The sequence below is a fragment of the Dendrobates tinctorius genome, unplaced genomic scaffold, assembly GCF_039654945.1.
Source record: "Dendrobates tinctorius isolate UK_male_01 unplaced genomic scaffold, ASM3965494v1 ptg000011l, whole genome shotgun sequence".
Taxonomy (NCBI): Eukaryota; Metazoa; Chordata; class Amphibia; order Anura; family Dendrobatidae; genus Dendrobates; species Dendrobates tinctorius.
In genome coordinates this window covers 13,186,159-14,339,591 of record NW_027361679.1, presented here as the reverse complement: position 1 = coordinate 14,339,591, position 1,153,433 = coordinate 13,186,159, and the positions used below count along the sequence as shown (strand labels likewise).

The following is a 1,153,433-nucleotide window of genomic DNA, read 5'->3' as shown; positions in this document are numbered from 1 at the left end:
CAATAGGCAAGCAGCTTGATGAGAAAGCAACAACTGTTGCCATGTAAGATCTTGCTTCATGGGGTAAGGATAATTCTGAGAAAGGTCAGGAATCAGCCCAGAACTACTTGGGAGGGTCTGAAGAGAGCTGGGACTATAGTCTCAAACATTACCATTAGTAACACACTATGCCATCATGGATTAAAATCCTGCAGGGCACACAAGGTCCACCTGCTCAACATGCACATGTCCAGTCCTGTTTAAAGTTCAGCAATGACCATCTGGATGATGGGACAAGGTCATGTGGTCAGATGAGCCAAAAATAGAACTTTATGGTATCCATGCCACTCACCATGTTTGGATGAAGAAGAAGGATGAGCACAATCCCAAGAACACCATTCCAACTGAGAGGCATGTTGGGGGAAACATCATACTTTAGGGTTGTTTTTCTGCAAAGGGAACAAGATGACTGCACTGTATTGAAGTGAGGATGGATGGGGTCATGTAGCGAGAGATATTGGCCAACAACCTCCTTGCCTCAGGAAGTACATTAAAGATGGGTCATGGCTGGGTCTTCCAGCATGGCAATGACCTGAGACACACAGCCAGGGCTCCTTAAGAAGCATTTCAAGGTCCTGGAGTGGCCTAGCCAATTTCCAGTTCTGACCCCAACAGAAAATCTTTGGAGGGAGCTGAAACTCAATGTTGCCCAGTGACATTTCCAAAACCTGAAAGATCTGAAGAAGATCTGTATGGAGGAGTGGGCCAAAATCCCTGCTGCACTATGCGCAAAGTTGGCCAAGAACTACAAGAAACGTCTGACCTCTGTAATTGCAAAAAAAGGTTTCAATACCAAATATTGATTTGTTTTTACATTTTATCAAATACTTATTTCATAAAAATGCTAATTTATTATGTAAAAACCATATAATGTGATTTTCTGATTTTTTTTTAAGATTCTGTGTCTCACAGTTGCAGGGTACTTACGATAAAAATTGCAGATGTTTCCATTTTTTGTAGGTGGGAAAACTTGCAAAATCGTCAGTGTATCAAATACTTATTTTAGGCACTATATTCAATCCTTCCATGTGTCCATGCATATAGATAAATATGATGAGATCCAAATGTGTGAATAATGTTAAATTTGAAGAATCTAGTAAAAAAGACTGGTGTCAGCAGTTTTAAATACTACAGTATACATTTTATATATAAGAACAACTCATACATAAGTTTCAAAAATTGGTCCCTGTCTCAGAATGTAAAGTCTGTGGTAGTTTTCTTTAGCTCATGTTCTTCAATTCTAAGAAATATTTTAGTTTTCCTTGCATATATATCATCAACATGTCTTCCAATAGAGTACACATCATAAATACACACTTCAGGCTTCTAAACCCAATTTCCCATATCACACACACTAAGGCCTCATTCAGACTTTTTTTTGCAATCGAGAGAAAACTGACCACTTTTCTTCATTGCGCTGTATTCAATTTTCGTCCATTTTCAGTTTGTGAGTCCACTTTGACCATAAGTATGGCATCTGATTTTCTTGTTTGCGAATAGAAAGAAAAAATTGTCATCTGAAAAAGGTCTAATGTTAATGCTTTGGAAATATAAGTGAAACCAGAGAACCCAGCAAAAATGTATGCGTAGAAAGGACAGATAAACAATGGTGGACAAAATTATTTAGAAAAAACACTATTCACCTGCAGATGTGGGGTTAATATGCAGGGTAATAGCTGTGATGAACCGGTACCACACCACTCCGCCTGATGTCACTATTATGTCAGAAGGATCACATAATGCGGTCTCCCCACTTTCACCAACATGACGTTCTGCACTCCCTCGGAACACATAAGGTCAGCTTGGTACAGTTTTGCACAGACAACCCCTGTACACATGGGCGTAGTCAGGCACAGAGAGTGAGAGGATGTAGCAAACACACAGTCACTGATGTGGCACCACACTCGCCCACAACCCTGACAGGCTGAAAGGCCCCTTTCACTGCCACCAGTTGCTCATTAGATATAAGCCTGGTCCATTAATGGGATTATACCAGGCCAGAAACCAGCCCTGGTAGTAAGCCGAGAAATGGACGTGTGGATTTGTGCATTGAGATAAAAAAGCAGCCCAAAGTTAAATTATATGTTTAATCGCATTAAGGGCACATTAGACAATACACTATATACACACAATGGTTAAACATATTCAATGGTTACATATGCAAGTACAATAGTGGTAGGACAAAAGATATAAGCAGATGAATCATGTCAATGGTTTGATGTTAGACCATGTGTGCGCTGGGCCACAGTGGGCATGGGCTGCCGTCCGGCATCTCGTTTCTTCACAGCATGTTACTCGATGTGGTCCCCACTTTCGAAGTGAACTACAAGCATAACAGAGAGACCACGTGGCCTTACACTAGCCTTTATCCCCTTTGGGTCACTTTCCTCCTGCCCTCTTAGCTGAAGCTAAATCCTCTCCCCCTTCCTCTAGCAGCTAAAAACTCCAAAACTGAAGATGAGTCATAACTCTTTAATGAACAGTCCTCGGGAGGCAGTTTTGGTGCCAAAGGATCCAACTGGGCCCCTGCTACACGTTGGCACAAAACTCGGTTTTGCCACCTGGCTCATACTAGCCATTCTATGTATCTCACCACTTTGTGGTGCTAGAGCGGATTGAAACCCCGGAAGACGTTCAGTCTGATTCAGAGATCTCGAAAATTTAACAGATATGTGACCAGGATGAATGTTAAGGCCAAATTCTCCTTATGAAATCATAGCTGACTCAACAAAGCAGTTAAACTGCATGTACAGTTAGGTCCATATATATTTGGACAGAGACAACATTTTTATAATTTTGGTTCTAGGCATTACAACAATGAATTTTAAACAAAACAATTCAGATGCAGTTGAAGTTCAGACTTTCAGCTTTCATTTGAGAGTATCCACATAAAAATCGGATGAAGGGTTTAGGAGTTTCAGCTCCTTAACATGTGCCACCCTGTTTTTAAAGGGACCAAAAGTAATTGGACAGATTAAATAATTGTAAATAAAATGTTCATTTCTAGTACTTGGTTGAAAACCCTTTGTTGGCAATGACTGCCTGAAGTCTGGAACTCATGGACATCACCAGACGCTGTGTTTCCTCCTTTTTGATGCGGTTTTTAGTTGCTGTTTGTGGACCTTTCTGTCTGAAGTTTAGTCTTTAACATGTGAAATGCATGCTCGATTGGGTTGAGATCAGGTGACTGACTTGGCCATTCAAGAATATTCCACTTCTTTGCTTTAATAAACTCCTAAACCCTTCATCCAATTTTAATGTGGATACCCTCAAATGAAAGCTGAAAGTCTGTACTTCAACTGCATCTGAATTGTTTTGTTTAAATTCATTGTGGTAATGTCTAGAACCAAAATTAGAAAAATGTTGTCTCTGTCCAAATATATATGGACCTAACTGTATGTATTTTGCAAACAAGCCTTTTGTTCTGGGCTTAGCTGACTCAAGGTGTGAGCTTTCACTTACAACCTTTTGATGCTTGACCTCCCTGTTAATCTAGATGTCCTATTACATCAGCACATGGTAAGGGAGTTTTATAATCCCATGCCAAATAGGATACAAATGATTGACATGAAATTATATCTCCAATATTCTTGACAATAACGTTATTTATTCCCCCTGGCAGCATTCTGGTTTCAGTCATGGAGGCGTCACCGCTCTGAGACTACAGGTTGGTGGCTGTAATCACACCCCTGGCCTTGACTGACAGCCAACTCCAATGCAGAGTTAATGTCAGTCAAGGTCAGGGGTGTGATTAAAGCTGACGCTTTGTTGTCTCAGAGCATTGCTTGAACCCTCACCGATGCTGCCCCCGTGACTGGAACCCAAAAGCAGCTGGGGAGAATAAAGTTCATTTTCTCCCCACAGCATTCAGCTAAGTTTGGCCATTGGGAAGGTAGATAAAGCTATTAACCTGCTTATCTGCAGGTTATAGTGTTTTTTCTGGTGACAGGTTCCCTTTAAGAGTAGAAATTAGAGTTGAGAACAATTTTGCAGACCCTGGTCTATCCCTCATATTGGTAATCTGTGGCCATCAGACTAGAGCTATTTAAACCTCCTCCTGCATCGCATTACGGACCTACTAATCAGGAATGCCCAGATATGCCAGCAGGTGTTAGGAGTTTCACAGGGTTCTAGTTTGGTGGCCACAGGTTATAGATGTGGATGTTTGAACAGGATCTGGCAAATCTTTTTGCTCATCTATAGTAGAAATACCTGATTTTGGCAATTTTTTTGTAGTTGAACCCCTTAACTTCCAATGACAGACACAGTCCGTCATTAGACATCTCCCCTGCTTTGATGTAGGCTCCGGTGGTGAGCCTGCATCAAAGCCGGGACATGTCAGCTGTTTTGAACAGCTGACATGTGCCCGCAATAGGTGCAGGTGGAATCGCGATCCACCCGCGCCTATTAACTAGTTAAACACCGCTGTCAAACGATGACAGCGGCATTTAACCAGCGCTTCCGTGTTATGAATGAGTCACCGTAGAAGGCAAAAACAGAAATACTAGCTAAGTCCAGAAAACCAGAGAAGTTGGCAGCTATCGGATTGCAGACCCCTGAACCTATCAACAACAACTAGCAGTAGCCGTGGGGGGTTCCTACGGTGCCCTAGACCCCTCGATCACAGCCGGAGAACTAAATAGCCTAAAGACAGAAATGGAAATCTAAACTGCCCCAGAGCAGACCCCAAAGCAATAGGCAGCCCCCAACATATAATGACGGTGAAGCAAGATGAAAAAACACTCACACAAATAGAAAGATAAACTGAGCAAATGATGGGACCCAAGCTAACTAAATAGGACAGGATAGAAAAGCTGCTGTCTGCAATCCGCCAAAACCCTATCAAAATAAGAGCCAACAGACTGATAGGGAAAAAAGCCCTGAAGATGCTAGGCTTCAAAAAGACTATATCAGTACTCAGGTATTTTCTGAAGACAGAGCAAAAAGAAATTCAGCTCACCCCAGCAGGGAATGGCAGAAATCCAGAAAAACAAGGCAAAACAAAACCAAAACTCAAATGCTAAAAGCAGAGCAGAAAACTTAGCTTTTGAGGAGCAGGAATCAGACTGGTCTCCTAGAATCCCTCTGAGAAATCACCAGCAAGGCAGAAGGGCGTTGGCTGCCTTATATCCAGTCAGCAATTCCAGTCACCCAGTCATCATCATCCTGCTCAGGTGCTTGGTAATCAGCCTCACTACCTTCCTTCACCAGAAGAGGGAGTTCATCAGACCTCAATGGTGAAGGGGAAAATGAACTCACAACACTTCCGGCTACGTGGACAGAAATACGCGAATCGGGGGTCAGCGTTGCATTGGCATAACAACCAGAAGTTTCCTGGAGACCTCTATAGTTGTTGATGCCAGATTGCTATGAGCGCCACCCGTTGGTCGGCGCTCACAGCAATGCTTTGTGTCTGCTATATGTAGGCGATCTGCTCATCGCCTATATGTAGCAGAGCCGATCGGGTTGTGGAAGTTTCTAGCCTCCCATGGAGACTATTGAAGCATGCCAAAAGTAAAATAAAAATGTTTTTATAAATATGAAAAAAAATTAAAGAAATATAAAAGTTCAAATCAACCCCCTTTCGCCCCATTCAAAATAAAATAAATCAATGAAAAAAATCAAACATACACATATTTGGTATTGCCGCATTCAGAATCGCCCGATCTATCAATAGAAAAAAAGGATTAAAGGATTAACCCGATCGCTAAAAGGCGTAGCGAGAAAAAAAATCAAAATGCCAGAATTACTTTTTTTGGTCGCTGTAACATTGCATTAAAATGCAATAATGGGTGATCAAAAGATTGTACCTGCACAAAGTTGGTATCATTAAAAATGTCAGCTTGGCACCCAAAACATAAATCCTCACCCAAACCAAGATCACAAAAAATGGAGACGCTACGGGTCTCGGAAGATGGCACAATTTTTTTTAAACAAAATTTGGAATTTTTTTTCACCACTTAGATAAAAAAAAAACTAGACATGTTTGGTGTCTATGAACTAGTAATGACCTGGAGAAACATAATGGCAGGTCAGTTTTAGCATTCAGTGAACCTATCAAAAAAGCCAAGCAAAAATTAAGTGTGGGATTGCACTTTTTTTGTAATTTCACCGCACTTGAATTTTTTTTCCTATTTTGTAGTACACAACTTGGTAAAACCAGTGGTGTCGTTAAAAAGTACAACTCGTCCCGCAAAAAACAAGCCCTCACATGGCCATATTGATGGAAAAATAAAAAAGTTATGGCTCTGGGAATAAGGGGAGGGAAAAATGAAAATGCAAAACCAACAATACCCCTGGTCGATAAAGGGTTAAGGTTGCATAAGGCTTTACTTACATCTGCTTTGAAAGCTCCTAATTATTCTAATCAGAAAGAACCTACCTATGTATGGGAGAGCTGGAGAAGATAGTTGTTGACCAAATGATCTGCCAAAACATAATTTGGCCAACAACTATTTAAAGTGTATGGGGGCTTTATTAGGGCATCTTCTATGGGTCCCTAAGTATTAAGGGGGTCATGTTGATCAAGAGGTTAATTAAATATGATGGAATAACATACAAGATCTGCTGGGATTTAATTTAACTTCTGGTAAACAACTGATGAGAGGGAATGTGGCCGTAAACAGGTGACCCCATTGTGGGTGGACCTGCCAACCATCTAAGGGCGGTCTCACACATCCATATAATTCTGGTACCGGAAAAAATGGTACCGGAGCTATCCGTGTCCATGTGGATACATCAGGACAACAAGGACGGCCGCAGGGGAAGCAGCGCTACAGTAAGCTCTGTTCCCTGGCGGCTGGTGCTGAACGTGGCTGTCATTCTTCTCTCCTGCTCTGCCGGCAACACTGAGCAGGAGTGAAGAATGAATGAAAACCCAATGTGGGGTCCCCCTCAGTTTGTGAACCAACCTGGCAAAACTAAGCTGGGGTTGCTATTTTCAGGCTGGTAAGAGGCCATTGATCTTGGCCCCCCCAGCCTAAAAAAGCAGCCCCCAGCTGCCCAGAAAAGGTGCATCTTTTAGATATGCCTATTCTGTAGCTTTGTCGGGTACTTCCCACTGCCCTGTAGCTGTGGCAAGTGGGGTCATAAGGGGTTAATGTCACTTTTCTATTGTAAGGTGACATTAAGCCTGGAGTAGTAATGAAGAGGTGTCAATAAGACACCTATCCATTACTAATCCTAGAGTTATTCAAGGGTTAAATAAACACGCACACAATAAGAACAAAGTATTTAATGAAAGAATACACTACACACATTGTTTAAAGCTTTATTATACTCCTAATTCCAAAATGAAGCCATAGTTCTCCTGTCAAAAAGTATAAAATAAGAAACCAACAATATCCATACCTATAGCGGAGCCACTGATGTGTGAAACCGGCCTCATGTGTATGAGTTGTTTGGATGATTTTCATTTAGCAGACATTAGCTTTTTGGAGAGTGAGTGTTGTAGGGAAGGGCTTCAAAAACGCTGCACAGTACCATGGACATGATTCATGTGACATGCAGACCAAGAAGTTTTATAGGATTTTTGTCAGTATTAGTAGTCATGCACAAGACTTTTTTTTCTCAGACCAGTGCTATGTGTGGTTTTCATGCATAAGGCTGGAGTCACACACAACCATTAAAAAATCGGTCCGATTTTAACGGTACGAAATCGCACAAAGATTTCTTGTCCAGGGATCCGTCTGTCATCCGATTTTCCGGCGATGAACCGATTTTATTCGCATCTAAGCATCAAATTGACATCCAATGCCAATGCCTGATGCTCTTTCCTGTTGACCTGGAGAAGTCTTGCGATTTAATCGCAAGTCACACATGTGGTGCGTTTTCAATGCGATTTTTAATCGCATCCATAGACTTGCATTGACGATTCCGATCCGAAAATCGCATGCTGCGATTGTCTCGGTCCGAGGAACGGATCCGATAAAAAAACCGATGATGGGAGCAGCAACATAGAATAACATTGGGATGAATGCAATGCGATTTTTTTTTATCGCATTGCATTCATCCGATTTTATCGCTAGTGTGACTCCGGCCTAGCACTTGTAATCATGATATTCTATGGGGCTGTCACATGTCTGACCAAGTGATCTGTGGAAAAAATCAGAGTTATGTCCAATTTTGATTTAAATGTTGGATTAAAATGGTCAATTCAAGTCTAGGACTGTAAAAAAAATTGGACTGCACTTGGATGACATCGAAATGCAGTCCAATTTACTGGGACTGACAGAATGGAGAAGGTGGAGAAACTTTTTTTTTCTCCACATCCAAGAAAAACTGATGACATTTGGAGCACACTCTGATCACTGTCTGATCAGAATAATCGGCATGTCTTTCTCTGATGTGGAGAAATTGGTTGTGTCAACCTACATTATGGGTTAATTTAGAAGAGAATGTTATACGTTGGTGTGCTGTGAATATGCAAAAAGGATAGCATACTGACCGCACAAGGACCAGTCGAGTCAATGGTAGTTCACATGGTCCATGGTGTAATTAATCTCAGCATACACTACTCTGATCAAACTCTCCCAATAAACAAATTTTATGTGGGCACACATCCGTTTAAATTATTAACCTCATCACAACATAGGTTTTTCCATTTTTGCTTTTTCTTTTTTGCTCCCCTTCTTCGAAGAGCCATAGCTTTCATATTCAGTCAGTATGGCAATGTGAGGGATTGTTTTTTGCGGGACAAGTTGTACTTTTGAACGGCACCATTGGTTTTAACATATCATTTACTGTAAAACACGATGTTCACTAAATGCTAAAACTGACCCGCCATTATGATTCTTCATTACGAGTTCATTGACACCAAACATGTCTAGGCTCTTTTTTGTTTGAGTGGTGAAAAAAAAAAAAGTTAGTTAAAAACATAAAAAAAAGGCACCAGTTTCCAAGATTTGCAGTATCTCCATTTTTCGTGATCTGGGGCTGGGCAGGGCTTATTTTTTGCGTGCTGAGCTGATGTTTTTAATGATACCATTTTGGTGTAGATATGATCTTTTGCTCGCCCGTTCTTGCATTTTATTGCAATGTAGAGGCGACCAAAAAAAACTTAATTCTGACATTATGAATTTTTTTTCTTGTTTCGCCTTTTAGCGATCGGGTTAATTCTTTTTTTTATATTGATAGATCGAGCGATTCTGAACTTGGCAACACCAAATATGTGTATTTTTTATTTTTTTTAATTGTTTTATTTTGAATGGGGCGAAAGAGAGGTGATTAGAACTTTTTACTTTTTTTATGTTTTTAAAAACTTTTTTTTTTTTTACTTTTTTCATGCTTCAATAGTCTCCATGAGAGACTAGAAGCTGCAGTACTTTGATCTGCTATGCTACATACAGGCCATCAGATCACCTGTGTGTAGCGGAAATGTTCACTTGCTATGAGCGACGACCACCGGGCGGCGCTCATAGCAATCCGGCAATAACAACCATAGAGATCTGCTGCAGAACTCCGGTTGTCAAGCTGACCCATCGGTGACCCGCGATCATGTGAAGGGAGCACCGATGGGAGGGATTTATGACGCGCTTCCGGTAAGCGCAAGTTAAATGCTGCTGTCAGAAACTGACAGCAGCATTTAACTAGTTAACACTTGCGGGTGGATCGCAATTCTACCCGTGGCTGTTGTGGGCGCATGTCAGCTGTCTATATCAGCTGACATGTGCCCGGAAAGGTGCGGGCTCATCTCCGGAACCTGCACTAAAACAGGAGGAGTCCGACTTCAGCGTACTATTACGCCCGATGTCAGAAAGGGTTTAAGATAAAAAAAACTGTATTTGGACTATTATTATATTTTAAATTGTTAATATAAAACGGATGCCAGATGTAATAAATGGACATACAGATGTTACAGAACAGCTTACAGCCTTATTTTTGTATGAAATATGGATGATTTTTCATACACTTGTCTAAACACAGCCATATAGCTAATAAATATTTTTTGAGAAATGTCTAAACTGATGTCACTGTCATTACATCACCACTGCTGTTTAATAGGAATGTAAATAATAATAATATAAGGCATTCACTTAGCAGCATAATAACAATTGGTGGCATACAACCATTCAGCACATAGATAATACAATCATACACTACATCCTAAATAGAAAGTTTTAGGAGAGCATTAAGTACATAATAACAGAAGTTTAGATGCAATTTTCTGCATCATTAGGAAATATTTCCGCCTGTTGTAATGCTATTCATTAACTCATGTTAGTAAATAATAAAAGGAAATAAGTTAATTAGAAGAGTGTAATACTATTTAATTGTCCTAATCCCATTTGCCGGCTGCCTTTAAGAAAGAATAAATCTGATAGCTCCATATAATCATTGACTCTCATTACAACATTTGCCATCATTTGTTACTAATAGAGCCCTGTCTGTTTTTACATTTCCTTGTTTACTAAGATGAGAGAGGTTATTTAAGGTGAACTCCTTCAGATAGTTTCAGTTTCCAGATATTTTCATTCCGTGGTTTAATATTGCCAATATACTGGTTCCCAATTCAGGGGAATTACTCCATTTGAAGCACACGAATATTACTTAAAGGGGTCATCAGGGACTTTGCTTACCTCTGGCTATGGTAAAGGCAGGTAGTTGTTAACAATGTACTTGCTCGGTTCTGTGCCTATCTGAGCTGCTCCTGCCAGCAATTCTACTGCCTCCTTACATCAACAGAACAGCTCTTCCTCTTCCGTTCTCTTCTGTTTAAATGTGTCTCTGCTGATGCAATGCTGATTGACAGGCGGCTCCCCGCAGTTAGGCATCAGGAAGCTGGCTACGAATTAACATGATATTGGCAGAGACACCCCGTCAACAGAGCAGACTGGAAAAGAGGAAACTGCTCTGTCCACATGACATTACCGGAATCTGCAGAACCACTGGCAGGAATAGTCCGTTACCACTCTGAGCCGGCAAAGATATGTATGCAGGATATGTACTCTGTTATTATCCAATTTAAGTGGGTTGACAATGATAAGAAAATATTGATGGGTTTTATCTGGTATTATGGTCTAGTCACATTTGCTTACGCAAACCTTAGCTGCAGTACCAGACATGGCCAAAGGTGCCGCTGTTTGTGGATAAAAAGCAAAGCCCTAAATTTCATCGTGTGCAACCTTTTAAAAATTGAAAGATACTGAATTCAGCTGTAAATATACTGTATATAACTGTGCTATGCTTCTCTAAATTAGTGGTCCCCATTGAAAACTGACATAAAGGGGAATAGTTTAAGGCCTGGGGTCACACTTGCGAGTGCAATGCGAGAAACTCGCGCAAGTCTCTCGCATCAATACCCAGAACTGCCGCCGGCACTCGGACCGGAGAGTGCCACTGCAAGTATTTCTATGCAGCTGCACACTCCGGTCCGAGTGCCGGTGGCAGTGCCCGGTATTGATGTGAGAAACTCGTGTGAGTTTCTCGCAATTCTGACCCCTGCTTAAGTCAGAGATTAAGTAAAATACACACTCTTTTTAGGGGTAATTCTTTTTCTAGAAATAATGTCTTCCCTGTTGACCGATTAAGTTACTATTGGCCTCTTTGATATCATTACATGGGTACTTTAAGGCCCTATGTACAAGACCATAATACAGACTTCACTCTGTACAATTGTTAGACATATGCATGACGGTTTAAGGTCCATATGTCCTCATTAGGGCAGTTTTTCTATCTTGACTACATGCATATCATATTTATTTTTGTCACCTGTTGTATATGTATAAACAATGCTTTTTTCTGTCGTCCCAATTCACTGGTCATTGTAAAATTGGATCCTCTAAATGGATCAGGAATGGCTGCTGTTGGATAACCCATGTAACGGATCTCTTTATTTCTGCATTGACTTATATGGGCCATTTGCATCCTGAAATTGGTATACTTTTGCACATGTTGCGGCTTTTAAAAATCAGTTTCTGTCCAGTGTTCAAATTGTTCGTCTGAACTGGGCCAATGACTTTGGTAGGGCCAATGTGAAGTCTGATCCGCGGAGTTTTGTTTGTATGGCTCAGAAATGGATGCGAAAATTGTGCATATGAATTAGTCGTAAATCTTTTCCAGTGAACCCTGATAAAACAGGCTGTTTCTGCCCCGCTATAGCAGTGCCAGCTATCGTGCCCTAATAGCTTTGCCAAGCCCCTACCGTTCCCGTGAGCGCTGGCGGGCATTTCAGCGCTGCTGAAGATCTGTTTGCTCTATTGTCACACATAGAGGCTGACTTTGTTTTCTCTGCGCTGTGTCACTCACTCCTAAGATTTGCTCTGCTTTCTTTGTATAAAGATATTTGTTTAAACAACCAATCCACATGACACCCTTGGAGACGGAGGAAATCCTGTGTGAATAAAGAGTGTTCGGAAGGATTTCACAAGATTATCATAAACAGCTTCTTCACGTAGAAATAATAGCATGGAACAGCTGTGTCATGTAACTCCGGACAGGTGGACAGGACGGGTGGAACAGAAAAGGAAATATTTTCATTTACCTGTTATTCTGGATCCAACAATCTGTCTGATAGGAATTGGCCAAATGCAATGAACTGTTTCTGCCATATAATGGCGGGCGTCCTAATTTTACCTTGATATTTTGTAAGAGAGCTGATGTCATTCTGGTCATAGAAGAAACATAAAGGTTAGGCTAGTTTCACACTTGCTTTTTTTTTGCAGCGCGTTTTTCCCGCAAAAAAACGCATTGAAAAAACGCATACAAAAGCATACAACTGCTGCGTTTTTCTCAAGCATTTTTATGAGCATGCATGAAAAAAACGCAGCGTTTTTATGCGTTTGTATGCGTTTTTAGTGCGTTTTTACCGCGTTTGCATTTTTTTCCAACATTAGGTGGCCCCTCACACTAACCCAAACCATGACTTTACTAACCCTGACCCTAACCCTAACCCTGACCCTGACCCTAACCCTAACCCTAACCCTGACCCTAACCCTTAACCAAACCATACTTAACCCTGACCCTAACCCTAACCCTGACCCTAACCCTGACCCTAACCCTTAACCAAACCATACTTAACCCTAACCCTGACCCTAACCCTTAACCAAACCATACTTAACCCTAACCCTGACCCTAACCCTAACCTTAACCCTTAACCAAACCATACCCTGACCCTAACCCTAACCCTTAACCAAACCATACCCTGATCCTAACCCTGACCCTAACCTTAACCCTTAACCAAACCATACCCTGACCCTAACCTTAACCCTTAACCAAACCATACCCTGACCCTAACCCTAACCCTGACCCTAACCCTAACCCTTAACCAAACCATACCCTGATCCTAACCCTAACCCTGACCCTAACCCTAACCCTTAACCAAACCATACCCTGATCCTAACCCTGACCCTAACCCTAACCCTAAACCCCCTTAACTAACCCTAACTCTAACCAAAACCCCTAAATTCCATTGTCTAAACTAATGGTAAAAAAAAAACGCATGTGCAAAATAACGCATACATAAGCATGCCAATGCGCACATATGCTCACCATAGACTTATAATGGGTGTCTTGCTGTAAAAAAACGCATTGCGCGCGCATGCGTTTTTTTGAGGCAAGTCGGACGCTCAAAAAATGCAACAGGTTGCATTTTGTGTGCCCGAGCGCATACCGCAAAAAAACGCATGATCGGTAAAACGTGTACAAACGCTTGTGTATGCGCACATAAGCGCATCCCATGCAAAGTATAGGGAAAAAAAGCATGCGCTATTTAGCGCTAAAATACCGCGAAAAAAAACGCAAATGTGAAACCAGCCTTACATTGGGAATCCTGCAACTGCTCATTTTTTATCACTTTTAGGCCACATTCAGTATTTGGTCAGTATTTTACCTCAGTATCTGTAAGCCTTAACCAGGAGTGGGAGAAAAATACAGAAGTGGTGACGGGTTTCTATTATACTTTTCCTCTGATTGTTTCACTGCTGGTTTTGGCTTCCAAACACTGATGTAAAATACTGACCAAATACGGACCGTAACCTTAGTTGAACACGTTTGGCGTATTTGGTGGGACAACTCCTGGCACATACTCCGAAGGTAGCCAGGTGCCCTATTCTCCGGCTGAAGGCCAAAAAAATGTGCTTTTAACCAAGGGTGCCATACCATTGATGAAATCTGTGCTGTCACACAGGGGGCCAAGGGGTAATGGGGCCCCTTCCACCTCTAAAGCAGCAAGCAGCTTCCCTGACACATAAAGACATGCATTAAGATGAACTATTTGGACTGCAGAGGGCCAATAGACTGTTGCACAGGGACCCCTTCTGTCTGCTTTAGTCTCAGTTGGGCTAATGAGTCAGCTGCTCTTTCATAGCGTGTAAGCTATCACAACAAAAAATATGCCTTTTTTTTAATTGTGGCCCTGCATCATGGAATATGTTAGAGCCATTAGTCATGTAATGGAAACCTTAGGGTACCGTTACACGTAGCGATGCACCAGCGATCCCGACAACGATATGGATCGCTGGTGCATCGCTAAGTGGTCGCTAGTGAGCTGCCACACAGGCAGATCTCACCAGCGACATAGCAGGGGTCGGGGGTCGCTACTTACCTGTCAGACGAGGCGATCCTGACGTCCTCCCGCCCGGCTCCACGCGTCGCTCGTCGGCGCCACAGGAAGTCCAGCAGGAAATGGCCGATGAGAAATGGCCCAGGCCGTTATCACGCGATCAGCGATAACCAGCGGGGGAGCTGGTCGGAGGTAAGTGTCACATGTAGCGATATCGCTAGCACTATCGCTGCTGCGTCACAAAAACAGTGACGTTACAGTGATATTGCTAGCGATATCGCAGTGTGTAACGGGCCCTTTAGAGTGTGATGTAATGTGACTAAGACTTAGTGGCATTTTTTTTATCCATTTTTGATACCTTGAAGAGGATCCTTCAGGACTTTTCAGTGAAAGCTGAGTCAAACAAGCATCTGGCACATTTAAAGAGGTTCTTCCCTTTCCAAAAATGTACAGGCCCACATAGCTATAGTTCATTAAATAATAACACTTCCACAGGTCCACCAGCAAGTCTCTACCGCAGCTCCCGGTGTTTGGCATTGGCTGTGGTGCTAATTTACAGCACAGCAGCCAATCCTGATTTGAGTGGCACTGCCATTGTAGACAGATCATCCACCTCAGAGCTGCTGAGCCAGAGCCAGACGACAGGAGCAGTGACGGAGACTCACCAGTAGACACTGTTTTTTTTAATTTAAATGTTATGTGAGAAGGAACAACCCCTTTGGGGCATATTATTACATTATCTACAGGATATGCTCAGAAATTTTGGCGCTTCCATAGAACAAATAAAGAGAACCACGCTTGCGCAGCCACCTCTCGATTCCTGACAGCACATGCTGGGGCCTAGTTCTCAAGGTCCCAGCATCTATCATACTTTATAGCATATCCCATTGATATGCTATAAATGTTCTATATAGGGAAATGCAGAAATGGGAATTTAACAAACAACTCCTAAAAGATTGTAAATAATTGTCAAAAATAGCTTTGCTAGTTTTTTCTGTTTTTTGACCCCTTCACCACTCGCTCCTGGAGTAAATGCCCTGACAGTCCTGCCCTAGTACAAAAATTCCAAAACAAACTGAATGTCATCCCCATGTGTCCGAATAATGGCATACAGAATACTGCAGTTATGATTTTTTTTTTTAATTATTGTTTTTGCCAAAACCTTCATGTTTTAAACATTTCAATATGTATTCTTCTACATGTAGGGCATAGCATATTATGACTCTTCTTTCATCTCCTGATACAACCTTTTGGTGATACTGAAACCACTAATTTTTACATCTAGTTCCTCTCCAACTCCACACATACATTAACATGCATGCATGGAGTACATACATATAAAATTGTGCATACATAGAACACATACATACAGAGACATGCATGCACATACAGTGGGTTAAATAAGTATTAAACACGTCACCAATTTTCTAAGTAAATATACTGGTAAACATGCTATTGACATGAAATTCTCACCAGATGTCAGTAACAACCCATCCAATCTACACAGGCAAAGAAATCAAACCGTAGCTGTCCATAAATTATTTGTATTAATAAGAAATGACTCAGGAAGCAAGTATTGCACACACCTACTGAAAATTAATTAATACTTTGTACAAAAGTCTTTGTTGATGATGACAACTTCACGATGCCTCTTATAAGGAGAAACTAGTCGCATGCATTGCTCAGGTGTGGTTTTGGTCCATTCTTTCACACAAACACTCTTCATATTCTGAAGGTTACATGGGCTCCTGCTATGAACTCTGGGCCTTTGTTCAATCCACTAATTTTCTATTGCATTTAGGTCAGGTAACTTTTCTATTTACTTAGAAAATTGGTGATGTTTTCATTGCTTATTTCACTTCCTGTACATACATAGAGACATGCATGCACAGGCAAATGCATACAGAATTGTGTATGCACATACATACAGAGACATGCACATACATGCAGATAAAAGCATGCACAGGCTTATATATATATATATATATACACTCACTGGCCACTTTATTAGGTACACCTGTCCAACTGTGTGTTAAGACTTAATTTCTAATCAGCCAATCACATGGCGGCAACTCAGTGCATTTAGGCATGTAGACATGGTCAAGACAATCTCCTGCAGTTCAAACCGAGCATCAGTATGGGGAAGAAAGGTGATTTGAGTGCCTTTGAACGTGGCATGATTGTTGGTGCCAGAAGGGCTGGTCTGAGTATTTCAGAAACTGCTGATCTACTGGGATTTTCACGCACAACCATCTCTAGGGTTTACAGAGAATGGTCCGAAAAAGAAAAAAAATCCAGTGAGCGGCAGTTCTGTGGCCGGAAATGCCTTGTTGATGCCAGAGGTCAGAGGAGAATGGGCATACTGGTTCGAGCTGATAGAAAGGCAACAGTGACTCAAATTGCCACCCGTTACAACCAAGGTAGGCAGAAGAGCATCTCTGAACGCACAGTGCGTCGAACTTTGAGGCAGATGGGCTACAGCAGCAGAAGACCACACTGGGTACCACTCCTCTCAGCTAAGAACAGGAAACTGAGGCTACAATTTGCACAAGCTCATCGAAATTGGACAGTAGAAGATTGGAAAAACGTTGCCTGGTCTGATGAGTCTCGATTTCTGCTGCGACATTCGGATGGTAGGGTCAGAATTTGGCGTAAACAACATGAAAGCATGGATCCATCCAGCCTTGTATCAACGGTTCAGGCTGGTGGTGGTGGTGTCATGGTGTGGGGAATTTTTTCTTGGCACTCTTTGGGCCCCTTGGTACCAATTGAGCATCGTTGCAACGCCACAGCCTACCTGAGTATTGTTGCTGACCATGTCCATCCCTTTATGACCACAATGTACCCAACATCTGATGGCTACTTTCAGCAGGATAATGCGCCATGTCATAAAGCTCGAATCATCTCAGATTGGTTTCTTGAACATGACAATGAGTTCACTGTACTCAAATGGCCTCCTCAGTCACCAGATCTCAATCCAATAGAGCATCTTTGGGATGTGGTGGAACGGGAGATTCGCATCAGGGATGTGCAGCCGACAAATCTGCGCCAACTGTGTGATGCCATCATGTCAATATGGTCCAAAATCTCTGAGGAATGCTTCCAGCACCTTGTTGAATCTCTGCCACGAAGAATTGAGGCAGTTCTGAAGGCAAAAGGGGGTCCAACCCGTTACTAGCATGGTGTACCTAATAAAGTGGCCAGTGAGTGTGTATATATATATATATATATATATATATATATACACATATACGCACACACACACTAGAATACTTACCAGTCTACACTTCTTGAGTACTTGTAAACTCCCGCACAGTACAGGCCTTATGGTGACATCGCGATCACATAACTGATGACATGATCATCATGATACCAAAGGCCCTGAAGTCCCTCAGAGTACAAGACTTTTGGTGACATCACGGTCACATGACTGTGAAGTCACTGTAGGTCCTTAAGCAGTCTCAACATTGGGAATTAGATTGCACAGTCTGTCACCGACTCTTAATGCCGACCCTGCCCTTAACCAGCTCCTCTGACAATGCGGTGATTATCTTATGAGTAATAACATTTAGGCTATGTTCACACGTTGCATTTTTGCTGCATTTTTTCTTCTGCAGGCAAAACCTGCTCAAAGCTGCTACAAAAAGCAGGTTTTACATCTTGTTTCCCGCCTTTTTGTTTTCTCTTGCCTATTCTGATAAATTTTAACCCCTTTCTGACATCAGACGTACTATCCCATCCATGGGACCCGGGCCCCTATGCCCATGGACGGGATAGTACGTATAGCGCAATCAGCGGCGCCCACGTGGTGAGCGCCGCTGATCGCGGCCGGGTGTCAGCTGATTATCACAGCTGACACCCGGCACAATGTGTGTCAGGGGCGGTCACGGACCACCGCCAACACGTTAACCCCTTGCACACCGCGATCAAACACGATCGCAGTGTACCGGGGGTTAAAGGGAAGCATCGGCAGGGAGGGGGCTCCCTCCGTGCTTCCCTGAGCCCCCCACAGCAGCGCAATGTGCAGCGCTGCTGCAGGGGGCTCTTTCCCTGCAGGTCCCTGGATCCAAGATGGCGACGGGGACCTTTGGGGGCCTGCAGGGAGCTGGCTTCCTCAGTGCCTGCAAAGCGCAGGCACGAGGAAGCCTTGTGCAGTGCCTGTGACAGATCGCTGATCTGTCACAGTGATCTGTGATGTGACAGATCAGTGATGTCCGCCCTGGGACAACCTAATAAAGTTAAAAAAAAAAAAAGTGTAAAAATAATTTTAAAAAAATCGCTAAATAAATTTAAAAAAAAAAAAAAATTCCCTAATAAATTCATTTTTTGGAAATAAATTAAAAAAACAATAAAAGTACACATATTTGGTATCGCCGCGTCCGTAACGACCTTCCCTATAAAACTGTCTCATTAGTTAACCCCTTTAGTGAACCCCTTAAAAAATAAAAATAAAAAACGAAGCAAAAAATAGTGATTTATTATCATACCGCCGAACAAAAAGTGCAATAACGCGCGATCAAAAAGACGCATATAAATATCCATGGTACCGCTGAAAACGTCATCATGTCCCGCAAAAAATCGAGCCACCACACAGCATCATCAGAGAAAAAATTAAAAAGTTATAGCTCGCAGAATAAAGCGATGCAAAAATAATTATTTTTTATATAAAATAGTTTTTATTGCATAAAAGCGCCAAAACATAAAAAATGACATAAATGAGGTATCGCTGTAACCATACTGACCCGAAGAATAAAACCGCTTTATCAATCTTACCGCACGCGGAACGGTGTAAACGCACCCCCCAAAAGAAATTCATGAAACGCTGGTTTTTGTTCATTCTCCGTCCCAAAAATCGGAATAAAAAGCGATCAAAACATGTCACGTGCCCGAACATGATACCAATAAAAACGTCAACTCGTCCCGCAAAAAATAAGACCTCACGTGACTCAGTGGGTCAAAATACGGAAAAATTATAGCTCTCAATATGTGGTGATGCAAAAACTATTTTTACAATAAAAAGCGTCTTTTAGCGTGTGACAGCTGTCAAAAATAAAAACCGCCATAAATAGTAAATCAAACCCCCGTTATCACCCCCTTAGTTAGGGAAAAATAATAAAATTAAAAAATGTATTTATTTCCATTTTCCCATTAGGGTTAAGGCTAGGGTTAGGGCTAGGGTTAGGGGTGTGTTGGGGTTAGGGTTGGAGTTAGAATTGGGGGGTTTCCACTGTTTGGGCACATCAGGTGCTCTCCAAACGCAACATGGCGTCTGATCTCAATTCCAGCCAATTCTGCGTTGAAAAAGTCAAATGGTGCTCCTTCCCTTCCAAGCTCTGCCATGCACCCAAACAGTGTTTTACACCCACATATGGGGTATCAGCCTACTCAGGAGAAATTGCAAAACAGCTTTTGGGGTCTTATTTCTCCTGTTGCCCTTAGGAAAATAAAATATTGGAGGCAAAAATATCATTTTTGTGGGAAAAAAATATGATTTTTTTATTTTCACGCCCGGGCGTTATAAACTTCTGTGAAGCCCTTGGGGGTTCAAAGTGCGCACCACACATCTAGATAAGTTCCTTAGGGGGTCTAGTTTCCAAAATGGAGTCATTTGTGGGGGGTTTCCACTGTTTAGGTACATCAGGGGCTCTCCAAAGGCAACATGACACCCGCAGATCATTCCATCAAAGTCTGCATTCCAAAACGTCACTACCTCCCTTCCGAGCCCCGACATGGGCCCATACAGTAATTTTCTCCCACATATGGGGTATCACGGTACTCAGGACAAATTGGACAACAACTCTTGGGGTCCATTTTCTCCTGGTACCCTTGGGAAAATAAAAAAAAATTGGGGACTAAATGATCATGTTTGTGGAAAAAATACGATTTTTTTACTTTTACGCCCGGGCGTTATAAACTTCTGTGAAGCACTGGGGGAGTTCAAAGTGCTCACCACACATCTAGATAAGTTCCTTAGGGGGTCTAGTTTCCAAAATGGGGTCACTTGTGAGGGGATTCCACTGTTTAGGTACATCAGGGGCTTTCCAAACGCTACATGGTGTCCAATCTCAATTCCAGCCAAAAAAGTTAAATGGCGCTGCTTCCCTTCCGAGCTCTGCCATGTGCCCAAATAGTCGTTTACACCCACATATGGGGTATCAGCATACTCAGGACAAATTGCACAATAACTTTTAGGGTCCTGTTACCCTTGGGAAAATAAAAATTGGGGGTGAAAATATCATTTTTTTGGAAAAAAAAAGATTTTTTAATTGTACCGCTGTACGTTATAGACTTCTGTGAAGCCCTTGTGGGTTCAAAGTTCTCACCACATATCTAGATAAGCTCCTTGGGGGGTCTAGTTTCCAAAATGGGGTCACTTGTGGGGGGTTTCCACTGTTTAGGTACATCAGGGGCTCTCCAAACGTGACATGGCGTGCGATCAGAATTCCAGCCAATTTTGCATTGAAAAAGTCAAACGGCGCTCCTTCCCTTCTGAGCTCTGCCATGTGCCGAAACAGTGGTTCCCCCCACATATCAGGTATCAGCGTACTCAGGACAAATTGCACAATAACTTTTCCAGTCCAATTTCTCCTGTTCATTTTTTTTTTAATATTCAAAAAATTCCTGTGAAGCACCTGAAGGGTTAATAAACTTCTTGAAGGTGGTTTTGAGCACCTTGAGGGGTGCAGTTTTTAGAATGGTGTCACTTTTGGTTATTTTCTATCATATAGACCCCTCAAAGTGTCTTCAAATGTGATGTGGTTCGTAAAAATAAAATGGTGTTGTAAAAATGAGAAATCGCTGGTCAAATTTTAACCCTTATAACTTCCTAACAAAAAAAATTTTGGTTCCAAAATTGTGCTGATGTAAAGTAAACATGTGGTAAATGTTACTTATTAAGTTTTTTGTGTGCCGTATCTCTGTAATTTAAGGGCATAAAAATTCAAAGTTTGAAAATTGCGAAATTTTCAAAATTTTTGCCAAATTTCCATTTTTTTCACAAATAAACACAAGTTATATGATTGAAATTTTACCACTAACATGAAGTACAATATGTCACGAGAATAGAATGTCAGAATCACCGGGATCCATGGAAGCGTTTCAGAGTTATTACCTCATAAAGGGACAGTGGTCAGATTTGTAAAAATTGGCCCGGTCATGAACGTGCAAACCACCCTTGGGGGTGAAGGGGTTAATGTCCCCCAAAACATGATGCAACTTCCTTAAGGTTTTTGCACCAAAAACGCAGCAAAAACTGATACCTCCGCTTTTCGCTGCATTTTTACAAGTACCCATTATTTCTTATTGGTCAAAAAATACTGAAAGAAGTGACATGCTGCAGTTTTCAAGAACAGCGCAGTTTTCCAAATCAGTCAGGAAAATAAAACCAATGTGAGTGCAGCTGAAAATTTGCATTGAAACACAGAAAAAAAAAAGTTTGAGTACAGTCTTAGTGTTTCTATTGCAGTCATTACACAATCCCTTTACCCTAAAGCAAAAAAAACAGGTCAGTGGGAGGAAGAAGAAATGTGCAGCTTCACTAAATGGCACCGATTTACTGTAACTGCTGCTCATTCCAGCTGTCTGCATGTATGCTCAGCAATGTAACACAGCTTCATTAGTGTTTAATATTTAATATAATTGCTTATACAGCTCCAACATATTCCACAGAACTTCACTGATATCACTCATCGTCCCAAGTAAAAAACTCCCACAGACACCGAGAGAGCATTAAAAAAAATCAATGCACATGGAGCCATGGTTAGGATATGTTCAAATTTGTCAGAATTGCGTCAGAAATGTTGTAACCTTGTTCCATGCATGTAATTGAGGTTGTTTCTGCAGCATAAGCATGAATTTCTGCAGCCTTAGGCCACGTTCACACATTCAGTATTCGGTCAGTATTTTACTTCAGTATTTTTAATCCTAAACCAGGAGTGGGACAATCAAAGTCTAATAGAAACACGTCAGCACTTCTGTATTTATCACCCACTCCTGGTTTTGGTTCATAAATACTGATATAAAATACTGACCAAATACTGAATGTGTGCCTGGGGCCTTAGATGAATGGAACAGATGCTAAAATTTATTGCATCAGTATTTGCACACGTGTCAGGTACTGTACACTTTTGTAGTCATTATAAATCTGTACATTCTGTATTTAATATATACCTCACTATTGCTTTATTTTAAAAACTATTCTTTGTCTTATTATTACTGATGTAGCATAGGTTCAATTGACACACAACATAATCTAAAGAAAAACTGAAATATTACATGGTCATAAGTATTCAGACCCTTTTCTCAGATACTCATGTTTATGTCACATGCTGTCCATTTCCTTGTGATCTTCCTTGAGATGGTTCTACTCCTTCATTGGAGTCCAGCTGGATTTAATTAAACTGATAGGACTTGATTTGTAAAGGCACACACCTGTCTATATAAGACCTCACAGCTCACAGTGCATGTCAGGCAAAATGAGCATCATGAGGTCAAAGGAACTGGCCAAGGAGCCCAGAGACAAAATTGTGGCAAGGCACACATCTTGCCAAGGTTACAAAAAGTCAAGTGGTGCTCCTTCCATTCTGAGCTCTGACGTGCGCCCAAACAATAGTTTTACCCCACATATGGGGTATTGACGTGCTCAGCAGAAATTGCACAAAAAATGTTGGTGTCCTTTTTCTCCTGTTACCATTGTGAAAATAAAAAAATTTGCGTCTAAAGTAAAATTTTTGTGAAAAAAAGTTTCTTCCACATTTGATTAATTCCTGTGAAGCACCTGACTGGTTAATAAACTTCTTGAATGTGGTTTTGAGAACTTTGATGGGTGCAGTTTTTAGAATGGTGTCATTTTTGGGTAGTTCTCTTCTGTCATATATACAGTAGACCTCTCAAAGTCACTTCAAATGTGATGTCCCTAAAAAAATGGTTTTGTACATTTTGTTGGCAAAATGAGAAATTGCTGGTCAACTTTTAACCCTTCTAACTTCTTATAAAAAAAAGTTTCAAAAATTGTGCTGATGTAAAGCAGACATGTATAAAATGTAATTTAATACTATTTTGTGTGACATATCTCTCTGGTTTAAGGGTATAAAAATTAAAAGTTGGAAAATTGTGAAATTTTTGCCAAATTTCAAATTCTTTCACAAATAAGCGCAAGTCATATAGAACAAATCTTGCCACTATCATGAAGTACAATATTTCACGAGAAAACATTCTCAGGATCACCAGGATCCGTTTAAGCGTTCCAGAGTTATAACCACATAAAAGTGATACTGGTCAGATTTGTAAAATTTGGCCTGGTCATGAAGGTGAAAACAGGCTTGTGCAGCTAAGAGGTTAAATTGCTATAATTTTTAATTTTCTGATGCATTGCATGATGATATCACTGTTTGGCTTTAGATTTTCACATTTTAACCAATTAGTACTCCTCCCAATTCACTAAAACAGGGCAATGCCATTCATTTGTTTTGAATAAAGAAAGTAGTAAGTTGTAAAGCTGGAGTCACACATAGCGACTCACCAGCTATCCCGATAACGATATCAACGTGTCAGGATCGCTGGTAAGTCGCTATGTGATCACCGGCATCGCTGTGTACATAAGTTACCAGCGCGCTGATGCAGGGAGCTGGTAACTAAGGTACACATCGGGTATCTAAGGGACGTGCGTCCCTTAGATACCCGATGTGTACTTTAGTTACCAGCTCCCTGCATCAGGGCACTGGTAACTAACGTACACAGCTCCCTGCATCAGCGCGCTGGTAACTAACATACACATCGGGTATCTAAGGGACGCATATCCCTTAGATACCCAATGTGTATGTTAGTTACCAGCTGATCGTTGGTCTCCCGCCTGTCACACGCAGCGATGCATGCTGGCCAGTGGGAGACCAGCGACCAAAAAAATGTCCATGGCTTTCCTACAGCGATCAGCGATACCGGCAGGGGGGCCGGTCGCTGATCGCTGTCATACACAGCGATCTCGTTGGTGAGATCGCTGTTGTGTCACAAAACTTGTGACTCAGCAGAGATCTTGCTAGCGAGATCACTATGTGTGACGGGGCCCTAAGATATCTCTTATCTTCCATGAGAATGAAAGAATGTTTGACATCTACCGTGGAAGTCAAGGCGCCCCCATAAACATTAGATAATTGGTTAGTCTCACAAAAAACGTGAATTCAGAATACTTTAACCTAATGGGCAGCATAGAAGTCCTAAAGTGAGATTTTCTGTTTAATATATGGTAGGTAAAATGTTGCACCATCAGAGGTTGGTCTGATTTCTCCTGTCCTCCACATTATTGACTGACACACGTCACTACATTCTTCAGGATTTACCTGTAGTTTGCAATCTTGGTGCCAGCTATGTATCAAAGTAAATATAAAGCTTAAGTAAAATGTGCCCATCGTGAAGAATGGTCCATCTGCAAATATATCACATTGGTGTAAATTTCAATTGACTGAGAATGGATACTTAGAGTTGCCATGCAGCTGGGATCCGTATGTGTAAACACATGCACGCTGGCGGTGGTTGTAACATTATAGGGCGGGATGTAGGAACGTGTATACAAGCCAAAACTGTGTCAGTATAACATCGGCTGATCACTACTGTATGAAAGGCTCTATTAATGGTAATAGTCAGGGAGGGTTTACTATGTATATTGGTTAAGGTCAATGAATATCTTGGTGAATGAGATCATACCAACCAGACAGCTTGTTTTTTAAAGGTCTATTTTGGAGAATTCTGTTGATCGTCGCTTTGGATCAGGGCTGCCACCAGGAATTTTAGGACCCCATACTGGCAAAATTTTCATGCCCCCTAGAGATTCTGCCCAGGCTCCACCCCAGCTCCGCCGCCACCCCTCGAACCTTCCACAGACCCACCGCCCACTCTTGGAAAAATCCAACCATTGGAAACTTCAACAATCTGAAGAATGGGGAGCATTCATGCTCTTTGGGGCTTCCAAAAAAAAGCCAAGTGCAGCCACTGAGGGAATGAATGGATCAGTGGTCGAGTCACACATGAGCTCCATTCTAATGGGGATAAAAGTTACACATTCGGCTGATCAGTGAGGGTCCCAGAAGTCAGATCCCACCAATCAATAAGTCATCAATTATCCTCAGGCCATGTTCACTCGTTCAGTGTTTTACATAATGTATTTGTAAGCCAAATCAGGAGCGTAAAAATCAGAGGACAAGTATATTAGAAACACGTCACCACGTCTGTATTTATTACCCACTCCTGGTTTTGCCTTACACATACTGATGTAAAATACTGACCAAATACTGAAGGTGTGAATGTGTCTTTGGGATAGGTGATTAACTGTTTTTGCTAGAGAACCTCTGTAAGTGCATATTTGCTATTGTGTAACAGTCACAGGACAGTGAGGGGTTAAACATCCAAGTAATTAATCTCTAATTTAAAAAATATCTTCCCCTTATTGAAATCTGAGCAAACAAGTGACCTCCATACATAACGCAATCCACAATACCAATACTAATTAATACCACATACAAGGCACAAATACCGCCACACCATGAGCAGACCACACATTACCCCCACAGTGACAGAATAATACCACATACAGGGAACAAATACCACCACAGAGAGGACAAATACTGCAGGCCACAAACAGCTGAAGATGGACAGGAGCGGCAGTGATAATGCATGAAGATGCCACAAGGTGAGAATCAGACAGGGGACTTGTATTTAAAGCACCACTCCAGCGGTGACATAAAAAAAAATGCTGAAATGGTTCTTTTAAGTATTTCCTGTGGTTTTTCCATCAAAAACTGCAGCATTTCTTAGTACCAACTAAGTGAATGAGATTCCTGATGTCTAATGCACACGTTGCTTAGTTTTGCCTTGCAGATTAGAAGCAGTTTCAAATTTGCAGCATGTAATTTCTTTGTGTTTTTCATCCTGTCCAATGCAATGGGTGAAAGAAAAGCAAGTAAAAAATGCCAGTAGAAAATGAGGTAAACCGTGTGTATTTTATATTGCGCTTTTCCTGCCTTAAGACACTTTTTTGGTATAGAAATGTTTGCCGCCAATACTTAGGCAAATACGCGTTTTTTAAGCGTTTTTGTGCATGCGTTATTTTCCTGTGGATTCAATGGGTCAAAAATACACAAAGAATTGACATGCTGCAGAAAAAAAAAGGCACTGCAAATACGAACTGAAATTTACTGATCATGTGCACAACACTACAGGATTGTCATTGAATTACCTAATTAACTTGCATAAGTATTCCATTGCATTTTTGGACCATTTACGCGTGGAAAAAAACGCAGCAAATATGCATCAATATGCATCGTGTGCACATAGCTTTAATGTGTGCATATACCCATACACACGCTATTTCATATACACAAATTCAGAAATATGCCTTATATGTACACATATAGGAATTACAGTGCACAAATACACAGCCACAAACATGCAGTGCACAAATGACACATCTAGTAGACATATACATTACATGTACTGTTCATATATTAAACACATGTACACTGTGTAGAGGACTGGGCATCATGCATCCTCAGTCTCAAGCAATGGGGGGGGCACAGGACCAACAATAATTTCTCCATGTGCAGTTCTGTGCAGTGCACAGCAGGCTGCTCCCCTCGCCTTCCTGTTTGCCGACTACTAGATGTGCAGGAAAAGCAGGAGGGATAGGTATAATGATTGTTGTGTGGCTGGTGAGAAGCAATAGTGCTGAATAGTGCAGGAGGATTAGTGTCCTTCATCCTGTTGTAAGAACAAACCTGTAGGCAGCATAGAAGAAGCTTCTTCATCCTGGAGGCAGCAGTCTGCTCTGCTCTGCAGGAGGCTCAGGGTAGTGGGTGGAGTCTGCACAGTCTGAGGATTGCAGTAGCAGAGCAGTGAGTGTGTATGGAGGAGGACCCCCGTAGAGTGTCTGGGCTGGAACCAAGGGGACCGCCATCTGGGTTCCTAAAGAAACGGTACCCGGGGGACAAAGGCGAGTGGACTGCTGAGAGTGACAGGACAGCAAGGGGCGGGGCGAGTATAAAAGGGGCAGGGAGCGCGCCGGGGAGTCAGTTGGTAGTACGCCAGACACGGAGCAAAAGACTGTGGGGGTGTGAGAGAACCAGAGCGACTGACTGTGACCAGAGGAAAGATCAGCAGCAGAGAGGAGACTTATGGTGGCCTTCAGAGAGGAGGTACCGAGCTTTACCGGCAAGAGACTGTTGCCCATCTCCAAGTTGGGGCCGCGACCTGCCCACGGTCTTTCTCAGCTGCTGCCGCTGTACTCCAGCCCGTTGCCTCCCATGGCCGCTGACTCTTCACCCCAGCCTGCGGTTGTGGCCTGCCCACTGCCACCCCACCTCAGTCCATGGTTGTGGCCTGTTCATCACCACCCACAGCTGCCATTACCCTGCTACAGTCAGCAGTTGGGGCCTGCTCCTCGCCTACGGAGAGACTCTTTGCACAGGCCCAGGCCGTGCGCATGGCCTACCGACCGCCACTCTTCAAGACTACATCACTACCCTGCTTGGGGGGACTGGAGTCTCCGTGGACTCGCTAACGAACGGGACCCCGCTGTTGCTACAGGGGGTTACCTCAACGAAAGGCTTCCTTAGGGCCTGTTGTGCCCCAACTCCTCCTGGGCGCTGAGATGCCTGAAGACGACGACAGATCCTCAGCAGCTGGGACCAGCGGCTGCGACGCCCAAGCAGCCACATCAGCGACACCGAGGGACGTCAGGACGGATAAATGACTTTAGGAAATAAGGACCCGTAGTTGGCCACATCTTGGCCCTATAGTAACCGGCCTCGCCAGGTTAGTCGTGTTCTCTTTACAGAAAAGTGTTTTATTGTTGCTGTGTCCCTGCGAGGAAAATTGTTGTTACCTCTTTTTGGTTGCTCAGTATAGCCCTAGTGGCTTCAGTTTATAAACGTTACTTTCCAAAACACAACTCAGTCTCGCGTCTCGTCACTGCATCCTGTGAACCTGCTGTTACCTACAAGTGTAACAACAGCCAGAGCAGAGCAGTGAGTGTAGCATCAGCCAGTGCAGAGCAGTGAGTGTAACATCAGCCAGAGCAGAGCAGTGAGTGCATCAGCCAGAGCAGAGCAGTGAGTGCAGCAGGAGCCATATCAGAGCAGTGAGTGCAGCAGGAGCCATATCAGAGCAGTGAGTGCAGCAGGAGCCATATCAGAGCAGTGAGTGCAGCAGGAGCCGGATCAGAGCAGTGAGTGCAGCAGGAGCCAGATCAGAGCAGTGATTGCAGCAGCAGCCGGATCAGAGCAGTGAGTGCAGCAGCAGCCGGATCAGAGCAGTGAGTGCAGCAGCAGCTGGATCAGAGCAGTGAGTGCAGCAGCAGCTGGATCAGAGCAGTGAGTGCAGCATTGCCACCACTCTTGGTCCTTGTGTAGCTGCTCTCCTGCGTGGAACACAGACACATGCAGGAGCGGTCACATCTGTGTGTTTTGCTCCCAGGTGCAGGAGAGGAGTCAGGAAAGGCAGTGCTGCTGTCAGGCTGCTCTGGGAGAATGTGCCCTCAGGAGGTTCGGAGGATCAAGCTTTTGATTCAGGGCTCAGGCCCCGAATGTAACTGACTAGTTACGCCCCTGCCCTGGAGCCCGGTGAGCAGAAGCAAAGTGGGAGGCCTGGACTGGGTGAGACACCCTGCCGACATATCTCACCCAGTCCGGGCCCCTCCTCTTTGCTTCTCCTCACTGGGCCCCATACACCAGTTAGGATAAAAATAGGGCAGTCCTGCTTGGGATGCAGCAATATTTACTGATAACCACGTTTTATTGTAAAAAATACACTCTTCTTACCAATGAATTACAAAGCTTCTCATATACTTTGCAATATTAAATACGGATGACACACGGATGCCATTCATGTGATGTACGTGTTTTTCATGGACCCATAGAGTTGTATTGGCCCTTGTCATCCATCCTGGTGGGAAAAAATTGACACCTTTCAATGTGTTCTGTACAGGCACACAGTCGGTGTAAAATCATGGACATGTGCATAGCACCAGAGATTATAATGGGTATGTGTGGTATCAGTGAAGAAAATGGATACCACACTTACTGGAAACACAGACATAAGTAGGAGGCTTCTCTGAGCAGTCAGTACAACAGACAGCACATGGATAGCGCACAAATGACTAGCTTTTCACAGACCCATAGACTTTCATTTGCGAGTTTAATCCATGACTCAGATCAAAATTGGACATGTGTTTTTCATGCGGACCACTCGGTTTGACAAAAATACACAGACATGTACAACCTCACAGACTATAAAAGGTGAGAGTTCTGTCTGTGAAAAACATGGACAAAACTGGTGCCTGAAAAACTAGTACTCAAGGTTCCTAAGAGCACAGTGGCCTCCATAATCCTTAAATGGAAGAAGTTTGGGACCACCAGAAATCTTCCTAGACCTGACCGTCCAGCCAAACTGAGCAATCATGGAAGAAGATCCTTGGTGAGAGAGGTAAAGAAGAACCCCAAGATCTCTGTGGCTGAGCTCCACAGATGCAGTAGGGAGATGGGAGAAAGTTCTACAAAGTCAGCTATCACTGCTGCCTTCCACCAGTCAGGCCTTTATGGACGAGAGGCCCGACGGAAGCCTCTCCTCAGTGCCAGACATATGAAAGCCCATACACATGAAGGACTCCCAGACTATTAGAAATAAAATTCTCTGGTCTGATGAGATACTTATAGAGAAATTGTACTTAAATATTTATTTTATATTTCAATATTTTTCATATTCAAACACATTCAAAGGACATTTGTAGGGAATTTTTTGAATCCTTTTACACATTAAATAAACAGTTTCTTTTAGAATATTCCACCATTGCTCTCCATGGAAAAAAAACTTCCGACCTCTGTTTCAAATTGTGCAAAAACTCTGGCGCTACATGTCGGGCGCCCAATTTATTATGTGTTTCAGACAGTTTTGAAAACTGTTTAGAAAGCGGAGAGTGGGGAAAAGTCGTTCTAAAATCCGGAACATTTATTAATGGCATGTGGAATTATTGTGGTGTGCAATAAGCCAACCAAAAGGATGCACACAGGAGAGAACAGTGCCTAACTCTTCTTGTCATATGAGAAATGCGTTCACCACTGTGATTCGTTTTGAGTTTTTTTTCCTGTCTGAACTTTTAGCCCTGTAATAATAAATCTGCCCCCATGTGTATATGGTTGCTAGTGTTTGCAATGACAACGGCTCCTCATTACCTTACAAAAGTTTCCTAATTATCTGTAGTTTTAATGTAAGGGCCTTTATATTATGGCAGTTACAGTTGCTCAGTAAGTGACATTATCCATTCTTTGCCCTGACACCTGTGATGTCAAGCACCATAACAATCCAGTAGCTGCCCCCTGCCTTCCCACACATCAGCACAGTGTGATAGAAACCCTGGCCTGTCTTTCCCTTTTCTAAAATTAGCAAATCAAACCATGCAAATGAAGCATACAGCAGAGCTGGCCTTTTATTATCTTACCAGCCTTTTGTTTCCCACTTTGGAATTTGTTAAAAAGAAAGCCTTTGTTTCCCTTGGTAACTGCAGCAGAATCTGGAGAAAAGCATACTTAGTGGAAGACAATGGGCCGTGACACTGCTTTAAACTTTATTAAGTCTGCCTTGGACCCTTTTTCCTCTTTTGAGTGAAATGGAAGCAAAGTTTGGCAGCCTCCATGCTGTGCACTTGATTGATGTGCTGAACATCTGAGGCACTTTTGTGTCCAGCCTGCTCTTTATGAGAGCATAATGTGTGAATACTCAAATAAGGTCAGCCCTTATCACATGTAATCTAGGCCTCAACACAGATCAACAGTGACAGTCATACCCTGGAGGCGAGGGCACAAATAATCTTCCGCATGCATCGGGCAGCTTAAACGATTTTTACACTGGATCCTTCATAGCAACTTGTTCAGGAGAAAAGAAAGATAGAAATAAAAGAGCACGTAGCGTTATAATGGCCCATCACAGCAAGTGAGCGGAGGGGCCCAAGCAAGGGGGGCTGTTTATCCAAAAATAATCTCTACTAGCTGAAGAAAACGGGAGGATTTTTAGGGGACTGGAGTTGGAAGAAACCTACCATCTGATATTCATGTGACCATATACTATTTGTCATGATGAAAACCGAGAGATAACCTGGTGTCCATGGGTGAATCATTGTCCCTTTATTGTAATTATTAAGAGGATCAGATCTGGTAGGTTTACTTAGAAGGTTTTTTACTAGGAGCTATATAATATATTACAAAATGGGACTTTCATATCACTATCGTTATTGGAAAATGGGACTTTTATATCACTGATGTTGCTTACTAAGAAATGTAACTTTTCTATATGACTTTTGCTGTTTATTAGAAGATTGGACTTTTCTATATCACTTTTGCTGTTTATTAGAAGATTAGACTTTTCTATATGACTTTTTTTGTGCATTAGAATGTTGGACTTGTTTGTTATATAGCATTTTATTTAGTATTTATATGTGGTTGATTACTAAACCCAACAATAAGATGCAATCTGTGCAGAAATGAGCATTGCTTTAATGGTATCTGCAATCTGCTCTTTGTCAAAAAGAAAAGTGTGTGCACAGGCACACATTTTCTAAAGATCTACACCGCCCATTATAGCTACTTAGCGGTTCACCCACATTTTCACGCTGGTATTAGCAGCCTCACTTTATGGCTTCTATAAAACAATCAGAGGAGGCCACTCTTTTGTTTATTCTGAGATTATACAGATGTAAGAAAAGTCAGTATAACAAATGACAAGTGCTTTACTTTATAGAAGATGGTATTATAGCGTAATGTGCGGACACCAGGTCACATGATTGAGGCGCCCATGACAATAGGAATGTCACTTGCTAGTTATTTCTGGGACAGTGCAGCACATCTCTGACATTCACGCTGCATGGTGACAAAGTCCCTCTTGTTACACCTGGAACTGGCTCTGAAAGTGTATACATTTCATATAGTAGTATTTTGGTCACTATTTTGCATCATTTGCAAGTCAAAAGCAGGAATTGGCCAAAAACTAAAAATCTTTTTATTCTCCTTTTCATCTGTGCAGTTTCACTCCTAGTTTTGGCTTTCATTTACTGATGCAAAATACTATCCAAAATGCTGCAAGTGACCAAAATAATACATAATATATTGTGCTCACTATACACCGTCTTGGAACCTGTCGCCGGGTTTTTTCAATATAAACTATGTCCACCACTTTATTGCCTCCTAAAGGTCCAGCAGTCTAGCAACCTGTATATAAGTCCCCAACCACCTCTTGATATCCCCAAAATTTATTTTATAATCCCCCCATATGTCCAATGGACGTCGCAGGTCTTGCTTGGCACCTCTCCCCATATTCACCACCCTACTTTCCTGCTTTATGTAGCGTCTGTGATTTGGATGTGACTTGTCTACAATTTGATGTATTTTTTTAACATCATAATTTCAGTTTAAAAATAATCACTTGAAAAGCTCCACAACTATTTTTGTTGATGTGACAGTTATCGCCAAGTAGCCCACACTAAAAGCGTACCTGTCAGAAGTTTTAGCCGATATAAGATACGGCCACCGCTTTTCACGGCTTATCTACAGTATTCTATAATGCTGTAGATAAGCCCACGATCTGACCTGCAAGATAAGAAAAATAACTTTCATTATACTCACCTGCAGGGCAGTCAGGTCTGATGGGTGTCGCAGGTCTTGGTCCGGTGCCTCCCAACTTCTTGCGATGCCGCCCTCCTGCTTGCTTCATCACTCCACGGCATCTCGCTCCTGCACAGGTGTACTTCTGTGCCCTATTGAGGTCAGAGCAAAGTACTGCAGTGTGCAGGCATCGGGAAAGGTCAGAGAGGCACTGGAAATTTTGTCCATGTTGGATCATTCTGTCGGAGCTTCTAGTAGATGGCATCTGGGTATCTGCCTCCAATAGGCGTACACTCCAGAAAATGATGAGCGGCAGACCAGAAGTCCCTCTGTTGACATCATTATAGTCTATTGCCCCATCAGCGCATATGTCCAAATCCCGTTTTGCGGGGGACTTGAGGAGAGTACATACGCAAGCCCAGATGATACCAATGAATGTGGACAAAAGTGTAATGTGAGCTGACCTCCAGTAGGTAGTTGGAGACTCCACTGTGCCAAGGCAAAACTATGAAGGCAGGGAGGGCTAAAGTAGCTTTTTTTTTTTTTTTTTTATTCTTGGGATCATGGGGCACCCAGAGATCTTTTCTTCATATATTTAATTCCTTTTGAATTCACTCCTTGCTTTGGTTCAGAAAACTACACCAAAAACTGCCACAAAAAATGTTATAAGTGACTTCAGCTCTTTATTTCCAGAAATTTTTGCAACAAATCTCCCATGTGTGACTAAACTCTTAAGGGGGTTTTACACATAGCGATATTGCTAACAATATCGCTAAAGCATCACCGATTTGGTGACGCAGCAGCGATATCGCTATGTGTGATACTTACCTCCGACCGGCTCCCCCGCTGTCCATTGCTGATCGCGCAGCTCCATTTCTCGTCGGGCGCTTCCTGCTTGCGCCGATGAGTGATGCGTGGACGCGGGCGGGAGGACGTCAGGATCACCGTAAGTAACGACCGCTAGATCGCTGCTGCATCGGTGTGAGATCTGCCTGTGTGGCAGCTCACTAGCAACCATTTAGCGATGCATCAGCGATCCTGACCGGGTCGTATCATGGTCGGGATCGCTGGTGCATCGCTAAATGTAAAAGGGCCTTTAGGTTAGAGCTGAGGTCAGCAATTTGCATGACCAAAAGCACCCACCTTGCCTTGACTATTGTACTGCTGCAATACAAGGCAGCTGAATCGCATGTAAGTCGCAATTCACGTGTTACTTTGAAGTCTATGAGGAGAGAAGTCTTTGTGTGTGTTTTGCAATCAAGCATCTAACAGCTTTAGATTTTTGGTAACAGACAAATTGCGGATGTGGTAGATTGCAGGCTGCAATGCCACCCCATTAATAATCATTATTTGCAATGTCGCAGTGTGACATCACAAGATTTATGTCACGTGACTCGCCATGCCGCCCTTTCTTTATTGTATGGCTGTGTTCACACGTGCGTTTTTTGCTGCATTTTTTTGCTGCGTAATTTGCCCACAGTACATATTTAATAAAATTTATATTATTCACCAAAAATGCAGCAAAACCTCTTTGACGTGGGATTTTTTTTTGCATTTTTTCACTTTCTCATTGCTTCCTTTGAGTGGAAAAATGCTGCAAAAACGCTTAAAGAATTGCCATGCTGCAGATTCCAAAGACGCTGTAATTCTCAGACTCAGTCGTGAAAAAAACAAATATGGGTGCATGAGTTTTCTGAAATATCATAGGTTTTTGCTGGTTCTCTAAAACACATCTTCTTTTCTGCAGAAAAAAAAATGCGGCAAAATAAAAATTCTACGCTGCAAAGACGTCCCATGTGAACATAGCCTAATAAAAACAAACGGTCTTAATCATTCGCTTTATTTCTTTGCAATTAATTGCATGTAACTCTTGCCTTTTAGCCAAATAGGCTTTTAAGATTTCATTGTAGTTACTGGTACAATGTTATTCCTCATGGAAATATTACTTTTCAGATGTCTCAGAAGTAAATCAACTTCAACTTGATATGCAGGGTGCATGTGATGGGGGAGGGGTGTGTGCAGTGTTGAAGAGGTTAACAGGTTTTGTTAAGATAAGGCTAGGAAGTGTCCACAGCCTCATCAGGGCAGTCAGTCACAGCTTCTGTTTTTAGCCATGTAGTCTGGCTTGGGACCTCTTTGTTGTGTTCCCCCCACAAGGTGATCAGTTGAGCTGTATGTGGTGACAGGACTTGCCTGTAGCTGGCTTGGTTTTCACATTCTCCTCTTCCCCGCAGACCGCTCTGAAGACGCGGAGACTTGGGAATAACGCAGCGAAAGGAACGAAATCCGGAGCGTGGACTTTATTCCATCTTCCCTGCCGCAGCTCCTCTGCTCTAGGAATGGGCTGGTTTGAAGATCCGAGCTGGCAGCTGCATGTTTCCTTGATAATGCTCCTGTCTCTACATACCAGAGGTAAGAAGGCTCGTCACAATGTATCTGGCTGTCAGAACAAGTAGGCAACAATGTTACAAACCAGAAGTGGGGAAAAGCAGTAACCCCTGTGCCTTGGATTGTTAGGGCACCCCTCTTCGGATGCTCCGCACAGTGTTCTGAGGAATTGGCAAAGCCGAATATTTGTATTTGTTTTTTTACATCAACTCCTGGAAAGTAATGTTTAGTCGTTCGTTCGGCAGCACACACATTCTCCTTGTGACACCACAATTCACTTTTATCTGATGTTTTGGGAAAGAACTGTCACAACGGACCGAGAAATTGACTATTTACCAACTGGATAATAAGCTTTCAATTCGCTCTAAGATTTATCCAAGCTTTTCGTTAACATTTGCCACAATTTCGTATGGCAGAAATTCAAGTCAGTTTCTTCTTTATCTCCAAAGTAAAGGTCTTCTTTTTTTTTTTTTTTTTCTTTTTCTTTTTTCTCTCACATGAATTAGTATGTCTCGGCAGACGCTACAGGGTTCCTAGATGGCAAAGCATTCTCATTGCCCCCTTGAAGCACACACTATGTTATGGAAGGGCAGCATTAACACAATGTAAAAAAAAAAGTTTAGGGGCTCATTGGAACTAGTTTACCAAATCGTGGTGTTTTCTCTGCAGAAGTATTGATTAAAACTTCATCACTATATAAAGTTTGATCATTATTTATATAATATAGAATTTTATGTTTAATTTTTAAAGTATATAGAAAGATATATGAAATGGTCATGTGAAATTCCATATCTGATTATTAGCAGCATTGATTTATGTATGACCTATGCTAACGCCTACAGCATAGCGTCAATAATATATATACCGTACAGAAGTACACTGACAACAATTGGGTCCAGACTTTTAGATTTTTTTTTTTAGAATTTTGCCCAAATGATTGACAGAGGAATTTTTGAAATAACAGTTTGCAGTTGACAAAGAAGGAAAGCTATAATGTAGGTCAGTTTATTTTGTAACCCAGTAAGATGTTTTTCCCCCATAATGAGATAGGAATTTAGACTGCATGTCATTAACTTTTGCTAGTACACCTTTAATATAAAAGTGTATTATTGTCCTTTTTATACCAGGTAAAACAAATATTTCAAAACTTTTTTTTTCTGTAAATTAATTTTAGCTGGGGATTTCTAAGACTGGGAATGCATGTTTGTTTTTAGATTAAAGAATTCAAATAAAATCCTACTACTTTTGTTTCCGGGGAAAAAAAAAATACATTTCATCCAGGGGAGTATTATTTTGTGTTACATTTCACTATGAGATCACTAAATGAATCATAGGTTAGATTTATGTATCATATCCTGGATGTAAGGTTTTGGTGGACTGTACTCTTTTTAATTGTATTATAAACACACCTACCTAATTGTAGTATAATATGCATGTGTTGGGTCGTATGGGACGTATGTTTTGGATTGTACATACTGTACAGTATTGTGCAAGAGTTGTAATCAGATGTGGGAAAAAATGCTGCAAAGTAACAATCCTTAAAAAAAAAATAGAAGTTTTAATGAATTGACAAAAATAAACAAAATCAAAAGTGAATGGAAAAAAAAAATAGAAATCTAGATCAAACCTATATTTGTTGTGGTCACACTTTTCCTTCAAAGGAACATCCAACTGTCAATTCTTTAAAGTACACTTGCACTCAGTTTTTGAAGGAATTTGGCAGAGAGGTTCCAAACACCTTGGAGAGCTAACCACAGGATATGCTGTGGATGTAGGCTTGCAAAAGTCCTTTTGTCTCTTCATTTAATCCAACGCAGACTTGATGATGTTGAGATCAGGACTTTGTGGGGGTCATATTGTTACTTCCAGGCCTCCATGTTCTTCGATACATAGGAGACAGTTATTATTATTATTATTATTATTATTATTTATTGTTATAGCGCCATTTATTCCATGGCGCTTTACATGTAAGGAGGGGTATACATAAAAGCAAGTACAATAATCTTAAACAATACAAGTCATAACTGGTACAGGAGGAGAGAGGACCCTGCCCGGAGGGCTCACAATCTACAAGGGATGGGTGAGAATACAGTAGGAGAGGGTAGAGCTGGTCGTGCAGCGGTTTGGTCGATCGGTGGTTACTGCAGGTTGTAGGCTTGTCGGAAGAGGTGGGTCTTCAGGCTCTTTTTGAAGGTTTCAATGGTAGGTGAGAGTCTGACATGTTGTGGTAGAGAGTTCCAGAGTAGGGGTGATGCGCGAGAGAAATCTTGTATGCGATTGTGGGAAGAGGAGATAAGAGGGGAGTGGAGAAGGAGATCTTGTGAGGATCGGAGGTTGCGTGCGGGAAAGTACCGGGAGACGAGGTCACAGATGTATGGAGGAGACAGGTTGTGGATGGCTTTGTATGTCATGGTTAGGGTTTTGTACTGGAGTCTCTGGGCAATGGGGAGCCAGTGAAGGGATTGACAGAGGGGAGAAGCTGGGGAATAGCGGGGGGACAGGTGGATTAGTCGGGCAGCAGAGTTTAGAATAGATTGGAGGGGTGCGAGAGTGTTAGAGGGGAGGCCACAGAGCAGGAGGTTGCAGTAGTCAAGGCGAGAGATGATGAGGGCATGGACTAGGGTTTTTGCAGATTCTTGGGTGAGGAATGAACGGATTCGTGAAATATTTTTGAGTTGAAGTTGGCAGGAAGTGGAAAGGGCTTGGATATGTGGTTTGAAGGAGAGATCAGCGTCAAGGATTACTCCGAGACAGCGAGCTTGTGGGACTGGGGAGAGTGGGCAGTCATTTACTGTAATTGATAGGTTCGTAGGGGGGCCACGTGAGATGGGGGAAAGATGATGAATTCTGTTCAGTTCTTAATTTCCTGACATGCTGCCCTAAACTTCCAAAGAATCTCCACCATTCTTCATTATTTCCTGCAGACACTCATTATTGTACCTCTCTCCATCCCCTTTGGCAAACAAATTGACCATATTACATCTAAATAGTTCACATTTTGACTCATAAGACAAGAGCACCTGCTGCCTTATTACTGCACCCCAGTTCCTATGTTTTTGTACGTAGTGCAGTCACTAGGCCTTGTTTCCAAGTTTCCTTGACAGACTACTGCATCTACAGTCCTCACCATTACTCATTTTACTTTGGCCAATAATATATATGTGGACCAAACATACAGTATATACTATGCATATTTGTAGAAAACCCTTGGCCAGACCCACATATGTTCCTGGAAGACAAAGGTTTGAACTCAATATTGAGATCCAGTTTTAGAGATGATTAAAGGTTTGCCTGGATAGTTGGCAAATGATTGATTGAAGGTGGTCCCTACTGTAAGCCCCATTGATCACCAGATTGGGCCTTCCAGGTCCTACTTAATGCATTACCACAGTTAAGAGGAGCTTTAATGAAGCATCAGTCTAGCATGTAGTTGTACAGCGGGGAGGAATATTTGGTTGAGTACCTACACTGTAGTCATTGCTGGAGGTCTGAGGTCCATTCTGTAGTTGTTCTTCATGGAACAACCACTTTGGGCCAAATAAGTTAAGCTGCTTTTTGACTCATAGCTGTCGTCTTCACTTACAATTGCATGCATCACTCAAACCTGCCTGCATGTTTTGTTTCAGCATATCAATTTTCCGACAGCAGATTATCTCCCAGCAGAACAAAAAAAATGAAACCTGTTGAAATCCAATATTTCCAATCCTCTTTTCCATTGCCATCATCTGCTGTCACGGAGCAGTCATCGGGAAGCCTCCATATCCATTAACTTGTCTGTAGATTACAACATCTAATGTGTGTGTGGCCAACATTGGCATTTACACTGCAATTAAACGTAAACTTCTGCATGCTCTGTCCAGCGGTTGGATGGGGAACATTGTTCTAGAAAACTTTAACCTGTGTGTGCACTTTATGAAATTTTATTATTTCAATATCGCAAATGTTACCATCATAGCCTGGATAGTTTATACGTACAAAGAGATAACATTCAATATTTAGCTATATTGAATTTGGAGAAATCAATGCTGTACTCTTTCTCAGCTGGTGACCTTATTGGAAGTCCAGCGATATTGTTACTAGGGTTATTATTGTTACTATTGTTATTATCTTATTGTGCGAGTTTACAGCTGTAAATCAGTCATATTCCTTGATAAACATTGTGACAAACCACAATCCTCCAAGTACATTAATAACCTATGTAAAGGACAATCCAGTTCATATGCTAATTGATCACTAGAGAAAAGACCTTCACGATTTCATGTTGTTCTGTGAATCTCTCCAATCTCCATCTACATTGTAAATTCTCCTCTTAAGCTGACGCTTTAAGCTCATTTAAATCACAAATTCCAATCAGTCATGTTCCTTTTGTAGCACTGCATAGAGCCGGACAGGACTCATCAGTCACCTACTCTATTCAGTGTATTGTGCTGTGCAGCACTCCTGCATCCATAATGAGGATGGAGATCTGTGTAGAAGAAGTTCATCTCTTGCTTGTACGCCATGTGTTGGGGGATCTGTATGCTGCAGTAAATGAAAGTGTTATTAATGGAGAGAAGAGGGTTTGATCTCTGGGGAGGCATAGATGCAGATCTGCTTCTAGTGGATGGAGGACACTTTCCAAAGAAGGGAGTGGTCTTATTTGGGTAATGGCGTATACATACTTTGCTTGGACCCTAAAATTTTGGTGATACTTTCTATTTTTATACTTTGTTTTGAGAATTCCAAAATTGCTAAATTTTTCATCCATCAATGTGATAGGGTGTTTCCGTCAGAAAAATTCTGCTGAAGTACTTTGTCACTTAGTGTCTGCATTTTTGTATGCTGTTTTAGATAGAGTTTTTGTATTTTGACATCAAGAGTCAGACATTCAGCACTACTTAAAGGGAATCTTTCACTCTTTTTTTGAGCTTTTTGAGTTATTAATGTGGGCATTCGATTGTACAGTATACAGCTGAAATTAATCATACCTGTATGCCTTTTGATGATGCCTTGATGAGTCAAAATCATCTTTTTTAGCTTTGATTTTCCAGGCTATAACTCTGGTTTTCAATATGAAAGATTTCTCCTCCTCTTCTCTTCAGTGTCCCTTTGATGTCATGTGCGTGGCCTGAAATCCAGCGCCTGCGCATTCTACCTGCCGTTGCTCCTCTGCATTGGTCTGAAGTTTGGGGAATTCACCTTTACTGTGCACTGGAGATCACTTTGACTGGGAGATTTAGTGACTCTTCGGTGCCTGTTCACATCAAAATTGAAGACCATGCTTATAGAAGGGCAGAACAGTTCAGAGGAGAGAAGGCTGGCAGAATGCACAGGTGCAGGATTTCCAGCCACGCCCATGATGTCAAAGGGACACTGAAAAGAAAGGGAGGAGAAATCTTGCATAATGAAGACCAGAGACAAGCCTATAAAGAGAGCAAGGCACTCAGGAATAGTTTGGTTGTTGCTGCTCAAGTCGGGTATCCAACCCATCAATCAAAAATGACAAAAATCTTGGCACTCAATATGTGAAATATTCAGACACTTTTATTTTGTGCATCCAGACAGAGAGGTTTAAACGTTTTCGGTCCAGCATAGGACCTTCATCAGAAAAATCTCGTTTACTGAAATAAATAAATCTTTGCAATGGTAGCCAAAAGAAGGACAAAGTAGAGAATCTGGATGGCCAGTGAAAATGTTAAATGGCTGGCGTCTGGAAAGCTTATGTGGACTGTGCCGTCCAAAACTAGAGCAGGCAGCTGTACAGCGTGGGGCTTCGGAAAAGGGACCTCCAGGGTCACTAAAATAAGGAGTGAAGGCAGCGCTGATAGCAGTGGGTATACAACCTCTAGAATTGAATTGGGCTGGTGAAGCCCTGGTCCGTGGTCTGGCTGCACCGTGTGGAAGACGCTGCATCTGAATATTTCACAATGTGAGTGCCAAGATTTTTGTCATTTTTGAAGACCAGAGACAGTCTTATTTTCCGGACAGCATACGCCCCATAGCCTGGAAGATCAAAGCTATGAAAGATCATTTTTAGTGAATAAGGCATCATCCAGAAAACATACAAGTATGACTAATTTCAGCTGAATGCAGCCTGCATGCCCATATTATTAACTCAAGAGCCTCAAAAGGGTGACAGATTACCTTTAATGTAAATGCAGTGGAAACGTATGTTTTAACAGTAGTTATGAATTGCTCCATTTTAGTTCTTACTAAATATTAGTTAATGTTCATAATGACATTCATGAGCCCCCGACTATCATTGGTCTCTCTTAGCGATGAGCGGATCTTTTGACATTTAAATTTGCTGACTTTGCCTTTTGTATTGGTTTTCTCATATAAGACTATTTGTGTCCTTCTAAGCACCAACTAGAATTGTTACGCCCCTGACTAGACATTGAAATTGTTTTATTATAGCACATTTTATCTTCCTCAAGGATATTTCTTTGATGCAAACATGATTCTCCATGATGGAAAAATGGCTGATACAATGATTTTATTAGGAAGTGATTACACTGGCAGAAATATTCCAGTAATGTGTAGTTGTCAGCGTACACCAATTCCAGCTCTCAGCACTCTTCATCACTTCAGATACAATTCTCACATACAGCTGACTTTTGTCAGTGAGTATCCAGTAAATGTGATGATACAGTTGGATGGTCCATTCATGATGCACCCGAATCATGAGTGAAAGGAGCTTTCCTTGCCACATTTACTCTTGAACCGTGTTGAAGATCTGTGATATCATCACTTGTCTGTCAAAATGATGAACTGTATTCATATGTTTGTAAGAAGGCTCATATTTCTCGACCTTTGCCAATATAATATTTATAATATCAGCATGTCTCCAGCTAGAAAATGTTCACTTACAACTTAGAAGGCATTGTGTTGAGCAACAGCCAAAACCAAAATCATAAATTTGTGACCCACTGTGATCATTGGTAAGATTTGCCATGCCAACGTTTGCAAATACATCTGCACATTATTTGCCCACATGTGTATTCTTGGATCATTTTCCCAGCTTCAACTTTGGAAAATTGAATTTCACCACTGGTGTTTTCTTTGTCCATATAGAAAAATAGGCAATAAGAACTTTATTTTTGGGTCATGCATGCTCCAACAGTAAAACTGCCTAGCTTTTTCCAGTGGAACATGTGTATTATCCAATAGTAGAAAACCACAAGTCTTCACTGTCATTCCTGTAGATGGCCCAGTTCTCACCCTGTATGTTTTATAGACTATAGAAACAATTGCACCTAGTGCTGAACCCAGTTTCTATGGAAAATATTTGACTTATTAGGAGAAATAAAATTATATACCTGGTGTTCTTTGCGTATTTAAGCAAAATCTATCTGCCATCATAAAGTAGTTTGGCAAAAGGACTGAACACCGTATTTTATTTCACCGGCAGTTGAATAAATATTTTAAATTGCACATGAATATTGACAATATGGTGGCTCATGAATGAGCAATTTACTGCTAATGTTATTTACATAAGAGTCTGGAGGCGAGCCAAAGCCATAATATTGGATGATACTAAATTTAAACATATAGGTGATATCTGCAATAGGGATTTATTTTGAGTAGGTTTATAGAGTATTTTTTCTGGACAGGAGAGGCCAAATAACAGCGGAGTGGTTTGTGTGAACCTTGCAGGTCTTCTAAATGGTTTCCATTCATAATAAACAATTTACTGCAAATAACCATTTAATGCATTTAAACGCTGTTAGATTTCATGGACATGCACCTTTCAAATCAAATTTTCATGAATCTTTCATCCGTTTCGTATGTTCTGTCTAATCTATTAGAGCAAAATTAGGTATACAACATCTGGAATTATAGTTAGGCCGCTGACCTATTTTTTTTATGTTTATAAAACTTTTGTTGCCCGCAAGACATTCCACGCCCTAGAGAAATTCTGTATAGTAGCTTGTCTTTTTTTTTCTCCCTCCGTGGTTCTGTCCCTACACCACCAAGGAGATGCACATACTTTGTCCAATTTGGTTACACACATGGCTGATTTCTCAGGTCATGGTCTATATTTATAGTCCTTTTGCTCCTACAGTTTGCAGCTGATGCCTTCTTTTATACCACCAGATATGTTTCAGAGCCACAATAAGGGATAGCTGCCATACAGAAAGCTGACTTAAAGGGATTGTCTGGTGAATAAAAGTTTTTGTACAAAATGCTTACGATAATTACAAACCAATCCTCCACAATTTGTTCCAAATCCTAAATTTCTTTTTAAAGGAATGATAGAAGGCTATCACCATGTAAAAAAATTCATCTCTTTTATTTAGTAGAATCATAGAAACGTAGAGTTGGAAGGGACCTCCTGGGCCATCTGGTCCAACCCCCCGCTCAAAGCAGGATTCGCTAAATCATCCCAGTCAGATGTCTGTCCAGCCTCTGTTTGAAGACTTCCATTGAAGGAGAACTCACCACTTCTCGTGGCAGCCTGTTCCACTCATTGATCACTCTGTCAAAAAGTTTTTTCTAATATCTAATCTGTGTCTCCTCCCATTCAGTTTCATCATAGAATCATAGTAGCGTTAAAGAGTGTTCAGAGGCTGGGGATGGGCAATGCCAGCAGCGTGTCAAACTGGCTAAGGCCGTTTCACGCCTGATTACGCTTCTGCGTATGCATAGTTTGGCCTCTATGTAAGTCACTAATGCGACCATACTTAGAATATTGTGTTTTAATCTTAATCACTGGTGAATAAGAAGGACATAGCTAAACTAGAGAGGGTACAGAGAAGAGCGACCCAAGGTTATTGACCCCGGAGGTATAGTTAGGTCCATATATACTTGGACAGAGACAACATTTTTTTCTTATTTTGGTTCTAGACATTACCACAACGAATTTTAAACAAAACAATTCAGATGCAGTTGAAGTTCAGACTTTCAGCTTTCATTTGAGGGTATCCACATTAAAATTGGATGAAGGGTTTAGGAGTTTCCGCTCCTTAACATGTGCCACCCTGTTTTTAAAGGGACCAAAAGTAATTGGACAATTGACTCCAAGGCTATTTCATTGACAGGTGTGTGCAATCCCTTCGTTATGTCATTCTCAATTAAGCAGATAAAAGGACTGGAGTTGATTTGAGGTGTGGTGCTTGCATTTGGAAGGTTTTGCTGTGAAGGAAACATGCGGTCAAAGGAGCTCTCCATGCAGGTGAAACAAGCCATCCTTAAGCTGAAAAAACCCATCCGAGAAATTGCTACAACATTAGAAGTGGCAAAATATACAGTTTGGTAGATCCTGAGAAAGAAAGCACTGGTGAACTCATCAATGCAAAAAGACCTGGGCGCCCACGGAAGACAACAGTGGTGGATGATCGCAGAATAGTCTCCATGGTGAAGAGAAACCCCTTCACAACAGCCAACGAAGTGAACAACACTCTCCAGGAGGTAGACGTATCAATATCCAAATCTACCATAAAGAGAAGACTGCATGAAAGTAAATACAGAGGGTTCACTGCACGGTGCAAGCCACTCACACGCATCTAGACTCAAAAGGCTAGACTGGACTTTGCTAAAAAAAATCTAAAAACGGCAGGACAGTTCTGGAAGAACATTCTTTGGACAGATGAAACCAAGATCAGCCTCTACCAGAATGATGGAAAGAGAAAAGTATGGTGAAGGCGTGGTACAGCTCATGATTCAAAGCATACCACATCATCTGTAAAACACGGCGGAGGCAGTGTGATGGCTTGGGCATGCATTGCTGCCAGTGGCACTGGGTCACTAGTGTTTATTGATGATGTGACACAGGACAGAAGCAGCCGAATGAATTCTGAGTTATTCAGAGCCATACTGTGTGCTCAGATCCAGCCAAATGCAGCCAAACTGATTGGTCGTTGTTTCATACTACAGATGGATAATGACCCAAAACATAAAGCCAAAGCAATCCAGGAGTATATTAAAGCAAAGAAGTGAAATATTCTTGAATGGCCAAGTCAGTCACCTGATCTCAACCCAATTGAGCATGCATTTCACTTGCTAAATAATAAACTTCAGACAGAAAGGCCCACAAACAAACAGCAACTGAAGGCCTGGCAGAGCATCAGAAAGGAGGAAACACAGCGTCTGGTGATGTCCATGAGTTCAAGACTTCAGGCAGCTATTGCCAACAAAAGGTTTTCAACCAAGTACTAGAAATGAACATTTTATTTACAATTATCTAATCCGTCCAATTACTTTTGGTCCCTTTTAAAAACAGGGTGGCACATGTTAAGAAGCTGAAACTCCTAAACCCTTCATCCAATTTTAATATGGATACCCTCAAATGAAAGCTGAAAGTCTGAACTTCAACTGCATCTGAATTGTTTTGTTTAAAATTCATTGTTGTAATGTCTAGAACCAAAATTAGAAAAATGTTCTCTGTCCAAATATATATGGACCTAACTGTATTTTCATTTTTGCGTTTTCATTTTTTGCTCCCCTTCTTCCCAGAACCTTAACTTTTTTACTTTTCCATCAATATGGCCATGTGTTGGCTTATTTTTTGCGGGACGAGTTGTACTTTTGAACGACACCATTGTTTTTACCATGTCGTGTACTAGAAAATGGGAAAAAAATTCCAAGTGCAGTGAAATTGCAAAAAAAAAAGTGCAATCCCATACTTGCTTTTTGTTTTGGCTTTTTTGCTAGGTTCACTAAATGCTAAAACTGACCTGCCATTATTATTATTCTCCAGGTCATTACGAGTTCATAGACACCAAACATGTGTAGAGTCTTTTTTTTTCTAAGTGGCGAAAAAAAAAATTCCGAACTTGGTTAAAAAAGAAATTCTGCCATTTTCCGATACCCGTAACGTCTCCATTTTTCGTGATCTCGAGTTGGGTGAGTGCTTATTTTTTTGCGAGCCGAGCTGATGTTATTAGTGATATCATTTTGGTTTTCTCGTTCTGGAGAGCGCCAAGTCAATGTGAGGAAACTTTTAGGCCAGGCAATGCTTCTATGGTCATTTAATAGGCAAATATCCTCTTCAGAGAAGAAGAGTTTAAAAACTAATGCCACCTATTGAATGCCAATAATGCCTTGGTAAAAAGAAGTTAAGCTCCATATATTTACCGGTAGATAGGATGATAATAATAATAAATTTTATTTCTATAGTGCCGCCATATTCCGCAGCACTTTACATTTCAGAGGGGATTTGTACAGACAATAGACATTACAGCATAACAATAATCACATAGATTATAACAAATACCAACAGGAATGAGGGCCCTGCTCGCAAGCTTACAGTCTATGAGGAAAGAGGTAGATACGAAAGGTGGGTGGTAACAGTTGCCCTGATTGTATGGACCAGCCATAATGTTAAGTGTGTAACAGTACAGACACAGAGAGCTAATGGATGCATAAAGCATGTGGGAACATGATGCGGGGAACCTGGTTGTGGTAAAACTTTTGGCTGTGCCACACAGGGATAGATTAGGTTAATGTGTTGAGGCGATAGGCCAGTCTGAATAAATGCGTTTTCAGGGCACGCTTAAAATTGTGGGGATTGGGGACTAATCGTATTGACCTGGGAAGTGCATTCCAAAGAATTGGCATAGCACGTGTAAAGTCTTGGAGACGGGAGTGGGAGGTTCTGATTATTGAGGATGCTAACCTCAGGTCATCAGCAGAACGGAGAGGGCGCAGGTAGGGTGGTATACTGAAACAAGGGAGGAGATGTAGGGTGGTGCTGAGCCATGGAGGGCTTTGTGGGTGAGGGTAATAAGTTTATACTGAATTCTGGAGTGGATGGGTAGCCAGTGTAATGACTGGCACAAGGTAGAGGCATCGGTGTAACGATTGGTGAGGAATATGATCCTGGCTGCAGCATTCAAGACAGATTGGAGAGGGGAGTTTGGTAAGAGGGAGACCGATTAGAAGAGGGTTACAATAGTCGAGACAAGAATGAATAAGAGAAACAGTAAGAGTTTTTGCACAATCAAAAGTAAGAAAAGGTCGAATTCTAGAGATGTTTTTGAGGATGGAAATGTATGCGTTTACCTTTGGGATCTCTCTTGCTGAACCAAAAATGCATGGACTTCTAATTCATAGGACATTTATTTGTAGAGAAGGTAAGGCCAGTCTTCAGTAGTCATCAATATTGCTGGATGGTGACTTGTCTATTTGGTTGTCGGCAACCAAACTTTATTTTTACCGGTTTCACTTTTAAATAAACTGGTTGAGTCATAGGATTTCCTCGCCCATGTTCCAGACACCTATCTCTATCATCTGATTCAGTCCATTGAGTCTATTGAGACTAAGTTGAACAAAAGTGTCTTACAAACTACCGTCTGTCAGGTCATGTTACCATTCTCATTTTATTAGCGCCAGATGCCACTTTTGACACTGTCAGTCATCAGCTTCTCCAAGAGGGTCCTCGCAGTTGAGTTAAATAGTAAAGATTTCTCCTCTCTTCCAACTCATCTGATGCCTTCTATCCATTGAAAAGGCAATGAGTGACCTTAATTTACATTTTACAATTTCCTTTTTATACCATTTTATTGTGCTGGTGTACAGTATAAAATTTTACAAAAAAAACATTATCAAACTCCTTTTATCAATGCTGCCAGGTTTACCTACCAAATATTTCTTTCTTTTTTGACCCAATCTAGTTACATCTTGATATTGCACCAAACACACTACTTCCTTTGTATTTCTTTCACATTTTGATTGCATTAAGAAGACAATCTCATGAACAGTCTTACAATAAAGTCTTTGGTGACTTAGGCTGGGTGTGAAGCATGAAAAGGCTTTTGCTGGATACACTCCTGCTCCAGGCCACCACTTGGATAGCTTTGACTCAAGCTATTATTATAATCCAAAAATCCAGTTTTTCAGATGTTTCACACATGGTAATTTTCCAGTGACTTCCCAGATGGTGAGATCAAGGATAAAAGAGAATTTCTGAAAAGAAAAATGTTTATTTTTTTCATACTCTTTATACTCTAACACCAGGATGGACTTGTGCAGAAAACGTAGTAAGACGAAGGCCTCCTGCACATAGAAGTAGGATGTCCAAGGCACGGCTCAGAGACTCTCAGTATGCTGCTGTATGATGCGCCATACATTGACTATTATGGGCTTGTAAGTAATTGCAATTTCTCTAGTGTAGAATAGCCTTAAGCTGCCCATCTAAATTCACAGCTTTTGTGTAACATCCATATCCTGCCCTTACTACCTTTGCATCTTCATATAGGCGCTATTTCACGTTTGATTGGGAACGACGTGGGGGTAACATGAGCAGGTTCTGTCTCGTGATTTCTATAACTTGGTGCTATCCAGGCAAAAAGCTTGCCGGTTAATACCTTAAGATTGTTTATCTAATGCTGTGAGCCTTGGGTGTGGTCACACGTGTAGAACACCTACAGCCTGTGACTGTTACCAGTCATAGGTTACAATCACCCTGACTTATTCTCCTGTAACTGCTGTAATTCAGCCTGTTTGATTACTGTTTCTAATATCCACATTCTCATGTTCACTTTTATCTGATTTTGTCTCTGTCTTTGACTGACAAGTTTAAGACCCTTCTCTCTGTTAGCTCGCCCCACCAACCAGTAGCCACTCTGTGGACATAATCCATTGGGGTGTTTTGTTTTTCCAGAAGCCTGTGTAGGGTTAAAGGGTGAAGTCCAGAGTTTCCCTGGGACCTGCTAAATGGAGTGGCCTGAGCAGTCTGTCCATGGAAGCCATTGAAAGAACTGCCAGGCTTCCGCCCACAGAGTGCATGATAGCAATGCATGCTCAGATCAGGCAAGAGATCAATTATATTGACTTTTACTCAGTACTGTACTCATAATGGGCCACCCAGCTGCAGGCATGTAAAGGAAACCACTGAATAAAGGGGGCTAGACAGTCTGAATATTTGTGAGCAGGCATTTTTAAAGGAAGGAGGCTCTGAGTTTAGATACAGTATATATGGAAAAATGATTTAATTTGCTTTGTTCAGAACATACAGCTCGACAGTAAAAGACAGCAGTGAGTTTCTGAATGCCTCACTGCTCCATGAAAACACTAGAATAATCTATATTATTTTTGTTTTGTGACAGAGATTTTTTTAACCACAAACACATTTGTTGGGGGCTTTTATGTAGAAGCAGAAACCCAGGACCGTGATACATAATATAATTCCAAGCACATTTTATTGCATGTTGCATAACAAATCTTACCATTTATGGTCCGGAATTGTCAACCATTGGAGCTCTGAAGTTCTGTCCAGTTACAATATTGGCACATAAATGAAAAAGTACAATGTTCCCATGGCTTACTGTGGATGTTCACACACATTTATGCCAATTATTTGTAAGAGTTTATTGATGTTTTGACTTAAGCATACATACAAAAACATGCCCGTTATATTCTTTTGTACGGCTGATCAGACTCTTTGCTCACCCGAACTGTAAAGACTTCTTGTCAGCTAGGACCTATTATCTGTGCATTTCAGCAATTTTAGGGAGAGTACCAAGTGCAATGTCTTCTCAGTAAAGGCCCCTTTGCACTTTACACTAAAGTCGTCCTAACCTTCCAATATTTTGGGAGATCTGTGGCAAGTATAATCTGTATGGGGGCCTTCTGACTGTCCTCCGAAAGAGGATGTTGGGGGAGAAAATGATCCAACTGTTGAAATTCCAATGACTGATCTTTTTGTTCAATTTTAGATAACATTCTGCTGTAGATGTCTGGCAGAAGCACTCCTGCATATTGTGGAGTCGGAATTAAAAGTTGTTGACTGAATTACTGTTCAGCCAACAGCCATCTAATGTGTATGGGGGACATTAACCTCATAGATATTAGGCTAGGATTAAATGAAGCTGCCGTTATCGACTGGCTCAGCTGACTTTCTAATTTGTATGGGGGCACCGGCCAACTGATGGTCAGGAAAGATGTCAATCATGCATGTCCAATTTCAGATTGCCTATTGCATCCAGCCAACATGTCACCCAGTGGCTTTCTCATATGTAATATGGGAGAGTTGGCTGAACTGCTGTAGATTGAACAATCAGCTGAAGCATTCTTCGGCCCTCAGCCATCTAATGTGTATGGCCATCTTTAGTATAAGGCATGAAATTATTTACACATAAACGCCCTAGAAGGGAATCTACCACCAGGTTTTTGCTATGTAGTTTGAGAGCAGCGTGATGCAGGAATAGAGACCTTCTTTCCAGGTAACTTAGGGTCCCGTCACACCAAACGATGCACCAGCGATCCCGACAACGATACCACCTTGTCAGGATCGCTGGTGCCTCGCTACATGATTGCTGGTGAGCTGTAAAACAGGCAGACACACCAGCGATCGGGACCAGCGAGGACGCTGGTATCCAAGGTAAATATCAGGTAACTAAACGCGCGCATCGCTTAGTTACCCGCTGTGTACCTCGGATCCCAGCGTGCTTGCGCTGAGAGCTGATATCCAAGGTAAATATCGGGTAACTAAGTGCGCGACGCTTAGTTACCTGCTGTTGACCTTGGATACCAGCTCCCAGTGTTTGCTTACAGTGCTGGGAGCTCGCTGATCGTTGGTCTCCCACTGCCACACGGCAGTGATGCGTGCTGGCCAGCGGGAGACCAACGATCAAAAAATGGCCCAGGACATTCCTGCACGATCAGCGATACCCAGCGGGGGGGCCGGTCGCTGATGCGTGCCACACACAGCGAGATCGCTGGCGAGATCGCTGATGCGTCACAAAATCAGCGATCTCGCTATGTTTGACGGGCCCCTTACACTTGCTGGTCTGCTTGGTGTAGTTTTAATAACATGGCTGTTTTCTATCGTGGAGATTTAAGGGTTTTCTGATTGCTGAACTCTGTGTATATCCGCCCACACCACTGATTGGAAGTTTCCTACCTATGCATAGTGTGTACACAAAAAGCTGTCAAGTCAATAGGTGGTGGGGCGGAGTGCACAAAGCAGGGGGAGTCCATGGTACAAGACAACTAATCCTCAAGTGATAATTGCCTGCTGATATAAGCTGCATCAAACAGCCTAGTAAAACACATCCCTGGAATCAGTGTATCTGCCCCTACATCATACTCCTCTCAGATTTACTTACCAAAAAAAACTGATAATAGATTCCTTTTCAGTTTGGAAGAAATAAATATAAATACAAAGTTTGATCTATTGATTAGATCTTTAATAAATTTGATATTTGTAATTTTCCTTTGAAGATTGTAATCATTGGTATGGTAAATTCATTTTATAGTCTTTTGTAGACGTTACCAGAATGGCAATTTGAATATAAAATTGAACTTAACTATCTAAAAAGTTGAAAAATAGCACAAAATCCAACTTTAAATAGGTTATCTAAGACTTTAAAATTATTTAACACATTTTACCAAAAAAAAGCATCAATCTTGTCATTGGGCTGTGCCTAGTATTGAAGTTTGTCCCCATTCAAGGGAATAGGACTGAACTATAATTTCAAACTTCAAGTCTTTAGGACCTAATCTAAATTTGGAACAAGTTAATAAAGTCCAATAATAAGTGATACAGCTTACAAGAGAAATGAGGTTATAAATATTAGGTTTTCCATTGCTTCTCTTACTAATTTACCATTTACTATTTGAGGATCGACAGGTAAATATAATTTTGTGGCCATGCTGCAGTATTGTATGCCCATTTAGAAAGTATGACTAAAAGTGTCCACAGTGTTGAGATTAGGTGTCGTGTGTAGAATTAGTGCAAAGTACATTTATTATTTCTGTTGCTAATATTGTGCATTATTTGCAAACAGGGCTGTGTAGTCGTTAATTCAAACAAACCATCAACTCTGACTCCTCAATTTCCCTGACTTCTGACTCCGACACCACAGCACAGCCTCCCTACAGAGCATGTACATAAAGTGCAGCACAGATTCATCTCAACAAAAAGCCCAGATCCTTAGATCAGGAACAGAGTAGACATTTATAGGACATTTCAGAACTTTCCTAAACTGTTATGAAGACATTTACAGCCCTTCCTGCACTGAACTTACTGTAGCCATTTTATTATATTTTTTAGGTGTCTTGAGTCAGTCCATTTTTTACCGACTCAAACTCCAACAAAATGGACACCGTCTCCATGACTCTGACTCCACAGCCATGTTTGCAAATGCAACAATAAGAAATGTCAAGTGGTGAAGAATTAACAACAGAATTAAAGACTAGAGAAAACATAATTTGGAGTAGCTGCCTACAACAGTCAGATTTCAGCCCTAATATTGCAGCAGTTTTCGGGAAATGAAGGTGGCAACTTGTGCTTTTCCTGTTCTTCATAATTTTTTACCATTAGGTCCCTGCCGTAAAGAGGCATTTTAAACCCAGAGATGTCTGTCTGCCTTACCAGATGCTCTTTACATTAGACTTTACTCAGAAGTCTTCGTTCTCAAATGATGACTAACATGAGGATTAGATGACAATTAGCTACCATTCCATGCAGAAATCCAGTTAATCCCACCTGCTCTCACTCTTTTCCTCTTTGCTGTACGGTGTATAATCAGTCATTTTCAGAAATGTTAATAGACGTTTGTAAACGAATATGTCACAATGTGGTTGCCATATTAATTGAATGCACCGTCCACCATATTTCAGTTGTTCTTGGTATAACATGCCTTATTACAAACTATATGAGTGGAATGGATGATGTGTCTGTGTATTTTTTCTTATTACCCTGGAAGAGTAATTATTATTACCTCGAGCCACAGATTGTCCTGTCATCTTACAATAATAAAAAAGAGCAGGTCAGCCGAGACGTGAAAGTGCCTTTTACTGTCTGGCTTCCTTCCTCATGCTCTCATCTTAGAACCTGTGAAAGGAATTTGCATCTCAGCTTTATAAGGGCCTTTCCTGTCAGCGGCAGGGGAATATGGGTTATGTCCTCCTAACAAAGGCCAGATCTGTTGTCAGGTTTGACTTTCTGAACGGCTGCGTTATCAAAATACTCTTTTTAAATGGACTTCTTTTCGAAGAAACACCTGTTCTTTTCCCTGTGTTGTTCCAAGACTCACAATCGACAGATGGCCAAGCTGAGCGCTGCTTAGTGTTAAAATATATTTTATGCATTTTTTTAAGCTGTTATAATCATGGACTGTTCCTGATAATGTTATCCAAGGTCATTTTTATCAGCAGAACATAAAAATTGCATAGACACAATACATTCCTTCTTACCATAGACACTCAAGTGAGCTGAATAGTATAAACTCTAAGAATTACTTTACATACTTTCATTTATTGTAAGTTTTATTTATGGGCATGATTTTTTGGGCTCTTGACCCATAGAGTATCTTAATTATTGAATAGAAACCACATTCGGAAGCTTGACAGGTCCATGTCACTACCACACAAGATGCTGAGTAATACAGTAGACCTTTCAGATTTATTGACTGTCAATGACTACATTCTGATTCTCCAATACACAAGCAAAAACACAAAATCGAACATGTTGAGATCCAAGATGCCGAGTCCTTCTTTTCTCTCATATCTGAAGGAAAAGGCCAGGGAATAGATCAGTTACACATGAGATTCCTTCAAAAATGTGAGATTCGGTTTCCCTTAAAGGGGTTATTCACTTTCAATTACATTTTTGTCCCGACCGTAGCTTGGCTTAAAACAACAAACCTCACTGTACTCACTCATTAGCTGTGGTATTACCCAGCAACTAATCAGAGAAAACAAGGGCGGGGGCGCAGACATAGGGCTTCACCTGTTATAAATCAATTAAAATATAAAAGTACTCTGGAGTACTCACCCTTTATGGGTTGTGTTCAGACACAACCACTCTCAACGTTTGTTGCAGTCATATAGCTGCTGCAGAGCTCGTGCAGGTGGACAGCGTCCACTAGGTATCATAAGTTGAGGATCCAAGAAAAGCACTTCTGAGCATCCGCGCTGCTTTAGTGATAAGAATTCTTCAGAAATCCATATAAATCTGTCAAGTTCTTTATTATATGTCTTCAGGTTACAGTACAGAGTTGTCAACTCTGTACTGTAACCTGAAGAAGAGGTGCGGTTTGTCACCTCGAAACGCGTAGTTTCTGTAGTACATATAATAAAGAACTTGAAAGATTTATATGGATTTCTGAAGAATTCTTATCACTAAAGCAGCGCTGATGCTCAGAAGTGCTTTTCTTGGATCCTCAACTTATGACAGCAGCTAATCAGTGAGCTGAGTGGTTCTGTCAGTGTAAACAGAACGTCCCCTTCAGAGCCGCAGAGCTCACTGATTGGCTGCTGTATTATTGACTTGACGTCAGCCATGTATGCTATGGTAGACTTTGGGAGCTGTGGCAGAGAATTGTCAGAGGACCCAGAGTGCCGTGGGTGTGTCAGAGGCTGCAGACAACCAAAGAGCATGTGGCTGTAGAAGGTCTCTTTAGTTGACTTTGTAGATGTCTTCCTTGTCATTCTGACTCTTGGACCCAGTGGCTACCTCCCCCAGGCTGTAATTGACTCGCCTATACTGGGTGTTTATAGACTTACTGTTTGCTTCTGGGAATTGCCGGTAATATTTCCATTTTCCCCTGTTGAGGCTTGGAACAATAGCAGTACGCTATCTTCCTCTTTGGTGCTGTTGGAGGACGTCTGTGTTACCTCTCAGAATCTACACAAGATAAGTGTTCCCCTTGTTAGTCTATCCCAACTGTCTTTAGTTGTAGTGGGGATTGACTAGTGCCTACCCTGTCCTTCTCTAAGCAGGGCTTACTGCCAGGATCAGGCAGTGATTTAAATTCCTGCTCGTCGATAGATGCAGAATCTACAGTATATTAGGATGATAGGGCAGACAGGGTGACTTTAGATCTGCCTAGGGGCCACGTTCAGTATAAATTGTGGGACAGCATTTGTTGCCATTTTTTACCCACTTCTTGTGTGAAAATGTGAAACAAAATTTTGGTTGTAAAAATTTAGTTATTTTGTCCTCCCTGCCCAATGGTATAAATTTCTGTGACACACCCATGGTGTTAATATGATCACTGCACCCCTAGATGAATTCATTGAGAGGTGTAGTTCGTAAAATAGGATCACTTATGGGGGGGTTCTGCTATTTTGTCACATCATGGGCTCTCCCAGTGTGTCATGACACCTGCAAGCCATAACCGTAAAATCTGTCACTACTTGCCTTCTGAGCTCTGCCATGTGCTCAAACAGTCGTTTACCCCCACATATGGGGTATCCGCATACTAAGGACAAATTGGACAACAACTTTTGGGGTCCAATTTCTCCTGTTACCCTTGGGAAAATAAAAAATAGGGGGCAAAAAATCATTTTTTGTGGAAAAAAATATGATTTTTCATTTTTACAGCTCTACGTTATAAACTTCTGTGAAGCACTTGGGGGTTCAAAGTCCACACCACACATCTAGATAAGTTTCTTAGGGGCTCTATTTTCCAAAATGGTGTCATTTGTGGGGGGGTTTCCACTGTTTATTCACATCAGGGGCTCTACAAATGCAAGATGGTGTCCGATCTTAATTCCAGACAATTTTGCTTTGAAAAAGTAAAAAAAAAAGCACTCCTTCCCTTCCGAGCTCTGCCATTCGCCAAAACAGTGGTTTACTGCCACATAAGGGGTATCAGCATGCTCAGAACAAATTGCACAACAACTTTTGGGGTCCTATTTCTCTGTTACCCTTGGAAAAATAAAAAAAATTGGATCTGAAGTGTTTTTTTTTTGTGTGGAAAAAAAGTTTAAATGTGAATTTTTTTTTTTTTTAAACATTCCAAAAATTCCTGTGCAGTACCTGAAGGGTTAACAAATGTCTTCAATGTGCTTTTGAGCACCTTGAGGGGTGCAGTTTTTGAATGGTGTAACTTTTGGGGATTTTCGATCATATAGACCCCTCAAAGTGGCTTAAATGTGATGTGGTCCCTAAAAAAGAAAAAAAAAAAAAAAAATGTAAGAATGATAAAGAGCTGTTTAACTTTTAACCCTTATAGCTTCCTAACAAAGTTTTGGTTCCAAAATTGTGCTGATGTAAAGTAGACATGTTGGAAATGTTAATTGTTAAGTATTTTGTGTGACATATCTCTGCGAATTAAGGGCATAAAAATTCAAAGTTGGAAAATTGCGAAATTTTCAACATTTTTGCCTAATTTCAATTTTTTTCACAAATAAACGCAAGTCATATTGAAGAAATTTTACCACTATCAGGAAGTACAATATGTCATGAAAAAACATTCTCAGAATCACTGAGATCCATGGAAGCGTTCCAGAGTTATTACCACATAAAGGGACAGTGGTCAGAATTGTAAAAATTGGCCCGGTCATTAACGTACAAACCACCCTCGGGAGTTAATGGAATAAATGTAAAACAATAAAAACAATTAAAGTATTAATATTTTTTTTATATTTATTAGTACATTTTTTATAAAATATGACAAATGATTTATAAGCTTTTGCATCTACGTTGGTTGTCATTTTCTGAACTCCCTGTAATTTAAATTCTTTTGAGGATGTTACCTGCATGGCAATTTAAATACAAGATTTAACATTAATATATACCTAAAAGTCATGGGAAAAAGAACCCAAAATCCAACTTTAAATGGGTTATCTAAGATTTTAAAATAGTTGTCTTACAGTTGTGGTCAAAAGTATTGACACCCCTGCAATTTTGTCAGATAATACTCAGTTTCTTCCTGAAAATGATTGCTAACACAAATTCTTTGGTATTATTATCTTCATTTAATTTGTCTTAAATGAAAAAACACAAAATGAATTGTCCTAAAGCCAAATTGGATATAATTCCACACCATTAATAAAAAAGAGGGTGGACAGAAGTATTGGCACTGTTCGAAAAATCATGTGATGCTTCTCTAATTTGTGTAATTAACAGCACCTGTAACTTACCTGTGGCACCTAACTGGTGTTGGCAATAACTAAATCACACTTGCAGCCAGTTGACATTGATTAAAGTTGACTCATCCTCTGTCCTGTGTCCTTGTGTGTACCACTTTGAGCATGGAGAAAAGAAAAGACCAAAGAACTGTCTGAGGACTTGAGAAACCAAATTGTGAGGAAGCATGAGCAATCTCAAGGCTACAAGTCCATCTCCAAAGACCTGAATGTTCCTGTGTCTACCGTGCGCAATGTCATCAAGAAGTTTAAAGCCCATGGCACTGTGGCTAACCTCCCTAGATGTGGATGGAAAAGAAAAATTGACAAGAGATTTCAACGCAAGATTGTGTGGATGTTGGATAAAGAACCTCGACTAACATCCAAACAAGTTCAAGCTGCCCTGCAGTCCGAGGGTACAATAGTGTCAACCCGTACTATCCGTCGGCATCTGAATGAAAAGGGACTGTATGGTAGGAGACCCAGGAAGACCCCACTTCTTACCCCGAGACATAAAAAAGCCAGGCTGGAGTTTGCCAAAACTTACCTGAAAAAGCCTAAAATGTTTTGGAAGAATGTTCTCTGGTCAGATGAGACAAAAGTAGAGCTTTTTGGGCAAAGGCATCAACATAGAGTTTACAGGAGAAAAAAGAGGCATTGAAAGAAAAAAAACACAGTCCCTACAGTCAAACATGGCGGAGGTTCCCTGATGTTTTGGGGTTGCTTTTCTGTCTCTGGCACTGGACTGCTTGACCGTGTGCATGGCATTATGAAGTGTGAAGAGTACCAACAAATTTTGCAGCATAATGTAGGGCCCAGTGTGAGAAAGCTGGGTCTCCCTCAGAGGTCATGGGTCTTCCAGCAGGACAATGACCAAAAACACACTTCAAAAAGCACTAGAAAATGGTTTGAGAGAAAGCACTGGAGACTTCTAAGGTGGCCAGCAATGAGTCCAGACCTGAATCCCATAGAACACCTGTGGAGAGATCTAAAAATGGCAGTTTGGAGAAGGCACCCTTCTAATATCAGGGACCTGGAGCAGTTTGCCAAAGATGAATGGTCTAAAGTTCCAGCAGAGCATTGTAAGAAACTCATTGATGGTTACCGGAAGCGGTTGGTCGCAGTTATTTTGGCTAAAGGTTGTGCAACCAAGTATTAGGCTGAGGGTGCCAATACTTTCGTCTGGCCTATTTTTGGAGTTTTGTGTGAAATGATCAAAGTTTTGCTTTTTGCTTCATTCTCTTTTGTGTTTTTTCATTTAAGACAAATTAGATGAAGATAATAATACCAAAGAATTTGTGTTTGCAATCATTTTCAGGAAGAAACTGAGTATTACCTGACAAAATTGCAGGGGTGTCAATACTTTTGGCCACAACTGTAATTCCTCAAAACAGCATCACTCTTGTACATGCGTCTAGTGTTGCAAGTGAGTAGGACTGAACTTCAATTTCAACCATTAAATATTTAGGATCTAATCTAAAATTGGACCATCTTAAAAAATAAAGTCCAATAGCAAATCATGCAGCTTACTAGAGAGTTGAGTTTCTAAATTCCAAGTTTTCCATACTAACTTATAACCATAAACAAAAAGCACAGAATGACAAATGTGCAAAAATACCTTGCAATAAGACATATAACAGTAGTCAGCAAGTGCTGATAAAAGGTAATAACAAACACAGGGTATTTAGTCTATACGTTTTTTTGCAAAAAAATGTATACCAAGCTGCCTCACCAACGTCAAGGTAACCCGTATTGAAGCAGTCCCTATCTAATGTATTTAATACCTGAACATATGAACTGTGTCTAAATGAGCAGGATTAAGATAGGCGCTTTCTGGTATGGGCACGTGATGCAAGACAGCTCCTTATGTGCATGTCACACAAGAGAGGGGTGGGGTCTCTCAAATCATGCATAAGCATGAAAAAAACTGGATTAAAAACACACATGTGACATGCACAATGTGAACAAGTCTGTTGGACCATGTTCACTCCACCCTGACTGAAACACAAACAAAAAGCACAGAATGACAAATGTGCAAAAATACCTTGCAATAAGACATATAACAGTAGTCAGCAAGTGCTGATAAAAGGTAATAACAAACACAGGGTATTTAGTCTATACGTTTTTTTGCAAAAAAATGTATACCAAGCTGCCTCACCAACGTCAAGGTAACCCGTATTGAAGCAGTCCCTATCTAATGTATTTAATACCTGAACATATGAACTGTGTCTAAATGAGCAGGATTAAGATAGGCGCTTTCTGGTATGGGCACGTGATGCAAGACAGCTCCTTATGTGCATGTCACACAAGAGAGGGGTGGGGTCTCTCAAATCATGCATAAGCATGAAAAAAACTGGATTAAAAACACACATGTGACATGCACAATGTGAACAAGTCTGTTGGACCATGTTCACTCCACCCTGACTGAAACACAAACAAAAAGCACAGAATGACAAATGTGCAAAAATACCTTGCAATAAGACATATAACAGGGGTGTCAATACTTTTGGCCACAACTGTAATTCCTCAAAACAGCATCACTCTTGTACATGCGTCTAGTGTTGCAAGTGAGTAGGACTGAACTTCAATTTCAACCATTAAATATTTAGGATCTAATCTAAAATTGGACCATCTTAAAAAATAAAGTCCAATAGCAAATCATGCAGCTTACTAGAGAGTTGAGTTTCTAAATTCCAAGTTTTCCATACTAACTTATAACCATGTAATATTTGGGGCCATTGTAGCTCATCTTGCTCGTATATTGCTTATTTATAGCAATTGCTATTTTTTTTTCTAAAAATGCCCCATAATTTTGTGTTTGGATTTAAAAGAAATCTTATGTCTTTCTCAAAGGGCACAAAAGGAGTAGAGGGATAAGGCAACAAATATAAATAAAAATATATTTTTTACCAAAAAAGTATATAGTGAAAACCTGTTATAAGAGGTAATTGTAGGACAATCAGTAAGTATTACCAGAAGGCATAACAAAAACACAAAATATATTAACCCCCTTAATTATCGCGGATACACCTTTTAATAGCGGAAGTTAAGGCTTTTTAACGGCGCTGAGGAATAAGGGTATAGAGGCCCCCAGAGTCACAAAATCTTTGGGGTTTCTGCTACTGGGGGTAGTCCAGGGGTGCTTTACTTGTATGGAGCGAGACCATGCCCACTGGACCGGCTCTTGCTGGAGTTGGATATAGCTCATGGTTACAAAATTGGCATATCCCCATTGGGGTGATTAAAAGCCATGCAGATTTGGACCAGACAGCCGGTTTAAGGAATCAAAAACAGTAAGCCCTACATGTTGTTTACACCTTGACATATGTTAATGCTGGTAAAGTAGAACTGGATGCAAAGTTAATGGGGTCGCACAAGCAACTGGATGCACATTTCCCAAATACTACTTGGCTTTATCGGGAGGTGCACCCCATGTGTATTCTGTTAGGAATGTATTCTCTCTCTTCACCAAAATTCTATCAATTTCCAACTTTGTGAGGCTACTACTATTTCTTCATCCATGATAGAATGTTCATTCTTCGATGTAATCTGTAGTGTCCAACCTGATTTAGGCACTTGCTGGCTAAGAATGATGGCTATGTTAATGTGAAGAAACATTGTCCTCTGTATAGCACAGCACTTGGGGTGAGGGATCAACATCTTTGGCGCTGCTGTCTTCCAGCTGCAAGGAAAAAGTTGTAAAGGATCTTGGCCAAAGCAAGCAGATGTGCAAAGAGCAGGGCTATGAAAATGTCAGAGAGGGCAGGCACCAATCCTCCCCTTAATAGTAACAAATGCCAGATTTGTCATATTCCTAAAATATTTCTCCTTTATTTTCTGGAGATATTTTTTCCAGTCTTTGTTTTTTGCATAAATGGAATTGTTGGACACAGTGTCCATTCCCAGTTATTACAGCAGACACAAATAGAAATGTGAGCTACATTTTTTTGAAATAGAACAAATACAAGTTAAATGTCACTAGGTAAAAAGAGAATTATTTGCAGGAGAGAAACATTAGGAGGCAAAGTACATCGTAAGGGAATGATGCTGGTGCCAAGTCAGAGGTTGGCAGTGCTTCATTTACAGGAAAAACAAAATGCTACAAATAATTTAATCTAAATATCTGCACTGAAGATGGAGAATTGGAGTTTATTTTAGATTCTCCGATTTTGTGCAGTTACTCATAAATAATGCATAGTCATTGTAAAATAAGGACAATCCCTTTAACACCTGCACTAAAATTTCAGAAATTTTTCTGTGCTTTTACCATTCAATAATTTGAACCACTGCTTTTCTCCAAGACAATGTATCACTTTTTTTTTACTTATTTTAATATTTTAATAAATTAGAACAAGATAGTTGAACATATTTTTTTTCTAATTTGCTTTTATTACGATATTGTAGAATTTTTGTATTACTTGTACATTTTAAGGGCAGACATCTTGCCTAAGACACTCTTAGCAGGATTTAAAGATAGACGTTACAGAAGACATGTGGCCATAGACAGCAGTAGACCTGATCTGATTCAGTTGTGTGTATGCTCGGTAACCGGTGCAGAGGCCATTGTGTAGGGAGGGGAGAAAGTGCGCTATTGTGAATGGGGAAATCTGTGGGACTTTTACATAGATGATAGTTGTTTTTTTTTAGATAAATACACAGACAGACACACACACACACACACACACACACACAAATTTGATTTAAAAATTATCTGAGGGTCTGGTTTATTATTTTGTCCTCTGAGATTTCCAGGTCTGCTTTGTCAGTATTCCACCAGTTTTCAGGGTGTCTTGGCACATGAACCTAAAGGGATGCTGTCAGCAGGTAAGCCATGCTGCCCAAATTGTAGGCATAGTTTTAATGACAGCGCGGCTCGGTCCCAGGCAATTGACTAGTAGAGATGGGCGAACCCGAGCAGTAAAGTTTGGCATCCGTACCGAACACCTACTGTTAGAGTTCGGCTGCCTGAACACCGGATGTTTGTCGCGCTGTCATGTGCATGACAGCATGGCAAATGCCGCTTCTGATCGGTAACTGGTGTCAGCTGATGGGACTACTGCTCCCATCATCCGACATCTGCAGCCACTAATAACATTGAGAGCAGGAGCAGCGGATGGAAGTATTCATCATCCGCTCCTGTGCTGTAAATAAAAAAATTAAAAACAAAACCTGTGTAGGTTCCCCTATATTTTTGCTAATCAGCCAGGCAAAACTCACAGCTGTGGGCTGCAACCCTAAGCTGTCAGCTTCAGCAAGGCTAGTTAAAGAATAAAGGGGTCCCCATGCTGTTTTTTTAAATATTTAAATAAATAATTTAGAAAATACAGTGTGGGGTCCCCTCCCAGTTTTGACAGCCAGCCTTGCAAAAGCAGACAGCTGGGGGCTGGAATTCTCAGGCTGCCAAGGGGTCATGAATATTGCCCCCTGCTGAAAAATAGCAGCCCACAGCTGTCCAGGAAAGGCAGATGCAACAATCCGGGCCACTGGTGACACTGAGCAGCTGTGAGCACGGCCTCAGTGACCGATGGTGACGTTATCGAGGTTACGTCCAGTCATTGAGGCTCCATTCCTAGCCAGGCTGAACTGGGGTGACCTCAGTGAGAACCCCGCTAGCAGCGTGAGTTTTTCTCATGGTGCTACCAAGGATCTCACTGAGGTCACCGCAGTTCAGCCCTGCTGGGAATGCAGCCTCAGTGACGTCACTGCTAGTCACTGATGCTGCGCTCACAGCAGCTCATTCACGAGTGGTTCTCAGCCTGAACGGTCACATCTTGGCACATCCGGGTTGAAAACTACAATAGTATGGTTTAATTAAGACAGGAGTCTGTGTCATTCTTTCAATTAAGGACTTTTTTCTGGGTGTTTTGTTTTCTTACAATGTGACTATGGGATCAGTAAATGGGGTGTCTTATTGAGGCCTCTCCATTACTAACCTTGGGGCTTGATGTCACCTGACAATACAAAGGTGACATCAACCCCTCCAACTATCACCCAACTTGCCACCACTATAGGTCAAGTGGGAAGATCCGGGTAAGGCTGGTTTCACATTTGCGTTTTTTAGCGCTGGAAAAAAACGCTAACCTGCGCATGCGTTTTTTCCCCTATATTTAACATGGGTGCGCATACCTGCGCGCTTGTAAGCGCATGTATGCGATTTTCATGCGCTGCGTTTTTTTGGGGTGTGCGATTGGATTTTCCAGACGCATCATGTTGCATTTTTTGGCCCTGCAAAAAAGCGCATGCGCACATATGCGCACGTTTTGCGCTAAAAATGGCCATTATAGCCTATGGATGCGCATATGTGCGCACTGGCATGCTCATGTAAGCGTTTTTTTGCATATGCGTTTTTTTTTTTTAACCATGGAATTTAGGGGTTTGAGTTAGAGTTAGGGTTAGTTAAGGGGGTTTAGGGTTAGGGTCAGGGTCAGGGTTAGGGTTGGGTTTTGGGTCAGGGTTAGGGTTAAGTATGGTTTGGTTAAGGGTTAGGGTCAGGGTTAGGGTCAGGATTAGGGTTAAGTATGGTTTTGTTAAGGGTCAGGGTTAGGGTTAGGGTCAGGGTTAGGGTCAGGATTAGGGTTAAGTATGGTTTGGTTAAGGATTAGGGTCAGGGTTAGGGTCAGGATTAGGGTTAAGTATGGTTTGGTTAAGGGTTAGGGTCAGGGTTAGGGTTAGGGTCAGGGTTAGGGTTAGGGTCAGGGTTAGGGTTAGGGTCAGGGTTAGGGTTAAGTATGGTTTTGTTAAGGATTAGGGTCAGGGTTAGGGTCAGGATTAGGGTTAAGTATGGTTTGGTTAAGGGTTAGGGTCAGGGTTAGGGTTAGGGTCAGGGTTAGGGTCAGGGTTAGGGTTAGGGTCAGGGTTAGGGTTAAGTATGGTTTTGTTAAGGATTAGGGTCAGGGTTAGGGTCAGGATTAGGGTTAAGTATGGTTTGGTTAAGGGTTAGGGTCAGGGTTAGGGTCAGGGTTAGGGTCAGGGTTAGGGTTAAGTATGGTTTTGTTAAGGATTAGGGTCAGGGTTAGGGTCAGGGTTAGGGTTAAGTATGGTTTTGTTAAGGGTTAGGGTCAGGGTTAGGGTTAGGGTCAGGGTTAGGGATAGGGTCAGGGTTAGGGTTAGGGTCAGGGTTAGGGTTAGGGTTAGTTAGGGTTTAGGGTTTGGGTTAGGGTTAAGTATGATTTGGTTAAGGGTTAGGGTCAGGGTTAGGGTTAGGGTTAGGGTCAGGGTTAGGGTTAGTAAAGTCATGGTTTGGGTAGTGTGAGGGGCCACCTAAAAATGTTGGAAAAAAACGCAAACGCGCTAAAAACGCATACAAACGCATAAAAACGCTGCGTTTTTTTCATGCATGCTCATAAAAATGCTTGAAAAAAACGCAGCAGTTGTATGCTTATGTATGCGTTTTTTCAATGCGTTTTTTTGCGGGAAAAACGCGCTGCAAAAAAAAGCAAGTGTGAAACTAGCCTAAAGTGCCAAAATTGGCACATCTAATAGATGTGCCTTTTCTGGGCAACTGCAGGCTATTTTTAGGCTTGAAGGCTGATATCCATGGCCCGTTACCAGCCTGAGAATACCAGCTGTCTGCTTTATCAAGGCTGGTTGTCAAAAATAGGGGGACCCCATGCCGTTTTTTTAAATAATTAAAAAACAGCATGGGGACCCCTCTATTCTTGATAACGCGCCTTGCTGAAGCTGACAGCTGAGGGTTGAAGCCCATAGCTGTGAGTTTTGCCTGGCTGGTTAGCAAAAATACTGGGGAACCCACACATGTTTTTTTAATAAATTATTTACAGCGCAGGAGCGACTGAATACGCCCATCCGCCTCTCCTGCTCTCACTGTAATTACAGTCATGGCTGAAAGTGTTGGAACCCGTGAAATTGTTCTAGTAAATGAAGTATTTGTCCCAGAAGATTATTGCAAGTATTGTTTTGCTATATACATGTTTATTTCCTCTGTCTGTATATTGGAACAGCACAAAAAAGCAGGGAAAAAAGAGCAAACATAATTTTAAACAAATCCCCAAAAATGGGCTGGACAAAATTGTTGACACCATCAACTTAATATTTGGTTGCACACCCTTTTGAACAAATAACAGCGATTATTTGCTTCCTATAACCATCAACAAGCTTCTTACACCTCTCGACTAGAATTTTGGACCATTCTTTTGCAAACTACTCAAGATTTCTCATATTTGAAAGGTTCCTTTTCCCAACAGCAATTTTAAGATTTTTCCACAGGTCTTCAATGGGATTTAGATCAGACTCATTGCTGGTCAATTCAGAACTCTCCAGCACTTTGTTTCTATCCATTTCTGGGTGCTTCTTGAAGTATGTTTGGGGTCATTATCCTGCTGGAAGACCCATGACCTAGGACACTAACCCAGCTTTCTGACACTAGGCACTACATAGCGACCTAAAATCCATTGGTAATCTTCAGATTTCATTATGCTTTGCACACAGTGAAGGCACCCAGTGTCATAGGCAGCAAAACAACCCCAAAAAATATTTGAACCTCCACCATATTTGACTGTAGGTACTGTGTTCTTTTCTTTGTAGGCCTCATCAGTATTTGTTAAATAGTAGAATGATATGTTTTACCAAAAAGCTCTGTCTTGGTCTAAACTGTCCACAAGAAGCTTTCCCAGAAGGATTTTGGCTTACTAACGTACATTTTGGCAAACTGCAGACTAGCTTTTTTATGTCTCTGTGTCAGCAGTGTGGTCCTCTTAGATCTCCTGCCATAGCATTTAATTTCATTAAAATGTTGACAGATGTTCGCGCTGACACTAATGCACTCTGTACCTGAAGTAAAGCTTGATTAGGTGTGCTTATCCACCATCCGGACTATCCTTCGTTGCAACATTTCATCAATTTTTATCTGCCGTCCATGTCAAGGGAGATCAGCTACAGTGCCATGGGTTGTAAACAACTTGATTATGTTGCACACTGTGGAGAAAAGAACATGAAGGTCTCTAAAGATGGACTTGCAACCTTGAGATTGTTGATATTTTTCAACAATTTTGGTTCTCAAGTGGTCAGAAAATTCTCTTCTCCTCTTTCTGTTCTCCATGCTTAGTGTGGTGCACACACACACAATTAAAAGATTGAGTCAACTTCTCCCCTTTTTATCTGGTCTCAGGTGAGATTTCTATGTTGCCCACACCTGTTACTTGCTGTTGGTGAGTGTGAATGTGCAGCACATGCTTGAAACAAAATTGTTTGCCTAAAATTTTGGAAAGGTGCCAACAATTTTGTCCCACCGACTCTGGGGCTTTTGTGTGAAACTGTGCGCAATTTGCTTTTTTTTTCTGTTTTTTTTTTTTTGTGTTTTTCCAATTTCCAATACACACAAATGTAATAAGCATGTTCATAACAAAATATGTAAAATTGCAATAATTTTCTGTGAGAAATACTTCCATTTTCTGGAACAATTTTAAGGGTGCCAACACTTTCGGCCATGACTGTAGCAGCAGCGAGTGTTGGATGATGGGATCAGTAGTCCCATCAACTGACACCAGTGACCGTAGGTAAAGTTTATACTTCCGATCACAGCTGAGCGCTCATGCTGTCTTTTGGGAACCATGACTCTCTGACCGGCAGGGATGATTTCACCGCTGATCAGAAGTGGTGTTTGCTGCACTGTCATGCACATGACAGCGTGGCAAACACTGGATGTTCGGGCCCCCCATTCAAGTGAATGGGATTCGGGTCCTGGTACTGTTCTGGTATCCGAACCCGAACTTTTTGTAACTGTTCGGCCGAACCCTCCGGACACACACATCCAGGTGTCTGCCCATCTCTATTGACTAGTTGTACAGGCATCATTTCCCTGCCTGCTGACAGTGACTGGCAAGCCTCTGATTGCATTCACATATAGGCATAGGCTTGTCAGTCACTGTCAGTGGGCCTGTTTAAATAGCATGGCTCGGTCCCCAGCAGCCATTAAAACTATTTTTCTCTGAAACCCGATCAGTTAAGAAATAAACATTACATGGCTGTGATCGTACATCCAATGGCTGATTACATGTTGCCCACGGTTCATGAAGCATGACAGGTACCTTTAAAGTCAATATATGTGCAGACAATGGAGCTGAACTTGGAAGCACTAAAGCTCTGGGTTCAGGGTGAATCTCTCTGTTTACTACATCAGAATCCATACTAAATATGATTTAAGCCATGTGCTCATGTTCTTGCTCACTGTCACCAGAAGATGGCTTGAGGCCAGTAAAGCTCTAAAGTCTTCATTTAATGGAAGTTCTTTCCTGGAAAATGCAGAAACCTTAATGTAAATGATCACCAATCTTTTTGGTCTTTGGCCTTTTTAATAAAATGCAATTTTAATTCTAAATAAGCAAAGGTATTAAGGGCTAAGGTTAATGGAAAGGAGGAGTTCAGAAGGTGTTCAAACACTGCATGTGAGGATTTTCTATGTACAGACTCTCAACATTCTTACACAGAGGTATTTGGTAATTATTTTAAAAGAGCACTTCAACTTATACAATATAATGTTTTTTAAGAACTTCATAAACGTTCTTTATTAGAGCAAGCCCTATGCAGAGCTCTTAAAGGATAACTGTGCTTTCAAGTAACTTGTAAGAATAAGCAGCCTTGTGTTTGTGTTCTTGAAGACTAACACTGTCACTAGCCATTATATGACTTGTATCCTATATTTTTACCAGATTTCCCCTTTGCTGGTTCTTTTTATAATCTGCAACCCACTCAGAGCTGGGAGATGGAGACTAGCTTTTTAGTATACAGTAATGAGCAACAACAACATGGAAGATGATATAGAGCAGTGCTGAGATTTCTAGATGAGATTCAGCTCTGGGGTTAGGTAAAAGACAATCTAGAAAGCTCACCTTGATGTTTTTATGTTTTCCTCTGCCTGTTTCCTCTCCTTGCTCTTCCTCCCCCTTCCCGTTCATAGAGTATAATGAACAGTGAGTCTGCAGTCCATCTTTCCTGAGCAAGATGGATTCGAGCTGTTTTCAGAGCAGAGAACATGCTCAGGAAATGGAGGAAGGGAAAAAATGGCTTAAAAATGGGTAAGGAAGCTGATTTTTCTAAGATATTTTGCAAAGTTTTATAAATTCACCTGGTTTATTGGTTTATGAAAATGTTATTGAAAGTACAGTTCAATTTTAAGTTACCAGAACTGTGAATCTAATCCCTGACTATGGCACACTGTCACTTCCGAACTTTGCAGGATATCTTAGGCAAACTTTTTCAGAGTTTCTTAATGACTTATGGATAAAACCACCATAACTACAGTAAAACTAGGCACTAGAATAAATACACAACACATTATTTTGGTTGTCAAAATGGCCACAGCTTTATTTAAATCACAGGATTAAAACAATCACAGTAGGAGTCAAGTGAAGTGCTAGTACATTGGGATTCACAAGTACTGTGATATCCCCAGCTGTCTGACATACAGAACCAGGACAGAGAGCCATAAAGGGGTGGCACGCACTGGCTTGCCATTCAAGCAGAGCCAGTAAACTTTCAGGGCACCAATGACCCTATTATCCTCACTCCTATGCTTAACCACTGTGCCCGCCCCTGATTGACGCTGCCATTACAACGTCCTTGAGGCTGGCCACCAAAGCAGAGCCTGTTCACCACCATGAGGCTTTACATCCTCTATTAGTTAAAATGAGTCCACCTTAATTTGTCTGCAACTTCCACCTGACTCCTAAACTGCCACCAGAGAGGCCATTTGACACCTTAAATGGACTAGTCCCTGACTATGGCACAGACTGTCACTTCCTAACTTTGCAGGATATCTTAGGCAAACTTTTTCAGAGTTTCTTAAAGAGTAACCGTCGGTGTAATTTATATTTTTATAAATCAATAGTAGACATGAAAATAAGCAACTTTGTAATATATCTTTTCTTAGAGAAATCGGCTTCTTTCTCCTCCTGGACTGATCAATCATTTTCAAAATTCTCAATTCCTGCATAAAATATGTTTTCAGTGAAGACAGATTTTTAAATAAGGCCGGGATCACACATACGAGAAACTCGGACGAGTCTCTCATCTTAATACCCGACACTGCCACCGGCACTCGGGAGCAGAGCTTCCGGCTGCATAGAAATACCAAGGTGTCAAACAAGAAACCTCTCATGATGGGTAAAACCAGTGAGCTGTCTCGAGTCCTTCACAATCTAAAGGGCCTGTCACACTAAGCGATATCGCTAGCAATATCGCTATAACGTCACTGGTTTTTGTGACGTTATAGCGATATTGCTATGTCTGATACTTACCTCCGAGCGGCTCCCCCTCTGGTTATCGCTGATCACGCGAGAACGTCCTGGACCATTTCTCGACGTCTGCTTCCTGCTGGGCTTCCTGCTGTGGAGACGAGCGACGCGTGGACGCGGGCAGGAGGACGTCAGGATAGCCTTGTCTGACAGGTAAGTAACGACCCTCGACCCCTGCGATGTCGCTGGTGAGATCTGCCTGTGTGGCAGCTCACTAGCGACCACTTAGCGATGCACCAGCGATCCTGACCACGTCATATCGCTGGTCGGGATCGCTGGTGCATCGCTAAGTGTGACAGTACCTTTATTGTTGCAAAACTTAGTGATGGCATCGTTTACAGAAAAATTTCTTAACTACTAAAGGCTCCAGTTAGTACTTTTGGGGCCATAATCCGGAAGAGAAAAGAACATAATGTCACTATAAACCAGCCAAGACCAGGTGCTTCCCGCAAGATTTCAGAAAAGAGTTAAGGTACTGTCACACTTAGTGATGTACTAGCGATCCCGACCAGCGATATGACGCGGTCAGGATCACTGGTACATCGCTAAGTGGTCTCTAGTGAGCTGCCACACAGGCAGATCTCACCAGTGACATTGCTGGGGACGGGGGTCGCTACTTACCTGTCACACTAGGTGATCCTGCGTCCTCCCGCCTGGCTCCACGCTAGTCGCTCGTCTCTCCACAGGAAGCGCCGCAGGAAGCTGACGACGAGAAACAGTCCTGGACGTTCTCGCGCGATCAGCGATAACCAGCGGGGGAGCGGGTCGTAGGTAAGTATCAGACACAGCGATGTCGCTAGCAATATCGCTATAACGTCACAAGTTATAGCCGTATTGCTAGCAATATCGCTTAGTGTGATAGTACCTTTAAAGTAATTATAAGAAGAGTTGTCCAAGAGCCGAGGACCACCTGTGGAGAGCTACAGAAAGACCTGGAATCAGCAGGTACAATTGTTTCCAAGAATACTATATAATGCACTCAACCTCCATGGCCTCTGTGCACCACGCAAGACTGAGCAAATAGCATGTTCAAGCATGTTTAAAGTTTGGCTAACAACCTTTAGATAAGCCTATTACATTCTGGGAGAATATAGTCTGGTTAGAGGAGGCCAAAATTTAACTCTTTGGATGCCACATACAGACCATGTTTGGAGGTGGGAACATCATGTTGTGGGGCTGTGTTTCAGCATATGGTGCTGCCAAACGTCATATAATTGAAAGATGGATAAATGGACATATGTACCAAGACCTTCTTTATAAAAATATGCTGGCATCCATCATGATGACCACGACGATACACAGCCAAGGAAACCCTCAATTGGTTTCAGAGAGAGAGAAAATGAAGCTGCTAGTATGACCCAGCCAATTACCTGACTGCAACAGAAAATTTAAGGAAGGAACTAAAGCTCAGAGTTCATAGAAGGCGCCCACCAATCTCTCAGTATATGAAGAGTGTTTGTGTGAAAGAATGGACCAAAATCACACCTGAGCAATGCATGCAACTAGTTTCTCCATAGAGAAGATGCCTTGAAGCTGTCCTTACCAACAAAGGCTTTTCTATAAAGTATTACATTTGAGTAAGCGTGTGCAATACTTTTTCACTCTGTTATTTCTCATTATTACACATAATTTATGGACACCTAAGGTTTGATTTTTCTCTGTGTGGATTGTATTTTTGTTACCAACATCTGGAGAGAATTTCATGTCATTAGCACCTTTATATTATTATACTTAGAAAATTGGAGACATGTCCAATACTTATTTCACCAGCTGTGTATGTTAATAATATATGGATAGCTACTAACATTTCAATCAATTTCTAGGTGCAGCATGTTACTGAGTCCATGTAACTAACCCCAGTGATAAAATCTCGGAAAACTTTTGGTAATTCCAATGGATTGTAAAAAGCACTGCAGAATATGTTGGCTGTATATAAATACAGATTATTTTCATTTCCTATTAAGTGTTTCCTAAATTTGAAGAAAAAAGCTCATTTTGGTTTTTCATGATAAAATCTAGGTTAACATCCAAATGGTAACATAGAAACAGCAAACAGTATATAAGAGCGGCACTATTATGTCAACTGCAAAGATTGAGTGATATGGTCGCTATGGTAGTAGTTCCAGCTTTGGAAAAAAAAAAAACAAGGAAGAACTATGTAATACTATTTATTAGAAAAGTGGTTGGTTAGGAAAAAAAGAATGGGGTTGACTATGTGGGGGATGTCGAGGGAAAAAAAGATTTGGGACCCAGTCTAGCCACAGAGAGCATACTTACTAGAACCAGTTTCATAAGCTTTAGCAAATAACCTGCACAAATGTACATTTGCGGAAAATATTTAAAAAGTTTGACTTCTAAGGGTACATTTCCACATATCGTATTACTTGCGCTTTGGCCGGAGCGGAAAACCTGCTCCGCCCAAAGCCCCGCCCCCTTTTATCCACGCGGTGATTCCGGAGTTGTTCAGTGAACACACCCGGAATCGCCACAAGGTACCCATAGAGTAGGCAGCTTACCTTGCGGAGACTGAGCGTCTCCGCAAGGTAAACCGACATGCTGCGGTCTAAAGACGCGCCGCATGTCCGGTTTAGCAGGTGTGTCACCCGCGTAATCTGACACACAGTGGAGACGGGATTTCATAAAATTCCCTCCAGTATGCAGGAACATCTGGCCGCTGCGGATTAAACACTGCGGCAGGACGCAGCGTTCAATCCACAGCAAATAGTGAATGTTTCTGGACCGTGGAAACATACCGTTAGATGGTCCCTGTGTCTAAATACAACAACATTAGTAAATATCAGTCATGTCCATATATTAAAGATAAGAGGTATTTAAAGGGAATGTGTAGAATTTCCCTGGGCTTGTGCAGTGGTCACATGAAGCCGGGGTAGGATCACTTGGCTTCTCCATGGGTGCTTAGGGAAGGATCCTTAGAGCAGATGTGATGCTGCAATGAAGTGTATAGCGGAGGAGGATCTCAACCACGCAGAGGCATGATAACAGGAACTGAGGATGGACTAGTCTAGGGAATGCGATGCCCCTCTATTCCTGGATAATTAGCATAAGAAGAGCAGCACTTTTAAAATGCTTGGCTTTTTTTTACCATAATGGAATGATTGTGTGGGATATCAGGACCTTTGCTGTAACTTTAGTAATAGACCAATGTAACTAATGGCGGCTTGGGAGTCTTAGTCTATGTTTACATTTTGCAGTTTTGTTTTTTTTTTTCTGCAGCAAAATCTGCCCTCTTGGCAGTAAGAAACTTGCTGCTAAAATAAGTTTTGCTTGGCTTTTATTGCATTCTTTTGCTGTGTATTTTGTGTATTTTTTTGCCGCGTTTTTGTCACTCTGCATTTGTCTCTTCTGCATGCTGATAAAGTTGAGTGCAAAAAAAACCCGATTCTACTTCATCAGGTTTTGACACAAAAAATGCAGCAAAGCCTGATACCTACTTTTTTTTCAGCATTTTTTTGCACCACCCATTGCTTTCAATGGGTGAAAAGTGACATGCCTTATTTTGCAAAACCCATGGTTTTACACAAAGTAATGGGGACAAAAAAACAAGCTGTGTGTATGAGATTTCTGAAATCTCATACATAGCTGGTACTGCAAAACACAGCTAAAATTAGAATTAATTAAGCTGAAAAAAAAGTACCAAAAACTTGTACGTGTGAACATAGCCTTAGAGGATCTGATATGTTCCCTATAAACTACTGAAGACATTTTACATAACAATTGTTTGAAGGAGTACGGTACATATGTTTTTATTTTTAGTCGTGCATTGCACATACTAGTACTAGAACTACCTGGAATGCTGATAAGTTCATGTTTGTATTTTTTTGTGTGATTATGGCATGCTGTCCTTGTGTAGAAGAATTAGGTGTTCTGGCATCAAGTGCAAACATGTGGACTTGTTCATAGTGCTCTCTATATTTCGCTCCCTGACCACTGGGTAATAACTATTTTAAGCTTCTTTATATTGTATAGTTGCTAAATGATTTGGATATGCAAAATAAGCAAAACATCTCACTGCATCGTTAAATAGATCTTTTACAAAGGTATTGCCCACTTTGAAGGTTTGAAGACCCCTATTCATGTGTAGCAAAACATCAAAATGCCACCTCTCCTCTGAGGTTTCTTCTGATTACTAACTCCTCCTTCTTCAGAATCCTTATGCAACAATATGATTAAAGGGAACCTGTGAGGTCCCCCGTGCCCCGAGAACCACCAGCAGTTGTGTCTACCTATCTAAATTCCCTGCCTAACATTACATTGAACACACAAACTGATCTTTATAAAAAAAGTTTTTCTAAAGTCCGTTTATGATATATAAATGAACCTTTTGACTAGTCAATAGAGTTAATTTCTGCACTTCCAATCATGTGCAGTGCGCCTCTCTGAAGATGGGAGGTGCACACCGGGCTTCAGAGGCTCAATGACGTGAGGGAGCAAAGCCGCGCACAAAGGGTTCATTTACATATCATACAGTTGTGCTCAAAAGTTTACATACCCCAGCAGAATTTTTGCTTTCTTGGCCTTTTTTTTTTTTTTTAGAGGATATGAATGATAACACCAAAACTTTTTCTCCACTCATGGTTAGTGGTTGGGTGAAGCCATTTATTGTCAAACTACAGTGTTTTCTCTTTTTAAATCAATAGCACAAACAAAAAAAAGAAGATTTGAAATATATCAGGAAATGTTTTTTTTCCTTCCACTTATGAGCCACATCTTTTCTTCCCTCTGTAATCTAAACTCATCCTAAGCAACTCCATCTTTTTGAAAATGAAATTACAGCTGACTAGTGAAGTCTATAGAAAGGGGGATATGGTAGGAGTAATAAGAAGCAGAGTGGGAGAAAGTCAGACACACATAGGCTATTAGTAATCCTTTAAAGTCCCTCAGTGCTGAATTCATGTCTACCCTGCTTAGTACTGTTCTACATTGTCCTCCATGCTTCTACTGCCTCTAAGGTTGTGCCACATTGAGGAGCAGGAATACAATATGTTTTTGCTTGCTGTGTATGGGGACATCTATATGGGGGTCACTATTCTCCTACCAGCCCAGAGACCACTACAAATTAAAGTCTGCTGAGAAGAAAATTCAGGATACAAGCCAAATACAGAAATAGTGTTATTCCTCATTTACACGTCCATGACAACTTATTCTGATAAGTCACTGTTAAATAATAGGTATTGGCAATACATTTAAAGGAGTTTACCAAGTTTCAAATGTAACCCCAATCCATAAGACAGAGAACTTCCCAATCTCTCCGGTTCCCACCACTGGGACCCACACTGATCCAGAGACAGAGGCTCTACAGAGCCCCATCTGAATGGTATTGATCGTGGGCACCTCTAGTTCATTCATTCTCTATGGATAAGGATCATTTTCACACTTACAACAAGCCATTTAAAAAGTTCTTTTGACATCCCACTGAAATACTCATATGGCTCCCCTTTCTCGGTAATCCTCTTTGGAGGTGCAAAGTTGGACAAGTCTTCCAATAGCCTGAAAAACTTCTAAAGATTCTTGCATATTGCCAAAATATTTTTGTGGAAATCCCATTGAATGTAATCCCTACCACTTTAATTTTTCCTTAATAATGTAACAGCAGAAGACAGAACTCCGAGCCATTGAGGGTGTTGAACATTTCATGTAGAACACTTGTGTTAGATTTTCATACTTCTTTTTCATTTGTGAGTAGCACATAGGATTTTACAGCCTATTCCTCTTTGGTACATACTTTTGACCGTAAATAGAAAGCGTGAATGACAAACATAAAGCCTGATGTCCTTGATGCAGTGCTACAATGAAATGTAAAAATACCTGATGTCCTGGGGTGCTCCAGTGTTACTATGCGCTTAGATGAATGTACGCCATAGAATTGAAGAGCTTTTCTACTCCTAAAAGAAAGCAGAAGAATAAAACATTGAATGCAGACGAGCCTTTAAAGGATTGCCTCTGTATAGGGCTCCCATTCACCTTACAACTGAGTGAACTGCTGTGAAACATCACTCCTTTTCTACGGCTCTGGATTTGGTGACTGTAGTTGAAATTTAAAGAAAAAATAGTCTGAGGAGTACTTGAAAAGGAGGCCTGAATCTCATTGACTTAGCTTTAGATTGTCAAAGTCGGTTTGCTCTGACTCAAACATTCATACATTTTATTACTTTTTAGGTATCATAAGTACAGTCACATTGATGTGTACTTTGCAGTCTGGGTATTCCTACAGCTCCTATAGTTCCTCCTAATCTCCCCTAACACTTGCAGAATTTTCTAAAGTTGATAGTCATTTTGCATTTTCAGTGCATTGGGTGTAAAGGCCCCATTACATTTAGCGATGCACTAGCGATCCCGACCACGATATGACCCGGTCAGGATCGCTGGTGCATCGCTAAATGGTCGCTAGTGAGCTGCCAAACAGGCTGATCTCACTAGCGATGCTCAGCAGTCGTTACTCACCTGTCAGATGCGGCGAGGGTGATGTCTTCCGCCCGCATCCATGGCTCGCTCGGCGGCGCCAGCAGGAAGCCGACGACAAGAAATGGACCAGGCCGATCTCGCGCGATCAGCGATAGCCAGCGAGGGAGCCGGGTCGGAGGTGAGTGTCACATGTAGCAATATCGCTGCTGCATCACAAAATCGGTGACACACTTTAGCGATATCGCTATGTGTAACAGGCCCTTAAGCAAAACATTTTTGGGTAACCTTTAAAAGGATCAGCTCTCCTTTAAGAGGTTAATTTAACCCCCTTTCATATGTCCTGACTCTTCCTAACAATCACTTTTCTTATACATTTCTATTACCTGCGCTGTTTCTGTAAGTACAGCTGTGTGCGGGTTACACTTTCCTCTGTTGCGATGCAGCCACTGCTACTTCCAGTCTGAGGACTGGAATCAGTCAAACTGAGTAGTGCACGTATTGTTGGGAGTGGGACTACCTCTCAATGAGTGACAGCTGTCTTAGCACTCCTGCTCAGATCAGGCTTCCCTCCTCCTCTGCCAATGCTTTAGAACGCTGTCCCTTCAGCTGGCAATCGCTGCGATCTGCTGCTGATCCTTAGTAAGCATATCACAGGGCTTGCCATCTGAAAGGATGGCCCTTCAAAGCTTCAGAAGGATCCTGTCATGGATTTACCAAGACAGCCAGGAGCCAGTAGACCGCAGTGTCTGATTTCTCCTACTCCTGCACTGGTTACCCCCCCCGAAGAAGCTGACGCGAAACGCACATCGGGGTTTTGCATCTTACTGCCAGATAATGCACCTTGCTTTTATCTATTTATGTTTACATCCATGTGGCACTTTGCATTATTCTAAAGGGATCATGTGCAATAAATACTGTGGGCTTTCTGCAATATAGTATGGACTTCTTTTTTATTATCTTTAATGGAACAATTTCCAAGGAACTATGGAACTATATGAGGCCATAAGGCTACTTATGTATAACAATATAAATCCCTAGATTATTGGAGCTTTTTTTGATAGCTTATTGGATCTATATACCGTTTATATTTTTACTTATTTGCTTTGGCCCTGTTTGATGTCCTATTTTTAATATTGACACTCCCCTTATATATTACATTATTTTGTTTGCTTGCATGCTGTGTAACATTTTTTGTGCCCCTGGCTTTGTGACACTTTTTGTTTCATCTCCTTATTTTACATTCATTATTTTGGAGTAATAAAAAATTTTCCTGCACTGGTTAGAAGCACTTCACCTTCATGTTAAATGGTGTAAAAAATTTTTAGCAGTGCAGGGGTTAATCTGCTCAGTTGAGAGATCCTGGAAGCTTTCGCTCTCTGCTATGCACTGTCAGCCACTCCTGTCTCCTATATATCTGGGCCCTTGCTTGATCTCATTGTCAGAGCTAGCTTTTGCTGCATGGCTGGAGGTTGGTGGTGGTTGTTGTTGGAGTAGGTGTTTGGTGGATTTTTCTATGACTGTTGCTAAGTTTTCAGTGTGTGATAATTCCCTTTCTTTCCCTACTTTTGTTTAACCCCATCCTCCATTCCCCGATGCATTCCTCTGTTATCTGAGGTAGTATGTTTGGAATTTTCGTTATCCCTGTTAATATTACCTTGTTAGTATGGTTTGTGTATTATGGTACACTACGACTCCCCTCTTCTCTGGTTGGGGGACGAGTACAGACTGAGGGTGGATTATGAGCTAAGGCAGGGTACATGGCACCAGCATCTTCATCATCAGAAGTAATCAGGGGAACAGGGTGAGCTAGGGTTCCTCTAGCGTTAGGGTCAGGGAAGGAGCCCCTAGTCCTGGGACACCTGACAGAGTCGTAACAGATCCAAGCACTCTAACAATGTCCAACCAGTATTAATAGTGTTAGATTGTGTAGGGACACACTGATCATATATTTCCAGGTAGAATAATAGAGGAATATCACAATGCACAGTTCTTAAATTTCTCCAAAAAGTGTATTATCTAGACAATGAGTATTTACTAAAACATGCGTGTCAAGAAGACGGACTGTGCTCCTCAATTAAACAACTGTTTTCAATTTGGCAGACAGCACCACATACCTCATCCCGCTGTATCCTAGACCAATAAGAGTATGCTTTGTAGAGAGAAAAATGTAAGAATCATTTACGTTTTTTAAGCAAATACTTGTATTTTTCATTAAATAATTTTGGATAATCTTTTATAGATCTCTGCATGGTTCTGCTCTTCTGTTATATCTACTGGAAATGTAGCAATAAATCGAGAACTGGGTATTACCAATTGGAAGAGTTCGTACACAAACTGATATTTTCCAATCACTGATACCAGGATCATACTAACCACCTTGTCAAGGAAAATTGTAAATCCTCGTTATCAATGTAGTCATATATAGAAGAAATAACATTGAAATGCACGGTGTGGGTTTATAAGACCATATACTCCCAAATTGTTACTTCATGAGAATAGCAAATATTTACTAAAACAGACAACTCGGAAAAGCTGTATAATAAAGTAATAAAAATAATGAATGGTTCAACCGACATACATATTTTAGTGATTACTATTATCTTCTTTAGAATTATTTAGCTGAATATATTAGAGGAGTGACGACTGCCATGTGGTGTGTTCGTAATATAATGGTTTATGACGCTATCAAATACCCTGAAGTTTTTATAGTAAATGTAATTGATCTTCTCTTGGGATTTTTTTTTTTTTAATCATGCTTTTTTTTGCCTTCACCATGTATCTGTAAAAGAAAATATATTTTTTATTAGTTGTGTTACTGTTTTCCTCACCCACTAATATATAGATATGGTTAAATTGTGGTTATTTAATAAGCCTGTTATGTTATGCTGACATGATAACTTGTGAGTCTTAAGAGCTATGATGTTAAAATGGATTATACAAAGTAGACGTTTGTCTGAAAACGTTATTTTTAAAGGGATTTGAGTGTGTGAAGTAAGATTACCAGATTTAATGGTTTTGAAAAGCAATCCAGATTCCAAAGATGCTGTGGGCAAAGCTGATAAAATATGGGCTGCAGTAATGATTAAAGAAAAGACGCCATGTAAAAAAAAAATACTGTTTAACTCCTCAAGAAATAATTTGTTGATATACAATGAAAACATACAGCAAAAAAGGCAGAAATGCTTACCTGCTAAGTCCTCCAAACAAATGCAGGATGCAGTGGACCCAAATAGTTAAGAAGGCGGCAACACAGGTGCAAAAAATACCGATGAGACAGCCGCTCACATCCTACCAATCCATGGAGGGGGCGGCTGCTTGGTATATAAATGCACAATGAAAGCTTGTATGTGGCACTGTTCACACTATGGCAATGCACAGCATCCAGGTTAACAGCCTATTAGTTACGCCCTTCTATTAGTTCAGGCGGGCTGCCCAGTGCTATCAAGATGCATCCCGTGTGAACAGACACCACAGATTACAAGACCAAATGGGCCCAACTGCACCCTGAATAAAAAAAGTGCAAAAACACATTAAACAATGTGAGGTATTAGTGAGGTATTTTGGCCAAAATATGTAAGCTCGTAATCCTCGTCACGGAACCCCACGTTTACGAGTCCCTAAGGCTAGTTTCACACTAGCGTTTTTGAGCGCAGCGACGGCCTGCGCACGGCCGCCGCTAAGCCCCGCCCCCTGCCACGCCTCCGCCGGTAGCTCCGCCCACTGGCGCATGACGCTGCATGCGTCCTGCGTCCCCTATCTTTATCACTGGGGGCGCAGGCCGTGCGCAATATGCGTATGGCGGCGCACGCGTCCTTTTGACGGTGCGCCGAACTGCGCCAAACGCAACCTGCTGCAGTTTGGTTGTGCCGGCGCACCGTCAAAAAGGCGCATGCGCCGCCAAACGCATACTGGGCACAGCCTGCGCCCCCAGTGATAAAGATAGGGGACGCATGCAGCGTCATGCGCCGGTGGGCGGAGCTACCGGCAGAGGCGCGGCAGGGGGCGGGGCTTAGTGGCGGCCGTGAGCAGGCCGTCGCTGCGCTCAAAAATGCTAGTGTGAAACTAGCCTAACACTAATCAGCAATAGCACAAAAAGAGGACTTAAAAATCCTATCCTCCAAAAATTCAAACATACAGCAAAAAAGGCAGAAATGCTTACCTGCCAAGGCCTCCAAACAAATGCAGTATCAGGATGCAGTGAACCCATATAGTTAAGATGGCGGCAACACAGGTGCAAAAAATACCGATGAGACAGCCATGGAGGGGGTGGCTGCTTGGTATATAAATGCACAATGAAAGCTTGTATGTGGCACTGTTCACACTATGGCAATGCACAGCATCCAGGTTAACAGCCTATTAGTTACGCCCTTCTATTAGATTAGGCGGGCTGCCCAGTGCTATCAAGATGCATCCGATGTGAATTTTTGGAAGATTTTTAAGTCCTCTTTTTGTGCTATTGCTGATTAGTGTTAGGGACTCGTAAACGTGGGGATTCGTGACGAGGATTACCAGCTTACGCATTTTGTCCAAAATATCAACTAATACCTCACATTTTTTGCACTTTTTTATTCGGGGTGTAGTTGGGCCCATTTGGTCTTGTAAACTGTGGTGTCTGTTCACATGGGACGCATCTTGATAGCACTGGGCAGCCCGCCTGATCTAATAGAAGGGCGTAACTAATAAGCTGTTAACCTGGATGCTGTGCATTGCCATAGTGTGAACAATGCCACATTCAAGCTTTCATTGTGCATTTATATACCAAGCAGCCGCCCCCTCCATGGATTGGTAGGATGTGAGCGGCTGTCTGATCAGTATATTTTGCAACTGTGTTGCCGCCATCTTAACTATATGGGTCCACTGCATCCTGATAGTGCATTTGTTTGGAGGCCTTGGCAGGTAAGCATTTCTGCCTTTTTTGCTGTATGTTTGAATTTTTGGAGGATTTTTAAGTCCTCTTTTTGTGCTATTGCTGATTATTAATATACAATGTATTCAAGTATTAATCCAAAAGAATTTCTCCAATATACACCGCACATCTAGGGTTAAGATATATATTTTGAATTGTAAATTAAACCTTTGTATGTATATTGTGGTGTAGTAACCAGTGTGTCCGCTAGGGGGTGCTGTGTGGATGTCCCAGGAGAAAGGATTAATGGCAGAATACTGAATGGCCATTATGTATCTCAAAGTGGGTGGCTTTGAGATGGAGACTTATGTGTTGCTCAGCAGTGATACTGCTGAGGTGCTGCTTTAATGTGACAGGGAGAAGTCTCCAGGTAACTAGGGAGATGGGTGGGCCAGTTACCTACAAACACACCCCCTGGGTGTGTTTAAAGAACACTGTTGTAAAGAGTGTGTAAGTGCTTGAAGGACCTGTGATGAGGTCAGTCATGTGACCCGATGGGCGTGGCTATGAACCATATAATGTGGCCAGGGTAGGTCACATGTGGTGAATGCTGGGACCCGATTGGTCCAGTGTGGAAGGTCCCGCTGAACTGGAGCTTCCTGGCTAACAGCCTGTGAAGTGGCTGTGGTGAATGGCTGCACGTGTCTGAGAGTTCCCAGGGGAGGGAATGAACGTCTGCAGTAAGCTGAAGCTGCCATGAGGAAACCCAGATGTGGGTGAGATAAGTGAGGCTAAGAGAGTCTGTATGCTGGACATTGTACAACCTGTGTGAACACAGGGTTTACAGAGTGAAACTCTGCCATGGACGCTCTGCTGTTTATATGAAGTTTTGTTGCTGCTGTGGGTTTATGATGTTGAATAAACCGCATGAACTATGCTTACTTTATGGAAAATCTGTGCCGGATCTGATTTTGTGGCTGCTGAGCGAGTATCCCCTACCCGAATAACAGCGCTACCTCATATATATGCTTCTCACAAAGTTAGAATATCAACAAAAAGTTATTTCATTTTTTCAATACCAAAGTGAAACTCTTATATTATATTTAGTCAATACAAGCAGCGTGATCTATTTTGTTTATTTCTGGTAATGTTGATGATTATGACTTACAGCCAATGAAAACCCAAAAGTCATTATCTCAGTAAATTAGAATACTTTATAACGCCAGCTTGAAAAATGATTTTAAAATCAGAAATGTTGGCCTACTGAAATGTATGTTCAGTATATGCACTCAATACTTGGTCAGGACTCGTTTTGCAGCAATTACTGCATCAATACGGCGTGGCATGGAGGCGATCAGCCTGTGGCACTGCTGAGGTGTTTTAGAAGCCCAGGTTGCTTTGATAGCAGCCTTCAGCTCATCTGCATTGTTGGGTGTGGTGTATCTCATCTTCTCATCTTCCTCTTGACAATACCCTATAGATTCTCTATGGGGTTAAGGTCATGCGAGTTTGAAGGCCAATCAAGCACAGTGGTACTGTTATTTGTAAACCAGGTATTGGTACTTTTGGCAGCATGGACAGGTGCCAAGTCCTGGTGGAGAATCAATTTTCCATCTCCCATAAACTTGTCGGCAGAGGGAAGCATGAAGTGCTCTAAAATTTTCTGGTAGACAGCTGCGGTGACTTTGGTCTTGGGGAAAAAAAACACAGTGGACCTACACCAGCAGATGACATGGCTCCCCAAATCATCAAAGATAGTGGAAACTTCACACTAGACCTCAAGCAGGTAGGATTGTGTGCCTCTCCACTCTTCCTCCAGACTCTGGGACCTTGATTTCCAAATGAAATGCAAAATTTACTTTCTTCGGAAAACAACACCTTGGACCACTGAGCAACAGTCCAGTTGTTTTTCTCCTTGGCCCAGGTGAGATGCTTCTGGCATTGTCTGTTGGTCATGAGTGGCTTGACACAAGGAATGCCACACTTGTAGCCCATGTTTTGGATACATCTGGTCTGTGTGTGGTGGCTCTTGAAGCAATGACTCCAGCAGCAGTCCACTCCTTGTGAATTACCCCAAATTTTGAATGGCCTTTTCTTAATAATTCTTTCAAGGCTGCGGTTATACCAGTTGCATGTGCACCCTTTTCTACCACACTTTTTCCTTCCACTCAACTTTCCATTAATATGCTTGGACACAGCACTCTGTTAACAATCAGCTCCTTTAGCAATGACCTTTTGTGGCTTACCCTCCTTGAGGAGTGTGTGAATGACTGCCTTCTAGACATCTGTCAAGTCAGCAGTCTTCCCCATGATTGTGGAGCCTACTGAAACAGACTAAGGGACCTTTATAAACACTTAGGAAGCCTTTGCAGATGTTTTTTGTTGATCTATTTTAATGAGATATTGACTTTTGGGTTTTCATAAGCTATAATCAACATTGACAGAAATAAACACTCAAAATAGATCACTCTGTAATGACTCTATATAATATACGATATTCACTTTTTGTGAAAACCTACATCTCCTCAACATGCAGGTGGGGGCCAAGGTCCAAATTTTTTACTGGGGCCCATTGGATTCTAGTTATGCCACTGATTCCCTTATCAGACCTGAGAATTGTCAAAGTCCATGCCAAAATTTAGAGAACATTCTCTAGATAACTCTTATTTGTGTCCTGAATTTAGTCCAACATTTAACCAAGATTGATACTTGTATAATAATTGTCTAGGCAACTCATGATGACTTCTTTTAAAATTGCCTCATCAGCTCATAAAGAATTTTAGCGTATCTCATTAGTGAGGTCACGTCACAGTTTGAGAAGAATAATTTTGTATTAGATCATTCTTGGATCGCATAGAAAATCAAGTAAATAGCTATGACGAACCAACCTACTTCTTTATCCATGTGTTCATTATTTTTTTTTCATGTGGGGATACATATAGAATAGAAGCATTGCGTTTCTTTTCTAGGCTATGATGGATCACTAGGAAAGCATTAAAGTGATACGTTTTTGGGAAGAGTTTCTCAACATTTGCGTAATATTCCTTGAGGGAGTGTTTGTAATGCCTGAAGGAATGTCTGAGTGCAAGCATCGGATTTTAGTCTGACCTCGAGTTATTTCACTCTTGACATCGCAGACACCTGTGGCTTTTTCTATTTGACCTCCAGCTTGTTGTTTTAAAAGCTTCAAGTAAATGGATGTGTTAAAATATGTCACAATTTGATGTGTTTGGGGCAGAATAGGAAGAAAACGTCTTTTTCTGTCTAAACTGGCTTTAGGGCTGGGATGTTTAATCTGTCTACAGTTGTCTTCTGTCTGAATACAATTTGTGTGATCATGTGAATTGGCTAAGTCTTGTGTTTGTTTGTTTAGCTGTGCGCTACTGGCTGGAGCCTTTTGGGTTATTTTCTGGTGGGTTATGTTGGAAATGAAGATCAAGTATAATCAAAGTGTTGTAGCAGAGAAATCAGGGTCTTTCCCCTACACTATGCTGCTCTTAGATGGGGTAGCAAAAAATAGGTGATATATTTCATTTGATTAGATCTTTTGGTCGTCCCATGCCTGCTGTACTTATTAAAAAAAACTTTGACAAAACCACTAAATAATTATTTTCTAATATTTTCTCATCTGAGATTGAAATTAGCATTTCATGTGGGCAGTACCCCGAAACAGTGTCTGCAAATGGAGATTCTGGCTTGGCTTTTATCCTAAGTCATGTAACTAGGCTCGTTAACGGGTCAACATTGACTTTTAGGATTGCTACCTCCAATAGGTGGCACTAGAGTTCTAGTCCTCTTCCTCCCTGAAGAGACAATTTGCATAATTAGCATGTGGGCTCCTGAAATGCTCATCTTGATATGAAGATTATGCAGCCATGGAAGTTTACAAGAAGTAGTTCAGCCCCATTAGATGGAAGAGATTGATTTAAAGGGAATCTATCAACAGTTTTTTGCTGTATAATCTGAGAGCAGCATAACTAGGGCAAGGAAGCCTGACTGCAGGGATGTCACTTACTGGGATGCTTGGGGCAGTTTTGCTATGATCCTTGTTTTCTCTGATTATTGATGTAGCAGTGCTCAGAAGGCTGAGTTGTGTAGAACCTCACCCACACTCCTGACTGTGTACACTGGGCATTGTGAGGAAGTTGGTATTCAGTGGTGGAGATAGGGTTGCCCAGATTAGAGTGATTGCTGGTCCCGTGAGCTGTTGTCTGGCAGTGTTTAATTTTCTGATGATCCAGGGGATAACATGATATGTCAAGGTGAGGAGACTTTTAAACTGCGATGCTCCTCTGGGAAATATGCAAATTGTCTCTTTAGCGAGGAAAAGGACTAGAACTCTAGTGCCACCTATAGGAAGTATCAATCCTAAAAGTCAATATAGACCCTCTAATGAGCCTTGTCACATGGCTTAGGATAAAAGCCAAAATGTCAATACTGTGTTTAGGGGGAATGCCCCTCATCAGTGAAAATTGTGAGATCTGGTTTGGCTGGGTGAGAGGCGTTTGACCTGGAATGAAGGGGTAACATTTCTCCTTGCGGAGAGTGAGATGTCAAGCCTGACATGCCAAGGTGAGAAATTTTAAGGCACATCTTCTGATGATAAAACTCTGTATTGAAACTAGAACAGATTGGGCTGTGAAATCTGGTGATAGATTTGTTTTACAAACGGGTTTACCATAATGCAATGCACACACGGTCATGATTCCCCTTTATTCACAGCTCACATGGCCACATGTATGCGATATTCATATTTGCAGTGACATGCCGACTAAATTATTCCATGCTTCTCTCAATGTTCTACTTGCGCTGTGAATGCAGGGGGATCGTGACAGTGTGCTCATTCCGCAGTCTACACATACAGACTTCTGTGTTCAGCTCAGATGGCCTCTTTAAAGGGAATCTGTCACCCCTTTTTTGAGATATCATATAATGATATCATTCAATTGTGTGTCACATAAGGATTCTCTTAGTACTTTTACTTCCCCCTGACCCCGCACCTTTCATGCATAAATACCTTTTTTATATCGGTTCAGATGTATGTAAACTGCCGCTGTCCGGTCTGCTTGGCGGGGTTCATTCTACTGCTCCCCCCTCCCTGTCTTGCTCTACACATTTCTTCTTGTGTAGAACAAGACAGGGAGGGGGGAGCAGTTGAATAAGCCCCGCCCATCGGACCGGACAGCGGCAATTTACATACATCTGAACCGATATAAAAAAGGTATTTATGCAGGAACGGTGCGGGGTCAGGGGGAAGTAAAAGTACTAAGAGAATCCTTATGTGACACATAATTGAATGCTATCATTATATGATATCTCAAAAAAGGGGTGACAGATTCCCTTTAAATGAAGAAAAATAATAGGAGACTAGTAGGGGACTTTAAGTGGAAATCCACCGAGAAGAAGAGTAATTTGTAAACTGGGAAGAAATGAAAAAAACGATGAGTGTGGAAAGAAGAAAAAGATTTAAAGGGAAAATGTTGATTGTGATAGTAGAACCAGTCCATAGCAAACATACTGTACATATACGGTAAGTTCCAGACTCCATGCACTTTTTGGTTTGATAAAGCTAGTGCTGTAGTTCCTACAAGATTACCTGTAGGATGACGCATACTATAAGCTCATTATATTACACAGAAAAGATGGGTTTGTTAGTATAAGAATTCAATTAGGTTCATTGCAGACTGGATAATAAGGTTCTTCAGACAGATGAATATTACACAATGTTTATTTTATGTTCACCTTAGATACACTGCTCCAAGATATATGTGACGGTCACAGCAATTATTGATCCAGATGCCTTCTGCTCATATCAATTTACTCAAGGGACAGATCTACTGTAGCCAAAGTTAGGTATGCGTTCATATAAATGTGTCTACCTGGAAAAGGTTTCTTTAGATCTGCTCACACAAATGAACTTAACGAAAATATGTCAGCAGGGTCTTGCTTTGTAATCCGAGAGTAGTCTGCGGTAGGGACAGAGAGCCTGATTCCAACGGTGTAACACTTAGTTCATTGGGTGCAGCAGTTGTGATAAAATCAACAACAAATTCACCGCAAGAAATGTATCATAAAAAATAACTTTTATTGAGCAACTTAAAATGTTATTATCTAAACAATTATAGATTTATTTAACTACTACCAAAACCAGACTAAAGGGATCAACGGATAAGAAGATATAATATGGTGTAGATAGAATACCCTATTGCAGAACATCACACCCTGCCTTGCTGCTGAGGTTGGCACCCTACATACACAATTGGCGCCCCTGATTACCAACGGCTGACCCTGATAAAGCCTATGGGCCTTAACCCCTTCACTACCAAGGGTGGTTTGCACGTTAACTCCCGGGCCAATTTTTACAATTCTGACCACTGTCCCTTTATGAGGTAATAACTCTGGAACGCTTCCATGGATCTTGGTGATTCTGACATTGTTTTCTCGTGGCATATTGTACTTCATGTTAGTGGTAAAATTTCATTCAAATAACTTGCGTTTATTTGTGAAAAAAAATGGAAATTTGGCGAAAATTTTTAAAATTTTGCAATTTTCCAACTTTGAATTTTTATGCCCTTAAATTACAGAGATATGGCACACAAAAAACTTAATAAATAACATTTCCCACTTGTTTACTTTACATCAGCACAATTTTGGAACCAAATTTTTTTTTTATTAGGAAGTTATAAGGGTTAAATGTTGACCAGCGATTTCTCATTTTTGCAACACCATTTTATTTTTACGGACCACATCACATTTGAAGCCACTTTGAGGGGTCTATGTGATAGAAAATACCCAAAAGTGACACCATTCTAAAAACTGCACCCCTTAATGTGCTCAAAACCACATTCAAGAAGTTTATTAACCCTTCAGGTGTGTCACAGGAATGTTTTTGAATATTTAAAAAAAAATGAACATTTAACTTTTTTTCACAAAAAAAATACTTCAGGTTCAATTTTTTTTATTTTACCAAGGGTAACAGGAGAAGTTGGACTGCAAAAGTTATTGTGCAGTTTGTCTTAAGTACGCTGTTACCTGATATGTGGGGGGAACCACTGTTTCGGCGCATGGCAGAGCTCAGAAGGGAAGGAGCGCCGTTTGACTTTTTCAATGCAAAATTGGCTGGAATTCAGATCGGACGCCGTGTCACATTTGGAGAGCCCCTGATGTACCTAAACAGTGGAAACCCCCCACAGATGACACCATTTTGGAAACTAGACCCCCCAAGGAACTTATCTAGATGTGTGGTGGGAACTTTGAACACCCAAGGGCTTCACAGAAGTTTATAACGTATAGCCGTACAGTTAAAAAATCATATTTTTTTCCACAAAAATGAACTTTTCACCCTCAATTTTTATTTTTCCAAGGGTAACAGGACCCTAAAAGTTTTTGTGCAATTTGTCCTGAGTATGCTGATACCCAACATGTGGGGGTAAACCACTATTTGGGCGCATGTCAGAGCTCGGAAGGGAAGCAGCGCCATTTGACATTTTTGGCTGGAATTGAGATCGGACACCATGTCGCGTTTGGATAGCCCCTGATGTACCAAAACAGTGAAACCCCCCCACAAATGACACCATTTTGGAAACTAGACCCCCCCAAGGAACTTATCTAGATGTGTGGTGAGCACTTAGAACCCCCCAGTGCTTCACAGAAGTTTATAACAACCGGGTGTGAAAATAAAAAAAAATCGTATTTTTTCAACAAACATGATCTTTTGGTCCCCATTTTTTTATTTTCCCAAGGGTAACAGGAGAAATTGGACCCCAAAAGTTGTTGTCCAATTTGTCCTGAGTACGCTGATACCCCATATGTGGGAGAAAACTACTGCATGGACATACGTCGGGGCTCCGAAGGGAAGTAGTGACATTTTGGAATGCAGACTTTGATGGAATGGTCTGTGGGTGTCATGTTGCCTTTGGAGAGCCCCTAATGTACCTAAACAGTGGAAACCCCCCACAAATGACCCCATTTTGGAAACTAGACCCCCTAAGGAACTTATGTAGATGTGTGGTGAGCACTTTGAACCCCCAAGGACTTCACAGAAGTTTATAATGCCCGGGTGTGAAAATAAAAAAATCGTATTTTTTCAACAAACATGATATTTTAGTCCCCATTTTTTTATTTTCCCAAGGGTATCAGGAGAAATTGGAACCCAAAAGTTGTTATCCAATTTGTCATGAGTAGGCTGATACCCCATATGTGTTGGGGTAAACCACTGTTTGGGCGCATGGCAGAGCTTGGAAGGGAAGGAGCACCATTTGACTTTTTCAACGCAGAATTGGCTGGAATTGAGATCAGACGCCATGTTGCATTTGGAGAGCACCTGATGTGCCCAAACAGTGGAAACCCCCCAATTATAACTTCAACCCTAACCCCAACACACCCCTAACCCTAATCTCAGCCCTAGCCCTAACCCTAATGGGAAAATGGAAATAAATACATTTTCTTTTAATTTTATTATTTTTCCCTAACTAAGGGGGTGATAACGGGGGGGTTCATTTACTATTTATGGCGGTTTTTATGTTTGGCAGCTGTCGCACGCTAAAAGACGCTTTTTATTGTAAAAATAGTTTTTGCATCACCACATATTGAAAGCTATAATTTTTCCATATTTTGACCCACCGAGTCATGTGAGGTCTTATTTTTTGCGGGACGAGTTGACGTTTTTATTGGTACCATTTTCGGGCTTGTGACATCTTTTGATCGCTTTTTATTCCGATTTTTGGGACCCAGAATGAGCAAAAACCAGCGTTTCATGAATTTTTGGGGGGGTGCGTTTACACCTTTCCACGTGCGGTAAAATTGATAAAGCGCTTTTATTCTTCGGGTCAGTATGGTTACAGCGATACCTCATTTAGGTCTTTTTTTATGCTTTGTTTTTTTGGTTTTATGCAATGAAAACAATTTTATTTAAAACATAATTATTTTTGCATCGCTTTATTCTGCGAGCTATAACTTTTTTTATTTTTTTGCTGATGATGCTGTATGGCGGCTCGTTTTTTGCGGGACAAAATGACGTTTTCAGAGGTACCATGGATATTTATATGCGTCTTATTGATCACGCGTTATTGCACTTTTTTTGTTTTGCATTATATTTTGCTTCGTTTTTTATTTATTAAGGGGTTCTCTAAAGGGGTTAAGTAATGGGACAGTTTTACAGGGCGGGTCGTTATGGACGCGGCGATACCAAATATGTGTACTTTTATTGTTTTGTTTTTTTTTATTTCCAAAAAATGAATTTATTTGGGAACATTTTTTTTTTAATTTATTTAGCGATTTTTTTATTTTTTTTTTTAAATTATTTTTACACTTTTTTTTTTTACTTTATTACATTGTCCCAGGTGGGACATCACTGTCCTGTGACAGATCGCTGATCTGTCACATCACGGATCACTGTGACAGATCAGCGATCTGTCACAGGCACTGCACAGGCTTTCCTCATGCCTGCGCTCTGCAGGCACTGATGAAGCCAGCTCCCTGCAGGCCCCCGAAGGTCCCCGTCACCATCTTGGATTTGGGGGCCTGCAGGGAAAGAGCCCCCCGCAGCAGCGCTGCACATTGCGCTGCTGTGGGGGGCTCAGGGAAGCACGGAGAGAGCCCCCTCCCTGCCAATGCTTCTGTTTAACCCCTGGTACACCGCGATCGTGTTTGATCGCGGTGTGCAAGGGGTTAACGTGTCGGGGGCGGTCCGTGACCACCCCTGACACATTGTGCCGGGTGTCAGCTGTGATGATCAGCTGACACCCGGCCGCTGATCGCTATGACGTAATATTCCATCCATGGAAATTAGGTCCACGGTCACATGGACGGAATATTACGTCCATTGTAGGTAAGGGGTTAACCAATCTAATTACTATGGGAAAAAAGACAAGCAATACAATAAAACCAATCAAAAGATGGTATAATAGGATCGGATGTCTATTCAAAGGTAACGGAACAAAAGGCTATAAAGGTGCACAAAAGCCAACATAGCCCAACAACTAATTACATAAAGGTGCACACAAGCCGACATAGCCCAGTGACTAATTATACAGTGGGTACGGAAAGTATTCAGACACCTTTAAATTTTTCACTCTGTTTCATTGCAGCCATTTGGTAAATTCAAAAAAGTTCATTTTTTCAGACCCTTTGCTCAGTATTGAGTAGAAGCAACCTTTTGAGCTAGTAAAGCCATGAGTCTTCTTGGAAATGATGCAACAAGTTTTTCACACCTGGATTTGGGGATCCTCTGCCATTCTTCTTCCTTGCAGATCCTCTTCAGTTCCGTCAGGTTGGATGGTGAACATTGGTGGACAGCAATTTTCAGGTCTCTCCAGGATGCCCAATTTGGTTTAGGTCAGAGCTCTGGCTGGGCCAGTCAAGAAGGGTCATTGTCTTGTTGGAAGGCGAAGTCTGAGGTTGAGCACTCTAGAAGAGGTTTTCATCCAGGATATCTCTGTACTTGACCACATTTCATGTTTCCTTCAAATGCAACCAGTCGTCCTGTCCCTGCAGCTTTAAAACATCCCCATAGCATGATGCTGACACCACCATGATTCACTGTTGGAATTGTGTTGGTCAGGTGATGAGCAGTGCCTGGTTTTCTCCACACATACTGCTTAGAATTATCACCAAAAAGTTCTATCTTCATCTCATCAGACCCAAGAATTTATTTATCATGGTCTGGGAGTCCTTCATGTGTTTTTTTTTTTAGCAATCTCTATGTGGGCTTTCATATGTCTTGCACTGACGAGAGGCTTCTATCGGGCCACTCTGCCATAAACGCCTGACCGGTGGAGGGCTGCAGTGATAGCTGACTTTGTGCAACTTTCTCCCATCTCCCTACTGCATTTGTGGAGCTCAGCCACAGTGATCTTGGAGTTCTTCTTTACCTCTCTCACCAAGGCTCTTCTCCTACAATTGCTCAGTTTGGCTGGACAGCCAGATCTACGTAGACTTCTGGTGGTCCCAAACTTCTTCCATTTAAGAATTAATGAGGCCACTGTGCTCTTAGGAACCTTGAGTACTGCAGAATTTCTTTTGTAACCTTGGCCAGATGTGTGCCTTGCCACAATTGTCTCTGACCTCCTTGGCCAGTTCCTTTGACCTCCTGATTCTCATTTGGTCTGACATGCACTGTGAGCTGTGAGGTCTTATATAGACAGGTGTGTGTCTTTACAAATCAAGTCCGATCAGTTTAATTAAACCCAGCTGGACTGTAATGAAGGAGTAGAACCATCTCAAGGAGTATCACAAGGAAATGGACAGCATGTGACTTAAATATGAGTGTCTGAGCAAAGGATCTGAATACTTATGACTGTGATATTTCAGTTTTTCTTTTTTAATAAATTTGCAAAAATTTCTACATTTCAGTTTTTTTTCAGTCAAGATGGGGTGTAGAGTGTACATTAATGAGAAAAAAATGAACTTTTTTGAATTTACTATATGACTGCAATGAAACAAAAAAGGAAAAATTTAAAGGGGTCTGAATACTTTCCATACCCACTGTATAAAGGTGCCAAGTGCTATATACAGATCTAATCATAGGATTGAACTGCAAATATCACAGGTACGAATTGTCAATGTTATTCAGCTATTAGCCAATGCTGCTCATAAATGTATAGAAATGGATATATATCCCAGGTCAATACATGGTGTCAGGGTGGTTAATGCAAAAAATGTGTTATATATATATATATATATATATACCTTATCATGTCTGTCTGTAACCGAAATCACGGGTCACTGATTGATCGTGGCCGCCAGGCCGCAACCAATCAGCGACAGGCGCAGCTGTTTGTAACGGTAAGCTGCGCCTGCCACTGATTGGTCGTGGCCGCCCGGTCGTGACCAGTCATCGGCAGGCGCAGTCGGGCGCAACGCTCAATCGGGCGCAGGCATTTAATCTGTAAAAAAGAGAATTAAAATAAAAAAAGGTTATTCTCACCTTCCGACGGCCTCCTGTCTTCTTTCCACGTGCCTGGCCTCGCGTTCCCAGTAATGCTTTGCGGCTTAGACCGCTGATGACGTCACTCTCGCGAGAGCGAGAAAAAACACTGACGTCACTCTCACGAGAACGAGAAAGACGACCGACGTTATCAGCGGTCTAAGCCGCAAAGCATTACTGGGAACGCGAGGCCGGGCGCGTGGAAAAGACAGGTGGCCGTCGGAAGGTGGGATTAACTTTTTTTTAACATTTTTTAAAATTATTTTTTTACACGCTAGAGGGTCGCCGCAGTGATTGGTCGTGGCTACAGGGCCGCGTGGCTGATTGGTCGCGGACAGAGGGCTGGCTACACGGAAAGGGGGGTGAGGGGACCATGCATACCAGGAAAGGGGGGTGAGGGGACCGTGCATACCAGGATTGGGGGTGAGGGGACCGTGCATACCAGGACTGGGGGGTGAGGGGACCATGCATACCAGGAAAGGGGGGTGAGGGGACCATGCATACCAGGATTGGGGGTTGAGTGAGGGGACCATGCATTCCAGGATTGGGGGGTGAGGGGACCGTGCATATCAGCAAAGGGGGGTGAGGGGACCATGCATACCAGGATAGGGGGGTGAGGAGACCATGCATACCAGGATTGGGGGGTGAGCGGACCATGCATACCAGGAAAGGGGGGTGATGGTGAGCATACATACCAGGATTGGGGTGTGAGGATCATGCATACCAGGAAAGAGGGGTGAGAGGACCATGCATACCAGGATTGGGGGGTGAGAGGACCATGCATTCCAGGATTGGGGGGTGAGGGGACCATGCATACCCCGAAAGGGGAGTAAGAGGACCATGCATACCAGGAAAGAGAGGACCATGCATACCAGGATTGGGGGGTGAGAGGACCATGCATTCCAGGATTGGGGGGTCAGGGGACCATGCATACCAGGATAGGGGGTTGAGGGGTAGCATGCATATCAGGATTGGGGGTGAGAGAACCATACATATCTGGATTGGGGGTGCGAGAACTACACATATCAGGATTGGGGGGTGCATTATTGCATTATTAAATCTTCAAAAATAAACTGCATACATATTCTAGAATACCCGATGCGTTAGAATCGGGCCACCATCTAGTAGGCAATAACATTCTTATACGTTTATAGAAACAAAAGGAACAGAGCAAAGCACTAATTCCATTAGACTCAATGTGTTTTCCCTTTCGAAAGGTTCTTAAGGAGTAATGAACTGGATAATGCAATATTAGAAAGGTATACCTAGCTGGTTTCATTCCAGATGACTGTCATCAAGGCAAAAAAGGTGCCAAAAGATATAGCATCACAGGGAGCACAGAGAAATGGTGTCCCATAGGTGGTGTGTAAAATACACATTGAGCCTTTTGAAAGGGGAATCCAACTCTCAGGACCTACTTCATGGAGCTCTCAGATTATATAGCAAAATCTGCTGATAGATTCCTATTAACCCTTTCACAACATATGATGTACAGGTACGTCATAGGTCATGTGCAGGCTCCGACACTGAAACCGCATCTTTTCCAGCACATGACAGCCACTGATGGAATTCGCGATCTGCTCAACATTTTAAATGTCGCTGTCCATCACTGACAGCTGCTTTTAAGATGTTTGTGTCGGAAGTACCTCACTAACCCGGCCCATTGGAGCCCTTGTAACATGATTGCAGAGTTTCGATGAGTTGGCATGATAACCCGGGGTCTGCAGAAGTGCTTGTCTTTGCCAATCTGCTATAAGCGCCTCCCAGTGGCTGGCGTTTATAGAAAATGAGCATTTCTGCTACATATGGCAAGTAAAAAGTTGAAAAAAGTTTTTAAAAATATAAAAAAATTAAATAACAGTTTCAAACACCCCCTTATGTCCCATTCTAAATAAAACAATACAAATGATATCCAAAATACACAAATCTACACTCAATGGTGTTGTTCAAAAGTACAACTCGTCCTGCAGAAAACAAGCCCTCACATGGCGATACTAACCAAATATAGTTTTGCTCTTTATTCCTGCTGCTCTCCAAGGTTTTCAGTTCTTTTTTTTTTTTTTTTTAATTGACAAAACAGTTCCAGAGATATGGGCCTTTTTTTATCTAGTGCTAATTTTTATGGTCTTTACTAGGGGACGTCCCTCACGTAATTCTCGGAGGATGTGTCTATACTCTGCTTTTCATTATTACCCTGTGAGCAATGCCTGCTTAGAATAGACCATCAAAGTGAGCACTAAGCAAAGGTGCAAATCTCTGAAGCCATATAGCGAATTTATATAAAATTATAAGAATACTCGGGGAGAAGCAGAATAAAATAGTAAAACTGGACACACTTAACCTGGCGACAGGTCCATGTTAAGTTGCTTGGTGTCCCTTGTACCTAGATATGGATTATCATTGTATGGAGGTATGAAGAACCCCTTAAATAGAATACAAATTATTTCCAAGTGAGACATGCCTACAGTCTGGCATGTAGGTGGCTTTGTGATTAGCACAGTCTTGTACCGTAGGATTAGTGATTTTTCTTATGCCCAGATAAAATTTGCCTTATTTTCCCTTTGTTTGCTTGACTTGTTGAGATTGAGAGCATCACTGGAGAACGGCACTGTTGTTACTGCTAGGATTTAGCTATGCCACCTAACTTAGTTGGGAAATTGTTAGATATCTACCAATGTTGTTGACTTTTTCTGTCTGTAGCACCAGTATACTCTATTTACTGGGCGCATATTAAATGACTGACGGTATTCCCAAGTAGGCACATTTTCGATATACCGGATGAATTCTAACTACTCTTTCTTGGCTTAGATTGCTACAAAATACTTCACTGCAAAATCACACTGATGAGGATGAGGAGCACTCGCCTTGAGGCGTAGACACGGTTCCTGTTTTAGACAATTGGTAAAATTAGAGTCCTTGTTAGGAATGCAGGCCATAGGTCAATTACAGCGGCTCTGTGTGAAAGACCTACTAGATCATGTCAGCGCCACAATATTGATTCTGCAAAATTTGTCTTCCCACCTGTAACCTTTTATTATTATTACATGGTAGAACTGCAAAGTCTCCATGGGTTGGGAGTAATTGGAAACATATGTTTCAGTGTCTGTCTCTTCTCTTATGAAGGGTATCCTGAGATGGAAAAAGATAAAATAATATGAAACATGAAAAAAAGCAAGAAAAATGGTCAGAGCAGCCGCTTTTATTCTAATGTAAGCAGGCATACCTAGAATGCTGCAGTCTCAGACCTTGGCTACACTACACCTTTATAACCCTACTGATGGATTTCAACTAATAAGTGGCAGCTGGAGTCCACCTAATTGCATACAGCTCAATGTATTTCTTTGAGCTGCAACTGTAGCTAAATAGTTAAAATCAAGCAGTAGCTACAAAGTCGCAGTGTAGCCCAGGCGTTAATCACATACAAGTAACAAGTAATGCTGTTCCACATAAACCTGGGTCGGAACACACACGTTTCATTACTGGCTTAGCCTCTACACACAGGAAATGACAGCAAGTACCGCTGAGCCGATCACTGACTGAGGTGGCAGGGCACCACTGGGATTGGCTGAAGGGGCATTTCCTGCCAAGGTTGAGACAGGACTGGTAAGTAGAGACCTACAAGGGGCCAGGTAAGTGTTGGAATGGGATTGTAGATAGTATGTATCAATTATTGTTTTTATCCAGTCTTAGCCCTTTGCAAAATAGTTCTTACAAACTGGACAACCCTTTTAGAAGGGGTTGTCTACTAGTAGACAACCCCTTTTAGAAGGGGTTGTCTACTAGTAGACAACCCCTTATTAATGGCCAGGGTTGCTGCTTGCATATAATCTGCACTTTGGGTCAAAAAACTGGTGCTGCTCTCAATGCTGTGTCCTCTACTGAAGAATGTCACATGACCACTGCAGCCAGTCATCAGCGACCGCCGGTTCGAGCCTTCACAAATTTGTCTGAGTAGAAGGAAAATGTTAAAGGGGTTGTCCGACCTTAGGCTAAAAGTCTGCCATCACTCTATGTGACTGTATACCTGTGAATCCTCACATCACCCACACTGCTTACTTCCAGCCACATTCCAACTAGACTTGTCTATGCTCAGTACACTTACATTCAGCAAGGCTGTGCCCATCTAGTCGACACATGGCCAATTGTATGCATATCACATACTTTCAGTCACGTGCCCGCCGCTCCCGACACTAGCACTCGAGAGTACGCGCAGCACACAATGTTCAAGCTGTGAGGGTTCACAAGTCACATGAAGTGACTGTAGACTTGTACCCTAAGACCGGTCAACCACTTTAATAATGGAGCTCTGCTGTAGTCCTCTGATACTTGCAAGAGATCAGGACCCTCCAGTAGATGTTTTAATGTACTGAAAACCAGGAGAAGCAGCAGTGTATTAATTCACTGTTATTTCGGGTAAGCGTTCACATAGGATTTTCAACCCAGTTTTCCTACAAGTACCCTTTGTTACCAAAGAGGCAAAACTAATGTTTCCATACCTCCCAAAGTGACCCTGGAGGACTGCGTTGCTTTCAGCCCACTGCATGCCTTATGGTCATTGCTCTACGGGGTTCTATTTACCATCCAGGCAGTATGCCAGCGTATGAGTACCATGGAAACTTTTACTGTTTGTATATAATGCATGATATACTCCTTTTAATACCTATAGTTCTGTGCAACCATTGGCGTTTCATTTACTGTGTCATTATTTTATAACATAGTGAGAGTCTAAATGCTGTTGAGAAGAGAACTCGTCAATTAAATAACGTCCTGCAGCTCCATACAACATGCTGGATTACTTTTACTGTATGGAGTAACACAAAGAGGGGAAAAAAAAAAAAAAAATATATATATATATATATATATATATAGCTCCTCAACATTAAAATTGCTAAATCAAATAGGTAAGGTTGTGCCATTGTTGTGCAATTATTGAAATCACAGGATTGATAGATTGATATAATGTTAATGATAACCAAATGATGAAAAAATGGAAACATTTTAATAATATTTAAATTTATTTAGTATCAAGTATGTACCCTTCTCAAACACATGCACTTATCTTGGCATCTTATCAACGAGGGTAATAATGTCTGAGGAATGATATGCCGCGCTGAATGCATTTGGGCACATAAATCATCAAGATCCTCTGTTGGCAGCTCATTTTGTAATTGCCAATCAATGGCATCCCAGATGTGTAGAATGGAAGACAGGTCCGGAGATGCTGCAGGCCATGGTAAAATATTTAGGTTATGCTCACAGTAGCACAAGCAACATGCATCCTGGCATTGTCATTTTGAAAAATGGCTACTGGGACAGTTTGTAGTCATTATTACATGATTAATCCATTTTCTGTGAAATTGTCAACAGATATCAAACCCAAGGTGTCAAACAGTGTCTACACAAACCATCAGAAGGCATTTGCATGACATTGGGCTATGAGCCAGATGTCCATCTACTGGTCCTCCTCCCTGCAGGCCCCCAGATCCAATATGGCTGCGGGGACCTGCAGGGAGGCGGCTTCCTCAGTGCCTGCTGATAACAGACACTGAGAGTGCCTGTGCAGTGCCTGTCAGAACGCTGTTCTAACAGAGTGCTGTGCAAACTGTCAGGTCAGCGATCTAACACTTTATTATGTTGTCCCACACTGGGACAATATAATAAAGTGAAAACAAAAAAGTGTAAAAATAATCTTAAAAAATCCTAAATAAATAATAATAAAAAAATCCCTAATTCTTTGTAAATAAAAAAACCCAAAAACAATAAAAATACGCATGTTTAGTATCGCCGCGTCCGTAGCGACCTGCCCTATAAAACTGTCCCACTAGTTAACCCCTATAGTGAACCACTTAAAAAGAAACTAGGCACAAAACAATGCTTTATCATCATACCACCAAACAAAAAGTGCAATAACACATGATCAAAAAGACATATAAATAAAAATGGTACTGCTGAAAACGTCATCTTGTCCCGCAAAAAAACGAGCTGCCTTACAGCATCAGCAAAAAAATAAAAAAGTTATAGCTTGCAGAATAAAGCGATGCAAAAATAATTATTTTTTATATAAAATTGTTTTTATTGCATAAAAGCACCAAAACATAAAAAATGACATAGATGCGGTATCGCTGTAATCATACTAACCCGAATAATAAAACCGCTTTATCAATTTTGCACACGCGGAAAGGTGTAAACGCACCCCCAAAAGAAATTCATGAAATGCTGGTTTTTGTTCATTCTGTGTCTCAAAAATCAGAATAAAAAGCGATTAAAAAAAAAATGTCAAGTGCCTGAAAATGGTACCAATAAAAATGTCAACTTGTCCCGCAAAAAATAAGACCTCACATGGCTCGGTGGGTCAAAATATGGAAAAATTATAGCTTTCAAAATGTGGTGATGCAAAAACTATTTTTACAATAAAAAGCGTCTTTTAGCGTAGGTGCAGCTGCCAAACATAAAAACACGATATAAATAGTAAATCAAACTCTCCTTTATCACCCCATTAGTTAGGGAAAAATAATCCAATTAAAAAAATGTATTTATTTCCATTTTCCCATTAGGGCTAGGGCTGATATTGGGGTTAAAGGTGTGTTGGGATTAGGGTTAGAGTTAGAATTGGGGGGTTTCCACTATTTAGGCACATCAGGGGCTCTCCAAATGCAACATGGTGTCTGATCTCAATTCCAGCCAATTCTGCGTTGAAAAAGTCAAATGGTGCTCCTTCCCTTCCAAGCTCTGCCATGCACCCAAACAGTGGTTTACCCCCACATATGGGGTATCATCTTACTCAGAAAAAAATTTCACAACAACTTTTGGGGTCCAATTTCTCCTGTTACCCTTGGGAAAATAAAAAATTGGGAGCAAAAATATCATTTTTGTGGAAAAAAATTTTTTTTTTATTTTTATGGCTCTAAGTTATAAACGTCTGTGAAGCACTTGGGGGTTCAAAGTGCTCACCACACATCTAGGTAAGTTCCTTGGGGGGTCTAGTTTCCAAAATTGGGTCACTTGTGGGGGGTTTCCTATGTTTAGGCACATCAGGGGCTTTCCAAACACGACATGACATCCAATCTCAATTCCAGCCAAAAAAGTCAAATGGTGCTGCTTCCCTTCCGAGCTCTGCCATGCACCCAAATAGTCGTTTACCCCCACATATGGGGTATCAGAGTGCTCAGGACAAATTGCACAATACCTTTTCGGGTCCTGTTACCCTTGGGAAAATAAAAATTGGGGGTGAAAAGATAATTATATAATATGATTTTTTTAATTGTACAGCTGTACGTTATAAACCTCCTGTGTAGTCCTTGAGGGTTCAAAATTCTCGCCACATATATAGATAAGTTCCTTGGGGGGGTCTAGTTTCCAAAATGGGGTCATTTGTCAGGGGTTTCCACTGTTTAGGCACATCAGGGGCTCTCCAAACGTGACATGGCGTCTGATCTGAATTCCAGCCAATTTTGCGTTGAAAAAGTTAAACAGCGCTCCTTCCCTTCTGAGCTCTGCCATGCGCAAAAACAGTGGTTCCCCCCACATATCAGGTATCTGCATACTCAGGACAAATTGCACAATAACTTTTGCTGTCCAATTTCTCCTGTTACCCTTCGTAAAATAAAAAAAGTGGACATGAAGTAATTTTTTGTGTGAAAAAGAGTTAAATGTTCATTTATTTTTTTAAACATTCAAAAAATTTCTGTGAAGCACCTGAAGGGTTAATAAACTAATGTGGTCTTGAGCACCTTTAGGGGTGCAGCTTTTAGAATGGTGTCACTTCTGGGTATTTAGAATGGTGTCACTTTTGGGTATTTTCTATCATATAGACCCCTCAAAGTGACTTCAAATGTGATGTGGTCCCTAAAAAAAAAAAAAATGGTGTTGTCAAAATGAGAATTCGCTGGTCAACTTTTAACCCTTATAACTTCTCAAAAAAAAAATTTGGGTTTCAAAATTGTGCTGATGTAATGTAAACATGTGGGAAATGTTACTTATTAAGTTTTTTGTGTGCCGTATCTCTGTAATTTAAGGGCATAAAATTAAAAAGTTTGAAAATTGCGAAAGTTTCAAAATTTTTGCCAAATTTCCATTTTTTTCACAAATAAACGCAAGTTTTATGAATGAAATTTTACCACTAACATGAAGTACAATATGTCATGAGAAAACAATGTCAGAGTCACCAGGATCCATGGAAGCGTTCCAGAGTTATTACCTCATAAAGGGACAGTGGTCAGAATTGTAAAAATTGGCCCGGTCATGAACGTGCAAACCACCCTTGGGGGTTAAGGGGTTAACATCACGCCACTACACTCAAAAGGCTATTATGGTGCAGAATAGGCCTGTTTCACACTTCCGTTTTTTCAAATCCGTCAAAATCCGTTGTTTTCCGTAAAAAAACGGATCCGCCATTTTTTGCAGGATCCGTTTTTTTGTCCCATAGACTTCCATTACGGTTACCGCGGATCCGTCAAAAAAACGGATCCGTTTTTAAAAAAACGGATCCGTTTGCATCAGTTTCCGTCAAAAAAACGGAAACGGATCCGTTTGGCGGACACAAAAACGGAAGTGTGAAACAGGCCTAAGACAACAATGAAGCCTGGAGTGGAGGTCTACCCTTTTCAGTGATGAGTCCCACTTTGGTCTTGGATATAATGATAGCTGGCAATTTTCTTGGCGCTCTTACTTGTTACTAAATAAATTGTGATTTTTTTTTTTAATTTTTTTTTTTATGTAGTCTCTTTTTTTTATCGTTTGCATCATATCTATCAATCCATAGTGTGATTTCCAGAATTGCAGAACTTTTCTTTCTTAGTGTTGCAATTTCATGTATATACATTTATGGGGAAATACAGCAACTGACAGAAAGCTCACACTGGCTGTGAACATGATGTGATGTGCCTAAAGATCCCCTTGGCTATCTGTGCTGATATAAACTTTCACCAGAAATATTACACGTGTATTTGATCTTGCTTATCTGAAAGGTTAGACCACACACTTTCATGTGCTAAAATTGCTGAAAAAGCACTTAAAGACACACCAATTGTTGGCCATATTTTAGATAAGACTCGGAAGAACATGTATCTCCTGACATTGGTGTCAGAACTGCTCCAGTTATTTCCATATATAAGGTAGATGCAGCTCTCTACACTGTAATTTTACATCTAAAGTTTGGAAACCTTGTGGGAGATTTGCTACTCCAAAAAGTAAATATATCTGAACTCTGACAAATTTGCTCTTAAAGGGAACCTGTCACTAGGAATCATGCTGTTGACTTGCAGATATGGGGTTAATCTGCAGGTTAACAGCATTATGATGTTGTCCGGTGCCTGCACACAGCCAAATGCAGCGGGAAGAAAATGATCTTTATTCTCCCCTCCAGTATTCAGTCATGGGGGTGGGGCGGTGCTGGTTCAGTCACCACTCTGAGTATGCAGAGCGGCTGCTGTAACTGCGCCCCTGACTTTGACTGACAAACGGCCGCAATGTAGAGTCAATGTCAGTCAGGACCACCCTCGCTCCTATGACTGAAAATCAAATGCTGGCAGTGAGAATAAAGATAATTTTCTCCCTGCTGCGTTTGGCTGCTTGCAGGTGCCGGACAGCATCATAACGCTGTTAATCTGCAGTATAAGCACATATATGCAGGTCAACATCGTTATTCCTGGTGACAGGTTTCCTTTAATTTGGCTTGTACAACTTTATTATACCTGCACATCATCTTTATCCAAATTAATTTATATGTGTTGTCTCCTTCTAGTGATTTTAGTTCCCACTGTTACTCATCCACCCCAGGTCCTGCATTGTCTCTTGATGTTGTTCCAATGACTTTGTAGGGCACCACAGTGGCTCAGTGGTTACCACTGCAGCCTTGCTGCGCTGGGGTCCTGGGTTCATATCCATCCAAGGACAACATCTGCAAGAAGTTAGTATGTTCTCCCCGTGTTTGCGTTGGTTTCCTCCAGGTACTCCGGTTTCCTCCCACATTCCAAAGACATACTGATAGGGGATCTAAATTGTGAGCCCCATCGGGAACAGTGATGATAATGTCTTTAAAGCTCTGTGGAATTTATGATGGCGCTATATAAATGAGTAAACTAAATACAGGCTGCTGCAGTGACATCATGTTGACAGCTTCAGTCAATCACCTAGTACAGGGCCTTACCAATATAGATGACAATAGCAGATAATTGGCTGCAATTCTGTTTATGTGATGTCACTGCTGCAGCCTGTACACAATCACTGGGACATAATAAATTATAATCTTTATTTTTATATAGCGCTAACATATTCCACAGCACTTTACAGTTTGCACACATTATAATCACTGTCCCTGATGGGGCTCACAATCTAGATTCCCTATCAGTATGTCTTTGGACATCAGTGAGAATCAGCACTAACGGCTAATGACATACAGGTATATACTATATACAATGCCGGATTATTCAGCTAGTCTGATAATATTGTATTGTCTACTATGATCCAATACTAGTTTATAGATTTTTTCTGAACTTCATTGTTATATTATCATGCTGTACTTTTAATATTGTAAAATAAACTATAATATATATACAGTGTGTATATGTATGTGTATGTATGTGTGTGTATGTGTATATATATATGTATGTATGTGTGTGTGTGTGTGTGTGTGTGTGTGTGTGTGTATATATATGTGTATATATATATACACACACACTTATTTTGATCTATTATCTCATATCTATCTCATATCTATTGCATATCCGTCTAATATCTATCTATCTGATTTCTACCTATCGCTCTATTATATCTCTCTGTCTGTCCTGGTTTTCTCAATGAGTACTGCCATCACTGGCCAGCTTATGCTGCCTGCAATTAGTCTAGCCTATGAGATTTTACAGAACCAGTTATATATTATTTTTGGCACTGAACTAATTATCTTAAATGTGAACTTGATCAGAAATCTGGAGATTGTCAATTCCACAACTACCAACACTTATTCAGGCAGTTTAGGGACGCTTTACTTCCAGCTCTGTTCCCTCCTAGGACTGCCCCAATACTATTTTAAACAATTAGTTGGGGGAGTGGTATGTGTAAACCAGTCTTTTTTTCTGCTTGGGTCATTTGAATTTTGCCATGATTGTTTACCATAAAATATACTAAGACACATTCAGGATGTATGGCACATTTGCAAATCAAGTGAGTTATGTAATGGTAACCATTATAGGCCCTGTCACAGATCTAAGACACAGCATCTAGATCAACAGATATTTAAAAGACTTTTCTCATCTTCTTTTAGCAGGAGCATGCCACTCCCCTGCCTCACAACTTCTTCATTGCTGGGGGCGGAGCTCCTGCTTGATTGACAGTTCAGACTAGCGGCATGGTTGCATCACTGGCCCAAACTGTGTGTTCTCCAGTGTGGTAAACAGAGGCAATTTTACTCCTGTAGAATTGGAGGAGTGCAGTGCACTCCCTCCTGCTTCAGAGGAGCACTTACAAACTCTGTTGGATAGAGCTTGTAAGTACGGCTCTCCTTGTCTATAAGACAGGCCACCGCAGGAAGGCCAGCAACCTAAACAATGAGCAGTAAACAATATAATTAGAAATTCATCCATTTTTGAGAAAATATAGGATTTTTATTAACTAAATTTCAAAGTTACTTATTTTTACAAATACTTTTGCCATTTAGTACATTTATTTATGAGAATGAACCTTTAAAGGAGTATTTAGTAAAAATAAGGTATCAATTATTTTTACAGCATGTGTGTGGACTCTCTGTGCATGTGCTGTGACAGTGACACAGCTCCGACAAATGCAGCTGCAGCGCCGAACAGCCAGCGTGATCCAGGAAACCGGGTTCCCGCTGTAGCTTACTCAGCAAGCGCTATAGCTTGCCAAATAAGCTCAACTCTACTGACGAGTGATAGACAAAGCCACAGCTGCTGTAACTTCTTGGGGAACGCATAGTGAGCATGTGGTATATACACCTCCAATTCTAGCTCATGGAATATATATATATATCTATAATAATAAATGCCCTAAGCAACTTCCGGTTGTAACAACTTCCGTACAGTTGTAACCGGTGACGTCACCGCACACCCCTTTCCATGTTAACCCTCAACACACACACTCCACTCACCTTTCACCATCTCCACTCACGTCCACTCACTCTTTCACTCCACATACGACCCTTTCTCTCACTCCGTCTCTCATACTCACGCCGTCATCGCCGCTGATCCACGATCCCCGACATCATCTTCCGCTGGCGCCATCCTGGATCCAGACGTCCTCCACGCCGGCGACATGTTCTTGCGGCGACGCCATTTTGGATCGGCGAAATCCCGCGATAGTCAAGATGGCGTCGCCGCAAGAACATGTCGCCGGCGAGGATGACGTCGGGATCCAAAATGGCGTCGGCGAAAACTCGCGAGATTTCGCCAACGCCATTTTGGATCCCGACGTCATCCACGCCGGCGACATGTTCTTGCAGCGATGCCATTTTGGATCGGCGAAATCCCGCGATAGTCAAGATGGCGTCGCCGCAAGAACATGTCGCCGGCGAGGACGACGTCGGGATCCAAAATGGCGTCGGCGAAAACTCGCGAGATTTTGTCGACGCCATTTTGGATCCCGACATCGTCCACGCCGGCGACATGTTCTTCCGGCGACGCCATCTTGACTATCGCGGGATTTCACGATACTCAAGATGGCGTCGCCGCAAGAGCTTGTCACCGGCGTGGACAACGTCTGGATCCAGGATGGTGCCGGCGGAAGAAGATGTCGGGGATCGTGGAGCAGCGGCGATGACAGCGTGAGTATGAGAGATGGAGTGAGAGAAGGGGTCGTATGTGGAGTGAAAGAGTGAGTGGAGATGGTGAAAGGTGAGAGGAGTGTGTGTTGAGGAGTGTGTGTGTTGAGGGTTAACATGGCAAGAGGTGTGATGCTATCGCATCCTCCCGATGCGATAGCATCGGGCAATAATCTAGTCTATAATAATAAATGCCCTAAGCAGCTTCCGGTTGTAACAACTTCCGTCCAGTTGTAACCGGTGACATCACCGCACACCTCTTTCCATGTTAACCCTCAACACACACACTCCTCTCACCTTTCACCATCTCCACTCACTCTTTCACTCCACATACGACCCCTTCTCTCACTCCATCTCTCATACTCACGCCGTCATCGCCGCTGATCCACGATCCCCGACATCATCTTCCGTCGGCGCCATCCTGGATCCAGACGTCCTCCATGCCGACGACATGTTCTTGCGGCGACGCCATTTTGGATCGGCGAAATCCCGCGATAGTCAAGATGGCGTCGCCGCAAGAACATGTCGCCGGCGTGGAGGACGTCGGGATCCAAAATGGCATCTGCGAAATCTCGCGAGATTTCGCCGACGCCATTTTGGATCCCGACAGCATCCACGCCGGCGACATGTTCCTGCGGCGACGCTATTTTGGATCGGCGAAATCCCGCGATACTCAAGATGGCGTCGCTGCAAGAACATGTCGCCGGTGAGGACGACGTCGGGATCCCAAATGGCGTCGGTGAAAACTCGCGAGATTTCGCCGACGCCATTTTGGATCCCGACGTCATCCACGCCGGCGACATGTTCTTCCGGCGACGCCATCTTTAGTATCGCGGGATTTCATGATACTCAAGATGGCGTCGCCGCAAGAACATGTCGCCGGCATGGACAACGTCTGGATCCAGGATGGCGCCGGCGGAAGAAGATGTCGGGGATCGTGGAGCAGCGGCGATGACAGCGTGAGTATGAGAGACGGAGTGAGAGAAGGGGTCGTATGTGGAGTGAAAGAGTGAGTGGAGATGGTGAAAGGTGAGAGGAGTGTGTGTGTTGAGGGTTAACATGGCAAGAGGTCTGATGCTATCGCATCCTCCCGATGCGATAGCATCGGGCCATAATCTAGTATATATATAATAATATATATCGGAATACAATCATTGACAACTCCACAATAACAAAAAGGAACCACTAGCTGCTATCGTCAATCGTTTATACAGGCCAATTGGACACCCGTTACAAGTAGTGTAAGGCCTCAAGGGTGCAGTTTACAGAGCAAGAGGGTCAGAGCTGTTAAGTTCTATATATTTAATCTTAAAAGAGAGTTATAAAAAACATACAAGATGATACAAAAAGGAAACAAAACAATAAAGTATTTACAATTGCAACATATAAAAAGGAGTAACAAAAGAGAATTACTAAATCTGATGTTGCAGGAATGGCTTTTATCTTTAGGGCGGGAAGCATTCCACTTAGGAAAGTGGACCTCTCACAGCGAACTATATCTTCCATAATGAAGAATCACAGAACCCCAAACTCTGTTTTTTAATAGCTCAAGGTTACGCCCACATACCTTCCCTTGGTGAGCTCATATGGGGCTGGTTGAGTGATGTGCTGGGGCTGGTTGAGGGGCGTGCTGGATCTTTTATAAGTTTGTGTGCATCTCCAACTTTCAAGATATCTTTTCCCCTGAAGGACCCAGGCAGTAGATATTGTTATCATGTTTCCTACTGTGATTTTATCTTTTTATAGAGATGAAACATAGCATGGATAGAATCATCCATCTGTCTCGATATTAAGTTGGAGGGGTTAGAATGGCCTTACAGTGATGTTAGTGAATACATTATGTTCGTCCCTTCACTGAGATGCCGAAAATATATCTTCCATAAATATCAGATCGATGTAAACCCTATTATCCGTTACTAACCACTGGCTCAAAAAAGTCTCAGCTCTTTGAATAGAGGAAACTCTTGCCTTAGAAGTTTACATCTCTGCGTTTGAAGAAGCGAATCCTAGTCTTGGTGTCTGGTTCTTAGAGCAGTTCTCGCATTGTAATTACCTAGTAACAGGAGGTCCTTCAATGGAGGTTGAATTGTCAGTTCTTTATGGCTTTTAATTTTTCTCTGACATTTTTCTTCAGGAGGCACAATGTATATTTATTCCAAAATTTAGCGAGCAGACTGTATAATTACTAATAAATTCAAAAGTCACAGTATGTATATTTTCTTTATAAATTCATGGGGTACATTGTATATTTATTCAGGGGATAGGCACAATGTATATTCATAAATTCAGGTGGTACAGTATATAATTATTTATAATTTGAGTTATCTAACGTTCCCCTAAAAAGTGGATGTGTGAACATGTCCTAAATTTGAGATACAGTGTAAATTAACACTTTAGTGGAGAAGACTTTTCCTGTGTTCTTTGTCTACACAAAGTTATAATTTTTACAGAAGATAAATAGTATTTTTCCTCTGACAACTTCCACTCTTTTTTTTCTCCTTTTGTGAGTAGAGTTGCTCCAACTATTTATCTAAATGCCTGATAAATGACTGTCAAGGTGATGTTTATAGTCGGACAGTTCCTGAGAAGAGAGTCGGCACTATCTCCTAGACCAGGGTAGTCATAACTAATGATGCTTTTGCTTATACTAGATGGCTCACGGAGAGACAACGGCCTCCTGAGTGGTGCCGTGTATATGAATCTAATGCAGTTTGTGTGTGACGGCGCCAGTTAAAAAAGCTTCTCTTCATTCCTTCTGTTCTAATTAGCACACACTGTTCGCCCATTTGAGAACGTAAGATGCTTATGTGTTATAGGTGACTCTGATATAAGCAGGAGCCTCCTAAGGGTATGTTCACACGTTCAGTTACTCCACTTTTGATTGCTTGGCAAATTGTATAATGCCTGTGTAAGTGCCTATTCTCCATGTCAAGCTATACTAGTCATGAGTTTCCAACAGATGACAGTCACGGCCCAGGGTAGTGCACGTTGTACTGATGGCACATATTGCCATTGGGGAGAAAAATGTCCGCGTTCTTTGATATCAGGGAGTAAATGTATCCAATGGCCTTTAATGAAGCCCTTGACCATGTACTTATGAACAGTAGATTGATTTTTTTTTTTTTCTTCTTATCTAGAATTACCAGGTAGTTTAGATAATGGTAAGAAATCCATTGCCCAAGACAGCTGTTGCATTTCAGGTTGTAGAAGGACAGAATGTGGAAAAGACAGCAAAAACTTTTTCATAGTTTTTTTTTTCTCATGAAGCCAAGACATTCCAGAGATTTGGTATTATCTAGTAATACGTCAGAGCTAAACCCTTTTTATTGACTGGGTGCATTGGTTCTTTGTACTTATCCTTCAGGCGTGAGGAGTTCAGCTGGTAAGAATTCTGGTAGTTGTTATTTCAAAGTGAGCGCACTGTCACGATTACCCTGTATTCTCAACGCATGTAGAATATTTCAGAAGAATGTAATAAATTAGTCGTCATGTTACTGCAAGTATACAAGTCGCAGACATGTGGTCATGTGAGCTGTGAATAAAGGGGAATCATGACAGTGTGTGCATTGCATTATGGTAAACCCCTTTTAACATATTTAAAACAGATTTATCACCAGATTGTACAATATAATCTGCATACAAGGGAATCTATCAGCAGGATTTTGCTATATAATCTGAGAGCAGCATGATGTAGTTGCTGTGTGGGACTCATGCTGTATATAGGAGGCTATGTGTGGCTCATGCTGTATATGGACGTCTATATGGGGGCCCATGCTGTGCACAGGAGGCTATGTGGGGCTCACACTGTACATGGGGATGTAGGGAGGCTATGTGGGGCTCAGGGTGTATATGAGAGGTTACTTGAGGGCTCAATCTGTGTATTGGAGGCTATGTGATGGCTCATACTGTATATAGGAGGCTATGTGGAGGCACATACTGTATATGAGAGGCTAGGCTCATGCTTTTATATAGGGGCTATGTGGGGTTCATACTGTATATAAGAGGCTATGTAGGGGCTCATACTTTGTACAGGGTGTTATGTGGGGTTCATAGTGTATATAGAGATGCTATATGGGGCTCATGCTGTATATGGGAGGCTATTTGGGGGCTCATTCTGTATATAGGATGCTATGTGCTATGTGAGGCATATACTGTATATAGGAGGCTATGTGGGGTCTCATACTGTTTATAGGAAGCTATGTTTGAATCCCATATTGTATATAGAGAAGCTAAATGGAAACTCATACTGTATATAGTGGGGTTGTGTGGGCTCTAACAGTGTATAGAGGGGGGCTGTGTGTTGGTTCTTACAGTATAGGGGGCTTTGTGTGGACTCATACTGTATATATAGGGGGTTGTCACCATAATTGATTATGCTTAATATTAAAGGATACAATTAATATTTATATAAAATAATTATAATTAATGTTTATTTCAATATTGAGCAGAACCAATTTCAGCTAATTGGATCAGCCTCCACAACAGTCACGGTCTCATGTGGCCCCTTGGGAAAGTCAATTGCCCACCTCATGCTCTAGCAATTGTTTGCCCCTTTACCAACTCCAGACACTGCACTCTTATTATTAATTTGACATCATTCGTGGATACTTACTGGCCTCTCCATTCCTGTACTGGCTCTGACTGCCTTTTAGTGACCATAATGCCCTATTCTGTATGCTCCCCTTTTGATAAATGTCATGCCTTGGTAACATATGTGCCTTTAAATAAAATGAGCTGTCAGTTTTCAATCACGGAGAATACTGAGAAAAGCAGCTGGTGTATTCTAGTGGTATAGCCGGGAGCTCACTTCTTAGATGCCATATAACACATCACAGGTGCAGGATTAGCCCCAGTGCGGAGTGTGGCTTGTCCTTAATAGATGTCCCTTCACTTCTGTTCATCCTCACATGACTCCTATTATAACGCTCTTATACACATTAACGTGCTGGAAGCAGTATTGATTGCACTGTGTCCGGCAGTGAATGTCATGTGCCAAGAGGTTTGGGATATTCATTGAAACCTTATCTGAAAAAAATGTATATCCAACATGGTAATGTTTCACATTAACACACTAGAACTACTGATGGAGTCATTTTGACTCCTTTCGTTTTTTATTTCTCTTCTGTGACTACATTTTTCAGAATTCCGGCTTGAAACTCGGTGACTTTTCCTCAAATATGATGTGAAAAAAGATTTTGTGAGAATAAATAATTTTGGTGAAAAATTTGCGCGTTTTTTTCAAAATTTACCAAGAACTACTGAAGGGAGTCATTTTGACTCCCTACTATATTTTGAGGTCCTTTTGTCACTAAATGTTGCTATAAAGTTTTGTGCATAATTTTTTCACTCTGTCTTATTTACCCTGATGTTCATATAGATGTAGTTCAATTTACATGTCAACTTTTCACATTTTCCTTGTGTTTTACCAGCTTGTATTACTGTGTTATACTGAACAAAATAGCTTGTTTACTCTAGGCTCTTATCTTATCAGATTTGATGAGAAATCTACTCAATCGGAGAGACTGCAAACGGACAAGTTTGCTCTATTTTCTACTGTGTGGGACAGGTTTATTGAAAATTGTATTGCGTGTTACAAACCTGGCCCATACATAACGGTGGATGAGCAACTTTTCCCAAGCAAAACTAGGTGTCCATTCACGCAGTACATGCCTTCCAAACCAGATAAATATGGCCACAAATATTGGCTAGCTGTTGATAAGGAGAGCAAATATCTGGCAAATGGCTTCCCTTATCTAGGCAAAAGATGACACACGCCGTGCTGAGGACCGTTTAGCTGACCATGTGGTAATGAAGTTATTGGACCCGTTTTTGAAAAAAGGTCGCAATGTTACAACCGATAATTATTTTACTTCAGTAAAATTAGCTAAACAGCTAAAAAGCAAAGGAACAACCATCGTGGGAACACTGAACAAGAGAAGGCGAGAAGTGCCTAAAGAAATAAAATCCATGAAAGAGGAATTGTACAACACTAAAGTGTTTAGAAATGAAGACAATTTTACACTTACAGTATATCAAGGAAAGCCCAACAAAAATGTTGTCATTTTGAGTTCCGTCCATCCAGATGTTGTTGTTGCGTCTGATTCCGCTAAAAAAACTCCAGAAACGGTAAAGTTTTACAATGAAACAAAATATGGAGTAGATGTAGTGGATCAGATGGCACGAAAATATACCACACGAACATGCACAAGGAGATGGCCTGTTCATGCATTTGAAAATGCCTTAGACTTTGCGGGTATAAATGCATGGATAATATTCAAGGAGATTACCCACCAAAAAATGTCACGCAAGGCATTTTTGCAAACGCTTGTGAGAGAGTTGAGTGGTCCTTATGTCACAGATAGGGAAAAGGGTTCCACGTCCCAAGTTTCTACATGCTCAGAAGTGATGGTTCAAACAAAATTTTGCCAGATCAAAGAAAAGTGCAAGAAAAATAGATCTGTCGGCAATTGTAAGACTTGTGGTAAGTCTTTGTGTGGGCAATGTACTGCCATAAATCAAAGGCAATGCCTAAAATGCGAAACACCAAATGTTTAGAAGGTGAATTCTGCGCCATATTTTCATTTTTATGCTCCTCCACCTACATTTTCTCTGCTTTTTGTTCTTCAGTTGTTGTTTATATGTGTGCACTTGAATAAAAAAAAATGTTTGAAAAACGTCTATTATAATTATTGTTATTTTCTGTAGAAAAATAAGAAAAGCAGAAAAAAAACAATCAAAAGCATTACTGTTGGATCTCACAATAATAATACATTACAAAAAATATAATTATTAATAAATAACCACAAATGAAACTCTAAAAATAAACGAAAACAAGCAAGGAGTCAAAATGACTCCTTTCAGTAGTTCTAGGCGGGGTCAAGAGTCCAGTAGTCCTAGTGTTAAAGAACAGAAACATCTAAACTTTTAAAATCTTGCTTAAAATTCAAATCATTACCATAGCATACTGTATAGCTAATTGTAGGCAGGGCAGCCAACCACCCAGAAATTCCAGAACAGTCCGTAAAAATTATCTACAATTATCAGAGCAAAATTATTAGGCACTAAAAAAATGAAATTCAGATTCTACTGGATTCTTCCATTGATGATCAGATGAGTTAATTAAGAATCTGTCAGGGAACTCATTCTGATGGCTTAATGGGAAAGTTTCTAATTTTTATGTTATGATTTTGCTTTACTTCCCCTCAGCTGATTAATGGCCACACACCAAAGTTGCATGTTTGGGGAATCATAATGCCTATAAAGCCAAACGGTGCAAGATTTTTAATGAAACCGGATGGCAAAAATAATTTTTAGTCCAAAATACGGTACATGTATTTAAGTAAAGAAAAAAGAAGTGCCCACAGACTTTATGATCTAGCGTATATGTAGCGAGTGTATATTATAGATGGACAGAAATGGCAGTACAATGGTTAACATTGTTTTCCGAGGGAGCAAAGTAAATATACCGCTCATTCAGTCTGAGCAAAGGCAGCAAGGTTTACAAACACAGAAAGGCTTTTAGTTTGGGAGAGCGTTTACCGTGAACCGTGCCAATCCTTTTTGTGGTCAGAATTGATTGCTGTTGTCCCACAAGTGCAATTAATTTCAGAGTGAAGTGGAGAAGCCTTGACTACGGGAGAAACATATAGAGGATTTATCACATATTTCTTCTAGTACGGCAACAAATCAAAATACAGCAGAGCGGTATTACCATATGCTGGGCGACAGCGAACACCATTCCAAGACGGTATAAATTGTAATAAAAGCGCAGTTTCTAGTTTATTGCTGTCCTACTGTCTTCAGCAATGTTCTCATCACAGGGATCTAGATTGTAAAGCATCTTTGTTTTAAAAATTGGACAGCAAAACGGATGTGTGCTGGATGCTCACCGATTGCTGTACGGAAGGACTGCTGTAAAGTGATATTTGGTGGAGCAGAACCGCAACCATCACCGTTGTTTTTACATTCTGCAGTTATGATGCCCTGACACAGAGAAAATATTTGGTCTGTAAGGAATGGGTTTATAACATACCATCCTACACATCCAAGGGTAATATTTTGAGTTTTGTTAGACACTGCCTTGAGTGGTTTTTACTTTCTTGCTATCTTTTCTTTAATGTTGTCTAGTAGCGAGTTGTTAGCATTTCTCCATTTATGATGTGATAAAGCAGCTTAGCTTAGTAAATGTTTAATCCAGTTCTTCGCGCTAACTCTGCCCACAAAGTACGATCTGACGCTAACACTAGTGTCAGGACATAATCTTTCATTGCCTGTGCCTCAGCGTTTAGTAGTGAACACTGTGCGCTTGATCACATACCAAGGAGAAATTAATGGGGTGGCGGCTTTTAAAATACTGCTGCCGGCCCAAGAACTGGTCTCTGGGCTGTTACGGCCCTTCAGTCTCAGATTCCCCATCCCTGGTTTGGACAGTAGACAGATTGACGGATGATTGAGCAGGAATTTCTCTCCAAGGTCTACAATTGCATGAAAAAGTGTATGTCCCCTTCCTTATTTCCTATTTTGCATGTTTGTCACACTTAAATGTTTCAGATCACTAAACAAATTTAAATATTAGACAAAGATAACAACACAAACACAATATTCAGTTTTTAAATGAAGGTCTTTATTGTTAAGGGAAAAAGAAATTCAAACCTACAGGGCCCTGTATGAAAAAGTGATTGTCCCCTAAACCTAGCGTTTGTGATAAATGACAATGAGTCTTTTACAATGCTCTGGAGAGAGAGGTTTTTTCTTGTGAACTTTTGTTTTGCCATTAATTGCACACATTGTGGTTAACTGATTTGTAGTGACGTCTCTCTTTCTGGAGACATCTTGTTTTTAATTTAATTTGTATGTCTTTTTTAAAAAAATATTGAAATAAACTTAATCTTAATGGGACTCTTCTATCTGCAGTTTATTTACTCAGGTTTGTGATATATAAATTAAATGTGGCTTATCACATCTTTGGGAAACTGAGTTTAAATTCTCTAGCCACACCGAGACCAAATTACTGTCACACCTGTTCTCATTGAAGAAATCATTTAAACAGGACCTGCCTGACAAAGTGAAGTAGACCAAAAGATCTTCCAAAAGCTAGAGATTATGCCACAATGCAAAGAAATTCTGGAACAACTAAGAAACAAAGTAATTGAGGTCTATCCATCTGGACAAGGTTATGAAGCCATTTCTAAAAGTTTGGGACTCCAGTGTACCACAGTAAGAGCCATTATCTACAAATGGCAAAAACATGAACAGTTGTGAACCTTCCCAGGAGTGACCAGCTGACCAAAATTACTCCAAGAACTCAGTGACGACTCATTCAAGAGGTCACAAAAGACTCCACAGCAACATCCAAAGAACTGCAGGCCTCACTTGCCTCAGTTAGGCTGCTTTCACACATCTGTTTTTTTAAATCCGGCACGATGCGGCGAAAATTGTGAAAACCAGATCCGGAATTGGATCCGGTTTTTTCACATAGAATGTAATGATCACCGCATCGTGCCGGATGGACATGCGGCGCCTCCGAGTTTTGACGGATACGGCAAACATGCGCCGTCAGGCGTCTGCAAAAAACATTGGCTGCAACGTTTTTTTGCAGCGCCGGACTGGCTTTTTCAACAGCGCATGCCCGGGCACTGTGAGTTTTAACCCCACAAGTGCCCGGCGCGCATCTCTCTCTCTCCCCCTCCCCTTCTCTCTCTCTCTCCCCATACGCTCCATACCTTTCTTTGGCTGGCTCTCTCGTCCCCCGCTGTCTCTCTGGCTGCTCTCTCGTCCTCCGCTGTCTCTCTGGCTGCTCTCTCGTCCCCCGCTGTCTCTCTGGCTGCTCTCTCGTCCCCAGCTGTCTCTCTGGCTGCTCTCTCGTCCCCAGCTGTCTCTCTGGCTGCTCTCTCATCCCCTGCTGTCTCTCTGGCTACTCTCTCATCCCCCGCTCTCTCTTTGGCTGCTCTCTCATCCCCCGCTGTCTCTCTTGCTGCTCTCTAGTCCCCCGCTCTCTCTTTGGCTGCTCTCATCCCTCGCTGTCTCTCTGGCTGCTCTCTTGCCTCCCGATCTCTCTCCAGCTGGCTTTCTCGACCCCCGGTGCTGCGGCTCCTTTAAATGTCCTCCAAGCCGCATCAGGCGCCGCATGTACATCCGGTGTCAACGCTGCCGGCCGGATCCGGCGGCCCGGCTTTTCGCCGCACGCTGCTGGACCCCTGACACCGGATGTGTGAAAGAGGCCTTAAGGTCAGGGTTCATGATTCCATCATAAGAAAGAGACTGGGCAAAAATGGTCTGCATGGCAGAGTTCCAAGATGAAAACTTCTGAGCAATAAGAACATAAAGGCTCATCTCAGTTTTGCCAGAAACAACTTGATGATCCCCAAGACTTCTGGGAGAATACTCTGTGGACTGACGACAAAAGTTGAACTTTTTGGAAGGTGTATGTCCCAATACATCTGGCGTAGAAGTAACACAACATTTCAGAAAAGGAGCATTATAAGGGTACTTCACACATAGCGAGATCATTAGCGAGATCGCTGAAACGTCACAGGGTTTGTGACGCGACAGCGATCTCGCTACATGTGACACATAGCGGCGACCAGCCCCCCACTGCGATATTGATTATCGAGCTCAAATGTCCTAGGCCATGTTTTGATCAATGGTGTCCCGCTAGCCAGCATGCATCGCTGTGTTTGACACCATAACAACGATGAGCGACTTCAGAACTCAGGGACGCAGGCGTGATTTTGCTTTGTCTTTTCAACGCTCCCCTCAGCTCCGATTGGTGGTGTCAAATTAGGATCTTTGTAGTGTTTCCTTTTATAGGTCAGCTATCAATTATATGCAATCATAACATTTAATATGTACAGTTATCATAATTGCATCTCCCCATGTCAGTGACTGTTGATCCACGAATAAATAGCGCACAAGCGACTCAGACAGGGACGTTGAAGCAAATCACGTAGTGATAGCCAAATAGTGGCCACCAATTGAAGCAGAGGGGCGTGGAAAAGGCAACGCTGAAGCACGCCTATCGAGGTCTGAGTCATCAGAATAGCTGATATGTGACAAGGTCCCAACGACCGCCGAGGCCATTATACGGATTGCCGTATCGTTGGTGCGTCATTGAGTAGATCTGCCTGTTTGACAGCTTACTAGTGACCATGTAGCAACGTACCACCGATCCTTATCAGGTTGTATCGTTGTCGGGATCGCTGGAGCGTCGCTATGTGTAACGGGACCCATACCATCAGTAAAATGTGGCGGTAGTGTTATGGTCTGGGACTGTTTTGCTGCTTCAGGACATGGAAGACTTGCTGTGGTAAATGGAACCATGAATTCTGCTGTCTACCAAAAAATCACAATGGAGAATGTCTGGTCATCTATTCGTGACCTCAAGCTGAAGCGCACTTGGATTATGCATCAAGATAATGATCCAAAACACACCGTCCCCCTCTGAATGGCTTAAGAAAAACAAAATAAAGATTTTGGACTGGCCTAGTCAAAGTCCAGATCTTAATATGATTGAGATACTGTGGCATGACCTTTAAAAAGGCGATTTAATTCTTGGAAACTCTCCAATGTGGCTGAATTACAACAATTCTGCACAGATGAGTGGGCCAATATTCCTCCAGAGCATTGTAAAAGACTCATTGTCATTTATCACAAACGCTAGGTTTAGGGGACAATCACTTTTTCACACAGGGCCCTGTAGGTTTGGATTTCTTTTTCCCTTAATAATAAACACCTTCATTTAAAAACTGCATTTTGTGTTTACTTGTGTTATCTATGTCTAATATTACATTTGTTTGGTGATCTGAAACATTTAAGTGTGACAAACATGCAAAAGAATCGGAAATCAGGAAGGGGCAAACACTTTTTCACACAACTCTATTACCTCCGTTAGGTACCTGGATTTAGTCAGGATTCGGCAGATAAATCCAGACATAATTGGCCTATTTTTAGCCGGCAGGCTTTCTCACCTCACACACTGGGATGATTATCACTAAAATGTTTTCACACACACTTGTTTCAAAGCTCAGATGTGTCTGTAAAGGTCAGATATCAAAGTGAAGCCATGAAGAGCTTCAGATTACCGAGCTGCTTGTTCCATCCAGTCAGACTGTTGTTCGCTTGTCTGGATCTGCCGCGCATATTTGGAGCATCGTTCCAGTCGACTGTCGCTTCATTTCTTTTGTTTGTGTTGTAGGTGAGGTTTTCCCTTATCACCTTTTACCGCGCTGAATAAATTCTATGAAAACTTTAAGGGAGGCATCTGGTGTTTGATTTGTGATTATTAATGTTTACCAGGCAGATCCTTTTTCTATGCGCATGTTTTATTCATTTCGATTGGGCGCAAAGCGGTCACAAGAAAAACGATAACCAAGTTTATTCAATGGAAACACAATACCGTAAATAAATCTGATGTAATGCTATGCACAGATTGCGATCAAAAGGCTGCTAGTGAACATCTCCAGTATAAAGAAATCAATGTCTCGGCCGAAATGAAACATATTTAACTCTTTATTTACAGGATTAGACATATTGACATACTGTAACTATTCAAAATCACAAATCCTGTTTTATTCAGTAGACAGAATTTTTATTGTAGACAGAGAAAGAAAAAAAATACATCTATGTTAGGAAGAATAGTAACCTACCATAAGTGACCATGTATGATATTGCTCTTTCAGGCTTTGTGAGCATAAAGGTGTACTCATCTCTAAGAGCATAGGGGCCACTCATCAAAGCTATTTTGCCAGATATCTGATGAAAAAAATCTTTGAACAGTTGCTTTCTTTTTGTACAATGCAAGGTTGAGCAAAAAAAGTGATTTCTGGTGGTTTCTCGTCATTCTCACCACAGATTTAACAAAGTGGCTAAACTTTGGGCGCGATGGCGCTGTCACGACCCCAGCTCATCAAATTCGCACACTTGTAACACCAAAAATCTTTCTCCAGCAGGGACTGGAGTAAGATTTGTGCCAAGCCAAGAACATCCACTCCAAAAAATGTGGTGAGACTATTGCCGATCTTGATGACTCATTCCCATAGTTTCTAAAAGAGAATACCTCTGTACATATAGGGCCCAATTAATCAAAGCTTTCATGTCAGAATTCTGGCATAAATGTACTCTGAGTTGTGCCAGAATTTTCACACTTTTTCCATTTTCACACCAGTTTCTCCCAGCTCCAGCAAAATGGATAGCGTTTGGGCAAGACAAAGGCATGGCAGCCATTCCTCGTCAAATTTATAATGAGCGGCAGCATTTGCTATGCCACTAATCTTACTCAAGTTTTAGGATTTGTAGTTTGTCGTACACAGAGGTGTACGCCGTTCATCCAATGCTCCTTATTCATGAAGATGTGTACGCAAAATAGGTTTAAATTAAATTCTCATTGTAGGTTATGTGTTGCATGTGGGTGTGTGTTTCCATGTACAGATGTGTTTTATCGTACCGTTCTTCACCTTTCCTCTTTACTCAACATACCTTGAGATGTTAATAGCCAAGTCACAAGAGAAGTATAACCGCAAAAATGTTTAAGAAAATATATTACATTTTTATTGATTCACAAATTTCATAGAAAGAAAAAAAAAAAAGGCACAATGAGTACACAGAGAGGGCAACAGAAAACAGCAGGAAGAGGTGGGATGTATAGGCTAGCGGTCAGATTCGTAATAGGGTACATTGTAAAGTTCATAATATACATAGAATAGTTCATAATATACACAGATGAAAAGCTGAATATTACAGTTAATATGTGGATAGTGACAATATGACCAAGTTGGGCAAAAAATATTTTACCAAGGTAGTACACAAATCATATAAGTGCACAAACCTGAATTCATCATCTCCTGCTGGAATGGCTGGTCCCGATGTGCATTTTGGTATTAGGCTTAATCAGGGCTTTGTCATTCCCCCGATGAAGGCTAATGCCGAAATATGCATCTATACCTTGAGATGTTTGGCTCAAGATGATCACCTTTGAACAAAAAACATGATTTTGTGACACTGTCGGGAAATGTTTTGCTGTGTGTCTATATGTGGCCATGTGTTGGTTGTGTAGTGAGTTGCATCTTTTCAAGGTTATTGCTGGCATATTCCAATATTGGATTAATGTTGTTTAGCAAACAATTGGAGTCCTTATCAAAATTGCCATGTGCAAAATGAAATCTACAGACCAGTGTGATCGACAGTAGTCAAGTAATACCTTATCCCAAATACATGAGGAATGTCAGTACCTTAGTGATTCACTGTAATTCGCTGACTACCATGAAGGCAATCTGGTTGACTTGTGCAAAGATTGAGCAATGTTGAAGGAAAAACATCCTCAAGTTTAAAGAGGTTGTCCAATGCTATAAGTACTTATCATTTAGGATAGGTGATTAATGTCTGATAGGTTGGGGTGTGACACCCAGCACCCCCGCCAATCAGCTATTCTTGGTGTTGCTGACTGCCAGAAGCGCTCAGTTATGGATCTACTCCATCTACCAAAAGTCGCTGCAGCTGGGTACTGCACATCTGCGCCCTATTCAAATCAATAGGAGGCGATTATACAGTACCCGACCATGGCCACAATCATTACACGGAGCATCTCCATAACTGAACTCTTCCAGCAGCTGCTGTTCCTGAGAATAGCTGATCAGCAGGGGTGTTGGGTGTCGCACCCCTTCCGATCAGACATTGAGGACCTATCCTAAGGATAGGTCATCAGCCTTAAAATAGTAGACAACCTCTTTAACATTTATAGCTGGTATGAATGTAAAGGTCCTCATCCACAATGGAGATTCTAGCAGGTCCTCCACTTATCATGTGCCATTATGTTACTGGTGTCTTCTTATATGGCAGGCATCTTTAGGACCCAAGTACGTACCATGTGCCATTTAAACACCTTTATAAGACAAAAGTAAGTACATAAAGGGCACTTCCAAATAACAGCAAAGAAACCCAAATACAGTAGGTTGGGAGGTGAAATCATTCTGACAGATTCCATTTAAAATAGGCAAGCAAACACAAAACAAGACAGAACTTCTCAGTATTCATCTTTGGCATCGCATAGAAATTCTTCCTCAAGTTTCCCATGTTTCCCTGATGGCTTTTGATGCTGCGTGCTACCTTACTGAAGAGACACTTTGCACTTGTGACTTCCCACAGACCTAATAAGAAACAAATGTCCTCAAGGATGCTCAGTGCACTGTTATGTCTTTTTATTACATGCATTATTTTTTTCCAATTGTCTCATTTCCGATATTTCTGCTAGACACGAGACTGATCTATCACTTCTCTTCCCAAAAGGTGGTGGAGAGACTGGATAACATTAAATTTCATCCAAAGTCCGTAATGTCATAAGAAAACACAGACCTATGGTTTTCGGTCCATATTACTATTAATGTTGTTATTTAACTGTGCCACCCTATGAGCCAGATGTCTGAAAATCTCTGGCTGGAGCTTATTGAAAAAGTTCATTCTCTATCCATGAATAACAATGTTGTATAGTTACAAAACCAGCTTTGTGACTGCTTGCTGAAAGAGAACTTATTCTAAGAGGTTATGTTCCACTGACCCAGAAACACAACATCTGTTCCTGTTCATTTATACAGGCCACATTTCAAGAGTATCACAAACCAGTGTTAATTCTTTTTATGCAAAGACAGTCATGAACACCCTTTTATTTAAAAAAAAAAAAAATTAGTTTTCATGGTTTATGGCTCATGTTTTTACTGAAGCTACTGGTTAAGTGTAATATATGGCTGGAATGATGGCCATGTTACAATGACAAGTAGACAGTGAACTAAGGCTGGTTACTTTACTTTACAGTCATGAGAATGAGTAACACATCAGGCTGAAGTCAAAGTCATGCAATCCAGACTTTCACATGCTACACCCAAATAAAGTCTAAATGACTCTCTTAATTGTTTTATGGCTTCCTCTTCACACCTATGTTTCCTTTTCACACTTATTGTATGTTCCCCATGTGTTCTGAAATGTACAGCAAATTATGCTTTCTGCGTTCTACACAATTTACAAGAGCCCCAGTGTGTCTCCTCCATTTTAATTCACCAGTCCATCAATGACACACTTACAAAACAGTTAGATTTCTGTCCTCCTAATGCTCATTCATTAACAGACATTCCTAATAACCCTCTTAAGCACATGCAAGCTCAGTTTGGCTAAATGTACATGTGTTGTCAATAGAGAGAGGGTAGTAAACCCCACCATACACATGAGATGAAAGTTGGCTCAACTGACTAATTTTGACCATCTGATGTGTATGAGGACATTCCTACTCTCTTCCATGATGCTGAGGTAAAAAATAAAAGGTAGTTGAAGTTTGAACACCCAATATTTTGAATTTTAGGAGAGATGAGCCTCTGCCACAGGCTTCTGTCACTGGCTTTTTCCTCTTTACCCATTGAAGATACATGAATGCTCAGCCCTATGCTCTTGTCTAGGGAGAGATAGCTGTCTGCTGAATGCTTATTAAGTCTGCAGATATCTCACGTGCATGTTCACCTTTAGTATCTGCCAAATTTCTCTGGCAGTAGCCTATCACCTTTGGAGGTAAACGATTGGGCGTCCTGCAAATAAACATCAGGATATCTCATACACATAAGATGGTTGTCGAGTCCTGCTACATTTGGTGGGTTAGAACGAACTTAGTCCTATGTGTATGATCACCTTTGGAGATACTGTAGACTTATGATGATGTTGTCAATGAAGTCGTATGAATTCATGACATACGTTATGTTAGAGTTGTTTTATCATTTAGATGAATAGTAGCAAGTAGGCAGTTGTCAAATAGATCCGTATTATGAGAACATGTGATACTGTGCTTTCGTCCGTAGAATAGTTTCCCTGGAACAGGGCCATTATTAGAAGCAGACTCGAGGAGATAAAGAACTTATTTCATTATTAAATAATGTGTTTTTAAATTTTTAACATAGGTTCTTCATGTTAATAAGTGCACTAGGATTGCATGCAGTGATATTACAGGAGCACTTCTTAAAATCTGTGCAGGTCCTAAGTGGGAAATCACAGAACACCAAAAATAGGGGTCTTGCCGTGTCCCTTTAGGCCCTTCCCTAGGTAGAACACTGCGTGTCCCCGAGCATTCTTTTTATGATGTGAATGCTATGTCACAAGTGTTCAGATGCTTTTTGTGTTCATTGATGGGACTAGTCTACAGCAGGTGGAAGTCACACCAGTTGTGTTGAAATTCTTCGGCTGTCAAGAATGTTTTGTAATTCAAAGCTGTGTCCTCTCAGCTATCCATTAATAAGCTCATTAGTGTCTTCACAGAGCTTCATCATGTTTAAGTATTAGATTTTGACACCATTATTCTACATTCTTGTTATTAGATATTCGTCGGTGCCCTTTTATTTCCGCATTATTATTTCCTTTGGATCGTGGGTGTTCCTTTAACATTATCATTTATTCTACGGCTGCTAACAGTGAACTAGTGAATGTGTTGCTGGAAGTCTCTGAAGATTTATAGCGTTGGACGTTCATCTGGTAATCTTTGGAAGCTTACTGCTTTCTTCATGGAAATCCAAAGTTTAACCTACTGTGAAATTATTCGCTTTCTTTTTGGGATATTTAAATATGTCCAGAGGCTGGCCTTATGCCCAGATCGTATAATTTATCCGTTTCCCTTTCAGCAAATCTTTTTGATAATATGCTCCTGAGGAGCTCCGTAAAGCTCAACATGGACAGCAGGAAGGAGGACACGGAGAGCACAGCACCTGCCCCACCACAGAAGATGCTGTCATGTTACTGTCATCACCATTGCCCGGAGGACTCATTCAACAATACCTGCTGGTTGGTACACATGACTCCGCATGGAATGCCGCCATTCATTTTCATTATGCATGTGCTCATTATATAAAGGGGGCCTTCTTTTTAAGTTCCTTTCTATAAAACAGTAGGACATTGCCTTTGCTTACCCAAAACTGAAGGAACTCGGGATATATAATTTTTCAGTTAAATAACATATATTTGATTATCTACATAGTAACCATACATTAAATAATATTTATTAATAAAAATGACTAATGATATAGATATTATTGATAAATGATCATAATGACAATTATTGTGTTAAGGAAGGAAAACATCCACTTGTAAAATCTATTATTGTAGTACAGTACATCTATAGAATACTTTTAGCAATCTGTAGAATATCGGTTAGCGATGTATCCTACATCCCACTCCTTGTCTTTACAGTGGGATATGTTGTAATCTTAACTTTGATTTTTTGGAATAATCCTTTATCCCCATTTCATTGGATAGGGGTTACTTTCTGATCATTGGTGGTTTCTACCACTGGGACTCCCAACAATCCGGAGCTCTGTGGGTTTAGATCCCCTAGAACAGGGCTTTGCGGTCCTGTTTTAAGTGTAGCAGAGGTGGACATTCATGGACTTAACTCCGTTTATTGCCTGTCGAACTGCTGAGTGCATCACTCCACTAATCCCATAGAAAAAAAATTGGGCTAACTTGTATTTTTGGGAATAACCACTTAAAGTTATGTGAACAGGGACGAAAGACAGCATTAACCTGCTAGCTGCTTTGATGAAGATGGTGGCGGTGAGACCTTATGCAGCTGCACTGGTTGCATTTATAATATGTGTCTGCTTGCAAACTTATTTTATATTTCCAATTATTTATAAATTACCAGATTAACAAATGAAATTGTCAAGTTGACCATTTTGTACTGCAATGCGCATAACCAAGAGTAACCAAGAATTGTTGACTTGGACAAAGATGAATGCACATGTCCTGACTCGTGTAATAAAAGACAGACATCTCCGCAAAGATGGTAAAACGTAATCCAAACCTTCAATAAATTGGAGCCTAGCGTAGAAAATCTGTCTATGGGCAACATGGGACTAGTCACGTCTCAGACTTGAACATACCTGACTGCAATTGTGCAGCCAGACTTCAAATCAGGATGCCCATAATTTGGACTGAAATAATCAAGTGATAGGTTTCCTATAATAATGAAAAACAAATGACATGCCCTCTTGTGTAGTGCAAACTAGGCACATTTCTTACAATGACATAGTAAGACTGGGTTCACACAGCATTTGACAATACGCTTAGTGGCTCAGTTGGGGCTTGCCTCCGAGACCCTGCAAAACAAGATTCCGGCATATGGGGCAGTTGCTTATAATGATGTTGTCGGAGTCACAGTGTGTGCTCTGTCATGTATAATTTACAGCTGTATACGTCTATTGGAGGTGGGCAGCAAGACGTAGTCAGGCATAAACTCCAACGGAGCCGCTGAATGTAATAACAAATACCAATATATTTTGTATGTACAGCCCAATCTGTAATTGTAATGTCTTTGATTGGAGGAGGTGATCCATTTTTTGCTACTGCATATTACCTGGTCTTTCATCATTTAATTAACAAACCAGTTATCAGTCATCTTTTACTGGAGTTGTAAATCAGGGTAAATGCAGCCAATGTTAGTGCTCATCATGGAACGGGCCAGGCCGTGTTGGTATTGTAACTTCAGTTGCCTTAGAAAAGCAGAGTTTCAATACTCTGGGATATCAGCCAAGTCTGGCTTTAGTCTGTCTCTAGTGATCTGTGCCATGTGGAAACCTACCCTAATACCAAATAGAAAATTCTCAGTGTTTTACAGGGTGTTAACATCATTATTAATGGAGAAAACTTGAAAGACTGTTTCGAATAGGATTATTGTTGGATATAAAAATATAGACAGAGAGGAAAAGTGATGTATCTTTTTTAGAAACAGCAAAGTGAATTTGCAAGCCTTGCATCTATGCCAGTAGGTAGAAGATGCCCATATGTCCTTCTTCTGTCTCTACTACATGTACAGTATGTCACTGTATACATATGTACTACTGGTGGCACCATTCAGAAACCGTGCACTCATGTAAACTTCATACTTTTTTTTTTTTATTATTATTTCATGCATTGGGATCCCAAGATAAACAGTGGGGAGAATAAGTATTAGATACACTGCCGATTTTTGCAAGTTTTCCCACCTACAAAGAATGGAGAGGTGTGTAAATTTTATCATAGGTACACTGCAACTGTGAGAGACAGAATCTTATGAAAAAAAAGCCCAGAAAATCACATTTTATGATTTTTTACATAATTGATTAGCATTTTATTGCATGAAATAAGTATTTGATACAATAGAAAAACAGAATTTAATATTTTGTACAGAAACCTTTGTTTGCAATTACCTGGGTCAAATGTTTTCTGTAGTTCTTTACAAAGTTTGCACATACTGTGGCTGGGATTTTGGCCCACTCCTCCATACAGATCTTCTCCAGATTTTCAGGTTTCAGGACTGTCATCTGCCAACCTTGAGTTTCAGATCCCTCCAAAGATTTTCCATTGGGTTTAGGTCTGGAGACTGGCTGAGCAACTCCAGGACCATAAAATGATTCTTACGTAGCCACTCCTTAGTTGCCCTGGCTGTGTGTTTCGAGTCATTGTCATACTGGAAGACCCAGCCATGATCCACCTTCAATGCTGCTACTGAGAGAAGGAAATTGTTGGCCAAATTCTCACGATACATGACCCTAACCATCTTTCCTTCAATACAGTGCAGTCGACCTGTCCCCTTTGCAGAAAAGTACCCCCAAAGTATGGTGTTTTCCCCCACCATGCTTTACGGTTGGGACAGTGCTCGTGGGGTTGTACTCATCATTCTTCTTCCGCCAAGCAGAGCGAGTGGAGTTGAAGCCAAAAAGTTCTATTTTGGTCTTATCTGACCACATGACCTTCTCCCATGGTCATTGGTGAACTTCAGACGGGCCTGAATATGTGCTGGTGTGAGCATGGGGAGCTTGCGTGCCCTGCAGGAATTTTGATCCATGATGACATAGTGTGTTAATAACGGTAATGTTTGAGACTGTTGTCCCTGTTCTCTTCAGGTCATTGACCATGTCCTTCCATGTAGTTCTGGGCTGATTTCGGACTTATCTCAGAATGATCCTTACCCCTTGAGGCGAGATCCTGCATGGAGCCCCAAATCGAGGACGACTGACAGTCATTTTGTCATTTCCTCCATTTTCTATTCATTGTGTCAGCAGTTGTTGCCTCTCACCAAGCTGCTTGCTTATTGTCCTGTAACTCATCCCAGCCATGCGCAGGTCTACAATTTTGTCCGAGATGTCCTTACATAGCTCTTTAATCTTGACCATGGTAGAGAGGTTGGAGTGTGGTTGGTTGATTGAGTGTGTGGACAGGGGTCATACAGGTGTTTACAGGTAGGAAGTTCAAACAGGTGTAATTACTACAGGTAATGAGTGCAGAGTAGGAGGTCTTCTTAAAGAAAAACTAACTGGTCTGTGAGAGCCAGAATTCTTGTTAGTTTGTAGGTGATCAAATACTTATTTCATGCAATAAAATGAAATTTAATTATTTAAAAATCATATAATGTGATTTTCTGTTTTTTGTTTTTTTCTTTTAGATTTGGTCTTTCACAGTTGAATTGTACCTACGATAAAAATTACAGACCTCTCCATTCTTTGAAGGTGGAAAAAATTGTAAAATCAGCAGATTATCAAATAATTATTTTCCCTATTGGATTAAATACTTTTTTTTTTAAGAAAAGCTGGAGAAGCAGCTATTATCATTGCCAGAGAACATTACCATGCTCTTCAGAGTCAGTTCTACACTTGCTTAACACTTACAAGACTCTTAGACCCCAATTAATTTAAACTGGCATTTTGTACAGTAGTCTTTATGTAGTAACTAGCTGAAGAGCCCGGCGTTGCCTGGGCATAGTAACCAACTGTGGTTAGTTATAACAAATTATAATGATTATATTGCACATAAAAACATTTCACATCTTGCCCAAGTATCCTCTCCTGTGTGATACTTTCTGCTGAGCTGTGTATCTAATCCTATCGTGTGTTACTGACTGATCAGCCGTGTATCTAATCCTATCCTGTGTGATACCATCTGCTGAGCCGTGTACCTAATCCTATCTTGTGATACTTACTGCTGAGCCATGTATCTTAAGGTACTGTCACACTTAGCGATGCACCAGCGATATGACGCGGTCAGGATCGCTTGTGCATCGCTAAGTGGTCGCTAGTGAGCTGCCACACAGGCAGATCTCGCCAGCAACATCGCAGCAGTCGGGGGACGTTACTTACCTGTCAGACGAGGCGATCCTGACGTCCTCCCGCCCGCGTCCACGCGTCACTCGTCGGTGCCGCAGGAAGCTGACGACGAGAAACGGTCCAGGACGTTCTCGTGCGATCAGCGATAACCAGCGGAGGTGCGGTCGGAGGTAAGTATCAGACATAGCGATATCGCTAGCAATATCACTGCTACGTCACAAAAACCAGTGACATTATAGCGATATTGCTAGCGATATCGCTTAGTGTGACAGGCCCTTAATAGACGATAACACCATAGAAATGATAAGAATAATAGGCCTCAGTTACCACAACTGTCTACAAAGAAAACTGTTGCTGATAGCAACCAATCACAGCTCATTTTTTATCTTTTAAACAGTTCTGGGACAGCGTGGTGAGTTTTGAGTGGTGACTTTTGTGTTTCAACTTTTATGTGGCGAGGTTGGTGTGTGTGTGGTGAAATGTGTGCTGAGGATGGTATATGTGTTGAAGCACATGGTAGTGTGTGGCGAATTTTGTGTGTGTGTTCATATCCCCGTGTGTGGTGAGTATCCAATGTCAGGGCCCCACCTTAGCAACTGTACAGTATATACTGTTTGGCGGCATCGCTCTCATTCTTTAATTCCCCCTTGTCCACATCTCGCAGCTGTCAATTTGCCTCCAACATTTTTCCTTTCACTTTTTCCCCATTATGTAGATAGGGGCAAAATTGTTTGGTGAATGGGAATGCGCAGGGTTAATATTTTGCCTCACAACATAGCCTATGACGCTCTCGGGGTCCAGACTTGTGACTGTGCCAAATTTTGTGGCTGTAGCTGCGACGGTGCGGATGCCAATCCCGGGCATACACACACACACCCCCACACCGAGCTTTATATATTAGATGTCTGGAGTAAGACGCTCCAAACTCATTAAAAGGTTTGTGCTTCTGAATTTGGCGCATCTTTCTGTGCACCACTATGGCAATCAGGGACTGGAATACATTTTTGTCATAATTTACAACACCTTTGTGGTAAATTATTATGTATTTTATTGATTGTGCTTGGCTATGATCTATCCAGCCCAAACTCTCCCCATTTTTATAAAAGTTAGCGGATCTGGCTAGAACTGGCATAAAAATACCGAAAGTTGTTAAATTATTATGTACCTTCAAGTTGTCCAAAACGTTACAGCATTTCAAGCAGTTGTACACCAAACTCCAGATGAAATAAAGGCTTAGGGCCTTGGTCCCCGATTCGTCAGAGCTTTTCCACTGAAAAAGTTGTGCAAAAGCTATGAAAACTTACAAAGTTTGGTGCAACTTCGAGTCATTACAAAATTTTGTAACTCTTAGAGATGCGACTTTGCCTTTTTTCGGGTCGAGTCGGGTTTCATGACTCTCTCAAAAGTCGGGTCGAACGAAATCGGCCGATTATCGTGAAAAGTCGAAGGCCGACTGAAACACGAAACCCAATGCAAGTCAATGGGGAACCAAGGTCGGCAGGGAGTGGAGGACATGAAACTCACCTACAGTGCCCATTTTAATGCCAAAAACATCAATTCTTTTTACTTAAGCTTGTCAACCTTAATTTACTTTATAATAATAGTTAGGCATTGAAAACTAGGGGTTATTTGGCCCAGGGCCCACGAAAATCTGGAGCCCCAGCACTACCCCCCCGACAACTTTAGCCAAAGAGTGTCACTGGGCTCTTTTAACACATGCCACAATTCATGATCCTCTGATATGGCAGAGAAATAGCGGTATAGTACAATGAAAAATACTTCACTTCTTACATCTCATGACTGATATACATTTTAAATTCTCCAATAGCTCCAAAAACGGACAGTATATTACTCCATACAGTATTATGGCCACCGCATAGTGCACTATACAGAGTAATGAGGCCCATATATTTCTCCATACAGAATCATTGGTCCCATAAAATGTTTGTAACAGTATATGATGAGCTCCACATAATGCTACAGTATATGTTGGTCCCCATGGATGAAGCTCCACTGTGTTATGGACCCAAATAATGCTCCATGTATAATGGGCCCCATTTCTATTGCTCCAGTGCATAATGGGCCCTGTAAATGCTGCTCCAGTGTCTGATGTCCACCTTTGGAATGCTCCAGTGTATGGTGGGCCTCATATATCATTCTCCAGAGTATAGTGCTCCCCAAAAATAGCTGTCCCAACATTGAAAACAATAAAATAAGTCTCCTCGCTCGGGAATCCCTGTACTAGTCTGGACTCCTCGTCATCCCCATCTTCCATCTTACTGCACTTGGACTGTTTAGGCAGAGGGCGTACAGACGTGATGTCATCGTGCTCTCTGACCAGAAAGTCACTGTCAGGAAATGCGGAAGACGTGACGGCGGTGGAGCAGGGAGAGGTAAGTATTTCAACTTTGCAAGTGCTGTGATCCTGAGCAAGCAGGGTGGGCCCACTCGTTGGCGACATCACTGGCACAGAGCCCCTCATAGTACGGCGGTGTGTCTGACGGCGGGTGGGCCCTCCCACCGGCAGAGACACTTTTGCGTACTATGAGGGGCCCTGTGCCAGTGCCGTTGCCCATGAGCATGCCCCCCACCTGCTCAAAGAACCTGCACTTTCATCTGCACCTTCATCTTTGTCACCGTGTAAGGTGGTATAGGATGCGGGAAGGGGAACCTGCGTTTCATCAGGGTCAGATTCTGGCTGTGTAGACTGCGAGGGGAATGTAGTGGTCTGGGTCAATGTACCAGCAGAATCATCTAGCAGTGGCTGGGCATCAGTGCATTTGTGGCGCCCCCAGGAGTACGGTTGCCACAGTGACATTACCTTCCTCCTAGGGAGTGTGATGTCATGCTTGGGAACAACGAAGGATCTCTCTAGCAGTTAAACCAACACAGAACACAGTTCCCACTCCAGGCCAGCAGGGAGACCTCTGAACCTGACTGCTGAGGAGCTGCTCTCTGTGGTTGGGAGGAGGTAAGTTAGGGCACTCTGTGCAGGGAAGGGGAAGTGTGTGAACATGAGAAGGGGAGCTGGAGGATGAGCAGAGTTAAGGCTCACTCCTAGCTGGAGCGCATGGTCGGGATTCCGATCTCCGAGTTTGTAGGGACACTGACGGTCCTGCAGCAGAAACCAGAGGAAGTAGCAGCTGTAAATGCTCTGTTCCCAATGAAAGCTCAGGGGCCCCAGCAGCGACGTGTGTGAGCCAGAACGAAAAGGCTATGGCTGCCTGCCATACGAGAAAGTTCGAAAAGAGAGTCATCAGGGGGAACTTCAGTGAACTCAGTACTGCGAGTACCTCGGGTAAGTGCTAGAACGGAGGCCACACTACCTATCTGCAGAGAGAGAATTCCAAATTTGCTTCCAGGCTGGACCAACTCCTTCTCCATCTGTACTCTGGGTCCTGGACGGCACTTACCAAATACAGGTAAAGGAACTGCATGACTTTGTCTGTCATCTTTCTCCTGCACATGGTTCTGCTACATCCTGCACTGCAGACCATCTACCAACTCTTTCATCTGCCCTGCGAATACGGCCCTACCTCTGCAGGGCTTCTACATCTTAGCTGCACCACAATATCTGTCCCAGAGAAGCGACACTGCAGCGTGGGTCAATGTGATCAGAAACCACAGGTGGCGTCACGTATCATTCACCTATAAACGTTATTCACCCCTTTGCATGGACGCCCAGGGCCACGGAATGAGTCATCACCACCAACGTGACACATCCCTCTGAGACACCGGCCTGGTACCGATTAACCCCACTGTCCTGGCTGGCCACCCACACTCCATGTCAGATTCATCTTGGACTGGGGAATTCATGATTTGACTTGATAACCCAGGCATGGTATGATAGGAGCTACATGGACTAATGTAAAGTGTGGCCTGCTGCATCATTCACTTTTGGTGGGGGTGAAGGACACAAGGAAAGGGGTTCTTCCTGACCAGGAGCCAGCACTTGATGACTCAGTGCTTCCATTTTTTGAAACTTCAGAAGAGGAGGGCATATTTGCTGGAGTCTGTTTCAGCAATGTAAGCCAAAACTAGTTCCTGTTGCTCCGGCTTTAAAAGCGGTTAACCTACTCCCAGAAAAGGTAGCCTTCCAGGCATTCTGGAGCCAGACCATGACACAGGCTCAGCACCTCCTGCCTTAGCTGCTAGTGTGCTTTTGCCACTACCAGCAGATGCCCCACCACCATCAGCACCAGCTGGCCCCCCCACGTCCACGGCCTCTTCCACCAAACTTCAAAATGTTGCAGAACATGAACCCAAAATAACATCAGATATATGGTACTGTATCAGAAGCGTACAGCTCCATACAGTCAAAGGATGATTGTCAATCTCCCTATATATACCATCAGTCACACAGATGCTCACAGGCTCCGTATGGATTAGACAAGAATATAAAAAGTAGAAAAAGTGTACAGTATCATCAGATAGCAGGTATATATAGTATAGTTTAAACATTCTAAATCTCCGTAGATATTTCAGGAGGCAGACACAGACGCTCTCAGGCTCAGTATGGATTACAACACAATATAAAAAGCCGTAAAACGGTAATGGATCTGAAGAGTACAGCTGTACACAGTGTAGAGGTCATTGTTGTCAATCTCAGTATTTATTTTCACAGTCAGAAAATAACTCTCACTTGGTCAGTTTGGATTAGACCAGAATATAAAAAGCAGTAAATGGGTAATGTATCACAAGCGTAGAGCTGTATACACTAGTGTTGGGGTAATTTTTAAATGTACATCTAAATTGCAGGAGTAACCCACAGATTGTCACTTTCTCAGGATGGATCACACCACAATATAACAAGAAGATCCGCAAGAAATAATCACATGTGGGACAATGTTCCAGGTGTCAATGATACACTTAGAGTGGTGGGTGGAGGAGGACTTCCTGGCAGAAAGGGTACAGTATCACCAGATACCAGGTATATATAGCATAGTTTAAGCATTAAAAATGTATGTCTATATATTCAGGAGTAGTGTTGAGCCACCCCGCTAGTGTTCCAGTTAGTTTTGGTTCGTCGAACACGAGGCAGGTTCGTCGAATGTTTGTCAAACGTTCGACGAACAATGTCGAAAACCATTGAAAACAATGACAGACAAACACATACAAACACATAGAAAACAATTACAAAACACCTTAAAAGGTGTCCCAAAGCAGACAAAATGCTCAGAATACAAAAATAACATATGGAAAACGGCAACTACATATAGAAAAGAGGTGGAGGAGTAAAAATAGGAGGAAGGAGACACAGATATAGGCATGTCATGCCCTTATGAAGTCAAGAAAGGCTGGAATAAAAATGTAAAATACCAAAAAACAGTAAAAATCTGAAATCGAAGATGATCATATACCGTCGGACTTCCCACCATAAATTAGGCCAACTGCTGATCGGGCAGCGTTATTCCCACCAACCTCCGAACAGCGTCCATGAAGGCAAAGTGTTTGGCTTCCGGGGCCAGTATGGTTGCAAAGCTGAACCTTAAAGGAATGTCCAGAAGGGCACCACCAGAAGTGGAGCCTGCGGCTTAATTCAACTCCACCTGGGAAATCTCAACCATGCCAGCTACAGAAAAGATTGACAGATTGCAAGCTTTGTTGATTCTGTGGGTGGTGGTGGATGTCCATTTTTAGTTGTGCTAGTGATTTGTCAGCTTAATTCCATTAAAGAACGAGACTCCGGCATGCCCCCGCGGTACGCGTCAAGCTTACTAGAGGGACACTCGAGGCTCTGGCATGCGAGATCGAACAATAACAGGTCTGTCATACCCTTACATGTCCGGGGCTGCATGCGCGCTACACTGAAAGGTCTAGCGTGTGTCGCTTACAAGTGCAGATAACCCGCTGAACCCCGTTAGTGATGGGGATCTGGGATTACAATTCTTCCCCACAAACGAGGATTTTCCAGTAAGTGCAGGTCAACCGGAATTCTGGAATTAGGCCTAACCGGAATTCCAGAAAAAATGAAAAAATTAAGTGTCCAAACCACAGGTGCTGTAGCTTGCTTAACAGCTGGGCTCCTATGCTGAGTAGCACGCAGTTCTTACATAAACAGGTGGCATAGCTTGGATCACTGGTGGGCTCCTCTGCTAAGTAGCAGACAGTGCTACAAGGCCCAAAAGGATTTTCTGGACAAGATGCGGTAAAAAATAATTAGAAACACACACGGTGTAGCTCCTTGACAGGTGTACTACACCGATTGATACCACACACCGCTACTATGCCATGAAACAGTCTATTAACACGGAAAACCATTATTTATGTGAAAATGAAGTTACGCTTTTGGTGAACGAACCGTTCTCGAATGGAACCTCGAACAGCCGAATTTTAAGCAAAGTGTTTGAGTTCAATGAACGGCTCGAACACCGCCCAAAACAGCTGGAATTTTAACTTGGCGAACAGGTCGACTCGAACACCGCTCATCTCTAATCAGGAGGCAGACTTAGACGTTCTCAGGCCTAGTATGGATTCGACAGGATTGTAGAAAGTTGAGAAAGGATACAGTATCACTGGATAGCAGGTATATATAGCATAGTTTAAACATTAAAAATCTGCGTGTATATTTCCGGAGTCCGACAAAGACACTCACAGCCTCAGTATGGATTAGACAAGTATCTAAAAAGAAGAAAAAGGGTTATGTATTCGAAGCGTGCACCAGAATACACTGTTGGGGTATTTTTCAATCTTCATATATATTTCAATCTCAGTAAGACAGTCCAGACTCTCCGCAAGAGGAAACGAGATGGATACAAGTACAGACGGAAGTCGACTGATTGCAGAAATTTTAGAATTACTAATCACGGTAAAAACTCCCGGGAGAATTCTCATAGGCGATGCTGACCCTCAATTACTTTGTCTGTGGAAACAGCGAAAACAGTTCTTGTGAAGAAAGGTTTGCTGTATCGCAGTACCGAGGAACCCATCACCGTTACTCATTTCCATCAAATTGTGATCACAGGGACAGATGTAGACATTGTCCTCACTGCCTATCATGATCTGTCAGGTAACTTTGGAGTGCAAAAGACACAAGCCACAGGCTGTAGGCGATTCTATTGGATTGGCATGAGAGGACACATTTAAAAATGTCGGCAGGAGTGTCACACGTCTGTGAGTCGGAAAACCGTGAAAGCTGATGTTAAACCACCACTGCATCTCATTGTGAGTTGACGTCCATAACAAATGGAAGCCATTGATCATCTGAAAATAGAGCCCAGCAGGACAGGGCATAGCTATGTCTTAACCATCATCTACAGTATCATTTCACCAAATTTGTATTGACAGTCCCAGTGAAGTATTTAACAGGCCAGACTACACAGTGGTGGAGCAGGGAGAGGTAAGTATTGCAAGTGCTGGTGCCCTGAGCAAGCAGGGGGGGCCCACTCGTGGGCGGCGGTACTGACACAGGGCCCCTCATACTATGCCAGTGTGTCTGATGGTGGGTGTGCACCCCCACCATCAGAGACACTTGATTCTACTATGAGGGACCTTGTGCCAGTGCCGTTGCCAAAGAGTGTGCCCACCCACCTGTCCAGTGCAACTTCACTCGCACGGGTGCGTGCGCCAGGTGGTGACCCCGGCCCTGTGGGGGGAGGCAGCCCAGTTAGGGAGGTGGAAAAAATGGCATATGTTGATGTTGGATATTCAGCAGCTGCAAATGGAGTAATTGGAGAAGTCCACGGAAGAGGAGAACAAAAGCAAGCCATTTTTCTGGCAACCTACATGTCAGTAGGGGAGGGTGGGACAAAATCCTTTGAAACTCATGCATGGTTCATTTTAATGAAGGCATTTTGGGTTGACAGACGGGTCCTTTTTTCTGAAGACTCGTTCAGATAACACACTAGCAGCAGGACAAGCGAGCTCCTGTAAGGCATATTGTGCCTATTCTGGCCAGGTGTCCAGTTTACAGGCCCAGTAGTCAAAGAGGAATGACCGGTGAGGGAGAACATCGATAGGGGATGAGAAGTAGTTTGTTACCATAGTTGACAACTGCTGTCTCCTGTCACTTTCGATCGATGCAGTATTACCAGTTGTGTGAGCGGTACTTGAAAAATCAGTCCACAACATGGTCATGAAACCCCTGTGTCCACCGCCACTTTGGCTGTGTGCACCACAAACACCTTTTCCTTGTTGCCCCCTACGGCTCGTTGGAAAAACATCACCGCCGCTGTGTGCTGGGAATGCCTCAGTCACCAGAGTTGCTTGTTTGTTAGCCAATATTAGCTCTAGGTTCTCCTGTGGCATGATGTTTTGGAATTTGCCTTTATAGCGTGGATCCAGGATGCTGGCCAACCAGTAGTCGTCATCATTCATCATTTTTGCAATACGGGGGTCCCTTTTTAGGATCTGCAAGGCATGATCAGACATGTGGGACAATGTTCCAGGTGTCAATCATGCACTGCGAGTGCTGTGTGGAGGAGCACTTACTGGGAATTCAACATCCCTCCAGTCACACACAAACCCTTTACCTGACATTGCCACGCCAACATTTTTTCTTGCCCCTGAGAAGAATCCTCCTCCACAAAATAATCATCCGCATCATCCTCGTCCTCCTCCTCTTCCTCCACCTTGTCCACGAGACTTCCCTGAGCAGACAATGGCTAACTGTCATCAAGGCTTCCCTCCTCCTCTTCCTCCTCAGCTGCAGACGCCTGCTCCTTTAATGTGTGTCAAAGTTTGCATGAGAACAGGGATGCTCATGCTTAGGATGGCGTCGTCTGCGCTTACCAGTCGTGTGCATTCCTCAAAACACTGAAGGACTTTACAGAGGTCTTTCAGCTTCGACCACTGCACACCAGACAACTCCATGTCTGCCTGCAAACTGCCTGCCCATGTTTCCTCCCACAAATGAATTACAGCCTGCCTCTGTTTGCAAAGCATCTGAACCATGTGTAGGGTGGAGTTTCACCTTGTTGCAACGTCGATAATTAGGCGGTGCTTGGGAAGATGGAGCAATCGCTGCAGCTTCTTCATACGACTGGAGTGTACGGGTGACTGGTGGATGTGCGAGCACAGTCTTCGCACCTTATGGAGCCGGGGTGTTAACTCCGGATAATTATTGAGGAAGCACTGCACCACCAGGTTCAAGGCGTGAGCCAGGCAAGGTATGTGGCTGAGTTTTAAAAGGGCTACGGCTGCCACAAAATTCCAGCCGTTATCACTAACCTTGCCTGCCTCAAGATGTAGACTGCACAGCCATGACACCGTTTGTCGCTGCAAGTAGTCGGCCAGTACCTCCGCCATGTGTCTGTTGTCACCCAAACACATCATCTTCAACACAGCCTGCTGACACTTACCACTAGCTGTTCGATAGTGGGACAACTCGTGTGCAAAACTGGCAGCTGCGGATGGAGTGCTCGTGCGACTGCGCTCTGTGGACGAGCTTTCGCTTCTGGAGGGGGAGGAGGGTCGAACGCCTACAGCCAACTGTTTCCTATACCGTGGGCTAGGCAGCACTGTCCCACCGCCGCTGTCCCCTGTGGACCCTGCATCCACCACATTAACCCAGTGTGCAGTGAGGGACACGTAACGGCCCTTGCCATGCCTACTGGACCATGCATCTGTTGTGAGGTGCACCTTTCCACTCACTGATTGCTCAAGTGCATGGACAATGCGGCCTTTCACATGCACGTGGAGGGCTGGGATGTTTTTTTGCAAAAAGAAGTGCCAACTGGGTAGGTCATAGCGTGGTACTGCGTAGGCCATGAGCTCGCGGAAAGCTTTGCTTTCAACCAACCGGTAGGGCATCATCTCTAATGAGATTAGTTTGGCAATGTGGGCATTCAAAGCCAGTGTACGCGGATGAGAGAATGAGTACTTTCTTGTCCTACTCAGAGTCTCTGGTAGGGTGAGCTGGACTTGAGAGCTGCATATGGTGGAACTAGCGGTGGACTGAGTGAGGGTTGGTGATGGTGTTGGTGGTGTTGCTGATGGCCTAGATTCAGTCTTTCGTAGCAATAACATTGTGATTCCATGACTGCTTTGCCCTTGCGATGACACCTCAACATTTGCTGCTGGTGGTGTGCTAACCGGTGGGCTTACAGTTGGGGAAGCGATGTAGTGTTGCTGACTACCTTCCTTCATTCGGAGCAGGTGCACATGTGGTACGTGAGGTTTGGTAGTCCGTCCACGCTTGCAAGTACATGGTGGTTAAATGTCTAAGCATGCAACTGGTATTCAAATTTCTCAGATTTTTCCTTGGCTATAGGTCTTTGCGCACTTCTTACAGATAACCTTTGCCTGATCATTAGGATTTTGTTCAAAAAAGTGCCACACTGCACTCTTCCTACTATGGAAGACATTTTGAGACCTTGCACGCTGTGCTAATTTGACAGTTTGGCCAAGCTGTCCTGCAACTCTTTTGGTTTTTGTAACACGTTTTTGGACTGCTACGGTCATGCCAGATAACAGCTGTTGCGATGTCATTGCCTGCTGCGGAACCTCCTCCTCCTCTTCTGAGCTATTGGCAGCGGCACCCTCTTCCCCCAATGGATGCCAATCTGGGTCAACAACTGGGTCATCCATCACCTCCTCTTCAATTTCATGTGCACCTTCCTCTGTGTCACTGTGTAAGGTGGTATAGTATGCGGGAAGGGGAACCTGAGTTTCATCAGGGTCTGATTCTGCCTCAGTACACTGCGAGGACAATGTAGTGCTCTGAGTGAATGTATCAGCAGAAAAATCTAGCAGTGGCTGTGCATCAGTGCACTCCATGTCAGATTCATCTTGGACTGGGGAATTCACAATTTGACTTGCTAACCCAGGCATGGTATGTGAAAAGAGCTCCATGGAGTAATCGGTAGTGTGGCCTGCCACATCCTTCACATCCTGCCACATCCTCACAGGACACAAGGAAAGGTGTTGTTCCTGACCAGGAGCCTCCACTGATGACTCAGTGCTTTTATTTTTTGAAACTTCAGAAGAGGAGGCGAGAGAGCTGGAGGCTGTGTCAGCAATGTAATCCAAAACTTGTTCCTGAAGCTCCGGCTTTAAAAGTGGTTTACTTACTCCCAGAAAAGAGAGCCTTCGAGGCCTTGTGGAGCCAGATGATGACGCAGGCTCAACACCTCCTGCCTTAGGTGCTATTGTGCTTTTGCCACTACCAACAGATGCAACACCACCACCACCATCGGGACCAGCTGGCAACCCCCGCTCACTTCCATGGCGTCTTCCACCATACTTCCTCATTTTTGTGAAAATGTATCCAAAATACCACCAGCTATATGGTACTGTAAAACAAGGTATAATGTGTATCTACTATTGGTGGGAATTTGAATCTCACTATAGATTTGTGGACGGAGAACTATTGTCTCAGGCCCAGGAGAGATTACACCTCAATGTAACAGGCTGAAATTGGAAGGTGTATGACAAGGTGGAGGGTGTCTATAGGATTGGTGAGAATTTGAATCTCACTATAGATTTGAGGAGGCTGAACTATTGTCTCAGGCCCAGAAGAGATTAAACCTCAATGTAACAGGCTGATATTGGATGGTGTATGTGTGGCACCCCCCGGAGTATGGTCGCCACACTGGCTTTGCCTTCCTCCAGGGGAGGGTAATGCCAGGCTTGGAAGCAGTGATGGGTCTCTCCAGCAGTTAACCTAATGCATGCAATACAGTTCCACTCCGGGCCAGCAGGGGGAGCTCTGAATCAGGATTGAGGAGCAGAGTGCTCTCTGAGGGTCAGGAGAAAGGAGTAGTGAGATAGTGTGAGGAGGTCCACGTGTGGAGCGGGGTGGAGGTTGAGCTCCGGGAGGAGAGCTCCCTCACCGCTAGAGCGCAAAGACTGGAGCCTGGTCTCCACGGTGGTACGGATACTAATGGTCCTGCCACAGATACCAGAGGAGTAGGAGGCTGTAAATGCCCTGCTCTCACCAAAGACTTGGGACACAACAGCAATCGAATAGAGAGCCAGGACTCAGGAGAGGAGTCCCCGAGAGAGGCTACAGCTGTCTGTCATACAAGTAAAGTTCTAGGAACATCTGAAGAGAGGCATTTCAGAGTAACTAAGTACTGGAGTGCTTCACACTACAAAACGCTAGGAAGGAGACTGCACAGCCCTTCTGCTGAGAGAGAATCCTGATCTGCTTCCAGGCTAACCTGCTCCAATACCATCTGTAATCAGGACTCTGGACTGCATATACTCAGTAAAGGTACAGAAACTACAACCGCTGTGTCTTGTCTTTTCCCTACGCTTTCGGCATTGCTACATCCCCGTGCCAGCTACATCTACAGTGCCCTGGGACTACAGCTTCACCTGTGGGGAGCTTTACCATCTAAGCTGCACATACCATCAGTCCCAGCAGATCTGTATGCAGCGTTGGCCTGACACCATATTTGCCAAACACCACGGGTGGCGTCACGAACTATTCAACTAAGCAATAACACTATTGACATCACCGCCATTGATATTGGGCGCCCAGGGCCACGGACCGGGTCACCGCTGCTGTGACACATCCCCCTGACACCGGCCCGGTACTGAGTACCCCACAGCCCTGGGAGGGCAACCCATATGACAAGGTGGAGGGTGTCTATAGGATTGGTGAGAATTTGGATCTCACTAGAGATTTGAGGGCGCTGACAATGATGCTCTCAGTTCAAGTATGGACGCAGGCAGCCTAATAAGCAGGACTGCTGCACACACAAAAGGGTGGAAAAATGAACACTTGGTAACTGTGCAGAAAAGAGGAAGAAAAGTGTTTTTGCTTTTAAAAAAGCAGTTTGCACAGCAGTGTGCAAACAGCAATGCAGCTATGGGTGAGCCTTATAAGGCAACCTAATAACCAACAGAGCTGATGCACAAAAATAGAGCCTCCCCTGTCACTGCACACAAAGTGTTGTGTTGTAAGTGGAAATCGCTAACAGCAGAAGCAGTTTTTTGGTTCTTCTTCCCTGCCTAACGCTCTCCCTTATTCTGAATCAGCAGCCAGCAACCTCTCCCTAATGCTAAGATCGGCAGAAGTAAGATGGCGGTCGGCGTTCACGACCTTTTATAGCCCCTGTGACGCCACAAAAAGCCAGCCAATCACTTGCATGCCCTTCTCAAAGATGGTGGTGACTGATGCCTATGTCATTGCGTTGCCCACAGTGTGCGTCCTCCAACATTGGCTGAAAAAGGGCGCTGGAAGCATCTTTTGAAACGCGACTTTGGCGCTCTGGTCGCCGACCTCACGCTATGGTCGGGTTTCGTTTCAGGAAACCAGACTTCAGCGAAAGTCGCCGACTTTTGAATATGACCGACCCGTTTCGCTCAACTCTACTCTTACTATTTTCATACCAGTTTCTCCCAGCCTCACCAAAATGGATGGAACTGGGTCATGGCATGGCCATGAAGTCACAGCTTTGCTAATTCATGATGGGTTATGGCACTCATCCAGTAGCACAAGGAATGTACACGTACAGTACTAGAGGCATTATTTATCTGGCTACCCATAATGGCATCTTAACACATGTTGCCTCATTGTATACATGTTTCCTGATAGTTTCCAGTAGTGGTGTGAGTTGGGATATGTTAATGAATCCACTTTAACTAGTTTGTTAGATGAATATAAAATGATCGTTTAATGTGATTCATTTTCTGGCAGTGTAATGCAACCGGGGTGCTAGATTAGATAAAATGGGATACTCGTTTCTTATCTATCTGTTTTGTGGTAAGGCAGATGCTGTTACATCTGTGGTAATGTCCTCAATTCAAAGGTGAAGAAAGACTTAATTTTAGGCTTCAAATGTTTTATGAGTCTGTTTCAGAGACTTTTCTTCACCACAGGTGAAATCTGTCTCTGTCACCTCAATGTGAAATGCTTGCCTTGCCAAATTAATTTACTTGTGACGTAATTCAGTCAGTGGATGACTGCCGGGGAAACATTTTCAGAGGCTGTCAAATATATATAAAGTGATATTGGGGACAAGAGTCCAATACTGATACATTAGCCACTAATTTTAGTTTGTAATACAGTATATCTACAATATACTGTATAGATAAAGAGATATACTGTACACTGCTCAAAAAATAAAGGGAACACGCAAATAACACATCTTGGATCTGAATGAATGAAATATTCTCATTGAATACTTTGTTCTGTACAAAGTTGAATGTGCTGACCATAAAATCACACAAAAATCATCAATGGAAATCAAATTTATTACCAATAGAGGCCTGGATTTGGAGTCACCCACAAAATTAAAGTGTAATGTAATGTCCTTAAAACAAGTCAAAATGAGGCTCACTATTGTGTGTGGCCTCCGCGTGCCTGTATGACCTCCCTACTGTACAAAGCCTGGGTATGCTCCTGATGAGGTGGCGGATGGTCTAATGAGGGATCTCTTCCCAGACCTGGACTAAAGTATCTGCCCACTCCTAGACAGTGTGGTGCAACATGACGTTGGTGGATGGAGCGAGACATGATGTCCCATATGTCCTCAATCAGATGCAGGTCTAGGGAACGGGTGGGCCAGTCCATAGCTTCAATGCCTTCATCTTGCAGGAACTGCTGACACACTCCAGCCACATGAGGTCTGGCATTGTCCTGCATTAGGAGGAACCCAGGGCCAACCGCACCAGCATATGGTCTCACAAGGGGTCTGAGGATCTCATCTCGGTTTCTAATGGCAGTCAGGCTACCTCTAGCGAGCACGTGGAGGGCTTTGCGGCCCAACAAAGAAATGCCACCCCACACCATTACTGACCCACTGCCGGCTGGTCATGCTGAAGGATGTTGCAGGCAGCAGATCGCTCTCCCCGGCGTCTCCAGACTCTGTCACGTCTGTCACATGTGCTCAGTGTGAACCGGTTTTCATCTGTGAAGAGCACAGGGCGACAGTGGCTAATTTTGCCAATCCTGGTGTTCTGTGGCAAATGCTAAGCGTTCTGCATGGTGTTTGGCTGTGAGCACAACCCCCATCTTTGGACGTCGGGCCCTCAGTCCATCCTCATGGAGTCAGTTTCTAACTGTTTATGCAGACACATGCACATTTGTGGCCTGCTGGAGGTCATTTTTCAGTGCTCCTCCTGTTCCTTCTTGCACAAAGGTGGAGGTAGCAGTCCTGCAGCTGGGTTGTTGCCTCCCTACAGCCCCCTCCACATCTCCTGGTGTACTGGCCTGTCTCCTGGTAGCGTCTCCAGCCTCTGGGCACTACGCTGACAGACACAGCAAACCTTCTTGCCACAGCTCGCATTGATGTGCCATCCTTGATGAGCTGCGCTACCTGAGCTACTTGTGTGGGTTGTAGAGTCCGTCTCATGCTACCACGAGTGTGAAAGCACAACCAACATTCAAAAGTCACCAAAACATCAGCCAGAAAGCATTGTACTGAGATGTGGTTCCCACCTACAGAACCACTCCTTTTATTGTGTGTTTTGATAATTGCCAATAATTTCCATCTGTTGTCTATTCCATTTGAACAACAGGATGCGAAATTGATTGTCAATCAGTGTTGCTTCCTAAGTGGACAGTTTGATTTCACAGAAGTTTGATTTACTTGGAGTTATATTCTGTTGTTTAAGTGTTCCCTTTATTTTTTTCAGCAGTGTATATGTCAAACTAAAACTAGCGGCTAATACACAGTGAGGAAAAAGTATTTAGTCAGCCACCAATTGTGCAAGTTCTCCCACTTGAAAAGATGAGAGAGGCCTGTAATTGACATCATAGGTAAACCACAACTATGAGAGTCAAAATGAGAAAACAAATCCAGAAAATCACCTTCTCTGATTTATCAAGATTTATTTTGCAAATTATGGTGGAAAATAAGTATTTGGTCATCTAAAAATATGCAAGATTTCTAGCTCTCACAGACCTGTAACTTCTATAAGACGCTCCTCTGTCCTCCACTCATTACCTGTGGTAATGGCACCTGTTTGAACTTGTTATCAGTATAGAAGACACCTGTCCACAACCTCAAACAGTCACACTTCAAACTCCACTATGGTGAAGACCAAAGAGCTGTTGAAGAACACCAGAAACAAAATTGTAGCCCTGCAACAAGCTGGGAAGACTGAATCTGCAATAGGCAAGCAGCATGCTGTGATGAAATCAACTGTGGGAGCAATAATAAAATAGAAGACATACAAGACCCCTGAAAATCTCCCTTGATCTGGGGCTCCATGCAAGATCTCATCCCATGGGGTCAAAAAGATCACAAGAACAGTGAGCAAAAATCCCAGAACCACCTGGGGGGACCTAGTGAATGACCTGCATAGAGCTGGGACCACCATAACAAAGGCCACCATCAGTAACACACTATGCCGCCAGGGACTCAGATCGTGCAGTGCCAGACGTGTCCCCCTGCTTAAGCCAGTACATCTCCGGGCCCATCTGAAGTTTGCTAGAGAGCATTTGGATTTTCTAGAAGAGTATTGGGGGAATGTCATAATGGTCTGATGAAATCAAAGTAGAACTGTTTGGTAGAAACAAAACTTGTCATGTTTGGAGGAGACAGAATGCTGAGTTGTATCCAAAGAAGACCATACCTACTGTGAAGCATGTAGGTGGCAACATCCTACTTTGGGGCTGTTTCTCTGCAAAGGGACCAGGACGACTGATCCGTGTACATGAAAGAATGAATGGGGCCATGTATTGTGAGATTTTGAGTGCAAACCTCCTTCCATCAGCAAGGGCATTGAAGATGAAACATGAATGGGTCTTTCAGCATGATAATGATCCCAAGCACACCGCCAGGGCAGCGAAGGAGTGGCTTCATAAGAAGCATATGAAGGTCCTGGAGTGGTCTAGCCAGTCTCCACATCTCAACCAATAGATCTGGACCCATAGAAAACCTTTGGAGGGATTTGAAAATCCGTGTTGCCCTGCGACAGGCCCAAAACATCACTACTTTAGAGGATATCTGCATGGAGGAATGGGCCAACATACCACCAACAGTGTGTGCCAACCTTGAAAAGACTTAAGGGCCTGTCACACTAAGCGATATCGCTATAATGTGTCAGGTTTTTGTGACGCTATAGCGATATTGCTAGCGATATCGCTATGTCTGATACTTACCTCTGACAGCACCCCCGCTGGTTATCGCTGATCGCGCGAGAACGTCTTGGACCGTTTCTCGTCGTCAGCTTCCTGCTGGGCTTCCTGTGGTGCCGACGAGCGACGCATGGACGCAGGCGGGAGGACGTCAGGTTCGCCTCGTCTGACGGGTAAGGAGCGACCCCCGACCCCTGCTATGTCGCTGGTGAGATTTGCCTATGTGGCAGCTCACTAGCGACCACTTAGCGATGCACCAGCAATCCTGACCGCGTCATATCGCTAGTCGGGATCGCTGGTGCATCGCTAAGTGTGACAGTACCTTTACCGAAAACATTTGACCTCTGTCATTGCCATCAAAGGATATATAACAAAATATTGAGATGAAGTTTTGTTTATGACCAAATACTTATCTTCCACCATAAATTGACAAAATAAATCTTGCCAAATCAGACAAGGTGATTTTCTGGATTTGTTTTCTCAGTTTGACTCTCATAGTTGTGGTCTACCTATGATGTCAATTACAGACCTCTCTCATGTCTTTAAGTGGAGGAACCTGCAGAATTGGTGGCTGACTAACTATTTTTTCCCCCACTGTATCAGTATTAGAGCCTTGTCCCCAGTATTCCTTCACTCCAAGCAATTAGAAAGAGAGCTTAAAAAAATAAAAATAACTCATACTATTTCTTCCTTGGAACGTAAAGCATCAGTTTTTTTGATAAAAGTTTCATATGCAGTACATGCATCTTTATTACCAAAGATACCTAATGCCACACTGCAGTTGTTATAGAGGAACATGTCCATTTTGTTTAAGGGTTCGCTCACAATTGCGTATAAATCGGACCAATGTTATTCAATGAGGCATTGCAGATCTGCATATTTTTCTCAACATTGTAGATTGTAAGCTCTCACCAGCAGGGTCGTCTTATTTTGCTTTAATTATTGTATTGTTAACGTTGTTACTTATGACTTGTGTTTTAAACTGTAAAGCGCTGCGGAATATGTTGGCGCTATATAAATCAAGATTATTCACTGTATTTTGCATGAGCATAAAAATGGCAGCATGCTGTGCTTTCACTTCGAAATCTGACAGTAAGAGAAAAATCACACTTCTGAAGCATCGAAAGCTGTACATGGTCCTGTTAAAGATTCTATAACAGAGCAATTTTCAGTTTCCTATGTTATAGAATTGAAGTCGGTTGCTATACTGATGGTCTGAATGGCATCCAATTTTCTTCTTGCACCTACCCGATTTTGGAGTGAAAGCACAGCATGCTGCTATTATTTTCTCATGCTAAATACAGCTGTGAAAAATATGCAGATCTGCACTGCCTCATTGAATAACATCGGTCCGAGTGCAATCTGATTTTTTTTTTTTTTATCAGTTTGCACTAGTAAAATTTATACTCTAGTGTGAGCAAACTCTTACAAGAAGTGTACTGTACAGTAAATGCTTTTACAAATACATTCATAATGGCGCTAATGATCACATTCTAATTTTAAGGGTAAACGCAAAAATCATCTCTCTTCACATGCTTATGTCCATACAATAGATCTGCCTGCAGAAGGTTTTGCCCACAATTAGAACAACAAGGGTACCCAAATCTATGCAATAAAAAGGGAGCAATCTTCAGTTTGTGAATTAACAAAAGCTATTATTTTATGTCTATAATTGGGTGAGGAAGAATGTGCCATTTTGCATGCAAAAAAATTCCCCCAAATTTGTTCCTAGAGCGTCCAAGATTTAAATATTATGTTAAAGGATGCAAGATCACTAATTTATACAGAACGTTCCTGCATTTTTTGAGACATTATATACTCAACAATGGGTGAATACTTGAACACATTTTAGCACCACTCTTTTTTTTTTTTTTTTTTTTTTTTATTGCTGCGCTGGAGTGGTGCTACTAATCTAAGTTTCCTGTCCCTAGTCTTATACTTACCAGCCGCCATCTTCTGCTGTTCCCGGCGCCGCTCCAGTTCCTTGACGCCATCTTGTGATCGCAACCTTTGACTGACCAGAAGTCAGAGGTAACGTTCACAAGCTCTCAGTGTAAGTCTATGAGAGCCTTGTTCTGGTCTCGTTCTTTTTCTTATAGACTTGCATTGAGTTGTGACTTCCAGATCGCTCCACCAGACAGCAATACATCAGGTCACAAATTTCTGTATACCGATCAGAGCAACGCCCATAAGACGGTGTCTGGTAAGTACAAGATTAGGAGCCAGAGGCATATTGTAGATTAGGAGCACCACTCCAGCGCTGCAATAAATAAAATGCTGGAGTGTATGGGGTAGACCCCCAAAGTCTAAAATATAGATTATGCGGGACTTGGACAGATAATTGTTGGGGAAGTTAAGGATCTTGCATGCTCATATTGGACGGCCGATCATTTTGTTCTCCAAGTATAAGCTGCTGCCAAAGGAGTATACCAGTGGCTCTTTCAAGAGAATACAGGATTGCTCAGCAGAGCGAGTGCTCCTGTGTATGGGAGAGGCAGATGAGATGGCTACCCCCCCAAATGATTGGCTGAACCATCTTAAGTGTTCTGGCAGCTTTATATTTTGTAATGACAGATTAATTCTCGTTGAGCCATTTGACTCTGAAATTGCTCACCACTAAACTACATAGATCATTGGGCTGCACAGCAAGTGTTGGTGGCTTACCCTGTTACATAAAGGGATTTTTCAGGCTGTGGGAAATGACACTTCTTGTAGATATGTCATTAAACTACAGATAGGTTGACTAGGGTTGCCCTGCTCCGAAGATGATATCTGTCTCTCTCGTAAATGACAGAAGTGGGCATATGACTCCTTCTCAAAGTATCGCCTTCGATATTACCATAATAAACTGTCAGCAGCCAAATGTTGTCATACTTCAGCCATGCAGACTTTGAAGCGTGATAGCACAACCTGCCCTGAATCTACTTCCACACATGCTAAGCATGCTTTCCAGCTGTAGGCTCCTGTAATGACCTGCAAAGTGGCTGATTTTACGATCTTTGTTTTCTGAGAGGTGTTGCCAGCAAATAAGTGAAGTCACATATGGAAACTCGGATCATTCCAATTCCATGTCACTGCTAAGAGGCAACTGCAGGTTGTGTCTTGACAGCTGACATTCATTGTTACCCTGTTGGGCACATTGACTTATAAATCCCAGGCGGTGTCCATCTGTTTGTTGTATGCTAACAGGTGAGACCGTAAACAGCTGAGATCATAGGGAATCGGTGCGGAAATTCAGCCAAGACCACCAAAGAGGGCTGTGATCAGATATAAAACATACACAGAACTGGTAGTACTGGATACTTGCTTTGTCAGAAGTTAAGAAATATGCCATGGCTGCCTGGCCAAGATAAACAGGTGTAACCATTGCATTTTTGTCTACTGTAGGTGTAGGGAAGGTGACCCGACGGACGGACGGACTAGTCAGAGTGAAGAAGGAAAGGTTTGCACAGTGTGGGTAGGTGTCAGGTATTACAGTGGGAAAACAGCTAGGAAAGTGTAGTGGACGTGCAGTACCTTGGGTTGACCATTAGATGGCAGGGAGGAGTGTGAGCAAAGGACTTGACATCAGCTTAGGGCTTTAGAAACCGTTGGTCATGGGGGGCGGAGTGACAGTTTCAAGGAACCGGGTTAGCTATAAATACTGAGGGAGGGTTCCAGAAGGTTCCAGTCCCCAGGGGGAGCTCCAGTGACAGGAGGACTGCTACAGTCTGTGCGCTGTGAGGTGAATCCAGACCAGGGGGACTGAGGAGAGAGAATGTCAGGGGGGTGGTCCTGACAGGAAAGTACCGCAAAAAGGACGAGACAGAGGCGAAACATACCGTGTGGAAGAAGACGTCTGACCAGTAAAATTACTGTTGGTGTACAGGCCTGAGGCGGCCACAGTGACGGACCTGTCAGCAGCGTCATCAAGTGAAGTAGGGACGGTACGTGCATGTACGTCCCTGGTGCTAAGGTACGGTGTGTAAAGCGGGCCTAGAAACGGAGGCCCAGGAAAGTGAAGTGAATTGAAGTGAAGTGCGGTGTACTTCAGAGGCCGTCAGGCGGATGGCAAGCGAATAAACCTGGACCTGTTGTACCTGAATGTTGCCTCCAATTGTCTCTGTACGTCTCTGTGCGGTATAACGAGGGATCACCCCCCTAGTCCGGCCCTCACACCTCTACATTTGGCGTAGTCGGCAGGATCGCCGCCGCTAATACATCATCTTCTGCGGCAGGCCTGCCTTAAAGAATGGAAAAGGACTTGGACTACTCTGTTTGGATTATAATTACCTGTGGATTACAAATTACCTACCTGTCGAATACAAATGGGGAGCGCTGTGGCGAATCTGTGTGGCCAGCAGAGGAATCGGGGTGGTACCAGGTACTGTGCAGTATGGCGGTGTTGCTTCAACGCGGAGGAGAGGTCCGGGTGTTTGCAGCTGTTCAGAATGGAATGGGACCCCCTCCAACGTACCCCAAAAGGAAGCAGTATGTGCCTGGAGATCGACGCTTCCATATATTGGACCCTGACAGGAGGGTGGAGAGGCCTGCTGACACCTCACCTCACAGAGGGAGTGGCACAGAAGAAAAACTTGGCTGCGGCTGTCTGATGCCATTCGAGTGCTGCCCAACGGACGGTATGAGACTCTGCAGGTGTCGGGGCATCGGCCGCCTAGAGTGGCAGTGGCGGCAGGGGATGGAGCTGTGCCAGAAGTCGCCCTCAGAGCCACGGGAGAGCAGCGGGATGCTGAGCTGGGGAGCGGAGCCTGAGCGGAGTCAGCGAGAACGGCCGTCACCAATACCAGCAGAGGACTTCTCAGCGGAGCCCCCGAGTTTGGGGGAAAGACCCGCGGGACAGTGGAGCGAGGGACGGAGGCTGCGGGTGAAGCCGCGTATTGATGTGATGGAGGCCGCAGCGCCGGGGAAGGTGAGAGTACCCCCGGCACCACCAGTGCCTCCGCCAGCGGCCCTCATCATTCCGCCGCAGCACGCTGCCCCCTGCGCACCGGAAGGCCTTGGTACATCGGGCCCGGTGGTGTATGCAGAGTTGAGCGAGGCCCCTGCTCAAGTCCCTGAGGTACCCCGCCTGGAGTCGCCAGTGTGGAAGTCATCCAAAGAAGACACTGCTGCGTTCCCCCTGCTGATAGCAGCTGCGTCATTGGGACCGGCCGTTACTCCGGCTCCATTGGAAGTAGTGGATGCGGCCTGTCCTGAGGCCGCGGTTATGCCACTGTTGGAGTCGACTGCAGCCGATTTAGTGGGCCCTGTGATTCCAGCCTCCGAGGACCCGGTTGTCCCCATTTGCCACCTGGCCCCAGCGGCTGCTGAGCCGCAGAAATCATCGGCCGCCTCTGATCCACGCCCTTCCTCGGTTAAGTCCCGCCCACCGGACTCCAGGGCTCGTGCCGGACCCTCTGTTTGGGTTGCAGGAGTTATAGAGAAGAAGAGGGCCAGGGGGCAAGAAGTCTGGAACCTGCTCCATGAGAGGGGAGAGGCTGGCATGGCGGCTGCACGACGCCCGGGACAGCTCGTTTATACTAACTTGCAGAAAGGGACACTTATTGCATCCTGGGAGCTCCACGGTTGTGGGGTCCCTTACTACTGACCACCGAAAGGAGGATTGAACTGTCAGGAGTTCGTTGCACCGTTATGCAGGTCAAAAGGACAGTTCGCGGTCAGATTTAAAAAAAAAAAAAAAAAAATGTTTATCTGTGATTTTTCATTTCTGTTTTTCTATGTTCCTCTTACAGGATAGTCCATGTTTACTTGTTAGACTGACAGAGCGGGGATACTTAGAAGAGAGGAGTGTTCAGGTCCAAGGAAGGGGGGAGAAAGAAGACATGCAATGTTATGTTGTTATATGTTGGTTTTAAAATGAGCAAAAGAAAACCAAAAAAAAAAATATAAAAATGGGTACTTGTGCTATTATAAAGTTGTTTAATGTATAATATGCCAAAGTAAAATGCAACAGGTCCGGGTTAAGGGAAGGTCTGCGGGACCAAAGGAAAGTGTGAGATCTGGTAGGGATCTAAGAGTTGAGGAGGTCTGGGAGATCGGGACGCCGACCATGACATGTTATTGAAAGAAAGGAAAATGAGTTGGAAGACGTGAGAAAGACAGCCGTCCTAGGTCAGGTCCCCAACACCACGGACACCCCTGAAGGAGGAAGGCGGGCGCTGGTAATGATCTGGAAGGTAAGAGACCTCGATCATGGTGTACCGAATAGTGGAAGGGGAGAGTAGGGGAAGGTACTCGCCATAGAGAGAATATGGGTGTACCTAGCCCAATTTGAAAGACGTTGTCATGTGGCGTGCGCGCTGGTGAGTAGCTGTAGGCTGCTCAGAGCATAGTGCTCCCAGTATGGTTCGGCCCCCGCAGATAGTGGGTTTGGCTCAACAGCTGGTCTGACAACAGAATGTAGGTGTAGCTTCAGAACGACGAAGGCAGGGATGACTATTGTCGAGGACGACAATGGACAAAGGAAGGGAGAGTGTAGGGAAGGTGACCGGACGGACTAGTCAGAGTGAAGAAGGAAAGGTTTGCACAGTGTGGGTAGGTGTCAGGTATTACAGTGGGAAAACAGCTAGGAAAGTGTAGTGGACGTGCAGTACCTTGGGTTGACCATTAGATGGCAGGGAGGAGTGTGAGCAAAGGACTTGACATCAGCTTAGGGCTTTAGAAACCGTTGGTCATGGGGGGCGGAGTGACAGTTTCAAGGAACCGGGTTAGCTATAAATACTGAGGGAGGGTTCCAGAAGGTTTCAGTCCCCAGGGGGAGCTCCAGTGACAGGAGGACTGCTACAGTCTGTGCGCTGTGAGGTGAATCCAGACCAGGGGGACTGAGGAGAGAGAACGTCAGGGGGGTGGTCCTGACAGGAAAGTACCGCAAAAAGGACGAGACAGAGGCGAAACATGCCGTGTGGAAGAAGACGTCTGACCAGTAAAATTACTGTTGGTGTACGGGCCTAAGGCGGCCACAGTGACGGACCTGTCAGCAGCGTCATCAAGTGAAGTAGGGACGGTACGTGCATGTACGTCCTTGGTGCTAAGGTATGGTGTGTAAAGCGGGCTTAGAAACGGAGGCCCAGGAAAGTGAAGTGAATTGAAGTGAAGTGCGGTGTACTTCAGAGGCCGTCAGGCGGACGGCAAGCGAATAAACCTGGACCTGTTGTACCTGAATGTTGCCTCCAATTGTCTCTGTACGTCTCTGCGCGGTATAACGAGGGATCACCCCCCTAGTCCGGCCCTCACACCTCTACATAGGTGTAACCCATCAATCCAAATTGTCTAACACCATTAAACAGTCAATGGTTTAATGAATTGTTTGTAGTTAGGCTGTGTTTTGTATCTACATGAAATCCAACCAATAATAATCAAGTGCCTATAAGCAATTCCAAATCCCGTCCGTCCCATAGGTAGTAATAATAACCCCAAGACAGAAAAGGCACTATGCACAAACAATAAAAAATTCATTCATTTATTGAAAAATATAAAAAAACAAACAAACATGGAAAACCTCTGTTATAAGACACGTGCATAGCTATGTGAATCCAAGAGATCATTAATATTGGACAATGGAGAGATCATAAATGCTGTACAATTGATGAAAATGCTATGGAAAAAATACAAATATGGAAAAAATATTATAAAAAATATTTTTAACATGCAGTAAGCCGTATGAATATGTACCTATAGCTCAAAATAGCAATCATGGTAATACAGATTCAAAAAAAGGTCTCCACATGGACACCATACCACAAAGAGCAAGACTCACTCTCCCTTCAATTGTCCGATGCCGCTAGGTAGCGATTCTTGCGACACAATAAATTCTGAGTGCCCCAACAAAATTAATAGCACTACTATATAAACATCTGTGTTTGCAGATAACGCTGCACCCGCGATCGGCAACAATTGTAGCACAATATGCTTACATGAATGTGAATAGCTGCGTGTCCCACTCCCCGACGCGCGTTTCGTCCTCTTCCTCAGGGGACGAAACGCGCGTCGGGGATTGGGACACGCAGCTATTCACATTCATGTAAGCATATTGTGCTACAATTGTTGCCGATCGCGGGTGCAGCGTTATCTGCAAACACAGATGTTTATATAGTAGTGCTATTAATTTTGTTGGGGCACTCAGAATTTATTGTGTCGCAAGAATCGCTACCTAGCGGCATCGGACAATTGAAGGGAGAGTGAGTCTTGCTCTTTGTGGTATGGTGTCCATGTGGAGACCTTTTTTTGAATCTGTATTACCATGATTGCTATTTTGAGCTATAGGTACATATTCATACGGCTTACTGCATGTTAAAAATATTTTTTATAATATTTTTTCCATATTTGTATTTTTTCCATAGCATTTTCATCAATTGTACAGCATTTATGATCTCTCCATTGTCCAATATTAATGATCTCTTGGATTCACATAGCTATGCACGTGTCTTATAACAGAGGTTTTCCATGTTTGTTTGTTTTTTATATTTTTCAATAAATGAATGAATTTTTTATTGTTTGTGCATAGTGCCTTTTCTGTCTTGGGGTTATTATTACTACCTATGGAACGGACGGGATTTGGATGTGTTTTGTATCTGTCTACATAAAAAACCCAATACATATGAAAGCTCAGTGGGATACCTATAGAGATAGGAATAGTCACAGCTGCATTTTTGGTTTCTTTCTATGGAGGGTCCCCAGGCCCTATTACTGCAATGCATACAGAATGGTGGTCTAATGAAACAAAAAGGGATTTGTGGAACAAAAATAAATGAAAAGAACTGGACTGTGACTTTCAATAGTAGAAAGGATGACGAGGTCAATGACACAATACACACAATACATAATACAACCCCTGCAGGTACTTCAAGACAAAAAGAACAGTCAATAGGACGTAGATCAGTAAATCATTATAGTAGCTGGCTTTTTGTGGTTTATGTACCCATAGTTCCCACCTAGTAGCAAAGTTAACTTCTTGTTTTAATTCTGAATTATTGCTAAGTTAGTAACCATGCTTGGATTTTTACAGGACGGATGGTTACTGTTTCACCATAATAGAAGAAGATGAATCTGGCCTTCCTGTGATCACCTCTGGCTGTTTAGGATTAGAAGGTTCAGACTTCCAATGCAGGGTAAGTTGATGGCGGTGTACAATGGCCAGCACTGTTCTCTTCCCTGCTAAGACATCTTCTATAATGCATTGTCTTGCCACCTGTAATACTTAAGTAAACAGATACCTTGCAACCAAATTGGCATCCTACGGTGTTTAACTCTCCCTGAGTAGATATTGTTTCTCCTGCTCCTTATTAAAGGCTCATTTCCATATGATCTCTGTAGCATCAGTGATCAGATGACAAAGAGACATTCTGTTGCACAGCTGCACATTCGTGATGGAGAGGTTTTTACACAATGGGGAGATCTGGGAGCTTTGATTCAAACTCTTCTTCTAATGGGACAAGCAACAAGTTTCTGGCCATTAGTATAAAAAAAGTTAATCATAGCAGGACATAATAAGGACATCTGTGCTCATGACATCCTGAGGAATGTGCTCATATAAGGCATCCAATTCACCACTCACAATAAGCATCATATGCACTTTTGACCTAATTGTATTTCAGCACAATTATTAATTCACTGGGTGATAGATTATGCTAAAAGTGTTCCTTTTGTGTTGTTTCCCACACCCTCGGTTGTATCATCCTTTAATTTTCCAGATGGCTTATATTAGGGCATGACTGTCTATGTGTGGTCTTCAGAGGAATGCTCATAGCCTCATAAACATTACATTATAATAACATCATAACCAACTGTTTTATATCTAGATGCATGATACCCACAAATGGACATCAGAAAATCTTTCAATAAATTACAAAACACACAACAATAAATTACAAAACACATAACTGTGTAGGGTGCACAGGGCGGTAGTCATGGGTGAGGGGCTGCTGTGTTCCCACACTCTGGCACCCCACAATAAACAGTGTCCCAATTCTCCTGAGCTATGTGTGTGGTGCATAACACTCACATTTTGATCGCAAGCCTCTGCTTTCTCCTGTTCTTCAACTTCAGGAACCACCGCACACACTTTAGGGGACATTCAATTTGTTTTATAATAAAGAACTTTTCTTACTGTATTTTTCAGACTTTAAGATGCACCAGACCATAAGATGCACCTAGGTTTTAGAGTAGAAAAAAATTGAAGCAAAAAAATGTGGTCATGATGCACTGTTATAGGGGAGTGGGGTATTTGCTGAATTTGTAATAGGAGTAATGTCCCCCAATTCTGTACTAATATCCCCCATTCTGGTATAGGTCCTCATCCTAGTATATATGCCCTCCATCCTGATATATATGTCCCCTATCCAGGTATATATGATCACCATCCTGGAATAGATGGCCCCCCATCCTAGTATACACTCCCCAACCTGATACAGTATATATGGCACCATCCTGGTACACATGGCCCCCGTTCCTCATCCTGGTATACATGACCCCAATCCCCATCCTGGTATACATGGTCCCCCCCATCCCCATCCTGTTTTACATGGTCTCCCCATTCCCATCCTGGTATACACAGTCAACTCATCCACATCATGGTATACAGGGTTCCCACATTCCCATCCTGGTATACATCGTCCCCTCATCCCCATCCTGGTATTCATGGCTCCAATCTGCATCCTGGTATATATGGTTCCTCATCCGCATCCTGGTATACACAATCCCCTCATCCCCATCCTGGTATACATGGTCTCCTCATCCCCATCCTGGTGTACAGGGTTCCCTCATCCCCATCCTGGTATACATAGCCCCCTCATCCCCATCCTGGTATTCATGGCCCTCATTCGCATCCTAGTATACATGGTTCTCTCATCCGCATCATGGTATACATGGTCCCCTCCTCTGCATCCTAGTATACATGGTCCCCTCCTCCGCATCCTGGTATACATGGTCCCTTCCTCCGCAACCTGGTATACATGGTCCCCTCATCTGCATCCTGGTATACATGGTCCCCTCATCCGCATCCTGGTATACATGGTCCCCTCATCCGCATCCTGGTATACATGGTCCCCTCATCCGTATCCTGGTATACATGGTCCCCTCATCCGCATCCTGGTATACATGGTCCCCTCATCCGCATCCTGGTATACATGGTCCCTTCATCCCCATCCTGGCATACATGGTCCCTTCATCCCCATCCTGGCATACATGGTCCCTTCATCCCCATCCTGGTATACATGGTCCCACTATCCCCATCCTGGTATACTTGTCTCCCTTCACCATCTTGGTATATGGCTCTCATCACACTGCACACATAAAATAAATGATTCTACTTACTTTCTCTCCGCTTCTTTGCAGCACGGTGTCTTGTGCTGATGGCAGTAGCTGATTTTAGTGTGTAAGCAGCGCATGACATCACTTTAAACACACGCCAAAGTCAGCTGCCAGAATATTCACTGCTCCCCACGCCATGGGACTATGGGAGTGGAGAGCAGTGAATATTCATCTTCTTTAATAGCAGGCACACAGTTAGCAGCAGCTGCCGGCTTCCTGATGCAGCTGGGCAATCATGTGTGCCCGCTATTAAGGAGAATGAATATTTACTTCTCTCCACTCCCATGGTACATCTGGACTATAAGACTCACTCCCCACTTTCCTCCAAAACTTTGGATGAAAAAAGTGTATCTTATAGTAAAAAAAAAATACACTAACTGTCCATTTTCATCATAATGAGGCATGCAGTATTGAGCACAAACTTTTCTGTATTCAAAGTCCATAGCACAGCACATTCTGATGTCTGCTGTTCACTTGCCCTGAGCTATTCCTTTCTGGTCTGACATCTCTATTCCCTGGGAAACTGCGTCTTGCTCTGCAGCTTCCAAGAGTCCCATCCCAACTCCATTATGCAATTGCCTGTCTAACTTCCTCTCCGAAGAAGATATTGAGGCATGCTTTTCGGTGCCTCAGTTGGACCAAAGGTCCCAGACATTGCAGGAATGTCCGCTTTGAGTTTATGGCTGATGTTCTCTTGCTGCTGAATAGCACGTGCTCCTCGTGCCATCAGACTTCGAACTACTGCTCTCTCTACATGTATTCTCCCTCACCCATGACAGCACCACGGAGAGAGGGGGTCCGCCCATCAAGGACAGGAACCTACAGACAAAAGAGCGGCACCTCTCCTCCGCCCCCAGTTGGGTTCCTGTCCTTGACGGGTGAACCACGGCAGCAAGAGCGCAACGCTTACCGGAAGGTGAAGATCCGGGACCGCCCCGTCCGCGGTCAGACAGCAGGAAGGCCCCTGTCGCGGCGGGGTCGGTTGCCGAAGCCGCCACCGCTGCAGCTGAGGGGCTGTCCAGGGTGAGCGGGCGGGGAGGACCGGGCCGCCGCTCCGGGAGGAGTAGGGGCCGGGGGACACAGGTGTACCAAGATGGCGCTGCCCCGGAAGTAGAATGAGGAACTTCCGGGTCCCCGCGGTCGGCACATGCGCAGTACGCACTCCCCGGGGGAAGAGCGGTGCAGGCCGGGAAGACAGGTGACGCCAGGGCGGCTTATTCAAATTGGGAACGCTAAAGCAGCCTCAGACCTGGAAGCGTTCAGGCGCGATGGATAGCGACCAGCATGAGGAGCTACAGCAGCCTAAGCAGCAGCAGCAGCAGCAACAAAGGCAGCATCACCAGCGCCGCCAAAAGGATAAAGACGGACGGGGGAGCAGGTCCAGCAGCCACTCCACGCAGCAGTCTACTGCAAGGAGCAAGTCACCTGCCGTGGATCGCCCAGTGAGGGATTTGGATCCACTTCCAGAACTGGTACCTGCAACCGCGCATGAGGGGTAAGTGGATCTTCGTGAATGTTCCCCATTGTAATAGACTTCTTTCCCTTATCAGGGAAAGAAGAAAGAAAAGACCAAGAACAGGGAATGCCCCACCTGTGGGAAACCATTACCAACGCCCTGGGAGAAAAAATTGTGTGACTCCTGTATACAGGAGGTCCTCGGCGGTGAAACCCCGGATCATGCCGCAGACCTAAGGGCGGTAATCCGCGCAGAAATTCAGAGTGCCCTTTCATCCAGAAAACGGGAAAGGAAGGGAAGGAAGGGGGACGTGGTGATAGAGTCCCAATCAGACAGCTTATCGTCAGGGGAAGTCACCTCCCATACTGTAAATACCGACTCGTCATCCTCCGATGAGGAGACGGAAGGTCGTCATTGTTTCCCCCTGGACGAAGTGGATGCCTTAGTAAAGGCGGTAAGATCCACTATGGGGGTGGAAGACCCCCGGACTGATAGATCAGTCCAGGACATTATGTTCGGGGGACTGAGTCAAAAAAAACGGAAGGTATTTCCGTTAAATAAGAACGTCCAAGGCCTCATAGATAAAGAATGGGAAAAACCGGATAGGAAAAGCTCCACGGTTCCTTCCATCAAAAGGAAGTACCCATTTGAGGAGGAAGCATCCACATCATGGGATAAGGCCCCCAAACTAGACATGGCGATAGCCAAAGCTTCAAGAAAGTTTGCACTCCCCTTTGAAGATATGGGTACCCTGAAAGACCCGTTAGATAAAAAAGCGGATACCCTACTTAAGGGCACCTGGGAATCAGCAGGGGGAAACATCAGGCCGGCGGTAGCGGCAACCTGTACCTCCAGAGCTCTTATGGTATGGATAGACCAATTGGAGAGACAGATAAGGGAAGGGGTTCCCAGAGATAAAATCCTGGAATCCATGCCAATGATAAGAGGGGCGGCAGCCTACCTGGCCGACTCTTCGGCTGATTCGATAAGATTGTCATCTAAAACAGCAGCCTTGTCGAATGCAGCTAGACGAGCTTTATGGTTAAAATGTTGGCCTGGGGATCTCCAGACAAAAATAAAATTATGCGCCATTCCCTGTGAAGGAAAATTCCTCTTCGGGGAAACCTTGGATGACATCCTCGAAAAGGCAGGCGACAAAAAGAAAGGCTTCCCAAACCTAGGACCTGTGACCGCCACAGGTTTTAAACGGTCCTTTCGGAACAAAAAGTTCTTCCAGAGGAGACCCCCGAGAGACCAAAAATGGGAAGACAGAAGAAGGGACAGGGGGTTCATCTTCGGTAACTCGTCCCGGGATAAAAAAACCGCCAAGTGACTGTGGGCCCAGGGTGGGAGGGAGACTAAGGTTTTTCCTCCCAGCCTGGGAGAAAATATCCAACAATCCCTGGCTGATAAATCTTGTAAGATCGGGATTAAGGATAAACTTTTATTCTCTCCCGCCGCAAAAATACATAATTACCCCGATAAGGTCGTCAAAAAACGAACAGGACGCCCTCGAAAAGGAGGTTCTGAGTATGTTGGACAAAAAAGTCCTACAGGAGGTTCCCCCACAGGAGAGAGGCAGGGGGTTCTACTCGCCTCTCTTCCTGGTAACCAAACCAGACGGCACCTTCCGCACCATCATAAATTTAAAAAGACTGAATTGCTATATCAAGAACGAAAAATTCAAGATGGAATCGATCAAATCGACCATCAAAATTCTCTTTCCGCAATGCTTTATGGTGGTCCTAGACCTCAGCGATGCCTACTACCATGTCCCCATTCACAAAGAATCCAGGCAATACCTCAGGCTAGCAGTCTCGATAGCAGGAGAAATAAGAGAATTCCAATACAAGGCCCTGCCATTTGGGATCTCAGTGGCTCCACGGGTCTTTACGAAATTGGTGGCAGAGATGATGGCTCACATAAGAGAACAGGATGTTCTGATAGTGCTTTATTTGGACGACTTTTTAATAGCGAGCAACTCAGGCCAGAAATGCACAGAACAGAGGGACCGAGTGATGAGCACTCTAAAAAACCTCGGGTGGCTTCTGAACCTGAAAAAGTCAAGGCTGGAACCAAAGAGAGTCCAGGAGTTCCTAGGCCTGACACTGGATTCAAACATCCAAGTGTGTTACTTGCCAGATCACAAAAGGGACAGAATTATTCATATGGTACAAAAAGCGAGGCAAAACCCCTCTATGACACTAAGACGAGCAATGTCCCTGTTAGGGTCCCTCTCTGCATGCTTGCCGGCGGTCCAGTGGGCACAAATACATATGAGGGATCTGCAATGGGATATCCTGACCAACCAGCGGACCTTAGGAGACCACTTGGAACATCATGTTACGCTAGGTTCAAAAACTATTCTTTCCCTAGCCTGGTGGGAGGACAAAAACAACTTGTCCAAAGGGATCCCCTGGGAGGCCAAAATCACACATGTAATTACCACCGACGCCAGTCCTGTGGGATGGGGAGCACACATGGGCATCAGCGTGGCTCAAGGGGGATGGAGAAGTCAAGAACTAAAAGCCTCCTCGAATCAAAAAGAACTGCTAGCAGTAAATTATGCCTTGAGTCACTTTTTGCCAGCATTAAAAGGCCATCATGTCCGGATATTCTCGGACAACCGAGTAACAGTGGCCTATATAAACCACCAGGGGGAACCAGGTCCAGAACGCTAATGGAGGCATCCTTCGAGATATTCGGGTTAGCAGAGAAAAACTTACTGTCCCTATCGGCGCTACATATACGGGGAGTAGAGAACCAAACGGCAGACTTTCTGAGCCGTACCCAACTACATCAGGGGGAGTGGGCTCTAAATCAGTCCGTTTTTCAGAAGATTGTGGAAATGTGGGGAACCCCAGACATAGACTTATTTGCAGACCACAAAAACAAAAAAGTGGAAACATTCTGTTCTCTAAATCCCAAAGGGAATCCTCACACCCTGGACGCATTTATGCTCCCATGGACACGGGGACTACTGTATGCCTTCCCACCGACCATTCTCCTTCCGGCGGTGATAAGGAAAGTCAGGGAAGAGGGGGCTCGGGTAATACTTATAGCCCCTTTCTGGCCAAAAAGAACATGGTTTTCATGGCTCAGAATAATGTCAGTAACCGACCCCTGGGTTCTACCAGATCTCCCCGACCTTCTATCGCAGGGCCCTGTGCTACACCCCCAAGCAGTGAACCTCCATTTAACAGCATGGAATTTGAAAGGTCACTGCTGAGGGGGAAAGGATTTTCAGAAAATCTAATTTCCACGTTACAAAAAAGTAGAAAACCAGTTACAATCAAAGCCTATGGTAGAACCTGGAGAAAATTCCTATCCAGTTCGGGGGCAAAGGTTCAGGATGGAATACAAATGGATAAAATCCTGGAATTCCTCCAAAGGGGGTTAGAACAGGGACTAGCGACTAACACACTGAGGGTACAGGTAGCGGCCCTGGGCGCCCTCTATAATCAGGAGGTAGCGAGCGACCCTTGGGTGTCACGGTTTATGAGGGCCGCAGCCAGGTCTAGACCAATAGCTACCCAGAAAGTACCATCATGGGATCTGAACTTAGTGTTGTCAGCCCTAACAGGACCCCCATTCGAGCCTATTCAGTCAGCTCCACTAAAGACCCTATCATTAAAAACGATACTGCTAGTGGCCCTAACATCGGCCCGCAGAGTAAGTGACATTCAAGCCTTATCGGCAATACCCCCATTCATTAAAATTATGGAGGATAGAATTATATTGAAACCTGACCCTGCATATTTGCCCAAGGTAGCAACACACTTCCATAGATCACAGGAGGTAGTCCTTCCTTCCTTCTGCCCAAACCCTACGAATAGAGGAGAGGAGAAATTTCACACATTAGATGTGAAGAGGTGCTTAGTGCACTACCTAGAGGCCACCAAGGGATGTAGGAAGGAAGGATCTCTCTTTGTGTGTTTCCAGGGACCTCGTAAGGGGCTCGGGGCGTCCAAAAGTACCCTGGCAAGATGGATAAGAGACGCGATTGCCCTGGCATACTCATGCAGCGGGAATACCATCCCGGAGGGTCTAAAAGCCCACTCTACAAGAGCAATGGCGACCTCATGGGCAGAAAGATCAGAGGTATCGATAGAACAGATCTGTAAGGCGGCCACCTGGTCAACACCTTCTACCTTTTTCAAACACTATCGCCTAGATCTAGCCTCTGCGTCTGACCTGACCTTCGGGAGAAGGGTCCTTCAGGCGGTGGTCCCTCCCTAAGCTACCAATCTCTGAAATTCTCTCCGTGGTGCTGTCATGGGTGAGGGAGAATAGCTTAGTTACTCACCGATAACGGTGTTTCTCGGAACCCATGACAGCACCCGCTTAATTCCCCCCCTTTTTTCACGTGTGCGGTGAGCACGATTTAATGTGTGTAGAGTGTGTTCTTAGACACGAGGTTTCTCTATAAGTATGCAAATTATAATGTTATGTATATACTTTTGTTATTAACTAACCGGGAGACCCTCTGATGCTCTGTAACCAACTGGGGGCGGAGGAGAGGTGCCGCTCTTTTGTCTGTAGGTTCCTGTCCTTGATGGGCGGACCCCCTCTCTCCGTGGTGCTGTCATGGGTTCCGAGAAACACCGTTATCGGTGAGTAACTAAGCTAATCTCTTATTTTCCCTCTAAAGGCCCCGTCACACACAGCGAGATCGCTAGCGAGATCGCTGATTTTGTGACGTAACAGCGATCTCGCTGTGTGACATGTATCAGTGACCGGCCCCCCGCCGGGTTTCGCTGATCGTGCAGGAATGTCCTGGGCCATTTTTTGATCGTTGGTCTCCCGCTGGCCAGCACGCATCGCTGCTTGTGGCAGTGGGAGACCAACGATCAGTAAGCCCCCAGCGCTGTAAGCAGACGCTGGGAGCTGGTATCCAAGGTAAACATCGGGTAACTAAGCACGCGCATCACTTAGTTACCCACTGTGTACCTTGGATACCTGCGTGCTCGCGCTGGGAGCTGGTATCCAAGGTACACAGCGGGTAACTAAGTGACGCGCCTGCTTAGTTACCGATATTTACCTTGGATACCAGCATCCTCGCTGGTCCTGATCGCTGGTGAAATCTGTCTGTTTGACAGCTCACCAGCGATCATGTAGCGAGGCACCAGCGATCCTGACAAGGTCGTATCGTTGTCGAGATCGCTGGGGCATCGTTTAGTGTGACGGGACCCTAACTCTCACTGACTCTAATCAGGAAGTCTTCCTCTTGCTAACTCTCCTGCTTCTCCCACACTGAAGCTGTTCCTGAACATATTAACTGTTTGGTAACCTGTCCCTATCTTCTTCCTTATTCTATAGTGCCCACCACTGCACTTTCACATTCTTTATCTATATTAAATTCTCTATTTATACCTGTGTCCTAAACTTAACCCTTTATGTTATACAGAAGTAACATTATACATTCTTCACGTTACTTTACTTTAACTGCGTACCTTAGTGCCTACAAGTTTCTATGCACAATCAAACCACATTACGTTATGTTCATGGAGAGAGCCGTATGACTGTCCCTATCACACCCTTACAACAGTACCAAAATAGCTCTGCATTTTTGTAGAAATTCCGTGACTGTTTAAAAATATACAGTGAAATCTTTTTAAAAATTTCTTTGAAAAATGGTCCTCTAGAATCGTCTTCTAAAAAAAAATAGGCCAGCCTAAGGAGCACTTCCTATAATTAGGCCATTAACTCTGTGGGGATGGTGCTTTACCTGGAAAAAAATATTCACCATTGTCGTTTTGGTCTCTTTGGAGGCTAGTAATTTATAGCTAGTTTGTATAACAAGAGGGTGTATAACAAACTAGCTATAAAATACTAGCCTCCAAAGAGACCAAAACGACAATGGTGAATATTTTTTTCCAGGTAAAGCACAATCCCCACACAGTTAATGGCCTAATTATAGGCCGTGGGTATGTGTGTGTGTGTGTGTGTGTGTGTGTGTGTGTGTGTGTGTGTGTATCTATCACACACACGCGCCCACACTCACACTCTGTATATTATATAGTAAAAAGACGACCGAGATGGATAGAATATTGGGGAACTGAAAATGTGTCACAGAAAATCTGGTGTAGGTGAGGTCTTCTGCAAGGCAGTCTGTTCTAGAGGTTTCACTCCACATGCTTCAGGCATTATCTCCACCATTTCCACAATACTGGGTTTACATATGCTAGTAGTGATGCCTAATGATATGTACAAAGGCATCAGGTCATCTGTCTGTTAAGCTATTTAGTTTCTGTTTCTTGCTCCCCTTCTTCCCAGAGCCATAGCTTTTTCTATTTTTCCGTCAATATGACCATGTGAGGGCTTGTTTTTTTGCTGGATGAGTTGTATTTTTAAGTGACACTATTGGTTTTACCATATCGTGTACTGGAAACCGGGAACAAAAATTCCAAATGCGGTGAAATTGCAAAAAAAGTGTAGTTCCGCAGTTTTTTTTTTTTTTTTTTTTTTCTTTACCATGGTTGCTAAATGGTAAAACTGACCTGCCACTTTGATTCTCCAGGTCATTACTAGTTAGTAGATACTAAACATGTCTAGGTACCATTTTGGTGTAGATATGATCTTTTGATCGCCCATGATTGCATTTTAATGCAATGTCGCAGTGAACTAAAGAACAGAATTCCGGTGTTTTTGATTTTTGTCTTGTTATGCCGTTTACTGATCAGATTAATTCTTTTTAGATATTGATAGATTGGGTGATTCTGATACCAAAGATGTGTGTTTTCTATTTTTATTTAGTTGTGTTTTTTTTTTTGATTGGTGGTGATTGACATGGGCGCCAATGGGCAGGGTTTGTGACGCTCTTTCGGCACAATCTTGTTAAATTCCGACATGAAATCAGCTGACATGTGGCGGGAAAGTTGCGGGCTTATCATACCTATGCGTCTAAGGTCGGAAAGAGGTTAATATTATTCTACAGTAATTGCAAATTATCCAGTACTTAAAGAGTAACCATCGTTTTTATTTCATAAATCAATAGTACATGTAAAAATAAGATATCTTATCAGAGAAATCTGCTTCTTTCTCCTCCAGGACTGATCGATCATTTTCAAAATTTTCAGTTCCTGGGTAAAATCTGTATTTAGGAGAGACAAATTGTTACGTTGTTACTAGAGTTGAGCGATACCAGCCGATACTTGAAAATATCGGATTGGAATGGATCGGCCGATCTTAAAAAAAAAAAAGTATCGGTATCGCCGATTCCGATACCGGGAACCAATGCAAGTCAATGGGGCCAAAATATCGGAATTAAAAAAAACCCTTTCTTTCCTTGTAGGTTAATTCTACATGAAGAAAAACAACTAAGAATAATGTAGAATGTATTGTGGGAGGTGGAGGAGACATTAAAGCCATAGAGGTTTAGCCCAATCAAATGGAATAGCAGGAATTAAACTTTTTTTTTAAAGACGTTAGGAGTTACAAAGATATTGACTATGTTAGCCTCATTTATATTTTGCCAGACATGTATGTCTTCTTCTTCTTTCTTCCTTCTTCTTCTTTCTTATTCTTCTTCCTTTTTTTACCTTCTTCTTCTTATTCCTTTTTTTACATTCTTCTTCTTCTTCCTTTTTTTACATTCTTCTACTTCCTTTTTTTACATTCTTCTTCTTATTCCTTTTTTTTTACATTCTTCATATTCTTCTTATTCAACAATTATTATTCTACATATTCAACTTCTTCATCTTCTTCCTATTCTTCTTCATCATATTCTTGTTTGTGTCAGGCATTCCTGTAGTTGTTATCTAGAAAAGTTAGAAGTTTACACCTTCCGTTCTGCCTGTCACAAAAGATTTACAACAGGATTTGTCCACGTTCATTTTGGTCTGCAGCAGCAGGCCTTTTCCAGGGGCACCACGAGGAGGAACGGACTCACCCCCATACACTGCTTAGTCTTCTTCTGCTTATAAATAAGATAATATAATTTGCTCAGAGTATTAGTCTTATGCTTAATGTTCTTCTGCTTTGTTTTTTTATGCTTCTTTGTCTTCTCTCTCTTGTTGTTCTGCATCTTGGTGGTTGTCTTCCTGTTCTTTGTCCTCTTGAACCAGCTGACGGTACTGGCACCCGGAGGGGCAGCAGAAGGAACAAGAGCCAATGGCACTACCGAGGACCAGCTGACGGTGCTGGAACCCAGTTACTAAGCAGGAGGTACCTGTGCTACAAAGCACTACCAAGGACCAGCAGACGTTGCCGGAACTCGGATACCGAGATGGAGGCACCTAGGCCAAAGGCTCTGACGAGAACCAGCTGATGGTGCTGGAACCCGGAGGGGTAGCATAAGCTGCAAGAGCAAATGGAAATAGCGAGGACCAGCTGACAGTGCTGGCACCCGGAGGGGCAGCAGAAGGAATAAGAGCCAATGGCACAACCGAGGACCAGCTGACGGTGCTGGAACCCGGTTACTAAGCAGGAGGTACCTGTGCTACAAAGCACTACCAAGGACCAGCAGACGTTGCCGGAACTCGGATACCGAGATGGAGGCACCTAGGCCAAAGGCTCTGACGAGAACCAGCTGACTGTGCTGGAACCCGGAGGGGTAGCAGAAGTTACCCCTGAAAAGCAAAGTTGGCATGCCGCAAGCTGGCCGCAGTTACCGAATCACACAGTCCTACAGGGGGTGCTTGTCCTACTGGCACTACGGAACAAGCCTTTCTTACCAGAACCCGCAGTCCACATAGGAATTACCTAAACTGCTGGCACCCTAGCCTCGGCTAACCCAACCGCAACACGACATGGCAACTTGGGGTGGCAAACTGACATTGACACTTCCTGGAAACAGCAGGCAGGGCTGGAACCAAGCTGGGCAGGAGGGAGTACCCGTGCCAAAGTCAGTTATGAGCAGCAACTGGCGATGTTGGAGCCCAGGGACAAGCACTTAGCAGGCTGAGGCCTGATGTGCTGTCAATTGGGAGGCAGCAGGACAGATTGCCATCAAAACAGCAGGGGAACAGCTGACGTTACTGAACCCCACAAACACAGGAGCTAGTGTTTTACTCTGTGAAGACGGCACTTCCGAGCAACAACTGGCTGTGTTGAAGCCCAGGGACAAGCACGGAGCAGGCTGAGGCTGCATTGAAGAAATTTTAAGATCGGTTGTAGACTTCTACTAATTTTAACCAAGCTCCACTCAGGCCTGTGGCTTCACTGATTTTCGTATTTCCCCTGTCCTCCAACCCCGCCAGTTACAGCTCCGAAGTGGCGTCTGCACAATCCACACTTGTTCCTGTGTAACAGGTGTTCAGTCCGGTCAGTTAATCCCCTGATGTGTGTCCGGCAATGTCGCCTGCTCTGTCCACATTCCCATAACTAGTTAGAGACAGTGGAGCCACAGGCCTAATTGGAGCACGGTTAAAAATCAGTAGTGGTACGACTGTGTAGGCAGCAGGAGACTTTGCCATCCACACAGCAGGGGATCAGCTGACGTTACTGAACCCCACTGAGACACGGGAGCAAGTGTCTCTTTCCGTGTGGACGGCACTTCCGAGCTACAACTGGCTGTGTTGAAGCCCAGGAAATAGGAGGGTGTAGGCAGAGGCCTACTGTATTTGGAATGTGGAGACAGCAGGAGAGACTGCCATCCACACAGCAGGGGATCAGCTGACGTTACTGAACCCCACTGAGACACGGGAGCAAGTATCTCTTTCCGTGTGGACGGCACTTCCGAGCTACAACTGGCTGTGTTGAAGCCCAGGAAATAGGAGGGTGTAGGCAGAGGCCTACTGTATTTGGAATGTGGAGACAGCAGGAGAGACTGCCATCCACACAGCAGGGGATCAGCTGACGTTACTGAACCCCACTGAGACACGGGAGCAAGTATCTCTTTCCGTGTGGACGGCACTTCCGAGCTACAACTGGCTGTGTTGAAGCCCAGGAAATAGGAGGGTGTAGGCAGAGGCCTACTGTATTTGGAATGTGGAGACAGCAGGAGAGACTGCCATCCACACAGCAGGGGATCAGCTGACGTTACTGAACCCCACTGAGACACGGGAGCAAGTATCTCTTTCCGTGTGGACGGCACTTCCGAGCTACAACTGGCTGTGTTGAAGCCCAGGAAATAGGAGGGTGTAGGCAGAGGCCTACTGTATTTGGAATGCGGAGACAGCAGGAGAGACTGCCATCTCCACAGCAGGGGAACAGCTGGCAGTGCTGAACCCCACTAACACTCGAACGAATGTGTTTGGCTCTGTGGAGATGACACTTCTGAACACCAACTGACGCTGTTGGAGCCCAGGATCAGGCGTGGAGCAGGCTGGGGCCTACTGGATTTTGGCAGGTGTAGGCAGCAGGAGACTTGCCATCTCCACAGCAGGGGAACAGCTGGCAGTGCTGAACCCCACTAACACTCGAACGAATGTGTTTGGCTCTGTGGAGACGACACTTCTGAACACCAACTGACGCTGTTGGAGCCCAGGATTAGGCGAGGAGCAGGCTGGGGCCTGTTGCTTTTGGCAGGTGAAGGCAGCAGGAGACTTGCCATCTCCACAGCAGGGGAACAGCTGGCAGTGCTGAACCCCACTAACACTTGAACGAATGTGTTTGGCTCTGTGGAGATGACACTTCTGAACACCAACTGACGCTGTTGGAGCCCAGGATCAGGCGTGGAGCAGGCTGGGGCCTACTGGATTTTGGCAGGTGTAGGCAGCAGGAGACTTGCCATCTCCACAGCAGGGGAACAGCTGGCAGTGCTGAACCCCACTAACACTCGAACGAATGTGTTTGGCTCTGTGGAGACGACACTTTTGAACACCAACTGACGCTGTTGGAGCCCAGGATTAGGCGAGGAGCAGGCTGGGGCCTGTTGCTTTTGGCAGGTGAAGGCAGCAGGAGACTTGCCATCTCCACAGCAGGGGAACAGCTGGCAGTGCTGAACCCCTCTAACACTTGAACGAATGTGTTTGGCTCTGTGGAGATGACACTTCTGAACACCAACTGACGCTGTTGGAGCCCAGGATCAGGCGTGGAGCAGGCTGGGGCCTACTGGATTTTGGCAGGTGTAGGCAGCAGGAGACTTGCCATCTCCACAGCAGGGGAACAGCTGGCAGTGCTGAACCCCACTAACACTCGAACGAATGTGTTTGGCTCTGTGGAGACGACACTTCTGAACACCAACTGACGCTGTTGGAGCCCAGGATTAGGCGAGGAGCAGGCTGGGGCCTGTTGCTTTTGGCAGGTGAAGGCAGCAGGAGACTTGCCATCTCCACAGCAGGGGAACAGCTGGCAGTGCTGAATCCCACTAACACTTGAACGAATGTGTTTGGCTCTGTGGAGACGACACTTCTGAACACCAACTGACGCTGTTGGAGCCCAGGATTAGGCGAGGAGCAGGCTGGGGCCTGTTGCTTTTGGCAGGTGAAGGCAGCAGGAGACTTGCCATCTCCACAGCAGGGGAACAGCTGGCAGTGCTGAACCACACTAACACTCGAACGAATGTGTTTGGCTCTGTGGAGACGACACTTCTGAACACCAACTGACGCTGTTGGAGCCCAGGATTAGGCGAGGAGCAGGCTGGGGCCTGTTGATTTTGGCAGGTGAAGGCAGCAGGAGACTTGCCATCTCCACAGCAGGGGAACAGCTGGCAGTGCTGAACCCCACTAACAATTGAACGAATGTGTTTGGCTCTGTGGAGACGACACTTCTGAACACCAACTGAGACTGTTGGAGCCCAGGATTACGCATGCCGCATGCAGAGGCCAATGGGCAGCGGTTTTTATGGAGGTTGTTGACTACTACTGATTCTAACCATGCTCCACTTAGGCCTCTGGCTCCACTGTCTCTACTATTTACCCTGGCCTCCAACCCCGCCAGCTACATCTCTGAAGTGGCGTCAGCACAATCTACACTTGTTCCTGTGTTACTGGTGCTCAGTCCCGTCAGTTGATCCCCTGATGTTTGTCCGGCAAGTTCGCCAGCTCTGTCCTCATTCCCACTACTGGTTATGGGAATGTGGACAGAGCAGGAGACCTTGCCGGACACACATCGGGGGATAAACTGATGGGACTGAGCCACAGGAACACAGGAACAAGTGTAGATTGTGCTGACGCCACTTCAGAGATGTAGATGGCGGGGTTGGAGGTCAGGGGAAATAGTAGAGACAGTGGAGCCAGAGACCTAAGTTGGGCACGGTTAAAAATCAGTAGTGGTTTGAATGTTGATGGAGCTGGTGACTTTGCCGTCCACACAGCAGGGGATCAGCTGGCGTTACTGAACCCCACTAACACAGGAGCTAGTGTGTTTCTCTGTGCAGACGACACATCTGAGCGACAACTGGCTGTGTTGAAGCACAGGGATTATAGTTCAGGTGGTAGAAAAATGAACACACCAGCAGACCTGGATACAGTTGCCAACCACTAATTTAGTGTGTAAGAGGAATGGCAAAGTCTTTGGAGATCCAGGCCTTGTTCATTTTCAGAAAAGTCAGCCGGTCAACATTATCAGAAGATAGTCGCGTGCGACGGTCTGTTAGTACACCACCTGCGGCACTAAAGACGCGTTCCGATAATACACTGGCAGCAGGGCAAGCCAGCACCTCCAATGCATACTGGCTAAGCTCTGGCCATGTATCCAGCTTAGAGACCCAAAACTTGAAGGGGGAAGAGCCATCTGGGAGTACAGTGACAGGGCAAGACATGTAGTCTGACACCATCTGACGGAAGCGTTGCCTCCTGCTGACTCGAGGCGTCGCTGATGGTGTAGACAATTGTGGTGGACACACAAAACTTTGCCACATTTGGGCCATAGTGGTCTTGCCTTGTGCTGCAGCGCTGCCTCTGCTCCCTCTTTGTGCAGAGTTTCCTCCACTGCCTCGACGCACAGAGCTGCTTTGTAAAGCACTAGCAACAATGCTGTCGGGTGGAATGGAAAACATTATGGACTGCACCAGTGACTCTTCGTACTCCCGCAGTTTACGCTCCCGGTTCAACGTTGGTATGAGCCTTTGTACGCTGTCCCGGTAGCGAGGATCTAGGAGGGTGTACACCCAATAATCAGCCGAGACGAGAATGTGGGCGATGCGGCGGTCGTTTCTCAGGCACTGCAGCATGAAATCAACCATGTGCTGCAGACTCCCAACTGCCAAAGAACCGCTGTCCCCTGTTTGAGGCGTGACCTCGGCCTGCTCTGCATCACCCCACCCTCGCTGTACATACTGAGTAGAGGTTTGTGTACCTCCCTCCTCTGGAGAGATGTCTTCCTCCTCCATCGACTCCTCCTCATCCTCCTCACAAAGTGTCCCCTGCCTAGGCCTTTGTGAGGAAACACGTAGCGCAGACTGTCCAGAAGCAGATGGCATTTGGGACTCCTCATCCTCCACCTCTTCCGAAACCTCATCCCTTAGTGCTTGCAGTGTTTGTTGAAGCAGGCAGATAAGGGGGACAGTCATGCTGACTAGTGCATCATCTGCACTCGCCATCCGCGTGGATTCATCGAAGGCACGCAAAACGAGGCAGATGTCCTTCATAGAGGCCCACTCAATGGTGCTGAAGTGTGAACGGCGCACAGTGTGACTTGTTTGCGCCTGATGCAGCTGGTACTCCATGACTGCTGCCTGCTGCTCACACAACCGCTCCAACATATGTAACGTTGAATTCCACCGGGTGGGTAGGTCACATATGATGCGATGTTCCGGAAGGCCAAATTGTCACTGCAGAGCAGTGAGGCGCGATCTTGCCGTGCTGGAACGCCGCAAGTGAGCGCACTCTATGCGGACCTTGTGCAACAGTGCATCAAGATACGGATAGTCCCTCAGAAAGCTCTGCACGACCAAGTTAAGCACATGTGCCAGACATGGGATGTGTGTGAGGTTGCCTAGGCCAAGAGCTGCCACCAGATTTCGGCCATTGTCACACACTACCAAGCCCGGCTGGAGATTCGCTGGCCCAAACCACACATCGCTCTCCAGCTTGATAGCAATCCAGAGCTCCTGCGCTGTGTGGCTTCGATTCCCCAAAGAAATTAATTTGAGTACAGCCTGTTGACGTTTGGCCACGGCTGTGCTCATATCGGTCGTAACAGGCTCCTGCTCTGCTGTTTCTGAGGAACTTGAGTAGGAGGAGGAGTCTATGTGTACAGACTGGAGTCCTGCAATCCGTGGCGTTGGAAGAACGCGTACAGCGCCATTCTCCAGATCTGTACCCGACTCCACAACATTGACCCAGTGGGCAGTGAGGGAAAGGTATCGTCCCTGTCCATGGTTACTGGTCCACGCATCGGTGGTCAGGTGGACCTTGCTACTAACGGCGTTTAGTAGCGCATTTTTATTTTGCCCTCAACATGTTTCTGCAGGGCAGGGACGGCTCGCCTGCTGAAATAAAAGCGGCTGGGCACGTTGTATTGGGGGACTGCCAATGCCATTAAGTCCCGGAAGGTGTCAGTGTCCACCAGCCTGAATGACAGCATTTTAACTGCCAGAAGTTTGGCAATGCCAGCATTCAGAGACTGTGCTCGGGGATGGTTTGCCGAGTAAGGGCGCCTTTTATCCCATGCCTGTGCTACCGATGGCTGTGATGGATGGGAACGTGCTGCTATGGGTGGAATCTGACAGGGTCTCCGGACAACAGTGGCAGAGGTTCTTCCTTGGCGATCCTGTGAGGAAGCCGAACCAGCAGTGTGTGAGCTGGAGGAAGAGGCCCCAACACGAACTGAAGAGGTGGTAGGTGGTGCTGTACGTTGGCCTACGTCTTCAGGGTGTCTCTGCAACTCCAACTCGTGCTTAGTGCGCACATGTTTCCACATATTTGTGGTATTGAGGTTGCTGACATTTCTCCCTCTTTTGACTATCTGATGACACAGCTTGCATTTGACAAAGCAAATGTCATCTGCAACTGTGTCAAAAAAGGACCACGCACTGCAACTCTTGGGAGCGCCCGTTTTGCCTTTGGAATGAGGAATGCTCCTAACGGGTGCCGAAGTGGAGGGTACAGGCAACCAAGTCTTCCCCCTCCCTCTGCCTCCTGTTTTGGCCGGTAGGGGAATCTCTTCCTCCGAGCTGCTCCCACCACCTTCCTGTTCCTCACGCCATGATGGGTCAAGGACCTCATCATCTTCCCTCCCCTCTTCAAACAGCTGCTTCTCCGGGGTTGTCTCGCCAGCACCGTACGCACCAGAAAGTGGCAACTGAGTCTCGTCATCATCTGATGCGTACTGAGGTGTGCTGACCATAGGCACTGGCCCACTCGCCTCTTCAGATTCAGAGGGACAAAGAAGTTGCGCATCACTGCATACTCCCTCTTCTTCACATTCAGGAATGCTGCTTGGCTGGCCCCCTCTTTCCAAGCCAACAGATTCCGAGAACAGAAGTAGAGACTGTGATGGCTCCTGTCCATGTCTCTGACTGCCTGGGCACTTTGGCAGGTGGTGAAGAGACAGATGGTTGCTCTTCGGTGCTCTGGTCCTGAGAGGCTGTGGAAGTATTTGAAGTCGATGCGTTAGCTGCCATCCATCCGACAACGGCTTCAATTTGTTCCTCCCGCAGCAGTGGGGTACGTTGAGGTCCTACAAAGCTGCGCATAAAGGACTGTTGCCTGCTAAAACTGGGGGATGCTGATCCACTGGTGCCCGCAGCAGGCCCAGAATCCCCACGTCCTCTACCTGCAGAATCCCCACGTCCTCTCCCTGCTGAAACTCCACGCCCACGCCCACGCGCCTTACTCCCTGCCTTCTTCATCTTGCCAGACTGCTTAAGATAGGCAGAAAAGTACAAAGGGGGGCCTTAGTGTGCTTATTCCTGAACAGCTGGTTACAGGTACAAGAAACACTAATTTTATGAAGTGTGTGTGTGTGGACTACACTTTAATAGGAGCTGATGTGGCCTACACAAGTTCCAAATGTAGTGTTTGGTGAACTTTTTTTGTGGTTTCTTTGTTGGAAACAAACTCAAAGTATGTGAACAAAGAATTGAAACTGATAGTATCACCAACTTTTTGGAGCTATTACAATGCAGGCAGGTAACCTACAATGCAAAAGATGAGGCTCCAAAAAAATTGGGTAATACTAATCTGGCTGCGCCGGCAGGGCACAAGCCAGAAAAAAAGGCTCCTCTATCTACTCCTATATAGTGTTTGCAACCAACCAATGTTGATGGATACGGATGGATGCACACTAATAGGAGAAGAAAAAATGAGCTGCACTCAAAGACAAATATGTGTGAGGCAGTGACGCACGTTGAGCGTCCTACAACCAGACGTAGCTGCAGGACACTCTACTCTGCGTGAGCTGCACTCACACACAGTCAGAGACCTCTCAGACAGCCGTGAACAGTGCAGCTAAGTGGGCACTGGCACTGACAGGCTGCAGAAAGGCTCCGCTGTGTACTCCTATATAGTGTTTGCAACCACCGTAGATGGAGACGGATGGATGCACACTAATAGAAGAAAAAATGAGCTGCAATAAAAGAAAAATGTGTGAGGCAGTGACACGCTGAGCGTCCTACAACCAGACGTAGCTGTAGGACACACTACTCAGCGTGAGCTGCACTCACACACAGTCAGAGACCTCTCAGACAGCCGTGAACAGTGCAGCAAAGTGGACACTAGCACTGAAAGGCAGCAGAAAGGCTCCGCTGTCTACTACTAGTGTTTGCCACCAACGTATATGGATACGGATGGAAGCACACTAGATTGAAATTATGTAAAAAATGCAGCTCAAAAATTAAAAGATGTATGAGGCACCAGTGATCACACTGGGTGGCCTACAGCCTGACGTGGCTGCAGGACCCACTCCACAGCGTGAGCTGCACTCACACAGCCCTTGCAGACAGCTGTGAACACTGCTGCTAGGGCAAAGAAGGCTACAGTGGTGGTTTATGTAGCCTGGGTAAAGCACTAGATGTTTGGTGGAATCGCTATTTCTAACTGTCCCTCACAGTCTTCTACAGCAGCCTGTCCCTAACTGAATTCACAGCAGAGTGAACCAGAAATAGCGGCTGCGGTGGCTTTTATAGTGCATCATGACATCATTTCGGCAGCCAATCACAGCCATGCCAATAGTTAACATGCCTACATGCCTAACAGGATGTGCCCACACTTCGGAGGATTCCCATTGGCTTAATCAAAGCAAGCAGGCTCATAGCATGATGGGAACTTCCGATTCCGGAATCCGATATGACAAAAGTATCGGAAGTCAGTATCGGAATTCCGATACCGCTAATATCGGCCGATACCCGATATTTGCGGTATCGGAATGCTCAACACTAGTTGTTACATTAAATGGGAGATGACAGGGGGTACTGATGAGATCCCATGTAGAGGCGGGGGAGCTAGTGGCAGAGCTCTTCCCTCACTTCTGCATGCAATCTTATAAAGCCATCTGCCATCTCCTATCTCAGCCATGTAACAATCTGTCTTCACTGAATACAGATTTTAGCAGCAATTTAGTGTTTTGAAAATGTTTGTTCAGACCTGGAGGAGAAAGAAGCAGATTTCTCTGATAAGATATATTGCAATGATTTCTTATCTTCATGTCTATTATTCATTTATGAAATAAAAATTAAAGACGGTTACTCTTTCAGTATCACGCATTTATTAGCCTTCTGAGGTTGGTGATAGCCATGAAATAAAAAGTAACCGTCGTTGTAATTTTTATTTCATAAATCAATAGTACAAGCGAAAATAAGCCACCTTTGTAATATATCTTATCAGAGGAATCTGCTTCTTTCTTCTCCAGGACCGATCTTTCACTCTCATTTCAGGGGTAACATCTGTATTCAGTGTAGAAGTTTCACATTACTGAGATAGACTGACGATGCTTTAACATTCTGTCACGAGTTCCCATGAAACAAAAATTACAGTTCTCCATAGAACATAATGAGCTCCAACTGTGATCTCCTCTTAAGTGATGTGAAAATCTGTATTCACTAGAGTCACAATATTCCCACAAATGGAGAATTTTGAGAATACATGATCAGTCCAGGAAGGGAAGAAAGAGGATTTCTCTGAGGGGCGATATTATCCCTTTTGGTTGCAATAATGAAAAAAAGTTGCTATATAATTCTAGTCTGTATTCTCTCCTCTTGGTACTGAAACAGTTCCCTAAAGCCATGATTCAAAATTGCACAGATTTTATTTATTTTAATGACTTTGCGCAGAGCAAATCACAAAAAATCCTTTCCCAAAGAATATGGAATATTGTTAAATTCCTGCAGAATTCAATCCCATTTGAATAAATTTGCCCATCTCTTGTGGTTACTTTGCTACGTCAGCGCTGACTGAAGACTGGAAGTCAGCGGCTGCAGGGAGAATCTATCTTCATTTTCTCCCAGCAGTAAACCCTCTAGTTAGATGGCAACCTATGTTTAAAATGTTATTAATCTGCAGATTACTGTAATGGCTGCGGGTACATAGCATTTTTTTCTGATGACAGGTTCCCTTTAATATTAATTGTAAAATGTCCACATCTTCTCAGTGTCATTGATAGTTCTGATTCTTTTCCCAGGACACACCTATTCCACATCAGAGAAGGTCCATCGAATGTTGTACAGATGAAGACTTTTGTAACAGAGATCTGCATCCTACTCTGCCTCCAATTAAAAATAAAGGTAACGCTTCAGACTTATTTCTATGGTTTTTGAAGCTCCAGCCTCATTGTACAGTCATGGCCAAAAGTTTAGAGAATGACACAAATATTAATTTTTACAAAGTCTACTGCTTCATTTTTTCTAATGGCAATTTGCATATACTCTAGAATGTTATAAAGAGTGATCAGCTTAAGAGCAACTACTTGCAAAGTCAATATTTGCCTAGAAAATTAACTTAATCCCCCAAAACACATTTCAACATCATTGCAGCCCTGCCTTAAAAGGACCAGCTAACATCGTCTCAGTGATTGCTCCATTAACACAGGTGTGGGTGTTGATGAGGACAGGGCTGGAGATCAATCTGTCATGATTAAGTAAGAATGACACCACTGGACACTTTAAAAGGAGGCTGGTGCTTGGCATCATTGTTTCTCTTCTGTTAACCATGGTTATCCCTAAAGAAACACGTGCAGTCATCATTGCACTGCACAAAAATGGCCTAACAGGGAAGAGTATCGCAGCTAGAAAGATTGCACCTCAGTCAAAAATCTATCGCATCATCAAGAACTTCAAGGAGAGAGGTTCCCTTGTTGCCAAAAAGGCTCCAGGGCGCCCAAGAAAGACCAGCAAGCGCCAGGACCGTCTCTTAACAGTGTTTCTGCTGCGGGATCGGGCTACCAGCAGTGCAGAGCTTGCTCAGGAATGGCAGCAGGCAGGTGTGAGTGCATCTTCACGCACTGTGAGGCGGAGACTCTTGGAGCAAGGTCTGGTCTCAAGGAGGGCTGCAAAGAAGCCACTTCTCTCCAGAAAAAACATCATGGACAGACTGATATTCTGCAAGAGGTACAGGGAAGTGGACTGCTGAGGACTGGGGTAAAGTCATTTTCTCTGATGAATCCCCTTTTCGATTGTTTGGGACATCTGGAAAACGGCTTATTCGGAGAAGACCAGGTGAGCGCTACCACCAGTCTTGTCTCATGCCAACTGTCAAGCATCCTGAAACCATTCATGTGTGGGGTGGCTTCTCAGCCAAGGGAATGGGCTCTCTCTCAGTCTTGCCTAAAAACACAGCCATGAATTAAGAATGGTACCAGAATGTCCTCCAAGAGCAACTTCTCCCAACCGTCCAAGAGCAGTTTGGCGATCAACAATGCCTTTTTCAACATGATGGAGCACCTTGCCATAAAGCAAAGGTGATAACTAAATGGCTCAGGGAACAAAACATAGAGATTTTGGGACCATGGCCTGGAAACTCCCCAGATCTTAATCCCATTGAGAACTTGTGGTCAATCATCAAGAGACGGGTGGACAAACAAAAACCTTTAAATTCAGACAAAATAAAAGCATTGATTTTGCAAGAATGGACTGCTATCAGTCAGGATTTGATCCAGAAGTTGATTGAGAGCATGCCAGGGAGAATTGCAGAGGTCCTGAAGAAGAATGGTCAACACTGCAAATATTGACTTGCTGCATTAACTCATTCTAACTGTCAATATAACCTTTTGTTACTCATAATATGATTGCAATTATATTTCTGTATGCGATAAAAACATCTGACAAGCACACATAAAAACCAGAGGGCAGCAGATCATGTGAAAATATAATATTTGTGTCATTCTCTAAACTTTTGGCCATGACTGTATGTACCGTAAGCATGAAGCTAGATGCGATCAAGGTCCACTTTTTTGATTTTTCATGGGATTCTCAACATTCTTCTTTGACGTGAGTTCAAAGCCTTCACTACTTCTCCAGTTTCTTTTCTTTATTGTCCAGCTTTCACATCCAGAGCCATAGAATCTTCCACCTCCTCACCATTCTGATCTTTGGCTTTTATAGATGTATCATTCCCTTTGAAGATCTTTTCTTTGTTGCACATTCATTCTCTACCCGGTTTCATACTAGAGCTTCTATATCTTGAAAATCATTTCCTCACATGAATTATGGCAATAAGGGCACGTGCACACGGCTGATTTTCTTGGACGAGTGCTATTCGTGGTTTTCACCGATAGCACTCGTACCTTTGATATTCTATGCGGCTTTTCGATTTTTTTTTTTTTACCTCGGACTGAGTGGTCCATGAAGTAAATTGGTGACATCGAGGACATTCGGATCAAAATCTACAATGCAAGTCTATGGATCTGTGAAAAACATCGGACTGCACTCGGATGTCATCAGTGTGGCCTGATTTTCATGGATTAACAGAATGGAGAAGGTGAAGAATCTTTTTTTTTTTTTTTTTCACTCCACGTCCAAGAAAAACTGATGCCACTTTGATCAAACTCTAATCTGAGTCTAATCGGCATAATCGGACCGTTTTTCTGAGATGTGGAGAAAACAGTTGTGTGACCCTACCTCAAGAAAATCAAAGAATTTACGTAAAAAAGCATTAAAATGTCTATTTAAGCTAACTAACATTATATGTTGTTCTATAAACTTTCTCTGGAAGAATAAGGGGCATGAAACCTATTTAAAAAAAAATGAAAATGATAAATTTAATAAATATGATATAAACAAGTCCATCAAACTTAGATAACGTAATCGACTAAATGCAGGATACATATATTATATGGCAGAAATAAATGTCTCCTAGTGTCTCCATAAACATAAGGGAGCATTAATAAAATACACATGCCAGAAAATGGCATTGACGTGAGGCTTTTCCCAGAGTGCGGGACTTTCTGAACATCTGAGAAGGTTTTTCGTGGTCAATAGCCTCAGACTAAGGGCAGAGTGCTGAGGAAGCCGGGGTTAGATTCATGACTTATTTGCAGGTCAGATATAATTAACCTTGCAGCAAAGGTTATGTTAAAATTAAGGAAAAGCAAACAGGAGCCTAGTGAGACTGGAACCAACAGTAGGAGCAGAAATGTCTCACTGCATAGTTATAAAGTCCAATACCGATGTGAAACGGCTGTAGCACAATGCACCGAGTGTAATAGATCTAGTAAACACTGCCGCCCGGCAATGCCATAAGCTGTGTTACGGTATAGATAGCTCTAGCCAAAGCATGGACCGATCTGCGATCCATTTAGCAATACTAAAGTGCTTTGAAATAAATTCAATTCTTACACTAAGGCTCCATAATATATAATTGTCATACCGAACATTACTGGAAATCTTTACAAAAATGAATTCTTGTAATATATATATATATATATATATATATATATATGGGAGGGGTTGGGGGCTAAACAATGCTAAAAGTCCCTCCTAACTGGCAGCACTGGTGCCATGATGTCTGGCTCGTAGGTTGACTAGATGCTAAATGGGCGTCCGAATAGTCTGAGGAATTAATGTCGAGCAGATACATTTCGTACATAGAACACCGTATTGGCGTGTTGGTCTAAATATCAGATACTTATCATTATACAAGTTCAGTGCTTGAGATAACTGTAAAATATTGCATTTAATTATGTATATTACTAGCTGTAGGCAGAAAGAAAAGGAAATAAATGTGAAAGAAAGAAGTCGCTATGGAACGAGACTGGGGAAAAAGCATATTCTGTTTCCTATAAAGTATCGGGACCACAAACTCATTACAGTGGGCCGAACTCTCTGGTTCTGGTGAGACCAGCCGACCATCAAATGAGAGAACCGTATCACAGGTGTGGAGAGGAAAAAGAGCTTAATTTATCCATGTCCTCCATTGTTCATAAACACAGAAATCAGGCTGCACTTGGATGTCACCCGGCTGATATTTTACACACGCCCATAGACTCGAATGGGTGTGGAGATCCAATTTGTGGAGACACTTGCAGCATGCTGCCTGATGAGTAAAAAAAAAAAAAAAAAAACCCCGCAGATCTGCCCCATAGGATAACATAGGGCCGAGTGCGTTCCGATAAAACATTGTGTAAACCCGGCCTTACGCAACTGCATTACGGATCATTATCACCTAATTGCCAAATTAAGTTTCCTGCCTCTAGAAAAATGCTACAACATATATGAGACCATTTCAATTCTCTAGCTGGAGCTACATTTTTAATATGTTCTTGAAATCTCAAATAGGGTTTCAGCGACTTCTCCTCGTTATCTTATTTGTAAAAAGTAATAAAAGCAAAATGAGAAATACGATATAGGCAGATGTTGATTGGACTATTTTAATTATAGCCATTCTTTCTATTTTCTCAATTATTTACCTTGTATAAGCTTTCCCTGTAATTGTGAGGCCTATACATTATTAATCAGTAAAACTGTAGATTGCCCTTGTCTGGTGAAGAAGCGATTGTGTTTAGGTTGTCTGCAATCTCTATCAACCTGATTGAAGCTGACATCCTAAACGGTTACAAACCACACATTTCACCGAGAAGTGGGCGCCATTGAAAGAGGCTAAACTGTTAATAAACCATGAAATGAAGCTTTCAGTCCTCGGTTTCGCTCTTCTTCTCAAATAGAAAGGCGGGCTCCCCAGTGGCTTCTCCGTTTCATCTATCACACTCTTCGAGCCCCCGCAACAGGTAGGGAGCTGCTGGTGAAGCGAGAAGTGACTGATGAGCCCCTGTGTTGTCCTGATAGACATCTTGTAGGCGTCTCTTTTCAAAGGATTTCAGATGTGCCTCGCATGCCTGCATGGTGGAAATTAAAAGCCAGAAGCAATTGAAATGCTTTTAAAACACACACAAATCTACAAGCTGAAGAGTTAAAGGAAAAAAAAATGCAACACGAAAGCAAGTCTTTAAAAAGCGTAAACTAAGAGGTCCCCAAGGAGACCCTCGTCTCATTACTCTCGTAAAGCTGTAACTTAATAGCACCATGGCAGGTTGAGTCGATAAAGCTGAAGTTCTTGTTTTTCAGTGTTCCGCTATGGCATGATTGTGGACTTTCTTTTGAAAGAAAATCTGCTAATCTCCTTTCAAGACAAGGACGTTGCCGCAGTCTGTGTAGGGTCCAAGCGCAGAAAGGTTATTTTATTACAGATATGGGTGAAAGGAGAAAAAAAGCACCGAGATTTGGTGCAGTACGTGGATGCAGTTCTTCCGGTGGGAAATCGTGTAGCGAAACGACTGCCAAAAGGATAACTCTGCTTTTCTAACTGAGCGTGTACATTTCAGTCTTGGGAATATCTCGCAGATATAATGATCCATCCTAATGAGCTCATCATCGTATTAGTCTTGTGCAGGTTCTTTGAGTATATGATGAGGATGGCCAGATATGGCCCCGATCTTCTGTGTCCACGCCTGACAATGTGGCTCACTAGTTGTATACTGCCGTGTTGCGTATGACCAGTTTGTGTTTCTTTCGGAAGCCACTTGTATCATCCCTTTTTTGGGTGTTAAGTGATCTCTCGGCAGTTTAGTGTTTGCATTCCTGACATGCCAAAATCTCGGGAAAGGCTGTCTCATACTCCCCAGCTTCTATTACGCTAGTGATGACTGTCTCAGGATCGCGGGAGTTCCAGTGCATTAACGGCAAACGTCTTCTGGCTCATTGCTTCTAGCTTGACAGATGCAGATGGGCTCTTTTTATTAGATTTGGCCCAGTTTGTAATCTATTACTACAATTGTAAACCACAGGTCTTATAGTGAAGGGTTGCCCATTTATTGGAATAGCCTCCCCCTTGTGAAACGATATAGAAAAGCGTGGCTGGGTGACATGAGCTAGAATATTAGTAATGTGCTGCGGAATATGTTGGCGCTATAGAAATGAGAATTATTATTATTAGGAAAGGTAATGTTGCTAATGTACGTTTCTGTTTATGGTTTTAATATAGGAACACTATTACGGTCTATCCAGTAGTTGAAGACTTTCTTTTTAATGCTGTTCATCTTTTTCTTTCCCCATAGACTTTGTTGATGGCAGTATCCATTACATGGCTCTTCTGATCTCCGTGACTATTTGCAGTATCATCCTGGCAGGAATTTTAATATTCTGTTACTTCAGGTAAGAAAAAGAAATGCACTTGTGTCTAGATATAGATAATGAACTAGGTGGAAATCAGTAGGAATTGGTTAGGAAAAATCCAAGCAAGTCTAAGCTACTTTTCCTCAAAGAATAAATGGCTTAGGGTGGGATGCTGCCACCTTCAGGGAATAGATTGTAGGCAGATGCGGCTGGTGATGTCAGGACTTGCTGCGAGTCCTTGGTAGGACTCCTTGGTAGCCCTTTATGCCTACCGTAGTAAATGGACAGCATAGATCATATGGATGTCAATGAAGGGTCCCCAGTTTAGATCATGCTCTATGAACTGAGCCAGAACAGAGAGCCCCTGTAAAAAAAAAAAAATGGTTATTTATCAGGAGCTGAACACTTTAAAATGCTAGTCCCAAAAAAACAGCCTACTAACTCCAGCAGTCCCAAAGCAAGGCATGGAGCATCTTTGCTCCATTTAGGGGGGTCCGAAGAACCTCATTCTTGGGATCGCAAGGGTCCCAGTGGCTGGACCCCAGCAATCAAGAAGGTATTCCTTGTGCTATTGATAGTAGTTTTTTGAGAAAACAATTTACTCCCCATTTGTATTTTGTGAGAGGAGAACGACAAAGGATAATAGACAATCTCCTGAAGGAAGCCAAGGACTTGAGTTATTACATGGAAGGAAGATTCAAAATTTCTAAAAACTGTAAAAATGATCCTGAAAAATCAAGCACCAAAATCATTTTCTGGTGTAAACTATATGTAGCTGTAGTGGTGACATGAAAACAGAAACTGGTACATACATGGCATGTACCTTTCCATGTTATCCTGGAGGCACAGTGCAAGGATTATTCATGCTTAGGTTAGTAATAAAGCTGCTCAGAACTACAGTGGGTGCAATCACAGGGCTTACCTTGAATTCTACAGTTTTTTTCTGCAGTAGTGGGACACATTTCATCTTATTCACACTTCCACCTGAGAATCAGCAAAAACTGGGGTCAAATCATTTATTCATCCATGCCATCCACACGCTGTGTGGTTTAGGTGTCTTACCTGACGGAAAATAAAATAAAAGGGATACACGTCCAACCAACAGTGAAGCTCAAAGATCTATTTTGTTGGAAGAAGGCTTTTATTGTAGTCACAAAATGAACATGTATTCTAATGTGCATAAAAACTTGTGCTGAGGTCAGCGGCTTGACTCAGAGTTTCGCCATTACAGCTTCTTCTCAGGGCAGTAAAGCTACTTTAAATACATCTTAAAACTCTTACAGAAACATAACTATATATAATGTTATAGTGTGATTTATGCAATTCATTATCTTGCGGTATAACTAGGTACAAAAGACAAGAAGCCAGACCTCGTTACAGCATTGGCTTGGAACAAGATGAGACGTACATCCCTCCTGGAGAATCACTGAAGGATCTCATCGAACAATCTCAGAGCTCTGGAAGTGGATCAGGGCTCCCTCTGCTGGTATGAAAGTCAGCAGGGAATTATTTGTACATTTCTTAGAACAAATAGAAATATTCAATGCAAATGAACAGTAAAATATCTAGATGTGTGTTCTGCATTTTGTAGCTTATACCTGCAAGCCAGGAGAAAAGAGTGGCTTGTGGCATATTAAATATATATATATATATATATATATATATATATATATATATATATATATATATATATATATATATATAACAAATTTCTGAACAAGCAGCATTTCTCCGAGGCCACTAATTCTGCGAATGAGCTGGATCTGTCTGTCCCATTTAATTCAGTTAGATACCTTGTCTAAAATGTGTGAATGCTGTCTTAAACCACATATGCGCACACACACACACTCTACATTCACACACAATACAGCTTTACAGTGTCACACACACACGTGCACACCTGCCGAGAGTGGAGAGGGGGCCTTCACAACTACATTTTTAGAAGTAAAAAATGATAATACCTGCATTAAATTGCCCATGATCTTAACATTTTTGAGTCATTTATTCACAATGCAAAGAGGTTACATCACGGAGGACCGTGAAACCAAGCACAAAACACCACAAAGAGAAAAAGGTCCTCCAAAGACACTTGATAAAAAGGTATATATTTTATTAATAATGCAAAAAATAAAGAGAGATGGTTAACCATACAGAAACTGGACAGTAGCTTGACACTAGATGAACATAGGATATAAGTGGCTGCTGCATGAATCAAGATAAGTAAAACACATGACAAGCATGCAAATTTGTGCATGATGGTTACAAAATATTACTCGCACTTTATATAATGTTTTGTAACTATCATACAGTGTCAAGCTACTGTCAAGTTTCTGCATGGTTAACGGTCTCTTTTTATTTTTTGCATTATTAATAAAATATATACCTTTTTATCAAGTGTCTTTGGAGGACCTTTTTCTCTTTGTGGTGTTTTATTTTTGAGTCATTTACCTGAGCAGTGTGTCTAACAATGCACTGTGATTGTGTGACCGGTATGTTTGATGTGTGTGATATGTACTCTGTGCTTGTGCGCACCTCTCTTATGTAATATGTGATGCGATTTTCTAATGTGTGCAACATGTCTTTATTGAGTGACATATTTTCCTTGTCCAGGTTTGGCACGAAAGTATAATTTCACTCTATGTGACTACAGACATGTGAATCCTCACAGCTCCCATAGCTCGTAGCTCATGCTGTCCGAATTCTCCATTGCCAGTCCCAGGAGTCGGTGACCGCAACTGTGCGATATGCTTACTTCCGGTCACATTCCAACTAGACGTGAATGTACAAGTGAATTGAACCAGGCTGCTGACATCTAGTTGGAATGTGGCTGGAAGAATGCAGGTTGCGTATGTACTGTCACATGAACAACCACTCTTGCTGCTGGCACCAGAGAATCCTCACAGTGCACCTTATGGGTAATATGAGGATTCACAAGTCTGCAGTCAAATAGAGTGACTGAAGACATCCATGCCAAACCAGAATAACCCGTTTATGGGAGGAAGTCCATACACCTCTTCCATTGTGGTCCTATATCCCCCATGGACTGGGATGGACTTTTTTGTCCAATGTATCGTCATGAGGCATGAAATACCCATTGCAAAAGTAAGGGTATGTCCACCCAGATTTTCCGACACAAATTTCCATACCAAAAATAAATATATTACAGTACAAGCATTATGATGGAAATTTTAAGAAATATCTTCTACCCACTGTGCAAAAAATCCACAGCAGATAAGTCCTTCATGGACATACCCTTAGACTACCAGTAACTGCCACTCACAGATCGTGATTGTGTGGATTTTTCTGCTCTCCGAGTGTAGACTCCTCCAAGCAAATGGTCTCCCTGCATACACTAGTCTTACACCATTGGGCACATACCATGGATAAACCCCATAGACAGTGAGTGTCAGACTGCCCAGAGTGCTTTTTTCACTCGATGTGAGTAGTATTTCTGGCACGTTAGTCTGCTCTGATGAATGCTGCAGACTGTGTTATACTTTAATTTTCAGCATACATATTAATAGAAGAATTTTTATACATTTCCATGAAAAATATTCAGGATTTACTTAACTAAAACCAGATGAAAACGGCAAACGGCTCAGTGTCAGTTTTAGTGTATTATTAAATCACTTTTCCCATTTAAATTTCTGATAAAGTTAGCCCGTACACGCGGGTGGCAGGGCTCTTTAGCAAAATAGCCTTTGTCAATATTGCCTCAAATTTCAGCATATTTAGTTTTACGGCTTTGAGGCATACAAGGCCACGGTAATATTTTCAGGTACTCTGGGGAGGAAAGAGAAATGTTGCATGCAGTAAAATGAATCTCCAGCGATATTCGGTATTCCCCTTTGTTTGTTCTGGATTAGTCATGTTAATGCTGGGTGGTCATTTTCTTTGGTAAGTAACGTGTTATTGGCTTTGGTCTCATTAATAGGTACAAAGGACAATAGCAAAGCAGATTCAAATGGTGAAACAGATTGGGAAAGGGAGATATGGAGAAGTGTGGATGGGCCGATGGCGCGGCGAGAAAGTGGCAGTCAAAGTGTTCTTTACTACCGAAGAGGCCAGCTGGTTCAGGGAGACTGAAATCTATCAGACTGTGCTGATGAGGCATGAGAATATTTTAGGTAAGTTCTATTACTTGTAAAGGTATTTCCCTTGTGAAAATAAATGTGTAATCATAAAATGACCTAGTATTTAATTGTATATTCCCACGGTCAGTAAACGCTACGGGCTAGATGTTGCGTACATCCGCAGCATCCAACCCACAGCATCCAGATGTTACAGCATAGTGGAGGGGATTTCATGAAACCCCATTTCCACTATGTGTGCAGGGACACCTCTGGCTTCCCTGAGTAACCGGACATGTGGCGTGTCTTTCCAGACCGCAGCATGTCTATTTATCTTGCGGAGACGCTCAGTCTGCGCAAGATAAAGACACTTGTACAATGTAATGGTACACGGTGATTCTGCACGGTTCAATAATCACATGCGGAATCACCTGCGTTCAAAAGCCGGCAGCGCCTTGGACGAAGCGGACATGTGCTGCATCCAAAGTGCTGCCGGTCTCTGCCCGTGGGAACATACCCTCAGTCTGGTATTTGTGTTAAATGTATTTATTTTTTTTATATTTTTGCCAGTGTTTTTTTCACATCACAATCTGTGTTAGCAAAAAAATTGAAACCTTGCAGTTTATCTGTGATGATAATGAGACTGCTGAAAAATCTTGTTTAATCAATAAGACGTATGAGTCTAGAATAGCTGCATTGGCTAGTGTGAAGATTGCAAGATTTCTAATTTTTTTCTTTAATTCAGATTGTTATGTGGAAAGAAGAATGTTAAAAAAACAAATGTTCAACATAAACATTAGACGGTGCGAATCAATGAGCAAGACCTGGTTCATTGGCCACGTTCATAGTCTGTGACGATGGAGAACCTGCGAACCTCCTCTTACGTGTAGGAATCACTGGCTTCTCTCTTGATTAGCCGGCCTGGCATAACGTCATTGTTGCGGCACACGTGGAGTTGACGGCTACTTAAAAGAACAGCCAGATCTGTCCTCAGGTGAGAGACGGTTCTCAGGGCTCCCTTTCTATAAATTGATTTGCAAATGAACAGCAAATACCCAAACTTCTTTATTAATTTGCCATGCCGTTCTGCAGTCCTGGCTGTTACCTCGCCAAGCAGCGTGCAGACCGGATACTTTTACAAACCCTATTCACATAAATTGGATAGATTTCAGATGGAAACTCAAATTTCAGGATGCAAATTAATGATTATAGAATATTTTAAATCTTTTAAGCTTTGGATCTCTCTTCCTATGAAATATGAAAGCATAAAAAGCTCTGTATGTCTCTACATGATACCATAGGGCCCCATAGAATTATATGGGCTTATATTATGGCACTGTACAACGCAGATATTGTATGAAGTTGTAATACGGTTGTGACCATATCATTTTTGGTATAAAATGTAATGGAATAGTTGTTGGGGCAGTTGTCCAACATTTGCTGAATCCCTGATCCATCTTTAGGATGGGCACCAGATTGCTACAAGGTATCCTGGATAGAAACTAAAACAATTCCCAATAAGAGGAAAATAGGGTATATAATATCAATGTAAAATCCAATAATATATAGACAAAAAAATGTCAACCCCAAAGTATATAAAAGAAACGGACTAAAATTGTATACCCCAGATAACAATACAATACACCGAAAAATGGAGTTCCATACAAAGAAAAGTTTTTGATAAAGCACACGCGAAACGCGCGTCAAGGTGTGGCATGAGGCTCCTGGGCACAACAGTATTACTTATGAGTAAGCACTAATAAGCATGTTTTGTGATAATATATGGTTGTTCTCTAAATAAACGCTGGGCTGTTTACAGATTGAAGGTTAATTCCCATTGTATGAGACTTAATGCTTGTGGTCTTTTGAGGATGTATATAGTTTTCTCATATGCTATTAATATGTGGGATTCTCATGTCAAGATTGTAATATATTTTTATGGCTTATGTGCAACATATTTTTTACATGCCCTGGACCTATGCAATTAAAGGAAGATTTTTTAGGGTTTTTTTTTACTTGTTTGTTACATATGTACAATATTTGGTATAATAAAAGTGATACATTTTTTATTATTCTTTGTATGGAACTCCATTTTTTGGTGTATTGTAAAGGTATCCTGGATAGGTCTTGTAAGGTCCTGGAGGTGACAGTGGATCTCCCCAGCTCCGCTAATGGACACTGGGTAACAATTAGTATCTTTAATGTACCGGTCATCATCGCTGTAAATCCTCCTAGAACAATAGTTTATTAACATTTGAGAATTGGACGTGTTTCCCTCTGCAACACTCCTCACCCTATAATTCTACACAATGCGCTTGTCACAGCGAATGTTTTAATTACTTTCTGTAAAGCTTCTATTTAGCGCTGGAGAATGGCTGTAAATCATGAATTAATTCTCAATCTGCGGACCGTAATGGCCCCATTTAATAGTGCTAGCACACCCATGGCATCACTTTAGCAGAGAGCCAAGGCTCAGCGCCACATTAGCTGTCTTTATTCATAGTCTTTAATCTTCATTTTAGACAGTTTCTTGAAGTCATTCATTCTCTGGAAGTTGCGGGAATGATAGCAGATTTATGGGTATTTGGCATAAAAGATAGACGAGCTCCGTATATGATCTTTAGCCCTAATGTACACGTGACATAACTCTTCTCCTGGCTTCCATAAATGTTAGGGCAATTCTTTATAAACACGGGGGCATTTTACAAATACGGGATCATAATGAAAGATGCAGAAAGGGGCTATGTATGATGGCCGTGTAAGCGTCATATAGTTATTGCCAACATGAAAATGTGCAAGCTTTCGACTCAACACCCTTGATTGTCACTTTGTCCCACCAAAATAGAAAGATGGACGGGTCATTAATCGCTCAAAACTAAAACCTTTTCTTGCTTCCAATGCAAATGTGTAATTATTATTATTATTATTATTATTATTATTATTATTTATGTATATAGCACCATTGATTCCATGGTGCTGTACATGGGAAGGGATTACATACAAATGAACTTGGACTCATCTGTTAAACTTGCGCACAGAATTATCATTGTCTACTTGACTTCTGCTACTATTATTATTATTATTATTATTACCACTTTTGCATTAGTTGACTGAGGTCCATTTGCAATCCAAGAATGTCAAGTAAGCCCTTTGATAGATGTTTCCATGTTCTCCGAGAAAGAGAGATTTAAGTTTTTGTTTTTTTTCTCAAGAGAATGGTGAATTCAGAAGACAGGGAAGATAGGAAGAAGTTTCTGATTTTTCTAGTAAGATATACATAGTAAGATATTCATACAAGTTCCTTTGTCTTGAACTGGAAATTCTATTCCACTTATAAGTCACTTGTTCCTCTTCCCTTGAATCCTGAACTTGTGATTTTTCTCTATAAAAACAAAAAAAGCAGCTGAAATTCATCTTGCTCAAGACCAATTGTACAGCCAGTTCACTCAGGTGTGAGTTTACACAGTTTATTAAACTTTATGGAGAGGAGGGAGGCAGAGTGAGGAGCATTCAGCACAGTTAGATACCGGTCAGTCACAGGCAAGGTCAAGCTGCAGCTTTTATCAAAATGTTTTTCACTTTGGTATTGGATTCACAGCCACACAGCTCAGTGATGCTGTCCTTCATACTGCATCCTCTGCTTCTGTGTGCTACAAAACAAATATAGAAAAAAGAGCAGGAATCAGTCTCTCTGTGTGTACTGTATATGTGAGACATGGCAACGAGTCTCCACCCACCAGCTCAGAGAGAACTGAAAATTACTGAAAGAACCTGCAGAGCAGAAAACTAGTAAAAATACAGGATATAAGGCATGTAAAATCTACAAATTAGTGTTATTCTTCATGTACATATACAGTACAGCTTATTTTGCAAACCTGTCATCTGATTCATGCTGGTCAAACAGCAGAGAGCATGAAACAGAGCCTGGATGCATGATTGCAGCCAAGTATAAACTCATTTCAGAGAAAATAGACTTAGAAGATGTGGCTGTCAGATTTTCGGAATAAACTAGACTAGTCTAGCTCCACCCCCCAGACAGCTAGAGGTGATTGACAAGTCTCTCCCTTGTGTGTACATAGGGAGGGACCTGTCAATCATGTGCAGCAGCAATGGGAAGAGCTGGCTAGGAGCATTTAGTCTATTCTTATAGTGTCTGGCTCGATTTACTAACTATATTTTCTCTGAACGTCGGAGCATTTCAGATAAAACTAGACCTGGCTGCTATGTCTGAGAAAAATCTTGTGCTGACTGCTATTTGGGCATGATGAATCAGATGACATGCTTCATTTAAGTAAGATACATCTGTATTACGGCTTTATACAAGTCTCAGGTTATGGTCACAATACAAGTTTTTTGTATGTGCCCCTACGTGAGAATGAGTTTGGCTGACCCGACCCTACTTACAATGTGGTCTTATACCAGAAAATAAACCACGCTCACAGAGAAATGATAGAAGAACACAATGTATTCTATACTTAGGTCTCCATCATGTGGGATGATAAAAGGTAATAAAAGAATATCTTTTATTGTTACATAGTAGAGTTGCAAAATGTCCATCATGGATGAAGTCACTACACTTAATATTGTCCTACGTTGGTGATAAAACACAATTGTCCTGGAGTCCTGAAAGTATCCACCTGAAAAACTTTTGGTTTTTAACTTTGGTGTGCAAGTGAAGGCATTGTAATAGATTCATTCACATCTGCCAGAGTGACAAAACCTCACGTATGGTTGACAGGTCCAATGATTAATTTAGTGTCGGCCCCTTGAAAGCTCATGAAAAATGACAGATAAAAAATGAAAATTAATCTTTTGCCTCATGGCACGCACAGTCTGACAATGTGGTGGATATATTACCTTGCGGTCTTCAGTCCGGAGATGGAATTAACAAATTGTTTTCGCTTTTGTTTTGAATTATTGAGTTATGTGCTTAAGGCTAATCTTTTCATTATAGTAGTAGTATTCACTTTATTAACTCCAATTTTCCGTCATAAAAAAAGAAAGAAATATCATCTGGTGGTTAGTTTATGTAGCTCCAAAATCTTAATGTTGCCGTTTAAATATTATTGTTGTTATTGGTCAGCTGAAACGTCCAAACACAGTTTAGGAACCTTTGACTAGAAGCGCTGCCTAGTAAGCGTACGCTCGTGATTACAGATGTGTCCACCTGGTGGCACTGTGCTCATGTTGTGTTACGAGAATGCGAAAACTGGGAAGAATGAAGATAGAAACGTGTCTTCTGGATATTACGGAGTTTCTAGATATTATCTGAACCTCATTTTTTATATTATTGTGCTGTACTACTTATCTATCTATCCCATATCTATCCATCTATCTATGTATCATGGCTTTCTCAGTGAGCACTGCCATCATTTAAACAGCTTGTGTGCCCTGTAAGTCGACTAGCCTGGGAGATTTCACAGACCGACTTATCTAGAGATTGCCAATTCCATAATTATCAATCCTGATGCTGACAATTTCGGGACGCTCTAGTCCCACCTCTGGTTCCTCAGAGGACTGCCCTAATATAGGAAATACCTGTGTGTGGGAGTGGTAGGTGTAAACCAGTCCCTTTCCTGCTCGGCACACCACAAATTTGCTGGGGCTGTTTCTATACATTCATTACGACACATTCAGGATGTATGGCACATTGGCAATTCAGTGAGTGGTAACCATTATAGTCCCTATCACAGGTCCAAGACAAGACAAAGCTTATAAAGATTTGTATCCATCAGCTGCAGAAATGTCTCTTCCATAAAGTAATGTGGCACACTGAGGAAAGGAACCGACTGCTAATGGGTAACTGGTTATTCAGGCGTCACAGGCAGATTAACCCGCGCTGGCCTAGCTTCCTTGCCTTTCATATGCTGGGGTAGCACATGGTTTTGCAATCATTGAGCCATTCGGACAGCCTGGCAGCTTACTACGGACCCGTACCATATGTGGTGCACGATATGACATATGGAGAAAGTGAGGATTATTCTTCCGGCCTTCCAGGCTAATCGCTCATCTTGACAAGCTTATGTTTCACACACTCAAAAAATGTCAAGCAGAGTAATGTGATCTTTCACCACAACAAAACTGAGCAAAAAAAACGGAATCTTTTTTATATTGAAGGGATTATATTCTTGGCCTGCACATGGCTTCCTGCAAGCTACAGATGTAATTATAAACCATAGTAGATACAAAATAAAAGACTTCAAACGTTCAGGAAGTATATGAAGAAACGAACATTCGACTGCTGGAAGAGTCATCTAGCTGATTATTGAGAACTGCCAATATCTCAGCCAAATGGAGGCAGCAGTTTATGTTCCCCCCCAGAATAAATCTTACAGCTCAGCATTAGCCTTGTTCACACACTGCAGTACCTGATGATATTGTAGATAAAGCCAGGTCTGAATGCATAAGAGAAGCTGACATTTTACTTCATGCTTTTCATACTTTTAGGATCCTTCCTGCCAAACCCACTTCTAAATACTTTCACTATATGCACAAGCCCCCTATAATCTTCATGGGTTTTCTGTTGGAAAAGGTTGTGTCCGTTTAAAGAGGAAAAGTCGGTAAGAATCACTAGAAAACCAGCGAAAGCACAGGCTAGTGCAGGGTGAAACATCTCCAATTTACCTATTTAATTGCCCAGAAGACAACTAATAGAATTTGTCTGAATTGTTTCACCCTGCTCTGTCCTGAGCTTCCTCTGGTGTGCTTGTTCCTTTTAACTAGCATGGGTCTGTAAAAATCAATATATTTAGTGATAATTACAATATATTTGTTTCACAGAGGACCAGACACAGTCAGACGGCCATCTAACATGGACGCAGATCACATCGTGGTGCACGGACTGGCTCGCGGCTCTCCTGACTTCAGTGTGACAGCTGCATAGACCATTTGCTTATTTCCCAGAGGAGCATTGCTGCTTTAAGTCTCCTCATCTCATCATTCTTAGCATGTCATTCTCCGCAAGTAGAAACAATACTTCTTGGACATTGGTCAGACGCCTCTCACACAGCCAAACCAGATCTCACCCTTTGCACTGACGAGGGGCAGTACCCGGAAACACACTGTCTGCAAATGGAGATTCTGGTTTTGGCTTTTATCCTAAGTCATGTAACAAGGCTCGTTAAAGGGTCGACATTGACTTTTCGGATTGCTACTTCCAATAGGTGGCACTAGAGTTCTAGTCCTCTTCCTCTCTGAAGAGACAATTTGCATATTTCCCAGAGGGGCATTGCAGCTTTAAGTCTCCTCATCTCATCATGCTTAGCATGTCATTCTCCGCAAGGAGAAATGATACTTCTGGGATATTGGTCACACGCCTCTCACACAGCCAAACCATATCTCACACTTTGCACTGACGAGGGGCAGCTGCATAGAAATACATGCCATCATGCTCGGTTCAGGAGAGCCGCCAGCCAGTCCGTGCACTGTAAGTGTTATACCGCCGTCTGTCTGTGCCCTAAATGTCAGACCAGGGCAGCACAAATTGAATTGATTTTCTTTACAACACATATCAATCCATATTCTCCATTTCATTATTCAACCTGAGTATTAAGTACGTGTTTAGTGATACCAAGCAAACAATGAATGAACGTCAGGGAATATTCTTTCAACAAATAATCTTTTTTCTTAAGGAAAATTCTTAGGTCTGACTTTCAACCAAATAAATCTACCAAATCGACCAATTAATACTAGGAAGATCTTTGATCAGTTAGCTACCAAAGGATTATTTGTTCTTAACTTTTCACCTAGCAAAAGATCATTTTGGTTCATACTGTTCATTTTAATCGACTGTAACCTAATGTGTATAAGGTTATTTAATCCCTTCTATCCTGCAACCAACCCTTATTGTGGCACTGATCAAAAGGGATCCCCTGTAATCAGTAACCACACTGTGTAATCAGTAGAAAGCTCCTAGGTTTACGTTAGGCATTTACAAACGCTGAACATGCACGTGTGATGGCTGCCGGACGAGAGCTCATTCCGCCATTCTCCCAATACCCAGGATTGTTTCTCATTGTAACCTAGATAGACAGCCCCTATTTACCTACACACAATCAACTTTAACGGGTATGGGGGCTTAACCTGTTATATTCGTGTGTGGCCAGAAACAATGTGCTAGTGTACATGCATATGCTGGGGTATAGGTTGAATTCGAAAGGAAATTCAATAAATAAATACATAAACAGATAACTTCACTTTTCCTTATCAAAAGGTTAATTTATTTAAATACTCCAAAATGGTACAAAAAGTAGCTTTTAGTAGCTGGCTTAGTTACTCGCTGGATGTATATGTGACCGTGCAGGTGAACATGGCACATCGTACAGCCAGAAGTATGGAGACATCTGACCATTACATCTGAGCTTGTAGCACATCCAATTCCAATATTAGCTTTACTATGCGGTAGGACACCCATTGCCATCAATATACTCACTACTCTTCTTGGAAAAAACAAGGAAGCATCAAGAGCAATAGGGTCTTATCCGATGACAAATTTGCACAGGAGTGGGTTAATCTGCTCACCTTTTGGGGTTGTTAAACCCACAACCAAGGAATGAAGGATTGACAGCTGCTTTAATAGATCAGGAGATCCTGCCGTAGATAGCAAGTCATGGGAGGCTAGGAGTCTGTGCTGCTGATGTAATTCAAGACTCCAGCAGATATTGACCATGCGGTCTATTTTCAATGCGTTTCGGAGTTGGACCAACTTCTTCATCAGATGAGCCACATTATTGATGCCTGAGTGTGATCTACAGTGGGGCAAAAAAGTATTTAGTCAGTCAGCAATAGTGCAAGTTCCACCACTTAAAAAGATGAGAGGCGTCTGTAATTTACATCATAGGTAGACCTCAACTATGGGAGACAAACTGAGAAAAAAAAATCCAGAAAATCACATTGTCTGTTTTTTTTTTCCTTTTACTTGCATATTATGGTGGAAAATAAGTATTTGGTCAGAAACAAAATTTCATCTCAATACTTTGTGATATATCCTTTGTTGGCAATGACAGAGGTCAAACGTTTTCTGTAAGTCTTCACAAGGTTGCCACACACTGTTGTTGGTATGTTGGCCCATTCCGCCATGCAGATCTCCTCTAGAGCAGTGATGTTTTTGGCTTTTCGCTTGGCAACACGGACTTTCAACTCCCTCCAAAGGTTTTCTATAGGGTTGAGATCTGGAGACTGGCTAGGCCACTCCAGGACCTTGAAATGCTTCTTACGAAGCCACTCCTTCTTTGCCCTGGTGGTGTGCTTTGGATCATTGTCATGTTGAAAGACCCAGCCACGTTTCATCATCAATGCCCTTGCTGATGGAAGGAGGTTTGCACTCAAAATCTCACGATACATGGCCCCATTCATTCTTTCATGTACCCGGATCAGTCGTCCTGGCCCCTTTGCAGAGAAACAGCCCCAAAGCATGATGTTTCCACCACCATGCTTTACAGTAGGTATGGTGTTTGATGGATGCAACTCAGTATTCTTTTTCCTCCAAACACGACAAGTTGTGTTTCTACCAAACAGTTCCAGTTTGGTTTCATCAGACCATAGGACATTCTCCCAAAACTCCTCTGGATCATCCAAGTGCTCTCTAGCAAACTTCAGACGGGCCCGGACATGTACAGGCTTAAGCAGTGGGACACGTCTGGCACTGCAGGATCTGAGTCCATGGTGGCGTAGTGTGTTACTTATGGTAGGCCTTGTTACATTGGTCCCAGCTCTCTGCAGTTCATTCACTAGGTCCCCCCGCGTGGTTCTGGGATTTTTGCTCACCGTTCTTGTGATCATTCTGACCCCACGGGGTGGGATTTTGCGTGGAGCACCAGATCGAGGGAGATTATCAGTGGTCTTGTATGTCTTCCATTTTCTAATTATTGCTCCCACAGTTGATTTCTTAACTCCAAGCTGGTTGGCTATTGCAGATTCAGTCTTCCCAGCCTGGTGCAGGGCTACAATTTTGTTTCTGGTGTCCTTTGACAGCTCTTTGGTCTTCACCATAGTGGAGTTTGGAGTCAGACTGTTTGAGGGTGTGCACAGGTGCCTTTTTATACTGATAACAAGTTTAAACAGGTGCTATTACTACAGGTAATGAGTGGAGGAAAGAGGAGACTCTTAAAGAAGAAGTTACAGGTCTGTGAGAGCCAGAAATCTTGATTGCTTGTTTCTGACCAAATACTTATTTTCCACCATAATATGCAAATAAAAGGAAAAAAAAACAGACAATGTGATTTTCTGGATTTTTTTTTCTCAGTTTGTCTCCCATAGTTGAGGTCTACCTATGATGTAAATTACAGACGCCTCTCATCTTTTTTAGTGGTGGAACTTGCACTATTGCTGACTGACTAAATACTTTTTTGCCCCACTGTAACCAGTGTGCCGCATGAATAAGCGCACTATATCAGGTTACAGGCTCCCTCTCCTGTGCATTTCATTAGAAGGATCTATGGACCGTAGATTTATATGTATGACATCGGCCAAACAAATGTAGGTTGTCAGTGATGCGTCCCTATTAATTTTTTCATACATGTATGTCTGCTGCGGTGTAGCTGTTTGCGTTCCGAACTCCTAGCAAGGCAAGGACTCTCTGGTACATCTTTGTAGTAAAAGACAGTGAACAAAGGAAAATAAATCTGTAAGAGTTCCTGAAACACTTGAGCATATTTCTCATACAAACGTTCAAGGTTCCAGAATATCGGCGGCTACAGCTGGAAGTTTTCAACACCGATTTGTATCTGTTTATATATACATTGGATCAAACATGATCACTGACTGTAAAAGATTGTGTTTATGAGAATTTTTCCCTTACTCTTTAAAGGATTATTCCTTCACCCCCCAAAAAAAACAAGCTGTCCCCTAATCATTCCTTATCCATATTATATTTAACCCTGCCCCCAACACTGATTGGCAGCTTTCTGCTTATGCCCAGTGTACACAGAAACATGCCAGTTAGTGGTGTGAGCTGGGATATACAGAGCTCAGCATTCACGGGCTGGTAGATCTGCGGCAGATAAAACTGTGATTTAGTCAAAATCACAGCGAGCAGCTCAGTAAAGACCCCGTCACACTAAGCGATATCGCTAGCAATATCGCTATAACGTCACTGGTTTTGTGACGCAGCAGCGATATCGTTAGCGATCTCGCTACATGTGATACTTACCTCCAACCGGCTCCCCGCTGGTTATCGCTGATCGCGCGAGAACGGCCTGGTCCATTTCTCGTCGTCGGCACCCTGCTGTGGTGAGGAGCGACGCGTGGACGTGGGTGGGAGTACGTCTTCATCGCCTCGTCTGACAGGTAAGTAGCGACCCCTGCGATGTCGCTGGTGAGATCTGCCTGTTTGGCAGCTCACTAGCGACCCTTAGTGATGCACCAGCGATCCTGATCGCGTCATATCGTTGTCGGGATCGCTGGTGCATCGCTAAGTGTGACGGTACCTTAAGTGATACATTGCTGCTATCAGGACCTTTGCCCCTACAACATACGGCCCTCAGATATGATATCAAAAACCTGGTGACTGATTCTCTTTAACTACAAATGCTACGCTAGATAAAAGGAAAACAAGAGTTTATCTTCATTTACAGATTGAAATAGTCTTTAAATTTCCATTTTATTATAGATATGGGTGCCATCTTTAAAAAATCACTATAGGGGCTGCCATATTACCCTCTCTCATCTATCAATTTCACCCAAAGAAGTCATGTTAATTGATACCCTTCACTTGATATGTGCACAATCAGGCATGACCCAGATCAAGTGAGTGCAACAGCAACAATAAGGCATGAAATTATTGAAATGTGTCAAGTTAAAAAATATTTTCTATGTGGGTTAATATCTGCAAAATATCTTCAGGTTCTGCTTACATATTGAGTACCTTGGCATGTAAGGTGTTGTGATCTCTAATAGTTCCAGCAGATGGCAGCATTTTCCTTCCTATAATTTACAGACGTTCAGGTCCAGGGCATTCAGCAGTCTACAGCGCTAGGTGAAAGTACCAATAACACAATTACAATAGATTATGCTTCTCGATTGTTTTACTGAATTGAATTTTTCAGATCTGTCATATTTAGCTTGTAATTATACCGTAAAGCAGTCGTTGGGTTCACCCTGAGTAGTATGGAAGTTTATTCCACATAGATCGGTCATGTCATAATGTAAAAGATATGTATATATTATGTGCAGATATAATTCTATTTTAGGGATGTCCAAATTTAAGCCACCTCTTGATGACTGTCTTTATAGTCTTCTATGGTATATCTAATGCCCTGGAAGCATTTTTGTACTCTTTCTACTAACTGATAACTTTCAATGATGAGATTCCTTTGCTCTGTTGCATGCTATTTACCGACAATGACATAATGGCATATGCTGTAAAATGTAACTATGAAACTCTCAGGAAAATCCTACTAGAACAGCGAAACGTTATCTCTACTTAGTCAGAGTAACTTTGAAGGGATCCTGACAGCGGATACATGCGACGCGATCCTCGGACAGCATGTATCAGACACTCGCTGCATGATTTCACACAGGATTGTTTGACTTTGAAATGCTGAGGCATTTCAGAGAAAAGCATATTTTAAAAGCTGCAAGGGACCAAGCTGCAGGGGTGACTATTCAGACAGGCGGGTTCCAGGTGGCTCTCCGCCCACTGCCAATTACTGACGGGTCTCTCACTATGCACGCATGCAAGGAGAGACCCATCACTGTATAGGAGCATGGAGAGAGAAACCGCCGGGAACTCACCTGTCTGATTAGTCTCCCCTGAGTTTTGGTCCCTTTAAGGTTTTAAAGCATGTTTTTCTCTGAATCGCTGTAGCATTTCAAAGTCAAACATACATGGCTAAAATCCTACAGCCAGTGTTTGATTCCTGCTGTGGTAAACCCTCTGCATTTGCTCTCGTGCAGTCTTCTCTTTACGGTAGACTTAGATACTAAAACACCTTCTTCCTGGAGAGTAGTCTTCACTTGGGTGGATGTGATAGGGTTTTTCTTCATCATGGAAAGGATTCTGTGATCATCCACCACTGTTGTCTTTTGTGGACGTCCAGGCCGTTTTGAGTTCCCAAGCTCACAAATGCGCTTTTTTTTTGTCTTCGGAGTGTGAGGCCGCATAGCAAATACATGCAGCCGCACGCTCCGCTCCTGAGCGCCGGTGGCAGTCCTGGGTATTAACATGCGAGACTCGGCCATGTTCCTCACATGTGTGATCCCGGCCTAAGAGTGGTCTGTTTTTCTTCCGATTAGGGGCTCCTTTGCCCGCATGTTGAGGACTCACAGCAACAGCTTCCAAATATAAATGCCACACCAGGAATCAGCCCCAGATCTTTAGCTTGTTTAACCCCTTCACCCCCAAGCCTATTTTCACCTTCATAACCAGACCAAATTTTACAATTATGACCAGTGTCATTTTATGTGGTGATAATTCTGGAACACTTCCGCGGATCCCACTTGTCCAGTGAGTTCTCATTTTTTCCAAAAAAAAATTTCAAAACCATTTTTTTTAGGCACCACACATTTGAAGTGACTTAGAGGGTCCTATATGACAGAAAATACCCAAAGTGACACCATTCTAAAAACTACACAGCTCAAGGTGCCTTGAACCCTCAGGTGTTTCACAGAAGTTTATAACGTTGAGCTGTGAAGATAAAGAAATCACATTTTTCCCCAAAAATATTTTTTTTAGCCCCAAAATTTAGCATTTTCAAAAGGGTAACAGGAGACAATGCACCATATAATTTGTTTTGCAATTTCTACTGAGTACACCGATACCCAATATACAGACAAAAACTACTGTTTGAGAGCATTGCAGGGCTTGGAGAGGAAGGAGCGCCATTTCACTTTTTGAATGTAATATGTGCTGGAATAATTAGCAAACGCCATGTTGTGTTTGGAGAGCCCCTGATGTGCCTAAATTGTGGAAACCCCACACAAGTGACACAATTTTGGAAACTAGATCCCCCATAGGTGCTTCACAGAAGTTTGTAATATTGAGCTGTGAGTGAATAAATCACAATTTCCCAACAAAAATGTTTAGTCCCAAATTTTTTACTTTCATAAGGGAACAGGAGATAATGGACCCCAAAATTTGTTGTGCAATTTCTCCTGCGTACACCGATACCCCATATGTGGTCAAAAACTACTCTTGAGTCATAGTGCAAAACTCAGAAGGGAAGAAGTGCCATATTGGAGTTCAGATTTTGCTGGGCAAGTTTGAGGGTGCCATGTCACATTGGCAGAGACCCTGAGGTGCCAGAACCTCTGTTTTTACACGGGTGATACACCTGAAAGCCGGCGGGGGAGCAGGAGACATGATACTCACCCTCCTGGCATCTGCATATCAGGCTCTGCTGCATCTCAGTCCCAGCGTGTGCATCTCCCTTCCTATCTTCTTCCTGTGCTGGTCACATGGTACCGCCCATTAAAGTATTCAATATGGACCCATAGGGGTAGAGAGCATATTCATGACTTTACTGAGCGGTACCATGTGACCAGCGCAGGAAGAAGACAGGAAGAGAGATGCCGGGACTGAGATGTAGCAGAGCCTGATATGCAGACACCAGGAGGGTGAGTAGGACTGGGAGAGGGTGAGCCAGCCATGCCATATTCACTTGTCCCTGTTCCATCGTTGCGCTCAGTGACCCGGGTCCTCTGGCTGTGACATTCAGGTCACAGGGCACAATGACATGGTTAATGTGCGCCCTCTGCCTAAACAGTCACTGCAGAGAGCCGGCGACGCTGAGACGCAGCTGGCAGCAACGAGAGGTGAGTATTTCATTTTTTTTTAAATCACAGCAGCAGCATTATATGGGGCATATATTAATATGGGGCATGTTATGGGCCACCATTACCCTTTTTGCAGCATTATATGGGGCATATATTAATATGGAGCATCTTATGGGGCCACCATTTTACTTTTATTAGTATCTATTTTTATTTTTGAAATTTACCAGTAGCTGCTGCATTTCCCACCCCAGGCTTATACTCGAGTCAATAAGTTTTCCCAGTTTTTTGTGGCAAAATTAGGGGCTTCGGCTTATACTCGGGTTGGCTTATACTCTAGTATTTACGGTATGTTTTGATACGCTAAAATGCCAAAACTTATGACACTATCCAAATATTTCTGTACCTAACTGAAGATATAGTCCGTTGACAAAGTATTCTTATCCCATGAACTTTTCTACATTTTTTCATGTTACACCCAAACACTTAAATGTATTTTATTGGGATTTTATGTAATATACCAACACAAAGTATCAAGTATTTGTGAGGTGTAAAGGAAACAATACATGATTTTCTAATTATTTTACAAAAATAAATAGGAAAATTGTGACATGCATTTGTATTCAGTCCCCTGTAGTCTTATACCAGTAAATAAAATCATGAGTGACCAATTGCCTTCAGAAGAGACATAATTTTTAAATTGTGTCCCCCTGTGTATAATTTACTCTCATTATAACTACAGCTGTTCTGTAAAGGCCTCAGAGATTTATTTGAGAACATTAGCAATCCAGCAGCATTATCAAACGAAGGAGCACACAAGATGGGTTAGGAATAAAGCTGTGCAGAATAGTAAAACATAGATAGGTTATAGAAAAAAAAAATAGCCCAAGCTCTGAACATCTCATGGAGCATGGTTCAATCCATCATCCAAAAATGGAAGGAGTATGAACAAGACATGGCCGTCCACCTAAACTGACATCCCAAGCAAGGAGAAAACTAATTAGAGATGTAACAAAGAGGATCTGGAGGAGCAGCAGATATGCACAGCTCAGGTGGAAGAATCTGTCCACAGGACAACTATTAAAGTGCACTCATACGGCCGTATAACATGGACGATCCCTTCACAAAGCTGGGACTGACTGGCAGCTCTCCTGACCCGAGTGGGAAAGCATGTATGTCTATGCAGCTGTCAAGCTCGGGTCAGGAGAGCACCGCCGGACAGTCTGAGCATTGCAATGTGATCGTCCTTTGTGTTTTATGGCCATCTGACGGCGCTCTTAGTCGTATACTCCACAAATCTGGCTTTTATAAAAGACTGACAAATAGAAAGCCATTTTCTAAAGCAAACCATAAGACGTCCCATTTGCAGTTTGCAAAAAGCCATGTGGGGGACATAGCTAGCCTGTGGAAGAAGGTGCTCTAATCAGATGAAACCAAAGTGGAACTTTTTGGACTAAATGTAAAACAATATGTTGTGGAAAAGGAACACTGCACATCACCCTGAAAACACCTTCCCCACCATCAAACATGGTGGTGGCAGCATCATGCTGAGGAGATGCTTTTGCTCAGTTCACCTTTCAGCAGGACAATGACCTAAACATACTGCCAGATCTACAATGGAATGCTGTAGATCAAAGCATATTCATGTGTGTGTGAATGGACCAGTCACCAGTCCAGACCTAAATTCCATTGAGAATATGCATCAAGACTTGAAAATTGCTTTTTACAGATGCTCTCCATCCAATATCACTGAGCTAGGGCTAGTATGCAAAAAAGAATGGGCAAAAATTTCAGCCTCTAGCTGTGTGAAGCTGATAGAGACATACCCCCAAATCCTTGCAGCAGTAATTGCAGTAAATTGTGGTCCTAAAAACTTAGAAGGGCTGAATATAAATGCCTATCACAGTTTTTGGATTTATATTCTCAAACTATTTAGAAGACCATGTATAATTTCCTTTACATGTTACAAATACTTGCTAATTTAAAATTAAAATCCCAATAAAATACATTTTAAAAAATGTGAAGACATGTGGAAAAGTTCACGGGGTATAAATACTGATAGTAATATATGCATTGCATGTAGTTGAATAGATATGTAGCTATGTAAATACATGTATATGTACAGTGTGTGTATATATATATATATAGACATACATATTATATCATTTTTTTATTAACTACAAACTATAATAGCTAGTGATTATCTGCATCGGCATCAAATCTATTATTTAGGAACCAAGATTTGTGTTCTCACCATCCACTGTGACGTTCATTCTCTGTCACTTTCTTTTTTAGGATTCATTGCTGCGGATATTAAAGGAACAGGATCATGGACACAACTGTACCTGATTACGGATTACCATGAAAATGGCTCTCTCTACGATTACCTGAAGTCAACCACACTCGACACAAAAGCTATGCTGAAGCTCGCCTACTCCTCAGTCAGCGGGCTCTGCCACTTGCATACTGAAATATTTGGGACAAAAGGGAAGCCAGCAATAGCCCACCGGGACCTTAAAAGCAAGAACATATTGGTGAAGAAAAATGGAACGTGCTGTATAGCAGACCTGGGATTGGCAGTAAAATTCATTAGGTTAGTAATATAAGATAATTAGGTTAGTACATAATATGTTATTTGCTAGTTCACTGAAGCATAGCCAATGTCTTTGAACTCCCTCTTGTTCTGTCTTCTCGTGCTCCCCCTCCTCCATCTCTCTCTCTCTGAGTCAATGAAATAATCTCTTCCTCGATTTGTCAGCAATGTCTTACATTTGAAGACGCTGCATAATATGTACATCATTGTGAATATTTATATGCAGATGACTGAAAAGTTAAATGTCTGAATACTAGGTAGACAGCAACAGAATTGCCAGCAGTTACACAACATATGTCCTATTATTTATTCATGACCCAACTGCTTAAATCCTTCACTCAGAAGGTCCAGACCATATTGGTTACATGTACTGATCAATACCCAGCTGAGAGATTCCTATAAATCGAGGATTCTGAGAGCTGATAACCTTTCTGTAGGACAGTTATATTCCGAAGTGCATGCGTCCAAAAATATCCTGATAGGTTAATTGTCTTCCTGAGAAATTGGCCCTAGTGAGTGAGAAGGAAATCTGAAATGATTGATTCAAGAGCTTCCAAGTATGTTGGTTACCCACAGGAGCATACTAAGATTTCTCACTTTCTATAACCCTTTTTGCTAGCAAACTTTCTATATGCAGCACATCACACTTTTATAGGTTGCTTAGTAGTTAGTAATAGTAGTTTCCCAGAGGGTCTAGAGTGGTTCAACATTTAAATACCAATATATCTGGTATTCAAGGGATATGGTGAGGTTAATATTAATAATCCATGATGATCTAGGGTGATCATGAGTTAATTTCACTGGTTGGCATGGAGTGGTTTATTGTATAACCCTTTACAGAATATAAGAAAACATAGTTTTTTATACTGTTTATTGTGGATAATGATTAAAGGGATCTTCTCATGTTATTAATTTGCTTTAGTTAAACAGCATGAATCTAGGCAAATTTGCAATTGACTTACTTTTTATATCTGCTGTCTTTCTCCTGCAAAGAAAGCTTTTATCTTATATAGTGTACAGCTCATTTCCATGAAACTTGACCACTAGCTCTTGCCTAGGTCCCGACCGAGTGTGTGCAGTAGTTGCATTCCAGGAGCTGGGTTAACTCTTAACATCCCAGTCAACCTTATCCAGCCTATTAATTTTTATTCAGCAGTTGGCTGCTAATCTTCCTCAGCTCGGTTCCTGATGAATGGCTTTTATCAGTCCTGTAGAATTGCAATCGTCCCAAGTCCCCATCATAGGCAGTTACAGAGCAGTTCTCCTAATCATATGTCTCACTTTCCAGAGCTGTGTGCTTGTTCGAATGCCTTATCTTTATATACAAATACAGTCGTAACAGTATAGATTCAGAACAGACCTCTGACAGACTGTTAATACGTAATAGGAGAATGAAGCTGCTCACCATAACTGTTACTCAAGGAGGAGCTCCCACTACTGACTCAAGGAGGAGCTCCCACTCCTGACTCAAGGAGGAGCTCCCACTCCTGACTCAAGGAGGAGCTCCCACTCCTGAAGAAATCAGGAAGTAAGGAGGCTGCATAGCGCTCATCTCTTCAATAGACAAGTTGAGAATACCACTTTAATAGAGTTGGAAAATATACCTATGATTTCTAATTAAATAAGTTTGTGTAATGAAGGCAGCTTCTAGCCATATGCCCTATTAGAATTTATACATAGATAAAAATCTGGCACTCCCATTCAGCAAAAATTAATATTTATTCAAAGTATAATAATCCAAAAGGTTATATTCATATGTAACGTTTCGGTCTCTACCTGGACCTTCTTCAGACAATATATAAACCCTTGGAGGGACCCCGTTTATCTTGATTGAGCGCTCCTCTCCATAGCACATTCTGCCCTACTACATAGCGCTAGCATCACTGGACCCCCTGTTACACAAGATATATGCACTGCCTTAATAAGCAATCTTACCTGTCTCCTATAATCATGATAAGCGGGGTCCCTCCAAGGGTTTATATATTGTATGAAGAAGGCCCAGGTAGTGACCAAAACGTTACATATGAATATAACCTTTTGGATTATTATACTTTGAATAAATACCAATTTTTGCAAAATGGGAGTACTAGATTTTTGTAACATATTACTAGGATTGGTATCCTTTTTCTGCGCACCCCTATTGTGCTCTACGGAGTGACGTATTTCTTTTATCAAATATATTAGAATTTATAGGCCTCATACACATGCCTGGTGTCCCCCTCTGAGTAAGAACTGGAAGCCGCACTGTTAACCCACAAAATACTGTAAGGAACACCTCCTACTGGCAGCAGACCACATTTTATCTTCATGTTTTCTCCTGACTGGGAGTTATCGGGTACTTTCATCTAGGGACATATGTGAGTAATGACAATCAGTGAACACTGCTACAGAATATGTTGGCACTATATAAGCAACAAGAAAAAAAACATTTTTTTCTTATAGAGAATGTGGTCGACTGTAAGTACCCTCATCCCAAGGGTGGCTAGATAGGCAGCTGGTGACACATACTGCATAGCAGCAGGCAGGGTGATACACAGCACTGGTGCCCAACCCTCTTCACATTGGAAGTTACTTTTCGCTAAAGATGAATTCACCTAAGTTAGTCTATTTATGCCCTTTGGCATATTGCTTGAAATTGGCAGTAATTTGCACAAATGCTATGCCACACAGACAGGCAGCAATGATGGGTAATTCTATTATTTAGCTGCTCTGGAAATGTGACCTAATTTTCTATACAATTCCTTCATTAAAGATTAATTTTATTATTCCACATTCACTTCATTTGGATATGCTCTTCGAAAATAGCTCATAAAGTACATTTCTCTTAATTTAGGAACTCAAGCACTAATATGTGTTTTTTTTTTTATCCTTCCTCGATTCATTCCATCCCATTAAAATCTAATTTAGTGAAGTAGGTATTAGAAAACATTCTCCTACTTTTAAACAGCTCCGACATTAAAAAAATAAATAAAACAACATTAAAAAGACAATAGAAGCAAATGACTTGTGTTTATTTACACAGCCCAATTGTGCATCAAAGTAATAGAAGTCACCTAGACAAAAGCTCTTATTAGAGGCCATCCCAAGGTGTGGAGGCAGGCTAGAAGCCGCGCGCTCTTTTACATCAAAGTATAGTTTAGAAGAAATCTGTTCCTGTGTTCCATAAAGATTTCATTGTTGTAGCTGTCATTGGGGTTTAGTCAAATGCTAATGAAATGTCAGAAATGGAGCTGATACCCACTGAGTTCTATGTCTAATTGTGGTTGCGCGTTTGAATACTTAAATCTAGCCTGGGGAAAGGACGCCTCTCCACTGTGCTCCTGGTTCACACTGCAAAAAAGAGAAACTATTGTTATTCCTGACGTCCAGACCAAGGTAGCTATGATCCTGACAGTGATTGATTTCTCTGTAGACTGATTGCATACACCCACACTTTAGCGTAATAGACTTGCATGAATATAATAACCAGTGGCACAATATAGCTTCAGCCAAAAAACTCTGAAAGAGCTTCCTAATGTTTAGAATTTCATTTCAGACAATCCATTTAAAAAAAGTTTGAATAGTTTTAAAAAGATGTTCACTTACAGCAGTTAATAATCTCCTATTTAAATATGGTAATTCAGAGTTGAAGTAGAAGGTCCAGTTCTGGACCGTAAGTTATTAGCCAGAAGAACACCTCTAAGTCAGAATCCCTCCCCCCCTAAACATAATGATACCACAGTTCCGAGGAGCCCATCTCGGCCAGGAATAGTCGGGGCGCCCCCGCGTGGCAAACAGTCAAGTAATGCCGCATGATTTTTAAAGATACAGCACTCTCATTGGTTAATACTCTTTATACTTTTATTTTCAGATGTTCAAAGAATATTTCATCTAAATTAAACGCAAATTTTATGTTCTGGGTGGCGGTATAACACTCAGTCAGGCTAACCACCTAATATAGAATGCCCAGGTCCCCTTGCCCCACTTAATGCTGGCATAGCAGGTCGACCACCACCTCTCTATTATCTGGGAAGTAGTCAAGGTCTCAGACTGGAGCTATCTTTTGACTAGCTCCAACAAGTCATAACACAAAGGAAATAAAAATTTGTATAACACAAAGAAGGGGGAAAAAAGGCAAATTGGATATTATTGCACACAAAGCTACAAAAATGTGCTGGAGAAAATTGATGACACCATTCCAAAATTGTGGGTAATCAACTTTGTCTGAAAAATATTATCAATCTCAAAGTTAAAAGTTCCTCTCCAGAGATCTTGAGGTTCCGTTGTCCACGATGCACAAAATAATCAAGAAGTTTACAACCCATGGCACTGTAGCGAATCTCCCTGGATGTGGATGGCAGAGAAAAATTGATGAAAGGTTGCAACGCAGGATAGTCTGGATGGTGGATAAGTAGCCCCAAACAAGAGGAGACCTGCATGGAGGAATGGGCCGATACCACCAGCAGTGTGTGACAACCTTGTGAAGACTTACAGAAAACTTTTGACCTCTGTCATTGCCAACAAAGGATATATAACAAAATATTGAGATGAACTTTTGTTAATGACCAAATACTTATTTTCCACCATAATTTGCAAAATAAATCTTGCCAAATCAGACAAGGTGATTTTCTCGATTTTTGTTTTCACATTTTGACTCTCATAGTTGAGGTCTACCTATGATATCAATCACAGACCCCTCTCATCTTTTTAAGTGGGAGAACTTGCACAATTGGTGGCTGACTAAGTACTTTATTTCCCCACTGTATGTATAATATACATAGAGTTCCATGTTTCCACCACATGTGGATGCTAATAAGTACTTCCAAACATATACAGTATACAAATTGCAAAAGGTGCTTACTAGTAACATATTATATCCATCATTTTAAGATATTAGTAGAATAAAGTGGCAGTGCATATATAAACATATCCATAAAGTACGTATGGCACTAAGAGCATGAAATAGTCACTGCAACTAGTAATATAATAGCAGCTGGTGCATGTGCAAATAAAGTGCATTTATTACCCCAAATCCAGAAGGTACATATGGCACTAGTCACCTACCTTAATAGTGCCTGAATCACGGAGCAGTGAAATGTAACAAGTCCCACAATGTCACCATACCATAAGGGAATACCACATAACAGATCATTTAATGAGTAGAGACAAATATTTGCCCAGATGTACCCTTTAAAGCGCGTTTTGCATACAATGCTTCTTCAGAAAGTGCTTCTACTGAAAGTCACTGACTCTTTCTCCTGTTAAAGGGAATCTGTCACCAGGTTTGTGCTATCCTATCTTAAGCCCCCGTCACACATAGCGATTTCGCTAGCGAGTCACAAGTTTTGTGATGCAACAGCGATCTCACCAGCGAGATCGCTGAGTGTGACACCTATCAGCGACAGTCCCCCCTGCCAGTATCGCTGATCTTTGATGGAAAGCCCTGGACATTTTCTTGATTGCTGGTCTCCTGCTAGCCAGCATGCATTGCTGCGTGTGACAGGCGGGAAACAAGCGATCAGCGCACTGGTAACTAAGGTAAATGCAGGGTTTATAAGCAGCGCGCTGTGCTTAGAAACCCTCTGTGTACCTTAGTTACCAGCGCGCTGATGCAGGGAGCTGGTAGCCAAGGTACACATCGGGTTTCTAAGTGACGCGCGCTGCTTAGAAACCCGATGTGTACCTTAGTTACCAGCTCCTTGCATCAGCGCGATGGTAACTAGCGTACACAGCGATGCGCGCACTCGGCGTCGCTGGTGCTGATCGCTGGTGAAGCTGCCTGTTTGACAGCTCACCAGAGATCATGTAGCGACTCGCCAGCGATCCTGACAAGTTGATATCGTTGTCGGGATCGCTGGTGAGTCGCTATGTGTGACGGGGCCCTTAGAGCAATATGATGTAGGGACAGATACCCTGATTCCAGTGATGTATCACTTTAATGCTTGTTTATACAGATTGCAAGGCTGTAGCTTCAGTCTATGCACCGATTAGCTAAGGGTCTGAAATGACTGGCATATCGTGATGCTGTGCCATACACGTCTTAGTTAAAATATTCCTTTATAACAGAAAACTGCCTTTTCAAAGGAAATGAGCACTGTATATCTATAGCCTGTAGATATAGGGCATCACTATCCGATCCTCATTGTTTGCATTGATATGCTCATACCTCCATTCTGTACTTTGCATTTCAGCGATACTAATGAAGTGGACATACCCCCAAATACTAGAGTTGGCACCAAGCGATATATGCCCCCTGAGGTTCTTGACGAGAGCTTAAATAGGAACCACTTCCAGTCATACATAATGGCAGACATGTACAGCTTCGGACTCATCCTCTGGGAAGTTGCAAGAAGATGCATATCTGGAGGTAATGAAATCAATATCATTATCTCATAATCATGATGATCTATAAATAAGAATGCAGTCAATGACAAAGCTTTACTAAACTCTCCATATGTTCCTTTCCTGATTACTCTGACCTTGGAAATCTATAACCAAAGATTTGTGTCCATAGGAAGAAACCTTCATAATGAACAGTTGGCAAGAACAAATAAACTCTGTATTTTCCTTATGGCAGCATAGAATTCCTTGTAGAAATGAGCCTAGGGAAAGTGAAAAGAAAATACTAAATTCATAATGTCTTTTCTTCAGGTATATTAGAGGAGTACCAGCTGCCCTATCATGATGTTGTACCAACCGACCCATCTTATGAAGACATGAGGGAAATTGTCTGTATCCGGAGGTTGCGACCCTCATTTCCGAACAGATGGAGCAGTGATGAGGTATGGGAGGGGGCATGAAACCGTCGAGATTTTCCATCATTTGTTTCAATACATTATACAATCTACGTCTTTTCTGATACACTGTTATTAATATTTTCCCCAATCAGCAAGGAATATTTCAGTGCTCCTATAATGAACTAGTTTTGAAAATAACAGAATGATGAGTGTTTAGTTAAGCTGAGAATTAGGATGTTGCGTCTTCACCGTCAAGTCTTAGAAAATGTTTATCAAGGCATTGCATCCCACTTATGGAGAGGTGTTATAGAGAAAACAATGAGGACAATGCGTTTTCTTCAATGTCTTTATATTCTTTGCCCAACTGTAGATTTTCCAACCAACCTTAAAAACTGAAAACTCCATCAAGTCTTCTATAATTACAAACCCCATTTAATTCATGGAAAGCCAAGGAACATTGTTAGACTGCATAGACCCAATTCACCATCTAATATATAAAGCTGAATGTTGTATGTGTGTATGTCCGGGATTGGCATCCGCACCGTCGCAGCTACAGCCACAAAATTTTGCACAGTCACACATCTGGACCCCGAGAGCCTCATAGGCTATGTTGTGAGGCGAAATTTTAACCCCGTGCATTCCAATTCACTCAGGAGAGGATTAGACACACGGCTCAGCAGTCAGTATCACACAGGATAGGATTAGATACACGGTTCAGCAGTCAGTATCACACAGGATAGGATTAGGTACACAGCTCAGCACACAGGATAGGATTAGATACACGGCTGAGCAGTCAGTATCACACAGGATAGGATTAGGTAAACGGCTCAACAGTCAGTATAACACAGGATAAGGTTAAATACACGGCTCAGCAGACAGTATCACACAGGATAGGATTAGATACACAGCTCAGCAGTCAGTATCACACAGGATAGGATTAGATACACGGCTCAGCAGTCAGTATCACACAGGATAGGGTTAGATACACGACTGAGCAGACGGTATCACACAGGATAGGATTAGGTAAACGGCTCAGCAGTCAGTATCACACAGGATGGGATTAGATACATGGCTCAGCAGTCAGTATCACACAGGATAGGATTAGGTAAACGGCTCAGCAGTCAGTATCACACAGGATAAGGTTAAATGCACGGCTCAGCAGACGGTATCACATAGGATAGGATTAGATACACAGCTCAGCAGTCAGTATCACACTGGATAGGAATAGATACACAGCTCAGCAGTCAGTATCACACAGGATAGGATTAGATACACGGCTCAGCAGTCAGTATCACACAGGATAGGATTAGGTAAACGGCTCAGCAGTCAGTATCACACAGGATGGGATTAGATACACGGCTCAGCAGTCAGTATCACACAGGATAGGATTAGGTAAACGGCTCAGCAGTCAGTATCACACAGGATAAGGTTAAATACACGGCTCAGCAGACGATATCACACAGGATAGGTTTAGATACATGGCTCAGCAGTCCGTATCACACAGGATAGGTTTAGATACATGGCTCAGCAGTCCGTATCACACAGGATAGGAATAGATACACAGTTCAGCAGTCAGTATCACACAGGATAGGAATAGATACACAGTTCAGCAGTCAGTATCACACAGGATAGGTTTAGATACACAGCTCAGCAGTCAGTATCACACGGGAGAGGATTAGACACATGGCTCAGCAGTCAGTATCACACAGGATAGGATTAGATACACAGCTCAGCAGACAGTATCACACAGAATAGGATTAGATACACGGCTGAGCAGTCAGTTACACACAGGATAGGGTTAGATACACAGCTCAGCAGAAAGTATCACACAGGAGAGGATTAGGTACACAGCTCAGCAGACAGTATCACACAGGAGAGGATTAGATACACGGCTCAGCAGGCAGTATCACACAGGAGAGGATTAGATACATGGCTCAGCAGACATTATCATACAGGATAGGGTTAGATACACAGATACACATGTTGTTTATCAAAAGGCTCTTGAATGAGTTGAAAATAAAATACTATCAATACTTGGGTAATCGTTTAGTTAATTTGTGTTGCAAATCTGTAGTGTTGAATATATGATGTGAACTGTTTTTATGTGCAATATAATCATTATAATTTGTTATAACTAACCACAGTTGGTTACTATGCCCAGGCAATGCCAGGCTCTTCAGCTAGTAGAGTGATAAAAGCCTTCTGACCCCTACTGTCAATTGAAAACATTCATGGATCAGCTTTCTACAATATTTCCAGTGTCCCGCTATAGTGCATCTCAGCTTTGGACAAGCCATACTTGTTTGATGGGTTTTTGTAAATTAGTTAGTCACAAAGTGCCCCAATGTTGGTACCCCCATCAAACATAATTATTCTGTGGAGATACCTACAGTGCTGAAACAAATAAATGAGGACAGGACAGGTCAAACAAAGCAAATTATTCTCCTAGTAGCTGTCTTCCACTTTGAAATGAGCATCCTAAATAGGGCACCCCACCTCTATTACCAGAATTCTGCCAATGGACTTCCTAAACTGTAAATCCACTTTAAGAACAACATCTTCCCTTTCTATTTGCACTCAGCCACTTGCATAATTGTAATAAACGGTCTTTACTTAGCACAATAAAGTATTAGGTTAAAAAGAAGAAATCAAATCAGTGGTGTAGCCATCATGGGCGCAGAGATAGCAGATGTGTTTTACCCCCAAGGTCCTTCTGCATCACTAGTGTTATTAAAATATTTTGCTTTACAGAAAACTTGATTATCATAATAAAGTCATCTTGAATGTTTTACTATTCTGAACCCTGTTTTCTATCTGCAGTGTCTAAGACAGATGGGAAAACTGATGACAGAGTGTTGGGCCCACAACCCAGCTTCACGCCTCACAGCTCTACGAGTGAAGAAGACACTTGCCAAAATGTCAGAGTCTCAAGACATCAAGCTTTGATTTGATTCCTGACTACGTTATAGAATACTCAAGAAAATGGACTTATTTTTTGTGACTGAAAACCTTTAAAAGAAAATGCTATTGGTCGCATTGAGCACCACGAATGTCAAGACTGGCGATGACAATCTATAGACCTCGGTGACTCAAGATGGTGTATACAGGAAACATGGTTTCCATGATTAGATGAAAGAATTAGCATGTTGCTTTCCGTGAAAGCAAATACGTTTTTAATGTTTGAATCAAAAGACAGAGTTCTTTAATCTTCTAATAATAAAAACTGATGTAAACAGAAGTTTCATATATATATTGTAGCCGTTTCTGCTCTTCGGTAACCGCTTGGATATGCACAGGGTTTTATATCAAAACAGAATAAAATTTATTGTCCTTCATAAACTTTAAAGCTTCAAGCTGAAAACAGCCTTTCTTCAGCACAAATTAATTACAAGTAGTCCTTTCTTCAGAAGAAAAATGAATAATAAATGGTCCTTTCTTCATCGCAAATGAATAACAAAATAGTCCTTTCTCTGGTAAGGCAAAATAAATCAAAACGGTCTCATAGTCTCTATGCTTTATGCCTTAGTGACTTCTTAGTCTCTTCTGTTAACGGTCTTTCTCCATCTCCAACACAACACACTCTGCTTAGCTTATCCAGCTGCCTGTTATTTTGCCTGTAAGATCCAGACTGGTGTATGGGAGTAACCTTTCCCATCCAGGCGCTTTTGGTTGTGCCTAAATACTGGACCCAAAATCCAGTCAAACAAAAACACATCTCTGTAACCTAGTGCTGCTGGTACAGACTTTACATTACTAAAGCATTGGTGACACATAGATGCCATCTAAGACATTACCACCTGCTTTCTTACATAACTCCTCCACTTCCTGTAGAAAACAAGGGATTTGGAAACTTCTGCTAAGAAACAGTACACCCCCCGACAGAGCATGCAAATTTCCATGTAGCTTACCAGGTTTATGCTCTACTGTTGAGTCATTTTTCCCACATGGGGAAGCTTTCTGCTCAAGTAGACTTTCAGATGTTCCTCTCCATAAATCTCCTTAAACATGACACCTCCTAGCCCGATATCTGTCTGGACTATGAATGCTTCGAAGAGCTCTAGTGCTATCAACATGTTTGCCTACAGGGGGCCATTTTAAGCTGCTGAAATGCTCTCTCAGGCTCCAGAGACCACTTAACTATAACTGATTTTGTGCCCTTTAGGAGGTTAGGTTGAGGCACTGCTATTTCGGCAAATTTAAGGACAACACCCCAATAATGGCTTAGCATTCCCAGGAATGCTCTAACTTGTTTCTTTTAATTACCTCCTGGTGGACTTTAGGGATCCTATAGGGCATTAAATTGACTTGAGAGTGAAACTTAGTATCTCATGCTCAATGATACGAGTGAGACCTGGCAACGCCGAAAACTTGTCCCTACTTTGATGTACCACTTTCTGACGCTGTTTTTTTTGCAACAGCGTTCAAAGCCATTAAAATTGGTTTGAATTACTGACTGGTAACCAACTTACAATTTTACTTAAAAAAATGCTTTGTCCCAATTAATTTGCACAGCACTGAACAATGTGTGAGGGGAATTCACTATACTGTGTGTGTGTGTGTGTTTGAGGGGCTGCACTGTACTGTGTGTGTTTGTGGGGTGGCTGAATTATACTGTATGTGTGGGGGCTGCATTATACTCGGAGGGGGCTGCATTATACTCTGGGGGACTGCATTATACTGTGTGTGTGAGGCTGCATTATAATGTGTGTGCGAGGGAGTTGCACTATACTGTGTGTGTGTTTGTTGGGGGGGGACTGAATTATACAGTTTGGGGGGGCTGAATTATACTGTGCGTGGAGCTGCATTAGTCTTTGTGTGGGGGGGCGTGCAGAGATGTCTGTCTCCGCAATATAATTTTCACACATACAATGTTTTGTATGCAGTGATTCCGCACAGTTCAATGAACACATGCAGATTCACCTGCGTTCAATATCCGGAAGCGCTTTGGATGCAGCGGCCATGTTCTGCGTCCAAAACGCTGCCAATTACTGAACGTGTGCACCTACCCTAATGTGGCTGGGAAACTAGCCTCAAACGACTTCATTATTGTCGATCGCGCTCGTTTAGCGGCATGAACTCAGCGCATATAAATACAACAAAAATGTTTGTGTAATATGTGACCATTTGGGGCCCCACTCTAAACTTTTTCCCATAGGCCCACTTTGTCTAAAACCGGCCCTGGTTGACATGTCTATTTTTTGTGAACTGGCTGCGAAAAAACCCCACATTCAATATATAAAAGTTGTCACATGTATCACTGTATACGTAAAGATAAATTACGGCTCACTATTCCCACAAGTCTCCATCCTCCCCCTGTGCTCAGTGATCATACAAGGCAATAAATCCACTATGAGAAAGATTGCCACTCCCTCTTTCTTATATTTCATGAATGAATCTTGAAAAAACAGAGTTTTAGAGATTACACCATCTTACCGCTCATTCCCATGTCAGTTTCTTGCATACGAGTGCTGTTTTTCACGAATTGCTCTCATACCTCTAAAAGTGAATGGGGCCATTCACATATCCATGATTTTTTTCGGACCAAGCAGTCAGTGCAAAATTGCTGAGACTTTTTTTTTTATTTTGATTCAAATATGAGATGAAAATCGGCAATGTCATCCAAATGCAGTTTGATTTTCACAGACTGTTAAGGTAGTTTCACACTTAGCGATGTACCAGCGATCCCGACCAGCGATATGACGCGGTCAGGATCGCTGGTACATCGCTAAGTGGTCGCTAGTGAGCTGCCAAACAGGCAAATCTCACCAGCGACATCGCAGGGGTCGGGGGTCGCTACTTACCTGTCAGACGAGGCGATGAAGACGTCCTCCCGCCTGCGTCCACGCGTCGCTCGTCTCCACAGCAGGAAGCTGACGACGAGAAAAGGACCAGGACGTTCTTGCGCGATCAGCGATAACCTGTGGGGGAGCGGTCGGAGGTAAGTATCAGACATAGCGATATCGCTAGCAATATCGCTATAATGTCACAAAAACAAGTGACGTTATAGCGATATTGCTAGCGATATCTCTTAGTGTGACAGGCCCTTTAGGAGAAGGTGGAGAAAAGTTTCAGAAAACTGATGAAACTGATAAGTCTGCACAAAATTACTGTTTAAATGCTGTCATTTCTTCTCCTAGATAAACCTGTATTTATAGCTTATTCAGACTTATGAATAAGGAGATGTAATCTCTGAAATGCATTAGATATCTGCACAATTGTGCTTTTGTTCGCACGTGGTTGTGATACTAATGTGCCTGGAGGGGCGTAACAAGGCGAACATCTTCGCTAGAGCCCTTGCTGGTGTGGTTAGACTTGAGCTCAAATGGACACCAGATGCTACTCCAGGACAGCCCCTGGAGCCATGGCAGCCAACCCCCAAAGGGGCAGGGAAGCAGGACCGGTAAGGAACTGGTTAACAAGTGAGATATTTGATGGCAGCCTGATGAGGAATCAAGCAAAGGTGGGACAAGTAAAGGAACATGTGACGGCCATAGAATCACAGGTGCAGGTTCAGACTGATCAAGAACAGGACTAGGCACAGGCAGGACGGGTTCAGGTATAGATACAACAGGACGGACAGGATCAGTTGCGGACAGGGTCAGATAAATGGGATGGACAGGATCAGATTCAGGGTGCACAGAGACCTTAGAACTGGGTAACAGGAATCTCTCTGATACTAATATTGCTAAGGCGCCTCCCATTTGGGATGCCTAAAATACCTAATGTCTCGGAGCCATTGGCAGGAGACATTTTTGGAAGCATGCGTGTGGCCCCTTTAAGAAGCCAGGAGTGTGCACATGCCCAAAGAATTTTCCCAGGAAACCTGAGTGCGATGTGCTGGTCCTGAGAGGAGATAGAAATGTTGGGGAGTGGAACAGCATGGAGCGGTGAGTGAACACGCCAGCATCCCTGCTGAGAGGAGGAGGGGGACACAGGCAGGGGCACCATCGCTCTCTTAACTAGAGATGAGCGAACCTTTCCCAGAACAGTTCCCTGAATTTATCCAAACCCTATTGAATTCAATGGGAGGCAAAACCAAATGCATATACAACACCTTCGGGGGGTGGGGGTTTTCAAAAGCTGCCAAAACAAAACAGTTCAAATTAGGGACAAACAACAGGGAAAGTGGCAACAATTGACCCAGAGTACAAACAGTATAATTGCACAGCATGGGACAGGGCTTGGACCAGCATTTCTAGTTTAAACATTGATCAGTAGCAGGTGGATGATTGACAGATGTATGCCTGGTGCTCTGAGAGCTCTGCCAAATTCAGGCAACACATATTAAGGAGACCCAGTATTTGCAAAAATTCGGAAAAGTATTATCAATTGACCCACAGTAGAAGTTTTTATAATGGTGCAGCTATTGAATTTAAGTTGAAAATAAGAGATAGGTGAGGGACTGGTTTGGGCCTGCTGTGCTGCGAGTCCTGATACCTCATGCAACAGCTCAAACTGTTTTTTTGCTTGAAACATTTAAGGATAGTAACACAGGTAAACTTTGACAGAAACCAACCTTGCGGATACATACATAAATGTAGCAATCCCTCAAAGAAAACGTGCCCATGGCACTAAAGGGAGGAGTAAACTCCTATGATACTGTAGGTACGTGTGCCGACCGGGGGTGGTCCCTTTTTCAGCCGCGGACAGACTTGAGACAGAAACTGAGGTGCGTTCAGCTGGTCCTCTTTATTGGCCATCCTCTCGACGACCGCAGCACCATACAGCAGCTGCACGACAAAATCCGCACACAGGCCCGGGTACCTTTCACCTTCTCTGTCCTGATCGACGTCCCTCGCGGCTCTTTCACTGTGGCTGCCCAAGGCCTACCACAGCAGCGTTTCACCCGTCTGAGTCTGTCCGTCTCTGGTACCCCGGGCTCTTTCTGTCCTGCGGCTCTCCTGTCAGGGCCACCCCCACTGACCGTCTCTCCTCAGTCCCTTCTGGAGCTTCCTCTTCTGTTCGTCTCTCCCCTCTGTCTTCTCTTCTCCTGAGCTCCTCCTGGACTGGCTGGCTTCTGGAATGCTCTACCCCTTCTTGTATTCCCTCCCAGGGAATCCCCTCTAGAGCTCCTGTAACTCCGCCCCCCATGACTCTGCGGTTTCGTAGCCTTAGGCTGATGTTAAGCTCTTTCCTCACTGCTCCCTGCTTCCATCTTTTGGCCAAACTACAGTACTACACCTTCTTCTGTTTCTGCTGTCCTTGGTCTCCCTTTAGTGGCCAAATCCAGTACTTCACCATCTTCTACTGTCACTAGCTGTCTCCCACATTCAAATACAGCAGTCCACATCACGCACATTGTACCTTTACCTACCCACTGCAGACGGGTCCATAGGTCAATCCACTTCCCCTACAATACCATAATTCTACAAAAATTCTAAGAGTATGATGCCTCATGATAGAAAAGACAACCCAAAAATGTGTCTTAAAAAGTTAAAGCCTTTATTAGTACAATCTCATAAAAATCCAAAAAAACAATGCATATACAGTAAGTTGAGAACTGGTAAATGAGAAGATGGACGAGCCCAGCAGAAAATGCTCATATATAAATGCACATCAATGCAGCACAGACTGTAAAACTACTTTAAAGGTCTATATATAGTTGTGGCCAAAAGTATTGACACCCCTGCAATTCTGCCAGATAATACTCAGTTTCTTCCTGAAAATGATTGCAAACACAAATTCTTTGGTATTATTATCTTTATTTAATTTGTCTTAAATGAAAAAAACACAAAAGAGAATGAAGCAAAAAGCAAAACATTGATCATTTCACACAAAACTCCAAAAATGGGCCAGACAAAAGTATTGGCACCCTCAGCCTAATACTTGGTTACACAATCTTTAGCCAAAATAACTGCGACCAACCGCTTCCGGTAACCATCAATGAGTTTCTTACAATGCTCTGCTGGAATTTTAGACCATTCTTCTTTGGCAAACTACTCCAGGTCTCTGATATTAGAAGGGTGCCTTCTCCAAACTGCCATTTTTAGATCTCTCCACAGGTGTTCTATGGGATTCAGGTCTGGACTCATTGCTGGCCACCTTAGAAGTCTCCAGTGCTTTCTCTCAAACCATTTTCTAGTGCTTTTTGAAGTGTGTTTTGGGTCATTGTCCTGCTGGAAGACCCATAACCTCTGAGGGAGACCCAGCTGTCTCACACTGGACCCTACATTATGCTGCAAAATTTGTTGGTAGTCTTCAGACTTCATTATGCCATGCACACGGTCAAGCAGTCCAGTGCCAGAGGCAGCAAAGCAACCCCAAAACATCAGGGAACCTCCTCCATGTTTGACTGTAGGGACCGTGTTCTTTTCTTTGAATGCCTCTTTTTTTCTCCTGTAATCTCTATGTTGATGCCTTTGCCCAAAAAGCTCTACTTTTGTCTCATCTGACCAGAGAACATTCTTCCAAAACGTTTTAGGCTTTTTCAGGTAAGTTTTGGCAAACTCCAGCCTGGCTTTTTTATGTCTCGAAGAAGTGGGGTCTTCCTGGGTCTCGTACCCTACAGTCCCTTTTCATTCAGACGCCGACGGATAGTACGGGTTGACACTGTTGTACCCTCGGACTGCAGGGCAGCTTGAACTTGTTTAGATGTTAGTCAAGATTCTTTATCCAATATCCGCACAATCTTGCGTTGAAATCTCTTGTCAATTTTTCTTTTCCGTCCACATCTAAGGAGGTTAGGCACAGTGCCATGGGCTTTAAACTTCTTGATGACACTGCGCACTGCAGACACAGGAACATTCAGGTCTTTGGAGATGGACTTGTAGCCTTATGATTGCTCATGCTTCCTCACAATTTGGTTTCTCAAGTCCTCAGACAGTTCTTTGGTCTTCTTTCTTTTCTCCATGCTCAATGTGATACACACAGGGACACAGGACAGAGGTTGAGTCAACTTTCATCCATGTCAACTGGCTGCAAGTGTGATTTAGTTATTGCCAACACCTGTTAGGTGCCACAGGTAAGTTACAGGTGCTGTTAATTACACAAATTAGAGAAGCATCACATGATTTTTCGAACAGTGCCAATACTTTTGTCCACCCTCTTTTTATGTTTGGTGTGGAATTATATCCAATTTGGCTTTAGGACAATTCTTTTTGTGTTTTTTCATTTAAGACAAATTAAACGAAGATAATGCCAAAGAATTTGTGTTTGCAATCATTTTCAGGAAGAAATTGAGTATTATCTGACAGAATTGCAGGGGTGTCAATACTTTTGGCTACAACTGTAACATACCACAATGAGTGTAAGGAGTGGGGAAGGTACTATGCACATCAGAAAACAGTCTAATCCAAACGATGAAATAGACCTTGGACAAGCATTTCTAGCTTACAAATTGATCAGTAAGAGGTGGATGAGTAACATGTGTAGGCCTGGTGCTCTGAGACCCCTTCCACTACAGGCAGCTCACCAGATGAAGACCCAACTTGGAGACTCCACATTTCAAAAAATTATTGGTACACATCACAAAAATGACATCAATTTCCCCAGAGTAGAAATAGTATAATTGTGCTCTGAGACCCCTGCCATTTACCAAAAATGTGCCTTGTTGTGACTCATGAGAAAGCAAAAGGAGGAGAAATATGAGGTGCTTTAAAAAAAAAACAAAAAGACAAATTGTAAAAGTAACAGCGGTGGACATACCTTCTAATTGTTGCTACCAAGCCATTTGTTATCAACCAAATACCCTGTTGTGTTATCCTTTTACTAGCACTTGCTATTTACTGTTACTTTTTTACATCAGAGTATTTTTATACGTTTGTTTTACTGTGTGTTTCTGTGTTTCAAGGCATTTGTTAGTAACATCAGCAGCAGTAGCAACAGCAGCCACAAAAACCGCAACAAAGGTGTCACAGGCTGCAATAATGCAAGATCAATCCAGCACTCTGAAAACTACACCATTGCCTAGTTTGCCCAGTCTGTGACTGAGGTGCAAAAGTCATTGGAGATCCATGACTTGTTCATCTTGATGAAAGTTCTGTGATCTACCCTTTCAGGGGCTAGCCAGATGCACTTATCCATCAGGACACCATTAGCAGCACCTAAGACACCTTCTGAGAGAACACTGGCTACTCGGCATGACAAAACCTCCTAGGCATGACTGTCAAGCTCAGTACACTCTTCCATTTTTGAAGACCAAAATGAAAAAGGGTCCAAACCTCTGCCGATGGCATTGATGTTGAGTTTGAGATACTCCTGCACCATCCTCTCCAGTCGTTCACTAGGTGTCAGACTTAACATATTTTTATACGTTTGTTTTGCTGTGTTTTTCTGTGTTTCAGTCTTTTGGTGGTATGAACACTGTCCTACATACTTGTTCTCTGTTTGCATAGCCCATGTGTTTGTAGTCAGACTTAACATAGTAAGATAACATATTTAGCAAGGCCAAAAAAGACATTTGTCCATCCAGTTCAGCCTATATTCCGTCAGAATAAATCCCCAGATCTATGTAATTCTAAAGAATCTAATAACTGTAAGATACAATATTGTTACGCTCCAGGAAGACATCCAGGCCTCTTTTGAACCCCTCGACTGAGTTCGCCATCACCACCTCCTCAGGCAAGGAATTCCAGATTTTCACTGCCCTAACAGTAAAGAATCCTCTTCTATGTTGGTGGAAAAACCTTCTCTCCTCCAGATGCAGAGAATGCCCCCTTGTGACCATCACATTTCTTGGTATAACCAGATCATCGGAGAGATATTTGTGTTGTCCCCTTATATACTTATACATGGTTATTAGATCGCCCCTCAGTCATCTTTTTTCTAGACTAAATAATCCTAATTTTGCTAATCTCTCTGGGTGTTGTAGTTAATTTTGTTTCCCTCCTTTGTACTCGCTCTAGTCCCATTATATCCTTCCTAAGCACCGGTACCCAAAACTATACACACAGTACTCCATGTGTGGTCTAACCAGGGATTTATACAGATGCAATATAATGCGCTCATCGTGTGTATCCAGACCTCTTTTAATGCACCTCATGATCCTGTTTGCCTTGGCAGCCGCTGCCTGGCACTGGCTGCTCCAGGTAAGTTTATCATTAACTAGGATCCCCAAAGTCCTTCTCCATGTAAGATTTTCCTAGTGGTTTCCCATTCAGTGTGTAATTTTTATATTGATTCCTTCTTCCCTTGTGTATAATCTTACATTTATCATTGTTAAACTGCATCTGCCACCTTTCGGCCAATGTTTCCAACTTATCCAGATCCAACTGTAGCAGAATACTATCTTCTCTTGTATTGACTGCTTTACATAATATTGTATCATCTGCAAATATCAATATTTTAGGCTACTTTCACACTTGTGTTTTTTTGGTGCACGTTTTTTGCGCACTCAAGCGCATGAAAAAAATGCATCATGCGTTTGTGTGCGTTTTTTGCGTATTTTTTTTAAAAACGCATGTTTTTTTGCGCATACGTGCGCATTACAATGCGCACATATGCGCACCCATTACAATGCACACGTATGCGCACCCATAGACTATAATGGGTGTTTTGCTGTAAAAAAAAACGAATTGCGTGTGCATGCGTTTTTTGGGGGCAAGTCGGACGCACAAAAAATGCAACAGGATGCATTTTGTGTGCCCGAGCGCACAGTACAAAAAGACGCATGCGCATACAAACGCGTACAAACGCATGTGTATGCGCACCTATGTTAAAGTATGGGGAAAAACCGCCTGCGTTTTTTTTGCGCTAAAAAACAGCACAAAAAAATCGCAAGTGTGAAACCAGCCTAAGGGTGGTTTCACATTAGCGCTTTTTAAGTGCACGCACGGCCGGGGGTAGCTCCGCCCCCGAGCCGGCTCTCTGCCCGGCGTGCCCGCCCCTTGCTTGTAGCGCCGCCTCCTAGCGCACAGCGGCGCCTGCGATCGGCGCACCCCATCTTTAGCATAGGGTGCGCAGATCGTGCGCAGGCCGTGCACTAGTTGCGCTTTGACCTGCGCTGCGCACTTTTGACGGTGCGCCGTGCACGCCAAAATCAAACTTTTCGGATTTTGGCGCGCACGGCGCACCGTCAAAAGTGCGCAGCGCAGGTCAAAGCGCAACTAGCACACGGCCTGCGCACGATCTGAGCACCCTATGCTAAAGATAGGGTGCGCCGATCGCAGGCGCCGCTGTGCGCTAGGAGGCGGCGCTACAAGCAAGGGGCGGGCACGCTGGGCAGAGAGCCGGCTCGGGGGCGGAGCTACCCCCGGCCGTGCGTGCGCTTAAAAAGCGCTAATGTGAAACCACCCTTACTGTGTGAACCTTCTACCAGATTATTAATAAATATGTTGAAGAGAATAGGTTCCAACACCGACCCCTGCGGTACCCCACTGGTCACAGCGACCCAGTTAGAGAATATATCATTTATAACCACCCTCTGCTTTCTATCACTAAGCCAGTGAGTGAAATGTAACACCCCTGGCCATGCTTGCTCTCCCTTGTGTCAGTGGTGAAATGCACCCTGGCAACATAGATTTTTTTCAAGGAACATGTGATATTGTCTGCAACATGCTGGTGTAGCGCAGGCACAGCTTTTTTAGAGAATTAATGGCAAATGGTACAGAATTAACAATCATTATTTATTGGCTGAGATAGTGTGGCTGGACCACAGAAATAGCACAAAAGATTTATAGGCTGAAATGTGGACTGGTGGTGGGATCACACAATTAGCACAAATGATTTATATGCTGAAATGTGGATTGGTGGCTGGACCACACAATTAGCACAAAGGATTTATATGCTGAAGTGGTAAAGGGTCGCTGTACCACAGAATTAGCAGCACTATGTATTTATAAGCTGAAGTGGCGACTGGTGGCTGCACCACAGAATCAGCAGCACTATGGATTTATATGCTGAAATGGTGACTGGTTGCTCTAGCGCAGAATCAGCAGCTCCATGGATTTATATGTTGAAGTGGCGACTGCTGTAGATCAGAATCAGGAGCACTATGCATTTTGTGGAGACACGGGGGGGGGGTCAGCGGGTGCTCTGGTCCGCTAGCCGAAACCACATGGACCAGGGATCATCCCACCGAACTCCCGCTCTCCTTTTAACAAGGGTTTAACGCTACTCAGACAACACAGGGTGAGGGCAAAACAATGTGGCAATCACTTATTGAACCACAAACAGGCAGATAACACATAGAACAATCCTAGCAAAGTACACAAAATGGTGCACAGTTATAGAGTCTCACCCTTCCACTAACTCGCCAGGATAAGAGAAGCTGTGTCTTCAGAACTTCCCGGGCGGACTACCCCACCTGTGGCATGCCATGCACATAGAGGTGGCAACAACAAGGCTAGGAAGATGGCAGTCCATTGAGGTACAAGATAAGTTGACCAGAGGGCCACAACCTGGCTTTTCCGAATATCTCCATGGAGCTGGGTGACAGGCGGGTCCCAATCCTGGCTTTCTCCAAAAGTATCCATGGTTCAGCGATGGTCAATGGAGCAGATCTGTCTTCTTCCAGCCGGGGCCTGGTCCCCAAAACTAGCATCCTGTAGACCAACTTGCATTGTTTGATTATGTGATCTATTTGCATAGTTGTTCCTCCTCTATTTTGCAAGTCAACAAACTAGCTGGCCTGGACAATGTGTAATCAACATATCAGCAAAAATCTCTGTTCCATGATTACTAGTCATCAAGTCAATATTACAGGCGTACACAAAGAAAAGTCTATTTTCTTGACCAACCAGATAGAAACACATAAATTCAAAAGTCAACATATAGATAACAGTCTATTCTTCCTGACTTGCTGAAAATAGATGTCTGGCTAATTAAGATAAAATGCTGTGTCATCACAAATTATTATGCTAAAATGGTGACTTGTGGCTGCACCACAGAATTAGCACTCAAGATTTATAGGAAGGTATGACATCGGATCCTATCTATCTGAACTAGCCGAGAATAAACCACCCTAGCTAACTATCTTGACGACTTGCAGCAGCAGCCTCACTACGACATTACACTCACAGATTGGTACTGAAGCCACATGTCCTCTTTTTGTATGGAGAGGGACATGTGACTTTGGCAGCCAATGACACAAACCTTTGTGTCTGGATGATGTGGATAGTTTCTGTGCCCTGATTGGCACATTAATTTAAAAAGAATAACATTGCACTGCTCCACTGACTTCTCCCCACCTCTCACCCTCATCAAATATGCCCCTCACCCCCGCTCATCAAGCAACACCACTATCCTAACCAAAATCCTAACAAAAGAATTAGTGGATCATTTTACGAACTTTGGCTGAATTTTTGCTGATTTTGAGTAAAATGCTGGGGAATCCAAACACGAATCCGAATGTGCAAGGATTGTGCTGAATTTGAGATTGGCAAACATTTTCCGAACAAGTTCGCTCATCTCTAGTGTTGAGCATTCCGATACTGCAAATATCGGGTATCGGCCGATATTCGCTGTATTGGAATTCCGATACCGAGTACCGATATTTTTACAATATCGGATACCGGAATCGGAAGTTCCCATAATGCAATGAGCCAGTGTTGTGGCTGTGATTGGCTGCTGAAATGATGTCATCATGATGCGCGGTCTGTGCACATCATGATGTGCGGTCTGTGCGGGCTTGCCAGGGGTCTGTGCGGGCCTGCCGGGGGCCTGGGCAGGCTGCCGGGGGGTCTGTGCGGGCTGCCCGGGGTCTGTGCGGGCCTGCCGGGGGTCTGTGCGGGCTGCCGGGGATCTGTGTGGGCTGCCGGGGGTTGTGTGTGCAGCATCGTCCGATGGGACTACAAGTCCCATCGGGCTATGCCTGCTACAATGACAGTGATTGACACATTAGCCAATGATGGTACAGTAGTAGTAGTCCCATCATCCGGCTAATGTGTTGAATGTAAAAAAAAAACAAAAAACATACATACTACATATATACAACATTCATACAACATACATTCATACATACTACATACATGCTACATATATACTACATTCATACAACATACATACATACTACATATATACTACATTCATACAACATACATTCATACATACTACATATATACTACATTCATACAACATACATACATATATACTACATTCATACAACATACATACATACTACATATATACTACATTCATACAACATACATACATACTACATATATACTATATTCATACAGCATACAAACATACTACATACATACTACATATATACTACATTCATACAACATACATACATGCATATTACATATATACAACATACATACATACATACATACTACAGATATACTACATTCATACAACATACATACTACATATATACTACATTCATGCAACATACATACTACATATATACTGCATTCATACAACATACATACATACTACATACATACTAAATACAATACATTCATACATTCATACAATACATACATATAGACATACAGTACATATAACATAGAGTACATACTCACCATCACTTGTCACTTTGATCCCCAAAGCCAGTGTCATCTTTAAAAAATATTAAAATAACAAACAAGCGATATACTCTGTGATACACAGAAATCCACGAGTGTCCCACGACGATCTCCTGCAGTGCATCACTGAGAGGTTACTATGGTTCACTGGATGTTAGTCGAGGTTCTTTATCCAACATCCACACAATATTGTGTTGAAATCTCTTGTCAATTTTTCTTTTCCGTCCACATCTAGGGAGGTAAGCCACAGTGCCATGGGCTTTAAACTTCTTGATGACACTGCGCACGGTAGACACAGGAACATTCTGGTCTTTGGAGATGGACTTGTAGCCTTGAGATTGCTCATGCTTCCTCACAATTTGGTTTCTCAAGTCCTCAGACAGTTCTTTGGTCTTCTTTCTTTTCTCCATGCTCAATGTGGTACACACAAGGACACAGGACAGAGGTTGAGTCAACTTTCATCCATGTCAACTGGCTGCAAGTGTGATTTAGTTATTGCCAACACCTGTTAGGTGCCACAGGTAAGTTACAGGTGCTGTTAATTACACAAATTAGAGAAGCATCACATGATTTTTCGAACAGTGCCAATACTTTTGTCCACCCTCTTTGTTATGTTTGGTGTGGAATTATATCCAATTTGGCTTTAGGACAATTCTTTTTGTGTTTTTTCATTTAAGACAAATTAAATGAAGATAATAATACCAAAGAATTTGTGTTTGCAATCATTTTCAGGAAGAAACTGAGTATTATCTGACATAATTCCAGGGGTGTCAATACTTTTGGCCACAACTGTAGATAGATAGATAGTAGATAGATATAGAGATAGATAATAAAGATCGATAGATAGATAATAGATAGATATAGAGATAATAGATATAGAGATAGATAGATATATATATATATAGAGATAGATATAGAGATAGATATAGAAAGAAAGATAGATATAGAGATAGAATGATAGATAGATAGAGATAGATAGATAGAGTAAGATAGATATAGATAATAGAGAGATAGATATATATATATATATAAAGTATAGAGTAAGCTATATAGAGATAGATAGATATAGGGATAGATATCTAGATAGAGAGAGAGACAGAGAGATAGATAGAGATATAAAAAAACAAACCACAATACTCACCTCTCCTCCTCGTTCCCACGCTGATTCCGGCAGCCGGCTTCAGTGTCAGGAGCTGCCCCCTCTGCCAGACACACAGCGGGTGCACGATGTAATGACGTCATCGCGTACTGGCTGTGAGTCAGGAGCAGAGGGGACTGAGGGCGGCGCCGGCCCTGATTTACAGATGCAGAGCAGCTTACTGGGCTGGAGACGGGGCCTATGGGGGTGGAGACTGTGAAATGATATTCACTGCTTCACAGTGAATATTCATTTCTCTTTAGCAGCGGGGACAGGGGCTCCTGCCTCCTGTCACCCGCTGCTACTCCACTGGCAGGGGCCCCCATAGCAGCTGCATGGTATGCGACACACCACTGGCTGGGGGCCCCTGGAGCAGCGGGGGCCCTAGGCAACTGCTGGCCCTGTATGCCAACAGGTGCCAGGGCCCACCAGATGCTAGGGCCCACCGGAGAATCCTCCGGTTCTCCGGTGGGCCAGTCCGACGCTGTCCTCATGGGTTAAATGAGAGTTTGTCATATGTCCCATTCCTGTGATTCTTTGGTCTGTGTTGGAGCTGTGCTCTGGCCCGCACTGGTGGAGCGGTTTTTATATATTTTGTTTTTAACATGCTCTTTCTTGTTAGATTTGCATTTTATACCACCTGGACGGGAATTGGCCCGGAACATCTCTATCCATCGCCTATGTCCCTTATGGAGGAAGAATTCTGTGTCATCATTTGATATACTATGTGAAATATGTATGCCTAGTATCTGCTGTTATCTATAATACACTGTATGTAAAAGTCGTCTTATTTTGTTTTTTGTTTTGTTTATTAGTGTATTTTTTACGCACTGGTATTTGTGTATAACATATGGTACGGCTTATGGATTACACATTGATTTTCTATGTATTATATATATAATGCGGCATAAGGGACATCCTTGGTATTATCTCTATTGTACCTGTGTGGATATGACATTGTTAAAGATATACTAGTAACTTATGCTGTTTCGTCATATGATCTGCGGTGGATGGAATTGACGTGGCGGCAGTCCTGCACGCATGCGCGTCGTGCCCTGGTATGCTTGATGGTTTCGGCATCTTTATGTGTGTGGGGAGTGCCTGGTTCCACCCGGCGCCTCCCACTGCATGACGCGGCGTCCATCCGGCGTCCCGGGTTGCTATGACGCTGCATGCATCACTTCCGGTATGGGTCATGGGCACTTCCGGTCCGGCAACATTTAAACCGAGGATTTTATTTTACTCCACGCCCCCTGACAAAGGAGTACATCTCCGAAACGTGCATCGGGGTGACGTGCGGACCGCCTGGCCATCCGAATTTTCGCTACTGGAGGTAATACCATCTCGGCGTTATTAACCCCTATCTGGGTGGGTGCTAGTATGTGTCCCCTAATGGGGTGGGGATTGTGCCTCTCTGATGTGACGCGCTCTCACCGGCTATAACCCTTACTTTAGAGGAATTTGTATTAATTGGCCTCATTGGTATTTTGGCTGTTCTGTTGTAATTATAACAGGCACATATATAGATATGACCTCATTCAGGCACATGTCTGTCTTAGTATAGGGGCTCTTTGTATGCCGTTGAGAGTGAGCCATATACTGTACCGGAGAGTACATCAAAATATTTTCTACACCTCCAGTTAATGATTGTCATTTATAGTTATACTAAGATATTCCAATTTATTTTATGGCCGTGGTCAGTCTTGCGCATCCTCTAGCACTGCTGCACTTTGTTTGCCCCTTTGCACATTTTCCCCATTTTTACCATTTCTGTCTTTTCCCCTAATAAGAGAGATATAATTTTGCCAATTTTGGATCCTTGGTTGTATGTTTATGTGGTTTCCACACTCCCGCTTTTAGTGTATAGTGTCAGTGTATAGGTAACACACTGACTCACCAGAAATGCCTCTAGGTGAAGTCTTTCATCTTCATCCAGCATAGATCGACGTCACTTCTTCCAGCCACGGCTCGTCTCTGCAGGAAATAACACCGTTATCCAGAGCACCGCTTGCAGAACGAATTACTTATTTTTTCCCAACTTCTACACTACACCAAGTGAAGAAAAAAAGGCAACATAGTATCACTCTGCACAGTCACAGGACCACCTCCCCATTTAAAACAGTATGCTCAAAAAATAAAATAAATACATTACTGCAGTAATAATATCCCATAATTAGCCCCTATGGTATTAATATCCCCCATCCTGGCCCCCGTGTGTCTCATTCCTGGCTCCAGCCATATGTTCTCCCATCCTGCACTCATGAGTGTCCATTCTGCCCCATATGATCTCCCCATCCTGCCCCATCTGTCCCATGATCCTGCCACATCTGTCCCATTATCCTGCACCATCTGTCCCATGATCCTGACCCATGAACCTGCACCATCTGTCTCCATCCTGCCCCATGATCCTGCCCCATATGTCTCCATCCTGCCCCATGGTCCTGCCCCATCTGTCTCCATCCTGCCCCATCTGTCTCCATCCTACCCCATATTCCTGTCCCATCTGGCTCCATCCCACACCATGTGTCCATCCTGCCCCCTGTGTCTCCAATCCTGCTCCCTGTATCCATTCTGCCCCTGTGTCTTCATTCTGCCCCCTATATCTCCAATCCTGCCCCCGTGTTTCCAACACTGCCCCGTGTCTCCAATCCTGTCCCCATATCTTTCCTGTCTTATTCTGGCCCCCCATGTGTCTCATTCCTGGCTTCAGCCATATGTTTTCCCATCCTGCCCTCATGAGTATCCATTCTGTCCCATATGATCTTCCCATCCTGCCCCATCTGTCCCATTATCCTGCCCCATCTGTCCCATTATCCTGCCCCATCTGTCCCATTATCCTGCCCCATCTGTCCCATGATCCTGCCCCATGTTTCCAAAACCTGCCCCCTGTTTCCATTCTGCCCCGTGTCTCCATTCTGCCCCTGTATCTCAAATCCTGCCCCAGTGTCTTCAATCCTGCCCCCATATCTTTCATCCTGCCGCCATGTCTCCAATCCTACCCCCTGTGCCTCCATTCTGCCCCCTGTCTCCAATCCTGCCCACTGTGTCTCCAGTCATGCCCCATGTATCCATTCTGCCCCCTGTGTCTTCAATCCTGCCCCGTGTCTCCAATCATGCCCCCTGTGTCTCCAATCATGCCCCCGTGCCTCTAATCATGCCCCGTGTCTCCAATCATACCCGTGTCTCCAATCATGCCCCCGTGTCTCCAATCATGCCCCCGTGTCTCCAATCCTGCCCCCTGTGTCTCCAATCATGCCCCCGTGTCTCCAATCCTGCCCCCGTGTCTCCAATCCTGCCCCCTGTGTCTCCAATCATGTCCCATGTATTCATTCTGTCCCCATGTCTCCATTCTGCCCCCTGTGTCTCCAATCCTGCCCTATGTCTCCAATCATGCCCCTGTGTCTCCAGTCATGCCCCTGTGTCTCCACTCATGCCCCCTGTGTCTCCAATCATGCCTCCATGTCTCCAATCCTGCCCCATGTCTCCAATCCCACCCCGTATCTCCAATCCTGCCCCTATGTCTTTCATCCTGCCCCCTGTCTCCATTCTGCCCCATCTCCAACCTGCCGGCTTGCCGCTTTCAATAAAAATAAAAATAAAAAAACTTTCTCCTTACCTTGCCATGCTCCTGTGGCGAGCGATCTTCCTTCCATGCTGAAAGCGCATACTCACTGGTGAATGACAATGACATCAGACGCCAGTGACGTGCGCGCTGACGTCAGTTGCCAGCTTCCGATTGGCTAGCGGCTTTAACTATTGCCATGCCGGCCCGAGACGCAGGGTTCATTTACTGCACAGGCAAAATCCTGCCGCTGGGGCCCGATCAGCAGAAGAGACGGGACCCGATGCGGGCCCCCTCTACTGACCGGGCCCCATACGCCAGTCAGGCCGGTAATGCCCTGATTGTAGCCCTGATGAAGACATCCATAAATAAAGAAGATGTAAAATTCTGTTTTGTGGAAATCTTATAGCCATGTGGCCATGTTCCAACCATGATAGATATAACCATTCTATGTTTGTATTTTATAAGAATAGAATTGACTTATAGAATTAAAGTACAGTATATGTTTTATGTCACTGGATGCTATGGATAAAAACACATTTCACTCTAGGCACATTTCACTCCAGCAGTAGCATATTACTCTATATTACTACACCGGTGCAGAACTGACTGACCATACACAATAGTTATCAGAGCTGTGCCGTGTAACCAGTCTTGGACATATGTGCTTGTTACATGAGCAGGATGGATTTTCCAAAAATGCAAAACTTTTTATTGTACAACAAAGTATCTTTAGTTGCAGAAAAAAGAATACCGCAGTAAGGCCAATACTTCCATAAATAAGCAGAGCCAATATTTACATTAATAAACATTGAACGATGTCACATTTATAAACAGTGTATTGGGTTACTTAGTAATATATCAAAAGATACACGGTAATGTAAATGAGAATTGTACTACCCTAAGAGTAATATTGCACAATTAATCACTATCTATTTAATGGAAATACATAGATTTCCTTTGCTTTCGTTAATGAGGATGAATCATGCTGAGGAATATTAACAACCCACCTGAGATACTTGTGGTCTGTGTCTATTCATCTGCATTAAGAGAACAGTGCAGAATGATTATAGTTAATGCGGTTCTTCTTGCATCCTGCCTCACGCCGAGGTTACATGACTTTCTAACTTGCCAATATTCTTAAATATATTTAGAACTAGAATTCACAGCACATATGCCAATACCTATGCAGGCTAATATTAAAAATAATGAGCGTTATGATGTAAGCCACAATCCTATATATCATGAAGATGATTGCTTCTGTCAGGAAAGTCATTGAGATCCATTAAAATGAAGAGAAAGGGTTACCTGGAACGAAGCCTTAAATCATCCGGGATAACGACTGTGGTTATAAATGACAATAGTAGTAAAGTTTGAAAAGCCAGACAATCAATTCTGGACTTTAAATGACGCTTTTAGCCTCCAGGGTTCCAGTTAAAACCAATAAAAGCATATCTTCTCTCCATGACCCACAATGGTTTATATGCTGTACACACACATCCAGTATCCGGTGTGGATTTATTATAGGTTTCCAATGGTTAGTCTTACTTGACAGTTGGTTAAGTTTATTTTAACTTTATTTTAGGATGTATTATTCTAAAAGATGAATGGAAGTTCATTTTAGTAATGAAATAACCTAATTGTTATTAAAGGAGCCTTCCCTTAATTTTGTTTATTAATATTCTCGCATTCCATCGTCTATCCAGCACCATTCTGGTCCTCTTCTCAGTGATGTCATCATTCTTTAGATTTTCACGGTCACACTCCACCCTGCGTGACCCGGAAATGGCTTTTATAATGTAAACTTGCCGTTATTGAGAAGAAGACAAGAAGAGTTCTGGTCCTCTTCTCAGTGATGTCACCATTCTTTAGATTTTCCCGGTCACACCCCACCCTGCGTGACCCAGAAATGGCTTTTATAATGTAAACTTGCCGTTATTGAGAAGAAGACAAGAAGAGTTCTGGTCCTCTTCTCAGTGATGTCACCATTCTTTAGATTTTCCCGGTCACACCCCACCCTGCGTGACCCAGAAATGGCTTTTATAATGTAAACTTGCCGTTATTGAGAAGAAGACAAGAAGAGTTCTGGTCCTCTTCTCAGTGATGTCACCATTCTTTAGGTTTTCACGGTCACACTTCACCCTGCGTGACCCGGAAATGGCTTTTATAATGTAAACTTGCCGTTATTGAGAAGACAAGAAGAGGTCTGGAGAGCTGAGAAGGCGGTGTTAGGTGAGTATAATAACACACTAGTACTACATGCACGTAGGATAGGTCATGTATGTCAGATCGGTGGTCAACAGACACTCAGCAAGTCCCGCAGCCATCCGAAGTACATAGAATACTCCATGCATTGTGTAGTGGCTAGAGTCAGGTACTAGAGCTAAAATCACGTTCACGTCAATAGAAGCTGAACTGCAGCATCTGAGAAAGGTCTCTACACACTGCGGATTTCCAGATCTGCGCAGTGTACAACTGGTGATCCCTGAAAGTAATGTCGGAAGTGGAGGTAATAAGGCTCCAACTGTTGCTGATATCTCGAGATCTTTGCAGAATTCATTATTAAAATACAGTATGAACGCAAGTTAAATTTATTTTAAATTTAGATTCATTAAAACAGTTTTTTATCCATATGGAAATCCCCTTTAAGCTGAGATCTTCTAGTAGTGTAATGTAGCAGATAGAAGAGGTGCAGTAGTTAAAGATTGGAAAGCTATGGAAAGCTGAAAATCAGACATACTTTCTTACATTTGCTCTGAAGATTCTTAAAAGAAAACACTGTTTTGTGGTAATCTGTCAGATCTTCATGCTACATGTGTCTATGTGTGGCCAGCTAGTGGTTGATATTGGCTTAAGAGCCTCTCAAGCATTTTGTTAGCAGGTTGTGATAATGTCTTTTTTCTTTTGCTTTAAATGTTTTTATTGGGTTTTAACAACATTGATATGAAATCAGAACAGTCCAATTGAGTTCAATAATAACAATAAAAAGTAAGTACAGTATTATCAGCTGAATGGAGTATTAATATCAGCTTTTATATGAACCAAATAATTGTGTGTGTGCTAGAGGACTGTAAATAAGAAAGGAGAGTGGAAAGAGAAAAAATGGGAAGGAAAATGAGGAGGGGAGACAGAAAAGAATAAACCACACAACCTATTGAATCCAGCACTTTAGAGGAGACCACATCTACCATGACATTCTATTTTCATCCATTGGTGATGAAAAGCTTTGAGGTGATTGTTATCATGTGCAATCATGTTTCCCATTTTAATAATATTGTTAACCTCTTCCACCCGTTCACCCAAAGTAGGAGTTTTTGTGGATTTCCAGTGACGTGGAATAATTGACTTGATCGCTGTTAGAAAGTGCCTAAAGATATCTTTTTTTTGCCTTTCAGATTGAATCTAGAGTAATGGAGAGAAGAACTATTTGGGGGCACGATATTACTCAGCTACCAGTGAGACTATTGTACAGAGAGAAAATTGAATTCCATTACCCACAAATGAATGCCCAACCATATATGTAGACCTGGCTTCATCACCACATGGTCAGAGCAAGTCCAACACATAAGGGAAGCTCTTATGTAGCATAGCGGGACAATGGTACCATCTAGATAGAATCTTACAGCTTTCCTCCTGAGCATGGCAAGTAATAGTAATTTGTCAAAGAGTATAAATGCTTTTTGACAGACCAACTCTGAAATTTGACTGCCCAATTCCTTCTTCCAAGACCCAGTAAAGGGTAGAGGGTCATTGCCGTTCTCCCTTTGTATTGCTTTGTATATACATAGACATTTAGTACCAGGACCTACGTGAGTGTTTAAGGTTTCAAACTGAGTGAGTTCATCCTTTTTACTAGTCAGAAAAATGTGAGAATTTACAAAAGACCAGAGTTGGAAATATGCCAGCCAGGATAGATGCCTACTTGGACAAGAGCCACCAAGTTCTGTAAAAGAAGGAAAAGAGCCCGATCCCATGAGAAAGTGTTTCAACCTAAAATTTTTTTTACCCCAGATTAGAAATTAGTCCGCACCTGGAGCAGGGGGAAAACTGGGTTGTCAAACAAGAGTGTTAATGGACTCAACTTACGGGATATAGATGAGATTAAGCCTGCTCCCATGTTTGCAACATCTATATATATAAAGCGGAGTGTATGTATGTCTGTATGTATCAAGCCCCGCCCACTCCATAGCCAATGGAGAGTGGCGGTGGGTTGGAAGGGGCCAGGACTTACCGAGGGGATTTTGGGTGACAGTTGACAGCGAAATGGAGGATTTGGTGCTCGGGCAGCGGAGGAGGACAGTGCGGGAGCCAGGCGCAGGTAATCGCTGCACAGGGGCCATGGAGGGGGCGGCGGGAGCTCCGAGGGAGGAAGCATCAGCCGCAGACAGGAGGGGAGGAGAGCGCAGACCACTTCTCTGCTTCCTCCCCCTTTCACTGAGCACACTCCCCCGTGTCCCCACATGACTCCACTGCCCTCAGCCTGTCACAGCCCTGTCATGGCCGGCACGCAAGCTGGGCCCACACTGCACAAGGGGGGCTCACAATACACGGGGGGGTTCTCACACTGCAAGGGAAGGGGTGCTTACACTTCAAGGGGAGGGATGCTCACAATACACGGGGTCTCACACTACACAGGCGGTCTATGCCCGGGCAACGCCAAGCTCTTCAGCTACTTTGTTATAATGTCTTAAATTGCATGTCTTAAATGCATGCTCTGGCTATAGCTGAAAAAGTAGGGTCACATGACCATTTTCTGCCCATCTGAGAAGAACAGCCCGATTATTTAAAATAAATAATAATAATTATTTTATTTATATAGCACCAACATGTTCCACAGCACTTAAAAATTAAGCGGGGACATATGCAGACAATAAAAACAATACAAAGTAACACATAGTTCAACAGCTTACAATCTGGTCAGAGTTTGACTAGAGTGTCATCAGCTTTTATCAGACGTGGAGAGAGTAAAAAGGTTCTCCACCTTCTCCATTCTGTCAGTCTGTGAAAATTGAACAATCTAACTTTTATCATTTACCCACAGCCTTGCATTGCCAATTTTGGTCTGACACTTGGATCAAAATCGGATATGTTTCCATTTTTTGCCATGGACCACTTGGTCCATGAAAAAATTGGACATATGCACAGTCCCATAGAATAACATAGGTGCTATCTGTGAACACCATTGATGGCACCCTGACGAGAAAATTGGTTGTATACACAAACCCAAACAGTGAATAAGTTAAACAATGCAAGCAGTGTATTCCCAGAATTGAGTCAAAGGGGTATCTGGATTTTGAGATTGTCTGGAAAACTTATAATTTGCATTCAAAGAATTAAGCATTTAAGTTGGGCATATATTTTCAGGACTGAACAAGCTATTTGCATTGACATTTTGGGTGTCATTACAATTCCTTCCAACTTGAGAAGTTCTATCGCTTACTCAGGGCAAAAGATTGATAATAAAGTAAAAAACAGCTTGGCATCCAGTTTCTAATACAAAAAATGAAATGTAAAGCGTAGCTAAAGTTTATTTGTGTATTTTTTTAATAATTCCGTTCAGCTTCAGAAATTACGATTCTTTGCAAATCACTTTATTGGGGAATTTGTGAATGGCAGCCAAACCCCTAATACTGTATTTCCCTAGTTTATTTGAGTATTATTGTTGATAGTGAAAGTGTCCATGACTGTCTCTTCTGATTGTTCTACTTATCAGAGCAAGGTCCGTTTCCTCCAGCTGGGTCTTACAGGTGGCGTAAGGCCACAGATTCTAATTTAAAATCCTTGCATTAAAGGGTTTGGGTGTGTCAGTATCAGAGTGGAGTTTGCAGCAAGCAAAACAGGCAACTCTGCAAAAGCTTAGCTCTGTGTGAGAGTAATACAGAGCCCAGCAGAGCGAATTTCTGACACCCGCAGCGTACATAGCGGTGCAGTCACCCACGGCAACCGGTCAGAGGTGGACCGGCGTATTTAGGGACTGTAATCTGGAGGATATGGTTCCCATCTGTGATCCAGAGGATATCGTTTACTATGTAGAGCTGTGAGTTGAACATTAATGCTGTGCTTTGTGAGGTGGACATTTAATGCTGTGAAGGAAACACATTAAAGATGTAACAATCCTGCCAGCATCACTGCATGGCCTCCCATCCCCCACCAGCCTTACTCACTACTCTGGGCCATGCTGTGAGTTCTGTCTGCTACCCGTTCCATGCTGCATGCCTCTTGCCTCCTGTCTGCTCTCTGCATACTTCCTGGCTGTGTGCATAGGGGGGGCAGCGCCGACACTCTCTGGTTCTAATAGAATCAGTGTGCACCTGCCTAAAATGCTCCCAGCCAATTGCCCTCTGGTATTTAAGGCATCCTCGCCCATAGGAGGATGACTGAGGAACTATTTTACTCAGTCAGTGGCTTGCTGCTGAGGTGCCAGGTCCTGTCCTGTTTCTGCCTTCTCTGGGTGATGCATACCCAAATCTGTTTCTGTGTGCTTGTGACTTAAGTCTCTGCCTACCTGAGGGCTGCATACACAGGCCTGTGTCTTTGTCCAGTATTTGTTCCCGTGTCTGTCCTTGTGTGTACTGTGTTCTATTCCTGTATCTTATCCTGTTCCTGACTTTGTCTGTACTCAGTCCTACCTGTCTGTTAGTCTCCTTGTCTGTGGCTCCTTTCCCTGCTGTGTCTATCCTTGTGTCCTCGCCGTCTGCCTGTGCTCCACAATCTTGCGGTTCTGTTAGCTGCACAGCGGGAATCCCGAGCCCTGCTCCCGACGGTCTCTCATTCCTCCCCAGCCGCAGAGGAGGTTGCTCAGCAAACTCGTCGGTCCCGGCACTCTGCCCAGACCACCTCTGTGGGTTTTCTTGCTGCTGCCACCTCTGGCACAGCTATGGCAATGCAGGCTGCTCAGCAGCGAGATTCTCCAGGGACTAAATCCTCATGTCGGGCCACTGAGCATGCCCGTGGAGTGATCTCCCATTGGAGATCGAAGGTCATGTGCTCAGGTCCTGCTCCTGTTCGGATTGGCCCATCCGAGAAGCCAGGAAGGTCTCGGACGCTCGTGGCTATAAAAGGTTCGCATGGCCGCTCGGCCATGCGCTAGGATACTCTGTATTTTCAGACCATGAGGAGTGAGTGATGTATGCACGTATTAATGTCTCTGGTGACTGACTCATTATGAAACCCCTACCCTTGGTACACATGTGTTGTGCAGCCTAGCCTAGCACCCAGGCTTAGGTGTAGGTAGGGCAGAGTCGGAGTCAGGCATTAGTCCCCTTCAGTGACTCGGCACGCCACAGTGCACGTGCTCCACACTCCGTAGCCAGCGTCTATAGCGGCATTCGCGGCAGTGACGCTGTGCGCTCAGAGGGCCTAGAGGAACTCTAACCCCGTGTCCTTGGGGTAGAGTTCTGTTGGCACTTTCTGTGCACTTTTTGGCCAGGCTCTGTGAGCTAAACAGGCTCCGAGCGAGAGTGTTTACTAAGCTTGATCTGCGAGGAGCCTATAACCTGATTCGCATCAGTGAGGGGGACGAATGGAAGACGGCTTTTAACACCAGAGATGGGCACTATGAATACCTGGAGATGCCCTTCGGGCTATGTAATGCGCCAGCCATCTTCCAAGACTTTGTGAGCGATATCTTCAGGGATATGCTTACCACCTCGTTAGTAGTCTATCTGGACGATAATCTCATTTACTCTCCAGATATTGACTCCCACCGGAGAGATGTTCTCAAAGTTTTTGATCTCCTGCGGGCAAACTCCCTTTACACAAAGTTGGAGAAATGTGTGTTTGAGCAGGAGTCCTTGCCTTTCCTGGGCTACATCATCTCTGCCCAGGGTTTGACCATGGATCCTGCCAAACTACAGGCAGTGATGGATTGGCAAGAACCCCATTTTCTCAAAGCGGTGCAGCGCTTTATGGGGTTCATAAATTACTACCGCCAATTCATTCCCCATTTCTCAACTTTGGTAGCGCCCTTGGTAGCCCTCACCAAGAAGGGTGCAAACCCCAAACTGTGGTTGGAAACTGTCTCCAAGGCCTTCGCTTCTATTAAATCCCACTTCGCTAGTGCTCCCATTCTACATCGCCCCGATGTAGATAAGCCCTTCATTCTGGAGGTGGATGCCTCTTCTGTCGGTGCTGGAGCGGTCCTGTTCCAGAAGGACTCACAAGGTCGGAAGCACCCATGCTTCTTCTTCTCTAAGACCTTCACACCAGCGGAGAGGAATTATTCCATCGGGGACAGGGAGTTGCTAGCAATGAAGCTGGCCTTCTCAGAGTGGAGACGCCTCCTGGAGGGGGCTCGCCACCCTTTCCAGGTGTTCACCGACCACAAAAATTTGGTCTATCTACAGACAGCCCAGTGGCTGAATTCTCGCCAGGCCAGATGGTCCTTGTTCTTCTCCCGATTCCATTTCACCCTGCATTTTCTCTCCGGGGAGAACGTCCGGGCCGACGCTCTCTCTCGCTCCGTGGTGTCATCGGAGGAGCCTCGGCTGATAGTCCCATTGGAGAGACTGAGGACCGTGGCTCCGGTTGCTCTCGAGTCGGTACCTCAGGGAGTATCTGGCAAGAGGATTCATTAGGAAGTCAGTGTCTCCGGCGGGAGCGGGATTCTTCTTTGTCCAAAAGAAGAATGGAGAATTATGTCCGTGCATCGATTACAGGGGCCTTAACGCCATAACCGTTAAGAACAAGTATCCTCTACCCCTGATATCGGAACAGTTCGATAGGCTACGGTGAGCGAGAGTGTTTACTAAGCTTGATCTGCGAGGAGCCTATAACCTGATTCGCATTCATGAGGGGGACGAATGGAAGACGGCTTTTAACACCAGAGATGGGCACTATGAATACCTGGTGATGCCCTTCGGGCTATGTAATGCGCCAGCCGTCTTCCAAGACTTTGTGAACGATATCTTCCGGGATATGCTTATCACCTCGGTAGTAGTCTATCTGGACGATATTCTCATTTACTCTCCAGATATTGACTCCCACCGGAGAGATGTTCGCAAAGTTTTTGATCTCCTGCGGGCAAACTCCCTTTACGCCAAGTTGGAGAAATGTGTGTTTGAGCAGGAGTCCTTGCCTTTCCTGGGCTACATCATTTCTGCCCAGGGTTTGGCCATGGATCCTGCCAAACTACAGGCAGTGATGGATTGGCAAGAACCCCATTCTCTCAAAGCGGTGCAGCGCTTTAAGGGGTTCATAAATTACTACCGCCAATTCATTCCCCATTTCTCAACTTTGGTAGCGCCCTTGGTAGCCCTCACCAAGAAGTGTGCAAACCCCAAACTGTGGTCGGAAACTGTCTCCAAGGCCTTCGCTTCTATTAAATCCCACTTCGCTAGTACTCCCTTTCTACATCGCCCCGATGTAGATAAGCCCTTCATTCTGGAGGTGGATGCCTCTTCTGTCGGTGCTGGAGCGGTCCTGTTCCAGAAGGACTCACAAGGTTGGAAGCACCCATGCTTCTTCTTCTCTAAGACCTTCACACCAGCAGAGAGGAATTATTCCATCGGGGACAGGGAGTTGCTAGCAATGAAGCTGGCCTTCTCAGAGTGGAGACACCTCCTGGAGGGGGCTCGCCACCCTTTCCAGGTGTTCAAAGACCACAAAAATTTGGTCTATCTACAGACAACCCAGCGGCTGAATTCTCGCCAGGACAGATGGTCCTTGTTCTTCTCCCGATTCCATTTCACCCTGCATTTTCTCTCCGGGGAGAAGAACGTCCGGGCCGATGCTCTTTCTCGCTCCGTGGTGTCATCGGAGGAGGAGGAGCCTCGGCTGATAGTCCCATCGGAGAGCCTGAGGACCGTGGCTCCGGTTGCTCTCGAGTCGGTACCTCCAGGCAAGACTTTTGTCCCTGCCCATCTGCAACCGGAGGTCCTCTCTTGGGCTCATTCGTCCAGAGTGGGGGGACATTTTGGGACCAAACAGACCTCTGATCTCCTGGCAAAGACATACTGGTGGCCACGTATGGCCCGTGACGTCAGGGACTATATTCAGGCATGCGTCTCTTGTGCCCAGAATCGGTCCTCTCGGCAGCGGCCCGCTGGGTTACTCTATCCCCTGCCGGTAGCGGACAGGCCCTGGGAGATGGTCAGTATGGAGTTTGTGGTGGGTCTGCCCAAGTCCAGTGGCAGCACCGTCATTTGGGTGGTCACCGATCATTTCTCCAAGATGGTACATCTGGTGCCACTCTCGCGGCTGCCTTCTGCACGGGGCCTGACAGCGTTGTTTATTAAACATGTCTTCTGCCTGCACGGCATGCCGGATAAGATTGTCAGCGACCAGGGTCCTCAGTTTGCATCTCGGTTCTGGAGAGAGCTCTGTTCTCTGCTCAGCATCAAGCTAAATCTCTCCTCGGCCTATCATCCCGAGACGAACGGGTTGGTTGAGAGAGCTAACCAGACCCTGGTGACATATCTGCGACATTTTGTCTCAGCCAGGCAGGATGACTGGGCATCCTTGCTGCCGTGGGCGGAGTTCGCTTTGAACAACGCTGTGGCTGACTCCACCGGTCAGACTCCATTCCTCTTAAATTACGGCCAGCATTGCGCGTCCCCGTGCCCATGCCAGTGTCATCCACTGACACTAGGGTGGCAGACTGGGCAGTGGAGGCACGTGACATTTGGGATCGCACGCAGGATGCTATCTGGGCCTCCAAGGAGAGAATGAGGGCCTCCGCTGACACACACAGGCGTCCTGCTCTGACCTTCGCCCCTGGCAACTCAGTGTGGCTTTCTGCCCAAAACATCAGGCTGCGGGCTGAATCCGCTAAGTTCGCACTGTGCTATATAGGCCCTTTCAAGGTCCTCGAGCAGATCAATCCTGTGGTCTACCGCCTGGCCCTTCCACCACACTTGGCTATTTCTGACACGTTTCATGTGTCCCTCCTTAAGCCGGTTCACATGTCCCAGTTTTCTGAGCCATCTGCCGGGACATCAGACCTGTCGTTTGACGAGTTTGAGGTCAATGCCATTGTGGGATGCAAGATGATGCGGGGCAAAAAGTTTTATTTGGTGGATTGGAAGGGTCATGGTCCAGAGGCTCGGTCCTAGGAGCCGGGGGAGAATATCCACGCTCCACTTCTCATTGCGGAATTCGAGCGGAGCGAGGCTCAGAGAGGGGGGGGCCCTAGGAGGGGGGGTAATGTTAGGCGTCGGGTTCCTTTTGCTGCACAGCGGGAATCCCGAGCCCTGCTCCTGGCGGTCTCTCATTCCTCACCAGCTGCAGAGGAGGTTGCTCAGCAAACTCGTCGGTCCCGGCACTCTGCCCAGACCACCTCTGTGGGTTTGCTTGCTGCTTCCACCTCTGGCACAGCTATGGCAATGCAGGCTGCTCAGCAGCGAGATTCTCCAGGGACTAAGTCCTCATGTCGGGCCACTGAGCATGCCTGTGGAGTGATCTCACATTGGAGATCGAAGGTCATGTGCTCAGGTCCTGCTCCTGTTCGGACTGGCCCATCCGAGAAGCCAGGAAGGTCTCGGACGCTCGTGGCTATAAAAGGTTCGCATGGCCGCTCGACCATGCGCTAGGATACTCTGTATTTTCAGACCATGAGGAGTGAGTGATGTATGCACGTATGAATGTCTCTGGTGACTGACTCATTATGAAACCCCTACCCTTGGTACACATGTGTTGTGCAGCCTAGCCTGCTAGTGCCCAGGCTTAGGTGTAGGTAGGGCAGAGTCGGAGTCAGGCATTAGTCCCCATCAGTGACTCGGCACGCCACAGTGCACGTGCTCCACACTCCGTAGCCAGCGTCTATAGTGGCATTCGCGGCAGCGGCACCGTGCACTAAGAGTGCCTAGAGGAACTCTAACCCCGTGTCCTTGGGGTAGAGTTCTGTTGGCACTTTCTGTGCACTTTTTGGCCGGGCTCTGTGAGCTAAACAGGCTCCGGTATTTGCGTTCAGCGGCTATGCGGCTCTGTGAGTCAATAGAGTTCGCTCCTGTTCACACTGGGTGACGTAACCCACATGTGACTGTTTTCACGCCGCTCTGTTCTTCCGCCATTACCTAGCAGCAGTGTACCACCTCTGCACGGTGGACCCCGGGCTGCGAACACACCTACTATTATTTATAATTTGGTGCATTCCTCCAGCCCTAACAGGTTCTGCCTGTGCTCCGCATACCTTGCAGTTCCGCTTTACTCCGCTTCTGCTGCTGCAGAACCTCTTGCTGCAGCTTCTCACTGCGTACCTTGCAGTTTTGCACTGCTCCCCTCCTGTAGCTCCTGCTGATGCAGAACCTCTTGCTGCAGACTGCAGCTCCTCTCCACAGCCTTGTGGCTCTACCCTGCTCTGTTTCTTGCGGTTCTTCTCTGCTCTGCAACCCTGCGGTTCTGCTTTGCTTCCATTCCGTATCTTGCTGATCCTTGTCCTACACGTCTGTACTGGTTCCTAGTCAGTACTGGCTTCTCCAGTGTTTTCGTCCATCCCGAACCAGTTCCTGCACCTCCAGTGTGAACAGCTCACTACCTGTCCCCGCATACTACTCGTGCTAGTGTGTGCCTGCCTGCCAGTGTCTCAGTCGTGCCCAGCTGTCAGTGTCTTAGCCATGCCCGCCTGTCCTGCCAGAGTGCCAGCCGTGCCCGCCTGTCCTGCCAGAGTGCCAGCCATGCCTGACTGTCCTGCCAGAGTGCCAGCCATGCCCGCCTGTCCTGCCAGAGTGCCAGCCGTGCCCACCAGAGTACCAGTTGTACCTGTCAGTACCTGCCCCCACCTGCTATCAGTGTCCAGTCCGTCAGTGGGATCAGCAGCCACAGCCAGACGCCACCCTGGAGTGGTTCCTGACAGCTATCTGCCACACAAGCCTGACCTCACCATCAGAGGCTCCAGTGAACACCAAGGTAGCTGCTTAGTTACGCCCCTTCCAGGGTAGTCTGGTTTGTGGCCCAGTGGGGCCACACCCCCACACTCACGCCAACCAGTCAGGGCTCAAGCGTTACAAAAGAAACTGTTTTGTTTGGAACTTTGCTGGGTCACTGCCTCTTCACTGCAATAAGTGTGCTTCCGCTGTACTAAAATATATATAAACCATATCTATTAGATCTATATTGTCAAACGGGGCACTGATTTGACGCCCCAATGTCACAGTGTAGAATTGTTCCTACTATTCAGTTGATCTAAACTAAATGGAGTCCTTGAACATCCTTCTGGTAACAACACTTTCGGAATGAAAGCTGGATGGAGATCAGGAGCTAATTGTTGATTAAGTTTAGGTACTATGATGCTACAAAGTACCACTCGAACATGCACCATAGTTGTTTGCTGCACCCCAGCTGGTAGCATACAGCAAAAACAAAACTAAATACCAGTTGGAATGCTGCTCCTCAGGTTTTTATATTTGGTATTGGTATCCCACTTGATGTAATAGTGTAAGGGTGGGCCAGGGTGGTAGTCATGGCTGAGGACTTCTGCTCCATCACACCTTGGCCTACCCTCACATAAACATAGGTCCAGCATCGTCAGGTTCTCTTCTGCGCCACTGAAGGCTGTCTGCAGACGATTTTGCAAGAATTGAGACACAGTCCATATCAACTTGAAACTGAACAACTTTACTGTTTCCATTTCTCAGCACATCCAAGTATTTCACAGCATTAACCACAGGTTGCACATCACATGTATCTTCATCTTTCCCTGCACTACTTTCCACGTCCTCCTGTACATTACGTGGTAATAGCGCCTTTGGCGGTACCACAGCGTCCTCCTGGTCCAGATTCACTTTATTTGGGGATTCCCTCGTCCATTTGCGCCCTGCACTCTTCCCGGACCGCTTTCTTTCTTTTCTTCCAAAACTGCTGCTTAATACTATTCTTCTGTCCTAAGGACCCCCGAATGGTTGGGCTTCACTGCTTTCTGAATGTTACGCATCTACTGCGGCGTCCTGGGCCTATAACCCATTTGGACAGTTCGGGTGCCTGGGCAATACTCACCATACCTTAGCATCTACACTTCCTTACCACACAGCAGCTCCTCCTACACTTAACTATTTTCTATGCTACATTCTAGCTGAAAACTCTGTATACTAAAATGCCTCCATCTAGTGGCCATTCTTGTAACTGCACTTACCCTATTAAATATAGCAGCATAAAGGTACACAACATCAAATATACATTTGGCAAAAACAATAACACACATAGCAGCATTACAAAAGTATACCATTATACATATATATACACTTATAATGTACGGTACCGGGACGAGAGAGTAACGAAGGAGAATAGCATAACCCTTACAATAATTAGGGTGTTGGTATTAGGTTGTTATACAGATAAAGGTGCATCTCACGTAATGGCGTGAATGACACCCTATGCAGACCTTTGTGCAATTAGAAAAATAGGCCCCCACGTTTATCATAGAGAACCTGCTGTTTCCTATTTGTGCATTTTTGTCTGGACATGGTATTGCAAATATGGCTACTTTTTCTCTCTTTCAGTGACGTTTTTATTGACTTTTAGTCCTTTTTTCAGTGGAATACACTTGGTTGTGATGTCACAAAATAGTTTGTTTCTGGTGCAAAGTGCAAAAGATACCAAAAACTTAGAGGTGAAATTGTGCTAGTGAACTACAGCACCGGTGTAGATGTGCTCAGTTTATGTAATGATTTCAACAACATTATTAAATGAGACAAAATAAAAAGCAACTTGTTATACAATTAGTCTGCACAAAGAAAAACAAATAGTAAATTTGCACCAATGTAGGCATTAATGGCTCATCTTGAGAGATTGATTCTCTAAGTCAGAGGAGAGCAACATGGACCAGAAGCAATTTAAAAGCGGAGTGGCTCCTGAAGGGTGAAATATTCAGGGTTTTTACCCTTAGAGTTAATGTTTGGTACCAAACGCCAAACACAGACTTCTCCCAGAAGTCCATTGCAATGTTCGAAATTGCGGGGGAAGTCCGCTGCAGAGAGAGAGAAATGTTTTTCAGCTCAAAAGTTTGGGACCTCATTGCTTTCAATGAGGATTGGGATCTAGTTCAAGTTCGGGTACAGTTCTGTTACCGGAACTGAACTTTGGAATAAAGTTCATGTTGTGTACCAGAACCCGAACTTACACTTACTTCCCTAGTTAACACGAAGCAAATGTGGCCCAAAGAAGGACAGCAGTATTAGGGTTATGAATGTCAAAGAGTCATTGATGCTCGTAATAAACAAAGGCTTGCCTGGTCAGAATCTACTGAAAATCTTTTGTGGCTCCCATTGCAGAAAATGTTAGAGATTTATTCCCATCTTTAGAAAGTTATGACTTACCTATAGCATATGGGATAACTTGCTGATTGCTTAACCCCTTAACGACCGTTGATACGCCTTTTAACGACGGCAGTTAAGGGTACTTATTCCTCAGTGCCGCTTTTTATCTGTAGCTGAAACCCCGGAGAACATGATACAGGTCGGTTTTTACTGACCCCAGTGTTGGGATCACCATTATTCACGGAATAAGGGCAGCCACAAAAAAGTCAGATTTCCCATTTATTTCTATATCCTCTGATGTGATCTAGCACATCAGAGGAGAGAGAAATAGGGTCCCCCGAGCCCCCCTGGTACCTGCGATGTCCCCCGGTCCCTACGACTGTGTCCCCCAGCGTCTTCTTCTGGGAAAAATCTGCAGGCCGTCACCCAGCAATAATAGGAGATTTGTCCTATTTATTCATTTTGGTCATTGTGATAGACCCTATCACAGTGATCAAAATAGAAAAAATAGTAAATCAGATCCCCCTTTATCACCTTCTTAGTTAGGTAAAAATAAAGTATTAAAAATTTTTTTTTCAATTTTTCCATTAGGGATAGGGCTAGGGTTAGGGTTATGGTTGGGGTTATAGCTAGGGTTAGGGTTGGGGCTAGGGTTAGGGTTGGAGTTCTAGCTAGGGTTAGTGTTGGGCTAGGGTTAGGGTTACGGTTGGGGCTATAGATGGGGTTATAGGTAGGGTTGGGCTAAGGTTGGGGATAAGGTTGGGGTTAGGATTGTGGTTGTTGGGGTTAGGGTGGTGTTGGGATTAGCGTTATGATTAGGGTTTTGGTTAGGGTTAGGGGTGTGTTGCAGTTAAGGTTGAGGTTAGGGCTGTGTTAGGGTTGGATTTAGAATTGGGGAGTTTCCACTGTTTAGGTACATCAGGGGGTCTCCAAACATGCCATGGCGCCCGCCATTGGTTCCAGGCAATTTTGCATTCAAAAAGTCATGCGATGCTCCTTCTTATCTGAGCCCTGTCATGCGCCCCAAAGTGGCTTTCCCCCACATTCGGGTTATCGTTGTACTCAGGAAAAATTACGCAACAAATTTTGTGGTCCATTTATTCCTGAAACCCTTAAAATAAAAAAAATATAAAAGTTTGGTTCCAAAGTACATTTTTTTCTGAAAAAAGTAAAATGCTCATATTTTCCTTCCACATTGCTTTAGTTCTTGTGAAGCACCTGAAGGGTTAATATACTTCTTGAATGTGGTTTTGAGCACCTTGAAGGGTGCAGTTTTTAGAATGGTGTGATTTTGGGGTATTTTCTGTCATATTGACCCCTAAACTCACTTCAAATGTGAGGTGGTCCCTAAAAAAAATGGTTTTGTAAATTTAGTTGGAAACATGAGAAATCGCTGGTCAACTTTTAACCCTTGTAACATCCTAATAAAAAAAATGATGTTTCCAAAATTGTGCCGATGTAAAGTAGACGTGTGGGAAATGTTATTTATTAACTAGTTTGTGTGACACCACTCTCTGATTTAAGGGTACAAAATTTAAAAGTTTGAAAATTGCTAAATTTTCAAAATTTTTGCCAAATTTCCATTTTTTTCATTAATAAATGCAAGTGATATCAAAGAAATTTTATCACTAACACGAAGTACAATATGTCACAAAAAACAATCTCAGAATCAGTGGGATCCGTTGAAGCGTTCCAAATCTATAACCTCATAAAGTGACAGTGATCAGAACTGTAAAAATTGGCTTGGTCATTAAGTACCAAATTGGGTCTGTCACTAAGGGGTTAAGGTCCCACTATTGGGACCCTCAACAGTTCTGACAATGAGACTGCATAGCCAAGTGCTGCACTTCAGAACCCGGTTACTAGAATAAATGAGGGTCCCAATGCTCAGCCAGCTAGTAATCAGACACTTAACAAAGTATAGGGGATAAGTTGTTATGATATGTTATTATCATTTTAAAGGGTACAATAAAACCATCTGGATATCAATCAATCAATCAATCAATCAAATCAATCAAATTTATTATCGCCAAGTACATATTACATATATACAAGGAATTCTTTGTGGCAAAGAGGCAACATAATATATAACAACAGATACAACAAGTAACATCTAACAAGACAGATACAGTATATAGTCTACACATGATGATTTAATTGTTGAACAGAGAGTGGATAGAAGCTGTTCATATGGCGGTTGGTACTGCATTTGGGGACTCTGAAGCGACGTCCTGAAGGGAGTAGTTGGAATGAGGAGTGTCCCGGGTGAGAGGGATCGGATGAAATTTTCAATGCGTGGGATGGAATACTCTTATCATAAAGATCCTGGATTTTAGGCAGGGGGAGCCTATAATTCTCTCTGCTGTTCTGAAAGTCCTTTGTAAGCGGAGTTTGTCATGCGCAGTGGCTCCCCCATACCAGACTATCAGAGAGGAACATATCACAGATCTGATGACAGCATTAAAGAATAAGATCAGCAGATTCTTAGACAAACCATATCTTTTCAGCTGACGCAGGAAGAACATCCTCTGTTGTGCTTTTCTTATAACAGCATCCACTTTTTTCCCCCATTTAAGATCATGAGAGATGATAACACCAAGGAATTTGGTCTCTGTGACCCTAAGAACCACTTCGTCATGGATGTAGATTGGAAGTATCTCATGTTGATCTTTCCTAAAATCCACAACCATCTCACCAGTTTTTTTAGTGTTGAGTACAAGATTATTGGCTTTACACCAGTCACATATTCTTTCCACCTCACTCCGATACAAGTCTTCAGCATTTCCCCTGATGAGACCAATCAGTGTCATATCATCGGCAAATTTCAAGATTTTTACTGAGTCTGCTGAAGAGATGCAATCATTCGTATAGAGAGAAAACAGTAACGGGGACAAAACACACCCCTGAGGTGCCCCGATGTTTGTGACCAAGGTGTCCGAAGTGAATGGTCCAACTTTTACACTCTGTATCCTGGCTGTCAGGAAGTTATAAATCCACAAGCATAAGTTGAGAGGGACTTCAAGAGCTACCATTTTCTTATGAAGTAAATTCGGATCAATGGTATTGAACGCTGAGCTAAAGTCCATGAAAAGAATCCGGACATATGAGTGCCGTTCATCTGTATGATCCAAAATGTACTTCAGTGCCAGATTGACAGTGTCGTTTGCCGAACGATTCTCCATATAGGCAAACTGCAGCGGGTCCCATAGCTTCTGTGTGAATTTTATCAGGTGGGACATCATAATTCTTTCGAAGACTTTCATAGCTACAGATGTGAGTGCTACTGGTCTATAGTCGTTCAACTCAGAGGATCCCACTTTCTTGGGGACAGGGATAATTGTGGAATTTTTCCAACACTGAGGTACAACGCACTCTTTCAGTGACACATTGTATATATTTGTCAGTATAGGGGCAAGCTGGGTAGCACATACTTTCAGACACATTGGAGATACACCATCAGGGCCAGGTGCCTTTTTGACCTTAAGTCCCTTCAGGATGCGTATCACCTCTGCCTCGGAGATCACTACTTGGGTGTTGCACAATGAATGATCTTTATATGAACAGACTGAGGAGCTTAGAGATGAATAGCCACTGTGTGTAGAGCTTGCCTCAAATCTGCAGTAGAATTCATTTAACTCTGCTGCCAGACTTCTGCTGGGGTTCACTATAGTGGGGTGGCTTTTATAATTGGTGACCTCTCTTAATCCTCTCCATGCAGATCTAGTATCTTTTGATGAGAACCTTTCCTCCAGAATCTTTGCATACTCGTGTTTGGCTAACTTGATCTCTTTAGATAGCGAGTTCCTAAGTTTCTTGAATTCAGTAATATCGCCTGCTTTATAAGCCTCCTCTTTTCTCTTACGGATCAACCTGACTTTATTTGTAAACCACGGCTTGTTGTTTCCCCGAAAGTGGACAGATTTGGATGGAATAAACGTGTCTTCACAAAAACGGATATATGAGGACACTGACTCAACCCATTCATCCAGACCCGAGCATGTTTCCTGGAATACCTCCCAGTCCGTGCATTCAAAGCATGCTTGCAGTTGCAATTTTGCCTCCTCAGACCATGTCTTCTTTGTATAAACTGTAGGTTTGGATGTTTTCAACCTTTGCCTGTAGGCTGGAATTAAATGAATTAGACAATGATCTGAAAAGCCCACTGCTGCTCTCCTCACTGCCCTGTAGGCCCCTTTTAAGACAGTATAGCAGTGATCAAGCGTATTGTTCTCTCTCGTGAAGCAGTTTATATGTTGAGTAAATTTGGGGAGATCCAGGTTGAGTTTTCCTTTGTTAAAGTCCCCCATTACGATCACAAATGCTTCAGGAGATCCTTTCTCCCATTCTGATATTTTGCAAGCTAATTCACCAATAGCAGCTTTAACAGATGCTTGAGGGGGAATATATACTGCAACCAGAACCATAGATGAAAACTCTCTTGGAGCGTAAAATGGTCTACAATTGAGTGCAAGGTACTCTAGATCTGGAGAGCAACCTTTTCCCAGTATGTTAACATCACAGCACCAGCTAGTGTTGATGTAGAGACATACCCCACCCCCCCTTTGTTTACCTGAAGCTACACAATCATGGTCAGCTCTGTAGATAACAAAACCAGGTAGATCCAGACTACAATCAGGGATGGTGCCATTCAACCAGGTCTCAGTAAAACAAAGAGCAGCTGAATTGGCCATATCAGATCTCATGTTACAAAGTAAGTTCAGTTCCTCCATTTTGTTAGATAAGGAACGGACATTAGCCAAGTGGAGTGAAGGAAGAGCTGTTCTGAACCCTCTCCTCCGTAGGCGTGCCAGGACTCCTCCTCTCCTACCTCTCTTGCAGTACACCTCCACAGGTTTCACAGAAGTAATGGATTTTATGTACTCAATTGTTGAATTAGCAATCATGCTCCAAGAAGGGGAGTCCATGAGAAATTGCGGATGATTCCAGAATAATAAATCGTCCCTTGAAATCATAAGAGTAGGTTTACAGAGTGCAGTGGCCATGACTACACTCAGCTTGTAGCTATAAAGACTGAACAGTCACAGCTTAGCAGAGTTAAATGTACAACTTTCCATAAAGGGTGCTCCCAGCACTGCTGGGGGGGAGGGCATGGGTGCAACAAGACAGGGACATCAGGGGACACGCCAACAGTCAGTCCAAACCTGCCCAGCTCACCCTTTCAGCTCCACCTGGATCACAAGATCTCCAGAACATCTCCAGCACCGCACACTCCACCAGCTTTCCTATCCCGGGATCATCTGCATGCTGGAAATGGGTACAAGGCAGGTAGCCAGCAGCTTCACTCTCTCCCAGCTGAAACCAGGCACGGAGCTCCACGAGGACAGAAAGACACCGGTCCCAGCTGGTCGCAGTCTCCACACTACTCCCAGCTCTGCTGAATCCTGTAGCCCTACAGCTCCATGTGGACCACAAGATCTCCAGAACAACTCCAGCACCGCACACTCCACCAGGTTTCCTATCCTGGGATCATCTGCATGCTGGAAATGGGTACAAGGCAGGCAGCCAGCAGCTTCACTCTCTCCCAGCTGAATCCAGGCACGGAGCTCCACGAGGACAGAAAGACACCGGTCCCAGCTGATCGCAGTCTCCACACTACTCCCAGCTCTGCCGAATCCTGTAGCTACGCAATGGTGAGTGAACCAAAGGGAGAATTAACAATTAAACGGGGTAAAAAACTAAAAAACTCAGGAGCCTCATGCCAGAGCAGCCATCTCTCGGCGCTCCTCCTCCTTAATATTGGTTAGAGTTAGTGTAATTTGAATTACATTTGTTATGAACCCAACATAACATTTTTAGAAGAAATTCTTTCTTCTCTTTCACATTGTCTGTATTTCATATTGTTGCAGAAAATTTTTCAGGTCTTTAAGCTGTATAATTTGTTTTAAAACTTGTATTATTAAACGTCAAGTAGCCATAGTGACAGTCCAAAAAGGGAAATCAAGTAACTTTGGGATCTTTACTGAAGTACTTACTTATACAAGGCAATGGTGCTGAGCTACAACACCAGTGTCACGACTTTGTTGTTGGATGTTCCAGGACCAGGGGGCTCCTTCTCTCTCCCTAATGCTAGAGGCACCCTCAGCCTGTACCCCTCCCCTACACAGGGAAAAGGGGAGTAGTAGTGTACCATAATATACCAACTAGACTGACACGGTAATATGAACAGGGATAACAGAAAATACCATACATATACCGTATTTTTCGGACCATAAGAAACACTTTTTCCCCCAAAATTTTTGGGAAAAGTGGGGGGTGCGTCTTATGGTTGCAATATACTTACTTGCGACCATGGCTGGTGGCTGGTGCGGGTGCCACGGGGCTCTGTGGTGCGGTGGTGGCAGCGGGCTGTGCTCCGGTGCAGGGGTAGCGGCTCTCTGTGCTCCGTGGAGGGCTCCGCAGGCATTTCCTCGAAGCCCGGAGGCCCCCGCACATCCGTTGCTGGCTGCCGCCATGTTTCGGTGGCCTCCGGGAACATGGACGCCGGGAAGATGGACGCCGGTCCGGGGACGGCACATGCTCAGGTTCAGATCTCGTCCCAAGATCTCGGGACAAGATCTCGTTGCCGAGATTTTAATCTCCTCTCCCGAGATCTCGGGATGAGATCTGAACCTGAGCATGTGCTGTCCCCGGATCGGCGGCCATCTCCGGGCTTCGAGGAAATGCCCTGCACTGGAGCACAGCACGCCACCACCACCACCACACCACAGAGCCCACCTGCCCCAACCCAGCACAGCTGCCCCAGCACAGCCCAGCTGCCCCAGCACAGCCCAGCTCAGCTGCTCCAGCCCAGCCCAGCTGCCCCAGCACAGCCCAGCTGCCCCAGCACAACCAACCTGCCCCAGCACAGCCCACCTGCCCCAGCACAGAGCTGCCACCACTGCACCAGCCTGGACCACTGAATGACCCCTGTGACCACTCCTCCACATGTGCCGGATCCCTTCCCAGGTAAGCTGAATTCGGACTGTAAGACGGACACCCATTTGACACATTATTATTTTTTCCCCTATTTTCCTTCTGAAAATTTGGGGTGCGTCTTATGGTCCGGTGCGTCTTATAGTCCGAAAAATATGGTAAATATACTCACACATACAACAGAGAAATGGGGGATGGGATTAAACCAAAATAGGAGAAGAAAGGGATTTATCACACACTCAAAACCTAGCAACAGTCACAGATAAATCCACCATCCTCTAATAATCACCAACAACCACAAGCTATGCAGCAAAAGCTACTCTGACAATGAATGGTATCCAGGTCCCAGATTATATAGGAGTGGCTAACAGTGCACAGCTGAGAGCATAAACACAGGAAAGTCTCCAGGAGTTCTCAACTGAGCAGATTAACCCCTGCACTGCTAAAAGAAACTTACACCATTTAATATTAAAGGGAAGTGCTTCTAACCAGTGCAGGAGTAGGAGAAATAAAACGCTGCAGTCTAATGGCTCCTCTCTGTCGCTGTAAACCCATGACATTCAGACAAAGGTTAACAAGAAGAATATTGCTGTTTTTAAAAGGAAGCAAACATCTCTTTATAATCTCATATTTTTGACATTTGCTAATAGCTTTCAAAATGACTGATATTGAAGATCAACACATACTCAACAGCAGGAAGCTTCACATGAAATCTATATTTCACCCACGGCAGTTTGTCAAATATGAGGAAATGTAGAATACCTCATATAGCGAATACAACTGGCCATTTTCTGAAAATAAATAAAATATGATATATTCACATTTATGATCTTAGATGCATTTGAACGTTAAAAAAATCCTACCAAAGTGTAATCTAAAACTGTATATGGAGCCTGTCATATAAGCAATGCTGAAACCCTAAGTTGTGTCCAATAACCCAATGCTGTAATGTACAAACCTAGATTTTGTGTTATATTTTCAATATTGTAGGCACCTTTATGACTATGTCTAATTGCTGACTAAGCAGTTAAATTTGCTTAAGTTGATCATTTGCAATTTTTCTGCAGGGCACGGCATAGTATTCTAACATTTACCCAAACTAGAAATTCTTAATTCATCTCTAAATATAACCTTCCACATTAGCATTTTGATTTTTCTTTATTCTTAACTGTCTTGGCATTTAAATTGAATCAGATTCTGATAATAAGGAGCTGTGTGCTTAGAATTTATCTTGCACTTTTATATAATGACATATATGAATTATGCTTAGTTTTTTGATTTGAGAACCCAAACTTTCCTCTATTTTGTCAGGGGCAACTAATATATTTAATGGTTTTGTTTTATTCCTTACCCATGTACCCTATTATGATTTGTGGACACCATAGAGGCGTCTTTCTTCGTGTTCACCCTCTATTAGCTTATTTTTAATTTGCTTACTTATATAGCAACATTAATTACACAGAGCATTACAAACACCATCATTGATGTCCCCACCGGAACTTACAATCTAATTTCCCTATCAACATGTCTTTTTCACAATTCCTCCGCTCAGTGAATGATTGCTATGTTGTTCTGTGGAAACTGTCTTGCTGAGTTGTCTGTGTCCTGACTGACAGCTTGGCTGTCCAATCCTGTGATGGGCTTACTGAGCTGTTGGTACTTTGATTGACAGCTGTCCAATCTGTGACTGGGAGCTGCGGACTTTCTGCCTGTGTTCGGTGTTCTGGTTATTGTCCAGCTACTACACCCCTTCCCGACCTTTGATGCCACGTAGGTGTCATAAAAGTTAGTGCCAATCCGACCTATGACACCTATGTAGCATCATGAATTGATCTCCATTCTGCGGGTCAGGTGTCCGGGGTGAATGAAAGGTCACCTGACCAGCAGGTACAGGGGGCATTGTGCTTCACCCCAGCGGGGTGGCTTAGCCACCCATGGCTATGATCGCTCTGATTGGCTGCTAAAAATGAAACAGCCAATCAGAGTGATTGTAATATTTCACCAATGAAATTTGGTGAAATATTACAATCCAGCCATGGCCGATGGTGCAATAGCATCGGCCATGGCTGGAGACCTCGATCCAACCCCCCCTCTCGACTGATGAGGGCAATCGGCCCCTGCCACCGATTGCCGCCGTCACCATCTGCTCCCCTCCCCATTCCCTCCGGTCAACCTGCCTTCTGCTGCCCCCTCATCTCCCTGGTACCTCCTATGTCCCTGTGTCTATCCCAATGTCCCTCCTGGATCCTTCATGGGACACCGCCATCTTGCAAAATACCAGGCGCATGTGCAGTGCACTGTATCACAGTGATCAAAATAAAAAAGTAATTAACCCCCCTTTATCACCCCCATAGGTAGGGACAAACAATAAAATAAAGAAAATATTTTTATTTTTCCATTAGGGTTAGAATTAGGGTTAGGGTTGGGATTGGCATTAGGGCTAGGGTTGGAATTAGGGTTAGGGTTGGAATTAGGGTTAAGATTAGTGTTAGGGGTGGGTTGGGGTTGGGATTAGGTTTAGACTTGTGGTTAGGATTAGAGTTGGGATTAGGGTTAGGGATGTGTTGGGGTTAGGGTTGTGGTTATGGTTAGGGGTGTGTTGGGGTTAGGGTTGAGTTATAATTGAGGGGTTTCCAATATTTAGGCACATCAAGGGGTCTCCAAATGCGACATGGCGCCACCATTGATTCCAACCAATTTTGCATTCAAAAAGTCAACCAGTGCTCCCTCCATTCTGAACCCCGACGTGTGCCCAAACAGTGGTTTACTCCCACATATGAGTATCAGTGTACTCAGGAAAAATTGCACAACAACTTTGGGGGTCTAATTTCTCCTTTTACCCTTTTAAAAATAAAAATGGGGGCTAAAAAATGATTTTTGTGGAAAAAAAATGATTTTTTTATTTTTACGGCTCTGCGTTATAATCTTCTGTGAAGCACATCTAGATGAGTTCCATGAGGGGTCTAGTTTACAAAATGGGGTCACTTGTGGGAGGTTTCTACTCTTTAGGCACATCAAGGGCTCTGCAAGCGTAACATGACGCCCGCAGACCATTCCATCAAGTTGGCATTTCTAAACGTCACTACTTCCCTTCTGAGCCCCAACGTGTGCCCAAACAGTGGTTCCCCTGCACATATGGGGTACCAGTGGACTCAGGACAAACTGGACAACAACTTTTAAGGTTCAATTTCTACTGTTAAGGGGTTTTACACTAAGCAATATCGCTAGCAATATCACTAAAACGTCACCGGTTTTGTGACGTTATAGCGATATTGCTAGCAATATCGCTATGTGTGATACTTACCTCCGACCGGCTCCCCCGCTGTCCATCGCTGATCGCGCGAGAATGTCCGGCTCCATTTCTCGTCGGGCGCTTCCTGCTGAGACTTCCTGCTGTGACGTCCAGCGATGCGTGGAGGCGGGCGGGAGGACGCAGGATCGCTGTGTGTGAATGGTAAGTATCGTGCGCTGCGTCGCTGCTGCATCGCTGTGAGATCTTTCTGTATGAAAGCTCACTAGCGATCATTTAGCGATGCACCAGCGATCCTGACCGGGTCGGATCGCTGGTTGGATCGCTGGTGCATCGCTAAATGTAAAAGGGCCATTACCCTTGTGAAAATAAAAATTGCGGGCTAAATAATCATTTTTTGAGGGAAAAAAATGATTTTTTATTTTCACGGCTCTGCGTTATAAACTTCTATGAAGCACTTGGGGATTGAAATTAGAATTTGAAAGACTCGTCAAATTTATCATAAAAATTATATTTGCAGAAAATTTGCTTTGGCTGAATTGCAGTTACAGTGATTGGCCAAAAAATGTTTTTTAATGGAGAGATGTAATTTCAGTAATCAAGCACCGTGGCAGTGCTATTACCCTATATCCCTATCTCCTTGTTGATTGAAACTTTGCATAGTAAACTACTACTTTCATCATATTGCAATTGTTCTAAATATTAGTGACTAAAGTATTTGACAAATCATTTAGGAATTGTTTCTCTGTCTAGATTCCTGAGCTCTAACGTCCTCAAACTAGTCTAAAATCATCCTAAAATGGCTTCTAGGTTCCCTGCTTTTTAGACCAGGTCTGATAATCTCCTGATTTGCTGCACTAGACCATGTGATATCATAGATATAGGGCATTATGGGGAAGCCCGTGCGGCTCTATAAAAAGTCATTAGTCCCCTCTCTGTTGCGTCAGTAGTGTGTGAAAGGACACTTGAATTTTCTTTTAATTTTACAGTCTTTGCAAATCAAATTGCAAAATGTTCATATTTGCTTGGAGTTGCGAGTTTAAGGAAAACCTATTCAAAGTCGATCCCCTCCTGAGCCTCTGTACTTCTAAAGTGTCTATCACTTTGAAAGTGACTTGGCTGAAACTTTGTCTTAAATAAATATTCCTACTACATCTTAAACATTTGACACATCCTCAGAATATATTGTTATGTCTTGTTTAGTAGTTGGGGGTCTTTTTAGTACCTTTGACTATTGGTAGAACTTCTAACCCCCATTCTTTGGTTGATGCCTGCTGTATGCTCGATGTACATCAACTGAAAGATTGCTGTACAGAATCACAAAGGACTGAAGCTCAATGCTGACAGTAGTGATGAGCGAGTATACTTGTTGCTCGGGTTTTCCGGAGCATGCTCTGGTGATCTCCGAGTATTTTGGCGTGCTCGGAGATTTAGTTTGTGTCACCGCAGCTCTATGATTTGCAGCTGCTAGACAGGCTGACTACATGTGGGGGTTGCTTGTTTGTTAGGCAATCCCCTCCTGTATTCAGGCTGTCTAGCAGCCGCAAATCATACAGCTGTGGTGACACAAACTAAATCTCCGAGCACGCCAAAATACTCGGAGATCACCCGAGCATGCTCGGGGAAACCTGAGTAACGAGTATCTCACTCATCTCTAGCTGCCAGCAGTCATGAACACTATTTTCTGAAGAATTATTTTTGCAATTAAAAACCTTTGTGATGAAGACATATGGGTCATTGGACTAGGCTTTGGTCGCTGTCTCAATAAAGACATCTACACACAAAAAGATCATGCTTATTGGATTTCAACAAGCCTGATCCTTTGTTCCTGCAGAAGACAAGCTACCACCAGCATATATCCTCTTACGACATTGTCATGTATGCATAACATTAGATTAAAGGCCACAATGTCAGAGCAAGTAACATTCTACTTATCAAAAGCAGTTTCTACAAGTTATCTGACCTTCAGATCCTTGTGGGTTGCCACTTGCGATGCAAAGGGGTCTCAGCTCTGTACAAATGATAATGTGGACCTGTCTAGTGGAGCAGAGACCCTTTAACTCATGTGGTGTGATAGGTATTTGGTTTGTCACACATAATATTGCTACATTTAGGATGTGGGGAGTCCTAGTAAAAGAAATGTTTTCCAATGATCATATGTATTGCAATAATCACCTTTTGGTGTGGCTGTTCTTCAGACGCCTATAGGGAATGACTTTCCGATTCTTTAAATAGGAATTAAATCCTTCATTTCTTGATTTTGTATGGCAGCGCTATTTTATAGCGGAGATAAGTAGGTACCTGCTGTGTTAAGAAGGCTATTGTTGTAATTGTTGCCTAATGGAAATTGCTGCCTGAGAGTAACTAGACTTTAAAGTATATAAAAGATACATTTTGTTGCACTGAGACTATGCGGCCTCACACCGTTAGTTTTAAAGCCTCTCCCCCTCTACTGTGATATGAAAAGTGGTTTTCGCTTTCTTGGCTCCCAGAGCTCCTCACAGGATCACATGTGGCTCAATTAATGACTCGTGAAACTCACTCATTACTCTGTAAAAAAGTTCTTTTTTTTTGTTTCTACTCAGCAAGGCCAATAAAACGGAGCTCTCATAAGAAACAACAGGAGCATTAGGAGATATATTGAATGAAATATGCAGAATATGGATGGAAGCCCTTAGAAATGATCAGTAGAGTTGAGTGACTTTTGGTTTTTTAGGGTCGCGTTTCGTTTCGTGAAACCCGACTTTTCCAAAAGTCGGGTCGAGCAAGATCGTCCGATTATAGGGAAAAGTCGGGGTCGTCCCGAAACACGAAACCCAATGTAAGTCAATGGGGAATAAAAGTCGGCAGTGAGAGGAGGACAGGAAACACACCTACAGTGCCCATTTGAATGCCAAAAGCATCAATTCTTACTTAAGCTTGTCAACCTTAATTAACTTCATAATACAAGTTACGCACTGAAAAATGGGGGTTATTTGGCTAAATTTGTGGGGGGGGAGGGCTGGCTGCAGGTTTTCATGTGCCCTGGGCGAAAGAGCGCCCCTTTAACACATACCACAACTCATCATGCTCCGATACGGCAGAGAAATAGCGGTATAGTACAATGAAAAATACCTCACTTTTTACATCTCATGACGAGGCCCATCTATTTCTCCATACAGAATCATTGGTCCCATATAATGTTTGAAACAGTATATGATGAGCTCCACATAATGCTACAGTATATGTTGGTCCCCATGGATGAAGCTCCACTGTCTTATGGGCCCAAATAATGCTCCAAACATAATGGGCCCCATTTCTAATGCTCTAGTGTATAATGGGCCCTGTAAATGCTGCTCCAGTGTCTGATGTCCACCTTTGGAATGTTCCAGTGTATGGTGGGCCCCATCTATCATTCTCCAGAGTATAGTGCTCCCCAAAAATTGCTGTCCCAACATTGAAAACAATCAAATAAGTCTCCTCGCTAGGGAATCCCTGTACTTGTCTGGACTCCTCGTCGTCCCCATCTTCCATCTCACTGCACAGTATTTCAACTTTGCAAGTGCTGTGATCCTGGGCAAGCAGGGGGGGGCCCACTCGTTGGCGACGGCACTGGCACAGGGCCCCTGATAGTACGGTGGTGTGTCTGATGGCGGGTGGGCCGAACCTGCACTTTCATCTGCAGCTTCCTCTTTGTCACCGTGTAAGATGGAACTGTATATGGGAAGGGTAACCTGAGTTTCATCAGGGTCAGATTCAGGTCGTGTAGTGTGCGAGGGGAATGTAGTGGTCTGGGTCAATGTACCAGCAGATTCATCGAGCAGTGGCTGGGCATCAGTGCACTTGTGTCGCCCCCAGGAGTACGGTCGCCACAGTGGCATTACCTTCTTCCTAGGGAGTGTGATGTCATGCTTGGGAGCAACGAAGGATCTCTCTAGCAGGTTAACTGATTGGGCGGCGTTATTCCCACGAGTCATGACCCTCCAAACAGCGTTCATGAAGGCAAAGTGTTTGTTTTACGTGGGCAGTATGGTTGCAAAGCTGAACCTTAAAGGAATGTCCAGAAGGGCACCACCAGGAGTGGAGCCTACGGTTAAATTTGACTCCACCTGGGAAACCTCAACCATGCCAGCTACAGAACAGATGCACACATTGCAAGCTTAATTCCGTTAACGAACGAGACTCCGTCATGCCCCGCGGTCTGAGTCCGGCTTACTAGAGGGACACGTGAGGCTCTGGCACATGAGATTGGCCAATAACTGGTGTGTCATGCCCTTACATGTCCGTGGCTGCATGTGCGCTACACTGAAAAGGCCAGCGTTTGTCGCTTACAGGTGCAGATAACCCACTGAACAACGTTAGTGATGGGGATCACTGATTACAATTATTACCCGCGAACAATGATTTCCCAGTAAGTGCAGGTCAACCGCAGTTCCGGAATTAGGCCTAACCGTCATTCCTGAAAAAATGAAAAACTTACGTGTGCAAACCACAGGTGCTGTAGCTTGCTTAACAGCTCGCCAGCCGTTCTCACGCCCAGTATGGATTACACGTGATTGCACAAAGGTTAGAAAGGGTACCGTATCCCCGGATAACATGTATGGATAGCGTACACATTCAAAATATATGTCTCAGGAGGCAGGCTCAGACGGTGTCAGGCCCAGTATGGATTGCACGTGATTGCACAAAGGTTAGAAAGGGTACCGTATCCCCAGATAACATGTATGGATAGCGTACACATTCAAAATATATGTCTCAGGAGGCAGGCTCAGACGGTGTCAGGCCCAGTATGGATTGCACGTGATTGCACAAAGGTTAGAAAGGGTACCGTATCCCCAGATAACATGTATGGATAGCGTACACATTCAAAATATATGTCTCAGGAGGCAGGCTCAGACGGTGTTAGGCCCAGTATGGATTGCACGTGATTGCACAAAGGTTAGAAAGGGTACCGTATCCCCAGATAACATGTATGGATAGCGTACACATTCAAAATATATGTCTCAGGAGGCAGGCTCAGACGGTGTCAGGCCCAGTATGGATTGCACGTGATTGCACAAAGGTTAGAAAGGGTACCGTATCCCCGGATAACATGTATGGATAGCGTACACATTCAAAATATATGTCTCAGGAGGCAGGCTCAGACGGTGTTAGGCCCAGTATGGATTGCACGTGATTGCACAAATGTTAGAAAGGGTACCGTATCCCCAGATGACATGTATGGATAGCGTACACATTCAAAACATATGTTTCAGGAGGCAGGCTCAGACGGTGTTAGGCCCAGTATGGATTGCACGAGATTGCACAAAGGTTAGAAAGGGTACCGTATCCCCAGATAACATGTATGGATAGCGTACACATTCAAAATATATGTCTCAGGAGGCAGGCTCAGACGGTGTTAGGCCCAGTATGGATTGCACGTGATTGCACAAATGTTAGAAAGGGTACCGTATCCCCAGATAACATGTATGGATAGCGTACACATTCAAAATATATGTCTCAGGAGGCAGGCTCAGATGGTGTTAGGCGCAGTATGGATTGCACGTGATTGCACAAAGGTTAGAAAGGGTACCGTATCCCCAGATAACATGTATGGATAGCGTACACATTCAAAATATATGTCTCAGGAGGCAGGCTCAGACGGTGTTAGGCCCAGTATGGATTGCACGTGATTGCACAAAGGTTAGAAAGGGTACCGTATCCCCAGATGACATGTATGGATAGCGTACACATTCAAAATATATGTCTCAGGAGGCAGGCTCAGACAGTGTTAGGCCCAGTATGGATTGCACGTGATTGCACAAAGGTTAGAAAGGGTACCGTATCCCCAGATAACATGTATGGATAGCGTACACATTCAAAATATATGTCTCAGGAGGCAGGCTCAGACGGTGTTAGGCCCAGTATGGATTGCACGTGATTGCACAAAGGTTAGAAAGGGTACCGTATCCCCAGATAACATGTATGGATAGCGTACACATTCAAAATATATGTCTCAGGAGGTAGGCTCAGACGGTGTTAGGCCCAGTATGGATTGCACGTGATTGCACAAAGGTTAGAAAGGGTACCGTATCCCCGGATAACATGTATGGATAGCGTACACATTCAAAATATATGTCTCAGGAGGCAGGCTCAGACGGTGTCAGGCACAGTATGGATTTGATGGCCCAGATTACACAGCGGAGGAGCAGGGAGAGGTAAAGATTGCAAATGCTGGGGCCCTGCCCAAGCAAGGGGGGCCCACTCGTGGGCGTCGGTACTGGCACTGGGCCCCTCATAGTACAGCGGTGTGTCTGACGGCGGGTGTGCACCACCACCGTCAGAGACACTTGATTGCACTATGAGGGACCCTGTGCCAGTGCCCGCGCCCAAGAGTCGGCCTACCCACCTGTCCAGGGCAACGGCACTCGCACGGTGTCGTGTGCTAGGTGGTGACCCCGGCCATGGGGGGGGAGGCAGCACAGTTAGGGAGTTTTAGAAAGTGGCATATGTTGATGTTGGACATTCAGCTGATGAAAAGGCGAAATAGGTGAAGTACCAGGAAGAGGCGGACCAAAGCAAGCCATTTTTCTGTCACCCTATTTGTCATCAGGGGAAGGTGGGACAAAATCCTTGGAAACCCATGCGTGGTTCATTTTAATAAAGGTTAGATCATCCACATTTTGGGTTGACAGACGGGTCCTTTTTTCTGTCAGGATTGATCCAGCTGCACTGAAGACTCTTTCCGATAGCACACTTGCAGCTGGGCAAGCGAGCTCCTGTAAGGCATATTGGGCCAATTCAGGCCAGGTGTCCAGTTTAGCGGCCCAATAGTCAAAGGGGAATGACCTGTGTGGGAGAACATCGATATGGGAGGAAAAGTAGTTTGTAACCATAGTTGACAACTGCTGTCTCCTGTCACTTTCCATCGATGCAGTATTACCAGTTGTGTGAGCGGTATTTGAAAAATCAGTCCACAACATTGTCATTAAACCCCTGTCTCCAACGCCACTTCTGCTGTGTGCACCACGAACACCTCTGCCAAGCTGCCCCCGCCCCGTACGGCTCGTGTGAGAACCATCACCGCTGCTGTGTGCTGGGAATGCCTCAAGCAACCGATTTACCAGAGTTGCTTGTTTATTAGCCAATATTAGGTCAAGGTTCTCCTGTGGCATGATGTTTTGTAATTTGCCTTTATAGCGTGGATCCAGGATGCTGGCCAACCAGTAGTCATCATCGTTCATCATTTTGGCAATGCGGGGGTCTCTTTTTAGGATCCGCAAGGCATAATCTGACATGTGGTGTCAATGATGCACTGCGAGTGCTGGGTGGAGGAGCACTTTCTGGCAAATCCACATCCCTCCAGTCACGCACAAACCCTGTACCAGACCTTGCCACGCCAACATTTTCACTTGCCCCACGAGATGCATCCTCCTCCCCTAAGTAATCATCCCCATCATCCTCCTCCTCCTCCTCTTCTTCCTCCACCTCGTCCAGGAGAGGTCCCTGAGCAGACAATGGCTGAATGTCATCAAGGATTCCCTCCTCCTCTTCCTCCTCATCAACATTGGCTGCAGACGCCTGCTCCTTAAGGTGCGTCAAAGTTTGCATGAGCAGACGCATAAGTGGGATGCTCATGCTTAGGATGGCGTCGTCTGCGCTTACCAGCCGTGTGCATTCCTCAAAACACTGAAGGACTTTACAAAGGTCTTTCAGCTTCGACCACTGCACACCTGTCAACTCCATGTCTGCTCTCAAAGTGCCTGGCCGTGTATCCTCCCACAAATGCATTATGGCCTGCCTCTGCTCACACAGCCACTCCACCATGTGCAGGGTGGAGTTCCACCTTGTTGCAATGTCGATAATGAGGCGGTGGTTGGGAAGGTGGAGCAATCGCTGCAGCTTCTGCATACGAACGGAGTGTACAGGCGACCGGCGGATGTGCGCGCACAGTCTTCGCACCTTCTGGAGCAGGGCTGTTAACTCCGGATAATTTTTGAGGAAGCACTGCACCACCAGGTTCAAGGTGTGAGCCAAGCAAGGTATGTGGCTGAGTTTTGAAAGGGCTATGGCTGCCACAAAATTACGGCCGTTATCACTAACTACCTTGCCTGCCTCAAGATGTACACTGCCCAGCCATGACTCAGTTTGTCGCTTCAAGTACTCGGCCAGCACCTCGGCGGTGTGTCTGTCTCCCAAACACATCATCTGCAACACAGCCTGCTGACGCTTTCCACTAGCTGCTCGATAGGGGGACACATCGTGTGCAACAGTGGCAGCTGCAGATGGAGTGCTCGTACGACTGCGCTCTGTGGACGAGCTTTCGCTTCTGGAGGAGGAGGGTCGAACGCCTACAGCCAACTGTTTCCTATACCATGGGCTAGGCAGCACTGTCCCACCACCACTGTCCCCTGTGGACCCTGCATCCACCACATTAACCCAGTGCGCAGTGATGGACACGTAACGGCCCTGGCCATGCCGACTGGACCATGCATCAGTTGTGAGGTGCACCTTTCCGCTCACTGACTGCTTGAGTGCATGGACAATGCGGTCTTTCACATGATGGTGGAGGGCTGGGATGGCTTTGCGAGAGAAGAAGTGGCAACTGGGTAGGTCATAGCGTGGTACTGCATAGGCCATGAGTTCGCGGAAAGCTGTGCTTTCCACCAACCGAAAGGGCATCATCTCAAACGAGATTAGTTTGGCAATGTGGGCGTTCAAACCCAGTGTACGCGGATGAGAGACTGAGTACTTTCTTGACCTACTCATAGTGTCTGGGAGGGTGAGCTGGACTTGAGAGCTGCATATGGTGGAAGTAGCGGTGGACAGGGCGGACTGAGAGAGGGTTGATGATGGTGATGGAGTTGGTGTTCTTTCTGATGGCCTAGAATCAGTCTTTCGTTGATATAACAGTGGGATTCCCTGACTGCTGTGGTCTTGCAACGACACCTCAACATTTGCTGCTGTGCTAACCGGTGGGCTTACAGTGGGGGAAACAATGTAGCGTTGCTGACTACCTTCGTTGTGATCAGTTGCACATGTGGCACTTGAGGTTTGGTGTTGTGTCCACGCTTGCAAGTGCATGCTGGTTAAATGTCTAAGCATGCAACTGGTATTCAAATTTTTCAGATTTTTCCCTCGGCTAAAGGTCTTTGCGCACTTCTTACAGATAACCTTGGCCTGATCATGAGGATTTTGTTCACAAAAGTGCCACACTGCACTCTTCCTACTTTGGCAGACATTTTGCGGCCTAGCACGCTGTGATCTTTTGACCCTCTGGACAAGCTGTCCAGCAACTCTTTTGATGTTTGGAACCTGTCTTTGGAGTGCTCCGGGCCTGCCAGATAACAGCTGTTGCGATGTAGATGTCTGCTGTGGATGCTCCTCATCTGAGCTATTGGAAGCAGCACACTCTTCCCCCAATGGATGCCAATCTGGGTCAACAACTGGGTCATCCATCACCTCCTCTTCTATGTCATGTGCACCTTCTTCTGTGTCACCGTGTATGGTGGTATAGTGTGCGGGAAGGGGCACCTGAGTCTCATCAGGGTCAGAATCTGGCTCTGTACACTGCGAGGACAATGTAGTGCTCTGAGTGAATGTACCAGCAGAATCATCCATCAGCGGCTGTGCATCAGTGCACTCCATGTCAGATTCATCTTGGCCTGGGTAATTCACCATTTCACTTGATAATCCAGGCATGGTATGTGAAAACAGCTCCATGGAGTAATCAGTAGTATGGCCTGCGTCATCCTTCAATCTTGGTTGGGGTGAAGGACACAAGGAAAGGTGTGGTTCATGAACATGAGCCTCCAATGACGACTCAGTGCTTTTACTTTTTACAACTGAAGAAGAGGAGGCGATAGAGCTGGAGGCTGAGTCAGCAATGTAAGACAAAACTTTTTCCTGATGCTCTGGCTTTAAAAGCGGTTTGCCAACTCCTAGAAAACTAAGCGTTCGAGGCCTTATGTAGCCAGACGATGACGCAGGGTCAGCACCTCCTGCATTTGGTCCTATTTTGCTCTTGCCACTACCATCAGATCCACCACCAAGACCATCATTACCAGCTGCCAACCCCCGCCCAATTCCATGGCCTCTTCCACCAGCCTTCCTCATTTTTGGTAGAAATGTAGACAAAATCCAACAAACTATATAGTAATGTAAAACAAGGTACAAGGTGTCTATAGGACAGGGGAGATTTTGAATTTCTGCAGACACTTGTGGACACTGGACACTTTTGGATTGTGTGAGGCCCACTGATATCTGAGCGCTATGTGACAGGCTCGATGGCACAGCTGTGACCAAAGTGACTAGAGGATAAGGGAGATTTTGAATCTCTGCACACACTTTTGGACACTGGACACTTTTGGATTGTGTGAGGCCCACTGATATCTGAGCGCTATGTGACAGGCTCGATGGCACAGCTGTGACCAAAGTGACTAGAGGATAAGGGAGATTTTGAATCTCTGCACACACTTTTGGACACTGGACACTTTTGGATTGTGTGAGGCCCACTGATATCTGAGCGCTATGTGACAGGCTCGATGGCACAGCTGTGACCAAAGTGACTAGAGGATAAGGGAGATTTTGAATCTCTGCACACACTTTTGGACACTGGACACTTTTGGATTGTGTGAGGCCCAATGAATATCTGAGCGCTATGTGACAGGCTCGATGGCACAGCTGTGACCAAAGTGACTAGAGGATAAGGGAGATTTTGAATCTCTGCACACACTTTTGGACACTGGACACTTTTGGATTGTGTGAGGCCCACTGATATCTGAGCGCTATGTGACAGGCTCGATGGCACAGCTGTGACCAAAGTGACTAGAGGATAAGGGAGATTTTGAATCTCTGCACACACTTTTGGACACTGGACACATTTGGATTGTGTGAGGCCCAATGAATATCTGAGCGCTATGTGACAGGCTCGATGGCACAGCTGTGACCAAAGTGACTAGAGGATAAGGGAGATTTTGAATCTCTGCACACACTTTTGGACACTGGATGGACACTTTTGGATTGTGTGAGGCCCACTGATATCTGAGCGCTATGTGACAGGCTCGATGGCACAGCTGTGACCAAAGTGACTAGAGGATATGGGAGATTTTGAATCTCTGCACACACTTTTGGACACTGGACACTTTTGGATTGTGTGAGGCCCACTGATATCTGAGCGCTATGTGACAGGCTCGATGGCACAGCTGTGACCAAAGTGACTAGAGGATAAGGGAGATTTTGAATCTCTGCACACACTTTTGGACACTGGACACTTTTGGATTGTGTGAGGCCCAATGAATATCTGAGCGCTATGTGACAGGCTCGATGGCACAGCTGTGACCAAAGTTACTAGAGGATAAGGGAGATTTTGAATCTCTGCACACACTTTTGGACACTGGACACTTTTGGATTGTGTGAGGCCCAATGAATATCTGAGCGCTATGTGACAGGCTCGATGGCACAGCTGTGACCAAAGTGACTAGAGGATAAGGGAGATTTTGAATCTCTGCACACACTTTTGGACACTGGACACTTTTGGATTGTGTGAGGCCCAATGAATATCTGAGCGCTATGTGACAGGCTCGATGGCACAGCTGTGACCAAAGTTACTAGAGGATAAGGGAGATTTTGAATCTCTGCACACACTTTTGGACACTGGACACTTTTGGATTGTGTGAGGCCCAATGAATATCTGAGCGCTATGTGACAGGCTCGATGGCACAGCTGTGACAAAAGTGACTAGAGGATAAGGGAGATTGGATTGCTTTTAAAAAAGCAGTTTGCGGAGCAGTGGGTAAACAGCAATGCAGGAATGTCAGGAAGCCTTAGAAGGCAGCCCAACAACCAACACCACTGATACACCACTATATAGCCTCCCCTTGCACTGCACACACAGTGACTGGTGTGTTGTGCAGGCCAAATTGCTAGCAGCAGAAGCAGTTTTTTTTTCTTCTCAGCAGGACAAAAAAAAAAAATTGCGATTGCTTTTAAAAAAGCAGTTTGCGGAGCAGTGGGTAAACAGCAATGCAGGAATGTCAGGAAGCCTTAGAAGGCAGCCCAACAACCAACACCACTGATACACCACTATATAGCCTCCCCTTGCACTGCACACACAGTGACTGGTGTGTTGTGCAGGCCAAATCGCTAGCAGCAGAAGCAGTTTTTTTGTCTTCTTCCCTGCCTAACGCTCTCCCTACAGAATCAGCAGCAACCTCTCCCTATACTAAGATCGGCAGAAGTAAGATGGCGGTCGGCGTGCACGCCCTTTTATACCCCCTGTGACGCCCACCAAAGCAAGCCAATCACTTGCTTGCCCTTCTGAAAGATGGTGGTGACCCGTGCCTATGTCATCACGTTGCCCACAGTGTCCGTGGATCCTGATTGGCTGAAAAAGAGCGCAAAACAAACTTTTGAAACTCGACTTTGGCGCGTAAGTCGCCGACCTCGTGGCCGACCTCATCCTAGGGTCGGGTTTCGTTTCATGAAACCCGACTTTGCCAAAAGTCGGCGACTTTTGAATTTTTTCGACCCGTTTCGCTCAACTCTAATGATTAGTTTAGAAACTGTAGCCTTATTTATATATTTTACAAATTATTTAATTAGACACATTTATTGGGAGAGTAAGAGCTGTAGATTTGTAGATTCCGTAGATTTGTAGATTTTGGTTTAGTAGATTTAGTAATCTCCAAGAAGTGTTCGCTCTGCATGTTATTCTGTTATTAAGGAACGCGGTAATCAATTAGCGGGTTGGTCAGGCCTGAAGGTATCCCCTATTTCTGATAATTCTATAGTATGTGTAACATACAGTTCAAGATAAAGTAAGTGAATCCTGTGAAATGACTTATATTCCTGCATTGATTACTAATAAAATATGGCTCAAGACAAAATTACAGATATTAGACAAACAGTTGAACTGCTTATGATTTCTGGGGGCAGTAAGTAAAATTTAAGTAAATTCATAAATATAATTACCTTCAGATTCACGTTAAGCAGCAATCACCATCAATAAATATTTCCGTTAGCTGCAAATTCGCACAGTGCTGAGAAGGAATTTTGCAACATTTCTCCCTGCAGATGGTTTCAATTCATCAATATTTTTGGGATATCTTGCATGCACAGTCCTCTTCATGTAAAGCCATCGTATCAAGGTAAAGTTAAAGAGGATGCCCACATTCAGTAAAGTAGTCTTCAAAGTGCGTAAAGTACATAAAATTGTTTCTGTACGGGCACTTTGCTCATTGATTGGATAGAGTGGCGATATGCACTAACGTGATATCACATCTCAACAGCGGGACCTCAACGGCAGCGAGAGGTCAGCGCTGAACACAGGGAGGGTGAGTACCTGATGAGTTTGTTATTTTATGCACTTTACACACTTTGGGGACCACTTCACTGAAAGTGGAAATCGCCTTTATGATCAGGAGTCTTACCTGGCTATCTCAAAGCATAAATCTTTGAGTCATTGCTGCATCATCCAATAACTGTTCAGCTTGAGATCATGAACTTCTGTATGTATATTCTGCTGTAAAACTTTGATACATTGCCTCCTAAATATTAGCAAGATCTGAAGCAACAAAGTGTCGCAAACCATGATATTTCCTCCACTACGCTTCACAGTAAGGATGTCGTTTTGGTGTGGATATGCAGGGTTATTTTGTTATTTTTTCTCCAAAAATAGTGTTGTGCATTTGTGCTACAATGTTCCACATTTGTTTGAACTGTCCATATTCCCAAAAGCATTGCAGAACATCAAGGTGGTCTCTGCCGAACTTGAGAAAGGCTGCAATTGCATTTTAGGACAGCAGTGACTTCCTTTGTGCTGTCTTTCCATGAACACCACTTTTTTCAGTGCTTTTTTTAATTGCGGACACATGAATAAAGAAATTTATCGTTCAACAATGGATTAGTATACACTCAGGTCTTAAGCTTTAGTTGTCTGCTTTTTCTTCATGCGTGTCGAGAACACATCTTCTGAAGTCTTTTCAAAGTTGCTTGCCTTAAAGTTTGATTCACATTAGCTAATCTTTCTTGAAAAGATTACATTTGTTAATTGTAACAGTGATGAACTGTACTGTTGCATTCCTGCCCCTGAAGACAACAATCACGTAGTGTAAATTATGTCATGCCTTTGTATGCTTACATTATGTCATGTGAAGTGTGAACTATGTCCTCCAGTTTTTAGTGTGCATTGTGATATAGACTGTGATATGGTAATGTATAAAGTATAGAGTAAGACCTAGGTTTGGTTTTAGGACATAAGTTAGTAACTATAGGGTAAGATAGATTTTGGTAAGCATTGTAAGTGTAATATGTTTGCAAATGCAATACGTAATGTTGCTAAAAGTACATGTGCCAGCCACAGACATAGGGACAGACATAATTAAAGTTTGAGACTAGCCCATAATGGGAGGGACAAGCCCCAGTAAAAAGAGATTGCTTTCTGATAGGACTCAGATAGGGTAGGACAGTAACCAGGGTCAAGTTCAAGTGCTTTAGGCTGTTAGTATCAACAAGAATCTATCATTTAGGGCAGTGGAAGGCCTTACTAGAATCCCGTGTGGACATTTCTGCTATGTATGAAGCTCATGGCTTGATACCGAAACTACAAAGAGTGTGTTATCCACTGACGTACAGAGGAAGATGGATGTGGAACCGCTTGAAGAGAAGTTAGTGGATCCCGGGTGTACTGCAGAACTGGATGGGAAATCCCTGGGGCTGAAGGAAACAGTAAATATGGGGATAGTCCAGGAGGAATGGATACTAATGCTGACAACAAAATAAGGAATAAGAAGTTTTATGTCCAATACTGCATGCTGCAATATGACGAACTTGGACTGTCCAGTAAACTTTTGTTCGTTGAAATGAACTGGGTATACCCTGAGTTGTGTATGGTGGCTTCTGAAGATGCAAGCCTGGAAACAGCTGAGGCCTGCGGCCTACAAGTGAGTGTGATACATCCCACATCTGACAGCACATTGGGACTAGGACACGATTTTCCTGCAAGGTGCCAAGTGCCAAGACTTTATGGAGTAGCAGTATGACCATGGCTACTGCCCTCGGCCACTTTACACAATAACCAGGCTTTTTGTGCCTTCATCTAATTATTGTAGGGATTTACTCTACGTGTTCTACAGATATATGAATGGTGCGAATTGGGCCCGTTACACATAAGGGGCCCGTAACACATAGCGAGATCACTAGCGAGATCGCTGATTTTGTGACGCATCAGCGATCTCGCCAGCAATATCGCTGTGTGTGGCACGAATCAGCGACCGGCCCCCCGCTGGGTATCGCTGATCGTGCAGGAATGTCCTGGGCCGTTTTTTGATCCTAGGTCTCCCGCTGGCCAGCACGCATCTCTGCGTGTGGCAGCGGGAGACCAACGATCAGTGAGCTCCCAGCGCTGTAAGCAGACACTGGGAGCTGGTATCCAAAGTAAATATCGGGTAACTAAGCGCGCGCGGCGCTTAGTTACCCGCTGTGTACCTTGGATACCAGCGCTGGGAGCTGGTATCCAAGGTAAACAGCGGGTAACTAATTGCCGTGCTCACTTAGTTACCCGATATTTACCTTGGATACCAGCTCTCAGCGCGAGCACGCTGGTATCGAAGGTACACAGCAGGTAACTAAGCGACGCACTCTTTTAGTTACCCGATATTTACCTTGGATACCAGAATCCTAGCTGGTCCTGATTGCTGGTGTGTTTGCCTGTTTGGCAGCTCACCAGCGATCATGTAGCGATGCACCAGCGATCCTGACCAGGTCATATTGTTGTCGGGATCGCTGGGGCATCGTTTGGTTTGACGGGACCCTAAAACTCGGACAAGTACAATCTGATTGCATCTGGACCAAAGTTATTTAATGAGGCAGTGCTGATCTTCATTGTTTTTCTCAGCATGCTCACTCTCACTCAGAAATCAGACAGTGCGGGAAAAATCTCATGCCAATCGGACCATCAGTATAGCATCCGATTTTTACCGATACTGTACAATGCAATTCTGTAACATGGGAAGCTGTAAATAGTTCTGTTAAAGATTAATAGCTGCTGAGTAAAAAAAACAGAATGTATACGACACATGGATGAAAAATGAGAAAAAAATCATCCACTCTACTGGATGAAAATTGGAATGATCTGGGGAGGTTGAGCTGGTGGACAGCTCTGTCTGTAGTAAGAGACAGAGAGATAGGAAAAGAGGGTGTCATGTGGCAGTCTGTCCATTAAAGGTCAGTGGAGAGCACCGACGACAGTGGTTATGTAACTGCCACAGGTCAAGGTGACTTTTGATTGGGCAAAGGTGACTGTCAGGTGACAGTGGGTGGGGCTATCCAGGCTGACAGTACAAATACTGAGGTAAGCTTCTAGAAGCTTCAGTCAGCCTGGGGAGCTCACAAGGAAGGAGGGTCTGTTGTACTGGGGAGAGCCCTCAGAGAGTTTGGACAGTGGAGGCGGTCACGGGGGGGTGACCCTAAAGGACGTTGGTCACAGACAGAGACGGACTGTGAGTACCTAGTGTTTGGTGGACTTTGTCTGGTGAAACGCCATGGTGGATTGGCCTAGGGCAGCCATGGTGGGAAGAACCACGAAGTACATCACAACGGTGACAACCAATAAGTGAAGGTACTCGGGCCAATGTACAAGAGAGAACAATGTGATGCTCCTGTCCTGCATTGTGCTGGTCGTCACAAGGGCGGCTAATAAAAGCGGAACCTGTTGAATCCTACTCTTGTCTCTGTCTCATGCCTGCCGACATCAAGAACTGGGTCACCCCCATTCTTGTGAGTACAGCACACCTTTGCCGCCTATCTGCACTAACATCAGCAGCACCACCAAATCATCGCCTCAGCTCAGCCCAGCCCTCGACCCCTACACGATATATAAATATTTTTTTCTACGCTCGTGTGACTCCAGCCTCACAATCGGATGAAAGGATTTGCTTACTTTTTCATTCAGTTTTATCAGCTAAGATTTGAATCCTAAAATTATTTTTTATGTAAATATATATTATATATACACATATACATGTGTTCTTCCTACTTGTAGTACATTGCTTCGCTAGTGGTCTCAGATTTTGCACACGGGATTTATTTAGGTGAACAAATATTCATTGCAATCTTTTTCAATATATGGAACCCCTGATGGATCAAGGCATGGATGGTTGTGGTTCTCCTGACCCAAGCATGACAGCCTCATAGAAACATATGAAGATGTCGAGGAATGGCGGCCAGCCTGTGCATTGCAGTCCTTGGTCAGACCATGTTGCCCGGACACCCGCATCAGTCCTCAGTGGTTTCATATATTGAAAATATTGTGCTGAACATTTATTATAATAATAAATCATTTGCACAAAATATCAGAGACCATTAGCGAATGAGTATCTAATTATGAGCCCTAATTATGACATGATCTTTTCAAGTTCATTACCTTAATAACAGATTATGAAGAATATCACTGGCAATGTAATAAGAACTGTTAAATAACTAATATAAAAAATAATGTGTTTTTGGGATGTGATATAATAGAAAGGAAATCTGCAAATTGTAGCTTCAAATCATAAAAACTACCAGCAACCAGATTATTAGTTGTGTGTAGTAAAATAAATTAATTTAAGAAAATGAGGTTCTTATTTGTATAAAGGCCAGTATACAGCATATGATTATTGCATATGTGCTTGTATACCTTGAAAAACCAATAAAGATGAACAATATGATTACAATATATAAAATAATAGATTCAGTCCAATGATAACTGTGTACTGCACTCTCAGGCGACAAGTCTATTCCCCTGGGAAAACCAGCAGATTTTTTTCATTGAAAATAATGTATTGATATTCACATTATTGTGCTTTGGGTCATTGTCTTGTTTCAGGTTTGTTGACTTGTTTTCTCCCTGAAATCTAGACGTACACTGTTTTCTCACAGTGGAAGGATAAATAATAACATCTGTGGATATTTTTAAACTAAAGAATGTAGTTTTATCTTGTCTGATCTCCAAAAGTATATCTCCAGGGATACGCTCACAATTTGACAGCTGTACACTATGGCCCCAAATCATCAAGCTTTTTTTGCCATAATTCTGGTGTAAAACTGCTTGCTATATCAAAACTTGAATTTTGGAACTTTTGCTGATTCTATGCAAACTTTTTGATATGTGGGCGAAGCTTGCGGAACAAATTAATCATACTATATGCCACCAAAATGGCTTAAATTATGACAGAAATGCATGCCTTGATTGCAGCTTTACAAAACAGTTGAAATATGCAACTGAGAGGATCTGAGGTTGTGAGTTAAAATAATCAGGAACAGTAATTTGCGCTCTAAATACCATCCAATGAGAGGAGTGGGATAGTCAATACGTGGTTCATTGGGGAAAAAAGTATTTAGTCAGCCACCAATTGTGCAAGTTCTCCCACTTAAAAAAATGAGAGAGGCCTGTAAATGACATCATAGGTAGACCACAACTATGAGAGTCAAAATGTGAAAACAAATCCAGAAAATCACCTTTTCTGATTTAGCAAGATTTATTTTGCAAATTATGGTGGAAAATAAGTTTTTGGTCACCTAAAAACATGCAAAATTTCTGGCTCTCATAGATCTGTAACGTCTTCTTTAAGAGGCTCCTCTGTCCTCCACTCATTACCTGTAGTAATGGCACCTGTTTGAACTTGTTATCAATATAAAAGACACCTGTCCACAGCATCAAACAGTCACACTCCAAACTCCAACTGTAATAAAGGCTACCATTAGTAACACACTACGTCGCCAGGGACTCAGATCTTGCATTGCCAGATGTGTCCCTCTGCTTAAGCCAGTACATGCCCGGGTGCATCTGAAGTTTGCTAGAGAGCATTTGTATTATCCAGAAGAGTATTGGGAGTATCATATGGTCTGATGAAACCAAAGTAGAACTGTTTGGTAGAAACAAAACTCATTGTGTTTGGAGGAGACAGAATGCTGAGTTGCATCCAAAGAACACTCCATACTTACTGTGAAGCATGGGGGTTGCAACATCATGCTTTGGGGCTGTTTCTCTGCAAAGGGACCAGGACGACTGATCCGTGTACATGAAAGAATGAATGGGGCCATGTATAGTGAGATTTTGAGTGCAAACCTTCTTCCATCAGCAAGGGCATTGAAGATGAAAAGTGGATGGGTCTTTCAGCATGATAATGATCCCAAGCACACCACTAGGGCAACGAAGGAGTGGCTTTGTAAGAAGCATATGAAGGTCCTGGAGTGGCCTAGCCAGTCTCCAGATCTCAACCCCATAGAAAACCTTTGGAGGGATTTGAAAGACCGTGTTGCCCAGCAACAGGCCCAAAACATCACTGCTCTAGCGATATCGCTATGTGTGATACTTACCTCCGACCGGCTCCCCCGCTGTCCATCGCTGATCGCGCGAGATCAGCTGGCTCCATTTCTCGTCGGGCACTTCCTGCTGGGCTTCCTGTGGCGCCGACGAGCGACGTGTGGACGCGGGCGGGAGGACGTCAGGATCGCCTCGTCTGAAAGGTAAGTATCATCCGCTGTATCGCTGCTGCATCGCTGTGAGATCTGCCTGTGTGGCAGCTCATTAGCGATCATTTAGTGATGCACCAGCGATCCTGACCGCGTCATATCGCTGGTCGGGATCGCTGGTGCATCGCTAAATGTTAAAGGGCCTTTACAGAAAACATTTGATCTCTGTCATTGCCAACAAAGGATATATAATAAAATATTGAGATGAACTTTTGTTAATGACTAAATACTTATTTTCCACCATAATGTGCAAAATAAATCTTGCCAAATCAGACAAGCTGATTTTCTGGATTTGTTTTCTCATTTTGACTCTCATAGTTGAGGTCTACCTATGATGTCAATTACAGGCTTCTCTCATCTATTTAAGTGGGAGAACTTGCACAATTGGTGGCTGACTAAATACTTTTTTCCCCACTGTATATGATGTGTTAGTTAAAGAGACAAGGCTATGTCACCCAAGAAGTCCTAAAATAAATGATTTAAAAATAATGCAGTTACAGTCATTCATTTGGTTAAAAGGATACTATAATAAATATAATCTCACTTAGTTCGGCTGATAGTCAAGTTTGCCAGGTAGGGATATAACCAAGGGGCTAGTACCTACTAATTATAATAGAGGTCATCAATGAGAAAATAAAGAGTCAATGGACAGGTGGTTATAAGGAAGTTATTACTTTTCCCTCATTGGTGAGGTTGTGGTAAAGTCATACACAAGCAGGAAGAACCTCCGGAGGTCTCCACACTATTCGAGATGGTAGCTTGCGGCAGCTGATGAGTCTGTGTATTGGAGCGCTGTCCCGGCAGGTGACAAGCGTTCCGTGTGGCTCTACTCCGGTCGAAGTACTCGTGACTAGATTGAGTAAGAGGCTCGGTAAGGACCAATTCCTACGCGTTTGAGAAATGCACGGTTTCCTTCGTCAGGGATGGTCCTGATGGTAGCGTAACTGCCTTATATCCTGTGTGTCATGTCAATCATATAGAGATTAGTAGATGGCAAACAGTTCCACTGCACTATTTAGTCCTTTCAGCTTTAGGGAGTCCAGGTGAAAGATCCACTGGCTCTCTCCTCGAGACATTTGTTTAATGTAATCCCCTTGCCTCCAATGTTTATGGATGATCTCTCGGCTTGTGACTACCATTCCATAGATTTGGCCACCTTGAAGGTCTTAGAAATGCTTAGATATATGCCACCAAAATGGCTTAAATTATGATAGAAATGCATGCATTGACTGGAGCTCTACAAAACAGTTGAAATATGCAACTGTGAAGATCTGAGGTTGTGGGTTATAATAATCACCTAGGCAGGTTAAAAATACAACTATTTTATATTCTTTACATCCATGGTTTTACAACAACTCTGAGTAGATGGCCAAAATACTTTGCTCCCAGTCCACAAGATCCCCTCCCCGGGGCTGGTACTCACTGTCTCCCAACTTTTGGTTGGCCCACAGATTTTGTATCTCCCGCCAGTATAGTCTGTACTCACAGTCCACACTCTTCCAAATGAAAGGTAATACAACCAAAGCACATGTATCCACCAGCAACAGTCCTTAAGAAAGTTCCTGAAATCCAGACGACAGATCCCTCAACAGTAGCACGCGTCCAGCCCAGCCGGCAATGGATCTCCAAACTCCATAGGCCATCCATCCATGTGCTCCAGGACCTTATCCTGGATCCTTTCTCTTTGACTTCACTCTACTAAATCCCTGGAATCAGCCCCCTGAATGGTCAGAAGTGTTATTAATAATAATAATAATAATAATAATAATAATAATAATAATACATTTTATTTCTATAGCGCCGACATATTCCGCAGTACTTTACATTTTGGAGGGGATTTGTGCAGATAATAGACATTACAGCATAACAATAATCACATAGATTATAACAAATACCAAGAGGAATGAGGGCCCTGCTCGCAAGCTTACAGTCTATGAGGAAAGAGGTAGACACAAAAGGTGGGTGGTAACAGTTGCCCTGATTGTATGGACCAGCCATAATGTTAAGTGTGTAACAGTACAGACACAGAGGGCTAATGGATGCATAAAGCATGTGGGAACATAATGCGGGGAACCTGGTTATGGTAAAACTTTTGGCTGTGCCAAACAGGGATAGATTAGGTTAATGTGTTGAGGCAATAGGCCAGTCTGAATAAATGCGTTTTCAGGGCACGCTTAAAATTGTGGGGATTGAGGACTATTCGTATTGACCTGGGAAGTGCATTCCAAAGAATTGGAGCAGCATGTGTAAAGTCTTGGAGACGGGAGTGAGAGGTTCTGATTATTGAGGATGCTAACCTCAGGTCATCAGCAGAACGGAGGGCGCGGGTAGAGTGGTATACTGAAACAAGGGAGGAGATGTAGGGTGGTGCTGAGCCATGGAGGGCTTTGTGAGTGAGGGTAATAAGTTTATACTGAATTCTGGAGTGGATGGGTAGCCAGTGTAAAGACTGGCACAAAGTAGAGGCATTGGTGTAACGATTGGTGAGGAATATGATCCTGGCTGCAGCATTCAAGACAGATTGGAGAGGGGAGAGTTTGGTAAGAGGGAGACCGATTAGAAGAGAGTTACAATAGTTGAGATGAGAATGAATAAGAGAAACAGTAAGAGTTTTTGCAGACTCAAAAGTAAGAAAAGGTCTAATTCTAGAAATGTTTTTGAGGTGCAGATGAAAAGATCGAGCCAGTGATCGAATGTGGGGGGCAAAGGAAAGCTCGGAATCAAGTATGACCCCCAGACAGCTGGCATGTTGCTGGGGAGTAATAGTGGAGCCACACACAGAAATGGCAATGTCGGGTATAGGTACATTAGTAGAGGGAGGAAACACAAGGAGTTCAGTCTTTCACAGGTTCAGTTTCAGATCTAGTGAGGACATGATGTTAGACACAGCGTTTAGACAATCGCCGGTGTTTTCTAGAAAGGCTGGCATGATGTCAGGAGAAGAATCGTATAATTGGGTGTCATCAGCATAGAGATGGTACTGGAAGCCAAATCTATTGATTGTTTGACCAATAGGGGCAGTGTACAAGGAGAAGAGGAGGGGGCCTAGAACCGATCCTTGAGGAACCCCAACAGTAAGGGGAAGGTGAGAGGAGGAGGAACCAGCAAAAGATACAGTAAAGGAGCGGTCAGAGAGATAGGAGGAGAACCAGGCGAGAACGGTGTCCTTGAGGCCAAAGGAACGGAGCATAGTGAGGAGGAGGAGCTGATGATCCACAGTGTCGAATGCTTCAGAGAGATCCAAGAGAATTAGCATGGAGTAATGAGCATTTGATTTAGCTGTTAGTAGATCATTAGAGACTTTAGTGAGGGCAGTTTCAGTAGAGTGTAAGGAGCGGAAACCGGATTGGAGAGGGTCGAGAAGAGAATTATCAGAGAGATAGTGGATAAGACGGGAGTGGACCAGGCGTTCCAGGAGTTTAGAGATGAAGGGAAGATTAGGGACAGGTCTATAGTTAGCGGCACAGTTTTGGTCGAGGGATAGTTTTTTAAAGTAGTGGATGTATGATGGCATGCTTAAATGAGGAGGGAAAGATACCAGAAGAGAGAGAGAGGTTAAATATTTTAGTTAGGTGAGGGGTGACAGCAGGGGAAAGGGACTGGAGGAGATGTGACGGAAATGGGTCACTGGTGCAAGTGGCTGGGCGAGAAGATGCAAGGAGCCTGCTTACTTCTTCTTCTGTGACTGGTTCAAAATCAGAGAATGAGCTAGATGCAGTGGGGGAGGGAGGACAGTGCATGGTATGAGGTGATTGGGAGATAATTTCCTGTCGGATCTGGTCAATTTTTCCTTTGAAGTAATTGGCCAGATCGTCAGCTCGGAGCTCCGTGGTTGGGGGCCTGTACTCTTGGTTTGAGTAGAGAATGAAAAGTGTCAAAGAGACGTTTTGGGTTATTGGACAGTGAGGTGATGAGGGTGTTGAAATAGGTTTCATTGGAGAGGTGAAGGGCAGTGTTGTATGTTCTAAGCATAAACTTATAATGGATGAAATCTTCGTGTAGATTGGATTTTCTTCACAGACATTCAGCGCACCTGGAGCATCGCTGCAGGAAATGTGTTTGCAGGGTGTGCCAGGGTTGTCGCCGTCTGTGTTGTGGTGTTCTATTTATAGCGGGTGCAAATTCATCCAGGGCACTTTGAAGTGTTTCATTGTAATGCTTCAGTGCAGAATCAGGACATGAGAGGGAGGAGATAGGGGCCAATGAAGACTGCAAGTTCTTCATAAGTTTCTGGGTGTTAATGGCCTGTATTTTTCTATAAGTATGGACAGTAGGGGTGACCTGAGCAGCCTGGCAGTTCTTGATAGAGAATGAAAGAAGATTGTGGTCAGAGAGCGGGAGAGTGGAGTTTGCAAAATCATCCACTGCACAAAGTAGAGAGAAGACCAGTGTTCACATCCTCCCCCTTTAACATTTGCTTTTAGCACAAGGAATGAAGAATACTCTAGAATCTCTTCACCTGGGATTGCATGTGAGACCCCTGTGGTGATGGCTCCCCTGGGTCTACTATCCCCATCCACAAATGGGCCTAGTGGCTGGGATAACAATGGCTTGAGACCCCTGAGATACTGATAACATTGATAGAATGATTGTAATGAATGTGTCATGCTCACGCCCTGACTGGTGGGCGTGAGCCCGGGGGTTGTGGCCCCAATGTGCTACAAACCAGACTACCCTGGAAGGGGCATGACTAGGACAGCTACCTTGGTCTTCACTGGAGCCTCTGATGGTGAGGTCAGGCTTGTGTGGCAGGTAGCTGCCAGGTGCCACTCCAGGGTGGTGTCTGGCTGTGGCTGCTGATCCCACTCGGGGAGATGGAACACTAGGACAGGTGCGGGTGGCAGGCACGACTGGCAGATGAGCACGGCTGAGACTCTGGCAGGCGGGCATGGCTGAGACAGTGGCAGGCGGGCACAGCTGAGACACTGGAAGGCAGGCACAGCTGAGACACTGGCATTTGGGCACAGCTGAGACACTGGCAGGCGGGCACAGTTGAAACACAGGCAGGCGGGCACAGCTGAGACACAGGGGCAGGGACTAACTCAAAAGGCACAGGGACACAGGCAGGGAGGAGTGGTGTATGGAATAGGTAGCACAGGCAGAGCCGCAGGAGTGCAGAGCACCAGCAGAACCTCAGGAGTGTGGAGCACAGACAGAACCGCAGGAGTGCGGAGCATAGGCAGAACTGCATGAGTGCGGAGCACAGGCAGAGTCGCAAGAGTGCGGAGCACAGGCAGAGCCTCAGGAGTGCGGAGCACAAGCAGAGCCGCAAGTGTGCGGAGCACAGGCAGAGCACAAGCAGAGCCGCAAGAGTGTGGAGCACAAGCAGAGTCGCAAGAGGGTGGAGCACAGGCAGATGGAGAGGACACAAGGAAAGACACAGCAGGAAAAGGAGCCACAGACAAGGAGACTGAGAGACAGAGGTAGGACTGAGTTCAGATAAGGTAACGGTACAAGACAAGGTACAGGAACAAAGACACAGAGACCAGGATATTTTGCCTCCTGGAGGGCGGATGGACAGGTACAAGGCAAGACTAGTACAAAGACACAGAGCCCTGGATATTCTGCCTCCTGGAGGGCAGACCGACAAGTACAAGATACAGGACTAGGAATCAAGCCTCCAGAGAAGGCGAAATACAGGACAGGACCTGGCAACTCAGTAACAAGACACTAACTGAGTAAAGGCATTGCACAGGCAGCTTCCACTGGGTGAAGGTGCCCTAAATACTAGATGCCTCTTGGTGATTGGCCGGGAGCACATTAGGCAGGTGCACACTGATTCCATAAGAACCAGAGCGTGTCGGCGCCGCCCCCCTATGTACACAGTCAGGAAGCATGCAGAGAGCAGGCAGGAAGAAAGGGGCACACAGCATGGAGCCGGCAGAAGACAGAACCCACATCACGACCTGGAGTAGTGGGTAAGTTGGTGTGTAAGGCAGGTGGGAGATGGGAGGCCATACAGTGAAGCCAGCAGGGTTGTTACAGAATGGAAGCGGAGGCACAGATCAGATTGGATTGTTCCGGGGATGCAGGTGCTACCTCCAGTTAGACCCGGACACATGGAAGCTGGCCCAGCAGAACAGGTGAACAAGCAGGGATAACAGGAAGCACTGAACTTGACAGCCTGGAAGCGACAGCACGGGACAAAACTGGCACAGGCAGTACTTATGTTGTGCAGGGAAACGGAGTGACCGACAGCTGAGCGGAATGGAGCTTGCACAGGCAGCACTGGTAACGTCCCGGGTATGGAGTAGAGAGCCGCTGGTAGTCTGAGAAGGCAAACAGTATTAGCTGGGTACTGGCATGACACTAGTGGTTCACAACAGAACACAGGTGCTACAGAAGACTAAATTAGAAGCTAGCAACAGGAAACACTTGTTGCTCCGGCACCCTCTCTATGGCAGAGGGACCAGAAATAGTACACACTATAACACCATTGGTTAGAAGCATATTCAAAAAATGCATACTGTCTCTTTAAGAGACCAGGAGCACGCTTGCGCGTGACCTCAGCGTCATCCCTGGAGACCTGCTGGCTGCGCGCCAGGAAGCAGGAGCAGGAGAGTTACCAGGAGTCAGGGCTTAGTAGCGGGGAGTAGAGTTGAGCGACTTTGGTCGGATTGGGTTTCATGAAACAAAATTTGAGTCTGATGAAACTGGTCCGACTAGGGCCAAAAAAGTCGGGAGTTTCGTCCGAAACCCGACCCCAATGCAAGTCAATGGGGAATAAAAGTCGGCATTGAGTGGATGAACATGCCAGGGGAAGAGTCTTGAGGAGATCATTTGCATATTCCCAGTGCCTTCTGGGATAAGTGAAGAGTCTCCGCGAGCTCAACGATCACTGGGTTTTGGCCGTTGCAGCTGAAAAGAGGAAATCGGAAAACCAGGGGAAGAGTCTTGAGGAGATCATTTGCATATTCCCAGTGCCTTCTGGGATAAGTGAAGAGTCTCCGCGAGCTCAACGATCACTGGGTTTTGGCCGTTGCAGCTGAAAAGAGGAAATCGGAAAACCAGGGGAAGAGTCTTGAGGAGATCATTTGCATATTCCCAGTGCCTTCTGGGATAAGTGAAGAGTCTCCGCGAGCTCAACGATCACTGGGTTTTGGCCGTTGCAGCTGAAAAGAGGAAATTGGAAAAACCGCGCGCCTATCGGCACGCGAAATTTGGCTCATCTTTCATCGTTTTTAAGAAATCTCAAGATGGAAGAGGCCAGGAGCCATTTGGTGAGCTGCATTTCTTGCTACATGTTCACAGATTTACCAGTGGAAAAGCCAAACTTCACATGCCACAAATGCAAGCTTGTGTCCCTGTTGGAGGAAAAGTTGCAAAATCTCGAAGAGAGGTTAGCTACGTTGAAGATCATTAAGGAAGGTGAAGAGTTCTTGGACAGAGCAGAATTATCTCTTCATGTTACAGAAAGAGAAGAAATTCGAAGTGCACCTGAAGAAACAGAGGAATGGAGACATGTGACCCAGAGAAGCAGGAGGATCAGGAGGCAGTCAGCACCCATACTGCTCAGGAACCAGTACCAGGCTCTCACGCAGGAAAACGATGAAGAAATACATCAGGATAAGACTTTGCCAACAAACAGCAACCTTGTACGCCCTCAGAGTCCTCCTGGATGGAGAAAGAAAAATGTTGTGAAGAAGAAACGGAGAGTGGTGGTCATGGGGGATTCCCTGCTGAGAGGAACAGAGGCCGCTATCTGCAGACCGGATATAACTACAAGAGAAATGTGCTGTCTTCCAGGTGCAAAAATTAAAGATGTGTCTGACAGGATATCAGGACTCTTCAGACCTACAGATGACTACCCATTCCTGCTACTACATGTGGGGACAAATGACACCGCAAGAAACGACCTGGAAATCATCTGCAGAGACTTTGAAGACTTAGGCAAGAAAGTGAAAGAACTGGGAGCGCAGGTGGTCTTCTCTTCCATCCTCCCAGTGGATGGCCATGGAACAAGGAGGTGGAATAAGATTCTGCAGGTGAACAACTGGCTACGTCGATGGTGCCGTCAGCAACGATTTGGATTTCTGGATCACGGAGTGAACTACTTATACGATGGACTACTTGCTAGAGATGGGGTGCACCTTACGAAGACTGGAAAGCATGTATTTGGAAGTCGCCTTGCTACACTTGTAAGGAGAGCTTTAAACTAGAACAACATGGGAAGGGAAGCAAAAGACCAGAAAAAGCCATACACCTGACAAATGCTATTGAGAACTCTGCTATTAGAAGTGGAAAGGAAGAACAAAGACGAAAGAATCTAATTAATAAAAATATTGGAGAAAGAGAAACCAATCACAAACTAAAATGTTTCTATACTAATGCACAAAGCATGGGCAACAAACAAGGAGAATTGGAACTACTAACACAGGAACAGAAATATGATGTAATTGGAATCACTGAAACTTGGTGGGACAATACACATGATTGGAATACAAGACTAGAAGGATACAACTTATTTGCAAGAAACAGACTTGATAAACGAGGAGGGGGTGTCGCATTGTATGTTCGAAACGCGTATATCTGCACAGAGATTGAAGCTTCAGAGACTGGGAGTTCTGTGGAAACTGTTTGGGTAAGAATACAAGGACAGAACAATGGAAAGGACACCATTGTAGGCATTTACTACAGGCCGCCTGTGCAAGCCGAAGATATAGATGAACTCTTTATGCATCAGATGGCCAAGTTCTCCAAAAAATATGACATAGTTGTCATGGGAGATTTCAACTATCCAGACATTTGTTGGGAATCTCTCTCAGGCAAAACTAACAGGTCAAGGAAATTCTTATCCTCTCTTGCTGACAACTTTATCTTCCAAAAGGTAAGGGAGAAAACAAGGGGAACTGCTACCTTGGATCTAATCCTTATAAACAGGGAGGAAATGGTTGAGGAGGTAAAAGTGGCTGGGACCCTAGGAGGTAGCGACCATGCTATTTTAGAATTTTGGATTACTAGAGGTGGAAGACCTGTGAAGACTCAGACGTCAAGGTTAGATTTCAGAAAGGCAGATTTTAAGGGATTCAGAAAGAGAATTGGAGGGATCCAATGGCTGGATATCCTTAAAGACAAAAATGTCCAGGAAGGATGGGAAATCTTGAAAAATGAAATTCTCAAAGCACAGTTGTTAACAATTCCGAAAAGAGGGAAGAATAGGAAGCATTTAAAGAAACCAGGATGGATGAACACAGAACTTAAGCACATGCTAAAAAGGAAGAAAAAAATGTTTATAAAATGGAAAGAGGGAGGCATATCTAAAGAAGAATATAATGCTGTCTGCAGAACCTGCAGGGCACAAATCAGATTAGCTAAAGCTGAAAATGAACTGTGGCTTGCAAGAGATGTCAAAAGCAATAATAAAGGATTTTGGGGATATGTCAAAAGTAAAAGAAAAGTCAAAGATGCTATAGGATTTTTACAGGATGAAAATGATGAAATGGTAAGACAGGATGTTGAGAAGGCTGAACTTTTAAATTCCTATTTTGCATCTGTTTTCTCTCAGAAAGGAAATGCAACATCAACTGTTATTCACTGTCCTATTAAGGGAATAGAAGAATCCAGGAAATCTATAAACAGAAAGATAGTGAGGAAACACTTAGCTAACCTAAATGAATTCAAGTCTCCAGGTCCAGATGAATTACACCCCAGAGTACTGAAGGAGATAGCAGAAGAAATTTTTGAACCCCTCTCCATAATCTTTGAAAATTCTTGGAGAACAGGAGAAGTGCCAGAAGACTGGAGAAGAGCAAATGTTGTTCCTATCTTCAAAAAGGGGAAGAAGGTGGACCCAGGCAACTATAGGCGGGTGAGTCTGACTTCTATATCAGGAAAGATCTTTGAACAAATTATTAAACAACATGTATGTCAATACCTGGATAAGAATGAAGTGATTAAACAGAGTCAGCATGGGTTTCTAACTAATAAGTCATGTCAGACTAACTTAATTTCCTTCTATGACGGTATCACTGATTGGGTGGATCAAGGAAATGCTGTAGATATAGTATATCTTGACTTCAGCAAAGCATTTGACAAAGTCTCTCATACAATCCTTATTGAAAAAATGACTAAGTATGGAATGGACAAGGCAACTGTTAGGTGGATTCATAACTGGCTTAGTGATCGGACCCAAAGAGTGGTCGTAAATGGCTGCACATCCAGTTGGAAGAATGTCTCAAGTGGGGTACCACAGGGCTCTGTCCTGGGCCCTGTATTGTTCAACATCTTTATCAATGATTTAGATGAAGGAATTGAGGGTAAACTGATTAAATTTGCTGATGACACAAAGCTAGGAGGGATAGCTAATACTAGAGAAGAGAGAGAGAGGATTCAAAAAGATTTAAATAAACTGGAGAAGTGGGCAGCAACTAACAGAATGGTTTTTAACAGGGAGAAATGCAAAGTACTACATCTGGGCAATAAAAATGAAAAAAGCATATATAGAATGGGAGGAATAGGGCTAAGTGACAGCACATGTGAAAAAGACTTGGGTATACTAATAGATCACAGACTGAATATGAGTCAACAGTGTGATGCAGCAGCAAAAAAGGCAAATGCAATTCTAGGATGTATTAACAGAAGCATACAGTCTAGATCACGTGAAGTCATTATTTCCCTCTACTCCTCTTTGGTCAGACCTCATCTGGAATATTGTGTCCAGTTTTGGGCACCACATTTTAAAAAAGACATCAACAAACTGGAGCAAGTTCAGAAAAGAGCGACCAGAATGGTGACCGGTCTGCAAACCCTGTCTTATGAGGAAAGGTTGCAGGATTTGGGAATGTTTAGTTTGCAAAAGAGAAGACTGAGAGGAGACTTAATAGCTGTCTACAAATATCTAAAGGGCTGTCACATTGTAGAAGGATCAACTTTATTCTCATTTGCACAAGGAAAGACTAGAAGCAATGGGATGAAACTGAATGGGAAGAGACACAGATTAGATATTAGAAAAAACTTTTTGACAGTTAGAGTGATCAATGAGTGGAACAGGCTGCCACGAGAAGTGGTGAGTTCTCCTTCAATGGAAGTCTTCAAACAGAGGCTGGACAGACATCTGACTGGGATGATTTAGCGAATCCTGCTTTGAGCAGGGGGTTGGACCAGATGGCCCAGGAGGTCCCTTCCAACTCTACGATTCTATGATTCTATGATTCTAAGATTCTATGATTCTATACTGCGCTACAGACTATTATTGACCCGGTTTGTTTGACTATTCTGCTGCTACCTGCTGGTAGTCTCGCTACTGCACTGCAGGTCTGCTTTTGCTGTGTGCAGTTCTCCCTCCACTCTATTGCTATCTAGTGGAGCTTGCATCTACCTGCATAGCAGCAGTGTGACACATTGCTCTAATAGTCTTTACTAAGTGGCCATCTTACTACAGTGCTCCCCTTGTTAAAAATGGCATAAAAATTACCAGTCTTAATGAATGGGGATCTTATAAGTACTGTTTTTGTGAAGGAGACAGTTTAATTGTCTATCCAATCTTAACGGAATCTGTCAGCAAGTTTTTTTTTATGTAATCTGAAAGCAGCATAATATTGGGGCAGAGATCCTGATTCTAGAAATATGTTAGATATTAGTCTGTGGTTTGCTGTTTCAATAAAACCACTGTTTTATCAGCAGGAGCTTATTAATAGAGAACTAGGCTTCTCATGGCTCCTAGCCCACCCTACGGATTGACAATTTTCTGTGTACACTGTATATTGACAGAAAGCTACCAATCAGGTGTGGGCGGAGTTATACACAGCTCAGCATTACAAGCTCTACAGATCTGCAGCAGATAAAACATAGATTTGTCACTCGAGGACTAGGATTCTCATGCCTCCTCATCCAACTACGCCCCCACCGCTAATTGGTATCTTTCTGTGTACACTGTATATTTACAGAAAGCTACCAATTAAGTGTGGGAGGAATTATACACAGCTCAGCATTACAAGCTTTGCAGATCCCTAGTAGATAAAACGTAGATTATCACTAGAGGACTAGGTTTATCATGACTCCTGGTCCAATCATGCCCCCACCACTGATTAGCATCTTTCCGTGTACACTGTATATTGATAGAATGCTGCCAATTAGTAGTGGTGGGGGCGTGGCTATACAGGGCTCAGCATTCTGAGCTCTGATAAGGAAAACTGTGATTTTATCACAACTACTGCACATAGTATACTAAGTGATTCAATCAGACTCTCAGTCCCTACATCATGCTGCTGCCAAGATTGCATAACAGAAATATACTATCAGATTCCCTATGACACATTTCTAGTAGTTCTAGTTTAAATTTTTTTTTACTTTTGTGGTTTTCTATGTTGGAAATTTTTCACAGAAAAAGTGGATTCTGTAAACTGCCAAAAGTTTGATGATAATTCTAGATTGACTAGGGTATGGAATCTGAGCACTCATCCCATTTTTAACCATTAACCCTTGCTAAGTCGGAGTCCCAGGCCACAGTCCAAAGATCATCGTCACAGTCACCAATTGGCAGCAGATGTACAGAAGAGCTGTAATGAAGTCTGAAATGTAGCCAGTTGTTCATCCACAGAAACGTATTTAGGATACGGCAAAGCAGAGGATGAAAGTGAATGGTAGTCAGAAGAAAGGGCAGGAGTTGATGCCAGGACTGAAATCAAGAGAACTAGGTGATCCATGGGATGAGACAAACGCTTAATATTGAAGGAAGCTCCAGGCAAAGGTCAGGATCAGGCTCAGAGTGGAAAACAAGGAGGAATAATATCCATGGAAAAAGAAGGAAACTTTACCATTAGGAAGAGAGGCCAAAAATCTCACCAAATGGGCCACCAGGCTGATGTCACCAAGAGCGCTGGCTCCACTGACAAACTGTGGTTGCGAATAGCAGTGGCCAACAGTAGAGGACATTGCAGAAGCAGTGGTGAAAGTGTCCAGGTTCCTAGCAATCAAATATGACTGATGTCTATTTACTGCTTTATTTTATACCAGAAAATGAATAGTGTCTACTTAATAGCTATTTTACTTGAAATTAAATAAAAAAATTTATTTCTATGGCGCCAACATATTGTGCAGCACCTTACATTTTAGAAATACATAATAGGTTGGGGAATAAGTGCTGTATATAAACTCATTACCATGCAGTCATGTAGACAGCAGCACTCACGTGGGCAATCTCACAGCAAATCTGACAGTGTTCTCCTAATACAACTTAAAGGGAGAAATAAAACAATTTTTGAACAGTTTTGAAATGATGTTCTTTTCAGCCAGAGAGCCGAATTGAGATTTATCAATACACCCATTTACATGATCACGCAGAATAATGACATGAGCAGTATCCTAATATTTTCTAACTGAATTCTTATGAATTTTTAATGAAAGCTGCAGGTTTAATCCTCCACCTTGTTCTTTTTATATTTTACTATGTAACACATACCATTGATTTCTCAGGCACTAAAATATTCAGACCCAAAGCCAAGTATTGAAGAAATAGAAACATTACAAGGTTATTTCGAACTTTTTTAACTGCATTTTGCCATTTGCGAGGAAAGCAGGGAAGAGGCTCCTGCACTGTAAGTTTACATCATTTGTGTAGAAGTCATCGGGAGCCCTAAAACTGCGCATATTGATTGAATGCATGAGGTTCTTTTATCTTCCAAATCTTTGCGGTTATCTTTCTTCTTCTTTACTTTCTTGACCCTACTTTTCCATATGGTTCTCTAATGAGAGAGCAATGAGAGAGCAATGAGCTGCATGGAAATCAGATTCCATGTCTTTTTGCCACCTGTTAGCAGAAATGGGAAGTTGTATAAAAGTGCCATAAGCAGAATATGAGCTACCATATTTCTAAGATGGATTCACATGCAACATCAGAGAATATTATCTCTAACACTAATACACTGCAGCTGGCACATCAGTAAAATGGGGGTCTCTGCTCTGTCCATAGTATACAGTGAGGTTATTGCATGTAAAGTATGAATGAAAAGCCATTGTGGTAGTTGGGTCATCTGAACTATCGGATGGGCTGGACATCCAGGTCCTCACTGATCATCTCATATATGCAATGTCCTGATTTATATTACAAGAATACATGAGTATAGAATCACTCATTGCTCCCATTGTGCTAATTTATAAAGCAAGGGTTGTATTACTAAAGTCACTGACTTGGTATAATTATTGTTGTGATCACCAATCACTAGTTTGGTCAGCCCATTGTAATACGATTTATCAATTATTTTATCCAACACATTTTTATTTCCCACTCCTGATGATTGACAAGCACTCACACACATATCAATCATGGTTGCCTAGTATTATAAATGCATGCAGGTAAGGCTTGTATGTGATACCAGTCGCACATATTTATATGTGCATTTATTAAAATAGGCAACACTTCCACCTTCATGGATGATAGGTGTGTAAGTGGTTGCCCACCACTATTTTATATCTGTGCTGTCTCTCATGGGTGCATCTGCATCTTACAGGGCATTAGGATTCTCACCTGTTATTGGTAAGTTTGGCTGCATTTTTTTCTGTGATATTTTTGGGGATTTGAGGTTCTTTTTTGTGGATTGCATTTAAATTTATTGTAGGGACTTGCAAGACAATGAGGACCTTTTTGACCAAAGTATCAACTAATGCCACATGTATTCTTCATCTTTTCAGCCAGACTCTGTAATGTTGATATGTAGAAATAGTTTTTTTGGTGGATGCCCATTCATAGTGCTGGACAGCCCTCATAAACGAATAGTATGACAGTAACCAATAGGCTGTAAGCCGGCATGATGTAGGTGGGGGAATTGTGGCTTCGGTCCTTGTGGGGTGCACTTACAGTGCTGGGCAGCCCACCTGATCTAATAATGTGGGTGTCTCCACCTTTTATCATGGAGGCCTCCTGCATCCTGCGGTACATTAGTGTTGTGATCACATAATGGCAAGTATGGCTGCTTTTTCTGTGATATTTCTGTATTTGATGCCATTTTCAGTGTATTCCTTTAAAAGGGGATCCCCACTACTATTACCACTGCCACTAACTTGTCAGGAACAGCACTCGCTTGTGACGCACGCCTTGGATGCTACTTTAAAGGGGTACACCGCTTCCCGCAGTCACTCGTTCACTCACCTATCACAATAGACAGACTATAAGCTATGCGTACCCCGCAGTCAGTTCTCACATGCACATCACACGTTTTGCTGTCACCACTTGCTGTTTTGATAGGCCAGTGAGACTCCAGCACTGGGTCACACACTAGCACATACACCACCAGGGTAACAGCACCAAGCTAGTCTTACCCCCTCCTTCGGGTTTGTGGCTGCATAGGAAAATATTGTACTTCCATTACCATGGGAGGTCTCTGATATGGAGCTGTACTGTCTTCCTTCAGGGTCGGTACCTTCACCTTGCATTGATTAATACTAGTGATGAGCAAGCATGCTCGCCACTACTCGGTGCTCGCCTGAGCATCTCAAAACTCGGGATGCTTGGAGCTCACCTAGTATTTCCTTGGTTGCTCGGTGGTAGCTCGGGTCCCGCCCTGCATGTTTGGCACTCTTTAGAGAGCCAATGAACATTCAGGGATTGTCTGCCACACACTGTAATGCCGCAGTCATGTTGGTTATAGCATTACAGTGATTGGCTGGCCGGCCACACAGCGTCATCAGGTCTATATCAGACCTGGCGCTGCCATGCTCGTCACAGTCTTTTCCGGAATCAGGCAGTATAGGGAGGGTTGCTGCTGAGCTAGGGAGAGATTTATTTGCTTTGTACCTAGTGTGGGCATACCCAGTGGCGGATTATAATGAGGTCAATATGGGCGGTAGCCCAGGGCCCAGTGGTGTGGGGGGGCCCACCAGCCCAGGGTAAATTGCCCCATTATAATCCGCCATCGGCCACCGCAGCCCCTCACTGATAAATCCCTGCTTTGTGCGCACAGGACCTGTGATGAGGTCACAGGAGGGGAGTAGTCTGGGGTCACATGATCAGGCATCGCAGTTGGAGGCCCCTGATCATGTAACTCCTGACTACTCCCCTCCTGTGACCTCGTCACAGGTCCTGTGCGCATGCTCAGCCCTCGATGTATGTAAGGTTGAGCCTAGAAGGAGCCCATACAGTCTAGCATCTACTGCTGCATGCAGGACTCAGCTGTGCTGGTTGTCATCAGTCAAGTATGTGTGGGGTCAGGAGGGGTTTGCATGGTGGATGTAGCTGCGTGTGTGTACGAGGTGTACGGAGCGGAGCCGCATGTGTACGTGGTGTATGGAGTGGAGCCGCATGTGTACGAGGTGTACGGAGCGGAGCCGCGTGTGTGCGAGGTGTACAGAGCGGAGCCGCGTGTGTACGAGGTGTACGGAGCGAAGCCGCATGTGTACGAGGTGTGCGGAGTGAAGCCGCGTGTGTAGGACGTGTACGAAGCGGAGCCGCGTGTGTAGGACGTGTACGGAACGGAGCCACGTGTGTAGGATGTGTACGGAGAGGAGCCGCGTGTGTAGGACATGAGCAGAGCCGCGTGTGTAGGACATGAGCGGAGCCGCGTGTGTAAGACATGTACGGAGCAGAGCCATGTGTGTAGGACGTGTACGGAGCGGAGCCGCGTGTGTGCGAGGTGTACGGAGAGCAGACGTGTGTACGAGGTGTACGGAGCGGGGCCGTATGTGTACGGAGTGGAGCCGTATGTGTACGTGGTGAGTACAGAGCAGAGCCGTATGTGTACGGAGTGGAGCTGTATGTTTACGAGGTGTATGGAGCGGAGCTGCGCGTTTCCGAGGTGTACGGAGTGGAGCCAGGTGTGTGTACGAGGTGTATGGAGCGGAGCCGTTTGTGTGTACAAAGTGTATGGAGCTGAGCCGTGTGTTTACGGAGTGGAGCGAAGCCGCGTGTGTACGAGGCGTATGGAGCAGAGCCGCATGTGTACAAGATTTACAGAGCGTGGCCGCGTGTGTACAAGGTGTATGGAGCAGAGCCGCATGTGTACAAGGTTTACGGAGCAGAGCCATGTGTGTACTGAGTAGAGCCATGTGTGCGAGGTGTATGGAGCGGAGCCGCTCGTGTGCGAGATGTATGGAGTGGAGCCGCGCATGTACGAGGTTTACAGAGCAGAGTCATGTGTGTACTGAGTGGAGCCATGTGTGTACGAGGCATACAAAGCGGAACCGTGTGTGTATGAGGTATGCAGAGCCATGCATGTACAAGGTGTATGATGGGGAGCATTCATACCTCCCAACTGTTCCAGATTTTGAGAGTCTGCGACACTGCCCCGACCGGGAGCTGACTTTTCCCTGATGTACTTAAACAGTGGAAAGCCCCCATAAGTGACACCATTTTGGAAAATAGAACCCCCAAGGAGTATATCTAGATGTGTGGTGAGCACTTTGAACCCCCAAGTGCTTCAAAGAAGTTTATAACGTAGAGCCGTGAAAATAAAAAAATCATATTTTTTCCACAAAAATGATCCTTTTGCCCCCAAATTTTTATTTTCACAAGGGGAACTGGAGAAATTAGACCTCCAAAGTTGTTGTGCAATTTGTCCTGAGTACACTGATACCCCATGTGTGGGAGTAAACCACTGTGATCGCCTTGCTACGATCTTTGGGAGGCAGAATGAACAAATCCATAAAAGGTGAAGAATTGGTCTTATTTTTTACGCTGTTCCTCGTGCGGTATTAGTGATTATTAGGCAACTTTATTCTTCGGGTCGGTGCCATTACAGCGATGCCAGATTTATATCCTTTTCTCATGTTTAGCTTCTGTCACACACTAAAAGACGCTTTTTTTTGTAAGAAGTTTTGCATCGCCGTATTTTGAGAGCTATAATTTTTCCATATTTCGGCCGACAGAGTCATGTGTGGGCTTGTTTTTTGTGCAACGAGATGACGTTTTTATTGGTACCATTTTTGGGCACATGACATTTTTTGATCGCTTTCTATTCCAATTTTTGTGGAGGCAGAATCAGCAAAAGCCAGCAATTCAGGAATTGTTTTTTATTTGTTTTTTTTCTCTGTTCTACGTGTGGTAAAATTGATAAGGCAGCTTTATTCTTCAGGTCACTACGATTACAGCGATACCTGATTTATATAGTTTTTTTTTATATTTTGGCATTTATACACAATAAAAACTTTTATAGAAATAATAATTAGTTTTGCATCACTTTATTCTGAGATCTATAACTTTTTTATTTTTCCCACTGATGGAGCTGTGTGGCAGCTTGTTTTTGCGGGACAAGATGGCACATTCAGTGATACTATTTTTATTACCATTTGTTTTTTTTATAGCACTTTATTCCACTTATAATATAATATGCTACTTTTTGGTGTTTTTTACGGCGTTCACTGAAGGGGTTAACTAGGGTGACACTTTCATATATGGGATTTTTACGGACGCAGCAATACCAAACATGTGTATTTTTTTTGTTTATTTTATTTTTTTACATAAAAATGTGTATTTATTAGCAGATTATTTTTATTATTTTTTTCTATTTTTTTACATATTTTTTTAAAAAATGCTTTTTTTTTACCTAGTCCCTTTATGGGACTTTCACTCGTTTTACTTTGGTTGATGGTATAATACATTGCAATTCTCCAGCATTGCAATGTATTATGCCTATGCTGAAAGCTTCTGAGACCCCGGGTCATCATGACAGAGATCGGGCCATGTGATTACATCGCGGTGACACCGATCAGAAGGCACATGGAGCTCCCGTCCCTCTGCCTCCCCTCTGAATGCTGCGATTGTGCCCAATCGCAGCAATCAGGGGGTTAACAGCCAGGGGCGGGCGTGGACGCTCCTCCTGGCTGTTAGTGCAGGAAGCTCAGCCACCGCAGCGCTGATCTCCTGCACTGACCGGGCGGGAGATGCTGAAATTTCAGCATCTCCTGCCCGATCATGCTGTGATCGGTCAGTCAGATTGAATGACCAGTCACAGCCTTCTGGGTGTGGGGACCGACGGCATGGGTCCCCGCACTTCTTGCCGTGCCTGTCAGCTGTCTGTTACAGCTGTCGGCACAGAAATGTCACTGCGTGTTTACACTGGGCAAGGCGCGTGGCAAGGGACGGGGAGCAGGATGTGATGGTGATGGTGCATGCAGACGCTGAGGCCATGGGCAAGCTTAAATTGTGCCACAACAAACACCCACATCTTCTCACCCTTCTCACCCGACCTTCCTGTCCCAATTACTAGTGGTCTGCAGCAGCACACCACTATTGAACCCAGAGCAGTGTCAAAAGGTTGTTGGTTGGATTGCGAATAATGCCTGCAGTCACTTTGCCACCACCACCCTGTCTTCCACACGGTCAAGTCTCAGTAGCCATGAGTCTGGATCGCATATTCCTCACCCTGATCCTCTTTCCTCCCACCATGCCAAGTGCCCAGAGACAACTGATCCCACACTTGGACACTCCGAAGAGTTGTTTACTTTTCCATTTATAGATTCGGGCCTCTTGCTTGGTCCACTTGAAGCGGGGCAAGAGGAGACGGCATGTAGCGTTGCCCAATTATTTGAGCAGCCACGGCCACATGAAGGCGATGGTGGGAAAGTGTCACAAGAGGTGGACGATGATGAGACACAATTTCCAGAAAGTCAGGAGGAGGACCAAGGTGCGGAAGTGGAAGACGAGGTGGTGGATGATATAGGAACTGACCCAACCTGGAAGCAGGACATGCAGAGCAAGGACAGCAGCACACAGGGGGAAGGAGCACCCCAACAGGCAGGAAAAAGCAGTGTGGTGGCTGCAGGAAGAAGGAAGGCAACCATTCCCCATAACACCAACACGACGGAAGTTGCCAGTCCAACTGTTAGGTCTTCCGAGTCTGGTTGATTTTAAAGACTCTGCTGATAACCCCAAAAAGGCATTTGCACCACCTGCCAGGTCAGCATCAGCAGGGGTAGCAAAATTACCAGCCTGGCCACCACCAGCATGATCAGGCACATGGCAGCAAAGCACCTGACTTTGTGGGCCGAACCCTAGGGTCCAGGAACAGTGTCTGCAGGTGACACTACTGCTTCTTCCGCTGTTGTACATGCAAGCCAATCCCCTGTACATGGTGCATGCGAAGATGCCTACTGCCCTGCCCCTGCACATCATCAAGCACGTCCTTGTCCAAGTGCAGCATTCAGTTGTCCATACCCCAGTTCTTGGAACACAAGTGCAAATATGCAGCCAACGCCACACAGGCCACACTACTAAATTCACACATTTCTTGACTGATTGCACTCAAAATGTTGCCTTTTAGGCTCGTGGAGATGGAAGCTTTCCGCACCCTGATAGCCAAGGCCGTCCCTCGGTACTTGGTCCCCCGCCACCACTATTTCTCCCGATGTGCCATCCCCGCATTACACAAGCATGTGTCCCACAACATTAGCCGTGCCCTCAACAATGCAGTTGCTGGGAAAATCCACCTAAACACGGATACGTGGACAAGTGCTTGAGGGCAGGGATGGTGCAGCTCGCTGACGGCACACTGGGTTAACATAGTGGGAGCCGGGACCCAGTCAGACCTTGGGATGGAACAAGCCCTGCCAATGCTGTGGATTGCGGGTCCTCGGTCAATCGGGGTTACCCCCACAGTCTCCTGCACCTCATCCTCCTCCTCAGCCTCCAACTCCAAAATGACCTCATGAGTCACAAGCTGGAAGCACTGCAGCACTGCCTCAGCCAAGCAGCAACAGGCTGTGCTGAAGCTAACATAGGTGACAAACCGCACAATGCTGAAGAGTTGTAGACAGATCTGAAAGAGCAGGCAGATCTGTGGCTGACACCGCTGAAGCTACAGCTAGGGATGGTCGTGTGTGACAATGGCCAGAACCTGGTGGCGGCTCTGAGGTGAGGCGAGCTCACACACGTGCCATGCCTGACCCATGTGCTTAACCTCATGGTTCAGTGGTTTCTCAAAACCTACCCAGAGCTGCTGGATCTGCTTGACAAAGTACGCCACCTGTATGCCTATTTTAGAAAGTCAGCTACAGCTTCCACCGCCCTTGCCGTGCTTCAGTAGCGTTTGCAGCTTCCAGCTCACCGACTGGTGTATGATGTCCCTATGCATTGGAACTCAACACTGCAGATGTTGGGAAGGATTTGTGAGCAGAAGAGGGCAGTTGTTGACTACCAGCATCAACAAAGCCGTCAGTATTCAGTTCAGACTTCACACATAAGACCTCAGGAGTGGACATGGATGTCAGACATATGTACCATCCTCCAAAACTTTGAGGACTCCACCAAGATGTTGAGCGGTGATGATGACATAATTAGCATGACCATCCCGCTTCTCTGTCTTCTGAAACACTCTCTGCTCACAATCAAAGAGGATGCATTGCAGGCAGAGCACGATGAGATGGAGCAAGGAACTATACAGGGTGATTACACACAGCCCAGCCTCATCTCATCCCAATGTGGATTGGGTGAGAATAAGGACAGGGAGGAGGAGGAGAGCATGGTCAGTCGTCCTCTTGGTGAGGACACAGAAGTCTTGCCTTTTAGAAGTCTGGCACGCATGGCTGAGTTTATGTGACGCTGCCTTTCCCGTGACCCTCATGTAGTAAAAATTTTGGTTGACAGTCATTACTGGTTGGTGACTTCTAGACCCACGCTACAAGGGGAATTTTCTATCTCTTATTCTCCAGGCAGACAGGTCTACTAAAATGGGTCAGTACCAGAGCGCCCTTGTTTTGGAATTAATAAAAAAAATTCCCATCTAAAAACGCTGGATGCAGAGGTTACAGTTCATTGGGCAACCAAGCAGTAAATGCGAGAGAGACACAACTCCAATCCAGCAGAGGCAGGGGAACACTGTCAAAGTTCTGGGAGAGTTTTCTTAGACCCTCCCATCGCACAGGCCCTGAAGCGCGGGGCACGCTCACAAAGAGTGCAAAGTTTGGGAAGATGCTGAGAGAGTACCTTGCTGACCCTACCAACGTCCTCCATGATTCCTCTGTGCCTTATAATTATTGGGTATCCAAACAGGACACGTGGCATGAACTGGCTCTCTATACCTTGGAGGTCCTGGCCTGCCCTGCCGCTAGCATTTTGTCAGAGAGGGTTTTTAGTGCAGCTGGTGGAATTATAATTGATAAGCGCATCTGCCTGTCAACTGAAAATGCTGACATCCTGACTCTTATAAAAATGAACAAGGGCTGGATTGGGTAAGACTTTTCAACACCGCCGAATGATAGCAGCATAACATAAACTCAAATCCAGTGTCTTTTTTGGGAAGTCTATTCTCATGCACCTCTTCACACCCACACATGGGCATATGCTTCCTGATTTTGGCTATTTACTGCTGTCCTCCTCCTTCTCCTCATCTTCATCCTTTACCACCATATCACCAGGGTGACCGTGGTCCGTGATGCAACACCAACATAATTTTTTTAAAGGGTGTTTATGATGCCTGTAAAAAAATTTTTTATACAGTATATTCATTTATAGCCCCAAGGGTAATGATTGTCAGCCCATACACTACAGTGCATGGGCATTACATGTATAGGAGACTTGCTCCTTTCTAATGGAAAAATTATTTTATGAGGCCCTCCTTCAAGTCACTTCCAAGGGGCATTGTAGTGCCTCCAAATTTTTGGCAGTCCTTGCATTCACTCAATAGGCAAACACTACGGGAGACCCCTTCCTTTCTAATGGGAACAATATTTTATGAGGCCCTCCTCCATATCTCTTCCCAGGGGCATTGTAGTGACTCAAAATTTCTGGCAGCTCTTCCATTCACTGCATAGGCAAACAGTATAGGAGCACCACTTCCTAATAATGGGAACATTGTTTTCAGTAGACCCTGCTGTATGTCTTTTCAAATGGGTATTATGGTGTGTTCATATTTTTTGCAGCTCTTGCATTCACTGTATGGGCAAACAGTCTTGGAGACCCACTTCCTAACAATGGGAACATTGTTTTCAGGAGGCTCTCCTGTAGGTCTCTTCAAAGGGGTATTGGGGTGCATCTAAATTTTGGGCAGGCCTTGCATTCACTGGATAGGCAAACAGTATGGAAAACCAGCTTCCTAATAATGGAAACATTGTTTTCAGGAGGCCCTCCTGTACGTCTCTTCAAAGAGGTATTGGGGTGTGTCCAAATTTTGGGCAGCCCTGCCACTCACTGCATATGCAATAACAGTATAGGAGACCCATTATTTAATAATGGGAACAACAAAGCATAGCCGGTTGATGGCTCTCTAAGAATAGTGAGGGCCGACTGCTGGCCCTTTAAGAAAGTAAAGGACATCTGATGGCCCTATAAAAATAGCCTTTGTGACTCTCAGAGTCCCTCCTTCATAAATGAAACAGGATGTGTCTGATGATGTGTCATGCACCACATGGCCAGATAAGGTTGTAAAATGTTAAAATGACATTTCCCAGTGAATGCATTTGTCTTGGTTGAAAGCAATGCTAAAGTTCAAGAACGCATCAAAAACGCTACGTGTGAACATAGACCAAGATGTGGAGGAGCCTTTTTGTTTTTGGCTGTTTATTTTGCCTTATATACAAGTCATTACCCTGGAAAGGATGTTCCTTAACATATTTCCAAGAAAATCCATTTTAGTTTCGTTTTTGTATGTTTTATTATGAGTCTGTAAATGCGGCATAAGACTCTGACAACATTGTTCGCAGAACCAGAAATGCTTCCAGGAGTCTTCACTATGCTGTTCCCATGTCATTTGAGCACTGTTCCCATCGATTTCCACAATTTCTAGTCCCTCTGCAGACCGCTGGGGGGATGGGGGGGCGCAGGAAAAATGCTTGCGTTTCTCATAGACTTACATTGGGCTCGTTGCTCGGGTCGAGTACCCGAGTATTCCAATTTGCTTGACACGAGCAACGATCACCCGAGCATTTTAGTGCTCACCCATCACTAATTAGTACCTCTTTAGTAATTAGGGTGTACACACAAAGTCAGAGTTTGCCCCTCCAACAACAGGTAGCTACTTGTTATTTACTCAGTGCAAACACTCCATGCTTGTTCTGCATCAGATAACCCACTTCAATTACCTGGTACAGACAGTGATCTATTGCCCCCAGCCTGTGAACTATATTACTCATAACACCATTTATAACAAAAGGTATTCCAGCCTTAAATAATAGTTTTACCCATCCAACTATCCACTGATGAGCTGAAAAGTGCTAGATTGGTTGGAGTCCTGATGCTACGTCACTGATACTATGTTGATTTGCCATCTTGTATAGCTGCAGCAGCTGGGATCCTGATTTGATACCTTTTACTGTGTTGTGTTTCACACAAGAGCATCAGGTTAGCGGTACCACCTTTTGCCTAAACACTGTCATTTGGATAGCACCCTCTTGTGCTTTTATTGTTACCCCATCCTCTGATATTCAGCATACAGAGCAGAGAACCAGCAGGAGAGGAGCCAAGGGGGCAGAGCCAGCAGCACAAAGAACAGGCAATGCAGGTGCTGCGTAATGGAACTTCACCGGGTGGACTTACCAGAGCCACTTGTAGTTTTAGCCCCTTCTCGACCAGAGGTATTTTCATTTTGTCATTTTCATTTTTTGCTCCCCTTCTTCCCAGAGCCATAACTTTTTAACGTTTTGGTCAATATGACCATGTGAGCGCTTGCTTATTTCGGGACAAGTTGTACTTTTGAACGACACCACTGAAAAAGGTTCAGTTCCACAGTTTTTTTTACAATGTTCACAAAATACTAAAACTGACCTGCCATTATGATTTTCTAGGTCAGTTCGAGTTCATAGACACCAAACATGTCTAGGTTCTTTTTTATTTAAAAGGTAAAAAAAATCCAAAGTTTGGTAAGAAAAAAATGACACCATATTCCGAGACCCGTAGCGTCTCCATTTTTCGTGAGCTCAGGTTGGATGAAGGCTTATTTTTTGCGTGACGAGCTGACATTTTTAATGACACAATGTTCGTGCAGAAATGATCTTTTGATCGCCCGTTATTGTATTTTATTGCAATCTAGCAGACACCAAAAAAACGTATTTCTGATGTTTTGACTTTCTTTCTTGTTACACCGTTTATCAATCAGATTAATTTTTTTATATTTATGGATCGGGCAATTCTGAGCCCGGCGATACCAAATATGTGTATATTTGATTTTATTATTGTTTTATTTTGAATGGGGCGTAAGGGGGGTGATTTGAATTTGAACTTTTTTTACTTTTTTAATATTTGTAAAAACTTTTTTTTACTTTTTGCATGCTTCAATAGTTTCCATGGGGAGACTAGAAACTGCAGTACTTTTATCTCCTCTGCTACACACAGGCAATGATCATATAGTCTGTGTGTAGCATAAATGGTTACTTTCAATGAGCGCCGACCACCAGACGGTCCGGCACTGACAACCATAGAGGTCTGCTGGAGACCTCTGGTTGTCATGCTGATCCATTGATGACCCACGATTATGTGACGGGGTCACCAATGGGCGTGATTTACCACGCGCTTCCGGTAAGCGCGAGTTAAATGCCGCTGTCAGAAATTGACAGCAGCATTTAACTAGTTCACAGCCTCTGGTGGATCGCGATTCCACCTGCAGCTGTTGCGGGCATATGTCAGCTGTATATATCAGCTGACATGTGCCCGGAAGCAGGGGGAGTCAGACATCGGCGTACTACTATGCCTGATGTTAGAAAGTGGTTAAGAAGCAAATAGATTGACCAGCAGCTAATAGAACAGGAAGGTGCTGCCATGAGGGACATATTGAGGGGTCTAGGGCTCATCAATGCAGGGACAGTTTTAGACACAGTGGGGGCCTGGGCGAAAAAATAAAGTGGGGCCACAAATGCTAACATATTGCACCACCAAACAGAAACATTTTGGTTACATTTACATGTGCTGAGTTCAGGCCGCTAAGCGAGCGTGATTAACATTATTGAAGTTGATCGACGTTTGTTTCCTGGCCTCTTTACACCCGCTGAGTAACAATGATGGAGATAGAACAATCACTAATAGATCAAGCTACACATACAGTATTATCAGCAGCATATAGTTTTCACCAGGTGAAGTGCTACTGAGAACAATGAATTTTGTTCTGGCATAAATAATCCAATCATTTGATAAATATGCTGCATTTTGATTGTTTAGTTTAATACACCCCATAGACCTCCACATAGTATAATGCACCCGATAGTCCTTCACATAGTATAATGCACCCCATAGTCCTTCATATTGTTTAATGCACACCCCATAGTCCTCCATATACAGTAGTATAATACACTCCCCATAACCCTCCATATAGCAAAATACACTCCTGATCACCCTCCATATAATATAATACACTCCTCATAGTCCTCATAGTCCTCCAGGCAGCACGGTGGCTTAGTGGATAGCACTGCAGCCTTGCAGCGCTGGAGTCCTTGGTTTGAATTCCACCAAGGACAACATCTGCAAGGAGTCTGTATGTTCTCCTCGTGTTTGCGTGGGTTTCCTCCCACATTCCAAAGACATACTGATAGGGAATTTAGATTGTGAGCCCCATCGGGGACAGTGATGGTAATGTGTTCCAACTGTAAAGCGCTGTCGAGTATGTTAGCGCTATATAAAAATAAAGATTATTATTATTATAGTATAATACACTCCCCATCATCATCCATATAGTATAATGCACACCCCATAGTCCTCCATACAGTTTAATGTACCTTGTAGTTCTCCATACAGAATAATTCACCCCATAGTCCTCCATACAGTATAATGAACAGTCCATATCCTCCCTATAGTATAATGTACTCCCTATAGACGTCAACAGAGTATAATGCTTCAGAGAGTCCTCCACATTGCATAAAACACTCCATAGTCCTCCATATAGTACAATGTATTTCCCATAGTATAATGCACCCCATAGTCCTTCGTATAGTATAATGCATTCCCCATAGTCCTCAATACAGTACAGGGTGGACCATGTATATGGATTCACCTAAATAAAATGGAAATGGTTGGTGATATCAACTTCCTTTTTGTGGCACATTAGTATATGGGAGGGGGAAAAGTTTTCAAGATGGGTGGTAACTATGGCAGCCAATTTGAAGTCAGCCATTTTGGATCCAACTTTATTTTTTCCAATGGGAAGAGGATCATGTGACACATCAAATTGATCTGGCATTAGTCGAACATCCCTTCGGCGGATATTAGCTACTCACCAATGGCACCCTTACAAAATTCAGCTGCTGTAGCATCTCAATGAGGATGACCCAGATCGGCACGCTGAATTTGCAGAATGGGCAAAACAAAAATTGGAACAGGACCCTCAGTTTACACAGAACATTATGTTCACTGATGAGGCAAACTTTTTTGAGTGGGCCATTTATATGGATACACCTAAATAAAATGAGAATGGTGACAGTTTTATTGTGTAGGGTGTCTTGCATTGAAATCTGCTGCAATGACCCGGGTGCTGCGTTCACCAGACATCAACACAATTTCTATCCGCTCCTCACATGTTATCCTCTGTGACATGTCAATGGCTTTAAACAAAGAGAAACTTGAAATAACTCATGAAAGAATAAAGTTACATTTAAACCAAGCAGACCATTGTTTTTCTTGTGAAATTGTCAATAATTTTGATGTGTCACATGACCCTCTTCCCATTGGAAAAAATAAAGTTGGATCTAAAATGGCCAACTTCAAAATGGCCGCCATGGTCACCACCCATCTTAAAAAGTTCTTCCTCTCCTATATACTAATGTGCACAAGCAGGAAGTTGATATCACCAACCATTCCCATTTTATTTAGGTGTATCCATATACATGGCCCACCCTGTATAATGCAGGTCCCATATAGTCCTTGATAGAGTATAATGCGACCCCCATATAGTATAATACAGCTCCCATATAGTATAATGCAGCCCTCATATAGTATAATGCATTCCATAGTCCTCAATAGATTATAATGCAACCCCCCATAAAGTATAATGCAGCCCCCTCAGAGCACAATGCAGCCACTCTATAGAGTATAATGCAACCACTCCATAGAGTATAATGCAGCCAACCCATAGAGTATATAATGCAGCCACCCCATAGAGTATAATGCAGCTACTCGATAGAGCATAATGCAGCCAACCCTTAGAATATAATGAAGCCTGGCTCAGATCATAATGCAACCCGGCTCAGAGTATAATGCAGCCCTCCTCAGAGTATAATGCAACCACCCCATAGAGTATAATGCAGTCAACCCATAGAGTATAATGCAGCCACCCCATAGTGTATAATGCAGCGACCCGATAGAGCATAATGCAGTCAACCCATAGAGCATAATGCAGCCATCATTAGAGTATAATGCATTCCCCTCAGAGTATAATGCATCCACCCCATAAAGTATAATGCATCCACCCCATAGAGTACAATGCATCCACCCCATAGAGTATATTGCAGCCACCTCAAAGAGTATAGTGCAGTCACCCAATAAAGTATAATCAAGCCACCTCATAGAGCATAATGTAGGCAACTCATAGAGTATAATTCAGCCACCCCATATAGTATAATCCAGCCACACCCATAGAATATAATGCAGACACCTCATAGAGTATAATGCAGCCTCCACATATATTATAATGCAGCCAACTCAGAGCATAATGCAGCCCCTCATAGAGTATAATGCAGCCCCACAGTCCCGGCCACTCACTGATATGAAAAAAAATACAATACTCACCTCTCCTGGTTCCCCCACTGCTCCGGGCTCTGCAGCCCCACTGCTTGGCACAGCATGGCGCGTGATGAAGTGACATCATCGCACGCCCGCTGCTTCAGAGGCAGAGGGGGAATGATGCGAGAGGGAGCAGGGCAGAAGAGGGCCCCTGTGCAAAAACACTAAATGGGCCCTTTGCAATTCAATAATATGTCTTTGGGCCCCTGTGTAATGGCAAAAGTTGCACCAATGGTATGTCATCCCTGGCTCTGCTTTTGATTAGCTTGGCTGGCATGACATTGTCTGTACTCCCCACCACAATGATAACTTCGTACCAGCTCAGCTAATCAAAAGATGACCTTGGGATAGTGGCAGATGAGCGGTAATTTACCGGGCTCCCATCCAATAGTCACAGATTACTGCTGGAGCGGGGTCCGGAAACGATTCGCCCATCTCTGTTTTTCTACCTTTGTGAAACTATGTATCAGGTTTAATGAAATGTTGGATAAAGTTTTTCACTCTCTATTTTAATCTTTTATTTTTTTTTCATACATAGAAAATGAACAGCGTCAAACAACTGGTGGTTGCTTATAAATATAATTTATTACCTTTTTAAAAATTTTTATTACACTTTGTACATGTCAGATTGACAGAATAAATGCAGGCATTTACAAACAGTGGAAAAAAGAAACCAGGCTAAGGATAAGGAGGATCGGGGGAAAATATGAGGCACACCTAGAGAGTAAACTACATCTCACTGTACAGGAATACAAAGAATGCAATGGATAGCACTTCTTTCTCAGTACATCTTTAGAAAAAAGGAATTGCATAGTAAATACAGCTGGAGGGAAATAAAAGACAAAAACTAAATTGGTTTCTATATCTCTATAGCCAAAAAAGTAAGTAACACTTTTGCAGTAATACTGCTTTCGTAAAAATACTTGAGGGAACGAAATCCTCAGCTTAAGGAATCCATTGGGTTTATCATTGCAAATACAACTCACACTCTTACCCAGTACTCATAAAAGATCTCTGAACTTGTCATTTATGCTAAACCCATGGAAAATCTGGAATTGAGGTGGCCAAGGTGTAAAACTCAGGCTTACAGGCGTAATGTATGTGAATGTGCACTCCATTGTTTCACTCGCCTTTTAGTGTCAAAGTGGGAGATATTGTCTGCCACCTACTGGTTACTTTAGGAACTGTAGGACAGCGGTATACGTAATAGGTATAAAATGCAGTAAGCTTCATAATTATATAGATAACAGGGCACTATCAATGAAAAAATGTACATGTAAAAAAATAACACAGCAAGCTGATGTCAAATTTATTCCTAAAAGTAATAATAAATATGTTATGCTTTATTCTTGTGTTTTTGCCTTTAAGCACTACTAAACATTTTTGAGGCATCATTAATTCTGCAGTCTACCATAGATGACTGTAAGCACTGTGCACATATATAGAACCGAACTTTTTAAAGGGATCAATTATTTTTTTTTCTACATTTACAGCAAGCCCGGTCCCTGCTTTCTATTTCAGAATGAGAGTTTCGTGATCGAGCGATAGCACGTCCCAATCTCCATTCCCATACTGTGGGAATCAATGGGGCAGTATTCGCTATGGCCGTGCAACGTGTGGTCAGATTCCTACACAAACTGGAGATTACAGTAATGTATGTGCTCTGCTCACAGATATCTCCCCGTGCGCCTTGGTTTTTTTAAATGACTGAATTACCATTTATTTATGTAGATCATTAATCACTATTCATCCTTAGCTGTTTTCATCAGACTATAATCTAATCTAAAATAATTCACATTTAGTCCATGATTAAATTCTATGTTTGATAGGTCTAATAGGTCTTGCAGATGTCCTCATTACAGTGAGGTCCATAAACCCATAGATTTGGGAAGGCTCATGTATTTGTAATTTTTTGCTCGTCTCTGATTTTTTTCATACAGGTTTCATGAGAACTTGTAAGGTCAGCGGAATACAGAAATATTTATTCTCCCCACACAGAATATCGTCACCACGTGGTGTTCATACACACAATGCCAGGGGCAGTAATCCTTAGACTAATCATCTAAATTTTAGAGAATTTTATTTTCTTCTTTTATATGGGCCTTTTTTTCTGCACCAGTTTGACGTTGAACTAAAACTTTTAGATTAAATAGATGCTTAGATTTTTCAAACTTTTATTGAATTTGTAGGTAACATGATTAAAGAATAACTAAACTTTCAATTTTTTTTATAAATTTGCCCAGCATAGAAAGTTATGAAACTTTGCAAATCAGTTTATTAGACGACTTGTCTTCATACCTATAGGAAATTGTAAGTGGCTTGCAAACCCTTCCTTATCTCAGTCTATTTACCTGCCTTTAGCTGCACTGATATCAGATTATAGTCTTTTGGAGTACAGATGATGGCAGTGAAAGAGTCAGCACCTGTACCCTCCTCTGAGTGCTGTTCTTATCAGAATAATACCCTCCAGCAGATTATCCCCAGAGTTAAGGCCTCGTTACACATATCAACGATCCGACGTGGATGGGATCGCTGGGACATAGTTAGGTGATCGCTGGTGAGCTGTCACATAGACAGACCCACCAGCGATCAGGACCAGCGAGCAAGCTGGTATCCAAGGTAAACAGTGGGTATCTAAGAGCCGTGCGGCTCTTGGATACCCGCTGTTTACATTGGAAACCAACGTCCAGCGTCGCTGATCTCTGGTCTCTCGCTGCCACATGCAGCGATGCGCGCTGGCCAGTGGGAGACCAAGGATCAAAAAATTGGCCCAGGACGATCCTTCACGATCAGCGATACCCGGAAGGGGGGCCGGTCGCTGATCCATGTCACACACAGCGATGTCGCTGGCGAGATCGCTGTGGCATCACAAAATCAGCGATCTCGCTGTGTGTGACGAGGCCCTTAGAGAGGCACAGATGTCTAGCTGACACTTTCACTGCCATCATCTGTACTCCAAGTGAGCATGTTCTTATATTAATGTAGCTAAAGGGAGGCAAACAGACTGGGGGCCAAAGCAGGGATTTGGAAGCCTCTTATAGGCAACTTTTTACCAGAATAAAGGCAAATCCACTAATACAGTGATTTATAAAGTCTCATGGTAGACAGAAATGTGTGTATATATATATATATATATATATATACACACAGAACAGTTCTGCGGCAAAGCCTTACTTTTTTACTAATCTGGGTGTCCTGCCTCCTTGTTGCATACACTAGCTCTAACAAATAGCTATAAGTAACTGCTTTCCTCCTTTCCATACTAGTTGTAGCGCATCCTTCTCCATCGGTATATGGATCTAAGTCTGTATAGGAACATAAGTGCATTATATGGCTATTTCTCGAGCAGTCACTTTTAGTATTCCAGATACAGGCAGATAATTTGATATATATTTGCGATTATGATCCATTTCATCTACTGCCTCAGACTTCCTATTGATTGATAAGAGCCCTGCGTATAATACACTAGATCCTGAGCTTCTAGTGTCTTAATAATGTCCTCTGACGGGAAGTTTTATAAGAATCTTTGCTAATATTTTTATTACTGGATGAATTTATATGTAGGATTTATGGTCACTTCATAAATCTGTACTTTTGAAAAAACTCCAAAGTACGTCTTGTGTTTCCCAGAGCGAATGAACCTCTAATGAGTGTATTAAGTTAATGAGCCTAATTTGGAACGGCAAGATAATACCTTGATTCTATTACTGTATCCTGTCACAAAGCATTGATCGTTCCTTAATTTTATGAACTCAGACAGAATCTCTCGTAATTAGTTAACCAGCCTGTTAGGACGCCTAATGAGTAGCTGCACATACAAGAGCTTATTATTTTATGTTGAGACGTCAGGGCGGCGGCGGCAAGAAATTCCTGAAAATAAGGTTGCTTATTATAGCCTTGGAAAATCTCTTTTTTTATTGCCTTGTTTATTTCCAAATTTCATCAGTCTAATAATGAACTGAGAAATCAATAAAAGGCTTCACATTATGCTTACAATATCCAGAGCTCCAGATATTGCAGGCGACCCGCCATATCTGTATGCCCCCATACTGGACACGTACGTCAGGCGCTTTCCAGGAGACGACCTATGCAAACCTTGTATTGGAAAAGCACAAGCATTGTTCAGTACAGTACACACTTAAATAATAGAGCAAGGTGATAAATTAAAGTAAAAATAAAAAGAGAAAAAGTAAGAATATACACAACATAAATGAAAAATATATGTATATTGGCCCCACATGCCTGCTAAACGTATTTTTATACATTTTTTTCTTTTTATTAGCAAATGGGTTAATAAAGGCAAGCAACATGTAACAGCGCTCCCAATGCAATATGCTTTAATAAAATAACATATTTGGCATAATGTGTAACATAATATCAACTCTGAAGCCAGATAACATGATGAAAGGCTTGTGACAGGCACAGAACAAAAAGAACACAATGGCAACCTATCACCACTAGAGGGCACCCTGCATATAGGATGTCCTCGGACAGTTCTCAGACTGAGGACGCTTCAAGTTTGGACATGGCAGAATCCTGTTCCCACTGGTCAGAACAGCTTGTCTAAACTCCTGCAGCTGAGCCTTGCTTTACACTACTGCATCCCTGACTAACTCATTCTGATCACAATGGCTTAGTACCAAGCAGGAAAAGAATTCCAACCAACTTCTACCAACCCCAAGCCCAGTTGCTGTATGTTTGTAACATTTGTGTTGGCTATTTGATAGATGACGCACACTTCTAGGGAATGACAAATAACTGACTGCAATACGGCACTTGCGTATCAGGACGAGTGATGCATATAATACCAGGCATTCGTAGTTTTACTTTGATCTGCTGTATGGAAACCCATCATGCCAGATTTTATCTACGGAGAAGTAAATCATAACTTTCCTACCCGAGAGTACGATATTTGCCAAACCCATCAAATGCTCATTCTAATAAATATTATTTGCAGGTAGGTAACATAAGTGTCCGTGAAGAGTAACCGTCAATTACATTTTATTTCATAAATCTTAAATCAATAGTACTCATGGAAATAAGCAACTCTGTTCAGAGAAATCCGCTTCTTTCTCCTCGAGGACTGGAGGAGAAAGAAGCAGATTTCTCTGACAAGATATATTACAACATTTCTTATTTTCACTTGTTCTATTGATTAATGGAGTAAAGATTAAAACAACAGCTACGCTTTCAGTGTCCTTCATTCAGATGATCCTCCCCTCATTAAGGGTTAATGTCATTACATGTGATGGACGGAGCTGTGATAAAGATCTTCACTGTGCTCCATTCATACTTCTGATTAATAACAGTATTCCTTTAGGTATCTCATTGGTTTCTAAATCATTTATGAAAGTAACATGGTCAACTGCAAGTTTTACGCTCATGTATACGGTGGTATTATGGCACCCATCTGTAATGTGGCACTTTTAGAAATGTATGGGTCCAAACCACACCTCCATATGTATCCAATGTAATACATGTGAATCTGAATAATAATATGAATCAGGTATTGCTTCAAGGGGAGAGTACAGAGCTCGAGGAGTAATTGTCACTATAATATAGGATCATACGGGTTCTGCAGACCACCTTGCAGGCTTTATGCAACAGGCTTAATACATCATAACAACTAGCTCTGAAATCATAAAGAATTGTCTAACGTCTTTCCGTAGTCATTGCCTAAGTTGTGACCACAAGAAATGATCACCAAAATATTAAGCTAAAGCTCACGAAGGCACAAAGAGCCTGAAAAAACCATTGTCCTGTCACTCACTGACCATGACCGTCGTGTCTGACCAACACTTATTACTGAAGGATGAATCTGACTTTTCTAATGAGTGAAGAATTCATAAGCAATAAAAAAGAAACACATCACAGTAATAAAAAAGCTCTATTTGTAAAAAGATGATTAAAGCAGAGGATGAAAATACCGATAGTCAACTACTGTCCGCGTTGCTTCCTAACACTACTGATAAATACTGTAGAGGCATGTTATTAGCATGCATGGGGATTCGGCAATGGCAGCTTCTGCCGTATCTCCCCTAAGATGTTAGTGACTGATTGTGATATCGCTGAAATAAAAACTAAAAAAACAAACCATAATAATCAGGTTTTGCCACCTACATTGGCACTGACTTACTGCTAAGAGTATTGGATTTCCTGCTCTTTGTGTGAATGAAAGAACTTGGGACGGACAACCGGGACATGGGGATTATTGGACGCTAGGTATAGCAATCAGTGCACCCAATCTAAATTCCGTTGAAAAAAAATGCTGTAGTTTTCCTTAAAATACCCTGGAAAAGTACACTATTGTCTCTTAGATGGCTTGCACAAAATAGAAATTGTCTCGGGACAGAATCAATAACCCCTGTCCATTAGTGGATGTAAACAATGTCAATTTGAGCTGGGATTGTATAGAAAGTTTATCCATGTATCTGGATAGCAATAAATTTCGTTTCCTAGGAAACTGTAAAATCCTCTAACAAGCCACACACTGAATGAACATCAGGTTGGTTTATAATATTTGAGATACAGCTTTGCATGTTTTTTTCCCTTTTCGTTTCCATGTTATTATACAAGAAAGGTCTGTTTTCTAGAAGTAGTAAAACTCTTGGTCGGTATTCCTCTTGAGTAGCTTGTAACTCGGTAATTAAATCTATTTGTTACTTCCTCCATCTTCATGTTTCCTACTTGAGATCAATATTTATCTTCTCCCGTCAAAGATACTACTGTCTCGTGTCTGCCCATCTCCTCCAAGACTGCGGCCAGGGTGCTGAGGTTCCCATCAGGGTAGTTCTGCGCCTCCCAGAGATCTAGGATTACTCCGGTTGGACTAGGTTTTGTGGCAAAATAATTCAGATACCTAATGAAGACGAAGAAAGAAAAGAAATGACCAGATATGTCAACCTACAGAAACATTTGTTGGCACTAAGTGCAGTATAGTAGTTCCTAATTTTGGTTGCGTTATATTGCCTTTAAGTGCAGAGCAGCGAATATGGATTGTGGGAATCCAACAAAGCACTACCTAAAATGGTTAAATAGAGCCCCATAATGAAATATAGAAAATAGCTATAAATTGTGATTACGGAGGGTCATAGATAGTGATGAATGAACGTGCTCAGATAACATGTAACCCAAGCATGCTTGGGCACGTTCTCTCATCACTATTTATAGACTTGCTTTGTTTATTACTGTTCCTAAAATACATATAAAAGATTGAAAAAATAAGTTCTGACTGTCTGTACAGGGTGGGCCATTTATATGGATACACCTGGGGAGAGCCATTTATAAAGTTGGATCCAAAATGGCCGACTTCAAAATGGCCTCCATAATCACCACCCATTTTGAAAAGTTTTTCCCCTCCCATATGCTAATGTGCCACAAACAGGAAGTTGATATCACCAACCATTCCCATTTTATTTAGGTGTATCCATATAAATGGCCCACCCTGTAGATTGAAAATCACAGGAAGTTGTTCGGTTATTATTTTTTATGGCACTGATGGGACATTTGCATTCTTTGCAACTACAATGTTTTATCTACATGCATCACACAGGAGCAATTCTGATTTATTTTGTAATATATCAAAATTTCCTGCATTGATCTAGAGCAGAAGAGTAACATTCCAGTTTCCTAGAGTCACCACTAGAGGGAGCTGAGGAGCTTAACCCCTTAATGACAGCCAATACATCTTTTAACTGACCTCAGATATAAGAGAATATCATCCCCATACAGGTGACAATCCAGCAGCTGTACACTATAGCTGACAACTTGCTGTATCACAAATGATCTGTGTTGACACCGTCCATATCTGTTTAACCCCTTAGTTGCTGCTGTCAAAAGTTACTACATCAAATAAATGGTTAATACATTGTGGGGGCTTCCGTTTTAATCTAATTGACACACAGAGATTATGATTGTGTGGTTCTGATGTTTGCCATAGCAGTTCATGGTCAAATAGCGGCCTTAGAGTCTCCCGGCTATAGCGACCGGTCCAGAAGTTAGCGACATTTAGGTGGTGGTAAACAAACACTTTTTCCATTGTTGCTATACCACTTTGCATTAATTCCTGAAAATCACCTGAAGGGTTAATAAACTACATGACAGCAGTTTTCAATGTGTCAGGGGGTGCCGTTTTTAAAATGGTATCATGTTTGGGGTTTCCAAATATATAGCACCCCAAAAGTCACTTCAAACATTGATAGGTCCCTCAAAAACTAAATTTTGCAAATTTCCTTGAAAAAAAATAAAAATTACTGCTACAGTTTTAAACCTCCTAAAAGCCTAACAAAATAAATTAGTGTTTTAAAAATGGTGCTGATGTAAGGCAGACATGTGTGAAATGTTATTTATTAATGTTTTTGTGTGGAATGACTATCTGGATTAAAGGGATAATCATTCAAAGTTTGAAAATTGCATTTTTTTTTACATTTTTTTCAAATTTCTGATACACAAACACAAAACATATCAACCTAAATTTACTATTATCATAAATTATAATGTGCCACGAAAAAACATTCTCAAAATCAATGGGATTTGTTGAAGCTTTCCAGAGTTATCACCATATAAACTGACATTGCTCAGAATTTAAAAAATTGGCCCCTTCACTAAGGGGTTAATGCATACTGTTTGACTATAGAGTTTTATGTTTAAACAGTTTGTAGCATGATCCTCCTAAGCTCCCTCTAGTGGTGGCTGCAGACAGAATGTTTTGATTTAATTCTGTATCTATGCAAGGAATTTGGAGCTTTGTCATCTATAAAGACATTTTTAAAACATTATTTTAAATTATAAAAGTAAAAAATATTGTATATTCTGGTAAGGTCATTGATACATCAAGAAACCTATATTAATGCAATAAAAATTATTTACGACCCTATGATTGCTTTAGCTCACTTCTTAAGCTTGTTTTCTGCTTCTCAATCACCTGCCATTCATGATTGTATTGAAAATAAATAATAAATAATAGGAATAAATGCAGAGATAAAATAATAAAATCATTTAAACTCATTTCTCGGCTTGCCCTAAAATTGCATTGACCAGGGCAGGTTCTGTATTCGTGATAATATAAACCTATTTCCTAGTGAATGGTTTGGCTTAGTATTGGCTCCACATAGGAAATTGCTTTCTATTGTGAGCACCTGTTACATTTTAATGTTTGAGCACCAACAAGTCCCTATTGCAGGAAAATGACATAATATACAATATTTCATAGATACAAAATACATTTAGGCTGTACAATGGTTTAGCACATAGAGGTGTTTCAAAGTCCTACAGAATTTTCCTAATTTCTGCTTAAATTTGACTTAAGACTACTTCATATTTTCACATTAGTCCTAAAAGTAGATAAAGAGTTCCAAACCAAAGAAATGAGTGTAAAATATTAGACTCTGTAATTTTATTGTAAACTAGCTGAAGAGCCCGGCGCTGTCCGGGCATAGTAACTAACTGTGGTTAGTTGTAGCATATTATAGTTATCCTCCATCCCATAGTCCCGTGCCCATATACCCATCACACATCCTCCATCCCATAGTCCCATGCCCATATACCCATCACACATCCTCCATCCCAGTCCCATGCCCATATACCCATCATACATATCCTCCATCCCATAGTCCAGTGCCCATATACCCATCACACATCCTCCATCCCATAGTCCCATGCCCATATACCCATCACACATCCTCCATCCCAGTCCCATGCCCATATACCCATCATACATATCCTCCATCCCATAGTCCAGTGCCCATATACCCATCACACATCCTCTATCCCATAGTCCCATGCCCATATACCCATCATACATATTTTCCATCCCATAGTCCCATGCCCATATACCCATCATACATATTCTCCATCCCATAGTCCCATGACCATATACCCATCATACATATTCGCCATCCCATAGTCGAGTGCCCATATACCCATCACACATCCTTCATCTCATAGTCCCATGCCCATATACCCATCATACATATCCTCCATCCCATAGTCCCGTGTCCATATACTCATCATACATATCCGCCATCTCCTAGTCCCGTGCCCATTTACCCGTCATACATATCCGCCATCCCATAGTCCAATGCCCATATACCCGTCAAACATATCCTCCATCCCATAGTCAAGTGCCCATATACCCATCACACATCCTCCATCCCATAGTCCAATGCCCATATACCCGTCATACATATCCTCCATCCCATAGTCCAGTGCCCATATACCCATCACACATCCTCCATCCCATAGTCAACCATTATGACATCATAATGAGCGTCGGCGGGGCCTGCGACCTATGATGATATCAGCGTCGCCATGGCAACCGTTGTGACATCATAATGAGGAGCGGGGCTTGATACGCACACACTGCTTCCCCAGTATGCAAATAGGGGCATTATGACATTACAATGAGGGGCGGGGCTTGACACACACACACACTTATTCTCCCAGTATGTAGATAGGGGCAAAATTGTTTGGTGAATTGGAACGCACAGGGTTAAAATTTCACCTCACAACATAGCTTAGGACGCTCTCGGGGTCCAGACGTGTGACTGTGCCAAATTTTGTGGCTGTAGCTGCGACGGTGCGGATGCCTTTCCCGGACATATACACACACATACACACACACACATACATACACAGCTCTCTGCCTGTGAGATAGAAGCTGGAGCTGAGTGGAACCTACAGATGTGTCAGTTATAAACACACACAGCTCTGCAGGGCCATTACACATCACACTGGTAACTCCACCTTCATTTAACGTAAGCTCTGGAGGCAGAGTTATCTTCCAGGCAGAGTCATCCCCAGAGCACAGAAGATGTCGTTTATATAAAACGATAAAAAATTATTTATCAACAACAAGGCATCTGATATGAGACACACAGGTAGGACTTTTATTAACAGTCTATAACCTGTATGCCCAGGTTAATAGTTTACGTAGGTCAAATGTGGTGACAGATTCCCTTTAAGCAACTAAAGGACTCTCTCACATTAGCTAACATTAAAGTTAAAGATTCCACCTTTAGAAGGACATTAAAGAACAATAGGGTGCATGGCAAGATTGCAAGGAGAAAGCCACTGCTCTTCAAGAAGATTATTACTGCACATCTACAGTTTAATACAGTTCACCTGGACGAGCAAGTAGGCTATTTGTACAATGTTTTGTGGACATATGAGAACAAAACATAACATTTTGGTTTTAATGAGAAACATTATCTTTGGAGAATGAAAAAAACTGCACTATAACATAAAAACCTCGTAAAATATTTGAAACTTTTTGGTTGTAATATTATGGTTTGGTCATATTTTACTGCATCTGGGCCTGGACGATTTGCCGTCATTGATGGGATGATGAATTATATTAGAAAATTCTAAAGAAAAATGTCAAAACATTTGTCCATGAGCTTAAAGCTGAGTGAGCTGCCCTTGAGTGAACTTGGGTCATGCAGTATGACAACAACCCAAAGCACGCAAATTGTTCTACAAAAAATTACCTAACCCCTTAATGACCGCCGATACACCTATTCAGTGAAGACAGACTTTCCCATTACTGAGATAGGAGATGGCAGATACTATTGATAACATTCTATGTAGATGTAGGGGGAGGAGCTAGAGGCAGAGCTCCTCCCCCTCCTCTATATATAGTTTTAACAGTAGCAGCTGCCATCTCCTATCTCAGTATTGGGAAACTCTGTCACTGAATACAGATTTTACCTCAGAATTGAGAATTTTCATAATGACTGATTAATTCTGGTAGGGAAAAAAGCAGATTTCTCTGATAAGATACAGTTGTGGCCAAAAGTATTGACACCCCTGCAATTCTGTCAGATAATGCTCAGTTTCTTCCTGAAAATGATTGCAAACACAAATTCTTTGGTATTATTATCTTCATTTAATTTGTCTTAAATGAAAAAACACAAAAAGAATTGTCCTAAAGCCAAATTGGATATAATTCCACACCAAGCATAAAAATAGGGTGGACAAAAGTATTGGCACTGTTTGAAAAATCATGTGATGCTTCTCTAATTTGTGTAATTAACAGCACCTGTAACTTACCTTTGGCACCTAACAGGTGTTGGCAATAACTAAATCACACTTGCAGCCAGTTGACATAGATTAAAGTTGACTCAACCTCTGTCCTGTGTCCTTGTGTGTACCACATTGAGCATGGAGAAAAGAAAGAAGACCAAAGAACTGTCTGAGGACTTGAGAAACCAAATTGTGAGGAAGCATGAGCAATCTCAAGGCTACAAGTCCATCTCCAAAGACCAGAATGTTCCTGTGCCTACCGTGCGCAGTGTCATCAAGAAGTTTAAAGCCCATGGCACTGTGGCTAACCTCCCTAGATGTTGACGGAAAAGAAAAATTGACAAGAGATTTCAACGCAAGATTGTGCGGATGTTGGATAAAGAACCTCGACTAACATCCAAACAAGTTCAAGCTGCCCTGCAGTCTGAGGGTACAACAGTGTCAACCCATACAATCCGTCGGCATCTGAATGAAAAGGGACTGTATGGTAGGAGACCCAGGAAGACCCCACTTCTTACCCCGAGACATAAAAAAGTCAGGCTGGAGATTGCCAAAACTTACCTGAAAAAGCCTAAAACATTTTGGAAGAATGTTCTCTGGTCAGATGAGACAAAAGTAGAGCTTTTTGGGCAAAGGCATCAACATAGAGTTTACAGGAGAAAAAAAGAGGCATTCAAAGAAAAGATCACGGTCCCTACAGTCAAACATGGCGGAGGTTCCCTGATGTTTTGGGGTTGCTTTGCTGCCTCTGGCACTGGACTGCTTGACCGTGTGCATGGCATTATGAAGTCTGAAGACTACCAACAAATTTTGCAGCATACTGTAGGGCCCAGTGTGAGAAAGCTGGGTCTCCCTCAGAGGTCATGGGTCTTCCAGCAGGACAATGACCCAAAACACACTTCAAAAAGCACTAGAAAATGGTTTGAGAGAAAGCACTGGAGACTTCTAAGGTGGCCAGCAATGAGTCCAGACCTGAATCCCATAGAACACCTGTGGAGAGATCTAAAAATGGCTGTTTGGAGAAGGCACCCTTCAAATATCAGGGACCTGGAGAGTTTGCCAAAGAAGAATGGTCTAAAATTCCAGCAGAGCATTGTAAGAAACTCATTGATGTTTACAGGAAGCGGTTGGTCGCAGTTATTTTGGCTAAAGGTTGTGCAACCAATAATAAGGCTGAGGGTGCCAATACTTTTGTCTGGCCCATTTTTGGAGTTTTGTGTGAAATGATCAATGTTTTGCTTTTTGCTTCATTCTCTTTTGTGTTTTTTCATATAAGGCAAATTAAATGAAGATAATAATACCAAAGAATTTGTGTTTGCAATCATTTTCAGGAAGAAACTGAGTATTATCTGACAGAATTGCAGGGGTGTCAATACTTTTGGCCACAACTGTATATTACAAAATCGCTTATTTTCACGTGTACTATCGAGTTATGGAATAAAAATTAAAATGGCGGTTACTCTTTAAAGAGTAAAAAAGTTTTTAATTGGCCTTGTCAATGTCGTAACTTTAATCCTATAGAAATCTTGCAAAAGGACCAGAATCGAGTAGTTCCTGGAAGAAAATCCACTTACATAACAGAGTTGAAGCTGTTTTGCATTGAGGAATGGGCTAAAATTCCTAAAAAGCCAATGTTCAGGATTAATCAACAATTACTGGAAACATTTAGATAGTTATTGCTACACATGGAGATCACACCAGATAGTGAAGGCAAACGGTCGCATAATTATGCCACTCACAGACTTATGATATTAGATTATTTTCCTGAATAGAAAATTACAAAGTCTAATATTTTTGACTCATTAGCCTGATATGGTTCTTTTTATTCACTTTTTGGACTTGTATGAAAATCCGATGTAGTTTTCAATTAAATTTGTGCAGAAAAAAAAGTATACATAGGTAAAATTTACTGTGCGTTGTCGACATTTCAGAGACAATTTGATGAATAATTGCTTTAATGTTGCCATGCTGACCTGTCTAGGTTGAGTTTATGGGCTAGCATCCTCCAGTCGTGGCCTCGTGTCTGAGGGGCATCTAAGCTGCTGCACAGTTTCTGTCGAATAGTCAGAGGAATACTGAAAGCACTTGGTCCTATGATGGTTGTTATGGTACTTGCTGAATCCATGAGCGGATATTCAATAATGCAGTTTGGTTCCTGTACAAAGAACAAACAAATAAATTATATCAGAGACCATTTCTGGATATGGATTGGTGCACATAGTTTATTTCAGAGCTCCAGAATTAAATTCCAATACTTCCTCAGCCAGCATCATATTTCTAGTCTGCAGAAATTAAATCAAATATTTATAGCCGACTTACCATTAAACCATACGAAATGTATGTCCCTGGATACCAAGTCTATGTCTGGCATGCAGAACTGTTTCAATTAGATCAACCCTGATATATCGCATGGTTAATTGCACCAAGAATACATAGGAAGGTGAGACAACATCTGCATGAGCTTACATAAGGCAGAATCTGGTCACTAATTTGTCTTTATCAATAACTAGCTGAAGAGCTCGACGTTGCCCAGGCATAGTAACTAACTACGGTTAGTTATAACAAATTATAATGATTATAAATATATATATATATAAAGCTGAGTGTAGAGCCCCGCAAACTGCGCATAGTCACATTCACTATAATATCCCACATCATCCCGTCAGCCAGAGCCACCGGACTATTACCCCTAATATCCCACATCATCCTGTCAGAGCCACCGGACTACTACCCCTAATATCCCACATTATCCCGTCAGCCAGAGCCACCGAACTACTACCCCTAATATCATACATCATCCCGTCAGAGCCACTGGACTACTACCCCTAATATCCCACATCATCCCGTCAGAGCCACCGGACTACTACCCCTAATATCCCACATCATCCCGTCAGAGCCACCAGACTACTACCCCTAATATCCCACATCATCCCATCAGAGCCATCGGAATACTACCCCTAATATTCCACATCATCCCATCAGCCAGAGCCATCGGACTACTACCCCTAATATCCCACATCATCCCATCAGACAGAGCCACCGGACTACTGCCCCTAATATCCCACATCATCCCGTCAGACAAAGCCACCGGACTACTACCCCTAATATCCCACATCATCCTGTCAGCCAGAGCCACCGGACTACTACTCCTAATATCCCACATCGTCCCATTAGCCAGAGCCATCGGACTACTACCCCTAATATCCCACATCATCCCATCAGACAAAGCCACCGGACTACTGCCCCTAATATCCCACATCATCCTGTCAGCCAGAGCCATCGGACTACTACCACTAATATCCCGCATCCTAACTTCCATACCGGGGATCCCTTTAAGAGAGGGATGGCTTTGCTCTGACTTCCATACCAATGATCCCTTTAATAGAAGCCTGGGGTCAGTATCAGAGCGCTGAGGGATTTGCCCTAACTTCCATACCGGGTATCCCTTTTAACTCAGGAAGAGTTCAGTAATCAATATTTTGTGGAATAACCATGATTTTTTAAAACGGCTTTCATGCATCTTGGCATGCTTTCCACCAGTCTTTCACACTGCTTCTGGCGCAAAAATTTAAGCAGTTCTTCTTTGTTTAATGGCTTGTGACTATCCATCATCCTCTTGATTACATTCCAGAGGTTTTCAATGGGGTTCAGATCTGGAGAATGGGCTGCCCATGGCAGGGCTTTGATGTGGTGGTCTCTTAATTTTTGCCAGTGCTGTATATGTATTAATATTGCATAGATGCAAGAAAAGCTGACAATTCATCTGCCGTGTACTGTAAAATCACAGCATGAGCGGACAGGATAGAAGAGATGTATTACATACAGTAAATACAAATATAATAGGTAGATATTCAGACCCTTTTACATTTTTCACCCTTTGTTTTATTGCAGCCGTTTGGTAAATTCAAAAAAGTTCATTTTTTTCTCATTAATACTCTGCACCCCATCCTGACTGAAAAAACAGAAATGTAGAAATTTTTGCAAATTTATTAAAAAAGAAAAGCTGAAATATCCATGGTCATAAGTATTCAGACTCTTTGCTCAGACACTCATATTAAAGTCACATTCTGTCCATTTACTTATGATCCTCCTTGAGGTGGTTCTACTCCTTCATTGGAGTCAAGCTGTGTTTAGTTAAACTGATAGGACTTGATTTCTAAAGGCACACACCTGTCTATATAATACCTCACAGCTCACAGTGCATGTCAAACCAAATGAGAATCATGAGGTCAAAGGAACTGGCCAAGGAGCTCAGAAACAGAATTGTGGCAAGGCACAGATCTGGCCAAGATAACAAAAATTTTTTTGCAGTACTCAAGGTTCCTAATAGCACAGTGGCCTCCATAATCCTTAAATGGAAGAAGTTTGGGACCACCAGAAGTCTTCCTAGATCTGGCCATCCAGCCAAACTGAGCTATCATGGGAGAAGAGCCTTGGTGAAAGAGGTAAAGAATAACCCCAAGATAACTGTGGCTGAGCTCCACAGATGCAGTAGGTAGATGGGAGAAAGTTACACAAAGTCAACTATCACTGCAGCCCTCCACCAGTTGGGACTTCATGGCAGAGTGGCCCGACGGAAACCTCTCCTCAGTGCAAGACATATGTAAGCCTGCATAGAGTTTGCTAAAAAACAAATGAAGGACTCCCAGACTATGAGAAATAAGATTCTCTGGTCTGATGAGATGAAGATAGACCTTTTTGTTGCTAATTCTAAGCATTATGTGTGGAGAAAACCAGGCACTACTCATCACCTGCTTAATACAATCCCAACAGTGAAACATGATGGTGGCAGCATCATGCTATGGGGGTGTTTTTCAGGGACAGGATGATTGGTTGCAATTGAAGGAAACATGAATGAAAGTACAGAGATATCTCGGTTGAAAACTTCTTCCAGAGTGCTCTGGACCTCAGACTTGGCCGAAGGTTCACCTTCCAACAAGACAATGACCCTAAGCACACAGCTAAAATAATGAAGGAGTGGCTTCAGAACAACTCTGTGACCATTCTTGACTGGCCCAGCCAGAGCCTTGACCTAAACCCAATTGAGCATCTCTGAAGAGACCTGAAAATGGCTGTCCACAAACGTTCACCATCCAACCTGACGGAACTGGAGAGGATCTGCAAGGAAGAATGGCAAAGGATCCCCACATCCAGGTGTTAAAAACTTGTTGCATCATTCCCAAGAAGACTCATGGCTGTACCAGCTCACAAGGGTGCTTCTACTCAATACTGAGAAAAGGGTCTGAATACTTATAACCATGTGATATTTCAGTTTTTCCTTTTTTAATAAATTAGCAAAAATGTCTACATTTCTAGGTTTTTTTCTGTCAAGATGGGGTGCAGAGTGTACATTAATGAGAAAAAAATGAACTTTTTTGAATTTACCAAATGGCTGCAATAAAACGATGGGTGAAAAATTTAAAAAGGGGTCTGAATACTTTTCCTACTCACTGTAGATGTCTGTGACAAATACAATTAGTGCAATGTGTGCAGCTTACTGTACATATATTTAATTTATAAAAGATTATTTTTCTGGAAAAAATGGAATGGGCTCCGGCGCAATTTTTGTAACCAGCAGAGGGAAAGCTGACAGATTTTTGTTAATTAATTACATGTACAGTAAGCTGCACACACACTGCACTAACAGTATTTGTCATTGACATCTATATATCTATCTATTCTATGTGTATTTACTGTATGTATTCCATCTATTCTATCCTGTCGGGCTTCCTGCTGTGATTTTACACTAAGCGGTTGCTGAATTGCTGGCTTTTCTTCTATCGATCTATGTAATATATATACATACTGTATATATATATATATATATATATATATATATATGTGCGTGTGTTATCTATATATCCATGTATTCTAAGTGTATGTATCTATACTATCTATTCTATTCTAACCTGTCACGATGTGATTTCACTGTACGCGGCACATGAATTGACGACTTTTATTCTATCTATTTATCTATCTCTCTAGCTATCTCTCTATCTAATATCTATCTATCTATCTGTGTTTTGATGAATGTTTCTTTTAAAAACGATGTGTAAAGTACAGAGAATTGCTGTATGTAAAAGCTCATGTTAAAATCGCATTGCAATCGGATAGCAATCGCACTGCATTTGGATGTAAAGCGAATGCTAGGTGGGAAAAATTGGATTGTACTCTCATGACACTCCCATTACACTCGAGCGACTCTTGGCAGGGAGACTCAAACAGATTTTTCATACGTTCATTCTGACTCCGGCCTAAGGCTACAGCCACACTCTCAGTATTTAGTCAGTATTTCACAACAATATTTGTAAGCCAAAACCTGGAGTGGGTCAAACATGCAGAATTGGTGCACTTGTTTCTATTATACCTGGTCCTCTGATTGTTCCTCACCTGGTTTTGGCTTACAAATGCTGAGAAAAAATACTGGACAAATACTGATAGTGTGGCCATAGCTTTAAGGCCCCGTTACACGCTTCAATGTCCCAGCGATCCCACCAACGATCTGACGTAGATGGGATCGCTGGGAAATAGTTAGCTGATTGCTGGTGAGCTGTTACATAGGCAGACTCACCAGCGATCAGGACCAGCGAGCACGCTTGTATCCAGGGTAAACAGCGGGTAACTAAGCGCCATGCGGCGCTTAGTTACCCGCTGTTTAACCTGGATACCTGATCAGGACCAGCGAGCACGCTGGTTTCCAAGGTAAACAGCGGGTAACTAAGCACCGCGCGGCACTTATTTACCCGCTGTTTACCCTGGATACCAGCTCCCAGCGTCTGCTGTATGGCGCTGGGGGCTCGCTGATTGCTGGTCTCTCACTGTCCCACGCAGCGATGTGTGCTGCCCAGCGGGAGACCAATGATAAATTTATGGCCCAGACCATTAGGCAGCGATTAACGATCAGCCAACTGATCGTTGATCGTTGCTACGTGTCACACGCAACGATGTCGCTTCGACATCGCTGCAACGTCACCAACTATATCGTTCACAATATTTTTGCTTGTAACGGGGCCTTTAAACTGATAGTGTGTAAATATTTAAAATGGGATCCAAATTGGCAACCTACTTTTTTATTGCTTAGAGAAAAGAGCACTCAGACAGGTGCACTGTCTCATCACTTTTTTTCTCATGTTTCAGAACAAAAAATGATGGTAACTTGTAACCGTTCTTAGATTGAATGGACAAGAGAGGTGGAAACAACCTTGACTGATACCTAACCCTTATTATGTACTCTATAAGATGCAGAAAAAAATGCAATTACATCTTCTTATTACATTGCAATTAAAGAGGCTCCATCATCTCCCTAATATGTCTGTTTTGTCAACCAATTTGCAAAGTTGAAAATTAGGTGTTACCAGTTGGGGGCATTTTTCTGCAGGGCCTTACACTGTCCAATCAGTGCTGAATGTGTAAGGACACACCTCCAAGCTTAAGGGACACACCTAGTTGTCAATTTGTTGGTAAATGTTCAATGGGAATAAGAAGAAATGTATAATGCAGAGTTATAGGATGATTTGATCTGGAATTATTATTTATTCAAGAACAAAAGTATTTACTAAAAGAGACTTCTGAAATCTGCTTTGAGTTGTTTTATAATGTCTCATAACTTGGCATTATCAATGTCCACCTACATGAGTGATCAAATTTATACGTAATTACGTTGCATTTGATGTTGACCCTATACATACCTCTGTTGCTGTACAGTTGAGCTGGAAAATCTGTCCTTCACCCTCCACCTGTCTGACACACAGCTTACAGGATAGGTCTGTGGTGCTAAGGCTGAAGCGTTCCAGAGTAAAGGTGCAATGGAGGTTCCTTTGGCATCCACTCCAGACCTGATAGAAAGGAATTTCCTGTGGAACACAACCAATTAAATATAATTAGTGTCCTGAGAAAAAAATATTTTTTTCACATTTTCACATTTAAATAATAGGGGTTTCAATACCTTGCCAGAGACAGTGGTCAATGGTGCAATTGAAGGTGAAAACTCATGATACATGACATGTTCTTCAGCAGAGGTATATGAAGTTTATGGGATCTGCGACTAGAAGATCAACTTGTTGGCGAATGTTCTTTCCGCTCTTCTTCTACCTAGCTGCCTGTAGTACAAATGCCACTAAGCGGCAGACACCATGCCAATAAAAATACAACTTGTACTACAAGGGCCATCTCTTGTTATTCACGAGGAGTCTGCTTCTCCGCAGTAGAGGCAATCTTCTACATCTGCCTTCAGCCTGTATTACTTTAGCACATTACGAGCACAGTGCTCAGCTCCCCTGGGAGCGATGGGCTACGGAGTGAAACCTGGTTAATGGAAGCTGAAAGCACTGAAGAGGAGTTGTTCAGCCTGCAGGCAATGGGAAGAAGTTGCTGAACTAGCACTATATCTAATCCATACCGAGCTTCTCACAAAATGCTGCTGAAGTCTTGCCAAGGGTAACTGCTTTGGCCAGGCCAGCAGAATTATTAAACATGATTGTGGGAAATAAGGAAAGGAGGTAGCTGATGGTGAAGACATGCACAATCAGGTCCACTAAGTGGGAACAAGCCTAGTACTTAAAGGCTACACCAAAATGGAATGAACATAAATAAAGTCCAAGTCAAAAGACTATTAGCAAAAGCTACAGCTTAATATGGTAAAAAGGCTGGACCTTCCACAATGTAGATAGGAGACGACTCAGAGTCAGTTACAAATCATACCAGGCACTTATATCCCTCCATTATCTTGATTGGTCTTCTACAGAAGTGCTCACATATAATGGGGACTCATATATCAGGCTCATAATGGAAAGCTTACATGTACGTTTGATTTTCTATAAATATTTATTGAGAGAAATACTTTAGCAGAGAGAACCTCTTGTAACTACAGCATTAATAGTGCCTAGTAACAATATTTAGTTAGCCTAGTGCTGATTTCTTACATTGTAAAGACCTGTCAAATCATTTTAACCAGCTGCAGCAAACAAACTGGACTGAATCAGCAACCAATTTGCCGGTTGAATCAGTACTAAAATTGGAACAAATTGCTTCGTTCAACTTTAATATTGCGCTTGGGCTACACAAAGATCTGACATGATTAAAGGTCAGAATGGTCCTTCGACATTTCCTGTTTATCATCCAGACTTTATAATTATGGCATGATGCATTGGTATATGGAATGGAGTTGTTTAGAAAGTACTTTGTGAGCTACAATATAAAGGTCAGTTACATTAGAAGAATTTTGATGCCATATATTGTCCATTTTGTTCAGTACATGGACATACTTGGGCTTTGTATCCACCAAAAAAACGTTCCTAAAGCCTCGATAATGCATACTGCCTTGGTGCTCTAGAAGCTCAATGTTATCAAGAGCCTTATAATGCCCCCGTAACATCAAACTACAGTCAACAAAACCCACTGATATCAATGGGATCAGCCTACACTCTGATGAGTATGGCGGGTTCCTGACTTTTTCCTGACAGAGAGGATTTAAAATGGCTGAACATTTTTTTTTCTGTGCGGTAACCCATAGCTAAAGATGTCTATCAGTGGCTCTCTCAAAGAAAATACTGGAATACTTGGCCAAGCTGAGCATTTCTATGTATGGGGGAGTTGGGGGAGATAGCTGTCTGCAAAATGATTGTTCAGTCAACAACTATATAATGTGGATGGGGACCTGAAGAATCTGTCAAAGTCAGAAAAGCTCATTAGATGCTTTAAGAGGAATCTGCCATCAGGTTTTTACCAACTCATCTGAGAGCTGCATAATATTGAGACAGAGATTCTGATTCTACTAATGTGTTATTTACTGGGCTTCTTTCTGTAGTTTTGATAAAATCACAGTTTTATCAACAGGAGATTTTCACTGGAGGACTAGTAAACTTGCTGCCAGATAGTTGTAAGGAAACAGCATTTATTCTTAATTATGCCAGACAGATATTTAATAGGCCCAGGGATATGAGCTATTGTTCATATAAGTCTGAATGTTGAACTCTTGTTGTAGATTGAATTCATGTTTGTGAAAGGTTGAATGGCTCCTGTTTACCTATTGTATCAGTCCTTACTGCTTATTGTCCTACTATCCTTGGGAACCAAAAGCACAGGATAATTGAATAATCAATGTTTGTTAATATATTGATTACCCATTGCATCAGTCCATGCACCTTGTCCTGCAAATATTGAAGAACAAACTATGCAGGTTATTTGAACACTTGAACAATGAGAGATGATCTCCCCCCACCTTCCTCCAATCCTGTTGAAACATGCCTGAATAAGAGCTGAAAACTTAAAAAGGAGGATCTGCCTCTGTTTCCATAGACTCTACATGACAGTTGACAAGGTACCTTGGCTCTAACCGGGGGAATAAAATTTTGATACTCTATGGGAAGTCAGCTTAAGGTAACGTGACCCCAGCTGGAGGAAAAAATATCTGCTCCATTAACCATCATTGAACCCTTAAAGATGTTTGGAGAATCCAGCTTGGGACAATCAGGTCACCTGGCCACATACATCAATGTACTCTGTCAGCTTCCTAGGCTTACTGCTACTGCCTTTCTGTGGGTGCCCAACAGAAGTGAGGTGCCACTGGTAGGGGTAGTTGGCCTTAGAAGCCCCATAGTCGCAGATGTTCTAATTCCCGGCTAGCCAGTGGAAGGGTGTCATTTGCACCATTTTATATGCTTGCTGGGACTGTACTATATGACATTGTCTATTGGTGATTCAATAAAGTATTGCCACACTGTTACTCACACCCTGTGTTATGCAAGTAGTATTCTGTCCATGGGAAAGGAATACGGGCGTTTGGTGGCATGAGCCCTGGCTCATGCGCTTTTTGGGCGTTTGGTGGCACGAGCCCTGGTTCACGTGCTCTTTCTAATGACAGCCGGGCAAGTGGATGAGAGCACCCACTCAACCTCGTGTCTCCACAGTAGTGTTCCATATTCATGAATTCTGTATAACGCTAACCCCCCAGGATTCTGCGTATGCACAGTGTACACAGAAAGTTGCCAATCAGTGGGTGAACTGGTAGATCTACAGCAGATAAAACAGTAATTCTGTCAAAATTGCAGCAAGCAAACTAGTAAGTTATACATTGCTGGAATCAGGTTCTCTGGCCCTGCATCATGCTGTTCTCAGCTGGGGTAGCAAAAACGTGTCAACAGATTCTCTTTGCAGACCATTTTTTCTTTGAAACACTGAGCAATACCAGGTGCCAGGTAAGGGATGCATTGTCATGAGGATGCAGATGTTCCTAGTAGTGATGAGCGAGTATACTCGTTACTCAGGTTTCCCGAGCATGCTCGGGTGGTCTGCGAGTATTTTGGCATGCTCAGAGATTTCGTTTGTGTTGCCGCAGCTGCATGATTTGCGGCTGCTAGACAGGCTGAATACATGTGGAGGTTGCCTGTTTGTTAGGCAGTCCCCTCATGTATTCAAGCTGCAAGCAGTCGCAAATCATGCAGCTCTGGCGAGTGGCGACCAAAACTAAATCTCCGAGCATGCCAAAATACTCGGAGATCCCCCAAGCATGCTCCGGGAAACCCAGTATACTCGCTCATCACTAGGTCCTAGCACAGGCAATCTTTTAGTTGTACAGATGATATGTTGACACAGTACAGTAATAATATTCGTGAAAATAAACCTCCATTATTTTAGATGACGCTTTTTTTTAAACCTTTGAAAAATAGTTTATGTGATTTCAAATCTATGTACATTGGATGCCTCTTGATAATTGATCATAATAGACCATAGTGTCTAACAGAAACTTACCTGATATTTGGCTAACAGTTTGCTTTTCCATAGGGAATGGGGGATGTCATGAATGGAGAGGCGAAGGTTATGAGTACTTCCTTTAAAATGAAGAGTCTTAGGCTCGTCCAATAATTGTCCTCCAACTTTCCTTTCTTGTTGTAACACTTCCTATAAGTTTTGGAAATGAAACTCATCAGTTGGCTTGGAAAGCAGGCAGCAAACCCAATTTTCCTTTACATGAAATTATAAGCAGCGATTATGTTTTAACAGATTTTTCCCCGTTGAATGTTTCAGCTAAAATATTCATTAGTGTAATTTACAAGAAGTAGCAAACTCGGAAACAATTTGCAGACAGTAAAAGAGCAAGTAAATTTCAAAGTTCCAATTGTAAAGGCTCAGTTCTTATAATCGCTTTGTCATCTGCAGCAATAACATCTTCAAAGTGTTACAATCTCGAGATTCTAATAAAAAGTAGTACGTGGAATAAGTCAGTAATTTAGCAATTGTTTCCATCAATATGGCCATGTGAAGGCTTGTTTTTTGTGGGACGAGTAGCACTTTTGAACGACACCATTGGTTTCAACATATCGTGTACTGGAAAACAGGAAAAAAAAATTCCAAGTGCAGTGAAATTGCAAAAAAGTGCAATCTCACAGTTGTTTTTTGTTTGGCTTTTTTGCTAGGTTCACTAAATGCTATAACTGACCTGCCATTATAATTCTCCAGGTCATTACGAGTTCATAGACACCAAACATGTCTAGGTTCTTTTTTATCTAAGTGGTGAAAAAAATTCCAAAGTATGATTTAAAAAAATTGTGCCATTTTTTGATACCCGTAGCGTCCCCATTTTTTGTGATCTCGTGTTGGGTGAGGGCTTATTTTTTTGGGTGCTGAGTAGTGTTGAGCATTCCGATACCGCAAGTATCGGGTATCGGCCGATACTTGCTGTATCGGAATTCCGATACCGACTTCCGATATTTTTTCAATATCGGAATTCGGCATCGGAATCGGAAGTTCAAAGTTGATTGACAGCCTGACGTCATCACGATGCGCGGTGTGTGCGCATCATGATGCGCCGTCATTTCGGGCCTTCCGGGGGTCTCTGCCGGCCTGCCGGGGGGCTGTGTGGACTGCCCGGGGTCTGTACCGGCCTGCTGGGGGGCTGTGCCGGCCTGCCGGTGGTCTGTGCACCCTGTGGGGGTCTGTACCGGCCTGCCGGGGGGCTGTGCCGGCCTGCCGGTGGTCTGTGCACCCTGTGGGGGTCTGTACCGGCCTGCCGGGGGGCTGTGCCGGCCTGCCGGTGGTCTGTGCACCCTGTGGGGGTCTGTACCGGCCTGCCGGGGGGCTGTGCCGGCCTGCCGGTGGTCTGTGCACCCTGTGGGGGTCTGTACCGGCCTGCCGGGGGGCTGTGCCGGCCTGCCGGGGGGCTGTGCTGATGTCCGGGGGTCTGTGCAAGCATCGTCCGATGGGACTACAAGTCCCATCTGGCGATGCCTGCTACCATGACAGTGATTGACACATTAGCCAATGATGGGACAGTAGTAGTCCCATCATCCGGCTAATGTGTTAAATGTTAAAAAAAAAAAAAAAAATACTACATACATACTACATACATACTACATGCATGCTACATACATACTACATGCATGCTACATACATACTACATGCATGCTACATACATACTACATATATACTACATGCATGCTACATACATACTACATGCTACATACATACTACATATATACTACATGCATGCTACATACATACTACATGCTACATACATACTACATGCTACATACATACTACATATATACTACATACATACTACATACATGCTACATACATGCTACATACATACTGCATGCTACATACATACTACATACATACTACATACATACTACATACATACTACATGCATGCTACATACATACTACATACATACTACATGCATGCTACATACATACTACATGCATGCTACATGCATGCTACATACATACTACATGCTACATACATACCACATACATACTACATACATACTACATACATACTACATGCTACATACATACTACATATATACTACATGCATGCTACATACATACTACATGCTACATACATACCACATACATACTACATACATGCTACATGCTACATACATACTACATATATACTACATGCATGCTACATACATACTACATATATACTACATGCATGCTACATACATACTGCATGCTACATGCATGCTACATACATACTACATACATACTACATGCTACATACATACCACATATATACTACATACATACAATACATTCATACAATACATACATAGACATACAGTACATATAACATAGAGTAACATACTTACCAATACTTGTCACATTGTTCCCCGAAGCCATTGTCTTTTCCGGAATAAATATTAACATAACAAACCACAAAAATACTCACCCACGATCCGAAGCAGTCCACGAGTCTGTCCCACGACGATATTGGGTAGAGAACTGCAGCATCAGATGATGCTGCCGTTCTCTACGGGCTGCAGGAATCCAATGACGGAAGGTAGGTATCCTTCCGCACTGTATTCCTCCGCCACTTAAAAAAAAAAAGTCCCTAGTCTCACTTTATGCCATTGCTGCGTGGGAAATTCTGTCGCGGCTCCTGCGCAGGCGTAATTCTCTGCCCTGTTGAGGGCAGAGTAAAGTACTGCAGTGCACAGGTGCGAGGAAAGGTCAGAGAGACCCGACGCCTGTGCACTGCAGTACTTTACTCTGCCCTCAACAGGGTAAATCAGTATGCTTGCGCAGGAGCCGCGACAGAAGCAAGGAAGAAGACTTCATCACATGAAGATGGGAGGCACCGGACCCGAACCTGTGTAGGGAAGGTGACCTGACGGACGAACTGACTGGTCAGATTTAAAAAGGGAAAACAGCTAGGAAAGTGTAGGTGACGTGCAGTACCTTGAACTGACATTAGAGGGCAGGGAGGAGTGTGAGCATAGGACTTGACATCGGCTTAGGGCTAAGAAACCGCTAGTCATGGGGGGCGGAGTTATAGGGAACCGGGAAAGTTATAAATTTGACAGGAGGGTTCCAGAAAGTTCCAGTCCCCAGGGGGAGCTCAGATGATGAAGAGACTGTGACAGTTGCTGCACTGTGAGGAAAACCCAACCAGGGGGACTGAGGAGAAAGGAAGTCAGGGGGGTGGTCCTGACATAAAGTGCCGCAGTATAGACGAGGCTCCGGGTGTAGGACACCGTATTTGGAACGACGTTTGACCAGTAAAATTACTGTTGGTGCACAGGCCTACGGCGGCCACAGTGATGGAGCTGTCAGAAGCGTCGCAGAGTGTAAAAGGGGAAGGTACGTACATGTACGGTGTCGCAAGGTGTTCTGTAACCAGAGAGCTGTAAAGAGAAGTGCGGTGTGCTGTGAGGCCGTCTGGCGTACGGCGAGAGAGAGAGAATAAACTTGGACCTGTTGCACCCGAAACTTGCCTCCAGCTTGTGTCTGTACGTCACTGCGCGGTATACAGAGGGACCACCCCCCAGCCCAGCCCAGCAACCCGACACCTGCAACACCCATCAGACCAGACTGCCCCTCGAGTGAGTATAATCTAACTTGTTTTTCTTATCTTTCAGGTTACAATGGGGGCTTATCTACTGCATTACAGAATGCTGTAGATAAGCCCCTAATGGCGGTGGCCGCAGCTTATATGTGAAAAATGGGGTGACAGGTTCCCTTTAAACATGGTTGTATAGCTTTTTTTGCTTGTGTTGCAATGAAAATTTGCTTCAACACTGAATACAACTTAGGAGTCGACTAGCCGAGGACAAATACAAGTTTATCAGGAGGCAACTGTATCACATCAGCCCTTCAACATATAAAAACTGATTTTTAGATAATTTAATGATGACCTTACCCAAACAGTGATACAGTAATATTTTAGATTGTAGGAAAATTAATATGTCAGCTGTGATCTGACAGACAATCCAAAATTTATGATAGCCACTCCTTCATTGGGCGTAAAGGCAGCTGTTGATTAGGTCCACCCATAAGGAATTCTCTATGACAAGTCTACATGAATGCTAATGTCACAGAAGACATATTGAAGTCTCCTATAAATGATACGTAATACATGGCTACATATATACACTGTGTGCACAATTATTAGACAAGTGGGTATTATGACTATGTCATCATTTTTATTCATATTTTCCCACTCCAATCTGAATAGACTTGAATGCTTGTTAGATGCAGCAGATCAGGTGATGTGTATTTGCGTAATAACGGAGGGTGCGGCCTAAGGATACAACATCCTTAACTAGGGTGTGCTGAATTATTAAGCAGCTTTTTTTCTCAGGCAAAATACTACAAAAAAGATTTAACTGACTCAAAAATTGTTAAAAGTCTCAAAGAGGGGCTACAGCACTCTTAAAAAATTGTTAAGCTATTGGTATGTGACCACAGAACAATCAAAAGTTTTGTAGAAAATAGTAAACAGGGTCAGAAAAAATGTGTTAAGAAAAAAGACACACTAACTGCCAAAGGTTTGAGAAGAATCAAATGTGACATGACCAGGAACTCATTATCCTCCAGTGCTGTCAAATTCCAGAACTGAAACCTCCCTGGAGTGTCCAGAAGTTCAGGTGTTCAGTGCTCAGAGACGTGGTCAAGGTAAGGAAGGCTGAACCCGACCAACACTGGTTTTATGGACTGATAAGATGAGAGTGACCTTTGATGGATCAGATGGAAGGTCCATGACTGAATTAGGGACAGGCACAGACTTCCATTTCCACTCAGATGCCAGCAAGTTGGGGTGGGGTGTAGGAAAACGTCTGCATCTTTTTGAAGAAAAAGTACTCCACTGGTTGGCTAGCCAGTAATTGCCATAAAGATGAACGAATAATTACATGGCCCCTTACCTTACTTGACCTAAACCCTATTGTGAACTTGTGCACCTTTCCTAAATGGGAGATTTACATTGAAGGAAAAAAGTACACCTCTATGAGCAGTGTCTGTCAGGCTGTGGGTGGTCCTGCTCAAAATGTTGAACAGATTAAGAAACTGACGGATTAGATGGATAGAAGACTTATGACTGTTTCTGAAAAGAAGGGTGGCTGTAATGGTAACTGATATGTTTTTTTTTCTTTTGTTCATTCACTTTGCATTTTAATAATTGATACAAAATATCAGTTATTAACCCTTCTGTTTTAGAATGCATTCTTACTTTGCTGCATTTTTTCCACACGTGTCTAAAAATTGTGGCTCCTGCAGCTTGCATCTGTTCACTTTTGCATCATTCTGTTAGTTTGTGCTGGTCAGTTTTGTTTTTAGGGCAACGTATGTTTGGGGTAGTGATTGCCTCTGTACTTGGTTGAGCACTCTTCCCATCAATCTATGGGTGCTATTGATTAGAGCTGGATCTTACCTGCCCTTTAAATTTGTAGGAGTTGGACAAGGAGCCTGCGCCTTGTCATGGCTGGTGGATATACACATGAGGAGCTGAAAATTCATATGTTACATGTTTGCATATATTTTGGCACACGCATTTTCTTCGCATGTAGAGTCTACAGTCACTGCAGCTTGCACCTAATGAAACGTGACTCTTTCTGTTAGGATGTGCTGGTCAGATTTTTATTTTGCAGAGATAAATAGGTATGGTTTATGGCTAATAGGAAATCTGGACCAGCACCAGAAAAAAAAAAACATTATGGTTGCCAAACCTCCCAGACAACAACCAAACCTTCCAAATATGGATGGTAAATAGAGGCAGCCAACCAAAAATCTGATAGATAGGTAAGTTTAAATGGTCCTTTGTGGCAAAGTTTCAGCACATAGCGTTAACCTTTCTGAAGAAAAAATGCTTGGGAAAGGTTTACACTATGGGCTGAAACGTCATCAGAATGGGCTATTAAAACTAAACTGTTTTTTTTTAAATATTTTTATATCCTCCATTTACTACTGATCGATAGATACGAGATAGGTACAAGATAGATAGATAGATATAATAGATAGATAGATATAATAGATAGATATAATAGATAGATTGATAGATAGATAGCTACGACATAGATCGATATAATAGATAGATAGATATAATAGATAGATAGATAGCTACAACATAGATAGATAGATAGATAGATAGAAAGATTTGAGCTGGATAGATAGAAAGAAAACAAAAAAGGAGGCAGCACACCAGCAAAAGTTGAAGAAAGTGCTAATTTAATAGCCCATAGTGGCAACGTTTGAGAAAGGCTCACAGTTTTTGAGCCGAAATGTCACCACTATGTGCTATTAAATAAGCACTTTTTTTCACCTTTTGCTGGTGTGCTGCCTCCTTTTTTGTTTTCTACATAGAGGATTGATTGGTGCCATGGAGGCACGTCACCCAGACATGCTGTTGCCTGTTGCTGCTTTTTTTCTGTATAGATAGATAGATAAATAGGTCATAGATAAATAGATAGGATAGATAAGATGAATAGATAGATAAATAGATAAGTAGAGATATATATAAGTAGATAGATAGATAGATAGATAGATAATCTACCTATGTAAACTAAACCTATCTATTGAAGATGAAAAAAGAAGGTACCTTTAGTGCATCCTGAGTGTCATCTAAGCAATAAACACGGATATTGTACTCCAGAGACGTGCAGGATGTTGGCCCAAAAATAGCTAATTTCAGTCGTTTGGCTGATGATTTGCTAGTAGATTGTCCCACCATTGCATAGGTGCTTAATGTTTCTGTGAGTATGTGACAGGCTTCAGAGTCCATCTGAATGTAGCAAGGCGTCGTAAAGTTCTCTTCTCCGACAACCACAACATCCTATAATAAAATGTAGGTTGATTATTGATAACTAATAAAACAAGATAGGAGCTCAGATGTAGAGAAAGGAGACTTAAAGCTGTAATAGAAAATACAAATACACAAAATTCCCAAATGTAATAGGGTATGTTGTTATGCACTAGAACTAAATGCATTTGCCTATGAACTCCAATTTAGTGTCCTAGAGACACGCAAACACCTGACATATACGTATATACAGTATGTGAGCCAACATGCCTTGAGTATTGCAGCTCTACACAGATACCTCTAAAAAGAAATCTATTATGAACGTCCCGAAGAAGAAATTCTATATGGTCCTTTTAGAGGTGGCTGCATTATGATGTTACGGCCAGGTAAACATAAAATGGGGAAAAATGTAAACATGATAAAGCTGAAGGGTCTGCATGGGTGGTACATGTTCCTCCCCCGCAGATCCTGCTCTAGTTATAACACAATGCATCAGAAGTGCCTCAAATGTTCCTTTAAATTAAACTCTTCGGTACGACCTTTTAAACTAAATGTGCAATCTATAGTACAGTCCTCTAGAAAAATTAAAATAATTCAAATTTGGGAATCTCTGTGAAAGATTTTAATAAGGGAGAAATATCTCAGTAAATAGCTGATGCTTTTGCATTTATTTCTAAATTTGATGCCTTATAATTTCCGAAAACCATCCAGCTGGTAGTGGTAATATATAGACACCAACAAGGATCTGAATATTCACATTGCATACAATAGAAGCTTTAATGAAAGCAAATCAGAGGAAGTGATTTCGAGATAGTGCTGCTTCCTTTTCCACTGATACATTATATTAATTCATGAAAAACAACACAAGCCTTAATATATTCAGAAGTCAATCAGCGACTGCTCCAAGAGTTTACAGATTAAATTTAGCTCACAAGCAAAACGACATTAGGAAACAAGATAATATCTGCAAGTTGTAGAAGAGACAAATATAATTCAGTTCTAAATCTGAACTCTGAAAATGTTCCCTAAAAATACATTGTATTTTGCATAAATGCACTGAGAAATATGCAAAATCATTTCAATTGTCGAAATAATGAATGCCTACTAGGAAAATGCTGCAGAGTGTCAAACTCTATTAAGTAGCAATTCTCCAATAAAGTGTTACTCATTAAGGGATCGTTCACATGACTGTATTTTTGGTCCAAGTGCTATCCATGAAAAAATGGACAGCACTTGGACCAATGTTATTCAATGGGGCAGTGAAAATTAACATTTCTTTTACTGACCCAATCTGCATGTGAAAAAAAAAATCGCCGCATATACTAGTTTCTTCCTTAAATAGGATGAGGCTCACTCATTCAAGTCTATGGGTGCGTAAAAAAAAATCTGATGTCATGCAGAGCCCCATTATAGCATCTAGCTGCTGATGTTAAAAAAACGGATTGTGTACAAGCTGCAGACATATGATAAGTGAGAAAAAAATAATCCTTTTTTGGATGAAATTCTGAATGAGCTTTTATACACTTGTGTGAACCATCCCTAACTCAGATGTTTCTTTATCATACCTGTTAATCGAAAAGCTGAGTGACAACCTGTATACACACTGGTGCACCAGAAAAAGTTGTCAGTCACTTAACCTCCTGCACGAGTCCGTGTGTGGGGAGTGGGCAGTGCAACTGAATTTAGGTTTGTCACATTACAAACCCTTCTATCAGATTTCCTCCTCTACTAGAGATGTGGCGGTAATCACAATTATGTTTGTTGTGTTCAACTTGTACTTTTTGTGCAATGAGATAAGAGCATAGTGTCATTACAACTCACTCAGAAGTAGTCTACAACAGGCAGGTGAGATATGTGACTTGTAATGCAGCACTGATCTCACTACAGAGCAAATACAAGTTGTTTGAGCAGAGCAGACATACTGTCATGGCTGAAAGTGTTGGCACACTTGAAATTGTTCCAGAAAATGAAGTATTTCTCCCAGAAAATTATTGCATTATACATGGTAAGACCCAGAAGAACCCCACTGCTGACACAGACATTTAGAAAAGCTAGAATGCATTTTGCTAAAATATACATGAGTAAGCCAAAATCTTTCTGGGAAAGCATTTTGTGGACAGATGAAACCAAGATAGAGATTCTTGGCAGAGCACATCATTCTACTCTTTGCCGAAAACAGAATGAGGCCTTCAAAGAAGAGAACACGGTACCTACAATCAAATATCGAAGAGGTACAAAGATGTTTTGGGGTTGTTTTGCTGTCTTTGGCACTGAGTACCTTGACTGTGTGCAAGGCATCATGAAATCTGAAGGTTACCAAAGGAGTTTTGGTTCCAATGTAGTGTCGGAAAGCTGGGTTTGCTTCTTAGGTAATGGCTCTTCCAGCAAGACAATGACCCCAAAACATAGTTCAAGAAGCACTCAGAAAAGGATGGAAAAAAGCACTAAGTTCTAAAATGGTCAGCAAAGAGTCTGGATCTAAATCCGATTGAACACCTGTGGAGAGATCTTAAAATTGCTGTTGGGAGAAGGCATCATTCAAATATGAGAGACCTGGAACAGTTTGCAAAAGAAGAGTGGGACAAAATTCTAATTTAGAGGTGTGAGAAGCATGTAGATGGTTATAGGAAGCGAATGATTGCAGTTATTTATTCCAAAGCGTGTGCAACCAATTATTAAGTTGAGGGTGCCAACAATTTCATCCTTGTGAAATTGCATCCAATTTTTCTGTGTTTTTTTTGTGTTTTTCCAATTCACACAAAGGAAATAAACATGTGTATAACAAAACTTGAGTAATTGAAATAATTTTCTGGAACAAATTCAAGGGTGTAAGTGTGATTACAGACACACTCAGTAATAAGGAGAGATGATAAATGGTTTGTGATGTGACACAGCTAAGCTCAGTTGCACTGCGACCTGCACTGACTCAAGGCGGACGTTAGACCAGGAGATCAGAGCTATAGCATTACACACTGTGAAACCTGCTTTAAACTTTTGGGAGGGCATGTTCTTCTTTCCTTTAAGTGTTGCTGACTGCTTATGATTGTTCAGCATTAGAGATGAGCGACTTTGCCTTTTTTAGGGTCGAGTCGGGTTTCATGAAACCCGACTTTCTCAAAAGTCGAGTCGAACGAAATCGGCCGACTATAGGGAAAAGTCGTGAAACACGAAACCCAATGCAAGTTAATGGGGAGAAAAGTCGGCAGTGAGTGGAGGACTGTAAACACACCTGGCATGAATTTTAACCCCAGAGGCGGCGAAATCTCTCTCTCTTCTCTCTCGCCCTCTCTCTCTCTCCCACTCCCACTCCAGCTATGCTCCCGTTACGGTCCGCTTCTCTCATTGGCTGAAAAAAGTCACGTGCAAGCATTCGGCAAAACCCGACTTTGACGCTTGTGTCGCCGACCGCATGGCCAACTTCACACTGTGGTCGGGTTTCGTTTCATGAAACCCGACTTTGGAAAAAGTCGGCGACTTTTGAATCTGACCAACCTGTTTCGCTCGACTCTATTCAGCATCATACAGGGAGTAGTACATGCCCTCAGTGAAATCTCTGATAACAACCACTGGAATTTTTAAAAGGTAACTCATTAGGTGGCAAATAACTTGATTGTTAATATATCTGTAGTGAAAAGGCGAAATAAAAAAAAAATGTTTCATTCCGCTCTGCAGTAACTATTTCATTGGTTGTCCAGTTCAACATAAAAAAATTTGGTAAAAGGTCATCTGTAACTGTATTAAGACCCTAAACAGTAGATAGACTTTACTTCAGTGATATTGTCTTGTGCTTATTGTTGAATATATTAATTAGCTATGATTCTTCATAGAGACAAGCTAGGGATTAACTGCAAGCTGAATATATGCAAATATCAATGAAAGGAGAAGGGAAAAGTGGTTGCCAGACAATATAATTATCTAACACAAAGCTCCAGCATTGTATAGTGGGAGCCATATGTACAGTACTACCATAAAACTTTCCATTTATTATGATTATTGTCTTGGTTGTTCTCATCTTCATTCTTCAGAAGCGCACTGCTCCACTTCCTCCCAGCTTCCTATTTCTGAGGGAGCGGTGCACTCTTAAATGACTGACAGTTTGGTACAGCAGCAGGGCTGTGCATTACCCCAGGCTGTGCACCCTCCTAAGATACAAGCAGATTGGGTTTTGCCTTTTGCAACATCAGATGAGCACAGGGGACCTCAAACTGTCAGGATCCAGTGCACTCTTTCCCTGCAGTACCAGCCACCACTGCAGATGTAACCTCTGCAATGAGCAGTAAATAATACTATCAACATTACCTTTCTTCTTGAGAAAAGAGGATTTTTAGTAAGAAGTAAATTGCAAAGTTTCTTGGTTTTTTTTCATGCACTTTGCAATTTTATTTATTAAAAAAATTAAGCAATCCCTTTAAGTTATTGCCTTAATCCAGTACACTTTGGTAAATATCAACTTTGCTTTATTAACATAATCAAAATACTAATTTACTGCAATTGCAAACTTTGGCCACAAGGTGTCATCAGTGGCAAGTAAACCAGTCTAACTGAACCAAATAGTAGTTCATATGTGGTAAATCAGCCAGTAGATGCAGGGAAAATAAAGAAAACAGCTAATATTTAGTTTTTTTTCCCCTTGAAGTCCATAGAAAAACATTTAAAAAAAAAAAACATAGCAAAAAAATTTGAGGAATCCCCCGAATAAATATATTCTCAACCTATGTATTAGGCTTTACCTAACATTTATAGCCACCAATATATCAGGGGCCAGAATGGCAATTATTTTGTAAGATAGAGGTTATTCAAGCTCCTTGATTAAAAATCTGAATACAGCATATTCATAAATGTGGCTATAGATTTATGTTATAAAAATAAGAGGGCTTCTGATTTCCCAATTTTAAATTAAGCCAAGTCCCAGCCTGATAGTATAGCCAATATTAGGGCTGCGACACTTAGACAAGCTGTGTTTCTACTGAGCCAGACTTAGATTACCATATGGTTATATAGTGATCTGAGCGCCATCCAGCAGAGTCGCACGGGGCATGTGTAATATGGATCCTAATGAGCTGCTTTACAGGGAATAATCATTCTAAATAGAGAGATAAGAACACAGTGAAGAAAAGAGGAAAAAAACCTGACAATTCATAAAATTAAAAAATAAAACACAATGTACTAATGTATGTATACTAGAGATGAGCAAATCGACTTGTAGGTCCCCGGTCAAGTGATCACGTCAGCAGTCCTTTGCAAACCACCTTCTACCTGCTGGAATCCCGGCTGCCACTTCTGATTTGTAGGTAGGAGGCAGTTCGAAGGGATCCTGTCTGAAGGCCACAGATTACGGATGTGACGGCTGGAACAGGGCCCTACGGATTGATTTGATCTTCTTCGCTTTATACCAATAATAGAGAGGCAGACCGACAGACAGATAGGAAATATACAAACAGGGGAAAGAAAGATGGATAGATAGAGATTTATAGATAGATGGATATATGGATATGTAAATATGTAATGGGATCAATGAGTGAGGAGACACACACAGTAATGCCTGAACATCAACATCTGCTGGCTAAAGATGCTATGAAAGGAGAAAGCAGAGAGAGTTCCTACATTAGTAGGAACTGTAGAGCGAAGTGCACATATTCTGAGGGGAGAGATTGGAGGACACGTTAAGTCAGATGACAACTGTGGTGCTGTCAATAATTATAAAAGTCCCAGGAAGGCTGAGAAGGGAAGGAGTCATCGCCTGGACCTGTAGCAGGACGGTCTTGTGAGTAGCATATTTGTCTTATAGGCACCATTACGAGAGACCAGACTCGAGCGTATATCCGAGAGACTAGACCCGGGTGAAGATCCAAGAGACCTGACCCGAGTGAAGATCCAAGAGACCAGACCCGAGTATAGATCCAAGAGACCAGACCCGCGTGAAGATCGGAGAGACCAGACCTGGGTGAAGATCCAAGAGACCAGATCCGAGTGAAGATCGGAGAGACCAGACCCGGGTGAAGATCCAAGAGACCTGACCAGAGTGAAGATCCAAGAGAACAGACCCGAGTGAAGATCCAAGAGAACAGACCCAAGTAAAGATCCATGAGACCAGACCCTAGTGAAGATCGGAGAGACCAGACCCGAGTAAAGATCTGAGAGACCAGACCCAAGTAAAGATCTGAGAGACCAGACCCAAATGCAAACCCATGAGACCAGACCCAGACATGAGAGGCCCAAGTTGAGTCAGCAGAGCTGGTACCGGGAGAGATGATCAGGTTGCTGGAGATACGAGCCACAACCCTGATGCAAATGTATGGTACACAGGGAGGTGGAAGAATTGGGGCCATGCTTCAGGAAATGGAGACAGTCAAGGTGTTGGGTGTATCAAGTGACCCAACAATGCAAAACTTGTTGCCTAATGACGAGTAATGTAGACTCATGTAGGGGCCTGTACGGCATTTCATATCACTTGGGCAGTGGCGAAGGGGGCATAATTGACAGTGACACACCCTAGGTTAAGGAATTAGGACCGAGAAGTTAAGGCCCTTTTACATTTAGCGATGCACCAGCGATCCGACCAGCAATCCGACCCGGTCAGGATCGCTGGTGCATCTCTAAGTGATCGCTAGTGAGCTTTCACACAGAAAGATCTCACAGCGATGCAGCAGCGACGCAGTGCACGATACTTACCTTTCACACACAGCGATCCTGACGTCCTCCCGTCCGCCTCCACGCATCGCTCGTCTCACACAGCAGGAAGCCCAGCAGGAAGCTGACGACGAGAAATGGAGCCGCCCGATCTTGCGCGATCAGCGATGGACAGCGGGGGAGCCGGTCGGAGGTAAGTATCACACATAGCGATATCGCTAGCGATATCGCTATAACGTCACAAAATCAGTGTATATTGTATAAATATCCTGTTTAGCCATAATAGCATGTTATTAACTTGCCATATTTCAATTTATTGCCACCATTCATTTAATTACATTTGATACTGTGCCTTAGACACCAGGGGCGTCTACAATACCAAGATAGGTTATTATACTTGGGGTTATTTAGTTTGGAAAATGGAAGGCTTAGGGTTGATCTTATTACAATGTATAAATATATGCGGGGACAGTACAAAGACCTTTCTAATGATCTTTTTACTCTTAGACCTGTGACGGGTACAAGGGGGCATCCTCTACTTCTGGAGGAAAGGAGGTTTAAGCATACTCACAGACGCAGATTCTTTACTGTAAGAGCAGTGAGACTATGGAACTCTCTGCCATATGATGTTGTAATGAGTGATTCCCTACTGAAATTTAAGAAGGGTCTGGATGCCTTTCTTGAAAAGTATAATATTACAGGGTATATACACTAGTCTCCTTGATATTGCGTTGATCCAGGGAGCTAGTCTGATTGCCGTATGTGGAGTCGGGAAGGAATTTTTTTCCCCCAATGTGAAGCTTACTGTTTGCCACATGGTTTTTTTTGCCTTCCTCTGGATCAACATGTTAGGGCAAGTTAGGATAGGATATGGGTTGAACTAGATGGACTTAAAGTCTCCCTTCAACCTTAATAATTATGTTACTATGTTACCTATAAAATTGTGTTAATCAAATAAATAATTGTTTGTTAAGTACCACTGTCTCCTCATTATCTGCACCATTGCATCCATGTACCTGTCAACAGATACATAGATAGAATAGATATGTGATAGATATGTGATAGATAGATATGGGATAGATAGATAGATAGATACTGGTTAGATAGATGGAGAGATAAAAATGACATATCTCACCTCCCACTGTCCTTGCACAGACTGTTCTTTAAGTTGTATCTTCCAGTCTTCTTCGTTTGTTTCTGTACAGTGATGCATTGTTATAATGACTGGTCTTGTCATCAAGGCGCCAGGTGGTCCACAGGATACTACCGGGGTCAGGAGCGTTTGACTGTCTTCTATGGGTGGCCTGTAGTAAACAATTCATCAGTTAGAACCCCTGCAGTATAGAGATCTAGTCTGGTATTGAGTGCCAGTTGTGACCCCAAACTACATTTTATTGAGACATGGCACAGTACTATGTCAATTCACCATAAAACAGAATTTTTCTGCAATATTGTTGTTTTGTGAAGAAATGAAGGGTAGGGATGTCAGCAGATGCACAATAGAATTATCCATGGAGTATGGATTCTGGTGTAGATCTGAGGCAACCAAGGATGTTCAAGTCTCCACACCTCTAGTGAATGGGTCCAAGATGATGGCAAGTCTCTGCTACGTGTGTAATTCTCTGCCGGGCACAGTCCATCAGTTACATAAGAAGCCAAGCATCAGTAAGTCAGTAAATCAGATGAAAGCACAAAGCAGCGCATGTCTACCGGCAGCTGCAGCTCATCACTGCGACATTCTTCTGTCTGCGGTGCCATGTCACATATTGAACACTTTTATCTAAAATGTGACTATTGTCTGGAAATTCCTTTGCAGCCAAACACTATTTTGCTTTAAATGGCTTCTAATTTGCAGCCTTTTATTTCTACGTGAGTCATACATTAGGCTTCTTGTTTTCATTTATTTTGTCTAGACCATAATTAATTCTGTGTTTTTCCATAGATAATACGGATTTCTGTCTGACTCCAGTAACTTTAGTGTCACAGGAGCTTTCCTTTTCTATACTGAAGAGAACAAATCTGAAAAAGCATCTAGTGTATCTTGTGTAATCGTCAGCTGTGACTGCCATACCAGACATAACACACACATCAATATCTCCCAGAGGTCATCTAACCAGTGCTAAGGATAAATGATAAAAATGTTTGTAGTCATAGCAAATATGGAAAAGCAAGAGCGTGCAGAGTGCTCTGACAAACCATGACTTACAAAACGTTACAAAAGTATCACAAATAAACCTGAAAGATGATATTAAAAGCAGAACAAATTATTATGACCCGTTGAAGAGGCCCTGTTCCTCACCATTGTTATGTCAGGTTTTTTTCACTTGGTCTAAATGCTGATCTCCTGAAGGTGGCATTTTTTTTTTAATTATGTTTTATTCCTGAGCTTCTTCTTTCCTGAGATATGGCCCCTTCTACACCAAATATATTTCTAGACTTCTTAGCCAAGGGGACATGACCTTCAACTTTTTTTCTTCTTGAAGACCACACCACCTTGGGCTAAAGACTAGATTTACATACAGAGAAGAGGGGGCCATAACTCTGGAATGGAGGGGTGCAAGAACATGAAAACAAAAGTCAGATTCAGGAAATCAACAGTATTTAGACCAGGTTAAAAAATATATATATATTATTGTCAAGTGAAAAGTTCTCTTTAATACACAAGATAAAATGAAGTGGTTGTTCTTGGGCTCTATTGTGTACTATAAAAAATGTCTTCAGTCATCTTATAATCCCCTCATATAAAACAAGTTACAATTTGGGCATTGCCTCTGGCTACTTCTAGGTTTAGATCACTGTGATCCCCAGGACCAGCATGCCACGTAAAGATCTAGGCTTCATACATATTGATGGGAAAACAATGGGAATAGAAATATAAAAAAAGGACTTAGTAATGCGTGTTCCTAATATAAGCACTAGAAATAAGATCATTAAATGGCACTGACTATCTTTAGAGCATACACATATAAAATACTCCTATAGAAATTAAGTGCAAGCGACAGAGAAGCTCTTATAACAAGCAGCTAGAACAATGCAAAAGATCTAGAAGACCCAAATGTCTATGGACCCAAGGCGATATTAAAAGACAAGCACAGCAAAACCTATTAATAGGACCACGCATTAAAGAACACCACCCCTATCTAGAACAGACATAGCTCCTTTCCTGTTATTAGACTACTTTTTGAGAAATCACCATGATGACATCTTTTTTTTTACACTTTTTTGGTTGATCATCTCATGAAAGTTTTTCTCAAATCATATCTATAAGTGTTGGATCTGGAATAGTTCTACCACTATATATCTTTTGTTGAAAAAGACTGTAATTTTAAGAGTTATCCTTAGGACAAGCCGACAATATTAACTTTGAGAAAGGCCAACTCTTGGCACTCATGTGTATCCCCTGTTAGCTGGCAAGCACCGGGTGGCCTTCATTGATTCCAGTTCTTCATACAGCACGATGTCATACATACAGAAGCCACTGTGCTTTTTAGTGCACAGGAGCCCCTTTACAACTTCACATAAATTATTGATGGGGGGCTTTCAAGGATATGCCCCCTAATAATCTAATATTGATAACTATTGCAGGGATCCTAATCTTTGTTATTGTTGTTCTTTCCTTATTTTTTTATATATACTGTTATATCTTCTTAGACTGTTTTGGGCATTCATTGCTATTTATTCTGATTCAATTTAATTCCTAATATTTCCTAAAATAAGGAATAGTCTTCTGTGCTTTATAAAAGAGTACCTAAAGTACACATGATCCTCCAGGATGGCATATTGGAGGTTAATAGTCCAATCAAGTCAACACTGTGTGTGGGTTGGTTTCATACTCTCTACACCTAATGGTACCAAAACTTTCCGTGAGGTTAAAAGAGCACTCTGATGCTCCATGTTAAACGCCGGTGTCATACACTCCCACCGCACTTTGTACTTGGCATAACACAGAATATGAGTTTTATGGAGAAGGTTCCTTATAATTTAACTATTTTGTCCACATACCAATAACATGTGACAAGTAAATTCTATTACATTTTTCTAGTGGAACTAATTCAATAAGATATATTCCAACCTGGACAATCAACGTGGAAAATGTGTTTTCTCCATATGACCCCATGTGTTTGCGTCTTGGGTTTTGTCCCTTCCTACCTTAATCATCTATAGGGATATAAGGGGAGGTTAGTGAAAAATTTACATTTACAGCACATCAGCAGTATATCAATACTAGAAATAAATAAATTATATAGGAGCCTATGTGATCTTGCAGGTAAAATATGAGCCATCTTGCCATATTTAAGAGAAAATGCTTTCTGCAGAGTAAGCCCCGGAGTTGTATCTTCCTTAAAGTAAATCCAATATGCTATATGTATTTCATTGACCAAATGTGTGTACACATAATTTACATTAAAGGCGAACCATAATAAACTGAGGCGCTTTGTTCTTTTTGACATAGTCAATATATAATAGGACAGGACTTGAGATATATCCCTGTGACAACTGACAGATTGCAAAGGTTATATCTATAGAATGGATACTATTGAATGTATGTCTATTTTCTGCTATTTGGAACAATATGTGCAAAGGCTAATTGTTGAGGGACAGAACATGAAGTGGCTTTAGTTTTGTGTTCCATCTGATGTCCTGTAGTAAATGCAGAATGCCCTTTTGTCCTCTTACTTTTAGGTGTATTTTATGATGTTTTTAGCTCAAGTGGCTTTCTCTCTGTTTGTTATAACGCAAACAGTCTTTTTTAAAGACCATTATGATCCCAACGCCACTTCTACACTGGAGACAGTCACTTGAGAAATCATCTTGGCAAGCGTATAGCAGAGTGAAGATCACCAGGGATCACATTCAGTGGTAGCCACACATTACAACAAGAACATGAAATTATACTGTGGCATGAGCCTATAGCAGAATGTCAGAAATGTATTGCTGTGAAGAGGAAAGCCTTCTTTTCCAAAAGTAGGAATACAAAACAAAAAAGTATAAAATCATGGTCAAATGGAAAACTGAATGGAACTGTGCCACTTGAAGTATCATTTCTGGCAATTTAGAAGCCTTTATTGTCAAGGAAAAGTCACACAACCCTTCATTTTGTAGGTCTTACATGCATACTGAAACATTGGAAATAGAAATGAGTGGATCAATGAAATTCAAATCTGCTTGTTTTCACAGATTTTACTGGGAAATTTGATTTGCATGGAAATTTTTTTTAAAATTTTAATGTGTTAGGCACCAGGATTCTCCCGCTGCAAGGGATGGATCCCAAGCCTTGTCTGGTGCTGTGGTCTCCCATTCAAGCTCAGCCGCTGGGAAGACTACTCTGCACAGACTTCCGACCCAGTGCCTTGCCCAGGCTCGTGCTGCATGTGTAGCTGCTGCTGGCTCTCCAGCTAAGCCAATGGTGACTACTGGTATACACGTGCAGCGTTGTACACTCGATCCTTAGTCCAGATTTCATCCTTCTGAGCATGCCCATGATGTAGCACCTTCTCATTGGTGCTCGGACATCAGCTGCTTGGGTGATGTGGCAGCTTCAGATTGGTCCACAGGCAATGTCCTCTCTGTCTGGACATGAACCTATTGTATAAAAGGTTCTCAGAGGCGCACACGGGTGTGCTAGTATCATTTGCGTAGTGCGTGCATGTGTAGACCCTGCAACTCTGTCGGCTTGCATGAACGCCTTGTTTTCCTTAGAGAGGCAAGTTTTTCTTGACCTAGCGTTTGTCTTGACCATGTGTGTGGATAGCACAGGCTGTTTACAGGGCACAATCAATCCAAGTGCTTAAACCCTATTGTTTTTCTGGGTATTGCACACACCTCGTTTTGTACCGCTTGGCGGTTAGCTGAGCTTGGTACTTATATTTTTGCTCCACTCTGTGGTTAACTAAGTTAGTTATTATATTTTCTTTGCCACTCGGCAGTTAGCTGAGCTGGTATCCCTTTTCCTGTGCGTACCACTCTGAGATGTTATCGGAGACTGGTATCTTGCGTTCAGTTCACACTGTGTGGCGTTAACACAGCTTGATTCTTGGTGAACGCTCGCCGTACGGCTCCGCCATTGTTCGTTAGCATCAGTATATCATCTCTGCACGGTGGACCCCGGGTTGCGATCGCACTCTATTATAATTTATATTTAGCGCAATCCGCCAACCCTAACATAATGTCCTTTATTATACAAGGAGATTCACTTTCTTTTTTACCTGGAAAAATTGCTGTAACTTCTAAGGCTGGTTTCACATTCGCGCTTTTTAAGCGCACGCACGGCCGGGGGTAGCTCCGCCCCCGATCCGGCTCTCTGCCCGGGGTGCCCGCCCCTTCCTTGTAGCGCCGCCTCCTAGCGCACAGCGGCGCCTGCGATCGGCGCACCCTATCTTTAGCATAGGGTGCGCAGATCGTGCGCAGGCCGTGCGCTAGTTGCGCTTTGACCTGCGCTGCGCACTTTTGACGGTGCGCCGTGCGCGCCAAAATCCGAAAAGTTTGATTTTGGCGCGCACGGCGCACCGTCAAAAGTGCGCAGCGCAGGTCAAAGCGCAACTAGCGCACGGCCTGCGCACGATCTGCGCACCCTATGCTAAAGATAGGGTGCGCCGATCGCAGGCGCCGCTGTGCGCTAGGAGGCGGCGCTACAAGGAAGGGGCGGGCACGCCGGGCAGAGAGCCGGCTCGGGGGCGGAGCTACCCCCGGCCGTGCGTGCGCTTAAAAAGCGCGAATGTGAAACCAGCCTAAAAGAGACGATCTATTGTACTGAAATTTTGTCTGTACATACGGCTCATATCCAAGCATGCCTGCGTGAGCCGTTCCATATTGTTGAATGTATTCCACTGGACGTCTGGGGTGATAGCCTGAGTTTTTCACTGTATATTCTCTTGGAGAGCCTGTAATGTTCATGACTTGTTACTGTCCACTTGCCCTTTAAACGGCCCAAATGGCTAAAATACAGAAATAACTAATTCTTATCTCTGGATCGGGCTCTTCCAATTTCTGAATGACCTTTCTTGACTGTATGCTGACATGTGGAACATAACATGATTGTCTCCTGGCAAAGCCTGTGCAACTTGAATTGTTTCCTCAGATATTTTCGGATGTTCTCCATAATGCCTATCCAGTAATATTCCTGTATGTTCCAGCTTATTCACTAATGACAGAATACATGGTTTGGATGACTTCCAAACTTCTTTAGAAACTCACTTTGACACCTCTTTAAGGACTCAGTTTTCCAATAAGTTTTCACAATTAAAACAAACTCCTCCAAACTGTATCTGTACATTGTTCACAAAAGAAGGAATTCGGCAGGAGTGAAATGCAAGCACCACACATAAGCTGCCAACATTTGATTGACCCCCTGTGCTGGAGATGCTATGTGATGGATGCGTAGAGAACTGGCCATAGAGGTAAGCAGTGAGTTGAATATGTTTTTCTTTCTTTTTAACCTTTTGTCAACTCTCTACTGTCCAGCAAGAGCAGCGCAAGTGCAAGTCGCAAGCAGCTGGCCGCCATTTTGCTGAATTTACATATCATTAGTTAAAAAATATATATTTTCTCAAGAGTGGAGATTTTTATAAAGTATGAGTATAATTCAATTCTACTCAAATAAATTTGCCCATCTCTAATTGGGAAACATTTACCAATCTATATTCCTAATGTCAGCTTTGACAATCTAAACCACGAGTCATATTATCATCAACATCTGCCTGATATTTACTCGTTGCTCATATGGGATCAACCCTAAACAATCCAGAATCCAGATTATATAGTTGATTAAAACTTTCTGTTTATGTTGGCAATTTAAAAACCAGGTAAACACATGTCCAAAAAAAGCATGTAACAACACTGGGGGACAGTTATTAAGCCTAAAGTACTTTATGGTGATGTTACTGAAAACTCGCTGATGCATGCCTTTTATTAAATTACATTGCGTATGCCGAAAATACAAATCTACCCCAGCCATAGGTTGCCACATACTGCAGTATAGCTTGTGCCATTTTCTGATCCAAACTATAATGTTGTTGGGCCATACACTCCCTGCCCCATCCGCTCAGGTTTGCCTACTTTTTAAAAGTGCTGAGAGTGGTGGAGAATGTTTAAAAGTCAAAAATTCTGGGATAGAAATGCTGTGTGCCATAAATTGTAGCTTTTTTTTACACCACTTTCTGGTGTAATCGCACCAGAAATATCTTTAGACATTGCATAATCATACTGTATAAGGCATGTTCATGTAAAAAGGTGGTGGTATTAAGGTAACTGATCCTTGTTCTTGGCATCCTCTATGATAAGCTAATTGTGGAGTGCAGTAGTATTGCTTGTATTCCATATCATAGTTGGCGAAGGACCCTGAGGAAATGTTGCAGAGTTCATCTAATCATTTCAATGTATTTGAATGAAAGGTACCAAAGATTACAAAAGCAGGTATTAATGTTGTGTGCCTACACATTTTATATAGTGGGGCTGCTCATTTACTTTGTATAGGGACTGCATCGTTATGCCAATTGCATTGTGCCAAAAATATTTGTGGTGAGATTAAAGCTCATTTTAAGATTGTTACATCGGTAATAATAATAACAATAATAATAAGAGCAAATATTTATAAATAAAACCATTGCATCAATAGGTATACAATGAGTAAACTGTATTCAAGTAAGAGTAGTGTATCGTATAAAATGACTGTATGGTATATTGCTGATACAACAGTATTGTGCAGTAATTAGCTAACAGGGCCATATAGACCATACCAACAAACGTCAGTGCTATATAGTGCCCAAACAGCTGTCAGTACCATGCAAAGTGCCAATATAATTGTGTACTGTCAAAATAACAGTGCTCATACCCTTCAATGGAAGGCCCAGGATATTTGCTTCCTTTTAGCCCTTTCTATAATATGATTCTAGCAGTTGGATGAACAATTGACCTTGCATTGGAATGAGTCGAGTGACTGAGTATTTCAGATGCACAAATCCTCCCATACAGTTGTGGCCAAAAGTATTGACACCCCTGCAATTCTGTCAGATAATACTCAGTTTCTTCCTGAAAATGATTGCAAACACAAATTCTTTGCTATTATTATCTTCATTTAATTTGTCTTAAATGAAAAAACACAAAAGAGAATGAAGCAAAAAGTAAAACATTGATCATTTCACACAAAACTCCAAAAATGGGCCAGACAAAAGTATTGGCACCCTCAGCCTAATACTTGGTTGCACAACCTTTAGCCAAACAAACTGCGACCAACCGTTTCCGGTAACCATCAATGAGTTTCTTTCAATGCTCTGCTGGAATTTTAGACCATTCTTCTTTGGCAAACTGCTCCAGGTCCCTGATATTAGAAGGGTGCCTTCTCCAAACTGCAATTTTTAGATCTCTCCACAGGTTTTCTATGGGATTCAGGTCTGGACTCATTGCTGGCCACCTTAGAAGTCTCCAGTGCTTTCTCTCAAACCATTTTCTAGTGCTTTTTGAAGTGTGTTTTGGGTCATTGTCCTGCTAGAAGACCCATGACCTCTGAGGGAGACCCAGCTTTCTCACACTGGGCCCTACATTATGCTGCAAAATTTGTTGGTAGTCTTCAGACTTCATAATGCCATGCACACGGTCAAGCAGTCCAGTGCCAGAGGCAGCAAAGCAACCCCAAAACATCAGGGAACCTTCGCCATGTTTGACTGTAGGGACCGTGTTCTTTTCTTTGAATGCCTCTTTTTTTCTCCTGTAAACTCTATGTTGATGCCTTTGCCCAAAAAGCTCTACTTTTGCCTCATCTGACCAGAGAACATTCTTCCAAAACATTTTAGGCTTTTTCAGGTAAGTTTTGGCAAACTCCAGCCTGGCTTTTTTTATGTCTCGGGGTAAGAAGTGGGGTCTTCCTGGGTCTCCTACCATACAGTCCCTTTTCATTCAGACGCCGATGGATAGTACGGGTTGACACTGTTGTACCCTCGGACTGCAGGGCAGCTTGAACTTGTTTGGATGTTAGTCGAGGTTCTTTATCCAACATCCGCACAATCTTGCGTTGAAATCTCTTGTCAATTTTTCTTTTCCGTCCACATCTAGGGAGGTTAGCCACAGTGCCATGGGCTTTAAACTTCTTGATGACACTGTGCACGGTAGACACAGGAACATTCAGGTCTTTGGAGATGGACTTGTAGCCTTGAGATTGCTCATGCTTCCTCACAATTTGGTTTCTGAAGTCCTCAGACAGTTCTTTGGTCTTCTTTCTTTTCTCCATGCTCAATGTGGTACACACAAGGACACAGAACAGAGGTTGAGTCAACTTTAATCCATGTCAAATGGTTGCAAGTGTGATTTAGCTATTACCAACACCTGTTAGGTGCCACAGGTAAGTTACAGGTGCTGTTAATTACACAAATTAGAGAAGCATCACATGATTTTTCAAACAGTGCCAATACTTTTGTCCACCCTATTTTTATGTTGGTGTGGAATTATATCCAATTTGGCTTTAGGACAATTCTTTTTGTGTTTTTTCATTTAAGACAAATTAAATGAAGATAATAATACCAAAGAATTTGTGTTTGCAATCATTTTCAGGAAGAAACTGAGTATTATCTGACAGAATTGCAGGGGTGTCAATACTTTTGGCCACAACTGTATGTGGTTCAATGGCTTAAAGGGGTTGTCAACTACTAGAACAACCCCTTCTCACTCTGAATGTTTGCCCCCATTAAAATAAAAACATCTGTACTCAATGCTCATACCAGTACCGTTCTAGAAGTGTCTGCACTCGCAATCCTAGTTTTCAAGTGAGGTTGTTACACTGCGTGATCCCTGAGCTCATTTAGCACTGGTACTACTGTCCTTGCCTTCAGACATATAACTAATAAAGGGAAGTGAGTGATGCTAGCACTAAGTGGGCACAGGACTCATGTGACAAAACATCCTCACATGAGCCCTTGGAACACAAGTGCTGGAGCCGTTTGAACAGTGCTGGCATGGGATATAAGTATAGGGATTTCAATATTAACGTGTGAAAATATTCAGAGTGAGAAGGGGTTGTCCTAGTGGTTGACAACCCCTTTGAACTAACTAAAAGGGTAACTAATTGTGGGTGCTGACTTAGCTCAAAATGTACTAATATGACACAAAAAGAGGTGCCTAAAGTGGCCATTACCAAGTAAGGCCTCCTGCACAAGTCCTTTTCTTGAGTCCATATGCAATCCATTTTTTAAGGACTGCAAATACACACAAGCACAATCATTGTATTCAATAGTGGTGTGCACATCTCAGGCTTTTCACACGGACTGTGTCCATGTGAAAGACCTGCAGGCATGTCAGGTTTTTTATCCGAGTCAAGGACAAAATTCATGCCACACACGTGCACACTGATGATACACGGATGACATCTGGTGGGTAAATTACTTACAAAGTCAACAATTATTTTATGTTTCTTGATTGGGGGATATTTTCTATATTTTTTATGTGCACATTATCATAGTATGCATGATTACTACAAACTTATTGCATGATATGTTTGTTACTCAGCACGTGCAAAATTTACACTATACTATTATGTCTACTGTGAGGTCCCTTCATTACTCACCCACTATTGTATGCATTTGTGTCTGTATTTTGGACTTTCTTATAATCTTCTATTATCTAACATAGTATAGAAATTTTTAAAATCTATAAATGACTGTTTCATTCCATGCATTCTTTGTTGCTTTTTGGATTTATAAAGGACAAATGGATGGTATTTTATTATATTTTCTCTTTTACAGGGGACATGGGCATTGATGGATCATCTTCTTGTCGGACAGGTGAGTATAACTTTGCTTTGTTATTTTTTATTTTTTTAAATAAATGCGTAAAATTGGTTGAGCTTATTTCAAATAAAGGTCTTTATTCAGGGTGTGTTTTTTTAACAATTTGACTATGGGGTTAGTAATGGGTGCGTCTTGTAGATGTCTCTCCATTACTAACTCATGGGCTAGATGTCAACTGCCAATACAAAGCTGACATTAACCCCAATACTATTACCCCACTTGCCACCTCACCAAGGCTAGTAGGAAGAGCGAGGCTAGTGCCAGATTTGGCACATCTTATATTAGCGCCACTTCTGGGGTGGCTGAGGGTTGATATTGGTAACTTGGGAGGGGGGCCAATATCTCTGACCCCTTCCCATGCTATTAATATCAACCCACAGCTGTCTGTTTAGCCTTTGCTGGTTTTAATTTATTGGAGGACTCTACATAATTTTTTACTGGGGTCACCTTGTAAAATAACCAGTAAAGTCTAAGCAAACAGCTGTGAGCTGTTATCAATAGACTGGGAACCTTTTGGGATATTGTCCCATTTCTCAGATTATTAACATCAGTCCCCAACCATTGGCTTTCCCTTTGCTGGTTATGAAAATTACAGTTCCCTGAAAAATGCCCACAGGAAACTTGCCCACAGGAAAACTTGCCCACAGGAAAAATGCCCACACAGAAAATTGCCCACACGGAAAATAGCCCACATGGAAAATTGCCCACATGGAGAATTGCCCACATGGAAAATTGCCCACACGGAAAATTGCCCACATAGAAAAATTCCCACATGGAAAATTGCCCACACAGAAAATTGCCCTCGTGGAAAATTGCAGACACAGAAAATTGCCAATTTCAGCATCACAAAGTTTCAGATCTATGAAATTTGAGGTGCAAGGTGAGGATGTTCACATGATATGTGATTAACTTGTGATTTACAGTTGATCTAGTGCAAAACTGCAAAAATGAAGATCTGTGTTTGTAGCAGTCTGTAATTATCAGCAATAGATAGATATAGTCTGCTCTCATCTCTCAATGATTCTGCCTTACTCCTCCCACCAGCCCAAAACAGCAGCACATGCAGAACCAGCAGCGATGTGATCCAGAGGAGCTATCACTGCTATCAGTACTCAAAAAAGTATCACTGTATTATCTGTGGAGTTACATGGGACTGCAGGTCACATCTAATACATTATCATCTCAGTGGGAGCCCACCAAAAGCAGGGAGCTGCTGGCAGAGATAGTTGTTCCTGGAAGCCCAGAAGGCACAGCAGAAAGGTGAAATTCTGCCACTTGTACCACCTTGTGTACTTGCTGAGAATGTATGTTTTTGCAGTAGTGTAACTGGAGTCCGATGGGCCCCAGTGCCAAATTTGGACCTGCCCCCCCTGTAGTGTTCTAAATTCTATAAATACTTATGAATTGCCCCTTTCATTATGTAGTAAAATGTCCCCCACCCTGGTATATATGCCCATCATCCTGGTGAATATGTCCGCATCCTGGTATACAGTATATGTCCCAATGATGGTATATGTGGTCCCCATCCTGGTATGTATGGTCCAAATGGTCTCCATCCTTGTATATATGCCCACTTCCTGGTATATATGTCCCCATCCTGGTTTACATTGTCCCCAATCCTAGTGTATGAGTCCCCGCTCTGCCCCTAATGCATAATTAAAAACAAAAACATTCTACTCACCTTTCCTCTGCTCCCAAGTCGCCCAGTGTCTTTTGTATCCATCGCACAGCCCAGCAGCTAACATCGGAATGTGCGCCATTGTCATGCACCGCTCCCTGTGGCTGCACCTCCAACGTCAGCTCACAGCCACTGCATGTGTTGCAGTGCAGCATGTATCGCAGTGCAGGGACCTGACGGGTCTCTGCAACACCATGCATGTCATCTGGATCTGCGTCTTCAGTGAGGACGGAGATCCAGCAGAAGCAGGCACCTGTACCCCCAATGCCTTCTCGTGGCCTTTAAAACAGTCGTTGTACCTCTGTGTTTTTTTCTGTTGGTGAACCAATAGTCTTACCAATGTGTGTTCCCCTCACCCTGTGTTGTCTGAGTGGTGTTCTACCCGTGGGGATCGAGTGTGGGTGTTCAGTGGGATGAGCCCTGTTTTTTTGGGCTCTCGAAAGACAGCCAGGTCAGCAGATAAGAACCCCCACTGACCGGTGTGCATTCATAAGTGATGTCACTGACCAGCAGAGGAGCCGGAAGTGCCAGAGCAGCGCCGCTCTCCTATTTCTTTCAGTGGCAGTGAGTCTGGCACCTGCACTTCCTTCCCTGTCCACTTATGACTACCAAGAGTAAGAGTGAACAGATCCTACGTAGTTATGTATCATACACATATAATGCAGGTGAAGGCATACATAGGATGAAAGAAAATGCAGAATTGATTTGATTAAGGGTCTCTAGGCCCATACACACCACACTGAGAATGGAATTATTTTTAGCACAGTGGACTGAATCTGTACTCTGGGACTAGGTATGAGTGAACCGAATCTGTAGATCCCGGAGCAGTCAGCTGGGCCCAGAGACCTGTGGTGAAATTCATTATGCATTTTCTTTGCTGCCTGTGTATTGTATTTCAATGGAGCCCATGGAAGTCAACTGGGTTTCCTTGTTGACATTATTTCACATGTTCCTTCCAGCGCTTCCTCACCCCCATTGTTTCAAATTGGCAATCCTGTCATTCCTTTTGGTACAACTCCAGTGAACAATGGCTTTCCTGCTGTGCCAGCCAATTGTGTTTTGGTTAGTTAAAGCATGTACTTTAATAGCTCTATCCCCATATTTTTTAATTTCTTTTCAATAAAAGTTTATTTTGAGTTCATCTAAAGTATTCTAGCCAGAGGAACAACAAAGTTATGATTTACTTGGGGTTTGAATATCTTGCATTTCATACTATCAATGCAGTGGTGACTTGGAAATGCCGACTGCATCGCTCTTCAGAGTGCCACTCAATTCTCAAAACAAAACATGACAATGTAGTTCAAGAACCAACAGAACATTATCATGACTCCTGCCCTCAAAAAGCAGAAGCTAATGTGCTTCTGTGCTGCAGAGCATCTCACCTAGAATTCTATATTACTCTCCTGCCCTGCAGAGCATCTTACCTATACCTGTATACTATCTCCCTGTCCTGCAGAGCATTTAACCTATAGATCTATGCTACGCTCTGTCCTGCAGAGCATCTCACCTATAACTCGCTACCGTTTTCCTGTGGGTATTCATGTCTGTGGGGAATTTTCTGTGGGCATTTTTCACATATCATGTGAACATCCTCACCTTGCACCTCAAATATCATAGATCTGAAACTTTGTGATGATGCAATTGGCAATTTTCTGTGTGGGCAATTTTCCGTGTGGGCAATTTTCCGTGTGGGCAATTTTCCATGTGGGCAATCTTCTGTGTCGGCAGTTTTCCATGTGGGCAATTTTCCATGTGGGCAACTTTCCATGTGAGCAATTTTCCGTGTGGGCAATTTTCCATGTGGGCAATTTTCTTTGTGGGCATTTTTCATGTGGGCATTTTTCTGGTCACTGAAAATTACACGGGAGCCCAAGCTATTTTTTTAAGTTAATTCTTAATTTTACACAGGAAGTACATAGATGGTGTTGAATACAACTCCTATCATTGTCACCTAGGCATGCTGATCACAGGGAGACCAGGCATCAATGATGAGAGCTGTCTTCAGCACCCAGTGCCTGGAACAGCTAATTGTACTGATTTTCCCAGGTGCTGGTACGTGTCACACGGGCACACAGATGACACACGGATGCCACATGGATGTGACACATGGACAGCAAACAGATACATGGATGTCACACGGATGTCACATACGTACATACGGATGGCACACAGACACGGACCACAAGTCTTACCAATACTGTTTTTTCCAGGATAAGAATCACCAAGACATGTGACGGAGGCCTAAAGGAGAGTGGCCTGATGCAAAGCAGACATGTACTTATATTAATGTGAAGCTTCATTCTATAGATTAGGGAATTACATTACCAGTGATTCTTAAATGTAACTATATTTTGAAAATCACACAAGACTCCATTAATAACCATGGTGGCCTGCTGAGATGTCGGTAGCATGTAAATATCTCAATTATATTGCCTTTGAAATAATGAACTGCTTTGGTGTACAAAAGACTCCTACGAGAAGCAGTTAATGATGTAGGTCAAAAGGACATTAGCTGGGGAAGTTTAGAGTCGCACATTTCACTATTGGATAGGCTCCCAATGCAGTATATGCTTCGATGAGATGTAAGAAGATTAGACTGTGTCTATAAACCAATTCATTGTGAAGAATGCATCTGTACTACACAGTCACATGAAAATAATAAGTTTTGGCAGGACTGCCACTTGAATAATAATTTGCCGCATTGATCTAGTTGAATAAAAATAGCCAAGCATATAATTCTGTTACTGAACATGAAGAAGCCGATAGAGTACAGTTTATTCAGTGGAGACATAAGGAAAGAGTTCATCTGGCTAATGTAGTTACTGAGACATCTATTAAAGGAACAGAAGTACAGAAGTCATAAAAAAATTACAGACATAGGGTACTTTATTTATCTTGGAGCAATATAATGATTGTGTTTAAAAAGGTTGGCCAATTTATCTTCATTTTAACAAATACTGTATGCTGAGGATAAGATTTTGTGGCATTTGCGAAAATATGCAGTAGGTATTACAGATTCTCTTCTTGCATTTGTATGTACAGCTTTCCACAGACTGCACTGCCCACATAATGGCTGCTGGTGGAGGAGCATGCCATCAGACCTATCCATCAGCCTCCTCCAATTGGAAAACACTGCACAAAAACACTGCACACTTGGAGAAGGCTGAAGAACCGGACTGGCCACATGCTCCTTTACTAGCAGCCATTTTGAGGGCAGGATGCTGTTCAGTCTGTGAGGAAGGCAGGACTAACTAGTACAGGAGGTGTACCTGTCATAGTTATATTTTACAAAAATTGTGTCATCGATGTATATCTGTTAAAATAAAGAAAAATCGGTCTCTAATTTAAGGGTTATGTGACATAGATGAAACTCCCTTGTAAATATAAAATTTTTCACCTCTGTCAGTAATCTTAATCTCAAAATTACTAAATCTGTGGAGCAGCCATGGTAAAGATGAAACTGATTCAACTATCGTGTCATGGAGTGATACTGATCACTCTATTTCTTGACTATGAGATGCACCTTTAAGACTTGCTAAACATGAGGGTATCTTAGTGTCCTGAGGCAGTTTCCTGCACTCATACAGCGTCTGATCACTGAGTGCAGCATTATTTTCTCTCCCACTGCACAACACTAATCGGTGTGATCACTGCAGGGCAGGAGAAGAAGCTCAAGTTTACTAAATCTCAAGTGATGGTCAGTCTTTGATATTTGTGTACATAGGCTCTCTAACTGAGCATTCCACCCATGAGCCTGGTTTTAATTACAGCAGGATCCTACCTACCCATATAAATGTAGGCTATCAGAAGAGGAGAGGAGTCACATTAGGATAGGTTTCCAGCAAAGTGAACCACCTTGTTGTTCTCTCCCGGGCACACATGAATTGGCCAAATTATGTGCTAAGTATCTTTGTTTTTTCCTGTTTAATAAAGCAGTAATGCAATTCCAATTTCATATATTTCATGCTTGAATGCTGTAGCATTACAGAGTTACAGAGCTTGGCAGTACTTAATCTCATTGGGCCCTGCACACAGTTCTCATCCTGCTGCATGTTCTGAAACAGTACACCATTGAACACTGGAGCTGAAGGACCCTCCATAACATCACAGTTATGTCATGAGTGACATTAACATATGGGGAATAAGAAGGCCTTATAACTGGTGTCACACGAGTATGTGTATGTGTGTGTATGTGTCTGTTCATGCAGATGTTTTGGGATTTTTATGTGTGTGTGCAGCTGAGTTTTAGGTGTACTATATATGTTTGCATGCTGCAGAGCTGTGTTTACATGCAGCTCGGTTGTGTGTGTATGAGGCAGAGTAGTGTGAATGAAGCAGAACTGTATGTGCTTTTTATGCAAGCAGCAGCATTGTGTGTGTGCTTTGGAGTTGTAGTTTGGCATAGAGGTTGTTTCAAACATCTTGGAGAAGTAATCATAGATCTTTTCTAAATGTAGGCTTGTGCAAATCCTTCTTTCTTTTTATGTAATCCCATACAGACTTGGTGATGTTGAGATCAGTGCTCATGGGGATCATATCATCACTTTCAGAACTCCTTGTTGTTCCTTAGACTGAAGTTACTTTTGAATGACATTACCTGTATGTTTGGGGTCCTGCTGCAGAATACATTTGGAGCCAATCTTACGACTTTTTGATGGTATTGCATAATAGATAAGTATCTGCCTGTATTTTTCAATATTGAGGATACCAAGAAATGGGCAATAATGAGGACCGTAGACACAGTGGATGACCAAGGAAACTTAGACCAGCAGACAAAAGACAATTTTTACTTCCCTTAGAAATCTGAAGATGCCATTAGTTTAGAAGTGGTAACAACTAGTGGGACTCAGCTACACCATCTATTGTTCGGAGAAGTCTAGCCAGAAATAGTCTTCATGGACGAATTGTGGGCAAAAAAACACATCTACAACATGGAAACAAGGACAAGTGACTCAACTGTACATGAAATCATAGGACATGGGGTGCAGAAAAATGATAGCAGGTGCTCTGAACTAATGAGTCAAAATGTTATACAGTATATTTGGCTTCAACAAAAGTCATTTTTTTCATTGAAGGACTGAGGATTTGATCAGGATTAATTATCCATCATTCATGCAATGCCATCAGGGAGGTGTCATGCTGACTTCAAATTTATTCTGCAGCAGGACAATGTCTTCAGTATAAAGAAGAACAAGGAATACTGGATGTGATGATATGGCCTACACATAGCCCTGATCTCCAAATCATCAAACCTCTGTTGGATTACATGAGGAGATAGAAGAACTTGTGCAAACCTACATCCGCAAAGGATCTGTAGTTTGTTCTCTAAGATGTTTGAAACAAGCATTATGCTGAGTTCCTTCAAAAACTGTGTGCAAGTGTACCTAGAAGAATTAATGCTAAGAAGGCAAAGGGTGATGACACCAGATTGATTTCTTTTAATTTCTTTTTAGATTTTTTTTATTTTGTTCATTCAATTTTTTCAATGTTAATAAAATACGACTATTAACTCCTCTGTTTTTGAAAGCAGTCTTACTTTACATCACATTTTCCACAGCTGCCTTAAACTTTTGAGCAGTCCTGTAAATATAAAAGATTAAGCAGTTTGGAAAATGAATTTAGTTAGAGCGGAAGGCTCAAAACTTTAGTACGGTCACAAAATAAAAAAAAAAAATGGTATTGCATACAGTCCCAAATTTGGAAGGGGTATTCCTCAGTGAGATGCTGTTGTTGAGCATCTGCGCTGATGCTACATACGGAAATACAAAAAGTGGGGAAATAGACAATGTGATAAATGTTGATGGCTGAAATAATCCTATTCACTAATCTTGTTAAGTTCAATCACATTCTTTGATAAAATTTTTAAATCGGATGATCTTCCCATATCGAAGACAGAAATTTATAGCATCAATTATGTAATAAAAATAAACACTAGCACAGAAGTTCTTGGTACTAAATTTTTCAGAGCAATATGACTGAGAACTTCAAATGAACATCTGTCCAGGGCTCACAGAGTCAAGGTGAAGATTGTCAGCCTTTATTCATCATGATGCATATATAGACCACCTTCTAAAAATAAAATGTCATCCTTTAAATTGGTGCAGTGAAGGTATGGATTGTGGAAATACACAGGCCAAATTATAACAGGAAATATAATTAAAAACATAGCCTTTGAGATTTGAGGTTGTTTTTTGAGATTGAAAATAACATAACAAGTCTATCGGCTCGTCAGCTCAGTCAGTCTTGGGAAGAAATCCTTTAATCAACAAGTGCATTGTGTCAATGACTGTGAAGGTGAACTTTGGTGTAGATTAATTTAAAACATTTTTCTTTCTCGGATTTCTCTGTTCCCATGGACACATGACATCAAAAGTTTATATCTTCCTTTCATTCACTCAGCCCCAATCAAATGCGTCATTTACAGGTGCAGACCCTACTCTATTTTCTTTATTTTATCTTGTGATTCATGGCATCTCTATGTGACTGAACTACATTTCCGAACTGTAATCAGTGATCAGAGACATAAATCATGGGATAAAATCATGTGCTATGTACTGTTCATTCATTGTATCATTGGAATCGCCTGCTCTGTTATGTAAAAATTAAAAAAAATAGAAATTTTAGCCAGTCATACATATTAAAGTTGTCTAAACCTGCAAGGTTTAGTGAGATTGTGTGTATGGGAGTCTACTGACACACCATATGATAATTGATGTCACATTACTGAGGGATCAGACATGCTGGATTTCAACATGTCCAATCCTTTGTCAATCACAACTGGCAGCTATTCATGTCTACCATTGAAAATCATGCACCAAGCATGCATATTTATGGTGAAGTCAAAACTGGATGGCTAATGTTAGAGGTTTTATCAATGAATCTGTTTTCTATGAGTATTGTTCATCATGACCCTGGTGATCAGAAGAAAAATCCAACTGTTGCTTTCTTTCTTACAACATTTTGGGAGTCTGGTTGAGTTGCTGGTGGAACCCATATACAGAGATTTGCCAACTTACAATTGACTGAAAGTAATCTTTTAAGGTGCAGAATTTTGATCTTGTCTGTACTGATAATTTCTAACCTCTGAATAATCTGAGATTACCCAATTATTGACTGTAGCTTCATGTTGGAGTATACAACAGCTGCAGGCTCATACTGTGAGGTAGGTGAAAATAACAGAATCCTTCCAGAAACGATCAGCTGTATGCTAACAGATTATCCAGAAGAAGATGCAATAACAGGAATTTATTTAACAAGCAGACTCTTCTCCAGAACAATGGAGAAACCCTCATGTGGTGAGAAACCAAGCGTAAAACACATAAGAGTTTTTGGTTGCAAAGCAATTGCATAAGAAAAACACACCAAACTCCCAAAGAGTCCAGATGAAGGAATATTAGCCAAATTCAGTGACAATTGCAAAAGGTTCAGAATTATAAACCCCAGCACAGACAGCGTTACTATTAGCTATAGGGATCTGAATTGTGTGATGACAATATTGGAAATAAGAAAATAAGCAAAACTAACAGTGATCAGACTACTTCTAAACAAATGGTTGACAGCATTGCAAACCTAAACATTACAAGTGAGTAGTTATAACCAACTGCAGGCATTCAGCAAGAGAAAAGAAAGGTAAACCATCTGTACGTCTCTCATTCAAGGTCTTCACAGTCAGAACCCACATCTTGGCAAGACAAGTCTTACCTCTTAGAATATGTAGCTAAAAATGGCTAAAGGCTGCAAAGTAAGAAATGAAATCTATGTATGATAAACAAAGATAGCTGAAACTGACACAGATGGAAAGCCTTAACACAAGAACCAAGCATTTTGATATGAAGTAAGTTCCATTAGACATCTGCAAGAACAAAGAGTTTTAGACTTGGAGTATTGCCCAACTGAGGTTTTGATTGCATATACGTTTGTATCGCCATTCACCACTGAGATAGACATTCTGGGCTGATGAAGAGACTTAGCCTTAGATGTTGAGAAGGGTATTGGAGTGCAAAACAGCTGCAGGCTTATAGAGACGATAAGCTGAAAGCAGATATGGCTGTTTTTATTATTAATGCTCTGTTTGACTATTGGTTTGTGTGTCACCTTTCGAGCAATCCTCCATGTTTTGATGATGAAGATAATGCTCGCTACATGTCCTACATAAATCAGTTAATAATACCACAATGTATCAGTGCTTATGACTCTGCTGAAATATTCAATATTTCACATTTATTTTCTAAGCAAATGATACAGTCTTGTCTCAGGTAATCACATTTGGGGGACTATTAGTTTGGATCTTGAGCTGCAAAATTGCACATAACCTGTGGACAGGCGTGGCTTTGTTTTTGGGATAAATCAGCTCTGTTTTTCTAATTCTGTATATTAAGGTTTGGGTTTCAAACTAACCGTTCCTGTCAGATATAAACTAAGTAGTGAGAAGTGAATACTAAAAAGTTTTAGGCACAACTGACTAACAAGATCTTTCACGTCCACATCTAAAGGCCCCGTCACACTAAGCAATATCGTTAGCGATATCGCTAAAGCGTCACCGATTTTGTGATGCAGCACCGATATTGCTAGCGATATCGCTATGTGTGATACTTACCTCCGACCGGCTCCCCCGCTGGTTATCGCTGATCGCGCAAGAACGTCCTGGGCTGGGAGGATGGGAGGATGTCTTCATCGCCGCGTCTGACAGGTAAGTAACAACCGCTGCTGCGTCTCTACATCGCTAGTGAGATCTGCCTGTTTGGCAGCTCACTAGCGACCATTTAGCGATGCACCAGCGATCCTGACCGGGTCATATCGTTGTCGGGATCGCTGGTGCATCGCTAAGTGTGACGGTGCCTTAAGGCACAGACTTGCTTTTCTTTGGAGAAAAATTGACCCCCAATGTAGCTGCAGTGATCTTTTCAGATTAGCAAGATGTCTTTGCAGTTACCTCATGTTCTCCTTCCTGTGCACTGTCACATACATTTCATAGACTCTTCCCTGAGGAACGGCCCCAGCCGGAATCAGCAGGCTCACTCCTAAAGACAAAAAAAGATAAAAGAAACAAATAAGTGAAGAAATCAATTAAATAATAAGAAATTATATTTGTGAGGGGAAGACAAGCAATTTGTGTTTGAAGCTTGCATTCATGTTTCCATAAAAAGAATTCATTTTACAGGGCAATGTTGGGTTTAAGTCCTCAAAGCCAAGATGAAAAATGTTACCATGGAAATAGAAGTCCTACTTATGGCTCTCAAAAGCAAAATAATTGGTATAAGGTGAAAAGGTAGGAAAAGGCTATAAAAGAAACATAGTTTTTTTTCGTTTTAGAGAAATAAACATTCACTCTCATGTTCCAACAACAAGTACAATGAAAGTGAATGATAACGAAAAGTTCAGTTTGGGAACTATTTTTATTTTATCAGAATAAGGGAAAAATGCCTTGGGTTTTATGCTTAGAGCCATCATATGGCTTTTCATTTTTTTGTTACTACTCAAGTCTATTATTTATCTATCAATAGGTAATGGCAGAGAATATTTAGCACTTTAGTAAAGGAAAAGTTTATTCCTGCAGAAGGTGCACAAAAAACAACTTTTTGAAAAGGATTTGTCAGCCGTCCTGGCACATCTGTTTTTTTGCAAATTTTTGTGTTCCCCATGGAATAACAATTCTGAAGAGTCTGTTCATGTAACACTGCATTATGCCATTCATTTGTTGTCCCACCGAGAAATTTATGAATAAACTGACAACTGGGTGTTACCCAAAGGGGGTGTGTCCTGACATAGTCTGAAACTTGCAGCTCTGATAGGACAGTATTAGAATTTAGGGACACAACCTCAGCTAGTAACACCCAGTTGTAAATTTATCTATACATTTATAGGAGAAATGATAAAAAATGGCACCATATATACCGTAGTTCAAAATACTTCAGAAATAATATGGAAATATAATGATTTACTAACATGGATAATTCCCATATTAGCATGGACAATCAGCTTAGGAAATTAGACCAAGCTAAGGCCTTCTGACATGTCAGTATAAAACCAGTATGGGAAAAAACGCTACAGGTGTCATCAGTTTTGGGATCAGTGTGTCATCCATGTTTCTCCGGTATGGATAAAGAAAAAATTAAATTGAAAGCTTCTCCTATACTTTAAATATGTACAGCTTATGAATGACAAACAGTTGGCACTAGGATGCCATCTATCCGTGTGCTGTACATGTTTTTCACGGACTCGTAGACTTATATTGCCCCTTGGGCATAGCAGCATAGGTTATAATGGGTACATGTGGTAACTATGAAAAAATCTGAAGCCACATGTACTGGAAACACGTACACGTGAAGGGGACTTAAGAGGAAGACATGAATCAGCAAGGGGAAGCCAGAAAACAGGAACTCCAGAAACACTGTCATTAGTCATTAGTGTGCAATTTATATGGCTGTATTTGATTTTTTTGCACCCTAGGGTGTCATTACAGTGTTAAAGGGCTTAAATATAAAAAAAAACTAAATTGGGGTTGGGGATCCTTTTTTACTACATGTCTAAGGATCTACTTTCTTTGAAGCTGTCCCTGCTTGTAGCCACCATACGTATTAGACCAGTGATACAGTGATGGATCTAGTAGAAATGATGTGATATGTCTAATTTCATCCAATGGGAAGCTTTAAATGAATATGGGCAGTATTTATCTATTTAAAACAAAGGTAGTCACATACTTATATATATTGACTTGTACAGTAGTCCCATATTGATTAAAAAAATATTCAGTATGCATACTAATTATTGAATTTCCATTTCCAATTTGATGTTGCTTAGATCCATGCTGGGTACTGTAGGTCCAATTGCAGTACCTACCTGAATTGGGAATAATCAGATGTCCACCTAGTGAGTTGAATGTTCCAAACGCAGAACACGAAGGATCTGTTTGCCTTGCAAGACTTTGGTTCTTCATATTTAAAGATTCATTTTCCAGCAAAGACTGTGTAATCTGAGGAGAAAGTTTTGACGCATAGTCCGACAAATCATCTTGAGGTGTTACCGCACCAGAGGAGTTGTACACTTTGATTTTCAAATTAGGAAGAGGGTCAAGGAGAGGAGAATTAGTCATCGGGATCTTGTCAGAGACATCATGCAGAGCATAAACAGGTCCTCTATACATTGCTGCTGCAGATGTTAGGTCAGGGGGAATTGCCAGGAGATCTGTTGACAAAAGGAAAATAACGATGCATAGCTTAGCATGTGTATGACCTTGTAACCGAAATGGCTAGAATCGTATCAGCACAAAAGAAAAAATACATATATATTTTACAAGACAGCAATATACAATGGGTGCAGAATTATTAGGCAAATTAGTATTTTGATCACTTCATCCTTTTTACACATGTTGTCCTACTCCAAGCTGTATAGGATTGAAAGCCAACTGTCAATTTTGTAAATCAGGTGATTTGCATCTCTGTAATGAAGAGGGGTGGGGTCTAATGACATCAACACCCTATATAAAGTGTGCTTAATTATTAGGCAACTTCCTTTCCTTTGGCAATATGGGTTCAAAGAAAGATTTGATGGACTCTGAAAAGTCAAAAATTGTGAGATGTCTTGCAGAGGGATGCAGCAGTCTTGAAATTGCTAAGCTTTTGAAGCATGATCACCGAACAATCAAGAGTTTCATGGCAAATATCCAACAGGGTCGCAAGAAGCATGTTGATAAAAAAAGGCACAAAATAACTGCCCATGAATTGAGGAAAATCAAGCATGAAGCTTCCAAGATGCCATTTGCCACCAGTTTTGCCATATTTCAGAGCTGCAATGTTACTGGAGTATCAAAAAGCTCAAGGTGTGCCATACTCAGGGACATGGCCAAGATAAGGAAGGCTGAAAAACGACCACCTTTCAACAAGAAACATAAGATAAAATGTTAAGATTGGGCCAATAAATATCTTAAGATTGATTTTTCTAAGGTTTTATGAACTGATGAAATGAGAGCGACTCTTCATTGGCCAGATGGATGGGCCCAAGGCTGGATCAGTAAAGGGCAGAGAGCTCCACTCCAACTCAGACGCCATCAAGGTGGAGGTGGGGTCCTGGTATGGGCTGGTATCATCAAAGATGAACTTGTGGGACCTTTTCGGGTTGAGGATGGAGTGAAGCTCAACTCCCAGACCTACTGCCAGTTTCTGGAAGACACCTTCTTCAAGCAGTGGTACAGGAAGAAGTCGGTATCGTTCAAGAAAAACATGATTTTCATGCAGGCCAATGCTCCATCACATGCATCCAAATACTCCACAGCGTGGCTGGCCAGTAAAGGTCTAAAAGAAGAAAAAATAATGACATGGCCTCCTTGTTCACCTGATCTGAACCCCATAGAGAACCTGTGGTCCCTCATAAAATGTGAGATCTACAGGGAGTGAAAACATTACACCTCTCCGAACAGTGTCTGGGAGGCTGTGGTGGCTGTGGCATGCAATGTTGATCGTAAACAGATCAAGCAACTGACAGAATCTATGGATCAATCAATCAATCAATCAAATTTATTATCGCCAAGTACATATTACATATATACAAGGAATTCTTTGTGGCAAAGAGGCAACATAATATATAACAACAGATACAACAAGTAACATCTAACAAGACAGATACAGTATATAGTCTACACATGACGATTTAATTGTTGAACAGAGAGTGGATAGAAGCTGTTCATATGGCGGTTGGTGCTGCATTTGGGGACTCTGAAGCGACGTCCTGAAGGGAGTAGTTGGAATGAGGAGTGTCCCGGGTGAGAGGGATCGGATGAAATTTTCAATGCGTGGGATCGAATACTCTTATCATAAAGATCCTGGATTTTAGGCAGGGGGGAGCCTATAATTCTCTCTGCTGTTCTGAAAGTCCTTTGTAAGCGGAGTTTGTCATGCGCAGTGGCTCCCCCATACCAGACTATCAGAGAGGAACAAATCACAGATCTGATGACAGCATTAAAGAATAAGATCAGCAGATTCTTAGACAAACCATATCTTTTCAGCTGACGCAGGAAGAACATCCTCTGTTGTGCTTTTCTTATAACAGCATCCACGTTTTTCCCCCATTTAAGATCATGAGAGATGATAACACCAAGGAATTTGGTCTCTGTGACCCTAAGAACCACTTCGTCATGGATGTAGATTGGAAGTATCTCATGTTGATCTTTCCTAAAATCCACAACCATCTCAGCAGTTTTTTTAGTGTTGAGTACAAGATTATTGGCTTTACACCAGTCACATATTCTTTCCACCTCACTCCGATACAAGTCTTCAGCATTTCCCCTGATGAGACCAATCAGTGTCATATCATCGGCAAATTTCAAGATTTTTACTGAGTCTGCTGAAGAGATGCAATCATTCGTATAGAGAGAAAACAGTAACGGGGACAAAACACACCCCTGAGGTGCCCCGATGTTTGTGACCAAGGTGTCTGAAGTGAATGGTCCAACTTTTACACTCTGTATCCTGGCTGTCAGGAAGTTATAAATCCACAAGCATAAGTTGAGAGGGACTCCAAGAGCTACCATTTTCTTATGAAGTAAATTCGGATCAATGGTATTGAACGCTGAGCTAAAGTCCATGAAAAGAATCCGGACATATGAGTGCCGTTCATCTGTATGATCCAAAATGTACTTCAGTGCCAGATTGACAGTGTCGTTTGCCGAACGATTCTCCTTATAGGCAAACTGAAGCGGGTCCCATAGCTTCTGCGTGAATTTTATCAGGTGGGACATCATAATTCTTTCGAAGACTTTCATAGCTAGAGATGTGAGTGCTACTGGTCTATAGTCGTTCAACTCAGAGGATCCCACTTTCTTGGGGACAGGGATAATTGTGGAATTTTTCCAACACTGAGGTACAACGCACTCTTTCAGTGACACATTGTATATATTTGTCAGTATAGGGGCAAGCTGGGTAGCACATACTTTCAGACACATTGGAGATACACCATCAGGGCCAGGTGCCTTTTTGACTTTAAGTCCCTTCAGGATGCGTATCACCTCTGCCTCGGAGATCACTACTTGGGTGTTGCACAATGAATGATCTTTATATGAATAGCCACTGTGTGTAGAGCTTGCCTCAAATCTGCAGTAGAATTCATTTAACTCTGCTGCCAGACTTCTGCTGGGGTTCACTATAGTGGGGTGGCTTTTATAATTGGTGACCTCTCTTAATCCTCTCCATGCAGATCTAGTATCTTTTGATGAGAACCTTTCCTCCAGAATCTTTGCATACTCGTGTTTGGCTAACTTGATCTCTTTAGATAGCGAGTTCCTAAGTTTCTTGAATTCAGTAATATCGCCTGCTTTATAAGCCTCCTCTTTTCTCTTACGGATCAACCTGACTTTATTTGTAAACCACGGCTTGTTGTTTCCCCGAAAGTGGACAGATTTGGATGGAATAAACGTGTCTTCACAAAAACGGATATATGAGGACACTGCATCAACCCATTCATCCAGACCCGAGCATGTTTCCTGGAATACCTCCCAGTCCGTGCATTCAAAGCATGCTTGCAGTTGCAATTTTGCCTCCTCAGACCATGTCTTCTTTGTATAAACTGTAGGTTTGGATGTTTTCAACCTTTGCCTGTAGGCTGGAATTAAATGAATTAGACAATGATCTGAAAAGCCCACTGCTGCTCTCCTCACTGCCCTGTAGGCCCCTTTTAAGACAGTATAGCAGTGATCAAGCGTATTGTTCTCTCTCGTGAAGCAGTTTATATGTTGAGTAAATTTGGGGAGATCCAGGTTGAGTTTTCCTTTGTTAAAGTCCCCCATTACGATCACAAATGCTTCAGGAGATCCTTTCTCCCATTCTGATATTTTGCAAGCTAATTCACCAATAGCAGCTTTAACAGATGCTTGAGGGGGAATATATACTGCAACCAGAACCATAGATGAAAACTCTCTTGGAGCGTAAAATGGTCTACAATTGAGTGCAAGGTACTCTAGATCTGGAGAGCAACCTTTTCCCAGTATTTTAACATCACAGCACCAGCTAGTGTTGATGTAGAGACATACCCCACCCCCTCTTTGTTTACCTGAAGCTACACAATCACGGTCAGCTCTGTAGATAACAAAACCAGGTAGATCCAAACTACAATCAGGGATGGTGTCATTCAACCAGGTCTCAGTAAAACAAAGAGCAGCTGAATTGGCCATATCAGATCTCATGTTACAAAGTAAGTTCAGTTCCTCCATTTTGTTAGATAAGGAACGGACATTAGCCAAGTGGAGTGAAGGAAGAGCTGTTCTGAACCCTCTCCTCCGAAGGCGTGCCAGGACTCCTCCTCTCCTACCTCTCTTGCAGTACACCTCCACAGGTTTCACAGAAGTAATGGATTTTATGTACTCAATTGTTGAATTAGCAATCATGCTCCAAGAAGGGGAGTCCATGAGAAATTGCGGATGATTCCAGAATAATAAATCGTCCCTTGAAATCATAAGAGTAGGTTTACAGAGTGCAGTGGCCATGACTACACTCAGCTTGTAGCTATAAAGACTGAACAGTCACAGCTTAGCAGAGTTAAATGTACAACTTTCCATAAAGGGTGCTCCCAGCACTGCTGGGGGGGAGGGCATGGGTGCAACAAGACAGGGACATCAGGGGACACGCCAACAGTCAGTCCAAACCTGCCCAGCTCACCCTTTCAGCTCCACCTGGATCACAAGATCTCCAGAACATCTCCAGCACCGCACACTCCACCAGCTTTCCTATCCTGGGATCATCTGCATGCTGGAAATGGGTACAAGGCAGGCAGCCAGCAGCTTCACTCTCTCCCAGCTGAATCCAGGCACGGAGCTCCACGAGGACAGAAAGACACCGGTCCCAGCTGATCGCAGTCTCCACACTACTCCCAGCTCTGCCGAATCCTGTAGCTACGCAATGGTGAGTGAACCAAAGGGAGAATTAACAATTAAACGGGGTAAAAAACTAAAAAACTCAGGAGCCTCATGCCAGAGCAGCCATCTCTCGGCGCTCCTCCTCCTGATGGAAGGCTTTTGAGTGTCATCGTAAAGAAAGGTGGCTATATTGGTCACTGATTTTTTTTTGCTTTGTTTTTGAATGTCAGAAATGTTTATTTCTAAATTTTGTGTTGCTCTATTGGTTTACCTGGTGAAATAAACAAGTGAGATGGGTATATATTTGGCTTTTATTAAGTTGCCTAATAATTCTGTACTGTAATAGTTACCTGCACAAACAGATATCCTCCTAGGATAGCCAAATCTAGAAAAAACCCACTCCAACTTCCAAAAATATTAAGCTTTGATATCTATGAGTCTTTTTGGTTGATTGAGAACATAGTTGTTATTCAACAATAAAAAGAATCCTCTCAAATACAACTTGCCTAATAATTCTGCACACGGTGTATGTATACACAGTATATCACAAAAGTGAGTACACCCCTCACATTTTTGTAAATATTTTATTATATCTTTTCATGGGACAACACAGAAGATATGACACTAGAATCTGCAAACAGCGGTTTAGACAATAATGGCTGTGTTGAGTGATTTAGAGGGCACACCAAATTTACACTGTACTACAAACTGTAATTGACTACTTAACATTGTATCAATGTGTCATATCTTCAGTGTTGTCCAATGAAATGATCTTTTATAATATCTACAAAATGTGATGTGTGCGCTCACTTTTGTGATATACTGTTTATATATATTGTATACAGTGCCTTGAAAAGCATTCATACCCAGTGAACTCTGGCAGTGTGTTACGGGCATTGTCCTGGTAGAAGGTAAACCTATGCCCCTTTTGCCACCTCTGTTAGGTTTTTCCCGAGGATTGCCCTGTATTTAGCTCAATCCATTTTACTATCAACTCTGACCAGCTTCCCTGTCCCTGCTGAAGAAAAGCATCCTCACATCATGATGCTGCCACCACCATATTTCACAGTTGGGATGGTGTTTTCAAGGTTATGTGCATTCTTATTTTTCTGCCACACAAAGCATTTAGCTTTTAGCCCAAAAGGTCTTAATTTGGTCTTATCTGACCAAAGCACCTTCTTCCACATGTCATGTAGGAGACACATGCTGAAATATATTTGCAATTATTATATGGAGTAAATTTAGATTTTGTTTCTACATTTTCTCCTTTTTATTCAACCAGTCCCATGAGCTTAGTGTCATACAGATATTAGAGTACAAAAGCAATTGTCAAGAGATTGGTATCGGTTTGAAATAGAATGTACATGATGGCAATCAGTCTACTAAATCTGTCTTCAATAGAAACACATTTATGTTTGAGGTTGCACTCCCAAGTAAACTAATGGTATCAAGATGTGCCCTCCAGTGTTTCATAACTGTGTACAAGACACGTGTGTCTTTTATAGAGCCAGTTATATGGGAAAGAAGCAAAGCAAAACGGGTTGGCTATAGTTTGCTTTGGTTGTCTCTAGCAAATATATGTTTTTTGGAAGGTAACCTGCATGTTGAGTTAAGCAGCTTCCTAATAGTGTGCACTACGGGAGAGAAAATCATCAGCAAGATTTAGTATTTGCTGTTCATCTTCAACTTACAGTTCTTCCCTTGAAAGCCATTATGTGATGAGGAAAGGTAATTCGCTTATGAAACCTTTCACAGATGAAGTGCATGACATTTGTGGATATTCTTTAGTCTTATGCTTTTCCTGTGTGATGGCATATGTGGCCCATATTCACATCTCATCTCTTCGGCATGCGGAAACTAAGAGCTATTTGCTTTCCATATAAACACAATGCGGGAGCTGGCTGTTCCTCTCTTTGACAATGACATACACACACAAACAAGATACAGAATTGTGTTTGGAATGGAAAAATATTCTTTATTCAAATTTAGGACCAAATTGATTGTTCTGTCAGATGTAAGCAAAATTTAGCTGTCAAACTTGACACAACTGGAGTCAATTTAGAGACACATTGCAACAGCGCAGCATGGCATCTTCAGACAACACCAATAATTTCCACAAACATTCTTCTCAAAGCCTTCCGCTCTGCCTACTTTATAAGGAAAACTGGCACAGCAGCTGTTGACTGGCAGATATAATTTCCTTGAAATCATATGTAGAGTATGGCATGAACACATAGCATTCACTTTAGCTCTAGCTGCTCTGGCTTTACAAATCAAGCCAGTGCAAGAAATAAACACATACTGTACATATTATTCACTCTTTTTTCTTAAAGGGGAAGTTTCGCGAACAAAGTACATTTTAATGAACAGATCTTGGAATAATAATAAGTTCCACAGTTGGCTGTGTTAAATAATGTTCCTGTGCTGAGAGAATCTTCTAAATGTGCCGCTGCTGTGCACTGTGTACTGGCTGTAAAAAAACAGACTATAAAGACATAAGAGTAGTAGCCAGGAATGGAAAAAAGGTTTTTACTTTATTACACTAAATAAATGATATAAAAGGAGAATGTCAAACAAGGTCACATAGGGCAACTCCAGATATACAGCCAGTTCATATAAATATATGCACAAAGGAATGTCGATTAATTATTTATTGTGGAGTAAAACCCTATAAAATAGTAATCAACATCAAAACCTAAAAGACAGAGACGTATCAGTTGGTCATATGAAGATACAGAAAGTGCAACACTCACAGGGATATGGATAGTGATGCAGTTAGAAAGCACAAATAAGTAGTTATTTGGGTCAGACATCAAATGACCTCAGAGGAAGCTGTACGCGAAATGCACTTGAGGGGTACTCTTTTCTGTCACACAAGTTGTATCTGCCTTCTAATTCCTCATACCAATTTTGGTTCTATCTTCTTTCAGCCTCAGTACTTATCCACTGTTACACAGGGTTGTGCCCATACTAGGTCTATAGTACCACCAACTTTTGGTCTAACTTTTGTGTTGTGAGTAGTAGCCTGATTTTCTCTGCTGTACATAGGTCATTTGCTGTCTGTCCCAAATAAGAACGAATTTGTGCTATTTAAGGCTAAGTACACATTTGCATTTGGCAGCCCTGCATAGGGCTGCGTACTTTTTCCTTTTATATCCACACAGCTGCGCATGCGTACCTATCTTTAACATTGGGTATGCAGGGACATGCGTTTGCCTGCGGATGCGTCCACGTGCGTCGTTTTGACGTGCCTGCCGACTGCACGGGAACGCAACATTTTGTGTTCCTGTGTGGTCGGCGAGCACGTCAAAACGACGTATGCGGAGGCATCCGCAGCCAATGCATGTCCCTGCGTACCCAATGTTTAAGATAGGTACGCAGGACACATGCGCAGCTGTGCAGATATAAAAGGAAAAAGTACGCAGCCCTATGCAGGGCTGCCAAACGCAAATGTGTACTTAGCCTAATTGAATCAGTATCCATATCCCTGTGAGTGTTGCACTTTCTGTATCTCTATTCAGGGCCAGCACGAGAGATCACGGCGCCCTAGGCGAAACTATTTTGTTGCGCCCCTACTATTCTTGGCAGTAGATGAAAACTTGGGATATAAATTTAGGAGCAAAATAAACCACAACAACAATGATTAATTAACTCTCTCCTAACTCTTTAATCTTCTGAGAAGTTGTATAGGACAAATATATACAAAGTAATCAATAACACAAAACAAAAACGACCACAGGTAATTAAAATTTTTGTTTCCTTGCCTTTTTTTTTTAAAAGGATGACACTAAGTCACCGAGATTAATTTGTTTAGCAACTTCAGATTCTATCGAAATTGTTGCCAACCCAACCAACCTCTCTTGTGTCATATTTGCCCTTAAATATGTACACTTTTCTTTCCATCCCTAAAACTTTTTGCCTTTTGAAAAGATTTTTTATAATTTTTTTTATTTTTTCTCTGGCGCCCCCTTTGGGTTGGCGCCCTAGGCGGCTGCCTAGTTCGCCTATACGTTCGGGCCGGCCCTGTCTCTATTTGACCTATTAATACGTCTCCACCTTTCAGGTTTTGATGTTGATTACTATTTTATGTGTAGGATTTTACTCAACAGTATATAATTAATCAACACTTTGTTGTGCATGTATTTATATGAACTTACTGTATATCTGGAGGTACCCGGTTTGACTTTTTCTCCTTTTTATTCCTTTTATTTTGTCTTGATAATTGTTTACTAAAGTAAAAACCTTTTATGCATTCCTGGGCACTACTCATATTTCTTTATAGGTTTTTTGATTATAATGGGAGAGCCCTTAACTTTGGTCTTTTAGATATTTGTGTAATGGATGTGTCTGACCATGCAAGAACATGGTCTGATCATACCACAGCTCATGACCTGGGAAGGACGCAAAGGACATTACAGCATGGGATCGCAACTGATGCTTTCTGCAAGGTAAAACAAGCTTATAGACAGGCAGGGAAATGTTTTTTTTTCCTTACAGAAACTAGCAGCTGTGATCCCATGCTGTAATGTCTGTATACTCTACTTTACTTCCTCCCCTGCCCAGGAGATGTGGTATGATCAGACTATGTCCCTGTACGGTCAGACACAGCCATTACACTGTACACAACAGGGGCACATTTATAAGATTGTCTCAGCACAGGAACATTTTATCTAACACAAACTTATTTTTAGTCCAAGATCTATTGATTAAAGTGTTGTTTGTGGGACATTTCTTTTTGTCTCAATATACATTTTCAGAAATACAATGCTCACCAATCTCCTGGTTTCCTGTTTGCAAGGGGATGTAATCCCTACGATTGTCAGTTCGAACCAGCAGTATAGCTTAGCTGCGGGTATGAACTGGGAATTCTGTGATGCAACATTGAATGAGTTCAGGGGCACTGAAGCTGGCCAAATCCATTGAACTTAAGATCTTGGTCTAGCACAGGGAATCAGTGAGGTTATCACCACCACTATAATAGATGAGGAACAACTAAGCAGTGCTTTTTTTTAGGTTTTTGCAGTCTAGGTATAGGAGGTCAGAGCGCACACCTCAGTCATTCTTTGTACAGTAGAGATCGAAAAAAGTCTACAATTGATTGTAGTGTACTACTGCAGCTGATTGTGATAGCCTTAGTATGTGAATAATCCACTACATTTTAGTCATTGGGACTGTGATTTGTGCAGTGACAAAATCTTAAACTCTGCATTTTTTTAATTCTTTACACAATGCAAACAAGGAGTACAGTATTAGTTGTAAACTTTCTCTTGAAGAAAAAATGTAATACCAAGGCGTATGCGTCACAGCAACTGTACTTTCTAGCTTGGAGCCATAATTTTTCTTTTTTTTTAAGACAAGAGAATAATCTCCATATTCCAGAAATGTAAGCACAACTGTTTACCTCATAAAATGTTGTAAACATACATATGTATATATATATTTTTCACGATTTCCTGTTGTAATAGTCCAATAGTCCAATGTTGGACCCTTACCTGCCACCTGAAAACACTGACCAGTTGCCGGTTGACAATTTAAGTAGCCAAAAAAGTTAGTGCAGTGTTGCTAAGTAGGCTGTTAGTTACAACCCATTTACCCATAATCATAATGTTGCGGACATTACTAAGGTTGTCCATAAAGAAGAAAGCAGATAGGCACATACCTATGGACATATAGGATCTTTTTCTTTGGAAGTGGCACCCGTAATCCCTGGTGTGTGTAGCTTCATCATCCCTATGTCAAACAGCTGTGCCTTCGTCCCGCCTCTCCCCCATGGTATATTACTAAGGTTGTGCTTGTGTTAAAGAGCTCAAAAGAGTTCAAAAGAGAGCTCTCAGTGTGTAATATATGTCTTTTCAGGGCAATTAGATGCTTTTGCAGTATTGTGATTCATGACATATTCCTTGGAAAAAATCAGCAAAGCTCATCCTCATCTTTACTTTTAAGGATTTTGTTAGGGTTAAATGTGATAATCACAATAAGGAGGTCTAGGGAGCTTTTCATATTGGAATCACGTACAGAAATAGTTTTAGAGCTTTATGTGCAACTGGCTGAAATCCTACTAAGCTAGTAAAGAAGAAAACAATAGGAAAAAAACAAAATTCAATACTGTAACATTGGCAATTCCCATGACACATTGCTGATTTAATGACACTCACCTTGTCTTGCGGCTTTAATGTTGACTGCTTGGAATCCACCATTCAGTGCAGAAGTGTCAATTATGTCAGACTCAAAACCTCGATGGTTCTTCCGATAAACAAATAAAGCTACGATGACAGAGATGGCAAGGCATACGATCACAGCAATGACGATTCCAACATAGAGGGCGACGTTGTCTGAGGTTGGAGCAGCTAGAGGAAACAAGGACACTGCTGTTACCAGTAGGAAACATGTATCTACTATATATCGTAAAGATAAATGGACATCTCACTTTAAAGAATATGAACACATCCAAGGCATTTTTTAACTTAATGTATTTGGGGCTAAAAATATTTTTTGCAACTGGGTTTCATTAAATATTTTGCACTGTTTAACTTTTCTTTGTCTACTTCGCTGGCTAGAGAATGAGATAACTGAGAACCCAGCAAAGTGACTTGTATTTGACTTTTTCTGAGCTCCTCTTAGCAGATTTATGACCACATCAAAGTTCAGCTCAACTTTTCTGTGGTCATAAAAGACAGATAAAAGTATTTTTATGCGGTAAAATATTGGCAGAAGAGGTCTTTGAGAACAGCTTGCCAAAAAAGTAGTGATTGTCGGCATTGAGCCTTCTACTTCATGGCATCTTACAGTACAAGTGTCTTTTTCAAGGACTAATATAATAATTTCTGGGAAGCAATGAAATGTCTGAGTCATAGATATATGTGGAAATTTTTCTGAAAGGGGAAATTCCTATGTGATGAGCAATATTTATGTAGAAGATTGAACTTCCATTCAGTAGGGATTCTCAGTTGTGGAGATTTCATTGTTCATCATGATACTCCATATTACACATTTGGATAGGAGTTACATATTAAACTGTTCAAGATGGGATTTGTATGGGAAGTGGACGGTCTGGTAGGCTCCAGCTCCAGCATTGTTAGGGTATGTTAACACCATCTTTTTCTGACCCTTTAATTTTAGAGGATCCACTCATAAAATGCCAAAAAGTGCTCTATAAAAACTTATAGAAATAATTGTTCCATTCGTTTGTGTGGAAAACGGCTTGCTATTTAAAATATTCTGGCTTTTTGAGCGTCTCTTAAATACTTCAGGCTTTTAAAGACACCAAGCATTCAAAATAAGCAACATATACATTCTTTGTGAATTTTCCACTAGGGTGATACTCAGTACTTTACAATATAAGTCAATGGGAAGGCTAACAAGACACCACAAGACGCCCAATCATCTGTATGAGTGTTTTGTAGACATTTTCGCCTTAAAAAAAATGGCAAACACTTTCTTCATTGCTTTATGTATTTTAAAGACCACCTGGAAAATACCAGGAAGAAGACACCCAATGTACAACAAGAAAACGTGCTGGCAGAAAAAAAAACGAAAAAGAGTTCGGGAACAATCAAACAGTGTAAAAAAAGTTACTTTCAGAATTAAGTGCCAGAGAAAAGAAAAGGAACAACTCCTGAAGTGTCTTCTGCTTGAAAAACACATATCGGTATTTTTGACCACTGGAAAAAAATGGAATGTGAACAAACGCTTATACAGTAAACCTTTTTTTTTTTTACAATTGACAAGAGTCTGACAATGAAAACAACATCAACTTGGCAGGTATATCTAGAGCAGTATGGTTTATACAATCAAAGCCATGAACAATGATTTCAAGCGGACAGAGCATATGACGCAAGTATCATTAATGAACATGTTTAGCAATAGGGAGCGAGAAGATGGTCGGCGCTAGTAAAAGCCATCTGAACTGCATTTAAAACTGGTTTATGACCATGCCTTAGAGAATATTATCAGTGGGCTATTACTCTGCATTTCCATCCAAAACTAATTCAATGCAAATGGCAGCTGGCACATTCGAGATCCATGTGTTGATACGGTTAAAAACCTTCTCTAATCTGTGCCTACTGTAATCTAGTTTATTTCTGTTATAGAAACTCATGTAGGGAGATACAACAATGAAGGTTGATATATGTCTAGCTGTCCAAACCTGAATGTAGGTGATCAGGAAATAACTTCCACAAATTATTCATAAAATAGAAAATGTGCAATATTACATAAAAAAGCTTATTAGCCAAACTCCTGAATATTCAGAGCTGAATTACAAAATACATATTAAATGCTTTTCCCATAAAATATGCTAGATTATCTTTTCCTAAGGGCAGGCGCACACGAGTGTGTTCGCTATTCGAGTGCCATCCAACAAAACATCAGATCACACTCAGACCAATGTTAGACTATGGGGCGGCACACATGTTTAAGTTTGATCCCATATTCGGATTGCACTTGGCCATGCAAGTCAATGAGTTGGTGGAAAACATTGGACTGCACATGTATTACATCTGACTGTAGTCCGATTAATGCACACTCACAGAATGGAGAATATGGAAAAAAAATTGCTATATTCTCCACATATGAGAGAATCAGATCGCAATATGCGGACACTCTGATCAAACTCAGAGTTTGATCTGAGTATCATAATCGGCCTGATTCTCTCAGATGCTAAAATATACACTCGAATGCACCTGCCCTGAGAGCTCTCTATTGTGATGTCCCTATGTTATTACTCCTGAAAACGTATATATATATAAATGGACATCATGGACAAGTGCAATGCTATTTACTGACTTGTTAATGACACACTCCCATAAATGACTCCCATATATATATTGCAGTCATCATATAATATAGCACTGTGTACCTACAAATCCTAATTTTGCTAATTTTGCCTTTCTACCCAGTTAATTCTTCTCATATAATTATTGCAACATATTAGGATAAAAACTTTGATGGGATGAGTGCTTCTTTAAGTTATTGGCATATTTATATTAGGCATAACAAAGAAATGGAATAATGCAGAGTAATATGAAAAGATGCTCTGGAATTGTTTCATGCTAAATACAATAATTTGCTAATAGCAAGACTTTAAGACTGATGACAGGTTAGCTTAACCCCTTCCTATCGCTGTCAGTTTTAATTTTTTCACTTAGTTTTTTCTTTCACTCTTTTTAAGACGCATAACAATTTTATTTATCTATCATCAATGTTTTTGGCAGAACAACTTGAACCGTTTTTATCACTTTTCATTGCATTTTTTGGGGGGGAGGTGTGATAACTGAAAAACTTCACTTGTAGGTGTTTCATTTTTTTTTCTTTGCTTTTATCTGATATGTTAAATTTAATCACATTTTATATTTTCATGCATTGGACTTTTTTCGATGCAGCAATCTATTCTATTATTTCTAAAGACTGTTTTTCGGTAATTTCTTTGTATCCTCGTTCATACTGCACCCACACACACAAATGATACACCATTTGAAAGGTAAACTTGCCCCCTTCAGCAAGAAAATAGCCAAGCAAACCACACAATTTGATCACAAAATACAGTTTAAACATTAATTTTCATAAACCTGCAGTAAGGAAAAATGACGTGCAGGTGGCACCACAGTACCCCAAAGCACACTATCACAAAGCTGCTTACAGACATCACAAACAAATCCAAACATTTGCCTTGGGGGCTTTCAGCTTGCAGAACTGCTTTCCCAGCTTATTTTAGCCAAATTGGAGGATTGCACACTTCACTGCAGGGGAGGCACATATACAAACACATTTGTAAACACGCACTAACTATTGAATTGCACACTCACTCCCTTCATACTCCACCCACACAAACAAATGATACACCATTTGAAAGGTCAAATTACCTGCAGATGGCAGCACACTTCCCCAAAGCACGCTACCACAAAGCTTATTACAGACATAACAAACAAATCCAAACATTTGCCTTGGAGTCTTTGCAGCTTGCTCAAGTGCTTGCCCAGCCTATTTCAGGCACATTGGAGGATTGCACACTTCACTGCAGGTGAGTCACATAAGCAAACACATTTGTAAACATACACTGCTTTTTCAGTGATTACTTCGCCCCACACACACAAATGATACACTATTTCAAAGGTAAACTTGCTCACTTCAGCAAGAAAAGAATCAAACAAACCACACATTCACGATTTTATCACTAAATACAGTTTAAACATTCATTGTCATAAACCTACAGAAAGACACAATGACCTGCAGGTGGCACCTCAACCGGAAGACATTGTTTGGCCTCTACTTATCAAACCAATTTATTGTATTACCAAGCTACATATATAAATACCTGTCTGTGTTCATCATCTCATGAAATACATTTACATTTACATTACTTTTTCTGAAATTGTCTGCGCCTCTGACGACCAATGTGCGAAAATGTCGCACGGGCCAAGCTAGTACAAAAAATTATTATCATTTATTTAATTGCAGAGAAGGAAGCATTTGAATTGTCACGTGTTTTAGTTTTTATATTTTTAAAAACATCACATCACAGAGATGACCATGACACCCTGAGATTACCATCGGCACCCTGAGATCACCACAAAGAGATGACCGTGGCACCATGAGATTACCATGAGCACCCTGAGATCACATCACAGAGATGACCGTGGCACCCTGAGATTGCCATCAGCACCCTGAGATCACATCACAGAGATGACTGTGGCACCCTGAGATTACCATCGGCACCCCTAGATCACATCACAGAGATGATTGTGGCACCCTGAGATTACCATTGGCACCCTGAGATCACATCACAAAGATGACTGTGGCACCCTGAGATTACCATTGGCACCCTGAGATCACGACACAGAGATGACTGTGACACCGTGAGATTACCATTGGCACCCTGAGATCACAGAGATGACCATGGCACCGTGAGATTACCATCGGCACCCTGAGATCACACACTCTGACACATTACTTTTTTCTTTCTCTATAAAAATGTCTTCTTGGCAGGGCTTTAACTTTATGCCAAAAAGGAGTTGTGGAAAATTTTGATCTCATATTTAGGATCATCCCTTTTTGTTCTCTAACTCATTCAAAACACCAACTTGTAAAAATCTTCATTTTTATTGGCAAACTGATCTAATTTCTATAGTTCTTGAACACCAGGATGACAAAAAACCTGCAATGAGCTGACAGCAGAAATGTTCACTATGTCTACCTCCAGACTATAAAATAAGTGGTCGTATGCTCTCTTTTACATCGTCCACTGTACATCCACTCAACATACGTCCAATATTCAATGGTCATGTAACCATTTTAGATAAAACAGAATATTTCAATTCCATAGGAACCTTCATTTCTCATAATGTAAATGAATAATAATTCAAAGCAAGGAATGCTATGAAGCTACAGTTGGCCTAAGGCAGGGACGTGTGAGCATGCTGGATGTAAGAAATGATAAATAATGGAGCCCGCTCTGCTTACATTTTCAGTTCTTGCCATAAGATAATGTAAATGTAGGATTTAACATATAATATACTGTATACTTTATTCAGTATTTAATCAGATTTCATGTGATCTTTCCTATTCTAAGTCTATTGTGGATATTGTAGGTAATAACTTCCAGCTCCACCAAGTTTCTGTCCATAATACATTCTGTATTTACCGTCATACTATCTGCAGTAAATATTCAGAAGCTCTACATGTTGGCTTGTGGTCACAAGCAAGGTGCTAACAAATAAGGCAAAACTATGAATGTCTATGAGTTTTGCATACTTCATTATATTACTAAGATTACATAACTGTGGGTCGTGAAAATAGGCAGAAAATGATCTTCCTAGTGTATTGTTTTATAAAAGCATAGTGAAACTGTGATGGTTGTTGTGTAGCCCAAGTCTGTTCATATCTTGTTTTTGCATCCGGTCATATATGCAAAATGTAATCTGTCCCTCTTCTAACATTAAAAGGCGGTGAGATGGTGGGGATTAGGGATGGGCAAATTTATTCCAGTGAAATTGAATTCTACTCAAATTTTACAAAAATCTGAATTCTCCAGAATACAGATTTTTTGCCATTCTCTCTGTACAGAATCAGCAAGGCCTTCATGTTGCTGAACCATAAACCGAATCAAAAGAAAAACCCGAATTTTTGGTCAAAAAATGTAAAAATTAAATAAAATATATAAATAATAAAAAAGTCATAAAACAGATGTAAGATTAAAATACCTTTATTGAGTAATAGTAATACAAATACATATAAAAAAGATATAAAAAAGATGTGTGCTCAAAAGAATTTTATATACACCTATATAGGTTAATAAAGCACAGCGTTCCCCATTAATAAACAACTATATTTTATCCCTCTATATATTAGCTCCTTAAATGAGTGACATAGAATATACAGAGCCCATATAGGCTCAAACAAGTGTCTGTGCATAAAACCGTGTGGTAATGCAAAACAATCAACAAAGAGAGGAACCAATATGATGGTATAAAGTGCAAAAAATGCAAAACACAAAAATAAATATAAAAAAGTGAATGTGGGGGAAAGGAGGGAAGAATAGAGGGTATATACCTTGGAGGAACGCTGCTGGATGAGCTACACAGGCCCGACGCACGTTTCGGAATGAATCCTTCGTCACCCCCTGACGAAGGATTCATTCCGAAACGTACGTCGGGCCTGTGTAGCTCATCCAGCAGCGTTCCTCCAAGGTATATACCCTCTATTCTTCCCTCCTTTCCCCCACATTCACTTTTTTATATTTATTTTTGTGTTTTGCATTTTTTGCACTTTATACCATCATATTGGTTCCTCTCTTTGTTGATTGTTTTGCATTACCACACGGTTTTATGCACAGACACTTGTTTGAGCCTATATGGGCTCTGTATATTCTATGTCACTCATTTAAGGAGCTAATATATAGAGGGATAAAATATAGTTGTTTATTAATGGGGAACGCTGTGCTTTATTAACCTATATAGGTGTATATAAAATTCTTTTGAGCACACATCTTTTTTATATCTTTTTTATATGTATTTGTATTACTATTACTCAATAAAGGTATTTTAATCTTACATCTGTTTTATGACTTTTTTATTATTTATATATTTTATTTAATTTTTACATTTTTTGACCAAAAATTCGGGTTTTTCTTTTGATTCGGTTTACAAATCTTCTCTCGAATGGTCTACCATTCTTCCAGTGGCACACATTTATACACGTTGATAAAGGTATATTAAGGGAATTATAACCATTTTATTATTTATTGTTATATATATATAATATATAATTTTTTTTTTTTTTTTTTTTTTCGTGTTTTTTGTGGTATTGCCTTAAAATCAGGTTAATTTGAGCCATGTTGCTGAACCATGAGGTGTTGGCAAAAAGTTAAAAAACAAACAAACTAAAATTCACCTAACCGCTTATCTGTCTGGTTGCCCAGGCTGCTCAATGCCCGCCTCCCGGTCCTCAGCTGCTTTTGTTTTATGCCGCAGAGGACTGGACATCAGCCAGTGAGCAGCTCATTTGTCCAGAAAGACAAGTGGTAAGGTGAGCATTAGTTTTTGCTTGTTTGTTTTTACAACATATATTTATTATATTCTGGAGTCTATAGGGGTCCCAAAGCATAATAAGGAACATTCAACGTGCAGCAAATACCGTATTTTTCAGACTATAAGATGCACTTTTTTCTCCAAAAATGTGGCAGTGGCGGAGGAGAGGGTCACAGAAGGCTGGAGCTGGCTGTTGTGCCAAACCCATGTGCTAAAGAGAAATTATTATTCACTGCTCGCCATACCCATAGTCCCTCCCACCTCTATGCACTGAAGGTGGGAGGCAGTATGAGCATGGAGAGCAGTGAATATTCATATCTCTTTAACAGTGGGCACAGTAGCCACAGCCTCCACCTCCTGCAGCGGCTGGGCGATCATGTGTGCCCGCTATTAAAGAGAATAAATATTCACTGTTCCCCACGCTCATGGGAGTGGAGAGCAGTGAATATTCATTCTCTTTATTAGCGGGCGCACATGATCACCCAGCAGCTGCAAGAGCTAGCGGCTGCAGCTAAAAGTGTGCCTGCTATTAAAGAAAAATGAATATTCACTGCTTCATACTCTCATAGTCAGCACAGGGAAGGTAAGTAGAATGGTTTATGTTTTTTTTCTCTTTTTATGATGCGGGCCATGCACACCAGGATAGGAATGAGGGGGCCATTCATACTAGGATCTGTCATGGAGCAGGTCTTGGGGATCCTAGTTAATGATAAGCTTAGCTGGAGCATCCAGTGCCAGGCAGTGGCTGCCAAGGCAAACAGGATCATGGGGTGCACTAACAGAGGTCTGGAAACACATGATGAGAGCATTATACTGCCTCTGTACAAATCCCTGGTTAGACCTCACATGGAGTTCTCTGTACAGTTTTAGGCATCGGTGCTCAGGAAGGTTATAATGGAATTGGAGTGAGTACAAAGGAGGGCAACAAAATTAATAAAGAAGATGGAGGAACTACAATACCCAGAGAAATTCGCAAAATTAGGATTATTTAGTCTAGAAAAAAGACGAATGAGGGGCGATCTAATAACCATGTATAAGTATATAAGGGAACAATACAAATATCTCTCCGAGGATTTGTTTATACCAAGGAAGGTGACGGTCACAAGGGGGCATCCTCTGCGTCTGGAGGAGAAAAGGTTTTACCAACATAGAATAAGATTCTTTACTATTAGGGCAGTGAGAATCTGGGATTCCTTGCCTGAGGAGGTGGTGATGGCGAACTCAGTCGACGGGTTCAAGAGAGGCCTGGACGTAACAATATTGTATCTTACATCTATTATGTTCTTTAGATGGACTTAAATCTGAGGATTTATTCTGACCGAATATAGGCTGAACTGGATGGACAAATGTCTCTTTTCGGCCTTGCTAACTATCTTACTATGTTAATAGGATAGGGATGAGGGGGCCATGCCTATCAGGATAGGGTTGAGAAGGTCATGCATACCAGGATAGGGCTAAGAAGGCCATGCATACCAGGATAGGGCTGAGGGGGCCATGCATACCAGGATAGGGATGAGAGGGCCATACATAACAGGATGGGGATGTGGGCCATGAATACCAGAATAGGGATGAGGGGGCCATGAATACCAGGATGGTGATGAGGGGGCCATAAATATCAGTATGGGAATGAGGGGACCATGTATAACAGGATGTGGATGAGGGGACAATGTATACTAGGATGGGGATGAGGGGGCCATAAGTTAGTGAATTAGAGACATATATACCAGGATGGGGATATTGGTACAGAATTTACCACATTTTTTGCTTTAATTTTTTTTCTATTTTTCTCATCTAAAACCTAGGTGCGTCTTATAGTCCGAAATATATGGTTACTTTGCTGAAAATCTGATTTTACTGCAGAATCGGTGTGATTGTAGGAATTTGACTTTTTTCAGATTCGTTTATCTCTAGGGAATATTCATCATGAGAGGAATTTTTGAAGTCTTTTACAATGGAGGATGCATTGCCTATATTTGTGTCAAATTTCTCAAAGTTTCATATGATGCTTGATACATTTGATAGATTTTTAGATATACAGTAGCATTTCTATGTAGAGTTGTTTTTAAATTTTTATGATGCACCTTACTGGAGGAAGAATTGTAACTTGTTATGCAATGCTGTTAAAAATTAGCAATTCATTAATGGAACGTAAACCTTTTTTAATTATGACAACTTTCTTAAAAGTGTAAAGAGCAGTGTAAAATAGCAGAAAGTTGTGAATTTTTGATCAAAAAATTAACAAATCCTTGATCAATCCCTTTCTGTGTGTTACTTGACAATTAAGTGAATTTGAATCAATTCTGTAATTCTGTCACCAGATTTTACAATGCTTACAAAATACATTAATAAATGGAATTTGTCAGCAGGTTTGTTTGCTCTGTAATCTGAGAGTATCATAATATAGAGGCAGAGAGCTACTGGGCTGCTTGCTGTAGATTCAATAAAATCAGTTATATCAGCAGGAGATTATCAATAGGGGACTAGTTGTCTCATGTCATGAAGCCTTTCTGCTGTGTGTAGCCTCCCTCCAGCAATGATTAGCAGCTTTTTGCCAATTTACAGAATACACAGAACTCTGAGCACTGCTAGATCTGCAGCAGAGAAAACTGTGTTTAAGTCATAAGACAAGCAAGCAACACATTGTTGGAATCAGGGTCTCGGACATTAAATCATGCTGTTCTCAGATTACCTAGCAAAAATATGGTAACATATTCCTTTTAAGTAGATCTGTTGAGGTAAGTGTGCTTGCTTTTGTATACTGTGTCAAAATGGCTGTTTAGTCCTTTTTTTGAAAGTTTCAATTTTCAAATGTACACTGTATGACTCCAGCTGCAGCTTGTCTCATAAAATCTTCATATTAACACTGGCATTAATTTTCAGCATAAATACACCAATCTCATCAGGTCTAAAATATTTCTTTATCTAATGTATGCAGTTTTTGTTGTGAAAGTATCTGATCTTTAAATCCATGATTTATACGTGAAAGCTTTATCCATAGATAGGACAAGTGTAAGCAAATCCTGCTCTTCTCTACAGCACGTAAACTTCTGCTAAGTTTCCACAGTTTGCCCAGTTTCACAGACGGAGCAAAATTTATTGCAGTAAATGAAAGTAAGAGCAAGCTCCAGACCCCAAATATAATATATGATACAATGGGTGCAGCCATCAAGGCACTTGTTGTGGATCACATGTACAATGTCTTTTAATAAAGTAGAAATAAAAACATAATAATAACAACAACAATAATAACAACAATGATAATAACATAAAAAAATTAAAAATCAAACAAAAAAACTTACAAGGATATCCAAACTCCTTCTGTGTTTTCTGCTCATTGGTTCGAGGTGAAAGAGGTAAAATCGGGCCTTAAAAAGGAAGAAAGAAAAGAAAAAAAAATAAAGGAAACAAAAATCATATGAATAAAATAAAAATTGTAAAATAACTCAAATGAAAATCAAAAAGATCGACTTAAAGGCAAATAAAGATTATGATGCTAAATTTTCATTGTTGACATCTAATCCCAAGAATTTGCTTTTATTTCAAAGTATAAAAGTGTAATTTTCGAAATATCCAATGGTTGCGTTGCATGGATCGCTGAAATGTGACTGTATGATATAAGAAGCCCTACGGAGGCACACACCTAACACTGGAAGTGTATAGAAAGCAACCAGAAATCTACTTTAAAAACAAAGAAACATAGACTTAGATTGGTTGAATTTTGAAAGTGAACTGATTAAAGATTTTCTATCAACACCCTGTTCATTATAAAGGCTTGTTCACATAACTGTGTTTTTGGTCTGAGTGTTGTTTGTGAAAAAAATGTACCGCACTCAAACCAATGTTATGTCAGTGGGGCAGTGCAGAAGAGCGATTTTGTGTGTGAAAAAATGTAGCAGCATACACTAGTTTCTTCCATAAATTGGATGATCCTTACGCATTTAAGTCTACGGGTGTGCAAAAAGAAAAAATCACATGCCATATGGAGTCACAATATAGTATCTGAATTTTATGGATACATTGCAATTCTGTAACATAGGAAACTATGATTGGTCTTGGAAATTATTGCAAAAATCGGATTGTATCAGGACTGCACACATATGACAAGTGAGAAAAAAATCTGAACGATTGTTTAATATGCTTGTGTGAACTTACCCTTGGGATGACCCACCCTTTTCATTAATAAGATGTTTGTGATGGCTTGGTGTTGCTGGGGAAAGAAAGTTCCCCTCTATCACTTTTGTGACTTATACAGAATACTGTATGCCTGTATACATAGATATGGACAATTTTTTTAAGAGATTAAGGTCATTGGTACATTGTTTATTAGAAAGCCTCCAAAGATTAAACTATGTAAAAGAATATCCATGTTAATATTTAAGTAAGTACTGTTTTATCTGCCTTCCTCAATTCCATGATTGTTAGAATGCTACCCTAAAGGGAGCCCGCTTGATAAGACATAATATTATCTAGAGTATGACATATAATATCATCTAGGGTATGACATATAATATTATCTAGGGTAAGACATATAATATAATCTTGGGTATGACATATAATATAATCTAGGGTATGACATATAATATCATCTAGGGTATGACATATAATATTATCTAGGGTAAGACATATAATATCATCTAGAGTATGACATATAATATAATCTAGGGTATGACATATAACATCATCTAGGGTATGACATATAATAACATCTAGTGTATGATATATATTAATATTATTTAGGGTAAGACATATAATATCGTCTAGGATATGACATATAATATCATCTAGGATATGACATATAGTATCATCTAGGGTATGACATATAATATTATCTAAGGTAAGACATATAATATCATCTAGTGTATGACATATAATTTCATCTAGGGTATGACATATAGTATCATCTAGGGTATGACATATAATATTATCTAAGGTAAGACATATAATATCATCTAGTGTATGACATATAATTTCATCTAGGGTATGACATATAATAACATATAGTGTAGGACATATATTAATATTATTTAGGGTAAGACATATAATATCGTCTAGGGTATGACATATAGTATCATCAAGGGTATGACATATAATATCATCTAGGATATGACATATAATATCATCTAGGGTATGACATATAATATTATCTAAGGTAAGACATATAATATCATCTAGTGAATGACATATAATATCATCTAGGGTATGACATATAATATCATCTAGGATATAACATATAATATCATCTATGGTAAGACATATATTATCTAGGGTAACATATAATATCATCTAGGGTATGATATATATTAATAATATCTAGGGTAAGAAATATAATATCATCTAGGGTATGACATAACATATTATCTAGGGTAAGACATATAATATCATCTAGGGTATGACATGTAATATCATCTAGCATATGACATATATCATCATCTAGGGTATGACATATAATATCATCTAGGGTATGACATAATATCATCTAGGGTATGACAAGATATTATCTAGGGTATGACATATAATATCATCTAAGTTAAGACATATACGGTAATATCATCTAGGGTATGACATATAATATCATCTAGGGTATGGCATATATCATCATCTAGGGTATGACATATAATATCATCTAGGGTATGACATATATCATCCTGAAGCTTTCATCTTGGGAATGGAGTGACAGAACCACATTGAAGTCTGATACAATGGTGGTGGAGCAAAAGAGAAGAGAAAGGGGGCAGATGATAATATATGACAGAATACAGTGATTTCACATTCACGTGTCCAGAACTGTCATTGAAGGTTGTCATCCAAGATCGCTACCTGTCTAGCAGAGCAATACCTATAGAAATGGTTCAATGGAATACTAAAAGATAATGACTATGATGTGGGCAAAGGGGCAAAACATGGTGGCAAAACATACTGAAGCCATTTTAGTGCTTGTAATCACCAAGGTTCATTCACTAAAGAGCAATGAGAAACACATCTAGTCTTGAGTTTGATCCCAGGGTGTAGGTGAAATCAATTTTGGAGCATTTACATGATATTTCATGTGCCGAAGTGCCTCTCATAACCTGGTAATCGCGGCAGATCTAACTACTCATCTCGGCTTAAGGCTAGTTATGATTAAACTGTTATTAAATGTGTCAGTGTCTTTACTGCGGCTGTAAAAATATATGTTTAATCATCAAAGCACTACATACTGTGCACATCCATAATTAATGCACACATAATAATTATATGATAATTACGACCGGGAAGAGACTTAATCATATACATGTGTAGAAGGGTTAGGAGGTTCGTCTCACTGCTAAAGGATTGAGATTCATGACTATTCCGTCATGCACCTTTTATCAAATTCATGAACAAGTATGGACAAAGATGTCACTTAGTTGCTAAAACAGCAGAAATATGACAACCCGGAGAGCTAATTGGCTCATGCTAATGATATAAAAATGGAGCAGCTGCTCTTCTTATGATAACGAATTTAGGGAGAGTGTTGTCACATTGCACTCAGCAATAGGTAATAGGGACCATCAAATGAATAGCTCTCATTAAGACCTCGTACAATATACCTGACGCAGAAGCCCTACAGGTAAAAAAGGTTAAAGTAGAAGCAGTTATCTTACCGCTTTATTGGCCGTGGCAACAAAAAAAACAAAAATCAACTAAGGTAAAACTCACCATTATGAAAAAATGTACCATACCTTTTTTTTCTATTACCACAAATTCTATCCCATATATTTCAGAAGAATCTGGAGAGCTGGTTGGCAACCAGTATGATGTCTACAGTTATAACTGAAAGCTTTAATCCTCAAAAAAAAGTTTGTAACAGGGTCCACAAACAATCAAGTTTCATGTTCACTATTATGGGGCAGAGATGCTTTTGATCCTTCGCCCAAGGATCCAGGACTAAGTTGTGGCCATACCCTCAGTATCTTATACCATTTTTGCCAACAGTCTCATTTTGCCTGGACAGGTTCATGGTTAGACCCTTAAAGGTTTATGTTTACTCCATTCAAACATGGTTGTTTTTTGGGCATTATTGTGTATTCTGGGGAAGTTCATAGATATTTTAAAGGTGGGGCTTAAATGCACTGATTTTGTACATTAAAAATGAAGAATGCCCAACAATTATGCCACAGGTGACCTCTAGGGCAACTCTAACATAAGTTACCACCTAGCTTGTCCAAACTCCAGAACTGTGCAACGTGGAGATACAGGTGTAACCTCACTAGAATAATGGATGCATGGTGACAGAGAACTATTTCCATGTATTATCCCTTGGCTCCCCATGTAGCAACTACTTTACCTTGCTCCCCCTTCTCATTCCAGTAATGGCATATTTTTATAATATTGCATACAAAACTGAAATATGTCTGACAGAGGTAGATGTGCTACAGTAGTCTGAGAAAGCAGCATGACAGTCCCTGTGGAAGATTTATTGACGGCCATAAAGGATGTCACCCAGCTTAAAATATTTCCTACAATGACAGAAGAAGACAGGTTTAAGATTTGTTATTAGATTTAATGGTGACTTCTTCAATCACGAGACAATTTCTTTAGACCTCATGCAGCCAGCTGTATTACTGCTGTGTTTTGTAAGGAGCCATTATAAGGCAAGGCTTGTGAATTTAACAAACTATTATGGCATTCTCTATGGTACCGAATTACTAAGGTAGAATATCTACAGTTTATAGCATTTGATTGGACATTGGATGGCGGGACAAAGTCTAGTTCTATCTACCAGTACATGAGGCTTAAAATGTGCAGAACAATGAAAATATGGCTGCCTTATATTCAAAATAAGAGCCACATCATGTTGCTTGTGTGTGGATTGGTGCTTTTGTAGGAATGAATCAGAATTATTTATATTTTAACCCCTTAATGTACCACGATGGAGAAATCCAACATGGAGTGGGTCAATGTGTGTGGAGAAGGCACATATTAAATAGCCAGTATCATCCTCTGTCTGAGCTCCGGCCAGGCCGCTAACCATTTAAAAGCCACTGTCTATGACTGACAAGGGTATTTTAATAGATTAGTCAACGGTGTGCTCACTCTCATTGTCTACCTGTGACGCGATTACAGGGGAAACAGTTGGGTTTCAATGGGAGTTGAGGGGCTGCTGAAGGCCTCATGACTAATGATGAGCGAGTATACTCTTTGCTCGGGTTTCCCCAAATATGCTTGGGTGTCCTCCAAGTATTTTGGCGTGCTTGGAGATTTAGTTTGTCAATGTAGCTGCATGATTTGCGGCTGCTGGACAAGCAGAATACATGGGCAGCACGGTGGCTCAGTGGTTAGCGTTGCAGCGCTGGAGTCCTGGGTTCAAATCCAACCAAGGACAACATCTGCAAGGAGTTTGTATGTTCTCCCCGTGTTTGCGTGGGTTTCCTCTGGGCACTCCGGTTTCCTCCCACACTCCAAAGAAATACTGATAGGGAATATAAATTGTGAGTCCCACCGGGGACAGTGATGAAAATGTGTGCAAACTGTAAAGCGCTGCAGAATATGTTAGCGCTATATAAAAATAAAGATTATTATTATTATTATTATGTGAGGAATGCCGGTTTGTTGGGGAATCTCCACATGTATTCAGGCTGTCCAGCAGCCACAAATCATGCAGCTGAGGCGATGAAAACTAAATCTCCGAGCACGCCAAAATACTCGGAAGACACCCGAGCATGCTTGGGAAAACCCGAGCAACGAGTATACTCGCTCATCACTACTCATGACTGCTATTTCAGTACTCATGTGAAACCCAGCCAAAGGCTGAGCTTCATGGGAGACAATGATTTACACTATATACTGTGAGATATGTATAAGCAATCGAAGGATCACAGGTTAAAATCCTCTGAAGGTACTGAAAATAGAGTAAAAACTAAAAATTGGATTTAATATATAAAAAATTGAATCAACCCTTTTTTGCTAATAAAAAAAAAAGAAATATATATTTTTTTAAATAAACATATTTGACATTACCACATTCGTAATAGTCTGGTATATGAAAATAGATTAATAAATGTTGTAAGTGAAAAAAAAAAATCAAAAGGCCAGAATTGCAGTTATGTGGTCACCACACCACCCTAAAAAGTGCAATAGAAAGCAATAAAAACCTCATATTTATCCCAAAATAGCATAAATAAAAACATTGGGTCGGCACTGAATTAAAAATGATCTATGCAAGTTTGATATTGTCATAATCGCACTGACAAAGAGAGTCTTGATTCTAGGTTATTTTTACCATGCAATGAACTCTGTAAAAAGAAAACTCAAAATTCGATGGCAAAATTACTTTTTTTCCACCATTTCCTCTGAATTTTTTTTTTACCCCCTTCTCATTTCATATTGAAAAAAGTATAGTGTCATTCAAAGCTACAAATCTTTCTGAAAAAAGCAAGACCTCATATAGACAAAAAAATAAGAAAGCAACACCTCCTGGAAAAAAGAGGAGGGGAAAAAAGATGCAAAAAGTGAAAAAAATGCCCAGTCAGTCTGAGGATAAAGAGCAATTATTTATTTTTGTAGTCATCATTGCCAGAATTATAATATTAAACCTTTTCCAGAATTTTGAAACCTCACCACTATACCGCCTGTCAGTCTGTCTGCAATCCTATTAACAAATCTTCTCTAATCATAAGAAGCATGAATGAAAGTATTCCAGTGAATTAACCCTAAATGCCATACTAGTTAACATTGCCATGATTTAGCTCCCTCCACTTCCCTAACCTTCCGCACTAATGAATTGTATAATAGCACCTAATTACATAAAATAAAGTACAGCTTTTCACATTACTGACAAACATTCTATAGCAAACACCAAACTCTTTATTTGTAATAGTTTAGCAAATGCACTAGAAATAACAGATGTTCCACAAATCAGTTGTCAAAGCATTCCTTAAATTTAGAGGCAAAGTGTAAATTTTTAATAGAAAAAATCGTAATGGTAAGAAAGGCTTCTATGTATACACCGAGCGTGGAAAATGCTTTGTGATGAAGATGGCAGTGATCAAACAGAAGATAAGAGGGATTGTTTGCCATTTTAGTAAATACTACATGTCTGGCTTAGTCTCAACATTCTCAGTGAAGATGTGAATTGAAGGGATTTTCTCTTCTACTTTTTTCAGGAGCCTTCCCTTGCCTCCTGGAAATTGACAGTACAGAGCAAATGCTGGTCTCTAGTGTGCTATGCCATGCTGCTAGTGGAGGCACTTATCTACAGTGACATATGAAAGTTTTAGCATTTAATAAATTACTCTATAGAGATAGATATGGGATAGATAGATAGATAGATAGATAGGACCCATCAGAGAAGTGTCACCTTGCTGTGGTTGATGGGCACACATGAATTGGCCAATTTATGCGCGAACAACCTTTGCTTTTTTTGAAAGTACATCAAGCTGAGGGACAATGCAGTTGGAAGTTGTTATTTCCATTGACACTATATGTCTTGGCATTCACAGAGCCCAGACCTAAACCCAATGGAGCATCTCTGGAGAGACCTAAAAATGGCTGTTCACCAATGTTCACCATCCAACCTGAGGGAACTGGAGAGGATCTGCAAGGAAGAATGGCAGTGGATCCCCAAATCCTGTTGTGAAAAATTTGTTGCATCATTCCCAAGAAGACTCATGGCTGTACTAGCTCAAAAGGGTGTGTCTACTCAATATTGAGCAAAGGGTCTGAATACTTATGACCATATGATGTTTCAAGTTTTTCTTTTTTAATAAATTTGCATGGGGTGCAGAGGGTACATTAATGAGAAAAAAATGAACTTTTTTGAATTTACCAAATGGCTGCAATGAAACAAAGAGTTAAAAATGTACTGTAAAGGGGTCTGAATACTTTCCCTACACACTGTATATATATTTGCTAAAAAACAAAGGAAACGTGACATCTATAATTATAGACCTTTTAGAGATAATTTCATCTTCAACTTGCTTAACTGTTCAAAATAACAGTAGTTTTTACCAGGCTTGAGAAAGGTCTGCACTCAAGGCCGAAACGTCGCCATATGGGCTATTAAATAACACTTCTTTCTAAAATTTCATATGGTGTGCTGCCTCCATCTTAAATGATTTCTATCTATCTATCTAGTAATTAAATCATGGAGGGGAGTGTCACGGTTCATGCTTGCTTTCTTGTACAATATAAGGAAATCACTGGTCTCCCAGCCATATACAATGATCTGATTTACGGATATGCATAGAGAGAGTTGGCATATGCTGCTTTGCCTAAGCTTTTAATTGATTAAATGATAAAATGATTATTAATCATTTGCTATTGAGCCACTGAACATAAGTTTTAATGGGCTACCATAACTCAGGAACGTACAGCAATTATCATTAGGCTGTAAGCAAGAAGTAAATAGAAAATGCAGCTATCTGCATCTTTTTTTAAGATTCTATAGAGAATACAGCTCTTTGCTTCCACATTCATATTTTATAATGTATTCCAGGTTTGGAGGTATTATTCACAGACCACTCACTTAGGTCATAATAAAGCTGTGTGCCGTAATATTTACAAAGGATCCTGTCATAAGAGCCACTTGTAAAATCCAATACAGTGCCTGTCTCATTGCTTCACACTAAACCATCAACATGGAAGGGACTGTAGGTGCAGTGTCAAAGGGTCTCATGACTTAATAATTATAGATGATGATGAGACTTGGCTATGTTTGTACAGCTCTCTTTCTGTAAGTTTTAAGCATACATAAATACACCATAAATGTACTTGAAGATTGGAACAACACTTTACGTTCATGACCACCCATAGTGTTGGCAGCGGATTATTCAGGATACTCTATAAGCGTGTGACAACAGAGTTTCTTTATTCAGGAACAAACAGGAACATTATATGATAAGCTTAATAGATCAGGAATAAATCATTTGTGTGTCTCTATCTGTACAGAATCTACAGCAGGCTGCTTCTCTCTTACACAGACACAAGAAAACAGGAAATACAGTCACATGCTCTCCCTGTGTGAGCCTCTGGGAGTTTTTTTTTTACTTTATAAACAGCATACAAATCTAGCAACTAAACACTCAGACAGGAATGGAGTTGTTGCACTAAACATATTCTAACACATAGACTTTAAATGCATTATACTCTGAAATGTCTCTGCAAAGTATAACAGGAGCACAAGGTCATACAGTTGTGAAAGTGGTGAGTCGGCAGTTTGACACAGCTGTACTCTCCACAGAGAAGGCAGAAAAGGTTTATTACCATCTCTGCCTTCCCGATCCTTATATACACAGTGCTAACCAAGAGATGTTTATATACTGAATTATAAGAAGCACTATCAGCACTTCTTTCTCTAGAGACAACAGTCATGTGATTCCTGGATGTAAGGAGAAAGAAGGAGCTCTGCTATACAACTTAAACACAAGTGATTATCACAAAATTAGAATATCATCTAAAAGTAATTATCTCAGTAAATTAGAATAAAAGCTAATAAACACCTGAAAAGGCTTCCTAAGAGTTTTAAAAAGTCCCTTTCAGTAGGCTCCGCAATCATGGGGAAGACTGGTGACTTGACAGCTGTCCAGACATCAGTCCTTGACACACTCCACAAGGAGGGTAAGCCACAAAAGGCCATTGCTAAGAAGCTGGCTGTTCAGAGTGCTGTATCCAAGCATATTAATGAAAAGTTGAGTGGAAGGAAAAAGTGTGGTAGAAAAAGGTTCACAAGCAACCGTAATAACTGCATGTCATGATACTAGTGCTGGTGGACCTGCACCTCTGGGGTTAATGTTTTGATCTCAGTGCAGACTCTTACCTCCACACCTGGGACTTATTATGGTGGCCTCTCATTGGTTCTGGGAAAGCTTCTCATAGCCTCAGGAAGCTCCCATCCCTGTCAGTTATACTTTTGCTCTTGGCATAGTGTGGTGACCCCTGAGTGTGTTTGTGCTGTGTACTGGTTGCTTGATACTCTGTGTACAACTCGGTCTGTTCTCTGGATGTTGCTTGTTGGATTCTGCTTGGTACCTTCCATGTCTGTTTGGTTTTGACCCCCGCTTGGCCCCGACTATCCGTTCTGTCTCATCCCTGGTACTTTTCTGCTATCTCTGTGTATGACCTCCATTTTGCCTGACTCTGAGTATTTCTGTTTACTGTCCTGCCATCTCTGGAAGCAGGATGCTAAGACCCGCCCCTTGCAGTCACATGACCATAGGTCCTTCACTGCTTGCTAAACTTCAGCGTCCCCAGGTCCTGTGTGTACTTTCCGGCTGTACCTGACCCCGGGCCCCCCTACAGTGCGGGTGAGTCCCTGCTCAGCGGAGGCTGCACGCCGGCGCTGACAGGACCCTGACACTGCAGCCTTGAAAGGATTGTTAAGAAAAGGCCAGTCAAATATTTGAGGGAGAGTCACTAGGAGTGGACTGCTGCTGGAGTCATTGCTTCAAGACCCATCACACACAGACATATCCAGGACATGGGCTACAAGTGTCACATTCCTTGTGTCAAGCCACTCATGACCAATAGACAACGCGAGAAGCGACTTACTTGGGCCAAGGAGAAAAAGGAGAAAAAAATGTGTTGTTTTCAGATGAAAGTAAATTTTGCATTTCATTTGGAAATCAAGGTCCCAGAGTCTGGAGGAAGATTGGAGAGGCACCAAATCCAAGTTGCTTGAGGTCTAGTGTGAAGTTTCCACAATCAGTGATGGTTTGGGGAGCCATGTCATCTGCTGATGTAGGTCCACTGTGTTTTATCAAGACCAAAGTCAGTGCAGCCTTATACCATGAAATTTTAGGGCACTTCATGCTTCCCTCTGCCGACAAGCTTTTTGGAGATGAAAATTTAATTCTCCAGCAGGACTTGGCACCTTTCCATGCTGCCAAAAATACCAGTACCTGGTTTAAAAACAACAATATCACTGTGCTTGATTGGACAGCAAACTCACCTGACCTTAACCCCATAGAGAATCGAAGGAGTATTGTCAAGAGAAAGATGAGAGACACCAGACCCAACAATGCAGACGAGCTGAAGGCAGCCTGGGCTTCCATAACACCTCAGCAGTGCCACAGGGTGATCGCCTCCATGCCACACCACATTGATGCAGTAATTGATGCAAAAGGAACCCCAATCAAGTATTGAGTGCATTTACTGAACATACCTTTCAGTAGGCCAACATTTCGGATTTTAAAATCATTTTTCAAGCTGGTGTTATAAAGTATTCTAATTTACTGAGATAATGACTTTTGGGTTTCCATTGGCTGTAAGCCATAATCATCAACATTAACAGAAATAAACACTTGAAATAGATCACTCTGTTTTTATTGACTCTATATAATAAATGAGTTTCATTTTTTATATTGAAGAACTGAAATAAATTAACATTTTGATGTTATTCTAATTTTGTGAGAAGTACAGTGCCTTGCAAAAGTATTCGGCCCCCTGCAACTTTTCAACTTTTTCCCACATATCATGCTTCAAACATAAAGATACCAAATGTAAATTTTTGGTGAAGAATCAACAAGTGAGACTCAGTTGTAAAGTTGAACGAAATTTATTGGTTATTTAAAATTTTTGTGGAAATTCAAAAACTGAAAAGTGGGGTGTGCAATATTATTCGGCCCATTTACTTTCAGTTCAGCAAACTCACTCCAGAAGTTCATTGTGGATCTCTGAATGATCCAATGTTGTCCTAAATGACTAATGATGATAAATATAATCCACCTGTGTGTGGATTAAAGGTTGAAAAGTTCCAGGTGGCCTAATACTTTTGCAAGGCACTGTATTTTTAAAATGCGCAATTAATGTATTTTATAACTTTATGGGGCCACAATGTTTGAAATACAGTTAATGAAGCAATAAATGCATAAAAAACAGGAAAATAAATGTAAAAAAAGCTAATACAAATCAATGTTACTATCTCTGCCCTGTTGAAAGAAAAAAATATTTGTCCAAAATTTTAATAAAATCCTCACGAAAATGGGAACAAATTTTAAAATACATTTTAGCAATGCTTTGAGGTCGTAAGAAAAAAAAAGTGAAAGTCAGACACATATTTCCTTTATTTTTCCACCAATATTTCCCAATATCCGCCAAAATAAACTGGAAAAAAATGAACTATTTAATTCATGATATTTGCTATCGGTAAGACATGTTGATAAAATTTCTAGAATTTGGACGAATATTCATAATAGATTGCTGTAGACCGCTAAAATGCTAAACAAGCTCTTTTACTGGTGCATGCGGTATCTGTAACTCGCCCCTCTGCCATAAGAACTAGAGAGAGATGTAATGCTGGCTGCAACTAGCATTCCGCATCCTACAGTATTACTTGCTTTATTAGATCAGTGAGGGTGATAATAACTGGAGGAAACTGGAATAATTCACAAATCATTTTAGAGAATAATTGGAGTGTGATTAAGGAGATGACGAAGATAATTAGGACCTCAACTGGCGCGTGTATGAGCCACTGCTACATTTTAGAATAAAAATGTACATTATGAAAAACAATTCAATATAATCAAAACTGTCAACCTCTCCAGGGCAGCAGTAAATGCGCCAAGATGTTCAGGGAAACCCAAAGTATTCACAGAGGAATTCTGGAGTTAATTCCAAACTCTCCGAATTCCTAGTTCCAAATTCATTCTCTGCATGACTGCAGCGCACAACTGGCCAAGGACTGTAAAATAGGATGAGAGACGCTCAAGTCAATTTGTGATGTGGCAGCAGGCAGAAAACAAAATCTCTCAATATAAACTGCAAATTCATGCAGAAATTCAAAATACTTCAAGTTTCTTTCCAGGATAAACCTTATGAACAATTACAGCGAGCCTTGTAAAGGTTTCTGCAAAGCACTGGGATTTGAGTAGCTAGAGAGGGAAAAGCACGCACCGGATACTTAGAGTAATGTGAATGGCATAAGGAATAATGATTTCAAGAGAATTGTAAGAGTCCAGAATTTGTGCTATGTTCTCGCAATATTGGAAATTTGGGACAAATTAAAAGGGTTGTCTGGGAATATTTTTTTATTGCTACACAGGCTAGTGGATGTTGAAAATAACAGCAACACCAATATTTTCCCAGCCATACCTCTCATTACTGCTCATGAGTAATTGCAGTGGTGACATTGTGAATACAGCATACGTGACCACTGCAGTCAATCACTGGATTCAGCAGAGATGTAGACAGCATGAATCACTGATTGACTGCAGTCATAAAGTATGTTGCAGTTGTAACATCACCACTAGAGCCTGCCAATAAAGACTGGATGGAGCAGTAATGAAGACAACAGCAATTAAAAAATATTCCCCGATAACCCCTTTAACGCTGCACTTTAGAAACTCACATTTAATGAAAATCAGACTTGTATGCGCTGTAAGTGCTTCACAGGTCCCCTCTTATTGGTGTCACAATTACTGCATTTAAACCCATGGTTTATTTTAGTGCTGCTTGTTCTCCACACTCTTAAAAAAAAATAGAATTCTGTGCAACCTCCTATTACTGAACCTTTATGGTGTGGTCACGATAGCATGGATTGTACCTTTACAACACATGTGTAACAGTGGTCAGGCAAGTTAAGTGGATCATAGCTCATGAGTGAACACTTCAGAAATGTGCCACACAGGTTAAATAAGGAGGCAGCTAAGAGATCAGAAATGGCTGAACAGTGATACAATGAACTAGTGAGTCAGATGATTGCAAAGCCACAGTGCACCTGTCCTGAGTCTGTAGCAAGGAGAAGGATCCATGGTTGAGCTGGGCCTGCTGAAAGGAATAATGACCATTTAATCTCACAAGATTGGTTTTATATTGCCTATTCAAGGACAATTGCCTGTTTTACCCTAAAACGGCCCTTTGAGAGGTACATTGTCAACTTTTCCAAGAGACAGTTCCTATAACTGCTGGTAACTACCAAGTTCTGTGCCTCCACTTGGATGTGTGACCACCAAGTTCTATTCTTCACAACTGTGTGTAACTGCCTGAAAAGGTGAACTGTTTGTTAAAACCTTGAAGCCCTTAAAATGGTTTCTACAGACAGACTTGACATAACTCACTATGCAGGTCTCAGAGGTACCCTTTAACCCCTATATAGGAATGTGGATGCACAATAGGACCCCCCGAGTTGCATCCATGCAATAGTTGCTAGCCAATGGAATAAGCTCACAGAGGAAAGTCACATAGCCAGGTCAAAAACAGAAAGGGTAAGTACAAGACAAAATCAGGAAAAAGAGACAAGGTAAAGATTTAGCTGAGGTCAGAACCATGAGGAATGAATGAATCAAAGGCAGAATTATCAGGCAGATTAAGGGTTAAGTCAATCCATGGTCATCAGTGGTTATCAAATTAGTTGGGAAAGGCAGCAGAGGATAACAAAATTAACACACCAAGGTCAGTGTAGACTTCTAACTGGCAATTCCTAGCGCACTGCAGGGAGATTTAATAAAGTTCAGGTCAGATTAGAGCAAATTAGAGCAGAAAGCTAAGGACAGTTATGGACTAGCTTTTCTGCAGAAACTTACACACTCCTTGGCTAGAAGTCACCAAAGGTCCGAGTCACACTAATAGTATTTAATCCAAACAAAAGGAGAAAAAATACATCCACCCTAAAAGTTTTTAATCATTATTTAAGTAGACACACTAGAATCATATACCCAAAAGAAACTACTTAATAATCAGACTTTTTCATAATACTCTTCAAATAGACAATTTTTATTGATTGTAGACACCAACAAGACATTATTTTAAAATTTGTTAAAATACAATAGAGGAAACAGGTCAACACACACTGTAAAGGGCATGTCACACTAAGAGATATCGCTAGCAATATCACTATAACTAGTGACGTTATAGCGATATTGCTAACGATATCTCTGTGTCTGATACTTACCTACGACCGGCTCCCCTGCTGATTATCGCTGATCGCGCGAGAACGTTCAGGACTGTTTCTCGTCGTCAGCTTCCTGTGGCGCTTCCTGCTGTGAGGACGAGCGACGCGTGGAGCCGGGCGGGAGGACGCAGGATCGCCTAGTGTGACAGGTAAGTAGCGATCCCCGTCCCCAGCGATGTCGCTAGTGAGATCTGCCTGTGTGGCAGCTCACTAGCGACCACTTAGCGATGTACCAGTGATCCTGACCGCGTCATATCGCTGGTCGGGATCGCTGGTACATCGCTAAGTGTGACAGTACCTTAAGAGTACAATAAATCATGACCCAGGCTATATGATATCTCCAAGAGGTTAGAGGACAATTAACATTACCATCTGTGAAAAAGTGCAGTGCTCATGTGCAATCTATTGCTAATATACTTCATCTACACTAATGGAAATATCATATAATATATCAAGTAACATAATATTATCATTATATATAATAATAATAATAATAATAATAAATTTTATTTTTATAGCGCCGACATATTCCGCAGCACTTTACATTTCAGAGGGGATTTGTACAGACAATAGACATTACAGCATAACAATAATCACATACAGTAGATTATAACAAATACCAAGAGGAGTGAGGGCCCTGCTCGCAAGCTTACAGTCTATGAGGAAAGAGGTAGACACGAAAGGTGGGTGGTAACAGTTGCCCTGATTGTATGGACCAGCCATAATGTTAAGTGTGTAACAGTACAGACACAGAGGGCTAATGGATGCATAAAGCATGTGGGAACATGATGCTGGGAACCTGGTTATGGTAAAACTTTTGGCTCTGCCACACAGGGATAGGTTAGGTTAATGTGTTGAGGCGATAGGCCAGTCTGAATAAATGCGTTTTCAGGACACGCTTAAAATTGTGGGGATTGGGGACTAATCGTATTGACCTGGGAAGTGCATTCCAAAGAATTGGCGCGGCACGTGTAAAGTCTTGGAGACTATATATATTAGAGACTCTGTAAAGTGCACAGTGCATTTTTCATGTTTTGAAAATAAATTTAAGCCATAAAGATAAAGGGTTAAATGAACTACCGACCTGGATTCATGCTGTGCATGTGAACGCTGTGGCCTCTCACTCCAATGCGTGTTTCACATGTTTGCTTCCTCAGGGAGTGATGAGGTAGGTGAGCAAAGCAGCCCTATATAATGGGCATGATTAGATTGTAAGCCAATCATAGGCACCATGCGGCGCATCGCCAGCTGTCGCATACACGGCGCTCCCGCGATAGCGCCGTCCATGACGTCACAGGCGAGGCCTTCATCGCCTCGTCTGACAGGTAAATAGCGATCCCCGACCCCTTTGATGTCGCTGGTGAGATCTGCCTGTGTGGCAGCTCACTAGCGACCACTTAGCGATGCACCAGCGATCCTGACTGCATCATATTGCTGGTCGGGATCGCTGGTGCATCGCTAAGTGTGACAGTACCTTTAGACTCCTGATAGAAATTCCGTTCATGTGTCATTTGGCAGGTATTATACCGTCTTGAATTTGGTATAGCTCTTATTTAAATCTTCCTCAAACGAGGTTAATTCAACCAAGGATAGCTTCTCTTTAAGCTTATCTTGTATACTACGAATTTGGCATTCTATAGTTTCCAACTTTTTCTGATCAATGGAAATAAGTAGCTCCAGAAAAGTTTTTGAACAATTCTGGCACGCTTCCTCCCACTTTTTAATCACATTAGCATCTTCCACCAAAAAGGATGGAAAAATTTGAACTCGCAAACCACGGGGCACCAGTTTACGTTGTAAATACTGTTCAAGAGTCTTACTATTCCACCATGTTTTGGTGCATTTGAGTAAAGGATTCCTGAGCTGCTGCTTATCTGATTCAAAATTACCATTACTATTATCAGAAACAGTGTTCTTATCTGTATTATCCCCAAAAATTGAAGAAATTTTCATAACACCTCAGCAGTGCCACAGGGTGACCGCCTCCATGCCACACCTCATTGATGCAGTAATTGATGCAAAAGGAGCCCCGACCAAGTATTGAGTGCATTTACCGAACATACCTTTCAGTAGGCCAACATTTCGGATTTTAAAATCGTTTTTCAAGCTGGTGCTATACAAAATGGGAACAGGATTTGAAAAAACAAAGACAGAAAAATTTCAGAGAGACCAGTCGGATTATCAACAGAATAAGGTCTACAAGTGGAGGAAGAGTAATAATAGATCCCGTACAAATTCAGTAGTGTCTATGTCAAGCACATCATCGCACCTTTCAACGGATACAAGTGCTTCAACAAATTCAAGACGGTATAATACCCGCCAAATGACACATGAACGGAATTTCTATCAGGAGTCTAAGAGAGATGATAATTTCAAGGTAATTAATTTATCTGATATTAATTTATCACCTGCCCATCTATCAGTTTTGTCTTTGGGTCTAATATTTTGTCCTGTACCCAATTTTGACACATTTATGGCTATTAAAGATACTTTTCTTTTTGCTCGAAAGTTGTTATTTAAAAATTTAATGACAACAAAAACTCTTCTGGTATGTCTCTCTCCACAGAGGCAGAATTGGAAGCGCTACAGATATTAGAGGAATTGTTTCTTGAACAGCAGGAATCCCCACATAGCAAGTTCCCTGATTTTATTAAGAAAAAGTCTAAAAACTTTCCACCAATTACTTTAAATTCATCTCTAGAAGTTTTTGTTAGAATGGTATGGAATGAGCTATATCAATTCCAAATACGTTATTATGAGCGGTGGAACGCACTAAATAAAATTAAAATAAAGTGCGTTCACCGCTCGGGGTCTACCATGCGGTAGATGACAAAACCGCTGCTGAAAGAGGCAGAGCACTCAGGCAGAGATGTGCACAGGAATTTAGCTGCAGTCAGTGCACCAAAACAGACTCTGTTATATGCACAGAGCTGCTAACAAAACATAAATACCGCTGAATCTGTTTAGGGTCACAGACTTCAGCGATGTGGACACGGTATTAAAGGTCACAGAAATAGCCTTACACACCAGGACTATCCCCTCTAGACCTACCATAAAACTTAAGGTACAAGGTGTCGCAACTGCGAACACCAGGGTGGCTGCAACCGCAACGCGGCGTGAACAGAGCCGCAAGCAAGGCGCTGCAAGAACGCTGGCGCAATGCAGGACGCTTAGCTGCTGCAAAAGGTATGGCTGGAGCGCGCTGGCGCTAGCGCTGCTACTGGCGGCTGCCCAATCACTCACTCAATCGTAATATCAGAGGGAAGGGGTTTCATAATAAGTCTTCCACCAGTCCAAGCATCCATCACCATACACACAGCAGCAGTATGAAAAATACTAGCGCATGGCGGAAAAGCCATGCGCACTTTTTATAGCGTACGGGACCTGCCGGAAATCTCCAGAGCCCTGAGCATAACCAATGGAATCAGGAGCAGGACCTGAGCACCTGACTCCTGAAGTCCAATGGTAGCTCATCCCATGACCATGCTCAGAAGAAGGGACGAAGGACTTAGCCTCTGGAGACAAATGTGAGGATCTGTGTTCCTGCATAGGTATTGTAGACACCAGATTCCTAACATTACCCCCCCTCCTAGGGCCCACCTCCCTGAAGCCTCCGACCCACCAGCCTGTGCCCGGCAATGGCACAGACCTCAGGCTCGCCAAACAGCGAACCTGATGTCCTAGTAGGTGAAACTGAAAACCGGGACATACGGATGGTATCAGCGGAGGTCAGGTCACCAGGTCTCAGGAGGGATATCCTGTTGACAATAGGAGCGGAAGGTTTAGGAGACCGCCGCCGTGTATCGACGGCCGTCACCACCCTCCGTTCGGGGAGACTGTCCCGAGCACATAACGTGCATGCCCGAATGAATTTTTTATGTCTCGAGCTCTATGGGGCCACCAATACGCTCCAGCCAAGAGCTTCGAGACTTGCATGTAGCCTCGGTGGTGAGACGCATTGGAGTCATGCGCCCAAGAGAGTAACTGAGCCCTAAGATGAGGAGGGACAAAGGTCTCGACAACCGGCTCAGACTCAGACCATTGCGGGGAGCTGGCTTCCGGAGAAACCGCACATACGTGATGACAACCGCAAACGGATTCCTGGTCTGAGTCTGTATTAAAATCGGTACGAGACACCTCCATGGGCTCAGGGGGTAAGACCTCGGGCTCAGGTGGCTCAAGAGACTCGAAAAATTTGGGAAGCGGAGTACCCTTCCGTTTTGAATGAGCACGCTCCAAGCTGCGCTCCGAAAAACAGGTCAATACGCGAGGAGATGGAAATCAACTCTTCCAAGGTAGTAGGAATCTCTCTGGTAGAAAGAGCGTCTTTGACGTGCTCCGCCAACCCTCTCCAAAAGACAGGTATAAGGGCCCTATCAGCCCACTCCAACTCGGAAGCCAGTGTCCGAAAACGTACGGCATACTGGCTCACCGAGAGGGATCCCTGAGAGAGTGCGAGTAGCTGTAGGGAGGTGTCATGCGTGACCCGTGGACTGAGGAAAACCTGCTTGATGGCCATCAGCAGGTGCGCTGCGGTTTGTATATTGGTATCACCACGTTCTCATAACGGCGTAGCCCATTCTAGAGCCTTGCCCGACAGTAGGGATATAATGAACGCCACTTTGGCCCGTTCCGTAGGGAATTGTGCAAACAGCAGCTCCAGATGGATCGAGCACTGGCTGATAAAACCCCTACAGGAGGCACCATGCCCGGAAAACTTATCGGGCAACGGGAGGCGGGTAACTGTCGGCGCAAGGGTAGACCTGGACAAACGCGCTACTGCATCCGTTAACGCCTGTACGGCAGCATCTGTAGCTTGCGCAGCTGAGAGAGACTTCTCAAGAGCGGTCACCCGGTCGCCGAGCTGCTTAACACATTGCAACAGTTGCTGCCGATCTGCCATCTCCAGCCAGACCCTGGCGCTAGTATTATGTTATGAGCGGTGGAAGGCACTAAATAAAATTAAAATAAAGTGCGTTCACCGCTCTGGGTCCACCATGTGGTAGATGACAAAACCGCTGCTGAAAAAGGCAGAGCACTCAGGCGGAGATGTGCACAGGACTTTAGCTGCAGTCAGTGCACCAAAGCAGACTCTGCTATATGCACAGAGCTGCTAACAAAACATAAATACCGCTGAATCTGTTTAGGGTCACAGACTTCAGCGATGTGGCCATGGTATTAAAGGTCACAGAAAGCCTTACACACCAGGACTATCCCCTCTAGACCTACCGTAAAACTTAAGGTACAAGGTGTCGCAACTGTGAACACCAGGGAGGCTGCAACCGCAGCGCGGTGTGAACAGAGCCGCAAGCAAGGTGCTGCAAGAACGCTGGCGCAATGCAGGACGCTTAGCTGCTGCAAAAGGTATGGCTGGAGCGCGCTGGCGCTAGCGCTGCTACTGTCGGCTGCCCAATCACTCACTCAATTGTAATATCAGAGGGAAGGGGTTTCATAATAAGTCATCCACCAGTCCAAGCATCCATCACCATAGACACAGCAGCAGTATGAAAAATACTAGCGCATGGCGGAACGGCCATGCGCACTTTTTATAGCGTACGGGACCTGCCGGAAATCTCCAGAGCCCTGAGCATAACCAATGGAATCAGGAGCAGGACCTGAGCACCTGACTCCTGAAGTCCAATGGGAGCTCATCCCATGAGCATGCTCAGAAGAAGGGACGAAGGACTTAGCCTCTGGAGACAAATGTGAGGATCTGTGTTCCTGCATAGGTATTGTAGACACCAGATTCCTAACATACGTAGACCTTATGATAACTTGACGCGAATACAGCGTAAAGCATTGAATGAACTTAAAAATATGAAACAGGTGCTATTTAAACCAGAGGATAAAGACGGTAATGTGGTGGTCTGGCCAGTTCAACAGTATGAGAAGTAGGCATTTTCCCAATTAAATAACATTGACTGTTACCATAGACTTGCATCAGACCCCACAGCCACTTTCCAGGAACAACTGTTTCATATTTTGGACGAAGCGTTTGACAAAGGTTACATTACAAAGGCAATATGGGAAGGATTGAGAGTGAATTTTCCGGTTGTGCCAACAATATATTTTTTGCCTAAAATTCATAAGGATTTGGCAAATCCTCCCGGTAGGCCAATCGTTTCTGGATGTGGTAGTTTGAATGAACCAGTTTGCAAAGTCTTGGACTTCTATCTAAAACCTTGTGTGGAAGAATTGCCATCGTATGTAAAGGACTCTGGGGAGGTCCTACAGAGATTACATGGGATTAACTTGGAATCGGATATGTTTCTCATTACTGTAGATGTCGAGTCTCTATACACATGTATAGACCACAAGCTCGGCATCTCAGCAGTGAGATTTTTTCTGACTAACAAATGAATGGACAAAGAACTCATGCAGCTCCTCCTTGAGTTATTGGAATACACCTTAACTCATAATTACTTCACATTTAAGGACCGATTTTATGTACAGCAAAGGGGTGTGGCTATGGGGGCATCTTTCGCGCCCTCATATGCCAACCTTTTTATGGGTCAATGGGAACGAGAGCACATGCTTGCATATTTATGTAATGTGCAGAGTCCATCTGTAGTTAGTTGGATGCGCTTCATTGATGATCTTTTATTTATTTGGCAGAGCAATAGATCTGATTTGGAAAAATATTTGGTTCATTTAAATACCAATGATTGGAATATCAAGTTATCCTTTAAGGTTTCTACTGAGAAGATTGAATTTTTGGACATTCAGCTTTCGGTGCATCAAGAAGGGAATATTCATAGTAGTATCTTTCGTAAAAAGACATGTACAAATTCTGTACTACATGCAAGATCTGCTCATCCAAAACATACAATCAGAGCAATCCCCAAGGGCCAATTCATTAGGGCCAGAAGGATTTGTGACACTGATGAGGAATTTGAAGTTCAGGCCAAAGACATCACATCAAGATTTTTAAATCGAGGGTATCATTATTCTGATATTGATCGAGGATACCAACAGGTCAAAAATATGGATCGTAATACATTCCTTCAAGGTAGACAATCGAGAAAGGAGGATTCTCGATTACGAATTATTATAAATTATCTTGGCAGATGGAAGGACATGATGGACGTATTTAATCAATTTTGGCATATATTGAAACAAGATTCAGGCTTAAGTAAGTACATTGAAGTGAAATCTTTGGCTGTTGCAAGAAGGAGTAGAACTATAGGAGAAACCATCACACATAGTCACTATGTTGCCCCAAAATCAAGTTTTATATTTAATTCAAAGGGTCCAAAATGGGGTTCTCGATCATGTGGAGACTGTAGTGCATGTAAATACATGCTAAAAACTGAGTCTTTTTGTAATTCATCACAAATACGTGATTTTAAGATCACTCATGCGATTAATTGTAAGACCACGGCAGTCAATTATTATCTTACATGCCCATGTGGACTCATTTATATACAGTAGGCCTTACATCGCGACAACTTCGGGTACGGATATTGGAACATGTTAAAGATATTAAATCAGCTAGACTTATTGGTTCGGATGAATCACGTAAAGAAGATGTGGCCAAGTTGAAGACTTTACCTGCTCATTATCGGGAATTTCACCCCTCTGGAACCATAAACCTTCAAGTTAGAGGTATTGATGTGGTACATTTGGGTATTCGGGGGGACACCTTATGAATAAACTGGCCCAAAGGGAGAGTCGTTGGATCACCACCCTCAGGACAATGAAACCACATGGTCTTAGTGACTAATGGGGATTTTCCATTTTTTTATAGGGCTGGTTTGGGTGGAAATTTTGATGTGGGGATCTCTGGGTTGCTGCTTATATAAAAATTTATATACATTTTTATATATATTTACTTAATTATTGATAATTTCCCCTTAAGTATATTTTATATAATAATATTCTTAAAAGAATTTTTAATTGTTTTAATTTTTCTTAGTGGTGGGCTAGCAATGCTCTATAGCAATGGATGGTGTCTTCTGTAGAGTAATGTATATGATGTGGTATTAAAATATCTATTTTTCTGCTCTGTTATATAGTATTGCAATTTCCTTTTATGGCCTTATGATGATATGAGGGGAGGAATCTATACTTGAAAAAGAAATATCTCTTCATCCTCAGTGTGACTCTATGTCCATATGAAGATCTTTATGAAAGGAAACTCTAAGAAGAGGAATATGGAGCAACACCTTCACATGAAGCACTATTATATATGTTCTTTTCTATATACTTAATTTCACACTTATCACTAATATGCTATTTTTTCACTAATATTATATACAGTCATGGCCAAAAGTATTGACACCCCTGCAATTGTGTCAGATAATATTCAGTTTCTTCCTGAAAATGATTGCAAACACAAATTCTTTGGTATTATTATCTTCATGTAATTTGTCTTAAATGAAAAAACACAAAAGAGAATGAAGCAAAAAGCAAAACATTGATCATTTCACACAAAACTTCAAAAATGGGCCGGACAAAAGTATTGGCACCCTCAGCCTAATACTTGGTTGCACAACCTTTAGCCAAAATAACTGCGACCAACTGCTTCCGGTAACCATCAATGAGTTTCTTACAATGCTCTGCTGGAATTTTAGACCATTCTTCTTTGGCAAACTGCTCCAGGTCCCTGATATTTGAAGGGTGCCTTCTCCAAACTGCCATTTTTAGATCTCTCCACAGGTGTTCTATGGGATTCAGGTCTGGACTCAATGCTGGCCACCTTAGAAGTCTCCAGTGCTTTCTCTCAAACCATTTTCTAGTGCTTTTTGAAGTGTGTTTTGGGTTATTGTCCTGCTGGAAGACCCATGACCTCTGAGGTAGACCCAGCTTTCTCACACTGGGCCCTATATTATGCTGCAAAATTTGTTGGTAGTCTTCAGACTTCATAATGCCATGCACACGGTCAAGCAGTCCAGTGCCAGAGGCAGCAAAGCAACCCCAAAACATCAGGGAACCTCCGCCATGTTTGACTGTAGGGACCGTGTACTTTTCTTTGAATGCCTCTTTTTTCTCCTGTAAACTCTATGTTGATGCTTTTGCCCTAAAAGCTCTACTTTTGTCTCATCTGACCAGAGAACATTCCTCCAAAATGTTTTAGGCTTTTTCAGGTAAGTTTTGGCAAACTCCAGCCTGGCTTTTTTATGTCTCGGGGTAAGAAGTGGAGTCTTCCTGGGTCTCCTACCATACAGTCCCTTTTCATTCAGATGCCGACGGATAGTACGGGTTGACACCGTTGTACCATTGGACTGCAGGGCAGCTTGAACTTGTTTGGATGTTAGTGGATGTTCTTTATCAAACATCCGCACAATCTTGCATTGAAATCTCTTGTCAATTTTTCTTTTCCGGCCACATCTAGAGAGGTTAGCCACAGTGCCATGGGCTTTACACTTCTTGATGACACTGCGCACGGTAGACACAGGAACATTCAGGACTTTGGAGATGGACTTGTGGCCTTGATATTGCTCATGCTTCCTCACAATTTGGTTTCTCAAGTCCTCAGACAGTTCTTTGGTCTTCTTTCTTTTCTCCATGCTCAATGTGGTACACACAAGGACACAGGACAGAGGTTGAGTCAACTTTAATCCATGTCAACTGGCTGCAAGTGTGATTTAGTTATTGCCAACACCTGTTAGGTGCCACAGGTAAGTTACAGGTGCTGTTAATTACACAAATTAGAGAAGCATCACATGATTTTTCGAACAGTGCCAATACTTTTGTCCACCCTCTTTGTTATGTTTGGTGTGGAATTATATCCAATTTGGCTTTAGGACAATTCTTTTTGTGTTTTTTCATTTAAGACAAAGTAAATGAAGATAATAATACCAAAGAATTTGTGTTTGCAATCATTTTCAGGAAGAAACTGAGTATTATCTGACAGAATTGCAGGGGTGTCAATACTTTTGGCCATGACTGTATATTATTTATATTCTGCACCAATTGTTATGATATGGTCATGGATGATGTCTATGACAATCTTATTTTATATTTATTACAGTATTCACTGATATATTTTTGATACTCTGCACTAATTGATTTAGTACGGTCATGGATGGTGTCTTTGACAGTCTAACTCTTAAATGTATATTTTTCAAAACAATTCATTTCTACTTTTATACACTAACTATGCAAATTCTTTATTCTATTTTGTCATGCTGCGTATCTAAGAGAGATTTCTAATCATCCATTTATGATGACTCTTGCCCTTAAATCTGCCCATTTTTAATATGGCCGTATTGATGCTGTGCGCATCGCCTTCTGTTGATGGCGCATGCTCAGTCGGGAGCTTCACCTGTGATGTATCTAAGAGAGATTTCTAATCTTTTACTTATGATGATTCTTGCCCTCAAATTTGCCCACTGTTAATATGGCCACATTGGTGCTGTGCGCATCGCTTCCTTCTTCTGATGGCACATGCTCAGTCGGAGGCCTCGCCTGTGACGTCATGGACGGTGCTATCGTGCCTTCTGGTGATGTGACCGCGAGACCTCCGGCGGGAGCGCCGTGTATGCGGCAGCTGGTGATGCGCCGCATGGTGCCTATGATTGGCTTACAATCTAATCATGCCCATTATATAGGGCTGCTTTGCTCACCTACCTCATCATTCTTTGAGGAAGCAAACGTGTGAATCGCGCGTTGGAGTGAGAGGCCACAGTGTTCACATGCACAGCATGAATCCAGGTCGGTAGTTTATTTAACCCTTTATCTTTATGGCTTAAATTTATTTTCAAAACATGAAAAATGCACTGTGCACTTTACAGAGTCTCTATTATATAATGATAATATTGTGTTACTTGATATATTATATGATATTTCCATTAGTGTAGATGAAGTATATTAGCAATAGATTGCACATGAGCACTGCACTTTTTCACAGATGGTAATGTTAATTGTCCTCTAACCTCTTGGAGATATCATATAGCCTGGGTCATGATTTATTGTACTCTTACAGTGTGTGATGACCTGTTTCCTCTATTGTATTTTAACAAATTTTAAAATAATGTCTTGTTGGTGTTTACAATCAATAAAAATTGTCCATTTGAAGAGTATTATGAAAAAGTCTGATTTTTAAGTAGTTTCTTTTGGGTATATGACACTAATAGTATTGGCTGGACCACTCAGTGATGCTGGTATTACCACCACTTCCATTGCCAGTACCACCAGCAGAGTATGTGCTGCGCCATCTGGCGACACAGGTTGCTAGAGGAGGATCTAAGGTGAATGTAACACTACCAATATTGGGTCCTCATGGAAAGATGGAGTAAAGTCTGCTTTGCCCACGTAAGTCACAGCAAAATAGTTGAGTGCTGCACTGAATTAACGATCCTCTTACAAAAGTCATGGATATATTATACGTACAGTAGATACAGACAGGACATGTCAGTGATGGGCACCAGGACAGAAGATTGGGTGGCCTGATAACAGAAATAACATTCATCTGAATTATAGTGACACTTGAACACCACAGTAAACATGAGACAAAAACTACAGCGTTATGGGTAAAACACTTCTCCAAGCAGAAATCAATATGTGTATAGATTGTGGAGTTATGGCGGAATACACAGCCTAATAAAGGGCCTTATTGATCTGTCACAGTGATATTAATGAAGCACTGACGGAAATCAGGAGCCAAAACGTGGCAATAATCCAATTAAAGCTTCCTTACAACTGTGCTGCTATATTCTGCATTCTAGTAAACGTTACTTCCTCCTGTTTCTGAGGCATTACTGTCACTAATAGTGTAAGGAAAATGGATCAATAAATTTAAAAGTATAATAATAAGGGAAATGAAAATGTGATTTCAGGCAGGATTTGGAGTCTATGCCGTTATCAATATAATAGTTCACACAGACATAATATACATGCTGAGCAATTAAACAGACTCTGAGGGCACACGCTATTTCCAGGGTGTGGAGAAATTAGTCCCCGGATTTTATTTTTTCATTTTTTTTTAAATAAATTAGTTGAATAAATAATTTGAGCAGAGGAGTGTGGTTTATAGTAATAGGCTTCACGTCTAAAGACATCTCTGCTTGCACGGTTGGCACACAATGAGGAAGCACGCTGTGTTTTAAAACGTTAATTATTGTTATTGTGATATGGAATTTATAATACCAGCATACGAGCGCATATCCTTCTATTAAAGGGATCCTGTCAGCACAGAATGACTGTTGCAACTAAGTCCCACCATTCGGGGCTTCACTGGCCAAACATTTATATGCACCTTCCGACCTGCTTGTTTTCCCCTCAGTCCTTGCCCTCCTCTTTTATTGAGAGCTCTGGCTTCAAAGAGACAGAGAAGGGTCAAAATAGAAGGAAGTCAAGTAGGTGGGAAGGTGTAGTTACATAATTGGCCCCACCTTGAAGCACAGAGTGCCCATAATTAATTTGAATAGTCATTCAATGCATAGTCATATTATAAACAGAATTTGCAACTGCTCTTACCAAAAACAGCCAATATTTCATGTTAAGTATCTGGAATTGGCCTTTAAGTGATGAATAGTCATCCTACAGTCATCCTAAGAACCAAGATAAACTCACATACGTGGCATTGTTTCTATGAGGAACCCAAAATAATGAACAGCCATTACAATATAAGAGAAAGGACTGTCTTTTTGACTTTTGAAAGGCTGGTGTTTATTGTTACACACCATAAAGTAAAGTATGGGATGGTGCAGTAGAACAAGCAATTGTACAAAGCCATTGTAAACTATTGTACAAAGTCAATAAAAGAACAATAAGACCCAATCATGAAGGTAGCCCATTGTATGCCAGTACGCTAGGATATATAGTAGCCTTAGGGCCCCGTCACACATAGCGATCTCGCTAGCGAGATCGCTGCTGAGTCACAAGTTTTGTGACACAACAGCGATCTCACCAGTGAGATCGCTGTGTGTGACAGCAATCAGCGACCGGCCCCCCTGCCGGTATCGCTGATCGCTGTAGGAAAGCCCAGGACTTTTCTTTAGTCGCTGGTCTCCCGCTGGCCAGCACGCATCGATGCATGTGACAGCTGTTAACTAACGTACACATTGGGTATCCAAGGGACGTGCATCCCTTAGAAACCTGATGTGTACGTTAGTTACCAGCTCGCTGATACAGGGAGCTGGTAACTAACATACACATCGGGTATCTAGGGGACGCACGTCCCTTGGTACCCGATGTGTACGTTAGTTACCAGCTCCCTGCATCAGCGCGCTGGTAACTAATGAACACAGCGACGCCGCACGCTCGTCGTCGCTGTGCTGATCGCTGGTGAAGCTGTCTGTTTGACAGCTCACCAGCGATCACATAGCGATTCACCAGCGATCCTGACACGTTGATATCGTTGTCGGGATCGCTGGTGAGTCGTTATGTGTAACGGGGCCCTTATATCAGAGGTGTATGCTGAGAGTTTTTCCCAGTTTATACTCTAAGCAGAAATCCCTGCAGAGGTTATTCTCATCATTTAAAGTTATCACCTTGACAAAAGATATCAATGGGGATCCAAATACTTGGACCACATTTATCCAAAGAATAAGTTACTACCATGCATGCCACTTTATGTGCACCAATTCTACATCCATTCTTTGCTGGACTGAGTACAGCACTTTGGGTATTTTCCAATTGAGCATTTCAGAGCCCTATTTTCCTTCCACCTGACAGCCCCCAGATCCGAAAGTTATTACATATTCTGTGGATTGGTGATATCTTTCATTGTTGGGAATAACTCCTTTTGGGATCATTACTAATCCTACTGCACCGTAATAGTACCAGTTTGGGTTTCCTAGAAAATATGAGGATCAATTTATTAATCCATCATTTAAAAAATGCAAAAAAAAAAAAACAAAATTGTGCAAAAATGCAGAAGTGAAGGTTTCCCTTCTCATGAAACTGATATGCAAATTGTCTGTCCTCCAGGAGGACGAACACTCTCTACTGAAACTGATGGCTTTTAAAAGGATAACAGCACCACCAAAGCACCTTTGTATAGAAAATGGAATTAAAAAACATTTATTTAGAAATTTTTCAAATCAGTAATCCTTTTTTTACGAGAAGTAACAGTATACTCAGAAACAAATGTCAGTACACACCACCCCACAAGCATGGCGTTAATAGCTTTTAATCTGTGCACAACAGTGCATGCAATCTCCTGTAACCTATTCTTGATGATTACTGTTACCCCCTTCAGGAGCCAAGTAAATATGAGATGCTGAACTTATTATATAAAAGTGACAAAACTAATGACAGCGCCAAGAAATAGAGAGGAGGGAAAAAAATAAAGACAGAGAAAAAGCGAAGCAACTTGTTAGTTTCAGACAGAGCTATAAAGCATGACAAATCAATCTTCTCAGCAGTGATGGATCATAGAGCAAGATTATACGTTCCTGACTTGTATATAGGAAACCATTAAAATATTACCATTAAACCCAGACACTAAGGAACTGGAAACACCCTAGGGCTAAGCGTGCCGATATTCAACTGGGTTTTTCATTATGGAATTCTGTGTAACAGGGTTTTATGAAAGAATAATGGTAATGGGAAGCGCTCTTTCTCTCATGTCATGTAAATGCATTCAAAGAAACAGGCAAATCCAGAAAATACATAATACATTTCCATAAATAGTCTCCCCTTTACAGTATGTGTTTTATTGCACTCAGCAAACACTACAAAACATTTCAGGAGGAAACAACTTGGAGAAAGGTTTTAAGACTAGAAGTAGATTTTATCTTTTCTCATTACAGGGATTGTTTCATGAGATGACTAGGGTATGCCATCACTGCCCAGTTGGCAGTCTCTCACGGAAAAAGTGTGGCAGCAGGACTGTAAAGATGGTGAATACAACATGAGATTTTGTCACCTATGAGCAAAATGTTGATTTCTCCAAACTACGCATGGTTGGACCCTTTAGGTTGGGGCAAGATAGTGATTTTGGCTGTCTGACATCATACTGTGCAATTGCTGCATCACAGTGTAATGCAGGTGAATAGGGTCATCTAATAAAACAATGACCAAGACAAGCAAGTGGCAAAAGTCAGAGCCAGTCCAATTTATTGTGACTTGCTAGTCACAGCCTTAGTACCTTGTTGGCTGCAATGCAACCCCATTCCCTTGCATTATGCTGTAGCACAGAGAGATCTTTGACCACACAACTTGTGTTGAAGCCAAGGTTGCCAACAAGTCCCACCCTTATAGTCAATGGCTGTGGTTTTTCATAGACAAATAGAGAAAGTGCATTGCTAATTCTGCTGCCACTTCATTCTAGAACAGTGTCATAGTGGTTTCATATATGCTCATACAACATTCATAGCATATCCTAGATGTAGGTCCATGTAGATGTGTTCCATGTGGGTAAAACTTACTACATCCAAAATTCTATAGGGATTAATGATTTATTATATCCTTACTGTGATTTGCTCTCTCTTGTCCTGGTATATAGCATTAAATTCCCTGGATAATCATAGTTAAAGTGGTTGTCCAGTGAAAAAAACCTAACCCTAGGACAAGAGATAATTTGCTGATAGGTGGGAGTTTCACCTCAGGAATTAACACCAATTTCCAGATAGGGGAAATGTTATCCCCATTACAAAATGACAAGGAAGGTTGACCATCCCGTCACTGCTATATTCATTCCCTATGGGGCTATTGGAAAAAGGTTAGTGCAGTGATTGACAGCCCCTTAGGAAATGAATGGAGTGGAGGGCCAGCATATTCACTTCCACTCCATTTTAGCTGAGATAAAAGTACCCCATTCTGCTGATCCATGCAGATCCCAGAGGTCAGACCCACACCGGTGGATAGGTGTTAACTTGTTTTCATAGGACTTTTAAAGTATACTTAATGTTAACTTAATGTCTATAAAAATTATATTTATGTGCTCACTATGAGCAAAATGCAGTTCCAATTAATAGATGGACATAGTAAGCTATTATTCGGCAAAGTGTGTTTGACCCAAATTTAACCCAGTGACAGCGTTACAATTTGTGGGATCACTTTATGTTTCCCTCTCCGGGAGTCTAAGCACAAATCTTCCAGACTTAGAGTAACAAAATATATACAAATTGATGGAAGAAGGACACTTTATATGATTTTATAACCTATTTCACCGAACTGAAAGAAAAAATGCCTTCTACTAAGACTGGGATAATGTAATACAAATTTAGGACGACTCCTAACATAGGCAGAAATACACAAAAGGATTTTAGAGCAGAAAAACTAAAAATCCCAGGATTAATAAGGATGTATGGTATTAACAAGTCATACAGCTAGTGTTTAGCAATCACGCAGTCTTGTCCTTACTTTGCATACATAATCCATCAGTGCAGTTCTTTGACTGTAATACAGGGCCGTCGCAGTCTTTCCCTCCATTTCTTGGTGGGGGGTTGGCACAGTCTCTGCGACGCCAATGTGTGCACTCTGTCCCACAGGTTGACCATTTGCTCCATGCTGTCCATTCGCCATCCTCTGAAGGAGACAATAAAATAAAGATGGAAAAGTTGTTAAACTCATGAGGGGAAATACATTTTGTGTGGTATTCAAAATGCAATATCTGCAAAAAATGGGTTATGATTAGTTTTTCTCCTCTCATCGTTCACATACTGTATATCAAACTGAGATTATTTAGAAAATTATTTATTTAGTTATTCAGTTAACCCCTTCCCGACCTGTGACACAGCGTATGCGTCATGAAAGTCGGTGCCAATCCGACCTATGACGCATACCCTGTGTCATGAATTCAAAGCCCCCCTGCGGGTCGGGTGACCGGGGTCAATGAAAGGTCACCTGACCCGCAGATACAGGGGGCTTTGTAATTCACCACAGGGGGCGTGGCTTCGCCCCCACGTGGCTACGATCGCTCTGATTGGCTGTTAAAAGTGAAACAGCCAATCAGAGCGATAGTAATATTTCATCAATGAAAATTGATGAAATATTACAATCCAGCCATGGCCGATGCTGCAGTAGCATCGGACATGGCTGGAGACACCGATTTGACCCCCCCCACCGGCGATCGCCCCCCTGCCACTGAATGACAGCGGCGATCTGCCGCCGCTGTCATCATCTGCCCCCCCTCCCATTCCCTTCGCTCCCCGCCAGTTTCCGATCCCCCCCTCACCCACTCTCACCGCCCCCGGCACCTTCCAAGTCCCCCGTCGCTCCCGGTGTCCGGTGGGTCCGGTTCATGGGCACCGCCATCTTAGAAAATGGCGGGCGCATGCGCAGTGCGCCCGCCCAAATCTGCCGGCTGCAGATTCCATTATTTCATTTTGATCACTCTCAGAGTGATCAAAATGAAATAAAAAGTAAATGAACCCCCCGATTATGACCCCCATAGGTAGGAAGAACTAATAAAATAAAGAAAATATTTTTATTTTTATTTTTCCATCAGGGTTAGGGTTAGGGTTGGAAAGAGGGTTAGGGTTAGGGTTAGAAAGAGGGTTAGGGTTAGGGTTGGAAAGAGGGTTAGGGTTGGAAAGAGGGTTAGGGTTAGGGTTGGAAAGAGGGTTAGGGTTGGAAAGAGGGTTAGGGTTAGGGTTGGAAAGAGGGTTAGGGTTGGAAAGAGGGTTAGGGTTAGGGTTGGAAAGAGGGTTAGGGTTGAAAAGAGGGTTAGGGTTGGAAAGAGGGTTAGGGTTGGAATTAGGGTTAGGGTTGGAAAGAGGGTTAGGGTTGGAAAGAGGGTTAGGGTTGAAAAGAGGGATAGGGTTGAAAAGAGGGTTAGGGTTAGAATTAGGGTTAGGCTTGTGGTTAGTGTTATGGTTAGTGTTGGGTTTAGGGGTGTGTTGGGGTTAGGGTTAGGGTTGGGATTAGGGTTAGGGATGTGTTGGGGTTAGGGTTGTGGTTAGGGGTGTGTTGGGGTTAGGGTTGGAGTTAGAATTGAGGGGTTTCCACTGTTTAGCCACATCAGGGGGTCTCCAAACGCGACATGGTGCAACCTTTGATTCCAGCCAATTTTGCGTTCAAAAAGTCAAATGGTGCTCACTCCCTTCCAAGCCCCGACGTGTGCCCAAACAGTGGTTTACCCCCACATATGGGGTATCAGCGTACTCAGGAAAAATTGCACAACAATTTTTGGGGTCTAATTTCTCCTGTTACCCTTGGGAAAATAAAAAATTGGGGGCTAGAAAATTATTTTTGTGGAAAAAAAATGTTTTTTTCATTTTCATGTCTCTGCATTATAAACTTCTGTGAAGCACTTGGGGGTTGAAAGTGCTCACCATACATCTACATAAGTTCCTTAGAAGGTCTAGTTTCCAAAATGGGGTCACTTGTGGGGGGTTTCCACTGTTTAGGCACATCAGGGGCTCTGCAAACGTAATGACGACTGCAGACTATTCCATCAAAGTCTGCATTTCAAAACGTCACTACTTCCATTCCGAGCCCTGACGTGTGCCCAAACAATGGTTCCCCCACACATATGGGGTATCAGCGTACTCAGGACAAACTGGACAACAACTTTTGGGGTCCAATTTATCCTGTTACCCTTGTGAAAAAAAAAATTGCGGGCTAAAAATCATTTTTTTTGAGGGAAAAAATGATTTTTTATTTTCACGGCTCTGCGTTATAAACTTCTGTGAAGCACTTGGGGGTTCAAGGTGCTCACCATACATCTAGATAAGTTCCCTGGGGGGTCTAGTTTCCAAAATGGGGTCACTTGTGGGAGGTTTCTACTGTTTAGGCACACAGGGGCTCAGCAAATGTAACATGACGCCCGCAGACCATTCCATCAAAGTCAGCATTTCAAAATGTCACTACTTCCCTGCTGAGACCCAACGTGTGCCCAAACAGTGGTTTCCCCCCACATATGGGGTACCAGCGTACTCAGGACAAACTGGACAACAACTTTTGGGGTCCAATTTCTCCTGTGACCCTTGTGAAAATAAAAAATTGTGAGCTAAAATTTCATTTTTTGAGGAAAAAAAAGATTTTTTATTTTCATGGCTCTGCGTTACAATCTTCTGTGAAGCACTTCGGGGTTCAAGGTGCTCACCACACATCTAGGCAAGTTCCTTATGGGGTCTAGTTTCCAAAATGGGGTCACTTGTGGGGGGTTTCCACAGTTTAGGAACATCAAGGGCTCTGCAAATGTAACATGATGCCCGCAGACCATTCCATCAAAGTCTGCATACCAAAACGTCACTACTTCCCTTCCGAGCCCTGACGTGTGCCCATACAGTGGTCATCCCCCACATATGGGGTATCAGAGTACTCAGGACAAACTAGACAACAACTTTTGTGGTCCAATTTCTCCTGTTACCCTTGTGAAAATAAAAAATAGCGTGCTAAAAAATCATTTTTGAGGAAAAAAAACGATTTTTTATTTTCACTGCTCTATGTTATAAACTTTTGTGAGGCACTTGGGGGTTCAAAGTGCTCACTACACATCTAGATAAGTTCCTTAAGGGGTCTAGTTACCAAAATGGTGTCACTTGGTGGGGGAGCTCCAATGTTTAGGCACACAGGGGCTCTCCAAACGCGACATGGTGTCCGATAACGATTGGAGCTAATTTTCCATTCAAAAAGTCAAATGGCGCTCCTTCCCTTCCGGGCCCTGCCCTGCACCCAAACAGTGGTTTATGACCACATATGAGGTATTGCTGTGCTCAGGAGAAATTGCCCAACAAATTTTAGGATCCATTTTATCCTGTTGCCCATGTGAAAATGAAAAAACTGAGGCTAAAAGATAATTTTTGTGAAAAAAAAGTACTTTTTTTTTTTTTACAGATCAATTTGAGAAGCACCTGGGGGTTCAAAGTGATCACTATGCATCTAGATAAGTTCCTTGGGGGGTCTAGTTTCCAAAATGGGGTCACTTGTGGGGGAGCTCCAGTGTTTAGGCGCACAGCGACTCTCCAAACGCGACATGGCAACCGCTAAATATTCCAGCATATTTTCCATTCATAAAGTCAAATGGTGCTCCTTCCCATCTGAGCCCTGCCGTACGCCCAAACAGTGGTTTATGACCACATATGAGGTATCGGTGTACTCAGGAGAAATTGCCCAACAAATTTTAGGATCCATTTTATCCTGTTGCCCATGTGAAAATGAAAAAATTGATGCTGAAAGGAAATTTGTGTTGGAAAAATTAAAATGTCCATTTTTTCCTTCCACATTGCCTTAGCTGTTGTGAAACACCTGAAGGGTTAATAATCTTCTTGAATGTGGTTTTGAGTAGCTTTAGGGGTGCAGTTTTTAGAATGGTGTCACTTTTGGGTATTTTCTGCCCCTCAAAGTGACTTCAAATGTGAGGTGGTCCATAAAAAAATGGTTTTGTAAATTTTGTTGTAAAAATGAGAAATCGCTGGTCAACTTTTAACCCTTATAACTTCCTAACAAAAAAATATTTTGCTTCCAAAATTGTGCTGATGTAAAGTAGACATGTGGGAAATGTTATTTAGTAACTATTTTGTGTCACATAACTCTCTAGTTTAACAGAATAAAAATTCAAAATTTGAAAATTGCAAAATTCTGATTTTTTCACAAATAAACGCAAAAATTATCGACCTAAATTTACCACTAACATGAAGCCCAATATGTCACGAAAAAACAAGCTCAGAATCGCTAGGATGCGTTGAAGTGTTCCAGAGTTATTACCTCATAAAGGGACACTGGTCAGAATTGCAAAAAATGGCCAGGTCATTAAGGTCAAAATAGGCTCGGTCATGAAGGGGTTAAATAGAAATTGGTAAAATAGTGTACTAAAACTGTGGCATTTTAATATGATGATTTGCAGATGCATCTGGACTATTTTATTCCATCCACTGGGCTGGAATTGCAATACTGAGTGCCGTTGTCCCTTTATTCTTATCATTAGTCTCTATTAAACTAGCGAGACCTTTGCAACCACACATATAGGATTTGGTTTCAGTGTCACATCATGCACCTTTACCTGGGCACAAGGTAGTACAGCTTATCTTCTGGACGCTTTGGCCATCACAGACAGACCCTCCATTTAGTGGGGCAGGATTTGTACACATTCTTGTACGCTTCTGGTAACCTTTACCACATCGATTACTGCATGAAGACCACTCTGTCCATGTGGACCAACCACCATTCACTAGAAATAGACAAAGTATGACAGCACACTATTAGATATCATACAGTAGCCCAGTAATGCTGTACTTCCCAACTTTTCTTCTACCATGAAATAAATGAAAGTGTGGGGAACTCCATCTACCCAATTTCTACTTCCCATAACTATGCTTTCAAACAGAAACTTACAACACTTACATGTAGTGGGTTAAAGTATGGGATAAAGTAGTCCCTGATCTTAATAGTGTGTGAAAATTGCCAATGAGGTCTGGAACCATATTAAATAATAAAACTGTAGGCTGAGTCCATTCATACAGGTCATGTAACTCTACTGGGACGCATTAATTTACGCTAGTAATTTGTTCATATACAATGACATAGGCAAATCTAACAAATTACTATTGACTATTATTATTCTTATCTATAAAGCAGTTAATGAACAGATAATACTAAATATTAGCTAGTGCCATTGATATTGATTAACATTATAATCGTTTTGCTGGGTATTTTTCATGGCTTAACATATTTTGGCTCAGTGTTTATCTGACTATAGTAGTGTACATTCCCAGGGAGCACACTCTGAGCCCATCAATATATATCTCATTAATGACCCTTAATAGATTACTCTAAAGATTTATGAATCCTATAGACTACATGCAACGTGTCTAGACTAAAAGTTATTCTTTGCAAGAAACGCATCAACGCCTCACCGTATACAATTACAGTCGCTGTAGTACTTCTTCTTTTGGCCACAATATTTTTGGCAACGCACGTGTAATTAGCAGTGTCTGAAAGCCGCGCTTGTTTGATGATGAGGTTATGATCAATTGTGATGTAGAAATTGCGATCTTCTACAGGATCGATGATATCCTCATTTTTCAACCATTCCACCTATAAAAGAATGCATTTGAATATATTATTGCCTGCTTGGCATTTCTATCAAAACGTATCCCTGTAAATGAAATAGTTCTATCGCATTTTTCACTTTGCAAGAATATTATATTTTGGAAACAATTTAATGATCACTGTGCATGTAATTGCAAAAGCTGAACAGCTCTCGGCTGAGTCCAGTGGCCAAGAGTGCATTGGTGAGCAAAAATCCATAAATGACTTCTCAGTCTTGTCATAAGCCATTAATAATAGCCCAATGTCCTAAACTAGATTGATACTAGCAGCACAAATAAAGGCAGAACAAATAGATGCAGAGCTCCCGAGTCATAAATAAATACCTCTCCCTTCCTTAAATTGGTTAATTTTATGTATTATCTGCTGAGCTGTGTGACGGATCAGCCGCTATCTGGAAAGGTCCTATCTATGTAAATTACATCCTAAATAGAATGTTTTAGTATTAGCAATAGATGAAACTATTAATCTAAAGCATAGAGGAAATAAAAACAAGGAGCAAAAGGATGTTCACTTGTCTAATGAGAACATTCATCCAGGTTTTATTTATTTTTCTTCATAGACACTTTTCTGCTATATTACATACATTTCAAATGAACTCACGGTGGAAAAAATAACATTGGCTCAATTAGTTTAATTTGTAAGCAAAGTCTTGTTAAAGTGGTCTTGGCCAGCCTGCCTTCAGAGACTTGTTCAATGAAAAATTGCCTTACAGATTTCGATTTTCCAAGTGTTTCCAGAAAAGGCCTTGTTCACTTATAATACATTGATGGTGGTTGAAAGATTTAGGCTGAGTGCAGACGGAGTTTTGAGCCCTGCGGATTTTTCCGTGCAGAATGGAAGAAAACCGCAGGTCAAATGACCTGCATTTTTCCTGCGGATTTCTTCCATTTTTCACGCGGTTTTCATGCGGTTTTTGTGCGGTTTTCCATTGCGGTTTTCCCCCTGCGGATTTGGAGACAGGGGAGATATAAAACCACTCAAAAGAAGTAACATGCTGCGGATTTTGTACCGCAGGAAAACCGCGCGGATAAATCCGCAGCGTCTGCACAGCGTTTTTTTTTTTCCATTCATTTTAAAGGTACTGTACATCACAATGCGGATATGCAACGTTTCTGCGCGGTAAAATCCGCTGCGGAAACGCTGCATATCTGCATCGTGTGCACACAGCCTTATGGGTCTCCAGCTGCAATGGTCATGGACCCATTCTCTATTATCACAATGATGGATATATTGAGCCTAGTAGGATAAAATTCTAGCACACTTTGTTCCACATGGTTAGCGTATATGTTTTGCACAATTTTTATTAGAGTTATAGACAGTTTTTGGGCATCGTTTGGTAAGGTTAGTTGTTCTGCCTCCGACATTCAATTCATAATCCTGATTATCTGCTTGTTAATGTTTTCAGTGTTTCTGGCTCCACCAGAGTCATAATCGCAGTGTTATTGTGTGTTTTACTTTCACATTCTATTTCCCTCCGTTTTCAGTGCATTCTGGTGAGGTTGCAATGCATGAACACCACAGAAAGAGGAAAAAACCTCCAAAAAATTGGTTACAGACCAGACAGGCCCAAATGCATCTGCACTAATCCAGGGTGCAGCGGACCCAAGTAAAAATGGCAGCTGCACAGGTGCATAAATACCGAATGAAACAGCCAGCCTACAATGAGGGATTGGCCGTGTGGTACACCAGTGCAGAAAAAATAATCCGCAAGTGGCCATGTTCACACAGGGAATGCAGGGCTTCTGGCTAACAACCTTTTAGTAACACCATATAGGGGGGCTGCCCAGTGCCAACTAAAATGCATCCCGTGTGAACAGAGGCCACAAGTTTGCAGAACCATTTGGGCCCAACTGCACCCTGGAAAAAATATAAAAAGTGCACAACAAACATAGCAATATATGTAAGGTATTAGTTGATATCAAGGCCTTAATATGGAAGCTGACAAACTGCGTCAAAGTTCCTTACACTTGTCAGTCCCTACTCTAACATGAACACCACAGAAAGAGGAAAAACCCTCCAAAAAATTGGTTACAGACCAGACAGGCCCAAATGCATCTGCACTAATCCAGGGTGCAGCGGACCCAAGTAAAAATGGCAGCTGCACAGGTGCATAAATACCGAATGAAACAGCCAGCCTACAATGAGGGATTGGCCGTGTGGTACACCAGTGCAGAAAAAATAATCCGCAAGTGGCCATGTTCACACAGGGAATGCATTTGGGCCTGTCTGGTCTGTAACCAATTTTTTGGAGGTTTTTTCCTCTTTCTGTGGTGTTCATGTTAGCGTAGGGACATATTGCTATGTTTGTTGTGCACTTTTTATATTTTTTCCAGGGTGCAGTTGGGCCCAAATGGTTCTGCAAACTTGTGGCCTCTGTTCACACGGGATGCATTTTAGTTGGCACTGGGCAGCCCCCCTATATGGTGTTACTAAGAGGTTGTTAGCCAGAAGCCCTGCATTCCCTGTGTGAACATGGCCACTTGCGGATTATTTTTTCTGCACTGGTGTACCACATGGCCAATCCCTCATTGTAGGCTGGCTGTTTCATTCGGTATTTATGCACCTGTGCAGCTGCCATTTTTACTTGGGTCCGCTGCACCCTGGATTAGTGCAGATGCAAGAGGTTGCAATGCACCCTGGTAGCCTTTTGCAAAGGATTATGGTTAGTTCAGCCCCCATTTTCCCTCCAGTCCACCATTTTCCTTCTGCCTGCATTCAGGAAGCATGTCATTTCTCTTCTCCCCTTGTGACAGCATCGCTGGTATGTTTCCTGTATCCAATTTTTGTCTCATACTAGCCTGCTTAGTTCATTCCCCCCTGGTTAGCTATTAGTGCAGATGATATATTATGTATATATGAATCCCTGATGAATCCAGTATTGATTGTATGCATATATATTTTTTGTTTGTAGTTTCACCACGCCAATATACCATCACGTTCAATAAAGCACAGATTCAACCTACAGTCTCCTTATTGGACCCCGGTATAGCAGTTTAGCTGCCTGTATAGCTACATGAAGTCTGCTTCATTTAGTGAGGACAGAACAGGGCATGGCTTTGCCAAAAAGGTATAACGTGAATTGAAATAGCAGGTAGCAAAATTCTAAATTTTGGGAGCAAATTATTGCTGCACAAAAAAAAAATAATAGGTGTTGGAAAAGTAATAAACATGTCTAAAGATGAGCTGAATTTATCATCCAGCATGAGCCAGACAAATCGAGGTACGTCTTGGAATTCATTTTGTTGCCATGAAGTTTGGTCTGAATTTTTCCAATTATTGATGGACATTATATGGTTTTAGAAAACTTCAGTATTTCCTAGAAGTTATTCTTTACTCACATAAGTACCCCAAATAAGATTGGTGTATTAACGGGTTAAAAACTCAAGAATTGGTAAAGGCAACTTCTGTAGGCAGGCTGAAGTCAGTTCACCATTAATACTATAAAAGTCACCACCTTCTGCTTCCTTCTTCAGGCCCACCACCAACCCATTAAAAAATATGTAAAGGTGCAACCATATATTGGTAAGTATGATTTCTTTTTTTTTGTGATATTTTTGGGATTTGATATTCTTTTCAGAGAATTGTTTTTAACTTCTAATAATATAGTAGCATGGGCAGTAAATAATTAGAAGTCACAATCTTTCTCACATAGAAATTAATTAATTCAAAAGCTATGGAGGTAAATCTGTACACTGCCCTATGCTTATTTCATAAAATGGAAAGTGGTGACATTTCCACTTTATTGCATTGTTCCCTTTAATATTATATTGCAATTAGAAAAAAAAATAGTCAGATACTGAACAAGACATTCTCATTAAATCCATCAAAATACGTGGGTTGAACAGTACCCAGTGTGCTTCTTTGGCAAATGAAGGGTACAGAAGCACAAATTTCTCACAGTTGTTCCAAGTACATTTGTCTGTGCTCACCTCCTTCCTCCATTCAGAGACAGATGTGTTATGTCTAATTATTCATTGATTGGTATCAAGAGATGAATCTCCATAATTGGCACATTTGTTCCAATTAACAAAGGAAAACTGCCACATGCCACGAAAATGAAGTGTTATATAAGCATAAGTAACTATGAGTGCAGGCAAAGGCAGCTAACTGTCTACACTGGGCTTGTGTAGCCCTAGGACATGTACAATCGCTGCATTGAAACAAGAGGAAAAAGAAAGGAAATGCAATCCAGAGCAGAATTTCATTACATAAATAAACGCGTGCAGAGTACATTAATCAAACAAGTGATTATATGAATGAGAAGAGCAATTATCAGATGTAAACTCAGCCACGCCAAGCTAATGTCATCTTGAAGTTGAGCACTTTTGGCAGACACCCCGTGTGTAGAAACAGAGACCTGTAGGATTTGTACGAGTAATTACAGAGTTTCATTTTCTACATTAATGTTAATTGAGACAGTTCTTCATGTACTAGGGAGATGGCACTTGTCACCGCACTCTGCTGTCTGTCTACGCGCTCTTCAATTTGACCAATAAAGTTACTGAAAAGCAGCCAGGACCGAAGGCAATCACAAGCAAATTTCATTAGTTGTTATCCAGCAGGCGCTAACTAACTTCAGTGCTCGGAAGACGTGCGTTCTTTATTTGGGAATGGCTGTAGCAAGGTGTTCTGATCTACGCTTGCCAAAAAAAAGTCAGATCCAATCATAAAAAGTAGAAGCAAATATAAGGCAAAAAAAAGTTCACTTGCACATTAATACAGTATTGGCACCCTGCCTACCTGTTCTGATTTTACCAAGAAGCCGATAGCGCACTATATGAAGACAGATTACGCTACCGGAATAAGCAATACTCCAGCATTTACATAAACAAATCATTCTTCAACTTCTCCGCCAGCGTCTGTCGTTATTTTCCCTAACACAAAGAGGAATTTGCACCTTTTGTCTCTCGGGGATCACATCCGATAGAAACAATGTGGTATATTCCATTTAAGTGTGATATCCATTATCACTTGTTAACAGACAGTCACTTAAATGTCCATTAACGAATGATAATGGCATCAACGCTTTAAAGGATATGTCTGGAATATGGATTATTTGGATTGTTTTAGGTTGCAGGTGAAAATGTTATAAAGTAGACTGTGCAGCCTGCCAGACAAACTTCCCACCCAATAACGCATGCATTTATTTGGAAGCTGTCTTCAAATGGTATCTGAATGTTTATGGCATTATTTCAGTACTGTTCAGGGAGTATATAGTTAAAACAAAGTTGATTTGTACTGAAGTCGACTTAGATTCATTAATTATAGAATGGGAATTGTTTGAATAGTTTTACTAACTTTTCAATAATGTCTTGCCAGTAGTAGAAACTTTTTGTGTATGATTTCCAAATCTGATGACATCTTTGTCACCAATGTGCACAGTAATTTACATTTATTGCCTATAGAAAAATTGACATAAGCCGTATGCACGTGGGAACAGCGCTTTCTACAAACTTTGCATAATATATGTGACTATAAGAAAGTCTGTAATATATCTTATCAGAGAAATCATCTTTTTTAGTGATTTGCCAGCCACTTCACCCTGCCTTCTGAACGCATCATTCACTCTGAAAAATACCCATCTTGCTCAAGATAAGATTGGCTGCTAGTAAGTTACAGAAGATATTGGAAGTAGAGAGAGAAATAGTGTGGGAGGCAGAGAAACAGATTCCAAATAGTTTCTGCAAGAGCTGGATTCATAGCTACACTGCTCAGTACTGCTGCATAATTTCTTCCATGTCTCTTCTGCTGTGCCTGTGTGCTACCAAAAAAAAGCAGGAATCCCTCTTTTCTGTGTATTTAGTGTATGGGAGATCGCATAGGAGTTAGTCTCCACCCACTAGCTCAGAACTATTTGAAAATTAGAGATAGAGCTTGGAGAGGGAAAAATTGATGAAAAATGCAATATGTAAGTCATACAAGAACCAGAAACAGTGTTATTCCTCATCTTATGTTATTCCTTATATAATGACCATGGAGCATGTAGATCCCAGTGGACCCACTGTGCTACAAGACTGTACTTCCCTAGGAGGGGCATAGCTAAGTGGCTACCTGGTTTTCACTAGAGCTCCTAATGGTAGAGTAAGGCTTAAACTTCAGGTAGCAAGCAGGTGCCACTCCTAGGCCATCACTGGAACTGTAGCTGCTGACCCTAGGGGTCAGGTTCGCTGACATGAACTGAACTTGTAGTCACTGGTTTCAAAACCTGTTTAGACAGTATGATTCGGAATCACCGGACTGATGCGGTTTCAGGGTTCAGGTTCCACCAGATCGTCTTCACGGTTCAGGGCAATGTACACAATACACAGAAATATAGGAGCAGCTCCTGGATAATGAACTAACTTCAATAGATTAGGACTGGGGACTTGGCAACATTCAGCTGGGGAGGATGCATTTTATACTAGATGCCTCCCAGCGTTTTTAAGGTGCACACGCTGTCCCTTTCAAAAACGGGGGAGCGTGAGTGTGCACACATTTGGCGCACCATCGGGAAGCCTGTACAGTGAGCTCAGGAATCAGGGAGAAGGAGACATGCCAAGAGAAGGGGAGGACACATTGTGGTCTGGACGATGAATGTTTTGGTATCTCTGTATCTGTCACTGTCACTGTCACTGTCATTGGTAGCAAAATCTTGTGTATGTGCAGAACATCCTTTGTCTGGCACATATACAATACTCTCTCTGTTGTGGGAAATAGCCTCTTGGACAAGCACAACAAATCCATGATGTTTCTGTTCAAAGAAGTAAATATATGGATATGTGATGGGCTGGAATTGCAAGAAACATGTGTTGGATTTAGCTACCAATGACAGTGATATAAGGGAACTGTAGAGATATTCATCAATACTAAGAGGGAGGTGTTAGGTAGGATCTATTGTGGAAGACCAGTGCAAATACTGTATTGGCAGCTTAGGATCTCCTGCCAGTACAGTACATTTTCTGTACATGTTGCCACAAAGATATGTCATATGGTAATTTGTATTTTTTTGTGCTACATCACTTAGTGCAGTAATTGTTTAGTAACTATGCTAAATGCAACTCTATATCTTTACCTAAAAACACTTTGCCATGGTGAATGATCTGGTCTATTCTCTAGATGATAATTCTGCATCTGCTACACCATTCCTGGATTTTCAAGAATTGTATATTGATGAAAGTTTTTATTTTAGATCTCTCTACTTCTTCTAGGAAATAACCGACACCTAATGCACAATCTTATATATGTCACTTGCTTTTCATGAAGACTCAAAGCATATAAACCAGCTTTTACAAAGCCTATTTATCACTGGCCGTCAATAAAGATGCGATCAGTGTATGTTAACTATAACGTTTCTGACATATTAATATATCCTAGTTTCACACATCAAACTCTGACAATGCAATATGCAGAATACAAGTTGTTTGATGCTCGGGTCATTCCAACATGTGAAATCATTATAAATTCTGAATTCTGCATGCCAAAATATCATAATCTCTTCCAATTCTTATATGAGGAGCGGGCCCATGACGGTTGAGCAGTTAGTCATCAACATTGGACAGCGTGTCATTTGGATAATAATTTCCAATCTGTTGTAAATGTCACCAATGCTAAATAATGATCACCACAGTACCTAAAAATATTCACTATGTCTAGAGAGGGAATCAGATGTGCAATGTGGCAATTACCCAGCTTTTAGCCTTTGTCTGGTGGCATCTGAACCTAACATCATATTGGCTTTTTATAGGGTCATAATTTATATTGTATTGACAAAAATATTAAAAGAACTGTTTAGAGGTTCTTACAGTATGACTTCACATTTATTTTATAGACTCTATTTTACCATCAATTGTCAGCCATGGGTGCACTAGTTACTAAATACAGCAGATGTTTAGTGTAATATTATATCTGTCACTACCTTAGGGGTACTTCACACATAGCGAGATCATTAGCGAGATTGCTGAAACGTCACAGGTTTTGTGATGCAACGGCGACCTTGCCAGCGATCTCGCTACGTGTGACACATAGCGGTGACCGGCCCCCCGCTGCGATATCGCTGATCGTGCTCGAATGTCCTAGGCCATTTTTTGATCATTGGTGTCCCGCTGGCCAGCATGCATCGCTGTGTTTGACGCCATAACAATGACGAGCGACCTCATTGGCGACTCAGAACTCAGGGACGCAGGCGTGATTTTGCTTTGTTTTTTCAATGCCCCCTCAGCTCCGATTGGTGGTCTCAAATTAGGAACTTTGTAGCGCTTCCTTTTATAGGTCAGCTATCAATTATATGCAACCATAACATTTAACATGTACAGTTATAATAATCGCGTGTCCCCGTGTCAGTGACTGTAGATCCACGAAAAAATAGCGCACTAGCGACTCAGACAGGGACCCTGAAGCAAACCGCATAGTGATAGCGCAGTAGTGTCCACGAGTCGGAGCAGAGGGGCATGGAAAAGGCAACACTGAAGCACGTCTATCGAGGTCTGAGTCGTCAGAATAGCTGCTGTGTGACAAAGTCCCAACGACCACCGAGGTTGTTATACGGATCGCCGTATCATTGTTGCGTCGTTGAGTAGATCTACCTGTTTGACAGCTTACTAGCAACCATGTAGCGACGTACCAGCAACCCTTCCCAGGTCGTATTGTTGCCGGTTCGCTGGAGCATTGCTATGTGTAACGGGACCCTTACAGTAATGCAAACTTAGCAGATAAACATCTCAAGAGCTTATGCACACAGATTGTTAGGTGCCTTTAACACCACTGATTATCATAAAGTCCCCCTTCACCCCACATTCTAAATGTGACCATATAATACTAATGTATAGTTACTATAATTAAAAGGAACCTGGGCAGTGTGATCCTGTGCAGAGGTCAAAGCATGGCTGAGGACGATGAACAAGCATTTTGCTCATTCACTGGGTGATCGACAGTCTGTGTACATGGAAAGATACCCGTGAAAAAAGCGTTTTTATCAATGGCCGGTTCATGTCTATCTTGGAGTTCAAATGCCCCTTTAAAGGAAAAGTTCCATGTAGAACATTTATCAATTATTCAAAGCATGATAAATGTTTAATTGGTGGGGGTCTGGCTTTTCCCTCCCTCCCCTTCCCCGTCTTGTAAATAATGACCTCTCAATGATCTTTCTGGGCAGATGATATGTTAGTTAGTTAACCTGTCATTTTATTTCAAACCACCGATGACACAGCTATATCAAGATTAGCAAAGGCTAAAACTAAACTTAAATTTTGTTTTACTCCACTCCAGTCCACCCTGGTGTATTTTGAGGGAACCAAAATTTTCATGCAAGTTTTAAAATTTTTGAAACTATAGGTGCAAAAAATAGTTCAAGACAGAAAGAAAGCACATTTTTGGCTTTACGCCATCTTTATGAATTTGGCACAAAAACACCAACTAATGCTACAAGACATTAAAGCAAAGTGACTTAAAAAACAAACACAATTGATGATTCTAAAGGCGCTGTCACACTAAGCGATGCACCATCGATCCCGACAACGATATGACCCGGTCAGGATCGCTGGGGCATCGCTAAGTGGTCGCTAGTGAGCTGCCAAACAGACAGATCTCACTAGCAATGTAGCGACGCAGCAGCGGTCGTTACTTACCTGTCAGACACAGCGATGAAGACGTCCTCCCGCCCGCTTCCACACGTCGCTCATCGGCGCCACAGCAGGAAGCCCAGCAGGAAGCTGACGACGAGAAACGGCCCAGGACGTTCTCGCGCGATCAGCAATAACCAGCGGGGGAGCTGGTTGGAGGTAAGTATCACACATAGCGATATCGCTAGCAATATCGCTGCTGCGTCACAAAAACGGTGACGCTTTAGCGATATTGCTAGCGATATCGCTTAGTGTGACAGGGCCTTAAGACTTTCCATGTCTAATACACTCAGCTCTGCTTCTCCTGCATTTAAACATTAGCCCCAGCATCTCACTATATAAACTCTGTGGATACATTACTATGAATATATATAGCCATTATCCAAAATCTGGGAGAAGTCTATTCTCTAGAAAGGTAGGAATCAGTTCTTTAATAATATCTGTTTTTGAATGAGATGCTGGGCTTGTCAATACACATATGATACTTGGGTATCATTTTTGGCCATTTTTGCTATTCTTTGGTTTTCAGTTGTGGTATGAAACTGAGCTCTCCCTCTATACACAACATGTGCACATCCATATATTATCAAATCTGTCAATTAATCCATTAGAAAAGACATTAGCGGCCCTAAGTATAGCTCCAAATGGCGATTTATTCCACTCTAAAGACTAATCTTGCACAGTACCAATTGAAAAAATGACAATGCCATAATACCACTAAGGTCTTTGGAGATCTTGCTCAATGTTGTTGAGCCCTATTGTCACGAAAGGCAGGTATATCATATCCCTCTCTTCATTCAATTAAACCAAGACCTAAGTTTGTACCATTTTCTAGTATCTTCAGCAAGTTTAGTTTCCACTGTGAAATAAATGGGCTATTACCTTTATGCATCTTAGCACCTTTATTAAATCCGTAAACTCGTAATCCATTGAGTGGGGTGACTGATGGTTTGATTAAGATACTCATTTCACCTTCGCATTAGTCAGGGTCCTAATTTATGAAAATAAAATGCTTTTGATAACCGCAATAAGAGATTATGTCAGGTACAAATTCATTGGGGAGTTCCTTGGAGACTCGGCAGGAGCTACGCCTTTAGGTGATATAAGGCAGAAGTTCCAATTAGAAGCCTGCTAACTGGAAGAAAACATAAGCTGTTCTCAAAAAACACATCCAACAGAAGTCATATTAATAATCAATTACATTGAAGTGCCACCTGACACTGCCTGTTTGAAGGCGTTACCATCTGCCGATGGCATTTTATACTCCCAGTAAAACTGTTACCAGTTAAGTACACTCTCGTTGTCCAATTTTCCCATCAAACACTGGAAAGCAGACAAGATTAATTTCCGACAGAAAACGAACATTTCCTTGTAATGTGCAGTTTATTCTTTATAGTATGATCCAGTAAACTTTATTTTATTAAACCAGGGTGTTTTTGGCCACATAACATTCCAAATGAACACATAAGACAGCCCATTGGCTTTTATGTATGTTAATGTAAACCAGGCAAATATAGCAATTATGGAATGGTGCATTTTATGCGGTGGCTAGACCATTATGATCATTTTCATTTTTTTTTTTAAGATGCAAGCAGATTTTCTGGTAGTTCTAGTGCTGAGAGCCACAGCACCACTAAAAACAATAAAAGTCTTTTTGGCATGGCTTTGATTTCCATAGTACAGTCATGGCCAAAAGTTTTGAGAATGACACAAATATTAATTTTTACAAAGTCTACTGCTTCACTTTTTCTAATGGCAATTTGCATATACTCCAGAATGTTAGAAAGAGTGATCAGCTTAACAGCAATTACTTGCAAAGTCAATATTTGCCTAGAAAATTAACTTTTTCCCCCAAAACACATTTCAACATCATTGCAGTCCTGCCTTAAAAGGACCAGCTAACATCGTTTCAGTGATTGCTCCATTAACACAGGTGTGGGTGTTGATGAGGATAAGGCTGGAGATCAATCTGTCATGATTAAGTAAGAATGACACCACTGGACACTTTAAAAGGAGGCTGGTGCTTGGCATCATTGTTTCTCTTCTGTTAACCATGGTTATCTCTAAAGAAACACGTGCAGTCATCATTGCACTGCACAAAAATGGCCTAACAGGGAAGAGTATCACAGCTAGAAAGATTGCACCTCAGTCAACAATCTATCACATCATCAAGAACTTCAAGGAGAGAGGTTCCCTTGTTGCTAAAAAGGCTCCAGGGCGCCCAAGAAAGACCAGCAAGCGCCAGGACCGTCTCTTAAAAGTGTTTCAGCTGCGGGATCGGGCTACCAGCAGTGCAGAGCTTGCTCAGGAATGGCAGCAGGCAGGTGTGAGTGCATCTGCACGCACTGTGAGGCAGAGACTCTTGGAGCAAGGCCTGGTCTCAAGGAGGGCAGCAAAGAAGCCACTTCTCTCCAGAAAAAAAAATCATGGACAGACTGATATTCTGCAAGAGGTACAGGGAGTGGACTGCTGAGGACTGGGGTAAAGTCATTTTCTCTGATGAATCCCCTTTTCGATTGTTTGGGACATCTGGAAAACAGCTTATTCGGAGAAGACCAGGTGAGCGCTACCACCAGTCTTGTCTCATGCCAACTGTCAAGCATCCTGAAACCATTCATGTGTGGGGTTGCTTCTCAGCCAAGGGAATGGGCTCTCTCTCAGTCTTGCCTAGAAACACAGCCATGAATAAAGAATGGTACCAGAATGTCCTCCAAGAGCAACTTCTCCCAACCGTCCAAGAGCAGTTTGGCGATCAACAATGCCTTTTTCAACATGATGGAGCACCTTGCCATAAAGCAAAGGTGATAACTAAATGGCTCAGGGAACAAAACATAGAGATTTTAAGACCATGGCCTGGAAACTCCCCAGATCTTAATCCCATTGAGAACTTGTGGTCAATTATCAAGAGACAGATGGACAACAAAAACCTTCAAATTCAGACAAAATAAAAGCATTGATTTTGCAAGAATGGACTGCTATCAGTCAGGATTTGATCCAGAAGTTGATTGAGAGCATGCCAGGGAGAATTGCTGAGGTCCTGAAGAAGAAGGGTCAACATTGCAAATATTGACTTGCTGCATTAACTCATTCTAACTTTCAATATAACCTTTTGTTACTCATAATATGATTGCAATTATATTTCTGTATGTGATAAAAACATCTGACAAACACACATAAAAACCAGAGGGCAGCAGATCATGTGAAAATATAATATTTGTGTCATTCTCAAAACTTTTGGCCATGACTGTACTTAGGATGGATGAGATGATCCGCTATGATCCATCATTATATATTATGATACTTTTACTGAATTCACGTTGGAACTGGATTCCATCCTTATATTTGCAATGCCTGATGATCAGTCATCACATATCCATTTATTTGTTAATAGATGGAATAGTCGAACACTACAATACACTATTCTGACATTAAAAAGGCAACAGAAAGCTAGAAAAAAATAATGTATCATGCCTTTTTTCCCATGGATTTAAAAATGATGCAAAAATGTCAAGAATATGAGTGGTTTGCAGCACCAAATAAACATACTTTAGAAACTGTGCTGTGATAAGTGAACAGGACTTCTTGAAAATCACTTCAATAAAACATCTGGCCATAGCGGTAAAGTACTCCATGTGACTGTTTCCTAAATGTGTTTCTTATTCCCTATCCCATACTTAAAATATATAGCTGAACTATCATGAGATCTCAGTATCATTACCGCCAGAAGTGTGATAGACTCTGAATGCAGATCAATGAATATTTATGATGGAACCATAATGTTTACAAACAATATGGCTCCTTCTTCTTCTGCTTGTCTAAAGCTGCTCATAGACGGACATTTTGTTTCATCTAAAAAAATATGTAAATCACACTAGCTATACCATAAAATGCATGCTAAGCTTACAGTGCATTAGATTTATGGCCCAATTCATCAAAGCTGGCATGAAAACATTTACCATAGCGGTGGTCATGGAGAAATAACTGTTGATAAGATGTTTCAACCCATCCCATTATTGTTGAAAGCCTGGGATGGGCTGAAATGTCTGTGATTTGGATTTTCATAGGTGCATTAAATAAACTTCAATGCATGTGAGTGACGGGATTCTATATTATCTACTGCATAATTTGGTCATAACTGACGGATGCGCTAAAATTATGCGAATCCAGCTCCAACAAAGTGGTCAGAGCTGGGGTTAGACAGGAGCATGGCAACTGTTTCTCATCAAACTCATGATGAGTGGGGGGTGTTCACTTTGCCATAAATATTACTCCAGCAAGGAATGAAGTAGAATTTTTGGTGATGCATACACCACTCATCCGGCATAGGCATCTTCATGAATCAGAAGAGTCTGACTACAGCACATCTCCTTATCAAAACTGAAGTCAACAATGCTGGTCTTGATAAATTAGGCCCTTAGTGCCCCGTCACACATAGCGTCGCACCAGCGATCCCGACAACGATACAGTATTACCTTGTCAGGATCAGTGGTGTGTCGCTACATGATCGCTGGCTGCCAAACAGGCAGCTTCCCAGCGATCAGCACCAGCGACAGGAGGGTAACAAGCGACGCACGTTGCTTAGTTACCCACTGTGTACCTTAGTTACCAGCGCGCTGGTGCAGGGAGCGGGTAACCAAGGTACACATCGGGTTTCTAAGCGGCGCGCGGCACTTAGAATCCAGATGTGTACCTTGGTTACCAGCTCCCTGCACCAGCGCGCTGGTAACTAAGGTACACATCGGGTTTCTAAGCGCTGCACACAGCTTAGAAACCTGACGTTTACCTTAGTTACCAGCTCCTGCTCGCTGATTGCTGGTCTCCCACCTGTCACATGCAGCGATGTGTGCTGGCCAGCGGGAGACCAGCGATCAAAAAAATGTCCTGGCCATTCCAGGACGATCAGCGATAACTGGCAGGGGGGCCGGTCGCAGGTCGGTGTCACACACAGCGATCTTGCTGGTGAGATCGCTGTTGCGTCACAAAACTTGTGACTCAGCAGCGATCTCACTAGCGAGATCGTTATGTGTGACAAGGGCTTTAGAGTCCTGCTTCTCCAACAAGTATGCAGTATAAATCTGTCCTATGGTGCACCCATTGTACAGCAGGCAATAGAACATACCAATTTTTTTCAATTCCAACTTATATCCAAATGTTTATGTATGTCATCTTTGAAAATCAGAGACATACAAAGATATAGGATATATAATATTACCCTACAGACTTCTTTGGGTGCCACATGGAGGTTGAATGGAGCCATAATTATTTATCATTGCTATATACTGATTAAAAAAATCTAATACATGATCATTTTGCATGAGAGATCCTGGTCAATGAAGAATAATATACAGTTAAAACTGTCAAAGTAGGCAGCATTAACTGCAATTATCTCAACTATATGGCTGGCTTTAGAAAATAATGGTTAATAGAATGACTTAAAACAAGTCTGAAGTGCTGACTAGTGGACTTAAACATATGTGTAAAGATAGACTTAACATTGCAGAAAGAAAGGACTTTTACTACTTATGTAAATAAGCTTGCAAGTGCTCTGAGGGCGGTCCCAAGTCTGGCAAGTGCTTCAGTTCCCATTGGTAAACTCTGACCAAAAATCACACTTGACCTTGATTGATGGCTCCATCATTCTGACATCACTATGTCCAGAACCAAATGTGCTGGTAGAGCATTAATCAAAGTGAAAGGGAGAACTTGGCCGTTGACTACTGAGAAAAGCGGGGGGCATATGCTGTGTTTCAAACTACCATGGAGGCACTTACAAATTCATATCAATAAGCAATCTTTTTCTCTACAATGTTAAGTCTAATGAAGTCCAAGAGGGTAAGTTTGCAGATGTCTGCTTGTAACCATAGACTATGTGACCAGTTTCCTTTGTGAGGAAAATTAGCAGTGATCCATTAAAACATGCAAATTAATGTTATTCTAAAAAATAATAGTCATGAGTACATTCTGAATTTCTAATGTGCTGATTTTAATGCATCAATAATGACCATAAGGTTATTAGAAATGTCTCTTCTATGGCTTTAACCAATTAAACTTGTAGCGTGGAATCAAAGGGTTGTTTTGCTGGGAGACATCCACCCAATTGACACAAGTCACTTGGTTGAGCGAGCATGGCTCATAAGGAGAGGAGATAACGTGACTTTCACTGGTTGTCAACCCTCAGGGCTTTCTATGAATAACTACCCATGATCTTACTTAATTCTTACAACCAGGAGACCCTCTGGGCACAGTGCACTACTCTGCAAATTAACAGCGTGAGAAATGAATTGCAGCTTCTGCAAATTTGTTTTGTTTATACCTGAAGCCAAGTCTAAATCTAGCCAGACTAACGGACGTACGGCTCTGTCTTCTTCCCATACTGTATTCAATTTAGCTAATTTCCCTTCTTTAAACCAACCATTAAATCATCATTTCTTGAATTGTGTCATACACAGAATTTTTCAGCCAGTAAATTTAATGGAATTGTTATCTCATCCTTAAATCCGACCAAGTTACCTGACATCTTTTTTTTTTAATTTAAATTATCTTACTAGTTAGGCACACTGCATTAATAAGAAGCGTGTTACGGGATTCATATTCATTAGTGTTCTCTCCTTTGTGTTGGTAATAGTATTGAATGGATTCTACAAGGAAGAACCATTAAGCTGCTCTCAAATCTGGATGTTTGATCTTCTGCATGACTTCAAAAGTTAGAAAGAAAAAATGAGAATAGCGCTTTTGAAAGTCAAATGTGCATGCATTTTTTAGTTTGCCAAGTGTTAATTGGTGCCTGCTCTAAGCCCTGGTACAAACGCAATTCGAAGTCAATTAGCCGGCAATCAGGAACCCTTGCTTCTTGACAAAGTGTACTAGTATGTTATAAAGTATTAAAGGAACAATCATTACCACCTCATACAAGTCCTTATATCCTGATCTTCTTAAGATGCACTCACCAGCCACCTGGGCCACACTGACACCGCAATCATAGCCTTGCTGACTAATTACCACACCAAAAGAAAAGCTTTATCATTTCTTATTTCATTATCAAAGAGTTTGGTGGCGCCTCCTGAGCTGTCCCTGCCGTGTGAATCTGGGACGCCTTCATTTGAACAAAGTTCTTTTCAAGATTTCCACCTGTAACGTGCACACTGGGGAATTATGAGGGAAAACAAATATGATACACTCCAACATTAATTTCTTCTTCAAGTCAATTTGGCATCTCAACTGCTGTTATTTATCAAGTGCACATACATTACCACGCTGTTTGGAAAAGATAAAGTCAAAGCTTAAGCCCCCATCACACAGCGATCTCGGTAGTGAGATCGCTGCTGAGTCACAAGTTTTGTGACGCAACAGCGATCTCACCAGCGAGATCGCTGTGTGTGACACTTACCAGCGACCGACCCCCTGCCGGTTATCGCTGATCATCCTGGATTGGCCAGGACATTTTTTTGATCTCTGGTCTCCCGCTGGCCAGCACACATCGCTGCGTGTGGCAGGCGGGAGACCAGCGATCAGCGAGCAGGAGCTGGTAACTAAGGTAAATGTCGGGCCTCTAAGCGGCGCGCAGCGCTTTGAAACCTGATGTGTACCTTAGTTACCAGCGCGCTGGTGCAGGGAACTGGTAACCAAGGTACACATCGGGTTTCTAAGTGCCGCGCGCCGCTTAGAAACCCGATGTGTACCTTGGTTACCAGCTCCCTGCACCAGTGTGCTGGTAACTAAGGTACACAGTGGGTAACTAAGCAAAGTGTGTTGCTTGTTACCCGCGTATCGCTGGTGCTGATCACTGGTGAAGCTGCCTGTTTGGCAGCTCACCAGCGATCATGTAGCGATACACCAGCGATCCTGACAAGGTCATATTGTTGTCAGGATCGCTGGTGCATCGCTATGTGTGACGGGGGCCCTTAGAATAAGTTATACTGGTTCATCCAGTGATGTGAACAGGGACTAAAGAGAGCTACTGTAAGATAACACATATTGGGCAGCTAGTATCAAGGCTGCATACCATTGTCTGCATAACAAATGTCAATTAAAAAAATTCAGTGACTGAAAACGATGCATTCATTACTAAGGGGCAGTCACATTCAATATTTCTGTGGGTTAAAGGGAGTCTAGCAGCTGTTTTGACATGGGTAAATGCCGACAGTGTTAAATAAAAGACGTAGAGAGGTGTTTAAACCTACTATTTTATACTGCTTTGGTAACAGCATGAAAGTAAAAAAGTGCTCTTTGGTCTCTGCTTTATGGGCTCATGCTGTCATGCTTTTGAGTGACAACTGTTGTGCCCAATCAGGAACACATTATAGTCGTTGAGTGCCAGGACTTAGCGCTTACTGGTAAAACAGTAGAGAAAGGCATGTGAAAACAGAACAGATCTCCAATGTAGCACCGTCAGCAGTATTTTATGGTCAAAACTCCACTCCTGACAAATGCCTTTAAAAGTCCATGTGGATTTATCATTTCCTTCACGATAATTTTTTTTCAGGAATCTTAAAAGGGTTGGACACAATTTTTTTTGTTTGCTTGAATGCATGTGTTTTTGCTAAAGATAATTTTTACAATTGGGTTTTGTTACAAATTTTGCACCTTTTTTATGGCTCTTTGTTTCAATGCGACATCAACTTTAAATAGTCTGTGGTTATAAATCATGTGAGAGAGCTGAGAAAAAGACAGATAAAAGAGATGTACATGTTCCTGTTACTGTCACTGGTGGATTCCGGCCACTATCTCTTATTACTACAGGTTTCCTCACAAAATGACAGGTAATTCCAACTCTAAAATGACTGCTGGAGGCGGAGCATGTGACCAGGCCAGTCCATCTCCTCCAATACAAAAGCAGCTTTTCCCATGTGATGTGTATTGCCGATGGAGGAGGCTGATGGAGAGGTCTGGTCACGTTTCTCTGAAAGCAGTCAGACAGGAAAGTTTGTAACTTTTTTCACTTCTTTTGTTTTTTCAGCTCCTGTCAGCCGTTTTATGGCCACAAACTACATTAAAGTTGAATTTGTCGGGAAACAAGGAATGAGTAAAAGCCAAATGGTGCAAAATTCACAGAAAGTTAAGATATACGGTACATATTATTCCATTAGTTTTTTCTGGGACATACAAGTATTCATAGCGTAATACTGTAATATTTCACTTAATGTATTACTTTATGTTACTTTACAGGAGACTTCCAGTAGGTTTTTATACTTCATGTGGAAAAGCCATGTGAAGTAAGAAAAACACCATAATACACTTCCTGTTCTGACAGACATTGCTGAACTGAAAGTAATAATTTCCTGACCACCAGTCACCTCACCCTACAGCCAATCAGTGGCTTCAATGGTCAGGTCACTGGTTGTCATTGTTTCTGGTTTTGAGAGTGTCAGAGTGTCAGTGCTTGTGAAGGGAGTAAATTCTGGTGGTAAATATGTCTTCTAATTTCTATATATTGGTGTCCCCCTTTGACCCCTTTGGGCGTGATAACATGATTTGCAAGATTCAGCATCATCACCAAGTCTCTGCAAAACTTGCTCATGCGCTCATCTTTCTATCCCACAGGTCACTGCGCCTATAAGTTGGGTGTATACTTCTTAGCTTCAGAGCACACTGAGCATGTCCAGAAGCAGAGAAGAAATCTGAGGTCAAGTGAGGAGCTGAGGTTCATGCTTCTCCATGGTCATTCACAGTGCGCTTCTCACTAGTGATGGTCGAGTAGCATAATTGCTTGGGTTTCCCCAATCATGCTCATGTGGTCTCCGAGTATTCTGGCGTGCTCGGAGATTTAGTTTTCCTTGTCTCAACTGCATGATTTGTGACTTGTAGATAGGTTGAATACATGTGGGGATTCTCTAACAAACAGGCATTCCACACATGTATTCAAGCTGTCTAGCAGTTGCAAATCATGCAGCTCAGGTGACGAAACTAAAATACTCGGAGACCACCCGAGCAACAAGTATACTCACTCATCACTACTTCTCACGTGTTAAAATGACTTGTGGGAAAGAAAGTTAAACCCATGCACAAGATTTGCAAAGAGCTGACAATGACGCTGGCTCTGGCAAATCATGCCATCACACCGTAGGGGAGTGATAACATTCTGAGTGGGCCAACTAGTCTGGGGAAACTAAAGGGCCTGTCAAACTAAGCGATATCGCTAGCAATATAGCTATAACGTCACTGATTTTGTGACGTTATAGCGATATTGCTAGCGATATCGCTATGTCTGATACTTACCTCTGACCGTCTCCCCCGCTGATTATCGCTGATCGCGCAAGAACGTCCTGGACCATTTCTCGTCGTCAGCTTCCTGCTGGGCTTCCTGTGGTGCCAACGAGCGACACGTGGACGCGGGCGGGAGGACGTCAGGATCGCCTCGTCTGACAGGTAAGTAGCGACCCCCGACCCCTGCGATGTCGCTGGTGAGATCTGCCTGTGTGGCAGCTCACTAGTGACCACTTAGCGATGCACCAGCGATCCTGACCTCGTCATATCGCTGGTGCATCGCTAAGTGTGACAGTACCTTAACGCCCCATGGAGTAGTCAAAAGGTTAATTTGTCTATGATAAAATTACTTTAGAAGCACTTTTTTTTAAGATCTGTCTGTGTGTCAAACAATATGAAGGGTTTGTTAAGCAAGATGTTTATAAAGGAACAGAGAAATGCTGGTAGTTTGGAGGGAAAGGGGGACCTGTCAAGTTGCCTTTAAGGAATTCTATGTAATGTCTTAAGCATCTATTAAATGGAAAAAATATTTATGACAGTCTAACCAGGCTTTTACTGTTGGTCACTTGTTAAAGGTGAGGAAACGATCAACTGTGGAACCTAAACATTTCTACTTCTGTACATTAAAAACTATTTATGGGAACATAAAAAGTATATTACACAATGCCTATAACATTCCAAATAAAGGGTATGTCATAAGAAGTCACCGCATAATACTTCTCTATAACAGGTGAACATGTCCCTGCACACAGAGAAATAGATAAGATCAGGCTGCAGAAGAGATTATCATTACAGCTGTTGCGACGATGACCCGCTTCATAAAATGTATTAAGGATCAGCAACTATATTAGGAATAAAAAAAATCCTCCTCTATAAGCTGCTGGTGGGTGTTTTTCTTACATTTTCATCTAATCCATGCGCTTAGATAAGAGATTTAGCCTATGTTTATGACTTTTCATTTTACACTAACATGCAGAAACTTAGATATCATCAGAATAAGCAGGACAACACTAAAGGAACCGCACATGTACAGAAATAAACCTTACAAACAAGGTAAATTGTATTAATGATTATCTAACCCCCTCTGCTTATTCTTCCTTGCACTTCAAAGGGTACTTACGAAAAGTATATCACTTTGAAGTGGATCAAAGTTTGTCATGAGGCCTGAGAATTTTCGCTTTGGTAGAGATTTGGAATTTTTCACTTGTCATTTAACCCATACTTATTTGGAATGCAGTTGTTAAAGTTGAGCTTTCACGCAACTGATCCTGTTAATATACATAGAAATAATCATTACACTGTGTCTTACTCATTCTCCCCAGGACCAGCGCTGAGTGTCCACCATCCTTGCTCCCATTGACTATTGTTGTCTGTATATATCTTGTATATAGCAAGAATGCTTTCAAAAATAGTTTATTTATATCAATTAACAAAATACAAATTGAATATTATTATTGACATGATTTAGATTTCCCATTTGTTCATTCACTTTGCATTTTGTTAATTGAAAAAAAATAAACTATTAACATTTCTATTTTTGAAAGCATTTTTACTTTGGAGCATTAGGAAGACATACCTGCCTAAACTTTTGCACAAATCTATCTATCTATCTATCTATCTATCTATCTATCTATCTATCTATCTATCTATCTATCTAGTAAAAAACGTGGTGGTAGCACACAAGCTTGTCAACTATATTACTACTATATTCATTAGGTATTTTCCTGGGGGGCACGGCACCAGGATACATAGCTGTTGCTGCCTCTTCTTTTTCTTTTCCGTATCTATTTATCTATCTATCTATCTATCTATCTATCTATCTATCTATCTATCTACTGTATATATAATTACTTAAAGGGGTTACCCAGGCTTAAAAACTAACAGGCAGGTACTGTTTCCCCAAAAATAAGCCCCAGCATGAGTTTACAGGATTTTTGGAGTATGCTTGAAATACAGTATAAGCACCACTCCAAAAATAAACCCTAGATTCAGTCAGGGTCTGAAAAGCATGGGTGGGGAAACTTGGCAATTGTCCGGGGCCCTAGTTCGTTGAGATTGCGTAAGAACCTTTGGTGACTTTACGATCATGTAATCATGATGTCACCAAAGGGCCTATAACTTGAGGAACTGAAGAGGAGACAGGATGGAATGTACTGTATGTGCAGTGTGTGTATTGAATATGTGCTGTATGTGTGTATATACATGTGTATGTGCAGTATGTATGTGTGTGCATGCTTACATGATTAGATTTGAATAAATGTTTTTTGTTCAAGAATAAATATGTTTTGTCGTTAATGGAAAAATGTAAGAAATGCCCTGAAATTAAACCCTAACTCATCTTTTGAAGCAAAAAATAGTATAAAACTCTGTCTTATTTTTTGGAAAACATGGGTAGGTGCTAACTACTTGTCTGTTCTACCCACTGCTGGGTAAGAGTAGTCATCATTGATTACTCCTGCCAGCGATTCAGCTGCTCAATGTCAACAGAGCATCTCTTCCTCTTCTGGGCTTCTCTGTTGACAGGGCATGACTACCGACGTCATACTGATCGACAGCCGGCTCCCCGCAGTTAGGCAGCGTGGAGCAGGTTGTCTATCAGCATGATTTCAGCAGTTATGTCCTGTCAACAGAGCAGGAGAGAGGAAGCTGCTTTGTTGACGATACATTTGCAGAAGCCACTGGAACGCTAACAGGAGATTGGCGCCGGGCACAACAGGCAGGTTGGTAGAACTTTCCTGCTTGTTAGATTTTAGCTCCTTTGTAAAAAAAAAAAGTCTTGGATATATCCTTTAAACCAATTCCAATTCAAATAGAAGTTAGCTGGGTAAGCTGCTGTTTTACTTACTTCAGCAATCGGGATTCCTTCAGGTGGTCGACATTGCAAAAGAACTTCTTGTTCTAAAGACACCTCCTTTCCGAGAGGCTCCTGCTCAAAGGTCTTCCTTAAGTCTAGGAAAATGAGACAAATTTACAGGATTTTTTTAGTATTGTTGTGAAATATATTGTATTTGCTGTTAGCATATTATTTAAAAGCGTCATATTTTTTGTCATACTCGGCATAATGTAAAATATTTAAAATGCTAGAAAATAAAGAGATTTTCCTAAGAGTGGTTGCTTTTTTGCTCAATATTAAAAGGGTTGTCCAATTTAGACAATCCCATGTTAGCAAATGATTTTCTCTGATACCAATAAATCGGATTAATATCAATTTTATGCATGATAAGGCGAAGTCAATCTTTGCTGACTGGTGCTCATGGTTCAATATACTGTATATATATATATATATATATATATATATATATATATATATATATATATATAAAAAGTAAAAAAATAGGCAGCACTCAAATTAAATGTGAAAAAAGTGGATACTTTACTGATCCTCAAGTGGCTTTGATTTATATATATATATATATATATACATATTGTGGTGTAGTAACCACTGTGTCCGCTAGGGGGCGCTGTGTGGGTGTCCCAGGAGAGAGGATGAGTGGCAGGATGCTGAATGATCGTTATGTATCCCAAGGTAGGTGGCCTTGGGATGGAAGCTTGAATATGTGTGTTGATCAGCAGAGGTACTGCTGAGCTTTCATTACACTGTGTTAGGGATAGCTTTCCAGGTAGCTGGTGAGACAGGCAGGACCAGCTACCTACAACCCACCTAGGGGGGTGTCTAGAACACCATAGTAAAGTATATGTGTGTGAATGATTGAAGGACCTGTGATGAGGTCATAGCCATGTGATCCGGTGGGCGTGGCTACGGACCATATAAGGTGGCCAGGGTAGGTTACATGAGTGAATGCTTGGATCCAATTGGTCTGTATGGAAGGTCTTGCTGGAAGATGTGGCTGCCTTCCTAACAGCACGTGTGGACGCTGTGTTTAATGGCTGCAAGTGTCTGAGAGTTCCCAGGGGAGGGAATGGACATCTGCAGTGAGGTGAAGCAACCATGAGGTAACCCTGATGGGGTGAGATAACTGTGAGGCTAGAGAGCCTGGGCATTGGACATTGCATAACCTGTGTGACTACAGGGTTAACAGAGTGGAGCTCTGTCATGGACGTTATGCTGTTTGATATGAACTTTTTGTTGCTGGTCATGGTTTATGATGCCTGAATAAACCACATGGACTGTTGATGTTTTTATGAAAACTCTTGCCGGATCTGATTATTTGGCTGCAAAACGAGTATCCCCAACCTGAATGACAAGTGCTACCTTACAATATATATATCTGTCATATATATATCTATCTTTCCTGCTCCTAGAGGGTGATCCAGATTGGACCGTATACATCTTATGCAGATGTGGACAGATTGTATGCTTGTCTGAAAATATTAGGTTTTGCATGACTTGGTGTCAGTGTATGACAGGGGTGCCAAGGGTCCAGCAGTAACATTTACTCTGGGAGCTCTCTATTCAGCTATATTAATTATTATATTGCCTTTGTTAAGAGATATGCCTATGCTTCTATATAATAATAATAAGCTAGGTAGTTTGTTAAATGATTCATAAAATGTAGTTAATCCACTGTGTTATGTCCACTACTAGTCATTTTGAGTGGTTCAGAGGGGACCACCTGGGGATTTATCTGTTTTGCTGTGGGCCAGTCCAAGCCTGCTTGGAGAAGTGGAGCATTGAATGGTTTTTATAAAGTATAAAAGTGAAAAAAAATTGCTGAAAGGTAAATGCATTTTTTCACTCCAGAAAGTAAACTTTAATAAAGTGCACATGAGTTATTACCAGTTTATATCATTTTTTATCATTTCCAAACACTGTCAAAACCCATATGCTTTGTACAGAGAGTTTAATTATGAAGTCTAGGAAGCTGAACTATAGAAGATGTGTCAGACAGAAGTTAAATGTCAATGTTGATAGTTTACATTAAGCAAAAAGTCAAATGCCACAACTGTGAAATCCTTATTGAATTCTCCATGGATGGTTGGAGACTAGATATAGAGCCAGTTGTGTGCAAACAGTAGGAGAACTAAACACTCTTTGTGCAATAGTATGCAGCGATCATGTCAGAGTGTGAAGATGCAATTATTTCACATAATTATAATGTTGATACATCCTTTCTTAGACCTTTACAAGTTTCTCTGTTATTTATCCTAGAAATATATGTATACATTGAATAGTGAGGTAACCATATCCATAGTGTGTGTAACAACAGTTTCTGGTACCGTCCAATCAGAGATAACAGTGTAGTAAATATAGTTTAAGGCTGGGTTCACATTGCGCTGATGGCAATGCGTTGACGGCATCCGTTACATAGCGGCACTAATGCTATGTAACGGATGCGTTAGCGCAGCCATAGACCGCCATTATGTAGCGTATCGCTAACGCATGCCATAATCGGCATGCATTCGCGATGTGCCGTCATTCTGTGATGGACCCTCGGACGCGGGCTGCAGCGTTCGGGGTCCATCACCGCTAGCACAGATAGAGAAGCTTCGCTAGCATGATCGCTAAACGCGATCACAAAATGACAGTAGCATTAATGCAGTCCGTCAACACTATGCATTGAACGGACTGCATTACCGCAATGTGAACCTAGCCTAAGACCTTCTGGTCGAAACGCGTTGATTTTGCTGACTGAGCTGTTCTTTCTACATTTATGTTCCTGAAATAAACTTGGAGATTTTAGTCCACTTGCAGAGTGTTGGATATCCATTTACTGCCAGTAAGGTAAATATAGGGGCACCCCCAATTGATGGAGAGTATGGTAAATCCCAGTTGTCACCTTATTCATACATTTCCAAGAGAATTAGCACAACCCATTAGTTTAAGAAAGTATTTTTCAATATAATTTCATGGGAAATACATGTAAATGTTGTAACAGACGTGAAGCCAGAGGAAAGGCCCTTTGTAACATTACGATAAGTAAATGATGTGCACATTTTTATAAAGCCACTGCGTAAAAGAAATAACCAGATGGATCTAATTTAGAAGTTACATGTTGAAATTCCAATGGTTTCTTTCCATCTGTATGTACAAAAGGTTAGTGCCCGTAATGAACTATTTATTAGATTTACATTAGAGCCGTCTGTTTACTTAACTGCCATCTGCAGGTCACTGATTTACACAGGCAAGGAATAACCTTTTCACCCACTACTGGCATCCATATTTTAGCTAAGTAATACCTTCTCAGATTTAAAGATTAGTCATTAGGAACATATGGTTTTGGGATCAATGAAACATAATATCCTTTCTTGTCTGGGCTGGTGATGGTTTACTTGTACATGTAATATTACCATTTACGCATTATACATATGATACGGACGATCCGGTTGCACCGTTCATTCAGACCCCTAACTGACAACATCACCATTGATAATATATCCATTTTCTTTATGAATCCGTCATTCAGTAATTTTTCCATTTATATTGGAAATAGGTGATTTTGATGGAAGATTGGGGAAAGGTTACACAGTTTGTAAATATTCATTATACACAAGAACACATCTGTAATATTTATGCCGTAGCCCAACAAAGAAAGGTTGGAAGGTTTTCTTTTCTGTTGTGTTAGGTTTACATAGAGGATCCTCCGAAGCCCTGTTCCCCCAGGCAGATATATATTTTCCTTTTAGACATGTACAGGAAAGTGAATATCTAGAATACAGGGCAATAAATCCTTAGAAATTGCATGCTTATGTTCAGTATCTGGGACACAATGACTATGATGGAGTAGAATATATACAAAGGGGGTCCTCTTTAATTGAATGTTCTCTCTAATACAAGATAGGTGGTATATGCACTACTGATCTATTGTTAAATGGAACCTATATATGGGACTTACATTCCTGATATTTAGTGACACCAATATATGGAATATACAGATATGTCCTTTCTTACTATTCCTCTTCTCGTGACTCATCTCGAGATGTGTAACAAGATGACCAACTTTGAAAAAATATGATTTTGTGATACTTTTCTATGCTACTTTTAGGAGATGTTTATGCTTTAATTGTCTACATGTGGCCACCCAGTGACCGTGTTGTCAGTCACAACAATATATTACTATTATTTATTTTTACAGCACCATTGATTCCATACAAGATGCAAATGTAAAATAACATGAACAAACTAACAATGACTGACTGATACAGAAAGGAGTGGGCTTTGCCCTTACATTTTATAGGACAATGGGAATACTGCATTTGTATAATAAGAAATTGCAGTGCTTAGCAAAAGGAAGGTAAGGGTGGACATGAGTATATTCCTGGTTTGTAGAGTGTATGGTAGTTCAGCTCACTCAGTGGTACATGGAGGTAGAAAACAGGAACACTGTCTCTTTAAATCTTCTGTTGGTTTATAAGATGGATGGCATAAACCAACATGAAGGGAAAAACAAACGCAGCCCTTTGGGCAAAACAGGAAAGCCAAAAAAAAAAAAAAATTCTGTAACACAGTCCATATACTGTATATTTATTGTAATTTTTTTTACACTTTAAAAATTGCAAAAATGAAAATGGGTCTATGCAAAAGATTGGAGACCTTGGAGATTTGTGTGCTCAGATAACTTTGACCAAAGTTTCAGACCTTGACTAGCCTGTTAGGGTTAGGGCTTGTTCACTATCATTGTCAGTAAAGGCCAGGTGATGCAAATTTCCCAGCTTTATAAAAATCCAGCCTCCTCTAACCTTGTGCCAAAAACTGATAATGAAAATGCAAAATGATATAAGAAGATAGCAAAGTGTTTTCAAGTTGTTCTTTCCTCAGATCAAAATGTAATTAAGAAATGGCAGTTAACAGGAACAGCAGAGGTCAAGATAAGTTCTGGAAGCAAAATTTTGGTGAAAGCTGCTCGTGGCTGGAGAGGCAAATCAGAACCCCCACTTCACTGCAAAAGACCTTCAGAAACATTTAGCAGACTCTGGAGTTGTGGTACATTGTTCTACTATTCAGAATCGCCTGCACAATTATGGCCTTCACAGAAGAGTCATCAGAATAAAACGTTTCCTGCACCCTCACCATAATATTCAGCATCAGAAGTATGCAAAAGAACATCTAAACAAGCCTGATGCATTCTGGAAGCAAGTCCAATGGACTGATGTGGTTAAAATAGAACTCTTTGGCCACAGTGATCAAAGGTATGTATGGAGAAAAAAAGGGCACAGAATTTCAGGAAAAAACATCTCGACAACCATTAAGCATGGGGGTGGATCAATCATGCTGTGGGTCTGTGTTGCAGCCAGTGGCACAGGGAACATAGAAATAAGAATGAATTCAAAGAAATTTCAATAAATGTAAAAAGGCTGAAGTTAAAAAGAGGATGGCTTTCACAAATGGATAACGATTTTAAACACATGTCAAAATCTACAATACACTACATCAAAAGATGCAAGTTGAAGTTTTGCTATGGCCCTCACAGTCCTCTGTTCTGAATATCATTGAAAATCTGTGGCTTTACCTCTAAATGCAGTGCATGCAAGACGGCCCAGGAATCTCACAGAACTGGAAGAATTTTCCAAGGAAGAATGGCTGAAAATCCCTCAAACAAGAATTGAAAGACTCTTAGCTGTCTTGTGATGCTTGCAAAAGTGGGTTCTACTAGGTACTAACCATGCAGGGTGCCCAAACTTTTGCACTGGTCTATTTTCATTTTTGTAATTTTTAAAATGTAAAGAATGACAATATTTTCTTTATTTTCCTAAAATACAAAGGAAATGTGTCTTCTTTAACTTCAACCCTTTTATAGATTATTTCATCTTCAACTTGCTTAACTGTTCACAATAACAGTAATTTTGACTAAGGATGCACAAACTTTTACATGCCACTGTATAGCGGGGAAAAAACATGAAAACCGCTCTGTTCAGCAGCATCTTTAAAGGCATCAAGAGCGTTTTCATGAACTCACATACACTTGTCTTGGACATTAGACTGTGCTCATGTGACGCGTAAATGCTGTTTATTTTCCGATGCTTTTTTTAAACAGAAATTCTGCTGTGTTTAACTGTCCAAGCAAAGTGGATGTGATTTATTGAATACTGTGCTCACTTTACGTCTGAAGACGGTGCTGAAATATGTGGTTTTGGAGCTTTTTTCTCTATGTAGAGCCTAAAAAAAATTGTAAAAAAACTGCAGTTACTTTTTTGCAGAATCAAAACTTTCTGCAATGTAAAAAACAAGAACGCTGCTTCACACATGCGCCAAAAATGAGGGAGAAAAGGCATAAAAAATGAACAATAATCCAATAACCAGAGAATATAGTTATATTGTGTAGTTTGGTGCGGCCACCAGCAGAAAACAAAAGACACAATATTACATTATGTGTGAAGACGGCCTTCAGACTTAAAATAACCAGATGTCATATACTGAAGCTATATAAAAGTGCTACAACTGTGAAGGAAGGAATAAAATAAATCCACACATTCCAACTATAGATGAGCAGTTTGCACAGATGAATAGTCAAAAGCAGCACCGGGGAAGCTGGAAGGTAAAAGAGTCACAGGTCTCCTGTCTAACTGTCGGGTACCAATGACCTGGATGCTGTACTGGATTCCCGTGAATCAATCCGCTCACCTCTAGTCCCAAATGTCTGGATTTAGGTCTACACCCTGCAGTCTTGGGCGTCTGCTGAATTTCCCTCACTACCACCACCCCTCTTACATCTCCTCCTGCCAGAGTAGAAAGAAATGGTAAATGGGCGTGGATTGGGCTGTGATCCAGGGTGTTGCCAAAACTTGCCTTGTGCGTCACATATTTTGACTCTCTTTATATTCATTAAAAGTTAGGAGGTATGATATACTGTGCAACATGTTACTGGTATGCATATTTGTCATACATTATATTCCTGGTATCTAATGTGTATGGGACATATAGTATGTTCATGGTTTCCGGTAGGTATATGGGTCAAACCGCCTGTTCCTGATGAGCAGAGTGGTTCCTACATATTGCACATACAGCATGTTCCTAGTATACCTCCATATTGGACTTATAGTCTTGCTAAATTGTGGAATAGCATTTTCAGTAATGCTGAAGGAGTCTCCCTACGGGATAAAAGTGTCTCAAGAGGTATTTCATGGCATGTGGCTGACCTCCTATTAAATAAATATAAGCATCTTCTGTGGCAGACACATTGTTCACACATTCAAATTACTCCTAGGTTAATTCTATTACATGCTCAATGAACAGAAATGTTCAATACATTTTTTCTGTTTTAATGGACTGTAGTCGTAGAGTGCCGGCGCTCTGGAGGATGAAATCATTTTTTTATTTCTACGCAATAGTTGGTGATCAAGAAGGGAAAAGAAAACTTTTAAAGCCCCTGATAAAGGGAGCTAATTATGTCATCAGATTGAAGAAGTCTGTACTGCACAAGCAATATTCAGCAATTATTGAAGAAAGAACCATGGTGAATAGCAGAATCCTATTTTTAGAGCAAATTAATTTTAGTTTTTCTTCTACTTACAATAATGAATAATACTTTCACAGAGAGTAGTAAATCATTGTAGACTAATTGTATGGATTTCTAAGAATTACTCTTGTGTATCATTTAACTTTATTGAAAGGATACAATGGTAGGAAAGTGGCTAGGACAGATTGGCTAATAGGGATGAGTGAGCACTAAAATGCTCCAATGTTTGTTGCTCAAACCGAACAATTCCCAATATAATGGGAGCCAATGGGAAATCCAAGCATTTTTCCAGCAGACCCTACAAGAAAATGTTGTAATGGATGGAAAAAGTGCTGAATGGAAGGAGAACAGCATGGGGAAGACCCCTTGAACCATGTCTGCCTCCCAGATCGCTGCTGAGAACAATGGTGTCACACTTTTACTCAATAAGGACTGACAATAAAACATTCAAAATCGATGAGAAATTGGAGTTTACAGGGAAAAAGATGAAAAAAGGAAAATTTTTCCTGCATAATCACTTTAATATTACATGAAATTTAAAAAGGATTTTAAAAAATAATAATAATTTAAGTAAATCAAAATTGGAATTTTTATTAAAACTTTGGATATTTCAGTATATTTTATGAAGGAATCAAGAACTGCCAAAAAATTGATACACCCTATATTAGACATAAAGGAGGACCTCATACACATTCTGTTAAAATGTAATGTCATGTAGAGGCACTCCTAGACTCATAAAAGCTATGCACTAAGTGCAAAACCTGCCAAATATTACAAGCAGAGTCATCCATACACCCTTGAAAGCACCAATTGTAATGCCTCATTCAAATATTGTGAACAAAGTGTAGTTGTGGTACTCCCATACTCATAAAAGCTCTGCACACAGTGCAAAGTCAGAAAAAAAATATTATCAGTGTCATCCATACACCATTGAATGCAGCAACTGGACTGCCTCATAAAAAATTAAGAAAGTTTAGTTATGGCACTTCTACACTCATAATGGCTTTGCACAGAGTGCAAAGCCAGGAACAAATTATAAGGAGGATAAAACAGTCATCCATAGACCCTTGAAGGCTACAACTTGTGGGCCTCATTAAATATTTTGAAAGTGTAGTTGATGTACTCCTACACTCATAAAGGCTTTAGAACAAAATCCACTGATACATATCCATAAACTGTGCGGTCAGTAGACCACTCCACTGGACATGACATAACTACAGACACTCCAATATAACATAAATCCTACAAAGAACAAGGAGATATAATCCGAACTATATATATAAAAATATAGATTTTACTGGTATAATATAGATAAAGTCACATATAATACAGACAAAAGACAAAGCACTAAACAAAGCTCATGTATGATGGTCACAGCAACACTATTTGTAGCAGATTGTATATAGACAGCAATACCCTATTTAGAGTTATCCGTAACAGCCAGTCACAAAAAATCCTAGAAAGTGCATAGTGCATAATAAGTGTCCATATCGGGCAACCCTAACTAAGTCTCTCAGGGTAACAGAGTGACATATAAAAAATATGTGTCATAAACATATCATAAGTAAGTAGTCACCATGGCAGGGATGCATGTCTTATCCATATGTATCTGCAAGTGAGCGTGTCCAAAAAGAAGCAGCCCTGATGCGCGTTTCGCGTGGGCTTCCTCGAGGGGCTGTGACCAGCTGACATGTCCCAGGAAAGATGTGGGCTCACCGCCAAAGCCCACATCAAAGGGAGGGAGTCCGGCATCGGCATAAATACATGACCGATGTCGGAAAGGGGTTAAAAACAATTTAAGTTCTGCTGTCACCTGGTGGAGTGGCAAAGTCGTGGCTAATCCAAGCTTTGTTCTTTTTTATCAGAGTGAGCCTGTCAACATTTTCTGTTGACAGGTGAAAGTGCCTGTCGGTTATGAACCCCCCTGTGGCACGAAAAACCTGCTCAGACAAGACACCAGCAGCAGGTCAGCACAACACTTCCAAGACATAGAGGGACAGCTCGTGCCTGGTGTCCAGCTTTGAGACCCAATAGCTGAAGGTTGCAGAGAAATTAGGTAGCACAGTGGTTTTGTCAGCCAGGTATTGCTTGACCATCTTTAAAAACTTTTCCCTCCTTGTCAAAAGTACCCAGTTATCAGAGCCTAGATGGTGGGAGGGTGTCATGAAACAGAGCCAGGCATCTGACAGTGTACCCTTGCCTTTGCTGTGCCTTGTGTGTGTCTCCCCATCCTCTCCCTTTTGGATTGGTAAAGAAGCTTGCCCCCTGCTGCTAGCATTGTCTGATGGGTATTTTTTCACATATTTTTCACAATGGCCTTTTTGTATAACAACATTTTATTAGACTTCGCCTCAGGAAGGAGAGAGGAAATGTTCTCCTTGTAGCATTGGTCTATCAAGGTGAACAACCTGTACTCTTTTTTAGCCAAGATGAATTTAATGCTACGGTGATGGCAAAGGCAGTGGTACATAAAGTTGGCCATATGTTCCAAAACTTGACCTCAGAGGGTCTAAAAATTAGGAAAATAATGTGTGAAAAATATGAAAAATTAAGTTCACCCCATAAATGAAAAGCTTGTACAGCCACTATTACCAATAACCAATAATTTGAAGTATTTATTATTTGCATTACTTTATAAATCTCATACATGTCTCTGGAGAACAGCTCTTTTAAGATCCAGCTACAGCATTTCAGCTAGGTTGAGGTTTAAACTTTTACTGGGCCATTGCAAAACCCTGATTATTTTCTTTTTTAGCCATTTTGATGTAGATTTGTTGATGTTCCTTTTTGGAATCATTGGTCTGTTGCATGACCAAGTTTTGGCCAACTTAAGATTTTTGGATAGGTGGCCTCATATTTGACTTTGGAATACTTTGTTATACACATGATTTATGGATGACTCAATGACTGCATGATACCCAGGTCCTATGGCTCTGAAACAATCCCAAATCATCAGCCCTCAGCCATCATGTTTGACAATTGGTGTGAGGTGTATATGCTGACGTGATTAGTTTTTGCCTATCGGGGTGCAGGGTATTATGGCCAAACATCTCTACTTTGGTCTCCTCTGTCCAAAGGACATTGTTCCAGATTGTTTGTGGTATGTTCAGATGCAATTTTGCAAACATTAGCAGTGCTGCCATGGACTTTTTGCAAAGCAGAGGCTTTCTTCAGGCAACTCTTCCAAACAAACCTGTTCAGACTTTTCAGACTTTTCTATTGTACTGTTATTAACATAAACATTCTGAGCTGTAACTGATGGGTTTTTTTCACATTTTTCTGAGCATTGCAGTTTGAATTTGCAATGATGAACTCCAAATGGTTTGTAAATAACTTTATAACTCATCCCCAATAGTTGGCAGGGGTCAACTGCTACTCTTAGATCATTGCTGATGTATATCTTCATTGGCATTGTGTTAATACGGGTCTGAATGCTTCAGACTGGAAAACTGCCAAATCTTCTTCATTTATAAAGGTGGTCACACTAAGGGTCCCGTTACATTTAGCGATGAACCAGTGATCCCGACAATGATACGACCTGGTCAGGATCGCTGGTGCATCGCTAAATGGTCGCTAGTGAGCTGCCGAACAGGCAGATCTCACCAGCAATGCAGCAGCGATAAGCGATCCATCGGTGGTCGCTGTTACCTGTCACACCGCAGCGATGATGACGACTTCCACCTGCGTCCATGCATCACTAGTCGGCACCAGCTGGACGCCAACGAGGAAAAAATGGCCAAGGATATTTTAGCGCTAGCAGCGATATCCAGCGGGGGGGGGGCGGTCTCAGGTACGTGTCACACAAAGCGAGATCGCTAGCGATATCGCTGTTGCGTCACAAAATCGGTGACACTTTAGCAATATCGCTAGCGATATCGCTATGTGTAAAAGGCCCTTTACTGATGATTAGTGTTGAGCATTCCGATACTGCAAATATCGGGTATCAGCCGATATTCGCGGTATCGGAATTCCGATACTGAGTTCCGATACTTTTTGAATATCGAATACCGGAATCGGAAGTTCCCATAATGCTATTAGCCAGTTTGATTTGATTCAGCCAATGAGGAGTCCTAAGAAGAGTGGGCACATCCTGTTAGGCATGTAGGCATGTTAACTAATAGCATGGCTGTGATTGGCTGCTGAAATGATGTCATGATGCACCTTAAAACCCGCTGCCGCCATTTTGGGTTCACTCTGCTGTGAATTCAGTTAGGGACAGGACGCTGCTGAGGGACAGTTAGAGATAGCGATTTTCTATATAGTGCTTTACCCAGGCTACTTTATCAACCGCTGTAGCTTTCTTTTGCCTTGCAGCGCTGTTCACAGCTGTCTGCAAGGTCTGTGTGTGAGTGCAGCTCACGCTGTAGTGTTCTGCAGCCACCTCTGGTTGTAGTCCGCTCAGCGTGCATCACTGCCTCATACATAGTCCTTTGTTTGTTTTATTGCTGCTCATTTTTCCTGATTTCCCCTATTAGTGTGCTTTCATCCGTATCCATCTACATTAGTTGCAAGCACTATATAGGAGTAGATAGCGGAGTCTTTCTGCAGCCTTTCAGTGCTAGTGCACAATTCTCTGCACTGTTCATGGCTGTCTGTGAGGTCTCTGTGTGTGAGTGCAGCTCACACTGTAGTGTGTTCTGCAGCCACCTCTGGTTGTAGTCTGCTCAGCGTGCGTCACTGCCTCATACATTGTCCTTTTTTGCTGTAGTGCTGCTTATTTTTCCTGAATTTCTCCTATTAGTGTGCTTCCATCTGTATCCAGCTAGATTGGTTGTAAACACTATATAGGAGTAGATAGAGGAGCCTTTTTGCTGGCTTGTGACCTGCAGCCCCAGCCTGATTAGTATTAGCTTTTTTTTTTTGTAGCCTCATCTATTGCATTGTAGGTTACCTTCCTGCATTGTAATAGGTCCAAAAAGTTTGTGATACTATCGCTTTTACATCTTTGGACACATCCTTTTTTTTTGTGAAAAAAAAAATACGTAAAAAAAGTTCACCAAACACTCCACTTTACAGTTGTGTAGGCCACATTAGCTCATATTAAAGTGTAGTCCACACTTTGTAAAGTTAGTGTTTCTTATACCTGTTAGCAGCTGTTCAGGAATAAGCACACTAAGCCCTTAGTACTTTTCTGCCTATCTTTATCAGTCTACTAAAATGAAGAAGGCAGGGAGTAAGGCACATGGTCGTGGAGTTTCAGCAGGGAGAGGACGTGGGGATTCTGTGCCTGCTGCAGGCACCAGTAACTCAGCATCCCCCAGTTTTACCAGGGAACAGTCCTTTATGTGCAGCTTTGTAGGAGCTCGCCATACCCCACTGCTGCGGGAGGAACAAATTGAAGCCGTTGTCAGATGGATGGCAGCTAACGTATCGACTTCAATTGCTTCCACATCCTCTCAGGTCCAGAGCACTGAAGAGCAACCATCTGTCTCTTCACCACCTGCCAAATTGCCAAGGCAGTCAGAGAGCCCTGGACAGGAGCCATCTCTACTTCTGTTCTCTGAATCTCTTGGCTTGGAAATAGGGGGCCAGCTAAGCAGCATTCTAGAATGTGAAGAAGAGGTAGTATGCAGTGATGCGCAACAGCTTTGCCTCTCTGAATCTGAAGAGGCGGGTGGGCCAGTGCCTATGGTCAGCACACCTCAGTACGCATCTGATGATGAGACTGAGGTGCCACTTTCTGGTGTGTACTGTGCTGGCGAGACTACCCAGGAGTAGCAGATGTTTGAAAAGGGTAGTGTAGATGATGAGGTCCTTGACCCATCATGGCGTGAGGAACAGGAAGGTGGTGGTAGCAGCTCTGAGGAAGAGATTCCCCGAACAGCCAAAACAGGAGGGAGAGGGAGGGGGCAGACTTGGTTGCCTGTAGCCTCCACTTTGGCACCCATTAGGAGCATTCCTCTTCCAAAACTCAAAATGGGCGCTCCCAGGACTTGCAGTGCGTGGTCCTTTGTTGACACAGTTGCAGATGACATTTGCTTTGTCAAATGCAAGCTGTGTAATCAGAAAGTCAAAAGAGGGAAAAGTGTCAGCAACCTCAATACCACAAATATGTGGAAACATGTGCGGACCCCGCACGTGGTGGAGTTACAAAGACACACTTAAGACGTAGGCCAACTACAGCATCACCTACCACCTCTTCAGCTCGTGTTGTAGCCTCTTCCTCCAGCTCACACACAGCTGGTTCGGCTTCCTCACAGGATCGCCATGGAAGAACCTCTGGCACTGTTGTACAGAGACACAGTGTAATTCCACCCACAGCACCACGTTCCCTGTCATCCTCACACTCCCAGGCCACTGTACAGCCATCGGTAGCACAGGCATGGGAGAAAAGGCGGCCATACTCGGCAAACCATCCCCGAGTACAGGCTCTGAATGCTGGCATTGCAAAACTACTGTCCCTTGAAATGCTCTCATTCAGGCTTTCATCTCAGCAGGCAAGCCGTCCCTGCCCTGCAAAAACATGCGCTACTAAACGCCGTCAGTAGCAAGGTCCACCTGACCACCGATGCGTGGACCAGTAACCATGGACAGGGACGATACCTTTCCCTCACTGCCCATTGGGTAAATGTTGTGGAGCCGGGTACAGATCTTGAGAGTGGCGCTGTACGTGTTCTGCCAACTCCAACGATTGCAGGAATCCAGTCTGTACACATTGACTCCTCCTCATACTCCAGTTCCTCTGAATCAGCGCTGCAGGAGCCGTCACGGTCTACCTCCACATGGACCCGTGAACGCTTACCTGTTACGACCGATATGAGCACAGCCATGGTCAAACGTCAACAGGCCGCACATAAATTAATTTCTTTGTTGAATCGAAGCCACACAGCGCAGGAGCTCTGGAATGCCATCAAACAGGAGAGCGACGTGTGGTTTGTGCCAGTGAATCTCCAGCCAGGCCTGGTAGTGTGTGACAATGGCCGAAATCTGGTGGCAGCTCTGGGCCTAGGCTACCTCACTCACATCCCATGTCTGGCACATGTGCTCAACTTGGTCGTGCAGAGTTTTTTGAGGGGCTATCCGGATCTTGATGCACTGCTGCACAAGGTCCACATAGAGTGCGCTCACTTGCGGCGTTCCAGCATGGCAAGATCGCGCATTGCAGCTCTGCAGCGCCGATTCCGCCTTCAGGAACATCACATCATATGTTACCTACCCACCAGGTGGAATTCAACGTTACATATGTTGGAGCGGTTGTGTGAGCAGCAGGCAGCAGTCATGGAGTAGCAGCTGCATCAGGCGCAAACAAGTCACACTGCGCTCCGTTCACACTTCACCACCACTGAGTGGGCCTCTATGAAGGAAATCTGCCACGTTTTGCGTGCCTTTGATGATTCCACTCGGATGGCGAGTGCAGATGATGCACTAGTCAGCATGACTGTCCCCCTTATCTTCCTGCTTAAAAAAACACTGCAAGCACTAAGGGAGGAGGTTGTGGAAGAGGTGGAGGATGAGGAGTCACAAATGCCATCTTCTTCTTGACAGTCTGCGCAACGTGGTTCCTCACAAAGACCTAGGCAGGGGACACTTTGTGAGGAGGATGAGGAGGAGTCAATGGAGGAGGAAGACATCTCTCCAGAGGAGGGAGGTACACAATGCTCTAGTATACAGTATGTAGAGCGAGGGTGGGGTGATGCAGAGCAGGCAGAGGTGACGCCTCAAGCAGGGGACAGCGTTTCTTGGCCAGTTGGGAGTCTGCAGGACATGGTTGATTTCATGCTGCAGTGCCTGAGAAACGACCGCCGCATTGCCCCAATTCTCAACACGGCTGATTATTGGGTGTACACCCTCCTAGATCCTCGCTACTGGGACAACTTACAAAGCCTCATAACTAGTGTTGAGCATTCCGATACCGCAAGTATCGGGTATCGGCCGATACTTGCTGTATCGGAATTCCGATACCGACTTCCGATATTTTTTCAATATCGGAATTCGGCATCGGAATCGGAAGTTCAGTTGATTGACGGCCTGACGTCATCATGATGCGCGGTGTGTGCGCATCATGATGCGCCGTCATTTCGGGCCTTCCGGGGGTCTCTGCCGGCCTGCCGGGGGGCTGTGCCGGCCTGCCGGGGGGCTGTGCCGGCCTGCCGGGGGGCTGTGTGGACTGCCCGGGGTCTGTACCGGCCTGCCGGGGGGCTGTGCCGGCCTGCCGGTGGTCTGTGCACCCTGTGGGGGTCTGTACCGGCCTGCCGGGGGGCTGTGCCGGCCTGCCGGGGGGCTGTGCTGATGTCCGGGGGTCTGTGCAAGCATCGTCCGATGGGACTACAAGTCCCATCGGGCGATGCCTGCTACCATGACAGTGATTGACACATTAGCCAATGATGGGACAGTAGTAGTCCCATCATCCGGCTAATGTGTTAAATGTTAAAAAAAAAAAAAAAAAAAAAAAAAATACTACATGCATGCTACATACATACTACATGCATGCTACATATATACTACATACATACTACATACATGCTACATACATACTGCATGCTACATACATACATACTACATACATACTACATATATACTACATACATACTACATACATGCTACATACATACTGCATGCTACATACATACTACATACATACATACTACATACATACTACATACATACTACATATATACTACATACATACTACATACATGCTACATACATACTGCATGCTACATACATACTACATACATACTACATGCATGCTACATACATACTACATATATACTACATACATACTACATACATGCTACATACATACTGCATGCTACATACATACTACATACATACTACATGCATGCTACATACATACTACATATATACTACATACATACTACATACATGCTGCATGCTACATACATACTACATACATACTACATACATGCTACATGCATGCTACATACATACTACATATATACTACATGCATGCTACATACATACTACATACTACATATATACTACATACATACTACATACATGCTACATACATACTGCATGCTACATACATGCTACATACATACTACATACATACTACATACATACTACATGCATGCTACATGCATGCTACATGCATGCTACATACATACTACATGCATGCTACATACATACCACATACATACTACATGCTACATACATACCACATATATACTACATACATACAATACATTCATACAATACATACATAGACATACAGTACATATAACATAGAGTAACATACTTACCAATACTTGTCACATTGTTCCCCGAAGCCATTGTCTATTCCGGGATAAATATTAACATAACAAACCACAAAAATACTCACCCACGATCCGAAGCAGTCCACGAGTGTGTCCCACGACGATCTTGGGTAGAGAACTGCAGCATCAGATGATGCTGCCGTTCTCTACGGGCTGCAGGAATCCAATGACGGAAGGTAGGTATCCTTCCGCACTGTATTCCTCCGCCACTTAAAAAAAAAAAGTCCCTAGTCTCACTTTATGCCATTGCTGTGTGGGAATTTCCCACACAGCAATGGCATAAAGTGAGACTAGGGACTTTTTTTTTTTTAAGTGGCGGAGGAATACAGTGCGGAAGGATACCTACCTTCCGTCATTGGATCCCTGCAGCCCGTAGAGAACGGCAGCATCATCTGATGCTGCAGTTCTCTACCCAAGATCGTCGTGGGACACACTCGTGGACTGCTTCGGATCGTGGGTGAGTATTTTTGTGGTTTGTTATGTTAATATTTATCCCGGAATAGACAATGGCTTCGGGGAACAATGTGACAAGTATTGGTAAGTATGTTACTCTATGTTATATGTACTGTATGTCTATGTATGTATTGTATGAATGTATTGTATGTATGTAGTATATATGTGGTATGTATGTAGCATGTAGTATGTATGTGGTATGTATGTAGCATGCATGTAGTATGTATGTAGCATGCATGTAGTATGTATGTAGTATGTATGTAGTATGTATGTAGTATGTATGTAGTATATATGTAGTATGTAGTATGAATGTAGTATATATGTAGTATGTATGTAGCATGTAGTATGTAGCATGCATGTAGTATATATGTAGTATGTATGTAGCATGTAGTATGTATGTAGCATGCATGTAGTATATATGTAGTATGTAGCATGTAGTATGTATGTAGCATGCATGTAGTATGTAGCATGTAGTATGTATGTAGCATGCATGTAGTATATATGTAGTATGTAGTATGTATGTAGCATGCATGTAGTATATATGTAGTATGTAGCATGTAGTATGTATGTAGCATGCATGTAGTATGTAGCATGTAGTATGTATGTAGCATGCATGTAGTATATATGTGTTATGTATGTAGCATGTAGCATGCATGTAGCATGCATGTAGTATGTATGTAGTATATATGTGGTATGTATGTAGCATGCAGTATGTATGTAGCATGCATGTAGTATATATGTAGTATGTATGTTGCATGTAGTATTTATGTAGTATGAATGTAGCATGTATGTAGTATGTAGTATGAATGTAGCATGTATGTAGTATGCATGTTGTATGTATGTAGCATGTAATTTTTTTTTTTTTTTTTTTTTACATTTAACACATTAGCCGGATGATGGGACTACTACTGTCCCATCATTGGCTAATGTGTCAATCACTGTCATGGTAGCAGGCATCGCCCGATGGGACTTGTAGTCCCATCGGACGATGCCTGCACAGACCCCCGGAGCCTGCACAGACCACCGGCAGGCCGGCACAGCCCCCCGGCAGGCCGGCACAGCCCCCCGGAGCCTGCACAGCCCCCCGGCAGGCCGGCACAGCCCCCCGGCAGGCCGGCACAGCCCCACGGAGCCTGCACAGACCACCGGCAGGCCGGCACAGACCACCGGAGCCTGCACAGACCCCCTGGCAGGCCGGCACAGCCCCCCGAAAGGCCCGTACAGACCCCAGAGAGGCTGTACAAGGGCAGGAAAGGGTTTTTCTTATTCCGATACCGGAAATCCCATAGACTTGAATGGGACTTCCGGTATCGGAATCGGCGATACCGATACTTTTTTTAAAGATCGGCCGATACCATCCGATACGATACTTTGAAGTATCGGACGGTATCGCTCAACTCTACTCATAACACCGTTGAACCGGGAGCGTAAAATGCGGGAGTACCAAGACATAATGGTGCATTCCATCATGCTCTCCATTCCACCCAAGAGCAGTGCTTCTAGTGCTTTACAAAGCAGCTCTGTGCGTTGAGGCAGTGGAGGAAGCTCTGCACAAAGAGGGAGCAGAAGCAGCGCCTCAGCACAAGGCAAGACCAGTATGGCCCAAATGTGGCAAAGTTTTGTGTCCCCGCCACAAATGTCTACACCATCACAGACGGCTCCAGTCAGCAGGAGGCAACGTTTCCGTCAGATGGTGACAGACTTCATGTCTTGCCCTCTCAGTGTACTCCCAGACGGCTCTTCCCCCTTCAAGTTTTGGGTCTCTAAGCTGGATACATGGCCAGAGCTTAGCCAGTATGCATTGGAGGTGCTGGCTTGCCCTGCTGCTAGTGTATTATCAGAACGCGTCTTTAGTGCCGCAGGTGGTGTACTAACAGACCGTCGCATGCGACTATCCTCCGATAACATTGACCGGCTTACTTTTCTGAAAATGAACAAGGCCTGGATCTCGCCGGAATTTGCCAGTCCTCTTCCAGATTAAATAATTGGTTGGCAACAATATCCAGGTCTCCTGTTGTGTTCATGTTTCTACCACCTGAACTGTAATCCCTGGGCTCCAACACCGCCAGTTGCTGCTCAGAAGTGCCGTCTGCACAGAGAAAAACACTAGCTCCTGTGTTAGTGTGGTTCAGTAATGTCAGCTGCTCCGCTGCAGTGTGTCTGGCAATATCTCCTGCTCCATCCACATTCACACAACATCAGATATTAAACTTGCTCCAATTAGGCCTCAGCCTACACCCTCATTAACCCTGGGCTCCAACACCGCCAGTTGCTGATCAGAAGTGCCGTCTGCACAGAGAAAAACACTAGCTCCTGTGTTAGTGGGGTTCAGTAATGCCAGCTTCTCCCCTGCTGTGTGTCTGGCAATGTCTCCTGCTCCCTCCACATTCACACAACATCAGATATTAAACTTGCTCCAATTAGGCCTCAGCCTACACCCTCATTGACCCTGGGCTCCAACACCACCAGTTGCTGCTCAGAAGTGCCGTCTGCACAGTCAACATATGCTCCAGTGTTATTGGGGTTCAGTAATGTCAGCTGATCCCCAGCTGTGTGTCCGGCAATTTCTCCTGCTCTGTCCACACTCACACAACTACAGATTTTAAACTTGCTCCAAATAGGCCTCTGCCTCCACTCTGTTTGTACTATTGACCCTGGGCTCCAAAACCACCAGTTGCTGCTCAGAAGTGCCATCTGCACAGTCAACATATGCTCCAGTGTTATTGGGGTTCAATAATGTCAGCTGATCCACAGCTGTGTGTCCGGCAATTTCTCCTGCTCTGTCCACACTCAAACAACTACAGATTTTAAACTTGCTCCAATTAGGCCTCTGTCTCCACTCTGTAGTATTTACCCTGGGTTCCAGCACCGCCAGCTGGTTCCCGGCAGTGTCTTTGGCACGGGTACTCCCTCCTGCCCAGCCTGGTTCCAGCACGCCAGCTGTTTCCGGGTAGTGTCAACGTCACTTTGCCTCCAAAACTTTGTCCTGTCTTGTTGCGGTCGGGTTAGCCGACTCTATGGTGCCTGCAGTTTAGGTGCTTCCTTTGTGGGCTGTGGGATCTGGTGATAAAGGCTGGTTCCGTAGTGCCAATAGGACAAGCATCCCCTGTAGGACTGTTGGGTTTCGGTAACTGCGGTCGGCTCGCGGCCTTGCAACTTTGCTTTTCATGGTACAATTTAACAAGAATTGGAGTTCCATACAATAAATAATAATAATTAAAATATTTTTATTATATGCAATATTTAGCACATGTAATAGACAACTAAAAAAACCCTAAGCATGGTTCTAAGCAAACCCTGTGTGCCGTCACCGGAGTGGTTTGTCATTACCCCCAAGATGTTCTAGTGCCATCAAATAAAAAAATTGGAAACTGGATGTTTACTTTAAAAATGCTCTTGAAATGTAATATAACCAGTCTCTGCATCCGTTATATTCAGACAATCATTTTTTAGAAACCACTGGAGCCATAGGCGGAGGAGGACATGACTTGGGGATGGGTGGACCTTTACTCCTGCAACTTTTTTGGTATAGTGGCATAGATTTTAAGCAAGAGTGATGTTGTTTTCAGAGGAAGAAGCCCAGTATGTCTGTGCCTGGTGGGTTACTGTGAGGAGGGTGGGGCTTAGATAGAACAGGACATCTGTCTCTCTCCCTCTTTCTTACACGGGATGAACAGGAGGAAGCATGTCTGCAGTTTCAGGGAGTATAATACTGGGGTTATCACCTCACATGACAGATGATAGGAGCACATTCACCTCAGACATCATGTACTAGTGTATCAGCTCCTACATTATGTATGGGATCAATATTACCTCAGCAATTCATGTAGCTGCCATGTCCCTCATGTGCATGCTACATTTTCCTCACAGACTGTGAGAAAACTTCTGTGTGACCTCCCTGCAGACATGTTTGATATACTACTCTACATTCACCTCAGACATTGTGTAGTGTGTACTAGTGTAGTATCAGCTCCTACATCATATCTGGGATCAAGATTACTTCAGAAATTCATGTAGCTGCCATGTTCCCTCACTTATTGCAGAGGCAGCTTTTGTGTGACCCACCTGCAGACATTTCTGATATACCACATTACTGCTGTATTTATACAGAGTCTTCATGAATTCTGGGTATATGTATGATAGGACAGAGCAGGGACACATACGGTGTCTGCCATTACTATGGTGGAGCTGGGCAGTCACATGTATTAGAGACACTGGTGAGAGGGGCAGTCGGGGGATGGTATATGTATGATGATGAGAGGCTGCACTTCATGTTAGTGCACTGTATACTGACCCTGCTGTGTGCTGATTACCCCCCTTCCCAGTTATGGAGTCTGATAATCTGTATGTGACCTCATCTCTGTTACATACTGTGAGGCTGGGTGTGCAGATCCAGTGTAACCAGGTTACTCACTATATGTGGTATCTGTGTAAAGGCTCTATTCCTGTGCTGTATACTTAACCTGTACCACGGGTCTGTATGCATGATATCACTCCTCACTCTGCTGCTATATACGGATCATGCTGTGTATAAGCATCGTGTGTCTCCAGGTCATTTTCATGGCTGTACATATAATCGGGACATGACTTCCAGCTTAGTGCTTGATTTCTGTAGCTATTGCTGCCTTTAGTCCTCTTATGTTACATGCTGTCCTGCCGGATATATCCATCCTGTTTCGGTATATTGTCTCCCTCGTATGTTGCATGATCAGAGTATACCCACCAAGTGCTTATTTTATTTTACCTAAGATGGTGGATAGCACAGGTCTGAATGGTTTATGTTTTATCATGTGTAAAATAAATAATCGGGGAGTAACTCAGCACATTTGAGTGGGCACTAACAACTCAGCACATGGAGGGCAGTGAGTGGACACTAATAACTCAGCACACGGCGGGCAGGGAGTGGGCACTCCTAGTGTGATGCTGCACATTGCTCTGGAAAACACATCATGGGCCCAGTTTTCAGCCCTGTCTCTCGTCTAATGTAATTGTATGTAGTAGAGTGACTGGCTGGGATACAGAACTTGCAGTTTTCTGCTCACACACCTATGGCTGCAGGCAGCTTATATTAGACCTACATATTTCTTACCATTTATGCGCAGCTGGTGATTAGAGTCTGTAACTGCTGTAGAGGAGCAGGCGGCTTCTCATTTATTGTTAAAGCATATAACACAGCATTGCCCATCTCTGTCTTTTTCTGGACCTTATGATGGGGTAGTTTCCATTATTAGCTTGTTGTATACCTTGGTTGTAATCCTGCATAGTTTTCACCCTCACTTATCCCACATCTTGTGCGGTTGGAGGGGTCCTTGAAGTTGGCTAAATATGGTCTGGGGGATCCAATGGGATATGGTTTTCCTCCTTTTGGAATTTAATATGGTTCTGGATCTGGTGAAAGGTGGAGGGGAGTTTCGGCAAGGGTTTGTCGGATCCCCAGGAAATTCAAATGAACATTGGAACCCTTGCGGTTATGGTGCTCCTGAGCTAGTGGGGTAACGGCTGGGAGTTATTGTTGGTACATTTTATGTTCACTTTATGTTTGGTAATCACCGGATTTTGGGAGCTTCAAGGACTCCTACCAGCATGTTAATATTATTTATGCTTTGATGTTTTATTGTATGTTTGTTTTAATAAAGGCGTGAATAATAATTAAAAAAAAAAAAAGGGATCGGTGTATACCCACCAAGTGCTTATTTTATGTTACTTAAGATGGAGGATAGCACAGGCCTGAGTGGATTACCTGGAGCCTGGTGGTTGGGGGGGGTCCTTGAAGTTGGTTAGAAATTGGTCTGGGGGATCCATTGGGATATGGATTCCTTTTTTTGGAAGTTAATATGGTTCTGGACCTGGCGAAAGGTGGAGAGGAGTTTCGGCAAGAGTTTGTCAGATCCCCAGGAAATTCAAGTGAATATTGGAACCCTTGTGGCTATGGTGCTCCCGAGCTAGTGGGGTAACAGCTGGGAGTAATTGTTGGTACATTTTATGTTTGGTAATCAACAGATATGGGAGCTTCAAGGACTCCCCCCAGCGTGTTAATGTTATTTATGCTTTGATGTTTATTTTATGTTTATTTTAATAAGAACATGAATTAAAAATTAAAAAAAACAAAAAAAACAGTTATTTGTTTTCCTTTTAGTGGGTCCTTGAAGTTATTTATAAATTGGTCAGTAGGGGTAACCATATAACCATATTAAGTATGGACCTCTGGGGTGGGGTTCTTGGAGTTGACGCTGAATCAGCGAAAATGAATTGGAAGTAAAAATGCCGGACAGTTAAAAATTGTTTTGGTGGATCTGGCTTTTGGGTTACGGCTCTGGACGGGGTTTTACCCGGGAGCTTTTGGTGGTTGGACTTCCTGGAATGGGATGTTTGGTGCGTGGAGTTTTAAGTTCTTGTGTTTTTGCCAAATTTTTAGCCAGAATTTTTGGGGCTCCAAGAACCCCCCCCTCAGGTCATATAAGATTGTGTATTTAATACTTATTGTAAATGTTTATGTTATTGGTTAATAAACTGGCCGCTGACCCCCCTGGGTTTGGAAGGGTAACCATTTCAGGTATGGCACCCTGGTTTTGAGGGGTAATCATCTCAGGTATGGCCCCCTGGTGTGGAGGGTAACCATCTCGTGTATGGCCCCCTGGTGGGGAGGGGGTAACCATCTCGGGTATGGCCCCCTGGTATGGAGGGGTGACCATCACGGTATGGCCCCCTGGTCTCCAGAAGCATTTATATTTTAAAGCACCCTGTTAGGGTAAAGTCCCTGGGGTCATGGCAATCATATTTTGCATGCCTACAGAATAAATTGGCTCCTCTGAGCCAGGAACAGCGGCTGGAGGGGAGAAGAGAACAAGATTGTCGTCTGGACAATGCAGTTATCTAGTGCATGAAACTGAAGAGCAATGTACCTAATCTGTGTGCCCTTGAGTCAGTGGTAGTGACTAAGGGTAAAGTAATCAAGTGCATTGACATGAAGGGCAATATGCCTATTCCCGATGCCCTTGAGCTGGTGGGAGCGGCTAAGGGTATAATCTAGTGCATTAGCATAAAGGGCAGTATGCCTATTCCTGATACCCTTGATCTGGTGGGAGCGGCTAAGGGTATAATCAAGTGCATTAACACAAAGGGCAGTATGCCTACTCGCGGTGCAATACGCCTATTCCCAATGCCTTTGACCCAGTTGGAGAGGTCAACAGTAAATGTTATCAAGTGCATGAAAAACAATTAACAATGGCGTGGCAGGGTTATTAATAATGCCTTTGTAGACTTTTTCTGCTTTAGGTTTATTTAAATTACTACTTATAATGTTGATGTTATATTGTGTATAGTTTTTAATTACTCCCTATTTATAATTTCTTTCTATTGATATGTTCATCACTTTTCGGGTAGTGATAGTAAGTGGGTTTAAGAAATTTTACTGCACAGCTATTGTAAAAAATGGTGGTTTCTAGAGCTAAAATCTGTGAATTGGTGAATTATTAGAGCTGGCTACAATGCATGCAGTATAATAGTTTTTTGAGGCATGACAAATGTCATTATACAGGTATTCAGATTGTAGCTACGACCTTAATTATGGTTTACTTTCCACATTCCCCATTATGGGATCCTCATTGCAGGATGTTTAGCAACTGTTATTTTGCTGTAGTTACCATATTATCGATCATAACTTGGTAGCATGGCATTGATAAAATTCCAGAGCTCTGACAGATTAATTGTATTTTTTATTATTTGTGTGCACAGTCTTTCCATAGCATGTAGAAATGGTTGATGGCTTTGTTAGGCAAGGTTGAAGGGGGTCGAGTCCATTTAAGGTGTCAAATGGCCTCTCTGGTGGCGGTTTAGGAGCCAGGTGGAAGTTGCAGACAAGTTAAGGTGGACTCATTTTAACTAATAGAGGATGTAAAACCTCATGGTGGTGAACAGGCTCGGCTTTGTCGGCCAGCCTCAAGGACGATGTAATGGTAACGTCAATCAGGGGCGGGCACAGTGGTTAAGCGCAGGAGTGGGAATAATAGGGTCATTGGTGCCCTGAAAGTTTACTGGCTCTGCTTGAATGGCAAGCCAATGCGTGCCGCCCCTTTATGGCTGTCTGGCCTGGTTCTGTATGTCAAACTGCTGGGATATCACAGTACTTGTGAATCCCAATGTACTAGCACTTCACCTGACTCCTACTGTGATTGTTTTAATCCTGTGATTTAAATAAAGCTGTGGCCATTTTGACAACCAAAATAATGTGTTGTGTATTTATTCTAGTGCCTAGGTTTACCGTAGTTATGGTGGTTTTAAGATGGAGTGGGGGTCCGTCCCATATCCATAAGTCATGTCAATATTATTGATCTTCTTGTTCTTTTTCACTAGGCAACTATAATTAAGATTGCAAGAAATGTATAAACAATAATGTTAATTAACGTGTTTCTTTACTATTGTGACTAGAGACATTTCTCATAAGAGCAACAATTAATACCCAGAACTATAGAAAAATGTACATAACTCTATAACTTAATATTTGTAAATTCACCAAGAAAAGAGAGTATAAGTACTGTAAAAAAAAAATTATTAAATAAGTACCGTAATAAAATAACCATATAGAATTTACAAATGGAGTATCAGAGGCTGCAAATGCCATATATTAGTCACAGGAGCCCAAATCACATATGTTTTACCCTATTTAAATCCTGCCACATGTCCACATAGGTAAGTATAGATCTAATTTTAGTCAGAGGTAAATGAAAGTGCATGTAGTGCAATGTGCTGCCTAATAGCATGCATACATAATACAATATAATAATGATAGATTTACATTGGAAGACAGTGTATAGTGATGCTGCTCCCACTACCCCTTTTAATGCACGTTTCGTGTGGTTACTTCCTGAGGAGGCGTATGTTGGGGAGGGAGGTGAAGGTAAATATAGAATATGTAATACGGGGTGTTACTTGACTCCCGGGAACTACAGCAACATTACCTATGGGTAAGCACTAGAGTTGAGCGAAACGGGTCGAAAAATTTCAAAAGTCGCCAACTTTTGGTAAAGTCGGGTTTCATGAAACGAAACCCGACCCTAGGGTGAAGTCGGCCACGAGCTTGGCGACTTTAGCGCCAAAGTCGCGTTTCAAAAGTTTGTGTTCCGCCCTTTTTCAGCCAATCAGGATCCACGGACACTGTGGGCAACGTGATGACATAGGCAGGGGTCACCACCATCTTTGAGAAGGGCATGCAAGTGATTGGCTTGCTTTTGGGGGCATCACAGGGGGTATAAAAGGGCGTGCACGCCGACTGCCATGTTACTCATGCTGATCTCAGAATAGGGAGAGCTGCTGCTGCTGCTGATTCTGTAGGGAGAGCGTTAGGCAGGGAAGAAGACACCAAAAACTGCTTCTGCTGCTAGCGATTTTGCCTGTACAACACACCAGTCACTGTGTGTGCAGTGCAAGTGGAGGCAATATTTTGCTGGATCAGCTGTGTTGGTTGTTAGGCTGCCTTATAAGGCTTCCTGATAGCTGCATTGCTGTTTTCCCACTGCTCTGCAAACTGCTTTTTTAAAACCAATCCAAATTTTTTTTTTTTTGCCCTGGTGAGGTACTGAGCGTGCATTTTTTCACACCATACAGCGGTGTACGCTCCTCACACAGTACCGTGTAACGGCTGTTATCACGGCCACAGTGAAGCTATCTGTGTGTGACTCTGTAAGGATAAGTCGAGGACATGTTCCGTTCTTACAGACCTCCACCTTCTAGTTTTGTCTGGTTTTCAAACAGTTAAGTATATTTGCTGTTTGATCACATTCAAAACTATAGAGAGACAGCATGTCAGTCCGCATACTTAAAAAACAGGGAGCTTGACAATTTTACGGACACCGGACAGCGGTGTACGTGCATGCTCCTCTCTCAGTACAGTGTAACGGCTGTTATCACGGCCACAGTGAAGCTATCTGTGTGTGTCTCTGTAAGGATAAGTCGAGGACATTTTCCATTCTTACAGACCTCCACCTTCTAGTTTTGTCTGGTTTTCAAACAGTTAAGTATATTTGCTGTTTGATCACATTCAAAACTATAGAGAGACAGCGTGTGTCAGTCCGTATACTTAAAAAACACGGAGCTTGACAATTTTACTGACACCGGACAGCGGTGTACGTGCACGCTCCTCTCTCAGTACCGTGTAATGGCTGTTATCATGGCCACAGTGAAGCTATCTGTGTGTGACTCTAAGGATAAGTCGAGGACTTGTTCCGTTCTTACAGACCTACACTCTAGGGAGATTCCTATTCTGCCCAATTCTATATACACCTTGTAGTTTGTCATACACTAGCCAATTTCTGCCTGTGACATAGCGGTGTGATATTCATTGGGCCTCACACAATCCAACAGTGTCCACAAGTGTGTTCAGAAATTCTACATCTCCCCTGTCCTATAGTGACATTTTTCACACCTGCGACATTGAGCCTGTGATATAGAGGTGTGATATTCACTGGGCCTCACACAATCCAACAGTGTCCACAAGTGTGTTCAGAAATTCTACATCTCCCCTGTCCTATAGTGATATTTTTCACACCTGCGACATTGAGACTGTGACATAGCGGTGTGATATTCACTGGGCCTCACACAATCCAACAGTGTCCACAAGTGTGTTCAGAAATTCTACATCTCCCCTGTCCTATAGTGACATTTTTCACACCTGCGACATTGAGACTGTGACATAGCGGTGAGATATTCACTGGGCCTCACACAATCCAACAGTGTCCACAAGTGTGTTCAGAAATTCTACATCTCCCCTGTCCTATAGTGACATTTTTCACACCTATGACATTGAGCCTGTGACATAGCGGTGTGATATTCACTGGGCCTCACACAATCCAACAGTGTCCACAAGTGTGTTCAGAAAGTCTACATCTCCCCTGTCCTATAGTGACATTTTTCACACCTGCGACATTGAGACTGTGACATAGCGGTGTGATATTCACTGGGCCTCACACAATCCAACAGTGTCCACAAGTGTGTTCAGAAATTCTACATCTCCCCTGTCCTATAGTGACATTTTTCACACCTGCGACATTGAGCCTGTGACATAGCGGTGTGATATTCACTGGGCCTCACACAATCCAACAGTGTCCACAAGTGTGTTCAGAAATTCTACATCTCCCCTGTCCTATAGTGACATTTTTCACACCTACGACATTGAGCCTGTGACATAGCGGTGTGATATTCACTGGGCCTCACACAATCCAACAGTGTCCACAAGTGTGTTCAGAAATTCTACATCTCCCCTGTCCTATAGTGACATTTTTCACACCAGCGACATTGAGCCTGTGACATAGCGGTGTGATATTCACTGGGCCTCACACAATCCAACAGTGTCCACAAGTGTGTTCAGAAATTCTACATCTCCCCTGTCCTATATACACCTTGTACCTTGTTTTACATTACTATATAGCTTGTGGGATTTTGTGTACATTTTTACCAAAAAATGAGGAAGGCTGGTGGAAGAGGCCGTGGAATATGGCGTGGGTTGCCAGCTGGTAATGATGGTGTTGGTGGTGGATCTGATGGTAGTGGCAAAATCAAAATAGGACCGAATGCAGGAGGTGTTGAGCCTGCGTCATCGTCTGGCTCCACAAGGCCTTGAAGGCTTAGTTTTCTAGGAGTTGGCAAACCGCTTTTAAAGCCAGAGCTTCAGGAAAAAGTTTTGGCTTACATTGCTGACTCAGCCTCCAGCTCTATCACCTCCTCTTCTGAAGTTGTTAAAAATAAAAGCACTGAGTCGTCATTGGAGGCTCATGTTCATGAACCACACCTTTCCTTGTGTCCTTCACCCCAACCAAGATTGAAGGATGACGCAGGCCATACAACTGATTACTCCATGGAGCTGTTTTCACATACCATGCCTGGGTTATCAAGTGAAATGGTTAATTACCCAGGCCAAGATGAATCTGACATGGAGTGCACTGATGCACAGCCACTGATAGATGATTCTGCTGGTACATTCACTCAGAGCACTACATTGTCATCGCAGTGTAATGAGCCAGATTCTGACCCTGATGAGACTCAGGTGCCCCTTCCCGCATACTATACCACCATACACGGTGACACAGAGGAAGGTGCACATGACATTGAAGAGAAGGTGATGGATGACCCAGTTGTTGACCCAGATTGGCATCCATTGGGGGAAGAGGGTGCTGCTTCCAATAGCTCAGATGAGGAGGAGGAGCATCCACAGCAGACATCGACATCGCAATAGCTGTTATCTGGCAGGCCTGGAGCACTCCAAAGACAGGTTCCAAAAATCAAAAGAGTTGCTGGACAGCTTGTCCAGACGGTCAAAATAGCACAGCGTGCTAGGCCGCAAAATGTCTTCCAAAGTAGGAAGAGTGCAGTGTGGCACTTTTTTGAACAAAATCCTCATGATCAGGCCAAGGTTATCTGTAAGAAGTGCGCAAAGACCTTTAGCCGAGGGAAAAATCTGAAAAGTTTGAATACCAGTTGTATGCTTAGACATTCAACCAGCATGCACTTGCAAGCGTGGACACAACACCAAACCTCAATTACCACATGTGCAACTGATCACAAAGAAGGTAGTCAGCAATGCTACATTGTTTCCCCCACTGTAAGCCCACCGGTTAGCACAGCAGCAAATGTTGAGGTGTCGTTGCAAGGCCAAAGCAGTCAGGGAATCCCACTGTTATATCAACGAAAGACTGATTCTAGGCCATCAGAAAGAACACCAACTCCATCACCATCCTCAACCCTCTCTCAGTCTGCCCTGTCCACCGCTAGTTCCACCATATGCAGCTCTCAAGTCCAGCTCACCCTCCCAGAGACTATGAGTAGGTCAAGAAAGTACTCAGTCTCTCACCTGCGTACACTGGGTTTGAACGCCCACATTGCCAAACTAATCTCATTAGAGATGATGCCCTATCGGTTGGTGGAAAGCGAACTCATGGCCTATGCAGTACCACGCTATGACCTACCCAGTCGCCACTTCTTCTCTTGCAAAGCCATCCCAGCCCTCCACCATCATGTGAAAGACCGCATTGTCCATGCACTCAAGCAGTCAGTGAGTGGAAAGGTGCACCTCACAACAGATGCATGGTCCAGTCGGCATGGCCAGGTCCGTTACGTGTCCATCACTGCGCACTGGGTTAATGTGGTGGATGCAGGGTCCACAGGGGACAGTGGTGGTGGGACAGTGCTGCCTAGCCCACGGTATAGGAAACAGTTGGCTGTAGGCGTTCAACCCTCCTCCTCCTCCTCCAGAAGCGAAAGCTCGTCCACAGAGCGCAGTCGTACGAGCACTCCATCTGCAGCTGCCACTGTTGCACACGAGGTGTCCCCCTATCGAGCAGCTAGTGGAAAGCGTCAGCAGGCTGTGTTGCAGATGATGTGTTTGGGCGACAGACACACCGTGGAGGTGCTGGCCGAGTACTTTCAGCGACAAACTGAGTCATGGCTGGGCAGGATACATCTTGAGGCAGGCAAGATAGTTAGTGATAACGGCCGTAATTTTGTGGCAGCCATAGCCCTTTCAAAACTCAGCCACATACCTTGCTTGGCTCACACCTTGAACCTGGTGGTGCAGTGTTTCCTCAACAATTATCCAGAGTTAACAGCCCTGCTCCAAAAGGTGCGAAGACTGTGCGCGCACATCCGCCGGTCGCCTGTACACTCCATTCATATGCAGAAGCTGCAGCGATTGCTCCACCTTCCCAACCACCACCTCATTATCGACATTGCAACAAGGTGGAACTCCACCCTGCACATGGTTGAGCGGCTGTGCGAACAGAGGCAGGCCATAATGCATTTGTGGGAGGATACACGGAGAAGCACTTTGAGAGCAGACATGGAGTTGACAGGTGTGCAGTGGTCGAAGCTGAAAGACCTCTGTAAAGTCCTTCAGTGTTTTGAGGAATGCACACGGCTGGTAAGCGCAGACGACGCCATCCTAAGCCTCCTACTCCTCCGCTGTGTAGTCTGGGCTGTCAAATCCTTCACTGGGAGTGCCACTACAAATTGATTGAACTGAAAGATGATGGTTAAGATGTAGCTATGCCCTGTCCTGCTGGCCGGGCTCTAGCTCCAGATGATCAATGGCTTCCATTTCTTATGGACGTCAACTCACAATGACATGCAGTGGTGGTTTATCATCAGCTTTCACAGTTTTCCTACTCACAAACGTGTGACATTCCGGCGCACATTTGCCCTCTCATGCCAATCAAATAGAATCGCCTATGGCCTGTGGCTTCTGTCTTTTGCACTCCAAAGTTCCGTGACAGATCATGATAGCCAGTGAGCACCATGTTTACATCGCTCCCTGTGATAAAAATTTGATTGAGATAAGTAACAGTGATGGAATCAACGGAAGTGCGATACAGCAAGACTTTACTCACAAAAAAATGTTTTCACTGTCTCAACACACAATTTAATTGAGGGTCAGCATCGCCTATGAGAATTGTGACGGAAGTTTTTCCCATGAATAGTAATTCCTAGATTTCTGCAATCACTAGCCTTTATGTCAGTAATTGTTTGCATCTCATTTCCTATTGCGGAGAGGCTGGACTGTATTACTGAGACAGAAATATATATGAAGATGCTGGGGCCTCTGAGCCTTAGTTGGGTACAGAGCATTTACAGCTGCTACTTCCCCCGGTTTCTGCTGCAGGAACGTCAGTGTCCGTACAAACTCGGAGACTGGAATCGGGACTATGCGCTCCAGCTAGGAGTGAGCCTTAACTCTGCTCATCCTCCAGCTCCCCTTCTCACGTCCACACACTTCCCCTTCCCTGCACAGAGTGCCCTAACTTACCTCCTCCCGACCACAGAGAGCAGCTCCTCTGCAGTCAGGTTCAGAGGTCTCCCTGCTAGCCTGGAGTGGGAAATGTGTTGTGTGTTGGTTTCACTGCTAGAGAGATCCTTCATTGCTCCCAAGCTTGACAACACACTCCCTAGGAGGAAGGTAATGCCACAGTGGCGACCGTACTCTTGGGGACGCCACAAGTGCACTGAGGCCCAGCCACTGCTGGATGATGCTGCTGGTACATTGACCCAGACCACTACATTCCCCTCACACTTTACACTGCCAGAATCTGACCCAGAGGAAACTCAGGTTCCCCTTCCCACATACTATACCACCTTACACGGTGACAAAGAGGAAGGTGCAGATGAAAGTGCAGGTTCCTTGAGCAGGTGGGGGGCATACTCATGGGCGATGGCACTGGCACAGGGCACCGCATAGTATGCAAAAGTGTCTCTGCCAGTGGGAGGGCCTAAACAGCCAAGTGCAGTGAGATGGAAGATGGGGACAACAAGGAGTTCAGAGTAGTGCAGGGATTCCCTAGCAAGGAGACTTATGTAATTGTTTTCAATGTTGGGACAGCAATTTTTGGGGAGCACTATAATCTGGTGAATGATATATGGGGCCCACCATTCACTGGAGCATTCCAAAGGTGGACATCAGACACTGGAGCAGCATTTACAGGGCCCATTATGCACTAGAGCAGTAGAAATGAGGCCCATTATATATGGAGCATTATTTGGGCCCATAAGACAGTGGAGCTTCATCCATTGGGACCAACATATACTATAGCATTATGTGGAGCTCATCATATACGGTTTGAAACATTATATGGGATCAATGATTCCATATGCAGAAATATATGGGCCTCATTACTCTGTATAGCGCACTAAGCGCTGGCCATAATACTGTATGGAGTTATATACTGTCCGTTTTTGGAGGTATTTGAGAATTTAAAATGGATATCAGTCATGAGATGTAAGAAGTGAAGTATTTTTCATTGTACTATACTGCTATTTCTCAGAGCATCATGAGTTGTGGTATGTGTTAAAGGGGCGCTCTTTGGCCCTGGGCCCACGAAAACCTGGAGCCAGCCCTACCCCCCACAACTGTAGCCAAATAACCCCCATTTTTCAGTGCGTAACTAGTGTTATTATTATTATTATGAAGTAAATTAAGGTTGATAAGCTTAAGTAATAAGAATTGATGCTTTTGGCATTCAAATGGGCACTGTAGGTGTGTTTCCTGTCCTCCTCTCACTGCCGACTTTAATTCCCCATTGACTTACATTGGGTTTCGTGTTTCGGTCGGACCCCCGACTTTTCCCTATAGTCGGCCGATTTTGCTCGACCCGACTTTTGGAAAAGTTGGATTTCATGAAATGAAACTCGACCCTAAAAAACCAAAAGTCGCTCAACTCTAGTAAGCACTAATAAGCACCTTTGATGATAATGTATGTTTTCTTTGCGGATAGCGCTGGGCAGTTCACATAGTGAGGGTGGATTCCCTGTGTATTTATCTATATGCCTGCGGTTTTACTAAAGACGCACTTTTTTGGATATTTTATATATCATTTGTATTGGTGACTTATATGCTTTGATATAACTAATTACTCTTATATGCCCTGGAATTTTAAAAAGGATCTTTTTAGGGTTTTTTTACTTGTCTATCACATGTGTTAAATATTGCATATAATAAAAATATTTTTATTATTATTATTTATTGCATGGAACTCCAGTTCTTGTTAAATTGTAGTATTATCCGGAGTATACAATTGTAGTCCTGTTGTTACATATTGGGGTTAATATTATTGTCCATAAATAAATTGGATTTATATAATAACATACTTTATACCCCATTTTTTGCTGGGAATTTTTTTAGCTTTTTATTTGGTTTTCATGGGTACCTTCTGTTACCCATCCGGGTTCCAGTACCGTCAGCTGGTTCTCGGCAGTGCCTTTGGCTTAGGTGCCTCCTTCTCGGTATCAGTTCCAGCAACGTCTGCTGGCCCTTGGTAGTGCTTTCTGGCACAGGTACCTCCTGCTTAGCAACCGGGTTTCCAGTACCATCAGCTGGTCCTCGGTAGTGCCATTGGCTCTTGTTCCTTCTGTTGCCCCTCCGGATTCCAACACCGTCAGCTGGTCCTCGGTAGTTCCATTGGCTCTTGTAGCTTCTGCTACCCCTCCGGGTTCCAGTACCGTCAGCTGGTCCTCGGTAGTGCCATTGGCTCTTGTTCCTTCTGCTGCCCCTCGGGGTTCCAGCACCGTTAGCTAGTCCTCGGTAGTTCCATTGGCTCTTGTAGCTTCTGCTACCCATCCGGGTTCCAGTACTGTCAGCTGGTTCTCGGCAGTGCCTTTGGTTTAGGTGCCTCCTTCTCGGTATCCAAGTTCCAGCAACGTCTGCTGCCCCTTGGTAGTGCTTTCTGGCACAGGTACCTCCTGCTTTGTAACCGGGTTTCCAGTACCATCAGCTGGTCCTCGGTAGTGCCATTGGCTCTTGTTCCTTCTGCTGCCCCTCCAGGTTCCAGCCCCGTCAGCTGGTCCTCGGTAGTTCCATTGGCTCTTGTAGCTTCTGCTACCCATCCGGGTTCCTGTACCATCAGCTGGTCCTCGGTAGTGCCATTAGCTCTTGTTCCTTCTGCTGCCCCTCTCGGTTCCAGCACCGTCAGCTGGTCCTTGGTAGTTCCATTGGCTCTTGTAGCTTCTGCTACCCATCCGGGTTCCAGTACCATCAGCTGGTTCTCAGCAGTGCCTTTGGCTTAGGTGCCTCCTTCTTGGTATCCGAGTTCCAGCAACGTCTGCTGGTCCTTGGTAGTGCTTTCTAGCACAGGTACCTCCTGCTTAGTAACCGGGTTCCAGTACCATCAGCTGGTCCTCGGTAGTGCCATTGGCTCTTCTTCCTTCTGCTGCCCCTCTGGGTTCCAGCACCGTCAGCTGGTCCTCGGTAGTGCCATTGGCTCTTGTTCCTTCTGCTGCCCCTCCAGGTTCCAGCACCGTCAGCTGGTCCTCGGTAATTCTATTGGCTCTTGTAGCTTCTGCAACCCATCCGAGTTCCATTACCCTCAGCTGGTTCTCGGCATTGCCTTTGACTTAGGTGCCTCCTTCTCGTTATCCGAGTTCCAGCAACATCTGTGGTCCTTGGTAGTGCTTTCTATCACAGTTACCTCCTGCTTAGTAACCTGGTTCCAGTACCATCAGCTGGTCCTCGATAGTGCCATTGGCTCTTGTTCCTTCTGCTACCCATCCGGGTTCCAGTACCGTCAGCTGCTTCTCGGCAGTTCCTCAGCCCTCTTGTACCTTCTGCTACATTTCCAAGTTCAAGCTTTTTGAAATGGTTTTTGTAAACACTCTGGATCTCCCTGATGACGACCCTGAAGACGACGACCCTGAAGACCACCCCGAAGAAGACGATGACCCCGAAGACGATGACCCTGAAGACGACGACCCTGAAGACCACCCCAAAGAAGACCAAAAAGATGACCCTGAAGAAGATGACCAAGAGGACAAAGAACATGAAGACAACCACCAAGATACAGAACAACAAGAGACAGAACAACAAGAGACAGAAGACCAAGAAGCAGAAGAACAAAAAGCAGAAGAAAAAAAGCAGAAGAACATTAAGCATAAGACTAAAAATCAGAGCAAAATATATTATCTAAATTATAAGCAGAAGATGACTAAGCAGTGTATGGGGGTGAGTCCGTTCCTCCTCGTGGTGCCCCTGGAAAATTCCTGCTGCTGCAGGCCAAACTGAACGTGGACAAATCCTGTTATAAATCTTTTGTGACAGCCAGGAAGAATGGAAGGTGTAATCTTCAAACTTTTATAGATAACAACTACAGGAATGCCTGCCACAAATAAGAATATGATGAAGAAGAAGAATAGGAAGAAAATGAAGAAGTAGAATATGAAGAAGAATAATAGTTGAATAAGAAGAATATGAAGAATGTAAAAAAAGAATAATAGGAAGAAGGTGAAGAAGAAGTTGATGAAAAAGATGCTGCTCCTGCTGAGGAACATGAGGGAGAAAGTGTGGGAGAAGTAAAAAAGAAGGTGAAGAGCATGGAAATAGTGAAACATACATATCTGACAAAATATAAAAAGGTTAACATATTCAATATCTTTGTAACTCCGAACGTCTTAAAAAAAAATTAATTCCTGCTATTCCATTTGATTGGGCTAAACCTCTATGCCTTTAATGTCTCCTCCACCTCCCCCAATACATTCTACATTATTCTTAGTTGTTTTCCTTCATGTAGAATTAATCTACAAGGAAAGAAAGGGTTCATTTTAATTCCGATATTTGTGTCCCATTGACTTGCATTGGTTTCCGGTATCGGAATCGGCGACATCCGATTCTTTTTGGGTATCGGTCTGATCCAATCCGATCCGATATTTCCCAATATCGGAAGGTATCGCTCAACACTACTAATGACCAATTAATTAAGGGCATTTTATTACCAGCACCTGGCTGCTACTTACTGTCTTAATTGCTATGGAGGAAGTAAGGGTGTAGCTAATCTTTCACAAACACAGCTATTGCATTTTGTCCTAATTTTTGTGTAGTTCATGCTGTTGCTCATCTGAGGTTGTATTTACCTAATATTCACACTTTCTAAGGCTAGGTCCACATTGCATTAGGGGCATCCGTTTAACGTGTCTGTTAAATGGATGCTCTAATGCAGATGTCATTTTTTACATCATTTGTGACCATAGCGCTAACATATGCGCTAACACATGGTAGCAGTTTATTACCATTTGCTACTATGCGTTAGTCCATACAGGTCTATGCACAGTGAATGCGTATGTTCGCTGTGTGCTAGACCCGACGCACCCTCGGATGCTGCAGACCGTGTCCGAGGGTGCGTCATGAAGTAACGCATCATCGCTAATGCATGCAGATTTTGGCATGCATTAGGATGTGCTACTGTTATTGCAGGCATCTTTTTACTCTATTCTAATATATTTGAGTTTTCTGTTGAAAGGAAACATTGAATGACTTGATACAAAAACTGTGTGAGTTGTCTTTTTATTACAGCAGCAGCTTTGCGTCAATGAGACTTGCTTTCATGTATTAAATTCTGCTCTTCAGACAAGCATTTTACAAAGGGACATTGTAGAGGAGATACCAGTGAGGCTGGACAATAGCAATGCAAATGAGAGCATTATGAATTCAGACAAAAGAAGGAAAGCAGCAAACATGATGTTCCTTAAGCTCTTGTAAAAGAAGATATCTACTCTGGATTGAATGAGTAAAGTATTTTCCCTGTAATTTCAAAAACAAAAAGATAACTATAAAATATCTCAAATATTAGCACTTTTCTTATTAAAATATAAAGTAGGATTAGGAAGAATTTGTATATTGGAAATGCAACAAAAAAAACATTTTTCACCATGAGCAAAATGCATTTAAACAAATGAGAATGGATATCAGTAGTGTGTCTTGCACATGCTCGAACTGGTACAGATTCCAGCATGCTTCCAGTTACTAGTTGCATTCTAGTTTTATTCATATAGATCACTTGATAAATCTTGATATGAGCTTAATGGGATATTGCATATCACTCTCTATTCTATTAAGGTTATTATTTAATTTCATTCCACATGTCCATGACTTAAGCAAACGATCCATGTAGTACAGAGTTAATTGAAAGCGCTTTTCAGGATTGGAATTGTTTTTCTTTTTTTGGCCTTTTTTTATTGGGTTTTCTCATTAATTGTCAGAAGCATTTGCTGCTTGCTGGTGTAAAGGAAGGAGTATGCTCCTGATTTGATTAAGCAGCTCAGACTTGCAGCATAGTTAGACCGCCGGCCCGAAATGTCGGCTCTCTGATGCTGCAAGCAGCAGCTTGTAAACTATAGAGCTTGTAAGCTTTGTGCTTACAAACAATAGATTTAAAAATCCCTACATTCTTTAGAACGGAGAGGATTTTTAATAACAATTAAATTGAAAAATCACTCTGCATTCCATTGAGAAAGCAGTGTGCAAAACATGCATTGGGGCTCTGTCATCTTTTGTGTGGTTTGGGTAATTGTTGGAAGAAATTTTGTGCAAAAACGCCATTCCTGTCTATGAGTGTTTAGTTGCTAGATTTGTATGCTGTTTATAATGTTAGAACAAAAAAAAACTCCCAGAGGCTCACACAGGAAGAGCATGTGACTGTATTATCTGTTTCCTGTGTCTGTGTATGAGAGAATAAGCAGCCTGCTGTAGATGCTGCACAGATAGAGACACACAAATGATTTATTCCTGATCTATTAAGCTTATCATATATTGTTCCTGTTTGTTCCTGAATAAAGAAGCTCTGTTGTCACATGCTTGGAGAGTATCCTGAATAATCTGATTCCAACAGGTTATTGGCCCAGAGTGACATAGAACCCCAGAGTAACACAGCAACAGAAGCCCAAAGCAAAAGCAGCACAGTGGAACAGAGAAGATGTCCACTAGCAGCAATCCTGTCAAGTTCTCAGCCTCACTATCCACAACTACGAGTCCTGGAAATTCAAGGTGAAGATGCTCATAAGAGAAGGTACATGAAAATATACTCAGGAACAAATGCCTAATCCATTACCAGATGATTGGCTAGAAAAGGATCAGAAAGCACAAAGCACTATCTCCCTCAGTGTAGATGATAATCAGATTGTGCATATAAGCAAGTGTGCAACTACAAAGGAGATGTGGGATGAGTTACAGAAAGTGCATGAAGGATCAAATCTCAGCAATAAGCTTTACCTCATGAGAAAGCTGTATCAGTCTAAGCTAAGTGGTAGTCAGAATATGCAGGACTATATAAGAAACACCTTAGAGATTTGGAGCATCTCAGGGGTATAGGAAAAGAAATCAAAGATTTTCATGTTTCTGCACTTTTATTAAGTGGTCTTTAAGAAAGTTATAACACATTTGTGACTGCACGGCCAGATGATGAGCTGACACTAGAGTATGTTTAAAGGCAAACTTGTGGATGAAGTCAAGAGAAAAACACAGCATATAAGCAGCAGTAATGAATTCAAAGCAGAAACAGCATTGAAGACACATGATTTCCCTAAATACTTGTATAAGAGCAATCTAAGAGAATCTCGTGAATGTTTTATCTGTAAAAAGCCCAGCCACCTTATAGCAAACTGCAGAATTTGGAAAGCAAGAATGAGTCAGCTTAAAAAGCAGAACAGTCATCACAGGGTTAAAATAGCTGTAAAGGAAGGTTCTGCATGTGCTGAAGCTGCATTTAATGCTAGTACAAAACCTACAATTGGTTGGCCTAGATTAATGGCACTTCCCAAATTACAGCAAATCCGAATAGAACAAGGAAGCATATGCCAAAGGTAAAATTAAATAACCTTTATTGAAAACATCAGAATAAAATTTTTTAAGTAAAATAGGACATGCATATGCAAAAAACGCACTGCGTAACAAAATTGTATACCCACCTGACAAAATAGACTAGTGTCCTAATGCAAGCCCTATCTATAAGCTATGAGTAGCCAACATGTAAGGAAGATATATTATAATCCCAAATAGACCCTAACCAGGTTGCAATAATAGGATACACAACAGCATAAAGCTAGCTGACAAATAGCTGAGAGCAGATCCCCAAAGTACTAACAAGAGGGTATTAGCATTAAGTAATGTATCAAATCAATGAAAGGGATATATCATATTGCTGCTGATTACACTGTCAAAGATGTCTGATCATTTCAACACATGAAAGAAGACACATATCAAATGAATAAAAAGCATAGTCTAAAAATTAGTATCTGAGAAAACTAATAATGGAAAAATCACCATGTGCATATATAGGGCATAATGCCTCAGGAATGAAACATGGCATCCAACAACCTTTACAAATGTTTAAGAGACAAGTGTCTCTAATAAGGCAATCAGCATGACAGGCAGCAAAAAGTAAACAGCAAAGTAAAGTGACAATAGTGCATAGATAAATAGAGGGAATACGACCTAATTTTGGCAATGCAGATCCCCAATGCGCGTTTCACGTGTGGCTTCTTCCTGGGGGGTTCACAGGAACTATGTGCACTTTATAATCATTGGTTATTTTCATCTATTTTCATCTATTATGCCCATTCCTTTTGATCAGCTATGATGTGTAAAGAAATTTCATCTTTTTGGGCTCCTAAGTGATCTTGCTTCTATTATATCATGTTTTATTTATTTTCATGAACTGTATGGAGTCTTTCATTGAAACAGGAATGACCCAGTTTAGTCCTGAGGTGTGATGAAGTCTCTATTCGCTTGCACTTTATATTTCTTTGATTAATATGAGGTACTTCACTTTCATTTTTATTAAGGGACCTTTTTTGCAAGCCTTTATGTAATAATTATTATCATGTGATTGTTATTACCATTGGACATAACCCATCCTTCTCCTCAATGTTTGCTTGTTTTTTCTGTGTGTTTTCATCCCTTTTTTAATATTCTTAGACATGGTTCAATAAAAATAATTTTTTATATGAATTTATTGGAGGATTTTTTTGTGTACATTTCTTCAAATTTCACAGTCCTCCATGTTACAGTTTTTGGGGCATTGTTTTGTCTTTCTTATATGGTCAGAACACTTCCTGAACCAGAGCCACAGTCATGGCAAGAGAAGCTAAAAATGACTGTTCATGAGAAACAGAAGTGGATAAATGCCGCTAATGAAGAGATGGAGTCCCTTCACCAACTCCAGGCATGGGAGTTTACTGAGCTACCACAAGGAAAAAGAGCTAGCCGATGTAAGTGGGTCTTCAAAAACAAATATGCTTTACAAGGTAAAGTTCACTGGCTTAAGGCAAGATTGGTCGAAAAAAGGGTACTCGCAAAAATATGGTAAAGATTATGATGCTGCATTTTCTCCAGTTGCAAAGCAAACCACATTCAGAACTTTAATGTCCATAGCTGCATTTCAACAGATGAGTGTGAGACATTTTGACATCAAAACAGCCTTCCTACGTGGTGACATTGAAGAGTTGTACATGAGCCAACCCGAGGGATATATTAAAAAGGGTGAAGAACACCTTGTTTGAAAAGGCAAAAAAAAAATCTCTCTATGGGCTTAAGCAGTCGGCAACAGCATGTAACCCAAAAATGAACAAAGTTTTGATGGATGAAGGATTTAAAAGATCTCAAGCTGATCCATGTTTGTTTACAAAAAATGCAGCGAAGGAGTGGATGTACTCTATGTTCTCCTATATGTAGATGATGTAATCATGTGTCATCAAGATAAAAAAAGAAATTGCAAAGCTAGGTGAAATTCTCAACCAGCACTTAGAGACTAAGGACCTTGGAAATGTGACTTATTATTTGGGAATCCAAATGCAGAGAGAGAAAGATGAGCGTTTGCTTCTCAAGTTCTAAAAGTTCCACAATCTTAAACCAGCTTGGAATGTCAGAAGCCAAAGGTGCCTCAACACCAGTGGATCTGTCCTACCTAAGGTTGGAAGGAGAAGAAGATCTGCTACCCAGCAATGAGAGTTACAGACAAGCTGTGGGGGCACTTGTGTACATAGCAACCACAGCTCGTCCAGATATCACAGCCTAAGCAAGCCATGCCAAAGAGACTGGAATGCAATTAAGAGAATTCTTCAATATCTTAAAGAAACTCAAAGGCTACATCTTAAGATACCTGCATCGGGAGATCTCACTCTCAGAGGTTATGTGGATGCAGATTGGGCTGGAGTTTCAAATGATCGGAAATCAACAAGTGGTTACTTATTCAAGTTAGGAGAAAATTCAATTTCTTGGTCCAGCAGAAAACAAGTGTCAGTTGCATTATCTTCTACAGAAGCAAAATATATGTCTGCTGCTTATGCAAGTCAAGAAGTAATTTGGTTGAAACAACTTTTGGAAGATTTCGGCAAGACATTAGCTCAACCAACAGTTATCTATGAGCACAACCAAGGATGCATTAAACTTGCCAGCAGTGAGAAGATTAGTGCAAGGACTAAGCACATTGATGTAAAACATCACCACTTACGTGACTTAGTGGAATGTGGGTTACTTGAGTTTGTTTATTTTGGGCCTGACAAGATATTAGCCGATGGTATAACAAAGCCATTATCAAGAGTCAAGCTTGTGGACTTCAGAACGACAATGGGGCTAACAGGATAAGTAGTTGTTGAGTTGTTGAGTAGGGGTGTTGGAATATGTTTGGTGTAACAACTCCATTCCTGACTATGAGTGTTTAGTGACTAGATTTCTATGCTGTTTATAAAGTTAGAATAAAAAAAACTCACAGAGGCTCACACAGGAAGTGCATGTGACTGCATTTTCTGTTTGTTTCCTGAGTATGTGTATAATAGAAGCAGCCTGCTGTAGATGATGCACAGACACACAAATGATTTATTCCTGATCTGTTAAGCTTATCATATAACCCTAAATAAAGAAGCTCTGTCATCACACGCTTGGAGAGTATCCTGAATAATCCACTGCCAACATATTTACTATATGAGTAATCGTGTTTTATTCTATAAACTTTCTTGTTTAGAGGTACATAGCTACATATTCTCTTGATCTATATACATCTATGTAAGAGAACTTATAACATCAGTAAAATAACTAGCTAAGTCTGAACCACCTGACTGTGACTACGCAAAGGACATAATGTCTGCCAACTCTTATTGCAGGAACTTGCAGGAACACAGAACCCTAGGGGGTCTCATGGAAGAATTGGGTCAATCGTGACACCTCGGTATAGTGAGGCCAAGCTTCAAAGTAGGGGCAGATAGTGATTATAACCAAGCTGAATATTTCCAATGTACTGTATCAAGGGGGTAGTTAGAGACACAGGACATTTGAAATGCAAGGCCGTGACACTAAATTAGCCAGAGTCACAAATAGTAATTTGTAAATAGTCCAATACAGTAGGTCATTGAAATATGAGCCCAGGACCAGGCATATAAAAGATGGGTGACACAATTGGAACATGTTCAAATGTGGGGATCAGCGCCTGCTAACAGTGATCCATAATTAATTTCTCCTTCCCTCAAAGAAACAGAAGATAACTGTAGACAGAAATGTTTAGATATTTCAGTTAATTCTCCCTTTTTATTTTACAACGGTTTTGCATATTTGTGTGCCATTTTACTTTTACTTTTTTATATCTTTTCTTGTATGCACTTGTATGCTCTAAAGAATCTACAGCTTTTCAGAGAGTGTGTGGCATTTTTTAATTGTTTGACAGTAACATATTTTGAGGACTCATCAAGCCGTATGTTAGATGAGTGGCGGCAGACTGTTGCATATCTGTGTTGTGTAGACTGTATTGGGGTTATGATTTAAGATCACCTATAGCCTGCAACAGAGGTTGAGAGCTGGATTGAGTAAGAGGAGATAAATTAACCATTGCAGACACACCTACGTCATGTGCTGGGAAGTGTGTATGTGATTTTTGATTATATAACGATCTGTTATATTTTAGCACTTTTTTACATGACTCATTATCTGGTAACTACATGATCTGGTATCTTGTAATACCCCTACCCCTATAGGTTCGCTTATTTGTTTGATATTTTAATGTGATGTAATATGTGTATCTGCACTAAAAATAGGCTGAACTAGATGGACATAAGGTCTTCCTTCAGCCTTCAAAACTATGTTACTATGTGTACACCTATTATTGTTTGTAAAATGGTGACCTAATTTATGATGTTAATAAATCTCCTTTAAAGTGAACCTATCAGCATGATTTTGCTAAGTAAACTACAGACACTGTCATGTCACCACTGTTATACTGATTAAAAAGATACTGTCACGGGGCGACTGGCCCTGTGTCACATGCCTCGTCCTGTATGACATGGCTAGCAGGCCGGTAACTAATACAACAGGACATGGCACGTCTAATTGTCCAGTGTGACATGGCCCGCAGGCGGGTAACTAATACAACCAGACACAGGGGATTGGGGAACATTTACAAAGGTGGGCCCTGCGATAGGGAACGGGGAAGTGGAGACCTTCTGCACTCCCCTGAGTCAGTGTCCCTAACACTCCTAACGTTCCCTATACAGGCTCCTCACCTCTCGCCGATCAGGATACCTATCACCCTAGCACACCCTACCCCTATTCCTTACTAGGGAGCTGGGTGGTGCAGGCACTGGCTCCACCGCTGTACTAACACCAACATGAGGAAAAGTGACAAACAGGGAAACACTTAACTTTGCTCTGATGCACTTGCTCCAAGCAGCAGAGTCCAACACCTGAGTGCATCTTCCTCCCACCGTGTCCAACACCTGGGTGCAGCTTTACAGCAACAGCGTCCAGCACCCGAGTGCCACCTTGGAGCAACAGAGTCCAGCACCTGAGTGCAACTGTCCAGCAATGGAGTCCAGCACATGAGTGCAGCTTCCAGTAACAGATCCAGCAACTGAGTGCAGCTCTACATCAAAGCTGCCACTCCACCAAGCTTTGCAAGAATTCTTCACTGACACCATAGCTGCCACTCCACCATGCTTTACATGAACTCCTCGCTGACACCATAGCTGCCACTCCAGGACTCTGACTGAGCTGCCCTGGACTCTCCTCAGCTCTTTCCTTCACCCAAGATGGTTGGAAAAGCCCAACAATATCACCAACATGAGCGAGCACAACTGACACACCTTTATTGAGTAAACACACCTGTTCGTGATTCCCGTGCAATTACACTAACCACCACCGGGGGCAAAACTCTCTAAAAACACCAGTGCAATGACCATACTGGCCACCGGGGCAAAACTATCTCTAAGCACAAAGCTATAGAGAGGAAAAAAAAAGGTTACCAGTGCTCTTATCTGACATGATCCAGCATGGATCATGACAGTACCCTCCCCTTAATGAGGGGCCTCTGGACCCTCAAAACCGCTCCTCATCAGGAACTACCTACAGAGGGGACGCCCAGATCCAGAGTTCACCCCAGCAACCACCTGCACTTCAGGTTTATGACAAACGCACCGCTGGTATTGGCAATATAAGTTTTGGAGGCACCACACATCTCAAAAGCGCTGTCTTGGGGAACGAGTTATATATGTGTATGTTTGATAAGAGCTGGTAAGACTCCACAACACACTTCCAACTAGATGTTTTTTGGTGGGACCCATACATACTCGTTCACACACAGGTCCGGACCTGAACGTTTATTACCACACATTTGTTTGTCAATATTCGGTGAACTCTCTCTGGGATAGACAACAGAGGCGTCCCCCTGTATCACCACACTCACACCCCCACACTCCACCAAGGGGTACACCCCCCCAACTCTTTCCACCATGAGGACTGCGCCTCCAGTGTTGGCTAATGGCAAGGGTAGAGCCTTGTTCCTACTCCCCCGCAGCACACCTGCTGCTCACACCGGAGAGTGAGGGGCCTGGAATATGGAGGAAAAATACACTCCCTGGTCGCCTTCCTCCACAGGTCCAGGAGGGGGCAGCTTCTTCGGTGGTATGGAAGATTTGGCGTGAGCCCCGCGGACCATATCACCAGTCTGCTCACTACAGGGATGCACCCCTTCACCTCGGGGAACCCCAGACAGCACTATGGGGACACCAACTCCACCCACCTGCCTGGGTACGTCCAACTGTATGAGCAAGTCCCGCTCCCCAGCAGAGACTAGGGGGCTTTTTTGCCAGAGCCACAATTTAATTTTCTGGTTGAGCCAGAGGGAAGGCCCCAGACCCCGGTTACTGCTGCTGGAACTGCTTAAACACACCATGCAGCTCCTCACTCACCCTAGTGAGGCCCAGCAGCAATTGCTCACCTGTCTGAACATAGCCAAAGGCTCAACAGAGAAAATGTAAGGTTGGTGATAATGTCACGTGCCCCATCCTGTGTGACACGGCCAGCAGGCCGGTAACTAATACAACAGGACACGGCACGTGTAATAGTCCAGTGTGACACGGCCTGCAGGCCGGTAACTAATACGACCAGACACAGGGGATTGGGAAACATTTACAACGGTGGGCCCTGTGATAGGGAACTGGGGGCGTGGAGACCTCCTGCACTCCCCTGAGTCAGTGTCCCTAACACTCCTAACGTTACCTATACAGGCTCCTCACCTGTTGCTGATCAGGATACCTGTCACCCTAGCACACCCTACCCCTATTCCTTACTAATGAGCTGGGTGGTGCAGGCATTGGCCCCACCGCTGTACTAACACCAACATGAGGAAAAGTGACAAACAGGGAAACACTTAACTGCTCTGATGCACTTGCTCCAGGCAACAGAGTCCAACACCTGATTGCATCTTCCTCCCACCATGTCCAACACCTGGGTGCAGCTTTACAGCAACAGCGTCCAGCACCCAAGTGCCGCCTTGGAGCAACAGAGTCCAGCACCTGAGTGCAGCTGTCCAGCAACAGTGTCCAGCACCTGAGTGCAACTGTCCAGCAACAGAGTCCAGCACCTGAGTGCAGCTTCCAGCAACAGATCCAGCAACTGAGTGCAGCTCTACACCATAGCTGCCACTCCACCAAGCTTTGAAAGAATTCTTCACTGATACAATAGCTGCCACTCCACCATGCTTTACACGAACTCCTCGCTGACACCATAGCTGCCACTCCAGGACTCTGACTGAGCTGCCCTGGACTCTCCTCAGCTCTTTCCTTCACCCAGGATGGTTGGAAAAGCCCAACAATATCACCAACATGAGTGAGCACAACTGGCACACTTTAATTGAGTAAACACACCTGTTCGTGATTCCCGTGCAATTACACTAACCACCACTGGGGGCAAAACTATCTCTAAAAACACCAGTGCAATGACCATACTGGCCACCGGGGTAAAACTATCTCTAAGCACTCTAGTGCAATGACCATACTGGCCACCGGGGCAAAACTATCTCTAAGCACAAAGCTAGAGAGAGGAAAAAAAAAGGATACCAGTGCTCTTATCTGACATGATCAAGCATGGATCATGACACCCTGCGTGACGCGACCCGATGATTGGTCGGTCACAAACCAACAGACAAACAAGGGGACACTGGGGACACAATTACAATGGTGGGCCCTGCAAATGGGGAACTGGACACATCCTGCACTCTCCTAAGGAAGTGCCCTGAACTCTCCTCATGTTCCCTATACAGGTTCCTTCAACCTGTCGCCGACCAGGATACCTCAGTTCCTCACTTGCCCTGCACCTATCCCTTACTAGGGAACTGGCAAGTGCGGACACTGGTCCACCGCTGTACTAATACAACACAAGAGAAAATAATGGACAGGGAAAAACAAACAACTAAGTTTTTTCTGTTGCCAATGCTCCAAGGCAGCAGAGTAAGGCACCCGAACTCAGCTTTCAGCAAGAAACACCACTGCTCTAGATAGGCTTCAAAAAGCACTGCTCCAGATAGCTCCTCTCTTCTCAAAGTTTGGTTTGCAAAGAACCTGCTATTACCAACAGTCGGCTGGTGTACCAGGTGACCTTATATAGGAAGGCGGGAGTGGTCTCCACTAGCAGACTAAACATGTAGTAACACCAGCGGCCACCGAGGGCAAAAACTGATATTAACCCCCGATGGCCTGAAAGGAAAAAAGTTTATCTCAGAGAATCCAGAATCTGACAGATCCAAAAATGGATCGTGACAGATACCTGGGGTGAATAAATCCGTCTTGTGGTTCTTTTCAATCTGTGCTAGAAGTTTTCAGTTAATCATATGCCTATGTTCCAGAGCAGGACTGTAGGCAGAGTCTTATCTTCCTGGTCTAAGCCAGAAAAACCAAGAAGAGACCTGCCCACAGGCCGCCCCGAAGCACAAACAGTCTGTCTCTATGCTGACAAAAAAGTTTGTGCTTTGGGGCGGCCTGTGGGCAGGTCTTTTCTTGGTTTCTCTGGCTTATACCAGGAAGATAAGACTGTGCCTACAGTCCCACCCTGGAGCACAATCATCTCATCAGCTGAAAACTTCTAACACTGATTACACAAGAACCACAATATAGTTTTTTCAGCCCAGGTATAATTTTAACTAGTATAACAGCAGCAACATGACAATGTATGTAGCTTTCTTAACAACATCATGCTGACAGCTACCCTTTAAATCAGTGGTTCCCAAACTCCAGTCCTCGCGGACCCCCAACAGGTCATGTTTTCAGAATTTCCATAGTGTTACACATGTGAGAGAATTCCTGATGCCTTGATAATACTACCATCACCAGGAAATCTTGAAAACATGACCTGTTGGGGTCCGCGAGGACAGGAGTTTGGGAGCCACTGCTTTAAATGATAATTTTACTGATATAAGATACCTTTATAATTGATTATAATAGCACTTTTTATACCTTATGTTTTGTTTTCAACCGTGTATGGCTCACTTAGACCCCTCATAGCATGAAGGAGTATTCTGCAACCTGTGGTCCTCCAGATGTTGCAAAACTACAGTTCCTATCATGCCCTTACAGCCCATGGCTGGCTATCAGGGCATGATGGGAGATGTACTTTTGCAAGAGCTGGAGAGCAATATCTTAGGGCTGGTGGAGCACGGGAATAGCGCATGATTGAGAAAAATGTACAAAGTTTACATTTGACAGCAGCCGGTCATGGGAGGTAATCAAGCATGCTAAAAACATCATAACCAGTATAAAGATAAGAAATGTAAATCACAATCAACTAGGAAATTATTTTAACTCAACTAACATGGACAGTTACAACCAATAAAAAATCCAAATCTCCTTTAATTTATGTATTTTGATCATTGAACAACATGCAAACTGTACACAGCTATCATTATGGTTTAGATTAAAGGCCCTTCACTGCAGGCTAGGAATCGTAGCCACTGTGCCGCTGATACACACTGTGACCTTGTGTAACCATATGTTTAAGTGTTTATTGGTGAAATGCCAAGCTAAAAAAAAAACAAGCTGACTCTATTACACAATAAAACTGTTCAGCCAGCAGTTTATTCTGGCTGTAGAGTTTTACAGCTTAGGTAAATCACCATGTTTGTGCATGGTAAAATGTTTTCTTTTTTTTCCGCTTTCTTTCCATACAAAAATCCAATCAATTTCTGCTTTCAGCTACTTCCTAATTCAGTAGTACTCAGGTACAAATATGATGAAAAGCCAATGCCAAAAAACAGTAGAAAAAAATGCAATTGATTGATCTGCAATGAATGCTTCTTCTTACATCTGATGCACTGCTGTAGATGTTGTTTTCTAAACAGGTACCTAAAAAATTGTAAAAGTTTCATAACTTGAGGAAAAAAATGAATAAAGCCAAACTGCACCACTATATGCAATGTGTATTATACTATATGGCCTTCCTTTCCCTTAGGCTGGACATTACATTCATACCCTGTATTTCCCCATGGCTGGGTGTCCATTAGTCAGTTGGGAGTCAGTATTACAAACTAGGGCCGGGGTCACACTTGCGTGTGCAATGCGAGAAACTCGCGTATCAACACCTGGCACTGCTGCCGGCATTCAGCATCGGAGTGTGCAGCTGCTTGTATTTCTATGCAGCCGCACACTCCTGTGCCGGGTATTGATGCAAGAGATGCGCGAGTTTCTCGTATCATACTCACAAGTGTGACCCCAGCCTAGAGGTTAGACTTTATGTTATTTTCATGCACTATTGCTATTTATTAATTTACTGCAGGTTATTTGCTCATTTTGTTTTTATTTTAGGTTTTGTTTGTTTAGTGGCCGGTATGAACATGCGCCTACATGCTGTATGCATACCAACTTATATTCCAGCTCATCTCTTTAAGTTTTTGCTTCAGGATTTTTGAGCTCTGCGCAAATTAGGGCATGAACTGGTTTTCCCTGAGGGAAACATTACATTCATATAGTCCCCCTTGACCTGGTGCCCACTAGCTCAGCCCTTATTCACATTACGTCACTTCACATACGGTAAGGTTTTAATACTAGAGGTTAGGACACTCCTGAATGGGATCATCTTGACGTGGTGGGATGGCTGTTACGTTTTTTTGGTCAAAATTAAGTTAACTAAGTACCCTATATTATTTTCATGCACTATTGCTGATTACTTATTTATTGCAAGATCTTTGCTTATTTTTTTTATCTTAGGTTTTGTCTGTTTAGTAGTCAGTGTGAACATGTGCTTGCACACTGCATGCACACCAACTTAAATTCCAGTTCATCTCTTTATGTTTTGGTTCTGTATTCTTGTAGCAATCTAATATTATCTAACCATAAGAAACTACTTAATTTTAACTCCTTTATCACTGTGCGATTTTCTGTTTTCGAGCTCTCGTTTTTACTACCCTTCTTCCCAGAGCTGTATCTTTTTTATTTTTTTGTCAATATAGACATATCAGTGCTTGTCTTTTGTAAGACACCATTGATTTTACCATATAGCTTTACTGACAAACGAGAAACAAATTTCGAGCGTGGTGAAATTGCAAAGAAAAGTGAAATTCCACAATTTTAGGGTTTTTTATTTACCTTGTTCACAAAATGCTAAAACTGATCTGGCAATATGATTCCCCAGGTCAGTATGAGTGCAAAGAAACCAAACCTGTATAGATTATTTTTTATCTAAGTAGTAAAAAAAAACCTCCCCGTAAATTCATAAGAAAAAAATTGCTTATGTCACCATTTTCGGAGTACCATAACAGCTCCATTTTTTATGATCTTGGGCTGGGTGAGGGCTTATTTTTTGCGCCCCAAGTTTATGTTTTCATTGACACCATTTCAGGGTAGATATGATGTTTTAATCGCCCGTTAATGAATTTCATTGTAATTTTATGGTGGCAAAAAAAATGTAATTCTGGAGTTTCGATTTTATTTCATGCTACCAATCTGATTAATTTACTTTATATTTTTAGATCGGATATTTCTGAAAGCAGTGATACAAATGTTAACGTATTTTTCTGATTATAAGACACACTTTTTTCCCCCAAAATTTGGGGGGAAAATGGGGGAGCGTCTTATAATGCGGCTATATGTTACCGGTCGCAGGCTGTGATGAGGGGGTGTTCGGATGTGTGGTGCGGCGAGCTGCTGCAGGTGTTCGGTGCTGCGAGTGTTCAGTGCTGTGGGGGCTCTGACTAAATCTTATGAAAGCCCAGAGCCCCCGCAGTTACATGGCTGAGATCTCCTGAGATCTTGGTGCCGAGATCTCCATCTGCGCATGCGCCACCCCCGGCCGGCAGCCATTTTCCCGGAGTCCAGTCCTCCGCATAGGAAACCATATAACTGCAGGGGCTCTGGGCTTTCACAAGATATCAGCAGAGCCCTTGCAACACTGAACACCTGCAGCAGCGCACTGTACCGCGCATCCGAACACCCCCTCATCCAAGTCTGCAGCAACTCTCCACTCTTGCCTCCTATAGCGGCGATCCTGAGACCCCACTTCACCGCAGCCACCACCCCCAGTAAGCAATAAGACGCATGGATTATAAGCACCACCATTTTATTAAAAAAAAGTTTTTTTCCCATTTTTCTTCTCAAAATTTGGGGTTTGTCTTAAATCTGGTGAGTCTTATAATCTGAAAAATACAGTATACAGTATGTATTCGTTTAAATTGTTTTATTTTCAAATGGAGGTAATTTGAACATTTGTGTGCTTTTTTAACATTTTTTATAGCTTCACTAATCTCCTTAGGAGACTTGAAGCTGCAATTATCTGATTGCCCGTGCTACACATAGCAGGGCTTCAGCTGTCCTGTGCAGGAAGAGAAGTGGGCTCAACCCTGTAGCCCGCTTTAAAGGCAGGAAAATGATCTTGGACATACCAATACGTCCAAGGTCATGAAGCGGCTAATTAAAAAAAATTGTATAAAGATCTCTTTTTATTAATATATTCATACATGGAAGAATGTAAACTAGCCACTTGTGAGTTTGTGGGCCTTATGCTGGTTTTTCACTAGGGACCTAAAAGTTCAAACTTTTCCTCTAACTATATTTTTACATATCAAATTTTTGCAGCCATGTAACTTGCACACATAGAAAATACAGGCACAAGCCTTCTGCATTATTGAATCCAATCTAGTGGAAAAAGGGTCTGTAAAGGGGTCCATAGCTAAGTTCATCTCCACTTTTTAGTTTATGGAATTTAGCAAAAGCAATTAATCACTTTTTCTTTTCTTAGAAATACTTCAATAGTGTTTTTATCAGGAATCCAGGTGTTGTTCTGTATGATTCAGGAAAGTTGAACAGAAAGTAGTTTCTCAAAAACTTATTTTATTGGATAATGATAAGTACTCATTATGACTGATTAATGTGTCATTGGCTAAATAATAGTTATATGCTCCTCTTCATATTTGATACCTGGGTGTTCTTTTGTTATTATATCTGTGAGCAGTTTGCTGGTTGTTGAGATATTCCCTCTGACAAATCAACAAGACATTTAATTTTATTCATAATAGATTAAATTCCACTGATATAGACTGATTTATGTAGTGTAATTTTATCAGAAAGCAGCAGCAATTATGATGAATTTTAGTCAATCATATAATAGCAATAGTCAACTGTAAAAAATCAGTGAGCAATAAAATCTAAAATGTCTGAATATATTATACATTTGGAAAACCTGCATATTTGTATAGTGAAGATGCACTACTACCAATCATCCCAACCAAAGTCACACTACTTAGATATTGAGTAAGGAACTTATCCATAATTTTTCAACTGCTGTGTCCTCCTATATGATCATACACATGTTTCGCAAACCACTTCTTCAGGAGATCACTGAAGTAATGTAATGGTCTCCTTTAAATTAACGTTCTGTGGCGATGGTATAGCTTGTTACTATGGCGCATGTGCAGCGAAACCGGTACCACAACACTGCCCCACTTCCTTTAATGATGATAAGATGAGATGTCACTCCAAGAATCTCAAGAGATTCAGGAATTGTGTTTGTTGTACCATTGAAGACTGGGAGTGGAGAGCAGTTAATATTCATTCTTTTTAATAGAGGGTGTACTTTATCTCCCAGCAGCTGCAGGAGTCGCACGCACATAGTCCCAGGCATGGGGAGCAGGGAATATTCCGGCAGCTTATCTCGATGTGTGAGGGCGCATGGCAGTGACCTCAAGTGCTGCTACACACTGAAATCAGCTGCTGTCATAAGCACAGGATGCAGCGCTGTGAGGGAGAGGAAGAAAGGTGAGTATAATCATGGATACCAGAATGGGGTATGGTAATCATGGAACTCAGGATGGGGATATGATGGCCATGGAAACCAGGATGAGGATATGGGGGCAATTGATACCAGGATAGGGATATGGGGTCATGGATACCAGGATGGGGATATGGTAATCATGGATACCAGGAAGGGGATATGGTTGGTGGCCATGGAAACCAGGATGAGATATGGGGCGATTGATACCAGGATAGGGATATGGAGGCCATGGATACCAGTATGGGGATATGGTCGCCAAGGATACCAGGTTGAGGATATGGGTGGCCATGGATACCAGGATAGGAAGGGATGAGGGGGCCATATATACCAGGATTGGGATCATATATATACCAGAATGGGGGATAGTAGTACAGAATTTGGGACATTACTACTATAACAGAATCAGCAGGAGATCCATCCCCCATAACAGTGCATCACAACCACTTTTTTTCTTCAATTTTTTTTCCTCCTCTAAAACCTAGGTGCGTCTAAAGAGTCTGAAAAATATGGTATATTAGAGAAGCGTTTAGATTAAGGCATTAAATAGATAAGCATTTAGAATTAAAATTAATTTGTACTTTGGACCACCCTTTTATGTGTTTTAAACACAAGCTATATTATCTGTAAAAATAAATCAAAATGAATGTATTAATGTACTAAACGTCATCCTGTGTCATGACTTGCAGAGGGGCAGTGTGTGTTTGTGTATTTTGTAGAGGGGCAGTGTGTGAGCATGTATTTTTAGATGGGCAGTGTGTGGGTGTGTGTATTTTTCAGAGGGGCTGTGTGTGTATATTTTGCAGAGGGTCAGTGTGTGTGTGTGTGTGTGTGTATTTTTCAGAGGGGCAGTGTGTGTATTTTTCAGAGGGACAGTGTGTGTATTTTTCAGAGGGGCAGTGTGTGTATATATTGCAGAGGGGCAGTGTGTGTATTTTTCAGAGGGGCAGTGTGTGTATTTTTCAGAGGGGCAGTGTGTGTATATATTGCAGAGGGGCAGTGTGTGTATTTTTCAGAGGGGCAGTGTGTGTATATATTGCAGAGGGGCAGTGTGTGTATATATTGCAGAGGGGCAGTGTGTGTATTTTTCAGAGGGGCAGTGTGTGTATTTTTCAGAGGGGCAGTGTGTGTATTTTTCAGAGGGGCAGTGTGTGTGTGTGTATTTTTCAGAGGGGCAGTGTGTGTATATATTGCAGAGGGGCAGTGTGTGTATATTTTGCAGAGGGGCAGTGTGTGTGTGTATTTTTCAGAGGGGCAGTGTGTGTATATATTGCATAGGGGCAGTGTGTATTTTTCAGAAGGGCAGTGTGTGTATTTTGCAGAGGGGCAGTGTGTATTTTGCAGAGGTTGCCGTTTGAGCTCTCTGTCTCTAAAAGGTTCACCATCACAGCCATAAACATTACATCTGTGGTCCATAGGATGTCTTTGATGTTGAACCATAGCCTTATTAACTGAACAAGTGCTGCGCTGCAATGACAGACACAGTCCATAGTCACTCAACAGTGTGTCATTGTTATTGGATAGAAATTAGAAGGCCATACATACACCTTAAATAATTACTAGCTCCTATAATAACTGGATCATAATGACATTTTTCAAATACTCACATGCTATTCTAACATATGCTTTCCTGCTTTTGGTGGTTCCTGCAGAGCTCCAGGCGACACATTGACACCAGTAATCTTCTAGTCCAAACAACTCTTCTACTTGTTGTCGTGAGATCTCAATACTCACTTCTCGGACTATGAGACCTGCAAAAATACAGTACCAGGAAATAAGATAATATAGCACATAACTATAAGAAATAAGCACATCGATACTGCTATATAGTAGTCTAGCATGAAATCATCAAGATGTAATATCTCATCATAATGTGTTTTGCTTGAATACAGAAGATACCCCTTTGCTGTGATCAATGGCATCAATGATAACTCTCCAAAATTACTGTAATAGTAAAAGTTCATTCATTTTGGTCACTGACTACACATGACAAATTTAAAAAAAATGTTCTCCATTATTTTCTAATTTGTAATTAATGTATAGCATGGATTATCCCTGCGTGAGAGGGGGAAAAGGTGGTGCTTTCTGAACGCAGTAACTTTATAATCAATATGGGAATAAAATGAAAGATGTCTCTCATCTGGCTAGGTTGTACAAATGGTGCACAACTCCATATGTGTATATATTGCAAGTAAGAGGGGATGCTGTTGGCATAACCTCCAGAATGGAGTATAATCCAAGATAAGACCAACCAATGAAGTTCCAAATGTTCACCAGGAATGAACAAAAATTATTAAAAATATATGAAAACCAAAACTCGTTTCAGCTGTGACCAGCCTTCTTCAGGTGTCACTTAAAGAAATGTTGTCACAGCTGAAAAGCGTTGTGGTTTTAATAAATTTGTCATCATTTTTGTCAATTGAGGACTATCATTTGGAATGTCATTGGTTGACGCACTGAACACTTGGATTTTTTATCTTCAATTTATTATTAACTCAGATTCACCCTGGTGAATTGTTCCACAATATCTCTTCTGGAGTTACAACTTTATCAAACTCAATCAACAAGTTAAATGGGTCATCCAGTATTAGAATAAAAGCCTTCTCCTCTTTTTTCCCCCTGAAATAGCACCACTCTTGTCTATGGACTTTGTCCTAGTATTACAGCAAAGCAGAATTGAAGTGAATGAGCTGAGTTGCATTACCAGACACAAACCGTACACAAGAGGGGCACTTTTGGATAATTTCTTAAAGGTTTTGCGGTTTCTAACATTTAAGAGCCATATTTAGAATTTGGTAATCAAAAAAAATGTTTTATCAATTGACAGCAACAGAAATCAATAGCCTTGAGTATAATCTTAGTTCTATAACACTAAGTTCTTGATACTTTCCCGAAAGAGATGTAAATTTGCGGTGTGTTATTACAACGCCGTTATGTATCACACTTTGAACTTGTTGATCAAATACTTCATTTATAAGAAAAGAAAACCCAACAGAAAAATGGATATCAACAAGGATGAAAGGCTGCTTTCACAGTTTTCAGGATACCACGTCATTTAACCTAAGGCTGTAGCTACACAAACCTTGAATTCAAGGGATGAATGATCCTATTTGTGATGCACCGAGAATCCAAACAGCTATCAAAAGCCAAGCCAGTCCTTTGATTTCTCTTTAGGCTCTCAGAGAGCTCCTATTCACAGCGCAGGCCATTATTTGCTGTTTGTGCACAGTTGTATACGTGCATTCATGTTGCACGCTGTTTATATCTAAAATGCACTTCCAAGCATAATAAGCATAATTCCAGCTAATAGAGCATGTAATATGTGAACGTCTTCTGGTGGGAATATACTTTGTTCTACCTATCACCTCTCTGCATAATTAACCAGGATATTATATTTGCAATTAAGGAGATATTTTTGAAAAATAAATAAATAGGCATATAAATAAATTAGTAAAGATAAAAGAATTATCTTGAGTAATTACTGCAAATAATTGAAATATCCTAGGAAAAAGAAAATAAAGAGGAGAACGCATCGTCGGCGCGCATCCCCATGCTTCCCGAAAGATAATTCGAAGGCAATTTGAGGCCTTTTGTGAAAAAAAGGGAGAAAAACAGTTGATAACACAAATATAAATTCAAAGAGAATGTGTGTTTAACCTGCCAACCTCTCAAACAGCAAGCATGAGAAACAAGCTTCTCCAGCATGCTATGGGAATGTTTTAATAATGAGGGTAACAAGCAAGTTCAAAGCAGTTTGGTGGTTTGGGAGTTGAGGTACTTAAATATCAGAGTTACATTAGTAGCAGTCGAATGCACAGTCACCTTGCATCAGAGATTTACATAAAAGTGGAAAAACTCGAAAACTGTCGCTGAAAAAGAAATAGGCCTGTGTTCTGTGTATTGCCAACCTTTTAATCACCCTACAAGATGTTTTACGGTGAAATTAAATAGAAATAAGATAATGAGAAATATGTTAATCATTTAGGGTAATCTACTATATACCGTGCCTCAAAGTATGAAAGTATTCGCTATTTTTGGAAGGTCCGCCAAGACTAGTCTGTGTTGACTTGCTATTCCACACCTGGTGAAAGAAATTACTTTATGCTTACACTGTTAAATGTTTAGGACATGTTTAGTAAGCCTTAGGCCTCATTCAGATGTCTGTTGTACTCGTTGTACTCATGCACTGAAAAAACAGACCGAATATTTTGATCAAATTTTGATCTGAGTTTGATCAGAGCGTGGTCCGAATGTCATCAGTTTTCTCGCACGTGAAAAATACGTTTTTCCACATTTTCCTTTTTGACAGTCTGTGAAAATCGGACCGCACTCAGACAACATCCGAGTATGGTCCAATTTTACCACTGACTCATAGACTTGCATTGCCAATTTTGGTCTGACCCTTCAATCAAAATTCAACATGTTTATGCAATTTTATGGACATGTGAATGGGCCCATAGACTAGCACAGGTACGAGCGCTATCCATAAAAACCACGAATAGCACTCATAGGCAAAGATTGAAAGTATGAATGAGGCCTTAGATAGGTGTTCCACCACTAAGCGCACTTTGTTACATTAGTCATGTTTTGAAAAAGGAAAGTGGCTTTTTGGTGCTTGTTCTGACACCCAGGTACTTTTTAGGTACTTTACAAAAAGGCTTTAAAGCGGGTTGAGCTGTTATACCAAAGTGAAATCACTTATTTTTGCAGCGCTGGAGTCCTGGGTTCAAATCCCACCAAGGACAACATCTGCAAGGAGTTCGTATGTTCTCCCAGTGTTTGCGAGGGTTTCCTACGGGTACTCCCACATTTCAAAGACATACTGATAGGGAATTTAGATTGTGAGCGCCATCGGGTACAGCGATGATAATGTGTGCAAATTGTAAAGCGCTGCGGAATTTGTTGGTGCTATATAGAAATAAAGATTATTATTATTAATCCTATAGAAACCTATTTTAATACATTTACATTAGCAGCTCTTTAGCTCTGATCCTTTACATCACAACTGTAATCAATCTGAGAGCCTTTCTTGTCAGTAGAAGTTCTGTTTTGCTATCTCAGTCTCATAATTAGTTTAGGACCAGGCCATTTTCCTCCAGTCCTGGCAAGGCACATTTTTGGGTTTAATAGTACATGCCACTCTAAAACTTTTTTCGTTTGTGTATTCAATTAATTTTTGCCTACTTTTTCATTTTTTTTAATGATATCTGGGGAAAAAGTAGAATTTTTTTACAATCACAAAGGACAGCTAGAAAACATTTTAAATTGCGTTCCCCAGCAATTCAGACTGGTGTTGTCTCTTTTTTTAATCATGTATTTTTTATTTAAAGAAGCATATAAAAGTTTGGGCACCCCTGGTCAAAATTATTGTTATTGTGAACATTTAAGCAAGTTGAAGATTAAATGATCTCTAAAAGGCCTAACATTGTAGATGACACATTTCCTTTGTCTAATGGCAATTTACATCTTTTACATTTTAAAAATTACAAAAGGAAAAATAGGCAGATGCAAAAGTTTTGGCATCCTGCATGGTTAGTACCTAGTAGCACCCCATTTTGAAAGTATCACAGCTTGTAAATGTTTTTTGTAGCCAGACAAGAGTCTTTCAATTCTTGTTTGAAGGATTTTCATCCATTCTTTCTTGGAAAATTCTTTCGGTTCTGAGATTCCTGGGTTGTCTTGCATGCACTGTTATTTTGAGGTCTAGCCACAGATTTTCAATGATGTTCAGATCAGGGAGCTGTGAGGACCATAGTAAAATCTTCAGCTTGTGCCTTTTGAAGTAGTCTACTGTGGGTTTTGACGTGTGTTTAGGATTATTATCCATTTGTAGAAGACATATTCTTTTCAATGTCAGCTTTTTTACAGATGGTGTTATGTTTGCCTCAAGAAATTATTGAAATGTTATTGAATCCATTATTCCCTCTACCTGTGAAATCTTCCCCTTGATATTGGCTGCAACACAAGCCCAAAGTATGATTGATTAACACCCCGATGCTTAATGGCTGGCGAGATGTTCTTTTCCTGAAATTCCGTGCCCTTTTTCCTCCACACATACCTTTGATCATTAAGGCCAAAGAGTTCTATTTTAACCTCATTTCTCCACAGTACTTGTTTCAAAAGGCATGAGGCTTGTTTAGATGTTCTTTTGTATACTTCTTATGCTGAATTTTATGGTGAAGACACTGGAGTCGTTTTCTTCTGATGACTCTTCCATGAAGGCCATCTTTGTGCAGGTGTCTCTGAACAGTAGAACAATGTATAGCAATTCCAGAGTCTGCTAAATCTTTTTAAAGGTCTTTTGCAATAAAGCGAGGTTTCTGATTGTCTCTATAGCATTCCTGCAAGCAGCTCTAACTGAAATTTTGCTTGGTTTTCCAAACCTTATCTTGACCTCCACTGTTTCTTGTAACTGCCATTTTTTAATTACTTTTCAAACTGAGGAAAAGCAACATAAAAACGTTTTACTATCTTCTTATAGCTTTCTCCTGCTTTATGGGTCTCCACCATTTTCATTTTCAGAGTGCTAAACAGCTGCTTAGAAGAATCCATGGCTGCTTTTTTTGGCACACGTTTAGAGGAGGCTGGGTATTTATAAAGCTGGGAAATTTGAATCACCTGGCTTTTCCTAATGATGATAGTGAACAAGCCATGACTCTAACAGGATAATTAAGGTCTGAAACCTTGATCAAAGTTATCTGAGCACACAAATATTCACGGGTGCCCAAACTTTTGCATAGGCTTTTACTTTTTGTAATTTTTAAAATTTAAAAGATGACAATATATGTATATATTCTGCCTAAAACACAAAGGAGATGATTTCATGTTCAACTTGCTTAACTGTTCACAATAACAGTAATTTTGACCAGGAGTGCCCAAACTTTTACATGCTACTGCTCTTATTTTTCATGTTATTTTTCTTCATTTGTTTTTCACACTGTGCAATCCAGAATGCCTTAAAAGACCTTTGGGTAGGGTGGCATATTACCATATTAATACAATCTTTTTATTGCTAATTTCACCTGTAACTGGGGCTAGTATATTAGCCCCAATTACCCTGCAAATCCAGCCCCCTGCCTGAATATAAGATCTGACAGGATCCCCTAGGAATCAAAAGCTTCTGTTCCCTCCCTAGACCCAGTGATCACGACCATTAGGTCTGGAGGAAAACACACTGTCAATGCTTCCTGATCCGTATACACAAGCACTGGTTGAGCACTGTATATACAGCAATCAAAAACTTAGACATGGTAATAAATCATGTTTGCCTTCTACATGGATAGTATAGCCGGCTCGCAACCCCTGCAGCTTCATAATTTTTTGCAAGTAGCTTACTCCTCATTGATATTTTAGAATGTCATTGTAGAGTAAAGTGCAGACTGCCTGGATGTTTACGTAGTCTACAGGCAGTCCCAAAGTAGTTAAACGTTATATTGAAGATCTGCCTGTTCAGATTGGATGAGAAGACTATCACAAGCTCACCCACTAAAAGGTCAGTGTATGAAGAGCTGAATTCAATTACAACAAGAATTAATAAACATTCTAAATAACTAAACCAAAATTTATTCACGAATGATCAGGCAACTGCCACACATATTATGAGACATATTTGCTTAAAGAAGCACTCCCATCAAAATTTTTATCCTATTAATATATTGCAATCTTCATATCATATAGCACTGTGTACTTACAATTGCTCATTTTGACCTTCTAACCAGCTAACTCTTCTCTTTTCCACTAGGTCTATGACATCATGTGATTAAAAACTAATAGGCTGAATCCTTTTAAGCTGTATTTGGAAACAGGAGGTCAATTTTCCCTGCATGAGTCATCACTGCAAAAATCTCTGGCAGGGGGAAAAAACGGAGCAGCTCGGTCACGAGTTGAAGAGGGGATTGATAAATGCAGGAACAAGAGACTTCCTGTTTCTATATAGAGCAGAGAAAAGATAATTTCCTGGGTAGAAAGGCAAAATGAGAAACTGTAAGTACACAGTGCTATATAATAGGATGATTGCAATACATTAACAGGATAAAAACTTTGAGGGAAGGAGTGCTTCTTTAAGACTATAGCTGTAGATTATTTTGAATAACATATTGAATATTGTATATTCATTTCTGCACAGCATGTTGCAACCTTTAATGTAGTTTTTATTTTGAAAATTTTACTATAGGAAACAAGTACAATATTATCCCCTCCTTTTTTTCCTCTTACGTTTACATATATTATTGAGGAATAAACAATAGACTGTCATTAGAGAAAATTCAAGGTGAAACTGCAGTCAACATTAGCAAAGTTCACACAATCGTGCCCTTTGAAATTCATGGAATACCAGAAACTGTATCACCAAGGTTAAGCAAAATGTTTTTTTCAGTATTTGGCAAGATAGTACAATGCTTTGAGCTTCTGGCAACATTACTGTACACATAAATGTGTCATTAAGATGTAACACAAGAAAAATTAAAATACAGCATGTCTCATCTACTCAAGGTCCTGGAACGACTGTGGCCTTTTAAATGATTTTTTTGCAGTTGATTCTGCAATTATCGATGCCACTCTAAAAGCATTTTGATGTACTCGAAAATTTATGTCATAGACACAAATACAGTAAAACGTACATCGTAGGCCAAAAGTGACAAGCCGAGTATGGCAACTGGTAAATCAACTGAAGACGAATTGAAGCCATTAGAAACAAATGTCACAGTCTGTTGGTTGATTCTAGTCAGGAGTGGAAATGATCTATAATGCTGCAGTACAAGCACAATATTAAACCCACTCACAGCATTAAATACAACAGTGCAGCATTCTGACCATGTAGAGCTGAAAAACAGAGAAGGGCTAAATACAGGGCCAGCACTAGTGGAGGGGCTGCTTAATGTTCGTAGACCAAAATATGAAACCAGTACTAGAGATCAGAGGTTGCAGATAGTCTTTTACTTATTTATGACCGCTCCTGCAAGTCTCATTATCCAACAGGTTTTACAACTTCTCATTGGTTACCACTATAACATCTGAACCCCTCCACCAGATGCCCCCCTTACCATGCCTATATTTCTAAATATTACTCATCTGTCCCAGCACCATTGAGCCTTGCCCGCTTGCGTTATGTCTGGCTATCTCAAAATTCATCTACGGCAGGTTAATCTGGTAATTTAGCAAGCAAATTAATGCCAGCTCAGGCAGTCATGACTTACCTGAGTATTCAGGAAAGTATACCACCTTTTTCCATATGCTTTTAAATAATTACCCTCATCTTCCTCTAAACTTTGCTCCAGCTAGATGTCTAAATATCCTCTCAAATCCTGTTTGCTTTCCAGCATTACTACTTTTACTTTCTTTACTCTGCATAGTCTGTGTACAAGTTGGAAACTTTTTTTGATTGCATGTACTGCATGCACTATGAAAGGTGTAGTGTTAGTAATTTATTTTTATTCATTAGCAAAATGCAAAGAGAAGACAATTGAGGGCACCAAGAAACAGTCAATGCTGAGAAGCATACACACAGTGGTCGAAAAAGGAAATTTACTGCAGTAAATTAAGGCATAGCATGATTACTTCCCTTCCCAAAATTGGAAAATGTCCACCAGTGTCATCTGCTCAAAATGAGCAAAAGTCTTGCCAGAAGGGGTCTTTTTGAAAGAAATGCTACTAAAAACTAAAACTAAAGAAAAGTTCAGGATTGAAACAAGGTCATGTGCCTAAACTATGCACAAAAACATAGGAACTGGGGAGCTTAAAAAATGGCAGCAAATAGTATGGACTGAGGAGTCAAAATACTTGACTGTAATAGAATGCAGTTTGGTAGCAATAGGGCTCAAGAGAGGTACAACAACAGTGTGTAGGCAACACTAAAGCATGATGGAGGTCTCTTGCAAGCTCGGGGCTGCATTTCATCAAGTAGAGTTGGGATTTGGTCAAGATTATTTGTGCCCTCAATCCTGAGAAGTACATAACTTCCATCACGTAGTACAATCATGGAGGCAACTGATTTATTCAAGATTTATTCTGCAGCAGTTCAGCAACCAAAACATTCAGCCAATGTCATGAGAAACTGTCTTCATCATATAAAAGAACATGCAGTCCTGGAAGTGATGAATTGGTTCACAAAGCCCCAATATCAATATTTTCAAGTCTGTCTAGTATTACATGAAGACACAGAAGGATTTGTGTAAGCCTACTTCTATCAAAGATGTGGGGTTTGTTCTCTAAGATGTTTTGAAAAATGTTCCTGCAGAATTACTTAAAAAATTGTGTGCATGAATACATAGAAAAATTGATGCTTTTCATGCTGCTTTGAAGGCACAGGGTGGTCACACTTAATTTGATTCATGTTTCTCTTTTGTTCATTCACTTAACATTTTGCAAATTGATAAAAAATATACTATTAATTTTTCTATTAACGCTTTTATTTTTTTAAACATTCTTATTTTGCAGTATTTTTTTCTACAAATGTCTAAAACTCTGTACAATAGTTTTTTGCTTCTTCAAATCTTGCTGCAAGTTCCTGATTGAACATAAGTCCATGCAAATTCTGTGGTTAAGCATAGCCCTGCTGCAAGTACCTTTGTGCATGTTTATCCTTGAAAATGCTGTGGTCAACAATTTCTCTGCTGCTAGTTCCTATCTGCTCATACATCTCTACTATTCCTGACGTTAACCATATTGCTGCTGCAAAATAGCTAATTGCATATAACTGCTTTCCAACTGCATCTACTGCTTTCAGGTTTGCTTACTCATCTGCCGCCCTGCATACCCTGCTGTCCTAATTCTCTCTAATCCATGTGTTGTTCATTTTTGTTGCATCGCCTCTAATCCGAGCAGAACACTCTGACCTATTGCTAGTAGAATACACTTCACCAGTTTAGCCCTTAACACTAAAGGGCCTATCACACTAAACGATATCGCTAGCGATATCGCTATAACGTCACAGTTTTTTGTGACGCTATAGCGATATTGCTAGCGATATCGCTGTGTGTGATACTTACCTCCGACAGCTCCCCCGCTGGTTATCGCTGATCGCGCGAGAACGTCCTGGACTGTTTCTCGTCGTCAGCTTCCTGCTGGGCTTCCTGTGGCGGCGACGAGCGATGCGTGGACGCGGGCAGGAGGACGTCAGGATAGCCTCGTCTGACAGGTAAGTAGCGACCCCCGGCCCCTACTATGTCGCTGGTGAGATCTGCCTGTGTGGCAGCTCACTAGCGACCACTTAGCGATGCACCAGCGATCCTGACCGCGTCATATCGCTGGTCGGGATCGCTGGTGCATCGCTAAGTGTGTTACCTTTAAGTCCACCAACTATCACTCTGCAAATATAGCACCAGGATGAGTGGAAAGGGGTATGAGGTCACTGGACTATCTTTGCTGGTTCTTCGTAAAATTGTAATCCTTGTACACTCTATAGCCATGACTCACTATACACTAAGCACATAGTTTAGTATATAGTGAGTAACTATATAGGGAGTAGCCACTATATACTAAAGAATGCAGAACAGTAACTATAGTGGGCGTAAAGTTTTGCATTCAAACTTGGGCCCTAGGCCTTAGGGGGCCAAAAGGTCTCTTCAGCTCATACGAGAAGATAAAAACTATTTAAGGCCACTGACATTTGAGTGCCCTATTGGAAATTTTGCTTTGACACCCACAAACTTCAAGATACCCTATAGAATGGATGTTTTAATCAAAGTTCTTATAAGTCCATGATGTTAGCACTGGCTACATGGACCTCTTTATATGGAATTATTGTGATATTTATTTATAGTATTGTTATAAAATTCTTGCATTGCTCAGTGAGACCTTTTTGCAATGTTTTTTGACTTTTATCTTTTGTTACCTTTAATAGCCTAATAAACTAATATGTTGTCTTTCACACACAATTTCCTTGAAAAAGCTAAAAAGGCGAAACGTGCGTCGGACTCCAGGAATTCTGTGAACAGGCGATTAAATGGGTATGTGCTCATGTTATATGTGATTACCAGCATGGGGATTTTTTCCTCTATATGGCACTTTGCACTTTACAGACCACTATGGGTCTAGGTGGATATATGCTTACATGCTGATATATTTTTGCACTTTACCATTACCTGTATCCATTCCTTTATTCCTGTATTTGTGTGTATTTCACTTGGGTATACATTCCTTCCTCTTACTTGTATTTTGTTTGTCTATTTATCTATGATATGAATTTACTTAATAAAATTTATTTTTTATTTATGATATACAGTATCTCTCTTTGTGAGTGGTGTGCTCAGGATACACGCCCCTGTACTTTATGCATGCTGGGAAGTCCTTTATGGTGAAGGTTCCCCTACCGCATTAGTATGTTTTTGGACATTTTTGTGGTTATGTTGTCTTTCTGTTGCAATAATTTTGAAGATATCAGTTGCTTTATTTTTTGCTCAAAATTTGCACAATCTTATGGCTGCATGTCAATATTCTCTATTTAATCCTGTTGCACATACAGATTTTATCTGTGAGGCAAATTTATTTCTACGGGATTGTTGTTTCTTTAAATGGTTTATACTGTCCTATTATCCCGACTTTGTAATCGTTATATCGTCTCCACTGCTAAAACTGACACTATTTTAAAAGGATCAAATTAAAATACTTTCACACTTCTGGCAGGTGTTATTTTCATAAAAAAAAAAACACACACATGTAAGAGAAAATAAAAAATAATAGGCTAGATAATAGCGGCCAATGGTTTGAGCTTTGCATTAAAACTGTGGTAACCGTCTCACAAAGAAAATCTGTGCACTTTTTATTTCTGGTTCAGAGGATTTACATGCTCTCTCTAATGATCTGGGCTGTCAGCGCTCAGCAATGCTTCCCAGTCTTCAGATTACTGCTCATGCAAAATTGAAGCACTTTTGAGGCAGTTAGAAGCAGCAGATGAATCTCAATGTGCAGCACAAGGTGTAATGGCACTTCAGCACTTGTTAGGCAGAGGGTGGTAATCACAGGGCGGAAAAATACCCCAAAACGTATAGGAGACTATATAGTTATATTTTCATTTTCTTGTTTTTTTGTGATGTATAAAATATGCATTCAAATATAACAAGCCTATAAGAGAAATACCTAATTAGCAATTACTGAACATTTCCAAATATTACAAATATAGGACACTGCACCACTTTTATAGAATAACCACCTTACTTACATAGGCCACCACTCATTTATTTTGTGCAGCTATAAAGGGGCTTTCACACTGCGTTCACCTGATCAGTGTCTCGGTTGGGGCTCACGTTCAACCCCCCCGCTAAACGGGATTTGGGGGTATGTGCCGTCGGGGCCATAGACTACAATGGTGCCAACAGAGTCAATATGTGCTCTGACGTGCAACATTTTTGGGCATGTACGTCTACTAGAGGGGGACACTCAGACATAGTAGACTGCATCTGGGTGTCTGCCTTCAGTAGTCATATACTCCTGAAAATTATGCACAACAGAGAGCATGTTCGCAGCCCTGGTCTATGGCCCCGCAAAACGGCATTTGGACACAAGCCCTGATGGGACCCACAAACATGCAGAGAAGTGCAACGTGAAAGCATCATGAGGATGAATAAAAAGTGCAAGTGCCATGGTGCAATATACACATGGAGTTGCATGCCATCTGTATAGCAAATAATTATATCTTTGTCATAGTTATTATTTTTTATTTATTTATATAGGACTAAAACAATTAAACAAGGCAGCAGCGATTATATTCCTAAGAGTAACAGATTGTCCTCAACAACTGTGGAAATCTTACATTTACCAAAATGTACAGGAAGGGGTACATGCCAATCTTGCTTGGGTGCCTCAGATTGCACACAGACAAGCATCTCCTGTCTGCCTGGGGCTCCCAAAAAGGGATCGTTTTTGCACAGATTTGTCACTTTCCGAAAAGCAGATGTCACCTACCCAGAGAGTGGACCTGAAGGGACCCCACCCCCAAGCCCACCCTATATACCACCCCATAAGGCCAAGCCCCACTAATTAGCATACTCTCCACCCTCCACCCCACTGTCATGTTGGCCTTCCCGTACGCTGTGGGGGGAGGAGGGTGACTCCGCTCCGGCCTTTCCTAACTTATTGTTACTCAGAAAAAAATAGATAATTTTTGGCCCACTACTTATCAAAAATCATGGCTTTTTCCATATAAACACCGGCAGTTTAGGCATCTGCCCTCAAAAATGAATAGTGTTTTTAGCTATTTTTTGCATCTTAAAAGGAAAAAAAAGGACTTCTCTACAGTGTGTTCTTAAAAAGCTGTTGGCTACTATCTGTTTACCAATAGCCAGCTATGTTGAGGTCACTTTCAATATTAAGAAGGCTGTGTTTGTGTTAAAAAGCTTGAAATGGGTTAAATACAGTCCTAGAATCCTCAAAGTTCTACACTCCTGTTTTCACAGTAATTCGAAGCTTTGCAGTATTTGTGATTCAGCACAAATTGATTTCCTGCTAATCATTTTTTTTTATCTGAAAATTTGACAAAACTTTTGAATTAAAATTTCAAAAGATTCACTCATCTCTGGTAACTGGTCATTAATAATTAATAGAGAAATGAAGGATGATATATTGATGGTAAGCACGTATACTTAGACTTATAGTTCTACAGTTCGATTTGTCTATAGCTTTAGATTTTGCTGAAAAAGAGCACGGTTCACTACTGTGTAGTTAAGTGTCAGAGTAATAAACTTCAGAGTCCTTACCAGAAATGATTACATTTATACAGTTGATCCTGCTGTTTTTGTAACATGAAGTAGGAAGAATATTATGTGTTTGTCTTCATCTTACAATTACGACCTGCAGAACATCATGCCACACATCAGATGACTTGGTACATAAAAAAAAAATCACTTTTGAAAGCTCTTTCGTCAAATGAAATATCATTTTGACATGGACTTCAGGTGTTCTGCCAAAGTGTATATAAGGGATCACCTCTTATGGTGAACGGCTTGTATTGTTCTAGGAACAGCAACTGACAATAACTATGACAACTGGTTATATAACAGTAATGTTCTACCATTATATTTCAAAGCCAAGGGCCACAAAGTCATCACTACAAGTGTCCCTCTAGATTACTATGGCTTATGTAGGAATATATTGCTGGAGCTCAAATCCATCCATCTATCTAGTTTCTATCTATCTCTTATCTATTATCTATCTATTTATCATCTATTCTCTATCTATCATCTCTCTATCTATCTATCCATTTACTATGAGTCTATTTATTTATTATGTGTCTGTCCTTCATTTTTCATTCATCTACAAAATGTAGGTGTTGGATATTATGGAATAATGCCAATTGGACACTGCAGCATAGACTACAGTACTATACTTGACATGCAGTCTCAGACATATGACGCATAGTGGTTGCATCAATTAACATATTTACAAACCGCTCTCCGTATACTTGACTGTCTCCTGGTCACCACAGATATGATCACAGTTAGTCATCACAGAAGTTCTGGTAACTTGCTGGCTTCTAGGCTGCTAACTCCGTTTTGCAGATCTAATGAGCACCTCTAATGTAACTATCCCTAACTTTCGCCATGACTCACATGCAGCTCTTCAGGACTCATTAGCTGCTCTCGAGTCCCAAACAGAAAAAAATTGCGCGACCATCATCATTATTGCATAAAAGTTCTTTAAATGGCAGTCCAAACACTCTTCGGTCTGGCTGTTTATCTATCTCATATACTTCTATCACAATTCTTCATGTTGTGCCGAGGCAGTTTGTTGCATGCAAAGGCACATTCACATCAAAGCTCTACCTCCAGTATAACAGATGTGAGAAGAAGTTGTATTACTGATCACAGTTTTCAAAAGGGAAACCCAAAAACTATGCTTATTATAGCCAGACTGGCGACTTTCAAGAAGCTGGATGATTGAAAAAAAAATACCACAGCGCAAATCTGTAAGATTTCAGTCAACCAAATTCTGATTTATTGAACAAAAAGGTCTGGATTTAAAAAAAAATGTAGACATGAAAATGTCTAGATACTCTGGTACAGTTGTGGCCAAAAGTTTTGAGACTGATATAAATTTGAGTTTTCAAAATGTTTACTGCTTCAGGGATTTTAGATGTTTTAGTTAGATGTTTACTGGGGAACAGTTATAATTATTTCATAAATTTTAAGTTTTTTATTGACAACCATATCAAGTTTATAGTGTTGGCCCTTATTTATCAAGACTTCTACATTTTATACTGTAATGCTGGATATCACCAAATCCTGACTGGTGGAAACCCATTCTTGACTAATAAGTGCTTTGATTTTGTTTCAATCTCTGTGTTTCTTTTTTCTCATCCGCTTTTTGAAGTCTGACCACTTCTTATTGGGATTGAAACCTTGGGGGTTTCCTGGCTATGAACCCAAAATATCAATGTTTTGTTCATCGACCAACATAGTTATCACTTTTGCATTGTAACACTGTGCTCCATCGTGGTGGAAACAGAATTGCTCCTGGATTGTTGGGAGAAATTGTTCTTGGAGGATGCTTAGATGCCATCCGTTACTAATGGCAGAGTTCTCAGGGAAAATAGTGAGTGAGCCCACTCCGTAGGATGAAAACTAGCCCCACAAATGATGGTCTCAAATATGATTTACTATTGACATGGCACAGAATTTATGGTAGTGCTCATCGTTTCTTCCAGATGTCCCAAACAGACTAAGGGTTCCTCCTCAGAGAAAATAACTTTACGCCTGTCCTCTCAGTCTAATCACTGTTCTTCGCGCAAACTTATTGTCTCTGATGAGATCCCATTTTGTCTGATTCACACATCTGGAAGAATGATTGCCAGAAGAAGAAAAGTTGAGCATAATTATGAGCCCAGTGTCATGCCAAAAGTAATGAATACTGAAACCATTCATGTTTGTTGTTGATTTTCATCCAAGGAGAGGACTCAGTAGCAATTTTGCCTAAGAACACTACCGTAAATGAAGATTGATAACTAAATGTCCTCCAAGAACAACTTCTTCCAACAGTCCAGGTGCAATGTGCTGATGAACAATGCTTTTTCAATCCTGATGGAACAGCATGTCACAAGGCAAATGGGATAGCTAAGTGGCTCAGTGAACAATTAAATAATGAGTCTTTGCATAAATTTGATGTCTTTTTTAATAAAAATGTAAAAAAAATTATGAGAATCTGAAATTCTTATAATTGTATTTCAGGAACCATAGAAAAATCTGACTAAAGGATCTAAAAACACTAAAGCAGCAAAATTTGAGAAAAACAAAATTTGTGTCAGTCACAAAAGTTTTAGCCACGGCATGTACAATAAAAAAAATAGTGATATATATCCATAAACAATTGTACCCACGTACTGTATTTGTGAGGACTCTTCCATAAAATCAAGCACGGATTCATTTGGATTGATGTTGAGCAAATAGCTGATAGGGAATTTAGATTGTGAGCCCCATCGGGGACAGTGATGATAATATGTGCAAATTGTAAAGCGCTGTGGAATATGTTAGCGCTATATAAAAATAAAGATTATTATTATTATTATTATTATTATAGCTGGAGTTAAAGCATATAAAGAGGTAAAATGTAGCAGTGCTGCTTTCCATGGCTGACCTTCAACTAGACTGACAAGTTTATGGATAATGCAAATTCCATATACTATGTAGTCAAACCGTATATCCTATATATCTACACACATCATTAACAACTTTGTATGTATGCCAGGTCAAGGTAAAAGGAATAAAATGAATAGTTTTGCAGGGAGGAAACCACATGAACCACTTCTTAATTCAGGAGAGCACAATAAAATAGAAAACATTCAAGGATCTGTATGACTGAGTGTGTGTAAATCCCTTGGCAACTATGTTTTACGGGCTGGTGACTGTCTGATGCACCATATCCAGACAGTGAGTTATTAGAAAAGCAATGAGTCGGCCCATGTCTCCAGTGGTTGGCGAACTTAGTCTTTGTCACTTCATATATGACATAGTTGGGTAAGGGGCAACTCATTCAGGAGTCTTCAGACCACACATTCTGGTAAATGGCCATAAAACATCAGTGTCACCTTCTATCACTTTCTGTGGCTTTTTGAGGACTCCTAGTCTACTGCACATGCCATGACATAATATAATACAGTTATCTAATATATAAAGCTCAATGTGGGTGTGTATGTATGCATGTATGTATGTCTGAGATTGGCATCTGCTCTGTCGCAGCTACAGCCACAAAATTTGGCACAGTCACACGTCTGTACCCTGAGAGCGTCATAGGCTATGTTGTGGGGTGAAATTTTAACCCCGCGCGTTCCAATTCACCAATCAATTTTGCCCCTATCTACATAATGGGAAAAAGTAAAAGGAAAAGTGTTGGAGGCAAATTGACAGCTGCCAGATGTGAACAAGGGGGACTTAAAGAATGAGAGCGATGATGCCAAAGAGTATATACCGTACAGTTGCTGAGGTGGGGTCCTGACATGGGATACTCACTACACACGGGGATATGAACACACACACACAAAATGTGCCGCACACTACCATGTGCTTCATCACATATACCAACATATACCACCCTCAGCACACATTTCACCATACACCAACCTCGCCACATAAAAGTCGAAACACAAAAGTCGCCACTCAAAACTCGCCACGCTGTCCCAGAGCTGTCTAAAAGATGAAAAATGAGCTGTGATTGGTTGCTATCAGCAACAGTTTTCTTTGTAGACAGTTGTGGTAACTGAGGCCTATTATTCTTATCATTTCTATGGTGTTATCATCCTTCTGTAAAGCTGGAAATAACACAATTTATTACCGTGCCAACACAGACCACCCTCTGACACAGACTGCAGGGGGAGCCCAGTATCACACAGGATAGGATTAGATACACAGCTCAGCAGTCAGTATCACACAGGATAGGATTAGATACACAGCTCAGCAGTCAGTATCACATGGGAGAGGATTAGATACACAGCTCAGCAATCAGTATCACACAGGAGAGGATTAGATACACGGCTCAGCACACAGTATCACACAGGATAGGATTAGATACACGACTCAGCAGTCAGTATCACACAGGAGAGGGGAATAGACACATGGCTCAGCAGACAGTATCACACAGGATAGGACTAGATACACGGCTCAGCAGACAGTATCACACAGGATAGGATTAGATATGCAGCTCAGCAGACAGTATCACACAGAATAGTATTAGATACACGGCTCCTCAGACAGTATCACACAGGATAGAATTAGATGCATGGTTTTTATGTGCAATATAATCATTATAATTTGTTATAACTAACCACAGTTGGTTACTATGCCTAGGCAACGCCGGGCTCTTCAGCTAGTCTAATAGATAAAGCTCAATGTGGGTGTGTATGTATGTAGGTATGTCCGGGATTGGCATCTGCACCGTCGCAGCTACAGCCACAAAATTTTGCACAGTCACATGTCTGGCCTCAAGAGCGTCATAGGCTATGTTGTGAGGCAAAATTTTAACCCCGTTCCAAGTCACCAAAAAATTTTGCCCCTATCTACATAAAGGGGAAAAAGTGTATGTATGTATTGGCATCTGCACTGTCGTAGCTACAGCCACAAAATTTTGAAATCACATGTCTGGATCCCGAGAGCGTCAAAGGCTATGTTGTGAGGAGAAATTTTAACCCCGTGCATTCCAATTCATCAAACAATTTTGCCCCTAGGTACATAATGGGGGAAAAAGTGTATGTATGTATTGGCATCTGCACCGTTGTAGCTACAGGCACAAAATTTTGCACAGTCACACGTCTGGACCCCAAGAGCATCATAGGCTATGTTGTGAGGCAAAATTTTAACCCCGCACGTTCCAATTCACCAAACAATTTTGCCCCTATCTACATAATGGGAAAAAAGTGAAAGGAAAAGTGTTGGAGGCAAATTGACAGCTGCCAGATGTGAACAAGGGGGACTTAAAGAATAAGAGCGATGGCGCCAAAGAGTATATACCGTACAGTTGCTAAGGTGGGGCCCTGACATGGGATACTCACCACACACGGGGATATGAACACACACAAAATGCGCCACACACTACCACGTGTTACAACACATATACCACCCTCAGCACACATTTCACCACACATACACCAACCTCGCCACATAAAAGTTGAAACACAAAAGTCGCCACTCAGAACTCGCCACGCTGTCCCAGAGCTGTTTAAAAGATGAAAAATGAGCTGTGATTGGTTGCTATCAGCAACAGTTTTCTTTGTAGACAGTTGTGGTAACTGAGGCCTATTATTCTTATCATTTCTATGGTGTTATTGTCCTTCTGTAAAGCTGGAAATAACACAATTTATTACCGTGCCAACACAGACCACCCTCTGACACAGACTGCAGGGGGAGCCCAGTATCACACAGGATAGGATTAGATACACAGCTCAGCAGTCAGTATCACACAGGATAGGATTAGATACACAGCTCAGCACACAGTATCACACAGGAGAGGATTAGATACACAGCTCAGCAGTCAGTATCACACAGGAGAGGATTAGACACATGGCTCAGCAGGCAGTATCACACAGGATAGGACTAGATATGCAGCTTAGCACACAGTATCACACAGAATAGTATTAGATACACGGCTCAGCAGACAGTATCACACAGAATAGGATTAGATACACAGCTCAGCAGTCAGTATCACACAGGATAGAATTAGATGCATGGTTTTATGTGCAATATAATCATTATAATTTGTTATAACTAACCACAGTTGGTCACTATGCCTAGGCAACGCTGGGCTCTTCAGCTAGTCTAATATATAAAGCTCAATGTGGGTGTGTATGTATGTATGTCCGGGATTGGCATCCGCACCGTCGCAGCTACAGCCACCAAATTTTGCACAGTCACACGTCTGGCCTCGAGAGCATCATAGGCTATGTTGTGAGGCAAAATTTTAACCCCGTTCCAATTCACCAAAAAATGTTGCCCCTATCTACATAATGGGGAAAAAGTGTATGTATGTATTGGCATCTGCACTGTCATAGCTACAGCCACAAAATTTTGAAATCACATGTCTGGATCCCGAGAGCATCAAAGGCTATGTTGTGAGGCGAAATTTTAACCCTGCGCATTCCAATTCACCAAACAATTTTGCCCCTAGGTACATAATGGGGGAAAAAGTGTATGTATGTATTGGCATCTGCACCGTTGTAGCTACAGGCACAAAATTTTGCACAGTCACAAGTCTGGACCCCAAGAGCATCATAGGCTATGTTGTGAGGCGAAATTTTAACCCCGCGCGTTCCAATTCACCAAACAATTTTGCCCCTATCTACATAATGGGAAAAAAGTGAAAGGAAAAGTGTTGGAGGCAAATTGACAGCTGCCAGATGTGAACAAGGGGGACTTAAAGAATGAGAGCGATAGGGCCAAAGAGTATATACCGTACAGTTGCTAAGGTGGGGCCCTGACATGGGATACTCACCAAACACGGGGATATGAACACACACAAAATGCGCCACACACTACCACGTGCTTCAACACATATACCACCCTCAGCACACATTTCACCACACATACACCAACCTCACCACATAAAAGTCAAAACACAAAAGTCACCACTCAAAACTCACCACGCTGTCCCAGAGCTGTTTAAAAGATGAAAAATGAGCTGTGATTGGTTGCTATCAGCAACAGTTTTCTTTGTAGACAGTTGTGGTAACTGAGGCCTATTATTCTTATCATTTCTATGGTGTTATCGTCCTTCTGTAAAGCTGGAAATAACACAATTTATTACCGTACCAACACACCGCTCAGCAGTCCGTATCACACAGGATAGGATTAGATACACAGCTCAGCAGACAGTATCACACAGGATAGGATTAGATACACGGCTCAGCAGTCAGTATCACACAGGATAGGATTAGATACACAGCTCAGCAGACAGTATCACACAGGATAGAATTAGATACACGTCTCAGCAGACAGTATCACACAGGATAGGATTAGATACGCAGCTCAGCACACAGTATCACACAGAATAGGATTAGATACATGGCTCAGCAGACAGTATCACACAGGATAGGATTAGATACGCAGCTTAGCACACAGTATCACACAGAATAGGATTAGATACACGGCTCAGCAGACAGTATCACACAGGATAGGAATAGATACGCAGCTCAGCACACATTATCACACAGAAAAGTATTAGATACACGGCTCAGCAGACAGTGTCACGCATAATAGGACTAGATACACGGCTCAGCAGTCAGTATCACACAGGATAGGATTAGATACACGGCTCAGCAGACAGTATCACACAGGATAGGATTAGATACGCAGCTTAGCACACAGTATCACACAGAATAGGATTAGATACACGGCTCAGCAGACAGTATCACACAGGATAGGAATAGATACGCAGCTCAGCACACAGTATCACACAGAAAAGTATTAGATACACGGCTCAGCAGACAGTGTCACGCATAATAGGACTAGATACACGGCTCAGCAGTCAGTATCACACAGGATAGGATTAGATGCACTGTTTTTATGTTGGTTATTATGCCCAGGTAACGCCGGGCTCTTCAGCTAGTTCTGTATATAGTACTTATGCATGAAAGATATTATTGCATTTCCCTCTATGTGACCCAACTTTCTAATCTCCTAATCAACACACAACAAACAAGGCTAAATCCTTGTTATCAGAGATAATGTCTGTTGATAGAGTCCAATATTGTACTTTTCCTATAGCTCCAGGGAAATAACATTTATCTATGGGTGATTCTGCACTGGATGGCAGTACATGACAATCTTTGAATATATATATGTTGTTTTAACCAGTTTAGGAACAGCTGCATCCCTTTTTTTTCCCTGGTAAACCTATTATTCTACCAGATAGATTGTACTGCACTCTTGGCAGGTAAATTAACCTACAAAACCCAGGGGAAACGAGTTGACTACATTATTTAACTTAAGCAAGAGAGAAGCTACACACATAGTAAGGTTAGAATGACAGATGTGCGACAGAACATAAAATACACGATGAAAGCAGCATTTTTTGCAGCATTTGTGGAGCAGTTTAACCAAGTGCTGAGTTATGGTAATACTTGTCAAGTTTTCTCCAATATCTCAAATTTCCTACAGCTTCGCCTGCTTTAATTTCCAAACTGACATTTCACTACTCTCTCTCTCTATATATACATACATACATACCAGAATGCCCATCATTCTAGCATCGTGTTAGTATATTACACTCAAACCGTACACATATATAAACACAGGGAAAATTGGGGAAGGCTATAGTGATAAAAAATGAGGCAGTTTTTGGAGTCATATGTTTCCATGATGACAAAATGAAAAAAACTGAGCCAAAACCATAATTTTTTTTGTACTTTGTTCAAACAGGGGGATGGCTCCCCTCTTTGGGCTGTTCATTTTGTTTCTATTACTTTTGACAGGCATGTGTCTAGCAGTCTGAACCCGGTCCTGCTCTACCCCTGTCTATTTTTACGTCTGCTAAAACATGGTGAGGTGAACTACTAGTGTTAGGGGCCCATCACACATAGCAAGATCGCTAGTGAGATCACTAATTTTGTGACGCATCAGCTATCTCACCAGCAATCTTGCTGTGTGTGGCACGCATCAGCGACCGGCCCCCCTGCCCGGTATTGCTGATTGTGCAGGAATGTACTGAGCCATTTTTTGATCGTTGGTCTCCTGCTGGCCAGCACACATCTCTGCGTGTGGCAGCGGGAGACCAATGATCAGCGAGCTCCCAGCACTGTAAGCAGACGCTGGGAGCTGGTATTCAAGGTATATATCTGGTAACTAAGTGCAGCGCTTAGTTACCCGCTGTGTACCTTGGATACCAGCGTGCTCACTCTGGGAGCTGGTATCCAAGGTAAACAGAGGGTTACTAAGTGCCGCGCGCTTAGTTACCCGATATTTACCTTGGATACCAACTTCCTCGATGGTCCTGATCGCTGGTGTGTCTCTTTGTTTGGCAGCTCACCAGCGATCATGTAGCGATGCACCAGCGATCCTGACCAGGTCATATCGTTGTCGGGATCGCTGGTGCATCGTTTGGTCGCTGTGGTAGGACTTTTATGCAGTGTCAACTAAGTACCCAATGTTATTTACATGTCCATTTATTATTTATTTACTTGCTACAATGTATTTGCTCAATTTGTTTTTATCTTAGGTTCCAACTATCATGATAAAAGAATGAAATTTGGCTGGTGAAGTCGTCATGACTTTTTCCCAATGTAAGTTAGTATATAATATATGTTTTACATACCCAAAGCTTAAAGTGAGTATCTACTACTGAACACCCAATATTAACAGGCTCAGGAAGGTGATAATAATAATAAGGCCGGGGTCACACTTACGAGAAACTCACACGAGTCTCACATCTCAATAACTGGCACTACCACCAGCACTTGGGACCAAAGCTGTGATGCATAGAAATACATGCAGCCGCACACTCCGGTCCCGAGTGCAGGCGGCAGTGGCAGGTATTGAGAAGTAAGACTCATTCGAGTTTCTTGCAAGTGTGACCCCGGCCTAATAAAATAGCTTTCTAAATCAGGTCAGTGCTATGTCCCCAGGCAGCCACTTGGCATTAGCATTCATTTATTAATTTACTTCACAGTGACTAGTAAAGGGAATCTGTCAGCATAAGGTTTTAACCGAGCACGCTTATGTCCGAATCAAGTATTTTCGGCGTGCTAGAAAAACAATGCTTGAGTCCCAGCGCCTGCATGTCTCACGGCTGTTTGACAGCTGCCACACATGCAAGGATTGCCAGTTTGCTAGAACAGCTGCAAGATATGCAGCTTCCATGACATTTTTTTTAGCACGCTGAGGTGTCTGAACTGTCGGGACTCAAATCCTACTCTGCCTATATCTATTTATACCTCTGCTCACACGTAGTGAGGTAAACTACAAGCGTTAAGTACCGCCCCGATTGGGTACACCTTGTCGTGGTGGAATGGCTTTTATGCTTTTATGATCAGAACAGTTAACCAAGTACTTTATGTTATGTTCATGTACTGTAACTATTTATTAATTTACTTACTATTTACTATTTGCTCATTTTCTTTTTATCTTAGGTTCTAATTTCAATATAATTAATGTTTTATCTGAATAACTAGGTGTTGCCTGCAAGATAGGCCAGATAAACTGTATAACCCAGCCCCAACATTGATTGGCAGCTTGCTCACAATGCACAGTGTACACAAGAAGCTGCCATTCAGGCATGTGGAGGGGGTTATAAAAAGGCTCAGCATTCACATTCTGACCACTGTTACATCTACAACTACAGAAACAGGGATTCTATAAAGACTACACAAAGCAGTCCAGTAATTGATACATCGCTGAAATCAGAACCTTTGCCGTTACATCATGTAGCTCTCAGATTCCATAGCAAAAACCTGCTGACAGATTCCCTTTTATAAGCAGTTTTTCAGTCATGGACGACCTCTTTAAAGAGAAACAGTCAGCTCTCTTGACATACACACATGGTCAAAATTGTTGGTACCCCTCATTTATTGACAGAAAAACCCACAATGGTGACAGAAATAACTTGAATCTGACACAAGTAATAAATAAATCAAAAATCTATGAAAATGAACAAACGAAAGTCAGATATTGCTTTTCAACCATGCTTCTACAGAATTTAAAAAAAAAATAAAACTCATGAAATAGTATTATATTTATTTTGTTGCACAACCTTTGGAGGCAATCACTGCAATCAAACGATTCCTGTAACTGTTAATGAAACTTCTGCACCTCTCGACAGGCATTTGGGCCCACTCCTCAAGAGCAAACTGCTCCAGTTGTCTCGTGTTTGAAGTTTGCCTTTTCCTGATGGGATGTTTCAGTTCTTTCCAAAGATGCTCAATAGGATTTAGGTCAGGGCTCATAGACGGCCACTTCAGAATAGTCCAATGTATTCATCTTAGCCATTCTTGGGTGTTTTTAGCTGTGTGTTTTGGGTCATTATCCTGTTGCAAGACCCATGACCTGCAACCGAGACCAAGATTTTAGACTCTGGACAGCACATTTCTCTCTAGAATCCCTATATAGTCTTGAGATTTCATTGTACCCCGCACAGATTCTAGACACCCTGTGCCAGATGCATCAAAGCAGCCTCAGAACATAATAAAGCCTCCTCCATGTTTCACAGTAGGGACAGTGTTCTTTTCTTGATATGCTTGATTTTTCTATCTGTGAACATAGAGCTGATGTGCCTTGCCAAAAAGATCCATTTCTGTCTCATCTGTCCATAGGACATTCTCCCAGAAGCTTTGTGGCTTGTCAACATGTAGATTGGCAAATTCCAGTCTGGCTTTTTTATGATTTTTTTCAACAATGATGTCCTCCTTGGTCATCTCCCATGAAATCCACTTTGGCTTATACAATGACGGATGGTGCGATCTGACACTGATGTTCCTTGAGCATGAAGTTCACCTTTAATCTGTTTAGAAGTTTTTCTGGGCTCTTTTGTTACCATTCGTATTATCCATCTCTTTGATTTGTCATCAATTTTCATCCTGCGGCCACGTCCAGGGAGGTTGGCGGCAGTCCCATGGAGTGTAAATTTCTGAATGTGTGCAACTGTAGTCACAGGAAAATCGAGCTGCTTGGAGATGGTCTTATAACTTTTACATTTAACCTGTTTGTCTATAATTTTCTTTCTAAATTCCTGAGACAACGCTTTCCTTCGCTTCCTCTGGTCCTTGTTGAGTGTGATACACTCCATGTCACCAAACAACACAGTGAGTATCTGTAGCCCTCTATACAGGCCCACTCACTGATTCCAAGGCTGTAGACACTTGTGATGCTAATTAGTGGACACACCTTGATTTAACATGTCCATTTTGTCACATTATTTTCAGGGGTACCATCATTTCTGTCCAGGCCTATATGATGAGTTTTATTTTTTAAAATAATCTGCGGAAGCAAGGTTGAAAAACAATGTCCGACTTTCATTTGTTCATTTTCATAGATTTTTGATTTATTAATACTTTTTCCAGATTAAAGTTATTTCTGCCACCATTGTGGGTTTTTCTGTCATTAAACGAGGGGGACCAACAACTTTGACCACGTGTGTATCTATTTTCATAAACGTTTAAATTCTGAAGTGTGTTTTCTTAGAACTTTTTTCTGTACTGTTACTTTTAGGCATTTATGAGTTAATTGGCAATTAGCTGTTACTGGGCCCCTTACACATAGCGATATTGCTAGCAATATCGCTGTAACGTCACTGGTTTTGTGACGCAGCAGCGATATTGCTAGCGATATCGCTGCATGTGATACTTACCACCAACCGGCTCCCCCGCTGGTTATCGCTGATCGCGTGAGAATGTCCTGGACCATTTATCGTTGTCAGCTTCCTGCTGGGCTTCCTGTGGCGCCGATGAGTGACGCGTGGACGCCGGCGGGAGGACATCAGGATTATCACGTCTGACAGGTAAGTAGCGACCCCCGACCACTGCTATGTCACTGGTGAGATCTGCCTGTGTGGCAGCTCACAAGCGACCACTTAGCGATGCACCAGCGATCCACTTAGTTGTCGGGATCGCTGGTGCATCGCTAAGTGTAACGTACCCTAAGAGATGTGTCTTAACACACTCTCAAACTGTCCAATCAGCCATGGTAGTGCCTGAATGTGGCACACCTCTTTTAAATAGGAATGGTAAAGCACAATTGCAATTTATTCATGAATATTTAGGAGGAATAATGGAAGAGCAACAAAACACAAAGATACGAGAAGAGATCTTCTAAGAGCACAATGCTCCAAGTTTCCAATGTAAACTTTTCTGGATGCCCTATCCCATACATAACATTATATTAGGAGCACCGATATCTGTGTGACTGTAGACTTATGAATCCCCCAGCACACGCACCGTGCGCTCCAAGGATTCGCCAATTTCTCAGTCAGAAATTGGAGGTGATGTATGCAATATGCATACTCCCAGTTAGAGCCAATCTAGTGGGCACTGCCTTGCTCCATACTGAAGCAAGGCAGCACCAACTAGACGGCTGCGTCCACTGTACGGCCATACCCAATAAATGTGCTCTGTCTGGGAGTATGTTTAATGCATACATCACTGCCGTTCCCGGCTCAGAAACCGTTGAATCCTCGCAGCGCACAGAACACACGATGGGGGGGAATTATAAGTCTGCAGTCACACAGAGTGACTGCGGATTTATCCATTTAGTCTGGACATCCCTTTAAAGAGTGAAGAGTTCTTCCTATGAATGCACATTCCAAACATCCATTTCACTCTTATTCTATATGGACCGACTCCTAATGGCACCGACACAGATCCAGATATTACTTTCTGGGCCTCATTAAAAATAAATGATGACTGACTCAAACTCTTCCACATTGCTGGATGTTTTTACGAAACGAGCCTTATGGTTTTTCATTTTTTAGCTTTGTTACATGAAGTCATAAAATGTGAGCTCTTAGACAAGAATGCTATAATATCTTTGGTTTTTACTTGTGCTATACTTTGACATCTGGTTAAAATGAAGTGATTTACCAAAATTGGGCAATTCTTGTAGGGAAACTACAAGAAAGTCATTCCAGGCTTGTTTAGGGGATTTTACTTTGCTGGAAATAGATTCCTCTTGGATTTAATTGTCTAAAATACTGCAAGTCTAAATCATACACATATAGCAAACATGCAGATGTTAGAGTTTTCCTGTGTAACCTACTTTTTCTCCAGTATATCAAATTTAGGCACAACTCAGTTTGAGATGCAGCACTAATGAGGGCTGAAATGACAATGTTGGGTAAAAGAATAAGCAACGTTTTAGAAACAGCAACACATAAGTCTAAATCAAACTAATGGGGAAAAAGCTTTCCAGTCTAATTGTCTTCTTGTTTTTCAGTAGCCTTGTGTGATACCAATTACAAAAATAGTTTACTGATTCAGTAGCAACACTTTCTTACAATTCAGAATACTTACAGTACACACAACTCATAGCGTGTCTGACGGCTGTGTACAAATAGAAGGAAACAGGCGCAATGTGCAAAAGACCAGAAGCCTCTTTTAAGATATTTCTCTGAATAATTACACTCATCGGAGGTGCAATTCCCATGATGGAAATCTGACTGTTTGAAAACGTTTCTAGTTTTTAAGGCACCAGCAGAAATGGCATATGGCACAAGACATAGCCTATTTATTCATCGTATACAAGACATCATAAGTGAAATATTCTTATATATTGGCAGACATGAGTCAACTGTATATGTCTTTTCCAAATATATGAATGCCTTCCAAATATAATAATTGTTTATTTAAAATTTTAACAGAATGTAAACTTAATGGACAAAAGAGAAATAGAAATCAAAACCATATTTGGTGTGACCGCCTTTTGCCTGATAACCACCATCAAATCAACAATTGTTTTAGTTATACTTGTACACATGTTTAAAAGGACTCAACAAGGAGGTTGTTCTAAATATCTTGGAGAGCTAGCCACAAATCTTCTGTGGGTGTAAGCTTGTGCAAATTCTATTTTTCTCAAAATCGAATCCCAGACAGACTCGACGATGTTGTGGTGGCCATATCATCACTTCCAGGACTCCTTGTTCTTCTTCCTGCTAAATTTAGTTCTTGATGACGTTGGTTGTATGTTTGAAGTCATTGTTCTTCTTCAGAATATTTTGGAGTCAATCAAAGGCCTCCCTGATGCTATTGATTAAGCCTACATCCACAGAAGATCTGTGGTTATTTCTCCAAATTGTTCCTTCAAATACTGTGTCCAGGTGGACCTAGAACAGATGTGTGATAATACCAAATATTGATTTAAATACTTCTCTTTTGTTCATTCACTTTGCATTTTGTTAAAGGAGTTACAAATCAGAAGTCACTCTCTATGATTCTTGTTGCTGGTGCTGAAAGTGGGCGGTCATGTGACTTCAAGTATGCCACATCGATATTTCTGGCCTCATTCTGACTAGATAGGCACTGCCTTGCACAATGCAAATGTATTACGCAAGGCCAAAAACAGTTTAGTTGGAGTTTGGCCTGGAGTATGCATATCGCATACTTGCAGTCATATGACCGCTCACACCTTGTACTAGCACCGAGAATCCACACAGTGCTCAGTGCACGCACTGTGAAGACTCATAAGTCTGCAGTCACATAGAGTGACTGCAGACTTGTAGCTTAAGATGAACAACCTCTTCACTTTCTGAAAACAAAGCAATTATCAATTCTATTTTTGAAAGCATTCTTTGCAGCACTTTTGTATAGTTTGTGTATGTAGTGATCTGTGCTCTTTACTTAAGACACCCCTTTATTAAGCTAAAATGGAGAGATACTGTATAGATTGGCTAATGTTCCGCAAGACTCAATATAATCATGTTTTATATAATTGCCCCTTGATTTGAATAAGAGGTGGCATGTAGTACTACATATTGCTCCAGGGCAGAATACGCAGCGGACTACAGGTTCTCTAAGCAATAACGGCAGAGGGAGATTTCAGTGTTACGTTTGTTTGATTACTCAACTAGTTCATAATTGTTTCTCCCTATCCCATAATGATAGTTCTGATTCACGTCACTTGTCTTATCTATTGCATTTTTTCTGTGCTGTGTTGTGCATAAATATGTGATTCTTCAGATGTTGTGTTAGTCAATGCCTGATGAAGAGACCTGAGTAGTCTCGAAAACTTGCAATGTGTTACCATCTTTTCAGTTAGCCATTAAAAGGTATCAACCACTGAGGACTCTCAATTCTGAATATTTTTCTATCTACTGGCTAACACGGTACAAAGATATACATCTTTCCTGTATCAACTAGTTCATGTTAGTATTCTGAACTCCACATCTGCTGTTTTTAGCCTCATTAGTACTATCAACCAGACTAAATGGCGTGCTATGTGCAGTTTGTGTAACAGAGCATGAACTGCTTTGCTTCTATTCATCTAAGGAGTGAAGATACTTTGGAATCAGTGTTCGCACCCACAACTAATGATTTTTGTGTTGGTAGGCATGTCTATTATTATCATAAATGAACAAGAAATGGGATCGCCTCTGACTTGTGCAGTTCAGCTGCTATTAGATATGAAAACCATACAAGGGTCATACACTATATACCGTCCTTCACCATTGATTTAACTGAACAATGGAGCATCAGGTAATACATCATGGAAATGTTACAATCCATAAGCATCACTCCAGTATTTCAGAAAAATATTCAGGATTGAGAGTCCTCAGTAGTTGATACCTTTTAATGGCTAACTGAAAAGATGGTAATACATTGCAAGCTTTCGAGACTACTCAGGTCTCTTCATCAGGCTAGACTAATACAAAATCTGAAGTCACATATTTATGCACAATACAGCCTAGAAAAAATGCAATAGATAAGACAAGTGACGTGAAGCAGAACTATCAATATGGGAGAGGGAGAAACATAAATATAAACATTGGACCAGTTCATAGATAAGGAGTCTGGATGTTTTATAGTCCTCTGATTGGGGTCTAGTTCTGTGTTGCCCTGCAAGGTTTTAAAAGGAAATTCCTTAATTGATGTAAATTCAGTGAAGTCAGTGACCCTAATTAATATCAACAAATTCTTCTCTTCTGCAACCATTTTATGACTGGCAGAGTGATCAAGGGTTCCACACTAGAGCAAAAGAAAAGGTTGGGGATGGTAAACCAGATATTGTGTCCTATGTTTAATGCTTACATAGAAAGCTATGTAAACTTAATGTAAAGTGCAACAATTACAATTAGAAGACAAAATATTCTTATTTGTATATAACAAGCTGTAATTTTCTTGGCATAAGAAACCCTATTTCAGATTGACTTTTTCCTAATACGGTAATATGCAAAAAAAGAAAATAAATAAAAATCACTTTTTGCAACCCCCTCCTGCAGTGTGATGCAGCAATGTTTCTGTCTTTCTTCTTGATGGCTCCAAAACAAGTCTTTGCTGTGCTTTCGAAAATGGTCATGTGTTTAGCCACCTAGTGTGCAGATTGATATTGAATGGATAATTCAAGGCTTCTGCTGAATCAGGAGAGGAAAAGTATTCACTAGATTTAAGGAATGAATATTAGGGTAGAAGAATTGACTACATCTTAAATAGATAATCTATACCTCATATTAGAAAAAATTAAGCTGTTGTTTGGATTACAAGTTAGATTTTAGCACCAAGTCGAAAACAGAAAACTAAAAACATTCATTGTACTAGCCAACTATAAGGCTATGTGCACACGCTGCGGATTCTGCTGTGTATCGGCTGCGGATTTGGCCCTGCGGATCCGCAGCACTTCTGCAGACAGTGTACAGTACAATGTAAGTCTATGGGATTTACAATCCGCAGTGCACATGCTTTGATTTTTTCACTGCGGAAAAGCTGCGGTTTTAAATCCGCAGAAAGAATTGTCATGTCAATTCTTTCTGCGGATTCTGCTGCAGTTTGACACCTATTCCATTGTCCAGGTGTCAAACCGCAGGGGAAAACCGTTGGCCAATCCGCAGGAAAACCGCAGGTCACTTTACCTGAGGTTTTACCTGCGGATCCACACGGAAAAATCCGTTGGTGAATCCACAGCATGTGCACACAGCCTTAGTTTTTTTTCTTGTTGCCCACTGGACTTACATGACCTCAGAACGTTACCTGACTAAGCCTTTTTATCTTCTTTCTTTATATGACGTACCCTACTGGCTTTTGACTTCAGACTCCTTGACTATCCCGACTCACATTTTGTCCATAAGAGGTAAAGGGGGGCTTTACACATAGCGATATCGCTAGCGATATCTCTAAAGCATCAGCGATTTTGTGACGCAGCAGCAATATCGGTAGCGATCTCGCTACATGTGACACTCACCTCCGACCGGCCCCCCCGCTGGCTATCACTGATCGCGCGAGATCGGCCTGGTCCATTTCTCGTCGTCGGCTTCCTGCTGGCGCCGACGAGCGAGCCATGGACGCGGGTGGAAGACGGTCATCATCGCCGCGTCTGACAGGTAAGTGACGACTGCCGACCGCTGCTGCATCGCTAGTGAGATCTGCCTGTTTGGCAGCTCACTAGCGACCATTTAGCAATGCACCAGTGATCCTGACCGGGTCATATCATGGTCGGGATCGCTGGTGCATCACTAAATGTAGCGGGGGCTTTATTCGCATCACACAATGTATAAAGAATAAACAGCAGTGCATCATAGATAAATTAATTCATTGTAACACTGAGTATACAGGAAAAGCACCACCCGATTTCTTAAATCTTTGGATTATTATTCACAGACTTAGACTACCATTTCAGTTTCAATGTGATTCACCACTGGAATACTACATTAAAATCGGATTTAGGCCTTTTTCTATCCTTACTTTATATTGAGCTGTGCAGTCTGACATCTTATGAGTAGGCTATAAAATTCTATAATCTCTTATCTCCTTAAGTGGACACCTTTAATATCAAATTTAGAAGTCCATCTACTTTGCTGGAACTGTAAAGTGCTGTGTTTTTGCGCAACTAAATGCATGAGACATTAGCCAAAAACTCATTGAGGGAACATGACCTAAGAGCATGCTTCTATGTTGCAAATAGGCTGCAAATTTTCCATCACAGCCTTGTAGTGCTGTTGTCCTGGGTTAAAATCCCACCAAGGGCAACATCTCCAAAGAGTTTGAATGCTCTTCCTGTTTTTGCATGGGTTTTCTCCCAGACTTCAAAGACTTGGAGAAAAGGGAAGATTGGGAATTTAGAGCACCAAAAGGGACAGGGATGATGATGTCTGTAAAGCGATGTGGTATTAATGGCACTATATAAGCAAGTTAAATAAATGAATATTAACATACTGCTCATGCTGTCCCTCTAAAATTGTAACAGTGGTTTGTAAGGCTATTATATAGTTATAATGTGCATCAATTCAGTAGCTCAGTAGTGTTTCTAGAAATCAGTTTTGCATTGATACCTAGATTGGAATAGATGGTAGGTCCAAGACATTCCAGCCAAATACTCAGAGGCATATCTAGGGAAGGGCAGGTGGGGCATGTGCCCCTGGGCACAGCCAGAAAGGGGGTGCAGTCAGGCGCCTAATGCAGCGGTCCAAGGTGTCTCCCCTGGTGGCAGCATTCTTCTGCCCCATACTGGGATTCGGTGTAGGGGGATTTATTCAGAGAATGTGTGTGTATGATTTATTCAGTGTGTGTGTGATTTATTTAATGTGGGGCGGGGTGCATTTATTCTGGGTGGGGCGGGTGCATTTATTCTGTGTGGACGGGGATGGATTTATTCTGTGTGGGGGGTGAGTGGGGAGATGGGTGTGGACACAGTACACAGTATGAGTAGCAAGACGAGAAAATGTGTACGTACACAGTATAGGGAGCGAGGGTGATGGGATGTGTGAGGTGGAACTATGGGGAGCGAGGGTGTTGAGATGTGTGTGGAGACAGTATGGAGAGTCGGGGGATGTGTGAGGACAAACTATGGAGAGCAATGGGGTATCTATGTGAGGAGACAGTTTGTTTAGCAAGGGGGCATACATGAGGAGGGAAGGGTAAACATGAGGAGACAGTATGGAGGGAGGAAAGTTGGAGTGGGCACAGAATAGAGACTGAGTAGTGTTGTGAACAGTGTAAAGGCACAGCCAGGAGGATACAGTATGCCAAGTAGGTGGAGTGTAACGAAGGGGCACAGTATAGAAACTGGGCAGTATAGGGGGCGGAGTGTTAGAGGACAGCATGAAGAGAGGGCACAGTATGGAAAGGAGGGGGCAGTGTGGAGGTCATGTACCATAAGGACAGTCTGCAGGTCACATCTTGTGCAGGGAATATAGTGAGGGGCAATTATTTATTTAGGGGCTCAGCGTAGGGCATATATTTTAATTCCTGAGCGTTATAATGACACTGCTATCTTTAAGGGCATCATATGGGGATGTGCTGCGGAAGACTGGAGAAGATGGAAGTCTGCAGGGAAGAGCTAGACAAGATACAGAAGAAAAGAAAGAGAACGACTCTATAAACAACATCAGCTATCAGGTACCTGGATGTAAATGTTTTTTGTGACACTGATTAATTCGAATATTTTTATTTATGTTAGGAGCATTAAAGGGGTTGTCCAAGATTGTGCTGAGTCTGCAGTCATTCTATGTGACTGCAGACTTCTAAATTCTCACAGTGGACCAGTGATTTGCATACATGCAGTGACATACTGACTAGACATGTGTGGCCTCACTCAATGAAAATGAATTGAGCGATGCCGGACAAGTCTAGTCAGAGTGTGTTCAGAAGTATACAAATCACATACTTGCGTACTTGCGCTAACATGACCATCCACTCTTGCCACTGGCAAGGGAGAATCCTAAAAGTGTGCAGTTCATGTGCTGTGAGAATTCAGAAGCCTGCAGTCACATAGAATGACTGCAGACTTTAATCTCAAACCTGGACGCACCCTTTAATTATAAAATGAAGCTCTGTAGCCAATCTTTACAGCGTATAATATCCTCACTGTCAGGATTCAGCTCTGCACATTCCATCAGTCATCACATGGTCACTTCACTCATGTGAGATTTTCATACTGATGGTCAGGTGACATCGAGCATCTCTCAGTTTTTCATTGAACTTTGATAGAATTAGGGAGAGCAGCTCGTCGACACGTGACTAAGTGTGTAAATCGCATATGTGCTGGGGGGGTGCCAAACTGAATTTTTGCCCTATGTGCCAGAAAACCTAGATACACCTCTGCCAATACTGACTGGAGTTCACAACTTACAAGTTTCATTTCTACAATTTACATATTCTACTTTTTAAGGAATTTCTGACTTAGTATAATTTACGATAATACACATCTCTAAAGACGTTGTTCTCCAATATGTAATCAATAATAAGAAAATATGAATGATCTGCAAGTTGACTAGTTGCAGATCTACCAGGTCTTTTAATTACCGAAGTGGAATGAAATAGTAATGAACATTTTTTATTACAATGTATCCAACATATTTGACCTTTATGTGACTTAGGGTACCGTCACATTTAGCGATGCACCAGCGATCCCGACCACGATATGACCCGGTCAGGATCGCTGGTGCATCGCTAAATGGTCACTAGTGAGCTGCCAAACAGGCAGATCTCACCAGCGATGCAGCAGCGATAAGCGATCCATCGGCGGTCGTTACTTACCTGTCAGATGCGGCGATGAAGACGTCCTCCCGCCCCCATCCACGCGTCGCTCATCGGCGCCAGCAGGAAGCGGCTGAAGAGAAACGGCCCAGGACGTTCTCATGCGATCAGCGATAGAAGGCGGGGAGCCGGTCGGAGGTAAGTATCACACATAGCGATATCTAGCAATATCGCTGCTGCGTCGCAAAATCGGTGACGCTTAAGCGAGATCGCTAGCGATCTCGCTTAGTGTGATGGGGCCTTTACATTGTGCGCCTGATGACAAAGTATTTTATCTCAATGTGTTTTTTCTAATCAGTCAAGTTATATACTCATACTAGCTGAAGAGCCCGGCGCTGCCCGGGCATAGTAACTAACTGTGGTTAGTTATAGCAAATTATAATTATCCTCCATCCCATAGTCCCGTGCCCATATACCCATCATACATATCCGCCATCCCATAGTCCCGTGCCCATAATGTATACCCATCATACATATCCTCCATCCCATAGTCTTGTGCCCATATACCCATCATACATATCCGCCATCCCATAGTCCGATGCCCATATACCTGTCATACATATCCTCCATCCCATAGTCCAGTGCCCATATACCCATCACACATCCTCCATCCCATAGTCAACCATTATGACATCATAATGAGCGGCGGGGCTTGCAACCTATGATGTCATCAGCGTCGCCATGGCAACCATTGTGACATCATAATGAGGGGCGGGGCTTGATACGCACACACTGTTTACCCAGTATGTAGATAGGGGCATTATGACATCATAATGAGGGGCGGGGCTTGATGCGCACACACTTTTTCCCCAGTATGGAGACAGGGGCAAAATTGTTTGGTGAATTGGAACGCGCGGGGTTAAAATTTCGCCTCACAACATAGCTTAGGACGCTCTCGGGGTCCAGACGTGTGACTGTGCCAAATTTTGTGTCTGTAGCTGCGACGGTGCGGATGCCTATCCCGGACATACACATATACATACATACATACATACACACACACATACATACACATATACATACATACACACTGAGCTTTATATATTAGATCGATCATATAGGGAGTACATTATTTGAAATTTTGGGATTTCCTGGTAAAACTGAATGCTAGGATCCATAGTACTGTACAGCCATCAATTATCTTTCAACATTTTGTTGGATTCTGTGTTTTTTTAAGAAAAGCATATGTTCATAATTTGTAATACTGTAGACACCGCAGTAAATTCTTCCTGGGAGCAAATCCACAAATGGCCATGCATAAATCTATTAGGCATGAGTTGGACCTTGTCCTAGGTATGCAGGAGTAATGCAGAATATCCACGCAATGTACAGTATCTATGGAAATTACTTGCATATGCATATTTGGATCAAGCTTATTATCAATTTATTTCTTACTCATAAGGGATTTGAACCAGTGAATAAAGAACATGAAAACATTTTATCGGAAGCATTGACTGAACAGCAAACAATGGACAGTGACTTGCTGAAGAGGAGACTTGGCGGGATTGTCACAGTCTGCACTTTGAACAAAAAACTGTCCAAAGTCGCAAACTGCAGTGAAAATGTTGCAAGGTCATTTTTTTCAGCACAGAAAAAAAAAGCATGACAATTCTGAAGGCATTTTTACTTGAGAAAAAAGCTCCATATTTGGTCAATAAATGAATAGAAGTAGAAATAAAAGTTCAAAGTACACAAAAAACACTCCAAAAACATTTAAATGTGTTTTTTAGTTGTGGGTTTCTTTAAGTCAGAAAAATCGGCATTAAAAATACTTTGTGACCATACCCTGAATCAATGCAAGCAAAAAATAATAATAATTGATGGCTAGACATAATGTATATATATACCGGGTGAGTCATAAAGGACGGATGTATTTGAAGTGGCTATAACTCACCACCAGGTGGAGGTAGAGATGTGCGGGAGGCGGGGTTATGTTTGTGAGGTGAAAGCATTGTTTTTATTTTAGTTTCAGTTTAAGCTATGGTGCCGTGGACGATAGAACATCGCGTTTTTGCGTACGACAGTTTTGTCAAGAATAATGAGTGTATCACAGCCGTTCAGCGTGAGTTTCGGCGTCATTTCAATATTCACAGAAATCAAGCTGTTCCCGCTCGTAACACTATCCTACGTTGGGTTGAAGCACTCCGTACACGAGGTACACTAATGAACAAACGACCACCGGGGGCTCCACGAACGGCACGTACCCCTGAAAATGTGGAACGCGTCAGGCAAGCCATGCTGCGTAGTCCGAGTCGATCTGCTCGGAAACATTCTTTAGAACTTGCCCTCAGTAATCGTACAGTAAGGCGTATTTTGCATTTAGACCTGCATTTCCACCCCTATAAATTGGCCATTGTGCAACAGTTGGAGCGCGGGGATTACGCAGCGCGACTGAAGTTCGCACATGAGATGGAAGCAATTATTTAGCAAAACGACAACCTTATTTTATTCATGAGTGATGAAGCTCATTTCCATGTCAATGGCATGGTTAATCAGCAGAACTGCCGTTATTGGGCCTATGAAAATCCGAAAGAATTACATGAACGACCGCTGCACAGCCCTAAGGTAATGGTGTGGAGCGCTATGGGCAAATATGGCGTGATCGGTCCGTACTTTTTCGAAGGCGATAATGGCAATACTGTTACCGTGAACTCACAACGTTATATCGCCATGATAAATAACTTCTTTGTTCCTGAGTTACGACGGCAACATATCCCCATCTCTAGTGTGTGGTTTCAACAAGATGGGGCAACGGCCCACACAGCCGGAGCAACAATGAACGTTCTTCGCCCTCTCTTCCCTGGTCGCATCATTTCCAGGTTTGGCGATATTAATTGGCCTCCTAGGTCCCCAGACCTGTCCATGTGCGATTATTACTTATGGGGTCACCTCAAATCACGTGTATACAAGCTTAAGCCTCGATCATTACAAGAACTGAAGGAAGCTATTCGAGTGGAAGTTGCCCAAATCGACAGAGTTGTGTTGGAACGTGTTGATGCCAACTTCCAAGAACGCCTTTGGAAATGCATCACTGATAATGGCCACCACATGGCAGATGTTGTTTTCCACACTTGAATTTGTCAAATATTTGTCAGTATACGTAACCAAATCTGTGAATACATTTATATTTAATAAATATTTAACGATTTTATGATTAGTTTAAAAACGTCCGTCCTTTATGACTCACCCGGTATATATATATATATATATATATATATATATATATATATTGTATCTCTCTCACTCTCTATCAAATGGAAGGCTGGTAGTACTGATGAAGTGAGCTGGGACTGGCTCAGGGAACGCGTTGGCAATAAAGATACCTTGAATTCTACCACAGCAGCGCAGTCTCTTATTGCACTACCAGCCTTCTCTTTGTACCAAGTCCTTGGACCTCGTGCAGACTGCTGCAGCTGTTTTATGCGATTATAGGTGTTGTGACTCTCACAACCCTATCAGGTGAGCCTAACACTTGCTGTGCATTCATCTACTTTCCATACAGACCTACGCATTGGAAGCGCCCTGTCTCCTCCTTTTCTTTTCACTCTCTATCAAATGTAAGAGATAGAATCTAAAAAAATCTAAACAATTTCCAGAAAATCACATTGCCTTATTCTTAAATGATTAAATAGCATTTTATTGCATAAAATAAGTATTTGATCACCTACCAACCAGCAAGAATTCTGGCTCTCATAGACCTGTTAGTTTTTCATGAAGTAGCCCTCCTATTCTGCACTAATTACATGTATTCATTGCACCTGTTTGAACTTGTTACCTATATAAAAGACACCTGTCCACACTTTCAATCAATCACAATCCAACCTCTCCATCATGCCCAGGATCAAACAGCTGTCTAAGGACACCAGGAACAAAATTGTAAACCTGCACAAGGCTGGGATGGGCTACAGGACAATAGGCAAGCAGCTTGGTGAGAAGGCTACAACTGTTGGCACAAATTATTAAAATATGGAAAAAACACAAGATGCCTGTTAATCTTCCTCAGTCTGGGGTTTCTTGCAAGATCTGACCTCATGGGAAAAGGATTCTGAGAAAGGTCCGGAGTGAAACCAGAACTACACGGAATGACTTGAAGAGAGCTAGGACCATAGTCTTAAACATTACAGTTAGTAACACACTACTCTCTCATGGATTAAAATCCTGCAGGGCACGCAAGGACCCCCTACTCATCCCAGCACATGTCCAGGCCCATTTGAAGTTCACCAATGACTATCTGGACGATCAAGAGGAGGCATGGGAGAAGGTCATGTGGTTTAGATGAGACCCAAATAGAACTTATTGGTATCAACTCCACTTGCCGTATTTCGAGGAACCCCAAGAACACCGTCCCAACCGTGAAGCATGGTGGGGAAAACATCATGCTTTGAGGGTGCTTTTCTGCAAAGGAGACAGGATCACTGCACTATATTGAAGGGAGGATGAATGAGGTCATGTATCATGAGATTTTAGCCAACAACCTCCTTCACTCAGTAAGAGCATAGAAAATGAGTCATGGCTGGGTCTTCCAGCATGACAATGACCCGAAACACACAGCTAGGGCAACTTAGGTGTGGCTCCGTAAGAAGCATTTCAAGGTCCTGGAGTGGCCTAGTCAGTCTCCAGACCTGAACCCAAAAGTAAATATTTCTATGGAGCTGAAACTTAATGTTGCGCAGTGACAGCCCCAAAACCTGAAAGATCTGGAGAAGATTCCTATGGAGGAGTGGCCCAAAATTCCGGCTGCAGTGTGTGAAAACTTGGTCAAGAACCTCGGTAGTGGCAAAGGTTTGTGTCCCAAATATCAAGTTCTGATTTTCTTTCATATCAAATACTTTTTAACGCAATAAAATGCAAATTAATTATGTAAAATACATGCAATGTAATTTTCTGGATTTTTTGTTAAGATTTTGTCTCTCACAGTTGAAGTGTGCCTATGATAACAATTGCAGACCTCTCCATTCTTTGTGGGTGCAAAAACTTGCAAAATCGACATTGTATCAAATACTTATTTTCCCCACTGTATATATTGTAACAAAGTCAGGTAGCATTGCGTTAAATCCTAGTTTTAGTTTCATGCACCTGGCTAGCTTTGACTAAGTACTTTACTTGTAAAACCTGGCTATCCTTAATTAAGTACTAGCTTTGACTAAGTATACTGCTCAAAAAAATAAAGGGAACACATTCTGGTACATTGTGTTGTTTAAGTGTTCCCTTTATTTTTTTGAGCAGTATACTTTGCACAGGACTGTTTATACAGAAATATCAGTGATTAGGACATTTGGACTGTTTTACATCTGTTTTTTTTTTTCAGTATATTCTTAGCATCCACAATGGATGATGGGACACTAAAAGCCTCTAAATATATAAGGAAAAACACATGAAAATTACCTGAGGTTTCATCCACTCGTTCATCTACGATGTGGTCCTTCTGGTGAACCCATTCACTGTTGCACTTGAAGTAGATTTGTGTGGCTGGGCTGGCCTTGCAATAAAGGTTGACTGGCTTATTTTTCACAATGTAAGCTTCTTCAGGTTCAATTAGAAAATGTGGCAATGGTTCTGGTGGATCTGATGGGAACGTCTCTGGTAGTTCGTGAAAGAAATCATCATCTGTGGTAAAAAGAAATATCTCTTTTAGATAGATTCCACCCCTCATTTTTTTACTTTCTTTCTACTCTGGGCAGACATACCTATGTACCCCTCAGAAATGAGTACTGTGTAGGATTTACTTTTACAATGTACAGTTCGACAGCACATATCAAACTAATGTAGTAGATGACATTTCATTTTTGACTGAAGCTTTATTTTTATTTTGTCTCTTATATCGGAGATTGGACTCAATGGATTATGTACCTTCTGAATTCTGTCATGTTCAAATGTTTTCCTTTAAAGCCATCAGTGAAAAATGATACAATCAAACAGACTTGAAAGGTAAAAGGTTTAGTAAATCATTAGAAGTAATGCGATACTTCTCCGGGGAGAGGGAGAATATATTACTAATAATTACATTTATAGATTTTCTTTTCTGACCTGACTGCATCCACCACTTAGTCAGTAGCACATTCCCAGATGCAAAACTGGCAATAGGTTTAATGTAATTCTGCATCCATTTTGCACTATTTTTATAGAAAACTTTATTTCTGTAATATGAATGCAATGCGTAAAAGACCATATCATCTATAACGTAGAGCCACACACATGACTGAAGCTGATGAAAGTTCATTTAGCTGAGATTATGCAGACTTGAAAATGCAGCTAGTTTTTTGGCTCTATAAATATATACACAGTCTTCGTAAATTAAAAATTAGATTTTATTATACCCAAAAATGGAAGAAAAACAAACAAAAATGCTTAAAGTCTATGGCGTTCCTTAGCCTGTACAAGCTTTTAATTGACTATCTGTGCTGCTAGAAGCACTTACTTTATTGCCTATTAAGGTCAATTTTTTCTTTAGGATAGCAATCAAAGTACTAAAAATCCTAAATTCTGGAGAACAGCGGCATTCACACCAGTTTATATACATATATAACCAACACAATGTACTATGTGCTCCCTTTATTTTTGTTAAGCAGTATATCTAGAGTATATTTATATATATATATGTATATATATATATATATATATATATAGCGAGAGAGAGAGAGAGAAAGAAGTACAGTTACACCAGTCTTGCGAACTGTGAGTGGGACCCTCCAAATGAGCTGGCAGGAAAAGAGGTTGCACTCCAAGGCTAGCAAAGAGCATGAAAAAAGTGTATTTAATGCCATCATATATATCGAGAATAATCGATCATGCATAACAGCCCAGTGTTCATTTAGTCCAGTGGTTTCCAAACTCCAGTCCTCGTGGACCCCAACAGGTCATGTTTTCAGGATTTCCGTAGTGTTACACATGTGAAAGAATTCCTGATGCCTTGATGATACTTCCATCACCTGTGAAATACTAAGGAAATCCCAAAAACATAACCTGTTGGGGTCCGCGAGGACTGGAGTTTGGGAAACACTGATTTAGACCATGCCTAAAAGAAGATGAAAAATATAGGATAGCTGCTGCCTGTTTGCTTGCCTGCCAAAGAGCACAAAACCACACTCAAAATAAGTTTTACATATCTCTGATAGGTAATTTACTATATACAGTATGTAAAGATTATAGGTGAGTACTTTTACTACCAACTAGTGATGGGTGAACCCAAACAGTAATGTTCAGGGTCCGTACCGAACACCTACTGTTCAGGCACGGACACTGAAAAAGTACTTCCCCAGGAAGTTCTTGTTACTGTTTGGGTTCGGCACCCAAAACATCGGTGTTTCCCACCTGTCATCTGCATGACAGTGCAATGATCGGTGCTGTGATTATTACTGCCGATTAGAGCGCCAACAGCTGTGAACGGCTGTAATAAATTTACCTCCAATCACAAAGGCGTCGGCTGATGGGAGTACTACTTCCATCAGCCTACGCCTGTTGTCGCTAATACCAGCAAGATCAGATGCTACTGATGGGAGTATTCATCAGCCATCATCTGTGCAATAAATAAATAATAATATAAATGACATGGGGTCTGTCCTATTTTTGATAACCAGCATGTATAAGATGACAGCTGCGGGCTGCAACCATCAGCTTTCAGCTTTATTGTGGCTGGTTATCAAGAGCAGAGGGGTCACCCACACTATTTTTTTAAATTGTTTTAATAAATAATAAAAAAAAGCTGCATGGGGTTCCCCCCCTGTTTTTGACAACCAGTCAAACTAAAGAAGACAGTTAATCCATCTAATAGATGTCCCTGTTCTGGGCTGGCTATTTTCAAGCTGGGAGGGACAATATCCATGGCTTCTTACCAGCCTGAGAATGCCAGCAGCCAGCTGTCTGCTTTTTTGAAATGTTTGGCCGAACCCGCCAGTCCCAAATCTAGGGGTTTACCCAGCACTGCTACCGACTACCAATTTTCCAGTACCTATACTAAGGCCTCAAATTATTAAAACTAAAGGATTTTATGCAGATACAATGAATTGAAATAGGGTGGCAATGGCTCACCAGTAAAACTGACTCTGGGGCCCACTGTTTAGGCTGGTTTAACACTTGCGTTTTTTTGCGCTGTTATTTAGCGCTAAAAAATGCATGCTTTTTTTGCCTATATTTTGCATGGGATGCGCTTATGTGCACATACCTATGCGTTTGTATGCGTTTTTGTGCGCATGTGTTTTTTTGTAGTGTGCACTCGGGCGCACAAAATGCATCTTGTTGCATTTTTTGTGCATCCGACTTGCCCCAAAAAAATGCATGGGCACGCAATGCGTTTTTTTACAGCAAGACACCCATTGTAATTCTATGGGTGCGCATACGTGCGCATTGGCATGCGCATGTATGCGTTTTTTTGTTGTACATTGGTTAGACAATGGTTATGGTAAGGGTTAGGGTGAGTTAGGGTTAGTAGAGTCAGGGTTTAGGGTTAGGGTTAGTTAGGGTTAGTATGGTCAGGGTTTAGGGTTAGGGTTTGTAGGGTTAGGTTAAGGATTAGGGGTTAGGGTTAGCTAGGGTTTAGGGTTAGGGTTAGGGTTGGGGTTAGTAGGGTTAGGGTTAGGGGTTAGGGTTAAGGGTTAGGGTTAGGTTAAGGGTTAGGGTTAGGGGTTAGTAGGGTTAGGTTAAGGGTTAGGGTTAGTTAGGGTTTAGGGTTAGGGTTAGGGTTAGGAGTTTGGGTTAGTAGAGTCAGGGTTTAGGGTTAGGGTTAGGGTTAAGGGTTAGGGGTTAGGGTTAGGGGTTAGTAGGGTTAGGTTAAGGGTTAGGGGTTAGGGTTAGTTAGGGTTTAAGGTTAGGGTTAGGAGTTAGGGTTAGCAGAGTCAGGGTTTAGGGTTAGGGTTAGGACTACTAACCCAACTAACCCTAACCCTAATTGTTATCTTGATTTTTTTGGTGAGGACAATGTTGAAAAAAAACGCAAACGCACTAAAAACGCATACAAACGCATAAAAATGCTGTGTTTTTTCCTGCATGCGCATAAAAATGCTTGAAATTTGCAGCGTTTGTATGGGTTTTTTCCATGCGTTTTTTGCGTAAAAAACGTGCAGCAAAAAACGCAAGTGTGAAAGTAGCCTAAGCTCATGAAAATATAACATTACCCTCTTTCACACATTTACCCCTGCTTTTATTTAATGATACACTAGGTAGTTTGATGAGTGAATAATGAACTGCTGGTTTTGTCTGTACTTAGCGAAATTATATGTACTGGGCCAACTACAGCTCATATTGGGAGATTACTCCTGCACAGGGGCTCACTGGAGGATTCACCTATTCTCCTGTGGGCCAGTCAGAGCTTGCAGGCACATGTAGGTGATTGCCATTTGTAGATATTGCTCTCTATAGTACGGCATACTATAAAACATATTTAGCATTCCTGCCTTATATATTTTTTCTTAGTTGTTGCTATATATAATAATTTATTTCTATTTTTTTATAACACAGAAAGTATCATTCCAAGTCAATACCAAAATAAATGCAACTTTGCTTTTAAATTAAAACATTGAGTATTGTACAGTAAAATAGAGTGCCCATTACATATGCTTGAAGTGTAAAGCAAATTTACTTACAATAGATTTTAACAAGTTGTGATTCAACTTTAATTTGAAACAAAGCTAATTTTACATGCATCTGCTGCTTATCACTTGGAAAGATTAAGATGCATTGCGGTTCTGCAGTTAGGTTTAATGTGAGCTACACATATACTTTGATTCACAGGATTATGGAAAGCCTAGGCAATACCTTGTGAAATTAGAATGAGCAGGTGGTGGTGGTGTTACAGCAACGGATCACCTTTGATCGCTACGCTTATTAACTGCCAAGTCTGTGTTGTGCGAGGTCTGAGGCTGGGATAGCTTTGTGGAAAGCATTATACTCAGGAGAATTTTGCTTTTAGCAGTCATCAGTATCTATAATGATTGTAAAGAAAGTTAACTCAAATATCAAGATGAAGATGTAGAAAAGGCATGATCCTTTGGAGGCTTCTTAGATCATCCAGTACTGCTTTATATGTATATTATAGGCAAATGAAAATAAATGGGTCGAGTACCGTATATACTCGCGTATAAGCCGAGATTTTCTGCCCATTTTTTGGGCTGAAATTCCCCCTCTCGGCTTATACGTGAGTCAAATAGCCAGGGGGTTGGTGGGGGAGGGGGAGCGGGGGGTGTCATAGATCATACTGACCCCTCCTGACACATCTCTGCAGCCCCCCTGCTTGTCCCATGGTCTCCTTTCCTTCCTACAGTGGTCACATGGTACTGCTCATGAAAGCCATGAATATGCGCATATTTATGAGTTTAGTGAGCGGTACCACGTGACCGCTGAAGGAAGGAAGGGAGACCGTGGGAGAACGGGGCTGCAGAGACGAGCCAGGGGAAGGTAAGTATATGCTATATTCACCTGTCCCGGTTCCAACACTTTTCGCCGCTGTCTGCCCGCCGGGTCCCTCTGTCGGTGACGTTCAGCCAGCAGAGGGCACGATGACATAGTCAGTGCGCGCCCTCTGCCTGAACAGTCACAGACAGAGGGACCCAGCGGGCAGACAGCAGAGAGCAGCATTGGAACCGGGACAGGTGAATATCTCAGGTGTCATGTCCTGAGCCAGCGGCGACACCTGTCCCCCTTAGTGCCGGTGTCTCCGCCTGCTCAGCACACTGGCACCTGGCCCCTAGCAACGAGAGGTGAGTATGTCTTTTTTTAATACCTGCAGTAGCAGCATGGGGGCATAATCTATGGGGCATCTTATGGGGGCAGCATATGGGGGTATATTCAATGGAGCATCTTATGGGGGCAGCATATGGGGGCATATTCAATAGAGCATCTTATGGGGGCATATTCAATGGAGCATCTTATGGGGGCATATTTATGGAGCATCTTATGGGGGCATATTCAATGGAGCATCTTATGGGGCAGCATAAGGGGGCATATTCAATGGAGCATCTTATGGGGCAGCATATGGGGGAATATTCAATGGAGCATCTTATGGGGGCAGCATATGGGGGCATATTCAATGGAACATCTTATGGGGGCAGCATATGGGGGCATATTCTATGGAGCATCTTATGGAGGCAGCATATGGGGGATATTCTATGGAGCATCTTATGGGGCAGCATATGGGGCATAATCTATGGAACATCTTATGGGGCCATACCCTTTATGGAGCAGCATATGGGGCATATTTTTCTATGTAGCATCTTATGGGGCCATTATTAACCTTTTGTGCAGCATTATATGGGGTGTATTTTCTATGGAGCATTTTATGGGGCCATCATGAACTGTATGGGGCATTATATGGGGCTCCTGATTCAATATGGATATTCAAAAACATTTAACCTACTGATGTCTCAATTAATTTTACTTTTATTGGTATCTATTTTTATTTTTGAAATTTATCAGTAGCTGCTGCATTTTCCATCCTAGGCTTATACGCAAGTCAATATGTTTTTTCAGTTTTTTGTGGCAAAATTAAGGGAGTCGGCTTATACATGAGTATATACAGTATATAAAATACTAGCTGAAGAGCCCGGCGCTGCCCGGGCATAGCAAATAACTGTGGTTAGTTATAGCAAATTATAATTATCCTCCATCCCATAGTCCCATGCCCATATACCCATCATACATATCCACGATCCCATAGGCCCATGCCCATATACCCATCATACATATCCTCCATCCCATAGTCGAGTGCCCATATACCCATCACACATCCTCCATCCCATAGTCCCATGCCCATATACCCATCACACATCCTCCATCCCATAGTCCCATGCCCATATACCCATCATACATATCCTCCATCCCATAGTCCCATGCCCATATACCCATCATACATATCCGCCATCCCATAGTCCTGTGCCCATATACACATCATACATAGCCTCCTTCCCATAGTCCAGTGCCCATATACCCATCACACATCCTCCATCCCATAGTCCCGTGCCATATACATATCCACCATCCCATAGTCCCATGCCCATATACCCATCATACATATCCACGATCCCATAGGCCCATGCCCATATACCCATCATACATATTCGCCATCCCATAGTCGAGTGCCCATATACCCGTCACACATCCTTCATCTCAGAGTCCCATGCCCATATACCCATCATACATATCCTCCATCCCATAGTCCCGTGCCCATATACCCATCATACACATCAGCCATCCCATAGTCCCATGCCAATATACCCGTCATACATATCCTCCATCCCATAGTCCAGTGCCCATATACCCATCACACATCCTCCATCCCATAGTCAACCATTATGACATCATAATGAGCGGCGGGGCTTGCAACCTATGATGACATCAGCGTCGCCATGGCAACCATTATGACATCATAATGAGGGGCGGGGCTTGATACACACACACTTTTTCCCCATTATGTAGATAGGGGCAAAATTGTTTGGTGAATTGGAACGCGCAGGGTTAAAATTTCACCTCACAACATAGCCTAGGACGCACTCGGGGTCCAGACGTGTGACTGTGCCAAATTTTGTGGCTGTAGCTGCGACGGTGCAGATGCCAATCCCGGACATACACACATACATACACACACTTGAGCTTTATACCGGGTGAGTCATAAAGGACGGACGTTTTTAAACTAATCATATAATCGTTAAATATTTATTAAATATAAATGTATTCACAGATTTGGTTACGTATACTAATAGCATTTGACAAATTCAAGTGTGGAAAACAACATCTGCCATGTGGTGGCCATTATCAGTGATGCATTTCCAAAGGCGTTCTTGGAAGTTGGCATCAACACGTTCCAACACAACTCTGTCGATTTGGGCAACTTCCACTCGAATAGCTTCCTTCAGTTCTTTTAATGATCGAGGCTTAAGCTTGTATACACGTGATTTGAGGTGACCCCATAAGTAATAATCGCACATGGACAGATCTGGGGACCTAGGAGGCCAATTAATATCGCCAAACCTGGAAATGATGCGACCAGGGAAGAGAGGGCGAAGAACGTTCATTGTTGCTCCGGCTGTGTGGGCCGTTGCCCCATCTTGTTGAAACCACACACTAGAGATGGGGATATGTTGCCGTCGTAACTCAGGAACAAAGAAGTTATTTATCATGGCGATATAACGTTGTGAGTTCACGGTAACAGTATTGCCATTATCGCCTTCGAAAAAGTACGGACCGATCACGCCATATTTGCCCATAGCGCACCACACCGTTACCTTAGGGCTGTGCAGCGGTCGTTCATGTAATTCTTTCGGATTTTCATAGGCCCAATAACGGCAGTTCTGCTGATTAACCATGCCATTGACATGGAAATGAGCTTCATCACTCATGAATAAAATAAGGTTGTCGTTTTGCTCAATAATTGCTTCCATCTCATGTGCGAACTTCAGTCGCGCTGCGTAATCCCCGCGCTCCAACTGTTGCACAATGGCCAATTTATAGGGGTGGAAATGCAGGTCTAAATGCAAAATACGCCTTACTGTACGATTACTGAGGGCAAGTTCTAAAGAATGTTTCCGAGCAGATCGACTCGGACTACGCAGCATGGCTTGCCTGACGCGTTCCACATTTTCAGGGGTACGTGCCGTTCGTGGAGCCCCCGGTGGTCGTTTGTTCATTAGTGTACCTCGTGTACGGAGTGCTTCAACCCAACGTAGGATAGTGTTACGAGCGGGAACAGCTTGATTTCTGTGAATATTGAAATGACGCCGAAACTCACGCTGAACGGCTGTGATACACTCATTATTCTTGACAAAACTGTCGTACGCAAAAACGCGATGTTCTATCGTCCACGGCACCATAGCTTAAACTGAAACTAAAATAAAAACAATGCTTTCACCTCACAAACATAACCCCGCCTCCCGCACATCTCTACCTCCACCTGGTGGTGAGTTATAGCCACTTCAAATACATCCGTCCTTTATATTTAACGATTTTATGATTAGTTTAAAAACGTCCGTCCTTTATGACTCACCCGGTATATTAGATTAACACTTATAGAGTTGGAGCAATGGCAATCAATAAGGTTCCAAAAATTCCATATTTTGGTTATAAAGGAAATAACCTTTCCATGTACCCTAATATTACATTTTGAGAGATGTTACCCATTATTGTTATAAGCAAGGTATTTTTTTATGTTAACCTTATGCCACAAGTTAATAGTTAGGAATTTGTCATAATAAATGGAAAAGGGTGGTCAGGTTTAGAAAACCATTCTGAAAGACAGAGGGTGAATAGAATAAAATATTAGAGGGGAGTTCCCCATATAGGACTTCAACTAATAGTAAGAACGGCGAGTGGCTATAAAGAAATTTTCTTGATCTGGAGAACCTGACATGTTCATGTAGGACATGCTCAATCCATTAATTTTAGGCTATGTGCCCAAGTATGCAGAAAATTTCTGCTTCAAAACCTGACTCCTTCCCAGAAAAAACGTACTTTATTTCCGCGTTTTTAATGCATTTTTTCCGTGCGTCTTCTGACTCATAGAAAATAGCTAAAAACGAGGACTTTTCCGCAAAATTAATGAGCATGCTGCATTTTTTACCGCTAAGCGTTTTTTGCACAGAAAAAAACGCATCAATGTGCACAAAAAGTGCGGAATTCATTTAAAATGAATGGGATGCTTCTTGTATGCATTTCTGAAACATTTTGACCGGGACAAACTCTTCAAAAATGCGTCAAAAACGCTTACGTGGGCACACAGCCTTAAGGTACTATGCAATACTTTGATTCTCCTCTGGTGGCACTGCAGGATAATTTAACACGTGACCTCAGGTTTCTACATAGATTGCAATTGACCTCTAGGGGTCTGAATGTAAGCATCCCAATATTAAGGGGATTATCTAGATTTAACATTTTGGTAATTCCATAAAAGAATAATTTTTCTGTAAATCACGATTAAATGTATCAGGAAAATGCACTAATTCATCAATTTGTAAATATCTGTGTCCCTGCTGAATTTTTGTTCACTGTCAATTTAGATCCCAGCTCTCACTGCTATCAGAATATGAAACAACCCTGAACAAGTGACATTTCATCCTCAGTGTGACTTGATGATCCCCTATTTAACTGAGCTACACATGCCGTGTGACTTTTCTCCTTCTCTGTTAGCCGCCATGCTGAAGAAAGCATCATGGGTGGGAGGAGGGTGACAAGGAGACTAAAGTGCTGTAGGAAATTTGCAATGCTGTTTAGGGCATCTATACTGCATAATTATCATGAATGAGCATTACTAAGAACTCTAGTTTCTCAATAATCATGCAATGCCAATTGTCCGATGAATGAACAAACCACTCATTTAACAAGGAGCGCTGCACAAAAAATCATCGTTCTTGGCAGCGCATCATTCTATGTAAACAGGAAATGTGCTGCCGAGTGCAATGGCACTGAATAATCTATTACAGATCGTTAAGTAATCGTCTCGAGTCAGGTTGGTCTGTATAAACCAGATATTAAGCAACAAGCAAGCATGTTGCCAGTCGATAGTTGCTTAGCTTTGGGCATCGCAAGCAGACTTAATTTCTATCCTCCACACCATAAGGGAGCAAGGGTCTTTTTACATTATGCGATGCAGACTGTTCAAGAATCCCTCTCCGACAACATGCATGGTGGTCTGCAGTTGTTTAATAACCTGCACCAAAGATCATCGTTCATTCAGTGGGTGATCGGCAGCTTGTTTACCCTTCTTGATGGTCAGAAACAAGAGTTCCTTCGAATGCTCGTTCACATTATTTATGCTGTGTAAATAGACCTTAAGACAGATTCTGAAATAAAGGCCCTATCTCACATAGTGAGATCGTTAGCGAGATCGCTGAAACGTCACTGATTTTGTGATGCAACAGCAACCTTGCCAGCGATCTCACTACGTGTGACACATAGCGGCAACCGCCCCCTCCGCCGGATATCGCTGATCGTGCTCGAATGTCCTGGGCCATTTTTTCATCATTGGCATCCCGCTGGCCAGCATGCATCGCTGTGTTTGACGCCGGCGAGCGACCTTGTTGGCGACACAGAACTCAGGGAACTCAAGCTGCTGTGTGACAAGGTACCAACGACCGCCGAGGTCATTATAAGGATAGCCGTATCGTTGCTGCATCATTGAGTAGATCTACCATGTAGCGACGCATCAGCGATCCTTACCAGGTCGTATCGTTGTCGGGATCGCTGGTGCGTTGCTATGTGAAATGGGACCCTAAGTCTCTAAATGTTACTCAAGAGCGGGTAGTAAATGTGGATTAATGCTAAACAAGGTTTAGTTTAGAATGTAATGAATTAATCACACTTATTTACATTAGAAGACCGCTTTAATGAATGGTCAGCTCATGTTACGGATTTCCATAAGATGAAACATTAATGAGGTAATTTTCAGCATTCAATATATTTATATGGCTCTGTGAAATTCAGCTTTTCCTGTATTTCTATGAATTTTTCTATCATTGTCATTCTTGGAATAATCGCAAAGATACTGATTTTATCTCTGAGGCTAAATGTTGCCATTGAATTCTCTTGCTTTGATGGCAGAGACACACGCCATATACGTCTTGTAGAACTGTCGCTGTGAAAGGGTTTATTTGAAGCATCCATATAGCAGGATCCATTAGCAGTCATAACGCATGACACCAGGTCAAGGAATTACCAATTCTCTAAGGGGCAGGGTTTTCTTCACTACAGTCCTAGATATTTTTCCTTTCCGTGCACACTAGCCCCGGAGCTGTGGCACTGCTCTGACCCACCTTACATCTTAATATCTAATTAAAGAATGACATGGAACAGGAGCAAACTAGAATCTGTTCAATATATGGTCCCCCCAAGCCACAGATAAATCTTTCATCCTACATTACAAATCCATCAATTCATTCATTGCTCATCCTATTCTATATGAACACATAAATATTGACTCGGCTTTTGATGAGCCCCAGCCAAGTTACTAAATAAAGTATCTCTTTGAAAACCAGAAAGGAACATTTGTCCTGGGAGAGGACCTGAATATCTACAGTGTTCTCACTGTATACAGTCTCAGCATCTGTCTGGGATATATTGGATATATATTGCTCTTTTATTCTCTCTGTACAGTAGAAAGCTTGTGTTTTAATGCAAGACTTAAGCGATTCAATGCAGTCATCTGACACTTACAGAGTTAATTGGCGACCTATGACTACAATATTAACTAAATGAAAAAGTAGCAAAACCCTTTTTTTCTTCAATTTACATTTGCATATGCAAATATATACATTTGTGTGGTCACTGATGTAGTGGCATGTGTCGAGATGCAGCCATTAGCGCCACGCAAAACTACCACATGCGCACCGCCTTGGCCAGTGTTAATTAATGGAAACAGCTTGAGATAAGTGGATCAAGTAAAATTAAAATTTGCCTGTTCGCGTGGATTTTCCTTGGAAATGAATGTCCCTTATTGTACTCTCAGGTTTCTCTAGACACTAAAGCATAATAAACATAGTATGTAGAAAATAAAATAATCCTACTTACCTTACTGCTAACCTCTCTGGCTCCTCTGCTCCTCACCACCACCTGTCCAATTCTTTCTGCATCTTCTGATCTCCACCACTTGCGCTAAAATCCCTAGGTCTCTCAAAGTGAGGACTCCTAGCTCTTCTGATGAGGCACAGGAGAGTCCAGCGCAAGTGCAAGGAAGGTCATGATTTCACGACATTCACGGGCATGCACAGAACTAACATCAGACCTGAACGTCCCAGCTCACTGTGCTGGGGATCAGAAGATGTGGCCAGGACCAGATGGGTGATGGTGAGGCCGTAGACATGAGTGGTACGAAGAGTATAAGGATTTTTATTTTTTTTAACCTTTAGATGGCCCTTTATCGTTCAGAAAAATGGCAGCCAATGGATTCCTTTGTGCTAAATCCACACAGAAGCGAATTACAAAAAAATTTGCATTGTACCAAATTAATATTTTTATAGAATTCAAGCAGAATTAAATTCGACTCAATTTTACTTGCTCATCTCTAGAAACAGGTAATAGATCGGTCTGGTCACATGCCCCTCTATCAATAGCCATACTGAAGTAATGCATTGGGAGCGGCTCGCACTTTAGAAAAGAGATTAGCACTGATGACATTTTACATGTCCAATGTAAAAATATAAAGCATGAGGGTCTGCTCATCACAAGATAACAGATCCATGCTATTAATTTCCTTAGGTGCACATGAGGAAAAGCAGAATGTCAGCTCCAGGTAAAAGAAATCCAATCATTAATATGTTGGCGTCTGCATCACTCATAGTGAGACTGATGCATCTAAACTTATTTCATTAGGCTAAAAACATCAATTCAAGAGAACAAAAAGTAAATGTTGATGGTTTCTGAATAATACAAGTAAATTAAGGATTTAGTTTAGATTTAATCTTACCACGCTTGAGACTACAATGTATTAATTACAGAAAATTATATTAGTACCATAATTAATTTATTGCTTGCTGAGCATTTTCAATGAATGGATAGAGGGTGGTGTTGTTTCCATCTTTTTAGATGCATCATTTTGAAATATGCCTGTAAAGCAAGTAATTTTGCAATTTAATTAATATTAAAATATGGACCCCATTCTCAATTATCAACATTTTTATTTCATTTAACTATTAGTTGATTATTTACTGATGTTTGCCTTGGGGACTAGCCATCACTTCTGCCTAGTAGCAGTGGAGAACTTTGGTAGTGCTAAACTTCTAAACACTGCATTGAGGCTGGCCCCTGTTGCTGTAATGAATTGTTTGCTATTGATCCCGGCCAGCTTCAGTTCCATTGTACATATGATGCTGCAGAAGAAAAGTTGCCTAGTATAGCAGCATCAGAGAGAACATTTCTGGCCACCAGCAATGACAATGCTGCTTGACTGAACTGTCAATCAAGCAAAAGCCCCCACTCCCCATTAAGAAGGAAGTTGCTTAGCTGGGGAGCAGTGTGCTCCTCAAGACACAACTTGGGACGAGTCCTTTAAATTTAATTATAAAAATATTCCAAAAAAGTAAAGTGAAAACTAAACTAGTAGCAAAGCCGCAAAAGAGGAAAAAAAGACTGAAAGTCCTCCATTCGCCTAATCGAATAGGATCTGCATGACTAATAGGCTGTAAAACAGGCACTATACATTATCTGCATGTGTACAGAGCCCTATACAGGCCTCTATTGTGCAATCATATACTAAGCAGTCACCCCTCCATTAATTGGTAGGCTGTGAGAGACTGTCTATTTAGTATTTTGCACTTGCGTTGCCAACATCTTTGCTACATGGGCTGACTGCATTGTGTAGTGCATTTGTTCAGAGACCTGGGTAGGTAAGCAGTGCTGCCCCTTTTTCTGCTGTATATTTTGAAATTTTTGGAGGATTTTCAGTCTTCTTTGGTGCATTTGCTACTGGCTTAGTGATAGGACTCGCACTCATGAGGTCCCTTGACGTTGGACTAGAAAAAGGAATGGAGGGCACCGCTGTAAGGGATCACCAATTACATGCTAAAAATCCACAAAGTAAACCAAAGAAAAAGGGCATGTAAAAAAAGGGATCACCAAGAAAATATAATTAGGTACAAAAAAATATAAACCTTTAATGGAAACATCAAGAACAAAACAACACTCAGTGCAAATTAAAAACAATTAAAACCACATAAATGCGACCATTACATACAAACCCAGAAAAGGGTAAATGCCTCTGTACAGACCCCACAAACTATAATTGCAATACAGGTGTTAAATCACAATATCACATAGAGAGACCGCCAAGAGCACCTAACACTCATGAATATAATATTGCTGCAAAGTAAGCAGAATAAAGGTCCAAGGAGCCCAAGCACAGTGACCCCCCGTAGGAAACAACACCATGTAACCTGCTATAGGTAAGGAGATGCCGGCAGGAAGAGGTTCAGTCCTGCAAAAGGTGTGGGTGAAGTGGCGTGGGGAGAGGCAGAGGCATAAGAAACGCCCAACGCGTTACGCCAGAGAAACTGGCTTCATCAGGAGCTGTCCCTTGACGTTGGGTTACGAGATTGCATATCTTGGTAACATATCTACCAATACCTCACATATTTATTTTTATTTATGTATTTTACTCATTTATATAGCGCCATTAATTCCACAGCACTTTACAGACATTATCATCGCTGTCCCCGATGGGGCTCACAATCTAAATTCCCTATCAGTATGTCTTTGGAATGTGGGAGGAAACCGGAGAACCCAGAGGAAACCCACGCAAACACTGGGAGAACTTACAAACTCATTGCAGATTTATATGTATTTTGTGCACTTTATTTTTCAGGGTGCATCCAAGCCCAGCACATTGGGTCTTGTATACAGGGGTGTTCACATGGGATGCATTTAAAGAGTACTGGCCAGCCCGCCTAATTGAATAGTATGGGGTGAGTAATAAGCTGTGAACCAGACACTATGCATTACCTCCATGTGAACAGCGCCATATACAGGCCTCTATTGTGCAAACATATACTAAGCAGTCACCCCTCCATTAATTGGTAGGATGTGTGTGGCTGTCTATTGAGTATTTTGCACCTGTGTTGCCCACATCTTTGCTAATTGGGCTGGCTGCATCCTGTAGTTCTTTTTTGCTGTATTTTTAAAGTGAAAACTAAACTAAAAAGAAAAATATAGCGCTTTTTGAACGTTAGGATATGTTTCTAATAAACATATTCTGAAATGTTCAATGACTTAATAAACAAATCCACCATGCTCCATTTTTATTCTTAACGCAGAGCCATTCCATTAAACATGGTCATTATCTGGAACCTTTGAAGTTTCTTCAAGTTACAGTCAGACAAAAAATGTGTTGTCTATGCGTAATTTATCCCAAAGAACTTTAAATTGTGTTGCGGGTCCATTAGATAGATTTTGAGGAAAAAATAACGATAACTACCAACCAAGCTTGGCAACAACACAAAAAAAGCCTTCATAAAATGATAACCATCTCTTTACAAAACCCTGAAGCCAGCTATCGGAAACATGAACCGCATCTAAGAATGAGAAATTCTCAGCTAAAGCTTTATGTCGCTAACTCCTGTTTGTACGGCCATGGAGGAGTTTTCAGTGAGAGAATACATAGCTCTACAGGAGTTCTGTGGCTTCCATGATGAAAGTGCTTATATTTGGGGACAAAAGGACACTTTGTTCGAACAAGACATGGTTGTGATTTCACTGACATTGCTTCAAGGATTGTTTATGCAAAGCAGGTCAAGTAAGAAGGACACAGTGCATACCAAAAAAGACACAGTACAATGCCAATGGATAAAAAAAAAATCCATTTACAATAGGAATGTGCTTCCTTTCCATGTTCAAATAAAATACTGCACACTTAAAGCAATCTCTGATTTTATGACTATTTTATGACTATAACAGACCTAATTTCCTATTTCTCTGAATAGAAATAAAAATATGATCAAAGTTAATGTCTACCTTTAAACGATATGTAATTTCTAGAGCATTATTTTTTAATATATGTTTGTTATTGAGTTAAAGGAATTGTCCGGTCCAAATCGTTAAGTCTGCAGTCGTTGTGTGTGACTGCAGACTTATGAATCCCCCCATCGCATGCACTGTGCGGTGCGGGTATTCGCCGGTTTCAGACATAAGACCGGAGGATATGTCGCTGAGTCACGGTGTAGAGGCTCGTAACTCTGCACCCCAGAACCTCAATGACCTGAGGGCCACCCTTCAAGAAGAGTGCGACGCCATGCCTCAGCATTCAATAACTCAACTTGTGAACAGCATGAGACGTCATGGTCAAGCTGTAATTGATGCTCAAGAACAGTTATTGAGACATTGATATTTTTTAGGGGGTACACTCGCTGCTTTTGTTTCAATTAATTATTTGAGATGAGGAAATCACCATTGCATGCTTCTGCTTAACTGCCCTACTTTCACGATAAAATATCACATGAACTTTTCATGTTTACATAAATTTCACCTGAAAGCCAAATATCCATAACTTTTTGTGAGTAGTGTATGTAAATAAAGTAGTATTTTTATAGTCAGTGTTCTCCTCCCTCTGGCAGCTATAATAGTCACCAGTGATTTACCATGCAGACAGATAATAACACTTGCTAGTTCCAAGCCTTCTATCTTTCCACCCCAACTCTGCACATAGGTAACTCCACATTAATTCCAAATTCGAAATACGGTATGTTATATAACATTACAAACAAGTCTATCGCCAGAAGTAATCTTCTACACTTTGGTATACATTTCTATGATTCTGCAAATTGTAGAATCAATTTGTACACTCTGCTGTTCAGTGGACAGAGAATAACTATACAGACAATATGAATGAGAATTCAGGAGAGTAGTACAACATGCTTATCCATCATGATCACTCCAGTAGGTGGATGTGCACATTGTTATATGCTTTGGACATCAGTGGGCAACAACTCTTCAATGTATCTACAATAAGTATAATATTTACTGGTAGGATAATCCTCTTAAGGTATTACCATGTAACTAATTACAGGTACCGTATATACTCATGTATAAGCTGAGATTTTCAGCCCATTTTTTTGGGCTGAAAGTCCCCCTCTCGGCTTATACACGAGTCATATACCGGGGGGATCGGCGGGGGAGGGGGAGCGGGGGTGTCAGATCATACTCACCCTTCTCTGCAGCTCCTCTGCTTGTCCCATGTTGTCGGCGCTGCTCTCTTCCTGCTTCAGCTGTCAAATGGTACCCGCTCATTAAATATGCGCATATTTAATAAGTGGGTACCACGTGACTGCAGAACCAGGAAGAGAGCAGCGCCGACAACATGGAACAAGCAGAGGAGCTGCAGAGACAAGCGCCATGACCCGGTGAGAATGAAGGGGGGGTTGGGAGGCATATTCACCTGTCCCTGCGCTCTGCTGTCTTGCGTCCTCTGCAGTGACATTCAGGTCAGAGCACGCTATCGCGCTCTCTGCCTGCACAGTCACTGCAGAGCGCAACGCTGATGAGCAGGGGGCAGCGACTGAGGCATCATAACTGGGGCCACTCACTGTGCATCATAACTGGGGCCACTCACTGTGCATCATAACTGGGGCCACTCACTGTGCATCATAACTGGGGCCACTCACTGTGCATCATAACTGGGTCCACTCACTGTGCATCATAACTGGGGCCACTTACTGTGCATCATAACTGGGGCCACTCACTGTGCATCATAACTGGGGCCACTCACTGTGCAGCATAACTGGGGCCACATACTATGCAGCATAACTGGGGCCACTCACTGTGCATCATAACTGGGGCCACTCACTGTGCAACATAACTGGGGCCACATACTGTGCATCATAACTGGGGCCACATACTATGCAGATACCTGGGGCCACACACTGTGCATCATAACTGGGGCCACTCACTGTGCAGCATAACTGGGGCCATTCACTGTGCATCATAACTGGGGCCACTCACTGTGCAGATAACTGGGGCCACAAACTGCGCAGATACCTGGGGCCACACACTGTGCATCATAACTGGGGCCACTCACTGTGCATCATAACTGGGGCCACTCACTGTGCATCATAACTGGGGCCACTCACTGTGCATCATAACTGGGGCCACTCACTGTGCATCATAACTGGGGCCACTCACTGTGCATCATAACTGGGGCCACTCACTGTGCAGATAACTGGGGCCACATACTGCGCAGATACCTGGGGCCACACACTGTGCATTATAACTGGGGCCACTCACTGTGCATCATAACTGGGGCCACTCACTGTGCATCATAACTGGGGCCACTCACTGTGCATCATAACTGGGGCCACTTACTGTGCATCATAACTGGGGCCACTCACTGTGCATCATAACTGGGGCCACTTACTGTGCATCATAACTGGGGCCACTCACTGTGCATCATAACTGGGGCCACTCACTGTGCATCATAACTGGGGCCACTCACTGTGCATCATAACTGGGGCCACTCACTGTGCAGATAACTGGGGCCACATACTGCGCAGATACCTGGGGCCACATACTGCGCAGATACCTGGGGCCACACACTGTGCATCATAACTGGGGCCACTCACTGTGCAGCATAACTGGGGCCACATACTATGCAGCATAACTGGGGCCACTCACTGTGCATCATAACTGGGGCCACTCACTGTGCATCATAACTGGGGCCATATACTGTGCATCATAACTGGGGCCACATACTATGCAGATAACTGGGGCCACACACTGCAGATAACTGAGGCCACTCACTGTGCACCCTCGGCTTATACACGAGTCAATAATTTTTCCCAGTTTTTTGTGGCAAAATTAGGGGGGTCGGCTTATACTCGGGTCGGCTTATACTCGAGTACATGCGGTATTTCTGAATTTTTAGAAATACTTAGCTTGCCAAAAATAATGTTAAAAAGAAGCACAAATACTGTACCTAATATGTTCTGTTGGGTATCTGGATTGAGGAATTTTGGAGGTAATTTATCACATTTTTTATCTTCTTTTTATATGTGCTGCTTTATCAGCAGATTATTATCCAGAAACTTATATCAGCAGAAATAGGTTTTCTACTTTGTTTACTTAAATTCAATTTCTCACTTAAAGTTATAATACGTTATATTTCTATTATCACAAGTTTATCGTATTTAGTCTTAGAGGTTCTGTCAGGAAGTGAGCAGTTGAACTTTATCAGCAACAAGACCTTTGAATGGGTTAAAATGCACTAAAAGATACAAATCAATATATCCTTCGCTTGTCATAAATGTGTTTTTCTGAGTTAATTTACTTTTCTGCTCTGGAAGGGCTTCCCATATTTGAGTACTTTTCACATGGCTTCTTTTTCAAATAAGCTATGACTGTCACATCATTTCAATTCAAAATGTATTTGGATAAACTTCTGCTATTTTTGAAAAAAAATCCAACATTAGAAGCAGAAATGCTAAGAACACTTGATCAATGCATTCAGCGTGAAAGTCCTTCTTAAAGTATTTTTTTATAAATAACTGTAAATATGATGGAGACAAGGTTTAATTTTCCAGGATAGTAAAGAAAAACAGTGGAGCACGGTACGCAGTGCACATTCAGCGTTCTGTAATAGTTTGCTCAGAGCGCATTAACTGCTGTATTTACAGGGCGTCTACACCAGGGTTCCCCAACTCCAGTCCTCAAGGCCCACCAACAGATCATGTTTTCAGGATTTCCTTTCCTGATAATTGCATCACCTGTGCAATACAAAGGAAATCCTGAAAACATGACCTGTTGGTGGGCCTTGAGGACTGGAGTTGAGGAACCCTGGTCTACACAGAATGATGCACCACCAAGAGCAATGATCTTTTGTGCTGCTCATCAGGTAATCAGTAACCGGTGAAAATATAGTTCATATACTGTATATATATATATATACTAGCTGAAGAGCACGGCGCTGCCCGGGCACAGTAACTAACTGTGGTTAGTTATAGCAAATTATAATTATCCTCCATCCCATAGTCCCATGCCCATATACCCAGCATACATATCCTCCATCCCATAGTCCCATGCCCATATACCCATCATACATATCCGCCATCCCATAGTCCCATGCCCATATACCTGTCATACATATAATAATAATAATAATCTTTATTTTTATATAGCGCTAACATATTCCGCAGCGCTTTACAGTTTGCACACATTTTCATCACTGTCCCCGGTGGGGCTCACAATCTATATTCCCTATCAGTATGTCTTTGGAGTGTGGGAGGAAACCGGAGTACCCGGAGGAAACCCACGCAAACACGGGGAGAACATACAAACTCCTTGCAGATGTTGCCCTTGGTGGGATTCGAACCCATGACTCCAGCGCTGCAAGGCTGCAGCGCTAACCACTGAGCCACCGTGCTGCCCTACATATCCTCCATCCCATAGTCCAGTGCCCATATACCCATCACACATCCTCCATCCCATAGTCCCGTGCCCATATACCCGTCATACATATCCTCCATCCCATAATCCAGTGTCCATATACCCATCACACATCCTCCATCCCATAGTCAACCATTATGACATCATAATGAGCGGCGGGGCTTGCAACCTATGATGACATCAGCATCGCCATGGCAACCATTATGACATCATAATGAGGGGTGGGGCTTGATACACACACTTTTTCCCCATTATGTAGCTAGGGGCAAAATTGTTTGGTGAATTGGAATGCGCGGGGTTAAAATTTCGCCTCACAACATAGCCTAGGACACTCTCGGAGTCCAGACGCGTGACTGTGCCAAATTTTGTGGCTGTAGCTGCGACGGTGCAGATGACCCCAAACACACCTCCAGGCTGTGTAAGGGCTATTTGACCAAGAAGGAGAGTGATGGGGTGCTACACCAGATGACCTGGCCTCCACAGTCACCAGACCTGAACCCAATCGAGATGGTTTGGGGTGAGCTGGACCGCAGAATGAAGACAAAAGGGCCAACAACTGCTAAGCATCTTTGGGAACTCCTTCAAGACGCCTCCCGAAGAAGCAGTGCGAAACGCGCGTCGGGGCAGAGGGACGTCCAGGTATCTCCATCGGCACATCGGCATATTCTGGTATGAAAAAGTTTAAGCCATTAACTTCGTGTGTATAGCTGGCCTCCGATGGGGGTCATGCTACAGGGGGCATCACTGGGTCATGTGGTCTACTTTGTATAGTTTGACATATTTTTTTGTGGCCCTTTTGGCCTCAATTGATGGTGGGTTCATTTGCAGCCTTTTAAATAATTACAACCTTCTCTTTTATGTAATTCGATCATGACAGTGGTTATTGTCCCCCTTGCATTGCCCCTTTTGAGGGCCGTCATCTTTTGATGCCGTAATGCGAGATCCCATGGATTGTAGTCCCTTTCCTATTTCTTGTGTTCTAGCACCTTTATTGTGTATATTTGTATGTCATGTTTGACTTTTATGTTTAATAAAGTTTATAAATTTTTAAATACATCATTGTGTGGGGTCAACGCCTTTTATGTTGTTACCACAAAAGTTTAAGCAGTTGTTTCTGTGGTGTATACAGATTGCATTATACATCGGGACATATTTTGTGTAAGGGCTATTTGACCAAGAAGGAGAGTGATGGGGTGCTACACCAGATGACCTGGCCTCCACAGTCACCAGACCTGAACCCAATCGAGATGGTTTGGGGTGAGCTGGACCGCAGAATGAAGACAAAAGGGCCAACAACTGCTAAGCATCTTTGGGAACTCCTTCAAGACTGTTGGAAAACCATTTCCGGTGACTACCTCTTGAAGCTTATGAAGAGAATGCCAAGAGTGTGCAAAGCAGTAATCAAAGCAAAAGGTGGCTACTTTGAAGAACCTAGAATATAAGACATATTTTCAGTTGTGTCACACTTTTTTGTTAATTATATAATGCCACATGTGTTAATTCATAGTTTTGATGCCTTCAGCGTGAATCTACAATTTTCATAGTCATGAAAATAAAGAAAACTCTTTGAATGAGAAGGTGTGTCCAAACTTTTGGTCTGTACTGTATATATATATATAAAAATAAAAATGCAAAAATTAAAACTGCATCATTAAAGGATCAGGAGGTATTTGCTATAGAATCTGAGAGCTGCATAATGTAGGGGAGGAGAGCATAATTCAAGCCATGCATCATTTACTGGGTTGTTTTGTGCAGTTTGGATAGAATCCCTGTTTTCTCTGCTGTAGACACAGCAGTTCTCTAAAAGCTGAGCTCTGTGTATAACCTCAATGCCCCACTCTACTGATTGGCAGCTTCCTGATTTCACTGTGCATTGTAAGCAAGCTGCCAATCAGTGATGGGGGTGGGGTTTTACAGATTAGCCTGACCAGCCTGCACATGACACCTAGTCCTCTAGAGATAATCTCCTGCCCCTAATCTGGTTGCCAACAATTGATACCAATCAGTTGTTTTGTTGAATTTGGTTTACATAGTTGATAGGGATAAATAAAGACTCACGATTATCAAGTCCAACTTATAATCCTACTATGTTGACACAGATGACGAACCCTATGAAGCAAAGGCTAAATGCAAATTTTAGGCAAAAAATTCCTTCTTGACTCAAATTTGACATTATGACTAAAGGCCCCTTTACATTTAGCGATGTACCAGTGATCCTGACCCCGATACGACCCGTTCAGGATCGCTGGTGCATCGCTAAATGGTCGCTAGTGAGCTGCCCCACAGGCAAATCTCACAGCGATGCAGCAGTGATACAGCGGTCGTTACTTACCTTTCAGACGAGGCGATCCTGACGTCCTCCCGTCCGCGTCCACGCGTTGCTCATCGGCACCAGCAGGAAGCACCAGACGAGAAATGGAGCTGCGCGATCAGCGACAGACAGCGGGGGAGCAAGCAAGATCGCTGTGTGTGACGGGGGCTTAAGGGTCTCATTTCACTTAGTGATGCACCAGCGATCCCGACAACGATACAACCTGGTAAGGATCGCTGGTGCATCGCTAAATGGTCGCTAGTAAGCTGACAAACAGGCAGATCTCTTCAGCAACGCAGCAACAATCCAGTGATCTGTATAACGACCTTGGCGGTTGTTGGTACCTTGTCACACAGCAGCTTTTCTGACAATTCCCGCCTGCGTCCCTGAGTTCTGCGTCGTCAATGAGGTCCCTCGTCGAGGTCAAACACAGCGATGCGTGCTGGCCAGCGGGACACCGACGATGAAAAAATGGCCCAGGACATTCCAGCACAATCAGCGATATCCAGCGGGGGGTCGGTCGCCGCTGCGTGTCACATGTAGCGAGATTGCTGACGAGGTCGCTGTTGCATTGCAAAATCGGTGACGCATCAGCGATCTCGCTTTGTGAGACAGGGGCTTAACCCACCTATCAATGTTTATATTTTTAGCTTTTATAAGACTCCAACTGATTTCCTGACCATACTAAAAAGGCATAAAAATAAAAAAAAAGTTCTCTAGATCCATGTCATGATGAAAACCATAAGGCTTCCAATGAAAGGGGGCTAACAGATTTGTTTCCAAGGCAATTATGCATGTGTGGTCTATTTGAGGCATCTTCATACCAGTTTCCTAACAAGAGCACTATTAGACTGTCACCCATGATCAGCAAAGAGTATGAAGAGCCAATTCTGTAATGCCTTGTTGCTGCCAGTCTGTAGGATCTGAATAATGGCATAGTAACTATGAACTGTCTGTTATATTTATCCTCTTGCTCTCCAATGGAGAACAGTTATTACATAATTTTGATAGAAAGAATGACAGAAGAAAGGATCTGGATGCGCTTTATTTTATTCCATTAGATGGAAGAACAAAGCAGACCATTTTATCTGATGTGCCTACACAGGATATGGGCCTTCCTTCCTCCGTTAGGAAATGTAACAATCCGTCCAACTCGATTTGGACAATGCAGTGTTTTTCAATAAAAAAAAAAAGCTTTTCTGCCAGACTGTCACAATGGATAATTTTATTGGCCTCCTGCCCTGCAGGAAGCATGGCAGAGCCCAATGTGCTCAATATTTAATATGCCACAGCTGCCTTGCAATGTAATCTAGGAGAATACAAAATGCCAATGCACATTAGGGTGAAGGCTTTTTTTTTATTGCAAGTTTTATTATTTCTTGGCTAGGCGTTGGCTAAAAGAAGATATTCATTTTTAAGACCTTTCAAAACTGCCACATATATGAGCAATTATTGGGTAGCGGGGGTGCAGCGGGCAGTCGAATTCGGCTTCATCTATCACGGAAGGTCAGTTTATCATTATGGATCACTAACGCTCACGTTGATGAGGCTGACCAGGGCAGAGATTAAATCATTCAGACTAAATGATAATGTAAAGTTTTATTTATTTAGTGTTCACTGTACTTGGATAAAATCTGTAAAACAGACTTCTTTTCCTTCAAGTAATCGCTTGCAATTGCAATGCCAGTTTCTTTGCAGAAAGATATTAAATCTTAATCTAATCTGGCAGAGACCCAGGCAACCTCAATTTGTTTTACACATAATTCTGATGGCATTGCAGGCCAAACATATCAAGCTCTTCAATTTCAACATAAAACTTTAGTTACATGGACGGTTAAGTGGGAGGAAGCATTAACAGGAATGGGCAGAGCATTATGTGCTTGGGAGAGATTACAGAACCGAGTACTTGGTGCAGACTATTTGCTGGTTTTACCATATCATTATGCAACCTATTTTAACAGGTTGGTGATTTTATTTTTCATGAGCAGATAAGAAATGCCTTATTAAAGTCAGAGTTTCACCTTTTTGAAAGTTTCATATAGTACAGTATGCTTGTTGATATTAATTATTTATTTGGTAATATTTCAACATTCATTTTTGTCCATCTGTAGCTGTGGCCCTAATAAGAGATCTTTAACAGGGTCTCCATAGACCATGTTCAATTTACAAATATGGTGAAAGTAAATTTGGGGTACTCACCACTTTGAGTTAAATTATCACTTTAGTTGACTTCCATAAACAGAGAAAGAGGAGACAATAATGGCTGACACCCGTTTCGCGTTATAGTCACACTTCCTCTGAGAATGCCTCTCATGAGAAACCACTGTCAACCATTATTGTCTCTAGATTTTCTGGTTATAGAAACCACAATAAAGTGATAATTTAATGCAAAGTGATGAGTGACCCCAACTTTTCTTGCATCGTATTTAGAATAGAATAGAATCGTAGAGTTGGAAGGGACCTCCTGGGTCATCTGGTCCAACCCCCAGCTCAAAGCAGGAATTGCTAAATCATCCCAGACAGATGTCTGTCCAGCCTCTGTTTGAAGACTTCTATTGAAGGAGAACTCACCACCTCTCGTGGCAGCCTGTTCCACTCATTGATCACTCTAACTGTCAAAAAGTTTTTTCTAATATCTAATCTGTGTCTCCTCCCATTTAGTTTCATCCCATTGCTTCTAGGCTTTCCATGTGCAAATGAGAATGAAGAGGATCCTTCTACAATGTGACAGCCCTTGAGATATTTGTAGACAGCTATTAAGTCTCCTCTCAGTCTTCTCTTCTTCAAGCTAAACATTCCCAAATCCTGCAACCTTTCCTCATAAGACAGGGTTTGCAAACCGGTCACCATTCTAGTCGCTCTTTTCTGTACTTGCTCCAGTTTGTTGATGTATTTTTTAAAATGTGGCGCCCAAAACTGGACACATTATTCCAGATGAGATCTGACCAAAAAGGAGTAGAGGGCAATAATGACTTCACGTGATCTAGACTGTATGCTTCTGTTAATACATCCTAGAATTGCATTTGCCTTTTTTGCTGCTGCATCACACTGTTGACTCATATTCAGTCTGTGATCTATTAGAATACCCAAGTCTTTTTTACATGTGCTGTTGCTTAGCCCTATTCCTCCCATTCTGTATATGCTTTTTTCATTTTTATTGCCCAGATGTAGTACTTTGCATTTTTCCATGTTAAAAACCATTCTGTTAGTTGCTGCCCACTGCTCCAGTTTATTTATATCTTTTTGAATCCTCTCTCTCTCTTCTCTAGTTTTAGCTATCCCTCCAAGCTTTGTGTCATCAGCAAAATTACAATTGGACTTTTTCATGGTGAGCACCCTGACGCATTCTTTGCTGCTAGTCTATGATACCGGAAATAACTAGCACTTGCTTTTGCAGGATGTGAGTGAAACCAGCCCCAGATTTTTATGCTTTTCTGCATTATTGGACATATTCAATTTGTACTACTGAGGCAACTTCTCTTTTACCAGAATCCGGGGAGTTTCTTCTGCACCCCCTAGAACAGCGCCCTAATCTACTGGCGAGTAATAGAACATTTTAGAGTTTCAACACCTTCTGAGCATTGTTAACAATCTGCTTGTATGCATCTGCAGTTATTCTTCAGGAGGATGTGTCAATGTATTCCATGATATAGTCCAACAGTAGCAGACATTGGTAATTGGCAAAAATGATGAAAAATAGAGGAATAATGTTGCATGCACCAAATGATCTCACTTGAAAGTGTTTGAACATAGCATAATGCTAACAGCTTTTCACAGCTAACAAGCTTTGGATATTTGCACATCACATCACCGGTTATTGCATCCAGGTGTGATGTAATGCTAGAGCTATCGGCTGTGATGGGATGCAGTGGAGGTAAGCGGCAATTTGATGCCTGGTAATAAACCTTTTTAATTAGATGTTGGATTTATGCCTTTCTTATAAAACTAATAACATTTTCATTAAACCAGAGACAAATTAAGAGAATATGCAGTTAAAGAGTTATTCCAGTGTTTAGACATCATCACCTATCCATTGCATAGGTGATAACTTGTTGATCACAGGGATTCAGATTCCAAGAACGGGGCTCTGCTGAATCCGCATCGGAATGAAGCGTTGACTGGATATATGCACCACCAATCCATTCTCTCACTATGGCACTGCCGGAAAAAGCCAAATGTTGTACTCCGTTATCTCCAGCAACTCCATAGATAGTCTATTCCAGATAGAAGGGTGCCTCTTTGCAAGAAAAATGTATGGGTACTTTGCAATCCAATAGCTCATCATAATGCAACTCTTTATGTGCCTGTGCCAAAACCAGCTTGCTGTTTTGGAAGAGGTAGTGGTCCTCCTTACCTCTTGGGTCCAGTTGTAGCTGCACAGATTGTGCCATGGTGTTTTTGTCCCTGGCCTATAGCATGGATAAGTGATTAGCAACTTGTAAGCATGGGAATAACCTCTTCCTTAAATAGGAGCCTCCTACTCAATATCCACAAGTTAGAATTCACCTATTGCAGTGCCAATCAAGGGGCTTGAAAGGAGCTGGCAAAATATGTTCGAGCCCAATCAACAGCAGTTGTTCTTTGTTGCCCTGGTTTTAAGATGTGAAAAGTAAGTGGGCTGGAGCAATATCTACTATTTCACAGTTTGGAGGACAATTAGTTAGTGCATGGAACTAGACCCAAGATCAGTTTACGCGTCTGAACATATCAACTCACAGCGTACAGCACCCATCATCCACAGGCCAGAACTATATACCTATGTTTCACTGCTACAAAGTTTAACTTTCCTCCAAGTTATTCTTAGGCAAATCTTTAAGCTTCTCCAGCATGAAGCCATAATGTAGTTCATATTAGCTTTGCAGCCACGTGCAGCTTTTAACTCGGTCTCCAATCAATAGACTAGGTAGCTTGTTGGCCCTGGGATCAATATTAAGTGCATTCATAGCTTTGTCCTTGATTACAGAAAAGAAAAGCAATTCATGTTATGCCACTTAATGACAACAAAACAAGCTAAGTAATTCACCTGTGACACAGGTCTTTTCCTATAGAACTGCCCATAGCCCCATAGCCCTGTAAATCATGGATTACAGCTCCTCATTGTGTTCGTGTCACCAGGTCTGAATGCTGGGAGAGTCACAGGCAGATGGGAAAATCAGTATGGGAAGGAAAAGCCACAAGTGAATCTGGAAACGAGTCCCCACTGATCAGATCATGTCATTAATATTGACTATTACGACCGACACAGTGCTTAGTTCTAGTCTCTATTATTACGTTAGTTGTTTACATATATACATATATATATATGACTGTATTATTGGCTGCACTGTTTCTATAGCAACATGGAGGACATATATTAAAATGATGCATGTAAACCTCTTTATTGGATTCCTATTATTGCTTGTTGCTTAGCAGTTGCTTGCTACAATATAACAACTTTAGAGATAAGGGCTCGAGTTCTGATGCATCCACACCATGAAAAGTTGTACTGTATGTCAATTATCGCTCTCTACACCGATGTCACTAATCAGATAGGAAGATAATCTTGTAGTTATGATACCTTTTAATGGCTAGCAAACATAAAATAAATGATGTTACAAAGCAAGATTTCGGGACTTCTTCAGTCCCTTCATCAGGCTTGGTATAACAAAGTTTCTTCAGATACCAAGCCTGAGGAAGGGACCCAAGAAGTCCCAAAATCTTGCTTTGTAACATCATTTATTTTATTTTTGTTAGCCATTAAAAGGTATCATAACTACAAGATTATCTTGTTTTTCACACTGAGAGCATTATTATTTAAACTGGCTAACATGGTACCAAACCCTTTTTTTCTTTTAACAAATCAGATAGGCAAACACGTGACGGCTACACTACACCCAAGGTAAGAAGAATTTTAGCAATGCAAACTGGAAATGATGTATGACCAGACCCAACTAAATGACAAAAATAAGGGATTTTTACATGAACTATTTTCAAGGCAGATTATCATGGGTAGCATTTGGGGAATCATTGAAGTAATCTAATATATAAAGCTCAAAGTGTGTATGTATGTGTGTATGTATGTGTGTGTGTATGTTTGTATGTCCGGGATAGGCATCTGCACCGTCGCAGCTACAGCCACAAAATTTGGCACAGTCACACGTCTGGACCCCGAGAGCATCCTAGGCTATGTTGTGAGGCGAAATTTTAACCCTGCGCGTTCTAATTCACCAAACAATTTTGCCCCTATCTACATACTGGGGAAAAAAGTGTGTGCGCGTCAAGCCCCGCCCCTCATTGTGATGTCACAATGCCCCTATTTGCATACTGGGGAAGCAGTGTGTGCGTGCCAAGCCCTGCCCCTCATTATGATGTCACAATGGTTGCCACACTTCCATAGCCCCCTCTCTCTGAGTCAGAGGGACCCCATTCTCATGTTAGAGGAGTCCCAGAGTTGAGACATGTGGCTGTATGCCATAAGCCCCCTTCACACATAGCGAGATCGCTAGCGATATCGCTAAAGCATCACCGATTTTGTGATGCAACAGCGATATCGCTAGCGATCTCGCTACATGTGAGACTTACCTCCGACCAGCCCCCCCACTGGATATCGTTGATCACACGAGAACGTGATGGTCCATTTTCTCTTCGCCGGCTTCCTGCTAGCGCCAACGAGCTACGCATGGACACAGGCGGAAGACGTCAGGAGATCTGCGTGTGGCAGGTAAGTAACGACCGCTGTCCGCTGCTGCTTCGCTGGTGAGATCTGCCTGTTTGGCACATCACTAGCGACAATTTAGCGATGCACCAGCGATCCTGACTGGGTCGTATCGTTGTTGGGATCACTGGTGCATCGCTAAATGTAACGGGACCTATAAATGTCTGAGATGGGGCAACCCCAATATGGTCACATTTCAAGAGACTGTGTAAGGCTGGTTTCACATTTGCGTTTTTTAGCGCTGGAAAAAAACGCACACCTGCGCATGCGTTTTTTCCCCTATATTTAACATGGGTGCGCATACCTGCGCACTGGTCAGCGCATGTATGCGATTTTCATGCGCTGCGTTTTTTTGGGGTGTGCGTTGGGATTTTCCAGACGCAGCATGTTGCATTTTTTGGCCCTGCAAAAAAGCGCATGCGCACATATGCGCACGTTTTGCGCTAAAAATGGCCATTATAGCCTATGGATGCGCATATGTGCGCACAGGCATGCTCATGTATGCGTTTTTTTGCATATGCGTTTTTTTTTTTAAACCATGGAATTTAGGGGTTTGGGTTAGAGTTAGGGTTAGTTAAGGGGGTTTAGGGTTAGGGTTATGGTCAGGGTCAGGGTTAGGGTTAGGGTTAGGGTCAGGGTTAGGGTTAAGTATGGTTTTGTTAAGGATTAGGGTCATGGTTAGGGTCAGGATTAGGGTTAAGTATGGTTTTGTTAAGGGTTAGGGTCAGGGTTAGGGTTAGGGTTAGGGTTAGGGTCAGGGTTAGGGTTAGGGTTAGGGTCAGGGTTAGGGTCAGGATTAGGGTTAAGTATGGTTTTGTTAAGGATTAGGGTCAGGGTTAGGGTCAGGATTAGGGTTAAGTATGGTTTTGTTAAGGGTTAGGGTCAGGGTTAGGGTTAGGGTTAGGGTTAGGGTTAGGGTCAGGGTTAGGGTCAGGATTAGGGTTAAGTATGGTTTTGTTAAGGATTAGGGTCAGGGTTAGGGTCAGGATTAGGGTTAAGTATGGTTTTGTTAAGGGTTAGGGTCAGGGTTAGGGTTAGGGTTAGGGTCAGCGTTAGGGTCAGGATTAGGGTTAAGTATGGTTTGGTTAAGGGTTAGGGTCAGGGTTAGGGTTAGGGTTAGGGTCAGGGTTAGGGTTAAGTATGGTTTTGTTAAGGGTTAGGGTCAGGGTTAGGGTTAGGGTTAGGGTCAGGGTTAGGGTTAAGTATGGTTTTGTTAAGGGTTAGGGTCAGGGTTAGGGTTAGGGTTAGGGTCAGGGTTAGGGTTAAGTATGGTTTTGTTAAGGGTTAGGGTCAGGGTTAGGGTTAGGGTTAGGGTCAGGGTTAGGGTTAGGGTTAGGGTTAGGGTCAGGGTTAGGGTTAGGGTTAGGGTCAGGGTTAGGGTTAGTAAAGTCATGGTTTGGGTAGTGTGAGGGGCCACCTAAAAATGTTGGAAAAAAACGCAAACGCGGTAAAAACGCGCTAAAAACGCATACAAACGCATAAAAACGCTGCGTTTTTTTCATGCATGCTCATAAAAATGCTTGAAAAAAACGCAGCAGTTGTATGCTTATGTATGCGTTTTTTCAATGCGTTTTTTTGCGGGAAAAACGCGCTGCAAAAAAAAGCAAGTGTGAAACTAGCCTTAGAGACTAGCAAAATTACAGATAAGCATTAAGAGTACGAAAATACACTAAATTAGCATAAAGCAGATGTTAAGTCTGATAAACTGATGATACTTCAGTAGGTTTGCCTGCAGTGCTATGAGAAGCCAGAAATAACACGATAAGGTACAATAACTTATAGCAACTTACAAATTCAGCACTACTACCTCTGGGCTTCACACTAGACCAAACTCGTGCATTCTCCCTCCCTGTTGCTAGTTTAACTACATATGATTTATGAAGATTGATTATGGTCATCCAACAAATAATGCTATATTGCATTTAGTTCTAGCAGAGTTTAAATTAAATACATTGATTATGAGTTCCTCATTTCATAAAATTATGCATTCAAATTCTGCTACACAGATGGGGAGCAGTGTGTATTTTACAAGGTGACGTTTGAAGGAATTACATTTATTCCTTCTGCAAACACATGACAAGTGTAAAATCTTGATGATCTTTAATTATGAGAAAAGTGGATGTATTCTGCAATCATATTCCAAAGGTTGATACACTCCAGAGAAAAACTATTTTTATTCCTTTGACATTTGAACACATATTTAATTAAGTAAAATAGACGCTTCTCATTTTAAGATAGCAGGAGAGAGAATCTAAATCGCTCCCATGAGAACTGAAGGAAGGCATGCCAGTGACAATCAGATAGGCTGCCGGCACTATTCCTGCAGCACAGAGATCAGTTTATGACCAGGATATCTCCTTGTCGTAGGGTTATTTATCAGAAGCAATAACTAGGTTCAAATATGTTTACGCTCATTGTTAGTTATTTCTACTTTATCTGCGGGTGGAAGGAAGCTATGAAAATATTTATGGGCAGTGAGAAATTAGAGTTTCTGCAGAAAATGCCTCAGTGGTATTCAGGGGATGCCAGATTTTCCATTATTGTAAGGTGGATATGAGATATTCTAAGCTGAGAATATTCTGTACTTGTTAAAAGTTTACTTTTTGATGAAAGCAATAGACATACAAAGCTTAGCCTGGATTGTTTTGCAGCAGGTTGATAGTTGATATATAATATTTGTCATCAATAAATTCGATAAAAGTACACACGTGGTCAAAATTGTTGGTACCCCTTGTTTAACCCCTTCACTACCAAGAGTGGTTTGCACGTTAATTCCCGGGCCAATTTTTACAATTCAGACCACTGTCCCTTTATGAGGTAATAACTCTGAAACGCTTCCATGGATCCTGGTGATTCTGACAATGTTTTCTTGTGACATATTGTACTTCATGTTAGTGATAAAATTTCATTCAAATAACTTGCGTTTATTTGTGAAAAAATGGAAATTTGGCGAAAATTTTTAAAATTTTGCAATTTTCCAACTTTGAATTTTTATGCTCTTAAATCACAGAGATACGGCACACAAAAAACTTAATAAGTAACATTTCCAACATGTTTACTTTACATCAGCACAATTTTGGAACCAAAATTTTTTTTGTTAGGAAGTTATAAGGGTTAAAAGTTGACCAGCGATTTCTCATTTTTGCAACACCATTTTATTTTTACGGACCACATCACATTTGAAGCCACTTTGAGGGGTCTATATGGTAGAAAATACCCAAAAGTGACACCATTCTAAAAATTGCACCCCTTAAGGTGCTCAAAACCACATTCAAGAAGTTTATTAACCCTTCAGGTGCGTTACAGGAATTTTTTTGATTATTTGAAAAAAAATGAACATTTAACTTTTTTTCACAAAAAAAATACTTCAGGTTCAATTTTTTTTATTTTACCAAGGGTAATAGGAGAAATTTTACAGCAAAAGTTATTGTGCAGTTTGTCCTTAGTACGCTGATACCTGATATGTGGGGGGAACCACTGTTTTGGCGCATGGCAGAGCTCAGAAGGGAAGGAGCGCCGTTTGACTTTTTCAATGCAAAATTGGCTGGAATTCAGATCGGACACCATGTCACTTTTGGAGAGCCCCTGATGTACCTAAACAGTGGAAACCCCCCACAAGTGACCCCATTTTTGAAACTAGACCCCCCAAGGAACTTATCTAGATGTGTGGTGAGAACTTTGAACCCACAAGAGCTTCACAGAAGTTTGTAACGTACATCGGTACAATTAAAAAATCATATTTTTTCCACAAAATGACCTTTTCACCTTCAATTCTTATCTTTCCAAGGGTAACAGGACCCTAAAAGTTTTTGTGCAATTTGTCCTGAGTATGCTGATACCCCATATGTGGGGTTAAACCACTATTTGGGCGCATGGCAGAGCTCGGAAGGGAAGCAGCGCCATTTGACGTTTTTGGCTGCAATTGAGATGGGACACCATGTCGCGTTTGGAAAGCCCCTGATGTACCAAAACAGTGAAAACCCCCCACAAGTGACACCATTTTGGAAACTGGACCCACCAAGGAACTTATCTAGATGTGTGGTGAGCACTTTGAACCCTCCAGTGCTTCACAGAAGTTTATTACGCCCGGGCGTGAAAATAAAAAAATCGTATTTTTTCCACAAACATGATCTTTTAGTCACCAATTTTTTTATTTTCCCAGGGGTACCAGGAGAAATTGGACCCCAAAAGTTGTTGTCCAATTTGTCCTGAGTACGCTGATACCCCATATGTGAGAGAAAACTACTGTATGGGCACACGTTGGGGCTCGGAAGGGAAGTAGTGACGTTTTGCAATGTAGACTTTGATGGAATGGTCTGCGGGTGTCATGTTGCCTATGGAGAGCCCCTAATGTACCTAAACAGTGGAAACCCCCCACAAATGACCACATTTTGGAAACTAGACCCCCCACGGAACTTATCTAGATGTGTGGTGAGCACTTTGAACCCCCAAGTGCTTCACAGAAGTTTATAACGCGCGGGCGTGAAAATAAAAAAATCTTTTTTCCACAAAAATGATATTTTTGCCCCCAATTTTTTATTTTCCCAAGGGTAACAGGAGAAATTGGACTCCAAAAATTGTTTTGCAATTTGTCCTGAGTAGGCTGATACCCCATATGTGGGGGTAAACCACTGTTTGGGCGCATGGCAGAGCTTGGAAGGGAAGGAGCACCATTTGACTTTTTCAACGCAGAATTGGCTGGAATTGAGATCAGACGCCATGTTGCATTTGGAGAGCACCTGTTGTGCCCAAACAGTGGAAACCCCCCAATTATAACTCCAACCCTAACCCCAACACACCCCTAACCCTAATGTCAGCCCTAGCCCTAACCCTAGCCCTAACCCTAGCCTTAATGGGAAAATGGAAATAAATAAATTTTCTTTTAATTTTATTATTTTTCCCTAAGTAAGGGGGTCATAACGGGGGGTTTGATTTACTATTTATGGCGGTTTTTATATTTGGCAGCTGTCACACGCTAAAAGACGTTTTTATTGTAAAAATAGTTTTTTCATCACCACATTTTGAGTGCTATAATTTTTTCCGTATTTTGACCCACTGAGTCATGTGAGGTCTTATTTTTTGCGGGACGAGTTGACTTTTTTATTGATACCATTTTCGGGCATGTGACATCTTTTGATCGCTTTTTATTCCGATTTTTGAGAAGCAGAATGAACAAAAACCAGCGTTTCATGAATTTCTTTTGGGGGGTGCGTTTACACCATTCTGCATGCGGTAAAATTGATAAAGCGGTTTTATTCTTCAGGTCAGTACGGTTACAGCGATACCTCATTTATGTCTTTTTTTATGTTTTGGCGCTTTTATGCAATGAAAACAATTTTATATAAAAAATAATTATTTTTGCATCGCTTTATTCTGTGAGCTATAACTTTTTTATTTTTTTGTTGATGATGCTGTATGGTGGCTCGTTTTTTGCGGGACAAGATGACGTTTTCAGCAGTACCATGGATATTTATATGCGTCTTTTTGATCTCACGTTATTGCACTTTTTGTTCGGCAGTATGATAATAAATCATTATTTTTTGCTTCGTTTTTTATTTTTATTTTTTAAGGGGTTCCCTAAAGGGGTTAACTAATGGGACAGTTTTATAGGGTGGGTCGTTACGGACGCGGCGATACCAAATATGTGTACTTTTATTGTTTTGTTTTTTATATTTCCAAAAAATGAATTTATTTGGAAATATTTTTTTTTTTAATTTATTTAGCGATTTTTTTAAAAATTATTTTTACACTTTTTTTTTTAATTTATTACATTGTCCCAGGGGGGACATCACTGTCCTGTGCCAGATTGCTGATCTGTCACATCACAGAGCCCCCTCCCTGCCGATGCTTCCCTTTAACTCCCTGTACACTGCGATCGTGTTTGATCGCGGTGTGCAAGAGGTTAACATGTCGGGGGCGGTCCGTGACTGCCCCTGACACATTGTGCCGGGTGTCAGCTGTGATAATCAGCTGACACCTGGCCACGATCAGCGGAGTTCACCACGTGGGCGCCGCTGATCGCGCTAGGCGTAATATTCTGTCCATGGGACTTAGGGCCCAGGTCACATGGACGGAATATTACGTCCAATGTAGGAAAGGGGTTAATGGCAGAAAAACCCACAATGGTCACAGAAATAGCTTGAATCTGACACAAGTATAAATAAATAAAAAATCTGTGAAAATGAACAAATGAAAGTCAGACATTGCTTTTCAACCATGCTTCCACAGAATTTAAAAAAAAATAAAACTCATGAAGTAGGCCTGGACAGAAATGATGGTACCCTTAACTTAATATTTTGTTGCACAAACTTTTTGAGGTAATCACTGCAATCAAAAGATTCCTGTAACTGTCAATGGGTCTTCTGTACCTCTCGACAGGTATTTTGGCCCACTCCTCAAGAGCAAACTGCTCCAGTTGTGTCGTGTTTGAAGGTTGCCTTTTCCAGATGGCATGTTTCAGCTCTTTCCATAGATGTTCAATAGGATTTAGGTCAGGGCTCATAGAAGGCCACTTCAGAATAGTGTAATGTTTTCCTCTTTGGCATTTTTGGGTGTTTTTAGCTGTGTGCTTTGGGTCATGATCTTGTTGCAAGACCCATGACCTGCAACTTAGACCAAGCTTTCTAACACTGGGCAGCACATTCCTCTCTAGAATCTCTTAATAGTCTTGAGATTTCATTGCACCCTGCACAGATTCTAGACATCCTGTGCCAGATGCAGCAAAGCAGCCCCAGAACATAACAGAGCCTCCTCCATGTTTCACAGTAGGGACAGTGTTCTTTCCTTGATATGCTTGATTTTTCCATCTGTGAACATAGAGCTGATGTGCCTTGACAAAAAGTTCAATTTTTGTCTCATCTGTCCATAAGACATTCTCCCAGAAGCTTTGTGGCTTGTCAACATGTAGTTTGGCAAATTCCTGTCTGGCTTTTTTATGATTTTTTTTTCAACAATAGTGTCCTCCTTGGTTGTCTCTAATGAAGTTGACTTTGGCTCATACGATGACGAATGATGCGATCTGACACTAGAATCATAGATCATAGAATCATAGAGTAGGAAGGGACCTACTGGGTCATCTGGTTCAACCCCCTGCTTAAAGCAGGGTTCACTAAATCATCCCAGACAGATGTCTGTCCTGCCCCTGTTTGAAGATTTCCATGAAAGAACTCATCACCTCTCGTGGCAGCCTGTTCCACTCATTGATCACCCTATTGTCAAAAAGTTTTTAAAATATCTAATCTGTGTCTCTTCCCATTCAGTTTCATCCCATTGCTTCTAGTCTTTTCTTGTGCAAATGAGAGTAAAGATGATCCTTCTACAATGTGACAGCCCTTGAGATTAAGTCTCCTCTTAGTCTTCTTTTTGCAAGTTATAACCATTCCTCAGAGGACATGGTTTGCAGACCGGTCACCATTCTGGTCTCTCTTCTCTGAACTTGCTCCAGTTTGTTGACCAAAGAGGCGTAGAGGGCAATAATGACTTCACGTGATCTAGACTGATGTTCCTTGAGCTTGAAGTTCACCTGCAATCTGTTTAGAAGTTTTTCTGGGCTCTTGAGGTTGGCTACAGTCCCATGGAGCATACATTTTTGAATAATATGTGCAACTGTAGTCACAGGAACATCAAGCTGCTTGGAGATGGTCTTATAACTTTTACCTTTAACATATTTGTCTATAATTTTCTTTCTAATCTCCTGAGACAACTCTTTCCTTCGCTTCCTCTGGTCCATGTTGAGTGTGATACACAACATGTCACCAAACAGCACAGTGAGTATCTGTAGCCCTCTATACAGGCCCACTCACTGATTCCAAGATTGTAGACACCTGTGATGCTAATTAGTGGAAACACCTTTATTTAACATGTCCCTTTTGCTACATTATTTTCAGGGGTAACATCGCTTCGTTTTTTTAATTCTGTGGAAGCATGGTTGAAAAGCAATGCCTGACTTTCATTTGATCATTTTCATAGATTTTTTTTATTTATTATTACTTTTGTCAGATTCAAGTTATTTCTGTGACCATTGTGAGTTTTTCTGTCATTAAATGATGGGTACCAACAATTATAAACATGGGTGTAGCTCTGCTTTATACGTGACATGCCATGTCAATGTATGCATTTTAAGAGGGAAAAATAAAATATTATTTAATTAGATTCTATGTATACTAAAAGCAGCCAGGTCTCATTGTAAGAAGGGTCCTAGTATAGGTTGTCTCTTACCCTTTTACATTGGGTAGTTTAAATATGCTCCATAGAAGACACAAAACAAAGACTTATGGCAACTTTCTACCAACTGAATAATAATAATAAATTTTATTTCTATAGCGCTGACATATTCCGCAGCACTTTCCATTTCAGAGGGGACTTGTACAGACAATATACATTGCAGCATAACAATAATCACATAGATCATAACAGATACCAAGAGGAATGAGGGCCCTGCTCGCAAGCTTACAATCTAGGGGAGACACGAAAGGTGGGTGGTAACAGTTGCCCTGATTATATGGACCAGCCATAATGTTAAGTGTGTAACAGTACGGATGCAGAGGGCTAATGGATGCATAAAGCATGTGGGAACATGATGCGGGGAACCTGGTTATGGTAAAAAACGTTTGGCTGTGCCACACAGGGATAGATTAGGTTAATATGTTGAGGCGATAGGCCAGTCTGAATAAATGCGTTTTCAGGGCATGCTTAAAATTGTGGGGATTGGGGACTAATCGTATTGACCTTGGAAGTGCATTCCAAAGAATTGGTGCAGCACGTGTATAGTCTTGAAGACGGGAGTGGGAGGTTCTGATTATTGAGGATGCTAACCTCAGGTCATCAGCAGAACGGAGGGCGCGGGTAGGATGGTATACTGAAACAATGGAGGAGATGTAGGGTAGTGCTGAGCCATGGAGGGCTTTGTGGGTGAGGGTAATAAGTTTGTACTGGATTCTGGAGTGGATGGGTAGCCAGTGTAATGACTGGCACGAGGTAGAGGCATCGGTGTAACGATTGGTGAGGAATATGATCCTGGCAGCTGCATTCAAGACAGATTGGAGGGGGGAGAGTTTGGTAAGAGGGAGACCGATTGGAAGGGAGGTACAATAGTCGAGATGAGAATGAATAAGAGAAACAGTAAGAGTTTTTGCAGAGTCAAAAGTAAGAAAAGGTCGAATTCTAGAAATGTTTTTGAGGTGCAGATAACAAGAGCGAGCCAGTGATCGGATGTGGGGGACAAAGGAAAGCTCAGAGTCAAGTATGACCCCAAGACAGCGGGCATGTTGCTGGGGAGAAAGAGTAGAACCACACACGGAAATGGCAATGTTGGGTCTAGGTACATTAGTAGTGGGAGGAAACACAAGGAGTTCAGTCTTTGACAAGTTCAGTTTCAGATATAGTGAGGACATGATGTTAGACACAGCGTTTAGACAATTGCCGGTGTTTTCTAGAAAGGCTGGCGTGATGTCAGGAGAAGTAGCGTATAATTGGGTGTCGTCAGCATAGAGATGGTACTGGAAACCAAATCTACTGATTGCTTGACCAATAGGGGCAGTATACAAAGAGAAGAGGAGGGGGCCTAGGACTGATCCTTGAGGAACCCCAACAGTAAGGGGAAGATGAGAGGAGGAGCCAGCAAAAGATACAGTAAAGGAGCGGTCAGAGAGATAGGAGGAGAACCAGGAGAGAACGGTGTCCTTGAGGCCAATGGAACGGAGCATAGTGAGGAGGAGCTGATGATCCACATACATCAACATGTCTACTTTGGTTTATTTAAAGATATCTGTCAAGTTTCTGATATTTTTAATTTAGTACAGTGATTTGAAGGGCAGTGTCTTTCTTCGTTATCATCCTGTTATATACATCACTGTTGTTCAGTGCTCTTCTGATGGTGAATTAATGAAAATTAACAAAAGCTAATGTGAGAGAGGCCTTTAGTTGCTTAGAGGACCCCTTCAGTTTCCTTGTGACCTTGCGGACATTTATATACCTTGTTCTTGGAGTGATCTTTGTTTGTCGACCACTCCTGGGAACGGTAAGAGTTGTTTTGATTTTCCTCCAGGTGAACACAGTGTGTCTTACTGTGGATTTGTGGAAGTCCAAACTCTTTACAGATGGTTTTGTAACCTTTTCCAGCCTCATAAGCGTGAACAAGTCTTCTGAGGTCCTCAGATTTCTCCTGTTTGTGCCATGGTACACTTCCACAACCATGTGTTGCTAATAGATCCTTTTTTTTAAATAAAACTGTTCACTTACTTACACCTGAAAATGTCAGACTCAAATTTCACCTTCAAATTATCTGCTATTCCTAATAATTCACATACTTTTGTAGCTTACAGTCTTGAAATATTTGTTAATTTCATCATTTTCCTAAGAAAAACCCCGAAAAAGTCTAATATTGTTGATTCTTCTGTTTTATTTCCTTCTCTTAATCTAGTTTTGAGACTTATGTGAACATCTGATGTCATTTTAGGTTAAAGTTAGGCAGAAACATGAAGGGTTTAGAAACCTTCAAGCATCGCTGTAAATACTGGTATTCCTTCATAAAAAAACACTACGGCATCATATTTTCTTGGAATGTACCATTCCATTCCTCTATTACTTCTCCTAGAAATGCATGAATAAATTGACAACTCAGTGTTAATAAATTATAATAAAATAATAATTATTTTTATATAGCGCTAACATATTCCACAGCGCTTTACAGCTTGCACACATTATCATCACTGTCCCCGATGGGGCTCACAATCTAAATTCCCTATCAGTATGTCTTTGGAATGTGGGAGGAAACCCACGCAAACACGGGGAGAACATACAAACTCCTTGCAGATGTTGTCCTTGGTGGGATTTGAACCCAGGACTCCAGTGTTGCAAGGCTGCAGCGCTAACCACTGAGCTAGCGTGCTGCCCAGAGAATGTGAGTATAAGCTGACGTAAATGAGAAGATGTGACAATGGATGTGTGTCCTGACACTCTCGGCAGGGGATGCAGATGCTACAGTGAAGTCACACTTTGAAAGTGTCTACACCACATCTATAATGTATTTGAAGGAGAATTGTTTGACACAAAAAATGAGCAGAATTAAAAAAAAAAAAAGTAAGGTCTTCTCTGTCAGTAGAGCATGTAGACATGGTAGAGGAATCCTGTATCTGTATGATTGTCTGTAATTGGGGGAGATGCCCTTAAACATTCCTGGACATAGTCCTCCACAAATTCTGAAAAGAGGTGTTACCATTCTCCCTGTCATAAGGGTGTGTCTTTAGTAGTTCGAAAGTGGCAGCACTGATTGGAAAATGTCAGATTTTGTGGGAACACACAAATAATTGTCAATTTCTTCAGGTATTTCAAGGAGGAATAACAGAGGATTAATGCAAGATGATGCAAAATGTTTCAATAATGAAGATATCAATATTTCTTACACTATATTGTCTTAAAACTTAAGCAACATCTTTAAGAGGGCAGACTACCTTCAAAGTTTCATTTATGGTGCTAGTCTTCCTACGTGGCAGAAGAGCACTTGATTTCTCTCAGTTGTAAGGTCCTTGGTGCTGTTGACACATTTGTATTTCCATAATTTCACCCTTCTAAGGCTAGTTTCACACTTGCTTTTTTTTGCAGCGCCTTTTTCCCGCAAAAAAACGCTTTGAAAAAACGCATACAAAAGCATACAACTGCTGCGTTTTTTTCAAGCATTTTTATGAGCATGCATGAAAAAAACGCAGCGTTTTTATGCGTTTGTATGCGTTTTTAGTGCGTTTTTACCACGTTTGCATTTTTTTCCAACATTAGGTGGCCCCTCACACTAACCCAAACCATGACTTTACTAACCCTAACCCTGACCCTAACCCTAACCCTAACCCTGACCCTAACCCTAACCCTGACCCTAACCCTTAACCAAATCATACTTAACCCTAACCCAAACCCTAAACCCTAACTAACCCTAACCCTAACCCTAACCCTGACCCTAACCCTAACCCTAACCCTGACCCTAACCCTAACCCTAACCCTGACCCTAACCCTAACCCTAACCCTAACCCTGACCCTAACCCTAACCCTGACCCTAACCCTTAACAAAACCATACTTAACCCTTACCCTGACCCTAACCCTAACCCTGACCATAACCCTAACCCTAACCCTGACCCTAACCCTAACCCTAACCCTGACCCTAACCCTTAACCAAACCATACTTAACCCTAATCCTGACCCTAACCCTGACCCTAACCCTTAACAAAACCATACTTAACCCTAACCCTGACCCTAACCCTAACCCTGACCATAACCCTAACCCTAACCCTGACCCTAACCCTAACTCTAACCCTAACCCTGACCCTAACCCTTAACCAAACCATACTTAACCCTAATCCTGACCCTAACCCTGACCCTAACCCTTAACAAAACCATACTTAACCCTAACCCTGACCCTAACCCTGACCCTAACCCTAACCCTAACCCTGACCCTAACCCTAACCCTAACCCTGACCCTAACCCTTAACCAAACCATACTTAACCCTAATCCTGACCCTAACCCTGACCCTAACCCTTAACCAAACCATACTTAACCCTAACCCTGACCCAAACCCCAACCCTAACCCTGACCCTGACCCTAACCCTAACCCTAAACCCCCTTAACTAACCCTAACTCTAACCCAAACCCCTAAATTCCATGGTTAAAAAAAAAAACGCATATGCAAAAAAACGCATACATGAGCATGCCAGTGCGCACATATGCACATCCATAGGCTATAATGGCCATTTTTAGCGCAAAACGTGCGCATATGTGCGCATGCGCTTTTTTGCAGGGCCAAAAAATGCAACATGCTGCGTCTGGAAAATCCAAACGCACACCCCAAAAAAACGCAGCGCATGAAAATCACATACATGGGCTTACAAGCGCGCAGGTATGCGCACCCATGTTAAATATAGGGGAAAAAACGCATGCGCACATATGCGTTTTTTTCCAGCGCTAAAAAACGCAAATGTGAAACCAGCCTAAGAATGGGGTAATGGAAGGGGACATTCCGATTACCCCAAACCAATATATCTTTGTAAAATAGTTTCTAATCCCATGAGTTTTTACATGGTGAGGTCCATTTTGAAGCATCAGCCATCACACTTTTAACTATTAAAAAGGCAGTCTACTGCATTTTGAAACAGCATGCCTTTCTTTTTTTTTTTTTTAAATCAAGTAGCATGTTGCTAGCGCTTTCTGAATACCAACGTGGGGTATCTTTTCCCACAAACCTCTACAACCATGTCATTTATAAAGCCCAATACAGATGCTTGTTTGAAGCTAATTTTGTTGAGCTTGCCAAGAGAAATTGCTATTGACTATTGACCCTTTTCAAGGAAGGGAAAACCAGAAGATGCATACATATTTCATCTTTTCAACGTCAAGCTGCAAAAAGGCAAAGGGAAGGATACGGTTTATTTGGATTGAAATTAAAATATTGCAGGCTACATTACCTAAAGTTAATTGGTTAATCAATTTAAGAGAACAACTGCTCTCGAGTTTAGGAACTGTGGTTTGATGCCCAGATGACACTAACATATTCACATGAGTATTGTAACTACACTGCATATTCTTTTCTTGATTAAATACCAAGTCAAATGCACGATTTTCCCCCCAATTAATCTTATTGCTCTCTGCCAAATGAGCATAAATGTATGCAGTAAACAGAGCAGCATAAGTCGAGATAAACGCTCTCGATAAAATGCGGAATGTAGTCTCTGAAAACAGCACTATCATCTTCTTCATATTTTTATTCCATCCCTCTTATAGGATTTACATATTTAGCAGGGCTGTGAAAAGATTGCTATCACTCTCATTAGTGCATATCCATAATAGGGCTCCAGATCTAGGCTTTCCATCATGAACACACAAAAGGCAATTTAATTGAAAGTCAGTTAAACATTTAGCACATTCTTGGAATGTAAAGGCTCCAGAAGATCTTCAATAGTTGTTGGCCAACTGTGGTAGTCATTTCCCTAAGGTACACATGCATGCTTGGTTCCACATATGTTCTGTCCTAGGGAGATGGAGTAAGCTGTTGCCAGATGTCTCTATAGGTGACATCTCTAAGGCCAGGTTCAGATTGCGTTAAAGCAGTCCGTTCAACGCATAGCATTGACGGACTGCATTAACGCTATTCCATAACACAATCACGTTATGTGATCCCACCTGCAGACCGCGTCCGAGGGTCTGTCACAGAATGATGGCACATTGCTAACTCATGCCGATTATGGCATGCGTTAGCGATGAGCTCATCAATAGCAGTCTACGGATGCGTTAAATGCACCCCTTTACCGCAATGTGAACCCAGCCTTAGAGTAAAGGTTCAGGTATTGAAATTTAATATGCCTGATCCTTTTTTCCCCTTACATGATGTTAGGAGATTAGGGCAGACCATAACATAGTTTGCCAATCCCATTGAAATCAATGAGTTTTATACATTTTTCTTTAACATATATGAAAAATAATCTACTTAAAGAAAGCACACACAAAGGAAGAACATACAAAGTTGCGAATCTCAACCTTGGTCAAATTCCACTATAGGACCCTAGTCCAGCAAGACAAGACTGCTGACTTCAAGTTGTTCTGTATGTAAACAAAAAAGTATAATTACTGTACATTGTATAAATCTATAATAGATATACAATTTATGTAATTCATACTAGTGTAGAGATGTATTCATCATTATATGATATATGAACTAATGGCACAGTATTCCACAGAACATCAAAGACTAATATACTGATCAGGTCAATGCCAACAGTTTTGCTGGCCTCTTTTTTTTAGTATATTCAATATTTAGACTATGAAGATCGATCTTGCATGTCTTAGTTAGTGCAGTGAAGTGATGCCCTCTCGCTAGCAGATAACATTAATTAGCTCATCTAGATCTGAAGTACAGCTCATTTTATATATGTAAGTATACATGGCAAATCAAATCAATGTAAACAGAAATGTAATGCAAGATTTATTTAACCCCTTCACCCCGAAGCCTGTTTTCAACTTCTTGACATATCCAATTTTTACAATTTTGATCACTATCCCTTTATGAGGTAATAACTCTGGAACGCTTCAACGGATCCCACTGATTCTGAGAATAATTTCTCGTGACATGTTGTACTTTATGATAGTGGTAACATTTCTTCGACATGACTTGCGCTTATTTGTAAAAATAACAGAAATTTGTTGAAAATTTCAAAAGTTTCAAAATTGTTAACATTTTAAATTTTATGCCTTTAAATCAGTCATATCGCACAAAATAGTTAATAAATAACATTTGCCACATGTCTACTTTACATAAGCACAATTTTGGAACCAACTTTTTTTTGTTAGGAAGTTATAAGGGTTAAAAGTTCTTCTCTAAAACAAGATCATTTGTCACCAAACACTGTGACGCTGGCTACACTAACACGCTACCTCTAAAACTACGCTGCACTAACTACTATTATTATTTCTCGCTAAAAAAATCAGATATCGCTTACACTGCAACATCCGATACGCTAGCTAACTAAAAAAAAGTCCCATGGTGCAGCCTCTGCACTGATCATAGCACTGTGGACACAGGAAGAGCATGAATGCTCTGTGCAGGATGCCGTGCACACAAAAAAAACAAAAAAGCGTGCTAGAATTTCAGTTGGAAGGGAAGGGGAGGGGGTACTGGAATAGGGACGGGGGACTGGGACAGGGATGGCGGAGTTGCTGCTGCTGCTGTGATCCGCAGCCAGCACACAGCACAGATCACAGGAGGATCACTATGGAGAAGGAAGCAGTACAGGAGGCAGGAGATCACAGGGGGATCTCACTGGCACCAATGAATTCTTTACTCAGGTGACACAGAGGAGCTATAAACCGCTCTGCATGCCAAATCTGAGACAAAGATGGCGTGCAGGGCAGTGATCTCTATTATGGATTAACCCCTTTGGCGCTGATTGGCCAGAAACTATTGTTCAGCTAATCAGCACCAAAGGGGTTAATCAGGTGAGGTGACGTCGCGATCACATCACCCATTGTGACGACTGTGAATGGTGCTGTGTCACACAACACCGATGACAGCATGTCATTTTTTTAATTAACTTTATTGACATACTAGCTGAACAGCCTGGCACTGCCAGGGCATAGTAACTAACTGTGGTTAGTTATAACAAGTTATAATTATCCTCCATCCCATAGTCCCATGCCCATATACCCATCATACATATCCACCATCCCATAGGCCCGTGCCCATATACCCATCATACATATCCTCCATCCCATAGTCGAGTGCCCATATACCCATCACACATCCTCCATCCCATAGTCCCATGCCCATATACCCATCATACATATTCTCCATCCCTTAGTCCCATGCCCATAAACCCATCATACATATTCGCCATTCCATAGTCGAGTGCCCATATACCCATCATACATCCTTCATCTCATAGTCCCATGCCCATATACCCATCATACATATCCTCCATCCCATAGTCTCATGCCCATATACCCATCATACATATCTGCCATCCCATAGTCCCTTGCCCATATACCCGTCATACATATCCTCCATCCCATAGTCCAGTGCCCATATACCCATCACACATCCTCCATCCCATAGTCCCATGCCCATATACCCATTATGACATCATCATCATCACCATGGCAACCGTTATGACATAACCATCACCATTGCAACCTATTAAGACATCATCGTCACCATGGCAACCATTATGACAGCATCTTCACCACTGCAACCTATTATGACATTAGTGTCGCCATGGCAACCATTATGACATCATAATGAGGGGCGGGGCTTGCAACCTATGATGACATCAACGTCGTCATGGCAACCATTATGACATCATAATGAGGGGCGGGGCTTGATACACACACACTTTTTCTCCATTATGTAGATAGGGGCAAAATTGTTTGGTAAATTGGAAAGCGCTGGGTTAAAATTTCGCCTCACAACATAGCCTATGATGCTCTCGGGGTCCAGACATGTGACTGTGCCAAATTTTGTGCCTGTAGTTGTGATGGTGCGGATGCCAATCCCGGACTTGCACACACACATACATACACACCCACATTGAGCTTTATATATTAGATTGCTGTGATTGACTGTTCAGATTTGACTAGCCAATCACAGCAATCGCCGATGCGGGGGGCGGTACAGACCCCCGGAGCAATGTGCAGGGATGGTCTGCTGCCAGGGACAGCAGGCATTGTAACATGATCACTGTGCAAGGCTACGTGGTGACTGGAAATGGCACCGCGATACATATACTGTTCTTTGCGGGAATGCACCTCCCACAGAGCAGTATATGTACGACGCATGTCAGAAGGGTTTTAAATATATTGTTTTTTTCTATCATTAGAAAATTCTTAATTCATTATTTGATTGCATTTGGTTTGAATTTTAATAGATTAATCACATGAAAAATGCTATCTGATTATCTGAGTAGTCCAGTGGATATAACTGCCTTGAAACTTTTGCACCATGTGATAAGTTATGAGCAATACAAACACATAGGGTTTTGATCAGCAAGGTTGGTCAGTTCTCCCTGTTTTTTTCAAACAAGTTGCTTAAATATCAGCTGGTTTGGAGAACCAGGAAGAAGATTGAGATTCCCCATTAAATTCTGGTCAATGTCTCCTACCCCCGTTTTTAGTGCTGTCTCTCAAGACGCAAGTAGTATCATGATGATAATGTCACTGCCATGGCTGCTTTGCCCTGCTGGAATTGGAAGCTGAGCAATAAAGTCCAGGTTTTTTATCTCCCCTTTATTGAGGTGTAGAACTGACCAAGATATACACGAAAGAATCCTGACATAGGCTGCCGAACAGAAAACTTGAGGACAAGGCTGGATGGTGGAAGGGAAAATGATGCTGCAAAGGATGAAAGCAAAGGAGAAAGATCTGCTGGACTCTGAAACAATGGGGATGATACTTAAAGAATTATTCTTGGTTTATATTATACTAGCTGAAGAGCCCGGTGTTGCCCAGGCATAGTAACTAACTGTGGTTAGGTATAACAAATTATAATGATTATCCTCCATCCCATAGTCCAGTGCCCATATACCCATCATACATATCTGCCATCCCATAGTCCCATGCCCATATACCCATCATATATATCCGCCATCCCATAGTCCAGTGCCCATATACACATCATACATATCCTCCATCCCATAGTCCCATGCCCATATACCCATCATACATATCCTCCATCCCATAGTCCCGTGCCATGGTGACTGTGATGTCATAATAGGTTGCAACCATTCTGACATCATCGTCACCATGACAACCTATTATGACATCATTGTCGCCATGGCAACCATTATGACATCATCATCACCATGGCAACCTATTATGACATCATCATTGCCATGGCAACCATTATGACATCATCATCGCCATGACAACCTTTGTGACACATCATCATTGCTATGGCAACCTATTATGACATTATAGTTATCACCGTCACCATGGCAACCTATTATGACATCATCGTCGCCATGGCACACACATACACACACACATAAACACACATACAGACACACATACAAATGGGACACTGTGGGTGATATTAATTGGGGCATTGTGGCTTATTCTAGATGTGGCATTGTGGCTTATACTTGATGGAGCACTGTAACTTCTTTGAGATGGTGCTCTATAGTATATACTAAATGGGGCACTGTCGCTTATACTAGATGGGACTCTGTGATTTATACTAGTTGGGGGGTCTGTGATTTATACTAGATGGGGGTCTGTGATTTATACTAGATGGGGGGTCTGTGATTTATACTAGATGGGGGGTCTGTGATTTATACTAGATGGGGCTATGTGAATGACACTAGATAGAGCACTGTGGCTTAAATGATTACTGATCGTCGGTCATTTAATGTTGTAAAATTGGGTAAACGCACTACAAGAGGCTGGGCACTATGTGAATTTGACATTTCACAATTTTTCCCAATGGTCACTAATGCTGTTTTTATAGATGGATGTTGAACTCATCCATGTAAAACTACTTTTTCCATGAAAGTGTAAACTTTTCCACCCTAAATGACCATTCTGCTAAATATATTGAGCATACAGATTCCAAAATGTTCCACAAGCTGATTATGTCCTTAAGAAACCGCTCTCCGTAAGAAAATCAGTCTCCTATTCACATATCAAGCAGTAATCTACGCTGTGAACTGATACTGCTCGGCTCCAGCAGACTGCACATAAACGCTGTCCTCTCCAGTCACTGCACACACACCCACAAAGCTCAACATCAAAAATGACCTTGTTGCTTTTACTCGTAATAAATAAAACAATTACTGCTAGGATTGTGATATAACCATGCTTGAATGGACCAATATTTCTACACTGGCTGAGTACGGCCATCCATCTGCTTAAATTGAAGAAAAATATAATGGTAAAATAAATACTAAAGCAAAATGATATGGTTTCATAGTACGATAATAAGACAAGACCACTGTGCGGAGTGCGGAAGTTAACACCTCCTAATGTCTACAGTCTGACATTTAATTATCCAGTTAAATGGCGATTAAAAATTACCGTAAAATGATGCCATCCAGAATTGGCTGTTGGTAATAAGCAGCAGGCATGTGCATATAATGAATCAGGTGCAGAACAGTTAGGAGCTAAAGTTTACCTTGTAAGTGACGGGTATAATAACAGGAATGGCGTAGCATTTGTGTCTAACTGCTCCAAAGATACAGTATTATGCCGCACACTTATGCTACTACTACAACAGCTGTCTTGCTATTTAGCATGAACCAAGGGAAGGTTTAATGCGCAAAAGACCTTTTCAGAATTTATTACGTGTATTAAGCAAATTACAGCACAGAGAACATGACATAACATTCACTGCATTATTTTATTTAAGGCCATGTGGTTCCTCCCAATTTGGGAATGATATTTCAGAAGAAATTGGTACATGATTATAGACTAATAGTATTGGCTTAGAGGTCGGTACATTTCTAGAGCTTATTCTTGAGGTCCTTGTGCTTGTCTTATATGGCACCCCGCAGCAGAAATATTACACATGTGTATATGCCACTTTTTAGTCTAGAATTGGATTAGGAGTTACAGGACCAGTGAGGTCTAACCAATCATAGGCAGACCTTGAAGCTGAAGTCATAGGATAAAATCTCTTCTCTCTGCTTAGCAAAGACATGATGTGACATGACAACATGTTGAAGAGAAATTTGGAATTTGGCATCACTTTTTCTTGGTTGATATATAATCATACCTTTATTTTACATTATAGCCCTGCTCTTCACTAGAGATGAGTGAATTTGTTCAGATTCGTTTCTGAATACGATTGGAATCGAATATTGTTTTTGCAATATTCGTCGAACACAGCCGAACGTCATTAGAGTCAATGGGAGTTAAAATTACCAAATATGTTCGGAACTGAACATAAGACATACATTCGGCACGAATAGTGTTCGAATATGGCTCGAATATGTTAAAATCAGATTCGGGGACAAAATCCGAACAAATTCACTCATCTCTACTCCTCACCACGTGCACTATGTTCCCATCTTGAACATCTATCTGATCACATCTATCTTGAGATAGGGGCCCTGACGCCACTGTTGAATGGAGATGTGGACTTGGCATGCATGTACAACTCTCTCCATTTACCTGTCTTGAACATCTATCTGATCACATCTATCTTGAGATAGGGGCCCTGACGACACTGTTGAATGGAGATGTGGACTTGGCATGCATGTACAACTCTCTCCATTTACCTGTATGGGTGTTCCAAAAATTGCTGAGCAAGCTTGCAAGGTAATTTATGCAAATAAATAGAGAGCCCTGTGTGTGGGAAATACTCTTCAACAGAAAGTGGCTCATGAGTCAATTCTTCAGAACCGGCTTCTATTGGGCATTTATGGCAGCTACTGTGGATATGATTGTGCACTCACATGTTGCAACTGGTGTGGTAGTGTTCTCAAGAATATTTTGAAAATTGCAGCAAAACTGTGTATTTTTTTCCGCAGTCGAAACGCATTCACAACTTGTGAACCCAGTCTTAAAGAAAACCTGTCATGAAGTCAAAGGTGGATAGTTTTTGCTATTATTTTACTTCAGACTGCTTACCATGGTATTACATTTTTTATTTTTAATTATTTAGAATCTGTCATATGGGTCTAAAGAGATAGGGCTTTTTAGTTATTGCAAATTTTTATGGTCTTTATCAAGGGAGCATTGCACAATGGATTATCTTGGAGCATATCTTCCTTCAGCTTTGCATTATTACCCTGTGAGCAGCACCCCTTTGGAAAAGATCATAAAAAACAGCTCTAGATACCAATGCCTATATCTTTGGAAAAATATGGAAGATTTTAAAAAAACGCAAAAAGTAGAATACTCAGGCAAACAACAGGAATAAAATGAGAACATAAACAGGCTACTTTTTGAACATATGACAGGTCCTCTTCAAAACGAAATACTAGTAAGTATCAGTAAGTTTAATAACAGGTTTACCACCTGTCTTTTTAGGCTTTTTCTCTTTTACTTCTACATTTTTCAGAGCAGACAGTTGAAAAAATAGTTATTGTGACCTTGGAACCTCAAGTTATACTTCTTTTCTAATAGTAAATATTAGAAAGTATTGATGAGCGGATCTGATAGATTCCAAATTCACCAAATTGTGCATATTTTCCAGGGAAATTAGGTTTACAGCAAAGTTATTCTCTACTATTGATTGTCCCTTACTATACTCTTAGAACTTTTTTTTGTTCAGTCTACGCCAGGATGTCCAGCCACAACAAGGCCTCAGAGGTGACTGTGTTGCAAGTCCAGGACACCACATGTGATGCACAGTGACCTCTGATGCCTGGTGGTGGTCGAAGGGCCGGCCTAGAAAGAACAGGTTGGGAGATGTGACTCGCGACAGGGAAAAGAAGTGGTGGCTCTGAGTGGCAAACAGTGAGCAGCAGGGGGAATGGACAGGTGAGCGAAGAGGTAAGTATAAGGCTTTTTTTGTTGTTTTTTAAAATTTTTATGGCCACTTACAAATCAGCAAAATGGTGGTAAGCTGGCTGCGGAATCTGCAAATTTACAAAAATCTATATTCTCATAAATAAGGTATTTTTTATATTCAAGGAATCAATTCCACTAAAATAGATGCTCTCATTTCTACTAATTAATAAATACCTGTATGCACACAGATTAATGCACGATATATAAGGGGGCTGCAGTGCTGAATGTAACTCCTTAGTGCATAGAAGCCTATTGACTTTAGTAACTTACCGGTACTTTGTTCGGACTACAAGCTAAGTATATATCTCTAATGTAATTCAGCGCTATGCCGTAATACATAATATTCAGAGCAGAAATCATTGGAGATAGCAGCTACAGGATACACTCCTGGTTAAAGATCAGTTGCATCGACTGACATAAGCAAGCACAGCAGATGCGTTAATATGAACTCTCTTTAAAGTGTCAACTCCTATTGACTACACTTAGTAAGGGAAAGTCTATACAGACTATTAGGAAAGACGAGTCTCCTCTGGGATGCCAAGTTCAAGTTCATTTAAACCTTAACAAACTTTACATTTGAAGAAATATCTAAAGGCACACAGAAGAGGGTTACATTTCTCAATCCATTGCCATTGATTTTGTCTTGGTCACCAGTAAACAGCCTACACTAGTAGGAGGCTTTAAGGTCATAAAAAATGACTAAAATAGAACAGAGGGAAATGGATCCATGATGCTGTTGTAAGCGAATTCTCCATTTAGAAACTCAGTGCAGAATTTGCTTTAAACTTTGAAAAACATTATTTTAGAGCAATAACTATGCAAAAAATGAAATAATCAGATTAGTTCTGATACTCTGACTCTTACAAGTGGCTGATTGTGAAGCTCAATATGAATATACAATATTCCTACTACAGCCTTAGTCCTGGGCTAGCAATAGGTATGGTCCATGAACAAATATTTGTAGTGCCTACATTCTTATCAGATTTAATTAACCTTATAAATTCTCATGTTAAGGGCACGTGCAGACTATTATATTATAGGTCCGAGTGTGATCCGATAAAACACCGGATCACACTTGGACCAATGTTTGTCTATGGAGCAGTGCACATGTCTGACTTTTTCCTCAGACAGAATCTTATGAAAAAATAATCGCTGCATGCCTGAGTTTGATCTTTGATCTGATATTAAGAGTGCACTCACCCCTAAGTCAGTGAATATGTGGAAATCATTGGACTGCACTTGGATGCCATCTTAGAGCTGTCCAACTTTTGTGCACTGACACAATGGAGGCAATTTTGTTCTCCATATTCTCCTCACAGTGTTCTCCATCTTCTTATCATCTGAGAGAATCGAATCACACTATGCTGACACTCCAATAAAACTCTGATTAGAGCTTGATCAGAGTGTCATTCTCTCGAATGATAAACTCTAGGGCCGTCTACATGAGTCTTTATACATATTTATGAATTAACAGCTGATTTTCTGTGAATTCTGGTATGTTCTTGTTGTTCTGTGCTAACCTTTTGCATAGTGTTTATCTTTTTGTTTTCTTTGCGCTATAGTAAATCCAGCCCTCTTATACAAAGGCAAATGAAATCTGTTCTGGGATGTGAAAGCAATTCTACTTAACATTGCCTGTTATCAAAAGGCAATATGATGTACTATAAATATTAGCACAGAAGATGTGACGTTCAATAACTCTTCAGTACAACATAACAGCTGTAAGCATTGGAATTGGTCCAGGGATCTGCATCACATTACGTCGGGTGGAGGAGCAAAATTGTGAAATAAATTGTTGATTCACAGACCATTAATGAACATGGGTGTCTAATCATAGTATAGTTCTAACTATAGAATGGTGTAATGAATTACCAACCACCGCTTTACATCCGTTTCTTTTATTTTGTTAATAAAACGCAAAAGACAAAAGAGAAAACTATCTGATAATGACTTCAATGGTATATCAATAGGATAAATAGCCACTTGTTTCTCTTGATTGGAAAATGATTTTCCCATTTAGGTAGCTCTTCAATAGTGCTTGACGGCATACAAAAGTGAGAGTGATGCTCCCATATAGCCAGGGCTTGACTGCATGTGAAAGTGAGAGTCAGCTGCTTCCCCGGAGTGCCCTATATGTGATGTGTTAGCTGTCAAATGCTCCATTGTCCAAATAATACCGCAATTGTACATTCCCTCCTAGGTAACAGGATTGTGTCATCCTTCACGTTGCCCCATCGCTGCTACATTCAAGTATCATCACCAGCTGTCTGACATATTGGAAGCCTGCAACACCTAATGGAGTCATTACCCGCGAAAGTGATATAAAAACTTCCTGCGTGTATATTGTTACAGTTCGAGTGTAATGTGGTGGTGCATTCTGCCGTATATAATAGATCTGCTGTACAATGATTCTTAAATGACAATAATGCAGCTTTACAAAGAATCATTTATCTATACAAAGGTTTGATTCCTTTATTCCGTAGACAGAGAAGCCACCTTATCCCTGCCACTCATTAGAAAAATAATTGTTAGTGAAGGTTTTTTTTAGTGAACTGGTCTATTCATATTACACGATATGTGCCAACTTAAAAAGAAAAAGACCCCACTATGTTATAAAGAAACAGCTTGTTTGATGGTAGTATACAATGATGGCATAACGCCGGTAGAAGGAAAGTAAACTGAATAAAATACTTCAGTCATATCCGTCTTATACCAGAGTGAATAGCCCGATTGGTGACTTTCATGGAAAACAGCTCTGGGTGGATAATAGTCAAATGAAGCATTAAGGTAAGATATGAACTTGCTACCTTTTAGGGAAAACCAAGCTAAAGGGAACCTGTTAGACCGCCTGACTGTCTTCAACTTCTACTTTAGCAGAATGGTGGCAGATTTCTTCTATCTGATTATGGCTTTATTGTGATTTATTAATTCAAAAATCTTTGAAGAACTTATTTTTATCCTGCAGTTTCACATGTGCTAATGAGGGAGGATTAGTACAGCAGGGCAACTCTTCCATCCGACTAGTCCTACATTTGGATCTTCAAATCTTGGACCCTTGGGTTTGATTAAAAACCTGCATTATGTTGCCTCCTGCCCAGGGAGGTGTGATTAGTAGATCCAAGACTGGACTAGTCTGGGGGAAGAAACATCTTTCTGGAGTAGAGGTGCCCCATGAGCATATGTGACACGGCAGATTAAAAGTTAATTCTTCAAACATTGCAGTAAGTTACATAACACACACGAACACTTTAAATAAATCTGCACCCATACTGCTATAATAGAGGTTGGGGACTTGACAGATTCCCTTTTAATAGGAACCTGTCACATTGAATATTCCATCCTATATGCAAAATAAAACAGGAGGATCTAATTAATTGCGCAGAGTATGCTCCTACTCACTGATTGACAACCATTTCTGCATACGCACTCATACAAGAAAGACTATCAATCACTAATAAAACCTCCCATTGGTCTGCTAAAGGTTTAGCCCCAATATTTCAATTCATTACCTATCCACAGAATAGGTGACAGCTTGTGTATAATTAAGCTTCTAATTGCCGAGCTCTCCATAAATACTAAAGGGGGCTTTACACTTAGTGATATCGCTAGCAATATCGCTAAAGCGTCACTGATTTTGTGACGCAGCAGCGATATTGCTAGCGATATCGCTACATGTGATACTTACCTCTGATCGGCTCCCCGGCTGTCTAACGCTGATCGCGCAAGATCGGCCTGGTCCATTTCTCATCGTCAGCCATGGACGCAGGTGGAAGATGGACACCCTCGCCGCGTCTGAAAGGTAAGTGCGACCGCCGACCGCTGCTGTATCGCTAGTGAGATGTGCCTGTTTGGCAGCTCACTAGCGACCATTTAGCGATGCACCAGTGATCCTGACCGGGTCATATCGTGGTCTGGATCGCTGGTGCATCGCTAAATGTAAAGGGGCCTTAAGAGCAAGGATTTGAAATGACCCATAAGAATAAAAAGATGGTCATTCATGTGCAGATCCACTCCACTTATTGTCTATGGGACTGCCAAAGATAGCCGAGAACAGCAATCTTTGCAAGTACATTGTTAGTGAATATATTAGCGGAGTACATTTGACTCAATTTTTTTTAAAGTCTGATTCTTATGACTGAAGGGATGCCAGTTTTTGGACTGCTGTTATTATTGGGGTTATTCGTAACTTTGCTTTTGTTTTTCATATGTGACTAATAACTTACTGGTAGATCATTGCTAACTACCTACCTGTTCAGCCTGGCAATGGAATCTGATTACTCAGGTGGTGACTCTACAGTTTCATTTGATCTTACATAAACAGAGCAGCTCTTCCTCTTCCCATCTTCTCTATCAATGGGGTGTAACTGCAAACTTCATTCTGGCTGACAGTCGCCTAGCAGCAGTTAAGGTACTGTCACACTTAGCGATATCGCTAGCAATATCACTATAACTTGTAACGTTATAGCGATATTGCTAGCGATATCGTTATGTCTGATACTTACCTCCGACCAGCTCCCCCGCTGGTTATCGCTGATCGCGCGCGAACGTCCAGGACTGTTTCTCGTCGTCAGCTTCCTGCGGCGCTTCCTGTGGAGAGACGAGCGATGAACGTGGAGCCGGGTGGGAGGACGTCAGGATCGCCTAGTGTGACAGGTAAGTAGCGACCCCCGACCGCTACGATGTCGCTGGTGAGATCTGCCTGTGTGGCAGCTCACTAGTGACCACATAGCGATGCACCAGCGATCCTGACCGCGTCATATCGTTGGTCGGGATCGCTGGTGCATCGCTAAGTGTGACAGTACCCTTAGGCAGCAGGGAACCGGCTGTCAATCAGCATGACATAGGCAATGATGCTCCATCAGCAGAGCAGAGTGTAAGAGCAGTAGCTGATCTGTCAACATGACATCACCAGAACCCACATAATTACTGGCAGGAGCAGTCGGTGATATGCCTGAGCTGGAAGAGATCAGCATTGGGCAGAACTGGCAGGTAGATAGTAACTACCTGCATGTAAATTACCCTTCTATGAAAAAATAAGCAAAGTCGCGGATAACCCATTTAAGCAAGAAATCATTTATCCTTTGAATTGGTGATAACTTGAACTGTACACTCAGAATGAACAATAATTGAAATAAATGAATTACAAGTTCAACTGAATCTTTTCCCACAAAATATATATTATAATCTGCTCTTCTCCTGTTTTTACCATGCTGACCACACATTGACTGCATGTTCAATATGAGAGGTTCTTTTTAAATGAGCTATTGCTAACTTATCTTAGCAACATGGGATGTAGGAACTGTAAAGATATTGTGAAGACTAGTGAGCCAATAGAATATAGCAAAATGTTACCTCCTTCTTCTCTTTCCCTGCTTCAGGCAAGTACAGAGATAGTTAGGTAAAGCAGGCATAGAATGATAAACACTTTGGTACAATAGCAAGCTTCTGGTAATTTTCAATCTGTTGGAAAGTTTTTTGTCAGTCTTATCTCGACAAGTAATTATCATAATACCAAAATATATGGCTGACAAATGAAAACTTCTGTTGTTATACTAGATGCAGAAAGGTTGTAACACACATCAAAAGATTTTGATGTCACTTCATGTTGAGCAAATTTGTTAGAGGTGACCTGAAATTGCATTGAACTTTTCAAAAAAATCTGAATCCAAATGTTGGCTGAATGTTTCACTGAATTTTAGTAAAAATATGTTGAAACAAATGAATACTAACCTCACTGCTCATCTTTCCCATTGTCAACATAGCCCACTGTCATGCCGTCTGTGGTAGGCATATTCTTGTTTCATCTGACATACATCATCCTCTTTGGTCATCTTCACTTTCCCGGATGTCACAAGGCCTACTCAGTATCATAAGCCTTGATGCTGAGTGTACAGTCATGGCCAAAAGTTTTGAGAATGACACAAATATTATATTTTCACATGATCTGCTGGCCTCTTGTTTTTATGTGTGTTTGTCAGATGTTTTTATCACATACAGAAATATAATTGCAATCATATTATGAGTAACAAAAGGTTATATTGACAGTTAGAATGAGTTAATGCAGCAAGTCAATATTTGCAGTGTTGACCCTTCTTCTTCAGGACCTCAGCAATTCTCCCTGGCAGGCTCTCAATCAACTTCTGGATCAAATCCTGACTGATAGCAGTCCATTCTTGCAAAATCAATGCTTTTATTTTGTCTGAATTTGAAGGTTTTTGTTTGTCCACCCGTCTCTTGATGATTGACCACAAGTTCTCAATGGGATTAAGATCTGGGGAGTTTCCAGGCCATGGTCCCAAAATCTCTATGTTTTGTTCCCTGAGCCATTTAGTTATCACCTTTGCTTTATGGCAAGGTGCTCCATCATGTTGAAAAAGGCATTGTTGATCGCCAAACTGCTCTTGGACGGTTGGGAGAAGTTGCTCTTGGAGGACATTCTGGTACCATTCTTTATTCATGGCTGTGTTTTTAGGCAAGACTGAGAGAGAGCCCATTCCCTTGGGTGAGAAGCAACCCCACACATGAATAGTTTCAGGATGCTTGACAGTTGGCATGAGACAAGACTGGTGGTAGCGCTCACCTGGTCTTCTCCGAATAAGCCGTTTTCCAGATGTCCCAAACAATCGAAAAGGGGATTCATCAGAGAAAATGACTTTACCCCAGTCCTCAGCAATCCACTCCCTGTACCTCTTGCAGAATATCAGTCTGTCCATGATGTTTTTCCTGGAGAGAAGTGGCTTCTTTGCTGCTCTCCTTGAGACCAGGCCTTGCTCCAAGAGTCTCCGCCTCACAGTGCGTGCAGATGCACTCACACCTGCCTGCTGCCATTCCTGAGCAAGCTCTGCACTGCTGGTAGCCCGATCCCGCAGCTGAAACACTTTTAAGAGACGGTCCTGGCGCTTGCTGGTCTTACTTGGGCGCCCTGGAGCCTTTTTGGCAACAAGGGAACCTCTCTCCTTGAAGTTCTTGATGATGCGATAGATTGTTGACTGAGGTGCAATCTTTCTAGCTGCGATACTCTTCCCTGTTAGGCCATTTTTGTGCGGCGCAATGATGACTGCACGTGTTTCTTTAGAGATAACCATGGTTAACATAACCAGAAGAGAAACAATGATGCCAAGCACCAGCCTCCTTTTAAAGTGTCCAGTGGTGTCAATCTTACTTAATCATGACAGATTGATCTCCAGCCCTGTCCTCATCAACACCCACACCTGTGTTAATGGAGCAATCACTGAAACGATGTTAGCTGGTCCTTTTAAGGCAGGGCTGCAATGATGTTGAAATGTGTTTTGGGGGATAAAGTTAATTTTCTAGGCAAATATTGACTTTGCAAGTAATTGCTGTTAAGCTGATCACTCTTTAGAACATTCTGGAGTATATGCAAATTGCCATTAGAAAAAATGAAGCAGTAGACTTTGTAAAAATTAATATTTGTGTCATTCTCAAAACTTTTGGCCATGACTGTAGATGGCCCAAGAGGATATCATTCAGGAGGAGGGCATAATAGAGGAAGGACCAGATGATGGGCTGTAAATATTTCTGTAAAATTCAGTAAAATAGTGGTTGTCAATACACCTTGTTGCTGAACTACAGAGGGCTAGGTAAGGCATAAAAAAATCAATATTAACCACGCTGCTCTCCTTTACCTCTGCCAATGAAGCACATCATCATGTCTTCTACTTTGTTAGGCGTCTTCTTTACTACAGTGCACATCAACCTCTTTGTTGGCCGTTTTCACTCTGCTCTGGGGCTTCGACCATAAAGCAGGCCTCTAATGTCACAAGCCCTACTCAATATCAGAAGCCCTGTTACTGAGTGCAGAATGCCATTGATGTTGTGCTGGAGGAGGGAAAAATAGATGAAAGACCACATGATGGGAAGTGGTGGTAATGGGACAAAATGTATCAATTTTAGCAACTTATTTTTACATCCTACGGATAGAGTGAAATGTACATGGGCGCTACCCAGCCACAAAATAGCTCAGCTGCAGCGGATAGGGAGACAGGACTGTGTCGATTCCTGTTTGAAACCAAAGAATTGTGCAATTAAATACCTTACCGCGCTATACTGAGCAGATATAAAAAACAGAACCAGGGAATCTATAATGGACAAGGAAAAAAGGAAGGGGGGGGAGGGAGAGACAGAAGGGGTTTGTAACTAATATTTACTTTTAATTGAAGGGATTTTGAGGAATATTCTTAGTGATATAGGGCGTTTGTCTGGCGGATACCTCGCCTGTGATGTTGTATTCGTGATTTCTTGTAGTAATCAGTGATACTGATAAAAGAATATATTAATAGGATTAAAATGTCAATAGTGTTAATATCCTATACTAAACCTAAATAAATTAACTGTACTCACTATGATTTACTGAATATTGCTATTTCCTACAGGTTGGTACCGTGGTGTTTACTGTGGTGCTTGCTGACAGCCCACTATCACAGTGCTGACCAAATAAAATTAAATACAATTAATATTAATAACCGTGATAAAATATCACAGCTATGGAATAGCCGCTGCACTTACTTATATTTGTATGTAAGAAGTAAGCAGGGACAGTATCTTCTCATGTAAGCATTGCAATGAGGCTTTAGCTGTAAAGAAACTTTCACTTGTAGAGTGCTTGTGATAATTCCTGCTATTTGGATAAAGCAGGAGCAAGGTTTGCTGGTTTTGTCAGGCACTAGACAGGAAAAAAACCACTTAATATAGTGATATTATAATAATCGGTCAGTCCAAAAAGGACTTATTTCATCTGGACTTACTGTTACCGCCCTCTGTGCACCCGTCCTTGTTTACCTAGCTTGTGACGTCACTAAGCTCCGCCCCCCTATCGCGCCGCGTCCTCGCTGCTGCTTCCGGCCGGAGCACACGAGGTGCTGGCGTTCTCCCGCTCCCCCGCTACGTGCGGTGCAGCCTCATCCTCCCCGTGTGCAGGAATTTTGCGGCACTCTGCAAGCGGTAACAGTAAGTCCAGATGAAATAAGTCCTTTTTGGACTGACCGATTATTATAATATCACTATATTAAGTGGTTTTTTTTCCTGTCTAGTGCCTGACAAAACCAGCAAACCTTGCTCCTGCTTTATCCAAATAGCAGGAATTATCACAAGCACTCTACAAGTGAAAGTTTCTTTACAGCTAAAGCCTCATTGCAATGCTTACATGAGAAGATACTGTCCCTGCTTACTTCTTACATACAAATATAAGTAAGTGCAGCGGCTATTCCATAGCTGTGATATTTTATCACGGTTATTAATATTAATTGTATTTAATTTTATTTGGTCAGCACTGTGATAGTGGGCTGTCAGCAAGCACCACAGTAAACACCACGGTACCAACCTGTAGGAAATAGCAATATTCAGTAAATCATAGTGAGTACAGTTAATTTATTTAGGTTTAGTATAGGATATTAACACTATTGACATTTTAATCCTATTAATATATTCTTTTATCAGTATCACTGATTACTACAAGAAATCACGAATACAACATCACAGGCGAGGTATCCGCCAGACAAACGCCCTATATCACTAAGTATATTCCTCAAAATCCCTTCAATTAAAAGTAAGTATTAGTTACAAACCCCTTCTGTCTCTCCCTCCCCCCCTTCCTTTTTTCCTTGTCCATTATAGATTCCCTGGTTCTGTTTTTTATATCTGCTCAGTATAGCGCGGTAAGGTATTTAATTGCACAATTATTTTTACATCCTATATTAATTATACTGTGAAGTCTGGAAAGGCACCAGAACATAAGGAACATAGATGAAAAATCAATTTTCTTGCCAAAATTGAGCAGACTGAAAAATTTGAATTTCAGCATATTTGCTCCTCACTCAGATTTGTCAACCAAAATAATTTTCTTACATCTTTTTCGAAAATGGAAATCATGAAATTATGAAATTTCAGGGTTTTAGGATTTACTCATTTATGGGATCCTCAGCGTCGGGCCACTCTATCTGCTCCTGGGGCATGTAAAAATCGTGACCCTGAATGATTTTTACTTGTCTGACAATTGGTGGTCTTCGCAATTGCTAACATTTTCATTCACAATGCCATATTTTTTTATTGTGCATTGTGTATGCTATGAAACCAACAGATTTATTTATCTTTACATATGCTTCATATTGTATCTGCAGTGATTGAATGTTATCATTTAAGACCATATTGTGACTACTATTTAGGCACTTTGTGAAACATTGTTTTAATTCCAGACAGTCATGTGATTTTTAAAACTCATCCAAAAGCTATCATTCTATACTGTGTTCTTGAAATGTTTGCGTATTCATTTTAAATGGAGGGCATTGACATGAGATTGAGCTTTATTATTATGTATGTGGACAGCTGTTCGTCCAAATTAACAAAGAATTTTATCGAGTATGAAAAGTGAATTCCAGGCAATCTGCTTTCATAATGTACTGCTCAATGCAGATCCTTTCTCCAAGCCTCGAGGCCCGTAAGCACAGTTTTGAATTTAAACAAGACTCAAATTATGATAATAGGGAACCATTATGATTTGTTCTTGCCTAGTTACACCGAGTAACAGGAATTTAACAGTATGTTTTAAACTTGTGCTAATCACTGACTCATAAATAATTTTACTTTAAAGGTACAAGTTCATTAGGCCCGCTCTACTTCTGAATTAATTATTTCCTTATTTTAAACTTTTGTACAAGCAAGACTTTTAAACCAGGCAAGGCATATAACAACAAATATTGGCTTTTGAGTTTAAGAATGGTATTTGCACATTTTTTTAGCCAAAGCCATATTCATGTCTAGAGTAATTTAGTCATAAAAGTATATAATGTTAATTTATTATTGGTTATTTTATCATTTTGATATATTTTTAATTTAGGGGAAGACTGATGGTTCCCATATTTAACTACCTTATACATAAGCACTTGCAGACAATTTTATATGGAAAAAAGTATGCAATAAAGCTCTCCTCCGGGAAAAATTTAATTATCTGGCGTATGCCAAAATAAACACCTATTTTCAGACTACTGTTTCATTTTTTTACAGGGTATTTTATTGGTCCAGAGCATGCAGAATAATCAAATCTCACTCAGCATGTCAGCGGAACAGTTTTGAATAGTTCACTTTGTGGATGCATAGTTCACTTTTCAATTTTATGGCCTCCAATATTCTTTCTGCTAGAATCATTCAAAAAGATCCTTGTTTGGACAACTCAGGCTTTTTATGAGTCAGACTCCTTAAAATCTAGTACCCCTCCAGCCCAAAAGCTGCTATTTGTCTAAAGGCTCTGTCACACTAAGCGAGATCGCCAGCAATATCGCTTAAGTGTCACCGATTTTGTGACGCAGCAGCGATATTGCTAGCGATATCGCTATGTTTGATACTTACCTTCGACCGGCTCCCCCGCTGGCTATCGCTGATCACACCAGTGACATTATACACAGAAGCCCTGTATATAGCATAAAGTAAATCATAGAATCGTAGAGTTGGAAGCGACCTCCTGGGCCATCTGGTCCAACCCCCTGCTCAAAGCAGGATTCGCTAAATCATCCCAGTCAGATGTCTGTCCAGCCTCTGTTTGAAGACTTCCATTGAAGGAGAACTCACCACTTCTCGTGGCAGCTTGTTCCACTCATTGATCACTCTAACTGTCAAAAAGTTTTTTTCTAATATCTAATCTGTGTCTCCTCCCCTTCAGTTTCATCCCATTGCTTCTAGTCTTTCCTTGTGCAAATGAGAATAAAGTTGATCCTTCTACAATGTGACAGCCCTTTAGATATTTGTAGACAGCTATTAAGTCTCCTCTCAGTCTTCTCTTTTGCAAACTAAACATTCCCAAATCCTGCAACCTTTCCTCATAAGACAGGGTTTGCAGAACATCCTGGGCTGTTTCTTGCCAGCCGCTTCCTGCTGGGCTCCCTGCTGGCGCCGACGAGCGATGCGTGGACGCGGGCGGGAGGACGTCTTCATTGCCTCGTCTGACAGGTAAGTAATGACCGCTGACCGCTGCTGCATCGCTGGTGAGATCTGCCTGTTTGGCAGCTCACTAGTGACCATTTAGCAATGCACCAGCAATCCTGACCGGGTCGTATCGTTGTCGGGATAGCTGGTGCATCACTAAATGTGACGGTACCCTTATTCAGCCAGCCAATATTCATTCTGATCTGGCTGGACTAAAGGCGCTGGAGTGGCCAAACATGTCTCCAGACTTAAACCCTATTGAGCATCTGTGGGGAATCCTCAAGTGGATGGTGGAGGAGTGCAAAGTCTCTAACATCTACCAGCTCTATGATGTCGCCATGGAGGAGTGGAATAGGATTCCAGTGACAACTTGTGAAAGTCTAGACAACTCCATGCCCAAGAGAGGTAAGGCAAGGCTTGAAAAAAATGATGGCCAGACAAAATATTGACACTTTGGTACTCTGTCTACTTTATATTGCATTAAAGTGTCTTATCTTCAGTGTTGTCCCATGAAAATATATACAAAAATATTTACAATAATGTGAGAGGTGTACTCACTTTTGTAATATACCATATAAAAAATGACATTTTGCTACTAGCCAAGCAAAAGATAGGCCTTCAGACAGCTATATTGATGGAAAAATAAAAAAAGTTGCATGTCTTACAAAAGGCCGACAGAAACCAATTTGTTTTACAAGATTCTGATTTTTTCTATAACCAGTAAAATAAACAAATACAACTTTTGTATCACTGTAATCATACTGATCTGAAGTTTCTTTTTTTTCCAGGTAATTTTTACTGCATGATGAACACCCTTAATATGAAGACTAAAAAATATTTTTTTTTCACCATGTCCCCCACTTGGATTTTTTTTCTCACTTACAATAAATACACTCTATAGTAAAGTGAACAGTGTCCATAAAACTTCAATTTATCCCTAATAAACAAATACTCATGTGGTTTTGTTGATAGAGAAATAAAAAACTTATAGCTCTTGGAAGAAGATAAAGAAAAAAATTATAGAGCAAAAACAAAAAAAGAGCGGGTCCTTAAGAGATTAAAGGGTTGAACATTGGCTTCGAAAATCGCAATCTTCACCAGATGGCACTAGAAAGATAGCTTTCTCTAGGAGAAAACTATAATTTACATGAAAAGACCATATAAAAATACAACATAGCTCCAGTACAACATGTCTGACTTGTACTAGTATACATATAGAAGAACACGAGACTCCACTAGTCTATGTGTACTTGGCTCAGGACTGTCTGATAACAATACTTTCCTAAGTGTCATATCAAAAAGTTTTGTTTTCTCAAACTTTCTGTATTAATTCCTATTATTTCACAACTGGAGAGAAAACGACAAAATATAATGGTGCTGAGGAGTTGAAGAAAATTAGCAGAAAGCAGTAATAAAAATGGGTCTTAGTTGTGTTATCAGTAATGACTTCTCAAATCTTCTACACCTCAATCAAGAGGTCAAAATGACATTTCAGTTCTAGGATAAAAACATTTCGCACTTGTTAGAAGCTCCAAATTACCAGTGAAAGTAAGTATTTATCTTCACGGGAAATAATGAAAGATACACTTTGCAAGGTTAATTACCTTGCCTTCACATAATTGGTTTTGGCAAGAATTTGGTTGTTTATAATTATGAAAATAACAAAATTCATGAGTCATAAATTCCATAATGAGAGGTGTTGGATATGTTCATTCTGTGCCAACATTCACTTTTGAGAAAATGTTCTAAGCTCATAACAAACACATATCATTGATGTTTCAAATGCTTTAAAACTTTAGCTTATTTCCTATATTAAAAAAAGTCTATCAATTATTGGTTCACGGGAAACAATGGGTAATAAATAACATTCATGTAAGATAGATTGATGAATAGATAGATAGATAGATAGATAGATAGATATAAATATACCTTTTAGACTATTTTACAAGATTATGGCTTAAACAGTCTAAAATGAACTATTTGATGGGATTTTCAACAAATCCCAATATGTACATGTTCAACTAGGCACATTTTGAGAGCAACGTTAAAAGTGTTTCAGTCACTGAATAAGTAGGTCAAGCAGAACTAACTGAAAGGGCAAAGATTATCTGAGCCTACAACCAAAAGCTCTAGACTTTTTCACATCATCGCACCTCAATGCACAGCAACAGCATAAGCCGGACATCACATCTAACAGGCCATGGTGGTCCCCTGATACAGGACTCTACAATACGCCTTCATGTACTGATGTAATATGTCTGACATCCTGCCATTATTGCATTTTTTATAACTTCAGCTTAAACACATTATTATTAAACCATCAGGGAATTTCATTAAACAAGTCATAATATAATGTCCACAATTTGTGGAGACTTTGAAAAAAATTTGCATAAATCAGTGCTTGGGTAAAATAATAATTTCATGCACAAGAAAAATGTTACCCACAGTGATGTTCTGTCACTTGAAATACACTTTTGGTTAATATTTTGTACAATTGTGGAAGAGTTTTAAGTTTTTGAATACTCATAATATTGCTAGAAGGCTTATTTCATATTAATCAGGTGATATTTTTTATCATATCATACATTAAATATACTACATATATACAGTACCGTACACAAGTTTTAGGCACATAAGGAAAAATGCTGCAAAATATGAATGCTTTTCAAAAATAGAAGTGTTACTTTTTTTAATCATCTCAAGAAAATGGAAAGTGAATCAAGAGATCTACCATATATACCCGAGTATAAGCCGACCAGAGTATAAGTCGAGGCCTCTAATTTTGCCACGGAAAACTGGGTAAGCTTATTGACTCCCCCCTACCAGTATGCATGGCTCGGCTCCCCAGTCCCATCTCTGTCTGGCTCAGCTCCCTGTTCTCCCCCATCCTCCTACATGCTTCTCAGTGCTCCCCCCATTCTCCTCTGTGCTCCTCCATGCTCCCCCATCATGCTTTGTGCTCCCCCATCCTGCTCCATGCTCCCCCATCCTGCTCCATGCTCCCCCATCCTGCTCAGTGCTGCCCTGACCTACACTGTGCTCCATCATCCTGCTCCTTACTCCCCCATGCTTCCCCTGTCCTCCCTCGTGCTTCCCCATCCACCTCCGTGCTTCCCCTGTCCTCCTCCGTGCTTCCCCCGTCCTCCCCCTGTGCTTCCCCCGTCCTCCCCCCGTGCTTCCCCCATCCTCCCCCGTGCTTCCCCCATCCTCCCCTGTGCTTCCCCATCCACCTCCGTGCTTCCCCTGTCCTACTCCGTGCTTCCCCTGTCCTCCCCCTGTGCTTCCCCCATCCTCCCCCGTGCTTCCCCCATTCTCCCCCGTGCTTCTCCCATCCACCTCTGTGCTTCCCCCATCCTCCCCTGTGCTTCCTCCATCCTGCTCTGTGCTCCCCCATCCATACTCACTCTGCTGTGCCATCGCTGAACGTCCCTGCTTCCTCCATTGTCCTGGTGCAGCAGCTTTTTCCTGTGTGAGCGATCACATGGTAATGCTCATTAAGGTTATGAATATGGACGCCACACCTATGAGAGTGGAGTTGCATCCATATTCATTACCTTAATGAGCGGTACCACGTGACTGCTCAATGCAGGAAGAAGCTGCCAGCCCTGGGACAGCGGAGGATGCAGGGGATGTTCAGTGTCCCCCACTGGTTTCTGCACAATGATTCGAGTATAAGCCGAGGGGGCATTTTCAGCACAAAAAATGTGCTGAAAATCTCTGCTTATACACGAGTATATATGGTAAATTACATCAATATTTAGTGTGACCACCATTTGCCTTCAGGCTAGCATCAGTTCTTCTAGGGACACTTTCATAAAGCCAGATGTCTCCATAACACATTAAATCAAACAGGTGATAATGATCAGAATTTTTATATGTGGGTGAAAATATCATCATATGAAGCTGAAACAGCTGTGTAGAAGGATTAAAACTGAGGAACAGACAACTTTTGCTGTCATTCATCATGGTAAGACTGAGCTCAGCAACAAGACACAAGGTAGTTATACTGCAGCAACAATGTATCCCATAGGCAAAGATTTTAAACTAGACTAGCTTTATAGATATGCTATTTAAACAATTTTGAAGAACCACCAAGAAATTTGTAATGTTAAGTATCGTAGACACAGTGGTTAGCCAAGGAAATTTAGGGCAGACATTAAAAGACATGCTTATTTCCTTTCAAAGCCTTACTATCTTTGTTCAGAGAAGTTTCTCCAGAAGTGGTCAGCATGGAAAAATTGCAGCCAAAAACCATACATTCAACATCGAAACATGACCAAATGATTCAACTGTACGTAGTGTAGAAAAATGTCCACAAGTTTTCTGCACTGATGAGTTAAAATTTGAAATATTTTGCTAAAACTATAATGGAAGGTAGTTTGTTCTCTGAAGCCTGGAAAATGGTACAATAATGAGTGTCTATAGGTAGCAGACAAGTATGGGGGAGGTCCTTTGCAAGTTTTGGCTTCAATTCAGCAATGTAGTTGGGAATTTGATCAGGATTAATGATGTCCTCATTGCTGAGAAATACATATAGATATTTATAAAGCTCATAAGCTCCCTCTAGTGGTAGCTTCAGGAACCATATATTTTATAAGTTATATCAATGTCTATGCAGTGTAAAAACAGTACTAACCGTAATGAAAATATGTTAGGAAATTGATCTGTACAAAATGTTGGTCCTATAAAACACGAGAATATTGGATTTATGATGCTGTTACCAATTGTCCAGTTGTATCAACAAGGAAAAGTACCATTTCTAAGCAAGTCTACTCTTTCACTTTAATAGCAAGAAGCCTAAGTAGTACAAATATTTAAGCTTAATATTTATATCTAAATTTCTTTCGAACTATGAACATTCTGCAACCGAAGAATATTAAAGGGAGCAGCAAATATGCAGCTAGACAGATATTGTAGCAGTTTGAAACATTACATATGTAGTGTTTATATATTGTGGATACTTTATTAAGTTTTCTTCCAACTAAGTCAATGTAGGAATTTATTGCAGCAGCTACAGTCTCAATATTTTTTCAACTATTGCTCCTCAGGGGGCATGGCTGACAACAGCAAGTTATCTTACACAGGATTTTGCTATGAAATTTACATCCGTTCCAGTCTTTGAGCATTATATGTTTTGGTAAACATCTTTCTTGTATCCGCTATTCAATAAAATAAGACACCAAGATGAGTCAATCGATTAAGCAAAATGTGTATATTTTACTTATTCTTCTATTTTTATTAAATATACGACTTAAGAGAAGTGTTTGGACATTAATATTAACACAAAATATGAATTGTAAGATAAAATGTTAACTTTTTCTACTTACATTGTGGCTTGTTACAATGGGAATACTAAATAGACCTTCGACATTGAGAAGTCAACTTATAAATATTAGCGTGAAACATTTAGACTTGTATTACATAATAATTCATTTGTTTTTCCTGAACCCATGTGCTTTCTTTCTAACTTAAAATCATGAGATCAGCAAATTAACAGTTTATAAAACTATTTTTATAGAGTAGTCAACCCAACTTGTAAAAGCTCCGAAAGAACGATGGGAGAAAGGGAAGGCTAAGAAAGGGGAGGAATGATGACTTTGATCCTTAGCAAAACTTTGGTGAAAATTTGTCAGATTTACAGTCTCCACAAAAGAACAAAAGGTCATCCTTTGCTGCAGAAAGAAAAGAGATTTATTTTCATGCAACAAAAAGAATGTTAGTGTCTGAGCTGCGGAATGTGCTCCAACATGAACTGCTAATGGGAGAAATAGTTGGTAAGTTTAATATTGAAGTTTGACTTATTTTTAAGTGACAGGATGTTCAGTCATCTGTTTGGTTGACTAGAAGGCAGAAAAAATACATTTATCCTCTTGGGAATCATGTACGTGACAAATTCATTGTCAATGAACTTTTATGACCATATGCTTTCATATTAATGAGCGGCTTTTTAGAGCCACCTTGTAGCAATGTGATCTCTCTTGTGAATACATCCATAATAAGACGTGATGGAACATAGTTTAAATTTAGTGTCTCACAGATTCCATGTGAATCTGTTAGAAATTGGCTTCAGTGGTCACGTGTTGCAGATGAGACATCACTGTGGCAGCCATTTCAACAAAGACTAATGGGTAGAGGATGTCTAGAGCCAACCAGTAACATTGAGTCTGGGACCCCTCTGTTCTGTTACATCCCAATATTACATTATCCTCACTCACAAATGTAGATCTGCTTCTATATAATAATACACTGGCTAGTTTGTTAAATGAATGATGAAAATGAATGATGAGATGCTGCTTTTGTCTGCACAAAGTGAATTAAGTGTATTGTGCTAAACACTGCTCATATAGTGGGGTGCTCACTCCCGCACAGCGGCCCACCGGAGAATTCACCCTGTGCTCCAGTCCCATCCTGCTAATGGGGAGCAGTAGATTAGTGTCACCAGAGCCATTGTCAGTAAAACTAATGTAGGAACCTGTGGGAGAATCTAATATGGAGCCCTGTGGGAGATTCTACTACGAAAACAAACAGCCAATTTAAGGAAAAGTTGAGCAATTATTTACCCTTGTTCTTCTACTAAGTATAGGGGAAGATAAAAGGTAGAGAATATATCACTTTTCAGCTGTGATTGTAATGTAAAAATGGCCCTGTTATAATGTCTTTGTAATAGTTTTGCTGGGGAACCAAGAAAAAGATGACCATAGATTTACATTTACAGTTGTTAATATCCCAATGCCTTTAGAGTCCAGGGAGAGGTTTCCTAAATAAAAATATTGGGGTTCAATAAGATTGGACTTTACACTACAACATTATATTGTCTCTCCTAAGGTATGTAATGCCATAAACTGTGCTTAATCATCCCAGGTCATTAGGTCTGATACTCAGTTTGGGCACAAAGAAGTAGAAAATCCCAAAGCATCTCAATTGTTATACTTTCCTAAGAATTTGTTAAATTGTTTACTTAATGAAGCCATGGCTTTCTTAAGGAAATTAAAACTGCCATTTGTTACATATTAGTTTCATCAGTAGCTTGGTGCTTGCCCACAATTGATTTACGCATTAGCAGAATTAAGTATAGAAGATAACATAGGTCTTGATTATCAAAATAGCAAGTGAATTTAATTCTTACAATACCCACAGCGGTGGGAGGAATGGAGGCAAAAATCTCAAAGCTTGACTTGAATAGCTCTTATTAGCAAATCTACCCCATTGTGATTAATTATACCACTTCCAATGCTAAGCCCTGCCAGAGAGCTGTATAATTCTACACTATCTTCGAAACAAAGGCTCAGTTCACATTTATAAATGTCACCAAGGAAAAAAAAAGTACAATCAATATGTTTTGTGCCTAAGCTGTATCTACCTACTCACAGTAGGACTGAAATGTACAGAATTTTTGTGTTAACAGAAGTTCAGTAGTTCAAATATATACCAAGAAAATGTTAGTAGCTGATGCTAAAGGTGCCTAAAATTTCTCTTCATTATATATTAAAGTAGATTAACAATTTATTGGGACATTAATCTTAAAATCTATCTTCCGAACATTTGCATTCTAAATAAAATAGCAAGATAGGGAAACGCAAATGAAACTGGCACACCTTGTGCTATTCCTACCTCGGTCATTCGCATCTTAGCCATAATCACAAGTGTTAAGAACTGTATAAGTGCTCTTCATAAAGGCCGCTGTGTAAATTTATACATGTGAAAGATGCTGACGAACCCTATTTTTCTACATTTTCTTTCCAAGTAGATACTTTCCATAGCTGTGAGTAGGCAAATATTTTAGGTTTGTTTCCCAGGTTCTACCAAAGATGCTGAAACAGGAAGTATAGAAGCGTTCCTGCTCCATAATCACTAGTCCATATTTAGTTCTGAAAATTAGCAGAAAATCATATCTGTGACCTTTTTCTTGATAATACTATTAGAGATATTTTTCTATACTTTCAGTGCTCCTCTCTAACTTCTATTGGATCTTCTGTGGATACTAGGATTAATGGGTAGATATATCATTGGTGCAACCAGGGAGCCCACTATCACCTCTAAATCAGGTGGAATTGTGTATTATGATGAGCTATTGGACTTCAAAGGGTCCTTTGAGACAGTGACTGGCATTGTGAATGACTGGTATGTGTCACAGAGGAAGAGGTCCTTTGTGCTGTAAGCCTGGAATGTTTATCTGGGACTTGTAGTCCCACAACCCTTGCATAGTGTATAAGGGGCTGGGCTTGCAGGGTTAGTCGGAGAGCTGGGCGGGTCTGGCTAACCACACTCCTCCCATCAATGGGTGTGTCTCATACGATATAATGAGACTGTGGTTTCGTCACATGGTCTCTGTGTTGGAAGGTCCTGCAAGAAGACAGGTTTCCTGAAAAGCACAAGCCGCGGAGACACCATCACATGTTTCTCAACGCAAGCATGACTAGCCAGGTCTTTCCCCGGGAAGGAACAACCACGGGAAGGGCAGTCTCCAATGAAGGAAACCACTTATGCCAAAACATGGCATCCATCCACAGACAGCTGTTTCGGGGTATTGCCCCTCATCAGTGTGGAGTAGGAAACTGGCTAGTAGGAGCAATGCCTAGTAAAAGACTGTGAAAAATGAGGATGAATGAACTCATGGAGATCAACATCCAACACTGCGGAGACACCATCACATGTTTCTCAATGCAGTGATTCTAGAGCAATGCCCCCATCCCTTATGGGAAATATGCAAAAACATGCAAAACACAAGACGCGGAGACACCATCACATGTTTTTCAACGCAAGCATGACTGCGTTGGGGGCATGGGGGACTGTGTGCACTGACGAGGTTCAGTTAATGAACTGTGCGGACATAACTGCAGTTGAGAGTGGACTATATGTTAGGTCTGTGATGTGTAACATGGCCTACAGTGGTTTATGATTACATAGTAAACTGCATGGACTGTTTAAGTGGAAAAATCATTCCTGTGTGCCTTAAATCCTGCTTTCAAGTGAGTGTCCCCCAATACATTCAGTGATCACTGCACTACAGGTCCATAAAATGGAATCTCTTCAGTCTGTGTTCGTCCCTGCTAGGATCAACACTGATCAATATTGCTAGGGGTGGTCCTATAGATCTTATTCACAGGAGAAATCCAAGTCAAAGCAACGCTTAATACCATAACATAAGGACGCAGAAATCTCTAATCCAGGAAGCAAAGGAGCATGGTGCTCAGGAGGGCACAACATTCAGGCCTGTTCAGATGGTTAAAGTTTCCTGCAAATGTATGGTAATCTATTATCTACTGCTTCATGGAATATATGTTTCAGCTAAAAGGCTAAAATATAACTTATAATGTTATTAAACAAATATAAAAATGTATAGTGGGGCAGGTTGAAACCGACTACTATTGATACTTATGGTATATGAGTCTTATTGCCCCACGATACACTTTTATGTTTATTTTAATAATAACCTTAAAAATTATATTTTAGCTTATTAGCCTCACTTCTTGCTAACTCTCTTCTAATTGGTGAGTAGGGGGAGTTTTTCTTTGGTGATTGAAGATATCTCCCTTTTATGACCCTCGCTTGTTGTTTGAATATATGTTTCATAAAAATAAGATATTGGGGAAATTTCCTTCAATTCCACATTCTCATGTACCTCCATCTGAGATCAGTGGCATGGAGAAGAAGACATGGCTTTGCTTGTTCCACTGTAAAGCATGCATTTTGCAATGGAAAACATTAAAAGTTAATTTTAATGTGTGGAAAAAGTACCGGTATTAAAATAAAAAATAAAAGAATATAAACTTTCAGATTCGTCAAACTAGTTTACATTATAGTGGAAAACCATTCAGAGCTCACAAATCTTCCTGTATGAAACAGTACATTACATCCATAAGTAATTTGGTGCCAAGAAAACTCACAGGAAGGAAAAACATACCCAGATGGCTCTTAGCTTGGTCAACATACCGAGGAATGATACAGAACAGCTCATGCATTTGTCACATGCACTGATGTCGACACAAAATGAGCTCATATAAAGACTTATTACAAATAAAAAAAGACTTAAAGAAATAAGATCTTTGATAAAACTGCTAACGCATTACCTAGTTTACCTTTTGAGGGTAGGATCTGACCTGGATTGTGGACTAAAAGAGTTCCTACTCGGTTCAAATAGAAGGGCAATTTTAAAAGATGACTGCTTTTCTTTAAACCTCTAAAATACCCTTAGGCTTTCATTTAAAAAGAAAGAAAAGAAAAACTGCTTTTGCCAAAGTGTGTTTTAGTACACAGTGTCCATTTACCTGCTCGGCTTTTGCCACAAATATGAAAAAGGGATTTCACAGGAGTAATATCAGAAATATTTTTTTAGAGAATATCATTATTTCTAATGAAATATTCTAGGGTATTCTTTGTTGAAATGACTTCACTGGTGATGCATAGGTCTCAAAAGTGCACACAAGTGTCTCATGAATCTGTACATGTTCTAGAGCCTTAATACAGTCTCAATAATACAGTCGTCTGTGATGCCCTGTTTTACTTCTGTATGTCTTCATTTTCTTACAAAGTTTATTTCTCTTGGATTTTAGGGCAAGTAAAATACTAAATTATGCAATTAGTAATACATTACTAAGCTATTCTCCATATAAGCATGGATCCTACAGGTTTATACAGTGGCTAAAGAAAGAATTCACTCCCCTTGGCTTTTTACCTATTTTATTACACTACAACATGTGTTGAAATATTTTTGTAATCAGATTTGTGTGTGATGCATCAGCACTAAATAATTTGAGTTGGTGAATTGAAATAACAAAAATATAGGCATAAATTAAATTTATGGGATCAAATAACTAAAAATTGGCATGTACATATGTATTCACCCCTTTTTGCGATGAAGCCCCTAAAAATTTCTGATGCAATTAATTACCTTCATAAGTCACATGCTTAGTGAAAGGAAGTCCACCTGTGTGCCATCTAAGTGTCACATAGTCGGTCAGTATATACACACACCTTTTCTGAAAATCCACAAAGGTTACAATACCATTGAGCTAGAGGCGCCAGTAACCAAACAACACAATGAAGACCAAGAGGATCTTCAAACAAGTCAAGGACAAAGTTGTTGAGAAGTACAACTCACGGTCAGGTTATAAAAAAATATCCCAATCTCTGATGATTCCTTGGAACACCATCAAATCCATTATCATCAAATGGAAAGAACATGGTGCCACAACAAGCCTGCCAAGAAAGGGCCACCCACAAAAATTCTCAGCCCCCCGAGCAAGGAGGACATTAATCAGAGAGACAGCACAGAGATCAAAGGTAGCCCTGAAGGAGCTGCAGAGTTCCTAAGCAGAGACTGAAGTATCTGTCCATACAAACATAATTAGCTGTACACTCCATAGAGGTGGCCTTCATGAAAGAGTGGGCAGAAAATAGCCTTTACTTTTATCTGGCGCCAAAGCAACACAGCTCATCAGCCCAAGGACACCATCCCAACAGGATATATACAGGGTGGGCCATTTATATGGATACACCTAAATAAAATGGGAATGGTTGGTGAAATCAACTTCCTGTTTGTGACACATTAGTATATGGGAGGGGGGAAACTTTTCAAGATGGTTGGTGACCATGGTGGATATTTTGAATTCGGTTATTTTGGATCCAACTTTATTTTTTTCAATAGGAAGAGGGTCATGTGACACATCAAACTTATAGAGAATTTCACAAGAAAAAAAATGGTGTGATTGGTTTTAACGTAACTTTTGACACACTGATAGCAACACCACAGAAGAAATGCTAGCACAGGCTTCCAGTATCCAGATGCTGCATATCTTGTACCATCACAGCATAGACAATTGCCTTCACATGACCCCAAAGATAAATGTCTAAAGGGGTCAGATCAGGAGACCTTAGTGGCCATTCAACTGGCCCACGATGACCAATCCACTTTCCAGGAAACTGTTCATGTAAAAATGCTCGGACCTGACACCCATAATTGATGGTATGGTGCGGTATATGAGGTACAAAGATAGTGGGGCCATTCTTCATCAATGGAAACCTCAGTGCCACTGGATATCTGAAATTGCTACAAGATGATGTGTTGCCCTCTTTATGCACTAAAGATGACATGTTCCCTGAGTTTTTCTAATAAGATGATGCACCACCACATTATGGGTGTCAGGTCTGAGCATTCCTACAAGGAATCTGACCCCCTTAGACTAGCGTTTTTTTTGCGGTGTTGCTATCAGTGTGTCAAGAGTGGGAGAAGAGGGTTGCATTGACAATCCAACACAATGGACAGCACTTTGAACACATTTCATAAGTGGTCATAAACTTGTATATAACTCATGAAAGAATAAAGTTACATTAAAAACAAGCACACCATTGTTTTTCTTGTGAAATTCTCAGTAATTTTGATGTGTTACATGTCCCTCTTCCCATTGGAAAAAATAAAGTTGGATCCAAAATGTCCGACTTCAAAATGGCCACCATGGTCACCACCCATCTTGAAAAGTTTACCCCCTCCCATATACTAATGTGCCACAATCAGGAAGTTGATTTCACCAACCATTCCCATTTTATTTAGGTGTATCCATATAATTGGCCCGCCCTGTATATAAATATATATACATCCAGTTTTGGGAAGCAGAAGCCAAGGTAAGTAAGAATTGCTCTATCGGCAGTTTCTTATTCACTATCGCTACGCAAATTGTCCCTGCAGCATCCAACTAGTCAAAACTAGAAAAAGCAAACATCTTCGATTTTCAGGAAAATACAGACCCTAAAATACATTTGTCTATAGTTTATATGTAGATGCAAGTTACAGACTGGAAACAGCCTTTTCAATAAAGCTGCAGGGAATTACATTTTACCAAGTGTAGTAGCATGTTCTAAATCCGGCTAGGGAATTGCATACGGATGCAGTCATCTCATATATTACCCAACGGATCTACAAACTGAAGGCCATTTTTAAAGGCTCTGAAACAGAAGCTAGATGCTAGCCTTTGAGCTTAGTCAGCCTACATAAGAATAAGTCTTCTGATTTTAGTTGAAAAGAAAATTAAACAAGTTTTATTTTTCTTAGGGTCTTGTTTGTCAGATAAGTTATTCCTCCCCTCCACGCAATCAACATAACTACTCAGTTTCCTTGCACAGATTATATTTTCTTTAAGTGGAAACAAGAAATGAGAAAATGATAATGGTATCCTTTCAGAAAGGTCACCCTGCAACCACTGTTTTACATTCAGCCACTGATAAAGAATGAACTTTTGAAGATGACACAGGTTGTATGAAATATCAGATTAACCTTAAACAGAAGGAAATGTCTTTAGCTTTTCAGCATATTCAAAATAAGCTTAGGGAGAAGAAGAATCTTTATGCTTCAGATACATTGTCAAAACTACACATTGCAAGCACTGACCCATATGTGTTTGGCTTGGTAGACCATGCGGAGAAATGCTCACTGCTGTCCTCCGTACCTTTGCATGTTAAAGCAATAGTGACAGGAAAGAAGAAAATGACATTTCATTTTCTCAGTTTATTCCTTATAGAAACAAATCACATAGATTTCAAGTTTATTCCCCAAAGTGGCCAATTTGACAAGTGTAATATTGAGTTCTTCAGAAACCCCAAGGAGATATCACAGTGATCGAAAATGGTCATCAGCGTAAAGCAGACAAAAGTTTCAATAAATGATGTAGTGTAAGTCACGATAAAACTTTCTGTCCTAATTTATATGGGTTGTTTCCTCAGAAACAGCATCTTTCAATATGTAGGTGCTATAGAGATCAGCTTCTGGAACTCTGGCCATGAGCTGATGTTTCAGAGGGGATCCTTGTATGACCACACATTTCCAGCCAATATAGACATAAAATGTAGTATTGCTTGGAGATCACTTCATGGACAACTAAAGCTGGCAAAGCAGGTGACGCTCAAAGAGTGACAATTTTTTCTGACTCATAATGGTCCTGAATCCTCAGCTGGGGATCCCTCTATAATGTCTATATGCTCTAATAAGATACAAGGACAGGACTATCTTCATGAAACAGCCACTTGATCTAAATGTTCATTCCTTTTTCAGTAAATTGTCTTTCACGGGAAAATTGTTTAAATTTGACTTAGATTTTTTTTATATCAAACTTATTGACATAGTTAGTCTGCCCACTATCACCCATGTCAACACCATAAAAAGAAAAATATTAGCAAATTCCTCTGGACCCATTCTAATTTTTCTTTAGGATGTGGCAATTAATACTGCCAATGTGTACTGAGGTATGGTCTTTTTGCCACTGAAATCACAAGTATTCATGAATGATAAATGTAGTGTCCCAAAAACATAAGTGTATAGTTTGTGGATACAATGTCAAAAAGGCTACCGTATTCACTCATTCATTAACTGGGATATATTGGTCCTTCTTTCTGCAACATACACATTAAATTGCAGAATATTAGCTGCTTATTTATATAGTGATAATATAGCCATATAAGGTTATAAATGTATATTTATATATATATATTTATATTTATTTATATACATAAACCGTATGTGTATATATATATTTTAATATACACTGTATATATACACACATATATATATATATATATATATATATATATATATATAATATACACACCATTTTTTCAGATTATAATATTCATCTTTTTCCCCCAAATTTGGGGGAAAAATGGAAATACATTTTTTAATTTGAATGTGGCTGAGATGAAGCAGGTTCACAGAAGGCAGGGCCACCGCTGCAGGAAGATCTCAATCTGCACATTGTGCTGCCTCTGGTGGCCATTTTCACAAAGTCCACCAATGTGAAATGAAAACGATGGGAAGTACAAGGACTTAGCTGACATTTTCACCTTCCAGTCCAGGTCCCACTCCTGCCACCACCGCCAGCTTCCTGCCTCTTGGGACCCCGCTCCACCGCAGCCGCTCCACCTATCCCCAACATCGGTAAGCTACTGTAAAATCAGTCTATAACACCCACCACCATTTTATCAAAAACATTTTTTTCTATTTCCCGCCCCAAAATTTGGGTGCATCTTATAGTCCAGTGTGTCTTACAATCCGCAAAATACTGTATGTGTATTATTAATTAGTACAATGCTGAATATACTTTAAGTGTATAATATATATATATATATATACTAGCTGAAGAGCCCGGCGTTGCCCGGGTATAGTAACTAACTGTGGTTAGTTATAGCAAATTATAATTATCCTCCATCCCATAGTCCCGTGCCCATGTACCCATCATACATATCCACGATCCCATAGGCCCGTGTCCATATACCCATCATACATACATATTAACATGAAATTTTCACCAGCTTGAGCTTTGAAAAAGAGCAATTATTGTTCAAAACGTGTTGCCATTAAGCATTAGTGCGGCTTGTCCGTCACTCTCTGTTTTTATGCCTAAATAAATTTTTGCACACTTTGGAAGCTGAATCGAATTGCTTTTTTTGGATTCTTATATGTTAAATTACACGAGACTCGTGCTTCCAAACACCACTAGCCAAGGCAGGTGAGCTGGTTTATTCATCAAAAAAATCAAACTATGAAGTCCAAAAATTATGTGTAATAATGAGTAATGACACAGTGAAAAAGTATTGAGCACATTTACAGAAATGTATTTAATACATCGTACAAAAGCCTTTGTTGGTGATTACAACCACAAAATGTCTCCAGTATGGAGAAAGTAGTTTCATATATTGATCAGGTGTAATTTTGGCCTATTCTTCCACACAAACACTCATAAAATCCTGAAGGTTACGTGGGCTCCTTCTATGAATTCTGCAAATATTTTTGTGGATTCAGGTCAGGTGATTACCTAGGCCATTGTAGCAGCTTTATTTTCTTTCTATGAAGCCAACTGAGTGTGTCCTTGGCTGTGTTTTTGAGATCATTGTTGTGCTGAAATGTCCACCATTGTTTCATCTTCATCATCCTGGTAGACAACAGCAGATTTTTATCAAGATTTTCTCGTTACATTTATTCATTCATCGTTCCTTCAATTATATGAAGTTTGCCAGTGCAGTATACTGAAAAAGAGCCACACACCATGATCTTTCCACCTCCAAACTTCTCTATTGATATGGTGGTTTTATGTTTTTAAGGTAATATGCAGTTCCATTTGATTCAATTTTGGTCTCATCTTAGCAAACTATATTCTCCCAGTATTTCAGAGGCTTATCTAAATGTTGTAGAGCAAACTTTAACTGTGCTTGAATATGCTTTTTGCTCAGCAATGGAGTCTTGTGCGGTGTGCATACATACAGACCATTGAGGTTGAGTGCATTACTTATTGTTTTCTTTGAAACACTTGTACCTGCTGATTCCAGATCATTCTATAGCTCTCCACAGGTGGTCCTGACAACTTTTCTGATAATTCTTTTCACTCTTCCACCAGAAATCTTGCGGGGAGTACCTGGTTGTAGACTGTTTACGATGAAATTACATTCTTTACGCTTCCAGATTATGGCCCCCACAGTGCTCACTACAACCTTCAATAAAAAATGTCATCAGTATGTTTTGCAACAATAAGGTTACAAAGTTCTTGAGACAGCTCACTGGTTTTACCCATCATGAGATATTTCTTGTGTGGCATCTTGCAAATGAGACACCTTTCTATAGGCCATCAGTTGCACCAGCTGATATTATATTTCTCTAAGTGGCAAGATTAGTTTCTATTCACTGAAATATTACAGCTGGTGTCATGACTTTACATGGCTTTTGCACCTCTCTTTCTTCATGTGTTCAATACTTTTTTCCTGTGTAATTTCTCATTATTACACATAACTTAAATTATGGATGTCTATGGTTTGATTCCTTTTCCTGTGTGGATTTCACACAGCACCTTTATAAATATATTTACTTAGAAAATTAATGACGGATTCAATACTTATTTAAACCGCTGAGTAGATGTATATTTATATATGGGTTAAGGTGTTCTAATCATATTTCTTCATACAAGTAAATATAAGTAAGTAAGGCCTTGTTTCCAAGTATGAGGCCATCTGGCTTTATTTTCCCCTCTGGCGTGGCACTGAGATACCAAAAGGAAACTGATATAAGTTGAGGAACAAGAAAACTGAGCCATATGGCACACATATATAGAAATCCGGCAAAACTATCAGAGAGGTGACTTTATAACCAATAAAAGCAGAGCTTCTTGCCACGCTTACACAGTTTGTATTCCAATGAAGAAGTTAGCATATGTATGTAAAAACAGTATTTATACCTGCATCTGAAAGCAGAGGCACACACAGAAACAATAGGAGACTTCTATAGGTGCAATATTTCATCTGCTTACAGTTTGTTGGATGGAGTCCTAATACAACGTTCAGGATCCGGCAGATTTACAATTTAGACTCAGATTGAAATATTGATTAATGTATTGGCCATTTTTTTGCTTTTACGTGCACATTTTATTACATACTCATACATAACCTGGCACCATGAATTAAATAACTACTGTACATACCGTATTTCTTGTAAAAAAAAAAATCTAGAAACTAATGCCAAAAATTCCCCCCCCCCAAAACTGTATAACAATATGTACAGTTCAAGGCATCATTGCGTGTCATCATACACATAAAGAATGTTTATGGAGTAAATGCAAGCGGCTAGGCTGAACCCAAGGGCATCAGATAACTGGTGAAGATTAAAAAGAAGGTAATAATAGTTATAGGCAGCCCACAAAGTGTAGCTGTTCTTTCCTCACATAGTGTTATTGGAGAAAGCCAGTGTGAAAGCCTCCTATATACCTCTGGCTAAGGAAGATACATGATGATTAACCACTCATTATATCACCTGGCTCCCTGAGAACTAGCTAATGGGATTAGATAACAAGAGCCAATTTATTTGTCAGAGGGGGAAACAAATGGCGTAATAATGTGTCTGATTGAACATGGTCTAATCTATGTTTTCCTTACAAATTCTCAGCCAACTACAATGTCAGGTGACTTTTTGACAAAGCCAGAAAATGAAAATGCTACAAATTCCTCTTGGGTTTCTGACCTTTTAACTTGTTTGTAAAATATCAGCGAGAAATATCCAGTATGTTCATCTAATGATAAATGCCACTATTCCAACTGGACAGAATGAATAAATTATGAAATAATATTTATTAAACCGAAATGGAAAACATGAAATGGCATATGTAGAATGAATAATGCGGCACACAATCTTTTCTAAATCTCCGTACAGGACAAACAAGATTTCCATTTGTCAGAGATTAGACGAGGACAAAAAAAAGTGGCTTAGCCTTGAAAGGTCGTTGAAATTGGATCAAGCAGTACAAAATGTCTGATTGTTATGGCTCAAGGGCATACGCATTCTTTGCAATGCCAGCACTTAGTAAGGCAACGAAGGAGCAAGAGTGTATTCACAGGAAAGTGCATTGATAGCTTGTTATTAATTTCCTTCAGATTAGTGTTCCAGATCAATACTTCATTACGCAGCCTATTAGGGAGCATAAGTACCTGGAGAAGTAAAATTACAATGGGTTAATTGTTTTACATTGACACTTATGAATCGTCCGCGGTTGGCAGGAGCGTGCTGTCATTTCGTAACTCCTTGAACTAATTTGGTAATTGGAAAAATATTTTGCTGATAATTTTTGTGTCTTGAATTTCAATAGATATAATTTTCTCAGTTGGCGGGCATCTTATGAATATTAATTTTGGTAGAAGACCTTAAAGGTTTGCATGATGAAATTAATAAGATTTATTATAAAGATGTCTCTTACTTTTCTTAAGTCGAACTCTATTGATAGGAACCAACTCTTCAGGTCTGCATTCAAGTACATCGCCAAAATAGAATACCATTGTAAGAAGATGTCTCAAGAAAACTACCACTCTGTCAGAATAGGCCAACATTTTGTAGAATTTAGGTTTTGAAGTGACTAGCAGATGGAATATGGAATCAACGAGGATTTGTTATGGCTACCAAGTCAGGCTCTTCTGAGAATTGAGTCATGAGCAGGGCATGGGGGACCTGACAGGTGCCTTTTAATTAGCATGACCACATCACTGTACCCTAACCATGTGTCACCTACTTACCTTCTTTTGGAATAGTTCTCTCTGTCTGCACTTTGAGACAAAGAATGAAGAGGAGTTTGAAGCTCAAATGTGTATATGTATAATTTCAAGATTACATATGCGGGAATAATGAATTTATTTATATAACAGGCTTCACTAATAGTGTGCTAGGTCTACCTGCTACAGAACACATACAAAACACAAAAGATAATTTCCATGTCTGATTGTAATGAAATTCAGGATGTCACAGAACAGAACATTACTGAGCATCTGACACAATATATTTCCATTACATTTAACTTAACAGGGATTTTCCAGATTTAACATTGTGTCACCCATAGGCTAACAGAGGGATAAAACAATAAACTAAGCTGATATAGCCTTCCTCTACTCCAGTGGCAGCTCTTGATCACTTCCCCGGTCTCTGTTTACAGGCCGTCTTTACTGTGACATCATGAATATAGTGCACATCACTATTGAAGTCAATCACTGAGCTCAGGGACTTGTACACGCTACATAGTCACTGAGATTAGTGAATGGCAGCAGCGGTGATGTGAACAGTAGTTCTGACCTTGTCGCTAGAGAAAGGAAAGGGGGTAAAGCTCAATTTTTAATTTTATCAATCTGCCTGTGGCTAATAAAATTTAAAAAATGGAAAATTCCTTTAACCCCTTTCCCAACATCCACCATGTACGACACAAGTTTGGAGTGGGTGTATAGAGCGGTCTCAGAAGCTGAGCCTGCACCATACCAGGCAGTTACTGACTATGTTAATTGCCGAAAAAGTGAAAAACTAATACTGTATGTCTCAGCAAATCTAAGCAAAAACAATATCAGATTTTCAGAATTTTTTTGCACGATTAAAATAAAAAAACTGGGCAACCTTGGTATTGACATAAACATACTGACCTGGACAATCATGAAGCCAGGTCAGGTAAATTTTGCCATGCAATAAATACCAGTGCATTGTATAGTAAACTGAATGGTGTCATCCATAACTTCAACTCGTTCCACAAGGAAACAGAAAAGTTGGAAGAGGACAGGGGAGGAAAGAACCAAAATGCAAAAATGGAAATTAGTTACGTCATGAAGAGGGATAAAGCAAACCAATGGCAAATCAAATCTACAACTATTTAATTTCTCAGAACCAAATAGGTCAGATACCAAATATGTTTTTGGTAGGCAGGACTAGGTGGAACCTAAAAACACTGTGTGTCAACTGGCGGTCTCTGCTAAAGTGCTGTTTATTATACTATATTTGATATGTGGTCTCTTCTTATCTACAGGATCTTGATCTAATAAAGAATTAAAAGATACTGGATCACGATCACTAACTTTGAGAATGCTAATATGGGTAAATTCATCTTCACTCTTTTGAAACACTGTATCACCAACTTCCAAAGCATTGATTGTTTCCATCTCTTGTGTGACCTATATAGTGCAGGGCAATCCAAGGCATGGTTCTAAGCTATAACTAATAGAAGTAGGATCCTGATATCAGAGCCCCCTATACCATACTAGGTATTTAATTAAGCAGACAACCCTGTTATGAGCTCATTTTCTGCTTCATCAGTTCAGAGTTCCCCTTCCGTTCTCCCTCTGGTGGTGATGGGAGGTGGTGAGGTTGGTTTGAGTGGTAGTGATCTGCCACCTGGTGAGGAAGATAGTGATTGGATCTCTAGAGTATCAGACTGGATATAAGACAGCTGACGCCCTATCCTGTTGCTGGTGATTCAGTCTGCTTCTCAGGTCTAGGAATCAGCTCTGTTCCAGTCTTCTCAGATAAGTGTTTTTTTTGCTAATGTTCACATTTGCTTTTGTTGGTCTTTTCAGTTTTTTGTGTGGTCAGCCAGCCCGGCTGGGCTGTGCTGAATTTCCACTCTTATTTGTCAAATTGCCTTTTTTTGTCCCTTATTAGATTGGCCTCTTTGTGCTCTGTCTCAGAATATTTCAGAGTGCTGATATAGTGGGAGAAGTCTACTGACTTCAGGGTTAAGTTTGCTATCAGTTGTGTTGGACATTTTGTAGGGTTTTTTGGCAGACTGCAGACAGTGTCTTTCCTTTCCTGTCCTTTCTAGTTAGGTTGGCCCCATCGTTTGCTCAGCCTATTTTCCTGCCTTTGTTTGTGTTTTCATCTTTTTCACCATCAATACATGTGGGGCTGTCTCTCCTTTGGGGTCTGCTCTGGGGCAGTTAGTTTTCCTCTTTTCCTGCTTTAGGCTTATTTAGCTCTCCGGTTGTGACGAGGCATCGAGGACCACCGTAGGCACGCTCCACGACTGCTGCTAGTTGCGTGTTAGGATCAGGGGTCTGCAGTCTGCATAGTTACCAACCTCTTTGGTTTTCTGAGACTTAGCTTTGTTGTTTTTTTATTTCCTCCTCGGCAACCCCTTCATAACACAACCCCTTACAATGGAATATGATGGGAATATATCTTAGTTACTTTTCAATGCCAAAAAAACTTTTTACAACTGTTTCTATCAAGTAAAGGCCATTTTAATATTGCGGGTTAGGCCAAAAGATGTAATAAATTTATAGCTGCCTGAAGCAATTAATGTGGAATATCTATTATTTGTAAAGAGTCAATAGGTTTATTGCTAAATAAGCAGCCTGTTTAATCAGACAAGACATTGTCTAAATGTACTAGGCGACTAGTAATGTAGCACTGAACGATTACCATACATAAAGAAAATGGAAAAACAAATTGTGGGGTTGTAAAAATCTGCCCTGTAGTATCTCATTACACCCAATGAATAGTTTCTCACTATGTGAAGACATTTGTTTTATGGACTCATTTCCCAGGGATCTAATAAAATGGCTGTGAGGATAAAATGCAGCAATAGATTAAAAATATACAGTTTACTTTGTGAATATTAATAGAACCAGAGTCACCAAGATAAACCTGAGATCAAGGCAAAAGTAGTGATCAAGTCGTGTCCTAGAGGCTCTAGTGCGAAAGCAACTCTTGGGCCTTCCATCAAACCAATGATGCTATTGCTAAAACTGCAATATTTTGAATCAATAATTATTTGCATAGTTATATTTAGTTTGGTTATATCATTGAAATATTTCACCTATGTAGTTGTCATTTTTCTAAGGCATTTGGCCCAGTTATGACCACCACTACCAAAAGCCATTGTCCTAATGCACAATCCAATACTATGGTTCTTCAAAATTGTCACATTAATTAAAACCAAATATGCTGCAATATTTAATAGCATAAAACAAATAAAAGAGATTCCAGACAATAACATTGATGACAGTGATCAATAGGATAAGTCATGAATATCAGATAGGTGGGAGTTATCTGTTTTGGTAGCGGACGGATGTAAAGGGCCTTTTACACATAGCGATATTGCTAGCGATATCGGTAAAGTGTCACTGATTTTGTGACGCAGCAGCGATATCGCTAGCGATCCCGCTACATGTGACACTTACCTACGACCTTCCCCCCGCTGGATATTGCTGACCACGCGAGAACGTCCTGGGCCATTTTCTTCTCGCTGGCGTCCCGCTGGCGCCGACGAGCGACGCATGGACGCAGGCGGAAGTCATCATCATCGCTGCGTGTGACAGATAAATAACGACCACCGAGCATCGCTGCGTCGCTGGTGAGATCTGCCTGATGGGCAGCTCCCTAGTGACCATTTAGCGATGCACCAGCGATCCTGACCGGGTCGCATCGTTGTTGGGATCGCTGGTGCATTGCTAAATGTTACGGGACCTTAAAGAACAGATGGAACCAGAACAGCATGGCTTCTTATATTGTTTAGTGGTCACTCAAAGCTGCGGCATCTTATCTCCTATTTAACAGATATATACCTGTATATATAGATATTTGTCATGTGTAATTGTTCATCTGAGGTTGTATTTACCTAATTTTAAGACCTTTTAAGGCTGTGTGCACACGATGCAGATATGCAGCGGATCCGCAGCGGATTTTTCCGCGCAGAAACGCTGCATATCCGCATTGTGATGTACAGTAGCATAGAACTCAATGGAAAAAAAAACGCTGTGCAGGCGCTGCAGATTTTTCCACGCAGTTTTCCTGCGGTACAAAATCCGCAGCATGTTACTTCTTTTGTGCGGTTTTCCATCTCCCCTGTCTCCAAATCCGCAGGGGAGAATCCGCAGTGGAAAACTGCACAAAAACCGCAAGAAAATCGCAGGAAAAATGGAAGAAATCCGCAGGAAAAATGCAGGTCTTTTGACCTGCGGATTTCTTCAATTCTGAGCGGAAAAATCCGCTGGGCCAAAAAGTCCGTCTGCACTCAGCCTAAGGGCTAGATGATTTTTTATACTATGTCCAGATACATAAAACCAAAATATGTATATGCTATACATACTACTACTATTACTGTATATATACTATATTCATATTTTAGTAATATGTATCTGGACACTGTGGAAAAAAAAAACGTCTAGTCTTTTGAAGGTCTTAAAATAAGGTAAATACAACCTCAGATAAACAATTACACACAACAGATATTTACTGCTCAAAAAAATAAAGTGCTCCCTTTATTTTTTGAGCAGTATATATGTATATATATATATATATAGGTATATATCTATCTGAATGTGTATCTTTGAGATGGTATTTAATATTTTAACCTGTACAACAATATGAATAGAAATAGAGGCTAAGTAACAGAGTAATAGCATGAAAATTAACTAAGAATACATGCATCTAAGTGCCAGTAAATACCTTCAGCACATGCTGCCATTGTACTGACATGTAATTTTACTACCTAATTACTAATGTCATTTGAACTTGGCTTTTAATATACTTAGTTTGAAAGATTTTTTTGCTAATTCAATATAAAGTTCTGTTTACCCATGGAATGTAAATGGCTCCTGGTACGCTTTGTGCACATCTCAATATGCTCATTTCACGGTCCTGGTTATATAGCTCTAAGCCATGACAACTAACATTTCATAGCAAAGTCCCCAGGTAGCAGATATATTACTGCAGATATAATGTGCGGAAGCAGAAAAATAAGCTTTGGGATGTTACTTAGGACATCACCCTTTTAACTAACATTGTGGATAACTGCTGAAGATTCCACTATCTTCCACATCATGGCCGATGATATTTGTCTTCATTTGCATACTAATAAAACATAGAGTCCTTGTGCCCTGTATTGGCCTCAATTAACAATTCTATCTCAGAACATGAGGTTTCCAGGGGACGTAAAACAGGGTGGAACTCTATGGAAATGTTCCCTCCGGAAACAGAAACGTTAATGGAGCTTATCACTTCCATCATTAATTTAATCAAAAAAGCTTCAGGCGGCTTTCTGCAGCAATCTGTTAAGAAAACATTTTCATGTATGCAAAAATGTCTCATTTCAATTACAACCTTGCCATTTTTCTTAATTTATTTTTTTTTTCTTTCATAAACAAATATATTGTAATTTATTATCTTAACCAGCCGGGCACAATGTTACTGTATACGGAGCCGGCTGCAGCTTAAAAAGTAGAAGTATTATTTTGAGTAGGTTGGCGACAATTTTATATTATCATCCCTTTATTTCAGAATAATAAACATTATTTTACCATATAATGAGGTTCCAGGAACCGCTGATTTCATTAGAGGACAGAACTATAAAGCCCCCGTCACACATAGCGATCTCACCAGCGAGATCGCTGTGTGTGACACTTCTCAGCGACCGGCCCCCCTGCCAGGTATCGCTGATCATCTTGGAATGGCCAGGACATTTTTTGATCACTGGTCTCCCGCTGGCCAGCACGCATCGCTGCGTGTGACAGGCAGGAGACCAGCGATCAGCGAGCTGCCGGTGGTAAGTAAGGTAAACATCGGGTTTCTAAGCGGCGCGCAGCGCTTAGAAACCCAACGTGTACCTTAGTTACCAGCGCGCTGATGCAGGGAGCTGGTTACCAAGGTACACATCGGGTTTCTAAGTGCCGCGCGCCGCTTAGACACCCGATGTGTACCTTGGTTACCAGCTCCCTGCACTAGCACGCTGTAACTAAGGTACACAGTGGGTAACTAAGCGACGTGCGTCGCTTGTTACCCAGTGTCGCTGGTGCTGATCGCTGCTGAAGCTCCTTGTTTGGCAGCTCACCAGCGATCATGTAGCGACACACCAGCAATCCTGACAAGGTAATATCGTTGTTGGGATCGCTGGTGCGTCGCTATGTGTGACGGGGCCCTAAGATGCGAGCAAATCTGTTACCTGTTAACCCTTTAATGACATGACTGGGTTGTGAAAGTGCCAGTGTTTCAGTAATTAACCCAATAGAGGACTTCTCTAGAAATAGCTAAAAAGAAAAAAAATAACTAAAGGAAATGTCATGAGTAAATTCCTAAATACTTTTAAATTGCAAATCACAATCATTTTGCCTGTGGAGGCAATCACTATAGAAATAAAATGCCCACTGTTCTGTTACATTGACTGAAACCTCGACTAGAATGCTAATAGGTCAGGTGCATGTGAGCTTGAGTAGTACTGAGCTTCTCTCACTTCATCTGGAGAAGTTGCCATGGTGAATATATCATGAAGCTGTTCACATTTGTGTGCCCACCTTGACTTTCTCATCTAATACTGAAGATAGCAGGAGTACTGAGGTAAGATGAGACTACTCACACTGCTGTCCATCATGTCTTTCTGATCTAATACAGGAGATATTGGAGGTGCTGAGGTAAGAAGGGGCTGTTCACACTGCAGTCCCCCATGATATGTGATCTAATACAGGAGATACCAGGACTGCTGAGGAAAGAAGAGACTACTCAAACTGCTGTCTACCATGTATATCTGATCTAATACAAGAGATACTAGGACTGTTGTGGTAAGGAGAGGCTGCTCACACTGCTGTACACCTTGTCTATCTAATCTAATACAGGAGATACCAGGGGTGCTGAAGTAAGATGAGGCTGCTCACACTGCTGTCCACCCTTTCTATGTAATCTAATACAGGAGATACCATGACCGCTGAAGTAAGAAGAGGTTTCTCACACTACTGTGCATACTGTCTATCAAATCTAATACTGGAGATCTCTGGGGTGTTGAAGTAAAATGCTGCTGCTCACACTGCTGTCCACCATGTCTTTCTGATCTAATACTGGAATTTCCAGAGGTAGTGTAGGAAGAGGGGGCTGCTCACACTGCTGTTCACTCTGAGTACTATACTTGACCGGGCAAACTTATTCTCTAGGTAAGTGTAATTATGGCAATATCAAACTTGTACATTTTTTTGTACATTTTTATTTAAGTGGTGAAAAAAAATTAATAAATAAAAAAGTAAATAAAATAAAAGGTTATATTTACATTACCATATTCGGAGACACGTTTTTTTTTCTATTTTTCCACCATGGAACTGTGTAAAAGCTTGTTTTTTGTGTCATGAGATGTTTCCATTGATACCATTTTGGGGTACAGTTTGGAGCACAAATGACATGTTCATTCAATTTGATTGGGTGGTGATCAAAAATGACAGCTCTGTCATTTTGATTTTTTACTATAATGTATGGTTTAAATAATTTTAGATTTTGATAGATCGGAATATTTTTGGGACCATAAAGGACATGATTTACACTTTTATATATTTTACAATTTGTATTCCATTTCATTTCATAAAACTTTTTTCTCTTTTTCATTGTGTTTTTTTTAGTCCCCCTTTGGGTACTTGAACCTGCAATTGTTATGATATTATACACTGCACTACCAAAGTATTTTGGTATATAATGAGGTTGTAATTCTCCTATGAAGCTTAGCCTGTTGCTGAACTTCACAGGAAGACCAAGATGACAATTATTGGGGCCTTCAGCAGGGCCATGGCTTGCCATTGTAACCCATCACTCATGTGATTGCGTCACAAGAGACCAATGGAAGCCGGTGCATAGGCTCATCAACAATGGTGTCATTGACATATGACCTGTCTATTGGCCTCCTCCAATTGGAAAAAAAGCTTTCGATGTGCACAGTTTTTGAACAGGAGGCGGCTGATGGACAGGTCTGGTCACATGATCTTCCATCTTTCTGTGTGCTCTGTAAGGACAGATGAATGTCATTTCTCGAGACCCTCTATAAACAAGAGCAGAAGTTGATGCCTTCTTGCCCTTGTCAATCAATTTAATACAAGGCTTTTATGGTTAGGGATGAGGGAGGATAGAGGAAAAGCTAAAAGAAATAATCCCTGATGAGCCCTCTTCAGAAAGCGCACGTGTCATTACTGTTGCTATGTGATCTCAATTGGGCATAAAGCCGTTTTATATGTTACAATCAATGCTGAAAAAAGCATTACTTAAACATATTAATTTTCTGGGCTGTCTGAATAGTGGTATATTTTTACTCTTGCAGTTTTTGTAAAAAAGCAGCTGTTGTATTGTCTTATTATGGAAATATGTAGAAATACATAAAGCTCTTTAAGTCAATACTACATTATTCCTTGGAAATCGCTCTCTGTGTGTAATAAAATCTCAGTTAAATGTTTAGTATAATTTGTGCACATATTCACTGTTTTTCTATTGATCTTCATAAATTATGCAGCTGTAATTGTGCCATTTGCATAACTGTAGCATGCTGATGACTAAAATAAGTTTATTGTATTTTATTAAACAAGCCAATTAAAAATTCTGACTCCCAGGGCTGATTGCTTGATAGTAAAATGTTCTTATTACCCTAGCTCTTTTGTGTATATACTTCACTGTTCCCAAAAGACTAAATGGTTTTCTATATAAATGGAGGCAATGATTAATATGTACTGTTGGAAAAAAAAGTCATAATTACCATGGTGCATAATTGGTCTTGGTGGTGTAGACCAAACCCTTTGTACTAGCAGTATAGGGTTAATCAGACATACTTGCATATCAGAACTAGTCAAGGCAAGAAGATTTTTAATCAAAAACAAATTGATCTCTATCTATCTATCTATCTATCACAGTCTATCTTTCAAAGCTATTTTTAAGGCATAGCTATCAGCAGTCATTGATTACACTTTTTGTAAAAAAAAAAAATAGTAGGCAGTCACAGAATGGTAATTTTACTTAATAAAACTCATGAGCAAAAAGGCACAAAAATGTCCCTCATGCCAGGATAAAAGGTCCAACTTTTTAGTAGAAATCAGATCCGAACCTCTGGATTGTTGCATTCCAGTAAGCAGAATGGAATCCCATAACCTCAATGACACCCTTCACTGTAAAAGCATGAAACCTTGCATGTTATTGTGAGATCTCACCATTAGAACTAGACCAGTGCTGCCACATCGTGTACTAAGGAACTACTTGGTCAGTAACAATAGAGAAATTACCAATCATTAACTGCTTAGTAAAAAAAAGCAACAACACTGGTTTGGTTCAAATGGTGAGATCTTGCGTTCCAACCTGAGAATCTCACGACTTCACAGTGAGAGGGGTGTGGAGCTTTTGACATTGGGGTTTCTACAAACCAGAACTTTAGATCTGACTTTTACAAGACATTTAATTCTTTTAGTCTGATATTTGGAACACATATACACTCACTGGCCACTTTATTAGGTACACCATGCTAGTAACGGGTTGGACCCCCTTTTGCCTTCAGAACTGCCTCAATTCTTCGTGGCAGAGATTCAACAAGGTGCTGGAAGCATTCCTCAGAGATTTTGGACCATATTGACATGATGGCATCACACAGTTGGCGCAGATTTGTCGGCTGCACATCCCTGATGCGAATCTCCCGTTCCACCACATCCCAAAGATGCTCTATTGGATTGAGATCTGGTGACTGAGGAGGCCATTTGAGTACAGTGAACTCATTGTCATGTTCAAGAAACCAATCTGAGATGATTCGAGCTTTATGACATGGTGCCTTATCCTGCTGAAAGTAGCCATCAGATGTTGGGTACATTGTGGTCATAAAGGGATGGACATGGTCAGCAACAATACTCAGGTAGGCTGTGGCGTTGCAACGATGCTCAATTGGTACCAAGGGGCCCAAAGAGTGCCAAGAAAAAATTCCCCACACCATGACACCACCACCACCAGCCTGAACCGTTGATACAAGGCTGGATGGATCCATGCTTTCATGTTGTTTACGCCAAATTCTGACCCTACCATCCGAATGTCGCAGCAGAAATCGAGACTCATCAGACCAGGCAACGTTTTTCCAATCTTCTACTGTCCAATTTCGATGAGCTTGTGCAAATTGTAGCCTCAGTTTCCTGTTCTTAGCTGAGAGGAGTGGTACCCAGTGTGGTCTTCTGCTGCTGTAGCCCATCTGCCTCAAAGTTCGACGCACTGTGCGTTCAGAGATGCTCTTCTGCCTACCTTGGTTGTAACGGGTGGCAATTTGAGTCACTGTTGCCTTTCTATCAGCTCGAACCAGTATGCCCATTCTCCTCTGACCTCTGGCATCAACAAGGCATTTCCGGCCACAGAACTGCCGCTCACTGGATTTTTTTTCTTTTTCGGACCATTCTCTGTAAACCCTAGAGATGGTTGTGCGTGAAAATCCCAGTAGATCAGCAGTTTCTGAAATACTCAGACAAGCCCTTCTGGCACCAACAATCATGCCACGTTCAAAGGCACTCAAATCACCTTTCTTCCCCATACTGATGCTCGGTTTGAACTGCAGGAGATTGTCTTGACCATGTCTACATGCCTAAATGCACTGAGTTGCCGCCATGTGATTGGCTGATTAGAAATTAAGTCTTAACACACAGTTGGACAGGTGTACCTAATAAAGTGGCCAGTGAGTGTATATTTTAACAAGTTTTCTTTAGTAAAATCATCAATAAGTGGCTGCCAACTTATTTCAAGTAAAAATATCATGTGATATGCTAACCTAACCCCTTGGCTCCACAGCCAACATTTGTTTTTTGTGTTTTCGTTTTTCCTTCCCCTTTTACTAAGACCCATAAGTATATTTTCATTGTTACGTGGACATAGCAGTATGAAGGCTGTATTTTTTTTGCGGGACGAGTTGTAGTTTGAATGCCACAATGCATTTTACCATATAATATTCTGGAAAATAAAAAAAAAAAAAAATAAATAAATAAATAAGTTGTTCTAAAATTATGAAAAAATGGCAATTCTGACATGTTTTTTGAGGTTTCGCTTTTATGGCACACATTTTGTAATAAAATATATTCTGAATTATAAGTCAGTATAATTATGATGATACCAAATTTGCAAGGATTTTTATTAATTTGACCCCTTCACTTTATGCACCCTAAATGTACAGAAGCAGGTATATGGAACCAGTCCAAGGGCTGAGCCTGCCCAATTACCCCGTGGGTCATGGCTGTGTGTTACAGCCAGTATCTGCTTCTAACAATTGTGGGTGGAGTGAAGCTCTGCCCACAATTGTTATCTTGTTAAATGCTGCTGTCAATCTCTGACAGTGGCATTTAATACTCACTGGCATGGGGGCGTATCACTCCATGTGCCCATTGGAGTGCCCATGACTTGATTGCGGGTCGCCGATGGGTTGCTATTAGAGTTGACTTTCGCTGAAGTCGGATTTCATAAAACAAAACCCGACCATAGCATGAGGTCGGCCACGAGTCGACGACCAGAGCGCCAAAGTCGCGTTTCAAATGATGCTTCCAGCGCCCTTTTTCAGCCAATGATGGAGGACGGACACTGTGAGCAACGCGATGACATGGGCATCGGTCACCACCATCTTTGAGAAGGGCAGGGGCTATAAAAGGGCATGCACGCCGACCGCCATCTTACTTCTGCCGATATTAGCATTAGGGAGAGGTTGCAGCTGCTGATTCTGAATAAGGGAGAGCGTTAGGCAGGGAAGAAGAACAAAAAAACTGCTTCTGCTGTTAGCGATTTCCTCTGTACAACACAACAGTTTATGTGCAGTGACAGGGGAGGCTATATTTTTTGTGCATCAGCTCTGTTGGTTATTAGGCTGCCTTATAAGGCTCCCTGATAGCTGCATTGCTATTTGCACACTGCTGTGCAAACTGCTTTTATAAAAGCAAAAATACTTTTCTTCCTCTTTTCTGCACAGTTACCAAACGTGCATTTTTCCACACTTTTGTGTGCAGCAGTCCTGTTTATTAGGCTGCCTGCTGCCATACTTGGACTGAGAGCATCATTGTCAGCTTCCTAAAATCTCTAGGGAGCTTCCAATTCTCCCCAATACTATAGACACACCTTGTGCATGGTCATACACCTGCCTATTTCAGCCTGTTCAATTGAGGTGTAATCTATAGTGGGCTTGAGATAATAGTTCAGCCTCCTAAAATCTCTAGGGAGATTCAAATTCTCCACAATACTGTATACACTTTGTACCTTGTTTTACAGTACCATATAGCTGGTGGTATTTTGGGTACATTTTTCCAAAAATGAGGAAGTATGGTGGAAGAGGCCATGGAAGTTGGCGTGGGTTGCCAGCTGGTACTGATGGTGGTGGGGGTGCATCTGCTGGTAGTGTAAAAAGCACAATAGCACCTAAAGCAGGAAGTGTTGAGCCTGCGTCATCGTCTGGCTCCACAAGGCCTCGAAGGTTCCCTTTTCTGGGAGTAGGTAAACCACTTTTAAAGCCGGAGCTTCAGGAACAAGTTTTGGCTTACATTGCTGACACAGCCTCCAGCTCTCTCGCCTCCTCTTCTGAAGTTTCAAAAAATAAAAGCACTGAGTCGTCAGTGGAGGCTCCTGGTCAGGAACAACACCTTTCCTTGTGTCCTTCACCCCTACCAAAAGTGAAGGATGCGGCAGGCCACACTAGAGATTACTCCATGGAGCTCTTTTCACATACCAACCCTGGGTTATCAAGTCAAATCGTGAATTCCCCAGTCCAAGATGAATCGGACATGGAGTGCACTGATGCACAGCCACTGCTAGACTTTTCTGCTGGTACATTCACTCAGAGCACTACATTGTCCTCGCAGTGTACTGAGCCAGAATCTGACCCTGATGAAAATCAGGTGTCCCTTCCCGCATACTATACCACCTTACACGGTGGAAGGTGCACATGAAATTGAAGAGGAGGTGATGGATGACCCAGTTGTTGACCCAGATTGGCATCCATTGGAGGAAGAGGTTGCCGCTGCCAATAGCTCAGAAGAGGAGGAGGAGGATCCGCAGCAGGCATCGACATCGCAACAGCTGTTATCTGGCAGGCCCGTAGCAGTCCAAAAACAGTTTACAAAAACCCAAAGAGTTGCAGGACAGCTTGGCCAGACGGTCAAATTAGCACAGCGTGCAAGGCCTCAGAATGTCTTCCATAGTAGGAAGAGTGCAGTGTGGCACTTTTTTGAACAAAATCCTAATGATCAGGCAAAGGTTATCTGTAAGAAGTGCGCAAAGACCTTTAGCCGAGGGAAAAATCTGAGAAATTTGAATACCAGTTGCATGCTTAGACATTTAACCACCATGCACTTGCAAGCGTGGATGGACTACCAAACCTCATGTACCACATGTGCACCTGCTCCGAATGAAGGTAGTCAGTAATGCTACATCGCTTCCCCCACTGTAAGCCCACCGGTTAGCACACCACCAGCAGCAAATGTTGAGGTGTCGTCGCAAGGCCAAAGCAGTCAGGGAATCACAATGTTATTGCTATGAAAGACTGAATCTAGGCCATCAGCAAGACCACCAACACCATCACCATCACCAACCCTCTCTCAGTCCACCATGTCCACTGCTAGTTCCACCATATGCAGCTCTCAAGTCCAGCTCACCCTACCAGAGACTCTGAGTAGGAAGAAAGTACTCATCCTCTCATCCGCGTACACTGTTTGAACGCCCACATTGCCAAACTAATCTTGTTAGAGATGATGCCTTACCGGTTGGTTGAAAGCGAAGCTTTCCGCGAGCTCATGGCCTACGCAGTACCACGCTATGACCTACCCAGTCAGCACTTCTTTTCTCGAAAAGCCATCCCAGCCCTCCACCTGCATGTGAAAGACCGTGTTGTCCATGCACTCAAGCAATCAGTGAGTGGAAAGGTGCACCTCACAACAGATGCATGGTTCAGAAGGCATGGCCTGGGCCGTTACGTGTCCATCACTGTGCACTGGGTTAATGTGGAGGATGCAGGGTCCACAGGGGACAGCGGCGGTGGGACAGTGCTGCCTAGCCCATGGTATAGGAAACAATTGGCTGTAGGCGTCCACCCTCCTCCTCCAGAAGCAAAAGCTCATCCACAGAGCGAAAGTCGCACGAGCACTCCATCCGCAGGTGCCAGTGTTGCACACGAGGTGTCCCACTATCGAACAGCTAGTGGTAAGCGTCAGCAGGCTGTGTTGAAGATGATGTGTTTGGGCGACAACAGACACACCGCGGAGGTACTGGCTGACTACTTGCAGCGACGAGCTGAGTCATGGCTGGGCAGTCTACATCTTGAGGCAGGCAAGGTAGTTAGTGATAACGGCCGGAATTTTGTGGCAGCCATAGCCCTTTCAAAACTCAGACACATACCTTGCCTGGCTCACACCTTGAACCTGGTGGTGCAGTGCTTCCTCAATAATTATCCGGAGTTAACAGCCCTGCTCCATAAGGTGCGAAGACTGTGCTCTCACATCCGCCGGTCACCCGTACACTCCAGTCGTATGCAGAAGCTGCAGCGATTGCTCCACCTTCCCAAGCACCGCCTAATTATCGACATTGCAATAAGGTGGAACTCCACCCTGCACATGGTTCAGAGGCTGTGCGAACAGAGGCAGGCTGTAATGCATTTGTGTGAAGATACACAGGCAGCCATTATAAGCATGAGCATCCCACTTATGCATCTGCTCATGTAAACTTTGACGCACATTAAGGAGCAGGCGTCTGCAGCCGAGGAGGAAGAGGAGGAGGGAAGCCTTGATGACAGTCAGCCATTGTCTGCTCAGGGAACTCTCCTGGACGAGGTGGAGGAAGAAGAGGAAGAGGAGGAGGATGATGGGGATGATTATTTAGGGGAGGAGGATGCTTCTCAGGGGGCAAGAGAAAATGTTGGCGTGGCAAGGTCAGGTACAGGGTTTATGCATGACTGGAGGGATGTGGATTTGCCAGAAAGTGCTCCTCCGCCCAGCACTCGCAGTGCATCATTCACACCTGGAACATTGGCCCACATGTGTGTTTATGCCTTGCAGATCCTAAAAAGGGACCCCCGCATTGACAAAATGATGAACGATGGTGACTACTGGTTGGCCAGCATCCTGGATCCACGCTATAAAGGCAAATTCCAAAACATCATGCCACAGGAGAACCTAAGGCTAATATTGGCTAACAAACAAGCAACTCTGGTAAACTGTTTGTTTGAGGCATTCCCAGCACACAGTGGCGGTGATGGTTCTCCCACGAGCCGTAGGGGGCAACTTGGAAGAGGTGTTCGTGGTGCACACAGCCGAAGTGGCGTTGGACACAGGGGTTTAATGACCATATTGTGGACTGATTTTTCAAGTACCGCTCACAATACTGGTAATACTGCATCGATTGAAAGTGACAGGAGACAGCAGTTGTCAACTACGGTTACAAACTACGTCTCCTCCCATATCGATGTTCTCCCTCACAGGTCATTCCCCTTTGACTATTTGGCCTGTAAACTGGACACCTGGCCTGAATTGGCACAATATGCCGTACAGGAGCATGCTTGCCCTGCTGCTAGTGTGCTATACAAAAGAGTCTTCAGTGCTGCTGGATTAATCCTGACAGAAAAAAGGACTCGTCTGTTGATCCAAAATGTTGATGATCTAACCTTCATTAAAATGAACAATGCATGGGTTTCAAAGGATTTTGTCCCACCTTCCCATGCTGACATGTAGGTTGCCAGAAAAATGGCTCGCTTTTGTCCTCCTCTTCCTCGGACTTCTCCAATTCCTCCATTTGCAGCTGCTGAATGTCCAACATCAACATATGCCATTTTTTCAACCTCCCCTAACTGGGCTGCCTCCCCCCCAGGGCCGGGGTCACCACCTGGCGCACGCACCCGTGCGAGTGCCGTTGCCCTGGACAGGTGGGTGGGCCCACTCTTGGGCGACGGCACTGGCACAGGGCCCCTCATAGTAAACAAAAGTGTCTCTGCCGGTGAGAGGGTCCACCCACCGTCAGACACACCACTGTACTATGAGGAGCCCTGTGCCAGTGCCGTCGCCAACGAGTGGGCCCACCCTGCTTGCTCAGGATCACAGCACTTGCAAAGTTGAAATACTTACCTCTCCCTGCTCCACCGCCGTGACGTCTTCCGCATTTCCTGACAGTGACATTCTGGTCAGAGAGCGCGATGACATCACATCTGTACGCCCTCTGCCTAACAGTCCAAGTGTAGAGAAATGGAAGATGGGGATGACGAGGAGTCCAGACTAGTACAGGGATTCCCTAGCGAGGAGACTTATTTAATTGTTTAAAGGTTGGGAGCAATTTTTGGGGAGCACTATACTCTGGAGAATGATATATGGGTCCCACCATACACTGGAGCATTCTAAAGGTGGACATCAGACACTGGACCAGTTTTATCACATGCGAAGTAAGGCCACTGCCTTTCATGGCTGATTTACAGCATTCTGTAATGCTGAATATACTGTAACCCTCCAACCCGACCTGTAAGAGAAGAAAAATAACTTTATTATACTCACCTATGGGGCGATCCTGCCCAAGGGGTGTCGCTCTTCTTGGTCCGCCACTTCTCATCTTCTTGCAATGCTATCATCCTGCTTGCTTCTTGAGGATGACGCGTCCCTACATCATCCACACAATCTCCTCGGCATTGCGCTCCTGCGCAAGCATACTTTTCGACCTGTTTATGGCAGAGCAAGGTACTGCAGTGAACATGCGCTAGGGCTCTTTGACCTTTTCCAGCACCTGCACACTGTAGTACTTTGCTCGGTGGAAGTTGAATCGGGGTGACGACACTCGGATGAAGGAGCTCCTCGCCTGTGTAAGTCTACTGTTTCTACTATTTGATCAAATCATGGCTTACACTGTTAGGTGATTTATTATAATAAGTCCATAGAACAATATGAGCACTGTCTCACATACATCTATTTTTCTACCTCTGTACTTATAGCATATGGACTTCTCTTCAGTTGTCTAATATGCACTGATTTACACTATCAGCGGTTACACTTGCACTTTATCTATCCCTATAGAATCTATATGTAATTGTTCATATCTGGCTATGCACTTTATTGTGCTTATTCCTATGATGATCATGATTATACTGTGAAAGCCATTCTGGTTCTCCTTCCAGGACGATTTCACTATCCTGGGTGAGCGTCCCTGTTTTTATATACATTTTTAAGAATAATTCTTATCATTCATCTGTCACCCCTGTTATTGCCTGGCTTCAATAAAGCATTATTTGTAATCACCATCTTATTTACTGGGACTTTCTTGGTCGTTTTTTTCTGCTTTTTTTCCTCAGCTATGTACATGTATAGTTTCCTGAAACAACTGGAAGTTATAATCTAAAAAAGCCCCAATGGTCAGAGTTGAAATCGTAAAATTTTTATGCTTTTAGTATGTATATATATATATATATATATATATATGAATGCTTTTCATATTTTTATATACTTTATTATATTTTATAACCAAAAAAAAATGACCTAGTTACAAAAGGCGCTTCCAAAATAACATACTACCTACAAATGAACTTGGCATTTATTATACTTTAATATTAATTGTGATCTAAAAGAAAAAAATACCCCCTCCCCCCAAAAAAAAACATTAAAAGATTGGATTTGAACCATTTTCTGTAGATAGCTTCCCTTTAAATGCGCTATCTATGTCTTTTATTATTTTTTCGTATGTGCCTAAGAACTAATGGGCAGATAGTTGCTAACTACATGTCTGATCTGCTTGGCAACAATTTCTTCTGGGTTAGAGTGATTATGGATTGCTCCTAACAAAGATTTCTTTCTTTCCACTGCTGTCTTTTCTTCCTCCCCATAGACAGACCAGTATGTTCTGTTGACGAGAGTTGAAATGAAGCCCAGGAATTGCCAGCTTAACTAGCAGAGATTGCGTCCGTGTGGAACAGGCTGGTAGTTAGCCACTATCTAGTTAGTTTTTACCCAGATACACAAAAATAATAAAAATCCTGGATAAATCTTTGAAACTTTGGGCACTGAAATAGATAAAGGCCTCTATACACATTAGATAAAAATCAGCTAAAGTTTATGGAGTTTTTCTGGCGCTTCCAAGCAGATGATATCATTGAAGTAATAGGTGAGGTAATTTGAATTGGAACACTGATCCTTTTTCTTAACTTCAAAAAACACACATGAATGTTAGTCCAAGTTAAAGGGAATTTGTCAGAAGGTTTTTGCTATCTCAAGATAAGCTGAACCCAATGATGTATCACTTAGATTACTGGGTGCAGCCGTTCTCACAATCAGAGCTTTCACATTTAGAATGAAGCAGAACTGAAAAGCTAACCCCACCCACACCAGGCTCTCATTGTAGAAAGTCTATAGACAGTGAGGAGCTTAGTTGCAAGACTAGTCTCAAAGTTACTTCCTTAGTGACAAATCCTTCACAGTTAACAAACAGCAGCACTGTACTTTGACAAGTGACACATTCCTGAATTCTGTGTTTCAGTCTCTATCTCCTGCTGTCTTCATATTATACAGCAAAAACCTGCTAACAGATTCCCTTTAAGCATTCATGTATATTGTGGGGGGTTGGGAGGCAGCTGCTGGTTATCAATATTTTGTAACTGAAAAAACATTTAATACAGCTCCAGTGTTAGGGGTCGAGTTCCCACCACTGCACAGGGCAGGGGGAATCTCAAGCCATGTCCTCTGCGGTCTCCCATTCTTCTTCAGCTGCAGAACTTCCAGTTCAGCAGAGACGTCGGTCCCAGCGTCTTGCTCAGGCTAATGCTATGCGTTTGGTTGCTGCTGCCGTCCCAGGTTCAGCTATAACATATAGCATTAGTCAGTGGAGAGCAGACGCTCCTGGGACTAAGTCTTGCTTTTTCCCATTTGAGCATGCCCCTGAGACAACCGTCCATTGGTGGTCAGAGGTCACATGCTCAGGTCCTCAAGCAGCTCGGATTGGGCCATCAGCAAGGTCCTGGAAGGCTGCAGATATAAAAGGATCGTACGGCCGCACAGCCGTGCGCTAGTATAGTCCATGTGGAGTGAGTGTTGTATGCACGTATGAATGTCTCTGGTGAATGACTCATTATGAAACCCCTACCCTTGGTACGCATGTGTTGATCAGCCTTGCCAGTTAGTGCTTAGGCTGATAGTGCAGGTAGGAGGCTGAGTCAGGGATTAGCTTCAGCGCCAAGTAGAGGCTTTGCCTGTAAGCCACTGTGCACTTGGTTTGCACTCCACAGTAGCCAGCGTCGATTAGTGGTGTTCGCAGGTGTGATGCCGTGCGCTTAGTGGGTCTAGAGAGGCTCTTACCCCACATCCTTGGTGCAGAGTCTTGTTGTGACCGTACACTAGCGCTGATTCAGCTGTGCCCTGTGACAGTCAACAGGGTATGACATCGGTTTTCTGCTGTTCCGTGACTCTGTGAAGCAGCAGAGCCCATTGCTACTACACACTGGGTGGCGTGTAACCCACATGTGTCCAGTGCGATACTGCCATTTAGTGTCCACCATTACCGAGCAGCAGATAACTTCTCTGCACGGTGGACCCCGGCTGCACCTTACTACCATCTTTATATTATTTGGTGTGTTCCGCCAGCCCCTAACATCCAGTGGTCTCCAAAACTTTATCAATTTTGTTGTGCAATAAAAGTGAATAACTGATAATCACACAGAAATTATGCATAAGAACCATATTCCTAAAACATCACAGAATCATAACCAGTAGAATATCTTCTCTATACAACTGGACTTGAAAATTGTGGTAAAAAAAGAGGCAACTTAGATTTAAGGCTGGGATCTGTCAAGAGCAGAGTGTGACAATAAGTCTTCTAAGATTAGCTTCTTTATTAGAGGAACTGGGACTGCAGTATATGTTAGGGAAGCAAGCTCATAGTTGTGCACTTAGAAATTCGTTAGAAATTGTATTAGGACCAGCAGCATAATGTACAGCCATTGACTACCATTCTGAAATGGATAATGCGCAGGAAACATGTGATATGTGCAGAGATTACATTAGCACAGCTCATCGTGTGTCATCCTTTGGGCCAGTGGGATCAGCTTTGTCTGTCTGCTTCCAACCTACTCAGCCCTCAAAGTTATTGTCTTTCAGAGGTTATTGCCAACGGTCTTCAGTAGAAAAAAGAGCAAAGGATGAGAGTGCGGGGAGAACGCTGTTTCTCACTAATATATGCATAGTAGATATACAGTAACATAGAAAGAAGATAGATAGACAGACAGATAGAAAGATAGATAGATAGATAGATAGATAGATAGATAGAGACAGTAGACAGATAGATAGATAGATAGCACTCCAAAATAAAAAAAAATTGTTTATTGACCCATTGTGATGGTGACATTTTTTCTTACAAATGTGGAACTTTCTCAAGCCTATATAGATAGACAGATAGTGGATAGGCAATGTGATAGATAAAAGACAGGTTCATAGATATGAGATAGATAATAGATAGATAAATAGATAGATATGAGGTAGATAGATGGACAGACAGATAGATAGATAATAGATAGATATGAGCTAGAAAATAAATAGATAGATATGAGATAGATAGATAGATATGAGATAGATAATAAATAGAAAGATAGATCATAGATAGATGATAGATAGATAGATAGATAGATATGAGATATATAATAAATAGATAGATATGATATAGATAGATCATAGATAGACAGATAGATCATAGATAGATATGATATAGATAATAGATAGATATCTATCATCTATCTATTATCTATAGAGAGATAGATAGATGATAGATAATAGATAGACAGATAATAGAAAGATAGATAGACATTAGATAGATATGATAGATAGATAATAGATAGATAGATGATAGATAGATAGACATTAGATAGATAATAGATAGATAGACATTAGATAGATATGATAGATAGATAATAGATAGATAGATAGATAGATAGATAGAACTATGGAATTGACCTTCTCTCTTGTATATAATGCTAGCGGCATAGCAAGTGTTTGCATTTTTGTACTGTCATATCCTGGCTGTCACTTCCCCCTTTGCAGCCAAGTCGGTGCTAAGTGTCAGGAAAGCTAGCAATTTGCAGGCATTTGGCAGTTATCGGCTTTGTTTAAGTGTGCATATTTTTAATAGTTCTGCCGGTTCCTGTAAAAGCACAATTGCAACACTAGGAAAAGGCTTTCTTTAGATTTTTGCTTATAGTACAACAGAGACCTTAATGCCAAAGAGAAAAAAGTGGCACGCATCGTATTATATAAGCGCCACGTGCATAGCATTAGCTAGAATACTTAATCACTTTGGTAACCCTTGAAACGACAGTTCTGATCTTGTCATCAGCAAAAAAAGGCATATTTCTCCTAGAGATCAAAAAGGGGATTACGAACTTGGCCTAGATTTGCATGCGGCAGGCATTAATCAGGTAGTAGTACTATATCTCATTTACTGCTCCTCTCACAGTTTTGTGTATTTTTTATGCTCTGAAAAAGTGAATACAATGGAAAAACAATGTTAGCCGTCCTGAATTTTATTAGCTGTGTTCAAATAAAACAGAAAAACAGCAATAACGTTGTAACAGCTATCAGGAATTGGAAAGTGTTTCATACCAATAATAAAAAGAAATCTGTATTTATCCACACATTTCCCACCGAAGTTTGACATAATTACTACGGGAGCAGCAGGAGATCCTCCGGCACTGTTAAGGGGCAGGTGGATGTGTTATAAAATTATATGTCTTAAAAGTCCTAGTGAAGATTTTATATCCGACAACTCACCTTTATATTAAATAGATAGATATTATGTTGTACAATTTACGTTAAAAGACTTTAACGTTTTGAAAATATGTTTTCTTTCTTTCCACACAATAGAGGCGTTAGCATGTAAGTGATACGATTTATATCAAAATGTAAAATTCAGTAAATATATGTATGGATGACTGTATTAGAAATGTTAAATTTTCATTATACTAGCAATTGCTGGCTCGAGTTTAAAGTTATGCTTCATTTTTTAATCCATTCATACATATTTTAATTAAAATTACATATGTTTGAATGAATATCCAACATGATTTAAGTTTTTAATGAAAAAGTGTTGACAAGATTTTTGTGTAGAGCTACACCACGTAAACCATGTAGACAATCCAGTGCTCAGTAATATACTGCAGCCTCAACAATCACCCAATTGTTGTGGTGCCAAAATTCAGATTCCCATGATTTGATATTGTGGACATATTGTAAGGACAGGTCATCAGTATTAAAGTCCCAGAAACCCCCCTCTAAGATATTTAAAGGTAATTAGAGGAGTAGGACTGTCCATAGTAAAAACTGTCCAGCAGTTGTTTATTCAAAATGGCCGACAATTCTCAACTCTTAAGCTCATTTGCAGTTAGAATGCATGGGTACGTACGTGACTACTAGTTAAAAACATTTTAATGTCTGTGAAGATCTGCATAGATTCCCATGATCCATGGGGAATGTGAAGGAAAATTTCGGACCACTTTCCTCTTCATTGCCTGGCATCTCTCCTGATATATAGGCCCAGCGTAACACCATCATTGCATTGTGATGTACAAATGAAGGGCCTATTAGATGAGGTACTGGGAGATTGGAAGAGGTTCTGAGAACTCTGGGTCAGCAGCCACAGACTACCACATGACGTCTAGACCAGTGTCTCGCGAATCGTTTTGCTCAACTTCTTTCTAACTCCCTGCTTTGACTCCATTGACTATCTGTGAAATAAATTGAAACACCAATGGAATATTATACTATTGAAGCTCTCACAATTTCAGAACAAAATGATTAAAATCAAATCAAAGTCTTTTCATATACAAACAAAACTAACAAGAAATGAATTTTACCCCTACATTTTGTAGATAAAATGAAGAGACACTCTGATTGGCTATGTCATGTGATTGGCTCTCATTACATAAGGTGATATCACATTTATGTCATGTCTTAGTGCAAATTGCAAAAAGAATGACTAGGAAATGAAAAGTTGAACGTCAGTTAAGCTTAATGGATTTTTTTTTTCATTTTAGGCAAATCATTCTAATAAATTCTGGTAAATCCCTTTACCTAGAAAATACATCTCCGATGCTTAGCTTAGCTGTCGTGAGAGGTACAATGCCTCAATTTTATGGTTAGTAGGATAAGGATATAAATTGATACAAGATTCTTAGATGAGGAGGCTTGTGAGGGAAAGTCTGTTTCTTATAGAACATAGGGTCATCAAAGATTAATGAAGTAAAATAAAGATTTCTTTACATGTCCTGCTTGTTTTAGAGGCTTCATGAACGCGTAGTAAGTCAACAAACTCTCTGGTTCATATCCAGAATGATACCAATGCTCAAAGTGAGCCACCAATATGGTTCTTGCATGCCATTTAGTACAGAAGGGGCTTGTATTGGTTTTGTCAATGCCCTTTCCTCACGTCATAGTTCAGTAACAATGCAATTCTTCTGTAGAGCACGGCGCTGTTTAGTTTCCTATATCCCAGTAGCAAAAGGGATGGACCTAAACAGGACTGGGGCCCTCTCTTCAGTGGCCTTGTTGTAGGGGCACAGTCTGCCTCCATGGGGTACTTGTCCTTGTTTATATCCAATCATGTTACAATTTATATCTATTTATTCTCACGGTACAACTATATAATGATGATTTGCTGACAAGCAATATAACCTCAATGTAGAACTGGCTAGTTTCATTATTTTGATCGCCAGCCCAGAGCATATTCACTTTAAGGGTCTGCTGCAAACAGTATCCATATTTTAAAATATCACCTCAAACTGCTAGAAAACAGAATTGAAACAACATATTTCTCTTTGCTTTCAAGACATAGCAATGATGGAGATCCCAGAATTCCCTGCCATGTGGCAGCATTCATAAAAGCGAATGGCCTATCACTCACGGCTAAACGTTCATATGTCAAACAAGGTACTCCGCAGATCATTGGAAGAAATCTCAGAAAAAGCAGGCTGTACCGAAGAGCTCTAAAAAGTGCCATAAAGGCTCACTAAAATAAATAACATGAAATCGGATATTTATGTAAATAACAAAGCATGAACAGAAAGCCATAAAAAGGTTACAGATACGAGAACGAGTCCGCCAGCCACAGGGCAGGGGTTTTCTTTCTTTTTAATTATCCCCTTACTGTTTGCTAAACTTTAGGGAAACTATATATTACTTATATGCATTTGCATTATTCCATTTCATTTTCTTTTATGGAATGAAACAGAAAACCTAAGCAAAGAGATAAGACCAACAAAATAAAACTTAATAGCATTGCTATGGATCCGGTTCAAATATTTGTGTCGGATGCAATTCTAAAGGTTGTATCTGAGTATAAAGGCTAACTGTGTTACAGCATCATCTATGATTAATCCATATTTACATATTTTAGCCGGACACTAATCATCGTTGACAGCTCAACAGCAGCAGGTGGGCTTCTGGGTAATGGAGCTGGAAAACAAAGTCACCGGCTAATAAATTACTACCAATATTTTTCTAAACGTTATGAAGTCTTTTAAGACTTGATCGCTTCTGGGAACTATAACCTATATCATATTGCCATAACTGAAAATGATCTATCTATCTATCTATCTATCTATCTATCTATCTATCTATCTATCATATATCTATCAATCCAGTTAATACCTATCTATCTATCTATCTATCTAGCTATCTATCTATCTATCACTGATCTATCTATCTCTCTATCCATCTATCACATGACTATCTATCTATCTATCTATCTATCTATCTATCTATCTCATATCTATCTATTATCTCTCTACCTATCTATGAAAAATGGGTGCCAGACCTTCCAAACATAGACCAATCCTCAATATAGTACAAAAAAGAATAAACTAGTACTACCTCTTAGAAAAAATAGTGGATTTATTAGCCCATATGGGCTCCTGTGGCGTTTTAGATCAAGGTGTGAGCCTTTCTCAATCTTGTGGCGAAATATCTCAGGAGCCCATATCTATCTATCTATCTATCTATCTAACTATCTATCTATCTATCCCATATCTATCTATCTATTATCTATCTATCTACCTATCTGTCTAACCATCTGTTATCTATCTATCTCTCATGATTCATTATGGGATTCGTGGCACTTCTGGTTCTGCTGTTATTTAAATGTTTTTCCTTTCTGTTCAGCAAGAGTTAATGTCAGCCTCTTGCTGGCTGTTCTTTTAGGTGGGGACAGCTGACATTGTTTGGTAACCACTCCCACTTTCCTTTAAATAGTCACATGACCCATCAGCTGATCGTCAGTAATAGAGTTCTATTCAGACCATCTAGGGGTTTGGAACTCTCCTGTTTCAGTGGTGTTGCAGCTGTGGGTGGGCAGATTCCTGGTGCCGTATTCTCTGGTGCTTTGGAGCTTAGCAGCAGAGACTCAAGCTGAGTATCTCCTCTTTTTCTTTGTCTGTCCTGTCTTTGTCACTTCATATGTTTTACCATCTTCAGTGGTGATGCTAGCATCCTTGCCGGCCAGTGCACTAGCCAGTTTATATTGAGGTGACAATCAAGGACTAGGCAGGTCATGGCGGCAGGGGGAAGGACCCGCATAGGGTGTAATGGGAGCTTAGGTACAGGTGCAGGTTGGTGTCGGGAGATGTCTCATCCCTCACTCCCTATGGCTAGGGCCTTCCTCTCTCTTTCCCATCCCGTCGTATTTGTATGCTGTGTAATCTGCCGGACTTACCCGAGTCCGTAGGTGACACCATCTATCATCTAACTATAAATAAAAAAGAAAGTTGGAAAGCAGCACTTGTAAGCAGTATGTGAAAAATGGGTGCCAGACCTTCCAGGCATAGATTGATCCTCAATATAGTACAAAAAGGATGAAGACAGCACTCCTTCTTAGAAAAAATATAGTGGATTATCAGCCTATATGGGCTCCTGTGACGTTTTGGCTCAAGATGTGGCTTGAGAAAGGATGACTCCTTGAGCCAAAATGTCGAAGGAGCCCATTTGGGCTAATAAACCATTATATTTTTCCTAAGAAGAAGTGCTGTCTTCATAATTTTTGTACTATCCATCTATCTATCTATCTATCTATCTATCTATCTATCTATCTATCTATCTATCTAATATCACCTGTCTGTCTATCTATTGCTCTATCTCATTATAAGTGATCTAAAGGCACCTCCAACACAAAATACATGGTATACAGGCACTTGGACTGCCGATGAGGACCACAGATGATAATGATGATTATTATTATTTACTTTAGTTGAGCATCCCAGATGAAAATGCATTTGATTTACTTACAGTCTGATGTAAAATTATACACAATAAAATAACACAACCATTGCAGGATCACAAGGCCATCAATTTCACAGTGATGTACAGTCATACAGGTGTGCCCACTTCTTCCACAATGACGACCGGTGACTACACCCTAATGAGTCATATATTACGGTACTTGATTTTTTTGGTCCTCTACAATACACTTAGCTCCCTTCTCCCTCCTCTCTTTTTCTACCTATAAACTTTCTGTTTGGGAACTGACTTTCCAGCGAAAAGCCATGAAAACAATGGTTAGTAGCACCTCATAGACGGATGATATATCATATAATGTTTTAATGTTTGCTCTGCTCTCGTTACCTATGAATTACTTCATGCATTAGAATCTACAATCATAATGAAGTCCCGTCCTTAAATTACATTACACACAACGTTACTTGGGTTTTGTTTGACTTTTATAATTACTATGTTGATCCTAAAAGATTTCAACAACGCTGCATTTTCTAGCCTGTTTTCGTTTTTAAGAAGTTTAATTGCAGGTTGTGAGATTTTACAGAACTCCTTGTGTAGGAGAATTGTACTGTAGGTAAATGTATTCATTGTTAAAATATGGCATTTTTCCGATTGCTAGTCTAAATTTGCATATGGTGAAGTAGGTAATCTCCCTCCTCCTTTCCCTTAGTGTATCATGCTGTTTTTTTTGCATATTACCTAACATGGCAGGAATGCTCTGGCCCTAGAATAATACATTTGACTTTCCTAAGGGCTGAATGAATGTAAGCGATGGAAAGCCACATATGCGCATACACTTCATTTCCCTGCAGAGCCGTGTGAGATTTGCAATCCACAGACTTAACACATAAAATATTAAGAACCAATTTTCAGCTGCACCTCTGTCACTTCCATTATCATTCTACACGTCCAGAAGTGATAATGGACTCTGGAAGTTGTAGCTCCCATGCATCTCACACCACTTGGGGTTTGACTAAGGGATACTTCTGCACAGTTGGCTGGCCCCATACGGCAAGAGAAGCCCCTAGAATGTTGCAGAGACAATGGTTATCTATAGAAAAGGGATTTTATTATTAGTGTATATATAACATTGTTATTGTGTTTTGCTATAATGGACAGAAATGGAAAAGGGTTTTTTTGCTTTTGGATTTTTGTCTCCATACATAACAACATTTTTCAGGTAGGAGTATCAAAATGCATGTGGTGTATAGAAAAATATGTTGTGCAGAGTAGATATGAATGCATTAATTATTTTTGCTTTCTGACCTTGCATTATGACACTGAAAGTTAAAGTTTTGCTATAGAGCGGGCAGTGATCACATGGACATGCGATCTGGAACTATTAGATATCAATCAATAATTCTTGAAAAAGCTGTTGATTAGTTGACTTCTTCATTACTGGAAATTCAACCAACATAATGAGGTATGCCTTGTGGGGCTTGGCTGCAATACATCAATCTATGGCCAAGCTATACATAGATGTGGTTCTATGAAATATATATATTGAATCAATTTTCCAAAAAAATTGAACCTGACAGAATCTGAAACTTTTGCAATTTGCTTTGGGTGAATCAAGGAAAATGGCAAGCCAGCTGAGCACAATGTTGCTGTTGCCAAGGAGTGGTTAAAATTTTTCTTTAAAATATACTCGCGCAGCTCTCTTCTTTTACATGGTGGTGATGGCTAGAAAACTAAATTGAGGGGTTCAAGAGAGGCCTGGATATCTTCGTGGAGCATAACAGTATTGTATCTTACAGTTATCAGGTTCTTTAGAAGGACGTAGATCTGGGGATTTATTCTGACGGAATATAGGCTGAACTGGATGGACAATTGTCTTTTTTGGCCTTGCTAGCTATGTTACTATGTTACATCATGTAGTCTTGCTCTAGTCCTCGTGACCAAGCCTTGCACAACATCATGATAGTCATGATATTAAAGATGTTAGTCAGCACTGGTCACACAATAGATGCCAGGCAAGGCTTCATTGTTGGATTGGTAAAAGCTGGGAAGTTTTATCTATATAGTACTGTGTAAATGTTTTAGGAAGGTGTGCAAAAATTCTGTAAAGTAAAGCTAGTTTAAGAAATAGAAGTGATAATAGTTTTTATCAACAAAATGCAAAGTGAATGAACAAAAGAGAAATCTAAATCAAATCAATATTTACACCGTGCGCAGAATTATTAGGCAAGTTGTATATGAGAGGATTCTTTTTATTATTGAATAATAACTATGTTCTCAATCAACCCAAAAGACTCATAAATATCAAAGCTTAATATTTTTGGAAGTTGGAGTGGGTTTTTTTTAGATTTGGCTATGTTAGGAGGATATCTGTTTGTGCAGGTAACTATTACAGTGCAGAATTATTAGCCAACTTAATAAAAACCAAATATATACCCATCTCACTTGTTTATTTTCACGAGGTAAACCAATAGAGCAACACAAAATTTAGAAATAAAGATTTCTGACATTCAAAAACAAAACAAAAAAAGTCAGTGACTAATATAACCACCTTTCTTTATGATGACACTCAAAAGCCTTCCATCCATAGATTCTGTCAGTTGCTTGCTCTGTTTACGATCACTTGTTTATTTTCACGAGGTAAACCAAAAGAGCAACACAAAATTTAGAAATAAACATTTCTGACATTCAAAAACAAAACGAAAAAAATCCGTGACTAATATAGCCACCTTTCTTTATGATGACACTCAAAAGCCTTCCATCCATAGATTCTGTCAGTTGCTTGATCTGTTTACGATCAACATTGCGTACTGCAGCCACCACAGCCTCCCTGACACTGTTCGGAGAGGTGTAATGTTTTCACTCCCTGTAGATCTCACATTTTATGAGGGACCACAGGTTCTCTATGGGGTTCAGATCAGGTGAACAAGGAGGCCATGTCATTATTTTTTCTTCTTTTAGACCTTTACTGGCCAGCCACGCTGTGGAGTATTTGGATGCATGTGATGGAGCATTGGCCTGCATGAAAATCATGTTTTTCTTGAATGATACCGACTTCTTCCTGTACCACTGCTTGAAGAAGGTGTCTTCCAGAAACTGGCAGTAGGTCTGGGAGTTGAGCTTCACTCCATCCTCAACCCGAAAAGGTCCCACAAGTCCATCTTTGATGATACCAGCCCATACCAGTACCCCACCTCCACCTTGCTGGCATCTGAGTCGGAGTGGAGCTCTCTGCCCTTTACTAATCCAGCCTTGGGCCCATCCATATGGCCAATGAAGAGTCGCTCTCAATTCATCAGTTCATAAAACCTTAGAAAAAGCAATCTTAAGATATTTCTTGGCTCTGTCTTGACATTTTATCTTATGTTTCTTGTTGAAAGGTGGTCGTTTTTCAGCCTTCCTTATCTTGGCCATGTCCCTGAGTATGGCACACCTTGAGCTTTTTGATACTCCAGTAACGTTGCAGCTCTGAAATATGGTAAAACTGGTGGCAAATGGCATCTTGGCAACTTCATGCTTGTTTTTCCTCAATTCATGGGCAGTTATTTTGTGCCTCTTTATCAGCACGCTTCTTGAGACCCTGTTGGATATTTGCCATGAAACGCTTGATTGTTTGGTGATCATGCTTCAAAATTTTGGCAATTTCAAGACTGCTGCATCCCTCTGCAAGACATCTCACAATTTTTGACTTTTCAGAGTCCATCAAATCTTTCTTCGGACCCATTTTGCCAAAGGAAAGGAAGTTGCCTAATAATTAAGCACACCTTATATAGGGTGTTGATGTCATTAGACCACATCCCTCCTCATTATAGAGATGCAAATAACCTGATTTACATAACTGGCAGTTGGCTTTCAAGCCTATACAGCTTGGAGTAGGACATCATGTATAAAAAGGATGATGTGATCAAAATACTCATTTGCCTAATAATTCTGCACCCAGTGTAGTGTGACCACTCTTCACCTTCAAAACAGCTGCAAAGCAACAATTCTTCTATGTACACTTGCATGCAATTTTTTATGGTAACTGGTAGGAAGGTTGTTGCAAACAACTTGGAGAACTAGCCACAGATATTTTGTCTGTAATCCCAGACAGAATCAATAATGTTGAGATCAGGGCTTTGCGTGGGGCCGTATCATCACATTTATGACTCCTTGATCTTCTTTACACTGAAGTTAGTTAATACTGTTATTAGCTGTATGTTTGCGGTCATTGTCCAACTGCAGAATAAATTTGGAGCCAAAGAGATGTCTACCTGATGATACTGTATGAGGATACATATCTACCTATATTTCTCAGCAATGAAGACATGAATAAATGGGAAACGCTGAGGACTGTAGATGCAATGATCAGCCAAGAATCTTACTGTAGCAGATGAGAGACACCTGCTTACTTCCATTCCAAATAGGAAGATGTCCAGCTGTGCCATCAGCTAAGAACTGGCAGCAACCAGTGGGTCCCAGGTACATCCATCTACTGTTCTGAGAAGTCAGACCAGAATTGATCTTCATGGAAGAAAAACTTTCGACATGGAAACAACGCTAAATGACTGAATTCTGCATGAAAACATAGGAACTGGGTTGCAGACAAATGTGCTTTGGAATGATAAACCAAAATGTGAAGTTTCTGGCTGTAACAAAAGATAGTTTGCTTGCCAAAGGGCTGGAATGTGGTACATGATCGGTGTCTCTAAGTAACAGTGAAGCACAGTAGAGATTCCTTGCAAGTTTGGAGCTCCATTTCAGCAAATGGAGTTGGTAATTTGGTCGGTCAAGATCAATGGTGTTTCGAAGGCAAAGATTTGATTTAGATATTTAGATTTCTCTTTTGTTCATTCACTTTGCATTTTGTTAATTGCTAAAAAAATGGCACTTTTATTTTTGAAAACATTCTTACTTTGCATACTTTTCAGCATTATATATACAGTATGCAAATTAAGAATGCTTTAAAAAAAGAAGTGTTAATATTTTATTTATATAAATATCTATATACATATATTTATGTATGTATTTTATGCTTAATAATGCATTATAATGCATCTTCAATAATTCAATGCCAATCAAATTTTTTTCTATGAAATAGAGAAAATTCGCCCATTCTTCTGCTTATATGACAACAATGCCAATAAAAATGACAGAATGAGTCTTCTCCACACTATTGCTAGTTGTGGTTTTTGTTGTTGTTGTAAAGAATATCTCATTTGATCCTGTACAGAAAATAAAATATTAGAAAAAAAAATAATAAAATATAGAATATTTAGAAAATAGAATATTTACAATCAGAAAATGAAAATAAATTAGAAAAAAAGGAATGTGTTTCACTACCTGGTGTTAATATTTAGTAAACTTTTTGAATCCAGTTAATAAATGTAATATTCACAAATTAGTATACAATTTTTCAACACCCTTTTCCAAGTCTTCAATTTTCTATGTTAAACTGTCTTTGTAGAATCGATAGTGGGTGGAATGGTGCATTTTTAATATTTGTAACACTTTTGATTGCACAGCAATTTAAAGGTAAAGCCTTAAGACAATATACACTTGAATTATCAACATAGAAATCAAGGTGAATCAACATAGGCAAACGTGGAAGTAAAACCAATCTCCGTTGTGTAACCTTCACATAAAAAACATAGGAGAATATGGAGATGAAGGGGGTGGTATATTTAAATAAATGATGGACATATTTATTTGTCACTCCCTATCTCTATTTGAATTAAAAAAAAAACTTGATTACCAAGACATTAAATAGCAAATCATCTGCTAAAATATTAATGATATAATGTGCATATTTATAATCCCAAACCATTTTGTGTGACCCCTACATGCCCTTCATCACTCTGGAAAAATTCCCTCTAGAATGAGCCTCTTATTTATTTAGATTGTGTTTGTGGAAATCATTTATTTCGCTCTCATATTATAAAGTCCCATGAAATGCTTTATAAGATATGTAAAAGAGGCCAGACCCATGTATAGAGAAATTACGCTATCTTTAGTTCAAAAGGTTGTCTGACTCTTGCCACATTTCAACAAGTACTAATTTTGCATGTGCCTGTCTCCTCGCAAAATTTCATTTCTATGAATTTTTAATGACACAAAGTAATTTTTCAAGGTCACTGGCAGAGCAAGTAGTTATTCAGACATTAAATTTGTTCACAGTTTCTTGGCAGCTGGGCTGGAAAGCAAGCGAGAGGGGGTAAGACTCCTGTGATGAGTGCGGGGAATAAAAAGAGAATTAAGAGAAACAGAAAGGGAAAAAAAGATTTCATATACAAATGACTTTGTGAAAAATTGTTAAAAGAAAATCCCAGTGGTAGGCCGGTAGGCAGTTCATAGCATGGAATTTTTAATTCAGCTTTGTTCTGTGAGGTTTCAAATAGTCGAACAGAGCAAAACCCCTTTTTGCTCCAATGAATAGATGTGTTTATATGCATAACACAAATTCCAACAAAAGACCTTAACACATCACTGTCATCTAACTAATTCAATGAAAGAAACTCTAAAAAATACACAAGTCAACAAAGTATTGCTTCTCAATTCTATCTTATTTATCTTGTGACATAAGAAATCCAATAGATGTATACATACTGTGTGTGTATGTGGTGTGTGTCTGTGTGAGTGTGTATGTATGTGTGTTTGAGTGTGTGTATGTGCATTTATGTGTGCCTGTGTATATGTGTGTATATGCATGTATGTGTGTATATGTCTGTATGTTATTATTATTATTTATTTATATAGCACCATTAATTCCACGGTGTTGTACATTAGACGGGGTTACCATTGTTAGTTACTAATGATGAGCGAGTATACTCGTTACTCGAGATTTCACGAGCATGCTTGGGTGATCGAGTATTTGGATGTGCTCGGAGATTAAGTTTCTGTCGCCATAGCTGCATGATTTACGGCTGCTAGACCGCCTGAATACATGTTGGGATTTCCTAACAAACGGGCATTCCTCACATGTATTCAGGCTGTCCAGCAGCCATAAATCATGCAGCTGCGTCGACACAAACTAAATCTCCAAGCACACCAGAATACTCGGCGATCACTCGGGAAATCTCGAGTAACGAGTATACTCGCTCATCACTATTAATTACCTTTTTTTCTAGTTGTAATATAGTTTTTAAAAGTAAATTACGGTAGTTTATGCAAAAGTTTTCTAAATTGCAGAAACTAAAATATTAAAATAGACATGTGTTACTAATAGAGATAAGCGAACTGAAACATAAGAGTTTGGGGATTGTACTGGACAGTTAGTGTCTGGTGCTAAACGCCGAACACGAACTTGTACAGGATGTCCGCTGCAATGATTGGAGTTCTGGGGGAAGTCAATTGCAGAGAGAGACAGAGAGAGAGATTTTTTCCAGGTCAAAAGTTCGGGTCCCTATTTTTTTCAATGGGGTTTATGCTCTGGTTCAAGTTCGGGTACAGTTCTGGTACCCAAACCAAATTTTGTAATAAAGTTAGAGTCATGTTACCAGACCCGAACTTCTACGGGTTTGCGCATCCCTACTTACTAATGTACTTCTTAATAAAAGATACCACTAAAATTTAAAAGTCCACCCAAGAATGATTTTGTCCCTGTTTTGGTGAGAACATTGTGTATGATTTACATAGGGGCTGTTGTATGTGACTAAGAGTATAGTGATTTTTAACTCCTTCACGACATCCACCATACAAATGGAATTTTTTTCCTTTTTTCCATATAACTATGTGGTAAAATGAATCATGACATTCAAAAGTACAACTTGTCCCACAAAAAACAAGCCATCATATGTCTATGTGGACAGAAAACTATAAGAGTTTTGGCTCTGGGAAGAGGGGAAGGAAGGAAGGAACCAAATTGCAAAAACGGAAATTGGCCCCAATCATGAATCATCTCGTAGGCAGACATTGTCAACAAATAGTTAGATTTTTGTGCAGCAATTCCAAAATTTCAAAAATAAAAAACCTCTAAGCCTACTTTTACACTTACAGCTTTTTTTGTGGTCCAATATTGCAAAAACGGGCTGAATCACCGCAATTTTTAAGGTCTGCCGCAATAACGGACCGCAAAAAAGCTTGCGGATCAACATTTTTCATTTTTCCAATACTATGGAAATAGTATTGGGAAAAAAAATGGCGTTCTGCAAAAACGGAAGTGACGGTGCCCCGCAAAAACAAGCTTCCATTTGTTTTTGCGGCCCCATTGTTTTTCAATGGGGGCTGTGTCTGTACGCCGTGAAAAAGATCGAGAAAGCTCGATCTTTTATCACGGCCGCAAATACGGCTCCCACGGCCGTACGGCATACGGTGGAATTTTGGTGGGCTGATTTTGCAGCCCCATAGGAATCTATTGGGGCCGCAAGATCAGCCAACAAAAACATGGTAAGTGTAAAAGCAGCCTAAATATATCTAATGAATACTTAATACTAGGGAATTAAATGTAGAATTGTCTGTAGAAAGTACCTCTCTGCTACATTAATATGCAATAAAGCAATTCAGATGTTTCCAGCCTTACCTTTCTGCAAATATTAAAGACTCTAATTTCTAATTCACATTCAGCTGGTACACACATAGACACATAGACAGACATATGTATTGCACACATATCCCAACAAAGTACAGGGAGGTCATGTTGACTTTAAAGCTCATAATCAGCATCAGGATTATAGATGAGCAAACCAGAAATGTATATTTTGGAGATTTTACCTAAGTGTCCGGTGCTGAACTCTGAGCATGGACTTTTCCTGGAAGTCTGTTTTATAGTTTGGGAGTCCGGGGAGGAGATAGAGAGAGATCCAAAGTTTGGGTTATGCGGTGTAATGACTACTGTGGCCGTTAGGGGGCGCTGTGTGGATGTCCCAAGAGAGAGCATGAGTGGCAGAATATGGAAGGACTGTTATGTATCCCAAGGTGGGTGGCCTTGAGATGGAGACTTAGGTATGTGTGTTAATCAGCAATGATATTGCTGAGGTGTTGCTTCAATCTGTCAGGGAGAAGTCTCCAGGTAACTAGGGAGATGGGCCGACCGAGTTACCTACAAACTCACCCAGTGGGTGTGTTTAAAGAACACTGTTGTAAAGAGTGTGAGTTGTTGAAGGACCTGTGATGAGCTCATAGTCACGTGACTCGTTGGGCGTGGCCATGGACCATATAATGTGGCCAGGGTAGGTCACATGTGGTGAATGCTGGGACCTGGTTGGTCCAGTGTGGAAGGCCCTGTCTGAGAGAGAGATGGGGGCGTCTTCCTGACAGCAGGGAACACTGTGTTGAATGGCTGCACATGCCTGGGAATTCCCTGGAGGGAATGGACGTCTGCTGCATGGTGAAGGAACCGTGAGTTAACCCTGACGTGGGTGAGATAACGCTGAGGCTGAAGAGCCTGTGTAATGGACATTTGCTTAACCTGTGTGATATAAGGATAACCAGAGTTAAGTTATAATGGACACTATGCTGTAATGTGAAGTTTATATTGCCGCTGTGGGTTTATGATGGAGGAATAAACCGCATGGACTATGTTATGAAAACCCGGTGCCGGATGTGTTTTATTCGCTGCCTAGCGAGCATCCCCTACTTAGATGACAGCGCTACCTCTCAGTCCCCATTGATTTCAATAGTATTCGGGTTCAAGTTTGGGTACAGTTCTGGTACCTGAACCGAACTTTGGACTGAAGTTCAGTCGATTGCCAGATAAAAGGTAAAGAAGGATTCTCCTGTTTATGTATAGAAATGTTGACCAATTGTAAAATTTGTGTAATTTCAAGAATACAAGATCAAACTGCAAAGTTGATATTCATATAATGACATAAAAAAACTTGTGATTTACAGGAACCGTTGGCCCTTTTTTTGATTTTTCAATTCACCTGTAATTCATTGTTTTCATATTTGAGCAGTTTTACTACCTGGGTTAAGGTGGAACTTTGTTCAATCAGTTTAACATGGAAATGTCAGTCGTTCTACATTGTTGTCTTTTTTGCCTGTTTCGTCAGGAGTGAGAATAGAAAAGGTCACTTTCCTTTCATTGATAGACTGTGATTTTCATCACAGATGTTCTTTTTATTAACACTTTCACTACGTTTATATGCTCTCAAGAAGGACTTTATTCTACAGAGTCCATCTCATAAAAATATCAAATAAATACTGTTTGACATTTGCTATTAATAATATCAGTATAGCCTTTGCCACTAGGGTATTTGAAAGCTGCACAGCTTAGAACAAATATAATTCTTTTTTAAAAATTGAAAAATTGAAGAAAAAAAACATAAAAATGTATGTTGAACAGTCACAAAAGCTTAAAGCAGTGATTACTATTGCTCTGAAGATAATAAAGAATCACTTATATCATAATTATATTTATTTTTTACTCCGATATAATTTTTTAATTCAGATATAGATTTTATTCTAGATATAGAAATGAAAGATAGATAAATGGATAGAAACGAGAGCGAAAGAGAGACACTCACTAATGTTTCTCTTGTAGTAAATAGTCATTTAATTTAGATATCTCGCTTACCAAGGGTGTACACAAGTCCTATAAAGGCGCTAATATTGGCAATCACTACTGTTGTGATAAAGAAAGACAAACACCCGTGCTCATAAAAAGGAGAAAGTATATCAGAAGGAGAGGAAAGTTCATAAAGAGGAAATAGCAGCAGAAAAACTAAATTATAGACAGAAAAACTACTATACACCCAATATTGTATGATGCGATCTTATGACTCGAAGGCAAAATTAGAATCAGGCTGTGGTTGGTATGTGGTAAAAAAATAGGATTTTTACACTCAAAAACATACATGCAAAAATGTGAAAAAGGTTGTGGTAGTAGCAGCCTGATTAGAATCAACGATCAGAGATATCACGCATAAAACATGATAAATGAGTCATACAATACCGGTAGACCATTTTGGAGACCTGGTCACAAAGTCCAATGTCTTTAAATCAAATTTTACTTGGTGCAGTCAAGTCCAGGCAGTCCTCTCTGATGAAGGAAACCATAATTTCAAAAATGCGTAAGGCAGTGTGGACCCAATTGGCTCCTATATTCGTCTGACTGTGTGACATGTTTCATTGTCCTGCTTTCGATTGCAAGGATGTCACTGGCCTGGGCTCCCTGATCATTGGATTGCAGCTGCACACACCACCTGCTTTTAACAACGTACTCCCGAGCTTGTCTTTGGGTGAGATATTGCCTGGAGTTCTCTGCACTAACTAATGGTAGCTTCCAGACATTGGAGTTCCTGACCAGGCCTCCATACACCAGTGTGGACTTCCTGACCACCTCAGAATCATAAGGTCTTATGATACAATATTGGGTGTACAGCAGTCTTTCTGACTATTTATTATTTCTGTACTCTCTATGATTTTTACTGACTTGTGCCACATTATCTTTATGCGCCTCACAACTCCCCCTTTTTTCTGGTAGTTATCCACATTTGCATGCTTTGCCCAACCAGTCCGCGTGCATTGTAAGCTCAAAACACAACAGCAATGGTATAGTATTGCATCCTGTATGTAATACATTGACACACAGGTGCAACAGAGACCGGACCATCAAGGATCAATCGCTAAAAAGCTTACAATGTGAGGGATGTGGAAAACCACAGAGAAAATGCGACTATAGATCCATAGTATAAAAGTATTAAACATCTTTATTAGACAAAGGGCAAGAAGGACAACTGGAGGACATATGTAAGTAGTAACCAAAGTGCAAATAGTGCAAAGTGCAAATCAAGCAGTCTAGTCCCAGTCAAACCCAGTTCCAGAATAAACCATTACTTATATTCATAATTTATAGAAGATAAGGAGGTAAATAAAGCGCCTAAAAGGACCTATCAATGAGAGGTAAGAGAGGCTGTTCATAAGGAAACACAGGGAAAATTCCCAACACTGTCAGGCATACATATAGCCAACCCTGAAAGGGTTACTTCACAGCGTAATATTACCTCACTAATTCAGGATGACCGGGCGGACTGCTCGACTCCCCGACGCGCGTTTCGGAGCTCTAGGGCTCCTTCCTCAATTGGCTCCTATATTCGTCTGACTGTGTGACATGTTTCATTGTCCTGCTTTCGATTGCAAGGATGTCACTGGCCTGGGCTCCCTGATCATTGGATTGCAGCTGCACACACCACCTGCTTTTAACAACGTACTCCCGAGCTTGTCTTTGGGTGAGATATTGCCTGGAGTTCTCTGCACTAACTAATGGTAGCTTCCAGACATTGGAGTTCCTGACCAGGCCTCCATACACCAGTGTGGACTTCCTGACCACCTCAGAATCATAAGGTCTTATGATACAATATTGGGTGTACAGCAGTCTTTCTGACTATTTATTATTTCTGTACTCTCTATGATTTTTACTGACTTGTGCCACAGTATCTTTATGCGCCTCACAACTCCCCCTTTTTTCTGGTAGTTATCCACATTTGCATGCTTTGCCCAACCAGTCCACGTGCATTGTAAGCTGTATTTATGGGTTATCCTTAGTGCAATGGTGTATGTCTTTCAGCAGTGATTCTAACTATTACTGTTATTATGTGTTCCTAATGTGTGTGTTCAGTAAGGAAAGTTATTAGCAGAAGCTGTTTTCTAAGCTTTGTATTCTGCTTTCTTTTAGAGCAGCAAAACTTTCATCCATGCTGTTCCAGATAATATCTTTGCTTTGATTTGAAAGCCTGAAATGAAGTAGATTATTTGTGTGGGTTGATTAAAAGTGCAATCTGTAATATCCAATTAAAGAACAAAATGCTGCTTGTCGCTGCTGCCTTCTCTCAAGGTTTATTATGCTCAAGTTAAGATATACTTGTTATACTGTGACTTTTCAGTCTTCTTTTATTTTATGCTACATTTGACACAAATAATGCATTTTGCTACGCCAAATCATTCAATCTGCCGATTTCTTATATAAAATATCAGATAAACTAGAAAAAACACAGCAATCACTGGTGATAAATTTGTTAGGCAGTTTCCTACGCAATTTTAATTGCATTCAATGAAAGCTTTTCTTGTCTGTTCTAATTTACTGAAATCATAGCTTTCGGTAATGCTTAAATACCAGTATTAACAACAAATTAATTAACAGTGGCAGTTGGTCCTACTTCTAATCCATGCTAATTTCCAGGATATGTTTCAAAGAATATTGAGTGATTATTTATAGTCATTCCAGAATTTAGTTGAAATTAGTTGTTATTCTGCATCATTAGCTGTGACCTTGTAATGTGGTTACCGCTTCATTATTTTAGGATTTATCCACAATGTCTAGTGTTTATCTATCTATCTATCTATCTATCTATCTATCTATCTATCTATCTCTTTAATTATCTATACAAAAAATAGTAGAATAGCACCACAATAATGTGCAGCGGATGCCAGACCCCCAAAACAACTATCTGGTTGTTATAAAATCCAAAATGCAAAAAACAGTGTGGACTTTATTTAGCTCAGATGGAAACATTTTGGCTTCACAAACTCTTCTAAAATGCAAAAACACAATAAGCAGTATTCCACAACAGCTTAGATTAGAAGAATGGACTTTTATTAGTCCATATATACAATGTTTCAGCCTTCTATACTGGGTCATCTTCAAACAATAGCTTTGTACACAGGGTCAATTTATCTATTGAAGCACAACCAAAACATATAATTAGTGCTAGCCATGTAAAAAATAACTTTAGCATACTTTATAGCAGTGGTCGCCAACCTTCCTGATCTAGAGAGCCACATTCAGCTGTGAGAGAGGGTCTCGAGCCACATCCAGCTCCTGCCCCCTCACAGTAGTGGCAACCAACACCACCTTTACGGGTATAATGATAATCAAAGGTTTTCCACAGAAATCACCCCGAAGGGATGGAAGATATGTGATGGGCACATGGGCACGGGACTATAGAATGGAGGATATGTATGTTGGGTATATGGGCACAGGACTATATGATGGAGGATAAGTATGATGGGTATATGGACACGGGACTATGGGAAGGAAGATATGTACTGTATGATGGGTACAGTGGGGAAAAAAAGTATTTAGTCAGTCAGCAATAGTGCAAGTTCCACCACTTAAAAAGATGAGAGGCGTCTGTAATTTACATCATAGGTAGACCTCAACTATGGGAGACAAACTGAGAAAAAAAATCCAGAAAATCACATTGTCTGTTTTTTTTTCATTTTATTTGCATATTATGGTGGAAAATAAGTATTTGGTCAGAAACAAAATTTCATCTCAATACTTTGTGATATATCCTTTGTTGGCAATGACAGAGGTCAAACGTTTTCTGTAAGTCTTCACAAGGTTGCCACACACTGTTGTTGGTATGTTGGCCCATTCCTCCATGCAGATCTCCTCTAGAGCAGTGATGTTTTTGGCTTTTCACTTGGCAACACGGACTTTAAACTCCCTCCAAAGGTTTTCTATAGGGTTGAGATCTGGAGACTGGCTAGGCCACTCCAGGACCTTGAAATGCTTGTTACAAAGCCACTCCTTCGTTGCCCTGGCGGTGTGCTTTGGATCATTGTCATGTTGAAAGACCCAGCCACGTTTCATCTTCAATGCCCTTGCTGATGGAAGGAGGTTTGCACTCAAAATCTCACGATACATGGCCCCATTCATTCTTTCATGTACCCGGATCAGTCGTCCTGGCCCCTTTGCAGTGAAACAGCCCCAAAGCATGATGTTTCCACCACCATGCTTTACAGTAGGTATGGTGTTTGATGGATGCAACTCAGTATTCTTTTTCCTCCAAACACGACAAGTTGTGTTTCTACCAAACAGTTCCAGTTTGGTTTCATCAGACCATAGGACATTCTCCCAAAACTCCTCTGGATCATCCAAATGCTCTCTAGCAAACTTCAGACGGGCCCGGACATGTACAGGCTTAAGCAGTGGGACACGTCTGGCACTGCAGGATCTGAGTCCATGGTGGCGTAGTGTGTTACTTATGGTAGGCCTTGTTACATTGGTCCCAGCTCTCTGCAGTTCATTCACTAGGTCCCCCCGCGTGGTTCTGGGATTTTTGTTCACCGTTCTTGTGATCATTCTGACCCCACGGGGTGGAATTTTGCGTGGAGCACCAGATCGAGGGAGATTATCAGTGGTCTTGTATGTCTTCCATTTTCTAATTATTGCTCCCACAGTTGATTTCTTCACTCCAAGCTGGTTGGCTATGGCAGATTCAGTCTTCCCAGCCTGGTGCAGGGCTACAATTTTGTTTCTGGTGTCCTTTGACAGCTCTTTGGTCTTCACCATAGTGGAGTTTGGAGTCAGACTGTTTGAGGGTGTGCACAGGTGTCTTTTTATACTGATAACAAGTTTAAACAGGTGCCATTACTACAGGTAATGAGTGGAGGAAAGAGGAGACTCTTAAAGAAGAAGTTACAGGTCTGTGAGAGCCAGAAATCTTGATTGCTTGTTTCTGACCAAATACTTATTTTCCACCATAATATGCAAATAAAATGAAAAAAAAAACAGACAATGTGATTTTCTGGATTTTTTTTTCTCAGTTTGTCTCCCATAGTTGAGGTCTACCTATGATGTAAATTACAGACGCCTCTCATCTTTTTAAGCGGTGGAACTTGCACTATTGCTGACTGACTAAATACTTTTTTTCCCCACTGTATATGGGAATGGGACTATAGGATGGAGGATGTGTGATGGGTATATGGACACTGGACTATGGGATGGAGGATATGTATGATGAGTATATGGTCAAAGGACTATGGGATGGCGGATATGTATGATGGGTATATGGGCATGGGACTATGGGATGGAGGATATGTATGATGGGTATATGGGCATGGGACTATCGGATGGAGGATATGTATGATGGGTATATGGGCATGGGACTATCGGATGGAGGATATGTATGATGGGTATATAGGCACTGTACTATGGGATGGAGGATAATCGTTATAATTTGCTATAACTAACCACAGTCAGTTACTATGCCAGGGCAATGCTGGGCTCTTCAGCTAGCAGATAGATAAAGTGGGCTTAAAGCCAAGGCCTTATCCACATGAAAACACCAGTACTACCAGTGGAACAAAAGAGATAAAACATTATTTTACAGCTATAGCATTTAGTTTCATGTTAATCTGAGATCCATGCGCTCCCATCAGCCAGCTATACACCTACATTTATGGTACTATAAAGTCTATCATTAGATTGTAGAATACATATCTGTACAGCCTATAATTAAGGGGAGATTTACATATTCTTTTCTTGATCAAAATTATTTCTGACCACGATTTACAGATAATTGCTGCATATAAATGGCAGTAATATTGGTAATGATTGCAGTCATTCTAAGTAATATGAATCTGAGATGTGCAAAATTAACTTTATCAGACGCTCAGTCGATTGGTAAAGAATGGCTGTTGGACTGGAAGCAGTTTTATAAGAGAGATCATTTATACCATGTAAAACATCATTTCATCAAAATATTTAATACATCCTCATTATCACTTACTAGTTGGTATTTGTCTAAGAGGTGGTATGTTAAGCCAAAAACTGCACACGATGAAACATACTTAATAAGCCAAACGACTATAGTTGGTGGCCTACCTTCATACACACTTTTTGGCAGTACTGGTATTTTTACATGCATTTTTGTAACATGATATTTTTAATAACGTGTTTCAATTCCTAAATATTTGACTGTGTTTTAGAAGTCAGGTGAGTAATAGAATCAAATAATTTATATTGTCAAATGACAGAAAAAAGTCACAGAAAAAAACTACAAGACTTGCTAACCTTATTGTTTTAGGATAGTAAAAAAGTAAAAGAAAAAGTAATTCAATGATCTTGAAGAGGTAACTGTATATAAAGCCTGCAAAAACCTAACATGGTAAGTGGTTGGCTGCAGCCATTTATTGTCAAACTAATGTGTGTTCTCTTTCTAAATCAAAACGACAACCCAAAACATCCAAATGACCCTGATCAAAAGTTCACATACTCCATTTCTTAATACTGTGTATTGCCCCCTCTAACATCAATGACAGCTTGAAGTCTATTGTGGATGAGGTTCTTTATTTTCTCAGATAGTAAAGGTGCCCAAAAGGCCTCCAGTTCCTGTAGATTCCTGGGCTGTCTAGCATGAACCTGTGTGCTTTAGATCTCCCCAGAGAGGCTCAATGATATTGAGGTCAGGAAACTAAGATGGTCACTCCAAAACCTTCACTTTGTTCGGCTGTAGCCAATGACAGGTTGTGCTTTGGATTGTTGTCATGTTGGAACTTCGAAGTACATTCCATGTGCAGCTTCCAGGTTGATGATTGCAAATTTGCGTCCAGTATTTGCTGATAATGTGAGACATTCATCTTCCCTTCACTTTGATCAAGTTTCCTGTGCAATTGTAGCTCACACATCACCAAAACATCAGCGATCCACCTCTGTGCTTTACAGAAGGAATGGTGTTCCTTTCATCATAGGCCTTTTTGACCTCTCTCCAAATGTAACGTTTATGGTTGTGGCCAAAAAGTTAAATTTTGGTCTCATCATTCCAAATTACCTTGATCCAGAAGTTTTGAGGCTTGTTTCTGTGCTGTTTTGCATATTGTAGGTGAAATACTTTTTGGTATGTGCGCAGTAATGGCTTTCTTCTAGCGGCTGGACCATGCAGACCATTTTTCTTTAAGTGCCTCCTTATTGTGCATCTTGAAACAGCCACACTGCTAGTTTTCAGAGAATCCATCCTTCAGCTGATGTTATTTGTGGGTTTTTCTTTGCATCCCGAACAATTTTCCTGGCAGTTGTGGATGAGATTTTTGTTACTATACCTGACCGTGGTTTTGTTTCTACAGACTCCCTGATATTCCATTTGTTAATCACAGTTTGAACACTGCTGACTGACATTATCAATTCCTTGGATATCTTTTTGTTTACCTTTCCTGTTTTATAAAGTTCAACTAGCTTTTCCCGTAGATCCGTTGACAATTCTTTTGTTTTCCCCATGAATTACAATCCAGAAATGTCTGTGGCTGGATGAAAGATGTAAGATTACAAGCAAACAGGTCACAGGTAAGGATGTTACCTTTAAGTAACCATTCAAACCCATTTGGGTTGTGATGGAAATATATATTTCATATAGATTTCACTTACATATATTCTTATATACTGATATACACATGTATACATATATACTGTATATTCATGTCTATCTTGAACTTTATAATCAATTGCTCAGAATGGCCCAGTGACCTTGTCAGCTATCCAGCTTAGACCAGCATTGTCTTGTCATTGTCTTGTGATTTATCTATCAGATATGGGAAAAGAGGGAGTTTGGACCAGATGCACCAGCCGATACCAGAGTTTGCTGACATTTGCAGAACAATGGGTGCCGTACATTATATTGCTAAATTACCCTCATGTCGGACACTGCCATATATGTTCATGTATTCAAACCAGCCAATTAGATAAGAAGTTCAGCCTTATGTTAATTGAGTAACCACTCCTTTCTGTACGTGATGATAAAACCATGTATGTGAAATAAACTAGCAGAGTCCTGCTGGAATGAGTTGCTGCTAACAAGGTGGTTAGAGTCTTCTTTCCATTGAGCGCTCAATGAGACTCCATTCTAATTAGGACAGGCCGCAGCACACACAGAGATATATCAATCAAATTTCCACAACATTTCTGGCGCACAGATGCGGGGCAGTGGACAAAACGCATGGGGACCCTGCTGACCGGAGAGGACGGAGGTGCCGACTAACGCCTTGGCTCATGGGGACGGAGATTTGCGCAACTCCATAAGTAAGGTAAGAAAATCTAGCTATCTTACCTGAACGTCCCCTGTGCCCAGTCCGGGTCTGTACCTCTAGCTGGTCAGGTTTGGTCACCACCGCATCCCAGGTAGTGTAAAAGTCCATGCCCTTATCCAAACCCTGGGGTATAAGCCAAGGTGTCTGCTGTGGTCCTGTATGTGTCTAGATCTGGGAGAGAGTTGGTGAAATGGTGGCTGATTGTGCTTGTGGTTGCTGGGAAACCGATAACAGGACGTTGAATCTCTCTGACTAAGTTAAGACGGTCCCCGCACACACACGGAGGTTTTAGCTTAGGAGGGATATCGCAGGTGAATTCTTCTGGGTAAGCTGTCACGGTTCCTGCACACACATGGAGGTGTCAGCTTTAAGGAGGTGTCACAGGCGAATCCTTCGGCTGCCATGGTTCCCGCACACACACGGATGCTGTCAGCCTGGAGAGATATCACAGGCTGATCATTGGAGAGATTATCACGGTTCCCGAGTGCACACGGATGGTGGTAATCTAGTGGGATATCACGGTGCCCGTCTCCCACGACGGAGGGTGATACATCCTGGTGCCAACCAAAGCGCCATGGGTGATTGGTAGTTATCGGCTAACAGCAGCTGTTTAACATACGTGTCACAAAAAAGGGCTTCGATTTCTCCCCGGATGTCTATATCTGCATCAACCTGTGAATTCACTGCTGTTCTCCATGAAGATCTGAAGCAGAAGAAGAGTTTTTTTCCTTTTCTTTTACACTTCCTCTTTTGCCCATAGGGTGCGTCTCTGATATCTATCATATTTGTCACATCTGTTTTTGTGCTGTGTTTTTCACTGATCATTCTTTGCTTTTTGGTGAATAATTTTTGGGAAAGCTGGGTTGTTGAATATATGCCATTGTTTCAGCTTGCTCTTTTGTTTCCATTGTTCTCAGAAGATTTTACTGAGAGACGCAGGCAGAGGAAAGGGGAAGTGTGTGTGTCCTGCATTTGTGCACGGACATTTTATTGTTGGAAGTTGTACTGAACTTTGGATTTTTGATTTCTTTTTAGAGTATTTTTTTTCCAAGATTTTACCAACTTCTTGATTATTCTTTTTGTGTTCTTTTTCTCCATTTTTCTGAGTTTTTATTAGTTTTTCATTTTCTTTTGAAGTTTTTTAATAAATATTTTGTTTCTTTTTCCATTCCTTTTTAAGGCTAGCTTCACACTAGCGTTTTGGCCCCCCAGCGTATGGCGACATTAAGCCCCACCCTCTGCCGTACCCCCTCCGGTCATCTCCTCCTAGTATCGCACATCGCTGCATGCGATCTGCACACCCTATCTTTAGCATAGGGTGCGCAGACCATGCGCTGGACGTGCACTAGTAGGATTTTGCGTGCACTGCGCCCTTAAGACGGTGTTTCGAGTGCACCAAAATGCAACATGGTGCGCTCGGCGCACGGTCAAAAGGGCACAGTGCATGCAAAATCCTACTAGCACATGGCCAACTCACGGTCTGCGCACCCTATGCTAAAGATAGGGTGTGCAGATCACATGCAGCGATGTGCGATACTAGGTGGAGATGACCGGAGGGGGCGCGGCAGGGGGCAGGGCTTAGCGGTGGCCATGCTCTGCGGGCCAAAACGCTAGTGTGAAGCTAGCCTAAGCAAGGTTAAAAAAGGGTTGTAAAGTTCTTGAAGTTTTAATCACCTTTTTTGAAGTTTTTGGAATAGACATAGTAGGTGTTATTCAGAAAGTTAAGTATGTGGATTTGCAAGAGCAGCTTTTAAGGTGTAGCATGGCATGATGTATTGAAAAGAAAAAGGGAAGTTAGTTAGCTGAGCTGAATTGCCGTCTACATTTTATAAAGTGACAGCGGATTTTACAGCATAGAAGGTACTGAGAGTTAATGTGAGCAGGAAATTATTATTTTTTACGTGTACAAGAGAGGAAAAAAGTGTTTTCAGCTGAATTCTAAGCTGTGACATCTGGGAGGAACCCCGTTTCCCCCCCAGGAGAAGGCACTACAGGTCTAAGCATGCCTTCTTTGACTGCAGAAAAGGGGAAGGAGTCCGCTCCTCTCCCCTCTCCTCTCTCCCTTCTCTTCCTCTCTCTCTCTCTTCCCTCCTCAATCTCTCTCTCCTCCCTTCATCTCCACTCCTCCCTCTCTCCCCACTCTTTCTTTTCCCCCTCCCATCTCTCTCTCCTCCCTACATCTCCACTTCTCTCTCTCTTACCTCTCCTCCCTCTCCATCTTCACCATCAATGTCCACCTCTCATCCTCCCTCATCCCCCTCATCTTCACTCTCCCCTCCTCTTCTGTCATCTTCCTCCTCTCCTCACTCATTTCTTTTTCCTCCTCCTCATGTTTCCAATCTGTCCTCCATCCCTCCCTGCTCCTCACCCTCTCTCTCTCCCACCTCTCAGTTCATTGTCACCAGCTGGCCCAGTGCCAAATCCAGACAATGAGGTGTCCTTATCTCCACAGGGCACCCTCTCTAAAGAGCAAGCTATGATACCGGGAGAAGAAAGTGAAACACTCCCTACACATAACACCACAGGTGCCCCCCCGATACAATAGCTAGCGGAAGGGAGGTGTGGGCCATCAGTGGCAGCAGCTGCTGGGTCTGAGAATGAGCAACCTATGTGCCAGGCAGAGCTGCAGCCTCTGGGGGGCAGCACCCACACACACAAAGGCAAACACACAATGTCACAGTTCCTCCTCTGATGACACTATGTGCTCTTCACCCCTAGTCAGATGTTCAGTATTCTGAAAAATCTGCCAGACCCAGATATGGACCCCATGCCATTTTACCGAAGAATGCAGCAGAGCTAGCAAACATATGCTACAACCTGGATTGATCTCTGTTCCATAATGGAAATAAAAGCAGGTGAAACACTCTGGCCAATCATGAAGGAACACTTCAAGCCTCCATCAGAATTAGATGTGCACTCCTGGGAGTCAGGATCAAAGCTAATTGAGCAGCTCAGAGAGTGGGCTGTTGTGAGTTCATTTTTCCCTTCACCATTGAGGTCTGATGAACTCCCTCCTCTGATGAAGGAAGGTAGTGAGGCTGATTACCAAACACCTGGGCAGCTAGATGATGACTGGGTGGCTGGAATTGAGGACTGGATATAAGGCTGCAGATGCCCTTCTTCCTGGCTGGTGATTTTCCTGCTGGATTCTTGGAAACCAGTCTGATTCCTGCATCTCAAAGCTAAGTTTTTCTGCTCTTCTTTGTACTCTTCAGTTTTGTTTTTGTTTTGCCTTGTTTTTTTGGAGTTCTACCATCCCCGGCCGGGGGGTGAGCTGTACTCCATTTTTGTCTCTGATCTGTTGATATTTTGCGCTGTCTTCAGAATATACCTGAGTGCTGATATAGTCTTTTGAAGCCTAGCGACTTCAGGGCCTGTTTTTCCTATCAGTCGGTTGGCTCATTTTGATAGGGTTTTTGCGGATGGCAGACAGCAGCTTTCCTATCCTGTCCTATGTAGTTAGCTTGGGCCCCATCATTTGCTCAACCTATCTTTCTATCTGTGTTAGTGTTTTCATCTTGCTTCACCGTCATTATATTTTGGGGGCTACCTATTGCTTTGGGGTCTGCTCTGGGGCAGTTTAGTTTTTCCCCTTTCTGTCTTTAGGCTATATAGTTCTCCGGCTGTGATCGAGGGGTCTAGGGCACCGTAGGAACCCCCCACGGCTACTGCTAGTTGTTGTGGATAGGTTCAGGGGTCTGCAATCCGATAGCTGCCAATCTCTCTGGTTTTTCTGGACTTAGCTGGTATTTTGTTTTTTCCTCCTTCGGTGACTCATCATAACAGAATCACCAGCCATACCGCAGATCCTAGGGTACTCAATAGCAGGAGAGAATAGCAGGAGAGAATTGTAAAAAAAAAAAAACTGTCAGGATTTTTTTTTGTGTGCATATTTTTTCCTCTATATCTCTGAGGCCGTAGGGGTAATTTTTCTCTCAATGGAGATGAAGCAATTGTCTGATCGTGTGGAGCAGCTCGCTGCTGAAGTGCGGGGAATTTCCGCCTATCTTGCTCATTCCCATGCTGCTGAACGAAAGATTCCAACTCCTGATGTATTTTTGGGGGATCGGTCTAAATTCTTGAATTTCAAGAATAATTGTAAATTATTTTTTGCCTTGAAGCCTAACTCGTCGGGGAACTCCGCGCAGCAGGTTAAAATTGTCATCTCTTTGCTGCGCGGAGATCCCCAGGATTGGGCGTTTTCTTTGAAACCTGATGATCCTATTCTGAATAATGTGAACGCATTTTTTCAAGCCTTGGGGTTGTTGTATGATGAACCTAATGCTATTGATCAGGCTGAAAAGGCCCTGTTGGCATTAAGCCAGGGTCGGGATTCGGCAGAGTTGTACTGTCAAAAATTCCGAAAGTGGGTGGTCCTTACTACCTAGAATGATGGTGCCTTGGCAGCCCTCTTTCGGAAGGGTTTGTCAGAAACTGTAAAAGATACTATGGTGGGATTTCCTGTTCCCTCTGGTCTTGACGATTCTGTCATTAGCCATTCAGGTGGAGCTGTACTCCATTTTTGTCTCTGATCTGTTGATATTTTGCTTTGTCTTCAGAATATACCTGAGTGCTGATATAGTCTTTTGAAGCCTAGCGACTTCAGGGCCTGTTTTTCCTATCAGTCGGTTGGCTCATTTTGATAGGGTTTTTGCGGATGGCAGACAGCAGCTTTCCTATCCTGTCCTATGTAGTTAGCTTGGGCCCCATCATTTACTCAACCTATCTTTCTATCTGTGTTAGTGTTTTCATCTTGCTTCACCGTCATTATATGTTGGGGGCTGCCTATTGCTTTGGGGTCTGCTCTGGGGCAGTTTAGTTTTTCCCCTTTCTGTCTTTAGGCTATATAGTTCTCCTGCTGTGATCGAGGGGTCATCATAACAGTGGGCCAAAGCCAAACAAGCACTCAACCTATAATAATAATAATAATATAATAATCTTTATTTTTATATAGCGCTAACATATTCCGCAGCGCTTTACAATTTGCACACATTATCATCACTGTCCCCAATGGGGCTCACAATCTAAATTCCCTACCAGTATGTCTTTGGAATGTGGGAGGAAACCGGAGTACCCGGAGGAAACCCACGCAAACACGGGGAGAACATACAAACTCCTTGCAGATGTCGTCCTTGGGGGGATTTGAACCCAGGACCCCAGTGCTGCAAGGCTGCAGTGCTAACCACTGAGCCACCGTGCTGCCCACATAACATGAGCCAGGCAGAGACAGAGTCTGTAGACGAGTTTCACGGAAGAGTGATGCAAGTATTCAGAGTTTTAGGCTTCACTATTCATGATCAGATGCACAGGCCTTTGTGCATGGACTAAGAGAACCAATCAAGAAACTTCTGATAGTGGCCAGGCCTGACTACAGGTCAATAGCAGTAGATGCCCTGCTTGCAGTAGCCAGAAGAATTGAATCCCACCCAGGGGTGCGGAAGACAGCCCCTCCTATGGTGGCCACTGATGTGGAAGAGCAACCACCGCACAGAGACAGGAGACCTGCCAGGTGTTACAACTGTGGCAACCTTGGCCATTTTCGGAACCAGTGTACAGTACCCCGGCAACCCAGGATGTCACGCAGAGGAATAGGCCAAGAAAGAAACACAGAAAACAGTGAAGAACCCTGTCCATAGGACAGAGGCAAGCCAGGTCCGCAAGACGTCACACCCCTGACATGTAAAACCCCATCAGCGGACCCAATACCTCAAATCACTGGGGGCTGTCATATATTTCCTTGTGGACAATGGTGCAGTCAGAAGTGTGATGAGGCATGTGGAACTCCCCGACCCCACCATCCTATCAGAGCACTCTGTGTCTTGTGTGGGGACTGAAGGTCAAGACAGACATTCCCAGCTTACAAACCCCTGAGAGTGTGGACACAGCCAGGACACGCCATCCTGTTCCAGTTTTATGGTGGAGACCTGTCCAACCAACCTGATGAGAACAGATCTACTGCAGGAGCTGAAGGTGGCCAAAGTGTTCCATGAAGATGTGACCATGACATTTTCTCCACCCCAGACCCAAGAAGAATCAATCATGCTGGTGGCCCTACAAGAGCCTCGAACAACCGGTGCAAGCCTACCCAAGGAGTTGCTGGACATAGTACCCGGAAGCCTATGGTCCAAGGGAGACTTCAAGTTGCGCCAGTGTGGGTGTCACTCAAGTCTGGAACCCCGTACCCTCACAAGGCCCAGCATCCCCTGCCCATCACCCAGAGTCAAACTGTCTCTGGCCAACTGGAGGTCTAACTGGAACCGCTGCTAAAGAAATGGCTTAAGAACTTTGGCATGGGCCAGGAAATTTTCAACCCAAAGGGACCATACCCGTTTTGTGGAATGGCTGTGCTGCTTCCGGCTCCAGGCCCTGTACCAGAAGACAGCCACTCAGCTCCTCAAACTGGTTAACAAATGCTGACCTGAGATCAAGCTGGGTGAAAGGAACAACTGCTGGCTGGTAAAGAAGACGTCCCAGCAAAAAGACCCCCTGTCAGAGCAAGAAAGCTCAGCTGGACGTCATCTCTGCTGAAGAGGACCCCAGTAAACGGCTTGTTTTCCTGCCGGCCCTGTGCCAGAAGATGGGAGTCACTCACGGCATCGTGAAGAGCAAGGCCAGACTGGACTGAATGGTGCATAACCTGAGGGCTGTGAACGAAGCAACTGTGTTTGAAACCCCAGTTGTGCCAGATCTGCACACTCTGCTGTCAAACGTGCCAGCCACAGCAACTGTGCTCACGATGATGGATCTGTCCAATGCTTCCCTCAATGTTCCCCCTTCACCTGGACGGCCAGTTCCTGTCTACCTTCACGCACAAGGGGTGTGCCGAACACATGGACAGTGATGCCCAGGAGGGGCCAGGACAACCAGCTCACAAACGCATCATCCTCCATCCTCGTCAACTGGATTACAGAACATGCAGAAGTCATCGACATCTCTACCTGCACAGTCCTTCCCTTATCTCCACTACTCTACCTGGCGGAGCAGCAACACAAGTCCTGGAAAACAGAGTCCAGTGGCGTCCCTGAAGACACCGTATTGCCCGCCAAACGAAATGCTTGACAGATGACCGGAAGACCGCTGAGAAGATGGCTCACTCAACAACTCAGAAGATGCAGGCCTTCCTTGGACCAGCTTTGTACTGCAGAACTGGTGCTCCAGTCTTAAAGCAGCCTCTGTGCGATTGCATCAATGCAACCCCGTTCCTCCTGTTGTTTGTAGCCTTCATCTCGTACTGGAAACTGAAAGACTCCATAGTCTCTGCGCCAACCCTAGGCCTCCCTGACTACGAGAAGCCATTCTGTCTTTACCGAATGGAAAAAGGACAAAGACGGAGAAGGTTATGCTACTGGCATCTAAAAACAGACCCACGGAGGAAAACCAGAGGCCTCTAGGCTACCTCTCAGCTGATCTGGACCCAGATGCAAGGGGGGCCCTCCTGCTTGAAAACAATATTTGCAGCACACGCACTCCTGGACAAGGCTGCTGATGTCATTCTTGGACAACCACTGGAGATCCTCTCTCCACCACTCTTCAGTGCTCTCAGCTGTTGCCTGACTCTACTCCCACTCCCAAGGGGGGATGCGGATACGTCTTCCACCCACTCTACTCCCACTCCCGAGGATACGGACTCTTCAGAACAAAATCTGCAAGATACCATAGATGGCTCCAGTTTTTTGACCAGCAATCAAGACATCCTATGGTCCAGAAGTTTGTCAGCCCAAGAAGCGGAACTGATAGAGCTGACGAAAGGCCCGCCAGATTGCGAAGGACAAAACTGCAAATGTCTATACCGATTCCAGGTACTCGTATGGCATAGCACATGACTTCGGACCCATCTGGGCTGCAAGAGACTTCATCACAGCAAGCGGGTCAACCGTGAAGCATCATGGAGCCATCAGGGACTTGCTGGACGCTCTCCAACTTCTAAAAGTGATGGCAGTGTTAAAGGTCAAGGCACATGGAAAGCTGAACACAGTAGAAGCACGGGGTATCGACATGGCAGACATGGTAGCCAAAGGAGCAGCTAGAGGAAAACAATATGGAAAAATGGGAGAGGTCGTAGAGCCAGATGGCTACTACATGACGACTGAAGACGAGAAAACCTGACAAAATGATGTCCTGGGACCAGTGCAAGAAGTTGCAGGACAAGATTCCAAAGGAGGAGAAGGAAAGCTGGATGCTGAAGGGACAACATATGAAGGAAGAAGGGCAAAACACTGGATTCCAAAACCGTGTCTTCCTCAAAGCAAAGCCTGTCTACCTCAAATGTCTACCTCAAGACAGACCCAGTCTACCTCAAAGTGTGTACCCTATGGTGGTTCAATGGACACATGGCCCCGCACAGAATTGAAGACACAGAAGAATCCACACACTTCATGCACATGATAACTGCACTTGATACTTGTCTATTGCACTTAAACACACGGGCTGATGACCGGATCATGCAGCTTTATATGAAAATCCCTATTATAATTGCCAGACCTGAATTAACAAGCATTTCTCACCTACTGTGTCCCCCCATTTCCTTGTAGATTGTAAGCTTGCGAGCAGGGACCTCACTCCTAATGTCACTGTTTGAATTGTCTTAACTTGTATTGAATTTATTGTCTGTACATGTCCCCGCTTAATTGTAAAGTGCTGCGGAATATGTTGGCGCTATATAAATAAAAATTATTATTATTATTATTATAAGAATGACCTGATTGGACTGGACTCCCACCTTAACAGCCAAATTTCCATCAGCTGTCTGGCCTCCGACAAATGCAACATTGGACAAGTGGGAAAAGTTCCCCCACATCATCTGGCCTGAAGATTTCCCAGTAAGGAACCAGTTGGTGAAGACTACTGCAAAGAAGCTACTCTCAGAAATAGTGTGCAGATATTGGGGTTCCAGAAGTGATAGCAAGTGATCAGGGACCCACATTCACAGCAAACCTGACACAAGAGATCTGATCAGCAGTAGGGTCAGACTAAAGCTTGAGTCACACATAGCGACTTACCAGCGATCCCAACAATGATATCAACGTGTCAGGATCGTTGGTAAGTCGCTATGTGATCGCTGGTGAGCTGTCAAACAGACAGCTTCACCAGCGATCAGCACAGCGATGCCGAGCGCCCGGCATCGCTGTATTCGTTAGCGCTGATGTCATATCCCTGTAAAAAAATAGAATTAAAATAAAAAATATTGTTATTCTCACCTTCCGACATCCCGCGCAGCCTTCCCGCCTCTCTCCACACTCTGGTCCCAGTAATCCTTTGCGAGAATGACCGCGAGAATGTCACGGTCTTGCGACAGCGCGACGTCTCGCGGTCATTCGTGCAAAGGATCACTGGGACCGGGAGCGTGGAGAGAGGCGGGATGGCTGCGCGGGATGTCAGAAGGTGGGAATAACAATATTTTTTATTTTTTTATTTTTTACAGCGACAAAAAATATGTCCAGAGGTTTCTTGCAGCGATCAGCGATACCGGCAGGGGGGCCGTCACACACAGTGATCTTGCTGGTGAGATCGCTGTTGTGTCACAAAAGTTGTGACTCAGCAGCGTTCTCGCTAGCGAGATTGCGATGTGTGGCTCCCGCTTTAGGCCTACACACTTCTCACCATCCCGCACCATAGACTTAGTGGGACACTTAAGAGCAGCATGCAAAAAAATATTGCCCAAGAGACAGACAAACCATGGCATTAGACACGCCCATAGGCTCAGAAAGAGCTGTCACCAAGATGAAATTTTATTTGGGCCTAAAGCCAGGTTAGGGGTAATTTTCCCTCAGCAGTTGACTATGCAATGTGATACTTTGTCTGCTTGTGTAATTGAATTTACCAAGAATCTTGCTAATGTCCATTCTCAAGTTTTTTCTTCATTGCCAGGTCCAGATTCGGTGCCTGGTATGCACGCCTTGAAGTCAGGAGACTGAGTGTTGGTGGAAAAAGTTTGTAAGGAGAGCACTCGATCCAAGATTTGATGGCCCTTCACCAAGTGCTGATGCCACCAACCTGGAGGAAAACCCCTTACCTGGATCCACGCACCACATTGCAGGAAAGCCCTCATACCAGAAGATACACCTGAGCTGGAATGATGCTGTGGATGCCCTACCTGACTGAATAAATTACCTACCTGATAGACAATACACATGCACTGACTGCATAGACTGCTAATTAAGAGACTATGATTACATTGCACCAAACACCCATTAGGGACAGACCTCCTGACCGCCCATTTGCGGACATCTGTACAGAGGGGGGCGTATGCGCTAGGCATGCGTCAACCCACTGGCAGCATAAAAGAGTTGCAGCACTTTGGGACAGGAGCAGGATTTTAGGGCAAGTAATATCTAAGGGGGATTGTGATGGAAATATATATTTCATATAGATCTCAATTGCATATATTCTTATATACTTATATACACATGTATACGTATCTATAATAATAAATGCCCTAACCAGCTTCCGGTTGTAACAACTTCCGTCCAGTTGTAACCGGTGACGTCACCACACACACGCACATGTTAACCCTCAACACACCACACCGCCTCAACACACACTCCTCTCACCTTTCACCTCCACTCATGTCCACTCACTCTTTCACTCCACATACGTTCCTTTCTCTCACTCCGTTTCTCATACTCACACCGTCATCGTCGCTGCCCCGACATCTTCCTCCGCCGCCGCGATCCTGGATCCAGACGTTTTCCAGACCGCCGACATGTTCTTGCGGGACGCCATCTTGGATTTCGTGAAATCCCGCGATATTAAAGATGGCGTCGCCGCAACAACATGTCGCTGGCGTGGACGACATCGGGATCCAAAAAGATGGCGTCGGCGAAATCTCGCGAGATTATGCCGACGCCATTTTGGATCCCGATGTCGCCATGCCAGCGACATGTTGTTGCGGCGACGCCATCTTGAATATCGCGGGACTTCACGAAATCAAAGATGGCGTCCCGCAAGAATATGTCGCTGGCGTGGGCGACATCGGGATCCAAAATGGCGTCGGCGTAATCTCACGAGATTTCGCCGACGCCATCTTTTTGGATCCCGATGTCGTCCACGCCAGCGACATGTTGTTGCGGCGACGCCATCTTTAATATCGCGGGATTTCACGAAATCCAAGATGGCATCCCGCAAGAACATGTCGGCGGCCTGGAGAACGTCTGGATCCTGGATCGCGGCGGCGGAGGAAGATGTCGGGGCAGCGACGATGACGGTGTGAGTATGAGAAACGGAGTGAGAGAAAGGAACGTATGTGGAGTGAAAGAGTGAGTGGATGCGAGTGGAGATGGTGAAAGGTGAGAGGAGTGTGTGTGTTGAGGGTTAATATGGCAAGAGGTGTGATGCTATCGCATCCTCCCGATGCGATAGCATCGGGCCATAATCTAGTATATATATATATATATATATATATATATATTCATGTCTATCTTGAACTTTTTAATCAATTGCTCAGAATGGCCCAGTGACCTTGTCAGCTATCCAGCTCAGACCAGCATTGTCTTGTCATTGTTTTGTGATCTATCAGACATGGGAAAAAGGGAAGTTTGGACCAGATGCACCAGCTGATACCAGAGTTTGCTGACATTTGTAGAACAATGAGTGCCGTACAATATATTGCTAAATCACCCTCATGCCGGACACTGCCATATATATTCATGTATTCAAACCAGCCAATTAGATAAGAAGTTCAGCCTTATGTTAATTGAGTAACCACTCCATTCTGTACGTGATGCTAAAACCATGTATGTGAAATAAACTAGCAGAGTCCTGCTGGAATGAGTTGCTGCTAACAAGGTTGTTAGCATCTTCTTTCCATTGAGCGCTCAATGAGACTCCGTTCTAATTAGGACAGGCCGCAGCACACACAGAGATATATCAATCAAATATCACAACAGTGTCAACTTCTGTGCATGTTGTCAGACCAAAATCACCAGGGTTTGTGAACTTTTGATCAGGGTCATTTGGAAGTTTTGGGTTATCATTATGATTTAAAAAGATAAAACACAGTAGTTTGACAAGAAATGGCTTCACCCAATCACTAACCATGAGTGGAGAAAACGTTTTGGTGTTATCATTCACATTCTCTGAAAAAAGGCCAAGAAAGCAAAAATTCTTCTGGGGGAAGTAAACTTTTTAGCATAACTGACTGTGTATATATATATATATATATATATATATATATATATATATATATATATGTTTCAAGATGTGTATAGATGTATTTCAAGTGTTTATTTCTGTTAATTTTGATGATTATGGCTTACAGCTTATGAAAACCAAAAAGTCTTTATCTCAGTAAATTAGAATACTTTATAACACCAGCTTTAATAATTGATTTTAAAATCCAAAATGTTGGCCTACTGAAATGTATGTTCAGTAAATGTACTCAATACTTGGTCGGGGCTCCCTTTGCATCAATTGCTGCATCAATGTGGTGTGGTATAGAGGCGATCAGCCTGTGGCACTGCTGAGGTGTTATGGAAGCCAAAGTTGCTTTGATAGCAGTCTTCAGCTTGTCTGCATTGCTGGGTCTGGTTTCTCTCATATTCCTCATGACATTACCCATAGATTATCTATGGGATTGTCAGACAAGTTTGCTGGCCAATCAAGCACAGTGATAGTGTTGTTTTTAAACTAGGAATTGGTACATTTGGCAGTGTGGACAGGTGCTGGAGAATTAAATTTCCATCTCCAAAAAGCTTGTTGCCAGAGCAAATCATGAAGTGCTCTAAATTTTCCTGGTAGATGGCTGTGCTGACTTCGGTCTTGATAAAACACAGTGAACCTACACCAGCAGATGACATGGCTCCCGAAACCATCATTTATTGTGGAAACTTTTGCCATTCCTTTTGTAGGTCACTTGATGTCATCCTGCGGTTGCTGTGTGAAATTCAAATAAGATCATAGAATCATAGAATCGTAGAGTTGGAAGGGACCTCCTGGGCCATCTGGTCCAACCCCCTGCTCAAAGCAGGATTCGCTAAATCATCCCAGTCAGATGTCTGTCCAGCCTCTGTTTGAAGACTTCCATTGAAGGAGAACTCACCACTTCTCGTGGCAGCCTGTTCCACTCATTGATCACTCTAACTGTCAAAAAAATTTTTCTAATATCTAATCTGTGTCTCCTCCCATTCAGTTTCATCCCATTGCTTCTAGTCTTTCCTTGTGCAAATGAGAATAAAGTTGATCCTTCTACAATGTGACAGCCCTTTAGATATTTGTAGACAGCTATTAAGTCTCCTCTCAGTCTTCTCTTTTGCAAACTAAACATTCCCAAATCCTGCAACCTTTCCTCATAAGACAGGGTTTGCAGACCGGTCACCATTCTGGTCGCTCTTTTCTGAACTTGCTCCAGTTTGTTGATGTCTTTTTTAAAATGTGGTGCCCAAAACTGGACACAATATTCCAGATGAGGTCTGACCAAAGAGGAGTAGAGGGAAATAATGACTTCACGTGATCTAGACTGTATGCTTCTGTTAATACATCCTAGAATTGCATTTGCCTTTTTTGCTGCTGCATCACACTGTTGACTCATATTCAGTCTGTGATCTATTAGTATACCCAAGTCTTTTTCACATGTGCTTTCACTTAGCCCTATTCCTCCCATTCTATATATGCTTTTTCCATTTTTATTGCCCAGATGTAGTACTTTGCATTTCTCCCTGTTAAAAACCATTCTGTTAGTTGCTGCCCACTTCTCCAGTTTATTTAAATCTTTTTGAATCCTCTCTCTCTCTTCTCTAGTATTAGCTATCCCTCCTAGCTTTGTGTCATCAGCAAATTTAATCAGTTTACCCTCAATTCCTTCATCTAAATCGTTGATAAAGATGTTGAACAATACAGGGCCCAGGACAGAGCCCTGTGGTACCCCACTTGAGACATTCTTCCAACTGGATGTGCAGCCATTTACGACCACTCTTTGGGTCCGATCACTAAGCCAGTTATGAATCCACCTAACAGTTGCCTTGTCCATTCCATACTTAATCATTTTTTCAATAAGGATTGTATGAGAGACTTTGTCAAATGCTTTGCTGAAGTCAAGATATACTATATCTACAGCATTTCCTTGATCCACCCAATCAGTGATACCGTCATAGAAGGAAATTAAGTTAGTCTGACATTACTTATTAGTTACAAACCCATGCTGACTCTGTTTAATCACTTCATTCTTATCCAGGTATTGACATACATGTTGTTTAATAATTTGTTCAAAGATCTTTCCTGGTATAGAAGTCAGACTCACCGGCCTATAGTTACCTGGGTCCACCTTCTTCCCCTTTTTGAAGATAGGAACAACATTTGCTCTTCTCCAGTCTTCTGGCACTTCTCCTGTTCTCCAAGAATTTTCAAAGATTATAGAGAGGGGTTCAAAAATTTCTTCTGCTATCTCCTTCAGTACTCTGGGGTGTAATTCATCTGGACCTGGAGACTTGAATTCATTTAGGCTAGCTAAGTGTTTCCTCACTATCTTTCTGTTTATAGATATCCTGGATTCTTCTATTCCCTTAATAGGACAGTGAATAACAGTTGATGTTACATTTCCTTTCTGAGAGAAAACAGATGCAAAATAGGAATTTAAAAGTTCAGCCTTCTCAACATCCTGTCTTACCATTTCATCATTTTCATCCTGTAAAAATCCTATAGCATCTTTGACTTTTCTTTTACTTTTGACATATCCCCAAAATCCTTTATTATTGCTTTTGACATCTCTTGCAAGCCTCAATTCATTTTCAGCTTTAGCTAATCTGATTTGTGCCCTGCAGGTTCTGCAGGCAGCATTATATTCTTCTTTAGATATGCCTCCCTCTTTCCATTTTATAAACATTTTTTTCTTCCTTTTTAGCATGTGCTTAAGTTCTGTGTTCATCCATCCTGGTTTCCTTAACTGCTTCCTATTCTTCCCTCTTTTCGGAATTGTTAACAACTGTGCTTTGAGAATTTCATTTTTCAAGATTTCCCATCCTTCCTGGACATTTTTGTCTTTAAGGATATCCAGCCATTGGATCCCTCCAATTCTCTTTCTGAATCCCTTAAAATCTGCCTTTCTGAAATCTAACCTTGACGTCTGAGTCTTCACAGGTCTTCCGCCTCTAGTTATCCAAAATTCTAAAATAGCATGGTCGCTACCTCCTAGGGTCCCAGCCACTTTTACCTCCTCAACCATTTCCTCCCTGTTTATAAGGATTAGATCCAAGGTAGCAGTTCCCCTTGTTTTCTCCCTTACATTTTGGAAGATAAAGTTGTCAGCAAGAGAGGATAAGAATTTCCTTGACCTGTTAGTTTTGCCTGAGAGAGATTCCCAACAAATGTCTGGATAGTTGAAATCTCCCATGACAACTATGTCACATTTTTTGGAGAACTTGGCCATTTGATGCATAAAGAGTTCATCCATAGCTTCAGCTTGCACAGGCGGCCTGTATTAAATGCCTACAATGGTGTCCTTTCCATTGTTCTGTCCTTGTATTCTTACCCAAACAGTTTCCACAGAACTCCCAGTCTCTGAAGCTTCAATCTCTGTGCAGATATACGCGTTTCTAACATACAATGCGACACCCCCTCCTCGTTTATCAAGTCTGTTTCTTGCAAATAAGTTGTATCCTTCTAGTCTTGTATTCCAATCATGTGTATTGTCCCACCAAGTTTCAGTGATTCCAATGACATCATATTTCTTTTCCTGTGTTAGTAGTTCCAATTCTCCTTGTTTGTTGCCCATGCTTTGTGCATTAGTATAGAAACATTTTAGTTTGTGATTGGTTTCTCTTTCTCCAATATTTTTATTAATTAGATTCTTTCGTCTTTGTTCTTCCTTTCCACTTCTAATAGCAGAGTTCTCAATAGCATTTGTCAGGTGTATGGCTTTTTCTGGTCTTTTGCTTCCCTTCCCATGTTGTTCTAGTTTAAAGCTCTCCTTACAAGTGTAGCAAGGCGACTTCCAAATACATGCTTACCAGTCTTCGTAAGGTGCACCCCATCTCTAGCAAGTAGTCCATTGTATAAGTAGTTCACTCCATGATCCAGAAGTCAAAATCGTTGCTGACGGCACCATCGACGTAGCCAGTTGTTCACCTGCAGAATCTTATTCCACCTCCTTGTTCCATGGCCATCCACTGGGAGGATGGAAGAGAAGACCACCTGCGCTCCCAGTTCTTTCACTTTCTTGCCTAAGTCTTCAAAGTCTCTGCAGATGGTTTCCAGGTCGTTTCTTGCGGTGTCATTTGTCCCCACATGTAGTAGCAGGAATGGGTAGTCATCTGTAGGTCTGAAGAGTCCTGATATCCTGTCAGACACATCTTTAATTTTTGCACCTGGAAGACAACACATTTCTCTTGAAGTTATATCCGGTCTGCAGATAGCGGCCTCAGTTCCTCTCAACAGGGAATCCCCCATGACCACCACTCTCCGTTTCTTCTTCACAACATTTTTCTTTCTCCATCCAGGAGGACTCTGAAGGCGTACAAGGTTGCTGCTTGTTGGCAAAGTCTTATCCTGATGTATTTCTTCATTGTTTTCCTGCGTGAGAGCCTGGTACTGGTTTCTGAGCAGTATGGGTGCTGACTGCCTCCTGATCCTCCTGCTTCTCTGGGTCACATGTCTCCATTCCTCTGTTTCTTCAGGTGCACTTCGAATTTCTTCTCTTTCTGTAACATGAAGAGATAATTCTGCTCTGTCCAAGAACTCTTCACTTTCCTTAATGATCTTCAACGTAGCTAACCTCTCTTCGAGATTTTGCAACTTTTCCTCCAACAGGGACACAAGCTTGCATTTGTGGCATGTGAAGTTTGGCTTTTCCACTGGTAAGTCTGTGAACATGTAGCAAGAAATGCAGCTCACCAAATGGCTCCTGGCCTCTTCCATCTTGAGATTTCTTAAAAACGATGAAAGATGAGTTTTTCCGGTTTCCTCTTTTCAGCTGCAACGGCCAAAACCCAGTGATCGTTGAGCTCGCGGAGACTCTTCACTTATCCCAGAAGGCACTGGGAATATGCAAATGATCTCCTCAAGACTCTTCTCCTGGTTTTCCGATTTCTTCTTTTCAGCTGCAACGGCCAAAACCCAGTGATCGTTGAGCTCGCGGAGACTCTTCACTTATCCCAGAAGGCACTGGGAATATGCAAATGATCTCCTCAAGACTCTTCCCCTGGTTTAATGATGGTCATCCCAGTCATTGGAGAGTTGTTTTTGCCCTCTGCTGGTCCATAGGTTTGTTGTCCCCAATATCTTCTGCTTGAGCTTGTTGTAATGGACTGCCATCTTAGAAATTTTAAGGATGGAGGCAACATGATGCTCACTGTACCCCTCTGCTAGTAAGGCCAGAATTGAGGCTTTCTTTTCCTTACTCAAGACTTTTCTTTTCAACTCCTTTGGCAAGGTTACAAGTTATTTTTTCATTCCTATTACTTGCACTTGTTTTGCCATGCAGCTTGTCCTATTACAAGAGGATTGTGAACACCACAGCAGGGTTTTTTCTATACTTTCCTTCATTAAATAAGATTTGGTTCAGGTGATCACACTGGAATGGAATGGCTGTCAGATCAGAAGCTGTGCAGTGGTCATATATATATATATATCATTAATTAATGGCATAGATTACGTAGACCTGATCAGCTGTTATTACTTTTAAAATACATCTCTGGGTGACTGGATGACTCTAATCCTGATTACTGAGCATTTTATGAATCAAGTTATACACTTAAAGAATTTAGCAGTTTTCCAATAAACGTGGAGTATAAACTCTTATTGTTGTGAATTCACTTTCTGGCCTATCTCTGGTTACTAGTGAAGGTAGTGGAGCTGGTTATATTAACAGAGGGGTCAAGACTTCTCTTTCCGGGCTCCCTCTGGTGTTTACAGGAGATAATGGAGCTGATCTAATTAACAGAGGCCTGCCACCTGATAATGAGGAGGACAATTGGACATCTGGAGTTTTTGACTGGATTTAAGACAGCCGACTCCCTCTATCCGTGCTGGTGATTTTTTCCTGCCTCTTGAGGTCTTAGTTTCCAGTTCAGTCCCTGCATGCTCAAGCTAAGTGTTTTTTTGCTATTGTTCACATTTGATTTGGTTTTGTCTATTCAGTTTTGTTTGGTCAGCCAGCCCCGGCTGGGACTGTGCTGAATGTCTATACTTATGTTACTGCTTGTGTCAGTTTGCCTTTGTCCCTTATTAGATTGGCCTCTTTTTGCTCTGCTTTCAGAATATGCCAGAGTGCTGATATAGTGGGCGAAGTGTAGTGAATTCAGTATTTTTCTATCAGACGTGTTGGACATTTTTTGCAGGGTTTTTTGCGTGATTGCAGACAGTGTCTTTCCTTTCCTGTCCTGTCTAGTTAGTGTGGGCCCCATCATTTGCTCAGCCTATTTTCCTACCTGCGTTTGTGCTTTCATCTTGTCTCACCGACAATATATGTTTGGGGGCTATCTATTCCTTTGGGGTCTGCTCTGGGGAAGTTTAGATTTCCCCTTTCTTGCTTTAGGCTTATTTAGTTCTCCAGCTGTGTCGAGGCTTCTAGAATCATCGTAGGTATGCTCCACGGCTACTACTAGCTGTGTGGATAGGATCAGGGGTCTGCAATCCGCTTAGTTACCAACCTCTCTGGTTTGCTGTGGCTTAGCTTGGTCTTGCTTGCCTCCTCAGTGACCCAATCATAACACTTATTGAATGAACATAATGCTCAACCGTCAAGTGAAACGATTTTTTGGTTTGCTCAAAAAATCACCGCTTTTGGCAGTGCATGGTCCTGTGTAAACAGGACCTGTGCTGCCGAAAACAATACTGAATAATCATTACTGAACAATCTATTACAGATCAATCTGTGCGCATCTGAAGCCAGGTCTGCTTGTGTAATCAAAATTATAAATGACTGCTGACTGGCAAACATGTCACCTGTTGGCAATCATTTAACATCATACCTTAAATGTTTTCAGGCTGCAAAGTCTATCTCTACCTACCTAGCTTGAGTGATTAGCAGTTTTGCTGTCCTCCTCATTGCCTCTGTTGCTGAAATCTTGCAGGTGCTCAGCTGTATCTGTAGTCTTCTTGCGGTATCTAACACCATCTGCTACCAGAACCATTATCACCAAAGGTGACTCCACTTATTTATGCATTATACTGTATCCATGGTAGAACCTGAATAGCTTTGCCCATACTTCAGGAATGTCTTAGCTGTCAGTCATATTGCTCATGGGCAGGAGGGAGGAGATGAAACTGAATATTGATGAAGCATAAGACTATGTAACCATCACCATAGCATAATTTAGATATTTTGAAAAAAAAACAGATTTTTTAAGTACAGAGAGACTCTGAAAATATTCCAACAGCACCATAAGTAATGTTTAATGAACCTGACATTCCAGTGACATTAGATGGGCATGATAGATCTAGTGACAGATACACTTTAAAGCTGGCCAGACATTAAAAACCTCTATGAAAACACATCAAAGAAAATAGTGTCCTGAAAAATTCTTTAACTTCATATTATCCATATCTTAATGTAAGAGTTGTGACAGAAATAATCAGGTCTGGATGGAATGTACTTGGCTTTGAAAATCTTTTCTAAAGACTTTTTCAAAATGTCTATGTAAGACATAATTGGGTTCCACCTTGGATTCAGTTGAAAGGGTAATTCTTAACATCCATGGTCTCGTTTATCGGCATAGGCAATTTAAAAAATTTAAGTGGTGTGGTTGAAACTTGATCATTTCAGATGATGTTTACTTAAACTTTCCCATTTAATAAGATCATCATTATCAATTTCTGTTTTTTTCTAGTGCAAAATTATTTCTGTTTATATTGAAACCTCTATAAATATCAAAAGCATTAAAAGTTTTGGTTATGTTAAGATAATACATTGATGCTTAAGACTTCTCTTTAATGTAAATTAATTTTTCCAGTTCTTGGACACTTTTCTTCACAGAGTCTTTAAAGAACTAAGGATCTGTTAAACCTGTTAGACTGGTGATAATAATTAAAGACGATGTGAAGTCGTTCTTTGCTCCTCACTAAGGGATATCGCTGTAACAACTGACGCTGGAGACACAAGGCTGAAGTATGACTTCAACACAGTGTAAGAAAATGCATTACTATAAACTGGCACAATGTCAAATGGAATCAGTATGGGTCAGCAGCAGGTTAAGCTAAGAAAACAATAAAAAATTAAAAGGCAACAAAAGCACTCTACAGGAAGGTTTATGGAGAATTCAGGCAAAATGTCATCCAGTCTACTAAAGAACAATCCGTCAAGTTCATCCCAGCTTTACAAAGTATTGTATCTAGTGTCTAGCAAAGCTATGTTCTTTTTAGTACAATGTATGGAAAAGTAGGTTAGACATTGTAATACACCACTTGTATGAATTCTTATTTCACCAATCTCTACAATACAATGTATACAACAGATATGCGTGCATCTACTGCAGACTTCCTGTTTCTTTTTTATTATAATATGTAATTAATTGCTTTTCTTAAAGGCCCTTTTACATTTAGCGATGCACCAGCGATCCGACCCGGTCAGGATCGCTGGTGCATCGCTAAATGATTGCTAATGAGCTGTCAAACAGGCAGACCTCACAGTGATGCAGCAGTGACGCAGCGCATGATACTCACCTTTCACACACAGTGATCTTGGCGTCCTCCCGCCCGCCTCCAAGCGTCGCTCGTTGTCACAGCAGGAAGCTGATGACGAGAAATGGAGCCGGACATTCTCCCGCGATCAGCAATGGACAGCGGGGGAGCCGGTCGGAGGTAATTATCACACATAGCGATATCGCTATAACGTCACAAAATCGGTGACGTTATAGCGATATCACTAGCGATATCGCTATGTGTAAAACCCACTTTACAGTCATGCAATGTGTTTTATTCTGCTGATATTGCTATTGATTTGCCAAGCTACAATTAAAGACAATGCATTACAAAAAATTTATATCATAAAGTAATCTTTTATTCTGACAAATAAATAAAATGTATTGTATATTCTTTATATTTTTTAGTAGGTCATTTATATAAATGCTTCTGAAGAGTTTCAATATATGATGCAAGATGGATAAAGTAGAGATCAAGAATCCAGATGATGTGGGACATTATGATAAATAAACTATGTTCATTTAGCTATTTCATAATCTGTAATGGCAGATATTATAAATGTTATTAAGAGCTTAATGGTACAAAACAAAATACATTTGCTCTATAGTATTTTTGGCAAACCAACAAGATAATAGTAAAAAAATATATAAACTTAAAAAAATTGAGTTTAGGTAATTTTCCGCGCATGCTTTAGATTGTATACAGTATATAGTAAATAAATCAATGCCGCCACTCTGAAAAACCTTTTACAGCCATCCCTTAAGGCCACCTCTTTTCTTAATGAAAGGTCAGCAAAAACATTATTTCTCTGTAATTAAAAAAGTAAATAAGTGAAATAAAGTGGAAAAAAAGAAAATAAAAAGGAAAATTTTTTTCAAACTTTTTAAATTGAGCTATTAAGAAAATATACAATGTACAGTATATACTATATTTTTAGAACAGATTTTTAAGATGTCAGTCGTTTTCTGTAAAACAAAAGTACCCAAAATATCAAAACATTAACTTTTCATAGTAAATAACAAAAACTAAACTAACATGAAAAAGTAGAATAACCTAAACCCCATTATATTGGAAATCAAATATTGGTTACCAAAAGGTAATAAAGAATAAATGACTCTGTAAATGGCGAAATATAGAAAGACGACCAGATATTAATTTTGAGGCAAAAAACAATTTCTGCAAAAATTGAGCTTCATTCATTTATATTAAAAATTAATATCTCAAATATATAACTGCTTAACGTTAATCTTCTGCTAAATTACTTTCTCCGAATCTTTATTTGGTCATCATTGGCTCTAACCGCCAGGATTTGGACAGACACTTGGAATATCATTCAGAAGGCAATGTTTTAAAATTTCTTAAGAATAGAAAATATTGAAACATGGAAAATTTATTCACTTGCTGTAAGGTGATAACATAAACTTCTAAACAGCTTCAAAGTTTGTGAACACGTGCGGTAAATGTTACAAAATAATATATAGGATCTCATGTAGGTTTTGATGCTATTACAAAGTTAATAAAAATGATTAATATCAAACAAAATAAACCTGCCAAAATATTTCAGTGGTCCTTATTAAAATAAAAATAATGTCATGGACATAAAGTTGCAAATACACCTTTTGATATTAAGATACATTTACAACTGTATTATCTTTTCAAATTGAATGGTTTCTAATGGATCATGACAATATATGGAAAGACAAAATGCGACAAATATTGTTCTAGGTAAAAATAGTGTACTCACAAAGAGGAAAAATATTGTTCTACATTGATCACGGTAAAATAGTGTCCTCACGACGAGGGAAAAATATTGTTCTACATTGATCAAGGTAAAATAGTGTCCTCACGAAGAGGAAATTACTTCTTTCCAGTAGGGACCACTAGACCATCAAATGACCACCAATCAATCATCAACATACAGTGATTAGCACAGTTTTGCTTCACAGCAATGTGTCCATGACTTTTGCCTCTGTATGTGATGGTTCTATAGCCTCCCTATGTTAATTTTAATCCTCTCTAGATGCACCTTGCATGGTCCCACTCCCAAGTCTACTGTATGCAGAAAATGTAACTGTCCTATACTGGCAATAATTGGCCCAATATATGAACGTGTGAGAACATAAAGGGATCTTTTATGAAAATAATTCTTTTGATCTTCCTTATGTGTAATCGGCAAGCCTTTTTCATAAATACTTATTTAGAGTTGACTCTGAGTCTTCAACAGTAAGATAATTTCTTCCATCAGATGAGTATACCTTTCAGTCATTTGCATGGGTTAATAACACTGACTAATAGCACATTAGCCAACTGCTGTTGCAGGCACCACTCAGGCATGACAAATAGATAATCTGTGAATCGCTTGAGAATAATTTTCCACCAAAAGAGAAATGCTGCAGGGTTTATTATCAGACAAATCTGTATACAGAGCAGTGTGCATGAGATAGCTGTCTCCAGCAGAAGCAATCTATCTCATTAATAAGAATTTATATGGATATTTGGACGCTATGATTGTTGTAAAATTAAAAATAATATGACTTTGTTCAGTGATGCTGTGCTTTATTTGCACTAATGATTTATGTCTTAAGTTGTCATTCATGGTTCTTATCTGCTCTCTTTGATCTTGAATATGCTTTGTGAAATGGCCTATAGAAACTTGATGAAATAGAGTTGTGATTTCATTGTAGAAAATTTGTCTGGGTAATACTGAAATATGAGGCAGTAAGCCATGCTCTGTATCACCAATGCTTTTCACCACTTACAATCTTGTCCTTAAAATCTAATTTATTCAAATCTTTTTTAAAGCATAAAACAATTACATGTGAGATAAAAAAAATCAAGATTTTTCTTGCACTATAACATAACAGGCATATTAAACAAGTGCAATTCACAATTATGCTTTCCAAAAGGGTTAAAGGAAGCCTGTAAAGGATGATTTCACCCCCCAAAAATTTATATATGTGCATGTAGCTGCTTCAAAGACAAGTCAAAAAATATCTTTACATGGTCAGTTCTTTTCTCCATTATTGAGAAATCAGAGTTTGAATTGATGTGCAAACAAGGCTGAAGAACTAAGGTAGATTTGAAGCCTCCATGAAGCCTGCTATATTTCCCACCCAATGCAGCCTCCTCCTGCTTGGCTGATAGCGTCTATCCTGTGTGACTACAGTCAAAGCAGTTGTTAGTCAAGAAGGATAAGGCAGTCAGGGTGGGGAATAGAGCTGGAGTGACAGAGGCTTCAGATCTGGAGCCTCATTTGTATATCAATTCAAATGCTGATTTTTCAGTTATGGAGGAACGGACAGACCATATAAAGGGATTACTGAACTTGGCTTGACTTTTAAAAACCTACATGTGCATATAAATAGGTTGGCATATGAAATCATGTTGACAGATTCCCTTAAACTATGAAATAATGAATAATAGATGATTCCAAAACCTTAACCCCTTGAAAATGGTTTGCAAGACCAAAGTAGTATTGTAACGAAGGGAAAAAATAGCATGACTGTTTCTTTTCACAACCGCCTCCAAATGAATATCACTTGACTTATTACAGAAAAAGAAAATGAGTAGCCACGTTTTGGCTTTGATAGCTATTGCAAATACACTTTAAGACTGCTTGGAAGTGCAATGAAGATCAACCTTGTTTTTTTTTTAGAGTTGTTTGTGGAAAAATTCTTTCCTTCTGTCCTTGAAACTTCATGAAGAATAGAGGACCAACAAGTGGAAATTAGCCAATTGATTCAAATTTGTGTTGAATTTTCAGAAATATTCTGAATCCATAAAATTCAAGCAATTTGCATTTCAGTTTGCACAAATCAACTAAAATGGCTGCCACAATTTTACACATTGCAAAAGATTGTGTCAGTCAAAGGAGACCTAGGCTGGGCTTCCCCACACTGCCTTGTGCCTCGTAGCTATTATGTCACATGTAATGGTGTAGCCAATCAGGAGGGACTATTCGAGCCTGTATAAATGCAGAGGTGAGGAATGCAACAGTCATTGCATGGTGAATCTGTTCGGTAAGACTATGTCTGATCACAAAGCTTAGCCAAAAGATAGAGAAGAAAGTCATCACACTGAAGAAACTGCGCAGACAGTGTGTGACAGCACAGCAGTGTAAAAGATTAGTGAGTGAGAAAAAAGTGTCATACATTATTTTTAAGGGCAATTTGAGGCTTTGAAATACTTTAGATTTGTAGTGAATTGAATTTTCTCTGAACATTTGGTGACTCCAGAAAATCCAAAATTCTAAAGATTTGTAAATGTCTTACTCTAAAGAGGCCTTTTTTTCATTGCATGCCCTAAAATTTTTTCTTTGCCAAATCTAAAACAGTCTGTAGGTCAAGAGTGTGTAATGCCATATGTAAAGACATCTCTTCCTATCTGTTGACACAGTTCATGTACACAACTCATGATTCACAGACAATTGCAATGTTATTTAATGCATGTATTTAATGTTATCTAATGTATGGCTATATAAGAGCATAGCATTTATTTAACAATTGGTTTAGTGTAGTTCACATACTATAACATTATTTTTCCTTGAAGATATTTATCAAAAGTAGGCAAATATATGTTTAGACTGGAACATGCTAGACCACTGATTACTGTCACTGTTCAGAGATTGATATGAGTTCATATAAAAAGAACTACTGATATTTTCATGTACCCATTGATTTGTAGATGTTAATATGGTTATTTTGATAAGATTGTTCCATGGAAACCTGGTAAGGCACAGCACAAACATGAATGCACATAGTACAATTGGCCAATAATTGTAATAAGGAAGCATCAATTAACCCAGCTCTATATGATGGAAAACTCCTCCTTGTCCTATTAAACAAGCCAGACTTCTGCTCAGTGCTCCTGATGAGTAATTTAAGGAGCAGAGTACATTACTTAATGCACACGACTATCGTAACTTAATATAGTTTTTTCCATTTTAGATATTTCCCTTGACTTTCTCTTTATTCATTTCCGAGTCATTATAATTTCCATCTGCTAAAATTATAAACAAAGTAGAATGATGGATATGAGCTGGAACATTATTATCAGAAAGATGTAAACATCCATTTTTTATAACTTCAGCTGGGGATTTGCAGTGCTTGAGGCATTTGTAGCTTTGATGAACTACAAGTACAACCATAATCTACTATTTCTTGCCTTAGGTCTTAAGGTTAATTCCGACAACAAATTGCCTGAAATTATTATCTATTTTACAATTTCACATCTGATAAGCATTTAAAACTAAGAGTCTCATCTGAAAATGATTAATCTTATTTTTATGTTAAAGAGTAACTAAACCTTTCTTTCCTTTTTCTTTCTAGGACGCCCAGCGAATCTCAATACAGGAAAGACACTAAATGCCCGGGAAATACATGGATAACACTCTGGGCTCCACTTGGACTATATTGAATCCCTTTTGAGCTTTTTAATGCAAACACAAAATTAGGAAAGATGGGTATTAAACTGACCTTATTGTTTTTATCTTGTCAAGAGTAAAGAAAAAATGATGCTATTAAAGTGCTGTACTGTAGCATATCACAGATCAATTAATTCATAGTCACACTGACTCTCCTGATCCAGCACCTCCCTATCACTTGGCTCTCTGCATTATTTGTCACAGACAGACTATCACTCACTCGTACGTCTCATAGGACTATACTCTATCCCTTTTTAGTTCTTTAATGCAAACCTAAAATTAATAAATAGAGGTATTAAGCTGACTTCATTATAGCTTGTAAACAATAAAGAAAAAAATTGTGTTAATAAGGTGCTGTACTGTAGTATGTCATAGATCAGTTAATTCACAGTCACACTGACTCTACAGTTCCAGCACCTCCCTATCACTTGGCTCTTTGCAATATTTCTGACATTCCGAGCCCACCCCTTCCATTTTCAATGTTTGTCATCGCTGCTTTAGTATACCATAGTCAAATTTAGACTTTTATATCCCATGTCTGTATTGATGAACTTTGCCTTCTGACCTCCTATTTCTAGGCTACTCAATTCTAAAATGGCCCTTATCTTTTATTGTCCTTGTGATAATTCCCCCTGATTGTCTGTTCAAGACCATGTGATGTGATAGCTGCAAGTCATCATGGGAAGCTTGCGTGGGAGAACCTGACATCTTTAGTCCTGTCTCTGGCTAATGTAATCCTCAGCATTGTGTGAATTGGCGCTGATGGTTTTCTGGTTATTGCAAAATGAAAATTATTTGAAATTAATGGGAGCTTAAAATCTCAGGAAATCCAAATAGAAGTCAAAACAGTGTATCAATGAAATCATCTTAGCTAAGCATAGAAACTACACATTTTTAGGATAATAAATGAAAACGAGTCATCCACTAGGTACAGGTCTATTTTAGTATATTTAGCAATAATCTGACAATGATATATAATTTAATGAAAATTATTACACTTTGCTAAAGAAAATCTCTGTACTACTTATTTCTCGAAGCTTCCTGAAGCTCAAACACATCTGGTGTGATAAAATAATATGGATGTTATTTCTGAGAGCTATGTGCAATCCTATACTTTGGTTGCTGTTGGAGTTGGAAACTCCCTCTGGCTACCTGTATTGGGCAGGAATATTGAATTGAAAAGGACTGATTGATCAATGGCTGACAATTGATTTTTTTTCAATTACATGACTGATCCTGTAGAATAATCGTCATGATAGAACTATAAAATATGAAAACATTTTGGCATCATTTTTTCCCCATATTAATTCCTTCTGAACTAAGGGCAAAACATGTATGAGCCTAACCATAACCTAGTGTGATTATTCTGCTTATCCAAACTCAATCTCTTCACAAAAAACGCCCAATCCAATATTAAACCCCCAAAAGAGGGTGACATAGCATGCAACAACAATATCACCTTGTGGTAACCTTAATTTCTAATTAAGAAAGGGTGCCACCCAATGGTATATCTTTAAAAAGTATAATTTTTATTAAACAATGAAAATAAATATAAAAAGAAGGTGCCAGACCAATCTAAAAGAGACCCATTAGTTATGGGAGCACAACACTTTAGCATTTTCCAAAGGCATTCCTATATGGCATAATGATCATTGCACTATGAGGAAAATAACACAAAAAGTGCAAAGTATACTGTCCACTACTATAACAATAAATAATCTACCCTCGGGCATATGTAATTAAGTCAATCAGGACAGTTGCGCATTATATATATATGATTCCTATAGGTGCCACATGCTTGATTGTACAAAAATACAATGTGTGTATATGTTCGCCATTACTACATACCACAAGCTGGTGGTGCTTCCTGAGCGTCCCTTATGCCCAAACGCGCATTTCGCACTGCTTCATCATGGAGGCATTTTATCCAAACTCAAGTGGGCAACAGAGTCACAATCCGCTAGTGGCGAATTCTCACTTTCTGAGTGAAATATTGGCAAAATCTGATTTTACAGACCATATTCATAAATTGCATTATTTCTTAATTCAGTTACTAGGTGTTTAAACATCGCAGATGTGAAAAAGATGTAAAGTGAATGGCACGGATGTAAGAAAAAATGCAGAGGAGGTGAAACTGCTGGTATGCATTGCACCCTGTCTAGAAATAAATCACAAGTCTTGATGACAATGTGGTATTCTGCGAGAATGCCAGCTTCACATACACAGCACATTTTATCAGATCTCTCTTATTTTTCAGCCATGCTAGATAGCACAAGCAATCATGTATTAGTATGGTGGATATGAGTGGGAAGCTGAGGCAAGTCTCACATTCCAACTGTGGCCTGGCTCCTGTATGAGGCCATGCTTACAGTCATTTCTACCACCTGTTGGGAATCGCTCCACTGATCAGACCTCAGCCTCAACCAGGACATTGACTGAAAAGAAATGACATCCACTGTATGGAGACAAAGGCATTCTTCTCTCCGTCTGCACAACACTCGCAGCCACTGTCAGATAAAGTTAATTAGGTATTTGCTCCACACAATAATACACCACAATATAGGCTCCATGTTATTCAGAACTCACTATCTTCTGTATATAAACCATGAGAAGTAACTGGCAATGTGTGGGCATCGAGAGCACTGTGCTCAATACAGATCTGTAAAAACAGTCTCCCCGTGATACACGCCATTGACTAGAAGGACTGTGCACGAATGGCTTATACAACAATCGGCCTCTTACATGTATAAAAACAACTGTGCAGTGTAACAATTGCTTGTTTCCTTCACCTCAAACAATAGAACGAGATGTAAGCCTGTTATACTGGAGCTTTCAATATTGCAAGACCTCTATGCCAGCATGCAGAATTACGAAATGAAAACCTCCGCTCTACAGCATCTATATACATTTTCAAAAAATCATACCAAAGCCGCCGAAAGTTTATGGACAACATTCATAATGAATGATTTAATGAATTTGACTTGAAATGTCGCTGTTTACTTGACATTACTTTCTTCCATAAACCCAAGAGATTATTACTACAGTATGTTCAAAATAAAAATCACATACAGACTATATAGCACAGATGGAGCCACCCGTACCTTTCTGCTAATTTAGTTATGAACTCAAATGTCTCACTATACACATTGAATATATTATGCCGTAAACAAGCAGGCTGCAACACGCAGCTTCACCACTGGGTGGACTCAGATCTAAATAGCCAGATATCTCTTGACAGAGTACCACAAAGTGAGTTTTTGTAAAAGGTGGTATTTTTGTCTCCCACATCCCGCCGCTATGGTATACTGTATTTGCGTGATATGCTGTTTTGTATATTATAGGATAAATATTATTGTAATTTTTGCTTATTGAGCATTTTCATTTTATGCCTCTTGGATTGGATTGCATTATTTATTGGCTTAAAGTAAGTTGAATCAAAGATTTGCTTTTATAATGCAGTATATGTTGTTTAATTTATATACACATATATACACGTATATATATATATATATATATATGTATATATATATATATATATATTTTGTTTACAGCTAAAGAGCTAAAGGTTAACTTAGCACAAATTTTTAACTTTCACAAAGATACCAGGAGAAAATGGTATTCACATTTAGTGACCTTTCTCCCGAGCATGCTGTTACCCCTATATATTACTCTTTGGGCACAAGTCAGGGCTCAGAAGGAACCGAATGCTATTTGATTTTGGGAGTATAATTGCGGATGGAAAGATTACAGACATGTTGCAATTGAAGAGCCCCTGAAGTGCCAGAACAGCAGAAACCACCATATGTGATGCCATTTTGGAAATTACAGACATGAAAGAATTTGTATAAGTGTGTAGTGAGCATCTTTAACTCGAAGGAGAATCATAAAATTATATAACAGTTGCCTGTGAGAATGAAAAATTATATTTATCTCATTAAAATGTGGCTTTATCCACACAATTTCAGAAAGGAAGACAGAACATTTTGGAACACAGGGTGTGTTGTAATGGCTTGTGGATGCCATGTCACAATTACAGAGCCCATGTGGTGTCAGAACAGCAGATACACCAAAAGTGACCCCATTTGGAAAATTGAAGCCCTCAATGAATTCATCTAGTGGTGCACTGAGCATGTTAACACTATATGGATCTCATAGAACTGTATACTATCTGTCAGTGATTGGTCATTAAAAAATGATATTTTTACCACTCAAATGTTGTTTTGATCCCAGATTTTTCATTTTTTGAAGGGGTGGTACATGAAAATATACCTCTGAATTTCTTCTGCAATATCTAGCGAATGCAGAAATTCCCCCTATACGGTGACGCAGTATTGTTTTGGAACACAGCAGGCCTCGGGAGGGAAGGAGCACTATTTCAATTCTAGAGTGCAGGTTTTGCTGAAATAATTTGCATCTATAAATGGAGTTGGTTCACTACAATACCCAGAAAGGTTATCAAAATTAGGTCTATTTACTCTAGAAAAGAGAAGACTTAGGGGAGACTTAATATATATGTACAAGTATATCAGACGGCAATACAGAGATCTCTCCAATGAACTGTTTGTACCAAGGACTGTGACAAGACCAAAGGGGCATTCTCTTCGTTTGGAGGAAAGACAATTTCTGAACCAGCATAGAAGAGGGTTCTTCACGATAAGAGCAGTGAGGCTCTGGAATTCTCTTCCTGAGGAAGTGGTGATGGCCAACTCACTGAATGAATTTAAGAAAGGAATGGATGCTTTTCTTGTGAGTATATAGAAGGTTATGAATAACAGAATATTATAGGTAGATGGTTGACCCAGCTTAGGGGAAGTAATTTTTTTCCCTATGGAGAAAATCGGCGTCTACTCTGTGGGTTTTTTGCCTTCCCCAGGATCACAGCTGCACTAAAAACAGGCTGAACTAGATGGACATAAGGTCTTCCTTCAGCCTTCAAACCTATGTTACTATGTTACTATGTTACTATCATTTGCAGAGCCCCTAAGATGGCAGGATAGCAGAAACCTCCTCAAGTAACTTAATTTTTCAAAATTATACCCATCTGGTAATTCATCTAAAGGTGTACTGAGTATTTTGGTAGCACATATTTACCTAGATTTTTTAGGTGAAGAGCCATGATACTCTTTCAGATCCTTTGTGCTAACAGTAACATGATAATCCCTATATTTCTGGGACTTGTTTTTGTGGGTTGAGTTGAAGCTTTTATTGGTAGTGGTATATAACATTTTAGATTGCTTTTAAGGCTTGGCTCACAATGAATATGAAACAGCAGTTCAAAAACTTTTTTTTTATTATTTACCTCTTTTACACAATTCATGATGTGGTGAAAGTGATAAAACCAGCTTTATTCTTCCGGTCAATATAATTATAGCAGTACCAAATTTGCACAACATATGCTCTTCTACGTTGGCTCACTATGAATAATAAAACCATAGATATTCATAACATCCAAATCATGAGTTTGTACATAGACCATAGTCCCTCACTAAATGGGGCACTCGCTGATAGATATTGCCTACAAAATAACGCTGGAGTGGTGACCCCCAGAAATGGACAACACATATATAACAGCCATTTTAAAGAAGTTAAAATTAAAAAAAATAAATAAGAAATCATTAGAAAAAATAATTTGTGTTTACATTGCCATATTCTGGGAGGTAAAATGTTTTTATTTTTCTGCTGCAGAGCCAAGTGAGTGTTTAATGTTTGCAGGACAAAATGATAGGGTGAGAGAGGGCGGTCCATCTTCTCACTACCCTGTGAATGCTGGGATCACTATTGACTGGGACACCTAGAAGGTTAGACAGCCAGGCATATGGAACGGGCCACAGCATGAATGTTGCTTCAGGGAGCTGTCAGTTAATTTGAGCTCCCATAGTGACCATGATGGACACACCAGTACATATACTTGCTGGAACACCTTCCCAAATAAAATCTACTAATAGGTGTTATATCAGGAAGGGGTTAGAATGGAAATGCTTTTTTAAAAAATAATTGAGTGTTATGTTTACCTTATTTTGGTATTACCTTCTAGTCCTGGATATGCCTTGAAAGGGTATCTGTCACCAGGTTTTTACTTTGGAATCTGGAAACATCATGATGTAGGGGCAGAGAGCCTGAATGCATATATCGCCAAGTAGTCCAGTATTACCTATTGTGCTGCCTGGTGTAGTTTGGACAGAATTGCTGTTTTCACCACTGTAGATGTAGCAGAGAATAACCCCATCCACACCCCTGATTGGCATTCAAACTACAGCAAGTTGCTGAGCAAGTGACACATCGCTAGAATCAGGCTCTTCAGCAGACCTCTATGGCTGTTTGCTGGATTGCTATGAGCGACGCACAGTAGTTGGCGCTCATAGCAATTGAGCATTTCTGCTACATACAGGAGACCTGATCATCGTCTGTATGTAGTAGAGGCGATCATGTTATTGCAGCTTCTAGTCTCCCATGGAGACTATTGAAGCATGCCAAAAGTAAAAAAAAAAAAAAAAAAAGGTTTTCAAAATATTAAAAAAAATATATATATAAAAGTTCAAATCACCCCCCGTTCGCCCTATTCAAATCAAAATAATAAACAATACAGTTATTTGGCATTGCCGCGTTCAGAATCGCCTGATCTATCAATATAAAAAAATAATCCTATCAGTAAACAGCATAGTGAAAAAAAAGTAAAAGCACCAGAGTTACTTTTTTTTTGGTCACCGCAACATTGCATTAAAATGCAATAATGGGCGATAAAAAGGTTGTATCCACACCAAAATGGTATAATTAAAAATGTCAACTCAGCACGCAAAAAATAAGCCCTCACCCAACCCGAAATCCTGAAAAATAGAGACGCTACGGGTCTTGTAAAATGACGCAATTTTTGTTTTAGGAAACTTTGGATTTTTTTTCCCCATTTAAATAAAAAAAAAAACACCTAGACATGTTTGGTGTCTATGAACTCGTAATGACCTGGAGAGTCATAATGGCAGGTCAGTTTTAGCATTTGGTGAACGTGGTAAAAAAAAATACAAAAAACAGTTGTGGAATTGCACTTTTATTGCAATTTCACTGCACTTGAATTTTTTTCCTGTTTTCTAGTACACGACGCGGTAAAACCAATGTTGTCGTTCAAATGTACAACTTGTCTTGCAAAAAACAAGCCTGCATATGGCCATATTTATGGAAAATTAAAAAAGTTATGGCTCTGGGAAGAAGGGGAGCAAAAAACAGAGATGCAAAAACGAAAAAGGGCTGTGGCGTGAAGGGGTTAAAGGGCCTCTGTCAGCACAGAATGACTGTTCAAACTAAGTCCTGCCACTCGGTGCTTCACTGGCCAATCATTCATATGCACCTCCCCACCTGCTTGCTTTCCCCTTAATCCTCGCCCCCCCCTCTTCTTTGATTGACAGCTCTGACTTCAAAAAGAGTTGAACGAATTTGTTCCCTGTGTCACAGTCAAGGCACATGCATGGAGAGCGTGTTTACTGGGCTCTCCATGCATGTGTTGTGACTGTGACACAGCAGCGACACATGCAGCTGCGGCGCCCATCAGCTGATCAGCAGGCACGCTCTATGTGTCCAGGTTACCACTGTAGCTTATTCGGTAAGTGCTATAGCTTTCCAAATAAGCAGGGACCTGAACAAATTCATTCAACTCTAGTCATAAAGCCATAGAAGAGAGGAAATAGAGGGAAAGAAGCAGGTGGGAAGGTGTGTAGAATTGATGGTCCCTGCTATAGTGCACTGAGAGCATGTGCTTGGTTTGAACAGTGCTGACAGAGTCCCTTTAACTGCTATTGAAAATGCAGGTGAATATATTATGGCATGATAAAAAGTTCTGCCAAGTGACACATTCAGCTCTGCTACATCTCTATTTTTACCACTTCCTGAAAAAGGTGATAATAAATTCTATCATTGTGCCGATGTGAGAAAGCGGCATTGTACACCTTCATAGCATTTAATAAATGATCTCCGCTGTGTCACCATGTCTGCTCAGTTTAATCAAGTGATGCAACTCCAATTAGCTGCACACTAAAGAGCATGTCAGCACAGACCATGTCTGGGAGGATCATCAAGATGTCAGAGATTCATCATTTACTTGCCATCTATAGACTGTCTCATTAAAATTAATATACTAACATCTCTCGCATTGCATCGCAGCAGAGGCCTGTGTGTCTGCAGTGCAGCAATACTTCTATACTAGAACATTTTTTCAGGAGTGGCGCACAATAACCGAGAGGAGAGCCATAAATAATGGAGCCACAGATTTCTGAGGGTTTTAAAAACATCAATTGTCAAGTTCTGTGATCTATTTTTAAAGCCAGAAATTGAAAATCAAATTTTAAACAATGAAAAGAAGTTTTCTTCCCCAAAAAAAGTAACAATACATGCTTTCTTTTTGATGCTGGCCATCAGTCCACAAATTTTATGAAACTTTCAAAAAACAAACAAGGGCAAAGATTTCCCACTTTAGCAGCTTTTAAATGTCCTTTACATTATTTTCTGATAGTGGACTTGTCTTTGTTAGTTATGCTTTCTCTCTGATTTAATGTAAGTTCATTGAATGTATCTTGTAAAGTAATACAACTCTCTAATAGACTTTGTTTCCATTTCTTACTATCTATGGTTGCTGTCGCTGAATGGAAATACAATTGTTTATACAGTGGTTGGAACATTTTTCTGATCATGTCACGTGATGGAAGTACAAAACTGGTTCTATGTATCTCAGAAAGGCAAAAGTTGAAACAGATCTGATAATGTAGCCATAAGTGTTCAATAGGGCTAATATCATGCTTAAAAGTCTTACGGGCCAATTCATCAAAATGTGTGGGTCAGAAAAATGGTGCAGAATACTTTGAAAAGTTGCAGATACTTGAAGACATGTGAGACTTTTGGTGTTTTCACATCAGTTTTGGGCATCATCACCAAAATCTGCAAAGCTGTGAAGGAGATGGGACAGGGCGCCCGTCTGTTCAATTGATCTACACTACCTGAATTTTTACACCATAAATGTTATTCAAGTCATCAACTGGAGTAATATTTCTGGTTAGGTGCACAGAGCAAAAACATAAAGAAAACCTTAAAATTATCAATTTTTATTAGATCTATTTCTTTTAAAATAAAAAAAAACTAATACCAGACACACAGGTGCACAGAGGTACATGTCACTGAAAAGATGCATCAAATTCATTAATTGGTGAGAGCATCTTATTGAAATCTGCGCATCATATTCCTGCACACCCCTCATAAAGACTGACGTATGAAATGCCCATCTTAATCAGGTCCGAATGTCATTCCTTTTGATAAGTTTCCCTCAGGATCTATTTTAACAATAGTTTCCAACAGGACAAAAGGAAACTGTCTTATTTTCTGTTCTGTTGGATCCTCAAGTTCTAAGAGTTTCTCAAGTTCCTCAATTGCTCCCAGAGGAAAAAAAACAATCAACAGAATTGATAAAAGTAAAAAATGTAGTAAAAACACAACACGTTTGGGCTGTATGCAGCTTTCTTAAGGTGTCTAAATGCAGGTGTTCTCTGGCGGGCACGACATGGACCCCCTGGTGTACAGTTCATGCCAAAGGGCAGTGCCCAAGCTGGACTCATTGGGGACTCCCATGTTATAGCCTCTAGTAGGTGATGACTCAGAGGGATGTGGACAAGATGGATCAATAACTGGGGGACAATCAGTTGTAAAAGATTGGTAGATGAACTGAATTTTTCCATTTAGTATGTTACACACCATGCAAGTCTACTGTTTAGAGCTTGCTGTTTTAGTACCATGTCCCATACCCTATGTGACCACTGAGGTTAATCACTGACCCTAGATGTCTTGTGCAATATACTACTGAGACTAGCGATTGGCTGCAGTGGTCACAAATATTCAGGATGTGACTGCTGCAGGCAGGTAAACAGAAAACCAGTAATAATGATAAGGGGCAATGATTGCCTAACTGCGTAGATGTATTTGATTTATTTTCTTAACTTGGTAAACCTATTTATTCCCCACAGACAGCACCACTCGAATCTATTTCAAGAGAAAATATTTTATATTCAGCAGTATTTTTTTACAACTAATTCAGCATTGGGCGCTATAGTTTTTACCAGACTCCCAATTCCCACATTAAGAAATGTTAGCCTCAACGTAAATCCCCATGCAATCTGAATTTACATAAGCTTTGTGCTACATGACATGACTTTAGGTTAATGGTCTGCTTCTAATTACTTCCTTGATGATTCCTCAGGCCAAAGGTTCAATCTGAGAAAAAAATGAATTCACAAATGAAGTTGTGACAATGATGTGAATGTTTAATGAAAAAGTCAAAAGAAACAAATACTCAAAATAGCATTATCTGCTTTGTCATCATACAGTGTGAAATATACTATGTGTCAAGAGGATAACTGGTGAAACAGTCTCCTGGACTTCCTCGGTCAAAGGTTTGCTTAGCCTGGGTCTTCTATAAAGGCAACGCATTGTCCAGTCTGCTTGTTTTATTCTGCAGGTAGGAAATTGATGGGCTTTGTTACAGAGCATCAAGTCATTCCATCCACCAGGCTTCACGTCACGTTTGAACACTCAGGATTTATTGTTCACATTATTACTTCCCACAGAACAAGGAAGAAACGAGGGCACCTTCATGATATAAGAAATAAACCATTTACGCCACAGAAGTGTCAAAAGTCAATCACATAAGTTTCCAAGAGTAGACGATGAACAAAGCAAGTTGTCCCATGTTCACCTCCCACCGGCAACAGATAGCTGTGCGAAAAATTGGCTTTTGTTGTTTGTGACAACATGAAGTGGAGGATGCTGGGATTTCTCATTGATCTACTTTCAAAGAGAAACCTGTGGAAAGTACAACTTGTAGAAAGGTGTAGAAACTGGTCATAATACATCATGATGGCCATGAGTGCCTCTTGTTATATACAAGAACAGCAATAATGTGTAGTTCATGTGTTCATTAATCACAGTGTACTAATGCTCAGGCTCTGTATATTGGCCACAGCAAATTTGTGCATCTGCTTATTAATTGATTACTAAAGGTATATGGGCCCTAGTTTGCAATTTGCAAGAGGAGTGGCCCTTTCCTGGGTTGTGCACCACTATCCACCCATCTTTACCAAAAAAAAAGTTTTATTCTTGTCTTTTCCCCATTTCAGTACAGGCCTGTTCGGGCATATGGAGAAGTGAATTATTGAGGTTCTCTGACTTATCACTGGTGACACATGGAGAATCTCATGAAATTAAGAGGTTGCTCCTAGTAACATCTACAACCAGACAAGAGGTGCTGGACTGTGTATATACATATAGCGTTATACTGTTTGGAATAGTACATGCAAACGCACATCTGATGCAGAGTTGCACCTATACATCTAATGAAAAGTATATGACAGTAGGTAATTACCTACAGTACAAACACCACACTGTCTTACTACCCCAACGCGCATTTCGCGTCACTCACTTCCTCAGGGTGCGACTCTGCATCAGATGTGCGTTTGTGTATACTATTACAAACAGTATAACTCTATATGTATATACACAAGCCTGCACCTGTTGTCTGACTTTAGATGTTACTAAGAGCAACAACCTAATTTCATGATATTCTCTGCATGACTGATACATTTATTGTACTGAGAAATATCATTGTTCAGCTCCTGTCATCACAGTTTTTTTTAATTATGTTTCATTTTTCACCTTTATGTGATAGATAATGTGTGTATATGAGTTAAGAAAGCTACTCTTTTACTCTACTCATGTTTATTTCTGTATTTGTCCATTATCTATCTATCTATCTGTCCCATATCCATCCAAGCATCTATGTATCTATCTATGTATCTATCTATCTTTCTGTCAAAAAATCTATTAAACATTTAATTATGTATTTAAGGGGTTGTCTGGCCTTAGGGTACAAGTTTGCAGCCACTCTATGAAACCGCAGACTTTTGTATCCTCACAGCACCACACAATGTGCACTGTTAGAATTCTTTGGTGCTGGCACCAGGAGGCGCCACAAGTATGTAAATTCCACTTGCCGACTAGAAGGGTGCGGCCCTACTCAATGCAAGTGTTTATAGCAACACCAGATGCATCTAGTAGTTATGTGGCTAAAAGTGTGCAAATTGCATACTTGCGGTCACTAATTGCCCATTCCCCGAGGCACTGGAGAATCCTCATAGTCACATACAGTGACTGCAGACTTTTAACCCATTACCTCCAATACGTTTTCAAATCTAATTTGCAAAGGATTATTCAGTTGAGTGCCAAGTTACTTTATTATTCACTTTGGTCTGGGTAACCTACTTGCGCACCCTGCGGTAGTGCCACGCTATATTTGACACAGTTTCTTCCTTTTCGTGGGCACACTGCACGTAATGTCCTCCAATACGTTTTCAAATCTAATTTGCAAAGGATTATTCAGTTGAGTGCCAAGTTACTTTATTATTCACTTTGGTCTGGGTAACCTACTTGCGCACCCTGCGGTAGTGCCATGCTATATTTGACACAGTTTCTTCCTTTTCGTGGGCACACTGCACGTAATGTCCTCCAATACGTTTTCAAATCTAATTTGCAAAGGATTATTCAGTTGAGTGCCAAGTTACTTTATTATTCACTTTGGTCTGGGTAACCTACTTGCGCACCCTGCGGTAGTGCCACGCTATATTTGACATTGTAACCCTTTACCGACATGCGATCACATCAGAGAAGCGAGAAATTAAATTGGAAATTGGACTTTTTTGTGTTGGTCATTGCGGTCGCTGTTATTCCGTTAATAACGGCCATTGCAACATTGAGGTCTGTAAAAACCGACCCGAAACATGTTCTCTTAGGTCTCAGCTACCCCCCCGGTAGCCAAGACCCCTAAGAAATTCTCACTCTGGGGGGCACTATACACTTATTTCTCAGCACTGTTAAACAGCGGCGCTGGGGCATAAGTACCCTTAACTGCTGCCGTTAAAAGGCATATCGGCGGTTGTTTAGGGGTTAAAAAGCACATGATAAAATACAATTAAGGTAGTTGAGCGAAGCAACGTTTCGGCCTAAAAGGGCCTTTTTCAAGCCAGCAGTAAAATAAAAATTACAGCCAAAGGAATACAAGTTTAAAAAGCACCATCAACAACACAAAGAAATGTAATAAGAGGCAGTCAAAACATAAATAAAATGGATAGTGTCATTCAAAAGTACAATTTGTCTTACAAAAAACAAGCTATGTTGATGGAAAAATAACAGTTATGGCGCTTGGAATAAGGGAAGAAAAAAACAAAAAGCACAAAATCGGAAAATCTCAGTTTCAGGAAGGGGTTAGTTTATCATATCTTTCTCCTTCTTTTTCTCTAACAGCAGTGAAGGGAAAAGCTAATCTGTTATTCAGCTTGTGTAAATTCTGAAATCAATCCGTCCTTGTGTCGCCTCCACAATATAACAGAACTTGTGTAAAGCTTAGCTCATTATTCCAGCTGATGAGTATGAGTATTGTAGACCAATGCACATATTTAGATGGGTGAAAGTATATAAACCAAGGTAACATGTGTAAGCAATTACTAGAGTATGAATGTTACATTTTAGATGATTACATTCCCTAATGATTATTGAACTAATCTACATAGAGTTAAGTACCGAACTGTAAAGATTTGTAAACTTCCAAAAAGTTTTTACCAATGATATAGAGAGATAAGGTAACAAATATACAGTAATAACACTGTACATAAAATGTTCAATCTTGCAATTATATTTGTTTGCCAAAAACTAGTTTGACTTATACTATGTTTATGATGACAGATATGTGCTCATTAGGCGAAGGTAAAGTAAGGTGAAAAACAGCTGCAGATGTTGGACAATGGAGAACATCTGCTGACTACTACATTACCCTTCACTCCCCAGATTCATCTGATGAACTTCAATCAGATCATAATCAATGGACTCTCTTATGTTTAAGTTGCATATTCCATAATATTACATTGATGAACGATGTTTATCCCACATTTCCATGTACAAAATACAGATATAATAGAATAGTAATTCAGCATTAGGCTATGTGCACATGTTCAGTATTTGGTCAGTATTTTACATCAGTATGTGTAAGCCAAAACTGGGAGAGGGACAATCAGAGGAAAAGTATAATAGAAGCACGTCACCATTTCTGTATTTCTCACCCACTCCTGGTTTTGAATTACAAATACTGATGTAAAATGCTGACCAAATACTGAACGTGTGAACTTAGAACAAGACAAGTACTTACATATATATACTATAGAAACACACAGTTGTCAATGGTGAAGGAGATCTCATTCTAGACCAATTCCAATTTTTTTAGAATAATGTGAACTTTTCTAGCATTCCTGTTATTGGGGATGTGGATAATAGCCAGTATCACACACCATAATACAAGTGAAAAGACAGCAAAGTTGCACAAGACAGCATAAGTATATGTATGTGTCTAGTAAGAATGGCACGGTAATGTGAATCACTTTAGTAACAGCAGCGTGGAATATACATAAATATACAGTATAGTAGCATAATGAAAGTGCCTGTATAATATACAAAAAAAATGAGAAGGTATAGTTACCTGAGAGTAAAACCCAAGGACACATCACACCCGACGCGCGTTTTGCTTGGAAATGCTTCATCTAGGGGTGGGCACGTTCATTGTGCTACTATACTGGACATACTTTATGCTGTCCTGAGCAACTTTGCTGTTTATTTACTTGAATTATGGTGTGTGATACTGTGGCACGTCCTTTATATTAATGTCTTTTGATATATTTGCGATTTTCAATCCTTATTACGAAACAGCAATTACAAACAAAAATTATCCATAATGAAAAACAATGAAAAATTATTATATATGCTACGGATTGCACTTACCTGCTTGTGTAATATTATCCTGTGATGACTATTAATGCTCTTAGCGATTTATAAAAAATACTTAAAATTGGCCTATGTCAGTGTCAGAAACTAGTACGACCATTAAATGTCAGATGTCACAGCAATAAAATAACATTGGGTTCCAATTTCTAGGTAATTTTGCAGCTAATTCTCCTACCTCTGAGAAAATGCAGTACCTTAACATTTTCCTGGGCTATCTACCAGCTGCATATTTATTACTATATGGACAGAGGTCCTTACTTTACTCTCTTCTTTTCATTTGGCCTTTAAGAAATAGCTTACAGCAGCAATAAGAGAACTTTGCAGGACGTCACTGAATTGAAATCCTAAGCATTTAGCAATGTAACAGATATTATTCTTGTTTTTTGGACACCTCCCAATTAGAAGCTTCCACATTCCAAACCTCTCGTCAGCCTCCTAAGTAAGTATATAAATTATGGTAGCACGTCTACATAATGGTGTAGAGTAATGGTTTATGAAATTACCTGTACCAACAAATCACGGAATAGTCCAGCTAATGACGGACTTAGTGACCCAGAGAATAAAAAGCAAGCCATATTTTAGAACTTGTAGGCTAATGTAGTTCCATAAATGGAAAGATTTTGGCATACATTCAAAGACGGTATTATACAGCCTCAGGATGCATTTTACTAACATGATGATGAAGATGACTATTATTTTTATTCTCATCGTTATTTATTATAATTATTATTATTGCTATTATTACTGTATTATTATCTGAATTTGTGTTTGGGCTTGTATACCACATTATTTTCATATATACTGAAGCCTTCCTAAGACTTCAGAATTATTACTTTATATAAAGGAAGCATTCAACAGAAAATGGCCTATTTTTTTTAGAAATGAGCGAAACTTTTGAAATTTGAATTTGCTTAATTTTTCAAAGAATTTAATTTGCAGGGAATAAATTCAAATACAGAGATGTTTAAAATGTCTCCAAAAATACACAAGGGGTTTGGGTTCATGTTCAAGTTTGGGTAAAGTTCTGGTACCCGAACCAAACTTTGGACATAAAGTTCGGTTGAGTACTAGAACGCAAACTTCCATGGGTCCGCTCATCCCCACTTTATTTTATTATTTATTATGCTTTGCTTATATAGAGCTGTCATAATTCACAGCACTTTACTTACTTTATCATCGCTGTCCCGATTGGGGCTCACAATCTAAATGACTTTGGAATGTGGGAGGAAACCAGAAAAGAACATACAACATCCTTGCAGATTTTGTTCTTGGTGGGATTTGAACCCAGGACCTCAGTGATGTAAAGCAACAGTGCTAACCACTGAGTCACCATGCAATTAGGTCTCTCTGGTGATTCCATAGCGTGACTTTCAGTCAAATCAGCTACAAAAATTCATCCACACAACACGGTCAACTCTTTAGTGCAATAGGGAGCAAAACATGTGAAAGCTTAACTGGCTGTGTGGATGATGCAGGAGATGTCATCAGCATCAATCACGGCAGGAGAAGATGCAATTGAGGACATATAGGAGTGACTTATCCAAGTCCAGACATGCCATTTTGCCGATTAGCATATGCTAGATAATTAGAAGCTGAGCTCTTAAGAAGGGGCTGGTGGAAAGCTATTAAAGAGGTCTAATGGTCTGGTTACACATAGTGACGCACCCGCGATCCCGACAACGATATAACCTGGACAGGATCTCTGGTGTGTCGCTACATGATCTCTGGTGAGCTGTCAAACAGGCAGACTCACCAGAGATCAGGACCAGCGAGGACGTGGGTAACTAAGCTGTCGCATCGCTTAGTTACCCGCTGTGTACACTGGATACCAGCGTGCTCGCACTGGGAGCTGGTATCCAAGGTAAACAGCAGTAACTAAGCGCGCGCGCCGAGCGTCTGCTTACAGTGCTGATCGATGGTCTCCCCTGCCACACGCAGTGATGCGTGCTGGCCAGCGGGAGACCAATAAAACTTGTGACTCAGCAGCGATCTCGCTAGCAATCTCGCTTAGTGTGACGGGGGCTTAAAAGTTGGTGGATACAGTTTATATAGGGAACGCCTGATAACACAATCCCTTTAATTGCACAATTTAATAAGTGCATTATCTCAAATAAAGAAAAAAATACATTTTTATTATAGTTTACAAATAATGCAGTGCAATACCTTAAACATTATATAATACAACTTGCTATGAATGCAGCAGTTAAAAAGCACAATGTATAGCATTATTAGTATAGTTGTGTTTTGCTCTGCTTGGCAGATGTATGCAGCTTTGCAGCTTCTAGGTAAGACGTTGGATTCTTAGCTACCTGTGTAAATTATTGGCTGCTAATTAGAATTCTAAGCTAATGAAACAAGGTGGAAAGTGGCACTCAGAAATATAGAAGAAAATAATTTACTTTGAAGATCCGTCTTTGATTTAAGCCTATATGCTTTTTTTTTAGTATTATTATTTTACATGGGTTTTTTTCTCTTTACATGTCCCACTTACAGCCACTTCTATTGATGTGAACAAATACTTAATGGATATTTCAAAGTAGCAACCTGTCACTTCCAGAACAGCGCGGCATAACAGAGACTGGCGCTTTGCACTGCTTTTTATAAACCGTTCTATTACAAAAACTTATTTCCAAAAGTGCTTATTTTGCTATTTAATGTGAAATGTGTTGGGAAATAGTTGAGATCAGAAGTAAGGAGGAAAAGAACATTTTTCTTATTATGTCTTAGAATTGCTATGTAGAGAGGAGAAAAAAAATCTAGTTAATGCTTCTCTTCCCAATGGGAAAAACACTGTATGAGGTCAAGCTCTTTGCAATTTTTACCTACAGATACATTTCTGCTGCTGGTAGATTATAAAGGCCAAAGCCCCGAGGCGATGCTATTACATATTCACTGGCATGACTGTGGGACACAGTTCCAGACCCTGTGTCGAAGAATGATCATAGCGCAAGCACACTTCCAGCCCTTGTCCCTCTCTTCATCAATAATTCCTTCAGGCCATGAGAGATGGCAAGAAGTACCTTTCAGCTTCATTATGGTTACTTGAGAGACTTCCAGGCCACGCATCAGTGGAGGCAGTCTATTCCTCTGTGGGAAACCCTACCGGTCTATGGGGAGAATCTGGGAAAAGCAGTCAGCGGTGGCTGCTCTCTTAGCTGGAAACTTCACTCCTGTGCACTTTTCATGCAATCAATCATGAAAGAAGGTCAACAGACAGCTTTCAAATAACTGATCCATTTAACTACTGACATTGATCTGGAGGAGAGCAGTGCTGGTGAGAGGGGGCATACTAGAGGCCATGAAACCTAAACCCCTTCAAGTGAAGTAGAAAGACCAAACATATACACTACGGTGAATCTCACAGTAGTTCACTTTCTAATCTTAAGTGCTGTTTACAATGACAAATGAGGCTGTATGTCCAAGTTCCTTTGGGTCTTTTTTGGACAATGCCATATTATAATGCTTTGTTCATAAGCCAATTGTTTGCATTCCACCATCTCCACACGTTGGGGTTAATACTATAACTTTATTAAAATAACCTTATCAATATAATCAGTTTTTTTATGCAGCTGGGAATGGTATCAGTAGCAATGTAATGGAAGCCAAAAACTAAATTGAAAAGAGGGCACCACCATATAATACATAAAGGATCAACCTAAAGCATGTCTGTAAATTCCATGAATAGAAAACAAGTGAAAGATGCATGCTACATAAGGAATCGCCAAGGAATAGAAAATGTAATTTTATTGAAATATCCAACAAAACACATGAAGATAAAATAAAAAAAAAACAAATTGGTATTAGATGCAACAAGATATGCCAACAATAAGGCAATGACTAGCCTCCTATAATCGCTGTTGTGGTGAAAAACTAATGTCCCCAAATGCTGATCAGGATAGTTTATATGTTTTTGTAATAAACCCAGGCACATGATGGATGAATAGGGGAAAAACACTTCATGTGACCAGAAAACAGGGAACATGCAAGCAATAAAGAGCAGGTTTTGTCTCCCGGATACCTTCCTGTGTATAAAATGTAGATGACGTGCAAATGCCTGGTCTACATCCCCAGCACCTTACTCAAGGTCTAGGAAATGTTATTCTGTTTAAATGAAGCAAAAAAGCTAATATGATCACATGTAAACAATTAGAACATGAGCATAAGGTGCACAGGTGCGCAAAACGTGTGCAAGATCGAGAATAAACTATTGATCCAGACCACAAAATCAATGACGATGTAAAAGTGAATAAGAATGATGTACAGAAAGGCATCTATTAAAAGTGATTGGAGTCAAACCTGAAGGTGCCCGGATAAAAGGTATGTAGATGGGGCCACATTGGAGAACAAATATTGTGGAGGACAAGCAAACACCACACGTATTGTCACTGACATGCGTGGCTTCCTTCCCTCACTTTAATTTTGTTGTGGACTGGATCAATAGTTTGTTCTCGATCTTACACATTTTTTATGCACCTGTGCACCTTATGCTCATGTGTTCCAATTGTTTTCATGTGATCATATTAGCTTTCTTGCTTCATTTAACCCCTTAACGACCAGAGGTATTTTTGGTTTTGCATTTTCATTTTTTGCTCCCCTTCTTCCCAGAGCCATAAGTTTTTTTTATTTTTTGGTAAAAATGGCCATGTGAGGGCTTGTCTTTTGGGGGACAAGTTGTACTTTTGAACAACACTATTGGTTTTACCATGTCGTATACTCAAAAATGGGAAACAAAATTCCAAGTGCCGTGAAATTACAAAAAAATGCAATACCATAGTTGTTTTGTTTTTTTCACCATGTTCACTAAATGCTAAAACTAATCTGACATTATGATTCTCCAGGTCATTATGAGTTCATAGACATCAAACATGTCTAGATTCTTTTTTATTTGGATTATTTAGGTTCCGAGACCTGTAGCGTCTCCATTTTTCGTAATCTAGGGTTGGGTGAGCGATTATTTTTTGCGTGCCGCACTGACATTTTTAATGATACCATTTTGGTGCAGATACAATATTTTGATCACTCATTATTGCATTTTAATGCAATTTTTGGGGCGACCAAAAAAACCTTAATTCTGGCATTTTGAATTTTTTTCTTGTTACGCCGTTTAGCGATCGGGCTAATTCTTTTCTTATATTGATAGATTGGGTGTTTCTGAATGCAGTGATACCAAATATGTGTACGTTTGATTTTTTTACTGCTTTATTTTGAATGGGGCAAATGGGGGGTGATTTGAACTTTTATATCTTGCTGTATGTAATACCTTCTTTTTTTATATAATTCTTTAATCTTTTGTTTTTTTATATGTTCTAAGCTTCATGTTTTTTCTTGTGTGTGGAAATTTCAATAAAATACATTGATGATCCCTTATGTAGCATGCATCTGTCTCTTGTTTTCTATTAATGTAATTTTAACCATCACTAACTGTCACCCCCTCAGAAAAAAAAATTGAATGGTAATCTATATACTGTGGCGTGGCTAAGGGTTGTATAGTTGATGGGAGGTATGTGGCTCAGAGATGGGTGTGCTCTGTAATGTAAGCCCTAATTAATATCATTCTATTTCTGATGTTTTGCAAGGACCTGTGATGAGGTCACAATCACGTGACCAGTCAGCTGCTGGGTTTGTGGGTGTGGCTAGAACGTTATAAGCTAGACTTCTCCTGAAACCCAGAGCTGTATGTCAGGAGGGACAAGCCTCCTGTGTGTGCTGAGGCTCCAGGACTGAGCCTGAAGAAATGGACATTTGTGTTCTCTTTTGCCTAAGCTAAAGGCTATTTCCTTTGTGACGTGCTGCTTTATGGGTTTATGAAGCAAATAAGCCTCATGAACTTTAAAAGAACCTGCCTCATGATTGTCTCCTGCTGCACCTGAGCGAGTAGAATCCCTACAATTGGTGCTAGAAGTGCGGGCAGCGTTCCCAGTAGAGACTTGAAACAGTTGCTGCATGTCCTGGGTAAAGTTTTCAGCGAGGCAGCAAGCTCTACCTGGAATAATGGAGAACCTGCTGAAACACCTGGTCCAGTCCCATGTACAGCAACAGGAGACCAACAGGCTGTTGTTACAGCAGATCCAGCAGAGCCAGCATGAGCAACGGCAGCAGTTCCAGCAGAGCCAGCAAGAGCAACGGCAGCAGATGCAGCTTCTGGCAACCACCATCCAGGAGGGCAGGACGAGCACCCCAACCCCAGGTCTGGCTGATGCCACCCACGTTGGAAAGGTGGTAAGACGCGCATTACAAAAAATGACCCCTGAGGATGATGTTGAGGCCTTCCTGATGGTATTTGACAGGGTGGCTGAGGGAAAAATTTCAGCCAGAGCAGTGGGCATAGGTACTGACCCCATACCTGATGGGGGAGCCCCAGAAGGCATACTATGACTTAACTGTACAAGACGCCAAGGAGTATCCCAAACTAAAAGCGGAAATTCTTGCACGCTTGGGGGTGACAATGACTATCAGGGCACAGCGAGTTCACCAATGGCCTATCACCGGGACAAACCACCTCGCTCCCAAATGTTCGACCTGTTGCTCCTAGTCCAGAAATGGCTGCAGTCAGTCATCTTCCCCTGCACAGATGGTAAAGTGAGTGGTGATGGATATATTTGTGCATTCCCTGCCGAGACCCCTACAGACTTGGGTTGCCCAGGGTGATCCCCAGAATGCCGATGAACTAATCGGACTGGTTGAGAGATACCAGGGGATGGAAGGCTCCTTGGGGAAGCAGCCCATTCCATATTGGGGGTCCCAACACGGGGCAGAGTCCCAAAAAGGGGTGGGGTGTCCAAGGTCAAAAGGGGCAGGGGAGGCGGTGCCCAAGGTCCCCACGGGTGATACTATTTGCTGGAAGTGCCACGGGCCAGGACATATAGCTACCCGTTGTTCCCAGACCACCGAGCAGATGGACTGCAGCATGGGATGCCGTAGTTCATACTATGCATATCCAGCTTGCAGTGTGAATTCGCTACCTAACGAAGGGCCACAAGCGTCTCCCGTGAAGGTGAACGGTCAAGCAGCAATGGCGCTTCTGGACTCCGGGAGCTTGGTGACCCTTGTAAGGGCCACTTTTCCTCTCAACCTACTCCCGGGTAAAAAGGTTGGTGTTCAGTGCATTCATGGTGATGTAAAGGACTATCCTATGGCCAGGGTAAACATTGAAATGGCGCATGGCACCAAGTCGCATGAAGTTGATGTCGTTCGGGACTTGTTGCATCCTATAATTATAGGCCGGGATTTCTGTCTGTTTTGAGAGCTGTGGGGTAAGGGTTCTGAGTGTGCTAGCAAGAGCAGAGAACCAATGCACCCTAATAAGGTATCGCCACCACCAGAGGCAGACAGGTTTCCTTTATGTGTCCTTGTAGGGGATGAGGAGGAAGTGTCCCCTGTATCTGACATTCTGGAGTTAGTGGTGGCCGGTGAGAATTTTGGGACTGCCCAACAAAGGGACCCAACGCTGAGAGAAGCCTTCAACAGTGTCACTGTCATTAATAGGGTTGCACAAGAGCTGGGAGCAGACACCAGGCTTCCCTATTTTATGATGAGTGGAGACTTGTTATACCGGGTCACAAAAATAAGGGAGGAGTTGGTAGAGTAGTTAATAGTCAAAGGCCCCTATAGACGGAAAGTGTTGGACATGACCCATTCACACATCTTGGGGGGACACATGGGCGGTGGAAAAAATGCAGGAATGGGTTGTGCAGAGGTTCTATTGGCCTGGGTGTCACCGGGAACTAGTAAACTATTGCAGGTCAGTTAACTGCCCCCACCCCTCATTTCCGGAGCCCCCTTGTGCCATTGCCCATTATTGAGGTGCCATTTGAGATAATTGCCATGGACTTGGTCGGTCCCTTAGTTAAGTCAGCCCGGGGCCATCAGTATATATTAGTCATCCTGGACTATGCCACATGCTACCCTGAGTCAATTCCCCTGAGAAACTCCTCCGCAAAGAGTATAGCCCGCGAGCTGGTCCAGGTGCTTTCCCGGACAGGTTTGCCAAAGAAGATCCTGACCAACCAGGGGACACCTTTTATGAGCAAGGTGATGAGGGAGTTGTGCAGGCTTCTGCAAATATCCCAGCTGAGGACCTCAGTGTGTCAACCGCAGTCAGATGGCCTTGTTGGAAGATTTATCAAGACACTGAAGAGCATGCTAAGAAAAGCCATAGAAAAAGAAGGTAGAGACTGGGATTGTCTCTTACCGTATCTACTGTTTTCTATCCGTGAAGTTCCCCAGGCCTCCACAGGGTTCTCGCCCTTCGAGTTGCTGTATGGCCGACATCCGCAAGGTCTCCTAGATATAGCCAAGGAAACCAGGGAAGCCGAAGTCACGCCCCACAGAAGCATTAATTAACATGTGGCACTGATGCAGCAGAGGATTGCAAAGGTAATGACCATCGTAAAGGAACACCTTCTCCAGGTACAAGAAGCTCAGGCAAGGGTCTACAACCAAACAGCCAGAGTGAGGCAGTTCAACCCGGGATACCAAGTTCTTGTGCTAGTTCCGGCAGTAGAGAGCAAGTTCTTGGCCAAATGGCAGGGACCATATGAGGTCGTGGAGAAGCTTGGGGAGGTAAACTATAAGATCCACCAACCCGGAAGACGGAAACCATACCAGGTTTACCATGTCAACTTCATCAAGCCGTGGCAAGATAGAGAGTCAGCGGTAACTCTGTGCTTGCTGGGCAACCTAGAAGGTGAGGTTGGAGCAGTTACCATAGTGGAGACGCTATCAAAGGCCCAGAAACAGCAGTGCCGGGAGTTACTCCAGAGAAACAGGGACCTGTTTTCAGAACTGCCAGGTGCACGAAGGTCGTGGAGAATGAAGTTCTGACCGAGCCACATGTACAGGTGAACGTGAAGCCTTATCGAATTCCTGAGGCCCGTCGAGAAGTAATCTCCAAGGAGGTGCAGTGTATGTTGAAGCTTGGGGTCATTGAGGAATCCCAGAGCGGCTGGTATAGCCCATTGTCTTCATCCCAAAACCGGATGGTGAATGGAGGATCTGCAATGACTACCGGAAGCTGAATGAGGTCTCCAAGTTTGACGCATATCCCATGCCATGCGTTGATGAGCTCGTCGAAAGACTTGGACCTGCCAGGTACATCACCACCTTGGATTTGACCAAGGGATATTGGCAGATCCCCATGGCACAGGAAGCCAAGGAGAAGACTGCATTTTCTACACCAGATGGGTGCTTCCAGTATGTCCGGATGCCGTTTGGCCTGCAGGGAGCTCCGGCAACCTTCCAGAGGGCTATGGATAGAATCCTTGCACCTCATAAGCTATACACTGCCGCATACCTGGATGAATTTGTCATCTTTACCCCAGACTGGAAGACTCACCTGGAACAGGTCCAAGCAGTGTTTGATGCTATAAGGGAGGCTGGGTTTCCAATAAACCCGAAGAAGTGTGCCTTGCATAAAGAAGAAGCCAAGTACCTTGGATATGTAGTGGGGCATGGCGAGATCAAACCCCAAATCAATAAAGTGGAGGCAATTCAAACATGGCCAAGACCTCTGTCCAAAAAGCAAGTTAAAGCCTTCCTGGGGATCGTGGGATATTACAGAAGGTTCATCCCAAACTTCGCCATGATGGCTGCGCCTCTTACTGATCTTCTAAAAGGGACAAAATCAGTAATGGTCAGAAGGTCCGAAGAGGCAGAGTTAGCCTTCCAAGAAATGAAAGGGGCTCTATGTAAGTAACCCATTCTCTTGGCCCCAGACTTTAAACGAGAGTTTATCCTTCAGACAGATGCCTCAGATGTCAGGATAGGAGCAGTCCTTTCCCAGGAGATAGGTGGGGAGAACAATCCTGTCCTCTACCTGAGTAAGAAGCTATCTTCTTGTAAAAGAAATTACTCAGTTGTAGAGAAGGAGTGTTTGGCCATAAAATGGGCAGTGGATACCTTTCGGTACTACCTGGTGGGAAGGAAGTTTAGGTTAATATCCGACCATGCCCCACTCAAATGGATGAGGGAAAAAAAGGGCAAGAATGCTAAGGTCACCCGCTGGTTCTTAGCCCTGCAAGACTTAAGCTTCCATGTAGAACATAGGGCCGGGAAGCTACATGGTAATGCCGATGCCCTCTCATGAATCCCTTGTCTAGTAGGTGAAAGTGCCAAGCCCCACTGCTTTAGGCAGAGGGGGAGGCATGTGGCATGGCTAAGGGTTGTATAGTTGATGGGAGGTATGTGGCTCAGAGATGGGTGCGCTCTGTAATGTAAGCCCTAATTAATATCATTCTATTTCTGATGTTTTGCAAGGACCTGTGGTGAGATCACAATCACGTGACTAGTCAGCTGCTGGATTCGTGGGTGTGGCTAGAACATTATAAGCTAGACTACTCCTGAAACCCAGAGCGGTATGTGAGGAGGAACAAGCCTCCTGTGTGTGCTGAGGCTCCAGGACTGAGCCTGAAGAAATGGACATTTGTGTTCTCTTTTGCCTAAGCTTAAGGCTATTTCCTTTGTGACATGCTGCTTTATGGGTTTAAGAAGCAAATAAACCTCATGATCTGTAAAAGAACCTGCCTCATGATTATCTCCCGCTGCACCTGAGGGAGTAGAATCCCTACAATACTTAGATATTTCTTGTAACTTTTTGAATTTTTCACACCGTGAGAAGATCCAGAGATAGGCTGAAGGAAATTAGCTGAAAATGATGTAAGTTAAACTTCACAGCAGTAGCCAGGCCCGGCTTATATCTGCCATTATATACAGTAGTATTTTTAAGCAGTTTCACTGTGTTGTGAAATTAGTGAAAGATTAGCTTCTTTGGTGTTTTTCAAACAAATTTTTTTCCGGTTTGCATTGCATTCAATTTTGTTCCACTGTTATATCACTAGATATCCTTACTGTACATCTAGACACTGGTGTACCCAGTTTTTGCAAATAGAAGTCGCTTCCGGAAAAGGCTGAAAAATGTCTGTTACTTGCAGCTATTTTGCCACTAGCATTTTTTTGTATTTATAAAATGGTGAGCTGCTTCCAAGCTTGAACATTCATCAGGTCACTTTTATTAACTGCTTTGCATATTTGGAAATGTAAAGAGTTAAACCTTTAGCCATCAATTATATTTGGTCACTAGTTTTCACCTTTGCAGGCTCTATCTCTCATTTTCACATTTTCAGCTTTCTTTGAGCTAGTGAGTGCAGATTAGCTGCTATGATGTCTGTCATATATAGTAAACAGGAACAGAGGGATTTTTGCCCTTCTTTCTCTATTTGAAGAGAATTTGAAGAGTCCGTCAGAATTTGAAAAGTCAGCAGATTTTTGCTACATAATCTGAGAGCAGACTAACATAGGGCAACAAAGCCCGATTCCAGTGATGTGTTACTTACTGGGCTGCATGATGCAGTTATGATAGACTTAAGGGGCCTTTACACATAGCTAGCGATATCGCTAAAGCATCACCGATTTTGTGATGCAGCAGCGATATCGCTAGCGATCTTGCTACATGTGATACCTCCGAACGGCTCCCCCGCTGGTTATCACTGATCGCGCGAGATCGTCAACGTCCATTTCTCGTTGTCGGCTTCCTGCTGGCGCCGACGAGCGAGCTATGGATGAGGGTGGAAGACGGCGGTCATCGTTTCGTCTGAAAGGTAAGTACGGTCGCCGAGCATCGCTACATCGCTGGTGAGATCTGCCTGTGTGGCAGCTCACTACCGACCATTTAGCGATGCACCAGCGATCCTGACCGGGTTAAATCGTGGCCGGGATCGCTGGTGCATCGCTAAATGTAAAGGGGCCTTTAGAGCTAAGATTTTTTCTCTGTGTATAACCCCACTCACACCTGTGATTGAATGGTTCCTGTTTACAAAGTGCATTGTGAGCAAGCGGCCAATCAGAGGTGGGGGCAGAGTTACACAGATTAGTCTGACTGCTTGGCACATGAGCTGTAGTCCTGTAGCATTAATCTCCTGCTGATAAAACACTGATTGTATTGAAACTACAACACACAGCCAAGTAAGTGAAAAATCCCTGAAATTAAGCTCTTGTACCATATGCTGCTCTCAGATTAAGTAGCAAAAACTTCCTGACAGATTCACTTTAAAACATGTCAGAAATTGCATCATCAGCATGGAGCAATTCATATAGCAGTACCAAGCACTGTAGCTGTGAGCCCAGCCCTGAGATAAGGTTAAACACTTAATAACTGCAGCATGATCTGCCAGTCTCTACCTCTGACTGCTTTCTCATGCGCCCTGACTGCTCTTACTAGCTTCAAAAATTTGAATTGCTATTTGTTAACTAATGGACTTGACATTTGCTTCTACCATAAATTGCGGCAAAAATACGTTTAGTTTACAGTGACAATGGGATTGTCCAGGATACTGACATAGTAATTCATGTGCCAGGGCAGCAGAGAATGGCAGGCACGATACTAAACAAGGAGCGTGCCTCTGACTGCAGAGCACATATAGCTAAAGCTAGAGGGAAATACTGTTCAGTGCCCAATCCCCCCCTTCCACCACTTTCCAGGTGATGCACAAATTGGGATGCCCACTGAACAATGGGATTAAGGGGGAAGGGGCATCTGGCCACACCTACAGGGGTTTAAATTCAGGTGCCAGGGTCAGCAACTTCCTCTTTGCCCCAGCTGACCCCTTGAAGCTTTTGTCCCACCCCCCTTCCCTTATATATTCAACTCTGTTTCATATTACCATAACAAATGTTTAAAAAAGATACAAATGCTCTAAAAAAAACAACACAGATGATATTAAGTCACAGTGGGAGATGTGGAGAAGGGCAAAGGTTTGTAACCGCTCACTGGCCGGCTTACCCATTGGCTGCAGACAGGGCCTTCGGCGATGAGCCCGATATGACATAATTGCCTTTCTCTGCTTATGTAATTAATAAACTGTGACCGACCTGTTTCAACCCATCTAGGCCTGTCTGTGTTTTCCTTACGGGACTGGTGGGAGGGGGGAAGGCACTGTCTGAGACACGAGGGTCTCAACAGTCTATGTTTACCTTGGGGTATCAATGAATTTTGAACATTTACCTAGCATTCAGATTTCAGAGTTCAATTTTTCTGCTTCAATATAATATTTTCTTTATTTGCACTGCCTTTCGAAAATATTTTGGACAGAGCTAAAAGTAAATCAATCTAATGTTAAAATAAAATGATTTTCTGGTAAATGACTTTCTGCTCTTAAGGACCTAATTGCAAAAGGGAACTAATTTGTGCTGGTGATTTATCTGAGTCTCTAGTTAGACATTCTTGGTTACTGACCTAAGATTGAAAACATTGTGGAGTTTATTTTCCTCCCAATTCTCATTTTCACATGAGTGTTGAGGACAAATGTTCATTGAAGCCAGAAGCCCTATATCTTTCATAATTACTTCCAACTATACCTTGAGGCTGAAAAGTTCTGTAAACAAGTTCCAGAGGACGGTGCAGCGGGACCATTTATTTGTCCCTCTACTGGGGTTTGTGGAATGACTGATTTTGTCTACAATTTACAAGCAGCTTCAACAGTGATCGGCCAAATGTCTTCCATTGAAGTCAATAAGAAAAATTCCCCAAACTACCTTTTAGGAGCTTATAGAACTGAATCTTAGTGACGAAAGAAACATCCTTGGTTTCAGCTGAATGAAGCAGTGTTCTTGGTTTCCTCTAGCAGCGAGCCGTGGAATTTACCAGATAAATAACACAACAAGTTTGCAGCCCACACTTCAATTCTATAGTCAGGATTACAATAATTATTTACTAAGTATTGTCAGCGTTTCATTCAAAATTGTATTTCATCTATCTATCTATCTATCTATCTATCTATCTATCTATCTATCACATATCTGTTTATCTGTAATCTATCTATCTATCCATCTATCTATCCACCCATCCATCTATCTATCTATCCATCTATTTATCTATCCATCTATCTATTATCTATGACATATCTGTTTATCTGTAATCTATCTATCTATCTATCTATGTATCTATTATACTGTATATCTATCTATTATCTATCACATATCTATCTATCTATTTATCTATCTATCTATCTATCTATCTATCATCTATCTACCTACCTATCTATTATCTATCACATATCTATTATCTATCTATCAATCTAAATGGAAAAAATAAGGCAGCACTCCAGTTCAAGGAAAAATTGTGGACTTTAACCCCTTCACCCCCAAGGGTGGTTTGCACGTTCATGACCGGGCCAATTTTTACCATTCTGACCACTGTCCCTTTATGAGGTAATAACTCTGAAACGCTTCCATGGATCCTGGTGATTCTGACATTGCTTTCTTGTGACATATTGTACTTCATGTTAGTGGTAAAATTTCATTCATATAACTTACGTTTATTTGTGAAAGAAAATGGACATTTGGCGAAAATTTTGAAAATTTCGCAATTTTCCAACTTTGAATTTTTATGAATTTTTAAATCACAGAGATACGGCACACAAAAAACTTAAAAAGTAACATTTCCCACGTGTTTACTTAACATCACCACAATTTTGGAACCAAAATTTTTTTTTGTTAGGAAGTTATAAGGGTTAAAAGTTGACCAGCGATTTCTCATTTTTACAACACCATTTTATTTTTACGGACCACATCACATTTGAAGCCACTTTGAGGGGTCTATATGATAGAAAATACCCAAAGGTGACACCATTCTAAAAACTGCACCCCTCAAGGTGCTCAAAACCACATTCAAGAAGTTTATTAACCCTTCAGGTGCTTCACAGGAATTTTTTGAATATTTAAAAAAAAATGAACATTTAACTTTTTTTCACAAAAAAATACTTCAGGTTCAATTTTTTTTATTTTACCAAGAGTAAAAGGAGAAATTGGACTGGAAAAGTTATTTTGCAATTTGTTCTGAGTACGCGGATACCTGATATGTGGGGGGAACCACTGTTTCGGCGCATGGCAGAGCTCAGAAGGGAAGGAGAGCCGTTTGACTTTTTCAATGCAAAATTGGCTGGAATTCTGATCGGACGCCATGTCATGTTTGGAGAGTACCTGATGTACCTAAACAGTGGAAACCCCCCACAAGTGACCCCATTTTGGAAACTAGACCCCCCAAGGAACTTATCTAGATATGTGGTGAGAACTTTGAACCCACAAGGGCTTCACAGAAGTTTATAACGTACAGCGGTACAATTAAAAAATCTTATTTTTTCCACAAATATGATTTTTTCACCCCCAATTTTTATTTTCCCAAGGGTAACAGGACCCTAAAAGTTATTGTGCAATTTGTCCTGAGTACGCTGATACCCCATATGTGGGTGTAAACGACTATTTGGGCGCATGGCAGAGCTCGGAAGGGAAACAGCGCAATTTGACTTTTGTGGCTGGAATTGAGATCGGACACCATGTTGCATTTGGAAAGCCCCTGATGTACCTAGACAGTGGAATCCCCCCACAAGTGACCCCATTTGGAAACTAGACCTCCTATAGAACTTATCTAGATGTGTGGTGAGCACTTTGAACTCCCCCAGTGCTTCACAGAAGTTTATAACGCCCGGGCGTGAAAATAAAAAAATCGTATTTTTTCCACAAACATGATCATTTAGTCCCCATTTTTTTATTTTCCCAAGGGTACCAGGAGAAAATGGACCCCAAAAGTTGTTGTCCAATTTATCCTGTGTACACTGATACCCCTTATGTGGGAGAAAACTACTGTATGGGCCCACGTCAGGGCTCAGAAGGGAAGTAGTGACGTTTTGGAATGCAGACTTTGATGGAATGCTCTGCGGGTGTCATGTTTTTCAACGCAGAATTGGCTGGAATTGAGATCAGACGCCATGTTGCGTTTGGAGAGCACCTGATGTGCCCAAACAATTCTAACGCCAACCCCAACCCTAATCTCAGCCCTAACCCTAGCCCTAACCCTAGCCCTAGCCCTAACCCTAATGTGAAAATGGAAATAAATACATTTTTTCAATTTTATTATTTTTCCCTAACTAAGGGGGTGATAACGGGGGGTTTGATTTACTATTTATGGCGGTTTTTATGTTTGGCAGCTGTCACACGCTAAAAGACGCTTTTTATTGTAAAAATAGTTTTTGCATCACCACATATTGAGGGCTATAATTTTTCCATATTTTGACCCACCGAGTCATATGAGGGCTTATTTTTTGTGGGAGGAGTTGACGTTTTTATTGGTATCATGATCGGGCATGTGACATTTTTTGATTGCTTTTTATTCTGATTTTTGGGACGCAAAATTGATAAGGCGGTTTTATTCTTCGGGTCAGTACGGTTACAGCGATACCTCATTTAGGTCATTTTTAATGTTTTGACGCTTTTATACAATAAAAACAATTTTATATAAAAAATAATTATTTTTGCATCACTTTATTCTGTGAGCTATTACTTTTTTATTTTTTCACTGATGATGCTGTATGGCGGCTGTTTTTTTGCAGGACAAGATGACGTTTTCAGTGGTGCCATGGATATTTATATGCGTCTTTTTGATCGCGCGTTATTGCACTTTTTGTTTGGTGGTATGATAATAAATCATTATTTTTTGCTTCGTATTTTATTTTTATTTTTTAAGGGGTTCGCTAAAGGGCTTAACTAATGGGACAGTTTTATAGGGCAGGTCGTAACGGACGCGGAGATAAGAAATATGTGTACTTTTATTGTTTTTTTTTATTTCCAAAAAATGAATTTATTGGGGAATATTTTTTTTTTTTTATTTATTTAGCGATTTTTTTAAAATTATTTTTACACCTTTTTTTTTCTTTAACTTTATTAGGTTGTCCCAGGGGGGACATCACTGTCCTGTGACAGATCGCTGATCTGTCACATCACAGATCACTGTGACAGATCAGCAATCTGTCACAAGCAGTGCAGAAGGCTTCCTCATGCCTGCGCTTTGCAGGCACTGAGGAAGCCAGCTCCCTGCAGGCCCCCGAAGGTCCCCGTCACCATCTTGGATCCGGGGACCTGCAGGGAAAGAGCCCCCCGCAGCAGCACTGCACATTGCGCTGCTGTGGGGGGCTCAGGGAAGCACGAAGGGAGCCCCATCCCTGACGATACTTCCCTTTAACCCCCGGTACACCGCGATAGTGTTTGATCGTGGTGTGCAAGGGGTTAACGTGTCGGGGGCAGTCCATGACCGCCCCTGACACATAGCGCCAGGTGTCAGCTGTGATAATCAGCTGACACCTGGCCACGATCAGCGGCGCTCACCACGTGGGCGCCGCTGATCGCGCTAGTCATACTATCCCGTCCATGGGCATAGTGGCTCGGGTTGCATGGACGGGATAGTACGTCTGATGTCAGAAAGGGGTTAATCCAGCGCCAAGTGGTGCAACGTTTCGACCTCACAGCACGGTCTTTGTGCTTGACAAAGACCGTGCTGTGAGGTCGAAACGTTGCACCACTTAGCGCTTGATTAAAGTCCACAATTTTTCCTTGAACTGGAGTGCTGCATGATTTTTTTCCATTTATATTTTGCATTGGACAACCGCATTACTTAGGAAGTATTGCACCCAAAATCTGCTATCTGTTTTTTCTATTTATCTATATATCTAAATATCACATATTAATCTATGTATCGATTACCTGTCTATCTATCAATCTATCTATACATCTATCTATTATCGATCTATGTATTTATCTATCTATGGTATCTATCTATCTGTCTACTTTATGTATCTATCCAACTGTCTTTTATCTATCTATCATATCTATCTATCTATCTATGTATTGTGAGGTAGCGCTGTCATTCAGTTAGGGGATTCTCGCTTAGCCGCCACAAAACCAGATCCAGCATGGGTTTTCCATAAAGCAAGCATAGTCCATGAGGTTTATTCTACATCATAAACCAAAGCAATATGCAACAGCGTATAAACAGCAGAGCGTCCATTATAGCTTCACTCTGTAAACCCTGTGTTCACACAGGTTGTACAATGTCCAGCATACAGGCTCTCTTAGCCTCATTTATCTCACCCACATCCAGGTCTCCTCATGGCTGCTTCAGCTTACTGCAGACGTTCATTCCCTCCCCTGGGAACTCTCAGACATGTGCAGCCATTCACCACAGCCCCTCCACAGGCTGTTAGCCAGGAAGCTCCATCTCAGCGGGACCTTCCACACTGGACTAACCAGGTCCCTGCATTCCCCACATGTGACCTACCCTGGCCACATTATATGGTTCATAGCCACGCCCACCAGGTCACTTGACTCTGACCTCATCACAGGTCCTTCAAGCACTTACACACTCTTTACAACAGTTTCTTTAAACACACCCCCTGGGTGGGTTTGTTGGTAACTGGCTCACTCATCTCCCTAATTACCTGAAGACTTCTCCCTGTCACATTAAAGCAGCACCTCAGCAGTATCACTGCTGATCAACACATAAGTCTCCATCTCAAAGCCACCCACTTTGAGATACATAATGGCCATTCAGTATTCTGCCATTCATCCTTTCTCCTGGGACATCCACACAGCGCCCCCTAGCGGACACAGTGGTTACTACACCACAGTATGTATCTATTATATATTTATCTATTATCTATCACATATCTATCTATGTATCTATCAATCTTTATCTATCTATCTATCTATCTTAATTATATATTATATATCTATCTATCTATGTAACTATTTACCTATCTGCTGTATCTGTCTATCTATCTATCTATCTATCTATCTATTATCTTCTATCTATCTATTTATCTATCTCATATCTATCACATATCTATATAATATCTGTCTATCTATATAACATCTATCTCTATCTCTATCTATCTATCTATCTATCTGTCCCATATCTATCTACCTATGTACTGTATCTATATCTATCTGCTATATATTGTGTGTCCCTTCAGCAAGGCCGTCCATTATTATCCCCACAGTCTTGCAGACACGTCTTAATACTAATTTTCAGGTTGTGGTGCTGATGTGAAAGTTGTTTCAGAGGTTTAAATATTTATTACCAGTGTCCGAGAACAGCCGTCCATTTCATGTTAGCACCTTCCACAAAATGACATCATGTTTCATCAAGGGGAGATTAAATGAATTCATTGCTTGCCAGAACATGTGTTTCACAAGCACAGAAGTTCAGTGTATTCTGTTTCTGATTTTCATTTTTGTGGTAGAATTCTGAAATTACTGCAAATACTTATTGAATAGTTGATTTTTTCCTTAGATTTAAAACAGACCAATGAAATATACAGTCAATATAACAACACAAAAGGTGCACACATATCCAACGTTTTAAAAATAAACACCTAGCGGTCAGAGCTATAGTTACGTATGACATAAAATGGATTTGCTTGAGCTCAAGCCATTAGGCACTATTAACATATGAAAGGGATTTCCCATCTAGAACCCCCACTTCCATATACCCTAGCGGTTCTCTCTTGAGGATCCACCTCTCTTGGCTGAAGGTGAGAGCATCTTTCAATTTTGAGGACCATATCTGCCTTGCAATAGATACACATGGGCGTTGTTTGCTCAAAGCTTTTAACCCAGCAAAGTGGCGTAAAAGATTTTAAAAGTCACAACATTTTTGCACAACATGGGATAGCGCAAAAATTTTGAGAGAAGCTGTTTGAAATATTACAGTATTTTCTTCCTTTGACTATAGTATGTCAAAAAGATTTCCAAGAATAGGGCAAAGAAAGTCTGACCACACTGATGTCAACTAGTCTAAATAATAAAGTGGCGCTCATATGAGCTCATGCAAATGGGCAGGTTATTTCTGCAGAGGGATGAGATAAGCGGGATTCAGAAAACCCTTTGCACCACTCATCTGTAGAAAAGCAAGAATTAATCTTTATGTCCCCAATAGAAATGCATTAGAGGACAGCACATACATCGATAGACATTGTCAAATTGACTATGAAATATATATTTTTGGTTGATCAGTCCCACATTATTATTCAGACGTTCGAAACAGATTGCGTTTGATTGTACACCAGTATAATGCCGGATTTCAAATGGACTGTGTGTCTTTAATATACTTAAACTGGAGCTGAAAAATAAACTCATTAGTAAAGAATGAATACAAAAATTACAGCCTTAAAATAGTTTATTGATTCCAGCAGCGCGAACTGAGATGCCAAGGTCCAGTTGGTCATCAGTCATACCAAACATAGATCAAAGGATAAAAAGCCATTTCAAGGCTTCGTGACCAATTTCCTTTCATAGTCAAGCCTTTACGAGCAAGTAGGCATGGAAGTATTCCTAGAAAAATAAACTGTGGAGAGTTTTCAGCAACTGTGCCATGAGCTAGTCAAGATCTCAAAGAGTTTATGGTCTTACATAGCTTTCATTAAACCTCATAACCCATTTACCCATTTATAAAGATGTTAGTATCTACAATCCACCACGATTACCAGTGATTGTGGGATAATAGACAAGATGCTAAATCATTGATTCACAAATGTTATTCATCCCTGTAATATTCTTCCCCATATTCCTCTCATTAATACTAGGCTGTAGGGAGAATATATCCCATGTAGAAAAAGCTGGGTGAAGTATAAAGAATCCAGGAAAGCTAGATATCCTTACCAAAGTATAGTTTGCTAGGGGCTTTGATAACTCTGGTTTTCAGGTCTGGATTTTATGGAATGATAGGCAAGTTTGGTACTGTAGTCTGTCATTCCCTTCTCCGGTTGGTTTTTTTGAAGCCCCAGTCAGCCCAGTTTTGGAGTTATGGGGTTACTGGGTCTTTGAATTGAAGTTTACACTTTAGTCTAACAAATACTGAAGTGACAGAAGATACCAGTTTAAGAGACTCTTAGAGAGGACTGGCAGTCTCTAGTTGGCACCATTGGTGTAAGGTAACACATGTTTTTTCTTCCTTTCTTTCTTTTTCAGATGGATCTTAGAAGGTCACCTGTATAGTCAGGGAATCATTGCATTTAAGAACAGAAGAAGCCGTAGTTAAACTGTACTTCTGTGTCAATGTTTTCATCTACATTAGTACTTATTTTGCCCACCATTATACATTTGCAATAAATATAAATATATATACACCAAAAAGTGTACAAAAGTTGATTATGTATTTATAAGCCCATTGTAGCCACGTTTCTGTTCCAGTATGTGAAAAAAATGAATACTTGTAGCTGTTCTCCTGTCCAATTGATACTGTATCCCGCTATCTGATCCTCCGCCTCTACTTTTTCCTATGGTGCATATCATCCTGTTAGCTCACTATGACTCCCCACTGGATAAATGGTGCTGAGTAGGCCTCTAATATCACTACCCACTTCATGATGTCATGATGTCACAATGTGTGCTGCCTGACACACCGAACTGAGAGCTTAGGTGACACACTTTGTGACATGACATTACTATGTGTGTGGTGATGCCACGTCATGATGTGCACCACCCAAGCCCTAGTCAGTGTCATATCAGGGGCCTACTTGGCACAAACTGAAGATTCACAAACAAAATGTAGTGTACTGAAGCAAAGAAGAGGCTGGACAGAGTGGCAGTGGTGAGATAGTTGAGCGTTAAGGTGAATATCAATATTTTAACCCATTTCCTGCATTATACAATGTAGAAAATTGTCTATTATCTAAAAATTTTGAAAAAAATAAAAAGACATTTTAATTTTTAAGGTATAGTTATGAATCTATGCTAAACCTTTCTAGAAGCCTGAAAATTCCTCAGGGTTGTCTCATAAAAAAATATTCTTATTAGAGCCTCATCCACTTTGCACAGAGAGGTGTTATGCTGGGTTCACATTTGCGGATGACCGAGCTGCGGAGGGCTGTGGACTTCCTCCGTGAATCTCTGCCCACTGCCACACCTCCTCCGGTCAGCTCCACCTATGTCCGCATGCGGCCTGCATCCCTAACTTTAACATTGGGTATGCAGGCTGTGCGGATGTATGCGTCGCTTTGACGATGCGGCGACTGCATCAAAATTGTAGCAAGTGGTGTTCGATGTGGGTTGCCGCATTGTCAAAATGACGTATGCGAAGGCATCTGCATACATCCGCACGGCCTGTGTACCCAATGTTAAAGATAGGTACGCAGGCCGCATGTGGACGTACGCGGAGCTGACTGGAAGAGGTGCGACAGTGGGCGGAGCTTCATGGAGGAAGTCCGCAGCCTTCCGCAGCTCGGCCATCTGCAAATGTGAACCTAGCCTTAGAACATGGACGACTCTATTTTCTACTATCAGATTAAAGTTGAATCTATGAAGCACAATTTATCTGCAATACTCTGCAAAACTACAGACAACTTATACCTGCAATTCTGCAATTATTCCATTTCTCTGTCATAATCACATAGACAATGATGACATTGCTCTAATAATGTATTATAAGGTAACAAGTGCAATTGAATTGTGAGTCAGTAGTTTTTTAGTAGATAGCACCATCCTACCCCTTCTTTAACAAACTAAATCCTGCCACATCTGTACATTTTATTGAATCACATGATCAAAAAAACTTTAAAATCCCGACCTAAACTTTGTGTTCGGTACAAAATAATAACTACAGCTATAAGAGCTCATTACAATCATTCGCCAATGTTAATCTGTCAAAAGCTGCATTTTTTAAATTCATCAATCAGATCCGACACCTACACACCGTCTGTTGTGTCTGTAGATTTCAGCTATTACATCTCAGGTATATTTCTATGATTGCTCATAAGAAGAAAAAGTTTGAAAGCTGTTAATGATGTGATGTTAACCTGCCTACACAGATCTTAACTATCTTCTAAGTGTACAAGATGGAAGCTGTAAGTGCGCTATATAGCGCATAGGGAACCTGACGGGAAGGGAAACAACCTACTGTAATGCCCTATATATTTTATGGGATTATGTAAAGCCAGAAACTATGCTTTCTATCTCTAAGATGATTGCAGAAGTTGAATTTCTCCTGTTTGAAGCTTTAAATCTTTTATGCAGATGTATTTTTCAATTTCAAAATACTGTACATTAAAATAAAGAATAATTTCCTGACCATCTACTGCATTTTTGGACCCCCAAAAAAAGGTTCATACTGGTCAATGCTGGAGTAGCCATAAGAGCTTCAGAGAAAAAGACTACAGTATTATATATGGCACATGGTAGGTTGGGCCCGATTGCAGATTTTTCATTCTGACACAGAAACATCAAGTTAACTTCACAAATTGATGAATTTATATTAATCTTTTTTGTTAAGTACTATACCAGTTATCAAAAACCATCAGGATTCAACATACTAATTGCATTGCTTGATAAGGCTGTAAAATTCAAGTTGAAGCATGACTTCCTAGCCATCAATGGTATTCCATCATGGAGAAAATCAGCTTAATGTAGATGAGGATGCATGGCACCAATGACAGTTATTCCATGCTCGTTCATTGATTCTCTGCATTGTTTCCCACTTAGCACCCCCCTTGGGACTTGATTTATGTCTGCTTTTACTTCTTCTTGAAGAAGAAGGAGAGAGTTCTAAAAACCACATGAAGGTGGTGCTAATAGTGACTGCAAAGTTCACAAGTTCCTATAAACTGCGGAGGCTAAAGTTTATTGGCTCCATATGGCATCACTATATGGGAATGGGGTTTTCTAGGTGAGAAAAGGACATTTTCAATAAAAAATTTAAGCGTGATGAAAATTGACAGAATATCTTACTGACTGATAATGAGGGCAAACACAACAGACCCATGTCAGCCAAGTCTGCTGATTTTTGTAGAACCATCTGGCCACCAAATATGCATGGCATGCTATGCAGACATTCATTTGGGTCTATATTGGGAGGGGGGTGAAGAGGGATTAGGCATGTTGAATTTCACCGTGCCCAATCGTATGCTCTTGAATGCAGATAATCTACTACCGGAGAAGTCTAGACACGGCTTACTTTCCTCTCCTCATTCTGAACACATCGTTACATGGCCAAACCAAATGTAAATGTATCGGCAGAAGTTTGATATGCTCACTGCCCACTTTCCAATTCTCAGTGCAGATTCTTCTTTTCCCTGTTGCGCATCACATCTGGTATTGGCCTGTTCAGTCTATGCTGGGACTTCCGGCTGCAGCCAATCTCCAGAGGTCACTGCACTTCCAGCACGCGATGGGGTAAAGTAGAGATGGCTCTGAAGACTGGCGGGAAGCAAACAGTAGAGGGTCTGAACAGGTCAGCGATGAGGTGAGTATAAGTTTTTGTTATTTAAACTCCTCCTGGACATCTACGGTTCAGCAAAATAGTAGACAGCTGGCCACAAATTTGCTGAATTTGCACAATACGAATGTCCAAAAATCTGTATTATCCAAGCTACTGATTTTTTGTATATTCAATTCAATTTTGCTTGAATAAATTCGCTCATTTCTGCTTGACGTGAGTCCCAATTTTCCTATACACCTCCTAATAAATGTTTTCAAGAGCACTTGTACATTCTGAATAGAGAGTTTAGAATAATGGTAACAATGGAAAGTAAATATATATGTTGTATATGCTGCACTTTATATCTTGTAGCACGTTGCCGCTATTGATTTACTACATTCTGTACCATCATTTCCCAATATAATAGTACTATGGGAATCATCATAGTTTGTGGTCCAGCAATTACTAATACACTTATTTAATACAAAAATAAAAATAAATTGCTGTGCAGAATCGAAATTCCCCTACATGGTTACACAGCATGTATCAATAGCAGGATGCAAGCACTATTATCCCAATGAAAGAGAGCAATTGTAATAATAACCTTTAATCACTTTCTCAATATAATGATTGCTCTTTAAGTTGGCACCGAAAATTTCTGTCTGGGACCCCGTCTGTTTTGTGCATAAACCAATACATATTGATGAATCCATTTACAGTGGTAAGAAGCTGCCACACTAATTAGCATGTTGTCCACCATTCTCTCCTCCGAGCATGCAAATAAGTGAGCCCTTATAGACAGATTATGCGGTGTAGTTACGGTAACTAGCTTTTCATTAGTAGTGCTTGCAGAATGGTTACCTCAGTCAATGCTAAGAAAAACCATAATTGTTAATTCAGAATACTTATTTTCATGGATTTTCCCTTTGGTAAGTAAATTTGAGAAAATATATCTCTTGGATAAAAAAGGCAAAATGTAAGACATTTAAAGGGAACCTGTCATGATAAAAATGGTATTTGATCTCCTGTCAGGGTGATATAGAGCAGGAGGAACTACAGTAAGTAGAGTGATAGCCCAGTGGGCGGTCCATGACTTTTTATGCAGAGAGTTGTCACCCATTGAGTAGGACCACCCACTGGGCTCATATTCATACAAACACTAGGGATTTCCATTAATAAAACACAAGTAATAATGAATCTTTTACAACAAACCTATATATCATTTTGCTCAGCTTCTCCTCTACACCATGCTGGCCACACTTTGAAATGCATGTACAACAGGATAGGTTCCCTTTAATAAATAAATAATGATGGGCTAAAGTGCTCAGATAACATGTTATTCGAGCATGCTTGGGTGTTAACTGAGTATTTTGGGCATGCTAATATATTTGAGTCCCTGCAGCTGCATGTTTTGTGACAGTAGACAGCCGCAACACATGTGAGGATTCACTAACAAATAGGTAATCCTTGCATGTGTTGAGCGGTCTACAGGGTCAGACCCAGAAGATTCTTTGGTGGGCCCAGGCACTGACACCTGCTGGCATACAGGGCCAGCAGCTGCCTAGGGCCCCCACTGCTCCAGGGCCCCCCAGCCAGTGGCGTGTCGCTAATAGCGGCACACTACGCATCTGCTAAAGGGGCCCCAGTGCCAGTAGAGCAGCATTGGGTGTCAGGAGGCAGGAACCAGCTTCTGCGGCTAAAGACTGTGCCTGCTGCTAAAGAGAAATGAACATTCACTCTTTCCCACGCCCCCATGGGCGTGGAGAGGATTTGAATATTCATTACACTGCCCGCTCTCAGGGCCGGCAGACCAGGGCCCCCGCTCCACCAGGGGCCCCCAGTCCACATGGCCGCTATGGAGCAGTAAGTCAGGGGGCCCAGCGGCAGCATAGCCGCCCAGTGTGCGCCACATTCAACTGTATTGGTATCATAGATGCCAATACAGTTGAAAGCAATAATGGAGAAGAGAGCGTCAGATAATGCTCCCTCACCCATCATTCCCCTCTGCCTCTGACACAGCCGGTGCGTGATGACATCACTTCTTTGCATACCTGCTGTGTCCCGAGCAGATGGCAGCGCAGCTCCTGACATCTGAGCAGAGCCTGAATCTTTGCTTATATATATATATATATATGTATATCAGTGTGTCCTGGTTGCATTATACCCTATGCGAGGGCTCCATTGCACCCTATAAGGGGGTGCATTGCATTATACCCTATGATGGGGCAGCATTATACCCTGTGAAGGGGCAGTATTATACGCTATGAGGGGCAGCATTATACCCTATAAGGGGGCAGCATTATACCCTGGGAGGGGTCAGTATTATAAGTTATGATGGGCAGCATTATACCCTATGAGGGGGCAGCATTATACCCTGTGAGGGGGCAGTATTATATGCTATGAGGGGCAGCATTATACTCTATGAGGGGGCAGCATTATGCCCTATGAGAGGGCAGCATTATACCTTATGATGGGGCAGCATTATACCCTATGAGGGGGGGCAGCATTATACCCTACGAGGAGCAGCATTATACCCTATGAGGGGACTACATTATATTCCATGGGGGACTGCATTAAACCTTATGAGGGGGTTGCATTATACTCTGAGGGGGCTAAATTCTATGTTACATTATATATTCATACAATACATTATATATTCTACGGTGGGTACATTATATTCTATTAGAGGGGCTACATTATATTCTATGAGGGGGCTGCATTATATTATATGAGGGGGATGCATAATACTATATGAGGGCTGCATTATATTTTATGGGGGCTACATTATATTCTATTGGGGCTACTTTATATTCTGTGAGGGGGCTACATTATGCACTATGAGGGGGCTGTATTATACTATATGAAGGGGCTACATTATATTCTATGAGTGGGCTACCTTATATTCTATGAGGAGGCTACATTATATTCCATGAGGGGGGCTACCCCAACCCTGGCTACATAATTAAGACGTGTACTACCTTATATTATACCCGGATATTAGCACGTTTTACCGCATAATTGGTGGTCTTGTATTTATTTCTATGTAGTTACAAGAATGATTTTCTCTGATGGGCCCAAGATGCTCCAGTCCGACGCTGGCTGTCTACCTCTGCAAACCATACAGCCACAGGGACCCAAGCACACTTGTATAACACCCGAGCATGCTTGGATAGCATGTTATCAGAGCACGTTCGCGCATCACTATAAATAAACTGAATAATAATGAAACCTATTTTGCTCTCTCTGTCGTTACAATGATTCATATACATTGCTATTACACTCTTGCACTATATTTTATGTACAATTCAATAAAAACTAAAGCAGTCTTAATGCTATAGTAAAGCACACAAACATGAAAAGGTTGGAGCCAGACTGTAAAATTACTAGTTGAACCATAGTAAGCATTATTATTTCCTTTTATGTCGCAGTTATAATTACGATATAAAGAGCCAACCACTAGGGTCTATTCATTATTTGCATCTTGTGGAGTTTGAACTACAAATGGTGTAATTAGGGACATGTCACTCATTGAAGCAATTCTGGTCTGTCAATGTGTAAAAGACTACGGAATGCTATAACTTAGGATTCATCTGTTTAGAACAACAAAGAAATGGCTGATCTAGTGCCAATTAAACCAAGAGACATATGGTCCAGAGACAGACAAGAACAAAGGTGGGATTAGCTATGATGTGAATTATGTAAGCAATATTTCATAGTATTATTTCCCATTACTTATTAATAGTGTCGTTAAGACAAGCATTTACTTCTGGTGACCTTGAATCTGAACGACATTTATAAGAATGTCCTTCAACACTTCATTAGTCAAAACTTAAACTGACGAAAAGCTGTTCACATGTGAAGTCTGTCACACACATAGAATCACTGGAATACTTTGGCCATACATCTGTTGCAATGCTGAAAGAAACTGTAGAGGTTCTCTCTGGGTTAATGAGACAAATTCAATAACTTTTGTTGTGGTGTTAAGGGTTAATTTTCTGCTATTTTTTTCTTGTGTACTAAGGCCCACCATACAAATTAGACTAACTTCAGCTGAACCCGCAGATTTTGGTAGGTTCGGCTAATGGTCTACCATTTACTGTGACCCACCACACATAATTGTCAAAGGAAAAAAGATTCCGACATATTCATTTTTGCACGGCTGATCCTGTTGTTCTCTCAGCAATAAGCCACTGCCAGAGATGTCTGCCAAGTACTCTCTCATAAAGAACACAGGAGCGCTTGAGATAGTGACAGTTCCTGTGTACGGGAATGCCGGACCAGATATCTGCCAGAAAACGGCTATCTAAAGTGATGGGGGGCTTAACTTGCTAGTGTGTAGTTTTAGAAATGCCACATCTACATGTTGATAGGAGTATATATACATATACATATATATATATATATATATATATCTATGTACTGTATATATATATAAATATATATATTTGTATACATACTGTATATATATATATATATATATATATACTGTATATATATATATATATATATATGCAAGCAACCAGCCAAGAGGCCTCCAAATCTAAAAAAAAAGATAGATTGGAGAGCATAAGCTGAGTTTGTATACATTGAAGGCCTATGGCCACTGTGAACATATTTATACTACTGGAAGAGAACTGTCTAAATGAGGGTAACCCATTCGGTCATCAGATGTCAATTATATCCACCATAGACAAGCTATAATTGAAAGCTTACCAGAAATCTCCAATTTCACTATTATTATGCACATTCAGCCATGTCAATTCTAATTATATAGATTTGGTGATATTTTGTGTCATTATAATATTTTGTAGATACTGAACATGTCAGATGTTGTTGCTTCATGCAATCTAGTGCCTGGTGAAGGTCTAGAAATTAGATGGTGGATCCACTAATACATTTCTTAGTTCTTAGCTTTACAGCTTGGGAATGGTTCTGCTTGATTTATTCATGGATAAATAATCAAGAGAATTTAGGAAATGAAGACAGACATCATATAAATGGAAAGTATAAATAAAATTAAAATCTTGTTCTTACTACAAACTGACCTGGTCTGGGGTCCTGCTGGCCGGGTCTGGGGAACTCTGTAATAAAACACAGATGTATATCAGTTATACATGGGATTCATCAATGGCTTCATGGCTTTTGTATAAAAGCAATTGTTCATCAATCATAATTACTTAAAGGGAATCTGTCACCCTTTTTTTGGCCTTTCACCTGCCGGCATAGACATCGGGGGCCTATCTACAGCATTCTGTAATGCTGTAGATAAGCCTCCGATGTAACCTGAAAGAGAAGAAAAACACGGTATATTATACTCACGGAGGTGGGCGGTCCGGTCCGATGGGTGTTGCGGTCCCGTCCGGTGCCTCCCTTCTTCATGCGATGACGTCGTCTTCTCCCGTCCTGTAATGGCTCCGGCGCAGGCGCACTGCTCTGCTCTGTTGAGGGCAGAGCAGAGTCCTGCAGTGCGCAGGCGTCGGGAGAGGTCTGGTGCCTGCGCACTGCAGAGTTCTGCTCTGCCCTCAACAGGGCAGAGCAATGCACCTGCGCCGGAGCCATTTCAGGATGGGAGAAGAGGACGTCATCGCATGAAGAAGGGAGGCACCGGACGGGACGGCGACACCCATCAAACCGGACCGCCCACCTCCATGAGTATAATATGACGTGTTTTTCTTCTCTTTCAGGTTACATTGGAGGCTTATCTACAGCATTACAGAATGCTGTAGATAAGCCCCCGATGTCTATGCCGGCAGCTAATAGGGGAGAAAAAGGGTGACAGATTCCCTTTAAGTAAAAGATATATAGGAAAACAATATAATGTATACACTCCTCACCATCAATATGGGAAAAGCAAAAAGAAAAAGTCATAGGATTATGGAAACCACGGGATTTATAGAAATGTTAGTGACAAATGATGAAAAAATTAAAACAATATTTTCAAAACATTTTACTCAGTATCGTGTATGAGTACACACACTTAACTTGGCAAGTTATCATTGAGAGTAACAAGGTCTGAGGAATGTTTGCTGAATGCACACATAGGTACTCAAATCAACAAGATCCATTGTTTCCATCTCCATTTGCAATTGCCAACCAATGATATCCTGGATGTATTTAATGGGAGACAAGTCTAGAGACACTGCAAGCCATGCTAGCATATTTAGGACACACAGGATGCATCACATTAGCACAAGCAACATGCAGTCCAATTGATAGATGTGAAAGTGTACCTAGGGCCGTTTTTCAACACCAAAATGCAAGTCCTCATATTACTCCTGCCACTGTGAGCAGCCTGCATGGCCTAAATGTGCTGAAATGACCTGCAGCATCTATCAACTTATCTTCCATTGAGCAATTCTGGGAATTCATTAGTTAGCAACTGCAAAGAGAGCTGCCAGCAGAAGATCTTGATGATTTTCATGCCCAATTGCATATAGAGTATGAGAACATTCCTTAGACAAACATTAATATTATATATACTGTAAATATATACCATTATTTGGATCTTAAGGTCATTTTAAATCAACTATCTACCCCATCATCTACACATTCATCTCACACTGTGGCAAACATTTAAACATATTTAAATTATGTATGCTATGAACATGCTGAACAATATTTTAAAAAGCGGCAAATTAAAATAAAAAAACAATGTATTAAAAATAATAATAAGCCTATGATAGGGTCTAGAGATATTTGATCACTTGCGTTTGTGCTGATGTCACATGCTAATGCTAGCCAAAGAGAAAGAGACATAAACTGACACATAAGGAAAGAGCGGTAGGTCTAGCTGATCATGCAGGGAGTAGCCAGTTGGGTTGACTATATGGCTTTGTTAAATCATCCCAGACACCACTTTTATCCATGCTTATCTCTGAAAATATGCAAACTGCCTCATCAGATAGGAAGAGGACTAGAATTCTAGCGCCACCCGTTGGAAGTAGCTATCCTAAAAGTAAATATGGACCCTTTATCAAGTCTTGCCACATGGCTCAAGATAAAAGTCAAACTAGAATCTCAATTTTCAGACACAGTGTTTTGGGATGCTGCCACTCATCAGTGCAAAGTGTGAGATCTGGTTTGTCTAGGTGAGAGGCTTGTGGCCTAACAAGTTACAAACCAAGCTTGCATGCCAATGTGAAGTTGCAATGCAAACATGTTGTAATGGGAGCGCCAATCTGGGATCCATGCTATCTGTGGTTTGGACATCATGAATCATATGACATGTTCCCTTTAAACTTCAAGTCTATGAAGCAGTAACTGACTAATATATAAAAAATGCTAAGACCGTGCACTATTCACCCCTTTGCTGAATACACAAAGTACTAGAGAGGAGGGGTTTTGTCCGCCCCCACATATTACTATACATATCCTGTCATTTACAGCAAACATTTGAGCAATAAATTAGTGGGAGACACACACATAACTTTTCACTCCCCTTGGGTTGAAATACTTGTTGAGCATAGTGAATGACCCGTCCATATTTACTTGCGTGCAATGAGCCGCTGCTAGTTATTCCATTGTAGGGTGCTAGTTAAATGGAGCTTTTTAAAGTGTCATTCAGCAGATGCTTTCAGGAGAACAAGATGCAGAAAGTTGTGCTGAATGGAAATCTGTGTAACCAGCAAATGCTTTGGAGTTGATTTTCATGAGTGAGTGATGATAACTCAGATCTTTGAAATTTTTGTCTTGGAGGCTGTTAATTGCATTAAAACACCAGGGGGTTGACAATTGACATCAAAGTTATGAAGTAAACGCTTCGTTCTTTTGTAAACTTCACTGAGAGTCAGAGTATAATTTTACAAAGGTAGAAGAGACTGGAAAGTAGCTGCAAACCACGTCCTGCTGGAGAGTTCTCATTAGTGCAGTGAGATCATGCTGAGGACAAACTGCTGAAGAATTTATAGGTCTCACCATGATAAGTAGGTCACTTCCAACAAAGGAATTTACACGACTCTTTATGGGTCCTGGAAAGGACTGTTAGTAAATCTAAACATTATTTACAGAGGATGTCACATAACAGACATATCGCATCTAATAGATGAAATATGTAAGACTACGAGGGTCCGGCCACTGGTATCCCTGTTGTTCAACAGAACAGGGTTCAAAAGTCCTTCAAGTAAAAAAAATTATTAGTGAACACATTCGACTACTTCATTAGCGTAAGGGTGTGTGCACACTCTGCGGATCCGCAGCAGTTTTGGCCCTGCGGATCCGCAGCAGTTTCTGCTGCGTTGTACAGTACCATTATATCCTATGGGAAATAGAAAAAGCAGTGCAGACGGTGCGGATTTTTCCGCATGGATTTGCTGCGGTTTCTAATCTGCAGAAAGAATTGACATGTCAATTCTTTCTGCGGATTCCGCTGCGGTTTACCATCTCCTCCATTGTAGAGGTGATAAACCGCAGGGCAAAACTGCAGGCTAATCCGCAGATAAACCGCAGGTCTTTTGACCTCCGGATTTACCTGCGGATTTTTGCAAAATCTGCGTGGATCAATCCGCAGCGTGTGCCCACACCCTAACTGTTTTAGGCATTAAAGACATCAAATAGTTGCCCAGGTTCACTTTTTGGCCATTCACAAGTAAGATTTTAGTGCCCTTTTGCTTGGGATCAGTAGGGTTCTCAATAGCCAGCTCCTAAGCATTCATACAGATATCATCCTTGTCGATAATGGATAAATATTGTTTATAAGAAAACTTCTTTAAAGTGTAACATTCTTTTCAGCCATACATACTTTCGTATTTAAATTTCTGGATTAGGACCACATTTGATTACATTTTGGCCACTAAAGGAATATATTACTGTGGGAAGATAAAATAGCATAAAAAAGTCACAAATTTTTGAGTTTCGCACTTTTAACAAAACAATGGGGCGAGGCAAGTTATTAGGAGGGGCCAGAAATTGTTACAATCTTTGTCATCTTATAATATGTTATTCCTACCATCATTATTACATGTTAAATAGAGATGATAGTTTTCTTTAAATTTTAATTTGACAAATTATTCCAGGAAATGTAACTTATATACTACATGTAGAAAAGAGAAAGTAGCGCTTTTCTGACCATATGTTAGGGGTTGTGTGGTGAAACCACTGCGCCATGAACCAATGAGAGCCTGAAGGGGCATGACTAAGCAAACACCTGACTCTTCACTAGAGCCCTTGATGGTAGGGTTAGAATTTGCTCCGGATGGATACCAGGTGCTACTCCATGACGGACCTCGGATACACGGCAGCTAACTCCCAGAGGGGCAGGAAGCTATAACAGCAGGTGCAGGCAGGTATAGCAGGTACTGGTGGACATGGCTGGTATACAGTAAAGCAGGTACTGGTGGGCATGACTGATATGCAGGCAGACAGGTACTGGTGGTAGGTATTGCTGATATGTAGGCAGGCAGCTGCTTGTGGGCACAGTCGATATACAGACAGGCAGTTGTGGGCAGACATGGCTGATATGCAGCCTGGTGCTGGCGGGAATGGCTGAGATGCAAGCAGGCAGGTGCTGGCTCACACAGCTGGAATATAGGAAAACATGGTAAGTATGGGCAGACAGATACAGGACACGTAAACTGACTGGCAGGTACTGGAGACCTGAGAACTAGCAAGCGTGCAGACTATTGACATAATATGCTGCTCAGTAGTGTTGAACGATACCTTCCAATATCGTGAAATATCGGATCGGATTGGATTGGACCGATATCCAAAAAGTATCGGATATCGCCGATTCCGATACCGGAAACCAATGCAAGTCAATGGGACAGAAATAGAGTTGAGCGAAACGGGTCGAAAAATTTCAAAAGTCGCCGACTTTTGGCAAAGTCGGGTTTCATGAAACGAAACCCGACCCTAGGATGAGGTCGGCCACGAGGTCGGCGACTTACGCGCCAAAGTCGCGTTTCAAAAGTTTGTTTTGCGCTCTTTTTCAGCCAATCAGGATCCACGGACAATGTGGGCAACGTGATGACATAGGCAGGGGTCACCACCATCTTTCAGAAGGGCATGCAAGTGATTGGCTTGCTTTGGTGGGCGTCACAGGGGTTATAAAAGGGCGTGCACGCCGACCGCCATCTTACTTCTGCCGATCTTAGCATAGGGAGAGGATGCTGATTCTGTAGGGAGAGTGTTAGGCAGGGAAGAAGAAAAAAAAACTGCTTCTGCTGCTAGCGATTTTGCCTGTGCAACACACCAGTCACTGTGTGTGCAGTGCAAGGGGAGGCTATATTGTGGTGGATTGGCGGTGTTGGTTGTTAGGCTGCCTTCAAAGGCTTCCTGACAGCTGCATTGCTGTTTCCCCACTGCTCTGCAAACTGCTTTTTTAAAAGCAATCCCAATTTTTTTTTTTGTCCTGCTGAGGTACTGAGCGTGCATTTATTCACACCATACAGCGGTGTACGCTCCTCACACAGTACCGTGTAACGGCTGTTATCACAGCCACAGTGAAGCTATCTGTGTGTCACTGTGGAAGGATAAGTGGAGGACTTGTTCCGTTCTTACAGACCTACACTCTAGGGAGATTCCTATTCTGCCCAATTCTACATACATCTTGTAGTTTGTGATACACTAGCCAATTTCTGCCTGTTACATAGCGCTCTGATATTCAGTGGGCCTCACACAATCCAAAAGTGTCCAGTGTCCACAAGTGTCTGCAGAAATTCAAAATCTCCCTTATCCTGTAGTCACTTTTTTCACACCTGTGCCATCGAGCCTGTCACATAGCGCTCTGATATTCAGTGGGCCTCACACAATCCAAAAGTGTCCAGTGTCCACAAGTGTCTGCAGAAATTCAAAATCTCCCTTATCCTGTAGTCACTTTTTTCACACCTGTGCCGTCGAGCCTGTGACATAGCGCTCTGATATTCAGTGGGCCTCACACAATCCAAAAGTGTCCAGTGTCTGCAGAAATTCAAAATCTCCCTTATCCTGTAGTCACTTTTTTTACACCTGCTGCATCGAGCCTGTGACATAGCGCTCTGATATTCAGTGGGCCTCACACAATCCAAGTGTCCAGTGTCCACAAGTGTCTGCAGAAATTCAAAATCTCCCTTATCCTGTAGTCACTTTTTTCACACCTGTTGCATCGAGCCTGTGACATAGCGCTCTGATATTCAGTGGGCCTCACACAATCCAAAAGTGTCCAGTGTCCACTAGTGTGTGCAGAAAATCTAAATCTCCCCTGTCCTATAGACATCTTGTACCTTGTTTTACATTACTATATAGTTTGTTGGATTTTGTCTACATTTCTACCAAAAATGAGGAAGGCTGGTGGAAGAGGCCGTGGAATTGGGCGGGGGTTGGCAGCTGGTAATGATGGTGTTGGTGGTGGATCTGATGGTAGTGGCAAAAGCAAAATAGGACCGAATGCAGGAGGTGTTGAGCCTGCGTCATTGTCTGGCTCCATAAGGCTTCGAAGGCTTAGTTTTCTAGGAGTTGGCAAACCGCTTTTAACGCCAGAGCATCAGGAAAAAGTTTTGTCTTACATTGCTGACTCAGCCTCCAGCTCTATCGCCTCCTCTTCTTCAGTTGTAAAAAGTAAAAGCACTGAGTCGTCATTGGAGGCTCATGTTCATGAACCACACCTTTCCTTGTGTCCTTCACCCCAACCAAGATTGAAGGATGACGCAGGCCATACTACTGATTACTCCATGGAGCTGTTTTCACATACCATGCCTGGATTATCAAGTGAAATGGTGAATTACCCAGGCCAAGATGAATCTGACATGGAGTGCACTGATGCACAGCCGCTGATAGATGATTCTGCTGGTACATTCACTCAGAGCACTACATTGTCCTCGCAGTGTACAGAGCCAGATTCTGACCCTGATGAGACTCAGGTGCCCCTTCCCGCACACTATACCACCATAAACGGTGACACAGAGGAAGGTGCACATGACATTGAAGAGGAGGTGATGGATGACCCAGTTGTTGACCCAGATTGGCATCCATTGGGGGAAGAGGGTGCTGCTTCCAATAGCTCAGATGAGGAGCATCCACAGCAGACATCGACATCGCAACAGCTGTTATCTGTCAGGCCCGGAGCACTCCAAAGACAGGTTCCAAAAATCAAGAGAGTTGCTGGACAGCTTGTCCAGAGGGTCAAAACATCACAGCGTGCTAGGCCGCAAAATGTCTGCCAAAGTAGGAAGAGTGCAGTGTGGCACTTTTTTGAACAAAATCCTCATGATCAGGCCAAGGTTATCTGTAAGAAGTGCGCAAAGACCTTTAGCCGAGGGAAAAATCTGAAAAATTTGAATACCAGTTGCATGCTTAGACATTTAACCAGCATGCACTTGCAAGCGTGGACACAACACCAAACCTCAAGTGCCACATGTGCAACTGATCACAAAGAAGGTAGTCAGCAACGCTACATTGTTTCCCCCACTGTAAGCCCACCGGTTAGCACAGCAGCAAATGTTGAGGTGTCGTTGCAAGGCCACAGCAGTCAGGGAATCCCACTGTTATATCAACGAAATACTGAATCTAGGCCATCAGAAAGAACACCAACTCCATCACCATCACCAACCCTCTCTCAGTCCGCCCTGTCCACCGCTACTTCCACCATATGCAGCTCTCAAGTCCAGCTCACCCTCCCAGACACTATGAGTAGGTCAAGAAAGTACTCAGTCTCTCATCCGCGTACACTGGGTTTGAACGCCCACATTGCCAAACTAATCTCGTTTGAGATGATGCCCTATCGGTTGGTGGAAAGCGCAGCTTTCCGCGAACTCATGGCCTATGCAGTACCACGCTATGACCTACCCAGTTGCCACTTCTTCTCTCGCAAAGCCATCCCAGCCCTCCACCATCATGTGAAAGACCGCATTGTCCATGCACTCAAGCAGTCAGTGAGTGGAAAGGTGCACCTCACAACTGATGCATGGTCCAGTCGGCATGGCCAGGGCCGTTACGTGTCCATCACTGCGCACTGGGTTAATGTGGTGGATGCAGGGTCCACAGGGGACAGCGGTGGTGGGACAGTGCTGCCTAGCCCACGGTATAGGAAACAGTTGGCTGTAGGCGTTCGACCCTCCTCCTCCTCCAGAAGCGAAAGCTCGTTCACAGAGCGCAGTCGTACGAGCACTCCATCTGCAGCTGCCACTGTTGCACACGAGGTGTCCCCCTATCGAGCAGCTAGTGGAAAGCGTCAGCAGGCTGTGTTGCAGATGATGTGTTTGGGCGACAGACACACCGCCGAGGTGCTGGCCGAGTACTTGAAGCGACAAACTGAGTCATCGCTGGGCAGTGTACATCTTGATGCAGGCAAGGTAGTTAGTGATAACGGCCGTAATTTTGTGGCAGCCATAGCCCTTTCAAAACTCAGCCACATACCTTGCTTGGCTCACACCTTGAACCTAGTGGTGCAGTGCTTCCTCAAAAATTATCCAGAGTTAACAGCCCTGCTCCATAAGGTGCGAAGACTGTGCGCGCACATCCGCCGGTCGCCTGTACACTCCGTTCGTATGCAGAAGCTGCAGCGATTGCTCCACCTTCCCAACCACCGCCTCATTATCGACATTGCAACAAGGTGGAACTCCACCCTGCACATGGTGGAGCGGCTGTGCGAGCAGAGGCAGGCCATAATGCATTTGTGGGAGGATACACGGCCAGGCACTTTGAGAGCAGACATGGAGTTGACAGGTGTGCAGTGGTCGAAGCTGAAAGACCTCTGTAAAGTCCTTCAGTGTTTTGAGGAATGCACACGGCTGGTAAGCGCAGACGACGCCATCCTAAGCATGAGCATCCCACTTATGCGTCTGCTCATGCAAACTTTGACGCACCTTAAGGAGCAGGCGTCTGCAGCCAATGTTGACGAGGAGGAAGAGGTGGAGGGAATCCTTGATGACATTCAGCCATTGTCTGCTCAGGGACCTCTCCTGGACGAGTTGGAGGAAGAAGAGGAGGAGGATGATGATGGGGATGATTACTTAGGGGAGGAGGATGCATCTCGTGGGGCAAGTGAAAATGTTGGCGTGGCAAGGTCTGGTACAGGGTTTGTGCGTGACTGGAGGGATGTGGATTTGCCAGAAAGTGCTCCTCCAACCAGCACTCGCAGTATATCATTGACACCGGGAACATTGGCCCACATGTCAGATTATGCCTTGCGGATCCTAAAAAGGGACCCCCGCATTGCCAAAATGATGAACGATGAGGACTACTGGTTGGCCAGCATCCTGGATCCACGCTATAAAGGCAAATTACAAAACATCATGCCACAGGAGAACCTTGACCTAATATTGGCTAATAAACAAGCAACTCTGGTAAATCGGTTGCTTGAGGCATTCCCAGCACACAGCAGCGGTGATGGTTCTCACATGAGCCGTACGGGCCGGGGGCAGCTTGGCAGAGGTGTTCATGGTGCACACAGCAGAAGTGGCGTTGGAGACAGGGGTTTCATGACAATGTTGTGGACTGATTTTTCAAGTACCGCTCACACAACTGGTAATACAGCATCGATGGAAAGTGACTGGAGACAGCAGTTGTCAACTATGGTTACAAACTACTTTTCCTCCCATATCGATGTTCTCCCACACAGGTCATTCCCCTTTGACTATTGGGCCGCTACACTGGACACCTGGCCTGAATTGGCACAATATGCCTTACAGGAGCTCGCTTGCCCAGCTGCAAGTGTGCTATCGGAAAGAGTCTTCAGTGCAGCTGGATCAATCCTGACAGAAAAAAGGACCCGTCTGTCAACCCAAAATGTGGATGATCTAACCTTCATTAAAATGAACCATGCATGGGTTTCCAAGGATTTTGTCCCACCTTCCCCTGATGACACATAGGGTGACAGAAAAATGTCTTGCTTTGGTCCACCTCTTCCTGGGACTTGACCTATTTCGTTTTTTCCATCAGCTGAATGTCCAACATCAACATATGCCACTTTCTAAAACTCCCTAACTGTGCTGCCTCCCCCCCATAGCCGGGGTCACCACATAGCGCACGACACCGTGCGAGTGCCGTTGCCCTGGACAGGTGGGTAGGCCGACTCTTGGGCGCGGGCACTGGCACAGGGTCCCTCATAGTGCAATCAAGTGTCTCTGACGGTGGTGGTGCACACCCACCGTCAGACACACCGCCGTACTATGAGGGGCCCAGTGCCAGTACCGACGCCCACGAGTGGGCCCCCCTTGCTTGGGCAGGGCCCCAGCATTTGCAATCTTTACCTCTCCCTGCTCCTCCGCTGTGTAGTCTGGGCCGTCAAATCCATACTGTGCCTGACACCGTCTGAGCCTGCCTCCTGATGTATAGACATATCTTTTGAATGTGTACGCTATCCATACATGTTATCCGGGGATACGGTACCCTTTCTCACCTTTGTGCAATCACGTGCAAGCCATACCGGGCCTAACACCATCTGAGCCTGCCTCCTGATGTATAGACATATCTTTTGAATGTGTACGCTATCCATACATGTTATCCAGGGATACGGTACCCTTTCTCACCTTTGTGCAATCACATGCAAGCCATACTGGGCCTAACACCGTCTGAGCCTGCCTCCTGATGTATGGACATATCTTTTGAATGTGTACGCTATCCATACATGTTATCCGGGGATACGGTACCGTTTCTCACCTTTGTGCAATCACGTGCAAGCCATACTGGGCCTAACACCGTCTGAGCCTGCCACCTGATGTATAGACATATATTTTGAATGTGTACGCTATCCATACATGTTATCCTGGGATACGGTACCCTTTCTCACCTTTGTGCAATCACGTGCAAGCCATACTGGGCCTAACACCGTCTGAGCCTGCCTCCTGATGTATAGACATATCTTTTGAATGTGTACGCTATCCATACATGTTATCCGGGGATACGGTACCCTTTCTCACCTTTGTGCAATCACGTGCAAACCATACTGGGCCTATCACCGTCTGAGCCTGCCTCCTGATGTATAGACATATCTTTTGAATGTGTACGCTATCCATACATGTTATCCGGGGATACGGTACCCTTTCTCACCTTTGTGCAATCACGTGCAAGCCATACTGGGCCTAACACCGTCTGAGCCTGCCTCCTGATGTATAGACATATCTTTTGAATGTGTACGCTATCCATACATGTTATCCTGGGATATGGTACCCTTTCTCACCTTTGTGCAATCACGTGCAAGTAGAGTTGAGCGACTTTTGGTTTTTTAGGGTTGCGTTTCGTTTCGTGAAACCCGACTTTTCCAAAAGTCGGGTCGAGCAAGATCGCCCGATTAAAGGGAAAAGTCGGGGTCGTCCCGAAACACGAAACCCAATGTAAGTCAATGGGGAATAAAAGTCAGCAGTGAGAGGAGGACAGGAAACACACCTACAGTGCCCATTTGAATGCCAAAAGCATCAATTCTTCTTACGTAAGCTTGTCAACCTTAATTAACTTCATAATACAAGTTACGCACTGAAAAATGGGGGTTATTTGGCTAAAGTTGTGGGGGGGAGGGCTGGCTGCAGGTTTTCATGTGCCCTGGGCGAAAGAGCACCCCTTTAACACATACCACAACTCATCATGCTCCGATACGGCAGATAAATAGCGGTATAGTACAATGAAAAATACCTCACTTTTTACATCTCATGACGAGGCCCATCTATTTCTCCATACAGAATCATTGGTCCCATATAATGTTTGAAACAGTATATGATGAGCTCCACATAATGCTACAGTATATGTTGGTCCCCATGGATGAAGCTCCACTGTCTTATGGGCCCAAATAATGCTCCAAACATATTGGGCCCCATTTCTAATGCTCTAGTGTATAATGGGCCCTGTAAATGCTGCTCCAGTGTCTGATGTCCACCTTTGGAATGTTCCAGTGTATGGTGGGCCCCATCTATCATTCTCCAGAGTATAGTGCTCTCCAAAAATTGCTGTCCCAACATTGAAAACAATCAAATAAGTCTCCTCGCTAGGGAATCCCTGTACTTGTCTGGACAGGTGCTGTAGCTTGCTTAACAGCTCGCCAGCCGTTCTCACGCCCAGTATGGATTGCACGTGATTGCACAAAGGTTAGAAAGGGTACCGTATCCCTGGATAACATGTATGGATAGCGTACACATTCAAAATATATGTCTCAGGAGGCAGGCTCAGACGGTGTCAGGCCCAGTATGGATTGCACGTGATTGCACAAAGGTTAGAAAGGGTACCGTATCCCTGGATAACATGTATGGATAGCGTACACATTCAAAATATATGTCTCAGGAGGCAGGCTCAGACGGTGTCAGGCCCAGTATGGATTGCACGTGATTGCACAAAGGTTAGAAAGGGTACCGTATCCCCGGATAACATGTATGGATAGCGTACACATTCAAAATATATGTCTATACAGCATGACGCAGGCTCAGACGGTGTTAGGCCAAGTATGGATTGCACGTGATTGCACAAAGGTTAGAAAGGGTACCGTATCCCCGGATAACATGTATGGATAGCGTACACATTCAAAATATATGTCTATACAGCATGAGGCGGCTCAGACGGTGTTAGGCCCAGTATGGATTGCACGTGATTGCACAAAGGTTAGAAAGGGTACCGTATCCCTGGATAACATGTATGCATAGCGTACACATTCAAAATGTATGTCTCAGGAGGCAGGCTCAGACGGTGTCAGGCCCAGTATGGATTGCACGTGATTGCACAAAGGTTAGAAAGGGTACCGTATCCCTGGATAACATGTATGGATAGCGTACACATTCAAAATATATGTCTATACAGCATGAGGCAGGCTCAGACGGTGTTAGGCCCAGTATGGATTGCACGTGATTGCACAAAGGTTAGAAAGGGTACCGTATCCCCGGATAACATGTATGGATAGCGTACACATTCAAAATATATGTCTATACAGAATGAGGCAGGCTCAGACGGTGTTAGGCCCAGTATGGATTGCACGTGATTGCACAAAGGTTAGAAAGGGTACCGTATCCCTGGATAACATGTATGGATAGCGTACACATTCAAAATATATGTCTATACAGCATGAGGCAGGCTCAGACGGTGTTAGGCCCAGTATGGATTGCACGTGATTGCACAAAGGTTAGAAAGGGTACCGTATCCCTGGATAACATGTATGGATAGCGTACACATTCAAAATATATGTCTATACAGCATGAGGCAGGCTCAGACGGTGTTAGGCCCAGTATGGATTGCACGTGATTGCACAAAGGTTAGAAAGGGTACCGTATCCCTGGATAACATGTATGGATAGCGTACACATTCAAAATATATGTCTCAGGAGGCAGGCTCAGACGGTGTCAGGCCCAGTATGGATTGCACGTGATTGCACAAAGGTTAGAAAGGGTACCGTATCCCTGGATAACATGTATGGATAGCGTACACATTCAAAATATATGTCTATACAGCATGAGGCAGGCTCAGACGGTGTTAGGCCCAGTATGGATTGCACGTGATTGCACAAAGGTTAGAAAGGGTACCGTATCCCCGGATAACATGTATGGATAGCGTACACATTCAAAATATATGTCTATACAGAATGAGGCAGGCTCAGACGGTGTTAGGCCCAGTATGGATTGCACGTGATTGCACAAAGGTTAGAAATGGTACCGTATCCCTGGATAACATGTATGGATAGCGTACACATTCAAAATATATGTCTATACAGCATGAGGCAGGCTCAGACGGTGTCAGGCCCAGTATGGATTGCACGTGATTGCACAAAGGTTAGAAAGGGTACCGTATCCCTGGATAACATGTATGGATAGCGTACACATTCAAAATATATGTCTATACAGCATGAGGCAGGCTCAGACGGTGTTAGGCCCAGTATGGATTGCACGTGATTGCACAAAGGTTAGAAAGGGTACCGTATCCCTGGATAACATGTATGGATAGCGTACACATTCAAAATATATGTCTCAGGAGGCAGGCTCAGACGGTGTCAGGCCCAGTATGGATTGCACGTGATTGCACAAAGGTTAGAAAGGGTACCGTATCCCTGGATAACATGTATGGATAGCGTACACATTCAAAATATATGTCTATACAGCATGAGGCAGGCTCAGACGGTGTTAGGCCCAGTATGGATTGCACGTGATTGCACAAAGGTTAGAAAGGGTACCGTATCCCCGGATAACATGTATGGATAGCGTACACATTCAAAATATATGTCTATACAGCATGAGGCAGGCTCAGACGGTGTTAGGCCCAGTATGGATTGCACGTGATTGCACAAAGGTTAGAAAGGGTACCGTATCCCTGGATAACATGTATGGATAGCGTACACATTCAAAATATATGTCTATACAGCATGAGGCAGGCTCAGACGGTGTTAGGCCCAGTATGGATTGCACGTGATTGCACAAAGGTTAGAAAGGGTACCGTATCCCTGGATAACATGTATGGATAGCGTACACATTCAAAATATATGTCTATACAGCATGAGGCAGGCTCAGACGGTGTTAGGCCCAGTATGGATTGCACATGATTGCACAAAGGTTAGAAAGGGTACCGTATCCCTGGATAACATGTATGGATAGCGTACACATTCAAAATATATGTCTATACAGCATGAGGCAGGCTCAGATGGTGTTAGGCCCAGTATGGATTGCACGTGATTGCACAAAGGTTAGAAAGGGTACCGTATCCCCGGATAACATGTATGGATAGCGTACACATTCAAAATATATGTCTATACAGCATGAGGCAGGCTCAGACGGTGTTAGGCCCAGTATGGATTGCACGTGATTGCACAAAGGTTAGAAAGGGTACCGTATCCCCGGATAACATGTATGGATAGCGTACACATTCAAAATATATGTCTATACAGCATGAGGCAGGCTCAGACGGTGTTAGGCCCAGTATGGATTGCACGTGATTGCACAAAGGTTAGAAAGGGTACCGTATCCCTGGATAACATGTATGGATAGCGTACACATTCAAAATATATGTCTATACAGCATGAGGCAGGCTCAGACGGTGTTAAGCCCAGTATGGATTGCACGTGATTGCACAAAGGTTAGAAAGGGTACCGTATCCCTGGATAACATGTATGGATAGCGTACACATTCAAAATATATGTCTATACAGCATGAGGCAGGCTCAGACGGTGTTAGGCCCAGTATGGATTGCACGTGATTGCACAAAGGTTAGAAAGGGTACCGTATCCCTGGATAACATGTATGGATAGCGTACACATTCAAAATATATGTCTATACAGCATGCGGCAGGCTCAGACGGTGTTAGGCCCAGTATGGATTGCACGTGATTGCACAAAGGTTAGAAAGGGTACCGTATCCCTGGATAACATGTATGGATAGCGTACACATTCAAAATATATGTCTATACAGCATGAGGCAGGCTCAGACGGTGTTAGGCCCAGTATGGATTGCACGTGATTGCACAAAGGTTAGAAAGGGTACCGTATCCCCGGATAACATGTATGGATAGCGTACACATTCAAAATATATGTCTATACAGCATGAGGCAGGCTCAGACGGTGTTAGGCCCAGTATGGATTGCATGTGATTGCACAAAGGTTAGGAAGGGTACCGTATCCCCGGATAACATGTATGGAAAGCATACACATTCAAAATATATGTCTCAGGAGGCAGGCTCAGACGGTGTCAGGCACAGTATGGATTTGACGGCCCAGATTACACAGCGGAGGAGCAGGGAGAGGTAAAGATTGCAAATGCTGGGGCCCTGCCCAAGCAAGGGGGGCCCACTCGTGGGCGTCGGTACTGGCACTGGGCTCCTCATAGTACAGCGGTGTGTCTGACGGCGGGTGTGCACCAACACCGTCAGAGACACTTGATTGCACTATGAGGGACCCTGTGCCAGTGCCCGCGCCCAAGAGTCGGCCTACCCACCTGTCCAGGGCAACGGCACTCGCACGGTGTCGTGCACAAGGTGGTGACCCCGGCCATGGGGGGGAGGCAGCACAGTTAGGGAGTTTTAGAAAGTGGCATATGTTGATGTTGGACATTCAGCTGATGCAAAAGGCGAAATAGGTGAAGTACCAGGAAGAGGTGGACCAAAGCAAGCCATTTTTCTGTCACCCTATGTGTCATCAGGGGAAGGTGGGACAAAATCCTTGGAAACCCATGCGTGGTTCATTTTAATGAAGGTTAGATCATCCACATTTTGGGTTGACAGACGGGTCCTTTTTTCTGTCAGGATTGATCCAGCTGCACTGAAGACTCTTTCCGATAGCACACTTGCAGCTGGGCAAGCGAGCTCCTGTAAGGCATATTGGGCCAATTCAGGCCAGGTGTCCAGTTTAGCGGCCCAATAGTCAAAGGGGAATGACCTGTGTGGGAGAACATCGATATGGGAGGAAAAGTAGTTTGTAACCATAGTTGACAACTGCTGTCTCCTGTCACTTTCCATCGATGCAGTATTACCAGTTGTGTGAGCGGTATTTGAAAAATCAGTCCACAACATTGTCATGAAACCCCTGTCTCCAACGCCACTTCTGCTGTGTGCACCACGAACACCTCTGCCAAGCTGCCCCCGGCCCGTACGGCTCGTGTGAGAACCATCACCGCTGCTGTGTGCTGGGAATGCCTCAAGCAACCGATTTACCAGAGTTGCTTGTTTATTAGCCAATATTAGGTCAAGGTTCTCCTGTGGCATGATGTTTTGTAATTTGCCTTTATAGCGTGGATCCAGGATGCTGGCCAACCAGTAGTCCTCATCGTTCATCATTTTGGCAATGCGGGGGTCCCTTTTTAGGATCCGCAAGGCATAATCTGACATGTGGGCCAATGTTCCCGGTGTCAATGATGCACTGCGAGTGCTGGGTGGAGGAGCACTTTCTGGCAAATCCACATCCCTCCAGTCACGCACAAACCCTGTACCAGACCTTGCCACGCCAACATTTTCACTTGCCCCACGAGATGCATCCTCCTCCCCTAAGTAATCATCCCCATCATCCTCCTCCTCCTCCTCTTCTTCCTCCAACTCGTCCAGGAGAGGTCCCTGAGCAGACAATGGCTGAATGTCATCAAGGATTCCCTCCTCCTCTTCCTCCTCATCAACATTGGCTGCAGACGCCTGCTCCTTAAGGTGCGTCAAAGTTTGCATGAGCAGACGCATAAGTGGGATGCTCATGCTTAGGATGGCGTCGTCTGCGCTTACCAGCCGTGTGCATTCCTCAAAACACTGAAGGACTTTACAAAGGTCTTTCAGCTTCGACCACTGCACGCCTGTCAACTCCATGTCTGCTCTCAAAGTGCCTGGCCGTGTATCCTCCCACAAATGCATTATGGCCTGCCTCTGCTCGCACAGCCGCTCCACCATGTGCAGGGTGGAGTTCCACCTTGTTGCAATGTCGATAATGAGGCGGTGGTTGGGAAGGTGGAGCAATCGCTGCAGCTTCTGCATACGAACGGAGTGTACAGGCAACCGGCGGATGTGCGTGCACAGTCTTCGCACCTTCTGGAGCAGGGCTGTTAACTCCGGATAATTTTTGAGGAAGCACTGCACCACCAGGTTCAAGGTGTGAGCCAAGCAAGGTATGTGGCTGAGTTTTGAAAGGGCTATGGCTGCCACAAAATTACGGCCGTTATCACTAACTACCTCGCCTGCCTCAAGATGTACACTGCCCAGCCATGACTCAGTTTGTCGCTTCAAGTACTCGGCCAGCACCTCGGCAGTGTGTCTGTCGCCCAAACACATCATCTGCAACACAGCCTGCTGACGCTTTCCACTAGCTGCTCGATAGGGGGACACATCGTGTGCAACAGTGGCAGCTGCAGATGGAGTGCTCGTACGACTGCGCTCTGTGGACGAGCTTTCGCTTCTGGAGGAGGAGGAGGAGGAGGAGGGTCGAACGCCTACAGCCAACTGTTTCCTATACCGTGGGCTAGGCAGCACTGTCCCACCACCGCTGTCCCCTGTGGACCCTGCATCCACCACATTAACCCAGTGCGCAGTGATGGACACGTAACGGCCCTGGCCATGCCGACTGGACCATGCATCAGTTGTGAGGTGCACCTTTCCGCTCACTGACTGCTTGAGTGCATGGACAATGCGGTCTTTCACATGATGGTGGAGGGCTGGGATGGCTTTGCGAGAGAAGAAGTGGCGACTGGGTAGGTCATAGCGTGGTACTGCATAGGCCATGAGTTCGCGGAAAGCTGTGCTTTCCACCAACCGAAAGGGCATCATCTCAAACGAGATAAGTTTGGCAATGTGGGCGTTCAAACCCAGTGTACGCGGATGAGACACTGAGTACTTTCTTGACCTACTCATAGTGTCTGGGAGGGTGAGCTGGACTTGAGAGCTGCATATGGTGGAAGTAGCGGTGGACAGGGCGGACTGAGAGAGGGTTGATGATGGTGATGGAGTTGGTGTTCTTTCTGATGGCCTAGAATCAGTCTTTCGTTGCTATAACAGTGGGATTCCCTGACTGCTGTGGTCTTGCAACGACACCTCAACATTTGCTGCTGTGCTAACCGGTGGGCTTACAGTGGGGGAAACAATGTAGCGTTGCTGACTACCTTCGTTGTTATCAGTTGCACATGTGGCACTTGAGGTTTGGTGTTGTGTCCACGCTTGCAAGTGCATGCTGGTTAAATGTCTAAGCATGCAACTGGTATTCAAATTTTTCAGATTTTTCCCTCGGCTAAAGGTCTTTGCGCACTTCTTACAGATAACCTTGGCCTGATCATGAGGATTTTGTTCAAAAAAGTGCCACACTGCACTCTTCCTACTTTGGCAGACATTTTGCGGCCTAGCACGCTGTGATCTTTTGACCCTCTGGACAAGCTTTCCAGCAACTCTTTTGATGTTTGGAACCTGTCTTTGGAGTGCTCCGGGCATGCCAGATAACAGCTGTTGCGATGTCGATGTCTGCTGTGGATGCTCCTCATCTGAGCTATTGGAAGCAGCACCCTCTTCCCCCAATGGATGCCAATCTGGGTCAACAACTGGGTCATCCATCACCTCCTCTTCTATGTCATGTGCACCTTTCTCTGTGTCACCGTGTATGGTGGTATAGTGTGCGGGAAGGGGCACCTGAGTCTCATCAGGGTCAAAATCTGGCTCTGTACACTGCGAGGACAATGTAGTGCTCTGAGTGAATGTACCAGCAGAATCATCCATCAGCGGCTGTGCATCAGTGCACTCCATGTCAGATTCATCTTGGCCTGGGTAATTCACCATTTCACTTGATAATCCAGGCATGGTATGTGAAAACAGCTCCATGGAGTAATCAGTAGTATGGCCTGCGTCATCCTTCAATCTTGGTTGGGGTGAAGGACACAAGGAAAGGTGTGGTTCATGAACATGAGCCTCCAATGACGACTCAGTGCTTTTACTTTTTACAACTAAAGAAGAGGAGGCGATAGAGCTGGAGGCTGAGTCAGCAATGTAAGACAAAACTTTTTCCTGATGCTCTGCCTTTAAAAGCGGTTTGCCAACTCCTAGAAAACTAAGCGTTCGAGGCCTTATGTAGCCAGACGATGACGCAGGGTCAGCACCTCCTGCATTCGGTCCTATTTTGCTCTTGCCACTACCATCAGATACACCACCAACACCATCATTACCAGCTGCCAACCCCCGCCCAATTCCACGGCCTCTTCCACCAGCCTTCCTCATTTTTGGTAGAAATGTAGACAAAATCCAACAAACTATATAGTAATGTAAAACAAGGTACAAGGTGTCTATAGGACAGGGGAGATTTAGAATTTCTGCACACACTTGTGGACAGTGGACACTTTTGGATTGTGTGAGGCCCACTGATATCTGAGCGCTATGTGACACGCTCGATGGCACAGCTGCCTGTGACCAAAGTGACGAGAGGATAATGGAGATTTTGAATCTCTGCCCACACTTTTGGACACTGCACACTTGTGGATTGTGTGAGGCCCACTGATATCTGAGCGCTATGTGACAGGCTCGATGGCACAGCTGCCTGTGACCAAAGTGACGAGAGGATAATGGAGATTTTGAATCTCTGCGCACACTTTTGGACACTGGACACTTGTGGATTGTGTGAGGCCCACTGATATCTGAGCGCTATGTGACACGCTCAATGGCACAGCTGCCTGTGACCAAAGTGACGAGAGGATAATGGAGATTTTGAATCTCTGCGCACACTTTTGGACACTGGACACTTGTGGATTGTGTGAGGCCCACTATTATCTGAGCGCTATGTGACACGCTCGATGGCACAGCTGCCTGTGACCAAAGTGACGAGAGGATAATGGAGATTTTGAATCTCTGTGCACACTTTTGGACACTGGACACTTGTGGATTGTGTGAGGCCCACTGATATCTGAGCGCTATGTGACACGCTCGATGGCACAGCTGCCTGTGACCAAAGTGATGAGTGGATAATGGAGATTTTGAATCTCTGCGCACACTTTTGGACACTGGACACTTGTGGATTGTGTGAGGCCCACTGATATCTGAGTGCTATGTGACACACTCGATGGCACAGCTGCCTGTGACCAAAGTGACGAGAGGATAATGGAGATTTTGAATCTCTGCGCACACTTTTGGACACTAGACACTTGTGGATTGTGTGAGGCCCACTGATATCTGAGCACTATGTGACACGCTCGATGGCACAGCTGCCTGTGACCAAAGTGACGAGAGGATAATGGAGATTTTGAATCTCTGCGCACACTTTTGGACACTGGACACTTGTGGATTGTGTGAGGCCCACTGATATCTGAGCGCTATGTGACAGGCTCGATGGCACAGCTGCCTGTGACAAAGGTGACTAGAGGATAATGGAGATTTTGAATCTCTGCGCACACTTTTAGACACTGGACACTTGTGGATTGTGTGAGGCCCACTGATATCTGAGCGCTATGTGACAGGCTCGATGGCACAGCTGCCTGTGACAAAAGTGACGAGAGGATAATGGAGATTTTGAATCTCTGCGCACACTTTTGGACACTGGACACTTGTGGATTGTGTGAGGCCCACTGATATCTGAGCGCTATGTGACAGGCTCGATGGCACAGCTGCCTGTGACAAAAGTGACGAGAGGATAATGGAGATTTTGAATCTCTGCCCACACTTTTGGACACTGGACACTTGTGGATTGTGTGAGGCCCACTGATATCTGAGCGCTATGTGACACGCTCGATGGCACAGCTGCCTGTGACCAAAGTGACGAGAGGATAATGGAGATTTTGAATCTCTGCGCACACTTTTGGACACTGGACACTTGTGGATTGTGTGAGGCCCACTGATATCTGAGCGCTATGTGACACGCTCGATGGCACAGCTGCCTGTGACCAAAGTGACGAGAGGATAATGGAGATTTTGAATCTCTGCGCACACTTTTGGACACTGGACACTTGTGGATTGTGTGAGGCCCACTGATATCTGAGCGCTATGTGACAGGCTTGATGGCACAGCTGTGACCAAAGTGACGAGAGGATAATGGAGATTTTGAATCTCTGCGCACACTTTTGGACACTGGACACTTGTGGATTGTGTGAGGCCCACTGATATCTGAGCGCTATGTGACACGCTCGATGGCACAGCTGCCTGTGACCAAAGTGACGAGAGGATAATAGAGATTTTGAATCTCTGCGCACACTTTTGGACACTGGACACTTGTGGATTGTGTGAGGCCCACTGATATCTGAGCGCTATGTGACACGCTCGATGGCACAGCTGCCTGTGACCAAATTGACGAGAGGATAATGGAGATTTTGAATCTCTGCGCATACTTTTGGACACTGGACACTTGTGGATTGTGTGAGGCCCACTGATATCTGAGTGCTATGTGACACGCTCGATGGCACAGCTGCCTGTGACCAAAGTGACGAGAAGATAATGGAGATTTTGAATCTCTGCGCACACTTTTGGACACTGGACACTTGTGGATTGTGTGAGGCCCACTGATATCTGAGCGCTATGTGACACGCTCGATGGCACAGCTGTGACAAAAGTGACTAGAGGATAAGGGAGATTGGATTGCTTTTAAAAAAGCAGTTTGCGGAGCAGTGGGTAAACAGCAATGCCAGCGTGTCAGGAAGCCTTAAAAGGCAGCCCAACAACCAACACCACTGATACACCACAATATAGCCTCCCCTTGCACTGCACACACAGTGACTTGTGTGTTGTGCAGGCCAAATCGCTAGCAGCAGAAGCAGTTTTTTTGTCTTCTTCCCTGCCTAACGCTCTCCCTACAGAATCAGCAGCAACCTCTCCCTATACTAAGATCGGCAGAAGTAAGATGGCGGTCGGCGTGCACGCCCTTTTATACCCCCTGTGACGCCCACCAAAGCAAGCCAATCACTTGCATGCCCTTCTGAAAGATGGTGGTGACCCGTGCCTAGGTCATCACGTTGCCCACAGTGTCCGTGGATCCTGAAAAAAGAGCGCAAAACAAACTTTTGAAACGCGACTTTGGCGCGTAAGTCGCCGACCTCGTGGCCGACCTCATCCTAGGGTCGGGTTTCGTTTCATGAAACCCGACTTTGCCAAAAGTCGGCGACTTTTGAATTTTTTCGACCCGTTTCGCTCAACTCTACGTGCAAGCCATACTGGGCCTAACACCGTCTGAGCCTGCCTCCTGATGTATAGACATATCTTTTGAATGTGTACGCTATCCATACATGTTATCCTGGGATACGGTACCCTTTCTCACCTTTGTGCAATCACGTGCAAGCCATACTGGGCCTAACACCGTCTGAGCCTGCCTCCTGATGTATAGACATATATTTTGAATGTGTACGCTATCTATACATGTTATCCGGGGATACGGTACCCTTTCTCACCTTTGTGCAATCACGTGCAAGCCATACTGGGCCTAACACCATCTGAGCCTGCCTCCTGATGTATAGACATATATTTTGAATGTGTACGCTATCCATACATGTTATCCGGGGATACGGTACCCTTTCTCACCTTTGTGCAATCACGTGCAAGCCATACTGGGCCTAACACCGTCTGAGCCTGCCTCCTGATGTATAGACATATATTTTGAATGTGTACGCTATCCATACATGTTATCCTGGGATACGGTACCCTTTCTCACCTTTGTGCAATCACATGTAATCCATACTGGGCGTGAGAATGGCTGGCGAGCTGTTAAGCAAGCTACAGCACCTGTGGTTTGCACACGTAAGTTTTTCATTTTTTTCAGGAATGACGGTTAGGCCTAATTCCGGAACTGCGGTTGACCTGCACTTACCGGGAAATCATCGTTCGCGGGTAATAATTGTAATCAGTGATCCCCATCACTAACGTTGTTCAGCGGGTTATCTGCACCTGTAAGCGACAAACGCTGGCCTTTTCAGTGTAGCGCACATGCAGCCACGGACATGTAAGGGCTTGACACATCAGTTATTGGCCATTCTCATGTGCCAGAACCTCACGTGTCCCTCTAGTAAGCCGGACTCGGACCGCGCGGCATGACGGAGTCTCGTTCGTTAACGGAATTAAGCTTGCAATGTGTGCATCTGTTCTGTAGCTGGCATGGTTGAGGTTGCCCGTGTTGAGTCAAATTACGCCGTAGGCTCCACTCCTAGTGGTGCCCTTCTGGACATTCCTTTAAGGTTCCGCTTTGCAACCATACTGCCCACGTAAAACAAACACTTTGCCTTCATGAACGCTGTTTGGAGGGTCATGACTCGTGGGAAGTTAACCTGCTAGAGTGATCCTTCGTTGCTCCCAAGCATGACATCACACTCCCTAGGAGGAAGGTAATGCCACTGTGGCGACCGTACTCCTGGGGGCGACACAAGTGCACTGATGCCCAGCCACTGCTCGATGAATCTGCTGGTACATTGACCCAGACCACTACATTCCCCTCGCATGCTACACGGCCTGAATCTGACCCTGATGAAACTCAGGTTACCCTTCCCATATACAGTTCCATCTTACACGGTGACAAAGAGGAAGCTGCAGATGAAAGTGCAGGTTCGGCCCACCCGCCATCAGACACACCACCGTACTATCAGGGGCCCTGTGCCAGTGCCGTCGCCAACGAGTGGGCACCCCCTGCTTGCTCAGGATCACAGCACTTGCAAGGTTGAAATACTGTGCAGTGAGATGGAAGATGGGGACGACGAGGAGTCCAGACTAGTACAGGGATTCCCTAGCGAGGAGACTTATTTGATTGTTTTCAATGTTGGGACAGCAATTTTTGGGGAGCACTATACTCTGGAGAATGATTGATGGGGCCCACCATACACTGGAACATTCCAAAGGTGGACATCAGACACTGGAGCAGCATTTACAGGGCCCATTATACACTAGAGCATTAGAAATGGGGCCCATTATGTTTGGAGCATTATTTGGGCCTATAAGACAGTGGAGCTTCATCCATGGGGAGCAACATATACTGTAGCATTATGTGGAGCTCATCATATACTGTTTCAAACATTATATGGGACCAATGATTCTGTATGGAGAAATAGATGGGCCTCGTCATGAGATGTAAAAAGTGAAGTATTTTTCATTGTACTATACCGCTATTTCTCTGCCGTATCGGAGCATGATGAGTTGTGGTATGTGTTAAAGGGGCGCTCTTTCGCCCAGGGTACATGAAAACCTGGAGCCAGCACTACCCCCCACAACTTTAGCCAAATAACCCCCATTTTTCAGTGTGTAACTTGTATTATGAAGTTAATTAAGGTTGACCAGCTTAAGTAAGAAGAATTGATGCTTTTGGCATTCAAATGAGCACTGTAGGTGTGTTTCCTGTCCTCCTCTCACTGCCGACTTTTATTCCCCATTGACTTACATTGGGTTTCGTGTTTCGGGACGACCCCGACTTTTCCCTATAATCGGCCGATCTTGCTTGATCACGAAACGAAACTCGACCCTAAAAAAACAAAAGTCGCTCAACTCTAGACAGAAATATCGAAATTAAAATAAACCCTTTCTTTCCTTGTAGGTTAATTCTACATGAAGGAAAACAACTAAGAATAATGTAGAATGTGTTGGGGAGGTGGAGAAGACATTAAAGGCATAGAGGTTTAGCCCAATCAAATGGAATAGCAGGAATTAATTTTTTTTAAGACGTTCGGAGTTACAAAGATATTGACTATGTTAAAGGGGTTGTGTAGCGATAGAGGGAGACGCTCAGAAAAGGAGTGTTGGAACGGAGTGCTTCATCTAGCTTGGAGGTTGACTGAGCCCCTGACCCGGAGGACACGGCACGGATGCGGGCACCTGTATGCACAACAGACTGTGAGTAAAGCTTTGGAACTACATGCCCTGGTGTCCTCCAGTTATTCCTGCGCCAACACACTCAGCACTGCTACATCTCTGTGCCTGGCACTGCACCATTTACGTCTCTTCACTACCTCTCCACCTACACTGCCCTGGGACTACAGCCCTACCTGTGGAGGGCCACAACATCATTGCTGCACCACACCAACTGTCCCAGAGGATCTGTCTGCAGCGTCGGCTTAACATCTTCATTGCCGAACACCGCAGGTGGTGTCACGAATCATTCACTCATAAACTTTAATCATCATCCACAAGTTCAACATTTCCCTTTTACAATGGACGCCCAGAGCCACGGACCGGGTCACAGCTACCGTGACATCTCCCATTGAAACCAACGGGCCCGGTACCGAGTACCCCACCAGCCCTGGCGGGCAATCCAACTTGGCGGAAATACATAACAGAACAGGTTGTCCGGGCTTTTCACATAATCTCAGTGCATATCTAGGCTGCAGAATTATGACAATAAGTAATTTACCTTCTGTGGCTATTCTGCATGGTTTCCAAGATATCATCTCTTGCTTCTAAGATAAACGTCCAGGGGGGGGTGTTCTGGCATTGAATTGAGAACTTGTCGTTTCCTCCTCCTTCACTAGTTTCACTTTCCATAGATCACTGTTCAGCATGTGTCTGGGGGAGGAGCAACTGGGTGGTCTGCTCATAGCCAATCACAGCCATGCCATTAGTTAACATGCCTACATGCCTAACAGGATATGCCCACACTTCTTAGGATTACTCATTGGCTGAATCAAATCAAACTGGCTCATAGCATTATGGGAACTTCCGATTCCGGTATTCGATATGCAAAAAGTATCGGAACTCAGTATCGGAATTCTGATACCGCGAATATCGGCCGATACCTGATATTTGCAGTATCGGAATGCTCAACACTACTGCTCAGGCAACTCCCAAAAGTTGGAGGTGCCTTAAATAATAAGTGTCTCCCAGCCATAGGCTGGGAACACTTTAGGATGGCACACACGCTGTCTCTTTAAGAGACCAGGAGGGCATGACCAAAGCACAGTGCCCAGGGATCTGTGAGAAGTGTGCAGACCCTGGGGCACCAGAGGAAGGAGAAGTAGATGCGGGACTGGCATTGCGGCGGTGAGTCGGCATTCCTGCCAGGGGAGGGAAGAAGCGTGCAGGGAGGCTGACACTACAGCATAGTAAATCAGTATTAGAATAACAAAAGGAACAAAAGGAAGGCCTCTCACCTGCTAAGGATGAGCAGGTATGGCACAACTCCATATATGCTTTATAAAAAAAAACAAATGGGTTCAGCCGACTAGGATGCTGTGAAATAATCCTCTGTGGAGAGCTCCTCCAGAGCATAAATGGTGTAAGAAGATCCAGATGACAGGTGCTTCCAAAAGAAAAAAAAGCTGATAAACCACTAAGATTGATCAAAAGTAAATAAAAAAACCCACAACACATTTCATCTGTATCCAGTTTCCTTAGGTGTCTCAAAGCGGCTGCGCTACAGCAAGCCTACACCATGACCCTCAAGCAAGGACCTCTCTGAGCGGCAATGACTGGCAGGTCCATTTCTAACGTGAGCTCCCACAGCTGTTGCAGCTCATAGAGGTCCTTGCTTGAGTGTCATGGTGCAGGATTGTAGTAATGCAACCACTTTGAGACACCTGAGGAAAGCTGGATACAGCCAAAACACATTGTTTTTTAAGAAGCATTTTTGTTTATTTTTAATCAACCCTCGTTATTTATCCTTTTTGTTCTCCAAGAGTACTTTTCACCTGGATCTACTCATCTCAGGAAATTTATTTGCTGTTGATCGATTTGAGTCATATTAAAAGTTTTTAAAAATCTTCCAATTTTATTGATAAACATGTAAGACATCATTCACTACTCCTCACATGCTAATCTTCTACACTACTGTGCTGTACTTCCGCTCCATAACTAAGCACATTGCGCTGCCACCAGCACTAAGTACAGATGATAGGTTGCACCCACCACCAATCTGTTATTGATGACCCATCCTAAGAATAGGTCACTAATATAAGGTCCTGGGCAACCCCTGTAAGAAATCCCAAGATATCTATTATCTAAACGTATACTGTATATGTAAAATGGGATTTACATTATCAGGTCATAAGTGCTGTTTACTGTTAGATGCTACCCGAATTTATGTAGCCCAAACACTGCCGACATACATGATCAAGTCACAAAGAGAAGACTTTTTCCAGTGCGTGTGTGGATCAAGCATGCAGAGAATAAGAGTGGTTGTTGAGGAATTAGAGATTCTAGATCAGTAAGGTTGAAATTAGCAAAAAGGTTTAGCTGTTCTCATGGGAGATAAGGACTTGTATCCCTTGTCTAAAACTATTGATTGACTAGGACAGTGGCATTAGTTAGTATACTTTTTCAGTGACAGAGAAGTTAATGATTTAGCGATTAATTCGAGAAAAGCCTAGTCTATCGTTTTGCAATTGTTTGCGATGGGAATGATGCCACTTTTGACCTTGTCAAATTAGCAGAAGCCTTAAACTGTATGGAAGCAGCTGCGTGCTAAATATTGATGAGTGCTGCCTGGGAGAATAGTGCACCCAAAGCTATAGACAAAGACTGAAAAATACTGAAGATATATCGAAAGGTCTTTGAAACCAGAGATAATCTGGTAGGCACAAGTGGCTCCATCACTACACTTTTATTATGTGAATGAATGCCACAGTTTATAATAACGTTTTTATATGGCGATACAGTTCCTAGCTCTGTTTCTTAGTTCACACATTGTTTCCATCCATGCACACATTTTAAAAAGTACATCTCAAGTTGTACAGAAAAACTATAAAAGCATGGTCTCCTTATACACATTATTTGGTTACACAACTGGACGAAGATGTGAAAATGGCGAGTTCATCTAGTATGTATAGCCAACTTAAAGGTGGGGGTGAAAATAATTAATGCAAAGGCATGGCATATATATATTCTAATTTACCCAATTTCAGAATATAGTTTCTAAAGTTGACCTATAACTGCTCACCATATTGATCCCCCAACTGTTCTCATGCCGATACTTCCTGGGTTCCCTGATGGTCTCTATACTTATTGCTGGACAGTCATGTGATGGCTTCAGCCATTCATTGGTTACATGCCCGTTCAACTGAATAGGAGCTATAGAGGCAGCCTCTATGCTTCCTGCTCAGTCTGACAGCAGTGGACACCAAGATGTCAATGCAGCAGTAGAATTAAGTGAGGATAGTTGTAGTTGGAAAATATTCACTGTGTCAACATCGTACCTGTAAGATTTTTCAAAAATTACATTGCACAAATATTTATAGTATTCACTTTTTCAAAACTTTCTCTGCTAAGTTTAAACCAAACATGAAAGTAGTTTGAAAATGTTGAAAAACTCCTACTTTTCTACAAATTAATCCCCCTCTACATATTAGATAAACATCTGCTGAACCCAGCAATTTGGGGGGGATTGACACTTATCTAACATGTATGGAAGTCACCCAACTGCTCTCTGACAGATTATGTCAGGAGACTCAGGACACGTAAGGATCAGGAGGCTGGAATTCAATTGTTCTTTCCTTTTATTCATAGGGGAGATAACCCAGCCTATGGATGATTCTGATCCTCTCATAGTGAACATGTGTGAACAACCAAGCTGAGCATTCATGTTTATGGGGGATTTGGGAGAGATTGTTGTCAGCTGAAATATCATTTGGCTGTCAGATGTCTAATGTCCATGGCCAGCTGTAGTCTTCATTAAACTCGTTATAGTCAAGTGTTTTTTACTTTGAATTTGTTCTGGTCTTTGAAATAATTATTTTAGTGTGATACAAATATATTATTTGGTTCAGAAAACTTATTTTGAAACTGTCAATTGGGAAATTAAGAATTAATAGGTGGAGTAATCTAAATAATGAAATATGTATCCTTAAGTTTGCAAGTTAGCCCCTATCTGTGAAATAGGGTATTACTTCCCGATTGCTGGGGATCGGACTGCTAGGATCCCCTCAGATCCCAATAACTGAGGCTCTGAAAAGTCTAGTGTGAATGGAATAGAGTTTGATCATCATGCACACTGCAGCTCCATTCATTCTTACGCATTTGCGGAAGACCAGATGATGGCAGCGTCCAAGTATCCTTGGGATATCTCTGGAGGATTCATTGAGAAAGAATAGAGTGGCAGGGCACATTATCAGCCACTGATTCATTCACATAGGACTTTTCATAGCCATGGGTCTTAGGATCTATGGAGGACCTAATGACGGACACCCAGTGTTGGGGAATATATATCCTATTTCACAGATAGGGGATAACTTAATACTTGAGAATACCCCTTTAATGGAAATTGTCTACAAACAGTCTCAACTTCCATCTCTCTGGAGGACCCAGCATCACTAGGACACGGTAATGCTTAATTTTCCCATGGGAAGTGCATTAGATGAATGGATGACTTTAACGTAAATTCACAGATTAAAACTGATTACTCGTTGGGTGGTAAACTACAGTGGACTACTCTATAATTTAGTTCCTCTGGCGGATTTTTTTTTGTCTATAGACTCATGAAATCTAAACCCAATCGCCCAGGAAAAAAGTTAACGACCAGCCTGTGTGGTGAGCTTAGTAATAATACTGTTCTTGTCATATAACATATTTTAGTTCCTCCACTTATAAGATGATTTGCAGAACATATTATAGTAGTTAATGCGGTGATTCATGTACCAACATTTTACCTGCTGCTATTTTAACTGTTGACTACAAGACCTTTGCTACCAACCATTGTAGCCCTGAGGATTGCATTAGCCTTAAAGGGAGATTTTGCCAAAAACAATATTTTATAAAGGAATTGCTAGTAAAGTAATTTATTAACGTATTCCTCAAAAGAAACTCATAATTACAGTTACAATTGCAATCTGTCCATAAATACAGACATGTTCAATTATGTGCCTCCATAAACTCTGCAACACTGTTGGACCTAATGCTTTTTTTTGTTACTTTATTTCTTTGTAAGAGGAAGGACAAATATCTCACATTACGCCTTGATCGGAAAGAAAGCACCCTTTCATTTATAAACTGCTTATAAAATTAAACATTCAATCAATGTGAGCATTTAGATTTAAAAAAAGGGCACAAATGGACTACAGACAGCTGATTTACAGCAAAAATGGCCATAAACATAGCTTTATGTAGTATTTCCACATTAAACTAAATTTGGTTACCTAAATATTTTCTTTCCCTGCCTATTTATATGTTTAGAAAGACTCGTAATACCATGCGGTGGCTTTGAAAACTGTACTCGTCATCCCATCTGGAAAGATTTGGGCACCTCCATGACACTGCCTTCTCATTTCTGATAGTAACAAAGCAATACTTTCAGTGGACAACGTGAGTAAGGCCACACTCAGTACTTGGTCAGTATTTTACCTCGGTATTTATAAGCCAAAACATGAGTGAAGGAATCAGAGGAAAAGTATAATAGAAACCCGTCACCACTTCTGTATTTATCACCCACTCCTGGTTTTGGCTTATAAATACTGAAGTGAAATACTGACCAAATACTGAATATGTCAATATGGCCTAATGGAATAACTCTATAGCATGGATGTTTTACTTGTGGCCCAAGGTGGCTATGATGGCATCCCAACACAGAAGTGTAAATTTACTTAAATTACCATGAGATTATTTTGGAATTACATGTCACAATGTCATTAAGATAAGCATTTGTTCTTTGCCGTTTGTGGCTTCCAGTGTGTTATATTCCAAGCTCAGACAGTAAAATTGACACCATAAGACATTACGTGTGCTCATGGTGACCTGGTGAGGCAGCGATTATCAATAATATTTCAACCTTCCATAGCCACATTAGTTGTATAATGTTATTTAGAAGTAAGCATTCTTATTTGATTTTTAAGTTACCTTCCATATTTCTGTGACACCTCACTGTTTGCCTCCAATACTATACAATGAACACCCTGTGCCTTGCCCTGCATCAGAAGTTGAAAGGCCTGTGAAGTCCATCACACCAAATCTTAAAAAACCTCATAATTTTAAATAAAGTTTATTTTATTTAAAGCTGTGCTGCTATGGCACACTGTGCAGGCATGCACGTAATGCTTTACAAAGCTGAGCGTGATGCAGTGGCCTGTATGGTTCATCTTCCCACACAACTAGTACTCCTTTCAGTTTGCTAGACCAAATAAAATCCCAGTGGATTAGCCAATGAGGGATAAATAAGGGGTGCCAAACGGGGGTTCTAGACCTTAGTGAGTGGAGATGTGAATATTAAAACAGAAATCCAAAACATTTTCCATGTGAATTTAGCAATGATAAATATGTTGCAGATATCACTGACTTCCGCAAAAAATATGTCATCAAGACAACATTGGGGGAACAGTTATTTGTCGTTTCTGTTAGGTCTCTTTAAGGGTATTTACACACAATGACTTTTTCAGGTAGATTGCACCTAAAACCCAGCACCAAAGAGCACACAAAGCGCGAATGAATAATAATGAACATATGCACAGCAACGTCAAAACGACTTGCTGTGCATTTGTTCCATCTTTTGTAACTTATTTTAACTGTTTCAGGCTTTTGAAGCTGTGAAGTGGCTAGCAGAAGTGACCTGACCATCATTCAGGTGACTTCCGCTGAGAAGCTGCCTCAATCCTATCCATGAGATTAATGAATAAAAAAAAAGATGTCAGCAGCAAAACCACCTCAAATTTAATAAACAGATGAAAAATAAGATCCTACAGGAAAAACACTGCTGGCGTTATCCTGAAGTGTCTTCCTACAGCCAAACCTCAGTAGGTATGCCAGACTCTATAATGCCCCATGTGTATTACATATAAAGCCAAGCTTAGCATAAATTTGTGATTCCCTTTCTGTGTTTTTTTGTAATTTTCCTTTTTGTAAGAAGATCGATACATGAGGCCAGTATTCTTACCCAACCCGAATGAAATTTGGAGGGTAAACTATGCAAATCAAACAAGCTAGAACAGATGTACACATCACCCTGCCTGTCATCAAGCTCAATAAAAACACATATTGTGCATACAACCCTCACACAACAAAACACAAGTAAGATTAGATTTTCTGTGGTAATCAGTTTACAAGCAGTAGTTGAGGATTAGGCAGGTTAAAGTCGCAGAATTCAAGCCCATTAGATATGCTAAATGATGTCTGTCACTTTATTTGGTTAAATTCCAGTAATCACAAGGAGCACAGGGAGAATTATGATCAGATTGAATCGTCAGACCTGTTTCTTTACACTATAATTCAGTTTTACCACCGGGAGGGGGAATATCAATTACCTTAAATGAGCCAAAATGAAAATAAGCCGCACAGTCAACAAGTAAAAGTGAATTCTGGTGGAAAGGATAAGATGAAGCTTTCCTACCTTTGCAGGTAGCATGCCATATGAGCATAGGAGACTTTCAATATTATAAGAGTCAGCGATACGCCATTGACTCAAGAAGAGTTTGTTTATTCTGCAGTACAAAATCTGTTAATCTGATTTAACTATTATTTCACACAAAACTTTGTGTTGCAAATGTTTTTGACAATGATCCAAAAAGTGGCATTTTTTGATTGCTGTATATTGAATAATGGCATTATATATTTTTTTTAGTAGATTCTGATTCACACATTGCACTTTTCCTACCCTTCCTGTTGACTAACATCAACTGAGTAGTTAAGCTAGTGAGCTGTCAGTTAAGCAGAAGAAGGCAGCGCTAGGTAAGGAATAGAGTGGAGGATGTGGAGGCTTGGAAAGGGCTCCGATCACGCCCAGTGCACTTCAGCCTCATTTGCATATGGAATACAACATTGTATTTTCCAGAAAATGAAACAACACATTTTTTAAAGAGGACCTATCGGGGTCAAAAGTGGTCAGTATTGGATCTTATTTTTTTTCACCATTACTCCCCTGTGTATTAAGTTTTTTTTTGCTTAAAATCCCCCATACAGTTTCAAACATATAGTCCTTTTCATTCAGTGCTAATTTTTATGTTCTTTATCAAATGAGGTGGTATTTTTAAGGTAATAATGCAGAGCAGCCTAAATACTCCCCAAAACCAAAGAATCATGTGAGCTACACCCCCCTTGGAGATGATCATAAAAATTAACACTAAATAGAAAGGTTCTAATCTCTGGAACTGTATGGCAGATTTGAAAAGAAAAAGAAATGGACTGTGCAAGACTGGCCACTTTTGAACTGGTGACAGATCCTCTACAGATTGCCTTATGTTTCAAAGCCCTAGATGCCCATATACATAAGTAGTTTGGGTGGTGGATCACGCTAGCAGATTCCCTTTAAAACGTCTGCACAGTATTTACAGCGATTAGTTCTAATATATGCTACATACTCTTGACAGGACAGTTGTTTTTTTGTAATTTATATGTCTGTTATATTATTTTTATTATTACTGCTAAAATCATCATCAGAAAAGTAGTGAGTAGTTGGGGATTTCGGAATCAATTTGCAGATATACCACATGTTCTTCTGAAATCTAATTGGAAAGGTTAAGCAATATGCCTGATGTTTAATTATTAATTAATGGAGAAGGGGTAGCATCTGGTGGTAAGACTTTGTTTGTTTTTTCAAACCATTATTTCCATAGGGGTTGAGTGATTTACTGCAAGATGTGCTGTTTTTGTGTGTATGATTAAAAAATAAGCCCATATGATGGTTAAATCTGTGGAAGTATAGTTGAATAACAGGGCAAACAATCTGATGGTGACATTTTGTTTGGATGTCTATAACAAACTTTAATTGTATTGAGAGCTTTTTATATAAAGCGTTCGCTCAGAAAGCCTCACTAAAATGAATTTCTTGTACATTTCGACTTTGAAATTAAGAGATTTTACAGTTTTATTGTCATGTGATTGTTTATAGTACACTGAGTGAATATTTTTGGATTAGGCAAAAAATGGTTCACGCTCGTTACATTTATGTGAATTTTACTCTTCTAATTAATAACTATTACGTGCAGCACGGTGGCTCAGTGGATAGCACTGCAGCCTTGCATCGTTGGGGTCCTGGGTTCAAATCCCACCAAGGACAACATCTGCAACGAGTTTGTATGTTCTCCCCATGTTTGCGTGAGGGTTCTCCGGTTTCCTCCCACACTCCAAAGCCATACTGATAGGGAATCTAGATTGTGAGCCCCATCAGGGACAGCGATGATTATGTGTGCAAACTGTAAAAGCGCTGCGGAATATGTTAGCGCTATATAAAGATTATTAATATGACTTGGAACGTACTGTACTAATTACTATATAAATAGTAATTGAGCCATTTGTTTCCTACATGAACAAATTAGTTTAGTTTTAGTGGGCAGTCTGTGCCCACGATATACATAGCTTGGAATAGACATCGCAACCCAATCTTAAAATCATATATTTAATTGGAATCAATTATTTTCTATATTTTTCTGTCTTAAAGGGTAATTCATTTATTTGTTTTAAGAGCAGTTTATAGTATAAAGTAAAAAAAAGCCATTCCTGACTACTTAAACATTTCCCCTCTGCTTAAGCACCGATACTCCAGTGGTTCCCACCAATCTGTGTTGACCTTTCTGTATTTGATGTGTTTCATGTGAGTCATAACCACGGTACAAGACCATTAAGGTTAATGATTGGCTATGTGACATGATCACTGTAGCTAAGTTCAAAAAAGTTCTGCTTGAACCAATGGAAAAACATGGAACCTAGTAAGTGAAAATTGCCAATTTTATTATTTCATGACATTTTTTACTGTTTGAAAGTCATTTCCCACACGACCGGAGTACATACTTGCATTTTATATATTTAGTCGTGTACACAGGTCAGATTTGTTACATAAATTCTGCTCCATTCATGCGAATGGAGTTAGTTCTGCAGCAAGTGCATCTATTTTTGCATACTCTATTCAGTTGGACTGGCCACTTGCCGAAATTTTTATGGCAAATATGTTACAGTATTTGTGAATATATTTTTACACTTACAGCTCTCTCAATTGCAAGAACAATAGCCAACAAACTTATTTGCGAAAGACTATATCAAAATAATCATACATTATTTATCTATGGCATGCATGACATATAGGCAGCATATGAGTCTTCTATAAAAGTCATGGGACAGGGCAGCTCAGTTTGGACCTATTTCCGATTCCCATTTCATTCCCATTCTCCTCATATGCAGCATTAGGAAATACAAGAAGACAATTAGTTAAATATCTACAAGAAATTGATTTGTTTTTGGAATAACAAGCCAGCATTAGTAAGGAGATATAAAATTTGATATGTGACACTCTTATTTCCATGTGCACTAGAGACGAGGGAATCATTTAAAATTCAAATTGTACATCATCACCAAATTGTGCTAGGAAATTCATTTGGCATTGGATCAATTGCCAAATATCTAGAAGTATTAGAAGTACTCTGAAGGTCTCCAAGGACTGTATCCAACCCCTTTCAAGCTGTGCAATGCAAACACAGCATAATATAATGTCAAAAGTGACCTTAATATATAGCTAAGGGTAGAAGGGTAGAAACCATTCTTCTCTGCTGTGCTGTCATACACTATCTGTACAGTTTCTTCAATTTTTTTTGGCTTTCTGTTGTGAGTTCATTTTCCCCTTCACCATTGAGGTCTGATGAACTCCCTCTTCTGGTGAAGGAAGGTAGTGAGGTTGATTACCAAGCACCGGAGCAGGATGATGATGACTGGGTGACTGGAATTGCTGACTGGATATAAGGCAGCTGACGCCCTTCTGCCTTGCTGGTGATTTCCCTGAGGGATTCTAGGAGACCAATCTGATTCCTGCTCCTCAAAAGCTAAGTTTTCTGCTCTGCTTTTTGCATTTGTGTTTTGGTTTTGTTTTGCCTTGTTTTTCTGGATTTCTGCCATTCCCTGCTGGGGTGAGCTGAATTCCTTTTTGCTCTGTCTTCAGAAAATACCTGAGTACTGATATAGTCTTTTTGAAGCCTAGCGTCTTCAGGGCTTTTTTCCCTATCAGTCTGTTGGCTCTTGTTTTGAGAGGGTTTTGGCAGATTGCAGACAGCAGCTTTTCTACCCTGTCCTATTTAGTTAGCTTTGGCCCCATCATTTGCTCAGCCTATCTTTCTATCTGTGTGAGTGTTTTTTCATCTTGCTTCACCGTCATTATATGTTGGGGGCTGCCTATTGCTTTGGGGTCTGCTCTGGGGCAGTTTAGATTTCCCTTTCTGTCTTTAGGCTATTTAGTTCTCCGGCTGTGATCGAGGGGTCTAGAGCACCGTAGGAACCCCCCACGGCTACTGCTAGTTGTTGTTGATAGGTTCAGGGGTGTGCAATCCGATAGCTGCCAACTTCTCTGGTTTTCTGGACTTAGCTAGTATTTCTGTTTTTGCCTCCTACGGTGACTCGTTCATAACAGCTTTCTCTGTCAATCTTTATGGCTAAACTGTAAGGTCTTCTATTCAGATTCACTGCAAAATGGCTGCTGGTTTCCCTTGCCTCTGCTTTTGTAGGGTAGTCCCTGCTGATTGGAAGGGCTTTAGCATATGACAAAAGGTATTATTTGGAAAATAATGAGGTATGACTTCTCTGGCTGATGAAGTGTTCTGTAATGTGCAAAATGGTGATGGAAACTTTAGGCAATGTTTGCAAAGTGAACCGCATATAGTTCAATTTTGCTAGGTTCAGCAAATTCCTAAAAAATTGACACAAATTTGATTTACATTGAATCAATTTGCTCAAATCTAATGTCCATTACTTTGTACCCCACCAGTGATTGTGTCCAACTAAAAAGCCACTCAGCACATGCTGTGAATAGACATAGCACGTTAAAGATAAAGATCCAACTATATATTTTTCAGAAGCTAAAAGCTGATATAAAAAGTTTTATAATTTTGATTAAGACTCTACAGTTCCTTTCCTTGGTCATGCGTTGTACAGTCTCAGGCCATGGCACAAATTGCTGATAAAATTAAGAACACAAGGGACTCGATATTCAAGATTCGCGATTGTTTTTAATTAAAAAGAACAAAAACAGCCTTTCTCTGGTTTCCCCTTGCAATAAACCTCAAGGTGCATGACATATGGACTATGCAATATATCAAAAGTCACTCAATTTTACATGCTTGCCAAAAACTATTCAGAAATAGCAGTAATCAGTCACAGTCATCATGTACTGCCTAAAGCCACATTCTGGAGTCTTTGAGGAGCAATGTAAATTCACTTGATCTCCACATTACTTCAGCAACTATATTTGTGCTCTTAGTTTTACCCTTTTAGTGATTAGCTTTGACTGCATGAGGTTTGTATAGAGAGAACTGGTAGAAGCTTTTAGAGTAGGATATTTTCTACCAAAATGATTGCAATTTAATATAAAGCAATCTTTTTTTATTGAAGAAGCAAACTTTGGAGAAATGTACTGAGTGTTTGCATTTGTTTTCACATTCCCTATAGAGAGCAGCATTTTCCTTTCTCAATACTTTTCACAAATCCAATTTAAATTGGAGTTTTCTGAAAAGTAAGCTATTGGTCAAAATAAGTCTTTATTCACAGTACCTTATTCTTTTATACAAATCTTTATTCCATATTCTTATCAAAAAAGAGAAGGAACAACAATGGAATCTATAGAGGTCATTGGGTACAATCTTCAGTTTTGTGATATTTTTTTCCATAAAGGATATATAAAGGCAAAGTAACAGAGCGAAAATATAGCCAAACACAACTATGTACAGATTATTCCTGATCTCAAATGGGAGAATTTTTAAAAAGGGCCCAAAAGCAATAAGATCCGATACTAAAATTGATGTTTAGCTTGTGGTATTAGTTTATTGCCATGACAGCATACCCTCATAAAAAATTGAGCTCTTCTTTTTATATCCCACTACTACTTTCATTGTTCAATAAAATTTAAATTTATGTAGAGAGCATTTCCACCACTCATACAGTGGCATGTTAAAGTTAGGGCACACGTGGGCAAGTTGAAGATGAAATGATCTCTAAAAGGCCTAAAGGTAAAGATGACACATTTCCTTTGTATTTTAGGCCAAAAAAAAATATCACAATTTTTTACATTATTGGTAAGTGGCTCACAAAGTCCCATCAGGTGAAATTTTTTGCCGCTGATTGTTGATTGTCACAGTTTATAAACGACACACCCGGAATTATCAGTCATTCTTTGTCTGATATAGTTGGATATGTATGGCGAGTTTGAACTACCGTAATGACTGTTTGTCTAAAAAGCTCTCTAAGTAAGAGCATTCCTAGAAAGATTGAGGTTGTCCTCCTTTTGGGACATTTTTTTTTCTTTTTTTTTTACAAATTTTTCCCCAAATTTAGATGTTTTGTGAAAACAACCCCAAACAAACCACACTTTATTCACTGTTTCTGGTGTCCTGAGCTGAATATATTATGCTAGTTCCAGTATCTGTTATTGTTGGCAGCGCTGATGTCATGTCAACAGCACTGCAGCCAGTAACTGAGCTCAATGGCTCTGCCCATGTAGATGGAGTGCCCCACTCAGAACCACTGAGCTCATCGATTGCCTGCTGCATTGCAGTGGCCATCTGTGCTGCTGACAATAGCAGACTAAAGCCCCCTTTACATTTAGCGATGCACCAGCGATACGACCCGGTCAGGATCGCTGGTGCATCGCTAAATGATCGCTAGTGAGCTGCCACACAGGCAGACCTCACAGCGATGTAGCGATGCAGCAGCGGTCGCTACTTACCTTTCAGACGCGGCGATCCTGACGTCCTCCCGCCCGCCTCCACACGTCGCTCGTCGGTGCCAGCAGGAAGCCCAGCAGGAAGCGCCCGACGAGAAATGGAGCCGCACATTCTCGCGCGATCAGCGACAGACAGTGGGGGAGCCGGTCGGAGGTAAGTATCACACATAGCGATATCGCTAGCGATATCGCTATAACGTCACAAAATCGGTGACGCTATAGCAATATCGCTAGCGATATCGCTATGTGTAAAACCCCCTTAAGGGAGCAGCAGAGGAGACTTAACCCTGGACCTGGGCAGGGGAAGTAAAGAGTGGTTTATTTGTTCCTTTTTTTATAACAAATTGCACCCGAAGACCATATTTTCTGAAAGAGGATGACCCCTTTAAATGCATGTATTTTAAGCTAAAATAATTTTTACAATTGAGTTTTATTGAAATGTTTGTACTGTTTGCCTTCTATAGCCTCTGTGTAACACTAGCTATTGCTGGCTAAAGAATGAGTTAGCTGAGAATCTGTCAATCTGCTCACTATGACAGATTGGGGCATTTGTAACTCTTCTATCCCTTTTTCGCGACTTTGCTCTGCTGATTTATGACCACAGACCACATTAAAGTTGAAGACACATGGAAATAAAGAACCTGGGAAAGCAAAATGGTTCAAAATATTTCACAAAACCCAATTGCAAAAATTATTTTACGGGGTGCCCTTTAAAATTCAATGCCCAATAAATGTGTGCTTAGAAATATCTAAAGTAACCCATACTTAAATTACAAAGTACCTCCAAATCCAAGTTCTTACAGTAGATACTTTTTAATCATTCTATAATGCCATGTACAATGTATCTTTTTTAACTTCAAATACATGAATTTAAGTAAAAAAGTCCCATATGGTGGAAAACCCCTTTAATCCTACTTAGCTGGCTGTTATTGAAGTATATGAATAGTTTGAACAACTATACCAGCCAATATAGACTTAAAGGAAGACTAGGGGCCAATATGAGCTAATTTTTGACTTAAGCAGATTGTGGATAACCAGAGACTGGTCATCCACCTCCAAGGACTCCATCATTAGGTTGACTACTGTATTTACACCATTGACAAGAGTTATAAGCAGTTAATATATTGTTACTGCTTTACTAGCTTTGAGTTCCTTAAACAAAATCTAACAAATGAATACTCTTAGCTGCTACATGACTTAAAACTTCTTAAAATATTATATATTGTGTAGTAGAAGCTGAGTTAAATTATTTTACCGCTACAGAGAGAATATGAAAATATATTTGTACTGTAAGTCCCACAGTCCCACCATCATCTTCCACTTATACGTCATGTTCTGTTCTACATTGTAAATCCATGATGCCTTCGGATTATGAGGATTATCAGAGAAAGTTGCGCAAATCTGTTTCACAGTTCTAGACATCCATAAGGAATGCAAGGATAGACTGTAGAAATGAAAATTCATCTGACATGGTTGTCCAAGTTTTCTCTTTCAATAATATAAGAGCCTTGGATGTATGACAGACTTCAAGCACAATTATGACATTCATGAAGGACATTATATGGCCCACCTTACTTTCATTAAGTGTGCACACCAGAATGCTATTGGAAATGACAAGCAGGATTGCAATATACACCACTGGATGTCTGAGAAGCCACGTCATAAGGAATGAGAAAACACAGTAATGTCTAGCTTATAATCACTCTAGGAAGTAAATCAATAAGAATTTTTCTGAAGGCTAATGCAGCACTCGGAAAAGCAAACAAATGCACCAGCATTTATCGTCTCCTACAATTCTTCCTAGACTGTAATATGTATGAACTTACAACCCCTTCCTTCTTATCTGCATTTGTGTCTTAGCTAATGTCTAACCAAATACACACAGATGAAAGTTCAGCAGCAAAAACAAACCTTGATGCACTTATCATTATGTGACAGCATAATAAACAGGTATATCTAGCACAGGCCACACACATTGTGCCATTCGTGACCAGATTCCTTCCATGTACTATTAAATAGGGTATTGGTCTACAGGAAATGTCACTGAATCACAAGACTTTACTAAATTTAAAGGATTTATCCAGGACTTTTTTTTGCTATGGATCTAAAAACTAACAAACAAATAATTGTTAACTACCTGCTTATTGTTCTCATAGACAATCTCTGCCTACACAGACCTGTCACAGAAAGCTCCTGCAGGCAATTCAGCGGCATCGACAAAGCAACAACTTCTCTTCAGTTCTGCTCTGTTGATGGGACATGACTGCCTATGTCATGATGATTGACAGCAGTCTCCCTGCTGCCTAACTATTGGGAGCCAGCTGTCAATTAGCATGACACTGTCAACACTGCAGCATGGAAGAGGAAGAGCTGCTCTGTTGACATTGAGCAGCTGAATCACTATTAGGACTTCTTCAATTAAAAAGTGAAACTCATATATTATATAGAGTCATTACAAGCAGAGTGATCTATTTCAAGTGTTTATTTCTGTTAACGTTGATGACTATGGCTTACAGCCAATGAAAACCCAAAAGTCATTGTCTCAGTAAATTAGAATACTTTATAACACCAGCTTGAGAAATGATTTTAAAATCCGAAATGTTGGCCTACTGAAAGGTATATTCAGTAAATGCACTCAATACTTGGTAGGGGCTCCTTAGGTATCAATGCGGTGTGGCATGGAGGCGAGTGGCACTGCTGGGGTGTTATGGAAGCCCAGTATGTTTTGATAGCAGCATTCAGCTCATCTGCATTGTTGCGTCTGGTGTCTCTCATCTTCCTCTTGAAAATACCCCATAGATTCTCTATGGGGTTAAGGTCAGGTGAGTTTCCTGACCAAAACAGGAGAGTGATATTGTTGTTTTTAAACCAGGTATTGGCACTTTTGGCAGTGTAAACAGGTGCCAAGTCCTGCTGGAGAATGAAATTTCCATCTCCAAAAAGCTTGTCGGCAGAGGTAAGCATGAAGTGCTCTAAAATTTCCTGGTAGACGGTTGCACTGACTTTGGTCTTGATAAAGCAAAGTGTACCTATACCAGAACATGGCATAGCTCCCAAACCATCACTGATTGTGGAAACATCACATTAGACCTCAAGCAGCTTGGATTGTGTGCCTCTCCACTCTTCTTCCAGACTCTGGCACCTTGATTTCCAAGGTCTAGTGTGAAGCATCCACAATCAATGATGGTTTCAGGAGCCATGTTATCTGCTGGTGTAGGTCCATTGTGTTTTATCAAGACCAAAGTTAGCGCAGCCATCTACCAGGAAATTTTAGACCACTTCATGCTTTCCTCTGCTGACAAGCTTTTTGGAGATGGACATTTCATTTTCCAGCAGGACTTGGCAACTGCCCACACTACCAAGTACCAATTCCTGGTTTAAAAACAACAGTACCACTGTGATCGATTGGTGAGCAAACTCATCTGACCTTAACCCCCTGGGGTATTGTCAAGAGGAAGATGAGAAACACCAGACCAACAATGCCAATGAGCTGAAAGCTGCTATCAAAGCAACCTGGGCTTCCATAACACCTCAACAGTGCCACAGACTGATCACCTCCATGCCACGCCGCATAGATGCAGTAATTGATGAACAAAGAACCCCGACCAAGTATTGAGTTCATTTATTGAACATATATATCAGTAGGCCAGCATTTCAAATTTTAAAATCATGTTTTCAAGCTGGTGTTATAAACTATTCTAATTTACTGAGATAATGACTTTGGGGTTTTCATTGGCTGTAAGCCATAATCATCAACATTAACAAAAATAAACATTTGAAATAGATCACTCTGCTTGTAATGACTCTATCTAATATATGAGTTTCACTTTTTGTATTGAAGAACTGAAATAAATTAACTTTTTGATGATACTCTAATTTTGTGAGATGCACCTGTACATGCACCACTTCTGTATTTTTCACCTTTTCCTGGTTTTGGCTTAAAAATACTAATGAAAAATACTGACCAAATACTAAATGTGTGAGCATGGTCTAAACAGCACAATTACATTTTTTAACTATGTATGTGAGGGTTAGGAAGAGACAGCTGTTGGCCAACTAAGCACTTAAGTAACAGCATCCTGATTTTTGTCGAAACAACAAAATTCCCACATGAGAAGTATTAAACCCATTGTTCACTCTCCACACATTTTAATAAATTGGTGAAAGCGATAATTTGGGGCCTTGCAGTCAAATAAACAAATTTACCATATTTTTCCCAATAATTGCTTGGGTGATGACTGTGTCTCAAAAATATACAAAAAGAAATGAAAATCTAGAAGCAGACGAGGAAGAGGAAAATGGAAAATTTCTGTCATATCCTAAAATCATGGAACAAGACAACCTCACCACAAAGAAACATCAAGCCATTCAGTAACTTAGGTCCAATCAACAGATTGTGATTAGGAGGGACGGGGGGAGGGGTTGGCATCATGAACAAAACTTGGTATGTTGAGGAAGGTTTATTTATTTTGCATGAAGATAAATACTACAGTAAGCTGGAAACAGATCCATCATCCCACTATCTAACTATTTATAATGACATGGTGAAAAACACATGAGTTCTAACATTACAAACAAAAAGGAACAGGATTTTTTAAATGTCAAACAATTTTAGTTGACTAATATTTTTATTTTATAGCCAAAATCTACAAAAGCCTAACACACCCTCCTGGACATCCCATTATTTTGGGAGTCAAATAAATTACAGCTGACTTGTCCCACTACATTGATTTGTTCCTTCAAAAGTATGTTGTCAAACTTTTGCTTCCCATATTCTGGATTCATCCCATTTAATTATGGATTATAAGAAGTTTCCACTTAATCCACACTGCTTTTTTTTCACACTAAATGTAAGTGCTGTATACTCTAATATCACTTGGGTTTGATGGCTGTGGAGGTTTTTGTTCATCATGATAGTGACATTCCCAGACATCAAAGAAAACTCCTCCTAAACAGTATTGAATTTATACTCAATCAAAATGTGTTCAGCTTTGAGGGTGAAACCTACTGGCAGACCTGGGGCTGTGTCTTGGGGACGAGATTTGTACCCAGTTATGCAAATCTATTCATGGGGCATTTAGAACCTCTCCACATTGGACAGTCAACCCTGACGGTAGGTCACATCCTATTTCACAAATATTTTAGAGACGATTTAATATTTGCTAAGTCTGGTACTCGAGATGAGGCCCAAACATTTATAAATAATCTGAATACATTGGGGCTAGAAGTTACATCCACCTTAGCGGAAAACCAAACTGAGTTTCTGGATCTAATCATCTTCAAAAATGGTGATGGGGAGGTATCCTCTTCCACCTATTTCAAAAAGGTGGACATGAACACTTACTTAGATTTTTAAAGTAGCCATCACCCCAAGTGGATAAAAAATGTCCATTATGGGCAATACTGGTGTAATCAGAAAAATTGTACGAAAGATGAGTACTTCTGTAAAAAATTCCTTATTTTGAATGAAAGATTTAGGGATAAAGGTTACCCAAAAGGAATCCTTAAGGATACCTATAAGAAAACAAAGAATCTCCAACAGATTGATTGTTTGAACAAAATGAGGGATAAGGGGAAGGAAATGAAAATGTCCATTGAATCTGCTGGGGACAGTATATTTAGATCCAGCTTTATGAAAACATGTAGTAAGTCTCATAGAATTGTTAAGAACCTTTTAAAAAAGTATTGACTTATTTTGGGGAATAATTGGGTCCTGTTGGTGGATATACCACAAACCCTAGTATTATGTTCAGACGGAACAAGTGTTTGAAAAATTATATCACCCCTACTAGGGTTAATGGTAGGGATAAACCTTCTAGTAATCTCTCATTGAAACCTGAGTGCAGGGGCATGTTTAAGTGTGGAAACAGTTGTGTCTATGCTGCAAAATGTTGAATCATGGATGTGACTGGAGAAACTTCTGAGGTTTACCAACATCTGACCCGTGGTACATCATTCACGGTTAGCCTGTTGGAATGTGTGTGTAGCCTCCAATATGTACCAGAGGGTATGAAGATTAGTATTGAGCACACCTATTGATTGAACATCAGACAACTTAGCTAGGTGAGGTTCTGATTAATAGAGTATTAAATTTATGGGTTCTGTCTATAAACACAAATGAGTTCTGCCAAACAATTTTTGATCCAGATCTAGTGGAGCAACCCAGGGATATGGGATCTTAGGTGTTCATGAATTGTACTTATTTTTATTATTTTTTCTCCTTTTTCTAACAATTCATTTTTAGTGTATTAATGATTTTTGTCATTGTGGTATTGTTTTGTCTCATTTTATGTAATTATGTTAAGTTTATTGATGATTTTTAGAAACCTGTATACAATTAATTATCAACTAATCACATCAGTTCATGTCTATTTACAGCACTAAGCGTGGTACACATTTTGTAATCACCTGAAGGGGACGGGTTCCTGAAATACACTGTGTGTTGAATGAATCAACTTTTTTTATTTGACCTGGGAGGTTCCTGATTTTGAGCGTGGCACACTGTGGATTTCCACCGCTCACCTTTCATCATTTTTCACTGTATCATAGCCACTGAGCAGGACGCCAGCTGCAGCTCTCCAGGACCGTCGTCATTTACTGCATAGCATCAGTGTTATGCCTGGCATGCACAACTACCAAAGGTGAGTTGAACACCTCTTCACCCACCGCATGCTTTATGTATTGTGCCATTCTTCACATGGAGCGGTGTCTCTTTTGCTTTAGTTTCACATGTTTCAATAAATTAAAGAGTTTTGTCCAGTTTCATGTTTTTCAACTCTGCAGGCTTTCAGACTTATGAAATAAAAAACTGAGGTTTTACCCACCCACACTTCGTCCAGTAATGTCTCTATGCCGCCGCTCCATTCTTTGTTGATTGGCTGCAGCAACGACATCATGACTACAGCGATTGTAACTGCTGCAGACAATCCCAGAAGTCTATGATTAACTGCAGTGGTTAAGAGCACTGTAGACGTGATGCCTTCAGTGAAGCCATTCAACAAAGACTGGACAGCACTGGACATGGGGAGGATACATAGAAGCTCAGTTTGTTATTTCATTTGTCAATGAGCCTAGAGAAAATGATTGCGTGAACCAGGTCAACTCTTTAAATCTAACACGAGGATTGGTGGTTAGGTACATATTTTATTATTAAAATGTAAAATGAGCCCTACTAACAGTTTCACTCCTCGAATGCAACTTCATTTTTTATAAAATTAAAGAATGAAAGAGAATAATTATTTCTAAATGAAAATATTAAACTACTTACTGTATTGTAAGGCTACATCAGAAAATGCCCGGTGATATAAATTTGGGGTTACTCATGCGTCTAAAGCCAAAAACAGATAACTGTGTATTTTCTTCTCTGCTAGCTCCATAAAAAGGACTTGCTGTTCTGCCAAGGTTAACTATACAGTCTTGTTAGGCTTCTATAGATTTCATTATTGGCTCATAAAAAAAAATCAATTCCGTCATAGCAAGCAAATATATAAAAATGATTCTTTGTTTATTTTTTAGGATGCTTGAAAATTGAAAATCAATAGCTAGTTGTAAAAAAACGGTGTGCTTTCGGTTGAGCCATAATAGATTTACAAGCTCATGCACTTCAGTCTTGTAAAAACTAGTTAGATTTCTCTTCCAAACTGGTTCATTGCAACAAAATAGCCATTTGTATGGACGAATTTTAAAAAAAAGACATCAAATTTAAAGCAGTGATATTAACAATGTGAATCCTATGGATGTATTTGAATACTTGTTTTATGGATGTAATCTACCTTTCAGAGACTCAGGTTTTATTTAAGCAGACTTTTGTTTAGCAGTTTACTGCAGTCTTCGCAGATGAAAGTTTATTGGTCTTTTCCATTGTGTTCTCAGTAAGACAGTAGGAGTAAATTAATGTTATCAGACCAAATATATCGACATGGCATGAAACAAATTGGATCTAGATTGAAAGCATTCTTCACTTCTTCCACTTTTCGATGAACAAGTGAAATAAACTATCAGGTCTCCGCTAAACAGATCTTTTACAATTACACTGTTACGTGTATAGAGCGGTTGCTGAGAAGGTGAGGGATATTTTATGGAGATCTGGTTCTTCATGGACAAATCCATAAAACCAAAAGTAGTAATAGTGGACACCCCCTTTAAAAGTCATATTAACTTACACATTGAGAGGAGTTGTGCTGTGAACCTCCATTCCCTGCGTTTACATTGCATGGGAGCTTATAGCAGCTGATCGGTGAAGGTGTTGGGTATTTGGACTCCCACCATTCTGATACTCATATCTATAGGAAAGGTCATCATGAGTTTGTTGCAGAAAGGAAGAGAATATTCAGCTCACCTTTTATTCGTTCATTTTGAATTTAGATATCTCTGAGCACAGACACGTCTCCGCCAAACGTCCTTGTAGTATTCCAAAGAAAGAAAGGTCCAGCTCCAAGAGAAAATTTGAAAAATGTATTTGATATCATTAAAAAATGAATACATTGCTGCCTCGATCAAAATCGGTATACCCAAAGGGATTACCGCATGGGGATAGTCCAGAGAGGCTCTGAACGCGTTTCGAGCATGTTCTGCTCTTAGACTCTGGAGCTTACTCTTGGAGCTGGACCTTTCTTTCTTTGGAATATCATGAGTTTGTTACCTTAGTATTTGTAGCCCAAAACCAGGAGGGGAACAAGTAGAGGAAGCATATAATAAAAACACGTGCCCCGCTTCTACATTCTTTACCCACTCCTGGTTTTGCTTTACAATCACTGTGGTAAAAAAAATCACCAAATACTCAGCGTGTGATAATTAAGAGAAAAAGAGGAAATCAATCTGCAAAGATGGTAACATTTATGCTGGCTATACAAATTAGATTATTGTCCATGTCCTGCATGACATTTTCATGTGAATGGGGTCTCCTGATTCTCCCTTGATAGTGGGTGGAGTTAAAGCACCACTTCAGTCCAGTGATCCGTCAAGATAAAAGATGAAGCTGATGACTGGTAAGTATAAGACTAAGTGCAGGGACCTAATATAAGAAGCACAACTCCAGTGTTGCATAAAAATGCTGGAGTGGTGCTTTAAAGGGAACTTGTCACCAGAAAAAAATGCTATTAACTTACAGACACGTTGTTAATCTGCAAGCTAACAGCATTATTAACCTGCATGGCACTCACACTTATCCGAACGCTGAGGGGTGAAACTTTATTCTCCCTGGCAACGTTCCGGTTTCAGTCATGAGGGTGTCCACACCCCTTGCACTGACTTGCACTGGCTGTGCATTGTGGCCAGCTGTTAGTCAGGGCTGGGGGTGTGGCTACAGACACTTCTCTGTATACTCGGAGCACGACTGAACCAGTGACAGCCCCATCCTGAGACTGAAATTGGAACACTGCAAGGGGGAATGAGGTTCATTTTCTCTCTCCTGCTTTCAGCTAAGTGCGGACATCGGGAAGGTTAATAACACCATTAACCTGAAGATTAACCCCATATCTGCAGATTAATAGTGTTTTTTTCTGATGACAGGTTTCCTTCAAGAATGATCAATACGTTTCAATGTTTGTTCATTATGCTACCAGGGAAGATGAGCCACGGCCAAAGTTACACTGCAAGGTAATCGTGAACGAACGTTGTTAAAAACCCTTGTTTTTCATGAGCATGTAAACAGGCAGCCAAATCACCCGATGAACAAAGCTACTGTGCAGCTTTCTCAATGGTTTGCAATGCAATCATTGCTGAATTCCACCGTAGGATAGCTTTGCTTATTGAGGCTTTCTTATCTGGTCCAATTTCACTCACGAGGAGCTTGGAGTTACCGACTCTGATGGTAACTAGCAGTTTTAGGGTACCGTTACACATAGCGATGCACCAGCGATCACGACAATGATATGGATCGCTGGTGCATCGCTAAGTGGTCGCTAGTGAGCTGCCACACAGGCAGATCTCACCATCGACATCGCAGGGGTCGGGGGTCGCTACTTACCTGTCAGACGCGGCGATCTTGACGTCCTCCCACCCGCGTCCACGCGTCACTCGTCGGTGCCACAGGAAGCGCAGCAGGAAGTGGCCGACGAGAAATGAGCCTGGACCTTCTTGCGCGACCAACGATGAGCAGCGGGTCGGAGGTAAGTATCACATGCAGCGATATCGCTAGCAATATCGCTGCAACGTCACAAAATCGGTGACTTTACAGCGATATTGTTAGCGATATCGCAGTGTATAACGGGGGCTTTAGTTTGAGAAAACTGTGGCAACCACAGATTTTCCTTGTAGTAAAAATGCAGTAGAAATGCAGGTTTGCATCACCTCCATTTAAAAGATGTTTGTAGAAAAGGAGACACTCTATTCTGCCTAGAAGGATGAATAGATCCCAAATAAAGATCACCTTGTGGTTTCTATATTACATTTTTTATAACATAGGGTTGGACTGGGCCAGAAAGATACATTTCAGTCTCCCCTCGTGGGCACCTGTGCATGAGTGGAACCCTCACCCCTGATTTGATGAGTTGACACATATGCACCATACACACACACAAGCAGATTTGTAAAGTCCTGCAGAATATGTTGGCACTTTAGAAATAAAATTATTTTTTATTATTAGCCTGCAGCAGCATCTCATGATTTGTTAAGAGGGGAATTATCAAGTTTTAAAAATATCCCCTATCTTTTGGGGTGAACTTTCACGTTTCTGGGGGTCTGACTGCTGAAGAGCCATGTTTCAATGGAGCATTGGTCTATCATGCACACGTCTTCTCCATTAATCTTATTGGACTACTGTAGACCAGTTGAGGTATTTCCGGTGGTCCAATTAGGAGTGCATTCAGCAGCAATGCACATGATCCACCATGACTCCAGTCACACGGCGCTCTTCAGATCTCAGGATCAGTAATGGTCCCAGCAGGCAGATTTCCACTGCTCATGTAGTTATTCCCTATCCCATGTATAGGGAATAACTTTTAAATTTGATAATGACCCTTTAACAAAACTCCCAGTATATTATTATAAAGTTGCATATCCTGAGACGATATAAAAGAGCAGCAGCAGATTACTTAATATCCTCTGTCTTCTGGTTAATATCGGTGGTGGACTACTGGTACTTAATCCAACATTGTTATAACATACATATAACTGTGGCATATCTCATTCCAACAGACAGCATGATACGGTATCTGTGCTTTTATATAGTACTGCAGGTAGAATACTGTAACATATTTACAGCCACGTACATGACATATTCAGCTTTAAGTAGCACAGCTGCTGTGGAAGACAAATGCTCTGCTAGTGTTACATCCTCTATACAACTAATAGTAAAATACGGGACTGTTATTTAATAGGATATGGAGTCTACTAAATCAGTTAAATGAAAGGTCAAAGATGTGTTCTGGAACAAGTCAGTCTCTATGCAGGACTGGTAGTATATCTTTGTGTTTGTAAGAAGACATCTCAGAAGTCAACAGTGTGCCATGTAACTGGATCCCTTTACATGATTGTACATATGTTAAGCCTTTCTGGGAGAAGTTTGATTTACGATCAGGATATGCGTTCTCAGGTAACCTGTGATTTGGGGAAAGACAAGGGGGTGGTGGCTGCATTGATTCTTGGAATGTTACCTTGAGTTTACTCTTTGGTTTTAATAATTGTAGACTTGACTGGGAAACATATGCACGAGTGATAATGACATATTAGTCTCATAACCGCTGTATAAATGCAATATCATGTGCAAATGCTAAATCAAACCAGAACTAAAATTGTTATCAAATCAAATAGTCAAAAAGAATATAAAACGCATAGGGCTTGGGCAGACACCAATGATATTAGTCCGAGTGCAATTGGAAAAATGATAGTCTATAGGGCCATGCACATGTCCAATTTTTTCCTCGGAATGAGTCGGTCTGAGATAAAAATGCATCATGCAGGATTTGCATCCAACACTTAGATCATAGTCAATGAGTCCATGGAAAACATCTGATTACACTCGGATGACATCTTAGTGCAGACTAATTCTCACGAGAAAATCATATCACACTCTGATCAGAGCTTAGAATGCAATTTAGCATAAATGGCATGATTCTCTCAGATGAGAGAAAATACAGTGGTGTGACCCAAGCATTATAAAGAATTATTCTTAGCATAGGCTAAGCTTGATATGCACATGGAAGAAAATTCTTCTGAACCCACTAATCGAATGATTTGGTTGATACACCAACTCATTTTATGAGAAGCAAGGGAATGTTGAATTTCAACAGGATATACTCTTTATCCTTCTTCCTATTAGGCCGGGGTCACACTTGTGAGAGCGATGCGAGAAACTCGCATCCACTCGGGACTGGAGTGTTTGGCTGCATGTATTTCTATGCAGCTGAGCACTCTCGTCCGAACCGCCGGTGGCAGTGTCGGGTATTGATGTGAGAGACAGGCGCGCGTGTTTCTCGCATTGCACATGCAAGTGTGACCAAGGCCTTACGCACACATTTATGGTTGAGTCAGACAAACATATTTCTAATGAAGTTGATAGAAATATCACCCAACCAAGTATTCATTTAACATTTTTCTTTTGTATATGATCAGACGCATTTTAGGCATTATATTTGATTCCGCGCAGATGCCAAAATCAGTAAGAATTGCAGCTTACTGCCCATTTTCAGAATATCTGATAACAGCAGACACAGTTTCTATATGTAAAGGTTATGCCAATTATGGGCTTCATACACATTAAGCCAGAATTTTATAAAGAATGCCAAAGGTATGATTTACAACTTAATTAATGTCTAGTTTATTTTACATATAGGCTCCCATTCATGAACTCTCAAAGTCAGTGCTGGATTAAGATGCACCAAATTCATGAAGAGTCATGTGCTTCGTAATAAATTTGAAGCATCTTACATCTGCTGCTTATCTTCATCAAAAGTGCAACTCCTTCTAGGGCTGACATACTGCACATTCTTGGTAAACTTTAACTTACACTAATGGAGTAAATAATGATTAATTTGCCAGGTGGGCTTCGTCAGTCATCACTTTTGGTGGAACTGGCCTGAACTGGAGTAAAAATGCTAAAAGTCATAAAATGTTTGTGATACTTCTAATTTTGTAAATAATTTGCAATATTTCAAGACGTTTTACACCAGAATTCTGATGAATTTACCTTCCCGAATTGGGGCCTTAGAGTTGAACCTGTTACAAGGAGTGCCAATCCAGCATAATGGGCAGAGGATTATTATTGGAAAATGTCAAAATGTTTGTAGAGTCAAGGAGGTGTGGTAACCAAATGTCCAGAAACATTTTTCATCCTTCACCATCCAAATTTAGGTTTACTGTATAGTGGAAGTACAATTGCATGCACATAGGCCAAAACTATCTGACACATGCTTGAATTCTACAGGAGCAACATTCGCATGGAGTTAGTACATGACTCCAGGGTCTACATGAGCACCTTTCAGATATAGTTATTCTCTACTAAAGGTACTGTCACACTTAGCAATGTACCAGCAATCCCGACCAGCGATATGGCGCGGTCAGGATCGCTGGTACATCGCTAAGTGGTCGCTAGTGATCTGCCACACAGGCAGATCTCACCAGCGACATCGCTGGGGACGGGGGTCACTACTACCTGTCACACTAGGCGATCCTGCATCCTCCTGCCCGGCTCCACGCTCATCGCTCGTCTCTCCACAGGAAGCGCCGCAGGAAGCTGACGACGAGAAACAGTCCTGGGCGTTCTCGCGCGATCAGCGATAACCAGCGGGGGAGCGGGTCGTAGGTAAGTATCAGACACAGCGATGTCGCTAGCAATATCGCTATAACGTCACAAGTTATAGCGATATTGCCAGAGATATCGCTTAGTGTGACAGTACCTTTAGTCCTAAGTACATGCAAATCATAGGTTAATCTGCTGCCTATAAAATTGGCTGTGATGTGTAAGAAAGAGAGGGATATTCAATTTTAAGTTGCAATAGTAGTGGCAAAGATGGCCATGCTAACGAGCAAAAGTATGAATGATGAACAACAATATGAGCACTATATCATGTGGTGTTATTTACTGTATAATGTAAGAGAACAAACCCTTATATGATTTCATGTGAAGATATAGATTCAAAGAAACACTACAAAGCATAGCTACTCATTGTGCGCCTTCACACTGTATGCTAAACGTCAACATTAGCCTTCTAGTCGATGCGTCGGCCCATCGTTGCACTTAGGCTGTCTTTCAGCTGAGTCTGATAGCCTTGAAGTCTTTCTGCGCCAGTACTTATCTGCTCAGAAATCACTCCTGCATTCCATCGTGGGCACCTGCTGTAGATAATTATAGGTCTGTCTCCTAACCACTTCCTCTGTTTTATGTCACAGCAATATGCAATCCATTTTATTGCAAACAGGTACGACTGAAAGGGACATTGTGAATCAATTGAGGAGCGCAATTACATGCAGAAATATAGCTTTCTTGCCACTGAGCTTTTACAGACAGAAAGATTTCTTTACAGTTCCCCATTATCATCCTCAGATATTATTAAAGCGTCGTACGTACCTAACAGCTGCTGGTACAACAACTCTCATTTTAGTTATGTTTGGAATTACAATTTCTCCAGTTCTTCAGGCGGAGAGTTTTACCTAGAAATTTGTAATCTTGAGTGTCTGTGTCCTTCTTTGAACAGCGAACCAGAAAATTGAACAAAAATATTTATAGTTTTCAGTTCTTCATCTATGAAATTTGTGAAACCAGCATTCGAAACAAGAAGACATGCTTTCCCAGTAGCGACCAAACAGAACGATGCCATAACCTAGGCACACTTTAACTTTTGCCATTGTATTTTCCCTATCGTTGTATGTGATCTATAACTAAAATTATTGCATGTGGGTAACATAATGCATTAACTTTAGTTAGTGGTTGCCTAGTGAATCCAATTCAATCTATAAACACAGAAGTCCTGGTTCTGGCTTCTGCAACTCCACCTATAAGGAAAAATTGACCATAGATTTTTTACTGTGAGGCAACATGTCGGCTCAGTGGCTAGCACTGTAGCATTGCAACGCTGGGGTCCTTGGTTCAAATTCATTAAGGACAATATCTGTAAGTTTGTATGCTCTCCTCATGTTTGGTTGGGATTCCTCCAAGCTCTCTGGTTTCCTCCCACACTCCAAAGACAATTGGGGAATTTAGATTGTGAGCCACAATGGGGACAGTGATGATGTCTGTAAAGTACTATGAAAATTAATGGCGCAAAATAACAATCTACGATATAATCGTCTAATTCTGTCTGTCTGTAACGGAAATCCCACGTCGCTGATTGGTCACGCCCGGCCGGCCGCGACCAATCAGCAACAGGCGCAGTTCGTCCGTGAATTGGCGCGGCATTTGAACGATGCACGCCACCGCTACCGTCGGGAGATCTGCGGCGCTAGCCGCCTGGAGGTCAGTGGCGATGCAGCCGGGAGATGACCGGCGCAGGGCTCAATGTGCGGATGGTACCCAGGGTCCGGAGGAGAGGAGACTCTCCTCCAGGCCCTGGGTACCATAAACCTGTAAAAAATAGAATTAAAATAAAAAATAGTGATATACTCACCTTCCAACAGCCCCTGGACTCTTTCACTCCTCTCACCATGCGCCCAGCATCTTCCCGTCCCAGTAATGCTTTGCGCGAAAGACTGCTGATGAGCTGATGACGTCTCGCTCTCGCGAGAGTGACGTCATCTCCGGTCCTTCACGCCAAGCATTACTGGGACCGGAAGATGCCGGGAACATGGAGAGGAGATCGGGGGCCATCGGAAGGTGAGTATATCTCTCTGTTTGTAATGGAATCCATCGTGCAGAGCACTGTGCCCTCCCGATGCGATAGCATTGGGCCCCCATCTAGTATAAAATAAATGTCAAGCATGCCAAAAGAAAACATCACAATAATAGCAGTGGCAGACAGAGATAGGCACTTTGTGCTTGAACATCGTAATGCACAATTCCACCTGCTTTGGAGGTGAAAGAGGACCCTGTTACGCCTTGGGCCACTGTGTGGATCCACAGATTGCCCACCCCTGTGAGGATTCTTATGGGGAAGAAATGTCATCAGAATATAGTTTTCTATTTATGGCAGCTTACATTCCCTCTATCAATTATTATACTGTAGCTCTCAAGCGTTGGCTTCCCTGAAGGGTGCACCTACACGCTGAATTTCAGTCACTGAATAGGACCATCAGTGGTAGACTCTGATGGCAAATGTATAGGCTAATCCATAGATTTCGGATTGGTGCAGGTTTCACCATTGGAAACTCCCGAAGAAAGAACTCCTGACTCTTTTCTTGCATAAGGCAGACACAACATCCAGATGGAGAAGGAATTGAGAAATGTCCATGGTTCTCCCAAACAATTTTAGGGAAGTTATGGAAACAGCCGAGCAAGCAGTGGTATTTACGATTAACAGATAGTAATGGCATATTCATATGACATAAATGTGATAATGTCAAAACCTTTTAAAGTGATAAAGATCAACAAGTTACAGAATACCAAGAATTTTCTATGGTACAAGTTAGCTTTTACTTTTAAGGTTTTGTAAATTTTAAGCACATTTATAAATATTGCCTATCAATAAGCATTTATCGTTTATATAAATTGGTATTAGAATATAGTAGAAACTGTAACATTTAGGATGCCTTGAGGTCTAATGCTCTTTACCTTGTACCTTATGTATTCTCAATATGTTTGAAGTTTCAGCCACAACATGACAAGAAGAAAAATGGCTTGTTCTCTGATGTTAAAAGAAATATAAAAGCTATATTGATTCTGATACAAGAAATTCATATAAAGCTATAAATCTATTCAATGTTGTGTTTCTTTGGTGTTGTAATGAAATAAGTTATAGCATTGTGTACTAGTCCCATAAAATGTCAATGTGAAATAATTTGTGGCACAGTGTGAAGTAATAGTTGCAGCAATCATATTTTAAGATTTGGTTGAAGTCATTTTTGGGGGTATAAAGCAGAAAAGTGTAATTTCATTATAAGCCTTACGGACCCATCAAAGCTATGTACCGAGATTCTCAGTACACAAAATATGTGGTCATATGGCATATTCTTCCCTAGATGTAATTCAGCACTCAATGAAGTCATATCAAGATACAGTATCATAAACTTCTTTAGAAGTATTAGGTCTGACTGCTGAAAACCTGCCTATAATTCTCATGTTTGTATGAGAATCACAAAGTTTGCAGCACACATACCATGGAGTACAGTGTCAACAGACAAAATGCCATCCTTTTTGGGCTACCCAAATAATTATCTACTATATAATCGTCTAATTCTGTCTGTCTGTCTGTAACGGAAATCCTGCGTCGCTGATTGGTCACTGCCGGCCGGGGCATGACCAATCAGCGACAGGCGCAGTCTGGCCGCGAATTGGCGCGGCATTCGAATGACGCACGCCACCGCTACCGTCGGCAGATCTGTGGCGCTAGCCGCTGATCTCCTGACAGTTGCCGCGGGTCATCTCCTGCCGCACAGAGGTCAGCGGCGACGCAGCCGGGAGATGACTGGCGCACCGCTCAATGTGCGGATGGTACCCAGGGTCTGGAGGAGAGGAGGCCCTGGGTACCATAAACCTGTAAAAAACAGAATTAAAATAAAAAATAGTGATATACTCACCTTCCGACGGCCCCCGGACTCTTTCCTTCCTCTCACCATGCGCCCGGCATCGTCCGGTCCCAGTAATGCTTTGCGCGAAAGACTGCTGATGACGTTGCGCTCTAGCGAGAGTGACGTCATCTCCGGTCCTTCGTGCTAAGCATTACTGGGACCAGAAGATGCTGGGAGCGTGGAGAAGAGATTGGGGACCATCGGAAGGTGAGTATATCTCTCTGTAATGGAAATCCTGCATGCATAGCACTGTGCCCTCCCGATGTGATAGTATTGGGCCTCCATCTAGTTATCTCATAAAAGCAATGACCTAAGTAAAAAAAAAAATAACCTAGGTCTGCCTCCATATTAAATCTGAAGTGCACAGCTGCACCGCGGAGGCCCTATGTAGCTCTACTATACTTCTATTACAGATCGGTGCAATACATCCATGGGTCTTTAAACTACACAGGCATTATATCCAAGACAGTAATAAAAAGTGGCAGACAAAATGATAAAGCGCAAATGTGCAAGTTCTATAGCTGATATTGCTGCACAAAAGGCACTGGAATAAATAAGGGCCAAGATTTCTGGATTTTTCTATACCAAGTTGTTACTTTTAGACCAGTTTTAAAGGACTGTCACACTAAGCGATATCGCTAGAAATATCGCTATAACGTCACTGGTTTTGTGATGTAGCAGCGATATTGCTAGCGATATCGCTATGTGTGATACTTACCTCCAACCGGCTCCCCCGCTGGTTATCGATGATCGCGCGAGAAAGGCCTGGGCCGTTTCTCGTCGTCAGCTTCCTGCTGGGCTTCCTGTGGCGCCGACTAGCGACGCGTGGACGCGGGCGGGAGGATGTCAGGATAGCCACGTCTGTCAGGTAAGTAGTGACCCCGACCCCTGCTATGTCGCTGGTGAGATCTGCCTGTGTGGCAGCTCACTAGCAACCACTTAGCGATGCACCAGCGATCCATATCGTTGTCGGGATCGCTGGTGCATGGCTAAGTGTGACAGTACCTTTACACATTCAGTATTTGATCAGTATTTTACATCAGTATTTATAAGCCAAAACGTGATGACGTGTTTCTGTTATACTTTTCTTCTGATTGTTCCATTCCTGACTTTGGCTTACAATTATTAGTGTAAAATACTGCCCAAATACTAAACGTGTGAATGGAACTTAAAAGTGACCTTCACAGGTGTTTAGTACTGAGCTAGCACATGATTCTCGCCATTTATAAATTCCCCTTGTATCTCATTAGGTAACCTGAAATTAAACTATTGATGCACATCAGTATGATTATCCTCAAATGAATGACTAATTCAATTGAGAACATGCTGTAAGACACACAATAATCCCCATCATGTTACTCAGAATAAAATGATACAATATTTGCTTTTCCAAAGAAGACAAACCACTAATGAGATTAGTTATTGTGTGAAGAAAACATTCATAATCACTATCCTCTAATATATTTCATTTCATACTAGCAATGCTACCAAGGCTGCTTTCACACATCTGTCTGCAGGTCAACATCTGAGAGACATGGACCAATTTTGTTCTCAGGTGTCATCCATATTACATCCTAGTTGCTTACTTTTTGCTCTCAACCTGTTTTTTCACTGAAGAAGGAGAAATGTCTAAACATTTTTTAACCATTGACTCTTTAGGCTGTGTGCCCGCGTAGCGTTTTGTAAGCGTTTCTGAAGCGCTTTTAGACAACGCTTAAGAAAAGCATCCAATTTATTTTTTAAGAAAAATGCACATGTTGTGCCAATGGTGCGTTTTTAACCGCTGCGGAAACGCTTAGCGATTAAAAACGCAGCATGTTCATTAGTTTTGCGGAATTGCACACGATTCCGCATACCATCAACTATATTAACAAAAAACGCTTAGGAAAACGCATGCAAAATCGCTTGACAAACGCTTACAAAAGCACATCAAAAAGCGCGTGTTTTCCCGGGAGCAGGGTGTGCGATTCTGCTCAGGTTTATTCTGCTTCAGAATCGCTACGTGGGCACCTAGCCTAAATGTATCAGTTAAAAACAGATGAAACTTGGAAAAGTCTGTCTTCAGTATGTCATCCATTTTACAAGGATCCCCATGAATTTAAAGGGGTTGTCCAGTGTTCGGACAAATCCTTCTAAATCCCTATGTTTCCCCCTTGTAAAATAATGCTTCTACTCACCTATGGTGCCAGCATTATTCCAGTGGTATTGTCACTGGATCTCTCAAGGCTCACAAGACATTTTTATGTCACACAATCTGTGCATCCAATCAGTGCTAGTTTTGCTCTCCCCACCTACGGACATATCACATGCATCCTCCCAATGTGATCGGGTATCGCTGATCGTGCAGGAATGTCCTGGGCCATTTTTTGATCATTGGTCTCCGGCTGGCCAGCACGCATTGCGTGTGGCAGCAGGAGAACAATGATCAGCAAGCTCCCAGCGCTGTAAGCAGATGCTGGGAGCTGGTAACCAGTGTAAACAGCGGGTAACTAAGCGCACTCGTCCCTTAGTTACCACTGTGTACCCTGGATACCAGCGTGCTCGTGCTGGGAGCTGGTATCCAAGGTAAACAGCGGGTAACTAAGCACTTTGCCCGCTTAGTTACCCGCTGTTTACCTTGGATGCCAGCTCCCAACACGAGCACGCTGGTATCCAGGGTAAACAGCGGGTAACTAAGCGGCGCGTGCGCTTAGTTACCTGCTATTCACCCTGGTTACCAGCGCCCTCGCTGGTCCTGTTCGCTGGTGAGTCTGCCTGTTTGAGAGCTCACCAGCGATAATGTAGCGATGCACCAGCGATCCTGACTAGGCTGTATCGCTGTCGGGATCGCTGGTGCGTCGTTTAGTGTAACGGAACCCTAAGTGTATATCTGTATGTACTGTTATTTACATGGTATATGTTTAATACAATTTGCATATTTTTAATATTAATGTGGACTTTTTACTGCTATGTAGTCTTCTGGTCTTCATAAACCTAAGACAACATCTGCAAGGAGTTAGTATGTTCTCCCCATGTTTGCGTGGGTTTCCTCCAAGTACTCCGGTTTCCTCCCACATTCCAAAGACATACTGATAGGGAATTTAGATTGTGAGCCCCATCGGGGACAGTGATGATAATGTGTGCAAACTGTATAATGTTACGGAATATGTTAACGCTATATAAAAATAAATGCTTATTATTAACCTAGGAGATGTAGTAAATATATTCTCATAAAGTATTAAAAAATGGAAGAAAAAAATCATTCAATCAATTGGAGGTCTCTGTACCCATGCTTTGCTTAAACTGTGAGCCAAAAGATAAAGATATCCATTTGACATGTTTACTAAAGCCATACCCCTAATATTTGCTCCACCACCAAAAGTAACTGTGGGTTCATCTTACACATGGCAGTTTCACTGCAGGGATCCAGATAAGACAAAATATCCAAGGAATTGCCTAAGGTCACAGAAGTAAGTGTTCTGTGAGACGGAGATAAATATTAATCTCTCACTACAGGAGGGCATGGGGTGAAAGCATTCCTAAAATTCATGTAAATGTTGCCCTTGCTTTTTGAAATGAAAAAATAATTGTGGTCCTGGCTCCAAAACAAACAGATTATATTCTGAAACAGTCACAGCTAAACAAGACGGACTGCTTGTGACAATTTATGTTATAGGCCACAGTCAAGGAAACATGTGGAACGAGTTTACGTAGGTCTGCTCTTTATTTCCAGGTTACGGAAATGTTCTTAGATCTTGAAGAAAAGCTGCTTAAAAGCATTTTGAATTATATCCAACTATTATAAATGCTGAATGTTAAAGACTAATGAATACATTGTTTGTACAGTTTTCTCAGCACATTATTCTAACGCAGTCTTTTCAATGACTTAAAAGTCACATTGTGACTTAACAATAACAAAAAAGTCATTAAAAAAAGTAAATAAAAAAGACCAAAAATGACTTCAGTGCACATGTTATAGCATAGACATTTTAGGTCTTTGCACCACTGAAGTAAGTTTGGCCCAGGAAGACTTGGCATTACGTATATCAACTAGTGCTTTATTATAGTGGTTTGAAAAAACCACTATATTGTAATCCGAACGCTGCTAACTTATTCTTCTTCTTCTTCTTCTTATTATTAAGTTGATTTCCGCAATTAATGCGGCCCGAACCGCTACACGCACAGACTCCGTTGAGGTGTCGTTTCGAAGCCAGCGTCCATGAGAGGTGTGCTAAGTATTTTTCGTGTCGATCGGATTTGTAGTTTTTGCGCAATTTGCGTTTGAAAATTTTTTTTCCCGTCATTGGAATGCACTGTCTCCTATGCTTTTCAATAGGAAATGGCAAAACGTGCCCTGAGGCGATTGAAATGGCAGTTGAGCTCATTGATATGCGCAGGCAGACCCAGTTACTATGCCAACGCCTACGAACTTCACTTGAACCCCAGCACAGAGCCTCTGCCACATAATATCAGCTCTTAAAGCGAAACTCACAGCACAAATGCAAATCTAGCTTCATCACATGACACATGCCCCTGAGAGAGAATGTCCGCCAAATTTGATTTAGAAGAAGCCCATTGAGCCAAACTAGCTCTTAAAGGGCCAACGCGCCAAAGTGATTGTTAAAGGGCCAGCGCACCCAAATGAGTCTTAAAGGGCCGACACACCAAATCGGAGACTGAGCCACCCCGGCCTCCAAATCGGAGGCTGAGCCACCCCGGCCTCCAAATCGGAGGCTGAGCCACCTCGGCCTCCAAATCGGAGGCTGAGCCACCCCGGCCTCCAAATCGGAGGCTGAGCCACCCCGGCCTCCAAATCGGAGGCTGAGCCACCCCGGCCTCCAAATCGGAGGCTGATCGACCCCGGCCTCCAAATCGGAGGCTGATCGACCCCGGCCTCCAAATCGGAGGCTGATCGACCCCGGCCTCCAAATCGGAGGCTGAGCCACCCCGGCCTCCAAATCGGAGGCTGAGCCACCCCGGCCTCCAAATCGGAGGCTGAGCCACCCCGGCCTCCAAATCGGAGGCTGAGCCACCCCGGCCTCCATATCAGAGGCTGATCGACCCCGGCCTCCAAATCGGAGGCTGAGCCACCCCGGCCTCCAAATCGGAGGCTGAGCCACCCCGGCCTCCAAATCGGAGGCTGATCGACCCCGGCCTCCATATCGGAGGCTGATCGACCCCGGCCTCCAAATCGGAGGCTGAGCCACCCCAGCCTCCAAATCGGAGGCTGAGCCACCCCGGCCTCCAAATCGGAGGCTGAGCGACCCCGGCCTCCAAATCGGAGGCTGAGCCACCCCGGCCTCCAAATCGGAGGCTGAGCCACCCCGGCCTCTAAATAGGAGGCTGATCCACCCCGGCCTCCAAATCGGAGGCTGAGCCACCCCGGCCTCCAAATCGGAGGCTGAGCCACCCCGGCCTCCAAATCGGAGGCTCATCGACCCCTGCCTCCAAATCTGAGGCTCTTTGACCTCGGCCTCCAAATCGGAAGCTCAACGACCCCGGCCTCCAAATTGGAGGCTGAGCGACCCCAGCCTCCAAATCTTACCCAGAGTGGCCCCACCCACCAAATCAGACCCAGAGAGGCCCTGCCCACCAAATAGGACCCTGAGGGGCCCCGCCCACCAAATCGGACCCTGTGGGGCCCCGCCCACCAAATCGGACACTGAGAGGCCCCGCCCACCAAATTGGACCCAGAGTGGTCCCGCCCACCAAATTGGACCCAGAGTGGTCCCGCCCACCAAATTGGACCCAGTGGGGCTCCGCCCACGAAATCGGACCCTGAGGGGCCGCGGCCACAAAATCAGGCCCTGAGGGGCCGCGGCCACAAAATCGGACCCTGAGGGGCCCCAACCACAAAATCGGACCCTGAGGGGACCCAACCACAAAATCGGACCCTGAGGGGCCCCTGACACTAAATCGGACCCTGAGGGGCCCCGGCCACAAAATCGGACCCTGAGGGGCCCAACCCACCAAATTGGACCCTGAGGGGCCCTGCCCACCAAATTGGACCCTGAGGGGCCCCGCCCACCAAATCGGACCCTGAGGGGCCCCAGCCACAAAATCGGACCCTGAGGGGCCCCACCCACAAAATTGGACCCTGAGGAGTTCCGGCCACAAAAATCGGATCCTGAGTGGCCCCGGCCACAAAATCGGACCCTGAGGGGCCCCAGCTACAAAATCGGACCTTGAGGGGCCCCACCCACCAAATCAGACCCTGAGGGGCCCCGGCCACCAAATCGGACCCTGAGGGGCCCCGGCCACCAAATCGGACCCTGAGTGGCCCCGGCCACAAAATCGGACCCTGAGGGGCCCCACCCACAAAATCGGACCCTGAGGGGCCCCACCCACAAAATCAGACCCTGAGGCCAAAGTGGCCCCTGAGAGGCACCCACAGTTAAATCGTATCCTGACTTGAAAGTCTTGCAGGGGCAGCAGGCAAGTCTCTCTTAAAGGGGCAGCCCGGGCACCATTTCAAACCACTATCTGTACTTCCTTCAGGAAATACACATCTAGTATTAATGTTGTAATCCGACCGCTGCTAACTTATTCTTATTATTCAGTTGATTTCCGCAATTAATGCGGCCCGAACCGCTACACGCACAGACTCCGTTGACGTGTCGTTTCGAAGCCAGCGTCCACGAGAGGTGTGCTAAGTAATTTTCGTGTCGATGGGATTTGTAGTTTTTGCGCAATTTGCATTACAAATTTTTTTTCCCGTCATTTGAATGTATTGTCTCAATGCTTTTCAATGGAGAAATTTTGCCTTAGAGAAAATATGCCCTGAGGCGATTCAAATGGCAGTTCAGCTCATTGATATGTGCAGGCAGTCCCAGTTACTATGCCAACGCCAAAGAACTTCACATGACGCCCTCAGGACACAGTTTCTGGCGATAATATCAGCTCTTAAAGCGAAACCCACAGCACAAATGCAAATCTAGCTGCAACACATGACGCGTGCCCCTGAGAGAGAATGTGCGCCAAAGTGAATTTAGAAGCCCAGTGCGCCAAACTAGCTCTTAAACAGCCGACGCGCCTAAGTGAATCTTTAAGGACCGGCGCACCAAAATGAGCCTTAAAGGGCCGTCGCGCCAAATCGAATGCTGAGTGACCCCAGGCTCCAAATCGGAGGCTGATCAACCCTGGCCTACAAATCGGAGGCTGAGCCACCCAGGCCAACAAATCTGCCCCGGAGTGGCCCCACCCACCAAATCGGACCCAGAGGGGCCCCGCCCACCAAATTGGACCCTGAGGGGCCCCGCTCACCAAATCAGACCCAGAGTGGTCCCGCCTACCAAATTGTACCCTGAAGGGCCCCGCCCATCAAATTGGACCCTGAGTGGCCCCGCCCACCAAATCAGACCCTGAGGGGTCCCACCCACCAAATCTGACACTAAGGGGCACCGCCCACCTAATCAGACCCAGAGTGGCCCCGCCCACCAAATCAGGCCATGAGGGGCGCCGCCCACCAAATCAGACCCTCATGTGCCCCGCCTGCCAAATCATACCCTGAAGAGCCCCGCCCACAAAATCGGACCCTGAGAGGCCCCATCTACCAAATCGGAACCAGAGGAGCCCCGCCCACGAAATTGGACATGTGGGGCCCCACTCACCAAATCGGACCCTGTGGGGCCCCGCCCACCAAATTGGACCCAGAGTGGCCCCTCCGACCAAATCAGACCCTGTGGCGCCCCGCCCATCAAATCGGACCCTGTGGTGCCCCACCCACCAAATCGAACTCTGAGGGGCCCCGCCCACCAAATCGGACCTAGAGGGGTCCCACCCGCCAAATCGGCCCACCAATTCAAGCCCTGAGGAGCCCAGTCCACTGAATCGGATCCTGAGGGGCCCCACCCCCAAATCAGACCCTGAGGGGCCCCACAGGCCAAAGTGGCCCCTGCGAGGCACCCACAGGTAAAACGGATACTGAGTTGAAAGTCGTGCAGGGGCAGCAGGCAAGTCTCTCTTAAAGGGGCAACCCGGGCACCATTTCAAACCACTATCTGTACTTCCTTCAGGAAATACACATCTAGTTAAAATTGTGCTTTATGCTAGAACAAGCCATATTAGGAGACATAATGGTTGTTAGCTATGTAAATCATGTCATTGGTGAATCATAGGAAGCAGAACATTGCCATGTGCAATTATCAGCAGGTAGCCCTGGAACTGTATTTTCCCATTACAACAATGTATTTTTCTTTTACAAAATAAGTGATGATAATGTATGCTTTCCTTACATGAAACTTGATTATACGTACATTACAGATACAGTATAACATAAATTAGTCAATGTGAGTGACTTACAGGTTTAATTTACTCTATTGGAGTATGTAAATTGAGAAACTTACAGTATGTTCATGTGTTCCTTAAAAGATACATGCATTTTTATGTGTACATAGGGAATCCATAGAGCGGAAGGGTATTAATGCCAAAACACCTACAAAGACATACTGTACTTCTATGGGGCTCTTATACAGAAGGGGCCCAAATGTGTTAGTCACATACCTTTTGTACTGGGAGGAAAGCCTTCCATTGCTAGAGGAAATTAATTGTTAGTGAATGACGGGGGGAGGGGGAATGGAAAAGCAATTGTGGGGGCAAAAACACGTGACCTTGATCATTTTGGGCAAAGAAATCTAATTTCTTCATAGGGGTTCATATTGATCTTTGCTATTAGATTAGGTCCTCTCTGCTCTACGTATGCCCTTGTTTTAATGTAATAGGCAGATTAGCAAAATAAATCCCAGTGTAAGGACTATTGGTCCAAATCTACATTAATTGTTGGGGAACCTGGTACTGCATTTAGTCCTTTACGAGTTCTACAAACACCAGTGCAATATACCATGGTCCAGCTTCAGGAGCCTCTAGAGATCAGCTGTAGGCATTGCTGATATTATATATATATACAGTGCCTACAAGTAGTATTCAACCCCCTGCAGATTTAGCAGGTTTGATAAGATGCAAATAAGTTAGAGCCTTCAAACTTCACACAAGAGCAGGATTTATTAACAGATGCATAAATCTTACAAACCAAAAAGTTATGTTGCTCAGTTAAATTTTAATAAATTTTAAACATACAAGTGTGGGTCAATTATTATTCAACCCCTAGGTTTAATATTTTGTGGAATAACCCTTGTTTGCAATTACAGCTAATAATCGTCTTTTATAAGACCTGATCAGGCCGGCACAGGTCTCTGGAGTTATCTTGGCCCACTCCTCCATGCAGATCTTCTCCAAGTTATCTAGGTTCTTTGGGTGTCTCATGTGGACTTTAATCTTGAGCTCCTTCCACAAGTTTTCAATTGGGTTAAGGTCAGGAGACTGACTAGGCCACTCCAACACCTTGATTTAGAATCATAGAATCGTAGAGTTGGAAGGGACCTCCTGGGCCATCTGGTCCAACCCCCTGCTCAAAGCAGGATTCGTTAAATCATCCCAGTCAGATGTCTGTCCAGCCTCTGTTTGAAGACTTCCATTGAAGGAGAACTCACCACTTCTCGTGGCAGCCTGTTCCACTCATTGATCACTCTAACTGTCAAAAAGTTTTTTCTAATATCTAATCTGTGTCTCCTCCCATTCAGTTTCATCCCATTGCTTCTAGTCTTTCCTTGTGCAAATGAGAATAAAGTTGATCCTTCTACAATGTGACAGCCCTTTAGATATTTGTAGACAGCTATTAAGTCTCCTCTCAGTCTTCTCTTTTGCAAACTAAACATTCCCAAATCCTGCAACCTTTCCTCATAAGACAGGGTTTGCAGACCGGTCACCATTCTGGTCGCTCTTTTCTGAACTTGCTCCAGTTTGTTGATGTCTTTTTTAAAATGTGGTGCCCAAAACTGGACACAATATTCCAGATGAGGTCTGACCAAAGAGGAGTAGAGGGAAATAATGACTTCACGTGATCTAGACTGTATGCTTCTGTTAATACATCCTAGAATTGCATTTGCCTTTTTTGTTGCTGCATCACACTGTTGACTCATATTCAGTCTGTGATCTATTAGTATACCCAAGTCTTTTTCACATGTGCTGTCACTTAGCCCTATTCCTCCCATTCTATATATGCTTTTTTCATTTTTATTGCCCAAATGTAGTACTTTGCATTTCTCCCTGTTAAAAACCATTCTGTTAGTTGCTGCCCACTTCTCCAGTTTATTTAAATCTTTTTGAATCCTCTCTCTCTCTTCTCTAGTATTAGCTATCCCTCCTAGCTTTGTGTCATCAGCAAATTTAATCAGTTTACCCTCAATTCCTTCATCTAAATCGTTGATAAAGATGTTGAACAATACAGGGCCCAGGACAGAGCCCTGTGGTACCCCACTTGAGACATTCTTCCAACTGGATGTGCAGCCATTTACGACCACTCTTTGGGCCCAATCACTAAGCCAGTTATGAATCCACCTAACAGTTGCCTTGTCCATTCCATACTTAGTCATTTTTTCAATAAGGATTGTATGAGAGACTTTGTCAAATGCTTTGCTGAAGTCAAGATATACTATATCTACAGCATTTCCTTGATCCACCCAATCAGTGATACCGTCATAGAAGGAAATTAAGTTAGTCTGACATGACTTATTAGTTACAAACCCATGCTGACTCTGTTTAATCACTTCATTCTTATCCAGGTATTGACATACATGTTGTTTAATAATTTGTTCAAAGATCTTTCCTGGTATAGAAGTCAGACTCACCGGCCTATAGTTCCCTGGGTCCACCTTCTTCCCCTTTTTGAAGATAGGAACAACATTTGCTCTTCTCCAGTCTTCTGGCACTTCTCCTGTTCTCCAAGAATTTTCAAAGATTATGGAGAGGGGTTCAAAAATTTCTTCTGCTATCTCCTTCAGTACTCTGGGGTGTAATTCATCTGGACCTTTTTGCCTCTTGAACCAGGCCTTGGTTTTCTTGGCTGTGTGCTTTGGGTCGTTGTCTTGTTGGAAGATGAAATGACGACCCATCTTAAGATCCTTGATGGAGGAGCGGAGGTTCTTGGCCAAAATCTCCAGGTAGGCCGTGCTATCCATCTTCCCATGGATGCGGACCAGATGGCCAGGCCCCTTGGCTGAGAAACAGCCCCACAGCATGATGCTGCCACCACCATGCTTGACTGTAGGGATGGTATTCTTGGGGTCGTATGCAGTGCCATCCAGTCTCCAAACGTCACGTGTGTGGTTGGCACCAAAGATCTCGATCTTGGTCTCATCAGACCAGAGAACCTTGAACCAGTCTGTCTCAGAGTCCTCCAAGTGATCATGAGCAAACTGTAGACGAGCCTTGACATGACGCTTTGAAAGTAAAGGTACCTTACGGGCTCATCTGGAATGGAGACCATTGCGGTGGAGTACGTTACTTATGGTATTGACCGAAACCAATGTCCCCACTGCCATGAGATCTTCCCGGAGCTCCTTCCTTGTTGTCCTTGGGTTAGCCTTGACTCTTCGGACAAGCCTGGCCTCGGCACGGGAGGAAACTTTCAAAGGCTGTCCAGGCCGTGGAAGGCTAACAGTAGTTCCATAAGCCTTCCACTTCTGGATGATGCTCCCAACAGTGGAGACAGGTAGGCCCAACTCCTTGGAAAGGGTTTTGTACCCCTTGCCAGCCTTGTGACCCTCCACGATCTTGTCTCTGATGGCCTTGGAATGCTCCTTTGTCTTTCCCATGTTGACCATGTATGAGTGCTGTTCACAAGTTTGGGGAGGGTCTTAAATAGTCAGAAAAGGCTGGAAAAAGAGATAATTAATCCAAACATGTGAAGCTCATTGTTCTTTGTGCCTGAAATACTTCTTAATACTTTAGGGGAACCAAACAGAATTCTGGTGGTTTGAGGGGTTGAATAATAAATGACCCTCTGAATAAACTTTTCACAATTTAAAAAAAAATTAAACAAAGAAATAACAATCTTTTTTGCTGCAGTGCATTTCACACTTCCAGGCTGATCTACAGTCCAAATGTCACAATGCCAAGTTAATTCTGAATGTGTAAACCTGCTAAATCTGCAGGGGGTTGAATACTACTTGTAGGCACTGTATGTATATATATATATATATATATATATACAGTATATATAGTGGGTACGAAAAGTATTCAGACCCCTTTAAATTTTTCACTCTTTGTTTCTTTGCATCCATTTGGTAAATTCAAAAAAGTTCATTTTTTCTCATTAATGTACACCCTGCACCCCATCGTGACTGAAAAAAACAGAAATGTAGAAATTTTTGCAATTTTTTAAAAAAACAAAAAACTGAAATATCACATGGTCATACAGTTGTGGCCAAAAGTATTGACACCCCTGCAATTCTGTCAGATAATACTCAGTTTCTTCCTGAAAATGATTGCAAACACAAATTCTTTGGTATTATTATCTTCATTTAATTTGTCTTAAATGAAAAAACACAAAAAGAATTGTCCTAAAGCCAAATTGGATATAATTCCACACCAAACATAAAAAAGAGGGTGGACAAAAGTATTGGCACTGTTTGAAAAATCATATGATGCTTCTCTAATTTGTGTAATTAACAGCACCTGTAACTTACCTGTGGCACCTAACAGGTGTTGGCAATAACTAAATCACACTTGCAGCCAGTTGACATGAATTAAAGTTGACTCAACCTCTGTCCTGTGTCCTTGTGTGTACCACATTGAGCATGGAGAAAAGAAAGAAGACCAAAGAACTGTCTGAGGACTTGAGAAACCAAATTGTGAGGAAGCATGAGCAATCTCAAGGCTACAAGTTCATCTCCAAAGACCTGAATGTTCCTGTGTCTACCGTGCACAGTGTCTTCAAGAAGTTTAAAGCCCATGGCACTGTGGCTAACCTCCCTAGATGTGGACGGAAGAGAAAAATTGACAAGAGATTTCAACGCAAGATTGTGCGGGTGTTGGATAAAGAACCTCGACTAACATCCAAATAAGTTCAAGCTGCCCTGCAGTCCGAGGGTACAACAGTGTCAACCCATACTATGCGTCGGCGTCTGAATGAAAAAGGACTGTATGGTAGGAGACCCAGGAAGACCCCATTTCTTACCCCAAGACATAAAAAAGCCAGGCTGGAGTTTGCCAAAACTTACCTGAAAAAGCCTAAAACATTTTGGAAGAATGTTCTCTGGTCAGATGAGACAAAAGTAGAGCTTTTTGGGCAAAGGCATCAACATAGAGTTTACAGGAGAAAAAAAGAGGCATTCAAAGAAAAGAACACGGTCCCTACAGTCAAACAACCCCTGATGTTTTGGGGTTGCTTTGCTGCCTCTGGCACTGGACTGCTTGAACGTGTGCATGGCATTATGAAGTCTGAAGACTAACAACAAATTTTGCAGCATAATTAGGGCCCAGTGTGAGAAAGCTGGGTCTCCCTCAGAGGTCATGGGTCTTCCAGCAGGACAATGACTCAAAACACACTTCAAAAGGCACTAGAAAATGGTTTGAGAGAAAGCACTGGAGACTTCTAAGAATGGTCACAAAGTTGTTCTGAAGCCACTCCTTTGTTATTTTAGATGTGAGCTTAGGGTCATTGCCTTGTTGGAAGGTGAACCTTCAGCCTAGTCTGAGGTCCAGAGCACTCTGGAAGAGGTTTTCATCTGGGATATCTCTGTACTTGGCGCCATTCATGTTTCTTTCAATTGCAAACAGTCCTGTTCCTGCAGCTGAAAAACACCTCAATAGGATGATGCTGCCACCACCATGTTTCACTGTTGGGATTGTATTGGGCAGGTGATGTGGCACATTAGTATATGGAAGGGGGGAAACTTTTCAAGATGGCTGGTGACCATGGCAGCAATTTTGAAGTCAGCCATTTGGACCCAACTTTTTTTTTTTCAATGGGGTCAATGCAACCCTATTCTCCGACTCTTGACACACTGATAGCAACACCTCAGAAGAAATGCTCATCTAAGGGGGTCAGATTCCTTGTAGGAATGCTCAGACCTGACACCCATCTTGCTGGAAAAACTCAGGGAACTTGACATCTTCAGTGCATAAAGAGGGCAACACATCATCATGTAACAATTTCAGATATCCAGTGGCATTGAGGTTTCCATTGATGAAGAATGGCCCCACTATCTTTGTACCCCATATACCAAACCATACCATCAATTATGGATGTCAGGTCCGAGCATTCCTACATGAACAGTTTCCTGGAAAGTGGATTGGTCATCGTGAGCCATTTGAATGGCAACCAAGGTCCCCCGATCTGATCCCATTAGACTTTAGTCTTTGGGGACATCTGAAGGCAATTGTCTATGCTGTGAAGATATGAGATGTGCAGCATCTGAAACAATGGATACTGGAAGCCTGTGCTAGCATTTCTTCTGTGGTGTTGCTATCAGTGTGTCAAGAGTGGGAGAGGAGGGTTGCATTGACAATCCAACACAAAGGTAGCACTTTGAACAAATTTTATAAGTAGTCATGAACTTGTAAATAACTCATGAAAGAAAAAAGTTATGTTAAAACCAAGCACACCATTGTTTTTCTTGTGAAATTCTCAGTAAGTTTCATGTGTCACATGAACCTCTTCCCATTGAAAAAAATAAAGTTGGATCCAAAATGGCCGACTTCAAAATGGCCACCATAGTCACCAACTATCTTGAAAAGTTCCCCCTCCCATATACTAATGTGCTACAAACAAAGTGTATATCACCAAAATGGCCCACCCTGCATATATATATACTGTATATATATATATATATATATATATATATATATATATATATATATTATGTATACTAGTTAGTTAGAACAAATTATAATGATTATATCTATATATATATATATATATATATAAATAAAGCTGAGTGTAGAGCCCCGCCCACTCCGCATAGCCACATTCACTATAATATCCCACATCATCCCGTCAGCCAGAGCCACTGGACTACTCCCCCTAATATCCCACATCATCCCGTCAGCCAGAGCTACCGGACTACTACCACTAATATCTCACATCACTCCGTCAGCCAGAGCCACCGGACTACTACCCCTAATATCCCACATCATCCAATCAGTCAGAGCCACCGGACTACTACCGCTAATATCCCACAGCATTCCATCAGCCTGGGGTCAGAACCAGAGCACTGAGTGGAACAGTCCTAATTTCCATAACGGGGATCCCTTTAAGAGAGGCTTGGTGTCAGAACCAGAGCGCTGAGTGGATTTGTCCTGACTTCCATACCAATGATCCCTTTAGTAGAAGCCTGGTGTGAGAATCAGAGCGCTGAGGGATTTACCCTAACTTCCATACCGGAGATCCCTTTAAAAGAGGCCTGGGTTCAGTACCAAAGCGCAGTGTGAATTTGCCCTCACTTCCATACCGGGGATCCCTTTAAGAGGGGCCTTGGGTCAGAATCAGATTGCTGAGTTGATTTGCCCTCACTTCAATACCGGGGATCCCTTTAAGAGAGACTGGGAACAGAACCAGAGCGCTGAGTGGACTTGCCGTGACTTGCATACCAATGATCCCTTTAATAGAACCCTTTGGTTAGAATCAGAGCATTGAGGGATTTGCCCTAACTTCCATACAAGAGATCCCTTTAAGAGAGCCTGGGGTCAGAACCAAAGCGCTGGATGGATTTACCCTGACTTCCATACCGGAGATCCCTTTAAGAAGGCCTGGGGTCAGTACCAAAAAGCAGAGTGGATTTGCCCTAACTTCCGTACTGGGGATCCCTTTAAGACAGTGTTCCCCAACTCCAGTATATACAGGTGATACAATTATCACCTTAGCAATGCTAAGGAAATCCTGAAAATATGACCTGCTGGTGGGCCTTGAGGACTGGAGTTGGGGAACACTGCTTTAAGAAACCCTAGGGTCAGAACCACAGGGCTGAGTGGAACGGTCCTAACTTCCATACCACGGATCCCTTTAAGAGAGGCCTGGGGTCAAAACCAAAGCCCTGGATGGATTTGCTCTGACTTCCATACCAATGATCCCTTTAAGAGGGAAGATGTGCCTAAGGGATGGAGGATGTGTGATGGGGATATGGGCAGGGAGGGGGGATTCATTTCTGTCATGTTCCAAAGACATACTGATAGGGAATTTAGATTGTGAACCCCATCGGGGACAGTGATGATAATGTGTGCACACTGTAAAGCGCTGCAGAATATGTTAGCGATATATAAAAATAAAGATTATTATTATGTGCTCTTTGCTCCTTTCAAGGGGGCAGACAATGGCTGGGAGATTATGTTCCCGGGGATGCTAGATTTCTCCCACCATGTCAGTGTCTGCTGAGGTGTTGTCAAGTGGGAAAACTTGCTCATAGCAACCAATCACAGCTCAGCATCCTTTGAACAGCTCTGGTGAAATGAAAGATGCTTTGTGATTGGTTGGTAATACACACACACACACACATATATATATATATAAATATATATATGTATATATATATATATATATATATATATATACTGTAGCTCTGGCAAAAATTAAGAGACCACTGCAAAATTTTATGTTTAACCGATTTTTCTCTTTATAGGTATATTTTTGAGTAAAATGTAAATTTCTCTTTTATTCTATAAACTAGTGACATGACTTCGAATTTCCAAGCACTAAATTTTGTATTTATTTTCAGAAAATGAGATATGGTCAAAATAACAAAAAAATGCAGTGCTTGCAGACCTCAAATAATGCTAAGAAAACAAGTTCATAATCATTTAGAAAACAACAATAGTGTTTTAACTCAGGAAGAGTTCAGAAATTAATATTTTCTGGAATAACCATGATTTCTAATCTCAGCATTCATGCGTCTTGGCATGCTTTCACCAGTCTTTCACCCTGCTTTTGGGTGACTTTATGCCACTCCTGGTACAAAAATTTAAGCAGTTCTTCTTTGTTTGATGGCTTGTGAACATCCATCTTCCTCTTAATTACATTCCAGGGGTTTTCAATGGGGTTTAAGTCTGGAGATTGGGCTGGCCATGACAGGGATTTGATGCGGTGGTCCTTCATCCACACGTTGATTGACCTAGCTGTGTGGCATGGCGCATTGTCCTGCTGGAAAAAAACAGTGCTCATAGTTGGGGAACATTGCCTGAGCAGAAGGAATCAACTGTCTTTCCAGGATAACCTTGTATGCAGTTTGATTCATACGTCCTTCAGCCTTGCTGAAGCATCCTCAGATCATCACCAATCCTCTACCAATTTCACAGTCGGTTCATACACTGTGGCTTGTACGCCTCTCCAAGTCTCCGTCTACCCATTAGACTTCCAAGTGTTGGGCAAAGCAGAAAATTAGACTCATCAGAGAAGATTACCTTACTCCTGTCCTCTATGGTCCAATCCTTATTGTCTTTGGCAAACTTCAGCCTGGCTCTCCCTTGCTTCTCATTGATGAAAGGCTTTTTCTAGCTTTACATGACTTGAGCCCTGCCTCTAGGAGCCTGTTACGAACTGTTCTTGCCATGCATTTCACCCCAGCTGCCATTTGCCATTCCTTTTGTAGGTCACTTGATGTCATCCTGCGGTTGCTGAGTGACATTCAAAGATAACATCATCCCGGTCAGTGGAGAGTCATTTTTGCCCTCTGCCAGTCTGTAGCTTTGTTTTTTCTCCAATGTCTGCTACTTGACCTTGTTATAATGGACTGCCATCTTACAAATTTTAAGGATGGAGGCAATTGACACTCACTGTATCACTCTGCTAGTAAAGCCAGAATTGAGCTCTTCTTTTCCTCACTCAAGACTTTTTTCAACTCCTTTGGCATGGTTAAAAGTTATTTTTTCATTCCTTTTACTTTTGGGATATTACTAGCACTTGATTTGCCATTCAGCTTGTCTTAAGGGGGTTTTACACATAGCGATATCGCTAACAATATCGCTAAAGCATCACCGATTTGGTGACGCAGCAGCGATATTGCTAGCGATATCGCTATGTGTGATACTTACCTCCGACTGGCTCCCCCGCTGTCCATCGCTGATCGCATGAGATCGCGCAGCTCCATTTCTCATTGGTCGCTTCCTGCTGGGCTTCCTGCTGGCGCCGACGAGCGACGCGTGGACGCGGATGGATGACGTCAGGATCGCTGCGTCTGTGAGGTAAGTATTGTCCGCTGTATCGCTGCTGCATCGCTGTGAGATCTTCCTGTGTGGAAGCTCACTATCACTTAGCGATGCACCAGCGATCCTGACCGGGTCATATCGCTGGTCGGGATCGCTGGTGCATCGCTAAATGTAAAAGGGCCTTTACTGGAAGAGGATTGTGAACACCACAGCAGGGTTTTTTGTACTTTCCTTCATTAAATAAGATTTGGTTCAGGTGATCACCTAATCAGAAGCACATTAAGTAGAACAAGGTGTGGAATTCAACTGACACTGGAAGGGAATGGCTGTCAGACATGTAGAGAAGCTGATCTTTATAAAAATGTGCAGTGTTCTCTTAATTTTTGCTATATATATATATATATATATATATATATATATATATATACAGTATATAAAACCAACGCTTTTAGATAATTTTTTTATATAGACGGTGTGTATAATCACTGCAGATTTATATATATTGTGGGGTAATGACCACTGTGTCCTCTAGGGGGTGCTGTGTGGATGTCCCGAGAGAGGATGAGTGGCAGAATATGGAAGGACCGTTATGTATCTCAAGGTGGGTGGACTTGAGATGGAGACTGATGCGTGTGTTGAGCAGCAGTGATACTGCTGAGGTGTTGTATCAATGTGTCAGGGAGAAGTCTCCAGGTAACTAGGGAGACCGGTGGACCTAGTTACCTACAAACCCACCCAGGGGGTGTGTTTGAAAAGTTGTGATAAAAGTGTGTGAAAGGTTCAAGGACCTGTGATGAGGTCATAGCCATGTGACCCCGTGGGCGTGGCTACGGACCATATATGGTGGCCAGGGTAGGTCACATGTGGTGAATGCTGGGACCTGGTTGGTCCAGTGTGGAAGGTCCCACTGAGATGGGGCTTCCTGGCTAACAGCCTGTGAAGTGGCTGTGAGTAATGGCGACATCTGCCTGTTAGGTCCCTGGAGGGAATGAACGTGTGAAGCATGGTGAAACAGCATGAGGAAACCCTGACGTGGGTGAGATAACTTGGTGGCTAGAAAGCCTGAACAGTACATAACTTGTATGACTATAGGACAACAGAGCTGAACTCTGTCATGGACGCTATGCTGACTGTATGCTGTTTCCTGTTGCTTTGACAGTTTATGATGCTGAAATAAACCGAAGGGACTATGATTGTTTAAGGAAAACCCGTGCCGGATCTGGTTTTGTGGCAGCTAAGCGAGTATCCCCTACTTGAATAACAGCGCTACCTCACCTCACTATATATATATATATATATATATATATATATATATATATATCACTTGAATGATCTATGTGTTGGCATCCTTGAAAGTGGGAAATTGCTTGTTACAAAATGAAGGAAATCAATGACAGCAACATGCAATACATATATATATACATATATATATATATACACACACTAGATGGTGGCCCAATTCTAATTCATCGGGTATTCTAGAATATGTATGTAGTTTATTTAAAGGGAATCTGTCACCCCATTTTTGCCCCATAAGCTGGGGCCACCACCATCAGGGGCTTATCTACAGCATTCTGTAATGTTGTAGATAAGCCCCCGATAAAACCTGAAAAATAAGAAAAACATGTTAGATTATACTCACCGGGGGTGGGTGCAGTGGGTGTCGCTGTCCAGCGCCTCCTATGTTCATACGATGATGTCATCCTCCTTGCTTCTCCCTTGGCTCCTGCGCATGCGTACTTTATCGGCCCTGTTGAGGGCAGAGTAAAGTACTACAGTGCACAGGCGCTGGGAAAGGTCAGAGAGGTCTGGCACCTGTGCATTGCAGTACTCTGCTCTGCCATCAACAGGGCCCATAAAGTACGCGTGCGCAGGAGCCGAGGGAGAAGCAAGGAAGAGGACATCATCATATGAAGATGGGAGGGCGCTGGACAGTACGGCGACACCCATCATACCGAACGCCGGGTTGAAAATAATCTCTCTCTTTCTCTCCGACTGTGGCGTGCGTCGTTCAAATTTGCCCGGACTGCACCTGTCGCTGATTGGTCGCGGCCGGCTGGGTGCGACCAATCAGCTACACGGGATTTCTATTATAGACATACAGACAAAATTAGATGATTATTAGATGATTATATAGTAGATATATATACACATATATGTATATACCCTTACCTTAAAAAAATATAACAAATCTGTGTACTACACACTACTGTAAGGTATAGAGTACATCATTTTATTTCAAGTCTTGTTACAATATTGCTTTCCTTTGCCACACTTTCATTTTTCTTTGCTTATTCAAATTTTCATTCAAACTTCTATATCATGTTTCCCTTTTACTGTGAAGCATTTTGATGCAATAGAAATTGAATCCAACCAAGATGCCCATTACAATGATTAAATCATGTGTTAGCAGCTAAATAGTTTCATGCATCGGGAATTGTAGTTACGCAAGGCCGAGTAAAACCTTTTAAGTAGGATTCATTTGAAAAGTGAACAATGCCTTGATCGTTTTGGAACCTGGCTAAGAGCATGAGGCAGAAACCAATCAACATGTGCGTCTGTGCTATAGATAGTGCACTCACTGGCAATTTAGTCAACAAATAGCTAACTAACTCATTCCATTAATGCACATTTAACATTTTTGTTTTATTCTAAATGTGACATTAGGCTGTTATTTATACTGTAATTTGTGGATGCATTTTACAGTACGATAATGGAATCGTATGACGAGCCAAGGGAGCCAAGCACCCCTTCCAAAACAATAGGTAGAACCAAAGAAACCACTGAACATAGATTCTTTTGCATTAATTGTATGTTGTACACAGTTGTTGCATGAAATTATCTTTGTTATCTCATCATTGTAGTTGTGCGGGCACTCTAGCACACAGTGCCAACTTTTGCCACTCATTTTTACTTTATCACTAATGTCCCAGTTCCTATTCTCTTTTTTAAAGGGAACCTGTCTCCCCCCACAGGCATTTTTATCTAAAAGAGCCACCTTGTGCAGCACTAATGCTGCATTCTGTCAAGGCGGCTCTTCTATTTGGCATCCTTTCCACACCTGAAATAATCATTTTTATAATTTGTCCGTCATACCTGTAGTTTTTCCGGGGGGCAAGTCTTTCCCCCGGACACAGACGCTTCACATACATCAGACATTTCCTCCTTTCATGTGGGTACCGCCTCCTCAGCATTCATTTTTTTTCATGGCGCCTGCACTGTAATCTTTTTTCTTGGGCATGCGCAGTTAGTGCTGCTCGTCCACTGACATCACATTATGTCTTCCTTATCACGCCTGCATGGATGCGTGGTCCGAGATACCGCCCCGCAGTCTCTTCTGATTTATTCACACTGCGGGGCTGGGAATCTTGGGCTTGCGCAGTAGTTCTCTGTGGCTCTCCCTCAAATCCCACAGCAATTAGTGATGAGCTGACGATTCCTATGACGCTGCACAGTAGGAAAAAGTGCGGGAGTGCATTTGGGAGTGCCGGATTTTTTCCTCTATATTAGATTGGGACTGGTATCCTTCTCTGAGCATACCATAGCCAGTAATGTGGTTTTTTATGCACGTCATCCGCAGTCATCTGCATGCGGATGACTGTGGATATTTAATACCGCAGAAATTGCAACACGATGCAATCGCCGCACTCTGCCTCATACCGCAAAACGACGAAACCATACGCAAACGCTCCCAAACGCATACAAACACATGTCCCTGCATACTCCATGTTAAAGATAGGTGCGCAGGACGCATGCGGATGTATGCGCATCAAACGCTGTGAACTCCACCGCAAATGTGAAACCGGCCAAACTTAGGGAGACAATGATTGTTTCAGCAGAAAAGTAGCAAAGACACCATGTGTATAAACTGGAATCGGAAATAAAACATTTTAAAATTCCATAACTCTATATCAATCTCTTCAATAGCAAATAAAAAAAACACTGTAATAAATCCACTTTACAACCAAAGATGGAACAACTTGAGGATCTGGATCACACTGGAGATAACGCTACATAACATCATCCAAAGCCCTGAAATCACGGTGTTGCATTTGCTCAATCATAGCTTCACGCCCGAGGACGTATTATTCATCAAAGCCTCATGCCTGAGGCTTCTGCATAATTTAAGGAATAAATAGCAGTTTTCAGATAGCATCTACCTTACCGAGATTAAAATCGGGAAATCAAAATTACATCTCTAAATGCCTAGATGCCATGTGTGCTTTGGGACCATTAAACTAACAGCCTAAATATTCAGCACAGGGCTTCCAATTATACAATTAATAAGAGAACATGGTAACTGTATCACTGCATCTACAGATAGCGCTCCTCAGTTCCTAGAACACACGGCTAGACTGCATCATCCAGCCGAATGTGCGGCACTATCCAGGGACTCAAGCCCTATGGGATATCTCATAAAAAAGCATGACGCTGTAAGAATCATGTCTCAGCATTTCTGAACCCAGCATGCCATCTTGGGAAATATTCAACTAAAAAAACCTGTTATTATTTTCTATGTTTAGGACCTGAATCCCTCTTGTGTCTCCACAATTAGTATATGTGGAACTATCAAGGGAAATTCCGAATTAAATGTAGTATGCATTATGTGACCCATATCGTGTTCTTTTCTATACTACCTTGTAACATGTATGAGACTAAGGAAGTAAAATAACAGCCTGGGAAGAAAATCAATTCTAATTGAGTCAGTTTGCAAAAAAAGACATAAACGCCCTCGAGTGACCCAGCCCTTCTTTCAAGCGTCTATTTATATAATTGCCTTGTAATGTTTTCATTTCCTGTTCTGTCCAGATGTCATCGTATCCCAGAATTCCAAGCGGAGGAATTCACCGACCGCCATATTGGGATACCCAAGTGATGAGTGTCTCAATATGGAAACTGCTGCTGGTACCAACCTATTGCACGGTACCACCAGCGGAACACCGTCACACCGCACATACACTCACACACACTCTATACGCCGTACGCAACTCACAGACTCACACTCCCTCACACTCTATATGCAGTACGCACCTCACAGACTCACACTCCCTCACACTCTCTACGCCGTATGCACCACACACATTCACACACTCTATACGCTGTACGCACCATACAAACACACACTCACTCACACTCACACACTGAAACATTCACACTCACATACTCACACCCACACTCACAGACACACACTCAGACTCACACACTTACACTCATACACACACTCACACACTCAGACTCACAAACTCACACTCACACACTCAGACTCTCACTCACTCACACTCATACACTCACACTCACACCCACACTCAGCCTCACACACTCACTCACACACTCACACAGTCACACACTCATACACTCACACCCACACCCGCACTCACACAATCACACTCACACAATAACACTCATACACACTCTATACGCCATACTCACCTCACACACTCACATTCCCTCACACTCTACACACCGTATGCACCACACACAAACACACACATTCACACACTCTATACGCTGTACGTATCACACAAACACACACACACTCACACACTCAGACTCACACTCACTCACACACTCAGACTCACACATTCAGACTCACACATTCAAACATTCACACTCACTCACACAAACACACACACTCAGACTCACACACTTAAGCCCCCGTTACACACTGTGATATCGCTAGCAATATCGCTGCAAAGTCACCGATTTTGTGACGTTACAGCGATATTGGTAGCGATATCGCTGCATGTGATACTTACCTCCGACCGGCTCCCCCGCTGGTAATCGCTGATCGCGCGAGAATCTGCTGGACCATTTCTCGTCGTCAGCTTCCTGCGGCGCTTCCTGCTGTGACGACGAGCGATGCGTGGAGCCGGGCGGGAGGACGCAGGATCGCCGCGTCTGACAGGTAAGTAGCAATCCCCGTCCCCAGCGATGTCGCTGGTGAGATCTGCCTGAGTGGCAGCTCACTAGCGACCACCCAGCGATGCACCAGCGATCCTGACCGCATCATATTGCTAGTCGGGATCGCTGGTGCATCGCAAGGTGTAACGGTACCCTTACACTCATACACACACTCACGCACTCAGACTCACAAACTCACACACTCAGACTCACACTCACTCACACAAACACACTCATACTTACACCCACACTCACACACTCAGCCTCCCACACTCACTCACACACACACACACACACCCAGTCACACATTCACACTCATACACTCACAAACACACTCTATACGCCATACGCACCTCACACACTCACACTCCATCACACTCTATACGCCATATGCACCACACACAAACACACACACATTCACACACTCTATACGCCATACGTACCACACAAACACACACACGCACACACTCACACTCACACACTCAAGCATTCACACTCACTCACACACTCACAAACACACACTCAGACTCACACATTTACACTCATACACACACTCACACACAGACTCACAAACTCACACTCAGACTCACACACTCATACTCACACCCACACTAACACTCATACACTCACACACTCATACACTCACACCCACACTCAGATTCACTCACACACACACACTCAGACTCACACTCACTCACACACTCATACACTCACACACTCAGACTCACACACTCTCACTCAGACTCACACACACAAACTCACACACTCATGCCCACACTTACACACTCAGACTCACAAACTCATACTCACTCACACTCACAGACTCACACTCACTCACACACCCAGTCACACATTCACACTCATACACTCACAAACACACTCTATATGCCATACGCACCTCACACTCTCACACTCCCTCACACTCTATACGCCGTATGCACCACACACTCACACTCATACTCACATACACCCACACTCAGACTCACACACTCACATCCATACACTCACACACTCACATCCACACTCACACACTCAGACACACACAGTCACACTCACTCACACATTCACACACTCAGACTCTCACACACTCATGCACTCACAACCACACTCACACTCATACACTCACACACTTACACTCATACTCACACACTCAGACTCACACACTCACACACACACTCACGCACTCATGCAGCCTCTTGCGCGGTACCACCAGCGGAACACCGTCGCATTGAGTCTGCACGAATTCCGCTCAGGTGCAGTGAATCATTCGGCTGATCCCGGTGGCAGATGCGTGACATGTCTACAGGCAGATGAAGCCGGGCACATTAAAGGGGTTTTCCCATAAACAAAAGTTCATTTTAAAAATTGTCTGTGTCTGACCATGTACGAAGCATACCACATCTCCTGGGCAGGGGAGGAGGCAAAAGACAATACTGACATTACAGCAGGGGATCACAGAGGATTCATTTTGTAAGGAAAATATTTCCCTGACTGTTTTTAAACAATATTTTACCTCACAAAATGTATCCTCTGTGATCTCCTGCTGTAAGGTCAGTATTGTCTTTTGCTTCCTCCCCTGCCCAGGAGCTGTGGTACGTTCCGTACACGGTCAGACACAGGGGTGAGAGACAGAGCACAGGGGGAGACAGTTCAAATGGGACAGCACATGATGGGAGAACACAGCACAGGAAGGAGAGAGACAGCACACAAGGGGAGAGCACATAGGGTAGACAGGTTAAATAAGAGAGCACAGAAGGGAGAAGTCAGCACATGGGAAAAGAGAGAGTGGATAGGTGAGTGAGCACATGGGGGGAGATTCTCAAAGCTGCAAAACCTGCCCCCATCGTGACATTACCGCCCTCCCGATGCGATAGCATCGGGCCTCCATCTAGTTTAAAACTAAAGGCCACTTCAACATTTGCATTTTGTGTGCCACTTTCTTGTCTTTGTCTAAATAAAAGGTAATCTATCACTAGGTTTTTGGTACCTCATATGAGCGCAGTATAAAGATTTTCTACTGTGTTCAAGGGATACAATTACAGACAAAGCATGCAAGTGTGCACAGTGTCGCCCAGGCGGACGCCACTAACCACCCAGGGTTGGGCCAGATAAGTGCACAGGTTGTGCACGGCCCTGCACAGGCGGTGACCATCACTTGCCGCGGTACAATAGTGCCCTGAAGTGGGCGGCATCATGGGACGCTAGTGCAGAGTACTAGGAGCACAGTGGCGTGAGCATAGCCACCCATGGTCGCTGACTCTAACTCTGAATCCCTAACACAAACATAACAAGAGGCAGAGAGTCTTAAGGAGTCAGTCACCAGATACATGCATCCATCATCATAACCACAAATAACAATTAGAGTCTATACTAGCGCATGGCCGAGCGGCCATGCGAGCCTTTTAAAGCAGCGTCCTTCCGGGACCTTCCAGATGGTCCAATCCGAGCTGCTTGAGGACCTGAGCATGTGACCTCCGACCTCCAATGAGAGATCATCCCACAGGCATGCTCAGTAGGCTGCAAAAAGGACTTAGCCTCTGGAGCTGCTCACTGCTGACTAGTGCAGATTGCTAAAGCTGAACCAAAGGTGGCAGCACTAACCAACCTGACAGCACTAGCTTGAGCAAGACATTGGGATCATTGCCTTTGCTCAACAGCCTCCTCTGTGGTTGGGACTGAATGGGAGACCGCAGAAGGCAAGGCTTGGGATTCCTCCTGTGCAGAGGCAGGAACCTAATGTATATTTTGCAATTACACATGTTTTGTTATGTAAATGTGTTAGGGTTTGCGGATTGCACTAAATATAAAATAGTGTGATCGCAACCCAGAGTCCACCATGCAGTGATATTAAACCACAGCTAGTAAAGAATGGTGGAGTGAGACTGCGAGCAAGCACTATAGACACACCGAGTTAAATGTCACTCAGTATGAACAGAGTGCAACGTACATAGCTCTTTTACTCCACAGAGCGGTACTATACAACAGAGCTCTTAGAGCAATACCCTGTTAGATGACACAGGAGTTAAGCAAATTTTACGCTAGTTGGGATCCCTATGGCTACCCCCCCCAGGGAAGTCTATGCTGGTGGTTGTGCTTGCACTGAAACTCAGATGTGCTAACTGCACACATGACCAGAATCAGATGCTAAGCCAAGTGGGAGTTACCACCCTACAATGCCTGCCTAGACACACAATCGCTGTATAGTAGCAGCACACATGCACTCAGAGTGGTAGCGTGTCCACTCACACACATAACACAAATGATACTAGCATGCTGGCATGTGCACCAGAGAAGCTTTTATATGCTCCCCTCATGCCTAGTCAGACAGGACCTTGCCTGTGGAGCAATCTGGAGCTGCCACCACACCAGAGAAATTGACGACCAACCACCAATGAGAGGTCGCCGCATCACCACATCACTAGCATGCTCAGTAGGGTGATTTCTGGACTTAGCCTCCAGTCAGTTTGTCGCTGCCTATCGCTGGTTACTAGAGACTTGGCTGGAACGCCAGCAGTAACCAAACAAACAGCATGAGCCTAAGCAAGACGCTGAGACCGACGTCTTTGCTGAGCAGCACCCGCTGCGGATGAATCAGCATGGGAGACTGCAGAGGTAGATGAGGCTTTGGATATACCTTGTGCAGTGGGAGAATCCCAGTCCCTAACAACATTTATTTCCTTTGTGTGTATTGGAACATCACAAAAAAACTAGAGAAAAAAAGGCAAATTGGACATAATTTCACACAAAACCCCTAAAATTGGTCTGACAAAGTTCTTAGAACCCTCAATTTAATATTTGGTTGCACACGCTTTGGAATAAATATCTGCAATCAATTTTGATTGTGGGTACTGTGTTCTTTTCTTTGTAGGCCTCATTCCATTTTGAGCAAACGGCAGAATGGTGTGCTTTACTACAAAGTTCTATCTTGTTTGCATCTGTCTACAAGATGCTTTCCCAGAAGGATCTTGGCTTACTCAAATACTGTATTTTTCGGATTATAAGATGTTACGGATTATAAGACGCACCCCAAATTTTGAGGAGAAAAATAGAAAAAAATTTGCTTTTAATAAACTAGTGGTGCTTCTAAAAATCCATGTGTCTTATTGCTTTACCGGTGGTGGTGGCTGCGGTGAAGCAGGGTCCCAGGGTCACTGCTAGAGGAAGCAGGAGTGGGGTGATGCTACAAGCCACAGGCTGGGATGAGGGGGTGTTCCGATGAGTGGCACACCGCTGTGGGTGTCCAGTGCTGCTGCGGGTGTCTGGTGATGCTGCAGGTGTCTCCAGTGCTGCGGGGCTCTGCCAACATGAAAGGCCAGAGCGCTGAGATCTCATCTCCTGAGATCTTGATACTGAGATCTCCATCTGCGCATGCGCCGTCCTCGGAAGCCATTTTCCCGGAGTCCACCGCATAGGAAACCATGGAACTGTGGGGGCTCTGGTCTTTCACTAAATGTCGTTAGAGCCACTGCAGCACCTGGAGACACCTGCAGCAACACCGGACACCCCCGCAGCAGCAGCGGACACCCCCACAGCACCGCTGGGCACCCATAGCACCGCCGGACACCCCTTCATACCAGCCTGTGGCATGCAGCAATGGTACCGGCAAGGTATATCTGCATTATAAGATGCACCCCCATTTTCCCTCCATGTTTTTTTGGGGAAAAGTGCATCTTATAACCCCCCATCTTATAACCCCAAAAATATGGTGCATTTTGGCAAACTGCAGTCTAGCTAAATCAATATATACATGGCTGTGACAGTAATTTAGACTGAAAGAAAACAGAGGACCGCAGGTTTGAAGTTTGCTGGTGGTCTACTTTGCCCTTTTGTAACATTTTGAAGATTAATGAACAATTAAGAGTTATTATGAAATAGTGATGGCGGAAACAATACATTTACTTTGACATCATATTCTATTGGAAGTTAACCTGCTATCTCCTACATGATGAAGAACAGTTTATGTTGTTTACTAACCATATCCCATTAACCATTAGGTTCTAATATTTGCTTTACTTACTATGGGGTAATTAGTATAGCTTAAGAAAAAGGACAGAATGGCCGTCCCCTTTGTATCTTGTATACATTTAGCTGCTGTTTAGACTGGGCTTAGCTAATGGACTTTTAATGTCAGTGGGGTTTTGAACAGTTACTGGCTATTAGAAGAATGATCCCTTTATATAAAAAAAATCTGTCTCTTGAGAGCGTTATTCAAAGAATCTTTTCCTTGATTTAGTGACTGTCACCCAGTGTAAAACAAGCCAAGGTCACTAGATTGTGTGGTTATCTGAAAAGCTCAATGACTGAGGCTTTTGAAGAGTCGCCACATTGCTTAGCCAGCTTTGCTGGTGAGTGGGATTTTAATAGAGCATTGCACTCCCTTGCTAGCGAAAGAAAATATTTCCTTCCCATTAGCAATACATTTCCGACTGGAAAATTAATAAAGGTCTGATTCTGTGCGGGAAGAAAAGCTGCACTCCTTGAAGCAGAGTAAAGTTTCGTGCAATAACATATTTCTTTTGCTTAATTCGTTATTTCTCTAACTTGGCTAAATTTATGATCATTAGGTCTAATCCACTAAGGAATCATATTTCGTCATGTTCTCATGTGTGTAGTCAAAGTCAAACGCTATCAGAAGATAAAGTACTCTAATGTAGGGGATACAGTGTCATGGTGCAGCATTAAATGGGAAACAGAATTCAACCTAAATAATACATTAACCTCCTCGGTATCTGGTTTCTCTGCACATTTCATATCATTTTGGAAATACTTAGTAATGATATTTTTTAGTAAAGGGTGCCTTTACTAAGTAGGCATCACCTTCACATCTCAACATAATGATTGAGTAGTTACAGCACAGATCATTTTCCATTTTTTACTTTTAATAATGTTCCAATTTTTTAATCTTAGCTTAAAGATCTGAATACTCATTCGATTTCTGATAATTGAGGGTCTCATCTCTGGAACTTCCCCTACCAAGTCAGTGGATGTATCTTCACCCTTGTTCTGCCACATAAGGCTTGGTGTCTTCCATAAGTTCCATTGACTTTAATGTAGAAAGCAGTATTTATTGCCCATAACTCCATTCACTCTCCATTATCTAGAAATGTTTTAAAAATGTTTATAGATCTCCGTTCTCTTAGTAGGTGGCCCTCTCATTTATCATATATGGCCAGTGAAAAAACCCTATTAAGGCCGGGGTCAGACTTGTGAGAAACTCGCAAGAGTCTCGCACGTCAATACCCGGCACTGCCGCCGGCACTCAGATTGGAGCGTTCAGCTGCATGTATTTCTATGCAGTTGAACTCTGCGATCCGAATGCGGGCGGCAGTGCCGGGTATTGACATTTGAGACTCATGCGAGTTTCTCACAAGTCTGACTCCGGCCTAAGAAAATCTGTCAGCAGATTTTTGCTATGTAATCTGAGAGCACCAAGATGTAGGGTCAGAGAGACTGATTCCAGTAATGTAATGTAACACGTACTGGACTGCTTGATTAAACTGTAAAACAATCCCTGTTTTCTCAGCTCTAAATGTAGCAGTGCAGTGAAATGCTGAGTTGCGTGTAACCCCGCCCACCCCCATGATTGGCAGCTCACTTTGCACACAGTGCATTGTTAGCAAGCTGCCAATCAGGGATAGTGGTGAAGTTTGGCAAATTAGCATGACTGGCATGCACATGACACCTAGTCTGGCTGTGATAATCTCTGCTGATAAAACAGTGATTGTATTTAAACCACCACACATAGCATAATAAGTGGCACATCCCTGGAATCTGGCTATCTGCCTCTACATATGCTGCTCTCAAATTATATAGCAAAAACCTGCTGGTAGATTCCCTTTTAAGTCAATGACTTAGCTTTCGGAGAGTCAGGGGGCAAATTGTCACTAATAGGAGCACTGTTGCTGTGCAAAAGAGCAGATGAAGTAATAGAGACATGCAAAGCAATCATTCTATCAATCTCATCAGTGTCTCAGGGACATCAAGCCATTTTGTTCCCAGCCGCTAGGCCCATTGTGTGGATGGGGATACTGGAAATGTGAAAAGTAAAATGTGTCTGTGCTGAAAACTTCTTTATAGACGAATGGTAGCCACAAGTTTTCTTCATGATGGTCTGGGCCGGATGGAAAACACTGTAAAATTGAACAACCTCAGTAAAGTCACCATATATATCTTTACTGTAATCTCTTATATTTTCTACTGATCCATCTATAACTATTCTGTCACTGTAGGGTGGAAATATTGTTTCTGGCCTTTGTATAAGTAAAATTAGGGCATACCTTCTTTGTTTTTAAGCCATGGCAAATGACTATTGCCCCGTCAGGAATAATTAAGAGTCTGTTTTATTCATAGCACCACCCCAGAATCTTATCCATAGTCAAATACAAAAGTATTCCTACAAATGATCATAAAACACACAGACAGAACCCTACTCTCGGCATATGGAAATGATTTACATGGCTAAACTGCCAAAGCTCGTTAAGGGCTATTTCCTTTGGGTCGATCCCTCTCCCCCTCACTAGAACACTGAACAGTTATTGGATCAGACACTGCAAATATTACATTCAAAAGGATCTTTGTAGACATATTTTTGAAAACATTTAGAGGTTGTAAAAGTCAAATGTTCTTACTACTTAATATCATACAAAATCCATATGTTTCACAGATCATACATAACCAGCGGTAGCTGCTAGTTTCATATGGAAATCTTTCTTCGAGTTGTGCTCCTTCTAAAAAAAATGAATTCCTTACATTTTGGCTGGGGTAACAAAACTGCAAAAATTATCCGAGTTTCATTGATAAAACTTGGACTTTTTGGATTTGTTCTCGTTTACCATCTGTATACAACGTGTGTGTAATCTGTTTTTATACATTAACAGCTATTAAAATGTATAAGACAGTCTGTTATGTTAAAGAATTGATCGCAATGTATCTGTAAATATAGGATGCTGCTATACGTTTGATTCACATGCAATCCAATTTTTTTTGCTCATCTATAATAAATGGCGAGCTTCAACCGACACACTGAATAAAATAGTGCATTTTGCGATTTTTTTCACAGCCAGGTTCAGTCGCTAATCTGCAATGCCTCATTGAATAACACTGAACTGAGCGCTGTCCGTTTGCAGCCCAGACAGCACCAAAAATACGATCTTCAAGATGGATTCAGAAGGGACAAAACTTCACTCTTCTGTTTGATCCACGACAAAATCTGCAGTAGATTTTGATTGAGAATTACTGCGGATATAAACAACACTCACACATCAGTCTGTTGCCATTCAAATAAAATGGACCAATTTTTTCCCAGGTGTCATCCTAGTTACATACTAGTTGCTTATGTTTTTTCTCATCCTTTTTTTCAATGAAGCAGGGAGTCTGTCTGAATTTTTTTTATCCATTGACTCTTAAGGTACTGTCACACTTAGCGATGCACCTGTAGAGTCAGTGGTGGGCCGAGCTGGGGGGGGGTGGTCCCTCTTTCACTACCACGCAAAGATGACACAGAGACAAGATGGAGGCAGGTACTGGGTGCAACAGGTCCAAGTTTATTTCTTTACTTGCCATCCGCCTGACGGCCTCCGCAGCACACCGCACGTTTCTTCACTTGTCGGCCCTCCGTTTCTAGAGCCATTTACACACTGTCATCAGGGACGTATTAGTACGTACCGTCCCTCCTCCAGTATTTGACGTTCCTGACAGGTCCGTCACTGTGGCCGCCCTAGGCCCGTAAACCAACAGTAATTTTACTGGTCAGTCGTCGTGTTAAATACAGTATCTTGCACCCACTGCCTCGTCTCTTCTGCGGTATCTTTCTGTCATGACCACCCCCTGACGTTCTCTCTCCTCAGTCCCCCTGGTAAGATTCTCCTCAGAGTGCACAGACTGGCGCAGTCCTCCTGTCACCTGAGCTCCCCCTGGGGACTGGAATCTTCTGGAACCCTCCCTCAGAATTTATAGCTAACCCGGTTCCTTGAAACTGTCACTCCAACTGTCACCTCGCCCCCCATGACCAACGGTTTCTAAAGCCCTAAGCTGATGTCAAGTCCTTTGCTCACACTCCTCCCTGCCATCTAATGTCCACCCAAGGTACTGCACGTCCACTACACTTTCCTAGTTGTTTCCCCACTGTAATAACTGACACCTACCTACACTGTGCAAACTTTTCCTTCTTCACTCAGACTAGTCCATCCGTCAGGTCACCTTCCCTACACACCAGCGATCCCGACCAGCGATATGACGCGGTTAGCATCGCTGGTGCATCGCTAGGTGGTCGCTAGTGAGCTGTCATACAGGCAGATCTCACCAGCGACATCGCAGCGGTCGGGGGTCGCTACTTACCTGTCACACTAGGCGATCCTGATGTCCTCCCGCCCGCGTCCACGCTCATCGCTCGTCTCTCCACAGGAAGCGCCGCAGGAAGCTGATGACGAGAAACGGCTCAGGACGTTCTAACGCGATCAGCGATAAGCAGCGGGGAGCCGGTCGGAGGTAAGTATCAGACATAGCGATATCACTAGCAATATCGCTATAACGTCACAAAACCTGTGACGTTATAGCGATATTGCTATCGATATCGCTTAGTGTGACAAACCCTTTAATGGAGTTTTCCAGTCTTGGGGTACAAGTCTGTAGTCGCCTGACTGAGATTAAGAGATTTATATACATGCAGTAAAGTACTGACTGTGAATTGAGATAAGCCAGACAAGACTAGTTGGAATGTGTCCAGAAGTATACAGTTCTCACACTTGGGGTCACATGACCGCCAGCTCCAGCCTCAGGCAATGGAGAATCTTAGCAGCACACAGTGCAGGCGCTGTGAGGATTCACAAGTACCCCAAGGCTGGGCAACCCGCTTAACAATGTATTAGTTAAAAATCGATGAAACTTAAATGGAACTCTGGAGTACAACTTCTGACTTCAGTGTGTTATCCATTTTAGAAGGATCTCCATAGACTTTAATGGTTGAGCCTGATCGGCAAATCGGATAAGCATAGGACCTGCTCTCAGCCTCACAGACCGGACACATGGACCCATTTTTAAAACAGATGTGTTTGTGGCTCAATGAAACTCTATGAGTCAATGTCCTGTTTTATAAAAAAAATCTATGCAATCCTTGAATATTGGAGTACTTACATTGATATTTTCATTGTCGCTTTATTTATTATACTACTGTATATATCATTTTTAGAGCATATTTTGTTAAATTATGGGAGCCAACATGCCACCACAATGTAACTTCATAAGGATTGGTCTCCACACTATGCACTATACCTATATAACAGAAGTCTAATGTTTTATAGACCTATATACAAGAGATTCCCCATTTACAGGTTTCTTCACACAAGAAGAATTGTAGTTTTAATGTATGAAAAGTCAAAGAATCCTTGCTTTTTAAGAGCCCTTCCTGCGTGCGATATTTGATACACGAAATCTTGAGTAGTCAAACAGTTGAAGGAGATAATCTTCCAGTTAGTGCCTATGACCTTAATCTTAAGGTCATAAAATCAGAAACTTAATACAAAAATGAACTGTTCATAAAGTAGAAGACTGAGGGGGTCACAACCTACATCCAGTAATATTGCTTATGGTTTAGACAGAATGTATATATTAAAAATTTACATTTATTACAGATGACTAGTCCAGACACTCTAACCTGCTTTTATGTCATATACACTAGATGAAAGTCGGCCAAATCTAGCAATTTCGACCACGCTAGCTGAACATTTAATCCAACTGTTCCCTGACAGATGATGTCAAGGCAGAGAGGGGTCGGACATATGTAATTTCGACCTTATAAACTGCTGCCATGGGTGTTGGTAGCAGCTTTCTCTGCTTTCCCCATAGAAAACACACAAATGCTCAGCTGAATTAAGTGCTCATGTGTATGAAGGAGTTGGAGAGATACCTGCCTGCTGAGCAAACTTTTAGCCAACAGCTATTTCATGTGTATGCAGTTCTGTATTGTATTGTAGATTCAAATATATAATTTACAGAGATTTTCCAGTCTTCAGTGCCATTTCCCCTATGACAAAATCAGGCACCCATTGGCTTGATGGAGCACCACTGACCCATTAAGTGCAGTATCTGACAGAGTGCTGTGACTTTTATAGTTTATATATTATCAACATTTTCATGTCCGGTGAAAATAAGTTATCACCTATCTACTGGATAGGCAATAACTTGTCAATTGGATAGGGTCTGACTGCTGGGACCTGCAATTGAGAATCCAACTTGCCACTCTACTTTGTAACAGGGATAAAAGTTCTCCATTGAGGAAAAAATACTCTTACCTGCCAATTGGTGCGGGTACCAGCGGTCGACCTCCAACTGATCAGAGAGTCATCACATATCCTACGAATAAGTGATAAATTGCTTTCATTGGGCAAAACATTAAATCTTTGACCAGACCAATGTCAAAGAAAGAAATATATATAATATGGTATTCGGGAGTACTATATGGCTTAGTCACACCAAAGTAATCCTCTTTTGCTACCCAAAATATTTATTTCTTAAAGGGAACCGTTATGCTGAGTAAACTATAGCAAGTGTCAGGTTGGCACCATTAAGGGGGTTTTACACTAAGCGATATCGCTAGCAATATCGCTAAAACGTCACTGGTTTTGTGACGTTATAGCGATATTGCTAGCGATATCGCTATGTGTGATACTTACCAACGACCGGCTCCCCCGCTGTCCATCGCTGATCGCGCGAGAATGTCCGGCTCCATTTCTCGTCGGGCGCTTCCTGCTGAGACTTCCTGCTGTGACGACGAGCGACGCGTGGACGCGGGCGGGAGGACGTCAGGATCGCTGTGTGTGAAAGGTGAGTATCGTGCGCTGCGTCGCTGCTGCATCGCTGTGAGATCTTTCTGTATGAAAGCTCACTAGCGATCATTTAGCGATGCACCAGTGATCCTGACCGGGTCGGATCGCTGGTCGGATCGCTGGTGCATCGCTAAATGTAAAAGGGCCTTTATACTGATTAAAATGATACTTGGGTTGATGAAATTTGTCTTCTCTAAGATGGCGCTGGCGGCGCCTGTGCAGTAGCATCTATAGTATTATTATCATTTTAATCAGTATAACAGCGCCAACCTGACAGTGTCTGGAGGCTACTCAGCACAATCGTGCTGACAGGTTCACTTTGAGTATTGTGTCAGACACATTTCAGACAAAAGATTGTAATGTGTTTTATCACAATATTTGAAAACTATATACAATTAAAAAGGCAATAGTTATATCACTTTGTTTTATTTATTTGATTTTATATATGTAAATTTAATTATCTGAACCAAAACTTTACCAAAAAATTCTTTGAAAGTATCATGGCATAATAAAGGGGGACACTATACAACAGGCAGGTAGCGGTATCATACCTTCTACATCTTCCGTGATGTGTCATTTTGGACCATATGCAATCCTGTTAGGTCATCTCCTTTTCATTGTTGGTTCTCCCAAAGCAGTATATACAGTAGATGGGAATCAGCTAGTAGTTATGCATGAATAGCTACATTTAGTAGATTGGTATATTGAGAAATTCTCCTAATAGCACACTAGTGAAACATTCCAACAATGGAGCAGTGTTTTCACCGCCTGATGGTTTGCCTTTTTCCTTGTACGCTATCCCAGTGGATTGCAGTTAACCTCATTCCAAGTAGCTAAGTTATTTTCTTTCATTCACTAAGCTTTCCAATATAAACATGTATGCTGGCACTTTCCAGAAGACAGAGCACATATTACATGATTCTAGCTTATTTCAGGAACTCCTTAAATCACCAAAAGCAAATGACTTAAAAAAAAAGTTTCTTCTTATGCAATTCTTTCATTTTTCTCCCATGTTTATTAAGCTTAAATATTTCCTTTAGTTTTATTTAAGACATCTGTAAAAATGGGAAATAACTTATGGTAATATTTTCACGTATTTTGACAACCAACAACATATATGGCAGCCCGTATGATCCCAAAGTAAGTGTCGGAGAGAAGAATTGAAAACTTTGGAATGTTTTGTTGGAAGTTTGATAGTCAAATTGAGATTCTAGGTTGCATACAAATAGCTTCTGCACCTTTGCTCATCTGCAGCTCTGAAATAAAAGGAGCACAGAAGAGATAAGTTTACTTTTCTATTCCTGCTAAAAATGTCCTGTGGGGCACTCCAGTCTACTCAAACCTAGATCATTATTTTTTACTGATTTCCATTGAATTGAGTAGTGTATTCTGCAGCAAATATTATAATTTCTCACCAGTCTCTGTCCTCACTTTGCTCATACCCCAATAATAATAAAGTATTAATTAATCGAAAACAAATTAATCATTCACTGTATAATTTTTAGATAGTGGGAGGGACCCTGAACAATTGGAAGAAATCTGCAGAAACCAGAAGAGAAAAAAACATGAACCAAGGATCATAGTTTTATTTTTGAGCGACCAAAAAGCAAAAGTTAGTTTTCTTTTTGTACGCAGTTTGTGACCATATCCTCTTGTTTAGTATTAGCATTTTTAGGATTTGTAAATCTTTTTTCTTTAGCTCCAATGCTGGTTTTTGATATAAAAAGACGCTGTAAATAGTAAAAAAAAAATTAGATCTGTGTGAATAATTTAATTCCTCTAATTGTATTATAAATATAAAAATAGCGTCCGAAGCAGGAAAGATTTGTATTAAGTAAAAAGTTACAGGCAGAAAAAATTTTCTTGCTCTTTGCTTTTCTGTTTTTCGAAAAAACAATATTTTCCACAATACCATACTCTCAGAGAAATAAATGACCACGGCAGGCTGACAGGAAAGCATTATAGATCCTACCCAGATGAGGTTATCATTTAGCAGAGTTGGAGGAAGGGAGGATAGAAGAGAAAAATGGTTAATGCAACATTAGCGGGCACAGCTGACTCCAATTTGGATTTCAGTAATCAAATAGCTGCACCCCGTTGTAACACACCCTACTTTACATTTCACCACCATTGTCACTATAGAAGACGCTAATAAGATTATTTGCTAATAGCACAAACTCTCTCACTATGAAATTTAATTAAAGGCTGATTATGTTTTCCCAGGTCAAACATAGTTTACACAATTTAAAGTTCTTTTTAAATACGATTGATGTTCCCAAAGGAAAAACAGACTCACAAATTTACACTATTTTCTAAAGGATTTCAACCCACACAAACATTGTATAAAATAAGAAAAAAAGCAACGTTTTCATGACAGTGTGGGTATTCTTCTTCGTCTAGTTTCAGAAAGTTCAATTTTGGACATTATGAGATAGGTGAAATTAAATTAATTGCCTTTTATTTTTAGTCCTGTAATGCATAGTTTTTTTTTTGCCAAAGATGGACGTGTCCAGTCTACTAGACAAGGAGCATACACTTGCAAGTTGTTTGCTGTACAGCTTGCGCATGCTGCGCTAAGGCGTGCCGGATCGATGAGTCTAGTCAAATTCAGTGTCCCTGAACTTCTCCTACGCGGCACAGGCAATGCTGCCTATGATTAAAGCATGGAAAAGCGCACAGTCAGGCCAGCAACTCAGCCAAGCTACGATCCCAAACTATCAATCATCAGGAACATGAGACAATTACACCGATTTACCACATTTTTGGAATGACAATATATACCATGTTTATCTTCCATTTCTTTACATCTATATGCTTTAATTTTTCCAAATGTTAGTGCCAACAAAATAATACATGATATTTATGCTTATGGAAACATCTATCATATAAATAGCCCCTCAGAGGTCATTATGTGCAACTGCATTTTTCACATTTTCAGTTGTTCATTACATTGTCAAACTATTTTAGTAAAGAAAATATAAATATTATTTATTATGCCTACTTACATAGCGCCATCACATTCCACAGAGCTTTATAAACATTATCATAACTGTCCCTATTGTGGCTCACAATCAGTAGATCTTTGGAGTGTTGGAAGAAACAGGAGAACTTGTAGGAAAGCGGAGAACCTGGAGGAAACCTACGCAAACATGGGGAGAACATATAAACTCATTGCAGATTTTGCCCTTGGTAGGATTTGAACCCCAGTGCTACAAAGCAACAGTGTTAACGACTGAACCACCGTGTTGCCCAACATATCATAAACATGTCTAGGCAGGGTAATCAGAACTCTACTTGTATCTCATAGGGGTCCTACCATGATTTAGGGCTCATTCAAACATCAGATTATCTGATGCCAATGCTGTCCAAGATTTTCATGGCTAGAACTCATACCTGTGGTAGTCTATGGAGCCATTCACACGGTCATTATTTTTCACGGTCTGCGGAAAATCACAGAGACATGTCTGATTTTGATCTGGGGTCTGAACAAAATGCAATGCAAGTCTATGGGTCAGTGAAAAAAATCAGACTGTACTGGGATCACATCTGAGTGCAGTCAGATTTTCAGGCAGTCACATAGAAGGTGTAGAATCTTTTTTTGTTCATGTAAGAAAAAACGTATGACACTTGGACTAAACTCTGAGCAATTTGTGATCATAATAATCGATCTGTTTTTCTCATATTATTGTTAATAAGTGGCCAATTTTTGCTATTTTGATTACTGTTAATCCCCTGAATATGCCGTGTTTTATTTATTTTAAATCTGCTATTTTGTTCTGGAGATATGAGCTTTTTGTTTAGTTCTGATTGTATTGGTCTTTACTAAGGGGACGTGGCTTACATGCCTTTCTCACGGTGATCCTTCAGGCTGCTTTCCAATATTACCCTATGAGCAAAGCCTTTTTGCTAAAGATGATAAAAACAGCAGTAAATAAAAAGGTCCATATCTATGGAAACCTATGGTGGATTCAAGGTAAAACTAAGAAATAAGAGGCAAGAATAAAATAAGAGCAAAAACTGACCACTTTTAACATGTCAACAAATTATCTTTAAAGTCTGGACTCTTGATTATATGCAATTAAAGAAAACATAATCTAATATACAGAGCCTTGCAAAAGTATTCGGCCCCCTGGAACTTTTCAACCTTTTCCCATATATCATGCTTCAAACATAAAGATACCAAATGTAAATTTTTGGTGAAGAATCAACAAGTGGGACACAATTGGGAAGTTGAATGAAATGTATTGGTTATTTTAAATTTTTGTGGAAATTCAAAAACTGAAAAGTGGGGTGTGCAATATAATTCAGCCCCTTTACTATCAGTGCAGCAAACTCACTCCAGAAGTTCATTGTGGATCTCTGAATGATCCAATGTTGTCCGAAATGACTAATGATTAGTGTTGAGCAAATATCAGATATCGGCCGAAATTCGCAGTATCGGAGTTCCGATACTGAGTTCCGATATTTTTACAATATCGAATACCGGAAATGGAAGTTCCCAGAATGCAATGAGCCAGTTGTGTTAGCCATGTTATCTAATGACATGGCTGTGATTGGCTGCTGAAATGATGTCATCATGATGCACGCTCTGTGCGGGCCTGCCGGGGGTCTGTGCGGGCCTGCCGGGGCTCTGTGCAGGCTGCCGGGGGTCTGTGCGGGGCTGCCGGGGGTCTGTGCGGGCTGCCGGGGGTCTGTGCGAGCCAGCCGGGGGTCTGTGCGGGCTTCCGGGGGTCTGTGCGGGCCTGCTGGTGGTCTGTGCGGGCTGTCGGGGGTCTGTGCGGGCCTGCCGGGGGTCTGTGCGGGCTGCCGGGGGTTTGTGTGGGCCTGTCGGGGGTCTGTGCGGGCCTGCCGGGGGTCTGTGCGGGCCTGTCGGGGGTCTGTGCGGGCTGTCGGGGGTCTGTGCGGGCTGTTGGGGGTCTGTGCGGGCCTGCCGGAGGTTGTGTGTGTGTGCAGGCATCGTCCGATGGGACTACAATTCCCATCGGGCTATGCCTTCTACAATGACAGTGATTGACACATTAGCCAATGATGGGACAGTAGTAGTCCCATTATCCGGCTAATGTGTTGAATGTAAAAAAAACAAAAAAAAACATACATACTACATACAGTATATACAACATTCATACAACTTACATACTACATACATACTTCATATATACTACATTCATACAACATACTTGCATACATACTACATGCATACTACATACAGTGGGGCAAAAAAGTATTTAGTCAGTCAGCAATAGTGCAAGTTCCACCACTTAAAAAGATGAGAGGCGTCTGTAATTTACATCATAGGTAGACCTCAACTATGGGAGACAAACTGAGAAAAAAAAATCCAGAAAATCACATTGTCTGTTTTTTTTTCATTTTATTTGCATATTATGGTGGAAAATAAGTATTTGGTCAGAAACAAAATTTCATCTCAATACTTTGTGATATATCCTTTGTTGGCAATGACAGAGGTCAAACGTTTTCTGTAAGTCTTCACAAGGTTGCCACACACTGTTGTTGGTATGTTGGCCCATTCCTCCATGCAGATCTCCTCTAGAGCAGTGATGTTTTTGGCTTTTCGCTTGGCAACACGGACTTTCAACTCCCTCCAAAGGTTTTCTATAGGGTTGAGATCTGGAGACTGGCTAGGCCACTCCAGGACCTTGAAATGCTTCTTACAAAGCCACTCCTTCGTTGCCCTGGCGGTGTGCTTTGGATCATTGTCATGTTGAAAGACCCAGCCACGTTTCATATTCAATGCCCTTGCTGATGGAAGGAGGTTTGCACTCAAAATCTCACGATACATGGCCCCATTCATTCTTTCATGTACCCGGATCAGTCGTCCTGGCCCCTTTGCAGAGAAACAGCCCCAAAGCATGATGTTTCCACCACCATGCTTTACAGTAGGTATGGTGTTTGATGGATGCAACTCAGTATTCTTTTTCCTCCAAACACGACAAGTTGTGTTTCTACCAAACAGTTCCAGTTTGGTTTCATCAGACCATAGGACATTCTCCCAAAACTCCTCTGGATCATCCAAATGCTCTCTAGCAAACTTCAGACGGGCCCGGACATGTACAGGCTTAAGCAGTGGGACACGTCTGGCACTGCAGGATCTGAGTCCATGGTGGCGTAGTGTGTTACTTATGGTAGGCCTTGTTACATTGGTCCCAGCTCTCTGCAGTTCATTCACTAGGTCCCCCCGCGTGGTTCTGGGATTTTTGCTCACCGTTCTTGTGATCATTCTGACCCCACGGGGTGGGATTTTGCGTGGAGCACCAGATCGAGGGAGATTATCAGTGGTCTTGTATGTCTTCCATTTTCTAATTATTGCTCCCACAGTTGATTTCTTCACTCCAAGCTGGTTGGCTATTGCAGATTCAGTCTTCCCAGCCTGGTGCAGGGCTACAATTTTGTTTCTGGTGTCCTTTGACAGCTCTTTGGTCTTCACCATAGTGGAGTTTGGAGTCAGACTGTTTGAGGGTGTGCACAGGTGTCTTTTTATACTGATAACAAGTTTAAACAGGTGCCATTACTACAGGTAATGAGTGGAGGAAAGAGGAGACTCTTAAAGAAGAAGTTACAGGTCTGTGAGAGCCAGAAATCTTGATTGCTTGTTTCTGACCAAATACCTATTTTCCACCATAATATGCAAATAAAATGAAAAAAAAACAGACAATGTGATTTTCTGGATTTTTTTTTCTCAGTTTGTCTCCCATAGTTGAGGTCTACCTATGATGTAAATTACAGACGCCTCTCATCTTTTTAAGTGGTGGAACTTGCACTATTGCTGACTGACTAAATACTTTTTTGCCCCACTGTATATACTACATTCATATAACATACATACATACTACATTCATACAACATACATACATACATACATACATACTACATACATACATACTACATTCATACAACATACATACTACATAATACATACATACTACATATCTACTACATTCATACAACATACATACAACATGCATACAACATACATACAACATACATACTACATACATAATACATACAATACATTCATACATTCATACAATACATACATATAGACATACAGTACATATAGCATAGAGTACATACTCACCATCACTTGTCACTTTGATCCCCGAAGCCAGTGTCATCTGTAAAAAAGTATTAAAATAACAAACAGCCAATATACTCCCTGATCCGCAGAAATCCACGAGTGTCCCACGATGATCTCCTGCAGTGCATCACTGAGTCACTGAGAGGTTACTATAGTTCACTGGTCTCACTTTATGGCAAAAGCTGCGTGGGAACTTTCTCACACAGCAATGCCAAAAGTGAAACTAGGGACTATTTTTTTACAGTGGCAGAGGAATACAGTGCGGAAGGATACCTATCTCCCGTCATTGTATTCCTGGAGCCCCTAGAGAGCGGTCGCATCAGCTGATGCTGCTGTACTCCACGGGAGATCGTAGTGGGACATTCGTGGATTTCTGCGGATCAGGGAGTATATTGGCTGTTTGTTATTTTAATATTTTTTACAGATGACACTGGCTTCGGGGATCAAAGTGACAAGTGATGGTGAGTATGTACTTTATGTTTTATGTACTGTATGTCTATCTGTATGTATTGTATGAATGTATTGCATGTAGTATGTATGTTGTATGTATGTAGCATGTATGTTGTGTGTATGTAGTAAGTATGTAGTATGTATGTATGTATGTTGCATGAATGTAGGATATACTGTATGTAGTATGTATGTATTTTGTAGCATGTATGTATGTTGCATGAATGTAGTATATATGTAGTATGTATGTAGTATGTATGTATGTTGTATGAATGTAGTATATATGTAGTATGTATGTATTGTGTAGTATGTATGTATGTTGTATGAATGTAGTATATATGTAGTAGGTATGTATGTTGCATGAATGTGCTATATATGTAGTATGTATGTATTATGTAGTATGTATGTAGTATGAATGTAGTATATATGTAGTATGTATGCAGTATGTATGTATGTATGTTGTATGAATGTAGTATATATGTAGTATGTATTATGTAGTATGTATGTATGTTGTATGAATGTAGTATATACACTCACTGGCCACTTTATTAGGTACACCATGCTAGTAAGGGGTTGGACCCCCTTTTGCCTTCAGAACTGCCTCAATTCTTCGTGGCAGAGATTCAACAAGGTGCTGGAAGCATTCCTCAGAGATTTTGGACCATATTGACATGATGGCATCACACAGTTGGCGCAGATTTGTCGGCTGCACATCCCTGATGCGAATCTCCCGTTCCACCACATCCCAAAGATGCTCTATTGGATTGAGATCTGGTGACTGAGGAGGCCATTTGAGTACAGTAAACTCATTGTCATGTTCAAGAAACCAATCTGAGATGATTCGAGCTTTATGACATGGCGCATTATCCTGCTGAAAGTAGCCATCAGATGTTGGGTACATTGTGGTCATAAAGGGATGGACATGGTCAGCAACAATACTCAGGTAGGCTGTGGCGTTGCATCGATGCTCAATTGGTACCAAGGGGCCCAAAGAGTGCCCAGAAAAAATTCCCCACACCATGACACCACCACCACCAGCCTGAACCGTTGATACAAGGCAGGATGGATCCATGCTTTCATGTTGTTTTCGCCAAATTCTGACCCTACCATCCCAATGTCGCAGCAGAAATCGAGACTCATCAGACCAGGCAACGTTTTTCCAATCTTCTACTATCCAATTTCGATGAGCTTGTGCAAATTTTAGCCTCAGTTTCCTGTTCTTAGCTGAGAGGAGTGGTACCCATTGTGGTCTTCTGCTGCTGTAGCCCATCTGCCTCAAAGTTCGACGCACTGTGCGTTCAGAGATGCTCTTCTACCTACCTTGGTTGTAACGGGTGGCAATTTGAGTCACTGTTGCCTTTCTATCAGCTCGAACCAGTCTGCCCATTCTCCTCTGACCTCTGGCATCAACATGGCATTTCCGGCCACAGAACTGCCGCTCACTGGATTTTTTTTCTTTTTCGGACCATTCTCTGTAAACCCTAGAGATGGTTGTGCGTGAAAATCACCGTAGATCAGCAGTTTCTGAAATTCTCAGACCAGCCCTTCTGGCACCAACAATCATGCCACGCTCAAAGGCACTCAAATCACTTTTCTTCCCCATACTGATGCTCGGTTTGAACTGCAGGAGATTGTCTTGACCATGTCTACATGCCTAAATGCACTGAGTTGCCGCCATGTGATTGGCTGATTAGAAATTAAGTCTTAACACACAGTTGGACAGGTGTACCTAATAAAGTGGCCAGTGAGTGTATGTAGTATGTATTATGTAGTATGTATGTATGTTGTATGAATGTAGTATATATGTAGTATGTATGTAGTATGTATGTATGTATGTTGTATGAATGTAGTATATATGTAGTATGTATGTAGGATGTATGGTTTTTTTTTTACATTCAACATATTAGCCGGATGATGGGACTACTACTGTCCCATCATTGGCTAATGTGTCAATTACTGTCATTGCAGCAGGCATAGCCCGATGGGACTTGTAGTCCCATCGGACGATGCCTGCACACACACAACCCCCGGCAGGCCCGCACAGACCCCCGGCAGGCCCGCACAGACCCCCGACAGGCCCGCACAGACCTCCGGCAGGCCTGTACAGACCCCCGGCAGGCTCGCATAGACCCCCGGCAACCTGCACAGACCCCCAGCAGGCCCACACAGACCCCCAAGAGGTGATACTGTTGTGGAGAAGATTAAAGCCGGATTTGGATACAAAATGATTTCCAAAACTTTAAACATCACAAGGAGCACTGTGCACGTGATCATATTGAAATGGAAGGAGAATCATAGCACTGCAAACCTACCAAGACCCTGCCGTCCCTCTAGACTTTCATCTCAAACAAGGAGAAGACTGAACAGAGATGCAGCCAAGAGGCCCATGATCACTCTGGATGAACTGCAGAGATCTACAGCTGAGGTGGGACAGTCTGTCCATAGGACAACAATCAATCGTACACTGCACAAATCTGGCCTTTATGGCAGAGTGGCAGGAAGAAAGCCATTTCTCAAAGATATCCATGAAAAGTGCTGTTTAAAGTTTGCAACAAGCCACCTGGGAGACACACCAAACATGTGGAAGAAGATGCTCTGGTCAGATTAAACCAAAATCAAACTTTTTGGCAACAATGCCAAACAATATGTTTGGTGTAAAGGCAACACAGCTCATCACCCTGAACACACCATCCCCACTGTCAAACATGGTGGTGGCAGCATCATGGTTTGGACCTGCTTTTCTTCATCAGGGACAGAGAAGATGGTTAAAATTGATGGGAAGATGGATGGAGCCAAATACAGGGCCATTCTTGAAGAAAACCTGTTGGAGTATGCAAAAGACCTGAGACTGGGACGGAGATTTGTCTTCCAACAAGACAATGATCCCAAACATAAAGCAAAATCTACAATGGAATTGTTCACAAATAAACGTATCCAGGTGTTAGAATGGCCAAGTCACAGTCCAGACCTGAATCCAATCTAGAATATGTGGAAAGAGCTGAAAACTGCTGTTCACAAATGATCTCCATCAACCCTCACTGAGCACAAGCTGTTTGCCAAGGAAGAATGGGCAAGAATTTTAGCCTCTCGATGTACAAAACTGATAGAGACATACCCCAAGTGGTTTGCAGCTGTAATCGCAGCAAAAGGTGGCGCAACAAAGTATTAGGTCAAAGGGCCGAATAATATTGCATGCCCCACTTTTCCATTTTTGAATTTCCACAAAAATTTAAAATAACCAATACATTTCGTTCAAATTCACAATTGTGTTCCACTTGTTGTTGAATCTTCACCAAAAATTAACATTTGGTATCTTTATGTTTGAAGCATGATATGTGGAAAAAGCTTGAAAAGTTCCAGGGGGCCGAATACTTTATATAATAGTTATATTTTTAAATTAGACTTTTCATTGTAGACTACATTCACCAACTTCTTTCATAATTACATTTAGGTTTTCAGTAAACATTTACATTAAAGTTTAATTTAAATGTAATCATTTTTCAAGCCGATCGCACATGTATTTTGACAGAGCAGAATAGTGGATATTTCTGCCAGACACCTCTAGTGGTGGCTTATCTCCCCTTGGAGAAAAAAACTATTTGGCTTGTTATAATCTAAGATTGTTTTATTCTTTCTTCCAATATCGACTTTTGGGGAAATGTCGTGATACCCCATACATTAGATGATCAATAATTATAATGTGTTGCCACAGTTTATCATAATTTTCATACATCATTGCTATTGTTTGGGATATTGAATGGAGAATAGACATATAAAAATTTTGGATTTAATTGAAAAAAAAAGGAAAAAAGTTCACCAATTCTGACGAATTGTCCGATGCATGGATCCGTGGGGTAGGCACTACCGAATATGCAGAAGGGGTGAAAGTGATTGAAGTCTAGGACCAGAATCATAAAATGAAATTCTTTATTCAATCAACTTTAAAAAGCAATAAGACCCGCCACAGGGAGACATGAAAACTGAAGCAATTCAGACAGTAATGTCCTTACTTATAGGTATATGTATGCTGTCTGAAATGAGTCAGGTTTCACCCCCATTGGATTGAATTGTCTACAATGGATGTAGAAAATATGAAAGTAGGAGTTTTGGGGAAATTTTACAAATGCAGACATCCCTATGGAGGAATCATTACCAAAATGAATTACTGAAAATGTATTCAGATTACAATGTTAAAGTTACAATAGCTCTTTAAAGGGAATCTGTCATCAGGTTTTTGCTGAGAGCAGCATGAGGCAGGTGCAGAGACTCTGATTTTAGTGATATACAACTTTCAACATTTTTATCTGCAGCAGATCTACCAGTTCTCTGAATACTGAGCTCTATATAACCCAGCCCACACCTCTGATTGGCAGCTTTCTCTGTACACTGTGCATAGGCAGAAAGCTACCAATCAGTTGTTGTGGTTGGGTTATACAGAGCTGATGAATATGGAGGACTACATGGCAGCAGGTTTACTATTCCTCTATTGATTATCTCCTGTAATCTTATCAAAACTTCAATAAGCAGCCCAGTAAGTAACACAGAGCTGAAATCAAGGTCACTACTCCTACATTTTGCTACTCTCATATAAGGTGGCAAAAACCTGGTAATTTTAAACTTACATGTATTACATAAAATCACTCAATACAATTTACTGAAAGAGTTTACGTGTCTTTTAGAATATTTTCGGAGTCTTCCTATTATTTCTAGGCATGACTAGAAGATTTAGCCTGAGGAAGGCAACATAATGAAACATGAAATGGAACTGAGCTGATTGTGATCAACTTGCTTTAGTGATCAAACTCTTACAATATTTGAGTGAAACATTTCACATAATTTCTGCCGGATAACGACAAGCGCGGGACACAAAGGATTTGCACCATAAGCATACGCTTTGATGTCGAATCATTTTCTGGTAGATAAATATTTGCAGTCACACCGTTGGTGACTTTCTAGGGCTTATCTCAAAGGACTTTAGTGGGAAACAATTTTATTAAAGTGATTGTTGAACACAGGCTATATTTTTCGGTCGGGTTAGATGTACAAATCTTTCATCTGCAAAGATAACTCTTAGAGTAATGAATCCTAGAACTCTTTGGCTCTTTTCCTGCTCGATAGTTTTGTCTGCCAGTTTCAACACATGACAATAAGAAGAGAACCATTAGTAAACCTAACCTGAGACTGATGAGCAAGATGAAATACATAGAGGGTATCAGTTTTTGGGTGCACATTTGGCTTTTAAATTATTTGTCAAAACTGGAAACCTGATCGCCAGGCATTGTTGACTCAGAGCTTTCAAACATTTGCTGTTCTGGTCAGCATTCTCCTGGAGGGGGTGGTGAAAGATGTAGAAGAGACTTTTTTTTTACACTTGATGAAGTATGCGTCCATAAACTGGAAAGAGGCCATGGCACAATGGGTCAAGATCATATCAATAGCCGTCATCACCGATTTATAAAGCAATAATCCTGAAATCTAGCAATGATGAGCCCAGGGGACACTTCTCTACAAAGATATAATCATCTGATGCTTGACAAAGTTTATTGTGTTTGGATAAAATGATAGCAACTGTGCAGGTTATGATCAGGATGGCACAAATGTTCTCCCCTATTTAACATGGGGTATAGCAGTTTTCTGGCTAGTATTTTATTTTATCACATAATATTTATAGAATGAACTATATTGTCTCATAACACACAGCCATTTAATACAGAAGGCATTGCAAAGATCAACTGATAATTTTCTCAGCGAAAATATGTGACCAGCTGCTATTTTTTCCTAAAAAAAAAATTCACATGAAGAAAGAAATATTAGGATCATACTTGAAAAGATTTTCCCATGTCATTAACTAATGGTACACAACCAGGATGTGTCATCACTTTACGATCAGTGGGAATCCAATCTCTGAAACCCCTATAAAGTTGAGAATGAAGTGGATGCATTGCTAGTGTAGCGTTCTGCTCTCTCCTAATTTTTTCCTACAGAGCAGTTGTCGCAGTTACAAGCTGTATAAGACACAGTGTTGTCACACTCACTGGTATGACAAAATGAAAACAGTAAAGGGTATACCCAAGAGATTTCCTCATTTGTGGGGCTTCTTATAGTCTGGTGCACCTTATAGTCTGCAAAGTATGGTAAGTTACTGCTGTTTTTTCATTGCGATTTTGAATTCTTTCTTTACAAGTATTTTTATTGCACTTTTAAAACTGCATTTTTTGTTACTTTTTGGTCTATCATGTCTTAATTAAAGTTGCTTTGCGTTTCTGACTCAGAAACGGCTAAAAACTAGTGATCAGCAAGTGTGCTCGTTACTCGAGTTTTCAGAGCATACTCAGGTGTTCTCAGAGTATCTTGGGCGTGCTCGGAGATTATGTTTGTGTCTCTGCATCTGCATGATTTGCGGATGTGAAACATGTACCGCAGGTCAGTTTACGTTGAGATAAAAAAAAAAGCACGGTGGGCATAAGATTTTTCTATAAATCCCATCCAGTTTGCTGGAACTGTAAGACACTGGGTTTTAGATGCAGCAAAATTCTCAGCATCAGAAACTCACCAAAAATTAATTGTGGGCTCATAGCCTAAAGCAGCACTTTTTACAGATACATAAGTGGTGCATTATGATGAGTTATTGGACTGCAATCAGCCTATATACTGTTCTTGCACAGGGGACCTCTTCTTTCTGTGTTCATCCCTGAACCAACTATCTTCTGGTTGGCTTAGCTTTTCTCAATATTAAGCGCCAAATTTCTGATACAATTGTGGCACAAATTGTCATATTTTTGCCACTCTGTCATGCCACTTGACAAATGTAAGGATTGTTGGGCAGTTTTTGGGGTACATTGAGCCACAATTCTAATGCACTGATCTTAGTAAACCTCCTCCAGTTTGTCTTAAGGCCCCGTCACACTAAGCGATCTCGGTAGCGAGATCGCTGCTGAGTCACAAGTTTTGTGACGTAACAGCGATCTCACCAGCGAGATCGCTGTGTGTGACAGCGATCAGCGAGCGGCTTCCCTGCCGGTATCGCTGATCACTGGAAGAAACCTCTGGACATTTCTTTGGTCGCTGGTCTCCCGCTGGCCAGCACGCATCACTTTGTGTGACAGCGGGAGACCAGCGATCAGGTGTAAAAAATAATAAAAAAAAAATAAAAAATATAGTTATTCTCACCTTCCGACATCCCGTTCAGCCATCCTGCCTCTCTCCACGCTCCCGGTCCCAGTGATCCTTTGCACGAATGACCGCGAGACTTTGTTATCCCTCGAGACCGTGACATCTCGCGGTCATTCTCGCAAAGGATCACTGGGACCGGAGCGTGGAGAGAGGCAGGATGGCTGAACGGGATGTCGGAAGGTGAGAATAACTATATTTTTTATTTTGATTCTATTTTTTACAGCGATGGCCAGCGATGCCGGGCGCTCGGCATCGCTGTGCAGATCGCTGGTGAAGCTGTCTGTGTGACAGCTCACCAGCGATCACATAGCGATTTACTAGCGATCCTGACACCTTGATATCGGTGTCGGGATCGCTGGTAAGTCGCTTAGTGTGACGGGGCCTTTACACAACCCGAGTCAGGTGTCCTTGTAGCTTTAAGTTATGCAGCCTTTTAGTGAGACATCTTATAATTTATCACCCTTTAACAATGATTACAAATCAACACATTTCCTCATTTTATGGGGCCCAACTAATTAATTTAATCAAGGCAGTTTAGAGCTAATGAGACTTTCTATTATACACACATTATTGTACCATGTGAAGAATTCTTTTTCAATAACCTAGTGTCAACTCCTCATGTGAACTTTCTTGCTTAGTAGATTTAATGATTCTATTTTTTTTCCCGCTGAATTAAAATTAAATGGCTGATGGTAGCATTCATGCAATAATAATAGCGGCATTTTAATGTTTGCTATGTTTCCTGTGCCAAATGACTAATGCAGTACATTTCTCCTAATATACCTTTATATATAACTTAAACGAGCTGGTCATGTTTACAGTGTAAGCTGAAACTCCGTCAGGCCTATTCACAGCTAATGGGCCACTGACATATTCTATGGAAGGCTGTAGATGACACAGCTGTTTTGCTGGAAAAGTGCATGTGTTTGTTGGAAGGAGAGGTCCAAAGATATTAAATCCTTCCCAGTGAAACAATTTTTGCATTCACTATTAGTCATACTTGATTGTCTCGTGAAAGTCTTTACAGAAGATCAGTCAACTACATATTTTAATGAAGTGTGGTCCACCATTATCGCTGCCTTATACACAAAAACAATCTCATATTTCTGCAGTAAATTACTAATGCATGTCAAGACCAATGGAATAGGTCAGGATATTTGAATTAAAGCCAATTTTTTTACGGAAGAACCACCAAAGCTATAATAAGACCTCATCATACAAGAAGACATCATCAATTAACTAGGTTTTCCCATCTCATAAAGTGATGGTATGTTTCTAGGTTATGTCATTATTTTATGCATATTTGCTAACTTTTAGTAGAGGTCCTGTGGGAGACTATGAGGTGTGACGTTGAAAGCTTTGTGAAAAAATTTGCACCTTTTAAAGTGGTTGCTCTTTCAATTCCCAGTTAATTCTCTGTCTGGACATGTGGCTCTGTTCGATGGAGCATCTAGGTTGCTCTATAGACTTGAATTGTCTACTCAGAGTGTAAAGGGGTAGTTTGGCCTCAGGGTTCAAGTCTGCAGTCACTCGTGGTGTCAGTGAAGAGGACAAACTGGTATCCCAATATATTAATTTTATGTCATCACTTTAGAATATTGGAATACCCCTTTAATGGAGTTTTCCCTTTTATGGGCTTTCATAAAACCTTCCCAACTAGTTGAATTTGACAACTGTAAAATAATTCAGTTTCATAAAAGTAAATTTATTTGATGTAAATGTGCTCAGAATTGATTTAGTATCTAGAGCAATGACTGGAAATGCATCCATCACATCACACCAAGTTTAATATTACGAACTGCTTATACTTAGAAATGAGAGCCATGAATGTAAATGCGGTATAAATTATGATTTAGGCATTCTACTAAAATTATGGCTGCACATCACAATTGTTTTCCTCTTTCTTATGGTTCTTTGGGCATAAAAGAAACATCTATGGATATGATTAGTCACGGGATTTAAAAAATTTGACTTGGTTCATATGATACTTTAAGTCAAATGCTGCTATGTGCTGTTCTGTAAGCAACTCTGAACATAAATCACTTTACTTTTGTTGGCTACTTAAAAACAAAGACATTTGAAGGATGGTCTGGTCTTCATGATATTCGGCAACTTCAAGTGCCTATTTTAATAGTAAGCAATAAATACTCTACTGAAATTTTAGCGATCACCAGCACTTCACGGTTTATGGTAAAATATAAAGCAGCCTTTTTGTGACAAGACTATATTCCACACTAATGGAAAGGGCTACTTTACAGTAAGTTTATTAACTTTTTTGCTTCAACTTTTCATCTATACTCTATTTGATTGTGGTGACTGAAAGGAAACATTCATTGCTTACAATCGGAGACTCAAACCTTTCCTTATCGTGTGCAACTGACAAAGGTACAAGGTGCCATTAGTGTATGATCAGCAAAGGTTTGAATGCAAATAAGAATGTTGCCATTCACTGACTGCAAACAGGGATTGTGAAACTATCAGGGGGATTGGAACATATTCTTTATTAGAAATCTGCATAACATTTAGTAATACAATGATTTATGGTGTTTTCAAGGATTTCTCAAATTGTACCATAAGGTAAGCATAATTTTAAATTAAATATTTATTACTTTTCATTGAAATGTGACCTCTGTGCTTGGTCTCTCTAGGCCTACTTTTGTTATCAAGGACTGACCCGAAGACTGTTCAGTAGACCTGTTGAGTTCCTGCTGCTGCATGGTGGAATCTCGAGCCATGTCCTCTGCTGTCTCCCATTCTTCTTCTGCTGCAGAGGTTCCTGCTTAGCAGAGATGTCGGTCCCAGCGTCTTGCTCAGGGCAATGCTTTGCGTTTGACTCCTGGTGTTGCCCCAGGTTCAGCTATAGCATTCAGCATTAGTCAGCAGCAAGCAGACGCTCCTGGGACTAAGTCCTGATTTTTTCCATCTGAGCATGCCCATGAGATGACCGCTCATTGGTGGTTGGAGGTCACATGCTCAGGTCCTCAAGCAGCTCAGATTGTGCCATAAGCAAGGTCCTGGAAGGCTATAAAAGGATCGCACGGCCATGCTCTAGCATGCAGGTATGAATGTCTATGGTGAATGACTCATTATGAAATCCCTACCCTTGGTATGCATGTATTGTTCAGCGTTGCCAGTTAGTGCTTAGGCTGATAGTGCAGGTAGGAGGCAGAGTCAGGGCCTAGCATCAGCGCCAAGTAGTGGTTTGCCTGTACGTCACTGTGCACTTTGTCTGCACTTCACAGTAGCCAGCGTCAATTAGTGGCATTTGCAGGTGGGACGCTGCGCGCTTAGTGGGTCTAGAGAGGCTCTTCCTCCGCGTCCTTGTGACAGAGTCTTGAGACTGAGCACTAGCGCTGACTCAGCTGTGCCCTGTGACAGTCAACAGGGTGCAGCATCTGTGTTCTGTGGTTCTGTGGCTCTGTGAAGCAACATAGCCCGTCGCTACTACACACTGGGTGGCGTTTAACCCATGTGTGTCTAGTGCGATACTGCCATTTTGTCTCAGCCATTACCGAGCAGCAGATAACATCTCTGCACGGTGGACCCCGGGCTGCGAACGCACCTTGTCACCATCTTCATATTATTTGGTGCATTCCGCCAGTCTTGAAGCTTTGGTATTAGACTCTAGTTTGTTTTTCTTCCTGATGTCAGCCCTGGGTGGAGCTGCAAGCTATTTAAACCCATGAGAATCATTTCTCACCCACTTACAACTGTAGCATAAAAAGCTCATGTGTGTATCTCAGATCCTGTGTCTTAGCGGATATTCCTGGTTCTGACTTCAGCTTGTTTACTAACTTCTCCCGCCAGACTATTTTGTAACTACCCACACCTCCTGGTTCAGAGCTGGCTACTTCATTTTTCCTCTTGCCCCATTACACCACTAAACAGGAGCTGACTCCTTAGCTTTGGCTCAGGGGCCCTTGTGTTAATCCAGATCCCTATATAGGGGACTAAAAGCCATAGTAACCCTTGGGGTTTTGTAGAGTGGTTAGCACTGATGAAGCCAATCAGTGGTCCCAGCTGATGAATTGGACATTATTCCACCGAAGGTGCTGATGTCCCATCCAATCAGTGATCTCAGCATTCTGTCGACTGAGGATTTGGAAGCTGTAGTTAATGATTATTTCTTTGTTTTATAAAGATGCGCAACTTACAAAAAATTATAGAAAGTCTGAACCATTAACCATTTAAATCTTTAATAATGTCAATATAAAGAGGATTTTTAACTGCAGTAAAAAATACTTGTTTATAGTGTCTTCAAGTAATGGACTGTCCAACATGTGGCCTGGTGCCTAAGTAGCATGTTTCCAAGTGAATATGTCAATTAGACATCATGGGAGAAGTGGACAACACACTTCTAACGGAGAGAGAGGTGTAGTAATTTTCCATGAAATTAATGAGAGTTACAGAAACCTGCTCTCTGATTTAGATGTCATAAAAGTCTATTTTGCAACAACCTTTTTAAAACGAACTTGGCAGCTTTGTCAGATCTTCAGTCCATTTTCTTAATGAAATGGTGGTAAAATCGTGTGCCCAGTATTACAATGAGCTGTCAGCTGAGAAACAGATTATTGTCAGCGACCCAAACGAACATATGCAGCCCAAAATCACATGAAATTAAAATTAACTTGCCAAGAATATGTTTGTCTATGACATTGCGGCCAATCAATAAACAATTTCCTTTTTTTAATATTGTTTTTTAAACAACAGCCAAATAACACTATAATCATGGATTAGATACAATAATCACAGCCATTGTGAACAGACTAGAGCCAGACCGACAAGTAACATTTTAGTTTTCGTCCCAAAAGCTCAGTCAAAACTAAAGCAATGAACTAATAAACGTAACTACTGGGAACAATTGGTAGCTTAGATTGGAATTACATTTGTCACAAGCCGGGCACAATTGATGGCAAAGTTGTACACTTTGTCGTTCTCTGCCAGACATAGAGTAGAACCAATACAAGTAAGTTTCTGCAGTCCGGTGCACGAAGATGTCTTACATCACAAGTGATGCCAACAGAGCTAAAACTGTTCTCGTAGGAAAGAACAACATGTACTGTATAGAATCAGTTTTCTCAACAGTTTCCCTGCAGTATTTTTGGACAAGGCAGGAAACCATAATTGGGGGGATGAATATATGTAAGAATGTCATAGTCAGTGTCCCTCCCTGGTATAAAGTCATTTAACTCATTGTAGCTTTTTTGGTACATAGAAATCTTTTTTTTCTTTTTTACTTTGGTATCAAACGTCAAACAAATGGTGTAGATATTGCTTATGATAATTAAAAAATAGTTAAATAGAGAAAAAAAGGCATAAAAGAAATAACAGGGAAAAAAGTCAAAATGACTGATGTTGATTCATGGTATAGCATCCATACTCTGAAGATAAAAGAGCATTTATATCCCTGATCTAGTTTAGAAAGCCACTTTTGGAAACAAAGAGTCCTCGTACACAGAAGACATCCTACTCACCCACCAGAGTGCCCTCGAAGCATCTCGGTGGCCCCGTTGTCTTCACAGCATCTCCATGGTTCCAGCTCCCAGCAGCATTCATTATGGTAATGAATATACACACATCTCCACTCCCATAGGCATGGAGCGCATATTCCTTACCTTAATGAGCGGCGCCACGTGATCTCGCTGGAAGAGCTGCTGGAAGCCGGAACCAATGGAGATGTTGTGAAGATGCCGGGACCACTGAGATGCTGCGAGGGTATGCTGGTGGGTGAGTAGGAAAGGGGATAGGGAGCCATGCACAGCAGGACAGGGATTGGGGAGCCATGCGTAGCAGTACAGCGACCGGGGAGCCATGTATATCAGGACAAGGACCGGGGAGCCATGCATACCAGTACAGAGATGGGGAGCCATGCATTCTAAGACAGGGATGAGAGGACAATGCATACCCGGCTTATACTCAAGTCAATAAGCTTACCCAGTTTTCCATGGCAAAATTAGGTGCCTCGACTTATACTCGGGTTGGCTTATACGGTATTTATGCACAGGAAACCTTTCCTCCAAATAGGACACAGAATGGTGCTGGAGTTAGCTTGACTGTTCCCTAGCAGTCCATAACATTCATATAAGTACCTCTTCTCCCTCTACAAATGGCAATCAGACTAATTTCCTAGTTCAACATCCCATCTATCCTCTTAAGCCCCCGTTACACACTGCGATATCGCTAGCAATATCGCTGTAAAGTCACCGATTTTGTGACGTAGCAGCGATGTTGCTAGCGATATCGCTACATGTGATACTTACCTCCGACCGGCTCCCCCGCTGATTATCGCTGGTCGCGCAAGAAGGTCCAGGATCATTTCTCGTCGGGCACTTCCTGCTGGGCTTCCTGTGGCGTCGACGAGCGACGCGTGGACACGGGCGGGAGGACGTCAGGATCGCTGCATCTGACAGGTAAGTTGCGACCCCCGACCCCAGCGATGTCGTTGGTGAGATCTGCCTGTGTGGCAGCTCACTAGCGACCACTTAGCGATGCACCAGCGATCCATATCGTTGTCAGGATTGCTGGTGTATCGCTAAGTGTAACGGTACCCTTATACCTAGTTATATTCACATTACAAGCTCGTTTCACAAAATGACAACTGCAGTCTTTTGGTCACTGTGGTCAAAAATCAGTTTGTAATTAATTGCCTTTAATTGACCGTGCATTAATATTTTTTATGCTACATTCCCGCAATGAATTTTTGAAGCGTTTTTATTACACTGCGTATTTGTGAAAAAATGCAATTAACCTATTTTACTTAATGGGTGCAGAAATGGTAAAAAAAAATCTGCAACATCAAAAACTCACCAAAAGCTCATCGTGGGAACGTAACCTTAGATTTCTAATATCAGGCATCATTATGGGAAGAAAAATCAGAAAATGCTGGGGAAGAAATTAAATTAGTAAAATAATGATATGCATGAGTGATACAATGGCACACTGTTCAGCACTCATGATAAAAATAAACTATGTAATAGTATGCAAATATTTAGGAAATGAGTTATAACTTCTAAATTCCTACAGCAAGTACAATAGAATCACTTATGTTTGGCTCTATAATGGTGCCCTGAGACTACGGGGTTAAACCAATAAAAGATGTTGTGTCTTGCCTGGGTGAGGTTAGAGGACAAGCATTCATTACTGCACAATTATTGGTCTAACAATGCATTATGTCCCTGTTCTGCTCATTCTTCATCTCTGACTGACTACAAACACGCAATCATTTGCATGCCTCTTAATGCAGCCTTCTGAATTTGCCGCGATCTCCAGCTCGGCGCTTTATTGACTGATGCACAGGAGACACTTCAGAGCGAAATCTACAAATAAAATGCTCCTTTTTTAACGCTGAGATAATTAAGTCTTTCTGAAACAAGAAACGTGTTGGCACTTAATTAAAAGTGTATCCCCAAAAGATTACACTATTCTCATGTTATAATTCACATTTTCCGCACCAAGCACTTCGAAGATGCTGATTATTTTTTTTTCTCCTGCTTGAAGAGCTCTTTCCCAGTATGACATACGTACATAGATTTATACACTGTGGCCATTTACATTCTAAAAGTGACACAATGAAAAATAATGGAACAAAAAATTGTATCCCAGGAAGGGCTTATAGTGTCAGGAGTCAGGCTGTGTTCACTATAGCGCTGTGGCTTCTATGCATAATCGAACTATGACAGCAATGATGGATTTATTTGTTCAAACGGATTTCAGAACATAGTGACAGACCTCATAGACTTATAATGGGGTCCGTCAGGCTTTCAATGGTGTTTTCATATTTTCGACAGAAAGAATAGCCACTGCAGACTACTCTGCTTGTGCCATCCAAAATACTAGAGCTCTGACGAAAAGCAAATAATGTCAATGGATCCTCTGAGTGGTTTATTTTCCCCTACTATTTGTAAAGTTGATTAAACAAAATTTAGGAACTGGGTAGTTATCCTTTCATATTTCCCATAATTCAGCAGTTATAGTGGTGTTTAAAAGTTTTGTGAACCCTTCGGGATTTTCCATATTTCTGCAAAAATTTGACAGAAAACGACATCAGATTTTCACACAAGTTCTAAATGTACATAATGAACCAAATCGAATAAATGAGTAAAATATATTAGAATTTTTTGTCACTGAGGAAATTGATCCAATATCACATGTCAGTGAGTTTAAAAAAAAAAAAAAAGTATGGCGTCTAAGGGATAACATCTCACCTTGTGGAGAGTGACATGCCTGACATGCCAGAGTAAGGAGACTTCAGGGTCAAGCAATACTCCTCTGGGAAATTAGATATGCAAATTGCCTCTTCAGCGAGGAAGAGGACTTGAAGTCTAGCTATTTCCAATAGGTGGCACTAGAGTTAATATTTTTTTCCTCTCTGAAGTGGCAATTTGCAAAAACAATGTATGTAAACCTAATATTAGCAGATAATGGGCGGCATGGTGGCTGAGTGGTTAGCACTGCAGCCTTGTAATTCTGGGGTCCTGGGATCAAATCGCTGGTTTCTCTCTGTTTGCACTGGTTTCCTCCCTCATTCCAAAGACATACTGATAGGGAATTTAGATTGTGAGCCCCATCGGGGACAGTGGAATTAATGGTGGCGCTATATAAATGAGTAAAATAAATAATAGTGTGAAGGTGAAATTATATGTCTTGTGTTTTCAGTCGATGTGATGACTATCAGGAATGAGTGGGAGACCTGTTTTATTTAAAGAATGGGCACCTATCAAAGTCTGATCTTCACATCACATTTCTGGAAATGTACCATGGCATGAACAGAGGAGATTTCTGAGGACCTCAGAAGATAGATTGTTGTTGATGCTCATCAGGCAAGGAAAGGTTACATAACCATCTTTAAAGATTTTGGACTCCACCAACCACTGTCAGACAGATTCTGTGCAAATGGAGGAAATTGTAAACCATTATTACCCTCTCCAGGAGTGGTTAAATATATCAAAGCTCACTCCAAGAGCAAGGCGCAAAATAGATGGTGAGGTCACAAAGGAACCCAAGATAACTTCTAAGCAACTAAAGGCATGTTTGACATTAGCTAATGTTAATGATTTCACCATCAAGAGTACACTAAACAATTATGGTTTGCATGGCAAGATTGCAAGGAAAAAGCTCCTGCTCTTCAAAAAGTACATGGCTGTCTGTCTGTAGTTTGATAAAGGTTACATGGGATAAGCCAGAAGGATATTGGAATGATGTTTTCTGGATGGAGGAAACTAAAATAGACCTTTTCAGTTTAAATTAGGAGCATTATGTTGAAAAAAAAATCGCACAGCATTTAAGCATAAAAACCTCATACCTTCTATGAAGAACGGTGGTGGTAGTATCATGGTTTGGGCCTTTTTTGCAGAATCTGGACTAGGATGACTTTCCAGCTTTCACAGAAAAATGAAATATGAATTATACTAGCAAATTCTAAAGGAAAATGTCAAGAAATTTGTCCATGAGCGGAATCTCAAGAGTACGTGGGTCATGCTGCAAGACAATGACCCAAAGCTCACCAGTCATTCTACAAAAAAAGTAAAAGAAGAATAAAGTTAAATCTTATTTTCCTCTAGAAGCAGGGAAAATGGCTTTGACACTTACAATACTGAAAGGCCTGCATGTAAAGATGCATCAAAGGTTATCATGGCTCACAAAGCGCCATTTTAATAACTTGTAGCAGAAGTTACCAAGGTAACTTATAAGATAACTTAACATTGCAAAAGCCCTTGGACTGATTTCAAGTTAGGAGTTGAATTAAACTTATTGTACCAGTGTTGTTTTATCTGAGTCAAGATAACTTTAGCTACAGTATCTCTGTAGTACTATGCTTGTAAGGCCAGATGCATTTCATCCCGTGATATCAACAAGAGCTTCAAAAGCCAGATCTTCAGTGTTTACCTAGTTGTCAAACCTACTTTAAAATAGAAAGATGTCATCAAAGGTTATAAGGGTCTTGATTCTGAGGGCCCCCATCAATAACTGTTATCAGCAGGAACAGCAGAAATCATGCTGCACAGTATACTTTGAAACTAAAGGGCCTGTCACACTAAGCGATATCTCTAGCAATATCGCTATAACTTGTGACATTATAGCGATATTGCTAGCAATATTGCTGTGTGTGATACTTACCTACGACCGCACCCCTGCTGGTTATCGCTGATCGCACGAGAACGTCCTGGACCGTTTCTCGTCGTCAGCTTCCTGCGGCGCTTCCTGTGGAGAGACGAGCGATGAGCGTGGAGCCGGGCGGGAGGACGCAGGATCGCCTCGTCTGACAGGTAAGTAGCGACCTCCGTCCCCAGCGATGTCACTGGTGAGATCTGTCAGTGTGGCAGCTCGCTAGCGACCACTTAGCGATGCACCAGCGACCCTGACCGCGTCATATCGCTGGTGCATCGCTAAGTGTGACAGTACTTTAACATTGTCCTTCAGGTCTGTGCCTTTATTATAATAAAGGACCCTAGTAGAACATATGCCAACTCTTTTCAATGGCATCCTTCTAAAGATTGCATGATTTGCACTATTTTGTGGTAGCATGGGCGATAATTTCTCCTTGTATGGGCAGTTTGTGTGTCAAGGTTAACATTTTTAGGAATACTTTGCCAGAATCACTCCATATCTCATATTTCTATGTGCATGTTGATTGCATCCATGTGCATTTGTGGCATAGAATTACTCCCCAAGTCTGAGTAAAGTATTTCAGGACCACAAAAATGAGTTGATGATCGATTTTCCAATCATCCCTAAACTCATGTGTACACATGATGATTGTATCCATATTTATAGGCAGCATAGGATTACTTGGTAAGTGTCCTGGAAACCCCTGAAGACAACCATGTTGACTGTTGAGTGGAAACATCTTAAATGCTGGGATCAAATTTAGTGAAACCGTAAAAAAAACGACTGAAGAACCTGAGTAAAGTTTACTGGGTATATTGAACTAATTATGTCCCTGTCAAGATCTTTATGACCATGGTCTTCTTACAGACCTTGTAGCAGTCTCCCTGGATCTGAAGAAAACCAGTCAATCCCCTGCAGCCATTCGGCAATCAGCATCTGCCTGGTCACCTGCTTCTAATGTCACTGGACCGGTGATCTTAGCTGTGTTGGTTCAGCTCCACTCAAAGTAAATGTCTGCATTTAATTGCCAGGTCTGTGCTCTTTTAACCCCATCAAGGGTTACACTTAGCCTGGAGCACTAAGTCAGAGTAATGAGTAATTTAACTCCTGTTTCTTCAGCTTTACAGCATTTGCTGCATGGCAATACTGTAGTGTCCTCTTATGGTAGTGGGTATATGATCAATTTCCTATATATGGCAATCTACTATGTCTCTGAAATCATTCCTAATATGGAACAAAATTAAAATTTTCATTTATCCAAATGAATAAAAATAGGTGTCGTCAAGGGAAGCTTGAATCCCATGCATAATTGAAAGACTGAAGGAAGTATTTACTGTGAGTGGGGAAAGGGAGTTGCTCCTTTTCTGCTTTAATACAGGACATCATTTAAGATCTACTTGCTGAGACTGCTAATGAAAAACACACAGTAGCGCTTTATGTGCCAAGTTCATAACTGCAGACGTCAATACAATTGCAGATCTCTCCAACTGTCACCCCCTCCTGGCACATTGTCATCTATGATGGACAGTCTAATGCCTGCCCACTATTCTTACCCACAGATGCGTCCAGATCCTGCCATGCTGATCTGCACTCTGACTCATGAGGTTTTCCATATCAGTGGTTCAGAGCTGACTATTAATAAAGACAGGCCTTTTAATTAATCAGTTATGCTCAGTTTTCAGCTTTCTCTAATTTTTGATAGGACGTAGTAGTTATGTTTTAGGATTACTTTATATTTACCCTTCATTTAATAGTGCGAAATAACGCAAAATAGAAAAAAAATGTTTAATATAGTAATTCCTACTTAAAAGGGTTATCAGCAGTGTATTAACTTATCCCGGGGTAGACATATTACTGGTGTAAGCTGTGCAGCTACACAGGGGTAAGGGGCCACTATTGCCTCCAAAGCAGGTGAAATAGTGCACTATGATGAGTTATTGGCCTGGAAAGGCCCATAAATTGTTCTTGCATGGTGTCTGTGTATGCCACTTAGTTACTCCCTATCCATACGTTATCCTCCATCCTTACTGAATTACCGGGTGAGCCAATCGCTGAGGCCCAGAATCATGCAAAGGGGGCTCTGGAACCGAGCTCTGTGGAGTGGCGCTCCATCTTGAATGGACAGGACGAGCGCCAGCTCCACTGAATGTTTTTGCAAGTCGTCTGGTTCATTTCATTGCATCAATGAAAGTGAAATCACTGCACAAGTACTGCGATGGCATCACTACCACATTCGCTTCAGTGAACAGTTTTAAAAACGAACACAGAAGAGTATAATATTATTACATGACAAGCTAACGTAACACATTGCATCACTTCTAGATCGTCACTAAATCATGTTCTTAAAGTAAATTTGCCATAAAGTTGTTGCCACCTCATTTGAAAGCAGCATAATATAGGGAACCTGATTTTATCAATTCATTACTTAATGGGCTGCTTGCTATAGTTTTTATAAAATCACTGTTTTATCATCTGGAAATTATCACTAGAGGACTAGTAAACCTGCTGTCATTTAGTGCTCCATATTCATGAGCTCCATATAACCCAGGTCTCCACCACTGATTAGCAGCTTTCTGCCTATGCACAGTACATACAGATAGCTGTCAATCAGTGGTGTGGGTGGGGTTATGCAGAGCTCAGCATTAAGAGAACAGGTAGATCTGCATCAGATAAAACAGTGACTTTATCAAAACTTCAGCAATCAGTCCAGAGACGCAATCGGTATCTCAGTCTCTATATCATGCTGCTCTCAGGTTGGATAGCAAATCCCTAGTGACAGATTCCATTTTAAGGGGTTATTTTCTTTGGACAATGCCTACTTGTTAGAAGTACCCATGAAAATTAGATGATCACAAAATATCCATCCAGTAGGTACCTTCATTGATCTGCTGTAGTGTGTGGGAGATTTTTCAATTTCTCTGTGGTATCATCAACAGGGAAGATTAAAGAAGCACTCCCATCAAAGTTTTTATCCTCTTATTTAGTCATCATATTATACAGCACTGTGTGCTTACAATTGCTCATTTTGCCTTCCTACCCAGCAAATTCTTCAGTTTTGCATTAGATCTATGACATCACGTGATTAAAAACTGACTAGCTGAATTCTTCTACGTAGTAATGAGTCATTCGCGAATGATTCGGTACAAAGGGCCGGCTCCCTGCTGTGAATGATGGGAGTCGGCACCTCAGTGACAGGCACTAAACTCTCTGAATGGCTCTCACTGGGTGTAAAATCCCAGTGTTCAGCAGACATAACTCCGCCCACCCACACAAAACTCCACCCACTCATCAATTTCATTGATTACTAGCAAGTGGGCAGAGTTTCTGCTGTTAGTGGGCAGGGTTTCGGATACATTAATGTCAGCATAAATGTTTTCACGTATTGTGAACACATATTTAATAGGGATCCATTTAGGATCCAAAAAGAGCCGGCTCATTTTGCTGAGCCAAGCCATGAGAGCTGAATCGTCAAAAAGAGCCGGACTGCCCATCACAACTTCTAAGCTCTGTGTAGAAACAGGAGGTAAATTTTCCCTGTATGAGTCAACACTGCAATAATCCCTGGCAGGGGGGTGGAGCGGAACAGCTGGGTCAGGAGTTGAAGAGGGGTATATCTCATGCAGGAAGAAGAAACTTTTTGTTTCTCCATAGAGCAGAGGAAATCGAAGAATTATCTGGGTAGAAATGCAAAATGAGCAATTGTAAGCAGGCTCGGACTGGCCCACAGAAGAAAAGGAGAATCCTCTGGTGGGTCACCACCCTCTTATATGAGCAGTATTTGGCACATTATACTTGAATCACTACATACAGCCAAAGGCAGAATCTTATTGATTTAACAATCTATCCAGTTCATTGTTATATAAATTTGTGATTGAGGATCATGTCACATTTGCATGTAGTTGAAAAGTGGTTTATGCTGTATGCTAGACTGCACACCGTGTCAACGTGTATGAAGGCCAAACAGTGCCCTGAAGTTGGTTACTGGTGGAGCCTTGGCATCTCAGTCAGACACTGATTGTAAGTACATAGTGCTATATAATATGATCACTGCAATATATTGAGAAGATAATAACTGACGGGAGGAGTGCTTCTTTAAGCATTATATAGGCCCCATTCTTATTTTTGAGTGGTGTAGGCAACACAGGACAGAACAAGTCTTCCAGTACAGGAGACACTATTATTCAAGAGATGGTTATCCTGAACTGAAGACTCTCCTCTATTAATTTAGGATTACCTAGGATCTAGAGTATACTTCCTTCAAGTCATTGAGAACACGCTTGTGTACTATGTATTAACATCAATGCATTAGGGGCAGATTAAGCAAATTAGCTCTCCTCCAGAATTAGGAAAACTCTCTCTAGTACCACCTATAGGCTGCTACTATGTAAGCCAATAATCAACCCATGCATGCACAGTAAAACTTGACTAGTGACACATATGTGTGATTTCTGCTGAAATTTCATGACTGTATTCAGTGTTTATATTCTTCACAGAAGTCCATTGTTTATGACTTGCTTTATAATGTGTAATGCATGAGATTCTACAGCAAGCCTCCAGACTGTATCTGTGAAAAAAAAGGAATTGTTTCACCCTCTATTGTTTCCTAATAGTCTGAATAAAACAATGAAAAAATAAGCAGCATTGTGTTGTTTGCTACATACAATATATACAGTATAATGGGCGATTCTGTGTAAAAGGATTTATACCTGAAGATGTAATCTTTCTAACCACCTGCTTATATTACTATGCAAATGTCTGACGCCGCCACTGAAGTTATGTCTGTGAAGTGTCGTCTCCTTTAGCTTTGCCTTTTAATCTACATCCAGATAATACTTTAGCTTATACTGCTTGTGTCTATCAAATACAAATGAAAGCAAAGCATGTCTGATCGTGGCTGTGAAAAGCTTGCCTGCCTTGCCTCCATGTCAATCAGGGAAAACATTTCTTATCTGTATCCAGAATGATGAAGCCACAATGGTAATATCCAAGGCGATGTTCGCTCACCCATTTCAAGCATATTAAGCTTTCAACTTGGCTCCCTCGCAAGCACAGACCACTCACCTGTCCCTGGTCAAGAATTTGTGTCTGCTGTCCTTACATATCTGTCTGCTTGACAACATAGTTGTACCCATCAAGTGACTCCTCCTGAATTTTGGGCTTCATAAAATCACTGTAATGCGCTAGGACTTTGAACTGAAGCAGTGTTAATAATGAGAGCATAGCTGGGGATCTATAGATAAAACCTCAACCCTCATTTGACAGCAGAAAATGAAGTTATCAAGCTTAGGCTAGGCTAGCCTTTGTTCCTCTGTCCCACTAGATCAATGAGATGCTTAGATAGCCATACATGTTAAGGTACTGTCACACTTAGCGATGTACCAGCGATCCCGACCAGCGATATGACGCGGTCAGGATCACTGGTACATCGCTAAGTGGTCGCTAGTGAGCTGCCACACAGGCAGATCTCACTAGCGACATCGCTGGGGACGGGGATCGCTACTTACCTGTCACACCAGGCGATCCTGCGTCCCCCCGCCCGGCTCCACGCGTCGCTCGTCGTCACAGCAGGAAGCGCCGCAGGAAGCTGACGACGAGAAACAGTCCTGAACGTTCTCGCGCGATCAGCGATAACCAGTGGGGGAGCGGGTCGCTGGTAAGTATCAGACACAGAGATATCGCTAGCAATATCGCTATAACGTCACTAGTTATAGCAATATTGCTAGCGATATCTCTTAGTGTGACATGCCCTTTAGACACAATGGGTAAAGAAGATGCTACTAAGAACACATGGAGGTTTCTAGGAACAGGCAAAGTTTGTGAAGGATTGATATGACTTCTGTGCCAACTTGGAGCCTCATACGAATGGGCCTCAGAAGTTTAAGCAATGTCGTAAATTTGATTTTTTTTCTGATGCTTACATAGAACCACTATGTTCCACAATGCTACATATATATGGTTGTCACTCACATCAGCATCTAATGAGGCTGATAATAAATATTTCCTATCCCATACCAGAGATCCAGTAGCAGAAAACACTAGTTATCCAATGGATATAGGATGGGAGGACATTTACGGTAATTACTGGAGGTAATGCATACAAACACGGGGAGACTATACAGTCTCCATAGCAATATAGTCCTTGGCCAGAATTGACTCCTTGACGCCTACTGTGTCACCATGCTCTCTATCAAAATGCTATGATATACATGAATAATAATAATAGTAATAATAAAAAAAAAAAATAATAAATACTTGGCAACTATTTTGTGTTGTAAAGATGCAGGATATATGTCCTTTATGATCATGAACTACTCATGGTCCAACATGTTTTTATTTATTTCTTTTTTATTTCTTTTTTTACACTTATTTCTGTTAACTTAAGTAAATAGAATGTAGCATACTGTATATGGGTGTCTTCCCATATCTACTAGACCATTAATAACATTTCCTGAGTTTTGTCACATTCTCTTAAAGGATCTAAAAAGACTAGACTTCTTTGTTCAGCTGATTAAAAATAAAAAATAAAGCATTTTTCCAGTAAGCATGAAACAGCTTTCTCACAGGCATTAACAAATCTGCTCATCTTCATTATTTCTGCACCATACTCCCACTCACCGGAACAACTTGCTTCTAGTCCCTTCACCGAAGGAGTTTATCAACAGATGCAATATATTTTTCCTTAAGTGCCGAGTAATGCGCTCAAATGAAGCCAATAAAGAATGTGCAGAGAGAACTAGTCCACTTTATACTTTCTATGGCTTTTATATTTAATGCAGTTTTCCTACATTGCAGTACAATGTAGCCGACTATTCTGGAGCAATGGAAGTAAATGCAATAGTGGCTGGACCATAATTGGTTGAGACCATGTTGGTTTAGTCTCTACCCATAGCAAAGTGGTCATATATGGTCAGAAGAATCCTATGGTAATACTACTGTGTATATGACTAACTACTCTACTCTCCTTATCAAAGCACTACCCATGAAGATCAATGCCAAAATTAAAAAGTTGAACAGACTACTTGCATTAGATATACATAGTTTTCTAATCTGCACTTTGTCTTGGGCTCTTTGTAATGTCTGGAGAAGAAGCTCTGATATGTATCTCCGTGACCTTATTGACATCATGTCTACAGATGAAGACTTGTGATAAAGTGGGGTTATAGATCCCACCTTCTTGAGAATATACAGTTACTGTCTTGACAGAAGCTTCTTTTGGATAAGTGTCCTATGCGTTGCATAGCTAGCTTCCCAAGGGACAGCAGGCAGTCCATACTGTACCTTTAAAAACAGGCAAATAGAAAGAAGATCTAGAATACACTAAGCTAATGCCAACACTTCAGATCCACAAGGCTATGTTCAAGGATCTCTTTTCACCACTGCTTTACGCTTCACATACCTTTTTATTTTAGATTCTATGCCTCCTGGATCAAGGTCTTTCTTACTGAATGCTTGCCATAGATTCCTCCATTCCCCTCAATCAAACTGCATAGTTTTTCGGATAATGTGAAAAAACACACAAATAATGGAATATTACCCGAAAAGACCTTGTCCTTGCTGACTTTTTGTTATATCTACTATTATAGATACACAATAGTATATAAAGTACGCTATGTTTTCTCTTCTTGTACCAGTTGTGGTTACTCAGCCTTAAAATTTGCAATTATGGATTTTATTTAGCTATCTGATTTTTTATTTTTCCAAAAAACAAACTGAGTCCTAAACTTTATACATCGCTTCCACTGGCGCCCTTGGTTATAGCGTACAAACTGACTGAAGGATTTACCCAACATTCGATATGTCAGAGGAAAGCCCTAGGTTTTCCAACAATTTAGAAAGCCAAGCTGATAGTTAATGCCTTTAAAGGCGTCCCTGGGTTAGAAAATAGAAGATGTAATTTCTGCTCCCCTGGACTCTGCAGATAGAATCCATGAGAACTATCATCACATCCATGGGGGGGATTTGGGTGGATATCAAACGCACTTGATAAACAGCTATCAATTTAAATCCACATGCCTAAGCGTAACGGAAACATGTGCCTTGGTTCTCTTGTCTCATTCTCTTCTCAAGGTAGTAATCCCTTTATCTCTTGGCTGATTTTCTTTATTGATCTTGTTTCCCTTCAGCCCATCCTGGTTTCTCTGAAGAATTTTATCTAAGGAGGAAACCTATTTGGAAATCTCCCACCACTGATTCCTCCTTTATTTTCAGTAAACTGTCTCTTTTATCTCACCTCTTACTTCCATCACCAATATTCTAATTTGTGATTAGGAAAATATCATTGCCATACAATGTAGGTAAAATTGTTTCACTTCACTGCTGGTTCATACAATCTGACTTCTTATGGCGCCATATTGGCCAAACTCAAACTACACTTTAATGTCAGTTAGCGCTCTTTGTTGAATGGACTGTATATGGTATTGCTACAATATAGTGTGTATATAGCATATAGGCAAGAAGATGCAAATATTCTCAATACGATACACCTTTCAAGTATGAGTGCTGTAATGAACTATAAGCTATTAATGCGAGATATATACATATGCCAGCAAATGTGTCAAAACACAGAGGTATACTGGATGAGGGCTTCATGGTAGGTATACAGAACAACAGCTAAGTGATGTTTAGAGGTCACTTATTTTTACAAATAGTAATCGTACTAACTACATTTATGAAATGAATATTCTATTTTTTTAAATTTATTTACCATGTCTGCTTATATAGCGCCAAGATATAGATACAGACACATGTGAATAAGTAGCTCCATGCAATATAGATAGATAGATAGATAGATATGTCCAACCATTGAGTATATTCACTATATGTATTTATATTTCATAACATTCCATAACATATATACACATATAATCATAATATATAAACATACATATATAGACACACAACCACATATATAACATACATACATCTAGTCATGATATATACAGTATATATACAGTATATATATATATATATATATATCTCCGATGTATCTTTATATAACATGTAAGCACACTGCTTAAATTTTAGCAATCTTTTTACATAGTCTGCAAGTGTTTCTAACCAGGGTGATTCAGAAGCACAGAGAAACCAGTGCACTGTCATCTATTAAAACAATCACAGCCTATGAACTGCAATGTGAAGGTAATGATGTCCTGAATGGTTTGCTATGAAACATATTTCACAGCAGAGCAAGCATCACTAATTAGTGTCAGTAATACCTGGCCCAATCTCCACTGAGCAGACAGGCTGGCACCCGGTGTGGTACCACCCTATGTTGTTCAGGGAGACTAGTTAGGGCTCTGCCCTCCGCTCTGGCGCATCATGAACTGAATGCTCCGCTTGTTGCCTCATTCCAGTAACGAGTTCCTATACACCGCTCAGCGCTCAGCTCGGAAATGCTAAAAGTGAGAGGAAAGAGCGTGTAATGCTTCACCGAGTCTTCATCACATCCCTACAGACTGACGACGAGGTGATCTCAAGATCGCCTTCTCCACTCGTTCCCAATCCAATTTCGGTCTAGCCACCATACTCTTCTAAAAACCAACAAAAAATGTCTAAAATTTCCTTCTCTGTTGACTTGAGATGCAAAGCAAACTGATTCATTGCAAATCTTGGACGTGACAGATTGATTCCGCCATCAGAAGCAAAGACACACAAGTCAAGAATTATGCCTGAAACTCGCACTCATGCTAGGAGAGTCCATCCATCACACATACATAGAAACACATTGACCATGTCAAATGCAGCAGGGATCTGTGGACTGAGCTCCACATCCTTATCCTCTGCCCTTGTGCTTTACCTGGCCAGGGATAAGTTCTTACCTTGAGCTGCGAAAGTACTACTGGCAGTCAGTATGGCCAGGGCAGGTAGGAAACACATCTGCAGGATGTATCCGAGCCTTAGACCGCAGCTGGCAGTTTCCAGACCCTTCCTCATGGTATTGGAAGGCACAACAAGCTGGCTCACTATAGCTGGTCAAACTCCACTTTCTTCAATGCTGGGAGAGTCTGCCAATACTTACGCAGACAATTTCAAGTACATTTATTTCCTTTTTTTAAGTCACAAGGATCTCATGCCCAAATAACCATAGCGACAGCCACCGCTGACTTATCCTCCAGCTTCATTAATCCCTTATTGATAGGAGAAAATCTGTGCAATGTGTCAGAAAGTAAAAGAAATCCGTTCAGTGGAAACGAGAACAGGATGGGGAAAAAAAAAGTCACTGTAGAAATGCTTTAAAATCTCGCATTCGTATTTATGTGATTTTGTAGGGAGCCGCCGGTTAGGATCCTAAAAGCCCATAGAGTCAGTGAGCGCAGGTAGAGGAGCATGAGGTGAAGCATTAGTAGTACACTGGAGCTGGGTGAGAGCACATGCATGTGGATGGCAGAGAAAATGTGTGTCTGCCTCTGTTCTCTGTTACAAGGAGACTGTGAGAAAGTCAGCTCCTGCTACCCTGCTCCCTCTTCTCTCAGCCCTACCTCCCTGTCTGGAAGAGCAGACATGGATCCCTGGATCTGGAATCAGCACTCAGTCTAAACACTGGCAACAAAAACACATTTGTCTTTTACTCCTGCACTTAATTAAAATCCTCTCCGCTGATACAACTCGGTGGGGAAGGGGTTAAACACTGATAAATACGCAGCATTCAGATCTATTGTAAAACAGGGCTCCCAGCTTTATTCTAGTTCTGCTGATTCTTTCTTTTTAAAGCATCATATTTTCTATCACCTAGACTAAAGGATAAGACGGCCACAGGGATGACAACTTTGGCTACAAGACATCTAATCGTTTTCATCCGGATATAATTGTTTCTACGGACCTTGTGTTTCCTAAACATAATGACTAATTGTAACCCAGCAAATGATATTACTTGATCAAGTACCAAAAACCATGTCCAGTATATTCAATGTGTCCCACAGTGGGTTAGTGCTAGCGGTCACATTGCCAGATAGCAATCACATCACGATGATCAAAGAGCTGATTTCTAACCATTCTAATCATATTCCGCATTGTTTTGGCACCATACATGCCAAAAAGTCATCATAAGAGGATTTTTTTACTTAGCAAAGTTCCTTTTAATTAAATGCATTTCCCCCCTTAAAAAAAGTCAAAAAAGACTATGACTGTATGTCTGACCATATATACGAGGGTCAAAATGTAAACTGCAGAAATAAGTTTACACACGAAAACCCATAGCAGTAAATCAACTACAAATTGTGATTTAGTTTACCAAAGTTCTGGCGCTCCTCTGACAACACTTCCCTAGCTTTCTACCAATGTCTATTCAGCCGTCCTCTAGTCATGACTTAACATTAGATATTAGTGAATCTTTTGAAAGTCGACTTTGCCAAATTTCAATACTGGAAAGCTTGTGATAGCTCCCATGAGGAAAGGAAGAAACTCTCTGTCCACGAGAGCTTACATTTCACAGGCGAGAAAGAGAAGACTCCGCTGACCATATGAGCTTGCTATTTAACCCCTTTCTGACGTCAGGGGTAATAGTATGCCGACATCGGACTCCCTCCCCTTGATGTGGGCTCCGGCGGTGAGACCACATCTTTCCCCGGACATGTCAGCTGTTTTGAACAGCTGACATGTGCCTTGAATAGACGTGAGTGGAATCTCGATCCACCCGTGGCTATTAACCCGTTAAATGCCACTGTCAAGCGCTGACAGCAGCATTTAACTTGTGCTTCTGACCATCGGGCCAGAAAGCTGCCTACCAGTGACCGCGATCACGTAATCGTGGGTCACCGGTTCATTGGCATGACAACTAGAGGTCTCCTGAAGACCTCTATGGTTGTCACTGCTGGCTTGCTGTAAGCGCCACCCGGTAGTTGACGCTCATAGCAAGTGAGTAATTCTACTACATAAAGGCAATCTGATCATCGTCTGTATGTAGCAGAGCCGATCAGGTTGTGGCTGTTTCTAGTCTCCCATGGAGACTATTGAAGCATGCCAAAAGTTAAAAAAAAAGTTTTTAAAAATCTAAATAAAGAAAAAAAAACATAGAACTTCAAATCACCCCCCTTTCGCCTCATTCAAAATAAAACAATAAAACAAAATCAAACATACACATATTTGGTGTCACTGCATTTAGAATCGCCTGATCTACCAATTAAAAATAGGATTAACCTGCTAAATGGCGTAGCGAGAAAAAAGTAAAAACCCCAGAATTACATTGGTCACTCTTACATTGCATTAAAATGCAATAATGGACGATCAAAAGCTCATATCTGCACCAAAATGGTGTCATGGTATCAGCTCTGTCGGCACACAAAAAATAAGCCCTCACCCAATCCGAGTTCACAAAAAATGGAGTTGCTATGGGTATCGGAAAATGGAGCAATTTTTTTTTAACAAGGTCTGGAATTTTTTTCACCACTTAGATAATAAAGGACCTAGACATGTTTGGTGTCTATGAACTCATAATGACCTGGAGAATCATAATGGCAGGTCAGTTTTAGCATTTAGTTAACCTAGCAAAAAAGCCAAATAAAAAACAAATGTGTGATTGCACTTTTTTGCAATTTCACTGCACTTGTATTTTTATTCCCTTTTTCTTGTACACGACATGTTAAAACCAATGGTATCGTTCAAAAGTACAACTGTCCTGCAAAAAACAAGCCCTCACACGGACATATTGATGGAAAAATACAAAAGTTATGGCTCTTAGAAGAAGGAGAGCAAAAAACAAAAACGCAAAGCCTAAAATACCTCCAGTCATGAAGGGGTTAAAGACAAGAGACTACCCACTGAAAAGAACGTGAGACAGAGAGGACCTCACTTACCATAAGATCTCACAACTCTTTAAGAGCTTACACTTGACAGGCAAAAAAGGGAAGACTCCGCTGACTATAAGAGCTTGCAATTTACAGATGAAAGAGTACCCACTGAGCATAAGGTGAGAGAGAGAAAGGACTCTGCTGACCATAAGATCTAACACTCTACAAGAGCTTACACTTTATAGGCAAAAGAAAGATGACCCAGCTAACCATAATACCTCACACTCTACAAGAGCTTACACTTTACAGCATTTGCGTAGCTACCGGGTGGGGTCAGAGGGGGCAGTGGCGTTGGGCCCTCTGCTCTGAGGGGGCCCACCTGGAGCTACGCTACTGTAACTGTTTCACCGTGCGCAGCGCGCCGATACACTTACATTCTGCGACAGAGCAGAGAGAATCGATCTCCCTGCTCTGCCGCCTGGCCGCTCTGGGCCCCTGAGCAGGCGGGGGGCCCAGTGCCAGCAGTGGGCCCCCCACCTGTCATTGATTGCAGGATCAGCTGTATCGGCATCCAGTGATGGGACCGCAGTGATGGGAGAAGGAGCGAGCGCTCCTCCCATTATCCTCCTCTCGCTGACAGCGTGCGCAATGACGTGACTGCCTGGCGCCCGCTGTCAGGAGATGAGCGGGAGCAGTTAGCAGCGTAGGAGCTGGGAGCAAGAGAGGTGAGTATTGGATTTATTTTGTTATGGGGGTGCATTATACTACAGTCTGTCTATAGGGGGGCTGCCTTATATTACAGTCTGCCTATAGGGGATGGGAGATGCTGCGTTATACTACAGTCTGCCTATAGGGGGGCTGCATTATACTACTGTCTGCCTATAGGGGATGGGGGGCTGTCTTATATTACAGTCTGCCTATAGGAGATGGGAGGTGCTGCCTTATACTACAGTTTGCCTATAGGGTGGGGGGCTGCCTTATACTACAGTCTGCCTATAGATGGCTGCATTATACTACAGTCTGCCTATAGAGGATGGGGAGGCTGCCTTATACTACAGTCTGTCTATAGGGGATGGGGGGCTGCCATATTTTACAGTCTGCTTATAATGGATGGGAGGCGCTATCTTATACTACAGTCTGCCTATAGGAGGGGGCTGCATTATACTACAGTGTGCCTATAGGGGATGGGGAGGCTGTCTTATACTACAGTCTGCCTATAGGGTGGGGGTGCTGCCTTATATTACAGTCTGCCTATAGGGGATGGGAGGTTGACTTATACTACAGGCTGCCTATAGGAGGGGGGCTGCATTATACTGCAGTCTGCCTATAGGGGATGGGGGGCTGCTTATATTACAGTCTGACTATAGGGTGAGGGTGCTGCCTTATACTACAGTCTACCTATAGGGGATGGGGGGCTGTCTTATATTACAGTCTGCCAATAGGAGATGGGAGGTGCTGCCTTATACTACAGTTTGCCTATAGGGTGGGGGGCTGCCTTATACTACAGTCTGCCTATAGAGGGCTGCATTATACTACAGTCTGCCTATAGAGGATGGGGAGGCTGCCTTATACTACAGTCTACCTATAGGGGATCTGGGGGCTGCTTTATACTACAGTCTGCCTATAGGGGATGGGGCGGTTACCTTATACTACAGTCTGCCTATTGGGTGGGGTGCTGCCTTATTTTACAGTCTGCCTATAGGAGATGCGGTCTGCCTTATACTACAGTCTGCTTATAGGGGATGTGGGGCTGCCTTATACTACAGTCAGCCTATAGGAGGGGTGCTGCCTTATATTACAGTCTGCCTATGGGGGGAGTGCTGGCTTAAATTACAGTCTGCCTATAGGGGGGGGTGCTGCCTTACATTACAGACTGTGAGCATCACGTGTGGCCATTATACAGTATGGAGCCTCATGTGAGGCCATTATACTGTATGGAGCACTCTGTGGCCATTATACAGTATGGAGCATTATACGTGGCCATTATACTGTATGGAGCATCATATGTGGCAATTTTACCTTTGAATAAAAATCCTCTCCATTCTCAAGAACAGACCTCCACTGCAATCGGTGGCCAGTATCTTAGGCTTGGAGTGCAGGGCTTACAAGCTCTTTGCTATAGCACTCTAATGTAGGAGCTGTTTTTCTAATCTAAAACCTCAGTGTTCCGGTTAAATTGCCATGTTGGCACTTTGCAATAAATAAGTGGGTTTTAGATTGCAGTTTGGGCACTTGGTCTCTAAAAGGTTCACCATCACTGTTATAGGGAAACTCAGGTTACTGTGACTGTCAAATGGAGCACACAGAGGGCAATATTACATTCTAGGGGACAAAATGTGGGCACTGATTTCTAGGGCACTTGCACCCGGCATTACTATATTATAGAGGGATGCTTTAGAATTTAGAGGGCACATAGAACCACACAATAGGTGAGTAATAGGGACACATATGGCAGCAGCGGCTCAGCATTGGGGTATCAGGTGCAGTAATAAGGACACATACGGCAGCAGCGGCTCAGCATTGGGGTATCAGGTGCAGTAATAAGGACACATACGGCAGCAGCGGCTCAGCATTGGGGTATAAGGTGCAGTAATTGGGACACATATGGCAGCAGCGGCTCAGCATTGGGGTATCAGGTGCAGTAATAAGGACACATACGGCAGCAGCGGCTCAGCATTGGGGTATCAGGTGCAGTAATAAGGACACATACAGCAGCAGCGGCTCAGCATTGGGGTATAAGGTGCAGTAATAGGGACACATACAGCAGCAGCGGCTCAGCATTGGGGTATAAGGTGCAGGAACAGGGGCACATACGGCAGCAGCGGCTCAGCATTGGGATATCAGGTGCAGTAATAGGGACACATATGGCAGCAGAGGCTCAGTATTGGGGTATCAGGTGCAGTAATAGGGGTATCAGGTGCAGTAATAGGGACACATACGGCAGCAGCGGCTCAGCATTGGGGTATCGGGTGCAGTAATAGGGACACATACGACAGCAGCGGCTCAGGATTGGGGTAATCGGGTGCAGCAATAGGGACACATATGGCAGCAGAAGCTCAGTATTGGGGTATTAGGTGCAGTAATAGGGACACATACAGCAGCAGCGGCTCAGCATTGGGGTATCAGGTGCAGTAATAGGGACACATATGGCAGCAGTGGCTCAGCATTGGGGTATCGGGTGCAGTAATAGGGACACATATGGCAGAGGCTCAGTATTGGAGTACAAGGTGTGTAATAGGGACACATATGGCAGCAGCAGCTCAGCATTGGGGTATCAGCAGGGTGAGGGGTATGTGCAGGTTGGGAATACATAGTGATGAGGCTGGAATATGAGAAGTGAAATGTGTCTTTGTTGTATTCTCTGTAGCCGAGTCCTGGCTGGAGACGTTGTCATTGTCAGTCTGGGGCAGATAGAAAAGATGTGAAAAGTGAATGATTCCATCAGAAAGATCGTCAGCGGTAAGTCACCAACTATAACTGTTATATGTTTTGTAGGACTGGTATTTACCACTGACCATATGGCGGTAATACCATGTTGGTCTTTTTACAGAGATTATTTTCAGTAACAGCGCAGTCATCTCCTACATCCACTATTAGGGTGCGTCACCGAGTTGTCATCAAAGCTACCTGGTTAGGGGCCAACTCAGAAGTTTCGCCCCCCCCTGAACCAAAACTTTAGCTACGCCTCTGCTTTACAGGCAAGATAGAGAAGACTCTGCTGACCACTAGAGCTTGCAATTTACAGACAAGAGAGTACCTACTGAGCATAGGGTGAGAGAGAGAATCCGGCTGACCATAAGAGCTCACACTCTACGAGTGCTCACAATTTATATTCATTAGACACAGAACGCCACTAACCATAAGAGCTCACACTCTACAAGATCTTATACTTGATAGGCAATAAAAAAAAAGGTCCCTGCTAACTATAAGAGCTCACACGCTACAAGAGCTTACACTTTAGGCGATAAAGAGAGGACCCTGCTAACCATAAGAGCGCACAACTCCACAAGACCTTTCACTTTATAGGCAATAGAGAGAGGACCCCACTGACCATAAGAGCTTACACTCTACAGAAGAGACAGACTTACCCAGTGACTCTAGAGATGGAAAATGATTCTGTGATACAAACTCTGGTCCACTGGGAACTGCTGAATCCTGATGGCTCAGTTACCGACCACCACTGTACAAGGTAGATACAATCCATAAGATGTGATAGCTGCAGGGTGTTATGAGAAATACCGCGTGGCCATGCAAACAGACGTTGGCCTTGTCTCTGATTCTTCAACAATGTAGGTTTTTTTTTTTGCAAACTGCAAATCAAATCTCTAAATATTTGAATTTGCTTGAAATTGCAAATTTCAGGAAACTGGACTTGAACTCGAAGCTCTGCAAATCAACCCGTACATTTCTATTTGTAATCTGCAATGATGGGATTTAATTATAGATTATATTTTCTTTGAAATCAATAGAGAAAATCCACAAATCCTTTCTTTCCATAACTGAAAGTGCACTGCAAGGCAATTTTTTTTTTACATCTTTCCACTTGGTAATTACTCTATAAATGGACTTGAACCATTCATGTATTTCATGTATAGTCTTTCATCTGACTATGAGTGCCATACTTAACCTTCTACCTATTCATTGTCCATAGGACTGCCTGAGACAGCCAAGTACAGTACTCAGCTCTTTCCTGTTGTCTCATAGTAAATGTACATGGTCTTCACCTCTGTTCCATTAAAGATGGGCCTCTGCATAGCTCCATGCCTAAAATCTCTGAGGGTCAGACACCTAGCTTTCAGCAATTTATCCCTTTATCCCTTATGGACAGGGAATTACGTGCTGTATTGAGAATAATCTTTTAGACAGTGATCAGTATTTTAACTTTCTAGGGAACATAGCAGCAGGATTTACCCCTAGAAGGCATTTGGAGTCCCTCTTCTCCTCCTCAGCGATGTCAGTCACATTGCTGTGAGTGTGATCCAAGCACAGAAGCAATGATTAACAGGGGTACAGAAATAATGTATTACTGTAATGTCTGATATTGTTTATACATGTACCCTCTCAATAGGAAAAGTGTTGCAGAATATTTTGCCCCATATGAATAAAACGATTATTTGTTTCCATAGCTGAGATCTCTTGTCTTATAATATTTGAGGACATTGATTATGCAGAAAGAATATTACGCAGGACATGTTCTGACTTACAAATGCTACTTTTATTGAAAGCTAAATTACGAATGAAAGTGGGAAAAATATTGATGGAACAAATTATTGATGACAGAACGGTGACATTGAAATTAGATAGATCCTGCTGATGATTAATATAGGACTTTTAACAACCGAGTTTTCCTATGTATTCATTGTGTGGTCTGGAAGAACATGGGGGCAAATTCTGTATCACCTTGTTTTGGTCAACCTTTATCATAGAGAATTTTTCATGTGGAATCCCAGAGGAAGCTAAACATGTCTTATTAGGCTCCAATGCTGTTAGTAGACAGCTCCATCAACGCACAAGTCAAAAGGGACACCATTATAATTATAGCCATTCTTCAAATACGAGAAATAGACATCAATGGGGGGACACTCTCTTAGGAGTCAACGTCTCAATTACATTCTCCTTGTTACCCTAGGTGAATGTTTGAATACTTATACCGGTTTGTTAATTGCTGCCCTTTATGCTTTTGGACTACTGTATTAAAAAGCAGGTCATGAATATCATGTTTATTTCTCTATATATCAATTTAATAATAAAATATATGGAATTTAATATATAAAACCTGTAACTAAACAATAATCAGTAAATTAGAACTTATATTCAGAACTACATAGGTCATTTTTCAGCAATTCTTCTAATGTCATGTATTTTTACAATACCTACTTGTCCAATCTGTAGTGTAGGTGGCACTATAGACGTGTTTTTTAGCATTATGTAGGGTTTTTTGGCTGAATTATAAGAAAGATATGTGTCCTTGGTGCTATGTTTTTTGAGAGCTTGATATGACAGACATGACAAATAGACTGACAGACAATTAAAAGACAAACCGGGATGATAGATAGATAGATAGATAGATAGATAGATAGATAGATAGATAGATAGATAATGAAAGAAAAATTTGGCAAGGCTACCAAAAAAAGCCAGGTGCAATAAAACCTATTAAGATGATGTCCAAACCTCCAAAATAGAAAATCAGAAAAAAACAGACAGCACTCCATAAATTAAAGAGAAAAACCCTGGCTTTACTGATCCATTAGCAGCAACGCTTTGGCAGATTTGGAGAAAGGCAGAGAAATCTGCCGAAAGGTTGCTGCTAATGGATTGGTAAAGCCACAGTTTTTCACTTTAATTTTTGGAGTGCTGCCTGTTTTTTTCTGATTTTCTATTCTGGAAGTTTGGACATCACCTTAACAGGTTTTATTGCCCCCTTCTTTTGGTAGTGCTGCCAAATTTTTCTTTATCTATCTATCTATCTATCTATCTATCTATCTATCTATCTATCTATCTATTGTAATGCAGCAGTGTCCACGCTGAGCAGTCATGATGCAGTGACCCAAGAAATTTTAAAACAAAACATGTTTAATGTCCAAAAACTCACACAGTGCGCAGCATGCTGTATCCTCCGGATCGCAGTCTGGTAAACAAAAGACAGTTCGGGACCGGTTGCCGTGAGCGACTGCACTGCCGTGTACAAAGGGGGTACAAGATCCTTTGGCTCTGCTTGCCCCTGTGTTGCCTCACACAGGGAGTGCTCTGCAGACCAACTGCTCTGTCTGCTTGCAAAACCAAAATGGACACACCCAAACTCTTCCTGCAGGGATTTTTTCCTTCACTCCACTCTGTGGCCATGGACCACTTAAATGATCTGGGCTGGAGGAAACAGACCAGACCTTCCTACCTTCCTGCAGTCCGTTTAAAAAATAAAAGCCCAAACTGGGTTTTCCTGAACAAGCTCCTTGGTCAAAAATAACTTGACCAGGTTCAAACTTACTTTTTTCTGCCTTGTGACTCACAGGCACACCGCTGTGACCACAAGGCACTACATTGGATCTAATACACTTCTGAGTGCATCCTGGGGGACATATAGTGACCCTCACATATAACTCCCATCACTGCCCCACATACCCCCCCTCTGTTCAAACTTGTGGAGTTGAACATTTGTTGCCATACAGGGGGCCCGTTACAGGGCATCTGCATTTCCCTGTGATTTCCCCGCCTGATGTTCCACTAAAAAACTAAAGTTTTGTAGGGACGGGAACCATCTGGTGACTCGGGCATTCCTTTCTTTTGCGTTTCTCATTCAAACAAGGAGTGAATGGTTCATTACCAAATGAAACTGACACACAAACAAGTAGTACTGTAGGGACTTCAAGGCCCATTTAATCGTCAAGCAGTCCTTCTCCACTACGCTATAATTTTTCTCTGCCTGGGTCAGCTGAAGTGGGTGACTGGATGCTCATCCCCATTCCCCTCTTGCGACAGAACCACTCCTAGGCCTACCTCCGAGGCATCGGCTTGCACAATAAAGGTCTTCTTAAAGGAGGGGCTGATGAGGACCGGCTGTCCACACAACGCCAACTTCAGGGACTGGTATGCTTCTTCCGCTTGAGGATTCCATCGGACCATCACTATCTTCTTACCTTTTATCAAGTCTATTAGGGTTGCTGATTTCCCCACAAAATTGGGTATAAACCTGCAGCAGTACACAATGATACCAAGGAATGCCCTCACCTGTTTGGTACTTAAGGGCTTGGGCCAGTTTTGGATTGCCTCAATCTTGTTTACTTGGGGTTTAATCACCCGGTGGCCGATCACGTAACCTAAGTACCATGCTTCCGTGAGTCCTATCGTGCACTTCTTTGGGTTTGCTGTAAACCTTGCGATTCTGAGCGACTCTAGCACGGCTTGTACCTGGGACAGGTGAGTCTCCCAGTTGGTACTAAAGATGACTATGTCATCTAAATAGTCGGATGTGTATTTCCGATGCTATTCTAATACTATGTCCATCAGCCTCTGGAATGTGGCCTGTGCCCCATGTAACCCAAATGGCAAGACGACATAGTGAAATAGACCCTCTGGCATAATAAATGCGGTCTTCACTTTAGCCGATCCTGTCAGGGGGACCTGCCAATACCCTTTGGTGAGATCGAGTGTGGTGAAGTACTGGGCCTTCCCCAGCCTTTCAATTAGCTCATCCACCCGCGACATTGGATAGTTAGAGGGCAAATTTTGACACCTCATTTAACTTCATGAAGTCATTACAGAAGCGTAACTATCAGTCCGGTTTAGGAATTAACATAATGGGGCTAGCCCACTCACTCTGGGACTCTTCAATGACTCCCAATTGAAGAATTTGCTTCACTTCAGCTGCTATGGCTTGCCTCTGGGCTTCTGGCACTCGGTATGGTTTCATCCGTACCCTTACCTGGGGCTCGTGACAATGTCATGCTGAATCACTGAGGTTTGCCCCAGCAGCTCTGAGATTACATCCATATTCTGCTGCACCAAAGATCGAGCCTCCCATCGCTGCTGTTTTGTGAGGGCGTCATTTACTTTTACCTCACACCCGGCTGTGTCCTTGGCCAATGCCAGAGGGACCCCCATTGGTGTGACCGAAGTAGCCTCCATGACCAAACATTCTCTGTCCTTCCAGGTCTTTAACAGGTTTACATGGTACAGTTGTTCGGGTTTCCTTTTTCAGGATTGGTACACTTTATAATTCACTTCCCCCACTTTCTCCCATATCTCATAAGGCCCTTGCCACTTGGCCTTGAGCTTACTCTCTGGGGTGGGTACTAGTGCCAACACCAGGTCTCCTTCTTTAAAAGGTCCTGACCATGGCCCTTTTATTATACATGCGTCTCTGTGAGGCCTTGGCATCTAACAGATGCTCCTTTACTATGGGCTGCACGGCCGCAATCGGATCCTGCATATTTGCCACATACTTGATGACACTCTTATGTGGAGTGGGCTCCTGTTCCCACATCTCTTTGACTACATCCAGCAGTCCCCCTCGGGTGCCTGTCACAAATAGCTCAAATGGGGAGAACTTTGTGGATGCCTGCGGTACCTCGCGGATGGTTAACATTAGATAGGGCAGTAACATTTCCCAATCCCCCACCATACTTGGCGACCACCTTTTTGAGCATGGCTTTGAGGGTCTTATTAAACTTCTCCACCAACCCCTCGGTTTGTGGATGATACACCGAGGTACGTAGGTGTTTAATTTGGAGCAGCTTACATAGCTCCCTGGTCAGCTTAGACATAAAAGAAGTTCCTTGATCTGTAAGGATCTCATTGGGTAGCCCAAAGTGACAAAACATGGAGAACAGTTCACGGGCTATTAGTTTAGCTGAAATGTGGCGGAGTGGTATCGCCTCTGGGTACCAGGTGGCGTAGTCTATGACTACTAATATGTGCTGGTGGCCCCAGGCGGATTTTACTATTGGCCCTACCAGATCCATCGCAATCTGCTCAAAAGGTACCTCTATAATGAACAGAGGCACCAATGGACTCCGGTAGTTCATGGTGGGTGAGATTAGTTGGCACTCCAGACATGTGTTGCGAAACCTTTCGACCTCAGCGTAGATACCAGGCCAAAAAAACACTGCAATATACGCTCTAGAGTCTTTTTGACTCCAAAATGCCCTTCCAGCATGTGAGTGTGAGCCATGTCGAGAACCGCCCGACGATAGGATTAGGGCACTACCAGTTGTTCTACCACCTCATCCCTTATTTTATCAACCCTGTACAGTAACTCCTGGTTGATCAACATCTGGGGAAAATTCTTCTTAGCACTCGGTCGTTGAGCTACCCCATTCACCTCGAATACTCTTTCCCGGGCCTGGGTCACAGTGGGATCCTGGAGCTGGGCATTCCCAAAATTTCCAGGTGACACCTCCAGCTCAGGGATTGGTGGGGTCTTCTCAACTCATCCTGCCAATACTTCTAGGGGAAACCTATCGGGGTTACACTCTGTCCCTATGTTGGCGACCCCTATGGCAGGTATCCCTGATTCGGGACCTTAGGGTTCTGCGCCCGGAATACCAGTTACCCTGGGAGGGTTAATTCTGGTCTCCCACAGGGACCAGAACAGGGGAAAGCCTCTTCCCAATACAGTCCCATACGGAAGAGTCTATATCACTCCCACCACATGTTTTATCTCTCCACACATTGTGGAAAACATAACCTCCGAAATCTGGTACTCTCAGAGGTCCCCATGAATGCACACCACCCCCACCTTCCATCCATTAGGATTGTCCCCAGCAACCAGGGACCCATTCACCAGAGTCACCAAGCTTCCCGAGTCCAAGAAATCGTCTGTCTGGTACCCATTAATGAGTCCCTGAGTGCATCCTGGGGGACACACAGCGACCCTCACATATGACTCCGGTCACTGCCTCACACTATCTATCTATCTATCTATCTATCTATCTGTCATCCTGTTTTGTCTTTTATTTGTCAGCCTATTTGTCATGTCTGTCATATCTAGCTCTCAAAAAAGACAGCACCATTGCCCCCAAGGACACATATCTTTCTTATAATTCCAGCCAAAAAACCCTACATAAAGCTAGCTAGCTAGCTAGCTAGATAGTGTAGGGTTTCGTACTCACTCAGCTGTTGTTGAGGTAGGTGGGTCGCCCTCCCAGGGCTGTGGGGTACTCGGTACCGGGCCGATCTCTCAAAGGGGAATGTCACAGCAGCGGTGACCCGGTCCGTGGCCCTGGGCGCCCATCTAAAAGGGGTTAAGTGATGGAATAAAGTTTATTAGTGAATGATTCGTGACGCCACCTGTGGTATTTGGCAATGAAGATGTTAAGCCGACGCTGCAGACAGATCCTCTGGGACAGATGGTGTGGTGCAGCAATGATGTTGTGGCCCTCCACAGGTAGGGCAGTAGTCCCAGGGCAGTGTAGATGAAGAGATAGGGGAGAGACGTAGATGGTGCAGTGTCAGGCACAGAGATGTAGCAGTGCTGAGGGTGTTGGCGGAAGAAGGCAAGGACACAACAGGGTGCAGTTTCTTTACCTTTACTTTGCTTAGCAAATGCAGTCCAGGGTCCAGAATACAGATGGCACAGGAGCTGGCTAGCCTGGAAGCAACTTAGGAATCTCTCTATGCAGATGGGTTGTGTAGTCTCCTTCCTAGCACTTATTTTTAGGTACTTACAGTACTGTGTTACACTGAAGTTCCACTTGCTTATTCTCTTTAGAACTCCCTCGCATGACAGACAGCTGTAGCCTTCCCCTTCTGGCTCACACGTCGCTGTTGTGCCTCCGAGTCTTATGTGGGACTAGAGCATTTACAGCTTCCTATTCCTCCGGTTTCTTTTGCAGGACCATCAGTGTCTGTACAGCCTTGGAGACCGGGCTCCAGTTCATGCACTATAGCTGGGAATGATTAACTGCTATAGAGATCCTTTATTTCTTCCTAGGAGGAAGGCAATGCCACTGTGGCGACTAGTGTTGAGCGATACCATCCGATAAAGAGAAATATCGGATCGGATTGGATCGGCCCGATACAAGAAAAGTATCGGGTATCGCCGATTCCAATACCGGAAGTCCCATTCAAGTCAATGGGACAGAAATATCAGAAAGAAAAAAAACCCTTTCTTTACTTGCACATCCAGTTCAGGAGGGGGGAAGAGTGTGGGCAGTGTGTGGGAAGACACTGTGCGTGTCTGTGTGCGCGGGCGGGGTATGTGCGGGCCTGCCGGGGGTCTGCACGGGCCTGCCGGGGGCTTGTGCCAGCTGGTGGGGGTCTGTACGGGCCTGCTGGGGGCTTGTGCCGGCTGCCGGGGGTCTGTACGGGCCTGCCGGGGGCTTGTGCCTGCTGCCGGGAGTCTGTACGGGCCTGCCGGGGGCTTGTGCCGGCTGACGGGGGTCAGTACGGGTCTGCTGGGGGCTTGTGCCAGCTGCCGGGGGTCTGTGCAGGCCTGCTGGGGGTCTTGTGTGTGTGCAGGCATCGTCCGATGGGACTACAAGTCCCATCGGGCGATGCCTGCTACAATGACAGTGATTGACACATTAGCCAATGATGGGACAGTAGTAGTCCCATCATCCGGCTAATGTGTTGAATGTAAAAAAAAATATATATATATACAGTACATACTACATTCATACTACATATATACTACATTCATACAACATGCATACATACATACATACTACATACATATACAGTATACTACATTCATACAATATACATACATACTTCATATATACTACATTCATACAACATACATACATACTACATATATACAGTGGTGAAAAAAAGTATTTAGTCAGTCAGCAATAGTGCAAGTTCCACCACTTAAAAAGATGAGAGGCGTCTGTAATTTACATCATAGGTAGACCTCAACTATGGGAGACAAACTGAGAAAAAAAAATCCAGAAAATCACATTGTCTGTTTTTTTTTTCATTTTATTTGCATATTATGGTGGAAAATAAGTATTTCTTCTTTAAGAGTCTCCTCTTTCCTCCACTCATTACCTGTAGTAATGGCACCTGTTTAAACTTGTTATCAGTATAAAAAGACACCTGTGCACACCCTCAAACAGTCTGACTCCAAACTCCACTATGGTGAAGACCAAAGAGCTGTCAAAGGACACCAGAAACAAAATTGTAGCCCTGCAGCAGGCTGGGAAGACTGAATCTGCAATAGCCAACCAGCTTGGAGTGAAAAAAATCAACTGTGGGAGCAATAATTAGAAAATGGAAGACATACAAGACCACTGATAATCTCCCTCGATCTGGTGCTCCACGCAAAATCCCACCCCGTGGGGTCAGAATGATCACAAGAACGGTGAGCAAAAATCCCAGAACCATGCGGGGGGACCTAGTGAATGAACTGCAGAGAGCTGGGACCAATGTAACAAGGCCTACCATAAGTAACACACTACGCCACCATGGACTCAGATCCTGCAGTGCCAGACGTGTCCCACTGCTTAAGCCTGTACATGTCCGGGCCCGTCTGAAGTTTGCTAGAGAGCATTTGGATGATCCAGAGGAGTTTTGGGAGAATGTCCTATGGTCTGATGAAACCAAACTGGAACTGTTTGGTAGAAACACAACTTGTCGTGTTTGGAGGAAAAAGAATACTGAGTTGCATCCATCAAACACCATACCTACTGTAAAGCATGGTGGTGGAAACATCATGCTTTGGGGCTGTTTCTCTGCAAAGGGGCCAGGACGACTGATCCGGGTACATGAAAGAATGAATGGGGCCATGTATCGTGAGATTTTGAGTGCAAACCTCCTTCCATCAGCAAGGGCATTGAAGATGAAACGTGGCTGGGTCTTTCAACATGACAATGATCCAAAGCACACCGCCAGGGCAACGAAGGAGTGGCTTCGTAAGAAGCATTTCAAGGTCCTGGAGTGGCCTAGCCAGTCTCCAGATCTCAACCCTATAGAAAACCTTTGGAGGGAGTTGAAAGTCCGTGTTGCCAAGCGAAAAGCCAAAAACATCACTGCTCTAGAGGAGATCTGCATGGAGGAAAGGGCCAACATACCAACAACAGTGTGTGGCAACCTTGTGAAGACTTACAGAAAACGTTTGACCTCTGTCATTGCCAACAAAGGATATATCACAAAGTATTGAGATGAAATTTTGTTTCTGACCAAATACTTATTTTCCACCATAATATGCAAATAAAATGAAAAAAAAAAACGGACAATGTGATTTTCTGGATTTTTTTTTCTCAGTTTGTCTCCCATAGTTGAGGTCTACCTATGATGTAAATTACAGACGCCTCTCATCTTTTTAAGTGGTGGAACTTGCACTATTGCTGACTGACTAAATACTTTTTTTCCCCACTGTTTGTAGTATGTATGTAGTATGAATGTAGTATATATGTAGTATGTATGTAGTATGTATGTAGTATGAATGTAGTATGTATGTAGTATGTATGTAGTATGAATGTAGTATATATGTAGTATGTATTTAGTATGTACTGTATGTCTGTAGCATGTTGTATGTATGTAGTATGTATGTAGTATATATGTAGTATGCATGTATGTTGTATAAATGTAGTGTATATGTAGTATGTATGTAGTATGTATGTAGTATGAATGTAGTATATATGTAGTATGTAGTATGAATGTAGTATGTATGTAATATGTATGTTGTATGAATGTAGTATATATGTAGTATGTATGTAGTATGTATGTAGTATGAATGTAGTATGTATTATGTATGTAGTATGAATGTAGTATATATGTAGTATGTATGTAGTATGCATGTAGTATGTACTGTATGTCTGTAGCATGTTGTATGTATGTAGTATGTATGTAGTATGCATGTATGTTGTATGAATGTAGTGTATATGTAGTATGTATGTAGTATGTATGTATGTTGTATGAATGTAGTGTATATGTAGTATGTATGTAGTATGTATGTAGTATGAATGTAGTATATATGTAGTATGTATGTAGTATGTATGTAGTATGCATGTAGTATGAATGTAGTATATATGTAGTATGTATGTAGTATGTATATATATACACTCACTGGCCACTTTATTAGGTACACCATGCTAGTAACGGGTTGGACCCCCTTTTGCCTTCAGAACTGCCTCAATTCTTCGTGGCAGAGATTCAACAAGGTGCTGGAAGCATTCCTCAGAGATTTTGGACCATATTGACATGATGGCATCACACAGTTGGCGCAGATTTGTCGGCTGCACATCCCTGATGTGAATCTCCCGTTCCACCACATCCCAAAGATGCTCTATTGGATTGAGATCTGGTGACTGAGGAGGCCATTTGAGTACAGTGAACTCATTGTCATGTTCAAGAAACCAATCTGAGATGATTCGAGCTTTATGACATGGCGCATTATCCTGCTGAAAGTAGCCATCAGATGTTGGGTACATTGTGGTCATAAAGGGATGGACATGGTCAGCAACAATACTCAGGTAGGCTGTGGCGTTGCAACGATGCTCAATTGGTACCAAGGGGCCCAAAGAGTGCCAAGAAAAAATTCCCCACACCATGACACCACCACCACCAGCCTGAACCGTTGATACAAGGCAGGATGGATCCATGCTTTCATGTTGTTTACGCCAAATTCTGACCCTACCATCCGAATGTCGCAGCAGAAATCGAGACTCATCAGACCAGGCAACGTTTTTCCAATCTTCTACTGTCCAATTTCGATGAGCTTGTGCAAATTGTAGCCTCAGTTTCCTGTTCTTAGCTGAGAGGAGTGGTACCCGGTGTGGTCTTCTGCTGCTGTAGCCCATCTGCCTCAAAGTTCGACGCACTGTGCGTTCAGAGATGCTCTTCTGCCTACCTTGGTTGTAACGGGTGGCAATTTGAGTCACTGTTGCCTTTCTATCAGCTCGAACCAGTCTGCCCATTCTCCTCTGACCTCTGGCATCAACAAGGCATTTCCGGCCACAGAACTGCCGCTCACTGGATTTTTTTTCTTTTTCGGACCATTCTCTGTAAACCCTAGAGATGGTTGTGCGTGAAAATCCCAGTAGATCAGCAGTTTCTGAAATACTCAGACCAGCCCTTCTGGCACCAACAATCATGCCACGTTCAAAGGCACTCAAATCACCTTTCTTCCCCATACTGATGCTCGGTTTGAACTGCAGGAGATTGTCTTGACCATGTCTACATGCCTAAATGCACTGAGTTGTCGCCATGTGATTGGCAGATTAGAAATTAAGTCTTAACACACAGTTGGACAGGTGTACCTAATAAAGTGGCCAGTGAGTGTATATATATATTTTTTTTTACATTCAACACATTAGCTGGATGAAGGGACTACTACTGTCCCATCATTGGCTAATGTGTTAATCACTGTCATTGTAGCAGGCATCGCCCGATGGGAGTGGTAGTCCCATCGGACGATGCCTGCACACACACAAGACCCCCGGCAGGCCCACACAAGACCCCCGGCAGGCGGCACAGGCACCTGGCAGGCCCGCACAGACCCCCGGCAGCCGGCACAAGCCCCCGGCATGCCCGCACAGACCCCTGACAGCCGGCACAAGCCTCCGGCAGGCCCATACAGACCCCCGGCAGCCGACATAGGCCCCCGGCAGGCCCGTGCAGACCCCCGGCAGCCGGCACAGGCCCCCGGCAGGCCCATACAGACCCCCGACAGCCGGCACAGGCCCCTGGCAGGCCCGTACAGGCCCCCCGCAGTTGGTACAGGTCCCCCACAGTCGGCACAGACCGCGCATCATGATGCGCACAGAACGCGCATCATGATGACATCATTTCAGCAGCCAATCACAGCCACAACAGTGGCTCATTGCATTATGGGGACTTCCGATTCCGGTATCCGATATTGAAAAAATATCGGTACTCTGTATCGGAATTCCAATACAGCGAATATCGGCCGATACCCGATATTTGCAGTATCGGAATGCTCAACACTAGTGGCGACCATACTCCTGGGGGCGCCACATAGGCAAAGGAAGTGGTTGCATTAAAATGTTCAGGCCGGTTTATTAGAACCTCATAAACCACTCAGCTTACGCAAATGTGGCTTAGCTTCCAGCACATAGTAAAAAAAAACAACCAAAAGTAAACAGTCCATTTAGTAGTGCGGGTTCACTCGTTCAGGTCAGTGTCCTTCAGCAAGCACACCGGAGGTCCCCACACCTCCAGTCACAGACACTGAATGAGACACTTGGTCTCCATTTAATCTGCCAAACCAGGCAAGGATAAATGAGCAAGCAGTCCCACCCATCTCTTTGACTGCTCTTAAAACTCAGCCCTGATAAGCCCTATTAATTATCTAAGCACTATACGTGCTGGAGCATGCTTTCCCGCTATTACATCACCGAAGCTACAAACCTCAGTTATACATATTTCCCCTCAAGAAGCTGTCCGGCGCACATCTTACAAACCCCCCCTCTGCCCAAAGCTGGGAGGCTAGGTAATTTCTGCCATCAAACAGTGGACTCTCAACAGAGCATCTGCATTGTGATGCAGTTTCCCGAGCCTATGCTGTACATGGAAGCTAAAATCTTGCAGTGCTAGGAACCTCCTGTTCACTCGGGCATTGTTCCCCTTCTACTCCCTCATCCTCCTCAGTAGGGCATGGTCTGACACTAGCCTGAATTTACTGCCTGTGCGCTAGTACCTTAGAGTGTATAATGCCCACTTGATGGCCAAACATTCCTTCTCCACTATGTAGTAATTCTTCTCGCAGGATGTTAGTTTCCAACTTAAATACTAAGGGGTGCTCTTTTCCGTTAACCTCTCATGATAGAACCGCGCCAAGCTCGACATCTGATGCATCCATTTGGAGCACAAACTCCTTAGAGAAATCCAGTGACACTAACATTGGCTGTTTACACAAGGCTAGCTTCAGTTCTTGGAAGGCCATCTCAGCTTCTGGAGACCACTTTGCCATAGCTGACTTCATCCCTTTAAAAGGGTCATCAGAGGGGTGGCCATCATGGCAAAGCTAGGGATAAACCAGTGGTAGAAGCCCATGATGTCTAGAAATGCTCTGACCTGCTTCTTTGATAGAAGTTGTGAACAACTCTGGATCTCGTCAACTTTATTTCCTTCTTCCTAGTTCTTTTTCAACTACTTCATAGGGGCCCTACAACTTGGCCAGGAAATTGCTTTCCACCGTAGGTACCAGCACCAGTACCCGATCCCCAGGGTTGAAGTGTCTCACCCACGCCGATCTGTGCTTTGAGGAGGTGTTCTTTTACAATGGGCATCACCACTGCTATTCTTTCTTGCATCTGGGTCACATGTTTGATTATACTCCTTTAGGGTGTAGACTCTGCCTTCTAGGTCTACTTTGCTATGTCCAGGATTCTACGAGGGTATCGCCCACACAACAGTTCAAAAAGGGAGAATGTAGTAGAGCCCTGTGGGACTTCGCTCATGTTGATCAGAAGGTATGGCAGTAGACAGTTCTAGTCTCTGCATTCCTTCTCTATGACATTCTTCAACATGGCCTTCAAGGTTTTATTAAACCTTTCCAAAAAGCCAGCAATCTGTGAATGGTAGACTGAGGTCCGGAGTTGTGTTATTTGAAAGGTTTTGCCCAACTCCCTCATCATCTTTGACATAAACGGGTTTCCTTGGTCACCGACTTTTGTACTGTGTATATTCGACTATATTCGGTGATTGAATCGACGATTAAATTGGCGAATATTGCAAATTTCACAATCGTGGTCGAACTGAATATTGAAGTATTAGCTCATCTCTAGTGATGGAGCAATGGCTATGTGACATGGGAAATGACACCTCCTACAAATTTTCACTGTTAGATGGGGTTTTTGACAATAATTCACATACCTCCTGGATTCTTGGACTCCCCCCAAATGTGGCTCTAGTTCCCCTCATTTAGGTGTCAGCCACCTTTCGGATCCCCAGTATGGAGATTCTAAAAACCTTTGCTAACCCAAGGAACTCTCGACCGTCTGCTACCTTTACACCAGGCTCGATAGGTCATTGGCATTATGGGGCTCTCCCTGGGCAGCCCAGGATTGCACCAGCCCCAGTAGGAAGTGATGACTCTCTCCACCATCTATGCTAGGGAAGAAGATTCAGGTTGCAACCACTTTTGGACCAGGTGTAGGAGGCCAACATTTGCGACCGGGAGGTTTGCCACTGCAATAGGCCGGGTTTTGCACCTGTTGTGCCCTGACAGTCAGAGTCATTCTTAAGTGTGCAAAAATCTCAGTTTTCAACATGACGTACTCTTTTGCATCCTGCAAGCCCAGATCATAATAGGTCTTCTGAGGTTCCTCTGTTAAATATGGCACCAGAACTTCCCCCAACTGCCCCAAAAGCAATCTCTCCAGTTCCACCACCCTTTCAACAACTGTCAGGAATGCCTCAACATAATCCCTCTGGATCATCTTTTGTAAGGATCTCCTTAACATTTTCCTCACGTGTGGCTCATCTCCTGGACTTGGGGGTGGAGCGGTTGCCCTGCTTCAGATCGCCTCAGCTAGGAATTCCATCTCCTGCTTGTGCTGCTGCACCTTCTGTTGCTGTTTCTGCTGCCACAGCTGTTGCTGCTGGAGATTAGCCTGCATTAGTTGCTTTATCAAGTCCTCCATGTTGATGACTTTCGCTCCTGCCTTCACTTTCACCCAGGACATGCGGTATCTCTGCGTTAGTCTCACTGCACCTCGGGATTTGTGCCCGTGCTTCTAGCACCAATTGTAGGGTTTTGTACTTACTCAGCTGTGGTTGAGTTAGGCACAAGAAGCGATTTCATTAAAATTTCCAGCCTGTTTATTAGAACTTAATAAACTGCTCAGCTTAAGCACACAAAAGACTGCCTTTTCCAGCACAAAGTGAAAAAAAACAGAAAAGTAAACAGTCCATTTAGTAGTGCGGGTTCGCTCACTCAGGTCAGTGTCCTTCAGCAAGCACACCAGAGGTCTCCACATCTCCAGTCACGGAAACTGAACGAGACACTTGGTCTCCATTTTATCTGCCAAATCATGCCCCTAGTGTGGGGATATGTGGGGCAGTCAGTTCTGTCCATCTCTTTGACTGCTCCTAAAACCCGGCCCTGATACAGCCTAAAATCTCTCTTAGCACTATACATGCTAGAGCCTGCTTTACTGGGCTTACATCGCCGCAAACTACCAACCTCGATGATACATATCTCCCCTCAAAGACCTCTCCGGCGGCCATCTTCCAATAGATAATAAGAGAGAGAAAGATAGAAAATAATAATAATAATAACAGCATAATAATAGATGCCATCTACCATCAGTATAGAGGTACACAAAGATAAGAAGTGTAATGTGTGAGGTCTGTGGTTGCATGAAGGGATCAGGCTGTAAGGAATAATGAAAGTGTTAAAAAGAAAAGTATACAAAGGGGGCTAAAGGAAAAGAGGAAAGCGCAATAGGGTCTTATCCGGGTGGTGATCCAGTAATAGATGTCATTCCACAATTTTTGAGTGAATTTTGGTTACATCTCTCAAAAAATAATGTAAAATTTTTTTTTCCTTTTGTTCTGGTAGCGATCCTGCTCTCACATGTTTTTCTTGGGTGATATCATTGTAGGTCCCAGCCTTATACTCAGTACTAATGGATACTCTTGAAATCTGTTCAGAAATTTACCCGGAGTCTCACTCCTTTTGTTATATTTTTTATTTTTTATTATTTTTTATTATACATGTTTTATATATACAGTTTTATACATAGATTTTTTATCTTATTTTATTCTCAATAAACAATTTTTAACAAATATAAAAAATTTTTTTTATACATATAAAAATAGTCCCCTTCTCCCAAGTGTATCTTCTTCCAGTATAGTGGCTCTGACTCTGGACTTGGAGTCCCTTTCCCCTTTTTTAACGGGTTCGTTATTTTCAGTATAATCACTTTTTATTCATTATTCATTTTTTTTTTTTTTCTCTTTTCTTTTTTCTCCTTTCTTTTTTCTAATATAATGTCCTTCCTGTAACACAAACCAAAAGAAAAAGCATTTAATATTATTGTAAATGTATTAACATACTGTGCATAGTTACAACCTGTTAACTTTGACATTTGTTCCCCTATCACATGTGCTTTTGGCGCCAAATTTCAAATAATGTATGTATATAACTGGAGATGGCTGTATTTGTTCACTTCATGTCATCCCCTGAGGAAGAAGTGATAGACACTTCGAAACGCGTTGGGAATTAAACAGTTAAAACTTCTCATGTCATACTAAATTGAACTTTGTCAAGAAGCGCACAGTAAGTCCGAGAAAAATACTTTATCCATAAAAAAAAAGAAAAGTATGAAATTAGCGAATGCAATAAACTTTTCTAAAAAGAGTGTGTTTAAAGGCTTGCTTAGAACCATAATATTAACTATAATATTAATCTGCTTGCCAAGGATAGAGCATTCCAGAGAACTGGTTCAGCACAAAACATCTCTTGGACACATGAGTGGGAGATTCGGACTATGGAGGATGCTAGTCTTAGTTAATTGATAGTGGTAATGCAGTCAGCACTCTGCCATGGAGAGGTGCAAGGGGGTTAGGAGAATCCTGTGTGTGTAAGATAAGCAAAACCCAGCACTCATGATCATTTTTTGGCTCTTGGGCTTCTTGATTTAGTATATTTACTACACATACATAGCTTCACACTGTAAGTGAAGATACAAAATGAGAAAGGCTCTGGGCAAGTCGAAGAGATTCTTATTAAACAAATCAGCATATGTATGATGCAAAGCTATGTTTATGCAGGAAAAATACACCCAATATAAAGAAGCACAAGAGAAAAATTATAATGGAAATGCCAAGATAGATAATATTCCTCAGTCCAAGAGACAACCAGATAGATGATAGATGGATACATAGAAAATTAGACATGAGATATCATATGACATAAGCCCTTCATACACAATAAATAGTTGTCGGTCAAATGACTGCTAACACACAGGAATGCTCAGCTCAGCTAATGTCTTCTGTGTTCTTTTCATCTCTTGGGGGAGTATGGAGGTCCCCCATATGCATTAGATTTTTGGATAATGCTACCGATATCAACAGTTTAGAGGACGTTAGTATAATTTGTCCAGAGGCCTATAAACAGATAGTCAAACATATAGAAAGACAGGAAATTAGACATACAGTAGGTATGGAAAGTTTTCAGACCCCTTTAAATTTTTCACTATTTGTTTCATTGCAGACATTTGTTAAATTCAAAAAAGTTCATTTTTTTCTCTTTAATGTACACTCTGCACACCACCTTGACTGAAAAAACAGAAATGTAGAAATTTTTGCAAATTTATTAAAAAAGAAAAACTGAAATATCACGTGGTCACAAGTATTCAGATCATTTGCACATTCATATTTAAGTCACATGCTGTCCATTTCTTTGTGATCCTCCTTGAGATGGTTCTACTCCTTTATTGGAGTCCAGCTGTGTTTAATTAAACTGATAGGACTTGATTTGTAAAGGCACACACCTGTCTATATAAGACATCACAGCTCACAGTGCATGTCAGACCAAATGAGAATCATGAGGTCAAAGGAACTGGCCAAGGAGCTCAGAGACAGAATTGTGTCAAGGTACAGATCTGGCCAAGATTACAAAAGAATTTCTGCAGTATTCAAGGCTTCTAAGAGCACAGTGGCCTCTATAATCCTTAAATGGAAGACGCTTGGGACCATCAGAAGTCTTTCTAGACTTGGCCGTCCAGCCAAACTGAGCAATCATGGGAGAAGAGTCTTGGTGAGAGAGGTAAAAAAGAACCCAAGATCACTGTGGCTGAGCTCCACAGATGCAGTAGAGAGATGGGAGAAAATTCCACAAATTCAACTATCACTGCAGCCCTCCACCAGTCAGGACTTTATGGCAGACTAGCCTGACGGTTGCCTCTCCTCAGTGCCACACACCAGTGCCAGGAGAAAGCCTTCACAGAGTTCGCTAAAAAACACATGAAGGACTCCCAGATTATGAGAAATATCTGGTCTGATGAGATGAAGATAGAACTTTTTGGTGATAATTCTAAGGGGTATGTGTGGAGAAAACCAGGCACTGCTCATCACCTGCCAAAAGCAATCCCAACAGTGAAACATGGTGGTGGCAGCATCATGCTATCGGGGTGTGTTTCAGTGCAGGGACAGGATGACTTGTTGCAATTGATGGAAACATGAATGTGCAGAGATATCCTGGATGAAAACCTCTTCCAAAGTATTCTGAACCTCAGACTTGGCCGAAGGTTCATCTTCCAACAAGACAACAACCCTAAACACACAGCTAAAATAGCGAAGGAGTGGCTTCAGAACAGCTCTGTGACCGATCTTGACTGGCCCAGCCAGAGCCCTGACCTAAATTCAATTGAGCACCTCTGGAGAGACCTGAACATGGCTGTCCACCAACATTAACCATCCAACCTGAGGGAACTGGAGAGGATCTGCAAGGAAGAATGGCAGAGGATCCCCAAATCCAGGTGTGAAAAACTTGCTGCATCATTCCCAAGAAGACACATGGCTGTACTAGCTCACAAGGGTGCTTCTACTCAATACTGAGCAAAGGGTCTGAATAGGTATGACCATGTGATATTTCAGTTTTTCTTTTTTGATAATTTTGCAGAAATTTCTACATTTCTGTTTGTTTCCAGGTAAGATGGGGTGCAGAGTGTACATTAATGAGAAAAAAATGAACTTTTTTGAATTTAGCAAATGGCTGCAATGAAACAATAAGTGAACATTTTAAAGGGGTCTGAATACTTTTCGTACCCACTGTAAGATGGATAGATGGATGGATAGATAGATAAATAGATTTTATCTCCATGTCTTAGTGACACATGATATACAACAGTTCCATTGCACATACTATTGCTGTATATACTGAGAATCTGGCTTGTGTTATACATTCTTTCTATCAAAGCCTTCCAACAATCAAGAAAGTGACACAGCTGCTGGATGATATTCTACTAATATGTTCTCAACATGGTCTGCTAATTAGTTACATCACACTCACCTACTGTTTTGTTATGGGTAGTAAAAAGGAGCAACATGGAGAGTTTTTGAGGAACACAGGAGAGATGAGAATGGTAAACTACTCTTTACAATGAAATATGGGCAGTACCCCCTAAGGGACAGACAACCTGTGGTTCAACAGCTGTTGTTGTACCACAACTTACAAGAACCTTGGTGAGCTACTTAGCCGGCCCCATGCTGTCACTTCTAAATGATGAGCAAAGGGATACATTACAATGTGCACTATGGTAGGTGATTGATAGGATTTCTAAACATAGATTTATAGTTCTCAATGTTTTTCTTGCAACATTGCACATATGTTTAGACGCCAGTGATTATTTTAATGGAATTGGAATGTGCTTTATGGACTGTGTTTTCAGAAGACATAGACCTGGCATCAACATGATTCTGTGGGAATCTTAAGAGAAAGCATCAGAACCTTCTGCCATGTGAATATATCTATCCTTCTACTATCTATCTATCTATCTATCTATCTATCTATCTATCTATCTATCTATCTATCTATCTATCTATCTATCTATCTATCTATCATTAAGCCTATCTGCCTATCAATCTATTTGACTATCAATTTATCTATTTATTACATAGATAAACTGAAAAATAGATAGATAGACAGATAGATCGATAATAGATAGATAGACAAACATACAGGCAGACAAATAATATGAAAATAGGGGGGGAAGCCAGCACTGCTTAAGGTTAGAACGCATAAATTGGAGTGCATATGCACACAATGTCTAGCTGTATTCAAAAATGAGATATTTAGCAAAAAAATTGATCAATTCAATTGAGCCACCCCGCCGCGCCAAGGCAATCTCATATGGGGGGTCCTGCTCTATATATTTTTAATAAATGCTGTGCCATTACGGCCTCCTAAATACATTTAGAGCATGACCACATCAAGTGCAATCTGTACCTGAACATTACTGGATCGCTCCCATGAAGCCAGATGAAGCAAGTGCAGATGAAGGCCAGCCAGGTCTGAACACAGACATATCAGGAATGGCCTCCACACATTGCCTGACCAGCAAACATAGATGAAGGGCGATGTTGGTCCAGACACAGGTGCACAATTAAATAAAGCTTGGGGCAGGGTGGGGCTGCCGTGTGTGTGCACAGAAGCCTAATCCATCACAATGAACACAGAAAAATTATGGCGGACATAACCAAGCGTGCACGGCAACAGTGGTGGTCAGCCACAAACCAACAACAAGAAAATAGGGGGGGAAGCCAGCACTGCTTAAGGTTAGAACGCATAAATTGGATTGCATATGCACATAATGTCTAGCTGTATTCAAAAATGAGATATTTAGCAAAAAAATTGATCAATTCAATTGAGCCACCCCGCCACGCCAAGGCAATCTCATATGAGGGGTCCTGCTCTATATATTTTTAATAAATGCTGTGCCATTACGGATGGCATTGCCCTTCATCTGTGTTTGCTGGTTGGGCAGTGTGTGGAGGTCAAACCTGAGATGTCTGTGTTCAGACCTGGTTGGCCTTCATCTGCACCTGCTCCATCTGGCTGCACGGGAGTGATGCAGTCATGCTTCAGGTATGGATTGCATTTGATATGGTCTTGCTTTTAAAACATTTAGGAGGCCGCAATGGCACAGTGAATAATAAAAATGTAGAGTAGGACCCCCCATATGAGATTGCCTTGGCGTGGCGGGGTGGCTCAATATATTGATCAATATTTTGCTAAATGTCTCATTTTGAATGCAGTAAGATATGTGTATATGCACCTCATGTTATGCGTTCTGACCACTGGCAGTGCTGGCTTTTCTCTCTTTTTAGACAAATAATATATTTGTGATAGATAAATAGATAGATAATAGATAGATAATAGATAGATAGATAGATATGTGATAGATAGATATGTGATAGATAGATATGGGATAGATAAATATGAGATAGATATATTGATATAATAGATAGATAAATAGATACATAGATATGTGATAGATAGATAGATATAATAGATATAATAAATAGATATGAGATAGATAGATAGATAGATAGATAGATAGACCTATATGTGATAGATAAATACTGTAGATATAATAGATAGATAGATATGTGATAGACAGACAGACAGACAGACAGACAGACAGACAGATAGATAGATAGATAGATAGATAGATAGATAAATAGCAAAACTGAAAGAAATGAACTGGAATATAAGTTGGTATGCATGTAATGTGTAGGAGCGTGCTCACACAAGCCATTAAACAGACAAATATTTAAGATAGAAACAAAATGAACACATACCCTGGTGAAAGTAAAACGCAATAGAGTATGTAAATAAAGCAGGGTACTCAGTAAACACTGTTTTTGACTAAAAAAAAGCTTTTCACATCAGCGCCAAGGTGTATCCAACTAGGTTGGTCCTAATGAGTTCATTTTTTTTTTGTTTTGCTTAGGTTCTTGCACTCAGTGCATATGTAGGAAAGTGGACTGACCTATGGACCTGTCTGAAGCAGGAAAGTGAATGTAAAATGTGCAGTAGATACACTTGATGTGAATTTGTATAGACATGTGGGGAGATAGCGAAAAACAGTGAAAGATGGTGAAGTACTGGGTTTTGGCCACTAGGGGCAGACAAAGAACAGCAGAAGAAGGAGACAGTGCAGTACTAAGGTTTGGCCACTAGAGGGAGACAGAAGAAGGCAGGGAAAAGACTAAGCAGCTAATGCTAAAGAAACTGCAAAGTCATGGTGGGCGGAGTTATGGGGACTCAAGAGGGGAATTCCCAGGGAGGGGAATAAAAAGGAAGAGAGAGTTCCAGAAGGAAGCCAGTCCAGGAGGAAGTGTTCAGCAGAGGAGGAGACTGAAGGAGGACGAGACAGAGAGGAAGAGCTCCAGGAGGGACTGAAAGGAGAGACAGTCAGGGGTGTGGCCCTGACAGGAGAGCCACAGGACAGAAGAAGCCCAGGGGTACCAGACAGATGGACTCGAACAGGCGAAGCACTGTGGTGGTAGGCCTAGGGAAGCCACAGCGATAGAACCTCGAGGGACGTCACTGTAAAGGAAAGAGAAGAAGGTGAAAGGTACCCAGGCCTCTGCATAGAAGCTGTCGTGCTGCTGTTGTGTTGTTGTCGTCGTCGGGAGGATGGCCAATAAAGAGGACATGTTGAACGCACATCAGTTTCTGTCTCCAGTCTGTTCATGGTGAAAAAAGGACCACTCCCCAGTCGGCACACGTACCTACAAGTGGTGTAGTCGGCAGGATCACCGCCAATCCACCAACACCAGTGGTGAGACCGCACCAAAGATTGAAAGGACCCGCAAGGAGTGGGTTGAAGATCGAGATTGGTGATCTGTGATTGGAAATTATCGGATTGGACTGGACATTGCTGGATTTGACTACAGGGGCACAGAAGGTGACTTTTGTGGTTTTACAAATGGCGGCTGTCAGAGCGGAGGAATGCAGCGCCAAAAGAGACTGCCGAGGTGAGCTATGCCAAGCCCACCCCTGTGGGGAACAGTTGCCAGAGCAGCAAGCACCCACCCATCCTGAAGATCTGCAGCAGATGGAGTCCCTGACAGCTGGACCCGCGGAGCTGGAGCCGGAGGAGAAAACGGAGGAGCGCTCACCTGCGGTCCAGGCTGTGTCAGAGCAGCCGCTGGAGGAACTGTTGCCGACCCTCCCTGTGGGACCATCTGGCCTGGAGGCTGGTCCTGCCGGACGGCGGGATGAATTACAGCAGTGGACACCAGATGTCGGGACCAGGAGCTGCGTAGGGGCAATAGAGACCAGCGACACCTTGGGTCCTCCAGTCATACGGATGCGCTGGCTCCTGGAGGAGCCGTGGGACAGCCTGTGGGGAGCCGCGGTGCTGGGGAAGGTGAGCATTCCCCCTGCCCAGCTGGAGGCACTGCTGGCATTTCCCGCTCCCACACCCTGTGCATGAGACAGGCCCCAGGGCCCCACCACCGGCCCTCAGCCTCCCTGCCTGGCCTCCTCTCGTCCCACATCCCTGGCTCCTGAGGGATCTGCGGCCCATGCAGAGCCGACCGCTGACCGCACCATCGACAGTGAGCCGCCCCACCCAGCATCGCCTCGTCCCATGTCCCTGGTGCAGAGCGGGTCTGCGGTCTGTATCCTGAGACCGGGTGCCACCTCTGCCTCCCTCCATAGCGCATCTGCGGCCTGTCCATCGAGGCCCGTGGCCGCTCCAGCCCTGCTCCAGATTGCAGCTGCGGCTGAGTCACCGGTCTCCGCGGCCTATGCAGGGCCGTCTGCCATCCGTGCTATCAGGACTGCTGGGCCCCCGATGCTGTCCTCCGGTGGGGATGCGAGGCCTGGTGTTCCTGTCACTGGGCGCCTGCACCCTTCTCCGGGCATTCCCTAGGGTCACCGGGCCCTGCAGAGAAGGCGCCGATCCATGCGCAGGGGTGGCTGAGGCCTCCTCTGATCCTGAGACTTTTCCGCCATTTGGCGATGCTGCGGTGGCGGAGTTCTCTTCGGCCCATGCCAGGGCCTGGTTCCCAAGTGAATATTCGGCACAGGATGCGTGCCGTGTAACTATCCTTGGCCCCTTCTTCCCCCTTTAATGCATCTCTCAGAAGGGAGATGAACTCCTGGGTCTTGGGCAATAAGAACATTCGGGGCCCAGGAACAGTCAAGACATCCCGGAGACTCCACGGCTGCGGGGTCCCTTGCTTTTGACAGAACATCAGCCATCAGGAGACGGCCCAGAGCACCGCTGAATATGGACTACCGGGACTGCTGTGCGCTGTTGTTTGAAACATTGCATAATGATGCTGATTGCTATACAGTTGTGGCCAAAAGTATTGACACCTTGCAATTTTGTCAGATAATACTCAGTTTCTTCCTGAAAATGATTGCAAACACAAATTCTTTAGTATTATTAACTTCATTTAATTTGTCTTAAATGAAAAAACACAAAAGAGAATGAAGAAAAAAGCAAAACATTGATCATTTCACACAAAACTCCCAAAATGGGCCAGACAAAAGTATTGGCACCCTCAGCCTAATACTTGGTTGCACAACCTTTAGCCAAGATAACTGCGACCAACCGCTTCCGGTAACCATCAATGAGTTTCTTACAATGCTCTGCTGGAATTTTAGACCATTCTTCTTTGGCAAACTGCTCCAGGTCCCTGATATTAGAAGGGTGCCTTCTTCAAACTGCCATTTTTAGATCTCTCCACAGGTGTTCTATGGGATTCAGGTCTGGACTCATTGCTGGCCACCTTAGAAGTCTCCAGTGCTTTCTCTCAAACCATTTTCTAGTGCTTTTTGAAGTGTGTTTTGGGTCATTGTCCTGCTGGAAGACCCATGACCTCTGAGGGAGACCCAGCTTTCTCACACTGGGCCCTACATTATGCTGCAAAATTTGTTGGTAGTCTTCAGACTTCATAATGCCATGCACACGGTCAAGCAGTCCAGTGCCAGAGGCAGCAAAGCAACCCCAAAACATCAGGGAACCTCCGCCATGTTTAACTGTAGGGACCGTGTTTTTTTCTTTGAATGCCTCTTTTTTTCTCCTGTAAACTCTATGTTGATGCCTTTGCCCAAAAAGCTCTACTTTTGTCTCATCTGACCAGAGAACATTCTTGCAAAACGTTTTAGGCTTTTTCAGGTAAGTTTTGTCAAACTCCAGCCTGGCTTTTTTATGTCTCGGGGAAAGAAATGGGGTCTTCCTTGGTCTCCTACCATACAGTCCCTTTTCATTCAGACGCTGTTGGATAGTACGGGTTGACACTGTTGTACCCTTGGACTGCAGGGCAGCTTGAACTTGTTTGGATGTTAGTCGAGGTTCTTTATCCAACATCCACACAATCTTGCGTTGAAATCTCTTGTCAATTTTTCTTTTCCATCCACATCTAGGGAGGTTAGCCACAGTGCCATGGGCTTTAAACTTCTTGATGACACTGCGCACGGTAGACACAGGAACATTCAGGACTTTGGAGATGGACTTGTAGCCTTGAGATTGTTTATGCTTCCTCACAGTTTGGTTTCTCAAGTCCTCAGACATCCTCAGTCCTTGTGCTGAGTCACAAGTTTTGTGACACAATAGCGATCTCACCAGCGAGATCGCTGTGTGTGACAGCAATCAGCGACCGGCCCCTCTGCCGGTATCGCTGATCGCTCTGGGAAATCTCTGGACATTTCTTTTGTCGCTGATCTCCCACTGGCCAGCACGCATCGCTGTGTGTGACAGGTGGGAGACCAGCGATCAGCGATAAAATATAAAAAAAAAAAAATATTACTATTCTCACCTTCCGACGTCCCGCGCAGCATTCCCGCCTCTCTCCAGGCTCCGGTCCCAGTAATCCTTTGCAAGAATGACCACGAGACTTCGAGATCCCGCGAGAATGGACGTCATCGCGGTAATTCTCACAAAAGATTACTGGGACCGGAGCGTGGAGAGAGGCGGGAATGCTGTGCGGGACGTCGGAAGGTGAGAATAACATTATTTTTTATTTTAATTCTATTTAATCTCTATTTTTGACATGAATCACCGTTGAACACAGCGATTCCACACGCGCGGCATCGCTGTGCTAATCGCTGGTGAAGCTGTCTGTTTGACAGCTCACCAGCGATCACATAGCGATTCACCAGCGATCCTGACACGTTGATATCTTTGTCTGGATCACTGGTAAGTCGCTATGTGTGACGGGGCCTTTAGTCCTTTTTCCCAGCTTCTGAGCATGCCCACGGGACGAGCTCCCATTGGAGTCCAGGAGTCAGGTGCTCAGATCCTGCTCCTGATTTCATTGGCTTAGCTCAGGGCTCTGGAGATTTCCGGCAGGTCCCGTACACTATAAAAAGTGCGCATGGCCGTTATGCCATGCGCTAGTATTTTTATACTGCTGCTGTGTGTATGGTGTCGGATGCTTGGACTGGTGACTGACTCATTAAGAAACCCCTTCCCTCGGTTATTACGTCTGTGTGAGTGAGTGGTATTCTGTCAGCACCTGCGCTAGCGCCAGCGCACACAAGCTCCCAAATTTTTTGAGCCTCTGGACGTGACCAAGCCAGAGGTTCTACCTCCTGAACCCATGGAGGTGTCTTGCGCCATTTCTGAGACATGTCCGGCTCAAGAGGCCGTATGTGGTTGTCACCACCTACTTGCTGCTTCCTAGGAAGACAGTTTCCTGCAATGCTCTGACTGTGAGCCGGTAAGCGAGACTTTTGTCCCTCCTTGCCAGCGGCCTAAAGTCCTCGCGTGGGCACACGCACCCAATGCAGATGGCCATCGTGGCTATATGCAGACCACAAAGTCTTTGGCCGGTTCATATTGGTGGCCGCACAGGGCTCGGGACGTAAAAGAATTTATTCGGGCATGCACCCTATGTGCTCAGGATAGCCTTCCCGAACGGAGTGTGGCTACGCCCGTCGATACATGGTGGCCGTCTCCTAAAACTCCTATTGTCTCCCGGGTGTCCCTCCTGAGACCTGGCGATCTGGCCTCCCCTGATACCGTCCGTGTGTCCGATTTTTCGGTTTCACCTATCGGGACATCAGGCTCGCCTTTTGACGAGTCTGAGACCTTTACCGCTGTCGGGCACAGGGTGGTGGACCGGAGGGTTCAGGGAGGAGGGGGCCCTAGGAGGGGGGTAATGTTAGGAATCTGGGTTCTATAATGCCTATGTGGGAATCCAGATTAACACATTTATCTCCAGAGACTAAATCCTTTTTCCCAGCTTCTGAGCATGCCCACCGGACGAGCTCCCATTAGAGTCCAGAAGTCAGGTGCTCAGGTCCTGCTCCTGATTTCATTGGCTTAGCTGAGGGCTCTGGAGATTTCCGGCAGGCCCCGTACGCTATAAAAAGTGTGCATGGCCGTTATGCCATGCGCTGGTATTTTTATACTGCTGCTGTGTGTATGGTGACGGATGCTTGGACTGGTGACTGACTCATTAAGAAACCCCTTCCCTCGGTTATGACGTCTGTTTGAGTGAGTGGTATTCTGTCAGCACCTGCGCTAGCGCCAGCGCGCACAAGCTCCATCTTTCCAGCAGCTTAGCGTCCTGCATCGCGCTTGTGATATTTGCGGTTGCAGCCTGTCCAGGCGTGCGCAGTTGCGACGCCGAGCACACGTGTACACGGTAAGTCCGCTCGGTTGTAGTGACTGTACTCCGGTTTCCGGCTACCGCACGTGTGCAGCTGAGATCCTGTGCTGTTAACAAGCTCAGCGATACTTTTGGTATTATTTTTCCCTGCAGCTCTGTGTCATTTAACAGAGCTTGCCTTTTTGCACCTGGGTGAGTTAGAACCCTGTGCATATTACTACTTTAGTGCTCTGCCTCTCTCAGCAGCGGTTTTGTCATCCACCGCACGGTGGACCCCGAGTGGCGAAGGCACTTTAATTATTTATTTTTTTTAGTGCCTTCCGCCACTCCTAACAGAAACTGAGTATTATCTCACAAAATTGCAGGGGTGTCAATACTTTTTGCCACAACTGTAGATGTAGATATGATAGGGAATATGCTGCAGAGATAGTTAACAGATATGTTGAAGAAAAAGTGAATATATAATGGAAATAGTGAGTAGTTTAAATATAGTATATTAGGATGATAATCAATGTAGAATGTTGCAGGGAATAGGGTAAATGTTGTACCCATCAAAAGTAGTGCATGTTGAAGCTATGTATAGTATGTATAGTTAGTTCAAAAATGTTATACAAGAGAATGTTCAACATGTCCCGGGTACTAAATTGGAGAAAAATGCTTGCCATGACTGATCATAACTGAAGGTAAAAGATGGTTTGTAGAATTGGAACAGACAGCGGTCCATAGATCAGATCCTAAGTAGCACAAACACCCCAAGGTGAAAGAGGGGAGCCTGCGGTGACCTGGTACACCAGAGCCTCGGTCGTTGCGCTCCAAATTTTAAAATGGTGCTGAAAGTGAGAAAAGTGGGGGGAAAGCACCCGTTGAGAAGTCCGGGTGGTCCTATCCCAACAAGAGAGAATTGTCATAAAGGTGTACACGCCGGCAAGTAGCCGTAAGCTACTCAGAGCATGATTGCTCCTGGCTCTGTACAGCATCCCCGTGTATTCCTGGCTTTGCTCAACAGCCAGTCAGACAAAAGAAGGTGGGAAAGCTTAAGAAGGAAAACAAAGGGGACAAGATTGTCGAGGACAATAATGATAAAAGAAAGGGGGTATATAGGGAAGTGGACTGACCTATGGACCTGTCTGAAGCAGGAAAGTGAATGTAAAATGTGCAGTAGACACACTTGATGTGAATTTGTATAGACATGTGGGGAAATAACGAGAAACAGTGAAAGATGGTGAAGTACTGGGTTTTGGCCACTAGGGGGAGACAAAGAACAGCAGGAGAAGGAGACTGTGCAGTACTAAGGTTTGGCCACTAGAGGGAGACAGAAGAAGGCAGGGAAAGGACTTGGTAGCTAATGCTAAAGAAACCACAGTCATAGTGGGCGGAGTTACAGGTAGTCAAGAGGGGAATTCCCAGGGAAGGGAATAAAAAGGGAGAGAGTTCCAGAAGAAAGCCAATCCAGGAGGAGGAGTTCAGCAGAGGAGGAGACTGAAGGAGGATGAGACTGAGAGAGGAAGAGCACCAGGAGGGACTGAAAGGAGAGATAGTCAGGGGGATGGCCCTGACAGGAGAGCCGCAGGACAGAAGAAGTCCAGGGGTACCAGGTGGACGGACTCGGACAGACGAAGCACTGTGGTGGTAGGCCTAGGGCAGAGACGGTGATAGAACCGCGAGGAACATCACTGTAAAGGAAAGAGAAGAAGGTGAAAGGTACCCGGGCCTGTGCGTAGAAGCTGTCGTTTTGCTGTGGTCGTCGGGAGGACGGCCAATAAAGAGGACCTGTTGAACGCACATCGGTTTCTGTCTCCAGTCTGTTTGCGGCGAAAAAAGAACCACCCCCCCAGTCGGCACACTTACCTACACATACAAGAGTGTGGCCTCTCTTTTTTTGAGCTGGGCATTAAGATGATTTAGCTTCCCATTGCTGGGTGTCCATAGTTGGGTCCTGGTCCTGATCGGCCCTTATTCACATTGAGGTCATTTTTGACATATGGTAAGGTTTTAATACTAGAGGTTAGGGTCATCCTGATTGGGCACACCTTGGCACTGATGGGATGGCTTTACATTTTTCTTCTTACTTATATGAACTATTGCTTCTTACTTACTTACTGCAGGGTATAAGTTCATATTGTTTCTATCTTTGGTTTAGATAGATATGAGATAGATAGACAGATAGATAGATATGAGTTGGATAAAATATAGATAGATAGATAGATAGATAGATAGATATGAGATAGATAACTAGATAATAGATAGATACAGTGGATAGATAGATACCGTAGATAGATAGATAGATAGATAGATAGATAGATAGATAGATAGATAGATAGATAGATAGATAGATAGATAGATAATTCTATGTATTCAAAATAGAATGAACTCTAATAGCACTAGAACTATAACATTCGTGGAAATTAAAGTTAGCCTTACAAATTATTTCAAAGAGAACAAAACACAGATTTTGGCAGGACTGGCTGCCTATCTTATAGGGAAATCCTCATTATTCTATAATGTCAGGACACAAAGGAAATGGCTTATGGGATTTCAGGAATCTTCAAAAACATATTCCTCTCACCAGAATCTTATGACAGTGCCATTTTCAGCTGAATGTGCATTCTCGCATTCACAGTCAGTGAAATGTATTTCGGCTCAGAGAGCCACACACTGTTTGAAAGACCTTAGAGAGAAGTACTAAATAAAAAGACCCATATCTCAAGAATCATATAGCAGATTTAACCGCTTCACAATATCTGCCATACATGTACGGTGCTGCAGGAGGTGCATTCCTGCCAACTGCCATGGATGTGCGGCATGACGATCGGTGTACTCACGCCAAATGCCAGCGTGATCAGAATTGGGTGTCAGACCTATATGAGAGCTGACACCCTGCAGCAATGCCCATGATCGGTTCTAGCGCTGATCAGAGACGTTTAACCCCTCTGATGCCACTGTCAACAATAGTGACAGCAACATCGATCAGCATAACTGATGGAGGGATCTCCCTCTCTGCTAAGATTGTCACAATACTGCCATCACGTTGTGACGATGGTCTCTATAGTGACCCCGGGCCAAAAGATTGGAGTGGGGTAATCCAAGTAAGGTGGCCTGTAATCTCCTTCTCATAACAGGAGCTGACATGCCTCTTACTTGTATCTGATTCACTGATCTAATGCCTTGCAATGCAAAACCATTGCAGAGTATTAGATCAGCTCATGTCCCATACTGGGACAAGGAAGAAAAGTAAAAAAAAGTTTACAAAAATTGTAAAAATATATATAAAAAATCACAAGATAAAGAGCAAAAAATGAAAAAATATGAATCCAATAAATATGGCATATACTCGTGTATAAGCTGAGATTTTCAGCACATTTTTTGAGCTGAAACACCCCCCTCAGCTTATACACAAGTCATTGTCAGAAAGCCAGCGGGGGAGGGGGAGAGGCGGAGCAGCAGCAGAAGCCGGTGGCTGTGACATCATACTCACCCTCCTCGCGCCATCGCTGAACGTCCCTGCATCTCCGTAGCCCTGGTGCAGCAGCTCTTCCCCTGTGCTGAGCGGTCACATGGTACCGCTCATTAAGGTAATGAATATGCACATCGAGCCATGCATACAAGGATGGAATGGGGGAGCCGAGCCATGCATATAAGATGGGATGGGGGGAGCCATGCAAACAAGGAGGGGACCAGGGGAGCCATGAATACAACAGGGGGAGCCACACAGAGCAGGACAGGTGGAGCCACACAGAGCAGGACAGGACAGGGGGAGCCACACAGAGCAGGACAGGACAGGGGGAGCCACACAAAGCAGGACAGGACAGGGGGAGCAACACAGAGCAGGATAGGAAAGGGGGAGTCACACAGAGCAGGACAGAACAGGGGGAGCCACACAAAGCAGGACAGGACAGGGGGAGCAACACAGAGCAGGATAGGACAGGGGGAGCCACTCAGAGCAAGACAGGACAGGGGGAGCCACTCATAGCAGGACAGAACGGGGGGAGCCACCCAGAGCCATGCATATAAAATGGGATGGGGGGAGCCATGCAAACAAGGAGGGGACCGGGGGAGCCATGAATACAACAGGGGGAGCCACACAGAGCAGGACAGGTGGAGCCACACAGAGCAGGACAGGACAGGGGGAGCCACACAGAGCAGGACAGGACAGGGGGAGCCACACAAAGCAGGACAGGACAGGGGGAGCAACACAGAGCAGGATAGGACAGGGGGAGCCACTAAGAGCAAGACAGTACAGGGGGAGCCACTCAGAGCAGGACAGAACAGGGGGAGCCACCCAGAGCAGGCCAGGACAGTGGGAGCCACCCAGAGCAGGACAGGACAAGGGGAGCCACAGAGAGCAGGACAGGAACGGGGGAGCCACAGAATGCAGGACAGGACAGGGGAGCCACCCAGAGCAGGACAGGACAGGGGGAGCCACCCAGAGTAGGACAGGACAGGGGGAGCCAGACAGGGCTGAGGAGACAATACATACCTGGATTATACTCGAATCAATAAGCATACACAGTTTTACTCGAGTATATATGGTACATATATTTATGTAAAAACAAAAAATAAGTAAAGTACACATATTGGGTATTGCTGTGGCTGGAACAACCACCTGACCAATGTCTTATAAAACTGTCCCACTAGGTAACCCTTCCATGTTCACCGTAAAAAAAGAAAGTGGCGAAAAAGTATGGTTTTTCAGCATACCACTGAACAAAAAGTGAAAACGTCATCTTGTCCCGCAAAAAACAAGCTGCCATATAGCGCCATCTGCAAAAAAAAAATAAAAAAGCTATAGCTCTCAGAATAGAACAATGCAAAAATAATTCTTTTTTTCTATAGAATAGTTTTTATTCTGTAAAAGCCCCAAAAGATTAAGAAAAATTATATAAATGTGGTATTGCTGTAATCGTACTAATCTGAAGAATAAAGTTGTCAACAAAAAGAAAACATTCCTAAATTGCTGTTTTTTGTTTATTCTGCCACCCTAAAATTGAATTAGAAAGTGATCAGAAAATGTTATGTGGCTGAAAATGGTGCCACTAAAAACACCAATTCACCCCGCAAGAAACAAGCCCTCAGACGACTCTTGGCACAAATATGGAAAAATTACAGATCTTAAAATATGGCAATGCAAAAACTTTGTTTAGCAAAAAAAAATGTTTTTTAGTGTGTGATAGAAGCAAAACATAAAAAAGTATAAATCTGGTATCCATGTAATCGCACCGACCCAAAGAATAAAGTCGTTTAATCACTTATTCTACACAATAAACTACATAAAATATAAATATAACCAATTCTTCACCTGCTGTTGAGTTTTTCATTCTGCCTCACATAGATCACAGTAAGGCTCGGCGCACATTTATCCTGCACTCTGTGCTGAGTGCTTACTCCGAGGTTTCTGTGTAAATCTCTGGAAATAAGTGATTCACACGGAACCTCCTGTGGAAAATTCTCTTTAATGAGACAGACACTGTGGGTGCTGTCTCGTCTATGATCCGGCGGTGTCCGTTTTTATAAGCGTGCATAAATGCCCACAGTTTTGTGCTCCTCTGAAAAGAAGGACACCGCTGAAAAGAGGCCAGATGGAGTACAGAGTAACTCTGCTGCCTCATTATAGTGAATGGATCCCTTAGAGGTTTCATCTGAATCATGAGATTTAGACTGATACCCCAAGGTAAGTGCTCAGAATAAAGAGCAGGATAAATATGATCCAAAATGTTATCCAAAATGTTGCCAACAAAAGTATCAACTCAATCCACGCAAAAAAAAGTCATTAATCAGATCTGTCATCTGTCAATGGACATATATGGGATTACCACGTTACTGGTAGCACAAAGGCTCTGGAAAAGCACTATGGTTCCTCACCCCCAAAAGAAATCCATCAAATTCTACGCTCCCAAATCTACATTCCCCTCATCCTACTAAGCTCCACAGTGTGCCTAAACTGCAGTTAGCTTCCAAGTTTGTCATTTCTGTAGCGATGAGAGCCCCCTTAATTTATGGTGTTCATGTTTCCAGAAGCAAGAGCTGGGCACAATATATGGACACTATAATGTACGGGCATTACAATGGCAGCTTTTTAATTTTCACTCAGCAACATTCATTACTGCTTCCAATCTAATGGAATTCTGTGACACACATGTGGCGTCAATTTGATCACTGCACCCACAGATTTATTCATTGAAAGGTGTAGTTTGCAAGCTTCGGTCACTTTTTAGGGGGTTATGCTGTTTTGGCACCTCAGGGGCTCTGTCAAAGTAATATGGCACCCTCAAACCATTCCAGCAAAATGCGCAATACAATATGGCTTCAAAGTTTTGCACTGTGCCTCAAAAGTAGTTTTCAACCACAATTGCGAAACTGACCTACTCAGGAAAAGCTGTGACATATTTTGTGGTCTATTTTCTCCTATTATTTTGAAAATTGAAAACTTAAGGCCAATGTAAAATCTTAATGGAAAAAATGGTAATTCTCCATTGACTCAGCCCAATGGAATACAATTCTGTGAAACTCCTGAGGGTTAAGAATGCTCATTACTAGAGTTGAGCGAAACGGGTCAAAAAAATTCAAAAGTCGCCGACTTTCGCCAAAGTCGGGTTTCATGAAACGAAACCCGACCTTAGCGTGAGGTCGGCGACTTTAGCGCCAAAGTCTCGTTTCAAAAGATGCTTTAGCGCCCTTTTTCAGCCAATCAGGAAGAACGGACACTGTGGGCAACGTGATGACATAGGCAGCGGTCACCACCATCTTGGAGAAGGGCATGCCAAGTGATTGGCATGCTTTGTGTGGCATCACAGGGGGTATAAAAGGGCGGGGATGCCGACCGCCATGCTACTCTTGCTGATCTCAGAATAGGGAGAGCTGCTGCAGCTGCTGATTCTGTAGGGAGAGCGTTAGGAAGGCAAAAAGAAAAAAAAACTGCTCTGCTGCTAGCGCTTTTCACTGTAGTTACTGTGCAGTGAAAGGTGAAGATTTTTGCTTTTGTGCAGCAGCGCTGGTGGTGATTAGCCTGCCTTTTAAGGCTAGCTGCATTGCTGTGTGCACACTGGTGTTCAAACTGCTTTTATCACGGCCAAATTGAAGCTATCTACTGTGCGTGTGTGACTGTAAGGAAAAGTTGAGGAGTTTGTCCATTCTTACAGACCTAGACCTTATAGTTTTGTCCGTTTTTCAAACAGTTTAGTATATTTGCTGTTTGATACATTCAAAACTAGAGAGAGACAGCGTGTGTCAGTCCGTATACAAAAACACGGAGCATGACAATTTTACATACACCGTACAGTGGTGTACATGCACGCTCCTCTCTCAGTACCATGTAACGGCTGTTACATGGCCAAATTGAAGCTATCTACGTGTGTGACTCTGTAAGGAAAAGTCGAGGAGTTTGTCTGTTCTTACAGGCCTACACCTTATAGTTTTGTCCGTTTTTTAAACAGTTTAGTATATTTGCTGTTTGATTACATTCAAAACTAGAGAGAGATAGTGTGTGTCAGTCCATATACAAAAATACGGAGCTTGACAATTTTACATACACCATACAGCGGTGTACGTGCACGCTCCTCTCTCAGTATCGTGTAACGGCTGTTATCACAGCCAAATTGAAGCTATCTACTGTGCGTGTGTGACTCTGTAAGGAAAAGTCGAGGAGTTTGTCCATTCTTACAGACCTACACCTTATAGTTTTGTCCGTTTTTCAAACAGTTTAGTATATTTGCTGTTTGATTACATTCAAAACTAGAGAGAGACAGCGTGTGTCAGTCCGTATACAAAAACACGGAGCTTGACAATTTCACATACACTGTACAGCGGTGTACGTGCACGCTCCTCTCTCAGTACCGTGTAACGGCTGTTATCACTGCCAAATTGAAGCTATCTACGTGTGTGACTCTGTAAGGAAAAGTCGAGGAGTTTGTCCATTCTTACAGACCTACACCTTATAGTTTTGTCCATTTTTCAAACAGTTTAATATATTTGCTGTTTGATTTCATTCAAAACTAGAGAGAGACAGCGTGTGTCAGTCCGTATACAAAAACATGGAGCTTGACAATTTTAAATACACAGTACAGCGGTGCACATGCACGCTCCTCTCTCAGTACGTGTAACGGCTGTTATCATGGCCAAATTGAAGCTATCTACGTGTGTGACTGTAAGGAAAAGTCGAGGAGTTTGTCCGTTCTTACAGACCTACACTCTAGGGAGATTCCAATTCTGCACAATTCTATATACACCTTGTAGTTTGTCATGCACTAGGCAATTTCTTCCGGTCACATTGTGGTGTTATAGACACAGGGCCTGACAGAATCCAACTGTGTCCTGAAGTGTAGAGAGATTCCAATTCTCCACAGTCCTCTACCACCTTTCTTATACCATCTAGAATCTGCCTGTCACATTGCGGTGTAAAATAAACAGGGCCTGACAGAATCCAACTGTGTCCTGGAGTCTACAGAGATTCCAATTCTCCCCACTACTATATACACCTTGTACCTTGTTTTACAGTACCATATAGTTGGTTTTTTGGGTTCATTTTTCCCAAAAATGAGGAAGTATGGTGGAAGAGTCCGTGGAAGTGGGCGGGGGTAGGCAGCTGGTAATGATGGTGTTGGTGGTGGATCTGCTGGTAGTGGCAAAAGCAAAATAGCACCTAATGCAGGAGGTGTTGAGCCTGCGTCATCGTCTGCCTCCACAAGGCCTCGAACGCTCCCTTTTCTGGGAATAGGTAAACCGCTTTTAAAGCCTGAGCTTCAAGAACAAGTTTTGGCTTACATTGCTGACTCAGCCTCCAGCTCTATCACCTCCTCTTCTGAAGTTTTAAAAAATAAAAGCACTGAGTCATCATTGGAGGCTCATGTTCATGAACCATACCTTTCCTTGTGTCCTTCACCCCAACCAAAATTGAAGGATGCAGCAGGCCACACTACGGATTACTCCATGGAGTTGTTTTCACATACCATGCCTGGGTTATCCAAGTCAAATCGTGAATTACCCAGGCAAAGATGAATCTGACATGGAGTGTACTGATGCACAGCCACAGATAGATGATTCTGCTGGTACATTCACTCAGAGCACTACATTGTCCTCGCAGTGTACTCAGCCAGAATCTGACCCAGATGAAACTCAGGTGCCCCTTCCTGCATACTATACCACCATACACGGTGACACAGAGGAAGGTGCACATGACATTGACGAGGAGGTGATGGATGACCCAGTTGTTGACCCAGATTGGCATCCATTGGGGGTAGAGGGTGCCGCTGCCAAAAGCTCAGAAGAGGAGGAGGAGCATCCGCAGCGGGCATCGACATCGCAACAGCTGTTATCTGGCAGGCCCGGAGAAGTCCAAAAACGGGTTACAAAAACCAAAAGAGTTGCAGGACAGCTTGGCCAGACGGTCAAAATAGCACAGCGTGCAAAGCCTCAAAATGTCTTCCATAGTAGGAAGAATGCAGTGTGGCACTTTTTTGAACAAAATCCTAATGATCATGCAAAGGTTATCTGTAAGAAGTGCGCAAAGACCTTTAGCCAAGGGAAAAATCTGGGAAATTTGAATACCAGTTGCATGCTAAGACATTTAACCACCATGCACTTGCAAGCATGGACAGACTACCAAAACTCACGTACCACATGTGCTACTGCTCCCAAAGAAGGTAGTCAGCAACGCTACATTGTTTCCCCCACTGTAAGTCCACTGGTTAGCACACCACCAGCAGCAAATGTTGAGTTGTCGTCGCAAGGGCAAATCAGTCAGGGAATCACACTGTTATTGCAATGAAAGACTGAATCTAAGCCATCAGAAAGAACACCAACTCCATCACCATCATCAACCCTCTCTCAGTCCGCCATGTCCACCGCTAGTTCCACCATATGCAGCACTCAAGTCCAGCTCACCCTACCAGAGACTATGAGTAGGACAAGAAAGTACTCATCCACTCATCCGTGTACACTGGGTTTGAATGCCCACATTGCCAAACTAATCTCGTTCGAGATGATGCCCTATCAGTTGGTTGAAAACGCAGCTTTCCGCGAACTCCTGGCCTACGCAGTACCACGCTATGACCTACTCAGTCACCACTTCTTTTCTCGCAAAGCCATCCCAGCACTCCACCTTCATGTGAAAGACCGCATTGTCCATGCACTCAAGCAATCAGTGAGTGGAAAGGTGCACCTCACTACTGATGCATGGTCCAGTAGGCATGGCCAGGGCCGTTACGTGTCCATCACTGTGCACTGGGTTAATGTGGTGGATGCAGGGTCCACAGGGGACAGCTGTGATGGCACAATGCTGCCTAGCCCACAGTATAGGAAACAGTTGGCTGTAGGCGTTCAACCATCCTCCTCCTCCTCCTCCAGAAGCGAAAGCTCGTCCACAGAGCGCAGTCACACGAGCACTGCATCCGCAGCTGACAGTGGTGCACACGATGTGTCCCACTATCGATCAGCTAGTGGAAAGCTTCAGCAGGCTGTGTTGCACATGATGTGTTTGGGCGACAGACACACGGCAGAGGTACTGGCCGACTACTTTCAGCGACAAACTGAGTCATGGCTGAGCAGTCTACATCTTGAGGCAGGCAAGGTAGTTAGTGATAACGGCCGGAATTTTGTGGCAGCCATAGCCCTTTCAAAACTCAGACACATACCTTGCTTGGCTCACACCTTGAACCTGGTGGTGCAGTTCTTCCTCACTAATTATCCGGAGTTAACAGGCCTGCTCCATAAGGTTCGAAGACTGTGCTCGCACATCCGCCGGTCGCCGGAACACTCCAGTCGTATGCAGAAGCTGCAGCGATTGCTCCACCTTCCCAAGCACCGCCTAATTATCGACTTTGCAACAAGGTGGAACTCCACCCTGCACATGGTTGAGTGGCTGTGCAAACAGAGGCAGGCCGTAATGCATTTGTGGGAGGATACACGGGCAGGCACTTTGAGGGCAGACATGGAGTTGACCAGTGTGCAGTGGTCGAAGCTGAAAGACCTCTGTAAATTCCTTCAATGTTTTGAGGAATGCACATGGCTGGTAAGTGCAGACGACGCCATCATAAGCATGAGCATCCCACTTATGCGTCTGCTCATGCAAACTTTGACGCACATCAAGGAGCAGGTGTCTGCAGCCGAGGATGATGAGGAAGAGGAGGAGGGAAGCCTTGATGACAGTCAGCCATTGTCTGTTCAGGGAACTGTCGTGGACGAGGTGGAGGAAGAAGAGGAGGATGGTTCTCGTGGGGCAAGAGAAAATGTTGGCGTGGCAAGGTCTGGTACTGGGTTTGTGAGTGACTGGAGGGATGTGGATTTGCCTGAAAGTGCTCCTCCACCCAGCACTCGCAGTGCATCATTGACACCGGGACATTGGCCCACATGTCAGATTATTCCTTGCAGATCCTAAAAAGGGACCCCCGCATTGCCAAAATGATGAACGATGATGACTACTGGTTGGCCAGCATCCTGGATCCACGCTTTAAAGGCAAATTCCAAAACATCATGCCACAGGAGAACCTTGACCTAATATTGGCTAACAAACAAGCAACTCTGGTTAACCGGTTGGTTGAGGCATTCCCAGCACACAGCAGTGGTGATGGTTGTCACATGAGCCGTACGGGCCGGGGGCAGCTTGGCAGAGGTGTTGGTGGTGCACACAGCCGAAGTGGCGTTGGAGACAGGGGTTTCATGACCATGTTGTGGAATGATTTTTCAAGTCCCGCTCACACGACTGGTAATACTGCATCAATTGAAAGTGACAGGAGACAGCACTTGTCAACTATGGTTACAAACTACTTATCCTCCCATATCGATGTTCTCCCTCATAGATCATTCCCATTTGACTATTGGGCAGCTAAACTGGACACCTCGCCTGAATTGGCACAATATGCCTTACAGGAGCTCGTGTTATGAATGAGTCACCGTAGGAGGCAAAAACAGAAATACTAGCTAAGTCATCACATCTGTACGCCCTCTGCCTAAACAGCCAAGTGCAGTGAGATGGACAATGGGGACGACGAGGAGTCCAGACTAGTATAGGGATTCCATAGCGAGGAGACTTATTTAATTTTTTTCAATGTTGGGACAGCAATTTTTGGGGAGCACTATACTCTGGAGAATGATATATGGGGCCCACCATACACTGGAGCATTCCAAAGGTGGACATCAGACACTGGAGCAGCATTTACAGGGCACATTATACACTAGAGCATTAGAAATGGGACCCATTATGTATGGAGCATTATTTGGGCCCATAAAACAGTGGAGCTTAATCCATGGGGACCAACATATACTGTAGCATTATGTGGAGCAAGGAGAGGGGGTGATAGGGTTAAAAAATTGAAAGAGCAAGAGTCATATTGGATACATACATTACAGACCATAACTCCATTGGGACTTAATAGAGAATATGAAGTAATTTACTGAGCTAGATTTGTCACATATACTACAGATCCTAGCATTATTGGGATTTAGTAGAGAATATGAAATATTTTATAGAATATATCTTGGTTGGATTTATAAGACCTGGTTGTCCTTTTTCCTTCTCTTCCCTTCCTCTCCCCTTTTCTTTCCTCTTGTTTTGTATATATGTAAGGATTATTGTCCCCTGTATATTTTAGGGCCATGTAATAATCATACCCACGTTTAAACTTTATTATTATTGTACTCTGCCAACACTAACATACAGTGTTTTTCTTGTCAAAGTGAATATTATACCTGTATCATATGATATTGATATGATTTGATACTGTTCATTTTGGATTAGTTTTATTAATTCTGTACTCTTACCTTTATCAGAACTATTGGTGTTGAGACTTATATGTTATTTTTAATTAAAAAAAATGTTTCTTTATTTTTCTTTTTAGTTATATCCTGACACCACCCGTGATAAACCAATCACATGATTTTCACAGCGTTATTTGATTGCGCACTTCATCCTTTCGGATATCGGCAGTGGCTCTTCAGTTTCGGGACTTTCCGTTTACCTTCGGGCATTCATCGCTTATTCATTGCGAGGTGACTCGGCTTTTTCCGTCAGACTTTGTTGGCGCATGCGCGCTACACCGCCCGGGACACTGACATAGACCCGGAAGTGTTCCTCCTCCATGCTATATAAGGAACGCTCCCTTTCACAGTGGTTACCACAACTCTCCCTGGAATCCGCATGTGCGCCTCTCTGACGGTCACTTTTGGTGGTAGGCTATAACGGGTTTTAACCCTTCACTGGATATGATTTACACATGTTTTTTGGGGATATTTATATATGGTGTCTTTTCTTCATAGGAAGTTTTTTCACACATTTCCTATATGGATTGAGTTCATGGTAATCCAAATGGCAATATATGTGGACCATTCTCTATACAGGTATTGGGACCTTTTTCATGTATATTTCTGTGGTATCTTTTTGTTGGATTTATATGTGATATATAATTGAATACTGCCAAGGATAATTAATATTAATTAATTTTTTCCTTTATGGAATTAATTTTTTCCATCTGTGCTTATTTTCTACTGAATAAAATAAACAGAATGCAATAAAGGTTATCATAGGATCAGATAATGTGTATATATATATATATATATATATATATATATATATATATTTCCATATTTTCTTTTTTCCTTTTTTTGATTTATAAGTGTATGAGACTTCTATATGATACCAATTTCTGTAAAGGAAGCTTACATTGGCTGTTTTGTTGTTTTCTGTCTTATAATATTGGTCTCATAACATCATATCATGCCTTTTTGGATGAATAAATAATAGATTAATATTATACTGTGTGCCGAGGTTTTTTCTAAGATTATGTGGAGCTCATCATATACTGTTTTAAACATTATATGGGACCAATGATTCTGTATGGAGAAATATATGGGCCTCATTACTCTGTATAGCGCACTATGCGGTGGCCATAATACTGTATGGAGTAATATACTGTCCGTTTTTTGAGCTATTAAAAATGGATATCAGTCATGAGATGTAAAAAGTGAAGTATTTTTCATTGTACTATGCTGCTATTTCTCTGCGGTAACGGAGCATCATAAGTTGTGGTATGTGTTAAAGGGGCGCTCTTTGGCCCATGGCACATGAAAACCTGGAGCCAGCCCTACCCCCCCACAAATTTAGCCAAATGACCCCAATTTTTCAGTGCGTAACTAGTATTATGAAGTAAATTAAGGTTGAAAAGCTTCAGTAATCAGAACTGATGTTTTTGGCATTCAAAAGGGCACTGTAGGTGTGTTTCCTGTCCTCCACTCCCTGCCAACTTTGCTTCCCCATTGACTTGCATTGGGTTTCGTGTTTCAGTCGGCCTTCGACTTTTCACGATAGTCGGCCGATTTCGTTCGACCCGACTTTTGCGAAAGTCGGGTTTCATGAAACCCGACTCGACCAGAAAAAAGGCAAAGTCGCTCATCTCTACTGATGAGACATAGTCAGTATAACAAATAGACAATTAAATCCAGTTACCTGATAGGTGATACCTTCTCTGATTGTATTTGTTCCCTTCCCTTTTGTCTCAATGTACCACAGATTTCTCCAACTTCAGCAGTGCTTCCCGACACAGTGCCCTTAAAAATAAATGTATCATTTTACTGCTCCTACCCTGAATGTTCCCCATCCATTGCTTCTACAGTCCCTACCCATCATCCTGACAGTCCCTATCCCTATACCCTACTGTACACGTGCTTTGGCAAAACTAATGTTTGTTTAGTTCTGCCAATAAAGCTTCGTTGAATTTGAATGTGTGTCCCTGAATAAATAATTGCCTCTTAGTGTGCTTCCTGCACAAAATTCCCCTCCCAACACTGTCTTTCACCATAATATCCCCCACACTGCACCACTTTATAATACACTGCCTCTTTTTATAAAATCCCCCTACACTTCTCCTCTTCATATTAGATCAACATATAATATCCACCACACTGCCCCTGCCATAATGTTCCCCCCATACTGCCCTTTCAATATCTCCCCACACAGCCTCTTTGCATAAAGTCTCTCCCACTCCACTGCCCCTCGCTATACTATGCCCCCTTTCACAATTCTCTAATTGACCCATAATGTCCTCCATTGTCCAATAATGTTGCAAATTGCCCCATAATGTCCCAACTTGTCCATAATGTTCCCCATTGCCACATTATGTCTCTTTGCAGTGTGTCTCCTTGCTGTAACACTATTCCTCCCGGTCCCCTCACCTAAAATAACATGACATATAATCTTCAGCTCGTCCATGGAACGCTTACCAGTGCTCAATGTTTCTGTTGCCTTTGCTGCACCGGCAGCAGTGTAGTGACATCAGCAGTGTGCTGACCTCATCAAGCTGCTGTCCGTCAAGGTAGGGGCTGACAGGTGCTCTTATGCCCTCTTCCTGAAGCCATAATGTTTAAACATATTCATTTAAACTTGAGAAGATGGGAGCCGAGCCTCCTGGACAGCTCCGTGGCCCGCAACAAATCCTTTGGTGTGCCGTGTGTTATGTAAGCCTGTAATATACAAATTTACACAAACTAAAGGAATGGGGGGCACATATCATAACCAGTTTGAGATGCTCAAAACCAGCACAATCCAGTGATCGTACAAGAAAAATATGGCCATGCATTGGACGTTGTTCTCAAGTTAATACAGGAGGGTATATCCTGGTGTGGATAACCTCTCTGAAAATATTACAGTACTTGCATTGGATTATAAGATGCATGTCCGATCACTTGCTATTTCCATTTACACTGAAGACAGCAGCAGAGCACTGAGTCAGCAAAAATTGAAGAAATATGTCTGATATTATTTGCTGGAAAACAAGCTGTCAGGAAAGGGTCCATAATACCTTGGGTATTGATTTATGCTTATTGTCCTTTACCAACTGTCATTCTTCTGTTTTGCTGGAACAGAATGATTTGGCAATATTCAACAATGATGCAGGTAAAAGTAATTATAATAAATGACAGAAGTGATTTTCTAAACGCCACTCAAAAAATGTCACCTAATAGGCTAATATTAAATAAACTGGTGTGTTATGCATTTGGGTGGCGTTCCAGTAAACAGCCATTTTCCTGTTAACTTATTGTGAAATTTTAAAAAAGTGGCTTTATTCCTGGGCAAACATAAAAGCAATGTGAAAATATATTGTAAAATGTCTCAAATTTTTCTGTCACCTCTTTGACCCTCTGAAAAAAGAAGACTAATATACATACAGTGGTAAGGTTTTACTGCTCACAATATGCATTTTCATGTACACTATACATTTTGATGCAATTTTTGCAAATAAGATAGATTTCCATTTAACCAGAGCTAAGAATGGATCCCAAAATAGGGGACATTGGAAGGCAGGGCCACCATAAAATATGGATAGTCAGGGTCCTAGTATTCTGTTCTACTTTTTGTACGTAATTAGATAGCTTTGGTGGACAGATGAGGAAGGCACAATCTTCAATGGACACATGTGGAAAAGGGGATATAGGGAACATAAAGGGAATATGTTTTAGGTACTTACTCCATTTTTAGTGTGTGGCACAATGTATTGAGAACCAGGCATGGCAAAGCATTGCCTATTAAATACACTAGATGCCTTTTTATAGAGAAGTACGGTGTTTTGGGGGAACCCATAGCTGAGTTTAAGACCTTTATTTGCTTAAGATTCTGATAGTATGTACTGACCTTGCTAATAAATGAGGCCTCATGTAGAAATTATGCTCCCGAAATAAAAATGTTATTTTGTAAGTGTGCATGTCCTTGAGCAATTCCTTGGCTGGAGAAAGCTGGACTCCGAGACAGCACAGAGGCACTAATCATAGCAGCACAAGAGCAAGTTCTAAGTACCAGATCCTTAGAAGCACCCAAGGTGCAGACTATGCAAAGAAACCTCAAAAACCGTCCAACACAGTGTCAGGACGCAAAATGCAAGCAGGAGCAGCGTATACCGAACGCCACAACCAAGTAGCGGTAATTGTATACAGGAACATCTGCACAGCATATGGGCTAAGTCTTCCTAAGTACAGGTGGGAGACCCCAGAAAAAGTGGTGCAGAATGAAAGGGCTAAAATCCTGTGGGACTTCAAATCCAGACAGATTAGCAGGTGTTGGCTAACCAACCAGACATTGTCATAGTAGACAAGGATCAGAAGACAGCAATGATAATAGATGTGGCAGTGACAAGTGACAGCAAGAAAGAAGGAATATGAGAAGCTGGAGAAATACCAAGGCCTCAAAGGAGAACCAGAGAAGATGTGGAAGGTGAAGGCAACAGTGATTCCAGTGTTGATGGGAGAACTTGGAGCAGTGACCCCCTAAGTTGGAAGAATGGCTACAATAGATCTCAAAGAGCAACATCTGAGCTCTCTGTTCAGAAATGCACATTACTGGGAACAACTAAGATCCTGCGCAGAACCCTCAACTCCCAGGCCTCTGATAGAGGACTTATTAGGATGCTATTGACAATTGTCAGCATATTTGTTATGCAGAATCAAAACACTCAATAATAGTATCAACTGACAACATGGAAGAATATGGACCTATCGCAAATACAAAACAAACCGTGAGCAAAAGCTCCAAAAACACGACAAAGGGTCCAAAAAAGATTGAATAAAATTTATATTTATTAATTAATACACTTCAAAAAGACAGATGGCAAGTGAGGGGAATAAATGGGGGCAATGAAATGTGTCACGTCCACAACTGCATGAGTATAACAAAAAAAAGAGTGCTGGACCTAAAAAGGCCTGACTAGCTGATCTAATATATAGCATGGTATGGTAGAACAAACCATGTCCTCAGGTAAATAGTCAGTATAATACACAGCCACTTAATCAATAGCAAATACAAGCATCACTTATTTAAAAAATCCTATGTGGCCAGATGCAAGCATCAAAATGAAAGTGAAAGTAATATAGTACACAGCCACTTAATCAGTAACAGTCACAAGCATCACATGTTAGAAAATCCTGTGTGGCCAGATGCACGCATCATAATGAAAGTGAAAGTAAGGTGGCATATACCTGAGGGACAGCAGCAGGGGACTTCCTAGTGTCCAGACACCCACCCCGACGCGCATTTCGGAGGATCAGTCCTTCCAGACACCTCTCCATTACTAACCCATGGGCATGATGTCACCTGACAATACAAAGGTGACATCAACCTCACAAATATGAACCCCACTTGCACCGCTACAGGGAAAGTGGGAAGAGCCCAGCAAAGCACCAGTATTGGCAGATCTAATAGATGTGCCTTTTCTGGGCAGCTGCGGGCTGCTATTTTTAGGCTGGGGGGTCAATAGCCATGGCCCCTTACCTGCCTGAGATCACCAGCCCACAGCTGGCTGCTTTAGCAAGGCTGGTTGTCAAAAATGTAGAGGACCCCACACCATTTTTTTAAACTGTTTATTTAAATAATTAAAAAACAGCGTGGGGACCCCTCTATTCTTGATAATCAGCCTTGCTAAAGCTGACAGCTGAGGGTTGCAGCCCCCAGCTGTGAGTTTTGCCTTGGCTGGTTATCACAAATACAGAGGAACCCACAACATTTCTTTTAAAATTATTTATTTACAGTGCAGGAGCCAGCTAATGAATACTCCCATCAGCCGCTCTTGCTCTCACTGTTAGTAGCGACAGCAGGTGTTGAATGATGGGAGTTATAGTCCCATCTGCTGACACCAGTGACCGGAGGTAAACTTTATACCTCTGATCACAGCTGAGCACTCACGCTGTCTTTTGACAGCATGGGAATTGCGGCTCTTTGACCGGCGGGGATAATTTCACCACTGATCAGAAGCGGTGTTTGCCGCACTGTCATGCACATGGAAGTGTGGCAAACACTGGATGTTCGGGTCCCCCATTCAAGTGAATGGGGTCCAGGTTCAGGTTCGGGTCTGGGTACTGTTCTGGTACCCAGACCCAAACTCTTTGTAACTATTTGGCTGAACTTGCTAGACCCGAACATCCAGTTGTCTGCCCATCTGTACTCATCACTAGTCACTAATCAATTTTTGGGGGAAATAATTGCCAAACCTGGCAAATTTAAATTTCAAAAGATTTGATTATCGCTAATAGCCATTATTATTGTATGGAAGACCTGACAGTGTCATATACTTGTATCTTGGCTAAGGTAAAGAGAGTTTTTCAAATCCAGTGTTTGCACAAAAGAGAAGACTTCAGTTATTCATTTATGTACTTGCTAAGTCAATGAAAAGGTACAGATGGAAATATAGTATTGTATGAAACAATAGTGCTGTTTTAGTTGTGCCTCAGTGAATATGTTTTACAATCTCCATGACCATTGTATATATAAAGCATCAACCTCAATAATGATAACTCTCCTTGCCACCAAAGCATGTGCATTTCATTCTTCCTAATTGGATTTGTTGTCCATCAAATTTCTGCAGTTAACAGGCTCATGGCAATAGAACTGACATTCCTTAAATTATATTACACCATAAATTAGGAACCTGTGAATCTCCGGTAAGAAAGGATAAAGAAGGTATACATTCAAGTATACATCTTCTAGCTTTCCAAAGTAAAAAATATAGTTTTCTGTATGCCAGTTTCCTCTACTAAATAAAAGTTATTCAAGCTGAACAACCTGCAGCATCAATAATAATAATAATAATAATAATAATAATAATAATAATAATACTTATTTATATAGAGCCAACATATTCCGCAGCGCTTTATAGTTTAACAGTTTCAAAACACAAGTCATAAGCAGGGGCTGGCTGGCACTTTTCAGCCTGAAGGGCAATCACAAGGCAGTGGCCCTCGAGTTGCAATCACCCACCTTTGCCAAACTTATCTTTGGCTGCTGCACTAAAGCAGCAGAGATAACAGGCTTGTACATCTACTATATAATTGTCTAATTCTGTCTGTCTGTCTGTAATGGAAATCCCGCCTCGCTGATTGGTCGCGGCAGTTAGGCCGAGACCAATCAGCGACATTTCCTTAGTCGGCAACACGGCAGCATTGCTTATTGTACAGGCACATTACAGCCGTTAAAGGCATCACTGCTGCGTCGCTCACTACACAGGCACAGTCCTGTACATATTCAGGAGTACAATATATTAGGTAACAGGAGAACAGTGACTGCAGCTCTGGGTGTAACTGGAGTAGAATACATTTGGTAAGATCTGAACAGTGACTGCAGCTCTGGCTGTAACAGGAGTATAATGCACTAGGTAAGAGCAGAACGGTGACTGCAGCTCTGGGTGTAACTGGACTACAATACATTAGGTAAAAGCAGAACAGTGACTGCAGCTCTGGAAGTAACTGGAGTACAATACATTAGGTAACAGCAGAACAGTGACAGCAGCTCTGGGTGTAACTGGAGTACAATACATTAGGTAACAGCAGAACAGTGCCTGCAGCTCTTGGTGTAACAGGAGTACATTAGGTAACAGCAGAACAGTGACTGCAGATCTGGGTGTAACTGGAGTACAATACATTAGGTAAGAGCACAACAGTGACATGAGCTCTGGGTGTAACTGAACTACAATACATTAGGTAAAAGTAGAACAGTGACTGCAGCTCTGGGAGTAACTGGAGTACAATACATTAGATAACAGCACAACAATGACAGCAGCTCTGGGTGTAACTGAAGTACAATACATTAGGTAACAGCAGAACAGTGACAGCAGCTCTGGGTGTAACTGGAGTACAATACTTTAGGTAACAGCAGAACAGTGACTGCAGATCTAATGTACTCCTGTTACACCCAGGTAACAGCAGAACAGTGACTGCAGCTCTGGGTGTGACTGCAGTACAATACATTAGGTAAGAGCAGAACAGTGACTGCAGCTCTGGGTGTAACTTGAGTACAACACATTTGGTAAGATCTGAACAGTGACTGCAGCTCTGGCTGTAGCAGGAATATAATACAACTATTTTTTATTTTAACAGAGACTCTAGAATACCCGATGCGATAGAATCGGGCCACCATCTAGTAGATATATAAATAGAACGGAGCTTGCTGCATAGATATGGGAGCAGAACCAAGCTTACTGCCTACATAGATACTGTAACAGAAGCAATCTGACTACATAGACACAAGAAGGATGGATTACTACATAGATAAGGGAGCAGAACCGACCTTACTAGAGAGATATACGAGCAGAACCGAGCTTACTACAGAGATATGGAGGTAGAACCGAGCTTACTACAGAGATATGGGAGCAGAACTGAGCTTACTACAGAGATATGGGAGCAGAACCGAGCTTACTAGAGAGATATAGGAGCAGAACTGAGCTTACTACAGAGATATGAGAGCAGAACTGAGCTTACTACAGAGATATGAGAGCAGAAGGGAGCTTACTACAGCTAGGGGAGCAGAACGGAGCTTACTATGTCTACTACATAGATACGGGAACAGAACCAAGCTTACGGCATGCATATGCCACAAGAATCTAGATTACTACATCAATACAGTACCAGAGCCATGCTTACTGCTTAGCTATGGTACCATAACTGAGCTTACTTACAAATATACATATATCTCTAGAAACACTGACAAGTAAACACACAGTACAGCAGGGACATTGCTAGGGTTCTAGAAGTTCGGGGGTCCAAGCCTCAAAGTGCATATCTCCCCATCTAACCCCCCTATAGCAATTTAAAAGAACATCTATAGATATATAATTACAGTATACCACTGTTGCTAACCAAAAACATACAATGCAAAGACCAATATTATCAAAATTACTACTATAAAAGACCAAAACAATAAAACTACTCAATGTCCACCACCATCACCACTACCAGCAAATTCATAATATGACCATTACCTCTACATAACAAAACACTATACAGACACCAATGACACTACCTTCTACTACTTAAAGACAGAAACAAATTTAGCTGTTACTAAAGAAAAAAAGAAAAAAAAGACTACTAAAAAGAGCAACATTACCACCTTACTGTAACCGTATATTGGTAGATACCAGTCCCGCAGAACATACACGTGAGTACAGTACAGTTATATATATACACTAACTTACAGCTCATGATCTTTCTGATTTGGGTGGTTCACTTTTCCCATCTTTTCCATCTGGCCCAGACCTCCATTACCACTTCTCCAGCCACAACTCGTCTGCACAGATTACAACAAAAACACATCTGACTTCTCACATTTCTAGTGATGTCTCCATCTATTCCCAACCTACAAAAATTTTCACTCTGCATGCACTTGAGGCATAGAATACTGACCCCAATACTTAAGAAACTGTGTCATTACTATAATTACTCCCTCCCCAAAAAATTAAAGTGTCCCATAGAAAGTATTAAAGTCCCTACTGTGCAAAGACCTGTATGCTCCTTTGAAAGATATAATATCCCAAGTGCCCCCTTCCAGCAACAAATGCCCTTGAGTGTCCATTTCAAGTTAACAATGTCCCCACCCAAAAAAAAATATTGGAACTTGAGTGCCCCTATCAAAACTATTATTGTCCCCATTTATAACAAACAATGTTCTGAGTGCCCACACAGCTCTGCATACACAGAATGATGGTCTTAAAGCCCCCAATACACAATATGGTGGTCCTCAAAGTCCTTTATTAAACATTGAAGACCTCATAGCTCCCCATATAGTAAAATGGCTACATAGCCCCAATATACAATGTGATGTCCCCATTGCCCCTATATATAGTATGATGGGCCCCACTGTCCCCTGTATAGAGTATCATTGTCCCCACTGCCCCTATATATGGCCCCAGTTTTCACTACATATATAGTATGATGGCCCTAGTTCTCCCCATATATATAGTAGGATGGTCCCAGTTCTCCCCCTATAAGTAACAACTGACTGAAACAACGAGAACTAGTCTGAATAGGTGCATACCAAAAAACGACATATATCAAAATACAAAAAAAATGGTTGCAAAATGGCTTTTGAAATTTAGGAAAAATACACATGAGATGCTTTTACAAATTTTGGCCAAATAATGTGAGCCCATCCACCATCGTCAAGGTAATCTCATGAATCAGATGAGTCCCTGACCTAACTGCCCCGTGTGAACACTTACTTATGGCTAATCTCTGAATGTAAGGGTGAATATAAACTCTCTTGGTAAAGCCTACATTTATGGCTTGGTTGAAACCTGATGTGATCAGATGTAATTAAAATCACCGCATGATGAAGGGCGGAGTTCTCAGTCAGAAAGGTTAGCATATAAATAAGGAGGAGGGGCCCCCGCCAAGTGTCCGGGCCGGAACCTAGGGGACCGTCATCTAGGTTCCTAGGGGGTCTGTTTCCGGGGAGCAGAGTTAGGGGATGGACCGCTGAGACTTCCAGGATGGTTGGGGGAGGAGCCTATATAAAAAGGGGGCAGGACGCTAGTCAGGGTGAATCAGCAGAACGGTAGAGAAGGAGCAGGAGACCGTGCAGGTGCCAGGGAGCCAGAGTCTCCAGCAGTAGCCAGAGAGGAGGACAGCGAAAGGAGGGAGACTCTCGGTGGACCGCAGGGAGACGGCGCTGAGCCGACTGACAGAAGTCCGCCGCTTCACTCCAGCCCGCGGTTGCGGCCTGCCTGCAGCCACCCGCGGCTGTTGCCTCCTCACTCCAGCCCATAGCTGTGGCCTGCCCGCAGTCACCCGTGTCCATTGCCGCCTCACTCCAGGCCACAGCTGCGGCCTGCCCGCTGCTGCCAGCAGCCGTTGCCGCTCCACTCCAGTCTGCGGCTGCGGATTGTCCATTGCCGCCCACAGCTGCCACCGCTCCGCTCCAGTCCGTGGTAGGGGCTGGGCCGTCGCCCTCTGCGGGTCCCCTAGTGCAGCCGCTGGCTGCGCTGGTGGCCTACCAACTGCCACTCAGCACAGCCACTGCCCGCCCCTGTCCGGAGGCTGTGGCCTCCACTCTCCCACTCCCAGGCGGTATCCCGCTGCCTCCACTGGGGGACATTCCACCAAAGGACTCTTCTAGGGCCTGAAGACTTTGCCAGATCCTCAGCGGCTGGGTCCAGTGGCTGCGACGCCGAAGCACCATCGAACAGTACACCGTGGGATGTCAGGACAGCTACAGTTGTGGCCAAAAGTATTGACACCCCTGCAATTATGTCAGATAATAATCAGTTTCTTCCTGAAAATGATTGCAAACACAAATTCTTTGGTATTATTATCTTCATTTAATTTGTCTTAAATGAAAAAACACAAAAAGAATTGTCCTAAAGCCAAATTGGATATAATTCCACACCAAACATAAAAAAGAGGGTGGACAAAAGTATTGGCACTGTTTGAAAAATCATGTGATGCTTCTCTAATTTGTGTAATTAACAACACCTGTAACTTACCTGTGGCACCTAACAGGTGTTGGCAATAACTAAATCACACTTGCAGCCAGTTGACATGGATTAAAGTTGACTCAACCTCTGTCCTGTGTCCTTGTGTGTACCACATTGAGCATGGAGAAAAGAAAGAAGACCAAAGAACTGTCTGAGGACTTGAGAAACCAAATTGTAAGGAACCATGAGCAATCTAAAGGCTACAAGTCCATCTCCAAAGACCTGAATGTTCCTGTGTCTACCGTGTGCAGTGTCATCAAGAAGTTTAAAGCCCATGGCACTGTGGCTAACCTCCCTAGATGTGGACGGAAAAGAAAAATTGACAAGAGATTTCAACACAAGATTGGGCGGGTGTTGGATAAAGAACCTTGACTAACATCCAAGCAAGTTCAAGCTGCCCTGCAGTCCGAGGGTACAACAGTGTCAACCCGTACTATCCGTCGGCGCCTGACTGAAAAGGGACTGTATGGTAGGAGACCCAGGAAGACCCCACTTCTTACCCCGAGACATAAAAAAGCCAGGCTGGAGTTTGCCAAAACTTACCTGAAAAAGCCTAAAGCGTTTTGGAAGAATGTAGAAAAAGTAGAGCTGTTTGGGCAAAGGCATCAACATAGAGTTTGCAGGAGAAAAAAAGAGGCATTCAAAGAAAAGAACACAGTCCCTACAGTCAAACAAGGCGGCAGTTCCCTGATGTTTTGGGGTTGCTTTGCTGCCTCTGGCACTGGACTGCTTGACCGTGTGCATGGCATTATGAAGTCTGAAGACTACCAATAAATTTTGCAGCATAATGTAGGGCCCAGTGTGAGAAAGCTGGGTCTCCCTCAGAGGTCATGGGTCTTCCAGCAGGACAATGACCCAAAACACACTTCAAAAAGCACTAGAAAATGGTTTGAGAGAAAGCACTGGAGACTTCTAAGGTGGCCAGCAATGAGTCCAGACCTGAATCCCATGGAACACCTGTGGAGAGATCTAAAAATGGCAGTTTGGAGAAGGCACCCTTCAAATATCAGGGACCTCGAGCAGTTTGCCAAAGAAGAATGGTCTAAAATTCCAGCAGAGCATTGTAAGAAACTCATTGATGGTTACCGGAAGTGGTTGGTCGCAGTTATTTTCGCTAAAGGTTGTGCAACCAAGTATTAGGCTGAGGGTGCCAATACTTTTGTCTGGCCCATTTTTGGAGTTTTGTGTGAAATGATCAATGTTTTGCTTTTTGCTTCATTCTCTTTTTTGTTTTTTTCATTTAAGACAAATTAAATGAAGATAATAATACCAAAGAATTTCTGTTTGCAATCATTTTCATGAAGAAACTGAGTATTATCTGACAGAATTGCAGGGGTGTCAATACTTTTGGCCACAACTGTAAGTGACACATAGTAACTAAGGACCCTTAGTCGGCCATACCGCGGCCCTATAGTGACCGGCCTTTGCCGGGGTAGTTGTGTTCTCATAATCAGTGTTTTCTTGTATTTGGTCCCTGTGAGGACAATTGCTGTTATCTTGTTTGGTTGCTTAGGATAGCCCTACCGGCATCTAATGTATCTATAAAAGTTACTACCTAAAGTTCAATCCGTCTCACGTCTCGTCACTGCATCCCGCATACCTGCCATGACCACACTTGCAAGAAACTCGCACGAGTCTCGCGTCTCAATACCCGTCACTGCCATCGGCACTAGGAACCGGAGTGTGCGGCTGCATGTATTTCTATGCAGCTGAGTGCTCCGGTCCCGAGTGCCGGGTATTGAGACGCGAGACTCGTGCGAGTTTCCCGCAAGTATGACCCCGGCCTTACAGAAAAACTGACTGAACAACAAGAACTAGTCTGAATAGGTGCACTTCGCTATTCACCATGGCGGTGATTTTAATTGCATCTGATCACATCAGGTTCCGACCAACCCATAAATGTATGCTTTACCAAGAGAGGTGTGTACTGTATATTCACCCATACATTCAGAGATTAGCCATAGGTAAATGTTCACACTGGGCAGTAAAGTCAGAGACCCATTCGATCCATGAGATTACCTTGAGCATGGTGGATGGGCCCACATATTTTGGGCAAATTTTGTGCTAAGCGTCCCATGTGTATTTCTCCTCATATATATACAGTATATATATATAGCATGATGGCCCCAGTTCCCCTATATATAGCATGATGGCCCCAGTTCTTCCCCTATATATAGTATAATGGCCCCAGTTTCCCACATATATACTATGATGGCCTTAGTTCTCCCATATACCGTATATACTCGTGCATAAGCCAAGATTTTCAGCCCATTTTTTGGAGCTGAAAGTCCCCCTTTTTGCTTATACACGAGTCATATACTTGGGGGTCGGCGGGGGAGGGGGAGCGGGGGTGTCACAGATCATACTTACCCCCCGACGCGGTTTCTGCAGCCACCCCACTTCTCCATGGTCTCACTTCCTGTCTTCAGCGGTCACGTGGTACCACTCATTAAACTTATGAATATGTGCATATTGATGAGTGTAATGAGCGGTATCACATGACCGCTGAAGGCAGGAAGGGAGACCGTGGAGAAACGGGGCTGCAGAGAGGGCGCCAGAAGGGCGTAAGTAGGGCGATATTCACCTGTCCCCCGGTCCATCGCTGCTCACCGCTCTCTGCTGCGTCCTCTGTCTGTGACGTTTAGCCAGCAGAGGGCGCGGTGACGTGGTTAGTGTGTGCCATGCCCTCTGCTGCCTGAACGTCACTGACAGACGACGTGGCAGACAGTGGTGAGCAGCGATGTATCGGGGGACAGGTGAATATCTCAGGTGCTGGGTCCTGAGCAGGAGAGGTAAGATGTGAGCATGGCATTTTTTTTGCAGCAGCAGCATATGGGGGCATACTATATGGAGCATTTTATGGGGGCAGCATATGGGGGCATATTCTATGGGGAAGCATGTGGGGGCATATTCTATGGGGCAGCATATGGGGGCATATTCTATGGGGCAGTATATGGGGCATATTCTATGGGGCAGCATATGGAGGCATATTCTATGGGGCAGCATATGGAGGCATATTCTATGGGGCAGCATATGGAGGCATATTCTATGGGGCAGCATATGGGGGTATATTCTATAGAGCAGCATATGGGGGTATATTCTATGGAGCAGCATATGGGGGTATATTCTATGGAGCAGCATATGGGGCATATTCTCTGGGGCAGCATATGGGGCATATTCTATGGAGCAGCATATGGGGGCATATTCTATGAAGCAGTATATGGGGGCAGCATATGGGGGCATAGTCTATGGAGCAGCATATGGGGCAAATTCTATGGAGCAGCATATGGGGGCATGCTCTATGGGGCAGCATATGGGGGCATAGTCTATGGAGCAGCATATGGGGCATATTCTATGGAGCAGCTTATGGGGGCATATTCTATGGGGCAGCATATGATGGCATAATCTATGGAGCATCTTATTGGGGCATAATCTATGGAGCATCTTAAGGGGCATAATCTGTAGAGCATCTTAAGGGGCATAATCTATAGAGCATCTTAAGGGGCATAATCTATGGAGCATTTTATGGGGCATAATCTATAGAGCATCTTATGGGGAATAATCTATAGAGCATCTTATGGGGCCTTATATGGGGCATATTATTCTATGGAGCATCTTATGGGGGCATTATTAACCTTTGTGCACCATTATATGGGGTGTATTTTGTATGGAGCATCTTATGGGGCCTATTATGAACTGTATGGAGCATTATATGGGGCTCCTGATTCAATATGGATATTCAAAAACATTTAACCTACTGATGTCTCAATTAATTTTACTTTTATTGGTATCTATTTTTATTTATGAAATTTACCAGTAGCTGCTGCATTTTCCACCCGGCTTATACACAGATTGGCTTATACACGAGTATATATGATATATAGTATAATGGCCCCAGTTCCTCTGTATATAGCATGATGGCCCCAGTTCTCCCTATATATAGTATAATGGCCCCAGTTCCCCCATATATAGTGTGATGGCCTTAGTTCTCCCATATATATAGTGTAAGGTAGCGCTGTCATTCAAGGTTGGGGACACTCGCTTGACAGACAAATAATCATGTCCGGCACGGGTTTTCCATAAAACAATAACAATCCATGCGGTTTATTCAGGCATCATAAACCCACAGGAGCAACATAAAGATCATATAATCAGCATAGCGTTCATGACAGAGCTTCCCTCTGTTATCCCTGTGGTCACACAGGTTACGCAATGTCCAGTACTCAGGCTCTTCAGCCTCACAGATATCTCACCCTGTCAGGGTTACCTCATGGTTGCTTCAGACTCTAGACGTTAATTCCCTCCCCTGGGAACTCTCAGATACTGGCAGCCATTACACACAGCCACTTCACGTGCTGTCAGGCAGGAAGCTCCATCTCCCAGTGGGACCTTCCACAATGGACCAACCTACCCTGGTCACCTTATATGGTCTGTAGCCACGCCCACTGGGTCACATGGCTATGACCTCATCACAGGTCCTTCACACTCACATAGTCTTTTACTACCAGCGTTTTCAGACACACCCCTGGGTGGATTTGTAGGTAGCTGGTTTAGCCCATCTCTCCAGCTACCTGAAGACTTCCCTAAGAGATTGACATGGAACCTCAGCAGTATCACTGCTGATCAACACATACACAAGCCTTCATCTCAAGGCCACCCTCCTTGAGATACATTATGATCATTCAGCATCTTACTCCTATCACTGGAAATGCTTATACACCTGTCCTGGACCACCCACACAGTGCCCCCTAGCGGACATAGTGGTCACCACACCACAATATTATAATGGCCCCAGTTCCCCAATATATAGTATGATGGCCCCAGTTGTCCCCATATACTGTATATATAGTATAATGGCCCCAGTTCCCCTATATATATAGTATGATGGCCCTAGGTCTCCCATATATAAAGCATGATGGCCCCAGTTCTCCCATATATATAATAGGATGGCCCCAGTTCCTCCATATATATAGTAGGATGGACATAGTTCTCCCCACATCTATAGCATGATGGTCCCAGTTCCCCCATATATATATAAGTATGATGGCCCTAGCCCCCATATATACACTATGATGACCCCAGCCCCCATATATACAGTATGATGGCCCCAGCCCCCATATATGCAGTATGATGGCCCCAACCCCCATATATACACTATATATGGGGGTTAATACCAAAGAATTTGTGTTTGCAATCATTTTCAGGAAGAAACTGAGTATTATCTGACAGAATTGCAGGGGTGTCAATACTTTTGGCCACAACTGTATACAGTATGATGGCCCCAGTTCCCCTCCATATATATAGTAGGATGGCCCCAAAGTCATATAAAAATAATGTAGTTTATACTCACCTCGTCCTGATTTCCAGCACCGCAGTCTGTAGAGCGGGGAGATAATGACATCATCACGCCCCCTGCATGAGCACGCTGAGGTCTCACAAGCCGCGGTCTGCAACTTATGAGACAGACTGATGCACGTGGCCCTTTTACAGCCAGCCGCATCACAGCACAGCAGACACGACTTTGCACAGTTTGCTGTGCACATCCATCAGGCAGCCGGCCTTGCACAGCTGCTGGGGTAGTGGCCCGGGAGCCATTTGCCTCCCTGCCACCTGGGCCAGCCAGCCTCTGGTCATAAGTAACAACGTTAACAATACAATAATTAAAGCCAAATAAGACGACCCTGCTGGTGAGCGCTTACAATCTACAATGAGGTGGGGGAGATACAAAGTACAGGTGTGTATTTACAATGAACATTGCTAGCTAAAATCCTTTACTGACTGAGAATAGCAGCAAGATTTTAGATACTTCTTGTTTTTACATAAGGTGTATGTTACTCGTATATTCTTATTTATTCTTCTAACATTACGCTTATTGGCAAAATAAACTCCTATGCCCTGGGCAGTACTAAAGCCCCCCTACATAGAGTCTAGAAAACCACTATTATTTATTTTATTCAATCTTCATCGTTGGTTATTAACACAGTGGGTATCACAATCAAATAATTGTAATAAAACAGCATGTGCTAAATGGAATGGGGATGGCATTGGTTCATGCCGAACTAGTCCACTGGCACACAGAGAGCATAATTCATTGGCCAAGTTTTACAGATGTTCTACTTTAGAAGCCATATGAAGGTTTCGTTCCATTTCACTTCCCCCCTTGTTTAGTTATATACAAGTATTGAATTATTATTATTAATGTGATGTTTTCTGGTGCATGCCCATGTAAAATTCTTAGAGCCATGCATGTTGTACAGTGTTTACTTGTGTAATGCAAAGCATAGATGATGAAAGGAAAAAAAGAAAGAATAATGAAAAATTCTAAATGCATGGAATAACATATCTGAATAAATATTAGTGATGAGCAAATGTGCTCGGATAACATCTGAGCATGCTTCAGTCATATCTGAGTATCTTGGGTGTGCACGGATAATATGTTTTTTGGCTGTTAGGCCTCTTTCACACATCAGTTTTTTGCCGTCAGGCGCAATCCGGCTTTGTTTTGTAAAACCTTATCCGGCAAAATGCAATGCCGGATCCAGTTTTTCCCCATTGACTTGCATTAGCGCCGGATCGCGCCGGATGGCATTGTGTTTCATCCGTTCTTTGCCAGATCCAGCTACTTGTCTCATTCTGGCGTCTGGAAAAATCGGCTACTGTAACGTTTTTTGTCTCCGGCGAAAAAGCCGGAAGCGCCGGATCCGACGCTTCCGGCTTTTTGCTACAATGAAAGTCTATGGGCGCCGGAATGCGCCGGATCCAGAAAAAGACGGATCCAGCCACCGGATCCGTTTTTTTAAGTCTGCGCATGCTCAGATCCAATTGGCCAGCCCCCAGGAAACAGATATAACCTGCTAGACGGATCCAGCAGAAAAACGGATCCGTTTCTACAGTTCTCCAAAATTTACGCCGGATCCGTTTTTTCTAAAAATAGCCGGATCCTGCCTGACGGCAAAAAACTGATGTGTGAAAGTAGCCTTAGACAGTCTGGACACAGGCAATCCCCACGTGTGTTGAGGTTGTCGAACAGACGCAAATCATGCAGCTGCAGGGACTCGAACATATTATTTGAGCACGCTGAAGATACTTGGATAACACCCAATCTTACTCGGAAAACATGTTATCTGAGCATGTTCGCTCATCATTTATATAATTGCCTTGTAATGTTTTCAATTCCTGTTCTGTCCAGATTTCAACATATCCCAGAATTCCAAGCGGAGGAAATTCACCGACCACCATATTGGGACACCCAAGTGATGGGTGTCTCAATATGGAAACTGCTGCTGGTACCAACTTATTGCGTGGTACCACCAGCAGAACACCGTCGCACCACACATACACTCACACACACTCACTCACACTCACTCACACTCTCACACACACACTCACACACACACACTCACACACACTCACACCCACACACTCTCACACTCACATTCACACTCTCACACTCACAGTCACACTCACACTCACCCACACTCACACTCCCATGCAGCCTCTTGCACGGTACCACCAGTGGAACACTGTTGCACTGCACCTGCGCAAATTCCATGCAGGCGCAGTGAATCATTTGGCTGATCCCAGCAGCAGATGCATGACGTGTCTACAAGCAGAAGAAACCGGTCACATTAAAGGGGTTTTCCCATGAACAAAAGTTAATTTTAAAAATTGTCTGTGTCTGACCATGTTTGAAGCATACCACATCTCCTGGGCAGGGGAGGAAGCAAAATACATTACTGACATTACAGCAGGGGCTCACAGAGGATTCATTTTGTGAGGTAAAATATTTCACTGATTGTTTTTAAACAGCTCAAATGGAACAGCACATGAGGGGAGAACACAGCACAGGAAGGAGAGAGATAGCAGACAAGGGGGATAGCACATGGGGTAGACAGGTCAAAGAAGAGAGCACAGACAGGAGAAGTCAGCACATGGTGAAAGAGAGAGTGGATAGGTGGGTGAGCACATGGGGGAAGAGATTCTCAATGCTGCAAAGCCTGCCCCCATCATGACATTACCACCCCCCCGATGTGATAGCATCAGGCCTCCATCAAGTCACTAATAAATATTTATCTTTACAGTAAACTAATATTCAGTATACTATACTTAGTGATCGCAATCTGTCTAAATTCATGAAGCCTTTTTATGGTTGGGCCTCATTATCAACTGAGAGCGTAGAACCATCATTTCTGTCCTCCATTGTTTAAAGAGGTTGTCTAAGAGAACTATTTTAATGTAATGGTTGGCAGTGCATGCAGCAGGTTCCATTGATTCCTTCTAGACTTGATCGTGGGTCACCTGTGGTTTTCCATGGCAACTTAAGGCCTGCTGGAGGCCCCCATATCTGCCATTATCCTGTTCTCCTGTGAAGCTCTGGCACACACTGAAATATTTTGGGGCATCTAGATTTTCATTATATTCTTCAATTCTTTGTTAACGCAGTATATACGTAGTTTAAACAAATAAATAATCAAATTATTGCAGATTCAATTCCTCCAAGGTGACGAAAAAGTGAAGAAAAAATAGTTGTTAAAAAAATCTAATTATCCCCTAAAAAAAAACAAACCAAAAAAAATAAAAACATTTTATATTTCCGTATTTGTAAAAGTTTGGTCTATAAAAGTATAAAATTAATTGATTTGATGCATTTTTTCTCCTGGGTCTAGGGTAATATTGTTACATCACATGAGTCCTGCAGCCAATCAACAGCCACTTTATTCTCTCCGCCTGCAGAAGTGTCACATGCATTCAGAGGCAGCAAGAGAGCAGAAGTGCTCACTTGCTCTAGATGTATATGATTTGTCCGAAGGCAGTGAAAGTAAAGCATCTGATTGGCTGCAGGACTCATATGATGTAACAACATTACTCTAGACCCATGAGAGAAAATGTCCACACCGCTGGAACAGCGCTGGGGACAAAGTGAATATAAGTGTTGCTACTTTACTAGGGGGGGCAACATATGACTTGAGATGGGATTGTTCTAGTAAAGGATAACCTTTTTAGTAAAACTACCATTGCACAAAAAACAAAGTCTAACACAGCTCTATCAACGAAAAAATAAACGTTACGAGTCTCAGAAAATGGTTACAATCCATTTTGTTTTCACTACTTATATAGAAGAAAAGCAATGTTAATTTGGTACTACTGTAATCATATTGAGCAGTAGAATAATGTTTCCACATCATTTTTATCATAAAATAAATATCGTAAAAACAAATCCTAAACACCATGGCAGAATTGCATTTTTCTCATCATTTCATGTCACTTAGAATTTTTTCCCATATTTCGGTAAAACACATGGTAAAATGGATGGTTTCAATCAAAACCTAAACTTAACCCATAAAAAGCCAGCTCTCATAAGACTTCATTGACAGAATAATGAAAAAGTTATGAGAGTGAGAAATATACCGTATTTTGTGGATTATAAGATGCACCGGATTATCAGACGCACCCCAAATTTTGAGGAGAAAAATAGGGAAATACCTTTTTTTCATATAAAATGTTAGTGCCTCTTATAATCCATGCAACTTATTGTTTACTGGGTATGGTGGCTGCGGTGAAGCAGGGTCCCAGGGTTGCTGCTAGAGGAGGCAAGAGTGGAGTGTTGCTGCAGGCCACAGGCTGGGATGAGGGGGTATTCCGATGTGCAACATTGTGGGTGAATATAACTGTGGTACTCTGTGGTGCGGGGGCTCTGCCGGCATTTTGTGAAAGCCCGGAGCCCTCAAGCACATCCAATCCTGTGATGCGGTGGTCTCTGGGAAAATGACCACTGGCGGCAGCGCATGCTCAGATTGAGATCTTGGCAATGAGATCTCGGGAAACGAGATCTCGTCTCCCAAGATCTTGGGATGAGATTTCGTTGCCGAGTTCTCAATCTGAGCATGCACCGTCCCGGCAACCATTTTCCCAAAGGCTACCGCCTCACAATAATGGATAAGCATGGAGCTCCGGGAAAATGGTCACTGGGGGCGGCACATGCTCATATTGAGAACTCGGCAACAAGATATCAGGTGCCAAGATCTCGTCTCCCGAGATCTTGAGACGGCCACCGGAGGCAACCGCATTGCAGTAATGGATAAGCAGGGAGCTCCCGGCTTTCGCAAAATGCCAGTGGAGCCCCTCCCGCACCACGGAGCACCGCAGCCATTTTCACCCACAGCAGAACAGCCTCTCACACAAGCCTGCGGCCTGCAGCAATGCGCCACTCTTTCCTCCTCCAGCAGCGACCTTGGAACTATGCTTCACCACGGCCGGTAAGGTATATCCACCCCCATTTCCCCCCAAAATTATGGAGAAAAAAAGTGCGTCTTATAATCCGAAAAATACGATATATGCTTTATACTTTTTATGCTGTTCAATGATTAATGTACAATATATGAAATTTATTCTATAAACAAAATAACAAATCATGAGATTCCTATAAAATATAAGCTAATAATCATTAATATATTTTATTTTTAATATATTTTAATAACATATTTTTAATGACATTTTTTAACCATTTTTCATGCTTATTAAAATTTACTTATTATTAACTACTCTTAAGGTACTGTCACACTTAGCGATGTACCAGCGATCCCGACCAGCGATATGACGCAGTCAGGATCACTAGTACATCGCTAAGTGGTCGCTAGTGAGCTGCCACACAGGCAGATCTCACCAGCGACATCGCAGGGGTCGGGGTTCGCTACTTACCTGTCAGACGAGGCGATCCTGACGTCCTCCCGCCCGCGTACACGTGTCGCTCGTCGTCACAGCAGGAAGCCCCAGCAGGTAGCTGATGACGAGAAACGGTCCAGGACGTTCTCGCGCGATCAGCGATAATCAGCAGGGGAGCGGTCAGAGGTAAGTATCAGACATACCGATATCGCTAGCAATATCGCTATAACGTCACAAAAACCAGTGACGTTATAGCGATATTGCTAGCGATATCGCTTAGTGTGACAGGCCCTTTAATTATATGGTGGTTATCTTTTCTTTCTTTGCTCAGTGATTTTCATCAGACACTGTGGCTCATGTACATATTCACAAGGAGAGTCACTTTTTGATTGTGCCCATCTTTTTGATAATGCAAGTTCTTATTCATGTTTTCTTTTCTTCATAAAATTTTTCACGTATTCTTTTTTTTCATAAAATTATTTTCCTTTTTCATCTTTGCACTATGGAATATTTTATTTTAATATCATGAAATGCCAATTTTAAATATCTATTCTATTGAAATATGCATCAATTCATTAATATGTCATGTGTTGTAGCTGTGAACTCTGACATTGTCTGTTTGTCAGGTGATCCCATTGGCGCCGTTATGTGAAATTCTGCATATTTAAGACAGCAACTTAGGTCTGACTTTGTATTCATGTGGTATTTCCTGATGAAGTCACTTAGACTTTGAAACTCGTTGAATAAACCACCTCTCTTTATGTGAAATACGTCTGGACATGCGATCCTTCAGCAGCGCAGGTTATATCCACATTAATCCATTCATTTATGCTAGACAGCCCAGAAATATTTAGGAACTGGAGGCTTTTTGCCAAGAAGAGTGTGCAGCTTTATCATCTGAGAAAATAAAGAACCTCATCCACAACTACCACAAAAGACTTCAAGCTGTCATTAGGGATGAGAGAGCATAATCGTGGGTATTTGGTACTCGGCGAGTAATGTGGTACTCGCGGTACTCGGACCATAGCAAGTATTTCACTACTCTACTAGCACTACTCGGATTTCCCGCCCAGCAGTTGCCAATCACAGTAATGCCGCAGCCTTCTTGGTTGTGGGCAGCATTACTATGATTGGCTGGCCGCCAAGACTCATCATAGGCTATAAGTCATCATAGCCTGGCTCTAAGCCCTGCCGCCGCCATTTTCTGTACATTGCATGCAGAACACAGCAAGTGTAGGGAGAGTGTGAGCAGCTGCTAGGGAGAGTTGTGTTTTTTTGTGCAAATCATCCAGAAAGCCTCTGTAAAACCCAAAAGCTCTTTTCAGAGCTGAAAGTATAAGGTCAGGGACTGAGTAGCGACAGATTTCCCAGCTATTTTTGGGGTCTCATTTACCCCTACAGGGCAGTTTTTTTGTGCTGTTGTGGTGCTGCTCTGTTCACAATAAATAGGACGCACAGACGGTACTGCACAATTGATACGCAGCCAGCACCGCTGTCTTGTGCGGTGACTGTGGTGCGTAATCTCGCCTTAAACCTCAGGGCAATTTTTTTGTGCTGTTGCAGTGCTGTGTTCACAGCGAATAGGACGCACGCACGGTACTACACAACTGACACGCAGCCAGCACTGCTGTCTTGTGTGGTGACTGAGGTGAGTAATCTCGCCTTAAACCTCAGGGCAATTTTTTAGTGGCAGCACCGCTGTCTTGTGTGGTTACTAGGGTGCATAATCTCACCTTAAACCTCAGGGCAATTTTTTGTGCTGTTGCGGTGCTGTGTTCAGAGCGAATAGGACGCACACACGGTACTGCACAACTGACATTCAGCCAGCATCACTGTCTTGTGTGGTGATTGGGGTGCGTAATCTCACCTTAAACCTCAGGGCAATTTTTTAGTGGCAGCACTGCTGTCTTGTGTAGCTGCTGGGGTGCATAATCTCACCTTAAACCTCAGGGCAATTTTTTTCTGCTGCTGCGGTGCTGTTTGTAAAACACAAAGCAGTACTAGGCTGTAATGCTACCTTCCACAAAGCACTAACTGCTCCTTGTTCCCCAATATCTGCATCTGAACATCTGCAACTATGGCAGAAAAATCCAATATTCCTAAAAAGGCTGTTGTGAAGGGACAGGGATGTGGACGTGGGGTCGTTGGTGCACAAGAAGGCACACAGTCTGGGAGACCGATGAAGGTTATTATTATTATTATTATTATTATTATTATTATTATTAGGGTTGATGCATCTAGGTTCCTTGTGAAATTTCCCAGTCTGGAACATAAACGGGTCTGGAAGCCAGAAGAACAAGAGCAGATACTGTCTTAGATGGCTGATAAGGCCTCAACGAAATGTTCTAGCAGCACCCAATCGTCCATGAAAAAAAAGTCTACTGTCCATACAGATAATGCTGGGTCATCCTATTCTCATCCTATTCCTAGTTCATCACCTGGTCAGGAGACACAAGAAGCATTTGACCCCAACCTTGGTCACTCCGAGGATCTGTTTGATCCATTTCCTTGCATTGCCTCTGGCCTCTCACCGCACGACATTGAAGAGGAATGTGAGGGGGTATCGTCTGTTGATGATGGCCAAATATTTGAAACCCCACACCCAGAAGAAAGCCACTTTCATCCACATGATATACCGGGTGAAGAGGTGGAGGCCGATGGTGATGACAACGAGGTAGTCGATGATGAGACCACCGATCCGACCTGGACCGTTGGCACGCATAGCCAGCACAGCAGCACAGAGGATGAAGGTGGATACGTAGCACCAACAAAGGCACCAAGGGCTACTGGTTTGAGCAGAGTGCGAAGTGTGTCAACTGTTGCCAAGAGCAATCCCTCTGTGCCCCAAGTCAAGGCAAGGGTGCGTTCAGCTGCTGTCTGGAAATTTTTTCCGATAGTACTTCTGAACCAAATGTTGTCATTTGTAGCATATGCCTTAGGAAGCTGAGCAGAGACCAGGGTAAAGGCAACCAAAGCACCACCAGTATGAAGAAACACATGGCAGCCAAGCACCCTAGTCGGTGGGCTGAACAACAGGGTACCAAATCAGTGTCTGCAACTGCGGGTCAAACCACTGCCATGTCGCCAGTGATACGTCCATTCCATTCCGCTGGGCAGGAAGCAGGTGGTCATCATAACTCTTGCTCACAAGCTGTGGTTGCACAGACACAGGCAACAACAAGCTCATCCACTTGTTTGTCCCAGGAAAGCGTCCAATTGTCCATGCCCCAGATGTATGAAAGGAGGCGTAAATACCAAGTCACGCACCCACAAGCACAAATACTGAATGCTCACATTGTCAAGTTGCTAGCCATGGAGATGTTGCCATTTAGGCTTGTGGGGACACAGTCTTTCCATGGTCTTTTGACTGTGGCTGCCCCACGATACTCGGTTCCCAGCCGGCACTATTTTCCCCTGTGTGCCGCCCTCGCGTTACACCAGTACGTCTTAAAGAATCTAAAGCGTGCTGTCACTAACGCCGTAACCAGGAATGTCCATCTTATAACAGACACGTGGACAAGTACTTGTGACCAGGGATGATACATCTTTGTCACGGCACACTGGCTCAACCTGGTGGAGGGTGGGACAAAGTCTCAAACTGGACCATCAACACATATCCTACCCATGCTACGAATAGCGGGCCCAACCTCAATCAGGGTTTCCACCTCATCATATACGCCCAGTCTCCCCTCTTCCTCCTCCTCCTCCACCTCGTCATCCTATGCTTAATTACCCTCCACATCACTACCAAGTTGGAAGTTGTGCATCGGCAAAGCAGCAAAATGCTCTGCTGAAGCTGATCTGCTTAGGTGAAAGACCACACACTGCAGCAGAGCTGTGGCAAGGAATAAAACAACAGACCGATCAGTGGCTCTCCCCACTGCAACTCCAACCTGGTCTGGTTGTCTGCGACAATGGGCATAACCTGGTGGCGGCTTTAAAGCTCAGGAAAATGGTACACGTGCCATGCATGGCTCACGTGCTGAACCTAGTGGTGCAGAAATTTCTAAAAACATACCATGACATGCCGTACCTACTTGAGAAGGTGCGCTGTATTTGCGCCCATTTCTGCCACTCCTCAACCGCTGTTGTCGGTCTTGCAGCGCTTCAAAACCAATTTAATTTGCCAAACCACAGACTCATTTGCGACCTGCCAACACGGTGGAACTCAACATATAATATCTTGGCAAGGGTAAGTGAGCAGCAGAGGGCACTTTCTGAATACCAGCTTAAACATGCCCGTCAGACTGAGACTCAGCCAAGACACATAACAACTCTCGAGTGGGTGTGGATCGCTGATATTTGTGAGGTGCTTGATAACTTTGAGTACTGCACCAAGCTTGTGAGCGGTGATCAGGCTGTTATCAGCGTAACTATCCCTATGCTATGACTGCTGAAAAAAATCGCTGCAGAATCAAAAAATGGAATCTTTGCATGCCCAGCAGCTGGGTATGGAGCAAGATTTCACAATGGGTGATCTTACCCAGCCCAGCCAATATCATCAGATAACATTGGGGGATGAAGATGATAATGAAAATGAGGAGGGAGAGGACTTCTTTTTCAGTGGTACCGAGGGGAATCCCAACCCCAGCTTCATGTCTGTCTAGCATGGGTGGGCTGGAGAGGAGGAGGTTGAGGAGGAGAGTCAGTGTGAGGAGAGGATGGGTATTGTTCCTCCTTCAGGGGGTCACAGAACATTTGCCTCTTTACAGCTTGGCACACATGGCACACTTCATATCTGACTGTCTGTGCCAAAACCCTCACATAATCCACATTTTCAATAGCAACCTATACTGGTTGGCCACCTTTCTAGACCCACGGTACAAGGACAAATTTCCTTTGCTACTGTTGCAGTCACCAAGGGGTTTCACAATGGAGTCCTTCAAGAAGGCCGTTGTCGATCATTTGATGGCAACAGCACCCTCAGATACCACTGCTAGCAGAGATACCAGCTCTTTGCAACAGCATGCATTAATGGGGAGAGATATGCCAAGAAGGTCCAAAAGAGGTGGTAGTAAAATGTCCACAAACTGGGCCACCTTCAATAAACCGGCTTATCACCAAGGACTAGCTGGAACAGTAGCAATGTCAAGGAGGGTGAAGTTGAACAAGATGGTCAGCAACTATCTACGTGACCATACCTGCATCTTTCCTGATGCTTCTGTACCGTTTAATTATTGGGTATCAAAGCTGCATAGTTGGCCCGACCTCTCCTTCTATGCCTTGGAGGTGCTGGCTTGCCCTGCTGCTAGTGTGATGTCAGAGTGTGTTTTCAGTGCCGCTGGGGCAATCAACACAGATACACGCACACGGTTGATTACAGAGAATGCAGACAGGCTGACTCTGATAAAATTTAACAAGGACTGGATTTCGCAACAGTATTTAAGCCCTCCAGATGACAGTATCCCAACCTTTAGTCACCCAAAACTTTATTTCTTTTAAAATTGGTGATCATATCCATCCCTTCCCATAAAAGCCCCTTTTCTTCTTCTTACACATGTTTTCAAAACCTGCTTCTGACACATGTACCTCATGGTCAATAAGCTAAAAACAATGTTATGTTAATTAATATTTCCCATCAAAGGCACTTGTGATGAGATTGAGACCCTTCTTCCTTCATCAACCATGGTATCATGCCCCTTGGGCTAATCTTTGGAGACACTATGGCTATGCCTGGACACTGGGCACTGCCACCTCTATGCTAGTAGTCCTAGCTTCATTATAATTGTTTGACCTCTCAGACCTGTCTTTCTTCCTTCATCAACTATGATACAGCCCCTTGGGCTAATTTTTGGAGACACTATGGCTATGCCTGGACACTGGGCTCTGCAACCTCTATGCTAGTAATCCTAGCTACGTCATAATTGTTTGGCTCTTCAGACCTGTCATGCTTCCTTCATCAACCATGATGCAGGCCCTAGGGCTAATGTTTTGAAGACACTATGTCTATGGCTACACATTGGGCAGTGGCACAACAAGGACAGTAGTCCAAGCTTTATAATTGTGAATCCCTTGTGATGAAGATGATGATGGGTGGCTTCTTCCTGCGTTAACCATAACACAGCCCCTAGGGCAGTTTGCTCTCCTTACACCACTTACACACTTAGCTGTCAGAAGATTGCCTCCATCATCACTCGCTCTTATGGCACTTCTGATATATCACTGGCACTGCGTAAGTGGCGTACGAGTCCCGCTCTGCTGGCAAAAAACCACAGGACTTCAAATAGTGTTTGTACATTCTAGTGAAGCAGTGGTGTAAAACTACTCATGCAGCCCCTGACCAGGTGCCCCTATTTTATATACATTTGTTTACAGCATACATTTTTTTTAACATTTACACATTTTTAACCTTTTCCTCGGCCCCCAGACCACTTTGTAGGGTCCAGCAGACAATTACTCGCATTTTCCATTGACTATCATTGGACTCGCTACTCATACCGAATACCCGAGTATTATGGTATACTCGTACGAGTATAGCGAGTCCGAATACTTCACTACTCGCTCATCCCTAGTTGTCATTTATGTTAGAGGGGGCCATACACAGTATTAAGAAATGGGGTATGTGAACTTTTGATCAGGGTCATTTGGATGTTTTGGGTTGTCATTATGATTTAAAAAGAGAGAACACAGTAGTTTGATAATAAATGGCTTCACCCAACCACTAACCATGATTGGAGAAAAAGTTTTGGTGTTATCATTCATATTTTCTGACTTTTAGCACTACAAATTAGTAAAGAAAAATTTAAGTGCAAAATAAAGACCATTTGTGAATTTGAAGAAAATTCATGAACCAAGTGAATCATTTTGAAGAATTAAGCACAAATACCACTTAACTAAATTGAAAAGTGATGTAATAAAAGCAAATTATGTCAAAATGCAAAGATTAAACTGGATAGCTGATATAATTTTTTAACATATGACTTTTATTAATTGCCAAGCTGCTTGTTGTGTTTAAATTTCTGGATTATGGAGATTTTTCTTGAGAATTTTCTTCAATGCTGGAAGCCCACTTTCTATCACACAAGTCTTGAATTCAGGATTTTGTTTTAGTGGCAAGATGAGCATCGAGAGGTTTAATATTGTCCTCATTTGCAGTGTGTATTATTAAGGTGCTGTTACATCCATATATCTCAAATCAAGCAATTTACAGTCCCACTAATTTACTATATAGCTACAGCACTTGCAGCTGCACTTGAATTTTTGGAATATTATTCACAGAATGAGACTAGCACTCTTATTTTCAATCTTCTTTAGCAATGATATAGTGAACCACAATCAAAATAGGCCAATTTCTCTTTCTATGTGGACCTCCTATCTCTACCCTGTACAAGCTCCTTGACAGGCCCTCATCTTTTATGCTGGCTGTGACAGCACACCTTGAGTGGCTTTGATAGACCATTTGACATGATAACTGCATTGAATTATGATTAAGCCCACGTGATCACGTCTGACGCCATTATCTTGCTCTGTGGCCAATCCTTGCAAGTCAAGTTGCAGATTATTCACATTTGCAAGGATTTCAGGAAATATCTCTGTAAATTGATCAATTCATCTCTATGCAGGTCTATAAAGGCTATTCCTTTGGTTAATTCCACGGGTTTACTATGACTTGCTGTTTTATAAATAGTACAATAAATACAATGTCAATGCAAAATCTCACAACGATATAACCCCCTTTTATTTTCTAGAGCAACAAATTAAATTCAAGTAACACTACTCCAAAGTTAAAAAGTAAATAATACAGGTAATAATTAGGACACAGGTTGGGGCTTCAAATTGATGCCATATGATATAGATTCTTCCATTATTTAATGTTGAAACACTTGACATCATATTCAGAATTATTTAATGTAACAGATACACTTTGTAAAGTTTCATTTGCACTCTCAAGAAAATGTTGGAAATCATTTTTTATTTTATGAACTTCTGTATGAAAGGGTGAGAATTACATTCAAGTAGCATCATGTCTTGGCTGTATTAGATTTCATTATTAAGAATACCAAAGTATATATTTGTTGGACTTCAAGTGAGAGAATAGTACATTAAAAAATAAAATGGTTACAGATTTAAAAACTATTTCAAGTAATATTTGTACATGCTCTTTTTCTAGTATTAATTCTCTTGTACTAAGTTCTACGATACTTTATTTTTTTCTAAATTGATTGCCCATAGTTTTTTTTATTTTAGCCTCCTGGTATCCTGGATTTGCTTTATGCATATGCTCTTTTATATTGCAAGTTTTTGTAAGAACAATTATACTTTGTTTCTTGAGAAACAGGTGTCACAGTACTTCAATGCTCTCGTATAAGCTGACAGTCCCAATTTTCTTTGTTTCAGGGGCTGTCTGACCATTAAGAACAAATAGTCAGAAAGCTTCTAAAAGCAAACTATGACTTACAGACTAGGACATGGCCTGCTGATATTGCAAAGATTGTGTCCTTCTTATCAGATATGCTAGGGACATGATTTTTGGCACTAATATGGAAGTATTACCAATTTTTTTCTTTGGAAGCAGCCTACCGAAATGAGCTCCTGGTCTCAAAATGGCAGTTGATATAAGGACTTGTGACCAGACCTTTCCATCAGCACTGAAAAGCACTGAACACAGGAAAGCTGTTTTTCAATTGGAGGAAGCTGATGGATTTGTTGGTCACCAACAGCCATTTTATGAACAGGGGAGGGAGTTGTGCAATCTGTTATGAAAGCTGTACAAACAAATGCTTGAACAGAAACTGCAATCCTTCTATACACTCATACAATTGCAGTACAAAATGGATTAATTGTGGAAGCAGTGAAATGGACGACTTTTCTGAAATGTCCAACGAGCCGTTTTGAACATTACAACAGCAGGACACATTTTGCTCATGCTATTATGAGCAGCTTAAACATGCCACCATGGCCTGCTAAGGACTTGTCTCCCATCAAGTACATCTAAGATGTCATTGGTTGGGAATTGCAAAGGGAGCTGCCAGCAGCAGATCTTTATAATTTGCATACACAAGTGTATTTAGCAAGGCAGAACATTCCTCCAACAATCATTGGTACACTCATTGATAAAATGCATAGTGTGTAAGTGTATGTATTTCTTTGTTGCGCTCATACTCAATGATGAATAAATTGAGATGTGTTGAAAATTTTGTTTCCATTTTTTCATCACTTGCAAATTATTACTATGTGCTAGGGCTGGCGGAATGCACCAAATTATATAAAGATGGTAATAAGGTGCGTTCGCAGCCTGGGGTCCACCGTGCATAGATGTTAACTGTTGCTCAGTAATGGCTGACACAAAATGGTGGTATCACACTGGAAACACATGGGTTAAACACCATCCAGTGTGTAGTAGCGACAGGCTCTGTTGCTTTACAGAGCCAAGGAACCGCATAGCACAGATGCCATACCCTGTTCACTGTCACAGGGCACAGCTGAGTCAGCGCTAGTGTACGGTCACAAGACTCTGCCCTAAGGACGTGGGGTAAGAGCCTCTCTAGGCCCACTAAGTGCACGGCATCGCACCTGCGAATGCTACTAATAGACGCTGGCTACTGTGGAGTGCAGACCAAGTGCACAGTGGCATACAGGCAAGCCACTACTAGGCGCTGAAGCTAGTACCTGACTCTGCCTTCTACCCTTACGACCGTGCAATCCTTTTATAACCGCAGCCTTCCAGGACCTTACTTATGGCCCATTCCAAGCTGCTTGTGGACCTGAGCATGTGACCTCCGACCACCAATGAGTGGTCACCTCAAGGGCATGCTCAGATGGAGAAAAGCAGGACTTAATCCCAGGAGCATCTGCTCACCACTGACCAATGTTGAATGCTATAGCTGAACCTGGGGAAGCAGCAGCAACCAGATGCATAGCATTAACCTGAGCAAGGTGCTGGGACTGATGTCTCTGCTGAGAAAGAACCTCTGTGGCTGAAGAAAAATGGGAGACTGCGTAGGACATGGCTTCAGATTCCCTCTGTGCAGCGGCAGGAACTTGATGCCTAACACTATGTTTATTAATCATGTGATTTCCACAATTCCATGACTTTATTCTTCTTGGTGTTGCAATTTCAGTGTTGAAGAGTGTATAAGTAAATGCCTCAAAATCATGTCCCCAGCACATTTGTTCAAATAAACAACCTATTTGAAATCCTAACTTCAGATTTCAGACTGTGCCTATTGTAAATTTAATTATTAAAGTTAACTGTTAATTTTTAACTTCTTTTGTCATTTAGAGTTTCTGCAAGTCATAAATGGGAAGTCAATTTTTCAGGAGGCAATAGAGATATGCATGTCCTTAATTTTTTCTTGTGAAAATAAGAATATTTTTATTTAATTTGGACAAATCAATGACAAATTATTTCTAGAGATCTAGAGATGAGAGAACTTGTTCGAAAAATGTTCACCAATCTCAAATTCAGCACAAATGTAGCACATATGGATTCGTGTTCGGTTTCCCCAACATTTTTCCTCAAAGTCAGCAAAATTCAGTCACACATCTGTAAATGATCTTGTTTCCACTAATGCTTTTGTTTTCACTTTGCCTAGGAAATTGGTGTTGTATGATGAGCGGGAAAGTCGTGTTTTATGAGGGGAGCAGGTGTGTCTAAATCAGAGGAGCTGCGGAGTGTGATTGTTTTTCATTTCTTTTTATTTCTTTAATAACTTAACATGTGTACATTCCGCCAGCCAATCAGGGTGCAGAAACCATCCACAACGTCATGGCACAAGATATTCTGTGATTGGCTGCCGAAGTCACATGTCCCTGCCTGTGTAAAAAGTGGATATCTTGCTTTGTTGCCATTTTCTCAGTGTCACAGTGCAGAGAGGCCGCTGCTGCTACTGCTGCTAAAAGTGAACTTATCAGATAGCTAGATAGGATCCAGTCCTGTGTAAAATCGATATTCCACCAGCTAACTAGATTGTGCTAAAACTGTGTTGCAGTCTCAGGACGTCCCATTTGCTAACCGAAATTGTTTGGGCAAAAAAGGTGTTGAAGTAAGGAATTAGAAGGCCAGATTTCCTATTCTAAATTGTTAGGCTTAATATAGGGGTTTAGCCAGGAGTCCCTATTTGCTAATCCAAATCTTTTAGGATAAAACTGTGTTGCACTGAGGAATCAGAAGGCCATATTTCCTCTTAAAAATCATTAGGCTTAATATAGGGGTTTAGAAAGCAGTCCCTATTTGCTGATCCAAAATAGTTGTGATAAATCTGTGTTGCAGTGATGAATGAAAAGGCCACATTTCCTCTTAACTATCGTTAGACCATATATTTGTGTTCAGTCAGGAGGCCATATTGGCTAAATCATATAGTTTGTGAGAAAAGTGTATTGCAGAGAGGAATCAGAAGGCCATATTTTCTCTTAAAAATCATGAAGTTTAATATAGTGATTCAGCCAGGAGGCCGTATTTGCTAATCCAAATTGTTTGTGATAAAATTGTGTTGCAGTGAGAAGTCAGAAGGCCACATTTCCTCTTTAAAATCTTTAGGCCTACTATAGGGGTTCAGCCAGGAGTCCCTATTTGCTAATCCAAATCGTTTGGGATAAAACTGTGTTGCAGTGAGGAGTCAGTAGGCCACATTTCCTCTTAAAAATCTTTAGGCCTACTATAGGGGTTCAGCCAGGAGTCCCTATTTGCTAATCCAAATCATTTGGGATAAAACTGTGCTGCAATGAGGAATCAGAAGGACACATTTCCTCTTAAAAATCATTATGCCTAATATTGAGATTCAGACAGGAGGCCATATTTGTCCATCCAAATCATAGTAACATAGTTAGCAAGGCCAAAAAAAGACATTTGTCCATCCAGTTCAACCTATATTCTATCAGAATAAATCCCCAGATCTATGTCCTTCTAAAGAACCTAATAACTGTAAGATACAATATTCTTATGCTCCAGGAAGACATCCAGTCCTCTCTTGAACCCCTCGATTGAGTTAGCCATCACCACTTCCTCAGGCAAGGAATTCTAGATTCTCACTGCCCTAACGGTAAAGAATCCTCTTCTACAACCCCTTGCAAAAATTATGTAATCACAGGCCTTGGAGGATGTTCATTCAGTTGTTTAATTTTGTAGAAAAAAAGCAGATCACAGACATGGCACAAAACTAAAGTCAATTCAAATAGCAACTTTCTGGCTTTAAGAAACACTAAAAGAAATCAATAACAAAAAATGTGGTAGTCAGTAATTGTTACTTTTTAAACCAAGCATAGGGGAAAAATTATGGAATCACTCAATTCTGAGGGAAAAAATTATGGAATCACCCTGTAAATTTTCATTCCCAAAACTAACACCTGCATCAAATTAGATCTGCTCATTAGTCTGCATCTAAAAAGGAGAGCTGTTGCACCAAGTGGACTGACTTGAATCATGGCTCCAACATGAGAGATGTCAATTGAAACAAAGGAGAGGATTATCAAACTCTTAAAAGAGGGTAAATCATCACGCAATGTTTCAAAAGATGTTGGTTGTTCACAGTCAGCTGTGTCTAAAATCTGGACCAAATACAAACAACATGGGAAGGTTGTTAAAGGCAAACATAATGGTAGACCAAGGAAGACATCAAAACGTCAAGACCGGAAACTTAAAGCAATATGTCTCCAAAACAGGAAATGCACAACAAAACAAATGAAGAATGAATGGGAGGAAACTGGAGTCAACGTCTGTGACCGAACTGTAAGAAACCGCCTAAAGGAAATGGGATTTACATACAGAAAAGCTAAACAAAAGCCATCATTAACACCTAAAGAGAAAAAAAAAGGTTACAATGAGCTAAGGAAAAGTAATCGTGGACTGTGGATGACTGGATGAAAGTCATGTTCAGTGATGATTCGTGAATCTGCATTGGGCAAGGTGATGATGCTGGAACTTTTGTTTGGTGCCGTTCCAATGAGATTTATAAAGATGACTGCCTGTAGAGAACATGCAAATTTCCACAGTCATTGATGATATGGGACTGCATGTCGTGTCATTACATCTTCAATAAATTCACAAGTTTATGTTGATATTTTGGATACTTTTCTTATCCCATCAATTGAAAGGATGTTTGGGGATGATGAAATCATTTTTCAAGATCATAATGCATCCTGCCATAGAGCAAAAACTGTGAAAACATTCCTTGAAAAAAGACACATAAGGTCAATGTCATGGCCTGCAAATAGTCCGGATCTCAATCCAATTAAAATCTTTGGTGAAAGTTGAAGAACATGGTCCCTGACAAGGCTCCAACCTGCAAAGCTGATCTGGCAACAGCAATCAGAGAAAGTTGGAGCCAGATTGATGAAGAATACTGTTTTACAATCATTAAGTCCATGCCTCAGAGACTGCAAGCTGTTATAAAAGCCAGAGGTGGTGCAACAAAATGCTAGTGATGTGTTGGAGTGTTTTTTTGTTGGTTTGTTTTTCATGATTCCAAAATTTTTCCCTCAGAATTGAGTGATTCCATAATTTTTCCCCTATGCTTGGTTTAAAAAAGTAACCATTACTGACTACCACATTTTTTGTTCTCAATTTCTTTGAGTGTTTCTTAAAGCCAGAACGTTGCGATTTGAATTGACTTTAGTTTTGTGCCATGTCTGTGATCTGCTTTTTTCTACAAAATTAAACAACTGAATGAACATCCTCCAAGGCCAGTGATTCCATAATTTTTGCCAGGGGTTGTATGTTGCTGGAAAAACCTTTTCTTCTCCAGACACAGGGAATGCGACCATCACATTCCTTGGTATAAACAAATCCTCGGAGAGAAATTTGTATTGTCCCCTTATATACTTATACATGGTTATTAGTTCGCCCTTCAGTCGTCTTTTTTCTAGACTAAATAATCCTAATTTTGCTAATCTATCTGGGTATTGTAGTTCCCCCATCCCCATTATTAATTTTGTTGCCCTCCTTAGTACTCGCTCTAGTTCCATTATATCATTCTTGAGCACCGGTGCCCAAAACTACACAGTACTCCATCTGTGGTCTAACCAGGGATTTGTACAGAGGCAGTATAATTCTCTCATCATGTGTATCCAGACCTCTTTTAATGCACCCTATGATCCTGTTTTCCTTGGCAGCCGCTGCCTGGCACTGGCTGCTCGAGGTAAGTTTATCATTAACTAGGATCCCCAAGTCCTTCTCCATGTCAGATTTACCCAGTGGTTTCCCGTTCAGTGTGTAATGGTGATATTGATTCCTTCTTCCCATGTGCATAACCTGTTAAACCGCATCTCCCACTTTTTGTCCCAAGTTTCCAACTTATCCAGATCCTTCTTTAGCAGAATACTATGTTCTCTTGTATTGACTGCTTTACATAGTTTTGTATTATATGCAAATATTGATATTTTACTGTGTAAACCTTCTACCAGATCATTAATAAATATGTTTCAAGTGAATAGGTCCCAACACCGACCCCTGTGGTACTCCACTGGTCACAGAGACCCAGTTAGAGAAATAACCAATTATAACCACCCTCTGCTTTCCATCACTAAGCCAGTTAGTTACCCATTTACACACATTTTTCCCCAAGACCCAGCATTTTCACTTTGTGTACCAATCTTTTGTGTGGCACGGTATCAAACGCTTTGGAAAAATCAAGATATACCACATCCAATGACTCACCTTGGTGCAGTCTATAGCTTACCTCTTCATAAAATGGTAATTAGACCTAACGGTGATTGTGTTTCCAGGAATCCATCCTGACAGCACGCTGGAGGACGTCCTTCTTATCCACAGTGGGACAGGAAACCACGAGAGCTTAAAAGGACCCTCCCCTTGCCACCCTTCAGTGATTTCTCAAAGTAACACATCTGGATGGATGCAAACAGAGATTTTTTATTTAAACCAACATTTCTCATACACGTTACATCACAGTCGTATGGAAAATATCATAGGGAGGGAACTAATAGTGCTGCCAGGATGGATTCCTGGAAACACAATTACCGGTAGGTCTAATTACCGTTTTCCAGGTCACCGCCTGACAGCACACTGTAGTAGTACCAAAGGATATTGGTCCTAGAGTGGGACTACTGCATGGAGCACTTTTCTCCCAAATGTCAATTGTGTGGATGCCACATCTAATTTACAATGCTTAGAGAAGGTACTGAGACTGGCCCAAAATGCCGCTCTGCAGATCTGTTCTTCTTAGGCTCCTCCCTTCTCTGCCCATGATGCGGCCATGGCTCTAGTTGAGTGGGCTCTAAGGCTCCCTGGGGGACTCTGATCCTGTGCCCTATAAACTAGGCTAATTGTGGGTCTAATCCACCTTGCAATTGTGGATTTTGATGCCTTTTTCCCCTTATTCGTACCTCTGTATTGGACAAAGAGATTATTATCCTGTCTCCAAGGCCTGGTTGCATCCAGGTACCTGAGTACTGTCTCCCTGACATCCAAGTTATGGTAGGTACTTTCTTTCTTAGTTTTGGGAAACTGACAGAATGAAGGGAGCACTACCTCCTGATTCATTTTTGAGTCTGAGATAACCTTGGGGAGAAAGGCCGGGTCGAGCCTTAGAACTAACCGGTCGTCGAACACCTGTAAGTAAGGATCTTGGATAGATAGGGCTTGAAGTTCCCCTAGTCTCTTCGATGACATGATCGCTACCAGGAAAGCCGTTTTGAGTGAGAGATTACCGATCTCTGTCTCTGCCCCTAGCTGGTATGGGTGTCTACATAGTGCATTCAGGACTAAGTTAAGGTCCCAAGTAGGGACGGTCTTCCTTATTAAGGGTCTAAGCATCTGCACAGCCCTGGAGAAACGGGCTATCCAAGGGTGCGACGATAGGGTTGCATCGTAGAACATGCTTAGGGCTGCAATCTGTACCCTTAGAGTACTGGGTCTAAGACCCTTTCTGAACCCTGCCTGTAAGAAGTCAAAGATCTTTGGGATGTCAGGTTGGTCAGCACTGACTGTCGCCTCTCCACAGAAGCTGCAGAATCTTTTCCAGATTTTGTTATATATTGCTGCGGTCACTGGTTTTCTATTTGCTTGGAGGGTAGATATAACTTCGTCCGACAGACCCCTTGATCTCAGGACCTGCCGCTCAGGCTTATAACTGGAGTGATTCTGGCCTCTGGTGCAAGACTGGAACTTGGTGGAGGAGGTCTTTTCTTCTTGGTAGGAGCATGGGTTCCTCCTTTGATATCTTCCGGAGCAGGGGGAACCAACTTCTTATTGGCCAGAAGGGCACCACTAGTATGACTTTGGTTCTGTCTTCGTAAATTTTCCTGAGGGTTCGTGGAATGAGAGCGAGAAGCGGGAAGGTGTATAACAGGCCTCTGCTCCAAGATTGTGACAGAGCATCGATTCCTGCTGGACCTCCCAGAGGGTTCAGAGAATAGAAGGTCTTGACCTATGTGTTCTGTTTGACTGCGATTAGGTCTGTCTCTGGTCTTCCCCACCGGTCGCATAGGCTGTTGAACACCTCGTCGTTGAGTTCCCATTCCGTTGCAGCTATTCTTCTCCTGCTGAGGAAGTCCGCGACCTAGTTCCTAGTACCCTCCAGATGTACTGCTGAGACTGAGAGGACCACTCTCTCCGCCAATCTGAAGATTTGCTCTGCTAGGCGTTGTAGCGCTGGATGTCTTGGACTGCCCTGGTGACGGAGAAAGGCTACTGTCATGGTATTGTCTGAAAGTATCTTGACGTGTTTGTTTCTCACCAGGGACCGGGCGGACAATAGTACCTTCCAGACAGCATGAAGTTCTCTAAAGTTGGAGGACTCGCTGTCCTCTTGACTCCATCGTCCCTGGTAGTGTCTTCCTTGGACGTGTCTGCCCCAACCTTGTTGACTTGCGTCCGTTGTCACTATGACCTCTGGAGACTGGATCCACGAGACACCGGCTTGCAAATTTCTCGGAGTGGTCCACCACACCAGAGACTTCCTGACTCGGGAAGACAACTGCATATTCTTGTCTAGCGAGTTCTGCCTCCTTTCACAGGAAGCTAGGACTGCCTGTTGTAGATCTCGAGAGTGAAATTGAGTCCACCTGACGCAGGGAATGCAAGAGGTCATCAGGCCCAGAATCCTCATCGCGCCCCTGATCGAGACCCGGTTCCTTGAGAACTGACTAATCCTCTTCGTCATGCTGGCTTGCTTTTCCTTCTGTAGATAAGATATTCTTTCTGAGTCTAGCATGACTCCCAAAAATTTTATTCTGGGCTTGGGTATTAGATCTGATTTTGACCAATTTATGATCCAACCCAACTTCTGCAGTGTGGAGATCAAAGACTGACAGTCGACTCTGAGCTGAGCTACTGAATCTGCTACGATTAAGAAGTTGTCTAGGTAAGGGACTACCGTGATATTTCGACCCCTTAGGTAGGCCACTACCTCCACCATCAATTTTGTAAAGACTCTTGGGGCTGACGCTAGGCCAAAGGGGAGGCAGCGAAACTGATAATGGTAGATCCTGCCATCCTTTTCGACTGCAAATCTGAGATATCTTTGATGGTCTGGGTAGATGGGGACGTGGTAATATGCACTCTTTAAAACTAGAGTGCACATAACCACTCCCTTTCCCAGAAGGGGAATCGTGGATCTTATTGATTCCATCTTGAACTGTTTGCATGTTAACCATCTGTTCAGGGGTTTGAGATTTATTATCGTTCTGGATTCCCCAGATGGTTTTTTTTATTGAGAAGAGGCTTGAGTAGTGTCCTCTCCCCTCTTCTCGGGCGGGTACTGGAATGATTGCAGATATCTCCAGGAGGTCCTGGATATCCGACCACATAGGGGAAGCTGAACTGAGGCGAGAGCTGGTTACTAGAAATCTGTTCAGGGGGAGGGAGTCAAACTCTATCCTGTACCCCTGAGAGATGACCTGTAGCACCCAGGGGCTGGTGGAAACTTCCTGCCATCCCTTCAGGAACCTGAGCAATCACCCTCCTACTCTGGTGGCGTCATTTTCTTCGGGAGCTTGACCCTGAGCCGGAGAAGATGGTATCTCTATTTCTACCTCTGCTCTCTCCCCCTTTGGGGTAGCTCCATCTTCCCGATTTCCCTTTCCCTCTGTAGTCCATCGTCTGGTTATAGCGGGGTTTACGAAAGGGCTGATACCTTTTGCGTTTCTCTTCAGGGAACCCCTTCTTCTCGTCTGAAGCTTTCTCTAAAATATCGTTGAGAACAGACACAAAAACCTTCCCCCCCGAGAAGGGAATTCAGCAAAGCTTATTCTTTGAATGCACATCCCCTGACCAACTCTTTAGCCAAATGGCTCTTCTGGCTGTGTTGGACAGGGACTGACTTCTGGCCACGAATCTGACGGACTCTGCCGAGGCGTCAGCTAAAAAACCTGTTGCTAACTTTAGTAAGGGAAGGGATTTTAGGATAGTTTCTCTCAGAGTTCTATCTGTCAGGTGCTCCTCCAAATCATCTATCCATAGATGCATGGAGCGCGCTACTAATGTTGCAGCTATATTGGTTCTTATGACCGCTGCTGAACTCTCCCAGGCCCTCTTAAAGAACCCATCCGCCTTCCGGTCCAAGGGCTCCTTTAAGTTAGAGGAGTCCTCGAAAGGAATAGCCGTCTTTTTTGATTCCTTCGCTACCGGGATGTCTATTTTGGGGATTTCCTCCCAGACTTCGACCTCCTCTGGGTCAAACGGCAAGCAAAGTTTAAAGTCTCTGGGAATAGTCAGTCTTTTCTCCGCTTCTTCCCATTCCTCTAATATCATCGCCCTTAAAAGGGTGTTTACTGGGAAGACCATCGAGGTCTGCGAGCGCAGCCCCCCAAAATCTCATCCTGTACTGAGAGAGTTGCCGGGGGCTCCTCGATCTGCATAGTCTGCATAGTCTGCCGTACAGCTCCAACAGCTCGTCTGTATCCCCGGACGAAAAGAGATATCGCTTTCCCTTCTCTGGGAGCTCTCTGATCTCTTCCTCTTCAACCTCTGATTCGAACAGGATCTCCTCAGATGAGGTGTCCGATTCCCTCTGCCTTTTCCTGGATACCTGGGGGATCGTCTGTGGGGTCTGGGGGATGACAAGGCCTGACACCGAAGCCTGCACCTCTTCCCTTATAATCAATCTCATGTTAGACATGAGTGTAGCTTGCTCCTCCCCCACTATGTGTCTTGTACATGCATCACAGAGGGCTTTTTTGCCACGTGTGCTTTAGCTTCTTAGAGCAAATCGGGCACTTCTTATCTTTCCTCCTGGGCTCCTTTTTCTCTGCTGAGGTGGAGGTTCCCCCCTGGAACATGTAAAATATGCTTCCTGTGGGGATTTGCCTTTCTGGGGCCCTGCTGTGACCTTATTTGAGGTTACTCACGTGACCCTGGCTCTCTGGCCCCATCTCACACTTCGCCTGATCCTCCATACTCGGGTAGGGAGGACTGGTTTGGGCTGTAGTGCCGCCTGCTGACCGCATCCTGCCTCCTGTGACATGCTGCGCTGTCCTATCCGCTCCGGACATCCTGGAGAAGATGCCGCTCTCCTTCGTGATCCAGTCCTATGCAGGCCACGGCCAGAAAGGATGCCTGTCGGCCACCACCCGGAAGAGACGTGGCTTAATGCTGTGAACGGAAGTGACGCGGCTGCCTGTGATGCCGCGACCAGAAGTGATACGGCCGCCTGTGACGCCGTGCAGGCTCCGAGCTGCCCGCTTCCCTCCTTCTGTGCCGGGAGCGTTGTGCTGCATCCAGACTGCGGGGGATGCCCTGCTGCGGTGATCTATTGCTGGGCCCGCTTCTGGAGCCGGTGGAGTCCATAGAGGCGGCCAGGGCTCAGGGACATCAGCGGCGGTGTGGTGTGGTGAAATTCCCACACAGCAATGGCATAAAGTGAGACTAGGGACTTTTTTTTTTTTAAGTGGCGGAGGAATACAGTGCGGAAGGATACCTACCTTCCGTCATTGGATTCCTGCAGCCCGTAGAGAACGGCAGCATCATCTGATGCTGCAGTTCTCTACCCAAGATCGTCGTGGGACACACTCGTGGACTGCTTCAGATCGTGGGTGAGTATTTTTGTGGTTTGTTATGTTAATATTTATTCCGTAGACGACAATGGCTTCGGGGAACAATGTGACAAGTATTGGTAAGTATGTTACTCTATGTTATATGTACTGTATGTCTATGTATGTATTGTATGAATGTATTGTATGTATGTAGTATATATGTGGTATGTATGTAGTATGTATGTAGTATGTATGTAGCATGCATGTAGCATGCAGTATGTATGTAGCATGCATGTAGTATATATGTAGTATGTATGTAGCATGCATGTAGTATATATATAGTATGTATGTAGCATGTAGCATGCATGTAGTATGTATGTGGTATGTATGTAGCATGTAGTATGTATGTAGCATGCATGTAGTATATATGTGGTATGTATGTAGCATGTAGTATGTATGTAGCATGCATGTAGTATATATGTAGTATGTATGTAGCATGCAGTATGTATGTAGCATGCATGTAGTATATATGTAGTATGTATGTAGCATGTAGTATGTATGTAGCATGCATGTAGTATGTATGTAGTATGTAGCATGTAGTATGTATGTAGCATGCATGTAGTATATATGTAGTATGTATGTAGTATATATGTAGTATGTATGTTGCATGTAGTATTTATGTAGTATGAATGTAGCATGTATGTAGTATGTAGTATGAATGTAGCATGTATGTAGTATGCATGTTGTATGTATGTAGCATGTAATTTTTTTTTTTTTTTTTTTACATTTAACACATTAGCCGGATGATGGGACTACTACTGTCCCATCATTGGCTAATGTGTCAATCACTGTCATGGTAGCAGGCATCGCCCGATGGGACTTGTAGTCCCATCGGACGATGCCTGCACAGACCCCCGAAGCCTGCACAGACCACCGGCAGGCCGGCACAGCCCCCCGGCAGGCCGGCACAGCCCCCCGGAGCCTGCACAGCCCCCCGGCAGGCCGGCACAGCCCCCCGGCAGGCCGGCACAGCCCCCCGGAGCCTGCACAGCCCCCCGGCAGGCCGGCACAGCCCCCCGGCAGGCCGGCACAGCCCACCGGAGCCTGCACAGCCCCCCGGCAGGCCGGCACAGACCACCGGAGCCTGCACAGACCCCCTGGCAGGCCGGCACAGCCCCCCGAAAGGCCCGTACAGACCCCAGAGAGGCTGTACAAGGGCAGGAAAGGGTTTTTCTTATTCCGATACCGGAAGTCCCATAGACTTGAATGGGACTTCCGGTATCGGAATCGGCGATACCGATACTTTTTTTAAAGATCGGCCGATACCATCCGATACGATACTTTGAAGTATCGGACGGTATCGCTCAACTCTACTCATGGGTGTATGCCATCTGGACCTGGAGATTTATCTATTTTAATCTTATTTATCTGGTTTTGCACCTCTTCTTGGGCTAGATTGGTGACCCTTAATATAGGGTTTTCTTTGTCTCTCTGTATTTCACCTAACTTTTCATTTTCCATCAGAAATACCGTGGAGAAGGTGTTTAATATATTAGCTTTTTCCTCGTCATCTGCAACTATCATCACAATTTTTTAAGAGGCCTATACTTTCAATTTTGATTCTTTTACTATTGATATAGTTGAAGAACAGTTTGGAATTAGTTTTATTCTCCTTAGCAATGTGCTTCTCTGTTTCCTTTTTGGCAGGTTTAATTATTTTTTTAGATAAAGTATTTTTCTGCCTATAGTTTTTTAGAGCTTCAATGCTGGTAGTAGTAGTCTAAATTGTTTCTTTTTACTGTTAATTGCCCCTCTTACTTCTTTGTTTAGTCACATTGGTTTTCTTGTCCTTTTATTCCCCCAAGGTATAAACCGCTTACAGTGCCTATTTAGGATGTTTTTACACATTTCCCATTTATTATCTTTATTCTTATTTCTGAAGACATTGCCCCAGTCAACCAGATTAAGGGCATCTCTAAGTTGGTCAAACTTTGCCTTCCTAAAGTTCAGTGTTTTTGTGACTCCCTGACAAGTCCCGCTAGCGAAAGACAAGTGAAACTGTACAATATTGTGGTCACTATTTCCTAGATATCCGACGACCTGCAGATTTGTTATTCTGTCAGGTCTGTTAGATAGTATTAGGTCAAAAAGTGCTTCTCCTCTGGTTGGATTCTGCACCAATTGTGAAAGATAATTTTTCTTGGTTATTAGCAGAAACCTGTTGCCTTTATGGGTTTTGCAGGTCTCTGTTTCCCAGTTAATATCCAGGTAGTTAAAGTCCCCCATAACAAGGATGTCATTATTGGTTGCAGCTTCATCTATCTGCCTTAGTAATATAATTTCCATGATTTCTGTTATAATTGGGGGTTTGTAACAGACCCCAATGAGAATTTTTATACAATTTTTCCTCCATGTATTTCAACCCATATGGACTTGACATCCTCATTCCCTTTGTTAATATCCTCCCTTAAAGTGGACTTTAGACAATACTTTACATAAAGACAAACCTCTCCTCCTCTTCGATTTTTACAATCCTTTCTAATCAGAATATAACCCTGTAAGTCATAGCTGTCATCTAACCATGTCTCGGTTATTCCCACTATGGCATAGTTACCTGTAGATATTTCTGCTTCTAGTTCTTCCATCTTGTTTGTCAGGCTTCTGGCGTTTGCGAACATGCAGTTTAGAGAATTTTGTTTTGCTCCAATCTCCTCCCTGTGGACTGTTTTAGAAATGTTCTTACCTCCCTTACTAGTATGTTGTCTTAAGTCTTCTATGCCGCACCTCATACAGGTCTGGCAAAAATTAAGGGACCACATCAAAACCTTGTTATGGGCAGGCCTTCTCCAGACCTGAACCCCATTGAAATCCTCTGGAATGTAATCAAGAGGATGATGGATAGACACAAGCCATCAAACAAAGAAGAACTGCTTAAATTTTTGTGCCAGAAGTAGTGTGAAAGACTGGTGGAAAGAATGCCAAGATGCGTGAAGGCTGTGATTAAAAATCATGGTTATTCCACAAAATATTGATTTCTGAACTCTTCCTTAATTAAAACATTAGTATTGTTGTTTCTAAATGATTATGAACTTGTTTTCTTTGCATTATTTGAGGTCTGAAAGCACTGGGTTTTATTTTAAATTTTGACCATTTCTCCTTTTCGGAAAAAAACAAACAAAATTTATAGCTTGGAAAATTTGGAGATATGTTGTCAGAAGTTTGTAGTCTAAAAGAACAATCTACATTTTACTCAAAAATATACCTATAAAGAGAAAAATCAGACAAACTGAACATTTGAAAGTGGTCTCTTAATTTTTGCCAGAGCTATATCTTTCATCAGTATATTTTGTGGCTTCATTTTCATGTCTAACATTTTTCTTCCCATCCCCTCTTCTCCTAGTTTAACCCCTTCCTGACATCCGATGTACTATCCCGTCCATGGGACCCGGGCCCCTATGCCCATGGACGGGATAGTACGTCTACCGCGATCAGCGGCGCCCACGTGGTGAGCGCCGCTGATCGCGGCCGGGTGTCAGCTGATTATCACAGCTGACACCCGGCACAATGTGTCAGGGGTGGTCACGGACCGCCCCCGACACGTTAACCCCTTGCACACCGCGATCAAACATGATCGCGGTGTACCGGGAGTTAAAGGGAAGCATCGGCAGGGAGGGGGCTCCCTCCGTGCTTCCCTGAGCCCCCCACGGCAGCGCAATGTGCAGCGCTGCTGCGGGGGGCTCCTTTCCTCCAGGCCCCCGAATCCAAGATGGTGATGGGGGCCTTCGGGGGCCTAGAGGAAGCTGGCTTCCTCAGTGCCTGCAAAGCGCAGGCAAGAGGAAGTCTTCTTCAATGCCTGTGACAGATTGCTGATCTGTCACAGTGATCTGTGATGTGACAGATCAGCGATCTGTCACAGGACAGTGATGTCCCACCTGGGACTATGTAATAAAGGAAAAAAAATTAAAAAAAAGTGTAAAAATAATTTTAAAAAAATCGCCAAATAAATTAGTAAAAAAAAAAAATATATTCCCCAATAAATTCATTTTTTGAAAATAAAAAAAACCCGAAACAATAAAAGTACACATATTAGGTATCGCCGCGTCCGTAACGACCCGCCCTATAAAACTGTCCCATTAGTTAACCCCTTTAGCGAACCCCTTAAAAAATAAAAATAAAAAATGAAGCAAAAAATAATGATTTATTATCATACCGCCAAACAAAAAGTGTAATAATGCGCGATCAAAAAGACGCTTATAAATATCCATGGTACCGCTGAAAACATCATCTTGTCCCGCAAAAAACGAGCCACTACACAGCATCATCAGCAAAAAAATAAAAAAGTTATAGCTCGCAGAATAAAGCAATGCAAAAATAATTATTTTTTATATAAAATAGTTTTCATTGCATAAAACCGACAAAACATAAAAAACGACCTAAATGAGGTATTGCTGTAACCGTACTGACCCAAAGAATAAAACCGCTTTATCAATTTTACCGCACGCGGAACGGTGTAAACGCATCCCCCCCAAAAGAAATTCATGAAACGCTGGTTTTTGTTCATTCTGCGTCCCAAAAATTGGAATAAAAAGCGATCAAAAAATGTCACGTGCCTTAAAATGGTACCAATAAAAACATCAACTCGTCCCGCAAAAAATAAGACCTCACATGACTCGGTGGGTCAAAATACGGAAAAATTATAGCTCTCAATATGTGGTGATGCAAAAACTATTTTTGCAATAAAAAGCGTCTTTTAGCGTGCGACAGCTGCTAAAAATAAAAACCACCATAAATAGTAAATCAAACCCCACGTTATCACCCCCTTACTTAGGGAAAAATAATAAAATTAAAAAAATGTATTTATTTCCATTTTTCCATTAGGGTTAGGGTTAGGGCTAGGGTTAGGGTTAGGACTAGGGTTAGGGTTAGGGTTAGGGCTAGGGTTAGTGCTTGGGTTAGGGCTAGGGTTAGGGCTGAGATTAGGGTTAGGGGTGTGTTGGGGTTCGGGTTGGAGTTAGAATTGGGGGTTTCCACTGTTTTGCCACATCAGGGGCTCTCCAAATGCAACATTGCGTCTGATCTCAATTCCAGCCAATTCTGAGTTGAAAAAGTCATATGGTGCTCCTTCCCTTCCAAGCTCTGCCATGCGCCCAAACAGTGTTTTACCCCCACATGTAGTGTATCAGCGTACTCAGAACAAATTGCAAAACAATTTTTGGGGTCCAATTTCTCCTGTTACCCTTAGGAAAATAAAAAATTGGGGGCAAAAATATCATTTTTGTGGAAAAAATAGATTTTTTTATTTTCACGTCCGAGCGTTATAAACTTCTGTGAAGCACTTGGGGGTTCAAAGTGCTCACCACACATCTAGATAAGTTCCGTGGGGGGGTCTAGTGTCCAAAATGGGGTCACTTGTGGGGAGTTTCAATAGTTTAGGTACATCAGGGGCTCTCCAAACGCACATGACACCCGCAGACCATTGCATCAAAGTCTGCATTCCAAAATGGCACTGCTTCCCTTCCGAGCCCCGACGTGTGTCCATACAGTAGTTTCTCCCACATATGGGGTGTCAGCGTACTCAGGACAAATTGGACAACAACTTTTGGGGTTCAATTTCTCCTGTTACCCTTGGGAAAATAAAAAAATTGGGGACTAATTGATCATGTTTGTGGAAAAAATACGATTTTTTTATTTTCATGCCCTGGCTGTTGTGAGTTCATTTTCCCCTTCATTACTGAGTCCCGAGGAACTCCCTCTTCTGGTAAAGAAAGGTAGTGAGCCTGATTATCAAACACCTGAGGCTGATGATGATGACTGGCTGAGTGGAGTTACTGACTGGATATAAGGCTGCCGACGCCCTTCTGCCCTGCGGGTGATTTCTCTGTGGGATCCTTGGAGACCAGTCTGAATTCCTGCTCCTCTAAAGCTAAGTTTGCTGCTCGGCCTTTTGCTTTGGTGCTTTAGCTTTGTTTTGCTTTGTTTTTCTGGATTTCTGCCATTCCCTGCTGGGGTTTTTGAAGCCTAGCTGCTTCAGGGCCTTTTTCATATCAGCTTGATGGCTTTTGTCTTTGATAGGGTTTTGGCAGATTGCAGACAGCAGCCTTCCTGTCCTTTCCTATCTAGGTAGTTTTGGGCCCCGTCTTTGCTCAGTCTATCTTTCTGTCTGTGTTATTGTTTTCATCTTGCTTCACCGTCATTATATGTTGGGGGCTGCCTATTGCTTTGGGGTCTGCTCTGGGATCTGCTCTGGGGCAGTTTAGATTTCCCCTTTCTTTCTTTAGGCTTATTTAATTCTCCGGCTGTGATCGAGGGGTCTAGGGCATCGTAGGAACCCCCCACGGCTACTGCTAGTTGTGTTGATAGGTTCAGGGGTCTGCAATCTGATAGTTGCCAACTTCTCTGGTTTTCTGGACTTAGCTTGTATTTCTGCTTTTGCCTCCTACGGTGACTCATTCATAGCAGAATCACCCGCCATACCGCAGATCCTAGGGTACTCAATAGCAGGAAAGAATTGTAAAAAAAAAAAAAAAAAGGTGTGTATATTTTTTCCTCTATATCTCTGAGGCCGTAGGGGGAATTTTTTTTTCTCTCAATGGAGATAAAGCAATTGTCTGATCGTGTGGAGCAGCTCGCTGCGGAAGTGCGGGGAATTTCCGCCTACCTTGCTCATTCACATGCTGCTGAACCAAAGATTCCTATACCTGATGTATTTTTTGGGGATCGGTCTAAATTTTTGAATTTCAAAAATAATTGTAAATTATTTTTTGCCTTGAAGCCTAACTCGTCAGGGAGCTCCGCGCAGCAGGTTAAAATTGTCATCTCTTTGCTGCGTGGCGATCCCCAGGATTGGGCGTTTTCTTTGAAACCAGATGATCCTATTCTGACTAATGTGAACGCATTTTTTCAGGCCTTGGGGTTGTTGTATGACGAACCTAATGCCATTGATCAGGCTGAAAAGACCCTGCTGGCATTGAACCAGGGTCGTGATTCTGCAGAATTGTACTGTCAAAAATTCCGAAAGTGGGCAGTACTTACTACCTGGAATGATAATGCCTTGGCTGCTCTCTTTCGCAAGGGGTTGTCAGAAGCCGTAAAAGATACTATGGTGGGATTTCCTGTTCCCTCTGGTCTTGACGATTCTATGTCATTAGCCATTCAGGTTGATCGGCGTTTGCGCGAACGCAAAGCTGCACGAGAGGTGTTGCCACCTGTTGAACAAATGTCTGAACCTATGCAATGTGATAGAGTTTTTTCCAGAGAGCAGCGTCAGGAGTTCAGAAGGCGTAATAAGTTGTGTTTTTTCTGTGGAGATGTCTCGCATATTATTTCTGTCTGTCCTAAACGAGAGAAACGCTTTGCACACACGTTTTCTGTTGGGGGTGTTCGACCTAGATTTCTTCTGGCTATTACTCTGATCTGCTCCCTGTCCACATGTTCCGCCAAGGCTTTTGTGGATTCGGGAGCAGCCCTAAACCTAATGGACTTGCATTTTGCTAAACGTTGTGGATTTCCGATGACACCTCTGCAGACACCTTTCCCTTTGAGGAGGATTGATGCTACTCCTTTGGCTAAAAATAAACCTCAGTTTTGGACCCAGGTGGTAATGCGGGTCGCCCCAGACCATCAAGAAAATTGCAGATTTTTGGTGTTGCATAATCTGCATGATACTATTGTTCTGGGGTTTCCCTGGTTACAAATTCATAATCCAGTTTTGGATTGGAAATCTGTGTCTGTGGTGAGTTGGGGTTGTCGGTGTGCCTTTAGTGAGGCTCCGGTGATTTCCACCTCTCCTCAGTCGCATGATGTTCCTGATTATTTGGCGGACTTTTATGATGTATTTAGTGAGAATGAGTCTGCGTCTCTGCCTCCTCATAGGAGTTATGACTGTGCAATTGAACTGAGCCCGGGGTGTAAATTTCCCAAGGGTCGGCTCTTCAATTTATCTGTACCCGAGCACGAGGCTATGCGATCCTATATTAAGGAGGCGTTGGAGAAGGGTCATATTAGACCATCCTCGTCACCCTTAGGTGCCGGTTTTTTTTTTGTAGCCAAAAAGGATGGATCATTAAGACCTTGTATTGATTATCGTGCCCTCAACAAAATTACTGTTAAATATCAGTATCCGTTACCCCTGATTTCTGATCTATTCTCCAGAGTTAAAGGTGCTTGCTGGTTTACCAAGCTTGACCTCAGGGGGGCGTATAATCTTATTCGCATTAAGCATGGGGATGAATGGAAGACGGCGTTTAATACTCCGGAGGGACATTTTGAGTACCTGGTGATGCCTTCTGGGCTCACTAATGCCCCTTCTGTCTTCCAGTGCTTCATGAACGATATTTTCCGAGATTTTGTCGATAACTTTTTGATTATCTATCTGGATGATATTTTGATCTTCTCCAAGGATTGGGATTCTCATGTGGAACATATTCGGACTGTGTTCCGGATCTTGAGGGAGAATTCCCTGTATGTCAAAGGATCTATATGCCTTTTTGGAGTACAGAGGATTTCTTTTTTGGGATTTATTTTGTCCCCGTCAACTATTGAAATGGACCCGGCCAAGGTACAGGCCATTTACGATTGGGTTCAGCCCACTTCTTTGAAGGCCCTCCAGAAGTTTTTGGGTTTTGCTAATTTTTACCAGAAATTTATAGCAAAATTTTCTAGTATTGCCAAGCCATTGACTGATTTGACTAAGAAAGGTGCTGATGTGTTAAATTGGTCTCCGGAGGCTGTTTCTTCCTTTCAGGAGCTGAAGCGAAGATTCACCTCCGCCCCGATTTTGCGGCAACCTGATGTCTCACTTCCATTCCAGGTAGAGGTGGATGCTTCTGAGATAGGTGCGGGAGCTGTTTTGTCCCAAAAGGATCCTGTAACATCTAAAATGAATGCCTGTGCTTTCTTTTCCCGAAAGTTCTCTCCATCTGAACGTAACTATGATGTGGGGAATAGGGAACTGTTGGCCATGAAATGGGCATTTGAGGAGTGGAGACATTGGTTGGAGGGAGCTAAGCATCAAGTCGTCGTCCTCACTGACCACAAGAATTTGATTTACCTAAAGTCGGCTAAGCGCTTGAACCCTAGACAGGCTAGGTGGGCCTTGCTTTTTACACGTTTTGATTTTGTGGTTTCTTTTCTTCCTGGAACGAAGAATGTCAAGGCAGACGCCCTCTCTAGGAGCTTCTTTGCTGATTCTCCTGTGGTGACCAAGCCTGCTACCATCTTAGGTGAAAGGGTAGTTCTTTCTGCCATCTCGCCCGATTTGAGACGTACTCTGGAAGAGTTCCAGGAGGACAAACCTGAGCGTTGTCCCAGTGGAAAGTTGTATGTTCCTGACCAGTGGAAGAAGAGAGTGATGTCTGAAGTTCATTGCTCTGCTTTGGCTGGTCATCCAGGTATTTTTGGTACTAGAGATCTGGTGAGTCGGTTTTTTTGGTGGCCCTCCTTGTCTCGTGATGTCAGGAATTTTGTGCAGTCTTGTGGGATGTGCTCCCGGTCTAAATCGTGTTCTCGCTCTAGTGGGTTGTTGATGCCTTTGCCTGTCCCCAAGAGGCCATGGACCCATATTTCAATGGATTTCATCTCTGATATGCCTGTCTCTCCAAGGATGACTGTTATTTGGGTGATTTGTGATAGGTTCTCTAAGATGGTTCATCTTGTACCACTCCCTAAGTTGCCGTCTTCCTCTGAGTTGTGCCCCTGTTTTTACAACAGGTGGTTCGTTTGCACGGGATTTCTGAGAACATTGTGTCTGACAGAGGAGTCCAGTTTGTGTCTAGATTTTGGAGAACTTTCTGTTCCAGGCTGGGAATTCAGTTGTCCTTCTCCTCTGCTTTTCACCCTCAGACCAATGGGCAGACACAGAGAACAAACCAGATCATGGAGTCATATTTGAGATGTTTTATTTCTGCTGATCAGGATGATTGGGTTTCATTTTTGCCCTTGGCCGAATTTGCTTTAAATAATAGAGCTAGTTCTGCCACTTTGATGTCACCTTTTTTTTGTAACTTTGGGTTTCATCCTCGATTTTCTTCAGGGCAGGTGGAGCCCTCTGCCTGCCCATGTGTTGACACTGTGGTGGAGAGAATGCACCAGATCTGGGACCAAGTGGTGGATAAGTTATCTCTCTCCCGGGAAAAGGCCCAGCGGTTTTCCAACCGACATAGGACCATTGGTCCCCAGTTTAAGGTTGGTGATATGGTGTGGTTATCATCAAAAAATATTGCTATGAAGGTGGCTTCTCCTAAGTTTAAGCCTAGATTTATTGGACCTTACAAGATTGTGGAGATTATTAATCCGGTCTCTTTTCGTTTGGCTCTTCCTGTCACATTTAAAATCCATAATGTGTTCCATAAATCTTTGTTGAAGAGGTTTGTTGAACCTGTTGTTCCGGGGGTGGCACCTCCAGACCCTGTATTGGTTGAAGGTAACATGGAATATGAGGTAGAGAAAGTACTGGATTCCCGTCTGGCTAGACGTAGACTCCAGTATTTGGTTAAGTGGAAGGGTTATGGTCAGGAGAATAATTCCTGGGTCCCTGCCTCTGATATTCATGCCAAAAGATTGGTGCGTGCCTTTCATCGGGCTCACCCTGATCGCCCTGGTGGCGTAGTTGAGGGTTCGGTGACCCCTCCTCAAGGGGGAGGTACTGTTGTGAGTTCATTTTCCCCTTCATTACTGAGGCCCGAGGAACTCCCTCTTCTGGTAAAGAAAGGTAGTGAGCCTGATTATCAAACACCTGAGGCTGATGATGATGACTGGCTGAGTGGAGTTACTGACTGGATATAAGGCTGCCGACGCCCTTCTGCCCTGCGGGTGATTTCTCTGTGGGATCCTTGGAGACCAGTCTGAATTCCTGCTCGTCTAAAGCTAAGTTTGCTGCTTGGCCTTTTTGCTTTGGTGCTTTGACTTTGTTTTGCTTTGTTTTTCTGGATTTCTGCCATTCCCTGCTGGGGTGTGCTGAATTCCTTTAGCTCTGTCTTCTGAAAATACCTGAGTGCTGATTTAGTTTTTGAAGCCTAGCTGCTTCAGGGCCTTTTTCATATCAGCTTGTTGGCTTTTGTCTTTGATAGGGTTTTGGCAGATTGCAGACAGCAGCCTTCCTGTCCTTTCCTATCTAGGTAGTTTTGGGCCCCGTCTTTGCTCAGTCTATCTTTCTGTCTGTGCTAGTGTTTTCATCTTGCTTCACCGTCATTATATGTTGGGGGCTGCCTATTGCTTTGGGGTCTGCTCTGGGGCAGTTTAGATTTCCCCTTTCTTTCTTTAGGCTTATTTAATTCTCCGGCTGTGATCGAGGGGTCTAGGGCATCGTAGGAACCCCCCACGGCTACTGCTAGTTGTGTTGATAGGTTCAGGGGTCTGCAATCTGATAGTTGCCAACTTCTCTGGTTTTCTGGACTTAGCTTGTATTTCTGCTTTTGCCTCCTACGGTGACTCATTCATAACACCTGGCATTATAAACTTCTGTGAAGCACTTGGGGATTCAAAGTGCTCACCTCACATCTAGATAAGTTCCTTAGGGGGTCTAGTTTTCAAAATGGGGTCATTTGTGGGGGGTTTCCACTGTTTAGGTACATTAGGGGCTCTCCAAAGGCAACATGACACCCGCAGACCATTCCATCAATGTCTGCATTCCAAAACGTCACTACTTCCCTTCCGATCCCCGACGTGTGCCCATACAGTAGTTTTCTCCCACATATGGGGTATCAGCATACTCAGGACAAATTGGACAACAACTTTTGGGGTCCAATTTCTCCTGTTACCCTTGGGAAAATAAAAAAAATGGTGACTAAAAAATACGAATTTTTTATTTTCACGCCCGGGCGTTATAAACTTCTGTGAAGCACTGGGGGGTTCAAAGTGCTCACCACACATCTAGATAAGTTCCTTGGGGGGTCTAGTTTACAAAATGGTGTCATTTGTGGGGGGTTTCTACTGTTTAGGTACATCAGGGGTTTTCCAATCGCGACATGGTGTCCGATCTCAATTCCAGCCAAAAACGTCAAATGGCGCTGCTTCCCTTCCGAGCTCTGCCATGCGCCCAAGTAGTGGTTTACCCCCACATGTGGGGTATCAGCGTACTCAGGACAAATTGCACAATAACTTTTAGGGTGCTGTTACCTTTGGAAAAATAAGAATTGAGGGTGAAAAGATCATTTTTGTGGAAAAAATATGATTTTTTTAATTGTACGGCTTTATGTTATAAACTTCTGTGAAGCCCTTGGGGGTTCAAAGTTCTCACCACACATCTAGATAAGTTCCTTAGGGGGTCTAGTTTCCAAAATGATGTCATTTGTGGGGGGTTTCCACTGTTTTGGTACATCGGGGTTTTCCAATCGCGACATGATGTCCGATCTCAATTCCAGCCAAAAATGTCAAATGGTGCTGCTTCCCTTCCGAGCTCTGCCATGCGCCCAAATAGTGGTTTACCCCCACATGTGGGGTATCAGCATACTCAAGACAAATTGCACAATAACTTTTAGGGTCCTGTTACGCTTGCGAAAAATAAAAATTGGGGTGAAAAGATCATTTTTGTGGAAAAAATATGATTTTTTAATTGTACCGCTGTACGTTATAAACTTCTGTAAAGCCCTTGTGGGTTCAAAGTTCTCACCACATATCTAGATAAGTTCCTTGGGGGGGGTCTAGTTTCCAAAATGGGGTCACTTGTAGGGGGTTTCCACTGTTTAGGTACATCAGGGACTCTCCAAACGTGACATGGCGTCCGATCTGAATTCCAGCCAATTTTGCTTTGAAAAAGTCAAACGGCGCTCCTTCCATTCTGAGCTCTGCCATGCGCCGAAACAGTCGTTCCCCCCCACAAATCAGGTATCAGCGTACTCAGGACAAATTGCACAATAACTTTTGCAGTCCAATTTCTCCTGTTACCCTTGGTAAAATAAAAAAAATTGAACCTGAAGTTTTTTTTTGTGAAAAAAAGTTAGATGTTCATTTTTTTTAAATATTCAAAAAAATTCCTGTGACGCACCTAAAGGGTTAATAAACTTCTTGAATGTGGTTTTGAGCACCTTAAGGGGTGCAGTTTTTAGAATGGTGTCACTTTTGGGTATTTTCTATGATATAGACCCCTCAAAGTGGCTTCAAATGTGATGTGGTCCTAAAAATAAAATGGTGTTGTAAAAATGAGAAATCGCTGGTCAACTTTTAACCCTTATAACTTCCTAACAAAAAAAAATTTTGGTTCCAAAATTGTGCTGATGTAAAGTAAACATGTGGGAAATGTTAGTTATCAAGTTTTTTATGTGCCGTATCTCTGTGATTTAAGGGCATAAAAATTCAAAGTTGGAAAATTGCGAAATTTTCAAAATTTTTGCCAAATTTCTGTTTTTTTCACAAATAAACGCAAGTTATTTGAATTAAATTTTACCACTGACATGAAGTACAATATGTCACGAGAAAACAATGTCAGAATCACCGGGATCCATAGAAGCGTTCCAGAGTTATGACCTCATAAAGGTACAGTGGTCAGAATTGTAAAATTTGGCCCGGTCATGAACGTGCAAACCACCCTTGGGGGTGAAGGGGTTAATGCCCTCCTGATGAGTGTAGCAAGTCTTCTGGTGAATGTGTGTTTCCCAGGTTTGCTGAGGTGTTGTCTGTCTCTGGTGAGGAGTCCGTTGAAAAGGTAATTCACACCATGGTCCAGGAATCTGAATCCTTGTTGTCTACACCATCGTCTTAGCCAGTTGTTCTAATCAAAGATCCTGTTCCATCTTGTTTGGGATAAAACTGTCTTGCAGTGAGGAATAAGAAGGCCACATTTCCTCTTAAAAAGCGTTAGGCCTAATATTGGGGTTCAGCCAAGAGGCCATATTTCCTAATCCAAATCGTTTGGGATAAAACTGTGTTGCAGCTGGTTAACAGCTGAAGATTGAAAAGGATGATTAAAATTGTGGAAGGGTACATACAACATGAGTGGGAAAAAGGGAAGTTGTGGTGGAAGGGGGAATAGACTTTGTGTTCGACGTGTACGTGGGTTAGGTGGTAATGTTAATGAAAGCTCAGCTTAATAAATATTGTCTCGTCCTATCCAAATACCACTGACAACATCTGTTCCTGGACAGGCTATTCTATTCCTTTTTTTGGCAGCCACACAACGGTATGCCTTGTAGATGAGGGCCAGAATGAGCTCCAGTAGATGGCAAATGATGCATTCATTGGCCTCTCCACCTTTTCCTCCACCTTAACATCACACAAAGTACAATCCTCAGAGGTGGCACCCCAATCACCCTTATTTCCCCCATGTCACAAATTTGCAAACACCCAATTGACTAAGGGGAACACAGATGGGCTATTCTGCAGAGATGTTCACACATTCTATTCCATGGGCATCCATGTTATGCTCTAAAGATTCACAGAATCCAGAGGAGAAAAGCACCTGCACCAATGTCCAAATTTTTCTCATGTTGGATCTGGGGCAGGAACAAGTAGGGTCTGAGCAGAATCCAGACCTTCATTACCAGAAGTTAACTACCGGAGATGGAAGTGATCCTGATGAGACTCGGATACCAGAGGTGCCCACGGACTGTACTGTGGTGTCAGGGCAGGAAGAGGAGGAGGATGACTCTTAGGGTGAGGAGTGGGAGAGGTAATGACGATGAGGTTGTAGATCCCATTTGGTGTGAACCCAGAGGTATGCAGCTGAGTAGCTCAGCAGACGAGGTGGAGGAGGAGGAAGACAATGAGATTACATTGTGGCTTCCCACACAGACACGGAGTGAAGCAACCAAGGCAAGCACTGCACCCTCAGCCACAAATCTAGCTGTGGACACTACCAGTTGCAAGTCTGCAGTTCACAGGGGCGGCAAGGGTTGCCTAGTGTGAGTTTTTTTGAGACCACAAAGGATGACCCAACTCACTTTATCTGCCAAATTCACAAAAAACTCAGTAAAGGCAAAAATTGAAATAATTTGACAATTACATGCATGAACTGGCACATCAAAACTTGTATACCCCGTACAGTCAGGGTGAGTGAGAGCCCATCAGCTATTACAGAAGTGGACATGCCTTCTGTTTTTGTGTCATCTAACTCAACACATCTTTCTCAATTCACCATAACGTCTCTGCCTACATCTCACTCACAGTCCAGCAGTTTGAACTGTTCACCATACTCCACCCTCTCTCAGCCCAGCAGCCAGCCCTCAGGCCCACAGTTGTGGTCAGCTAAAAGAATGTTTCCTCCTACACATGCCTAAGCTAAGAGTGTGAAATCCACCATCTCCAATCTGTTGGCCACAAAAATGCTGCCTTTCTGCCTGGTGAATACAAACGGTTTCAGAAAGTTGATGGCCATCACAGTCCTCCAGTACCTGTTGCTCAGTCACCATTACTTCTCTAAGAAGGCTCTTCCGACATGGTGGAATTCCATTCTGCACATATTGCAGAGAGTGTGCCAGCAGTATGTCCTTTTGCGTAGTCTGGGCCAATGCAGTACGGACTTGGTGCAAGTCACGCTTGCAGAGTGGGCACAGATGTAGGAACGCTTCACCCTTCTGCACAGTTTCGAAAGGGCTACTAAAATGTTTATTGCTTATGATGCCTTCATCAGCATCACAACTCCGGTCACCTACATGCTGTAGCATACTTTGAATAGTTTGCATGAGGAGGTGGTTGTCCCAGTGGAAGAGGTGGAAGCAGAGGAGGATGCGGAAGGGGTAACAATATTTCTAAGTTCTGGTCTGTCATTGCGCAGGCGGGTGCCATGGTAGGGTTGATTACAGTGATCGAGGAGGGCTCATAGTACCAGACAAACTGTCAGTAAAGGTGCAGGAGCAAAGGAACAAATTGAGGAGGATGAGGAGGATGAGGTGATGGATGAGCAGCAGTCAGGAGATGAAGAGCATAATGATACCCTATCTGTTGTTTGTGGTTGATGGGAGGTGACAGAGGAGCAACATTGAGTGTTACACCACCACCAATACACCATGGACTTTAACATCATGGAAGCACCCAACAAATAAGCAGTGCACCTTCATGCTGCACTATCTTCAACATGATGCCAGTATTGTTAGGGTTAGAAATAGTGCTGACTACTGCGTTGTTTTATCCATGGTACAAAAGTAAATATTTCCTGATGCTCCATCCCCCTCCCCCCAAAAGGGATGCGCGCATGCTGGAGCATCAAAAACACACTTCTAGACAATCTTAAGTGTGGTTTATAAACTTCCAATCCTGGGAACGTCAAGGCGTCATTGCAAAATCGTTAGCAGCGGTAGCAGCAATGTAAATGGCAATTTCTTTGAGTCATTTCACACATTTTTTAGACATCAGGGGGAATTTGAACCTTATTGCAATTTGGTCTTCAAAAATGGAAGAGTGGCCTGTGCTTGCCTGTCATGCCTTGAAGGATTTGTCATACCCATCAGCCAGCGTTCTCTTAGAACGTGTATTCGGTGCTGCTGGTGGTGTCTTGATGGATAAGCACATCTGGCAGTCCCCTGAAAGTGTACACTGCCTAGCTTTCATCAAAATGAACAAGTCATGGATCTCCAATGACTTTTGCACCCCAGTCACAGACTGGGAAGCCTAGGCGATAGTGTAGTTTTTAGTGTCATGCAATGATCTTGTGGTATTGCAGTCTGTGCCACCTTTGTCATGCCTTCTGTGTCTGCTGTTGCTACTGCTGCTCATGTTACAAACAATTTTTTGAAATGTGGAGACTCAAAGTTGTTGCTACTCTGTGGAAATTAATGCCACTAGTGATGTGTAACAATAATTTTTTAAATGTAGAGAATCCAAGTTGGGTCTCCTTCATGTGTGTAGCCTGTAGAAGTAGGGCTCCCAGACAGGCAGGCCTGCACTTACAGTACTTTCACTCAACTACCTGTGTTAATATCTTTACATTTTTCTATCAATAATACTCTATGAAACCTATGTTTGTGCCATCTGAGTGTGGCAGGGAGAAAATAAATTGTAACTGTTGCATGAGGTATGCTGTGAATTCCCTTGCTCAGATTTATGAACCGAAGCTCCCTCTGCTCCCTCTGGTGGTTACTGAGAGTAGTGGAGCTTGCCAGGTTGATGGAAGTTCCCCACCTGATGACGATAATTGGGAACCTGGGATTACTGGCTGGGAGCATATAATTGAGCTGGCTGCTCTTGGTGGTTGCAGGTGATTTCTTCCTTCTGCATTTGGAGGTCTTTTGTCCCCTGCCTGATCTGCGTGGTTCAGTTAAGTGATTATTTTACTAATCCTTTGCATCTAATCTGGTTGTGCCTTTTTTTTGCTTTCTGCTTTGTTGCTAGGGTTCAACGTGCTCCCTGCTGGGGGCAGCGCTGGGCCCTGCTTCATATGTTCCAGCTTGTTCAGTCCCCTGTTACGTTAGTATCTTTTTGCTTTGCTTCCAGTTTATACCAGAGTGCTGATCTAGCGGGGGTGAGGTCGTGTGGCCTCAGGTTTTTTATATATCAGAATTGTTGGACTTTTTTAGGGTTTTGTGCATGATTGCAGACAGTATCTTTTCTGTCCTGTCCTGTCTAGACAGCTTGGGCCCCGCCGTTTGCTCAGTCTGTTCTCTGCCTGTGTTTGTGTCTCATCTTGACGCACCGACAATATATGTTTGGGGGCTGTCTATTCCTTTGGGGATCTGCTTTGGGGCAGTTTAGATTTCACCTCTCTATCTTTAGGTTTAGTTAGTTCTCCGGCTGTGACGAAGCGTCTAGGGCATCTTAGGAACGCTCCACGGCTACTGCTAGTTGTGTTGATGGGATCAGGGGTCTGCAATCCACTTAGTTACCAACCTCTCTGGTCTTCTGGTAGCTTAGCCTGTTCCTGCCATCCTCCTCGGTGACCCATTCATAACAGAGGTATCAGGGCTGTTAGGGCTGGCAGAACGCACCAAATAATAGAAAGACGGTAAAAAGGTGCCTTCGCTGCCCAGGGTCCACCGTGCAGAGATGTTAACTGTTGCTCGGTAATGGCGGACACAAAATGGCTGTATTGCACTGGACACATGTGGGTTAGATGCCACCCAGTATGTAGTAGCGCCGGGCTCTTTTGCTTCACAGAGCCACGGTACCGCATAACACAGATGCTGTACACTGTTGACTGTCACAGGGCACAGCTGAGTCAGCGCTAGTGTACGGTCACAAGAGTCTGCCCCAAAGACGCGGGGTACGAGCTTATCTAGACCCACTAAGTGCACGGCATCGCACCTGTGAATGTCAGTAATACACGCTGGCTACTGTGGAGTGCAAATGAAGTGCACAGTGGCGTACAGGCAAGCCACTACTTGACGCTGAAGCTAGTCCTTGACTCTGCCTCCTACCTGCACTATCAGCCTATCAATTAACTGGCAAGGCTGAACAATACTTGTGGTACCAAGGATAGGGGTTTCATAATGAGTCATTCTCCAGAGACATTCATGCATGCAACACTCACTCCACATGGACTATACTAGCGCACGGCCGTGCAGCCGTGCAATCTTTTTATAACAGCAGCTTTTCAGGACCTTGCTGATGGCCCAATCCGAGCTGCTTGAGGCCCTGAGTATGTGACCTCTGACCACCAATGAGCGGTCATCTCACGAGTATGCTCAGATGGAGAAAAGCAAGACTTAGTCCCAGGAGCATCTGTTAGCCTCTGACTAATGCTGCATGCTATAGCTGAACCTGGAGTGGCAGCAGCAACCAGACGCATACCATTAGACTGAGCAAGACACTGGGACTGACATTTCTGCTGAGCAGGAACCTCTGTGGCTGCAGAAAAATGGGAGACTGCAGAGGAGATGGCTTGAGATTCCCCCTGTGCAGTGGCGGGAACTTGACGCCTCACATTGACTCCCATAAAAGAAGACTTACACTACTTCCTTAACCACCAGGTCTTCTTTGAAACTTCAATTCAATGCTGTAAATGCTGGCTCAGACCCTAATACCTCATGCATGGCCCACGGCTGACTACTACTGTGCCATTAGTAAATTTCTACTGTGAGTCAATTGATGCCATTTTTCATGGTGTCTGCCCCTAATTTTAGCTGTTTGGGAAGCTTTTTGTCACCACGCACGGTGTTGTGTATACATTTAGTTTGGTCTCCAATTGATCTTAATGGGTTTCGGGTACACTTTGTCGAACTGTTCGGCGAACATGTTCAGCAAACATCGGGACATTCAGCAAACCAAACCTTAAAAAGATTTGCTTATGTCTAGTCATTACCTTGTAGCACATCTGATCTGCACTAAATCTATAAAAAAAAATCTATGTATTCAACTTGGGTTTGTTTGAGTTTTCATTGGGTATTTTAGCTTCATGCAACATTCCATTAAAACAAAATGTAGAAACCTTTAGAAACAAATACAAAGCTTCTATATAAGAAATACATTTCAGACATGTATTCTAGATGTGCAGAATAATTTAATAGTGAAAAGATTTTTATTTTTTCAGCATTATGTTTTTATTGAATTGTGATAAGCTGATAATTTACACAAAAGCTTACATATTACTGAAGTTTACTGAACTGCTAAAAACTTTTTATGCCTCACCATCATTTATAAAATCAATTATCAAGAGACGTTAGACTGGAATTTGTTTTAAAATCCATCTAGAAGACAGAAGAAGATAGAGTCTCAGCAACAACAGATAACGGAGTGATTAATTGACTAAGTCCAAGATTTTCTAGAACCGAATTATATTCACGTCTCTATGCTGTTTAGTTACGAGAGGAAATTTTTAGCAGTAATTGAATAAACCATGACTCTATACATATCAGCTTTACAAATGTTGGATGTGGAATTTTTTCAACAGTTTTTTTTTTATCTGAAAGCAGAAATTGCAAATTTCTTCACACAAATTGTAATTGGCTAAAATGAAAATGTTATCACTTATCTCCTGGATTAAGCACAGGGTACCAAAATTGCAGATTGGTTCTTGTGTAGTGTATCTCCTATTTGAAGCATAATGAAGACCCGGTAAGAAAAAACAACCGGTACTATGTGCTTTCATGAGTATTATACTACATGTTTTTGTACCGATGTTGTTTTCCTGGAGAATTAGCGAATAAATAGCACAAACCTCTAATGGCTAAAATGGCTGACAGAGATGAAAAAGACTTGTTTAATATTAATGCCATATTTCTAGACAGTTCTCTGTTTTTTTTTGTAAAACTTGTAAATAAATCAATTGTTTATTGCCTGAATTTTTCCCAGGAGATGATGGCTAAATTGAATAAAGTAAAGAAAAAAGTATTAAGGTAAGGGAAGAATCAGGATACAATAGGAGAAGCAGCAGGAGCAGCAAAAAAGACAATATGAAGAGACAATTCACTTGGTACATCTGAAGACTTTGCCGATTTCTTGATTATCTTGAATCTTAACTAAAAACAAGGGCCAGCACACCAATTAGTATAAGTGTTTAAAGGGTGGGCTGTGTGAAGAACCATCATACTATGTGGAAGAACTGTGTGGGACCATCATGTTGTGTGGCGGACCATTATACTCTATGGGGGGCTCTAATTGTGTATGTAGAGAAATGTGGAAACATCATTCTGTGTGGGGGCATCTCTTTGTCAATCAAGCTGCATGAGGGCCATGAAAGGTGTAACATATTTTATTGGGGTCTTTAAATGGGTACCAAACGCTATGTAAACCATGGAAGGGAATGGGAACCATTGTAGGGGTATCAAACACTATAGAGAACATGAAAAAGGTATACCGTATTTTTCGGACTATAAGCTGCACCGGACCATAAGACACGCCTAGGTTTTAAAGGACGAAATTAGAAAAAAAATTGAAGCAAAAAATGTGGTCAGTTATGTGCTTAATATCCCCTATCCTGGTATGCATGGCCCCCTCAACCGTATTTTGGTATGCATGGCCCCCTCATCCCTATCTTGGCATGCATGGCCCTCTCATCCATACCCTTGTATGCATGGCATCCTCATCCCTATCCTGATATGCATGGCCCCTCTCATCCCCCTCCTGGTGGGCATGGCCCCTCTCATCCCCCTCCTGGTGGGCATGGCCCCCTCATCCCAATCCTGACATGCATGCATCCTCCCTATCCTGGTATGCATGGCCCCCTCATCCCCATCCTGGTGTACATAGGCCTCCTCATCCTTATACTGGTATGCATGGCTGTTGTGAATTCTCTTTCTGGCCTACCTCTGGTTACTAGTGAATGTAGTGGAGCTGGTTATATTGACAGAGGGGTCGCGAGTTCTCTTTCTGGGCTCCCTCTAGTGGTTACTGGAGGTAATGGAGCTGATCTGATTAACAGAGGCTTGCCACCTGATAATGAGGAAGACGATTGGAGATCTGGAGTTTCTGACTGGATTTAAGACAGCCGACTCCCTCTATCCCTGCTGGTGATTTTTTCCTGCCTCCTGAGGTCTTAGTTTCCAGCTCAGTCCCTGCATGCTCAGCTAAGTGTTCTTTTGCTATTGTTCACATTTGATCTGGTTTTGTCTATTTCAGTTTCGTGTGGTCAGCCATCTCCGGCTGGGGCTGTGCTGAATCTCCATCCATATGTTACTGCTTGTGCCAGTTTGTTTTTGTCCCTTATTAGATTGGCCTCTTTTTTGCTATACCAGAGTGCTGATAAAGTGGGCGAAGTCGTGCGACTTCAGTATTTTTCTATCAGACGTGTTGGACATTTTTTGCAGGGTTTTTGGCATGATTGCAGAGTGTGTCTTTCCTTTCCTGTCCTGTCTAGTTAGTGTGGGCCCCATCGTTTGCTTAGTCTATTTTCCTACCTGCGTTTGTGTTTTCATCTTGTCTCACCAACAATATATGTTTGGGGGCTATCTATTCCTTTGGGGTCTTCTCTTGGGCAGTTTAGATTTCCCCTTTCTTGCTTTAGGCTTATTTAGCTCTCCGGCTGTGTCGAGGCATCTAGGATCATCGTAGGTACGCTCCACGGCTATTGCTAGTTGTGTGGATAGGATCAGGGGTCTGCAATCCACTTAGTTACCAACCTCTCTGGTTTTCTGTGGCTTAGCTTGGTCTTGCTCTCCTCCTCGGTGACCCAATCATAACACATGGCCCCTCCCATCTCCATCCTGGTGTACATGGCCCCATTATCCCTATCCTGGTAGCCATGGCCCCCTCATGCTTATCCCGGTAGGAATGGTCCCACTCATCCCTATTATGGTATACAGGGCCCCCATCTTCGTCCATGGCCATGCATACCAGTTCGAGGATGGGACCAATCATACCAGGATAAGGATGGGCCATGCATATCAGTATGATATTTAAAAATGAAAATTCACTGCCCTCCACGCTTATGGGTGTGGAATGCAGTGAATACTCATTTCTCTTTAGCTGTGGCCACAGTAATTAGCTGCAGCAGCTGGCTCCTACCCCCTGTGACGCGCCGCTCTGCCTTTGCCACTCCCCTACCTCCTCACCACAGACAGAGCAAATACATCGGGACTATAAGACCCCCACCATTTTCATCTACATTTTTGGAGGAGAAAAAGCATCTTATAGTCCGAAAAATACGGTAATATTGTATGAGTCATAGAAGTAGAATCATACTTTATGAGGGTCATACAAGGGCTATCATAGTGGTTGAGTACACCAAGGGGCTGACTTCTAGCTCCAATCTGGTGAGTGGGCAGGGACAGCACAGGTCTGTTTGCTTTAAAATGACAAGGCTGAATTTTGGTACCAGCCCTTCCCTGGTAGAGTCTCTATGGGTGGATTTAAGGGGAAGGAGAAAGAATAATAAAATACTAATAGGGATGTTGTTCTACTGCAGGTGCCCCAGCATGGTGTGCCCTTCTCCCTCTGTGCAAGGCATGGGCTTACTCACTGCATTAGCTCCTCGGCCATCTGGCCCCAGGCACCTCTTTGCCTCATGTTCATGTCGTCCTGGAGACCATGCTGAAGGCAGTCCTAGAGCAGATATTTTCAGTCTGGTGAAGAGAACATGAAGGCTGTGGTATCTTCCACATCTCTGCTATCCACCAACCAGTCAGTCCTTGAATTCTCTGGGGTGGTAGCTGATATCAGCGAATGGAGAGAGACTTCCCAATGCCCAGTTCCTGGTACTACACCTGCTTAATCCTATGCTGAGGATGGCTTGATGGAGAGAAACATCCTGACCATAGCCCTAATCAGTATCACCAAACCTGACCCCTGGAGTCAGCAGCTGAAGTATCGGGATTTGCTTAGGAGTGTTACCTGGCTGCTGCCTGCAGGCCTGTCTGTCTCCACCATCAGCAGCTCCAGTGAACACCAGGTAGCCGCGTAGCTACACCCTTTCCTAGGTAGGTCCAGTCCTGTAGAACTGTGGGTCCACAAATCCACGTGCTCCACCATTGGGCGTAAAAAGGGGTTTGTTATAAGTCTCTAAATATAATGAAAGCAGCAGAAAAAATCCTCAAAAGGCAAATTGATGAGGCAGTAAATAGGGGAGAGGTAATTATTATGGGGGATTTCAACTAAACTTAAATAATTAGGGTAGCAGAAACCTATACAATTACCTTTCACAACTGGTGCAGGACCCAACATGGATAGGTGAGGCACTTTTAGAGTGCATTCACATAGCGTTCAGGCACCCATTCAGTGGCCTTGTTGGGGCTTGAATCCGAACTCCTACAAAATGGGATTCAGGAGCATGTGCTGACGAAGCCATAGACTGTAATGGTGCTGACAGACCGAACGTGCACTCTGACATGCATCATTTCTGGGTGTGTACGCCTATTGGAGGTAGACACTCAGACACAGTAGTAATACAATACCAAGACAGGTTATCAAACTTGGATTTATTCAGCTTGGAAAAACAAAGGGCTAGGGGCAATCTTATGAAGATGTACAAGGATATGAAGGGACATTACAGAAATATTTCTAATGATCTTTTTACAACTAGGCCTGCAATGGTGACAAGGCGGCATCCTCTGTGTTTAGAGGAAAGAAGATTTAATCATAATTACAGATGGAAATTCTTTACTGAAAAAGCAGTTCAAGGAGAGCCTGGATGTCTTGCTTGAAAAAAATAATATTACAACAAGTTATGGGTACTAGATTCTGTGATGGGACATTGATCCAGGGAACTAGTGTGATTGCATGTGAAATCCAGGAAAGGTTGAACTCAATGAACTTTTGTCTACTTTCAACCTTAAAAAATGTGAAATTATGAGGCTTACTGATCTTGCAATGCTCCTCTGGGAAATATATATGTAAATTTCCTCTAGACTTACCATGACTTAACTTGAGAAGACTTGAACTTTAGTGCCACCTATTGGAAGTTTCAATCCTAAAAGTTAATATTCACCCTTTAACAAGCCTTGCTAGATGCCACAGAATAAAAGCCAAACAATACATGCTATTCTCAGTAAAAGGGTTTTCATCCAGCCAAATCAGACCTCTTTCTTGGCACTAATGAGGTGTAAACACCCTGAAACATGTGTCTGAAAATAGAGTGTCTGGTTTTGCTTTTAACCCTGTCACTTCACAGGGTTAAAAGCAAAACCAGACACTCTATTTTGCATCACCTCACTATCCAGCAATCCAAAATGACTCTTTGACACTTTTTACTCTTTCTCCTGGTATCCTGTGAGGAACGATGGAAATATACCTGCTGGAATCTGCCCCCACCTTGGCATTCCCCCAGGACATAAAAGGCAATGCAATGCATTGCTTTAATTAAAAGAGCTAGGAAGAAACTCTTTGCAGCTCAGGTACCCACCAATTAGCATGAGGGTGTGAACTCATCTACAGCTGTAGGCATCTGGCACCATTTGTGTCTGTGACTGAAGAACATGGAGACAGTGTGTACAACAAGTCACAGTAGGCTAAAATTAATCTTGGGCTGCTCTTTTATCTCGATTCATGAATCCCCACATCCGCACGCTCAGTTGGTCAATTGTAAGCTACCCGGGATGGTTTCTGACCCGATATAAACCTGTTGTCGGACGGGGCTTATGTCGAACGAGGATTTGGTGGCAGAATACCGAATTGTTTTAGTGAGGAACTCCAGCAGTGACGGCCGGGAGGTTTAAAGGGGTTGTCTGCAAACGCAGGTCAGACAAGCGAGGGTCGTACACGGAGAGGGCTGTGCGGCACCAGGGGGACGAGCAGAGAATAGTCAAGTCACAGGCAGAGGGTCATACACAGAGAGGTAGCGCAGTGCAAGAGGGACAGGCAGAACTTGTAACAGGGACAAAACCGGATCAAAACCAAACAAGCAACAAGTTATCAGGCACACGTACAAACGAGGTCAACTAACTCAGCCGAGGGCAGGAGTATAACTGACATCGGGCCTAGGTCAAGTGAGCATTAAATAACTGCCCTCTGCCAGAGAGAGGCAGAAACAATTAACCCCTGTCTGACCAGGACGGGCCAAAGACAAACCCCATCCTGGATTATGACAGTACCCTCCTCTCAGCGGGGGGCCACTTTCTTGAGCTCTGGGACAGCGTGGCGAGTTTTGAGTGGCAACTTTTGTGTTTTGACTTTTATGTGGCGAGGTTGGTGTATGTGTGGTGAAATGTGTGCTGAGGGTTAGGTGTCGGGTTCCTGCAGCTGCACAGCAGGAATCCTGAACCTTGCATCCTGCTGTCTCCCATTCTTCTCCGACCGCTCAGGAGCCTGCACAGCAATCTCGTCGTCGCAGGCGCTCTGCTCAGACCAGCTCTGTAGGACTGGTTGTTGCTGCCACTTCTGGATCAGCAATAGCAGCGCAGGCTGCCCTGCAGCAAGTAATTCCAGTGGCTAAGTCCTCTCGTCACGCTACTGGGCATGCTCACGAGACGATCTCGCATTGGAGATCCGGAGTCACCTGCTCAGGTCCTTCTCCTGATCTGATTGATCCATCCCAGAGATCGGGAAGGTCCCGTACGGCTATAAAAGGTCCGCATGGCCGCTCAGCCATGCGCTAGTGTAGTCTCTAATTGCTACTGTGTGAATGATGATGGATCAATGAACCTGTGAATGACTCATTAAGATCCCCTCCCTCTGATATAACGTGTGTGGATAGGGACTTAGCCTTAGAGTTAGCGTCAGTCAGTGGCATGCTACAAGCCACAGTGCTCATCTCCGCAGATCTAGCGTCCGACAGTGCGCCCCTCCTGGGCATTGTCATATAGCGGCTGATTCGGTTGCCGCGCTGTGGTCAGCAGCACTTGTGGGCGTCTGCGGTAGTGGCACCGCACGCACGGTAGGTCTAGATGGACACCGACCCTGTGTCTTGGGCCCGAGTCCTGTGAACATATACCTTGCGTGCACACCGCTGAGACCTGTGAGGTCAGCAGGCTCGGCATTTATGTTTATGCCTTAAGGCGACTCTGTGAATATAACAGAGTACGCCCAGTGCACACCGGGTGACGTTCAACCCTTGTGAGATATACCGCCATATTGTGCGTCTGCCATTATATAGCAGCAGTTTAGCACCTCTGCACGGTGGACCCCGGGCGGCGAACACACTTTCTATTATTTTATATTTAGTGCGTTCCGCCGTCCCTAACAGTATATGTGTTGAAGCATGTGGTAGTGTGTGGCGCATTTTGTGTGTGTGTTCATATCCCCGTGTGTGGTGAGTATCCCATGTCAGGGCCCCACCTTAGCAACTGTATGGTATATACTCTTTGGCGCCATCGCTCTCATTCTTTAAGTCCCCCTTGTTTACATCTGGCAGCTGTCTATTTGCCTCCAACACTTTTCCTTTCACTTTTTCCCCATTAAGTGCCTAGGGGCAAAATTGTTTGGTGAATTGGAACACGCGGGGTTAAAATTTCACCTCACAACATAGCCTATGATGCTCTCTGGGTCCAGACGTGTGACTGTGCAAATTTTGTGGCTGTAGCTGCAACGTTGCAGATGCCAATCCTGGACACACACATACATAAATACTAACATACACACACACATTGAGCTTTATACAGTTAGGTCCATATATATTTGGACAGAGACAACATTTTTCTAATTTTGGTTCTAGACATTACCACAATGAATTCTAAATAAAACAATTCAGATGCAGTTGAAGTTCAGACTTTCAGCTTTCATTTGAGGGTATCCACATTGAAATTGGATGAAGGGTTTAGGAGTTTCAGCTCCTTAACATGTGCCACCCTGTTTTTAAAGGGACCAAAAGTAATTGGACAGATTAAATAATTGTAAATAAAAGGTTCATTTCTAGTACTTGGTTGAAAACCCTTTGTTGGCAATGACTGCCTGAAGTCTTGAACTCATGGACATCACCAGATGCTGTTTCCTCCTTTTTGATGCTCTGCCAGACCTTCACTGTGGTGGTTTTCAGTTGCTGTTTGTTTGTGGGCCTTTCTGTCTGAAGTTTAGTCTTCAACAAGTGAAATGCATGCTCAATTGGGTTGAGATCTGATGACTGACTTGGCCATTCAAGAATATTCCACTTCTTTGCTTTAATAAACTCCTGGGTTGCTTTTGCTTTATGTTTTGGGCCATTGTCCATCTGTAGTATGAAACGACGACAATCAGTTTGGCTGCATTTGGCTGGATCTTAGCACACATTATGGCTCTGAACACCTCAGAATTCATTCGGCTGCTTCTGTCCTGTGTCACATCATCAATAAAAACTAGTGACCCAGTGCCACTGGCAGCCATGCATGCCCAAGCCATCACACTGCCTCCACCGTGTTTTACAGATGATGTGGTATGCTTTGGATCATGAGCTGTACCATGCCTTCTCCATACTTTTCTCTTTCCATCATTCTGGTAGAGGTTGATCTTGGTTTCATCTGTCCAGAAAATGTTCTACCAGAACTGTGCTAGCTTTTTTAGATGTTTTTTAGCGAAGTCCAGTCTAGCCTTTTTATTTTTGATGCTTATGAGTTGCTTGCACCGTGCAGTGAACCCTCTGTATTTACTTTCATGCAGTATTCTCTTTATGGCAGATTTGGATATTGATACGCCTACCTCCTGGAGAGTGTTGTTCACTTGGTTGACTGTTGTGAAGGGGTTTCTCTTCACCATGGAGATTATTCTGCGATCATCCACCACTGTTGTCTTCCGTGGGCGCCCAGGTCTTTTTGCATTGATGAGTTCACCAGTGCTTTCTTTCCTTCTCAGGATGTACCAAACTGTAGATTTTGCCACTCCTAATGTTGTAGCAATTTCTCGGATGTTTTTTTTCTGTTTTTGCAGCTTAACCTGTCCATGAAATAGCCTTGGAGTCAATTGTCCAATTACTTTTGGTCGCTTTAAAAACAGGGTGGCACATGTTAACCTTCGTCAGGCTGCATAATTTTACAACGTTAACAGGCTCCAGAGGTACAATTGTACCTTCATATATACCTCCACTGTGGGAAGACTTTCTCCTTTACTTGGTTTCAGAAACTAAAGTTCATTCAGCTACAAATGTTATGCTGATATCTATTGGCCAGTGTTGTTACTGCTCACTTATGTTGCTGTCAATTAAGTTGATTCAAACTGGGAGTGGCTTCTACTTCTCTTCCTGCCTCCCTCCTCTCTGTAGCCATTTTGCTGTTCATCTCATTGCTGTGAGCACACACATTTCTAGGCTTGTGAAGTCTTCAATTTCTTGGATACGAAGGTAGGAAAGTCTCACAGCATCTAACAGCCAGTTATACCTTCATTCGCCTTGTGTGGGGACAGAACAGTCAGAAATTGTCTTTGAGCCTGGACTTGACTTGCATATATTTTGTATGAAACTTATCACTATAGGTATGATTTTTATACGAAAAATGGATAATAATTAGTATCTACATATTGTTTTACGATGTTTAACTTATATTCAGCACAAAATAAAGATGTGGCTCTGTTACAATTTTCCTATTGGTCGAAAAAACAGTTGAAGATGGAATGAAAATTCTGAAACCGTATACGGTTTACATAATATATAAATGACATTTATAAATAATTATCACTAGAAATAATTTACTTTTTTATCTGCACTTTAGAATCGAGTTGCATTCTACTTGCCACGTGTTACTGAACTAAATTACGAAGCCAAAATTCATCTATCAAGTCATCATGAGTGATAGTGATGCTGGATCTAGTTTCCGCCATAATCCAAGAAAACGTGTTTGCAGGTTAGTATCGTTTTGTGAAAAGCCAATAATGTAGTATTGTGTAGTATTTCGGAAAATTGTTTATTTTTCATTTTTTCATATTTACAGATTTACGTCTGACGAAATAATGCGAATGCTAGAAGAATCTGATTCTGAGCATGAGGAAGAACCATATGTTGCATCTGATGATGAAAACTATGTACCACAAGTGGATGTTACTGAAGAAGATTCAGACATTGATCAAGAAATGGTCATAGAGCAGGAAAAAGAATACGACTCAGACGAAAGTGTTGAGGATGAGTCTGTGCCTCAAAGTGCAGGCGACATTTGGACTGCTAAGGATAAAACTCAATGGTGTAGTGATCCACTGCCAAATGCACAAATAAAATCTCGTAATGTCCTACGACAAAGAGGTGGCCCTGCAGCAATCAGCAACCTGCATACAGCAAAAGAGATATTCAAGTCAATCAGGACTCCCGAGATGTGTGACATCATATTACGAGAAAGGAATCGAAAGGCCAAGAGAGTTTGTGATGCTTACAAAAACAAACTGGTACAACATTTTCCTGATTCTTCTGAACGGCCACCACAAAAAACATTCAAGCAATTTACTGAAACTGAACTCCATGCATTTTTGGGCATACTGATTGCTGCTGGTGTGCACAGAGACAACAAAGAGAATCTGGAGGAAATGTGGAATGTTGATGCTCTGCCTCTTATACGTGCAGCCATGTCTCGTGACCACTTCAAGATGATACTCAGATTTATCAGATTTGACAACGAAAAATACACGTGCAGAACGTGTGCAAACAGATAAAGCTGCACCAATACGGGACATCTGGACAATGCTGAACAGAAATCTGAAGAGAGCCTACAAGCCATATAATTGTATCACCGTCGACGAGCAATTATTTCCATTTAGAGGCCATACTAAATTTACCCAGTATATACCTTCAAAACCAGCTAAATATGGCATAAAGATTTTCTGGGCTTGTGACTCGTCAAACGCCTACCCATTACAAGGTCAGCTCTACACTGGGAAACCAACTGATGGTCCTCAACAAGTAAACATTGGTGATCAAACAGTATTGGACCTAGTGAGCTTGTACAAAGGCTCTGGAAGAAATGTCACCACCGATAACTTCTTTACAACCATGGAACTAGCTAAGGTATTGAACTCCTGGAACATGACACAAGTTGGTACAGTGAGAAAAAACAAAAGGTTCCTACCTAGCAACATGCAGCCTGCCAAAGAAAGGCCTGTAAACTCGACAAATTTTGCCTACAATCATGATGCAACAGTCTGTTCATATGTACAAAAGAAGAACAAATCAGTCGTGCTTCTATCATCTATGCGCATGACGGGAGAAGTTGAAGAGACACTAGCAGCCAAGCCAGAGATAATAAAATACTACAACAAAACAAAAGGTGGAGTTGATGTTATGGATAAAATGTTGGGAGAGTACACTGTGAAACGACGAACATTACGTTGGCCTCTGGCATTTTTATACAATATGATTGACGTCACTGGGTTTGCATCCTACATCATCTACAGAGAACACAATCCAAGCTTCAGGACAAAGGATCAACGAAGAAAGTTCCTGAAAGATCTCGCAAATCAGCTGTGTATGCCTGCAATTGAAGATCGTAGTACAAAGCGAATGATGATGAGAAACCATTTTCTTCGAGGTGCAGTAGAAATGGTGCTTGGACGATGCATTCTGGTAGCATCGCAAGCAGCAGCTGGCCCTCAAATACCTCCTGGTAGTTGTGGACCCTCCCCTGTTGTTGGTAGTTGCTATGTCTGCCGAGACCTGAGGCAAAAACAACGTAAGACTAGAAAGTCTTGTATGGTTTGTGTGAAACCCATTTGCGATGAACACTCGGTAGCAAAGACAACATGCATTATTTGCGAAGAAAATTAATAAAAAAAGTTTCTTACATTTTCTTTTATAATGTAAATGAACAGTTTTTTTACTTGTTTATAATAATAAAATAGCATTATCATTAAAAAAAATATTCTTTTTTCCTTGCATTATCTTCATTCAAAATATATGAGGGTACATTTGTACCTATGCAGCTTGTTATGGATGCAAAAATATCTCGACCCCTTATCTTGGAAGGGGGTGGAGTATTTTATTGAAATTTGGCCAATATATTCTGGACCGAAACTGCAGAGATGTCACGAAATTTCAGCCCTCTACGGCTTTTCAAAAAAAAGTTATGGCAATTTTAAAACGGAATAAGTACAATTGTACCTACTCAGCCGGACGAAAGTTAAGGAGCTGAAACTCCTAAACCCTTCATTCAATTTTAATGTGGATACCCTCAAATGAAAGCTGAAAGTCTAAACTTCAACTGCATCTGAATTGTTTTATTTAGAATTCATTGTGGTAATGTCTAGAACCAAAATTAGAAAAATGTTGTCTCTGTCCAAATATATATGGACCTAACTGTATATTAGATGTAAATGTGACTGATGAAGCAAGTTGTAAGGTAACATTACAGCAGTGTTTGGAGCTTGCTCACTTTAGCAAGAATAACAGCAGTATCACAGCATGAAAAAGTTTTTTTTATGTATCTAATATTATATTCTGCTTCTATAAGAATGATATTACAGCAAAATATCAGGGAAGCAATGAAATCCAAAGTATCAAAATAACTAAGATAACCATGGTCACCCTTGAGCAGGGAGGAACAGCTGTTATGCTCACCACTGATATAAAGATTCTCAAAATAAATCAAAGTCAAAAAGCCAACAAAAGTAAAATTACCATGGCAACTTCCTATGCATGATCTCAAACTCTCTTGAAAGCATGTTATGAGTCATGAAAACAGTTTCTTAAAAAGAAAAAAGTGTGCTGCTGGAAAACAAATCCTTTTCCTCTAGTTTATTTTTCATGCCCCTTGTTAATCTATCTATCTATCTATCTATCTATCTATCTATCTATCTATCTATCTATCTATCTATCTATTTAATCTGTTATGGATTGCACCTCTTATCTAATTTCTCCTATCTCAGATATAAGCAGCTGTTAATTTTCTATCTATTTTCTGTCTATATCTATCTGTACTAATGATAGGAACTGAAGGAGTTAAATTGAGTTCTGTCTATGTTGCATTCTCTTGTTTAAAACCTTATCTTTTCTTCGAGGAGATGTCTCAGACATCTCCCTTGTGAACCAAGGTCAAATACCTCTGCTTTTTCGCCTAAATGACTTTCTTTGTCGAAAACAAGTTGTAAAATCATTTGTACTGCGCATGTCTGTAAAATGTTTAAATTCTTTACTATAAAAGACGGAAGCCTAACTGATAAGCCAGAGGCGTCTTGGCAGGCATCCCGAGTGGTATTATACAGCTGGTGTCTGTGTTATCCTTCTCGACGGAGCAATTGATTAGAGACATATGGTGCTTCACACCTAAGAACATCGGTCCTTCAGATGAAAGAGTAATCTGAGGGATCCCGACAGTTTCCTGGCGCCCGAACAGGGACTTGATATAGGCACCTCTCCAAGACTACCCGATCTACAGACCACTCCAGTTACTGATGAAATTGTGAACAGCAGACCTAAACACCTGGCCAGGTAAGAGATCAATTTTTCTCTTCTCTGCTCTTCATAATCTATCATTATAACTAAGGTCCGTATAAAGGGGAATCTAGTAGAGGAGGGGGCCATAAAATCAGGTCCATATAAGAACTCTGAGGAAATCGGGTGTGACACGCATATGTAATTTCTGCTCGAATGAGAGGTTACTGTAGGTTCTGTCTGTGCACAGCTATTTTTAGAAAAAGAGCTGATGCAAATCAAAATGGGAGAGGTCTGACATTACGGAATATAAGGCTGGGTGAACAGTTCATACTGCGCAGCCCGGACGGACAAGTTTTTCACAATAGACGATTCCGCACTAGAAATAGAGGAGGTTGTTGAGTGACTGCCTTGATTTGAAAGGTTGTGGAAAGTAGACAAATAAGCTGCACAGTAGGTATTCGTTCAAAGAGTGGTGATATTGCCTAACTGGGTCATGTGACAGCGTCCTTTCGGGGAGGTCACCGCCTAAGCTTAAATCAACACCCTTTACGAATAAACCTTGTGACAGATAAGAGTGTGACCGAATGAGCACAGGACCGTGAAATGAGCCTGTGACAGGATATGACTGAAGAACCCCAGTAGATGGACACTTTATTTACAATCCTGTGTGTTGTGGGAGTATTTCTGTTCAGATGCTACATAGCATATAAGTACACGAAACACGTAGTACACCGAGGAACAGACACTCCATTTAGCCTGTTAGCACCTTAGGAAGAAGGTAACGAGGTATAGTAGAGCCTAGTCTTGAGCTTACCCAATACACCACCTAAGGCAGGGGACTAACAGGAAGACAACAAGAGAGACAGGATAAGAATAAAAGATAAGATGGGGAACAGTCAGGGAAAGACACCTGAAGAAGGAAATCGGTTATGTGATATAATTGAGGATAGATATGGAAGTAGTGCAGCAAAGAACCTGGAAAAAGTATTAATCAAATCCAAAGTGCAAGATAGGCAGGCTGTGTGAATCCTTGTATATATGTCTATGAGAACCTCTGAATAAGATGAGAGATGAGTAATTGAGTAAAAAAAAAAAAAAAAAAAAATCAGTGAATGAGCACGTATGAATGAATCATCACACATCATTTTTGTGTCAAGAGATTTGTGACCTTTCTAGTTGTGGTGGAATCCCGGACAGATGCGTTATAGATATTTCAAATCTACATCTGAGACTGAATGAATTGAGTAATGATATAGTTCGTGTTATATGTGGCATTACATTGTAAAGTTTCCTGAATGCATTTGGCCAGAAAAAGGGCAAGGCATGGTTAATCTCATTATACAGTTATCTGCCCTTACAGTGAAATCCCGTGATTTTGAGTTTCTTTGTAGAAATTGATTTTGATAAGTCTAAAGAACTACAGAATTCTGTGAAGGACGACGCTGCATTCTGATGGGAGGGGGGAAGGATGGAGCTGCGTAGTTTTTCTTCTCCCTTCGCTCTTATCTCTGCTGAGTGTGAGCTGTGCTCAAAATTCTCTGTAATTCTATCCGTAAGGTACACGCTGAAAGATTTGTGCATTTTAAAGCAACAGTACTTAATTGAAGATTGGAAGTTAAAAGTAAGATATGGTGCCTAATTTAGAAGGGAATTGTAAGTGATTGCTTGGTCATTAATGTGTTTGAACCTGCTTCTAGTTGTGTGATTGATTTGTATAGCAAATTGTGTCAAATTACAAGAGACAGAGAAGGAAGGAAGCAGTAAAACAAGTGGGACAAATATTGAAAAAGGCAAAAATACCAGAGTGTGAATGTTTGGATGTACAAAAAGGCACAGACAAGTGAAGAAAATAGCAAGTGAATAAATGATGCTTGAGAATGTGCAGCAGTGTGGAAGGTGTATTATGAATGTTTGATTGACAAAGTGTAACCAGAGACCCAGACAAAACAGATGGACTTGTAAACACTGTGGTCAGACTCAGACAAATCCAGACTGAATAGCTACTTGTGTGACCTGTGCTACTGACCTAAGAGAATTGCACTAAATCCTATCCAGACAAGATCATAAGAAGCTGACATAATAGTGTGGATAGTGGGTAGTGGGGACATTGGCCCTTGAGGAGTAAGCTGACAGTAGACATCAGACGGCCAACCTCATCAGGACCTAGAAGTGTGACTAGAATAAGAAAGATACAGGTGTATTATCCCTGGAGCCCCTCTGACCAGCTAGCTTTGCTGAAGCAGCTGCCTGCCCCTGAAGACCAACCATTCCCGTTTTACAGACACATAAAGGAAGTACAGCAGACATATAAGTGTACCTGGGCAGACCTAGAGAGGTTGATGAGTTTAAAGGCAGGTGACGCAGTAGATCATACAATTAAGACACACACAGATGTGACAAAGAATCAGGCTTGGGGCATGGATGATAAATCTGCACGATCTGGGGAGACGTACTGTGAGTCACTAAGACAATGGGCTGCAGTGGAACAATCAGAGCAGTCTGTACTCCTGACTAATGTGACACAGCAAAGAGGAGAGAGAGTAGAGATATACCTTGGACGGTTACAGCTGAAATGGGCAGACATGGGGTACATTTGCATAAACCCACTTGATGTTAGAATACTGGTGAATGCATTCATTGACGGTATGAACAAAGACTTACGAGACGCAGTACAGACAGCCAGACCTGAATGGAGACATGTAGATCCGAAAGACCTCCTTAAGGTAGCTAAAGAAATTGAGCAAACAAGGATAATAAAACGACCTGTCATGTATGCTGGAGCACAAGGAAAAAAGTGGCGACGTAATAGGGAAGGCATGTGAGATGACACTGACGATCCATGCCATACTCCTACAAGTTCAACCAAAACATCTGTCTATGGCCAGACAGCTCCGACTTGAGTGTGCTCTACTAATTCCTGAGTATGTCACTCCTCAAAAGATGTAACGTTCTGAATCCAGCCACCCTCCTGCCTGTGGATTCAGAAAAGGGGGAATTGGTGACCGTATTGGCAAGTGAGGAAGGATACTTTGACATGACGCATGAACATGTCTGCATAGAACTGATGAGTCAGGAGACAGTTGGGTTTGCACACATTCATGAAAAACCTGTTCCTAATGCAGACTTTGAGTTTCTTTTTTGTAGATGGCCCCAGATACCACCAGGATGGACGATTCTACACTGGATATGCAGTAGTATCCTCACATGAGGTAATCCGAGCGGAACCACTCTCTCCTCACATGTCGGCGCAGGAGGCAGAGTTGAAGGCACTCACTGAGGCGTGTAGAACCGCTGCAGGTAAAGTCGCTAATATTTTCACACATTCGAAGCCCATTAAAAATGCAGAGCTGGTGAAACAATTGATGGAGGCATTGATGTTACCAGTCCAGGTTGGCATTGTCAAGGTAAAAGCACACACAAAGGTGACTCCGTGGAGGTAGAGGGCAATAGAAGGGCGAACGAGGCTGCTAAAATAGCACAAGGCGGCCTAGAGAGCAGTGGACGGTGGCGGGGAGTCAGCGTATTCCAGCCACATTGGGTCTAGATGTCCTGAAATCCCTCCAGCAAAAGGCTGCCCAAACAGAGAAGGTACACTGAGGGAGACTGGGAGCTGAGCTGAACTCAAATGGAGTATGGGAGAATAAGGATAAAATGTGCCCACCAAAGTCCCTGTTCCCAATCATGGCGCAAGCAGCACATGGCCCCAATCACACCTCAAAAAGTCACATGTGTGCCATGGTAGATGCCTTCTGGATCGCTCCTGGCTTCAGTTGCGCAGCCGCGAAACTTGTACAATCATGCCTCATCTGTGCACAGCACAACCCAGGTAAAACAGTAAAAGTCCCTAAGAAAGCGACACCTAGGCCTCTCTACCCGTTTCAGAGACGGCAGATTGACGACATACAGCTACCAAGGTAGGAGTGTATGCAAATATCCTAGTATGTGTAGATCTCTTCTCTGGATGGCCAGAGGCCTACCCGGTGAAAACGGCTACAGCTCGAGCCACTGCAAAGAAACTGGTGATGGAACTAGTACCACGATTCGGTGTCCCTGAGACAATTGGAGTATGGGAGAATAAGGATAAAATGTGCCCACCAAAGTCCCTGTTCCCAATCATGGCGCAAGCAGCACATGGCCCCAATCACACCTCAAAAAGTCACATGTGTGCCATGGTAGATGCCTTCTGGATCGCTCCTGGCTTCAGTTGCGCAGCCGCGAAACTTGTACAATCATGCCTCATCTGTGCACAGCACAACCCAGGTAAAACAGTAAAAGTCCCTAAGAAAGCGACACCTAGGCCTCTCTACCCGTTTCAGAGACGGCAGATTGACGACATACAGCTACCAAGGTAGGAGTGTATGCAAATATCCTAGTATGTGTAGATCTCTTCTCTGGATGGCCAGAGGCCTACCCGGTGAAAACGGCTACAGCTCGAGCCACTGCAAAGAAACTGGTGATGGAACTAGTACCACGATTCGGTGACCCTGAGACAATTGAATCAGACAGAGGTACACACTTTACTGCTGAGGTAATGCAAAATGTCATGCAAATGATAGGTGTAGAACAGGCATTTCATACACCCTACCACCCACAGAGTTCAGGGAAGGTAGAAAGAATGAACGGGACACTGAAATTGAAAATACAGAAAACCATGGAGCAGACCCATAGACCATGGCCAGAGTGTCTCCCATTAGCATTATTCTCAGTAAGGTACACACCCACGGGGAAAACTAAACTGTCACCCTTCGAGATACTGTTTGGAAGACCACCGAACACAGGGTTGTACTACCCACAGGTCTTAACATTCAATGTGGATAATTTGACAAGTTATGTAATCCAGTTGCAAAAGCATTTAACTCAAATGCATTCTCTAGTTTTCTCTTCCACTCCAGATCCAGATAGTGTGGAAGGAACTCATTGTCTACAACCTGGTGATTACGTATATGTCAAGAAACACTCCAGAAAGACCCTTGAACCCCGATATCAAGGACCTTACCAAGTACTCCTAACAACGCCTACTTCTGTTAAGTTGGAAGGACGACCAACCTGGATCCACGCATCGCATTGCAAACTAGCTACAGGAGTTAACAAAGCATAAGAGTGCATAATGTTTTGGTTTGGTTTTGTTGCATTATCTGTAATAATGGTAGCTGCGTGGGACAGTCTAAATTCTCCAATGTCCTTGAATAATAAGTTTATACAACATCATGAAAAATTACTGAATGATTGGTCAAATCATTTGCTGGATCTGCACACATTCACCAGTATCAGCCACTAGTATTCCGTTCCTTGTTATTCCTATGCCACCCGAGGAATTATTTGCCTGGACCAGTTGTTCTGATACACTTGCTAATAATGCCACAAATAATGTGAAGTTATGGAACACAACTGTTGGAATACCTATTGTGGGATGGGTAGGATACCCTTGGTGGCAGGGTAATCTTTCAGGAAGTAATACATACCTTCAATATCTGGCATATAAAGGGGGGGCTTGGGTACCCAGGAATAGAACTCGATTAACCTACCTGGGGCAAATTCCAATGTATGGCCTACAAGTTAGTTTTAATGTAACTTCCCACTCTACTGATGCCTTCAAACCAATACTGCTAGAAAGAAGGTTGCATAACACGTCCTGGGAGTATTCCAATTTATTTCCCCAGGGCAATAATGAAACTTGTTTTAATATTTCAGGTAATATACCTTGCAACGAGTCATCTGGATATGAGAAAGGAACTCCCACCTGTGGAAATCCCGATGTAGGGTATTGTAGCCCTTTAGGACAACTTCCAAATTGGTGTATGCTTCAGAATGTATCTGCGTTCATAGATTTAGTTCATAGACTGGTATTACAACATTCAGCCCTATGGGACCTACCTAGTGACATGTACTGGGTATGTGGAGACAATGCATATAAATGGTTGCCAGTAGGGGTAAAAGGTGCTTGTACTCTGGGTCGTTTGACTCCAGCTATCTTTGTTATTCCGAATGACCAGTTGAATACTCAGAGCATACCTAAACACACGTTGTACAAAAGAGCTGCTGACAATACACCTCGCCTCTCTGGGAGACCACATATAGTGCAGATGAGTGTGGCTAATAAAATTGTCAGTTCTATTTTTATTTATCCTATGATCACTCAAATGTGGGATAAATTAGTCAGGGCTACAGATTACTTAGACGACCAAATATGGGATATATTGGATATATTGAACACCACCGTTGCTGTCCAAAATCAGCTTATTATAGTCACTAATCAGCATACCATAGTATTAGATTATTTAACTGTAGCGCAAGGAGGTATGTGTCAGGTCATCGGACCCGCTTGCTGTCATTATATAGATCCCAACAGTAGTTTAAAGTTAAAATTAAAAATAGAGGATGTTCAAAAACTTAGAGATCAGTACAATAAAGACAATGATCGTACTAAGGATAGTTGGTGGTCAGACACCTTCTCCTTTCTTAATCCAGCTAATTGGTTTAAGGGTATTGGAGGCTGGATAGCTGGGATTATACTAAGTTTATTACGTATTGTTGTTTGTATCTTCGTAATATATGTGCTATTGAAACTTGTTTTTTGGTGTATCTCTGTATGCAAGAAAAGATGTAGAAATAGATAAGGAAGTTTGACTGTAAACAACAAGAATTTAACTATTATTCCTTTGAGTCCTAGATTGACATCTCATTTCTGGCATGAAGGAGCGTACTCTTGCAATGATGGACGTGGCTTCAGTATCTGGGGGATGGAGAAGGTAGAAGACCTGTCTCCCTTGGGCAACCCGTCGGCCTGGGATAGTACCTGGTGAACGAGCCACTATCCGCTGTTGTTGCAGGATCCAGTGTTCCAGATTGTGGAAAATGAAGATGTCAAAGGGGGGAATGATAGGAACTGAAGGAGTTAAATTGAGTTCTGTCTATGTTGCATTCTCTTGTTTAAAACCTTATCTTTTCTTCGAGGAGATGTCTCAGACATCTCCCTTGTGAACCAAGGTCAAATACCTCTGCTTTTTCGCCTAAATGACTTTCTTTGTCGAAAACAAGTTGTAAAATCATTTGTACTGCGCATGTCTGTAAAATGTTTAAATTCTTTACTATAAAAGACGGAAGCCTAACTGATAAGCCAGAGGCGTCTTGGCAGGCATCCCGAGTGGTATTATACAGCTGGTGTCTGTGTTATCCTTCTCGACGGAGCAATTGATTAGAGACATATGGTGCTTCACACCTAAGAACATCGGTCCTTCAGATGAAAGAGTAATCTGAGGGATCCCGACACTTATAATCTCATCCCTATCTCATGTGATATGTTTTTTATCTGTTATATATCATTTCCTGTTTATCCTATCTCATTTATAAATATATATTGATCTCCTATCTGTCTAGCTTTTGATCTATCATTCATGTCTTACCTATTTAATCTATCTCTATATATAAAAGTGAATGTATATACAGTATGTATGTGTGTATCACAAACCAATCACGAAGCATCTTTCATTTTACCACAGCTGTTCAAAAGAAGCTGAGCTGTGATTGGATGCTATGAGCAACAGTTTTCCTTGCAACCAATCACTAAGCATCTCTCATTTCGCCAGAGCTGGTTAAAAGTAACTGAGCTGTGATTGGCTGCTATGAGCAAGTTTTCCCACTTGACAACACCTCAGCAGACACTGACTTGGTGGAAGAAATCTAGCATCTTCGGGAACATAAGCTCCCAGCCATTGTCTGCCCCCTGAAAGGAGCAGAGAGCACATGACAGAAATGAATCCCCCCCTCCCTGCCCATATCCCCATCACACATCCTCCATCCCGTAGGCACATCTTTCCTCTTAAAGGGATCATTGGTATGGAAGTCAGAGCAAATCCATCCAGGGCTTTGGTTTTGACCCCAGGCCTCTCTTAAAGGGATCACTGGTATGGAAGTTAGGACCGTTCCACTCAGCTTTGTGGTTCTGACCCCAGGGTCTGTAAAAGGGATCATTGGTATGGAAGTTAGGGCAAATCCACTCTGCGCTTTGGTACCGACCCCAGGCTTTTCTTGAAGGGATCTCCGGTATGGAAGTCAGGGCAAATCCATCCAGCGCTTTGGTTCTGACCCCAGGTCTCTCTTAAAGGGATCCCTGGTATGGAAGTTAAGACCGTTCCACTCAGCTCTGTGATTCTGACCCCAGGGTCTCTTGAAGGGATCATTGGTATGGAAGTTAGGGCAATTCCACTCTGCGCTTTGGTACTAACCCCAGGCATTTCTTAAAGGGATCTCCGGTATGGAAGTCAGGGCAAATCCATCCAGCGCTTTGGTTCTCACCCCAGGCTCTCTTAAAGGGATCTCCTGTATGGAAGTTAGGGCAAATCCCTCAACATTCTGATTCTGACCCCAGGGTGCTATTAAAGGGATCATTGGTATGCAAGTTGCGGCAAATCCACTCAGTGCTCTGGTTCTGATCCCAGTCTCTCTTAAAGGTATCCCCGGTTTGGAAGTGAGGGCAAATCCACTCTGCGCTTTTGTACTGACCCTAGGCCTCTCTTAAAGGGATCTCAGGTATGGAAGTTAGGGTAAATCCCTCAGCGCTCTGATTCTCACACCAGGCTTCTATTAAAGGGATCATTGGTATGGAAGTCAGGACAAATCCACTCAGCGCTCTGGGTCTGACCCCAGGCCTCACTTAAAGGAATCTCCGGTATGGAAGTTAGGACCGTTCCAGTCTGCGCTCTAGTTCTGACCCCAGGCTGACGGGATGATGTGGGATATTAGGGGTAGTAGTCCGGTGGCTCTGGCTGACAGAATGATGTGGGATATTAGTGGTAGTAGTCCGGTAGCTTTGGCTGACGGGTGAAGTGGGATATTAGAGGGAAGTAGTTCAGTGGCTCTGGCTGACAGGATGATGTGGGATATTAGGGGGAAGTAGTCCGGTTGTTCTGGCTGACAGGATGATGTGGGATATTAGGGGGAGTAGTCCGGCGTCTGTGACGGGATGATGTGGGATATTAGTGGTAGTTGTCTGGTGGCCCTGACTGACGGGATGATGTGGGATATTAGGGGTAGTAGTCCGGTTGCTCTGACAGGATGATGTGGAATATTAGGGGTAGTAGTCCGGTGGCTCTGGCTAACGGGACGATGTGGGATATTAGGGGTAGTAGTCCGGTGGCTATGGCTGATGGGTTGATGTGGGACATTATAGTGAATGTGGCTATGCGGAGTGGGCGGGGCTCTACATTCAGCTTTATATATATAGATATAATCATTATAATTTGTTATAACTAACCGTAGTTAGTTACTATGCCCGGGCAGTGCTGGACTCTTCAGCTAGTATATATATAAAACTGAATGTATGTGTGTATCACCAACCAATCACGAAGCATCTTTCATTTCTGCAGAGCTGCTTAAAAGAAGCTGAGCTGTGATTGGTTGCTATGTGCAACAGTTTTCCTTGCAACCAATCACTTAAAGGGATCTCTGGTATGGAAGTTAGGGCAAATCCCTCAGTGCTCTGATTCTGACCCCAGGCTTCTATTAAAGGGATCATTGGTATGGAAATCAGGGCAAATCCATCCAGCGCGCTTTGGTTCTGACCCCAGGCCTCTCTTAAAGGGATTCCCAGTATGGAAGTTAGGGCAATTACACTCAGCTTTCTGGTTCTGACCCCAAGCTCTCATAAAGGGATCCCCGGTATTGAAGTCAGGGCAGTTGCCTTCAAATGCTCTGGTACTGACCCCAGGCTTTCTTAAAGGGATCTCCAGTATGGAAGTTAGGGCAAATCCCTCAGCACTCTGATTCTGACCCGAGGATTCTATTAAAGGGATCATTGGTATGCAAGTCAGGGCAAATCCACTCAGCACTCTGGTTCTGATCCCAGGCTCTTTTAAAGGGATCATTGGTATGGAAGTTAGGGCAATTCCACTCAGCACTCTGGTTCTGACCCCAGGCCCCTCTTAAAGGGATCCCTGGTATGGAAGTGAGGGAAAATCCACTCTGCGCTTTGGTACTGACCGCAGGCCTCTCTTAAAGGGATCTCCAATATGGAAGTTAGGGTAAATCCCTCAGCACTCTGATTCTCACCCGAGGTTTCTATTAAACGGATCATTGGTATGGAAGTCATGGCAAATCCACTCAGCACTCTGGTTCTGATGCCAGGTCTCTCTTAAAGGGATCCCTGGTATGGAAGTTAGGAACGTCCCACTCAGCGCTCTGCTTAGGGTAGTAGTCTTGTGACTCTGGCTGATGGAACGTTGTGGGATATTAGGGGTAGTAGTCCAGTGGCTCTGGCTGATGAGATGATGTGTGATATTAGGGGTAGTAGTCCGGTGGCTCTGTCGGAATTATGTGGGATATTAGGGGTAGTTGTCCGGTGGCTCTGACAGGATGATGTGGGATATTAGTCGTAGTAGTCTGGCGGCTGTGATGGGATGATGTTGGATATTAGGGGTAGTAGTCCGGTGGCTCTGATGGGATGATGTTGGATATTAGGGTAGTAGTCCGGTGGATTTGATGGGATGATGTGGGATATTAGGGGTAGTAGTCTGGTGGCTCTGATGGGATGATGTGGGATATTAGGGGTAGTAGTCCGGTGGCTCTGGCTGATGGGATGATGTGGGATATTAGGGGTAGCAGTCCAGTGGCTCTGATGGGATGATGTGGGTTATTAGGGATACAAAACTATGTAAAGCAGTCAATACAAGAGAAGATAGTATTCTGCTATGGATCTGGAAAAGTTGGGAACTTGAGCAGAAAGGTGGCAGATGCAGATTAACAATGATAAATGTAAGGTTATACACATGGGAAGAAGGAATCAATATCACCATTACACTCTGAACGGTAAACTACTGGGTAAATCTGACATGGAGAAGGACTTTGGGATCCTAGTTAATGATAAACTTACCTGGAGCAGCCAGTGCCAGGCAGCGGCTGCCAAGGCAAACAGGATCATAGGGTGCATTAAAAGAGGTCTGGATACACATGATGAGAGCATTATACTGCCTCTGTACAAATCTCTGGTTAGACCGCACATGGAGTACTGTGTACAGTTTTGGGCACCGGTGCTCAGGAAGGATATAATGGAACTAGAGTGGGTACAAAGGAGGGCAACAAAATTAATAAAGGGGATGGGGGATCTACAATACCCACAGAGATTAGCAAAATTAGGATTATTTAGTCTAGAAAAAAGACAACTGAGGGGCGATCTAATAACCATGTGTAAGTATACAAGGGGACAATACAAATATCTCTCCGAGGATCTGTTTATACCAAGGAAGGTGACGGTCACAAGGGGGCATTCTCTGCATCTGGAGGAGAAAAGGTTTTTCCACCAACATAGAAGAGGATTCTTTACTGCTAGGGGAGTGAGAATCTGGAATTCCCTGCCTGAGGAGGTGGTGATGGCGAACTTAGTCGAAGGGTTCAAGAGAAGCCTGGATGTCTTCCTGGAGCGTAACAATATTGTATCTTACAGTTATTGTTAGGTTCTTTAGAAAGACATAGATCTGGGGATTTATTCTGACAGAATTTTACAGGCTTAACTGGATGGACTAATGTCTTTTTTCGGCCTTACTAACTATGTTACTATGTTACTATGTTAGTCCGGTGGCTTTGACGGGGTGATGTGGGATATTAGGGGTAGTAGTCTGGTGGCTCTGATGAGATGATGTGGGATATTAGGGGTAGTAGTACGGTGGCTCTGGCTGACGGGATGATATGCGATATTAGGGGTAGTAGTCCGGTGGCTCTGGTTGATGGGTTGATGTGAGATATTATAGTGAATGTGGCTATGCGGAGTGGGCGGGGCTCTACACTCAGCTTTATATATATATAGATATAATCATTATAATTGGTTATAATTAACCGTAGTTAGTTACTATGCTAAGGCAATGCCGGGCTCTTCAGCTAGTTATAAATCTTATATCTTACCTAATTCATCACATTTCTTCTCCGATTTATCATATGTCTGTGGTGAGAATGCAGAGGCATAGGGGACCAAGAGGTAAGTGGGGGGAATCTGTCACCTCAAATGCAGGTGGAATTGTGAATTATTATGATGTATTGAATGACAAAGGGGCCATATCAAGTCTTGCACATGATCCCTATTCTGTGTGTGTCCACTCCTGTCTTATGAAGGAGAAAAAGTTGTAGCGGTCTGTGGAGTGCTGAGATAAAAGATAATTATAGGTGCAACAAACCTTTATTAACCCTTCGATTTCCACAACGCATTTCAATAGCATAACACTATCTTCATCAGGTGGTGCAAAACGTTTGTGCCACCTGATGAAGATAATGTCAGGCTATCGAAAAGTTAGCCAGATTACTGTCCCTATAAATATCTTTTATCTCAGTGCTCCACAGACTTCTACAACTTTTTCTCCTTCATCATTCCATATCCCTCCTCCTGAGGGTTTGCGGCAGGAGCAGCTAATAGCATAGTCAATTCTATTGAGAAGCTTAAGGACCTGCTGTGTCCGGGCAATGCTGGATCCACACTTCCCAGCTTAAGAACTTGCGGTGACACATATTCTGTTCCCTGATCACGTGACCAGAACCCGGAAGTGATGGACAGCAGCGGTGGTGCATGCCAGTCTCCAAAGGTCCTCAGGGATCATCCCTTCAAGTGTAAACTGGGGTTGTGCAGGGGTGCACAACCCCATTAGGTGAGTGGCAACTTGGCCTCTGTTTTATAATCCACTTAATCACCAGGTTTCACACATTTTGCGCCCCTTGCTTATTGTTCTCATTTCACTCCTGTCTTAACTCATACGCCAACGACCAAAATGGTTACAATGTTTTGAATTTATGACTTTCAGACTCCATATCTCACCATCCACTACAGCTTATTGCCAATCATCTTGGCTATCTCATACATAAATTTGACTTGCAACTATTTAGCATATGATTAGTTATGCAGATTCTTCTCATGACACTGCATTGTTACTCTTTTGCTTCTGATGGTGGAAAATCTTTTTCTTACTGATTTTTTTCAAAATACAACTTGTTCTCAAATTCACTAATCATCAAGTATGTTATTAGGTTGATTCCCAAGCAAAAGGTCACTGGTTCAAATCGAAGAGCAGCCATGAAAAAGATTTCCAAAGAAAAGAGAAACAGCATTATCCAGCTCATCGATAGCAGTCTCTCGGCAAAGAAAATTGCCAAAGTGCATCATGTAAGTCCCATGACAGTTGGAAGAATACGGAATGAAATCCATCCATCCATTCATTCAAAACCCAAGAGGTGAATGTCTATGGAAAATATCAGAGTCAATAAGTCGGCTCATCATAAGGTCTATCAGTTCTAATACGACAAACATAGCAGTGGACATAGCTCATATGCTTCATGATAGTGAGATTGCAGATGTTCATGCAAGCACCGTGTGATGCATGTTACAAAAGGCTGGAATGGTGGCCCAAAAAAGGTGAAGAAGTCTCCACTTCAATATCGTCATGAGAAGCATCTGCTCAAGGTTGCAAAAAAGTACAAAAAGTGGACAGTGAAATATTGAAAACGGGTGATTTAGAATGATGATACAAAAGTCAATAGGCTAGGCTCTGATGGGTACAAATGGGTCTGCAAGAAAGAAGGGAAAAAGGGGCTAATGGATTGAGAAGTTGAAGGAACTATTAAGTTCGGTGGACTAAGCCTGAAGATATGGAGTTATTTCACAGGCAAAGTCGTTGGTACTTGAACAGGATTGATGGTGGTCTTACTGCTGAGGTATATATGAGTATTCTATAAGATGAGTTACTTCATACAATCGAGTACTATGGGTACGAAAGGAACAATCAGCGATGATCTAAGTTGCATTTATATGATTTTTGATGTTTTTTTTGCTTTGGGTATAGTGCAATCTAAGTAAACATGAGCGGTATGGATTATGCTGTGAATGGTTTCCTTTTCCATGAAAAAATGTCATTTTTCTATATATGACCTTTGAAATGGCTATTATTTGTATCTTGAGAGAATAAATGTGCTTTTTCCATGGAATGAGAATATAAAATTATCAGATGCCATTGATTGACGTTATTAACCCGTTATTGGTTTCTGGGGGATGTCCTGTGATATGTTCATGTTTTTGGGGAATTTTTGGGACAGCAATTGTATACAATAAGTCTGTTTTATAATTTTGGTCTATTGGCCCCATGTACCCTTATAGAATTGTTATCAACATTGTGGAGGGTCAGTAAGGGACAGCCTACGTGGAGCTGGGGCACCAGAACAACTTAGGGTGAAACAGCTCCGCTGCTAGGTAGGGCTATCTGTAAATAGGGACCGATAGTATAGTGTAATTTGTTTCCCCATGCACTATTTTCCCAAAAAACTAAGTATTTGTCCAGCTACTATTTTCTCACCCATTTCTCGTTTTTGGTGGTTTGTGGCATGAGTCTTCCAATTGTGATATATTGAACTCAGCCATTTTGTTGTTCCTCAGATGTGATGTATTTCATATATAGAACTCAATAGGGTGAGCAGGGACAGCCGCCGTGGAGCGGGGGCGCCATTTGCATTCAAGAGGGTGCCAACCTCCGCTGACAGGTAGGGGAGAAGCTATAGGGCCCTATAGGGTCAAATAGAGCGTATATCCCCACCTGACAGGATATTTATCTATATAATTGATTTAAGCTGGACTTTTAGAGAAAGTTGATCAGCAATTTTGTTGTGTGCCTTTTTGAGATTTTCTCAATTTTTTTAAAGAATTGCAATAAAGTATCTTTTAAAGAATTAGTTTTTGTTTCGGAGCCATTGGATAACTAATTTGAGTAAGACTGTTCTTTCTGCTGATATGTAAGGAACAAAATAGTATTCCAGCAGGACAATCACCTGAAGCATACATCGAGATTGTTGAAAAAATGGTTCAATGTCAAAGAAGTAGAAGTGCTGGATTTGCCCCCACAGTCCCCAGGCCTCAGCTCAATAGAACACTTTTGGGTAGAGTTGAAAAAGAAGCTGATACATACCCAATTGGGTCAACCAGTATGCATCAACTTTGGGAATGTGCAGAAGAGACCTGGGATCAGATTTCAGTAGTGATTGGCAAGTAGCATTGTTTCTCAGGTCTCCCCAAGCATGCCCGGAGATTTAGGTTTTGTCGTCTCAGCTGCATGATTTGCAACTTGTAGACAGGCTGAATACATGTGTGAATTCCCTAACAAACAGGCATTTCACATATGTATTCAAGCTGTTTAGCAGTCACAAATCATGCAGCTGAGGTTATGAAAACTAAATCTCCGAGCATGCCAAAATACTTGGAGACCACCCGAGCAGCGAGTATACTCGCTCATCACTAGATTTCAGTAAATATATTCTTGAATCTGATTGCGAGCATGCCCTGAAAGATTCAGGCAGTGTTGAGAGCCAAAAGTGGTTTTACAAAATACAAATTTAGATTTGTAGGAGCAAATCATTACCAATGCAGTGGCTTAACAAGAATATGCATAACCAATCATATACTGATATCTATCTTTTAATATCTATCTATGTTCTATCTGTCAAGCTATCATCTATCTATTTATTTTGTGGTAAAAAAAACAATGGAAAGGAATCAGGAACTGCAAAGACTAAATAGATTTACATGTAAGAAACAGGGCAGTAAAACATGTCTGGAGCCATATCTTAGAACTAATAATTCAAAGTCAAGAACACTGCGCCAATTGGACTATGACCCCTGAAGATCTTGTGGCAGCCAAGACCCTCAAACATCAAAACTTGATAGAGCTTGTGTATTTCCACTATAAAGAGTATATTTGGAGAATATTTCAATGAGTGATTATGGTTTAATGATATTCATAGTGGTTTAAAGTGGTTTGGGGGTACATAGAGGGTGCATTAGTTTCATTGTTATCACTACTTTTTTTTCTGATTTATTTAATCTTTAAAGCTTTATGGTTTTCATAGTATAGTATTTATTACAATCCTTTTTGGAGACATTTTTATATTTTAACATTTTGTCATCTTTTTCTTTTTGCACTTCAAGTTTTTTTCAATAGTAGACAAGAGAACTACAGCTCTGACAAAATGAAGAGACCACCAAGAAAATCCTGTCATGGGTATCCCATTCTCCAGATCTGAGCCCCATTGAAAACCTCTGGAATGTAATCAAGAGGATGATGGATAGTCACAAGCCATCAAACAAAAGAACTGCTTAAATTTTTGTGCCAGAAGCAGTGTGAAAGACTGGTGGCAATCATGCCAAGACTCATGAAAGCTGTTTTTAAAAATCATGCTGTTAGGGCTGGCGGAACAAACCAAATTATAAATCATAGTAGGTGCGTTCGCAGCCCGGGGTCCACCGTGCAGAGCTGGTACACTGCTGCTAGGTAATGGCGGAAGAATAGAGCAGCGTGAAAACAGTCACACGTGGGTTACGTCACCCAGTGTGTACAGGAGCGAACTCTGTTGACGCACAAAGCCGCACAGCCGCTGAATGCAAATACCGGAGCCTGTTTAGCTCACAGAGCCCGGCCAAAAGGTGTCTCCACTCTGAGAAGGCCAGCTTGATGGCTAGCAACTCCCTGTCCCCGATGGAATAATTCCTCTCCGCCAGTGTGAAGGTCTTAGAGAAGAAGATGCATGTGTGCTTCCAACCTTGCGAGTCCTTCTGGAACCGGACCACTCCAGCACCGACGGTAGAGGCATCCACCTCCAGAATGAAGGGCTTATCTACATCGGGGCAATGTAGAATGGGAGCGCTAGCGAAGTGGGATTTAATAGCGGCGAAGGCCTTGGAGACAGTTTCTGACCACAGTTTGGGGTTTGCACCCTTCTTGGTGAGGGCTACCAAGGGCGCTACCAAAGTTGAGAAATGGGGGATGAATTGGCGATATTAATTTATGAACCCCATGAAGCGCTGCACCGCTTTGAGAGAATGGGGTTCCTGCCATTCCATCACCGCCTGTAGTTTGGCAGGATCCATGGCCAACCCCTGGGCCGAGATGATATTGCCCAGGAAAGGCAAGGACTCCTGCTCAAACACACACTTCTCCAACTTGGCGTAAAGGGAGTTTGCCCGCAGGAGATCGAAAGCCTTGCGAACATCTCTCCGGTGGGAGTCAATATCTGGAGAGTAAATGAGAATATCGTCCAGATAGACTACTGTTATGAATGAGTCACCGAGGAGGAAAAAACAAAAAGCAAGCTAAGCCCAGAAAACCAGAGTGGTTGGTAACTAGTGGATTGCAGACCCCTGATCCTATCCACATCAACTAGCAGTAGCTGGAGAACTAAATAAGCCTAAAGAAAGAAAGGGAAAATCTAAACTTCCCCAGAGCAGACCCCAAAGCAATAGACAGCCCCCAACATGTATTGTCGGTGAAACAAGATGAAAACACAGACACAGATAGAAAGATAGGCTGAGCAAACGATGGGGCCCTCACTAACTAGAAAGGACAGGAAAGAAAAGCTACTGTCTGCAATCACGCAAAAAACCCTGCCAAAAAAGAATGTCCAACACGTCTGATAGAAAAAGGCAAATCACTATATCAGCACTCAGGTATATTCTGAAGACAGAGCAAAAGAGATCAACCGATCAGAGACAAAATGGGGATTCAGCCCAGTCCCAGCCAGGGCTGGCTGAACACAAAAACTAAGTAAACCAGACAAAACTCATATGAACAATAGCAGAGAAAACTTAGCTTTAGGAAGGCAGGAACCAAGCTGGAAACCAGAAGCCACAGTCAGGAAAAATCACCAGCAAGAAACTAGGGAGTCGGCTGCATTAAATCCAATCAGAAACTCCTGATGTCCAATCGCAGTCCTCATCCTCAGGTGGTCGGTCTCTGCCATTTAGATCAGCTTCATTACCTCCCTTCACCAACAGAGGGAGTCCAGATAGAGAACTCACTACGCCTCTGTCAGCACAGCCAGCTCCATAACCCTCACCAGAAGCCAGAGGCAAACCCGAAAATGAGCTCACAACAGACTACTACCGAGGTGGTAAGCATATCCCGGAAGATATCATTCACAAAGTCTTGGAAGACGGCTGGAGCATTACATAGCCCAAAGGGCATCACCAGGTATTCATAGTGCCCATCTCTGGTGTTAAATGCCGTCTTCCATTCGTCCCCCTCACGGATACGAATCTGGTTATAGGCTCCTCACAGATCAAGCTTGGTGAACACTCTCGCTCCCCGTAGCCTATCGAACAGTTCCAATATCAGGGGTAGAGGATACTTGTTCTTAACGGTTATGGCGTTAAGACCCCTGTAATCGATGCACGGACGTAATTCTCCGTTCTTCTTTTGGACAGAGAAGAATCCCGCTCCTGCCGGAGACACCGACTTCCTAATGAATCCTCTTGCCAGATTCTCCCTGATATACTGAGACATGGCCTCTGTCTGTGGGAGAGATAGGGGGTAGACTCGACCCCGAGGAGGCTCAGCACCGGGCAAGAGGTCAATAGGACAGTCGTAAGGGCGGTGCGGCGGAAGGGTCTCCGCCGCCTTCTTGGAGAAAACGTCTGCATACTGCTGATACAGCTTGGGAAGCGAGGAGAGATCTGCGGGAACCTCAGAGATAGCGACCTGTATGCAATCCCTCAGACACCTACCCTTGCAGGACTTGCTCCAACCGAGGATTTTTCCCGAGGACCACTCTATGTGAGGAGAGTGAGCTCGTAACCAAGGAACCCCTAGGAGGACCTGGTCGATACCTTCGGGCATGACAGGAAGAGACAGCATCTCTTGATGGGAAGGAGACAGTGAGAGTCTCAGTGGAGCCGTCTGGTGGGTAATTTGGGATGGGAGTGTCACACCATTCACCACTCTGATAGTGACGGGTTGAGGTAGCAGGACCAGGGGGATTGCGTGTTGTTGGGCAAAGGCAGAAGACATGAAATTGCCCTCCGCCCCAGAGTCCACGCAAACCTTCACAATCAGAATGGAAGAATTGAACTCTAAAGCCCCTTTAAACAGAGGTTTGGAGGAGAAAGTCGCTGTGTCTAGTAGGCCCCCCTCTGATGACCACTAGACGTGAGCGTTTGCCAACCGCTGTGGGCACTGGTTAGCAATGTGCCCAGTCTGCCGACAATGGAAACAGACTGGAGATACCCGTGTAGGCCGGGACTTGGACCCATGCGGGACACCTCCATGGCCCCTGGAGGCTCGGGCAGCTGACCGGGAGATTCCAGCGGTATAGCAAAATTTGGAGCCAACCTACAGTATATGATTGGCTGGACTTGGAGTGCTACAGCCCTTGCTCAGTGAAGCGAACGTTAATTCGGGTCGAGATCGTAATGAGCTCCTTCAAAGTGGTGGGCACCTCCCTGGTAGCCAGGGGGTCTTTGACATAATCAGCCAGGCCTATCAAGAATATAGGTATGAGAACCTTATCTGGCCACTCCAGCTCGGAGGCCAGAGTTCTGAAGAGGATGGCAAAATGGCTGACTAGAGACGGACCCTGGGTTGGGGCCAGCAACTGAAGTGCGGTGTCGTGCGTGACCCGAGGTCCCAGGAGCACCTACATCAGAGTGAGCAGAAAATGGGTGGCACTCTGTACCAGGGGATCCCCACGCTCCCACAGCGTAGTGGCCCACTCCAAGTCCCTGCCCGACAGGAGGGAGATGATAAATCCCACCTTGGCCTGCTCAGAGGGAAATCGTGTGGCCAGCAACTCCCAGGTGAATAGAGCACTGACTCATGAAACCCCTGCTTGATGAACTATCACCCGAGAACTTCTCGGCCAGCGGGAGGCGAGACAAGGTCGGGGCAGGGCTGGCCATGGAGACACGGGCGACAGCCTCTGTAGCTGCTTGAACAGCGACCGATGTAACATCCGCAGCTGAGGTGGAATGCTCTAGTGCTGCCAACCTACCCTCCAGCTGCTGGATGTACCTGTGCAGTCGTTGTTCGTCCGCCATTACTAGCCAGACCCTGGCACTAGGATAATGTTAGGGCTGGTGGAACACACCAAATTATAAATAATAGTAGGTGCGTTCGCAGCCCGGGGTTCACCGTGAAGAAGTGGTACAACGCTGCTAGGTAATGGCGGAAGAATAGAGCGGCGTGAAAACAGTCACACGTGGGTTACGTCACCCAGTGTGAACAGGCGCGAACTCTGTTGATGCACAGAGCCGCACAGCCGCTGAACGCAAATACTGGAGCCTGTTTAGCTCACAGAGCCCGGCCAAAAGGTGCACAGAAAGCGGCCACAGAACTCTACCCCAAGGATACGGGGTTAGAGTTCCTCTAGGCCCTCTGAGTGCAAGGCGTCGCTGCCGCGAACGCCGATATAGACGCTGACTATGGAGTGTGGAGCACGTGCACTGTGGTGTGCCGAGTCACTGATGGGAACTAATGCCTGACTCCGACTCTGCCCTGCCTACACCTAAGCCTGGGCGCTAGCAGGCTAGGCTGCACAACACATGCGTACCAAGGGTAGGGGTTTCATAATGAGTCAGTCACCAGAGACATTCATACGTGCATACATCACTCACTCCTCATAGTCTGAAAATACAGTGTATCCTAGCGCATGGCCGAGCGGCCATGCGAACCTTTTATAGCCGCGAGCGTCTGGGACCTTCCTGGCTTCTCGGATGGGCCAATCTGAACAGGAGCAGGACCTGAGCTCGTGACCATCGATCTCCAATGGGAGATCACTCCACGGACATGCTCAGTGGCCCGACATGAGGACTTAGTCTCTAGAGAATCTCGCTGCTGAGCAGCATGCATTGCCATAGCTGTGTCAGAGGTGGCAGCAGCAAGCAAACCCACGGAGCTGGTCTGGGCAGAGCGCCCTCGTCTGTGGCTAGAGAGGAATGGGAGACTGCCAGAAGCAAGGCTTAGGATTCCTGCTGTGCAGCGACAGGAACCCGACACCTAGCACATGCTTATTCCACAAAATATTGATTTCTGAACTCTTCCTGAGTTAAAACATTAGTATTGTTGTTTCTAAATGGTTATGAACTTGTTTTCTTTGCATTATTTGAGGTCTGAAAGCACTGGGTTTTATCTTAAATTTTGACCATTTCTCCTTTTCGAAAAAAAACAAGCAAAATTTATAGCTTGGAAATTTGGAGACATGTTGTCAGAAGTTTGTAGTCTAAAAGAACAATTTACATTTTACTCAAAAATATAAAGATAAAAATCAGACAAACTTAACATTTGAAAGTCGTCTCTTAATTTTTGCCAGAGCTGTATATTCCTTCATTATGACTACTATGCTGGTCTGGCAAACCTGCAAATACAGACAAGCAGTAAACAAATCTAGAGCAAAATGGAGCTAAATGTTATCCTCTCTTATTCTATTAATTTTAATTGCATGAAATTAATAAAAATTAGAAACAATTTTTGTAAACCATAACTATATCAAACTATAGATCTCTGTAAACATGGTATAGCATTCTGATAAGCAATATCCTGATTGCAATTTGTGATTTCTCATTTAATGAATAATTGATTAAAATCTTTCAAATAATATATTTAAGTCTGTGTCAATTCATGTAGAAAACATATTTTCTTGCAAGACAACACACAATATTGTTATTCTGAAACCCTTTCACAGGCAATTTAGAATACAAATAGCAGCATGGGTCTGATGTGGTCTGTGCTGTATGCTAGACTTTTTACTCCAGTGTGGGAGCCAGTGCTGTAGAATAAAAATGCAGCAGAAACTTAAGAGGCAGAACAGACCATAGCCAGTTTTTGCTGCTTTATAGGGCACAATACACTCCTCAACATTGAAACTGCAACAAAAAAAGGAAAAAGTTGTGGAATTATGAAAATTGTGGGATCAATAGACATGTTAATAAAATGAAAATTATGAAAAATTGGAGCCAAGATTTATAAAACATCTTAATTTATCAAGTATGAGAACCACATGTAGAAATACACGCACTTACACACCTTGGCATATTATTAATGAGGCTATTAATGGTTTTGAAATGATTTGCCATCCTGAATGCACTTGGGCATGCAAACCATCAAGATTTGATGCTGTCATCTCCCTTTTTTAAATGGAAAGATCTGGCAAGCCATGGTAACACATTAAGGCCATGCAGACTTCTTTACAGTAGTATGAGAAAATGTGGCACGGTATTGTCATGTTAAAATATGACTCCTTGGATACTTTGGAGAAATTACTGGCTTCACGACAAAATCAATTTAATGCCAAGTTGCATGCTCACTTGGATTGAAGACTAGAAAGCTCAGGCTACCATACATTGTGCCACCTCAAACCATAATCCCAGGAATAGAACTCGTGTGATGCTCTTTCAGTCATCAGTCCTATCGCTAGTTATCACTGCACCCGAGATAAAGGCGGTACTCATATTTGAAGACCTCCATTCCTCCTTTGATTGTAATCTTTCTTTGCACCATGTTAACCTTTGAGTGCAGTGACGATAGGTCAATGGAACAACTGTAGCAGCAAGTGTTCCTCTTAGATGAATACCATGGGTACACCTACTGATAGTTTGTGTAGATACTGTTTGACGGATTAAGATTAGAATGTGACATTCAATTTTACATGCAGTACAGAATAGGTCAATTGTAGAATTAGTAGTATGTGTCACAATCCACTCTGTTCCTGTCTGATATGTTTCTTTGTGTATTGGTTGTGCTGGGTCTGTGCTGCAATCATCTGTGTTCACCATTCTTGATTAGTCTTCTAGGTAAGCAGTCTAGCTCCTCCACCCAGTGTCAAACGCACACTTGCTGTTGCCTGTGTAACATTGATCCCTCTGTGCCTGACCCAGCTTGACTTGACTTTTCCTGGACTGAGACCCTTTGCTTGTGACATGACTTCTCTTATGTCTGCTCCCTGTAAATTGTTTTGTCTCTCTGGCTTTCCTGACCTTGGCTCGTTAATTGGATTCCGTCTCTGACTTTCCCTTGTTATACTGTGCCATTTCCTGGACCTGACCTTGGATTGTTTGACCTCCTTTTACTTATTCAGCAAGTAGTATAATTTTTAATATCTGTCATTGTAGTCTTTTTCTCCACTTCTAGGACTAATATTTACTATAGTGACGTCACTGTATGGATATGTCTTCAGTGTCCCATGACAATGCCGGGCCATATATTGCTTGCACTCCTGCATTACCTAAATATGCAAGCATTGCTTGTAGTGTCTTCAAACTTGTCTCCCATCAAGCACATCTGGGACATCATTGGTTGACAACTACCAAGGAAGTCACGAGCAGAAGATTTTGAGGATTTCCGTGCTCAAATGCATTCAGTGAGCAGAAAATTCTACTCCTTTATTTAGTGAGAAAATGAATGACACTGATTAAATACTGAAGGTAATGACCTGCAACACTGACCAATCACTAACAGAACCCAGGCTAGATACATGAAAAAACATCAAGAGAAAACCAGACAGGCCTAAATACATCTGCGCTAACCAGGGTGCAGCGGACCCAAGTAAAATGGCAACTGCACAGGTGCAATAATACCAAATGAAACAGCCAGCCTACAATCAGGGATTGGCCGTGTGGCACACCAGTGCAAAAAAATAATCCGCATGTGGCAGTGTTCACACAGGGAATGCAGAGCATCTGGTACACAGCCTCTTAGTAACACCATAGAGGGGGGCTTCCCAGTGCCAACTAGAATGCATCCCGTGTAAACAGAGGCCACAGTTAGCAGAACCATTTGGGCCCAACTGCACCCTGAAAAAAATATACAGTGCACAAAAACATATCAATATATGTAAGGTATTAATTGATATTATGGCCATAAAACGGAAGCTGGCAAACTGCGTTAAAGTTCCTTACTCTTGCCAGTCCTACTCTAAACCTCAGAAAGAGGAAAAAATCCTCCAGAAAAAACATCAAGAGAAAACCAGACAGGCCTAAATACATCTGCACTAACCAGATAATATGGCCATAAAATCAACTAATACCTTACATATATTGATATGTTTTTGTGCGCTGTATATTTTTTTCAGGGTGCAGTTAGGCCCAAATGGTTCTGCTAACTGTGGCCTCTGTTCACACGGGATGCATTTTAATTAGCACTGGGCAGCCCCCCTCTATGATGTTACTAAGAGGCTGTGAACCAGAAGCTCTGCATTCCCTGTGTGAACACTGCCACATGCGGATTATTTTTTTGCACTAGTGTACCACACGGCCAATCCCTGATTGTAGGCTGGCTGTTTCATTTGGTATTTATGCACCTGTGCAGCTGCCATTTTACTTGGGTCCGCTGCACCCTGGTTAGTGCAGATGTATTTAGGCCTGTCTGGTTTTCTCTTGATGTTTTTTCTGGAGGATTTTTTCCTCTTTCTGAGGTTTTAATGTTAGAGTAGGACTGGCAAGAGTAAGGAACTTTGACGCAGTTTGCCATCTTCCGTATTATGGCCATAATATCAACTAATACCTTACATATATTGATATGTTTCTGTGCACTGTATATTTTTTCAGGGTGCAGTTGGGCCCAAGTGGTTCTGCTAACTGTGGCCTCTGTTCACACAGGATGCATTCTAGTTGGCACTGGGCAGCCCCCCTACAGTATATGGTGTTACTAAGAGGCTGTGAACCAGCAGCCCTGCATTCCCAGTGTGAACACTGCCACATGCGGATTATTTCTTCTGCACTGGTGTACCACACGGCCAATCCCTGATTGTAGGCTGGCTATTTCATTTGGTATTATTGCACCTGTGCAGCTGCCATTTTACTTGGGTCCGCTGCACCCTGGTTAGTGCAGATGTATTTAGGCCTGTCTGGTTTTCTCTTGATGTTTTTTCTGGAGGATTTTTTCCTCTTTCTGAGGTTTTAATGTTAGAGTAGGACTGGCAAGAGTAAGGAACTTAGATACATGAAAAGAAAACTACTTTTTGCATAAAAGAAATATCAGTGAAGTCTAAAAGAGACCTCACTGGAATTTAGGAAGCAAGAGTTTTTTATTCATAGATTTTCTTCCTTTGAGTTTCAATACATGATTATGCCAACATAGAAAGAATATACTTCACTGAACTTCAAAAGCGTTATGGTTGTGATATATGCACCTGAATTATACTTCTTGTTTTGGGGGCTCTTTTCCATTACATTGTAAAAAAGGAAAATAAAAAAGAGTTTAAAAACAATTTGATTTGTTTTTTTGGCTTTAGAACCAAAAAGCCAATTAAAAATTAAATTCATTTTTTTGATCTTGGGGAATATAGTTATTGTGGACATAGTGTTATTCTCCTTGGTAAGATAAATAGGTCATTCTATGAAAGGAAATATATTAATGATCCACAGAATAATCAATTTTTCTTTGAAAACTTGGAAAATTACTGGGAGCCTTTTGCTAATCATTAGAGCGAGGGTCCTAAGCCCTGGTTGATTCTCATTGTATGTCCACAGAGCTGATGGATTTAATTGGAGTGAAGTTCACGCATGTATATGTCACTCCATTCAATTTCTATGAGCCTGGCTGAGAGCAAAATACATTACTTGGCTATTAGTGTCGGCACAATAATAATGAATAAACTAGCACAGACTACTCCACTCAAACTCCAGTCTTACAGTGAATTTCGAAAGGAGGACTTGTGTCCCCCATTTTAGTGATCATGGGTTCACTATCACAAAAATAATTTTATTTCATGGGATAAACCCATTAACACAAGCTCAATGCTTAATTTTGGTTAACTTAGATTTAATGCGCCTAGTGGTATTACAGTTTTCTACAAGCTCAAAGCTTTGCTTAGCTGTAAAATGTCAACCATAAAACTAAAGGTTATTTTTATTTTTTATTGTTATAGCACCATTTATTCCATGGTGCTTTACATTTGAAAAGGGCTATACATAATAAAAACAAGTACAATAATCATGAAAAATACAAGTCACTGACTTGTACAGGATGAGAGAGGACCCTGCGCACGACGGCTCACAGTCGACAAGGGATGGGTGAGAATATAGTAGGCGAGAGTGGAGCTGGTCATGGTATAGTGGAGTGAGGGCTACTGTAAGTTGTAGGCTTGTTGGAAAAGTGGGTCTTCAGGTTTTTTTAAAGGTTTCCACGGTAGGCAAGAGTCTGGTTTGTTGGGATAGAGAGTTACAGATTATGAGTGATGCAAGGGAGAAATCTTTTATGCAATTGTGGTAAGAGGAGATAAGAGGGGAGTAGAGAAGGAGATCTTGTGAGGATCGAAGGTTGCATATAGCCAAGATTCGGTCATTCATATGCTGCCAAAATGTGAGGCCAAACTAACTTGATGGTAAAAATGATGAGCTATTATACATTGAATACTATATCACAGAGGTAATACCCTCAAGTAGCAGTATTTCTATCGAAGAGTACACATGAAATATGGTGCAATATGGAGACAAAATATGGAGCTGTAGAGTCACTGTTTTACGGCAGTTTCTGTGCTGAAGCTTTTACTATGTGCATGAGCGGTAATACTTGGTAATAAGGCAAACTAAAATCCCGAACACTATTAACTAACAACTTAAATAAAATTAGGTTCTTGTTTTTCTAATTTGATTGAATATATTCTCTAAAGCATAAATGTATTTTGCAATATATTTTGCAATATACTATGCATAGTACTATAAATCACTGGACACAATGCACACCCTGTGCACCATGAAACACATGTAGAAATAACAGAATATGTTGTTCCAAATGCAACAATGCTCCATCTCTTTTTCTCTTCCATTATCTAGATATCAGGGAGTGTCTTGCAAACCCTTTTCGTATTTTTATTTACGCTGTCATTTTTGATTGATGAGGCAATGCATTAGTGCTCATACATAGGCTAAGAGCTCCTGCTGTGTCACTTAATGGGTGATGATATTTATGCTCCGAGTGGCTGTCACGTTCACTTGAGGTGACCAGTTAAAATTTCAGAAGGAATGAAATAATCATCAGCCAACGATCTATATTGTTGTGGTGCATTATATAATGCTATCCTATTACAAGGGGCTGTTTAACTTAGCTTTAGTTGTAGATGTTTCATTGGTTTCTCCTAAAGACAACAGACCTCAACATTTTTTAGATGTACATATCTCAAGATTATATTAAGCCTTACATTCAGCTATCTATCACTTTAACATAGCTCAGAAATATAAAGAGAGTCATTTAGCACCATGCTTTGAGGTATTCATCCAGGGCATTGTTTTACATTGATCCATGTCCGAAACCTCTTCTATCTAAAGGTTTTTAAAATGAAGTCCTACAATAAAGAAGACATATTTCCTATAAAAATTCAGAACAAATATGAAGGTATAAATGGCGTTATACCATGTATAACTGAAATGGTGGTTGTTATTTCACTTTCAATTTTTCTCATGGTGTGAAACCAATGTAATTTACTCACTTTAAACTGTCTGAAGTCCTATAATGGTGTACACTTTAGTTCAGTTAAGCCTTGAAGGGTACAGAGATAATATAAGAATAGGGAGAAATAAAAAAATGATGCCTGATGAAGGAATAGGTTCTACTCCAAAAGGCACTGGAAATTTTAATATCTACCGCCTGGATTAACCTTTGTCAGCAGCAGCCTCTAGGATCCACCGCACTCCTCTTTCCTTAATATAAGAATATGGGCAGTTAAAAATAAGTACAATACAATCACCAAAATTAGCTGATTGATTTGTTTATAGAAGGATTTAGAGGCCTCCATACATATTAGATAGTTGTCGGCCAAACGATCATTTGGCTGACAGCTATTTCACCAGACTCCCTCCATGTAGATAAATATTTGCCTCGGCTAGCTCATCTATTTCAGAATGAAAAGGATCTTGAACTTCTAATGTGCCAGATCCTTTTCTCCCAACATCACTGGTCCAGAGAGAATCGGAAGACTTCAATACACATTAGAATGCAGACTGATCTTGCTAATATCAGTGAGTTCATCAAACTTTGGTCTATTGTCTGCAGGGCCTTTAGCCTCACTGATCAAAGATTCAACCATATTTAATGACAACCCGACATTACATTCATCCTACCACATGTGTGTAAAACAAGAGATAAGAATGCATATATATGATGGCATCAGATATACAGTACTTATCCAATGCACCCTCCTATCCTTTCCAGTGCTGGGAAAAACATCGTCCCCAGAAATTGGAGGAGACAGTATAAAAACAATATATACTTCTCTGGTATTGAGGTTATTCTACACTCACTGGCCACTTTATTAGGTACACCTGTCCAACTGTGTGTTAAGACTTAATTTCTAATCAGCCAATCACATGGCGGCAACTCAGTGCATTTAGGCATGTAGACATGGTCAAGACAATCTCCTGCAGTTCAAACCGAGCATCAGTATGGGGAAGAAAGGTGATTTGAGTGCCTTTGAACGTGGCATGATTGTTGGTGCCAGAAGGGCTGGTCTGAGTATTTCAGAAACTGCTGATCTACTGGGATTTTCACGCACAACCATCTCTAGGGTTTACAGAGAATGGTCCGAAAAAGAAAAAAAATCCAGTGAGCGGCAGTTCTGTGGGCGGAAATGCCTTGTTGATGCCAGAGGTCAGAGGAGAATGGGCATACTGGTTCGAGCTGATAGAAAGGCAACAGTGACTCAAATTGCCACTCGTTACAACCAAGGTAGGCAGAAGAGCATCTCTGAACGCACAGTGCGTCGAACTTTGAGGCAGATGGGCTACAGCAGCAGAAGACCACACTGGGTACCACTCCTCTCAGCTAAGAACATGAAACTGAGGCTACAATTTGCACAAGCTCATCGAAATTGGACAGTAGAAGATTGGAAAAACGTTGCCTGGTCTGATGAGTCTCGATTTCTGCTGCGACATTCGGATGGTAGGGTCAGAATTTGGCGTAAACAACATTAAAGCATGGATCCATCCAGCCTTGTATCAACGGTTCAGGCTGGTGGTGGTGGTGTCATGGTGTGGGGAATTTTTTCTTGGCACTCTTTGGGCCCCTTGGTACCAATTGAGCATCGTTGCAACGCCACAGCCTACCTGAGTATTGTTGCTGACCATGTCCATCCCTTTATGACCACAATGTACCCAACATCTGATGGCTACTTTCAGCAGGATAATGCGCCATGTCATAAAGCTCGAATCATCTCAGATTGGTTTCTTGAACATGACAATGAGTTCACTGTACTCAAATGGCCTCCTCAGTCACCAGATCTCAATCCAATAGAGCATCTTTGGGATGTGGTGGAACGGGAGATTCGCATCAGGGATGTGCAGCCGACAAATCTGCGCCAACTGTGTGATGCCATCATGTCTATATGGTCCAAAATCTCTGAGGAATGCTTCCAGCACCTTGTTGAATCTCTGCCACGAAGAATTGAGGCAGTTCTGAAGGCAAAAGGGGGTCCAACCCGTTACTAGCATGGTGTACCTAATAAAGTGGCCAGTGAGTGTATATTCCAACAGTGTATTTTACACACCTTTAATATAGTAGATGTTGCAATGTGAAACCTAAAAAATTACTAAAAAGCGACCTAATATTCAAATATGCTGGTACACACTGCTATCCGCTAGATCGGGCTTGGTTCTCTTACCCTATGTTCACTGCTCTTTACTGTGCTTCACGTCAGGTTTTACAAGATGCCTGGCATATTTAACTGACATCATCTTCCTTAAACATATGCCGGTGTCTTAGTATTGGGACTCTAGAGACTTTAACTAGAGATGAGCGAATATTTCAATATTCAGTTCGAATTACCATCGCCGAGTTTGCATTATTCACCTATTTATTCGTCGAATATTTGCCAAACATAACCAAACTCCATTCAAGTCAACGTCCTCGGCGGTCGTTGGTACCTTGTCACACAGCAGCTTTTCTGAATGATTCTAGCCTTCGTCCCTGAGTTCTGCATCGCCAATGAGGTTGCTCGTCGGGTCACTCGTCGGGTCAAAAACACAGCGATGTGCGCTCGCCAGCGTGACACTGTCTATGAAAAAATGGCCCAGGACATTCGAGCATGATCAGCGATATCTAGCGGGGGGCCGGTCGCTGCTACGTGTCACAAGTAGTGAGATCGCTGGCGAGGTCGCTGTTGCGTCACAGCGTCACAAAATCGGTTATGCTTCAGCGATCTCGCTAGCCATCTCACTATGTGAGATGGGGACTTTACTGAGGTAAAATACTGACCAAATACTGAATGTATGAACACGGCCTTAAACGGAACCTGTCATGTAATATAATGCTATTAACCTGCAGATATGGGGCCAATCTGTAGGTTAATAGCCTCCTGATGTCTGGGGCACAGGTATAGCCGCCACCATCTATACACAGAGCATTGACTTAAACCATGCCATTGTCAGCCTATAATTGAATGCTGAGCAAGGTCAGGGAGAATAAAGCTCATTTTCTCCCTTCAGCGGAGTTCTAAGTCCGGTGCTGGGCAGGCTCAAAAGCTGCTAAACTGCACATTCTAAGTGCTGGTGCCGGACAGGCTCAGAAAGCTGCTAACCTGCAGATTCTAAGTGCTGGCAGCGGGCAGGCTCAGAAAGCTGCTAACCTGCACACTCTAAGTGCTGGCGCAGGGCAGACTCAGAAAACTGCTAACCTGCAGATTCTAAGTGCTGGTGCCGGGCAGGCTCTGAAAGCTACTAACCTGCAGATTATAAGTCCTGGCGTCAGGCAGACTCAGAAAGCTGCTAACCTGCAGATTCTAAGTGCTGGCACCGGGCAGGCTCAGAAAGCTACTAACCTGCAGATTAACCCAATAGCGTTATTTTACTTGACAGGTTCCCTTTAAGGTGAGTGCTCCTGGAACAATGATCTTTAAATATGGGTAATAAGAGTGGTTTAATAGAAGCCAAGGCTCCATATAGTCATTGTAGCAGTCATGGATTATTTGTAGATTCTTTTTATGTTTATGCAAGCAAATGTTTAGGTTTAGTACATCTACAAGGAGATTGTTGGCTAGGTAACAGCAATAACTCCTTTGTAAGACAGAAGGAAAAACTGTGACTTTTACAGAATTACCTCATTATTCTTTTACAGGCGTGGATGTAATTAAAAGAAAATTGTGAAATAGCATCAAGACGCAAGTACTTTCTTCACCTCATCTACTGGAAAACAGAACACGCTGTAAAACCTAATACAACTTGGAAACAAAACAGACAATTAATTATATGTACATTGCACATATTTTTTCAGGTTCTTTTCCCTAAGTAGGTAGTTATATAAAATATACATCTTTAAAACGGCAATATAGAGTCACAGCTAAACAGAGGGCAAATAGTATTGCAACCTTGATGTGAATCTCCCAGCGGCATTGTGCAGCTTACATATGGCATTTCATGACACCTTGCTGAAGAGGATAATTTATGAGTGTTCTACGCTATGGGCATTAAGGAAAATAAAGCTGTGAACAGTGACTTGATTAAGTGTATGAAAGCTCATATTAACTGAAAAATATCATAACAAAATGCCGGGGCTGAAATAAGCCAAGGTATGTAATAAATAATATAATATTCTGAATAGTAATAATAGACATTTCACAGTTTTTAGCATTGCAGAGAGCTTTTCTCCATTTGTCACATCTCATAATAGCATGGGTGTGTTATTAAAGTTGAATCTTTTTTTAGGTTTTATTTGGGGATGGGGGCACTTGACATAAAATGAAGGAGTTAAGTTCTGCTTCACCTTCATGGTAGTTTTACAGCAGCACAAGGAGTCCTAACCTGCAGAGGGATTTTGTTTGCTGCCAATCCATGCTCCATTGGGTGCCATCTGTATGGAGCTATTTTAACCTACAATACAAGCAATACTGCTAGGTAGAATGGCTCTGTACTTACAACATCTGATAGGGCATAACTTTTTTTTTCTTAATATTTATTAGGAATCCAACTGAAAAAAAGGCAACTGTTCACCAAATAGCAGAATATGCATAATGATGGAGTGTTAGAATTATATATGGTATCTGTAAAGAATATTGGAAATATACAGGTGCTTTTCACAAAATTAGAGTGTCAATAAAAAAAGAATTTATTTCAGTTCTTCAACACAAAAAGTGAAACTCACATATTATATAGAGCCATTACAAACAGAGTGATCTATTTCAAGTGTTTATTTCCGTTAATGTTGATGATTATTGCTAACAGCCTATGAAAACCCAAAAGTCATTATTTCAGTAAATTAGAATAATTAACCAAAAACACCTGCATAGGCATCCTATGCATTTAAAGGTCACTTAATCTGTTTAAGTGGGCTCCACAATCATGGGGAAGACTGCTGACTTGACAGATGTCCAGAAGGCAATCATTGACACACTCCACAAGGAGGGTAAGCCACAAAAGGTCATTGATAAAGAAGCAATTGGCAGAGAATGATCTTTAGTAGATCATTCAGTGCTCATAGGCTGCTGTTCTTGGCAGTGCAAGCTTTGTCTATACACTTGTCTATGTGTTGAGTCAAAGATCGCTTCACATGATCATTTCATCAAGTGATCAGCAGCCTGTTCAGATTGAAGGATTATCAGGAATCAATCATTCTCAAGAACATTTTTATTCACGCTTATCTTTCAGTGTACGCTAACAAGCAAAAGAGTAACAATGTTCTGAACTTTTCACTTTCAGGCTCCATATTTCAACATCCACTACTGCTTTGAGCTTGAGACTACTAATATTTTATGGGCAATTGTCTTGGATATCTCATACATAAATTTGACTTGGAACTATTTTGCATATGATTAGTTATGGAGATCCTTGCCATGTCACTTCATTGTTACTGTTTTGCTCCTGATGGTGAAAAAATCTTGTGTTCCCTGTATACCACAAATTACAACCTATTCTCACATTCCCTAATAACTCAATGTGTTATTGGGCTGATTCTCAAATGATAGGTCACTGGTTCGAATCAAGGAGCAGCAATGAAGAAAATTTACCAAGAAAAGAGAAACAGCATCATGCAGCTCATAGATAGCGGAAACTCAACCAAGAAAATTGCCACACTGCACCATATTAGTGCCATGACAGTTAGAGGTATACAAAATAAAGTTCCATGCATTCATTCAAAAGCCAAGAGGAGTACGTCTAGGCAAACAATTTTAGTCAACAAGTCGGCTCATCATGAGGTTTATCAGTTCTGGCGTGACAAACATGGTAGTGCAGGTGGCTCACATGCTTCATAATAATGAGATCACAGACATCCATGCAAGTGTCGTGCAACACATGTTACACAAGTCTGAAATGGTGGCCCGAAAAAAGGTGAAGAAGCCTCAACTTCAATATCGTCATAAGAAGTGTCGGTTGGAATTTAAAAAAAGAGGACAGTAGAACATTGGAAACTGGTGATTTGGAGTGATGAGACAAAAGTAAATAGACTAGACTCTGATAGGTTCAAATGGGTCTGGAAAAAACAAGGGCAATAACTAGAAATTGAAGGAACTGTCAAAGTCGATGGAGGAAGCTTAATGCTATGGTGTTGTTTCACAGCCAATGGTATTGGATACTTGGCCAGGATCGATGGTGGTCTCAATGCTGAGCTATATGTGAGTATCCTACAAGATGAGTTACTTCATACACTCAAGTACTATGAATATAAAAAGGATTTAATAGTGTTTCAGAAGGACACCGACCCAAAGCATAAGTCAAAATAGGCAAAGAATTGGTTGAATGATATTGAGACAGAAGTGCTGGATTGGCCCCCACAGTCCCCATACCTCAACCAATTTGAACACTTGAGGGTAGAGCTGAAGAAGAAGTTGACTCGCCTAGTATGCACCAACTTTTGGATTGTGTAGAAGAAGCCTGGGATCAGATTTCAGTGGAGACATGCTTGAATCTGATTGAGAGCATACCCAGAAGGATTCAGGCAGTGTTGAAAGCCAAAGGAGGATTTACAAGATACTATCAAAATAATAAAGATTAAAATTTGGATTTTTAGGAGCAAAACAGTAACAATTCAGTGTTAGGCGTCAGGTTTCTCCCTCTACACAGGAGGAATCATGAGCCTTGCCTTCTGCGGTCTCTCATTCAGTTCCAACTGCAGAGGAGCCTGCTCAGCAAAGGCATCGATCCCGGTGTCTTGCTCAAGCTAGTGCTGTCAGGTTGGTTGCTGCTGCCATCCTTGGTTCAGCTATAGCAGCCTGCACTAGTCAGCGGCGAGCAGTTCCTAGGACTAAAGCCCCTTCACACATAGCGAGATCGCTAGCGATATTGCTAAAGCGTCACCGATTTTGTGATGCAATGGCGATATCGCTAGCAATCTCGCTACATGTGATACTTACCTCCGACCTGGATCCCCGCTGGATATCGCTGATCGCGCGAGATCGACCTGGTCCATTTCTCGGCATCGGCTTCCTGCTGGCGCCAACGAGCGACTCCATGGACGTGGGCGGAAGACATCATCCACGCTGTGAGTGACAGGTAAGTGACGACCCCCGACCGCTGCTGCATCGCTAGTGAGATATGCCTGTTTGGCAGCTCACTAGTGACCATTTAGCAATGCACCAGCAATCCAGACCAGGTCGTATCGTTGTCGGGATCCCTGGTGCATCGCTAAATGTAACAGTACCTTAAGTCCCTCTTTTGCTCCACTGATCATGCCCGTGGCTCAACCTCTCATTGGAGTTCAGGGGTCACATGCTCAGGTCCCGTGCCTGTTCCGATTAGACCATCAGGAAGGTCCTGGAAGGACGCTTCTATAAAAGGTTCGCAAGGCTGCTCGGCCATGCACTAGTATAGACATTTATGGCTAAATGTGTGTGTGATGATGGATGCTTGTGACAGGTGACTGACTCATTATGACTCCCGCCCTTGGTTGTGCATGAGATAGGGTGTATAGAGTCAGAGTCAGCGCCGAGTTGTGGCACTGCCTAGCGCCGCAGTACTCCCAGCTCCTCACAATGCTAGCGTCAAAGTGTGCTATTCAGCATAAGGCATGATTGTACTGTGTCGACAGCAGCGTCCACCAGTAGCGGCACAATGCACAAAATGTTGTGCTTTCCTACCCAAAGCTTTGGGTGGTTAGTGGGGTCCGCCTGGACTGCGCTGTTTACACATTAAGTGCTTTATCTTTAGCTAAGTTACCCAGGCACCGCTGTTGCAGTGCCGAATGCTAGAGGGTCTAGATGGACTCTAACCCTGTACCATTGGGGTAGGCTCCTGTGACCAAACCCTAGCATTCCTCCTGCGATATTGTGGCCCTGTGAAGTAACAGGGTTCGCCTTCTAGCTCACCAGGTGAAGTTAGCCCATGTGTATTTGCTACACCGCCAGTCAGTGACCGCCATTACTGAGCAGCAGTTCTACATCTCTGCACGGTGGACCCCAGGCTGTGAACACACCTTATTATCATCTTTATTATTTGGTGCGTTCCACCAGCCTAAAGCGCCTGTCACGCTAAACGATATCGCTAGCAATATCGCTATAACGTCACTGGTTTTTGTGAAGTTATAGCGATATTGCTAGCGATATCACTATGTGTGATACTTACCTTCGACCGGCTCCCCCGCTGGTTATCGCTGATCGCGCGAGAATGTCCTGAGCCGTTTCTCGTCGTCAGCTTCCTGCTGTGACGACGAGCGACGCGTGGACGCGGGCGGGAGGACAACAGGATCGCCTCGTCTGACAGGTAAGTAGCGACCCCCGACCCCTGCGATGTCAGTGGTGAGATCTGCCTGTATGGCAGCTCACTAGCGACCACTTAGCGATGTACCAGCGATGCTGACCGCATCATATCGCTGGTCGGGATCGCTGGTACATCGCTAAGTGTGACAGTACCTTAACATTCAGTGACATGGATTTGCAGAACTAATCATATACTAAATAGTTGCAAGTCAAATTTATGTATGAGATAGCTAAGATGATTGTCTATAAAATGATGGCATCCTCACATGGGATGCAGTAATGGATGGTGAGATATAGAGCCTGAAAGTCAAAAGTGCAAATCATTGCTACCCTTTTGCTCATCATTGTATATCCAGTTGTGCTACAACCTTTAATTTCACTAACTACTATTTCACTAACTACTCAGTTGGGTACAAATTTGTACTTCGAAGTTGCAGGAGCAACAAAATACGCGTTGAGGTGTGTCACTGCAAGCTTCATGAATATGTTCCAGGGTGAGTGTACCTTACACAGACTGTAGCATTGCCTTACACAGTATAGAGACAGTCTAGCTGCAGTACCTTTAGACTCTTTTCCTTATAGCCATATCTTTTAGCACAGAGCTGCTTTGATGTGTTTGATATATTTTCTCTTTTTGACTATGTGGGACTATCATTGTATCACTATTATACCATTATAATCATAATTATTATACTTTAAGGTCATTATACGTTCTGGTATTTCATCTCATTATAACAACAGCTTAGTATACATTATAAGTACATCTTTGTGTACTGACCTTTTCTGTTGTATTGGATTCATTTTCTTTTTTGTTATGTAGGATTATCTTATAACTACAGCTATCATACTTTTCGGCATTTTATTTCATTATAATGTTAGTTCAATATACCAGCTACTGGATCTGAGCAATTTGACTGTACTCACACTGACATTTCCATAATTTGCTGTGTCAATTCTTTTTGTGGGCATGTTTAGTAAGAGTATACATTTTTTATTTTGCTTCTTGGGTGTTCTACATAGGTTATTTAGCTACATATATCTCTAGGGTTTTGCAGATATGAAGTTAACATATAGATGTGATATTTCTCAAAATACTTTGATATCTTCATGCTGCTATTTTGTATATGTGTCAATTCAAGGTAAACCTACTGATATTTTAGGAGTGGATCAAGCAGGCTGGTGTTTTCTCTGATTGCATATTGGTGAGTCTTGGGTACCCATGAGACTGACTTTAGTCAACTACTCATTCATGGGTCTACGTTTTGTAATCTCCAACTACTGAATACCACACAATATCACAATTGGTGGCTGTTCAGATCAAGTCATTTAGCCATAACAATTTTACCCTTGTCAAAGTCACTCAGATCTTTTTGCTTAGCAATTTCTCCTGTTTCAAAACATTAACTGACCGTTGACTTGATGCCTAAACCCCTAAAATCCTTGACAGGTACCATTGCACTGTATCAAGTTAATCAATCTTAAGGCCCTGTTACACATAACGATGTCCCAGCGATCCCACCAACGATTCGACATGGATGGGATTGCTGGGACATATTAGACAGCTCCTCCAGCGATCAGGACCAGCGAGCAAGCTGGTATCCAACATAAACATCGGGTTTCTAAGAGCTGTGCGACTCTTAGAAACCCGATGTTTATCTTGGAAACCAGCGTCACGCTGGTATCCAACGTAAACAGCGGGTTTCTAAGAGCTGCGCGGCTCTTAGAAACCCGCTGTTTACGTTGGATACCGGCGTGATGCTGGTTTCCAAGGTAAACATTGGGATTCTAAGAGCCGTGCGGCTCTTAGAAACCCAATGTTTACGTTGGATACCAGCGTGCAGCGTCGCGGATCGCTGGCTCCCGCTGCCACACGCAGCGATGCACGCTGGCCAGCGTGAGACCAGCAATGAAAAAACAGCCCAGGATGATCAAGCATGATCAGCGATACCCGGCGGGGGGGCCGGTCGCTGCTGGATGTCACACACAGCGATATTGCTGGAGAGATCGCTGATGTGTCACAAAATCAGCGATCTCACCAGCTATATCACTGTGTGTAACGGGGCCTTTAGTCAGTTCACCTATCAATGGTCATATTGAGTGACCATAGTCATAGTGTAGCCTTAATGTTATGGCTGACTGAGGTAGAGTGTACAGAGTTTCAGTTGGGAAATTGATGTAGCAGATGAAGAGCAGCAACTTGAAACAGTAGGGAATGTCTGGCTACATATGCAGTAAAAAAGGAACAATTCATCATACAGTCTTATCTCTGACCAATTATGGTGGGAATCCTAACTGGTTATGTAATCAAAAACACTTGCTGTGATATCCAAAGATAGCATTGATAGGATGAATGAACTGGGACCATCTGAGGTATAGATAATTATTGTAACTCAGAAAACTTCCATCGTACCATGTAAAGAGCTATTGATTTCTGTTACGCTGCTACGCTTGATTACTTTTTCTAAATACTGATTCTCCTGACCATTTTTAAGCCTTTAGGAGAGCAAACTAAAGAATTATTAATGTACCCATACTGGTGATAAAGCTGCAAAAGAAAAACATACCTACCCACAGGAGCTCAACCTTTTCTCTGTACTACTGCCAGTTTCTCTACAGCTCTCTTGGAATCCTCAGTCAGAGTAGTGTCATATCAGATCTATAAATTGTGGAGAACGAGGAGGCTGGCAGCAGTGCAAAGGAGCAGTGTGGGTCCTTTAGGGGAGATTTTTATTTAGATATTTTTTAGTTCCACCAAGAGCTTATTAATAATATGTTCATAAGTATTGGTCAACCCTTCCATGTGTGGTAAAAGTGTTCAGCTTTCCTGAATCCAGAGTCTCACTTTTGGAAATCAATGGGAGCACCAACATGGTTTGGTCACTTTACCATCAAGCCATTGAAAGTCTTTAAAAGGATACCTATTCAAAGACATCCATTTTTGCTATCAGGACTGAAATATGGTTGTTGAAGGTCGCCTGAACCACAAACAGAAGACGCGGACCATTATTCGAGTGGAACTCACCATTGAATGCTAATATAATTTATGCATGTGGCAGAAAGAATCACACATTTATGCTTAAAAGTCAACTAAATGCATTAATCTTCATCAGGAAGTCACTGAATTCCTGGAAGGAGGGAATCCCCAAGGTAAATAATGCATAAACTACTTTAATGGAGCAATGTCAATGAAAACCAAAAGCTCTTAAAAGGGCTTTCACTGACAGTGCAACAGGCCTGGTATGGGGCCATTCCGTTCACTGTTATCCACCCCCACGCAGTGTCCACAGCCGATAGAATAACCACAGACAACAGGTATCAGGGATAACAGCTGCTTTACTTCAGCAGAATGGGGAGATATAACATAGAGTAATGGTATAAGTTCATGTGGGGAATCCATGGCCAATACAGTTCAGGATTGGATTCTGACACAGAACTGAGGTTCTGGAGCTTTAAGAACCTGTTTTAGTTAGGAGCAGTACTTGAAGGTAGTTATCAGAGAGTTCAACGTGGCATAAAGGCAGTAGAGGCAATATATGGCAATATTTACAGACCTGAAATCCCGTATTCATTTCCACAGCTGGTCACAGTACATGCAGAAATATACTTGAAGTAAATAATGGATAATTTGCGGTGAGGAGGGGGACCATCGATTTCCTCAACACGCGGAGCAATAGGTTCTTTTGTACATATTTAGTGCGACCTAATGCTGGAGAAACATGCCTTAAACCAGAAAGCAAGGATCTAGGGTTAAAATAAAGGTTAAAATTCTTCAGCCATCTTGGCTGTAGAAGTCTGAGGAAGATAGCCTGGAGGGGGGTCAGGAGACCCCTCACATGAGGTCTGTGTTATGATTGGGTCACCGAGGAGGAAACCAAGATCAAGCTAAGCCACAAAAAAACAGAGAGGTTGGTAACTAAGTGGATTGCAGACCCCTGATCCTATCCACACAACTAGCAGCCGCCGTGGAGCGTACCTATGATGGTTCTAGACGCCTCGACACAGCCGGAGAACTATATAAACCTAAAGCAAGAAAGGGGTAATCTGAACTGCCCCAGAGCAGACCCAAAAGGAATAGACAGCCCCATTATGCACTCTGGCATAATCTGAGAGCAGAGCAAAAAGAGGCCAATCTAATAAGGGACAAAAACAAACTGGCACAAGCAGTAACATAAGGATGGAAATTCAGCACAGCCCCAGCCGGGACTGGCTGACCACACAAAACTGAATAGACAAAACCAAATCAAATGTGAACAATAGCAAAAGAACACTTAGCTTGAGCATGCAGGGAATGAACTGGAAACTAAGACCTCAGGAGGCAGGAAAAAATCACCAGCAGGGATAGAGGGAGTCGGCTGTCTTAAATCCAGTCAAAAACTCCAGATGTCCAGTCGTCCTCCTCATTATCAGGTGGCAGGCCTCTGTTAATTAGATCAGCTCCATTACCTCCTGTAACCACCAGAGGAAGCCCAGAAAGAGAACTCGCGACCCTCTGTCAATATAACCAGCTTTACTACCTTCACTAGTAACCAGAGGTAGGCCAGAAAGTGAATTCACAACAGTACCCCCCTTGAGGAGGGGTCACCGAACCCTCATCCATGCCACCAGGCCGATCAGGATGGGCCCGGTGAAAAGCACGAACCAATCTATCGGCATGAATGTCAGAAGCAGAGACCCAAGAATTATCCTCCTGGCCATAACCCTTCCATTTGACCAAGTACTGGAGTCTCCGTCTAGCCAAATGAGAATCCAATATTTTCTCTACCTCATATTCCACATTGCCTTTAACCAATACAGGGTCAGGAGGTGCCGCCATAGGAACTACTGGCTCCACAAACCTCTTCAGCAGAGATTTATGAAACACGTTATGGATCTTAAACGTAACTGGAAGAGCCAATCGAAAAGAAACTGGATTAAGAATCTCCAAAATCTTATAAGGTCAAATGAATCTTGGCTTGAACTTTGGAGACGCAACCTTCATAGGAATATTCTTTGACGACAACCAAACCATATCACCAACTTTAACCCGGAGACCAATGGTCCTATGCCGGTTGGAAAACCGTTGGGCCTTTTCCTGCGAGAGGGACAACTTATCCACCACTTGGTCCCAAATCTGCTGCATTCTCTCTACCACAGTGTCCACACCTGGGCAGGTTGAAGATTCCACTTGCCCTGAAGAAAATCAAAGATGAAACCCAAAGTTACAGAAAAAGGGTGACATCAAAGTGGCAGAACTAGCTCTATTGTTTAGCGTGAATTCGGCCAAGGGCAGAAATAAGACCCAGTCATCCTGATCAGCAGATATAAAACATCTCAAATAGGACTCCAAAGTCTGGTTTGTTCTCTCAGTCTGCCCATTGGTCTGAGGATGAAACGCAGAGGAGAAAGATAACTGAATTCCCAGATTGGAACAAAAAGTTCTCCAAAATCTGCAAACAAACTGGACTCCTCTGTCCGACACAATGTTCTCAGGAATCCCATGCAACCGAACCACCTGTTGTAAAAACAAGGGCACCAACTCTGAAGAAGATGGCAACTTTGGGAGTGGTACAAGATGGATCATCTTAGAAAATCTATCACAAATGACCCAGATAACAGTCATTCTCTGAGAGACAGGAAGATCAGAAATAAAATCCATTGAGATATGGGTCCATGGCCTCTTGGGCACCGGCAGGGGCATCAACAATCCACTAGAACGAGAACAGGGTTTAGACCGAGAACAAGTCCAACAGGACTGCACAAAATTCCTGACATCACAAGATAAGGCAGGCCACCAAAAAGACCAACTCACCAAATCTCTGGTACCAAAAATACCTGGATGACCAGCCAACGCGGAGCAATGAATTTCAGACATCACTCTCTAACTCCACTGGTCAGGAACATACAATTTTCCCTTAGGGCAACGCTCAGGTTTGTCCTCCTGAAATTCTTCCAGGGCATGTCTCAAATCGGGCGAGATGCCGAAAAGAACTACCCCCTCACCTAGAATGGCAGTAGGCTCGGTCACAATAAGAGAATCAGCAAAGAAACTCCTAGAAAGGGCGTCCGCCTTAACATTCTTAGTGCCCGGAAGAAAAGAGATCACAAAATTAAAACACGTGAAAAACAATTCCCACCTAGCCTGTCTAGGATTCAAGTGTTTGGCTGATTCAAGATAAGTCAAATTCTTGTGGTCGGTGAGGACCACAACTTGATGTCTAGCTCCCTCCAACCAATGTCTCCACTCTTCAAATGCCCATTTCATGGCCAACAATTCCCAATTCTCCACATCATAGTTACATTCAGATGGGGAGAATTTTTGAGAAAAGATGGCACAGGGATTCATTTTAGAAGTCACCGGATCTTTTTGGGACAAAACAGCTCCGGCACCAATCTCAGAAGCATCTACCTCCACCTGAAATGGAAGTGAGACATCAGGTTGCCGTAGAACCGGAGCAGAAGTGAATCTCCGCTTAAGCTCCTGAAATGCCGAGACTGCCTCTGGTGACCAATTCACCACATTAGCGCCCTTTTTGGTCACTTCAGTCAGTGGTTTGACAATACCAGAAACATTACCTATAAATTTACTATAGAAATTAGCAAAACCCAAAAACTTCTGGAGAGCCTTCAAAGAAGTGGGCTGAACCCAATCATAAATGGCCTGTACTTTGGCAGGGTCCATTTCAATAGCCGATGGAGACAAAATAAATCCCAAAAATGAAATCCTCTGTGCACCAAAGAGGCATTTCGATCCCTTAACATACAGGGAATTTTCCCTCAAAATCCTGATCACATTCCGGACATGAGAATCCCAATCACTGGAAAAGATCAAAATATCATCCAGATAAATGATCAAAAAGTTATCCATAAAGTCCCGGAAAATATAGTTCATTAAGGATTGGAAGACAGAAGGTGCATTAGTGAGCCCAAAAGGCATCACCAGGTACTCAAAATGTCCCTCCGGAGTATTAAACGCCGTCTTCCATTGATCCCCATGCTTGATACGAATAAGATTATATTCCCTCCTGAGGTCAAGCTTGGTAAACCAGCAGGCATTTTTAACTCTGGAAAATAAATCAGAAATCAGGGGTAACGGGTACTGATATTTAACAGTGATTTTGCTAAGGGAATGATAGTCAATACAAGGCCTTAATGAACCATCTTTCTTGGTCACAAAAAAAACAAGCACCTAAGGGTGAAGAGGATGGTCTAATATGATGCTTCTCCAACGACTCCTTGATATAAGATCGCATAGCATCATGTTCGGGTACAGATAAGTTGAAAAGCCGACCCTTGGGAAATGTACACCCAGGCATTAACTCAATTGCACAGTCATAACTCCTATGAGGAGGCAAGGACGCCGACTTACTCTCACTAAATACATCAGAAAAAACAACCAAATAATCAGGAATATCATGAGACTGGGGAGAGGTGGAGAAAACAGGAGTGTCACTAAGAAAACACTGACAACCCCAACTCACCACAGACACAGATTTCCAATCCAAAACAGGATTAGGAGTTTGCAACCAGGGAAAACGCAAAACATTAGTATCATGCAAATTGTGCAGCACCAAAAATTTACAATTTTCTTGGTGGTCTGGGGCCACCCGCATTATCACCTGGGTGCAAAACTGGGGTTTATTCTCCGCCAAAGGAGTAGCATCAATACCCCTCAAAGGGATAGGAGTCAGCAGGAGTATCATAGGAAAACCACAACGTTTAGCAAAGTCCAAATCCATCAGATTCAAAGCTGCTCCTGAATGTACAAAAGCCTTAGGGAAAAATGTAGATAAAAAGCAGATCAGAGTAATTGCCAAAAGGAACTTAGGTTGTACACTGCCCACAGCAAATGCGTGCGCAAAACGTTTCTCTCATTTAGGGCAGACAGAAATAGTATGAGAGGCGTCCCCACAAAAAACACAGCTTATTACACCTTCTAAACTCCTGACATTGTGCCCTAGACAAAACCCTATCACATTGCATGGGTTCAGATGTTTGTTCAAAAGGCAGCAACGCCTCTGGTGTAGTCTTACGTTCACGTAAACGTCGATCAACTTGAATAGCTAATGACATAGAATCATCAAGACCAGAGGGAACAGGAAATCCCACCATAACATCTTTTATGGTTTCTGATAAACCCTTCCAAAAGAGAGCTGCTGAGACACCGTCATTCCATGTAGTAAGGACTGCCCACTTTCGGAATTTTTGACAGTATAACTCTGCAGAATCCTTACCCTGGTTCAATGCCAATAGTGTTTTCTCAGCTTGATCAATAACATTAGGTTCATCATACAACAACCCCAAGGCTTGAAAAAATGCGTCCACATTAGTCAGAAAAGGATTTCCAGGTGTCAGCGAAAAAGCCCAATCCTGAGGATCGCCACGCAGCAAGGAGATGACAATTTTAACCTGCTGCACAGAGCTCCCCGATGAGTTAGGCTTCAAGGCAAGAAATAGTTTACAATTATTCTTAAAATTCAAAAATTTAGCCTGATCCCCAGAAAACACATCAGGAGTAGGGATTACTGGTTCAACAGCAGGTGATTGAGCGAGATAGGCAGAAATTCCCCGCACTTCAGCAGCGAGCTGCTCAACACGATCAGACAATTGCTTAATCTCCATTAAAGACAAAATCCTCCTATGGCCCCAGAGAAAAAGAGGAAAATATATATATATATATAAAAAAATCTGACACTTTTTTTTTACAATTCTCTCCTGCTTTTGAGTACCCTAAAATCTGCAGTTTAAGGCTGGTGATTTTGCTATGATTGGGTCACCGAGGAGGAAAGCAAGACCAAGCTAAGCCACAGAAAGCCAGAGAGGTTGATAACTAAGCGGATTGCAGACCCCGATCCTATCCACACAACTAGCAGTAGCCGTGGCGCATACCTACGATGATTCTAGACACCTCGACACAGCCGGAAAACTAAATAAGCCTAAAGCAAGAAAGGGGAAATCTAAACTGCCCCAGAGCAGACCCCAAAGGAATAGACAGCCCCCAAACATATATTGTTGGTGAGACAAGATGAAAACACAAACGCAGGTAGGAAAATAGGCTGAGCAAATGATGGGACCCACACTAACTAGACAGGACAGGAAAGGAAAGACACTGTCTGCAATCACGCAAAAAACCCTGCAAAAATGTCCAACACGTCTGATAGAAAATTACTGAAGTCACTTGACTTCGCCCACTATATAAGCACTCTGGCATATTCTGAGAGCAGAGCAAAAAGAGGCCAATCTAATAAGGGACAAAAACAAACTGGCACAAGCAGTAACATAAGGATGGAAATTCAGCACAGCCCCAGCCGGGACTGGCTGACCACACAAAACTGAATAGACAAAACCAAATCAAATGTGAACAATAGCAAAAGAACACTTAGCTTGAGCATGCAGAGACTGAACTGGAAACTAAGACCTCAGGAGGCAGGAAAAAATCACCAGCAGGGATAGAGGGAGTCGGCTGTCTTAAATCCAGTCAAAAACTCCAGATGTCCAATCGTCCTCCTCATTATCAGATGGCAGGCCTCAGTTAATTAGATCAGCTTCATTACCTCCTGGAACCACCAGAGGGAGCCCGGAAAGAAAACTCGCAACCCCTCTGTCAATATAACCAGCTCCACTACCTTCACTAGTAATCAGAGGTAGGCCAGAAAGTGAATTCACAACAGGTCTGCTCTTGGTCACATCTTGAACCAGACTCCATAGGGAACTTTCCAGAACCCTGTCTTGTCTCCACAGAGACTGGAGGTAGCTCCTCCCATTGAGCCTTGGTGACAGGGTCACCAACCAATAGGATTACTCTCAATTCTTGTGTCAGACTTCACATTGTGAGATTAATATATAAATCATGAATATATGAGATTAGCGAGTAATGGATTCATTTAAACCATATAACAGTAAAACGATAACTTAGGGGTGAGTTGAAGTGTACAAAAGCTACTCACGATCCAGAGTTACTGAAAGGGACATACCCAGTCTGGACCGGGTCACTACAACAGTCTTTGTGCAAACCACTCTGACTAGCAGGAGCCAGGTAATACTGTCCTTCACACTTTAACCCCTAGAGATCTGTACTTCACAGAGTGACTGCTGGCTTGTGGAACAGGCTTGCAGAGAATTGTCAGAATGCCTGGTCAGAGCTAGGAGGTCAAAGTAAAAAAAAAGCGAAACAGCTGGTCAGTCAAAACAAAAGCTAAAGTCAAGGATTAGAGATCGGCAAATTTATTTGGATTCGGTTCAGAATACGATTGGACTCGAATATTGTTTTTGCAATATTCGTCGAACACAGCCAAAAGTCATTAGAGTCAATGGGAGTAAAAATTACTGAATATGTTTGGAACCGATCATAAGACATACATTCGGCACAAATAATGTTCAAATATGGCCCAAATTTGTCAAAATCTGATTCGGGGCCATGATCTGAACAAATTCGTTCATCTCTATCTAGGATGGGAATAAACAGACTAAGTCAGAGCAGAGAAGCAGGATTGAACCAAAGTAATTATTATATATAAGTTACCAGGGACTAAGCCAAAAACTGACTGCTGGGGTTTAAATGGGGAGTTCTGCCTATAGCTCCCAGCACCAAGCTAAATACTCTATAAACTAGCCATCTGATGCAAAATCCCGATGAACTGGAGGAAGGGACAACAAGTCCAGCTTGAATGTTAAACTGAAACACGCTACCTTTTCCCAATGGCATCCACAGTGTTTGTGCAATACCCCTACCAATAAATACAGAGTAGGATCATATTCAAACACAAATGTAATAACTGGTCATTTAAACAATGATTGCATAATGAGACAATTATTAAAGATAAAGCTGGCCTGGGAAGGGTTGTCAGTGAAAGGAGGCCTTCTAAGACTCCAAATCAGGCCCTAAATGTTATATTCAGATAGTACCGTATTTCAAAAATATTTTCCATTTACAATGTGAAAATATCCTTTACCTGACATTCATGGCCTAATATAATTATTTGCAGGCCTGTGAGAGTTATAAACTATAACACAGAAACTTTATGTTTACTTATCTGACATTTCATGCTATTTTAAAAATATGTATAATTTTATGTATTTACAGTGAAGGTATACATATATACAGTGCCTTGAAAAAGTATACAAATCCCATGAAAATTTCCACATACAGTCCGTTAAATCCACAAAATTACATGTATTTCATTGGGATTTTATGTGATATACCAACACAAAGTAGCAAGTATTTTTGAAGTGTAAAGGAAATGATTCATGATTTTCTAACTATTTAAAAATATTAATCTTAAAATTGTGATGTGCATCTGTATTCAGCCCCCCTGAGTCAATACTTTGTAAGATCATATGTAGTTTCAATTACTGCAGCAAGTCTTTTGGAGTATGTCTCTACCAGCTTTGCACATCTAGAGGCTGAAATTTTTGCCTATTCTTCTTAGCAGACTAGCTCTAGATCAGTGAGATTGGATCTGTATAGTATAAGCTCATGTTATACTATATTTAGCCCTAAAGTATAATGCTTCATACATCATGCTTCACTGTGGGTATGATGTTATTTTAGCCAATTTTTGATGACTGTATTCATAGTGTTGCATGTTACATCAAATATCTTGGGAATCTTTTTGTACCCTTCTCCAAACTAATAACTTTGAACAATAAGATCTCTTTGATTTGTTGTAAACTGCTTATGAATCATGGCTTTTGCTGTAAATTGCAACTAAAAATTTCAAAAATGACTTGACTTGCAGAGTTCTTGCAGCTTTTTTATGCAAATTAAACTATTTTTTGCTTTACTGGCAAACGCTGTGAGTTCTCAGATTTCACATGCATAAGCTTATTTTTATGCTGACTGAACTGCTATGTTTCTTTAAATCTTCAGCATATAAATTCTTTCTGAGTTTTTGCATCATTTTCTGATCCATAGAAAGCAATGGGACAGTGCAGAAATGCAGCAAAAACCCTGCTATCAGTTTTTGCAACGTTTAGTGAAAAAAATGTAGCTACATTAGGATTTGAAACCCATTTACTTTTACGATTTTCCCAAGTATAAAGCATAATGTGTTGGTATCGTCACATGACATGAGCATGGATGTTAAGATTTTTTTCTGTTACTGTAATTTGTACATAATTTTTTAAAGCAGTCCTTTTGTTTTTTCAAACTCAAAGTATAATTTATTTAAATTAGCAATAATTAAGTTAGTAATATATGTTAATGTAAACAATGTCCTACCAATTCAACTCCCATTGCTGTTTTTAGGCTTGCAATTGTGTATTTTTTCATACATTGATATAACATTAGGTCACGGCTGCGCTTCATGCATGAATCCTTTTTTTTGGTTCGGAATATTCACTATTTTTTCAACATTAAAAAACTTTTTAAAATCAAGTTTCTCCTCCAAGCACAGTTTATTGATATTAGTGATAATTAAATTAGTAATTCCTTGGTTTTGGCTGCAGATGTTTTAGTGCTAAGAGATATAGGTTTTGGCTGCAGAAAAAAAAATGCATCAAAAATGCAAAGTGTAAACATTGCCTAAAGGTACTAAAAAATGTACTGCAAATCTGCTGCAAATACTGAAGTGTAACATGAAAACTTCATCATAAAATAGGTGCGTTTTGCTGCATTTTTTATGTGATTTTTTGCATTTCGTTTTTGATATGTTCATAGTTTGTATGAGTGAAATCTGCAGCCAAAACAAAAGAAATGACATGCCTCAGACTAAAATCTTCTACAAATACACAAGGAAAAAAGAAGCAACGTGTGCATGAGACTATAGGAATCTCACTTCAATGTACTGGGAATATGTAATCCTTCAGGTCTTGTGACAAAACTATTAAAAAACAGCTTAAAAAAATGTGTCAAAAATGCAGCATGTGCACATACCCTACATGATGACATCTATCTACTGACTACTATTTAACATAAGTTTAAGGACTCTCTCAGACTGGAAAGTAACCAGCGTATAACTCGGACGAGTGCTATCTGATGTTTCATGGGATAGCGCTCGCTCCAATGTCATACTATGGAGCAGTGCGGAATAGCTTTTTTACTTATGTCAAATTGGCATGATAAAAAAAATCTCTGGATGCGGCTCTTGGCAGGGTATATCGTACGGCATGCATCCATACAAGTCTATGGGTGCATGCAAAACATAGGACTGCACTTGGATCTCATCTGATGTCATCTGAGTGCAGTGCGATTACCGAGGACGTCCATCTGCTCCACACGACTGTTGCAATTCTCTCATGTGAGAGGATCGTAGCACAGTAAAACGACACTTGGCTCACGCTCGTGGTAGACAGTCATTAGCAAATCGCATCATATGCTTTACACTAATGTGACCTGGCCTAAATGTGATTGGCAAATTCTGAGCACAACCACAACCTCAATTATAAGAGGATGTTCACATAGACACAGATGCAACCAAATTGTTTTAGGTTTTCATTTTGTATAACAATAAAATGCAAAAGCATGACAAAAAGAGAAATCTTAATTAAATCCACATTTGGTGTGGCCACCCTTTCCCTTAAATTAATTTTTTCTATGTATAATTGAACACAGTTTTTGAAGACACTTGGCAAGAAGGTTGTTTCAAACATCGTGGAGAAATAACCGCATTCTGTGGATATACTGTAGGCTTGCACAAATGCTTCTGTTTCTTCATGTAATTGCAGAAAGACTTGATAATGTTATGCTTAAGGCTCCGTGGAGCCATATTGTCACTTCTAGGACTTTATGTTCTTCTTTCATATCACAGATAAGCTATGAGAAGACTGAGCACAGCAATAGGATACAAGGTAGTTATATTGAATTAGTAAGGCATTTCCCAAGCAAAGAATTCAAATCAGACTGGTTATTTAGAATGTGCTGTTCAGCTTTTGAAGCGTTAAGAAATGGGTAAAATTAAGGACCTTAAATGCAGAAGACACTCAAGGAAACCTAAAGGAAACCTAGTGCGGCAGATAAAATATACATCATGTTCAAAATCAGAAGATGTACAGCTGTGCCATCAGCTCAACATTGGCAGCGACCAGTGGAAAGCAGCTACACTAATCTAATGTTTGAAGAATTTTGACCAGAAATGATTTTCAGGTAAGAATTGTAGCCAAAAATACATACCTTTGACATTCCAAACAACTCAAGCATGCGAGAAATGTAGGAACTGAGATGCAAAAATGTAGCAGCAGGGGCAGCAGGGGCTCTGGCAATTTATTTATTGAAAGGATGGAGAGAAGTACAAGTTATGACATAATATGGCACCCTTAGGACCCAGATCTCAAAATCATCAAGCCTGTCTGGGATTAAAAGACAAAACATGATTTGCTCAAGCCTACATCTACAGAGGATCTGAGGTTTGTTCTCCATGATGTTTGTATCAACCTCCCTTTTCAGATTTTTCAAAACCTGAGTGCAAGTGCACCTAGAAGAAGTGACGCTGGTTTGAAGGCAAAGAGCGGTCACAACAAATAGTGATTTGATTTAGATTTTTCATTTGCTACTTCACTTTGCAGTTTGCTAATTGATAAAATTAAACTAGTAACACTTCTATTTTTGAAATTTCACTCTTACTTAGCAGAATTTTTTTCTCACTATTCTAAAATTTTCATATAGTACCCTGAGGATAGGGAATATAAAAGGGACATCACCGTGCGGGATCTAAGTGCAATATTAAAAATGTTCCAAATAAAAATACAAAGCTGATGCACTCACCAAATTGAGGTTGAAGGAACAGCGTATTGGCCCTGGGGGAATGTCCCAAACCAAGGTCCTAAGTATATTTTACCTGATGAAGGCTTTTTTTAAGCCGAAACGCGTTGTTGTTGTTTTTACTGCTACACTTCAGAAAAAAAATCTTTTAAAAATGTTTTTTAAGTAAACCGATCTCTCACATTTCACTTTTTTGGGAGCGCTGGCATCAGACTGGATTTTTTTTCTTTTGTTCTAAAATTTTGCACACTACTGTATATTACGAGGTGAATCTCCAAGAATTATATAAATAGCTAGTATTCGGCCTTCAGGCACGCTGACACGATGTGCAATCCAGCATACAGTATAAACCACAGCTCAGTCTTCCAAAATAAGCAGACTGTTCTCTGTAGTCTAGCTTGTTTATTTGTGAAGAGTATAGAACATGCGCGGTAAAACTACAAGGAATACAAATAACATGCATAAATATTGGGCAGATGATCACAGCTAACACAATCACAGAAGTGTACATTGAAATGCAAACACTACATAGGAATACATTAGTTTATGATTACATTTACTGAGAACTGGCAACTAAAGGGTTAATGACATCTCTTGGCTGCTAGACAGTAAATAACACCTCTATGAATCACTGCATTGCAAGAAAACAGTGACTCTTACCAGACACGCTTTAGCTGGGTAGTGACTCAAGTAGAGAAGTTGCAGGAAAAATAAAGGTTACACAGGAGGACAAAATAAAATGTGCATCCTATGAGATCCACAGAAGCAAAATGGCCCTTCTTCATCTCAGAATACATTGCTTCCTTCCCACAAAGCACTGCTTTAATCCCATAGTGCATTGCTTCTGTTAAAGTCACAGGCTTCATAATGCTATTGAAGACTGCTATAAATTCAGCCACCACTAGATGGTGTTATAATTTACCCAGCACATAATAAAACATTCTTTGCCCTATTAAGAGGGCAGAACAGCTAGTTTATGTCTTTATAATTATGAATAATCACATATTAATTAATATGGTTTTAAACCTAAGGCAATATAAGTATTCCAGCAGGAGCAGCTTGGGCAGTCCTGCATTAAACAATCCCACTGATAATGTTAGTGGAATACAATAAGTTTATTAATTAGCACTCACAAAATATGAGAGGGAGTCAACACGCAAATGAGTTTGGAAAATATGGGCAGATAAATGGGGGTGTAAAATGTGTTAACACTGTGAATCAGGAGGTTGTAATTTACAGAAACAAACACATATATAGAAGACTGATAAATATTTTACAGATGTCATCATATTACTGAATAATTGTTGGGAACAAGCAAATTTGTAAATAATGTGTGAAATGCAATGATCATCAGTGATTTATCACATATAAATCATAGTCCCACCTGAGAGGCAGCACACTTGGCACTAACATTAGTGCTGATGATATTGTCACATAGAAACACAGAATAAGGAACATACAGTAGGAGGGAATACAATATACAATTTTATAGAAGAAATTGACTTTTGATGATGTGCAGATTATTTTAATCTGTATTTTCATTTCATATATAACGCCAACCAGTGTCCGACTGGGGAACCTTGGGCCCACCAAAGGACTTGATTCTTACAGCCTACATTTTGTCTATACAAAACTAACATATCATCATTAAAAGTGTATTTTTTTGGATCAAAGCTAAATTTCAACAGATTGTCTACCTTACAGTATTAGTTTAATATAACCAATACCATGGGTAATCAGTAGTGTTGAGCATTCCGATACCGCAAGTATCGGGTATCGGCCGATATTAGCGGTATCGGAATTCCGATACTGACTTCCGATACTTTTGTCATATCGGATTCCGGAATCGGAAGTTCAAAGTTGATTGACAGCCGAAATGACGTCATCATGATGCGCGGTGTGTGCGCATCATGATGCGCCGTCATTTCGGGCCTTCCGGGGGTCTCTGCCGGCCTGCCGGGGGGCTGTGCCGGCCTGCCGGGGGGCTGTGTGGACTGCCCGGGGTCTGTACCGGCCTGCCGGGGGGCTGTGCCGGCCTGCCGGTGGTCTGTGCACCCTGTGGGGGTCTGTACCGGCCTGCCGGGGGGCTGTGCCGGCCTGCCGGGGGGCTGTGCTGATGTCCGGGAGTCTGTGCAGGCATCGTCCGATATGACTACAAGTCCCATCGGGCGATGCCTGCTACCATGACAGTGATTGACACATTAGCCAATGATGGGACAGTAGTAGTCCAATCATCCGGCTAATGTGTTAAATGTAAAAAAAAAAAAAAAAAAAAAAAAATACTACATGCATACTACATGCATGCTACATGCTACATACATACCACATATATACTACATGCATGCTACATACATACTACATGCAACATACATACTACATATATACTACATGCATGCTACATACATACTACATGCTACATACATACTACATATATACTACATGCATGCTACATACATACTACATGCTACATACATACTACATATATACTACATGCATGCTACATACATACTACATGCTACATACATACTACATATATACTACATGCATGCTACATACATACTACATGCTACATACATACTACATATATACTACATGCATGCTACATACATACTACATGCTACATACATACTACATACATACTACATACATACTACATGCATGCTACATACATACTACATGCTACATGCATGCTACATACATACTACATACATACTACATACAGTGGGGCAAAAAAGTATTTAGTCAGTCAGCAATAGTGCAAGTTCCACCACTTAAAAAGATGAGAGGCGTCTGCAATTTACATCATAGGTAGACCTCAACTATGGGAGACAAACTGAGAAAAAAAAATCCAGAAAATCACATTGTCTGTTTTTTTTTTCATTTTATTTGCATATTATGGTGGAAAATAAGTATTTGGTCAGAAACAAAATTTCATCTCAATACTTTGTGATATATCCTTTGTTGGCAATGACAGAGGTCAAACGTTTTCTGTAAGTCTTCACAAGGTTGCCACACACTGTTGTTGGTATGTTGGCCCATTCCTCCATGCAGATCTCCTCTAGAGCAGTGATGTTTTTGGCTTTTCGCTTGGCAACACGGACTTTCAACTCCCTCCAAAGGTTTTCTATAGGGTTGAGATCTGGAGACTGGCTAGGCCACTCCAGGACCTTGAAATGCTTCTTACGAAGCCACTCCTTCGTTGCCCTGGCGGTGTGCTTTGGATCATTGTCATGTTGAAAGACCCAGCTACGTTTCATCTTCAATGCCCTTGCTGATGGAAGGAGGTTTGCACTCAAAATCTCACGATACATGGCCCCATTCATTCTTTCATGTATCCCGGATCAGTCGTCCTGGCCACTTTGCAGAGAAACAGCCCCAAAGCATGATGTTTCCACCACCATGCTTTACAGTAGGTATGGTGTTTGATGGACGCAACTCAGTATTCTTTTTCCTCCAAACACGACAAGTTGTGTTTCTACCAAACAGTTCCAGTTTGGTTTCATCAGACCATAGGACATTCTCCCAAAACTCTTCTGGATCATCCAAATGCTCTCTAGCAAACTTCAGACGGGCCCGGACATGTACAGGCTTAAGCAGTGGGACACGTCTGGCACTGCAGGATCTGAGTCCATGGTGGCGTAGTGTGTTACTTATGGTAGGCCTTGTTACATTGGTCCCAGCACTCTGCAGTTCATTCACTAGGTCCCCCGCGTGGTTCTGGGATTTTTGCTCACCGTTCTTGTGATCATTCTGACCCCACGGGGTGGGATTTTGCGTGGAGCACCAGATCGAGGGAGATTATCAGTGGTCTTGTATGTCTTCCATTTTCTAATTATTGCTCCCACAGTTGATTTCTTCACTCCAAGCTGGTTGGCTATTGCAGATTCAGTCTTCCCAGCCTGGTGCAGGGCTACAATTTTGTTTCTGGTGTCCTTTGACAGCTCTTTGGTCTTCACCATAGTGGAGTTTGGAGTCAGACTGTTTGAGGGTGTGCACAGGTGTCTTTTTATACTGATAACAAGTTTAAACAGGTGCCATTACTACAGGTAATGAGTGGAGGAAAGAGGAGACTCTTAAAGAAGAAGTTACAGGTCTGTGAGAGCCAGAAATCTTGTTTGCTTGTTTCTGACCAAATACTTATTTTCCACCATAATATGCAAATAAAATGAAAAAAAAACAGACAATGTGATTTTCTGGATTTTTTTTTCTCAGTTTGTCTCCCATAGTTGAGGTCTACCTATGATGTAAATTACAGACGCCTCTCATCTTTTTAAGTGGTGGAACTTGCACTATTGCTGACTGACTAAATACTTTTTTGCCCCACTGTACATACTACATACATACCACATATATACTACATACATACCACATATATACTACATACATACTACATGCATGCTACATACATACTACATGCTACATACATACCACATATATACTACATACATACTACATGCATGCTACATACATACTACATGCTACATACATACTACATGCTACATACATACTACATATATACTACATGCATGCTACATACATACTACATGCTACATGCATGCTACATGCATACTACATGCTACATACATACTACATACATACTACATGCACGCTACATACTACATGCTACATACATACCACATATATACTACATGCATGCTACATACATGCTACATGCTACATACATACTACATACATACATACTACATGCATGCTACATACATACTACATGCATGCTACTTACAATACATTCATACAATACATACATAGACATACAGTACATATAACATAGAGTAACATACTTACCAATATTTGTCACATTGTTCCCCGAAGCCATTGTCTTTTACGGAATAAATATTAACATAACAAACCACAAAAATACTCACCCATGATCCGAAGCAGTCCACGAGTGTGTCCCACGACGATCTTGGGTAGAGAACTGCAGCATCAGAATTTCCCACACAGCTTTTACCATAAAGTGAGACTAGGGATTTTTTTTTTTAAGTGGCGGAGGAATACAGTGCGGAAGGATACCTACCTTCCGTCATTGGATTCCTGCAGCCCGTAGAGAGCGGCAGCATCAGCTGATGCTGCAGTTCTCTACCCAAGATCGTCATGGGACACACTCGTGGACTGCTTCGGATTATTGGTGAGTATTTTTGTGGTTTGTTATGTTAATATTTATTCCGTAAAAGACAATGGCTTCGGGGAACAATGTGACAAGTATTGGTAAGTATGTTACTCTATGTTATATGTACTGTATGTCTATGTATGTATTGTATGAATGTATTGTATGTAGCATGCATGTAGTATGTATGTAGCATGTATGTAGTATGTATGTAGTATATATGTGGTATGTATGTAGCATGTAGTATGTATGTAGCATGCATGTAGTATGTATGTAGTATGTATGTAGCATGTAGTATGTATGTAGCATGCATGTAGTATGTATGTAGCATGTATGTAGCATGTAGTATGTATGTAGCATGCATGTAGTATGTATGTAGCATGCATGTAGTATGTATGTAGTATGTATGTAGCATGTAGTATGTATGTAGCATGCATGTAGTATGTATGTAGCATGCATGTAGTATGTATGTAGCATGCATGCAGTATGTATGTAGCATGCATGTAGTATATATGTAGTATGTATGTGGTATGTATGTAGCATGTAGTATGTATGATGCATATATGTAGTATGTATGTAGTATGTATGTAGTATGTATGTAGCATGTATGTAGTATATATGTAGTATGTATGTAGTATGTATGTAGCATGTATGTAGCATGCATGTAGTATATATGTAGTATATATGTAGTATGTATGTAGCATGTAGTATGTATGTAGCATGCATGTAGTATGTGTGTATGTAGTATTTTTTTTTTTTTTTACATTTAACACATTAGCCGGATGATGGGACTACTACTGTCCAATCATTGGCTAATGTGTCAATCACTGTCATGGTAGCAGGCATCGCCCGATGGGACTTGTAGTCCCATCGGACGATGCCTGCACAGACTCCCGGACATCAGCACAGCCCCCCGGCAGGCCGGCACAGCCCCCCGGCAGGCCGGTACAGACCCCCACAGGGTGCACAGACCACCGGCAGGCCGGCACAGCCCCCCGGCAGGCCGGTACAGACCCCCACAGGGTGCACAGACCCCCGGACATCAGCACAGCCCCCCGGCAGGCCGGCACAGCCCCCCGGCAGGCCGGTACAGACCCCCACAGGGTGCACAGACCCCGGGCAGTCCGCACAGCCCACCGGCAGGCCGGCACAGACCCCCGGCAGGCCGGCAGAGACCCCCGGAAGGCCCGTACAGACCCCTGAGAGGCTGTACAAGGGCAGGAAAGGGTTTTTCCAATTCCGATACCGGAAGTCTCATAGACTTGAATGGGACTTCCGGTATCGGCATCGGCGATACCGATACTTTTTTTAAAGATCGGCCGATCCATTCCGATCCGATATTTTGAAGTATCGGACGGTATCGCTCAACTCTAGTAATCAGCAATTTCCATAGTTCCCAAAGGGGATGGGCAACTCTCACCATACTTCAAAATTCACACATAAGAAGAGTATCCAGCCCAATATGAATAAACATCAAAAGGGTTAAATTTAAAAATAATCCTTTTATTAATCTTCACATAAAATCACAATAAACACAGTAATAGTAGATGAAGTAGTCAGTGTTTGGGAAACAAAAAGAAATTCCCCGGAACTAATTCAAAGCTTAGGCATATTAAAATGCACCATAGGAGAAATCCCCCAAAAAACAATAAGATATAAGTAATAATAATAGTAAGATGCGCCACAGGAGCTGAAAGTACCCGTATTACAACAATCAAAACATCGCCCTGCACATAAAATCACAGGTCACTATAGATCCCATCTCAATCAAAACATCCATTGCAGTCTAGAGAGACTGCTGATAGAAAAGCACTGTGGCTAATGTACAGGGAATCGCCCACCATAGAGGCTATGTCTCCTTTACTAAATAAAGTGACGATGCAGATTAAAGTGCCATTTCATGCTTACCCATATGGGTGAATATCCAAGTTCCAGGAACGTGCCCCGACGCACGTTTTGCCTATCTGGCTTCCTCGGGGGCAGTAAAATGCATAATGCTAGGATTCGACTCTGTTTGCCGGTTCAATAAGCCATCACGTGATCATTCATATGCAATTTGAATATTTATGTTCACTTGCTTGCAAACTTTCTGCTTCTCTGAATGTTCATGTTAAAGCATTGCAAGAAACAGGAAAAGTAAATTAGTCCACATATAACCACAAAGATGCAAATTGCATATGAGCTATCACATGATGACTTAATCAAACCAGCAAGCAGTGCTGAATCCTAACATTGTGTGTGTTACACAGTGTTAGGATATGGCATGATACAGTATCTGAAGAAGATTAAATTTTGCTTGATAATGCAAAATTACATATTTTAAAGAATTGTAGCTCAGACAACATATTTAAATAGTTGCTTGTACTGTAACCCAAATTGATAATACAAACTTCATCAGCTGGTTCAGTTTACACCACAAAAAATAAAGTTTGTGTTTCATAATATGGTGACAAAAGGATTTAGATTTTCAAGATCTTATTTTTTTAAAGCATAAAAAATAACATAAAATACATAGTCCCATAATTATAGTATCTCACAAAATAATAAAAAATCACAGGGCTTCTACAACAAAATGTAACGGATATGGCTCTGACAAACATGACAAAAAAATTAAACCTAATAAAATATGGCCATGGTGGAAGGAGATGCTACATTGGTTTACTATTTACGTAAATAAATATCATATGCAATAAAATATACAAATAATGTATAAATACATGCATAGTGCTGTACTGAAGGCAATCAGAATATGCTCTGTAGATGAGCAAAGCACAGGCAATGGTGCATCTGAGACATGGAGAGGATTCAAAGGCTAGACTACTTAGAATGCCAATATAACTCCTGATATCAGTATATATATATATATACAGTATATATATATTAACATCCTCAATAATCAGATCCTCCCACTCCTGTCTCCAGGACTTTTCACATGCTGCGTCAGTTCTTTGGAATGCACTACCCAGGTTAGTACGATTATTCCCCAATCCTCACAGTTTTAAGCGTGCCCTAAAAATACATTTGTTCAGACTGGCCTACCACCTCAACGCATTAACCTAAATATCCCTGTGTGACCCAATCAAGATTTTTACCATAACCAGGTTCTTCACATGCTTTATGCATTTAATAGCCCTCTGTGTCTGTACTGTTACATATTTAGACTGTTAAATGGGGTTCATGCAGCTTTACAGGAACACCTGATTCTTACACTATGGCTGGTCCGAACAATAAAAGCAATTGTTACCATCCACCTTTCGTGTCTTCCCTTTTTCCTTATAGATTGTAAGCTTGCGAGCAGGGCCCTCATTCCTCTTGGAATCTGTTTGGATCTATGTGTTTATTGGTATGCTGTAATGTCTATTGTCTGTACAATTCCCCTCTATGATGTAAAGTGCCGCAGAATATCTTGGTGCTATAGAAATAAAATATATATATATATTTGTCAGCATCTGCATGATATTTAATAAGGAAGTGCACAGTGGAGATGAGCGCACTTGTTTGCAAAACGTTTGCCAATCTCAAATTCGGCACAAATGTTGTATTTTGGGATTCGTGTTTGGATTCCCGAGCTTTTTTCTTCACAGTCGGCCAAAGTTTGGTAAATGACCGAGTTCACTAAGGGATCTTTCAGATATCAGTGTTTTCGGTAGAAGCGCGGGCCGGGCCGCAACAATGCAGGAGTCCCCACATCATATTTTCTAATTATATATATAAATAATGAACAAAAATAGCTTGGGTCCCCCCATTTTTTGATAACCAGCCAAGCTAAAGCAGACAGCGGAAGGCTGGTATTCGCACGCTGGTAAGTGGCCATTGATATTGCCCCCCAGCCTAAAAATAGCAGGCCACAGCTGCCCTAGAAAAGGCAAAACTTTTACATACGCCAATTCTGGCACTTTGCAGGCTCTTCCTACTTACCCTGTGGTGGTGGCAAGTGGGGTTCATATTTGTGGGGTTGATGTCACCTTTGTATTGTCTGGTGACATCAAGCACACAGCTTAGTAATGGAGAGGCGTCTATAAGACACTTGTCCATTACTAATCCTATAGTTATATTGTAAATAAAGACACAGCCAGAATAAACTTCATTAATTGAAAGAATGAAAATAAAAAACAACCATATCCCTCACCTGTACGTCATTCTGTCCATTTGAGACTCGGCGACAATGATGAGCGTTGATTTCACTACCCGGCATCTGTGAATATGGCTATTTACATATGCCAGAGACATCTGGGATCATGGAGTACATCGGACCTGCATGGCAACATTTTGGATATTAAACTGGTGAATGAGGGAGTTTGTTTTTCCTTGTACAAAAAAAGATGATACTGGGATGACACTGTTCAACCTCTGATCAGTATAATCAGTCAATCTCGTACGTTGAATATGAAGTTCTATGTGCTGTGCTCTTTTTTTTTACACATAAATCAATACATGGAACGCATAAAGTAAGAGAAGCAGAAAATTTCTATATTCCCCAATGTTGAAACTGCGACACCAAGAAGGAAAATTTGAACTATAGAACCACAGATTTGATAAATAGTAATAATAATAATAATTTTAGTTCTATAGCGCCAACATATTCCGCAGCACTTTCCATTATAGAGGGGACTTCTACAGACAAAAGACATTACAGCACAGCATAGCATAGCAATAAACACACAGATCAAAACAGATACCAAGAGGAATGAGGGCCCTGTTCGCAAGCTTACAATCTATAAGGAAAAAAGGAAGACACGAAAGGTGGATGGTAACAATTGCTTTTATTGTTTTTATTGTCTGAGCCATCCCTAGTGTAAGGATTGGGTGTCCCTGTTGCTGCATGAACCAGTTAACAGTCTAAATATGTAACAGTACAGACACAGAGGGCTATTAAATGCAAAAAGCATGAGAGAACATGATGCGAGAAACCTGGTTATGGTAAAAAAATTTAAAATGAGCCACACAGGGAAATTTAGGTTAATGCGTTGAGGCGATAGGCCAGTCTGAACAAATGCATTTTTAAGGCACACTTAAAACTGTGGGGATTGGGGATTAATCATACTAGCGTGGGTAGTGCATTCCAAAGAATTGGCAAGGCATGTGAGAAGTCTTGGAGACGGGAGTGGGAGGTTCTGATTAATGAGGATGTTAACCTCAGATTGTTGGCAGAACAGAGGGCACGGGTAAGGTGGTAGGCTGAGATGAGGGAGGAGATGTTTGGTGGTGCTGAGCCATGGAGGGCCTTGTGGGTGAGGGTAATAAGTTTATACTGAATTCTGGAGTGGATGAGTAGCCAGTGTAAGGACTGGCACAAGGTAGAGGCATCGGTATAATGATTGGTGAGGAATATGATCCTAGCTGCAGCATTCAGGACGGATTGGAGAGGGGAGAGTTTGTTAAGAGGGAGACCGATTAGTAGAGTCACAATAGTCCAGATGAGAATGAATAAGAGAAACAGTAAGAGTTTTTGCAGAGTCGAAAGTGAGCAAAGCAAGGGTCGAATTCTAGAAATATTTTTGAGGTGCAGGTAACAAGAGCGAGCCAATGATCGGATGTGGGGGGTGAATGAAAGCTCTGAATCAAGTATGACGCCAAGACAGCAGGCATGTTGCTGGAAATTAATGGTGGAACCACACACGGAAATTGCAATGTCGGGCATAGGTAGGTTAGTAGAGGGAGGAATCACGAGGAGTTCAGTTTTTGATAGGTTCAGTTTCAGATAAAGGGGGGACATGATGTTAGAGACAGCGGTAAGACAATCACTGGTGTTTTCCAAAAAGGCAGGCGTGATATCAGGAGAAGAAGTGTATAATTGGGTGTCATCAGCATAGAGATGGTACTGGAACCCAAATCTACTGATTGCTTGACCAATGGGGCAGTATACATAGAGAAGAGGAGGGGGCCTAGAACCAATCCTTGAGGAACCCCAACATTAAGGGGAAGATGAGAGGAGGAAGAGCCAGCAAAAATACAGTAAAGGAGCATTCAGAGAGATAGGATGAGAACCAAGATAGAATGGTGTCCTTGAGGCCAATGGAACGGAGCATAGTGAGAAGGAGCTGATGATCCACATTGTCGAATGCTGAAGAGAGATCCAAGAGAATTAGCATGGAGTAGTGACCATTAGATTTAGCTGTTATAAGATCATTAGAGACTTTAGTGAAGGCAGATTCAGTAGAGTGTAGAGAGCGGAAACCAGATTGTGAAGGGTCAAGGAGAGAGTTATCTGAGAGATAGCGAATAAGACGGGTGTGGATCAGGTGTTCCAGGAGTTTAGAGATGAAGAGAAGATTAGAGACCGGTCTATAGATAGCGGCACAGTTTTGATCAAGTGATTTTTTTAAGTAATGGCTGTATGATGGCATGCTTAAATGAGGAAGGAAATGTACCGGAAGAGAGTGAGAGGTTGAATATTTTTGCTAGGTGAGTGGTGACAGCAGGGGAAAGGGACTGGAGGAGATGTGATGGAATGGGGTCACTGGTGCAAGTGGTAGGGCGAGAAGATGCAAGGCGCCTGATTACTTCTTCTTCTGTTACTGATATAAAAATATCCAGACTCATATTGTATAACCTGTAGCGGTGACAATATCACCTTCTAAGTACATGTAGCTCCATTACAAAAAGTCTGATCAAAAACCAGAGAAACATAGGAGTTTTGAAAAAATATGTACAAAATATTTTATTCACACCATAATATTACATACAAAAGATAAACTTTATAAAAAAGGTGTGTTGTATAAAAAAGACACCAAACGTTTTGGCAGCCAACAGCACAAATAAATGATTTGTATATCGTATCATCAAATGTCACTTCTAAGGTGAGAAAAAAGCCTCCAAATACAAAAGCTCAAATCATGTCACTATCACAATAGCTCAAATGATGGAATGGGGTCACTGGTGCAAGTGGTAGGGCGAGAAGATGCAAGGAGCCTGATTACTTCTTCTGTTACTGGTTCAAAATCAGAAAGTGAGCTAGATGCATAGAGGGAGGGAGGACAGTGCATGGTACGAGGTGTTTGGGATTAAATTTCCTGTCGGATATGGTCAATTTTTTCTTTAAATAATTAGCCAGATCTTCAGCATGGAGATCCATGGTTGGGGCCTGCATTCTTGGGTTAAGTAGGGAATGAAAAGCGTCAAAGAGACGTTTCAGGTTCTTGGATAGTGAGGTGATGAGGGTGTTGAAATAGGTTTGTTTTGAGAGGTGAAAGGCAGTGTTGTATGTTTTAAGCATATACTTATAATGGATGAAATCAAATCTTCTGGCAGATTGGATTTTCTCCACAGACGTTCGGTGCACCAGGATCACCGCTGTAGGAAGCGTGTTTGCAGCGTGTGCCAGGGTTGTCGCCGTCTGTGCCTAGTTGTTCTATGTATAGGAGGTTCAGTTTCATCCAGGGCACTTTGAAGTGTTTCATTGTAATGCTTCAGTGCAGAATCAGGACATGAGAGGGAGGAGATAGGGGCCAATGATGACTGCAAGTTCTTCATAAGTTTCTGGGTGTTAATGGCCTGCATGTTTCTGAAAGTGTGGAAAGTGGGGGTGACCTTGGCAGGATGGCAGTTCTTGATAAAGATTGATAGAATGTTGTGGTCAGAGAGCGGGAGAGGGAAGTTTGTGAAATCATCCACTGAGCAAAGCCGGGAGAAGACTAAGTCGAGGCAGTTTCCGTCTTCATGTGTGGGGGAGTTAGTATGCTGTGAAAGGCCGAAAGAGGAGGTTAGAGATAAAAAGTGAGAAGCAGATGGTGAGAGTGGAAGGGCAGTGGGAATGTTGAAGTTTCCCATGAAAGGGTCGGGATGTCACAGGAGAGATTGTGTGGAAGCCAGGTTGCAAAGTGATCCAGAAATTGATAGGAGGGGCCCGGAGGATGATACACCACCGCTACTTGCATGCAGAAGGGGGCATAGAGTCTGACAGCATGGACCTCAAAAGAAGGGAAGACAAGTGAGGGTACTTGAGAGATAACCTGAAAGGTACATTTCGGTAATAGGAGCAGACCAACGCCTCCACCTGCTCTGTTGTCCGATCTTGGGGAATGAGAGAAGTGTAGTCCACCATATGAAAGAGCAGCAGCAGTGGAGGTGTCTGACTGCTGGATCCAGGTTTCAGTATGAGCCAGAAAGTTAAGAGAATCGGAAAGGAAGAGGTCATGATGAAGGAGAGTATATTAAACAGTGAGCGAGAATTGATAGGCATATTAATGATATGCAAATGATGTAAAAACAGGAATAATACTTTAAAATTCTGCAATCTGTTCAGTATCGAGTATGACCATCATGCACAGAACTACATACACTTACATGCTTTGGTATGTTATCATGTTATCAATCATAGTCAGGAATGTTGTGTCACAATGAATACACTTGGGCATGCAAATCATCAAGATTTATAGGTTCTGGCTCCTTTTGCAATTGCCAGCTAATGATTCCAGGCCATGGTAGCACATTTAGGCCACCAAGGTAGCACAGTAGCACAAACAACATGAGCCCTGGCAATCTAGTGTAGAAAAATTGCTCCTGGAAACTTTGTAGAAATGGCCTACCACTGGTTCCATGAGCAAATCAATGTAACATCTACCGTTAATGTAACTGAAATGAAGACTATCCGGATCCATCTACTGTAAATTATGACAACCCATACCACAATCCCTGCAGTAAGACTGATGTGAAGTTCTCTCATTAAGACATGTTCATGGCATTGTCAATGTGTTCTTCAAACCAGACCAATCTCCAACTTTAGGACCCTTTATTTGAGCTGGGTATAATGTTTATATAGCTTCCCATTGCTGGGTGTACATAGTTGAGCTCCTGTCCTATTCGAACCTTATTCACATTGAGGTCATTTTGTCATGTAGTAAGGTTTTAACCCCTTTCTGACTGCTGACGGGATAGTACGTCAGCAGTCAGACTCCCCTGCTTTTAGGTGGGCTCCGGCGGAGAGCCCACCTTAAAGCCACAACAAGTCAGCTGTTATGAACAGCTGACATGTGCCCGCAATAGGCACGAGCGGAATCGCCATTCGCCCGTGCCTATTAACTAGTTAAATCCTGCTGTCAAGCGCTGACAACGGGCATTTAACTAGCGCTCATTGCTGACCCCCGTCACGTGATCGAGGGTCGGCGTCCCATTGCTTTGACAACCAGAGTTCTCATAGAGACCTCTATGGTTGTTGCAGGCACATTGCTTTGAGCGCTGCCCGGTGGCCGGAACTCAAAGCAATGCAGTAAATCTGCTACATATGGGCGATCTGCTCATCGCCCATATGTAGCAGAGCCGATCGAGTTGTGCATGTTTCTACCCTCCTATGGAGGCTATTGAAGCATGCCAAAAGTAAAAAAAAATGTTTAACAATTAAAAAAAATAAATAAAAGAAACCCTAAAAGTTCAAATCACCCCCTTTAGCCCCAATCAAAATAAAGCAATTAAAAAAAAAAATCACACATACACATTTGGTATCGCCGTATTTATAATCGCCTGATCTATCAATAAAAAAAAAAGCATTAACCCGATCACTAAATGGCGTGGCGAGAAAAAAATTAAAAATGCCAGAATTACGTTTTTTTTTGGCGCTGCGACATTACATTAAAATGCAATAACGGGCGATCAAAAGATCGTATCTGCACAAATGTGGTATCATTAAAAATGACACCTCGGCCCACAAAAAATAAGCCCTCACCCAACCCCAGATCATGAAAAATGGAGACACTATGAGTCTCGGAAAATTGCGCATTTTTTTTTTCAGCAAAATTTGGAATTTTTTTTCACCACTTAGATAAAAGAGAACCTAGACATGTTTGTTGTCTATGAACTCGTAATGACCTGGAGAATTATAATGGCTGGTTAGTTTTGGCATTTAGTGAACCTAGCAAAAAAAGCCAAGCAAAAATTCAAGTGTGAGATTGCACACTTTTTTTGCAATTTCACCGCACTTGGAATTTTTTTCCCGTTTTCAAGTACACGACATGATACAACCAATGATGTCTTTCAAAAGTACAACTTGTCCCGCAAAAAATAAGCCCTCACATGGCTATATTGACGGAAAACTAAAAAGTTATAGCTCTGGAAAGAAGGGGAGCTAAAAACGAAAACTCGAAAAACGCTCCGGTTATGAAGGGGTTAATGCTAGAAGTAAGGACTGTCCTGACTGTGTACACTTGATGCTGGTTGGGGGGTCTTTTCCACTTTTTTTGATCAAAAACTTTTTTTTATTAATTTATTCTTCTTCATATTATTAATATTAATAACCACCTTCAGCTCGATCTTATGCCATGACAACTTGATGGATGAACACTCTGCATAAAGATTGATCTTGTGCAAGCCTAGATAGGTAAACCAGGGTCTTCATCACTGTTATCTTGATTGTATCAAGCCATTGGGTTTCTGGTCTTCTTCTTTGTCTTATTAATGCTATTCTTCCGACCATTATGTCCTTCTACAGTGATTGCTCTTTTCATAGGATGTGTCCAAAGTAGGCAAATTGTAACTTGGTGATCCTTTCTTTGAATGAGATGTCTTGCATGATCTGTTCCAAAATTGATTTGTTTGTTCTTCTTGCCATCCAGTAGCTTATGCATAAAAATTGAAGAGAAATGGTGACAGACTTGTTTGGCAACTCACTCTACCATGCCATGTCGTCGTGTCCCGCTCGGACTGTTGCTTCTTGGTCCATGTAAAAGTTCCAAATGAGACTGATCAGATAGTTTGGCACACCTATATTCTTCATGGTAATCAAAATTTAAAGGCTTTGCTATAGTCGATAAGGCAAAAATAGGTCTCATTGTTGTATTCTTTGACCTTTTCCATTATCCAGCTAATATTAGCAATTCCTAAATTGTTCCTCTGACTTTTCTGATTCTTGCTTGTTCATCTGTCAGCTCTTTGTCAAAATAAAGCTGTAACTGTCTTTGCAGGTTCTTCAGTAGTATTTTGCTGGCATGAGGCATGAGTGCAATAGTCCAATAGTTTTCATTGGTGGTACAATACCTTTTCTTCGGAATAGGAATAAACACATTTCTTATCCAGTCCTTGGGCCATTTGCCAGCTTTCCATATCTGTTGACACAGGTGTGTTGTGACATCAACTGAAGCTTCAGAAATTATTAGACCTATTTGAATATTGTCAATTCCAGACGCTTTGTTTTTTGACAAAAGCTTTATTGCAGCAACGATTTTTTCTTTTAAGATGTTTGATTTTCTATAATTTCCAGTCTCAGTTTCTTCCCAAATCTGAGTGATTCTTGTAGAGGTGATCCATGTATTCTTTCCATGTTTCCTTGATCTGTTCAGGCTTAGTTAGTTTGCTCCGTAGCTCACCCTGTTCTCCTCATTACTTCTGTTGGTGAAGACACCGGGGCCATGCCTTTGCTCCTGAATCCACCCTCAGTCTGTACCCATCCCCCACCCAGAGACGAGGGAAATAGTAATGTACTGTAATACACCAACCAGACAAACAAGGTAAATACAAACAGGGATAAAGGAATATGCCAATCATGCAAATATACTCAAACAAACAATAGAGTAAGGCACTGGGGAGTGGAGGCTGGGGTAAAACTAAAGTAGGATAAGGAGGGGAAATTAGTACATACCTTAAACTTAGCAACGGTTTCAGATTTTACCACAAAACACCTTCTCAAATAACAACCAAAAACCTCCCACCATGCAGCAAAAGCTCTCTATGGCAATGAGTGCTTGCCAGGGCCCAGATTATAAACGAGATAGGAGTGACTAACAGTGAACAGCTGAGAGCTTTAAACGCAGGAAAGGTTCCAGGAGCTCTCAACTGGGCAGATTAACCCCTGTACTGCTAAAAGAAATTTGCACCGTTTAATATGAAGGTGAAGTGCTTCTAATCAGTGCAGGGGTAGGAGAAATCAGACACTGTTGTCTTCTGGCTCCTCTCTGTCTTGGTAGAATCGTGACAGCCTGTTGGTGACTTTCATTGTATCTCGTTAATAACTTTGCTAATGCCTTCCTGGTCTTTCTCTTCAGATGTTTTAAGTAATATAGTTCTAAAAACTAAATATCTAGGAACTGCCAATCAGGTTAGGTGGACAGAGATTGACTTTAGCTAACAAAAATACTTGTACTCCGATATTTTGGAGCTGTACATTAAAAACACCTTATATAGCCATTTTGACATGGTAGTAAGGAAACAATTACAATGAGCACATTATTCCTATATGTATCTATCAGTGATTGGGAAACACAAACAGTAAAGGTTGGGGTCCATACAGCACACCTACAGTCCATGCATGGAACTCTGTTCAGGTTCAGCATACTGAACATGGGCTGTTTCCCATGCTGTTATCTGTGTGACAGCATGAGAAACACCGGTGGCTCTAATCTGCGGTAAGTTAGTTACCATTGGTCAGAGATCTTCTTTTCCCACATTATCAGATGACAGCATGTGAGCCAGCAGCTGTGACTGGCAGTAAAAAGGTTACCGCTGGTCACAGGCGTCTCTGATGAGAGAATACTACTCTCATCAGCATACTCCTTCTGTCACTGATAGCAGCAGGAGCAGGCGAGGCTGTGAAAGTATTCATCAGCTGGTGCCAGTGCTAAAAATAAATAAATACATTTTAAAAATGATATGGGGTCTCTTCTATTCTTGGTAACAGCACAGGCAAAACTGAAGCCCTCAGCTGACAGCTTTATTATGGCTGGTTATCAAGAATAGATAGGTCCCAAGATGTTTTTTTTAATTAATTTAAAGAAATAATTTAAAAAATGGCGTGAGATCCCCCCTTCATTTTTGAAAACAAGCCCAACTAAAGCAAGCAACTGGGGGCTGGTATTTTCAGACTTGAAAGGGGCCATGGATACTAGCCCTCCCCAGCCTAAAAAGAGTAGTCTGCAGCCACACCAGAAAAGGTGCTTCTATTAGATGTACCAATTCTGGTGCTTTGCTCAGCTGTTCCCACTTGTCCTGTTGCTGTGGAAAGTGCAATAATAGGTTTAATTGGGGTTTATGTAAGCTGTTTTATGTCCACTGACACCAAGCTCAGGGATCAGTAATGGAGAGATATCAATAAGGCGCCATCATTACTAAGCCATAGTAAGATTGAAAAAAATCCCATTCAGAATAAGGTCCTTTTCTTTCTTTATTTTTTTTCTTTATTTTTTTTATATAGCGCTAACATATTCCGCAGCGCTTTACAAATTGCACATATTATCATCACTGTCCCCGATGACAGTGGGGCTCACAATCTAAATTCCCTATCAGTATGTCTTTAGAATGTGGGAGGAAACCGGAGTACCCAGAGCAAACCTACGCCAACACAGGGAGAACATACAAACTCCTTGCAGATGTTGTCCTTGGTGGGATTTGAACCCAGGACCCCAGCGCTGCAAAGACTCTGAAATAAAGACTCTGACTAATTAATTTGAAATAAAAATAAAAAAGCAAAGTTATACTTATGTTTAAGCTTATTCCACTGAAGCCCATATCACCTGTAAAAGAAAGAAAATAATAAACAGCTACAGTCCTCACCTGTTGGACAAGAAGATAGCCCAGTTGTCCTGCAACCAGACCTGAACTGATACATCTAGATGACATGATGAACATTGGCTTGACGCGAGCATTCAGCCTGACAACAAGCAGAGAAACTGAGCTGCGTGTCATATGGCAGCATCAGTATCTCGCGATGACGCAAATAAGGTGCAGAGTTCTCAGCTGATTAACTCCATTCACCTCACTGATGTCACCGCTAGCAAGATAAAGATTGTACTCCCTAGCAGAGACATCAGAGAGGTGAATGAAGTTAATTGGCTATGAACTCCACTCTCCTTATTCACGTCACCACAAGACACTGATGATGCAATAGAATGCGCAGCTCAGTGTCTCTGCTGGCTGCCAGGCAAAACACTTGCATCATGCCATTGATCAACTTAAAATCTAGATTTAGCAAAGCTAGACTCGTCACCGTACAACTGGATTATCTTCTCATTTGACAGGTGAGAAATATGGTTGTTTATTATTTTTGATCTTTTACAGGGGACATGAGTAGCAGAGGATAATCTTGACATCTGACAGGTGAGGGATATGGTTAGTAATTATTTTTGATATTTTACAGGGGATAAGGGCATCAGTGGATTAGGCTTAAATGTGAGTATTACTTTGCTTTTTATTTTTATATCAAATAAAGGAGTCTGTGTCTTCATTTCATTTAAAGAACTTTATTCTGGCTGTGTTTTTTTACAATCTAACTATGGTGTTAGTAATGGGAATGTCTTATAGACACCTTTCCATTACTAACCTCTGGGCTTCATATTAGTTGACCATAGAAAGCTGACATCAACGCCAACCCTTTTACCACACTTACCACAGCCACAGGGCAAGTGGGAATAACGAGATTAAGTGCAAGATTTGGCTTATCTTATGGATGAGCCAGTTCTGTAGCTGCTGAGGGTTGATGTTTTTAATCTGGAAGGAGGCCAATCTCACTGGCTCTTTCCTAGGCTTTTAATGTCAGCACACAGCTGTCCCTTTGCTGGTTATTGAGTACAGGGGGACCCCACATCATTTGTTGGGGGGTCTCTCCTATAATAACCAGTAAAGGCTAAGAAAACAGCTGTGAGCTAATATTAATAGCCTGGGAACATTTAAGGATATTGTCTCCTTCCCAGAATGTTAACATCAGCCCCCAGCTGTCAGCTTTACCTCTGCTGATAATGAAATGACCCCCATGTACTTTTTTTCAATTGTTTTTTTATTTATTAACAAGAACAGTAAGGTCATCTGAGTTCATTACAACTATTTTTCTTGCGTTCCAAGTGCCAGAGTGATTAATGCCTGTGAGTATGGCACTCAGCACTCCAGCAGAGTTCACAGCCCCTGCCTCTCCTAGCAGCTGTGTGTTCCTGGAAACCTCAGCGGAAACTTTGAGGGACATTTTAAGGTTACTTAAGTTTCCAGCTGCTGGAACTCCTGGAGGCTGTGAACTAAGGTTGCTTTGGGTATGTATTTTACTGTATCTGTTAATAAATAATACAACAACCAAAAAAATGGCCTGGTTCTCTTGCAATTTTCATAAACAGCTGAGAGAAAGCTGATGGCTGGGTGCTGATATTAAAATTCAGGGAGCAGACAAATATCCATAAAGGTTACCAAACTGTTAATATCAGCTCACGTCTGTTGACTTAGGTTTTACTGGCTATTATAGGGGAGTCTCCCCAAACATCATGGGGATCTCCCCTCTACAACCAACAAAGGCTAAACAGACAGATGCAGGCTGAAATCTATAGCTTAGGAAGGGGACATGGATATTGGTCCCCCCACAGACTAAAACCATCAGCTCTTAGCTGCCCCAGAAATGGCGCATCCATTAGATGTGACAATTTTGACATTTAGCATCGCTCTCCCCACTTGCCCTGGTGTGGTGACAAGTGAGGTAATAGTATTGGGGTTGATGTCACCTTTGTATTATCAGCCAACATCATGCACAGGGGTTAGTAATGGAGAGGCATCCTTAAGACACCCCCAATACTAACCCTAGAGTCACATTGTAAAAAAACAGCCAGAATAACATCCTTTAATTGAAATAAAGACACTGACACCTTTATTAAAATAAAAATAAGCAAAGTTATACTCACCTTTGTGCCTAATCCACCAAAATTCATATTCTCTGTAAAAGATAGAAAATAATAAATTACCATATTCTTCACCTGTCTAATGAGTAGGTAATCCATATCTGTTCTATGAACATCCAGATGATTTGGAGAACATTCACATCAGTGACTGCTCTCCATGCCACCTGGCTCGCAGTGATATGACCAGGATTCATCAGCTATGAACTCCGGTGACCTTTCTCCCGGCAGATCAGCGCTGCATTCTGCAGGAGAGTGAACCTATGGCGCAAGCAGAGGCTTTGGCTTGCCTGATCCAGACTCTCATTTATGAGATAACAGAGCAGCGGTCTCAGTTCGTACAGCAGCTTCAGCAGGTGTCTGGGTTCATGGTCTCTGCTCATGTCTTGGCTCAATCGGAACCCAAGATATATCTTACTGACAGGTTCTCTGGAGGGAGAGATACATTTTTGGTCTTTATCCCCTTCACACCCAAGGGTGGTTTGCACGTTAATGACTGGGACAATTTTTACAATTCTGACCACTGTCCCTTTAAGAGGTAATAACTCTGGAATGCTTCAATGGATCTAGGCGATTCTGACAAAGTTTTCTCATGACATATTGTACTTCATTTAGTGGTAAAATTTCTATGCCATAACGTGTGTCTATTTATGAAAAAAATTGAAATATGGCAAAAATTTTGAACATTTTGCAATTTTCAAAATTTGAATTTTTATGCCCTTAAAACAGAGAATTATGTCACACAAATAAGTTACTAAATAACATTGCCCAAATATCTACTTTACATCAGTACAATTTTGGAAGCAATTTTTTTTTGTTAGGAAGTTATAAGGGTTAAACTTTGACCAGCGATTTCTCATTTTAACAACAAAATTTACAGAACCATTTTTTTTAGGGACCACCTCACATTTGAAGTCACTTTGAAGGGTTTATTTGGCAGAAAATACCCAAAAGTGACACCATTCTAAAAACTACACCCCTCAATCTACTCAAAACTATATTCAAGAAGATTATTAACCCATCAGGGTGCTTCACAGGAGTAGAAGCAACGTGGAAGGAAAAAATGAACACTTAACTTTTTAGTCACAAAAATGATCTTTTAGCAACAATTTTTTTTAATTTTCCAAGGGTAACAGTAGACGTTGGACCCCAAAAGTTGTTGTCCAATTTGTCCTGAGTACGCTGATACCCCATATGTAGGGGGGACCACTCTTTGAGCACACGGTAGGGCTCGGAAGGGAAGGGAAGGAATGCCGTTTGACTTTTTCAACCTAAAATTGTCTGGAATTGATATCGGATGCCATGTCGCATTTGACGAGCCCCTGATGTGCCTAAACAGTGGAAATCCCCCAAAATTGACCAAATTTTGGAAACTAGACCCCCTAAGGAGCTTATCTAGATGTGTGTTGAGCACTTTGAACCCCCAAGCGCTTCACAGGAGTTTATAACGCCCCGACGTGAAAATAAAAAATCATATTTTTTCCACAAACATGATTGTCTAGTCCCCAATTTTTTATTTTCCCAAGGGTAACAGGAGAAATTGGTCCCCAAATGTTGTTCTCCAATTTGTCCTGAGTACGCTGATACCCTATATGTGGGGGGACCACTGTTTGGGCGCACGGCAGGGCTCGGAAGGGAAGCCGCGCCGTATGACTTCTTCAACCTAAAATTGGCTGGAATTGTGATCGGATGCCATGTTGCATTTGACGGCCCCCTGATGTGCCTAAACAGTGGAAACCCCCAAAAAGTGACCCCATTTTGGAAACTAGACCCCCTAAGGAACCTATCTAGATGTGTGGTGAGAACTTTGAACCCCAATTATTTCACTAAAATTTATACTGCCCAGGCATGAAAATAAAAAATCCTACTTTTTGCCCACAAAAATGATATTTTAGTCCCCAATTTTTAATTCTCTCAAGGGTAACAGGAGAAATTGGACCCCAAAAGTTGTTGTCCAATTTGGCCTGAGTATGCTGGTACCCCATATGTGGGAGAAAACTACTGTTTGGGCACACATCGGGGCTCGGAAGGGAAGTAGTGATGTTTTGGAATGCAGACTTTGATAGAATGGCCTGTGGGCATCATGTTCTATTTGCAGAGTCCCTGATGTGCCTAAATAGTAGAAACCCCCCACAAGTGAACCCATTTTGGAAACTAGATGCCTAAGGAACTTATCTAGCTGTGTGGGGAGAACTTTGCGCCCCCACGTGTTTCACTAAAGTTTATCCTGCCGGGTGTGAAAATAAAAAATCCTAATTTTTGCCCACATAAATGATCTTTTAGTCCCAAATTTTTAATTTTCCCAAGGGTAACAGGAGAAATTGGACCCCAAAGTTGTTGTCCAATTTGTCCTGAGTATGCTGGCACCCCATATGTGGGAGAAAACTACTGTTTGGGCACACTTGGGGGCTCAGAAGGGAAGTGGTGACTGTTTGGAATGCAGACTTTGATGGAATGGTCTGCGGGCGTCATTTTCTGTTTGCAGAGCCCCTGATGTGCCTAAACAGTGAAAAAAACACAAGTGGCATCGTTTTGGAAACTAGACCCCCAAGGAACTTATCTAGATGTGCCTCAACTAATCTAATATTTCCTGCAAAGTAAATTAGCAGTGCATTGAGGTGTGGTACAATTTGAAGCAATTCTTCATACACAGGCCAGGTTTTTCAAGGCAGATGTCGCATTGATAAATGGTGACCTTGCGTATTCCCTTTTTGCAACACACTCAGCAACTTTTTTGCGACTTACCTCTTTTTGCAGTTTGCGGGACCTCCCCTGGGAAATACTGACCTGGTACGATACGAGCACCATCAGTTTTGCAAATACTGGGGCCTGCTTCTTCCTGAGTGCCAAACATCAGGGCTTTAACCACTACCTCCTGAAACTGAAGGTACGATATATCGGTGTGGTGTGCACATTGTGACAGCAGGAAAGCGTTGAGCATTGCCATTTGTACAATGTGCACGGCCAGCTTTATATACCACACCATGGCCTTTCTGAGACCATTGTACGGTTGGAAGAGTTGATCGGAGAGATCAATGCCCCCGATGTTTTTGTTGTATCCCAGTACACAGGTCGGTTTATTGACCTGTGTAGAGGTACGCTGAACAGTGCTGACGGTGCTGCCATCACCATGTATGGTGGTCAAGAGAAGGACATCCCTCTTGTCCTTGTACTTGACCACCAGCAGGTGGTCACTACATTGGGCTCTGCTCTCACCTTTTCTGATCATCTGTCCAAGTAGTATCTTTGGGAGGCCTCTCTGATTTTTTCAGACAGTACCGCAGGCTGCGGTACCTCACACAGAGAGGGATTTGTAGAGTGAGACGCTAGAATAAAAGTTATCAGTGTAGAGGTGATAACCTTTATCCAGCAGTGAGTGCACCAAATCTTACACAATTTTCCCACTCACTCCCAGGACAGGAGGACACTCAGGGGTTCAATCCTGGTGTCCTTTCCACTCTAAACCTGTGGGTGTACCCTGAGGTACTCTCACACAGTTTGTAGCATTTTATTCCATACCTGGCCCTCTTACTGGGCAGTATTGATGGAATCCGAGCCTTCCCTTAAAATGGACCAAGGACTCATCTACGCAGATGTCCCTTTGGGGCACGTACACTTCAGCAAACTTTTTGTTGAAGTGTTCGATGACCGGCCGAGCTTTGAACAGACGGTCAAAGTTGGGGTCATCTCGTGCAGGACAAGGTGCATTATCGGTATAATGCAGGAATTTGTGGATGGCCTGAAAACGTGTCCAGACCATGACCATTTGGAATACTCTAGTGTTATATAAAATATCAACATTCCAATATTGCCAAAGTTCTGGCTTCTTTAGGATCCCCATGTGGGAGGACCAGGCCCCAAAACTGCATCATTTCAACTGCGTCTACAGGAGACCAGTTAGAACATGATGAACGGGGGTTTTGTTCCAAAAATTGATGAGTGTACAAATTAGATGGCTCCACCATGGGATTAACAAAATCCTCAGAGAAAAAGACTTTGAAAAAGTCAATTTCTGTGAGGCTGGTGGTGTCAAACTTGATTCCAAATTCTACCACAAAATCAGGAATCAGTGTCTTGTAATTTTTGGGGGGCAAGGTCCATACAGGGTCTGCTGATTCAGCTGTGGGCATGGTGGGCACTGCCTCATCTTCTGTCTTGGGGCATCTGCCTGGTGGCAGTTCTGCAGGACCCAAAGAGGAAGATGAGGAGAGGGAAGAAGAAGAGGAGGAGGATGAAGAATCAGAAAAATAAAGAAAAGATGGATCCTCTCCCTCGTTATCAGTGTCAGAGGAAAGGAAAGAATATGTCTCCTCCATTGAATAGCGCTGTTGGGATCAACGTGATGAGTGGGACATTTTTTTTTGTGAGTATGGAGCTTTGTGTGCACTTTATTTATAACTATGTGTATGTGTGTGGGGGGGGCTAGTGATTGGTGCAAACTATTTTGAAAAGAAAATGCTAAAATGAAAAATAAGGAAATAGGGAGAAAAAATACCTGTGAAAAGAAAAGTCTAAAACAGCAGGCCCTATATCTGATAAGTGAATAGCGTCACTTATCAAAATTTGAATAAATGGAAACTTGAGTGCACTATTGAATTAGCAAGGGATCAAAAATCACTCACAAAAACATGTGAATTTGCGAAACAAGAAAAGTAGTGAGTACTAAGATCTTGATCAACCACAAATAAGAACAATATATGGGAAAAATATATATCAAATTTTATTTGTATAAACACACATAAACCACACTTGAAAGACAAATTTAAAAATAATTAAAGGAAGCCAAATAGGCCTTCTGTCTTCAGCAGGGATTTTGGTGCTACAGGCTGATGTGGCACCACAATAGCCAGCACAGGAGGTCTTGCTGTGTGTGACCTCTCTGCAGGAATCCTCAGCTAGAGTGAGGACCCCTGCAGAGAAGTCATACAGGTCACTGGCAGGTCAGAGACAGGTCACAGAGTGGTCACACCACTGCTGTGACCAGTCATTGGTGGGATCGAATGATTACGAATGGGAAATAAAAGTCGGCATTGAGCGGATGACATTCATCCATTCAATGCCGACTTTTAATAATCCTCATTGACTTGCATTCGGGTCGGGTTTCGGATTTTTTTTGCCCTAGTCAGATGAGTTTCATCTGAAACAAATTTTGTTTCATGAAACCCGATCTGACCAAAGTCGCTCAACTCTAATCATTACATTAATGTAATCTCGCGCCAAAGTTGGTGCTTCATCATCAGAGCCACGTTCCCCTGGTCGTATGGAGGGAGATGACCAGATTGTGTACATTTCCTCCACCTTCACGTCTCAGTTTTCCATTTCTGCTGAAGTGGTGGTTGGTGGGGAGACTGAGATGGTACCGGTTCTTGTCAGTATCCCCTGTGTTTGTACCATCTGCAATGGTGATGCTAGTGTACTTGTCGTCCAGTGCACTAGCCAGGGTTTAATGAGGTGACAGCTAGGATCCAGGTTTGTGACGGCAGTGGGGGAAGGACCCTAAGCTCCACTAACAGATAGGGAGTTAGTGGAGCTTAGGGATGGGCATAGAATGAGTTAGGAGGTGCTCCATCCCTCATTCCCTACTATTAGTGCCTTCCTTCCCCCTTTCCCACCTAATATTGGTGTTTGTTATGCCATCCCCTTGACTGACCCTTGTGATCATGACAGTTGCTGTCTCAGTGTGAGATGGCTGGTGTGGATAGCAGTGTCATCACTGATGTGACCACTATCCAAATAATTTGGATCTTTGTGGGACAGATATGGATTATAGTTGGACAGGTGAGGAATATGGTGGTTTATTATTTTTGTACTTTACAGGTGACATGGGTATTGGAGGATTATCTTCTCATCGTACAGGTTAAGATTTATGGTGGTTTGTTATGTTTATTTTTTTGCAGGAGACATGTACGTCAGTTGATTAGGCATAAAGGTGAGTATAACTTTGCTTTTTTATTTTCATATCAAATAAAGGAGTCAGTGTCTTATTTCAATATCAGGACTTTATTCTGACTTTTTTTTACAATCTAACTATGGGATTATTAATGGGGATATCTTATAGATGACTCTCCATTACTAACCTCTGGGCTTGATGTCAGAAGCCAAAAAACAGCTGACATCCGCCCCAAACCTATTACCCCACTTGATTCAGCCTCAGGGCAGGTGAGAAGAGCCAGGAAAAGCTCTAAAATTGGTACATCTAATAGATGCACCTTCTTTGTGGCAGCTGCGGGCTTCGATATATCAAGGCTGAGGCGTGCCAATATCCATGGCCCTTACCTGTCTGAGAATACCAGCCCCTAGCTGTCTGCTTTTGCTTGGCTGGTTGTCAAAGATGGGGACCCCACATGATTTTTTTTACCGTATATACCCGAGTATAAGCCAAGATTTTTAGCCCAATTTTTTTGGGCTGAAAGTGCCCCTCTTGGCTTATACTAGAGTCACCCCCACCGGTCTGTCTCCCCTGGTCCTTCTCTCTTCTCAAAGGTGTTTCTTACCCCCTCCTTCACAGCAGCAGCTAGCACACTTCTCTTCCGGTCCCGCTCATTATGGCTTATGAATATTCATAACGTCAATGGAAGTGAAGCGTGCGGCACTGAAAACACAGGTCAGCCACAACCTCCCCCTGCCTTAGAGAAAGCTGGCTCCCCCGGCGTGTCAGGGACTTATCCCTAATGATTAGGATCACATAATTTATGGCACGCTGTCCTGTCCCTCCCTGTTAGCTCTCTGCTTAAGAGAAGCAGGGTCCGAGCAACAGGGATCACGTGAATTCTTTCATTGCTGCATGGTCTCTGTAATGTGAGACCTGCAATGAACAGACTTCAGTGTGGAATGTCTGCACACCCTGCTTCTAATTAAACACACTTACTGAGAGCAGTGGTTAATGATCCGCTTCAGTTTGTGTTAGCACTAGTGTTGAGCATTCCGATACTGCAAATATCGGGTATCGGCCGATATTCGCTGTATCGGAGTTCCGATACTGAGTTCCGATATTTTTATCGAATACCGGAATCGGAAGTTCCCATAAGGCAACGAGCCAGTTGTGTTAGCCATGTTAACTAATGGCATGGCTGTGATTGGCTGCTGAAATGATGTCATCATGATGCGCGGTCTGTGCGCACCTGCGGGGGTCTGTGCGGGCCTGCCGGGGGTCTATGCGGGCCTGCTGGGAGTCTGTGCGGGCCTGCTGGGGGTCTGTGTGGGCCTGCTGGGGGCCTGTGCGGGCTGTCGGGGGTCTGTGCGGGCCTGCAGGGGGTCTGTGCCGTCTGCCGGGGGTCTGTGCCGGCTGCCGGGGGTCTGTGCAGGCCTGCCGGGGGTTGTGTGTGTGTGCAGGCATCGTCCAATGGGACTACAAGTCCCATCGGGCTATGCCTGCTACAATGACAGTGATTGACACATTAGCCAATGATGGGACAGTAGTAGTCCCATCATTCGGCTAATGTGTTGAGTGTAAAAAAAGAAAAGCATACATACTACATACATACTACATACAGTTGTGGCCAAAAGTATTGACACCCCTGCAATTCTGACAGATAATATTCAGTTTCTTCCTGAAAATGATTGCAAACACAAATTCTTTGGTATTATTATCTTCATTTAATTTGTCTTCAATGAAAAAACACAAAAAGAATTGTCCTAAAGCCAAACTGGATATAATTCCACACCAAACATAAAAAAGAGGATGGACAAATTTATTGGCACTGTTCGAAAAATCATGTGATGCTTCTCTAATTTGTGTAATTAACAGCACCTGTAACTTACCTGTGGCACCTAACAGGTATTGGCAATAACTAAATCACACTTGCAGCCAGTTGACATGGATTAAAGTTGACTCAACCTTTGTCCTGCGTCCTTGTGTGTACCACATTGAGCATGGAAAAAAGAAAGAAGACCAAAGAACTGTCTGAGGACTTGAGAAACCAAATTGTGAGGAAGCATGAGCAATCTCAAGGCTACAAGACCATCTCCAAAGACCTGAATGTTCATCAAGAAGTTTAAAGCCCATGGCACTATGGCTAACCTCCCTAGATGTGGGCGGAAAAGAAAAATTGACAAGAGATTTCAACGCAAGATTGTGCGGATGTTGGATAAAGAACCTCGAATAACATCCAAACAAGTTCAAGCTGCCCTGCAGTCCAAGGGTACAACAGTGTCAACCCGTACTATCCGTCGGCATCTGAATAAAAAGGGACTGTATGGTAGGAGACCCAGGAAGACCCCACTTGTTACCCCGAGACATAAAAAAGCCAGGCTGGAGTTTGCCAAAACTTACCTGAAAAAGCCTAAAATGTTTTGGAAGAATGTTCTCTGGTCAGATGAGACAAAAGTAGATCTTTTTGGGCAAAAGCATCAACATAGAGTTTACAGGAGAAAAAAAGAGGCATTCAAAGAAAAGACCACGGTCCCTACAGTCAAACATGGCAGAGGTTCCCTGATGTTTTGGGGTTGCTTTGCTGCCTCTGGCACTGGACTGCTTGACTGTGTGCATGGCATTATGAAGTCTGAAGACTACCAACAAATTTTGGAGCATAATGTAGGGCCCAGTGTGAGAAAGCTGGGTCTCCCTCAGAGGTCATGGGTAGTGTTGAGCATTCCGATACCGCAAGTATCGGGTATCGGCCGATATTAGCGGTATCGGAATTCCGATACTTAATTCCGATACTTTTTTCATATCGGATTCCGGGATCGGAATCGGAATAGGAAGTTCCCATCATGCTATGAGCCTGCTTGCTTTGATTAAGCCAATGGGAATCCTCCGAAGTGTGGGCACATCCTGTTAGGCATGTAGGCATGTTAACTATTGGCATGGCTGTGATTGGCTGCCGAAATGATGTCATGATGCACTATAAAAGCCACCGCAGCCGCCATTTCTGGTCACTCTGCTGTGAATTCAGTTAGGGACAGGCTGCTGTAGAAGACTGTGAGGGACAGTTAGAAATAGCGATTCCACCAAACATCTAGTGCTTTACCCAGGCTACATAAACCACCACTGTAGCCTTCTTTGCCCTAGCAGCAGTGTTCACAGCTGTCTGCAAGGGCTGTGTGAGTGCAGCTCACGCTGTGGAGTGGGTCCTGCAGCCACGTCAGGCTGTAGGCCACCCAGTGTGATCACTGCTGCCTCATACATCTTTTATTTTTTGAGCTGCATTTTTTAAATAATTTCAATCTAGTGTGCTTCCATCCGTATCCATATACGTTGGTTGCAAACACTAGTAGTAGACAGCGGAGCCTTTCTGCAGCCTTTCAGTGCTAGTGTCCACTTTGCTGCACTGTTCACGGCTGTCTGAGAGGTCTCTGACTGTGTGTGAGTGCAGCTCACGCTGAGTAGTGTGTCCTGCAGCTACGTCTGGCTGTAGGACGCTCAGCGTGCGTCACTGCCTCACACATATTTTTATTTGAGTGCAGCTCATTTTTTCTTCTATTAGTGTGCATCCATCCGTCTCCATCTACGGTGGTTGCAAACACTATATAGGAGTACACAGCGGAGCCTTTCTGCAGCCTGTCAGTGCCAGTGCCCACTTAGCTGCACTGTTGATGGCTGTCTGAGAGGTCTCTGACTGTGTGTGAGTGCAGCTCACGCTGAGTAGAGTGTCCTGCAGCTACGTCTGGTTGTAGGACGCTCAACGTGCGTCACTGCCTCACACATATTTGTCTCTGAGTGCAGCTCATTTTTTCTTCTCCTATTAGTGTGCATCCATCCGTATCCATCAACATTGGTTGGTTGCAAACACTATATAGGAGTAGATAGAGGAGCCTTTTTTTCTGGCTTGTGCCCTGCCGGCGCAGCCAGATTAGTATTACCCAATTTTTTTGGAGCCTCATCTTTTGCATTGTAGGTTACCTGCCTGCATTGTAATAGCTCCAAAAAGTTGGTGATACTATCAGTTTCAATTCTTTGTTCTCATACTTTGAGTTTGTTTCAAACAAAGAAACCACATAAAAAGTTCACCAAACACTACATTTTGAACTTGTGTAGGCCACATCAGCTCCTATTAAAGTCTAGTCCACACACACACACTTCATAAAATTAGTGTTTCTTGTACCTGTAACCAGCTGTTCAGGAATAAGCACACTAAGGCCCCCCTTTGTACTTTTTTGCCTATCTTAAGCAGTCTTGCAAGATGAAGAAGGCAGGGAGTAAGGCGCGGGGGCGTGGGCGTGGAGTTTCAGCAGGGAGAGGACGTGGGGATTCTGCAGGGAGAGGACGTGGGGATTCTACAGGTAGAGGACGTGGGGATTCTGGGCCTGCTGCGGGCACCAGTGGATCAGCATCCCCCAGTTTTAGCAGGCAACAGTCCTTTATGCGCAGCTTTGTAGGACCTCAACGTACCCCACTGCTGCGAGAGGAACAAATTGAAGCCGTTGTCGGATGGATGGCAGCTAACGCATCGACTTCAATTACTTCCGCATCCTCTCAGGGTCAGAGCACCGAAGAGCAACCATCTGTCTCTTCACCACCTGCCAAAGTGCCCAGGCAGTCAGAGAGACATGGACAGGAGCCATCACAGTCTCTACTTCTGTTCTCGGAATCTGTTGGCTTGGAAAGAGGGGGCCAGCCAAGCAGCATTCCTGAATGTGAAGAAGAGGGAGTATGCAGTGATGCGCAACTTCTTTGTCCCTCTGAATCTGAAGAGGCGAGTGGGCCAGTGCCTATGGTCAGCACACCTCAGTACGCATCAGATGATGACGAGACTCAGTTGCCACTTTCTGGTGCGTACGGTGCTGGCGAGACAACCCCGGAGAAGCAGCTGTTTGAAGAGGGGAGGGAAGATGATGAGGTCCTTGACCCATCATGGCGTGAGCAACAGGAAGGTGGTGGGAGCAGCTCGGAGGAAGAGATTCCCCTACCGGCCAAAACAGGAGGCAGAGGGAGGGGGAAGACTTGGTTGCCTGTACCCTCCACTTCGGCACCCGTTAGGAGCATTCCTCCTTCCAAAGGCAAACCGGGCGCTCACAAGAGTTGCAGTGCGTGGTCCTTTTTTGACACAGTTGCAGATGACATTTGCTTTGTCAAATGCAAGCTGTGTCATCAGAGAGTCAAAAGAGGGAGAAATGTCAGCAACCTCAATACCACAAATATGTGGAAACATGTGCGCACCAAGCACGAGTTGGAGTTGCAGAGACACCCTGAAGACGTAGGCCAACGTACAGCACCACCTACCACCTCTTCAGTTCGTGTTGGGCCCTCTTCCTCCAGCTCACACACTGCTGGTTCGGCTTCCTCACAGGATCGCCAAGGAAGAACCTCTGCCACTGTTGTCCGGAGACCCTGTCAGATTCCACCCATAACAGCACGTTCCCATCCATCACAGCCATCGGTAGCACAGGCATGGGATAAAAGGCGCCCTTACTCGGCAAACCATCCCCGAGCACAGTCTCTGAATGCTGGCATTGCCAAACTTCTGGCAGTTGAAATGCTGTCATTCAGGCTGGTGGACACTGACACCTTCCGGGACTTAATGGCATTGGCAGTCCCCCAATACAACGTGCCCAGCCGCTTTTATTTCAGCAGGCGAGCCGTCCCTGCCCTGCAGAAACATGTTGAGGGCAAAATAAAACATGCGCTACTAAACGCCGTTAGTAGCAAGGTCCACCTGACCACCGATGCGTGGACCAGTAACCATGGACAGGGACGATACCTTTCCCTCACTGCCCACTGGGTCAATGTTGTGGAGCCGGGTACGGATCTGGAGAGTGGCGCTGTACGTGTTCTTCCAACGCCACGGATTGCAGGACTCCAGTCTGTACACATAGACTCCTCCTCCTACTCAAGTTCCTCAGAAACAGCAGAGCAGGAGCCTGTTACGACCGATATGAGCACAGCCGTGGCCAAACGTCAACAGGCTGTACTCAAATTAATTTCTTTGGGGAATCGAAGCCACACAGCGCAGGAGCTCTGGAATGCTATCAAGCTGGAGAGCGATGTGTGGTTTGGGCCAGCGAATCTCCAGCCGGGCTTGGTAGTGTGTGACAATGGCCGAAATCTGGTGGCAGCTCTTGGCCTAGGCAACCTCACACACATCCCATGTCTGGCACATGTTCTTAACTTGGTCGTGCAGAGCTTTCTGAGGGACTATCCGGATCTTGATGCACTGTTGCACAAGGTCCGCATAGAGTGCGCTCACTTGCGACGTTCCAGCACGGCAAGATCGCGCCTCGCTGCTCTGCAGCGACGATTTGGCCTTCCGGAACATCGCATCATATGTGACCTACCCACCCGGTGGAATTCAACGTTACATATGTTGGAGCGGTTGTGTGAGCAGCAGGCAGCAGTCATGGAGTACCAGCTGCATCAGGCGCAAACAAGTCGCACTGTGCGCCGTTCACACTTCAGCACCATTGAGTGGGCCTCTATGAAGGACATCTGCCTCGTTTTGCGTGCCTTCGATGAATCCACGCGGATGGCGAGTGCAGATGATGCACTAGTCAGCATGACTGTCCCCCTTATCTGCCTGCTTCAACAAACACTGCAAGCACTAAGGGATGAGGTTTCAGAAGAGGTGGAGGATGAGGAGTCCCAAATGCCATCTGCTTCTGGACAGTCTGCGCTACGTGTTTCCTCACAAAGGCCTAGGCAGGGGACACTTTGTGAGGAGGATGAGGAGGAGTCGATGGAGGAGGAAGACATCTCTCCAGAGGAGGGAGGTACACAAACCTCTACTCAGTATGTACAGCGAGGGTGGGGTGATGCAGAGCAGGTCGAGGTCACGCCTCAAACAGGGGACAGCGGTTCTTTGGCAGTTGGGAGTCTGCAGCACATGGTTGATTTCATGCTGCAGTGCCTGAGAAACGACCGCCGCATCGCCCACATTCTCATCTCGGCTGATTATTGGGTGTACACCCTCCTAGATCCTCGCTACCGGGACAGCGTACAAAGGCTCATACCAACGTTGAACCGGGAGCGTAAAATGCGGGAGTACGAAGAGTCACTGGTGCAGTCCATAATGTTTTCCATTCCACCCGACAGCATTGTTGCTAGTGCTTTACATAGCAGCTCTGTGCGTCGAGGCAGTGGAGGAAACTCTGCACAAAGAGGGAGCAGAGGCAGTGCCGCAGCACAAGGCAAGACCACTATGGCCCAAATGTGGCAAAGTTTTGTGTGTCCACCACAATTGTCTACACCATCAGCGACGCCTCGAGTCAGCAGGAGGCAACGCTTCCGTCAGATGGTGTCAGACTACATGTCTTGCCCTGTCGCTGTACTCCCAGATGGCTCTTCCCCCTTCAAGTTTTGGGTCTCTAAGCTGGATACATGGCCAGAGCTTAGCCAGTATGCATTGGAGGTGCTGGCTTGCCCTGCTGCCAGTGTATTATCGGAACGTGTCTTTAGTGCCGCAGGTGGTGTACTAACAGACCGTCGCACGCGACTATCTTCCGATAATGTTGACCGGCTGACTTTTCTGAAAATGAACAAGGCCTGGATCTCCAAAGACTTTGCCATTACTCTTACAGACTAAATTAGTGGTTGGCAACTGTATCCAGGTCTGCTGGTGTGTTCATTTTTCTACCACCTGAACTATAATCCCTGTGCTTCAACACAGCCAGTTGTCGCTCAGATGTGTCGTCTGCACAGAGAAACACACTAGCTCCTGTGTTACTGGGGTTCAGTAATGCCAGCTGATCCCCTGCTGTGTGGACGGCAGAGTCACCAGCTCCATCAACATTCAAACCACTACTGATTTTTAACCGTGCCCAACTTAGGTCTCTGGCTCCACTGTCTCTACTATTTCCCCTGACCTCCAACCCCGCCATCTACATCTCTGAAGTGGCGTCAGCACAATCTACACTTGTTCCTGTGTTCCTGTGGCTCAGTCCCATCAGTTTATCCCCTGATGTGTGTCCGGCAAGGTCTCCTGCTCTGTCCACATTCCCATAACCAGTAGTGGGAATGAGGACAGAGCTGGTGAACTTGCCGGACAAACATCAGGGGATCAACTGATGGGACTGAGCACCAGTAACACAGGAACAAGTGTAGATTGTGCTGACGCCACTTCAGAGATGTAGCTGGCGGGGTTGGAGGCCAGGGTAAATAGTAGAGACAGTGGAGCCAGAGGCCTAAGTGGAGCATGGTTAGAATCAGTAGTAGTCCACAACCTCCATAAAAACCGATGCCCATTGACCTCTGCATGCGGCATGCGTAATCCTGGGCTCCAACAGCGTCAGTTGGTGTTCAGAAGTGTCGTCTCCACAGAGCCAAACACATTCGTTCAAGTGTTAGTGGGGTTCAGCACTGCCAGCTGTTCCCCTGCTGTGGAGATGGCAAGTCTCCTGCTGCATTCACCTGCCAAAATCCAGTAGGCCCCAGCCTGCTCCTCGCCTAATCCTGGGCTCCAACAACGTCAGTTGGTGTTCAGAAGTGTCGTCTCCACAGAGCCAAACACATTCGTTCAAGTGTTAGTGGGGTTCAGCACTGCCAGCTGTTCCCCTGCTGTGGAGATGGCAAGTCTCCTGCTGCATTCACCTGCCAAAATCCAGTAGGCCCCAGCCTGCTCCTCGCCTAATCCTGAGCTCCAACAACGTCAGTTGGTGTTCAGAAGTGTCGTCTCCACAGAGCCAAACACATTCGTTCAAGTGTTAGTGGGGTTCAGCACTGCCAGCTGTTCCCCTGCTGTGGAGATGGCAAGTCTCCTGCTGCATTCACCTGCCAAAATCCAGTAGGCCCCAGCCTGCTCCTCGCCTAATCCTGAGCTCCAACAACGTCAGTTGGTGTTCAGAAGTGTCGTCTCCACAGAGCCAAACACATTCGTTCAAGTGTTAGTGGGGTTCAGCACTGCCAGCTGTTCCCCTGCTGTGGAGATGGCAAGTCTCCTGCTGCATTCACCTGCCAAAATCCAGTAGGCCCCAGCCTGCTCCTCGCCTAATCCTGAGCTCCAACAACGTCAGTTGGTGTTCAGAAGTGTCGTCTCCACAGAGCCAAACACATTCGTTCAAGTGTTAGTGGGGTTCAGCACTGCCAGCTGTTCCCCTGCTGTGGAGATGGCAAGTCTCCTGCTGCATTCACCTGCCAAAATCCAGTAGGCCCCAGCCTGCTCCTCGCCTAATCCTGAGCTCCAACAACGTCAGTTGGTGTTCAGAAGTGTCGTCTCCACAGAGCCAAACACATTCGTTCAAGTGTTAGTGGGGTTCAGCACTGCCAGCTGTTCCCCTGCTGTGGAGATGGCAAGTCTCCTGCTGCATTCACCTGCCAAAATCCAGTAGGCCCCAGCCTGCTCCTCGCCTAATCCTGAGCTCCAACAACGTCAGTTGGTGTTCAGAAGTGTCGTCTCCACAGAGCCAAACACATTCGTTCAAGTGTTAGTGGGGTTCAGCACTGCCAGCTGTTCCCCTGCTGTGGAGATGGCAAGTCTCCTGCTGCATTCACCTGCCAAAATCCAGTAGGCCCCAGCCTGCTCCTCGCCTAATCCTGGGCTCCAACAACGTCAGTTGGTGTTCAGAAGTGTCATCTCCACAGAGCCAAACAAATTCGTTCAAGTGTTAGTGGGGTTCAGCACTGCCAGCTGTTCCCCTGCTGTGGAGATGGCAAGTCTCCTGCTGCATTCACCTGCCAAAATCCAGTAGGCCCCAGCCTGCTCCTCGCCTAATCCTGAGCTCCAACAACGTCAGTTGGTGTTCAGAAGTGTCGTCTCCACAGAGCCAAACACATTCGTTCAAGTGTTAGTGGGGTTCAGCACTGCCAGCTGTTCCCCTGCTGTGGAGATGGCAAGTCTCCTGCTGCATTCACCTGCCAAAATCCAGTAGGCCCCAGCCTGCTCCTCGCCTAATCCTGGGCTCCAACAACGTCAGTTGGTGTTCAGAAGTGTCGTCTCCACAGAGCCAAACACATTCGTTCAAGTGTTAGTGGGGTTCAGCACTGCCAGCTGTTCCCCTGCTGTGGAGATGGCAGTCTCTCCTGCTGTCTCCGCATTACAAAGACAGTAGGCCTCTGCCTACACCCTCCTATTTCCTGGGCTTCAACACAGCCAGTTGTAGTTCGGAAGTGCCGTCCACACGGAAAGAGATACTTGCTCCCGTGTCTCAGTGGGGTTCAGTAACGTCAGCTGATCCCCTGCTGTGTGGATGGCAGTCTCTCCTGCTGTCACCTCATTCAAAATACAGTAGGCCTCTGCCTACACCCTCCTATTTCCTGGGCTTCAACACAGCCAGTTGTAGTTCGGAAGTGCCGTCCACACGGAAAGAGACACTTGCTCCCGTGTCTCAGTGGGGTTCAGTAACGTCAGCTGATCCCCTGCTGTGTGGATGGCAGTCTCTCCTGCTGTAAACTCATTCAAAATACAGTAGGCCTCTGCCTACACCCTCCTATTTCCTGGGCTTCAACACAGCCAGTTGTAGTTCGGAAGTGCCGTCCACACGGAAAGAGATACTTGCTCCCGTGTCTCAGTGGGGTTCAGTAACGTCAGCTGATCCCCTGCTGTGTGGATGGCAGTCTCTCCTGCTGTCACCTCATTCAAAATACAGTAGGCCTCTGCCTACACCCTCCTATTTCCTGGGCTTCAACACAGCCAGTTGTAGTTCGGAAGTGCCGTCCACACGGAAAGAGATACTTGCTCCCGTGTCTCAGTGGGGTTCAGTAATGTCAGCTGATCCCCTGCTGTGTGGATGGCAGTCTCTCCTGCTGTCACCTCATTCAAAATACAGTAGGCCTCTGCCTACACCCTCCTATTTCCTGGGCTTCAACACAGCCAGTTGTAGTTCGGAAGTGCCGTCCACACGGAAAGAGACACTTGCTCCCGTGTCTCAGTGGGGTTCAGTAACGTCAGCTGATCCCCTGCTGTGTGGATGGCAGTCTCTCCTGCTGTAAACTCATTCAAAATACAGTAGGCCTCTGCCTACACCCTCCTATTTCCTGGGCTTCAACACAGCCAGTTGTAGTTCGGAAGTGCCGTCCACACGGAAAGAGATACTTGCTCCCGTGTCTCAGTGGGGTTCAGTAATGTCAGCTGATCCCCTGCTGTGTGGATGGCAGTCTCTCCTGCTGTCACCTCATTCAAAATACAGTAGGCCTCTGCCTACACCCTCCTATTTCCTGGGCTTCAACACAGCCAGTTGTAGTTCGGAAGTGCCGTCCACACGGAAAGAGATACTTGCTCCCGTGTCTCAGTGGGGTTCAGTAACGTCAGCTGATCCCCTGCTGTGTGGATGGCAGTCTCTCCTGCTGTCACCTCATTCAAAATACAGTAGGCCTCTGCCTACACCCTCCTATTTCCTGGGCTTCAACACAGCCAGTTGTAGTTCGGAAGTGCCGTCCACACGGAAAGAGACACTTGCTCCCGTGTCTCAGTGGGGTTCAGTAACGTCAGCTGATCCCCTGCTGTGTGGATGGCAGTCTCTCCTGCTGTAAACTCATTCAAAATACAGTAGGCCTCTGCCTACACCCTCCTATTTCCTGGGCTTCAACACAGCCAGTTGTAGTTCGGAAGTGCCGTCCACACGGAAAGAGATACTTGCTCCCGTGTCTCAGTGGGGTTCAGTAATGTCAGCTGATCCCCTGCTGTGTGGATGGCAGTCTCTCCTGCTGTCACCTCATTCAAAATACAGTAGGCCTCTGCCTACACCCTCCTATTTCCTGGGCTTCAACACAGCCAGTTGTAGTTCGGAAGTGCCGTCCACACGGAAAGAGATACTTGCTCCCGTGTCTCAGTGGGGTTCAGTAACGTCAGCTGATCCCCTGCTGTGTGGATGGCAGTCTCTCCTGCTGTCACCTCATTCAAAATACAGTAGGCCTCTGCCTACACCCTCCTATTTCCTGGGCTTCAACACAGCCAGTTGTAGTTCGGAAGTGCCGTCCACACGGAAAGAGACACTTGCTCCCGTGTCTCAGTGGGGTTCAGTAACGTCAGCTGATCCCCTGCTTTGTGGATGGCAGTCTCTCCTGCTGTCACCTCTTTCAAAATACAGTAGGCCTCTGCCTACACCCTCCTATTTCCTGGGCTTCAACACAGCCAGTTGTAGTTCGGAAGTGCCGTCCACACGGAAAGAGACACTTGCTCCCGTGTCTCAGTGGGGTTCAGTAACGTCAGCTGATCCCCTGCTGTGTGGATGGCAGTCTCTCCTGCTGTAAACTCATTCAAAATACAGTAGGCCTCTGCCTACACCCTCCTATTTCCTGGGCTTCAACACAGCCAGTTGTAGTTCGGAAGTGCCGTCCACACGGAAAGAGATACTTGCTCCCGTGTCTCAGTGGGGTTCAGTAATGTCAGCTGATCCCCTGCTGTGTGGATGGCAGTCTCTCCTGCTGTCACCTCATTCAAAATACAGTAGGCCTCTGCCTACACCCTCCTATTTCCTGGGCTTCAACACAGCCAGTTGTAGTTCGGAAGTGCCGTCCACACGGAAAGAGATACTTGCTCCCGTGTCTCAGTGGGGTTCAGTAACGTCAGCTGATCCCCTGCTGTGTGGATGGCAGTCTCTCCTGCTGTCACCTCATTCAAAATACAGTAGGCCTCTGCCTACACCCTCCTATTTCCTGGGCTTCAACACAGCCAGTTGTAGTTCGGAAGTGCCGTCCACACGGAAAGAGATACTTGCTCCCGTGTCTCAGTGGGGTTCAGTAACGTCAGCTGATCCCCTGCTGTGTGGATGGCAGTCTCTCCTGCTGTCACCTCATTCAAAATACAGTAGGCCTCTGCCTACACCCTCCTATTTCCTGGGCTTCAACACAGCCAGTTGTAGTTCGGAAGTGCCGTCCACACGGAAAGAGATACTTGCTCCCGTGTCTCAGTGGGGTTCAGTAATGTCAGCTGATCCCCTGCTGTGTGGATGGCAAAGTCTCCTGCTGCCTACACAGTCGTACCACTACTGATTTTTAACCGTGCTCCAATTAGGCCTGTGGCTCCACTGTCTCTCGTATTTCCCCTGTCCTCCAACCCTGCCAGTTACAGCTCCGAAGTGGCGTCTGCACAATCCACACTTGTTCCTGTGTTACAGGTGTTCAGTCCGGTCAGTTAATCCCCTGATGTGTGTCCGGCAATGTCGCCTGCTCTGTCCACATTCCCATTATCGGAATGTGGACAGAGCAGGCGACATTGCCGGACACACATCAGGGGATTAACTGACCGGACTGAACACCTGTAACACAGGAACAAGTGTGGATTGTGCAGACGCCACTTCGGAGCTGTAACTGGCGGGGTTGGAGGACAGGGGAAATATGAAAATCAGTGAAGCCACAGGCCTAAGTGGAGCTTGGTTCAAATTAGTAGTCTACAACCGATCTTAAAATTTCTTCAATGCAGCCTAAGCCTGCTCCGTGCTTGTCCCTGGGCTTCAACACAGCCAGTTGTTGCTCGGAAGTGCCGTCTTCACAGAGTAAAACACTAGCTCCTGTGTTTGTGGGGTTCAGTAACGTCAGCTGTTCCCCTGCTGTTTTGATGGCAATCTGTCCTGCTGCCTCCCAATTGACAGCACATCAGGCCTCAGCCTGCTAAGTGCTTGTCCTGGGCTCCAACATCGCCAGTTGCTGCTCATAACTGACTTTGGCACGGGTACTCCCTCCTGCCCAGCTTGGTTCCAGCCCTGCCTGCTGTTTCCGGGAAGTGTCAATGTCAGTTTGCCACCCCAAGTTGCCATGTCGTGTTGCGGTTGGGTTAGCCGAGGCTAGGGTGCCAGCAGTTTAGGTGCTTCCTATGTGGACTGCGGGTTCTGGTAAGAAAGGTTTGTTCCATAGTGCCAGTAGGACAAGCACCCCCTGTAGGACTGTGTGATTCGGTAACTGCGGCCAGCTTGCGGCATGCCAACTTTGCTTTTCAGGGGTAACTTCTGATACCCCTCCGGGTTCCAGCACCGTCAGCTGGTTCTCATCAGAGCCTTTGGCCTAGGTGCCTCCATCTCGGTATCCGAGTTCCGGCAACGTCTGCTGGTCCTTGGTAGTGCTTTGTAGCACAGGTACCTCCTGCTTTGTAACCGGGTTCCAGCACCGTCAGCTGGTCCTCGGTTGTGCCATTGGCTCTTATTCCTTCTGCTGCCCCTCCGGGTGCCAGCACTGTCAGCTGGTCCTCGCTATTTCCATTTGCTCTTGCAGCTTATGCTACCCCTCCGGGTTCCAGCACCGTCAGCTGGTTCTCGTCAGAGCCTTTGGCCTAGGTGCCTCCATCTCGGTATCCGAGTTCCGGCAACGTCTGCTGGTCCTTGGTAGTGCTTTGTAGCACAGGTACCTCCTGCTTAGTAACCGGGTTCCAGCACCGTCAGCTGGTCCTCGGTTGTGCCATTGGCTCTTATTCCTTCTGCTGCCCCTCCGGGTGCCAGCACTGTCAGCTGGTCCTCGCTATTTCCATTTGCTCTTGCAGCTTATGCTACCCCTCCGGGTTCCAGCACCGTCAGCTGGTTCTCGTCAGAGCCTTTGGCCTAGGTGCCTCCATCTCGGTATCCGAGTTCCGGCAACGTCTGCTGGTCCTTGGTAGTGCTTTGTAGCACAGGTACCTCCTGCTTAGTAACCGGGTTCCAGCACCGTCAGCTGGTCCTCGGTTGTGCCATTGGCTCTTATTCCTTCTGCTGCCCCTCCGGGTGCCAGCACTGTCAGCTGGTCCTCGCTATTTCCATTTGCTCTTGCAGCTTATGCTACCCCTCCGGGTTCCAGCACCGTCAGCTGGTTCTCGTCAGAGCCTTTGGCCTAGGTGCCTCCATCTCGGTATCCGAGTTCCGGCAACGTCTGCTGGTCCTTGGTAGTGCTTTGTAGCACAGGTACCTCCTGCTTAGTAACCGGGTTCCAGCACCGTCAGCTGGTCCTCGGTAGTGCCATTGGCTCTTGTTCCTTCTGCTGCCCCTCCGGGTGCCAGTACCGTCAGCTGGTTCAAGAGGACAAAGAACAGGAAGACAACCACCAAGATGCAGAACAACAAGAGAGAGAAGACAAAGAAGCATAAAAAAAACAAAGCAGAAGAACATTAAGCATAAGACTAATACTCTGAGCAAATGATATTATCTTATTTATAAGCAGAAGAAGACTAAGCAGTGTATGGGGGTGAGTCCGTTCCTCCTCGTGGTGCCCCTGGAAAAGGCCTGCTTCTGCAGGCCAAACTGAACGCGGACAAATCCTGTTGTAAATCTTTTGTGACAGGCAGAACGGAAGGTGTAAACTTCTAACTTTTCTAGATAACAACTACAGGAATGCCTGACACAAACAAGAATATGATGAAGAAGAATAGGAAGAAGATGAAGAAGCTGAATATGTAGAATAATAATTGTTGAATAAGAAGAATATGAAGAATGTAAGAAAAGGAAGAAGAAGAAGAAGAAGAAGAAGAAGAAGAAGAAGAATGTAAAAAAAGGAAGTAGAAGAAGAAGAAGAAGAATGTAAAAAAAGGAATAAGAAGAAGAATGTAAAAAAAGGAAGTAGAAGAAGAAGAAGAAGAATGTAAAAAAAGGAAGTAGAAGAAGAAGAAGAAGAATGTAAAAAAAGGAAGTAGAAGAAGAAGAAGAAGAATGTAAAAAAAGGAAGTAGAAGAAGAAGACATACATGTCTGGCAAAATATAAATGAGGCTAACATAGTCAATATCTTTGTAACTCCTAACATCTTTAAAAAAAAAAGTTTAATTCCTGCTATTCCATTTGATTGGGCTAAACCTCTATGGCTTTAATGTCTCCTCCACCTCCCACAATACATTCTACATTATTCTTAGTTGTTTTTCTTCATGTAGAATTAACCTACAAGGAAAGAAAGGGTTTTTTTTAATTCCGATATTTTGGCCCCATTGACTTGCATTGGTTCCCGGTATCGGAATCGGCGATACCGATACTTTTTTTAAAGATCGGCCGATCCATTCCGATCCGATATTTTCAAGTATCGGCTGGTATCGCTCAACTCTAGTCATGGGTCTTCCAGCAGGACAATGACCCAAAACACACTTCAAAAAGCACTAGAAAATGGTTTAAGAGAAAGCACTGGAGACTTCTAAGGTGGCCAGCAATGAGTCCAGACCTGAATCCCATAGAACACCTGTGGAGAGATCTAAAAATGGCAGTTTGGAGAAGGCACCCTTCAAATATCAGGGACCTGGAGCAGTTTGCCAAAGAAGAATGGTCTAAAATTCCAGCAGAGCATTGTAAGAAACTCATTGATGGTTACCGGAAGCGGTTGGTCGCAGTTATTTTGGCTAAAGGTTGTGTAACCAAGTATTAAGCTGAGGGTGCCAATACTTTTGTCTGGCCCATTTTTGGAGTTTTGTGTGACATGAACAATGTTTTGCTTTTTGCTTCATTCTCTTTTGTGTTTTTTCATTTAAGACAAATTAAATGAAGATAATAATACCAAAGAATTTGTGTTTGCAATCATTTTCAGGAAGAAACTGAGTATTATCTGACAAAATTGCAGGGGTGTCAATACTTTTGGCCACAACTGTAAGTGACACATAGTAACTAAGGACCCTTAGTCGGCCATACCGCGACCCTATTGTATGTATGTTGCATGTTGTATGTATGTAGTATGTATGTATATATGTTGTATGAATGTAGTATATATGTAGTATGTATGTAGTATGTAGTAAGTATGTATGTATGCTGTATGAATGTAGTATACTGTATATGTAGTATGTATGTATGTTGTATGAATGTAGTATATATGTAGTATGTATGTATGTTGTATGAATGTAGTATATATGTAGTATGTATGCAGTATGTATGTATGTTGTATGAATGTAGTATATATGTAGTATGTAAGTATGTTGTATGAATGTAGTATATATGAAGTATGTATGTTGTATGAATGTAGTATATATGTAGTATGTATGTATTATCTAGTATGTATGTATGTTGTATGAATGTAGTATATATGTAGTATGTATGTATTATGTAGTATGTATGTTGTATGAATGTAGTATATGAAGTATGTATGTAGTATGTATGTATGTATGTATGTATGTTGTATATATGTAGCATGTATGTAGTATGTATGTTTTTTTTTTTTTTACATTCAACACATTAGCCGGATGATGGGACTACTACTGTCCCATCATTGGCTAATGTGTCAATCACTGTCATTGTAGCAGGAATAGCCCGATGGGACTTGTAGTCCCATCGGACGATGCCTGCACACACACACAACCTCAGGCAGGCCCGCACAGACCCCCGGCAGCCCACACAGACCCCCGGCAGGCCCGCACAGACCCCCTACAGGCCCGCACAGACCCCCGGCAGCCCGCACAGACCCCTGGCAGGCCCGCACAGACCTCCGGCAGCCCGCACAGACCCCCGGCAGGCCCGTACAGACCCCACCCACACACACGCACAGTCTCCGCCCTCGCACCGCTCACACTCTTCCCCCCACCCAAACTGGATGTGCAAGGAAAGAAAGGGTTTATTTTCATTCCGATATTTGTGCCCCATTGACTTGCATGGGTTTCCGGTATCGGAATCGGCGATACCCGATATTTTTGGTGTATCGGTCCGATCCAATCCGATCCGATATTTCCCGATATCGGAAGGTATCGCTCAACACTAGTTAGCACCATTGACATAGCTCTCCGAGACACATTACCTGATCGTCTCCCTGATCTTTATCTAAGAGGTGATCGGAGACCTTTGGTAGTGATTTATATATACAATGTTCTTGTTTAGGGCAGTTTTCACTCCAATTAGTAGCTATGCTACAATAATATGGCTGCATTGCCGATGTGCTTCCTATATGCAATAATCAATGAGGAGGAGGTTTCTGGCATTTAATTCTATTACAGCTTATTCATATTTGCAAACTGTGTGTGGTAATAGGAGTGCATGTGTTGCATCCCATTTGTCCATATAAAATAAGGGGACAAATATTACGATAGCTATTTTTTAGCGCACATAATAAATTGAAATCCAGCATAATACCTAGGGTCAAATCTGTGATACCATTTATAATAATGTTTCTGTGACATATCATTGGGGAAACAGTGGATCATGGTGGTGTTTATAATATAACCAAACACACACTATGATCCAATATACAACGATTGATGTATGTACATTTCATTTAAATAATTTTATACATGAAAAAATAAAAGTTTAAATTTTATATTCACTTTCCCTTTTCCCTTACCCTCTTTCTAGTATCCTCTGGCTACCCCTTGCTCCCCGCCGCTACCTCAGGGACTCAATACATGCCAGGCTTGCACTGCTCCACCGCCACTGTTGCTGTGAAGGAGGGGGTAAGAAACACCCCCGTGGGAGACTCGCGGGGAGAGGGAGGACTCGTGGGGAGACTCACGGACCCAGTAGCTGCAACTCCCCCCCTCGGCTTATACTTGAGTCAATAAGTTTTCCTGGTTTTTGAGGAAAAAATAGGTACCTCGGCTTATACTCGGGTCGGCTTATACTCGAGTATATATGGTAAATCACTTATTTAAATAATTTTTTAAAATGCAGTGGGTCCCCTCTATTCTTGATAACCAGCCATGATAAAGCTGACAGCTGAGGGTTGCAGCCCACAGCTGTCAGTTTTTTTTATCCAATATCTTTTATGGAGAGCAAAATGTAACAGAGTACAATAAATACATAGAGTCACAAAAGAACATCACATATAAAATTAAAACCACAGAAATTTGAGCTAAACAATTTGTCCTGCAACAACTTGAATCCAAACTCTCATTTTGTTTTAATGGGAAAAACAAACACAACCAAGGATAGAGGGGAGAGGGGGGATAAAGTGTTGAGTAAGACAAGCAACAGACCTAAAACAAATAAACAATAATACTGAGGAAATGGAAAGTTAAGGGCCTAGTATCAAGCAAGTCTAGACACAGTAAGTAAGGCTAGGGTGACACTGCCTTAAAGATGCCTTAAAGATGCTTCATCTGTGCTAGCGGTGACGGAGCCTCGGACGCTGCAGCCTGCATCCGAGGCTCCGTCACAGAATTACGGCACATCGCTGGCGCATGCCGATTATGGCATGCATTAGCGATGCGCCCGATAATGGGAGGGAATGGCAGCGTTAATGGACTGCGTTAGATCGCGTTATGCCACAGTGTAATGCAGTCCATCTAACGGACTGCCATAACACAGTGTGACCCCAGCCTAAGGGCATTATCTTTTATTGCCAATAGAGGGTCTGCTAAGGAAAAGTCCAGCCAGAGGGCCTGTGATCAAATTCTTTTTTCCTTCTGCTTAAGGGAGAAAGCTAGCAAGTATTCGTGTTGAAAGTGAGAATTTATATTGTTAATAAGCTCTTGAATACATGGAGGGTTCGAGGACTTCAAATTTGCAGCAACACAAAATCTTGCTGATATCAGAATATGTGAAAGAACCATCCCCATCCTGACCCAATAATTGTCCAGACCAAGATGTAGGACCACCAGACTGGGTTCTGGGTGTATTCTCTGGCCAAAAATGTGTGAGCACAGAAAAAAATCCTAAGCCAGAATGGAAGAATTACCGGACAGTCCCACCACATATCTCCAGCAAAGGGGGAATAATTTGGGGAGAAGTGAGCTAATCTTACCTGATAGAAATACCATCTGAGATGCAGTTTTTTTAATCTGCTCTAGGTGATTAACGCATCTAGAGGATTTTTGTACTAGACTAATAGCATCATGCCATTTCTGAGGGGATGTAGAGCATTTCAATTCTTTTTCCCACTTTATCATGTATGGGAGTGTTCTCTCCAAGGGGGATTAATGAGTATCTTATAAAAGGGAGATAAAAACCTGAGTTTTCCCTACCAGAGGAGAAAAGTGATTTTTTTCAGGGAAGAAGTCATAGTTAAAGTCCAAGGAGTAGGCCTAGAGTGAAACAGATGCCTAACTTGAAGGTATTGATAAAAGGCCACCCTCAGGGATGGATGTGAAGTCAGGATATCATTAAATGGAATTAAGCCAAAGTCATCTATAAGGTCTCCCAATGATTTAATATCCACAGCCTACCATCTTGACATTCTTAGATAGGGTATATGAGGTTCGACTGACATAATTGTCAGATTAGACAGGGGAATATTCAGCTGATTTATTACTTCCCACCTCCAGACTCCAACCGTTGCCTCCATAGTTAAAAGGATTGGTTTATGTCCTGTAGGTACAGTATGATATATTTGATTTCAAGTGAACGTCTTGTTGACTTGCTCCTGGAAAGAAATGACTCCATTTGAAGCCATCTATGGGGCTACTCAGACAGCCACCAGTCCCTAACTGACTCCAGAAGTGCAGCTTTATAATAGGCTTGTATGTTGGGGATACCCATACCACCCATTCTGTAGGGATATTGCAAAATTTTTGCTGCTACACGAGGGGGTTTGTTAGCCCATACAAATCTCCCCACCAAACTTTGAATTGTAGAAATATACTTGGGGGGGTACAACACTGGCAGACACTTGAATAAGTAGATTATTTTTGGTAGAAAGACCATTTTAAAGAATTGAATCCTTGCAACCCATGAAAGGATCAATTTAGAGTATCATATCAATTCTTTCTCAAGAGTGCTAAGTAAAGGGCGTACATTAGATTGAACCAGGAGATGGGATGCTGACAGATTTATCCCTAAATAAGGAATACTTTTCTCAGCCCACTGAAAAGGTAACTTAGCTGTTCATTTTTTCACTCAAGTCAATCGGGACTCCAATTGGGAGGATTAAAGACTTAGACGAGTTAAGTTTATAATAAGAGACCAAGGAAAATTTTGTCAAGGTGAACATTATAGCCAGAAGAGATTGCTCAATATTCGTGCAGGCAATAATAACATCGTCTGCATATAGACCGATTACATGGTTAGAGTCCCCCACCTTAATGCCTGTCACCCCTGGGATATTCCGGATAGCCTCCATCAGGGATTCCATAACCAGAGCAAAAATTGCATGCGAAAGAGGACACCCCTGGTGGGTTTCATTAGAAATGGAGAGCCCCTCCAATCTAAAGCCTGAAGAAAAAATCTTAGCGTTTGGCTTTGAGTAGAGAGAAATAGCTGAGCATAAAGGACCCTCAATCCCAAACTTATTCAACACCCCCCTCAGGTAGCCCCAATGCAGCCTGTCAAACGCCTTCTCCACCTCTAGTGACAGGAGTACACTGGGGGACTTTGAAAGCTCCGCTATCCCCACAAGATCCACCATTTGTCTAGTACCATCCCTAGCCTTGCTGCCGGGGACAAATTCCACCTGATCTGCAGAGATTAGCCTAGGCAGGACTGTGTATAGTCTGATAGCTATCAATTTGGCATATAGTTTCAAATTGCAGTTCAGTAATGAAATTGGTCTGAAGTTGCCAGGGGTATCAGCCGGGTTGCCAAGCTTTGGGGGGGTCACTATAGTGGCCTCAAGATTGGAGGGACAATTGACTGGGCTCCCTGAAAGAAATTAAATGTCCTAAGCAAAAAAGGGGCACGCACCTGTGCCATGGTCCTATAATATTCATTAGGTAGGCCACCAGGACCCGGCGCTGAGTTAGATTTACTAAGACAAATTACCTGATGCATTTCTGCAATACTAAAGGGCAAATTAAGGTTATTAAGTTGTGAAGGAGAAACCCGGGGAAGGTTAACACTATCTAAGAATTCCTGAATATGTGAGGGGGAGGGTTGTGGTGTAGAGGGATCATCTTTTACGTTATATGGCATCTTATAATAGTTAGCGAAGGAATTTGCAATTTCTATGGGGTTCCTGATGAGGGAATTATTGGGACCTTTCAGAAATTCTGTTTTAGATTTAATTTGTTGTTTCTTCACTCGTCTAGCTAAAAGTCTGCTAGCTCTGTCTCCCATCGCATAGAAGGATAGTTTTGATTTTTTAAGGTCACGTTCATATTGGCCAATTAAATGGGAATGGAGTCTAAATCTAAGATAACAGATGTCGTCTGATATTTTGACTGTGGGGGACTTTTTATTTGCCTCCTCTAGTTTTTGAATTTGAGCAATGAGATCAGACTGCTCTTTATATCTCATTTTTTTCTGATAGGAAGCTATTTTTATGAGTTGACCCTCGGGTTCACCCAGCACTAGTAGGTAATGTAAGTAACAGAAAAAGTTAAGGAAATCAGTTCGAAGCAATGTTATATTTTACATACCATTTACATTCGTACATGATTTTACAGATTAGAAAATGTGCATCTTATAAAAAATTATGAAATGCAAGTGTTATAAGATTGTGTGCCAATGATTATTAACATAATGACATAAAAATGTGCATAAAATTATGACATATTAGCTAGACCCTCTGAGAAAATTCTGTGCTTGTATTTATCAGCATCTCTGATTATTTAATGAAATCCTTCATATAAACCCTATTTAATATATGAGCTGTAGCTATTCCCCTTGAGTGCTACCTTTTATTAGAACAAACTGGCACAAAATTTGTCAACAGATTGTATCCAGGAAAGTATCTGTTTGTATTTCCTCAATGCTGTCACCTAGCTATTGTGACAGAAAGTGATGGAATTTTCAGTGTTGTGCTCTTGGACTCCTGTGGTTTCTAAGCACCTGTGCCTTAGGGCAACAACACAACCAACCTGCAGATTGGGCAGAGTGCCATTTTAACAGATTGTTCCAAATGCCAGCACAGTCCGTCAAGTATGGAATGTTTTTATACAGAGCACACAACAGTGGTGAAAGGTATGTTAGGAGTATAAAGATGCAAATGAGAGACGTCATGTTTAATGAATTTAATTGGTAGTTATATAGTATATTTCTGTAGTCACAAGACAGATTTCATTCAGAAAGCTTCCATATTGATTGACATAAGCATGTGTCTTGCTGCTGATCTTCATTTTTCAGTAATATATAATACCTGAAATGGAGACCACTATTTATTGTTTATAATGGCTAATAGGTTTCCCTGAAAGTCAAATGACTGAAATGTCAATATTGCCCGTTTATCAACATCACTCAAACATCTGCACTAAACTCACCAGCATCAGATGCTTGGTCACATATCCTGCTTACTAAAAATAAAGCAACTGCTTTGTGGTTACTGTGTACCACCCATATAAATCTTATGTGCCATTATTATCCTTCTTCCAAGTCTACTGTAAAGACATACACATTGCAAAATAAAATGGATACCCCAAATCAGTGATGGCGAACCTCTCTGAGACCGAGTGCCGAAACGGCAACCCAAAACCCACTAATTTATCAGAAAGTGCCAATACGGCAATTTAATATCACATACACACACACACTTTCTCTCTGTAAAACATATACACACACTGCCGCTCTGCAATAAAAAATATATATATAGACACAGTGTCGGTCAGTAAAACATACACACACACACTGCCCCTCTGTAAAATACAGACACACATACACACACACTTGCCCTTTGCAAAATACACACACAGCCCCTCTGCAAAATAAATATATACACATACTGCCCCCTGCAAAATATACACACACTGCCCTTTTGCAAAAAAATATACACACACATTGCTCCTCTGCAAAAAATATGTACATACACGGCCTGCCCCTCTGCAACATACAATCACACTGCCCCTCTTCAAAAATACACACACACTGCCCCCTTTGCAAAATGTATATACTGCCCCTCTGTAAAATATATACGCACTGCACTTTTGCAAAATACACACGCACACTGCTCCTCTGCAAAATATATACGCACACTGCCCCTTTGCACAATATACTGTATACATGCACTGTCCCATTGCACAATATATAAACACACTGCCCTTCTGTAAAATATGTATACATATACACACACACTGCCTCTCTGCAAAATATTTTCACACACACTGCCCCTCTGCCAAATATATACAAACACACACACAGAGACACACACACTCCCTCTGAATAAAGCAGCCTCCCATCCCCACCCACTGCCTGTCTCAAAACTGTGTCCTCTTTCATAATTAATACAGTTAATGTCCAGCTCCTGCAGGAGCTCTTACCAGTGCCCGCCCGCACTATCTTAGCTACTCTTCAGCACCAGCAGCAATGTGATGAGACCAGTAGCATGATGAGTTATCACACTGCTGCACATTGGATCTGGGGCTGACAGCAGCTCCTCTGCCCCGTTCCGGCACAGCACTGTTTTAATGTATTAGCATCTAAAAGATGCAAATAAATTTGAACATTGGAAGGGAGTGGAGTGTGTGCAGCGGCAGGGCTGGCGTTCATGCCCACAGAGAGGGCTCTGCATGCCCCCTGTGGCACGCGTGCCATAGGTTCGCCATCACTGCCCCAAATCATAGAAATCACATAACTATGAATTAAGACAATGGATCTGTTAGGAACGGTGGAATGCACCAAATAAAAATAAATAATAAAGAGCGTTCGCAGCTCGGGGTCCACAGTGCAGTAGGTGTTACACCGCTGCTAGGTAATGACAGACGAGCAATAGAGCCGTATAATGCGCACGGGTTAGACTTCACCTGAAGTGCGTAAAGCGGGCTCTATTCACACACAGAGGCACCGCAACATAAACATACAAAAATGCTGAGCCTGTTAGTGTCATAGACCACAGGTAAATGCACACACGGTATCTGGTCACAGGAGCAGTACCCAAGGCAGAGGAGCTGCGTCCATCTAGACCTACCGTGTGTGCAGCGTCGCTACTGCGGATGCCAAGGAGGGCTGCAACTGCAGCGCGGCGTAGGACACGGCCGCCAGTCGACAAAGCTAGGAAGCAGGTGCAATGTCGGATGCAAGAGTAGAGGTGCGATGTGCACAGTGGCCTAAGGCTTGCCACTGACTGGTGCTGACTGCTGCTCTAATTCCCTATCCACATGCGTAATATCAGAGGGAAGGGGTTTCAAATGAGTCAGTCACCAGAGTCATCCATCCATCACCATTCACACATTTAGCTTGAAAAGTCTATACTAGCGCATGGCTTAACGGTCATGCATGCTTTTTATAGCTGTGTGGGACCTTCCAGACCTCCAAGATGGACCAATGAGATCTGGTGCAGGACCTGGGCACATGGCTCCCGATCTCCAATGGGAGATCGTCTCGTGAGCATGCCCAGTAGGAGCACAGAGGAATTTAGTCTCTGGAGCGGTGAGGCTCTGGATTTCTGCAGGGCAGACGCAGAAACCTGACGCCTAACAGGATCAGATCAAATACTGGTGCATTTCAAAACATTTCATATGAAGATACATCTTGTAGATAAAAATATTAGGAGGCTTACAAATTACAAGAACAGGAGCTTTTATGATGTCTCATTCTACATTGCACCTAAAATAAATCCACTCTTGTGGGAAGGATTTCTATAGGATTTTGGAGTTTCTCTGTGGTAATTTTGGTAATTAATTCAGAAGAGCATTTTTTAAGTCAGTCACTAATGTTGGACAAGAAAACCTGGCTCGCAATCCTGGTTCTAGTTCATCCCAAAGGTAATTGGTGTGGTTGAGATTAAAGCTCTGTGTGATCTAGTCAAATTCTTTAACACCAAACTCACCCAACTATGCTCTTTATGCACCTTTCTTTGTCCGTTGTTGCACAGTCATGCTTGAACTGAAAATGAACTCCCTCAAACTGGTGTCACAAAGTTGAAAGCATAAAATTAGCCAAAATGTCTTGGTATGCTGAATTATTTAGACTTGCCTTTATTGGAACTAAGGAGCCTAAGCCAACTATGGACAGACAACTCTCAAAGCACTACCTGTCACAATGCAGTCAGGAAGGTAATGTTGTTAATGGCATTTACGAAACCTAGACTCATACATCAAATTGGTAGATAGAGAAGTGTGATTCTTTGCTCCTCAGAAAGTGTTTCCTGAGTCCTGTGTTAAGGTGCTGTACTACAATCTATATGAAACTTTACATTGTGCATGGTGAATAAGGATTTCATAGCTGTTAGAATAGAGCAACACATGCTATGAAGCTGCTGGAGTTTATGTACTAATGTAAATATCACAGGAGGTTTGGAGCTCCGCAGCTCTGTGACTTTACTTGGTCTGCGTCTTCGTAACTGCTGCTATGTTTCTTACCACTTCCACCTTTCAACAATACCACTCACAGCCATTCGAGAAAAATTATATTCAATTTTTATATTTTTCTATCTACTGGCTAACACGGTACAATGATTTATATTTTTCCTGTATCAAAATTTAGGATACCATAATGTACCACATCTTTATAGAACTCTTAAGATTTTGCATTATTCTATGCCTGAAAAGACCTGAGTAGTCTTGAACGCTTGCAATTTGTTACCATCTTTTCAATTAGCCATTATAAGGTATCAACTACTGAGGAATCTCAAATTATAATATTTTTCTATCCACTGGATAACATGGTACAAAGATATATGCTGTATTTTTCTTGTTTCAGAGAGAAGAGATTTCACTGACTGGTTACAATGGTTACAGTTACACATTCCAATTCATTGAGCTCCTTAGACTGATAGTCCAGTCAAAATACGGTTTGACCCTTAACAAATTCCAAGAAAGCGTTTTATGATTTTTTTTATTACTATTATATGTGGGGAACAACATATTAAAAGTTTTCCAAAAATTGATCACCACAAAAGTCCTAACTATGACGTCATAAGTCGATGACAGCCATCGCACTAAAAATAACGAATATTTCCCTATTTCAAAGCTGTAGCTTTAGGTTACAGAAGAGTTTGCATTTTGAATACAATATATTTTCATATAACAATTTTTATGCAAAGTTTTATACTAACTACATGGACAGGCGAGGTCATGACGTCATCAATGACGTCATGACATACAGTATATGTACAGTACATTTCTAGAAATTATAGAATTAATACACAGTGCATTTTAAGACCTACTTCATCACTGAATAAGCGTGTCAGGTCAATAGTCACTATTTTCATCATCAGACACTGCTTCCTCACTCATATTGTCACAATGCCCTTCTTGTGAAAAAAGAAGGTATCCAGCTCTGGAGATAAAATCCAAAATCTTTATTGAAACAAATTAAAAGGTAATAAGCTGCTTGATAACCAGTGTATACTGGAGGAAGGAATGTCCTAGATAACTGGAAGCGTTTCGAACACGTGTAGTGCTCTTAGTCCTCAGTTTCACAATGAGCAGTCTTGCAAAAGTTAAAATACTCCCCAAACAGGTGGTAAACAAATGAAAATAATTGCTCCACTAAGAAAAGGTTAACACCCAGATAACATGGCAGAGAAGAAAAAAAAACAAACAAACAAAAAAAACCACATAACACATTTAATACGACAGTACATGTCATATATAGATGGTACAGACAATAGTCAATAGTGCATCCAACCATTTTGTAAACCTGCACAATAGACAAGTTGCACAATTTAGTGTTTATGCAATAGAACAGGTGCATGGTAATATACGTGGTGGAGATAGGGTAAAAAAATTGCGGGATAGGGAAGCATTTTGGATTTATTTATTAAACACCCGAGTACCTTTGGGCTTGAACTTAAAGAAGGAATTTATGTTGCACTATTGACTATTGTCTGTACCATCTATATATGACATGTACTTTCGTAACTTAAATGTGTTATGTGTTTTTTTTTTTCTTCTCTGCCATGTTATCTGGGTGTTAACCTTTTCTTAGTGGAGCAATTATTTTCATTTGTTTACCACCTGTTTGGGGAGTATTTTAAATTTTGCAAGACTGCTCATTATGAAACTGAGGACTAAGAGCACTACACGTGTTCGAAACGCGTCCAGTTATCTAGGACATTCCTTCCTCCAGTATACACTGGTTATCAAGCAGCTTATTACCTTTTAATTTGTTTCAATAAAGATTTTGGATTTTATCTCCGGAGCTGGATACCTTCTTTTTTCACAAGTACCTGACGTCAAGCAGAGACGCTTCCTTGCTTGGATAGAACTACTCATGTGTGGTGTGGACATCACTATAAGGGTGAGCTGAATCAACTTTTTTCTATTCACAATGCCCTTCTTGACATGGTCCGCATACCCATGAACAGGTAAGTCCGTGTCTTTTGCAAGTGCACCGAAGTGTACTACAACCACGAGAACAATTGCTGTGAATTATTTTCAGAAGTGTTTCTGGCGCAGGTGAAGTATCCATCATCACTGGATCTAGACTGTTGTTCTGCAATTCCCATCCCCATTCAGTAGTGTCCATGGCCTCACCAATGTCCATCCAAAGCATCACTTGGAGGTAACTCCGAAGGGCATGATACTTCGTTGCAGAGGAGGTCAGTGGCAGTCGTTCAGGTGTAACAAAGATTTTGGCTGAACCAACTTTTTTGCAGAGAGTAGAATACCTCATTGCAGACAGATTGTCTACAGGTTTGCCCCCGAACAATGCCACCATCGCTTTACACCCAGCATCTTCAATCTCAGCTCTGTTTTTGTTAGGTGTGGAAAAGATTTTAGCACAGCGACCGAGTCTCCCTTCAAAACCTTGTGTAGACCGAGTTTTTTCCGATTCCAAAAACTGCGGAAGTGGTATCATCGCAACCCGTGAATGCATGAAGGAACAGAAGACTGCTGCAGGATGGCTTCCCAGGAACTTCTTCATAACCATAATGTCGTATATTGTTGCAGGACTCCCTTTATCCCAGTAGAAATAAAGCTTGTTGCCATCGCTGGTTGACGCGTGATGAATTAACAACACCAAAAGATCTGTATCTTCACCAATGAGACTAGTACTTTTGTTGGATGACATTGACACTGCTGCCTTAACAATCTCCACATCTGCATCCCCCTCTGATTGAATTATGTGGCAACCTCTGTCATTCATGTGCTGTGAAACGAGATTGATGAGACTGTTTGTTCTCCACATTCGAAAGGAAGTCCTCCTTTTTCCCGACAAATTTCGTTCCTTCAGCAATGTTCACTTTGTTACTTGTTCGCTTTTTGCGCCGTCGCTGATGGGTAATGTCCTTAGTGTTTGGTCCTCCGATGTAACCATCAAATACTGTACTATCGTAGCCTTACCATAGTGCTTTAGTGTGAAAGATGCATAGTCTTCAGCGATTGAACAATATGTCTTTCCTTCTGACCACTTCTGAATATGATGAGCAATATCCCATGGCTGAGAGACTGTCTACAAGAAATTGAGACCTGAAATGATGATGGAGATGGACTGCTAACCCAAGCTGCAATGGAGCTACTACAGCCCTGGGACGTAGAGCCTGAACAACTGATTGTCCAATGCTTGCGACCTTCCAGTGAATATCTTTTCTAACGAAGAGGGTTTCAATCAAGCAAAGCAAACTCAGGGGGAGGTAATCTAAGGCAGACTGACATTCAAGCGAAGAAGTCTTCGGATATTCATCGGTTGAAGATGGGATCTTAGACTTGATATCGCTCTTGATTAGTTTGGCCGCATTCTCTATGATGGCTCTCTTCTGGGCTTCTTCATCCGTTTCCTGACTACGAAAAAAGTCCCTCAGGATTATTCTGGTCTTTTCACGGAATGTTACAATGTTAGGTAACCCTTCACACTCTGCTATGAATAGCAAATCGCCATACCTCTCCTCCAGCCTATACCTCAGACATTTATTACTATAGGCAGCACTGTCTCCTTCTACAAGATACTCTGTCATTTTCTTTGCAAGATCTCTGACAGTCAGTTGCTCTTCATCGTTGTCCTCGAGAAATGCACACATTCTCAAGAACGCTTGCTCTTGGTCCATGTTCATCGGCCTCCCTACCTTTCGCGGTTTCTTGTAGTAGATCCACCACCATGACGCATAGGAATTCCGTAATTTGTCCGAAAGTTAATGTCACATGAACGTTGATACAGACAGTCTGCAGCATGTAAGTCCTTCCCAAAGTACGCGATTCTCCCTTGAATGGTGATTGCCCAGTCATCATTATGCTGTTTGCAATGTGACTTTGTATAGTGTTAGTGGCTCCCTATATGTACAGTATAATCACGATGACGCATTGGTATACATAGGGCACACCAGGGCACCTTAGGGACAGCCGAAGAAGAGCAAGTTGACACAGCATTGCCCCCTAGAGTGACAACCTCTGCAGGTAGGCAGAGGTCAAGCACATGATCAATATAGAATCTATCAGGGTACACATTTACAACATATACAACATCTCATTTTCATTGATTGTTTGCACTTGTTTTTTGTGAGTACATTAAATTTTTAGGCTAAGTGCACACGCTGCGGAACTCCCGCGGAAGTTACCGCAGGAATTCCGGAATTCCATTCCACTGGAAAACCGCATTTGAAAATTCCCACGATTTTCCTGCGGAAAAACTAGTGAATTGCAAGCGTAATTAGTTTGCAGAATACTAGCGTTTTCCAAGCGATCTATAGCATCGCTTGGAGAACTGATTGACAGGTTGGTCATACTCATCAAACAGTGTTTGATGAGTGTGACCAACTTTTTACTATTGAGGCTGCCTATGCAGCATCAGTAGTAAAAAGATCTAATGTTAAAAATAATAAAAAATTAAAAAATTGTGTTTTTCTCACCTTCCGACGTCCCGCGCAGCGTTCCTGATCCTCGCAATGCTCCCATGCCCAGTAATGCCTTGCGAGACCTTTGAGACCTTTGATGACATCGCTGTCTCACGATACTATAGCAGTCTCACGAGACCGCTACGTCATCACAGGTCCTTGCCGCTAGGCAATACTGGGAACGGGAGTTGGCGGGAGCATCGGTAAGGCTGCGCGGGACGTCGGAAGGTGAATATAATCCGATTTTTTAATTTTAATTCTATTTTTTACAGGGATATGGTACCCACAACCTGGAGGAGAATCTCCCCTCCTCCAGCCCGTGGGTACCATCCGCAAATGTTCTGCTTACGTTTCGCATGGTTAGCACAGCCACATGCGGAAAGTAAGCAGAACAATGCATACCTATGTGGGCAGAATCGCCGTGATTCCGCAAAATAATGAACATGCTGCGTATTTTTCTGCAGCATTAGCACAGCATTGCGGAATCCCATAGGATTGCATGCGATGCTGTTTTTTTTGCGTTTTCGCGGCAAAATCGCTCATAAAAACCGCAGCAAAAACACAAAAAAACATAACGTGTGAACGCAGCCTTAAAGGTGATTTAAATAAAGGTTATTTTTAATTTACTATGTCCCCTTATGATTACTGAGCTAAAATCTGCTATTTTGTTTTGCTTGATCAACAACATCAATTACATATTCCTACTTCCCAGAGATTTTTTCATTTATATTCTGTGCCAAAATCAATGTGAAACTGTCTCTCATGATAACAGTATATGGACAAATCAATGTCTTTGTGCAGAATTTTAAAAAAAGAAGTTACATGAACCATATGCAATGCAAAATCCACATGGGACTAATGACATGTATTTGCAGCATATGAATTTTGTGGCAAAAACCTGTGAGTTAGACTTTGCAAACATTTTTGCTGTATATTTGTGGTGCCCCTGAGGCTCAGTCGCCACAGAGGTACTGCACCTTTTCCTGAGGTGTAGTATCCCACCATCCAGGTAAGGTGGAGACTCCTGACCACACTCCAACACCTGCACCCCACACCACAAAGTAGTGTAGAAAGCACCTTCGGCGGCTCCCTGCTTGGAGTATAGCAAAGCACCCATTGGTGGCTCCCTGCTTGGATCACAAAACGTGCTGGGAGGTGGGTGGAATTAGTTTATATTACAAGGAGCGGGAAGAGTTTAGGATGAGAGGTCAGTTGGTTAGAGAGTTGGAGAGGAGAAGATCCCCGGAGAGAGGGATGGAAGGATGGATGGAGGTGCTGCAGCGGATCCCAGTGATCTGGGTCTGCTGGCACAGGAGAGGAAGAGAAAGAGCAACGTATACTGAAAGCCTGATTCTCCACAGAAGGAAAGATTAGCACGGAATGTGAGGAGTAAGAGAGAACAGAGGACGTGGGTTAGAAGAGAACCCTTCCTAGAAGTTCTAAGCGCAAGGCCGGGGCCCAGTCCCCGAGGTTGTATGGATACTAATGGTCCTGCAGCAGACACCGGAGGAATAGAAGTAGAGACCACTTTATTCCCACACAAGACTTGGGGGCACAACAACTGGATAGTGAGCTGGGACTTAGTGGCAAGGAGTCCACCCCCCGAGTTGTTCGTATACTGGCTTGGTATGGAGGAGTAGGAAAAAGACGCCGCCCTCAGAAGGAGGAGCGAGAGCCAGTGGCGGGAAGAGAATACAGGAAGGAGGAAGAACGCCAGAACACCATATTGGAAGGAGAAGGGAGGAGGCCTGCGGAGCGCGAGGAGGTTAAGCTGAATCTCCCCGGCGCTATGGCTGAAGGCTCCGACCCAGCTTCCAGGATGAATCGCCAGCAGCTGGAGGAAGAAATAGCACAGCTGACCACCCGTCTGTGACCGAGGCAGGAGGTCTTACGGAAGTTGAGCGGGCAGCACGCCCAGGAGGGGCCTACACCACCGGCACCCCCGAACCCGGTACCCGTGTCACCGGTACCTGCCACTGCTGCACCGTACTATCCTCAGGCAGCGCAAGTTTATACCTCCACACTGTCTATACGGCTGGTTGCGGCCTGTCCAGAGGAGTCACTGGAGACCCCGGGAGCTGAAGCCGTGCTCCCGCCTGGACCTGATGCGGCTGTGCAGGCCCCACCGGAGGCCCCTGCGGACCCGGAGCCACCATCTGCTCCACCGCTGCCACCCGGACGAGCCACTCCTGTGGACACACCTGCAGCTGCCCACTGTCTCAGGTCTGCGCCGCAACACCGCCAGGAGGCCCCAGGTATGTTTGCTGTCCCTGCACTTGGGAAGACCCGTGGCAGCGTCAGGACAGATCGTGCTGGACCTTGTCTGGGACCGGGACGCTGAACCCTGTGGGGAGACACCCGAACCCCCGGCAGTGGCACCCTTGTCCACAGTGGTTAGAGGCAGGTCACGGGAGGAGAAAGAGGAGGAAGAGCCTTATTATCAACAGACCCTCCGCCAACTGACAGTGGAGCAGAGGGAGAGGGCACAGTGGAGACTGGCGGAGCTAGGTCCTGATCTGGACTGGAAGGAGAAGGTCCATGCTGGTCACTACAGTCCCCGGGACTCAGCTGGATGGGGACAGGTTCTAAATGTGAACCATGAAAGAGGATTCGGGTTCATTGCAGACCCCAAAAGAATTAGTGACCTTTTCTTTAACCGGCGGAACGTAGAATCACAACAGAGGAAGGGACACCGTGCTAGAATTCTGCAGCCAGGGGAGTACGTGACCTTCACCCGGCGTGAGGGGTTAAGAGGATGGTATACCTGAAGAATTGCTGGCAACTTATAAAAAGGAGAAGGCGTATGTACCCCCAGCAGGAACACCCCCTGCAGTGGTGATCACTCCTGCAAAAGTACCCCAGGCAGCAATCCATCCAGCTGCCACCACCTCGTCCTATATCAATCCATCTGCAGGAAGAAGATATCAAGAAAGGAAGCAGCAACCATGCCAGATGAGAATCGGCAATACCTTAACCCAGCTGGACACCAAGAGCATCTCCCCTGGAAGCAGCCCAAGCAATCCGCTTCCAGAAACCCAGGAGGGGATAACCAGCCATAATGTTGATATAGACTAACTTTTGTTGCCCAGGATGGTATTAGCAAGTTCTAGTTTTTTCTATTTTGGAATATGATGTTTGTTTGCTGATCCCGTTGTTGCCCAGTTTTTATTGGCAGCGTTTTTCATACTTGAACTGTGGAGATCACGGACGTGGAGTCATCCAGAACTGTACTTGTAAATAGTTTGGAACTCTTTTGGTGCTCTCTCTTGGTTTTACATAGGAACCTTTCCCTTGTAACAAGGACTACCTCGTTATAAGGACATTTCCAGATGTGATGGCCAGTCCCATGTCTATTCTTTGCACTTAGGAATAATGCTTAGTATTTTTGAACAAGAAAATAGGAAATGATAATGTGTAGTGACAGTATTGATGACAGATTTTATAGGGTCCAATTCAGCAAGAAATATAGAGAATGTTTTAATAAAGATGTGAGAATTGTATAAAAGTATGCAGGTGTAGAACCAGGTGTTGACAGTTGTCACTCCTTCAGAAAGTAGAAAGTGAGACAGATAGTAAAGAAAAAGAAATGTGATGATAGAAAATGTTTTACTCAAGCTGATAGTGAGTTTGCTTACATAGCACTTTAAATTAGGTAGCATAACTTTAAATATAGATAGACAGTTAAATTGTTTGTAACGTTCAAGAAACCATGCCTCCCACATTGGGATGTTTAGTATAAGATATGTTCATTATGCAATATAAAATGTTGTATGCCCCTGTATTGTTAGCTGTGTTTACCTTGCAGCCTGCGGACGTGCTGTGTTTAACAGGGGGTATGTGGTGCCCCTGAGGCTCAGTCACAACAGAGGTACTGCACCTCTTCCTGAGGTGTAGTATCCCACCATCCAGGTAAGGTGGAGACTCCTGACCATACTCTAACACCTGCACCCCACAACACAAAGTAGTGTAGCAAAGCACCTTCGGCGGCTCCCTGCTTGGAGTATAGCAAAGCACCCATTGGTGGCTCCCTGCTTGGATCACAAAACGTGCTGGGAGGTGGGTGGAGTTAGTTTATATTACAAGGAGCGGGAAGAGTTTAGGATGAGAGGTCAGTTGGTTAGAGAGTTGGAGAGGAGAAGATCCCCGGAGAGAGGGATGGAAGGATGGATGGAGGTGCTGCAGCGGATCCCAGTGATCTGGGTCTGCTGGCACAAGAGAGGAAGAGAAAGAGCAACGTAGACAGAAAGCCTGATTCTCCATAGAAGGAAAGATTAGCATGGAACGTGAGGAGTAAGAGAGAACAGAGGACGTGGGTTAGAAGAGAACCCTTCCTAGAAGTTCTAAGCGCAAGGCCGGGGCCCAGTCCCCGAGGTTGTATGGATACTAATGGTCCTGCAGCAGACACTGGAGGAATAGAAGTAGAGACCACTTTATTCCCACACAAGACTTGTGGGCACAAAAGCAACTGGATAGTGAGCTGGGACTTAGTGGCAAGGAGTCCCCGAAGCAGACTACAGCTGTCTGCCGTACAAGTAGAGTTCATAGGAACATCGGACAGGAGGAACTCCAATGTAACTCAGTACTAGGAGTACTTCACTCAAAGGCTATGAGATGGCGGATATGTATGATGGGTATATGGGCACGGGACTATAGGATGGAGGATATGTATGATGGGTATATGGGCATGGGCCTATGGGATGGAGGATGTGTGATGGGTATATGGGCACGGGACTATGGGATGGAGGATGTGTGAAGGGTATATGGGCACGGGACTATGGGATGGAGGATATGTATGATGGGTATATGGGCATGGGACTATGGGATGCAGGATGTGTGATGAGTATATGGGCATGGGACTATGCGATGGAGGATATGCATGATGGGTATATGGGCATGGGACTATGAGATGAAGGATGTGTGATGGGTATATGGGCACTCAGCTATGGGATGGAGGATATGTATGATGGGTATATGGGCACAGGACTATGGGATGGAGGATAATTATAATTTGCTATAACTAACCACAGTTAGTTACTATGCCTGGGCAGCACCGGGCTCTTCAGCTAGTTCCACATAAAATTAGTACAGTATGTTGTGCTCATTATGGAGAGCAGTACATGATTTTTCTGATGTTTCTTGAATACCTGTGCTACATGAAATGGTGAAGGCAGGATAACTTAACACAATGGAGGACTATTATGGTTCTGGCATGGGCTTTGTAGCAATTCTTGGTAGAACAGCGTGAAATTCCTTATAGTTCCAAAGTACCGTACTCCAGTCTTTGATACAAGCAGGAGGCTAGATTGAATGTTCTCGACCTTGGAACAAAATAGCTAGGAACTGATGCTTCTAGCTTTTTTTTATATGTTATGAGAAGGATAACAAGGATTCTGCACAAATCCAAAGTGGCTAATCCTAACATGGATCAATTAGGTAAATCCAAGAAATAAAAACAAATTTGTTTTGCAAATATTAATTATTAGAGTTGAGCGAAACGGGTTGGTCATATTCAAAAGTCGCCGACCTTCGCTGAAGTCGGGTTTCATGAAGCGAAACCCGACCATAGCGTGAGGTCAGCCACGAGGTCGGCGACCAGAGCACCAAAGTCGCGTTTCAAAAGATGCTTCCAGCGCCCTTTTTCAGCCAATGATGGAGGACGCACACTGTGGGCAACGCGATGACATAGGCATCAGTCACCACCATCTTTGAGAAAGGCATGCAAGTGATTGGCTGGCTTTGTGTGGCGTCACAGGGGCTATAAAAGGGCGTGAACCCCAACCACCATCTTACTTCTGCCGATCTTAGCATTATGGAGAGGTTGCTGGCTGCTGATTCAGAATAAGGGAGAGCATTAGGCAGGGAAGAAGACCCAAAAATTGCTTCTGTTGTTAGCGATTTCCACTTACAACACAACACTTTGTGTGCAGTGACAGGGGAGGCTCTATTTTTGTGCATCAGCTCTGTTGGTTATTAGGCTGCCTTATAAGGCTCCCTGATAGCTGCATTGCTGTTTGCACACTGCTGTGCAAACTGCTTTTATAAAAGCAAAAATACTTTTCTTCCTCTTTTCTGCACAGTTACCAAGTGTTCATTTTTCCACCCTTTTGTGTGTGCAGCAGTCCTGCTTATTAGGCTGCCTGCGTCCATACTTGGACTGAGAGCATCATTATCAGCGTCCTCAAATCTCTAGTGAGATCCAAATTCTCACCAATCCTATAGACACGCTCCACCTTGTCATACACCATCCAATTTCAGTCTGTTACATTGAGGTGTATTCTCTACTGGGCCAGAGACAATAGTTCTGCATCCTCAAATCTAAAGTGAGATTCAAATTCTCACCAATCCTATAGACACCCTCCACCTTGTCATACCCATCCAATTTCAGCCTGTTAAATTGAGGTGTAATCTCTACTGGGCCAGAGACAATAGTTCAGCGTCCTCAAATCTATAGTGAGATTCAAAATCTCACCAATCCTATAGACACCCTACACCTTGTCTTCACCATCCAATTTCAGCCTGTTATATTGAGGTGTAATCTCTACTGGGCCAGAGACAATAGTTCAGCGTCCTCAAATCTCTAGTGAGATTCAAATTCTCACCAATAGTAGATACACCTTCTATCCTGTTTTACAGTACCATATAGTTGGTGGAATTTTGGGTACATTTTCACAAAAATATGCAAGTAATGTGGGAGACGCCATGGAAGTGGGCGGGGGTTGCCAGCTGGTCCCGATGATGGTGGTGGTGGTGTTGCATCTGTTGGTAGTGGCAAAAGCACAATAGTACCTAAGGCAGGAGGTGTTGAGCCTGCGTCATCGTCTGGCTCCACAAGGTCTCGAAGACTCTCTTTTCTGGGAGCATGTAAACCACTTTTAAAGCCGGAGCTTCAGGAACAAGTTTTGGCTTACATTCCTGACACAGCCTCCAGCTCTCTCGCCTCCTCTTCTGAAGTATCAAAAAATAAAAGCACTGTGTCGCCATTGGAGGCTCCTGGTCAGGAACAAAACCTTTCCTTGCGTCCTTCACCCCTACCAAAAGTGAAGGATGTGGCAGGCCACACTACCGATTACTCCATGGAGCTCTTTTCACATACCATGCCTGGGTTAGCAAGTCTAATCGTGAATTCCCCAGTCCAAGATGAATCTGACATGGAGTGCACTGATACACAGCCACTGCTAGATTTTTCTGCTGGTTCATTCACTCAGAGCACTACATTATCCTCGCAGTGTACTGAGCCAGAATCAGACCCGAATGAAACTCAGGTGCCCCTTCCCGCATTCTATACCACCTTACAAGGTGCACATGAAATTGAAGAGGAGGTGATGGATGACCCAGTTGTTGACCCAGATTGGCATCCATTGGGGGAAGAGGGTGCCGCTGCCAATAGCTCAGAAGAGGAGGAGGAGGATCCGCAGCAGGCAACGACATCACAGAAGCTGTTATCAGGCATGACCGTAGCAGTTCAAAAGCGTGTTACAAAAACCAAAAGAGTTGCAGGACAGCTTGGCCAGATGGTCAAATTAGCACAGCGTGCAAGGTCTCAAAATGTCTTCCATAGTAGGAAGAGTGCAGTGTGGTACTTTTTTGAACAAAATCCTAATGATCAGGCAAAAGTTATATGTAAGAAGGCGCAAAGACCTATAGCCGAGGGAAAAATTAGAGAAATTTGAATACCAGTTGCATGCTTAGACATTTAACGACCATGCACTTGCAAGCGTGGACTGACTACCAAACCTCACATATCACATGTGCACCTGCTCCGAATGAAGGTAGTTAGCAAACCACCAGCAGCAAATGTCGAGATGTCATCGCAAGTCCAGCTCACCCTACCAGAGACTCTGAGTAGGACAAGAAAGTACGCATCCTCTCATCCGCATACACTGGCTTTGAACACCCACATTGCCAAACTAATCTCGTAAGAGATGATGCCCTACCAGTTGGTTGAAAGCAAAGCTTTCTGCGAGCTCATGGCCTACGCAGTACCACGCTATGACCTACCCAGTCGGCACTTCTTTTCGCAAAAAGCCATCCCAGCCCTCCACGTACATGTGAAAGACTGCATTGTCCATGCACTCAAGCAATCAGTGAGTGGAAAGGTGCACCTCACAACAGATGCATGGTCCAGTAGGCATGGCCAGGGCCGTTACGTGTCCATCACTGCGCACTGGGTTAATGTGGTGGATGCATGGTCCACAGGGGACAGCAGCGGTGGGACAGTGCTGCCTAGCCCACTGTATAGGAAACAGTTGGCTGTAGGCATTCGACCCTCCTCCTCCAGAAGCGAAAGCTCATGCACAAAGCGCAGTCGCAAGAGCACTCCATCCACAGCTGCCAGTGTTGCACACGAGTGTCACGCTCAGGGTGACAAAAGTTAGAGACAGCGTGACTGACAGATACCCAGCGGCCCCAAACCCTGATAGTAAGTATAAAGCGGCTCCTTGCCCACAATGTTGCCAGGCAGGAGCGCAGCGTTGGCGAGGGGAATCCTGCTCCTGGACCTGTGGGGAGAGGGGAAGAGCGACAGAGAAGCGCTCGATGCCCGCAGGACCTGTTACCACGTGACCACGCGTCAGAGGGGTGGGCGGATCTCACAAACGTAGCAGGAGGTCATACACAGGACGGCAGCAGAGGTACAAGAATGGTGATCACAGGGAGGTCAATACAGAGTCCAAGGATCACACACAGAACGGCAGCAAAGGTACAGAAACGGAATCCAAGAGACATTAACCGTGGCCAAACTGGATCAAACACCAAACAAGCATACAGGGACAGGCGAGAGGCACAAATGGAGCAGGGTCGGGCACACTCAAACTAGGAGTATAAACGACAGGGGACAGCTCTCCCCTAAAGCTATAAAAACCCTCCCCAGATCCAAAGAGAGGCTCTCCACATTAACTCCTACACCACCTACCCTGAACTCTAAATAAACCATGACAGTACCCCTCCCTCAATGGTGGGCCTCAAGGCACCCAGGTCTCTACGGATATTGAGCATGGTACGCTCTAACCAGGCAACCCATGTGCACCAACCTGGCCGGTACCCACGACCGATCCTCCGGACCATACCCCTTCCAATGTACGAGATATTGCAGTGAACTGCGAACCCATCGGGACTGCACAATGTTTTGCCGTTCAAATTCCATATGACCGTCCACCAACATCGGAGTTGGTACAGATGCAGGTTCCTCTACCACTGAGCCTACAGGTTTGAGAAAGGACCTATGGAAAACATTACGCAGTTTCAAGGATGAGGGGAGGAGTAAGCGATAGGCCACTGGGTTAATCTCTTAGGTTATCACATAAGGGTCAATGAATTTGGGCCCCAACTTGGTGGAGGGCAACTTTAAACATATGTTACGTGTAGAGAGCCACACCTTATCCCCACATTGTAGTGTCTGACCCGGGTCCCTCTTATTATCTGCAAAATGTTTATATTTCCCTTGTGGTTTGAAAATGTTTGCATGAACCTTAGACAATAGATCACTTATCCTGCTGACAGAGTCCTCAGCCCCCCGGACAGCTTGAATGCAGGCGTGAAAACTCACCAAAGTGAGGGTTCAATCAGTAATTAATAAAAAATGGTGACCTACGAGTGGATTGGTTTATTCAGTTGTTGAAAGCGAATTCCGCCAATGGCAAGGCATCGCACCAGTCATCCTGCAACATGGAAGTCAAACACCGGAGGATCTGTTCCAGCGACTGATTGGTGCGCTCAGTTTGTCCATTACTCTCTGGGTGATAAGCTGAGGAGAAAGATAGCAATATCCCCAATTTCCTGCAAAAAGCCTGCCAAAATTTTGCTACAAATTGTGTGCCCCTATCAGATACAATCTTAGTAGGTACACCATGGAGGCGAACAATTTGGGAAAGGAAGTGTTTCGAAAGAACCTCTGCTGATGGTAACTTGTCCGTGGGTACGAAATGTGCCAACTTAGAAAATCTATCCACAATTACCCAAACTACTGTGTTACCCCGGGACGGAGGGAGATTGGTGATGAAGTCCATGGACAAATGAGTCCAAGATCTTCTCGGAATTGGCAAAGGTACCAATTCCCCGGCCGGCCGGCAATGAGAGCTCTTTGAACGGGCGCAAACCCCACATGCTGTGACATGTTTCTTAATCTCTGCAGACATTAATGGCCACCAAAACACTCTTTTCACTGCCTCACACGTAGCTGCAATACCAGGATGAGCACCCAATTTAGAGTCATGAAATTCTCGCAGGAGATCAGAACGTAAGTGTTGTGGGACAAACAATTTATGAGCAGGTTTGGACTTTGGAGCTAAAGATTGAGCCCCGACAATCTCCCGCTACAATTCCGATGACAGCTCCGCTATAACCACCCCGGGTTGAAGAATGGATGACGGCGGATCAGGGGCAGACAATGGTTCAAAACTACATGATAATGCATCTGCTTTCATATTTTTAGATCCAGGACGGAACGTAATAGAGAATTGAAACCGTGAAAAAAGAGTGACCAATGGGCCTGTCTGGGAGTCAATCTTTTAGCTTTTTTGATGTATTCTAGATTTTTGTGATTCGTGATGACCGTAATCGGATGCTCTGCCCCTTCCAAAAAATGTCTCCATTCTTCAAATGCCAGCTTAATTGCCAGAAGCTCTCTATTCCCAACATCATAATTTCTCTCTGCTGGAGAAAATTTTTTGGAAAAAAAAGCACAAGGTCTAAGGATAGTCAGAGTAGCTGGCCCCTGAGACAATACGGCCCCCACCTCGGAAGCATCGACCTCCACAACAAATGGCAAGGATGGGTCAGGTTGCGCAAGTATCAGAGCAGACATAAAACAATTCTTCAAAACCAGAAAGGATTGTTTCGCCGGGAGAGACCAATTTTTGATATCGGCCCCTTTGCACGTGAGGTCGGTGAGAGGTTTCACTATCTGTGAAAAGCCCTTGATAAACCTCCGATAATAGTTTGCGAATCCCAAGAAGCGCTGGAGTCCTTTTAGGTCCTGAAGTTGAACCCATTCCGCAATGGCCTGCACCTTCTTGGGATCCATCCGAAACCCCTGTGGCAAGATTATGAGCCCTAAAAATGTTACTTCCTGGACAAAAATGTACATTTTTCCAGTTTGACAAACAATTGATTTTCCCTGAGTCTTTGAAGAACGGTTTTCACATATAACAAATGAGAATCTTCGTCAGTCGAGTAAATTAGAATATCATCCAAGAAGATGACAACAAAGCGGCCGATGAGGTCCGCAAATACCACATTGATGAAATTTTGAAAGACTGCTGGAGCATTAGTGAGGCCAAACGGCATCACTAGGTTTTCAAACAACCCCTCTGTCGTGAGAAAAGCAGTTTTCCATTCGTCTCCCTCTTTAGTTCTTATTAAATAAATTGTAGCCCCCCCCAAGATCCAATTTGGAGAACGATTTTGCCCCCGAGAGTTGGTTATACAAATCTGGAATCAGGGGTAAGGGATATGTATTCCTGACGGTAATTTTGTTGAGTTCTTGAAAGTCGAGGCAGAAACGCAGGCCACCATCTTTCTTTTTAACAAAGAAAAACCCCGCTGCTACCGGGGAAACTGAAGGTCTTATATGCCCTTTACGGAGACTTTCTGTTATGTATTCCTTCATCGCCAGACGCTCAGGTCCTGACAAATTAAATAAACGGGCTTTGGGCAATTTGGCTCCAGGGATCAGATCACTTGCACAGTCAAATGGCCTATGTGGGGGTAATGCCTCGGCCTCGCATTCGGAGAACACGTCCTCAAAGTCCTTAAGGTACTCCGGAATACCCTCCAGACAACAGAAGACTCGTAGACAGGCTTTGCGGGTGAAACACAGAAAACAGGTTTATAGGAACAGTCAACACATTTAGGCCTCCACTTAACAATCTCCCTTTTCTCCCAATCAATAGCTGGGTTGTGCCGTTGAAGCCACGGCATGCCCAATACCAGCCCTGCGGGCAGGTTGTCCATGACAAAACATTTCATCTCCTCAACATGGCAGGGACCAACATGCAAAACAAAACTGTTAGTAACATAATGAATCCCCGAACGGATGAGGGGGGAACAGTCAATGGCCATGATTTTCAGAGGGGTCTCCAATCTGACTGTCCCTATCTTGACCCTGGAGACGGTACTGGAGCTGACCAGATTAAGTGATGAACCGCAGTCCACCAAGGCTGTAGACTTGGAAGATGCTGGTCACGATGGACAATCTCTTCTCTAATGTCCTGATTCCCCACAGTAGAAGCAGAGTTGCTTTTCTCGGCGGCATTTCCTCTTTTTTTCTCTGACCGAGGTGGCGCCAATTTCCATGGGCAGAGGACTGGCCTCCACCTCTTTGCTGCCAGAAAGCAAGGACGTTTCGGAGTGCATAACCTCTCTGGCTCTCAGCTGGCGATCTGTTATGAATGAGTCACCGAGGAGGAGAAACAAAAACAAGCTAAGCCACAGAAAACCAGAGAGGTTGGTAACTAAGCAGATTGCAGACCCCTCATCCTATCCACACAACTAGCAGTAGCCATGGAGCATACCTACGATGATCCTAGATGCCTAGTCACAGCCGGAGAACTAAATAAGCCTAAAGCAAGAAAAGGGGAAATCTAAACTGCCCAGAGCAGACCCCAAAGCAATAGACAGCCCCCAAACATGTATTGTCGGTGGGTGAGACAAGATGAAAACACAAACACAGATAGAAAAATAGGCTGAGCAAACGATGGGGCCCACACTAACTAGAAAGGACAGGAAAGGAAAGATGCTGTCTGCAATCATGCACAAAACCCTGCCAAAAAATGTCCAACACTTTCTGATAACAAAAACCCTGAAGTCACTAGACTTCAATTCCCTATATCAGCACTCTGGTATATTCTGAAGACAGAGCAAAAAGAGACCAATCTGATCAGAGACAAAAAGCAAACTGGGATAAACAGAGACATAAGAATGGAAATTCAGTGCAGCCCCAGCAGGGGCTGGCTGACCACAAAAACTGAGTAAACCAGACCAAATCTCATGTGAAAAAATAGCAGAGCACACTTAGCTTGAGAAGGCAGGAACAGAACTGGAAACCAGAACCTCAGGGCAGGAAAAAATCACCAGCACAAAATTAGGTAGTCGGCTGTCTTAAATCCAGTCAGAGACTCCAGATGTCCACTCACAGTCCTCCTCAGGTGGCAGGTCTCTTCCATTTAGATCAGCTTCATTACCTACTGTCACCACTAGAGGGAGCCCGGATGGAGAACTCACGACTCCTCTGTCAACACAGCCAGCCCCACCACCCTCACCAGAAGCCACAGGTAAACCAGAACATGAGTTCACAACAGTACCCCCCCTTGAGGAGAGGTCACTGAACCCTCATCCACGCCACCAGGCTGATCAGGATGGGCCGGTGAAAAGCACGAACCAATCTATCGGCATGAATGTCAGAGGCAGAAACTCAAGAATTGTCCTCCTGGCCATAACACTTCCACTTGAACAAATACTGGAGTCTCCGTCTAACCAGACGAGAATCCAGTAATTTCTCTACCTCTTATTCCACAATACCTTCAACCAACACAGGGTCAGGAGGTGCCGCCATAGGAACCACTGGCTCAACAAACCTCTTCTACAGAGACTTATGAAACACGTTATGGATCTTAAATGTAAATGGAAGAGCCAATCGAAAAGAAACCGGGTTAAGAATCTCCAAAATCCTATAAGGTCCAATAAATCTTGGCTTGAACTTTGGAGACGCAACCTTCGTAGAGATATTTTTTGACGTCAACCAAACCATATCACCCACTTTAAATCGGGGACCAATGGTCCTATGCCGGTTGGAAAGCCTTTGGGCCTTTTCATGAGAGAGGGACAACTTATCCACCACTTGGTCGCAAATCTGCTGCTTTCCCTCTACCACAGTGTCAACACCTGGGCAGGCTAAAGATTCCACTTGCCCTGAAGAAAATTGAGGATGAAACCCAAAGTTACAGAAAAAGGGCGACATCAGTGTGGCAGAACTAGCTCTATTATTTAGGGCGAATTTGGCCAAGGGCAAAAATGAGACCCAATCATCCTTATCAGCAGATACAAAACATTTCAAATAGGACTCCAAAGTCTGGTTTGTTCTCTCAGTCTGCCCTTTGGTCTGTGGGTGAAACGCAGAGGAGAAGGATAACTGAATTCCCAGATTGGAACAAAAAGCTTTACAAAATCTGGAGACAAACTGGACTCCTCTGCCCGACACAATGTTTTCAGGAATCCCATGCAACTGAACCACCTGTTGTAAAAACAAGGGCACCAACTCTGAGGTAGATGGCAGCTTTGGGAGTGGTACAAGATGGACCATCTTAGAAAATCTATCACAAATCACCCAGATAGATAACAGTCATTCTCTGAGAGACAGGAAGATCAGAAATAAAATTCATTGAGATATGGGTCCATGGCCTCTTGGGCACCGGCAAGGGAATCAACGACCCACTAGAACGAGAACAGGGTTTAGACCGGGAACAAGTCCCACAAGACTGCACAAAATTCCTGACATCACGAGATAAGGCGGGCCACCAAAAAGACCGACTCACCAAATCTCTAGTACCAAAAATACCTGGATGACCAGCCAACGCGGAGCAATGAACTTCAGACATCACTCTCTTCCTCCACTGGTCAGGAACATACAATTTTCCCATAGGACAATGCTCAGGTTTGTTCTCCTGAAATTCTTCCAAGGCACGTCTCAAATCGGGCAAGATGGCAGAAAGAACTACCCCCTCACCTAGGATGGTAGTAGGTTTGGTCACAATAGGAGAATCAGCAAAGAAACTCCTAGAAAGGGCGTCTGCCTTAACATTTTTAGTGCCCGGAAGAAAGGAGACCACAAAATCAAAATGCGTGAAAAACAAGGCCCACCTAGCCTGTCTAGGATTCAAGCGTTTGGGCGACTCCAGGTAAATCAAATTCTTCTGGTCGGTGAGGACCACAACTTGATGTCTAGCTCCCTCCAACCAATGTCTCCACTCCTCGAATGCCGACTTCATGGCCAACAATTCCCGATTCCCCACATCATAGTTGCGTTCAGATGGGGAGAACTTTCGGGAAAAGAAGGCACAGGGATTCATTTTAGAAGTCACCGGATCTTTTAGGAAAAAACAGCTCCTGCACCAATCTCCGAAGCATCTACCTCTACCTGAAATGGAAGTGAGACATCAGGTTGCCGTAAAACCGGAGCAGAAGTGAAACTCCGCTTCAGCTCCTGAAATGCCAAAACAACCTCTGGAGACCAATTCAGCACATCAGCGCCCTTCTTGGTCAGATCAGTCAGTGGTTTGGCAATACCAGAAAAATTAGCTATAAATTTATGATAAAAATTAGCAAAACCCAAAAACTTCAGGAGAGCCTTCAAAGAAGTGGGCTGAAGCCAATCATGAATGGCCTGTACCTTGGCCGGGTCCATTTCAATAGTTGACAGAGACAAAATAAATCCTAAAAATGAAATCCTCTGTACACCAAAAAGGCATTTCGATCCCTTAACAAACAGGGAATTCTCCCTCAAAATCCGGAACACAGTCCGAACATGTTCCACATGATAATCCCAATCACTGGAAAAGATCAGAATATCAACCAAATAGATGATCAAAAACTTATCCACAAAGTCCTGGAAAATATCATTCATGAAGGATTGGAAGACAGAAGGGGCATTAGTGAGCCCAAAAGGCATCACCAGGTACTCAAAATGTCCCTCCGGAGTATTAAACGCCATCTTCCATTCATCCCCATGCTTGATGCGAATAAGATTATACACCCCCCTGAGATCAAGCCTACTGAACCAGCAGGCACCTTTAACTCTGGAAAATAAATCAGAAATCAGGGGTAACGGATACTGATATTTAACCGTAATCTTGTTAAGGGAACGATAGTCAATACAAGGCCTTAATGAACCATCTTTCTTAGCCACGAAAAAAAAACCAGCACCTAAGGGTGAAGAGGATGGTCTAATATGACCCTTCTCCAACGACTCCTTAATATAAGATCGCATAGCCTCGTGTTCAGGTACAGATAAGTTGAAAAGCCGACCCTTGGGAAATTGACACCCAGGCCTCATTTCAATTGCACAGTCACAACTCCTATGAGGAGGAAGGGACGCAGACTTACTCTCACTAAATACATCATAAAAATCAGCCAAATAGTCAGGAAAATCATGAGACTGGGGAGAGGTGGAGAAAACAGGAGTGTCACCAAGAGCACACTGACAGCCCCAACTCACCACAGACACAGATTTCAAATCCAAAACTGGATTATGGATTTGCAACCAGGGAAAACCCAGAACAATAGTATCATGCAAATTATGCAGTACCAAAAATCTACAATTTTCTTGGTGGTCTGGGGTGACCCTCATTATCACCTGGGTCCAAAACTGAGGTGTCATGATCCCAGTGCAGGTTTTTGAGCTGCACACCGGGGGTTAATGTGAAAACCACAGAAAGAGGAAAAATCCTCCAAAAAAATCAGTTGCAAACCAAGGAGGCCCAAATGCATCTGCACTAATCCAGGGTGCAGCGGACCCAAGTAAAATGGCAGCTGCACAGGTGCATAAATACCAAATGAAACAGCCAGCCTACAATCAGGGATTGGCCGTGTAGTACACCAGTGCAGAAAAAATAATCCGCATGTTTGGTTCACACCGGGGGTTAATGTCTGGAGCTCTGTGCAGGTTTTGACCTGCACACTTGGGGTTAATGATTGTGGCCTCTTTCTGGTTCTGGGAGAGCTTCATAAACCCCTGGGTAGCTTCAATCCCTGCCAGTTATACTTTTGCCTTTGGCCTAGTGTGCTGACCCCCGTGTGCCTGTTTGTTGCTATAGCTTGTTTATATGGTTCTGACCCGATTCTGTTTCCCGTTGTGAGTTTGCCTGTTGATTTTGTACTGCGTAACTATCTGTGTATGACTCTTTGCCTGTGACCTGACTACTCTCTGCTCGCCCCTCTGGTACCTTGCAGCTATCTCTGTGTGTGACTCATTGGCTACGTCCTGACTATTCTCACTGTCTATGCCCCTTGGTAACTTTGTCTCGCAGTTACTCTGCTAGGAATTGTCTTGCAGCTCCTAGCTCAGTGGAGTTTAAGCCACGCCTCTAGTAGTCACGTGCTTCAGGTCCTGCGGATCTGAAGTACGCATCTATACGGTTGCTGCCCGCTCCACAGGTAGCTTTGAGCACGCTTTCGCTTTACTCAGGGCACGCGCACTGGCTCAGTGAGCAAGTTCAGTGCGGTGTCTCTGACATTATAACTGGCCTACAATTTTTTTTTTCTCTCCTCACTTCTGCAGCATGGACCCAATGTGTGCTTTATCTGAGCAGGTGAAAAGCTTGACTCAGTCACTGCAGAAGCTTAGTTTGGAACACCAAGCTCTGGCCCAGTCCCAACGGCGGGTTGAGGACTCAGTTCAGGGGGTACTTTCCGCAGGCTTCCAGCAGGTGGGGAATAGAGATGTCATTTTAGTCCCACCTGAATCCCCGGTTAAATTGCCAGATATATTTTCTGGTAACAAGGATGAGTTCAGGGCATTTAAGGAGGGCTGTAAGCTTTTTTTTTCTTTGAGACCCCGCTCCTCTGGGGATGAGAAACAGAGGGTGGGGGTGGTGAGGTCCCTGCTTAGGGGGTCCCCTCAAGCCTGGGCATTCTCACTTTCCTCTTCTGCCCCTGAGAGAATGTCTGTGGATGCATTTTTTGAAGCCTTAGGGCTTATTTATGATGAGCCTGATAGAGTGCGGTTGGCTGAGGACAAAGTAATGAGTGTCTGTCAGGGGGAGCACTCGGCCGAATGGTTCTGTACTGAATTCAGACGTTGGGCAGCGGAGATTTCCTGGAGTGATGCCGCCCTTCGGGGGCTGTTCCACAGAGGCCTGTGTGAACGTCTGAAGGATGCTTTGGCACTCCATCCTCCGCCTGACTCCCTGGAGGATGCCATGGTCCAAGCGGTTCGCATGGATCGCAGGCTGCGGGCTAGAGGCATTATGCAACGGGAATCGCCCTTATTCTTCAGTGGAGATGAGACCCAGACTCTTCCTATGGCTATGGAGGTGAGCGCTGTCACCTGTGAGGGAAAGGAAAGAAGACGCCGCCGGGAAAAGCAGTTGTGCTTCTATTGTGGGAAATCTGGACATTGGAAGAAGGACTGCCCCTCCTGTCCGTCATCCTCCAAGATGGCGGGAAACGACTAGGTCTGGGTAGTAATCGAGGAGGCTACCCAGACCTTCAGGTACAATTTTCCTCATGTGCAAAAATGGTGCTGCAGGTGGAACTGGAACTTGGTTATGGTCCTGTTCAGACTACTGCTTTTATTGACTGCGGTTCGGCTGTGAACCTGATTGATACCAAGGTTATGACTCTTAATAAGATAGGGACAGTCAGGCTTCATGATCCTGTTAAACTTGTGGCAATTGACTCATCTCCTCTTACCCAAGATGGTATCTGTTGCAGGTCTGAACTTTTTTCTCTAAAAGTGGGTTCCACTCATGTGGAGAAACTAAGTTGTCTGGTGCTAGATAACTTGCCTGCAGGACTGGTACTGGGGATGCCTTGGCTTCAACGCCATAATCCTACCATTGATTGGGTTACAGGGGAAATCATTCAATGGGGATGCAATAATAAATGTGGTAACCGGGGACATCTTGTTAACGCTGTTAAATCCGTCTCTGTGTCGTCTGTCGATCTGGAAGGTATTCCGGAGTACCTGAAAGATTTCGAAGACGTTTTTTCTGAAAGTGAGGCTGAGGCGCTGCCACCACATAGACCCTATGATTGTGCCATTGATTTAGTACCCGGAGCCAAGTTACCTAAGGCTCGATTGTTCAATTTGTCTGGGCCTGAGCGCCAAGCCATGAAGGAGTACATAGCTGAGAGTCTCCGCAAAGGGCATATCAGGCCTTCTGTGTCACCTGTGGCAGCAGGATTCTTCTTTGTGAAGAAAAAAGATGGTGGTTTGCGGCCGTGCCTCGACTTTCGGGAACTGAACAAGATAACGGTTAGGAACTCTTACCCGCTTCCCCTCATCCCAGACTTATGTAACCAGTTAGCTGGGGCCCAATGGTTCTCCAAGTTAGATCTGCGGGGGGCCTACAATCTGATAAGGGTTCGGGAAGGGGACGAGTGGAAAACGGCATTCCTCACATCAGAAGGACTCTTTGAGAACCTGGTAATGCCATTTGGGTTAACTAATGCACCCGCTATTTTCCAAAATTTCATCAATGTTGTGTTTTCTGATCTGATAGGCCGTTTTGTTATTATTTATTTGGATGATATTTTGGTGCATTCCCCGGACAGTCAATCTCACTTGCAACATCTAAAGACAGTTCTCCAGAGACTCAGGGAGAACCAATTGTTCGCCAAATTGGAAAAATGTTCGTTTTTTGTACAGGAGCTGTCTTTTTTGGGGTTGATTGTGTCCTGTGAGGGGTTTCGTATGGATCCTAAGAAGGTGCTGGCGATCGCTGACTGGGTTCAGCCTCGAGATCTCAAGGGGCTCCAGCGCTTCTTAGGATTTGCGAACTATTACTGGAGATTCATTAAAGGTTTCTCACAAGTGGTGAAACCACTCACGGATCTTACCCAGAAGGGAGCTGATGTAAAAAATTGGTCTGTACTCGCTAAGGAATCCTTCTCAGCGATTAAGAAATGTTTTATGTCTGCCCCGGTGTTGGTGCAACCTGACCCATCCAAACCATTCATTGTGGAGGTGGATGCTTCTGAAGTGGGGGTGGGGGTTGTGCTGTCCCAGGGTCCGGCCACCCTTACCAATCTCAAACCCTGTGCCTTCTTCTCCAAGAAGTTCTCTTCAGCTGAGAAAAACTATGATGTAGGCAATAGAGAACTTCTTGCGGTCAAGCTGGCGTTTGAGGAATGGAGGCACTTTTTGGAAGGGGCGGCTCACCCTATCACGGTTGTCACGGATCACAAAAATTTGGCATACCTTGAATCTGCTAAGAGGCTTACTCCTAGATAGGCCCGTTGGTCACTTTTTTTTTCACGATTTCAGTTCTCAATTACTTTTCGACCGGGGTCCAAAAATGTTAAAGCGGATGCCCTGTCCAGAAGTTTTGATCCAGTGTCTCCCCCTGAGCTGCCGTCCTCCATTCTTCCCCCAGGGGTGGTAGTGGCGGGGGTCTCAACTGAGTTGGAACAAGAAATCCTAAGGGCTCAGGCCCTAGCTCCGGCAACCAGGCCAAGCGATAAACTGTTTGTTTTGCTCATCCAGGTATCACGGCCACTAGAGAGGCAGTAGCCTGGGGTTTTTGGTGGCCTTCATTAAGGTCCGATGTCAAGGAATTTGTTTCTGCTTGTGACATATGTGCCCGTTCCAAAAGCTCGCATAACCGACCGGCTGGGGAAATCATACCTTTACCGGTTCCTGATAGGCCATGGACTCATCTTTCCATGGATTTTATTACCGGCCTTCCACCTTCCAGGGACAATACCGTGATCTGGGTGGTGGTGGATAGGTTTTCTAAACAGGCCCATTTCATTCCCTTGGCAGCATTACCTTCAGCAGAAACGTTGTCAAGATTGTTTGTGCAGCATGTGGTCCGATTGCATGGGGTACCCCTGAATGTTGTGTCTGACAGAGGTGTGCAGTTTGTGGCCAAATTTTGGAGGGCGTTCTGTATGAAATTGGGCATCTCACTCTCCTTCTCGTTGGCATATCACCCGGAGAGTAATGGTCAGACAGAACGCACCAATCAATCCCTGGAACAAATTCTCAGGTGTCTGACCTCCGCCAGACAGGAGGATTGGTGTGATGCGTTACCGTTGGCTGAATTCGCTTTTAACAACCGGGTGAGTCAGTCCACCAACATGTCCCCATTCCTGATTAACTATGGCTTTAATCCGCATTTTGGGGAGTTTTCTCGGGTGGATTCCGGCTGTCCAGGAGCAGAGGGGTCCGTTCAACGGTTAAAAACCTCTGGGCTGAAGTCCGGCGTAATATCTCTCGAGCCCAGGGGAGATACAAATATTTTGCGGACAAAAAGAGAGCCTCGGGAGACATGTTTCAGGTGGGAGAGAAGGTTTGGCTCTCCACGCGTAATATCAACTTAAAGGTACCGTCAGTTAAGTTGGGACCTAAGTTCATTGGTCCGTACGAGATTATGGAGATAGTCAACCCTGTGGCATATAGGTTGCGTCTCCCCGCCTCCTTAAAAATATCTAATGTGTTCCGTAAGTCTCTGTTGAAACCAGCAGGATCTGTCAAAGAGAACTCTGAGACTGTTGTTCCTCCAGTGCTGGTGGAGGGTCAATTGGAGTATGAGGTCGGACATATTGTGGACTCTCAGCGGGTGCGCGGCTCTTTGCAGTACCTGGTCCACTGGAAGGGATATGGACCAGAAGAGCACTCATGGGTCCCTGCTCGCTCGGTACATGCAGATCACCTGGTTCAGGCATTCCATGCCAAGTACCCGGGGAAGCCTGGGGGTCCAGAGACCCCCCGTTGAGAGGGGGGTACTGTCATGATCCCAGTGCAGGTTTTTGAGCTGCACACCGGGGGTTAATGTCTGGAGCTCTGTGCAGGTTTTGACCTGCACACTTGGGGTTAATGATTGTGGCCTCTTTCTGGTTCTGGGAGAGCTTCATAAACCCCTGGGTAGCTTCAATCCCTGCCAGTTATACTTTTGCCTTTGGCCTAGTGTGCTGACCCCCGTGTGCCTGTTTGTTGCTATAGCTTGTTTATATGGTTCTGACCCGATTCTGTTTCCCGTTGTGAGTTTGCCTGTTGATTTTGTACTGCGTAACTATCTGTGTATGACTCATTGCCTGTGACCTGACTACTCTCTGCTCGCCCCTCTGGTACCTTGCAGCTATCTCTGTGTGTGACTCATTGGCTACGTCCTGACTATTCTCACTGTCTATGCCCCTTGGTAACTTTGTCTCACAGTTACTCTGCTAGGAATTGTCTTGCAGCTCCTAGCTCTGTGGAGTTTAAGCCACACCTCTAGTAGTCACGTGCTTCAGGTCCTGCGGATCTGAAGTACGCATCTATTCGGTTGCTGCCCGCTCCACAGGTAGCTTTGAGCACGCTTTCGCTTTACTCAGGGCACGCGCACTGGCTCAGTGAGCAAGTTCAGTGCGGTGTCTCTGACATGAGGTTTATTCACCGCCAAAGGAGTAGCATCAATACCCCTCAAAGGAATAGGCATCCACAGAGGTATCATGGGAATATCAAAATGTTTAGCAAAATCCAAATCCATCAGATTCAAAGCCGCACCTGAATCCACAAAAGCCTTGGCGGAAAATGTGGATAAGGAGCAGATCAGAGTAATTGCCAAAAGAAACTTAGGTTGTACGCCACCCACAGCAAATGTGTGTGCAAAATGTTTCTCTCGTTTAGGGCAGACAGAAATAATATGAGAGGCATCTCCACAGAAAAAACACAGCTAATTATGCCTTCTATACTCCTGACGTTGCACCCTAGAGAAAACTATCACATTGCATAGGTTCAGACATTTGTTGAAAAGGTGGCAACACCTTTTTACGTTCACGTAAACACCGATCAACTTGAATGGCTAATGACATAGAATCGTCAAGACCAGAGGGAACAGGAAATCCCACCATAATATCTTTTACGGTTTCTGATAAACCCTTGCGAAAGAGAGCTGCCAAAGCACCATCATTCCATGTAGTAAGGACCGCCCACTTTCGGAATTTTTGACAGTATAATTCTGCAGAATCCTGACCCTGGTTCAATGCCAATAGGGCTTTCTCAGCTTGATCAATAGCATTAGGTTCATCATACAACAACCCCAAGGCTTGAAAAAATGCATCCACATTAGTCAGAATAGGATTTTCAGGTGTCAAAGAAAACGCCCAATCCTGGGGATCGCTGCGCAGCTAGGAGATGACAATTTTAACCTGCTGCACAGAGCTCCCCGATGAGTTAGGCTTCAAGGCAAGAAATAATTTACAATTATTCTTAAAATTCAAAAATTTAGACCGATCCCCAGAAAACACATCAGGAGTAGGGATTTTTGGTTCAACAGCATGTGATTGAGCGAGATAGGCGGAAATTCCCCGCACTTCAGCAGCGAGCTGCTCCACATGATCAGACAATTGCTTAATCTCCATTAAGGAAAAAATCCTCCTACGGCCCCAGAGAAAAAGAGGAAAAAATACATATAAAAAAAAAATTCTGACACTTTTTTTTTACAATTTTTTTTTTCCTGCTTTTGAGTACCCTAGAATCTGCGGTATGGCTGGTGATTCTGTTATGAATGAGTCACCAAGGAGGAAAAATAAAAACAAGCTAAGCCACAGAGCCAGAGAGGTTGGTAACTAAGCGAATTGCAGACCCCTGATCCTATCCACACAACTAGCAGTAGCCGTGGAGCATACCTACGATGATCCTAGATGCCTAATCACAGCCGGAGAACTAAATAAGCCTAAAGCAAGAAAAGGGGAAATCTAAACTGCCCCAGAGCAGACCCCAATGCAATAGACAGCCCCCAAACATGTATTGTTGGTGAGACAAGATGAAAACACAAACTCAGATAGAAAAATAGGCTGAGCAAACGATGGGGCCCACACTAGCTAGAAAGGACAGGAAAGATGCTGTCTGCAATCACGCACAAAACCCTGCCAAAAAATGTCCAACACTTTCTGATAACAAAAACCCTGAAGTCACTAGACTTCAATTCGCTATATCAGCACTCTGGTATATTCTGAAGACAGAGCAAAAAGAGACCAATCTGATCAGGGACAAAAAGCAAACTGGCATAAACAGAGACATAAGAATGGAAATTCAGCGCAGCCCCAGCAGGGGTTGGCTGACCACAAAAACTGAGTAAACCAGACCAAATCTCATGTGAAAAAATAGCAGAGCACACTTAGCTTGAGAAGGCAGGAACAGAACTGGAAACCAGAACCTCAGGGCAGGAAAAAATCACCAGCACAAAATTAGGTAGTCGGCTGTCTTAAATCCAGTCAGAGACTCCAGATGTCCACTCACAGTCCTCCTCCTCTTGTGGCAGGTCTCTTCCATTTAGATCAGCTTCATTACCTACTGTCACCACTAGAGGGAGCCTGGATGGAGAACTCACGACTCCTCTGTCAACACTGCCAGCTCCACCATCCTCACCAGAAGCCAGAGGTAAACCAGAAAATGAGTTCACAACAGCGATCCATCTGCACGGCTTGGGTCATGACTTCCTCCAGGGTGTCAGGAGGTGGATGCAGGGCCAGAGCGTCCTGAAGGCATTCCGACAGGCCTCTATGAAATAGTCCCCGGAGAGTGGCATTATCCCAGGAGACTTCTGCTGACCACCGTCGGAACTCCGAGCAGAACCACTCCGCCGGGTGCCGACCCTGACGTGCACTCATCACCATGTCCTCAGCCAAGTGAACCCTGTCAGGTTCGTCATAAAAGCGGCCCAAGGCCTCAAAAAACACATCCACAGTCATACGTTCTGGGGCTGTAGGGGCTAGAGAAAACGCCCAGGCTTGAGGGGCACCCCGAAGTAGGGAAATAACCACCCCCACACTTTGAAATTCTCCTCCAGAAGAACAGGGTCTCAGGGAAAAGAACAATTTACACCCTTCCCTAAAAGCCCTGAACTCCCTTTTGTCTCCGGAAAAAGAGTCAGTTTAACCGGAGATTCTGGGGAAGTAAGGGACACGTCCCTGTTCTCGGGACCGATAGCCCCTTGTACAGTATTTACCAGCTGTTGCTGGGTGAGGGCCATAGAGCGCTGTTCCACGTTTAATTTCTGGAACATCTGTGACAACTGTTTAACCTGCTCTGAGAGTGCCTGCATGGGGTCCATGATGTCATCGGTACCTCTCACACTCACACACCTTTCCTTCAGGGGGAGAGGAAGAGAACTGTAGTGGTCGTTTATAATGTCACGCTCAGGGTGACAAAAGTTATAGACAGTGTGACTGACAGATACCCAGTGGCCCCAAACCCTGATAGTAAGTATAAAGCGGCTCCTTACCCACAATGTTGCCAGACAGGAGCACAGCGTTGGCGAGGGGAATCCTGCTCCAGGACCTGCAGGGAGAGGGGAGGAGCGACAGAGAAGCGCTCGATGCCCGCAGGACCTGATACCATGTGACCGCACATCAGAGGGGTAGGCGGATCTCACCACCAGGCTACAGCAGCGCCGGTCACAGTGTTGTTGAAGGAGCAGCGTTAAATAAATAGCGGTAGTCAGACGAACCGAGGGTCATACATGGGGCAGGCAGTACAGTACAGAAACGGATACCAGAGGAGGGTCAACTGTAGCAGGAGGTCATACACAGGACGGCAGCAGAGGTACAAGAAGGGTGATCACAGGGAGGTCAATATGGAGCCAGGGGGTCATACACGCAACAGCAGCAAAGGTACAGAATCGGAATCCAAGAGACGTTAACCGTGACCAAACCGGATCAAACACCAAACAAGCATACAGGGACAGGCGAGAGGCGCAAACGTAGCAGGGTCGGGCACACTCAAACTAGGAGTATAAACGACAGGGGACGGCTCTCCCCTGAAGCTATAAAAACCCTCCCCAGATCCAAAGAGAGGCTCTCCACATTAACTCCTACATCACCTACCCTGAACTCTAAATAAACCATGACAACGAGGTGTCCCACTATCGAACAGCTAGTGGTAAGCGTCAGCAGGCTGTGTTGAAGATGATGTATTTGGGAGACAACAGACACACCGCGGAGGTACTGGCCAACTACTTGCAGCAACAAACTGAGTCATGGCTGGGCAGTCTACATCTTGAGGCAGGCAAGGTAGTTAGTGAAAACGGCCGGAATTTTGTGGCAGCCATAGCCCTTTCAAAACTCAGACACATACCTTGCCTGGCTCACACCTTGAACCTGGTGGTGCAGTGCTTCCTCAATAATTATCCGGAGTTAACACCCCTGCTCCATAAGTTGCGACGACTGTGCTCGCACATCCGCCGGTCGCCCATACACTCCGGTCATATGGAGAAGCTGCAGCGATTGCTCCACATTCCCAAACACCGCCTAATTATCGACGTTGCAACAAGGTGGAACTCCACCCTGCACATGGTTCCGAGGCTGTGTGAACAGAAGCAGGCTGTAATTCATTTGTGGGAGGATACACGGGCAGGCAGTTTGCAGGCAGACATGGAGTTGTCTGGTGTGCAGTGGTCGAAGCTGAAAGACCTCTGTAAAGTCCTTCAGTGTTTTGAGGAATGGACACAGCTGGTGAGCGCACACAACGCCATCATAAGCATGAGCATCCCACTTATGCATCTGCTCATGCAAACTTTGACGCACATTAAGCAGCAGGCATCTGCAGCCGAGGAAGAAGAGGAGGAGGGAAGCTTTGATGACAGTCAGCCATTGTCTGCTCAGGGAAGTCTCGTGGACGAGGTGGAGAAAGAAGAGGAGGAGGAGTAGGATGATGGGGATGATTATTTTGGGGAGGAGGATGCTTCTCAGGGGGCAAGAAAAAATGTTGGCGTGGCAAGGTCAGTTACAGGTTTTGTGCGTGACTGGAGGGATGTGGATTTGCCAGAAAGTGCTCCTCTACCCAGCACTCGCAGTGCATCATTGACACCTGGAACATTGGCCCACATGTCTGATTATGCCTTGCAGATCCTAAAAAGGGACCCCCGCATTGCCAAAATGATGAACAATGATGACTACTGGTTGGCCAGCATCCTGGATCCACGCTATAATGGCAAATTCGAAAACATCATGCCACAGGAGAACATACAGCTAATATTGGCTAACAAACAAGCAACTCTGGTAAACCGGTTGGTTGAGGCATTCCCAGCACACAGCGGCAGTGATATTTTTCCAACAAGTCATAGGGGACAACATGAAAGAGGTGTTTGTGGTGCACACAGCCGAAGTGGCGTTGGACACAGGGGTTTCATGACCATGTTGTGGACTGATTTTTCAAGTGCCGCTCACACGACTGGCAATACTGCATCAATCGAAAGTGACAGGAGACAGCAGTTGTCAACTATGGTAACAAACTACTTCTCCTCCCATATCGATGTTCTCCCTCACCGGTCATTCCCCTTTGACTATTGGGCCAGTAAACTTGACACCTGGCCTGAATTGGCACAATATGCCTTACAGGAGCTCGCTTGCCCTGCTGTTAGTGTGTTATCTGAACGAGTCTTCAGTGCTGCTGGATCAATCCTGACAGAAAAAAGGACCCGTCTGTCGACCCAAAATGTTGATGATCTAACCTTCATTAAAATGAACCATGAATGGGTTTCAAAGAATTTTGTCCCACCCTCCCCTGCTGACACGTAGGTTTCCAGAAAAATGGCTTGCTTTTGTCCTCCTCTTCCGCGGACTTCTCCAATTACTCCATTTGCAGCTGCTGAATGTCTAACATCAACGTATGCCAATTTTTCCACCTCCCTAACTGGGCTGCCTCCCCCCACAGGGCCGGGGTCACCATCTGGCGCACGCACCCGTGCGAGTGCCGTTGCCCTGGACAGGTGGGTTGGCACACTGTTTGGCAATGGCACTGGCACAAGGTCCCTCATAGTACAGTCAAGACGGTGGGGGTGCACACCCGCCATCAGACACACTGGCGTACTATGAAGGGCCCTGTGCCAGTGCCATCGCCAACGAGTGGGCCCCCCCTGCTTGCTCAGGATCACAGCACTTGCAAAGTTGAAATACTTACCTCTCCCTGCTCTACCACCGTGACGTCTTTCCTGACAGTGACAATCTGGTCAGAGAGCGCGATGACATAACGTCTCTCCACCCTCTGCCTAAACAGTCCAAGTGCAGTGAGATGGAAGATGGGGACGACGAGGAGTCCAGACAAGTACAGGGATTCCCTAGCGAGGAGACTTATTTAATTGTTTTCAATGTTGGGACAGCTATTTTTGGGGAGCACTATACTCTGGAGAATGATATATGAGTCCCACCATATACTGGAGCATTCCAAAGGTGGACATCAGACACTGGAGCAGCATTTACAGGGCCCATTATACACTGGAGCATTAGAAATGGGGCCCATTATATATGGAGCATTATTTGGGCCCATAACTCAGTGGAGCTTCATCTATGGGGACCAGCATATACTGTAGCATTATGTGGAGCTCATCATATACTGTTTCAAACATTATATGGAACCAATGATTCTGTATGGAGAAATATATGGGCCTCATTACTCTGTATAGCGCACTATGCGGTGGCCATAATACTGTATGGAGTAATATACTGTCCGTTTTTGGAGCTATTGGACAATTTAAAATGGATATCAGTCAAGAGATGTAAGAAGTGAAGTATTTTTAATTGTACTATACCACTATTTCTCTGCTGTATCAGAGGATCATGAATTGTGGCATGTGTTAAAGGAGCCCATTGACACTCTTTGGCCCTGGGCCCATGAAAATCTGGAGCCAGCCCTACCCCCCACAACTTTAGCCAAATAACCCCCAGTTTTCAATGCCTAACTATTATTATAAAGTAAATTAAGGTTGACAAAATTGATGTTTTTGGCATTAAAATGGGTACTGTAGGCATGTTTCCTGTCCTCCACTCACTGCCGACTTTTCTTCCCCATTGACTTGCATTGGGTTTCGTGTTTCAGTCGGCCTTCGACTTTTCACGATAATCAGCCGATTTCGTTCGACTCGACTTTTGAGAAAGTCGGGTTTCATGAAACGCGACTCGACCCGAAAAAAGGCAAAGTCGCTCATCTCTATTAATTATCATTTGTTACTGTATGTCACTCCAGCAATCTGCAGTACTTAAAAAGTGTATTTTTGTTCTTTGATTTCTATAATATAAGCTAAACATAACACATACAGTAGCAGTCAAAAGTTTGGAAACACCTGTTGATGCAGTAGTTTTTCTTGCTCTTGTTGCAATTTTCACATTGTAGATTCAAAACCACAAGGGAAAACATATGGAAACAAGGCGTATGGATACATGTGTGAAACAAACCAGATTATTTGTTGAGATTTCTCAAAATATGTTCCTTTAACTTTGATTGCAGCATTGTACACCCCCTTGGTTTTTTTATTAAGCAGTTTCACCACGTTGTCACCTGGAATGATTTTCCAACAGTCTTAAAGAAGTGTCCAAAGGTTCCAAGCAATTGTTAACACTCCAACTCCAACTTATCTCAATTTGGTTGAGGTTGGATGTTTGTGGAGGGCATGTCATCTATCCTTATATCTGACTTTACTGACACTTGACTACCACTGATGAAGCTACACTAGCTAGCAACACATGTTGGGTTGAGGTCTAGGCAGAGTTTGTACTCCATACTGGGTATAGTATCTGTTTACAATATTTGCTATGCATTTTTATTAGCATTTATCAGTGAAATGCCTCTGGCTATAATTTCAATTTGTCATGATTTGGTTTACATCTAACTTTTATTTTTCCCTTGGTATGTACATTTAACATATCTATATATTTATATTATAGTGGAAATAGGGATAGTTCATGTATTATTATTATTATTGCTCTTGGTCTATATGCTTCATGTGCTACTACTGCTATATATATATGCTATATAAGAAATTTTGGCGAGTCCCAAAAATAGATAAAATCCTCAAATTTACTTCAAACAATTTAAAAGATCATACAGGTTGGAGATACATCTCAACATGTTTCTGGCAAAAGCCCTTATTCACTGAGATACAGATTCCTTATGATACATGGTATAAAAACAAATGGTAACCAACCGTTGATCAATGAACACACATGTTAACAATCAAAACCAAAAAAACAAAAACCCATAGTCAAACCACTGGAATTTAATATAGATAAAAAGTATCATCCCTATAGCACATATATACACTCACTGGCCACTTTATTAGGTACACCATGCTAGTAAGGGGTTGGACCCCCTTTTGCCTTCAGAACTGCCTCAATTCTTCGTGGCAGAGATTCAACAAGGTGCTGGAAGCATTCCTCAGAGATTTTGGACCATATTGACATGATGGCATCACACAGTTGGCGCAGATTTGTCGGCTGCACATCCCTGATGCGAATCTCCCGTTCCACCACATCCCAAAGATGCTCTATTGGATTGAGATCTGGTGACTGAGGAGGCCATTTGAGTACAGTAAACTCATTGTCATGTTCAAGAAACCAATCTGAGATGATTCGAGCTTTATGAGATGGCGCATTATCCTGCTGAAAGTAGCCATCAGATGTTGGGTACATTGTGGTCATAAAGGGATGGACATGGTCAGCAACAATACTCAGGTAGGCTGTGGCGTTGCAACGATGCTCAATTGGTACCAAGGGGCCCAAAGAGTGCCCAGAAAAAATTCCCCACACCATGACACCACCACCACCAGCCTGAACCATTGATACAAGGCAGGATGGATCCATGCTTTCATGTTGTTTACGCCAAATTCTGACCCTACCATCCGAATGTCGCAGAAGAAATCGAGACTCATCAGACCAGGCAACGTTTTTCCAATCTTCTACTGTCCAATTTCGATGAGCTTGTGCAAATTGTAGCCTCAGTTTCCTGTTCTTAGCTGAGAGGAGTGGTACCCAGTGTGGTCTTCTGCTGCTGTAGCCCATCTGCCTCAAAGTTCGACGCACTGTGCGTTCAGAGATGCTCTTCTGCCTACCTTGGTTGTAACGGGTGGCAATTTGAGTCACTGTTGCCTTTCTATCAGCTCGAACCAGTCTGCCCATTCTCCTCTGACCTCTGGCATCAACATGGCATTTCCGGCCACAGAACTGCCGCTCACTGGATTTTTTTTCTTTTTCGGACCATTCTCTGTAAACCCTAGAGATGGTTGTGCGTGAAAATCCCAGTAGATCAGCAGTTTCTGAAATTCTCAGACCAGCCCTTCTGGCACCAACAATCATGCCACGTTCAAAGGCACTCAAATCACCTTTCTTCCCCATACTGATGCTCGGTTTGAACTGCAGGAGATTGTCTTGACCATGTCTACATGCCTAAATGCACTGAGTTGCCGCCATGTGATTGGCTGATTAGAAATTAAGTCTTAACACACAGTTGGACAGGTGTACCTAATAAAGTGGCCAGTGAGTGTATATATATATATATATATATATACAGTCATATGTAAAAGTTTGGGCACCCCTATTAATGTTAACCTTTTTTCTTTATAACAATTTTGGTTTTTGCAACAGCTATTTCAGTTTCATATATCTAATAACTGATGGACTCAGTTATATTTCTGGATTCAAATGAGGTTTATTGTACTAACAGAAAATGTGCAATCTGCATTTAAACAAAATTTGACCGGTGCAAAAGTATGGGCACCCTTATCATTTTCTTGATTTGAACACTCCTAACTACTTTTTACTGACTTCCTGAAGCACTAAATTGGTTTTGTAACCTCATTGAGCTTTGAACTTCATAGCCAGGTGTATCAAATCATGAGAAAAGGTATTTAAGGTGGCCACTTGCAAGTAGTTCTCCTATTTGATTCTCCTATGAAGAGTGGCATCATGGGCTCCTCAAAACAACTCTCAAATGATCTGAAAACAAAGATTATTCAACATAGCTTTTCAGGGGAAGGATACAAAAAGTTGTCTCAGAGATTTAACCTGTCAGTTTCCACTGTGAGGAACATAGTAAGGAAATGGAAGAACACAGGTACAGTTCTTGTTAAGCCCAGAAGTGGCAGGCCAAGAAAAATATCAGAAAGGCAGAGAAGAAGAATGGTGAGAACAGTCAAGGACAATCCACAGACCACCTCCAAAGACCGGCAGCATCATCTTGCTGCAGAAATATAACTGAGTCCATCAGTTATTAGATATATGAAACGGAAATAGCTGTTGCAAAAAACAAAATTGTCATAAAGAAAAAAGGTTAACATTAATAGGGGTGCCCAAACTTTTACATATGACTGTATATATATATATATATATATATATATATATATAGTATATAAATACTATATTGGTTATTTTGATCTAATTGCTTCATGGTCTATATATAGACATTTATTTATGCAGTATTATTACTGGTGGATTAATGGGGCATTTTTCTGATTATTTCAAGATAATTGTTTGTGGTCTATTCTATTATTCTATATTATATATGCACCTGTTAGTTGGAGTACATTTACTAACACTTTTTGTATACTCATTGATTTTTTGGGACTTTTATGTCTTACCTTGCCTACTGTCTTTTGGTTACCTGTGTAGATTTTCTGTTCAAAACCTTATATTTTTTTTTGCTCAGTTAGTAGCAACCCATTTCTTATTCTATACTTTTGTGGTGCCCACTTTTGTTTCCTATTGAGGTCATGTCATCTGACACAACACTCGATCCCTTCCCCTCTTGGTTACATAGCACAAAGGTGTGCTCTGGGTCATTGGCAAGTTGTAGCACAAATTATGATCCCACTAAGTGCAATCCAGAGAGGATGTCATGCAGAATGCTATGGTAAACATGCTAGGTAAGTGTACTTTGAATTTTTAATAAATCTCCAACATGACTCTGGATAGGTCGATTTCTCGTGACCCAACCCCCTGCCCAATCCAACCTCTCCCCGTAGGTTCCCCAGGCCCTCTTCCCCTGGAAAGTAAAGGACAAGCGACAATCATTTTCTTTGGGTAATAACGGCCACAGAAGCCCATTTATTGATATTTATTGGTAATCAAAAGACACTTGGTGAGGTCCTCGAAGTTACAAAGGTCTTGTGGATTTTAATGGCATTGCCCCTTCCCTCCCAGCCTTACTCCTAGCCGTGATTTTTTCCAACTCAGAAGCACCATGAAACCGAGGGAAGGGGTTGCCCTCCTGACAATGTGATCCCCACGTTCCATTGCCAGGAATCACCCAAATCTCATTTTAATGTGAACCCGACGTTCCTTCGCTGGGTATCACCCAAATCTCAAGTTAATGTGAATCCGACGTTCCATCGCTGGGTATCACCCAAATTTCAAGTTAATGTGAATCCGATGTTCCATCGCCGGGTAGCACTCAAATCTCACCAGACCACCATCACCTCAACATCCAATAAAGGGGATCCATGTATTTAAAGAATCCCCAATCCTAATTTTAACCAACTTCAAGGACCCACCAATGCCACACTGAGAGCACCTTGACCATCTCAAGTGCTCGAGACCCCACCATCCGGCAATGCTGTGGCCCTTTCTATGCCTTCTTGCAACCCCAAAGTTCACAAATCAGTCCCCACCGCGTTCAAGTGCACTCCATCCACTAACCAAAATTCTTCTTCCATACTGTCAAGATCCTGACAGCGCCGGCGTACAGCCCACGCTGAGCAGGGACTCACCAGTGCTGTTGGGGTCCCGGGGACAGTAACAGCTGGAAAGTACAGACGCAAAGGACCTGAACGCTGAAGTATTAGCAAGCAGGCATGGGACCTACGGTCATGTGACCACAAGGGGGCGGGGCTTAGCGTCCTGCTTGCTAAGATGGAAGAACACTCAGAGTCGGGCAAACCAGAGATCATACACAATATGGGCGAACGAGGTACAGGAGGGACAAGCAGATGGGAGGTCAGACGAAGCTAAAGGTCATACACAAGAGGGCGGTGCGGTACAAAAGGGGCGAGCAGAGAGCAGTCGAGTCACAAGCAGAGGGTCATACACGAGAGGACGGTGCGATACAAGAGGGTCAGGCAGAACTCGTAAGAGGGACAGAACCAGATCACAACCAAACAAGCAACAAGTTATCAGGCACAAGGCACACGTATACAAGAGGTCACTTAACTCAGCCGAGGGCAGGAGTATAACTGACACCGGACCCAGGTCCAGTGAGCATTAAATAGCCGCCCTCTGCCAGAGAGAGAGGCAGAAACAATTAACCCCCTGTCTGACCAGGACGGGTCTAAGCGAAACCCCGTCCTGGATCATGACAGTACCCCCCTCTCAATGGGGGGCCACCGGACCCCCAGGTTTCTCAGGATACTTGGCGTGAAAGGCCCGGACCAACCGATCCGCATGAACCGATCGAGCAGGAACCCACGAGCGTTCCTCCGGACCGTAGCCTTTCCAATGTACCAGATATTGAAGGGCACGACGGACCAACCTGGAGTCGACAATTCGTTCCACCTCGTACTCGGACTGCCCATCTACCAAAACCGGTGGCGGGGAAGCTGATGGTCCCTCCCCACTGGACCTCACAGGTTTCAAAAGGGCCCTATGGAAAACATTTGGGATCCGCAGAGATGGCGGGAGACGCAACCGAAAAGCCACCGGGTTAACTGCTTCGGTAACTTCATTGGGACCTATAAACTTGGGTCCAAGCTTCGCGGAGGGGACCTTGAGCCTTATATTCTTGGTGGATAACCATACCTTATCCACAAACTGAAACACTGGTCCTGCGGATCATTTTTTCTCTGCAAAAAATTTAAATTTATCCTGAGCCTTAGAAATGTTACTCTGGACCTCCCGCCATACCTCCTCCAACCTCTGGATCGTCTCATCCGCCCCAGGGCACCCAGAATTCAAATGGGAAAATTCTCCAAAATGTGGATGAAACCCATAGTTGCAGAAAAAGGGAGATGTACCTGTACACTGCGGTTGTTAAATGCAAACTCTGCCATCGGTAGCACAGAACACCAACATCCTGTCGGGCTGAGGTCAAGCAACGCAGAATTTGCTCCAGAAACTGATTGGTCCGCTCCATATGCCCATTAGACTCTGGATGATAAGCGGATGAAAAGGACAGACCAATACCCAACCTCTTACAAAAAGCCCTCCAAAATCTGGAAACAAATTGCACTTCTCTATCAGACACCACATTCAAGGGTACCCCATGCAACCGCACCACATGCTCAACAAACAATCTGGACAATGTTTCCACATTAGGTAGAGCTGCCAAAGGTACAAAATGTGCCTGCTTACTAAACCTGTCCACCACAACCCAAACGATGTTATTACCCTTGGAGGGGGGAAGGTTGGTGATGAAATCCATGGACAAATGGGTCCATGGTCTCTCAGGAATTGGCAGTGGTACCAATTCCCCGGCCGGTTATGGGGGGTTTTCGCATGGGCACAAGCATCACATGCAGACACATATTCCCCATCATCAGAGGCTAAAGAAGACCACTAGAATACTCTAGCAATGGCCTTCCGGGTAGCCGAGATCCCTGTATGTCCACCCAGAACTGAGTCAAGGAACTCTCGGAGGACCTTGAGATGAAACTGAGCTGGCACGAAAAGTTTATCCACTGGCTTAGCCGGAGGTGCAAGAGACTGGGCTTCCCGAATCTCCCGTTCCAACATGTTAGAAACATCTGCCACCACCACCCCAGGCTGAAGAATGGAGGATGGAGGTTCCGGGGGGGACACGATCTAGACTGCGTGACAAGGCATCAGCTCTGACATTTTTGGATCCTGGCCGAAAAGTGATCGAGAAGTTGAATCGGGAAAAAAAAAGTGACCATCTAGCCTGCCTGGGAGTCAACCTTTTAGCTGACTCAATGTAAGCTAGGTTTTTGTGGTCCGTAATTATGGTTATAGGATGGACAGCCCCCTCCAAAAAATGCCTCCATTCTTCAAAGGCCAATTTTACGGCCAGAAGTTCTCGATTCCCAACATCATGGTTTCTCTTCGCAGGAGAGAATTTCTTTGAGAAAAAGGCGCAAGGTCTCAAATTGGTCAAAGTGGCGGGTCCCTGGGACAATACCGCCCCCACCCCCACCTCTGAGGCGTCTACCTCGACAATAAATGGTTCCGACGGGTCCGGTTGAATAAGAACCGGGGCAGACATGAAACATTTTTTCAAAAACTGAAACGCCGCTACCGCTGTGGATGACCAATTCTTGATATTGGCCACCTTTTGAGTCATGTCTGTGAGGGGTTTAACCACCTGTGAGAACCCCCTTATAAATTTACGATAATAATTGGTGAACCCTAGGAAACACTGCAGAGCCTTGAAATCACAAGGTTGAACCCACTTGACAATGGCCTGCACCTTATTTGGATCCATGCAATACCCTTCTGCAGACACAATGAACCCCAGAAACGACAGTTCTTGAACACAAAATAGACATTTTTCAAGTTTAGCAAAGAGACAGTTTTCCCGGAGCCTTTGGAGAACTGCCCGAACATGACCAATGTGAGCCTGTTTATCAGGAGAGTAGATCAGTATGTCATCCAAATACACCAACATAAAATGTCCAATAAAATCAGAGAACACGTAGTTTATGAAATTTTGGAAGACTGCTGGCGCATTGGTCAGACCGAAAGGCATGACCAAATTTTCAAACAACCCTTCAGTAGTGAGAAAAGCAGTTTTCCACTCATCTCCGTCCCGGACTCTGATAAGGTTATACGCTCCCCGTAGATCTAGTTTCGAAAACCACTTAGCTCCGGATAATTGGTTGTATAAATCAAGAATAAGTGGAAGGGGATACGTATTCCTCACAGTTATCTTATTTAACTCACGAAAATCGAGGCATGGGCGTAAACCACCGTCTGTTTTCTTTACAAAAAAGAACCCCGCCGCCATGGGAGAAACAGAAGGACGAATGTGTCCCTTACGGAGACTCTCGGAAATATATTCCTTCATTGCAGCCCGTTCTGGACCTGAAAGATTATACAAGCAGGCTTTGGGCAATTTAGCACCTGGAACCACGTCAATGGCACAATCAAATGGGCGGTGTGGCGGTAAAACCTCGGCCTCTCTTTCGGAGAAAACGTCCGTATAGTCTTTCAGGCACTCCGGAATACCTTCCAGACCCACAGACGACACAGACACAGTAGCAAGACATTTCTCAGAACAATAGGGACCCCATTTAACAATGTCCCGAGATTCCCAATTAATCACTGGATTATGCACTTGTAACCAGGGGAACCCCAACACCAGTCCCGCAGGCAGGTTGTCCATAACAAAACATGAAATATGTTCCTGGTGCAAGGAACTTACTTTAAGGAGAAACTCTTCTGTACGAAATATAACATCATTTTTAACCAGTGGTGTTTTGTCAATGGCAACAATGTGAATATGTGAATAGGAGTCTCCAACCTAACTGTCCCTAACTTACACCTGGATACCAAGTCAGAGTCAATAAAGCTTAATGACAATCTGCAATACACGAAGGCAGAAGTGAATGTGGAGACACTCCCACAACAAAGTTCCACTTGCAACAACATTTTTGAAAATGCAGAAAAGGGTACCTGAGAGCCTGGGTGATCTCCACGACAATCACCCAGGCTCAGTCGCTTGTTGGTCAGAGGACAGGAGGGGCAATCCTTTTTCCAATGTCCAGAATCACCACAGAAAAAACAGCATTTTCCCATGAGTCGTTGTCTTCTTTCTTTCTCTTTGAGGTCGATGGTCTCCAATGTAGGACTGGCTCCCCTTCCTTGGGAGAATAATGGTGTCTCAATCTGCATCACTCCCCTCGCCCGTAGCCTGCGATCCATTCGGACGGCCTGTGTCATAGCCTCCTCCAGGGAATCAGGCGGAGGGTGGAGAGCCAATGCGTCTTTCCGATGTTCAGACAGGCCTCTACGGAACAAACCACGGAGGGCGGCATCATTCCAGCAGACCTCAGCAGCCCAGCGTCTGAACTCTGAGCAAAACCACTCGGCTGAGTGTTTCCCCTGGCACACACTCATCACCATGTCCTCAGCCATACGTATACGATCAGGCTCATCATAAATATGCCCCAGGGCCTCAAAAAATGCATCCACAGTCATACGCTCAGGGGACGTGGACGGAAGGGAGAAAGCCCAAGCCTGTGGAGCCCCCTTAACAGAGATATAATGACCCCCACTCTCTGGCTTTCACTCCCAGACGAGTGTGGTCTCAAAGAAAAAAAAACTTACATCCCTCCTTGAAAACTCTGAATTCCTTTTTATCTCCAGAAAAGGTATCTGGTAACTTAACCGGAGACTCCGGGGAAATTAATGTAACATCCCGAGCCCCCGATGAAAAAACCCCCTGCACAGTGTCAGCGATCAGCTGCTGAGACTGAGCCAGGACTCGTTGTTCTCCAAGGAGTTTCTGAGACATCAGAGTTAAGTGCTTAACCTGCTCAGAAAGAGCGTGCATAGGATCCATCACATACACAGGTGAATGGGAGCAGAGAAAAAAAAATGGCAATGGTCAGTTATAATGTCAGGATCCTGACAGCGCCGGCGTACAGCCCTCGCTGAGCAGGGACTCACCAGTGCTGTAGGGGTCCCGGGGACAGTAACAGCTGGAAAGTACAGACGCACTGGACCTGAACACTGAAGTATTAGCAAGCAGGCACGGGACCTACGGTCATGTGACCACAAGGGGCGGGGCTTAGCATCCTGCTTGCTAAGATGGAAGAACACTCAGAGTCGGGCAAACCAGAGATCATACACAATACGGGCGAACGAGGTACAGGAGGGACAAGCAGATGGGAGGTCAGACGAAGCCAAAGGTCATACACAAGAGGGTGGTGCGGTACAAAAGGGACGAGCAGAGAGCAGTTGAGTCACAAGCAGAGGGTCATACATGAGAGGACGGTGCGGTACAAGAGGGTCAGGCAGAACTCATAACAGGGACAGAACCAGATCACAACCAAACAAGCAACAAGTTATCAGGCACAAGGCACACGTATACAAGAGGTCACTTAACTCAGCCGAGGGCAGAAGTGTAACTGACACCGGACCCAGGTCCAGTGAGAATTAAATAGCAGCCCTCTGCCAGAGAGAGGCAGAAACAATTAACCCCCTGTCTGACCAGGACGGGCCAAAGCAAAACCCCGTCCTGGATCATGACACATACGATCAAAACTCGCATGGCATACTGCCACTCCCCCGTTCCGCACCACAAATGTAGATACTGCTTTGTTGATTTTAATCCGTGCCTTGTTAATCTTTGAAACAGATCGTGCCCCCGCCAAAATTTTCTGGGTACCATGTCGGACCACACTACTTTCAAATGCTGGAACGTCACCCATAGCTGCTTCAAGCCTTTTTTGATGTCACTAACCAGTCCGTTCCCAGAGCGGACTCCCAGGTCATTACCCCCCACATGCAAGACTAAGATATCTGGTGCTCTATGGTGCTGTGCCGCTCGTTGAAACTCATGAATTACCTGATTCCATACCAAACGCCTAAACCCCAGCCACCCAATTAACGCCACGTCCCTTTTGAAACCCAGCTGTCTCCCATCAGTCCATCTGTCGGCTCATAGCGCTCCCCAGTGAACATAAGAATGGCCTAATATCCAGATTAGAAGTGGGACCCACCCTGTAATGAAACAAACATAAGTTAATACTTTTAGTTACCCGAGTGGTTAGTCGTATGTAGGGCTGGTACTGCTGCGACTTCCAACGGTCAATTCTCCTTACAGCTTCCGAGCTCAAACCTCCTACAGCTGCCTCTGTTGAAGCCCCTATGCGAAAGGAATGACCTCCATAACTGCGTGGATCTGTGCCAGCTGCTGATATTTTGATAAGAAAGACCCTTCATCATGACATTACAAGGGTCCCCTCTGCCTGGTCCTAGAGGCCATAAATATCTCAAAACATTGCAACGGGCACATAACAGAATTCTTCACCCTTCCCAACAGTACTCTATTACCTTTTCCTCATTGGTCTGTCTTTGACTTTCTGACCGAAAATTCTATTCCTTCTGGGTGATGTCTTCAGCCAAAATGCCCCCAATTTTGGTCTTTCCAGGCGCTACCAATTCCCCTATTCTCATTGCCCCAAAAAAAGCCAACGAGAAGGTTAACCTAAACAAACCTGATTTATCTTTGCTGTTGACCACTTACCATTTGCTGCTTGCCTAATTCCCATCAATAACACACCTACCTGCTCCTCCTCTGCTAAGTATCCCTTCCCTTGTCCTACCCATTGCTCCCTATGCTGCATGCCCGCTGATAAGCTGCACAGGTGCTACTCGATAACGATGACCTGATTAATGGTTCGACAGCCCTGATAACACATTCAGAGTCCGGGAGGGCAAGGCAAGCCCTCTTCTTCCGCCTCTGGGGCCAATGCCCGGAACCGCTCCCACTGAAAACGAGAAGGTGCGTCAGCTATTGAGTTATATTCGCCCGGTACATGAGATGCGGTAAAGTACATATTGATGGATAAGCAGTCCAACACCAACTGGCACAACACTCTAATTACTGGAGGGGATAAAGCAGTTATATTATTTATGGCCATCACCATGTTATCACATTTGAAATGAACCTTTTTGTTTTTTAGCTTCCTTTTCCACAATGACACTGCCACTAATATAGGGAAAATCTCCAAAAGTGCTATGTTCTTAACCAGCCCCGACCGGACCCATTCCTCTGGCCATTTAGCCGCACACCATTCACCTTGAAAGTAAGCCCCAAAACCGGAGCTGACAGCTGCATCTATGTATAGATCAATGTCCGAATTACTACATAAATCATCCATCATCAAAGATTGCCCATTATATTTGTCTAAAAATGTGCCCCAGACTGCTAAATCTGCTTTGTTTTCAGCTGATAAAGGAATGCAATGATGAGGCGATTTCACACCCGCCGTTGCCCCCTCCAATCCTCTGGAAAAAACTCTACCCATGGGCATAACTCGACATGCAAAGTTTAAGCTGCCCAGCAAGGACTGACCCTCCCGTAACCTCAGTTTTTTAAGTTTCAATGCTCTACCTACTTCAGCCTTTAGCGCTGACACCTTATCTTCCGGTAAGCTACATTCCCATTTTATTGTATCTATCACGATGCCCAGGAAAGAAGTACTTGACGTTGGGCGGACCGTTTTTTCTGGGGCCAAGGGGACCCAGAATTCCTTAGCTACCAACTCCACGCTCCTCAAAATGGTATCACACACCTGCGACTTAGTTGGACCTACACACCAAAATCATCCAAATAATATATCAATGAATCCAAACCTGAAATGTCTTTCACAACCCACTCCAAAAAAGTGCTAAAAGCCTCAAACAAGGAACAAGACAGAGAGCAGCCCAACAACAACAACAGCCAAAAAGCTGATTACACATCAGTTATGCCATTAAAGCACCTCTTCCGCATTTTCTCACCCATTTTCTCACCCATTGCAATGCCTCATCGAAAGATGTGTAAACGACTGAACATAATTCTGGGTCAATGGCATCATTAGCTGACTTGCCCCGGGGGTAGGACAGGTGGTGAATCATGCGGTACTTATTTGGTTGCTTCTTAGGCACAATACCCAAAGCAGAGACCACTAGATCTGGAATGGGTGGGGCTAGAGATGAGCGACTTTGCCTTTTTTAGAGTCGAGTCAGGTTTCATGAAACCCGACTTTCTCAAAAGTCGAGTTGAAGGAAATCGGCCGACTATCGTGAAAAGTCGAAGGTCCGACTGAAACACGAAACCCAATGCAAGTCAATGGGGAAGAAAAGTCGGCAGGGAGTGGAGAACAGTAAACACATCTACATGCCGGACCGCTTTTTTAAAGTGCGCGAAAACTCTCTCTCTCCCCCCCCGAAAGGCTGCTCATGTCATCTCGCTGGCCACAGTGTACGTCCTTGCTTAGTGGCTGAAAAAAAGTAATGTGCAAGCATTCTGGGAATTCCGACTTTGGCGCTCGTTTTGCCGACCGCATGGCCGACTTCACGCTGTGGTCGGGTTTCGGTCGGCGAAACCCGACTTTGCCATAAGTCGGCGACTTATGAATCTGGCCGACATGTTTCGTTCAACTCTAGTGGGGACTTAAATGGACCCGCCATTCTGCCTAGCAGCACCTCTTTTTTAAATTTTTCTTTCACGACCTCCGAGTGCTGATAGGCCGAACGTAGATTTTTTAACTTTCTTTGTATTTGGAATGTTGGGGAGGGAATCATGAAACCGTCTCTGAAGCCTCGGGTTAGTAGGTCTGCCTTGACTCTATCGGGGTACCTATTTAGATAGGGAAGCATCTTGTGTAGCTTGATTAGTGTTTGCCCCTTGACCATAGCCATTGCCTCCTGCCCTTCCACTGTTCCTACTGAAACATTTGCTGGCCCCATGTGTAGACCCATTGCAAGTTGCACACAAGTGCTTGAATCTGCAGCCAGGGCCGAACTTACTCTGGCTATCATTAAACTGCCAACACAACCTTGATTTTTGCGTGACACCTCGGGCCTGAAAACTTCCTGCCGCCTGACTGCTAGACCCATACCCTGCATGGCTGGAGTTACCGGCCAACCCCTGAAAGGGGTTTCCATGTCTATAATTAGGGGCCATAAACTTTAACCAGAGGCCGATATCCTTCTGATCTCATATAATGGAAGGGCGAATGTCCTTACGTTGGTGAAATTGCTCATCATATCGCAACCATGCTTGCCCCCATATGTCCAGTAAGCTTCGCCAATGGAGTTCATATAGCAAAATAGCTGTGAGCAGTTTCCTGGTGCTTTCTCCCCTATAATAATGACCAAAATCGCAAAGGCTTGTAACCAATTTGTGAGTGTCTGCGTTATCACCTGACCTCGACACACCTCCTCATCTTTTTTACTCCCCCCATTTCCAAATCTCTCAAAACTCAACTGATCCGATGGCAACAGTGAAAAGATATCAACATATTCAACTTTCCAAATTTTCTCCCTAACTTCCTTTTTAAGGTGAGCGCCTAAGGGGCCAGAGAAACAAATGTATACCTCCCCCCATGCCCTGTCATCTAAATGCCCATTCTCTTCCTCCCCCACCAGCATTGTTTCAGACTCAACTATGGTACCTTCACTCACACTCGTGCCCCCCTTTGAGGAGTATACGGGCTAGTCCAGGCAGATAAGGTTGCTCGCCCGGACCCTTCTAAATGGTCTACCCTCTTTTCTAAGCTTGTTAATAACACTACCAACTCATTGCTGGGTGAATTAGGGGTTGATGTGTCAGGAAATACATTTTCCCCTGATGGTACCTGACTACCCCCACCACCTTGTGATGGGCCAACTACAAAAGATGGACAAAACATAGAGTCATAATAACCGGGCCACCAGGGTGCTGACATCCCTCCAGCCACTGTGGTTGTGGAATAATCCATATCGTCCCCCTCATCAGACTGGCCTCAGGTTGGGTGCCAAGTGGGATCCGTAAAACTTGTTTCCAAGGTCCTGATCGGCCACCTTTCAGCTGGTTGGTGAAATCGCTGTGCTTCAGTTTCCGCGCTTCTCCTCCGAGAGTGCTGTTTCGGTGACATTCTCTCTTGCTGGTCCTCTGGGATGAATAGTCGATGTTCCATCCCCGGGGGAGATGCTCTGCTCTTGCCATGTGACGGGCCCTGGGCACCGAATGGGGTCCCTCCCTTGCCAGGACTATAATCTGGGCCCTGAGGGTCCCCGGAGGGAATTTTAGCATGATGCTGGGCTCGCACAGGCATGTCCAAAGACAGCCTTTCCCTTTGTGAAGGACCCTGGAAAAAAGGTGGCGGCGCCCATGCCACATGCTCTGAATGCACTGCGGGGGGGAGTCGTTGTGCTGCGGGCCCTGTTCTGCGCTGTTTCTGCCTGCCTGCATGAAGTATCTGTGGCAGGCATACTACCCGATGGCTCCTGCTTCCCCGAGGCACCGCTCACATCGTGGGATACCGTGACCCGCCTCCTCCAGGACTCTGGTCCTGACCTCCTAGTGGCTGATTGCAGGGACTTGCTGGGACCCCCACTACCGCCCAGGATTCTATTAATTGACTCTTCCAGCCAGCTCGAGGGGTGATTGCTGGCCGCTTCTTGGACCTTCCCTATCAGTGCATCCATACCGGTATGTGTAGCGGGCAGCTTCAGTGGCTCTTTTAGGGGAGAGGCTGCAGTGATCCGTCTTGCTGTCCCATCTTCAGAGGTCAAAGAAGGCTGCTCTCCCCAGGCCAGTCCTTTTTGTGCCTCCTAACCCCACCTCTACCTTTGTCATGTCCCCTTTACCTTAAGGCCACTACCCCTCGGCTCATCTTTCTACCTCCCCCCAGCTGTTCCCATTTCATCACTCCCTCCCAGCGTCATGTCAGCCTACCATTATCACTGCGTTTTCACGTCTGGCTGGTACTGTATCACCAGCACATAATCCTCACATCATCACACACACCCCTCCATGCTTAATGTTCAGTAACACACATGTAGAAAGCATCTGCTCATCTTTTCTCCATATCACAAATTTTGTCTCACAGTATAGGTTTCTTCTGATCTAATGACCAGTCCATGTATTGCTTGAACCAAACAACTCTTTTCTTGTTTGTGGTCCTCAGTAGTGGCTTTTTGGTACAAATTGTATAATAGAAACCTGATTCTCATTGTCTTGTCTGGACGTTTCAAGTTTAGATGTGCCTGCTGCTTGATGACTGCGCATCATTTATGTGGGTTGTAATCTCAGGTGTGTCAGTTTGCCATTTCTGAGGCTGATAATTTTGATAAATTAACTCTGCAGCAGAGTTAATTTCTTGGACTTCCTTCTTTGCGCCAATCCTCATGAACGCCAGTTTCATCATAGTGATTGATGGTTCTCATGATTGGATATAAGAAAATGTTTCCGGTTCAAGCAATTTTCCACCAATGACTGACCTTCATGTCTTAAACCAATGTTGATCTGTAATTTTGCTTTAGTTAATTGAGTGGTTCTTGCCATATTTTGGCTTAAAAAGATTATTACAATTTTGCTAAGTACTATATGGAATTGTATAACAACACTACCTCTGCAAAACACAACTGATAGTCACAAACAGTTTCTGAAGGCTTATCTAAAATAACTCCTGAGGAGGCATGTTTGTTTATTGGAAGCCATTCCGGGTAATAACTACCTAATGAAGCAGCTTCTGGGAATGCTAAGGATGTGGTACTTTGAAGAATCTAGGATTTAATTCATAGTCTGGTTTGCTTCATATGCATTCCTTTTCTCCTTGTTTCCATATGCGTTTCTTCATAAGTTTGATGGCTTCATTTTGAATCTACAATGTGCAGATTCCAATAATAGCAAGGAAAACCATTACATGAGTTAGCATGTCAAAACTTTTGACTCACACCACAGATTTATGCTATGCTATTTTGCATAGTTCACAAGGTGAGCAAATATACACACATTGTTCTCTACTAAAAAAAAATATTATCCAGTGGCAAAATTACCTGTGGCAAAACATTTTTGTATACCTGATCACAGCACCATGGACATAAAATTACTGGTATTGAAAGGTAACTTCACATCTCAGGGAGACAGACGAGACTGTGAGTACAATCTCATGACGACCTTTGACACACTCAATGCTGGAATGAATGTGTCCCATGGATTTATGTCTTTTTACATCAATTAAGGAATTTGCTCCTAAGACCTTGTGGGGCATAACAACACAGAACCAGACCCAAATCAGAGGACAATAAATCTTTCACTCCTTATCTATGAACTGGTCCAATATTTATTATGGATATTTATGGCCATATCTGTCTATCACTCCCCAATAATGATAGTTCTGATTCATGTCACTTGTCTTATCTACTGCATTTTTTCTGTGCTGTACTGTGCATAAATATGTGACTCTTCAGATTTTGTATTAGTCTATGCCTGATGAAGAGAACAGAGTAGTCTCGAAAGCTTGCAATTTGCTACCATCTTTTCAGTTAGCCATTAAAAGGTATCAACCACTGAGGACTCTCAATTCTGAATATTTTCTATTATCCCGCAGTTATTTTTCCTCTCTCTTTCTCCTTCCTTTCTGTTTTTACCCTTCCTTTTTTCCTATGCAGATATCATTCATGTTGATCCATGGCACTTTACTAGTACGTTGTAGTAAAATTGCATATACCACATTTTAGAAATAGTCTTGCTTTATCTTTTTTTCATAATCATTTCTACCTTTATAAGCTGTGGCCGTTCCATGGCTCCATTTTCCATCCTGAATTTGCACCCGCGATTTCAGGGCTCAGTTGAACTACAAAGCATGCTTGCACTATACTCTATACTAAAACCTAATCCAATTCTTAAAATCCGTCAAAGATATTGATCCTCTGCTTGCTTTCTGATCTGCTAGCTGAGCAAAAAGACTCAATCTGCACATAGCCTTACATGGAGGCTTCAGGAGGCTTCTGCGGTGAATGTTACGTTTTCTGATTCATCAGGTAGTCTGGGACATTCTGCAGTTTTTTTTAGTGATTTCTAGCCTTCTAGTAGAGTTGGAAAATAGGGGTCAATATTTGTTTGTAATCGTGATTTTATAAGAAGCTGGTTAGACTGTGGGTCCCAAAGTTTAGGGTCCAAATATTGATTTCCACCTCTGTTATTCCAACAGCTACTGAACTCATACTACTGTATATTTTGACCAATAATGCCACTTGTTTGTGTTTGTGAATGATAGACTAAGCTACTGTGTATCTTCAGACATGGTAATGTAGAAGCAGCTGGAAATAGTGAGTTATTTATTAAGTTACAGTTTCTGACTATTAAGTAATCCATTAAAATGCATTGTTTAGCATTCATTGCTACAAACACGCTGACATTTTTCAAACTTGATTACAGGAAACGTTTAATGCTTGAATCAGCACACAAGCAATCAAATGGAAAGGAATAATATTACATCCTAAAAAAGTAAAAGTCTCATGTATTCTCCAGTACATCAAGCACGGGAAGTGCTGTCATATGGCCTTTTCCATTCATTTCACCAATTGTAATTGGATACTCTAAAGTATTTTTCTATGTAAACTGAGAGTCATTGCAGCAAGTAGGCCAGAGGGCCTGAGTGTTCTCAATCATTCTGTTCTCAGCAAATATCACAAATTAGCTTTTTAATGTTTAAACAACACATCAGTCAGCCTCACTTTCCATAAAACATGTAGTGCTTGTCGTTTCCTGCTTACAGGAAATGGAATATCACGTGATTCTTGGTAATACTCATATGCACCATACACTTGGGGACAGTCATGCAAAAAATGTAAAGAAAAAAACTGCTGGGAAAACTAAGGTTACAGAAATTGATTATGTGATCATAGCAATGGCAGCTTGTGTCATTTGACAATATTTTTAAAGGGAATCTGTCAGCAGATTTTTGCTCTGTAAACTGAAGACAGCATGAGGTAGCAGCTGAGACACTCAATGTTGTGTCACTTATTAGGCTGTGTGCTGTTGTTTACTTACAAAGAAGGTTTTGTCACCTGGGCATAATCACTGCTGGCATAGGTGCTCGGGTGCTACCTGGTCTGACTCCACCCCCTCCTGTGATAAGCAGTTCACTTTCAATAGACTATGTAATTAGAGAGCTTGGTGTGGGCAGGGTTAGTTCTCTGAGCTCTGCTACATGCTGCATCTAAAAATTAATTGTGTCACAATTGCTGCATCCAGTCAAGAGTGTACTTGCGCAGAGGACATGTATCAAAAGCTTATCAGCTTTCACAAAATAATCCCACTTAGTGCAGATATGAGAGTTGCTAAAAGTCAGCACCGTGGTACTTACTGTATATAGCCTGCTCAAAACAGTTGCCTGACTTCCTACAGTCTGTAGTACACAGCTGAAAGCAAGTCTTTGTCATTGGCTGGAAAGACTAGATTATGACCAAAAACACTATTCTGTTTAACTGAAACAAGTTATTTGACTTAAGGGGTATTCCCACCTCCATATGCTGAATTTGGATTTTTTTTATTGTTTCTCTGCATCTCCATTCATGCAATATAACCTATAGGCTCTACCACTCTACCACCTTCCTGTATATAAACCCAGTCTTTTTAGCCAAGTGGGAGTAATTCTTAGCTCTCACTATTAGTTGGTCAAAGCAATTATATATATATATATACAGTATATGCACTGTGGGCTGTGAGTTCTTATATAGACAGGTGTGTGCCTTTACAAATCAAGTCCTATCAGCTTAATTAAACACAGCTGGACTCCAGTGAAGGAGTAGAACCCCTTCGTGACCCAGCCTGTTTTCACCTTTCTGACCCAGCCAATTTTTACAATTCTGACCACTCTCCCTTTATAAGATAATAACTCTGGAAAGCTTCAACGGATCCTTTTATTTCTGAGAATGTTTTCTCGTGACATATTGTAATCTATTATAGCAGTAAAATTTCTTCGATATGACTTGCGTTTATTTGTGAAGAAAACTGAAATTTGGCGAAAATTTTGCAATTTTACATCTTTTAATTTTTATGACCTGAAATCAGAGAGTCATATCACACAAAAGAGTTAATTAGTAATATTTCCCTCATGTCGACTTTACATCAGCACAATTTTGGAACCCAAAGTTTTTTTGTTAGGACGTTTATAAGGGTTAAAACTCATTTTTTCAACAAATTTCCTAAACCTTTTTTTAGAGACCACATCACATTTGAAGTGACTTTGAGGGGTCTACATGATAGAAAATACCCAAAAGTGGCACCATTCCAAAAACTGCACCCCTCATGGTGCTCAAAACCACATTCAAGAAGTTTATTAACACTTCAGGTGTTTCACAGAAATTTTTGAAAAGTTAAAAAAAATGCTTTTAACTTTTTTCACAAAAAATTTACTTGAGATCCAATTTGTTTTATTTTACCAAGGGTAACAGGACAAATTGTACAGCAACTTTTTGTGTCCAATTTCTCCTGAGTATGCTGACACCCAATATATGCAGGTAAACCACTATTTGGGTGCATGGCAGAGCTCGAAAGGGAAGGGATAGCCATTTGACTTTTCAATGCAAAATTGGCTGGAATTTAGATTGCACGCCATGTCGCGTTTGGAGAGCCCCTGATGTGTCTAAACAGTGGGAACCCCCCACAAGTGACACCATTTTGGAAAGTTGACACCCAATGGAACTTATCTAGATGTGTGGGGATCACTTTGAACCCCCAAATCTTTCACAGAAGTTTATAATGTAGAGCCGTAAAAATAAAAATCTTATTTTTTTCACAAAAATGATCTTTTCGCCCCCAATTTTTTATTTTCCCAAGAGTAACAGGAAAAATTGGACCCCAAAAGTTGTTGTGCAATTTGACCTGAGTGTGCTGATGCCTCATATGTGGGGGTAAACCATTGCTTGGGTTCATGGCAGAGCTCGGAAGGGAAGGAGCACCGTTTGACTTTTTCAATGCAGAATTGGCTGGAATTGAGATCAGACGCATGCCGCATTTGGAGTGCTCCTGATGTGCCTAAACAGTGGAAACCTCCCAAGTCTAACTCCAACCCTAACCCCAACACACCCCTAACCCTAATCCCAACCCTAACCATAACCCTAACCACAAACCTAACCCTAACACACCCCTAATCCTAACCCTAACACTAATCCCAACCCCAACCTTAATCCTAACTTTAGCCCCAACCCTAACCCTAACTTTAGCCCCAACCATAACCCTAACTTTAGCCCCAACCCTAACTTTAGCCCCAACCCTAACCCAACCCCAACCCAAATTTAACCCTAATGGGAAAATGGAAATAAATACTTTTTTATTTTATTATTTTTCCCTAACTAAGGGGGTGATAAATGGGGTTTGATTTGCTATTTATAGCAGGTATTTATAGCAGGTTTTTAAGTTGGCAGCTGTCACACACTAAAAGATGTTTTTTATTGCAAAAAATAGTTTTTGCATCACCACATTTTTAGAGCTATAATTTTTCCATATTTTGGCCCACAGAGCCATGTGAGATCTTGTTTTTTGCGGGACAAGTTGACATTTTTATTGGTACCATTTTTGGGCACAAGTCATTTTTTGATCACTATTCTGATTTTTAGTAGGCAGAATGAACAAAAACCAGCAATTCATGAATTCCTTTTTTTGGGGGGCCTTTATACCGTTCCGCGTGTGGTAAAATTGATAAAGTAGTTTTATTCTTAGGGTCAGTACGATGACAGCGATACATCATTTAAATTATTTTTTATGTTTTGATGCTTTTATACAATAAAAGCTCTTTTATAGAAAAAAATATTATTTTTGCATCGCTTTACTCTGAGAGCTATAACTTTTGTATTTTTCCAGTGATAGATCAATATGGTGGTTTGGTTTTTTGTGGGATAAGATGACTTTTCAGCGGTACCACGTTTATTTATATCTGTCTTTTTAATCACGTGTTATTCCACTTTTTGCTTGGTGGTATGATAATAAAAGCATTGTTTTTTTGCCTTGCTTTTTTTTTAAATGGTTTTAATGGTGTTCACTAAAGGGATTAAATAGTGGGAAAGTTTTATAGATCAGGTCGTTACGGATGTGGCAATACCAAATGTGTACTTTTATTGTTTTTTTTTATTTGCATAAATAAATGCATTTATTGTTAAAATATTTATTTAAATGTTTTATTTATTTGGGGACTTTTAAAATATTTTTACAAATTGTAATTTTTTTTAACTTTATTACATTGTCCCAGGATTGGACATTACTATATAAGGTCAGATTGCTGATCTGACACTTTGCATAGCACAGTGTCAGATCAGCAATCTGACAGGCACCTCAATCTGACAAGCACCTCAATCTGACAAGTCACCTCACTGAAGGACCCAGGAGGACCCCACGGCCATCTTGGCACCGGGGGTCTGCATGGAAACCACAGGATCAACGCGATCGCGTTGTCCCGGTGGGAGAGTGCAGGCAGCCCCCTCCTTGCACGATTCTTCTCTATGCTATTGTCAGTACTGACAGTGGCATCAAAGGGGTTAAATGCCCACGATCGGTGCTAGCACCTATCGTAGGTGTTGCTTCGGGGTGTCAGCTGTCACATACAGCTGACACTCGCACCCGATCACCGTGGCGCTCAGTGTGAGACCGCAATGATCTTGTCGCCGTACTAGTACTGCTGCGGTCAGAAATGTAGTACCCGCAGAACAGTACTAGTATGAAGGTCAGGAATGGGTTAAGAAGGATCACAAGGAAATGGACAGCATGTGACTTAAATATGAGTGTCTGAGTGAAGGGTATGAATACTTATGACCATGGGATATTTCAGTTTTTCTTTTTTTAAAAACTTGCAAAAATTTCTACATTTCTGTTTTTTTCAGTCAAGATGGGGTGCAGAGTGCACATTAATGAGAAAAAAATGAATTTTTTTGAATTTACCAAATGGCTGCAATGAGACAAAGAATATAAATACCTCATGAAATGCATCACACCAAAATTGTATAAGAGTGTAAATGGTGTGAGTCTATAATGAAAAGGACATTGCCACTGAAAAATTGCATACAAACACAACAGGAACGAGAAAAATTGCGATCAAAAAATTCCAATAATACATAAGTATATGTAAAAATCAAGAATCTTTATTGAATAAATAGGTACGAGGAGGGGAAGAGGTCCACCAAGCAGCACATGTTACAGAAGGGCGTTCACTGGAGCATCATAGCAGTCAAAGTATGTCTGCTCATTGGAAGCACATATGGGAATACATATCCAAAACTATTAATCAAATAATATTATTGCACATTCCCCACATGGCCTAGAAGGACATAAAGGACATAACAAAGCTTGCGCTACCCACATTATTATTAATTAATCATATAATTGTGACATTACCAGATCAATAAATGGGAGCACGCCCTGGAGCGTCCACCCCCAACGTGCGTTTTGGTGGTCTGTGCCTTTCTCAAGGGGAATGGGAAGTGAGGGAACAGGAGTTTAAAAAGCCCCATAAGCCAATAGTAATAGCGCACGCTAATTAAACACCGGTGTCCTGTTAACTGACACAGCAATTGCAGTAAAGTCTGTAATTTGGCACCCATAAACAAATTCCTGTCAAATGACAGCATCGGGAGCGCCGCAGCCGCCTGATGACGCATGCGCAGTCATGGTAACCAGGACGCCTGATGGCGTCATGTGCTCGTGACATCACGTCGCATGACTGTCACCACAGCAACCAGAGACACCGAGAGCCCACAGACGGGCCAGAACCATGGTGCACACGCGTACAGCGACTGCAGAACCAAACAGCATAAAGGACATTAGCGTGGCACTAGACAATATTGCCTATACTTAGCAAACTATATCATAATCATAAAAATATATGAATACACGTGCAACTGTACAAATTAGATGGTATGTTATGCAAAAGATAATAATTCCTTTCCTTGTGTCCTTCACCCCCACCAAAAGTTAAGGATGCAGCAGCCCACACTTCAGATTACTCTATGGAGCTCTTTTCACATACCATGCCTGGGTTATCTAGTCAACTCCTGACCAGAACCCTGCACTGACGACTCCGTGATTGCAGGTTTTGAAAGTTCAGAAGAGCAGGCAATAGAGCTGGTGGCTGTTACGGCAATGTACGCCAAAACCTGTTCCTGATGCTCCGACTTTAAGAGTGGTTTTTCTACTCCAAGAAAAGGCAACCTTACAGGCCTTCTTGGGCTAGATGATGACGCAGGCTCAACACCTCCTGCCTTAGCTGTTATTGTGCTTTTGCCAGAACCAGCCGATGCACCACCACCATCAGTACCAGCCGCACCCCCCTGCCCACATACGTGGCCTCTTCCACCATACTTCCTCATGTTTGGGAAAATGTACCAAAAATACCAGCCGAGATATGGTACTGTATGAGAAGCGTCCAGCTGTGTAAGGTTTATTAAAAAAATTAAATCTATGCATATATTTTGTTAGTCACAGACGATCTCCCAGTATGTATTTGACAATAATCCAACAAGCAGATATACGCTACTGTATCAGAAGTGTACAGCTGAATACTTTTTTGTGTAACTAACAATCTCCGTGTATTTACAGAGTGTCACACGCTTACTCTGTATAGATGTGACTAGAGTTGAGCGAAACGGTTCGAAAAAATTCAAAAGTCGTCGACTTTTGGCAAAGTCGGGTTTCATGAAACGAAACCCGACCCTAGGATGAGGTCGGCCACGAGGTCGGCGACTTACGCGCCAAAGTCGCGTTTCAAAAGTTTGTTTTGCGCTCTTTTTCAGCCAATCAGGATCCACGGACACTGTGGGCAACGTGATGACCTAGGCACGGGTCACCACCATCTTTCAGAAGGGCATGCAAGTGATTGGCTTGCTTTGGTGGGCGTCACAGGGGGGATAAAAGGGCGTGCACGCCGACCGCCATCTTACTTCTGCCGATCTTAGTATAGGGAGAGGTTGCTGCTGATTCTGTAGGGAGAGCGTTAGGCAGGGAAGAAGACAAAAAAACTGCTTCTGCTGCTAGCGATTTGGCCTGCACAACACACAAGTCACTGTGTGTGCAGTGCAAGGGGAGGCTATATTGTGGTGTATCAGTGGTGTTGGTTGTTGGGCTGCCTTTTAAGGCTTCCTGACACGCTGGCATTGCTGTTTACCCACTGCTCCGCAAACTGCTTTTTCAAAAGCAATCCAATCTCCCTTATCCTCTAGTCACTTTTATCACAGCTGTGCCATCGAGCCTGTCACATAGCGCTCAGATATCAGTGGGCCTCACACAATCCACAAGTGTCCAGTGTCCAAAAGTGTGCGCAGAGATTCAAAATCTCCATTATCCTCTCGTCACTTTGGTCACAGGCAGCTGTGCCATCGAGCCTGTCACATAGCGCTCAGATATCAGTGGGCCTCACACAATCCACAAGTGTCCAGTGTCCAAAAGTTTGCGCAGAGATTCAAAATCTCCATTATCCTCTCGTCACTTTGGTCACAGGCAGCTGTGCCATCGAGTGTGTCACATAGCGCTCAGATATCAGTGGGCCTCACACAATCCACAAGTGTCCAGTGTCCAAAAGTGTGCGCAGAGATTCAAAATCTCCATTATCCTCTCGTCACTTTGGTCACAGGCAGCTGTGCCATCGAGCCTGTCACATAGCGCTCAGATATCAGTGGGCCTCACACAATCCACAAGTGTCCAGTGTCTAAAAGTGTGCGCAGAGATTCAAAATCTCCATTATCCTCTCGTCACTTTGGTCACAGGCAGCTGTGCCATCGAGCGTGTCACATAGCGCTCAGATATCAGTGGGCCTCACACAATCCACAAGTGTCCAGTGTCCAAAAGTGTGCGCAGAGATTCAAAATCTCCATTATCCTCTCGTCACTTTGGTCACAGGCAGCTGTGCCATCGAGCCTGTCACATAGCGCTCAGATATCAGTGGGCCTCACACAATCCACAAGTGTCCAGTGTCCAAAAGTGTGCGCAGAGATTCAAAATCTCCATTATCCTCTCGTCACTTTGGTCACAGGCAGCTGTGCCATCGAGCCTGTCACATAGCGCTCAGATATCAGTGGGCCTCACACAATCCACAAGTGTCCAGTGTCCAAAAGTGTGCGCAGAGATTCAAAATCTCCATTATCCTCTCGTCACTTTGGTCACAGGCAGCTGTGCCATCGAGCGTGTCACATAGCGCTCAGATATCAGTGGGCCTCACACAATCCACAAGTGTCCAGTGTCCAAAAGTGTGCGCAGAGATTCAAAATCTCCATTATCCTCTCGTCACTTTGGTCACAGGCAGCTGTGCCATCGAGCGTGTCACATAGCGCTCAGATATCAGTGGGCCTCACACAATCCACAAGTGTCCAGTGTCCAAAAGTGTGCGCAGAGATTCAAAATCTCCATTATCCTCTCGTCACTTTGGTCACAGGCAGCTGTGCCATCGAGCCTGTCACATAGCGCTCAGATATCAGTGGGCCTCACACAATCAACAAGTGTCCAGTGTCCAAAAGTGTGCGCAGAGATTCAAAATCTCCATTATCCTCTCGTCACTTTGGTCACAGGCAGCTGTGCCATCGAGCCTGTCACATAGCGCTCAGATATCAGTGGGCCTCACACAATCCACAAGTGTCCAGTGTCCAAAAGTGTGCGCAGAGATTCAAAATCTCCATTATCCTCTCGTCACTTTGGTCACAGGCAGCTGTGCCATCGAGCCTGTCACATAGCGCTCAGATATCAGTGGGCCTCACACAATCCACAAGTGTCCACTGTCCAAAAGTGTGCGCAGAGATTCAAAATCTCCATTATCCTCTCGTCACTTTGGTCACAGGCAGCTGTGCCATCGAGCCTGTCACATAGCGCTCAGATATCAGTGGGCCTCACACAATCCACAAGTGTCCAGTGTCCAAAAGTGTGCGCAGAGATTCAAAATCTCCATTATCCTCTCGTCACTTTAGTCACAGGCAGCTGTGCCATCGAGCCTGTCACATAGCGCTCAGATATCAGTGGGCCTCACACAATCCAAAAGTGTCCACTGTCCACAAGTGTGTGCAGAAATTCTAAATCTCCCCTGTCCTATAGACACCTTGTACCTTGTTTTACATTACTATATAGTTTGTTGGATTTTGTCTACATTTCTACCAAAAATGAGGAAGGCTGGTGGAAGAGGCCGTGGAATTGGGCGGGGGTTGGCAGCTGGTAATGATGGTGTTGGTGGTGGATCTGATGGTAGTGGCAAGAGCAAAATAGGACCAAATGCAGGAGGTGCTGACCCTGCGTCATCGTCTGGCTACATAAGGCCTCGAACGCTTAGTTTTCTAGGAGTTGGCAAACCGCTTTTAAAGCCAGAGCATCAGGAAAAAGTTTTGTCTTACATTGCTGACTCAGCCTCCAGCTCTATCGCCTCCTCTTCTTCAGTTGTAAAAAGTAAAAGCACTGAGTCGTCATTGGAGGCTCATGTTCATGAACCACACCTTTCCTTGTGTCCTTCACCCCAACCAAGATTGAAGGATGATGCAGGCCATACTACTGATTACTCCATGGAGCTGTTTTCACATACCATGCCTGGATTATCAAGTGAAATGGTGAATTACCCAGGCCAAGATGAATCTGACATGGAGTGCACTGATGCACAGCCGCTGATGGATGATTCTGCTGGTACATTCACTTAGAGCACTACATTGTCCTCGCAGTGTACAGAGCCAGATTTTGACCCTGATGAGACTCAGGTGCCCCTTCCCGCACACTATACCACCATACACGGTGACACAGAGAAAGGTGCACATGACATAGAAGAGGAGGTGATGGATGACCCAGTTGTTGACCCAGATTGGCATCCATTGGGGGAAGAGGGTGCTGCTTCCAATAGCTCAGATGAGGAGCATCCACAGCAGACATCGACATCGCAACAGCTGTTATCTGGCAGGCCCGGAGCACTCCAAAGACAGGTTCCAAACATCAAAAGAGTTGCTGGACAGCTTGTCCAGAGGGTCAAAAGATCACAGCGTGCTAGGCCGCAAAATGTCTGCCAAAGTAGGAAGAGTGCAGTGTGGCCCTTTTTTGAACAAAATCCTCATGATCAGGCCAAGGTTATCTGTAAGAAGTGCGCAAAGACCTTTAGCCGAGGGAAAAATCTGAAAAATTTGAATACCAGTTGCATGCTTAGACATTTAACCAGCATGCACTTGCAAGCGTGGACACAACACCAAACCTCAAGTGCCACATGTGCAACTGATCACAACGAAGGTAGTCAGCAACGCTACATTGTTTCCCCCACTGTAAGCCCACCGGTTAGCACAGCAGCAAATGTTGAGGTGTCATTGCAAGACCACAGCAGTCAGGGAATCCCACTGTTATATCAACGAAAGACTGATTCTAGGCCATCAGAAAGAACACCAACTCCATCACCATCATCAACCCTCTCTCAGTCCGCCCTGTCCACCGCTACTTCCACCATATGCAGCTCTCAAGTCCAGCTCACCCTCCCAGACACTATGAGTAGGTCAAGAAAGTACTCAGTCTCTCATCCGCGTACACTGGGTTTGAACACCCACATTGCCAAACTAATCTCGTTTGAGATGATGCCCTTTCGGTTGGTGGAAAGCACAGCTTTCCGCGAACTCATGGCCTATGCAGTACCACGCTATGACCTACCCAGTCGCCACTTCTTCTCTCGCAAAGCCATCCCAGCCCTCCACCATCATGTTAAAGACCGCATTGTCCATGCACTCAAGCAGTCAGTGAGCGGAAAGGTGCACCTCACAACTGATGCATGGTCCAGTCGGCATGGCCAGGGCCGTTACGTGTCCATCACTGCGCACTGGGTTAATGTGGTGGATGCAGGGTCCACAGGGGACAGCGGTGGTGGGACAGTGCTGCCTAGCCCACGGTATAGGAAACAGTTGGCTGTAGGCGTTCGACCCTCCTCCTCCTCCTCCTCCTCCAGAAGCGAAAGCTCGTCCACAGAGCGCAGTCGTACGAGCACTCCATCTGCAGTTGCCACTGTTGCACATGATGTGTCCCCCTATCGAGCAGCTAGTGGAAAGCGTCAGCAGGCTGTGTTGCAGATGATGTGTTTGGGCGACAGACACACCGCCGAGGTGCTGGCCGAGTACTTGAAGCGACAAACTGAGTCATGGCTGGGCAGTGTACATCTTGAGGCAGGCAAGGTAGTTAGTGATAACGGCCGTAATTTTGTGGCAGCCATAGCCCTTTCAAAACTCAGCCACATACCTTGCTTGGCTCACACCTTGAACCTGGTGGTGCAGTGCTTCCTCAAAAATTATCCGGAGTTAACAGCCCTGCTCCAGAAGGTGCGAAGACTGTGCTCGCACATCCGCCGGTCGCCTGTACACTCCGTTCGTATGCAGAAGCTGCAGCGATTGATCCACCTTCCCAACCACCGCCTCATTATCGACATTGCAACAAGGTGGAACTCCACCCTGCACATGGTGGAGCGGCTGTGCGAGCAGAGGCAGGCCATAATGCATTTGTGGGAGGATACACGGCCAGGCACTTTGAGAGCAGACATGGAGTTGACAGGCGTGCAGTGGTCGAAGCTGAAAGACCTTTGTAAAGTCCTTCAGTGTTTTGAGGAATGCACACGGCTGGTAAGCGCAGACGACGCCATCCTAAGCATGAGCATCCCACTTATGCGTCTGCTCATGCAAACTTTGACGCACCTTAAGGAGCAGGCGTCTGCAGCCAATGTTGATGAGGAGGAAGAGGAGGAGGGAATCCTTGATGACATTCAGCCATTGTCTGCTCAGGGACCTCTCCTGGACGAGGTGGAGGAAGAAGAGGAGGAGGAGGAGGATGATGGGGATGATTACTTAGGGGAGGAGGATGCATCTCGTGGGGCAAGTGAAAATGTTGGCGTGGCAAGGTCTGGTACAGGGTTTGTGCGTGACTGGAGGGATGTGGATTTGCCAGAAAGTGCTCCTTCACCCAGCACTCGCAGTGCATCATTGACACCGGGAACATTGGCCCACATGTCAGATTATGCCTTGCGGATCCTAAAAAGGGACCCCCGCATTGCCAAAATGATGAACGATGACGACTACTGGTTGGCCAGCATCCTGGATCCACGCTATAAAGGCAAATTACAAAACATCATGCCACAGGAGAACCTTGACCTAATATTGGCTAATAAACAAGCAACTCTGGTAAATCGGTTGCTTGAGGCATTCCCAGCACACAGCAGCAGTGATGGTTCTCACACGAGCCGTACGGGCCGGGGGCAGCTTGGCAGAGGTGTTCGTGGTGCACACAGCAGAAGTGGCGTTGGAGACAGGGGTTTCATGACAATGTTGTGGACTGATTTTTCAAATACCGCTCACACAACTGGTAATACTGCATCGATGGAAAGTGACAGGAGACAGCAGTTGTCAACTATGGTTACAAACTACTTTTCCTCCCATATCGATGTTCTCCCACACAGGTCATTCCCCTTTGACTATTGGGCCGCTAAACTGGACACCTGGCCTGAATTGGCCCAATATGCCTTACAGGAGCTCGCTTGCCCAGCTGCAAGTGTGCTATCGGAAAGAGTCTTCAGTGCAGCTGGATCAATCCTGACAGAAAAAAGGACCCGTCTGTCAACCCAAAATGTGGATGATCTAACCTTCATTAAAATGAACCACGCATGGGTTTCCAAGGATTTTGTCCCACCTTCCCCTGATGACACATAGGGTGACAGAAAAATGGCTTGCTTTGGTCCACCTCTTCCTGGTACTTCACCTATTTCGCCTTTTGCATCAGCTGAATGTCCAACATCAACATATGCCACTTTCTAAAACTCCCTAACTGTGCTGCCTCCCCCCCCATGGCCGGGGTCACCACCTACCGCACGACACCGTGCGAGTGCCGTTGCCCTGGACAGGTGGGTAGGCCGACTCTTGGGCGCGGGCACTGGCACAGGGTCCCTCATAGTGCAATCAAGTGTCTCTGACGGTGGTGGTGCACACCCGCCGTCAGACACACCGCTGTACTATGAGGGGCCCAGTGCCAGTACCGACGCCCACGAGTGGGCCCCCTTGCTTGGGCAGGGCCCCAGCATTTGCAATCTTTACCTCTCCCTGCTCCTCCGCTGTGTAATCTGGGCCGTCAAATCCATACTGTGCCTGACACCGTCTGAGCCTGCCTCCTGAGACATATATTTTGAATGTGTACGCTATCCATACATGTTATCCGGGGATACGGTACCCTTTCTAACCTTTGTGCAATCACGTGCAATCCATACTGTGCCTGACACCGTCTGAGCCTGCCTCCTGAGACATATATTTTGAATGTGTACGCTATCCATACATGTTATCCAGGGATACGGTACCCTTTCTAACCTTTGTGCAATCACGTGCAATCCATACTGGGCCTGACACCGTCTGAGCCTGCCTCCTGAGACATATATTTTGAATGTGTACGCTATCCATACATGTTATCCGGGGATACGGTACCCTTTCTAACGTTTGTGCAATCACGTGCAATCCATACTGGGCCTAACACCGTCTGAGCCTGCCTCCTGAGACATATATTTTGAATGTGTACGCTATCCATACATGTTATCCGGGGATACGGTACCCTTTCTAACCTTTGTGCAATCACGTGCAATCCATACTGGGCCTAACACCGTCTGAGCCTGCCTCCTGAGACATATATTTTGAATGTGTACGCTATCCATACATGTTATCCGGGGATACGGTACCCTTTCTAACCTTTGTGCAATCACGTGCAATCCATACTGGGCCTAACACCGTCTGAGCCTGCCTCCTGAGACATATATTTTGAATGTGTACGCTATCCATACATGTTATCCGGGGATACGGTACCCTTTCTAACCTTTGTGCAATCACGTGCAATCCATACTGGGCCTAACACCGTCTGAGCCTGCCTCCTGAGACATATATTTTGAATGTGTACGCTATCCATACATG

At 42.5% G+C, this 1,153,433-nt stretch overlaps 2 protein-coding genes and 1 long non-coding RNA gene across 18 annotated transcripts in view; 1 reads left to right on the top strand and 2 right to left on the bottom strand.

The window, feature by feature from the left end:
* BMPR1B (bone morphogenetic protein receptor type 1B) overlaps window positions 1-213,095 on the top strand; it is a 708,903-nt gene extending 495,808 nt beyond the window's left edge. For 14 of the 15 annotated variants that reach the window (XM_073589916.1, XM_073589827.1, XM_073589836.1 and 11 more), the window contains 11 exons: window positions 35,409-35,586; window positions 123,203-123,362; window positions 153,634-153,736; window positions 175,837-175,939; window positions 181,702-181,798; window positions 183,107-183,245; window positions 185,694-185,886; window positions 202,834-203,131; window positions 209,302-209,477; window positions 209,762-209,892; window positions 212,668-213,095. In XM_073589916.1, coding sequence (XP_073446017.1) covers window positions 35,514-35,586; window positions 123,203-123,362; window positions 153,634-153,736; window positions 175,837-175,939; window positions 181,702-181,798; window positions 183,107-183,245; window positions 185,694-185,886; window positions 202,834-203,131; window positions 209,302-209,477; window positions 209,762-209,892; window positions 212,668-212,793 — 1,599 coding nt within the window. In that variant the 5' untranslated portion in view covers window positions 35,409-35,513 and the 3' untranslated portion in view covers window positions 212,794-213,095. Of the gene's footprint in view, window positions 1-35,203; window positions 35,332-35,408; window positions 35,587-123,202; window positions 123,363-153,633; window positions 153,737-175,836; window positions 175,940-181,701; window positions 181,799-183,106; window positions 183,246-185,693; window positions 185,887-202,833; window positions 203,132-209,301; window positions 209,478-209,761; window positions 209,893-212,667 lie in introns of those variants that run through there. The other variant, XM_073589923.1, reaches the window with a different exon arrangement.
* Window positions 189,283-202,885, bottom strand: LOC141101093 (uncharacterized). The gene is made up of 2 exons (XR_012234887.1): window positions 202,793-202,885; window positions 189,283-189,479 (listed from the first exon to the last, which is right to left on the bottom strand). It is a non-coding gene; the product is annotated as an uncharacterized lncRNA (long non-coding RNA).
* Window positions 213,096-304,867: 91,772 nt separating the features above from the next.
* UNC5C (unc-5 netrin receptor C) lies at window positions 304,868-865,676 on the bottom strand. 2 transcript variants are annotated; one of them, XM_073589804.1, is made up of 18 exons: window positions 865,065-865,676; window positions 738,386-738,421; window positions 541,182-541,403; window positions 501,328-501,471; window positions 446,728-446,831; window positions 423,888-424,068; window positions 423,035-423,202; window positions 418,450-418,614; window positions 387,650-387,715; window positions 376,983-377,174; window positions 365,826-366,170; window positions 363,919-364,006; window positions 342,670-342,838; window positions 334,704-334,937; window positions 328,134-328,283; window positions 324,074-324,238; window positions 318,359-318,540; window positions 304,868-311,223 (listed from the first exon to the last, which is right to left on the bottom strand). In XM_073589804.1, exons 1-18 carry the CDS (start codon window positions 865,177-865,179, stop codon window positions 311,058-311,060), a joined length of 2,892 nt encoding a protein of 963 aa, XP_073445905.1. In that variant the 5' UTR covers window positions 865,180-865,676; the 3' UTR covers window positions 304,868-311,057. The 2 variants fall into 2 exon arrangements, with proteins under 2 accessions (XP_073445905.1, XP_073445912.1); XM_073589811.1 differs by lacking the exon at window positions 387,650-387,715.
* Window positions 865,677-1,153,433: the final 287,757 nt, after the last annotated feature.

Excerpts from the sequence above, each read along its gene's own strand:
- UNC5C (XM_073589804.1), bottom strand. The coding sequence starts at position 865,179 with ATGAGGAAGGGTCTGGAAACTGCCAGCTGCGGTCTAAGGCTCGGATAC. Across the intron at positions 423,203-423,887 it reads AGCGACTGTAATTGTATACG|TGAATGGTGGTTGGTCCACA; the intron begins GTGAGGCGTTGA and ends GTCTATTTCTAG. Across the intron at positions 366,171-376,982 it reads CATTAAAGCCGCAAGACAAG|ATCTCCTGGCAATTCCCCCT; the intron begins GTGAGTGTCATT and ends TTTTGTCAACAG.